The sequence below is a fragment of the Ambystoma mexicanum genome, chromosome 11 (assembly GCF_040938575.1).
Source record: "Ambystoma mexicanum isolate Mex_15411 chromosome 11, UKY_AmexF1_1, whole genome shotgun sequence".
Classification (NCBI taxonomy): Eukaryota; Metazoa; Chordata; class Amphibia; order Caudata; family Ambystomatidae; genus Ambystoma; species Ambystoma mexicanum.
In genome coordinates this window covers 1447536639-1448690071 of record NC_090934.1, presented here as the reverse complement: position 1 = coordinate 1448690071, position 1153433 = coordinate 1447536639, and the positions used below count along the sequence as shown (strand labels likewise).

The following is a 1153433-nucleotide window of genomic DNA, read 5'->3' as shown; positions in this document are numbered from 1 at the left end:
CATTCAGAGTTCTCTGACACAGTTTTTGCTCCACCAACATTTTCTGGACTTTAGGGGGTCTAGAATGCCTGTAAACCCCTTTTTTGAGCCTCCAAATTTTTCAACATTTTTGCAGGCTTAAGATGCATTTTAAGGCCTTTTTTGGGCTGCTAACATATTCGGAACTTTCAGGGGTGTAGGATGCCTTTTTCGTCCAAAATCATTTTGGGGAATTTAAGTGGTCTAGGATGCAGGTTAATGCCCCTTTCAGGCTGCAAATGTTTTGGGGTCATTCAGAGCTCTGTGACAACGTTTTTGGGTCCCCAACATTTTGTGGACTTTAGGGGGTCTAGAATGCCTGTAAAGCCCTTTTTTAGGCTTACAAAGTTTTCTACATTTTTGCAGGCCTAAGATGCATTTTAAGGCCTTTTTTGGGCTGCCAACATTTTCTGAACGTTCAGGGAGTAGGATGCATATTTCGTGCGAAAAAATATTTTTGGGAATTTCAGTGGTCTAGGATGGGGGTTAATGCCCTTTTCAGGCTGCAAATGTTTTGGGACAATTATAGCTCTCTGACACAGTTTTTGGGTGACCAACATTTTCTGGACTTTAGGGGGTCTAGGATGCCTGTAACCCCCATTTTTGGGCCTCCAAAGTTTTCTACATTTTTGCAGGCCTAAGATGCATTTTGAGGCCTTTTCGGGCTGCCAAAATTTCCTGAACTTTCAGGGGTGTAGAATGAATATTTTGTGTCAAAAATATTTTTGGGAATTTCAGTGGTGTAGGATGGGGGTTAATGCCCCTTTCAGGCTGAAAATGTTTTTGGGACAGTCAGAGCTCTCTGACACAGTTATTGGGCCACTAACATTTTCTGGACTTTAGGGGTCTAGGATGCCTGTAACCCCCTTTTCTGGCCCTCCAAAGTTTTCTACATTTTTGCAGGCCTAAGATGCATTTTAAGGCCTTTTTGGGCTGCCAACATTTCCTGAACTTTCAGGGGTGTAGGATGAATATTACGTGCCAAAAATATTTTTGGGTATTTCAGTGGTCTAGGATGCGGGTAATGCTCTTTTAGGCTGCAAATGTTTTTGGGACAATCAGAGCTCTCTGACACCGTTTTTGGGCCACCAACATTTTCTGGACTTTAGGGGGCTAGGGTGCCTGTAAACCCCTTTTTTGAGCCTCCAAAGTTTTCAACATTTTTGCAGGCTTAAGATGCATTTTAAGGCCTTTTTTGGGCTGAACAAATGGAACATCTCCCTCTTCCTCTGAGATCACTGCCCCGCGTGTGAACCAGCTTGCGCCAGGCTCTGTAGCTCATCCATCTCCACATATCTGTCCATGCCCCTCACCCTCACTATTGGAAAGTTACTGCCAGTGTAACCCTGTGTCCCTGCAAGGTATTCTCTTGATGTACCATATATGCAACCTCGCCACGATGCCCACCTAGCGGGCCCCCAACTAACATTAGACCTTTGTCGCAGTATATTGTCTCTCACTACTAACAAATGCCAACCTGCCTTAGATTCTTTATGAGTCTAGACCCTCGCTTCAATCAATGTTATCATGATGGTCAAAACTCTTAACCTGATGCTCCGTATAAACCTCAGTTATTAATTATGTAAATACATGAATTAAATTTATAGGTTTACAATGATTTGTTCAAAAGAGTTGCAACTATCATTATTTAGTGCATGGTTCACTAAGATGTATTATGTTACCTTAGTTAGTGGCCACTCCGCTTCACAGCAACCTGACCTTCACCCCTCCTGGACGCTGACAGTTGGACCATGTGATGTTCACCCTCCCACCAAAGGAGCAACCAATCCGGATGAAACAGTGCCTCTACGAATATATAGTGCTATAATGTCTACCCAATCCTGCACTGACTTAGTACCTTATGTTGATTGCGCCATCTGTGACAATTTTATTCTTTATAATGTAATGTAATTGAAACGTTTGTCAGAGCGCTCTCAGGCAGCAGAGTTCTTTGGATGCCAATTCTATATAAAGCATTTTGAACTCTTGCAACCTGTTCTCTTAGACTCATTCCCCATCTGGGGTGTGTCTTATTTATTATTATTGCACGTTTAAGACGGAGAGGGCTCTTACATTTGGTGACCCCCCCACAACATGATTTGGGAAAAGTGCCTCGAGGCCCGTGCCGTGCAGTGAGATCCGGGACGCCCCCCGGCAAAACCATAGCCCTGTAGGGTATTTTGTGGAGATTTGGGGCCTGACGGTATTTTATTACCGCCGAAAAATAACTTAGCAATAATCACTCTTTGTATTCAGATTTGGCCATGTGCAACAATAATACAATGGACATGCATTATTTCAGCACCCAGACCTGCATATTTGGTATACGTGGTTGGTGGTATTTTGGTGAGCATAATTCCCTTGTTTTATTTGTGGCCCCAATGTCCAGAATCCCTTATCTTTGCTTAGATTTTTCGTGTGATCACTAGAGAGACCTCAGACCTGCATTCTAGGAAGACCACATTTTCCTGTGATAGTGTTGGTGTGCCACCATGGGCGAACTCACTGACTTATTTACGACAGAGAGCTATATGTGGTAGTCTTGTGGTAATTTCCACTACCTTATATACGGTAGGGAGCTATGTTCAGAGAGTCTCTCTTCCCGTTGGCTCATGTACCTCCAACAAGTTATGCTACAGTTACTCACAATTATTCATACTGATTCTGACATGCACACATCTGTCTTAAAATGACCATTGCACTGTTTAAAAATCTCCCCACATCATTGGCATTGTAATGGTAAATAGAAAATAAACCACCCGTCTGTTTTCAAATATTTTCTGTATTATAAAAGTTGCATTTAGACATGATCTCATTCTTTACAGAAATAAATAAAATGGTACAGTAAAAGCATTTTCTATGTCACACTGCAAAGAGCGTGGCGGAGAACAGAACTCAAATTGCAACATTGGTATTTGATTAAGACACGCACAGGAATCCTACACTGACTGCATATTTTCGTGCACACACCCGGCTCCCACGCTTAGGTAATTACCTTATCTGAGTGTTCTTCAGTTGTTCTCTTTGTGAATGTGGCTCTCTTGGATTAACTCCAGCAAAAAGGAACGCTTGCCTTCTCAAGCCGGGGTCATTGCCTGGAATTCTCAGCTTTTTCAGATAGGAATGCCTCAGCCAGTGGAAAGGTTTTTCTTTCAGCTCTCCCCAGTCTCGACTGCAGCAGGACACCGGAATTTGCATTCAGTCAGGACCCCACAGCCAGGTCCTCTCCCCAGTAGTGCAGAAAGATGTCTGCCTGTCTTTTTCCCTGATACTGCCCACTAAAACTTTCCTCTCAGCCCTCTGTATGACGTGTCCCAATGAAATCCATCATCTCTCATCCTCCTACTCTTCAACAATAGCTTCGCTTATACATTTGCAATTGTTGCAAATCTGACTTCCTCCTTCCTGCAGTTACTGTGCACAAAAACACGGAGAATCAGGCAGAGAAGAGAAGAGAAAAAAAAATCTGCACACACATTTAAATGGTTTTCAGAGTATGCCTAATTCTGCAGTGGAGAACACATTTTATTAGTGGGTTATATTAAAATAAGGTTTTATTAGTCAGGTTAATGGTTAATAGGTTAGCTGTTAATTTTCAAATGTGTCTCTAGCAATATAGTCATTTCAGGTGAAAAATAGTGTGCATTTTTAAATGAACACGTGTGCTTTTAACTGTAAAAATAGATTTGCATCTTATATGTTAAAATCGTTTTTGACTGAATAGTCTGTCTTTCCTTGTTAATCTGCTAACCCATATAGCAATGCACCGCACCCTTGTGGTGGTGGTGCTGCAAAAAAAATGTTGCTACTTGTGCAGTATTACTGTACTCTGTGCTGTTTGCTAAATATCCTTACATATACCCTCCTTTTGTTTTTAGAACTTGGCTATAATCCAAGCCAATTCCTAAAAACAACTTATTCTATTTTTTTTACAATATAGCAATCCAACAAAATGAATATTCATGTGCATCAATGAAAATTTGCAATCAACATTTCATCTGAGTCCATCAGTTCATAAAATGTTCCACATTTGCCTTCTCAGTGGAAGTGGCATTACTTTAAGTTTAAATTTTCCAAGTCAATTAAAAACAATGAAATAAAACAACTAACTAAAACAAATAAGTAACATAACAAGTTAAAATAAATAATTAAAATAATAAATACGTGGAACTTCATATGCCGGAACTTTTGTTTTGTCTCTTTTGGTATGTCCCGACCAGCAATGTTATTCGGTTCATTCGAGTACTCTTTCATCTTGGCAATCTTGAATCCGCAGTAGTCATCTCTTTTGGCATTCCGGTTATTTTGTCTTCACCTCCACCTGGAGGCAGGCATCTTTTGGTCTTCATCCAGGGGACTCCAGGACTCCATCGTCTCCCGTGGCCTCTGATCCCAGAACCTCCGACCAAATAATGTTAATTGTCTAAATCAAAATAGAAAATAAACAGATTAAGTACATAGCACAATACTAATTTCCACCTTTTGCCAAAAATAAAACATGCTTGGTAAAAATATTTTGTTTATATTTTTTTCTGTTTTTTTTTTTCTGAAATCAAATACAAGTTAAAAGAAAACAAGCATATATAAAACAGCATTCAATATTCAATACACTTTCTCTCTGCACACCAACCACGAGCTTCTGTTATATGTGCATTTATTTATTTATTTATTTATTTATATTATATATTTTTACATATATTACAGTGTTTATGTGCCATCATAACAATCAACTTTTTTTAACTTCTTTGTCACTGCCTCCTGATTACACCCATTTATTTTCTCAAGGGACTCTATCCGTTTCCACATGCTCAAGCTGCCTGATCTCATGTCTGGGATGGCATGGTTTGATTTGATTTACATGGACAAACTGCTCTATTGCTGTTTCACCTTCATTTTTCAAAATTTTATACACTACAGGAGAGACTTTATCTATAATTCGAAATGGCCCCTGCCAGGCTGCTAGAAATTTAGAATTTTTCTGTTTACTTTTTCCAAAATGAAACTTGTACACCTGATCCCCTACACTGTATTCCTTTACTGATGTCTTTTTATCATAATATGACTTAGCACTGTCAGCAGCTCTTTCCAGATTTCTCTGCACAAAAGCAAATGCGTGTTGCAAATGCCTCCTCAGTTCATCAATATATTCATGAACTGTGGATGCACTCACTAGAGTTTGCTCATGTGTTCTGTATAGTAGGTGTTGTGGTAACACCATTTTCCTACCTGTTAAGACCTCATGGGGGCTAACACCTGTTGCTTTGGCAGGAGTCGACCTGATTGCCATCAAAACCAATGGTAAACGTAAATCCCAGCTGGAACCTGCTTCTGCCACAAATTTCTTTAAAATATCCACAACAGACCTATTGCTTCTTTCAACTGTACCTGAAGACGCCGCCCGATATGCGATATGTAGTTTCCTTTTCACACCTAGTATTTGCCATACCTTGCTCATTAGAGTACTTGTGAAATGACTTCCTCTGTCTGACTCAATTCTTTGCGGCAACCCAAACCTTGAGAACACATGGTTCACCAGCAATGTGGCTGCTGTTTGCGCACTACAATCTGGTGCAGGAATGCACTCAATCCACTTTGACATCAAACATACCACACTCAAAATATAACGGTGTCCCCTGCTCGACCTTTTTAAAGGACCTACATAGTCTATTTGCAAATCTGACCATGGGAGAGTTAGGCCTCTTTTCATCAATGGTGCTCTATGCATTGGTGAAGCAGGTTTAAATTGGGCGCATACTAGACATCCTCTAGTATATAATTCCACATCTTGGGACATATGAGGCCAGTAAGCATAATCTTTTAGTATTTCTAATGTTTTTTGTGAACCTCTATGGCCTGCAGTTATGGCATCGTGTGCATGGTGTAGCATTAGTCCTCTGAATGAAAGGGGTACTACCCACTGTATTTGCCCTGTTATGGACTCTCTAATCATGAGCCCATCCTGTAATCTAATTCGTGTTTTGTTCTTTAATAACACCCTCAACTCTTCTTTTCCCATACAATCTTTTTCTGTTACAGGATTTTGTTCAGGATCTATCAAATGATTATAATAGATTCCCAAAATTTGATCATTCTTTTGTGCCTCAATCAAATCTTGGTCTGGCGTGTCATGACTCCACTGCACCACCGGTTGATCTACCTCCTTTGGTGCTTTAGAACGTGTGACTGCATCAATTTGTATTTCACCCATTAAATAATCAATAGGTAGCAATTCTCCCATCACAGCCCCAATCTTAGCCAGATGGTCTGCCTTATCATTTCCCTCCTTATCCTCTCCTGGTGTTTTTAAATGCCCACGAATTTTTCTCCAGTATATTGTTAAATTATTTTCTGACACCAATTTGTCTATGGCTTGTATCATTTTTCCATGTTTAAGTGGCTTTTTGTTGTATGTAACCATGCCTCTTGCTTTCCAACCAGGCAAATACTCCACAAAGCTATTCCGTGCATAGTCAGAATCAGTCACCAGGACAATTTCACTGAACCTTTTATCAACTGCAGTAGCAATTGCTTTATAGATGGCTGCCAATTCCGCCACCTGACTGCTCCTATCTCCAATCCTCATCCCTATACTAGGAACGCCTTCACATTTCAACCAGACATTTCCTATTCCTGCCACTAATTGTTTATTATTGTCATTTTCAATGTGAAAAGCACAACCGTCCACATATACAGTTGGCAAATCCTTGCATGTTTTTTCATCAAAAGCTTTGTGTGGTGTTCAAATTCCTGCAAACTAGTTTCCACTTCCATTTCATTTGGTATTTGTTCAGCTGCACAGTCATGTAAGTCAGCTAATCCTTGAGCAATTGGGCTCTTTTTATTTTGTCCATATCTCACTTCTACGGGAAAACCTTGTAATGCCAGCGCCCATGAAGTGATTCTGGATTGCGCTAGATTGCCTGATCTAATTCTTTTACTCTCTAAAAATTGCAACGGTTGATGATTTGTTTCAATAATCACCTTTTCTCCCTGAACAATGGGGCGAAAATGTTGTAGCGCCCACACAGTGGTTAATAGGGCCTTCTCACATTCATTAAATTTCATTTCAACTTGGGAAAATGCCTTACTTGCATAGGCAATGGTTTTGTGATTCAAATCGTGTTTTTGTGATAACACTGCTGACATACAATGTTCAGAAAAGCCTATTTCTATAAAGAAATCCCTGTCCTTTATGGGGTATGCTAAACATGGTGCCTTTACAAGACATTCCTTCAATCTAGCCACTGCATCAGACTGCTCTCTTTCCCATCTCCAGGGAGTATTTAGTTTAAGCAGTTTAGTCAATGGTTGAGTGATTTCTGCATAATTCTCAATGAACTTTCTGTTATAGCCTGTCATCCCTAATAAACTTTTTACTCCTTTCACATTTTTAGGATCTTTTAATCTTTGAATGGCCTCTATTTTCTTCCTTTGTGGATTTAGCCCATGTTCAGTCACTTCATGCCCTAGAAAGTTCACTTTTTTCTTGCACCATTGTGCTTTTTGTAAAGATACTTTGGCGCCTGCTTTCTGCAATTGGCCAAGCACATGTCTTATTTCATCAAAATGGCTTTTAAGGTTTTCATTTTTTATCAGGACATCATCCACATAAACTATTGTTCCTCTTTCCGCTGCATCCGGCATGGCCTTTCTCAAAAATATGCCAAATTCACTCCCACTATTGATGTACCCGAACGGAGCTCTAAGCCAGGCATATTGAGTCCTGTCAAATGTAAAGGAAAATAGGTGTTGTATCTCCTCTGCCAATGGCACACACCAATATCCAGATGTGAGATCTAATGTGGTAAATACATTTGAACCATGTATCTGAGCTAGGCCCTGATCAATGAATGGTAGTGGCCATCTAGATACTGGTACTCTTTTATTTAACTCTCTTAAGTCTGCACACAGCCGCCATTGACCATTTGGCTTTAACACACCTAAAATAGGCGTATTGGATGTGCTATGAATGGGCCTAATTATTCCCCGTGATTCCAAATTTTTAATAATCTCTGCCAATGATTCTAAACATGCCAGCGGTAGTCTATACTGGCGTACAAACACTGGATTTCTGCTACAACCTTCTGGTAGTGTGGCCACATGTAAATCAGTTAAACCACAATCATAAGCATAATTTGGAAATACATCCTTAAACTCCATAAATATTTCCCTCAGGTCGTTTCGATCCCCATCGCTGTCACATGCATCCGCTAAGGAGATCTGCTCTTCTACCATTTTGGAAAATTCTGGAAACTCTTCTGGTAAAGGAATCTCAGCGCTTTCCTCTAACTGTGTGGCTGTGTCTTTTTGTAGAGCTGCCACTTTCAAATATTTTGGCATATCAGCTTCCACTTCAATGGGCTGATTTCCTGTTTCATTTTCATTTAAATTAAATATTATGCAATCCTCTTGATGGCAGCACACTGTCTCATTTGAATCATAAGGATACACAGAATGAATTTTAAATATTCCTTTGGGCTGAGAGTCCAGGTGTTCTGGCAACTCGCCCTTGGCATCTACATATTTTTCAGGAATATTCCCAATCACCATGTTATTTAAATCTGCCGTATAATGTGATTTTTGTATGGCCATTCCTAATGGGGAGTTTTCCTCTAAATGAATATCCTGACAACCTTTATTATTTACCATGATTTTTACAGATCCCTCACCAATGTCTACCAATGGAATGTATTCATAATCCAGGCCTTGCTGTTTTATGGATTCATTCAGGCATACAAATGCATCAGAGCCTTTCATCTGCTGTCCATTTTTGCATTTCAGTGTTATTGCAAACTGTTTTGTAAATGCAGGAACAATAGTATTTTTCCTCATTTGTAATTCGACTGCATAAGGAACTAGTTGTGCACAATGATAAGCCCTTCTTTTGTCTTCAAATTCAGGTGCCGGACCACCTAGGCGTGACCATATTTTTTGATTAAGGAAATCTAACACCATACACATTCTGTGCATGATGTCATTGCCCATGTAAAATTCATTTTGTGCTCCACTCACTATCCATACATTATGGTAAATTATTTTCTGCCCAATGCTAATTTTAAGCATGCATCTGCCTGCAATTCGGTTTTCAAAGTCTGGACTGTCCAACCCAGAAACATATTGGTTTTTAATCCTAAATTTCGGGATTTCTTCCCTCTCCATAATTTTTTGCAACAATTTCTCATTAATGAAACTCCTTTCATGTTCAAGCGCTAAAGTGGCTTTTATTGTTTTAAGATAATCATTTATACCAACGTGAACCCATGGTTGCTCATCTTCCATGTGTATTTCTGCCAGAGTGGTAATGTGTTTTTCTGAATCTGTTTTAGGAACAATATTCTGTTTGCATGTATTCTCTTTTAAGTAAAAACGTAATGTGTGCTCATCTATAGCAGTCTGCCAATCTTTCCTTGGGTCCAAGTATATTTGTACAGGTAGTTTTTCATTGTCGCTCTGATCTTTGTCTTGACACATTAATATAACAGTGACACTAGGTATGCAGCTATTCTGGAGATATACCTCCACAGCATCATTTGTTTTGGCAACGGTGTGACATTCTTTTATATTGCTGTTTTGTGATTTTAGTTTCTTAGGCCTCAATGGTTTCTTGGTTAAGGACCACAGCACTCCATTCACCCCATCTATGAGAGGAGACAATCTTTTCAGGCAATCTGTCCCCATCAGAAATGGAATTTCACAAATAGATGTGATCAATACCTCTTGTTTCATTCTGTGCTTTCCTATTTTTATGTCAACCTCAGTTACACCTATGATGGGCACCTCCTCCCCATTAAAGTTATGCACTGGGCCTTGATTTGCCTTCACTGTGATCTGACTCTGTGGAGGCCTCCCTTCATTGATACTCTTTACCAGCTCCTTGGACATAATTGTGGCCTGTGCGCCAGTGTCAATCATAGCGAAGGTGTGGCATTTTTCTTCTACAGTGATGGGTGCATAATATCTGTCCTCAACTTCCTCTAATACACATAAGAAATGTGAATTCTTACTGATTTCAGGGCTCACCTTTCTCAGGTCTTTTTCACTTTTGGCTAAGCACATTGGTAAATGAAAAGACATTTTTCCCTCCTTTTTACCCATTTCTGTGCGAGATATTTTATTCATTTCTCCATGTTCAGAGGTTTTTTGGAGTGTGGCCACCGTTCGCCCATCCATCTGGGTAACATCAGAGACCACATTACAACCTTCCAACTGAACATGTGTAACAACATCATTCAGCAATTTGTCATTTTTTAATTCTGTGCATTTGTGATCATTTAGTGTAATACCAGCCCTTTCAGCCTCTTCAAAAATATGTGGCTCAAAGAATTCTTCAGGTGATTGACTTGTACCCTCCTTGTGAGTATTTCCTTTTTCTGTCTGTGTTTGGTCATTGTTTTGCTTGCCCAGGGAAGGAGCTATGGCATCCCCACTTACTCCCTGTTCACTGGTATTCCCCATGCATGAGTCATTTTTCTTAAATCTGTCCCTTTGTTCTTTTGGAATTCCTAATGTTTCTTTTTCATTTGTGCAAATCTTTACTGTTTTATTTAGCTCTAAGTTAAACCGTATCTCTTTTTTAGAAGTATTTGCACTTTCTATCACAATTTCATTTACTGGTACTTTCATTTTTAATCCATTAGTCACCTCAGAGTCGTTATGCAAAATTATATCAGAGCAATCTGTCATTTTGGCACTGCAGTTATCATGAGTACTTAGTCACTTTTCGGAAGCCCCCCGGTCATTGCTATGGCCATCAGCCCCCTCTTTGGAAGGTTGTTTTTGCGCTGTATAGAGCTTTCCTATTTGCTCAGCTAACATTTTCACTTGGGCCTCAAGGCACTGGAACCTTTCCATCTCTCTAGGATCCTCTTTCTGTGGCCTAGGTCGATATTGGTTGTTTTCCCCCTGATTGGATCTATTCTGATACCTCTCAGGTGATTGATACCGGTTGGGATGGTTTCTGAACTCTTGATTCATTTGTGGAGGGGAGCGGGTTGCACCCATCCTTTGATTATAGTCCCCTGGTGGGGAATCATTGTACTGGCGTGAACTGTAGTTCACGTTTTGCCTCATGTCCTGTCTCTCAGATTGTGGGTACTGGCCCCTATGTTGATTTCCATTATCAGTAAATCGATCCACATATCGGGGCCTATCCTGATTACCATATATCATGGTGTTGGGATCAAACCTACTCTGTGTCCCCAATGACTGGTAGGGACCATCATTTCTTTGATCTTGATTTTGTCTCTGGTTATTGTTCATACCTGCCATATCAGACCGGTATCTTACCCGGGGTCTATCTCCTAAATATCTAGGGCTGATGTAGCTCTCTCTATTACTAGGATCATGTGATTGGAACATTGGTACAGGAAATGGCGATCTTTGTTGATTACCCCTTTGTTCAGGTGTCACATTATTTTTACCTTGGCTTTGAGCAGACTCAAGGGACATTTTGGCTGACCTGATTTCCATTACTGTGGCTGAGGGTTCTTTAGATTTAGGCCTAGTATCTTTCATTTTATCACTTTCTCTACCCTGACAATAGAGTACCTCATATAGCTTTGTGCTTTGATGTACAATCCATTCAAGGGACTTGTCACGGTCAAATTCACGGACCAATTGGGATATGATGTCTTTCTGTAGCCCATAGAAGTATGCGGTTTTAAACTCATTGGAATTTGAGTCAAAAGATACATCAAAGCGAGAGAATGCTCTTTTTAAGTCTTGTAAAAATTGGCGAGGTGATGTATTAGGTCCAGCAGTAATAGTGTACGCGACTTTCTTTGCCTCCTGCAATGACTGAAAAGGAGAAAAATGATGCCTAATTTCTTTTTCAAACTCCAGCCATGTCATTTTCTGCTGTTCATTTAATCCCCTTATGATGCTGGCCGTCGGGGCATCTAAAGTTAAATGAAAATATTGTCTGTACTGTTCCTTAGGTATCTGGAGCGCTTTAAAAATGTCATGTACCGCTTCTAAGTGATCCTCAATGCAGCATTCACCTCCCTTTTTAAATGGTTTGATCAGGGTTTTAATGGATTTCATTATTTTTATGGGGCTACTTGTTGCAATGCATGGAATTGCACTATTTTGTGATTCAATCCTGTTTTCAGGTGTATGAGATTGGTGGCTGCCCCCAATGGGAGTATCAAATCCCCCAAGGGCGCTGCAACCAAGTTCAGTCACCGGCCCTGTCACTGGGGCACTAGCTCTTTGGGCAGAGCTAGAATTCACCTCCACTCCATTGAATGTGGTACCCTGCCGCCTCTCCTGGGACCTGGGAATGCACATTTGCTGTTCTAAGTCCTTACACTTTTTAAGGAGTCTGTTGGCTTCATCATGCAAATAATTATTTTCATCACTCATTTTATTAATTGCCTCCTGCATATCGCACATTTGCATTTGGCATTCATTGAACTCTTTATTTCTCTTGTCTCTTTCTTGGATCATTTTAATCATTTCTTGTTCTGCACTCTGGAGATCACCTTCTTTTTCGCAATGTTCTTTTTGTAAAATCTGCATTTCTGAAACAACCTCATCTTTATCCTGCCTAATGTGATCCACTAAGGCTTTTAAGTGTGTCAATTCTTGCTCACTATCTTCAAATTGTTTCTTGCTTTGGGATAACTGAGTATCAAAGTCTCTGCATTTTAATTGCATGTCTTTTTGGCATACATCCAATTCTGCTCTCAACATTTCCTGATTTTTACTTGCCCCGTCTAATTCAGTCTTTAACCTGTTAATTAGCTGAGTATCATTCTCTTGCATTCGCAGGGACTTGTTTAAAATAAACCATATTTTGCCGCATAGCCGTATTAAACAGTCTTTCTCTGCACTTTTATCGGCTGCATTCAATAATCTTGTAAGGCAGACCTGAATTATGCTGCCTTCTGCAAAAATATTGTCTAGTTTTTCTTTCTGCACCTCACCCTGAATGCGGTTACTCCATTCTAAGGTACTGTTCGAAGACCAATTCCCATGTGCAAATAACTTTGCCTCTAAATATTGCACTAGATCTGAGAATGTGGTTTCCCTTTGTGACATTCTGAAATTCGTTTTTAGTGGCACACTGCTATTATAAAATGGGTTCCCTTTAATGTGCAAATGGCAGTGTGAGACACGCTTGCCACGCCCAGTAGGTACTCTATGATCACTTTCCCGGCCTGCAACGCACCATAAATATGTAGGGTATTTTGTGGAGATTTGGGGCCTGACGGTATTTTATTACCGCCGAAAAATAACTTAGCAATAATCACTCTTTGTATTCAGATTTGGCCATGTGCAACAATAATACAATGGACATGCATTATTTCAGCACCCAGACCTGCATATTTGGTATACGTGGTTGGTGGTATTTTGGTGAGCATAATTCCCTTGTTTTATTTGTGGCCCCAATGTCCAGAATCCCTTATCTTTGCTTAGATTTTTCGTGTGATCACTAGAGAGACCTCAGACCTGCATTCTAGGAAGACCACATTTTCCTGTGATAGTGTTGGTGTGCCACCATGGGCGAACTCACTGACTTATTTACGACAGAGAGCTATATGTGGTAGTCTTGTGGTAATTTCCACTACCTTATATACGGTAGGGAGCTATGTTCAGAGAGTCTCTCTTCCCGTTGGCTCATGTACCTCCAACAAGTTATGCTACAGTTACTCACAATTATTCATACTGATTCTGACATGCACACATCTGTCTTAAAATGACCATTGCACTGTTTAAAAATCTCCCCACATCATTGGCATTGTAATGGTAAATAGAAAATAAACCACCCGTCTGTTTTCAAATATTTTCTGTATTATAAAAGTTGCATTTAGACATGATCTTATTCTTTACAGAAATAAATAAAATGGTACAGTAAAAGCATTTTCTATGTCACACTGCAAAGAGCGTGGCGGAGAACAGAACTCAAATTGCAACATTGGTATTTGATTAAGACACGCACAGGAATCCTACACTGACTGCATATTTTTGTGCACACACCCGGCTCCCACGCTTAGGTAATTACCTTATCTGAGTGTTCTTCAGTTGTTCTCTTTGTGAATGTGGCTCTCTTGGATTAACTCCAGCAAAAAGGAACGCTTGCCTTCTCAAGCCGGGGTCATTGCCTGGAATTCTCAGCTTTTTCAGATAGGAATGCCTCAGCCAGTGGAAAGGTTTTTCTTTCAGCTCTCCCCAGTCTCGACTGCAGCAGGACACCGGAATTTGCATTCAGTCAGGACCCCACAGCCAGGTCCTCTCCCCAGTAGTGCAGAAAGATGTCTGCCTGTCTTTTTCCCTGATACTGCCCACTAAAACTTTCCTCTCAGCCCTCTGTATGACGTGTCCCAATGAAATCCATCATCTCTCATCCTCCTACTCTTCAACAATAGCTTCGCTTATACATTTGCAATTGTTGCAAATCTGACTTCCTCCTTCCTGCAGTTACTGTGCACAAAAACACGGAGAATCAGGCAGAGAAGAGAAGAGAAAAAAAAATCTGCACACACATTTAAATGGTTTTCAGAGTATGCCTAATTCTGCAGTGGAGAACACATTTTATTAGTGGGTTATATTAAAATAAGGTTTTATTAGTCAGGTTAATGGTTAATAGGTTAGCTGTTAATTTTCAAATGTGTCTCTAGCAATATAGGCATTTCAGGTGAAAAATAGTGTGCATTTTTAAATGAACACGTGTGCTTTTAACTGTAAAAATAGATTTGCATCTTATATGTTAAAATCGTTTTTGACTGAATAGTCTGTCTTTCCTTGTTAATCTGCTAACCCATATAGCAATGCACCGCACCCTTGTGGTGGTGGTGCTGCAAAAAAAATGTTGCTACTTGTGCAGTATTACTGTACTCTGTGCTGTTTGCTAAATATCCTTACAGCCCCCACGGTCGACCAGCCTGTGTGCACAACAAGAAGGGGCCAAGGGTTCCCAGTTAACAAATACTCAGTTGTAAAAGCTGCTCGCCGAGGCAGGCCATGGCTTGGTTGGGGTGCGGACCAGTTTGTGGATAGACCGTGAACGGTGACTCTCGGACCACCCGACTGAACACGTGAGTACCATTTGTGAAAGTTCCCAAGAGTAAGGGAAGGGTTAAGGAAGAAGGGGAACAGGTAATGGAGTGGGCAAAAAGGAAGTTAGGGTCTGTGTGAATGATACTGAGGCTTTTCTGATCTATCCTTTGTATGGCCATTAGGTTTTATGGAGATAAAGAAGTAAGAGAAGAGTGAGGAATCCTAACCCGAATGGGGTAGAAGGCGGCGCCGCGTAGCATTGTCTCGTCCAGTGCAGATAAATAAGTGAAGATAAAGAGAACATAGTAGGAGTCTTGTACACGTAGTAGACTCGGAGTAGTAATTTATAATATTCTTTTTCTGTGTAAACAGAATTTTTGGTAAGATAGTGAGAGGGAATAAGAGGTGGGAGTGCAGTAGAAAACTAGAGCAGGGGGTAACAAACTAAATTAAGTGGAAAAGGGAAGTAAAAGCGCGCCGGTAGTATATGTTACATGTTCTATGTTTTTACATTTCATGTTTTCATGTATGTCAAGGTGTTACATGTTGATCTGCTAGTAACTGTTTATGTGCATATAAGTTAATTAAGGCTAATTAAGAAAATTGAAAATGCAATGTATACGAAATGTTTTAAGTAATGGTAAATGACAAATGAAACAATTTACGGTCCCAATAAGTAGTGAAAAGGGGATAGGTTGTTGAAAAAGTATTGGTGCCAAAAGGTAAGAAGAAGGTTGCATAAAACATTGAAGTGAGAAGGGTATCAACCAAGCCCCTGTGTATCTGCACGCAGGAAATTTTAGTATCATGGGCAGAATTAAGCCATTAGCGCACATTTGCCAACATCTGCCATTGTATAGTGAGAAGATACAGAAGTACCATGACCAGTGGGTGACGGAGATAAAGGGAGATAGCGTAACACCCATATGGCCAGAAGGAGGGTCTTTTCATAAGAGGGTGCTGAATCTGGTATCTACACATTTGTTGGTGAGATATAAGGGAAAACAGTTACAGAACAGGAGGGAAGTGTTAGATTTGTGGCAAATGTTTGAGGAGATAATGCCCTCAGGAGAGGTAAGTACAGACAAAATGATCAAGAAAGAGAAGGCGTCAGAAGAGATAGGTGGGACAGCAAGAGGAGAATGTATGACAACCACAACTGAGAGTGATACTGCTAAAATATACCCATTGATGACAAGGCCTGCAGTAGAATACAGCGAGCCCCAGTACATGCTCACGTGCCCTACCCCGACTACCCGAGCAGAGGCAGAAGCCATTCTGGCTTGTACATTTCCCGCTCTGTCATCCCCTTCACTGCTTCTATCAGTTGATGTGGTTGCGTTCAGCGCTGCAACCTTCACTAACTTATTTTGTACTAATTTAACTTTGTCTGCCAACCTTTTCTGCGCTCCTTTTTTCTTTCTTTGATCTTCCTACAATGGTGTACAATTATGCTTTGAATCTCAGGCCAGCCGTGGCTTCTATTCCAGCTATTTTATCCAAGGCGTTCTGTTCCTCCTTCGGAAGCCCCTTTTTAATTAAGAAATAGAACAGGGCAGTGGATTGATCCCATGCCGTACCCGTTTCACTTCTCCACAGGTCTTGCACCCGGAGGATGAATTGCGTAGGCTCCTCCTCCTCTCCCATCGTGCATTGCATCACTAAGTGTAAATCCGGAATGTCTGGAAACGTTCGCTGCAATGCATCCCATACCTGTGCTCTGACGTTATTGAATGGCGATCTATCATGGCGGTCACAACTCATGGTCACTCCCGGGAACCCCACCTTCACCCACACTGCGTCTGCTTGGTCACCAACAGCGGACACCAACAAAGTTTTCACATTCCCTATTGCTAATGGGGCTCCTGCTGTGTTCTTTTCGAATGCGGGTATCCACTTCCCTGCCCCACCGAGAGAGGGGGGAGAAGTTTCAACAGGTTGTTCTTATCCATTTGGGCCCACGGAATGTAGTGCGGCCTTCCTGCCCCTTTGTGTATCAGTGGCATTTGTAATTTGTGCTTTCTTCCTGTTTTACTTACCGTCCCCTTCTTTGTCTTACTCACAAGCGTGTTTCCTACTCGTTGTCTTAACCTGCCTTGCCATCTTGGTGGCGCCCTTTCATCTAGTTCATCGATATGGAATGGCAGCAGGGATCCCACCGCTGCTACCCTTTCTTTGTATTCATACAAATAGCTCCATATTTCATCTACTTCTTCTTCCCGCTCCCTTTCTTCTTGTCCTTCCCCACACTGCCTGTCTGGGGTTGTTGGTTATATTATTCTCACAGGCTTACCATTTAAATAAAACAGAAACTCTCCAGATTGCCACTCCTGCTCTTGCCCTGTTGGTATTGGTGCTCACTGCGATGGTTCTGGTGTCGCTGGTGCCGATTCTCCTGCGACACTTGGTGAGGGTGTGAGGTCTGCCGCTGCCAATGGTGGCACTTCCCCTCCTCCTGGCAACATCTGGCCCCTATCGCACAACTGTCTTAATTGTATTATTTCTATCTCACGTGTGCAAGCTGTCTGTCTAGGTCCACAGTTAGTCATGCTAAATTCACTGGTGGGGTGCTAGTGGGGCCGTAAAGCCTCCATCTGTCATACAGGGGTGGTGCAGGAGGACAAGAACAGTGTGACAGAGAGGACCAGTACGGAGGGCCCCAATGGCAAGGAAGACCAACAAGAGGATGAGGTGGGTACAGGGGTCCAAGAGGGGGATTCGGAAGAATGGGAAACATAGGATTTGGTGGGCCCGGGATGAGAGGAGGACCACAAGGGTCCTGTTGGAACTATGGAAGATGGGGGCACTATTCAAGAGATTGTAGAATGCGACCCGTGGGTTACTTCCAAGGACATCCCCCTATGGGAAATGAACAGCAATACGGACATCCACACCCAGGTAGCCCCTACGGGTTACCTACGGGAGAGGGTGGGCAAAATGATCAATATTATAATTAGCCCGAAATGCAGCAAAGACAGCCACCTCAGCAACAGCAGCCACAACAGAGGGGAGCGCAACAGCCTATGACCAGACAAAATACAATAGGGAACGTGAACAATAACCTTTTTTGCAACATCAGCTAATGGTGCATCTGCACCTTTTCACGGTGCAGCGTTAGTAGGAGATAGCGTTTTCTCAGTGCCAGGAAATGAGGCTTGCGCAGATTAGGACAGCCCACAGAGAGCACTTGCATGTCCAGTCCAATCCACTACCCTACGTGCAGAAGAGGAACCACTAGTGGGAACAGAGATAGGAAACAAGAAGTTTATCTTTATGGTAGACTGAAGAGCAGGGCAGTTTCTGCTCTCGGGAAGAAATTTGGAAACGCAGGCGTTCTCTGGGGCTATTTTAAAAGTTCCTTACTCATAAGATCTTGACATTCCAGTGGGGGGAAAAAACAGTGCACGCACCCTTACTGTATCATGAATACGCACCAATCAATTTGCTGGCAAGAGATTTGTTGAGTAAGTTAAATATGACTATCTCTTTTACCGAGCGGGGAATAGTGTGTTCAACCCCAGGAGTATGCCCCGTACGAGCAATGTTGATGATCAGTACCATGACAAACGAAGTTGCAGTAAGAGGGGTGCCCATTGACATGGACATGTTCATTTACGGCATCAGAGTGTTAGCTCGAGTGGTGCCAGAAATAACAAGAAAGGAATGGAGGGTGCCCTCAGACTTTATCTTTTGTCCAATTGTAAATACAGACGTTATGCCAGGAATCATTTTTTCTATTGATCTAGAGGGGGTTCAGGTCTCAAGCAAAAGTATCGCGGTGACAGGACTGGACACACATGGATGCGAATGGAGAACAGTACTATGCATAGACCCAAACATAATGCTGCACAATTTAACTGATGAAGAGCTTTTCACTGACAATGAGAGTGATGGGGAAATAATAATGGATATAAGTATACCATGCAACATCATGATTCAGTACAGGGAGATATACAACTCACTCATGGCCAGTGTTAACGTGCCACCCACAATATTTGAGGAAGACATGGAAAGAGTACTACCTGAGATTTGGACAACAGGTGCCCATGATGTAGGGTTATTGCATGAAGTAACACCCGTTAAGATAAAATTGAAGCCAGGTGCTATACCTCCAAGGGTTAATCAGTACCCACTATCAAAAGAAGCGGAAGAGGGGATCAGAGGAACAATAAGTGCTCTACTAAAACAAGGAATAATAGTTCCATCCAACTCCCCATGTAATACAGCGATTTTTCCAATCAAAAAAGCAAAAGGAGGGATGTGGAGAATGATACAAGATCTATGCCCACTTAATGACGTCCTCCAGAAAGAGTTCCCATTAGTGCCTAACCCGGCATCAATACTGTGCAGCATACCCAAAGAGGCCACATGTTTACGGTGATGGACCTGAAAAACGCTTTCTTTTCAATCCCACTCGACCCAAGCTCTCAGTACCTCACGACGTTCACGCTAGGGGAGGAACAGATATGAACATTGCAGGTTACCGCAGGGATATTGTGAAAGCCCCAGCATTTTCAAAAGGATCCTACACAAATATCTTGGAAATATTGATGTAGAGAGCACGATAATACATTATGTAGATGATTTGCTCATCTGCAGCAAAAGCAAAGAACAGTGTAGAGAAGATTCTGTAACATTGTTGAATTTGCTAGCTACAAAAGGATATAAGGTAGATAAAGGAAAATTGCAATACTGCCTAGCCGAGGTTCTGTACCTAGGGCAACTAAAGATGTTAAAAGATGACTTCCTGACAGAGCAACTGCCATATGCCACAATTAATACCAAAAACAGTAAAAGACATGCAAAGGTTTCTCGGCATCTGTAATTACTGCTGCGCCTGGATACTTGACTACGCAGCATACACGTGCCCTCTGCTGCAAGCACTGAAAGAGTCCCAAAAGAATACTGCTCCAATAAAATGGACACATGACATGATGAAGCAGTACTTCAAGTTACAAAACCTGACCGCACACGCACCAGGTCTTGCGAACCCAGATTATGACAGGGAATTTTACCGACTCTTGCAATGCAATGGCACACTGATGACTGCAGTATTGACACAGAAAACGTCACTAGGCCACAAGCCATTGGCCTACTACAGCAGAATGCTGGACACAGTAATGCAAGGCCACATCGCATGCGAAAAAGCTCTCTTTGCGGTGGCCTTCGCCATTGAAAAAAGCACCACATTTGTAATGGGCTGCCCAGAGACACTGTACGCGGAGCATTCACTCTTTGCGATTTTAGAAAGATCCAACTCAACATTGACAACACAGAGGGCAACGGTTTACGAAATAATAATATCCAGCACTAATGTTCATGTGGTCAGATGTAAAACAGTAATTCCAGCCACGTTCATCACAGAACCATGCACTGTAGAAGACATGCAGGAACACGACTGTGCTACATACGAGGGAGAGGAAGATGATATCCCTAAAGCAAGTGAGAATGCATTACAGGAAGGGGAAATATACTTCATAGATGGGTCAGCATCCATAGATACTGAAACAGGGGAAAACACATGGGGATGGCAGTGGTAAGAATGGAAGAGGACAATTATGAAACAATTCTCCAAAAACACCTCCTTTCTCATCACTCCGCTCAAGCAGCGGAACTGGTGGCATTAATTGAAGCGCTGCATACAGCAAAAGGATGTGCAGTGACTATATATTCGGATTCAGCATATGCCACAACAACAGTACATTCAGGATTATCATGATGGCGACAAAGAGGGTATCGAGGGGCAGATGGGTCACCAGTACAACATGCTGCATTACTAAATGAACTGATAGAAGCACTAGCGGAACCATCAGTAGTGGCAGTGGTGAAATGCCAAGCCCATACTAACAACACAGATGCAATCTCATTGGGGAACATGGCAGCAGACGCGGCAGTGAAAGACGCCTCGTATTTCAATGTACCTCCAACAATTGAATGCATTGTCAAAACGCCCACCGCACAATCAGTAGAAGAAGGGTATAGCAATACACCAATAACACAAATAATAGAGTTACAGAGAAGAGCACCAATAGAAGAGCAAGAATTGTGGGCCGAACGACGGTGCAAACAATCACCAACAGATCTGATCTGGCGACAGGTAGTGACTGGGAAAGTAGTAATGCCAGTGGAACTATTGGAAGTAGCGTTCCAGCAGCTGCATTTCCCGGCCCATGTAGCGAAACAACATATCGCGGCAGACATACAAGAGCACTGGTTCGTTCCCAACCTGCAGGAACATCTGTCAAAATTCACCATAGAATGCACCACATGCCAAACATACAGTTCAGGGATGACCCTAAGAACATTGTGAGGAACTCTACTGTGTCCTGTGGGGCCCTTTAGAGAGCTCCACATTGATTATGCGGACATGGGGGAGAGATGTAATGGGGCAAGGTATTTGATTGTGGTGGTATGCCCCTTCTCAATATGGGTGGAGGCAGGACCATGGGCCTCATTACGACTCAGGCGGTAAGGGGTTAACGGCAGCGTAAACAGCGCCGACCCTTACCGCCTGAGTACGAGGTCCCTTAGCGCCATGGAGGTTTTAACACCTGCTTTTAGCAGGTGTTAAAATCCATGGCGCTAAGGGACCATGGAGTTAATTACGCCACCGTAATTTACGGTGGCGTAATTAACGCCTTCCCCACTCCCATTATGCCCTATGGGGCAAAAATGGGAATGGGGAAGGGTAAATGGGGTTTGGGGACTTACCGCCCCCGCCAACCTCGGAATGGGGCGGTAAGTCCGCCAACCACCATGGCGTAAACGTAGTTTACGCCATGGTGGTAAAGTCACGGCCCAGGCGGTAACTTACCGCCTGGGTCGTAATGAGGCCCTATGTCTCCACACGGATGCAAAGTGTGCTGCAAAGTTTTGGTATGGAAGGTGTCCTCAAGGTGGGAAATTTGTGATGTAATAAGATCAGACAACGGCACACATTTTGTGAATGACCTCTTCAAAGAAGTAACATCGCTCCTAGGGGTTAAGCACAAACTGTGTTCTATTTATCATCCAATGGCTAACGGAATGGCGGAAAAGATCAACGGCCTGCTCAAAAGTAAATTGTCAAAGCTGTGCAACACACTTAAGAAACACTGGGTATATTGCCTGCCCCTAGCACTGTTCCAACTCCGAACGCAGCCAAGCAAAGACCACCATTTAAGCTCCCATGAAATTGTGACGGGCAGGCATATTCATATGCCACTCTCCCCAATAAGAAAAGCATCAGATGCGCACCGGCTGCCACAGTGCTGGGGGAAGAATTTCAGGAATACCTCACCCTGTTGATGTGCTCAGTACGTAGCATAGCGCGACAAATTGCACCACCCTTCACTGAGAATACTGCGACAGACACTGCAATGCTGGCCCCAGACTGTCCAGGGGGCCCATTATTGCCAGGCGACAATGTATATGTAAGGAGTTTTGTTCGGTGGTGGAACTCGCCGAAGTTTCATGGACCTTATCAGGTCATTTATTGCACACCCACTGCTGTAAAGATCAAGGGACTGAAATATTGGGTGCATCTCTCAGATGTGAGGAGAGCACGCGATAGTGCACTCACTCAGTGTGAGCAAATAAGCAACAATGAAATAGTGAATGAAGTGGAAAAGTAATTGCAAAAAGAATAAAACAAACAATGAATATGAATGTGTTTGCATGGCTTTCTTTCTTTCTTTCTTTCTTTCTTTCTTTCTTTCTTTCTTTCTTTCTTTCTTTCTTTCTTTCTTTCTTTCTTTCTTTCTTTCTTTTTTTCTTTCTTTCTTTCTTTCTTTCTTTCGCTCTTATGTCCTCTCGACAACATTCCTTATAGTATATTTTCCTACACTCTCCATCAAATCAAATAAAAGGTAAAATAAATTGTGTACATAAGGAAATGATGTCAGTAGCTCAGTATAAGCAAAATGTAGATTGAGTAGAAAAGTATTATATTGAAAGATTTATAGTAACAAGTAAGAGAGTAAAAAGGAAAATATCACAAACAGTAATGAACTATGTAATGTAAAGAATTAATGTATGCTCGTCACTTAACCATTTTATATCGCCCATCCAGGTAACACAATGGCCGAAAAGAGCGCGCGCAGAGATGACGGCTTAATGTTAGTTAGCGATAGGATTGCCAATAAGTACAGTAATGACGAGTGTGCTTTGAAGTATTCTGCTGTCTTGTTGTCTGTAATGTTATTCTTCATGGCCTGGTACTACACCATCCTGTGTGTTGCCCATGTTAAGAAAAAGGGGGGGAGCGGGGCACAGCTAATACGAGAAGGGTCGGTACTAATATGGACAGGGGTAAAAACAATGTGGAAAGAAAACTATCCCACTAATGATTATGATGCCAATACAACCTACACTATGATGCACTTTAATGACACAACAACAACCCCCCTCCTTCCAATTGCTGCTAAAGACTAGTATAATGATAATGAAACTAATGAGTATGATGGTGACTATTTTTGGCCAAATAAACTCAACCAAATAAGTTTTAATGCACAGACAACCAGAGACCCTACCTCTCTTTATATTGCTGCTATTCATGAGTCACCAGAACAGCTAGCTGGACACACAGTGAATAATGTTAATGACACAGCATGAGCAGGGATGTTCCCAATACACTACCGAAAGGTTACAAGTTACCGCAAAGGGGGAAAAAGGAGAGGAAAAAGGGGTCAGGTGGGAAAAGATATGAAATCTTCCATGGCCTGGGATTAGACAAAATAGAAGACCCCTGCCACCCCGACCAGTCGGGTGCTACAGCAAAACAAGCTACAAAGGAGAGCTGCTATGTCTGCTCACTCATATCACACGCATCAGGGACGCCCAAAATACTGGTGCCACAAGAGGTACCCTTGTCAGACGCCCAACGTTTGATTCATCTCATATTGTGTAGGATTCGGAGCACCTTCCAGGCACACACAGTTACAATAGAGATACTGCAGAACGAGAGAACATGCACAAGCAGTCGACAAGGAGTAATGTGCATCAAGGAGCCATTCTTTGTTATAAAAGGAACAAGATTCATGGAAAGCAAATGGCATGCTGAAATAATCGAGTGCAAAGCTGATGCACTCAGAGGACTCACTGAAGAGAAATTTCAATGGGTAAAAGAAATGTGTACCCCCGTTTGGTCCCAGCACATTGCCAAACTCATGTGGGTCACTGCGCTACAAAAGCCAATCAAGACGCAAAAAGAAATACCACATGAACTATGCTTTCACAGAGAAGGAAAAGTGCCCATGGGCACGAATGAACAATGCAACAAGACAAGCAGCATCCCAGACATGAAGAAAGGAACAGCGGCCCTCAGGAATATGTATTGGATCTGTGGCAAACAAGCATACCTGCACCTCTCGGCGTCGTGGAAGGGCACTTGCGCCCTAGCCACCCTACATTCGGCTCTGATGGTAATCCCAGAAAGTCACATCCAAGGTGGAAAGGGAGAATCGGCTGGTATATCGGCAGCAGGAGAATCGGCTGGCACATCGGCAGCAGGACAATCGGCTGACATTTCGGCAGCACCCCAGCCAGTGGTAACAGAGCCTCCAGCATATGAACTGTTGTCAGAAAATGACTTAAAAGAAAGACTCTCTCGCAAAAGAAGATCATCTAATTACATCTACTCCGAATCATCTGCTCTTCTTGCTGAGATCCCAGTGAAGTATAAGCTCTTTAACTCCGCAGAGACATTCTTTGATTCACTCCTAACGCCAGGGCTCCAGGCCCGAACTAATGCCAAGTGGTTACAAGTAGTCTGCTGGGAGCTGATCCAACTCGCCAACGACACTGAAGAAGGGTTCAATGTTATAAAAGTGGAACTTCGTGCTTTGTGCCTAATGACAATGCAGAACCGGTACGTCCTAGATCTCCTCCCGATTATACGGTGGTGTTTGCCGTATAATCGGGAGCGCATGTTGCACATTTGTGTCCTCTGAAGATGCAGATAATGGAACACTTTCCCATGTGATCTCAGCAGTACACAACATGTTCAGCTGGATACCGTCCTGGTTCAACACCATGATGAAAATCTTTGTTCCAGTCATCGTCCTCATAATGCTATTTTTCTGTGTGTGCCAATTAGGTATCCGATGTTGTGCAAAATCTATGCCTAATTCAGCTATGATGATGATAACGATGGGCCGAACAGGTAATGGCAACAACTATGATAGATGCACAAATGCAAACTGGGGAACCTAACCCACCAAACTATCACATGACAACGGTATACCACTAGAATGGGGATAGGGTTGACAATTTGTATCACACCACCATAAAAGAACAAAGAGAGCTGCAATGGTACAATGAAATATGGGTGGACCTGGATGGGGATGGAGGGATATATATGACATGCACCCGTGATGAGTATGCACGGAACAGGCACAGTGTGAAGAGCGTATGTAGTGCATGGATGCCCATAAAAGGTACAGCAGCCTGGGATGAAGCAATAGCTGAAGCTGAGTATTATCGAAGAGAGAACAAAAGAACTAATAGTTTGTTACTTTAAATGTAATGAAAGGGGGGAATGTGTGGGAGTGAGGGGCCAGTAGGCCCCCGTCCCTCCCTTCCTTTAGTACAAACTTGGACCATGTGCCTCCAATGTTGGGGAGTGCCCCCATTGCCCTTATGTAATGCCAACATCGGTTGGTACTTGCGTAGATGGGGCTGTTGCGCAGGACACAGGGCATCCATTTTGTGCACCTTTGACTCCATCTTGGTAATTATGCCTCACTGCGATAATACGAAAAGGCTTCCCTCCCCTTTGCAGCGCCGTGCACACCGCGCACATGACCCCCATCTTTTCTCTCACTGTGTCTGGAAAACTCTGCAGCCCCATTCTCACACTCAAGCTGGAGGTAATTGCAACAACGAACAAATGTAACATCTCCCTCTTCCTCTGAGATCACTGCCCAGCATGTGAACCGGCTTGAGCCAGGCTCTGTAGCTCATCCATCTCCACAAATCTGTCCATGCCCCCTCACCCTCGCTATTGGAAAGTTACTGCCAGTGTAACCCTGTGTCCCTGCAAGGTATTCTCTTGATGTACCAGATATGCAACCTCGCCACGATGCCCACCTAGCGGGCCCCCAACTAACATTAGACCTTTGTCGCAGTATATTGTCTCTCACTACTAACAAATGCCAACCTGCCTTAGATTCTTTATGAGTCCAGACCCTCGCTTCAATCAATGTTATCATGATGGTCCTGACCTTCACCCCTCCTGGACGCTGACAGTCGGACCACGTGATGTTCACCCTCCCGCCAAAGAAGCAACCAATCCGGATCAAACAGTGCCTCTACAAATATATAATACTATAATGTCTACCCAATCCTGCACTGACTTAGTATCCTTTGTTGATTGCGCCATCTGTGATGATTTTTCTCTTTATAATGTGATGTAATTGAAATGTTTGCCAGAGCGCTCTCAGGCAGCAGAGTTCTTTGGATGCCAATTCTATATAAAACATTTTGAACTCTCACACCCTGTTCTCTTAGCCTCATTCCCCGTCTGGGGTGTGTCTTATTTGTTCTTATTGCACGTTTAAGACGGGGGAGGGGCTCTTACACCATGCCACTGAACAAAATTGCTGCTTCTACTGTGAGCTCCTGGAACATTAAATGCCTTCTGTAGTGCCCCTCTGCAGTCTGGGAGACAAATGCTGAAGTACCCCATTCGCTATAACGCTTAAAGCCATAGTGGGTGTGTTCCTTTCATCCCTGCTCCGTGCCATATCAGTGCAAAAGATAGTTTGAGGCTTGGTCCTCCCTACCACCCTCCACCAACCTGTAGGAATCACCATTGCGAAACTCACCAGTGCTGGCCCCATCCAGCTGCACAAGTGCCTGATTTCTCTGCTGTGGTTAACTGGCTGTTGTGCTGAGAACACCCTTAAAGCGCTGGTGTGTGGGTTCCTACTTGGCCCACAACCTGTGCTACCTGAAGGTGGAGATGAAAACGAGAGCTTAGGTATGGTGGAGAGGCTACAGGTGGACCAGCCGGCCAAAAGACTTCTGTTAAATCAGAGGGAGAGGATCTCGGTGGCAGCACTAGGGGTAGGTGCGCTTTTCTGTGCAGGCATCCATCTTGAGGGGAAGACTTGTCCTGAATTGATTCTGTAGCAGACAGAGCCCAATATAGTGGTAGGAGGGGCTAGATCTGAGAGATAACCAATAGCACAATATCTTTCAGGAGGGATTGGGATGGACAGCTGTGCCCTGCTATGAGAGCTTTGCAGACACGAGCTGCTTAGGGCTACTGGAAGCCATTCATTTGGTGAACTTTAGATCAATTACTGACTGGCTAAAAGGTGATTAAAAGTACACAATTCCCCCAATGTTAAATGTTGATAATCCTAGGCTTTTTTAGGGAGTGAGTTCTATCCCCATGAACGCTTCCTATGTTGTAATCCATGGGAGATGCGCATAAATGCATGCAGAGAGCTCGCAAGAAGTCTGCTTTCTTTGCTGCTAGGGGTAAGGGCAAGAGGAGCTTTTCATGGCACCACTACTTCTGGCTGTAACTCCCTCTGCAGGTGGGCAATCATGGGAATTCTCTAAAGTTTTAAACTAGCACATCCATGACTGATGAATAACTAGATGAGACGAACACGGTAGTCCTGAAACTGGAGGATAAAACAGATGCATACAAGCACACTGCCGCAATGCTTCAAATAAGGTCTCCTGAAAAATCTGATGAGTTGAAAATGCTTGTTGGAGGGCTGAAAAAAATAACAAAGCTCTAGACGCATACGACCGATACATGACAGACAATGGGCCTCATTCTAAGTGTGCGGGTCCAGAAACAACGGTGCTGGTAAACTTACCGGCACATTGTTTCTGTACTGACACACTACAACTCTGCGGGTGGGTGCCATCCCACCCGGCAGGTCAGACCTGCCGGGCAGGATGGCACCCGCTAGCCGAGTTTTCACGGGAGCACCGGCACTGTTAGCAATGGTGCCGGTGCTTCTGTGGTCCCCATTCCCATAGAGTCCTGCATTCTGGGTCCGGGTTGTCGGAATAGGGACTTACTGGGTCATTCCAACCTTGGAGGACCCGGTAAATCCCCATTCTGAAAACCATTCCCCATTCCCATTGCGCCCCCATAGGGCTCAACGGGAGTGGGGAAGGAGCTAATTGCGGGCCCGTTATTAGCTCCATGGTCCCTTAGCGGCTCCTGCTAAGGGCGGCTGGTAAAACCAGCCGGCCTTAGTGGGACCCACTAAGGGACCTCGGAATACGGAGGTAAGGAGTTACCCACAACGGCATCCTTACCCGTGCCGGTAAGCCCTTACCTCCAACCTCGTAGTGAGGCCCAATGTTGCATGTCAATCATATGCGATGATACCAAGATCTTTAGGAAACTAGGAAACTTTGATGATTCCCTGCACAGGGTAGGGCAATGTTTGAACAAAGTAGGCGCCTGGATGTCTAAGCAATGATTGCAACTCAGTAAAACAGAAGTGTCCTTGTTTGGGATAAAACTCCTACTACTTCAGGAATCAACCCACCCTCCCAATCCATGCTTCATGGGCTCGAGTTTAACTTTTGCTCCCAAACTCAAGGACTTGGGCTGCTTTTGGTAAGATGATCTAAGGTGCCAAAGTCAGGCAGGAGCGAAATTACAATCCGTGTTCTTCTCCCTGAGCCTGCTTCCCTTACCCTTTCTGTATTTCCAGAGTAATGATCATGCCTCCATTGTGGGGGCATTAGTCAATTCTCAACTAGACTGCAGCAACAGGATGTTAGCTGGCAGCCCAATGAAGTATATGAACAGGCTTCTGAAAGCACAAATTCATCTTTAATGTCCCGAAATGTGCTCCAGTTTCAGCCTTGCCACAATCCCCCCACTGGCTTTCAGCGAGTGACAGAATTGACTTCAAGATTCTTTACTTGATTTTTAAATGCTTAAACAACTTCATGCCCTCATATCTTTAAAGAGAAATTGATGAGATGCCAACCAACTCGATCACTGTGCTCCACTGATAAACTGCTAATGGTCGTGCCCCCATCACGATGCGTCTCTAGGGGTTATAGACATTTTTCAGTATGCAGCCCCAGATCATGGAACAGCCAGCAATGGACGATGAGGAACAAGAAAACACTGCTACAATTTCTGAAATCCCTTAAGACCCATGTTTTCAAATAGCTTTTAAAATGACAGGTGGTTGGACTGTTGGTTCTGGTTACATATTTGGAGTGCTTAAGTGGGAACATCTGCACCCAGATTCAGTTAAGTCTGTTCGGTCCGCATGATATAAAACTTCCAAAATCAAAATCAAATACTGCATATGCTAAACACTGGGTGCTGTATTACTGCATGCAGAAATGGTATTCACGTTTGGAGGTATTGCTAGGTGTAATACCACCCAACTCATAATCAGGCCCATTGCTTTGTAAATGCTGTTCTAATGGGTCTCTTTTGATTTTGGAAATATTACACTGATTTTGTATAGTGTTTTCTGACAGATAGATTTCCTGAATACGAAAGTTATTGATGCTCAATTTATAACATGATAAGGATAAAGAGATGGATCGGCCTTAATGGGATTTGCATATGTGTCCTGAAGGTTGAACACAGATGCTGGGGGAGAGTGCTTAACTAAGTGAGCTAGGCGATAAGGTGAAGCCAACTGATAAATACATTAATGAATATATTTATATGTAAGACATATCTTAAAAACAACGTGTTGCCTAACTGGAAACCAATGAAGGTCTTTCCGATAAAATGTGTATGAAGACATTTAGGAAACTCTGAGAATGAGGCAAACCATCGCATTTTGAACAATTTGGAGCTTATACAAGAGGCTGCCTGAAACAACTTCATGCAGGAAATGTCATGACCCACAGAATGCGCCCCTTTTGGACTTCATGGTCCTTATCACAACAGGGCTTGCACTCCTTGATACTTCCAACATGGCCGTCTAACGTGGAACGCCTTCCTCTGTCTTACGTCAGACGTAGCGTATTTTACAAATAGGCAGCGCCCCCACAGCCCCACGCGTCTCAATGCTATTGCAAGCAGTGACTAGATGTGTGCTCCGTAGTTCGCTACTCTGTTATCCTTGTTCCTGGACCTCCTAATTCCATTCCCATACCCCTCTTCCTTCTTGCTTGTTTCCTGGACTTGTGCGCCGTGTACGCACCTTCTTCATTCCTGGATCCCGGAGTATCTGAATCCCGGAACTCTGAACGCACGCTGGAGTCAGAAGAGGCTTGCACGGGATTATACAAGACCAGGTCCGTGCGAAAGAAGACACCGCCCAAGAAATCCTGCAAGGATCGCTCCCAGGTGAGAAAGGGGGAATTCTGTGACAGGAAATTAGGTGAGAATTTATGAGGGCACCAAGCACTGGGGTCTGGAGTTCTCTAGGAATACAATCAAGGGTTAGTCTGAGAAATCTAAGTTAAAAGAATTATGATCTAACTACTTGGTTTATCTGACATGCAAGTGATAGTTCAGTTCCAGATGAAACTCAGGTTCTTCATCTTAATGGGGAAAGCTATATGTAATCCAAAGTAGGTAGGAGGCGATAGAGAACATGAAGGATCGATTAGAAGGTGATCAGGCCAAGTAAAATGACTTCTGTTCTGGATGGATTCATCTGGAGACAATTGAGAATCAATATGTATATCAAATAACACAGAACCTAATTCAAATTCTGTTACCTACAGCTTTATCACAAAACCATTTCATCCTCTTTAACAATATATAGCATTACGCTGTTATTTCAAACCTTACACAACTCTAAATATTGTTAGTATGATTCATACATTTAAAAATGCAATACAAAAGGTTTTTTATTTAAAATTCAAAAATTCAGTACATTTGTCAGTGAAACAACATTTACAGCACAACACTTATAAAACCTTAATACAAAAATCATTGTATACTCCAAAAACATCTGTAGAACAATTTCACATATCCCTGACATGCTCATGTTTATGTCCTACCAAATGCCTGGATACCCAATGCCTGGACTTTCATCAGCTGGTACCAATGCAATTCTCAAAACATCACAATCTAAATTCTTCTAAACAAACTGCAGAGATAACAGAGCTTGACTTAGCCCGAAATTCATTTTTTGTAACATATTTCATTCACAATTATTCTAAAATTGAGGGAAAATTCCCCTCATGTGAGATTTTTACCATATCTGCCCCATTCATTTAGCCATTGAATTCCCTTTTAGTAGACTGCCTGTTCAAATCTGCTAAAGAACAGGGTAACGGGAAGTTTAGTGCCTTAATAAAATTCCCTTAAACCATGTATATACATTCGATATCGATAAGTATTAGTTGCTAACCTTTTGCTAATCTGGATGGAACATGTTAATATCCAAGTATCTTTATTAATATGTCCACATCTTCTGCCTGAAATGTGATTGTGCCTTTAATGACCCCATAAAAACAAAAGATTGCTATTAGCATTTCAAAGAATGAATGGATTTCTTGAAAAGCCTTATTTATCAAGAAACATTTACAGATACAATTCTAATTGGAACTACTCACTTCAACACTATAAATGGGTTGACCAGTGCTCACTTTCAATAACTGGTACCACGTGGCATTAATCTTATTCCTGTGCCTCGCATCCCTAGAAAGGGAAAGGGAAAAGTGAGAGGGAGGCCAATCTTGATCTCAGAATTTGGGAACATAGAGTTTCCATAAATGTTTAGAGGCCCACAAACCATATACTATCACAAGATCAGCTTACCCCTACAGAACTGACGTGTGTGTTGCTCCTTGTCCTTACAGTTCAGCACTGGCATAAATGTTACATAAAACTGGCGGTTATACTAGTACACACATGCCGGTGGTTCTCTATGGGAGTGGAGTTAATTGAGAATCATCCATTGAAAAATCTACCAATAAACACTCATCTAAATCGGGGACAATCTGGGCAGAGATTCAAACCTGAACATATATCTGCATATCATTGTCCCAGGAATTCAATTGTAAATGGAATGTTCGATGAGTGGTCATTAGGTGGTTACAGATAAATATGAAAGAGTAGAGGAGATAAAGTCGAGCTTCGATGAACTTTGCAGCTTGATAGTATAGTGTTAGATTCATAGAGGCCATTTCTATCCATAAGGAAACCCCTGAACCAAGGTAGGGTTGAATCTGTCATCCCCATCAATGTCTTTAGTCGAGAGAAAAAAGGATCTCATGATCAATGGTATCAAACGCTGAGGTGATATCAAGCATGGCCAACAGCGTTGCCCCATACCATGACTAGTACACATTCAGTCTCATGTATAAGGTGAAAACCAGATTGCCATAGATCTAGAATACAATTTTCATAATTAGAATCTTGGAGTTGTATAGGAACCATTTTTTTTTTGTTGGGGCTATTAGGTGTCGATTGCGACACCTATAAGCTGAAACTATTGCATTAGAGTACAGATAGGGAGAAATGGCAAATGGGGTTGGCACATAGCTTGTATGTGTTGTTTCGTTATTTTCCAACCTATTGTCTACCCATGGCAATCCCTTTGGCTTTTCCCACCCAGTTCCTGTCCCTCCCCGCCCAAAACACCTCCTCAAAGGAAATCTTTCATCTTGCTTTAATCAAGCTTTGCCATCAAAATGTGCAGTCAAACTTGCCAGTGTTTTTTTCAAAGCAGATGGCAAACATGTACTGACCCTCCATGCTACTACAGATGTAATAAAAATGTCTTAACCAGGTCTGCCCTCAGTCACTCGATTTATAAGCACTCTGCACGTCCTTTATTGGAGTCCAGTTAAAAACAAGCATTGGCAAAGCCAATAGATTTGGCTTGTGTATACCTATTAGCATTTGCCAGGCACTGCTATTAGATGCACCATTTTCCACCTGCTACCATCAATAGCCCGTCAATATCACTACGGCAGTACCTGGCAGATTTCCATACCTACCCAACAGCCCAAAATGATGGCATTACCCATGCTTGTTCTAAGATCTTCCATTGTCATAGGGAATAGGTCACAAACTGCTAATTTGAGTAGAATCAAGAGTTGTTCCTTTAAGATTTGAGAAATGAATACAGGTTTAAGTGAAGCTGACATGACACCTTCTCGAAAAGTGGGCTTAGCCAAATTGGTTACAACATTGTCTAAACCCGAAGCAAGGTGGCAAATGGTAATGGCAGGAGGTATATCCAGTTTAAATTGAGTAGGTTTAAGGGCGTGCGAATAGAGCCAAAATAACATCTTTGGTTACTTCTTGAAATTGTAAAGATGAGACTATACGAGTGACAATTGCTGTTTCCCTGAGACTTTTTGATGACTGTTCCATTTTATGTTTGTTCTGAATAAATACTACTTTAGAAATAAAAAAAAAACGAATTAAAGTCAGTGGAAAATTGCAAAGAGGGGATAGGATATTACGCCAAAGAACTTGGTGAAACCAGAGCTTTATTAATGACAAAAAGTGTTTTGGGTTGTTGCATGACGTATCAATATTCTCACGAATTTAACAAGCCTTAGCATCGATAAAAGCTTTTTTTCTAGGCTCGACGAGCACGTTGTGTAAGCGAGAGGGTCAGGGCATCGCAGGCCCAACACTGCCTTCTCTCATTTTTCCTAACATCTCTTTTAAGAGCAAGGAGTTCAGAAGAGTACCGAGGTTTGGACATTTTCCACTGTTAATGCAAGGCAGGATTAGCCCTATGAACACTATTGTGTAAGGGCCTTTCCAGTTTATCTAATTTAGGAAATATAAATGTGAAACACCTGGCAAACTGGTTTTTCCACGATAGCAGAGTTATAGAAATGTCCAGAATAGTCATGTGTCTCTGGATGATAAGATCCAGGCAGCGACCGCCAATGTGGGTGGTTCTCATAATGTATGTTATGCTATGTTAACACGTTTTATAATGCACGTGTAGACCCGTTGGCGCCTTGGTGCTAAATGTAGGAAGTAAAGGCACCATAGTGTAATAAATACATCAACTTGTTGGAATCAGTGAATGAAGAACATTCGTGCCGGATATTAAAACCACCTACAATCAATAATGTATTATAAGATAAATATGTCGATAATAAAAATTCATCTAGACCCACCAGTAACTGATTAGTCAGGCCAGTGGCAGGAGAGAAAAAAAAACATTGATGTGGTTAGAGGGAGAACATAAATGTGAGGGGAGGTTGTTGCTTAGTGCCACATATTGCATAGTTCAGAAAGAAAATTAATACTTTGACAACTGGCATTAAGCCCTCTTTAAATGAGAAATTGCATGGCTAATGATGCCTAGAAATATAGCACCACAAAACCTTTCAAATTCAATGATAAATTCAAAAAAGTTAAGACAGTTACGGTAAAACAGGCAGTGCAACAAAACACTTGAAATTCAGTGCAAGCCCTTCAGTTGGAGTGACTTTAAGGTGCTGATTCAAGGCAAAAAAGCACTTCAAATTCGGCAAATGTTGGGAGCAACGTCACCTTAACTCCGAGCCCCCTTGTTGTGCAGCCCAGGTGCACAATTATGACATAATTTGTGACATCACTGGAAACCAGAGTGCACAAATGATATTGCTGATTGCATTACTGATGACATCACAACACTGTCACTTATGACACCAATCACGAAATCAATGACATGCTAATAAAAGCATCATCAACGTCATAAATTATTGCATCAGATATGCTATTCCTAATGACAACAAAAAATATATCACTAATGAAACACTTGAAACTTGACACACTTGAAACTTCATCACTTGAAACACTTGTGTATAGGCGCCATACAAATGTCCAATACATAAATAAATAATTAGCTTGCTTTTTGAAACACTGCAAAGTATTTGTCTCACTGAAAATGTGGCTTTCACTCTTGCAGGAAAAAAGAGAAACATATTCTATGGGTTAAGATATGCTGCATGTGGACACAGATTTAACAGGTATATCATGCATATGTAAAAGAAAAGAGAAAAGTATTTTTCCATCCTCATAAATAATGAAATAGAAACTTCTAAAATGTTGTTTATGCTCACAGTAATTTACAATTTCATGTACATTATGAAAAACAGAAGCTGAACCAGTAAAGTACCTTTTTAGGGTTAAGATTTGAACCAGGAAATTGCATTTAATTGTAATTGAAATTGAAAGGTCCAAAAATATAAGCCTTACATTATCCAATAGATGGAGCCTACGCTTTGCTTTGTTACAGTAACAATTACTTTAATGTGGAATTCATAAAACCACAGTCTATGCCTGAATGATGACAAAACCGAGCTCATCATACTTGATTCCAGCCCTAACCTAAATAAACTAGATCACAAATACGCCAGCTTCAGTATAGGTGGCAATACCATTAATGTAGCCAAGGAAGTCAAAACTCTTGGGTTCTATCTAGACTCCACCCTATCCTTCTGTAAACAGGTTAGCTCCATGCCCTCCTCTACTGCTCAGACATGTAAATTAATAAGAGCAGCCAGACCCTTTCTCTCAACCCAGAGCTGCACCACTTTAGCCAGAGCCCTAATCTTATCAAAACTGGATTAGTGTAACGCCCTGCATGTAGGAACCAATAAACATGTTACAAACAAAATCCAGATTTTGCAACAATGCTCTCAGAGCAGCACTGTGTATCTCCAAAATAGAACACATCTCTAACATCAGCAGAGCCCACAACTGGCTCACCACCACTGCCAAAATCATGCTCAAGATAGCTTCGTTGACGCACAAATGCTTCAACAATGCTGCCCCTCGCTACCTTGTTGATAGAGTCAAGCGATACATCCCCAACCAATCTACCAGAACTGCCAACACCAACCTACTGACAGTCCCCAGATTTAAGCAAACCAAAACTGGTGGTAATAGCTTCCAGGGGAAAGCAGCCCAACACTGGAATTCCCCGCCACCTACCTTAAGGACACCTCAAACCTACCTCCATTTCAGGGGTAACCACATTCAGTGTATAAAGGAGAATGACCACTAACCTCACCACCAACTCCTTATGCAGATCTGCAAATTGCTTGTTAATGTATCTGCCTTTGTATTTGTAACTGTATTGCCTTTGTATCTATAACTGTATTGACTTGTGTAGACACCTGTAATTACTGTACAGCACTGTAACCAAGCTGAGAATAACCTTGCTGCTCCTGCGCCCTGATACCGTCGGGTCCGGTGTGCACTACAAATGAATAAACATAAACATACCCTTTCATTTTCAAATCTTTTGGTGAACCGCTCCAAAGTCATAGATTTACTATTACAATGTGCACTCATTTCATCATAATGCTTTGTAAAACTATAATGTGGACATTTTTACATGTGTCACCATCAATGGAGACTATAGGCAACATATAATTAAGGCCACATTTGTAGGTCATAGCCTTGCATTCAGAGCGACTTCCTTTGTTAAAAGACAATATCTTAACCATTTAGAGTCATCTATCTTTGTCTAGATTCCTCTCCCATTTAGACCTTGTCATATTCCGTGGGGTCTGAGCGGCCTGTACAGCATTATAGCGCCTTGAAACGTGCCTTCCCAGAATGTCATTCGTAACTATCACCTCAATACACATGCATGTTTCCAGCTTCTGTTGGAATGATGACCATCTTCGGCCCGCTGCGGCCCTGATTCGAAAGTACTGTAATACCCTGATAGGGTTCGAGACCAGTTTTGTTGTGCACTCTTCTTGTGTCACAAACCTTCCCCCTGGAAATAGGTCACCCAGTACCATTTCTTTACTCAGGTCCCAGGCTATCTCTATGTCAATGTCGTAAGTGGGAGGGAGGGCAGGATAGTTCCAGAGGGTAATCTTGTTACTATAGGGGGATGTTATTTTTAAGTGTTTGAACACCCGGCCCCATGTGTTAACTGTTGCACGAACCGGGTCAAATGTGCACGTGTCTGTGTATTGGTTGTCTAGTAGGACTGCCTTGAGGTCTGTTGGGGCTGCTCCATAGCGCTCCAGTTCTCTATGCAGCGGACCTGGGTTCAGGAGGTACCAGTGTCCTGCGTATTGTGCTTGGGCTACCAGATAATACCATTCAAAGTCAGGGGCAGCCAGACCTCCCCGCTCATAGGGCTCTGTCAGACCCTCCCAGCTCATGGGAGGTGTCTCACCTTCCCACACAAACCACACTGCCATGGACCGAAGCTTTGTAAAGAACTTTCTACCTGGCCAGATTGGTGTTCTTGTAAAATAATATAATAGTTTGGGAACCAGCAACATCTCTTACAAGGATAGCCTGCTATACAGGGACATTGGGACTCTGCCCCACAGGTCAAATTTGACTTCTGGAGCACTAAGGTACAGCCCATGGTTATTCTTCAATAGTGTCTTCTGTGTGCGTGACAGTATCACTCCCAGGTACTTAAAACTCGTCGGGGCCCACCTAAGTCCATTAAAGTTGCCTGGTACCTTGGTGCTATCCGTGAGTGGAAACAATTCAGATTTAGTTGCATTAATTTTGTAACCTGAATATTTAGTAAACCTAGCCACTTCTTCCATTACTGGACCTAAGTGTACTTCTGGATGTTGTATATACAGTAGAGTGTCATCTGCAAATAGGGAAATCATTTGTGAAGGTCCCCCTATGTGCATGCCGTTCCCTCACTCGTTGTGTCAAAGGTTCAATTGTGAGTGCAAACAGCAATGGAGAGAACGGGCAGCCCTCTCGAGTTCCCTGTGCAAGTATAAATGCTTGGGACATAACCCCTTTGGTGCATATTCTTGCTGTCGGGTTTGTGTACAAGAGTTTCACACATTTAACAAAGTAATCCCCAAACCCAAAGCACCAGAGTACCCCAAACAAGTGATATCACCACCGGGGAGTGATCAGACAAGGTGCGAGATAATATTTTGCTGTCACACAGGCGTGGTGCACACTCTGCCGAGAGTAGCCAGAAATGGACCCATGACATAGCATCATGGACCGTGGAATAGTATGTATTCAGCCGTTGTCGGGGGTTCATCCCTCCATACATCGACAAGACCCAGCTGGCTCATCACCTGATTGATCATTTTTGCTGCACAAGATACATCTCGTCATGTGGCGCTAGACTGGTCCATATGTAGGTCTAAAATCGTATTAAAGTCCCCTCCCCAAATAATGGGATAATTTCCCTTTCTTGCCAGTATGTCGGACACTCGGGACATAGAAGCCTGCGGCATCTATGTTAGGGCAATATGTGTTTACTAGCGTGATTCTCTCACCTGATAACACCCCTTACAATCACATATTGGCCCTCAGGGTCTGCCTGCATCTCATCTACTTGGAATGATAACGAACGATGTACTATAATGAACACTCCTCTAGCTTGAGAAGAGTAGGTTGTGTAGTATCTATGTCGCCCCCACTTGGGTGCAAACCCGTCATGTACCGGGCCTAATGCGTGTGTTTCTTGCAACATAACTATTTTAGGTGAGTGCCTATCCAGGTATGCCAACATTTTCCTTGCTTTTAGGGGGTTATAACCCCCGGATGTTCCAAGACATCAACCCAATCACTTCACCCAGCATCTAATTTCACACAAACACAATAATGGAGAATCATTATACAAATACTGATCAAGGCCTGGAGCCACCCAAGTCCATCCATCCACCTGCTTCCGTCTGCTTTTATGTACTTTTTAACTGCCCTCTCTCCCTTCTCCTGTCCCCCTTTCCTTCATCTTTCATTACCTTACCCGAATGTTTCCCGCAAACTTCCCTAACTATTGCCCACCATCTACCCCAACTTGATAATGTCAACACCATGTGATCCTGAACCCCCATCCCTCACCATCTGCCCCTTCTTGATGATGTATCCCCGTTACGCCCTTTGAACTTTCTTGGGGAACGCTGTGAGATACCACTTCTACCAGTGCCATGCCTGGTGGCTGTGCATCCCGGTATGTTGTCTCAGTTCTTGTGTCATGTTATTTTGATAATTAGAAAAAATATATGTGAAGGTTTTATGTTTAGTCACCCATAGCGTTCGGATCCTCTTCTGCTCTTGGGCCATGATTCGGGACGTTCCCTTTGCCCTCTGGTGGAAGTGCAATCGACACCTCCACATAGGCTGTAGCATCTGAAGGATTTTTGAAGAAATGCGCCCTGCCACCATGTTGGATGCATAGCTTTTCAGGGAATATTAGAGCATATGGGATGTGTCTGGCCCTCAGCAGGCTTTTCACTGGATCGCATGATCTCCGCAGGAACTGGACCCCGGCCGCAAAACCTGGGTAAATATGAATATTGCTAGATTCGTAATGGAGGGTGCCTTGTTCGCTAGATAGCTTCAGCATAAGATCCCAGTCACGATAGTTTAGGATTTTAGCAATGGGGGGACTCCAAGTCTAGGCATGGGGGTGTGGGTGTGATGAGCCCGCTCCACCAGGAAGTGCATGGAAAATGTGGCCGCTCCAAACATGGTTTTAAGGAGGTCCTCAGGGAACTGCTCCATGCTCCCTTTATAGGCTGCCTCAGGCACACCGACAATTTGTATATTGTTACACAACCAAACTGTGTCAAACCTCTTTTTGGCTGTTATATACTTGTAGCTGTCCCATGAGCCTGGGGCCCCTTAGGTCTTAAAACACTCACTCCTTTGTGTGATTCTAAGTCACCAAGGAGTGCCTCCCTTTTGAGTGCTTTCCTTTATGTATTAAGTGACACTCAAGGGCCCCCGCCGTGTCCCCAGCTGACTCTCATGCGGACGGTGCAACCTGGACAAGACAATCTTTATGAGGTGCCTGTGTCAGGGCTGCGCAGGAGGGGGAGTGGTGGGCGGCATGTATTTATGGGCGGGAGCGGCCTCACTACTCTCTCACCTTCCATCTCGCTACAATCGCTCTTGCTGGTTACAGCATGGGCTCCACAGCACTTCCACGCCTGCCGTCTCCACAAAGATGGTCGCCGAGGCTCGTAGCTCTTCCCACCGCTGGGCCATGCACATCAGGATATGTATATCAGCTCCTCCCCGCTGCCTGCATGTCTCCTGTGGATCAAATCTGGTGGCTAAATCATTCTTCTTTGAAGCGGGAATTAAACACTTTTGGTTCTTCCACTGGCTCCAGCTTTGGATAGATGATACAAAACCACTGGGGATACATTAAGAGAAGGATCCCTACTGTTACCACTGGCTTACAAAGGATGTTTATTTGTTTAAGATTTCGCTGAGGACAGAGCTCAGGCATCCATTCCTTCTCGCTGCTCTACAGAGCTCCCTAATGTATGCATTTGAGTGTATGACATATGGGTGTATGATGTATGAGCATTTGGCGAATGAGCAAATGGTGTGCCTGTGAATTGCATATGGGTGTATGGCATACAATTGTATGACATACTGCTTATAAGTGTATGGCACATGAGTGTGTGGTGTATGGAATTTGAGTGTGTGGCATATGATGTATGAGTGTTTTTTGTGTAAATGTTTGGCATGTGAGTGTATGTGTGTGAATGTATTCTGCATGAGTCTATGACATATTAGTGTTGGTGTGCGAGTAGTGTAAGGAAGGCATGGTATCAAAGCAAGACAGACACAAGTGATCACAGTTCAAGGGCGTTTATTAAACTGTAAACATCGCTGAGATAAACGCCTATTCTAAACCTAAATCTAAGATGGGAGCAAACTACGACCATCAAATAATAATAATATCGTCCAAGTCGAGTATAGTCAAAATAAAAAGGGCCTATACTGAGAAACCTATTGCCAATCCTTACCGCTATGTTACAAAATAGTGTGGGATAATGTTCATCATGAAAAGAAAGAAGTGTTCACAAAAGATAAGTCTGGATGTAATGGCCGGGGTCTCCCTTCCCCAAGTTTCTAGTACGGGACAAGGCGGGACTCTGGTGTACAGCACACCCCTGGGCTTCTTTGGCATGAAGATACAGTTCCTTTTCTCAAAATCAGGACCTTCTGTGTCCAAGTCTCTTTGATGCAAAGTCTCTTGCTTCTGACAACAAAACAAAAGTTCCTTCTGCTAATCTTTACGTCAGGTGATTACTCATCAACCTTGCATCCCCCTCAGCCGGGCTCCGATCCTTCTCTCAGCGTTAGCCTCCCTCAGTCAGACTCAGACCATCCACTCACTGTGGACATTCCTCAGTCGGGTTCACACTTGTCATCACAATGTTCACGGGTGTATTACTGCTCACCCTGGTTCTCAGGCATCCCTCAGCCGGGTTCACATTTGCCAATTATTAACACAGTTCAAAGAAAGTCATTTTAGACCCCTTATGTTCTTCCCTTACCTAAGTCCGGGTCTCATCCCTCAGCCAGGCTTTCCCTTAAGCCCCCAGTCAGGCTTCACACAGTTCAATCATCACTATGAATTTGCAGGCATCGCTCAGTCGGGTTCAAATTTTCCCCAGTACCACAGTTCACTTTTCTTCCACAACGTGTCACAGACTTTTGGCTGTACAAGGGGTTTGGCTTGACCCTCATATGACCACTTTGACACCTCCCACCGGCCTCCCCTAAGGCCTCTGGTTACTTGTAGGTTTCACAATCGTTGTTCAATATACTCTCTTTGTTCAGGAGAGAGGTACCAGACAGACACCTTCGAATGAGCGCCCATGTGGCGCCGGACCACTCTATCTCCTGTGCCAGTTTCTCTCATAAACGTTCACAGGCCAGGCTTGGACCCTTCTCATAAAGTTCACAGGGGTCCCCCTCTGTGAGGCTCAGACCCCTCTCACAAAGTTCACAAACTTCCAAAAGTAGATTTTTGGACTCCAAGTCGCAGAATGGACTTGTAATAATTTTGCTCCCACTTCACAGTTCCCCAAAATGGCATTCCATGTTTTAGGAGCTGTAGGAGCCACAAGGGGGATGTTTCATTGAGGTCATGGTCTTACCTTCTGCTCCTCATTTACCTGGGTTTGCCTGTCTGGCTCCAGGGGAGGAGTTCTGCTACAGGTAGCGTCAGGCAACCCCAGCTGCCCTTGGTCTTGCCTTCTGCAAGTATAGCTCTCTCCTCCACACTGCAGTCTCCTTTCCAACAGCAGGGCCAGTGTATGGCCAGTGTTCTCTGTCTCCATGTCTTCTGCAGCTCACTAGGGCTTTCTCCTTCTCTCCGACAACTTCCAGCATCCCCAACTCACTGAAAGTGTGCTTTCCTGCTCCGCCTTTTATGCTGCCTGGGAGAGAAAAGTGGAATCAGGTGCGAGTAATTAAAGAGGGAGGCCTGACTAAGCCTGGCCTCATTAATGGGACAATCTGCTGTAGAAAGGGGAGAGTCTGTTTTCACTGTCTATGGTTCCCTGTTGGTAATCTTCATCCTCCCAATCTCTCTCCTCCTTGTCTCAGTAACTTTAGAATAGAACAGAGGGGAGGAATTATGGGGATTGTAGTTTTCACTAGTAAATTTCGGAAAATCTGGAAAATAACTGTTGAGAAAGGGGGGGGGGGTTTGTTTTGTTGTCACTTATGGTGAGTTGTCCATGAGAAAGTGTCAGTGTCTTTAAGTTCCTAAATATCCTATTGGGTAGAATGGGGAAAAGGTGTCATAAGGAAGGGTGTACCATGTCTCATCATCAGGTGCACCTATCCTCCTCCCCAAGGATCACTCACGCAGGTGATCCTCCCACACTCGTCCACCCCGAGGGTCTGGATCCAAGGGTGATGGCCGTGCCCTGGCCACCTGAGAAAGTGATTCCCAGGGTACATGAGACACCCTCAGGTTTCTCACAGTAGAGTATGACTGATAGATATAAACTAATATGAAATGCAAATGTCTTATTTTCCTCTTATATGTATGAAAACTCACACTCGAGTGAAGACTGATCATGATGTGTTTTTATAGATATAAGAAGAAAATAGGGGTTGTACATGTTTTACATGTAGATAATGTACATCTCCTATAATTTCTTATACATACGAAAACACACATCAAATTCAGTCCTCACATAAACATGTATGAAACATACAAGAATTTGTATATGTATAGGAGGTGTAATCGAGGTGCACATTTCATTTAGGTAAGAAATATACATCAACTTGATGTTCCCTATAGGACTGAGAACTGACATGAATACTTATTCATGGTGTGCACAATTCATATAGGACACGTACATTCATTGAGTGCATGAATATGTCAGCATTGCCAAACTCGATTTTTGAACATTTACATACACATGTACATTTCGTACATGCACATAGGAAAACTAACATCAAACCTATGGCGTATGAGCAAACGTCATCATAAGACATATGAGTGTATGGAATATAACTGTGTGGCATATGAGTGTGTTGTCTAACTGTATAAGACAAGCGTTTCTGACATATTAGCACATGGTGTATGAAAGTGCTGTGCATGAGTATGTGGTGTATGAATGTGCAGTAACTGGGGTTTGTGGAATAGGAGTGTGTGTGGCATGTGTGTGAATGGTGTATGCCATATGAGTGTGCAGCATGTGAGCATATTGTATGTGAGTGCATAGGATGTGAGTGTTTGCTGTGTGAGATGAGTGTATGGTGTGTAAGCGTATGGCATATGAGTGTGTTGTCTAACTGTATAAGACAAGCGTTTCTGACATATTAGCACATGGTGTATGAAAGTGCTGTGCATGAGTATGTGGTGTATGAATGTGCAGTAACTGGGGTTTGTGGAATAGGAGTGTGTGTGGCATGTGTGTGAATGGTGTATGCCATATGAGTGTGCAGCATGTGAGCATATTGTATGTGAGTGCATAGGATGTGAGTGTTTGCTGTGTGAGATGAGTGTATGGTGTGTAAGCGTATGGTATATGAGTGTGTTGTCTAACCGTATAAGATAAGCGTTTCTGACATATTAGCACATGGTGTATGAAAGTGCTGTGCATGAGTATGTGGTGTATGAATGTGCAGTAACTGGGGTTTGTGGAATAGGAGTGTGTGTGGCATGTGTGTGAATGGTGTATGCCATATGAGTGTGCAGCATGTGAGCATATTGTATGTGAGTGCATAGGATGTGAGTGTTTGCTGTGTGAGATGAGTGTATGGTGTGTAAGCGTATGGCATATGAGTGTGTTGTCTAACTGTATAAGATAAGCGTTTCTGACATATTAGCACATGGTGTATGAAAGTGCTGTGCATGAGTATGTGGTGTATGAATGTGCAGTAACTGGGGTTTGTGGAATAGGAGTGTGTGTGGCATGTGTGTGAATGGTGTATGCCATATGAGTGTGCAGCATGTGAGCATATTGTATGTGAGTGCATAGGATGTGAGTGTTTGCTGTGTGAGATGAGTGTATGGTGTGTAAGCGTATGGTATATGAGTGTGTTGTCTAACCGTATAAGATAAGCGTTTCTGACATATTAGCACATGGTGTATGAAAGTGCTGTGCATGAGTATGTGGTGTATGAATGTGCAGTAACTGGGGTTTGTGGAATAGGAGTGTGTGTGGCATGTGTGTGAATGGTGTATGCCATATGAGTGTGCAGCATGTGAGCATATTGTATGTGAGTGCATAGGATGTGAGTGTTTGCTGTGTGAGATGAGTGTATGGTGTGTAAGCGTATGGCATATGAGTGTGTTGTCTAACTGTATAAGATAAGCGTTTCTGACATATTAGCACATGGTGTATGAAAGTGCTGTGCATGAGTATGTGGTGTATGAATGTGCAGTAACTGGGGTTTGTGGAATAGGAGTGTGTGTGGCATGTGTGTGAATGGTGTATGCCATATGAGTGTGCAGCATGTGAGCATATTGTATGTGAGTGCATAGGATGTGAGTGTTTGCTGTGTGAGATGAGTGTACGGTGTGTAAGCGTATGGTATATGAGTGTGTTGTCTAACTGTATAAGATAAGCGTTTCTGACATATTAGCACATGGTGTATGAAAGTGCTGTGCATGAGTATGTGGTGTATGAATGTGCACTAACTGGGGTTTGTGGAATAGGAGTGTGTGTGGCATGTGTGTGAATGGTGAATGCCATATGAGTGTGCAGCATGTGAGCATATTGTATGTGAGTGCATAGGATGTGAGTGTTTGCTGTGTGAGATGAGTGTATGGTGTGTAAGCGTATGGCATATGAGTGTGTTGTCTAACTGTATAAGATAAGCGTTTCTGACATATTAGCACATGGTGTATGAAAGTGCTGTGCATGAGTATGTGGTGTATGAAAGTGTTGTGCATGAGTATGTGGTGTATGAAAGTGTTGTGCATGAGTATGTGGTGTATGAAAGTGCTGTGCATGAGTATGTGGTGTGTGAAAGTGCAGTAACTGGGGTTTGTGGAATAGGAGTCTGTGTGGCATATGTGTGACTGGTGTATCCCATTTGAGTGTGCAGCATGTGAGCATATTGTATGTGAGTGCATAGGATGTGAGTGTTTGCTGTGTGAGATGAGTGTATGGTGTGTAAGCGTATGGCATATCAGTGCTTTGCGTATGAGCGGCATAGGAGTGTTTTGCATGAACTCATCTGAAATCTCAAATTAAAGCGAATACTGACTTTAATGTGAGTTGTTTATATGTCTCCTATATTTATGAGAATTCACATCAAAGTTGTCCTTACACGTACGAGTACATGAACATTTTGTACATATGTATTTCGTATGTGTATAGTTATGGAAACTCACATCAAAGTCAGTCTTGAGTTTGATGTTAGTTGTTATATGTTTTGGAAGGGTTTTGGAGTTGTATATTTTGAACATGTAGGAAATGCACATCTCCTATATGCCTCCCATACATATGACAACTCACATCAAAATCAGTCCTGAGACCTGTGTGCATGAACTGAACATGTACATTTCATATAGGAGCTATATATTCATTATGCACATGCGTGAGCTATAGGTGCATCTTAAAACTTGAAAACCTAAACATTAGCCTGCTTGATTCATGAAATGACCATTTATATGTACATTTCGCATGTGTACATATGAATGTAAATCAAGCATATTGCATATGAGTGTATGGCATGTTTATATGTTATATATGAGCATGTAGCATATAAGTATAGACATGTTGACCTTATGAGAGTGTGGTGCATTGGGGTTGGGTGTATGAGTGTGTGACATATCAGTGTGTGCTGCATGGGTTTGTGGCATTTGCCAGTTGGAAGATAGAGACTATGGGGGTCATTCCGAGTATGAGGTAGCCATGGTGCTGTTAGCACCATGGCTGCCTCCAAACTTGGGTCCGGGTAGTCGGAATGGGGACTTACCAGGACATTTTGACCTATGAGGACTGGGTAAGTCCCCATTCTGAAAACCATTCTTCATTCCCATTTGAGCCCCCATAGGACCAGCCGTTCCTGGTGGGACCTGCTAAGGGACCTCGGAATGTGGTAGGGGGTTAACGGCACTGGCATCCTTACTGGTGCTGTTAACCCCCTACCGCCATATTCGGAATGACCCCCTATGTGAGTTTGCCAGATGTTTGTGGGGCATGCCTTATCAGCGGAACTGGAATAAGGAAACATATTTTGTACTACTGCCTAGGGTCTCACTTTTCTACAAGGCGTCTTTAAATTTCACATGTCATTACAATACTGACAATACAGCCATACTGGAGTGGTTTCCATTGCTTTTCTCTTCCCAGAATCTTGATCTGGTTTGGTATCATCCACGAAGTGCCAAAGACAATGGGCCTCATTACGAGGTTGGAGGTAGCCATGGTGCTATTAGCACCATGGCTACCCCCTTACCGCATTCTGGGTCCGGGTTCTTGGAATAGGGACTTACCGGGTCATTTCAACCATGGAGGACCCGGTAAATCCCCATTCTGAGAACCATTGCCCATTCCCATTAGAGCCCCCATAGGGCTCAATGGGAATGGGAATAGAGCTAATAACGGGCCCGTTATTAGCTCCCTGGTCCCTTAGCGGCTCCCGCTAAGGGCGCCTGGTGAAACCAGGTACCCTCAGCGGGACCCGCTAAGAGACCTCGTAATGCGGCGGTAAGGGGTTAACGGCCATGGCACCCTTACAGTTGCCGTTAACCCCTTACCGCCAACCTCGTAATGAGGCCCAATGTAATTCAGGAGAATTGTTCTTGGCGAACCGGTTTGGGCAACCACCACTATTTTTGTCTCACCTTCTAACCATTCTATATTTAGGCAAGATCCCAACCCACTCAACATGACATTAACCATTAAATGCTAGTTGATCATATAGAACAATCTTGGACAACCCATAGTCAAGTAAATTGGGCAGTCAGCTGATGATCATCCACAAGAATTGTCCGTCAATTTGTCCTACTCAACAGTCGAAAGGTGCAAAGGAATTGCTAGACCTTGGTGAGATGGAATTTAATCGCCTCTTATGTTTGTTGTAATAAGGCTTTAATAAGGTTGCTCTCGGAATTGGGTTTGCTAACCCATTTTGCTGTTTTTTCAAGTTTTAATTCCCCTTTGCAATCCTGTTACTTAACACAGATATACTTTCAGTGTTCATACACTAGTTGTATGCACAGGAACAGACTCTGAGGGTAATTCATAGCAATTCGCACAAAAGTGGCGCACGCGGCTGGCGCACAGCGTGCCTGTGCGAATGTCTGCGCCAGCCGCGTGCGCTAAAATCGATATCCGCGCACAGCGTATTCATGGATTTTCGCATCCAAAACCAGCCGTGGCGCAGCGTGGCGCAGCGACCCTGCAGCAGCGCCAGTTACGCCCCCAAGAACGCCCTCGCGCAAGGAAAAGCCTCCAAAATCCCCAAATAATCGCAAAGGGCTGCGCTAACCCTGGACCTGTTCACAGGGCTGGCAAACAGCAAACGCCAAGCGGGGAACGTGTATTTCAGTGGTTCACGGGAAGTTCCACACGCGATTGTCCTGTGTACGTGTGCATCAGGGGTGCGTGGGAAGTAACACACGCAAAAGCAGCAGGGTACGTGTATTTCAGGGGTGCGCAGAAAGTATCACACGCAAAAGCAGCAGGGTACGTGTATTTCAGGGGTGCACGGGAAGTACCACACGCAAAAGCAGCAGAGTACGTGTATCTCAGGGGTGCCCGGGAAGTATCACACGCGATTCCATCAGGGTACGTGTATTCCAGGGGTGCGCGGGAAGTATCACACGCAAAAACAGCAGGGTACGTGTATTTCAGGGGTGCGCGGGAAGTATCACACGCAAAAGCAGCAGGGTACGTGTATCTCAGGGGTGCGCGGGAAGTATCACACGCGATTCCATCAGGGTACGTGTATTCCAGGGGTGCGCGGGAAGTATCACATGCAAAAACAGCAGGGTACGTGTATTCCAGGGGTGTACGGGAAGTATCACACGCAAAATCAGCAGGGTACGTGCATGTCAGGGGTGCGCGGGAAGTATCACACGCGATTCCATTAGGGTACATGTATTACAGGGGTGCGCGGGGAGCACCACACGTGAATTGCACGTGTGGGTCCTCCCAGGTGTTCCCTCTACACCCTCCACGGCCCCTGCAGGTGGCCCACACCACAGGGGCCTACCCTGCACATGTCCTGCAGGCACCCCATCCACCATGGCCATGCCCCCCAGCCAACCCACATGTCACCTTGCACTACTGCCCACCAACGCATGTCCCCCTGCACCCCCAGCCACCAGGGGCAGCCTCCACCAGGCCCCCACTCATGTCTCCCATCACCCCCACCCCCCAGCCACCAGGGGCAGCCTCCACCAGGCCCCCACTCATGTCTTCCACCACCCCTACCCCCCAGCAGCGCAGGGACAGCCTCCACCAGGCTCCCACACATGTCCCCCTGCACCCCCACCCCCCAGCAGTGCAGGGGCAGCCTCCACCAGGCCCCCACCCATGTTTACCACCACCCCACCCCCCAGCAGTGCAGGGGCAGCCTCCACCAGGCCCCCACTCATGTCTGCCATCACCCACACCCCCCAGCAGTGCAGGGGCAGCCTCCACCAGGCTCCCACACATGTCCCACTGCACCCCCAGCCCCCAGCCACCAGGGGCAGCCTCCACCAGGCCCCCACCCATGTCTACCATCACCCCCACCCCCCAGCAGTGCAGGGGCAGCCTCCACCAGGCCCCCACTCATGTCTACCACCACCCCCAACCCCCAGCAGTGCAGGGGCAGCCTCCACCAGGCCCCCACTCATGTCTCCCTGCACCCCCACCCCCCAGCAGTGCAGGGGCAGCCTCCACCAGGCCCCCACTCATGTCTCCCAATCACCCCCACCCCCCAGCAGTGCAGGGGCAGCCTCCACCAGGCCCCCACTCATGTCTACCACCCCCCCAACCCCCAGCAGTGCAGGGGCAGCCTCCACCAGGCCCCCACTCATGTCTCCCTGCACCCCCACCCCCCAGCAGTGCAGGGGCAGCCTCCATCAGGCCCCCACTCATGTCCAACTCATGTCTCCCTGCACCCCCACCCCCCAGCCACCAGGGGCAGCCTCCACCAGGGCCCCACTCATGTCTCCCACACCCCCACCCCCCAGCAGTGCAGGGGCAGCCTCCACCAGGCCCCCACTCATGTCTCCCATCACCCCCACCCCCAGCAGTGCAGGGGCAGCCTCCACCAGGCCCCCACTCATGTCTCCCATCACCCCACCCCCCAGCAGTGCAGGGGCAGCCTCCACCAGGCCGCCACTCATGTCTACCACCACCCCCACCCCCCAGCAGTGCAGGGGCAGCCTCCACCAGGCCCCCACTCATGTCCCCTATCACCCCCACCCCCCAGCCACCAGGGGCAGCCTCCACCAGGCCCCCACTCATGTCTCCTTGCACCCCCACCCCCCAGCAGTGCAGGGGCAGCCTCCACCAGGCCCCCACTCATGTCTCCCAGCCAACATTTCACCACAATGTAGATCCCTGGCCCTTATGGTCAGCCTCCAAATGGCAAACACCCACCCGAGTATTGCATCCACCCACTTAGAAATGGCAAAAACATGACAGAAGCCCAATTGCAAGTTTGGAAATGAACACATGTCCCTCACATACACCCAATGGGTGTCAGTGAATGTCAAAACCCATATCATGATATGCATGAAACCAATGAGATGATACTACACATTGAACTTTGACGAAAAAATATGTATTAAAAGCAACATACATTGAATCAAAAATAAACAAACAATAATAGAAATTTAAAAAAAAAACATCAGCAGGTCCGTGAAATAATGCTAAACCACAAATCATAATGCAAAGGAAAGGTGTCCAAAGTCACAGTCCACAAAAGTAAATCCAATGGAAAATTAAAATCGAAAACCATTGCTCCATGGCGAAATCATAATAAAAATTGAAAATCCAAAAGTCAACTATGTACAGATAAACTATCCAGGGTCCATGATCCCAACCGAAGAAATGAAACCTATCTAATAACACTACCTAAAAAAAATAACTATATACAAAAATGTGGCCCATTGTCCAAAAGGTCCAAAAAAAAAGCTAAACCAAAGGAAACCTAACACTAACTATATAACTATTTACAAGGGCAGCGGGCTAGTCCGACGGCTCACTTCGGGATGTTCCGGGCCAGGGCATCATCGAACTCCTGCTCAATGTCCCGGAGGCGCTCCTCCTCTATGGCCCCGAGGGTCCGCAGGGCCGTCCACATGTTCCCCCCAAACTCCCTGCGGATTGCCTCGAGGCACTCGGCACGCCTCAGGGCCCTCTGCATGGAGTTCTCCGCCCTGACCATCGTGAGCCATGCCTCTTCCGCCCGCTGCCGCTCCGCATCTATGGCGTGGCCCAACCGCTGCCACACGGAAGACACTTCCCGTCCTGGGTCCTCCTGCCCTCCGGCCGATGCCTGCCCCTCCGATGTGAAAGGCCCCGAGCCATCATGGCTCCCACCACGTTGCTGCTGCTGCTGCTGCGCCTCTGCCCGTGCACTGCCTCCTGCTGCCTGCACATCCTCCGCTGGCTGGGGTGCAGTCGTTGATGTGGCCACCCCTGCTGGACGTCCGACTCCCGACTGTGGCAGGGATGCCTCCTCCACCAGCCTGGCCGCACCGTCAGAGGCAGCTCCACAGGGCACCCAGGTGACTGATGGATGGGAAGATGGCACGGAGGACGACTGGTGCATAGGGGGTTCAGTTGAGGAGGGGGTCTGAGCAAGCCCCATCAAACGGAGGAATCCGGCCTGGGTTACCTGTCCCAGTAGGCAGACGTGGTCAACGAGCCATTCGAGATGACGTGCAGTCTCCTCATGAAAAGACTGCAGGTCACCTCGCATGGCCCGTTGACGCAACGCCACACCAGTCAGGACAGGCTCAACCCGGACCCGGATAGCCACATCCGCAGGCAGAGGAAGGCCAGTTGTCATTAGCTCATCCCCTGCCTGAAAACGGGTCTGGACGTAGGCATCCCTGCTGGTGCAAGATGATGCAGTGACAGGATCAGGGACAGGATTGCACACAGGCACCTCCGCGGCGACCTGTGCTGCCTCCTGTCCCTGGTCCTGCACTGCACCACTAGCACCAGTGGAATCCCCACCTCCAGACCCCGTCTCTGTTGCTTGCACGGCCTCCTCCTCCACCAAACCCCCCACCAACCTGGATGACTCTGTGCCATCTTCCCCCGTTGGGCCCTGTGGGGTCCCAGCTGCCCCTTCTGCTGCCGAGGAGTCCAACTCCGACCTCCGCCTCTTGGACCTCCCCCCGGCAGCTGCGGCCTGGGACGCGGCACCGGACTCCTCACTTCCCGACGAGATCACAACCTGGGAGGGGAGCTGGGCCTTGCGTCTCTGGCTGGCGGTGCGATCCCCGCCGCTGTGCTCCACAGCACCTTCTCCGCCCTCTTCATCAGTTGACGCTGCAGACAGGGAGAAATAAAACACAGGCATCAGGGCACTGTACAATGGACACATACACACATGACAGTTGCACATGAGTGGCATTGGCAAACCTCAGACATGGCATCACAATCGGCAACACACATGTCATTTCAACTTGCACACATGAGCCATACCACAGCCACATCGCAACTGCCAGCACCATCCATACACATACAACAACATGAGCAGGCAAAGGTGAGCCAGACATCACATGCAAAACAGGGAGTGCACTACACATGCACGCACACCACCACACTTGCATGCATGTGTACACCTCAGCCAACCGTCGCAGTGTTCCGATGGGCATCCATGTCACATCTTCCAATCAGGCTTCCACATCCCGCTGTCACATGCAGCCATGTTGCCTCATTGTTGCACCCTTGTCAAATACACACACATGCCCATGTACACAGTGCTGACACATGCAGCTGAAAACAACATACATGCGTGACATCACAAACATGCCCACTTACATACACATTCATCCAAACACGTGTGCCCACACAACTGCATTTGGCATGCAAGCCTACACACACAAGCACCATCCATGTCTCACACATGACAGCCCTCGCATGTGTTAGCCTCACGGTCCTGTACACCCCCACCCATACTCGGCCCCATACAAACAGATGTGCAACCGGCACACTACTGGCACATCACCACACGCACAGCTTACAATCATGATGCATGTACACTTACCGCTCGACTCCAGACGGGTCTGCCTCTCAAGGACCTGGACGTGGAGCGCTGGGGATATGCGTTCCAGGACCCTCATCTGATCTTCAAACAAGTGGCCCCGGCGCCCCTTAGCATCCGCTGCCTTCAAGAGGCGCCGGGCCTTGTTCAGGGTCCTGGACCTGAAGTCCTCCCAGCTCTTCTTTACATGTTGGAAGTCGCGGACTGCCACCCCCTCCGCATTGATGGCAGTCACGATGTCCGTCCAGATCCGAGTCCGTCCTTCCTTGTCGGCGCGCACACTTCCGTAGAGGGCATCATACTGGCCCAGGACTTGCTCCACCAGGACACCAACTTCCCTGGCACTGAAGCTGGTGCCCCTCTGCCTCTCTGGCCGGGGGTTGTCAGTGTTGCCAGATGTTGCAGTGCCCGACATGACAACCCCAGAGGCAGGAGTGGGTGGGCAACTTGGTCCTGGGGCTGGGCTGTGGAGCGATGGAATCCCAGTCGGGAGTCTTCGGTTCCAGCAGGGGTGGTCACAGCAACAGCATCCCTGGCTGATGTGCAGGCAGCAAATGGCAGGGCACGTGGGCAGCAGGCAGTCAGGCAGCAGCAGATGGCAGGTGGGAGCGTGCTCAGGGCTCTGGGGGGCAGTAATTCGGCCTTCTGGGCAGGAGCGTGGTCTTCCGTGTGCTTACGCGTGGCCAGCTTGATACGGAGTGATTTGGCACGTGAAAATCCTGCACGTCTGCGTGTAAATCAAGGAAAGGCCCTTAGCGCGTATGTACGTCAGCACGCATATGCGATTTCATTGGACCAAAGGGCCTTAGCGCGTAAGCGCGTCTGTGACGTGACGCGCGCGGGTATTTCCCTCATTACACGTGATGACAGAGCACACGTGGATTTCCACCAATTGCGTGTGAAACTTCCTGCACACCCCAGAAATACACGTACCCAGGCCAATCGCGTGTACGCTCAATTCCCTCCGATTACACGCGATGACACTCGGACGTGCAGTTTTACCACGTGTGCTCGCATATGCAGTTCGTACTCCAGTTCGTACTCCCTGTTACCTCTGACAGCTTTTTCTCTTTTCCTCTTTTTCCTGGGCCTGTTTCCTCAAACAGCATTCTCTTCTACTGTTGTCCTGTCTCCTCAGACAGCGTACAATTCTTCTTTTGGCGGGGGTGTTGCCAACACGCACACGCACATATTTTTCACGCTTTTGTTCCTGGCAGACGGTGAGTCGTGCACGTATTTAACATCTGTGCTTGCCCCGTGTGTCGCGTACCCCTTCAGAGGTCATTCTAGGCTGCGTGTGACACGCATACATTCATTCTTGTGTTTCTGGGTGCCACAGCGTAGTGCAGGTTTATTTTTCCACGCACGTGGTCTAGGAGGGGTTGTGTGCACCTTACTTCCCTTTTTTGGGGTGCCTGTCTGTTGCATGACCCGTCATCTTTCCCCACGGGTGACATACAGCCTTGCTAGAGCACTAGGGTACGATTACCATCTGGTACCCAACCCCTTTGACCCCCAATTGCCCAGGACAATAGTTCACATCGACTCCCATATGCACAATAACATCAGTGCCATGGCTGGGAGGCGACCAAGCCGTAAGGGTGGCAAAGGTGGCCGAGCCCCAAGTGGTGGCCGTGGTGGATCCAGTAGGGGACGTGGCCGTGACTTGCAGGGTACCCCTAGCCCCCAATGTGTGGAGGAGCAGTCAGGGACACCCATGCCCCCCCCTGGTTGAGGTTAATGTGGCTGACACCATCCATGCTCAGCCCTTGTTGGACCAGCCCACTGTGGAACCAAAGCTGGCACAGGGTGACTCCATGGCTGACTTCCAGGTCAGCAGGTCTAGGCCACGTGCGCCGGTGAACGTAGGTGTCATCAGGCCACGTGGATCAGGGGCAGCTAGATCATCTGCTGCCCCACGTAGGCAGGCTGTGGAGGCTGCAGGGGCAGCTGCGGCTCCATCCACCCCACCTCTCACACACCCAGCCAGGACAGTGTCGGTCCAAGTCCATCATGCTGACATTCCCCCTGACACCATCACAGTTGAGCTAATGCCTGCACCAACTCCCATGCTGAGTGTGCAATCCCACGCTCCTGCCCCCAGTGTCCGGAGCGGTGTAGGACACTCAGGATCCCCACCACCTTCCAAGCGGAAGAGGAAGAGTGCTCGTCCAGTAGAGGCTGATGCCCCAGACACGGCTACACAGTCCGGCCCGTCAAGGAAGCCCAGCTTCAATGAGGCCGAACTGAATGCACTTGTAGGGTATGTGTCCGCACATGACCGCGAAATGGTGATTGTTGCCGGATCCGATTCCACACCTGCACAACGTCAGGCACACTGGCAGACAATTGCGGACATCATAAGTGCCCTTGGAATCGTGAGGCGCACAGCTAATGAATGCTACAAGCGCTGGAATGACCTGAAGCGCAGGGCAAAGAATAAGCTGGCCTCAAGTCATGCCGCAACTCTAGTGACTGGAGGTGGGTCTCCAGCAGACGACATAGAACTCACTCCACATGAGCAGGTTGCTGGGACCTACGTCACAGAGGAACAGATCCAAGGCGTGGGAGAACTGGCAGATTATGAGGCATTGTCCGGTGAGTGCACATGCATGTGTGTGTCATCCATGTGCATGGTGTGTTTGGGAGGGCTTCTGTTTGGGTGCCAGGTGAGGGTGTGTGTGCCTGAGTGGTTCGGGTCACCCATGTGCCTCTTCCTATACATTCTTGGCACCAGCATTTGGGTATAGCAGCATCGCTTCTGCCAACATTAGACATCCAGCCCAACACCACGCCAGTTGCCCTTGGAGTGTCATCTTGCCACAACATTGTTGCTTATTTACCTCTGTTTATTCAGGCAGATTAATTGCATACCACCACTTTTACTCGGGATTTCTCAGTCCTATTGTCACATGTATGACATGGCTATGGTACAGTGGACTGGCTTAGTTTCCTGGACATGATTAGTTTAGACATGTCCCTGTGCTATAGGACCATCTTGGACTGGCAGCTGCAGGTTGAACATTTGAACCATTTCAATGAAAAAATCAATTATATGAGCAAACTGAACTGAATGAACAATTGGTGACCTCCTCTCCCTCTTCACTTCATGGCTAGGGTACATGCCATCTGTGTGATGGCATGTGTATTTGACCTTCCAATCACTGGCCAATGTGTGATGCCACTGCTAGGCAGCATGCAGCAAATGTGTTCATCTTCCATCTTGGTGTCATCAATGTGTGCCATCTGCCTCCCCATCACACGCAGTGACGGTGCATGCATGGGAGGGTTTTAGTCATGTGGGACATGTGTCAATCAAGTACTGTTTCTGTAGCCTCTCAGCCCTAATTGTGTGCCATAGTGCTAATGCCTGTTTCCATTTGTTTTCTTTTAAGTCTTTGCAGGGGATGATGCACTTGATACTGCTGGGGTTGTGGAGATGGTGCAGACCCAGTAGGGGTCTGAGGGCTGACCTACCACCAGTGAGGGACATGGTGTGGTGGTGGGTGAGAACCCACAACTGCTGCAGGTCGTGCTCTCAAGGGGTGTCTCTGGCTGCACCTCCCCCGAGCTGTATTCAGGTGTCGATTCGGATGATGAGACCTATGTGCCGTCGCAGGTGAGTGTTCCTGGGAGGGATTCTGTTCTGTCTGACCCACCTGCACCAGGGTTAGAACCCTCAATGGGGATGTCAGTGTTGGCAGGTACGCCTTTGGTGGTTACGGATGCAGGGTCACACTCCGCGACATCTGATCCTGTTCCTGGGCCAGCAGATCAGAGGGGGAATGCAGTCCGGCAGCCTCAGGCAGTGCCGGCACAGCAAGGCGCAGTTCGCCTTGCCCCAGACAGGTGTGGTGCCCGCCGACGTGGTGGCCGTCAGCCACCTGGCAATACCGCATGGGAGCAATCCGTATACGGTATGGCAACCCAACAGGCAGCATCATCAGAGATGATGGCTCAGGCCATGGATAGGGTGGCCACTTCCAAAGGCTGATGGAGCGACTACAGCAGGCAACCGACTCCATCTGCCAGTCACACAGGGAGGACATGTTGGCTTTCGACAGGGACAGGTGGGCGGCACTGGCGACTCTGCAGGAAGCCATCTCCATAGAGTCCCAGGGCCACAGGGAAGCCTTGAGGGTGGAACTCCTTCACCTCAGGACGACTCTTGTTGAGCTTGAGGCTTCAACAAACAGAAGGACAGAACAGCAGCTGGAGCGTCTCACCCATACACTCTCAGCTGAGATGCAGGCAACTAGGGCGGAGGTCCGGGCATCCCATGAGTTGTTGCATGGGGACCTCCGCACACTTATCCTCCAGAACGAGACCTACCACACCCGCATGCTTGCAGCCATGGAGGAACAGACTAGGGCTTTGCGTGGGCTGCCTCCCATAGTGCCACCAACTCCTGATGCAGCTGCAGGGGGTGAGGAGAGCGACAGCAGTGATACTCCCACAATAGGGTAGCCGTGTAGGCTATGAGCCCATGGAGGTGTTTTTTTTTTCCGCAAGATCCACACAGGTGGGTTTTGGTGTGCACCCTGTCCCCGGACCTCCTGGGTGGCCTCCCCCACCCCCCAGGGCCCATTAATGGCCATTTTTGATTTTAATTTTTAATTTTTTTATTTTTTTTATTTTTTGGGACAGTGTGTTGACTTGTGTGGCTCCCGTGGGCATACGCTGCATTGTGGCTGGGCACATGCAGGCTTGTCATGGATTTGGTTCAGATGCTTGGGTTTTTGTCACACACACCCCTCCTGCTTCCCGTTTCCATGGGCTTGCAAAGGGTGTGCCCAAGTGACATTGACGTACATGGTGACATTGGACTCCCATGAGCTGTGTGGGCAGTCTGTAGTCAATACTGTGTATACATTTATAGTGCATATTGTTGTTGTATTGTACACTGCATGGTGTATTGATATGTGCCTCTGCATCCATCTCATCCTCCTAATTTGCAGGTCCATTCCTCATGTCTTCACAATGCGGTCCACCTTGGAACTGGAGTCCATGTTGTAAGCAGTGCACCTACACTCTTGCGTGGCGCTAACACTGTTTACTTGGAAGTGTTCGGAGGGCTGTCATCAGATAGTGAGGCTAGCAAATTTTTAAGTCTGTAATGTCATGTTTAAGGTAGGTTGGAGGTTGTGTAGGTGATTGGTATTCTTGGTAAGTATTTGGTAATGTGGGTTGTAGGTCCTGCATTACTGTGAGCATTTCATGTGTGGACATGTTTCCATTAGGGACACTGTAGCTGGTGACACTTGGGGCATGTTGTGGGGATTAATTTCTTTCCTCTCACATTGCATGACATGCCATGGTGTGTTGTGTGGCCGTGCCGGGGAGGGGTTGGGTGACATGGCACTGTTTTCATGTAGTATTTTGCGAGTGGGTATTCATTTCTGCAGCATGGAAGTGTCTTTTGATGACACTGCATTGGTGGTGTTTGTGTAGGTAGGGATGCACACATTGTGACACTTCCACATGAACAATCTCAGGCTGCTATGGTTCTGACAGTTGACTGTCCCTTTGTTCGTCTTAATTGTCAGGTCGAGTCATCATTGCTTATCAGATGGTATGTGCCAGGCCTGTGTGCACTCCACTGGGGTGTGATTTCTATGTGAAGTAATTAGCCACCAGTTGCGTACGGGCTGCCCCACCCCGTGCCCTCTCCCCTCCCATGTGCAGCGGGCGTGCATGTGGTTGGGGATGTGGGGGCACCACCATGTCCACAGCCACGCCCCGGCGTGTTGCAACATTGTGCAGGACACATGCTGCCACTATGATCCTGTACACTACTGGGGGCGCATATAACAGCTGCCCGCCAGAACGGTCAAGGGAGCGAAAGCGTGACTTGAGCACTCAGAATGTGCGCTCCACTATGCCCCGGGTTGCAATATGGGCTGTGTTGTATCTTACCTCTGGAGGCGTGATGGGGTTCCGAATTGGCGTCATCATGTGGGTGCTCAGAGGGTAGGCACTGTCCCCTGGTGAGGAGGTGATGGGTATCATTAGTGGGGTAGTGACATAACTCTGCATCTGACATGCATGCATGTGCAGTGGCATTCATACTCACCAAGCAGCCATGTATCGCCATGCCGCCCAGCTTCTAGGTCCCGGCTTAGGGTAGACATTCGGTAAATGAAGCTGTCGTGGGTGGACCCTGGATAGTTGGCATATACTGAGGTGATGATTCCCTTAGCATTACATACTACCTGCACATTGATGGAATGCCAGTGCTTGCAGTTCCTATAGATGTGCTCAGATGCCCGGGGGGGACGTAGTGCCACATGGGTGCAGTCAATGGCACCTAGCACTTTTGGGAATTGTGCCACACCCATAGAAATCGAGGGTGGCAGCCTGCCTTTCTGCAGGTGTCCTGGGCAGGTATATGTGCCTACGGACTGATGGGCGTGCAGTGATGATGTTCAAGACCTGGTGTAGGCAGCGTGACTGCGTGGCCTGTGACACCCCACCCACTATGGCACTTGTCTGCTGAAATGATCCTGTGGCCAAGAAGTGCAGTACATTGAGGACCTTCTCCAGGGGGCTGAGTGCTTGGGAGCACAGGGTGGGTGATGTGAGGTCATCCTCCCACTCACTGACCAGGTCCAGTATTATGTGTGGTGGAAACCTGTACCTCCCATACACCTGGTCATCAGGCATCCCAAAAAGGCTGGTTCTGGGAGTGAAAATTCGGGCCCTCACTATCCTCCTCCTCCTCCTTTGGTAACCCACGGCCACTGCTGCTAGGAACGGTATATTCATCCTGGCGTATGAGCTTGTTTGTTGTTTGCGCGCACTTTTATGCTGCGCGGGTCGAAGTACGCCTGCTTCATGCTGGCGTACGTGTTTCAGGATTGGACAATTTATTTTTCAGCACGTCGTAGGCAAACGTGTGAATCTTCCCGCCCACCCCAGGAATACACGTAGCACGCTCTCCCAGGCCCAGTCGCGGGTAAATATTCCCGCCCACCCCTGGAATACATGTACCCCACTCTCACAGGCCCAGTCGCGTGTGGAACCTCCCGCGCACCCCGTAGTACACGTACCCAGGCCAATCGCATGTGGAACTTCCCGCGCACCCCGTAGTACACGTACCCAAGCCAATCGCGTGTGGAAGTTCACGCGCACCCCGAAGTACACGTACCCAGGCCAATCGCGTGTGGAACCTCCCACGCACCCTGTAGTACACGTACCCAGGCCAATCGCGTGTGGAACTTCCCGCGCACCCCGTAGTACACGTACCCAGGCCAATCGCATTTGTGGAAGTTCACGTGCACCCCGAAGTACACGTACCCAGGCCAATCGTGTGTGGAACCTCCCGCGCACCCCATAGTACACGTACCCAGGCCAATCACGTGTGGAAGTTCACGCGCACCCCGAAGTACACGTACCCAGGCAAATCGCACGGCTGGGGGGTGGGGGTGATGGGAGACGTGAGTGGGGGCCTGGTGGAGGCTGCCCATGCACTGCTGGGGGGTGGGGGTGGTGGTAGACATGGGTGGGGGCTTGGTGGAGGCTGCCCCTGGTGGCTGGGGGGTGGGGGTGATGGGAGACATGAGTGGGGCCGGGTGGAGGCTGCCCCTGGAGGCTGGGGGGTGGGGGTGGTGGGAGACATGAGTGGGGGCCTGGTGGAGGCTGCCCCTGGTGGCTGGGGGGTGGGGGTGATGGGAGACATGAGTGGGGGCCTGGTGGAGGCTGCCCCTGCACTGCTGGGGGGTGGGGGTGCAGGGAGACATGAGTGGGGGTCTGGTGGAGGCTGCCCCTGCACTGCTGGGGGGTGGGGGTGTTGGGAGACATGAGTGGGGGCCTGGTGGAGGCTGCCCCTGGTGGCTGGGGGGTGGGGGTGATGGGAGACATGAGTGGGGGCCTGGTGGAGGCTGCCCCTGGTGGCTGGGGTGTGGGGGTGATAGGGGACATGGGTGGGGGCCTGGTGGAGGCTGCCCCTGAACTGCTGGGGGGTGGGGGTGGTGGGAGACATGGGTGGGGACCTGGTGGAGGCTGCCCCTGCATTGCTGGGGGGTGGGGGTGGTGGTAGACATGGGTGGGGGCCTGGTGGAGGCTGCCCCTGGTGGCTGGGGGGTGGGGGTGATGGGAGACATGAGTGGGGGCCTGGTGGAGGCTGCTCCTGGTGGCTGGGGGGTGGGGGTGATAGGGGACATGGGTGGGGGCCTGTTGGAGGCTGCCCCTGAACTGCTGGGGGGTGGGGGTGGTGGGAGACATGGGTGGGGGCCTGGTGGAGGCTGCCCCTGGTGGCTTGGGGGTGGGGGTGGTGGTAGACATGAGTGGGGGCCTGGTGGAGGCTGCCCCTGCACTGCTGGGGGGTAGGGGTGATGGGAGACATGAGTGGGGGCCTGGTGGAGGCTGTCCCTGGTGGCTGGGGGGCGAGGGTGCAGGGGGACATGTGTGGGAGCCTGGTGGAGGCTGCCCCTGTACTGCTGGGTGGTGGGGGTGATGGGAGACATGAGTGGGGGCCTGGTGGAGGCTGCCCCTGGTGGCTGGGGGTGGGGGTGGTGGTAGACATGAGTGGGGCCTGGTGGAGAATGCCCCTGCACTGCTAGGGGGTGGGGGTGATAGGGGACATGAGTGGGGGCTTGGTGGAGGCTGACTCTGCACTGCTGGGGGGTGGGGTTGGTGGGAGACATGAGTGGGGGCCTGGTGGAGGCTGCCCCTGGTGGCTGGGGGGTGAGGATGATGGGAGACATGTGTTGGTGATCAGTAGTGCAAGGTGACATGTGGGTTGGCTGGTGGGCATGGCCATGGTGGATGGGTTGCCTGTGGGACATGAGCAGGGGTGCAGGGTAGTACCCTGTGGTGTGTGCTGCCTGCAGGGGCCGTGAAGGGTGTAGAGGGAACACCTGGGAGGACCCACATGGCCAAATCACGTGTAGCATTCCCCGGCACCACCGAAATACACGTACCCTGCTGAAATCGCATGTGAATCTTCCCGCGCACCTCGGAATACACATACCCAGGCAAATCGCGTGTGGAACTTCCCGCGCACCCCGAAGTACAAGTACCCAGGCCAATCGCGTGTGGAACTTCCCGCGCACCCCGAAGTACACCTACCCAGGCCAATCTCATGTGGAACTTCCCGCGCACCCCGTAGTACACGTACCCAGGCTAATCGCGTGTGGAACTTCCCGCGCACCCCAAAGTACACGTACCCAGGCCCATCGCGTGTGGAACTTCCCGCACACCCAGGAACACGCGCACACGCTATTTTTCACACAGCGGGTTTCCGTGTTTGTCGGTGCCCCTTTGCACCTCATTTGTCCTAGAGGGCCACTGTATGGCCCATTCATCATGGCTGTATATGGGTGCTTTTTGTTAGCGCACATTTTGGTGCACATTTTTTTCAGTCGCAGGGGAGCTACCGCCTGCTTTCTTGTGGCGTACTTGTTTGGCCCTGTGCGCGTCTTTGACCGTGCGCTGGTTTGCCCTATTCGATTCCATGAATACGGGTTGTAGGCGAGCGTGTGGGCGTTCCGCGCAATTGCCTCCTGTACTTCCCTGTGATACCCATATTTTCACGCGTTGTTCCCCATTCCGAGTGTTACGCCCCGTGTTCCGCCTACTTTTGTGATGTGCGCCGCGCTATGTGCGATTTCGCAGTGGCCGTGGCGCACGCTGTTGGATGACCTGTGCGCCGGCGTGCCGGCGCACATTTTTAGCGCACATCCAATGTTTTTCTTGCGCACGGACTTCCATGAATCGATGTGCGCTGGTTTCCCTGCAGTTTTCGCACTTGCACTGCGATTTTCGCACTTTTACTGCGATTCGCACGTTTTGGCACCTCTGCGCGGGAATTTTCGGCGCACATTATTTCCATGAATCCACCCCTATATGTCATGATATCCTATCAAGTTGTTGATGTTGTTTTTATTATGCAGCTTTTTGTTCCATTCTTTGTTTTGTTGTTGTTGTTTTGTTTGTTTTATTGCTATTTCATTATATCTTTTTGTATGTATGTATGTATTATTCGTTGATTATTTGTAAAGGCGTTTTTTCGCCAAACACAAATAAAAAAAAAAGCATGAGCTACCAGCAGCCTCTCCCAGGGTGGGAGGAAAAAGTATGTAACAAAATAACACCACAATAAGATATACACAAACACACAAGAAAGAACACCACAACGTTTTAGAACAAATACGATGAACTTAATATCTCTGGAAACTTCACAATGTCTTGAGTCCTTAGAATAACAAACAATGGCATAAGGATGGAATCCAAAAGTAAAATAGTTTGAGAGTGGATGTGGCCTGAGAGATTGATGACGTCGACTAAATTCAGTGGGATGAATTTCGGAAGTCCATACACGCTTTAGGAGGGCAAAAGAGGAATGGAAGGCCACAGGAACAATATGTCAACTACAGCATAGGTTGATTACAAGGAAAAGAGATTTTCAAGGTAAAATGAATCTTGAGTAGCACAGCAGCAGTGTGGTCCAAATGCAGGCCAGATCACTGTGGTGAATTTGTGCAGTATAAAAGCATTATAACATAACATAACATAACATAACAAGGTCAATGGCAGGTACTGGAATGAGGAGACTTGCAAGGCTGGAAGTGCTTGTTTATCATTAGTTGCAGTCTCTTCATAATTATACACCTGAAGTCAACTGAAGTGTCTGTTACACCGGAATTGATATGACAGGCAGATAGATAAATTCGACCAATGAGTGGTTTTGTAAAGTTTCTGGACTAAGGCTGATTGCCAGTTCACAATTGTCTAGGCTGTTAATTAGGTCCAGTCTCTTAGCGGTTATAGAGTATGAGATGTTGGCCTGGAGTTTGAGGGAGGTTTTGCTGTCCCAAGTTCCTTATTCTGGGAGCAATGAAGAAGCCAAGCAATGTGACTAGTTCTAGGCTCCGGAGGAAGCCTATTCAGGCTGCTCCACTTCTTGCTATCCAGTGATAATTAATCTGTTAAGTGTTTCCAGTTTGCCAAGCAGTTGCTCAGTGACCAAAGTCACCTTGGCATATGGTTCCATAGGTGGTTGGCTATTGCTGCAAAGAAGGCTCCTCCCTGCCATTTCCAGTGAAGGGTGAGACTGGCATTAAAGTCACGTGGCTGGACAAAGCATCCAGCTGGTACATAGATTGCGATGCGCAGGGGTCTGAATTGGATTCTGTTTCTAACTGGAAGAGTAAAGGGACAGGGGTACTTAGGTTTTTTTCCCATCTTTCAACCACCAAGTGCCTGGCTGCTGAATTTTGTGCTCTCTCTGGATGCTTCTGCAAGCAACATGGGAGGCCTATTTAAAGAGAGTTTGCATACTGCAGACTTGATAGTACTAGTGTAATGACTTCCAAGGCTTGTGGAAAGGCAAGTATGGCATGATGCTTCAAACAAATCTATTATTTTCCCTTGGGATCCCAGGGTGAGGGCATTGTCCATGAAAGATCTGAGGATGCAGTCCATTTAGTGCAGGCTTCCATCTCTTCCAGATAAGAGAAGGTGGCTTCCAGGTGCGTTATAATGTGATGAGGTGTGTGATAGAATATGATTTTCTTTTTATGGGGTTAGGTTTTAGCCGGTTTGTGGCTACCCAGGAGTGTATTAGTGAGAGGATTTGGTGGGGTCCTGTTTATGTTCTGTTGAGGCTTGTGCGAGTTTGTAAAAAATGTGAGTTCCTTTGGTATAGTTCTGGTTGTCCAACGTCGTTTCATCGACAGTCGTTTTTTCGGCCAGTGCTTTTACGAAAACACTACTGAAAAAAACTCATAAACATTTTGAAGGGGGTGGGAAAGGGCAGATAAGCGGTTGGTGGGTCGGCAACAGTTAAAAATATGTGGGGGAGGGGAGTCTTGGGGGTGGAACCCCCAAAAATAAAATAAAACATTTTGATGACTTTTTTCGCCAAAAATCTTTCGTAAAAACACAGTCGTAAAGATGACTGTTGATGATATGACATAGAGCCGTTCTGGCAAGCGAGACTTGAGTTGCAGGGGATTTCTTGGAGTGTGGTCATGAAGATGTTGACAAGCAGTGGAGACAGACTGGAGTTTAACGAGAAGCAACATCCAATGGGGAGCATTTGAATAGAGATATTCATTTGTTCTCCATCCTGTCGGAAAGGGAACACACAGTGCTTTCGTTTCTTAGTGATTTTTTTAGGAACCTTTGTGTTTGTTATACATTTGTCTTTCAGGGCGCCATGACAAGGGTGGAAAAGGGAAGAAAATGGCCCTCATTACCAGTACGACGGTAAATGTAAAAGTGGAGCTAAAGTGGTAAATCTGTTGCTGTCACATTACCACCACATTACCACACCGTCGCATCGTACTACGTGTTTGGCGGTTAGGTGGAATATCGTGGTGGAAATGACTGCTTGCAGTTATTCCGCGAAAATACCTGTGGTGTCCTACGCAGTCCAAAAATGGGGATTTACACCGCCTTGCCACCACCGGGAATCCAGTGGTAAGCCCATCAGACCAAGTGGTGGTCAAGGTAACTGATCTTGCCAGTAATTTGCCGACAAACTCATGATGAGGCCCGATGTGTAGGTAAATCAGGTGTGATTGTAACACTGTGGTTCGAGTGACAGGGCTACCATGGGAATGGTTACTTTTGACATCATTGAGCAAGTCATCAATCTTCCATTTTGCCTCACTTAACTAGAAGACAAATAACACAGCGCTGTGGAGGTTTCTTAACAGCCTTCTGTATTTACTCGGGCACAACTATGTTATTTTGGCGCATTTCTAGGCGGATTCCTTTGAAAGAAATACATTTGGACCCATCCCGCGTTTTCCAACAACTTCCACGCAGCTGCGAGGCGAGGCCCCGGGACAAGCGTGGCTAATTAGTCTAGGAGGACACGTTACCAGCAGGCTGGCGTGCACCTCCGCTGCGGCCAAAGGAAACAAGGCAATGTTTGTGATGTGAATACATCTCAAAAGAGACCATTATTCTTCGAGATAAAATATAATTGCGATGGAAAAGCGAGGTAGTCGGTTTTTGGCTTTTGCTGTTAAATCGTTCCTCGGAGCACTGAATGCTGAGATCATTTGTAGATGTTTAAGGTACATTTAGTCCCCAAAAAGGAACGTGGTTCGAGGTGGGGCCTCCCTGCAAAATGACGGGGTCTGACTCATGTCAACTTGCTCCTTTTGCCAGTTTTTCAGGTTCAGTCTCAACACCTTTTATTTTGCTGGAAGTGTTTCTCATGTTGCTCATGTTTAAGCTATATTTTGTTCTACAATAGTTTTGTTTAGGTATTCCAAAGTGGTGTGTTTAGTTGATAATGGCCTTTCACTGACAGTCCGGCAGCACAGCGAATAGAGCCCTGCTTGGAGATCTGTGCAGTTCCATTGCTTGGCGATCTGTGCAGTTCCTGCTGACCCAGATTCGAATCCCGGCAGGGCCAAACTCAGCCTTTCATCCTTCCCAGGTCGATAATTAGATACGTGCTACATTATTATAAATGACAGTGTGGCAGCTACATGGGAAGCAATTGGACATTTTTTGATTTTTGTACGGCTAAATGTCGCCAGTTATTTTATCTCAGAAATTGAGCTCTGCTAATCAAACTTCTCTTTCTTAAATGCACCATGCTGAAAAATATAGCATATGTGAGTTGTCTTTGGTCACTCTTGTTTTCCGACATCGCGACAATTGCCCTATAGTTTGGCAACATGGCAACCAAAGACTCACATGCACATTCCTGGCAAACCGCCTACGGAATCCAAATGCATTCCAGCCGTGTGCTGCCCTTAACAGCGAGCACTCCCAGTACTTCCCATCCAGACAAATAATGTTTTCTTGCTCTGTCTCTGTCTTTATTACAGTTCAATACCACGAAGGCACGATGACATGGTTTCCATTAACTCACCATTATTCAATTTTAAGCATACCCCTTTCGTTGTGTTTTTTTGTGTTTCTCTATTTTTGGCAGTGGTAATACTTGTTCATGCAACACGTGTGTAGACTGGAGCTCGGAACTGCTATCTGGCACATTTTCAAGCCAAGGTCCTGTGATAACTTGTGACCTTGACCAAGGCAAACGGGAATATTTAATTTCGATATCAGGATGGAGCAGGGATGTTGCTCGGTCTGGAAAAGATCCGGGGCTATGCTAATGATGGCACTGTCTGGACCCGGGGCTAGCTATAGCCTTTCAGTTGTAGCCCCTGAGCTTCTATCCAGGGCTACAGCCAAAAGACCCGGGGCTATGGCCCCCTGAGCCCCCCACCCCTGGCAATGCCTCTGGGAGGGAGCACAAGGAGGTGTTAAGAGGGGTGGGATAGGTAAACCTTCCTGGCGGGAGCGCTCTGCAGGACTTGTCACATGATCTGTTCTACAATCTTTTGTGTCAATGACAGACTATTTTGAAGGAATGAATGAACTATAAGGAGGGGGAGGTCATTTACCTACAGTGTAGGCCCCAGACCAAGCCCTCTGGAAGACTCTTGTTAGGATTCAGTTTGGTCACTTCAAATTGACCAATACATTCCGAGGTCTGGAAGACGGGTCAGAGTTTTGTGGCCAAAACAAATACTGTGAAGATGTGATGCCTGGGCATTGTCTTGCAAGACAAATAGAGCTGATCCTATTTTGCCAGTATCCTACACTGATGTGTGAGCCTGGTTTCTCCGTCCATCTGTTGCTGCAACTTGGACCTATTGTGACCTGTGAGAGCCCTGCTAGCTTGTGGATCGCTTTCTCATGAATGGACATCTGCACCTAACCAAGAGATAAGGAGTCCCATTTTAAAACTTCAGGGGTTCGGCAGGATGATGGCCGCAAGTGGTGCTTTTGCTTAGTGCTCATGGGGGCCCTGTGTTTTCTCTAAGCAACAAGACATAACACAAGCATTGTACTTTTTTCGCTGGTAAACTCTGATAAATATGGCTGTGCCTAGCTGTAGAGGAGGAGCCACGTACCCCCACCTCAACCATCTCGCCCACATTACCTATATGTTGGGAACCACAGTGTGAGACACGTGCAATAACAGTCAAAATACCAATACCGAGGAGAATCTTGGAGGCAAGCTTCCCATTGAGAAAGCCATACCTGGATACAAGACAGATAGGGGTCATTTCAAGTTGGGTGGTAAGGGATAACGGGCACCCGTAAGTATACCGGTGCCGGTGATCCCTTACCGCCCAATTCCGAGGACCCTTAGCAGGATCCGTGAAGGATGTGTGGTCTGACCACACGTCCTTTACGGGTCCCGCTAAGGGACCAGGGTGCTAATAACGGGCCTGCTATTCGCCAGCATGTTATTAGCGCCCTCCCCATTCCCATTGAGCCATTTGGGGGCTGAAATGGAAATGGGGAATGGTTGGTTCAATGGGAACTTAACGGTCCCTCCAGGGTCGGAATGCACTGGTAGGTCCCCATTGAACCAGACGGGTGCGGACCCGGTAATGGAGTCAGCCATAGCGCAAATAGCGCCGTTGCTACCTCTAATCTAGGAATGAGGCCCGGTATGTTGGCCATTTGAATAAAATCCCAGAAGAAGCAGGACCAATGAATGAAGGAACAGATTGGTGACATCACACACAAAGCTGAACTTACATACATAGAAGAGATGCAGAGACAAGAGAATGAAAATATTTTAGAAGGCATCAAGAAAGTATTAAAGAAAAGTGACATCTTGGGATCAAGGTGTAGAAACTCATGCTACAGAAACAATGAAGATGTCAAGCTATTTTACACGTGTAAATACGCAATGAAACGCAAGCAGACAAAGTATTCTTGAGTCTAGCTATGAAGTAATTAGATTGAGGCAAGCACCAACATATACATATAGGAACGAGTGAATTTTGGACTATTCCACGACATGTTGTAGCAGAGCTAGACCAAAGAAGCAAGGACTCTTTTCCAGTGGGTCGCAGTTGAAAAAGGAATTGAATTACAGAAGCAGATCTCAGAAAGGCAAGGTTGGATGGATACCAAGAAGCCGAGGTCTTATCAGACTTGGATGAGCAGAAAGTAGTTACAAATCGTGTGAAAGAACAAAACTCCTGTTCAAAAGGCATGGACAAAACAAGAAAGAAGTCAGAGCTCGAATTTGTGGTATTCAGTCACATGGAAGGATGAAGTTGAACAAACATAACAGACCACACCTACACATGAGGGCAGAGCGTGCCTTCAGTCCACTGAATTCTCAAGAGTAAGGAACATTTCCAAGGACAAGTTCAAAACCTTAATTGACAGCAGACTACTGGAGTGATGATAGATGATATGCTGATTGGTGGGAAGTTACGTTTACGACCAGCTCACCAACACCTGGAAGTCTTGCATGCATGCTGCTAACGTAGGTGGAAAAGTACTGACAAATTCAAGAGAGCCAACCAATTGTAGGGGGCCGCATGATTAATAGCCCTATAGTTTGTATAACCAATGGGATGTCATGTATTTAGTGATGTTCATGGTGACTTGTTTGGCGGTAGGGCTTAGTTGCCCCACCTGATGCTAAGAAGCCTATCATTTTCATAGACTAGTATGGAACGTATACCTAGATGTTCCCCTTAAGCCTATCACATTTGCCACTAGGTTTTAGTAGTTTGCCACGTAGGATGACGTTAGTATATACGTAGGTTCACGTCATCCATGACAAGTTTTTGTTATATAATGCTTGTTTTTTCTGAAGCAAATTGAGAGACCATGCTATGAGACATCCATTGATGTCCGTTGTACTCCCTGTTTTAGATAATGATATTAAAACAGTTAACTTTTGACAACTACCTTAGTCGTTTCGATTATTGATGTTTGAGTAACTTCTTCATCCCCATTCATCTCACAGTATCGCTACCTTGTCTTAAAGGGCTGAAGCGACTCCTTCAATTCACTTGGTAGCAGAGTGATGATGGTTAAAAGTCCATCGAGATGGTAAGCTTTGGGTTCCCGGCAATATCGAGTGTCCTCTGCCATTTAACTAAAAGGACGTGAAGCTCCCTGTAGATAGTGTAATTAGTTTAAAGACACAAGTTTTGCAAGCGCAGGTCAGTCGGGTCCCTTGTTTTCAGGCAGAAACCCCTCCTGACTTCTACAGGAAGCTGAATGGACGAAAGGTTAAAGAGGCTGATAACGAGGCGACGATCCCGAGGGTCGGAAGTCAAAAAAGTGAATGGTGAGTAAAACTGAATGAGATGGCAACATTGTGAATGGGCAGTGTCTAGGGAGAAAGTGATATGGGGAAACGAGTAACAGAGGGAGGTTTGGGGTAGAAAATAGAGACAATGAGCGTCGAGTTAATAAGATAATTGACTTGAGGAGAGAAGCCAAGCAATTAAGAAACTGCGAGATGAGGAGCCTCACAGTAGAGTAAGCCCAGTGTCCTGCGTCGTAAAGATGCAACAGAAGGAACCGTATCCAGAGCTCATTTATGGGTGACGTAGGCTAAAGTTTTGTTTAAAGACAATCCAAAGAGAACAGTTCACATCCCAATCAGAGTATTTTTTAGGGGCAGGATAAATCTTGAGGATCGTAGACTCAGATATATGTGGCCGGTCGAGTATGTCAGTTTGTCTGTTTGTTTTCTGTGACTGTATAGCTCTATATGTGGTGAAAGAATAATAGAGAAATTAAGAGACGAAAAAAGGAAAACGTGAGCTTTGAGAATTAATTATTTATTTGATGAAATTGAATTGATGGTGTTTTTAATGAATAAAGTAGTTTGGAGTAAAAACCTTATATAAAGAGTTTGGAGCCTGCAACGCTTGGTGCACGCTCATATTGTGTTATTTTCTTGAAACGTACATTTGAAAAAAGTGCAAAGTGTAAAGGTGAGTATTGACAGTCAAGTGTGACGAGTCAAAATGGAGGATATTACTCCACTTACACATCTCTGCAATTAGATGCTGAAACACGCACCCAAACTTAACAGTATAGTGCGGATTGGGTTGAGGGCACTTCAGACAAGATGTTCATGCCATGGCGACAAGGGGGATCATTATCAAAGGCCGTTTTGCAACATATGATGACATATTTGCATGCAGCATACACAGGGAAAACATTTGAGAAAAGGTTAGTGAGTTTAGAGCTATGAAAATGTACCAAGAGGAAAAGGAAGAGCCGCCTCCTGAAGACTGGCTACTTAAAATCTACAAATAGGGGGGTGAGGACCCTTCTGCTCCCCCCGCCGTGCCTGAAGAAGATGGCGATAGCAAAAAAGATGCCAGACTATACCCATTAAGAGAGCTTAAGGCAGCGACTGGGTACAGTAATCGGCATATGAGTGTCCTGCCCAAAGCAGCGTTGAGACTGCAGAGAAAATTCCTGAGAAAGATGTAATCTCTAAAGTCCTGAGGGACAAAGAGAGACGTGACAAGGAAAGAAGTGATAGAGTGAGCACATCCTTAGATATCGGACGAGAAATAAAGTAATGGAAAGGAGAAAAGGATAAAGCTGATGAGGTAGCGCTCGTACAGAACAAATGGATGGGTGGTCAGATTTTGCTTAAACTCGATGGTAAGAGCATTGAGGAGGTAAGGCAAAGGGAAGATCGAGATGAACAGGACAAAAAGGATAGAGAAAGAGAGGAAAGATTGAAAGAAGATGGGGCAAAAAGAAAAGATAGACAAAGACGGGAACAGTTGTATCAAGATGAACAACTGAGAAAGCAGGAAAGAACAGAGGAGCAAAGAAAATATGACAACAGACAGATGGCAATTGAAGAAAGAGAGAGACTAGAAAGGAAAAGAGAGGAAGAGGAGAAACGGAAATGAAGGGATAAAAGAATAAAAAGACAAACAGACGAGAAGATACGAAGGGCAAATGAAAGAAGGGATAAGAAAAGAAAAGAAGATGACAGGGTGAGAGAAGACACAAGGAAACAAAGAGAGCTTGATGAGACATAGAACAAAAAAGAAGGCAGAGAGCACGCAATCTTGAACATATGGAATAGGAATTACTGGACTGTAATCCAGTAGTGACATGGGAGGACATAGAGGAATTCTTTCCAGCAGAGGAGCCCATAGCAGGTCTGTCTGGAGTAAATCTAGAGGATGAGTTTGACTCTAGAAGTATTGGGGACGCAATCGATAAAGTCTATCATGATTTGAGGACTAAGAAAGAACTGGCAGGAAAAGGCAAGAATGATCGCCTTGAGAGTACACAGCTATATGACAGAGAGGGAGGTTTGTGTAGTTTTGAGCCTAAGGAGCTGTCTTTAGATAGACTAACTGTGAATAGAAACGAAGAAGAGAGAAGCCACACTAGTTGGGGACAGGATATGTTAGACGAGGACAGAGAAACCTTCCAAGGGGAGAAGGGAGATAATGCATGTGGTTCTGAGGGGTGCTCTCCAAGAGTTCGAGAAGTAAGCTGGTCTGATTGAGATCTACCCAAATCTTGAGCATCAGAATCTCTGGTGCAGCTAGATCAACCCAAAGGATGATCCCATGGAGAGAGGGGGGACTCATCACCTTATGTGAGCAGGTTAAGATCATTGGCAGGAAGAAGACGGAGCAGAACCATTGTGCATGCTATGAACAGACAGGCAATGGAGGACGAATGTGAATTTGGGTTTCTCAGTTTTGCTTGTTAGAAAAAGGAGGAGCTAGATCACAGTATATACCCTGGCCACAGTTGGATAAGGATAATTTAAGGTGTTAACTCCCGAGTTTAACTTCTGGTGCTGGGAAATGGATACATGAGGTAGAAAAAATGACAGGAGGAAACACGTTAGCTGTGGGGGACATTAAAGGTCTTCTAGTCAGTATCCTTGGGGAAAGAGCTGATGATGTTTGGTCAAGAGTAGTGTATTCAAGTGTTACCACTTTGAGCACCGCTCATGATGGAGCACCGTTCAACAACTGTAGGGCAGCAGTCTGGAAAGCACTTAGAGTGCTGTATCCGGACACGTCAGATATGGGAGATATAATGACAAAAAAGATGCAGGAAGGGGATGATGCTCTTGTTTACATTCAAAGTTTTCTGGAACAATGTAGCCTGGAGACTCGCAAGTGTTGGGGGAAATCAATACCTTGATTTTATCATATATTATGCCAAGGGCTGCCAGAGCCAGTGCAGAAACAACTCATGAAATTGGTGGGCATGGACGCAAAGCCATGGTCTGAAATCCTGTTGACCATTGCACATTATTGCAGACTTTTGCAAGAGAAGGACAGAAAGAAAGACGATACTAGGAAAGGTGAAGAGGCAAAGTTAGTACAAAAGAAGTTATCAAAGTACGCCATTGAAGTTGCGATGTTAACTAGCGGAGAAGGATTGGGTCTGCAGCAAGCAGCAGGCATGCCACAGGTGAATAATCAAAGGCAGTATGATCAAGGAAACAGTGGATTTGCACCAAGGGGTAGGGCCAACTTCCGAGGTAGAGGCTTCCAAAATAATCAAGGGAATTTCCAGAACAACCAAGCTGGGTTTCAAAACACGCAGATTGATAGTCAAGGCATGCAGGATGGGCAAATTAGGAGACCTCCTGTATGTTGGACATGTGGTATGACAGGACATATTGCATATGTGTAGAAATCAAGGGTTTGTACAAAATGGGCAATTCTCGAGAGGGGGGAATGCATACCAGCCTGCATACACGCAACAGAATGAAAGTGGGTTTGCTCAAAATCAGACAACCCAACACAAGCACCGAAAGCACAGGACGATTTAAACATGCAGCAAACAGCAATGAATCCGAGCAAGGTCAATCACAACATTCACCCATGCAGATGCAGCAAGGCACAAGCACAGTGCAATTGATGACTCCTAGGATAGGGGCTGGCACTGTTGAAGGGGGAAATCCTTTCACAGGTACAGGAATGAGAATGTACCCACAATAGGACAGCTCACTGGGAGACTTGATGTGTTCAGTACTATCTGTAATACCTAATCCTCAAGAGGAACCAAAGGTTGACGTTAATATAGGGGGACATCTTCTTCTTTTCTAGTAGACACGGGTGAAGCATGCTCATGTATACGAGAGGGGAAATTCGCGATGTCGGGAAATGCCAGGAATACTCAAGGTTTCATAGGAGCTATAAATCAAGTTCCTTTTACTGAAAAATTGGCAGTATCTATAGGGGAGTGTGACATGTCTGTACCATTATTATATTCAAGATAGACACCTGTCAATATATTAGGTCAAGTTTTATTGACAACATTGAATATGACAATTTCATTTACTGATGAAGGCATAGTGTGTTCAACACCAGGAATGCATTATTTAAAGTGAGCAGAATTTATTATGGCATTTGCAGGACAAATGGCCATGCGAGGAGTACCATCAGAACCAGAAGTTTTTTACTATGGAGTACACACTCTGTTGCCATGGCTACAGGTTTAGTGCAAAGAACTATGAGAATACCTGATTAATTTTTGTTCAGGCCAAAGATACCTATGAATGAATAGGAAGGACAAGTCTTTCCTTTAGATTTACAAGCAGCCATAGTGCGAGGGGGAAATGGCTTAGCAGATAATGGTGCACAGTGATTGCCATTGGGGAAGGTTATAGATTGACTAACATCACTGATGAGGATATAGTTGGAGACCATCCATCAGATGACGAAGTAGTATTTGAAATGAGTATTACTAATTTGGTACGAGCAACAAGATAAAATGTTCCTCAAAAAAGTATGCTAACATTGAAACATCCCGATATTTTGATGAAGATATGGCAAAAGTGCCAGTTTCATTATGGACAACAGGCCCCCTATGACGTAGGCCTATTAAAGGGAGTTGGAGAAGTAAAGATTAAATTGAAACCAGGAGAAATTTTACCTCAAGCACGACAGTATCCCATGTCTCGAGATGCAGATGAAGGTATTTTTAAGACGATATCCACCATGATGGATAAGGGTATCTTAGTGACGACAGAGTCACTGTGTAATACGTCAGTGTTTCCTGTGAAAAAAAGTAAAGGGGGGTCATGGTGTTTAGTGCAAGACCTTCGCCCGATTAACCAGATTGAAGAGGCTGAGTTTCTTCTAGTTGCTAATTCTTCAACAATCTTATGTAGTATCCCTGTGGAGGCGTGATATTTCACAGTGATTGAATTAAAAACTTTGTTTTCCTCAATCCCATTGCATAAAGACTCCCAGGATCTGACATCATTTACGTTCAGACAACAGAAGTTAAAACGCACAAGATTGCCTCAAGGATACTTTGAGTCACCATCTATTTTCAATAGAGTCTTACAGATAGACTTAAGCAATATTGATTTGGAAAGTGTTGTGTTGCAATACGTAGATGACATACTAATCTGCAGAAACCTCCAAAGAAGAGTGCAGATGTGATTCAGTTCAACTGATGATTATTCTTGCAGAGAAAGGATATAAAGTAGACAAAGAAAAATTGCAGTATTGTCAAGAAGAAGTGTTGTACATAGGTCAGTTAACATCACATGAAGGAAAAAAGGTTACACCAGAGAGAGCTAATGTCATGATTACTAAACTCAGGCCCTCAAATAAACCTTTACCACCTTTAGCTCTGGCAAGTGGAGGCAGGTGGGGAAATCAGGTAGGGGCCAAGTGGGTTAAAGCCTGGCTTTCAAAACATTCACAGCAGTCACTCAGAACAAACACTCCCATCACTTAGGAAGTTGCACACTTGTTTCCTGGTTTTACATCACTTCCTGCCACTCCAATATGGACATTGTGGAACATCCTGGCATCCTGGAAACTACAGTGCATTCTAGTGTTATGCGTGGCTGCCTTTAAAAGACACAGCCGGAGATCAGTCCATGCTTCGTGTGCTTCCAGTAAGCTTGAGAGCACACTCTTACCGTCGCCTGGTCTTCAGTCTCCAGTGTTTTTCCTGATCTGGCTTCTTCCAATGGCCGGAGTCAGCACTCGCTTCATCGGTCCTGCAACGAGAAGAAGAAGAAAGAGAAAGCAGTTAGCGGACAGGAAGTTTCACGCGCCTGCAAATCTCCGCGCAGCATGCTTTAAGGCAGAACTGTAAAAGTTACCTCATGCACCACTTGCAGCAGGAACCCGCTGTCCATCATATATGGCGCACCATTCACCTGACTCGGGTTCCTTGCAAGGAAAGAGAAAAGTCATTAGAACTCTTCCACCATCTCAGCTCCCCGCTATTGCTGCAGTCCAGTGCTGTGAACTGGCACGCAAATGAGCAAGCGCCACAGCAGATCGGAAACATCATTTTTGAATAACCCCAGTGAGGTAACTAGGCAGTCACGGACTTGGTGATTTTACTTACCTGAACTTACCTGAGTACATACCTGAACTGAAATCCCAAAACAGTAACTGGGTAGCACAAACTCGTGGAACTAAAGCAGCGAACTGCTGGAGGCAGTTCTCAAGGACAGCAACTCCGGAGCAGCTCCCAAGAAATAGCATCCCTGCATGAGCAGGATGGAGTGCACACCAAATTAAACACACAGGTGAGACATGCACTGTAGTGAATTAGGTATCTAAGTGGGTTGGGAGGGAGAAGGAGGATGGGCTATCCCTTTAATTCAACTCTAACCATTCACTCTTTTGGCAGGTCAGACTTCCCACTAACGGGGGGTGGTGTAGAAACAGAGAAGGAACTGGAAGACTCATTGCTCCTGCAGAGACTCAGGTAAGCGTGAGAGCTGAGGCTTGAAAACAGTAAAGCCACACATGATAAAGCACATGCAAAGATTTTTGGGACTATGTAACTATGTGAGAGCATGGGTCTTTGATTACAGTTCATACACAAGGCCCCTTTTGCAAGCTCTGAGAAAGGAACAGGCAACACGAGAAAACATTGTTTGGACTGAAGAAATGGAGGAAGGCTTTGATGAGTTGAAAAAAGCAATCTGCACAGCTCCAGTTTTAGGGATTCCCAATTATGCTGAGGAATTCTTTTTGTTTTCGCACACATGTGGCACTGTTATGATGGCAGTACTCATTCAGAAAACCATGTTGGGGTACAACCCCTTTGCATAATTCAGTGGGATTTTAGACCCAGTAATGAGGGGTCAATTTCCCTACGGACAATCTTTGGCAGCCGCCGCATTCACCATTGAGAAGGCTGCAAGCATAGTAATAAGGTAAAAACCTAAAGGCATGTTAACTTCTCAAAGGGCTTCTGCTTACGAGGTGACTATATCCAATGCAGAGATTAAAATAGTTTGTTGCAGAATAGTGAATCATGCCATGTTTGTAGCAGAACCACTGGCAGAAGGTGAGCAGGCGCAAGAATGCTCAAGCTATGAAGAATTTTATGACGAGATCCCAAGGGTTAAGGAAAATGCTTTAGCAGCAGGGGAAATTCTTTTTATTGACAGTTCATCCAGAATCAATCAAGAGGATGGGCAGAGACATACAGGTGCCGCTGTAGTGAAGCACAGGGCCAATGGGGAATTTGAAGTGTTAATAAGTGCACAACTACCATCTCACTTTTCAGCACAGGCTGCAGAATTAGTGGTGCTGATAGTCACGCTTGAAAATCATGCAGACCAGGAAGTAACCATGTACAGTGACTTTGCCTATGTGATGTTAAAAGTGCATGCAGGGCTAGAACGTTGGAAACAGAGTGGTTAACTCAGAGTGGATGGCACTCCTGTGCAACACGCAGCCTTATTGGACAGACTCATTAAAGCACTGCAACTCCCAGTAGCTATCGCAGTTGTTAAATGCGCAGCTCACACTAAAAGGGGAGATTTTATCCCACGTGGAAATCAAGCAGCAGACAAGGAAGCAAATGTTGCATATTCAGACAATATTATGACGTTTGACACACCTGATGTGAATGAAAGCATGGTGGTAATGATGACTGTGTCTGATTGTTATAGTCATTTGTCTAGGACACATCTAGTAGAGATTCAAGGGTAAGCGCCCCAGGATGAGAAAGACCTGTGGACATGGAGCGACATGCTGGACGACATGCCTGGCTGCTTGGTGAGTTGCCTGATTGGCCCTTGGCAGTGCATCGGGGTGGTGATGTGTTGGGATGCATACTCCACCTGGGTGGGAATGGGGGGGATGCATACTCCACCTGGGTGGGAATGGGGGGGAATGTATACTCCACCTGGGTGGGAATGGGGGGATGCATACTCAACCTTGGTGGGAATGGGAGAGGGATGCATACTCCACCTGGGTGGGAATGGGGGGATGCATACTCCACCTGGGTGGGAATGGACGGTGAGTGGAGAATGCATGCAGAGCTAAACACTCCTAACCTGATCCTCCCAACCCCAACATAACACATCGCTGGCACACATTGGACCAATTACGTATATCAATGACAACATGTAAGACGCACAACCTGACCACCATGGGTATGTCAAGCAATGCATTACTAAATATGATTGCAACTGTGCCAATGTGGCAAGTGTGACCATGCACAGTTAAGAATAGACAGCAAAAATGGGAGGCAGAACATCGTCCTGCAACCACAGTACATCCGCATCAGCATGCAAGAATTCACCCTGCATCATCTGTACAACGCCATCCAGACTACCACACCATATTGAAGTATAGAATGCATCTAAATAATATCTGTACATACGTACAGGGACATGTGCATGTCGACAGCAAATAGCTGCGGCCATAACTGTGAATCCTGAAGGTGGCAGCTCAGAGTGACACACACCTATTTGTATTCGCTTGCAGGTGATGGAGGATATCCCTTGAAGCCGTGGCTACTTACCCATGTGCAGAACATGCAGAACAGCCATGAAGAGGAGTACAATCAGCTACATACCCGTACCCGTGTTGTGATTGAGCAGACCTTTGGCCTGTTGAAGGTGCGTTCCGCTGCCTAAGCAGGTCTGGTGGAACACTCCTTTATAGGCCTGAGAAGGTGGCAAAGATCACCATGGCCTGTGTCATGCTGCACAACATGTGCATCTGGAGAAATGTACCACTGCCACCTGACATTGACATGCATGCACCGGGTGAGGATAATGAGGATGGAGACAGTGGAGAAGCAGCACCCCTGCCAGTACGTGATGCACAGGATGGCCATGCAGTATGCCAATCACTGATTGACGAATACTTCTGAACCACAGGGACGTTGATAGAAATGTGTCAGTGACGCATTGTACACTGGGTCCATGTGGACATGCACACAGGGAATGTGGAGAGTTGGGCACTGTGCACCATCATAAATTAAATGGATACACACGAAATGAACCAGGCATTGAATGATTTTTCACACAACCGGTGTATTGATATGAACAGCAGAAATTTGCAAACCCCCCTAACCCACCAGTGAACTCCCAAAAGCCCCCAGTGAACTCCCAAAACCCCCAAGTGAACTCCCAAAACCCCCCAGTGAACTCCCAAAACCCCCAATGAACTCCCCTAATACACCCATTCATCTCCGACACCATCTGACCCACTCCCATAGTTGTCTTTCACTATTTCCTGGACTTCCTGATGTCCGGGGGCAGCATTTCTGAGTGCCTCGCACTCCGTCTTGTTAGACACACAGGGCTGGAGGGTGCAGAGGAAGTGGGTGCAGAGGAAGCGGGTGTGGTGGATGGGGTGGAAGCCGTGGTGATTTGTACGGCTAGTGCGGGTTGTGACTGCTGCATGTGCAGCAGGATGGAGGTGAGGACCTGTGTGACGGCCCCTAGACTGTCCCGCATCACCAATGCAGATGCATTGACGGCGGCTGTGTTCGCCGCTATGGCGGCTGTGGTCGCTGCTATGGCGGTTGTGGTCCCTGCTATGGCCTGGGCTATCTCACGCCTCGTGTCCTCCCCATCCGCGACATATTGTCGGAGCAGGTCCAACATAGAGTCCTGTCTAGCCTCCACCCTCGCTAGCCGTGCCTCAAGGTTGTTGGTGGGAGCAGCAGTGGTCGAGGGTGCTGCGACCGGGCCTGCATTAGCAGTGCTGTCCTCTGCGAGGCTGCTGAGGTCCGAATCGCGCAGCAAAGGATCCGCAATGCTGCAGGTGGTTGAGGGCTGAGTGTGGGGCTGGGGGGTGGACACGGGGCTTGGGGAGTGTGGACATGCCACATGGGTCAGTGCATCCTGGTCCACATACTCCTCCACTGCAGTATCAGTGCTACTCAGTGGGTCAACGCCCTCGCCTTCCACTGGTGTAGCCAGCTCTGTGTCCACGGTGTCAGGCACCCTGGGTGTTGGTGTGGGCTGCGAGGCTGCCCTGGAGGTAGTGTTTTCAGTGGCCGTTGTCTTTGGCCGGGACGTGGATGCCCTTGTGGTTGGATCCTCACTGGCATCTTCTCCATCGGTGCCTGGGAGGGGTAGAAGAGATGCAGGGCATCAGTGATGGTGTTACATGCAAGATACATTATTTGGTGCTGTGGAGTATTTCATTCATATCTTACAGGTGTGTCACACAGGTTAGTATGAAGGGGCCATTTTGGCATTTGTTGCATGGCAGGTTGCATGCCGTTGTATTGGGGTTTGTGTGATGTATTACATGGGCACGGTCCGTGTGTGTTGGCTGTGTGTTGGTAATTGGATTGGCACTTAGCATGCATTTCAGTGTGGCAGGGTTTGGCCCTCCATCTGGACAAGGATATGTTTATGTTTGTGTTGGGACATGCATTGCCTTGCCTAAGCTCTCTTCGACATCACTTGTGCTACGTCATAGTTTCCCCTACTGGGATCTACAGGGTCACTCACCTCCATCTCCAGATGTTGCGGCACCCGTCTCCATCTCCCCGAAGCCCTCGATCGACTCCATCTGAATAAACGTGCTGCACGTCTCCTCCCAGCATGACAGTTTGGCACATGAGTGGGGATCCCCGCCTGTAGCCATGGTCTCCCTCCTGTTTCTGGTCAGGATATTCCGAACCCTGAGCCGGAGGTCATCCCACCTCTTTTTACAGTCTTTGACTGTCCATGGGGTGGTGCCGGCTGCTGAGACCTTGCGGGCTACCTCCTCCCAGATCTCTTTTTTACGCTGCTGCACCTCCCTTTTCAGGTTCTGCAGTGTGTCCGCCAGCATGGTCAGTTCTTCGTCTGAAAAATGCTTTTTGCGCAGACAGGGGGTTGTTTTCCGGGTAGCCGTTGACATGTTGAAGGGATTGGCACTGGTCTCTCCTGAACACAACTGGTGGTTTGGGAGGATTGCAATGGATTGTGTTTTTAAAGATGGCCACCGGAGCATTTCCCGTTTCGATGCAATAGCGTTACTTCTGGGTCTGGTGTTACGAGCCCGGTATTAGCATGCTGTTATTACCGGGTCGGTATTAAGGGGTGCATCCTAGGCGGAGGTGGTATCGTCGGGTCCCGTGATGGCGCTATGGGAGAGTTGGAGGACCTTTAGCATCATGGCGGTGTGGTCATTACCGGCATGGGGGTTCGTGTGTGCTCGCGCACTCATAACCACCCGCTATTAGCGGCGTCATACGAGCACGGACCCGCTAGTTCCTCCATGCCAGTAATGACCCCGTTTTTAACGCGCTTCTTATAATGGGGCCCATTATGTTGATAGGATGAGGCTCTTGGAACTTTCTCCTACGCAGATAGTACACATAAAAACACCAAGTCCACTGAGAAATGTTTCTATGATTGGTCCAGTGAGAAGGAATTATGCTGACATACTTCATGAGATGATTATAGAAGCTCAAAGGAAAAGGATGAGGCCTAAACGAATTGCTAAGGAGAATGATCATGTGTTAAATGATTACCTGGACAGTACAGCACATTTGGGGAATAACATATGGTATCAGCATATGAAGGAAGTGGGGAGGAGGACTTCAAAGGAGGAATGCTTTGCATATTGTCATGATGCCTACCCCCGGAGCACCAGGCCAGGCCCAGCACCCCCGGGAGCAGGCATGATGCCCCCGGGTAAAAGCCCAGCGGCCCCTTATAGGGGCTCTTTGGACTCTGTCCTGGCGCCGTTGGTGCCAGGCTCATGTTGGACATCAGTCCTGGCGCCACAGGCGCCAGGCTCATAAAGGAAGGTGTTTTGTGCACTTACCTGATGCAGACCATGCTGCAAGATTCAGGCCTCCCTGAGACCTGAAAGGGACTATTTTTTCATCGGGACTATTTTGCCACTCGGGTGTGGCTGGGGAAGGATACTTACCTGAAACTACTTTGGGGGCTATTTAAACCACGCACAGACAGTAGCTCACGCTTCGCGTTGTTCTGCATCGAAGCAGCTGAACGCTCACTGTGTCTGCTCCTGCATCTGGTCTCCAGCCACGCCCACCTCGATCCTGGAACATCTGTAAGGAAAGAAGAGAAGAGAAAGGTGAAAACCAAGAATTTTATCAAACTTCTTACCTGCATCCGGAACCTTCACGCCAGCGTTCCTGAGAAAAGACTTTCATTTAAAAGCACTGCGTTGCTCGCTGCAGCGCCGTGCTTCACTTACCTGTCCTCGGGAGTTCTTCTGGCTCCACCGCGACTGTCTGCACCGGTCGCCACATCTCTGCGCCTAGGGGAGAGAAGAAGAGACAAAAGGTGAGCAGAAGGAACATATGAGGAAAGCCTAATTTTCCGCCATAACACTTACCGGTCTTCTGTTGGTGGACCATTCCTCATTTCGGGTCGGCGCCGCTTCGTTGGCAGGTACCGCACCCCGGCCCCTATGGGGAAAGGACAAAAGACATTACTAGAGGAATATAAAGACATTAAGAGGGATCGCCCCCATCGCTAACTCACCTGAGTTTACCATCGGCAATTCAATCCCTCAACGCATCGCCTTCATTCTGCACCTGAAATAAAGGACAGATCACAGGTTAGGAAGGCAACAGAAAAGGAGGCTCAACACTTGAACTTTTGTAATCTTCATACTTACGGCGTTCCGCTCGGAAAAGTCAAGTGGATTTTGCCAGCGCCATTCTGAAAACCAGTGAAGTAACTGGACAAACACGCGCCCCTGCACCAGAAGCAGGATGGAGAGTTCATCCTTTCAAACCATAAGGTGAGCTTCAACCGGGGATTTCGAAGGAAGTTAGAGAAGAACGAAAGGGGGAAGGGGGGAGCAAGCACACTATTCTGCAGACTGTTAATCCCCTTTCTCATCTGCAGAAGGATATTCCTACGGGCCAGACAAGCAAGATTTGAGGGTCCTGTTCAGTCGGTGCTCCGAGTTTTGCGCATCACGCTCGAAGAGGCCACAGCAACCCAGACTAGACCAGCGCCTCCGTGGGAGTCAGGTGAACGTTACACATATACACTCCTGCCTTATAGCATGGGGAAGTCTAAGATCTTCATAGCTATTGAAATAGACGTTCAGACAGCACATTGTCTATCACACATAGCACTCTGCCTGACAAGAGGCCAGTTCATGGGTCGAGATGCCTATCTAAAATGGGCAACTGAATGGACGGATCCAGGTGATGATGATTATATATAAGACACAAAGACGAGAAATGGGCATATACCAAGAATTACGTGATCAGATACAAAAAATGTAGAGTAAAGGGAGTTGAGATCAGATGGGAGGTAAACCGAAGACTTGAGAGTGCAGGAAAATCTGCAGAAGAAATTCAGAGATGGAAAAACAGAGGCCAGATGCAGATTTGGGGATCAGTGTTATCGTCAGAAGGATGGTAAGAAGCAGTGGTCAACTGCAGAGCGTGGGTGGTCATTGATTGTTATATGCCAGCCACTGACATAGTGCAAAATGGGATGCAAGCCTCCATGGCCAAGACTTGCTAAACTACTGACCTAGGTCAAAGATAAAGGAGGACCTTTGCAGATAGTGCCTCTGGAAAGTGCAAAGCTTTCCCTCACATAGCACCCAAACTTTGGAATGCCCTCCCCAATGCACTCAGAGCAGAACCTTCCCTGCTCGCCTTTCATAAATCTCTCAAAACAACACCATTCATATAGGTCTCACCACTCACCATCACCCTAGCTCTCTGCGCCAGGTTAAATCACAAGACACAACACCGACTATGTACCATAAACCCTTACACTTACATAAATGCCAAATATCAATGTAACCTTTAAGCGTGCTACCTAATTTAAATGCAAATGTTCAATGAAACCACTTTGCCTTCCCCTTGTAACCAGCTATGTATGTACTTCTGTAACAGCGCCACGATGCCCCTGGGCTGTTGTGACCTTTAAAAATATGAATAAATAAATAAATAAATAAATAAATAAATAAATGAATAAAACAAAGCTGTGCTTCAGAAACAATGGCACAAGAAAAGTTGGAGAGAACCAGAACTGTGGTCGAATCTTTGATATACCAGTAATTAAATTTGGAACAGCAGTAATTATGGATCATTACTGGGCATGTGGATCCAGAGCCTATATGAGACTACTCAAGGATTGGGGAGGAAAGAGTGTTCATTAGTGAATGTCCATGTTCCATCGTTGGTGATTCAGAAAAGTGACTTAAGCCTTGACAGCTTTCCATAAGCAGATGCTCATCTGAGGAAGAAAAGATCTGTGGAGCTGATAAATCAAATGAAAAGAGAGAACTATTTCTCCGTCAAGTCACTAGAAGCTTTTGATGCAATCCCTTATGAACACAGGCAGTTCAGTCAGACTTTGTCAGTATTTATGTTGATCTTCATGCAGAGTGTCCAGGTTGGAGCAAATACCAAATGGCTGCAGATCCCCAGATGGGAATTACTGCAGACAATCAACACTACCATAAAGGGATTCAATGCTATCAGAGAAGAGTTTAGAGCCATACGACTGATGACGCTTCAAAATAGATACGCCCTGGACATGATTACAGCTATGGATGGAGGTGTTTGTATAAAAATCGGAGAATCCTGTTGCACATTCATACCTTCTCATGACGGCGAGAATGGCACCTTAACAGAAGCCATAGAGATGTTGACAAAGTTACACGTCCAGATGGTAGACACAGTAGGAGACATTGCTGATGGCAGCTGGTTTGGGAAACTCTTTTCTTGGGTTCCACAATGGATGGCAGATATATTCAAGTTATTTGGAGCCCTGATAGTAATGGTATTGCTTGGATTCTGGGTGATTAGGATAATAATCTCACAATGCAAGAAGACAGCAAAGAAAGTCACTGGGATGAAGATCATGATTGATGTTGAATCAGGATTGATGGCTAGAGACCTGACAGATGAAGAAATCAGAGAATTTGTGAAGGCCAGTATCCATGCACCTGAAGGAACAAAGTTTTTTATATCCAAAGAACCATAAGAAGTATGTGGGAAAATTGATCTATTGCAGTCCAAGTGGACAGTGTATGCTTGTGACATGGAACAAAAATGAGCATGTGAAATCAGCTAGATGCTTGAAAGGAGTTGTAAAGGTCATGGGCCAGAAAAAGCATTTCTTCAGACAAGGATGTTTGGATGTGGAGAATGATGGGAGAGTGGTCGATGGATCGCCCAGGGGGGTGAGTGGAGAGGAGGAGCCAAGTAGCCCCACCTGAACCATCTCGCCAACATTACCTATATGTTGGGAATCAGAGTGTGAGACACGTGCAGTACCAGTGAAAATACCAATACTGAGGAGAATCTTTGAGGCAAGGTTCCCATTGAGAAAGCCATACCTGCATAGAAGACAGTATGGTGGACATGTGAATGAAATCCCAGAAGAAGCAGGACCAATGAATGAAAGAACAGATTGGTGACATTACACATGAAGCTGAACTGACATACATAGAAGAGATGGAGAGACAAGAGAATGAAAATATTCTATAAGACATCAAGAAAGTATTAAAGATAAGTGATATCTTGGGCTCAAGGCGTAGAAACTTATGCTAGAGAAACGATGAAGATGTCAAGTTATTTTACACGTGTAAATAGACAATGAAACGCAAGCAGACATGGTGTTCTTGAGGCTAGCTACAGAGTAATAAGATTGTGCAAGCACCAACGTATACATATAGGAACTAGTGAATTTTTGACTATTCCATGACATGTTATAGCAGAGCTAGACCAAAGAAGGAAGGCCTCTTTTCCAGTGTGTCGCAGTTGAAAAAGCAATTGAATTACAGAAGCAGATCTCAGAAAGGCAAGGTTGGATGGATACCAAGACGCCAAGGTCTTATCAGACTTGGATGAGCAGAAAGTAGTTACAAATTGTGTGAAAGAACAAATCTCCTGTTCAGAAGGGATGGACAAAACAAGAAAGACATCAGAGGTCTATTAAAAATTAGTATTTTAAATACACCAGAGCTCGAATTTGTGGTCTTCAGTCACATGGAATGATGAAGCTCGACAAACATAACGGACCACACCTACGCATGAGGGCAGAGTGTGCCTTCACTCCCCTGAATTCTCCAGAGCAAGGAACATTTCCAAGGACACGTTCAAAGCCTTAATTGACAGCAGACCACTGAGGTGATGATAGATGATATGCTAATTGTTGGGAAGCTATGGTGATAACCAGCTCATCAGTACCTGGAAGTCTAGCCTGCGTGCGGCTATCATAGGTGGAAAAGTACAGATGAATGCAAGAGTGCCAACCAATTGTAGGGGGGTGCATGATTAAGAGCCCTATAGTTTAATTAACCAATGGGATGTAAATTGACTTGTTTGGGGGTAGGGCTTAGTTGCTTGTAGGGTATTTTGTGGAGATTTGGGGCCTGACGGTATTTTATTACCGCCGAAAAATAACTTAGCAATAATCACCCCTCGTATTCAGATTGGGCCCTGTACAACAATAATACAGTGGACATGCATTATTTCAGCACCCAGACATGCATATTTGGTGTGCGTGGTTGGTATGCGTATTTGGTGGTATTTTGGTGAGCATTATTCCCTTGTTTTATTGGTGGCCCCAATGTCCAGAATCCCTTATCTTTGCTTAGATTTTTCGTGTAATCACTAGAGAGACCTCAGGCCTACATTTCAGGAATACCACATTTTCAGTGTTAGTGTTAGTGTGCCACCATGGGCAATCTCACTGACTTATTTACGACAGAGAGCTATATGTGGTAATTTCCACTACCTTATATACGGTAGGGAACTATGTCCAGAGAGTCTCTCTTCCCGTTGGCTCATGTACCTCCAACGAGCTATGCTACAATCACTCACAACTGTTCATACTGAATCTGATCATGCAAAATGACAATTGCACTGTTTAAAAATCTCCCCTCATCAGCACTGTATTGGTAAATAGAAGACACACCACCCGTCTGCTTTCAAATATTTTTCTGTATTATAAAAGTTGCATTTAAACACGATCTCACTCTTTACAGAAATAACTAAAACAGCACATTAACAGCATTGTCTGAAATACACTGAAAAAAAAAACTGGCAGAGAACAGAACATAATTTGCAACATTAACGTGTGATTAAGGCACCGGAATCTCTTTTCCTACTCTGACTGAACATTCTCGTCTCGTACACACTTAGCTCCCACACTTATGTAATTACCTTATCTGTTCAGTGAAGTTTTCTTTAGCTGTTCTCTTTCTGAGTGTGGCTCCCTTGAAGATTAACCCCAGTAAAAAGGACCGCCTTTCCTTCTCAAACCGGGGTCATTGCCTGCAATTCTCAGCTTTTGCAGATAGGAATGCTCCAACCAGGAAAAGGTCTTCCTCCCAGCTCTGCCAAATCTTGACTGCCTTCTCTCTCCTCAAACTCCCCCCAGCAAAACTCTGATCACTCCCTCTAGCATGATACTTGCTATGACGCTGCTCCAATCAGAATCAATCATGCCATCTCCTCCTTCTCTACACAATGGCTCATTTTTATAGTAATACTTTGTAACCAACTGATTTCCTGTTCTTTCGAGCTCTTTTGCTTCCTGTAATTATGTGGACAGGGCAGCAGAGAGGAGAAAAAAAAAATGGATGTGCGTTTAAAAGTTCACTTTCAGAATAGGCCTAATTCTGCAGTGGAGACACATTTTTATTAGTGGATTATGTTTCATTAGTCAGGTTAGTTATAAGTAATGTTAGTTATTATTTTCAAATGTGTCTCTCGCACCATAGGCATTTCAGGTGAAAAATAGTGTGCATTTTTGAATGTGCACGTGTGCTTTTAACTGTAAAAATAGATTTGCATCTTATATGTTAAAATCGTTTTTGACTGAATGGCCTGTCTTTCCTTGTTAATCTGGTAACACATATAGCAATGCACCGCACCCTTGTGGTGGTGCTGCAAAAAAAAATTGCTACCTGTGCAGTAGTGCTGTACTCTGTGCTGTTTGCTACCTGTGCAGTAGTGCTGTACTCTGTGCTGTAACGCACGCCACGATTCTTTGGATCATATCCAATTTCGTGCCTTGAGAGGAAACACCTCTCTCCGCACACATTTTTTTCAATGTTTCTGATTTGGAAGCATTTAAAGTTAACAAGGTATTTGTTTCCATACTGTTAGATAGGACTATGGCCTTTTTAAAGTTATACTACAACAATTCACTACGTGTCCTGGTAGGAATAACTTGAAATGCCTTAGTTCGTGCGCAACACTGGATACCTTCAGTCGTATCCCACCGCTGTACACCAATTTGTTAAGACGGATTTCTGAACTCTGTCCTGGTGGCGCAGAAGTTCAGAAGGCCAACCTAATTACTTGGAACAGGGTAACCTCTGGACAAGCCAGACCAATCAAGGTAGCGATCGCGGCGGTCAAGACTAGGTCTCAAGAGGGGTGAGGGTGACTGAAAGCCTGCAATGAGCACACAAAGCAAGGACACTTACAAACTACTCCAAACAGGTGCTATATTAAAAATATATACACATTTATTCCAAGGCCTTTAAAACAATGACCGTAGCGAGAAATCACAATACAACTCTAGTAAACCAACACATACCATACCAATACAATATATATACAAATACAAACAAGTCTCAAGCGTTAGATGCACGAAATGTGTAGTCCACCTAAAAGGGAAGAAAAACAGGCAGTGCGAAATAATGCTTAGATTTTCATAGACTAGTATGGAACGTATACCTAGATGTTCCCCTTAAGCATATCACATTTGCCACTAGGTTTTAGTAGTTTGCCACGTAGGATGACGTTAGTAAATACGTAGGTTCATGTCATCCATGACGGTTATTGTTATATACTGGTTGTTTTTTCTGAAGCAAACTGAGAGACCATGCCATGAAACATCCGTTGTACTCCCTTTTTTAGATAATTGATATTAAAAAATTAACTTTTTTGCCAACTACCTGAGTCGTTTCGATTATTGATGTTTGAGTAACTCCTGCATCCCCATTCATCTCACTGTATTGCTACATTGTCTTAAAGGGCTGAAACGAGTCCTTCAGTTCATAGCTATATATATATATATATTGTTGAAATATCTTTTGGGTTTATTTATTTATAATTTCTACTAGGTTAACATAAGCGATTACATGTCCCTTCCTAAAGAATTCCACCCCACAATCCTGGGTAGAAAAAGCAGACAGTGTATTCAAAACTCGAATTTAAACAATGGCGGTCTTCTGGTGGTGCACCAAGTAAATCACTTCAATATTATGGACTCATCAACCAGCAATATGAACTTACCATGCCTGTATGACTCTCTCAACTGTTAGTCACACTGGTATTAAAAAGCAAATTCACATAAATATATAATATATATTCAAAAAGATACAAGGTATTATAAACATTTCAGTTGCTTCTATGTAGACAAGACAACTGACATTAATTATAACATTGCCATTTTCCGGAAAAAATGTGTACTTTTTCCAATGGAACCAATTCAACATTTTGTGCATTATTAACTTGGTTTTCTCCAATATCAAGACAAGTCCTGGTTTCAGAAAAAAGTTACTTGAACAAACCATATTTAAAAGCAAACATCCGTTCTATTGGTCTCCCCGGCATAAGTGTGGGGTTGTGAATGTATTGGCTATGTGTAGCTCAGTTAAATGTAGACCATGGCCAGGTCCATATGATTTACACCTTATGCTCTGAACACAGGTGTGCAGTCTTCTCAGAATATGTATGTGCAGTTTCCAGAGAACATGTGTAGGTGACTTAAATGTGTATTTTTTAAATACAAATGGGTTTGTGCAAACTACTTTCTATCTATTACATTGAGTTTTTCTTCAGTTCAACGAGTTTGGGTTGGAGGTGTAATCTCCCCCCAGTAAAATGCACAATGTAAAATCATCCTTTCCCTGTCACTTTATGCATGGGTGTTTGTGCTGCTTTCTAGATAAGGGACTGCAGACGTTCAACAATGTGCATCTGTTTAAAGAGTAGGAGGAATTGTCTATACTCATTTTTATTTTCACTAATACATCATTTATGAGGAGACTCACATCGGCTCCATAACATTATGACCTGTATGAATCTGTGTCTGCATGAGCGAAGGCTTCCATTAAGTGGTGCATATGCTTACAGAAGCAATGTGCATTCAAGTGCACCAAAGTTACATTCACACAGGGCATTATATTTAATACAGCACCTGGGTGTTTGTCACAATAACATTTCCTTTTGGCACAATCCTCTATTCCTAGGACTATACCATCTCTTAGGGATAATTTAGAGCTTTTCAGGGTTCTACTTACTTTTGAATGTGGATTCTCCCTTTGTAGAGAATCAGCAGGGACTCTTTCAGTCTGGAATTAATGTCTCAATTATATATGTATTTGTATTTATTTATGTTTACATTTGTAAAGTGCCTAAGGCATCAAGGAGCTGTTGCAACCAATTACACTTGTGTGGACATATGGAAAAAAAGATTACATAAAAAGACACATGATAAATCCATACAAGGAGCTCAGGAGTTTCTGATGGCAGTTAATGTTTGTGTAGGCAAGCAGCCCAGTTTTAGTGTTGTTTAGGTGAAGATCCAAGTTTTTATATGTTTGACTCCTCCTCTGATCTTGTGACAGAAGTATGGCTTCCCCAGTCCAATGATGTGCAAAGGGAGGGTTGAGTCCACTCCTGCTGTAAAGATAGTAATTTTGTTTTTATGTCTAAGCTTCTGATATGAATGTGAGAATAATAAAATCACTATCACTGTAATCTGTAGATCAGTGTGCACAATTCCCTGTGCATCCTGTTTCCATATGCATATGAGCAGAATTATTCAAAAAAGATATATTTCCTACCTATCATTTGCAATTGGGCAGACGTTGGTAGGATCTTAGATCAGAGACTCATGTTTTTTTAAACAATATTTCATTAGTGATTTAAAATTGCACACGTTAATTAATCTTCATCTTGCACATGTACAGTTGCTGACTTTGCTCACTAGAGGTCACTGCTGATACATCCCCAGCATCTTCTCCTTCCTAATATGAGTAACAATAACCATTTGCTTTTCACAGAAATCAATAAGCTCCCTTGGGACTGGAGCCTAATGGATATTATGGGAGGACTTAAATAGATAGTAACAGGTTTCTATGAATTGCTGTTTACAAGGTCAGGCCATCGCTAGTGGTCAAGAGATGGCCACCAGAACGGGTATGGATGTGATGGATTTGGACATGTATGGCCTCTTATTTTGTGACTGTATTCCAGAAGTGGGGCTAGGCCTTAGAAATGTTTATCTTTGAACAGTTTCAAGTTACTCATAAGCAATAACAAGAATATATTCAAGCCTTATTCAAAGTAAAGTAAAGACATGGTCCAATACACTGGTATTTCACATATACAAGTGGATCCTGCTGTTCTCTTTTTTTATAGGGTTTGAAAACATGTTTTTGATACCTTTCCTGTACAGTTTTCTCCATGTCCTGGTATATTGATCAGGCAAGGTTTGGATAGATACAGGACTGGCCCTTTCACATGGGTTCACCTTTGAAAGCAACGGACCACATTTAAAATACAGATACATTTTCTTTACATATGGCAACCACAAACAGGAATATGATGAGACATTGAGTTCTTTTTAAGCTTCAGGGCTGCAAAGATGTGTTCTGAGACCCAGGGACAACATTTGTGAATAGTGCCCCTCTCTCTCTTTCACAAAGGACTTTCTCAGTTATCCTTTGCTGTAAAGGTTCTGACTATATTAATACCCAAAAAGTAGTATATCCAGAATTAGATGCCATCTGGTAAATATCAGTCTGGTCAGAACGGGACACTTTGCATGCTGAAAAGTACAGTGCACATGTGTTCTCATTGCTGAATCTGTCTACTGGCATCCCAGCAACCGCCCTGTAGTCTGGTAACAAAGCAGCCACAAAGTAAAAAGTACATTCCTGACAGCATGTTGGCATCCAAATTAAATTCCAGCCAAGGGCCTCCCTTAACAGTGAGCACCCATGATCCAAATTATATATAACTGTACACCCCCCAAGGCCCAGTGGCAGATTGATAAATAATTATAAGGCTATATTTGGATTGATTTAGCAGCCTTTTGGAAGTTACATTTATAAATGGCCAATGCTCATTTGATGTATTTTATTCAATTGGCTTACCAGCAACCGTCAGAGTTGAGCGGCCCCCTACCAACAGGATGTTAGGACCAGCCATTGAGGGTCCCTTTGTCCTTTGCAGGGAACCATGTGCAAACCACTGCTTCAGATGAAGCTCTGTTAGCTTAATAATGTGTATCACACTGGGGGGATAATGACTAGTGTCTCTTTAATGTAGGGCAGACAGGTGAGAATGAGGTTTAGGGAGCTGGGGGTGGGAATTGTTTGCAGAAGAGGGGTTCCACTGTCTTGGCATTTCCTAGGCCACCCATACTTCCTTTGCTTCCCCACAACTGCCACAAGACAAAGCAGCACTTTGGGACTGACATCATGAGGCAAAGACTCTTGACACAGCAGCTGGGTTGGAACCTTACAGAAGGCTTGTAAAGGACCAGTTCGTTGTAGCAAAATGACTATATAAGGGGGTGAATGTGAATCATTTTTAGACTTCAGATGAATCCTCATTGGACTTTTGAAAAAGTAGGATTTTGCCAGGACATTATTGGGATAGAGTCTGCCCCAAATCTCCAGGCTTTGAGAGAAAGATAAAGCATTCCAAGGAAGGAGCAAGACCTTTACTTTAGCCACTTCAGTGGAACATTTGGGTTCACCTGCTGTTACGATAGGACTGTCTGTTGCTACAGCTGGCAACCAGGAGCCTGCCTGCTCTAAGTGGCCACCATGCAAGTATTCTCTGCTAGCCTTCTTGACTGGCAAGGGCAGAAGGAGGACTTACGTTACCACCTGAGTACCACAACAATGAATCACAGCCACCCATGAACAGATCTGGGATCTGTTTATTGCCACTGTAAGGAAAGCATGGTATCAAACCATCATAGTTCAAGGGTGTTTATTGAACTTCAATTGGGTTTGAAAACGCCTATCTAAACCTAAATCTAAAGCTGGGAGCATGCTACGACCATCAAATAATAATAACACAGTCCTATTAGTGTATTGTCAAAAAATAAGAGCCTATACTAATAAACCTTTTGCCAATCCTTACTTCTAAATACAAATAGTGTGGGAAACAATGTTATGCAAAAGAGAAGTGTTCAAGAAATGATAATTCAGGATATTAAAGCCATTGGCTTCCCTTCCCCACGTCTTCAGCACAGGAAAAGGCGGCACACTCCAGCTTAGCACACTCTTTGGCTTCTCTAGCATGAGGATGCAGCTCAGGAATTCAACACCAGGGCCTTCTGTGCTAAGGTCTCTTTGTCATTCAAAGTCTCTTATTACAGAGGGCCTGATGCAACACAACATCTTCTCAGGTGATTTACTGTTCACCCCGGGTGCCTCTCCGCCAGGCTCAGACCCACTTTAACACAAAATATTCAATTGGTCTCCCTCTGCCGGGCTCGTACCAGACTTACGTATTTTTCCAAACGTTCTCTATTTCATCAAAATCGAACACTTTCACAAGATTTTGCTTCACCCATCGCAGGAGCACTTCGATTCACATTTATTTGTTAACTTTCAAATGATCTCCTTCTGGTGGGCTCTGTAGTATAGTTTATTGTGTTTTGGAGTACAGCGCTACTGAATATGATAACATTATGGCCAGCAATAATGTGGCACACATACAGCCAGCCATATGTCGCTAGTGTAACATATGGATATGCAAATGGAGACAGGCTGCAGATTTAAAAGCACACCAGAATATATATTTTTTTCTTTTTCTCTTATTTGAAATGCCTCATTTACAGGAGACCACGTTAGCTGTCTAACTGACTGACTTAATTAACAAATACTAACACCGGTACTAACTCAAGAACATTATAATGTGCTCTCCATGTGGAAAAAGAGGCGGAAGAGACATGCACTGAGAGTCATTTTAAACGTGCATTCAGATTTTTTTCCCCTTGCTCTCTCTGTTCACTGTGTCGCAGGAAGCAAAATCTGCATGCCAGGAAATGAGTTTAGATACAGTTTCTTACTGTAAAAGTTGAGCTATTGTTAAAGGAAGGAGGATACGGTCTTTTGAAATTGATTGGTGACACGTAAGCATGGGGGATGCCATGCTGGACAAGGCCTGCAGAACTGAGTTCAGATCGTTTTGGCTGAGCTGCCGGGAGGAGTTCGCTTTGGCTAAGCTGCTGACACAGACCTTCAGAGACTGGGTATTCCTGGTCTCACTTGGCACTGGCTTGAGAACTGTATGCTTCTCGCTGTGCATTTCAAATTGCAAGGTTACGAGGACAATCCTGGGCTCATTCTTCAGAGGCGGCAAGCTAAGGGAAATCGCGCGTAGGAGAACTACAGGTAGCTGGTAATTATCTAAGTGAATTGAGGTTGCGTGCCGTACGGATGAAATGTTTCTATAAATATCAGACAGGGAGAGTAGCTATAGGGAATCCCTGTGTTTAATTGCCACGTTATAATGTTGCAAAGTGAATGCTGTTCTATTGATGTAATTTTTTTTCTTCTTGTTACAAATAATGTGAAGTGAATTTTGTTGTATTACTGCATTTGTTTTCTCTTCTGTTTGTTTCAGAGAAGACTGTCTAACAAGAAGGGTAATGTATTATTTTGAAATGCAATTGTTCATAACACAAATATATCACACAATCTGGGTAGAGTGTTTTTGCTTTTGTCTTTTTATTTGGTGCATCTAAAATAGTATCTTGGGAGAAGGGGAAGATGTTTAAGTAATACATGTGTCATGTTTCCAATGCAGATGGAGTAAGTTCATTAGCAGTTATAAATAGCAGTGTGCGTGTTTCCACTCAGTGTGTGTTTTCTGAGTGGAATATAATACAATAGTTCTTGCTGGGTGTACATGAATCAGCAAAAAGAGGCCTATGGAAACATAGTTCACTAATGTAATAAATTAGTGATAATACCACAGGTTATTGAGAATGCTATATGTGAAATTGTGGTATTTCTGAATGGAGGTCCGAGGCCTCTAGAGATCACACGAACAGTCTAAACAAAAGAAAGGGGGTTTCGTATGTTGGGCCAAAAATAAAACAAAAAAATGATGCTCACAAAAATACCACCAACAATGATAGTTACTGCTAAATGATCCTGTATACTATAATAAGGAATGGTCCCTGAAAGGAAATAGGGCCAAACCCAATCTAAATGCAAGGGGTAGTCATTGTCAAATTAACATTATTTTTGGCAGTAAGAAAATACCGCTGGGCCCCAAATCTACACAAAATACCCTACAGCTTGGATCAAATGTATCTACTTTCATTACTCCTGAGCTGGATACATTAAATAGACCTTTGATTGAGCACCTGCACGGTGTGGAACTACTCTGTCAAAGGTATTGCAGTTTGCTTTAAAGTTCAATCACTCATTAGCAGTTCCCTTCACTTGTGTCTCCCCAACTCACCGGCTGTGTTGCTTTCACTGAAGCGGCTTTGTTCTTGGGGCCAAGGATGGTACCATTGTGGGTGGTGATTCTCCCCGCCTTGATTGTTGATGCGGGATGGCCCCAGGTATCTCTGACACACAGTGCAGGATTCTTCACCCTGGTTTCCTGGTCTTAACGCTTTCTCTCGAGGTTTTGGGAAAGTAACGGTTCCTTGTTGAAAAGGTCAAGGGAATTTCCATCCTAGCGATCCACTCCAGTGTTGCCGCCTTTCCTCTCTGGCTCAGCTGCTGTCTCGAAACTGCTGTTTCTTTGTGTGCTTTGCTTCGGTCAGAGTGTGCTCTCTTGCTCCGCCTTTTATCCATTTGGGGAAGTGTAATTGAAGTCAGGTGTGAGTGATTGTCGATAATTGCCTGACCACGCCTGACTATAGTATTGGGATTTGTCAGGTACACGGCTCGGGTGTAAGTCTGTTTTCCCATAGAGCGGGCTGTCAGTGAAAAAGTGTTTGTGTTGTAAACGGTGATGGGAGGGTAGAGTTCCTAAATATACTACCAGGTTGGATGTGGTAAAGGTGTTACAGGGAAGGGGATACTGCGTCTCACCATCTGGTGTCCCACTCCCACTCCCCAAAGACCCCTCACCCAGGTGATCCTCCTGCACTGGTCCACCCCCAGGAACTGGATCCAAAAGCGATGGCCTTGTCCGGGCCACCTGTGTGTTGTTGTGTGGTGTTGTTTGGCGTGCTTGCTAATTACTCATTTAATCACATTTTAAAATCATTTTAAAAGAAAACTGTATTTTATCAGCCACTGCTGCACTAATTAGCACTTTTTTTTAAATATTTGCACTTCAGAATTGAATTTAGCATTATTGTGGGAAAGTTATCTTTACTTCTACCTCTGAAGAAGTCACTCGGGAATCAGTGCGGGCTAACTTCATTTCATATTTTGAACACTGCATTAGAAGCTTTGAGCCGTGTTAAGAACTATAACTCCCAAGTGAATTGTAGTTCTTCAGTCCTTTTATACTCTTTAAAGGCGTGACAGCGCCAGCGCAACAGAGACCAGCCGGTCTGTGTCGGTCCGTGGCAGCTGTGGTGCAGTGTGGGTTTACCCTCTGTAAGGTAAAAACCTGTTGTGTTATGGGTGTTATATATTCAGCAGATGAACTTATGTCACTTAGGTCACCTGGACTGGGTGCTTTGTCGCTCCGTACTTTGAACAAAATCAGATTATTTAATCTTGATGGTAAGAGAAAGCAGTATCCATGCATTTCTGAGTCTATTCCCTTGAAGGTGGACTTATCAATGCTCGTTCTGCTGTAAAAAATGTTACTGCTCTGAATGAGGTCATTTGCTCCCTGGACCTTGACCTATGTTTCATAACTAAGACTTGGTTCTCAGATAATTGCACAGCCCATTTTCATATGCTGGTGTTGGATGACTTTCATGTAATGTGGCATAATAGAAGTACGCAAAGTGGTGGTGGAGTGGCCATTGTGATCAGATCCTCCGTCTGAGTTAGTAATGTTCAATTCCTTGATTGGGATGTCTCATCCCAAATGTTGGCTTGTACCTACAACCCATCTCCTAGTGATGCCCATCATTTTCTGCTGTGTTACAGACCTCTGTGTTCAGCTACCCTGTTCCTGGATGTCCTAGGTATTTATTTAGGCTCACAGGCACTTCAATATGAAAACTTAGTCCTCTTGGTGTAATATTAAATTTGGTGTAACACCATAGAAGACAGAGATTGCAGATATTTGTTTGACATCCTGCAGTCACATGACCTTCGGGTGTGATCCAACTTGCCTACTCATATAGTTGGTCATTGTCGGGACCTTGTGATCCACAGAGGCTCAGTTCTGGCTGACTGTACTACAACTCCAGTCAACTGGTCAGACCATTTGTTGGTCAGTTTTCCCCTGCAGGGCTTTTTTTTAATCAGATGCACAATTTTGATCCTGCCATACATCTGCACCTCAAAAAAGGGATTTCGATGGAATGTCTGATACCGACCCTGTGCAGAATCTCCCGCATATTCAGTCCAAAATTGACTGTTGAGAGAATTACTCGGATTTAATGCAGGGCTTACAAGAAAATTGTAATCGTATTTCCCTGTTAAAAGCCACTAAAGGAAACAAGAAGAAAAATAATAAATGGTAAAGTGGGAATCTATAAATCCTTAAACAGTACTATAGGAGAAGGAAAAAATGTGGCTTAAAAAAGAAATTATGCTAGCCAAATCTTTGGCAATGCAAAATATTATTGAACAAGCAGAGAATCGGCCTAAGGCCCTGTTCCGTGTTATAAGGAATTTCTCTATGCCTGAGAACGTGAATTCTCAGCTCCCAGAATCAGTTTCTTTGGCAAACAAATTTAATAGTTTTTTCCAAGAGAAAGTTAATATTATCATCAGTAATATGTTGGTTAATCAAGCCAATACTAATGTTGGCATAAATATTTCCCATTCTACTGTCTCATCTAGCTGATGTCCTAGTTTCTCTTTTTCCATGGTTGGGGATAAGGAAATTCTTAAATATCTAGAAGAATTAAAACCTAATATGACCCAATCCCTGCGTATTTGGTCAAACAACAGGCATTGGTTCTTAGTAAATCTATGGCCTTTTTTTTATAAATGCCTCATTATCCCAAGGCTGTGTTCCTCTGCAGCTGAACAATCCTTTCTTACTCCATTGCTGAAGATGCTGACATTCGATCATAAGGCTCTGGCAATTATCGTCCCATAGCAGGCCTGTTATGGCCTGCAAAGTTTTTAGAGAAAGTGGTGGCAAGGCAACTTCAGGCACACATAGATGAACACAAGATCCTCAACTGTTTTCAGTCAGGATTTAGACTGGTTCATGGAACAGAGACTGCTCTGGTGATGGTTTGGGATTATATGCTGGGGGGCCGCCGACAAAGGTACTGTTAGCATGCTTATCATGCTGGACCTGTCGGCGGCAGTGAAGGACTGGCCAACTGTGGTTACTGCAATGCCTTCCTTATGGGGGTGCAGAAATTCCAGACAAAGAGGCTGCAAGTAGCTCAGAATTCTGCTGTTAGGTTGATTTTTTCTTTGAGCAGAAGAGCTGCAATCTCTCAATTTAGAAGGCAGATACATTGGCTGCCAGTGTCTCAGAGGATTCTATTTAAGGTGCTCTGTCTGGTGTTTAGGTGCATTCACGTGCTGGCACCAGCTTATCCGAGTGCAAAAATCCAGCCATATTGTCATTCGAGACAACTGCGTTCTCTAGATCAATGTCTCCTTCAGATTCCAAGGGCTAGAACAAAAACTTGGGGCGAGCAAAGGTTCTCTGTTTTTGGACCTCGAATGTGGAATGAGCTTCCTTTGAACCTTCGACTTCTTGAGTCCTTAACAATTTTCAGAAAAAACTAAAAACTTATTTGTTCGCATAGTGTAGACTCCACTGTTAGCTTGAATTCCACAACACTGCTTTGAATTATGTAAGCAATATCTCTGCACCTAGATGCATTCGTGCTTGGCCCTCCACTGGGTATGCGCAATACAAATGCACAAATCAAATCAAATCAATCACCTGGTTGACAGATGCCCAGGGACTAGTGGGTGAGACACCTTCTGGTTTCTCTCAGCACATATGTCTTGCGAACACACCTGACCACTTTCAAGTAATTTTCGAGCCACTACAAGTCTCCCGAATCTGACTTTAGCACTCTTAGTTTTTTGATCTATCTCAAAGATGACTTGTCCCATCGAGGCAATAACTTTCGACCATCCCAATGTCAACCAGACTCATCTAGGAGCAACTGACTTGAACCACCTCGACAGTGACTCAACCCATTGGAAGCAATCGTCTCAAACTGCCTCAATGCCAAATTGTCCCATTGGATGCATTAAGGCACCACAATGAGAAATCGACCAACCTGGGAGCACCAACTCAACCGTCCAGATGCCGACTCTACCATTGAAAGGCCTAACTTGACCAATCTCAACATTGTCTTCTACTGCCGAAAGTGCCTAGAAGCCCAGCTTCATGCTGTGAAGCCCCAAGAACAAGAATGAAATAATCCTGTTTTGGGTTTGTCACCTGGGCCTGGTTTTAGTGGTCACAATATCATGTGAGACCCCGCTCTTTACCTTTGTAAAGACATATTCATAAACTTGACCATTGCTGCATAGAATAGTAGCGCCTGTCTACCCCTGTCTTCAGACCCAGAGTGCCCTTTCATATGAAAGGTTGCATATTGTGTCTTCCTTTACATGGGTGGGTTATTACTGTGTTTTTTAGTGTGAGTGTGTTGTTAGTTTGACTACATACTCCTATTTTTTATAGATTGGATATTTCCTTTTTTTTGGTACCTCAGCACTATTGTTGTTTTGGATGTGTAAGGGCCACACCCCAGGACCGACAGCCATGATGAACTACATGCTCAAGTGCCACAGGAAAGTTTATCAGGCACATAAGCCCTCTTTCTCAACAGAGGCCACTAGTGGCAATCAGACAACTAGTTTCATCAGTAGTTTGGATGATGGAGAGGGTTCTAGCGGTTGTAGGTGACTTGTTCGAAATACAAATACAAAGGATCGAATGCCTTTTTTACGACACCAAAAGTGCTGGAAAAAAAAAGTTTCAAATGCTTTTTTATGCATGCTAAACAGAAAAATACATAAATAAATAAAAAAGCATTTGAAATTTTTTTTTTCGGTCCTTTTGGTTTCGAAAAAAAGGGCATTCGATCCTTTTTTTTTCGAAACTATGACTGGACACCGGTTCTAGCACATCCCTGAGCCAAGGCGCAACATGGTGGTGACATTGTACATGCTGTTCGCAAACCCCTGCTTCCGTCCAGCTTGCCCAAACAGTGCCAGTGGCACAGACAACTGTCGCTTGCAGCAGGCCCTTGTTTGCTGGCACCACCAGAGCAAGCTGTTGGGAGGTGTGCCCCACTTGCAGCACCTGTTTTTGGGCAGGATCCCCTCGACTAAATAATAAGTGATGGAGGGACCTATTGCCTTCATTGTGGACAGTCTGTTAGCCGGGGGGCTGTAATCTGTAGTGATTGTAGCCAACCTGAGGAAGCACGTGGAGCTCAATAACATTTCTCTTGTGTAGGAAGTTGTGCATTGGGGATGGAATGAGGCAATCATGAGGGGTGAACTGGTCTCTGGAGATTAGCAGCGGTCAGTGGGAGAGGTGGAGAGCGATTGGATATGCTCTGTGTGAAAACTTAAGAACTTTAGTGGATGGCTCTGCCCTGTAAAAGAGCCCACAAAAATGTGTAGTTGGCTGTCCCCTTTGAAAACGCTTGAGAACCTTTGTGGTTCTCTCTAGCCTTTGAAAGAACCTGAGAACCTTTGGTGAACCCAGGAAACCTTGGTGGGTGGCTGAACCCTATGAAAGGGCCCAAAAACAAAGTTGGTGGCTGCACCCTGTCAAATAGCCCAAGAACATTAATGGGTGGTTTTACCCTGCAGGAGAACATGTGAACGTGTGTGATCAAGATGAAAAAATATTCTTGCACTGTAGTCAATGCAATGGCAAGACGGCAACCGGTCAGGGTGTTTAAGTCACAGTCACTGCTACAGCTGTTTCCTAACAACATGCACCATGAAACAACCCCACTCCCCTTTTTAGTGTCTGCCATTTAATGAATTACCATCATCATATGAATTGGTGTTTTGTGTGGCGGGTCGCAAGAAGGAGTCGGTCACGCTGAGTACATGATTCAATAGCTTTTATTAAATTATAAGTAGAAGATCTAACTTTCCCTATCACTAAAGAAACTGAAGGTGCTTGTCAGGTGTCAAGAAGTCCAAAGCCACAATATCCTCCATCTCCACTACTTCTATCTGACCCTATAACTATATTTAAATAACTTAAATAAGCCAAGAGAATGTCTTATCTTCGACTGGTCTTTTCGTCTCTTCGAATAGGTTTTTTTATTTACAGTCTTTCAATTTGGAACAGATATTTCTTGACATAATTTCCCTGGCTAGTCTCTGAGATCTTGTAACATGAAATCAGGGCAGGCAAACCCAAATGTTGGCTGAGGGTGACAATCACACTCAGTAATCTCACTGTGTGAACAAACAACAATCTTAAAGAGAGACAGGTTTCGTTAGTATGAGGAGAAATATGGTCCATTGTGGGTTCTTCAGGCTGCTCATGTGCAGTTATTTTTCAGTGTTACCAGAAAGAAATGACAGAGAAATGTGCTTATTAGCCCTACCTATACTATGGGCTGGCCTTGATTTGCGCTAATGAGCCGCCTGCATACCAGGGGATAGACTAAAAAGACAATTCAATATGTTGGTAATGTTACATTTGTTTTATTATGAGCAACGCCAAATGTATGATTCTGTAATTTCTCACAATACTGTTTTTCAATAACGAAAGAAGGTTGTTTAGGTCCCCTTTGATTTACTCAAAAAGAAGGAAAGGGTAGGACACCTAGTGAGGTATTTTGGCCGATATTCAACTTTAATAGCCTATGCCCTAGGTGTTTTAACTATGTTAAAATAATTTTTCTAAAAAACAACTATATTTTAAAGACTATTCAGCTAAGTGTGGTAACTATCCAACCCTACTGATATTATGTAGACTGTGGCAGATGTTTCCTAGCCATCACTACATGTATTCTACCAGTATTCTACATGTATTCTATGTATTCTACCAGTTTGGGTGGTTACTTTTGTGGTACCACCTTCTTCAGGACGGTATTCAGGGAGTGGTTAAGTCCCAAGTATCTAACTAAAATGGCATTTTATTAATTCGGCAAACGTTTTGTGCAACCACTATGCTTGCCAGGCCTATCCATGTGCCAGCAAAACAATTGGAAATGTCTCATCTTCTCTTTCTTTGTTTTTTTTTTTTAAATGTAATTTTTACATTATAGCATTTACAATTACAAACATCTAAAGGAAAAACAGTTTTCAAAATAACTAACACACAATGGCCCTCATTACGACCCTGGCGGAAATCGAAAAACGATGGCGGAAATGCAATACCGCCATCGAATAGCGCTCGGTGCGACTATGACCCGTCACCGCAAAGTACGAAGCCATTAGCGACACCGTAGTGAACGCCAACGCTAACTGCACCAAGCACGCGCGCGCGCGCCATGCCAAACCGCAAACACCACCATGGCGCAAGGGTATGCCAATTCCGACCCTAGCGGACATGTACCTAACGCCATCAGGCATGGCGTAATGTACCATTCCGCCATGGCGAGAAGTACGGCATCGCGAATCAACCGTAAACGGCCCCACTGAGTGCCTGTACACCGCTCCCTGCCCACAAAGTACAACTCCCCGTAGGTGCAATGAAGTCACAATGCAACCATTGAAATGTACAAGTCACCCATGCATGCCAACGAACAAAAGAAACACAAGAGGGGCCAATGGGAGCTGCAGGGCACAGATGGCACGAATACAGAAGCCATCCCAATGGACATGACCACAGTCCCCCACCAAGAAACGCACGCAAACACAGGCACCTGTGACCAGCAATATTCCGAAAATCACATCATTCCACCAGTCCACCTGGCTGACCGGCATCTGTTACACAAAACCCAATCCCCCGCCCCTGAGCATGACAACATTCAAACTGTCATATAGGCAGCCCCCATCCCTGACCTCACGGGCTTAGTAGGCAAACGCGCCCAGTACAGTACCACGCAACTAAACCCCGAAGCTGGAACCCAATGCAGATCTCCTCACAATACATCGCCCCCCAAATAGGCATATGCCACATCACTTGCAAAGAAAAACGCTACACGGGCCAAATCAGAATAGAAATTTATGCACATCAAAGTCACCAAGCCCATACAGCCATCAGGCCATGAACTCCAAAACACTAATCACCATTGTGGGCTGCATCCGCAAGAAATGACCAGCCACTACTTGTGTGTCGCCCTGTTCCCCCATGGTACACAGAGCCACATTCACGTACGAAAAGGCAACATGGAAGCGCACAGAACCGCAGGGCCGTCCCAATGGGGAGGCACTAGTCCAGCTGAAAGGCCGAAATGTTGCTCCGAGCCACCAGTACTGCGTAAGGGCATGTGGGCCATTGGCGATCGCCCCATAAGATCGTAATGCTGCTCCACTGATTAACACGAAGCAGCAGGTGTCGGGAGTAAAATCCATCTGCAGGAGTGGCATACAGATGGCAGTGGCAAAAGGGGAGGAGATACCTGTCAACCAAAAGAAAAGAAAAAGAACAGAATGGCCATCAGAACTACATTCGAACAACTCACTTCAATGATCACACGAAATCCACAGCCATATGCATGCTAGCCCACTCAAAAGGATCATCACCACCCCAAAACCACTTGCGACTCATAACCATCTATATCGAGGTGCAAACACCATCACAAACGAGTGTACCTGTGCATGCGTCTGTCAAAACAGAATCCATCAGATGGGAATGTTAACGTGCATGGACACAAGTGTCTGAGGGCGCCTCGAGACAGGGAGGGCTCAACAAGGCCAGATAGACGATGGTCCCACTATGGCAGCCCTGCATCACATAGCGTAGGGGAGGCGGATAGATCCCAAGAAGCCCTGTACATGGCAAACTCTGTATCAAATCACCTGCCCATGCATCCATTCATCATTCCCTCATCCCGGGATCAAAACGCCTGAATAATTACTCACATAACATTAGAAACATCCATTGAGTCTGTGCGTTATGCAGCCTGCAAAATCCACAGTGCCCCAGCCCGTAATTCCAGTGTTGTGAAGTAACATGTATTTGGGAACGGCCGGCCTCATCGCCCACGTAGCTATTGCGCATCCCAAACTATTCATATCAATCATTGCTCCCTCGCCATGGGCCCTGTCTCAAGGACATTGAACAATAGAACGTTATATTTGCAGTCAGACCTGTGGGCATCTCCTCGCCGCTAGCTGGAAACCGAAAGCGCCGCCCTTCGAATTCCTCATTTGCAACACCACGTCGGAAAGGCATCTGTGGCCGTTTGAAATCACTAATTATTCCATCGAGTGCGGCTGTGTGTGAAAATGGCAACTGCCTTCACCCACGAATGGGACGCCCCGCCCGTCGTTGCAACTCGGTACAGTGATGCATGAGGGCCCACCGTTACTCGAGTACTACGTTCCACTGACCCTTCACAAGTCTGTTCGCGACTGCACAGATAGTATGGGAAACAATGGGACCACAGCAGAATGAACATATCAACCAATCTTACACGGCCATCGGGTACAAATACATGATAGCAATAGCAAGATACCATTCCCCGAATTGCAGCGTTGTGCGCGTGACGTGCTCGGCCAAAGGGGAGAGCAGTTTGCACAGGTGGAATGAATCACCACAGGTGGAGGCCATACAGCCTGAAAACACATAAATTGCACAGCCAGTCTCCTCCCACAACCACACCGAAATGCTACCGGCAGGACTCGCGATGTTGGCCCTGGGGGACCTGATAGCACTGCAAGTGCTCCAACTCCAAGAAGAAGACGAACACCAACTACAACCAGCCGCACGGAGGAGACGCAGGAGGAGGAGGAGGCCAAGGCAGGGCCAGCAAGGCCCACCAGCACAGCCACTACCACCACGCAGGCAGCCCGCAATACCACGCCTCCGAGCACATCCGTTCAACCTCACTGATGAGCAGATCCACACCCTCTACCGTCTGGACCGGGACACCATAACCGCCATTGTGGACATGACACAGGCTGACCTTGTCAGCATGATAGATAGCCCAACCGCCATCCCACCCCAACTGAAGGTGGTGTCTGTACTCCACTTCCTGGCCACAGGCACCTACCAGCACACAGTCGGACAGTTGCATGGCATTTCTCAGCCACTGTTCTCACGGACACTATTGCAAGTGCTCGATGCCCTCCTGCAGCACGCAGACGACTACATCTCCCTACCACGCTCGGAGCAGGAAATTACAAACACGAAAGTGGGATTCCATGCACTTGCCGGCATACCGGGTTGCATTGGTGCCATCGACTGCACCCATGTTGAATTGGTCGTCCCACATGCCATGGAGGCCCAGTACCGCAACCGAAAACAATTTCATTCCCTGAATGTACAAATGGTGTGTGACTCCAACAGGATCATTACACATTGTTGTGCCCGATTCCCTGGATCAACCCATGATTCTATGGTCTTGAGGAACTCTACAATACCACGCTACATGGAGCGACACGCAGGGAACAGATCCTGGCTACTCGGTGAGTCTCATTACATGCATGATGATGTGGGGTATGTGAATTGGCAATGACCTGGCAGGAAGGGGGGGGGCGTGTGCGTACGTATCAATGGCATTCCACATCATACGTTTCTCGTCCACATACAGGTGATGCTGGATATCCACTGAAGAGATGGCTCCTCACACCAGTCCGGAACCCACGGGACCAGCATGAGGAGGACTACAACCATGCCCACTCACGTACCCGTGTAGTCATAGAACAGGCATTCGGCCTACTGAAGGGCCGTTTCCGCTGCCTCAGCAGGTCTGGCGGGGCACTCCTGTACCGCCATGAGAAGGTTGCAAAGATGGTCATGGCATGTGTCATGCTCCACAACATGTGCGTACGTAGAAATGTGCCCATGCCCCCTGACGCAGAACTGCAAGCACCTGATGATGGTCATGATGAGGGTGGGGATGTGGCAGCACCTCATGGAGTCTGCGAGGCACCGGAGGCCCGTGACATTCGTCAGCATCTCATTGATGTATGCTTCTAGCACTCACGCCTGGTGGCTGATACATGGACACGGGACTCGTGGCACTGCGTGTGTCTGGGACATGCACAATATGGACTGTACGCCTATGATGGCCTAGTACACAAAGATCAATGTCCACACATCTCATTGGTTGATCGTGCACTTTTTATGGCATATGTGATGTCATGTTGAACACCCTATCGACCCACCACCCAAGTGAGCCCAACACACCCCCTCCACCCTCCTACCTCCCCCCCGAACACCAGTGTCCAAAGATGCTCATTGTCAGTGGGCTGTCGCTATTGCATGCCCCCTCTGCGGGTATCAGGGGCACCCCTGCCTGTGGAGCGCAGGTTCCTTCCAGATCTACGTTGGGGGCTGCCCTGGACGGAACTTGCAACGGATGATGTGTCTGCCTGCTCACGTCCATGCATGTCCCTAAGGGTTTGCGAGAGCTCAGTGAGCACACGGCGCACTGCGGCAAGTTCGGCACATACGTCCTTGGCCGTCGCATGCAGTTCCCCCCTGAGGCTCTCGGTGCTTCTCTCCATTTGGACTCTCAGGCTCTCGGTGCTACTCTCCATTTGGACTCTCAGGCTCTCGGTGCTACTCTCGATTTGTGCCCTAAGTGTCTCAGTTGATGTTTCTATGTCTGCCTTAGTGCCCCCACATTCATCAGCATGGTCCTTGAGGAGCGTGGCCAGTTGCTGCTGTTGTTCGATCAACTGGTCGAGGGACTGTTGCCTCTGCTGGGCCATGGCCATTTGCGGGGGTGTCACAGAGGGGCTGTTGTCCTCATGTTGCCTTGCCACAGGGCTTGTGGGGGATGGCCAGTCGTCGTCTTGTGGGTGCCCCTGCGTGGTATCCTCATGTTGTACGGGATGGGACAGACAGGGGGATTGGGACAGGTCATGGATGGATCTGACTTCGGCATCCCCGTTTTCTGTGTCCGAGCATGCTGCCATCAATGGGGTGTCACCTATGGTGCTGCTGCCACCAGAGGCAGTGCCTTCTGTGGCATCCATTGGGGGGACCTGTGGTGGTGGTGTTGTGGGCATGCTGGCTGCTGGGGTGCCTGTTGATGTTCCCTCCTCTGTGCTGCCACCTGATTTGTGCTGCTGCCGTGTCTTGATGCGTGCAGCTGAGGTGGAGGGTCTCTGGCCGTTGGTCTTGGCCCTCTTTGCAGGTGTGCTGGTAGGGGTGTCCTGTAGCTCGTCGTTTGGATCGGACCCTGTGGTGGAGTAAAGGAGGGCGAGGGTTATTGATGGGTCTGTGGGAATTGGACTGGCATTGTATCACATGCATTGGGGTGGTACCTGAGGGTGATTTGGGTCGGGGCCTTGGAGGTGCTTTGATTTGTGTGTGGAGTGAGGGTGCAGTTGTTTGGCAGCCTGCAGTTAGGGTGTGCCTGCTGCACGTGTAGTGCGTGTATTAGGGGTTTTTAATTATTTATGTATTTATTGTGGGTTTTAACGTGCGCTATCAGGCCGATGTGTGTGGACGTTCTCCTGGACATGTGTTTCTGTTGCACTATGTGGACGCATGGTACTTCACATGGATGGACTGTGTGGATTTGGCATTGTTTTATCTGGCCCACCTACCTGAATCTTCGGATGTCTGCACTCCTTTCTCCATCCCTCCGACTCCCTCTATGCTCTCCATTCCGATGGTGGAGGCACAGATTTCTTCCCAGGGGGTCAACTTGATGGGTGATTCAGGACCTCCCCCGGTGGCTGTGGCAATGTTGCGGTTGGCAGAGAGTATGCTGCGGACGCGTATCCGCAGGTCGTCCCATCGCTTGCGGCATTGCTGTGGGGTGCGGGGTGCGGTCCCCACCGCACTTACCCGCTGTGCCACCAGAGCCCATATGGCCTTCTTGTTTGCAAGTGCCGTCCTGGTCATTTGCGTGCAGAAGACGACGGCAGCATTCTCCTGGAGGGTCTCTGTTAGCACGGTGAGTTCCTCACGGGAGAAGTGGACCTGCCGCTTGCGGTCGCACGCTTTCTTCGCTACTTTTCCCATTTTTCTTGGTTTCGCTAGGGTGGTTGACGGGTTGGGGTGTGTTTCAGGGTAGTGATTTTAGTGGTTGTGTGGTTTTAGTGTATTTATAGGTGTACGCCGGGATGTTTCCCGTTCCGGCCCCATGTTTTAACTTCCGTTTCCGTATATTTCCGGGCACCGTACTTTCCGGTAGGCGCACACTGCGGTGACCGCTAAGAGGGGTGGCGGTATTGCACCTAGGGCGCCGTACGGCGGCGGTGTGGGCCGTTTTGGGGTCATTTCCGCCATCGCGGACTTTGCACTTCCGCCATGCCGTGGTGCTCGTGCCCGATGGGTCGGAATGGGCCGCACTTTGCTCCTTCGTGCAATGGCGGAAACGCTATTTACGCTGTGGCGCTCCGGTCAGTCGCTTTCCGCCAGGGTCGTAATGAGGGCCAATGTGTATCCTATACATATTTACAAACCCCGTCCCCCCACCCACCCACAGGGTTCACATCAACATAGAATATCAATCAGTACAGTTCGAGGAATTTCCCCCATATTTTCTCAAATAAGTAAGCTTTCTTTGTCTCCAAAAAATTACTCTCTCCATCTCTGCCAAACCATGCATTTCATCAAGCCTCATCTTAATCAGAATTGGGTTCACCGTTTTCCAACTTCTCAATATAATTCTTTTACCCAGCATCGTACCCGATAGATCAATTTTTTCTGACTCATGGAAATATCCTCTAAAAGAATATCACTACAACATCACAGATCCTACAAATTCAAACCAAAAGCCCTGCACTCTGGTGCAAGTCCACAACATATGTTCAAGTGTGCCAGTGTCATGAACACATGCCGAGCAATCAGAGCTGTCAGCCATACCTCTATTAAATAACTTTTATGGAGTCCAATAGACCCTATTGATGATTTTAATCTGACGGGACCTCTCAGTCAAACTCAAAGAGCAAAGCCTTATGTTTACATACATACGTGACCAATGATCTTCATCAATAGTACTCCCAATCCTTCTACTCTACTCCTCCCTCAAAAAAAACCTTGGGCCTCATTACGAGGTTGGAGGCAGCCATGGCGCTGTTAGCGCCATGGCTGCCTCCAACTCGTTCCGACTCCGCCCTGGTGAATGGAGCAATTACCGGTCCATTCCAAGGTTGGCAGGACCGGTAATTCCCCATTCACCAGGGCCATTCCCCCATGGGGCTCAAATGGGAATGGGGAAGGCGCTAATAACGGTACAGCAAATTGCGGTACCGTTATTAGACAATAGAATGACATATATTCTCTCTGTATCATTTCTTTATACCAAATTTTTATTTAGCCTTTCTTTTTAATTTCAACATCTATGTGGTTTTCTGGCAGTGTTTCAAATTTTGTCTCGTTACAACAATGTGCAAATTTTTGTATTGCAATTTGATTCAAGTATTTATGTGATACCACGCAATCCTAGATGACCACCTCTGTTCGTCATCCCAAACAACAATCTTGGTTTTCCAACTTGCATCTTAGCCTACAACATGCAAGAATATTTTTGCAGGGATCTCCATGACGGGCATTGGGTCCAATAGAGGAATCTAACGCTTTGAATATACTTTCCACAATTGGAGTACTTCTACTCCGTTTACATAATTTGAGACCAATATAAGCTTTAATTTCTCAATAATATGTTCTCTGCATCACAATCCGTACATTTCAATTGTAATTAGATTACCATAACTCAATATGGTGCTCTCCACACGGCAATACGCAAAATGATCACGTGGCGCACGCGCTACTAACCAAACTTTATTGAATATACGGGTACAACACAACAGCGCTGTTGACACCGCTAACGGCAATCGCACTGTGTGCACGTATATGCAAATCAAGACTAATGACACCAGACTAAAGGTAAGCCCAATGCACCCATGCACAGAATCAGTTTTAGACCATTATCATATGTTGAATGAAGTTTTGAGCCCATTTTGGAACATCGGGTGAACGGGTGACTCACACACGACTATTGTTTCCATTCAAGGCCATCACCAATTTAACTCAGAAGGCAAATTGCCACATTTCAGCAATGAAATACTGTACCTACATACCCTACGCATGTCGAACATGTAAGTCTAAACTAATTTGTTTTTTATACAACATAAGCATATGACCCGCAATGCCTGCCTTGAAGATCCTAGTGTAAAATATGTACATTTTTTGTTATTTTTTTTCTTTTTCTCTGTAGGACGATAATGTTTAATTTATGACTTCAAAAAAGAGAATGATCTGTTCTATTTTTGCATTGCATACTGGCCATTGAACCCCTGAGGAACCGCCAAAACAAAGGCGGGGAAACACGTGTCGGGATTAGGCTGGACATAATGAACTTTAACCAATCAAACCAATTTTTCAAATAGTGAATATGTAATGAAATGAATTGAATGACTGCAATTCAATTAAGACAACATCCAAGAACAATTGGAATAAATTGAGGCTAAGATAAATACATCAATTTCGTTTTCTTGAGTAAATTGTTTATTTACATATTTTTAAATATTTCGTTAACCATGATACTTTTTTGGTACAAGCGCGGGCTACAACAAGGTCTAGTTCGCTCATTTTCATAAAAGCCAAATGGTACGCCCAATAATTAGGCACTCCCAAGCCACCTTTTTCCGCTGGTAATGGTAATTTACATATCTTCAGCCTCGCTGGCTTTTTATCCCATAAAAAACCTTGGGCCTCATTACGACTTGTGCGGAATGGGTTTAACGGCGTCGGTAATGGTGCCGGCGCCGTTAAACCCACTCCGCACTATTACGAGGTCCCCTCACGAAACCCGCTCTGGACGTCTGGTTTTTCCAGACGTCCATAGCGGGTCCCGCGAGGGGACCAGGGAGCTAACAACGGGCCCGTTTGTAATGGGCCCGTTGTTAGCTCCCTCCCCATTCCCATTGAGCCCTACGGGGGCTCGAATGGGAATGGGGAAGGACCGGGCCCGGGTTCCCTGAAGGAGGAAATACTGTGCCCTCCATACTCGGAAAGGCCCGGTATTTCCCCATTTAGGGAACCTGGACACGATTTTGGAGGCAGCCATGCCCTTATTTAGGGCATGGATACCTCCAAAGTCGTAATGAGGCCGCTTGAGTAAGTCTATCCAATTCCTGCCAAAATTTCTTCCCACTATCCATCGGTATCATGCTAAGCACGTAATTAATTCTAGGTGTGGAAACCATTTTCAGTGCATTAACTTTCCCCCATAAGGACAGATGTAACACGCTCCATCTCTCTAAGTCCAACTTGTAAGCAGTACAAACCATAGTCATGTTTTCTTTAACAATTTAATTAATGTCTGGTAAAATCCACACTCCCAAATACAGAAGCTTCCTTTACACTATTTAAAACCCCATTGTGTAATGAAATTCTTATCACAGAACGGTACCAATGGCATAACCTCTGACTTGGCCCAATTTATTTTATGGCCTGACAATCGATTAAAGGTTGACAAAATATCCATAAGCGTAGGAATCGAAAGTCTAAGATTCTTTAGAATTAACAACAAATCATCGGCATAAAACCACACCTTTTGTTGCATGCCCCAACAACTCACACCCTGCAGACTTCTTTCTAACCTTAGTGCCACCGCCAGATGTTCTATGCCAATGAGAAAAGAGCAATGGGGACAAGGGACAACCCTGCCTTGTCCCTCTCTCCAATTCAAACATTTGAGATCTCAGACCATTGGTATTCACATCAGCCGTAGGTTTGGTATAGAGCAGGTTGATCCAAGAAATGTATTTAGAACCAATTCCCATTTTCTCCAGGACCCTGAACAAGAATTGCCAATTTACCCCGTCAAAGGCTTTTCAGCATCTAAAGAAAATACTGCTGAGTCCTCCGATGATTCAGTAGCCACAGAAATGGTACGTAATAGTTTTCTTATGTTACTGGAGGTACTTCTCTCCTTCACAAAACGGATTGGTCAGGGTGAACCAGTTTTGGTAACATATTTTCAATTCTTAAAGCAAGTATGTTGGCCAGTATTTTGTCATCAACATTGAGAAGTCTAATTGGTCTATAACTTGAAGCTAAAGTCTCATATTTTCCTTTTTTCAAGAATACCGATAACATAGCATGACGAGTTGTAGAGGGGAGTAAACCCTCCGAATGGGAAGATCTAAACATGTTCAACAACAGAGTTAGTGCAGAGTTGGGTAACCATTTGTAAAATTCGACAGGTAGTCCATCCAGTCCAGGAGATCTTCCTGTATGTAGTTTTCCAATTGCCCTCCTTATCTCATCCAGAGTTATATCTTCATCCAAAGTAGCTGACTCCATCTCCGTGATCTTAGGAAGTGGCAGTCCTTCCAGGAAACCACCATCATCTTTCTTTGGGGAGATATATTACGTCTCATGAGAACCATTTTGTGGTTTTCAATATAGTACCCAGTGGTGTAGGTGGGTCAAAAATGTGTTTCCTCATGTTGTTATTTCATGTATGAGAGGACTAGGAGCCAGGCTGGTGCATTGTCAGTCTCGATCTCGATTGGCGTGGAGCTGGAGTCTCTCGCGTTGTCCCTGAGATCAACTCTTGTAGTTCTTCAAGAATAGTCTTGAGTTTCACAATTTCTGTGCTTCTATAGATAGAATATTTTCCCTTCAGATACTTTCTCACACACTTGTCAATACTTGTAGAATCTTTTCTGTCTTTCCTGAAGTGGGTTTAACTTGACACCTTTTTAGGCTTTCTTCGTCATAACTTCTCTGTCTTACAATGTCTCTTCTTTTATTTTGTTAATTCTAGAGTTTAATATCCTGTCTCTCATTACATAATTCTATGTTAGACTTTCTCCAGTCTTCAATTATGAGGTTATAGGTTTTCTTCCCTTCCTGTCTCTGCTTGTTCTCGACCTGAGTTCCTTAAATCCCTTTTTTGTATGCTTTTCACTTCTCTTCTTAATGAGCTTCTCTTGGAATATCTCATCCTTAGGACTGGGACGAGATTCTGTTCTCATACAATAACCCTCTTCTCTGACCCCGTTATTCTTTGGTCTCGGGAGGATAGCTCAGGGGTAATGTGCTCACCTTGGAAGCAAGACGATACGGAGCAACACAGTTTCGATCCCCGGGTCTGTGCTTAGAAACCTCTGGGTGTTAAGCACGTTATAAATGACCTATCATATCATATATTTGTTACTTCTTTATAACTCCAATTACACAGCCTTGGGGCCCCCTAAGAAGTTGGCCAGTATCCTCGTGGTAAATCTGCCAGAATACCATCCAACGCAATTACTGTTACTGCCACTTTGTCTGGCGGTATTGACGCTGGATTACAAGTGGCGTTGGCGGTGTAAATCCCCATAATTTTCTAGTCCATATGCCCGAATGAAACATTTCTGGCTCAATTACCACAGAAGTAATTGCATCGCGATAATTGCACCGAAAATGGGCAGAAAGTCAGCGCATTCACCTCCAGCTGACAGCTGCAGGTGAATCCTTCAGCTTTTCCCCAAACTCGTGATTGAGGGGTGCAGTAATGTGGTAGTAATACTATTACCACCATATTTATACTACACAGCCCAATTTATATTGAGTCCCCTAGTGTTACTTTATCATTCTTATGACTTGGACGAGTTTCCTCAAATCTTTAATGGTGTCCCGGCAGCCTCCTGCTTCTCCTGGTTTCCCCATTACCTCCTTCTCGGCAGGGGATGGTGGCAGGGCTCAGCTCTTGCTCGGGTGTGCTTTCTCGTTCCCGTTCCCGGTTACTCATCAGGCAACTGCTCTGCACTCAATCTAGCAACCAGAAGCTAGCCAAGCTTCCTGTACCAGTGATCTCAGCCTAGTTGTTTGGGTGTCCTGCTCATCACGCTGCACTAGTGGTCACCACACCATGAGATAGCTCGTTCCTTCCTCATGCTGCTTTTTTGGCATCCACACATGCCGGGCCTCCGGTGTCTTGCACTGGTATTCTCTGTCTCGTTGAGGGTCGTGGGCTCCACGACTTGTCTTTGCTCCACCTCCACAAGGTGTAATGATGTCGGGAGGCTTTCCTGCGCACAAGGCTCTGCTCTTTCTCTACTACTCTTCCCATTTAAATGTACATATCTTGCTTAAGAGACACCTTCCTTTTCTTTTACAAATTGGTTTCTTTTTCCATTTCCTTCAGCCAAAGGTAAAAATGACACATTATTAATCCCACGTATGCAGCTATGGTAGATGGCCTGGGAGTTCCTCCCAGGAACAGGAGTCCTTGTCCCCAAAGGAAGTCTCTCCCAGTGAGGGACCACTTGCCTCAACCCCTAGGTCTCACCTCCCTAGCCTCACGGGAGCAGGGAGAGGGTTCACCCTCAGAGAGAGAGGGCCCGAATACATTCGAAACATCACAGTTGGCTATGGGTTGATGTAGTTTTATATTCTTCCAAATGAAGTGCCTGTTCATTTTTATAAACGTCAATTGTTCAACATGTGGCAATGTAAGGCTTCTTCTGTGGTAAGACAATGGCCCCGGCCACGCTAAATCCTCCCTTCGACTGCACAATGTCAGGGGCATATTAGCAATTCCGCAGCAACTTCTAAAGTGCTGCTGGTCATGCATATCACTTGCTGTACCAATACTGTAAAATGTCCTCATCCCTTTACATGGGTGAAGTGTCCGGTGGATCGTCATCAAGAAACTGTTCTGCTGCTGTTCCGTGGTCTGTTCCTGTTGATGACACAACTCTTTTCAAGATGCCTGAGTCACTAAAGCTGGTGTCTCATGGATTCTCCTGCCTGTGTCAGTGATTTATTGCATGTTAATGCTGCGATCTTCCATGAGCTTGACGTGCCTGGTGTATTTGACGGAATTTGAGATGGTTGGTACTATTTCTACTATGCAAACTGTAATAGGGATATGGATATTGTTTGCATGATACCTCACCATCTCTAAAAATAAAATGAAGCACATACAAAAACAATGTCAACAGTATGCAAAATTGTGTACACACGGAACATGTATTTTAACATATTATTCACAATATCAGAAATTAGCAATAGCCTTTCATATTGGATCTACATTGAAATACTGGTTAATTGTTTTCATAATTGTAATACTGTTCACATTGATTATATATGTTGCTTGTTTTGGTTTGAGAGATGATGAGGTGGCATGCAAAATGAAGATATTGATAAAAGTATATACACACATTTGAATATACAATAACAGGTGGCTTAATAAGGAAACACATGAAAGATCAGGGTGACACTTTGAAGTTTGTTGTTCTTCCTGAATTATTTATCCAATTGATGTTCCAAGGTCTCCTACTTGTGAATGTTGCTGCAAGTTCTCTTCCCCAAAGACATGCAGATGATAAGCGGCCAACTTTGAAACCTGACTCCACAAGGAATCAAGCAGGTACTCAATAGTATGTTTAAATCTAGGTTTCATGTGGAACACCATGAAAGGATGAAAGCAGGTCCCTCACTAGCGTTGTTAAATTTGCATCACCTGCCCAGGCACAGGCCCTCGTCATGTTGTCTAGGTTGACCTTATACAGATCCACCAGAGGGAGATCCTCATTCAGGGATGATTTGTAACAGTGGCCTCCTCAGAAGGTGGTAGCATGGGGCAGCTATTAGACAGCAGCTGCCACTGGCACAGTTTTACCAATGCACCACCCAGAGCTCTGCTGTGAGTGTTGCAGTAATCCTTTATGTTATTGCACTGCTCACATTGCCTTACCAGCAACATGTACAAAGTTGAGTTCGAATGGGTGCCCACTGTGGTCTTCAGGATTTGCAGGGGCAGCTTGTTGCACACTTGCAGTTGGCACAGTGCATTTTTGCAATGGAAAACCTGGCTGACATTGGAGCTGATCTCCTGGGCCACAGAGACCATTGTTGTGGATCGGAATCTGGAATCGTATGCTGTACAATACTTTTCTTAGTGTGGTTTATTAAGTGTTCAATACAACCTGTTCTCTCCCTGAAGTCTAAAGCTGCACCCTATTCCACTAAAAAGGAAAGTGTAAGGAAGAATGCTCGTCATTATGTCAAAATACAAAAGAATACAGACCTTTTCCCAGAAAACTATTTTGCCCTACCATTACCCTTACTCTTAAACACAAAGAATAACAAATAGAAATATTCTGCAAACACCTCCCCTTGCTAAGGAATAGTTGAGGTTTCTAACCCCTGCAAAAACATGAGGGTGTCCTCACTTCTTTTTCCCCAATATCCTCTTGTCAGGTGGCCAGGGAAGGGCCATTGCTTTTGGATCCCGACCCTGGGGGTGGATATGTGAGGGGTGATCACCTGGGTGGAGGAGACCTGGGAAGTGGAGGGGGATGTCCTTAGGTGAGACGTGGTATCCTTCATTTCCATTCCAGGATAAACCTTCAGCTCCAGCAGCCTTTTTGGGATATTATCACCATTTCCCCTTTTCTTCATTCCAGGATGACTCTGGGAAATGCCACCAAGGTAGGAGAAATAGGAAGAGGTTGAATAAGAGGATGTCCGCAGGTAAGACATGGTATCCTCTTGATCCTTATGATAGCCAATCTTACCCTCCCCCTGTCTTTATAGGCTGTTTCCAATCACTTCCCTTCATTTCCCCTTATTCATATCGCTGTAGTACTGGGATGAGGAAGAGGCGACTAGGAGTGGTACACACCAATATGTCATTTTACCACTCTGGTACTGAGAGTAAGAAAAGGTCTTAGGACTGTTGTGAGGGTCAGGCATGTCCCGGGAACACCACTAATTATAGTCGGGCTATTGTGCACAATGGCTCACATCTGCAACCTGTTAGGGAGACACAGGTGTTTAAAATGTGGAGCCAAAAGCATGATGGGAGAAGCCAGCATTAGAGACCCGGGCCGGGTGAAGTGGGCCTGAGAGGGTTGACGTCCTGCCTTGAGGAAAGTTGCCGAGGATCCTGCTTTGAGGCCAGGATGTCAGTGTGTGATGTCCGGAAGCTGTGACAGCGGGGCCCAAGTGGGCCAGGAAAGGGTAACATGTGATTATAGCGAATGAAAAAACAAAGAAGGAATTTTGAATTAACAAAAAATATCTATAAAAATAACACATTTTTGTTGTTGTTTTTGGGGGGTTCCCCTGTAACCCCTGCATGTTTTATATACTTTTTGCCCACCCCAAAAACTACTATTGCGATTCCCAACCTCATATATATATATATTTTTTAATTCGTTATTTTTTTTAGATGTTTTGGGTTTGCTCAAAAATCCTTTAGTTCTTTTCTATTCGATAATATCACTGCATACCCCAGGAAAGCAGCAAGGCTGAGGGAATTCCCCTTGCCGAGTGCCCACAGACAGAGATGTGGGGCACTGGTAGCGTCTGAGAGAATGAGGTGGAGCTATCAGCAGCCCACGGAGGAGTTTGTGGCAAGCGAGTGCCACAGAGGTGTACGCGAAGCAGACAGGAGAGAGGGAGACCGCCCAGAGGAGTTGCCACAACCGTTGTGTGAAACAGAGGGACCACTAATACCGGGGCGCTACTGGGGGCTACGACGAGGCATATGGTGATGCCGGTTGAAAGGAAATGTGTGTGCCGTGACCGTAAACCCAAAGAAAGTTGTTTTTGAGTGCTACGGACAGAACGCTGAACATTAAAGTGAGAATTTAAATGCAAAGCATGTGAGATTGAATCTTGAACTGAAGAGCTACTTTATTTTTTATTTATTTTGCATTCAAAATGTTATTTATTTCTTAGCAAAGGCAAATTACAGCTCCATAATAATTATTAATTAGCACAGGTAACATTAACAACTGAAACAGAATAACTAAACATAAACTTATAACATAGCTTGAGCCTTCATGACTTAAGATCAAGTTGCTGGTTGTCACAAGGTGGGGCAGCAAGGTATGTGCCAGTGGCCTAGTGTGTGGGTTTCAGTGGCCACAGTCACAGGGGGCACAGAGTCAAAAAGTGTAGTAGTTTGTAATCATTAAAAGCAAAAATGGAATGAGGGAGCATTCAGGGTGGTTTAACGTCTGATGAATACAACATCGATGCAATGAGTGCTTTCCAGGCCTCAAAAATGGGGTATGGGTCGGCAGAGTGTGCCTGTGTCACTTCAAACCACACCTTCATTTCAGCTTTGCACCAATCCCAAACTCTGTACGCCACTTCTCATACTGCAGACCATTTGTAAGTTTCCATGACATAATAAGGTATAGTCATGCAGGCCAGGTACATACATTTAATGATATGAATGTTTTTGTTCAGTCTGAGGTAGATGACCAGTAAGCATTCAAGTGGGTCCCATTGGTACCTAGTGATTGCGACGTTCATGCATGCTTGCTTGATTCTGGACCAAAAACCTTGTTCTATAACATAATTCCACATCATATGTATGAGGTTGGCGTCTTCCTCGTTACACCATGGGCAAGCCGAGGTCACGCTGGAACTAAATGTGGCTACTCTACTAGGGGTCATAGATGTGCGATGAAGCACATCCATCTGTATCAGCCTCAATCTAGTGTTCCGGGACACGTTCTTGGTGAAACTCAGTGCTAACTCCCATTGTTTATCAGAAATGTCTAAACCAATATCGGCCTCCCAACGCACTTTGAGTTAAGGTTTAGTACATTTAACACTAGTCCAGTCTAGTAAATATGTGTACAGTCAAGACACAGGTCTCTAGCCATCCTCCAAGACATACATCAATGCTAGAAACGTGTCTTCTTGGGGTTCTTCTGGCTACTCAGTCCATCTACTTTTATCCACCCTTGCCACTATCATGTACCACAAAAAATGTCCTTTTTAGGAAGGCCTTCCCATTGCATCAGGTTTTACATATCTCTAACACCCCATTTTCATACATATCACCCCAGGTAGCGATGCCCAATCTCTGCCAGCTTCTGACAAATACTGAGCTTGCTTAAGCTTGCGCACACGTCTGCCGCAATCAGGAGATTGGGCAAATAAGGGTGCAGTAAGTGGAACAGCCTGAGCACTCTGAACTAAATCTGCCTTCCCAGTTTCACAATCAGGGGCTGAGGACCAATATTGCAACCAGGATCCATAATGTCTCCAAAAGTCTGGTAGGTCCCAACAAAGGTTGGAGTAATTCGCTTTCAGATGTAAGTTTGTCCGATAGACATTTTGTGACAAAGCTTAATTGAGCGGCTAAGTAATAGAGTTCCAACTTTAGTAGCTGTACCCCCCCTCCTTGCAAGGTAAAGATAAAATGTTGAGTGGCAACCTGCGTTGTCTCGCACCCCATAAAATGTTTCGCAAAAGAACGTCAAGGGAGTGGAAAAATGCAGCTTCTATGTAATAATGAACGTTTGTGAAACCCTGTAGCAGCCTGGGGAAGACGATCATCTTGAGTGAGAGTGGCAACGGCAACCAAAAAGTCATAGATTTCTTGACGCCCTCAGTGTGTTGTGTGTGTGCATGTCCCTCGGCAAATGCGCATTTTGGATTCCCAGATACTTAAATGCATGTGTCTCCCACTTCAGTTCCAGGTCCGGTAAGAATGTACCATCTTCCCCGTGTAATCCTGCCAAAGGGAAAGGGCAGGATTTCTGCCTGGTAATAGAGATACCGGATAACCTCGCAAAATCATTGAGTACATTTAATATTATCGGCAAATTGTTTTGCGGTTCACAAGATAAAGTAGCACATTATCCGCGCCTAGCGATATAAGGTGTGTGGATCCACCTATGTTTATACCCACCTCCCCATATTCCTGTCTTAAATACACAGCTAGGGTTCCAGGGCCAGAATGTAGAGCATGGGGGAGAGTGGATATCCCTGACGTGTTCCCCTTTGTATATGCCATGTCCCTGATATATGTCTGCCCGACTTCACTCTGGCTATCGTGAGAGTATACAGCAGTGTCACCCAGCGGATAAGGTTTTCACCAAACCCGAAACCCTTTAGTGCAGCAATCATCCACTCCCAATATACAGAGTCACAAGCCTTGACAGCATCCAGTGACGCCACCACATAATGTTCAGTAGAAGAGTTTGTTTGGTCAATGATGTGTTGCAATCTAAGGAGGTTTAGTGTGGTGTTGCGGCCAGGTACGACCCCTGTTTGGTCAGCATGTATGAGGGATAAAATAAATCTGCAAAGGTGTCTGGCCAGTACCATTGTAAGTATCTTCATATCGTAATTCAGCATGGCCTACGGGTGGTAAGAATCGCACTGCTCCGTAGGTTTGCCATGCTTAGGGATAGGTATCAATAGTGTTTCCTGCATGCTGGCCTGGAATATTCCATTATTGAATGCCTCCTTGAAGACCTGAAATAATGTCGGGGTCAAGGTGGAACAATATGTTTTATAAAATTCAGCCCGGAGGCCATAACTCCCCAGTGTTATGCCTGTGGATAGGAGGCTATTGCCCCCCCAATTCTTCCGTGGTGATGGGTTACTCTAAGGAATCCCTCTGAGCCGTGGTGAGCCTCTGGAGTAGAATAAGTGAGAGTGCCTCAGTTATATCGTCGGAGGTTATCTGAGTTTCATGACTTTATAGCTGGGTATAGAAAGTGTAAAAGATATCATGAATCGCCCCCTGGGCCCTTCAAGGCAGTCCACACTCATACAATAGCGTAGTCAGGTTTCTGGGTTGCTCACATTTGCACAGCCATGCTAACAGTTTCCCAGATGTATCCCCCTTGGTGTGTGTCTGGGCAATAGGCGGCAGGACCTGGTTTCTGCCAGCACCCTCACAACCGATTGCATGACGGGATACATTTCTGACAGATTTCCTATTTCATTTTCAAGTGTCTCTAGTTCTTCCTGCAACTTTCTACAAAATCCCCCCCGCACTGGCAATAACTTCATCCATGTTCACCACTTTCATAGCCTCCCAGACCACACTCCAGCCATCTACACTGCTAATATTTTGTCCCAGGAAGGTAACCAGGGTGTTGCATAGTTGTTCTCGAAAGAGGTCGTCCTTCAGGCCCTCTATGGGCATTCACTACATTGGAATAAGAGTTCTGGAGTTCCCGTAATCCCAAATGACCACCAAAGGTGGCCCAGATATTCTGCACCAACAAATTCTAACAGTTGTCTCGCTCCAACAAAGACATAATCAATCCTAGTGTCAAGTTTATGGAGGGTGAGTAGTATGAGTATCCCCTAACTCCTGTGTGTAGTTCTTCCAAATGGCCACTAGGTCAAATTCGGTTATAGCAGTGTTCAGGGAGTTGGTGGCAGGGGAGGGGCCATTGCGAGGGGAATATGTTCTGTCCAGTGCTATGTCCTGGACACAATTAATATTGCTGCCCCATATGAAGAAAACATCCCATTTCAAAGCAATACATTTACACAATAACCAGACGTGGGCAGGTATCATATGGTTCGGGAAGTAAGAGTTTATGATGCATATTTCTCTATGGCCAAGATACCCTCTCAGAATGAAATATCAACCCTCACTGTCCCTGTCCAGGTCCAGTAGTTGAAACGGCAGGCTCTCAGCAAACCATATAAACACCCCCCTAGCAAATTTGGAGAATGTAGCACCATAACCAGTCCCGCCGCAGTGACTTATGGTAGTCTCCTGGTTATCAGCCAGTAGGTGGGTCTCTTGGAGCAATGCAATAGATAGCGTCCGCCGATGTAAGTAAGACTTGAACCTGTTTCTGCGCATGTAAGATCCTAAGCCCTGTACATTCCAAGTCAGTAGTCTAATTTATGACATAACCTAGTTATAGTTGGCGTCACCATAACATTGGCTGTGTGACAATTGCTACCAACTAGCATATCGAAGGCCCTAAACCCCATATTTGCAGCATAAATCCAACTTCTATGCTTAAAACCAACATATACAGCACATTTATAACAATAGGGGGCACATGGTCCTTTCTCCCAATGTGTCTGTTATTTTACAAATGTGACATATTCGCAGCTCTCGGTGCATTTTATACAGGCTCCCCGGATCACAAGCAGGGGTAGTTGGTTTATCCTAAGAAGGGGTATAAACCTAGGGGAGTGCAGATTGGGGCACTTCATCAAGTAGCACTGGGTCTGTAGATATTTATCAGAGATTCCCAACATGAAAATATGGTTGTGGAGTGTTTCCCGGTGAGAATAATTATTTAACCAATCTCGTTGTTCCATCTTCCTCTTATATATAGTTTTTAACTATAGGGGAAAACTCGTACCACGCTCAAAATCAGGCATCCACTTGATTTTTCGGGAACATTCGTCATTGAGGCACTGATAATCTGGAGTTCTTGTTCTAACCATGTGTTTTGCCGCATAGCTACATCCCAGAATACCCAATAAAGGGTGATTAGGTTTAGATCTTGACTTTATCTACAGAAATCCACATCTGATCATGGACTGTGTTCTCAATGAGATCAGTCCCAATTTTTGCCTCAAGTAGACCATGGAAGGGGCCTGCGGTAATGCTAGTACTTTCCTCCAAAAGTTCCCTTCCAGGACATCTAGCTTAAGTGCCAGGCTATTATGCAAGTCTAAGTAAAAAGGACGAGCACACTAGTCCTTGGCACTTAAGGGGTAAATTCGCCCATGGCCACAGGCTCGAGGCCGTTTGATATATAGCCGGATCGAAGCTCTGCTTGTAGAGTTTGATGACGCCTTCCATAGAGACCCCTGCAGTACTTTTAGAGAATTGGTCGATGTCATCAGTTATTGCCCAAACTAAAACCCAATGTGTGAAAATAATTTCTAGTTTGTGATTTTAGGTGTCGCTTGCGACACCAATAAGCCCAAACTATTGCTTTGGAGTACAGATAGAGAGGAAAGACATATGAGGAGGGACACAGAGTCTGTGGGTGGTGTTTGGTTATGTGCCCACCCAATGCCTGCCCATGGCCTTGCTAATCCCTATGGCCATTCCCACCCATTCCTGCCTCTCCTCACCCAAAACTCCTCCTCAAGGGAAATCTTTGAGCTCCATTTAATCAAGCTTTACCATCAGACTTTGCTTTCAAAGTGCCTGCCAGTGTTTGTTCGAAGCAGTCTTCTGAGTGTTGGTGACTTAAATTAATTGGAGTAGTAAACACGCTACTGGTGTAATAAAAATGTCTTACCAGGCCTCCCTTCAGCCACTCGATTTATAAGCACTCTGCGTATCCTGCACTGAAGCCCTATTAAACAAGCCTGAAGTCCTTTTTAAAAGAAGCATTGGCAAAGCCACCATTTTTGCTTGTGCATCCATTGTAAGCTTCTGCCAGGCATTGCTATTAGAGGCCCAGGTACTTGCACCATTTTGCACCTGCTACCAACAATGGGTAGTTAATACCATCACAGCGGTGCCTGGCAAGTGCCTTTCCCTTGCCTACACAAAAGCCCAAACTGTTGGCAATGCCAATGATTGTTTTTTTAAGAAATTTGCGTAGCCCAATTTAAACATCAGCATTCTCTTGCCTGATAACATGATGCAATTGTCCTGACACCAACTGCAGTGAAAACAAGGTAGGCTGGCCTACGCTCATCTACCTTTAGCAGTCACCAATCACTCGTGGCATGTGAGCGTACTGATCTCATATTTGTTGAGTGCTTTATAAGGATGGAGGCGGGATGATATTGCTATCTGCCCAAGATGAAACAACGCATCAATGTTGAGCCAGGAATAGAAGTCGAATCTCAGTCCGTAATCACTAGCCCTGCATCCTCTGCAGGACACAGTTAAAACGATTTGAAATACAGGAGCGTGCAGAAACCATTTTTCAATTAATTATGCTTATAATGAGAGAATCGAGGCAGAGAAGATCAAGGGTGACACTAAATCCTATGCTTAGATATGGGCTTCGTTGTTTGCATCTTGCATGTCCTTATTCCACTTTCTAGCCCATCCTTTTCATGTGTCAAGCCTTAGATTATCCAAATAACTTGTATTTACATTCCCCAGGCAGCTGTGCCTCATTTTAGGCATACAAGAGTGGCAGGCTCGGGTATAACTTAGCAGCATGAAATATTCATGGTTAAGATTTTGATGCTGCGCAATTAGCATCCAGAAAGTCATCCATCCCCTTCAGATCAATAAAGCTTGAATAATGCATCAACGCTCTGCATAGGTCGTTCCTCCTCGCTGCGGGTGATGTATTTTTCTGGGCTGTTGTCTGGGAGAGGAGAAATGTCTAAGGATCCTTGAATCGTGCCCTGAAGCCAGAGAACTAATGGAACCCTGGACTAATTGACCACGCCGTTTAGCAGATCAGTAAAACCAAGATGGCCGACAATAACCCAGAGTGCCCTGGTTGGAACGGATGTAGCTATAGTTACGCTTATAAATATTGTATACATTTAAATATACGCACTAATCACTACTCCTCGCCGCTGTTTTCCCCCTGGCAAACAACGTAGCTATTAACCACCTCGATGGGTGGACTGGGAACCAAATGTGTGCCTGGAAATAATGTTCAAAGTGACCCATATTACACATTTTCAGCAAGCCCAACCCTTTTCCGACAGGACATTGTGGAAATGATGTACAAAAGAGGACCAGGGTGCAGAGGCCTAGCGGGAAATCTCCAGAATTCCCTAGATGCCAGTCCAGGAACATGAGCGAATCAGTCCCAATCAGCACTCATTGTTTCGCGTTAAATGATTAACTGTCTTGAAAACATATCATGCTGACTAAGGTCATTTAAGGAGATCAGACTAAAATCCTTTAAGAGGAGCAGAGGTCTAAGCGCTATGTTCAAGCGTTGGAAGGTGCCCGTGATCACATGTATGAATGATGCTGGGCTTTAAATCTGCTGTAACCAGGGACGTCATTTCACCAAAATGCCAGGGGTAGCAGAAGTGACATCACTCTACACTTGCCCTCTGATGACATCACAGGAAGTGATGACATTTGATCCCACACCAAAGTGGCATCACGGGAAGCGATGGAACACAACCTTTCACCCCTTGACAAAACAGGAAGTTTAATCTGCATGATGAATCTGTTGGTTGCCTCCATCAGTCTGGCTTCAGAGTTGCCAGAAGCATAGAAACACCGGTGACAGGCCCAACCTGGGTGGGCCCGGTTTCTGATCAGGGGGGCCCAATTTCTATCGTGTGTGGGCGCCTGAGTAACCTAAACAAAGTGCTGGCATTAATCCAGATTTCCCAGATCCGTGATGCAGGGGAAAATGTCTTCCCAGATCTACACGAAAATACATTTACACCGCACTATAAAAACAGCACAGAGTAAAAGAAAAATAAAGAAAATAGTGTTGAAACATCAATCTACCCATCTTCCCTTGCCATCTGCTCCCCCCGTTTCTCTTATATCCACTTCTCCTTCACCTCTCACACCCAATCACCTTCCATCAAGTCAGGTCCTCCTGACCACCATTCCCATTTACCTCCAATCCCACCTACCCCAAAAAACCACACCATGTCTTTCTTGACCTGGCTGGGGAGAATCAATGCTGATGCTTCCTCCTCCTCTGCGATGACTGAGCAGCAAGGCCCCTAGTCCTTGCTCCATCTCAGATGGTGTGCACCCAACAATGCCATCCTAAACACTGTGGCTACTCCCAGCAGGCCCCGAAGGTGGTGATTGTTGTCCTGCCATCTAGTTGTAAAAGACAGCCCCCCCTCTCCGGAATATTGAAGCAAGGAATAGGACATCTTGTTTCTTACAAAATGACATTTCGAAGCAAAACATTTTATTTTTTTGTTGCACTTTTGAAGAACACTTTAATTGTGTTCAGTGCACGAGGGAGTGGTAGCATGCAGGAGAGAGAGCTAGGGTTGGGGGAGTGGGATCAGTAATCAGACAGTGCAGGTTGAGGGGTTTCCAACTTCTTGGTATCGCTCCCGGTGGGGCTTGGCATCGAGGAGAGGCCCTTACTCCCCTGCCATGCCCCTGTACATCATTGTCTGGTACATACTGTTTACATGCTGGTTAGAAAATATACAATTGTCCATGATGGCTTTTTGTTTGATGTGTTTACTTTGATTTCCTATTCAATTTCAAAATTTTGTTCAATGCATGTGGCCTGATATTTTCAAAGAATGGTCCATGTGTGTTCTTGGCAGGTCCTGACACATGCGCTGCTCATCTATGAAACCATGAGTGAAGCTTTTTTCAAAAAGCTTATACTGTGAACTGAATCACTTCTAGAGGCACCTACTTTTGCAGGTAAGGGACAGCGTGATTACAATATTTGGCCAGGATCACACACTTTCGTTAATCGGTAAAGCCAGAATTTGAGACTCGCTTGAAATTTAGATATTTGACCACGCATCCTCCAAGCTCAAGTTGGTACAAATATGTGGTGAAGTTTGCTTTTGAATACCTAAAATACTAAATTTGATACAATTACTTTTAAAGGTCACATGATAAACCAACCCGGCAAGGTCATCATTGTAGAAACGTGTTGATGAAAAAGGGTAAGGAAGTCATTTTGTTTTCAATCCTAAATTGCACCACTCCTATTTGCAGTTTTTTCAAAAGGGCCCCTCCATGCAATTGTAATTGTTTCCACCAAGTACTGGTAAAGTAAAGCATAAAACACTGGTAAATATCATCTTTAATCTTCACTGTTCCACTATGTGTCTGGAAAAGTGTAAATCCCTCCCATAATTAATGATTGTGGGAGCCATCCACAATGGTTTCTTTTGGATGTTTTACCAGTGTGTAAAAGTCAGGCAGATTCCATAGGAATCCATTGGTTTTGCACCAACATAAAATACATGCTGATGGAAAACTAATCGGATTCAGCAGGGGACCTTTAAGAGCAGGCAAACTTGTTAAGTCCGATCTGCTCTCCAACTGCGCCTGCCACATCATCCAAATTCCTGCAGGGTATAAAAAGTGGTGATAAATGCTTTTAGTGCCATATTTTGCACTTTGCTTGACTTTGAAAATGATCCACTATGATTGTAGCTTTATTTTCTCCATCCTTAATGATAGCCTACAGACTCCAGCATAGACATTAATGAGAATTTAAAAGAAATCTGATAAGACTAAGTGAAATTAAATGCATGACAAGGTCATTTTTTCACACAACATGTTCTGCATCCCCTTAATTTCTAATTAACCAACAGTCGCACATTATATAATTTCAAGAAAAAAGTGCCACAGCAATGGTCACTGCCAGTTACCGTTTCGCATCTCTAATCACTTCCTGTTGTAAATAATCTGCCTCTGAGAAACATTAAAAAGATAAGATCTCACTGAGAGGGTCTGGTGTATCACTGGCTGTCTGTGTTTGAGGGGAGAGATACAGAGCAGGGGTAAGGGGTATGGGCATGTGTCCCTTGTCCAAATGTTAAATCCACCTCTGATTTCACACTTTAGGACATATTTAAAATACTTGTTTTAGTTTTAAAAGATGTACACCTTTTATACTTTGCCCACAACATTAGCCCTCCCAACCTACTGTCCTCTCCATCACTTGTTTCCATTCCCAGCACCCAGGATCTACATCCTACTTTCCAAACAAAGCCCACAAAACACATGATGTATTCTGTTTGCATGTGAATGAGGTTATCAGTTCACTACTTACCAGTTTGAATCATGAAAGGTTCTGGCAGATTAGACTAAGTTTTCGCACAGACAAAGATACATTCTCTTTAGCTCCGAACCCACTGGCAAGTGCGCATGAGAAGAAGATCTGAAACTAGTCCATACTTGCCATCGTAGCCTTGTCATTTTCATGTAATGCCTTATTGGAGCAAAACAGTGAGGTGCAGTTGTATTTCCGAGGCATTGCAAACAAGGCACCCACATCTGGTCATATGCATTTTCACTTAAGCAGACAAACTGAAATCAACATGCATTGGCAAAGCCAACAGCTTCGGCTTTCGATTAGGCATAGATAAGTATTTGCCAGGCACTGCCATACAGGTACCACCTTGCCATAATAACAGCCGGGAAACTGTCCGAGTACCTGGGCATATGATGTCAGTGCCTCTTGTTGGTGTGACTGCCTATTAGCCGCGGGGTATTGAATGAGCGCCAGTTGGCTTAAACTTAACAGGAATAAAGACGGAGGTCCTGGTGGTGGGATCCTTGGCCACCTCTGACTCCTGGTCCTCTACCTTTTGGCCTACCTCACTGGGTGCTTTTCCCACTCCGGTGACAGAGGTGAAGAACTTGGAGGTTTATTTGTCAGCCTCACTGTCTATGGCCTCACAGGTGAGTGCGGTACGTCAGTCTGGTCACTTCTTGTTGCAGGTTCTCTGCAAGATTCTGCTTTTTCTCCCATCTTCACATCGTCCGCCAGTGTAGGCCTCTCTTGTTTCTAGCAGGATCGATTACTGCAATGCCCTCTACTTGGCCCAGCCAGTTGCTCTTATCCAAAAGCTACAACTGCTCCAGAATTTAGCTGCTCGGGTTACTCTCACATCAGTCTGGTATTACGCTGTTTGCACTGGCTACCAGTGCAACAGCGGATTGCCTTTAAATCATTATGTATTGTTCATCGGGCCGTATATCAGGTTGGCTCAGAATTTCCCTGGGACAAGTTCCAGCCCTATACTCCCCATCGGACTCTCCACTCTGGTAGCAACTGTTTGGTTGTGATTCCCAGGTTCGGCCTTCAGAGAGTTGGTGGTCGGGCCTTTTCTGTTGCAGCGGGCAGGCTTTGGAACAGCCTCCCCTTTAAACTTAAGTCTGTTGAGAACCATCTTAACTTCCGTCGATTACTCAAAACTAGTCTCTTCTGCTGACTTCTCTTTTCTTTTATCTAGCTATAGCTTTGTTGTGTTTCTCCTCGTGCCACGATGGCCATGGGTGTATGTGCGCGCTATAAATTCACCTAACATAACATAACAATGCCTGGCAAATATCTGTCTAGTAATACCTATACACAAGCCAACACTGCTGGCTTTGCGATTGCTTATTTTAGACAGGACTCCAGTACAAGGAACAGAGGCATTGACACAGATATTGCTTATAAAATCAACTTTATATCACACCAGGAGCTCATTTACAGAGGCAATTAAGTAAATAAACACTCAAGAGAATGCTTAGATATAAAATTGGCAGGTCCTATACATCACAAACATTGGTGTTACTTTGTGATAGAGCTTGCTCAAAGAGTTCCCAAAAGGTACGTTTTGGCGGTGAGGGGCAGGTAGCTCGTAGCAATGTCAAAGGCAGTCACATAGCCCTGGCTAGTCATTGGGTGGGTAAATGACCAAACACACTCATCGGGTGTGTGTTTCTCCTCTCATCCTGTATCCATCCTATCTGTGTTCCACTGCAAGAGTTCTGGCTTACCCTTAGTAGGCAAAACTAAAAAAGGATGGATGTAAGTCTCAGAATCAATCATAACCACCGGCATTGCTCTGGTCAGCTTTCCATAGCCTTGTCTGCAAATCAGCCTTGGCCCTGCCACTAATGTGAGCAGCCTTGCCTAAACTGTTAAACTACTACATGTGTTCCAGTGCAGAGGGTACATGGCAAGCAATTAAGACTGAACTGCACCTTTTGGTGGGAGAACCAAGAAGCATTTACTAATGCCTTGTCCCCCTCTGTAATGACGCAGACATACTAAAGAATTATGGCATGAAATGCTGTGCAGAGCAATGATAGTGTTAATGTTCAATTGAAATCCTTGTATATACACTATTTGATTTTACTCCTCTCCACTCCACAATTACATTTTTGTTACTACCAACCTTATTTTTTCACTTATACTTAAGTTGTTATTGCAGTAGAATATATATTTTCAATGTAATTTGTAAGGGACCGCAGTCGATTGATGCACCTTCTGCAGTCATCTGTGTGAAAGCAACATCATGTGTAATTTATTGTTTGATATAGTTAAACATTTAATTAAGCATGATGTTAAAAACACGCTATATTCCCACAAAAGTTGAACCTACTTTAAATTACAGAAACCAACTTTGTGATTTTAGGTTTGAGAAAATAGTTGTAGGCCTGCTTAAGTAAGTGTGCTTGAGTATGCTTGAGTAAGTGTGCTACCTCACTTAGAAGTGTGAAGGGCATTTCATCTCCCTGGTCGTTTGTGCTTTCATGTCTCTGAGGCATTGATCATTGTCCAGGGTAAGCAAAGAAATCCTGGCCGGGCTTCCTGTGGTGCAGCCTCTCAGAATGCTAATCACTCGGAGGTTCCTGCTGCACTTTTAGAGTGAAATGCCCCCCACACCCAAAATCCCCCACTCTTGGATCCACATTCAAGGCCTCCTTTCTAGGGGGGGGGGGGCAGGGAGTGGCACTGGGGGGGCCTGCCTCCCTGGGCCCCACTGCTGGAGCCCGGCCTGACCTGTGAAGCCCTGCTCTCCAATCTTGACTCCAATCTCCCTTCTGTCCTCATTCACCTCGATCTATCCTCTGCTTTTAACACGGTCAACCATGCCATCCTGCTCAAACACCTCTGTGACAACCTGGGTATCACTGATCAGGCCATGGCCTGGTTGACCTCCTTTCTCACTAACCCACCCTCTCAGGTCCAACTGGGGTCTTTCCTCTCTTCTGGCTTGCCCTCTACTTGTGCTGTTCCCCAGTGTTCTAACCTCTCTCCCTGGCTTTTCAACCTGGCACCTCTTGCCCACTGCATCATAACTTTCTGCTTTAATTTTCAGTGTTATGCAGATGACACCCAGCTTTCTTTCAGGCTCCCCTCTGCCACCTCTGCTCCTTCTCTCATACCAGACTGTTTGGCCCCAATTAAGGAGTGGTGTGCCACCAACGATCTCTGCCTCAATGCCAGTAACACTGAGATCCTCCTCATTGGGACACCTGCTCCCTCATTTTATCTCTCTCTGTGGCCACCCACTGGGGGCCCTCTTCCTACTCCTTCCTGTGAGGCTAATAACCTTGGTGTCATATTCAACATCACCCTCTCCTTCTCTGCTCACATTCCTGAAGTCTTTAGGAAGTCAAACTATCAGCTGCACCTCCTCAGAGGAATTTTTCCTTTTCTAACTTTCCCCCAGAAGCTCACTGTCTCTAGAGCTTTGGTCATATCTAGGCTAGAGTTCTGCAACAGCCCTTGTCTAAATCTGCCTGTCTCTACTCTTCAACCTTTACAACTTATTCAGAACAGGAATGCAAGACTTGTCCTTGTCCTCAAACCCAAGGACGTATCTCTCCAGCACTGAAATCTCTTCACTGGCTCCCCGTGGCTGCAAGGATAAAGTTCAAGACCCTCTGCATCGTCCACAAGGCTTTCTGGGGGCTGGGACCACTCTATCTCCAACTTTCTCTTGCTAAACATCTTCCTTCTCGAGCTCTCCGCTCAACCACTCCCAACTCTCTGAGGGTCAGGCGAGTCTCCAAGCAGAGAGTTCGGGGCAGATATCTCTCCTCGGCTGGGGCCTCAATCTGGAACAGTCTCCCTGCCTCTCTCAAACTTGAGCAGAACCACCTGCGGTTCCGGGAGCAACTCAAGAGCTTCCTTTTTGCTTCCGCTTTCTCTCTTCCTCCCCCCTGCTGATGAACCTGGCTGTTCTGCGCACTGGTCACCCACATACCCTCTGAACTCTGGCCCAGGCTTCTGCTTGTCCAGTTGCCTCGGCACTGCCTCCGGGCTCCCCCAGAACTTAAGGGTCTGTTCCTGCAACCCTAAAGTCCATTCTCACTGCAGCTATGAGCCACTTGCTGGTTGCACTTATTGATTTATCTTGACTCCCCCCTCCCCCCCGGGCACTTCTCCCTTTCCCTGCACTTGCGCTATCTGAATAACACAAGGCCTAGTAAGATTGTTGTTTTGTCCACCCTTTCTTTCCCCCTCCTTTTCTTCTCGCGCCTAGAAACACTTGTGTACAGGTGCGTTATATATGCCATATCATATCATGATCATAACAGAGAAAACAGCCTAAAAAAACATGCTATAACTGCAACCTGCGAAAAGCAAAATACATAGATGCTTATTCTACTCAAAATGATTTTTGGTGGGTTTTGTCTGCATTGTGAATTTGAGGTGTTTAAGAGCAGACTAAATCAACGACTCACCCCCTGAAGTGTGCCCGAAATAAACCTTTAATGAGTCTAGCAATTATTGTATAGAATTCCAGAAAGACTCATTATTTGTTTGTTCTTCCGATTCTTTCTTATTTAGGGTCACTGCTCAAAGTGTTACACTTGCAGAACATCCTGTTTTTTGTACGAAGCCTGAACAAGAAAGCCAGCCACTCTAGAAACAAAGAGCAACATGGCACTGGCCACAGCCCAGGACTTTGTAAAAAAAAAAAAAAACATATATACATTGTACGTTTTTTTAGGGGTAGCAAGGAAGACCACAGAGGTAGCAAGGGAGACCTCAGGGGTTGCTGGTGCGGCCCTTGGCGACCCACAAATTACATCCCTGGCTATAACATTTCCTGATGCGGAGGGATGTGTGCAGAATGCTGGTGCTTAAATAACTGCAAGACTGTTGGACATGAAACAGCTCCAGGGAAGTCGGTGTTGCCATAATAATGGTAATGGAGAAAAAAAATGGAAATTAAGTAAATGTTAATTTAACATCTGCGTGAAAACTGAACTAGTTATCTATGCAGATTGGAAAATTAAAGTAGAGAACTTTAAAAGAAGGGCTGCCGCGTACTGAAGTCTACAGCCTGTAATTCGATAATGCCTGCACGCAGAGCACTTGAGGCAAAACAGAGGTATGTCCCATAGAGCAGCAACATGTTACTATCAAGGAGGAATTGAAGCATGACAAATAATTAGATCAAAGCTAAGGAAAGGCAAGCACTCGTTTAAGAGGCGCGGACACCCAGGATAGCACTTGAGCAATGTAAAAACACGCGCGAGGAATAATAAGAGTGATTAGGCCTGATTGATATGCGTGAAAATTAAAAAGAAACAAGATATGCACACAGGATCATACACTGATTTAATCCAATATAGGATTTAGCAATCAATTTATGGACATTCACAAATTGATCAAAAACCCTGGGAAGTGCTTAATCAGACTAAGACATTGGAAAATGCAATGATAACAGTCCACAGCTCACGTTCAGGGGACTGTTTAGATTACGCATATTCAAAGGCACAAGGGCAACACAAATGTGACTTGCCTGGCTGAAAGTTTGTCACTGTTTAATATGTGTAGTTTTATTTTAATATGTACATTTGTTTTGCATAAAGTATGGATTTATACCAAGAAGAGAAAACACAGATCTTGCAGGATTCATCAGTGTGTTCATTGTAATGACAGTCATTCCCTCTCCATCATTCCATCATGGTCTAGGCTTAGTGGTGCTTTTAGGCTTGTTGGCAGTACAAGCAGACCATTGAAGAGAGAGACTACAAGAACATATCATGCTCCCAAAAGGTCTGATCTCCAATATGAGAGTGCGCGTTCAGAAAGTAATGAGAACACTCATGGTCTGAATTGATTTTTGGAGTGCAGAACATTTGAGGTGGTAATCCAACTTAGTCTTGAGACAGGTGGCAACAAGAAGGCTTATAGAAGGAACAGTACTTATGAAAGCCTTTCCCTCTTCTTTCAATAATGCTGATGCTATAAATTGATTGGACTGTTCTTCTTCTCTATAAGAGTGTAAGACTATGTAGATATGGTGTGGGAACAGCGTGCTTATGATATGAGGTCAACATGCATTTAACAACAACTGTATGTTTAAGGCAGTCATATTAGGAGAACATTGGTGGTATACACATGCCAGGAATGCTTGATTATATATGGTACTCTCTATTACTCTGTGTATCTCAATATGCTCTTATTCTATTATATCCAAGCCTTGTGTCTTGATGTATCACAACCAGGGGATGACAAGTGAGTCAGAAGTAATGGGTTGAGAAAGAGTAGGACTTGGGGTAATGGAGATTACCATGCATACAAAGAGCATATTGTGAACGGAGGATAGCACAGGGGACATGGGCTGCTCTTGGAAGCAAGACCACGCAGAGCAACAAAGGTTTGAATCCCAGATTCGCTCTTAGAAACCCAATTTAGGTATTAAGTGCGTTATAAAAAAACAATGAAATAAAATATTGAAGCTATGCTACAGTGATCAATACTAAAAGGGAAGACAAGCATAATACCCACTTTATTCAGTACTTTGCAAATCATCGAATATCAAGAATAAGATCAAGCTCTGTTCGTGCATCAGCACAAAACACAACAAACCCTGCCCAAAGGAGTCTTCTAACTCTCAATTAATAATGTTTGATTCTGGTAAATGATCACGTGTCAGCCTCACACTTAAATATCTTGCAATAACACCCCTTTACCCTCTTCTCAACTGGTACCCACACTCCTGGTGAACAGCTACTGTATCAAAGGAGGGGGAACATTGGCAGTACTGCAAGTCTCCATAATCAGAGGTCTAAACCACATATTCAAAGGGGAGGTCGAAAGGCCCCATCCCTGCAAATTGGTGTAAAGTTAACATTGAAGGAAGTCTGATTTGTGAACATCAGAAACCAAACTCAGATCAGTCAAAACAGCCACATGTATGCCTAGCATATGGCAGCTATCCTCCTCTGCATCGGCATGGAAGGAAAATATCCCAGAAGAAATATGTCATGGCTGACATGAAAATCAGGAAGAAACTTGAGTAGAAAAGTGGTCACACTTATTAAAATTAGCTTATTTTGAAAAATTGACAAATATGAAGAAGGCAAAAGAGCTCATAGTTCATACAAGTGATAAGAAAAGGAAATATTCAATGAAGGCCCCTACGAAGCACGTGTCTCAATGATATGCGAAAATAAGGTAGACCCTCTTATGTGTATGAGACCAGGAGATGAGTTGCAAATATAACAAAGTTTATATAATCATATAAATTGCCAGCAGAGAACTCGGGTCGCCTGGCGTCTTGGGGATCATGGTGTGGTAGTCGGGTCCAAACGTTTCTCCCTAACATAACCTATGCTGGGCTCTTCCCTGTGAAGCTGTGTGGGGTGCTCCGATAGTCCCTGAGCAGTTGATGGAGATCTTGCTCGTAGGGTTGTCCTGTTTACCGGGCTACTTGTAGCGCTCGATTGAGGTTCACCATGAACTGCTCAATCATGCCATTTGCTTGTGGCCATAACGGCGTGATCTTCTGGTGATGAAAGCCCATGTATTCATTGAAACGCTCAAAGTCTTGGCCAGCAAACGGGGGTCCATTATCTGTCTTTTCCTTTGGGGGAATGCCATATGCAGTGTAGATGTGGCCATGACTGGGATGAGATGGTGGGCTGCCGTGGATGTTACTAGCTGTGCCTCTGGATATCTAGAATACTCGTCCATTACGGCTAGGATGTATTTCCCTCAGTCGATGGGACCAAAGAAGTCAGCCGCTACTGCTTCCCACACCACTTTGGGTAACTCGGACATGCATAGTTGCCCTGGATGTCAGTTGGGTTTGATGAGGAAACAGGTAGGACACTCTTTCAACACCTCCTCCACCAGTGCATCTATTTGGGGGAACCAGACCTTTTGTCTCAACATGCATTTTGTAGATACTACTCCTCAGTGCCCTTCATGGGCTAGTTCCACTACTTTCCTTCGGAGTGAAGCCGGGATCACCATCTTATGTCCTTTTAGTAGTGGGTTGTCCTCAGACAAAGCCAGTTCCTCCTTCACCAGTAAGAGTTGGTCTATTTCTCTCTGGACGTCCTCCAATTCACGGTAACCTCTTCCTTTGGCCCTTCTCCACTGCCCTGATCTGAATCCTTCACTGATGATAAGGATGCTGTGTCCATCTCCGTTTCCTGGGTGAGGGTAGCAGGGTCGATGACCTCGGTGGCTTCTTGAATAAGGTATCGGAGGTAGCGATCTGCAACAGATGGTTCCGGGGTGTCTCTGTTTCTCGGATGATGGGATAGGAAGTTGGCAGGGTTTTCTTCCTTCCCAGGCTTGTGAACTATCTCAAACGAGTAATCTTGTAGCCTGAGTCCCCACCAAGCAATGAGGGGTGGCATCTTGACCTGGGGGTTGCCATATAGGAAGAGCATCGCCTGGCGGTCCGTCACTACCCTGAAAGTCTTGCCATAGAGGAACAGGTGAAAATGTTTGCGTGCCTACACTAACGCAAGGTTCGCCTTCTCTGCTTGAGAATAGGCCTGTTCAGATGCCGAGAGGTAAAACCATTCTAGCCTGACTGGGCTCGCATTCACTGTCAGTTCTGACTTTCGGTTGGCATCAAAGTATGCCATGTTCTCAGCACGGGCCACTCTGTCGTCAATTGTCGTGAAGGCTTTCTGGCATTCCTCTGACTAGTGGAAGGTGGCATTCTGCTAGGTCAGAGCACAAAGAGTTTGCTGACTCTGGCGAAGTCTTTGATGTACCGTTTCCAATAACTGGCAATACCCAGGAAGGCTCTTAATTCTGAGACGTTCACTGGCAGAGGTCTTTCATTGAGGGCTGTGACTTTGCCCGGTTTGGGGTTATGCCCTTCTCCGAAAATATGTTACAGCAGAATTTTAGTGTGATCTTCCTGAATTCACATTTGTCCTGACTGAGGGTGAGATTGGCCGATTCCAGTGCAATGCATACTCTGGATAGTGTTTCGTCATGCTTCCCAACGTCCATGCCAAAACCCAGAATGTCATCATTGTAATTAATGGGGATGTGCTTAATTACATTATGAATCTCGGCTTGGAAAACCCCGAAGCTCAGCCTTTTGTTTCTGTAGAGTCCCAGATGTGTCACATATGTTGTTATATTTCGACTCTCTGGGCTCAGTACTAGCTTGTGATAGCCCTTTTGGAGGTCCAGCTTAGAGAAGACTTTAGCAACATTGAACAAGTGTATCATGTCCGTGATACGCAGCGCCATGTGCCTCACACTTTTAATGGCCTGGTTGGGTCTCCGCACGTCCATGCACAGGAAAATCATGTCTGTGCCCTTCTTCAGAACAGTTGCTATTGGGGACACCCATGTTGTAGGAGCCATGGCTGGTTCAATGATGTTTTGCTCTAGAAGTTTGCACAGTTCCTTTTCTACCTTCCGCTGTATATTTACGGGTATGCCCCTGTAGTGTTGCGCTACAGGAGGTATGTCCTCGTCTATGTGCAATTTAATTTGTTTGTTTCGTAGTTTTCCTATCTGCTTGAATAGCGTTGGGTGCAACTCTCAATCCCGTGTTAATTGCTGTCCAGAAGATGATTATTCATCTGCTTTCATCCCCCATGGCGAGCACATGTATTAACATTTCTTTGTTTGTGACTTGTACCGGCAGGTGCTTTCGAACTGGCCTACGCATTTCAGGACAATGGTTGCCCCATACGAGTATATGTCTACGATCGTCGGTTTAAGTTTTGGGGTAAGCCATCATTAGTTGTATACTTGTTCACTTACCACGTTCACTTTAGTGCTGGTGTCTATTAGGAACTCTGTCGGTCTTTCATTTAGCCCCATGAGGAGGGCCGGGCTCTGTTCCGTTGCAGCTGAGTTGCCTAGCGCATACACGTAGCCTTTCTTCTCCTGCTCGCCTTCCGAAAAGCTGATTTCTGTGTCTGAAGGAGACTGTTCAATGAGATATTGCACATGGTATTGTGATCTCCTGTCTGGTAGTGAGCGCGTAACGTACCTCTGTTTCTCCTTTTTGTCTTTCCTGTATTTGTCCTCACCAGATTCCTGCTCCCTCGGTTCTGACTCTTTCTGCCTGGGTTGAGAATAACTGGCTGCTTGGGACGTTTGCGTCGATGTCAGGAGGGGCCTGGGCCTGTAGCGAGTTGTGTACTAGCTCCCTTTGACTCACCCTCTCTCCCTAGCCATGCGGCATACAGATTTGAAATATCTCTCCTCACCACAGGGGGAGCATCTATAGCCGAAAGATGGGCGGGTTCCCTCGTGCATATATTCATATCCACACCGGTAAGAGAAGGGTTCTTCTTGTCCGCTGTCATTTACTAGCCTGTGTATCATCTCTGCAGATGAAGCCGTGTTAAAGCTCTCAACCTGCATGTCTACGGCCAGTACTGCCCTTGCAAGGGTTAGAATTACGTCTAGTGTTTGTGCCTTTTGAAGAAGCATGATGTAGGCATCCATCGTCTCACCTTTTGCCTGATTTGTACTTTGAAATAAGTGGCGTTCATAGTCTACGTTGGTATGCGCTTTAAAGTATGCAACCAACACACCTTTCAAGTCCTGAATTGTCAATTGAGGTTGCAGGCATTTCATCAATGATGTCCCTAGTTGCGGTATCCACCGCCAGCTTCAGTAGGCATTTTTGCCTTTCTTCATCCATGGGCCCTGTTGCCCCAGACAGAGATCAAAATCCCTAATCAACCTGGCCCCCATATTGCTTGTGTCAGCCACATCAAAAGCTCCAGGTAATTGCACTGCCAGAGAGTCAGGGAGCCTGTATGGTGCTGCAGCCTCTGGGTCTTTCTGGCCTGCTGCCTGCACATCTTGGTTCACCACCTGTGAAACATCTTGCTGGGACATTTCTGGAGTGTATCAGGAATCACACTCACTTAACACCCTTAGGACTCCTTCAGTCCTTCATAAAGCCACATGTGAGGCACGAGCACCGTGACTTTATGGGAGATGGGAGGGAGGGGCTTCTGCCAATGGCCGACTTGAGGCACGAGCACCGTTGGTTTCCTGCTTCCCTCCCCTCACTCACCGCTGCTTCTGGGAATCACTGCTGCGGCCCGCGGGCTCAATCCGTCCCATTGCGCCTTCCGATATGTGGGCTGGGCAACTCCTTCTCTGGCGTGGTCACGGGCGGCTCTCCGGTCCTCTGAGCCTCTGCTGCCGTGTGTTTTGTTCCCCAAGAGCTGGAGCCTCCCACATGTCGGACGTGTCTCCTCCTTCTTCGCCAGTGTCAGTGGGTCCGGCGCTTTGCAGCATAAAAGACACGGGAGGTAGGTGTTGCACACAAACACAACTTTATTCCTTCTCCTCCTACACGGTACTGCCTATGCCTGTGCTTCTCTCGTCACTTCCTCTTTCACCCCCCACCCTATACCGCCCCCTTGTCCTGGAACCCAACTGTCAACATGACATGCAACCTCTGGCGACCCCTAAATGACGTCCCTGGAAAAGGGGTGCTACAGCAACGGCATGTCCCATTTCTCACATTGGAGATTACCGCATTTATGTTTAAACCATCTTTAACATCGCAGAAGCAGCACACATTGAGCGGCAGAGGCCACACGCCTGCCCAGGCGATAGCGATATACCTCTATGGCAAGGCCAAAGACCTACATTCTCGGCTCAGCTTTTAGATGGCTCACACCTCTGAATGATGAGCCTCTCTTTGTGAACTATCCTCTGAATTGGGGTGAAAAATGCATCGAATGGGTCAAAGCAAAGCATACTGGACTCAGAGGAGGTGGGTGCGAATGGGGCTGACAGCTGATGGCACCACTCACATCGAGCTTTTCCAAACGTTCACCTCTAGCTCTTGCTGCGGCCCTGTGTGTAAGTAGTGTGTCTGAGCAAGCCTGCTACATCTCAGTCCTCCTCGTGTGACCCTGTGGCCTCAGACTAATGCCATCAATTGAACCGACCTATCTTGTTTACATTTCCATTGCCAATTACATTTCCACGTTCACTTTATGCAAGGTTCGAGCATTTTGGCGTCTGCAGTTCTTGTTCACTATGGTTGAATTGGTGGTACACAAATGAATTAAATTTGCTGAGTAATGCAGGTTTTTTCTTGCTATGACTATTAGGGCCTGATTTATGGAACCGTTAGCGCGGTGCAAAGTGACTTTGAACTGCCAACAAACACCCTGATTCACAGAGCAGTGCAAAGTGTATTTTTGCAGTGCAAAGTGACTTTGCACTTTGCACTGCAAAAATACGCTTTGTACCACTCAGTGAATCAGGTTGTTAGTTGGCAGTGCAAAGTCACTTTGCACCGCGCTAAACGTTCCACGAATCAGGCCCTTAATCTCTGGTAAAGCAGGAAGGAAATTGTGCGAATTCAACTTGCACAGTAGGATTGGGTCACATAGTAGTCCCAGCAACCAAGCAGGTGGCCCACATTGAAAAAGCCCAATTTCAGACACTTACAATAAACTCTTTGAGTAGGTTCTTGTGGAGCATTTTTGGGAAATATCTGTCAAAGGAAAATTATTTAAAGAACATTGATCCAGGAGGGTTGGTCATCTTCCATCTTAGCATCTGAAGTACAAGACATAAAGCCCCTGATTCACAGAAGCGTTTTATAATGTTTCAATCCCATAGGAAAACGCTCTGTGAATTGAAGCCAACATGGGTTACCAATCTTTGCCCATAATTAGTCCACAACACCTGCACACCCTGGCCTGTGGAGGGGGAGAGGGCACTGGCGCCCCCAGACATTTTTCATAGGGGTGGCCATACTGGAAATCTTGGGGTGGCACACTAAAACAAACGCACATAACTGAATGGGCCACTGGGGGGAGGCAGCGTTTTTATAAGGGTAGCCGTGGCCCCACTTGGTGAACCTTGGTGGCGCCCCTGGGGAGGGGCTCTGCACTTAAGGCATTGCCCTACTGCCCTAGGGACCATTCCAAGCCTGAAAAGTGGAAAGGGAGAAAGGGCAACAAGGGCTGTTCCATGAGGGAAAATGTAAAATGGCGGAAACATTTGTGGGAGAGAACATCTAATAAATACATCAAAATAAGATGCTCTCATCACCTGGAAAGAGGAGACTTCCTCTCCAACAAAGCAGTGAGTAACAGGAGCAAATGCTTGCCCATTCCCAAGATCACCTTGACAGTTTGTGTATCACCTACGCCAATTATTCAGATAATACCCAAATTCTCATCCCCTCTCAGGCTCCTACCACTCAGACTCCTTACTCTTGAACAAAATTTACCAAGTCATTCAAGCATGGAGGGCCATTTATGGTGAATGACGACAAAACCAAACTCCTAATTGGAGCACAAAACCATCTAAACAAACTGCCCTCCGATTTCCAATCCTTCACCATTGACAACAACACCATTCAAGTCTCCAAAGCTGTCAAAACACTCGGAATGTACCTTGACTCCAACTTCAGCCTCACCAACGAAATCAACACCACGGCCTCCTCAGTAGTTTACACAGCCAAACTAATACTTGCCTGCAGACCGTTCCGCTCATCCACCAGATGCATCATCCTTGCCAGATCACTTATCCTATCTAAGTTCGATTATTGCAACACCCTCTACAACGGAACAAGTCTGCGCAACATTCATATATTTCAGGTATTGCAAAATAACACCCTAAGAGCGGCCCTGAACATCCCTAAAGACAACCATGTCTCTGCCACACGACAAAGCGTCCATTGGCTGCCTATAAAAGACAGATTCCGTTACAGAACCGTATCCTTGACACGCAAGTGTCTAGCGAACTCTGCCCCGAAATACCGCAACTGTAAATTCACAAAAAAACTGCTCTCACAGACCCACCAGATCCGCCCAATTGAATCAACTCAGGGGGAAAGAGTTTCTGAGTCCTGGCAGCCACAATGTGGAACACATTGCCCACTGACATCAGAATTGAGCCGGCCTACCTGCCCTCTCATAAGAAACTTAGATCCTGGCTAACTGAGCAAGAGCTACCCAGACCTCAGAATGAAACCTTGCTGATTCTTTCACCTGCTCAAGCCTGTAACCCCAAGCCGGCCTCACGACTGCATGATATGTTTTTGACGTAGCTCCGTTGCTACCCTCAGCACATGCATGTGCACTATCCACTATATGTAACTCAAGAATATGTCAATCTTACTACAAGTCGCCTTAACTGTGATATCTAGATGTGACATTACTTAACACATACTTGCGGTAATCCTTGTCAACTGCAACGGACATCATCAACTCTCACTGCCGTATTGTAACCTACGTATGTAACATGTGTCGGGGAGAAGCTGGATCCCCCCCCCCCCAGGGCAGTGGGGGGCCAGCAGCCATACCCTCGCCAGCTATGGGAGACCCCAACACCTCCCATATGGCCCCCAGAAATGCAACAGAGTCCCAAGCAGGCAGCAGCATGTTTTCAAATTGCATTTATTTCTAGGCAAAGAAAAAAGAAAAAAGCCAAAGAAAAGCACAGAGCATCTTGCATCGCGAGTTCAGGCGCCGTCTCCCCCGGAGCTGTCTTGCAAGTAAGTTTTATAATCACACTGCAGGCTGACCTCACAGAATTGGATCAGCTCCCAGAAACCTATCTCCTCCTGTTATTGGCTGCAAAGTGGTGGGTTACATATGTAGCCCTTATAGAGAGCCTGATAATTGGATATTAACCTCCTGCGTCAGTGACACATTTAGCTGTGCCAGCCCCCATTACCTAATTCTAATCTTGTTGCAATGTGACTTTGTTCCCATAACTTTTAGCTGAACAAGCAGTTCGCACCTGGGCTCTGGCTTGTTACAAGTTATGTTTCAATGTTGTGCGTGTCCTTGAGAAAATGTCTTTCTTTCCCAGAAAGAAAAAAAAAGCACACTGGGTTGCCGTGATTTATTCGCATTTGTGGATAATTAAAAAATGTCTGTCTGCAGAGAGCAATTTTATCTTGAACTTGTGGCCTTGGCAGTTCGAATGTTTTGCGAGGAGTGTTGATAAGGCTCCCGCAGCCAGTGTTCAGTGAGTGAAATGAACTTAGCTGTAATTTTCCTGAAACATAGCTTTACACTGCATTTAGACCATGTTAATTCATATAGGCATTTGCAAGCCTTTAAACAGGGATTTTTGTGTTTGTAGATTCTGATATTGCAGCATTGATTCTAATGTAGCATGGAAGTTGCACTGTTGGTGAAGTGGGTGTGTTTCAGCATATTTGTCACCCATGGGTGCGCTGGGGCCTGGTTCAAATGATAAGTGCGCTCCTTGTTCTTCCTGTTGTTCTTCTATGTAGGCGCTTGGGGTGCGGGGGCATGGATTTGGTCTCCATTTTCCCTCTTCAGTCCCCCCTCTGGTCGACTTTGTCGACCACACCACCAAGCAACATTCACCTCCTTCCGGTCTGCATATCCTTGCCAATTCCTTGAAGTGTCCAACATTCACCTCCTTCCGGTCTGCATATCCTTGCCAATTCCTTGAAGTGTCCATAATTTTCTGCATGGTTGTTGATGAACAGTACATATAGGAGTGTTCTCCTTCTGTGTTCCACCACACTCACTTCCCTTCGTACTTCCTCTGATCACAGGGAGTGGCCACCTTTATTACTGCTGGAACCATGTTGCGCAACGCTACCTTAGTCCGGCTCTTCCTTTCACCATGTCTCTTATTTGAATTCCGATGTCTTCTTCTGTTGTTCTCTTGCAATGTATCTCTATCTTGCACAATGGTGCTGTGCTCGGTACTCGTCCTTCCGTTATCACCTTCAAGCAACCAGGCAGTCATGATGTCATCCATTACCATGCAAGCACTAGCTAGTTCTTTGCTTTCTCTTTTCAGATGCATTTTTTGCTGATCATTCTTTGGTATGCTGGTACTGCACCCACTCATTCTTCTTTCTCGCTCGAGAAGTAATTCCCCCCTCTTTTTACTTCTCTGTCTGTTTCTCTTCTTCCGTTGTTTTCCATCTTTGTTAATGTGTCACTCTTCACATCTTCCTTGGTCATCACCAACAAGGGCATGCTGATGCGCACCAATGAACACTCTCCTCCCCAATTCAGTGGTAGTTTCTCTTGATCTTTGGATGCATGTGCTCAATAGTAGTCCATAAGCAGTGATGTTCCTACTATCATCTCGCAACTTCTCTCAACCTTCTTGCATCCAGCATGATTGTCCACTTCTTGTCACTGTTGTGCTGGTAACATAACGTTGGTACCTTAACAGTATACGTCCTTCTTCAGTGACCATCTTTGCTCTTTTCTCTCACACTGTTAGGCACTTATCATATTTTTGTCTTTTTCATTTTATTTTTTCTTCTCTCTTTTTGTTTTTCTTTCTTCTTTTATTATTTATTTATTTATTTATTTATTTTTTTTCAATCTCAATGTTGCTGTCTTCCCTTGCAATCTTCTTCACACCTTGTCATACATGGTGTCGTGCTCTGCTGTAGTAAGTTCTGTTGTAATGAATTCTCTTCCGGCATATGTTAAAGAACAGTCAGGACAGCTCTCTCCAGTGGTGTCCCTAACAATTTTGTACATGTGTGCATGTTGTTGGTCACTTCTGATATGTGTGTTATGTGTATGTTTTACTCCCTTTGTGTCTGCCCTTAACTCTCTTTACTTTAGCAGCAGCTTTTCCTTACCCACTGACGCCGTAACTGTTCCTGCTTAGGTTAGGGAATGTTAGCAGGGGATACAGCGGTAACGCTCATTATTACAACTAATTTTCAAATTACCACCCCCATTATTTCGTTCATCATTAATAGTCCCATCGTGAAGGTAAAAGTCCTTATTTGCGTGCCGATAACCACTTACGCTGCTGGGTCCTTGCAGCTGATGAGATGATAAAGTTGCCCGCCTGAAAATCGCAAGAAAAGCGTTAATACGTTAGTACTTGTTAGTAACCTCAAGCTCCGCGAACTAAACAATCACTAAGGGCAAAAATCAAACCTTCCCCTGGACATTTCGTGTTTTCAAAATTTCTCAATATGGGTAGGGAAAATCTCGGGCTATTTATTCAATGGAAGCAAGGAAATATACTTCAGGGAAACATGCTCTAAGGGGTCTGAGGTTCTTGATAGGGTGGGCAATTGAGTGGGGAATGCTACACAATGTTTTAATCAGTAGGCCTCACAGTTTCTAATGGAAGATAACATTAAGGAAATTTCCTACACATTTCTAACACCATACATACGCAACAACCTGCATGTGCGGGGAAAAGAGAAGAAACAAAACAGTGTTACAGCTGTAGGTGCAAAAAATGTAATATGAAACTCAATTAAACTTTGGAAATGCGTGTGTCAGTCCCTATTCTAGTTGCTAGTGTGCGTTGGACCATGGGATGGCCATGTTTCCCTAACTCGGGAGTGTTCGTGCTATTTTGCAGTTCATGAAAATCTCTTGCGTTGGCCCTGTTGATCGTTGCTCCCTCGTTGCCAGGGTGGCCACCGCTTTGTAGGGCTGGACGCCTTACACTTCTAACAAAGTCTGTCAGGAGGGGATAATGTCCCACTGTAGTCCATAGCCATTGGGTGTTGGTTGTCCGTTGTCTTCAGGCCTGCCCTGGGTCCTTTGTATCTGGCGAGAAATGAAATGGAAGCGCTTGAGACCTGAGAATTTACATATTCTTCAATTTCTTGACCTAACCTCTCTGCACTACTCTCACACTATTCAGTGTCCTAGTGGGAGGAGCCAATGGTACACCTATGCACCATCCTGTCACCACCTGGTGGCGTTCAATGGCGGTCTGACTGTAAATTATTACACAATTCGGAATGTACCCAGAAAATGGGTAGGCACTTAATTTATGTGAAGATACTCATTACACACTTGCATCATATATACGCAATTTAGGTGCTAGTGTACAAATGGGCCTTTGGATCTTTATATTTACTGTGCTTTTGTTGTAAGCTGTTTATAGTGCGTGCCTTTGTCCCGTGGGGCATCAGGCACTGACAAGCTAAATAGGGAAACATCAGGGTGGTAAATTTGTCATATAGGGTGGCTGTGTTTCTAAATTAAGTGCACCATGTTACTTAGTTAAAATAATCGCAGGGTTTTTAAAACTTTTTTTTTTTTTTCTATGGCTCCTCTCTCACTTCTCAGGGCATGCCTCGCAGTGAACTGCAGGCACTTTAAGCTGGTACTAATGAAATCCGCTACCAATTTGCTCCCATTCTCTCTATCCCACCCCATGTCCACTTTTTAAAGCCTACCTACTCTGTTAATTACTCATTTAGTCTAGTATTTTATTACTCCACTACTGTAATTACTGTTACATTTAAACAATATATATTTCTAATTACTGTTACATTTAAACAATATATATTTCTCCCGCCAATATCTGCTCTCAAATTTTAATACAACCATTATGCTCCAGTTCGTGCAGCAATGACCTCTTTCCCTATGTGTGTTGGCTAATGCATTTGTGCCAGTGTTATTTTCAAAAGCGCTAGTGGCAGTACCACTTGCACTGTTATTTTGTCGCCAAATTAATTCTGTTGGGAACATGGATCATCCACCCTTTACCCCTATTTCTCTCCTCCTGTGGTGAACTGTCAATGAAATGTAGGCCTCCCCCCTCAAGTGCACCTTCTTCCACCTTGTGTGTCTCATTTAATTGTTCTGTGTTAATCGTGTATTCATGAGCCCAGTCTCCTCACTGAAAGATGTGTGCTCAAAATGTAGCTAAATGTACTCTCTTGTGATGCGCTATCATTATGCACCCCCCCTCTGTACCGTGCACCCCCATTATTCTTAAACAATCTTACTTACTTTCAACATGTGTATGCCTGGTGTTTAACAAGTTATGGATTTCTCTGTTAATAAGGTGGTCATATCCACATTGCTCATGATGTCACAAATGTCTCTTCCCTAATGCATGGCCTAGTCGCCCCACTGTCACCCAGAAAAGAAAATGTTTTGATACCTATCACCACCCCTATGCAATTGTCCTCTGCATTATTGAGTGTGCGTGAGTGTGTGTGTCGGCGCGCGTCTCGCCCGCTCTGTCGGTGAAGCGGAGCATGAGTGTGTGTGGCAGAGTGAGTCAAATCAAGTTTGTCTTGGGCTGTCCTATTAGCGGTATAATGTCAATCTATGTCCTTTGAAATATTTGTTCCCCATCAGGAAGACCCCACCCAGTCATGTAACCGGTACCATTGCTATTGTGTCAGTGTTCTGTATGGGTGCTGGCTGCTGTGCAGTGCCCCTGTGTTGTCATTCTAGTCAGTCCTAGGGTAGTGGTGCTGTCATTTGTTGTGTCTGTACATGTAGTGGTGACAGTACCTGCATTGGTGCTTGTGGTGTCTGCTGAAATGATCCCATCCTGCCCCATGTATCCTCCCCACATGGGCGGTGCATATTGTGGTGATTGTTGACACTGCTATTGGGATTCTTGTGCGTGTGTGTTGAAGCTGTTTTTAACTGCCCCTCCCATCGCATGCTTGAATGATTTATTTTGTGCCTACTTGTCCTCATCTGCCTTTCTCTGCCCCTGTGTCATCAAATATTACACTCCCGGAGGTTCAGAAGGGTGGGTCCCCTCTTCCCTTTGTTCGTGTTGGTTCAGCATGAGCTGACCCCTCGCATTTTCCCTTTCCTTCGTGCACACAGTTCAACTGTAGCCATGTGCTTTTAAAGCTATTCCCGTGTAAGTGCTGTGTATGTGTGTCCTTAGCGATTGCTGCACGCTTCTGGAGAAGCCGCCTATGAGCAGCCATGGTCTTTTTAATTTACCTTCAGTACTTTTGAATCTTTGCACACTATGTTTTACTGACTTATTTCAGCATGGAAGCTGTGTGCTACACAACAAGTGAAGGGCAGTCATTTCTGTATTGTGTGATACATTTTACCTCTATTCAATTCGAAAATTTCGGTAGTCCGCTGTTCAGGGAGCAAAAGTTAGAAGATAATTGAACATTTTTTTTTTTTTTTTCAACTTCTGTGAGCCTTCTTTGCTCCGCACCTTAGCCAGTGCACTCCACGTGCAATCCATCTTCACCAAACCATTGCCTTCTCCGGCACACCCCCACAATCTTGCCCATGTGTCTTCCACACACCGCCTCTGGGTCACCTATTCTCCAAATCCAAAACCACACCACTATCTCCTCACCATCAAACTTTGTGTCCTTATGCATCAATCTGAAGGTGACGTCACCAAACTAAAAACACAGTGCAAATGAAAAGACAAATGTGCATACACAGAACAATAACCCATTTCTCCCAGCCCCACAAAAAATCCCAAAATAAAACCCCACAATCCCCACAGCTGTCTTCCTGTCTCAACTGGAACAAGGTAAACCACAATAAAACTCTTATAATTGGACTGCGCACGCTGCGTCGCCTCACGTGTGATACGCTCCTCACCAGGGGACCTTAACCAGCCAACTATCTTCCACTCACTGAACTAAACGCTCAATTAGCAGGGAACCTCATCTACTCATTGATCTATAACGTCAATTCATAGGAAATCCAGACCCCGTACATGAAATCACCATCCAGACCAATCAGCGCGGCACTCCTGTTCTAGACCAATCAGCGCGGCACTCCTGTTCTATGTGTAGGGAGTCACTACCCCACCCAATATGCTCAAAAACACAAGAAGGGACCACTGCCACCACCCCAGTCCCAACTACAATTCACGTGCCGATCACTACCAATGCGCTGAATTTTGTGACAATGTACAATCACCCACCACCCAATTTACAATCCCTCCCTAAAAAAAAAAAAAAAAAAAAAAACACTTTAACATTTCTACTTTAAACATTTCCCCCCCTCAGAGCCCATGTTGCTGGTTTACTTACATTTTCCTATGCTGCACTGGCAGTTGCACCACTGCTGGACACTCCCTCAATGCGCTTCACCGGACCCCTTCTCCTGCAGGGCTCTCACCTGCCCTCAAGCGGGGTATTTCCAACTGGCCCCCGAAGCCTTTAGCCGGTTACGCGTTTTTCCGGTGGTCTTCAGGTGCAGGCGAGGGTCTCACAGCTTCCTTGAGTCGGCGGCAGGGAGCTCAGTCCATCGCAGAGCTTGCGCAGGCAGAGCTCAATTACCCATGTTACAATGAGCAATGAGCCTCACAGAGGGCACCAACTTGTCGGGGAGAAGCTGGATCCCCCCCCCCAGGGCAGTGGGGGGCCAGCAGCCATACCCTCACCAGCTATGGGAGGCCCCAACACCTCCCATATGGCCCCCAGAAATGCAACAGAGTCCCAAGCAGGCAGCAGCATGTTTTCAAATTGCATTTATTTCTAGGCAAAGAAAAAAGAAAAAAGCCAAAGAAAAGCACAGAGCATCTTGCATCGCGAGTTCAGGCGCCGTCTCCCCCGGAGCTGTCTTGCAAGTAAGTTTTATAATCACACTGCAGGCTGACCTCACAGAATTGGATCAGCTCCCAGAAACCTATCTCCTCCTGTTATTGGCTGCAAAGTGGTGGGTTACATATGTAGCCCTTATAGAGAGCCTGATAATTGGATATTAACCTCCTGCGTCAGTGGGTTGATTTAGCTGTGCCAGCCCCCATTACCTAATTCTAATCTTGTTGCAATGTGACTTTGTTCCCATAACTTTTAGCTGAACAAGCAGTTCGCACCTGGGCTCTGGCTTGTTACAAGTTATGTTTCAATGTTGTGCGTGTCCTTGAGAAAATGTCTTTCTTTCCCAGAAAGAAAAAAAAAGCACACTGGGTTGCCGTGATTTATTCGCATTTGTGGATAATTAAAAAATGTCTGTCTGCAGAAAGCAATTTTATCTTGAACTTGCGGCCTTGGCAGTTCGAATGTTTTGCGAGGAGTGTTGATAAGGCTCCCGCAGCCAGTGTTCAGTGAGTGAAATGAACTTAGCTGTAATTTTCCTGAAACATAGCTTTACACTGTGCATTTAGACCATGTTAATTCATATAGGCATTTGCAAGCCTTTAAACAGGGATTTTTGTGTTTGTAGATTCTGATATTGCAGCATTGATTCTAATGTAGCATGGAAGTTGCACTGTTGGTGAAGTGGGTGTGTTTCAGCATATTTGTCACCCATGGGTGCGCTGGGGCCTGGTTCAAATGATAAGTGCGCTCCTTGTTCTTCCTGTTGTTCTTCTATGTAGGCGCTTGGGGTGCGGGGGCATGGATTTGGTCTCCATTTTCCCTCTTCACATGTATATATGACTCCTTGCCATATTGTAACATATTCATGCAACATGTATATTTGCACCCTGATACCTTGGGGTTTGGTGCACCATACAAATAATAAACAAACAAACGAGAGATAAATCGAGACTGCACCCCAGAATGGTTATTAGGCTGGACGTCTGACCGGCTGGCATAAGGGCCGCTTTCTGTTTGCAGAAAGGAAATTGTTTTTGTCCTCAGCGCATGAAGGGAGCAACGCCTGGCTCTACTATCTACAATCCAATTACACCCATGACCCTCCAGTGTGCTTTTCCATCTTAATTACGACCTGCTGTTCAACACGCAGCATCACACTTGCATTTCGGGTGATACATGTTTACACGAAAAGCTTTAGAAAATGAATGCCACTAGGATGCAGTGGAACCTCCTTTCATCTTTAACTTTCTGCTCGCTTTGAAAAAGTTGGTAAATGGGTGTTTGTTGTTTCTCCATGCGGGGGAAAAAAAAGCCATTGGTGATCACCAATGAAAGTCAAATATTCAGCGCGTTGACAAGTTACGGATATTGAAGAAAGAAAGCACAAACCAAACAGAGAGCCCACTGAAAAAGAACAAACAAGTACAGGGCTTTAAGTCAGCCGGGGCTGGCTGGGGCAGAGCCCTGTAGACTCTGAAAATTGTGTTGGTGACGGGGCCCAGGCGAGGCCCTTGAATTCCCCTGCTAAACCCAGCCCAGCCGGCTGGTAGTAAGCAAGGCTATTTTTGTAAAGTCTGAAGCTCTTGTGTGTAAGCGAGAGCTTCAGGCTTTAGAAAAAAAGCCTCGCCTTGTTATTGTATCATCGACCTCCCTGCATGTCTAATGAACGGGTTGTCTGGCAGGGGGTCGGCGACGCAATCAAATGGCAAGTCTTTTTTTGTAAAGCCTGAAGCTCGTGTTCAAGTGACAACTTCAGGCTTTACAACAAACAACAACATTCTAGTTTTTCATTGCGTCGCCGACCCCCTACCAGGCACCCCTTTTCATTAGAGATGCAGGCATCATCACCCTGAGTGAGAGAGTGAGGGTCCCCACATCTCCAGTGAAAGGGATGCCTGGCGCGAGGTTAGTTCCGCAATTCAAAGACAAGGAAACACTTACCTGACCTGAATGGTGTCTGTTAGGCCACGGCCCCTGCCCTTTTGCACAACTGAGTCGGGGCTGTTACGGGTGTGTGGCCTAATAGGCAGCATTCAGGGGAGGTAAGTGTTGTCTCTCTGACAGGCCACGCCCCCTTATAGCCCCGGCTTTAGTGTGCAGGCCACTTGAAGCCCTGCACAAGCATATCTCCAAGGAGAAAAGTGGAATAAATCAATAACCAGCATGTGAAAGCAGAGGACATGGCCCCACCCGCGAAACATGTAAATTGGGCTGACCCAGGAACAATCTCCCAAGACTGGAAAAGCAACATAAGCAAGGGAAGAAGACCCCAAAAAACATGAATGTCGCTTCGGGAGAAGCAATGCCAATGGGGAGTGAAGGGGAATTGGGAAAGGTGACCACAGATGTGTTTGTACGGCAGCAGCCAAGAGGATAGAGCTGTATGGTCATCACCCCCAGTAGCTTGGCCCCCATTCCCAAATCCTCCCTTTGACCATTGGTAGGCTATGTTACAGATATGTTATGATGTGCCGAATCGCCAATGTCGTAGTGTCAGAGTGTAGAATTGCCCTACACTAAGAATGGACTGGATTTGCCATTCACTTCATTTTTATTCGAGAATCATTTCGTTGCCCTTTTTAAAAAGGGGGTTTCACCCCATACATCTCTTGTAACACCGACAAGCCCCTCCCATTGTTCCCATTTTACACTCCTTTTCCTCTTCCCTCCCTTTGCCATCCTCTTTTAAATTTGTGATGCCCCTTCTCGACATGCACATATGTTCTATTTGCCAACATTATTTTTCTTAAAGTTGGGTTAAAAAGTGATGGATTTGCAATGTGACTGAACATGGTATCATGTCTCCTGGGCTTGTCCAGAAAGTGGTGTATTCTGCTGCCGCCCCGGTTTTCCAAATTGAAAAAGGGGTGGGGGAAAGGAACTGAAAAGGAGTAACAAATAGCAAAAAGGGGAAGACATATGCCCTCATTACGAGTTGGGCGGTGATGATGGCTGTTATTCACTCTTAGCACCGTGGTGACCAGCGGAATTACCGCTGCATTACAAGGGGACGGGAGAGCGCACAAACCATTGGCAGTAATGGTTACTCCGTCCTGAGAATGACAGTGAATGTGGCCTACAACAGCAGAATGAACATTACCAGCGGTCAACTCTGTGCAAATTTCGCCAGCAAAATTGCATCCGGAAATAACATCATTGCAGGAACGGGCAGTCTGGCGGCAGCCATCTTTAAAGATCCAATCCATCCCGAATCTCTCATTTCGTGTTGCCTTTTGAAGACAGGAGTCCCAGGAAACATGACACAGGAAAAGGACAAAGGAAAGGTGCCAGACATGAGGCTGCACGAGTGAAGGGTGAGCTTCAGGTGCTTGCAGATGAGGCGTTGGCTCATGCTGAAGAGCTCTATGGCACCAGACAGCGACTACATCTGGCCAGATGGAGGCTGCTGTCTGGGCCAGAATCAGGGACAAGGCTGCGGCAGTGGGCAGTGCCCCATGTGAGAGCAAGGACGGCCGCAAGCATTGGAATGACCTGAAATCAGGTTCCACAGCCTCCTTGCAAAACACAGGCATGAGAATTCTGCCACAGGAGGCAGCACAGTCGAGCCACTCGTCCTTGCCCCTTGGTAGGAGAAAGCCAGCAGCATCCTGCAAATGGAAGGGAAAGAGGTCACTGGGAGTGCAGAATTGGGAGCTATCAGCCAAGGGGAGTCTGGTGAGTATGAATGTTCCTTCTCCCATGAGAATGCACTGGCCAAAAGCTCATCCCATTCATGTTTTCCCCAGCATAGATGGGCCCAATCGACAAGGGAATGGCCAACCACATGGCAATGTGTAGAAGGGCACTGCAACCACATGTGTGTGCAAGGGAAGGTGGTATACTATGCAAACACACATGCACTATCGTGGAAATGTGCCTCTGAGGCCATGCAACCGTGAGAAGCACCAATGTGTGCTATGATATGATATGATATCGTATCATAAGTCATTCATAAAGCACATTTACGCAAGTGTTTCTATGAGCGACAAGACAAGGGACAGAAGACAGAGGGAGGACAAGCCACACAATCTTACTAGGCCTTGTGTTCTTCAGATTGTGCAAGCTTGAGACCGAGAAGTGCAAGAGGAAAGGGAGGGGGGAAGTGCAAGGGAGAGGGGAGGGGAAAACAGGGCAGCAGTGCTCTGAGTAAGTGCAGCCAGGGCAGCACAGCTCTGGGAAGTGCAAGGAGAACAAGGGACTCTAGGGTTACCGTTACAGCCCGTAAATGTGTGGTAGGCCTGGAGGCAGTGCAAGGGTGGCTGATCAAGAAAGAGCCTGGTACCCCGTGAGACTCTGAGGGTAGCCTCGTGCCCTGAAACACTTGTGTATAGGTGCGTTATAAATGCCAAATCATATCATGTCATATCTAGCAAAGCAACCAGTCAGTACAGTAGACAGGTAGGTCAGGTAGGTCAGCAGGTGACTGTCTTGCTCGCCAAGACTGCACAGACAGTTATTTATCACCAGTACATTTGCAGAGCAGAGCAAATACCTTGAACGCAAGTAGACGAAGCAATGACTTACACCCACACGCGCAATTAGAGGATAAGAAGCACTTATATGGCTATTTATTCATAGTTAAACATACATAAGCAACAAGTAATAACACATAAATAAATCACAGAACAGATAGTAAGTTAGCAAGAATACATCACCATGGGCGTAACTGAATTCCTCATCTCGCCAGAAGCGGCTGAAAGAACCCAGTAACAGCCAGGCCGAGAGCACAACAACCCACGGGGATTTCGGAACAAGGTGTCCCCCCTCCGACTGAGGTCTTTGTGCTTTTTTCCGCCTCCCCTTTCCAGAGCCCGCATATATGCCCTCCTCAAAAGGGGTGGCAATTTCTCAAACCTTCTGGCATTAGCGCTTGCGCATTGATGAGTGACCGCTGGTTGCCGGCCGGGTCATCCGACAGTAACCCCAAGGAGCAAAGCGCTTCCCTCCCCTAAAGCACCACGGAAAACAAATCCATAACTCATCTTCAACCTTGGTACGGGAATAACATACCTTCTTATTGGGTACCAGCTGGCACCAGTGGATCCTAGTTTTCCCAGCGCTGTGTCCTTGGCTGAGGCATGCATACCAGTCTCAGCAATGAATAACATTGAAAACATGTTTTTCAGCAAGTGTAGCTTCCACTGAGGCATGGAATAAATATCCATTATGGCTCTGAGTGCCCCCAGAATGCACTGCGCACCAGCGCCATGGTTTAGCTCAAGCATCACAATCCATTCTTGAATATTTACTTTCCATAGCCCAGTGGTAGAGAAACCGGTCTTTGAAACCGACGAAACATCAGAACTAAATTGGGAATACATTGAATACAACAACAACCAGCTATTATGATAGCTAATATAATACAAATGCAAGCAAAGGCGTAACGCAGTGTACCCCCAATATCAGGAATCCATGAAAATAACCAATCCCACCAATTCCCAGTATGATCTTGAGACACTTGGGAAACTAAGTCCCTCAAACCTCGAATATGACTTTCAATGGATCGTGAATGGTCACTTAGATTAAAAAACACATACTTTCATGCGTTACAACCCAAATTATGTTTCAGCAATAGATAATCAACGTCAACCCTGTTTTGCAAAGTTGTTTTTCTAATAACTTTGCTATCAAGAAGCAACTCTTCTAACGCTTGAGAAGTATGATTAAGTCCTTTTACCACTAAACATGCTAGTTTAATTAAAGATTTGTAACCCGCAGCGGCTAAACCCCAAATTCCCACTAATGAAAGGGCTGATGCTAGAACCTCAGCCTCTGATAGCAAATGTACATGTGAATTACACTCTGGGGATAAACCCACAGATTCAAAAGTTGACCTTTTACTTCGAGACTTGCTGGGTGTAAAAGGAACATCATTAGCCCTAATCGAGTTAAGGCACATGGACCTCCGGAAATGTTAGCTGGAATGTAAGTGTATGTGATGTTGCCACATGAGAAGAGCCATCCTGTTGGAAGTTTCACATGATTTAGGTGACTGGCAGCTATCACTGTATGATTGCAAGACATAGGGCTTCATTACACGGTAGGCGGTGAGCCATGGCGCTATTAGCGCCATGGCTGATGCTGGTAAAATACTGGCACCGCCTTGGCGGAAAGGGGATTTACCGCCCCATTCCAAGGTTGGAGGGGTGGTAAATCCCCCTTCCGCCATTGCCCTTCCCCATTCCCATTTCTGCCCCATAGGGCTCTATGGGAATGGGGAAGGCGCTAATTACGGCACTGCAATTTTGCGGTGCCGTAATTAGCTCCGAGGTCCCTTAGCGGGTTGGATTTTAACGCCTGCAAAAAGCAGGCGTTAAATCCCCCAACCCGCAAAGGGACCTCGTAGTAAGGCGGTAGGGATTTACCGGTACCGGTATTTTACCGGTACCGGTAAATCCCTAACGCCATCCGTGTAATGAGGCCCATAGTATTGTTCACACTGGTACATGTGCTTGGAACTCGTGAACACAATCTTTTCTCAAATACAGTTTGATTTTCCTGTTTCGTTAAATTCAGCTATTGGCATTTGCCAATTTCACTCGGTCGGCAGGTCATAAAATAACACACATCGCCTTGAGTTATATTGTAGGTTATAATTCGTCTCAAGTTTCTCCACTTGCAATTTGTTTCCTGGCAAAACCTGCAGTACTCATAGATGGAAAAGGATTGCCTAACATTGGAATCTTGAACTGCAGAATCATTGTGCATGACGCCGAAAATATGCCTCAAGATTGGAGCCTGCGTCGGCACCGCTACTAAACAGGTAGTCAGCAAAGCTTCTGCATGATGCACGTCAGTAAGGCAAAAATGGGAGATGTTCAGGACGTATTCAGCGAGATACGTCCACATGTTCTCCGTTTGGGCGATCATCGGTGCATATCGGCGTCTCTCTAAGGACAAATCTTGCATAGCTGGCATTAACGTTGTTTGCGCTTGCACCTGATGTGTTTTTAGCATTCCACGAATCCAGTTCTTCGGTCTGGCTGGCTTTTCGGCATCGGCATATGGCTGCTTTCGGACATCATTGCTCATCATCATCAGTTTTCCAAGGATCGCTGGCACAGATGTGACATTTCTCATTGGTAGCAGCATGCCGTTTGACTCTCCCAAACAGAGTCCATTTAGTCCCACAATTACACCAGCCAGACACAGGATCTACAAGGCAAACCCAGAAAAGAGATATCAGTGTTGAAAATCACTCTCTCAGGTAACATTTGTCTGCAGGCACATACTGCCATTTTTCTTTGCTGTGTTCCATTACTAGGACTACCTGGTCTTTGCCTGATGCAATAACATCTGTGGGCACCAGTGGGCCACTTGGTCTTTCGACCCACACCTTTGAACCCGGTACCATACTGTCTGAAGAGCCAAAACCACGATTCCCACGAGTAGTTAACACTGTTGGAGGCTCCCCCTTTTTAATCATGGACAATTTAACAGGAACAATAATCAACTGGGCCACCCGATCACCCTTATGAATTGGTAACACTTGGTCCCCACTATTCATTAAGATAACTTTGATCTTGCCTTGGTAATCGGCATCAATGACCCCTCCCAGCACTTGAATAACCTTCAATGCTAATCCAGATCTAGGGGCAATCCATCCCACATGCTGTGGAGGAGTTTGTACTCCGATCCCTGTTTCAATCACAACAATCCCTCTTGGGTATAATCTGATTTCTTCATGAGAATGCAATTCTACACCTGCTCACTCTGGAGTTTCCCGATAAGGAGCTTAAGAACCCGGGGTAATTTCCCAGTACAATAGAGTCTCTCTAACTGCGTTGGGTTGAATCTGTAAAGCAAGAGTCATTAGTCGCAACAATGGAGTCTCATGATTATTCACAGGCCTATTGTTTAGCACTTGCACCGCATCAAACACACGATCACGCCAAACTGCTAAACTGCCATCTCCAGATTTGCGCAGCTGTTCTTTCAACAACCCATTGATCCTTTCAATTAATCCTGATGTTTCGGTGTGATATGGGACTTGGCAGAGCCACTCAATACTCTTTTCCTGACAATATTCCTGAATTAATTTGCCTTTGAAGTCACTCAGAATTTGCAAAGGCACTCCGTAATGCAACGTGATCTGATCGAACAACTTAATGGTGTTCAGTTGGGTAACACGTTTGCACGGTGAAACCCATCATGTATCCAGACTATGGGCCTCATTACGACCCAAGCGTTGGACCATGGTGCTAATAGCACCATGGTCCATGCCGGTAACTTACCGACTCCGCTATGGCGGAATGGGGAATTACCACCCCATTCCAAGGTTGGCGGGGTGGTAATTCCCCATGCTGCCATGGCTCTTCCCCATTCCCATTTTTGGCCCATAGGGCTCATTTTGGGAAATGAGTTGGTCGATCTGGCGGCGGGTGAGGGTATGAGGAGGGGAGCGATTGATGTGAGGGTGCCTTTGAGTGTGGATGAGGTGAAGGCTGTGATGATGAGACGGGTCCTGGATGAGTGGCAGGAGAGGTGGGTGAATGGGGTGAAGGGCAGGTGGATGTTCGGTGTTCGTGGGAAAGTGTCGGTGAAGGTGGATGCAGGGAGTTCAGAATGGAGGAGGGGGGAGGAGGTGATGCTGAATCGGTTGAGGATAGGTCATGTGGGGCTGAATGACTGTCTATTTCGAATAGGGAAGCGTGAATCAAGGGACTGTATGGTGTGTGGAGTGCCTGAAACGGTGGGACATTTTTTGATTAGGTGTGAAAGACATGTTACGGAGAGAGAATTGATGAGGGTTTGGTTGACTGCGTTGGGTGTGGCTGAGCTGAATGAGAGGATTATACTGGGAGGTGATGGGGAGGGAGGCAGGAGAAGGAATAGTGTGATGTTGGATTTTGTGAGGCAGACGGGGAGGTGGGAGGAGTTGTGAGCTTAAATGGAGCCAAATAATAATTAGTGGGTATGGTGCACATCATCCTATAGGATGGGGAAGCGCCTGCGTGGGTCCGCCCATGCTTTCGATAATTAAGAAGAAGAAGAAGAAGGGAATGGGGAAGGCGCTAATTACGGCACCATAATTTACGGTGCCATAATTAGCTCCTAGGTCCCTTTGCGGGTTGTTTTTTTAACGCCTGCTAAAAGCAGGCGTTAAAGTGGAACGCGCAAAGGGACCTCGTAATCAGGCGTTAAGGGTTTAACGGCGCCAACACCTTTTACGGCGCCGTTAAACCCTTAACGCCTGGGTTGTAATGAGGCCCTATGTATCCACAATGGTGCATGCATACTGACAGCCTTTGCTGATTGGCAGAGGACCGATATAATCGATCTGCCAAATTTGACCTGGTAACTTTCATCTTCGCAACGTGCCCTGGACAATCTGAGGGATAGGCCTATGCTGTTGGTGTTGGCACACCGGACATTGCAAACTGATTGTTTTCACTACCACTAAAGGAATACTGATTCCCCGAGCTTGTGCCCACCTGATAGTAGCCATTTCTCCAAGGTGCTCACATTTCTGTTGAGCCCTCTTGGCCAAACCCTCCAAATCGTCTTCCTGAGCCTCCGCATCCACAGATGAAATCTTGATGTGTTCATCTGCAACAGAATTAAACCAACGTTCTAATGAATCTGTAGCACAATGCGCATCCACATGATACACAGTGACTTCACTCTGTGATAACATTTCCGCAATATCTTGCCACAGTTCTTTTACCCACAACTCTTTTGAATGAATATTCCACCGATTCTTTTGCCAGGTTGGCAGCCACACCGCCAACCCATTCGCTACTGACCATGAATCTGTGTACAAATGACATCGACCAGGGGTCTCTTGTTTCAATACTTGGTAAACTGCGAAAGTTCTGCAAACTGACTGCTCTTCCCTTTCCCTGACGTTATGATATGATATGATAGGTTATTTATAACACGCTTAATACCAAGAGGTTTCTAAGCGCGGACCCAGGGATTGAACCTGTGGTGCTCCGTGTCGTCTTGCTTCGAAGGCGAGCACATTGCCTACTGAGCTATCCTCCCTTTTTAGTCTTGGGATTGTATGACACCGCTTTCCAGTATCGCTCACTTACCACATAGCGGGCCAAGCCATCTGTAAACCAGGCATGCTCTGTCTGCTCTACGGTCAGATCACCATAAGGTACTCCCCATTTCACAGGAGACTCGCGTTTCTCAGACACTTCCGGTGGTATGTAATCTCAGGGTTGAAGGTTGGCTACTTGCTCATGTAATTTCGCAACCCCACCCTGCCCTGATTTAGCTCTGTCTTGAATGTACCATTTCCATTTAGTTATACTGGCTTCTTGAGCGTGTCCTATTCTGTGTGTTTTAGGAGAGCTCAACAGCCATTGCATAATCAGGATTTCCGGCCTCATCAATACATCATGCCCCACTGTCATTTGCTCAATATCGACAGGGGCCCAGTAACATGCCAGAAACTGCTTCTCGAACGGAGTGTATGAGTTACCAGCATCGGGCAATTTACGATTCCAGAACCCCAATGGCACATGTTTCCCATCCTGTTTCTGCCACACACTCCAGTTAGCTTAATTGTGTTGCACAGACGCATTCAATTCCACTTCGCCTTCCTTCAATGGCCATACATCAAGCACCTGCTGCACAGTGTCTTTCGCCAAATCAAATGCTTTTTGCTGCTCATCCCCCCACTGAAACTCATATTTCTCTTGTGTCACTTTGTACAGGGGGGCCAGTATCTGCCCTAAATGGGGAATGTGCTGTCTCCAAAACCCAAACAGCCCTATGAACTGCTGAGCTTGCTTTTTGTTAATTGGAGTCGTGAACTCAAGTATTTTCTGTCGGGCCTTCGGTACCATCCCTCGGTGCCCATTATGCCACTGATTCCCTAGGAATATCACTGTCTCAGCTGGCCCTTGAATTTTGTTTGGGTTAATTTCCCACCCTTCCTTCTTCAATCCTTCCATAATAACTTCTAATTGGTTTTGCACACTTCGCTCATCCTTGCCCTGAATCAAAATATCATAAATGTAGTGAGAGATTTGTATGTCAGGTTTACACGGTATCTTGTCTAAGTGCTCTTTCACCAGCCGGTGACAGATGGTCGGGCTATGTATATACCCCATAGGTAACCTTGTGAAGGTGTACTGACGCCGTTCCAAGAAAATGCAAACTGCTCTTGGCACTCTTCAGCAATTGGCACAGAGAACAATGCATTGGCTATATCTACCACTGCATACTAAGTCCCCTCAAACTTTTGGACATTCTCAATCAAGGTAATGGCATCTGGGACTGCAGGCACTAAGGGAGGAGTGTGTTCATTTAAATCCCGGTGATCCAAGGACATCCTCCAAGACCGTCCCCTTTTTTGACAGGCCATAGTGGGTTGTTCCACACGGTAGTAATAAGGCGTAACTCACCCGCCTCTACGTACCCTTTGATGGTGTCTGAAATGTCCTTGTGCCCCCCGGGAATGCGGTATTGTTTCATTGTTACCCGCTTGGTCGCCATAGGCACCTGCACTGGGTGCATCTTCAATTTGCATACAGTAACGGGTGTGCAGGTCAATGCACTCACCCCAAACTGATACGTTTTACCTCCAAGTCCCAAAGTCAACCCTTCCAAAATGTCAAATCCAATTATGTACTCAGGTATCGGGACAATCAACACTTGGTAGTTCTGCCTAGTCAAATTGCCTATTTTCATCTCCAACTCAGTTTGTACTGTGGGGTTCTCCTTCCACCCTAGCCCTGTAATGGTAAAGTGTCTGCCTTTGAATCGTGTTGGATTTCCATGAAGCAGAGAGGCCTCCGCCCCGGTGTCTATCAATGCACGCACCCCTTGCATATTTCCCGCCCCCCAAAAAATCTAAACATTACCATGGGGCCGCCTATCAACTTTTATGTGAGCGGACGCTGCCGGAGCTTGGCCGTAACCTTAGTCAAATTTTGAATGAGTGTAACCTGACTCTGCCTCTAACATTGCACTCACCACCTTCCTTAAATCAGCATATGTTGGCTGGTACGGGGAAGGAATGCCCATAGACTCTTCTTTCTGTTCTTCCTCAGGAGGGGCGAAAGGTGAGGTGTCCGTCTGTGGCTTAGTCACCACCTGTTTCTTGACCTGTTTGTAGCGCTCTTTGGTTGCAAGCTCTCTCTTTTTGTACAGTTTATACATTACCCTGGTTTCAATGGCATCAATTTCTTCTCGTGGCACACCATCTTTTAACAAGGCCAAAACCATGTCCTTTCTGGACACTCTGGAGTCTCTACTATCTTGCCTCCTGCTTTCAGTTCTTCTCTCACTACGCCCCTCTCTCTCCCGCGGCTTGTCTTCACTCTTGTCCCACTCCCCTAAGTCTGGCAGTTGCCAGATGGCATCCACTACTTCATCAGTGGGTTTGCCCGTCATACCTACTAGCAATGTCATAATGACACTTTTGTATGCGGGTGGGGCAGCTATGATCACCATATTCCTGGTTAAAACTGAAAGCTGTACGGCCCCCATGTGTCCTGGTTCATCTACGTCAGGGGTGCACAACTGATTTTGACAGAGGGCCGAAAGTACCTTACATGAGGGCTATAGTGGGCCGAAAAGTAAAAGTGGGCGGGGCGGTAGACGGGACATGTCAGGAGGCTTTTTCAACCCCCAATTTGTATTAAACACATTGAAAAAGATATGTTTTTGAGGGGTAACGATTTTTATTGCATTTCAAACTTACATTTTGTACTACACATTTTCCATTGCTATCATTTATTTCGATTTAGTTATTGTATATCGTCTGTTTAATTAAATTATATATATTTTATTGACCCTTGATTGGACATTCCGTTATTTTGGACTGCTATAGTTTGCTGTTTGGGTTACCCAAGAGGAGTATGGCCTTCGTTGAGTCAGGTTTCCTCAAAAAAGCAAAGGATGTACATCTCCTAACTGTGCCTGTTTTAGCTTTATTATTGAGTTCACTCTTGGAGTGCAACACTATGCCCCATGGCTCCCATCCCCAACCAAACACTATGCCCCATGGCCCCCTCACCCCCAACCAAACACTATGCCCCATGGCCCCCTCACCCTCAACCAAACACTATGCCCCATGGCCCCCTACCCCCAACCAAACACTATGCCCCATGGGCCCCTCACCCCCAACCAAACACTATGCCCCATGGGCCCCTCACCCCCAACCAAACACTATGCCCCATGGCTCCCACCCCAACCAAACACTATGCCCCATGGCCCCCACCAAACACTATGCCCCATGGGCCCCTCACCCCCAACCAGACACTATGCCCCATGGGCCCCTCACCCCCAACCAAACACTATGCCCCATGGCTCCCACCCCAACCAAACACTATGCCCCATGGCCCCCACCAAACACTATGCCCCATGGGCCCCTCACCCCCAACCAAACACTATGCCCCATGGCTCCCACCCCAAACAAACACTATGCCCCATGGCCCGCTCACCCCCAACCAAACACTACGCCCCAAACACACTCAAGCATGCACCCATACAGACCTGAACCCCCCACCCCCCAAATCAGCACACACACAAACATGCACCCATACAGACCCGAACCCCCCACCCCCCAAATCAGCACACACACAAACATGCACCCATACAGACCCAAACCCCCACCCCCCAAATCAACACACATACAAACATGCACCCATACAGACCCGAACCCCCCACCACCCCAAATCAGCACACACACAAACATGCACCCATACAGACCCAAACCCCCCACCCCCCAAATCAGCACACACACAAACATGCACCAATACAGACCCAAATCCCCCACCCCCCAACTCAGTACACACACAAACATGCACCCATACAGACCCGAACCCCCACAAACATTCATAAACATCCGACACACCCCCCCACCCATCCGACACACTCCCCCACCCCCGCATCTCAACATGCACTCAAAATACATTAAAACACAAACATTCAAACACATCCGACACAACCCCCCACCCCCGCATCGCAACATGCACTCAAAATACATTGAAACACAAACATTCAAACACATCCGACACACCCCCCCACCCCCGCATCTCAACATACACTCAAAATACATTAAAACACAAACATTCAAACACATCCGACACACCCCCCCACCCCCGCATCTCAACATGCACTCAAAATACATTAAAACACAAACATTCAAACACATCCGACACACCCCCCACCCCCGCATCTCAACATGCACTCAAAATACATTAAAACACAAACATTCAAACACATCCGACACACCCCCCCACCCCCGCATCTCAACATGCACTCAAAATACATTAAAACACAAACATTCAAACACATCCGACACACCCCCCCACCCCCGCATCTCAACATGCACTCAAAATACATTAAAACACAAACATTCAAACACATCCGACATACCCCCCCACCCCCGCATCTCAACATGCACTCAAAATACATTAAAACACAAACATTCAAACACATCCGACACACCCCCCCACCCCCGCATCTCAACATGCACTCAAAATACATTAAAACACAAACATTCAAACACATCCGACACACCCCCCCACCCCCGCATCTCAATATGCACTCAAAATACATTAAAACACAAACATTCAAACACATCCGACACACCCCCCCACCCCCGCATCTCAACATGCACTCAAAATACATTAAAACACAAACATTCAAACACATCCGACACCCCCCCACCCCCGCATCTCAACATACACTCAAAATACATTAAAACACAAACATTCAAACACATCCGACACACCCCCCCACCCCCGCATCTCAACATGCACTCAAAATACATTAAAACACAAACATTCAAACACTACCGACACACCCCCCCACCCCCGCATCTCAACATACACTCAAAATACATTAAAACACAAACATTCAAACACATCCGACACCCCCCCCACCCCCGCATCTCAACATGCACTCAAAATACATTAAAACACAAACATTCAAACACATCCGACACCCCCCCACCCCCGCATCTCAACATGCACTCAAAATACATTAAAACACAAACATTCAAACACATCCGACACACCCCCCCACCCCCGCATCTCAACATGCACTCAAAATACATTAAAACACAAACATTCAAACACATCCGACACACCCCCCCCACCCCCGCATCTCAACATACACTCAAAATACATTAAAACACAAACATTCAAACACATCCGACACACCCCCCCACCCCCGCATCTCAACATGCACTCAAAATACATTAAAACACAAACATTCAAACACATCCGACACACCCCCCCACCCCCGCATCTCAACATGCACTCAAAATACATTAAAACACAAACATTCAAACACATCCGACACACCCCCCCACCCCCGCATCTCAACATGCACTCAAAATACATTAAAACACAAACATTCAAACACATCCGACACACCCCCCCACCCCTGCATCTCAACATGCACTCAAAATACATTAAAACACAAACATTCAAACACATCCGACACCCCCCCACCCCCGCATCTCAACATACACTCAAAATACATTAAAACACAAACATTCAAACACATCCGACACACCCCCCCACCCCCGCATCTCAACATGCACTCAAAATACATTAAAACACAAACATTCAAACACTACCGACACACCCCCCCACCCCCGCATCTCAACATACACTCAAAATACATTAAAACACAAACATTCAAACACATCCGACACCCCCCCCACCCCCGCATCTCAACATGCACTCAAAATACATTAAAACACAAACATTCAAACACATCCGACACCCCCCCACCCCCGCATCTCAACATGCACTCAAAATACATTAAAACACAAACATTCAAACACATCCGACACACCCCCCCACCCCCGCATCTCAACATGCACTCAAAATACATTAAAACACAAACATTCAAACACATCCGACACACCCCCCCACCCCCGCATCTCAACATACACTCAAAATACATTAAAACACAAACATTCAAACACATCCGACACACCCCCCCACCCCCGCATCTCAACATGCACTCAAAATACATTAAAACACAAACATTCAAACACATCCGACACACCCCCCCACCCCCGCATCTCAACATGCACTCAAAATACATTAAAACACAAACATTCAAACACATCCGACACACCCCCCCACCCCCGCATCTCAACATGCACTCAAAATACATTAAAACACAAACATTCAAACACATCCGACACACCCCCCACCCCCGCATCTCAACATACACTCAAAATACATTAAAACACAAACATTCAAACACATCCGACACACCCCCCCACCCCCGCATCTCAACATGCACTCAAAATACATTAAAACACAAACATTCAAACACATCCGACACACCCCCCCACCCCCGCATCTCAACATGCACTCAAAATACATTAAAACACAAACATTCAAACACATCCGACACACCCCCCCACCCCCGCATCTCAACATGCACTCAAAATACATTAAAACACAAACATTCAAACACATCCGACACACCCCCCCACCCCCGCATCTCAACATGCACTCAAAATACATTAAAACACAAACATTCAAACACATCCGACACCCCCCCCACCCCCGCATCTCAACATACACTCAAAATACATTAAAACACAAACATTCAAACACATCCGACACACCCCCCCACCCCCGCATCTCAACATGCACTCAAAATACATTAAAACACAAACATTCAAACACTACCGACACACCCCCCCACCCCCGCATCTCAACATACACTCAAAATACATTAAAACACAAACATTCAAACACATCCGACACCCCCCCCACCCCCGCATCTCAACATGCACTCAAAATACATTAAAACACAAACATTCAAACACATCCGACACCCCCCCACCCCCGCATCTCAACATGCACTCAAAATACATTAAAACACAAACATTCAAACACATCCGACACACCCCCCCACCCCCGCATCTCAACATGCACTCAAAATACATTAAAACACAAACATTCAAACACATCCGACACACCCCCCCCACCCCCGCATCTCAACATACACTCAAAATACATTAAAACACAAACATTCAAACACATCCGACACACCCCCCCCACCCCCGCATCTCAACATGCACTCAAAATACATTAAAACACAAACATTCAAACACATCCGACACACCCCCCCACCCCCGCATCTCAACATGCACTCAAAATACATTAAAACACAAACATTCAAACACATCCGACACACCCCCCCACCCCCGCATCTCAACATGCACTCAAAATACATTAAAACACAAACATTCAAACACATCCGACACACCCCCCCACCCCTGCATCTCAACATGCACTCAAAATACATTAAAACACAAACATTCAAACACATCCGACACACCCCCCCACCCCTGCATCTCAACATGCACTCAAAATACATTAAAACACAAACATTCAAACACATCCGACACCCCCCCACCCCCGCATCTCAACATACACTCAAAATACATTAAAACACAAACATTCAAACACATCCGACACACCCCCCCACCCCCGCATCTCAACATGCACTCAAAATACATTAAAACACAAACATTCAAACACTACCGACACACCCCCCCACCCCCGCATCTCAACATACACTCAAAATACATTAAAACACAAACATTCAAACACATCCGACACCCCCCCCACCCCCGCATCTCAACATGCACTCAAAATACATTAAAACACAAACATTCAAACACATCCGACACCCCCCCACCCCCGCATCTCAACATGCACTCAAAATACATTAAAACACAAACATTCAAACACATCCGACACACCCCCCCACCCCCGCATCTCAACATGCACTCAAAATACATTAAAACACAAACATTCAAACACATCCGACACACCCCCCCACCCCCGCATCTCAACATACACTCAAAATACATTAAAACACAAACATTCAAACACATCCGACACACCCCCCCACCCCCGCATCTCAACATGCACTCAAAATACATTAAAACACAAACATTCAAACACATCCGACACACCCCCCCACCCCCGCATCTCAACATGCACTCAAAATACATTAAAACACAAACATTCAAACACATCCGACACACCCCCCCACCCCCGCATCTCAACATGCACTCAAAATACATTAAAACACAAACATTCAAACACATCCGACACACCCCCCACCCCCGCATCTCAACATACACTCAAAATACATTAAAACACAAACATTCAAACACATCCGACACACCCCCCCACCCCCGCATCTCAACATGCACTCAAAATACATTAAAACACAAACATTCAAACACATCCGACACACCCCCCCACCCCCGCATCTCAACATGCACTCAAAATACATTAAAACACAAACATTCAAACACATCCGACACACCCCCCCACCCCCGCATCTCAACATACACTCAAAATACATTAAAACACAAACATTCAAACACATCCGACACACCCCCCCACCCCCGCATCTCAACATGCACTCAAAATACATTAAAACACAAACATTCAAACACATCCGACACACCCCCCCACCCCCGCATCTCAACATGCACTCAAAATACATTAAAACACAAACATTCAAACACATCCGACACACCCCCCACCCCCGCATCTCAACATACACTCAAAATACATTAAAACACAAACATTCAAACACATCCGACACACCCCCCCACCCCCGCATCTCAACATGCACTCAAAATACATTAAAACACAAACATTCAAACACATCCGACACACCCCCCCACCCCCGCATCTCAACATGCACTCAAAATACATTAAAACACAAACATTCAAACACATCCGACACACCCCCCACCCCCGCATCTCAACATACACTCAAAATACATTAAAACACAAACATTCAAACACATCCGACACACCCCCCCACCCCCGCACCCCCGCATCTCAACATACACTCAAAATAAATTAAAACACAAACATTCATACACACAAACATAAAGCAAAACAAACCCGACACACAAACACAAACAGACCACTTACCGGAGACGTGCTGGAAGGCAGGCAGGTAAGCTGGAATCGCACTACGGCTGGCATGGTCCAAGGCTGAAATGCCTTCCGGCATCAAGCCTTATGGGCCACGCCAGCCGTAGTGCTGCTGGCCCTCCATTGGTGCAGCACACACGCATTACGTGGCTCGTAGGAGCGACGTGATGCGTGTGTGTGCTAGCCAATGAGGGCCAGTGTTTTCACCGGCCCGGAAGACAACAAAGACTTTCCTAATGGAGGGCGGCCGCGGGCCGCCCTCCATTAGGAAAGTCTTTGTGCCTCGCGGGCCGGTCAAAAGGGCATGGCGGGCCGCAACTGGCCCGCGGGCCGTATGTTGTGCACCCATGATCTACGTGAATTGCCTCCTTCATAGCATGCTCTCTGACCTTTTGAATCGCTTCTTTCAAAGTGTATCACTTCTTTTCCCCACTGGGCCAGTCTGTGGTAATAGGATTCTTGCGCTTACATGCCTGGGCTGCTAGATGCAACAAAGACACCTGTGAAGCCTGCCTGTCATCCTCAGGGGGTGGCCCTGCTCTTAAGATCTCCTATACACTGGTGTCAGTTGACAAAGGCAAAAAGAGCAGTGAGTCTGTGAAATCAACCAACAACTCTGTGGTGCACCCATCTAGCAATCTCACCATCCATGTCAGTAAAGGTTCCCCTGACTTTTGCCTAAAATGAGTAATGATTTCCCCAACCTCCTGCTGAGTGTAATCTTCCAGCGTGGTTAAATCCACAACCCCGCCTGCAGGATTCTGCGGGTGGGGTCTGGCATGCCGTCTTCTAACCAGCTTAGCCGGCACTGTCTTTTGATTAAGTTCTGCTTTAGAATCTGACTCACTTGCCAAGCTACTCTCTGGACTTGTTGAGTCAAAAATATCTCCATCCCACTTATCAGGGTCCCAATCCACACCTGCGGTAGCGATTACAGCTGCCACTTTCCTTTGGTTGACCCCCTCCTTGTCGTTTCCTATATTTGTACCGGGCCACTCTAACTGCTGCCCTCTCTGCCACAGCCTGATATTTATCAGCCTTGTCTTTAAAAAGCTTCATTTGTAATTGTTGCATTAACGCAATCTGCCGTTCAGCAGCCAACTCTTTTTCTAATCGCAAAATATGCTCTTTCATTTCCAAAAACATTACCTCTGACGGAGTGGCTTCTCCTAAGCCATCGTCTCATGTTTCACTCAATCCCACACCACATGCCCAAACCTAGGCCAACTTATCATATGGGCTCTTAGCCCACTCTGGAATCATAACATCGGGACATTCACCGCCAGCGGGAACACCCATTTTCCTGAACAAACTATTCATCATTACAGTAATTTGCAAAAACTTTTTTTTCTTTTTCCTCTGCAATTACTCCTTCACTCTCGCAAGCATGCACACACAAAAAAAACAGATTAATACAGTCTGACACTCACTGCCAAATTAAAACAAACTTTTGCGTGCAATGTAAGCGAAGCCTATCTGAGTTCAAACAGATTCTTTAATATTTGGAGCAATTCATCACAAATATCCCATCCTCGTCGCCAAATTATGAATTGCTCGCCAAGAGTGCACGGACAGTTATTTATCACCAGTACATTTGCAGAGCAGAGCAAATACCTTGAATGCAGGTAGACGAATCAATGACTTACACACACACACGCGCAATTAGAGGAAAAGGAGCACTTATATGGCTATTTATTCATAGTTAAACATACATAAGCAATAAGTAATAACACAGAAATAAATCACAGAACAGATAGTAAGTTAGCAAGAATACATCTCCATGGGCGTAACTGAATTCCTCATCGCGCCAGAAGCGGCTGAAAGACCCCGGTAACAGCCAGGCTGAGAACACAACAACCCACGGGGATTTTTGGAACAAGGCACCCCCGTCCGACTGAGGTCTTTGTGCTTTTTACCACCTGACCTTTCCAGAGCTCCGCATATATGCCCTCCTCAAAAGGGGGGCGATTTCTCAAACCTTCTGGCATTAGCGCTTGCGCATTGATGAGTGACCGCTGGTTGCCGGCTGGGTCAACCGACAGTAACCACAAGGAGCAAAGCGCTTCCCTCTCCTAGAGCACCACAGAAAACAATTCCATAACTCATCTTCAACCTTGGCACAGGAATAACATACCTTCCTATCGGGTACCAGCCGGCACCTGTGGATCCTAGCTTTCCCAGCGCTGTGTCCTTGGCTGAGGCATGCATACCAGTCTCAGCAACGAATAACGTTGAAAACATGTTTTTCAGCAAGTGCAGCTTCCACTCAGGCATGGAATAAATATCCATTAGGGCTCTGAGTGCCCCCAGAATGCACTGCACACCAGCGCCATGTTTTAGCTATAGCATCACACTGACCAACAAAGTATCAGAGTCTATCCCCTGCTTCACCACATGTGCAAGCCACATTGCCAGTCTAACAGGCAATGAGGCCATGCATATTCTGTGTACACCCTCAGCAGACACCACTCTCACCTTGCATGAATCGTTCTCACTGGCCCATAACTGACCCTGTCCATCAGACAAAATGTGTGTAGGGTGACCCTTCAATATTTTGCATTAGTGTCTTGCTAGCCCATGCACAAGAATGCATGATGACTGACAGCATGACATTGCCCATCCAACAGATTAACAATCGACTGTGTGGCCCAGAGGGGGAGTGAGCTCACAAAGGGCATCTGGCATTTGCTGAATCTATGGGCACCAGCATTCTCCTCCTCCTGAAAACACATCTGGGTCCAGGAGTCTGAGCCTTCCACCTCTGTCACCCCCATGGAGGGATCATTGGCAGGGAGCCCACAGCTCCGCTCCTTGAACAATGTGACCTGTACACTGACCAAGTAGGCTGGCAAGGACAAGAGGCCATGAACATGACTCATCTAATCTCAACACTATTTCAATGGGCACTAGGGAAGTGGGGGTATGGGTGTTGGGTATGAGGGAGGTGGTTGTAGGTGTTGGAGGTGGGGGAGGTGGGTAGATATGGGTGTTGGTATGGATATTTTGCACAGCTCAAGATAAAACACAAGTTCACTTGAACAAATGCAAGGACAATTCTTTTTGTGCAAAGGCGATATATTCAAAACGTGTCTATAATGAAAAGTGAAAAGCAGGTGAAAAAGTAAAGTGTCTAGAAATAATTGTCAATTCGTTCTTACCGCACCAGACATCCATTCCTTACTTCCTCACCGGCATTGTGTGGAAGTGCTTCAACTGCAGACAGTCCGTCATTGTCCAGTGGGGAGGCATGTCCTCATCAGGGGCAGGGGTACATTTTGTCTGAGGCAGATGTTGTGCAGCATGGCACACACAACCAATATTTGGCCAACCTTCTCTGGCCTGCACATCATGGCCCTCTCCGGACCAGTGGAGACATCGGCAAGGTCACTTCAGCAGGCCAAAAATGTGCTCTATGAAAAGCCTGATCCTGACATGTGCCTCTCTGTAGGCCATCTCCTGTGACATACGTGGATTGTGCACAAGTGTCATCAGCCATTGGAGCTGGGGGTAACCAGAGACACCTGCAAGTGCAATGTTCACAGATCTCACTCCCAGTGCATTGAGGATACATGGCATGTTACATGGCATGTTGATGGGCAATCTCTTGAAGCAGTAATTGTGCATTGCTGTACAGCATGGTTTTACATCCCAGTAATTGAAAGCAGTGTTACATACAATTGGTGTGCAAATGCAGTGCCACTTTGAGATACACGGTGCACATGTCATGATCCCTGTCCCTAACCCTCTTAGGCAAAACACTGGAGCCAGGCTACGATCCTCCATATTGGCCTTAAAGGCCTCCCCATCTCATCTGAGACCCTTTTGGAGTCAGCCCTGGCGCCTTTGGCGCCAGGCTCATACATGTTCAGAGAAAAGACTTGAGAACTGGACTTGGTAATGGACTTTGGTGCAATATGGATGCCCCCACATAGCTCAGTTCTATGAATTGTGCTATGCGGTCTAGCTTTTTGGGTGTGGTTAGGCCTAGGGATACCTGGGATACCTGGAGGCTATATAAACCACGCCCGGGCAGATGAACACGCTTTGCTTTACTCTGCGCCTGCAGCATGACACTCACTGCGCTCAGATCGGTCTCCTGAGATCCTCGCCTGCCTTCCTAGAACCGCGTACCTGAAAGAACAAGAACAACATTATCACAGCACTTACCTTGAGTAGAATCCTGCTTCCATCCATCGGGGAAGGAGAGAACGAAGGAAAAAGACATTAGTAAGCGTTCTCATATTCCGATAACAGCAAGAATAATCACACGCTTACCTGGACTCGAGCCGCTCATGGTCACATCCGTCCTGGAGCATACCATCGACCTACAAGGAGAAAAAACACAGGTTAGCACATGAAATGACAAGAAGGTGCCGCACATTACGCTTTACTCACCGCTAAATACTCTCTCCGCCCGCAGCCATTCTGGGACATTGCAGCGGCCTGCAAGGGAAAAGAGAGACATAGGTCAGTAGAAGAAAAAGGTGAATAGCGCTGTGCATCGCGCTTTCACTCACCGCTTCTTTTTCAACCCCCCCAAGCAGCACAACACCATCAACAATCTCTTCCAGCACCTAAAGGGAGAAGAGGAGTCATTATTAGGGGCAAGAGAAAAGAAAAGGACAGTTCATCAAAACCAACAAATCTACCTTGTCAGACTGGAGTTACAGCAAGTCCGGACTCATAGGGCCCGCACCAGTGAAGCAACAAGGTCACGCCGCGTCCACCTCAACAACGCACCCCTGCACCGAGAAGCAGGAAGGAGAGCGCACAATACAAGAAAACAAGGTGAGGAGAGGACAAAGGGGAAGGTTTGGTCCTCAAGGGAGGTGGCAGTCAAGCAACAAGAGACAGTAAAGTTAAATCCGAAATTCCTGTATTTCAGGCCCAATCCTCAGTCGAACAGATTCCAAGGGAGGGGTTCGAGATCGCGAGTGGTCCACGAGGCTGAGTGGCGTCCCCGTGGATATCAGGTTAGCGTTACAGCACACAGCTTGAACATCAGTTGTGAGATACGTGGCCTGTGATTGGATTTTCAATGTGCATGTTGTCTGTGTTGGGCCTGTGCGTTGCTAATATGCATGTATCCTGCAGGGTGATTAGTTGTTTTTGTGCATGTTTGCGATTTCTACATTCCTTCCATTTGGCTTCACATACGTGATTTGCAGAATACATCCCATCACTGCCTGCCAGTGTTGCATTGGCATTGTGCAGTGTTGAACTATTGCATTGGCTTTGTACGCATGTATTCCCTATGCATTGTGGTTCTTGTAGTCCTCTGTTTGTTTATTACTTACTTGTTGGGGCAATATGCATTACTGACTTAATACTGCATTGTCCTGCATGGCCTAGTCCTGTGGGTTGCTTGATGTTATGTTTAGAGTTAGAGAGCAGGTCCAGCATGTACAAGTGTTTGGCAGGGCATGCGTTGATCTGTAGTGGTAATGGCCCGCCATTAATAGTGCATTTCGCTTGCGCTGTCATATTTATTTGTGTGATGGCACTTGCACTCATCCAGTAGCCATTCCCGTTGGCTCGTATGTGGCTCTCCATGTATGCAGGCAGTGTGCTGTTCCAGAGGATCATGGCATTGTGGGTATGGCTGGGTGAAATAATAAATTCCGTTCAGCCATCACCGAAAGCAAAATCTGTCCAATTGCATTCTGCTTTGCCACCATCCACTATTGCACCACCCCCACCTATCGAAAAGAGCAGCGCGAAAAGAGTGGTGCAAGGTTTCTTGTGCCATTGTGCAAACCTGAAAAGAGCAGCTTGAAGTTTTATGTGCCATCCAGCAAACTCTGCACAAATCGGAAAGAGTGGCATGACGTTTCTTGCACTGCTACGTGAACCTACTATGAATTGAAACAAAAACTGTGCAAAGTTTCTCTTGCCACTAAACAAATCAAGCATGGATCAAAAAACCTATGCAAAGTTTCTCATGCTGAAGTGCAAATCTAGTACATGTTGAGAAAAGGCCCACACAAAGTTTCTCGTGTCCCTGCAGGATAGAACTGGTCGAAAAAGAACCACACACAGTTTCTCATCTCGCTGCGTGAAACTAAGATGGACTGAAAAGGACCCGCACAAAGTTTCTCATGTCACAAATGAAATCCCAAGCAAAGTTTCTCGTGGCATTGCACAAAACTAGCATGGTTTGGACAATTTTACGCTCACCTGGCTCCCACAGGGGCGTCGGTTGGACCAGGACTGCTGCGGCCTCCACCCACGTGATGCGTAGTGCAGCGATGACTGACTGGACCTGCCCTCCTAATCTTGTCTGCTTGACCCGTAGAAATATTCTCCTACAAGTGGAGAGATGGATTTAGCCACTTATATTCTTGAAGGATGAGCCCTCCATCCTGCGAAGCACATAGGGGCGCGTTGATGACCAGTTACTTCAATGGCCTGAAGATATTGGAAGAGTTGTAGACGAATCCTGACCCCAAAAGGTTCTGGCGAAGAGCCGTAAGTATATAGTTCGTAAGAGTTCAAAATGTCTGGAATTCACTCCTGCCCAATTCATCTTTTATCTTGCAACTTTGACCCAATAAGAAGATTGACTGCTGAAAGCGCTCCGGTAAAAGTCTGTGTTATCCAACACTGTCCGGTAAATAATGCCAAGGGTTAAACTTGCTGCTTTCTGCTTTTCTTACAGGTGCGGCATAAGAAGATGTGGCGTGCTGATGAATAATACCTCTGGCGGTAAAATCAGGTAAGCATATGGCGGCTAAAGAGATTGTCTCTGTCTGTTCTCTCTGCTCACCTTGTTGTTTCTTGTTCCCCTTAGGTGCCGGGATTCGGCGATGTAAAGATGGAGACAGCGCCAGATCGAAGAAATGCTGCGTGGAACGGTGAGTATGGCGCGGCGCTGCTGCTGCTGCGATGCGTTTAAAACAAAGTCTTTCCTCTGGTTTGAAGATGCGATGAATCCGAAATCAGGTAAGAAATCAGGTAATACTCTTGTTCTAACCTTTGCTTCTTTCCTTCTTTCTAGGTGCTCCAGGCTTGAGGCGGGCGTGGTAGAAGGCTGGATGCTGCTGCTGGCATGGTGAACGTTACGCTGCGGGATCAGAATAACGCGAAGCGTGTGCTGCTCTTCGGGCGTGGTTTAAATAGCCTCCAAAGTAGTCCCAGGTAGGTATTCCTCCCCGACCACACCTGAGTAACAAAATAGTCCCTAAGGTAAAGTAGTCCCTTCTAGGCGTCACATGGGTTTGGATCTTCTTGCAGCATGGTCTGCATCAGGTAAGTGTGAACCTATGAGCCTGGCGCCTATGGCGCCAGGACTAATGTCCCATATGAGCCTGGCGCCATAGGCACCAGGACTGAACCCAGACAGCCCCTAACAGGGGTTGCTGGGTTTTCTCAAGGCAACATGATGCCTGCTCCCGGGGCTCATGGACGTGTTCTGGATGCCCGGTGGGGTATGCATCATGACAGCACTCCCCCTCAAGGCCCCTCCTAAAGTCATTCCTTCCATTGGTCCTGGTTTGTCTGGGAAGTCCCGGTGGAATCTCTTCACTAATCGTGGTGCATGAACGTGGTCACTAGGCTCCCATGACCTTTCCTGTGGCCCGTAACCCTTCCAATCGATTAAGTAAAAAAGTTTTGATTTAACCACCTTGGAGTCCAGAATGTTTTTCACCTCGAATTCAGGTTCTCCATCTATCAAGATAGGATCTGGTGGTTTGGTTAGTCTTGTTCCTGGTTGAACTGGTTTTAAAAGTGAAACATGAAAGACAGGAGGAATTCGCATATTGGAGGGTAATTCCAGTTTGATGGCCACCGGGTTCATAATGGCCTTAATGGTGTAAGGTCCCAAATATCTAGGATTAAAAGTCTGAGTTCCTTTCAGAGGTATGTGTTTTGTAGCGAGCCAAACCTGATCTCCAATTTGGTACTGTGGAGTTTCACTTCTATGTGGATCAGCATTTTTCTTGTATTTCTCGTTTGCTTGCTTTAAATGTTCTGTTGCTTTCTTGAAGGCTTGTGTGATAGTAGAATGTAAATGAATAACTGCAGGCATTTCTAAGTGCTGAGGCGAATCGAGTTCTGATGTTCGAGGGTGGTGTCCATATATGGTGTAAAAGGGGCTTTGTCCGGTTCCTGAATGTACAGAGCTATTGTATGCATATTCGGAAATCCATAAAATATCTTTCCAATTACTTTCAGTCTGGTGAAGCATGCAACGTAGGTACTGTTCAAGGGCCTGGTTGGTCCTTTCCGTCTGACCATCGGTCTGGGGATGGTGACTGGTTGATAACCTTACGTCGATTTGCGCCAATTGGCAACATTTCTTCCAAAAATGTGAAATGAATTGACTACCTCGGTCAGAGACCAATACGGAAGGAAACCTGTGTATTCGAACGATGTTTTCAAGGAACTCCGTGGCCAGAATTGAAGCAGAAGGTAATCCCTTCAAAGGAATAAAGTGGGCCATCTTGGAAAAAAGATCCACAATAACTAGAATGGTGTTAAATCCATTACATGGAGGCAGATCAGTAATAAAGTCTAAAAATAAGGTGTGCCATGGTGTAGGTGGAATATCCAAAGGTTGTAAAAGGCCAGCAGGTTTTTTCTTCTGACTTTTGTTTTGAGCGCAAATGCCGCAAGACATCACAAATGACTTTATATCTTTTCGCCAGGTGGGCCACCAGAATTGTCTTTTAATTTTAGCTTCGGTTTTTGCGATACCTGGGTGACCTTCCATCAGGGTATCATGATAATTGGAGATGACAAGTTCCTGTAATTCCTTGTGTGGTAAAAATAGTCGTCCTTGATAGTAGGGTAGATCATTGATGACCGAGTAATCCGGGACTTTCTTTACCCAGTCCTGCAGGGCTGCTGGATCCAAGAGTTGTTGGATTTTGAAATGAATTTCTTCTAGTGTCTGTAAAGTAGTTATGCCAAGAATTCTTTGTTCAGAAATTATAGGCACCGGCTTCGGGTTCGCATATGCTTCTTCCATTCCTATTCGGGATAAGGCATCTGCCTTGCCATTTTTACAGCCTGGTCGATAAGTAATCACAAAATCGAATTCGGCAAATAACAATGCCCATCGAAGTTGGCGCGATGACTGAGCTTGGGCTGTTTTTAGATACTGCAAGTTCCGGTGATCAGTGATTACAGTAATGGTATGCCTGGCACCGAGAAGATAGTGTCGCCAAGCTTTAAAGGCGGATTTGATGGCTAATACCTCTTTATCGGTAACCGCATAGTTTAACTCGGGTGCCGAGACCTTTCTGGACCAAAATGCCACGGGGTGAAGTTGACCAGTTTCAGGATCCTTCTGAGACAGGACAGCTCCCATGCCTAAACTGGATGCATCATTTTCCACTATGTATGGAAGCTCTGGGCGTGGATGCTTAAGACAGGCGCAGATGTGAATTTCGCTTTTAGCTCTTGGCAGGCCTTTTCAGCCTCTTCGGTCCACAGGAAACGTTTGTTCTTTCGTAAAAGTGCTGTGATGGGATGTACAACATGTGAGAAGTCCGGAATGAATCTGCGGTAGAAATTGGCAAATCCGAGCATGCTTTGTACCCCTTTAACTGAACTAGGTGATGGCAACTTGAGAATTGCGTCCACCTTTCGTGAGTCCATTCGGACTCCTTTTGGAGTCAAGATAAATCCAAGGAATTCAACTTCCGTAACATGAAAAACACATTTTTCCAATTTTTCATATAACTTGTGCTGGCGTAGTTTCTCAAGGACTGCACGTACGTGCTTAACATGGTCTGATTCTGAGGAGGAGTACACAAGGATATCATCTATGTATACGACAACACAGACGTCAATGAGTTCACGAAAGACATTGTTCATAAAATACTGGAAGGCTGATGGTGCATTGCAGAATCCGAAGGGCATCACCTGATACTCGAATAATCCATACTTAGTGCGAAAGTCAGTCTTACATTCGTCACCTTTCTTTACACGCACCAGATGATATGCCCCTCGGAGATATAACTTAGTGTAGATACAAGCATCCTTTACTTGGTCTAGCAATTCGGGGATCAGAGGCAATTGGTACCGGTTTTATACCGTAATCTGATTTAGTGCACGGTAGTCTATGCACGTTCTAAGGTCACCTTTCTTTTTTGGCACGAAGAACAAAGCTGAGGAAACAGGGGACTTGGATAGACGAATGAAACCATTAGCAAGGTATTGGTCTAAATATTGTCGTAGGTGCAGGTTTTCGGGTTCCGTGAGGGCGTAAATTCTGCTACATGGGGGTTGTGCACCGGGGATGAGGTCGATTTGACAATCGTATGATCTGTGTGGCGGTAAGGTATTTGCCTGTTCTTTTTGGAAAACATCCTGGAATTCTTGGTATTCCTGAGGTAACTGCATGACTAGTGTAGTGACTGTGGCAAGGCCTTTGTTCAAGGGTTTTTCTAGGTAGCAGGTGTGTGCACAATCCGGGAAGGTTATTCTCTTCTCTCGCCAATCAATACAAGGATTATATGTTTCTAACCAAGGTATCCCCAGTATTATTTGGAACTGTGGGGCTTTGATTAAGTCAAACACAATAGTCTCTCGATGCCCATCCTGACCCAGCAATGTCATCTCTGTAGTGGAATGAGTTACAGGCCCTGAGGCAATTTCAGTTCCATTGACTGTGGTGACGACATCCGGAGCGGTCTTTTTGCAGAGAGATAGATTCATCCTAGAAGCCAATTTATGGTCCATATAGTTTCCTACGGCCCCGCTATCGATATATGCCCTTGCTGCATACATACGTGATGGGAGTCTTGGATCAATGAGGACCATTGGTATGATTAGATGCGAGGTCTGAGTGTCCTCTTCAAGCTTGGCAAGCGGACCTCTACGCTTGTCGGGCGTGGTTGTTTCCCGATTCAGGCTCTGTTTGATTTCTAACAGCTACTCCGGCTACTTTCTTGGATGGTTTAATAGGGCAATCCCTTAGAAAATGTCCTGATGCCACACAATAAAGGCACAATTGCATTTGTCGTCTCCTTTCTCTCTCTTTTTGTGCTAAGGGTCCCTTAACCCCCCGATCTGCATGGGTTCAGATGTGTCAGTTCCTTTGGAGGTAACATGTGGTTTGACCAGTACTCGATTCTCGAATTTAGCTCGATCAGCCTTTCGATTCTGGAGTCGGTGGTCTAACAGGACTACTAGGTCTATATATTCTGTGCAATCCTGGGGTGGGTTCACCACTTGGGCCAAAACATCTTTGAGTTCACCCCGAAGCCCACAATGAAATAAAGTAATTCTTTTCTCCTCTGGTCAGCCGGTTTCCACCACTAACCTGTTGAAGGTTGTGATATAGGTTAGCAGATCCTGAGTGCCTTGTCGTAGGGATAAAAGTTCGTTATCCAGGGCCTGACCCTGTGAATGTCTGTCAAATAGTTTTTCCATGCTCAATTGAAAACCTTGAAAATCCCGAAGAAGAGGGTCATCCTGATTGACCAGCGGGATTGACCAATCTGCTGCGCTGCCACTAAGGTACGATAGTACAAAGGCTACTTTGGCTTGGTCGTTTGGGAAAGCTACTGGTCTGCATAGAAAGGGCAAGCGGCACTGGTTCATGAACATGGCAAACCTTTTCGGGTACCCAGCAAAACGTTCGGGTGGAGCTAAAGGAATGCTCCCTGGTAGAACCACTTGCACAGGATTGCTCGAAGAGACAGGAGTTGGATTCCCTCCGAGTCCAGGTAGTGGTGTTTGGCCAGCTTGCCTTTGCAGTAGTTGTCTAGCAAGATCATCAGTGCGTTCCTTTGACAAAATAAGTTCTCTCCTGAGGGCATTAGTCTCTTGGCGTGCAGAGTGCACCTCTGCCCTAAGTTCCCCTAACAGTTGGGCTAGTTGATCGGTTTCAGAGGTTTCCATAACGCCTGGGTGTTTTTTTTTTGGTTGGCTTCACGTTCTGTTACGCTGACCTGGCTCCCACCGGGGCGTCGGTCGGACCAGGACTGCTGCGGCCTCCACCCACGTGATGCGTAGTGCAGCGATGACTGACTGGATCTGCCCTCCTAATCTTGTCTGCTTGACTCGTAGAAATATTCTCCTACAAGTGGAGAGATGGATTTAGCCACTTATATTCTTGAAGGATGAGCCCTCCATCCTGCGAAGCACGCAGGGGCACGTTGATTACCAGTTACTTCACTGGCCTGAAGATATTGGAAGAGTTGTAGACGAATCCTGACTCCAAAAGTTTCTGGCGAAGAGCCGTAAATATATAGTTCGTAAGAGTTCAAAATGTCTGGAATTCACTCCTGCCCAATTCCTCTTTTATCTTGCAACTTTGACCCAATAAGAAGATTGACTGCTGAAAGCGCTCCGGTAAAAGTCTGTGTTACCCAACACTGTCCGGCAAATAATGCCAAGGGTTAAACTTGCTGCTTTCTCCTTTTCTTACAGGTGCGGCATAAGAAGATGTGGCGTGCTGATGAATAACACCTCCGGCGGTAAAATCAGGTAAGCATATGGCGGCTAAAGAGATTGTCTCTGTCTGTTCTCTCTGCTCACCTTGTTGTTTCTTGTCCCCCTTAGGTGCCGGGATTCGGCGATGTAAAGATGGAGACAGCGCCGGATCGAAGAAATGCTGCGTGGAACGGTGAGTATGGTGCGGCGCTGCTGCTGCGATGCGACACGTTTAAAACAAAGGCTTTCCTCTGGTTTGAAGATGCGATGAATCTGGAATCAGGTAAGAAATCAGGTAATAATCTTGTTCTAACCTTTGCTTCTTTCCTTCTTTCTAGGTGCTCCAGGTTCGAGGTGGGCGTGGTAGAAGGCTGGATGCTGCTGCTGGCACGGTGAACGTTACGCTGCTGGATGCAGAATAACGCGAAGCGTGTGCTGCTCTTCGGACGTGGTTTAAATAGCCTCCAAAGTAGTCCCAGGTAGGTATTCCTCCCCGACCACACCTGAGTAACAAAATAGTCCCTAAGGTAAAGTAGTCCCTTCCAGGCCTCACATGGGCTTGGATCTTCTTGCAGCATGGTCTGCATCAGGTAAGTGTGCACCTATGAGCCTGGCGCCTATGGCGCCAAGACTAATGTCCCATATGAGCCTGGCGCCATAGGCGCCAGGACTGAACCCAGACAGCCCCTAACAGGGGTTGCTGGATTTTCTCAAGGCAACATGATGCCTGCTCCCGGGGCTGATGGACGTGGTCTGGATGCCCGGGGGTATGCATCATGACAGACAAACCCGCACAAAGTTTCTCATGCTGCTGCATGAGAATCGCACAGATCGAAAATAAACCTGTGCAAAGTTTCTTGTCTGGCAACATGATCCAACATGGAAACGAAACAACACTCTGTGCCGGAAACCGCACAAAACCGGCAAAATTTCAGTGGCGGCGGAACAATAATGCTGATTTTGCAGAATGGGGAGACGCGGACGCCAGAGCGAATTCTGCATTTTTAACTTCGCTGGCAGAATTTTCGGCCCCACCCGTAGTTGCGGGTGGAACCACGAAAGTGGGCACAGCAATGTGTGATCATGAGGTTAGCATCGCAGGTGACCTGGACATTCATTGAGTGATACTGCTTCCTGTTCCGGAATGCCTTTTTGGAAGCCTGGGGGGCAACCAATTCCACATGGGTGCCATCCAGAGCAGCAATTACATTGGGCAGGTGGGCTGCTGCATAAAATTGTGCCTTTGTGACATTTATCTGTGCCAGGGTGGTGTGCAGGGAGCTGTGCCAGGATGCACAAAGCAGGAGTGCTTCCATCACCTGGCCAAGCACAACTGAACATGTGGACTGACAAAAGCCATGCAGCATGCCCACAGTGTGATATTAGGTGCCAGTAGCAAGAACATGAAGCACTGACACAACCTCATGCAGCGTGGGTAAGGGAGTTCTGGTGTTGATCCTGCTGTGGATGTCGTTGTGGATCAGGTCTCTGCAATGGTCTCCCTGTTCAGCCGGTACATGGATATCAGCTGGCCATCAGTTAATGTGCAGGATGAGGACCTGACCTGGATGGGCACTTATCTTGCATGGTGTCTCCTTGTTCTCTGTTCTCCATGTGCTCTTTGGTGTTGTCCCTGCCTCTTCACCTCAATGCAGAGCAAGGGGTGGTGCATGTCCCAATTTGCCGCTGATAGGTGCAGCATGATGTTGGAAAGTGTGTTTGGGTCAGGTGTGGGCCCTATGTACTCTTTCAGAGTGGATTGGGTGCACATGTGACTTGATTCTCATCACCTGTATACATTTACCTGCACCTATTGGGTGGAGGTAACTGCACTGTGCTTTTGGTGGAATGACCCCCCATTTCAACTTGTAATATGGTGGAAATACCATTCTGCATCTTGGCGATATTTCTGCTGGCAGAATTGGTACTGGGCCTCATTACGACCCTGGCGGTAATCGCCCGTCATTACCGCCATGGCGTAATGAGCGTTTACGCCGTGGGACGATGGCGTAAAGAGCGCCACATCACGACCCATCGCGCACGAGCATTACGCCATGGCGGTAATGCAATTAACGCCATGGCGGAAAAGGCCCCTACCGGCATCGCTAAGCGAGCAAGGTGCCCTTCCGCCAGCGTAAGTAGCGGCCACCGTAATTTACGGCCACCGTAATTAGCGGCGGCCGTAAAAGGCCAAACCGGAAATAGCGTCATCGCGCCGGAACGGGAAGCAGCCCGTCGGCCATCTTTAAAAACACAATCCATCGCCATCCTACCAAACAACACCAGACCCAACCCTGACACCTGTCCCAACCAAACACCCACCCATCCAAGTTCCCGAAAATACCAAAATCCGTGAAAAAGGCATGTGACCGCCAGCGCCAGGAGCGATTCAGCCGGGAGGAACTCTGCATGCTAGCGGAGACCCTGCAGGACAACGCAGGTGTTGTTTTCTCCCCTGAAATGACCAGGACAGCAATCGGGAAGAAGAAGGCCATCTGGGCCCTGGTGGCTGAGCGCGTCAGCGCGGTGGGGACCGTACCCCGCACCCCACAGCAGTGCCGGAAGCGCTGGGATGACCTGCGCATACGGGTCAGAGCCGTCAGCAAACCGCAACCTTGCCCAGGGAACCGGTGGAGGGTCGGAATCCCCCCTGAAACTCCAACCGTGGGAGGAGATCTGTGCAACCACCATCGGCATGGAATCCATCGAAGGTGTTGGAGGGATGGAAAGGGGAGCCCCGACATCAGGCGATGAAGGTAGGTGCCTCATACAAGACATGCCATAGTCACAGCAGTCCAATCATGTGTAGCACAAGGTTGCCCTAGAGTGTAAATGCAACACAAATCAATACTGCCCATAGCCACATGCGAGCACCACCCTGCATACACTGCTGGCACCCGCATACCTGCATCCACATACCACACTAAAAGGAGACAACCTGCATGGCACTGCCTGAAATCTGCCTCATCCACTGGCCAAAATAATGTCAACCATTGTCATTCCAAAGTCCGTAGACCCATCAATAATGCCCTCCCACCTTTGCTCCACCACAGGCACAGAATCACACCCAGAGGACCAGGACACCCCTGCGCCGAAGAGAGCGAAGTCCAACAACAACGTCCCTGCACCCTCAACCTCAGCTGCAGTGAGGCAGATCCCACGACAAGCAGGTCCCACTGCAGGCATACCGGAGGTCCCACCGGCAAGCACCCCTGTTGGCAGCAGGCCAGCAGCAGCTGCTCCACCTCCACCGACATTGCCTGCCACAGAAGGCAGGGGGTCAGCGGCCAGCAGCAACATCGGGGAGACAGCTGCAACAGCTGCATGTTCTGACTCGGACATGGAGCAGGAGGTCAGAAGCCCCACTGACCAACTACATTCCCCCTGTTTCTCAGACGCCAGCCCCCATGAGGGTGACACACAGGGGCACACTGAGGCAGAGGAGTGGCCTTCCACCCCATGCCCTGTCCACACTCCACAGGAGGGGAGCAGCCCCTCCATCACTCCACCTGCACTGGCCATGGGCCAGCACGGCCAGCAGTCCCTCGAGGACATCACTCAACGGCAGCATCAACTGTCCGCAATGCTGGATGAGCATGCCGCGGAATGTGTGGGGGCTAGGTTTAGCATTGAACAGGCCACGGAGACACTAAGGGCCGAAGTGGCGCAGAGCACTGCCACCCTGAGGGATGCCATGCAGGCCATGTCCAGGGACATCTGTGCCGAACTTGCGGGCTTGCGTCGTGCGGTCACTGACCTCACCCACACAGTACAGGAGCTGCATGCACAGGGGCAGCCAGGGACATCCTCCACTGCCAGTTCTGCGCAGAGCAGCCCCGTGCGACGTTCCGGACGCAACCTGCGCTCCACAGCCAGGGGTGCCCCGGGGGCCGGGAGAGGGGGCTTGTGACGGCCTGTGGACACTGTCACAGGCATCTGTTGACACCTACATGGGGTGTGTTGGGGTATGCAGGGGGGAGGTGGGAGGTGGGAGGGGGTGTGTTGGGGTGTGCAGGGGGGAGGTGGGAGGTGGGAGGGGGTGTGTTGGGGTGTGCAGGGGGGAGGTGGGAGGGGGTGTGACACGACAGTTCATAGTTCCAATACACTTTTTTCTTTCAAAAAAAGAAATGTGTGGACATTTTCATTGCGTATGTGTGCTTTATTGGTGTACAGTCCACAGTGTGCATGTCCCAGAGACACACAGTGCCCCAAGTGCAGTCTCCATGCGATAAACACCAGCCGTGTGTGCTAGAAGCAGTGGTCGATGATACTTTGGCGCATGGCACGCCCCTCCTGTGCATCGCCTCCTCCATGTGGTGGTGCCCCATCTGCACCCTCCTCATCCTCATCGTCAGGTGGTTGCAGTTCTGCGTCAGGGGGCAGGGGCACATTCCGTCTGACGCACATATTGTGCAGCATGACACATGCCATGACGATCTTTGCCACCTTCTCATGGCCATACAGGAGTGCCCCACCAGACCTGCTGAGGCTTCGGAACCGTGCCTTCAGGAGGCCGAATGTCTGCTCTATGACCACACGAGTACGTGTATGTGCACGGTTGAAGTCCTCCTCGTGCTGGTTCTGCGGGTTCCGGACTGGTGTGAGGAGCCACCTCTTCAGGGGATAGGCTGCATCACCTGTATGTAGGCGAGAATGCATGTGTCAGTCATGTTGTCTGATCAGGAACATGATGTTCCACCATGGCTGGCATGGAACTGTTACCTTGGCTCACTTCTACATGCACTAATTGATTCACACAATGCAACCAGTATATGCTCATTGCTGCCATGGCCTGTTTTGCATGCCATCACCCTATGTATGCAGAGGGGTTGTGTGCATTGTGAGTGCCCTTCCTCTGTCTCCGTTCTCTGTGTTACTCACAGCCAGGTGGAGTATGCATCATCCCCCCACCCTTTCTGCCAGGTGGAGTATGCATCATCCCCCCCCCCTTTCTGCCAGGTGGAGTATGCACTGGTACGTCATTCCCATGCCCACTTCCATGACATTGCACTCACCGAGTAGCCAGGATCTTGGGCCTGCATGTCGCTCCATGTAGCGTGGTATTGTGGAGTTCCTCAGGACCAGTGAATCATGGGTTGATCCGGGGAATCGGGCACAACAATGTGTGATGATCTTGTTGGAGTCACAGACCATTTGCACGTTGATAGAGTGGAACTGTTTCCGGTTGCGGTACGGTACCTCCATGGCACGTGGAACCACCAATTCCACATGGGTGCAGTCGATGGCACCAATGCAACCGGGTATGCTGGCTAGTGCATGGAAACCCACTTTGGTGTTTGCAATCTCCTGGGCAGTCCGTGGTAATGAGATGTGGTCGTCTGTGTGCTTGAGGAGGGCATCGAGCACTTGGATGAGTGTTCGTGAGAATAATGGTTGTGAAATGCCATGCAGGTGCCCCACTGTGTGCTGGTAGGTGCCTGTGGCCAGGAAGTGGAGTACAGCCACTACCTTCAGTAGGGGGGGGATGGCGGTTGGACTTTCTATCATGCTGACGATGTCGTTGTGTGTCATGTCTACGATGGCGGTGATGGTGTCCCGGTCCAAACGGTACAGGGTGTGGATCTGCTCAGCAGTGAGGTTGTTTGGATTGGCTCTGATGCGTGGGATTGGGGGCTGCCTGCGTGGTGGCACTGGCTGTGCTGGTGGGGCTTGCTGGGCCTGCCTTGCCCTCCTTCTCCTCCTGCGTCTCCTCTGTGCTGCCTGTTGTTGTTGTTGCTGTTGTAGTAGCACATGCATTGCTATCAGGTCCTCCAGCCCCAACATTGCTAGTCGTATTGGCATCATTGTGGAGTGTGACTGGGTGTGGGTAGGGGTGGGGTGTGCTCTTTTTGTACTCCCCTGAGTCTGTATTGCCTTCACCTGTGCTGTTTCTGTGCACCTGTGGCAGCTGCATTCACTTGACATGGCCCTTTACGGTTGGTTCGCGATGGCGTTATTTGCACCATGGCGCTAAGGTACTTAGCGGCCTCGGTGATGGCGTTAGGTGCATGTCCGCTTGGGTCGGCATTTGCGTACCTTTCCGCCATGGCGCTAAGTACGGTGTGGGCGGTCGCGTGCGCGCACCCTTAGCGCAGTTAGCGGCAGCGTTAACTACGATGCCGCTATTGGCATCGTAGTTTACGGTCACGAGTCATGATCGGACCTGGCGGAAAACGATGGCGGTAACCATTTACCGCCATCGTTTTTCACTTAGCGCCAGGGTCATAATGAGGCCCACTGTAGCTAATTCCGCCAAATGTTGTCGGAAATTCTGCCAGAGCTAATTCTGCTGGCACTAATTTCACCAGCGCAATTAACACCCACCACTAATTCGGCAGTGTGGTCAAAGTGGCAGTAATTCTGTTACTGCCACTTTTGGCGCCTACCGCTTAACCCATACTAGTGGGTAATACATAAGAGAATACCATATGTGAAAGCGTGCGCCTTTGATGCTCCAATATTCATGGAACGAGAAAGAACTGTGCAGATGGATTAAAGGTAAATTCAAGATGGCAGAGAAATTACTTGAGAGCAGGTTTAATACATTGGAGTGTATGGCTGTGTGATGGATTCGGGATATGCTCAATCAGGCCCTTGAAGCACCGAGGCTTTTGTAGTTTGAGAATGCAGTTACTTGAATCCAACAAACACCAGCATGGTAAAACTGGGGCTGCTGTGTCAGAGGGCCAAGAGCGAGAACACTGGCTTGGGCCCTAATGAAAAAGTGGCCCACGGTCTCAAGTGGCAATTTGTCCTTTTCATAATAGACTCTGAGTGGAAAAAGCAGGAGGTTTTTTGCAAAATGTGTTGCAAGAAATGCATTTTAAAGAATTTTTGTTCTGTAACACTGGTCAAAAGTCTCAGCTGCACCGTTGCAGTAACTCACAAAACTGGCCCAGTTTCGGCAAGACATTGGCCCTGTTTGAACAGAAATACCGGCTACACTATTGAGCTTGCACTTCCAGCATTGCCGTACTGACCTATGGGACTGTTTGGGCCTGAGCAAAACAGCTCACTGAACCAGGCCTGCCACCTGAAAGAGTGCACCTGAATTTCCCATTGCACCGCAGGCTTGAGCACGTGACCCCTCTCTTTGAAGAGAACACTAATGAAAGCCAATGACTAATTCCCCTCACTAGCGTGAGAAGGGGATTTAGATTCTATTAAAGACAAGGAGGCAAGTATTATGCATTATAATCTTTACTCTGAAACCACATCAGCAAAGAAAAAACATTTACAAACAAAAAAAGTTTGAAAACAGAACTAAATAGAGTTCAATGTGAATGTAAGGGGGGACTCCCCAATCCATCATGAAGGACAGGTCATGCCCTCCAGGAGACCAATGAGCAGGGACCGTCCTCTACATAAGTCCTTTACTCCAATCCCAACTCCTCTTTCTGTAGCTGTCTTGAACCAGATGTCCACTGCACAGACCAGATGATAAATTATGAAGACAAAATCCCGGATCACACACTCTCCACATCTTGTAACTGTGACCAAAGTCCCTGAACAGAACATCTCAGCCCGAAGCTGTAAGAACAACAAACAAAGAAGGGTGGGTGGATGGGAAGAACAACAAACCAAAGAATGTTCTCTCTTGAAACACCTGTGTATAGGCGTGGTATAAATGCCATATCATATCATATAAAGGGTGGGTTGGTGTAATAATCCTTGCCTCCTTGTCTTTAATAGAATCTAAACCCCCTTCCCACGCTAGTGAGGGGGATTAGTCATTCTATGGCAAGACAGGAGGCTCATATTATGCAAGTTGAAGCCCTTGCATCAAATTAATTACAAGATCAATACAATAGTGACAATACAATAATAATAGGAGAAGTGTTTTAAATGTTTTTATTTTGACCAATCAACTGATTGCAAAATGTATTCCCCCAGGCTAAACTGCCCCAATAACTGTCCTATAAGGCATAGCCATCTTAACTGCAAAGAACTAGGAAGATGTGCCAATTCCAGCATTCCTCACAGGCCACCAAAACCAACTGGTTAAAAAGAGGGGGTTTGGGGGGACACTAGACAAAAGTCTTTCTATAATAATAGGTAGGAAAAAAGCATAGGAGCAATAAGCTCCTCTGTTGTCAACAAAAAACATTTAAAACACTTAAAGCCATACCATCTTATGGTAACCTAGATAGTAAACATAAGAGGTTAAACACTTAGTTCGCCTGAAGATAAAGAAAAAATTACCCCCCCACCCGAGGGGTGAAAGCTTTGTTCACTCCATCCCATGTGTTGATGAAAGAAATCATTTAGAAACAAGACATACCACATCACTACCATGGGGGACAGAATTTGAAAGGCAAATCTACAATAGAAGGCCCCAGCAGGAGTCAAGGGACACTTTATTAACATGATATAAGATAACCTAGTTTAGGTGGAGCTAAAATGCAATAAACTTGAAGACCTTGTGCACCCAGAAGTGTGTACCCCAAGTCCTTTCCTTAACTACACAATTGTCTCCAGTCATATGTAACACCTGTATACCAATAAACCTTTCTAACCAAGAAAAGTATTACGTCTTCTGGAGGCAGAAGCTGGATGGAAGAGTGGGGGCACACCTGAAACCCAGTAGATAGTTGCTAATAACATCCTGACTAAGAAGAGCCCAACCAGGGGACACTGATGACATCAAGATGTTCCCCAAATCCTTGAAAATACCAGGAAGAGTTAAATTCGTCAAGCCGAAAAGATTGAGACCCTAAGACCTCCAGAGCCCTTTAAGAAGGACTCTGCTATCATGACCATAGAGAGATAGTTACATAAACCTGACCCTTAAGAGACAAAACTTGGCAAAGAGAAACCTATCTTACATCCAATCGCTCCCATCATAGCGATACTTGAACTCCCCTGCTAGATATGCCAGGTGTTTGGACATATCCCATCCCACATGGTTGATAAATCCCCTAGGGGAACATAAACTAACCGAAGGAGGCCCCACTATATTCCATAGCCCTGAGAAAGACTCTAGACTGCAAAGAAACTGATTGCTAAACAGTGAATATGAAGCTGCTTATCGGAGGAGGACTAACCTTTGTCTTAGTAAATATCAACTATCTTGACACCCCCAGCACACTGTGCTGGAACTTAATTGCAGAACAATCTCCAGAGGGTACCAAAAGGTCTACTTGCCATGCAGGCGGCTAAGTGAACCCAGTCACCAACTGAACGCCCTGTGATAGAGAAGCCGTAACAACTTTGATGGAAGATGAGCACCACTCCCAGACCCCTCTATCCCCCTGAGTGATATTGTCCCTTCCTATACAATATATAGACTTATGCCAACCCCCATGACAGTAGAAAGGAGTCCTGCTAACTCCACTGTACTGGAAATCGAACTTAACCAAAACAAGAAACAAGTATATCACCCGGACCCCCTATGACTGAAGTGAGCCCGCAGTGGCTCCGCTTAACTTAGTGAAATACCAGGAAAATGGTGAAGAGGAAAGCAAACAGACGGGAGGCAAATGGCCAATACGAGCTCTGCCCTGGTCATGAGCAAGAACTCCTGTTAAAGGAAAAACGGGAACCATCAGGTGTTCCTCCCAGAGGTGCAACTTTATGATGCAACCCCCCTAAAAGGTTGTCGAGGGAAAAAAGGGGGGGGGCAATGACCTTGGGATAATTGTCGTGCCCAGTAATGGAAAGGCTGTGAAGGATTACCGGGACCACCGTCCTTTCCACAATGAGGCCTGGACCTCTGTATGGATGCAAGGCTGACTGGCCTCTCTGGAGATCAGGGGAAAGGAAAAAGAAACACATTACACATAATAAAAATAAAAATAGAACTTACATAGTGCTACGAAACCCTCAGGTATCTGAGCGCTGCTTATTATCACTATCCACGGTGTGTGGTGTTCATTTATTGACCCTGGAAGGATGAAACGTTTATTTTGACCCTTCCAGGATCGACATCTGTTTCAGCAGGCTCAGCACAGATGTCAAAGCAAGCACTCTACTCGCTGCGCTGAAGGGAACAAAAGAATGAAAACAAATGGCCACCTATAAACTGGAACGGAAACCACTCCCTTGAGGGCAAAAGAACTGGGCCTGTACTCCTCGAGCAGAAGAGAAATTGTATACACCACTAGACGTATTAGCGGGAACAGGCAAAACCTTGGGAGGAAAGGTATAGGGGCGAGCTTCAGAATGTTATTATTTGGCAACCTTACCAGCAAGTGTTTCCTAAACACTGCATCAGGGTCAGAACGTGGGAGCTCAATGTTGCCTTGCTTACAAGATGAAACAGTTACCTTTGAGCTGACCTTGTCCCCGCCAATAGATAAAACTGTATTGATCAATGCAATATTGGGACAAATAGTAAGGGAAATCACACCACCATTTAAGGAGTGGAACTGGTGTTGCCGAGCAGGCAAATCCCCTCTGCACATCAAGCTCCGCAGCCCTTGCACGTCATCCAATTATTTGTATAAGAAAAAAGGGACTGAACTGCCTAAGGAATGACTGAGTTGTCCTGTAACTAACTAATGTATGGGGCTGACACAATTTACTAAAAAACTAAGGTTAGCTCCTGAGCATGGCTAGAAATGAAGGTAGGGACCCCCTAAAGGTCTGTTAACTACCTCCTCAAAACACTCTTTTCTTTAAAGTACTAAATGAATAAATAAATAGATAAATAGACAAATAAATAATAAATAATATAAAGTAATACCCCTAGGAAGTGGGGTTACGCCCTAACAGGGGTCCAAACCCTGGACTCTTATAACAAAGTTGAAGCTTACTGAGCCACCGGGCTACTGCCAACAGGAAATCGTTAATGTGCTTCACACACAGCTTAAAAATATATATTGTTCAGCAAAGGAGTACACTGAGCAAGTGTACCTCAAACTGCTCACCCTAGCAGGATGTGGCAACCAGCAGTACACGAGGGGGCAACATTGCACTAGAACACAGGCAAAGCCCGCAACCCAGCAGGTTATGGCACACTACAGTGCAGGCAATCACCTATGCCATATGCAGCGCTTAGCAAAGCTGCAGAGTGTCAGCACATCAGGCTCTTGAGTGGGCGTGTCGTTACAAATTCTAAAATATCATTATTTAAATAATCAAAATTAAAAATATCAATTAAAAAAAAAATGTATATAAATAAATATGTACTGGATAAAGTGTGAAACGATCCCAGGTCTCCCTGCATGGCGAACATGCAGTTCTATCATTCAGCTATCCTGCTTCTGGAATGAAACAGAAGCTTTTGCTAGATTACAACACAAGTATATAAACACACCATAGTCACTGAAGAGAAACGTAGCGGAAACATTGTAGGCATTTGAACTAATGTTCTCCTGGACTCATATCCATATCTTTAAACAATACCACATTCCTCCCTGTGTGCGCCAGGTCTGAAGCAGAAGCTTCTAATGGACCAGTGATGAAAAAACGTCCCCAGCCCCACCCCTGCCTCCTGGGAGTCACAAACCAGCGTTTGGCAGAGAGGGGATAAGCAGGCATGCTTGACAAATGACGCTGTTAGAGGGTGGGTGTGAGGGCAAAGTGGCACTGTGATGTAAATTACACAACCCGTGGAAAAAAACCCTGTTCATGACGCCCAGAGGGCACTTTCCTAACGAAACCCGAGAACGCTCATTTCTGTTTCCTGACAGGGCAAACTTCGTCTTGACAGAACGAAATAAACTCTGTGAGTGAGCGAAGTAATGCACTGTAAATCAGTGTCAGTGACCCCCGCCGTCACACGCTGTAGAGGGGCCATCCCGGCGGGTCAAGTCCCAAGAGAGTAAAATGAACGAACAGCATAAGCAAAGAGGCCTGCACTCGCCGGGACTGAAGCAAAAGCTTCCGTTAGACCAGCACGCAACAGGCTTAAATGATTTTGAATGAAATGAACTGTCACTTTTAACGCGCTTGATACCCAAAGGCATACCAGCGCGAGCGCTAACATTCTATCAAAAAACAACTCATTAATAAAAACAACGGCCGCACGCGGCCTTCTAGATACAATGTTACCAAAGCAGTAAAATTTCCCTTATATAAAAAAAGGAACCTTAATATATACTTTACATTTATATTTATACAATTTAAAGCCTTAATGTAGTATTAAGGCCTACTACAGACTAACATGTAAGACACAACTAAAAGGAGTAACTTAGTTGTGGTGTCAGCAGCAAAGAAAGAGGAGTTGGGATTGGAGTAAAGGACCTATATAGAGGAGGTTCCCTGCTCATTGGTCTCCTGCAGGGCATGACCTGTTCTTCATGATGGATTGGGGAGTCCCCCCTTACACTGACATTGAACTCTATTTAGTTCTGTTTTCAAACTTTTTTTGTTTGTAAAAGTTTTTTCTTTGCTGCTGTGGTTTCAGAGTAAAGATTGTAATGCATAATACTTGCCTCCTGTCTTGCCATAGAATTCACATGTAGCTACGGCCACACTTGAATCGATTTCTTCTCAAAATGGTATAAATTCAAACATTTTCATTTGTACCTAGTTAAGAAGCCCCAATTCAAATTTGCCTGGGGATTTTTCGAAAAGGTTCAGTCAACAGTGTTGAGCAAATTCCCAAACGTTCTAATTTGACTTTGCCACATTTTTCTCACTATAGTCTACTTCAAAATTGGATTTATTTGACCCAACAAGACTTTTACTTTCAAGAAAAACGACACATATTCCTGAAAATGCAACTCAATGCAGCAAACCAGTGTGGAATGCTCTTGGGCCTTCCAAAGAGCCTTAAAAACGTAGCTGTTCGCCTAACTCTGCTGGGTCTTCCCCAGTGACTTAACTCTTATTTTGACATTTCTTGTGTAGTAACTGGTTGTAACAGTGCCTGGATGCTCATGGGCTTAGCGCGCTTTACATATGAATGAAAGAATAAATAAATAAATAAATAGCCCTGGTGCTTTTAATATGCCAAACTGCACAAAACCTGAATGTGGAACAACTGAAAATTTATGGAATAGACAAAATTGGAGATCTGCCTAGAGGTGGTAACAAAGAACAGATCCTAAGACAAAGAGAATCTCGTTGGATTTGCTCTATGGATACTTGTGAGAATGGATTAAACTCAGAGAACGAGCTTTGTAATTGGCTCTAAGAGTAACTTGACTTTACAGTTCCCCCGGTTTTTTCATTTGCAGTTTGTGACATTTAAAGTGGCAAGTGAGATGAACATTAATACTTGAAAACATTTACATGAATGTTAAATTTGTAAACGTGACAAATTGCACGCTAGTACGGTAAACATGCACGTTAGTATGGTATGGCAATAATATCAAAGGTAATCTGTAAATGTGACTTACTTCGAAAGTTGTTTCATATGAAAATTCCAAAAATAAGCACATGATGAAGCAAATCATGTGTATTAATGATTGCGGCATCAAAAATGGCCGCGGTCACGCATGCAAATGCGTGATGACGTCACCGCGCACACGTAAAAAATGTGCGTGATGACGTCACACGTAAATAGAATATAACGCGTGATTCACTAGTAAACAGAGCGCGAGAATAGGAGCCAGAGTGACAAGCGGATCACTGCAGCACACAAGGTAAGCTAGGAAAACCCCGAATTCCCTCTCTTGCTTAAAACCTTGTCAGAATACTGAAATGTAAACTCTTAAACAATGTAATTTAACTCCACTAGATACCTTAAATTAAACTAATGTATGCTCTCTTATTGTAATAGGGTAAAAAAACACCCCAAGAAGATTGAATAGTAAAACTTTCAGGAAATACAAAAAGAATTGAGGCAAAAAATATACTTGGTGAGTTTCATTTCCATGGTGATATATTTTCAATGATTTGCTTTTTAAACAAAAAGGTTGAAAATGGTAGAATGAAAAATAAGTGAAAAAGATGTTTTCTAAACAACTGATTTTTCTTTGGCGAATTATGCTTTACTAAATATATATGTTTTTTTTTTTTTTTTAAAAGATAAAACTATTACCACATCTCTCCTGAAGATCCTTTGTGATTTAAACAAAGGTGAAACACGTGTAGAGAGGCAAAATTATATTTGAAGAAAAAAAAGAAAAAAATGTAAAAAAGAAATAAAGTATAAAGGATTTTTGAAAGAACAATCAAGTGTGGAGACAATTATTTGGCACTCATGGATAATATGCAAAGGGAAGTCGCAAGTGGAAATGCATAGAATTTGATAAATGCCAAACTGCACTTGTTGTCGTGCAATGGTTTTCTAATGTGTTACCAGGATATCGGGTGGCAGAGACGGTACAGTAGTCCCCCGGTATCCCACCAGAATTACCGACAAGATACCGGGGGACTTGTACTGATCCCCTATGTCTCCAACTTCCCAGTGTCCGCACAAGGCTTTTGCGGCTTTTATGACATCTCGAGATACCCTCTGCTCCCAATCTCACAGTCTCCATTGATTTTATTACCAATTTGCTGCCTTCTAATAGTAACATGACTACTATGGTAACTATTCATCCGGTTTCAAAATGTTCTTATATTATTCACACGTAGAAACTTCTTGCAGCCTCAGTTTTGGCCAGGTAATCTTCACTTGCAGAGGGGCGGATTCATGGAATTTTCGGTGCAGAAAATAGGGTACTTGCACGTGCAACTGTACGCAAATCCCCCTTTGTCGACTCATGGAATCGAATGCGCAGTAATTTTTCTTGACTTACGTGGAGTTTGCGCTGGCTCGGCACGTCTGAGCGAGCCGTCAAGGGCCTTGCACGAGACTCCAAGCAGGGCGTGGGCGTAGCTTGCGCCGAGGGCTCGGAAGGGGGCGGAACACCAAAATTGGGGAAGAACTCACAAAAAATTGGGTGTTACGAGGGACAACCTGCAGACAGTCCCTCACATGCCCACAATTGCGCAGCACAAGATGTATTCCTGGATTCTATCGCGCAGGCAGGAAATGGCTATGCAAGTCCTTCGATCCGCCATCCGAAGGCAGGCATAGGTACAATTGTGCATAGGATTTTCAGTGCACAGTTGGGTTTGCATGTCAGATTTCGGGGTGCCTGTACTCAATCAGGATTCCGATGTAACTTACGGGTGCACGTAAGCAGTGTAGCGGGGTGCAGGGATGTTTTACGTGGGTTTGCACGCAGATTTCCCGAGTTATTGCCAAGTTATGTTTTTTTATATGCATGTTGTGGTGATGCCAGATACAGTTACGGGGGAGCCCATGCAGGGTCCCTGAGTCACAGGCCTGCTTATGCGGGACCCCATGCACTGGTTGAAGGGTGTGTGCATTTGCGCCCAGGGGGGCATGCAAAGGTAGCTGATCTTGCAGTTTTCTGCTTTGCATGTGGACGTGCCGGGGGCATTCCCGGCCGCGACTTGCGAACACTGTTACTCTGCACTGTCAATTCCATGAATAGGCATTGTGCACATTTTTCTTTCAGCACACAGGCCTGCACAGTATCCATCCCAGCGCATGGCCTTTGCACCACCTGATTTACACCTGATTTACAATCTGTAAAACGAAGGCACCTAGGCAAATGGCAAAGACATCCTCTGTTCAAGCAGGACAGCTGAAGCCCTACACTTGAAAGCTGAGGCTGTGCAAATGAGAATATGTGGTTGATGTTTACAGACATATTTCTGTTAGGGTGAGTGTAGTGACAAGTACACTTAACACCATGCCCAGTATGTATTATATGATTGAAACACTATTACAGACATATTAGTTAAACATCAAAATATGTGCTCGGTCTTATGGTTCCGAAATGCTCTTTGATTTTATGCAAAACAACCAAGGACCCACATTGACACTATTTGTCCCGTTCCATTTCCTTATAGGTGATTTAGTTATAGAATGAGGGTGATTTACTAATTAACTGAACTGTCATATACTGAGGCAGAGAGTGTTTTATTTACATACAGTGAATTATGCACAAAATTATTTAGAGAGAGATATATTTAAAATATGCAGCGTGGATGCAAACAAGATGGCCGGAGAACACTTTGAGTGACCCATAAGCGAATTGTTATGTATTGTTTATGGTAGGTGGCCTTTTAGGCCATCCACAGTACTCTTTAGGCCATAACAGAACCTAAGCCACTCCCCTGTTAGGGTCCCCTCTCAAGGTATCACCCCACTTAAAGCACTGCCTGCCACTGAAAAAACCCTGCCACAAATCCAGCAAGCAGTCCTTAGACTTCCACAGTCCCCAAAATGTCTCGACCAGGTGACCTATGTGGCTAAAAAGAGACAGGGGGCATCACTGCTCTTTTCTGACATAAGTACAGTCTGATTGTTGACCAGGTATCTGCGTACTAAGGATCTAGCTATTAAGTTATCGCCATGCTTTGTGAGCCCTTATCCTGTGAATAAGGTGCTTAATACCTTGGCTATAGCGACTGTTGCACAAATCACCAAAGGTGCACCCTGTCCTCTGCATTTCACATATCCAGCCTATTCTCTGGGTCACCTTCCTGACGGATACTCTTTGGCCTTTTCTCCCTTGCAGTTGGATGGACATTTACAGTAGAAGAGTAACAACATCTGCAATTCACTGTACTCTTGTGGCTGTCTCTAGTTTTTGGGCATTTTGGAAGGTCTAGCTGAATGTTCTTGGGAGCTGGTCTCTCATCTGAATGCACTGTTCCTGCTGTCTTGTGCTGTTTCCTGTGGAAGACAGGTCGCTTGGGGGTGGGGGCACATACTCTTAACATGTGTCACTGGCTTTCCTGCTGAGTTTTCGCTCGTCATGGTGGCAGCATCTTTCTCTACGGGTCCCATTTCAGCATTCATCTATTCCTCTCTGTCTGTCGCCGCTAGAGCCCTCTACTGCATCAGTCTTTTGGGGCAGGCAGCAGTCAAAATACCTGGCCTGCCTCAGCTGCTGACATGCCATGGTGGGGACTCATTCCAACATGGTTTCTGCAAATGGAGTGTCCACGTGCCCTCCAAATCCAAGATGTGGATTGTATGGCACTTTTGGGCCATAAGCCATTTCAGTGATAAAATGGCGGCAGACACAGGTCAGAGGACATCACAGTGCTTTGATTCATTCTCATGTTAAATCTGTAATCCTTTGCAGGCCGCAGACCCTTATTTCTTCCAGCTGCAGATGGTCTTATGTAGAACTTAGACATTCTTTATCCCTGAATCTTTCCTGCTGTTCCCGTTTTTTTTCTTCTCTTTTCCTGTTCTTAACAGCTGGCCTTTGGATATGATATCCTCTCCTGTGTTCCTCACTCCTGCCTCCCGTGACTTTACAGTCTTTCTGACTTTCCTCCCTTTCAGGCACCCATCCCCTAATGGCAGCCTGATTGCTGTTCTTCTGTCCCACCAGATGCATGGTGGCAGGGGGGACAGGATGGACGTGTACACCTTCTTCCAAGAAGGATAAGGTAAGGTCATCAACACACCTACCCTTTGACAAGTCTTCGGCAACGCCAACACTTCTTACCATCATCCTCATTTAGCTGCCGCCGGCACACGCCTCTTCTTCTTACACAGTCTTGGCATCCTCCTCAAATCTCTTGCCACTGCTGTAACAGTCATACTAAGAGGGACATCCCCAGCATGACCAAAGTGCATAAGCTCCAGTTGGTCTCCAATCTCTCTGATATTCTCCGGTCATTCCTCATAGCGGGATGACTGACAATTGTGGAAATGCATTCAATCTCATCTTCCTTGCTAATTGTTAAATTCAAAACGGGTATACTTAATGATGGCAGCAGGCAATTACTTTCTTCAATGAAACGCGGAGACTCGAAGCATGAGTCCAGTTCTTTAATTAATCAAGCGTGACCTGACTTGCCAGTTCTTTAATTAATCAAGCGTGAACTGACTTGCCGGCGGTAGCCCCACCCACTTCTCCCACATGGATCACAGCCCACATAACTAGAACAACAGAAAGAGGACTCGCCTCCTCACAACAAACAACAACAGTAGAAATAGGACGTTACACTAATCCCACAATGTGTATGTCCCATCTCTTGATCAATCACTCTTTGACCAATCTCTTCTAGATGTCACTGTTTTTATCTGTTCTCCATTCTCCGTCCACCTCCTTTGAAAACCCACTCTCTGTCTTTCTTCGTTAGCTTAAAAGAATCTCGTCTTGCTCTCACTACTCCTCTCGGCTCAGTCAAGTTCAACTATCACACCAACCTCATTAACTCACTCTTCTTACATCCTCATAATCGATTAATGATCATCCAGTTAATGCTTTTTTATCCATCAACTTTCTTTTTCCTCCTTAGTCTCAACTAATTTGTCAGGTACTGCTCCTACAAAATCTCTAAGATAAGCACATAGTGTCTGCCATCGTTTCTCACCCTTCTCCTTCTTCCATCTCTTCACTGGCTACCACCACCAAACTTTAATCACTATTGGAGTGCCCACCAACCATGCAAATGGGTGTGGCACACAGCCTCCAGACTGCCAATCAAGTTCTCTGCTCTCAATCACTAATTTGCATGACAAACAGTGATGGAGATGGCATGTCTGACCTTCTCCTTCTTCTGCCTCCCTTTGAAGCTTTCACTTTTTTTCTGATATTTTCACAGTGTATTTAAAAATGGACACCATCATGCCCATTTTATAACACCCCACAGCTGACCCCAACAATCCAAATAGCTATTGACTTGTATCTCTGCTTCCTCACTTTTCAAAGTTCACCTCTATGCTGACTACCTGGAGGCAAGCAGAGTAAGTAACACCCCTCAAATCTGGATTCAGCAGCAGGCCCCACAAAGAAAGTACATACACACTTCTCCAACTCCCCCACTGTGGCACTTTCTTTTTGATCTCTCTGCATTACATACATGTTATCATCTATTCCTTCTTCAGACTATCTCATATCTTGGCTTTCAGAACACCACCCATGTTTGGATGGCCTCCTACCTGACTGATCACTGGGACCTACACTTTCACTATCCTCCTGGTTGGAGTCCCACCAGGTCTGACCTTGGTCCCCTCGTCTTCACACTCGCTGAAGATACTCAAATCTTCTTCTCCTGAATGCCTTAGCTGTCCTCTCACATCACTAACTGCCCATTAGTTATTCACCTCTAGGTTGTGCCGCTTGTTTGTATTAGTCTCAACTCCTCAGCAACTGAAGTGGTATTTCCTCTAATGTCATGCCTCATAGCCCCTTAGCTATAGCCTTTCTCTGGACCTACTTAATCCATCAACCAAGGCTGCATATAATCTGAGGATTCTCTTTGACAATGATCTGAAACTGCAGTCCTTCATCATCTCCATGGCTACCGGTGTCAAACTTACACATCTGAACCTCAATAAAGCACATCCCGGTCTCACCTTTGTCCAAATACTGCTTAAAGCCTAGCTCGCCAAAGTGTGCAATTTAGGCAAAACCAAGCTTGCACTTGGTAGCATCCTCAAGGAGAAGCTCCATTGCAATCCGTTTAGCAGCGATCTTTGCTTTATTCAACGCTAAACAGCATCGCCCCCTTGGTTCACTCCAGAGTTGGCTACCACCCAGGCTATGAAGCATCTTCTTGATAGGAACATACCATTTAATGCTTTTGCCTACACTCAGGAACATCATATGTGACAACGCCTTATACATTTTTCCAGGCCCGGTTAAAACCAGACTCTTACCCAAAAGAAGGTAGGATTAAACACAGCCAGGGTGCCCATAGGAGTCCTACCAAACTCCAAGTGGGTGGGGTCAGAAAATGTGTTTTCCTTTCTTTTCAGTTGGCCGACCTTTGCATGGCCCCAGAGCACTAAACCATACAGCAGCACAGGCTAAACCTGCTTGCTATATATGTCCAGGGCCGGGGACACGGCACTATTAACATGGCTGCAAAAATACGACCTAATGGCACCACCTGGTTTATCCAGGTTGACCGCAGCTTTGTGGACTTGGGCAGCCCAGCCTGGGTGCTCCTGGAATCTCACCCCAAGATAGTCAAAACGATCCACTTGTTAAATCAAACTGCCTCCCACTTTCAAATTAATCACCCTATGTTTGGAGGAGTGGGGGCTAAACACCATCGATTTTGATTTAACCACGTTCAATTTCAGGTGGCGCTCACAACACTTGGTCAGGAAATAGAGATGTTTCCAGGCCCTGTGGAGTGGTTGAGATTAGGACTGCATCGTCTACATAGAAAGACGCTGGGTATTTCCATGAGTTGCATACTTTTGGAGCAACAGGGACAGAACAAGACATTTGTCCTTCGTACCCCTGTTTCCTCCTAAACCCCTAGCCCCCTGCAGGTCAGTTATTGTATTGTCGCAATCCACCCAATCCGGGAGGTGCTATTGCATAACTTTGTAGAGGTTCATAAAGGCCTCATCAGTGAGAGTGCTTCAGCGGTCAAAATGCCCTTTTTAAATAAACAAATACACATAAATGCAAAGCTGAAATGTGTGCTTTATTCAAGTTCTTACCATAGTCTACTTGTCGATTGTGAGATAGTTAATACATTCTATATTTGTCACTTCTTACCGTTACCGTAATGTACCTTTATTCTGACAATAAACTAAACCTAAATTGCTTGCTTTGCCTTCAGATCTCTGGGCTTTCAGAGCACAACACATTTGAGTCAAATTTCTCAACAACCATCCAAAGCGGAAACATACATTTCATTATCATGAGCTAGTTCGCCACAGTATCTGAGATATAATCATCCTGGTACACTAAGTAAGAATTTGGGTTAGATCACTATCATGCTTCCACCTGATTTAATATTTTCCCTATTACAAATTAAATTTCTGGATAAATTGGGATAAGAGTTGAGGAACTAACCACAATAAATGGAATGGAAATTGATTTAGGACAAGATTCTTGTTGGATCACTGGGCAGCAGAAGAAAGATACTTCCGCACAACGGTGGTTGCTTGGAGTAAAACACACTTTGGGATACAGCCAACTTGTCTTTAACAATGCTTTCGGTATGAACTCTAATCATGGAAAGTAGTGTTTAGTGCTGGACAGCTCATGTGCAAAGGCTTCCGATATGAAGCACCTTATTACACACTTCATGAGAAATAAGAAACATGCAAAATACCCACATGCAGTACAACTCAGGAAAGGGGTATAAAGTAGTACAGTTGCACTTTGAGTACCAGTCAAGTGCCTATTTCATATGGCTGTGCCCGGTGTTCCTTATTGCATCTCAAAAAGGCAAAACACTGTACACGTTTAAGGGCAGTGGCTTGCCCCATTTCAAGCACTGGCATATGAACAGTGCAGCAATCTAAATGAGGCAAAGCTATCATAAAAGGACAGTTGGTATCGAATAGCAAAGCACCATTAAGTTGGTGGCAGCCTACCTTTTTAGGAGATAGTTATGGTTGGCACTGCACATTTCCATGACATACTTCTGAATGGCATTATATAGGTAAAATCGGCATTCCTTTCGAAGTAATATGGTTTTATGGGTGATCAGAATACCCTGCATGGGTAAACACCGTGTAAATTGCATGTGACAGTACTATTACGTTTGACCCAATCAGAGCGCTGCAAACAGAATGATCTTTGTCCTCATCTTCTTCTTGCATCTTAGTTTCTCAACCACTCCGAGGCCTTCCCAAGCATGCTACTTAGACTTCCTCATAAATTAGCTTCTTTGCAACTTGAGATTGTTGTCCTGACTTAAGTATTAGATTCACATCTACCCTTCCTGTTTGTCACTCTGCAATGGAACAATTATATCTTGTGACGAATTTGGACTATTCGTTCCTTCTCCCGAGGGGTGGGGAGGGCACCCCCTTTGAGGCTAGGGAGGTGAGCCGGTTCAGCAGGACCCTCCCTAGGGGTCTAGGCAAGTGGGACCTCACTGGGAGTGACACCCCTCTCTGGGGTAAGGACTCCCATTCTGATAAGGAGTTCTCTGTGCAGAACACATTATCCTCTATGATATGATAGGATATATGATATGGCATGTATAACGCTCCTATACACAAGTGTTTTAAGGCTCGACCGGGTAAGGGAGGGGGAACAGAGGGAAACCAAGGACAATGGCCCTCATTCCGAGTTTGGAGGTAAGGGAAAAACGATGCCGGTAAAGGATTACCGGCATCGCTTACCACTACGGGCTATTCTGACCAACCAGACCGCTATTTGCAGCACCGTAAAGTATGATGCCATAAATAGCGGCCAGGGCGCACGCATGCGACACATCATGCCGGCATTAACGGCATGCTGTAAACCGGAGAATATCACAAGTGATGCAGACATGCAAATAACGCCCTCCTGAAGGCCGAAAAAGTGCATACCGGCATGGTGTAAATACCGGCATCACCGACCAGGCGTTAAGAACCCTGAGCAGTGTTTCCAAGAGCCACAAGTGCACACAATCAGCACAGGTGTAGGCAATGGAGTCAGGGCCAGTACAAAAGGAGCACACCCACACACCACACCCCCTCCCACACCAAAATGACACCAACAGTAGTAGCATTACTGGAGCTGGAGGCTCTGCTTGCAATGCCTCAACAACAACAACAGCCGCCCCACAGAGGAACACGAGGAGAAGGAGGGTGAGACAGGCCCAGCATGCCCCACCAGTGCAGCCACTGTTACCACGCCGGGAGCACCCAATCCCTCGCATCAGAGCCACCCCCTTCAACCTAACACCTGAGCAGATCCACAGCCTGTACCGGCTTGACCCACAACAACATAGTGAGCCTCATAGAAATACGCACCACCATCCCCCCTCTACTGAAGGTAGTGTCTGTGCTCCACTTCCTTGCCACAAGCACCTACCAGCACAAAGTGGGGCACATGCATGGCATATCACAACCCTTATTTTCCCGGATACTGAACCAAGTGTTGGAAGCCTTCCTCAAACACACAAGGGACTATATATCCCTACCATGTACTCCCAAGGAGATATTCGATACAAAGGTTGCCTTCCATGCACTGGCAGGCATGCCAAATTGTGTAGGTGCCCTTGAGTGCACCCATGTGGAGTTGGTGGTCCTGCATGCCATGGAGGTGGTGTATCGCAACCGCAAGCAATACCACTCCATCAATGTGCAGATGGTATGCGATGCCAGCAAGATCTTCACACATTGCTGTGCCCGATATCCAGGTTCAACTTATGACTCTTTGGTACTCCAGAACTCCACGCTACCACGCTACATGGAGCGACATGCTGAACGGCGTGCCTGGCCGCTTGGTGAGTTGCCTGACTGGACCATGGCAGTGCATCGGGGTTGTTAGGTGGGTGGCTGCATACTCCAACCGGATGTGAATGGGGGGGTGCATACTCCACCTGGCTGGGAAGGGGGGGATGCATACTCCCGCAGGGTGGGAATGTTGACTTCAGTGCACGATGTGTACATCACCGAACACTGTGCCCCAAAGCAACTGAAATGGTACATGACAACCAAATCCCATAGTGATGAAGTAAGGCCGACACCTATCACTACATGACTAACAGGTAACCAGCCCACATCCCACAACACATGCACCACTCATCAGCGGCCCTCACACACTGTAAGGTTATCCTGCACTATGCACTGCATATGCACTATGTTGCTGTCTCCAGCATATCACCACACAGGACAGCCATCCCTGGGAGTGCATTGAACTGAGTCAAACAGGGATACCACAGGTGTGTCACTGGTTCAGCACACCCATAGGAGTGCTGTATGTCAGCATGGAACTGATCAGTGCAGAATGCCCAATATAGAACTGACTACAGCCAACGCTCCCTACTACCAAATCCCACAGAACACAACTCACCACTGATTTTACACCAACACTGCTGTATACATATGATATGATAGGTTATTTATAACGCACTTAATACCCAGAGGTTTCTAAGTGCGGACCCAGGGATCGAACCTGTGTTGCTTCGTGTCGTCTTGCTTCCAAGGCAAGCACGTTGCTGCTGAGCTATCCTCCCGGGCTCAAATTTATGATATGATACGATCCACGTGCAACAAGATGTCAGCGCACACCATGACCCATCTTGTAGATGCAACCCACACCATTAGTTCATTGCACAGGACACATAGCGGGGTCAGAAATGAGATCAATGCATCCAGGGACATGTGCGTGTGGGCACAAATTAAGCGCTGCCATATGAGACTAGTACAGTTGTCCAACATGAATGTGCGAACATTTACCTTCATTCCCCTCTCATGCAGGTGATGGTGGCTATCCCTTGAAGCCATGGCTCATGACCCCTGTCCGAAACCCACAGAACAGGCACAAGGAGGACTACAATCGTTCCCATGCCCATACACGTGTGGTGATTGAGCAGACCTTTGGCCTGTTGAAGGCGCGATTTCGCTGCCTAAGCCGCTCGGGTGGGGCACTCCTCTACAGCCATGAGAAGGTGGCCAAGATCACCATGGCATGTGTAATGCTGCACAATATGTGCATCCTTCGGAACGTGCCCCTGCCCCCTGACATGGAACTGCTACCACCTGATGATGATGAAGGGGAGGAGGAAGATGTGGCAGGACATCATCAAGGTGCCGATGCACAGGAGGGACAAGCTGTGCGGCAGTCATTGATTGCACAATATTTCTGACACACAAATCAGCAGAGGGTGACATAATGTTAGAACAGAGGGCACTGGGTGTGGGGATACATGTACACTATGCACTGTGCAAGATTAAATGACACATGCGCAATGATGAATATCCACTCTGGTTATTTTTTTGTAACATAACCGGTGTATTATAAGTGAAAATATGAATGTGAAAAACAAACCCTCCACCACCCTCCTCCCTCCCCCACCCCCCACAACAACCCCACACATCCTCAACCCCCTACCCCCACAACTCCCCCACACACCCTCACCCCCTCCCCCCACAACTCCCCCACACACCCTCCCCCTCTCCCCCACATTAGTCCCATAGGGTCCACGTAGCCCACATGAGGCTGCCAGTATAGTCACTCTGTGCTCCCGGAGCCAGGGGGAAGCATGTCCCGTCTGTGCTGCGCACGGAGCGACCGACAGAGCGGGCTGGTCTGGGTGGAGTTGCTTGTGGACGGTGTGTCCTCATGCTGAGGCTGTTGGCCGGGATGCGCAGCCTCCAAAGCATCGGCTATGCGGCCGAGCACCTCGCAGAGGTGGTTAGTGTTTTCGGTTATGGACTGGCCCAGTGCCCTCAAATCAGCACACCACTCCTCCCTGGCCTGGCGATTGTCCTTCACGAATTCCAATATCAGGGCAGAGAGCTGGTCAGCCTGCTGTGCACCGGCGGATGAATCAGTGGCCCTGTTGGGGATCGGGCTGACATGTCCTGCCGGTGCTTCCTCAACGGGACTGTACACAGGACTACCATGTCCCTGTGGCTGTTCGTGGCCAGACTTCTCCAGTGTGTCATTCTCACCAGAGTCACTGAAGGATACCTGGGGGTTTGAGAAATATCTAGGGGTGTGCACAACTTCCACAGTGTTGTCCTCAGTTGTTCCCCAGATGTCATTGGGGCTGTCCTCCCCAGCCACACTGGACTCCTCGGACCGTGGCGTTGGGCAGGTACGGTTACCAGTGATAGTATCGAAAACAAAAGGATTGAATGTCTTTTGTTCGACAGTGAAAGGATCGAAAAAAAGGGTACCATTTTTTTAGTTTTTTTTATGGGGGGTCCCCCAAGCCCCCTGTTTTCTTTATTAAAAACATTTTTTTACCAACCCAAACTAAAAAATATATATAAATAAATAAATAAAACAAACCTTTTTTTCCGATCCTTTTGCATTCAAGCAAAAGGTCATTCGATCCTTTTTTTTCGATCGTTTGACTAGACACCGTCTGCAGGCAGTGCAGGGAGGGGTGAGGGTGGTGCACCCTCCATGGGTCTTGCTGGTGGTGTACGTCCCAGAGGTGTCTTTGTCCCTGGGACACGGCGGCCCCTGCCTTGGCCCCTGGATGTGCTGGGACGGTTGCTGTCCTGCTCCTCACTGTCATGCTCACTGCCTGTGGGGGTGGAAGAGAGGGACGGCATGAGTGATGTTTGGATAGCCAGCATTCATACATGGCTACGATTGCACATTCAGACAATTGTGGGTAATCAGCATTTGTGTAGGGAACGGCACGTCATTCTATAGACGGGTGGTAAATGCATGCATATGTCGGTGTCACTCATGTTGGCCAGGTACTGTGCTGTCTAACATGCACACTGTTTACATCAACGACCCTGTGTGCCTCATGAAATTAGCAACTTTGTGTGGTATGTGTCATGTACGTTACGGCCTTGCACAAGGCACTGTCTTGGGTCTCACGTGCTTCGGGATAATTTACAGGGGGGGGTTTGTGTGGCCGACCATGGCATCACTCTTTGGCCAGACGTTAGCAGTGACTTTCATCACATTTGCCTTAGCAGTATTTACCTCGGACACTCACCTCCATCAGCGGATGACGTGGCGCCACACTCCATTCCTCCGACCCCTTCAATGGATTCTGCCCCTATAATGCTCGCACATTTCTCCTCCCACAGCATGAGCTTTATTGGCGAACTTGGTGCTCCTCCGGTTTCCAAGGCCTGGTTTCGGTTCGCAGAAAGGATACTCCGCACCCTCAGCTGCAGGTCATCCCACCTTTTGCGGCGATCCTTTACCGTGTGGGGGGTGTTGCCCACTGTGCTCACCATCTGGCATACTAGTGCCCAGATTTCTTTTTTGTTCAGCACCGCCTCCCTCCGCATGTTGCTGCTAAACACAGTCCCAGCATGTTGGTGTAGGGTATCTACGAGCATTTGTAGCTCATCTGGGCTCAACCGCTCCTTTCGGAGGTGGGCAGCCCCCTTCTTTGGTGCTTGGGCATTCCTGGGTGGTTGTAGGAACTTTCCAGTCGGTCACCAGTGTGCCAGGGGTCCTGTGTGGTGAGGATGGCAATGGATTGTGTTTTTAAAGATGGCCGCCATGCTCCTTCCCGTTCCTGTGCGATGACGCTATTTCCAGTTCTGCAATTTAACGATGACCGTAAATAACGGTGACCGCTATTTACGGTAACCGCTTATGCCGCGTTGGTCTATGGCGGTAGTGTTGTTTAGTGTTGTTGGTCTATGGCGGTAGGGGAATTTTCGGGCCATTTTGCGGAAAGTGCTAGGTCCCTTATCGGCATGGCTCAAAGCTCGTGCCCGCGAACTCGTAATAGTGCACTTTTAGCGGGATACTGCCAGCTCGGAAACGCTATTTGCGCCATGCAGGTAAGGGACGGTACTTACCTCCATACTCGGAATGAGGGTGAATGATTCCCTACAAGGGAATCAGAAAGACTGTTGATATCCCTGTTGTGGATTCACCAAAGAGGAACATTTCTTCAATCGCTTTGGCTTTAGGCAATGCATGCAGCATTTGGCATGAAACAAACGCAAGAAATGTCAGTAGAACGAATTTGTCTCCCTATCAGAAAGCGTTGGCAAGTAATTGCCATCTCTACCACTACCATGCTCATAATACAGCTTGGCGTGCTTCAATACTCATAGTGAGCTACCACCAGCCTTGTCACTAGTGGGGACAAATTCACTCTGAATGTAGGTTGAAACTCACAAGCAGTATTAGAAACATATATGTCCCTAACTCAGACCCCACTTCTAAGTATGAAACTGGTCTAGCGGTAGCCTGTATTTACCACCAACAGAAATTCATTGAGCACAGCTGGAAAATCTAGCACTGGTGGTAAATTGGCAGTCCAGATTTTGGAGTCAACTAGTGCTTTTCTCTTCTGTAATCGGAAGCATTTTACCTCTGGCCTTGTTTTGCATTTGTCCCCGGAAGCAGCATTACTGCCCTTTGCAATGAGGGCCACGGGGCCAGAAACAGGAAGAACAGAATAGATGGCGCACCCCTAACCTTAAAAAAACAGTTCACATTCACCCTGGAGAGACATATCCACAGAACGTGCCAAGAAGCACTCGCGCAAATAAGCATGTCAGGCAATTAGGGAGCGCTTTGTGGTTAACTCTCTGCACAGATGGCTCAGAAATGAATGGCAGAAGTAATTTGCCCAGCGACAAGGCTTGCTCAAAGCACTGCAAAGGGAGGATTGATTTAAAGGTTTGGAGAGAAAATACAATTCACGTTGAATTGATAATATAGAATCACAATAGAAGGTGCCAGTGTGATTGTATGTCGCAAGTGAGAGTAGTCTAGCAAGGTATGAACTGATCAAACCTTGGACGATGCTTTTCAGAGGTGGGCATTAACCTGTCCCTGCCTCTGCCCTTCCCCTGCCACACTCACTTTGGCTCAGAGGCACACGAGCCATGTGTGCCATGGGGGCTGAGGTCTGTTTCTGCCTGGATCCCCCTGCTGCGTCTTTATCATGCCTGCCTGGCTGCGCTGCATTTTAAGGGATGTTTCTGAAAGACATGTGGACATGCAGAACAATGTTTTATGTAGAGCCTGCTTACATATACTGGAAAGTCACACAGGCAAATGCAGGTAATGTTTAAGATCGGCCTCTGAAACTATGTGTCAGGGGCAACTGGATGCTGGATTGAGTAAATAAGGGGAAAGCAATGGCAGAGGGAAATTCCATGGCTATTGGGTCCGACAAACACATGTTGTCAGAGGGCAGTTTGATGCTGCCATAGGTCAGTATTGCATGCATGCATGCATGGGTAGGGTATTTCTAAGCATCTTGTGTGATCTCCCAAGTATCCATGTGTGTGTTACTTTAGTAGGTGTGTGGATTTGGAGGGTCTCTGTATTATTTTCAGGGATTTATCTGTGTGTCTGGGTGGAGGTGTACTTGGAGTATTGTGTGTGTTTGCTTGTTCTCTGTGGAAAGGTGCTTTGTGTGCGTTTGGATCCTGTTTGCGTTACATTGAAATGGTGGGTGTGTTTAAAGACACTCTTTGTGTTTTGTGTTGATGATGTATCAAGAGAATCGGTCCTTCTTTTAACGATATAGGCTATAGAATGGCCCTCATTACGACCCTGGCGGAAAGGGGTTTACGCCGGCTTAAAGCATGGCGTACCTTTCCGCCTGACTACGAGTTCCCGTAGCGCCATGGTGATTTTTACGCCTGCTTTTTGCAGGCGGAAAAATCCATGGCGCTACGGGACTTGTTGTTAATTACGCCACCGTAATTTACAGTGGCGTAATTAACGCCTTCCCCACTCCCATTATACCCTATGGGGCAAAAATGGGAATGGGGAAGGGCAAATGGGGATTGGATACTTACCTCCCCGCCAAGGTCGGAATGGGGCGGTAAGTCCGCCAACCACCATGGCGGAGTTGGCAGCTTAGCGCCATGGACCATGGTGCAAATTGCACCATGGATCTCCGCCAGGGTCGTAATGAGGGCCAATATGTGGCATTGTTGAGGGGAGTACTTATTTCAATGTAGGCAGGTGCGGGTGTATGTGCAAATGGGTACTGTGCCTCTGTGTCTAGAGAAAATACTGTGCAAAAAGAGTGTTATAGACTTTGAATGTGTGCCTGTTGAGCCTCTTCTTAACTATATTTTCGGTTAATGGGACATGGATGTAGTGCTGTGAATGTGTAAGATTTCAGGGTGTTTGTGTGTTGTGCTGGTAGGGTTGACTGTTTCATTACTGATGTGAAACTTTGACACTGGTGCTTCCAAGACATTGATTCTTTTTGTGGGTGCAGAACTTCATCTTACCATGTGTGATATGGACTTTGGTTGTCTGGGCTGTGCATATGCAAGTATGTGCGTGTGCTTATGTGAGGATTTTGTCAGCAGAGCGTTAGTGTGTATGTTTTGGAGATTAATGGATGGTTTGTGGTCGTTGTTGCATCCACTTACCAATGAGGGAATTGGGCTCCTAGATATTGTGAGAATGGCCTTCATATGGATCTATACATCATTGACTTCATATCATTAACAATACAAGAACTATCAGAAACCTTGGAGACATTAAATAAAACAGAGTTGTTGCAAACATACTCAAAAGGTGCTAATAGGGTTGGATTGCAGATGTACTTTACCCTAATGGCGCTCCTCCACCCCAAAAATTACGATATTCTTTGTGATTATTGTTGCATTTGTGTACCTAAATCAGATATTGTATCTGCCCAGTATATAACAATAAGGAAGAACATGTTGAAATAACATTGTGCAAATAGTAGAATAACATATCTTTCCCAACTTTATTTCACAAACAATGGCCACAAACAATGGTCTCTCTCCTTGGCTTCTGCCTGGCCCAATCACATGGATTTCTTTTAAATCGGTTTGAAATGTTCATCAGTTTCTCGTAACACAGTTCACAATCTTTTCTGTAGGATTCACGCCCCTCCATTCAAAGTTCTTTGTTGTTTTATGTAGGTCATCAGAAACAAAAGGGGTGTGTTGTTCTTCTTTGACTATGGCATTCAGGGGACACCTAGCATTACCAGAAGACAAAGAGAGTAAAGAAATGTCTCCATTGGAGAGTCCAAAAGAAGCATCACAAATAAAAGGGGTGTATCGCTCTTCTTTGACTGTGGAGTTCAGGCAAGATCAAGCATTACCTGAAGCCAAAGCGAGTGAAGAAACTTCACTGTTTAGTGAATACAAAACAGCATTAACAGCAGTCTTTCTGATTCCTTTGTAGGCTCTGGACAGTGAGTTCCTTACCGGAATGGGAGTCCTTGTCCCCAGGAGGGGTGTCACTCCCAGTGAGGTTCCACTTACCCAGACCTTTAGTAAGGGTCTTGCTGAGCGAGCAAACCTAACTAGCTTCTAAGGGAGTCTCCCCTCTGGGGAGAAGGGACGAATAGTCCAGATTCATCACAATAGATATCTACTTTAATCCATTAACAGAGGCATTAGCATCGTATATCAAAAATATCAAGGACATCCTGCAACAAATGGAACAGCTCATATGCAATATGATTACAGATTTGTTACCTTAGACGTTACATCACTATATATCAGTATACAGCATAAACAAGGGATAGCTATAGTAGAACATTTTCTAAAAACGCATTCCATATGATATCTGGACCACAACAAAATGCTTCTAACAATGCTAAGGTTTACACTTAACACCAATATCTTTTGATTTAACAGAACAATTTATCGGCAGGCACAGGGCACTGCAATGGGAGCAAAATATGCCCCTTTATGGCGATCTTTTTATGGGCCTCTTGGGATAAAAATACGCTTGAAACCATTTCTCATTTACCACCAACAACAACATCATGCATTGGGGGAGATTTATAGATGATATCATATTAAGATGGAACAGAGATGCATCCTCTGAGTTCGACTGCACTGAATTCCTGACTGCAAACCCATATAACATCAAATTTACTATGAAACAAAACACTGAGAAAATTGAATTTTTAGATCTTAAACTGTACATTGATAACAACACAATTTCAGCAACTCTCTGCAAGAAGCCGATCACAGTGAATATGATACGTCATGCCAACAGCAACCACCCAAAACACATCATTAACAACATTCTATATGGAGAATTTCTAAGGATTAAGAGAAACTGCGGTGACAAACTGGAATATTATAAGCATGTGAAAGAAACAATATCTAACTTCTAGGAGATAGTTTACAAACAAAATAGTATATCCAAAGCACAAGCAAGAGTTGAACATGTCAACAAGATCTCATTGTTGCACCATAAAGAAGAAACATTACAAACAAATGATAATACAATCAGATTTTTAACTACATACAGTAGTAATAATTATCACCTGAGAAAGCTGTCAAAAAACATTGGAAAATATTAAAGATGGGCAATGAGATTTGCAAATATCTTCCTGACAAACCACTAATACCGTATAGGAGAGCAACAACAATAAAGAGCAAAGTCAGTCCTAGTTTCTTAAAACCAGTTGCCATCAAAACAACTTGGAACATACCACAGAATGTAGGCAACCAGAAATGTGATCACCGTAACATCTGTCTGCTCATGTTGGACACATTAAAGACAGTAAAAATACCAAATAGAAGCATACAAAAAATCATGAGCTTCATTAACTGGAATACAACATTTGTTGTTTATGGAATTTAATGCACCTGACGGAAATGATACCTCAGACTATACACAAATTGAATCTAATAATAAAAGAACAGGTGCATGAAATCAAAGATTATGATTTGAACTCTATCCACTTGCACTACATTGGAATACACAACATCCATCAGACAAAGTAGAGATTTTAAAATATGTGGGACTTCAACATGTCTGTCTACTGCCAAGAGGAGGGAACAAACAATTTCTCCTTATACAGCGTGGGGCCAAATGGATCAATACTATGGACACATTCCACAGTGTGCTCAATCAAGACAATGGCCCTCATTACGACCCTGGCGGAAATCGCGGTGCTAAATGCACCGCGGAGCACGGTGGAAAGCTGCCGATAGCGCCATGGAGGTTGGCGGATTTTCCGCCCCATGCCGACCTTGGCGGGGCGGTAAATCCCCATTCCCCATTTTACCCTTCCCCATTCCCATTTTTGCCCCATAGGGTATAATGGGAGTGGGGAAGGCGTTAATTGCGCCACCGCAAAATACGGTGGCGTAATTAACATCAAGGTCCCGTAGCGCCATGGATTTCTCCGCCCGGAAAAACCAGGCGGAAAACGTTCCATGGCGCTACGGGAACTCGTAGTAGGGCGGACGGGTCCGCCGCGAATAACGCTGGCGTAAACCCACTCCGCCAGGGTCGTAATGAGGGCCAATGAACTCTATGCCTTTTACAAACAACTAGTAAAGGAAGACATTTTCAGAGTGTAAATATATAATGTGATGTATTTTAACGTAAGTGACGTTAATAGAAAAAAAATAATTGTAAAGGATCTTGCTCCATTTACATTTAGGAGTAGTAACCTCAAACAGAATCTCAAGAATGCGTTAAATGTTTAACATAGTACATAGGGTCAATTGTTGTATCTGCTCCTCATTGTCTTGGATTCCACTTACGGGTTTTGGACTCAAATATATAATGTTGAGGAACGTCAGAGTAATACAATTCACATGCAGCATGATTCGAAGTAGATATGAGATCATAAAACAAAGTAAATTGAAGTCAAATAGAGTTTAAAACGTTCATGAAGCACAAGGTTATGGCGTGACCGTTTGGCCGCATGTCTTCTTTTGGCACGCCCTGTTTGCCACAGCCAGTAGGGCATGTGGACCTATTGGTGCGAGGATGTTTTGGCATGACGTCATGAACCTGCACCTATAACATGAATGAGTTACAGGTGTAGGTTCGTGAATGGGCATAAATAAAAACAAAGAACACAAGGGAGGAAGCGTATTATTAAATATTAAAACATGAAACATGTATTTAACCGTAAAATATTTTTGAATGCACTTTGTATTTTGTTGATATCATGCTACTGGGCAACATTATAACATTATAAAAAAAGAAAAAATATACAATTTATGCTGTCACAAACCTTGGCTGTCAGGTGTTTGAGATCCAGCACTTTCCACAAGTCCACACACAGCTTATTATTTTGGTTTGCACAAGTTTCTTACTTAGCCTAAATGCAGTGTGTTCAAATATAAGCGAAGTATGAAACGTATGCCTGTTGAAATTAATTTGATTGATGCACTCATTTGGAGCCTGATTGTAAGCAAACTTACCAAAATAGCATATATATCTGAATTAAAAGACCTGAAGTTTCATTTGATCAAAACAACACTTATTTTTGTATTCAATTTAAGAAGAAAGCTGTAGTGTTCATTTATGTTGTGATACATAATTGGATGTATTGAAGGCCAGTCCCTTTTACGCTCACTCCAGAATAAAGACAACCCTCTAGGGAAGTAGGCCAGGAGATAGCGTTGCAAGGATAACAAGATTTAATTGTACAGAATACAAATATCAGCAAAGGTTTCTGCTGATCGAGAGCACTCTGGTTATTCTAAAAGCAAAACAGAAGCTTAAAAGTCCACCATGTGATGTCCTCATATACAGTACAAACTGATACTACTGATTGGTCAGGCGGTATAGATGGGCATGCTCCATAGGGGATGCCAGGCTACAATTGGTTAGTTCTGTTGCCATCGATCAGGCTCCACGTCGGACGGCTGGGCTCATCTCAGTCTTGGGTGAAAGACACAGGTTGCTCGAATAATACATTGTTTCATCTAAACTAACACACTAAGCTCCCTAATCCATTACTGTGGCATACACCTGGGTGACACGGAAAATGGTGCCAGGGGGAAGAGAGGATAAAATACAGTCACACGGACCCACACATTCAGGGTTTTGTTCATACCGCAGTTCCCGCACTCAAGGTCTCCACCTGGGGTTAAATCTTCAATTCATCCTTCCCTGTACCTTGTGTTACAAAGGATGTGCTTTATGTTTCAAGGAATACAGTCGCACATGCTTAGATCTTTTATGGACACTTGATTTGTGTTGGGACAGGGGGGTCACTTGCTTACCATGGAATGCAAAGGTGTGTGAATTGGGTCAGTGGTGGTGGGCTGGCTTCGGACTGGCTGGGTGGAGGTAAGAGGTTCATTGGCAGTTTAGTGGAGCTAGCTAGGCATAATGCCGCACCTGGGGTTGTCTCACACTCTTGTAGGCGCATTCCTCTGAACGATTCTAAATATTTGCTACAGAGGAAGAACAATGGGGGGAGAGGACTTCCATGAGAACTGGCCACGTGGATTCATTCTGCGTTAATGAGTTTGGGCCTAGTGAACTGGGTTCATGGAGGTTGGTGGGTGCAGCACAATCATGCAAGACTGTGCATTTTGGCCTAAGCAAAATGGAGTCTCATGTTCTGTGCTTTCTGGCGCGACGCATCAACTGTTGGCGCTACATTGCTTCTACATCATGTTTAATAGTGCAGCTTTCTTCCCCTTATATACTACATCACTTCAAATGGAGTTCGCCTCACCTGAAATCGCCTAGGGGGGTGGCATATACTAATTTCCATCCCAACACAATTTTTTGATTTCTTAGTGACTTCAATCAAAATATCTATTCTTACAGTCCTTAGGAGCGGAGATAATCATCATGAAGTCTTTATGTTGTGCAGGTGTGTTAGTTTTAATGATAACATAGTCAATCCTCATCTTGTATATATCTGTATATTACTGAATCTATTACTGTATCTATTACTGTATTTCGCATCACTGTTGTAACCTTGTTGTACCCCAAGAAAAGCGTCCAGATACCTTTGGGTTTGGTGCGCTATATAAGCATATAAAAAAAAACGATCCCATGTGACCAAGTATAAAATCAGGTTGTTGATTCAATATGTTGTAACATATTTTGTATCACTGATGTCATCAACACACTTAAGCAAAAACAAGGGAGGTGCTGGGAGTCCCTCTGCCAGCCAATAAGTCCCTTGCGACCTCTGTTAAAAAAAGAAAAAGTTTTTTTTTTGTAATGCAGCCTCCTGGGCTGTGGCCAGCACCATGTGGCTCTTTACTTCTGGAGTGGCTGGCTTTCTTTTTCAGGCCCCTTAAAAAAAAAATGATAAGAACAGGATTGCCAAAGGGCTAACACTTTCAGCACTGGCCCTAAATAAGAAAGAATAGGAATACCACATAATGGACCTCATTCCGGGTTTGGAGCTAACCATGGAGTAATTAGCTCCATGGTTGCCTCTGAAACCGTCCCAAATCCGGCATGGTGAATGGAGTAATTATCGGTCCATTCCAGGGTTGGAGGGACCGGTAATTCCCCATTCACCTTTTGCCCTTTCCCATTCCCATTTCTGTCCCATAGGGCTCAATGGGAATGGGGAAGGAGGTAATTACCGTAATTACCTCCGAGGTACCTTTGCGGGTCCCGTACTTAACTCCTGCTAAAAGCAGGAGGTAAGGAAGGACCCGCAAAGGGAACTCGGAATACGGAGGTAAGGGATTACCTGCATCGGCACCCTTACCGGTGCCGGTAATCCCTTACCTCCAACCTCGTAATGACCTCCAATGTGTCTTTCTGGAATTCTATACATATATTGCTAGTCTCATTAAAGGTTTATTTCAGACACACTTCAGGGGGTGAGTCACTGATTTAGTCTGTTCTTAAACGCCTCAACTCAGCCTTTCATCCTCCTGAGGTTGATAAATGAGTACCAACACAGGTTGGGTGAAATTGGGTGTATATTTTTTCTATATAAAGCGCTTAACATAACCATATTTTTCGTAGTGTACAATGCTATGTGATGCCACTCCCTGTTTTGTCAACAGGTGAAAGCTTGTGTTCCATAGCTTCCCGGAATATCACTTCGGGGTGGGTCAAATGACATTACTTCTTGTGATGTCATCAGGGGGTCAAGGGTCGTGTGATGTCACTTCCGCTAGCCCTGGCATTTTGGTGAAATGACGTCCCTGTTAGAATCCTTAACTCGCTGGCTCTAACCTAACCATTGACACTACACTAACTCTTCCCACTCAAATATTGTATCTTTCAACTTCTACTCCCTATAAACTTCATAATTTTGTAGTACGAAGTACCATCTCTTCTTTTCTTATCTAATTTTAGGTGAAATGTAATATAATGCTACCTGTAGTACACATTTTTTCAGGTCCAAATGTAGACATACGTAACCACGACAGTCATCATGTACCAATCATTGTATAAAGTAACATTTGAGATAGCCTACTACATAACATTAGAGATAGCATCCAACATAGATTTTTCAAACACTTTATATCTATTCATTATCCATTTTGAATCTATAATTCATTTTTCATTATATATATCAATAATATCAAATGACTGAAAAGATGGGTTTCGATCATTAACCCCTTGACTTCTGAGCTTTATTCAAGTGTTACACATAGGCAACAGGGTTCTCCATTTACTCTGACGCCTACACCTTTACTTTGTTGGAATCGGAGTGCCTGGGCGTCTCTTTGGAAAACATACGCATTGCCATGGAGATTGTTATCACGAAGGACACATCCGTGTCACGTGCCACGTCACGTACGTGCAACCAACACACGGACGTGGAAGCCTCTCCTCCTGGCTGTTTAAATCTGGCATTTGGTTTTGGAAGCCACTCCTCCTGGCTTTTTAAATCTGGCGTTTGGTTTTGGGTCAGTGCTGTTAATTGTGGCATTAACCAACACACCGTCCTTGCGCACTTACTGCCCGTGCTTCTTTTGGATTACACTCTGTAGAAGCCCTTCTGTCTACACGGTTAACGAATCCTGATTACGCTCCTTGGACTGCCTTTGCCTTCTGTTCATATTACTCGACCTCCTGTTGCCCAGAGGCGGAACGTCCAGAGGCTGCCTTTACCTTCCGCTTGCTTAGTTGGATCACTGGTTGCCATCGCGCAACGTTGCCCGGTTTGCCTCATCTTCCGTTGCTTGCCCAGGATTGTTCCACACCAAAGTGTGCTGTCCAATGCTCCTCGACCTTTCCACAAGCGTGAATGTTTTTGCTTCACTGCATGCGGTTCTATGTTTTCTTCCTGCATAGTAATCCAATCCAAATATCACCATAGAGCCACACTTCCCCAAATCAACTCTTGGAAGTGCTAATGGGAACTTAAAATCCAATCTTTTTCTGAACCCTGACCTTATCATAGGACCTGTTGTTTCTTATCATCAGCTACTAGTGCATTTCGAAAGCTTTGCTGTATATGCACCAACCCGTAACTAGTGCGTCACTCGTGCTGCCCGGGTTACTCTCCCTATACTAACCTCCCTGTTTGTTATTTTCTCCTTCCGTTGTTTTCTGTCTGGAACTAGAATTTACCTCAGCACCCATCCTCCTTTCAGGTCAGTTTGCAACAATTTATATCCAACATTGGGGTAACATACTGTTCCTTATTCCCAGATGCATAGTGTGGGGTTTTCTTTTGTAGGTTCAGGATCCACACGCCTTAACATCATAGTCAACCTTATATCAGGTATACAGTTTGTGGGGTCTTGTCTTTTGACTGATACATTACATTTTCCATCATTAATCCTTTCTGCGGTTTCTTGCAGCATTGGTTTGGTGGTGCGTGTGTTCCCAGCTCTTTTGTGCGAGCAACACCTCTGTCTGTCTTTATCTGAACAGCAGAGAGGTATATCGTAAAGAAGAGTCCCTCTTCTTGAGGAAGCCTGAATCTTTTGGATTCAGTGGAGCTGGAGTTCTGGCCACTGCATGATGTGGTGGTGTTATCACGCAAAACGTAGCACAATTTTTTACCGACTATAAATGGTCGCAATGATCAAAAGTTCTAAAAATGCTACCATCAAAGTTTCGAACACCAAAAGTTTGAACCTTTGGTGCTAGCATTGAAAAAACAGGGGCTGTGGGGGTGTCCCCTGCATCTCCCTGCTCACTATACTTTATGTATAGTGACCAAGGGTTGCGGGGGACAACCGCAGACTTCCGTTAAAAAAAAAAGAAAAAAAAAGAAAAGGACCCCTCGGCGCCGGTTTCCGATCACAGAAGTGAAAGGGAACTGACACTGCAGGAACCCAGCGTGAAGAGGAAGGCAAGTGGGGTTTGTTCATGCTGGGGTGTGGGTGGGAGTGTGCTGAGGGTGTAGGGGTCGGGAGGGTGTTATGGGAGTGTTGTGTGTGTGGAGGATGGGGTATGTATTTGTGTTCGCATGAGACAGGTGCAAACCTTTGGTAGTTCGCACCTTTCTCATGCGAACTTCAGCCGCAGTCAGATCACTTAGAATTCAATGAAGTCCCTAACGTCACAATAAATAGATGCCATTTCGTAAAATCACACTGCATGCGGCTATGATGTGAAACAAATGCAGCAAACGTCTGTCAAACTAATCTTGCTCTCTATCAGCAGCTTTGGTGTTTAATTTCTTTTGCATTTCATCCCAAAGCCCATAATTAGAATAAACTGCATTCCAGAAAAAGTGATCAATATCACTATATTTGAATTATGTCAGTTGTACCCTTATAATATCCCTTCCACATTATCATTATTTAAAATGATGAACTAGAACCAAAAAAAACAAATGTTTGTGTCAACCTTTCCTAGTAACAAAATGAACATCAGTATTTACTGATTGTTTGCATCATATAAATAGCTCATATCAACCATATCTTCTTTTCAGCCATTTGCATATGATGTGACTGTAGCCAATGAACCGTATTTAGGATTTCATAACCATAATACAGGTCAGTAAAAATCGAATTCATAATTATTGAGTATTAAAAAATTGGATCAGTGAAAAATAGCATAGCATTTAAAGAATATTATATGTGCACAATTTATATTTTGGTGTGTTACCCTCCTGATGAGCCACTTGATGTGTTGAAACACATGACGAGGATCAAGGACTTGAAAACTAAGGATATTTTGAGGACTACAGATTTATCTAAGAATTAGAAGTCTAAAGACCTGTTACACAGTCTAAGATTTATAAGAGGATTTATAAGAGCACTATGGATCTTTCAATATAACAATAAAGCTTTTCGCAAAAGGAAGAAGGACTGCCTAGCGTACAAGTATGTAATAAGAAGCGGAAACCAATTAAAAGAAAATTATTATTTTTCTATTATTGGCGCAGTGTTCCTTCAACATTTTACTCCATTTTCGAAAAGAGATTCCAATAAATTATTCAAAGATTGATACTAAATTAGAGCAATACAAAAAATAGCAACAAAAGAATTTGCGAAAATGGAAAATATACTCTTATGATTATATTGATGAAGCCTACATATGGATGTTGAATAGCCCTTCAAACTCAAATTGACACAAAAGACACAGCAGCACTTCTGACTTCTCAGGAATCAAAACATATTCAAGAAACCGAAACTCCAGAAGGGGAACCTTCAACAAGCTATAAGGAATGCATGGTATCGCGTAGTAGACACAGACACAATTGATCCAAGTTTTAAAAACCTTTATTTAGTATTTTTGTTGGGTTGGTAGAATTCCTAACTGGCCCTATCTCTAGAATGGGAGTAGTCTCGACCATTAAACAAATAACAAACACGTCAAAATAAAAAGGCCTATACTAAGAAAACCAAACCTTGCCCTCCTTTTCAAAATGACAAATGTGTTAAGGGAATACAAAAGGAAAATAGAGTCTCAAAAAGAAATGTCAGAATGGCTTCAGTAACAACTCCCTTCCCCACGTTCAGCCCTACAGATCTAGATCCTTTCTTAAAAAGGATAGTTAGATGGCACAGTTCTATCAGTCTTGCACACTTTGGCTTACTGGTATTTTTGTATTTTGTATCTGTTTATTATTTATATTGCGCACCGAACCCTGAGGTAACTGGGCGCTGTACAATTGAACAGTTCAGTCTTGGGCTTCAAACTTCTGCTAGTTCAATCACTTCCTTAGGCTTTGTCCGCCTTGTCATCGATACTCTGTTTGCATGTTCGCATTCGCTTTCTCAATTTCTCACAATTCTGCACAGGCTTCCCTCTGTCGGGCTCGAGCCTCTCCATCCTTCTTTCACTTTAGCACACATATGCACAGGCTTCCATGCCGGGCTCGAGCCTGTCCCTTCTTATTGGGGGTTCCTTTACTCATGTTTTATCTTAGGTATATTTTCACTGTCGAAGACTTTTGAAACTGCAAGGATTTCACATAAACCTCTGTATGACTACTTTGACCTCTCTTTCAACAATTGCACAATTCACAATCAACCTTGTTTCCAAACACCAATGCTTCTTGGTACTATCATCTTGCAACACCAATGCCTCTTGGTACTTGTAGTTCTTATTCTTTTTGGTTTTGTTGGGCTGGAAAGTAGTCTATCCCACCCCCTAGATGCTTCCAAATAAGATGAACCCCATACGAAGCAATGTAACTCACAAGGGGGGAGCAATCTGCATCACCTGATAACATGTAGAGCCCCCACAGCGTATAGAAGTGCACGCTTAATGTTAGAAATAGCCACACTTCGTGACTTCATTTTCTAACCGGCCCTACACGAGACAGACCGGAGGCCCAGGCAGCTCACTTTCTCCATTCACAGAGCACGAGTCTGACACAGCATGCTGGCTACGCTCCAGCCTTGCTTGCACGGAAGTCCATGCCCCTCTCATCCCTTCAGATTTAGGAATAGTTAGCATCGCTTTCAGGAATGTGATCGGCTCTGAGCATGAGACAGTACCAGGCCCTGCAGTGGGCCCATTCGTCTCCACTAAACTGCCATGAAGCCTCTAACTGCCACCCTGACAGACTGTTGCTGGCCGCACACCACTAACTTGATCCCCAAACCCTCTGCTCACTGATAAGCATCTGACCCCCAGGTCCTAACCTCCAAAGAGAGTCCCCCTAGATCTAAAGCTCACAGGACTGTATTTCTTTCTAGCCACAACACACGTTTCACATAACATGAGATACCAGGAAGGGTAAATCAAAGATCAATCCCCGGAGAGAAGACATGGGATGCGGGCACTGCGGTATCAATGGAGCCTGGAGTGAATGGGTCAACATGACTGTATTTTATCCTACCCTCTCTGCCACCACTTTCCTGTGCCGCCCCAAGTGCCAGCCATAATGAATGAATAATCCATTTTAGTTGTTTAGTTTAGTTAGGAAATATTGTATTTTATGTATGACCCGAATTTCACTGCGAGGATGAGCCTAGCTGACCCACTGCCTCAAGCTTGACGGGGAAGAACCAGCCAATTAGGGCTTGGCATCCCTTTTGGAGCGGGCACATCTATAGGGTGCTTCCAATCAGGAGCACCAAAATGTCCTGTATATTGATGATGCCTTTCATTCTTATAAACCCATGTATGATGATGGAAGACCAGAGCGCTCTCGAGCAGCAGAGTCCTTTGGTGGCATTTGTATTTTGTATGAATAAACCTTGTTATCCTTGCAAAGCTATTGCTTGGTCTATTTCAATAGTAGGTTGTATTCACTCTGGATTATGCATAGTTGGGGTAGTTGTCTTCATTTGGTGACCCCTATGAAGTGATTCCTCAGTCCTCGTCCTTGCAGAGAGAACCAGGTTGTCTCTCCGGAAGGGCTGTGCCCAACTACAGTGAACACCCCCCGCAAAAAAAACATACACAGCAGGAGTGGTACTTGTGTGTGCCAGTTTTGCAAAATACCCACCTGCTCGTTGGAGCCGGGTGCGGCCCCAGGGAGTGGTCCAGACCTGTTGTGAATTCCCCGTGAACAGAAGCTGTCAGAAGAACATGGACACGTGAGTATAGATTGCAAGGAATAACAATGTGTGGGTTGGGGTATAGAGCAGTTTCAAAGAGGGGAACCTGCGATGCATGAAAGTGGATGGATAGTGTGGATATTTGATTGTTGCAGTGTTTCTGGGCAGTTTTTTTTATTCATTTCAGTTTTTAAGTCATACAGAGAATATAAAAGAGGAACCTATCCGAGTGTGGCTATAAGGTGGCAACCACAGTGCACTGTCCCGACCATGTCTGGGGAATAATGGTAAGGAGAAAATTAGGAGCCTTGTGTAATTAGAGGGCTAGGAAAAAGTAGTGGTTTTGTTTTAGCTTGTTATTTTAGTTTGTTATTTTCTGTGTATTTTTTCATGTGTATGGCGGAGGCCCAGGAAGCGCGTGTATGGTGTGAATGAGGAGTGAATAGTGAAGATGTGATATATGTGGGGAGTCAATGGGGTTTCCCTAAAGGGGGAGGAAAGGGTTAACGATATATGTTTTTTAAATACAACAAGAAATATGAATATATATATATTGACTGACAGTACAGAGCTAATTTTGACGTGCATGTAATGAGGGGTGGTGAACGACATTGCATAACTTAAGTGTGTGGGCTGACAGGAAGAATACTGTACCAACACATTGTGGACACACACCCTATGCAGATGATAACCATGGGGATAGACATGCCCTTAACTCACATCTGTAAGACGCTACCCCTGTACAGTGACAAAATGAAGAAATATCACAGTCAATGGGTGATGGAAACTAAAGGGGTCTGAATGCCCAACTCCTGGCCAGATGGGGGATCGTTTGATAAGTGTGCACTAGACCAAATGTCAACATACATAACTGCCAAATATAAGGGCAGACCATTGCAGAATCAGTGAGAAATATTGGACTTGTGTAGGATGTTTGAGGAGACAGAGGCCTTAGAGACGGGTGGGGGGATACCAGACAATTGTTAGTGACTGACATGGGGGAGAGTGACAAGGGGGAGAACCGCAAAAGAAACTTTCCCCATTATTGACTAAACCAGCAGAGGGGTACACAAATCCAACATATGTCTCAGGGGAACCATGTTAGCAGACCCCGGTACAGCCCCACCCCCTCCATACGCTGCACCCCCTGTGGCACCCACTCACACAGGGGTAAGTGCTAGAGACCTTGAGGTGGTGCTAGCTACCACATGCACTGAGTTAGCCGGACTTTGTGCAGCATGTGACAGACAGCCTCCGATACATGTAGAAAGGGAAGCTAAGACAGACAGCCTTGGGTACAAAAATGTAGAATAGGTCAGGCGAGATGAGGAATATTGGAGCGATTTTGATGACACAGAGGAAGGGGCAGTGTGAGGGGCTGAGTCAGCTCCCCGACCACTCCAAGGGTAGATATCTTGTGGGACGGAAGGTTGATGGAATGATTTGGAAGAATAGCACTGGGAAACAAAAAGGGAAGTGGTCTCAAAACAGGGAACAGTAAAACAAAATTGAAAACGTCCCTAATTCACAAAGGAGCAGGATGCCCCCATTATTTACCATGGGCACAAATAATAATAATTTAGCATTTATATAGTGCTACAAACCCTCAGGTATCTGAGCGCTACTTATTATTACCCGCTCATTTGTCAACCTCGGAAGGATGAAAGGCTGAGATTGGCCCTGCCAGGATTCGAACCTGCATTAGCAGGCTCTGAACAGATGTGAAAGCGAGCGCCCTACTCACTGTGCTATCAGACAAGAACAACCGTCGTAAATGCCCCCCCCCACATACGGCAGGTGCAGGGAAAAGGATCTATAAATTTGAAAGACACACCAAATGGGTGCCCCTCGCAATAGGAAATATTAAAGGTCTGTTGGTATTGGCAGTAGGAGACAAGAAAGAATCAGTATGGGTGAAGGCGGGGTACCCGAGAGTAACTCTGAGTAATGATTCCCATGACGGTGCGTCATATAATAATATTAGAGCACGTGTTTGGGATGCGCTGCAGAGCACCTTCCCAGATACCCCTGATTTACAATCAATAATGCAATGCAGAATGGGTGATGAGGAAGATGCTGCACAGTACATTCTTCGGGCTCAGGAGATGTGGAGAGCAGAGACGAGCAGCGCCTGGGATCAAACAACTTCTTTGTTCTACTTTATTATGAAGCGAGGGCTTCCAAAGAAGGTGCAGAAGGCGCTGGATAAGATAGCGGGGGTGGAAACAAAACGTTGGCCTAAGATTCAAAGCATCATAGTGCACCATTGTAGGTGGATCGAAGAGCACGAGGCAAAGATAGCAGCAGTTGGGCAGACAACGGGCAAGGACATTTGGGAGGAAATCAACAATACGCGGGACCCCAATGGCAAGGATGACAAGGAGGATGAGGTGGCTCCTGAGGGCACAGAGGAGGGGGATTTGAGGGACAAAGACTACGAGGTGGAGGGCCGGGACAATGTTGGTCATGCAGGAGGTGGGGTTACTTTGCCAGAGAATGTCATAGTAGACATGGAAGTAATTACTGCTATAATCAGCCACCTTACGGGGGGCCCCACCTGGGAAGCCCACAGGGACCCGTCCAAGGGTCAACTATGATTCCATATGAAGTACACTCAGTTACCATCCAAGATCCCATGCCCATACTGCCCATCACAGCAGCAACAGGTCCTGCAACAACACCAGCACCACCCCAACACACAGGTCGAGGGAAGCGTACCCCCTTTCACCACTACACCCAATGGCGCTGCAGTCCCCATCAAGGGGCCACAGTTGTAGGTCTACCCTGACTAGGCCAGCCCACAGACAGCACTTGTGTGTCCAGTACTATCAACAACCTTGCATCCAGAAGAGGAGCCACTGGTGGGGGCAGAGATAGGAAATAAGCAATTCAACTTCACGCTGGACTCAGGGGCGCAAAAGTCATGCATAAACAAAGGTGACATCCCACTATCAGGAAACACTTGCGAAACGCAGGCCTTCTCTGGGACTGTAGTAATGGTTCCGGACAGAAGATTTCGATGTCAAAGTTGGAGGGTAAACAGTTTGAGAACCACTTCTTTATTATGAAAGCTACCCAGTTAATTTAGCGGGCATAGACTTGCTCAGTAAGCTAAACATGACAATATCATTCTCCGATGGAGGAGTTGTCTGCGCCACAGCAGGCATGTGCTCCCTCCGAGCCATGCTAATAATACACTCAGTGGCTAATGAGGTGGTAGTGAGAAGAATACCTGTGAATCCAGATATGTTCCTCTATGCTATTATAGTGCTCTGTAGAGCAGTGCCCCAGATCATGGGGTAAGAGTGGAGAGTACCTGATGATTTCGTTTTTTGACCTGTAGCACTCCCTGAAGTGGTTGCTGGTACCATCTTGTCCCTAGACTTAGAGGGGCTGCAAATGTCTACAAAAGAAAATTGTGGTAGTGGGTACAGATATCCATGGCTGCCAATGGCGTACAGTGTTATGCATTGACCCCAATATACTTTTGAGAGAACTAACAGATGAGGACCTGTTTGAGGATGACAACAATGATAGAGAAATTGTCTCCATAACAGTATCCCCTGTCCAGAGAAGCACAAGAGGGGAATTGGTAAACAATACAGGCCCTCCTAGAGCAGGGCATTATAGGGCCCTCCACATCACCATGCAACACAGCTATCTATCCAATCAGGAAGGACAGAGGGGTCAGTTAGAGGATGATCTAGGACCTACGCCCACTTAATGACATTGTACAGAAAGAGTTTCCTCTTGTTCCTAACCCAGCATCCATTCTGTGCAGTATCCTGAAACAGGGCACCCATTTCACTGTAGTAGACCTGAAAAACGCATTTATCTCAGTGTCACTCACCCCAGAATCACAGTATCTTACAGCATACACCCTGGGAGGGAAGGGGTACGAGCACCACTGCTTGCCCCAGGGGTACTGTGAAAGCCCCAGTATCTTTAAAAGAATCTTACACAAAGACCTTGGTAACCTTCAGGTACCCAGCAGAATAATCCCAATCGTTGATGACCTATTGGTCTGTAGCGACAGCGAGCAGAGCTGTCACAGATATTCCATTGCCTTACTCCAGTTACTGGCCCAGAAACGATACAAGTTAGATAAAAACAAACTCCAGTACTGTTTACCAAAGGTACTATACTTAGGTCAACTCATTTCCAAAGATAGTAAGAGAATCCTACCTGATCAAGCTGCCGCAGTCCGTGCAACTACCAAACCCACTACAGTAAAAGAAAATTAAAAATTCTTGGCCTCTGCAATTATTGCTGAGCCTGGATCTTAGCCTATGCAGCATATACAAGGCAACTTCTCCAAGGCCTCAAGGAGGCACAGAAAGTGGGAACTACTATCCAATGGACAGCTGAAAAATGTGATTTCAACAGCCCCAGTTATAGCGACCCCAGACTACACTCAGGAGCTCTACCTATTTTCACACTCCAAAGGCACACCCATGACCATAGTACTGACACAAAAGAGCTCCATGGGACACAAACCATTGGCCTAGTATAGCGGCACACTCGATTCTGTCATGCAAGGACAGTTCGCTTGCAAACAGGCACACGCTGCCACAGCCTTCGCTATCAAAAAAAGTTCCACCATAGTGATGGGGTACTCAGTAACATCGTACCTTGAGCACTCATTGATTGCCATACTGGAATGCTCCAAGTCCACTTTAACAACACAAAGAGCATCCGCATATGAAATAATTGTGTCAAACCCAAATATCCATGTGGTGCGGTGCAGAACAGTAAATCCAGCCACATTCCTTACAGATTCATGCACAGCCGAGGACATGTAACAACACGACTGAGCAACTTATGAAGGAGATGACATTCCTAAACCCAAAAACAGGTCTCTAGAAGAAGGGGAAATATTGTCCATTGACGGGTCAGTGTCGATTGATCCAGAGACAGGTGAACATTTTTTTGGGGAAGATGTAGTGAAATTGGAAGATGGGGAATATGAAACACTTGCAATGAAAAGATTACCCAGAAATTTCTCTGTACAAGCAGCAGAACTCATATCCCTGATCGAGGCCCTAAAAGCATCAAAAGGATGTTGCATTACAATTTATTTGGATTTTGCATACATCACCACCACAGTGCATGCAGGTCTATCCCGGTGGAGAAGAAGGGGGTTCAGAAGAGCAGATGGGTCCCCAGTACAACATGCAGAGTTGTTAAACATACTGATTGGTGCACTCGCGGAATCTTCAGTAGTAGTAATAGTGCAATGTTTAGCTGACACTCATAACACAGACAAAATTTCTATGGGAAACACTGCAGACAATGCGGTAGCCAAAAAAGCAGCATACCTTCCAGTACACATAGGTGCAGAATATGTCCTAACTAGTGCAGCAAAGCCCTCTACGACAGAAGCATACAAATCACTCCCAATAGCCCAGATTATCGCGTTGCAGCGTCGGGCACCAAAAGAAGAGCAAGACCTTTGGCTCAAACGCGGGTGTACATAATCACCCACCGATCTCATCTGGAGACAGCAGGCAATGGGAAAAGTTGCGATGCCTGTTGAACTTCTGCACACAGCATTCAAACAATTGTACTACCCCTCTCACAGCTCAAAACAACACATTGCTGCTGATCTCCAGGAAGATTGGTTCATTCGGCATCTACAGGAACATCTGACACAAATGGTGGTCCAATGTACCACGTGTCAAGTGTTCAGCACCGGGATGACTCTGAGAACTTTATGGGGCACCTTGCCCTGCCCTGTGGGCCCTTTCTGTGAGCTGCACATCAATTACGCAGACATGTGAGAAAGGTGCAATGTGCGCAATATCTAATTGTGGTGGTGTGTCCATCCTCTCGATGGGTAGAGGCAGACCCATGCGCCCACCCAGATGCCCAGTGTGACACGAAATTCCTTGTAAGAGAGGTTTTTTCCCGCATGGGGAGTGGGTGATGTTCTATAATCAGACAATGGGACTCACTTTTTCAATGAACTATTTAAAGAAATAACAACCTTATTGGGGATCAAACACAAAATGTGCTCCATTTCCCACCCACAAGCAAATGGGGTGGTAGAGAAAATAAATGGCCTCCTCAAAAGCAAATTGTCAAAACTCTGTAACTCATTAAAGAAGAATTGAGTGTACTGGCTAGCCTTGGCTCTATTCCAGTTTGTTTGTTTGTTTGTTTGTTTATTTATTTGATAATGCGCACCAAGCCCTTGGGCAGCTGGGCGCAGCAGTACAAGAAGTCTCGAAGCTTAGTTACAGTGCAAGTAAGTACAAAGTAGAATACAGAATATAGTACAGTACAGACAATTGCCAATGGGAAAAAAGAACATAGTTGGTTGGAGAAACTGGTCATAAGCATAACATGGATCAGGCTTAACATTGCGTATGTTAGGAGGCTGCCCGCAACTAGGGATAAGAGGTTCAGTATGTAAGTTACTGTGGTAATGTTAAGTGCAGTGGAGGTCAGGGTAGTGTCAAGAGGATTGGGTGGTCGTAGGGTGGGATGACGGTTGCTACTGGTTGTTAGTGCGGAGCCATTTGATAGCATTGCTTCTAAACCTGCTGTACGGTAGTGGGCGTCTGAGATCAATTGGGAGAGTGTTCCATGATTGCGCAGCTTTGACAGGGAAGCTGGTTCCACCAGCAGTTGTCAGTTTAAATCTGGGGATTTCATTCATAAATGTGTTAGCAGATCTCGTAGGTCAGGTTGTAGATCTTATGGTAATTATTTCAGAGCGGTAAGGAGGTGCTAGATTGTTTAGGCATTTGGAAGTGATAGAGATGGTTTTAAGGAGGATTCTATCCTTTATTTTTAGCCAATGGGCCTCTGTCCGGTATTTAGAGATATGCTCTCTAGGTGGGATGTTCAATGCTGCTGTTAAGGTGTTATTTTGCAGTCTTTGGAGTTTGTCAGTGACCGACTTGTTGGCTCCTGAGTACAGGGCGTTGCAATAGTCTAGTCTAGACATTATAAGAGCATTGGCCATGGTGAGACAGCTGGCACTGGAGAGGAATGGTCTAGCAGCTTGGATTAATTTACAGGTGTAAACTGTTGTAGAGGAGAGGGAATTGACTTGCCCCTTAAGGGTGAGAGAGGAGTCCAGATAGAATCCTAGAGTTTTAACCTCCGGCATGACCTTAATGATGTTGTTGTCAATATTAAAAGATGCGTAGTTAGGGGTGAGCTTTTTTAGGTTAGAGTCAGATCCTATGAGCAGGATCTCAGTTTTATCGCCATTCAGGCAGAGGCCGTGGGTCGCCATCCATGCCTGAATGAGGATGTATATCTTATTCACCAAGGCCAGGTCTGCTTCATAGTTGCCCGAGAGGGGTATGAGGATCTGAGTGTCATCTGCGTAATTGTTGTGCACACAGCCCAGCAAGGACAACTACCTGTCCCTCCATGAGATAGTGACTGGCAGACACATGCAAACGCCATTGTTGCCTGTAAGAAGAGCATCAGAAGGTCACTAGACGGCCACTATCTTAGGAGAGGAATTCAAACAATATCTCACACAACTCACATGTGCAATCAGATGCATAGCGAAACAAACCGCACCTGCCTACACAGAAAAGAGAGAGACTACTACTGCATCCCTAACTGAGAGCAACATTTGCTGGGATTTATGTAAGGAGCTTCGTACGTAAATGGAACACACCTGGATTCCACAGACCATATGAGGTGGTGTATTACACCCCGCTTGCAGTAAAAGTAAAGGGGCTAAGGTACTGGATCCATCTCTCAGATGTCCATAAGATCCAAAGGTAACACAAAGCACACCGGCAGAGACAAACCAACCTACCTCAACATAAGCACCCCAAAGTGAACCGTATCTGTGCATGGAAAATATGTTAAGAAGCATGCATTGCTGCTAGAGCATGGGCCACGCGAAACTAAAACTCTCTCTCTCCCTTCCTCCCTCTCTCTCTCTTTCTCTCTTTCCCTCTCTTTCGCCCTCTTTAACCCGCACCGTTCTTTCCCTCTCCGCAGGTGCCACGATTATGTAGATGACACCACTGCGAAATGTACAAAATGTAGATAGAATTAGGAATAGAATTATTTTTTTTAGATGGTATAGCCACGATTGTTGATTGAATTTTGTCACTATTTTATTTATTATTTTAATGTTTGCATTGGGCTTTTATTGGGGAATATCTTTAATCTGGGTGATCATATAAAAGAAGGGGGCAGGGGGCCAAATGGATGCATGGATACACATGGGCTTGGAATCAAAGCACCTCCTTAAATCTCACAAGCCTGCATTGAAATGCGACAAGAAAGATCCCAGATGTTATTGCATTAACTGGCAATATCACTGAACGGTCACCAGATTCCCCAAATGCCAATTCTGTGCCCTCTGTAGGATTTACCTCCCAAGCAACTAGCTCAATAATTAACATGCTATCCACCCCACCCCCTAATACGATTGTAAGTTCTACCCGCTTCTAGGCCCCGAGTTACAGGATGAAAATAAGTGTTTATGTCGTGGGAAGTGAACAAACCATTGAAGAAATTAATAACACGATGTACAATACCACAGGCAGCACTTCCCATTCCATGCTTTGCATCAGTTTAATGTTTCAGATATTAAAACCTCACTTACATCGTTCTTTGTGTAACACTACAACTCTCCATAGATTGGTAAGGGGAGGTCAAAGGTTCCCCTGCGTAACAATAGAAGGAAACAACGAACACACCTGCTAATATATGATGCATACCATGGTTTAGGATTAGATGCAGAGAAGACCTTCACCATCCCGAACATTCAAACCGTTGGTAGTCGGACATGAGTGCGATGGGAAGGCGAATGACAAATGGGAGTTGCTATGTTTGCTCATTGATACAGCATGCGTCCGGGGCTCCCAAAATCTTAATGCCACGAGAGGTACCATTAAATGAAACACAATGTCTGATTCATCTTGCACTATGTAGGACAAAAGGCACCTTTCAGGCACACATCGTTTACCTACAACTCCTTGAGCCAGATACTTGAAAATGCAAAACCAGCTCTACCAACTCCAACTGCTTCAAGGAAGCGTTCCTAGCCATACAAGGAACAAAGTATATGGACAATAAATGGCAAGCAACAACGTTCATGTGCAAAGCAGAGGGACTTGTCAGCTACCCAGAAAAAACGTTACCCCTCGTTGGGCAGGCATGTTCACAGATATGCATAGAACATGTTGCAAAACTGACATGGGTCACAGCAATTGAAAAACCGGTGAAAGTGCACCAAGAGAGCCATGAACTTACGGCCATATCCCACCCATCCTCATCACCCTTCACCTCCCCAGATATTGTTTGATAAGTTTGACAAATGCAATGTTTGTTTTTTAATATGTTTTTACTGCAATGTCCGTGGACACCGGCTGCTGTCCGTGAAACCGACATAGCGGTGTTTCCAACAATCTGACGCACTTCATGCTTGTCACCATACAATCAGTGGGTTTGTCCAATGTCCGCGAATATCACATCACCCTCTAGGCCAATCGGATGGCTGTCCATGGACCGAACAGGGAAATTGATCCACAGACCGAACCCAGATATCACTAATTCTTTTGGACCTACTTTTTGGTCGCTTTAAAATAAATACTGGATGAATTTACACCAAATTTAGAAAAGCACGCTTTTGGGACAAGCCGCCACTCCTGGAGCAAATTTGGTGAAAATCCATCCAGCCGTTTGGGCTGTAGGCGTGAGAAAAATGTTTTTTCCATTGCGTCTATGGGGAGAAAACAAAATTGGGAACCCCCCTTTGACTTTTCCCTCCCTTTACGAAACCTCACCACACTTGCCAAAAGAATTCAGACTGGGCCATATACTTTTTTTTTGCAAAGTTTAGTAAGGATTCATCCAGGGGAGTGAAGTTGTAAGCCGTCCATAAAGTGCTCTTCTTATGAGTTGAGCAACTTAACCATAACTACACGGACACTACCACAGACTGTGAAATGTAGCCATTCAGGTAGGTGTAGTTGTTGCCTGGGCCTGACCTCTGAGTAGAACAAGGAAATTCAGAAAACAAGAAAAGCCACGAAAAATTGCATATTGTTTCCACACCACGTTTAACACTTACTCTTCAAAGGTTAATTCTGTATAACATCCTATACGTTGTTGCAAACTCCTAATTATGGCTTGTACAATTTTATACCAATTTACTGAGGAAACGTTCACCATATACGTTCTTATCAAGTTTTTATTATTGTAATTTATTCAGCATAGTTTCTCCCAATCGCTAATAAACTAATTATACACATTCTTAAATGCATTTTTGTATGCGATTCATGAGCATTCTGAAACTCAACAGATTTTTAAAAGCATCTAAAGCAGGAAGGAAGGTCAACAGCACTAATATTCAATATGTATTTGCTTGTTTGTTTTAGAAAGCACCACAAAACCTACTCATGACCATTTCATGGTAATTTGCTACACAAATCTAAAAACAAGCCTCTGCATTGAATTATTAAATACACAAACATGAGTTTGGTATAAAAGAATAACATTTAGCAATCTGTAAATAGGTCAAAGTGGAAGTACTGGGTAGAAAGAACAGTGCATGGCATGCTACCCTCTGGCATTACAGCCCTGAGGTAATGGGTGTTATCAAGTCACGCCTGAGTGACAGGCCTGAGGTCAGGGGAGTTGCTAGGTCTGGAAAAGACCCGGGGCTACGCTGATGTCGGAATTGTTGGGACTGGGGGCTAGCTAGTCTTTTGGCTGTAGCTCCTGAGATTCTATCCAGGGCTACAACCAAAAGATCAGGGGCTACAGCCCCCTTAGCCCCCCCTAGCAACGCCCCTGCCTGAGGTTAAGCCAAGGGTTGATAATTAGGGTAAGAGAGGATAAGACCTGTTGAAGCTCTCTGCCCTAGCGGCTGTCAAGCCTTTATAATATGGAAAAATCACAAAAACAGGTTAAAAAATCTAAAAGAAGATGAAGGGGATGGTGAGGGCACAAATGATTTCTCTAGATAATAGTCGTCTTCCAGAGACCTGATGTACACTACATAAGAAAACATACATTAAACAATTGTAATTGGTTATATAAAACGTGCCTAATTACCCAGAGGTTTCTAAGAGCAGACCTGGGGATCAAACCTGTGTTGCTCTGTGCTGTCTTGCTTTGCTCTGTGTTGTCTTGCTTCTAAGGCGAGCACGTTGCCCCAGAGCTATCCTCCCTGAAACAATGAGTGTTCAGTAAAACATTCACTAGACCTGGGGACACCGAGGGTGTAGTTAATGCTACTGTATGTTCCAAAATATATCTAATTGTGATACAATTAAACAGATACAATCAATACACTAGTCGCATTGTTTTATTTGGTTGAATTCTTCTCTTTCATTCTCAAATGTTGGCGTGCAGAGACCCTTGCCGATGCATTTCAGACTGTGTGTCCATCTTCAGGGCAGGCTCTATACATACACAATGTAGCCCATATCTTTAGATATGAACCCCTTGGTTTTAGACTGTTAATAGCACACTAAAATAAACATCTAATATTCAGAAACGAGTTCAGAAACACTTTACCCTATCTGCTTGGTAAGAAGAGAGGAAGTGTGGCCTTCTCTGTCGACTGAGTACAAGAAACCGTCTAGTTGAAACCGTTGTGTACCTCGACTCAAGGCTATAAGCCTCTAGATGCCCTGTAATTAAATAGTATTGGGCTCATTATGAGTATGCTGGTCCGGTAACAACGGTGCCGGTAAGCTACCGGCACCGTTGTTACCGTACCGGCCTACTGAGAGTTCTCCGGGTGGGTGTCTGCACCTGCCCGCCCACAGACTTTGACAGAAGCACCGGCACTTCCGTTCTCCCCAGTCCCATTAAGTCCAATGGGACTCGAATGGGAATGGGGAGTAATTTTTTCCGGTGCCCGGTAATGGGGAATTACCGGGACCGCCGGGGCTGTAATGCCCTGGTAAGTCCCCATTGCTGGGTGCTGGAAAAAAAAATGACTCTGGCGGCAGCCGAGCCGTTTTTACTGGCACGGCTACTGCTGAGGTCATAACGAGGTCATAATGAGGCCTTATGACTTTCATTGGTATGCACCATCAGCTTGTACCTGGTGTGATCAAAAAGTGAAAAAAAGGATTATGTAGGCTACTTTGATACTAGGGTAAAAAATATAAAAGGAGCAGTATTAGGGAAATAAAGCTCTTGACAGGGTGCTGGGCAATATTGTCTACTGTGATACACACATTTCACTAGGGACTTCTGAAATAGAAATATCCCCTAAAGATATATGCGTATCACATAGAACTGTGAGTGCTGTAATCAGCTGCAACCAGGTTAAATATTACTATTTCCTACCATTGCTTTGGTACGTGCAGTGCGTGATTCTCTGTATTTGCTAGGAGTAAAAACGAAAGAAAACCGTTTGAAAGGTGCTTGGAACCTTGGTCTGAGCATTGTCCAGCTGGAATGATGGCTAACGACCAAAGCAGTATCCTGGGGTGTTAAAAAAAAAAGGATTTTCATACATTGAACATGACGCAGCGCCCGTCCCATTCAATGAATGAAAATCCTTTGCTAAAATGGCCGCCAAAGGTGGGCAACATACATAGCCCCTTTCCATTACCATGGCGTCCTGGAAAAGTGAAAGGCGGTGAAGGGGTGGCGGCGGGCACCCCCATCACAATACTCAGGTAAGTGGGACAGGTGAGGGGGGTTGGGAAATAGTAAAGAAAAAGAAAAAAGAAACGGAAGGGAGGCGGGGGGAGATGGCGCTGCAGGGGAGAGGCAGCGTTTCCATGGGACTGTTCCAGGTGGTAGCAGTCCAGTACCCAAGTTAGCGGGGGTCCCGGGGCTGTTACAATTATTGCTATCAGCACCCCATTTTTATAAGTACAGAGGGCAACATGATTGACCCATTGTTTTAGGAGAAACAAACACTTCTCATAGGGCCAGTAAGGGGATGGAACCCAGTGCTTTATGCTAACCCCCACTTCTATATTAAGGTTTGGCCTTGGCATGCTGGAGCAGCACTGATGAAGAGCAGTGTCTGGAGTCTGGAGGCGGTAGATTAGGCAAGTGGGACCAGGGAGCCACAGTACAGCGTGAGTAGTGAGAGTTAGTGTGGTAGAAGTACAGGGTGGGAAGATGGACAGCCAGGCAGATGGCAGGTACAAGCAGTGTAGCAGTGAGCAGTGAGTGCTAATGTGGTAGAAGTACAGGGTGGGAAGATGGACAGCCAGGCAGATGGCAGGTACAAGCAGTGTAGCAGTGAGCAGAGAGTGCTAATGTGGTGTAAGTGCAGGGTGGGAAGATGGACAGCCAGGCAGATGGGCAGGTACAAGCAGTGTAGCAGTGAGCAGTGAGTGCTAATGTGGTGGAAGTGCAGGGTGGGAAAATGGACAGCCAGGCAGATGGCAGGTACAAGCAGTGTAGCAGTGAGCAGTGAGCGCTAATGTGGTAGAAGTACAGGGTGGGAAGATGGACAGCCAGGCAGATGGCAGGTACAAGCAGTGTAGCAGTGAGTGCTAATGTGGTAGAAGTACAGGGTGGGAAGATGGACAGCCAGGCAGATGGCAGGTACAAGCAGTGTAGCAGTGAGCAGAGAGTGCTAATGTGGTGTAAGTGCAGGGTGGGAAGATGGACAGCCAGGCAGATGGGCAGGTACAAGCAGTGTAGCAGTGAGCAGTGAGTGCTAATGTGGTAGAAGTGCAGGGTGGGAAGATGGACAGCCAAGCAGATGGCAGGTACAAGCAGTGTAGCAGTAAGCAGTGAGTGCTAATGTGGTAGAAGTACAGGGTGGGAAAATGGACAGCCAGGCAGATGGCAGGTACAAGCAGTGTAGCAGTGAGCAGTGAGTGCTAATGTGGTAGAAGTGCAGGGTGGGAAGATGGACAGCCAGGCAGATGGCAGGTACAAGCAGTGTAGCAGTGAGCAGTTAGTGCTAATGTGGTAGAAGTACAGGGTGGGAAGATGGACAGCCAGGCAGATGGCAGGTACAAGCAGTGTAGCAGTGAGCAGTGAGTGCTAATGTGGTGTAAGTGCAGGGTGGGAAGATGGACAGCCAGGCAGATGGGCAGGTACAAGCAGTGTAGCAGTGAGCAGTGAGTGCTAATGTGGTAGAAGTGCAGGGTGGGAAGATGGACCGCCAGGCAGATGGCAGGTACAAGCAGTGTAGCAGTGAGCAGTGAGTGCTAATGTGGTAGAAGTACAGGGTGGGAAGATGGACAGCCAGGCAGATGGCAGGTACAAGCAGTGTAGCAGTGAGCAGTGAGTGCTAATGTGGTGTAAGTGCAGGGTGGGAAGATGGACAGCCAGGCAGATGGGCAGGTACAAGCAGTGTAGCAGTGAGCAGTGAGTGCTAATGTGGTAGAAGTGCAGGGTGGGAAGATGGACTGCCAGGCAGATGGCAGGTACAAGCAGTGTAGCAGTGAGTGCTAATGTGGTAGAAGTACAGGGTGGGAAGATGGACAGCCAGGCAGATGGCAGGTACAAGCAGTGTAGCAGTGAGCAGTGAGTGCTAATGTGGTGGAAGTACAGGGTGGGAAAATGGACAGCCAGGCAGATGGCAGGTACAAGCAGTGTAGCAGTGAGCAGTGAGTGCTAATGTGGTAGAAGTACAGGGTGGGAAAATGGACAGCCAGGCAGATGGCAGGTACAAGCAGTGTAGCAGTGAGCAGTGAGTGCTAATGTGGTAGAAGTACAGGGTGGGAAGATGGACAGCCAGGCAGATGGCAGGTACAAGCAGTGTAGCAGTGAGCAGTGAGCGCTAATGTGGTAGAAGAACAGGGTGGGAAGATGGACAGCCAGGCAGATGGCAGGTACAAGCAGTGTAGCAGTGAGCAGTGAGCGCTAATGTGGTAGAAGTACAGGGTGGGAAAATGGACAGCCAGGCAGATGGCAGGTACAAGCAGTGTAGCAGTGAGCAGTGAGCGCTAATGTGGTAGAAGTACAGGGTGGGAAGATGGACAGCCAGGCAGATGGCAGGTACAAGCAGTGTAGCAGTGAGCAGTGAGCGCTAATGTGGTAGAAGAACAGGGTGGGAAGATGGACAGCCAGGCAGATGGCAGGTACAAGCAGTGTAGCAGTGAGCAGTGAGCGCTAATGTGGTAGAAGTACAGGGTGGGAAGATGGACAGCCAGGCAGATGGCAGGTACAAGCAGTGTAGCAGTGAGCGCTAATGTGGTAGAAGTACAGGGTGAGAAAAGGGACAGCCAGACAGATGGCAGGTACAAGCAGTGTAGCAGTGAGCAGTGAGCGCTAATGTGGTAGAAGTACAGGGTGGGAAAATGGACAGCCAGGCAGATGGCAGGTACAAGCAGTGTAGCAGTGAGCAGTGAGTGCTAATGTGGTAGAAGTACAGGGTGGGAAAATGAACAGCCAGACAGATGGGCAGGTACAAGCAGCTTCCAGCTTGCTCAGAACCTAGACCTGGATTGGTAGACTTAGCCCAGGTTTTGAGCAACTTGATTGGCTGCCACACTCACTTAGGGAGCTAGTGCCATTTAACATACTTATTCCATACAGTTTTGCTACTTTACAATTACTCTTTTTTGTCTTCAGTTCTTCTGCTCTTTATCCCAAAAAGCATATCTCCCACTATTACTGGGCATGTTGTTTGTTTATTTATTTGTATGGCGCACACAACCTGGAGGTATCTGGGCGCCTTTCACACAGGAAGTTACAAGAATACTTTCAGCTTAGTTACAAAAGATACAAGAATACCAAAGATACAGTGGATTATACAATAAGGGTAGGTACTTATATACAATTGTACAGATACATAGGAGTTACTTGAATAAGTAGGTCATTATAGTATATACAAGAATACAATGTTGTATGTACAATCTTGACATGTTGTATATACAAATCTCCTTTCTTCTGACTCCTCTCATAGCATTAATACTGTGAAATTCAGTATTTATTACAAATTGGTATTCACATATCATTTATTTCATGTCATCGTCCCTGGTTTTCTGAATTGCTTTATTCACTAAGTGTTTGCATAAAGTATTCTGATGACTAGGTTGCGGATTGGCAACCACTTTCTCAGTTTTAGCTGCTACAAAAAGGAACACACCTTTTTAGCTACTGTTCGTTCACTCTTGTGTTTATTTTACTTTAGCCATTGGCTTGCAGAAGGTTACTCTAGCTCTTTTGTCTGGCTTTGTATGGTGGGAATGCAGTGTTTGACAATTCCTTGATCTGATTCATAGCCTGGTTCACAGAAGCTTTTTATAATGGTGCAATCCCCTTGGAAAAGCCTCAGTGAATCAGACCCTCAGTCTGCATTTGGTACACTCCAAACATCATTATAATTGATTATTTATAACGCAGACGGGATTCAAACCTATGTTGCTCTGCGTTGCGCAGTTGGGATTCGAGCCTATGGGCCTCATTCCGAGTAGGGCGGTAAGGGATACCGGGCACCGATAAGGAGACCGGTGCCGGTAATCCCTTACCGCCCTACTACAAGGTCCCTTAGCGGGTCCCTCCAGTAATGCCTGGTATGACCAGGCGTTATGGACGGGACCGCAAAGGGACCAGGGTGCAAATAACGGGCTTGACATGCACCCTCCCCATTCCCATTGAGCCCTGTGGGGGCTCAAATGGGAATGGGGAATGGTTTGGTGAATGGGGATTTACCGGTCCCGCCAAGGTCGGACTAGACCGGTAAGTCCCCATTGCACCAATCCGGACACGGTACCATTATTGGTGGCAGTCATGGCGCAAATAGCGCCCTGACTACCACCAAACTCGGAATGAAGGCCTATGTTGCTCTGCTTTTTGCTATTGCTTCCAAGGCAGCGCGTTGCCACTGAGCTAGATTACCCCTGTCGATACTTCAGATTCTTATGCAGATGTAGCCCAGCTGTATGCTGCTGAGAATTGGCAAATCTGATGATATAGTGATTATACCAGTTCCAACTCTATCTTCTTCTGACAATCCTCACTGCTGGGAAATGAGAAAGTTCAAAACTTCATGTTTCGATTGGATGTTAACCTCTCTTGTTAAACATTAATGACAGGATAATGGCAGACATCTTTTAAATCCGTAGGCTCTCACGAGCCTTTGGATCCACACATTCCATATAACCACTGACTTCTCTTTCCAAATATTATTATAGATATATCCAGAGATGTTTCCAGCATGTGCCCGTCCTCCGCCATGGGATCTATCTATTTTATCTTCTATCATTTTATCCTTCGAAACGTGTGTTGGAAAATTCCGGGCTATATCTTTAATAATATTTGAGTAGGAAAAGTATGGGGCTATATTTGCAACAATAATTGTACAGGAAAGGTTTGCGACGGTATTGATAACACTATTGTGGAAAGGTCTGTGGATGCATGTATAGATGTATTTTGCTTATCAATGTCTTGTGTTGTTTTGTATGTTTATAAAGCTATTTTCTTGTTCAAAAGGAAGTGGTTTATTTGATTTATTTATTAATTGGATATTTGTAAGCTGTTGATATACAACAAGTGGTGTTTCAAGTCACCACAAGACTAAAAAAAGGGGCCGGGCACAAGGGAGAAAGATACAATAACGGTCCTACTAGGCCATGTGACAATCGGATTGTGCAAGTGCAGAACAAGACGTGCGAGGGAGGGGTGCATCCAGGTTCTTCAGTCCTTCTAGCTGTCATCATCGGGGTGCATCCAGGTGCTCCGGTGCCGCTAACTCTCATCATCGGGGTGCATCCAGGTTCTCTGGTGCCGCTAACTCTCATCATCGGGGTGCATCCAGGTTCTCCGGTGCCGCTAACTCTCATCATCTGGGTGCATCCAGGTTCTCCGGTGCCGCTAACTCTCATCATCGGGGTGCATCCAGGTGCTCCGGTGCCGCTAACTCTCATCATCGGGGTGCATCCAGGTTCTCTGGTGCCGCTAACTCTCATCATCGGGGTGCATCCAGGTTCTCTGGTGCCGCTAACTCTCTTCATCTGGGTGCATCCAGGTTCTCCGGGGCCGCTAACTCTCATCATCTGGGTGCATCCAGGTTCTCCGGTGCTGCTAACTCTCATCATCTGGGTGCATCCAAATTCTCCAGTGCCGCTAACTCTCATCATCTGGGTGCATCCAGATTCTCCAGTGCCGCTAACTCTCATCATCTGGGTGCATCCAGGTTCTTCAGTCCTTCTAGTTGTCATCATCGGGGTGCATCCAGGTTCTCCGGTGCCGCTAACTCTCATCATCTGGGTGCATCCAGGTTCTCCGGTGCCGCTAACTCTCATCATCTGGGTGCATCCAGGTTCTCCGGTGCCGCTAACTCTCATCATCTGGGTGCATCCAGATTCTCCAGTGCCGCTAACTCTCATCATCTGGGTGCATCCAGATTCTCCAGTGCCGCTAACTCTCATCATCTGGGTGCATCCAGGTTCTTCAGTCCTTCTAGCTGTCATCATCGGGGTGCATCCAGGTTCTCCGGTGCCGCTAACTCTCATCATCTGGGTGCATCCAGGTTCTCCGGTGCCGCTAACTCTCATCATCTGGGTGCATCCAGGTTCTCTGGTGCCGCTAACTCTCATCATCTGGGTGCATCCAGGTTCTCCAGTGCCGCTAACTCTCATTATCTGGGTGCATCCAGGTTCTCCATTTTCTAATGCCGCAATAGTTCCATTAGGAGAAACTCAATATCCGGAAGGCCTCAGTCCAAGCTGGAGAGTTGTATCAGGCAGGGCGGTAAGCCAGGTTGGTTGGATTACTTCTCTAAGGTGGCGATTTAGCTGATTGCATGCCAGGTAACCACAGGCTCAAACGGGAAGCCTATTGCGTTTGGAATGTCCATGCAAATTCCCTTCTTCAAAATACACTCTTACGACTTGACCATATAGTCTGCATGCCCTATTTTGATCAAACATCTTGAACCTAAGTGGGACACTTACTCCGGAAGCATGATTGAGTTTTCTAAGGACACGTTTCCTGTAAGGCCCCTGATTTAGAACGTACTTTCAGCGAATCTTTCGATATGTTTGTGGTTGAGTATTGACTGGAACGATTTGGTAAATAATTGTAGTTCATTTGTGGGGGTAGCATTGACATTTCCAAGAATGGGGAACATGCATATGTAGGGGTCTTGGCTTTTTATGTAGCTGTGCTCGAATGTACTAGGTATGCAGTGCCGATTGTAATTGTAATATTAATTGTTTTTTGTAAAGCGCTTGTACACAAGTGAAGTGCTTCAAAGCGCTTCAAGGTGGGAAGGGAACAAGAGAAATACAGTTGTCATTCTTAAGCCTTGAAGATTCTGAATGATCGAACAACAATAACTAGCATACTAGGGCATAGGCCTTTCTACTAGTGTAATAGCGTGACAGAGAGTGGGGAGAGAAAGGGTGGTGGGGGAGAGGGAAAAGGACATACAGAACAATAAACTACCTTACTAGGCCTGGCGACATTTCAGATTGATTGGTGGGTGGTCATCTAATGCGCCTATGCATGAGTATTTCAGGCACAACCAAGCTGGGGAGGGGAGATAGAGGGTGGACAGGACAGACAAACTTGACAGGCCTAGTACATTCAAGGTCGTGCAAGTGCGCATACAGGAAGTGCAAGGGAGTGGGGTGGGGGTGTACAATGGCGCCCAGCCCTGCATGCGCATGGGTTAAGTGCACGACTAACATTGAGGCGAGCCAGGTTTTACTCTTCTTTCCAGTGGTACATTGCCTGTGCTTGTCCACAGTGACCAGACTGTGCCGGTGTGCTGTGAGTGCTGGCGGGCTGACACGCGCCAGTGTTGGACAGGCTGCTATCGACAAGTGCATGAGTACCCCATGTGTGAGGGAGGATTCTCTGCATAGAATTGGCAGTTGTTGGTGCTGTCACAAACTGACTGCTGCAGTAAATGCTTCCATTGTAAGACCTGAAAAGAGTCTCTACAGAAATCTACCCAAAAATGAATCCTAACTAGACTTCCCCAGAACCAGGCCTGACCATGTCTTTATCGTTTGTGGAAATCTATGCGGTGGTGGAGATGTTTATCAATTTTTTGTTTTTTTCCTATGAAATAGAAAAGGAAAAAATAAAGTTTGATTTAAAAAAGAAAGTAAACAGAACCTGATTGTTGTTGGAATTGATGAGCATCTATGACCTTCACTGTTATACATGCATACATGTCTTTTCTACTGGCAGTCTGTTCACTGTGCAGCATTCAAGCTCCGTCTATGTTTAGGCGCTACTCACTCACCGTCATGGATTTTTAAAAAAATACTTACATGCAACGCACTTAAGATCAGGATCTGACCCAGTTCACATGATCTCCATTTACCCAACAAGAGTAAAACCATCAGGTTGTTATGGAATTTCCCAAACACCCTGCTTGCTTCACTGCATACGTTCTGCCTTGTTCTATTGGGCCTCGTTATAATGTTGGCGGATACGGTATGAACAATGCCGGTAAGGCACCGGCACTGTTCATACCGTACTGCTGAATTATGAGTTCTGCTCGTGGGTGCCCCTTTTACCACTACTGATCCTCGTACACCTGTGCAGCAGAATCCAATTCATCACAGGATGAGGTTAAGTTTGTCACATAGGAGGATTTGACAGTGTCCAGTGCAGAGGTGAGGGAAGCAAGGGAATTGTTGTAAACTAGGAGAATGGTGGGTGTCTGTGATTTGTGCCAGTGCCGTAGTTCATGAAACAGGTTTGTTTTAGGGGTTTGGATCTCAGAGATGAGGACGGGAATGGGGAGGTGTAAATATGCATGCAGGATGGTGTTGGTCAAATAGAATCAGAAGTGCAAAGCCAATGGGCCTCATTATGATAGTGGCGGGAACGGTATGAACGGTGCCTGTAAGGCACCGGCACCATTCATACCGTCCCGCCACATTACGAGTTCTGCTTGCGGGTTCCTGACAGCCCGCCAGGTCTTACCTGCCAGACTGTGCGGCACCCGCGAGCATAACTCGCAATTGCACCGGCTTAACGGTGCTGGTGCAACCATGCTCCACACCCCCATTCTGCCCTATGGGTCAGAATGGGGATCGGGGGCCCGGCAAAACCGCCACCCGCAAATGGGTAAATACCAGCCCATTCAACTCGCAATGGGCTGGTTATTGGCCAATCGCGGGTGGCGGTGCCGGTAGCGAGTTTGGTGGTAGCCGTGCCTGTAAAACAGGCACGGCTACCGCGAAACTCGTAATGAGGCCAATTTTCTCCTCCCATAGGGCCTCACCACGAGTTGGGCGGAAGCACTTAAATGCAGCGGTAACGCTATTACTACCGCATTGAAGGGTTCACCCAAACATGTGTCTGGCAGCATTTATCCCCAGCTGGGGGTAAATGCACTGGAAAAATGCCCATTTATGGGTAGAATTAGCGCGGCGCTATTAGCGCCAGAAATGCCCCATGGGGTCCAATAGACCCAATGGGGAATGGGGAATACCTATTACCACCCAACCTTCGATCCAGCAGTAATAGCGCTGGACAAAGTGGCGGTATACCGTCCAACATGTGATGAGGCCCATAGTCCTTTGCACCACCGTCCATCTGTCAGAAAGCACTGAATAAAAAGAGGCAAGACTAAATGGAAGTAGGGAGAGAGCGGGAGCAGCAGAGTGAAGCCGGCAGGTATAGCGCCAAACACCATTGCCAGGATTCCTCAAAGCACTGAGCATGAAGAGGAGAGAAGCTGAGGCAAAGGGAAGGATTTCTTGTGTTGGCTCTGGGAGAGGATTTTACACTTGCATCAGGTCGCAGCATGTATGGCTTCATTGACATGCAGGGCAACACAGCACATACAATAACCCTGTGATCAACCTTTGTCATGATGACCTGCCCGGGCCGGATAAACGACTGCTCTGCCACCCATCAACTCATCCATGCATGGGGAAACTAAGCATGCTTTGCAATTGCTTCCTCCTGCCTCAGACTGCAGAGCCTTGCAATTGCCCCAGTGATACTGTAATGCCATTTCAGTAGCCCAACTATCCCAGAAAAGGAACATCTGCTCTCCAGGGTCAAGGGTGAATATGCCAGTGTTTCAGAATGCGATTCTCTGGGAGAAAATGCTGATGTGTAAACTTAAATAGACATCAGATTACCGCTAACCTCTAGATTTCAGGAAAGATCTCAGACATCCTTTACTTCCTATCTAACCTGAGACCTGAGGATCTGCACCTCCCTGTTCCCTGCTGGCTGGTAGATCTCTTGCTACCCAATGATCTGCAGACCCCACCCTCTGTTGCTGGCTCCCCGCGCCATTGCATTGAGCTCTCATGATCTGCTTCCCCCACCATGTACTTCCCCCTTGACTTGTAAAGTGCTCTATTGCTTCCTGAAGGTAGGTTAGAGCTCAATAGATAATAATAATGATAATAATAATAATAATAAATATGCCCATAGTAAAGAGTGTGGTCCATTTAGCATCCAGAAGAAACAAGAATAGCTAAGCGTGGCACTATGGCCCTTTACTTCTTTCAGAGTTAATCCCTCAAACCCTGGATCTGGTCTGCTCACTGCCTCACTCTAGGTATATAGCAATCAAGTCTCTCTTGTTATTATCGCACAGGTTGTTAAATAGAGGCTAGCAATGTGTAAAAACACATCTTAAAAATTATTCAGAAACATAATGAAAAAAACGAAAGGTTGATACTTTGGGCCTCATCATGACTCCCGCGGCAGCCGTGCTGGTAAAACCGCCGGAGTAATTTTCTTTCCGGCACCCGGGAATAGGCAATTACCAGAGCATTACAGCCCTGGCGGACCGGGTAACTGACCATTCCCGGGCAGCGGAAAAAAAAATGCTCTCCATTCCCATTCGAGCCCCGTAGAGCTCAATGGGAATGGGGAGGCCAGATGCACCGGCACCATTCAAGAATGGTGCCGGTACATCCGACACGGTCTGCTCGTGGGTGCCGGTCCGCCCGTCATGTTACACCTGGCGGGCGAAAAGGCACGCGTGAGCAGACCTCGTAGCTTGCCGGTCCGGTAACAACAGTACCGGCAAGCTTACCGGTACTGTTGTTACCGGACCGGCAACCTTACAATGAGGCCCATTGACTTTAAAAAATGTTCAGCATTGTTCCTTCTGGTCCATCGCAGCTTTCCTCGCTCTGCACCGAGCCTGCTTCATGCTCTCAGGCCCGGCCAGCTACTGGCAAACTTTGTCTGTTTAATGTATTTATTTCAATTTAATTAATTCATTAAATGGTACATATATATGTGAATCATATTCCCTTAAAACATTTTGTTAACATTAAAACAACATAATGGACCATAATTTCCTTGCTGACTAATTCATGTCCATCTGTACTTCATCCCAAAATCCAGGAGTTATTCAAGAACGGAATAAAATTAAAATAAATAACTGTCATTAGTATTTGCCTTCCGTCTGTGTCGTTATCCTTATTTTAAGCACTCGCCTTATAAAAGTTGACAATTTGTGCAAAGCTGTTTGAGTTGCGCCATTAACAGTTTGTTTTCTGCTTCTTTCTAACCTGAGTAAGTAAGAGATCTTAACACTGGAAGTAACCATTGTTCCTTAGTCCTCCGTACCGTCTGCAGATGAAGAGAGCGTGGGCTTTATCTGTATGCCATTCTAGCCCACACTGGCAGAGATCAAGGTGCCAATCACTGTGACCAGGAACCTTTCACAACAATGATTTAAGGGTAATGCTTCCAGGTGCAGTTCAGTCATTAGTATTCTGTCACCAGTTATTGCAATCAGATCAAGCTACTCTGACCTTTACTGCTATCCATAGTGTTGAAATATCTTGTACGAACGACTTTGCCTGGTCATTTGTCTTTCACATTTCTATATTCCATCTGCTAGCTACTGATTGTACTAAGGTACTCAATGGCAGCGGTAAACTCTTCAGAAGGAGATACCAGCACCCCTTGTCTATTTCCTCCATGATCATCCTCATGTCTTTCAGCCATGTCAGTCCTTTTGATCCGCAAAGTTGCCCAAGATGGAGGTGCATCACTCCATTCTGCTCTTCTATAACCGTGACCGTCCATTTCCTCCCTTACAACAACTGACAAAGTCCCGGCTGGGACACCAAAGATTCTTTGTAGAGATTGGTTTTGGCTACCCCAACTGTCTTCGGTTGTAGCTGTGACGAATCAAGGGATTCAGTCACTTTTCCCAACTAGGGAGCCCTTTGCTGGGAGGCTAGGGAGGGGAGTCCACTATGCAACATTTCCCTTAGGGGAAGCAGTAAGCAGGGGCTCACAGAGAACGATTCCAATCTTCAGGATAAGGACTCCCTTTCCATTGAGGAACCCACTATCCTCCAAAACCCAATGTAACATCATTACTTCACAACCCCCTAGATTCCTCTTACATATGTTACTGTGATATGACAGAGTGTCACAGTGCGCAGGACTGTACAGTCTTCAACATGCCAAACACGTGGAAGAAATCCTTCCCATCCGCGTCCCTGGGGGTAGCCGTGGCGTCTCTGGCAATGCCAGGCATGCATATGATATTGTAACCCTGAGCTTCCTAGCATTCTATCACCTTGGCAATGACGTGGGACAACGTGGGAGCATGGGATCGCGTTCTCCGAACGCCTACTTAGTCCCTGCTTAGCTACCACCCCGCACTTCTGATTGAAGTGGTACGCCTCTCGCTACCTTCCTGTTCTGAATTACAGTTTGGCTTTTGTAATCCCTGCTGCTCCTCCGCTTTGCCCCTGTTGATGCCGGAAAGTCTTATTGACTGCCTTTGCTTATTCCTTGCTTGTCTCCTGCAGTGGAACTCTACCAGACCTCGGACTGTGACACTGACTGCCTTTTCTTAATCCCTTGCTTGTCTCCTGCTGTGGAACTCTACTAGACCTCGAACTGCAACACGGACTGCCTTGCTAACAGCCGTGCTTGTTTCCTTTTGTGGAACGCTGCCAGACTTACATTTAATAGCATACTTTTGACTACATTTTTATTTTTATTTTCTGTTTCGGGATTCATCAATTTGGATTGTGGACCAGAATATAACAAAACCTTCGGAACTCAACATTCTTGATGTATGGGACTACTGGACGCTATACAGTGATCCACCAAGGATTTGCCTTTTCTCGGGTATTGCATCCTCGTTCCGCTCTGGGGAAGGTCCTACTAACCAAATAACTTCCCTTCCCTCCGTCATCTTTCCTCTGTCCAATCTCATTATTTGACTTCTTCCAAGAGTTCTGTTTCTGCACACGTCTGGAGTTTGGATCAGGACACTGATATTAAGGTATGTGCTGCTTTAGTCATAATTATGTATTTGTTCCTTCCATGTTGGCTCTATTCCAGTAACACTGGTCTTCTCTTTCTTCCACAGCTTGGTGTGTACTGATAGTACCTTGTTCTTTCGCGTGCATCACAGTGGTACCCGTTTATTCTACGGGCAGCACGGTGTCTCAAGATAAAGGTCACCCTCTATTGAGGAGACCCTCATTGCGTTCAAGTCGTGATCTTGTCAGTAACAACCCAGTCAGATCTCGGTTAGAAACAGATTCCAGTCGACCTGATCCTTGTAGATGAGCGCTGAAACAGAGGAAAAGTATCAGTCTAGTACTGTGAATAGTAAGAACACTGGAGTCATAAAGAATGCTTATCTGAAAGACACTTACACAAAGAAGCCAATGCGAGTTATGACGAACACAGCCCAAACACAAAGGAAGGACATTCCTGAGAAGCCCGAGCACTACATCAAAAAAGAGGATGGCCACGAGAATAAGGAAGTAAGACCCAGGAGATTCAAATCACCCAGCTCGAGGAGGCTGGAAAACCTGGGAAGCCACTGCTCCACACAACAAGTACTACCGAGGAGAAGTGCTAGCCGTGTGCAGCAGATCCGACAGACTGGAAGAAGCCTGCCAAAGTCCCAGGAGAGACATGCAACCACAGCCGATCCCTCATGTGGGCATGCCGCAGAAGCGAGCCCCACAGACAGACCCGAGTCGAGCCGAGTAGAGAAACCAAGGATGAAGGTGGTGGCTCGGAAGGGAAACAGGTGAAGAACCCTTCCATCACATATACCATTTTTAGACACAAAAGTGTGTCGGAAGAGTGGTCTGAGAAAATCCGGAAAACCGCTCTCATGGAGCGGAAAGATGAAAGCGAGAATGCAGAACCGGTGATGCCGACCGCTTACACAGCAGGTATTGGGGAGAGCGGGACATGAGGGGAACAGGGCGTAAATGTAAAAAGGGACGGAGATAGCATATGCTTAAGCAAACCGAATATAACAATTGGAGAAAGCCCCCTTGTCCTAGTGAGAAATGTAACCACCAAAAGGGGGAGAATCACTCAAGGGTTCATCATACTCGTCCCAGTGAGAGGTAAACATATCTAAAGTGTACGAATAATTTGAGAACTCATCATACTCATGCTAGTGAATGTTGAGATGGCCATAAGAGTGAGGTACATTTATGAACACATCAGACTCATTCGAGCGAAAGGTGAGAATCAAAATAGGGAAACATAGGCATTTTCTTTATTATTTTGAAATAAAAGCTTTAAAAATGGCACCTATTGGTCTGTCGCTTCCTTCTGACCTACCACATATGGTGTCAAAAGTGGGATGCAATACAGCTGATAAAAGTTGGGGGGCCCTAAAATACACTAAGCTAACACCTAAAGCCTTCCCACCCACGGTAGCCACAACAGAATCAATAAAGTTTGACCTAGACAGTAGTGCTTATATCACTATAGAACAGGGGTATTCAAACTGTCGGGCGTGCCCCCGTAGGGGCGCGCTGTCACATTTCCGGGGGTGCGGAAAGTCACAGGAAGGACATGCAACCAGGGCCAGAGAAGATCCCTGACGTGGGCATGCCGCAGAGGTGAAATGTCATGGACAGAGACGAAGGAGACCCAAGTAGAGAAACCAAGGAGGAAGGTGGTGGCTTGGAAGTGAAACATGTGAAGATCCCTTCCATCACTGATACCATCTTTAGACACAGAAGCGTGTCAGAAGAGTGGTCTTAGAAAAGCCGGAAAACAGCTCTGACTGAGCAGAAAGACCCCAGAGAGAACACAGAACTGGTGACGCCGACCACTTGCACAGCAGTTAACGGGGAGAGTGGGACACAAGGAGAACAGGGCGTATATGCAAAAAGGGACAGAGATATCGTATGCTGAAGCAAACTGAATATATAATGATTGGAGAAAGCCCTCTTGTCCTAGTTAGAAGTGTAACCACCAAAAAGGGGAGAATCACTCAAGGGTTCATCATACTTGTACCAGTGAGGGGTACACATATCTAAAGTGTGAGAATTATTTGAGAACTTATCATACTCGTCTCAGTGAATGGTGAGATGGCCAGAAGAGTGAGGTACATTTAGGAACACATAATACCTGTTCCAGTGAAAGGTGACATTACCAGAATGTTGAAACTCATGCAGGCACTCATTTTCCTTGTCCCAGTGAATGGCAAAACCCTAAAAGGAACAATATCCCAATCGAGACTTAAGATGTATATTTCGGTGTGAAGAAAGCCATCCAAAAGTAGGGTGGTTGGTCCAAAGACCTTTGTGAGAATAATAAAGGAGTAAGAAAGGCTGTGAATTGGAACGGATATTCAGAGCCTCAGAAAATCACAAGAGAAAGCCCAGAAAGGGGTCTGAAGAATCTGAGGAAACAGGACAGAAGGGCCTTGGAGAACTGCTTGAAAGAACTGAGAAGTTTATTGCAAGAAATACTAAAAGACTATTTAAGTATCTCATATTGAGGAGAACGTTGCTTAAACAACATCAAGGAGAAGGGAGTAAATCTCCTGGTATCTTTGTTTGTTATAATAGGGGTAGGGCCAGTTAGACAAGTTTCAGACAGGGGACACACTTTTCATTTGGACTTGCATCCTGACAATGAGCACGCTAGTTTAGTTGGGCTAGTTAGAATAGGGAAACGTAGGCATTCTCTTTATTCTTTTGAAATAAAAGTATTAGAAATTGCACCTATTGGTCTGCCGCCTCCTTCCGACCTACCACATACGGTGTCAGAAGTGGGATGCAATACAGCTGATAATACTCATACTCGTCTCAGTGAATCGCGAGATAGCCAGAAGAGTGAGGTACATTTAGGAACACATAAAGCTTGTTCCAGTGAAAGGCAAGATTACCAGAAGGTTGAAACTCAAGCAGGCACTCATTATCCTTGTCCCAGTGAATGGGAAAACCCTAAAAGGAACAATAGTCAAATAGCGACTTAAGATATATATTTCAGTGAGAAGAAAGCCAGCCAAAAGAAGGTATTCTCTCTACTATTTTGAAATAAAAGTATTAAAAATGGCACCTATTGGTCTGTCGCCTCCTTTTGACCTACCACCTATGGTGTCAGAAGTGGGATGCAATAGAGCTGATAAAAGTTGGGGGGCCCTAAAATACCCTAAGCTAACCCCCTAAAGCCTCCGCTTCCATGGTAGCCACAACTGTATCAGAGTAATGCTGATATCACTATAGAACAGGGGTATTCAAACTGTGGGGTGTGCCCCCTTGCGGTCGCATTCCCAGGCTGCGCAGTACCCCAACCTAAAATGTACAAAAAATAAATATTGTTTTCTCTTTTTTTTACAGGAGGAAACAAAAAGCAGGCAGTGGGAGCCCCAGGCATGTGCAGCTCATCCATTATGGGTGAGTGAGCATCGACCCAGTGGCCCTCTCCCCCATCATTGAGGAACCGAGGAGCCAGCCCAGCTTCAGCTGCTTTTTCTAGCTAAGGGAGTGCTCCTGGGCTGGCTGAACTGTCAAAGGTAAACAATGTTTCCCTTAGACAGTTCAGTTCCCCAACGCTTCCCGATTGCTGTTCATGGTGCAGGATCTGGAGTGCTGGGGAGGAATGAAGCCAATGCATTTCGGACCCAGTCCATCATCAGCGCTGAATCTGTGTGTCGATGACTGCGTGCAAATGAAGAATCATCAAAGTAACAGATAAAGAAACAGGTGAATTGTCCTCCACCAATCCTGGTGGCGCACACCGTGAGATCATAAAACATAAAGAATGTGCCATTTTCCATGAAATAAGATGCACTAGGCAGAACTCCCTCTTCTCTTTTTGAGGCACAGTAACCAGTATGGTACATTTCCTTCAAGCTGACACTTCAAAACTATCCCACTATCCAGCCATGGTGTCTCACTGAGTACACATTCATTGTCCACCTCCCCTTTATGGGTCGCTGCTAAGGGATCCGGAACCCGTCCCCAAGCAAAATTGCTCAATTCCTGACAGGGTAATGGCCATGCCCCACATGCATTCTGTCCAGCTTACCAGGAGAACACAACTTTTTCAATGCAACTTTGCCACTGTTACCCCCTTTGAGCAAGATAGTTTATGAAAGATGCAGCAGGCCCCCACTTTCCACCATGGTGCTGAACTAACAACTGTGATCCTGCCCCCCACTTTTGCAGGATGAGTTAGAAACTAGAACGAAAGGACATCTAAGGAACTTCCAGCTGGCTGGCCATGTGTTTTCCAGCCTTAGGCCTGGTAGGTGCCATCCACTGGAGCGAACATTCAGAATCTAGCGATTCCCATGCACTTCTTTGGTTCAAAACTGCTAGCTCGGACCAGAACTCTGCCTGATAGCCAAGCCACATAAACCCATCAAAGTGAATCTGTGCTTTCAGCATTCACATATGATCTTTGAAATGGCTCGCCCTGGAAACATCTCACAGAGGTATACTAAAGTAGATCAGAAAGCTCAATATTAGTTGGCGCCCTGGGTTGAGCAGCCAATTCCCTTTCTTCATTCTTGGAGCATTTAAACACAATCTCCTTGGTAAAAAAAAAAAAAAAAAAACTTTAAGACTTCCACAATCTCACCAGATCACATTTTGTGTTTTGTGGCCAATGAGAAAATGGGAACCCAGTAACATACCTTTCATTTTAAGGGAATCACACATGCCCCCCCTATCTTTACCAATATTGTGTATCCCTCGTTGCTATCCGCTCGACAGTCTTCCTCACAGTTGATGCCAGGCCAACATCAGCTTGCACAATGTATGTCTGAGTATCGTGGCCTTGACACACCCGAACCCACTTCACCGGCTCTGGTTATTCTGGACATCCTTTTCCCCTACCTGCCCTCGACACTTGTTTCTACACCTGGAATCTTTGTCTGACCCCCTCCTCTTTGCTCTTCTCTTTTTCAACCTTCTTTTCCTTTATTTAGAATTAGTATACCTGTCTTTGGCTCCCAGCAAAATATTTGCCTCTCCCACTCATTAGCTCTCCAACACTTTGTGACTCTGTCCATCCCCACTTCCATCTAATACTCTGCACCTTCATGTTCTGCCCATTCACAGTTACAGAAACCTTGCCACTACCTTCTCACACGTGTTCCTTATCCCCGCTGCTTTCCAGTTCATCCACCTTAGGGATCCATTATTTGAGTGTCCTTCTAGAGCTGACCTCATAAGTGCTGGCTGGGTTTCTGTTCCACCTTCATGATCTTGTTCTCTGAGCTCTGTGCACCTCTGATTGGACCATTCCACTATGCCCTCTGGCTATTTCCACCATATCATTGAGGTGTGGCGACCATGCAGACACGTCAACTATTGCACCCCATTCTCTGACCTCTTCCGTGATATCCTCCTTCTGACCACTAGGGCCAGAAGCTGCCCTGGCCAATCTACCAATACCAGGTCTACCTGTGCCGAGGGCTCTTTCACCTCCTTCCATGCACACCCATTGCAGTGCACCACAGCCATCCTTCTGCTCCCACCCTGACAGTTCTGGTGCGGGCACCGCTGGATTTACAGGACCCCACACCTGCTAGACATCACTCTTTTATTGGTCCTTATTCAGCACCATGCTGAGCTTGCAGTCCTTCCACTGCTGGACCCGTGCAGTGGTTAGTACTATCTCATGGATCACAATCTACACCTCACCTGGAGCCTTCCATTGCTTCTGTGGTGGCACCCCTGGCATCTGTCCCTAGCCCTCCACATTTTTCCTGACACCCCACCTGGCATCTGGACCCTTCCAGTGGGGGTGGTGCCCAATCGCTCTACTCCTTTCTGTTCATCTGTGCCCCTATCACCTGTCATCCCTTTCTACAGACTCTCTGCTGAGCACCATTGCCTGCGCTCGGGCTGCAGCAGCACCACTCCTTCCTCTCCCAACAGACCATGACAGCCAGTGCCCCATGGCCCTCTTCTTTTTCTCAATTTCTTCCCGCTGGCACGAACCGTACTATGGAACAAGCTATATCCAAGCTATTATTATTATCATTATTACGGTATTTATTGAGTGCGGACCGAGCTTCGAAACTCAACAGAGCGCTTTACAATCATAGGGGCAAGAACATGCTGAGTGAAGCAGAGAGACAAATGGGCAGGTAGCTGACACGGGACGGGCAGGGAGGGTCATTGGGTAGCAAGGCATCTACAAGCAATCAAGGGAGGAAACAGTGGGGAACAGATCACCCAGTCTCAGGTAGGGTGGGGGAGTGGAGGGTGTGTGGACCTAGGTGCTAGGAAGGAGCCATTAATTAAAGAGGAGGGTCTTGCGCTCCTTCCAGAAATGTAGAAGCAAGGGGGAGAGTGTTGCGATCCATACTGCTTGGATCTGTAACTGAATCCACAGACAAACTCCCAGCAGCTTGGCTCACTAGGTCGGCCATCTTAGCATTCCGCGATCAGTGCTATTGCTGTTTGTATGTTCTCTTCTGACAGAGCTCCCCGGTAGGCTGCATTTTACAGTGAGTCCTCCACTGGCCGCTCAGCTAGGGGCAGCACCCTGTGACATCCCTGCATCTCGCCTCCCTGCCGCACCCAAGATGCCGGGTGGCCAGAAGAGCGTGCCTCCGCTCCCCGAGGGGGTCCTTTGCGCCAGCACTCTAGCAATGTGCCTCTGGCATTACCCTTTGCTCTGAGGGACACATGACAGAAACACAGAACATGTTCTAACTAAATTCAAAATGAATCAAACTATGATTCCCTTGTTTGGCTCTAAATTTTGAAATTTAGGAGCAGAGAGGAATAGAACACAATCGCTGTGATCATCGTGAACGGGGGATAGCACAATGGCATCCAGCTGGTTTTGGAAACAACCCACGCAGAGCAATGGAGGTTCGAATTCCGGATCCGTGCTTAGAAACCAAACTCAGGTATATAAAAGTATTGATAAATAACAATCAAGGCAGGTTTAAAGATTTGGCAAGTCTAGGAAACAACCCACTGAGCAAGTTTGCCCTGCATTTGGGGGGAGTGGAGAAAGGGGCAATAAAATTACATTTTAATTATGGGCTCAAAAATATTTGCAAAAACCCTACCAACAATGCATGTGATCTGAAACCTCCGTCCCTCACCTTGCCTCAGAGCCTGCGACTCTGCACTATCTTTTCTTGCTGCCTGCCTGGATGTCTTCTGCATTTTCACCACGTGTGAGTTAACATGATGGATGAGATTAAAGATTCCGCTCCCCCTTGATTTAAGAGCAATACATAACATCCCTGCTCCCTTTTGTAGTCCATTGCCTGGTAGAAATGTAATTCTGCCCATTTATCATCTCCCGAGTTTAGCGCTAGCTCCTTCAATGCCCTTGATTCCCATAGCTAACAAAAAACAGAAGCAAAATAGACCCAGAAAGAAGGCCCTGCAACTCATTACCTCTGCGCCAATGGCTGCCTTTTAATTGGCCTGGATCATGCATCTATAGCGAGGGGATGCAAAATATATATTTACTGCTGGTGCTCATTTTAAAATGATTTATCCAGGGGTCAAGTCCTAAAAAAAAAAAAAGTGGGGGACTCATTAACATACGCAATGGCATGTGACGTCACCAGGAATTAGCATATCAAGGTGAAATGTGCCCATTTCATTCAATTGGCTTTGCATGACTATACAAATGGCACAGGACGAATAGCATTTAACTTTCATAAAATCAACACACACACAAAAACCAATAAAGTGTCTTCTAATAGTGTTTTGAAAACCGTAAAAGGTGTGCACGTTTTAAACTCCAAGAATCAATATCAATGATTTTCCCTGGAACATGCAGTCCCACCTTCAGTTGTTTGCTCCTTTTCATCAGCTGGTGCACTGGTGAAGTGCCTGGCCTGCGAACCGCGTAGGTTGGCATAAGTAAAAATCAATGTTTCTCATTTTACACGCGGCCCCTGAAATAGCCGGGCACGGCGTCCAACCTCTGAAAAAAGTGAGTGGACGCCACCCTTGTGTACCCTCGACTTGAGCCCTGGTTTTATCTGTACACGGATTTATATCTTTAGTGAATGCTATACCCTTAGATTTATGGACAGATATAATGGGGCTAGCTATGAAATTGCCACAAGACCCCAGAATAGAACCAGGTTATAAACTGTGGGCAACATTAAGAATCTGAACAAAAGGAGAGCACCTGTGACTGGAGGCTGTGCTGTATATTGGCTTGATTGCGACGCTTCGTTCTAGGTCTTGCTGGTCATTGCATAATACATAGCAAGACAGATAGATCCTAATAAAAGACGAGTGTGAGGATTTGACTGATGCCCTGCAGGAGAATAAGCATGAGTAGAGGCTAAACTCTCTACTCAGTCCTCATACTTCCACAAAACAAGAGCCACTCCAATCATGAAGGCAAAACAGGCGGTTCCATTTGTTAAAATTGCAGCAAAAATGGCCAAGGACGCAAAATATCGTGGCAAAAGGGCTGTGGTTTTGCCGCCGCAATCCAAGTAAAGGATGCAGGGGGCACCGCCGCAACTCCTGGACTCATTATACCATTTAAGGGAAGCGGGGGACACCCCAGCAACCCCCGCTCCCCTTAAATGGTATAATGGGGTACACCTTTACCAGGTCAAACCATGTTTTTTTGCACAGGTGACATTTTTGCCGCGATTTTATCACTGCATACCAAACAGGCACAGTCAAGAAATATATATCCTATACCTTTTGGGGTAATGCACGCAGAGGGATGACTATACTCTCAAGATGGGGTGTAGACGTGAACCAGTAGCAACACAAACAGCAACATTTTAAAATAAAGGAAATGTTGAATCAAGCTTCTTAATAATATGTATACCACAACTAAAGAGATCATCTGCAATAATTACTGAATAGAAAAACACTACACAAAAGCCTCCCTATGGCAGGAACAGAGAAAATGCAAAGGAAGAAAGATGCAGCACTCTGGGCAGTGAAACAGGGGGATAAAGACAATCAATAATCACAAAGATTTCAAAATGGATATGCTCTTGTGTGAAATGGGATGAACGGTGACCTAGCTAGTCTCTAGGTCCCCAGGATGGACCAAGAGGGCAGATACTAGTCAATAGTACCTTTTGCTGGTCTGCAGTTCGACAATGCTGGATCAGGCTTTTAGGTGCTGTTTGTGCAGTTTGAGTGGCTCGAATGCAGCTGTCGTGTTGTTCCAGATAGGGAGTGGTGTTGAACAGGGTTGAGCTGAATTTGTTGCGGTCCAAAGCAATGCTTAAAGAAAGGCAGGTTGTGAGGCCCACCAGGGTCCGTTCAAAGGTCGGTTCGACAGTCGGTTCGACACCAAAGACGCTGGTGATTGGATGAGCTGTTTTATGCAGTTTGTTTCAGGAGGATTTGAGGATCGTGAGGCCAACCAGGGTTGGTTAGATGGTTGGTTTTTATGACAAAGGTGCAGGTGACTGTAACACAGTCGAGTCTGGTGGTTCGATGTGGTTTGATCATCACTGTTCAGTGTTGCCAGGAGTCTTTCACAATGATGAGGTCCTGTGCAGTAGTGTGACTGGCAGAAATGTAAGTATTGTTCCAGCACCAGGTCACACTAATATGCCCTGGGGATGGGTAGGGGACAGAGACTGCCTCTGCCTTGGAAACTCAGATTTCACCTTACCATCTGTGGGCTTTGGAATCTCAACTCTCCCAACAGAGGTCCAATGAATTCTTCCGCAGATGATTGCTCAAAGGTGAATCCAAGAAGAAGTGGGATACCCCTTCTTTTTAAGGCAACCGTCCACAGTCCAATGCCTGGGCTTCAGACAGGTTAACTTCTAACATCACTCCCAAAGCGCTTTGTGCTAAAGAAAGAGGAGGGGACAGGCAAGAAGCATAACGACAGAGAGAAACAAGATGTTGGAATCTTCCTCCCACTATGCTGATCTCGCTCTGTACACTATCTCCGCCCCTTCCCTGGACAACAGCCGCAAAGGCCATTTTGTTATGCATCACCCCATGTGAGGGTAGATCTTTTGGCATGAGTATGTCCTTAGATGCCTGCTTCCCAGGACAGCTCATACTGGGAACCTGTCCTGCTAGAGAAAGGTGTTAGCAGACCTCACAGAGGATCAACAGAGATGCCCAGTATTGTAATGTGCTTTCTTCCTGCCTTGTCTGCCTTGCATGAATGTGATGTCATGAGTGTTCTGAGAGCAGTATGTGGTGTGAGCGCTGCCAACTAAATGTGCCATGAATGACAGTCAGAGAAAAGCTGGCTGAGAGAGAGGGTGTGCCGGTGGATGTTCCCTTGCCTTGTGTCCTGGAGCTTGGGCTGACCTATCCTGCATCTGTAACTAATGAAGAAGATTTTCTTTTCTACCTGCCACTCGTGGTCATCCATGGGCAAAGCCACTTTGTAACACCCAGTCATTCAGACTCTTGCCGCTAGCAGGGCAAGGATATCTGCCCAGAATTTACATAATCCTTGCACAGCTGGCTGAGCTCACAGACCTAGCTCATGTGTGATATACGTTTGGTGTGGCTTTAATAAGCATGAACTAGATAGATAGCTTCCCTGCATTGGCGTACGCTGCTAGATATTCCCAAACTCTTTAGTGCATACCTTCGCCAGACAAACACCATTCCGGTTAAACTTTCTGAATGAAAAGGCAGCTGAAAAATTGAGATTTCACTTTTGCAGGGAAAATCTGCATTGACACCTATGGACGCAGCAAGGGGATTGGCGGGTAAGGGAACTGCTTATTTTGCGGACATCAGCCGTGAAAAGCAGGTGATTTGACAGTTGTGCAATTCTGTGAAGGTTCCTTAGCAAGGAAATGGCTTCCTGAAGGACTGATTTTAAATATATGAGCTTGGATTCGTGCTGCCTTTCCCTAACATTCTAGTCCCCTATAGTCATAGAAGTTACACATAGAAGTAGTGGAACTATGTTCCTAGCTCGCCTGCCCCCGCTCCCCAAAAACCCCATCGCCCCGCCCCCTCCCATGCGCATGCCAAACCACCAAACACACCTGCTGCTTAAGGGAATGTTCAGTGCAGTGCAAGCTTCAACTTCTTCCTACACTTTTATTTTAAAACAAAACCATTTCTTTTTAAAATAAAACTATAGAAACAGTGAAACCTTTTTAGAAAGTAGAGGAGCACCACTTCCAACTCCCCCCCACACCTCAGAGTGTAGAGAGGTGGTCTTGCTATTGTTTTTAGTGTTGAGCATTGAAGATCCCATGATAAAGAAGTAACAGTTGCTTATTCGTGATCCTACACCACCATCATGGGTAAGTCCATTAAATTCATAAAATAAAACACTCCTCAGGAAAATGGATTGTGGAAAAGGAGAAGGATAATTGCTCAGGAATATGCAAAAGATAAATCAATCGGCCAGTAGTGGCCATAATGGAATGCTCCAGTATCATGCCTTCCTAAAAGTGACAAAGGACTTAATTCATGGGACTTTTAGCGCGGTGCACAGTAACTTTGCATTCCTAACAAACACGCAGATTCACAGTGCGGTGCAAGGTGTAGTTTTGCAGTGCAAAGCCACTTTGCACTGCAAAAGTACTCTTTGCACTGTGAATTACGCAGAGTACTGAATCAGAGTGTTTGTTGGCGGTGCAAAGTCACTTTGCACCGCGATTTAATTCTACGAATCAGGCCCACAATCTTAAGAAAATGTTATATTCATTCCTCTTCAGCGCTGCTGTGCTTTTTGGGAATGGAATTCAAAAATATAAAACCAAGAACGTGCAAAGTAACATGGCCGCCTATTTTCATGGATGGATTCTCGTTTACTCTCTGGGGCGTCATTTCCATTTTTGTTAGCTCCTTACTGTGAATAGTTGCAAATCATTCCAATTGTGCGGTTTATTTATTTTCAACGGCCAAGTGGTTTCATGTAGAAATGGTGTGCAATGCTTTGAATTAATTCTATGAGCAATGCCGCTACGTGATAACCAAAGCCAAGAAACCCTTTATTTACTGATATCGATATTGATATTGATATTTTATTTATATCGCGCTCATACACATGTGTTTCAGATCGCGACGAGGCAAGGGAGGGGAACAAGGGAGTACAAAAACAATGATCTTACTAGGCCCAGTGACATTGAGAACGTGCAAGTGCATGGGAGAGGGGAAAGGGGAAAGTTCATGGGAGGGGGGAGAAGTGGAAAGTGCTGAGCAAAGGAACACAGGTAAATAAATAGATTTTAAAAAAATAGCAGAACGCAATAAACAGTGATAGTGCAGCCAACAAATGGCAAGTGCTAGGTATAAGGCAGTAGACGGGGTGTGTCGGATAAGTGCAGAAAGGGCAGGGGACTGTATGGTTACAGATACAGACCCCAGTGCAAGGAATCGCCAGGAGGCATTGCGAGTGGGTGGCAGGTTGAGCAGGTACCTGGGCCCGAAAGTCAGAGAGTAAGCCAGGTGCATGGTGCCAAGACAAAGCAACTTGCAATATGGCGGTTCATTTTGTGGGTCGATTTATGGGCAGTTATGGATTTTAATACAGATTAGGTCAATAACATTGATTAAAACTACCATCCATACAGTGCACTAAGTCACCTAGGTAATCCAGATTGGTCCAGAAATCTGCCCCACACTATCCTGCTGGACTGGCCCTCAGGCAGTGCCACGCTGCCCTCACACGGCCAATTAATGCATTCATAAAATGTAATATCTGTGACTCAAACATGGAGTCTGTTTGAAATGCATTCTGGGTGCAGCATTGGACATTTTCTCCAATCCTCATTGAAGGGTTTATTTTAACATGAGTTCTGAATACTGTCTGCATTCACTAGAAAAACAAGCCCTGTTTAAGGATTGTTTTGAGTTTCTATCTGATAAATTTGCAGGAGTGGAACACTCCCATGTGAAACAGAATGTGTTTACTTATTGTGATATTCTGCATGCACACCGGCTGGATGCTTGCAGAGTGCTATCAGCAAATTAACCTTCTGGAAAAGTACTGTCAAATTGAGGGGCACCGGGTTAGGCTGGAAGGGAGAGAGAAAGGCACCAACCTTCTGCTGGGCTGGAGAAGGTAGACGCATCCTGTCCGGTCCGTTCCTCTTGTGAGGGTCTTTCTCTATGCTAACCTGGTCCGGGAAGTTGTCCAGTAATGTTCTTGGCAGGGATGAAGTAATGCATTTTATTTTGTAATATTTATTTGAGTTAATAAACAGCCATATAATTGCCAGTTTTATAATCACTGAGACTGAGTGAATTATTGCGTCCCAAGAGTACATTGACTTCCTATTCAGTGTGTTGGTGAAAATAATTAGATATATAGACATCCGTGCACTGATAGAGTATTGTCTGCAGGGGAAGACCCCTTACGTGATCACACCTGCGAGAGGCAGACTTGAGATGAACTGCAGAGCCCGGCAATTTATGAGGAGTCAAAGAATGCCAGTCTGATATGTTGGAGGCCCAATGCATTCAACAACATAGAAACCATTGTAAGACAGGATTCCAGAATCCTTCGAGGTGGTGGCAGGACCACGTCGATATCGTGGAGGGCTACACGTCCAACAAACTATTCTGAGGCCACCAGAGGAGGAGCGTGAGCAGCTTCCATATGCTAACACACGTGAGAATGGGAGACCGACGAAACAGGTGAATGAGAACAAATATTGCGAAGAGGAATACCAGAGCGAAGGCCAGTCCCTGCAATGTTCCCCAGCATACATAGAAGTAATGGGCGAACTTGTCCCAGTAATAACAACAAGATACAAAAAATACAACTGTTTAACTGGAACTGTGCAAAGCAGATAAAGAGACAAACAAATAATTCTGTCTGGGAAGTAGATAACATCTGGGAAAAAAGACTAGTGAAAGAAGGGAAATTAACCTGTGAGTTCAAAGGAGAGGAGTGACAAAAGTATAACATAAAGTCCTGTAAAAACGAGAAAGAGTTAAGAATATCAAGTGAACAATACAGTTACAGAGAGAGAACCCAAGAGGGGAGAAATACCAAACTGGATCAATCCACATCTAAGCTGAGTAAGCCTGAATGAAGAGACTTTGAAAAAATACCCAAGTAATGGTGTCACTGTCATGGGCCACAATAATAAACATAGTATTCCAGTGCTGGGAAGGGCTCAGGAACTAATGACAATCAGCATCAAGAAGACGCAAGCCACTAAAAACAAAATACTATTGTACAAAAGGCTGTTGTGCCCTTTCTGCAGGAGAAACAGCTCACGGACCACATCTCCCAAGAACCCCCGGGCCAAGAACTACATTTTTGAGCCCACGTCGGGCGGGCGCGCAGGGGGGCTCCGCCCAACTTCCTCATGTCCCCCCCCTGCTCCAGCAAGCTAAGTGAAAGGCTTAAATTGAATATTAACGCCATAGTGCCTGCAATTCGAACTACGCGCAACTATAGAAAAACACGCAGCGCATAGTCGAGCATGTTTTAACCCACTAACAGCCACTCTCGATTACACCACGAGTTGTTGCTACGCAGAAGCCTTTGGGGCAATACAGATTGGGCAATAAAAGACGCGGAGCCATGCACGGCTGTAATCCGCTCGTAAAGGGGGAACGTTAACAGCTGCATGCACTAAACTACTTGAGCACTGAAGGGTGCATGAACTTCTAGTGCAAGAGTGAGTGAATGTAAACATTCGGTGTGTGATGTAACACGCAGATGGTAATTCCCACTCTCTTTTCAGCATAACACTGCTCTGGATTCCGGACCTGAGAGTGCGCAGGCAGGAGGCCAGCACTCACCCCTTGAGATAAATCCCTTTCTGGTTATAACCCTTGTTGTGGGGTTTGCGGGGGAAATGTGCATGTTGTGAATGTGTGTAAATGCTTACTATTGCTTGTGTTATCCTATGTCCCCTTCCCTGACCACCTCCCCTCTCCCAGTCCTCTCTACGGTTACCCTAACTACTGAACCTATCCAACCATCGAGATCCTAACCCTCTTTCCCCGCCCGGGTCGCGGAAGCTTGTGTAAGTCTAACCTTGCAGGCGCCACGACCCTGGAGGGGTAGGTTGGTTCGTGCCACTCCTGAGCCTGGAAGCTGAAGCCGTGACAGAAGCACAAGCCCAAGTGTCACCGGCTCCCGAGTGGTACGACCCAACCAGTCATGGAGGAACTCACCAAGGTCCCGCAGAATCTGCAGGTTGAGCTTGCTGCCACTAGACAAGATTACGTGGTGTTGGCCACCCAGGTGCGCAGTTTCTCTGCCCAAACTTCCCCCCTTCCCGGTGGTGCAGCGACACCCACTCCGGTCCAGGTGCATGTAACTCCCGAACACATGGTTCCCTTGGCTCCTCGGAAAGGTATGGGGGGGATCCTCAGAAATATCAAGCCTTCCTCACGCAATGTAAACTTAATTTCTTGACCAAACCTGCAGCGTTTCGATCAACCCAGGCTAGGACAGCTTTTGTTATTTCGTATTTGACGGGGGACGCAGCGGCTTGGGCAAATCCATTAATACAAAGGGATGATGCAGTCTTGTATGACTGGGAAGACTTCCAGAATGAGTTTGGAAAGATATTTGATCGTAGGGCAGCTACAATGTGCAAAGATCGGGAGTTGCTAACCTTACGTCAAGGGAATAAGGAATTGGTGACATACGTCACCCAGTTTAACCGCCTGGTTGCGAAGGCAGAATGGCCTCGAGAAAAACAAATGTCCCTTTTTATCAGGGACTGAGAGAGGAGCTTAAAGATCTCATAGCTCACGTTGATCCCCAGCCACTCGATTGCCCAGCAGTGATCGATTTGGCTTTGCGATTAGACCACCGGCAGGCAGAGCGCCGGGGAGACAGGAAACGCGGGGATTCAAGACAGATAGCACAGTTAGATCAGTTCCGTGGGCCACGTCCTATGGGCCCGTCTGAAAAGACATCTGGAGACGAACCTATGCAAATAGGCTCGACCAGAGGTCCTCTTACTAAAGAGGAAAAAGAGCGCCGACGTAAGGAGGGTCTCTGTATGTATTGCAGCTCAGCAGGACATTTTGTAAAGGAATGTTCCACCAAACCCAAGGCACAGGGAAACGTATCGGCTCGACAGTAGTAGGGGTGATACGGTCGAGCCAAGTGGCAGAAGGTGCCCCAGCAGTTAAGTTTGCTAATTTTGTTCCACATATAACTTTGACAGGTACCCTAGGTTTTCTTGATCAGAGGGTCTCCGTGGCTTTGCTGTTGGACTCAGGGGCCACAGGCAACTTTATTGACATAGCATATGCGCATAAACTAGGAGTACCCTTATGTCAAAAGATGTCCCCAGGGGCGGTACGAGCAGTTGACGGCACTGCGTTAAGTTCTGGACTCATTACACAGTGTACTCAAACGCTGTCGTTATGTTGCCAACAATGTCATGTGGAAAACATTCAGTTTGATCTGATTGCAGCCCCTCAGTTTGGGATCATTCTAGGTTTACCCTGGTTGATTAAACACGATCCGCAGGTGCGATGGTCTAAGGGGGAAGTCTCTCTAACCTCTCCATATTGCTTGAGGCATTGTATTGTCTCAGAGAAGGTCGACGAGCCTGTTCATAGCTCTGAAATAAGTGTTTGTGCCGCATTCGTCGAGGAACCCGATCTGAGTTCTTTGCCTCCAGAATACCTCGAGTACCGGGATGTATTTAGCAAGCAATCATCTGAAACTCTGCCACCGCACAGGCCATTTGACTGCCGAATTGATTTTGAACCAGGGGCGGTTTTGCCTTGTAGTCGGGTTTACGCCCTCATTGAAGCAGAAACCATCCATTTAAAGAACTATATAGATACTAACTTAAAAAATGGATTTATTAGGCCATCTAACTCACCTGTCTCGTCTCCACTCTTCTTCATTCCTAAGAAGACCGGAGACTTGAGAACTTGTATAGATTATCACGGGGTAAATCGCATTACCATCAAGAACCGATACCCTTGACCTCTGATACCGGTTCTATTAGACCAAGTCCGCAAGGCTACGGTTTATACTAAGCTGGACCTTTGAGGAGCATATCACCTGGTGCGGGTGAGAACCAGTGCTGAGTGGAAGACGGCATTTAGAACCGAATTCGGGCTCTATGAGTACCAAGTGATGCCGTTTGGTTTGTGCAACGCTCCCGCAGCTTTCCAGCACTTCTTGGATGAGGTTTTGCGAGGATATTTAGATGTGTTCGCGGTGGTCTATATAGACGACGATCTTGATATATTCCAATAACATGCAAGAACACGTAAAACATGTTAAGGCAGTACTCCAACGGCTTCGAGAACACCGTTTGTTCGCAAACATTGAGAAATGCCAATTCCATTGTACTACAGTGGAATTCCTGGGATATTTTTTGACACCTTCTGGTGTTCAAATGGACCAGCGAAAAGTGCAGGCAGTCCTAGATTAGCCGGCTCCTACCACTGTGAAGGAAGTACAGACATTCCTGGGATTTGCGAATTTCTATCGCAGGTTTATAAAAAACTTCTCGGAGTTGGTCACCCCCATTACAACCTAGCTAAAAAAGGGGAAGACATTCCAGTGGGATGAGGCTGCAGAACGAGGATTTAAAAAAACTAAAGCACGCCTTCACCTCGGCCCCAGTTCTAAGGCACCCAGATCTGGCGTCGCCTTTCGTGGTTGAGACTGATGCCTCCAGTTACGCCTTGGGAGCCGTCTTATCTCAACGGGATGGATCAACAGGGTTATTACATCCAGTTGCATACTACTCTCGGAAACTGCTTCCGGCTGAAATAAATTACACCATAGCAGACCAAGAATTATTGGACGTGAAGGCAGCCTTCGAGGAGTGGCACCATTACCTTCTGGGCGCTCGCCATACTATAACAGTGATCACAGATCATAGAAACCTACAGTTCATTAAAACTGCAAAAACCCTCAGTCCCCGACAGCTGCGTTGGGTGCTTTATTTTGCGGATTTTGACTTCGTCAAGGATCAGATAATGGTAAAGCTGACCTGTTGTCACGATACCCTGAGAATGAGATAAGAAACAGCAAAGAGATACGTCCAATAATCCCCACAGCTCGTATTATCGGGGTAGTAGGTCGGCCCAACATCTTTGAGGATGTGCTCCACGCCATGTCTACCCAGGAATTGAATGAGTGGTGTTCTCGAGGTTCTCAAAACACCTTAGTGAAGGGTCTCCCGTATTATGCCTCTGCCTTATACTTACCAACGGCGGCCCTCAGGGAAGAAGTTATGAGTTGGTGTCATGACGCTCCCACTGCAGGACATCCAGGAATAGCTTAAACACAACAAAACGTGGCGCCTCATTACTGGTGGCCCAACTTACACCGGGACGTACGACTCTATGTAACCAGGTGTAGCACTTGCAGTAGACATAAGGCCAGCCATCAGAAACCTGCCGGCTTCTTACAACCAATGCCTTCTACACCAACTCCTTGGCATACGATTACTATGGATCTGATTGTGGATCTACCACCCATTCGAAAATACACTTCGATTCTAGTTGTGGTTGATTCATTAACCAAAATGTGTCATTTCATCCCTTGTCGGGGTGTCCCCACTGCCGGAGAATTGGCAGAATTATTTCTGAAAAACATAGTACGACTCCACGGGTTACCCATGCGAGTCATTACAGACCGTGGGCCACAATTCACCTCACGCTTTTGGCGAGCCTTTTGCCAACTAATTGGCATGGAGGTGAGTTTGTCTTCAGGGTACCATCTGGAAACAGATGGACAGACGGACAAAGTAAATCAGGGACTAGAACAGTACCTCCGCTGTTACACCACCACCTCTGAATCATCGTGGGTGGAATATGTCTGGTTAGCCGAAATCGCCTACAACAATTCAGTACACTGCTCCACAGGGTACACTCCATACTATGGAGTGTACGGCTACCATCCTAGGGTCTTGCCCACCGTTGCTAATGTACCCCAGGAAAACTTACCCACGCTGTTAGGGTTGCATTTGCATGCACGCCAGGTTTGGACAAGCATACAACAGAACCTAAACAAAGCCAAGCAAACATATAAGGCCTATGCAGATAAAAAAAGACGTGATAGCCCCCAGTATAAACCAGGAGATCGAGTTTGGCTCTCCACGCACCACATTCGAATGACAGGACCCCGTAAATTACAGCCCGATTCATTGGACCATTTACCATAACCGCTGTGATCAATCCGGTGGCAGTAAGACTCAGGTTACCCAGCCAAATGAATATCCACCCAACCTTTCATGTATCATTGCTTAAGCCTGCCCTACCTACTATCTGTACTATAAAACCACCACCCATTATGGTACAAGGACACCCTGAGTATGAAGTACGGGCCATCTTGAATTCACAACACCGGAAAGATGGGCTATATTACCTCATTGATTGGGTGGGGTACTGTCCGGAGGATCGATCCTGGGAGCCTGCTGGGGATGTTCATGCACCACGACTGGTCAAGGCATTCCATCGTAACCATCCAACTAAACCTAAGCCCAGATCCTCCTGTGCGGGGGGGAGTACTGTCATGGGCCACAATAATAAACATAGTATTCCAGTGCTGGGAAGGGCTCAGGAACTAATGACAATCAGCATCAAGAAGACGCAAGTCACTAAAAACAAAATACTATTGGACAAAAGGCTGTTGTGTCCTTTCTGCAGGAGAAACAGCTCACGGACCACATCTCCCAAGCACCCCCGGACCAAGAACTACATTTTGGAGCCCACGTTGGGCGGGGCACGCGCGCGCATGCCCACGCGTTTAACAAGAGCATGGGGCTTGTGCTCAGGACAGCAACCAGAGAAGACGTGTTCTTCGGAGCTCCGAGCAAGGGGAAGCTCACGAGGGGCCACGCCCCATCCAACCTCCACCCGGGCCCCTCAAGCCTTTCAGATAAGTACCGCAGACTATCGGCAGCGTAAGCAGTCCGGGGGGAAGGCGCGCAGCGCTGTGCTGAATCATAGAGAGTCAGAGGATACCACCAGCAACTGCGGTCAGGGGCACGCGCAGGGGGGCTCCGCCCACCTTCCTCATGTTCCCCCCCTGCTCCAGCAAGCTAAGTGAAAGCCTTGAATTGAATATTAACGCCATAGTTCCTGCAATTCGAACTACGCGCAACTATAGAAAAACACGCAGCGCATAGTCGAGCATGTTTTAACCCACTAACAGCCACTCTCGATTACGCCACGAGTTGTTGCTTCGCAGAAGCATTTGGGGCAATACAGTTTGAGCAATAAAAGACGCGGAGCCACACGCGGCTGTAATCCGCTCGTAAAGGGGGAACGTTAACAGCTGCATGCACTAAACTACTTGAGCACTGAAGGGTGCATGAACTTCTAGTGCAAGAGTGAGTGAATGTAAACATTTGGTGTGTGATGTAACACGCAGATGGTAATTCCCACTCTCTTTTCAGCATAACACTTCTCCGGATTCCGGACCTGAGAGTGCGCAGGCAGGAGGCCAGCACTCACCCCTTGAGATAAGTCCCTTTCTGGTTATAACCCTTGTTGTGGGGCATGGGGGGGAAATGTGCATGTTGTGAATGTGTGTAAATGCCAACTATTGCTTGTGTTATCCTATGTCCCCTTCCCGGACCACCTCCCCTCTCCCAGTCCTCTCTCTGGTTACCCTAACTACTGAACCTATCCAACCATCGAGATCCTAACCCTCTTTCCCCGCCCGGGTCGCGGAAGCTTGTGTAAGTCTAAACTTGCAGGCGCCAAGACCCTGAAGGGGTACGTTGGTTTGTGCCACTCCTGAGCCTGGAAGCTGAAGCTGTGACAGTCACAGACACATAACTGGAGTAAAAGACCCATGAATATTGTAAAAGATCTATGAGGAAAAATCCATGGGATATGATATGATATGACATGTTAGGCAAGATTTGGAGCAGTACCCTTTGGGTGCACTACAACAACCTTGACCTCCTGGCAATAGGAAACCAACCTTTGGTATAAGTCTGTACTTCACAGATTGGTAGTGTGGCTGAGCAGCCAGGCTTATCTCAAGAGGGGTCAATGTGAACAGTAGGGGAGTTACACAGAGCTTCACAGTGACAAGTATCCAAATAAATACTTACACTCAAGGTTTCTTGATTAAACAATTATTAATTTATTTAACAGTCAGTTTGAATAAGCCTTCTTCAGAAGGGGCAATATAACAGTAACACACCAATACACTTCAAAATGCACACTTTTAGTTTCTCTAAATCAGCAAGTACCCATTTGGGATGGCACACAGGCTCTTCCTACACCCTCAGGTGATAGCTAGGACACTGTGGAAATTAATTGTAACGCTCACCTGGTTCCCTCGGAGGCGCGGGTCTTGACTGGGCGGTGAAACCGTCTTCAATGTCAGACGTAGGATTCGTTTGGCTCCCGGATTTGGCCCCTTTCTCACCGAAAGTTTGACCTGAAGGGTGAGGTGTCTGCAAGTGGAAAATCAAGGTATTAGTGGCTGGAAGGTTGGGAGAAGTTCGAAGCCCCTCTCTCCCTCTCTCCCCGTGGTACTCGGTCGATTTTTGTGCTCACCTTAAATAGGTGAATGCTGGGCTCTCCATCCTGCGTCTCATGCAGGGGCGCTGGGTCCAGTTACTTCACTGGATATGAGTTCAGCCTCTTAATTGCAGAGGGTAAGTTGAGAGCGATGCCGCCGTGTGCTGCACGAGCGTGACTTGTAAGTATTAAAGTTCCCTATAGATTGCTCTCTTCAAATGTCTTATCTCCTTAATGTCTATGTCTTTTCCCTTTCAGATGCTGTTGGTGCCGAAGAAGATGCTCCCCCCAGGTTTGTGGCAGAGAGCGTAACAAGAAGATGGTGCAAACGAAGGCACGTAAGTAGAAAGGCTGCTCTAGGGCTGTAGAATGCACCTTAATGTCTCCTTTGTCTTTACAGGTGCCGGAATGCAGCGCGAGCAGAGTTGGAGCGAGCGTAACACAGATAAGCAGTTTTGTAACTAAGCGTTACTAACCAATGTTCTTTGTCTTTGCAGGCGCGATGCCGGACGAGATATGCAGAAAAAACGCCTTGAATGCTGCCGATGGATCGGGTAAGTTGAACCGCTAACTTTGCCTTTGCCTAACCTGTGCCTTTTGTTTTGCAGGAGCTGCTGAAGACTGAGGATTGGTTCCCAGCAGGTAATTTTCGTAATCACAGGATCCGGAACTGAAGATTCGCTGGAGCTGACACGGTGAGCGTCCTGCTGCAGATGCAGAATAACGCGAAGCACATTGAACCAATCGGGTGTGGTTTAAATAGTCCATAGGAGTGCTTAGGTGTCTTCTTCCACAGCCTCGCCCAGGCAAAAGAGTTCCTGCTTCCAGAAGGGGTCCAGCATCAATGATCCAGGGAGTGGTGCCTGCCCCACCCAGAAGGAAAAGTAGTCCCTGCCAGAAGAGAGTGAAACATCATCTTGCTGGTAAGTAAGCAGCATGGTCTGCTGCAGGTAGGTCCACCCAAGCACTTTCACACTTGTTATGAGCCCGGCGCTTCCTGTGCCGGGACGGGTCCATGCTATGAGCCTGGCACCACCGGTGCCAGGACAAGGTCCAAAAGGTCCCTATTGGGACTTGCTGGTGCCGATAGTATATATTATGAGCCTGCTTCCAAGGATGTTGGGTAGGTCCTGACTCCTTGGGAGCAGTGGTCATGACAGCACCCCCCCTCAAGGCCCCTCCCAAATTCGTCTTCTCCGGGGGTTTCGGTTTATCAGGAAAAGTTTGATGAAACTTCTTAACCAGACGGGGTGCATGAACATGTTTCGACAGTTCCCAAGATCGTTCCTGGGGGCCATAACCTTTCCAGTCAATCAGATAGTATAATTTTGATTTGGAAATCTTGGAGTCTAAGATGTCTTGTATTTCGAATTCCAGTTCTCCGTCCACAAGAATAGGGTCTGGAGATTTCGTCAAACGGGCTCCAGGTTGCAAGGGTTTCAGTAGAGAAACGTGGAAAACTGGATGTATTTTCATATGGGCAGGTAGGCCCAATTTAACTGCCACTGGATTAATTATGGCAGTGATTGGATAAGGTCCCAGGTATCGCGGATTGAAAGTATGCGGTCCTTTTAGAGGTAAATATTTGGTGGATAGCCAGACTTGATCTCCCACAAGATATTGAGGAGCTTCCTTTCGATGTATGTCCGCACACTTGTTGTATTGTTCCTTGGCCCGCTTAAGGTGAAACGTGGCCTCTTTAAAGGCTTGAGTGATTGTAGAATGCAGATGATCTACAGCGGGTGTCCCAAGATTTTGAGGTGGATCAAGATTTGAAGTGCGAGGGTGGAGTCCATATAAAAGAAAAAAAGGAGTTTTTCCGGTTCCGGCATGGACTGAATTATTATAAGCGTACTCCGCAATCCAGAGAATGTCTTTCCAAGTGCCCTCCGACTGTTGTAACATGCAGCGCAGATACTGTTCCAGGGTTTGGTTGGTCCTCTCGGTCTGCCCGTCGGTCTGGGGATGATGGCTGGTTGAAAGCCTTACGTCAATTTGGGCTAGGCGACAACAACTCCGCCAGAAGTGGGAAATAAATTGACTTCCTCTATCTGAGATTAAAACTGAAGGAAAGCCGTGCAACCGAACGATGTTTTCGAGGAACTCTCGGGCCAGAATTGAGGCTGTAGGTAACCCTTTCAATGGGATAAAATGAGCCATCTTCGAGAATAGGTCCACAATCACTAAGATTGTATTAAATCCGGAGCATGGTGGTAAATCTGTGATGAAGTCCATGGAGAGAGTATGCCATGGGTGTGGAGGAATGTCTATTGGATGTAAGAGACCTGCTGGCTTCTTCTGGCTTTTGCTTTGAGCGCACACACCACAGGAATTTATGAAATCCTTAATGTCCTTTCTCCAAGACGGCCACCAGAAATGTCTTTTTATCTTTTCCGACGTTTTGGCAATGCCGGGATGTCCTTCCATTAAGGAGTCATGGTAACAAGAGATCACCTGTCTTTGTAAATCGGTACATGGTAGATATAATCTTCCTCGAAAGTATAGTAAGTTCTTATCCATTGTGAAATCTTTTCCCTTGAGTTGCCAGTCTTGCACTTCTGCTGGAGTCAGAAGTTCTTTAACTTTAGCTTCAATGTCTTCAATGGATTGTGCACTTATCAAACCCAGGATTCTCTGTGCCGGAATTATGGGTACTGGTTCAGGATTGGTCGTGAGTTCATCTACTCCAATTCGGGAGAGAGCATCTGCTTTACCATTCTTGTTGCCTGGTCGGTAAGTTATCACAAAGTCGAATTCGGCAAAAAATAATGCCTAGCGAAGTTGTCTAGAGGATTGAGCTTTGGCTGATTTAAGGTACTGTAAATTACGATGATCCGTGATGACGGTGACTGTGTGTCGGGCTCCCAGGAGATAATGCCACCAGGCTTTAAAGGCGGACTTAATAGCCAAAAGTTCCTTATCTGTAATGGTATAGTTGATTTCGGGAGCCGAAAATTTGCGGGACCAAAATGCTACTGGGTGTAACTGGTTTGTTTCTGGATCTCTTTGCGAGAGCACTGCTCCCATTGCGAGACTGGAAGCATCAGTCTCCATGATATAAGGAAGTTCCGGGCGAGGATGTTTTAAAACTGGAGCCGAGGTGAATTTTGTTTTTAGTTCCTGAAATGCTTGTTCAGCCTCCGTAGACCACTCGAAACGTTTATTCTTTCTGAGAAGGGCAGTAATGGGTTGGACTACTTGAGAAAAATCAGGAATAAATCTACGAAAAAAGTTGGCGAAGCCCAACATGCTTTGAACTCCTTTCACAGACGTTGGTGAGGGCCACTTAATGATAGCGTCCACTTTTTTTGAGTCCATGTGGACTCCATTAGGTGACAAAATAAATCCCAAAAATTCGACCTCCGTGACATGAAAAACGCATTTCTCCAGTTTTGCAAAAAGTCTGTGTTTTCGGAGCCTCTCCAGTACTGCTGTGACGTGTTTTCGATGATCCGCCTCAGAGGACGAGTAGACCAGAATGTCATCAATATAGACAACTACACATACGTCGATGAGCTCTCTGAGGACGTCATTCATAAAATACTGAAAAGCAGCCGGTGCGTTGCATAACCCAAAGGGCATTACTTGATACTCGAACAGTCCATATTTAGTATGAAAGGCCGTCTTCCATTCGTCGCCCTCTTTTATTCATACTAAATGGTAAGCTCCTCTGAGGTCCAGCTTTGTGTAGATACAGGCACTTTTAACTTGGTCAAGAAGTTCAGGGATCAATGGTAACGGATATCTGTTCTTAATCGTAATCTGGTTCAGGGCACGGTAATCTATACATGTTCTCAGGTCTCCTTCTTTTTTTGGAACGAAGAACAAAGCTGAAGAGGCTGGGGACTTTGAAGGACGGATAAATCCATTAGCCAGGTACTGGTCCAAATACTGCCTCAGGTGAAGATTTTCAGGTTCTGTAAGGGCATAAATTCGACTGCACGGAGGAGTGGATCCCGGAACCAAGTCTATCTGGCAGTCGTATGATCTGTGAGGAGGCAGCGAATTAGCTTGATCTTTCCGAAAGACATCCTGAAATTCCCGGTATTCAGGAGGCAGGTGATGACTCTCAGAAGTAGTTGCTACTAGCTTAGTGGTAGGGCTGAGGATAATAGGTAGGAGCGCATTCTGGAAACCGGATTGTCTTTGCTCGCCAATCGATTTGGGGATTGTGTTTCTCCAACCAAGGGATTCCCAGGATAACTTGAAACTGCGGAGCCTTGATCACATCAAACACAATCTTCTCTTCATGTCCATCTTGGCTTACCAACGTCACTTCCATGGTGGTGTGAGTTACTGGTCCGGAAGCTATTTCCGTACCTTCCACGGTGGTGCTGACGTCTTTCACCGTCTTAGGACAAAGAGATAGATTCATCCTGGCGGCCAATTCACAGTCCACGTAATTGCCGATTGCGCCACTATCAATGTATGCTTTAATGGCATGCATACGATTGGGTTGTTCTGGACTCACGAGGACCATGGGCATGACGAAATGCGAGGTCAAAGAACTGGTTTTAACGCTCGGCAAGCGGACCTCTACACTTGTCGGGCGAGGTCGTTTTCCGACTCTGAACCTTTGGCACCTTTATCGGAAGCTCCTACTATCTTCTTCCTTGGTTTCACTGGGCAATCTTGAAGGAAATGCCCTGAGTTTCCGCAATAGAGGCACAATTGCAGTTGTCTTCTCCTTTCCCTTTCCTTTTGGGTTAGAGGTCCTTTCACAACCCCAATCTGCCTGGGTTCCACGGTATCATTTCCGTTAGCGGCACTCTGTGGTCTTGAAAAAGTTCGAGTCTCAATTCTGGAACGATCGGCTTTTCGATTTTGTATTCTATGATCCAATTGAACCACCAGATCGATGTATTCGGAACAGTCTTGTGGAGGATTCACCACCTGAGCCAGAACGTCTTTGAGTTCTCCACGCAGGCCTCTGTAGAAAAGGGTGATCCTCTTATCCTCAGGCCATCCAGTTTCAACCACTAGTCTGTTAAATGATGCAATGTAGGCCAGAAGATCTTGATTGCCCTGTCGTAGTGAAAGAAGTTCATTGTCCAGGGCCTGTCCCTGAGAATGTCTTGCGAACAATCTTTCCATACTAGCTTGGAAGTCCTGGAAATTGTAAAGAATTGGGTTATCCTGAGTCACTAAAGGAATAGACCAATCTGCGGCACTGCCACTAAGATATGAGAGCACGAAGGCCACCTTAGCCTGGTCCGTTGGAAAAGCGGCAGGTCTACACAAAAAGTGCAAACGACACTGATTGATGAACACAGCATATCTTTTCGGATCACCTGAAAAGCGTTCGGGCGGGGCCAAAGGTACATTTCCTGGTAGATTAATTTGCACCGGATTAGAGGAAGTCGTTGGAGCATGGCTCCCCCCAGGGGTAGGCAGAGGAGTTTGTCCCGCTTGGGCTTGCAACAATTGTCTAGCCAAATCGTCTGTTCGTTCCTTAGAAACCACTAACTCCCTCCTTAGGGCATTTGTTTCCTGGCGCGCTGCGTGTACTTCTGCTCTCAACTCTCCGAGCAACTGGGCCAATTGGTCTGTGTCTGAAGTTTCCATTGCGCCTGGGCGGGAAATATGTGGTAAGGCTTCGCGTTCTGTAACGCTCACCTGGTTCCCTCGGAGGCGCGGGTCTTGACTGGGCGGTGAAACCGTCTTCAATGTCAGGCGTAGGATTCGTTTGGCTCCCGGATTTGGCCCCTTTCTCACCGAAAGTTTGACCTGAAGGGTGAGGTGTCTGCAAGTGGAAAATCAAGGTATTAGTGGCTGGAAGGTTGGGAGAAGTTCCAAGCCCCTCTCTCCCTCTCTCCCCGTGGTACTCGGTCGATTGTTGTGCTCACCTTAAATAGGTGAATGCTGGGCTCTCCATCCTGCGTCTCATGCAGGGGCGCTGGGTCCAGTTACTTCACTGGATATGAGTTCAGCCTCTTAATTGCAGAGGGTAAGTTGAGAGCGATGCCGCTGTGTGCTGCACGAGCGTGACTTGTAAGTATTAAAGTTCCCTTAAGATTGCTCTCTTCAAATGTCTTATCTCCTTAATGTCTATGTCTTTTCCCTTTCAGATGCTGACGGTGCCGAAGAAGATGCTTCCCCCAGGTTCGTGGCAGAGAGCGTAACAAGAAGATGGTGCAAACGAAGGCACGTAAGTAGAAAGGCTGCTCTAGGGCTGTAGAATGCACCTTAATGTCTCCTTTGTCTTTACAGGTGCCGGAATGCAGCGCGAGCAGAGTTGGAGCGAGCGTAACACAGGTAAGCAATTTTGTAACTAAGCGTTACTAACCAATGTTCTTTGTCTTTGCAGGCCCGATGCCGGACGAGATATGCAGAAAAAACGCCTTGAATGCTGCCGATGGATCGGGTAAGTTGAACCGCTAACTTTGCCTTTGCCTAACCTGTGCCTTTTGTTTTGCAGGAGCTGCTGAAGACTGAGGATTGGTTCCCAGCAGGTAATTTTCTTATTCACAGGATCCGGAACTGAAGATTCGCTGGAGCTGACACGGTGAGCGTCCTGCTGCAGATGCAGAATAACGCGAAGCACATTGCACCAATCGGGTGTGGTTTAAATAGTCCATAGGAGTGCTTAGGTGTCTTCTTCCACAGCCTCGCCCAGGCAAAAGAGTTCCTGCTTCCAGAAGGGGTCCAGCATCAATGATCCAGGGAGTGGTGCCTGCCCCACCCAGAAGGAAAAGTAGTCCCTGCCAGAAGAGAGTGAAACATCATCTTGCTGGTAAGTAAGCAGCATGGTCTGCTGCAGGTAGGTCCACCCAAGCACTTTCACACTTGTTATGAGCCCGGCGCTTCCTGTGCCGGGACGGGTCCATGCTATGAGCCTGGCACCACCGGTGCCAGGACAAGGTCCAAAAGGTCCCTATTGGGACTTGCTGGTGCCGATAGTATATATTATGAGCCTGCTTCCAAGGATGTTGGGTAGGTCCTGACTCCTTGGAAGCAGTGGTCATGACATTAATATATCACTGGTACATTTAGAGCAATACTGAGATGAGTGTTAAAATAAAGAGGTTTTAGAATAAGACAAGAGATCACACAGATATCCTGAAGCAGGTAAGTATGTTGAACCCCCCAATGCAAAGTAAATTAACCCTTTCGTGCAGGGAAGGTAATACACAAGCAGAGGAGAGAAGACTCATTCAGGGAGCCAGGCCAGCCAATGTCAATTGGGCAAAAGTCTAGGTGAGCTGAAGCACTTCTCGCAGGGAAGTAAAAGTCTTGCACAATGTTTTAGAAGTCTTTGTAGAAAAAGTAGAATCAATCTAGGGTCACAACCGGGAAAGGCTTGTGAGAGGTAGAAGATGCAAGCAATTCTACAGAAGCAACCAAGACAAGTCTCAACTGAGATCAAGTAAGGATACCACAATAAGAGGAAAGTTCTCTTAAACTGTGCAGTATCTTTAGTTAGAAGAAATGGTTTCAGCTGGCTTCTGTTCCTGTGCAGCTCTGTAGATCAAGTTGTTCCTGGGCCTCGGTCGTGGGGACAAGAGTGAGGACTTCTGGGGACTCATACACTGCAATGGGACGGTCAGCGGCAGAAAAGGACAAACTTCTATTCAGCGACACTTTGCGGTTTCAGCTCCTCACGTCTCAGTAAATAGCACCACGCGGCCTCTCGGATACCACTCTGGACTTTCCTCACATCTTGGGTCCAGCACTCTGTTGAGGTGGCTCAAGTTCGGTCAGTCCTGCTTACTGGGAGTCAGAAGGATCTTCCACAAGCTTGGGTCTGACTTAAAAGCGATGTACTCCATTTGGTGTTCCTCTCCCTGGCACTTCGGTTCCAGCAGCAGTGGAAGTACAGCCAGCTCTGAGAGGATGTCCAAACGAGTTCACTTTGGAGTTGATTGGTCCCACCAACTCAAGGGGAAAAGTCGTCCTGGCAGGGATTCTCTAGTCATGGCGAATTCGGAGCTTTAGAACAGCAGCAGGCTTCACCGGGCAAATCAACGGTCCAGGAGTTGCAGCAGGCATCTCTTACAAGTTTGTCTTCGGATTCCTTCATCCAGTGGTCGACTCTGCATTCCAAGCCAAAAAGCCTTGCCTTTTATGCTGGTTTCTACCATTCATTCCAGCCTAGCTGTCAATCACACAGCAGGATAGCTGTCCTTGCACGACAGCCAGCCGACCAATCACCTGTGGGTGCATTCCTGTAACCCAGGGGATTAAGCACAGGGAGTTTTGGGCTCCTCCCTCAATTCCTGCCCCTGCCAGATATACTGACGCCAGAGGCAGGCTTCACTTGTGAATCCTGCCAAAGACCAAATGAACAAAGGGAAGAAACCTGGTTTGGCGTGCAGAGTAAATCTCAAGAAGGACCTTTCTAGCAAGAAATGGCAAAAAAGAAGATAGGGGCCATTTTGACAAAATGGACACCCATGGGTGCTTTACTGCAGCTGCGAACGCAGCCCGTGGTAAAAACACACAATGGTAGGTAAAAGTAAACCACTTCCACCAGCCATTAATTGTAGAAAGGGTAACATACACATTTTACATGAGAAACTAGAGAAAGGGGATACTAAGTAACCCATTGTAAGATAGTGTGTGCTGGGTCTAGAAAGTTACAATTGTAAGTAAGGTCAATTTCCCTTTACTTCTATTGGAAACAGTAGTTCATCCAAGAGAAGGTATTTAAACCTTTGGGAAATCTGAAAGACTTCCCTGTGCCACTGCACTGAAGGTGCCGTGTGTCACAATGTAAAAAGATCACACCTATGGAGTTTGTCAGACTCCAAAAACCAAAAGCAACACAGAGTTTAAATCACAGTAAAATACATGAGAGAGTGGGAAAAAGGTCTCACTCTCTCCAGGTTGAAAATTCAAAAGTCCTAGAGGCCAGCAAAAGTACTGGGGGTCTCTAAGGTAGAGAGGCATTGGCACATTTCTGAGAATTCTCCCTAACACAGCATTTATAACGCGCCTGTACACAAGTGATTCTAGGCGCGAGATATCCCAAGACTATTATAGAAGAGTGTGCTAGGAAACAAACACAAGAAAGTGAGACACTGATATAAACCAACTATCAGATGAACACAGACCAGGGGAATTAGAGCCATTTCTCCTAGCACTGTTTAAGCAGGTTGAATTAGATTTGCAGAGAGGACAATCTTTTCTTTGGGACTTTCTTGGACAGACTGGCAGTGTTAGTTCCTTTAGATAGGTAGGGAAATTCCTCTAGCAGTAAGGAAAGAGAGGCCTTCTTATGAGTGTATGAAATGCACGTGAGAATGTCTTTAATGTGTCCGACCCTTCTTCTGACCCGCAACAGCCCTCATACACCGCTACGGGTGAAGAGTAGAGGGGGGTGCACAATAGGAAGACAAAGAGGGTGAAGCAGAGGGAATGATACAAATAGTGCTATTTTGGTTTCTTGCATTGAACTCTATAAATCATAGAATATGCAAGAAGAAACTGGAAAATATAAACTTAAAAAGGAGTTAAACTATAGAGATTGAGCGAGAAGCAAAACAGAAACTGTCAGTCAGCATGAGAGTAATAAAAAAAGAGAAACAAAGGGACATTGGATAGTAAATATGAAAGAAGGACTTAAGAAGCAGAGAAAGATGAATATCAACTAAAAAGAGCAGTGGAACTGACTGCTGGATAGGAATCCTTTGTTTCATTTCCCATTCAATAAAGGATCCACTGGCAGCCCATCTGGGAACATTAGCTCACACCGGTCTCCACTCAACAAAGATATGAACTCGGATCAAAAGTGACCAAAAAGAAGTTCTGTTTTGGAACACAGTGCGATCGTGTGATTATGTGGCTCTACATTACATTTTTCTCTAGCATCACAATTAAATGTGTCAGACCAGGTGTCTGCATTCCTACAGCAAAGCGAAGATACACTAGGTAAGGTGAAGGTAATGTTAATCTTCTTAGTAACAGGCTTTTGTTAAGTTAATGATTTTCATTGTTGATTTCTAATGCTCCACCCACCACAAAAAATCGCTTACATGCAATTATAACTACTGAAATAATAACTAATGAAAATATAACGAATAAAAAAACAACTAATTCCAAAATAACTAATTTCTTTTTTGTTGTTTTTGGGGGGTTCCCCCAAAATCCCATCTTCTTTTTTAAATAATACTTTTCCCCCACCCACAAAACCACCATTCCCTCTGACAACCCAATTTTTAGTTTTTTCACAAATGTGTTATTTTGTTATTAGTTTTTTATTTGTTACCTTTTTAATTAGTTGTTTTGTATTCAATATAATCACTGCAAACCCTAAAGATCATATCATTGTGAATTGTGTGCCGTGTCTTTGCCAAAGAAGCAATGCAAGCAGACCAAATAGCTACAGTCTGCCTGCTAGAAACCAATGAAATATATATGTGTAATGCAACATAGTTTATCTCCCCTCATAGGGAAAGAAAATATTCTCTCTTTGATTTTCCGACCGAGTTCTCTAGGGCATTATACTTCCTCAAAAGATCACAAATATGTGTTTCTCCATCTCAAATCATAAGTTGAAAAGCAAGTACAGAGGAATTGTGAAATAGGCTGAGATGAAGAGGGAGGCTTAACATGCATCTGATTCTGAAATACATTGCTATTTCCGCCACTGATAAAAAAAAGTTGGAATGGCAAAGCAACACAGTTCACATTACCCAGGTTTATACCTTATCAAAAATGGTTAAACGGGACCATGTTAGCCAATGGGGATGTGCCATTGAACCACAATGCTCAGTCTGGGCTTGCACCACTGACAGAGAATTCAGTGTCTTATGTGTGTGTGATGGTGTGAGTTGTGTGCCTTTTGGTGTATTATGTGATGTTTCAAGTGCCAGGCTTGGCATGTGCTTATGGTTTATGCAGTGTTAGATATGCTACACTGTGCATGCACAGTTGGAAATGGGGTATTTCTATGTTATGTATTAGACACTACTTTGATTACTTTCACGGCTTTAGTATAGCAAGCATGGCCATTAGGGCGATGCCACTTTTGCCTGCTTGAAATTTTACACACTTATCTGCCTGCCACGTTAGTTGTATGGAGTTGCCTGTTGTGGTTGCACAGTGTGACCTATTCAGATTTCTAGAACAGACTTCTTGCCTGCTGATGGGAAATGAAAAGGAGAAGTGGTGATACAGTGGTGAGGATGGAGAGGGAGGGGGCAGAGGAAGGGGGGCAGAGGAAGGAAGGAATGGGAGGATGAAGAAAAGGTCAGTGAGAAAAGGATGGGTGGAGACCGAAGGAGGACAGAGAGAAGGAGTAGAGAAGAAGGCACTGAGTGGGTATGAGATGTTGGAGGCAGTTAGAGATGTGAAGAGAAGGTCAGGGGGAGGGTGTGACAGGAGATAGGGAGGGAAAAAAGTGAGTAAAGTGAGGAAAGACTGGCTATGGGCATGATGGGGTGAGGAGGGGAAGGTAATGTAGTGAGTAGGGGAGGGATCATAAGTGGGCATGGCAGAAAGGGAGTAGATGGGACGGAGAGAAAAAGGGAGTGGTAGGGAGGAGTGGAGATGGGGAATTGAGTCAGTGAGAGAGAGGTGAGCGGCTGAAAAGGAGAGGGAGATGAGAAACGGGAAGCCCCTTGGAGGGGAGATACAGCGGTGAAGAGGATAGTGAACGGGAGGTGAGAAGTAAAACATGGTGATGAGGAGAGGACGGAGCGGAGAGTAAGAGAAGGTGGGGTGTGGGAGGATGAAGAAGCAATCAAATAAGACAGGGAGAAGGATGAGGGTAGGTGAATGGGAAAAATGTTGATGAGGGGAACATGGAGAGAATGGCAGTGGAGGGCTTGTGGAGAGGGACAGTTCAGAGGGTTTAGGAGGGAGAAATAGCAAAGGAAAGTGGAGGCAGAAGGAATTGAGGAGGGGAAGAAAAAGGTAAAGTATGAGGTGAGAGACAGTAAAGTGGGAAAGGCAGGAGCGTAGATGAGGTAAGGTGAAAGGGATGACAGTGTGACTATGCATCAAGGTGCAAGCATGATGGGAGTTGGGAAAGACTCTCTTCAGGGGTAGTTACTGGGTGTGAATGTGTGGTGATGTTGGAGAGTGATGGGAGAATTCTGTGGCTTCTGTAGTTGCTTTCTTGAGGGAAGGTAAGGATGCTCCAGTGTTAGGACCAATGAGGTTGGCGGGAAATTGTGGTGGGATCGTGAATTGCATTATTATGATGGTTATAAACAGTCCTTTGGGAAAAGCCAGGCTCCAAATCCCAGTGGCAAGGACACTGAAAAATATACCTCCCATTACATGTTTTAAGGAAAATGAAACCATCAGCAGCTGTACCGCTCTGGATCCGAGCAGGGAGAATGGTCCGGTCTGCTAGCACAGCGAGTAGAGTGCTTGCTGTCACATCTGCGTAGAGCCTACTGACGCAGGTTCAAATCCCAGAAGGGCCAAACTCAGCCTTTCATCCTTCCGAGGTCGAACCACACGCCAGTGGGTAATAATAAGCAGCGCTCAGATGCCTGAGCGTTCGTAGCGCCATATAAATGCTAAAGTATTATGGTGATGGGTATGTTTTTCTGTCTAGGGGTTGACACCCACCACAATGCCAGGCTTGGCTGGCAAGTGCAGCTTGCATGATTTAAAGTGAGAGATGGTCTGTCACATGAAGTTGAACCAGGGTTTTGGCCATCATGCTTTGCACCCTTTTTGTGCAGTAGACTGGTAGATGTGGGGTAGACTTTGTGACATTGGGCCTCATAGGTGCCGCCGGTGTCATTTTGTTTTCGAGGACCGCGAATGGGAAATTACCAGGTCATTACAGCCATGCCGGACCCGGTAATTGGGCGCCGGAAAAAAGATGCTCCTCATTCCCATTCGGCCCTATGGGGCCGAATGGGAATGAAGAGGTCTGATGCACCGACACCGTTTATAACGGTGCCGGTGCATCCGACATGCTGTGGTCGCGGGTGCCGCTCTGCCCGCCAGGTCCAACCTGGCAAGCAGAAAGGCACCCACGAGCACACCTTGTAGTTCGCAGACCGGCAAACTTATAATGAGGCCCATTATATTTTACCTTTGCATTTTCAGCGGTTTCAAGGGTTGGGTTGGCATCTAGCATGATACACAAGCTTTTAGCTGGCATTGCTGGTTTGGGTCATAGGTCGTGAGCAGTGAGCTAGAGAAAGGAAACAAAAAACATTGGTAGTCAATGAAAAGCATTACCTCTTTCTTGTCCAGATTCAGCTTTGGGTAGTTCATTGAGAAGATGCCTTCATGGAGCCAGCCTGGCCATAAGATGATGCGGGTGCCAGAGCATGTTTGTAACAAATGAGTCTGTAACAGTTAATGAGTTTGAGCAGAGGATACACATATGGTATTTATGTAATTAGCATTTGTGGAGTGTATTCTTCTCAAAAAGAGGTCTAAGTTCTGGCACTATCTAAAGTAGGGTTCTGAAACCTTTGGCTTGCCAGTGGTTTTAGACTACAATTGCCATTAGGCATAGCCAGTATTGTCAATGGTAAGGGATCATGGGAGTTGTAGTCCAGCACATCTGGAGAACCACAGGTTGCAGACCCCTGATCTAAAGACACATGGTGAAACAGATGAAACTTGATTAATAAGGCAACATTCAGGTTTTGAAATACTTTATGAATAGTGCTTTATCCTGGGCTACACTAATGAAAGAGGAAAAGTAACCCATTGCTGTGGCACAGTCACAGAGCCAGAGTGAACATTTGGATGGTGGCCTAACCTGAGAAATGTTTATTCCCTGATAAACACCATTATCAACTACTGCTATGACTGCACTTACCCTCCGGGATATACCAGGCAGAGGGGCTTGAAGGTTCTCAGATGGAAGAAACCTGATTAAGTGAATTCCATACCCTGAAGCACAGGAGAATGAAGTTGGTGAAAATGCCACTCCCAGATTTTCTCTCTTTTGTCAATAGTCCAGGGCACTTACTAATTGAGATGAGAGTATGGGGTTTGATTATGCTGTTCATTTAGTAATGGTATTCATAGTGTGTGGTGGACTTGCCCAGTATACTTGGATCTGTGCTCCTCCATTAATCAAGACTTTTATCTTAGAGGAATAATGTTTTAACCTATTTAAATGGCATAACATATAGCTGTCATCACCTTTGAAGTGTTTATTAATTGGTACTCATTAGTGACGGCTCACTATGCTGAATTGATTTGAACCATTGATGTATGTCATATACTGACATTGCAGGCCTGATTGACAAAATGGCCGACACGTTGGGCCTTACATCAGATGAAGCCAATGGTATCCTAGGTTTAGTCAAGGATACAGGATTAAAGATTAACAAGATATGCAAAGTATATTCAACAATTGGAGTATGTGATTCATTGTGAAATCAACAAACAAAAAATATGCCTTATTTCTAATCAGCACTCACTTCATCTAATTTGTATGACTATTCAAGGTTAGCAAAAATATTTTTTTTATTTCTTTTTATACCGGCGGTTGGTTTCAAAATCAAATATTGAATCACTAGAACAAGGGATTAATGTCATAACTTCAGAATTATCCCCACTGTTAGCTCAGACGCAGCTGAACAAAAATGTATTTGACATTAATAAAACCTTTGAGAAATACAAGACTAAGCCAGAACTACAAAAATATGTTCGTTTTGACAAGAAATGATATAGTATAAAAAGAGGTTGAGGTTTACCATTGGATGCAGATGTAACTTTTTAAAATCCAATCCATGCAAATCTGCCGATTTATTAAGTTCGCGTTCAGGAGACGCATTCGGTTGAATTTACAATTTGATCTCTAAATACACCTACTGAAGGGCCTAAAGAGCCAAAGTGCACATCTTACCTGAACACCTGTTTTAGAGACCAGAAGAACAGAACAGGAAGGGTTTATGAGACAAACATTTGAATCCATGGGTTTGACCCTATGTTTAGGCAAAGAACATTATCTCACCAAATTGGATATCAACAAGCTACGTGAATCCACTACTTAAGAAAGGACTCACTTATATAGTGAGATATTCTTCTTCACTTTTTGAAATTAAAGTGGCTTTATTGTGAGAAAGCTGAAACTTAAGTCTCTCTTCCAAGATGAATCTCAGCGTGATAGTATTGAAAGGAAACAAAACAAGTACTTTTTACCACCTGTAAACAAACCTTCAATTACTTTTTTCTTATCAGGTAATTTTGTGTGAGATCTTCAAATTACAATATGAGCTATCTAAGCATATTAATATTAAATATTCAATGAAAACACTGTGTTAAAGGGACGTTATGGTTAAGTTGTGCTACTAAAAACCTATCAAATTCAGTGAAAAAACTTTGTTAAAGTGATGTTATGGTTACAAGTAAAACCGAAAACCCACTGAAATTTGGCAGTTATGGTAAGCTAAGCAACCATAAGACGCGCCACCACCGCGCACTGCTAAGAATAACACCCATGACATCAAAGATTACATCACAAATATGATTGATGACATCACTGTAGTATCATTAAGTGGCGCCAAAGTTATAAGCCATTCAAGAACTGCTTTTCACCAACCCTGTAATTCTGAGGTGTCCGTGAACTTCACAGGACTGTTTGCGAACATCCAATCCGTTTGCGGACATTCACGGTGAAAAACACCCATTTTTTTGCTTCTTGCAGCCATATCCCATCCCATCGCAAAGGGTTTAGATAGAAGTGCACACCTATGGTAAGTAAGTTTAGTAAAGAAATTCAAGGTTTATTTTAAATACATTTTTAGGTGCGGGAGACGAACTGGGGTCATGGCACAAGACCCCGACAATGAACAGTAAAAAGAAAGAGGATTCAACTTGGGAACACTCCCGTCCCCTGCACACTTTCAAATGTTTGGATTAATCCAATACAGTTGTTCAAATTGAGTTATAGGCATTGTACATATTTTTGTTTCTAACAAATATGGTCAGACACAGAAGTGCGAGATAAACAAATATATATTTATAGCCAAGCTATATTATTTTCAGCAAGAATTATAGTTCAGAGAGAAATTATTTACAGTGCATAGAAACAAAATGGAATCAATAGATGAAGCTCAAATTGAGGAAAAATTGAGACCAAATTAAATAGCGACGCGTTTCGAGGAAGTTCTCCTCTTCTTCATGAGGCCAAACTTGGACTCTTAATGTAAAAGGAAAAACACAAATTCAGTAAAGAAAATATTGTAGGCACAATTCATAGATTGTTCATAACATATTCAATTTTACAATTTAGAAAATTTGGTGACGTTAGTTGTAACATGTCATAATAGGCGTTGTAATACATGCAACATTATAAGGTGAATTATGTGGTCCATGTTTGAGAGAGAAACTATAGGTCAATTAATTGTTACGCTCACCTGGTTCCCACAGGGGCATCGATCATACCCGGACAGCTGCGGTCTCCACCAACGTGATGCGTAGTGAAGAGATGACAGTCTGGACTGGCCCGCCTAATCTTGTCTGCTGGACTCGTAGAAGTATTCTCCTGCAAGTGGAGAAAGGGATTTAGCCACCCGTGGACTTTAGTGATGGCCCCCCCAACTGTTCTCGTTCTCCCCACTAATCACCTCCGATATCCCCTCTTGGTACTTATGTTTTTAAATGATGAGCTCTCCATCCTGCATGGCCTGCAGGGGCGTGTAGATACCAGTTACTTTACTGGTTTGAATGTACTGGAGGAGTTCTGGAGGAATATTGACTCCAGTGTCTATAAAGTTCAAAGAGTTCAATATGTCCGATGTTCACTCTTGTTCCATTCCCTCGTTAGGTTGCAGCTGGGTCCAAAAGAATATTGCCTGGAGGCAGCTGATGGCATTCAGGTAAGAGTCTGTATTACCAAACACTGTCCGGTAAAGGTTGCATGAGTTGAACTTGCTGTTTTCTCTCCCTTTATAGGTGCGGCATAGAAAGATGCAGCGAATTAAAGGATAATACCTCCGGTGGTAAAGCAGGTAAACCTATGGTGGCAAAGAGATTGTCTTTGTCAGTTTTCTTGGCTCACCTTGTTATTCCTTTTGTTTTCCCCCAAGGTGCTGGGTTTCGACGAAGAAAATGATGGAGGCAGCGCTGAGTTGAAAGATGCGGTGGACTGGTGAGTATAACGCGGCGCTGCTGCTGCTGGCGAAGCGACGCGTGCTGAAATAACGTCCTTTCCAGGCTCGGAGATGTGCTGGGTCCGGAATCAGGTAAAGAATCAAATAATGTCCGTGATCTAACCCCTTCTCCTTTCTTTTCCTTTTGTCTAGGAGCTCTGGATTCTAGGCAGGCATGGCAGAAGACTGGATGCTGACTTGCAGACACGGTGAGTGTTACGCTGCTGGATGCAGAATAACACGAAGCATGAGCTGCTGTTCGGGCGTGGTTTAAATAGCCTGCAAAGTAGTCCCAGGTAAGAAGTTCCCCAGAACCACACCCGAGTAAAAAATAGTCCCTGTAATAAAATAGTCCCATCCAGGCCTCACGTTGGCTTGGACTCATTTGCAGCATGGTCTGCATAAGGTAAGTAAAGTCTATGAGCCTGGCGCCTATGGCACCAGGACTGATTTCTATGATGAGCCTGGCGCCTAAGGCGCCAGGACTGAATCCAAACAGCCCCCAGCCGGGGCTGTTGGGGTTTTAATGAGTATCTGGATGCCTGCTCCCGGGGCTGATGGACACGATCCGGATGCCTGGGGGTAGGCATCATGGCATTAATACACCCCTTCCTGTAAAATAGACAGTAAAACGTACAACATATTATAGTTCAGTGGAATGATTCCTCTAATGGGACCTATCAAGTGGATGGTGAAACATAAGCTAAAGTGAATATATAGGGGGAAAAAGCTAGTAGTTCCTAAGCTCTATCGATCTAGTGGGGAGGAAATGCGAAAGTCGTTACCTTTGTGTGTAGAAAGTGTCGGAAACAAAGAATCCGACGAAGCAGGAAAAATAAGTAAACAGACTGTCTTTGTGTATCAGTTAGTTCCTAGAGACACTTCCAATTCCAAAAAAGATACTAGAAATCTGTAAATAACAGAGCCTGATCAATGTCAAGCTCATTGTTTAAAAGTAACAGACATTAGTATGAAAAATATAGAAATCGAATAACATACCTAGCCAGAATGTGGATGGCGGTAAATAATCAATAGAAGAGCCCACGAGCAGTGTGGACCTCAAATATTCCGCTGTCGCTGCAGGGTGCCTCAGAATGTAGGAGTTCTGTCACGCAAATAAACAAGCTGAACAGGAATGGAGTCCTGATTAGTATAAAAAACTCAGCAATCTAAAATGGAGTAGTGAAAACGTAACGTGATGTTTAATAAAGGCAAACTGTAATGTTAAAAATTACCATGATTAGGATGTGCACAAGGCACAATTCTTGAAGCAGATGTGAAACTGATGTCAAGATTGTGCGGCCGGTCTACAGCTGAAGAATCTGGCAGTAATGGATTAGGTAGAGTATCAACTAAAGAAAGTGTAAGGAAAAAAGAATAATGAGACTAAGGAACTTTATCCTGGGTCCCTAGATAGACAAATGCTAATGCATTAGCGCTTACCTGGAGCATAGGGGGACAATCCTGAACAGGGTCTGTTCAGCTGAGCAGCTTGTTGTTCACAAACCATGGAAACAGCATGTGACCATGCAGATAAATAGAGGACTACGCATCATGTTGGTGGAGACCGCAGCTGTCCGGGTCCGATCGATGCCCCTGTGGGAACCAGGTGAGCGTAACAATTAATTGACCTATAGTTTCTCTCTCAAACATGGACCACATAATTCACCTTATAATGTTGCATGTATTACAACGCATATTATGACATGTTACAACTAACGTAACCAAATTTTCTAAATTGTAAAATTGAATATGTTATGAACAATCTATTAATTGTGCCTACAATATTTTCTTTACTGAATTTGTGTTTTTCCTTTTACATTAAGAGTCCAAGTTTGGCCTCATGAAGAAGAGGAGAACTTCCTCGAAACGCGTTGCTATTTAATTTGGTCTCAATTTTTCCTCAATTTGAGCTTCATATATTGATTCCATTTTGTTTCTATGCACTGTAAATAATTTCTCTCTGAACTATAATTCTTGCTGAAAATAATATAGCTTGGCTATAAATATATATTTGTTTATCTCACACTTCTGTGTCTGACCATATTTGTTAGAAACAAAAATATGTACAATGCCTATAACTCAATTTGAATAACTTTATTGGATTAATCCAAACATTTCAAAGTGTGCAGGGGACGGGAGGGTTCCCAAATTGAATCCTCTTTCTTTTTAATATCCCATCCCATCCTCATCATCCCTCATCTCCCCGGAGATTATTTGATAAGTTTGACAAGTGCAATGTTGTGTTTTTTAAAATGTTTTTACAGTGATGTCCGCGGACACAGGTCGCTGTCCACGAATCCAAGATTGCAGGCTTTTCCAAATATCTTACGCACTTCATGCTTTTCACCATCCAATCAGCGGGCGCGTCCGATGTCCGCGGACACCACATTGCCCTCTAAGCCAATCAGTGCCCTGTCTGCGGAGCAAACAGGGAAGTGTGTCCGTGGAGCGGACATATATATTTCTAATTTTTTGGGACCTACTTTTTGGTCATTTTAAAAAAAACTACTGGACGGATTTCCACCAAATTTACAAAAGCACGCTTTTGGGGCCAAGCTGCCGATCGTGCCATAAATTTGGTGACAATCCATCCAGCGGTTTGAGCTGTAGGCGTGAACAAAGTTTTTTCTCCATTCACTCTATGGGAAAAAAGAAATGTTGGGAGCCCCCTATAAGTTTGCCCCCACTTGACAAAACCTAAGCAAACTTTGCAAAATAATTCGGAGTGGGCCATATACTGTTTTTTTAGAAAGTTTAGTGAGGATTCGTCCAGGGTGCGCAAAGTAATAAGACGCCCAAAAAGTGCTCTCCAATGGGTATAGCAACTTAACCATAACTACACGGCTGCTAGCGCAAGCCATGTAATAAAGAACTTCCCTTACTTACATTATTGATTATTTATACCAATCTTATAATGAACTGGCTGATAAAGAGGAAACCCTAGTTATTTTGAACCACAAATCTCATGAGAAGTGTTTACGTATACTAAGCAATACAAATAATTAAAGGAAAAATATTATAATCCACTATTTGCATCACAAATAAAAAAGTTGTGAAGATGTTGGATAAATTGCAATCCAAGATTGAATTAGTTTCAAAACAAATACATTCTACAACGCTAGTGAGTCTTTCACTCCATCCAGTTTGTTACTTATTACCAAAGATCAAAAAGCAACTAAGATTACCTATATATCGTCCAATAACAGTGTTCTTCAACCTTTGATTATTTTCTAGAAACAATAATCCAAAACCATGTACCTATATTAAAGACAAGACTCACGTTTTACAACTAATGAAAGGCATTCATCAAAATATATTGTTAACACTTGACTATGAAGTTTGTATATATCTTTCTAACACTGTTTTTTGTTTAGTATTATCCTTTTGAAGTTTATGCTACAAGTTAATTATTTCAAATTTTAGAATCAATTTTATTTGCAAGGTTCTTGTACCCAAATGTATAAAAACTCCCTCATGTTTAAATTGGATTCTCAATATATTTTGAAATATGCTCTTTTGCCGGAAATGTACCAAATTCTGGAGCACCAGCACGGTTGTATATCACGATCTCAACAACTACTAGAATTTTATTTTCTATGTATTTATTTTAAGAACAGGGATGTCTATTTTGAACAGAAATTACTTATAATAACACATTTACAGCTTGCCGAGACATTCCCACGTAGCTTTACTTATAAGGGTGCTGAAAAGTGGGACGTATACCAGAGACAATATAAGACAAAAAGAAAAAAGAAATATAAGAAAACAGGTGATTTACAAAGGTATCATTAACATAATGGGGCAAGTGATTCAACCTAAAGAGGAGTATTATTTAAATATACAAAATGAGGTATGTGACAGAGCAATGGATTTTTACATTTCTAGAGGAAATGCAGTGACAAAAGTCATTAGCAGAAAGGGAGGACACAGTGGATATTGGTTTGGGAGTTGTGAGCAAAGATTGGATGGGAAATGAAAGTTTGAGGGGGATTGTAAAAGGGAAGATATTAGGTTTGTGAAGTATGAGGATTTCGACATACATAATTAATGATATATACAATTAATCGGCAATATAGGTGTTATAGTGATGATTTATTGGATGTTTCTGTCAGCACTGTTAATAACCAGTTTGTGAACACCTTAAATACCAAATATATGGACAGAAATACCTTCGACATATGTTGAGTTTCCAGTCATTGAGCACTAGTAATGGTTTACCATATATCAACTTAATTTAGGGTGCAGAGTATTGTTGCTATAGATCTTACTCACAACAACAATTTTGAACAATGAAAAAAGAATTTGTGCACTCTGCAGTTGAACTTACTTTTACTAACAAAAGGGCTAATCTATGTTTTCATATGATCTGCTTAGTTCAACTAAAATGGGAGACTAGAGTATGGTGATTTAAAAAAATATTCTTGATAAATGTTTTTTAGTGCATGTTTCTACTTTATGTATCCATTTCAAACAACCTCCTATGTTTGCATATAAAAAAGTAAGAATCTATTTGAAAGTCTTTTTTGTTAAAAGTGGTACTGTTACAACTATTTTAATTACAGCCATCAGGAACTAGGACTTCCCCATGCTTATATTGCATTCACTGCAACAATATTACTAAAATGAATGTAGTTTACCATCCAACAAATGGTGAAAAATATTTCTTAAAGACAATGCTATATGTGACAGATCAGATATTTTACAGTATTTGATGTCCTTGTACTATTTATTAGGTGGGCCAAACTTCATGAAACACAAAAAGGAAGATGGAGATAACTTTGCTCTAACATTACATTGAACGGCCTGCCATCATCAGTTTCCCATCAGTTGGAACATTTTGGTCCAAAGAATTTATCAAATATGATTCAGTATTCTGGAATGGAAAAGCCCTACTAATAAAAGTGCTAGTATGTACTTCTTCAGCAAAGAGAAATCAAGTAAATCAATCTGTGGGCATGTCGCCTCCTGTGGGAGAAGCCTCTGAACTTGAAGGCAAGTCTAAGGTTTCTAGCGAGGATAGTCAATCTGAGGTGGACGAGTATCCGTCTGTAGGCATCTTGGCAAGACAGACAGGCAGAGAAAGAGCTGGCCACCTTTGAGTGACATTGATAGAAGGCAGTAACTGAAGCTGAGAACAATGAACTTGGGTTGCGAGGATCTACTGGGAAACTGGTTGCAATGATTCTAAGACCCCAGAATCTGGGACCACTGGAAGTCTAGTAAATGCTCAGGTCTGCAAGACATTCTTGTTGCTCCCGGCCAGTGAGTTGAAGGTTTACTGTTGAGAAATGTGTTAACCCAAGTTTAAAGGTTTGAATTTAGGCACTGCTACTTAGCCTTTCAGCTTTCCAATATTGATTAATTGAGCACTATTAAATAGAATAATCATAATATCTGTTCTTTACAGCTTTGAGAAATGTCAATATCTGCAATAGAATGTGCAATATACCAAGATATTATAAAATATTATTACATTTCTTGGCTCATGAGATTTATATGGGCTGTGTCACACCCAGAGGACCAACAGACAACTAAAATCAAAGATCTTGGATCAGTTTCTTTACTGTAAACAATGGGCGATTTGGTGTGATTGAGTCCAGAATGAGTTGTGGAGGTTCTAGAATAGGTACAAATGAACCAGCCTTTCTTAGGATCATAGTCTTCAGATCTTCCCTCTTTCACCTTATCAAATCTGCTTTCCAGCACTCTGTTTTGGGATTTCTGAGGGCTCGGCACTTTTTTCTTGGCTATTTGTGGAGTCTTTTTTGGCTTGGTTTAGGCTTGTCAAGATGTTGTATTGATCCACCTGGACATTGCAAATACCTAGCAATGCCAGCCTTGGTGCCTCGGGTCATCTTGTAAGCTGTCAGGGATCACACTCTTTCACCGATGTTAGACCCAAGATCAAGCAAATGTTTCTCCAACTTTGATGTGGTACAGGCCTAGCACAGGTGTTTTCTCCCTTGTCCTTGTTTGCTGCTGTCACTGTTTCTGATTGTTATCCTGTCCCGTTCTCTGGCCACTTGAATGCTCCACCACAGAGCACATCCCTGCACTTCATCTCATCTCTTTTCTCCACTTTGTGTCAACTCCAATTTGTTCTTTCTGATTATCCTTTCCCTGCTCAGCTCTCTCACTTGGCCTTTACCTATTCTCCACTATCATCCTTCATAGCATCCTCTGCCATGTCACATTCTCTTTCCCCACTGCCTCTCTTCACCACCTCCTTCTGTCTTTTCTCTTCCTATCTCCTGGCTTCTCTTCTTAACCCTTCTCTGTGTTTCCCCTCTCTCCACTGCAGCTGTGTTTAGGCTTTACACCTGTACATCTCCTACGTCAAGTAGTTTGTCTTCTCCTCCACCATTTTCACCGGTCCCCCACCTCCTTTGGCCTATTCTCCTCCTTCACTATTCGCTTCACATTTGTTCCTCTTTCACCCACCACTACTCCTTCTCCTATCTTCTTCCTTCTCTCCCTCTCCACACCTCTTTGTCATCTGTGCTCTTCTCTCTCCCACCTTTGCTCCTGTCTCCTACTTCTGTTCCTCTCTTCATCTCTGCTCTTCTTTCTCCCTCCTCAGCTCATCTCTCAGACCTCCTCCACCCCTCAATCTCTTTGCCTTTTCAAAGCAATACATCACCACATTCCTAATGCCCACAATAGTAGTTTGCCCTGGTATGCTTTCATCTCATCAGGGTCTCTGACCCTTTGATTTCTACCATACATACACACTGGTTTGGAACCCTTGTGGTCAGCACCAGAGAATTTGCTGTTGGTTCCTGGATTGCTGAGTGAGCCGTGCCCCATGTTTATGACAAGATCACACTTTGAAACAACATGCAGATGTCCATGCTGGTGTGAAACTGAGCTGTATGCTCTTTGCATTGTTATTGTTTTTTTCATACTGTAGTCAATCCCTACGCTGCACAGGTTTAGGAACACCGTGCTTGGGAATATATATGAAGTTATTGATGATCTGGGGATCCTGGGAGATCCTTTGTATAATCCCACACCCCTGGGACTGTATCTGAGAGAAGGTGGTAGTGCTAGCCCCCAAGACCACTACATCCCCATCCGCAAGCCTTAAATATAGCATTTTATCCCAGGCGAATATGGTACAGGACAGATTCGTAAAACATTTTTGTTGCCCACATAATGAATAAGGAAAATGGAATTTCATCAGACCTTCTGGAACCTTAGGCTTCTGAGAAGTCAGGATGCCTGCCAACTACCCCATAATATCACTGTCAATGGCATGGATGCCCTTTGAAAGCCCTAGGACCCTAGGAGAATTACCGTAAACAGGTCCTCACTGTGGATAATAGACTATAGAAGAAGCTACTAAAAGGCGTGACTCTCAAAAGTATCACTGTCCCATTTTTCTTAAGGCTAATCATTTTATGTTTATCCAAGTGGGGTTTAAATCTGTGGTTGAGGGATAGGAGCTTCAAAATCAGCTTAAATGAATATAATCTGGAGTGAATATGGGGTACCCTGCAGCAGGATCTCTACACCACCCAGCATATGATTATGTGCTTGATGTTGTCCCCTGAGAAGGAGTGCAGTATCCTCCTATGAATGATGTCTATTCTTTGAATTCCAAAAGGTGCCACATAATGGAGTGAGATTCAGTTCCTTTTAATGTGTGTTCGGTGGAGGAGGTCCTGTCTATCATGTGAATGAAACTGGGAGTGTAACTCTGGATAACCCTTACGTGAAGTGACTAAAAATGTAATTGGCTTTCAGTTCAAAATGTAACACTATGCAAAACAAAGGTTACAACAATCTATACATCAGTTTGGAGCTATAAATCAGTGATACAACTAAATGTCAGATTCCCAACTTGTGTAGCACAAAGAGGTTGCTAGAAAATAGAGGGAAAGGACTAAATATGTGGCAACCTAAATGCTGATGTTTATGGCAATTCTTCCTTCAGTAATTCCTGTTATTTAGGTTCCTAAGGTTACTACAAGTGAAGTGTGCTTCCACATTGACTACCATCAGTTCAATACTTCCACCAGAAGCCATTTACAGGTTGAGCTATATACAATGGGCCTCATTATGAGGTTGGAGGGAGCCTTGCCGGTAAGAGAGGCAAGGCTCCCTCCATACCGGCATGAAAGTCTGGCACCCGCGAATGGGCAATTACCGTGGTATTCTGACCCTGGCCAACCCGGTAATTGACCTTTCGTGGGTGCCGGTAGATCCCCATTCCCATTTCAGCCCCATAGGGCTCAATGGGAATGGGGATGCCTGTAGCACCGGCACCGTTCACAACGGTGCCGGTGCTACCGGCATGCTGTGCTCGCAGGTGCCTTTCATTCCGCATGGGCAGTCCTGGCAGAATGAAAGACACCCGCGGCACAACTCAGAGTTTGCCAGTCCGGTAACAACGGTACCGGCAAGCATTCCGGTACCGTTGTTACCGGACCGGCAGCCTATTACAACCATGGCGGTCCGGGAACTACGGTACAGGTAAACATGCCAGTACTGTAGTTCCCGGACCGCCATACGGTATCCAGTGAAATTTTCCAAAACACATTTTCAAAATGCCATTTTGTCGAAACAAAAATGCCGGAAAAAAAATTCGGAATGTTTTTTTAATTTTATATGTTTTATTTTTGTTTCGTTAGTAAAAAAAAAGTTTCTATAACAAAACGGCGGGTTGGGGGGGGAACCAAAAAAATTTTTTTTAAAAAAAAAAAAAAACAAAATGTGATGATCGAAAATTTCACTATGAACCCCGCCATACTACGTGCTCTCCTCACAGGTGCCGTTTTACAACTCTGAATGTGCCGGTGCATCCGATGTCCCCATCCCCATTCAACCATATGGGGCAGAAAAGTAATCGGAACGCCCTTGATTCTGGCACCCGCAAATGGGCAATTACCGGGTCTGCTGAGCTCGGGTGCCGTAAAAAATGCAACTCAGGCAGGAAGCGGTGTTGTTTTTAAGGGCACGGCTACCGCCAGAGTTGTAATGAGGCCCAATGTGTCCAGTTTCCTGAGTTACTTTTAGCTCGATTCAAAGGAATGTTTGTCCCGACTTGCGAGAACAAAAGCTTGTAAACCAGTGCTGGCCAATCATCTTGGGAAATCATGAGAGTTTGAAAGACAGAGGAAAATGTGGACCTTGTCAAGTTGCCTAGGCCGCAGTAAAGGTTCACACCTGATTGCACCCGTGGCCCTTGTGAGTGCTTGTTCACTTGAAATACCATGAGCTGAATGGAAATGCCCCTTACTTAGCACCACATGGCTTCAGAAATAAATTGTCAGTGGTGGCCCACCAATAGGGGTGCTAGGGTGCAGACCCTACAGTTTTCAGAGTACTCCAGTTTCCAAAAATAATCCTGTGCGGCGAGTATATTTTACTCGCTCTGTAATGGAAATGTAGTCTTTGGTAACAATCCCTAATTCAAGCGCCACTTGTGAAAGTCATCAGGGACAATGCCATGAAGTCACTGCCTTCCTTTTCCCCACTGGGCACTCAAAAATCCGGCCTGGTGAGGAACACGGAGGGTTCTTAAATTCTCCCTCTGCCTCCGCATCCTAGAGAAGGGGCAGTGTCAGAGTTCTACCCCTGCCCCTAGCAAATGAAAAGCAGGAGTCATGTGGGGGTGAAGGGAGGCTCTAGTGTCCTGGCCCGCCGTGTGCTGCCAATTCCTGGATAGTAGAGATTGCCAAGCCAAAGTAAGAGTTTACAAGTGTGTATGTAAGAGCGTGTGCATGCCTCTGTTAATGTATATGTGTGTGTGTGGGGGTGTGTGTGTTTGAATGTAGGTGCACGCCTTTGTGAGTGGGCACATGCATGTGTGAACATACGTGTGAGTGTATGAATTATGCATAGGAACCTGGGGGAGGCGGGTTAGGTCCCAAACGGAAAGCTTTATACTTTTACTCGCTTTGTGGCAAATCCAACATGTTCAATGTTCTTACATGGGCAGATTGGCCTACATTGGGAAGACAATATGGACATATTTTCATAAAGGGACATAGGGCCTCATTATGAGTGTGCTGGTCCAGAAACAACAGTGCTGGTAAACCGACTGGCACCAGTGTTTCCGGACCGGCACACTGTGACTCTGAGGGCGGGTGCCGTCCCGGCCACCAGGGTCAGACCTAGTGGGCGGAACGGCACCCGCCCGCAGAGTTTCACAAAAGCCCACTGGCACCATTATAAATGCTCCCGGTGCTTCCGTGGTCCCCATTGCCTCCATGGGAATGGGGACTTAAAAATTACCAGCGCTTGACTTTCCGGCCGCCGGGGTCGGAATACCCCAGTGTTACCGGGAAGTCAGGCGCCGGTAATTCTTTTTGAGTCTGGCGGCAAGCCGCTGGTATCACTGGCAGGCTTACCACCAGACTCGAAATGAGGCCCATTGCATTTTACTGCCGTTATGGACTAAACCAACATAGTGAGTGTTCCTATGTGGGGAAACTGGCTTGGAAGTGTGTCGCTATGGTTTTGTGGTTGAGGATTTCTTTGAAGCTGTTTGTGGGGCATGGGTCACTTGGAGATCCTGCAATGTTGGTGTTCTTGATAAGTGTGGAGAAATACTCTTCGTTTATTGGTTCGAAGCAGGTGAGTCCTGCTGTAGTTGATGTTTTGCTCGTTGTCTGTGCTTCAGCGGTTGTAGTTGTATTAGCTTGTTTGTGTTGATGGTCTGTTGAATTGTTTCTATTTTTGATCTTAAGTGGTTGGTGAGGCTGTCACAAAGCGCTTTTGTTGGGATGACAACTTTGTTGCAGGATGAAGCCTTTTCTATCACTTTAATGACTCTGAAGAGTTGGGTTGGTTCAATTCTTGTATTGTAGAATGTTGTTTAGCTCTGAGTACTATTGATTTGTATAATCTGTGTTGTTTTTGGTATTTTATTTTGTCCGGTCGGTTGTAGTATTCTCTCCATATTTTTTCCATTTTGCAGTTGATTTTTTGGAGTTCTTTCAGCTCTTCTGAGAACCATTTAGCAGCAAGTTTTTTTGGTGTGGCTTTGAAAGGTGTCGCTGGTGTTAGGTGGTCTAGGGCTCGGTGATTCAGATGCTGAGTATGTTTTCCGCTAATTCTGGGGTCGTTGGCTCTGTGGTGTTAGGTTGATTCTAGCAGATCTGTTAAGGACTCCAGGTCTAGACTCTGCCTGTTTTTTTTCCTGGTGTTGTGTAGTATTGACTTTCCAGTTGGTATGCAGGTTTGGAGTTGGATGTAGAATGGTACAGGTAGTGGTCGCTCCACACCCTCAGTGTAGGTGGCGTGGATGCGCAGAGTCCTTCTCTGCAGAAGATTGCGTTCAAGGCGTGTCCGGCATTGTGTGTGGATTTGCTTACTATTTTGTGGAGTGTTGCCAGCAGTGCACAGAATGAGTTAGCTGAGGTTTCGTTTTCTTTTTTAAACCATATGTTGAAGTCGCCCAGTATGACTAGGTTGTCATGGTAGGTTAATAGTATGGCGATGGAGTCTGATAGTTTCATCTCAAAATTCGGGTTGTAGGACAGCAGTCTGTAAATTAGGAGGAACACTATGTTGGCTTGGTCATTGAGTTCAATCTTGATGAGAAATTCACAGTCTTTGATGTCGGTTGAGGGGAGTGGTGTGGCACGGATGTGCTCTTTGTGTACCATTGCGATTCTGCCTCCTCTTTGGTTTTCTCTGTTGGCGTCAATTAATTTGAAGTTGTCCGGCATGGCTTTATCCAAGGTGGATTTGTAGTTGTCAGATAACCATTTTTCTGTGAGGAAGAGCGTGTCTGTGCCTCCCTTGCTTAGGAGGATATGGATTTCTGTTGAGTGTTTTGCCATGGGTCTAACGTTGAGCAGGCTACAGTGTAGTTTGTGTATTTTCCCTTGTGTGTTGTTGTTTGTTCTTTTGCCTGTGTGAGTCAGTTCCGTGTAGGTCGGGTTTTCATTACTGGTGGTTCTCTCTGGGTTGTTCTTGTTGCGAGTTGTGTTGGTGTCCGTCCTTTGCTCCAGTCTTTGGTAAGGTAGGGTGTTTTGACAGTAATGTATTCAAGTTTGTCACTGATTCTTGTTGGTGTATTATCCATGGTGTTCTCCGGATAGGGATGGTTTGTTTTTTGGAATGGGATGGTTTGTTTTTTGGAATGCTGGGTTCACTGTCCCAATGGAGTCAACATGTATTTCGGTTTGATGCTGATATGTTATCTCTTGCAAAGGAGCCATATGTGGAGAGGTAGCGAGAGATGTAGTCCACGTTACCTCTTTTCTTTGTCTGTATCATTAGTCAGTTCGGCTTTATCTTTACTGGGTTTTTCGGTGTTGTGAAATCTTGATGATGGGCCCCTTCCTCTGGTGTTAAGGTTTCCTTCCTGTTTCTGTTTCCCATTCTAGCTTCTTTGTCTTTCTTGTGGCGAGGCATGTCATGGTGTTTTTGAGCTGTGGGTTGAATTTCTTGGAGCATAAGTCCTCTCTTGTTGGGTTGCTTGCTGGCCCCTGGGATAGTGTCTTCACTATTTGTAGTTTAATTTGTGGATGAGGTGTAAGTTTGTAATAAGTTGTCACTTGTTGTTGATTAAATCGCTGGTTGTGGGACTTTGGGGCATGAGCCCTCATTATTTGGTCCAATCTCAGGGCAGTGGGTGGGAGGGAAGGGAAACCATGAAGCATGTGGGGAAGGGGCTGGGAGCCTGAAACAATGGTGCATGTGCACATTTGGAGCCCTGGGTACAGGTTTGGTGATGTTCTTTAGTAGTAAGGCCCCAACTTCCTTCTTCAGAAATTCTCTGTGTTCCTTCAGTGTTTTTCTGTCACATGGAGGTAAAGTGTTTGTAGGTTGAAGTAACTAAGCAGTACCCCTTGGTTACTGTGCTAACACCCACTGGTCTGATGTTAACTCATCCCATGCATGGGTAAAAGGTTTTTATACATCCTACTTGAGATGCATGGGAGGGAACCTGAATTTGGGAGTCATTGCTTTGAAGAGGATGATTCTCATGTGGATTGGCCTCTTACTTTAGGCATACCTCTATATATGATTCTATAAGCCAAAAAGTATGTACTTTGCAGAGACTGTGACCCTAAACTCCAACCACTTCCTGCCAGGCTTGGTGTGTGGTCGGCTGTTGTGATGAATCTAAGAATGTCGTCCCTTCTCCCCGAGGAGATAGCCCTTCTCATGTGGCCAGGGATGGGCAGCCACAATCCAATAATCCCCTTGTGGGTGGTGCACCGTTGGAGGATCTCATGGAGAGGGATAACCCCTGTGGGTTGAGGGCCGACATCCAAGGAGAGACACAGTATAACTGTGACAATATCCCAGCTTCATTAACCTCTGACCTCCCCAAAGATCTTTAATACCCAATCAACCCATGTATCTGTGCAAGGTAAACCCTTTCACCCCTTTACTTAGTACTGGGATGAGTAAGAATAGGGGCTGCATACTTGACTGATGAGTTTTCTTACATGGGGATACTGGCACACATTGGTGGAACTAGCATAGGCATGTTTAATTACAGTGGCGTGGCATTTGTACTGCCATGTGGGCAAAGCCTATATGATGGGTTTTCTTACTTTGGGATACTGCCCCTTCATTGGTAGAGTCAGTATTGACCTGCTTTATTACCGTGGGGATGCATTTTTCCTGCCATTAGAGTGTAAGCTAATATGATGTTGGTTCTTCTGTTGAAATCCTGTTCTACACTGGTGCCGGCAATATGGGCATGTTTTCTTAAAGGGACATTCATTATACTGACATTATGGACAGAACAAATTGGTGAGTTTTCTTATCTGGGGATACTGGCTTCCACTGGTTCAGCCAGCATGCCCATGCGTTGTTACACATAAGAGTACACATTTACTGGCCATGTGGGAAAAACCAACATGATGATAGTTGCTAGACAAGATCTGGGAATATAGCCAGTGAATATATGTTTTCTTAAGTTGCCATGGTACTTTTACAGGAATTATGGGCAAAACCAGCATAATGAGTATTCTTACATGAGAATACTGGCCTACAAATGTGCAGTCAGTATGGGCACATTTTCATGCAATGGCATTGCATTTGTACTGACTTTATGGGCAAAGAAACCTGATGAGCTTGTGGGGATACCAGCCTCTATTGGTGGAGCTACCATAAGCATGTTTTCTTACAGTGAGATAGCATTTTTGCTGGAATTATGATAAACCCAACATAGTGTGTGTTCTTGTGTAAAGATACTTGGCCTCATTACGAGGTTGGCAGTAAGGGGTTAATGGCAATGGTAAGGGTGCCATTGCCGTTAAGCCCTTACCACCCTATTACGAGGTCCTTTGGGTGAGCCGCTAAAGGATCAGGGAGCTAATAACGGGCCTGCTATTTGAGGGCCCGTTATTAGCTCCTTCCCCATTGCAATTGAGCCCTATGGGGGCTCGAATGGGAATGGGGAATGGTTTTGAGAATGGGTACTTACCGGGTCCTCCAAGGTTGGAATGACCCGGTAAGTACCCATTCCGAGAACCCGGACCCGGTATGTGGTACGGGGGTAGCCATGGTGCTACTAGCACCATGGCTACCTCCAACCTTGTAATGAAGCCCACTGTCCTATATTCATGACATGTTTTCTTACAGTAAAATTTAAGAGATGGTGCCCCCTATGGCATTGTTTGGGCAGCCCCCCAGATTGTCTTTTATCAGCCTGCCAGGCCATTACAGAAAGGACACAGACCATCTGCAAATCAGGCATGGTCCTACCCCGAGAGGGTCAGTCCAGCCTGCACTGCTTGATCACATTTCTTCTGCACAAGGCTGCAAGCAACCCCGGAAATGTTCTGGCCTCATTGGGCATCATCAGTTAGGTGTAACTTGGATCCCTATGCCGAGCAGGCTTGGGACCCTTGCCTAGGCATACCGATCCCAGAGCTATTCCAGCCATCACTTCTTTTGTCATGTTTTCTTACTGTGGCATGGCACTGTTACTGGAAATATAGGTGAAACGAGCATGGTAAGTATTCCTGTATGAAGATACTGGCTATATTTGTATTGGCGTTATGGCCAGAGCCAACATGATGAGTATTCTTGTGTGGAGATAATGTCCTACACTGGTGCAGCCAGTATGGACTGGTTTCCTAGCAACAGCATATCATTTCACTAGCATTATGGAAAAAAACGACATGAAGAGTGGGCTTACTGGGGGACAATGGCTTACATTTGTGCAATGAGTATGGAAATGTTTACTTGCGGTGGGTATACCGTTTTAATGACATTATGGGCAAGGTCAACATGATGGGTGTTCCTATTTAAGGATACCAGCATTCATTGGTGCAGCCCATATTGGCATGTTTCCTAAGACATCTTTGCTGGCATTATGGGCAAAGCCAACATGACTTTTGTTACGCAGGTATGATGGCACAGTGAGCAGTTACATGTTTTCTTATAGTATCAATACTAGCATTATGCATAAAGCAAATATGTTATAATTTCATACATGAGCATACTGCCCTTTATTGGGACAGCCAGCATGGATCTGTTTTCAAAGTATAATTACTGGAACTATGGGCAACACAAAACTGAGTATATTCTTACACGGGTTTGCTGGAATATATTGACAGAGCCAGCACGGCATGTCTGTGCACTGCCTGAATTAATCGTTTTTTTACACTGTCAGAATACAGCCATATATTGATGGCAAAGGCATCATAATAAAGTGTTCTTTAAAATGCACCATTTTGCCCCATTATTTTAAAAGAAATTCTCAGGCGGATAAGCCTCACAAAAAATCCCCAGAGTCACTTGGAGCTCCTTCATTGTGCTTGGTTGCTTGGTTGATCATGCAGATTCATCGTAAATGTTTACCCCGCTCCAAGACTTCCTTAGTCTGCAAGGGGCAACCCTGTGCAGGCAACTTTTACAACCTCCTGGAGTGCACTCCTGCTCCAAGCTTTGAAAAGTCTCTTCGATAAGAGCTGTGGAAGTTCTATCTGGCATCGTCAAGTCATCATCAAGGAGTTTCAGTGATTTCAGCCCACTTAAACGTTTTGAGTTCGGAATATTGCACCTTATAACAACTCACCAGGATGAAGCAATTGGGTGAATCGGATGGCCATGCATTCTTCTTTGCCCTCTGGATGGTATCTTCTCCACTCCATGCATTTGTTTTCAGACAATTTCACGACACACATGCTATATGCAGTGTGGAATTATTGCTAGATACTTTGTATATCCAGACCACATGCTGTCCACTGCCATTATGCCCTGCATCAGTTCCAAATGTGCCTTCTTGCACGCAAATCTTTCCCAGCTTTGCAAGTGCCTTGGGTTTATGTGCATTTATTTCCAGAGCACTCACTAAATAAGGTACCTGATTCTTGGTGCTTTTGGCAGATTTCAGCAGTAGTCCCACTCGGATGGGTTTTACTCATGATTCTAGTGGTGCCCGTCTGAGATAGCAGGGCCTACCTTGGCCAATACCTGTGATTAGTTGCTGCTTAATTATTTTGAAGGCCAGAAAAGAAACCAAAAAGGACATTTGCAAGTGTTGGATACTTTCTACCTGGGGATGACCTAGTTGAAATGCCACAAGGCCTTCTCTTTAGACCCATTCCCACAGAAAAGAACAACACACACAAACGCATTTAGATATTTTCAAATTGAAAAAAAATAAAAAATAAAGAGGCCACAATATATTATTTTGGCTGTCACATTTCCTTACATTAAAGTGGGGGACCCCAATCTCATTTAAATGAGAACAATTAAAACGTATTTTCCACTTTTTCCCCTTCAACCTTAAATTACGAAAATATAGCTTTAATTTTGACATTAAATGACCTACTATGTGCTATGCATATTGTTTTGGTTGCACCTACACACGCAGTACCTCTGGCATAGTTTACCATGTCAGGTAAAGGTTCTCCAAAGAGACATACGTCATTGCCTCTGCCTGCAAACATGTAAATAGGAGATCGTAGGAGCTCAGTTAGGGGAGGTCACGTCTATGAACCTACTCCCTCTCCAGTCTTCCTTGTCCTCTTTTTAACACAATTAGGCTTTTTACAAGTTTGACATTGCGGAAATAAGGTGCCGGTAATAACATATTCCGGCACCTCTCCGGACCACCAAATTACAAGTCTGCCAGAAGGGGCTGTGATCACCTGCTGGTAGATCAGGACCCTACTGGCAGATAAAAGCCTGAATCACTGGCCCCCTTACTAATGGTGCCAGTGATTCAGGCAACCCTATCCCATCGGGTCCTATGGGACTCCGTGGGATGGGGAGTAACCAGCATCTCCACCGCCCGTAATATCTTGGTAACACTGGGATATCGGGCGGCGTAGACAGTACGGTAGTTCCCCGGTATTCCGCTGGAACAAATAATGAGCCCCTATGTGATCAGAACTTTGATCCTTTTACCTGCCCGCGACACCTAGGCTATAAGCCACAGTAACTCCCAAAGAATCATTGCAAGGAGCCATGTTCTGCTGAGTGTGCTAATATACTGGCCAATGATAGGTATCTATTCTTCAGTGAATCACTGCTAGCATTCTACACTTTTCCCTATTCCTCCACTTTCATTTTTCAGGAGCAATCATAGCAGGAATATGAGGGTATCAAAAAGTCCTAGCTTTCTTTTACATCATAACACAATCCAAAGTGACCTTGGTCTTGTATACATGATATGAAATGATAAGTCATTTATAACGTGCCTATACACAAGTGTTTCTAGGCGCAACAAGACGAGGCAGGGACGACAGAGGGAGGACAAAACAAACAATCTTTCTAGGCCTTTTGTCACTCAGATTGGGCAAGTTTGATATGCAAAGTGCAGGAGGGAGAGGGGGGGGGGAAGAGCCAGGGGGAGGGAAGGGGGAAGTGCACTTAATCCTTGCAGCCACCGGGAGCCAGTTGAGAGTTTTCAGGGCTGCAGAAATACAGTCACTGGACTTGAGGCCAAGGACAAGTCTCGCAGTCCTGCTCTGGATTAGTTGCAGAGGGTGGAGAAGAGAGAAAGGCAGAATGAGAAAGTGGTTGTTGCATTAGTCCAACCTAGAGAGAACTAGGGCTCTGGAGACATTGAGCTTCTGGGGGACAGTGAGAAAAGGAAAAATACCTCTGAGGAAGTGCAGCTGGTAGTGGGCCTTCTTGGCAAGGTCTGTGATGTGAGGAGAGAAAGAGAGAGTGGAGTCGAAGATGACAGCAGGGTATTTTGCCTCACAGGAAGGCGAAGGAAGAGGGCCCAAGCAGGGTGGTCAGAGTGAGAGAGGGAAAGAGGGACCAGGGGTCCCAATGAGAAGGATCTCAGTCTTACTGGCATTAAAGCAGAGACCGTTGGAGGTACACCCATCCTGAAACATGGATAGACAGTCATGAATGAGCGAGAGAGGAGAGGAGGCTGAGGGGAGCCTGAAGAAGACCCGAGTGTAATCCACATAACACTGAAAGTTATTGGACAAGGTAGAGATAAGGTGGGCCAAAGGGGTCAAGTTGACATTGAAGATCCAGGGTAAAAGGTTAGTGCCCTGAGGAACACTGCATGTGGAGAGAGAGGTGGTGGAGAGAAAGGACCCAAGTTATACCTGGGATGGTTGATGCAAGAGGAAGGAGGTCATCCAAGCAAGGCCCTGATCCGTGATGCGCAGGTTCTCACAGAGACAGCAGAGGAGAGGTCAAGGAGGATGAGGACAGAAGGAAGGCTATCGAGCAGATCTCCATGGCTGTTCATGTGATCAGTTTCCAGGCCTCTGGCTGCTCTAAAGCCAGACTGATGGTCATAGACACAATATACAGATTCAGTGTGGAGAGTAAGCTGGGAGATGGCCAGCTTTTGCAGGAGTTTGCCCAGGAAAGGAGTGATAGAAATTGGGTGGTAGTTTGCCGGACAGGAAGGATCGGCAGAAGGCTTTTTCTGGAGGAGGTGCACAAGGAGTGCTTGAGGGGAGAGGGGAAAGTGCAGTGGCAAAAGAGTGATTGCATAAATCGGCCAAGACTGGAGCAAGAATGTCATTGTTGTCCTCAATGGTTCTGGAGGAGCAGTAGAACACCTGCTTGGATGACACTTTCATAGATCAGACTTGTCTAGAAACACTGTCAGGTGTGGTCGGAGAGAATGAGGAGAAAGGAGGAGGAGAGCAAGAGGTGGCCAGAGTGGAGCCAAGAGAGGTAGAGAGAGATGAGGAGGAGAGAGAGGACAGGATGTCCTGAGTTTTAGTGCTGAAGTGAGAAGCCAGGCCTGTACAGAGGGCCTGGGAAGGAACATGAAAGGTGGAGACTGCAAAAGGAATGGCCAGCTCCTTGCAGATTAAAAAGAGTTTGGCCGTGTTATTAGAGGCCGCAGAGAGGCGGACTTGGATGTGGGCACTCTTCTTGCACAGGACAGAAAGTCTGTATTGCTTTTGGAGCAGGCCGCAGGTGGTTTATGAGAGGATGTGCCCGATGCCCACCACTTCCTCTCAGCCACCCTACACTTGCATTTCAGAGTGGTGAGGTCCGAGTCATACCAAGAGTTGCACTCACTTGGAGGTAGGCTTAAGATCCACAGTGGAATCCACTTCCACCCAGCAGCAGGAGAGGGCAGGATCCCTTTCCCTCCACACTGCACCCGACGCCCATGAGCCACCAGGCACGATCTGCCTACCAACTGGAGGAGCAGTGAAGCGGCCGCACGGAAGGAGGAGAAGGTGAGTACATCGGTGCTAATACCAAAAGCCTCCGTTATCTGTAATCTGTGTTACCAGACCCGCAAATCTGAAAATTGAATTGGCCGCCGCATTAGTTGCCCTTTCGCTGGCTGCGCCAGCAATGCGTTGCTAAGCAACGCCATCTCCATAACAGCTGACGCACATCCGCCGGCTAGGCGGAACCCGGCCCACCGCTGCTAAGGCCTGCGGTGCAAAGGCCCTGTTTTGCGCCTGTGGAATCCACTTCCACCCAGCAGCAGGAGAGGGCAGGAGCCCTTTCCCTCCACGCTGCACCCGACGCCCATGACCCACCAAACACGATCTGCCTACCAACTGCAGGAGCAGTGAAGCGGCCGCATGGAAGGAGGAGAAGGTGAGCACATCAGTGCTAATACCAAAAGCCTCCGTTATCTATAATCTGTGTTACCAGAACCGCAAATCTGAAAATTGAATTGGCCGCAGCATTAGTTGCCCTTTCTATGGCTGCTCCAGCGACGCGTTGCAAAGCAACGCCATCTCCATAACAGCAGACGCACATCCGCCGGCGAGGCGGAAGAAGGCCCACTGCTGCTAAGGCTCGCGGTGCAAAGGCCCTGTTTTGCGCCTGTTTGCGCACTGGTCTGCGCCGGCGCCAGGCCCCCATGACCTACAATACATTGACCGTACCTACGCTCATCCGCACATGTCGCATAAGAGGGGGCTGGAGCTCTTCTCCAACACACGCTTCTAGGCTCAGGCTGGAAGGAAACCAGCAGCCTGGCCCTTCACGGTGAGGACGCCAGCATTCATCTGAACCACAAAGACATTGCATAATCGTTCCGCATACCAGACATTACTCATACATGATCACGGTCCTTCCTGCCTGCATTGCTAACTCTGGCACCACGGCCCCTCGCTCGTGGCTAACAAATACAGCTGGGCCCAGACCGCCCACACATACCTCTCTAGTCACCAATGGTCCAGATGAACACCCAATATATAAAAAACCTACAGCATTCCCGCGCCTACCCGTGTCTCGCGATTTTAAGAGAGCTCTACTGCCCTATTAGCCAAAATGCATTTTAGACATACCTGTGTCTGCCATACTAGCCTTATGCATATCTGAACCTACCTGTGTCTCTCATATCTAGGTTACCTCCACTGCCTTGTTAGCCAATGCATATCTAAACCTACCTGTGTCTCTCGTATCTAGGTTACCTCTACTGCCTTGTTAGCCAATGCATATCTGAACTTACCTGTGTCTCTCGTATTTAGGTTACCTCCACTGCCTTGTTAGCCAATGCATATCTGAACCTAACTGTGTCTCTCGTATCTAGGTTACCTCCACTGCCTTGTTAGCCAATGCATATCTGAACCTACCTGTGTCTCTCGTATTTAGGTTACCTCCACTGCCTTGTTAGCCAATGCATATCTGAACCTACCTGTGTCACTCGTATTTAGGTTAATTCCACTGCCTCGTTAGCCAATGCATATTTTAACCTACCTGTGTCTCTCGTATCTAGGTTACCTCCACTGCCTCGTTAGCCAATGCATATCTGAACCTACCTGCGTCTCTCGTATCTAGGTTACCTCCACTGCCTTGTTAGCCAATGCATATCTGAACCTACCTGCGTCTCTCGTATTTAGGTTACATCCACTGCCTTGTTAGCCAATGCATATCTGAACCTACCTGTGTCTCTCGTATCTAGGTTACCTCCACTGCCATGTTAGCCAATGCATATCTGAACCTACCTGTGTCTCTCGTATTTAGGTTACCTCCACTGCCTTGTTAGCCAATGCATATCTGAACCTACCTGTGTCACTCGTATTTAGGTTACCTCCACTGCCTTGTTAGCCAATGCATATCTGAACCTACCTGTGTCACTCGTATTTAGGTAACCTCCACTGCCTTTTTAGCCAATGCATATCTGAACCTACCTGTGTCACTCGTATTTAGGTAACCTCCACTGACTTGTTAGCCAATGCATATCTGAACCTGTGTCTCTCGTATCTAGGCTACTTACATTGCTGTATATTACGGTCTACCGCTCTGCACCCCTACCCAAGTGCCCACTAACCCTGCTCACTATGAGTCACCCACACGCAACCAGCTCACTTGTCAGCAACCAGCCCGCATGCGGCCCGCCCACCTTCCCCTCCAACATTCCCACCACTTACTTCCTACCCTCCTTCTTCTCTAAAAGCAACGTCACTGCTACTGACCCCCCACCTAATAAAACTTCATACCCCAGAACTACCAACACCAGGAACCAACTCCTAGGACTCCGCTCCAGACGCCCCAGCACTACACACCAGACACCACCCAACCTACCCACTACCACAGAAGCATCCACGACCAAACTATCTGCTCCCACATCAGTTGTGGCACTCTCCAACCCCGCCTCTTCAGCCCCACACAACCCCATCCCCTCATACCAAACCCTTCAGTGTGCTCTCATCAACGCTAGATCCGTTCTGGCCCATGCCACCGAAATTTATGAACTCCTTATCAATCTAGACCTCGACATTCTAGCTATCACGGAAACATGGCTCCACAGCGCCACAGGTCCAGCCCTCAACCTTGCCATCCCACAGGGATACTCCATCATCAGGCAAGACCGCCTCTCCTTAATAGGAGATGGGGTAGCACTAATCTTGAAAGATCACCTAGAGGCCAGACAAACCACTTCCAACTTGGGTGAAAGTATAGACTCCCTTACCGTCAAACTCGCCCTTTCTCCCAATTCCACCATAACCATCAACCTAGTCTACCACCCACCTGGCCCACTACTGGAGTTCCACGAGAATTTCCTACATCGTTTATCAGAAAACCTAAAACCCACCTCCAAAAGCATCCTCTTAGGTGACCTTAACCTAGGTTACAATGATAAAAAAGACAAGCCAGCAAAATCTCCTGCACTAGCCCTAAAAGAACTAGGCTTTGACCAAAAGATAACTACTCCCACACACAACAAAGGCTGCACCATTGACTGGGTAGCAGACCACAACTGCCACATCGACATTAGCTCTATCACCCCGACCCCCTGGTCTGACCACCACATCATGCACTTCTTCATCCCAGCCTCATCCAAGACGAACAAGCCTAACCCTATCCCCCCTGCCCGTGCTAGATGCGCAAACAATCTTACCAAAGATAAGATTATTCCACACCTTAGCGCACTCACAACGGACCTCAATTCCTCCGACCCATCAGTGCTAGCAGAAATCTATAAGAACACCATAAGCACTGCCATAGACAATATTGCCCCATTACAGGATAAAAAAGCCAAAACAGTTAAACACGCAAAACACCTGGTTGTCATCTGAACTCAAAGAACTCTGCACTCAAAAAAGGAAAACACTGAATGCCTGGCAGAAAACACCCTCCCCAACTACCCTATCTTCCTACAAAAATATAACATCTCAATACAAGAAAGCCATAATCATAGCTAAATCTGCCACCTACGACGACAGGATTGCTAACGCAAGCTCCAGATCCAAAGAACTCTTTGCCATATTCAAAGAGCTCTCTACACCAGTTACCAAGTCACAGGACATAGTCAAAGACCAAACATGGTGCAACTCCATACAATCTGCACTATTGCACAAAATCGAACTCCTACAAATTAAAATCAAGGAGCACCACAAAAACCTGTCACAGTATCCCGATCCTACCTCCACATCTGACCACCAGCACCACCCTAGCCTAGTGCCCCTCCCTGTTATAGATGGCTAAGTTGAGCAGGGTTCGCCGGGTTGGACTGAAGACGAAGGAAGCAGAGATTGGAAAGGTTGAATGGAGATAATCTCTGAGAGATAGATAAAGACAAGATTTGTAATCAAGGACTAAATAGACACGTAAATACAGGATTCAAATAACAAACTCACGGAGCGTCTGTAACAGAAGCGACGCGATGAAACCTTGGCTTGGAGTCTGGATATAGTATCACGTGAGCGGTCCGTAGTCTCTCGGAGGGACGTGAAGAGACTAGACCGTAGCTGTCGGCTGGAGAAATCCGACAGGCATCCATCTTGGAACTGCACTTCCGCACGATACCGCACAAGCGGGCACGGGACCACAGAGTCCATCTACCGCCATGTGTAACAGTGTACCCCCTCCTCCTGGGGGGCGCCCCGGGTTTACCAGGATGGAGCCGGAAAAAACACTGCACCAATCGGGGAGCATGAACCCCAGAGGCAGGTTCCCAGGACCTTTCAGCAGGAGAATAACACTTCCAGTCAATCAGAAACTGCAAACTACCTCTCCGAACGCGAGAGTCACAGACTCCGGCCACCTCAAATTCAGGACCCTCATCAGTAAGGACAGGAGAAGGAGGAACCCTTCCCGTCCGAAGAAAACGATCCGGTACTACCAATTTAATTTGAGACAGATGAAATACGGGATGTATCCGAGACCAAGAGGCTGGTAAAGCCAGTTTGACCGCAGCTTCGCCCATCATGGCTAACACTTTAAAGGGTCCAAAGTATCTCGGCGATAGTTTAGACGGAACAAGATGACGAGGAAGAAAACGGGAAGCCAACCAAACCGAGTCACCGATGGTAAGTTTCGGGGCAATGCGGCGATGAAGATCGGCGTTCCGCTTAGCACGGTCTTGAGCCTCCACAAGAGATCGCTTAGCCAGTCTCTGACCATCTTGAATGTCCGCAATAAATTCATCCACTCCTGGGCAACAGGAAGAAGGAGACGACACCATAGGAACAAAGGAGGGATGGAAGCCATAAGAACAATGAAAGGGGCTGGTCCGGAGGGCAGAGTGACAGGAATTATTGTAGGCAAATTCAGCAAAAGGGAGTAAACCTGCCCAATCATCCTGGGCCGCTGAAATGAAGCAACGTAGATATCCTTCAAGTGTTTGATTCAAACGCTCCGTTTGCCCATTGGTCTGGGGATGATATCCTGACGAGAGGGCTCGTTTTATCCCTAAGACGTGACACGTCTTTTGCCAGAAAAGTGAAGTATACTGAGGACCTCGGTCTGAGATGATGGTCTCTGGGAGGCCATGACGGGAGAAGATTTCAGATAAAAAGATTTTAGCCATCAAAGTTGCCCCCGGTAGCTTCTCTAAAGGGGTAAAATGTGCCAATTTGGTGAAATAGTCAATTGTCACCATAATGGCTGTCTTATTCTCCGAAGGAGGTAGATCAGAAACAAAATCTGTAGAGATGATTTGCCAAGGCCGATCTGGAATTGGCATCCTCGTTAATAACCCCAAAGGAGGAGTACGAGGAGTCTTTGCGTGCGCACAGATACTACAAGCCGCAACATAATCCTGGACATCAGATCGCATATTTGGCCACCAGAAGTGTCGTTGTAAGAGTTCCAATGTTGATAGAAACCCTCTATGACCTGCAGCCTTAGAGTCATGACACATTTGTAACACTTCGAGTTGTAAAGATGGAATGGGAATCAACAGCTGAGTGCCGTGAAAGAAATATTCCTTATCTTTAGAGAGATGGTGGGTGGATGCAATGTCTTCACAGAACGATTTATTTTGATCAGTGGCTGTTCGTACTTCTTGGAGAAAGTTAGTTAAGACAGCAATAAAACAAGCTTTGGGAAACATCTTCTCGGAACAGAATGTCGATGTAGGAGAGTCCTTACGAGACAGAGCATCAGCCTTCTGATTATGTTTTCCCGGCAAAAAGGTGAACTCAATTCGAAAGGGAAGAAAAAAATAAGCCCAGCGGGCCTGCCTGCTGTTGGTTGTGTAGGCATTCTGAAGGGCTCGTAGATTCTGATGATCAGTGCGAACCTTGATAGGATGGTTAGATCCCAGGAGTAGGTGTCTCCATTCTTTGAAAGCTTGTTTGATAGCCAGAAGCTCTTTCTCAAGTACTGAATAATTTTGTTCTGCCGCATTGAAAGTTTTGGACAGATAAAACACAGGTCTTTCTTCACCCTGTTCTGATAATTGTAATAGTACGGCACCCAACGCAAATTGCGAAGCGTCTGTCTCCACAATGAATTGTTTAGTTTGATCAGGGTTTATAAGAACTGAAGCAGAAGTGAATATCTCCTTTAGCGTTTGGAAGGCGTTCTGAGCCGTATCGTTCCAGACGAACGGGACCCCTTTCTTAAGAAGCCTGGTGATGGGTAAAATGATTTCCGAAAAACCCGGAATGAATTTCCGGTAGAAGTTGGCAAAGCCAAGAAATCGTTGAATGTCTTTTATGCTAGAGGGAATTGGCCAATCCAACACAGCTGACACCTTCTTTGGATCCATAGAGATGCCCTGAGAAGATAGCACAAATCTGAGGTAATTGACTTGCTCCTGGTGGAACTCACATTTGGTGGACTTACAGTACAGATGATTGTTTTGAAGACGTTCCAACACTGTGTTGACATGTCGGATATGTTCCTCTGGGTTCTTGGAATAAACCAAGATATCATCTAAATAGATGATGACGAAATGAAACAGAATGTCGGCAAAGAGATGGTCCATGAACCGCTGAAATATTGCTGGTGCGTTGACCAGGCCAAATGGCATGACGTGGTACTCATAGTGCCCGAAAGGGGTGCGAAAGGCAGTTTTCCATTCATCTCCTGCAGCTATTCGTATGAGATGGTAAGCACCTCAGAGATCCAGCTTAGTGTAAACAGTAGCCCCTCGAACCGCTTCAAGGATGTCTAGGATGAGAGGCATAGGATACTTGTCAGCAATGGTTATCTTGTTTAATCCTCGATAATCAATGCAAGGGCGAGGTTCGTCCGAGTCTTTCTTAGGGATAAAGAAGAGAGAAGCTCCGGCTGGAGACACAGATTCGGTTATTAGTCCATTGCGTAAATTGGTTTGAAGATAATCTTTCAAAACAGTCTTCTCCCGTTGTGAAAGCACATACATACGGCCGAAAGGAATGGGCTGTTCGGGGTGTATATCTATATGACAATCATCCCTTCTATGAGGCGGTAAAGTAGGAAATTCGGGATTTGCAAATATAGATCGGAATTCCCAATGACATTTAGGGATCATTTCCAAGTGGTTAATAGAGGAAACAGCAGGATGATGGTCTTCAATAGTGGGGAGACGTATGCCTGCTGACTCCTGAGAAAGGCAATGGTGAGTACAATATTCTGATCCCAAGAACAGAGTACCTGCTGACCAGTTGATATATGGGTTATGGAGTCTTAACCAGGGAAGGCCCAAAATGATAGGAAAATTGGCTGTTCTGATCAGATCAAAAACCAGAGTTTCTTTATGGCCGCCGATCATGCAAGTAATAGGATCGGTCTGTTCTTTTACCGGTCCTGAACTTAAGGGACTACCGTCCACACCCTGAATAGGAGTAACCATGTTCTTGGATACGAGTGTAATCCCGTGTTTCTTAGCCCATTCATAATCCAAAAAATTCCCAGCCGCTCTGCAGTCAATCAAGGCGGGAATACCAGGTAGAATATGTTCTGAAAGTATCATGGACAAGGAAACTACTACCATGGTCTGATTGGTTGAGGCATTGTCTACTGTCAGACTCGATTTACAGGGGGAAACAGAATTCTGTAACTCTACCGTTCTTAACCTCTCGGTAGAGCTCTGGAGTTTCCCGACTTCGGAGTAGTAAAGCGACGAGGAGGAACAAGATGACAATCTTTCAGTACATGAGAAGAGGACCCACAGTACATGCATAGTCCAAGATTCTTTCTTCTTTCCTTTTCGGTTGCAGATAACGGTCCTCTAACGGTCCCTATCTGCATAGGCTCTTCAGTATGGGGAAGAGTCCTATTCCCAACATAGGAATGATCAATTGATGGTCGAGATCCTTTGATCTTCTTTCTTTCATGAGACCGTTCTTGCATTCGATAATCTATCTGCATAGTTAGAGTAATCATGTCAGCCAAATTAGCCGGACGAGGTACCTTAGAAACCTCATCTTTAAGGTCTTCCGTTAAGCCTCTAAGAAAAAGGGTAAGAAGCCCTTCATCTGGCCACCCTACTTCTGAAGACAATTGTTTGAATTGTGTTATGTATCCTAGCAAATCCTTACTTCCTTGTTTCAAATGAAGAAGTCTTTCTTGTGTGGAAACTGATATTTCCTTTCTGCCGAACATAGACTTAAGGCTGTTGGAGAAGGCTGGGTAAGAATCTAGGATCCCATTATTAGAAGTGACTAGAGGCGTGGCCCAAGCCAATGCAGGGCCAGAAAGATGGGAAATCACGAACCCCACTTTGTCCTTGTCTGTAGGAAAAAACCGAGATTTGAAAGTAAATTGGACCGTACAACTATCTAGAAATTCTTTGAGCTTATATGGATCTCCGTCGTACATTAGGGCATGTAAGGAAGAAGGGGGAGTGTCTGAAAATGCCCTAGTGACTTGCTGTCGCAGCTGAGCATTATCTTGTTTTAAAGATTGCATCTCTAAGGACATGGCTTGCATAGCTGCCATTAATTGTTGCATTTGCTGCTCCATAAGGATTCCGAATGTCAATATTGGCGTCGCTTACTGTTATAATACTGTTATAAATTACTGCAAACAGTTTAAAGCGGTAATACACCTCAACAAAACCGCTCACCTTGACAATACGGAAATCCAATGTGGAAGAGTCAAATGCAGCAGTGAAAGCTCCCCTGAAACAATCCTGGCCCCTCCGACCCGGAAAAAAGTGAAAACCGGGGGAGAGGATAGGATCGCCAGGGAAACCCTCTAATGGGAAGAAAACCCTGGTCGAGTCTGGAAGCTCGTCGATCGGGAAGTAGTAGTAGCAGGAGAATCCTTGAGAGGTGGTTTCAAACGGAAGTTGCACAGGATATCCTTTCTGAGTAAACGAGAGGAATAGATAGTATCAGTGAAAGGTAAAAAGGGAAGACAGCCAAAAGAGAAGGCGGAAGGGAAAAGTTCTCACCCTTGGAGGGAAGGATTGGAACTGAAACTTCGGAGCTGGGCTTCGGAAGAACAACGGAAGAGAGGCAGGAGGTTTGCAAGAACAGACAGGTAATTGATTCTAATCGGGGCTAGAAGAGAAGACTCAGGGAATAAGAAGCTTACCCAAATGGGGTTCAAAGCAGAAGATAATGCCGTGGAGGAGGTGTTATAGATGGCTAAGTTGAACAGGGTTCGCCGGGTTGGACTGAAGACGAAGGAAGCAGAGATTGGAAAGGTTGAATGGAGATAATCTCTGAGAGATAGATAAAGACAAGATTTGTAATCAAGGACTAAATAGACACGTAAATACAGGATTCAAATAACAAACTCACGGAGCGTCTGTAACAGAAGCGACGCGATGAAACCTTGGCTTGGAGTCTAGATATAGTATCACGTGAGCGGTCCGTAGTCTCTCGGAGGGACGTGAAGAGACTAGACCGTAGCTGTCGGCTGGAGAATCCGACAGGCATCCATCTTGGAACTGCACTTCCGCACGATACCGCACAAGCGGGCACGGGACCACAGAGTCCATCTACCGCCATGTGTAACACTCCCAGTCAAAGCCCCCATAACCCCTTTCAAATTCAGGGAAGTAACAGAACAGGAAATCATTGAGACAATGAACAAGATCAAACCTTCCAACCTCAAAGGAGACCCCTGTCCAGCTAGCCTTATTAAATATTGCACTGAAACACTTGCCCCCTTTCTCAAATCCTTCATCAACGCTTCCTTCAATGCCAACACAGTCCCAGATAGTTTAAAAGAAGATTGGGTATGCCCACTTCTAAAAAAAAAACACGCTCGACCCAGAAATTGCCAATAACTACAGGCCCATCACTACCGTGCCTTTCTTGCTCAAGATCCTGGATAAAGTTGCCTACACGCAATTCCAGGAATACCTTGAAACTAACAATATCCTAGGAAAAAGACAGTCAGGCTTCCGACCAGGTCAAGGGACGGAATCGGCCCTACTCGACCTAAAAATACAACTTGGGGACATCATGTACAAAAGCAAACCAGCACTCCTTCTTCTTCTGGATCTGTCTGCCGTCTTCGACCTTGTCAACCATGATATTCTCGGCATGCACTTAAAAAATGAAGCTCACTTCTCACCAGAAGCTATCTCGTCGGTAGCCTCTTTTCTAAATGGCAGACTCATGAAGGTCTTCTCAGACACTGCTTCAGCCACCCCCGCCATCATCCACTGTGGCGTCCCCCAGGGCTCCTGCACCGCCCCGCCGCTTTACAACATATTCATCCTTCCACTTTTCAATGGCCTCGACTGTCGCAATATAGCGTACACTAATTATGCCGACGACACACAGGTACTACTCCCACTAACTGGGATCTATGAGGAAGATGTGACAGCGTTAACCAAAATCTACACAGCCATCCAATCATGGATGGCTGCTAATGGCCTCTGCCTAAACAGGGATAAAACTGAGGTCCTCATAGTAGGGACTAGCGAAACTTTCAACAAACTCCCCCCTCAATACGAATCCTTTAACATCGATAACTCCATCATCACAGTCGCCAAGACTGTCAAAACCGTAGGTGTTCACCTAGAGGCCTCACTATCCATGTCACACCAAGTCAACGCCATAGCCTGCACCTCAGCGCTCACCACCAAGGTGATCAATGCAGTCAAGCCCTTCCTCTCCACTAAAAACTGCCTATCCATTGCCAGGGCCACAATAGGTACCAAACTGGACTACTGTAACACCCTTCTTCTAGGCACCTCCACCAACAATTTAAAAAAACTTCAAATCATACAAAACAAAGCGCTCCGGGCTGCGCTGACCATTCCCAAAAGAGAACACATCTCGGAAGCAAAAAAAAACGCCCATTGGCTACCAGTAAAGGAACGCATACTCTTCAAAGCCATGGCCATAACACACAAATGCATTACTTCAGACGCCCCCCCATCTCTCAGAAAGAATTTCCCGCAGCACCTCAAACAGACCTACCAGAGCACACCGTGCCAACCTGATGTATGTTCCTACGTTCAAAAGAACTAGAGAAGGGGGGTCCAGCTTCCAACATCTCGCACCCAAAAATTGGAACTCACTGCCTACCTCACTTAGGAATGAAAAATCATACACAACCTTTGGAAAAAAAATAAAAAACCCTCCTATTCCGTTAAAGTCACAGAATAAATATGCACAGTTATGCTTGCGCTGTGACCCTAGCAAGCTCTACCACTGCTATTTACTGCTACATCTTATGCTATGCTCACTCTCAAGTCTGCTGTAACAGCGCCACGATGCCTCAGGGCAGCTCTGCGCGCTTTATAAATGCAAATAAATAAATAAAATAAATAAAGATGTATTCTCATGACAGGGACAAGGACATCCAGAGGGTTGGCGATAGAAAGATGCAGGTTAGAGAGGGCTGTGTCAGAGTGTGAGTCAGCCGCAGGCATGGGAGGAGCAGAGAGAGTAGCAGCAAAGGCTGCCACTGGCACACGCTTGATGGACCGAATGACAGAGAAGGTAGGTGCCAGTGCTGGGGTCGGCTTTGCCTGGGGGACAGTGAGCTTCAGGTGAGAGGAGAGCAGAAAGTCGCCAGTCCAGGAGCGAGGAGTGGTGAGAGGGTTCGAGAAGGGCATGTCTGAGGAGTTGGGAACGTCCAAGGTGTGCCCGGTAGAGTGTGTCAGACCAGAGGATAGAATGGAAAGAGACAGTGTGGTAGAGGTTCCGGAAGAGCCCCGAGGAGGGATTAGAAGCATCCAGGGGGATGTTGAGGTCTCCGAAGAGAGAGGAAAGGTGAGAGGTTGAGGCAAGGAGAGAAGAGGAGAGTTCTATCTCACTTCCTATGATGCATTTTAGTGGTTTTGCACGTTGTCATCATGTTATACTAAAGCTTTGCGGCATCTGAACAAGAACACCCAAAGAAAGGAAGTATAGTCATCGGTCGAGACTGAGGCCAGATTAAGTGTTACACTGCCGCCTGCATGACTTATTTAAATTCCACAGATGGAAGGTTTTATATTGTATGTCACAAATCATACAATATAAGCTGAATACATGGGGTGTGGTTTTTATTAATAATGACGTTTACGAAATGACTGCGACTTGCCTTTTTGTAGCACTCTATGAAACCTGCGTTACTACCAACACATTTAATGGCACTCAATGAATTGCCCTCAGAAGTTTTCATTGAATTTATCAGGAGTTGAACCTGTGACCATCACAAACCACGATAGAACAATGCTTATCTTAATTATTAAGCTATTTGACTAATGCGTGCACAGTAAAAACAACTCAGCAGAAATGAATAACGCATACAATGAAGCAGTAAAAATTACTTTTATTGAAAACCAGCTTAAAATAAGGAACACTAAAATCAATTGACATTAATATTTAATGTCGAAAACAAAATAGATCAAAACAAAAGAAAATCCCTTGTCTGGAGTTTGGTTTAAAACAGGGGAGGAGGTTGGGGGAGGGTTGAAGTGGTTGCACAGTGTTTTGAAGGTATACCCGTGACGGATGGAAATAGGTAAATGCAAATGAAGTGGGGAGAGGTCGAGCAGAGCTCGGGCACGCAGGGTTTCACATGGAACTGCTAAATAAGTAGGGCATCAAAAGCCCATCTTTTTTGTTTAACTCTTTCTTTATTGGCATTTCGTTAACGACAGAAAAACACACATTCAGCACCATTTGCCAACAGTCCCTTGATCCCTCCCCTGTCCCCGGTACACACCAGCATTTTACAGTTTGCTTCATGTACAGGGGGTCTTAGGATTGCACGTGCATCATGCATCAGAGCAAGTGAGTCCACAGTCCTTACTAATGTTCGTGCAGTGCACACTGTAGTGCTCTAGGCAACACCCATCTGCCAGCTCATGCTCTGTTCCCATCACTCATGGGTCGGCACCGAGCGATGACGGCGCCACTTTCTCGCCGGTAGGTTGCTGAATTAGAGAGTGTGTACTTCTGTCCTTGCACCGGTGTCGGGTCAATGACCCCCATCCGTTTTCCATATCAATACAATACAATGGGCCTCATTCCGACCCAGGCGGTAAGGGGTTTACGGCAGCGTAAACAGCGCCGACCCTTACCGCCTGATTCCGAGGTCCCTTAGCGCCATGGAGGATTTAACACCTGCTTTTAGCAGGTGTTAAAATCCATGGCGCTAAGGGACCTTGTTGTTAATTACGCCACCGTAATTTACGGTGGCGTAATTAACGCCTTCCCCACTCCCATTATGCCCTATGGGGCAAAAATGGGAATGGGGAAGGGTAAATGGGGATTGGGGACTTACCGCCCCGCCAACCTCGGAATGGGGCGGTAAGTCCGCCAACCACCATGGCGTAAACGTAGTTTACGCCATGGTGGTAAAGGTACGACCCAGGCGGTAACTTACCGCCTGGGTCGGAATGAGGCCCAATATGTCGGCCCTCCATTGTGAGATTTTAGGGGCCCATTCCGCCCGCACCCCCCAATGCATTGCCACCCGTCATTTAGCTAATATAATGGGCAATCCAATTAGTTTCCTGGTGCTCTTGGGGACCTCCTTAGTATAACCCAACAATCCGATCAATGGGTCTAAATTTATCGTCTGGCTTGCGATTCCACCAATCGTATCAAACACCTGAATCCAAAACTGTTGCATACATGGACAGCCACTGGCCACATGGAGGAAGTCTGCTTGTTCCGTGTTACATCTATTGCACTTCCCTGAGGTGTCTGGGAAGTATTCTTTCAGCTTAGCCGGTGTGTAGTAAAATTGATGATTGTATTTAAAATGAATCAGTTTAAATCTGGCATTAATAGCACCTCTTCTGGTCCCTTTAGAACAGTATCTCCATACTTCTTCTGGAATCTCTCGCCCTAGTGTTCTTTTCCATTTCTCCCGCGGCTGTGCCTTGGCCGTTCCTCTGGACTGTATGCACATGGAGTACAATCCCGAGGTCACCTTGCGGCCCATCAACCCAACAAGCAGTTTATCTAATATGGGGGAGATCTGTGGTTGTTCTGGGAATGTGGTAAACACCGGGCATAGGCTCAATTTTAATCCGTAGTAAAGGAATATATCTAGGGCTGACATCGCCCCTTTCTCTCTCCACTCGTCAAGTGTTATAAACTTCCCTTAAGGAAATAGTTCACAAAAGTGAGTTATTCTACGCCTTTTCAACATAGTCACAAACCCCACTTCACTTGTGACGGGAATCCCCGGTGTGTGCATTATTGGGAGTTGGGGAGAATACAGTACCTCCCCTCGTTTTTTGCGTTCTATTCGAGTCCAGACTCTACAGGTCACATTCACTAGGTTCTGTGTATGCTGTATTCTACCCGGGGCCATTAGTATAATTGATCTAAGCAAGTCTGGTGCAGCCACCGCTCTTTCCACCTCCACATGTTTTCTATCCCCCTGCAGCTCGTACCAGTGTGTAAGAAACCCGGCCTGTGACACGTTATAGTATGCCTCAAATTCGGGTAAAGCCAGTCCCCCCTCGTGTATGGGTGCTGTCAGTTTGTCCCAAGATACTCTTGCTGGCTTACCGGCCCATAGGAACTGTGAGATAGATGGTTTAAAACTACGGAAGTAATCCCACGAAACCCCTATCGGGCATTCAGGAAGATGTAGAGGAACCTAGGGAGCAGTGTCATTTTGACAATAGATATCCGGCCATACAGGTTAAGGGGGAGATTCTTCCATCTCAGCATGGCCTGCCGAGGTGGATCTAGGACCCTCAGATAATTATTATGATACACCACAGTTGGGTCCCTATCTATGAGGATTCCCAAATAGCGAGTTTGAGTCATGTGCCATTACAAACGCCATCCATCCCGGTATTGTTCAACCTTGTTTGTCATTGGGAAGAGCACTGATTTAGAAGCATTTACCTTTAACTCTGATATTTCCCCAAAGCACCGGACATCCCTCATAACTGGATTCAGATACTCCCTGGCGTCTTTGATGAACAGCACCATATCGTCAGCATATAACGAAATGAGTACCTTATGGTTATGTAGTCGAATCCCACGGTGCAAAAGCAATTCCCTTACCCTCTCTGTGAACGGCTTGATCTCCAGAGCGAGGAGCAGCGGTGAGAGGGGTCACCGCGGTCGGGTTCCCCTCTCCAATGCTATGATCGGTGTCAATTGCCTATTCACTCTCACCCTTGCAATCGGTCGTGTGTATAATAGTTGGACCAGAGCGATGTAATTATCTCCCATCCTCATACGTCGCAGTACAGTGAGTAAAAACGGCCATTCAACTGAGTCGAATGCTCTAGTGGCGTCCAGCAGTGCTACTACAATTGACTCCTTGGGGGGGGGGCACCACCATCAGCCCAAACATCCTCCGTAGACCATACAAGGTGGATCATCCCGGGATTTACCCCGCCTGGTCCGCCCTTACCATTGCTGGCATCATGGCTGATAGCCGAGACACAAGTATTTTCGCTAAAATCTTATTATCTATATTTATCAGTGAGATTGGGCGATAAGAGGAGCAATCGTTACTAGGCGTATCTGGTTATAATAACATTACCACCATCACTTCTCTCAGTGAGTCCGGCAAGAGCCCTATCCCCAAACTGTGTTGATACATCCCCAGCAAATGGGGTGCCAGTCTATCAGGGTAGTGTTTATAGAATTCTGCCGTGAACCCGTCCGGTCCCGGTGACTTCCTTTTCGGTAACGATTTAATAGCGTTCAGTACCTCATCCAGTGACAGAGGACGACTTCAGTGTTCTCTTTGGTCGTCGGTGCACCAGTGTAGGGCCACCTGATCCAAGTATTCCTCGATGTCCGCCCGGGAGGTGTGTATTTGAGAGGGGTATAAGTGATTATAAAATGTGAAAAATGTTCAGACTATCTCAGTGTCTTCGAACCTATCACTCCCATGTTCATCCACTATAGACTGAATCCTACCTTTCATGTCATCCATCTTGGTTGATCTAGCAAGCGTACGGCCAGGTTTGTTCCCTTCCCCATATTGACGAATATTAGTCGCATTGCCAATGTATTTGACCTAAACAAAGTAGAATTCAATAGGTCTATTAACTAATATATACGTATTTGAGAATTCAGGGTGCCGAGGAGGAATACAGGCCCTGGCTTGTGTAAAACATGAACAAGAAAAAAGTGTCTAAGGCTAAAGACACTCCCGTCCCCTGCACACCATTAAAGCTGATACAGAATCAGTCAAATATCTTCAATCATTTTTTTGCTTCAGAAATTGATCAATATTTACAGAGATAAACAAATTAACAAGATTAATTCAAACCATATACATCTGGTTAACTTTTACATCACAAAAAGTCGAAGAACATTCAAAAAGGCCATCATAGAGCAAAATAAATGTACACATACAATATTTTTGAGATAACTGAGAAGGAATATCTGAGCACAAAATTCTTGTGTTGAACTAGAAGGCTTGATGCGTTTCGGGGAACACCCCCTTCTTCAGGAGCACAATAATCTGTAATAATATACATTTAGAGACCATCAGTTTCAAAATGTCAATAAATCATTTACAATCAAAATACAGAAAGTCACAATATTTTAAATAGAATCACACACGTTATAGGTTGTACAAAGCCACCCCAACTGATTCTAATAGAGAATATACAAACTAAGTAGAGAAATGCATTGCACATATTGAAACCAATTTGCATGTAACAGGTGTGACTCCAAAAAGGAAAAGAAGGCACACTTAAAGTGATAAATGATAAATGATATTTAGAGACTAAGGGGCCGATTCATGGAACAAACGTGCGCCGAAAATCTACGGGCAAGCAGGCGCAAGGAGGCGCAAGCAGGCGCAAGCGGAAAAAAAGAGGCGCACGCGCACGCGTGCGATACATGGAAGTCCCTGCGCGTGTCTTCCTCGGGATGTGCGCCAAACCCGTGCATGGCGCACACGTCACTGCAACATCCCGAAAGACGTGCGCGACGCGCACAGTGAAAGCGCACAACCTCTGCGCATACACTAGAAAGTGGGCGGAACACGGGGCGTAACGCGCGGAATAGGGAACAACTTGCGAAAACAAGGGCGTAACTGGGGATGTACTGCAGGGAAGCAGAGGGAACGCCCAAACGCACCCGAACCACACGTATTCATGGAACCGAATAGGGCAAAGCCACGCACAGTGAAAGACACGCACAAGCCGATACACGTCCGCCACACGAAGGCAGGCGGTAGCGTCCCTGCGCATTACAAAAGTGGCAACATACAGCAATTGTGCGAGCGGGGCACGTGTATTTCGGGGTTGCGCGGGAAGTTACACACGCGATTGAGCGGGATACGTGTATTTCAGGGGTTCGCGTGAACTTCCTCACGCGATCGGGCCTGGGGGAGCGGGCTACGTGTATTTCAGGGGTTCGCGTGAACTTTCTCACGCGATCGGGCCTGGGGGAGCGGGCTACGTGTATTTCAGGGGTTCGCGTGAACTTTCTCACGCGATCGGGCCGGGGGAGCGGGCTACGTGTATTTCAGGGGTTCGCGTGAACTTTCTCACGCGATCGGGCCTGGGGGAGCGGGCTACGTGTATTTCAGGGGTTCACGTGAACTTTCTCACGCGATCGGGCCTGGGGGAGCGGGCTACGTGTATTTCAGGGGTTCGCGTGAACTTTCTCACGCGATCGGGCCTGGGGGAGCGGGCTACGTGTATTTCAGGGGTGCGCGTGAACTTCTTCACGCGATCGGGCCTGGGGGAGCGGGCTACGTGTATTTCAGGGGTTCGCGTGAACTTTCTCACGCGATCGGGCCTGGGGGAGCGGGCTACGTGTATTTCATGGGTTCGCGTGAACTTTCCCACGCGATCGGGCCTGGGGGAGCGGGCTACGCTTATTTCTGGGGAGCGCGGGAAGTGACACACGCGATTGAGCGGGGTACGTGTATCTCGGGGGTGCGCGGGAAGTTACACACGCAATTCCATCAGGGTACGTGTATTACAGGTGTGCGCATATCAACAGGGTACGTGTATTACAGGGGTGCGCGGGGAGCAGCACACTTGAATTGCACGTGTGGGTCCTCCCAGGTGTACCCTCTACACCCTCCACGGCCCCTGCAGGTGGCTCACACCACAGGGGCCTACCCAGCACATGTCATGCAGGCACCCCACCTACCATGCCCATGCCCACCAGCCAACCCACATGTCAACTTGCACTACTCCCCCCCCACTGCATGTGACCCTGCACCCCCAGCCACCAGGGGCAGCCTCCACCAGGTCCTCACAATCCCCAACACACATGCACGTCAGCGTGTAATACGAGGAAAGGGCCATGCGCGTAAGCGCGCATACGAGGAAAGCCCATGCGCGTAAGCGCGCATGGAAACTGCACGTCCGCGTGTAATACGAGGAAAGAGCCTATGCGCGTAAGTGACGTGACGCGCGCGTGCGTTACCCTCAGCACGGGTTAAAGGTGAGCGGGCCCAGCAGTTCGCTGTACGTGCCTTTCGTGGAGACCGACGTGTGTTGCTGCTTCCTGTTGTTTCGCGCGCCATCACAACTTCACAGCTCTCAAGGACGTATCTCTTCTTTTGGCGGGGGTATTGGCTACGCGTGTTTTTCTGCATCGCGCTAGTCAGACGGTGAGTCACACACGCTCTTTTTCCCACTGCGGGTGCCCCTGTGTATCGCACCCATTTTTGATGTCATAGTAGCCTGCGTGTCCCACGCGTACGCGTTATTCGTGTTACTGGGTGCCACCGCGTACTGCGGGAGGTCCAATCCACGCACGTAGGCTGCAGGGTTGCGTGCACGGTTTTACTGCAGTTTTGGGGTGCCTGAGCGTTGCGTGACCCGTCACCACATCACCGGGGTCACATACAGCCTTGCAGGTGCAGGGGGGCTGTTAACATCTTGCTTCCCACCCCCTTCACCCCAATTGCCCAGGTCAATTGTGGTGTACACCTCCCATTGGCACCACTCCATCTGTGCCAGCACTACTACATCTGTGCCATGGTTGGGAGGCCACCAAAGGTGAGGGGCGCCTCAGCTGGGCGTACTCCTCGTGGCGGGCGTGGTCGGGGACGTGGCCGTGGTGACCAGGGAGTAGGGGGACTCCAGGGTGTCCAGGGCAGCCACAGAGGGGGAAGAGGCAGGGGTGCGCCACTTGAGCACAATGTTGTGCCATGTGTCGGTGCAGCCATGCCACCACCTCCTGTGGTTCCGGGGGATGCAGCTCCTGCATCTGGCACTGGCACCCATATGACCCGGCAGTCCGTTCCATCGACTGCCACGGGCCCAAGGGTGGTGGTAGCTGCAGGTGCAGCTGTGGACACCGCCACCCAGGCTCAGGGTCTGCCAGCGCAGGCTGCGTTGGCACTTGAAGAGCCCTTGGTAGATCTCCAACAGGCCAGGGGGGAAACCATAGGGGCACGCTGGGCTGCTCAGACCAAGACACGTGTCCCTGGGGCAGTCATGTCATCTGCTGCCCCGAACAGCCGGGTGTTGGCAAGTGCAGGGGCAGATGCACCCAACAGCACCCCGGTTGTGAGCCTGCCAACCAGGACCGTTGCGGCCAAGCACCCTGCCACAGCTGATGTTGCTGCGCAGGGTCCATTAGTGGGCACCCAGCTGCCACTGACACAAGTCAGGCCTCTGGTCATCCCTCCACCTGCCACTCCCTTGGCTCAATCCACCGAACCCACTGGCCATGCTGGTCAGGGCGGCATTAGCCAGCCAGGGTCTGCGCCACAGTCCAAGAGGAGGAAGGTTGCACCTGCAGCACAGGCTGCGACCCCACACACAGCCACGACCTCCTGCACGTCGAGGAAGAAGCCTTTCTGTAAGCAGGAACTGGACTTCCTCGTGGACTACGTGCGGGGACACAGCCGTGACATGCTAGTGGGTGCCAATAGTCAGACCACGGCTGCCCAACGTGACACCCACTGGAAGCATGTTGCGGAACATGTCAGTTCATTCGGCCATAAGGTGCGCACGGCGCAGGAGTGCAAAAAGCGTTGGAATGACATCAAGCGCAGCACTAAGGCCAAGCGTGCCTCAAATTACAACTTGGTAGGAGGAAGAACTCACTCCGCATGAGGCTCTCGTTGCGGAGTTCATACCACCTGAATTGGTCGAAGGAGTGGGAGAGAAGCTGGACTTCGATGCCCAGTCCAGTGAGTGTTGATGCGTGTTTGTTGAGGACGTGTGTGGTTCACTTGTGGGATGTGTTGTGCATGATTGCTGCTACATGTGACGTGTACATGGTTCTGATGTGTAATTAATGCAATGCTAACGTCATGCATGTCACCTCTGCCTGCATGCGGGACTCCATGTAGGCATGCTCCCTTGCCCCTCCTCCGCCACTCTGCACCCCAGTTCCACCTTTGCACTGGTCTGATCCAATCTTGCCAATGTGTAGTTTCTTGTCCATGTGTCCTGTGTAGATGCTAACTTCTAGCGTAGAATCTGCCAGACATATGCCATGTCGTACAGCCTTAGTACTCGATGCAGGGTATCTCACTTGTACTATGCATGGGTCAGATGTCCCGCAGGGACATGAGTGCCCATTCATGCTCCATGTGCATTGCACGCATGCCCCTATGTGTCCTTGACTGGATGATCACTGTAATATCAGTCCTTGGTTACATACATTGCCTGCCATCTCATCAGCCTTCCCATGTCAACTGTGCCTCAGTCCTGCGTTGCACACATGTTTAGGCTCTGACAATCTGTGTGGCTCACAGGCCTCAGCCTGTTCAATGGCCAATGACTCTGTCCAACTCTTGTTGTGTCTTCTTCACACGTGGGCGGCCTCCGGAGTTTCCATCATGTGTCCTGCCCACTGTCCCAGCATCATTTGCAGTGTTGTCATTTGAATCACATGAAGCTGTTGATGCCAGTCAACACTGCCTGTCAATACACAGGTGTATGGTCAGCCTTTTGATACCATGATAGGCATCCCTGCTTTGGTACTGGGGTGGAGGGGTGCTTGGCTACTGGACATGGTACACATTGAATGCACAATGCACGTGATGTCTGATTTTGACATTGCACTGCCTTCACATTTCCTGGCACACACCATGTAGTGCTTGTACATGTAGGTAGTGAGTGGCGTACACATTTTCTGCACTGCATAGACCCACTTCCATGGAAACTGCCACCTTTCAACAGGTCTGATCACAGAAGCTATTCAAAGTAGACCCAGCATGCATGCCAGGTCATATGTTGTGTGTCACATGTCTGCCTGATGCCTTTGCTGTCGGTGTGTGTGTGTGTCGTGTGCTTCTGACATGTGTATTGACCTTTTCCCCTCTATTTTTCAGGTGATGACGCAACGGAGGCAGAGGATGGTGTTGTCATGCCAGACACAGGGTTGGTAACGCCACATCAACCCGGCACTAGTGTGGGTCGTGGGGTGGTAGGCCACGAAAACCCCCAAGTGCTGCAGTCCATCTTGTCTCTGGCTGCCTATGAGTCCAGCCTTGATGACGACTCTGACGTCCATGTTGAGTTGGATGACCATCAAGTCCATGTGTCAGGGGTGAGTGATTCTGATGTGGACACTCCTCTGTCTGCGACACCTGCACTGAGGGATCAGACAGTCTTGGTTCCTCCGCCCGTGGTGGATCAGGACGCAGGGTCACCCTCCACACCAGTCACTGATGTGCCTGGGACATCACGTCGACGGGGGCATGTAGTCGTGCAGCCGCAGGCGGTGCCAACACAGCGAGGACCCCCGGTCCTTGGGTCCCGCAGGGGTCAAGCCCGGCAACGCGGTCGCCGCGCGCAACCGTTGTATACTGAGTGGGAGCAAGACATGACTGCCAATTCCGAACGGCAGGGGGCAGCAATGGAGAACATCGCTGAGAGCATGGAGCGTGTGGCCCGATCTGTGCTCCCCCCTGCTAGGCAGGTGCTTCTCCAGCAGCAGGCGGCACGGTCCACGGCCCGCTCGCTCAGGCTGGGCATGGCGGCCTCAGACAGGGCACGCCAGGCTGAAATGTCGTCTCTGCGTCAAGCAATTGCTGCTCACGCAGAGGCGCACATGGATGCCTTGAGGGAGGAGTATGCTTCCCTCAGATCCACTCTGGGTGTCCTTATGATGTCCCAGAGGCAGCGGGCAGAGGAGCGGTTTGCACAGCTTGAGTGTACCATCTCGGCTGAGCTACAGGCTTGCCGGGAGGTGCAGCGGTTGTCAAGCCAGGCCTTGCAGGAGGAACTCCGTGTTACACGTGCTACCTTGCAAGAGGAAGCACGTGTATCACGGGAGGTTCTGCATGCAGACCTACGTCACATCGCCACACAGAACCAGGCTCACCCGTCCGGCAGACTTGCTGCCGACGAGGGGCAAGCTGCGGCTAGGCGTGGCCAGGCTACTGTGCCACGTCCTCCTTTCCAGGATGAGCCAGACTGGGACGACCATCTATCTCACACATAGGTCGTGCTGTGCAGGCGTTGAGCCCATGGAGGTATTTTTTTTTGGCTCAGCATCATCGCATGTGGATGTTGAGCAGCACCCTGTACCTCCCCCCTCCTGGGTGCCTCCCCTCCCCCCCGGGTCGTATGTGGCCATTTTTGATTTTTCTTCTAGTTTAGTTAGTTAAGTTTCTGTTTGATAGTTAGTTTAAATAGGTAATGTAGGTTTTCCATAGTTAGTGTAATTAGTTAATAGTTGAGTTAGTTTAAAATTGCTAGTCTATTGTGCTTTCATGTGACGGTGCGGTGCTTTGTGGCTTTTGAAGGCATCCACTGTCTGTTCCAGCTGGGCCCTTCATGGTTGTCTTGTGTATGTGTTTGCTGCTTGGGTTCCTTGACTCACATATGCCACTCCTGCCTCCCTTATCCATGGGCTCGCAAGGATGGTTCGGTGTTACAGCATTTTACACAAGGGCATTGGACTGTCATATCTGTGGCATGTCTGGTGCTGTGTGACTTGTGTTGACACCCCTAGTGGGGATGATTTAGGTGTCATTGTCCACTGTTCAGCTTTTGCTAGATGGGGTGTATCATGATTAATGTGGACATTGATTGCTATGCATTGTGTAGTATGTTTAATTTCTTTCCTGTACATGTGCGTGTTGCTATTCATGCTGTAGATAGTGTTCCACACTTTGTAGGTGAAAGACGGACTGATGGTGTGATTTGTGATGTGACTCTCTGACATGGTCAAGTAATGAGATGCCTGATGAGACACACACAGATTACTTTGAAGCATTAATCATGTGTTACATGCCCTTTCTGCAGGGGGATGAGCCTCCAGAGCACCTTTGCCAGCAGACATGTCCCATTGGACGACGGAATTCTGGACCCGTTTGTTGGTGCCCACATGCACATGTGTGCAGGAGCAGAGGCACAGTGATTGCAGACCCACATCCTAGTACTGCTGACATGTTCCAAGGAACTCCAGGCAAGGTGAGCATCACAGGGGGGCCACGACACAGCAAAGCTTGCACCAGGCGAGTTGCACATGCAGGCTTAGTCACAGCACTGAGGGTGAGCTTAGACGAATATTGGTGTTGAAGCACACAATGCAGCTCAGATGTGTTTGTGGACTGATGGCTGCTGATAGTAGGGTCGTCTGGGACACATACAGGGGCAGTGGCACATACCCTCCGGTACACCAAGGTCCATTGAGCCACTTGTATCAACCATGTAGCCTTCCGAGACATGGAAAGGGGCAGCTCACAGGGACATGCAGCAAGGGACATACTCGGGTGCAGTGCATGTCTTTTCTACGTACTTCATGATAAATGCACTGCCAACTTTGTTTCGGTCATGGTGGTACACAACTTGCTCTGTAGTCATGGCTTGCAATATGGGTCTGTCTGCTTACCCAGGGAACATTGCATGTTGTGTGAATTGTGACACATTGGTGTTCCATTTTCCACGCACCCAGCAGCGGCTGCCTTACTGCATTGACTGTGTATGACCCGTCACAGGGGTGATGTTATATATGGGTACGAAGCATCAACCACAGATTGTCTGTTTGTAGAGTAGTCTGTTGCTATGGGGCATGTTTGGTGTTGTGTTTTTGTGCAATTGGCACGTACAGGTTGTTGACTGTGTCTCTCTTTGCAGCATTGCAGTGCTCCTGTAACCGGACCTGAGAGTGCGCAGGCAGGAGGCCAGCACTCAAAACCAGAGCTAAGTGTCTTGTTGTTTTTCTTACAAACTGCTCTGCATAGGCTTGCTGGGGAGTGTACTGATGCATGGATGTATGTGTGGTTCTATTTGGTATGTTATTTTCTCCCTAATCACCCGTGATCCTATGCAATTTTGAAACCTGTACCCTCTACCCGGTGTTCCTGCTTCCCGTGCCTATCCAAGCAACGTTCCCTGACCCTCTTTCCCCACTGGGGTTGCGGATGCCTGTGTAAGCCCCGAACTTGCAGGCGCCAAAACCCTAGAGGGGGTGGTGGGTTCGTACCACTCCTGAGCCTGGACTACAGAAGGCCATGACAATGATGTCCAAGTCTGTTTGGATTGTGTATGTGTTCATGCAGGTTGTACATTTTCGTGCATTCCCTAGTTTCATGTGTCATTCCACCTCCCCTCTCCTGCCGCTCATTCCAGTCATCCAGTGTGTCAACACCTGTCCCGACTGCATATCCCTGAACCTCCTTCCCCACCAGGGTCTCAGGGGCCTGTGTGAGTTTGACCTTGCAGGCACCCGGGACATGGTGGGGGTGGTTGTTTCGTGGCACTCCCGCGCCTGTACAGGGGACCTGTGACAGTACACATCCATTCATGGTGCATCATCCGATGTCATGTACCACACATGTCTCACATCCTGTCGTGACATTGTTTTGCTGTGCTACCTTGGTTGTTGCATCATTGTGGTAGTACTTGGCCTTTGTGAGGTACTGCTACGTCAAGTCATCTACTGGAGGGTGTTTGGGTTCGTTTTTATGCCTTGGATTTTGTGTTTCGGAAATGAGTGTGTATTCAGGGGGTTCAGGCATCTTTTTACACACAAGGTGGGAGATGATGACGAAGGGTAAAGGTGATCCTGTGGCCAGGTGGAATTGAGGTTTGGGGGCTCCATGACCCAGGTGCAGTTGTTCAGTGGGTCATGGTCATTTGTGAGGGAGGGGGGGGGTTGTTGTTGATTGTTGCCTTGCCCTGCAGTGTGATGGGAACTCTGACATAGTAATGGTGGTATCCCATGTACATGTTGTGTTCTGCTGATCAATGCCTGTTCATGTGTTGTGTTTTCCTTTCAGGTGCGAGGGGATAGTTGAGGTTTGACATGCTGGGGTGTACACATGGTGGATGTTCACATGTGATGTGTAGGGAACACTGATGGTCACTTGAGTGCACATGCATATGTGGAGTGCATGTCCTTGCAGAACCACACACTTGCACTCTGATGCACTACATGTACTCCCACCCTTGCATATACACATGTACACTGTTTGCCTTCTGGAGCCCACTGTGTCCCGGCAGCACGTGTTCTGTGACCGATCATGGATCCAGTACATGCCTGATTTGATGTTTGATGTGGTCTGTCACTTAGATTTGATGCTCAGGGTGTGCATCACACACAAGGGCTGTTCACTGTGCTGTGCGCTGAGCAGTGTGATGCAGGAGTAGGACACTGCACACATGAGCTGCAGTGTTGATTTTGCAATGCATTATGTGCATGTAGACAGGCATTCATTGTGATATTATGTCTACGACTGTTGTAATGCATTTTGAAATGACTTATTTTGGGTGGGAGGTTGTTGGTCTGTCATTTCATCTGATTCCGGGTCAGGCAGCAGTGTCCGATGCCACTGTGCATTTAGGACATGGCAATGTGTACCTTATCGTTACTGCATTGGTGTATGGGTATTGCGTGCCATGACATGTTGATGTTTGGGAGGGTTTGTGTGACATGACAGTGATGGCCATGGCCTGGTGTGCAGGTGTGTGTGATGCACACCTTGCATGTCCGTGTCATCCGCTTATCAGAGCAACTAGCTGGGGGTAGATTTCTCTCCGCAGCAGGGCCCTCCCCCTGGAACAGACTTCCGGCCTGGCTTGAACTTGAGGGGAATCATCTCCAGTTCTGGAAGCACCTCATGTCCTTCCTCTTTGCTTCTGCTTACTCTCTGCCTCTCCCTTGCAGAATTCTCCACTGGAACTGCACAGGAGCTGCAACTGGGCCACTCTCACCGACCTTGGTCCCTGGCCCAGCCACTCTCCACTTGCACTGCCTCCCTGGCAACCCCTGCACTGCAGTACTGTCTCTCTATCCCTACAGCCCTCCCTTCCCAGCACTTGACTGCACTCACCTTTGTAGTTGCCACCAGGTGACCTATGTATTATTTTTTCGGGCTACTTCCCCTGTACTGGACTCCCCCCCACCCTTCCCCTTGCACTTTTCCCATTCCCCCTACCCCTGCACTTGCACGATCCCAATGACACCTGGCCTAGTAGTACCGTTCTCTGTGTTCCCTTGTTCCCCCCTCCCTGCCTCATTGCGCCTTGGAATACTTGTGTATGGCCCATATCATGTCATATGTCATATGTGTGCCTTTTGGTCACACAGGATAGCTTGTGTTTAAGTAGCTAGGGATGCAGACGATGTGGCACTTCCATGGCAACTATCTCAGGGTGGTAAGGTTGTGACAGTTGACTGTCTCTTTGTCATCATCGATTGTCACCTGGTATGTGCCAGGCCTGTGTGCACTCCGCAGGGGTGGGAGATTAGGTGAAAAATGTGGCCACAAGCTGGGTCCGGGCTTCCTCGCCACGTGCCCTGTCCCCTCCCATGGGCAGCGCCTGTGGTTGGGGATGTGGGGGCACCACCATGTCCACCGGGACGCCCTGCCGTGTTGCAACATTGTGCAGGACACATGCTGCCACAATGATCCTGCACACTACTGGTGGTGCATAGAGTAGTTGCCCGCCAGAGCGGTCAAGGGAGCGGAAACGTGACTTGAGCACTCCGAATGTGCGCTCCACTATGCCCCTGGTTGCAATATGGGCGGCGTTGTATCTTACCTGGGGTGGTGTGGTGGGGTTCCGGATTGGCGTCATCATGTGGTTGCTCAGAGGGTAGGCACTGTCCCCTGGGGAGATGATAATAGTTGAGATTATTAGGGTTTGGATATTTGTCTGTGTGTGACTTGCATGCATGTGCAAGGGCATTTGTACTGACCTAGGAGCCATGTGTCGCCATGCTGCCCAGCTTCCAGGGCCCGGCTCAGGGCGGACATTCTGTATATGAAACTGTCATGGGTGGAGCCAGGGTAGTTTGCATAGACAGAGGTGATGATTCCCTTTGCATCACATACCACCTGTACATTGATGGAATGCCAGTGCTTGCGGTTTCGGTAGATGTGCTCAATGGCCCTAGGTGGACGTAGGGCCACATGGGTGCAATCTATGGCACCGAGCACTTTGGGGAAGTGTGCCACCCTGAGAAAATCCAGGACAACGGCCTGCCTTTCTGCGGGTGTTCTGGGCATGTATATGTGCCTGCGGACTGAGGGGCGCGCTGTCATGATTGCCAGTACCTGGTGTAGGCAGCGTGACTGCGTGGCCTGTGAGACCCCCCCACTATGGCAGTGGTCCGCTGAAATGACCCAGTGGCCAGAAAATGCAGGACATTGAGCACCTTCTCCAAGGGGCTCAATGCTTGGGAGCAAAGGGTGGGGGATGTGAGGTCATCTTCCCACTCCCTGACCAGGTCTAGGATGATATGGGGTGGAAACCTATACCTGCCATAGACCTGGTCGTCAGGCATCCCAAAAAGGCTTGTCCGTGTTGCGAAAATGCGTGCCCTGGCTATTCTCCTCCTCCTGCGGTGTCCCACGATCAGTGCAGCGACAAATGGGGCATTCATCGTAGCTGTATATACGCGTTTGTTGTTTGCGCGCACTTTTATGCTGTGCGCGGGCACGCTTCCGCCTGCCTTCGTGTGGCAGACGCGTTGACGCCTGTGCACGTCTTTTGCCGTGCGCGTGTTTCCCGTGTTCGGATACGGTCCGAGTGTCATCGCGTGTGATTGGAGGGGAGTGTGCGTACACGCAAGTGGCCTGGGTACGTGTGTTCCGGGGTGCCGGGAACTTTCACACGCGATTGGTGGAAATCCACGTGTGTTCTGTCATCACGTGCAATGAGGGTAACACCTGCGTGCGTCACGTCACTTACGCGCATAGGCCCTTTCCTCGTATTACACGCGGACGTGCAGTTTCCACTACGCGCATGGCCCTTTCCTCGTATTACACGCTGACGTGCATGTGTGTTGGGGATTGTGAGGACCTGGTGGAGGCTGGCCATGGTGACTGGGGGGGGTGGGGGTGGTGGGAGACATGGGTGGGGGCCTGGTGGAGGCTGCCCCTGGTGACTGGGGGGGTGGGGGTGGTGGGAGACATGGGTGGGGGCCTGGTGGTGGGTGCCCCTGCACTGCTGGGGGGTGGGGGTGGTGGGGGACATGAGTTGGACATGGGTGGGGGCCTGGTGGCAGGTGCCCCACAGTGCTGGGGGGTGGGGGGGTGGGGGACATGAGTTGGACATGGGTGGGGGCCTGCTGGCAGGTGCCCCACAGTGCTGGGGGGTGGGGGTGGTGGGGGACATGAGTTGGACATGGGTGGGGGCCTGGTGGCAGGTGCCCCACAGTGCTGGGGGGTGGGGGGGGGTGGGGGACATGAGTTGGACATGGGTGGGGGCCTGCTGGCAGGTGCCCCACAGTGCTGGGGGGTGGGGGTGGTGGGGGACATGAGTTGGACATGGGTGGGGGCCTGCTGGCAGGTGCCCCACAGTGCTGGGGGGTGGGGGTGGTGGGGGACATGAGTTGGTGTTCATTAGTTCAAGGAGACATGTGCCTTTGCTGGGGGGCATGCCCATGTTGGGTGGGCTGCCTGCGGGACATGACCAGGGATGCAGGGTAGTCCCCTGTGGTGTGGGCTGCCTGCAGGGGCCGTGGAGGTTGTACAGGGAACACCTGGGAGGACCCACACTGTCAAATCACATCGAGGACTCCCCGGCACCCCTGAAATACACGTACCCTGCTGAAATCGCGTGTAAAACTTCCCGCGCACCCCTGAAATACACGCGCCCAGGCTATTCGCGTGTGGAACTTCCCGCGCACCCCTGAAATACACGCGCCCAGGCTATTCGCGTGTGGAACTTCCCGCGCACCCCTGAAATACACGCGCCCAGGCTATTCGCGTGTGGAACTTCCCGCGCACCCCTGAAATACACGCGCCCAGGCTATTCGCGTGTGGAACTTCCCGCGCACCCCTGAAATACACGCGCCCAGGCTATTCGCGTGTGGAACTTCCCGCGCACCCCTGAAATACACGCGCCCAGGCTATTCGCGTGTGGAACTTCCCGCGCACCCCTGAAATACACGCGCCCAGGCTATTCGCGTGTGGAACTTCCCGCGCACCCCTGAAATACACGCGCCCAGGCTATTCGCATGTGGAACTTCCCGCGCACCCCTGAAATACACGCGCCCAGGCTATTCGCGTGTGGAACTTCCCGCGCACCCCTGAAATACACGTACCCTGCTGAAATCGCGTGTGAAACTTCCCGCGAACCCCTGAAATACACGCGCCCAGGCTATTCGCGTGTGGAACTTCCCGCGCACCCCTGAAATACACGCGCCCAGGCTATTCGCGTGTGGAACTTCCCGCGCACCCCTGAAATACACGCGCCCAGGCTATTCGCGTGTGGAACTTCCCGTGCACCCCTGAAATACACGCGCCCAGGCTATTCGCGTGTGGAACTTCCCGCGCACCCCTGAAATACACGCGCCCAGGCTATTCGCGTGTGGAACTTCCCGCGCACCCCTGAAATACACGCGCCCAGGCTATTCGCGTGTGGAACTTCCCGCGCACCCCTGAAATACACGTACCCTGCTGAAATCGCGTGTGAAACTTCCCGCGAACCCCTGAAATACACGCGCCCAGGCTATTCGCGTGTGGAACTTCCCGCGCACCCCTGAAATACACGCGCCCAGGCTATTCGCGTGTGGAACTTCCCGCGCACCCCTGAAATACACGCGCCCAGGCTATTCGCGTGTGGAACTTCCCGCGCACCCCTGAAATACACGTACCCTGCTGAAATCGCGTGTGAAACTTCCCGCGAACCCCTGGAATACACGCGCCCAGGCTATTCGCGTGTGGAAATTCCCGCGCACCCCTGAAATACACGCGCCCAGGCTATTCGCGTGTGGAACTTCCCGCGCACCCCTGAAATACACGCGCCCAGGCTATTCGCGTGTGGCACTTCCCGCGCACCCCTGAAATACATGTACCCTGCTGAAATCGCGTGTGAAACTTCACGTGAACCCCTGTAATACACGTAGCCCGCTTGCCGTGCTGGTACAGGGTTAGCGCAGCCCTTTGCGCTGGATTGGGGATTTTGATGGCTTTTCCCTGCGCGGAAGGCGTTCTTGGGGGCGTAACTGGCGCTGCTGCAAGGTCGCTGCGCCACTGTGCGCCACGGCTGGTTTTGGTGGCTGGAATCCATGAATACGCTGTGCACGGAAATGTGTTTCGGCGCACGCGGCTGGCGCAGACTACCGCACGCGCACACTGTGCGCCAGCCGCGTGCGCCACTTGTGCGCCGAATTCTATGAATTGGCCCCCAAATGTACCTGATAAATCAACAACGAAGTCAGCAAAACTGAGTTCACAAGGGTCGTCTAACTCTCATAGGTTCAATTGATGTCCCTCGAGGGTAAATAGAATGTGTATTGGCGGATAGATGTTGTGATGAATATACAGCTAAAGAAACAAAAATTGGAGCAGAAAATCACAATCAAGCCCTACACCTGGAGCAAAGAAAAGGAACCATAATATAGGATTGGATATAATGCTTACCAGATGTAAGTCTACGAATACTAGCTAATCTGTCCCACGTTGCTCGTGTATTAAACGTAATGCTATTCATCTGAGAATATCAACCTGCTGGTCAATCAATATTGTATGTCCACCTACACTCTGGGAAAAATATCCCCACAAACCATATAGACAACTAAAAAAGAAAAAAATAGACTCAGCAGTCTAAATGACATAGAGCCCTCCACAGAAAAGGGAATGTAGATAAGGCAAACTTAGTACAAACCTAGAACTACTGTTAATACCACCTCATGGTACTCAAAACACTAATACTTCCAAAACATCACAGTACACCCACTCCAAGGGCAAAGGAAACACACTCAACTAGTTAACATACAGATATAGATAAGACTTTCTTTCATAGGATGTCCATTAATAAAAGGATCAAAGAAAAGGGCATTTCAAAGTCCCCAAGTGCCTCATCAAAACTCAGCTTATCAACGGAATTTCTGACTGAAAGGATCGCAACAATCTAAACGGCAAAACCTTACCCGGAATCCATCTCCTTTTGACGTACGTTTCCTATCATGTCACAAAGTCACGTGATGCTATGTTCTGAAGGTAAAACACGGCGGCATGAAAAAAACGGTCGCAAAATGTGCAGAATCCGCAGCGTGGGAATGTTAAGATAACAACGGAACCAAGATCCGTAAATAACATTGAAGAGAGATCTATTTCAAGGACTAGGTGGGTATTCAATGTCACGTGACGAGGTCACGTGAACAGGTACAATAGATGTGAATGACAGCTGACTCCAACTAATTTCACACACAAAGCCTGTTGTCAGTGATAGAATTGAGAGGCAAACACCCCTATATGTTATTCCAAGGTGTCCGTAAATTGAAGAGACCTTGTGGATAATATATGATAATATACGTGACGAGGTCACGTGAACAGGCACAACAGATGTGAATGACAGCTGACTTCAACTCATTATACACACAAAGCCCGTTGTTAGAGATAGAATTTGAGAGGCACATGCCCCTATATGTTGTATCCGTAACTTGAAAAGACCTTGTGGATGATATACGACAAGTAACCCAGTCACGTGTGCGAATGCTACATCCGCGTACGGCAGTAGATCCAGATTCCAGTTACTGTGAAGCATGTCAGAAATGAAATAAAACTGGAGACAAATAACAAACAGAGGTAAGTAATGTAAGAAAAAAATAGGAAGGAAATGAAAAAACTACTGAAAATTGAAGAAATAAAAAATAATTGAAAAAAATGTGCACAGAGTGTTAAAGTTAAGGTAAGGGGAGATACAGGTTGTTAAGTGCTAAAGATCAGATAACTAAAGGTAGGATGAAAACTGGTGAATAAAACCTGAGAAAAAATAAAAAATGGCAAAAAAAATAGAAAAAACAATTGAAAAATAAACAATATCCTGGAAAGGAGTCCAAAATTCTGGAAAATATGTAGAAACCCAGAGGGAGCAATTAATATAAGATGAACCAATCTGGACAAAAAGGAAAGAACCAAGTGACTCACGTGATCGGAAGGGTCCTATTTATACAAAGCAATTAAGGGAAAACTCTTCATTAAGACCTTTTGGTGAGATAGTGTCCAAAGTATCTATCCAAAACATCTCCCTTTGTGTAAGGGTCCTCAAATAGTCACCTCCCCTTGGTGGTCTCCTCACCACTTCCAAAATAGTAAATCTGATCTTTGCTATTGTATGATGGGCTGATGTAAAATGTCTGGCAACAGGGGACTTCTCATTATTGCATCGAATATTGGATTCATGCTCCATCCACCTCCCTCTGGCAGACCTTGTGGTCTGTTCGACACATATTAGGCCACATGGGCACTTGATGCTGTAAATGACCCCAGTTGATCGGCAGGTTGCAAAATTTCTCAATTTAATTTTCTTCCCAGTGCGTGGGTGTGTAATGTAGTCGCCCTTCGACACATTATTGCAGTGGCTGCACGTTAAACACAGGAATGTGCCCTTTTACTTGGTTGCTAATATTGGTTGTGTTTCTCTTGCTCCACGTTCGGCCTTTACCACCTTATCTATAATGTTAGTCCCTCTTTTATATACCATCATTGGCAGTCGTGGGAACAATTCAAGTAAAGTGGGGTCATGGTATAAAATAGGCCAGGGTTTCTAAATAATTTGTTTAATGTGGAGTGACTGTCTGGAATACTTAGAAATATGAAGTATAGAAGCAATTTCTTTTTTAGGTTTAGGGATCAATAATTGTTCTCTCGTAATGGGGAGTGACCTAGCATGTTCTTCTTCCACTATTTCTATGGGGTATCCTCTTGAAGTAAACTTATTGGACAATGTTGTACACTCCTCTTGTAAAACATCATTGTCAGTAATGATTCTTTTCAAGCATAGAATTTGGCTATATGGTAGACTAGCCATCATTGACTTGGGGTGAAAGCTTGCATAATGTAGTAAACTTTTCTCATCGGTGGGCTTGTGATACAGGGATGTTCTAATGTGGTTATCAGAGATCTCCAACTGTACATCCAAGAAATGGAGTGTAGGTTCACCGATTTCAAGGGTAAATTTAATCCGTGGGTGCACAATGTTGAGATAACTCAAGAAGTCTTCTAATTCATTTTTGAAGCCACACCATACCCCGAAAATGTCATCTATGTACCTCTTCCACATTATAATCTTAGATGACCATTCAGATTTATCCAGTTTCTCAAACCAATACATATAGATGTTCGCATATGCTGGGGCCATTACTGACCCCATCGATGTACCAGATATTTGTGCATAATACTCCTGTTGATATCTGAAGAAACTGTTGTGTAAGATTATGGTGATAAATTCAATGACAAGCTGTGGATCACATTTCACATTATTGGTTTGTAGTAACATCCACTCTACAGCTTCTATCCCCTCCTGATGTAGAATGGAGGTATATAGGCTGCATACATCCATTGAAAAGAGTATGCAGTCAGATGACAGACAAGTGAATTCTTTAACATTCAAGAGAAAGTCTGTGGTGTCTATTAGATATGTCGGTATCGATTGTACCAATGGTTGCAGAATCCTGTCTACATATTTAGATAAAGGATCTAAAGTATTTTCCTGCCCGCAACTATGGGCCTTAATGGAGGATGATATTTGTCCTTGTGAATTTTAGGGAGCCCATATAGGACTGGAATGATCAGATATTTCTTTAATAGAAAAGATCTAGTCTTCACGTTGATCCAATCATTATCAAAGGCTCTATTAACTCCTCAATTATTACCCTCATTTGGGTGGTAGGGTCCCTATCCAACTTTAGGTATGTGGTGCAGTCATCCAGCATGGATCTACACTGGGTGTGGTAGAAGGTGGAATCCATTACTACCGCTGCACCACCGTTGTCTGTTGGTTTGATGGTCAGTTCTAAATCCTCAGCCAGTGATTCTAATTCATTTAACTGAAAACCTTTCAAATTAAACGGTACTCTCGAATGAAAGTTGATCTTCTTCAAGTCATTCTCAACCTTAAGTTTGAACATATTGATAACTGGATTATCAATTGGAGGGTCAAAAGAACTTTTAGGTCTCATCTCCAATTGGTCATCCAGATCTTCCCACTCTGACTCTTCTGTTTGTGATGAAAAAAACAGTCTAAGCTTAATTTTACGTAATAACAAATGAATATTCACCTTTTCATAAAATAGCGTAGAATTCGAAAGAGAGTCCTATGTTCAGGCTGTCCAATTGATTCCATCATTTGTTTTTCTTTTTTGATCTTGTGCCCACGCCGGGTCTTTTTTCTAAAAAAGGGGGGCTGTTGAGCTTCCTGGTATGTTAGATGTTGATCCTCCAACATCGGTTGTCTGTGTAGGGTCAGGTGGTAGATGTACCGGTATTTTCTTGCCTGGTATAGGTTCTTCTATACGGCCTTCACTGGTATTATCTGAGCCCGAAGAGTTTCGTCGAGGGTTGGGGAATCTGCTCCTATTTCTTTGACCATAAAACTCCTGCCATGAGTATACGATATCATTATGATAGTCAAAGGTATCCCTTCTAAATTTACGTAGCTTACGTAGTTCAATATCCTCTTTGTAGGATGCAAGTTTATGGTTAATATCTTCCAAAATGGCTTTCAGGTCTTGTTCGGACTTGACTTTACCCAATTGCTCTGTTAAATTGGCAATCTCCTTGTCGACCACGTCTAATGATTTAGTTAATTCTTGTATGGTCAGGATGATAAGGTCCAACGAACATTTATTAAGTATCTGATCCCACTTAATAATAAAGTCTTTATTTTCTTTACATAGAGTTGGTTTCAAATATACTCTAAGGCCTCTCGGTATCCGTTGGGACTTATAGTACTCTACTAAAGTGGAAGCATGCAATTTTTGTGCAATCTCACATCTAATTAGTCTCTCGAGTTTAGAGATGATTCTCCTGTGTGTCAGTAAGTTTCTCAGTCTGGCCTATCAAAGCTAAATTGCGTTTAGCTTCCTCATTGGTAAATGCCAATGCAGTGGCATGTTTATCAGTGATTTTAGAAAATGGCATACTTTAATACTGATGCTACCTATGTTCTGTGCCACACAAAAAGGGACCAAGACACAAACAAAGTAGAATTCAATAGGTGCACGCCAAATTAAATAACATATATTAACTAATAAATAAGTATTTGAGAATTCAGGGTGCTGAGGAGGAATACAGGCCCTGGCTTGTGTAAAACATGAACAAGAAAAAAGTGTCTAAGGCTAAAGACACTCCCATCCCCTGCACACCATTAAAGCTGATACAGAATCAGTCAAATATCTTGAATCATTTTTTTACTTCAGAAATTGATCAATATTTACAGAGGTAAACAAATTAACCAGATTAATTCAAACCAGATACATCTGGTTAACTTTTACATCACAAAAAGTCAAAGAACATTCAAAAAGGCCATCATAGAGCAAAATAAATGTACACATACAATATTCTTGAGATAACTGAGAAGGAATATCTGAGCACAAAATTCTTGTGTTGAACTAGGAGGCTCTACGCGTTTCGGGGATCACCCCCTTCTTCAGGAGCACAATAATCTGTAATAATATACATTTAGAGACCATCAGTTTCAAAATGTCAATAAATCATTTACAACCAACACACAGAAAGTCCCAAGATTTTAAATAGAATCACACACGTTCTAGGTTGTACAAAGCCACCCCAACTGATTCTAATAGAGAATATACAAACTAAGTAGAGAAATGCATTGCACATATTGAAACCAATTTGAATGTAACAGGTGTGACTCCAAAAAGGAACTAAATAAATGATATGTAGAGACTAAATGTACCTGATCAATCAACAACAACGTCAGCAAAACTGAGTTCACAAGGGTCATCTAACTCTTATAGGTTCAATTGATGTCCCTCAAGGGTAAATAGAATGTGTATTGGTGGATAGATGTTGCGATGAAACTACAGCTAAAGAAACAGAAAGTGGAGCAGAAAATCACAATCAAGCCCTACACCTGGAGCAAAGTAAAGGAAAAATAATATAGGATTGTAGAGGGGGGGTGGATCACGCAGGGGCCCCTCGGCCTGGTCCGACCAACCTTCCGTCTCTCGACAAACCCCTTGGTTCAGCTCACCTCTGACATTGTTTGTGCGGGGGTGCTGAACGGCCTCAACCACCTCACTGAGGCTCGTGGTGGCACCGGGTCCTTCAGACAGTCTCACATATCAGTTTGTCCGATCTATACGAGGTTCTCCGCTGCAAGTCAGCTCTCTGCCGTAGCATTCACCGTTGCAACACGCCCGACGGTGGTGCCTCTCCCCGCCCTAAAGGTGTTGCCACACAGGGAATTCTTGTTTTGCTCGTATTAGTGCTTCCCAGCTTCAAATTATCCCAAACTTCACACGCTTGATGACATGAACCTATTACATCATTACACCTCGAATGGGGTCTGGATGCAGCTGGGGAACCTTCGGATACTCACCGGATCTTTGAGGGTGTCGCTGAGCTCACAGGCTTGCGGCCATCTTGGTTGGGCTCTCTAGCGCCCTCCCAAAAGCACATCTTTAAAACAGATGTACATATGCAGATGATAGTTGCGCGTTTACTTTCTTCATTAAAAATATTTGTATTATTGTTGATTTTACTTTCATTATAAAATAAGTTACTTTCGCAGCTTAATGTTCAGACTTGATTTTTGTCCGCTGCATTTTCGAATCGTAGAAATGTTTGAGAATTTCTCTGGTACTCTGTCCACTTCTCTGGCAGTTTGGTTTGGGATTTCCATGACCTAAGATTCACTTGCAGGCATTTTCATGCTAGAATACTAATCTTCCCAATGTCTGTCTGTGACTGGGAAGTTGTAAGGTTTAGGCAGGGGTCGAAGTGTACGAAAAACATAGTGGAACTGTGTTCCCTGCTGGCCTGCACCCACTCCCCCAACCCCATCATCACGTCCCCTCCCACACACAATACACACCACCAAACACTTGCACCTGCTGTTTAAGGGAACGTTCAGTGCAGTGCAATGAAAGGGCAAGTTTCAACTTCTTCCTACACTTTTATTTTAAAACGAAACCATTCCGGAACAGTTTCTTTTTAAAATGAAATTATAGGAGCTGTAAAAGTAATTTAAAAAAGTAGAGGAGCACCGCTCCCGACCGCTCCCGCTCACTTCGACGACTCGGTTTACGTGGTTTCCAATGGAAACCATTTTGACAACATCCTCGCACGTCGTTTGTGACGCTCAGCGTCCTCTTCCTGAAAACGCCATTTTGTGCCTTCCTGCGCGATGTACTAATATTACATCATTGTAAACAATGTTATCCCCTGCATGCTGCTTAGAAAGACAATGGTGCTACCCACTGCTATTCCAATCCACTGCATAGCTATAAAGCCCGTGATTGAATACGGTCACAAAATGGGTTTAAGAGTCTAGCTCGTATCATTAACTCTAACATGTCTGTAACAGGCGGACAGACTTTTAAGAAATATTCCTGATTTCCTGTGTATTAGAGAATAGTTCTGCGGGCTAAACAGTCAGGGTGGCTGAAATTAAAGGAAAGAACAGGTCTATTTTTAGGCGAGGGATCTGTGCCTCTGACATAATCCTCTTTCACAAAGTCCAGGCTGGGGATTTGTCATCCGTAATTGCTCACCCTGGCTTCTCTGTCCACAATACAGCAGCAGTAGATGGCTCATCTTGCTATGCAAATGAGAGGGAAGACATCGGGTGCCCTGAATGAGGCAGAGAAAACTGTCCCTGTCCACTGCAAATTGAAAATTAAGTCATCCATGCCATTTACAATAGGGCTAGCGAAATGTGTAGAATAATGAAGGTGACTCATGGGCTTGACTATCGTCTTGGACTTCATAACAGCTCTCATCCACCCGTTTGCTGATGCTGTTAAACGAAAATCCATGTCCATTTACATATTTCGAATGCGCCAGACTTTCTGAAGGGCTTGCAGCGCCCAACAACTGTTTACAAATGCCAAGTGTCTGCTGTCCACGTTTTTAAATCTGGTACACTCCCTTTAATATGATATCATATGGCATTTATGATGCGCCTAAATATAACCCCTGCATTTGTCCATTTGCACCCATAGCCAATTAGCCATCGTTAGCTCATTCCTTTGCTGCGCCTTGTTTTCTTACCAGAAAATGATTTGTAATGAGACAGTAGTTTCAAATGGCAAACTTGGCCGCAGTTTTATTTCCACAACAAAAGAATCACTGCACACATTTCGTGAAATCCAGTCTGTAAGTGTGGCGCTTGCTCCGTGTCCAACATCACCTGCTTCCCCCTATACCTTTGTATAGTGTCCATAGTAGGCCCAACTCTCCCAACCCTTTGTGCCTGTGCCTATCCTGCCCATGCAGGTGTCCGTGGGTGGGGAGAGCACCGTTTCTTTTTGGGGGAAGCTGAGCCCTTGTTGTTACCACCAGACGCCCCTGCCGTTAGGCTCCCAAGAGGCGCTGGTCCGAGAAGACCCTTCCGGCTTCCTTCTGGCTCATCCGGAGTCTGTCTTTTGTGCTTGGTCGCCCAAACAACGCCATGCCACTAGGTGGGTTACCGCCCACCGTGGCTCCCCCTTTCCCCTGCTCCTTTTTACAGCTCCAATAATTTAGTACACATATTCCAGTAGAAAAGTTCCATTCCCATTGCTGACAGATGCACCCCGTCCCTTAAAAATTACTCGGGTTTTTTAAGTTGATCATGCAATGTCTGGAAGCCTCCGAGCTTGCAGAACTTTGCCATGGCACCATTCCATTTTCTTCTCAATTTTTCAACTGCTGAGTGGTTCTCGGCCCCCCTCCATTCCGCCCTCGGAATCACCTCTGACCACACGATCTCCGTTTCACCCAGTTGTGCTGATATCTCCTGCAATCAGAGCATCATGTCCCTTAACAAGACCCCCCTCCCTAAGTTGGTAAAGTCGTTCCCACCCAAGTGGATGACCAGCACCTCTGGCCTTTGCTGCTTACCCAGCAATTTTTGCAGCAGCCCCAGTAGCTGCGCCCACCTCATCCCTGGCACCCCATGCCACTGGATTTGGAACTCGCCGGCCCTTGAAATAAACAAATGCCCCACTGCCCAAATGGTGCGCTTCCTCCTTCTTTGCAACGCTGGTAATGAGAGGTAGAGGAGATGGCATGTTAAATCACATTTTATCCGGTCTGATATACCTTTTGAAACACCCTGAAGACCATCTCCCCATTTTCTTGATGTCCTCCGCCCCAAGCCCCCGGCTGCTGTGGAAGTTGCGGCCCCTATCCGGAATGAGTGGGTCCCAAACCGACCCTCAGTTAACCCAATTTTCGCCAGAGCCAGCTCCAGCTCCATCACTTTTTTGAACTGGAAGCAGCTCAAGGCGGAGCCATCCCTATGCAGAAGCAATGGTGCCCCTGCCTCTGACGGCTGCCGTTGCTGGAGAAAGTTGGCCAATGCAGCCACCGGGCACACTAGGCTCATTTGAATGGCCTGAAGTGTCAGTGCCATCCCCTCCCCCTTTTGGTCGGTCTTTGACCTCCGCACATAAATGACCACCTGAGTGTTGCTCACTTGCACATCCATTAAACACAAAAAGCCGTTCCCTTTGCCCCCTTTGTTCTCGGGCACCAGCTCGCTGACCCTGAGTGCCCCAACGAATGCTACTGTGAAGTCTGCAGTAAATAACACCCTCTGCGCTTCGCAATTGCACACTGTGTTAAGGCATTTAATCAAACCATGCAGTTTTATAATATCAATGGGCCGCCTCTCATCGGGCTTCCATACCGCTTGTTTTGTCCAACCTCTCATGGTCAGTGTGATGTAATGCTCCTTGGTGGGGTCCTTTTCACCCCTTAGTTTGGCATAATGTGATATAGCCGCTAAATGAAATGTCATCCATGCTCTGGTTTTCCCCGTCCTCCAGCGCCAGCCCACAAAGGCCCACACTGCAGACTCTTCCTGACCCTCTGGTAGCGCCTCTCTTTCGAATGTAACAAAATGCTCCCAACATGCCCTGTACCTCTTTGCTATGCTGTCAGAAAGCACCAAAGTATTGACTGAAAAGGATACGGTACTCAAAAGGATACAGGTGGTAGGGTCTTCCGGATCCCTGTTCACACGATTTGATAGTTGGGAAGTCAAGTTTAGACCTTCCAAATGATACAACTCTCTGACTGATAAAACAGGCAGAGAGATGGATCACTGGAAAGGGCGTGGGTGAGGTATAGGAAGTCAGCCTAGAACAAAATAAAGTATCATAAGAAACTGCCCCAAACTGAGTATGATAGAACAGAAAATGACATGAATGCACACACTGACCTTAAGTCTAGGGCAGAAGAATCCAGCAGAAGTCTCTTGAGGAATCCAAAGGTAGAACAAACGACAAGGAAGGGAAGATTAGTAAGGGAGACTTATCCCGAACGGAACGAGGCTCACGCTAGATACGGGTTGATGCACCACAGGATAGCGTCCAAAGTACTGTTCACTGTCACCTTCCAATTATCCTTGAAAAGCTTCCTTCCCACGTAGAGAAAAGTATAGAAATGAATCAATCCCCCTGTTAATGTCACAGGTGCAGGAATTGGAAATATCGCCCTTTTTATGGTATAAACAAAGTACACGCGGTTCTGCACAGCCGCGAAGAGAATAGCGTGCGCGTGCGGAAATACACGCGATTTAGGATTCACGCAGTCCAGGCCAGCCGCGCTTGAAGACAACGTGTGCGTGTGGATTTACACGCGAGCAGGATTCACGCAGTCCAGGCCAGCAGCGCTTGAAGACAACGGGTGCGGTGGATTTACACGCGAGCAGGATTCACGCAGTCCAGGCCAGCAGCGCTTGAAGACAACGGGTGCGTGTGGATTTTACACGCGAACATGATTCATGCAGTCCAGGCCAGCCACGCTTGAAGATAGCGTGCGCTTGTGGGTTTGCACGCGAACAGGATTCACGCAGCCCAGGACAGCCGCGTTTGAAGACAACGTGCGCGTGTGGATTTTACACGCGAACAGGATTCATGCAGTCCAGGCCAGCCGCGCTTGAAGATAGCATGCGCTTGTGGGTTTGCACGCGAACAGGATTCACGCAGCCCAGGACAGCCGCGTTTGAAGACAACGTGCGCGTGTGGATTTACACGCGAGCAGGATTCACGCAGCCCAGGACAGCCGCGTTTGAAGACCACGTGCGCGTGTGGATTTTACACGCGAACAGGATTGATGCAGTCCAGGCCAGCCGCGCTTGAAGATAGCGTGCGCTTGTGGGTTTGCACGCGAACAGGATTCACGCAGCCCAGGACAGCCGCGTTTGAAGACAACGTGCGCGTGTGGAAGGACACGCGAACAAACAGCTCCAGGAATCAGCGTGTGGCGGAAAACACGCTATAGAAGGCCCAAAAAGTAGCTGAAGTAACCTGCAAGGATGCAGGACGGAGGTTAAAGCTACACAACGCCAAATGATTCGATCAGAAGCAGCGAGTGAAGTTTCCATGCTGCTTTTATACGTAATGCCGTAGTTCACGTGACGAGCAGAATACACGTGAAGTTAGCGACGTGAAAAGTGCAAACGTCGTTTTCCCGGCAACGTATCGAACAACCGCCATTTGGAATAGAACGGTCTAGCTGTTCTACGAGCGTAGGAGGTAGGACCACGTCCGGCATGCATGACAGTGCCATCCCCCAAAGGGGCAACCTCTCCCCTTCTTGTGTGAAAACGCTTCAATAAAGCAGGAGCATGAATATTAGAAAGAGGTTCCCAGGACCTATCTTCGGGACCATAGCCCTTCCAATCCACCAGATAAAACGGCCTACCAGAACGTAGTCTCATATCCAGTATGTCCTGTACCTCGTATTCATCTGAACCCCGCACAGAAATAGCAACAGGCTGTACAGGCAATCTAGTAGCTTCAGGACATGGCTTAATGAGTGACACGTGGAATACGGGATGCACTCGCCATCGTTGTGGCAAAGCTAGACGGACAGCAGCCGGATTGATTACTTGGAGCACTGCATACGGACCAATGTATTTAGGCAATAATTTCTTTTTGCCTGGAATTCTCAAGTTCTTAGTGGACAGCCATACTTTCATACCAGCCTTGTAGACAGGTGCGGGTACTCTGTGAGCATCGGCATAGAACTTGTCGCGTCTTTTAGCCTGCTCCAGTTGCTGCTTCACTTTCCTCTGTAGTTTCTTCAGATCACGAAAAGTACGGCCTGCGGCAGGAGTATCCAAAGACAAGCTGGAATCCAAAGGTATTGATCGGGGGTGTTGTCCATAAAGCGCATAGAATGGTGAAGTGCCTATGGCACTATGATAGGAGTTGTTATAGGCGAATTCTGCTGCCGGCAGGACCTTGAGCCAATCCGATTGGTACTGTAGACACAAACACCGCAGATATTGTTCCATAGTGCTATTGACTCTTTCGGTCTGTCCATCAGTTTGAGGGTGATAAGCACTGGACATTCTATCATCAATCAGTAATGCTGATGTTAGTGCTCTCCAAAAGCGTGACGCAAACTGTGAGCCCCTGTCCGTAATGATTACTGACGGTAGACCAAAGAAACGAAATATATGTTGAATGAATAGGTCAGCCAGAACAGCAGCGGTTGGTAAACCAATACAGGGAATATAAAGAGCCAATTTAGTGAAATAATCCACTACAACCCATATGGTATCGTACTCCTGGTTTGGTGGGAGTTCTACCACAAAGTCCATAGATATCATGTCCCATGGTTTGTTAGGGACAGGTAGGGACTGGAGTAAGCCCACTGGTTTACCAGGAGTGTTTTTACATTGGATGCATACAGAACAAGTCGATACATGATCTATGACATCTTTTGACATGGATGGCCACCAGCACCATCTTTTGAGCAGCTCTAGTGTTTTCTTCCGCCCAGGATGGGCTGCGATCAAGGAATCATGATTCCACTTGAGTGCTTTATTCCGCGTTGAAGACGTCGGTAGGTAGAGCACTCCTTGTGTGAAAGGTAAACCGTTATGTACGTCCAGATTCATATCCTGGATAACTTGTGGATGTTTTTTCACCCACTCTTGTACTTCGGTTTTTAAGGATGGTTGAACAGAACAACTACATATTACATGATCTGCCAACAACTGATTTTGTACTTGTGCTTCGTCCTTCGCCTCTTCACCCATACGAGACAACGCGTCCGACTAACGTGTTCTCGGGCAGGACGATATGTGACCTGGAAATCGTATTGGGCAAAAAAGACATGCCATCTGGCCTGTCGGGCCGTAAGGCATTTCATAGATTTGAATGCTTGAAGATTTCTATGGTCTGAGTACACCAACACCTGATGTTTGGCCCCAAGAAGATGATGACGCCATTCTCGGAAGGCATCCTTGATAGCCAGCAATTCCCGCTCAGTGACTGTGTAATTTCGTTCATATGGGGTAAGTTTGCGAGAGAAGAAAGCCACTGGGTGCTCCTCCTTGGTTTCTGTGCAAACTTGTGAGAGTACCGCTCCAGTAGCGACACTGGATGCATCCGCTTCAACGATAAACTGGCGATCTGGATCTGGATGTTGAAGCACGGGTGCAGTGGTAAATGCTTCCTTTAACTTTTCGAATGATGCTTGCGCATTCTGGTTCCAACAGAAAGTAACTTTGGAACTAGTTAAAGCCGTCAAAGGAGCTACTGTTTTGGAGAAGGAATGAATAAATCTGCGATAAAAATTCGCAAAGCCTAGGAAAGACTGTAATGACTTGACATTGTGCGGAATAGGCCAATTCAATATGGCCTTCACTTTGGAACGGCTCATTCGAGCACCTAGATTGGTAATGTCATAACCCAGGAATTCCACTTCCTGTGAATGAAAGACGCATTTCTCGGCTTTCACAAAAAGAAGGTTCTCCCTGAGTCTTTGTAGGACTGTAGAAAGGTGTTTGACGTGTTCCGAAAAAGATGATGAATAGATCAGAATATCATCCAGATAAATCACCACGAACTGGTCCATTATATCCCTGAATATATCATTCATGAAGAATTGAAAAGTGGCGGGAGCGTTGCACAGACCAAAAGGCATCACCAAATACTCGTAAAGACCATACCGTGTCTTGAAAGCGGTCTTCCATTCGTCGCCTTCACGAATGCGAACTAAATTGTATGCTCCTCGCAAGTCCAATTTGGTGAAGTAACTGGAAGTACCTAATTGATCCAATAGAACGTTTATCAGTGGTAAAGGATATTGATTTTTTATGGTGATGTCGTTAAGTGCCCTGTAATCAATGCAAGGCCTTAGATCACCCTCTTTCTTCGGAACAAAGAATAGAGGAGACGCAGCAGGTGATTGTGATGGCCGTATGAAACCCATCGCTAAAGCTTTGTCGATGTATTCTTTCAACACAACGTCTTCTTTTGGAGTCAGCGAATATAAACGACCTGTAGGGATTTTGGCACCAGGAATCAATTCAATTGGACAGTCATACTGTCGATGAGGAGGCAATTGTTCTGCCTGGCCTTTATCAAAGACATCAGCGTACTCAGCGTATTCGCATGGTATGGTAGTGTCGCTTTGATGTACCACGCTGATAGTTGAAACTCCCCTCATAGAGGCCAATATGTGTTGCTTGTTTGACACCTCCTGACTGGTAAAGCAATGTTCATTGCAATGAATTGAAGGATACTGGAGCAATCCCGAAACCCAGTCAACGGCGGGATTATGAAGGGTTAACCATGCAAGACCAAGTATGATTTCGTAATGCGGAGCAGCTATGACATCGAAGACGATTTCTTCCGAATGATTATTCGATAATGTCATCTGAACAGATACCGTCTCCTGGGTTACCATACCAGAAGTCAAAACAGATCCGTCCACGGTATTAACCATTTCAGGTTTGTTCTTGTTTACAAGGGGTATGGAACAGTTCTTGGCATATGTGATGTCTATGTAATTGTTGGTGGCTCCGGAATCAACCATGGCCTTGGAAACCAATTCTCGGTCATCACAATGTAACGTCACCTCAACAATTACGGGTGCGCGATTAGGAATAGTACTGGAGTCCGATGAAACACTCGACACAGGGACTCCTGCTATTGTCGAGTTTTGGCGTTTCCCGAACGCTTGACAGGTTTTTTAGGACATGTCGCTAATAAATGCTCGGATGAACCGCAATACATACATAAATGGTTCTTTCTTCGGTTCTCTCGTTCTGCATTGGACAACCGGCCTCTCACGGCGCCAATCTGCATTGGTTCGGGGTCGTTCGAGAGGACTGCCGGTGTCTCTGAACGAACCGAGGCTTGTATGAAGGGCTTTTTCTCTCCTTTCCGAGCATTCCTTCGGGCATCGATTTGTAGAACCAAATCAAGCAACTCTGTGAATCCCGTAGGAACCACCGGAACTGTAGAAAAGGCATCTTTCAGTTCTTCTGAAAGACCCTTGTAGAAAACAGCCGTTTTCTTACTGTCAGGCCATTGTGTTTCGGCTGTTAGTTGATTGAATCGGGCAATGTAAGGCAAAAGAGGTTGATTGCCTTGTTGTAGATTAAGTAACTCCAGATCCATGGCTTGAGTAGAATAACGCATGTCAAAGACTTTACTCATTGCAGCCAAGAGATCGTCACAGTCGTACAACAAAGGGCTATTTGTTTCCAACAAAGGGTTAGCCCAAGCAGCAGCTGTGCCCCCTAAATGGGAAAGCACGAATGCTGCTTTTGTGGTTAGGTCAGGAAAAGATGTAGGACGACAAAGAAAATGGAGTCGGCACTGATTAACGAAGGTTCTATAGGTTTTGGGATCACCAGTGAACCGTTCCGGAGGGGCCAAGGGAAACTGAGTGGGCATAACCACATTAATAGTTTCCTGTGGGGGTGTCATAGTCCCAGATCCAGATGCAGTGGCCATTGGAACCTGTGCTCCCTGAGGACTACCGTGCATGGCGTCTTGCATTACGTCCATACGGTGCCGTAACATGTCCTGTGCCGTAACCATCTCATGTCTCAAATCGCTGATCAACTGAGTCAAAACAGCTAAAGGATCCGTACCCTCCATGGCTTCTGATTCTGTCAGAAAGCACCAAAGTATTGACTGAAAAGGATACGGTACTCAAAAGGATACAGGTGGTAGGGTCTTCCGGATCCCTGTTCACACGATTTGATAGTTGTGAAGTCAAGTTTAGACCTTCCAAATGATACAACTCTCTGACTGATAAAACAGGCAGAGAGATGGATCACTGGAAAGGGCGTGGGTGAGGTATAGGAAGTCAGCCTAGAACAAAATAAAGTATCATAAGAAACTGCCCCAAACTGGGTATGATAGAACAGAAAATGACATGAATGCACACACTGACCTTAAGTCTAGGGCAGAAGAATCCAGCAGAAGTCTCTTGAGGAATCCAAAGGTAGAACAAACGACAAGGAAGGGAAGATTAGTAAGGGAGACTTATCCCGAACGGAACGAGGCTCACGCTAGATACGGGTTGATGCACCACAGGATAGCGTCCAAAGTACTGTTCACTGTCACCTTCCAATTATCCTTGAAAAGCTTCCTTCCCACGTAGAGAAAAGTATAGAAATGAATCAATCCCCCTGTTAATGTCACAGGTGCAGGAATTGGAAATATCGCCCTTTTTATGGTATAAACAAAGTACACGCGGTTCTGCACAGCCGCGAAGAGAATAGCGTGCGCGTGCGGAAATACACGCGATTTAGGATTCACGCAGTCCAGGCCAGCCGCGCTTGAAGACAACGTGTGCGTGTGGATTTACACGCGAGCAGGATTCACGCAGTCCAGGCCAGCAGCGCTTGAAGACAACGGGTGCGTGTGGATTTACACGCGAGCAGGATTCACGCAGTCCAGGCCAGCAGCGCTTGAAGACAACGGGTGCGTGTGGATTTTACACGCGAACAGGATTCATGCAGTCCAGGCCAGCCGCGCTTGAAGATAGCGTGCGCTTGTGGGTTTGCACGCGAACAGGATTCACGCAGCCCAGGACAGCCGCGTTTGAAGACAACGTGCGCGTGTGGATTTTACACGCGAACAGGATTCATGCAGTCCAGGCCAGCCGCGCTTGAAGATAGCGTGCGCTTGTGGGTTTGCACGCGAACAGGATTCACGCAGCCCAGGACAGCCGCGTTTGAAGACAACGTGCGCGTGTGGATTTACACGCGAGCAGGATTCACGCAGCCCAGGACAGCCGCGTTTGAAGACAACGTGCGCGTGTGGATTTTACACGCGAACAGGATTCATGCAGTCCAAGCCAGCCACGCTTGAAGATAGCGTGCGCTTGTGGGTTTGCACGCGAACAGGATTCACGCAGCCCAGGACAGCCGCGTTTGAAGACAACGTGCGCGTGTGGAAGGACACGCGAACAAACAGCTCCAGGAATCAGCGTGTGGCGGAAAACACGCTATAGAAGGCCCAAAAAGTAGCTCAAGTAACCTGCAAGGATGCAGGACGGAGGTTAAAGCTACACAACGCCAAATGATTCGATCAGAAGCAGCGAGTGAAGTTTCCACGCTGCTTTTATACGTAATGCCGTAGTTCACGTGACGAGCAGAATACACGTGAAGTTAGCGACGTGAAAAGTGCAAACGTCGTTTTCCCGGCAACGTATCGAACAACCGCCATTTGGAATAGAACGGTCTAGCTGTTCTACGAGCGTAGGAGGTAAGACCACGTCGGGCATGCATGACATATGCCTGGTGCCAGTGCCGTGTCTATCAAAGAACTCAGAACACCCCAATCATTCCCCACCACGGTTCCTTGAATGGGGCCCTCACCTTCCTTGCTTCTGGGCAGCTTTCTCAGAGCTTCTCCCACTGCAAACGAGACAGAGAATCAGCGGCCGTATTTTTAATACCGGGAATGTGCCGTGCCCTGACCTCAGTGTTCAAAGCCAGCAGGCATTTGGTGAGTTCCCTGAGCAACTTCAACACTCTCAAATTGCTTGATGACCCCAGATTAATAATCTGGACCATGGCCAAATTGTCCGACAACAAGGATACTTTTTTGTTCTCAAGGAGTTCCCCCCACAACTTAAATGCTATCACAATGGGGAACAGTTCCAACAGCATGATGTCCTTTGTGATTCCTTTCTTGTGCCACCCGGCTGGCCATGCTTTGCCGCACCACCTGTCCCCCAGGATTGCCCCAAAACGGAGAGATCCTGATGAATCAGTAAATAGTTTGAGCCTCTGACTGCTTGCCCAGTCCTCCCGCCAGATGGAGACCCCGTTTGACTCTGACAGAAATGTTTCCCACTTCCGGAGATCCTCTTTCACTTCGGAACCCAACCTGACGTGTTGAGAGGCATGCTGTAGCCCTACAGTCTTCAATTCTACACTTCTGGCAAACACTTTTCCTGAAGGTATTGTCGGAATAGAAACAATATTGTGCCTCCCATTGTAACAATTGTATGTGTATTGGCCTACGCCAAGTTGTCTAAACATCATGTGCGAACATACTCCACGGCAAGGTCTTGACCTTAGAGAAAGTAATGTAAGTCGCCATCTTGGATTGAGACGCCATTTTAGGTTCTCTTGTGATGTAGAAGTCACCCTGAACATCAAAATGGAGGCCAAATGATATTCTGAGTAAAACTCTGGCCGTTGTGACCTCCGTGCAACTGAATAATTAATATGTCTGCAGGCCACTTGTCGGGGTCGCGAACTGAGACCTTGTCCTACCATTGACCTATATGTAAATATACAACTATATCAGTGAAACTAATCGAAATGTATATATTAAAGGATTGACCTGGCAAGGAACCCAAAGACCTGTTTCGCAGAATGGTTAACCCACAAAAGGGTTGGCTTAGGGCTAGACAGATTGTATAAAAAGCCCGGGTATTCCAATGTGCGCTCTCTCACTAACACATCGAACCCTCGTTGAAGTTCGTTATGTTACTCTGAGAGCCGAATAGCTATCTGTTTGTCAATTGACTTGGTAACTGTTGTAGCTTTTTAAATAAAGCACTTGTATGTTTCTTTGTAACCTGTGTTGTTGTGTTTCTTTTCGGGCTTCCCGGCCTCATATTATTTTTCTGATTTCACAGTTGGCGCCCGAACAGGGACCCTCAAGATTGATGCCGGATCATTGAAGGATTGACGCAGACTATCGAACCGGGATCGGACGGTGTGATACTGCGGGCCCGACCGAACGAGACGCGATACCTCAGCAGCGCTGCAGGATCCGATCCTTGGACGATAGTCATGTGGTCTGACACGGCATCTTGACGAGGGTCCATTTTTGAGGCGGGCAGATTTGTCGAAACCACCAAACACAAGGTAAAATTTGTTAGGTAAGTTCTTTGGTAAACCGTACGGTCCTCCTTAGGTTTGGTCAGGTGTAGTCGTGACCCGTCTCTTAATTTAACCCTGACAATTTGAATTTGGCGTATTGTATCTGCAGACACAATTATTGACCAGGTAACACCAATTTTTTGTGAAATGCCTGGGAAATTGTCTAGCTGCTTTAGGGCTCTGTTCCGCAGCGATCGACAATATTTGGAATTTAGCCGCCCGGCACCACAGGAGGGGTCGCCGGCGTGTACTGTGTACTGTAAGCATGGCATTGGAAGTATAGTATTTAATGATATTTGGCACAGACAAACCAGACATGCCTCCGAATTTCAGTGGCAAATCAATGGTAGTTTCGAGATCACCCGTATTGAATACCTAGAATCGGTCTTGCTAAAGAAGAAGGCCAGACCTGCAGCATTTGATGTTTTGCAGAATTGGAAAAAAGAAGCGTTGCAGCAGCTTAAAAGTAGGGATAAACATGCACGCCGTCATAAAACAAATGCCGAAAAGGCATTGTTATATGATAAGGAAAAACATTCAGAGTCAGTCAAAAATATGGATAGGGCTTTCTCACTCGGTATCCAGAAAATCTATCCCTCTAAAGATTTCCATGTTTCTGAAGAATTTATTGAAAAATTGTTAAACGAACGCAGGCCTGGTGCCTCTGCGCCACCTCCGTATGATCCTCTCCCTGGTGCTCTGCCCATTCCTGCTGTTATTTCTGCTGTTATTCCTGTTCCCCCTGTACAACCTACTGTTCCTATTCCTCCAGTTGTTGTTCCTCCACCTATTCTACCACCCCTTCCTCTTGCACCGATAGTTGCACCCCCATTGAATTTGCCCGCACCTGCGCTCCAGAGTAGTTCTGTACTGACTGAAGTTGATCAGGGTGCGGGGTCAAAGATTGTTACTCGAAATACTGTCTCTGCAGAAAAGAAACAGGAATTATTTGCATGGGCTAAGCATTGTATGGAGAGAGGTGATCAAGCTGACGTTCTCTCCACATTATCAAATATGGGCAATTTTCCTGAGAAAAATGTTTTCATTGAAGGTTTGGGGACTCAATTATGTGTAATGTGGGGTAGATTACATAATACGGATCTCCCACAAGGGTTGAGGTATCTAAACACTTTAGCGCTTTAGAGGGACACAGAGGAGAAAGTACATGGTCATGTTGAGAGGTTATTTGAGTATAGGAGGGACTTAGAAAGATTACGGGATGAGGATGGTGAAGACGACAGTATGTATGTACAGAAACGCATCCTTCTGTGTCGTAGATTGGCATCTGAGGAAGTACGAATTTGTACCAAAGATGCGATTCGATGGATCTCGGATTCATCGATACTACCGGATGAAGTATATGACACGTATAGTCAGTCAATATACAGTAGACATGCAGAGGAAGGTGATTCAGGTAATGGTACAGTATCTACAGGATGAATGTGTAAGGAAAAAGGTTAGTTGCCCTATAGAGTTATTGGGTATTTGTAAAAGGGCTTTTTCGCCCGACATTTCTTCGACTGCCTTAGCGCTTGACCTGGCTCTGTTGCTCAGTAAGCGGTCGGAGTTACCTATATCTCAGTTGCCAATGAGAGAGGTTCCTCTGACATTTGTCCCAAAGGTTGAGATTCCCGCTAACGCTGGGACAGGTGCACCCGCTGTGGACATCCCTGCACATTATGTATCGCAATTTGTTCACGTCCCGTTTTCGCGACAGGAAGTGAACACTATCAGACAATCAATTCCCGATATTAGGAAAAATCCGACAGGATTCTACAAAGAGATAGAGTCGGTTTTGCAGTCCTCTGTGTTCACCTTAAGTGATATTGACTTGCTATTCCCTGTACTCCTGCCCGTAGATTTATGGAAGCAGGTTCGAACAATAGACGATGTACCAGGGTTGGGAGATACGTGGGCTAACATGACTAGGTTTGATGGGGAAAGACCAGCTGGTGAGAAACCACCTCAGGTGATACTCACTTTGCCTGATAGAATTGTCGCAAAATTGAAAACCATAATTCCTGAGAAAAGAATTATTTGGGACAAGCTTACGGCCTGTGTTCAAGGAAAAACGAAGGTGCAAGCGAATTCTTTATTATATATTAGAACAGGTATTCTCTGACTTCAGTGGACAGGACTTGGGCACAGAGTCTGGGAAAAGGTTGTTTGTGGACAAATTTGTACGTGGATTGTTGCCCGACATCCAGTCACAGATTATGTCCTCTGAGAGCGCTTGGCAGGCGAAATCCCAATCTGAAGTTTTACACATGGCTCAGTATTATGAGAACCGTGTTAATAATGAAAAAGAGAAAATAGAGAAGAGGAAAGGAGATTTGAAGACTAAAGTATTGTTACGACAACTTGTTAGAAATCCCAGAGGAGGTAATTCACAGACCAGAGGTCAGTATGTTCCAAAAGGGAACGTTCCCTTGGGCCCTGTGAATGTTAATCAATGTGCCTATTGCCGCCAGGAAGGTCATTGGCGTGCACAGTGCCCCGTCCTTCGACAAAGGTCAAACAACACATTTGGGAGTATGAGTAGACGACCTAGAGGTCGCCCCGGAGTGGGGGGCCCCGATAGAGGTCAGTTCTCGCAAGATCCTCAGCAACCTTTTTCACGGGAAAATCAGACTTCGAGTGTGGACACGAGAAATATATTTGATCACCCTTCTGCTGCCTACCTTTGTGAAGAGCTTCCTTCCGATGACATTTTATTTCGTTAGGATTGCCCGAAGCAGGGTTTGGAACCTTCACCTATTCCCGTTAATCAGAAAGGTCCCTACATTGAATTGTTAGTGAGGAATAGGAAACATCAGTTTTTGATAGACACTGGAGCACAGAAGTGCTCCATTGATCATTCCCGGGTTCCAAACATTCCACTGTCAGGGCAAACTAATGTTTCTGTAGGGTTTTCTGGCATACCAATTGCTTGCCCGGTTTCTTCGCCGGTGCCTGTTTCTCTGGGTCCCTTCACGGACCACTGTCCCTTCCTCTTGACTTCAAACTGTGGAGAGAATTTGCTGGGGTTAAATCTGTTGAAGAAACTAAATGCAGTAATTCATTGTTCCTCTGACGGCAACTTCCCAATTCTCAGTTTTTGACTCGACCATTGCCTCCTGAGCTAAGCGTTGTCCCGGAATGTTTGTGGGCGGTTGATGACAATGATGTCGGGGTACTACAGGTTGAACCCGTTAAAATAGTTTTGAAACATGGAGTTAAACTACCACGCATTCCGCAATATAAAATATCACTTGAGGGCGAGCGTGCTTTAAAGTGCATTGTCTCCGATTTTGTGCATCGAGGAGTGATTGAAGAGATTGCAGGTAGCTTATGTAACAGCCCGATTTTACCCATATACAAGAAAGGCGACAATGCAATCCCATTCCGTTTCATAATTGATCTACGCGCTATTAACAAAGTTGTCGCCACACAATTTCCAATTGTGCTTGATGTGACAACGATACTAACGATGATCCCTGCTACAGCTACGCACTTTAGTGTTGTGGATCTGAAGAATGCTTTATTCAGTATTCCTATACACAAGGAGAGTAGATATTTGTTCGCGTTCACCTTGGGGGGACGTTTGTTCACATTTACTCGTGCACCTCAAGGTTATACTGAAAGTCCAAGCATTTATAGTAGGGCTTTGAAAGAGCAGCTTGATACCCTTGCCACCTACTTGTACACTGCTTCAGTATGTCGATGACTTGCTTTTAGCTGCAGATTCTGAAAGTGCTTGTAAAGAAGGCACTGTATTGTTGCTTATTCATTTGGCTGAAAACGGTCATAGAGCTTCGCTTAAAAAATTTCAATATTGTTGTCAGGAGGTCGCCTATTTAGGCTATCTCCTGTCAAAGGAGGGGAGAAGACTGACACCTGAAAGAATAAAACACATTTCTGGCATGTCTGTTCCAAATACACAGAAGGAAGTCAGAGCCTTAATAGCTATGGCTTCTTACTGTAGGCTATGGATCCCGAACTTCTCACTAGTGATAAAACCGATGTTGGCCTTGACGAAGAAGGGCATTTCTTCGCCGCTGCCATGGAAATCGGAACATCAACGATCATTTGAGCTTCTCAAAACTGCGTTATGCTCTGCACCGGTTCTGGGTACTCCAAATTACAATAAGGCCTTTGTGTTGTTTGTGCATGAATGTGATGGATGTGCTTTGGCTGTGTTCACAGGAACACGGAGGGAAGAATAGACCCTGCGGCTACTACTCTTCCGCCCTTGATCCTGTCGCATGCGCTTTGCCAAGATATTTGCGAGCTGTCGATGCTGCTGCCGCGTCTGTAAAACAGAGTGAAGGAATGGTCCTAGGCCATGATTTAATCCTAATGGTACCTCACTCTGTAGATGTCCAATTGAATAAAACCCAAACGCAACACCTCACCTCTGCACGGCTGACAAGGTATGAATTAACTCTGTTTGCCCCTCACATTCAAATTAAGAGGTGTTGTGTTCTTAATCCGGCTGAACTCCTACCTTTCCCGCAAAATACTGTTTGTGGTGACGAAGAATCACATGACTGCCTGTATACTACTGAACAGGAAACGAAGGGCAGGATAGACCTTATAGACACTCCTTTGGGCAATGCGGAAGGGGAGCTGTTTTGTAATGGCTCCTGCTTCAGACTCCCAGATGGTACATTTACAGCTGCCTATGCAGTTACTACATTGAGTACGGTTGTTGAAACTAAGAGAATTCCGCATAACTCCGCGCAGGCCGCAGAGATTATAGCGTTGACCCGAGCTTGTGAACTCTCCGAAGGGCATGCAGTAAACATATATATTGATAGCCAGTACGCCTTTGGGGTGGCTCACAACTTTGGGAGGCTCTGGTCGGAAAGAGCGTTCCTAACCTCACATGGGACCAAGATTCAGCATGGCCCCCTGATAGTGCAATTGCTCTCGGCACTCTCACTCCCTAGTCAGTTAGTGATCATGAAATGTGCAGCACATCGTAAGGTCATAGATGATGTGGGAAAAGGGAACGCTTTTGCTGGCCAGATAGCCAGGCAAACGGCCACAGACCTTAGCGCAGACATGTATGCTCTAAGAGAAACAAAAGATGCCTATGTAATGGATGAGGGTATTGGGTCTGTGCGAGATATCCAAGCTGATGCCACAATAGAAGAATCTAAAAGGTGGGCTGAAGGGATGGGGAAACTAGATGACGATGGGTGTTGGGTGGATACATCTGAAGGGAAATGGTTGCTCCCTGATTCATATGTGCTGGCGATGGTTACGATGGCACACGGTCCTACGCATGTGTGTGCTCAGCAGATCACGAAAATGTTAGAACAAGTCTGGGTGAATGATAACATTTTGAAGATCGCACAGCGCTATGTTCAAAGTTGTATGATTTGCTTACAGCACAATGTGGGGAAGGGGACTTTAACTCCAAGGGGTAGTTTTGGGCCTCCTTCTGTTCCCTTCGAGGTCATCCACTTTGATTTTATTGAGATGGAACGGTGTAACAATCTAAAATATGTTCTTGTGATCATTTGTGCTTTTAGTAAATGAGTTGAGGCTTTCCCCGTTAAGAATGCTACTGCCATGACCACGGCAAAGACTATGGTAAAGGAATTCTTTCCACGATTTGGGCTGCCAAGGGTAATTTGGTCGGACAACGGTCCCCATTTTGTTGCAGTAGTAATTTTGCAGATATGCACAGCGTTACACATTAAAAGCGATTTCACTCGGCTAGACATCCTCAAAGTGCTGGGTTGGTAGAGAGACATAACGGTATCCTGAAGAATAAACTTGCTAAAACATGCGCCGGCACCAAACTGAAATGGCTGGACGCCTTACCTATTGTATTGTTAGCCATGCGTGCCACACCTCAAACTAAGACTGGGCTCTCTCCATTTGAGGTAGTGATGGGGAGACCTGCTAATATTTGGGGTCTTCCGAAGCCCAAAGCTTTGAGGGAGGTTGAAAATGTATTGCTTGTAGACTACTGTAATCAGTTGACTAAAAATCTGTATCCTATTTATCATCAGGTTCAATCAGCTTTACCTGTACGGTTTACGGGCCCAGGACACAATATTCAGCCTTAAAGTTGGGCCCTGGTGAAGGCCTACGAAAGGTCTTCCTGCCTCGCGCCTCGCTGGCGGGGACCCTATCAGGTGCTGTTGGTCACCCAGACAGCAGTGCGGGTGGCTGGAAAGAAGCATTGGATCCACGCGACGCATGTCAAGAAACTTCCTCACCTGACGCCACACGTTACAGAAGAAGCAGAACCCCTCGCTGATGCTACAATCTCAGATCCTGGAGTAGCAAATAGCGCTGTGAGTGTGTCGGAGAATCTCTCTGAGCCCGTGGAGCTTGGGGAACAGTCCATTTCATCTCCACACTCTTTGGAAAGGTCGCTTCCGGAAAACGTTGTTTCAAGTTCTGCGACTTCCGTCGCCTCCGATACGTTGCTTCCCTCAGGAAGTGACGTTACCTTATATTCGGATCAAACAGTACCGGGAACCACCAGGTACGACCTTCGACGAAGAAAATAGAACTACGGCACGGGTTTTGCCTGTGCATCTGGAAAGAAAGAGTCATTGAGAGTTTTGTTCTTGCAAAGGAAAGTTTTTGAAAAAGAAAAAGGGGATTCTGCTGGCTAGGGTTGGGGAAGGACTAAGAAGTTGCGCGACCGTAGTGTCGCCAGCAACGAACATTGGGGTCGTCAATTGAAAAAACTACGATGCCTGCCACCTCCACCGCTGCTGCTCGCATTGGACTCGTGAATAAGGGGGTGACCAACTCGGACAATGAACAATGTGCCTGGGCCCCGAAAACGTATTGCTGTGTTGTGTTAATAGTAATTGGAATTTGTATAGTTACTGCCGTGGGACTCTGGTACTTCGAAGAAATGTATCCTCTAGAGCCTCTTCTGCCAATTGAAATTGTACCTATGCTTTGACTCCCTCTGTACACCTTCATACTTTGTCACCTAGGGACTCCCAGCATAGACGAAAGTACCATAATAACACTTTAATAATAATAATGAATTCAACACATGTCATTTTTAATAAGAGTAATTGCTGGATTTGCACCCATTTACCGCAACATGGCAATAAGGGGGTAGGATGGTATATTCACCCTTTACCTTTAACGACTGCTTGCTATGCCTCTCTTAGAGCACTATTCTTTGGCCGTTGGAACGACAGCATCTCAGGGAACTTTGATGGAACTAATTTAAATGATTTTGAGAAACGTGAATTGACTCTCCTGGGATGCTCGCTTTTTGCAAATAGAAGTAAACCTAATGTTGCATCTATTAGGCCATCTGATAAACTGTCTCTTCCCTTCCAAACTCTAATTTCCTTTAAAATGGCTCCGATAGGCAATAAGGACGCTGTGCCTCCTTCCTACTCTATTAACCCTAGCCCCGATTCAGTCCCCTTTTGTATACAAAGAAATGGCACTCGGTCAATGGGAGATTTTGAAGGTTGTGTGAACATTGTAAATTTGACCGGGGGGAACAGGCCTCTATATGTAGGGGGGCCTGTCTATTTCGTTTGTGGTAGTTCAGCATTTCCTTGGTTGCCCAAGGATTGGCAGGGAACCTGTTATTTAGGAATCCTGTTATCTGGGGTATTCATAGCTAGCACATTGGAAGTTTCTAAGGCTCGCCCACGGCGGGACGGGAATGGAGATACCCCTGGGCAAATATTGGGAGATATAACAAAATCAGTTGTGCCATTTTGGGGACAGATAGCAAATTCTGAAAATATTATGGGGCTAGCAAGAGTACTGGAGAGAACCATCAACCGAACCACGGATATACTCTACAATATGACACTGGAACAGAAAGCAATAAGATTGGTAGCGCTCCAAAACCGGATGGCATTAGATGTCATTCTGGCAGAACGTGGTGGAGTATGTAAATTAGTGGGGTCCGCTTGCTGTGTTTTCGCACCAGATTCCTCACCGACAATTTTCAAAGCAATACAGAACTTGCACATCCTTAGTTCAGAAGTGCATGTTCCTGTGGGAGATTGGAGTATTAGTGCTTGGTTCTGGGATTCTCTACGATCCTGGGGTTGGAAGGTGCTTTCTGTTGTACTGGTTATTTTGGGAATCCTGCTATTCCTTTGTTGCTGTATCCAATGTCTACCCAGTATATGTTCAATGCTAGGGGGATGTTGCGCTCAGGCAGTGAGCCCGGGAGGGCACAAAATGTATGCCCCAGATACAGCATCTAAAGAGTTTATCTTACAAGAGGTTCTGGCGAACGACCTAATGGCTATAGATATTACGGATAACGATTCAGGATGTGTGGACGACAATACATGGAGTTATCTACAAAGACATTAGAAATGATATTAGCACTTGGCATAGGCCAAAAGGAGGGTTTGTCGGAATAGAAACAATATTGTGCCTCCCATTGTAACAATTGTATGTGTATTGGCCTACGCCAAGTTGTCTAAACATCATGTGCGAACAAACTCCACGGCAAGGTCTTGACCTTAGAGAAAGTAATGTAAGTCGCCATCTAGGATTGAGCCGCCATTTTAGGTTCTCTTGTGATGTAGAAGTTACCCTGAACATCAAAAAGGAGACCAAATGACATTCTGAGTAAAACTCTGGCCATTGTGACCTCCGTGCAACTGAATAATAAATATGCCTGCAGGTCACTTGTCGGGGTCACGAACTGAGACCTTGTCCTACCGTTGACCTATATATAAATGTACAACTATATCAGTGAAACTAATCGAAATGTATATATTAAAGGATTGATCTGGCAAGGAACCCAAAGACCTGTTTCGCAGAATGGTAAACCCACAAAAGGGTTGGCTTAGGGCTAGACAGATTGTATAAAAAGCCCAGGTATTCCAATGTGCGCTCTCTCACTAACACATCGAACCCTCGTTGAAGTTCGTTATGTTACTCTGAGAGCCAAATAGCTATCCGTTTGTCAATTGACTTGGTAACTGTTGTAGCTTTTTAAATAAAGCACTTGTATGTTTCTTTGTAACCTGTGTTGGTGTGTTTCTTTTCGGGCTTCCCGGCCTCATATTATTTTTCTGATTTCACAGTATCACTCTCCCTGCAAAATTCAGGTTACCCGCCAGTGACTGCAGCTCCCTGAGGGTCGCTTTGCTCTTCCCCTTCAAACCTTGTATCATGCCCTTCAATTTTTGCACCGTATCCTGCGGGAGCCTGTATTTGCCCTTTACTGAATCGATCTCTATCCCTAAGAATGTCAGAGTGGTGGCTGGACCCACTGTTTTCCCAGGAGCCAGCGGGACCCTCATGTGTGACATCAACCCCTGAAATGCCTCCATGAGTGCCCTGCACTCCTCGGTCCCCTTCTTGCCAATGAACAGAAAATCATCAAGATAATGTAACATTTCACCCTCCTTCATTTGTTCTTTCACCGTGAATTCCAAGAAGGTACTGAATGCTTCGAAATAAGCGCAGGAAATGGCACAGCCCATTGGCAAACATTTGTTATAAAAGTATTCCTTGCCCACCTTGAAACCCAGAAAATGATGGCTGTCCTTGTGAATTGGCAATAGTCTAAAAGCTGACTCAATGTCAGATTTACCCAGTAGGGCACCCCTCCCTGCTGCTTTCACCATTTGAATAGCATCTTCCAAGGAGGCATACCGCACCCTACACAATTCCTCTGGTATGCCGTCATTCACTGATTGGCCCTCTGGGAAGGAGAGGTGGTGGATCAAGCGGAACTGGCCTTCCTCTTTTTTGGGCACCAAGCCCAGTGGTGATACCACTAAATTGTCCATGGGCGGGGAAGAGAAGGGGCCCGCCACCCTACCTAGCTTGATCTCTTTCTCCACTTTCCGCTCCACCACCTCTGGTCTTTCCAGTGCTGACCGTAATTTGGTTGCCTCTTTAACCCCTTGGTTTGTTGCCCCTGGGATCTTGAAACTCCACCTGAACCCTTGCCACAACAACTTTGCATCAATCTTGTTGTGGTATTTGTTAAGAAAAGGAGTCATGGCAAGAAGGTTAACTGGTGTGGGTAAGTTCCTTTTAATCATAATCATGCTTTCCACAGGTTTGTCAATAATGTCTCTCTTTGTTAATACCTCACTCTCTCTTCCCCTTTTCTTTCTGTTTGCTGCTGCTCTTATGTTTTGCTTCGCCTGAAGTGGAGCTGCGCGCCATAGAGCCCCCGCCCCCACTCTTGGGTGCCTGAATTTACATGCTTTATCATAGGGGCAATCTCCCTCTGCAAACCTCCAACAATCTTCTCGCTCCCCCTGGTGGGTTGCTGCCCGATACACCCAGGAGGAGGGCCCGCGAAAGAAGCCCCTACCGTGCTGCGCATAGCCTCCTCTGCCTCTCCAAACCCGGGACTTCTCCCCTTGCTGCTTGTCCTCGGGTTCCCTGGTGGGCATCATCTTATCAATGTACCCCCTGACATCAACTTCATCCCATGACATTGCTGGCCACACTTGCATTTTAAGTCTGAAACCCCGATCATAATCCAGCCAACCTTCACCCCCATAGTTCAGGTATAGATCATGAATATATTGTTCATACGTTACCATTGCTAAGGCATCCTGCGGATATCTTTCTAGCATCACCGACATGTACAGCCTAAACGCTTTGAGCCAGTTGTGAATAGTGTGTTCCACCTTGGCACTTTCCCTATCCCTTTTCTCCTTCTCCTTTTTTGACAATTCCTACAGACCTCCCCCCAGCGGCACAATCCCTAACAAGTCAAAGATAACCACAAATTCCTTCCTCCACAGCCTCTCCTTGGTGGCCCATGGAATGTGCCACACCAGTGAATTGACTGCTGCTTGCACTGGTGCAAACCCTGGCATCAGCCTTCCATATTGGGTCACCTGCCCCTAGGTACCTCCTGCCCCCAAGTTGGTTGGCCCATTGTTGGAGGCTGTGCCTGGTTCTCCCCTCCTACATTGGGAGCCCCGGGCCTCTACCCCTACCACTCCTGCCCCACCAGTGCTCCTGTTGAGGCCATTGGTTCAGGCTGCTGGTCCTCCCCCCTGACATTGAGAGCCCCGGGACCTTGCCCCCACCATGCTTGTCCATTCAGATTCCCTGTTGCAGTATCCAGCTGCGACAGCTGACTGACCCCCCCCACCAGACCGTTGCTAGGCAAACCGACCGACAAAAATCCCCCAGGTGGAATCCCACCCCTTTGAAGCGGTAGACCAGTCTCTCCCCCTGGGGACCAGGCCTGAACCATTCCCCGCACAGGCCCCCTTGATCCCTGAGTCATCCCTTGCTGCAATAATGGACCATTACTATTACCCAAAACACCCAGCATATTGTCATTAGCACATACATTTGGCACTTGCCCATTTTTGCCCCACGCTTGCATGCACTCCATGAACATACCTTTGACCATCTCAAGGGATGTGGTTCCTCCCCCAGCTACATCCACTGGTCTGGTTGCAGGAGTGCTGGGTTGGCCCCCACGGTTCCCTGGAGCCTCAGCAGGTGTAGGAGCCAGTAAGGCTGCATCCACCTGCGCCCTCCCTTTCCCTGGTGCTTTCTTGGTGGCGTTGGCGTGCTCCTTGCTTGCCCTGACCTTTGCCGTCATTGTCCTCTTTCTTTTCTTTTCCTGGACCTCTTCTTCCACACAGTGTATTTCTACCTCCACCAGCGTCCCCTCACTGGCGCTGTCCTGAAACATGAGTGACAAGCTATTCTCCTGGCTGGGCCCTGCTGTTTCCTGTCCAGCCTGCGCCACCATGGAGCTCATCCAGTCGGGTCCGTGCGTTGCTGCTGCCAATCTCGCCATCTCCAAAAATACCTCCAGCTCCATTCTACTGTAGTTCGCACAAAAGGTCCCTTTGTGCTGCAAGAAAGGTCTGCTTGACCGCTGGGATTTTCTTTCCACAGTCTGTTGCCCTGCTGATAGCAACATTTGTGGCTGTTCCCCAGCTGTTTCTCCTCCTCCGTTGTCCTCCAGGTGTTTCCTTCTCATTCCTGTCCCTTAACGCCCCTTGCTGGTGGCACGTGCTTCTCCCAGCACTCCAGCCGCACCTTGTGGCTGGGCGTGTCTTTCCCTGCTGTCCGCTCTGTTGCCTCTCCTTCCCTCTCTGAACCGGGCTGCTCACGAAAAGAGAGTGGGGGGGCGGGGCGCTTACGGGCACCTGTCCGCTCGGAGCACTTCTGTTTCCCAACTTTTCTTTTCACCCAGGTAGCCGGGGACTCAGAGACCTACTCACGGTCCCTTTTTCACCCTCGGGTGGCCCAGGTATGTAGTTCAGCTAAGGGCTGCGGCTTCCACAGCCCACACAGCTCCTTACCTTCTGGAGGGCCCTTTCACAGTCCTCTGCCACGTGCCTGTCTCTTCCGGTCTCTCCTCCTCTCCGGGCTCAGCATCGTAGAACGTTGCGGCTCCCTCACTGGTGCTGTGCTCCAGGCTCCAGCCCCGACCTCCTTTCCGGCTGCGACGCTTCCTGGTCCTGCTTGAAGAGTGCCGGGGCACTTCTTCCAGCTGCGCTCCGACCGAGTCGCTGCACATACTCACGGTAGGCGTCCCCAGTCCTCCGGCTCCCCAAGCGGGGAGATCTTCTTCATGCCGTCCTGCAACTCGCCGAATCTGCCACGGAACGAACACCACACCAACACGATATCCTCAAAACAACACAATACCCTCAAACAAAATCCTTCTTCCACGGCGGCCAGGCAGGTGTCCTACTGCAGGTGCTGGATGCTTCCTGCTGTAGGACCCTGCTCATTTTAAAGGGGCTTACCCCGCCCCTTTCCTTGGTTTGCCCTTCGTGGGCTTTGGGGTGCTTTTGGCGCCGTTACGCCCCCCGCACCCTCCCCTTACCCAGGAGAGGGGGCAAGGTTAGAGGAGGCCTCTGCAGTGGTTACTGTGCTGCCTCCTCCATTTTTCTTTGTTTTTTATTCCCGTCGTCAGCTGCACAAGTGTTTGAAGGCGCGATGAGACAACAGAGGTGGGACAGAGGGAAGACAGAGACAACAATCTTACTAGGCCAGGTGACATTGAGATTGCGCAAGTGCAAGGGGGGGGAAAAGTGTGGGGGAAAGGGGGAGGGGACAGTGCAGTACATAGGATAAACAGTAAAATAAATAAAAGAATAAATAAAAAGTGCGGCCAGCTGGTGGCAAGTGCAAGGGTAAGTGCAGACATCAGGTGTCAACTGCTGGTAGGGGGCTGTAGGGATACAGAAACAGCAATCACAGCCTGGTCACTGGTGGCATCCCAGCGGGGCGGTAGTAGGGGCTACCTGGACAAGCCGGTCCAAGGGAGGGCACTGGGGGAGATTACCAGGAGGACTATGCCATTTTGGCCATGTGTCGTCTGTCCTCAGCTCGACAATGCCTTTGACGTGAAGTGACACGGAGCGCGATTGCTGAACAGACCGGGGGAGGGGCCCTCACAGATGACACCCTGGATGGCCATGTTTTGTTATTTTTTAGGCAGACGTGCACGGACCAGAATAATATCAGCATGTGTTTTGCTGCCAGGAGGATGGCAGAGATTTCACCTTGACAGTTTGGGCAGTTTTGTGTAGAAGTGGATAAAGAAACAAGATGGGGTCATGCCAAATGTGGCACCTTAGAGGCACTCAGAGTTAGACATGGACGAAGTTTCTAAAGAAACGTTCACAGGCCCAGCAGAAATTCTTCAAATACGTTCTAGGCATTTTTTGACAGGCCTCAAATGTCAACAAAACTTCCTGCCACCCCCGAACGTATGGGGCGTTTTCGCAGCTGGAGATTTTCGAGGGGAATCGAGTTTTACAAAGGGAAATTTGGGGGGCTCTGCTTGCCCCAATAGTCCAATAAAATAGGTCAGCGTGCTAACTGACATGCATGGGAGTCATTTCAGGGGGAGCAACGGTGTTTGTCACCACCAACCTTTGTGGCACACCATTTTGTCCCACTCATTTGGCAGGGGCCCCTTTCGTTTAGTTGCATGTCCCCCCTCAAAATTTTCAACAAAGTTACTCCTGTGTGCATGCGTGAGCCACTCATAGATCACGGGGTAGGGAGGTCCCAGCCATTCATACTTTTGAAGTTAACAAAATAAGTACCACTCGGTTGCAAAATAACTCCTGTCATTGGATCAAGAAACAATTACATTTGCTGTTGCAGCTGTGCAGGCCATAGATATACTTATGTCTTGCTGCACTATCAGGAGGTATTCCCCAACTGAGCAATACTCATTTAACAAACTTAAAAGCCTACATTGTAAGTGTTTAAGACTATGGTCTATGGGTTACACAAAGATGTGTGCAGCATGCTAGTCAACAACAGCAGCAGGAAGGAAGGCATCTGTGTGCAAGCCACAGATACCAGGTTCACAATAGGGGCAGGGAGGCCTTAGCCTTTTCTTTTATAATTAGTTTATACACAACCTCGTACAGAGATACAAAAGATACAAAGTACAATTAACTAAAAAGAGTACAACTTAATATAAAAGAAAGAGAAAAAAAGAATACATTTTTTTTCAAAAAGAACAATTTGATATATCTTTTTCCATAAGAATAAACATCTGCCTCATTCTAAAATGCATCGATTAATTTGAAGACATTTAAATATGTCACTGTTGCAATTCTAAGAGCCATATTTCTGCCACTGAATATTCTTTTCCAAAATGCATCGTTATTAAGCCACCCAGGTGCGAGATTACAGAAACTTTTCACCAGTGCAAGTGCAAAGTGTCCCGGCATTTGCACTAGGTCATAGTTTGCCCTATTTTTAAAAACACTGGGACATATTAGAAAACCATTGCACCATGATAAGTGCAGTTTGGCATGGTATGGCCACCAAGGCAAAAATTGCCCTAGAACAAAAAACATAACTTTTTGAAGCATTTTTGCACAAAAGCAACGTTTGCCCTAGTGCACTGGTAAGAAATGCTGTTAAAATGTATCTTTTTTGCACTCGGGCAGATTTTGCCCTAGTGCTTGTAACATGCCAAACTGCAATGATTTTCCAGTATGTCCCAGTGTTTTTTTTAGAAATAGGGCAAAGGTTGCTCTAGTGCTAATACTGTGAAACTTTGCACTTGCTCCGGTGCAAAGTTTCTGAAATCTCACCCCAGTTGGATTATTTATACTTTTGAAATCAATGACATGACTGAGTTGGGAAATGACCCCTTTTACAAGAAGAACGTCTTCAATATGTGGTATGAAGACTACCATTTGAATTTGTTCGTGCTGCAGTATCCTTCTTTAGTGCATGAGCAATCTGCACTGTAGCTATAAAGACTGCACTGGGGTGATGCCCCAAAGGTAGCTGTTTTTGATTTGTAAAGGGTAGTGCATACCTTCCGTAAGCAAGGCCTGGTCAGTGGTAGTAGTGTACCAAAACGTAGTGGAACTGTGACTCCAGTGGGGGACAGAGTAGGAAGGAAGGGAGCAACTGATAACACATTTCTCAAGGGTTGTAGCCATGCTGGTTGACAGTCAATTGAGTTGAAACATATTTCCGTTTAGCTGTAACTGATTACCGGTGGTAAAGTGGGACTCTATGGGAATGGGGACTTACATTTTACCAGCGCCTGATTTCCTGAGCCGCCAGACTTGTAAACTTCCGGTGGCACCTGGAAGTCAGGCGCCGGTAAAATAGTACAAATCGCCAAACGTCACCAATTTCTTTTATAGGGGCTCATTATGAGTTCAGCTGTGTATGGTAAAAGTGGCAGTAAGAGTATTCGTGACACTTTTACTATACCACCGGATCAGGAGTCAGTGCAGATTCCACCAGTGGAATTAGCCCCAGAGGAATTAGCGCAGACAGAATTACCACCAATATCTAGTGGAATTAGCACTGGGGCTAACTACGCCGGCAGAATTACTGCTAAGATCCAAAATGATATTGCCACCGTATTACAAGTTGAAATACTGACAAAATACTGCCTAAAATAGGCAGTAATTCCACCAACAACCCAGTGCATTTGCCTCCACCTAAAAGGGGGAAGTAAATGCATACAGTTGATGGAAATGAAGCCACAGGTGCATCCAAGCCACTCGGGAAGAGTACATAAGGCCCACACCTTCTGCAAACACACTTGCCAACACCATGCTGCCACTAGCTTTTGGGAACTGGAACATACAGCTGCTCTGCATTGAGCGGCACAGGCTGGAATAACACCACAGGGTACAGGGTGCACAGAGTAGACGGAGGAGACGCCATGCAAGGTGATTATGCAAACCCCGGTTCAGGCCCTCACCCTGAACTATGACTGACAACCAGCTGATCACCCTGTACCAGCTGAAAATGAGACCATTTCTGAGGTTATTTCACTGATCCATGATGACATAGGAAGTAGGATAAACATCACAACTGCCTTTCCCCTGCTGCTGAAGCTTGTGCTGGCCCTACATTTCTTAGCAACTTGCACCTACCAGCACACCATGGGCATGCTGCATGGCATGTCCCAGCCCACATTCTCAAATGTACTGGTGCAGTTGCTGGAAGCACTCCTGCACCATGTCACCATGTCTCCCTGCACATGTCACTGCCCATCACCCTGCACAGATAAATGCCATGAAGGCAGGTTTTTATGTAGCAACCCACATGGACAATGTAGTTCCCACTCTGAACTGCACCCTTGTGGGATTGGTTGTCCCGCAGGCATCTGAAGAGCCATACCGCAACAGGAAGCAGTATCACTTCCTGAATGAAGTCACCAAAGATGTGTCTGCTTCCCTGGTGCCGCCCACGATGCCATGGTCAAGGGGAACAGCACACTGCCGGCATACAAGGAGAGGCACAGAGGGCAAAAAACATGGATATTGGGTGAGTATAGGTGCTATCACACAAACCTACCTCGCAGCACCCGTGAAATGCCATGTGAAGGGGGGCATTACCACAAATGAACAATGCATGCCCTGTCAAGGCCCTGTACATGCAGGATCTGGCCTCTCACTCTGAACATGCCAGCCGACAACCCACAGGATTATATGCTTGAAAATGCAGCCGTAAATCACCAATGCATATTGGCCCAAAAAGCAAGCTACACACACATGCACACACACACACACACACACACCCACCCACACACACACACACACCCACCCACACACATAGGAACCACAATGCAATAGGATACATCCAAATACATAGAATGACACAGTTTGACACTGCAGACAGGAAATGCTACATTGGCAGAAATGACTGCCATGTTCTCTGGCGACCATGTACGTGAAGACATAATGGCCAATGTGGAATTAATGGGCCGGTATTACCATATAGCACCACATTTCCGCACTGGCCAACTACAAGTTTCCCAGTGGGGCTAAGAGCTGGAGGTAAGTAAGGAACTTTACCAGCAAAAATCACCAGTATTACTGGTGCTGGTAATATTGGCAAATCCCCCATGGAGTGGAATGGGGATTAACAACCGTTGCCAGCACTCATAATCCAGTGGTAGTACTGCCGGACCAAGACAAGATAACAGTATTTCCGTTTGCCAGTATCCTGATGGATTTACCAGTAAGATACCGGCTAACCTGTAATGAGGCCCTTAGTGATCCGGATGAAGTCTCCCCACTCAAGACCTTTGAATATTGGGGAAGGGGGAAACAGAATAATATTTGGTCAGTACATTTTGTTCTGAAGAGGGTTGCTTCAAAAGAGGTAGGACAGTGCATGGTTGAAGGAGGCAGGGGAAACTCCAGTGGAGAGAGAAAGGGTTTAAATAGCTCATAGATAAAGGGATGTGATTGAGGGCCAGATTCTCAAAACATGTTGGTGCAAGGGATGAGATGCACATATCTCATCACTTGTACCAAAAAGGTTTCGTACTATGTTCAAAAGGCATCTGAATGTGTACATACCAAATCCACAAATGGAATGCACTTTGAAATTCACAGAAATGAGGCTCATTCCCCTACCCCTACCCAATGTTTGAGGAGCAAGTGGTTGATAGGAACACAAGTTATATTTGTTGGTGCTCTAAAGGATGGGTGATCATTTCATAAGAGAGGTAGAGGACAAACAGTCAATAGTAGAAGGGGTTGAGATAGCAGGTGGTCAGAAGGATGGTGGGGAAGGAACAGAGGAGGGAGGTGGGAGGATCATGTATTTTAGAAATTTTAGAGGAAAGGTAGTGAGAAAGGTTGTTAGCAGAGATGGAGGGAGCAATGGATACTGGCTTGGAAGCAAATCTAGGAGAATAGATGAAAGTTTGCGTGTTTGATTGCAAAGGGAGGTGTGATGAATTACCATCTGCCAATGGTGCAAAAACCTGGCTTTTTTTATTTGTATCAATACATAAAATGTTGCAAGCAATTCCATCTTCAAAATGCTAAAATGCTAGCCAGATTCACCTTTTCGTCAACTCCATGCCAAAAGTGTATTGTACTTGTGCCCAGCTGCATCAATGGTCTGAACCACAGTGCCTCCACTGCGCGTGTCGTGCAGCAGGTTCAAAGATCACAAGGTGCCCACTCGACAGCCACAGCAGTAGACAAGTCTTTGCAGTGCAGGGGTGGAATTTAAGATATGCCCCCCTGTACCAAAACTAAGATGATCATAAGTAACTCATGCTGGTGGCAGGGTACATTCTAAATAAAGCTGTGCATGAGTTTAGGCATGGCGCAAGGTACAACTTAAGATCATGGACGCCACATGCCAATCGATTCCGCTCAGGTGTCTGCTTCTGTGAGTCAGCTTTGCTATGGAAGGTGATGTGTATTCTGGTCAGCTATGTGGAGACTACCAAATGGCAGGACAGGAACTTGGAGGACTGGGCCCATTCTTTGATCTCTTTGTGAGGGGAGGTAACACCCTCTGCCAGAGACAGCCTCACAGCAGGAAACTGGCTCAGGATAGCTGCATGCTGTGAGGCTGTCTCTGGGCATCAACAGAGCACACCCATTCAAAAGGAGTAGCCTCACACCAGGGGACTGCATCTCTAAAGACCTTTGTTCTTAGTGGGGAGGGCGGTAGGGTTAGAGTAGGCAGGAGTGCTCTGGTCAATGGAAGGAGACTTCTAGCTGCTTGGTTCTTTTTGTCTCTCTTTCTCTTTCCTGTCTCCCCCACTTCCTCTGCAGCAAAACACTTTGGGTGTGACATCAGAAAGAGAATGTCCACATCAAGTGCGGGGATTGGACCACTAAGGCAGGTTAGCTTTAATCCAGTCACCTTGGGGCTTTTGCCTTTAAAAGAAGGGGTCTCCCACCTCTTCTTCATATCCCCTCATATCCTCTTGATCCTCTCAAGACACAAACATTCTCTCAAATCCACTTGAGAAGAAATCACTGGACTTCCTTAGGGAAAGCTACACTTTCCAAAGCCCTCCGCGTGACGTGAAGAAGGAACCCTGCAAGGTAGAAGAGAGCTCTATCCCCTCTCCACTCCCTGGGCACATTGGCCCAGGACCTGTCACTCCGCACCAGACTCTCCTAAAGCTGAGAGAGCAGACCCTCAATGACCCATCCCGTCCTTGAGTCCCCAAGAGTAGGCCTCACTGCAGACGGTGGGCCAGATCAGTTGAATCACTGCTGTACCAAACAAGTCACCTCATGTTCACCCCAACTTGAAAAAGAGGGAAGATGTCAGTGTTGGGTTAGCACTCCTCCACCACTCTGGACTATTGGTGCACTTCGAATCAGCTCAACGCTGCATTGTGTCCTAGCAGAGACCATCACCTGATTGGACAGTCCCTTTATGTTGAACTGTGTTACTGTGCTGTCTGGGTCACTATTGGATCACATTCACACCCATTTTAAGAGCGTAGCCTTCCCTAAGCCCATATTACCACAAAAGGCAAAGGAGATATATCTCTTGACAGTCCCAGTTTTGCTGTTGTTATTGCAATAGGTTTTTGTTTGTAGAAGTGTGAAGGATTTGTGGCCCATTTTACCACTACTGATCCTCGTACACCTGTGCAGCAGAATCCAATTAATCACAGGATGAGATTAAGTTTGTCACATAGGAGGATTTGACAAGTCCAGTGCAGAGGTGAGGGAAGCAAGGGAATTGTTGTAAACTAGGAGAATGGTGGGTGTCTGTGATTTGTGCCAGTGCCGTAGTTCATGAAACAGGTTTGTTTTAATGGTATGGATCTCAGAAATGTAAATATGCATTCAGGATGGTGTTGGTCAAATAGAATCAGAAGTGCAATGGGCCTCATTATGATAGTGGCGGGAACGGTATGAACAGTGCCTGTAAGGCACCGGCACCATTCATACCATCCTGCCGTATTACGAGTTCTGCTTGCGGGTTCCTGGCGGCCCTGGTGGGCTGTGCAGCACCCACAAGCAGAACTCGTAATGTCACCGGCACTGTTGGGGCCGAATGGGGATCGGGAGCCCGACAATACTGCCACAAGCGAATGGGCAATTACCAGCCCATTCATCTCGTAATGGGTCGGTTATTGCCCAATCGTGGGTGGCGGGGCCGGTAGCGAGCATGGCGGTAGCCGTGCCTGCCATACAGGCACGACTACTGCCATGCTCGTAATGAGGCCCAATGTTTTGAAAAGCATGGTCAATGGAAGATGCATGAACAGAGGAGACAGACAGCATAGAGGTCCTCACATCATCAAGGTGAAGGGCAAGAAAGTCCTTTTTGAATTTCCTCTTGGTCATTGTAGAGGAGAAATGAGGTGCACAGAGTGCAGGGACCGAGATGTTAAAGTGAACAAATAAGTGATCAGTGGGAGAGGGATTAATGGAGAGGTCAAAGGAGGGGAGCAAATTAGGAAGAAAAACAAAGTGACAATAGTTCCTACCACAGCCTGTAGTCTGGTCGTGGAGGGTGTTTACTGAGAAGTCAGATAGGAGGGAGTTAAGTTCAGGGTTGTTGGCTACTGAGGCTCTGGCAAGGTTAAAGGTTCCCAGCATGATAATGGGATTTGTTTTGGGGAAATTACTCAAGTAGAATGTTCATGTGAGGGAACAATGAGTTGAGAGCACCATGAGTTAATATAGAGCCAAAACAGTGAGAGGAGTTGGGTTGAATAGCGTCATATTCCAAAGAAGAAGAGGTGATGTTAGAGTAGGCAGGTGGCGCTTTTACTGGCCTTCTCCATAAGGGACCCCACTTCATCGCTCTTCCCAACAGGTCGTGGAGAATGGGAGAAGATAGCAGAGCAAGTGTGCAGAGTTGCTAGTGTACAACATTCATGTGCCAATGGCAGAATGCATAACTCTGATATTTTCGTGTCATTTCTCAAAGCCTCATATAGAGTGCTATACCGTAAATACTCAGACACGTATTAAGCAGTGTACCAGCAAGTACTTGTCTGTCTGAATCACAATGTCTTGCTTGCTTGAAACAAAAAACATAACCAATCGAAACGTAAACACTAAAATGCAAATCTTGTGTATAAAAAGCAGTTTACTATAAACCTGTATCTACATTTTTCATACCAGTTTCATATAGTTAAACCGAAATTTTGTTCACAACCATAGGTGAGAATAGAAGAGTAAGGTGTGAGAGGAAATGAGTTAGAAAAAGAATAAAGCTGCCATTTCTCCATGTGATTTGCAAACAAACTGCTACATTGTCTGCAGTTTGGGTTTGGCTTGTTCTAGGGTTCCTTGTGTACTGTTACATTGTCTGCTTTCTCATAGAAATGTAATGTACAAAAAGTCATCAAGTATTCATTTCAAAAACTATCATCAAGTGCTCATTTACTATTTCCATGAGCCTTGACGTACAAATCAAAAAAGGACACCTAGGTTTATTAGTACGTTCACTATTTTCATTGTTTTGATACTCGAAAGCAATTAAAGAAGGGTCACTTAGGTGATCGAAGTCTCTGTAGGGTAAGTCCTTAAAAAGTGTGCCCTCCCTGCTGCCGTGGGTGTAGAGATGTTTCGGGGAGATGGGGATCCTTCCTCACATTCGTCGGGACAGTGGGTTAACAGTGAACCCTGCAGCAACACATAATGGCCCTCATTATAAGTGAGCCAGTCTAAATGTTACCAGCAGCTTTTCCGGACCAGCTCACTTTGAGTCTGCTAGTAGGGGCTTTGAACTTCTGGCAGGTCTGATCTGTCGGTTGTTCTGGCCCCTACCAGCAGATTTTTCACGGAAGCACAAGCAACGTTACTAACGTTATTCCTCTGATTTGGTGAAATTCAAGTCTGGACAAATTCCTTTCTTCCGCTCCACTGCAAATACATTGCTTTGTCGCACTGATCCATGTAAATTGTTAGTCTTGTGGAGGGTTTAAGGTTAATCTGATTTTAAAGGTTTATTTGCTTGCACTTGTCCTAAACATTCTCTGCAATAAAATGGGACCCCAGCACTGCACCTGTTCTATCTCTTTCCTCAAATGGCGCTCCACCACCATGAAGTACCTCGAGCTGTCTGCAGGTTTTTTCAACCTGCACAATTTGTCGATGGGGGGTGGGGAGGTGGTGTTGGAACCCAGATGGCATTAACGCTGCTACTGCTGTTGTCAGACATGGTGGACAGTGTTTGACCTGGAAGGAAAATGTAATAAAATAAAAAAAGATATGACACAAAGGATTATGCCACTAAATAGAAACATATTTAAAAAAAAAGAAAATAACTAACTAAAATAATGAATTGACAAATAGAACAAATGACATGACAAAGGAAAGAGATATATGGACAAAGGAGGACAAAAAAGGATGGGGAAAAATGAGGAGTTTGCTAAAAACTTCGACTACTTTACAGAGAACCTGCTCAATAGCCAGAAGAAAAAGCAAGGAGTGGAAGTAAAGGGATAAACATATACCATGGATTTTCTGAATGCGCCTTGGCACGTACATCTTAGACAGTGTATGGGTTTTTTCAATCCACCTTGGATTCTCCCAATGACCCAATGATTATTATATATGAAAACAACAACAGTGTACGACACACACATGTTGTATCAAAGAGTGCATGCGATCTACTACTTATCTACTACTTATGAGGGTCAAAATAATTAATCATATGTGTACAAATGTAACAAATTGTATTTCATAAAGTATGTTCAATAACTAATTATATTTTCTTTTTTTCACAGACTGAAAAGCACAAATTATACCCTCCTTACCATATCTAAGTGTCCATACCTAATGTGCCTTTTCAAGCCCAATAACCGCATTATTCAATTTACAATGTTCATATTCATTACATACGCACTGTGCACATATTACTGTGGCCATGAACTGTGTCCAGATGATTGGGGGCATGGCCTACAGCTGTGCCCACTATATGTAACCATACTATGGCCAAAAATATCCAACCAACTATGTCCAAAACTAAACTGGTGGCATCACTAATTACATTTTGCAGGACATCACTAATGACATTGACAAAGGTTCTGCACACTGGACGCATTGGGGAACTCAGGACCGGCTTAACTTGGCACGTTCCTGTTGCAAAGCCCAAGTGGACATATATTTTAGAAGAGAATGGAACAACAATCACATAGAAAATAACATTATGGGGATATAGCATATGGGCAGATAAGGTGAGAAACTTATCGCAAATAAACCTGGAAATTCAACCCATTGGGGACTCAGGACTGGCTTAACTTGGCCCGTCCCCGTTCTGAAGCCCAATAGCATTGATATATTAGAAGAGAATGGATTGAAAATCACATAGAAAATGGCATTGTGGGGATATAGCATTAAGGTGGATATCGAAAGCAAATTTGCTGAGTTAAGCCTAAGGTATTTACATTTAATATTTGACTTGTTTGTCCAGCCACCCTAACCCATCCTTTCTACCCCCCACCTGTCCTACCTGCACCCTTTTTACCCCCACCAACCCTACCTCACCCTGTCTATCCCCATCCTCCCTACCCCCACCTGCAACTGCTCCACCACCATCCACCCTACCCGACCCTGTATACACCCATCCTCTCTACCTAAATTTAACCACCCTACCCACTCCTCTGTTCACCCACCCACCCTCCGTCATACCCACTACTCTTGCCCATGATTCCTACCCCCAATTTCTCTATCCCTGTACACCGTATGCCCCCCTTTGTATCCAACCCATCCTACCCCCTTCTTCCCTTACCCACCTACCCTACTCTCAATTTCCCCACCCACCATACTCCCAGTCTCTGTATTCTCTCCCACCCTACTCCACCTGTGTACCCGCACCCATCAACCCACCCACTCTAGTCCTGTCCATCCACCCTACCCCCACCTTTTCAACCCCCATCCATGCTCCCTCCCCCACCATCACCCTCCCTACTCCACCATCACCCTTCCCCCATGATCTCATCCCCCACTCGCCCTCCCTACCCCTACCCACTCACCCTACCCCCACCCACTTACCCTACCCCACTCATCATCAACACAACCTGCATAGAATTGATTTTGTTTTCCAGGGAATATTTCACCACAGATTTCTTGGTTTAAAAGGTGAGCACCTTTTATACTTTGCCAGCATATTAACTAGAGAATGTCCTCGCTCAAGTTATTTTTCCTGGTGTTCATTACTTTTTTTTTAAAGTCCAATGATATTTTGAGATAGAGGAGACCCACTGCCCCCAGGAGCTGTATCCCACCACCCAGAGCGAGAATAAAGAGAGTGGGAGAGTTAAATGGAAATAGAGGACAAAGTGTGTCCCACAACAGGGGTAGAAGCTGGGTGCAGTGGCATCATGGAAAGAAGTATAGAGTTTAGCATCGGAATGTGATCTGTGATGTCATCATTGTGGTCGAAGGCTGTGCAACAGGGGGTGCGAAGTTAAGGTGGCTTTAGCTGAATTTCCAGGGTTTTGTTACGATGCATTTTTTGCCTAAACTGATCATTAACTGAAGTTTTCTTGATTGAATATATATTTATTCAAGAAAAATCTTTAGTTTCAGGGAGGATAAGGTGAGAACTTAATGCAAATAAAAGCTGAAATTCAGCTAAAGCCACCTTAACTTTACGCTCCCTATTACGTAGCCTTTGACAACAATATGACATCAAAGTTGATATCCCTGATGACATTACTGATGACATCACTGGTGACATCACTTATTACATCATATATGACATCATTGGTGACATCACAAATTACACCCTATATGACACCAGTTATTACATCTGTGATGGCATCAGACATAACATAATTTATGACTTCGCTAATTAAAGTGATTTCTCACCCCTGACCTCACTGTATCAGTTAAAATGACTAAAAACGTTTTATTTAATAACCTTCTTGCCATAGCTGCAGGCGTAATTATAATTTGGGTTTCCTATTTTCAGTGTTTATTTTTATTTTTCTCTTCTGGGGTTGTTTTGCTAGTGTTTTCAAAAGATGTCGGAAGCTGTTTTTATCATTGCTTTCCCGTATGTCCCCTTCTAACAATCAGGGATAACAGGTTTTTCCAATGTAAACACACAAATATTCTTTTATCATTTTATTGCATGCATAAGTAGGGTAATATCTGTCACGACCAGCTCCAAGAATAACATATGCCCAGGGTTGAGAGGTTAACCTCGAAATCCACCCTCATGCAACCATCGCTCAAAGACGTTTGTCATTCACAGACTTATTTTGACCTGTTTTCACTGTGGTATTGTTATGTATAACAGCTGGCAGGCTTTGAGAACTCACAATTATTTTAGGCCATGCACAGTGAGATTAAATTATTTGCTAAGGATCACACACGTTGGTTAAGCAGCGTGCCCCTTGCTTTATGGCCGGTTTGAGGAGTCCAAAATGTGAGACGGACCCACAGGTATAGTTTTCTTACAACTTGCTATTTTATTAAATAAAAAGAGGTGAGGTACATGCCTATGTTCCCCTAACCTAACTGCCTAGCAAACGAAAACTAAAAAAAAAAAAACTAGTTTCCAAAAAGTCTCTCACCCTCACACTGATACATACAACAAAAATATACAAGGGATGTTTGGTGGTGTTCAGTTCAGCAAAAAATAAAATACCAATTCTTTTTTTTTTTATTTATTTTTTTTTTTTTTATTGATTGTTGTTTTGGCAAAGAAAAATAAATTTTTCCAACCTTTCAACAATACATTTAAATCTACATTACAAACAGAATAATTTTCTATTAAAAAATTAAATTAAGAGTTGAATTAAAACCCCTGTGATCAGTCAGAGCTTTCAGAAAAGAAACATAATGTATATAATTCAATCTTTTGCTTTTTTTTTCCATTTCGATAACAAATTTTTTCCCAACATATTCAAATCTTCATAATTTTCAAAAAATTAACAATCGCATACTGTATCGCTTTCTTGTTCGTGTGAAACAGTGTAGACCATAGTTGGTCATAGGTTACATTGATATGCCCTTCAAAGAACGGTTTGAACAGTTTAGCTCTTAATTCTGTCCAATGGTCACAATCAACCAATAAATGGCGCACAGTCTCCAACATATGATGACAAAACCTACATTTGTTTTCTTCCTTTGATAGAATTTTGCGCTTATAAAGAAGGTCAGCTGTAGAGCACAATCCTAGTCTAAAGCGCATGAATGCCTGGCGGTGCCGAGGACTTGGGGAGATCAATAAGTACTGAGCAGTTTGGCCAAATCTTTTTGGCTCAAATGGGTTCTCCTGAAATTTTTTATATTGTGCACACTGGGCAATAGTGAGAATCCAATCATACCGCCACATGCTTTCTTTGGCCTTGCAGGGGTTATCAATTAACAATTGGATGGTTATGTTAGCATCATCAAGCAATTTCAGCACTCTTTGTCTCCAAACTCTTATAAATACGTCATGGGTTTCTTGTGCAGCATAATCGGCCATAATTCGAGTTAGGCCATTTTCCAAGTTACCCATTACAAGTTTGCGATACAAGGAGCAGCAGAGCCACTTATATCTGGCATGAAGTGATATTAATCCTAATTCATAGCGAATTAGAGGTAGTGGTTCCGAACTAGGTAGATTCAACATTTTTCTCCAAAAAGCTCCTTCCATCTTAGCCCAATAGGTGTATGGTCGCCAGTGTTTGGTTTCTGTCCCATATAATAATATAGGTGAAGTTTTCTGTTTATAATAAGTTATGATTGGAAATATCGAAAATTTACAAAATTTTGCCCTGATAATTCTTGCTTGGGAAATTGCATTGTGAAGTTTTGCTCTCTTAGCTTCCTCAAAGGGTAAATCAGTCGGGTGGTTAGTTATTAGAACACCTAGATAAGTATACGTTGAAACAATGCTTAAGGAGCTGTTCTGTAATATCCATGAGTAGGTTCTGCATCTTTGTTTAGGGATCCCAAATTGAATGATTTGTGTTTTGGAAGTATTGATGGCTATGCAGTTGGAATGAGCATATCCCTCAAGAGCTTTCAACATACTTTTGAGTCCCTGGGGGGTCTTAGACATAAGAACCATATCATCCGCATAAAGCAGATAGTTTATGGGCGTTCCCTTGAGGCGAGGGGCATCAGTTCTTATATCTTTAAATACGATACCTATGTCCGAGATGAAAAAATTAAAAACAGCCGAGGCCAAGATACAGCCCTGTTTTAGACCCCGGTCTGTTTGAATATGGCCAGATAGAAGTCCATCCCTGCGAAGTCGAACCTGAATGGTTGTTTTGGAGTGAAGCTGAATTATCCATCGCAGGATGGGCCATGGACAGCCCTTTTCTAGGAGTTTTTTGAACAATAGTTCACGAGGAACACCATCAAATGCCGTGCGGAAATCTATAAAGGCAACAAAAATGGGCTGCTTCCTTTGCTTGTGCGCGTTTATCAGAGAATTCAACGTAATTAGGTTTATAGAAGTACCAAGGCCTGCTACAAAGCCTGTTTGGAACTCATCCCTAAAGGAGTTTGCTGTTAACCAAGCGTTGAATGCTACTAACACGATGCGCGCAAAGATCTTACCAGGGCAGTCTAACAGGGCGATCGGTCGGTATGACCTAGGATCGCCCCTCGCGCCTTTCTTATAGACAGGAACTATTATAGATTTTCTCCACGAATCAGGGATTTTACCAGTTTGAAGTGTATGTTGGAAGATGTGGTTTAATATTGTCGCCCATCTTATTGGATTTTGCTTCATCATTGAATTGCTAATGCCATCTGGCCCGGCTGCGCGAGATCTACTAAGTTTAGATATACAATGTATGATGTCATCTGTATCAAAATGGAGTTTAGAGTTCGCTCTTATGATGGTCCAATCAATTTCAATTTGCGAAAAGGGAGAGCGGTAGAGGTCAGCATAATAGTCATTCCAGATTTTTTCAGGGATTGGGTTAATTTGGAAGGCGCTTTGCAGCGTACCGACCGCCTCATTAAGGAGAGACCATATGCCAGCGGTAGTTTTAGTAAGGCATTGAGACAACATTTTTTCTCCGTCTCTCTGGTATCGCAATGATCTCCTTGACCTGCACCAGTTCTTATACATTTGTTTTAGATTTTTTATCAAATTGACATTAGTGGGTGTCAGGTCGAGTGATAAATGTCGGATATCTTTGCGTAATTGGGCCTTCTTTATTTTGAGCTCCAAATCAAACGCATGGAGATGCTTGATAATATGACAACGTCCACCGTTCCCCCTGGTACTGAACATTTGCATAGAATGGATGTAACATCCTCCTTCGTTATTATGATACGGCCCAAACTCACTTTCCAGGACTTTACCAAATAACATGAGTTTATGATCCGACCATCGAACACGTTTCCCAGCTTGACTAATCTCAACAAGTTGCATATTTTTTTTAGTTTTTAGTTCTGGAAAATCAAACCATTGAGCCCACTTCCAGGTTAGGCACAGTTGATTATGATCACTGATGTCATTTTCGCATATCTCTAGAGATGTTGAAGCATCCATGAGGGCATGGTTGGCATATATGTAATCTAAGTGTGCTCGCAATAACTCTCTATGCCATGTTGCCTTGGGGGGTATGTCTCCATCTATGTTGCCATTAAGCATCATGAGGTTCCTCTCTTCCATTAGGTGTATCCACTGGGACTCATGGGATAAGTGATTCCCGGGCTTAGATGGAAGGAGGTGCAAGTTTAAATCACCTAGAAGAAGTATATATTTAATAGTTGTATCCATGGTTAATGTGTCAAGTATATCAGCAATATGTGCAAAGAATAGATCTGCTGATAGATGTTGTTTTCCCCAATATACATTGATTATCACAGTTGTGCCAGTTGACCTTGATAATTTTACAACTTGGATATAAGGGGAGGAGGTTTTGCAGGAGGTGATGCACAAATGTAAAGATTTCCTTATGGCGATCAAAAGACCCGCCATAGGTCGACCAAACATGTTTTTTATTGCAGGAACCATTGAAATGTAGTGTGTGTCCCAAATGGGTTCCTCAACAAGCCAGGTCTCCTGCAAGACAACAATATCGTAGGCATTCAGTTCTCTATTGGATGTATTTAGAAAATGCCTATGTCCACGTGTGTTCCACGATATCAACGAAATGTCTTTATCAGACCTGGATTGTTATGAGTTTCGCCTTTGAGAATTCACGCCCCTGCTTGTGATCGCATTAGCATTAGCATTTGCCTGTGGAATTTCCAGGGTGTTGGAGTAATTCTCTGATAATGAGGTTACTTCAGATGGCAATGTTTGAGTCAAATCTTGTGAAATGAGAAAGCCCAAGGCGTAAAATTCTGATTTAGCTTGCCAAATGGCATTTAAGGTAATTCCCGATCGCATGAATATTCTAACTCTGGATAGATCATTATGAGAAATGAATTCCACCAGGTCAATGTCTGTGCTCGATAAATCCTGTAAAGAGGACACCTCGGCACAGATGTTTAGAATACTCTTGCGATTTAAATCATATTTAGGAAATGGTTGAGGGCGGCATGATACTATCAATCGATGGCAGTGGGCGTATACACTATGAGTAGGGTTTTGCTTACTATAGTCCTTTTTTCGTGAAGTCTCAAATTCAGGCACATGATTATTGAATCCTAAATCCGAGGCATCAGATGTTTTAAAGGTTTGAGAGGAAGGCCTTATGATTGTTGACTCATTTCGTTCAGTCATCGGACCTTTTAACAGCTGTGATATGTCTGGCATCTTGTTCAATGACTGCCGAGACAGTAAGGTGTGACCCAGGGGATCCGAAGAGTGATGCAGATACTGTACTAGGGCAGCTTTAATTTCTTCCCGCAGTTCCTGCCGATCGGGAGTTTGCCCCACCACGGTATCTTGTCCTTTCGGATTCCTGGTTTGAATAGAAATGTCTTGTTGTGTCAAGTTTGAAGGTGCCGCCAACACCGCTGTCTGCTGTGAAGGAACCTTTCTACCATCACGTTGGATCTCTTCTAGCGCTGGACAATATGTAAGATTGTTTTGGGATTGAGCAGCCCACGGCAAATTTATATCAACAGGCAATTTGGAAAGAGTAGAGGCCTGAGCATTTATAACCGAGGATGTTGTAATTTGCGCAACGTGTAGATCTACTATTCTAGCAATCTCTTGGCGTATTTCTTCAGGAGAAAGAATAGACTGAATAATGTCATCATTCCGAACTTTTATATAGTTTTGAGGAGTTGTGTCTGACATTAGCGCCACTAGTTTAGTCAAGGGTTCGTGTTCTTGAGGGCATGTCATCGTAGAGTTCTGTAGAGTTACTGTCGAAGTTGGTTGAGTTACAACCATGGACGATGGTTGTACTGTAGGAGATGGAAACAATTTAACAAAAGATTGACCCAGATGTGGAACAGCTAGGGCCAATGGTTGTTTTGCTGCAGCCACAATTGATGTGACCATGGGTTGATTCGATTGAGTTACTGATGGAGTCGAAGACTGATCCGTGTGGGGAGCAATTAACTTAACACACACCTTCTTTGAAGGAGGAGGCTTCGTGGTTTTTCGTTTATTTAACATACCTATTTTTTTCCTTTTTCCCTGCAGGTTAGGAACTGTCTTGCCCATCAAGGAAAATGGGTTAATCACATTGCTAAATGGGAGCTGGCCAATAGATGGATCTCTGTCAAGCTGAGTTGGTTTTGGGCTAGCCACGGCATCATTTAAGATAACTGAAGGCCCTTCTGTTCTTGGGATTTTCAGCAGCTCTTGTTCACATTGTGTCGATCTTCGACAGGTATTGAGTTGTTCTGTTTGCGAGGCAGTGCTACAGGCTACTGGTGATTTTGAGTTCAGAGTATTCGAATTTGAGTCTCTTCCTCTCATCTGTTCTAGATCCAAACTATTTGATTCCTTATTGAGCAATTGTTGTAGTATTTGGGTCTGCACATTCATCTTACTCTCCAAGACCTCATACAGCCTTGCTATTGTTAGCAGGGCAGTGTTCATGGCGCTCAGTGTATTATTGAGCGCCGGGGCTTCTGGAAAGGAGGGACGACCAGATCTCAGCCCGTTGATAAAAAAATTATTGTTATCTGAGGGCCGTACGTCAAATCTTGAGCCTCTTGGAGTCGGAGCAATGAAGGATGCGGAATTGTTAGATGGATCACCTTGAGATTTATCGAACAAGGCTGGGGACTTAGATAGTTCATTAATCGAAGTTCTCAATTCACCCACTACAGATTCCGCATGACTTACCGTCACGTTAGGCGAAGACATTCTTTTTTGAGTAATGACTGTTTTGTCCTGATCCAACTGGCTTAAATCACCTGTGTTGGAACATATATACAATACCTCACTCAAATCAGTACAGGTGATATTCGAGGAGCCAGTAAAACTAATCATGTCCTCCTCTATTTCACCTGTTGCGATCATTGCCTCGTGGGCAGCTCGCAATTTTTGTTGAGCGAGGACTGAGCCAAGTGGTATAGGTTTTGCCAGAGATGCAGTGGATTCAGTTAGAATTGTTTGTTGAAGGGTGGATGGCTCGTTGTTACTGCATACAGCGAGAAGAGTCAGATCTGAGGTCTCTTTACCCAGCACTACTGTCGACACATCAAGAATTTCTGTCGGCAGCGCTTCTTGGGTACTAGTAACAGTAAACATTGGGTGTTGTAAATCCTGATTTAGTAAGGAAGTTGTTCCCGAGTTCATTTGGGCTACTACTGTGATTTGACCTATTGTCGATTGAACTTGTGTAGGGTCAATTTGTGGGGAACAATTATTTAGGTCACTGAATGAATTCTGAATAATACCATATGACGCAGAGTTCTGCGGCACTAATGAAGGTTGGTCCCTCAAATCACAATTTGATGGATCAATCGTACAGAACTGCCGTATATCAGAGGTTAAGGAAGAGGATCGTGCTTTCTTTCTCTCTAAACCTCCTAATTTGGTTTTCAGAGATTGTGGTGTCATTCTTGTTTTTTCTACATTAGCTGGATGATGGTCCGGCATGCCTGACTTCAGGGTATAAATACCTGAGGCCATTAGTGTATAATTTTTTTTTTTTTCCTTTTTATTTTTAGTTCTTCCTTTCTTCCTCTCCAATTCCCCTTATATTCCAACCTATCACCTTCCCCCTCTTCTTCCCCTCTTCAGAATAAAACTGTAATGATTTATTAAATAAATAGTTAATAAAAACGTACTAAAAATCAGAATCACAATGAAGTAGAGAAGAGAAAAAAGAAAAAAAAAAGGGGGAGAGAACAAAATTAAATGCAGTGGAAAATAGCACAATAATGTTGCACCTATAAAATTATATGTAAGTTTTCAGCTAAAAAGGCAACGTTTTACTGCATCATAAGCATGTTACCAGTAATTGAACACGATTAAACGGTAAATTGGATACCGGGACACAATAAGCACCGCACCTAAGTGCGCACAGCAAACAGTACTTTTCGATCTTCACAGAGCGCTCCAATAGCCACAGATTTCTTTTTGGTGCACCCTCCAACCCCAACCAGCCACGGACAGCCACAGACAGCAGCCCTTAGCACCAAAGCCCTTTTCGCCAAAGCCCTTTTCGCCAAAGCGCGCGCGCAAAAGCGCGTGTCCATACAATATATTGTATTGTGGGTAAAGGAGGAGGAGTTGGGGACTTAGAAAATTCCTTCCTGAAACAAAGGAGACGAAAGTTGAAGTTGCCTCGCAACTTTCACAGTCCAAACAATGGAAAGTTCTTGCTTTTCAAATTCCGTACCGTGGTTCCAGCCGGGAAGTAACACACGAGTGAATGCAGTAAATGCAGCCAAGTGGAACAGCGCCTCCAGCAGCCACAGACAGCAGCCCTTAGCACCAAAGCCCTTTTCGCCAAAGCGCGCGCGCAAAAGCGCGTGTCCATACAATATATTGTATTGTGGGTAAAGGAGGAGGAGTTGGGGACTTAGAAAATTCCTTCCTGAAACAAAGGAGACGAAAGTTGAAGTTGCCTCGCAACTTTCACAGTCCAAACAATGGAAAGTTCTTGCTTTTCAAATTCCGTACCGTGGTTCCAGCCGGGAAGTAACACACGAGTGAATGCAGTAAATGCAGCCAAGTGGAACAGCGCCTCCAGCAGCCACAGACAGCAGCCCTTAGCACCAAAGCCCTTTTCGCCAAAGCGCGCGCGCAAAAGCGCGTGTCCATACAATATATTGTATTGTGGGTAAAGGAGGAGTTGGGGACTTAGAAAATTCCTTCCGTGGTTCCAGCCGGGAAGTAACACACGAGTGAATGCAGTAAATGCAGCCAAGAGGTGAGGTACATGCCTATGTTCCCCTAACCTAACTGCCTAGCAAACGAAAACTAAAAAAAAAAAAACTAGTTTCCAAAAAGTCTCTCACCCTCACACTGATACATACAACAAAAATATACAAGGGATGTTTGGTGGTGTTCAGTTCAGCAAAAAATAAAATACCAATTCAAACTCAAAGGTTTTAGAAAGTACTCCTTGTGTTCAGGATTGGATGCCCTTCCCCTGGATCAATTCAGGGATACCTTGAGCATAGTTCGGATTCAATAAAGTTCTGTGCAATAACAAAGTTCTAATCAATATAGCACAATTCGCTGGATCCTTGTGTTTGGCAAAATCAAATGTCTCATTCACAAATGCGTGGTCACAATCAAAAGAACTGTTATTTTCCACAGTCTCCTGCTTGGCAAAGTACTTTGTTTCCTCTTGAAACACAAGTTTCTAAACCAAGGCAATTGTTCTTCAAAAAGTCCAAGTAATTATTAACACATCACACTTCTTCTTTAAAGGAAACTCTTTTATCAGGATAGCAAATTAGTTACTCTTGGTAATGCACAGTTCATCAATAAGTGATAAAATTATCAAGTGCTTTCCAACACACCTTTCTACCACAATCACAGTGCTTCTTTCCTAGTATACTCACCTGCCAGGATGAATACTCCTTCATCTACAATTGCATTTAGTGGCAATGCTTGTGCCAAGATTCTCGACACCAGTATCCTATGTGAGGAGGTTTTAACAATAACTGCTTTTCTTTATAGTCTCTTGACTCTTGACGATGTGGGTTACAGGTCTCCCCAGATTGATATTCCATGAAAGGGAAGTTTTGCCCTTGTTGTCTCTTGATTTCGCTTATATAGCCTTTTGGCTGTTGGCAATGCTGGTTACAGATTTCTCCCCATTAGTATTTCATATAAGGAGATGTGTGCTCCTGCGGCCTTTGTGTTATTCTTATGCAGCATCTAGGCTACTGGCAATCCGGGTAACAGTCATCCCCCAAATGCTATCCCTTATGAAATGAGTTGCAACCTGGCTGCCTTTGTAACACTCTTCCGTGGCCTCTTGGCTTCTGGCAATGCGTGTTACAAACATCCCAAAATTGGTATCCCTTATAAGTAGAGATGGTATCTCTTCCAAGGAAAGTTGCACCCTGGCTGCTTTATTTCACTAGTTCTGTATTCAAAATAATTAATTACAGTTAAATGTCTCATTCGGAGCACCATGGTGTCACCTGGCATCTCTGGAAAACTCACCTGTTTTCATACTTGCCAACATTCTGTGACCAAATATATGTAGGATTTTTCAAGTTCAAAAATAATAGTCCGCATAACAGTGACATCACAGGAAAATACAAAACATACATTGTTGGCACCATTGAAGCATTCCAAAATGCACAACCCATCAAACAGCACAACATGGAAAGATGTTCAAATGTTTAAAAGGTATAATTGTGAATGGTGAAGTTAACACCAAATTCAATTACCTAACTTCACAGAAGGTAATTACACAGAGCTGGTAGGCAATGTTTGCCACTTCTCCGTAGCAGCAGCCTGGGAAATACATACTTATTCCTGCAGTGTAAGATGAATAACTGAACAACATGGATACTGATACCCTCCTCAGTCTGAAATGCAGATGCTGTGTGATGGTGGTACGCTCTGCCAATTGCCTTCAGTGGTTATTCACCTAAGGCCTGCCCTGGCAAGAGTGCAGGGCAGTGTCATGTAGCTGTCAAGTCATTGGATTGAGCAGATCGATCACTCAAATTAATCACGTACCCACACATCGCACAGACAGACTACTAATGTGTTGCATGCTTTGTCCTGAGCCGGTCTCAAGCAGCCTGCCTTAGAGTCACACGAATTACCTGGCACTGTACAAAGCAGTAGGATCATTCACCCAAATCTGTAGGCGGTAGGATTGCTTAAAAAGCAGTAGCCTACTGCTTAAAGCAGTAGTGTTGGCAAGTATGTGTTTTCCCTTCCGTCTCCTTCTTGCTCGCAGATACTGCAGTGGATCTCCTCGGGTCTGTCTGCACTGCTGCCATCTCAGGTATGACTGTCATGGTAAGCGCAGTCTTTTGGTGGAGCCCTGACAACTCTGTGAGGTCTTGGGTTCTGCTTCTTTACCAGAGCGGTTCACGGCTTGCTGGAAGGTTGTCTCTCACATAGCATAGGTTTCCCTAATGCCGCTTCCAGCTGCACTCTCTCTGCACTTTCACACGTCTTCTAGAGAGTTGGCCACAGCTGGTGCTTCTTCTGCTTCTACAGTGTATCCCTCATTCAGTCCTGCTGCCGCCTTTTCTGCTCCATCAGCGTTTCCCTCCTTCACCTGAATCTCATCCCTGAATTTAAATGTTCTGCTGCAGTGCTTCAAAGTAAAACAACTAGACTGCTCATTATGTTTTATGGTATCTTTAATGGTCATCAACTCTGAGTCCCTCTTCCTCGTCTCATTACCACAGGCATTATAGGTTCTGAAGTCCATACGTTTTTTGGTCTTTTTATGTTTAATTAACTTTAACTGATTTGTGAACTGAGAGTTGTCAGGTTTATGGGAGGTTGTGAAAAGAGGTTGTGGTTTACCCTTGTTTTTAAGACCTCTATATAAGGCATAATCATAACAATTTGGGGTTATTTTACTTACTTCCTGGACCTCGAGGGCACCGACTTTATGTTATTTAGCAGACTTTTCATAGTCTGTGCTTTGGGAAGTTCTAGGAGAGGGAATTGTACACTGACAGCATGCCATTATTTATTGGGTTATTATGGGAATCTCATTCTAAAAAGAGAATGAATACTGTGTTTCTCTTAGAGGAGTCACCACTTCCCCTTGACAGCCGTCTCTTCCCATGTGATCCTCGCTCCTGTTGCAACCCCTAGGGTTAGGATCAGGTAGTGACTGCCTTCACCTGTCCACATGGTAGGAGACTTTAGCCTGGGATTTAGTGATGACTCCACACAATTCATCACACTGGTCTCTTGGTGACTGTTGTGATACATCGCATGACCACAAGTAACCACATTTAAGCAGCAAAGAAAGGGGGGGGGGGAATAACCGGCTGCAAGAATAAATTATGCCCAGGTATCTTTTTCTCATAACAAAAATAAAAAGCTGACACCCATGAATATATGCACAGATATGTTATGTAATGTTAAAGTTTCTTATACTGTTGCTATCTGCGTGGTCTCTTGGCACTCTAGTGAATCTGGAATGCAAGGAGGGTGGCAAGCATGTTAGTAGGACTGAGCAGGAAAAAGAGCAAGAGATCTGTGATGTGCTGTTGGTACCTTCAGTTCAGAGAAACAGGTCTCGGAGTGTTGATGTGTTTTTCAGTTGGTAGTCGCCATGTGGTGTTGGGCGAGACGATGTGTATGTGTAGTTTGTTTCCTAGTAAGTGAACATATCTTAAAGTGAAATATACAAATGTAGTTCAATTGACATAACCCTTAGAAGAAAGTTTGCAAGACAAAATAGCCCTGGACTATTTTAAACAAAAGTAATGAACACCGTAAAATAATGTGAGAGAGGAAATGTTCCAATAAATATGTTGGCAAAGTTTAAAAGGTATTTACCTTTTAAACGCAGCACTCTGTAGTGAAATGTTCCATGGAAAACAAAATCCCAATATGAAACACATGCTTATGGTCTTGTTGGTAAGCGTCTGCACTGGGAACATGACAACCTGAGTAAAATCCTGGTAGCCAAATACTTGAGCAAGCTTGCCAACCTAAACAAAAAGAAGGGGTTGCCTCCACCCTCTGAAGATAAGTTACACTGTCCACCCACATGTGTCCTTTACTTGTGCCCTGCAAGGCAGACACAATCAAGGAAAGGTAACTGCACCAGTGTCCAGGACTGAATCCTCTCTTGCCACATCCTGGGCAAATACGTATGACTTACCTGCCCTCTCATCATTTCCCCTCCTAACCCCCACGTCTGACTTTCAACAATACTCTGATTTATAAAGATAACTTGAAAAGTACACATACTATAGTGTCACTCAAATATATAAATGCTTATAGAACTAAGTTAGGCAAAAAGTGTACAGTTTTGGCATTGTTTGTCCCACCTTGTCTGGGAGACTACAAATACCAGAATCCAGTCCAGCAAAAGACAAACATATGGTCTCTGGGAGCACTGGGAAAATAGAAGATCTTTAAACCATAGTGGGCATATTATACATTTAACAAAAGTTTATATTGGTTTGCCTCGCATGTGCAAGCTGGATTTTAAATTCTCCATGTGTTAGCAGCTTCTTACCCAGCTATTGCTGCTCTTTTCATATTTGCCTCATTGCAACTTGACCTTTAGAGTGCAATACTTTCAAGAACTGACAGTAGCATGGTTTCAAAAATAATAATCCGGATATCATGTGTTTTCTTCGTGTGTTCTAAGATAGTTAAAACTAAGAAAACACACAGCATCCTGGACTGTAGACTGTCTCCCAGCCCTGCAGTAACCAGGACCAAACCTGCCAGGACCTACCCTGCTTAGCTTCAAAGGAAGGAGCCGGCCCCCTTAGGCTATGTTGCTGTAAGTGGTCTTGAAACTTGTGCTCGTTTATTAGGCAACATGGCCTGAGGAGGCCGGCCCCTTCCTCATGGTCGGTCCAGGCTACTGCATGGATGGGAGTCCCCGATGCCTATTTCCAGTATGGGCTACATATAGTGAAGGCAAGTCCCTCTATACGCACACTCCAGTGTAAATACAACCTGGTAGGGAAATAAGCCAAGAGATAGCTTTGCAAAGATAACAAGGTTTACTCGTACTCTGCTGCTTGAGAGCGCTCTGGTCTTATATCATCAAACATGGGATTATAAACAGGAAAAGCATCATTCATATACAGGACATTTTGGAGCTCCTGATTGGAGGCACCCTACGCATGGGCCTGCTCCATTGGGGATGCCAGGCAATAAATGGCTGGTTCTTCCCCGTCAATCTCGAGGCACGTGGGTCAGCTGGGCTCATCCTCGCGGTGAAGGTCAGAGCATGCATAAAAAGCATTGTATCTGACTAAACTAAACAACTGAGACTGGCTATGCATTCAATATGGCAGGCACCTGGGTGGCTCATGAAAGGGTGCCAGGGAGGGAAAAGAATAAAATACAGTTGTGCTGACCCATGCACTCAATGTTCCAGCGATACCGCAGTCCCTGCACCCAATGTCTCCCCTCTAGGGATTGATCTTTCATTTACCCTTGCAGGTATCTCATGTTTACTGAAAGCATGTGTTCTGCTAGAGAAACATACAGTCATGTGGGCTTTAGATCTGTAGTTGCCACTTTATGGAGGTTAGGATCTGGGGGTCAGGTTAGTGATGTATGACCGGCACTGGTCTGGCTGGGTGGGAGTTAGAGGCTCAATGGCAGTTTAGTGGAGCTGAAGGGACACAGCGCAGGGCCTGGTACTGTCTCATGCTCTTTGTCAGGCACATTCCTAGAGGCGATACTAAATATTTGCAACACTGAAGGGACCTGAGGGAAATGGACTTCCGTGGGAACAAGGTTCAAGTGGAGTCAGCATATTGTGTAGGAATTGGGCTCTGTGAATGAAGAACGTGAGCAGCGTGGGTCTGTGGCCTGAGTCGTTTGGGGCCTACTAGAAAATGCGTGGACCGTGGGCTTTTCTAGTGTTAAGCACCTACCTCTGTGTTCTACGAGGCTCTTGTGTCATAGCTATTGATGCGGACTGCTCCCCCCTTTTAGGTTATATTGCCTCATATGGAGTACGCCTTATTTGGAAGCGCCTAGGGGAGTGGGATAGACTAATTTCCATCCCAACATTCACCTCTATCGTTACTTCTACAGTAACAAATTCACTCCGCATATTTCCGTTCATTTGCCCGTCTTTCTGCTTCCTCCCATACATGTGTCCCTTTTATGGGCATCCATGCTCTGCAAAAATGTCTTAGGTTCTCTCCATACTGTGCATGTTTTTCAGGCGTGCAGGTCATGTGTATGCATCTCCCATCCCCTGCTAAGTCTACCCAAACTTCCTTGTAATTGTCAGGGTCTGGTGGAGGTGCAATGGTTGTGTGGTATAGATTATCCACCTCATCCCCATGCCCTTGAGAGATTTCAACCATATGATATTTAGGGTCATTGTTTTGCTCTGTCTGGATTTCTTTATCCTGTGTATCACAAGGCACTTTATTATGAATTATGATTTTTTCCAATTGCCACCATCATCAGTGTACTATTAGGTACTGCTTTGGCACACCAACGGAGACCCAATTTGCACATGCAGAAAATCACCAAGATGAACACTATGATAGGGACCAACATCTTTACTGTAGTTCCAAACCATGATTTACCAAGCCGAATGCCATGTTCACCCAGTTGTCCTCCCGGATCCCAGCTTCCTTCTTCATTTTTACCCCAAGTTCATGTACCGCTGCAATGACATGTGATAGTATTCCATTTTCAGCGTCTGCAGAAGGTACTAATGTGCAACATGAACTACCAATCTTTTTGCAAACCCGCACTCCATGGCTGTCAGGAGGTCGAGGACATAGCGGTTCTGCCTTGTCATTGGTCTAAGGACTCTCAGTTTTACTTTGATGACGTTGAACCCTTCTTCAGTATCATTTTCCAGCTAGATCAGCTCCCATCTAGCAATCTGTAGGCACTTTTCGCATTGGCTCTAGTCTGGATACTGGGGACAAGGGATGCAAAAAATGTCTCGGCAGAATTGTACAGCAGATATTTGTCGGGTATTTGTGCGAGTAGATGAGATGATTCTTGAGACAAGTAGTTTGATGATCATTTCTTTCTTCTGAGCTGATCCTGGCATTCCTTTTCTGGGAGGATACAGAAATCTGGAGGTGGAATGGCAGACATTACTTCTGTCGTTTCAGGTACCGCTTGTTCTTCGTCTGGAAAGGGTCCCCCCTTCAGGTGTTCTTCGGGTACCCGAAGTAGCTAAGGAGTGCTTCTGCTTTGCACATAAAAGTTGTTTCTTGCCACTTATTGTCTGTATATTTTGTCCCTTGTATGGCGAAGAAGGCTTCCTTGAAACAGTTGGGGTTGGTGGAGCTGGTTTTGTATTTTTGAGAATCTGGCTCGAGGAGCTGTAGGTGAACGCTGCATGCCTGAAAAGTGCCTTTTATCCTATATAGTCCAAGATGATTCATACATTGTGTTTCATTTAATGGTACCTCTTGTGGTATTAAAACTTTGGGCACCCCAGATACAAGCATTATTAAAGAACAAACATTGCAACTCGCATCAGTCGTTCGCCTTCCCTTCCCTTCCCATCACACTCATATCAGAGTACCAACGGTTTGAATGTTCGGTACAGTGAAGGTCTTTCACTGCATCTAAGCCTAAGCCATGATGTGCATTATACTTATGCAGGCGTATTTGTCGTTTCCTTCTGTTACTGCGCAAGAGGAACCTTTTCCCCCCAGCACTGTTCTGTGAGGACTCCTAATGTTACACAAAGAACGTTGTATACAAGGTTTTTAAAACTGAAACATTAAACTGTTGCAGAGCATGGATTGGGAGTTGCTACAAGTGGTATTTGTGGTATTATACGTTGTCAGGGTAATTCATAGAATTTCGCACAAAAGTGGCGCATGCGGCTGGCGCACAGTGTGCGCGTGCGAATGTCTGCGCCAGCCACGTGCGCTAAAATCGATATCAGCGCACAACATATTCATGGATTTTAGCCTCCAAAACCACTGTGGCGCAGAGTGGCGCAGCAACCCTGCAGCAGCGCCAGTTATGCGCCCAAGCACGCCCTGGCGCAAGGAAAAGCCATCAAAATTCCCAATTCAGCGCAAAGGGCTCCGCTAACCCTGGACCAGTATACAGGGCTGCCAAACAGCAAATGCCGAGCGGGGAACGTGTATTACTGGGGTGCGCGGGAAGTGCCACATGTGATTTCTGCAGGGTATGTGTATTTCTGGGGTGCGGGGAAGTTTAACACGCGATTACAGCAGAGTACGTGTATTAGAGATGTGCGCGGGAAGTTCCACACGCGATTTCACCAGGGTACGTGTATTTCTGGGGTACGGGGAAGTTTAACACGCGATTACAGCAGGGTACTTGTATTACAGGGGTGCGCGGGAGTTCCACACGCGATTTCAGCAGGGTACGTGTATTTCTGGGGTGCGGGGAAATTTAACACGCGATTTCAGCAGGGTACGTGTATTACTGGGGTGCGCGGGAAGTTCCACACGCAATTTCAGCAGGGTACGTGCATTTCTGGGGTGCAGGGAAGTTTAACACGCGATTACAACAGGGCACGTGTATTACAGGGGTGCGCGGGAAGTTCCACACGCGATTTCAGCAGGGTATGTGTATTTCTGGGGTGCAGGGAAGTTTAACACGCAATTTCAGCAGGGTACGTGTATTACAGGGGTGCACAGGAAGTTCCACACGTGATTTCAGCAGGGTACGTGTATTTCTGGGGTGCGGGGAAGTTTAACACGCGATTTCAGCAGGGTACGTGTATTACTGGGGTGCGCGGGAAGTTCCACACGCGATTTCAGCAGGGTACGTGTATTTCTGGGGTGCGGGGAAGATTAACACGCAATTTCAGCAGGGTACGTGTATTACTGGAGTGCACGGGAAGTTCCACACGCGATTTCAGCACGGTACGTGTATTTCTGGGGTGCGGGGAAGTTTAACACGCGATTTCAGCAGGGTACGTGTATTACTGGGGTGCGCAGGAAGTTCCACGCGCGATTTCAGCAGGGTATGTGTATTACTGGGGTGCGGGCAAGTTTCACACGCGATAGGCCCTGTGTGAGTGGGGTACGTGTATTTCGGGGGTGCAGGGGAGTCCTACACGTGAATTGGCAGTGTGGGTCCTCCCAGGTGTTCCCTCTACACCCTCCACGGCCCCTGCAGGCAGTCCACACCAAAGAGGACTACCCTGCACCCCTGGTCATGTCCCGCAGGCAGCCCATCCACCATGGGCATGCCCCCCCAGCCAAGCCACATGTCACCTTGCACTAGTGATCACCAACGCATTACCCCCTTGCACCCTCACCCCCCAGCAGTGCAGGGCACCTGCCAGCAGGCACACACTCATGTCCCCCAGCACCCCCACCCCCCAAATAGTGCAGGGCACCTGCCAGCAGGCCCCCACTCATGTCCCCTTGCACCCCCACCCCCAAGCAGTGCAGGGAACCTGCCAGCAGGCCCCCAATCATGTCCCCCTGCACCCCCACCCCCTAGCAGTGCAGAGCACCTGCCTGCAGGCCCCCACTCATGTCCTCCAGCACCCCCACCCCCCAGCAGTCAGGGGCACCTGCCAGCAGGCCCCCACTCATGTCCCACTCATGTCCCCTTGCACCCCCACCCCCCAGCACGAGGGGCATCTGCCAGCAGGCCCCCACTCATGTCCCCCAGCACCCCCACCCCCAGCAGTGCAGGACACCTGCCTGCAGGCCCCCACTCATGTCCCCCAGCACCCCCACCCCCCAGCAGTCAGGGGCACCTGCCAGCAGGCCCCCACTCATGTACCACTCATGTCCCCTTGCACCCCCACACCCCAGCACTGAGGGGCACCTGCCAGCAGGCCCCCACTCATGTCCCCTTGCACCCCCACCCCCAGCAGTGCAGGGCACCTGCCAGCAGGCCCCCACTCATGTCCCACTCATGTCTCCTTGCACCCCCACCCGCCAGCAGTTTAGGGCACCTGCCAGCAGGCCCCCACTCATGTCCCCTTGCACACCCACCCCCCAAGCAGTGCAGGGCACCTGCCAGCAGGCCCCCACTCATGTCCCACTCATGTCCCCTTGCACCCCCACCCCCCAGCAATGAGGGGCACCTGCCAGCAGGCCCCCACTCATGTACCCTTGCACCCCCACCCCCCAGCAGTGCAGGGCACCTGACAGCAGGCCCCCACTCATGTCCCACTCATATCCCCTTGCACCCCCACGCCCCAGAAGTGCAGGGCACCTTCCAGCAGGCCCCCACTCATGTCCCCTTTTACCCCCACCCCCCAGCAGTGTGGGGCACCTGCCAGCAGGCCCCCACTCATGTCCCCTTGCACACCCACCCCCCAAGCAGTGCAGGGCACCTGCCAGCAGGCCCCCACTCATGTCCCCTTGCACACCCACCCCCCCAAGCAGTGCAGGGCACCTGCCAGCAGGCCCCCACTCATGTCCCACTCATGTCCCCTTGCACCCGCACCCCCCAGCACCGAGGGGCACCTGCCAGCAGGCCCCCACACATGTCCCCTGCACCCCCACCCCCCAGCAGTGCGGGGCACCTGCCAGCAGACCCCCACACATGTCACCTGTACCCCCACCCCCCAGCAGTGCAGGGCACCTGCCAGCAGGCCCCCAATCATGTCCCCCAGCCAACACGTCATCACAATCTAGATCCCTGGCCCTTATGGCCAGCCTCCACATGCCAAAGACCCACCCAAGTATTGCATCCACCCACATAGAAATGCCAATTACATGATACAACCCCAATGGGAAGTATGTAAATGAACACATGTCCGTCACACATACACAATGGGTGCAAGTGAATGTCAAAACCCATATCATGACATGCATGAAACCAATGAGATGATACCACAAATGGAAGTATAAACAAATATATATTAAAGATAACATGAACGTAAATCAAATTAAACACACAACAATGGGAATAACAAAAGAAATGGTCCATGTCCGATAAATTATGAAAATCCAGAAAACATAAGCAAAAGAAATCCAAAAAGAAATGTTGTCCAAAGTCACAGGTCAAAAAATCAAATCCAAGGGAAAATAAAAAGTAAAAACCATTGCTCCATGGTGAACACAAAAAAAATATTAAAAAAGATGAATCCAATGTAGAGCTATGTACAATTAAAGAATCCAGGGTCCATGAGCCCAATTTAAGAAATGAAACCTACCAAAAACTACTACCTGATAAAAAAACTATATACAAAAATGTGGTCCATTGTCCAAGCGGTCCAAAATAAAGAAAAAATGAAAGGAAACCTAATACTAACTAACTAACTATTGACAAGGGCAGCGGGCAAGTCCAACGGCTCACATGTTGATGTCCCGGGCCAGGGCATCATCGAACTCCTGCTCGATGTCCCGGAGGAGGTCCTCTTCCATGGCCCCGAGGGTTCGCAGGGACGATGACATCTGGATCTCCAGGTCCCTGCGAATGGCCTCGAGGCACTCAACCCGCCTCAGGGCCCTACGCATGGAGTTCTCCGCCCTGACCATAGTGAGCCGTGCCTCTTCCGCCCGATGCCGCTCCGCATCTATGGCATGGCCCAACCGCTAACACACAGAAGACACTTCCCGTCCAGGGTCCTCCTGCCCTCCGGCCGATGCCTGCCCCTCCGATGATGAAGGCCCTGAGCCTTCATGGCTCCCACCTTGTTGCTGCTGCTGCTGTGCCACTGCCTGTGCCCTGGCTCCTGCTGCCTGCACATCCTCCTCCAGCTGGGGTGCAGTCGTTGATGTGGCCACCCCTGCTGGACGTCTGACTCCCGAATGTGGCAGGGATGTGTCCTCCACCAGCCTGGCCGCAGGGTCAGAGGCAGCTAAACAGGGTACCCAGGTGATACATGGGTGGGAAGATGGCATGGAGGACGACTGGCACATAGGGGGTTCAGTTGAGGAGGGGGTCGGAACAAGGTCCAGAAAACGGAGGGTCAACGCGGTCAACGAGCCATGTGAGAAGACGTGCAGTCTCCTCATGAAAAGACTGCAGGTCAGCTCGCATGGCACGTTGACGCAACGCCACCCCACCCAGGACAGGCTCAACCCGGTGCCGGAAAGCCACATCCGCAGGGAGAGGAAGGCCAGTTGGTGTAAACCAATCCCCTCCCTGAGAACGGGTCTGGATGTAGGTATCCCTGCTGGTGCAAGATGGTGCAGTGACAGGATCAGCGACAGGATTGCACACAGGCACCTCCGCGGTGGCCTGTGCTGCCTCCTGTCCCTGGTCCTGCACTGCACCACTAGCGACAGTGGAATCCCCACCTCCAGACCCCGTCTCTGTCCCTTGCACAGACTCCTCCTCCACCAAACCCCCCACCAACCTGGATGACTCTGTGCCATCTTCCTCCATCGGGCCCTGTGGGGTCTCAGCTGCCCCTTCGGCTGCCGAGGAGTCCAACTCCAAGCTCCGCCTCTTGGACCTCCCCTCGGTAGCTGTGACCTGGGAAGCAGCACCGGACTCCTCACTCCCCGACGAGATGACAACCTGGGAGGGGAGCCGGGCCTTGCGTCTCCGGGTGGCGGTGCGATCCCTGTCGCTGTGCTCCACAGCACCTTCTCTGCCCTCTTCATCAGTTGACGCTGCAGACAGGGAGAGATAGGAGACAGGCATCAGGGCACTGTACAATGGACTCATACACACATGACAGTTGTACATGAGTGGCATTGTCAAACTTCAGACATGGCATCACAATCCCCAACATACATGTCATTGCAACTCACACACATGAGCTATTCCACAGCCATTTTGCAACAGCCAGCACCATCCATACACATACAACAGTATGAGCAGCCAAAGGTGAGCCAGACATCACATGAAACACAGGGAATGCACTAGACATGCACACATGCCACCACACTAACATGCATGTGTACACCTCTGCCAACTGTCGCAGTGATGAGATTGGCATCCATGTCACATCTGGCAATCAGTCTTCTACATATCAGTCTCACATGCATCCATGTTGCATCACTGTTGCACCCATGTAAAATACACACACATGCACATGTACACGGTGCAGATACATGCAGCTGGAACCAACATCCATGTGTGACACCACAACCATGCCAACTTACATACACAGTAATCCAAACGTGTGCTCACACATCTGCATTTGGCCTGCATGCTTACCCACACATACACCATCCATGTGTGTCACACATGAAAGGATTTGCATGTGTCAGCCTCACAGCCCTGTACATACACATCCATACATGACCCTACAAAACCACATGTACAACCTGCACACTACCGGCACACCACCACACGCACAGCTTCCAATCAGTATGCATGTACACTTACCGCTCAACTCCAGACGGGTCTGCCTCTCAAGAATCTGGACGTGGAGCGCTGGGCATATGTGTTCCAGGACCCTCATCTGATGTTCCGACAGGTGGCCATGGCCTTCAAGAGGCGCCGGGCCTTGTTGAGGGTCCTGGACCTAAAGTCCTACCAGCGCTTCTTGACATGTTGGAAGTCGCGGACTGCCACCCCCTCCACGTTGATGGCAGTCAAGATGTCTGTCCAAATCCGAGTCCGTCCTTCATTGTCGGCGCGCGAACTTCCGAAGAGGGCATCATACTGCCCCAGGACTTGCTCCACAAGGACACCAACTTCGGTGGCAGTGAAGCTGGTGCCCCTCTGCCTCTCTGGCTGGGGGTTGCCAGTGGTGCCAGATGGTGTAGTGCCCGACATGGCAACCCCAGAGGCAGGTGTGGGTGGGCAACTGGGTCCTGGGGCTGGGCTGTGGAGCGATGGAATAGCAGTCGGGAGTCTTCGGTTCCAGCAGGGGTGGTCACAGCAACAGCACCCCTGGCTAACGTGCAGGCAGCAAATGGCAAGGCACGTGGGCATCAGGCAATCAGGCAGCAGCAGATGGCAGGTGGGAGCGTGCTCGGGGCTCTGGGGGGCAGTAATTCGGCCTTCTGGGCAGGTGCGTGGTCTTTCGCGTGTGAACGCGTGGCCAGCTTGATACGGAGTGATTTGGCATGTGAAAATCTTGCACGTCAGGGTGTAAATTGAGGAAAGGCCCTTAGCGTGAAAGCGCATCAGCGCACGTACGCGATTTCATTGGACCAAAGGCCCTTAGCGCGTAAGCGTGTCTGTGACGTGACACGCACGGGTGTTTCCCTCATAGCACGTGATGACAGAGCACGCGTGGAAAAGCTGGACGTCTGAGTGTCAGCGCGTGTAATTGGAGGAAAGGACGCGTAAACGCATAAGTGACGTGTACGTGTGGGCCAGTTTAAAAGGTACGTGTAGAACGCCATTTTCTTGTACATGCTTTTTGTGGAGAGCGAGTAGGTGAATTCTGTACTTTTTGTCGGTTCACACGCGATTACTTCACAGCGTTTCAAGTTCGTACTCCCTGTTACCTCTGACAGCTTTCATTTTTCTACTTTTTTTGGGCCTGTTTCCTCAAACAGTGTTCACTTCTCCTTTTGTCCTGTCTCCTCAGACAGCGTACAATTCTTCTTTTGGCGGGGGTGTTGCCAACGCACACACGCGCATATTTTTCACGTTCTTATTCCAGGCAGACGGTGAGTTCCGCACGTACTTAGCAACTGTGCTTGCCCCGTGTGTCACACTCCCCTTCAGAGGTCATTGTAGGCTACGTGTATTATGCGTACGCTTATTTTTGTGTTTCTGGGTGCCACAGCGTAATGCGGGTTCATTTTTCCACGCACGTGGTCTACGAGCGGTTGCGTGCATGTTTATTTTTGTTTTTGGGCTGCATGTGCATTGCGTGACCGTTCATCTTCCCCCAGAGGTCACAGACAGCCTTGTTAGAGCACTAGGGTACGAATTCCATCTAGTACCCTACCCCTTTGACCCCCAATTGCCCAGGACAATAGTTTACTGCTCCTCCCATTTCCACAACAACATCAGTGCCTTGGTTGGGAGGCGACCAAGCGGTAAGGGAGGCAAAGGTGGCCGACCTTCAAAAGGTGGATGTGGTGGGCGCGGTAGGGGACGTGGCCAGGATTTGCAGTGTGCCCCTAGACCCCCATGTGTGGAGGACCAATCAGGGACACCGATGCTCCCCCCCCATGGTTGAGGGAAACGTGGCTGAGACCATCCCAGCTCAGCCCCTGTTGGATCAGCCCATTGTGGCACCTGACCTGGCACAGGATGACTCCCTGGCTGACTTCCAGGTCAGCAAATCTAGGCCACGTGTGGCAGTGCAAGTTGTCACCAAGGCACGTGGATCTGGGGCAGCTATGTCATCTGCTGCCCCAAGTATGCAGGGTGGCGAGGCTGCAGGGGCAGCTGCAGCTCCATCCGCCCCAGCTCTGACTCTCCCAGCCAGGACAGTGTCGGTCCTGGTCCATCATACTGATGTTCCCCCTGCCAACATCACACTTCAGACAATACCTGCACCAAGTCCTATGGTCAATGTGCATTCGCACACTCCAACAACCCAGTCCACCGGTGATTCTGCCCCTACTGACCAGAGCGGCGTTAGCCAATCTGGCTCTGCTTCACCTTCTAAAAAGAGGAAGAAGGGTGCTCTGGCATGACAGGCTGAGACCCCAGGCACGGCTACACACTCCGGCACGTCAAGGAAGCCTTGCTTTAATGACGCAGAGCTTAATGCACTTGTGAGCTATGTGTCGCAACATAGCCATGAAATGGTGGTGACTGCAGGGTCCAAGACCACACCTGGTCAACGTAAGGCACACTGGCAGACCATCGACAACCACATAAGTGCCCTTTGATTTGTGAGGCGCTCAGCTGATGATTGCTACAAGCGGTGGAACGACCTGAAATCCAGAGCAAAGCACAAGCTGGCCTCAAATCATGCCGCTACTCTAGTGACTGGCGGTGGGTCTCCACAAGAGGACAACGAACTCACTGAACATGAGTCTGTTGCTGGGACCTTTGTCACAGAGGAACAGATCCGAGGTGTGGGAGAACTACCTGATTACGAAGCATTGTCCGGTGAGTGCCCATGCGTGTGTGTGTGTGTAGTGCATGTGTATGTATTTTGGGTGATGGGTTCTGATTGAGTGCCAGGTGAGGGTGTGTACTCCAGAGTGTAATGGGTCACCCATTTCCTTCCTCACATGGGATCACGTGCCTTGTATTTGGCTATGACTGCATCCCTTCTGCCCACAGTATCCTATTAGGTCCACAATTGTGCAGTTGACCTTGTACTGCCATCTTGCAACTACATTGGTCAGAATTTGTAAGTGTGCCTTCAGGATAATATTTTCCACTCTGCCCTTTTTTGCTAGACATTTATCAACCATATTGTGACATATGTGATATGCTTCGGTCATTGTTTACTGGCCACACTGGGGCAATGCTTTACCTGGTTATGTACACAATGAGAGCATTCAGGCTGATGGAGTATTGGCCAGCACAAATGTTTAGATGAGTGCCTGTTTGCATGTGGAAAATGACAGATGTTTCCGGCAATGTCAATGTGAGGAAAAATAGATCAGCCAACTATTACTGTATTCTTGTACCTTGCATGTGTTGCAGTGAGTGGCACATGTGTACTTAGTCCCAGTATGCGGCATTTTTCATGTCATCATGTCCGTCTCACATCGATGGGTGACAGTACTCAATCACTGACATATGGCTGTATTTGTCAAATGTACCATGGCTATGCTAAATGCCATCTGTGTGCTGCCATATGTCATGTATGTGTATTGGACATGCCACTCACAGGCCAATGTGTGATGGCAGTGCTACCCAGCATGCAGCAAATGTGTTGCCCTCCCATATTGGTGTCATCAGTGTCTGCCTTTTGCCTCCCCTTACTACTCAGTGACAGTGCAGGCATGGGAGGGTTATAGTCATGTGGGACATGTGTGAATCAGGTACTGGTTCTGTACCTTGACAGGCCTATTTGTGTGATATGGTGCTAATGCCTGTTTCCATTTTTTCTCTTTCATGTTTTTGCAGGGGATGACACACTTGATGCTGTTGAGGTTGAGGAGATGGTGCAGACCCAGGAGGAATCCCAGGCACGACCAGGCACCAGCGGGGGACGTGGTGTGGTGGTGGGTGAGAACCCAATCCTCCTGCAGACCATACTTTCCAGGGGTGTCTCTGGGTGCACCTCCCCAGACCTCTATTCAGGTGCTGATTCGGATGATGAAACCTATGTGCTGTCACAGGTAAGTGTTTCTGGCAGGGATTCTGTTCTGTCCAACCCACCTGCACCAGGAGTAGATACCTCTATGGGGATGTCAGTGTTGGTAGAGGCGCCTTTGGCGGTTACGGATGAGGGTCACACTCCACAGCATCTGATCCTGTTCCTGGGCCAGCAGATCAGAGGGGGAATGCAGTCCTGCAGCCTCAAGTGGTGCCAGCACAGCAAGGTGCACATCGCCTTGCCCCAAACAGGTGTGGTGCCCGTCGACGCAGTGGCCGTACGGCACCAAGCAATAGCGTATGGGTGAAATCCATGTACGCTATGGCAACCCAACAGTCAGCATCAGTTGAAATGATGGCTCAGGCAATGGAGAGGGTGGCCACTTCCATTATCCCCCCTGAAAGGCAGATGGAGCAATTACAGCAGGCAACAGACTCCATTTGCCAATCACACAGGGAAGACATGTTGGCGTCCAACAGGGACCGACGGGCGGCACTGGAGACTCTGCGCCAATCCATCTCAATAGAGTCCCAGGCCCACAGGGAAGCCCTCAGTGAAGAACTCCATAACCTCAGGCAGACTCTTGTTGAGCTTGAGACTTCTGCTAATTTTAGGGCAGAACAGCGGCTGGAGCACCTCACAAGTACGCACTCAGCTGAGATGCGGGCAACTCAGGAGGAGATCCGGGCATCACGTCAGGTGTTGCATGGGGATCTCCGCACTATAATCCTCCAGAACGAGACCTTCCACACCCGCATGCTTGCTGCCATGGAGGACCATACCAGGGCTTTGCGTGGGCTGCCTCCCATAGCACCACCACCTCCTGATGCAGCAGCAGAGGGTCATGAGAGCAACGGCAGCAGTTCTCCCACATTGGCATGGCCGTGCAGGCCATGAGCCCATGAAGGTGTTTTTTTTTCCCAACATCCACACAGGTAGCTTTTGGTGCGCACCCTGTCCTCGGACCTCCTGGGTGGCCCCCCTCTCCCTCCCCGGCCCCCACATGGCCATTTTTGATTTTTGAATTTTGAATTTTGATTTTTAAAAAAAAAGATTTGACAGTGTGTTGCCTTGTGTGGCTACCGTGGGCATCCACTGTATTCTGGCTGGGGACATGCAGGCTTGTCCTGAGTTTGGGTTAGATGCTTGGGTTCATGAGACACACACCCCTCCTGCTTCCCGTTTCCATGGGCTTGCAAAGGGTGTGACCAAGTGACAGTGATGTACACAGTGACGTTGGGCTCCCATGAGCTGTGTGGGCAGTCTGTAGTCAATACTGTGTAGACATTCCTTGTGTATATTGTTGTTGTATTGTACACTGCATGGTGTATTAATGTATGATTTTGCTTCCATGTCTCCCTCTGAATTTGCAGGTTCATTCCTCATGTCTTCACAAGGCCGTCTACTTTGGAGATGGAGTTCATGTTGTATGCAGTACACAGACCAGATTTGAAGGCTGCAAGACTACAATTTGAAGGGGGCGATGTGGTGGCATATTCAGGTTGTATGACTATGACTACTTTAACTTAGTACTGTCATGTTTTAGAAATGTTTGAACTTGTCTAGATGCATTGTTTAGTTGGTAAGTATTTGGTCATGTGTGTTGTTAGTTCAACATTACCAGGAGTATATTGTGTGTGGCCAGTTTCCATTAGGGACACTGTACTTTGTGACACTTGTGTCAGGTTTTTGGGATTGCTTTGTTTGCTCTCACATAGCATGACATGCCATGGTGTGTTGGGTGGCGGTGCTGGGGAGGGGTTGGGTGACATGGCCCTGTTCTCATGTTGTATTTTGCAAGGGGGGCATGCATTTAGCAGCATATGTGTCTTTTGATGACACAGCATTGGTGGTGTTTCTGTAGGTAGGGATGCACACATTGTGACACTTCCAGGTGACCAATCTCAGGATGGTATGGTTGTGACAGTTGACTGTCCCTCATGTCATCATCATTGATTGTCAGCTGGTATGTGGCAGGGCTCTGTGCACTCCACAGAGATGTGATTCTAAGTGAAGTAATTAGCCACCAGCTGTGTTCGGGCTGCCTCACCCCGTGCCCTTTCCCCTCCCATGCGCAGTGGGCGTGCATGTGGTTGGGGATGTGGGGGCACCACCATGTCCACCGGCAAGCCCCGGCGTGTTGAAACATTGTGCAGGACACATGCTGCCACTATGATCCTGCACACTACTGTGGGAGCGTATAACAGCTGCCCACCAGAACGGTCAAGGGAGCGAAAGCGTGACTTGAGCACTCCGAATGTGCGCTCCACTATGCCCCAGGTTGCAATATGGGCTGTGTTGTATCTTACCTCGGGTGGCGTGGTGGGGTTCTGAATTGGCGTCATCATGTGGGTGCTCAGAGGGTAGACACTGTCCCCTGGGGAGGTGGTGATGGGTATCATTAGTATGGTTGTGACATTACTCAATATCTGGCATGCATGCATGTGCTGTGGCATTTATACTCACCAAGTAGCCATGTATCGCCATGCCGCCCAGCTTCTAGGTCCCGGTTTAGGGTTGACATTCTGTAAATGAAACTGTCGTGGGTGGACCCTGGATAGTTGGCATATACTGAGGTGATAATTCCCTTGGCATCACATACTATCTGCACGTTGATGGAATGCCAGTGCTTGCGGTTTCTATAGATGTGCTCTGATGCCCTGGGGCGACGTAGGGCCACATGTGTGCAATCAATGGCACCTAGGCCTTTGGGGAATTGTGCCACCCTGTAGAAATCCTGGATGACAGTCTGCCTTTCTGCAGGTGTTCTGGGCAGGTATATGTGCCTGTGCACTGATGGGCGTGAAGTCATGATGGCCAATACCTGGTGTAGGCAGCGTGACTGTGTGGCCTGTGACACCCCCCCACTATGGCACTTGTCCGCTGAAATGATCCTGTGGCCAAAAAGTGCAGTACATTGAGGACCTTCTCCAGGGTGCTGAGTGCTTGGGAGCAGAGGGTGGGTGATGTGAGGTCATCCTCCCACTCACTGACCAGGTCGAGTATTATGTGAGGTGGAAACCTGTAGCTCCCATACACCTGGTCATCAGGCATGCCAAAAAGGCTGGTTCTGGGTTTGAAAATTCTGGGCCTGACTATCCTCCTCCTCCTCCTGCGGTATCCCACGACCACTGCTGCTAGGAACGGTATGTTCATCCTGGCGTCTGAGCTTGCTTGTTGTTTGCATGCACTTTTATGCTGCGCGGGTCCATGTACGCCTGCTTCCTGCTGGCGTACGTGTTTCCGGATTAGTGCATCTTTTTTGGCACGTGCGTGTGGGTGTTCCGCGCATTTGCCTCCTGTACTTCCCCGCCCACCCCAGATTTACACGCACCCCGCTCGCACAGGCCCAATTACGTGTAAAACTTCACAGGAGCCCACCTTCCTGCAAGCCCAACTTCCCGCGAGCCCCTGAAGTACACGTACCCCGCTCGCCCAGGCACAATCGCGTGTGAAACTTCCCGCGCACCCACGAAATGCACGCTATTGTTGACACAGCGGGTGTCCGTGTTTGTCGCGTACCCCTTTGCACGTCATTTGTCCTAGAGGGCCACAGTATGGGAAATTAATCAGAGCTGTACATACATGCTTTTTGATAGCGCACATTTTATTAATGCGCAGGGACGCTACCGCCTGCCTTCGTGTGGCAGACATGTGTTGATGTACATAGTTGACTTTTGGTTTGTGTCATGGAATCGCCATTTAACTGCTGGGGGGTGGGGGTGCAAGGGGACATGAGTGGGGGCCTGCTGGCAGTTGCCCCTGCACTGCTGGGGGGTGGGGATGCAGGGGGACATGAGTGGGACATGAGGGGCCTGCTGGCAGAGGCCCCTGACTGCTGGGGTGTGGGGGTGCAAGGGGACATGAGTGGGGGACTGCTGGCAGGTGCCCTGCACTGCTGGGGGTGGGGGTGCAGGGGGACATGAGTGAGACATGAGTGGGGGCCTGCTGGCAGGTGCCCCTGACTGCTGGGGGGTGGAGGTGCAGGGGGACATGAGTGGGACATTAGTGGGGGCCTGCTAGCAGGTGCCCCTGACTGCTGGGGGGTGGGGGTGCAGGGGGACATGAGTGGGACATGAGTGGGGGCCTGCTGGGAGGGGCCCCTGACTGCTGAGGGGTGGGGGTGCAAGGGGACATGAGTGGGGGCCTGCTGGCAGGTGCCCTGCACTGCTGGGGGGTGGGGGTGTAGGGGGACATGCTTGGGACATGAGTGGGGGCCTGCTGGCAGGTGCCCCTGACTGCTGGGAGGTGGGGATACAGGGGGACATGAGTGGGACGTGAGTGGGGGCCTGCTGGCAGGTGCCCCTGACTGCTGGGGGTTGGGGGTGCAAGGGGACATGAGCGGGGGCCTGCTGGCAGGTGCCCCTGACTGCTGGGAGGTGGGGGTGCAGGGGGACATGAGTGGGACATGAGTGGGGACCTGCTGGCAGGTGCCCCTGACTGCTGGGGGTTGGAGGTGCAGGGGGACATGAGTGGGACATGAGTGGGGGCCTGCTGCCAGGGGCCCTGCACTGCTGGGGGGTGGGGGTGCAGGGGGACATGAGTGGGACATGAGTGGGGGCCTGCTGGCAGGTGCCCTGCACTTCTGGGGGTGGGGGTGCAGGAGGACAGGAGTGGGACATGAGTGGGGGCCTGCTGGCAGGTGCCCCTGACTGCTTGGGGGTGGGGGTGCAGGGGGACATGAGTGGGACATGAGTGAGGGCCTGCTGCCAGGTGGCCCTGACTGCTGGGGGGTGGGGGTGCAGGGGGACATGAGTGGGACATGAGTGGGGGACTGCTGCCAGGGGCCCTGCACTGCTGGTTGGTGGGGGTGGGGGTGCAGGGGGACATGAGCGGGACATGAGTGGGGGCCTGCTGGCAGGTGCCCCTGACTGCTGTGGGGTGGGGGTGCAAGGGGACATGAGTGGGACATGAGTAGGGGCCTGCTGGCAGGTGCCCCTGACTGCTGGGGTGTGGGGGTGCACGGGGACATGAGTGGGGGCCTGCTGGAAGGTGCCCTGCACTGCTGGGGGGTAGGGGTGCAGGGGGACATGAGTGGGACATGAATGGGGGCATGCTGGCAGGTGCCCCTGCCTGCTGGGGGGTGGGGGTGCAGGGGGACATGAGTGGAACATGAGTGGGGGCCTGCTGGCAGGTGCCCCTGACAGCTGGGGGGTGGGGGTGCAAGGGGACATGAGTGGGGGCCTGCTGGCAGGTGCCCTGCACTACTGGGGCGTTGGGGTGCAGGGGGACATGAGTGGGACATGAGTGGGGGCCTGCTGGCAGGTGCCCCTGACTGCTTGGGGTGGGGGTGCAGGGGGACATGAGTGGGGGCCTGCTGCCAGGTGGCCCTGACTGCTATGGGGTGGGAGTGCCGGGGGCCATGAGTGGGACATGAGTGGGGGCCTGCTGCCAGGGGCCCTGCACTGCTGGTTGGTGGGGGTGCAGGGGGACATGAGATGGACATGAGTGGGGGCCTGCTGGCAGGTGCCCCTGACTGCTGGGGGGTGGGGGTGCAGGGGGACATGAGTGGGGGCCTGCTGGCAGGTGCCCTGCACTGCTGGGGGGTGGGGGGGCAGGGGGACATGAGTGGGACATGAGTGGGGGCCTGCTGGCAGGTGCCCCTGACTGCTGGGGGGTGGGGGTGCAGGTGGACATGAGTGGGACATGAGTGGGGGCCTACTGGCAGGTGCCTCTGACTGCTGGGGGGCGGGGGTGCAAGGGGACATGAGTGGGGGCCTGCTGGCAGGTGCCCCTGACTGCTGGGGGGTGGGGGTGCAAGGGGACATGAGTGGGGGCCTGCTGCCAGGTGCCCCTGACTGCTGGGGGGTGGGGGTGCAGGGGGACATGAGTGGGGGCCTGCTGGCAGGGGCACCTGACTGCTGGGGGGTGGGGTTGCAGGGGGACATGAGTTGTTGATCATATAGCAGCAGCTATTGCGAGGGACTGGTTTGTACCAAACCTGTTAGAACATGTTGCATTTTATGTAGTAAGTTGCATTGTACATCAAAGGTTTACAGCTGGGCATACAGTGTGAATGATCAGAGGAGTGATTCCTCGAGTGAACAGTCTTTTTCATCATTTACATATTGACTTTGTTGATATGCTGCAAGTATTTAGTGGATACATATATATGATAGTGGTGCTGTGTCCCTTTTCTAGGTGGATCGAAGCAAGTCCTTGTACATACCCTGATGCCACTTGTGCTGTGATGTTTTTTGTTCAAGAAGTATTTCCCAGGTGGGGAGTATGTGAGGTGCTGAGGTCCGACAATGGGCCTCATTTTGTTAATGAAGTATTTGAACAGATTAGCCTATTGCTTAGTATAAAATGCAACTTTTCTCCTGCTTATCACCCACAAGCAAACAGAATATGTGAGAGTTTCAATCGTCTCCTTAAAGAGGGAATTGCAAAATTAAAATTGACATTGAAGAAGGGATGGCTGTATTGCCTGCCCCTTGCATTATATGCATTAAGAAATCAGCCTTGGTCGGACCACCACCTCGCACCCCATGAGCTAGTGACAGGGAGGCCAATGAGAGTGCCTTTGTCTCCTCCATCAAGGAGCAGAAGATATGCCCAGAAGACTGCAGAAATGTTAGGAAATGAGTTACATGCTTATTTGACATGTGTGGCCGCTAGTAACTCTGTCATTTCAGATCAACTCAAGCGCAAGGGGGGGTCGGTTTCAGGACATAGATGAAGATGATTCAGCAACCAGACTTCAAGAACTACTTCCTGTACCTAGATTAATTGTGGGAGATTCAATCCTAGTGCGCAACTTCACAAGGAAGTGGCACAAGCCCCGTTTTAGTGTTGGGAGAAAGGACATCTACGAAGAGTTTCTATGTGTGTACTCTCCTACCTTATGCTATGGGGAATTCCAAGATATTCATAGGTATAGAATTAGCAGCCCAGAAATCTCACTGCCTGACGCACCTTGAACTCTGCCATACGAGAGGTCAGTTCCAGGGTCGAACAGTCTCCTAGGTATGGGTGACAGAGTGGACAGCTCCAGAAGAAGATAATTATGTGCAAGATTTGAAGACAATAGCGAGAGCGCACACCAAAGACCATGTGATAACGATATGAACAGCCTGGATTGAAGGGAGCAGGAATCAGATGGGAAATAAACAAAAAACTCAATTGTCAAGGAAATAACTTTGAAGAAATACAGAGATGCAAGGAGAGAGGTCAGCTGCAAATCAAGGGAACAGTATTTTCTCCAGATGGATGGGAGGAAGGTCTGATTGTGTGTAAGGCGCCAGCACTTACAGGATACTATGAGTGAGTTATAAATACTGCAGAGAAAGAATGCATACAGAAATGGCCAAAGATTACAAAGTTGCTGGCATGGGTTGATGATAAAGGAGGCCCACTGCAGATAGTGCCTCTAGCCAGTGCAGAACTATGTTTTAGAAACAATGGCACAAGAAAGTTTGGAATGAATCAGCGGTGCAGTCAGATTTTCGATTTACAAGGAATGAAGAATGGAACAGTACTGATAATGGACCACTAATGGGCCTGTGGTTACAGAGCTTACATGTAGTTGCCCAAGGACTGGGGAGGGCTGTGTTGTATAGTGATTGTCCATGTTCCAGCAATGGTGATTCTGAAGAGTGATTTGAACATTGCAGAGTTTCCAAAAGCTGATGCTAAACTGAGAAATAGGAGGTCAGTTGAATTTCTCAATTGAACAAAGAGGGAGAACTACTTTTCAGCTAATCGATAGAAGCCTTTCATTCTATTTCGTATGAACACAGGTTATTCAGTCAGACTTTGGCAGTATTCATGACATCTTCATGCCAGGGATCCAGACGATGGCGAATAACAAATGAATACAGATTACCAGATGGGAGCTCCTGCAGATGATAAACACTACCATAAAGGGATTCAACGCTATCAAAGAAGAATTGAGAGCCATTGGACTGATGACCCTGCAGAATAGATATGTCTTGGATATGATTACAGTCATGGATGGAGGTGTCTGTGCCAAAATCAGAGAATCATGTTGCACATTCATACCTTCTCATGATGACGAGAATCGGACCTTGACAGAGGCCATAAAGATGCTGACAAACTTGCACATCAAAATGGAAGACGAAGTAGAAGATATTGCAGATGACAGCTGGTTTGCATCGATCTTCTCATGGGTTCCACAATGGATGATATATATCTTCAGGTTCATGCGAGCATTATTGGTGATGATCACGTTTGAATTCTGTGTGATCAGAATAAAAATCACACAGTGTAAGAAGACAGCAAAGAAAGCAGCAGGAATGAAGATCATGATCGATGTCGAGTCAGGGTTTGGACACAAAGAGCTGACAGATGAAGAAATCAGAAAGTATATAGAAGCAAGTACTCAGGCACCTGAGGGAACAAAGTTCCTGTATCCAAGAAACCACAAGAAGTCTGTGGGAAGATGGATCTACTGCAGACCGAATGGACAATTTAGTCACATGACCTGGAGTGTTGATGTCCATGTGAAATCAGCAGGATCTCTGAAAGGAGTAATTAAGATATGGACTCCAAAGAAGCATTTTTCAGATGAGGATGTCTATATGTGAGACTGATGGGAGAGTGAAATTACAGTCTTTCAAAGGAAGTTCCGGAAGAAGTGTGAAGATGAATAAAAGAGAAGACTGATGATGTCACATGAAGCAGAAATGATGCACCTAGAGGAGATGCCAATGAAGTGAGTATATAGACCATACAGAATCTGATAGCAAAGTGAAGAATTGAGTAACATTTAATGTGCGGAGTGAAGATTGCACATGCAGAGAGCACTGAAGAAAATGCAAGCCATTTTATAATTGTACAGATGCTGAAACGCAAGTAGACTAAGTAATCATAAGGCTAGTTATAGCTATACGTAGTGAATAGACTTCAGACAGTGCCGCCAAAATATATATATATATATATATATATATATATATATATATATATATATATATATATATAACATGGCCACGGTAGTTATGGTTAAGTTGCTGTTTCCATAGGAACAGCACTTTTTGGGCGGCTTATAACTTCGCTCCCCCTGGATGAATCCTCACGAAACTTTGCAAAAAAAGTATATGGCCCACTCTGAAATTCTTTGCAAAGTGTGGTGAGGTTTAGTCAAGGGGGGGCAAAGTTATAGGGGGGATCCCAAAACTTTTTTTTTCCCATAGACATAATGGGAAAAAACTTTGCTCACGCCTACAGCCCAAACCGCTGGACGGATTTACACCAAATTTGCAGCAGGAGCAGCGGCTTGGTCCCGAAAGCGTGCTTATTTAATTTGGTGTACATCCGTCCAGTAGTTTTTAAAAGAATGACAAAAATGTAAGTGAAAAAAATTAGTGATATCTGTGTCCGCTTCGCGGACACACGTCCCTGTTCACTCCGCGGACAGGACGGGGATTGGGCAAGCGGCTTGCGTGATGTCCACGGACATCTGATGTACTCTTCAATTGGCTGCGGTGAAGCGTGCAGTGCGTCTATTTTCAGAGATGCCCGCCATCTTAGTTTTATCTTTGCATCAGGCCTGCGGAGGGCCGAAGAGCGAGATCTGCGGCCTGCACAGTAAGACACCAGTGTGTCTCCCTCCTGTCCCTCCACCCCCCGCTCATGCCCCGTGTTGTGCCCATGTCCTCCCCCACCCATGCTCATGCCTCTTGTTGTGCTTGTGTCCTCCCCCACCCCCCGCTCATGCCCCGTTTTATGCTCATGCCCCGTGTTGTGCCCGTGTCCTCCCCCAACCCCTGCTCATGATCTGTGTTGTGCCTGTGTCCTCCCCCACCCCCTGCTCTTGCCCCGTGTTGGGCTTGTGTCCCCCTCACCCCCCGCCCATGCCCCTTGTTGTGCCTGTGTCCTCCCCCACCCCCCTCATGCCCCATGTTGTGCCTGTGTCCCCCCACTCATGCCCCATTTTATGCTTGTGTCCCCCACCACCCGCTCATGCCCCGTGTTGTGCTCGTGTCCTCCCCCACCCCCCGCTCGTGCCCTGTTTGTGCTCGTGTCCCCCCCACTCCCCGCTGATGCCCCTTGTGCTCGTGTCCCCCATCCCCCGCTCATGCCCCGTGTTGTGCTCGTGATCTCCCCACACTCCTCTCATGCATCGTGTTTTGCTCGTGTCCTCCCCCACCCCTTGCTCATGCCCCGTTTTATGCTTGTGTGCCCCCCCACCCCTCGCTCATGCCCTGTGTTGTGCTCATGTCCCCCCACCCCCCGCTCATGCCCCTTGTTGTGCTCATGTCCCCCCCACCCCCTGCTCATGGCCCGTGTTGTGCTCATGTCACCCCCACCCCCTGCTCATGTCCCGTGTTGCGCCTGTGTCCCCCCACTCCCGCTCATGCCCCGTGTTGTGCCCATGTCCTCCCCCACATCCCGCTCATGCCCCGTGTTGTGCCCGTGTCCCCCCCACACCCCGCTCATGGCTCGTGTTGTGCTCGTGTCCTCCCCCACCCCCCTCTCATGCCCCGTGTTGTGCTCATGTCCCACCCACCCCCCGCTCATGCCCCGTGTTGTGCTCGTGTCCCCCCACTCCCCCTCATGCCCCGTGTTCTGCTCGTGTCCCCCACTCCCCGCTAATGCCCCTTGTTGTGCTCGTGTCCCCCCCACCCCCCGCTCATGCCCCTTGTTGTGCTCGTGTCGTCCCCCACACCCCGCTCATGCCCTGTGTTGTGCCCGTGTCCTCCCCCACCCCCCGCTCATGCTCCTTGTTGTGCTCATGTCCTCCCCCACCCCCCGCTCATGCTCCGTTTGTGCTCGTGTCCTCCCCACCCCCGCTCATGCCCCTTGTTGTGCTCATGTCCTCCCCCACCCCCTGCTCATGCCCCTTGTTGTGCTTGTGTCCTCCCCCACCCCCTGCTCATGCCCCATGTTGTTGTGCCCGTGTCCTCCCCCAACCCCCGCTCATGCCCCTTGTTGTGCCCGTGTCCTCTCCCACCCCCCGCTCATGCCCCTTGTTGTGCTTGTGTCCTCCCCCACCCCCCGCTCATGCCCCTTGTTGTGCTCGTGTCCTCCCCCACCCCCGCTCATGCCCCTTGTTGTGCTCATGTTCTCCCCCACCTCCCGCTCATGCCCCGTGTTGTGCCCGTGTCCTCCCCCAACCCCTGCTCATGCCCCTTGTTGTGCCTGTGTCCTCCCCCACCCCCTGCTCTTGCCTCGTGTTGGGCTTGTGTCCCCACCCACCCCCCGCTCATGCCCCTTGATGTGCCCATGTCCCCCCACCTACTGCTCATGCCCTGTGTTGTGCTTGTGTCCCCCCACCCTCTGCTCATGCCCCGTGTTGTGCTTGTGTCCTCCCCCACCCCCCGCTCATGCCCCGTTTTGTGCCCATGTCCCCCATCCCCTGCTCATGCCCCGTTTGTGCTCGTGTCCTCCCCACACCCGCTCATGCCCCTTGTTGTGCTCATGTCCTCCCCCACCCCCCGCTCATGCCCCTTGTTGTGCTTGTGTCCTCCCCCACCCCCCGCTCATGCCCCATGTTGTTGTGCCCGTGTCCTCCCCCAGCCCCCGCTCATGCCCCTTGTTGTGCTCGTGTCCTCCCCCACCCCCCGCTCATGCCCCTTGTTGTGCTTGTGTCCTCCCCCACCCCCCGCTCATGCCCCTTGTTGTGCTCGTGTCCTCCCCCTCCCCCCGCTCATGCCCCTTGTTGGGCTCATGTCCTCCCTCACCCCCCGCTCATGCCCCGTGTTGTGCCCGTGTCCTCCCCCAACCCCTGCTCATGCCCCGTGTTGTGCCTGTGTCCTCCCCCACCCCCTGCTCTTGCCTCGTGTTGGACTTGTGTTCCCCAAACCCCCCGCTCTTGCCCCTTGATGTGCCCGTGTCCCCCCACCTCCTGCTCATGCCCTGTGTTGTGCTTGTCCCCCCCGCTCATGCCCCGTGTCCTCCCCCACCCCCCGCTCATGCCCTGTTTTGTGCCCATGTCCCCCCATCCCCTGCCCCGTGTTGTGCCTGTGTCCCCCCATCCCCCGCTCATGCGCCTTGTTGTGCCCGTGTCCTCCGCCACCCCCTGCTCATGCCCCGTGTTCTGCTCGTGTCCCCTTCACCCTCTGCTCTTGCCCTTTGTTGTGCCTGTGACGTCGCCCACCCCTGCTCATGCCCCATGTTGTGCCCGTGTCCTCTCTCATCCCCCGCTCATGCCCCGTTTTATGCTCGTGTCCCTCCAACCCCCCGCTCATGCCCCGTGTCCTCCCCACCCCCCGCTCATGCCCCGTGTAGTGCTTGTGTCCTCCCCCACCCCCCGCTCATGCCCCATGATGTTGTGCCTGTGTCCTCCCCCAACCCCCGCTCATGCCCCTTGTTGTGCCCGTTTCCTCCCCCACCCCCTCGCTCATGCCCCTTGTTGTGCTTGTGTCCTCCCCCACCCCCCGCTCATGCCCCTTGTTGTGCTTGTGTCCTCCCCCACCCCCCGCTCATGCCCCTTGTTGTGCTCATGTCCTCCCCCACCCCCCGCTCATGCCCCGTGTTGTGCCCGTGTCCTCCCCCAACCCTGCTCATGCCCCGTGTTGTGCCTGTGTCCTCCCCCACCCCCTGCTCTTGCCTCGTGTTGGACTTGTGTCCCCCCCGCCCCCCGCTCTTGCACCTTGATGTGCCCGTGTCCCCCACCTCCTGCTCATGCCCTGTGTTGTGCTTGTGTCCCCCCGCTCATGCCCCGTGTTGTGCTCGTGTCCTCCCCCACCCCCCGCTCATGCCCCGTTTTGTGCCCATGTCCCCCCATCCCCTGCCCCGTGTTGTGCTCGTGTCCTCCCCACCCCCGCTCATGCCCCTTTTTGTGCTCATGTCCCCCCGCTCATGCCCCGTGTTGTGCTCGTGTCCTCCCCCACCCCCCGCTCATGCCCCATGTTGTTGTGCCCGTGTCCTCCCCCAACCCCCGCTCATGCCCCTTGTTGTGCCCGTGTCCTCCCCCACCCCCGCTCATGCCCCATGTTGTGCCCGTGTCCTCCCCCACCCCCCGCTCATGCCCCGTTTGTGCTTGTGTCCTCCCCAACCCCCCGCTCATGCCCCGTTTGTTCTCGTGTCCCCCCCACCCCCTGCTCATGCCTCTTGTTGTGCTTGGGTCCTCCCCACACCCCCTGCTCATGGCCAGTGTTGTGCTCGTGTCACCCCCACCCCCTGCTCATGTCCCGTGTTGTGCCCGTGTCCCCCCAACCCCCACTCATGCCCCGTGTTGTGCCCATGTCCTCCCCCACACCCCGCTCATGCCCCGTGTTGTGCCCGTGTCCCCCCCACACCCCACTCATGGCTCGTGTTGTGCTCGTGTCCTTCCCCACCCCCCGCTCATGCCCTGTGTTGTGCTCGTGTCCCCCCACTCCCCCTCATGCCCTGTGTTCTGCTCGTGTTCCCCACTCCCCGCTTATGACCCTTGTTGTGCTTGTGTCGCCCCCACCCCCTGCTCATGCCCCTTTTTGTGCTTGTGTCCTCCCCCACACCCCGCTCATGCCCTGTGTTGTGCCCGTGTCCTCCCCCACCCCCCGATCATGCTCCTTGTTGTGCTCATGTCCTCCCCCACCCCCCGCTCATGCCCCGTTTGTGCTCGTGTCCTCCCCACCCCCGCTCATGCCCCTTGTTGTACTCATGTCCTCCCCCCCGCTCATGACCCTTGTTGTGCTTGTGTCCTCCCCCACCCCTCGCTCATGCCCCATGTTGTTGTGCCCGTGTCCTCCCCCAACCCCCGCTCATGCCCCTTGTTGTGCCCGTGTCCTCCCACACCCCCGCTCATGCCCCTTGTTGTGCTTGTGTCCTCCTCCACCCCCGCTCATGCCCCTTGTTGTGCTCGTGTCCTCCCCCACCCCCCGCTCATGCCCCATGTTGTTGTGCCCGTGTCCTCCCCCAACCCCCGCTCATGCCCATTGTTGTGCCTGTGTCCTCCCCCACCCCCCCGCTCATGCCCCTTGTTGTGCTTGTGTCCTCCCCACCCCCCCGCTCATGCCCCTTGTTGTGCTTGTGTCCTCCCCCACCCCCGCTCATGCCCCGTGCTGTGGCTGGGTCCCCCCCACCTCCCGCTCAGGCCCCATGATGTGCTTGTGTCCTCCCCACCCTCCGCTCATGCCCCTTGTTGTGCCTGTGTCCTCCCCCACCCCCGCTCATGCCCCGTGCTGTGGCTGGGTCCCCCCCACCTCCCGCTCATGCCCCATGATGTGCTTGTGTCCTCCCCACCCTCCGCTCATGCCCCGTGTTGTGCTCGTGTCCTCCCCCACCCCCCGCTCATGCCCCAAGTTGTGCTTGTGTCCCCCCCGCTCATGCCCCTTGTTGTGCTCGTGTCCCCTCACCCCCCGCTCATGCCCCGTATTGTGCTCGTGTCCCCGTCACCCCCGCTCATGCCCCTTGTTGTGCCCGTGTCCTCCCCCACCCCCCGCTCATGCCACATTTGTGCTCGTGTCCCCCCACCCCGCTCATGCCCCGTTTGTGCTCTTGTCCCCCCACCCCTCGCTCATGCCCCTTGTTGTGCTCATGTCCTCCCCCCACCCCCGCTCATGCCCCGTGTTGTGCTCGTGTCCTCCCCCCACCCCCCGCTCATGCCCCGTGTTGTGCTTGTGTCCTCCCCCACCCTCCGCTCATGCCCCGTGTTGAGCCCGTGTCCTCCCCCAACCCCCGCTCATGCCCCGTTTGTGCTCGTGTCCCCCCCAACCCCTGCTCATGCTCCTTGTTGTGCTCGTGTCCCCCCACTCCCCGCTCATGCCCCTTGTTGTGCTTGTGTCCTCCCCCACACCCTGCTCATGCCCTGTGTTGTGCCCGTGTCCTCCCCCACCCCCTGCTCATGCCCCTTGTTGTGCTCATGTCCTCCCCCACCCCCGCTCATGCCCCTTGTTGTGCTTGTGTCCTCCCCCACCCCCCGCTCATGCCCCATGTTGTTGTGCCCGTGTCCTCCCCCAACCCCCGCTCATGCCCCTTGTTGTGCCCGTGTCCTCCCCCACCCCCCGCTCATGCCCCTTGTTGTGCTTGTGTCCTCCCCCACCCCCCGCTCATGCCCCTTGTTGTGCTTGTGTCCTCCCCCACCCCCCGCTCATGCCCCTTGTTGTGCTCATGTCCTCCCCCACCGCGGCTCATGCCCCGTGTTGTGCCTGTGTCCTCCCCCAACCCCTGCTCATGCCCCGTGTTGTGCCTGTGTCCTCCCCCACCCCCTGCTCGCCTCGTGTTGGGCTTGTGTCTCCCCCACCCCCGCTCATGCCCCTTGTTGTGCCCGTGTCCCCCAATCTCCTGCTCATGCCCTGTGTTGTGCTTGTGTCCCCCCCACCCCCCGCTCATGCCCCGTGTTGTGCTTGTGTCCTCCCCCACCCCCCGCTCATGCCCCGTTTTGTGCCCATGTCCCCCATCCCCTGCTCATGCCCCGTGTTGTGCCTGTGTCCCCATCCCCCGCTCATGCCCCTTGTTGTGCCCGTGTCCTCCCCCACCCCCCGCTTATGCCCCTTGTTGTGCTTGTGTCCTCCCCCACCCCCTGCTCATGCCCTGTGTTCTGCTCGTGTCCCCCTCACCCCCTGCTCTTGCCCCGTGTTGTGCCTGTGTCCTCCCTGTCCTCCCCCAACCTCCGCTCATGCCCCATGTTGTGCCCGTGTCCTCCCCCACCCCCCGCTCATGCCCCGTTTTATGCTCGTGTCCCTCCAACCCCCCGCTCATGCCCCGTGTCCTCCCCCACCCCCCGCTCATGCCCCGTTTGTGCTTGTGTCCTCCCCAGCCCCCCGCTCATGCCCTGTTTGTTCTCGTGTCCCCCCCACCCCCCGCTCATGCCTCTTGTTGTGCTTGGGTCCTCCCCCCACCCCCTGCTCATGGCCCGTGTTGTGCTCATGTCACCCCCACCCCCTGCTCATGTCCCGTGTTGCGCCCTTGTCCCCCCCACCCCCACTCATGCCCCGTGTTGTGCTCATGTCCTCCCCCACACCCCGCTCATGCCCCGTGTTGTGCCCGTGTCCCCCCCACACCCCGCTCATGGCTCGTGTTGTGCTCGTGTCCTCACCCACCCCCTCTCATGCCCCGTGTTGTGCTCATGTCCCACCCACTCCCCGTCATGCCCTGTGTTCTGCTCGTGTCCCCCACTCCCCGCTTATGCCCCTTGTTGTGCTCGTGTCCCCCTCACTCCCCGCTCATGCCCCTTGTTGTGCTCGTGTCCTCCCCCACACCCTGCTCATGCCCTGTGTTGTGCCCGTGTCCTCCCCCCGCTCATGCGCCTTGTTGTGCTCGTGTCCTCCCCCACCCCACGCTCATGCCCCATGTTGTTGTGCCCGTGTCCTCCCCCAACCCCTGCTCATGCCCCTTGTTGTGCCCATGTCCTCCCCCAACCCCCGCTCATGCCCCTTGTTGTGCTTGTGTCCTCCCCACCCCCCGCTCATGCCCCTTGTTGTGCTCGTGTCCTCCCCCACCCCCCGCTCATGCCCCATGTTGTTGTGCCCGTGTCCTCCCCCAACCCCCGCTCATGCCCCTTGTTGTGCCCGTGTCCTCCCCCACCCCCCGCTCATGCCCCTTGTTGTGCTTGTGTCCTCCCCCACCCCCCGCTCATGCCCCTTGTTGTGCCTGTGTCCTCACCCACCCCCGCTCATGCCCCGTGCAGTGGCTGGGTACCCCCTACCTCCCGCTCATGCTCCATGATGTGCTCATGTCCTCCCCACCCTCCGCTCATGCCCCGTGTTGTGCTCGTGTCCTCCCCCACCCCCCGCTCCTGCCCCGTTTCATGCTTGTGTTCCCACCCACCCCCGCTCATGCCCCGAGTTGTGCTTGTGTTCCCCCCGCCCCTGCTCATGCCCCTTGTTGTGCTCGTGTCCCCTCACCCCCGCTCATGCCCCGTGTTGTGCTCGTGTCCCCGTTACCCCCCGCTCATGCCCCTTGTTGTGCCCGTGTCCTCCCCCACCCCCCGCTCATGCCACATTTGTGCTTGTGTCCCCCCACCCCCTGCTCATACCCCGTTTGTGCTCTTGTCCCCCCACCCCCCGCTCATGCCCCTTGTTGTGCTCATGTCCTCCCCCCACCCCCGCTCATGCCCCGTGTTGTGCTCGTGTCCTCCCCCACCCCCCGCTCCTGCCCCGTTTTATGCTTGTGTTCCCACCCACCCCCGCTCATGCCCCGAGTTGTGCTTGTGTTCCCCCCGCCCCTGCTCATGCCCCTTGTTGTGCTCGTGTCCCCTCACCCCCCGCTCATGCCCCGTGTTGTGCTCGTGTCCCCGTCACCCCCCGCTCATGCCCCTTGTTGTGCCCGTGTCCTCCCCCACCCCCCGCTCATGCCACATTTGTGCTTGTGTCCCCCCACCCCCTGCTCATACCCCGTTTGTGCTCTTGTCCCCCCACCCCCCGCTCATGCCCCTTGTTGTGCTCATGTCCTCCCCCCACCCCCGCTCATGCCCCGTGTTGTGCTTGTGTCCTCCCCCACCCTCCGCTCATGCCCCGTGTTGTGCCCGTGTCCTCCTCCACCCCCCGCTCATGCCCCGTTTGTGCTCATGTCCCCCCACCCCCCGCTCATGCCCCTTGTTGTGCTCGTGCCCCCCCACCCCGTGCTCATGCCCCGTGTTGTGCCCGTGTCCCTCCCACCCCCGCTCATGCCCCGTGTTGTGCTCATGACCCCCCACTCCCTCATGCCCCGTGTTCTGCTCGTGTCCCCCCCACTCCCCGCTCATGCCCCTTGTGCTCGTGTCCTCCCCACCCCCCGCTTATGCCCCATGTTGTGCCCGTGTCCTGCCCCACCCCCTGCTCTTGCCCTGTGTTGTGCTTGTGTCCCCCCAACCCCCCGCTCATGCCCCTTTTTGTGCCCGTGTCCCCCACCCCCTGCTCTTGCCCCGTGTTGTGCTCGTGTCCCCCCACCACCCGCTCATGCCCCTTGTTGTGCTCATGTCCTCCCCCACCCCCTCTCATGCCCCGTGTTGTGCCCGTGTCCTCCCCACCCCCTCTCATGCACCGTGTTGTGCCCGTGTCCCCCCATCCCCCGCTCATGACCCGTGTTGTGCCTGAGTCCCCCCACCCTCCGCTCATGCCCCGTGTTGTGCTCGTGTCTCCCCCACCCCCTGCTCATGCCCCGTGTCTCCCTCCTGTCCCTCCCACCCCCCGCTCATGCCCCGTGTCTCCCTCCTGTCCCCCCACCCCTCCGCTCATGCCCCGTGTCTCCCTCCTGTCCCTCCCACCCCCCGCTCATGCCCTGTGTCTCCCTCCTGTACCCCCCACCCCCGCTCATGCCCCGTGTCTCCCCTGTTCCCCCCACCCCCCGCTCATGCCTCGTGTCTCCCTCCTGTACCCCCACCCGTGCTCATGCCCCGTGTCTTCCTCCTGTTCCCCCACCCCCTGCTCATGCCCTGTGTCTTTCTCCTGTCCCTCCACCCCCTGCTCATGCCCCGTGTCTTCCTCCCATTCCCCCCACCCCCCGCTCATGCCCCGTGTCTTTCTCCCGTCCCCCCACCCCCGCTCATGTCCCGTGCCTCCCTCCTGTCCCTCCCACCTCCTGCTCATGCCCCGTGTCTCCCTCCTGTCCCCCCACCCCTCCGCTCATGCCCCGTGTCTCCCTCCTGTCCCTCCCACCCCCTGCTCATGCCCCGTGTCTCCCTCCTGTACCCCCCACCCCCGCTCATGCCCCGTGTCTCCCCTGTTCCCCCCACCCTCCGCTCATGCCTCGTGTCTCCCTCCTGTACCCCCACCCCTGCTCATGCCCCGTGTCTTCCTCCCGTTCCCCCACCCCCTGCTCATGCCCTGTGTCTTTCTCCTGTCCCTCCACCCCCTGCTCATGCCCCGTGTCTTCCTCCCATTCCCCCCACCCCCCGCTCATGCCCCGTGTCTTTCTCCCGTCTCCCCACCCCCCGCTCATGTACCGTGCCTCCCTCCTGTCCCTCCCACTCCTCGCTCATGCCCTGTGTCTTTCTCCCGTTCCCCCACCCCCCGCTCATGCCCCGTGTCTCTCTCCTGTTGCCCCCACCCCTGCTCATGCCCTGTGTCTCTCTCCTGTTGCCCCATCCCCTGCTCATGCCTCGTGTTTCTCTCCTGTTCCCCCCACCCCTCGCTCATGCCCCATGTCTCCTTCCTGTACCCTCCCACCCCCGCTTATGCCCCGTGTCTTCCTCGTGTTCCCCCCTCCCACTGCTCATACCCTGTGTCTCTCTCCTGTTCCCCACACCCCCCGCTCATGCCCCGTGTCTCTCTGCTGGTCACTCCCACCCACCGCCGATGCCCTGTTGTGTTCTCTTTATACACCCCGCCTTCTCTTTCTATGGTGTCCATCTTGGTAAAAGATTTTCCTTCCTACACAAGTACGCTGCAGGCGTACCGGTTTGGGAAGAAAAATCTTTTTTTTACCACCCGGGTTCCCACTTTGAGAACCTAGGATGCTAGTGGTCTTCATCCATTGAAAAAGACGTTATGGTTATGTTGCACTAATAAAAACCTATGAAATTCAGTAAAAAACAAATGTGTTAAAGGGACGTTATGGTTAAGTTGCACTAATAAAAACCTATGAAATTCAATGAAAAAACTTTGTTAAGGGGACGTTATGGTTGTGTCCTGAGGACGGTATGCCTGTCCATTTTGTTCGCAGGCAAGTTGAAGCTGTTCTAAGAACACATCATGTGTCCTGGGATGTTTGTAAATAAACAAAATGGGGGTGTCCTGAGGACGGTGAATGTTCGTCAATAAACTAAATGGGGTTGTCCTGAGGACGGTATGCCTGTCTGTACTGTTCGCAAGCAAGTTGAAACTGTTCTAAGAACACACGCGGTGTCCTGAAATGTTCGAAAATAAATGAAATGGGGGTGTCCTGAGGATGGTATGCCTGTCCGTACTGTTCGCAAGCAAGTTGAAATTGTTCTAAGAACACATCCAGTGTCCTGAGATGTTTGTAAATAAACAAAATGGGGGTGTTCGGAAGACGCTAGACCTCTTCGAATTGTTCGCAAGCAAGCTGAAACCGTCCTAAGAACACACGCGGTGTCCTGAAATGTTCAAAAATAAACGAAATGGGATTGTCCTGAGGACGGTGTGCCGGTCCGTTATGTTCGCAGGTAAGAAGAAAGTGTTCTAAGAACACATCATGTGTCCTGGGATGCTCTTAAATAAAATAAATGGGGGTGTCCTGAGGACGCTATGCCTGTCCGTACTGTTCATAAGTAAGTAAGTTGAAGCTGTTTTAAGAACACTCAGCGGACATTAAAAGTGCTCATATGGCTTAGTTAAAATGTTTGACTCTATGGGTGTGATGTGCTGCGGTGGTTGTGGCCAGGGCATAGAGTCTTGGGAGCATGGCCATATGGCCATTCTCCCAAGACTCTATGCCCCGGCCACAACCACCGCAGCATATCACACCCATAGTGGCTTATAACTTTGGGATCCAAGAATAAATTTATAAGCAACGAAAAACTTTTTTAAGAGGACGTTATGGTTAAGTTGTGCTACTAAAAACCTATGAAATTCAAAGAAAAAACTTTGTTAAAGGGACATTATGGTTCCAAGTAAAACTGAAAAACCCCTGAAATTCGCCAGATATGGTAAGCTAAGCAACCATAACTCGCGCCACCATGGTGCACTGCTAAGACTAACACCCAGGACATCAAAGATGACATCACAAATGTCATTGATGACATCACTGATGACATCACATATCTGGCTTACTCTTTTTACCTTTACTGATATATCTAGGCCAGTAACAGTCAGGAACTAAAAAATCTAAAAGGTACTATATTTGTAGACTTATACTTCAAATATGTATTTACAGTAATTCACTTAGTGTCCACTCACAGCATATGAAACATATACAAAGGGGAAAACACAGACTTGGAAAAAGCAATGCTTTCTATGTATGAAGATGATTAGTACGGTTACCAACACTGCCTTATAGTTCTGTTGTTTTTTATTACTGTACTTTCCCTGGATATGGTCATACACTACTTTCCTGTGGGCCTAGTCACAATATGTGATAGTTATACATAGGGAAGTAGTAGCTTTGGAGCACAGCAATCAATTATGTACATGCAGATGATCAGTTAGGTTACTTCACTTTCCCTGTATATGCTCATATTTTTATGTGTAGTTTTCTGTTTGTGTTTTGTGTGCAGTAATGCAATAATGTAGTAAGTGGGTTTTATTAGGTACTTATTAAATGTTTCGCAGTATGCAAAACTCTAATAAGAAAGCATTTATAATTTTAGTTTTTAACATAGCAAGATTTTTAATATTGCATCTCCATCATGTCTCCTGCAAACTATGCCTATGTTACTCTACATGTGTACCTTAGTATATTGGAAAAAACTTCATAATACAATGCTATTTGGATTAATTCATTGCTTAATGGATTATATACCTCATGATATTGATTCCAATGATCATTGACACTACTTTTATTAACATTACAATAAGAATCCCATGTACAGACTTTTCATGAAAGGTAAATGCACATGTGATGTCATCAGTGATGTCATCAATGACATTTGTGATGTCATCTCTGATGTCCTGGGTGTTAGTCTTAGCAGTGCACCATAGTGGCGCGAGTTATGGTTGCTTAGCTTACCATAACTGGTGAATTTCAGGGGTTATTCAGTTTTACTTGGAACCATAACATCCCTTTAACAAAGTTTTTTCACGGAATTTCATAGGTTTTTAGTAGCGCAACTTATCCATAACGTCCCTTTAACAAAGCTTTTTAATTGGAAATATATATATATATATATATATATATATATATATATATATATATATATATGGATGTTCCAAGACATGTTTTAAGCAAACTAGTACCCTATGAACAGAAAGTGTGTGGCGGAGTAGAAAGAAACAGCAAGGGAAGATTCGAGAAATGTTGTCTGGCCCAGTGTCAAGGGTTGGGGCAGCCAAGAAACTGGATATCTATTTGAGAAGATACAATGAACATGAGAGGCGAGGTGAGCTCCCATTGAGGTGTAATGGAAAAACACTAAAAGAGCCAGGTTTTATTAATTTACTAGTGGTAAATGCAAAGAAGGAGCGCAAAACAGGGTCTCCTGTCACATGGTCTAGATGAAAATAGACTTTGGGCAAGCAATACCGAGACTTGAAGATAAGACCATGCTCGCACTCCCTTTTATTCTCAGGCACAGGTCGAGTTCAAAGACAATTCGAATGGCAGACAGCAGGAGTGATGATGGATGATGGGATAATTGGGTGGGGAGGTATGTTCAAGTCCAACCCTCCAGTACCTGGGGTACCAGCTTGCGTGCTGCTGGTGAGTGGAATATTCCAAAAGGGACCTAGCGTGCCAACCAATCGTAGAGGGCCACATAGTAAAGAGCCCTATAGATTGAAAGCCAATGAAACGTTGTGTATTTCATGACAGTGAAGATGACTTGCACTAGGGGTGGGCATAGCTGTCCACCTGACCTTAGAGACCTAATCACAATCATGTTCCCCATAGAAAGTATACCTAGATGTTCCCCTTAAACTTATCACAACCCCAAGTAGGTTTTCTTATTTTGCCACGTAGTATCACGTCAACAATGACACATTTTTGCTACACGTTTTTTATGAAATTATATGATATGATTGGTTATTTATAACGCGCATAATACCCAGAGGTTTCTAAGCGCGGACTGGGGATCAAACCTCTGTTACTCCGTGTCATCTTGCTTCCAAGGCGAGCGCGTTGCCCCGGAGCTATCCTCCCGAGACTTTGAGAGTGAGTTGGAAAGACTTGAGCAAACGTCCGTTGATGTCCATTGTACTCACTGTTTTAGACAATAAAACAGTTATGTTTTTGCCAACTTCCTGAGTCAGTCTTATTATTGGTGTAAGAGTAAAATCTGCATCCCCATCCATCACATAGAGCGCTACCTCGCTTAAAGGGTCTACGGGTTCACGGTTTTTCGGTCTCCTCCATGTATTTATTTTGTGTTGCTCCTTATGCTTTGCTGCACTCAATAACATTTCTTATTGCTTTTCAACATGAGGCTGTGCTTTGTTAGTCTTCACTAATGTTTTTGATTTTGGCATGATGTATTTTCATTTGTTTGGATGATCCATTGAAAAATAATGTATGATTTGTCAAGAAGGACATTTATACTTTGTAGTCATAGAAAATTATTCTGTTTTGAATTTATGTTAAATGAGTGCATATTTAGGAGCCCTGACGAAGAGCCCTTAGGTTCGAAACACATGTTGTCTCTATGATTCTGTCGTGATCCAATGAAGGCTACCAAAGTACCCCCCTAGATAATACTGTTCACATTCAGACTTGCAGCTGCTGAACAGTAGACTGTAGAAAGTTAAACCTTCCCCCCAAGAGCGCAGTCTGCATTACAGAAAACACCTAACAGACCAGGGGCTTGGGTGAAAGGTCAGGAGCAGCAACAGAGCTAAGGAAAAAGACAAAGATCACAAATTCAATGAATGTCTATTATACCAGCAAATCCCCGTCGCACCTCCCTCAGCAACCCCACTCTTACCTGCTGTGATTAGTGCAAAGGCAAAGAACCTACATTGAGATAAGAGGTGATGATGTAAACAAGTGATGCTGTTCAGAATGATTCCAGGAAGAGGATGTCCAACTTTACTAACCCGAACGGCACGAGGGCGCAACTAATGTCCAAGAAAACCCAATCCAAAGTGCAACAGCAGAGCGTCCCAAAGATAACCCTTCCAAATCAGCAAAGCGTCCCAGAGTTAACCTTTTCAAATCAGCAAAGCGTCCCCAAGTGAATAAACACAGTAAATCCTTCCAAAAGCAGCAGACTGTTTCAATGCAAATCCACCTAAATGAGTGAAGCACAAGTAACCCAAAATTGACCCATAAAACATCCAGGGGTCATGTAAGACGTATGGTGTCCAGTGCAGGTGTAAGCCAAAGTTAACAGAATCGTGTTTGCAAGTCCACGGCCAATACAGTAACACTGTATTCCGCGTAGAGAGCCTTGTTCAACACGCAGCAGTTTCACATGGAGATACACAGGGGTGTGTGCCAACACGGAGCAGTCGGGCTTGAAGCAGGGCGAGGAAGTCCGGAGAACACGGTATCCGATGAAGGGCAAAACATGAGCAGAGTCGGAATTTTCGGTAACAGGGGATGATGCGCGAGGGGAGGAGTCGGGCGCCGGGACACAGTAACAGGGCAATCCAAAGTACATAGCCAGAGAACAGTCCAAAAAAAATCAGAAAACCAGAAGTTCCAGATGTATCAGGAAGCGCGACTCAACACAAAGGCAAATTCCAACTGTTGAGGAGCACTAGGGCAGCGTTTCACTACTGTTCATATAGCCGCAAAGCGGGGAAATTGAGAGGAACATCGCGTGTGAATCAAGTGAACGCCCTGCAACCAGGGAAGCCGGGAAATGTAGTTTTTCTGACATTGGCGTTGTGATAGACGCCAAGGCAGTCTCCATGTCTTCCGAGAAGCAAAGCGGGATAAAGGTGAGATGACTCGGGTCAAGACAGATTCTAGGACAGATTCCTTGTATTGTAATACCTAACCATCCTCTAGCTCCACTGTTTTATAACAGGCTTTGTTTGTTCTGAGAAACCTCTTTTTTATGTAAACTGTTTTTGTTTGAACCAATTTTGGGCTCTATGATTATATGGCAGGTTTGCTGTATTGTAATACCTGTACATGCTATAGTTCTATTATTTCATGTATGAATACATCACTATCTAAGTAAATGTGAAGTTTATTAAGCATTTTTTTGTGTGTCAGAATTTTTTATGCAAATTAATACACAACACAAGGGTAGGCGCGTAGACAATCTAGGGCTCTTTTTTGTACTTGGATAAAATGTACTTTCATCTAAGCCCTATAGTGAGTTGACAAAAGAGTTGAAGTGACCAGCGTTTGAAACCAGAGCAATTCAATCTCTCCATCCCTGGGAGCTTATTTCAAGAGGGTATTCATAACTAAATATTTTATAATTCCAGCTAAATGAAATTTACAGTGTGCTGTGGCGAGTCAGAAATGAACGTCGGGCACAGGTTTGCCTTGTTTTTTGGTTAAAGACTTTTATTCAAAGTAAAGTGAGTTGGGAAAAGGCCTCTCAGTCTGTGCTTTAAGGGGAATTTGCTACCTACACCAAAAACTAAGGACCGGTCTGTATCAGTATGTCAAAACAATACTGTCCTGTGTCAAGATATTCTATTCGGACACTCACACTATAAACTATACTAAGAAGGTGAAAAGGGAAATGTCTTCAACCTTGGGAGTTTCGGAAAATATTTTCATAAAGAATAAATGATTCAAACAAAAATGTTCTTCAGGGATGAATGTTCTTGGTTCCAGAGGGTAGTCCACTTCCCCTGGATTTGGCTTGCTTATTGAGACTTTTCATCATATACTAGTTATTTTGGTCCTCACTAGGCCACTATCACATTTGTAGACAACTGTTCAGATTTACAAAATTGGTTTCTTTGTTCTTGTTTAACACAATCTTTTCAAATTGCATTGTATACTCCCCTGACAGGACTTCTGATACACACACTTGAATGTCCTTGTTTACTCTCCTGCCAGGACATCACTTTCACACACTTGGCTGGTTGGATGGCCTGGTTTACTCTCTTGCCAGGACTTCTGTTCTTGCACACTTGGAGCCTTTGCCCGCTCTCACAAGTCCTTACATATAAGGTAGGATAACGTATCCCTGTGATAGGTTATTCCATCACGGTTCTTCAAATGTTTTCACTTCGCACATCCACACATTAATAGAGGGTTCACTTGCAATTCATATTCCCTCTTGTCAATATGTCCAATCTGTGTTTTTGTATATGGCTTTTCAAATATCTGAACTCAGCATTCTTGCTGATACGCCTCGTGGTGCCCTCTACTTCTGTGTATACTCACTGGTCTTCACTGGCATTGATTCACTCTCTCTCGCAGTCGGCAAATGAAGGACTCCAGTCTGCTTTCACTTTGTGGCTGACTTCTGTGGCTACTGCTGGACACATCTGCTTTCCTCTCAACTTCGGTAAGCAGTACACTGCTTTTCTCCATCTATGAACCCCCAGGAGTCCCTCACTGGCTCCTGGCATTCCCACAGTGGATCTTCCTTCTGCAGCTTCTTTCTACATCTGCAAGCCGCTCAGCTTCTGCACATCGGCTCTGGCTCTTCCGTTTCCTGCTCTGCACGGCTAGTTTCAGCTCTCGTTCACCAGTCACCACAGCAGCTGTCAATGTCTCCCCCGTTGCAGCCTGAGCCAACTGCACTCTGCACATCAAAGAAGAACTCTCTCTTGCTCTCAGCTGTTGCACTTTTAAATCTCCCAGTGACATGTATGTACGGGGAACCACTACAGTGCTCATTGTTCTTGTGGCTTTCCTTATTATGTACTGCTCGATCCCTCTTACTCGTCCCAGTATGGTGCTTATGGGAATGGAGTCAGTGTTTGGTATACGATTAAGGTCCCATTCTTCCTTTCCATACCTATGGACAGAAAAGCTGGTATTACTGAGAAGGTTTGGTTTTATATGTTTTTAAAGTCACACAAATTATATGTTAGACAGTCACATGGGTTCATGTTGATGATACCAAGTCCGTTTAAAATGTGATTCTGGGGAAGCTGATATTGGACCTTGTTGGGATTAATAATTACTGCGCCCTGCCTCTTCTTTGCTCCAGCAGTGGATATATTGATCCCTATACCACGTGGGGAAACATTGGAGGTGGAATAGTCAAAGGGTTGAGGGAGAATATCACAATTGGTTATCAGGGCCTGTGGAAGGGAAGGAATATCTGTCATGATGCCTACCCCCTGGCATCAGGACCAAGGCCCTCAGCTCCGGGAGCAGGCATCCAGACATTTGTTTAAACCTCAGCAGCCCCGGGGCTGTCTGGGTTCAGTCCTGGCGCCTTAGGCGCCAGGCTCATCATAGAAATCAGTCCTGGCGCCATAGGCACCAGGCTCATAGACTTTCCTTACCTGATGCAGACCATGCTGCAAAAGAGTCCAAGCCTACATGAGGCCTGGATGGGACTATTTTGTTACAGGGACTATTTTTTACTCAGGTGTGGCTCTAGGGAACTTCTCACCTGGAACTACTTTGGAGGCTATTTAAACCACACCCGAACAGCAGCACATGCTTCGCGTTATTCTGCATCCAGCAGCGTGACGCTCACTGTGCCTGCAGCCAGCATCCAGTCTTCTGCCACGCCCGCCTCGAATCCAGAGCTCCTAGAATAAAGAAGAAGAAAAGGACAAGGTTAGAAAACAAACTTATTTCAAATTCCTCACCTAATTCCGGAACCATTTCATCTCCGGACCTGGAAAGTACATCAGTCCTGCACACGTCGCTTCGCCAGCTCCAGCACGGCGCCATACTCACCAGTTCTCACAGCATCTTTCGATCCGGCACTGTCTCCATCATTTCTTTGCCGTAATCCGGCACCTAGGGGACACAAGAAAAAACAAGGTGAGCCAAGGGAATCAACAAATACAACCTCTTACCACCATAGACTTACCTGATTTACCACTGGCGGTATTATTCCATAACTCTCCACATTTTCATATTGCGCATCTGTAAAGAGGGAGAAAAAGAACACGTTAACGCATGCAACAGTTACCGGACAGCGTTGGGTAACACAGACTCTTACCTGAACGCCAGCAGCAGCTACGAGACCTTCTTCTCACAAACTCAGTTGCAACTTAAGGAAGGAAGGGGACAAGAGTGAACATCGGGCACATTGAACTCTTTGAACTTGATACCTACCAATCCCGCCAGGGATTTCAGAGTCAATATTACCAGAACTCTCCCTAACGCCTCCAAACCAGTGAAGTAACTGGTATCTACGCGCCTCTGCAAGACACGCAGGATGGAGAGCTCATCTTTTACGAACATAAGGTGAGGTTACTAAGGGGATATCGGAGGTGATTAGTGGGGGAGAGCGAGAACAGTTGGGAGGCCATCACTAAAACCCACAGGTGGTTAATCCCTGTCTCCACTGCAGGAAAATACTTCTTCGGGTCCAGCAGACAAGACTAGGTGGGCCAGTCCAGATAGTCATCTCTGCACTACGCATCACGTTGAAGGAGACTGCAGCTGTCCGGGTCCGATCGACACCCCTGTGGGGTCCAGGTGAGCGTAACAATATCCTCAAAAGGAAAAGGAGGGTATGTGTCTTCCTCCAAGAATGCTGTGTCCTCTTCCCGAGGATCACCTCTACTGAGGTGATCCTCCATCATATAGCTGCCCACAGGTTTTGGATCAGAAAGCATCTACCTCACCCTAGTCACATGAGGGAAGGTTACCTCAGAGGAAGGAATGATGCCATTGTTAGATTCATCACAGTGTACAGAGATTACAATCTGAATTTATCAGCTGCTCAAAGAGCTATTTGTTTTATTGCTGAGCTTCACAGGAAAATCCCTGCTCTTAATGTGTTATCTTTGAACCTCAGCTCCTAATAAACACATGACCAGATGATACTTAAGGAAACGCTAAACAAAAGAACCTGTCAGGCACCCGATCAATCATTGACTAATGTCTCCAGAGAGAGTCTGCTGAATAGCTATAGCAGGACACCATCATGGAAAGCAGGAGGTTCTAAAATTCAAGTACAAATTACACTTATGTAATATTAGCACAGAAATGCTTTTTAAAATGTTTTTCACTTGTAAGGGTGCAGCAGGAGACGACTGACGCACAGGTGGCATGGTGATTGCTATAGAATGTTATTAGTCAGGAAAATAAAGAGAAACCTTATTTCCTTTCTTCTAAGAGGGGTTTCCCTGCCTCAAACAAAACACTAAGGCTTCTGTCAGAATGTCCACGTAAATCCATTGTCCTGTGTCAAAAACCCTAATTCTGTCCCTTACACTTAAAACTAAACCATAAAAATGACTCCCTTCTTCTGGACTGGACGGGGGATAAAAGTTAACTTTGAGGTTTTTGGCTTCTTCTTAGGGGCAATAACTCCCTTCCACAGGTCAAAAGTGTTTCCCAAACAAAAAAAAACAAAGTTCAATCACTTCTTCTTGGCAGACACACTGTGCATTGTTTAACACTCTTTATCAGAAAGTCTTTATAACTTTGGTTACCAGAAGAATTACTCCCTTCCCCTGGTCTTGGTTACCACTTGTTTGCACGGTTCAATGTCACCAGAGGGAAAAACTCCCTTCCACTGGTGTCTCCTTTACTTTGGTTCCACAGTTAACAGTTCAACAACACCAGTGGGAAATTAATCCCTTCCCCTGGCCTCTCTTTAATGTTCACAGTGCACAACACCAGGGGGAATGGCTCCCTTCCCCTGACCTCCATTTCACTTAGTTTCACAACTTCACTATACCAAGGGGAATAACTCCCTTCCCCTGGTCTTCCATTCACTTGGTTCTGGGACAACTTGGTTCACTCTTCTGCCAAGCCAGGCCCTGAGGAAGGCAATATGCAACTCTCCCTGGTTTTGCATGCGGGTCCCCGACCCGTATTTCTCTGATTCTCGTGATGAGCAGCCTTGATTTACTTGCCTATTAAGTACTGCCACAAGGAAGATTATGTATGACTCTTCCTTGATCTCCTTCTTTAGGATTGGGATTTTCAGGATTCCCCTTAATTATAAAATAGACTTTTGGATTCTCTGGGATATTGTCTGTGAGGGGGGTCTAATGCTGCCCTAGATGTGTATGTTTTCCTTCTTGGTGCCCCTCTGCAATTGCCAAGACCCTCTTCTGTCCCTACAGGCCAACCCGTTCGCTCGCATACCATTTAGGTTCCTCTTCCTGGGCTCTGGTCAGTCTTAGGTCACTTTCTTACCTGCTCATGTCTCTTGTGGCTTCTGCGGACTTCCCCTTTGTTAAGGCATGTAGGCCATTTGTGGGTCTCTTGTCCCAGACTCTCGCGACTTCCACTGACTTCTTTGCTTCGGCGGCTCTGCAGTGTTTGGCTACCTGCTCTACACCTATTTCAGACCATGCAGCATACCTCTTCTCTGAAGTCGGGTTACTGCCTCACCAGTTCTTTGCAGGGTCTTCCAATGTCGGACCCCACAGAGAAGCATCTTCCAACTTGATAGCCTCCCGGTTTACAGGTTCCTTTGCTCTCTGTTCCTCCTGGGACAGCTTGACAGCACGCTTGACGAGGTATTGAGTCCTTCTTCCCTTTTTATGTTTGGTTGTTGAAGCAATTTGACATGAATGACTAGAATGTTCATTTGAGTTTCACAGAGCATTCTTCACTACTCTGCGCCTCCTCCTCATCTCAGTCTTTCCCACAGACTTCTCCACTGGGTAGGTCCAGCTCTTCCTCATCTCAGTGGAAGTCACATTGACTGCCCTATCTATGTACATGGGTTGGTTGAGTATAGCATTGAGGTATACATGGTAGGGGAGTCAAGAGGGTTGGGCTGGAGTGGCCCTACCACATTCTCCTGAGATGTTCTCCCTGATCCACAGAAGGGGAGTCTCTCTCCATTAGAACCTCCTAATGAGTGCCACCCTCAGGGGGATTATCGGGTAGCAGACTCACCTTCTTGACCTCATGGGAAGGGTCTCCTCTTAACGGAGAAGTGACGACATCTTGGGATTCATCACATACAAGAGTAAGATTGTATTGAGAGTGTGATATCATTCTCTATCTAATCAGTATCAAATTGATTTTTCTATGTTTATTAAAAATTAATACAACATTTAATCACAATAACTTCATGAATATTAACTCCAAGTATTCATATTACATAGATGTGTGTGTGGGTGTCCTGGAACTATAGAAATCCATTGTTTATTAGTATGCCATATTATTGTGACTAATTAAAAAATAGAATATGGTTTTGTATTTGATTTGTAAGAGTGAAACTGCCCCCACCTTTGCTTGTGTTAAAGTATATAGAAATATCACCATCCAATGAAGATTGGGGGTATATTATATGGGGGTGTTTGACTATTGAGCAAGTCAAAGGAAAGATGTTACCAATCAAAAAGTGTGACACAAGCTTGAGAATATTGGACGTTTAAAAAGAAACAGTAACACACAGAGAACATGACCTGCCTCTGGAATTAAAAGCTGTAGGGAAAGAAAACACCTGGGATGAGTTCTGAACTGGGATTATATCTGGAGATGACCAGGCTTTGCCCATGATAGAGTCTGAACCAACTTCAACCTTAAGCAGACCGGCTTTCCCGAAATAGGAGCATGGGACCAGTAGAGTCCTGCTAACTGAGAATTCTGTCGGCAAAAGTTTGTGCTGGCTTTATGACTTAAATAATTATTCAAAGTGAGTATGAAAGTGCTGCAAATGAATTTAGATAACGCCTTTAGAAGAATTGTCTGCTATGTACCTGGGTGGGTGGGAATTGGGGAGGCAAGTTAAGCTTAATTAGGTAAATATGTCCATCTAATGTATATTGATGTTTTGTGATGGCTGCCCATGCATAAAGTGAGGGATCACCTCCAATTACCTTCATTTAAATATATGTGAGTTTTAATGAAACAGCTTGTATTTGTTCCCAGAAGTGTGGGTGGGCCTGTATCGAAAAGAGTGATAGATCAGGGGTGGACTCTTTGTAAAAAGCATGACATGTCACCTAATTTATCTCTACATTCCATTCTCCTACTCCTACCCTTGGCCTTTACTTAAAACGTAGTCACAGCCACTCTCTCCTGTTGTAAAAACAAATTATTAAGAGTTACCATCTACACAGGCTGCGCTTGGTAACCGTTTAGAGACCACGAAGTGTGGTAAGTTGAACACAGTAGATGGGGAAGTAGTCACAAAAGATATGTTCAACAGATTTTTAATTCAAATGAAAAATTGTACATTCACAGGGGAAGTGACTCACGTTTCATGTGTTTGTTGACTCCAAACTTGAACAAAGTAAAATGAACACCTGTGTATGCACATGTTGCAATTTCCCATGTATTACCAAAACACATTAGTAGTACAATATTTTGGTGCCAACCAGTGATAATCAACCTGCATTTGAACAATTTCGAAATAAGTGCTTTAAAGTCAGTGATAATCAACCTGCATTTAAACAATTCCGAATAAGTGCTTTAAACTAAAGAAGTTCCATAGTGCCAAATATGGCCTGCTATGTAATTGCCAGGTAATGCCAACACGTGTTTCAGCCTAAAAGGCCGTCCTCAGGGCATTCAAGTCCATTTATCTCTTGAACTGTTATGTGATTGCTGAACCTTAGCTATAATAGATCCAAAAACAACCAATGTCGGAGGTAGTAGGTCAGAGCAAAGAACATGGAGAAAAGGGAGAGAAAACAAAAAATGGAAATATAACGTTAGAGTGCGTTGTGCGATTCGTAAAGCTAATTGTACATTAGTAGTAAAATAAATCAAGGCATACCTTATAGTGATAATTCTTAATTGAGTCATAGTCGTATTCAAGAAAAAGTCAGCAAATTGGTAATTCCTGAAAGCGTTGCTGGCCAGGTCTGTGAGCCGTAAAACCGTAAAGCGCACAGCTCACGTTAAGCTTAAAAATGCTATGCTTGCGCTCTATTGTGCAATGATAGTTTTGATATTGGTGATTTGTATGTTTTATAATAACGAAAACTATATTTACCAATCTTGAAATGAAGCCGTGGTATTTGCCCGGCTGGTGTGCCGCTGTAGCGGCAGAAATGAAATGATACGCACGTGTTTATCGTACTTTCCCTTTGATATCGGCCGTGATCTGGAAAATAAACATGACCGCGTCTTATTAAGCGATCTAATATAATATACATTCTGCATAGGCTATCATGTAAAAGTGGGGCAACACAGGCTTACCGGCATAAGCTCCAAAAGTATGTGTGCACAATGGCGGGTTGTTTCTTTACTGCTGCAAGCATCGGCAGTAGCTGGGGGTTACCATAGTAACCTCCTCAGGGTGGGTCAGGTGACAGTCACGTGACCTGGTTGCTAGGAAACTGATTCCAAGCCGGAACTGAAAAATGGTCATTAATTATACACTTGCTTTGTGAAGAGTCACACGTTCAGTGGAACCGCATTCTCCTTGGGTAGACTGACACTCGGATCTTGTCAGGTCTTGATTATTATTGCTATAATCTAATACGGCATGTAATTTAAAAGGTCCACTGTATGCAGCGTAAACGTTCAGAGAATACAGTAGTGAGGCTTGGTGTATGCCTGTATATAAAAAGTTTAGCGGTTCAATGTTGAAATAGATAACAATTTGACATGCTATTCGAGCCAATTCGTGCCTGATCTGATAGACATATGTAAATAACAGCATAGAGTAATAGGCCCATTGGATACTTTTCATAAAATTGTTATTATTTTGATCTAGAGTAGGTTCAATAGGGTGTGTATATATGTCTCACAAATGCCGGCAATCCCTCTTATTGGTAATGTGCCAAAGGCATTTGTCTTGATATCTGATAGTAATTTGAAGATGTGCCTAGGTTCCCATGGTAACGTGACCCATTCAGTCTGGTACGGTTGAACCTGTAGTCAGGCAATTCCCAAGTTTTTGCGTTCCCTGCTATGCATGACTTGTCTGAGGTTTTGCACTACATATAGAGAGTGTAGTACTGAATTCCTACAATTGTTTCATATCTGAAAGAGATTGTCATGTACAATGTAGTTAACAGAGCTGTTATAGAACGTGAGGCTATTGGGAGTAATGAATAAACATCAAGACATTGTGTAATAAACACTACAAGTGCTGGACATCATTGGTGAGTACTGGCAAATTGTGCTTGCAATTAGTTAATATTAGTTGCGGTGCTACTTGCGGCAACATCATATGATGAGCAAACAGTTATAATCTCTACACCAATTGAGGATAATCCCAAACATGATTGAGCCTGGTGCAATGGATTGGCCAAGTCCGTAAATACTATCAATAATAACTTGACTTGTTAACATGTAGGTACAAAATTGACACTGAATCTAAGAGCTGATAGTTCGCAGCCTTGGGGCATAGTACATTGATAATCATGGATGTCTGTTCCTTATAGGAACCCATGGTGTTAAATCAGTAACTAACCAATTTAACTTTCACAGTTTATAAAAACACATTAAGTTCATGGTCTTGATTCAAGCCGAGTGACAGACAACGTAGTTTGCAGATCAATCTTGCTTCTTGCTGTCGTAGGATTAGTTCTCTGTTTCCACCTCTCTGATGCTGTTTGATGTGTTTGAGGCCAATGAATTTAATGTCTTTGGTGTTATCCAGTTGATGATATTTCTGCCAGTGGGAAGCCAATGGGAGTCTGGTATCTTGACTACTGAGGTTGTTTAGATGTTCACGGATCCTGAAGCGAACTTCTCTAATCGTGCTGCCAATATAGATTTTATGGCATACACATTGGATACCATAAATGACATATTTTGTACGACAATTAATAAAATCAAGTATTTTGGTTTGGAGGCCATTATGACAGGTGCAGGTTTTAGTGGGTGCTAGAGCATGATGACAAAAATTACAAGACCCGCACTTATAGAAGCCTGCTGGTTTGGTCTTTGCAGTAAGCCAATTATACTGTCCAATTGTGTCAGGTTTAAGGAAAGAGGGACTAAGAATATTCCTCAAAGTAGTTGCCTTAGCAAAGATAATGTTTGGTCGGTCGGTAATATATGATGTCAAATCAGGATCTAAGTGCAAAATGTGCCAATGTTTTTGCAATATATACTGTACAAATTTGTGATCACTAGAAAATTTAGTGATGAAGTTAACATGCATGGGATATTGTTCGCTGGGCAATTTTGATCTTCTCTGACAATAGCCGCGATCGTGGTACTTTCTTGACCGCATCAATGGTTTTCCTAATTAGTTGAATTGGGTACCCTCTTTCCCGAAATCTGTGTCCAATAGACTTACATTCTAATTGAAACGTTGAATCTTGACTGCAATTTCTCTTGGCTCTTAGCATTTCCCCTCTAGGAATGTTTTGAATAACACTGTGTCTGTGGCTACTGCTGGCATGTAATATTGAGTTCACTGCAGTGGCTTTCCTGAACGTGCAGGTTTCGATGTTATCAGCCACAATATTAATTTTAAGATCTAGAAACGTGATTTCAACTGCATCCATATATCCTGTAAACTTGATATCGAAAGTATTATTATTGAGATAAAGCATGAATGCTTCAAAGTCTTCTCTGCTACCTTCCCAAATGGCCAGGATATCATCAATGTACCTTTTCCAACTGATGATATTGTGCTTGAAAGGGTTATTCTGAAAAATATATCTTTCCTCAAAAAAGGCCATAAATAAATTGGCCAGAGAGGGCGCATATTTCGCCCCCATTGCAATCCCTTGTATTTGCGAATAGTAGTCACCATTGAAGAGAAACTGGTTGTGAGTAAGAGTGAATTCCAAGAAGCTTTTAATCATCTGTACATGTGTATAATGGGAGGCAGAGTAAGTTCTGAAACTAAAGTCAATCGTTTCCAAGGCTAGTTTGTGTTGAATTGATGTATATAGTGCTGCCACATCCAAAGTCACAAGATAGTATGTAGGTTTCCAGGAGATCCCTTGCAGTATTTGCAGAGTATGCGTTGTGTCTTTTAGGTATGCTGGGATTTCAGATACCAAATGTTTAATACTGCTGTCAATGTAATCAGCAAGTGCTTCTGTAACTCCTCCCTGACCAATCATAATTGGTCGAACGGATGGGAGAGTCAAAAAAGGTTTGTGAACCTTAGGTAAGAAGTAAATCGTTGGCATGAGTGGTTTGGAAATCAGTAGAAACGCCTTTTCCTCATCTGAGAGTAATCCTTGGCGGTACCAGTTTGAACTAAGGTTTGTAGTTCTTGTATAGTTAGGACTGTGGGCTTAGTAGTGAGTTTCTCATAACATCCCGGCGTAGCAAGATGTTCCATTGCCATTTTGATGTAATCTGATTTGTTGAGAATTACAATGTTGCCACCCTTGTCGGCTTCCTTAATATTGATCGAACCGTCTTCACATATTTCTTGTAATGCCTGTCGTTCTAACTTGGTTAGATTCTGTTTTTTACTACTGCAGTTTTGTTGGAATCCATCAATGTGTTTGTGAATTTCTTTGGTAATTGTCTTATAGAAGGTATCAATGACATTGTCTCCAGTGATAGGTGGCATAAATTTTGATCTGTTCTTATGTTCCTTGATATCCATATTTCGTTGGTGGATGCCGAGTTCTGCCTGGATATCACTCACAGTTTTTGATTCCTCTCCCAAGAGGTTGGAAAGTAAATGAATGTTTTCAATTTCTTGTATGCTGGTGGAACTGGTGGATGGGAGTTGTTCTAAGGGCCTGTACGTTTCAACTTTGTTGTGGAATTTTTTTTTCAATTTAAGTTTTCTTGAAAATTTATAAAGAACTATTTGGAGTTCAGTCATATCAGATGTGGCATATGGTGCCAATGAAAGACCATGATTTAGAACAGATAGTTGTTGAGATGAGGGGTGTTTATCAGACAAATTAATCACTAGACTTTTAGTATGGACTTCGGTTTGGTTTTCTTGAAACTGGATCTGGTGAGTGTTTTGTTTGTATCTCTCCCGTCCTCTCCTCCTTGCTCCTCGTCCTCTTCCTCCTCTGAGGTTGTTGGAGTAGGGAGATTTTTGCGTCCTAAAGGGGCATTTTTTTGAAAGCGAACTTGTTTATTTTGAAGGTTGTATGTTGATTGGTTTCCTTTCTTATACCTTTTGATTTCCGCAAGCACTTATTCGGAATTGTTTAAATGCAGGTTGATCATCACTGAGTTTGGCATTACCTGGCAATGACATAGCAGGCCTTATTTGGCACTATAGAACTTCTTTAGTTTAAAGCACTTATTCGGAATTGTTTAAATGCAGGTTGATTATCACTGACTTTAAAGCACTTATTTCGAAATTGTTCAAATGCAGGTTGATTATCACTGGTTGGCACCAAAATATTGTACTACTAATGTGTTTTGGTAATACATGGGAAATTGCAACATGTGCATACACAGGTGTTCATTTTACTTTGTTCAAGTTTGGATTCAACAAACACATGAAACGTGAGTCACTTCCCCTGTGAATGTACAATTTTTCATTTGTATTAAAAATCTGTTGAACATATCTTTTGTGACTACTTCCCCAACTACTTACCACACTTCGTGGTCTCTAAACGGTTACCAAGCGCAGTCTGTGTAGATGGCAACTCTTAATAATTTGATTCACTTCAAGGTGATAGTGGTAGATCACCCACCCTCTACACGACAGCGGCTCTGACCAAACCTTAACTTTCGCTTCTAAAAACCTAAAACTTCAAGGGGTGCGCATTCCTGATTAGGGCCTTACTTCCACAACTTCAGTTTTCATTACTACTTTCCCTGTGGACTGCTGCACTGTGCGTAATAATGCAACAAAAACAATAAAAATAAAAAATATCTAGTAATCTGCACAATGACAGATTATCTTAAGAACAGAGAAGAGGACAGTGCTGCCCTCTTTGCACCTAGAGGTTCAGATACAAATCCTTTTAAGTCCAGACCTAATGTTTCAGAAACCCTTATTCAAAAATTTATCAAATTAGAAAGATTATGTAAAAAGGAAATCAATAAATATTGGGAACAAGTATCTCTCAAAAACTATATTCAGCAAGAAATTATACCAAGAGGCTTAAGAATATTAATCTTTCCCGATTTCATGCATAAAGATGATCAGGACCTTGCAGCTGACTGGGAAAACAATGTCACAACCAGCTCGGAAAACATGATGAAAATCCTGGTCACACATGCGGAACGCGAACATATTCGAGTAACCAAAGAAATTGATAAACTCAAAATTGAAATTACAGAAATGAACAACCCAGCAAGTTCAAAAGAAAAAAACTATGCCAAAATGAATGAGATCTTAGTTGAATACCAGGACGAAATTAAGTTGCGAAAATTTAGGAAATTTTATAAAGATGAAAAAGATTAACTAAATGACAGAGTGTATACCTATCAACCTAAATATGATGGGGACCTATCACAAATAGTTACTCCCACTATGTCACCTGTCACATCTGACACAGACTCAGAAACTGAAACTACTACTGACCCCAATAATGTGGAAGATCAAGCAAATGTAGAAGGGTCTCGTCATCACAGACGAGGCTTCCTTGCGGAAATCAAAAGGTATAAGAAAGGAAACCAATCAACATACAACCTTCAAAATAAACAAGTTCGCTTTCAAAAAAATGCCCCTTTAGTACGCAAAAATCTCCCTACTCCAACAACCTCAGAGGAGGAAGAGGACGAGGAGCAAGGAGGAGAGGACGGGAGAGATACAAACAAAAGACTCACCAGATCCAGTTTCAAGAAAACCAAACTGAAGTCCATACTAAAAGTCTAGTGATTAATTTGTCTGATAAGCACCACTCATCTCAATAACTATCTGTTCTCAATCATGGTCTTTCATTTGCACCATATGCCACATCTGATATGACTGAACTCCAAATAGATCTTTATAAATTTTCAAGAAAACTTAAATTGAAAAAAAAATTCCACAACAAAGTTGAAACGTACAGGCCCTTAGAACAACTCCCATCCACCAGTTCCACCAGCATACAAGAAATTGAAAACATTCATTTACTTTCCAACCTTGTGGGAGAGGAATCAAAAACTGTGAGTGATATCCAGGCAGAACTCGGCATCCACCAACGGAATATGGATATCAAGGAACATAAGAACAGATCGAAATTTATGCCACCTATAACTGGAGACAATGTCATTGATACCTTCTATAAGACAATTACCAAAGAAATTCACAAATACATTGATGGATTCCAACAAAACTGCAGTAGTAAAAAACAGAATCTAACCAAGATAGAACGACAGGCATTACAAGAAATATGTGAAGACAGTTCGATCATTATTAAGGAAGCCGAAAAGGGTGGCAACATTGTCATTCTCAACAAATCAGATTACATCAAAATGGCAATGGAACATCTTGCTACGCCGGGATGTTATGAGAAACTCACTACTAACCCCAGAGTCCTAACTATACAAGAACTACAAACCTTAGTTCAATTCTGGTACCTCCAAGGATTACTCTCAGATGAGGAAAAGGCGTTTCTACTGATTTCCAAACCACTCATGCCAACGATTTACTTCTTACCTAAGGTTCACAAATCTTTTTTGACTCTCCCATCAGTTCGACCAATTATGAGTGGTCAGGGAGGAGATACAGAAGCACTTGCTGATTACATTGACAGCAGTATTAAACATTTGGTATCTGAAATCCCAGCATACCTAAAAGACACAACGCATACTCTGCAAATACTACAAGGGATCTCCTGGAAACCTACATACTATCTTGTGACTTTGGATGTGGCAGCACTATATACATCAATTCAACACAAATGAGCCTTGGAAACGATTGACTTTAGTTTCAGAACTTACTCTGCCTCCCATTATACACATGTACAGATGATTAAAAGCTTCTTGGAATTCACTCTTACTCACAACCAGTTTCTCTTCAATGGTGACTACTATTCGCAAATACAAGGGATTGCAATGGGGGCGAAATATGCGCCCTCTCTGGCCAATTTATTTATGGCCTTTTTTGAGGAAAGATATATTTTTCAGAATAACCCTTTCAAGCACAATATCATCAGTTGGAAAAGGTACATTGATGATGTCCTGGCCATTTGGGAAGGTAGCAGAGAAGACTTTGAAGCATTCATGCTTTATCTCAATAATAATACTTTCGATATCAAGTTCACAGGATATATGGATGCGGTTGAAATCACCTTTCTAGATCTTAAAATTAATATTGTGGCTGATAACATCGAAACCTGCACGTTCAGGAAAGCCACTGCAGTGAACTCAATATTACATGCCAGCAGTAGCCACAGACACAGTGTTATTCAAAACATTCCTAGAGGGGAAATGCTAAGAGCCAAGAGAAATTGCAGTCAAGATTCAACGTTTCAATTAGAATGTAAGTCTATTGGACACAGATTTCGGGAAAGAGGGTACCCAATTCAACTAATTAGGAAAATCATCGATGTGGTCAAGAAAGTACCATGATCACAGCTATTGTCAGAGAAGATCAAATTGCCCAGCGAACAATATCCCATGCATTTTAACTTCATCACTAAATTTTCTAGTCATCACACATTTGTACAGTATATATTGCAAAAGCATTGGCACATTTTGCACTTAGATCCTGATTTGACATCATATATTACCGACCGACCAAACATTATCTTTACTAAGGCAACTACTTTGAGGAATATTCTTAGTCCCTCTTTCCTTAAACCTGACACAATTGGACAGGATAATTGGCTTACTGCAAAGACCAAACCAGCAGGCTCCTAAAAGTGCGGGTCTTGTAATTTTTGTCATCATGCTCTAGCACCCACCAAAACCTTCACCTGTCATAATGGCCTCCAAACCAAAATACTTGATTTTATTAATTGTTGTACAAAATATGTCATTTATGGTATCCAATGTGTATGCCATAAAATCTATATTGGCAGCACGATTAGAGAAGTTCGCTTCAGGATCCGTGAACATCTAAACAACCTCAGTAGTCAAGATACCAGACTCCCATTGGCTTCCCACTGGCAGAAATATCATCAACTGGATAACACCAAAGACATTAAATTCATTGGCCTCAAACACATCAAACAGCATCAGAGAGGTGGAAACAGAGAACTAATCCTACGACAGCAAGAAGCAAGATTGATCTGCAAACTACGTTGTCTGTCACTCGGCTTGAATCAAGACCATGAACTTAATGTGTTTTTATAAACTGTGAAAGTTAAATTGGTTATTTACTGACTTAACACCATGGGTTCCTATAGGTAACAGACATCCATGATTATCATTGTACTATGCCCCAAGGCTGTGAGCTATCAGCTCTTAGATTCAGTGTCAATTATGTACCTACATGTTAACAAGTTCAGTTATTATTGATAGTATTTACGGACTTGGCCAATCCATTGCACCAGGCTCAATCATGTTTGGGATTATCCTCAATTGGTGTAGAGATTATAACTGTTTGCTCATCTTATGATGTTGCCGCAAGTAGCACCGCAACTAATATTAACTAATTGCAAGCACAATTTGCCAGTCCTCACCAATGATGTCCAGCACTTGTAGTGTTTATTACACAATGTCTTGATTTTTATTCATTACTCCCAATAGGCCCACGTTCTATAACAGCTCTGTTAACTACATTGTACATGACAATCTCTTTCAGATATGAAACAATTGTAGGAATTCAGTACTACACTCTCTATATGTAGTGCAAAACCTCAGACAAGTCGTGTTTAGCAGGGAACGCAAAAACTTGGGAATTGCCTGACTACAGGTTCAACCGTACCAGACTGAATGGGTCACGTTACCATGGGAACCTAGGCACATCTTCAAATTACTATCAGATATCAAGACAAATGCCTTTGGCACATTACCAATAAGAGGGATTGCCGGCATTCGCGAGACATATATACACACCCTATTGAACCTACTCTAGATCAAAATAATAACAACTTTATGAAAAGTATCCAATGGGCCTATTAATCTATGCTGTTATTTACATATGTCTATCAGATCAGGCACGAATTGGCTCGAATAGCATGTCAAATTGTTATCTATTTCAACATTGAACCGCTAAACTTTTTATATACAGGCATACACCAAGCCTCAGTACCGTATTCTCTGAACGTTTACGCTGCGTACAGTGGACCTTTTAAATTACATGCCGTATTAGATTATAGCAATAATAATCAAGACCTGACAAGATCCGAGTGTCAGTCTACTCAAGGAGAATGCGGTTCCACTGAACGTGTGACTCTTCACAAAGCAAGTGTATAATTAATGACCATTTTTCAGTTCCGGCTTGGAATCAGTTTCCTAGCAACGAGGTCACGTGACTGTCACCTGACCCACCCTGAGGAGGTTACTATGGTAACCCCCAGCTACTGCCGATGCTTGCAGCAGTAAATAAACAACCCGCCATTGTGCACACGTACTTTTGGAGCTTATGCCGGTAAGCCTGTGTTGCCCCACTTTTACATGATAGCCTATGCAGAATGTATATTATATCGCTTAATAAGACGCGGTCATGTTTATCTTCCAGATCACGGCCGATATCAAAGGGAAAGCACGATAAACATGTGCGTATCATTTCATTTGTGCCGCTACAGCGGCACACCAGCCGGGCAAATACCACAGCTTCATTTCAAGATTGGTAAATATAGTTTTCGTTATTATAAAACATACAAATCACCAATATGAAAACTATCATTGCACAATAGAGCGCAAGCATAGCATTTTTAAGCTTAATGTGAGCTGTCCGCTTTACGGTTTTACAGCTCACAGACCTGGCCAGCAACGCTTTCAGGAATTACCAATTTGCTGACTTTTTCTTGAATACGACTATGACTCAATTAAGACTTATCACTATAAGGTATGCCTTGATTTATTTTACTACTAATGTACAATTAGCTTTACGAATCGCACGACGCACTCTAACGTTATGTTTCCATTTTTTGTTTTCTCTCCCTTTTCTTCATGCTCTTTGCTCTGACCTACTACCTCCGACATTGGTTGTTTTTGGATCTATTATAGCTAAGGTTCAGCAATCACATAACAGTTCAAGAGATAAATGGACTTGAATGCCCTGAGGACGGCCTTTAAGGGTGAAACACGTGTTGGCATTACCTGGCAATTACATAGCAGGCCATATTTGGCACTATGGAACTTCTTTAGTTTAAAGCACTTATTCGGAATTGTTTAAATGCAGGTTGATCATCACTGAGTTTGGCATTACCTGGCAATGACATAGCAGGCCTTATTGGCACTATGGAACTTCTTTAGTTTAAAGCACTTATTCGGAATTGTTTAAATGCAGGTTGATTATCACTGACTTTAAAGCACTTATTTCGAAATTGTTCAAATGCAGGTTGATTATCACTGGTTGGCACCAAAATATTGTACTACTAATGTGTTTTGGTAATACATGGGAAATTGCAACATGTGCATACACAGGTGTTCATTTTACTTTGTTCAAGTTTGGATTCAACAAACACATGAAACGTGAGTCACTTCCCCTGTGAATGTACAATTTTTCATTTGTATTAAAAATCTGTTGAACATATCTTTTGTGACTACTTCCCCAACTACTTACCACACTTCGTGGTCTCTAAACGGTTACCAAGCGCAGCCTGTGTAGATGGTAACTCTTAATAATTTGATTCACTTCAAGGTGATAGTGGTAGATCACCCACCCTCTACACGACAGCGGCTCTGACCAAACCTTAACTTTCGCTTCTAAAAACCTAAAACTTCAAGGGGTGCGCATTCCTGATTAGGGCCTTACTCCCACAACTTCAGTTTTCACTTCTCTCCTGTTGTAGATTACATTTTTTGGCTGTTCCTGAGAAGGCAAGTTTCCATTTTGTTCTTTGCATTTTGCAATATTAGTGTGAAGTGAGTTCAGGAGATGAGTCAGTCAGTCAAAATACTTTATTCGGCTGAACGCCATCAAAGAAGCAGAACAATAAGTAAATACACACAGTTCAGATATATCCCTATAACAATAACATTTTTAAAAAGGTTATTAAAAGAATAAAATAATATTTTAGAAATGATTAAATTTCACAAGGAAGTTGAAAGCACAAATCATTTTTGGGTATCATTAACCTCTCAGTTAGTTAAAAGCATGACAAGAGTGTACGGTGCGCAATTTAGAGTATCTTGCTTATATAAACAACGCTTAAGATCTTTTTTGCAAAGAAGCAGAGAATTAACATATTCCCATAACATTTTAGTATTGTAATTCCCTAATAAAAATAATTTTTCTTTTTCATGGTAGTTTTTAGATCTTGGATTCATAGCAAAATCCTACAAATAATTTTTCCTCCAATATGCCAGCCGGATCATCACGTGGCCGTATTCAGTGCTCTCTGCCTCATTAGCCCAGCCCTGAAGATGTATTTAGCCACTGCGTACACTAAAATCATCATCTGTTTTTAAGCAACATGCCTGCGCACACACAATATTTAAAATTTCAAAAATATCGGGTTAAGTTACAACTTTCTTAATTTCGAATGTGTCACACAAAATAAACAGAAATGTAAGTGTTTGCACTTGCTCTGGTACCACAGTGGAATTTATTACGCACTGTAGAATCCTAGTGGTTTCTACGGGCTGCTAAGGGCAGTATCCCCATCTTAAATTTAATGTAAAGTGCTTATGCAAATTTAGGTTTCAGGACAATTAAATACCATTCAAATCCATAAGCAAATGTACTGCATCATCTGCGAATAGTAATATCAGATTTTGCTCACCCCCATGGTTGGGGCATCTGTTGCCAAATCTAGTTTTATTGTGCCGTTAGTGAATATAGAAAACAATTTTGAGACCAAAATGCAGCCCTGTTGGACACCCCTTCTGTATCAAAAAAGACCTTGAAACTTCTATATTTATGTTCCATCTTATAGAAGCTTCAGCATTGGAATATAATATAAGCAATGCTGATAATAATTTGGGAGGTATATCTAGAACTTTAAGGGTGATCCACACAGTAGCATGTGGGATGCTATTGAATAATACTGTCTGCAGGTCCACAAGTATGATATGTACATTTTCCAGAGGGTGGGTGGATGACAAGATAAGGATTGTTTGCAGGTCCTCTCTTTGTGAACAAGTTGTGATTAAAGCCGGTTGGTCAGTTTGCTGCACGAGGAGCGTGTACTATCCGATATGCCGCCAGGTATGCTGGTGTGCTACTCGAGACTGCTTTGTGAATGATACATACAGTCTTGACCAGTTTCCTGGCTTGGAGTGGAAGTAATTGTAATTTGCGTAGGGTTGGGGTAATTCAGTCAAATTTCTGTGGTTTGTAATGAGATGTGCTGCAGCGTGGTGGACTGCTTTTAGGAGAGCCAAGTGAGCAGCTTGGAACACTGTCAGTAGAGCATTTCACCCATCAATGTGCGAGACCCAAAGAGCCTGTACTACGGTCCTGAAGTCCTGCTGCGGGATTAAGGGTTTGTGTTTTTGAAGGGTAGAGATTCTGAGACAGTGGGCCTCATTCCGAGATTGGAGGAAAGTACCGGTCATTACCGGCATGGTGCAAATAGCATGTCCAAGCTGGCAATAGACCGCTAAAAGTGGCCTATTACGAGTTTGCGGGCACAATCTTTGCGCCATGCCGGTAAGGTACCTAGCGCCATGCCGCAAAAGGGCCCCAAAAATCCCTTACCGGCATGAAGCGCACCGTACATAACACTACCACCATAGAGTAAAGCGGCATTAGCAGTGACCATAAATAGCGGTGACTGAAAATTAGTGGTCACAGCTGTTTACGGTCACCGTTAAATAGTGGAACCGCAAACAGCGTCATCGCACAGGAACTGGAAGGAGCATGGCGGCCATCTTTAAAAACACAATCCATTGCTATCCTCACCAGACAGGACCCCTGGAAAACTTTGGACACTGTGGACACATCCTATCATCAAGGAAGAATGCCAAAAGCACCAGAAAAGGGAGCTACCCGCCTCAGGAAGGAGCGCTTCAGCCCAGATGAGCTCCATATGATGGTGGATACTCTCCACGAGCATTCAGACACCGTTTTCAGCGGCGACATGCGGAGTGTGGCGGTAATTAAGTAAAAGGAGATCTGGGCCATGGTAGCACAGAAGGTGAGCACCGTGGGAAACACCCCCCGCACCACCAAGGACTGCCGAAAACGGTGGGATGACCTGCGACTGAGGGTGCAGAGCATCCTCTCGGCCAACAGAAGCCAGGCCCTGGAGACAGTAGGAGGGCCAGGTTCCCCCATGAAATTGATGCTGTGGGAGGAGACATGTGCGGTGATGATAGGCCCAGAAGCCATTGAAGGGGTTGGAGACATGGAGTGCGGGGCAACGTCATCCATCGATGGAAGTGAGTGTCCAACGCATTTTTTATGAAAGTCACTGCTAAGGGCTGGGAAAGGTGTCACGTCATGGTTGGCCAAACCACCCCCCTCTCCCCAAATCATGACGAAACAAGTGAGACCCAGGCTACTGCCAGGTGCAAGTCTGTAACCTATATGGCACATACCACACGAAGAGGCCCATTCCGTGAGGCACACAGGGCAGTTCCTGTAAACAGTGTGCATGTGAGCCAGCACAGTAGCCGGCCAACATCAGTGACACAGACATATGCATGCATTTACCATCCAAGCATAGATCAATGTGCCGTTAACCACCCAAATGCCAACAACCCACTAGTTTCTGACTGTGATATCATAGGCATGTCCTAATGCTGACGCTCAAATCATCACTCATGCCGTCCCTCTCTTCCACCCCCGCAGGCAGTGAGCATAACATCGAGGACAAGGCAAGCAACAAGCCCAGCACCTCCAGGGGCCAAGTCAGGGCCCGCTGTCTACATGTCAGCAGGAAAACACCTCAAGCCACACCACCAGCTCAAGCAAAGCCTGTGGAGGGTGCACAACCCCCACCCCACCCAGCACTGGCGGCAGACACCTGTCCTACGCCGCACTCTGAGGAGTCCAGTATGGCTGGGGAGATTTCAGCCACGTGCCCCCTCAATGTTCCCAACAGCCCATTATCCATATGCGGAGCAACTGAGGAGGACACTAATGAGATTGTCCACACCCCTGACGGCCAAACCAACCCCCAGGTCTCATATAGTGACTCTGGTGACAGTGAAACACCTGGGTTTACGGGGCAAGGAGCAACACTGGAACATGCTAGTCCAGTGGCCAGTTCCCTCAGTGAAGCACCAGAAAGACATGTGAGCCCGATTCCCAGCAGGCCACCCACATCAACCACATCAGCCATTGATGCTGAGCGGGCTTAGCAGCTCACAGACCTCATAAATGACTTCCTGCTAGACAATCGGCAGGCCAGGGAGGAGTGGCAGAATGAACTGCGGGCACTGGGTGAGGTCATCACATTCAGCACAAACCGGCTCTGCAAGGTCCTTGGCCGGATAGCAGATGCTCTGGATGCTGCAACTCCTGCATGACAGCCCCAGTTGGAGGACACACCTTCTCAAAGCTCTTCCACCCAGACCAGCCCACTCTGTCGCTCCCAACGTACATTGCGCCACCAGGACATGGATCCCCCTGGCTATGGGAGTGCACATTGACAATGCTGACATACACATGTGGCCTATGTAGTCCTTATGGGACTAGTGTGGGGTTGTTGTGGTGGGTGGGGGTGAGGGTGTGTTTTGGAGTTGTGGGGGGAGGGAAAGGGGGGGTGAGGGTGTGTTTTGGAGTTGTGGGGGGAGGGGGTGAGCGTGTGTTTGGGAGTTTTGGGGGGAGACAGAGGGGGAGGGTGGTGGAGGGTTTGTATTTCAATACACCGGTTGTTCATAAAAAAAACAACAGAGTGCACATTCATCATTGCGCATGTGTCATTCAATGTTTCAAAGTGCACAGTGTACATGTATCCCCACACTCAGTGCCCAATGTCCTGAAATCCTCACACCCTCTGCTGACTTGTGTGTCAGAAATATTGTCCAATCAATGATTGCCGCACAGCACGTCCCTCCTGTGCATCGGCACCGTGAAGCTGTCCTGCCACTTCTTCTTCCTCCTCCCCTTCATCATCATCAGGTGGTAGCAGTTCCATGTCAGGGGGCAGGGGTACATTCCGATGGATGCACATATTGTGCAGCATTACACATGCCATGGTGATCTTGGCCACCTTCTCATGGCTGTAGATGAGTGTCCCACCCGAACGGCTGAGGCAACAAAATCGTGCCTTCAACAGGCCAAAGGTCTGCTCAATCACCACACGTGTACGGGTATGGGAACAATTGTAGTTCTCCTCGTGCCTGTTCTGTGGGTTTCAGACAGGGGTCATGAGCCACAGCTTCAAGAGATAGCCACCATCACCTGCATGAGAGGGGAATGAAGGTAAGTGTTTGTACAATCATGGCAGACAACTGTGCTAGTCTTACATGGCAGCAGGTATTTTCTGCCCATACACACATGTCCCTGGATGCATTGCCCCCATTTCTGACCCCGCTATGTGTCCTGTGCAATGGGATGATGGAGTGGGTAGCATCCTCAGGATGGGTTAGGGTGTGCACTCACATCTTGTTGCACGTGCATCATATATGCATGCAGCAGTGTTGGAGTGAAATCATTGATGTGTTGTCTTCTGTGAGATTTGGTAGTAGGGAGTGTTGGCTGTTGCCAGTAGCATATTCGTAATTCTGCACTGATCAGTACCATGGTGACTTGCAGCACTCCTATGGGTGTGCGGAACCAGTGACATGCTGTGGTATCCCTATTAGGCTCAGATCAATGCAATCACAGGGATGACTGTCGGGTGTGGTGATATGTTGGAGGCAGCGACATAGTGCTTATGCAGTGCATAGTGCTAGAAGCCCTTACGTTGTGTGAGGGCTGCCGATGAGTGGTGCATGTGTTGTGGGATGTGGCCTGGTCACCTGTTAGTCATGTAGTGTTCTGTGTCGGCCTTACTTCATCACTGAGGGATTTGCTAGTCATGTGCCGTTTCACCGGCTCTGGGGCACAGTGTTCGGTGAGGTGCACATCGTGCACTGGTGTCAACATTTCCACCCAGGTGGAGTATGCATCTCCCCCCCACTTCCCACCCAGGTGGAGTATGCAGGCACCCGCCTCACAACCCCGATGCACTGCCATGGCCCAGTCATGCAACTCACCAAGCAGCCAGGTACGCTGTCCAGCATGTCGCTCCATATAGCGTGGTAGCGTGGAGTTCCACAGGACCAAAGAGTCATGAGTTGATCCTGGATATCGGGCACAGCAATGTGTGATGATCTTGCTGGCGTTGCATACCATCTGCACGTTGATGGAGTGGTATTGCTTGTGGTTGCAATACGCCACCTCCATGGCATGCGGGACCACCAACTCCACGTGGGTGCAGTCAAGGGCACCTATACAGTTTGGCATGCCTGCCAGTGCATGGAAGACAACTTTTGTATCAAATATCTCCTGGGAAGTCCGTGGTAGGGATATGTAGTCCCTTGTGTGCTTGAGGAGGGCATCCAGCACTTGGTTCAGTATCTGGGAAAATAAGGGTTGTGATATGCCATGCATGTGCCCCACTGTGTGCTGGTAGGTGCCTGTGGCAAGGAAGTGGAGCACATACACACTACCTTCAGTAGAGGGGGGATGGTGGTGCATATTTCAATGAGGCTCACTATGTCGTCATGTATCAGGTCCACTACGGTGGTGATGGTGTCACGGTCAAGCCGGTACAGGGTGTGGATCTGCTCTGGTGTTAGGTTGAAGGGGGTGGCTCTGATGCGAGGGATTGGGGTCTGCCGGCGTGGTAACGGTGACTGCACTGTTGGGGTATGCTGGCCCACCCTCCTTCTCCTCCTGTGTATCCTCTGTGGTGGGGGCTGTGGTTGTTGTTGTTGCTGCCTTGCAAGCAGCGCCTCCAGCTCCACTAATGCTACTACTATTGGTATCATCTTGGTGTGGGAGGGGGTGTGGTGCGTGGGTGTGCTCCTTTTGTGCTGTGCCAGACTCCATTGCCTCCATGTGTGCTGATTGTGTGCACCTGTGGCTCTTGGAAACACTGCTCTGGGTTCTTAACACCTTCTCGGAGTGCTGGTATTTTTATCCATGCCGGTAAGGTACTTTTCAGGCTTCAAGAGGCCCTTATTTGCATGTCCACATTACTTGGGATCAGCTCCGGTTTACGGCATGCCGCTAATATCGGCATGGTGTGTCGTGCGCGCGACCCTAGACCGCTATTTACGGCATCATACTTTACGGTGCCGTAAATAGCGGTCTGGTTGGTCAGAATAGCCCATAGCGGTAAGCGATGCCAGTAATCCTTTACCGGCATCGTTTTTCCCTTACCTCCAACCTCGGAATGACCCCCAGTTTATTTGGGCCTTCTTGGCTATGTGTTTCTGGAAGGACAGGTTGTTGTCAATGGTGAAGCCTAAGGATCTTGCTGAGTCTGAGAATTGTGTACTCCTGGATTACTGTTAGATCTTCCACCTGTACTTTACATATTAGCCTCCAGAATTGTGCTCCCTTTCTCCTTTATGGCTATTAGTAATTTGTCCCATAGTGACTCAGAGTATTCTTTCTTCTTTTTTTTAAGAACACCTTTATAGGTTCTTCTTGTAACTCTATCTGTAAGAACATCCTTGCACGCCCCTTTTTTGACACAGGCCAGTAGTTGTTGTTTGGCTTCTCTGCACTGTTTATCAAAACTTGGGGGCTTTTTTACAGAACTTTTATTAATATTTGAGCTTGATTTCATAGAGGTGCTATTCATGACATGAAAATGAAATGTTTATCAAGTTATATGAGGAGGTATCCTCATATAATTTGATAGTCATTTATTTATTTTTGAAGGATAATGTCACCTAATAAGATTTCCAGTAATGGTAATATTTCTTCATAAAGATTTGGTAGGGCCACTTCTTTATCAAAAGCATCCCATTTAACCACAAGCCTGCTGTGCCCTGCAGTATAAATTGGTACATTCCCTGTATTGCTGAGTTTGGTAACTAACTGGCGTACAGTCATCTCTACTGTCAGTTGGAGCAGACGGTGGTGTGGGATAATGTATATGAGGCAGTAGGTGAGCCATGACATTACATGCAAAAGAGGCAGTAAACAGAATAAAGACATCAAATAGCTGGTCTACATTAGAAACAGATTGCACATTATTATAGTAAGCAGGTTGTAAAATGATTCACTTCAGGGTGAACAGGTTATATGTCCAGTTTGCACTATGTACATATTAACCCAAACTAACCAATTAACACTTTCCCATTTATTGATAATTTATCTTTAACAAAGCAGTGCAAACCAGGTTCAGATGAGATGTCAAAAGTAATGTGTTTTTACAGTGGAGTTAAAATGTGCAGGGAAAACGTTTGCTGGCTGTGATTTCATTGCAAAAAATGCAAGAAGAATATACACTATGGAGAAAGTGCCATTGTACCCAGAGGAAATGATTGTTACAAATATATTCACAAAGCTATGGGTCCAGAGAAATCTAATCAGGTGATGATGCACGTCATGTAAGAGGCAGGTTTTCCGTGAGATTGACGGGGATAGCATATCAATTCAGAAGACAGAGGGGGTGTGGAGAGTTCAGTCGACAGATGAGCAAGGTTCCTGGCAGAACTGCAGAGGCTCCCTGGAGACTGAGATAATGGGTGGTAGACAGTGGGGGAAGCTGAGGCCTTGGCAGATGAGCTGCGTCCTTCATGTGTGTGGCTGGGCTTGGCAGAGTCTGCAATACTCCGGTGTGCTGATAATCCAGTTCAAAAGGGTCCAGTGCAGGAATCTCACTGGAGTGAAAGCTGAATATATTTGTGAAGTGAGGAGTACGTACAGATATGATATGATAGGTTATTTATAACGCACTTAATACCCAGAGGGTTCTAAGCGTGGACCCGGGATCCTACCTGTGTTGCTCGGTGTCGTCTTGCTTCCAAGGCAATCACAGTGCCCCTGTGTTATCCTCCCGAGACTGTCCTGGGGATGATTAGGTTTATTTTTATAGTCAGTCAGGATAAACTAGTCATTTTTATGAATAATGCCTTTTTAAATACAAATTTGAAAGTGTAAAAGGAGAAAAAGAAAGTTGGCCTGCTGTCGTGGTTTTTTTTCTCTCTTAGATTGTGTCTCCAGCCAATTGTGTAGGAATGACCCCCAGTTTATTTGGGCCTTCTTGGCTAATGTGTTTCTGGAAGGACAGGTTGTTGGCAATGGTGAAGCCTAAGGATCTTGCTGAGTCTGAGAGTTGTGGACTCCTGGATTACTGTTAGATCTTCCACCTGTCCTTTACATATTAGCCTCCAGAATTGTGCACCCTTTCTCCTTTATGGCTGTTACTAATTTGTCTCATAGTGACTCAGAGTATTCTTTCTCCTTTTTTTTAAGAACACCTTTTTAGGTTCTTCGTGTAACTCTATCTGTAACAACATCCTTGCATGCCCCTTCTTTGACACAGGCCAGTAGCTGTTGTTTGGCTTCTCTGCACTGTTTATCAAAACGTGGGGTCTTTTTTACAGTTCTGTTATTAATATTTGAGCTTGATTTCATAGAGGTGATTCATGACATGAAAATGACATGTTTATCAAGTTATATGAGATGGTATCCTCATATAATTTGATAGTCATTTATTTATTTTTGAAGGATAATGTCACCTAATAGGATTTCCAGTAATGGTAATATTTCTTCATAAAGATTTGGTAGGGCCACTTCTTTATCAAAAGCATCCCATTTAACCACACGCCTGCTGTGCCCTGCAGTATAAATTGGTACATTCCCTGTATTGCTGAGTTTGCCAACTAACTGGCGTACGGTCATCTCTACTGTCAGTTGGAGCAGACGGTGGTGTAGGATAATGTATATGAGGCAGTAAGTGAGCCATGACATTACATGCAGAAGAGGCAGTAAACAGAATAACGACATCAAATAGCTGGCTTAAATTATAAACATAAATGCACATTCTTGTAGTAAGCACTTTGTAAAATGATTCAATTCAGGGTGAACAGGTTATCTGTCCAGTTTGCACTATGTACATATTAACCAAAACTAACCAATTAACACTTTCCCATTTATTGATAATTTATCTTTAACAAAGCAGTGCAAACAAGGTTCAGATGAGATGTCAAAAGTAATGCGTTTTTACAGTGGAGTTAAAACGTGCAGGCACAAGTTTGCTGGCTGTGATTTCATTGCAAAATATGTGAGAAGAATATGCACTATGGAGAAAGTGCCATTGTACCCAGAGGAAATGATTGTTACAAATATATTCACAAAGCTATGCTTCCAAAGAGATCAAATCGGGTGATGATGCACGTCATGTAAGAGGCAGGTTTTCCGTGAGATTGACAGGGATAGCATATCAATTCAGAAGACAGAGGGGGTGTGGAGAGTTCAGTCGACAGATGAGCAAGGTTCCTGGCAGAACTGCAGAGGCTCCCTGGAGACTGAGATAATAGGCGGTAGACAGTGGGGGAAGCTGAGGCCTTGGCAGACGAGCTGCGTCTTTCATGTGTGTGGCTGGGCTTGGCAGAGTCCGCAATACTCCAGTGTGCTGATAATCCGGTTCAAAGGGGTCCAGTGCAGGAATCTCACTGGAGTGAAAGGTGAATATATTTGTGAAGTGGGGAGTACATACAGATATGATATGATATGATAGGTTATTTATAATGCACTTAATACCCAGAGGGTTCTAAGCGTGGACCCAGGGATCCTACCTGTGTTGCTCTGTGTCGTCTTGCTTCAAAGGCAAGCACAGTGCCCCTGAGTTATCCTCCCGAGACTGTCCCGAGGGATGATTGGGTTTATTTTTATAGTCAGACAGGACAAATTGGTCATTTTTATGAATAATGCCTTTTTAAATACAAATTTTAAAGTGTAAAAGGAGAAAAAGAAAGTTGGCCTGCTGTCGTGTTTTTTTTTCTCTCTTAGACTGTGTCTCCTGCCAATTGTGTCGGAACAAGCTCTCTGGTAAGATAAGAGTTGTGGATGTTTTTTCATGAATACAAATTGGTCATGCAATATAACGCAGAGGTTCTATTTTTGTATTAATGCTTATACCGCACAACATGTTCTCAAATAATAGTGTATATAAAAACAAACATTCAAATGTGTATACATTTATTCAATGACAAAGAGGTTGTGAAGTAATAGGAAAGAGCCCCAGTGTGTCAAAGGAGGTAATACATTTTACCGCAGGTGGTAAAACACAAGGTCAATGTTGGTTTTCATATTAAGAAAGTTTAAAAGCGTATGATGCATGTGTGACTGGTGAATCATTCACAATGGAAAATGTTTTATGAACAAATCTGTCAAAGACAAAAGTCCAGCCTCGTAACTAAGTGGCTGGGGTGACATTTAGTACTGTCAAGATTTCAAGTGTGTTAGGCCCGGTATTCTGTATTTGGAGTGGACCCTAAATAGACAACAGGTAAATGAGGGGAGTCTTGTCACACCAAATAGGGCATTACCATAACAACGCTATGCCACCATTGTACTACGATAATAAAATACCACAAAATTAGGTATAGCCCTCTGACAAAATCCCTAACAGTGGTCACTCTCATGTCTCTCTATTATCAAGAAGCTTTTTAAGTCATGCCACATTTCCAAGTGTATTAATACATAGTCTATATGACTTTGGAAACTCCTGCTGGCATACGTTGGCTTAGCTGGTTGATCTCCCTATCCTCTACCATTGCAACCCTTGAGCATAAAGGGGGGAAATGTTCCTGCATATTCCAGAGCATATTTATTCGTTTTTTTCAGTGGTACTGCTACTATGTTCCCAAGGCACTATCTTCCTCATCACAAAACCTGATTGTCAATTCTAGGGGCACATATTGCATATTATAATCCCCAGCCAGAATCATTTTGGTATTTAGTGGACAAGTGTTCCTCCAAGCTTCTATAGTTGCCTGGAGCTGGGGAAGAATGGTCACACTATTCCTGTGAGTGCAGGCAATGAGTGGACTGTAGTGAAGGTCATACCACTACACAGTGCACCAGTTTACAGGCCCCTTGTTTCGCGTGACACCTTTAGTGAGGCCAGGCATGTACTAAACCAATTTACTGTGATTTTATATTTTCAAATGCACCACACATGGGGCTGCTTTAAGGTGCACAAGTCAAAAACTGGGTGGAGGTTGGAGGAGTGAGGGGAGAGACAAACATATTAACAGCTGGTCTAGGTACTGCCAAGGTGACAAAGGAACAGGCCAGGTTTAGACACACCACCTTTCCATCAGCACAAGTGATTGCGGACCATTGTTTACTTAGAAATAGGTGATGGTCATAATTGCTGTTTAATCACTTCTAGTAGCATTTGAATGCAGGGGCAAGAGGGATACCGGCGGCGCTTGGGAGAAGGGGCCAGGTCCGACTAGCCATTTTTAAAGAAATGGGTGTAAATGCTAACTATGGTGTGAACACAAGACTGCATTCCTGGAGTTTTGTAGGCACACTTTTCATGAGTATGTACACAATGCTTTAAGTGGAATTCTAAATCGAGGGGGGGGCTCTGGTTAGGGCAGCATGGGCTAAGTATTTAGACAGTGTTTCAAAGCGCCACTATAGTATGGGTGTAATTAGGCCATGCCCACTAATGAGAGCCCCCTCACCTAAGCGAGGTGGGCCTGGTAAGAGCTTACTCAGAGACAGGAGGAGGGCTGGGTTGGCCAGCCTCTCCTTTTGTTTCTGAGTGTCACACTGCATGCTGTGCACCACGATTGGCATTTGCTATGGCGCTTACTGCACCGGCAATAGGCAAACAAAAGACTACAACACCCAGCTGCCCTAGTGCCTTGTGCACCGCGTCCCATTGCACGCTCTTATGTCCGTTCTGTCACATGTCGCAGCGCCATCAGGAAACAGCTGAGTGTTCGAGGCTCTCTATAAGAGCTGGAAATAACAATTGTTTGGTGCTTCACAGCTGGTGTACATTACTGCTGTGCTTCTGCGCATTTCGTTTGCTCTCTGTTTTTGACTATCACCATATTTTGACCTCCTTGGACTGCTCGACCTTGTTCTTGGATTGTGATTGGGATATTGTTTGCCTGGATTTTTTCTGCTCCTATTTTGGGGTATGTGATACAAAGTAGAGTTGTACCGAACTTCGGCTTCGAGTAAGTATTTGGCCTAATACCGGCTCTCTGCCGAATACTTTGTCATTCTCATTTCAATAAAATGCAACAAGAACTCAGAAAGGCAAATATAGACTTCAGTTTGAAAAACTGAATAGACTTAGACCAGACACTTAGCCACAAGACCAGACAATTGCTATCACACCGCAGTAGAATATCTTGTATTGTAATATGCTGTTTAGTGCATATTTTTTTTACAGATTCTTAGACATAAAAGGTGCTCCCCTTTTATACTTAGCCAGCAACAATACAGGAAAATCTTTTCTTTTGGCGAATGTTTATATGCAATTTGCACTTTCTTCAGTTCGAAAAGACAAACTGAAAGCAATGCGCATATTTCACTCTAGGATACATTCAGTTCCTGTCATGCCACTTCCCAATGCGCATCTCATAGTCTCCCCTTTTCTTTTTTTTTTAAGGAGTTGAGTCCTGAGTTTAACATTATCTGATATTTGATCAGGAATAAGGTACACATGTTGGTTTATTGGTGAGAAGGAGTGGTGAAGATAAGTGAAAAGTGAGCAGCATGTGTTCCTATGGGCCATGCCCATGGAGAAACATTCTGAATTCACAATGGGTAGTTGAGACTAGCAGGGCTTGGTTATGTCGGGCAGAGTAATATACCCCCACCTAACAGGCATCTCAGAGGAATTTATGTTGGGTAATCTCTTCACTTCCAAAGTGGGCCAGTGTGTGACAGCGGGTAAAGTAAGGTGTGAGGACTCTGTATGAGACAGTCAGAGAGCTATGCTCTGTTGGTGGAATTTGTAGGATGTAGAGTTGGGGGAGCCAGAGAATTCCTAGGATTGGCCAAGCCAGGGCCGAGCCTTAATGTCTAGCTTGGCTCCAAGTGGCAAACATGGGCTGAACCGGCAACATGGGCCTGCCACCCCCTAACACAAATACCAAACATGGCATTCCACCTCCCACCTCAACAACATAAATCCCCTACCTGGAATTCTACATGCCCATCCCTACTAAACATTAATCCCTGCATGGCCTCCCACCTCCCCAAACCACGCAGAGAGCCAACACCCTACACCTTCTCGGATCAATCAGACAATGAAGGCAACCAGAGGCATAAAATAATTCTGCTTTAATGAGGAATACAAAAATGAACTATCAGGTAGCAGTGATTAATTTGCCTTTTTGTTCTGCAAAACACAGGACTATTCCTCTGAAATGCTTCCTTTAAAGCGTTTTTAATTTGGTTTGGCTAGTGGCAGTGGGTTCAACTCTGACATAAAGCAATTATCTAATGAGAATGTACATTTAGGGTCTTTCTGTCTGGTTAATACATGAAAGGGATTTGGATATGTGCTTTGGCTCTCCTAAATGGTAAGCCCCTTCACATGCTTGTTTCTTAAAATGAACATTTTTGTCTTTTTAACAAATATATTAACAGCTGGTCTAGGTACTGCCAAGGTGACAAAGGAACAGGCAAGGCTTAGACACGGCACCTTTCCATCAGCACAAGTGATTGCGGACCATTTTTTACTCAGAAATGGACGAAGGTCATAATTGCTGTTTAATCTTTTCTAGCAGCATTTGAATACAGGGGCAAGAGGGATACCGGCAGCGCTTGGGAGAAGGGGCCGGGTCAGACAAGCCTTTTTTTTTAAAGTAATGTGTGTAAACTCTACAGGGGTGGCTTCAGCATAAACACAACTGGACGAGGGAGTGGAGACAGGACGATCTTGCAAAGCTCACTCCCAAAGCCCACAGAGGGCTGCAGTTCAATATATGGGGCAGATTGCCTCGTACTTTTGCACACCTATCTATGTTTTATATATATTGCTTTGTAGTAGAAAAGTGATGCTTGTGAAATTACCCTTTGAAGAATGAAAGGCTGAATTGTGTGAGATCTGGAAGCTACTCAGATTAATTCAGGGTCGCCACTGCTTTAACACACCAGACTATCCAAGCAGCTTTCTTTATTGGCCAAAAAAATCAAAACAAAACAAAAACAGCACTACACACAAAAAGACGAACTTGACAAAAGCAACAGCAAATTTGGAGGAAAACTGGAGCAGGAATATTGGTTAGAATAGGACTATATTTCGATCAAGTATTAAGTAAATGTTAAAGTACTTTTTAGTGCTGCTATAATGTGTTTAATTGTTTTGGTGGCCATCAGAGTTACATAAACAAACTTCCCCTACGTATGATCCAGAATTGTTATATTTTTTTGTATTCTTTTTTAATGCAAGGAATAGTTAGACCTGATGAGCAAAATCAATTGTAATAAACGAACGGGTGCTTACCCATTCACCGAACACCAACAGGTCCTATGGAAGAGTCCACTCCTTTGTTTGGCCTATGAGGGAGTGGGGTGAATAATTGTGAGATGGAGTTCATGCATTTCCGATTTTCTCTCGACTTGTGTCCTGCACGGGCCAACATGAACCCTTTAATTCATTTCTATGTGAGCTGCAAAGAAGTTTAGAAACTCCACTGCAGAGACTTTGCAACTGGATAGAGAATACAATGCGTCTGATTCACAAAGGCAGTTGGAAACTGCAACATCCATTTTGTTCATTGCAACCTAGTCCTTTTCCATTTGTGAAACCTTCTTCTTTTACTGGTACTGGTTTTCAATATGCAACAACCTTCTGTACATTTGGTCCCTTAATTTTGATTAAATCTGCTATTTTTCTGGCTTTTATATTTTAAATGAAGATGGTGCATTGATTACAATGAAGAGAAATGAAAGTATAGAATGCATTTTTTTAACAAGTGTGTTTTTTCAAGTATGGAACGTGATTTATTAAATAAACAAACTATTCAGCTTCATGTTTGGCTTCGGCTGCATATTTATTTTTAAATCTCTTTATTGGCATTTATGAGAGATACAACAGCAGTGTGGCAGAGGAGTGCCCACTGCGACATGAAGTAAAATTGTCAAAATTTGCCGATTATTCCATAAACAAAACAAAACACAATTACAACTGAAACTTGTTAACGGTAACATGAAACGTCTCCAAGTAGTCCGCCTAAAGCCTTATTGTGGGATTAGACACAGAGAGGGAAGAAAGAGTGCAGGAACAGAAAGGAAAGAGAAGGGCCATCAAGGGAGAGAGAGGGTGGCCCAGGTACCTTAAGGCAGTGATATATACAAAACGTCTTGCAATATGTAGGTTGGTATACCTGTGTGTGGATTGTTCAAGGGGGTTTATCATGATTGGAAGGGTGGAACAGTTCCCATGTGAGGGCCCTCCAAGCTTGGAGTGCCTGGCTCGCATCATCAGGGGAATTGGCAATTCCCTCCTCCCAGGCCGATGTTTCCGCCCTCACCCAGCGTTCCATTTCATTACGCCATGCATGGAAACGTGGTCCATCGGGTCGCTTCCAAACAAGGGCTATAGTTCTCTTGGTGAGGATGCAGGCCAGGTCCATTAGCTTCACAGTGTGCTTCATTTTAGCGAATCTAGGATAGGTTCCTAAAAGGCATTCTCTGGGAGTCCATTCATACCTGGTCATACCAGCTCTCCTGCAGGTCTGCTCAACCGCAGCCCAGAGTTGGCAGACCTTGGTGCACCCCCAAAACATGTGCATAGGATCCGCTTCATCTCTTTTGCACCATGGGCATTTATGTTGGGATTGATTGTAGATCTGTGCCAGTCTGTGCTGCGTTAGGTACGAGCGATACAGTACATTGAGCTGAATCAGTCTGAACCTGGAGTTCCTGGAAACCTCCTTAGGGAACGCCAATGCCCTCTCCCACTCTCCATCCAACATCTCTCTGCCCAGGTCTGTGTCCCTAGATCAGTCTGCCAGGTCTGTGTCAGTCTTAGATCAGAGCTGCAGGGGGTTAGGCTTGTCAATGAGGTGACAGTATATTTGAGACACTGGTCTCTGCCCTTCTCCCAAGTTATATAGAAGCGTCACGAAGGGGTTAGTTTCGGGCTCCTCAGGCCAAATGTCCCAATTGGTTTGCACTTGTTTCCAGATCCTTAGGTACCAAAGGAATTGGCCGACGGGAACACCATCTTGCATTTGAAAGGAGCAGAAGTCCCGGAAAGAGCCCTCGTCATACAAGTCCCCCCAGGTGTACACTCCCAGCCGTTCCCAATTTCTAATGGTTGCCAGATCAACACTGTTATGGCGCAGGTCTGAGATGAGCAAAATGTCTGGAGTATATGCATGCTGCAGGTGGAGGAGCGACTTTGTTCTGTGCCATATCTGCCTTCCCAGGATGGCCTGATAGGGGGTTTCGGCAATGAGGAACTAGGGAGCCCAAATAGGTTCTTTCAGCCGGATCGGGGCGATTGAGTGTTGTAGCAGGTCCATTTCCGGAGTGACATTGTCGGCCAGCAATTTGGCGATGAAGCTGAGCTGGGCTGCCAAATAGTACCTCTCAAGGTCGGGGAGCTGGATGCCGCCTTGTCGGTACGGGAGGACTAACGTGGAGAATGCCAATTTGTGTCTGCCTTTCCCCCATAAAAAGTCCTTAAGCAGCTTCTCCAGTAGCCGGAAAAAGGGAGCCTTGATGTAGTATAACACATTTTGAAACCCATAGAGAAATCTGGGAAGCACAATCATTTTGATAACCGAAGCCCTCCCCATCATGGACAGGGGGAGTTGTGACAAGAACCCTATTGACTTGTGGAGAGGAGGCAGTGCCATCGCTGTGTTATTCTAATGCATGAGTTCTGGCGTGTGGTAGATATTGACTCCTAGGTAGCAGAACGTGTTGGGATGCCAAGTCACCTCCAGTGATGGCAGGTCATTCAGGTGGTCTTTTCTGAGGCCTCCCAGGGGGGGAAGAGACAGGATTTACTTCTGCTAAACTGTATACCCGTTACTCTGGCAAAGTTGTTAAGGACGTCCTGCATGGTCGGGACATTCAGGTGTGGGTCTGTTATGTAGAGGAGGACATCATCCGCGTACAAGGATATTTTGTGATCTATTCCGTCCAATCGAATGCCGGGATCGAAAAATTGCTTCCTGAAATAGATAACAATGGGCTCCAGCCCCAGTATGTAAAGCATAGGGGAGAGCGGGCATCCCTGCCTGGTGCCCCTTTGTATGTCCCATGCTGTAGATATGAGCCGGCCGGATTTCACTCTTGCCCTTGGTCTAGTGTACAGGACCCTAACCCATCTGATAAATCCGTCGCCAAAGCCAAATTCCCAGAGCACAGCCAGTAGCCAGTCCCAATAGATGGAATCGAACGCCTTGATGGCATCTAGGAAGAGCAGAGCGTAGGAACCACCGTCTAGGATGGTTTGAGCCAAAACGTGCTGGAGCCTGCGCAGATTGGCGGTGGTGTTGCAGCCCGGTACAAATCCATGTTGGTCAGGATGCACCACCTCTCCTATCACCCTCGCAAGTCGCTTGGCTAGGACTGTTAAAATCTTGACATCATAATTGAGCATTGCGAGTGGGCGGTAAGAGTCACACTCCTCAGCTGGCTTGTTGGGTTTGAGAATTGGAATCACCAGCGTTTCACGCATGCTTTCAGGTAGGATCCCCAGTTCGTAGGCCTCATGAAAGACCTCATACAGGAGTGGGGTTAACTCTGGCTCATAAGCCTTATAAAATTCAGTGGGGAGCCCATCGCTGCCTGGGGACTTACACGTAGATAGGGACTTGATTGCCTCAGTTATATCGTCCTTGGTGATGTCGGCATCCAGGGCTTCCTTGTATGCAGGGGGTAGTTTAGGTAATCCTATTTCTTCCAAGGTGTCCGAGATCTCACCTGAAGGCACCTGGGTGTCGTGGGAGTACAGCTGGGTGTAGAATAGTTTAAAAGAGTCATTGATGCCCTGTTGGGTCCGGTGTAGTGTGCCATCTGAGCCTCTCAGGGATGTGATGGGGGTCCTGGGATGCTCTTTTCTGCACAGCCAAGCTAACAGTCTGCTGGGTTTATTCGCCTGGGCGTGAGCCCTGTTGGTCCTGGTGGTGTAGTCAAACTTGGCTGGCCTGTCCCAAGCCTTTTTGCATTCTATTCTAGGCTGCTTGAGCTCTTCCTCCGCCTGCTGAGACTTTCGAGTGCTGGATTCCAGCTGTTCAATTTCGGCTTCTCGTTGCTCGAGTTCCTTTCGTAGTTGCTTCCGGATGCCTCCCGCCTTAGATATGATCTCTCCACGTATGACTACCTTTAGGGCCTCCCATACTGTGCTTAAGTGATCAACGCTATCTTTGTTTTCCAGTACATAGTTCACAAGGGACTCTCGGAGATCCTCCCTGAATGCAGGGTCCTTTAGCGCTTCAGTAGGCATTTTCCATGTGGGTATCGGAGATCTGGGCCCTGCGGTGCACCACTCTATTGCTAAGGGAGAGTGATCAGAGATAGTGCGGCCTAAGTATTGCGCTGTATCAATCTGAGGGAGGCTTTCCCGGCCAATGAAGATGTGGTCGATCCTGGTTTAGAGTTTATGGGGGGAGGAATAGAACGAGTAGCCCCGATCTTCCGGGTGCTGCTCGCGCCAGACGACCGCCAAGTCTAAGCGGCTCAGCATAGTATTCAGTGCTGTGGTGGACGCCGGTGGGCCTCCGGGGAGAGGGGTGGACCTGTCGAGGTCTGTGTTGCGGACGCAATTGAAGTCGCCCCCCCCCGCACAAAAAATCAATTTCTGTACTGTGTGACCTTGGTGTACATCAGTTCTAGGTGTGCCGGTATGTTACTGTTGGGGATTTACGAGTTTACGATACAGATTTCAGTCTGTTCAATGCTGCCCCACAATATTACATACCTCCCTTCCGGGTCCTGTTCGGCTTTGTTGAGTCAGAAGGGGATTTGGGGGCTGATCCATGTGACCACCCCTCTGGCATATTTGAGGTAGGAGGATCCGAACACCTGCCCCCACAGTGAGTTTGGAGTGTTGCAGTTGACTCCTTTGTTAGGTGTGTTTCCTGTAAGAGGGCCAGTCCCACTCTCTTCCTGTGAAGATAGGATCTAATTCTATTGCGTCAAAGGTAGGTGCCCAGACCCCTCACGTTCCAGGTTACAATCTTAATACGTGTAGCCATAGTAATGAAAAGTAATCCCTGAGAGCCCGCTCGGGCCGACCCACTTCGTCCTCCCAGTGAATGGGTATTTCAAACAACAACCTTCATGGCTGGTTAGTATTGATATATGCTCCATTCCCTCCCGTGTCTTTGTTGGCTGAATTGCTCTAGAAAGTGGAGATTTAGTAATAGGTTCAACATCCACTCGAAATGGTGGATTAACAATGTTGAACAACTGTGAACTGCCCCCAGCAGCCACTTCAGGGGAGCAACGCTTGGCGGCTTCCACGCCTCGTTGGCCTATCCAGGTCCTGAGACGCAGATGTGGTGCCAGCATGCCGGCACTTGTTGCGATGGGATGGGTCGTGAAGGTGTCCATGTGTGACCGCCTGAGCTCCCGTCCGACGGATCATTTTCTGCTTCTTACTTGGATGCCATTTCACTCTTGGAGATTACGGTCTCTGCATGGGCCTTCCGCCGCTGAGTCCTGGTCATCCCCCTCGGCCAGGTTGTTGTGCTCCAGCCACATGGTTGCCGCAGCTGGAGTATCCATGAAGATCGACTTTCCTTTACAAAGGATCTTGAGGCAGGAGGGATATAGGAGCATGTACTGAAGATTGAGCTTGCGTGAATGGGCTCCAATTGGTTTGGTATAAAGGAATTCCTGGCTCACTGCCCATTGGGGGTGTAATCAGGATACATGACTATCCAAGAGTCATTTCGCTTGATCTCTCTTCGTTCCCTGGAGAACTTAAGTATCGTCTCTCTTTCTCTGAAATTGAGAATCTTTGCAATCATTGGGCGTGGATGTGATCCTGGTGGGGGCTTTTTTTGTAGAGAGCGGTGGGCCCTCTCAACTGAGAATCCCTGTGTAAGCTTGCCGACCCCAACTTCCTGAAGTATCAAGGACTCCAAGAATTCCGTCGGGTTGGTTCCCTCCATGTCTTCCGGAACTCCAAGAATCCGAATATTGTTGCGGCAGGCCCTCCACTCTGCCTCCTCCGATCTCGCCTCCAGCCGAGCAACCTGTTTATCAAGCGTTCTGCAGGTTCACTTCTACCTTGCCAAACCTCTCTGCTAGGTTGCGGGCAACTTGGCGTATGAGTTGCATATCGACCCTAAATTCGTCTATCTTGGTTTCCATGAATGTTTGGAGCGCTGCAATAGCTTGTAGCACCTGGGTGTTTTTGGGGTCTTCCTCGGGCTCGGGAGGGTCCATTTGGGTGGGGATCTCGTGTTGGAGGTGCTGCTTGGGTTTTGCTCCTGAGAAGGAGTCGATAATTGTTGCCCCTTTGTTCTTATGCCGCGAGGTAGACATTGCCCCTTGTTGTGTGGGTGGTAATGGTAGTTTGTAACCAAGGGCAGTCTGGTGCAAGGTGGTCCGTAGCAGCGCTTTACGTGTTCGCAGTCTCGTGTTCTAGGAGCATGTTCACCACCCCGCCACCGGGCCTTATACCACCTAAAAGGTCACAAGAGAGCGTGGACCTAAGTTCGCAGTTTTGCCAAAACTTGCACAGGTGGTATGTTTCAGCGGGGGCCCTCGTTGTCCGGCTGCACAACAGGGCATTCGGTCACTTCCCGGTACTCTGGGCCCTGGACTTTTTGTTTGTCGTGGGCCTGGTACTGCTTGGGAGTAAGGGGGGCCGCCCGAGCAGGAAGCTAGCTCCTAGGGTGCCAGCGGCATAGCAGTGAGGTGTTCAAACAGTAATTAGGTGGGCACTTCACCCAATAGTTTTAGGCTAAATTCAGAGGTGCATCGGGGCACGGCTCTCAAGTGCAAATGAATGTGCTCCCAATCAAGGAGCCCCCCCATGCGTGCACCTCGCCCGTGTCTCGCGGGTCGCAGTGTAGTCCTAATCGACTTCTGCAGGGAAACAACTAGCCGTGCAGGAGTTGCTAGAGGATGATGATGTGGAAGACCTCACCTCCCGCACTACGTTAGTGCGCCGGCAGCCCACAGTCCCTCTGCCTCGTCTAGTGGGGCAGTGCGGCTGTCCGCAGTTCGTTGATTCCGTTGGTCCAGCACCCAGCGGCTGAGAAGTAGAATTGGGCCAATTCAAGCCCAGCATGTTGCAGGATCTCCGTTCTGCCAACGCAGGGACCACAGTTCTCAACACAACCACCCAGCTTCCGTGGTCTGCCAGACAGGGCTGCAGCACGGGCCACAGGCCCACGCTCAACGATGCGGCCCAGGCCGCTGACGTGCAGGCAGGCTCCTCCTCACCAGAGATTATGGCCCCGGTGGGGCCAATGTCAGAGTGGGCCCCCGGGACCCCCTCGGCACCACCGTGCGCAGAACCTCACCTTTTGCTCGGCGTTGGTGTGACAGCGGCCTCCGGAGCGTTGGGACAATCAGTGATACTCTGATGCAACTTCTCCCTCGTTCGACAGGCAGACAGCCGAGTCGGGCCACTGCGAGCCCTGTGTGACGCGAGATCCCCGTGCCTCTGTTTCGGTGGTCCCGTGTGTGCTTTCTGTAGTCATGCAGTGTCCGTGGTCCTCAGGACCAGGCCATCGGGTGGGCACCGGTCCCTCGTTCTTTGGTGCACCACAGGTTTCTCGGTGCGCAAGCAGGCTCCCCCCCCACCAGTGGCTCTCGCTCCTTTCAGGCCGCCATCACTGCAGGTCCCCGGGGACCCTTTGAATACCTTGTTCAGGACGATGCAGGCTCCGATTTACATTAGATTTTCACTGGAAGGGAGCAGAAATGCTCATTCTGGCTGATGCTGTGGTTATTGGAAAAGGTCTCAGTCTATTGCAAGTATAGCAGGATCAATGAAAAATATTAGGACGGGAGCTCAGCTTCGCTGTTGCTACACTCCATGAGCTCCGGCCACGCCCCGCGGCTTCGGCTGCATAGTTGACAAACTATTCGGTATTCGGCTGAATACTAAATATGCTATTCGGCACAACCCTAACACAAAGACTTCGTTGCTGCTCTTAGACCAGGAATCAGGTGTGTTCTTGGACATTCTCTGTGTTGTTTTTTTTTCAACTAATCCCTTAGGCGACCCTTGTATCATTCGGGATAGTTCCGCTCATCCTTGAGGACCTTGCCTGTCCTTCGTTAGGAATTCCAGTGAGTATTTTTTGTAGACTCTTAATAGAACACAACCTGGTATATCAGGTAAATTTGGGTACTGGGTCCATATTATCTATTCTGTATTAACAGTATCCCTCTTGTATCTTTTCAGCTCTTGTAAGAAGGTGCTTTGCATCTTCCCTGGTCTTTGGCTCAATCATCCCTTTGGGGCATATATTAAAAGCGGGATAGGAAAGGGCTCTAGAATTTGTAGATCACTGTGCTTGTCCGTGGTGCTTATTGTTGTGTCCTGCAGCCGGTGAGTAGTTCCTGAAAAGACGGGGCTCTTCCGTCTTGCATAAAGTTTAAATTGGGTATGTTGTGGGAACTGCACTCGAACCAACTGCTGGAACCGTAGGTATCTGGTATCTTATGATGAATGAGAGTTGAGTCTTGAGTAGTGGTTAGATTATTAGTGCTTTAATTAGACACTTGTGCCTAATATTCCAGGTGAATTTATTAAACACTATAGTCGACACGTGTTTTGACCCAACGGGGGTCTTTTTCAAGGCTGTGGTGGTAGTGCAGTGTTATTGGTATAAGAAAATGCATTATTGCCCCATGTGAAGCGTCCCAAGTAAACATGTTACAAGTTGGAGTTTGTGTGACAATTGTGAGTGAATCCACATAAAGTGAAATAAACAGCGGTGTGTAAACAAGGATGACACGCCTGGCAAAAAGCAGGACCAACAGATTATAATGATTATGTGTCAAATTGATTAGATTGTGATCAATTCACAGAGTAATAATATATGTCAGCATCTTGTAAATAGACATGATTGCAATACATGAATACGATAAGAATAATAGCATAGGTACAACATGAACACTGGCAGTGAGAGAGCAAGATAAAGTTGAGAAAAAGGATGGGAGGAATATTGAGAGAAAAGAGAGTAAATGGGGGGTAGATTACTTGTGAAGGATGTGGAAGAGGGGATGCAGGGCTATTGTGCTCAGGGAATGAATCCTGTAGGGGATGTGATGCCTTACCATGTAGTGACTGCCTGGGGTAGAAATATTGAGCTCTGGAGGTGGGGCTCAGTTGGGTAACCTGTGGGGTGGAAAGAGAGTTGTAGGGCGGGATGAGCCAGTGCTGGTGGCAAGCGCAAGCCAGCGCTTGGAGAGCGTCATCAAGGATAAAGTATAAAGAGGGGAGGTAGTGCGCCCATGTAAAGTCGAGACACAGCAAACGTGGCATGTGTGTGTCCTGGCAGGGGGCAAATTAGTGCATGGAGCATCAACATCAAGTTGGCCATTGGAGGGTTGAAGAGGTTGAACCAAGCGTTGTGTGCGAGGGAAGAAAACGAGGGCCTGTCTGATATAGGCCAAGGCGGGGCTGTGTTGCAGTGTTGCTGCGAAACAAAGCTAGCATGATGAGTGCATAGCTCACCATGGTGTGCCGAGCATGGTTGCTGTGAGCATCTGAAATGGAGAGGGGTGAGGGGCATGGGGGGGTGGTGCTGGTGAGCTTGTGAATGGCAGTTAGGTCAATGAGCGTCCAATTGGGCGCTGCATGTCGCATGGAAATCAAAATGATCAAGATGGAGACGCTGTCGGGCATATGCTAAGAAAGTTGGTCCACTTACGAATTAACTAAGCAGACCTTCCAGGATTTTGCGGCATGAAATGGCAAATTTTGCGGCATGAAATGGCAAATTTTGCGGCACAAACCTTTATTTATTGCGGCATTTTTGCGGGACATTTTGTATTAACTGGAGGGTGTAAGATTGCCACATTGCAGGAAATAGGTAGAGTGCAAGGCTAGAAGAGAGCCAGGGTATCATTATTATGTGTCTTTTGTATTAATTTAATAGGAAGAGTCCCAGATGTCTCTGGCTTGGCAGAAAAGTGTTTGATTTGGCTACATTTCTGGTTTAATGTTCATGCCTATTTAATAGTATTAACTAAATTGATCATTATCAATTGTAATGCTGAAAATATTCCCCTTCTATGTTCTCCAATCCCCCAAACACCCACAAACATCTCACCAACTCTCCATCATTCCTTAACCTCTCACTCTGTCATACAAATACTCACGTGCTATGTCACACTGTCAAGTCACAATCTGCACTGACCAGCCCCTGCCACACTCCAAATCATACTCCCAACTCACACCTTACAATCTACAATTCCTCCCTCAATATACAGTCCTTCATTCTTCTGTGCTGCTTCTGCATCTTGCATCTTTTCTCCCATTCTATCACATTCTTCCCTCATCCTTTTTCCCAATCTGCAGCTCACTGCCTCTTTCTGGCCAACCGCTTCCTCTACTTTCTGTACCTCTGCTCGCTCTCAGATTTCTGGCCCACCGCATCACTGCTTCCTCTGCTCTCTTGTGCAGCACTTCCTCCTCTGACCCACTGCTCTTCCTCTGCTTTCTTGCCCATCACTTCACATCTCACCCATCACTCTCCCTCTCTCTCATAGTGTAACCATTTTTATTATTTTTTTTTAAATGTAGATTTTGTCCCAGTTCCTCAAATGAGGGGGCATTTAAAAAAAGAACGGAGGATATGCTATTTTTAGACAACCCATTTTTGGAAATGAGCAGATCAGCTTATTCTCAAAGGTGACCGGCGCATTTCCACAGGCTTGAGCTGTAGCGCAAATTGTGCGCTGGCAGCTGCCTTGAATGGTGTTCTGGGTTGTTTGAACGAAGTGTAATTATTTGCGGCGGAATTGACCGTAGTCAATTTTGCTGCAAATTGATTTGCACTTCAGCCAAACAACCCAAAATGTACCTTTCACCACCACCCGACCCCCTCCCCTACTTAACCGCTTGGTCGCTGCAGCTTCCCCTGCAACCCTGCGGTGCCAGATCCGTCCCTCTAACGCGGGTCGGATCCGTCCCTCTAACGCGGGTCGGATCCGACTCTGCAGGGTCCTTTTTTCGTTATTTTCCTTTTTTTTCTGTCCCCGCCTCCAATTTTGAGGAAAAAGGGGAAAACACTTCTGCAACCACCCTAGACCAAAAATACTAAACAAGGGGAGCGGGTGACACCCCCGCAACACATGTTCAGCATTTATAAAAATCGATCGAATAGAACTGCACGTAATTGGTCAAATTGTAACATTCGATAGATTTTTGTCATCAAAATGGGGAGTACTTTGAATAGAATCGCTCTCCCGACAGTGTTCTGCAAGCTCCCAGCGCCTTTCACAGGGACAGGCACTCTAGGTGCCTGCCGCTGTAAAATGTGACCCAAAAAATGCATTTTTTCCTGTTTGAGGAACAGAAATGCAAGCGACTCAGCAGCGGTTCATACCTTAAAAGAAATGCATGACAGGGTCAGGAAAGACCCTGTCATGCAGTGGCAGCCCCACATCCCGTGCGCGTAGGGTTGCCTACAATTTCTGCACATTTAAAAGTGCATCTTGCTTGGAAATGCGGGATGTGCTTTTAAATTGACAGAAACGCCACTTTATTTGATCAAGGAGGTGAAAAAGGCCATCTGAATGGGCGCGCATATAAAATGTGCCCATTCATGTGTCCCTTGTGGATTGGGCTGCAATTTTTGGGGCGCAAGTGATTTAATTTCTTGTGTAAATAAAAACAAAAAAAAAAAGTTGAGCACCTGGCACCCTGAGGATTCTTTTTTTCAAAACAGTAATTTTTGCAGATTACTTAAAAAAAAAAAAAAAAAAAAAACAATTTTTTTTTTTAAAAGATGCTGTTTTTGCACAAAACGGCCATTTTTGCGGCATTTTGCGCAAAACGGCCGTTTTCGCGGCATTTTGCGGGATCGCAAAATCGCAATAAGCTGATAAGCTGGAGGGTCTGACTAAGTGAACCGCCAGTGGTTACTGGGGAAGGGAAGCTGTGGAGTGCTGGAGATATGGGAGAGAAGTCTCGAAGCTGTGGTTATTCAAGACTTACCTTGAGGGCCAAGGAGACCACTGCAAATAGATAAGCGGTCACTGTGGTCTTTCGATCCCGGCCGCCATCTTGGTTTGCTTTTAAATATGCACTGAAGAGCAACGTGATAGGTTGTTCTGGGGTGGGCGTGTTCAAGGAGCAATTGGTGCAATAACTATTGTTGCTTAATTACTGCATTAAATGTCTATGTCAGTTAGGCACCCCCTGATTGGTAGTATGAGGGAAGTCTAGGAGGCTGGTCGTCATGTAAAGAACCAATAATAAACACAATTGTGATGCGGCAATAGCGAGTGCTGACAATGAGGATGAGTGTATAGCCATGTGCCAATAATAACGGGGTGTATACATGTGGCCGGGTGGCCAGTAGGAATGGGGCCATTGATGTTGTGTGTTGCATTGGGGTGCAGGGCCTCCCTCGATCTGAGGCGGGCGAGGTGAATCTCCGGTCATTAGTATGACAATAAGCGTAAGCCAAGTCGGGAAGTCAATCATAGGTAAAGACTGAATTAGTGACCCATTGTTAGTTAGTGCACTCTTTGTGTGTGTGGACTGTGCCACGTTATCGAATAGAGCGAGGCAAGGATGGTTAGGGGGCAGTTGAAATGTGGGCGAATGGGTGTCAGCTGGCAGGGTAAATGTAGTGTGCCATGAAAAAAAGGTAATGGGTAAAGAGAAGAGTATGATTCATAGAAACACGTTTAGCTCATGTTCTGTGTTAAGAATATTAGGCACAAGTGTCTAATTAAAACACTAACAATCTAACTACTATGCAATACTCAGCTTTCATTCGTCATAAAATACCAGATACCTATGGTTCCAGCGGTTGGTTCAAGTACAGTTCCCCCAACATACACATATATTAAATGCCTTGACAGGGCTATTGAGTTGATGGAATTTTGTCAACCTGCCTGAGACTTCCTTCCAAGCGTTGGTAAACTGTACACTGAGTAAAGAGCCAACACGCAGCAGGCAGCTCATTTAGCTGAGCAGTGTTGCATGGTTTAGGGGCTGACCTCAGGTAGCAGCACTTCAGATTAGGAAAAAGAAGATGCAATGCCTTTTTTTTCTAATCTGAAGTTCTGACACCTGCAGGCAGACCTTTAACCGTAGAGCGTTTCAGGTAAACAGGCTACCTCTGGGGTGAGCATATCATTAGCTAGTCAGGGGTGAGCCCTGGCAAGGTGCTGGCTTGGGAGCCTTTTTTTAGAGACTGCCGGGGTACAGTCCTGGATAGCTCTGGCCCACTTAAAACCCTTTATGTGCACGTAAAACTGCACACCCAGAATTCAAAATTCTGCTGGCTAAAAATTGGGAAGTGGCTGAAAGATCCATGCACATGAGACAGGTAGCAGTACAGGCAGTACTGCACAGAGTGTGTGCTCTGCCTGCAACCTGCAACAATTGTAGAGCCGTCTCTGTCAATGCAAGTCCCAAAGCTTCTGCTGCAGGACAGATGGCACGACTTAAGTGAAATAAATGTGTAGTCAGAGTAACATCGCTGAAGCCTTCCATGATCCACTCTGCCAAATTATAACCCTTCAATTGTTGCCTATAGGACTTAATTGGTGCTATTTAGAGAGTGGTTGACGCGTGTGCGCCTTAGCAAGCTGAATCAGGGCACATTTTTCGGAATAGAGTAAGTCCTCAGATAGAGTGGCCACCATCCCGGGTTTAGTCCGGACTGACCTTATTTTCAGAGCTTTGTCCGGTTTACACAGAATAAATCCAGATTTATATCTCTCGTGGAATGGCAGTCTGAGTTTCAAGACTCAGAAGCCAGGGACGTGGCACCAGGGTCGCCTACTTGACTTTTAAGGTGCTTGTCAACCAGAGCTGATTGGGCTTTCTGTAGTGTTCCTTGGAACTGTGGTTTACAACTCCTTTGTCAGCTAAGGGTTGCCCAGTAGGCAGTAATTAATGGAAAATAGGTCACATGTCACCTTCAGTGACCCATTCATCTACAGAGCTCCAACGCTTCAAACAAAGAGCTAAAGTTGGGGCTGTTCATTTTGATCAGTCAAACAAAGTTTATTCGGCTTTCGCCATTAAAATTACATAAATTAAATAAAATTGATTAGTACTCGGCGCGGGTTTGTCATTTTTCCATAAACTAACCGATTGGGTTGTTTGCGAGCCTTACCTGGTGGTAAGCCCGCTTACGCTTCTGCGCATCCCTCGTGCCATTTTTTTTTCAGGCCACGTTGGTAAGGGAGAAGGGTCTACATGTAGTCCCTTCTCTCTGTTCCATGGCAGATATTTTTTTGTTTACTTTTTTTGTGATTTACTTGAATGGCCGCCGTGGAAGGGGAGAAAGGACTACATGTAGTCCCTTTTCCCCTTCCATGGCGACCATTTTCTTTGTTTACTATGGCCGCCACGAAAAGAGAAAACAAACTACGTTTTCTGACCTCGGCGGCCATTGTTTGAATTTTTTTTCCGGCTGCGAAACTCAACGTGTCTCGCAGCTAGAAAATAAAACCCATTAGTACCCTGGTCTAATGGACTGGGGTACTAATGGCAATAATCCCCTCGGCTGCGGGCCAGTACTGCGTACAGTAATAACCCCGGGGCCTTCATTAAGGCTCTTGCTACCTTGGGTCTGTTATTGATAAGTTTCACTTCAGTGCTAAATTCCGTCAACCTTAGAGACCCCCAGCTCTTCTGCTGGACTTAGGACTTTTTAATTTTAACTTCTGAGTGAGTGGGACCTTTTTATCACTCTCTCATGTGATTTCCCCTGAGTAGGATTCTATGTTTTCACTGTTCTTGGAGTGTGGCATACTCCATAGGCATCTGATTTTTTTTATAGGAGCACACAGCACCCTCAGTGCAGTGTCACTGAGAAATTCTTTGGATTTATCTTAAGGTTTATATACCTTTACTTGGGTGAACTACTGTTCCCAAGAATAGTAAGATGAAATTGATCTTACCTTTTACTTTGTAGGTCCAGCACACACCATATTATGTGGAGTGCTAGGGGGTTACCTAGTAGCCCCTTATCCTACTTTTTCCTGTAACACTTGTTGTTACCCTAACTACTTTAAATGGATGGTGGAAGTTGTTTACTTTTTACTACCAGTGTGCATTTGTTCTGCAGGCTGATGCCTCAGCTGCAGTACAGCACCCACGGGTATCCGTTTTGTCAAAATGGCCCTGTCTTCTTTTTTTGCCATTTTCTGTTCGTGTGGTCTTTCGTGACTTTTACTCTGTGCGTTCAGACAGGTTTGAGCCCTTTGTGTGTTTTGCCTTTTGTGGGCTTTAGTCCTGAAGCCCACGCCTGGCTCCGGTGTGTCTGGAAGGGCAGGAAGTGAGGGAGGGTCCTGGACCTCCCCTGTCCTTTGTCTCTAGGTGTGCCTGAATGAAACCAGTCCTGGTTGGCTGGCTAGCTGTCCAGGAAGGCCAGCTACCCTGCTGTATGATTGACAGCCTAAGGCTGTGAATGAGTGAGGACAAGCTTAAAAGGTGAGGTTCTTGGGACTACAGTCAGAGTCGATCAGAAAGAGAAGCCTGCTGCAACCTCCTGGACCTTGAATTGCCTGGTGAAGCACAGCTACTATGCTTACCTCCTTTTTTCGTATTGACAGAGAAGCTCCGGATGGAACGACTTCTCCCCTTGGGCTGGTGGGACTAACTAGGCCCATGATGAACACCACTTTGACGCAATCCACAACTTGCTGGGCCTCTCCAGTCTTGGAGAACCCCAATGCCAGTGGTCGAGTGTCCATAACGGAGTGCAACGTCGTCCATGGAACAAATCCGGCCAAAAGCTCCAGGAGCCTACTCAGGACACTCCAGAAGCAGGAAATCCCGATCCAGTGTCCCCTCACCAGAGTACAGCAAGTAAAGTCCAACCAGAGAAATTAGTTCTGCTTCTGTGCTGTTTGCGACGTCTGAAACCGCGAAGAGCCGCTGAATCGAAGAGAGCCCGTAGCTGATGAGGTTATTCCCGAGTACTGCTGCAGGAGCCCTGCAGACATCCCCCCTCTTGTCCCCATGACTGAGGCTCAGGAACAAGGGTCTGCACAAGGGAATCCAGCTGGACCACTCTTCTTCAAACCAGAGGTACTGTTTAGGCTTGGGGTACTTACCTTCTTGGCTTAAGTCGTGCTATCTCACTTGAGAAGAGCGCTTGCTTAACTTTCTGAGTTGATTTCAACTCCCCTTTGCACAGGTCTAACAGCTTGTGTTCCTTCAATGATCTTTTTTTTAACTATCTGACCTTGTGAAAGACTGTTATCCAAGAAGTGCATCAGAACTTTCAACTCTGTCCAATTGACTTTGGCTGCCCTCGCTCCCTAAAGGCACCTTTCTGAATCCATTGACTTTGGCATTGCTTGTCCCTCTTAAGTTGTAATTTGTTGAACACTTTTACTGCTGGGAAAGGCTTACATACATTTCATTGGAGGATTCAAACTGTCTTTACTTTTAACCTTTCTATTTTTCCCTAACCCTTCCTTCTTGAAACCCAGAGTCTAAAGAGTATATTGGTATTTATGATAAATGCAATATTATACTTGTTATTGAAGTCACTTCAGGGTGTAGGAGAACTGTTAGCATATCCAAAGAATATTCACCAACTTTATTGACTTTGCAAAGTGATTCCAAAGTTTGCTTGACTGTTATAAACAATTGCCTTTTTAAAGAATGCTTAACTAAAACTTATGTGGAAATAAATATATATTTCTAATTGAATCCTTGAGTGTAAGTGTTACTTGGTTACTTGTATTGGCAGATTTCATCTGTACAGTCCTACAGCTCACATTTACCCCTCTTGAGATAGGCCTGGCTGCTCTGTCACACTACCAACTTGTGTAGTACAGACCTATACCAAAAGGTGGGTTATCTAATACCAAGCAGATAAGTCTTTTGTAGTCTCAAACAATATGGCTGCACTAAGTTTTGCCTAACAGGGCCTGTAACTATGAGCCTTGTGCAGTAATGGCCTGCAGTATTGGGTGTATTGCCTAATTAAACGCAAGATAAAACAATACAAGTATCAGAATTTGATTTGTCTGCAATTCATAAAAGTCCTAACTGTTATCTGTCTTTTCAGAAAATATGCAACTCCTGCCCCACTAATTCCTTCACAAACAGAAAGGCATCAAATATACATTCTTCATCTGTTGAATGCATTATTAGCGACCTGGCATCTGCGCAGCATCTGATATTGTTCTTTAAAAAGTGTGGCCTCAACCATATCCTTCTTTGACTCATATTACATTTACAGATCAATAAAAAGTGTACAAGATTTCCCTGTTTTCCCAGCCCACAAGGGCATTCCCTGTCCAATCCCAGCCATGGTGTTCTTGTGCGCACTGGGACGACAGTCAATTTAATCATTAGGATAATTCTCCTGCACTCATATGAATTGATTTTTCCGATAGAATTACAGTGGGCTTCCATGGCACAATGCTCCATATACATTTTAATGGACGGACGTCTCACGAGGTCCTCCCTAATATTAAACCATTTCTCTTTACCAACCTGCTCTCAGATCAACCTCTCCTGCTGCAAATTAGACAATGATCTAACTCAAACTCTCTGCTTGTCAAACACTTCTCCAAACAGAGTGGCGGACAGGTCTCTCTCTTCTGCTGGTGCCTCTATTTAGAACAGCCTCCTTAACCCTCTCAGACTTGAGCCAGACCTCTTTAAGTTGCGAACACTTCTCATACCGTTGCTTTTTTCTACCTCTTTCCTGCTTCCCTTCCCTGCTAATCACCCCACTGCCACTGAATCTGGCAGCCTGGTCGCTCATGAGCCTAACGGGTTACCAGGCCATCTATCCAGTCTACACCAGCAACCTCCACCCATCAGCATTGCCCTTACAGGCCCTCCCTCAGCACCACCCTTGCAGGCCCCCTGCCTGGAGGCTGTGCACCCCCATTTCCCCTTGGGTTTCCTTCACCTTACCACTTAGCCAGCAGCCTCCTCCTTGGCTCCCCGTGGCAGTCCCCGCCCAGCCTCCCATCACCACTCCCTGCTCCCTTCCCTATCCCTTGCTCTTCTCTCTGCACTTGCACGTCCGAATGCCACAAGGCCTAGTAGGACCACAATTGTATATTTACTGTTGCTGTCATTGTTATTCCCACCCTCCCTGCTCTCTCTCCACTTGCCTTGTGGTGCCTGGAAACACTGTTGGTTGTATAGGCGCCTAAAACTTCTCAATAAATAAATAACAAATAATTTTAAGTTCCCTAGATCACTTAGCCTCCACTTTTCTAACAGTGCCACTCCTTCATTTTGATAGCCCATATGCACTTTAAAGACCAGTCCAGACAAGAGGACTCCCAGGATATTTGGTTTATTTGTGAACTAAAAGGTCTGCTGTATTTTGAAATCTACAAGTCAGTCTGTTTGTTTGAAAGCAAAAAAGCTGTATATTTTATTTTCACCTAAGCAAAACAATATGCCTGGTTTCAACAGCCCACCCGCAGAAGACTTCACACACCAAGTTGTTGCACTGCCATGTGTGAATAGGGTGTCGGGGGAAATTCTGCCGGGGTCGGCCGGGCCGTCCGCAGACCTCCGGGCAGGGAGGCCCCAACTCCTCCCGTATATCCCAAAAGAGATAGAGTATGAGACACACGCAAGAAGCAAGGTGACTCTGCTGTTTATTAGACAAAACGGCAGGGATGGGTCAAGGAGCGTACGCGTCCGTCCTGACACACACATAATCGTGGGGCTCGCAGGCCCTTTTTACCTTAGTATGACGCGCTACTTGCGTCATCTTACAAAGTTTAGTAAAAAACCTATTTCCATTCTGGATTGGTTACTCGAGTGGTAGGGTTAGTATAGCGCACATATAGAGAACGGTGTTAGTGGCTGAGGGTTAGTCAGGTGGTATACCTGGGCAGTCCCTTCAATTTGATACATGAAAATTGTTACATGAAGACCTCTGAGGATTGGTCAATGTTAATGGCGTCAGTGATAAGAGCCCCATGTTCTGATTGGTCTGCTCACGAGCCTCCCAGTCTGGGACTATCGCTGTTCCCAGCTCGCGGTGCACCTGTAATTTGCAACAATGTTTTAATATGGGTAGGTGTAAACAATGTGAGGATTTATTCATATGTTGGGAGGTCGACTACTCCTACTGCTGCAGATGTCCAATGAGTCTTTTAATTGTATCCGCCTGTGTCTTGAAACGTGGGATTCAGGCGTCTCCTTCCTCCTGGGCTTGGCATCTTGTCAGGTTTGGCTTTGTCGCGTGAGGTGGGACCGTGTTTGAGGCAAAATTCAACATAATTAATATTGTTTTTCCTACTGTGTGCCTGGTTTATCTTGCAGGTGCGACCTTGGCGTTGGCTTGCAGCGTGCGAGATTGCAACATCGTGCCCTTGCCGGTGTGCTTTCGCCGGGCTCATTTTGCAGGGTCAGCAAATCAGTTCTTGCTCATTCAATGTTCATGGAAGCTTTTGCTTGCGGCCTACTTGGGCCTGGTGCATAGGTGGAACCGCTTGATGCAGAGCGCTTTAGGTTACGGTATCATATTGCTCTATCCTCAGTATCGTGTCTCTGTTATATTCTTCATTATGGTACATGGTTCTTAGAAGAAGCGTGAGCAAGCCTTTTTAGATAAGTTCATGATGCGTCTTGCGTTTCTGCATTTTGAGAGCCTATGTGGAAAATAATAAAGATGCACGTCCGTGAGTATGTCTGTCGCCTACGTCATAGCACCGAGTATATTCTTCGTGTGGATTGGTGTGGGAGTGTCCGGTGTGTATATTTGCACAGGTGTGCTGACCGTTGGCTAGGTCGTCATGGCATCTCTAACGACGTGTAGGTTAAGTCGAGTTGGTCCGTGCCGCAGGTGTCGGCATGGACAGGGCGGGCTGCTGGGCAGGTAGATGGGCACATCCGTATGTTCCTGTACCAGGGTATTTGGTCGTCCGGTAGATAGGCAAACCCCTCTCGTGGCGGGTGTCTGGGCCGTGATCCTCTAGGCCAAGCACGAGAGGGGAAGGGCGGGAGCCTGGTCTTCCATTCTCCCACTTCAAGGGCATCCCAGGTCTCCCTCTGTTTTTGATACTGTCACTTACAGTTCTGCAATGAAGAATGAAAAGAAAAACTGTGATATGAATACTAGAATGCGGATAAACACTTAGCACAGGATACACAACACACACCACATTGAAATGGTGCCTGGGAATATACATATCTGCTTCACAACCAGCATATAGAGCATTGGTCTTCAAACTTTTTTGGCCAAGACCCCCCCTGAGCGAAGTTTGAGCAGGCCGGGCCCCCCCAAAAGTGCCAGATGGACAGTATGTAGAAATCACTATGAACTTTTGCATGCCGTCACCGCACCCTACTCCCAGTACAGACCCTGGGCTCTCCCCACCCTACTACCACCACTATCCCAGTGCTGCCGCCCATCCCGCTCCCACCACAGTCCCATAACACAAGCATACACACATCCATACACATTTAAATAAAAAATAAATCGCCATAAACGTACCTTGGTTGGTTGCTAAAATTCCCTGCTCCAGGTTGCTCTGCCCGTATGTGCAAGGAGGCACAGGAGCACCCCCTCGCACATACATACATGCAGTGCCCCAGCTAGTATGTCCAATGAGCTATGCAAGGCTGGCGAAGCAAAACACCGCCAGCGTTGCATGGCTCAGTGATCATGTGCGGCTGGGGAAATGAACTGTCAAAGGCAAACAGAGTTTCCCTTTGACAGTTCAGCCACTGCAGGAGCACTCCCTCAGCTGGAAAAAGCAGCTGAGGGAGTGCTCAGTGTTTCACTGGGCTGGCTCCTCGGCACCTCCATAATGGGTGAGGTGGCCAGTGGGTGGACGCCCCCTCGCCCATTATGGATGAGCCGGCAGGCTTGGACTGGCCTATAGGGCAATAGGGCGATGATCGTACCAAAAATGCAAAATGCTAGTGTAGGCCAGTAAAAATGGGCCACTTTTTTGACCATTGTTGCTGAATAAATATTCTTTAAATATCACCATTTGTTTACATTTGAACAAAAAAACAACCCCTTGGGTACTAGTCTGTGAATAAACACTGAATATCCATTTGCAACTACTGCCCATTTTTTCATTTGTGCCTAAGACCGTTGTATGGCCCAGTCTGACCATGTGAGCTGCCCCTTCCCATTTCCTGCAAACTTAAAAACAAAAAAAAATATATATATTTTTTGTTTACATTTCATGCTGGGCTCTGGCGCCCCCCAGCGCGTCCCACAGTTTGAAGACCTCTGATATAGAGTAAGGCAACAGCGGTGGGAAAGAAGTTGGCTAGCGTCAGTGTTTGCTCTTTAGTTAGCCCCAACATGCATTTGATTTGTGGCACACACATGTGGGTAAACCTAAACTAAAAGTCCCAGAATGCACATCTCTGTTAAATCAACAGCAAGGTCTGGCTGAGAAGTGTCAGCCATGTTATGGTACAGCTTCACAATATGCAAAGCTTTGTTGGACTTTAGTCTCCTCTCTTCGATCTCTCTAGCTAACCAATTTCAAGTGAGAATTGCACAATTCATGACCAAAAAGCCAACCTCAACCATCAAGTCTGCTATTTATAGATCTTCCTTTCCATTTTTGAAAATTAAACTTCATTATCTAGATCGTCCAGGATAATGCAACATGAAATTGAACACTTTGTGGCATGAAAAAGCTAATTTTGCAGCACACAATTGCATTTATTGCACAATATGTTTTACTGACTGGAGGGTGGTAGAGGGCCAGGGTGCAAGAGAGGCAGGTTGCTAGACAGAGACAGTAAGTGAAGTTACAAAAGACCAAGGATGTCAGTATTTGCACCTTTTTCATGTGGCTTCATCTTTCAATGTAATACAGTCCCAAATGTCGCTGGCTTGACAGAACAAATGTTTGTTTTGCTCAACTTTTTTAGTTTAATGTATGTGCCTTTTTACATATTATGAACTTTATCAACTGTTATCAGTCTCTTCCACCAAACCTTTTTCCAAACTTGCAGCTCACACCCTCTTTCCCACCCACCCCTGCTTACCTTTCTGGTGCACTGTTGCCGCTCTCCTTCTCATCCCACTGGTCCCCCTCTGCTTTCAGTCCCACTCTTCTCCCTTTGCTTTCAGCCCCAGCACCCCCTCTTCTTTTCTGCCCACCGCTCCTTCTCTGGCCCACTGCTCCCTCTCTGCTTCACCGCTCCCTCTCTGCTTCAACGGTCCCTCTCTGCTTCACCGCTCCCTCTCTGCTTCACCACTCCCTCTCTGCTTCACTGCTCCCTCTCTGCTTCACCGCTCCCTCTCTGCTTCACTGCTCCCTCTCTGCTTCACCGCTCCCTCTCTGCTTCACCGCTCCCTCTCTGCTTCACCGCTCCCTCTCTGCTTCACCACTCCCTCTCTGCTTCACCGCTCCCTCTCTGCTTCACCGCTCCTTCTCTGGCCCACTGCTCCCTCTCTGCTCCACCACTCCCTCTCTGCTTCACCGATCCCTCTCTGCTTCACCGCTCCCTGTCTGCTTCACTGCTCCCTCTCTGCTTCACTGCTCCCTCTCTGCTTCACCGCTCCCTCTCTGCTTCACCGCTCCCTCTCTGCTTCACCGCTCCCTCTCTGCTTCACCGCTCCTTCTCTGGCCCACTGCTCCCTCACTGCTCCACCACTCCCTCTCTGCTTCACCGCTCCCTCTCTGCTTCACCGCTCCCTCTCTGCTTCACCGCTCCCTCTCTGCTTCACCGCTCCCTGTCTGCTTCACTGCTCCCTCTCTGCTTCACTGCTCCCTGTCTGCTCCACCGCTCCCTCTCTGCTTCACCGCTCCCTCTCTGCTTCACCGCTCCCTCTCTGCTTCACTGCTCCCTCTCTGCTTCACCGCTCCCTCTCTGCTTCACCGCTCCTTCTCTGGCCCACTGCTCCCTCTCTGCTCCACCACTCCCTCTCTGCTTCACCGATCCCTCTCTGCTTCACCGCTCCCTCTCTGCTTCACCACTCCCTCTCTGCTTCACTGCTCCCTCTCTGCTTTCTGGCCTACTGTTCCCCCTCTGCTTCATTTGCCACTCCTACCCCTTTGGCCCACTGCTCCCTCTCTGTTTTATGGCGAACCACTCCCTCTCTGCTGACTGGCCCTCCACTCCCCCTCTGACACACCGCTCCTTCTCTGATTCTTGCCGAAACTTTCTCTCCTCCCCCGCCCTCTCATAAGGTGACTACTTTTTACTGTTTTCCTTACAAAATACAGCTCTTGTGTTTATTTGTATTTTATAAATGGCAGATTTTGCAATATATGTAGCCATCACGAAATTGCTTTTAGCTGGGGAAGGGGGTCTGATTATAGGGTAAGGCAGCAAGATAGCTATAATATTGCAACAACATAGATAAAAAAAAGAACTGGCCAGTTTCTGTAAAAGACTTGGAGGAACTGGGACAAGTCAGTTGCAAGTCAGTGTACCTGGCTCGGCCTCTTATCTCACCTGATGAAATGAATACGATTCTAGTGGAAAATATTATCGGGCCGGATTTCATGACTGCTCGATACCCCTAAAATGTTGGTAGGGTTTGGGAAGAGCCAGTTGAATGCTAGATATGCTTAAGCTGCACCGCACTGAGGAGGCACAACAAGGCCGAAACATGTCCGGGGTTGCTTGTGTTTCCGTGCAGAAGGGACCTGGCATGGCAGTTTAGCAGTTAGCATACCTGGCTGATTTGCATATGGCTGGACCCCTTTTACAATGACGTGGGCGGGCTAAAAAAGGTGGTGTGGACGGTTGCCCGGAGCATTGCCAGAGATTCAGATTAATTCAAAACCTTCCACCCATCACTTTTCTGGTTATAGACTAGCTTCGAACCATTCTTGCTCCTATAAAACTAATTTGGTTGATCAATAATGGCAATGTGTCTTAGAAATTGCAACACACTACTCTGTTCTTAGGTGTGCGCTTTATAAAAGCGTTAAAAAATAATTCTCACCTTTTCTTCCTGTGAGATTCTTTATGAAAGGTGGTGTGGTGGGTGAGTGTGCCTGCTGCAGTCTTAAATGTGAAACCTGTATCTAGAGCTCTGCTGCAGGCTCTTCGCCTACTGAGCTGTTCCAAGGACTCACAGGCTTTCAAAGCCTCAAATAAACTTTACTGGAATGTTTTTAAAGCCGCTTTAAAACTACTCAGATGAATAAAAATTCAATGATCAGTGTCGTCTATCCGCCTGGCAAGATCGACAAGTTGTTGATGCACATCTGGTTAAAATGTGAGCAGCTTGACAGTCATTGGATCCAATCTTATCAAAACCAGATCAGATGTTTATCTTTACTAAGACACAAAATAAATGGTACTTAATTTACTGAAATGTCATTTTCCGCCTCCACATTATTTTTAATTGTATTCATGAATATTGCTTAAAAAAATATAGGTACATTGAAAAAATAACTGCAAGCATGATTTATTTCTCTCCCCATGCCTTGCAATTTTAGAGTTTTCAAAGCTCTAAAAGGTGTGCGCCAAGAGGCGGGGGCTCTAAAATATGGGCGGGGCCTCGAGTACAGTTTTTGCTTCCAGCAAAGGCGGCAACTGCATCAGGGTGAGAAGGAAGCCGGGGGGTGGGCTGCCAGTTGGCACAGTGAACAGACACTGCCCGTGCCCTCTTTCCACTGAGCATCCTCGCTCGCCTCCTTACCTTCGAGGCAACACATCTGTCCTGTTCGCCTGCATCCTCCACCCCCTCCCCCCCTCCCTCCCCCCTCCCCCGCCCATCTGCTCTGCTGCTCCCTGCCTCCCCTGGCTCCTGCTGCTTGTTTTCCTCCTCCTGCTAGCCTGCCTTATGGACTCGCCCATGCCCGTGGCCTGCCTGGATGCGCTGCCTGCCGCGGAATGAACTGCGCGCACCAGGGAGAGCCCTGCACTTAGTCTGCGGCTGGCTGCGCTTGGCGTCCGGCCGCCACCCCATGCTCGAAGCGCTGCTCCCCTGGCACGGATGGATGCTGGCTAGGGAAGGCGAACCACTCTCACTTCAGGTAGGGCACCACACGGCTGGAGGGCATCACCCCCCCCCCCTTTCAGGGGTCTTTATCGGCGTATCCAACTATTGCAGGTGCCTACGCTGCAGAAGGGGTGGGAATCACCCAGGAGGCTTCCAACGTCCACGTGCCCAGGGTGCAGAGGGTGGGGGCCGGTCAGAGAGGGGTCGTGTCTGGACCCCTCTGCTCCGGTCAGGCGTGCCTTGGGCGGCGGGCTCTACTGTCACGATAATGACCCATTTAAGCACCGGGCGGTCGCGTGCTCTACTCATATGGCCGCATTTTACTAAAGTGCTGCAGGCTCACGACCCCATCAGCACTTCTGCCAAGAAGTGCAGTCACCCTCGCGACATCACTCCGCGAATAACGGGCCAGACCCATAGTCGAGTCTCTGGTAGTTTTTAAAAAGCCGGAGGATTGGCGTAACAACATACAGCTGCCCAAGTTTCATTGCAGAATAACTTTTCAATCAAAGGGGAAAGACTAAGCAGCAGGAGAACTGGGCAAATATTATATTTAATTATCGGAAAATGACTGTATTTGTGTATATGTATTTTAGCATTTTTAGGCTGCAGTTTGCGGGAAACAGTGGCGTAAAGCAAATTCGGGTGGTCTATGCCCAAGGTTATATTGCAGCCTGCACGAAATGCAGGGATCCAGAAGTTTTCAAAATAGTGTGTTAAAAAAATCTGCAAAAAATGCAAGACGCTGACTCCTTTTATTCAGGTGACCTGTATTGTTGAGCTGCGGACATTTGCATGCGTATCAGAGCGAGGGTGCTGCGGCAGGAGCGAGCCGCAAGCTGGCACGACACTTGCAGCAAGGTGATGTCGGCGCCCTGCCTTAATGTTCATGTTCGTCTCCTAACTAAGCTTGCAGTGATCGCAGCGGGGCGGGCGGGGGGAGGGGAGATGTTAGGGTGAGTCAGGGCGAGCGCCCTCCCTTCCAGTGACCTTGCGAGTGGCGCTTGGCCACTGCAAATGTCACCGGTGCCGCAGATCCGCGGACTCGGCCGCTCAGGTGATGGGCCGAGTCCGTGGATCCGCAGTGTGGCTGCTCCCTGCGAAGGCCAGCCCTTCTCGCTGCAGGGGGTCTAGTGCCCGGGACCGTCTAAAAGCAGCCGATATGGGGTCACCTGCTGTACCTACTCTGTCACCTGTTTCTGGAATTGTTCAGCTCTTCTCACAAATTAGGCGAAGGCAGTATGGTGTGGTCATAGGAGGCCTGTTCGGGCTTTTATTTTAGGATTTTGCTTTGTATTCGGTTTGCATGTTTGATTTTGATCTTTATTAAATTCGAATGGTTTCCATCAAGGTCCAGCTAAGACTTATGGAAGATTGCAGTAACTATTTCCAGTGGATGAACAACGGAAATACGAGTGGGGGTGTAGTGGGGGCCGGGGGTGGTATATAAAGTTCACAGTAATGTACATTTAAAAAGCCCTATATCGCGCTGTGAAACTGTTCACCCTTGGGCGCAGGCTGGCAGCGCCCTAGGCAGCAAAGCAAAAAATGCCCCTTCCCTCTGCGTGCCCCTGGTCATGCAGGGCGAGCACACCATTTTTCACAGTTGCTGATGCAGAAGCATCAGCGCTCTATTGTTATTAAATGCACCCCACTCCTGAAGGCGCAGCACATTTAATTTCAATAGGGCAGCTGCCACGCCTTCTCCCACCACGCCAGCTCGGGTGGACCTTGAAAGACTACCCCTGAGCGGGTGTGGCGGCGGGCTAATGGCACCTCCACGTCCGAATGTCACAAGGCCTAGTAGGACCACAATTGTGTATTTACTGTTGCTGTCATTGTTATTCCGCCCCCGGGCCTCGGGCAGTCGCCTGGATGGCCTTGCTCTAAGGTCGGCCCTGCTTGGACGCTTGTGAACCATCTGGCATGCCACCTTGGTGCCCACTGCAATCCCAAAGGTTCTCAAAGAGAAAGCCAGGCAGCAAGTGTTCTGGATCTGCGCTCCTACTGTCTGGAATACACACTCCCTAAAATTCAGACTTGCACGAACTCCCCCCCCCCCGCACTTCAGAAAATAACTAAATACCCACCTGTTCAGATTCCATCTAACTGGTGATCCATGAAGCCCACTGTTTACTTCCCCACCATACAAAGATAATTCCTTCCCCCTTTCTCAACCCAACATTTGGAAAATTATAAGTCTTCATGACTGCTGTAACATTCTCTCCCACCTATCCCAGGATATCTACCCTATCCTGCTCACCCACCATCAACCACATCATGCAGCCTGGTATGATACCTACTGTATCCTGCTCTCCCACCTATACCACAGATGTACACCTTTAACCACATCCTGCAGCCTGCTATGATAAATACAGTATCATGTTCTCCCACCATCAACCACATCATGCAGCCTGCTATGATAACCACTGTATCCTGCTCTCCCACCTTCAACACAAATATATACCATAAACCATATCATGCTGCAGCCTGATATGATAACACACGTATCCTGCTCGTCCACCTACAACACAAATATACACCTTTGACCATATCCTGCAGCCTACTTTGATAACTACTGTACACTGCTCTCCCACCTTTAACACAAATGTACACCTTTAACCATATCCTTCAGCCTGCTATGATACCTACAGCATCCTGCTTTCCCACCTGCAACACAAATGTACACCTTCAACCATATCCTGTGGCCTGCTTTGATAACTAATATATACTGCTCTCACACCTACACTATACCTTCAACCATATCCTGCAGCCTATATCTGCTGTATCCTGTTTCTCCCACCTACAAGACAAATGCATACCTTGAACCATGTCCTGCAGCGTGCTATGATAACTACTGTATCCTGCTCTCTCACCTGCAACTCAAATGTGTACCTTCCACCATATCCTGCTGCAGCCTGCTGATAGCTGCTGTATCTTGTTTCTCCCAGCTACGACACCAATATATACCTTCAACAATATCCTGGAGCTGCTATGATAACTAATGTATATTGCTCTCTCGCCTACAACACAATATACCTTCAATGATATTGGATAGCATGGTATGGATCCCTTATGAATTTTGTTATTGACCCGTCGATTTAAGTTCATGCTAAACAAATACAGTAAGGCAAATATGAATAAATTATAAAAGGTGGAATCTATTTAAGAACGAACCTAAGTACCCGGCTTCGCCCGGGATGTCCATTCTCAGATTGTTTTTCATATTCCGCCGAAAAAGATGAACAAATATTTTTGCTTGCCACAAAGGTAAAAGGTGATACATGTTAATTTCACTAATGAATTGAAGACCACATTTTCATTTATCGCCGATGTAAATTCTCACATGAATATCATATTTGTATGCTTACTCTGATTATTTGCAGTGTTGTTTGCAGTGGTGGCAATTGTCGCTGCTAAACACACACTGCAAATAATCAGAGTAAGCATACAAATATGATATTCATGTGAGAATTGAATTCGGAGGTAAATACAATTTGGTGTTCTATTAATTAGTGAAATTAATATGTATTGAGTTTTTTGAAAAAGAAATCAATGAAAAGAAAGACACACTCTCTTCTAAAAAAATTGAAAACAACAAAAATGCAAGACAATTTCAGCACAGACAGCACGACAAGGAGCACTTTCTATAAATGACCAATAGATGGCGTGCGGAACACCATACAACGTTATGTCAACACATTTTAAAAAGTTAATTATCTCAGGAACGGGATGACCTATCGAGCTAGAAATAGTTGCATTAATCCGGCAATGAAATAAAGAATATTCCATGCAAAATACATGACACCAAACCTCACTGTTCATGAGGAGTTACGTCCCCAAGATCAGCACCACATACAAACCCACAAATAAACACGATTTTGTTTTATATATATAGATAGATGTAGTTGAACAAACAAAATAAAGTGACACACAATTGTAAATCCACCAGCCACTATGCAGACTTCAAAAATGCCATGAAAGTAATATTCTAAAATGATACCAGTGATTGAGTCCCCAGTCTTGCTTTTCAAGTAAATGCATAGGCAGATATTTACAGAAAGAAGTGCTGCACCAAGTCGTGAGTGTTTCACGAGGAGCTGCGGTCATCCGATGCATGGTAGCCCACTCTATAACAAAAATGCATTTTGAATAAAAATGCTGCATTTATCTGCTTTTCAGTGACATTTTTGAACCTTTCGAATATTTGAAAATTGTGAATTTCTGGCTTATTTTGTCATTACCAAAACCCTATGTGGAGGAAGTGTCAAAAATAATGAAAACAAATAAAAACCAAATGCACACAGCAATCAATTCCTTGTGCTGTCTCTATGGTAAACACCAAACAAACTGAACATGGATTAAGCATACACACATCATATAAACTTTTAATAAATTAATCCTTGGGTAGTCAAGACTTAACAGTTTACCCTTCGATAATGTACACTCAAGAGCTTCTGGTGCTGTACCATAGGGCTAGTCACATTTGCATTGTATGTGTAAGCACGCAACTATGCCTAACGTCATTTCTGCATGCATGACTTTTTGTTTGGCCAGAAGTGCCCCTCCCCTGCACCTTTCCACAGGTTGATAACATAAAGGGCCTGATTCATGGAATTATTTGCACGGTGCAAAATGACCTCTCACTGGTGCAAAGTGACTTTGCACTGCCAACAAACACCCTGATTCATGGAACAGTGCAAAGTGTCTTTCTGCCGTGCAAAGTGACTTTGCACTGCAAAAAGACACTTTGCACTGCTCCACCCTGATTCATGGATCAGTGCATGTGAGGAATTCGACCATGCGTACGGGGAGTGTGTGCTCGTCTGGGCTTTTAAAAAACGTTTTGCAACTAAAATGAATGATGGGAGATCAAGCTCAGAAAATATGTTGGGCTAATCCACACACATTTTCCTATGCTTGCTGCTCAGCAAACACACAGTCAAGTGTACTCCGGGGGGACACAGCCTACAGACACAGTGCTTCCTGTTATATTTAGATAGAATGGGACAGCCACAGGTACATCAAAGCATCTCAGTAAGGGGGAAGGCAACACCTTCCTCCGGCCATTGCCAGCCTAATTAAAATATCAAAGGCTCCACGGTTCTGCCCTCTCTATTGTCTAAGTTCTGTTGGTGGCAGCGCATGCTAATGAGAGTTAATTGAAACAGGCATGCGATAGGACTGATTGCAGAACTGACAAAAGGGGACAGGAAATCCCAACACCTCTTTGATATGCAATGTGTCAACTTGAAGCTAGCTCCCACGTCTATGTATGAAGGGCAATGAATGGTATGTCTGGGATAACTGTTTACAGTTGGAAACCCCTGCAGGGAGACTCCCTTTCAGAGGAAAGAAGTATGTGAATTGATGGAGACAGAAAGTCTGTTCTTGCCATAAACATCAAGGGAGACTTGCGATTTGATCAGGAGCCACAGAGGGCTCAATTAACCAGAGAGACACTTTGATCCACAACAGACAGGAAGACGGGCGGGACTTAGTAGTACATGTTGTCACCCGTTACCTTTCCTCTTGCTAAGCACTCTGGTTATGACCTCAAGCATAACAGAAAATTGTTGGTGGGGACCAAGGACTGGTTCCTTAAGTAGGCTAAGCCTGCATCAATCACTGGGGCCCATTTGGCTTTGAAAGATGGTTGAGCCCCTCTTTTGGCAGATCATCCAACGACTTTGAAAGGAGTAAAAAGAAGTACTCATTTGAACCCTGGCTGAAGGTACAGTCTGCCTTACAGCTGAAGGAAGGCCAGGATTTCGAAGAGGGGAGCAAGATCCCTCCCCTAAACATCTCCCAGGGAACAGAGGGAGATACCGGACTTAGAGGACCCATACACCAGCGCCGGACCGGTAACTTGCCAGCACACAGCGTGCCCTGCTATGTTCTGCCAGCAAGCTTCCTAGGTGGTAAGTTCCAGAGAGTCTATGAACAAAGGACAAGGCTGTTGCCTGCAAACACTCTCCTCAGCTTTGTGCCGTCCTCCTTAAAGGGCGACATGAGCCTTGCGAAGAAGCTAAGAGGAGTGCAACAACAAGCATCAACCAGTGCCCATCTTTTAAGGACATTTTCAAGACAGTCGAGCCCTTGAATCGCGACTGATTGCACCAATGACTGTTGTCACACTGCAGTCACTAAAGCCATCTGAGACACCTCGACCAGCGTTCCAGATCTGAAAATCAGCACAGAGACAATGATTCATGACCCTGAGCCACCATGTAGGTCAGCCTGCAGCCATCCGTCCAGCCTCACTTGACGAACTGCCTGCTGCCTGATACCCGCAGCTGTCGTCTGCCTTGAACTCTGTCGCAGGAGCTGCAAGTTATCCTGGAACTGTCTCGACACTGTCGAGCATCAAGATCATCTCAAGCACCAAGTACATTGTGGTTCTGTCTCGGTGGTCCTTCTCCGAAGGCCCCTAGTAACATTAACGACCACTTGCTCACTTGGTGCTGAAACAAAATTGCCTTGAACAGTTAAGACTGATTGCTTTACCGACTGCACTCCTGTCAGTATCCAGAGTGCATCCATTTACTTCGTGAAACTGTCTGTCCTCTGTGTTCCTTTACAGGGTGGGCTGTATTTTGTGCTAGAACTGTCTGTTGTAATAATAATAATAAAGTATATATTTCTATACAACTTTGACTTGGGTAATAATTGTTTTTTTGCTGTGTTGCAACTAACCAACGATCCACGACCTTGCAGAGATAAGCCTGCCATTTTGTCCACGTTACCAAAATTGGACAAGGAGGTTTATAATTTACTTGTGTTTCCAATCTATTTGGATCCCTTCTGGTGTAGTAGAGGTTTGGGGATGATTGATGGTTTAGAAACCGATATTTATCCCTGGACCACTGGTGCCCCGGAAGTTGATTCGTCATAATGCAAAGCATCTCTTTGCAGTGCAAAGTGACCTTGTACGGCAAAAAGACATGTGTACCGCAAACAGACATGCGTATGACAAAGGTCATGAGGAAATCACTAGGGACCGGCATGGTCCAGAGCAGAGACGATTTAAGGGATTCCCAGCTTCCCTTTGCACCAGGAGGAAGCGCCACCACCAATCAACAGAGCCTGAAACTGACCTACCTGGGAGCACTCCCATTGGTAGCCCATTGAGTCCCTTGCCCTGTGATTACTGGAGCTTATTTCACATAGATGTCACCAGGAACACCCTAGCTTCCATTACAGGAAGGGCGGTGGCAGGCCACCAGGCATCAAGCAGAGCTACTGCTGGGTGATCAATAGCACCGGATATGTAAACCTGGTGGTTTCAAGAAGCCTTTAGGATAAAGTCAATTGGCTGGAGCATCTAGTCGCATAGCAGGTGGGCTGCATTACTGCTGAGGGGGAGGTTGCATGCTCAGCCGGCTTGCCTTCATGCACTGCCACCTCAAAATGTCTACTCAGTACTGCAGAGCTGGTGTTGCTGGGAGCAAATTCACAACATTTTCTCAAACTGGGTGTATCTCATGTGTGGCAACCAGAGGTGTCGCTAGGGTGGGGAGATATGGGGGGACGGGGGGTATAGCTCTGGGTCTTTTGGCTGTAGCCACAGATAGAAGCTCAGGGGCTACAACCAAAAGGCTAGAGTCCCGACAGTCCCGGCATTAGCGTAGCCCCGGATGTTTTACAAACCTAGCAACACCCCTGGTGGCAACTGCAATTCTTGCTGAGACCTGCAGTGTGAGTGTGATGGGAAGGCAGGGGACTCTCCTCTCTACACAGGAGAGAAGGAAAGTGGCTCCCACCCGCGAGGCAGGGTACCATTTTTCTCCTCACCCCCTGCCCCACCCCCCCCCCCGGTCGAGTAATTTCTGCCCATCCATGCCGTTGTCTGCCAGGGGGAAAAGACCGGGAGCGGGCCCATACCGGCGGGTGGCATGCGTTTACTTTCAATAATCCCACTCTTCCAGGCGTTAAGCAACTGATGGCAATTTTTAGCTTACATTTGGGCAGCTAGTAAATGTTGTATAATGAGCCCCATTCTGAGCTGTTAGCAATTTTTTTTATGCTAATAGTTTCCAAGTGCAATGCAGATGCGCTCAAAATCTCTAGGATTAGCCAAGAGGATTCTAAAATAAAGGGGCCATTTGCTAGAATGCCTGATTGCGTTGTAGCGGCTTGAACTATTATTTATGTTGCGTTACATGTATGTACCACCAACTCCTCAGAATTCAATTTTTGAGTTGTGAAATGCGGGTGCATCTTTTGCCCTTGCGCTTTGCCCCGTGGCGGGAAGGGATTTCTAAGAGCAGTGCGCTGCAATACAAATCGGTTACCTGCTGTACTTTGTTTACAGCTCATTTCATTATTGGTGACCAGAGCAAAAATCAGGGGAATTAACTGACTGACCCTTTTTTGGGAAATTCCGAAAAGATCAAAATGACTCCCTTAAATTCCACTCGGATGTTCGCGGATTTGTGGCACTCGCCGCTTACCTGGGCACTCACTTCATTCATCAAGCGCTCCCAAGGGCACGTTCTTCATTGCGCGCGTGCATAACGCCGGCACGTTTGCGTCGTCCCGTGGGCGGGAGGGCAGGCCGGGTCACGTGAGTACGTGAGCAACGAAGACTGCGCCGCCCGCTCAGAGTAGAGCAGGTGACACCGTGTTCTATTTTTGCTCGGTGCTTTGATTTCTAATCCGCATTGTGGTTTGAGATGCCACTGTCCCTGTTGGGTTCCACACCTAGTAAAATGGAAACGGCGTCACACACTGCACAGTGCATTGGCTGCACCGTTGCAGATTATCGCCGTTTTCACATTTATTTTTTATAATTCGTTCTGTATTCTATTTAGTAGAGAGGAAAGCGTTCTAATGAATTACACACAAAACCCGAGCCCCCTTCCAATGATTTCTCACTGCGCTGTAGCACGAGCGGGGGCGGGCATAACATGCATCCCTTGTGTTCCTGGGTTGCCGCACTGTTACCCGACTGTAATCAGCCTAAGACATTTTGCACCTCTCTGGAAGCTCATTGCACCCCCACACTTTTGCAAGTTGCCCCCTTGACATTTTGTAGTATGTTCCAGAGCAAACTCTGTTGGTATGCATCTCTTCTGATTCAATCAAATATCTGCCTGCTGTTCTAATCATGGAAAAACTTTCGATCGTAGCATGGTTTTGTCAAATATATGCCCATAAAATAGCTCAGCGGGTTGAGCGCTCGCTGCTGCAATATATGGGTGATCTGCAGGTCGCAGGTCCGAATCCCGGCAAGGGCAATGTAGTCTTTCATCCTTCCGAAGTCAATACATGGGTACCAACTTCAGTTGAGATGATGATAGTATGTAAATATGTTCTATGTACAGCGTTTTGGCAAAAGCTCTATATAAATGGCAAAACATTATCATATATGGGGCAATATTACAGAAACTCCACAGTGATGAATTGCAATTTTGAAGGTACTAGAAAATAAATGCTTCGGTATACATCGTTTTAATGTTAGCATTCTCCTGGTTTCTTCTGAGTAAATCTTCTCCAGTTTTTAGATGTGTTTTTGGGAAGAAAACATCCTATCAACCTGTTCGTAGAGATGTGCGGAAAAATGGGAGGAAGGATAGCTCAGGGGCAACACGCGTGTCTTGGAAGCAAGACAACGGGGCGCAACACTGGTTTGAATCCCGATCCTGCACTTAGAAGCCACTGGTTGGTATTAGGTGCCTTATAAATAAACAATTACAATGGTTCTAAGTGAAGCAAGGGCCTTTTTTAATGTTAACCAGCAGGCTAAGAGAGGATTTGATCCATATGGCTAGACTATACATCTAGACAATGGGATGAATGACAGTGATGGCTTCAAGGCGGGAATGCACATGCAATCACGAAGAGCGCCGACGCGGAGGACAAAGCATTGCAATCGAGCTGGGAGTTAAGCCATCATCACTATAGAGCATATTAAACCAAAGAGGACTAATGAACAAGTGAACATGCCCTGATTTGAAAAAGTTTTACAAAGGTAGCGGGCGCCCCTCTCTCGCAAGAACAGACATGATAACCTGTTCAGTGGTTATTAACCACTTGAGAGTTCGCAGCCACTGCTTTTACTCACTGTGCCTTTCACAGATGGGAAATATCCATTTGCATATCAGTCTTTGTCCTGCCCAGGGGCAGTCCAGCACCGAAATACAATGGCAATTCCAATCTGAACGAGAGTACCACCAGCAACCCCATACACGTGTTTCACCCTTGTTGGGGATCATCAGTGAGGTGAAGCTGATGCCTCTCTAAGCACAGTGAGAGGGAGACCACGTCTGGTTGCCCCCAGGAGACCTAGGGTTACCAATCCCAGGTTCCTTAAAAAATAGTTTTACAAAGGTAGCGGGCGCCCCTCTCTCGCAAGAACAGACATGATAACCTGTTCAGTGGTTATTAACCACTTGAGAGTTCGCAGCCACTGCTTTTACTCACTGTGCCTTTCACAGATGGGAAATATCCATTTGCATATCAGTCTTTGTCCTGCCCAGGGGCAGTCCAGCACCGAAATACAATGGCAATTCCAATCTGAACGAGAGTACCACCAGCAACCCCATACACGTGTTTCACCCTTGTTGGGGATCATCAGTGAGGTGAAGCTGATGCCTCTCTAAGCACAGTGAGAGGGAGACCACATCTGGTTGCCCCCAGGAGACCTAGGGTTACCAATCCCAGGTTCCTTAAAAAATAGTTTTACAAAGGTAGCGGGCGCCCCTCTCTCGCAAGAACAGACATGATAACCTGTTCAGTGGTTATTAACCACTTCAGAGTTCGCAGCCACTGCTTTTACTCACTGTGCCTTTCACAGATGGGAAATATCCATTTGCATATCAGTCTTTGTCCTGCCCAGGGGCAGTCCAGCACCGAAATACAATGGCAATTCCAATCTGAACGAGAGTACCACCAGCAACCCCATACACGTGTTTCACCCTTGTTGGGGATCATCAGTGAGGTGAAGCTGATGCCTCTCTAAGCACAGTGAGAGGGAGACCACGTCTGGTTGCCCCCAGGAGACCTAGGGTTACCAATCCCAGGTTCCTTAAAAAATAGTTTTACAAAGGTAGCGGGCGCCCCTCTCTCGCGAACTCTCAAGTGGTTAATAACCACTGAACAGGTTATCATGTCTGTTCTTGCGAGAGAGGGGCGCCCGCTACCTTTGTAAAACTATTTGTTAAGGAACCTGGGATTGGTAACCCTAGGTCTCCTGGGGGCAACCAGACGTGGTCTCCCTCTCACTGTGCTTAGAGAGGCATCAGCTTCACCTCACTGATGATCCCCAACAAGGGTGAAACACGTGTATGGGGTTGCTGGTGGTACCCTCGTTCAGATTGGAATTGCCATTGTATTTCGGTGCTGGACTGCCCCTGGGCAGGACAAAGACTGATATGCAAATGGATATTTCCCATCTGTGAAAGGCACAGTGAGTAAAAGCAGTGGCTGCGAACTCTCAAGTGGTTAATAACCACTGAACAGGTTATCATGTCTGTTCTTGCGAGAGAGGGGCGCCCGCTACCTTTGTAAAACTATTTGTTAAGGAGCCTGGGATTGGTAACCCTAGGTCTCCTGGGGGCAACCAGACGTGGTCTCCCTCTCACTGTGCTTAGAGAGGCATCAGCTTCACCTCACTGATGATCCCCAACAAGGTGAAACACGTGTATGGGGTTGCTGGTGGTACCCTCGTTTAGATTGGAATTGCCATTGTATTTCGGTGCTGGACTGCCCCTGGGCAGGACAAAGACTGATATGCAAATGGATATTTCCCATCTGTGAAAGGCACAGTGAGTAAAAGCAGGGCTGCGAACTCTCAAGTGGTTAATAACCACTGAACAGGTTATCATGTCTGTTCTTGCGAGAGAGGGGCGCCCGCTACCTTTGTAAAACTGATTTGAAAAAGGCCTATAGCCGAAACATGTGTCATCTAAAGGGCACCATTCTATGGACAATAAATAGTGCTGCTGACAAATATTTTTGACGCTTGTCTACTGCCATGGGGTTTCCCCCCAGTGCCAAGGCCTTTTTTGGTGATTTCGGTATTTCACCATGCAAAGCCTTCTAACATTTTTTCCTTCATTAACCCCTTAGGTGCCAAGGACGAGCTATCTCGTCCCTGGCACTGGGGAGGTAATCCCAAGGACGAGATACCTCGTCCTTGGCACTTAAGGGGTTAATAGAGTATCTTGAGACTTACTAGAATAAGCGGTCTTTGGCTTTTTACCGTCATACTCTTATAAGACGCGACAACCAGATCACTGAGACACTGAGATTGGAAGGTTGCCAAGCAAAAACAGTTGAGCTGAAAAGTCTTCTTTTGTTTTGTATGCAGATGCAAATCACCTTCTTGCAGAATCTTAGAAAACACCCTTAGTTGCAAAAGGGCCATTTTGAATAGGCCTGCTCCAATGTGCCATGTTGTGAATCCAAATCTCTATCATTAAAATGGAAGGCCTAGCAGGTATCCGGCACCTGCATAGTTACTGACCCTGAGATGGATCGTCTCGGGAGGATAGCTCAGGAGCAACATGCTCACCTTGGAAGCAAGACGACACGAAGCAACACAGGTTTGATCCCCGAGTCCGCGCTTAGAAACCTCTGGGTAATATTTGCGCCAATCATATTATATCAGAGAGTGATTCAGCAAGAATATCATGTTGACAGACCACTTCCGTGTTTGGAATTTATACAATGTTCCCTTACCTCTTTTGAAATGATGAATACATTTAGCATAAGCACACCTCAAAATTGCCACACACACTCAAGTGCACGGCAGTCTCCATGGTCCTTCTGGCTCTCAATGGAAACTCCTTAAAGGAAAAGGGTATTTGGTCATATTTTCAGTGAAATAAAATATATTTCTCCTGCTGCTGGAAAAGGGCCTAGCCTGGGAGTTGGTATTGGTGTAAATTTACTTGTGCTTCAACAGGTTTTAATCGAGTCCTGCATGAAGACCTGCTTAGGTTTTTAAAGGGTTTGTGAAGGATTTCCAAGCTTGCCAACTACCCAAGTTCTCATTTGTCCTGCTGATGGTGAAGTGCCAAGTCTGGGAGTTGCTTATTTAATTCATTTATGTTTTGCCAGGTTTGAACATATTTTTAGCTGTGTATTTGTACAGTTTCCAGGTGTATCAGCTTCCCCAATCACACTGTCTCTTGCCTGTATGTCTGTTTTGGAGCAAATTAATTTGTGCTTCAATCTAATTTTCTCCACTTTGGACTTGAAGACTATCCTGTTTCTCGCCCATTTCCATTCTACGTGGAAATTCTGCCACATATACAAAATTTACTTTCCAGTAATTCAGTGGAATATAAAAAAAAAAAACACTTTCAGGGAACTGCTTTTTTTCTGATCGTGACAAACAGAGACGTTAACAACGCACACCTATTTTGAGATATCAAACCTTTGGTATTTACCCAATATGTAGTGTAATCTTAAATGATTAAATATGAAACATAAGGTGCAGGGGAGAAACACTGGTCTTGGCACATGGATCGTACAAATATGAAATACAAAACAAAGTGCCCAGAGATGTGGGAACGGTTCCTGTCCCCTGCACACTATCAAAGGCCGGATATCAGCCAAATAATTACTCTGTAGAGTTTTAAATGTATACATTGAAGCAATTTCAAAGTTATTTTAATAACCTAAGTATTCAAACAAACATTTATCAAGAAAAATGAATTTCAGAACGTTTGCTTTTTCTTCACAGTTTCTACTTTAATGGGAAACCCAATGCATTTCGAGTTACAATACTCTTCATCAGGTGGTACTCTATTGTGATGACTGCTGCAATTTGACAAAAAGAAAACGCAAATGAAAAAACTTGTAAATGTTGGCTTAAAATACAAATATTTGAAATTTAGTCAAGATCACTGTAAGCTTGATTAATCACCTTTTGGATAAAAGCTCCAGGAATCCTCTGGGGGTGTTTATGATCTATAGACAACATCCAGGTTTATTCCATCGGATGTAACCAATTTTCTGGAGGAGACAAATGTAAAACCTATTTTGTCTCTTTCAATTATGCCTCAGAGAAATCACTTTATTCTATGAGACAAAATTACAAAAAGTTTCATTCCTTGTCTTAAAATGTTGCATTCATTTAATTAACCTCTTGTGAACCTGTTGGTTATCTACAGAACGAACATTCAGTTGATTAACAGTATGATTAATCCTTTTGAAACATGTGTATTTACTTCATTTTTGAGCAGCTGAGGTGTTACGCTGAGGATTTCGGATTGAGTTGCAAACAGACAGTGGTCTAACTGCTGTGACCTATAGATTGCTGTCCCACATCCATCTCCATGTTGTTTATACCTAGTGCACACGTAACTACACCTACTGGCAGCAGGACTGACAAGCTAAAGTGGCTGTCCTAAAAGGATCACATGTGTATTCGGAATTTCCTGGGACTTGCTGCTAAGAAGTCAATTTGACCTGGAGGACTGTCAGAAGCCCCAGAAAGTTGGCCTGCCAGGGCAGAAAGGCTAAAACCATGAGCTACCGGGAGGCAGTACAGGGTGGATGCAGCAAAACTCCCTGCTTCAGCTCCCTGGCCTATCCTGGCCTGGATGATGTGGCCACAGAACCACAAGTCTCAGAAGGTAAAGTTACAATCTTGACCTTTTGTAAATAGCCTGTTCCCAGTTCTTACATGCATGTTGTGGAAAGTGATAGTGAAACCATGGGCTTAAGCAGTGCTTGCTTCATGGGAGATTTGAGTACAGCCACAGAGCCGGGCGTTCATTTTGGGCAAAGTCCTACACATTACAGGAGCCCTTTATCAAGATTTCTAATGTGACCGAGCAGATACAGAAAGAGGGCTCTGCAGAACAGGGACAAACACTGTGGGATACTGCATGGCGGATGACATCCATGCACAGAAATGTTAGGCTGGTGCCAGCTGCAGCAATCAGGAATTCCACTTTGTACCAATAAATAATAATATCAGGAAGTCACAAACCTGCTCCAGCTGGGGCACAAAAAGATAATTAAGCAGATTGTCTGAATCAAAGCCCCATTCAATGCGAGAATGACCCCAATGAGAGAGTGATTTGGTAGGCAGGGTCGATAAAAGGCCAGTGGGTGAGGCAGGCGAAGTAGGTGAAGAGAGAAGCATTTTCACAGGACCACCAGCACAGAGTGCAGGTGGATCCAGGAAAAGTGGGCCAGATACTAGCCACATTTTTGGAGTACCAACAGTGAGCTGGGGCCTGTATACCTGTGAAGAAGAATTGTGGCAAAGAAGTGGCTGCACACTCTATCCCTATGACTGAGAAGTGAGCTTATTATTGGGTCCATGTTATGTCCTTGGGATTGAGAAATTTAACCGAGAAACATCTGAGTGCTAAATTCCTCTATCTGTGTTTTGAGCAAAGAAGTGTCTGGGGGAGCCCAGTACCCCATCTACAGCTGGATCCCTGCCACTTAATCCCTGACACCTTTTTCGCTTAAATCAATCCTGGAGCGAGCATCTTGTTATTGGAGAGTAATAACCCTTAGGTCTATCTATCATTTGTCCACATCCCATTCGCTACCTAGGAGAGCAACTGAAGGAATCCTGAGAAAATTACTTCTCAAGGTGAAAGGAACCAAATTAGTTTACTGAGGACATGTAGACCAACCTCAATAGGAACACTGTCACATTACAGTTTGACCTATCTTGACACTGTTGAGCTTATATGGTTCCGAGAGAGTAACTTCCCATTTAGTAGCAGATAAGCCCATAATCCACATTGAATTTATCTCAATCAATTCCTACTTCTGAATAAAATTTAAGTTAAAATGTGCTTCGAGTAGCATGTGTATTTTGAGTCTGTCTCATTTCCCTGCTCAGCCTATGGAAGTGGTTCTCTAGAGCAAAGGTAAGGCACTGAATAAAAGTGTGCATTGCTGTGGTCAAGGCTGAACGTATATGGTCCAAGATTAGGAATACAGTTTTATGGAACTTGCAAGAAAGGCATGGCATCAAAGTAAGACAGACACAAGTGATCACAGTTCAAGGGTGTTTATTAAACTGTAAAATGGGTGAGATGAACACCTAATCAAAACCTAAATCTAAGATGGGAGCAAACTACGACCATCAAATAATAATAATACAGTCCTAGTGGAGTCTAGTCAAATAAAAGGACTTATACTAAGAAAACCTATTGCCAATCTTTACTGCTATGCTAAAAAAGAGTGTGGGATAATGTTCACAAGAAAAGAAAGAAGTGTTCACAAAATGATAAGTCAGGATGTTATGGCCGGGATCTCCCTTCCCCACATTTTTAGTAGGGGACTAGGTGGGACTCTTGAGCACAGCACACTTCTGGGCTTCTCCGGCATGAGTTTACAGTTTCTTTTCTCGGTATCAGGGCCTTCTGTGCCCAAGACTCTTCTCATGCAAAGTCAATTGCTTCAGAGGGCTGATACGTTAAAACAGCAAAACAAATGTTAATTCCATTAACCTTTACGTTGGGTGATTACCCTTCACCTTTGGATCCCCCGCAGCCGGGCTCCGATCCTTCTCTCCATCGTCAGCCTCCCTCAGTCGGACTCAGACCAACCACTCACTGCGTACATCCCTCAGCCGGATTCATACTAGTCATCACAGTGTTGCTCACTTAGCTTCTTCACAATTTTACCCTAAACGTCCCTCAGTCGATTTACTGTTGTCTTTCAATCACAATCTTCTTATCTACAAGATTCAAAAGTAATGTCTTTTTAAACAACCTCCTCAGTTTAGTGAGGTGCCCCTCATCCGTCTCAGAACTTCTAAAGCACTTGCCAATCATAAACAGAGACTTACAAAAGGCAATCTCGTCTCGCTGGGTCACTCTGTTGGTCTACGCCAAGTGTGGGCTTAACAAATTCGCAGTTCGCACAGTGTTCCCCTCAGCTAGGTGCAAATGCCTGTTTTTCAATCATCACAACTTCTGCAATGAGTCAAGGACTTTCAATTGTACAAGGGATTTGGCTTGACCCTCTTATGATCACCTTAACACCTTATACCGGCCTTCCCTATGGCCTCTTGGTACTTGGAGTTTCTTTACTCACAATGTTCAACATAGTCTCGTAGTTCAGGAGAGGAGTACCAGTCAGAGACCTTCAACTGAGCACCCACGTGGCGCCGGACCACTCTATCATCGGTACCAAGTTGCTTCACAAAAGACCTTGGCCCTCATTAGGACCCTGGCGGAGAGGGTTTTACGCCGGCGTAGTGCATGGCGTACCTCTCCGCCAGACTACGAGTTCCCGTAGCGCCATGGATGATTTTTACGCCGGCTTTTTGCAGGCGGAGAAATCCATGGCGCTACGGGACTTGTTGTTAATTACGCCACCGTAATTTACGGTGGCGTAATTAACGCCTTCCCCACTCCCATTATACCCTATGGGGCAAGAATGGGAATGGGGAAGGGTAAAATGGGGATTGGGGACTTACCGCCCCGCCAAGGTCGGCATGGGGCGGTAAGTCCGCCAACCACCTTGGCGGAGTTGGCAGCTTAGCGCCATGGACCATGGTGCAAATTGCACCATGGTCCTCCGCCAGGGTCGTAATGAGGCCCCTTTTGTCTATTTGTCTTCTAACATTGCCACTGCAACCTTGGGCCTAACACAGTACGGTCGACTATCAGGTTCTTCCGACTCACTGGCTGTACTGAACTCATTGTCGATTCCTTTGCCTCTGGAGTCAAGGATGGTACCACAATGACCACCATGTCTCCCCGACCTGACTACCCGTGAGGGAGATTGCCATGTACCGCTGACATCCGTCACAGCATTTGCCAGCTGCGATTCCTGGGATTATGTTTCTTCCATCAGAGGCTTTGCGGGTCTGGGTCAAAAAGGGCAACAGCAACTCCCTCCATGACGTCCTTTCAGGTCACACCGACTTTCTCCTCCGTTTGAACTGCCATCCTCGAATAGCTGTCTCCTTGTGCATTTGGCCTTGCTCGTGGTGTACTCGTGTGCTCCCCCTTTTATCACGACGGGAAAGGGAAAAGGCGGTCAGGTGTGTGTAGTTGTCGTCAATTACCTGACTCTGTCTGACCCTTGCTTTGAGACATGTCATGTAAATAGCCCAGGTTTTAGTCCATCATCTCTCATGGTGTGATAAAGTGTTCGTGGTGGAAAGGGGGGTAGAGTTTTTAAATATCTTTCTTGGCAGGATGGGGAAAAGGTGTTACAAGGAAGGGGATACCGTGTCTCAAACTTCAGCGCCCCACCTCTGCTACCAGAGGAACCCCTTATCCACGTGATCCTCCCTCACTGGTCCACCACCGGGAAATGGAACTGTCCTGGCCACCTGGATGACAGATCCCTGGGGACTAGTGAGTGAGACACCTTCAGGTTTCTCAAAAACTGCAGGGGAGAAGTATTGCATGATCTCATTCATTTATCATCCCTCAGCCCATGAGTTGTGTCTGCAGCAGAACATGTTCATCATTTTTCATCCCTGCTTTAATTTTGTCTGCAAAGAGTGAATAATTGTGCAAAACAGGATGTGGCTGTGAGTTGAGAAGACCAGAAATTAGATGTGTGCATGCAAGATAAGTGAAATTAGAAGCTACATATGTGTGAGCCTGTCAGCATATGTACTCTATCCACAAGCTTATTCCTTCAAATTAAATGTGTGTGAATATCTGCTTGAGGGAGAGTCGTGAAAATTGAGGGTAACCCTGAATTTTCAGGATTCCTTGTCTGCGAGTGCAACCCTTTTAAGTGTTCTAAATAGCACACATCCCATACAACCCAACTTCCAGAAACTTCTTTAAAAAGAAAGGGTCAAGCCTCCTCAGCAATGAAAAGAACTTCACTTGTAAACAATCACGCATCCATGCAATTGCACAAGGCAGAATTCCTTGGCCATGAGCAACCGCAACCCGAGCATGTAAGGAAAAATTAAAGTCCTAATCATACCCTTTTAAAGATGAATTCTCTTCAAAGCCATTTTAGAAATGTAGATGGTACAAAGGTATACAAACTGACACCAGGGGCAAATCGTTGCAGAACACTGTTCCTGAATACCGTCCCTAATAAATGTAGACTGGCGTGCAAAATGAGAGTGTGCTAATGCCTACACTCACTTAATGTTTATATCTATTATAGGGAGAGGTTTACTGTAATTTTAACGAATGAAAAAATAGAGAATGACATTTTAACAAAACTTAATGAAAAAATATCGAATTTCCTGGGGGGACTCCCCCAACTGCTCACACCCTTCCCCTTCTTTAAAACCGTACCCCAACTGCCTCCACCAGATGTAACCCCTTACCCCACCCCACATACATATATTTTTTTAAATTGGTATTTTTTAAATTATTTTTTATTTGTTACAATTTAATTCTCTATTTTTCATTCGGTATAATCACTGTATACTCCAGGGAGATAGGAGTTCATTATTTTCATTTTCGGAGGGAAGGGATTTTGTGCCCAACACAAGGATCCGAGAATTTGCTAATCAAATTCCCATCATCTGAAATATAAATCTTATGCTCCTTTCAACATGTGCTGCTGGGGCTCCCGTTGAGCAGGCTCAATGAAAACCTCTAATTTGTTGCTAAACTGGCCTCTACCCTGAAGTGAAGAGCTCTCAGATTCTGCTGTGTGGCCTTTTCTCCAGGTCTCACATTACCCGATCGATCTCTTTATTTCCATTAGCCATTGCACACACACACACACACATACACACAGTACTGGCCAGTGCTACTATTATGAACAATGATAGAATTACTCAACAGAATCGTTGACTTCATGCTCGGGAACTGCGTGGCCCGGTTGTGCACACCAAATACAAATACATTCAAGGCCTTTTAAGGCTTTCCGATACCAAAATGAAATACCTTTTAGATCACAAGCAGCAGATCGGAATCAGTCTTTGGTCCCAGTAATTTGAAGTAACAATTTTCTGGGCTTATCATTTGATGGGCGGGGCTTCATGTGTGTGCTTTACATAATAGGAATCCAACCAAGATCACGATTGTACTAAAAAGAGAAAAACATAACATTAGATGATTCCATTCCTCTAGGGAATTGATAAAAGCTACCAGATATACCATGTATTTATTGTTCACTGTTAGACACTTATACAGGAAGCAAATACTGTTTCAAAACACCCACAGGGCAACAGAGATGATAGACAGTGGGCCTCATTACGAGATTGGTGGTAGTCATGCCGCTATTTGCGCCATGACTGCCACCAATAACGTGTCCGGCACCGGTCTCGTTCAATGGGATCTTACCGGTGTAGTCCGACCTTTGCGGGACCGGTAAGTCCCCATTGAAAAAGCCGTTCCCCATTCCCATTTGTGCCCCCACAGGGCTCAAAGGGAATGGGGAAGGCGCAAATAACGGTACCGCAAATTACGGGACCGTTATTGGCTCTGAATTCCCTTAACGGGTCCCATCCATAACACCTGGTCAGACCAGGCGTTAAAGGAGGGACCCGCTAAGGGAACTTGCAGTAGGGTGGTAAGGGATTACTGGCATCAGTCTCCTTACCGGTGCCCGGTATCCCTTACCGCCTACTCGTAATGAGGCCCAATGTATTTACAACCATGTTAAACAATTAAATACAACAAAAGAAGAGACAATGGGGAGGGGAAGACAAACCTACTATGCCTTGTGAGTGTTCAGAACATGCAAGTGCTGAGGGGAGAGGGGTATGGAAGAGGTGCTGGAGAGCAGCAGGTGAAGTGCTATGAAGAAAGGTAAGTGCAACCTCCAGTGATGGAGGGTGAGCCGTGGCAAGTGCAGAGGATGGACAGCAGCTGGGATGATAAGATGTGGGAGGTCAGGGCCCCGATGATGCATAAGGGCCCTGCACACCAATCACACTAATGTAAGGAAGGTCTTGAGGCTTTTTCGGAACTTAAAGATGTCCTGCTCATGATGAAGATGGAAGGGGAGGCTGTTCCAAAGAAGGGAGCCCCCTGAGGAAAGCAATCAACCACCTTCTGTCTGTTTAGCAAACCGCTTTACACACAAGGAATTGGTGTCAGAGGAACATAGGTGTCTAGAGGGGCAATATTTAGTCAGAAATAGTTGCAGATAGAGTGGTCCTCGGAATCAGACCGCCTTGTGGATGATGCAGAAGGATTGGAATTTAATCCGTTTAGCAACCAGGAGCCAGTGAAGACTTTTTAGTGCAGGAGATATGCTGTCCCTGGGCTTAAGGACAAGGATAAGTATTGCTGCCCTATTCTGGATTAGCTGGAGGGGTCGCATAGAGGAAGATGGTAGATTCAGGAGGAGGCTATTGCTATAGTCAAGCCTCCAGAGAACCAGTGCTTGGGTCACAATGAGCCTCTGGGGAAAAGTGAGAAATGGGACAATTCCTTTGAGAAGGAAGAGCTGAAAGTGGGACTTCTTGGCAATGCCCTGAGTGTGAGGGAGGAAGGAAAGAGAGGAGTCGAATATGACACCAAGGTTTCTGACTTCAAAAGAGGGCGCAAGAGGAGAACCCAGAGAGGAAGGCCAGAGTGAAGGGAATAAGGAGGGAACAGGGGTCCCGATAGTAAGGATCTCAGTTTTACAGGCGTTGAGGCAGAGATGGTTGGCGGTGCACCAGGACTGGATGGCAGATAAGCAGTCAGCGATGATGGAGGGTGCAAGAGGGTCAGCAGGGAGTTTGAAAAAGAGCTCTGTGTCACCTGAGTAATACTGGAAGTTGGAAGAGAGGAGGAGATGAAGCATGCAAGCAGAGCAAGGGAGATGTTAAAGAGCCAGAGGGAGAGGATAGAAACCCAGGGGACACCACAGGTGGAGAGGGTAGTAGGAGAGGAGAAGGTGCCCAGGATCACTTGGGAAGAGCAGTCAGTAAGGAAGGATGTCAGCCATCCCAGTGCCTGTTCTAAGATACCAAGGGTATCATGGAGCATTTGTATGAGGATGGAATGGTTGACTGTGTCAAAGGCAGAGGAGAGATCGAGAAGGATAAGGACAGCTGGGGATTTGGAGCCCAGAGTTGCAAGCAGTTCATCACAGGTGTTCAGAAGAGCAGTTTCGGTGCCTCTGGATGCTCGGAATCCAGATTGATAGTCGTGGAGAGCACCAACAAGTTCAGTGTGAGAGTTGAGTTGGGGCAAAACCAACTTCTCCATCAGTTTTCCAAGGAAGGGCGTGATGGAAATAGGGCTGTAGTTGGCAAGGCGGGTAGGGTCTAATTAATTTTTTATCAGGAGTAGGTGCACAAGTGAGTGCTTAAGGGATGAGGGGAAAGATGCTGTGACAAAAGAGTGACTGCAGAAATCAACAAGAGCAAGAGAGACAATGTTATCCTTGATGGTCCTGGATGAGCAGGGGGAACCTGCTTAGAAGAGGCCTTCATGGAGCGGACAACTCTGGTAACTTCTTCAGGTGTGACAGGGGTGAAGGAGGAGAATGAGGACAGAGGAAGGAGGGGGAATGGAGGTGAGGGGGTGTGGGACTGGTTGTGAGGGGATGTTGCAATGGTGGTCAGGATGTCCTGGATTTTGGAGGCAAAGTGTGAGGCCAGAGCATTGCAGAGGGCTTGGGAGGGAGAAGGGGAGGAGGAGGGGTTGGCTAATTCTTGGCTAGGGGCATTTTGCATGCAAATGTGAGGGCTGTGTGTCGGCGGATGACTTAAGAAACTTCCATTCCCCCCAATCCATCTGCCCCCATGGCCCAGAGGGCATTCCCCTTGCATATGCATGTACCTCCCCCTCAATCCATCTGCCGCCATGGCGCAGAGGGCATTCCCCTTGCATATGCATGTACCTCCCCCCCCAATCCATCTGCCCCCATGGCCCAGAGGGCAGACTCACCCAACAGCCAGCCACTTCGTACAACGTCTCCTTTCATGTAGCGGGGTAGTGAGGAGTTCTACAGCACCATGGCATCATGCGTGGATCCTGGGTATATGGCACAGCAATGTGTTATTATCTGGCTGGCATCACACACCATCTGCACATTGATGGAATGGTATAGCTTCCGATTGCGGTACACCGCCTCCACAGCATGTGGGACTACCAACTCTACATGGGTACAGTCGAGGGCACCAATTACATTGGGCATGCCTGCCAGTGCATGGAATGCTATTTTGGTGGCATTGGGCCTCAATGGGAATGGGGAGCATTTTATTCTGGCTCCCGCGAATGGGCAATTACCGGGTCAGGCAGGGCCGTAATGACCCGGTAATTGGCCATTCATGTGTGCTGTAAAAATGTGCAAGTTTGCTGGATTTACCGGCAAGGCTACTGCCAAACTTGTAATGAGGCCCAAGTGTTACACCAATTGCACACCCACACTCACATAAGTGTGGGGATGTCCCCAGCTTTCCATCCATATGGGTGCTGAGGCTCAATGCATGTCCTTTTTTGGGTTTGCTCCCAACAATTAAATGTGGAGAAAGGGTATTGCTGCAGGTTCTTTGTGTCTGAATCAACGCGCTCACACTGCATGTCAGTAACCTCTGTGAGTAAGGGAATCAGTGTAAATAGGACTGTAACGCAGTTAGTGAGGTGCCCTTTTCATCTCTTCACCTCACATTATAGGATTCAACCATAACTTTTCCATCCGTTGTTGCAGAATTAATATAATTATGCCTCTAGACTCTTTTTTTTATTTGCATTTTTTTTTTTAGAGCGCTCACACAGCCCGTGGGCATCGAGGCACTGTTACAGAAATTGTTTGGTTTTTAGTTGCGTAATTGTTTTTTTTTGTTGTTGTCTTAGTTGCGTATTTATAACACGCTTAAATACCCAGAAGTTTCTAAGCGCGGACCTGGGGGTCAAACCTGTGTTTCTCTGTGTCGTCTCGCTTCCAAGGCAAACACGCTGCCGCTGAGCTATCCTCCCAGGACAATGACTCTGATGAAGTAAATGGAACCTCAGGTCACACGTATACAAACAACCCCCATTAGCGGACACATTCTCCATAAATATCCTCACATTTTCTCATTAACGCAGTGAATTGTCACACACATGTAATACTAAGTCATTTTTTATATGGCACTACGCACTATAGCTCTGAGAGTGCTGAAACAACAGAAGACATTATTATCCCATAGAGTGGTACCCAATTTATCGATCTCGGAAAGAATGAAAGGCTGAGATGACCTTGCCGTATTAGAAGTATTAGAACCTGCAGCAGGAGGCTGTGCAAAGATATCAGGGGTGAGCGCTTAGCGCACTGTGCAATCTGATTGGATAATGTAATGTCCTGGAAAATCGTCAGAATCCCTGATGCCTGCGGGCTTTGGCACGTAACGAATAAATAAATAAATGACATAAGATTTTGTGAACTAATAATGATGCAGGACATTAGCTCTGATGAATTCTGCTAAAGTGAGATAGAATATCAAATCAGAGATGTGAAGAAGAAAAAGAAAAAGAAAGAAAACATGCTGAGAATGAATCGCGTTCAAGAGCAAAATTGTGTGAAGCAAATTCAGATCCAGATATTTAACACAAAGTGAACAACAGATCAAGGAAAGAAACAGGTCAAGGAATAATATTTTTCATCTGACCTTTATTCCTCTCCTAATAAAAAGATAGGATTTTGGATTGTACCTTTAATTCTTCCTACAGCCCATCTAACTGAAAAAGCGCAAATCTGAGCTCATCTTTCTGGTGTTAGTGATTTATTTATTTTATTGGTGATTTGTTAAAAAAAATGTGCACAGCATGAACAAAAAGCATTGTTCCTGGGGCTGAGATGGAGAGGGTTGGGGAAGGAGAGGGAGTGCCAGGCAAAGGGCAGTGGGGGAACAGAAGCCAAAGAAACCACAGCAGAGCCCTTCATAGTAGTGGGATCTAAGGGGTTCTCTAGAACATGTGGGATCTCCTTGGGTCTCCAGAAGGTTAAGTGTGATTAAGCACCTCTAGAGTTGGCAAGGGTGGCAGGATGTTCACTCTGGAATACAGTTGTCAGTCCTCTTTCAGGCCGTCTTGCCATTGTAACTGCCAGTGCAAGCCAGCACTCTGATCATTCTTATCAGCAGCGCACCTATGCCTCCCCAGGCCCATCTGCACGTTGCGGTATGCCTCCTCCCTCCCACTCACCCCTCATTTCCTTATTCCCTGAGCCATTCTTATCCTTACATATTGTTTGCCTCCAGCCATCAGTCTGCTCCCATTCCTTCTCATACCCGCCATCTCCCATAGAAATAGAAAAAGGTCTCTGTTTCTGCCAACAATGGCATACATCTTCGTTAGGAGTTGCTGTTATTTGTTACGATGTTGCAGATTTTCATCAACCAACAACTGTTCTTGACTGATTTACTTCCTTTGTCACTGACCAAAGACTCTTTGTCTCTATGCCCCTCTATCGATTTGATTCCACCTGTCCCCAAGGATCCTCTTTGTCTCTTCTCGTCTACCTATATGTTGCATCCCTTGGACAAACCCTTAGCAAACATACCGTCCATTTCCACCAATTGCAGACGACACACATACAATTTCTTTCAAATCTCATTCCCATCACAGGCCCTCAAAAGCTGTTTCTCCACCATCACCTGGATGCCCCCCCCATTTCCTCACCCCTCCTCATCTATCGTCTCAGGCACACACCTGACCAAACACCTGTGATCATAAAACTCAGTACAGCCAGCCCACACACACTTATCTTTCTACTCCTGTCAAATCCCTAGGCTTTATCATTGACCTTACCTTTGCACACCACATAGCTACCACAACCAGAACATGAATCCTAAAACAGCACCTCCTATGCAACATAAAACACATCCTTTCTCCCTTATGACTTCTGTACTGCAGTCCAAGTACTAGTTCTGTCCAAGCTGTACTATGGTAACATTCTCCTTGCCCGACTCCTCAGCAGCATGATATCCTCCAGGCAAGTCATACAGAACGCAGTGGAAAGAATCACCCTTTACCTATCAAACTCTCACATATCACCCCTGTTATTTCCCAACTCCACTAGCTCCCCATACCCCAGAAGAACATTGCTTTGAAATGACTCTCCATTGTATACAAAACCATGCACCTCAAAACACCATCCAACCTCCACAATAAACTAAAACCCAAGAGAAGCTAGCCTAGATCTCTTACGCATTCCACTATGCAAACGAACAGACACACAAAAACCAGCATTCACCCAGGCGGAAACCAGAAAATAGATCACTCCACCAATTTACATCCACAATACACCCTCCATCACCACTTTCCCCAAAAAGACTCTAAATATATCTGTTTCCCCACACCGAATCCAGCCACACCATCTCCCCTGATACAAGCTCTCTCTTTGGTTCCTAACCTGTCCTGACAATGTTGTAACTTCTGTTTCACCTCTCACTGTTTGAACTTTGAAACTTGTAAGGCAGTGGTATTCAAACATTTTATGCTGAGCCTCCCCTCAAATACAAATCTTGTTGCCAAGCCCCCCCCCCCCACCCCCACCCCCTTGAGGAGAGATATTGCTGCTGGTCCCCTCTAGATGTAATTTCTGCTTATATTTTCTATTAACAACAGTCACCGTACAGCCTTTTGGAAGAGCCTCACACCCACTGGGACACCCTCCGAGCCCTCCAGTGGGGCCAATCCCACAGTTTGAAGAACACTGTTGTAAGGCGCTCTGTGCCCTCTGTGTATGGATGGCATTGGAAAAAAAAGAACATACCATTTTTAAAAAGAACTTTTTTTATGAGCTGAATTGCACATTTGCTATTTGCACAAGCAGGTTTATAGTGCGACCTTTTCATGTTTACAAGTTGAATGTAATTAATTTTATTTGATACTTATTTGAATTCCTTTATTACCAACTCTCCTTCTGACCCGGAAAGTTTACTCTGTAAGATGATCATTATGAATTTGTAAATGTTGCACACATTTATGAAGTTTGATGTTTTAAAAGTTTCTTTACAAAATAAAAACAACGAAATAAATACAATAAAAAAATGTTTTATTGACCATCCTCGAAATTTTGTCGGAGTGATAATGGTGATAAAGCCCTTGCGACGGGCCTTATTGGCTGGTAACCGCCCTCCGCTGTCAGTAATGACCCACCGCCTCATGCTTTATTACCATGTTCTGATGACCTAAGGCCAATTGGCAACTCAGCAAATTCCAAACAGACAGGCATTGGCATGTATCCCGAGGGACAACCCAGCTTAAACTGGTCCCAGTGAAAGAGGAGGTCGGCTTGCACGGATTCTAAATTAAGGCACTTCATTTACTTAAAAAGGAACAGACAGAATTCTAGGCAGAAGCTCAGTGTATGTGTCTCACATTTTATGCTGGCTGAAAAAAATATGCAATTAAATTTCCAAGCTAGCTTTTTTCTTTTTCGTAGAATTCTCAAAAGGAGAAAGAGGTTGACTAAGCAAGTCTGCATTCATTGCAGCCAATAGTGCTGCATAACCTTTGACATTGAATCCTGTGCAACAAGCTTTGATCCTGTCAGTTTCAAGATGAATTATGGAGTTCTGGTGCAGACACTGCAATTGCACTTTAAATAGTAAAACTAAAAAAAAAGGCATGACATATATACATTCCATGTCGTGCAGAAATGAATTCTCCCGGAAACTAATTATATTGAAAATATGTCGCAGCGAATCCCTTAAGGCGGTAAGATACATATTTTATGCCTTGTTAATGATCAAGCAGTACAAATTGATTTAGTATTAGATCGGATTTTCGCACTGGATATTTTATTACAGCTCTTTGAATATAAAGAGGGTGTGCGTCGAGGCGGCAGAGGGATGCGCGTCTACGGCCTTGCGCAGTGCACCGCATACCCTTCCCCCCATGTTTTCGCTTGTCTTGGATCAAAATATGCACACTAGACCCAATTAATTCCCAAGAGAAGAGGAGAAACGAAGCAAATTGCACTAGGCACAAATCCTGCATGTTCCTCTTCAAATCCGGACTGGTGACCGGGAAGAACAGCAGCAGGTAGGGATAAGGCCCCACCAACTACCCCGGGGACATCAAGCTGGGTCCGTCATTCGGATCCTGTCACTACTGCCATTTTGCGCATCACATAGCGGGTACTTCCGAACTGCACACAGCAGCAAAGCTATCTTGCATTTTCCCTCCTCCCCCACTAACCTTGCCCTCCCCCAGTTCCAAACCCACTAGACTCCTTGGCGATCATGCAAATGCTGCCATGTGTGGTATGAATTCCTAATAACAACATGTGGATATCATGTTATCAGCATGCTGCTCTATTTCTCCACACCTCTCTGATTCCACTATGGCACATGTTTGCACATGAACACATTGGGACACACCCCCGGCAACATTTATGTGTTTTTTTTTACATGCTCAACTTACTATTATTTTCTGCTGTGAATTGTGTGGATTCAGCTTGTGCATTTTCCTGTGAACACGCGTCACTTCCGTACATATTTGTTTAATGCACGCGTCACTTCCGTACATATTTGTTTAATTTGTGAGCCTCGCGTCTAGGGAATGGGCGGAGCATACTTGGAAAGGATCAAGCTCTCCTGGGCCCCTTTCTGTGACAGCTGGGCCGACCACTGCGACCGGCTTTGCCAGCTTTAGCGTTGTAATTATGGGAGCTTACCGTGTCAACCCTGCACCCACACACAAAGGCATGCGAGGAGAAAGGGCTCAGCCTTCCCCCTACCGCCGGCTTAATATCAAAATGCGCCACAATATTTATTCATCGTCATATCCGCGCTGAATCTCCAGCATGCTCGTTTCACCCTTACCTACATGGTTCAAGATAAGAGCCGTGGTGTGGGTATGTCAGAACATACGGCCTGTTTACAGCACTGCACAATAATGGACGCATTTATTTCTTAACTTGCAACGTGGGATTGCAGTGGGCGGTACTGGGCTTTAATGTTAGGATTCATGTGTTTTGATCGAATTTCAGCTGTTCGAATCTTTTTACCCCCATTTATTTACTGATTGTGTTTTACATCCAAAAGCGGGTGGGGATACCCCTAACAACTCCCTTGGCTTCCCACTGCTTCCACTTTCTGTAATGTCTGACCCCAACCCACCATCTATCTACCTCTGCGTAAACAAAAATTATAAAAAATGTTGTTAAAAAACAGACTCGTCGAAAATTAGTCCAAAAGACACAGGAGCCGACTAATGGAATTATTTGCGCGTTAGATTGGGGATTTGCACGCCATTCTGCTCACAAATCCCAGCTTGTCGATTCATGGAATCGACTGAGCAGGACCCTGGACGTGCATGGAGTTTGCAAAGACTCAGTACGTCTCTGTGAGCCGCCAAGCGCCTTGCGCGATACACCACGCAGAGCGTGGCCGTGACTTGCGCAGAGGGCTGGGAAGGAACAAAGAAAATGGGGAAGAACATGTGAAATAGTGGACGTTGCGAGGGACGGCCCACAAGCAATCCCTCGCATGCCCACAATTGCGCCAAACGACATGCATTCCCCCACCCAGCCTCTTGGCATAGTAATGGCCACGCAAATCCCTCGATCTCTATGCCACCCGAAAGCAGTTGTAAGTACACTTGCGCGTAGGAATTGCAGTGCAGAGGTGGGTTTGCATGTCGGATATAGCGGTGTGAGTACACAACCCGGGTTCCGATCTAACTTAGGAGTGTGCCTATGCAGTGTATCGGGGTGCAGCAACGGTTTACGGGTGTTTCTGAGTTTTTACAGAACTACGATTTTTCATGCGCATGTTGTCAGGGTGCCAGCAACAGTTACGTGGGACCCTGCGCAGAGTCCCTGAGATGCAGGCCTGCTTGCTGGGGACCCCACACACTGTTTGAAGGGTGCATTCATTTGCACCCGGGGAGGACGCAAAAGTAGCTGTTCTGGCTGTTTATTCTTTGCATGGGGATGTGTCGGGGGCGTTCCGGGTACAACTTGTGTATACAGTTACTTTGTGCTTTTTTTTGTTACTTTACGATTCCATGTATATGCGGGGTACACATTTTGTATTCTGTGCACAGTCTTGTGTTGTGTCCTCTCAGCATGCAGCCCTTGCAGGATTTCTGCACACATTTCCATGAAACAGGTCCTAATTCTCAATGTTGGATTAACAGTTCTGGGCTAGGAACCATTTTGATTCAAGCATTGACCAGGGTCGGACTAGGGTATACAATTGTTTCGGCACCAATTAAAAAGTGGTTCACTTTTGTAAATGTTTGTTAAAATGTATTGTACATTGTGCATTTTACATCACTTTTGTTCAGTGACAATGGTCAAATCTATTAGGAGCAGTAAGACATTCTTAGGGCAGTGAATGTCATGTCATGTCTTGGACAACTGTTTACAGTAGGCAACCCCTGCAGGGAACCCCCTTTCAGAGGGAAGAAGTATGTGATTTGACAGAGACAGTAAGTCTGTTCTCACCACAAACTTCAAAGGAGACCTGCACTTTGATCAGGAGTCACAGAAACTTGAATTTACCAGAGAGATACTTTGATCCACAACAGTCAGGAAGATGGGCGGGACTTAGTAATACATGTTGTCACCCCTTACCTTTCCTGTTGCAAAGCACTCTGGTTATGACCTCACACATAACATAATATTGTTGGTTGGGACCCAGGATTGGTTCTTTAAGGTAGGCTTAGCCTGCACCACTCACTGGGGACCTTTGGCTTTAAAAGAGGTTTGAGCTCCTCACTTAGCAGATCATCCAACGACTTCGAAAGGAGGAAGAAGATGGACTCATTTGGACCATGTCTGAAGGTACAGTCTGCCTTAAAGCTTCCGGCAGTGAAGGAAGGCCAGGATTTCCACAAGATCCCTCCCCTAAACATCTCCTAGGGAACAAAGGGAGATACCAAAACTCAGATGACCCATCCAACAGCTCCAGAACCGGTACCCAGCGAGCACACAGCGTGCCCTGATAGGTTCTGTCAGCAAGTTCCTAGGAGGGAAGTTCCAGAGATCTATGAACAAAGGACAAGGCTGTTGCCTGCAAACCCTCTCCTCAGCTTTGTGCCATCCTCCTTAAAGAGCGACATGAGCCTTGCGAAGAAGCTAAGAGGAGTGCAACAACACGCATCAACCAGTGCCCATCTTTTAAGGACATTTTCAAGACAGTCGAGCCCTTGAATCGCGACGGGTTGCACAACTGACTGTTATCACGCTGCAGTCACTAAAGCCGTCTGAGACACCTCGTCCAGCGTTCCAGATCCGCCAATCAGCACAGAGACAATGATTCCTGACCCTGAACTGCCATGTAGGCCAGCCTACAGCCATCCGTTCAGTCTCGCTTGACGAACTGCATGCTGCCTGACACCCGCAGCTGTCTTCTGTCTTGAACTCTGTCACAGGAGCTGCAAGGCATCCTGGAACTGACTCAACGCTGTCGAGCATCAAGATCATCCTAAGCACCATGGAACATTGTGGCTCTGTCTCCATTGTCCTTTTCCGAAGGCTCCTACTAACATTTAAGACCACTTGCTAACTTGGTGCTGAAACAAAATTACCTTGAACAGTTAAGACTGATTGCTTTACCGACTACACTCCTGTCAGTATCCAGAGTGCACCCATTTCCTCTGTGAAACTGTCTGTCCTCTGTGTTCCTTTACAGGGGGGGCTGTATTTTGTAGTGTGCTAGAACTGTCTGTTGTAATAATAATAAAGTAGATATTTGTATACAACTTTGACTGGACAGTCCCTATTATCATTGGGTAATAATTGTATTTTCGATGTGTTGCAAATAAACAATGATCCACAACCTTGCAGAAATAAGCCTGCCTTACCATCCACTTTACCAAAATTGGACAACAAGGTTTATAATTTACTTGTTTTTCCAATCTGATGGATCCCTTCTGGTAAACTAGAGGTGTGGGGCTGATTGACGGTTTAGAAACCGATATTAATCCCGGTGCCACTGATGCCCCGAAAGTTGATTCGTCACAGAGCCCCCTGGTTACATCATTTATGGGAACATCAAGCAATCTTAAATGTAAAGACTACCTGTTATATGGGAGGAGATGCAAAGCTCTTTTGTGTAACAATGTCTTCAGTGACCTCCTGAATACAAGGGGGTTCTTTTCCAGGCTCACACTAATGGGAGGATTGCTCTAAGGATCCTCCTTGTTTGCCACTAAACAGCTGCGGCTATGCGGTGGAATGCACCGGACGGGATGAATGTCACATATTTCCATCAAAACTATGCTCTTACACTGGATGTGACAGTGGGGAACAGTCCATAAAACATATGACATATTACCGGCATACCAGGTAGGGTTGCCGGGAATAGAACACATTTACAGTTAGTGGCAACCATGTAACAGTACCGGAAGGTGCACGGTGTGGGCTGTAAATGGAGACCACCAGGAGCAGTGGTGTATGTTGCAGCCTGTGAAAGTAGATGCTTCTTATGGGGGGGTTCTTAACTTATTTTCTTAAAAGCATGAGGGTAGGGCTGAGTCTGAAAGGGCCAGTTTTAAGCTATAGGAGGTTCCCCATATTTCCAATAAGGTTTTGCAGAGGTCTGCTTGGGTGGGTGCACGCGTCACTATGTGTTTTATTGTCGTGGTAGTCCAGGAGGGCTGAACTTGTTCAGAATTGGAACTCCTATTTCTTCTTATTTTAACCCAAGCTTCAGGTGATCTGGGATGAAAGTGTACAACTTGGTGATTGATTCACTTTTCTTGAAAGTGAGCACTGCTGCATGGGTTTGGTTTTCTATATCTTCCTAAATATGTATGATTGTTCTACCTGGAATGATGGCAGGCAAGAGTATTTGCTGCTTGTTGGGTAGGTATCAAATCAACTTTTATTGGACTTGTTTTCAAATCTCTTTGAATAGTTTGATTACTTCGGTGACAGTATTATGTGCCTGTGCTATTTTGTTTTGGTGGTTTGTATGGTAAATTTGTATCTGCTAGCATGAATTTTGCAAGCTAGTCTCTCTTCTTCTGATAGTGTATATCCGCCAGTGTTCTAGTTATCTGCCTTTATGGTTCAGTGAGTCTTTTTTTTGTCAAACCATTTTTTCTATTTCTTTTGTCAGCTTTACGTTCATCACCATTGGGACAACAGTATTCTAGTCCAGATGAGTTCAAGTTGCAGGCATGATATATGGGGACAGACAGTTTTCTGTGCTTTCAAGGTCCTTTCAAAGATTTTGGGCCTCATTACGAGTTTGGAGGCAGCCATGGTGCTATTAGCACCATGGCTGCCTCCAAACCCCTGTCCGGGTCCGGGTAGTTGGAATGGGGACTTACCGGGTCATTCCAACCTTGGAGGACCCGGTAAGTCCCCATTCTGAAAACCATTCCGCATTCCCATTCGAGCCCTCATAGGGCTCAATGGGAATGGGAATGGAGCTAATAACGGGCCCGCAAATAGCAGGCTCATTATTAGCTCCTTGGTCCCTTAGCGGGCCCCGCTAAGGGCGGCTGGAAAACCAGCCGGCCCTAGTGGGACCCGCTAAGGGACCTCGGAATGCAGTGGTAGGCGGTTAATGGCACCGGCATCCTTACCGGTGCCGTTAACCCCCTACCGCCGTACTCGTAATGAGGACCAAATTGTTTCACCCATTTGATTGGTCTGAATAGGATGGTGGGTGTCTTGATTTTGGGTTAATTATGGGTCTGAGGTTTATCTTAAGATGTTCTATTAATGAGTGCTTAGAAGACATGTGATTTTGGCTATTGTGGTTTAGCTGGGTGGTCTGGGAGAAGATAACATCCAGACTGTGCATGTCTCTGTGTATATGTTTATTTACCTACACAATCCTTTGAAGGCAAAACTATCCATGATATCGAGAAAGCTCTTCAAAAATGTTTTTGCTAGGAATTCAAGCAAATGGCCGAGGATTTTAATGATTAGTAATTGTTCAGCATTGCCTTTGCATTGTTAATAATAATGTCCTGCCATTCCTTGTTGAGTTGTGGATTGTAGGCTGGATAACGATTTGCTCCATGAATCCTTATAACTTTGTAGCGGTCAGTATGACAATCAAAGATGAGGTTCTAAAGGTTTGGGAGGGGATGCAGGGTAGAAGTCAAGTTTGAAGTTATTCAGGGTATACTAATGCTATTTCTCTCTATGCATCTGTTTTGGACCAATATCTTTTGGGTCAGGGCGGTGGAGTGGGAGAGAACTGTGTTGGACAAGGAGGTGCTGGTGTTAGTGTACCAGGTTTCAGATAATCTGTGCAGATTTCTGTTGAATCTTTCTATGGAGTAGAAGATGTTAGCAGGATATTTGCTGGCTGATCCTGCGTGGTACCAGGGGTGCCCTGGAAGTTGATTTGTCACAGAGCCCCCTGGTTACATCATTGATGGGAACAGCAAGCAATCTGTAATGTAAAGACAACATGTTACATGGCAGCCTATAGTTAACTTTGCTAGCTCAACAAGCCCTGTAAAATAGGGATTCAGGGCCTCATTACAAGTTTGGAGGTAGCCATGCCGCTATTTGCGGCATGGATGCCTCCAAACTCGGGTCCGGGTCCATGTTCCTTGAATTAGGAATTACTGGGCCATTCCAACCTTCGAGGACACGGTAATCCCTCATTCAATTTACCCATCCCCATTCCCCTTTGAGCCCCCATAGGTCTCAATGGGAATGGGGAGGGTGCTAACAACAGGCCCATTAATAACGGGCCCATTGTTAGCTCCCTGGTCCCCTCGCGGGACCCGAAAAGGATGTCTGGTCTGACCAGATGTCCAGAGCAGTTCCTGCGAGGGAACCTCGTAATATGGCGGAATGGGTTTAACGGCACTGTTAAACCCATTCCGCCCACCTCGCAATGAGGCCCTCACTGTTTTATGGGAGGTGTAATTGTAAATGGTTATTTATAACACGCTTAATACCCAAAGGTTTCTGAGCGCGTGCGCAGCTATCGCACCTGTGTTGGTCTGCATCGTCTGGTTGCCAAGGCGAGCACGTTTCCCCTGAGCTATACTCCTGAGAGAAGTGTTGGTGGTTTTCATCTGATAGTCCCCTTGGTTTCTTTGTATGGCATTTTTAGTATTTATGAGCCTTATATTAGGTAACGAGAAATGTAATGATGATTGGCAGAGGGAGTTTATAAGAGTAGTCGGTAAGGTGGTCGCATTCATGTCTTTGCGGGTCTTGGAAGGGAGGATGAAACTTAGTGCCGTGATCCTAGGGGACTACAGGTGCGATGGCGGCAGCCAGTTTGGTCTATTGATCTCTAGGGGCCTCATTACGAGTATGGAGGCAGCCATGCCCTTAATAGGGGCATGGCTGCCTCCATACTGGGTTCCAGTACTGGGTTCTTCCAAAGAGGACTTACTGGGCTATTCCAACCATGGAGGACCCGGTAAGTCCTCATTGGAAAAACCCGTCCCCATTCCCATTTCCTCCCCCATAGGGCTCAATGGGAATGGGGAGGGAGCTAATAACGTGCCCGTTATTAGCTCCTTGGTCTCCTCGCGGGACTCGGAAAGGATGTCTGGTTTTACCAGACGTCTGTTCCAGGTCCCCCTAGGGGACCTCGTAATCAGGCATCCCCTAATACTGTACCAGCACCCTTCATTACCGGAGTGCCATGGCCACAATGAGGCCCTCAGTGTTTGAAAATGTGGACCAGTTAATGTTGGTCAGTTGTGACTCTGAATGGAGGAGTAATGGTAATAGGATATTGAGGGCTAGTAATCTATTGTGGTTCGCGTTGAAGATGATCATCATATTGGCGTAGATGTTGATTGTTAGCTTAGAGGTAATATCTGCCGATTTTCTGATTATCTGGTTCCAGTTTCAGATCCTTGACAAATTGACGAGGCTGTAAGCAATCAGTTCTGCACTGCAGGGTTATTGATAGGTATATGCTACAGGTAGGATATAGTTTCTAATGACAAGCTGAGTTTTAAATATATATCTGTAATTTTTGTGATTAGTTCTTAGCAGAATACCTGATTTCATGTCAGCTTTGGTAGATAAGGGGAGTTCAATATCTGTTAGGGTCCATCTTCAAATCAAATGCAGCGCTGTTAGGGATGGAGCGTTGACTTGGAGAAACACGTAGGTCTTGTGAGCTAGGGGGGGTCAACAAGCAACTCCCATGATAACCTAAAGGGGTTGAAGATGAAGATTGTAGTTATCAAAGTGCTGTTGGAGCCTAGTCTCATATATAACCTTCAATTATAGGTAGTGACCATCCGTAATCCTAATTAAGTGGAGAGTATTGTGTTTTGGGGTGAGAACATGCACTGTAAACTTTATGGAAGGGAGGGTCCGGCATGTTCTCAAATAATGATTGGGAAAATCAGTTGCAGATAATGTTGTTATACATATTATGGAGGTAGAATAACAATGACTTGATCAGAAGTCTATCTTTGAAGCTTGAATTTATGCTACTTGGCTAAAGATGGTAGTAGTGGACATTTAGGTAAAATGTAGGAAACAATAATCAGGTTGTTACTGGTGAACACTTAGGCAGTAACAGTCATTGTGGAAAGCATGGGTGCTACACCCACTCACAACTGCAGTAAGAATGGCACTATGGCCAGCTAGGAAGTCTGTAGAGAACAGAAGAACATAAAAGGCAACCGCGTGCATTGCAAAATGCTAAGGACAGACTTGGTTGCAACAGAATCTCTTATTTGGTTGAAGGGTAAACAGAGGGGAGTAGCTCATGGTATCTCTCTGGTCTAATGTGTCAGGCTAGGCATAATAGCTTGGTTTCAATTTTGTGGGTGCCTTACCTTAAAATGATATTATTGATCATGGTTTATTGTTCAGATCATGGGCACATCCACACTCTGGACCGGGAGAGTTTGCACTGCTGAGGCTGGATTTACTGCAGATCCTTTGTGAAGCATTGGCAAATACAGAAGACAGAGGCTGCTGGTGGGAGAGTGAGTCCACAAAAATGAGAGGAGGTGCTACCCTTAGACAAATGCAGGTCTGCCAGCTACTCGGGCTGGCTGCATAGCCCCTTCTGAATTATAAATGATTGGCCTCATCATGTGAGCTCTGTTCCTCCAATTCTCCCAGTGCCCATGTCTTTCATTATGGATTGCTTATGGTGCCTTACATAGTTATTGGTTCCGGTATCCAATTTTGGTGACCAGCGGTGGACATCAATAAACTGGATGAGAGCTTCAGAGTAGCAGCAGCTGCAGTTGAATATTACATACTTAACTACATTTTAAGGAGAACCTCTTCAGGAAAACAATAACAAGTTGAGAGCTTTATTACGTAGCTCTGCCAGACCAATATGACCTTGGTATCATCTTCCCTTTTATCCAGCTTCAGCTTTGGTGGTCATTTCTGTTTAACTTGTAGAAAAAGAACCTTGTTTTGGAGTCAATACAGCACCGTCATTTCAAAATTGTCATTGTCAGTATTGGATTTTGCTCCCGGAGTTCATGAGGAATTCAATTTGATTGATACCCTCGCTCTCCAAAAAATAGGTGTTGTCTACATGCTACATTACGAAAGGAAGCAGGAATGCACAGTATTCTCTCTCGCAGTGAGGACACACAGATTTTGAAAACAGTCAGAAGAGGAGCAAGCTTTGTGAATCACCACACATGACAGGTTTTCTTTACGGATTGTTGGTCTGCCTTGACGGCCCTCTCTGTGTAGTCTTTGGAGATTGTTGGGAGTTAATTTGTTCTCGGGTGGGAGATCATTCTCACATTCTGAATCTTAGGATGTTTAGTAAGATGGTCAGATTTATGGTGTCATTCACCAAGGCAAAGGGGAAATGGTGCTCTCCCACCACTCATTTCAGATTCTAAGAAGACCTCTTTCCATGGGACTGAAGCCAGATGGCCATTGATTTGAAGCATTGTTCTCTAATATCAATTGTTCGAATTGGGTTATGGTTACTTTGAAAAACATTCTTCTGAAAACGAATAGAGTTCCCCACACCTTTCAGGAACTCAGTCAAGAAGTCAGTTTCAACTGAGGGTTGTAATGTTGCACTAATATGGCAGGTGAGTAGTCAAGTATAGATGTATTCTTTAAATGTAACGGAGGGGTTTAACTTTACAGCCTGCGGTAAAAAGACTGCGGTCTGTAAAGGAAAAGGATATAGGAGGAAAAGATTGGGACATTTGGAGTAGCATAGTAATAAAAAGACACACGGGAGGAGAGGGTTTGAAAGGGATGGAGTGATATTGTGGAAGTGGGGCTGCAGATGTAAACATTGGTAGTGGATCAGACGCAATGCTGCTTTGAGGAGAGGGAATAAGACCCACCCGTAATGATGAGCATTTTGCAGTACATTGAGTCAAACTGGTATTAGTGCATGGTTGTCTGCTTGGAATGCAATGTGCTCAAGCGTACCTTTGAAGTGTGAAAGATTAATCACCATATGACATTTTCTTTTCTTTGCAAACCTTGATTTAATTTTCAACTGATTCACGGTCAGGAAATTGATAATACTATGCTTGTTACCCGTCTGAGCACACAAGACAAGTGAAATTCACCAGAGACAACCTAAATGCATCGCACCAGTGGGAAATTAACACTCAAAAGCAATTTCTAATATACAATAGTTAGCCTTGTTCTCCCATGTTCTTCCCACCTTCTGCCTCTTTCCATTTTCTATATTCCGCTACCTTTCTCACTCTTGTTCTCCCCTGATTACCCACATCCAGTTTGTTATGGACAAACCCTCTATTGTTATCTCCAGGCGCTCTGAAACACTTGTGTATGGGCGCTATATAAATAAAATATATCATATCACATGCCTACACAAAGATGGATTATCCACAAGTTGTGGGAACTGTTCGCAGAAGTTTTGGAAGGGTGACCACGTTTGTATGTGTCTGCTTAGTTTTCCCCTAGTATTGCTGTTATTTTCTCTGCTGCCATCACCTCCCATATTTTATTCCACAACATATTCACCACTGGCTGCCCTTGAACTTTTCATTGTCTGGCTAAGGCTATTTGTGTAGATGTCAGTAGGTGTGTGATCAATTTCGCATCTGGTCCTCCCAATGGATATATCCCCTCTCCTGTGTCCCCCAAGAATACAACCAGTGGGTCCATCAGTAGAAGAATCCCTACTATTCCTTTTATCCTTTCTAGCACCTCCTTCCAGTATATGTTGGCCACTTGGGCAGGAGCACCCCTTCGATCCCACATTTCCTTCAGCATAATTGGGAGCGTGTGGGGTGGATCTTGCGCAATCATGTCAGAGTCGTGTACCAAGCGAAGCACACTTTATATGCACACTCCCTGTTAGTGATGCATTTAGAGGATTTGTGTGCACTGTGCCATCTGTTACTCGATACATTGGGCCTCATTACACGGTAGGCGGTGAACCATGGCACAATTAGCGCCATGGTTCATGCCGGTAAAATACCGGCACCGGCTTGGTGGAAAGGGGAATTACCGCCCCATTCCAAGGTTGGAGGGGCGGTAATTCCCCCTTCCACCATTGCCCTTCCCCATTCCCATTTTTGCCCCATAGGGCATAATGGGAATGGGGAAGGCGCTAATTACGGCACCGCAAATTGCGGTACCGTAATTAGCTCCCTGGGTCCCTTTGCGGGTTGGTTTTTAACGCCTGCAAAAAGCAGGCGTTAAAATCCCCAACCCGCAAAGGGACCACGTAGTAAGGCGGTAAGGATTTACCGATACCGGTAAAATACCGGTACCGGTAAATCCTTACCCCCTACCTTGTAATGAGGCCCATTTTCTTCAATCCTCATCCCCAACTCCTTCTCCCAGCATTCTATGTATGGGAATTTATCATTGATATCCACCCTGTCCAGCAGCTTATAGAACTGTGAGATCCTTCCTTTCTACAGACCATTGTCTAGCATGAGTTCGAGGCTGCCCTAATCTGAGAGTGACTGATCCAGTGCCGTAGTTGTGCATAACAGAATATTTCCCCTTCCCCCAGGTGGAAGTCCGCTTGACATTCAATGCAGGATTTTAGTGTTCCATCTTTATACATCTGTTTCTGGCCTTGTCCAGTGTTACATCTGGATATCCTCTCTTTTAGAATCATTCGGTCATTTGCTAACAATAATATCTCTCAACTCAGAAAAGCAACACTTTACCACATAAAAAATCTTAACTAAGGTGTGCGCACAACCCTCTACACAATCTTTAGGAGATTGAATGATCACTGTTAAGTGTTGTAGGTGATATATATTGCAGCAGTTGGTATTAGTATATAAAACAATGACAACATATGCAGCATAACATGAATATTCATAATTTATGAAAATAAACCATGTTGTGTAGGATACATCTCAAACATAACCATTGTCATTTGTATGTCTCGTTACTTCATATATTGTACAAATACATGAAATCCATAACAGAGTAAAGCTACACAGTAAAGGTGTAACAGTGTAAAAACAATTGTTATCACTGTAGAGTCAGAGAGCTTCCCTAAAACAATCCAAAGAAACTCTTACTGGATACTGTAAAATAGACCATGAATGTTTTCCTTTTTAAGCACCAAATGTCCATTTTATGGCCATGTAGACATGCTTTCTAATGTATTGAGACAGGTCATACATTATGTATGGATTAACTGTTTGATAGCCTGCAGAAGCACTATTATGATCCGTGAAATGAGTTAGTGGGGGCTGCCCTATTAAAGATGGCCTTTCTTGACATCAAAAAGTAGTCAACAAATATGATTATAAGAAACATTGCTCAATTTACATTTCATTTAAAAGAAAATACTGCTCAGGTCTATGTTAATAACACATATATTTCTATCCTTAAAGATAGATTCCCATATAGCATGAGTTAGAACCTGAAAAAAGCTCCAACTCTGATATTTGCATTTTCTGTAGGTGAAAATACCACTGATTATTTGAGAACCTGAGTTAGCAATGGTGGTAAATATGATTAGCACCGCTTGAGAAGTTTGTCTAAAGTCCCTTTTATATTATTTATTTTTTATATATACAGGAGGAACAATGTTCTTTTGATCACAAAACAATGTACAATAGATAAGAATTCAGATTTGATGGGAAGCAGTGACTTTCTTACAATGGGGTGAGTTTGAGGGACTTTCTGACCAGGTTGTGGAGGGGAGTAAATGGAACAGTCACTAGGGACAATACATAAGTGGACATACATAGATTAAGGGTAAACAACCTTTTGCATTTTTAAGTGCAGACCGGGGATGTGGCCATGATGGTTCAAGTTCTAGAGTGGAGGCAGAGGAAGTGAGAGACAGAGGGTTAGAGGCGAGGGAAAAATGTTGACTAGCAGGCAGGTGAGAGGTATTTTAAGAGGTTAACTTGAAGGCGAGGAGGTAGGCCTTTAGTTTGGTTTTTAACAAATCTATGTGGACTGTTTCTTAGATGCCAGGGGAAGAGAATCCCATGCAAGTGGAGCAAGAGGAAAGAAAGAAAGAGCGGAAGTGAGAGGAAGCACAAGAAGGTGCGACGTGCCACAAGGGTAGTCGAGGAGACAGATCACAGATTAGGAAAAGGCTTGAAGTGTTGTATAGAGGAGGATTGATACAGTTGTGCCTTACCATAGATGGATTTGTGAACCAGGAGAAGACATTTAAATCTGACCCTCTTTGCATCGTCAGCCATCCAGCCTGGTGACGGTGCAAGGAAGTATGTGTGAAGTAAGGGAGATGAGAGTCTTGGTAACAGAGTTAATGATCTTGTCGATAGAACAGAAAGCATATTTGGGGAGACCAAAGAGGATGCTGCCACACTAGTCAAGTTTAGAGAAGACGAGAGTGGTTAAGAGATGCTTGGTGATGTTGAAAGGAAGGAGGAGCCTGATTTTCTTCATATTGAGGAGGTTGAGGCGAGCTGCTCTTTCAGTTTTGGAGATGAAAGTAGATAAGATGAGAGGCGAGTTATAGATGACAGTGAGGTGTCTAGCTGATGAATAGTAGGGGAGGGTGTCAGGTGGGAACTGGATAGGCAGAGGAAGAGACAAAAGAGAGCTTTTGGTAGGAAAGAAGAGAACATTGTTTTGGTAGAGTTTAACATCAGAGATTGTGAAGCCATCCAATATTTACTGGCAGAGAGACCGTTTTAAACTTTGATAGAGCATTCAGAGGAGAGTACAGGAAAAGAGAAGAAGATTTGTGTGTTGTCTGTGAAGATTTGGTTAGAGAACCCAAAGGAGGAGATTAGTGCCCCAAGAGCTTTGGCCTAGAGTGTAAATAGGAGCAGACCCAAGTCAGAGTCTTGTAGAACAACAACAGTTAGAGGAGTGAGTTGAGAGGTGTTGTTGCTACAGGAGACAGAGAATTGGTGAGGCGCAAGGTAGGATTCAATCCAGGGAAGGGCTTGATCGTGAATCCCAAGACGAAAGTGAGTGCCAAGGAGATCAGAGTGATCGACGGTGTCAAAGGCAGTAAACAAGTCCAGGAGAATTAGGATAGAGAATAGGTTGGAGTGCTTAGCAAAGGCGATGAATTTGGAGACATTTTTGAGAGCCATTTCCATGGAGTGACAGGAGCGGAAACCTGCTTGTAGCGGGTCTCGAAGGTTGTGGATATCTAAGAAATTGGTAAGGCAATTGAACACAACCCTTTTGAGCACTTCATAGTAGTGCGGAAGGAGAGACATAGGGTGAAAGTTAGCTGGTAGGTTCAGGGCAGCTCCTTGCTTTTTTAGGAGAGGAATGACTGTGGCTGTTTTGAAAACAGAGGGTAAGCAAGCAGAGTTAAAGGACAGTTTGAAGAGTTCAGCAAGGTGAGAGGCCTATAAAGGCGCAATATGCTTGACTAGCTGAGGGGCAAGAGGGTCTGATGTGGCACAAGAGGGTTAGCCTTCATCAGTAGCGGAAGAACTTTGTTAGTATTAGTGTGACTAAAGTAGGAGATAGAGACAGAGAATGATAGTAAAGTAGGTGGAGTGTAAAATGTAGGCGAGAGTGTGAGAAAGATCAGGAGAGAGTCTCTCATTTTGGAAATATTTGCAGTGATGTATTCAGCTAGGTCATTAGCTGTGCGAGTGGAGTTGATAGTCATAGACTTAGGAGGATTATTGAGTGAGTTTAGGGTGCCCTGTAGCCGACGAGGTTGGTTGGAGCGAGAGCCAATGAGGGTTAGGTGGAATTTCCTTTTCACCCTATCAGGAGTGGACTTGAGAGAGTTCAGGGCAGAAAGGTAGAGTGGCAGGTACTCATGCGAGTAGGAACGCCTCCATTTGCGCAGCAGCCAACACATGTCTGTGTGGAGAGAGCGTAGGAATGGGGTGTCCCATAGTTGAGGATACTGAGACTTAGGGGGGCAAGTAAGAAGTGGGTAGTGAGAGGTGTATTAGTCGTATAGCTCAGCGAGAAAGGGGGAAATGGCAGAAGGTTTACATTTCCTTTTAGTAATAGGTGAAGCAAGTGGTGACGAAATGTCAGAGGGCGGAAAGGAGATGGTGCAGGAAACAATTGAATGATCAGATACAGATGGTTGATTGTAGTATTATCGGCTGAGAGAGAGGTGGAGATGAATTGGAGATCCTAAGAGTTGCCTACCCCATGTGTGCGTAGGTAGGTTATGGATAGAGTGGAGAGCGTGGTCACTAAGAAAAGACTGAATTTCAGATTTCTGAGAAGTGGTTGGAGAGGGAATGTTAAAGTCACCTGATGAGGTGATGTTTAGTGGAAAGAGAATTAAGGAGCTGCCCAAGATCATCAATGAATGGTCGAGTGGGACCAGGAGGGCCCCACCTTGCAAGAGAGTGGGACAAAGTTGGTGAGTGTGCTTTACTGTTACACACACCTGACCCTAACTCTTGCAAGGGAAAACGTGTGTGACTGGATGGGATGTCTTCAGAAGAGGCACAAGCACATCTGGTCCTGATGCACTCTACAATATGTGAAAATAATGTACCAATACTCAACGTGCCATATCCTTATTCTGGTTCTTGTAATGCTAAAGGCTAACCGAACAGCCACAGCATAAAGCTTTACCCCCAATGCAGTGGGGTAACAGAAAGTGGCAACACCTCTGAAGGGAAGGAGTGGTAAGAGGGATAAAGGATGTGTACCTCTTAAAAAAATAACAACAATGCTGCAGTCAGCATTTTCTCTGTTGCCATAATAGTACCAGCAGTGTCACAGAGGTACACACTATGGTCAATACACAGGCTACACTGTAAGCAAAAAAGGACTATTTTTCAGATTACTATTCTGTGAAATAAAAAAATTAAAAGAAACAATATCTAAATCTTGGATTGTTCAGAGACTCTGGAACTGATCTGTTGGTATACCCCACAACAGGAAGTCCACTGAGAAGTACCACCCTTCTGATGTGTACACAGCCCTATTTCCCACAGTCAGTGCTGCTTGATGCTCATTGGTTGGTATTGGTTTAGAGTGAAATGTCCTTATTGCTGACATTTAGTGGATACACATCTCCGATAGGAGTAACATTTCAGGTTGACAGGTGTTTTAAATCGCGGATTGGAGGCCATGCAGATGAATTGCATGTTATTCAATGAAGGCGCTGCATGAGAAGTGTGCTACCATCTTAAGCACTACAAAAGGCAGCCAATGGAGTTTTAGGCAGGTGTACACAAATCTTTGAGCTTTGAGTTAATTCCACTTCGAGCTCACACTAATTCGTGGTGAGGCAACAATGCCCTGATTTTTGTAACTTCGATTTTCAAAGATTTCTATTAGCACAAAATCATCTTTTCTCAAAATATGCAGGCCCTGATATGGGATCCCCATTAAAACATTATTTTTCTTGGTATTTTGCCCCTCTTAACACAGCACAGGAAACATGAACAATCCCAATCAGATTGTGGAACACTGATGGAACAAGTGAGACAAATCGTAAAAGTGTTGCAAGCCTCCGAGTTTTTAGAGCAGAGACAGATAAAGCAAAGCAGCACTGCTGGTGGTGCTCTTTGGTGGAATGGCACAACGTCCTTTCATCGCGGGACGTTTCTTCGCAGGTTTTTTTATCGCAAATTGTTTAATGAAAAATCACATCAAATTTTGTTTTAGGGGGTTAGAAAAATATATATATGGAATGTGGGTGTTTGGTGTTAGATTAAAACTGAAAGGGCATGGGGGTATGGGTGGGGAACCCCAAAAAATGTTTTTAAAAAATTCAATGGCTTTTTTCATAAAAAAATTTGCGGTAAAAAACCCAGCGAAAAAACATCCCACGATGAAATGACATGGAACCAGTGGAACACCTGGGGCCCCTTAAAGATCTGTGTTCCTCCTTCCACAGAGTGGTCCTGAGCTCTGTCTGGTGCCTTTTACTTACTTAGTTTCCTTTTCTTTTCTCAGAACTGGCCACCAGCTAGGAGTATGGTGTTTTAATAAATATGTCATTTGGTAGTATAAACCTGCCTGATTACAGGCGGGTTCATTAGGTAATTATTTCAATGTTTCACATTCCACTTTTTGTGCCCTTGGGAGTCCTCCAGTGAGACACCCTACGGCTTCCTCGGCCTCATCTCCCATGTCCTGATGACATAGAACAGTGCCCTGGTTTTGAAGGGTTGGCAGTCCAACAACCGGAGAATGAAAACAACAAAAGCAACCAAAATAATCACTGCACCTTGTGAGACAGGCATGGTATCAAGAGATGACACAGACAACACAAGTAACATGTTTGAAAACCTTTATTAAAATGTCAGGATGGATGTAATTCGTAATTTAACAGCTATGGTGGGAATAGCCCTACCGAAAGAAACTAAGGGAACGTCTAAGGGAAAGTCTAAGCCCATAAGTTCAACTCAAAAGTCTGTCTGTGTCAAAACCCATGATTGCCCTCATACCTAATGCAGAAATGTAGTGTGCTACATTAATGCTAACTTATAGTGTCAAACAAAAAAGTCTGGAGCAATCTCTAGTCCTTCTTCACAAGTTCAGGGCACAAAGTTCAAAAAAGGTGCTTAGGGATCCCTTCCCTGAGCCTAAGCACTGTTTGCCCAAATCAACAACGTTCCAGAGGAGCTCAGGGGTTCGACCCCAATCCCCCAAGACCCACCGCTTCAAGCAAGTTTGTCCAAAGCAACAATAGTTCAAAAGAGCTCAGGGGTTTTCCCTTCATCAAGCTTTAAATACTGATGCTCAAAACACCACTGTTCAGCTTTAGTGTCTTTCAAGGTTGCTTTCACACTTCTTCCTGTTGGGACATCCTGGTCTAGGCGCAGTTAATAGGCCACAAGGCTCACCCATCACAGGTCTTGCACCCAGTTACCCTTTTCCAGCTTTTTATCACTGTGGCAGATTACAGAGTTTCGACTGTTCTTAAATTCAGGGTTTGGCATTCTTTATGCTCTTTTAGTTCTCCTTTCTATCATGTGCTTGCTTGATTTACAATTACAGTTTTATTTTGCCCGATCAGCATTTTGCTCACACTTCACTGGTTCCCCTCTGGTTACTTGTTCATCTCTTTCAATGTGTTTCACTTTGACACAATGTTTCTGCAAGTTTCAATTACTGCATTTGCTTTCATTTGTTCCCTTAATTCACTCTGAGGCTTTCGAGAACGTGTTGACCGCACACAACAATTCTGTTACTATGTAATTCTTTCAGTTTCATATGTGCGCTGGGTCTCCTCACACTCTCTTGAAATACACCAGCAGTTTCTTCAACGAGATGCTTTCTGGGTTTGAGGTCATGGTCTCACCGCCTGCCCCTCAGATACCTCTGGATGCTTACTGCCCTTCATGGGAACAAGCAGTTCTTGGACACAGATAGAGGCAATGGCATCTTGGACAACAGCCCTTCTCCCGCCTTCTCCGGCTTCTTGGACACACAACTCCCTTGCCACGCAATGGCAGCCAACCTTGCTCAGCTGTCCTTCAGAGTCCTGGTGTCCGGTTCTCCTCCGGCCTTCTTGGAGTGCAATAGTGCTCTCTCCAACTCCCTCCAACGCTCTCATTTCACTCTCTATGCACTCTACCTTGTATACACCTTTGAGTCTCTGACAGGCTGCAGGTGTGAAGTTTTAGGCTCATTTGCCTGACCCCAATTAGTCCAATAAACAGGACATGCCTGACTTTCAGTTCAATAGCCTTCAGGTTCCCTCTTTTTTGTCCCAGTACTATAGTGGTGTTTCCTATGGGTAATCTCCATTACTCTTGTTAGGTTCTTCTTCTCAGTACTTGGTCTGACTTCAAGGGGCCAAGTAGGGTTTGTGTAACAATAGCCAACAAAGTCTGAGGGAGGGTAAAGTAAATCACTGTCAGGAAATGGGAGATACCATGTGTCGCCCTCTGGCACCCTTTCCCCAACCCCCAAGGACCCTTCACCCAGGTGATCCTCCCTCACTAGTCCAACCCCAGGGTCGGTATCAAAATGCAATGGCCCTTCCCTGGCCACCTGAACAGGAGAACCCTGGGGAGTAGACGTGAGAGTCATTCAGGTTTCTCACAACTTCTTTGCAAGGGAAGACAAGGTTTATTACACACACAAAGGGTCTCAGACAGTCCCATAGAACCAAAGTGACACAGCGCTTGTCTCATCTCAAGATGTTAAATCTTTTATAGCGGAAGAAATGCAAATTAACAATACTATGCATAATAATAAGTACAGCATAATGCCCTCACCTTCATTGGGTACCACATATAGAACATGCTACTACCTACCTATAGTACCTTGACATATTGGCCTCATCTCACCACCCCCATTCCCCTAGACAGGTGGTTCCCTACATCTTCACTGTCAAACCCAGGTCTATGATTGTTGGCTTCTTATCAATAAGTTTGTAAATATGGAACCATCACGTGATGGGCACCCTCCTGTTCCAGACACGATCAAAGTATCTTGGCGAGGCCAGCCATCCCTTTGATGAGACAATAGGCTTCCTCATTAACCAAGCTGCACCTTGACTTTGTACTAAATGTATTAGCATCACCTCTGCTCCTCCTGTCCCGAATCACACAATGTTCCAAACACAGCCCCCCTTTACCTCCTCCAAACTCCAGTTGATCAGGGATGACGTGACCAGGGAACCGCTCTCGAGTCTGAATTTGGAGGATTTGTTTGCTTAAATTGTGTTTCTATATGTAATTCATATGGTGTGACCACCCCGGGGTGAGGGCAGTAGTGTTTAAATCTTTGCCGGCTCTTTGGCATCACAGAGCCTTATGCCCTATTATCGTGAACTGTGTCCTTCAAAGGGCGCATCCCTTCCTGCACTTCTATCAACTAACATTCCGTCCCCATCCTGTTCCGGCCCTGCAGCTGTATACAATTGGTGCTTATCTGCACACCATGGGTGTCTCTGGCCTCGCTTCTCTCCTGGGGAATGGAACACAGGTTTATTTGTTGGAGCTGAACTAACAGAGCCACAGCTTGACATCATGGCCTGTTTGCTATTTTATTCTTTGTGTTCTAGGCCTCCACATCCAAAAGGGCGATACTTATGTCATGCTAACACACCAACCTCCCTTCTAGCACACTACCTTGCCGACTCCATCTTCTGCTTATTTCAATCCTTCCTGCACATCACACTATCCTACGTCACCACAGTAAATCAACTAAACACCAGGCCTATAATACTGCCCTATCTATGTCCTCTGCAACCAAAACATTAATACATTTGTTGTTCTTTCTGTGTTGCTATATGTGATTATCTAATATGTATCAGACATAGGTAAACAATGTATGCACTGTCCACGGCGCAGCCTTCACTCTGCTCCCACAATGTTGTTCTCTAATAGCTTTTCCTGAACCTGAACCATTTTGCCTGGTTGGGACACTGCATGTGCATCCCACAGTTTGTCAAGAATATCCATGAGAGAGGCCACCATAAATTGACTTGTGATGTAGCCCACCTCTGTGTTCCACAGGTTTCTGATCATAAATGTCTCTGTCTTACAAGTGTTTCGAGGCAGATAGAAGGTCTTAATTCATCCTTTAAGCAATTTCCCTCCCTGCCCTACCACATGCTTCCCTAAACCACTCTCTGACTTGCAGTTATGTTATGCTATAGAAATGTGTTAAGTGCTCGGTCACCCAGGGGTATCATGGCGCTGGAGAAAGAGGAGTCAGTAATCCAAAAGCCGCCAGGTAAATCAACTAAAACAGATAGGTTTTTTAAAGTTTTTCTGAGAGCCAAAATATTTGACAAGCTTTTCAATGTCAATGGGATGGCATTCCATAGTTGAGCTCAAGCTACCGAAAAGGTCCAGCCTGCAATGCGGGAACGGCGAAATGAAGAAATACAGAGAAGCCCGCTGAGGCAGATCGTAGTGACCGCACAGGAAGGTGGCTGGTAAATTTAGAGTGCATGTATTCAGCCCCTTGATTGTGCAGGGCACGTTGTACCAGGTAAAGAACCGTGAACAAAATACACTGACTGACAGGCAGCCAATGCAAAGAGTGAAGAACCAGCGATATATGAGCCCCATAAGTACAGCCTGTAGCCACTCAGGCAGCCATGTTTTGCAGGCGCTGAAGCCGCTGGACTAAGCCCTTAGGCTAGGCAAAGTATAGTGAATTGCAATAATCCAGGCGACTCAGTACTAAGGCTGCAACCATCGGCGGCCACAGGTGTGGGGGCATCAGCGAAAGCACCTTTTAGTATTCTTAGATGGAAATGGCCTGCTTGGCAGACTGCTGAGACTTGTGCCTCCATAGAAAGGGAGGCAGAAATAACCACACCCAGATTAGCAACGGGGAGAGGGCCAAGGGAAGATGGCCAAAACGAGGAGACCCAGGGTGAAGGGTTGGGATGGGAACCCACCACCAACACCTCTATGTTGTCTCCATTAAGCTTCAGTCAGTTCATCCAGCCTCCCACGGCAGACAGGCATCGATGCAACCATGATGACAACCCAGCCTGATCAAGATCTAAACAGATCAGGATCTGAGTGTCTTCGGCTTATGAATAGCACTTGATAACAAAGGAGCAGATGAGACACACAAGAGACCAGATGTAAATGTTGAAGAGAATGGGAGGCAAGGCGTAGCCCTGCAGAACCCCACAGCCAAGGGCAGATGAACCCGAAAGAAAAGGAGGGAATGAGAGAATTTGGGTTCTATCGGCCAGGAACAAAGTAAACCAGACAAGCACTTGACCCAAAATTCCAGCCTGAGACAGACGGGCTAGTAGGGCAGGGTGGTCAACGATATCACACGATGCCGAGAGGTCTAATAAAATCAGGGTGCCAACCCCTCCTGCATTGACCACCCTGGTCATATCGTCCTGGACCGAGACTAACACACTCTGCGTACCCCGACCCAGACTAAGGCCTGACTGTGCGGGGTCGAAGAGTTCTGTGGATTCCATGAAAGAAGACAACCGAGGGGAAATTGAGGACTCCAAAAGCTTAATAAAAAAAGGTAAAAGTGAAATAGGACGGTTATTAGATGACAAGGTAGGGTCCAACCATGATTTCTTAAGAAGAGGGATCGCAGTTGTGACCTTACGCTCCGGCGGAATGCAATCCGTCTGACAAGAGGCGTTGACTGCCACTGTGATCTCACTCAGCAACTCAGAGGAAATATCCTTCATTACAGCAAAGGGGATAACATCAGATGGAGCCCTAACTTAATATGTTGAATAGCCGCAAATATATCTGGCTCAGTGAAAAGAGGGAAGGACGACCAACCCTCCAGAACAGTCAATCCCTCGAGAACTAGAGGTTCAGTCACAGGGCCAGATTTTGTTGCAAACAGCGCAATGTTGGCTCAAATCGTCTCAATTTTAGTGATACAAAATTGTGACAGTGAGTCACAAAGTTCCCGAGAGGGGCTCACAGAAGGGACCAATTTATCTGAGGATGAGAGAGAACTCACCACAGAAAAAAGGGGTCTAGGCTGACATAGTGATGATTCCATTTTTTTTAGCAAAGTAGGTTTTCTTTGTAGCCACAATTGCCGCAGGATAAGCTAGAGCACAGAGCTTATACTGCAGTCTAAGGCCAGGTTCATGGGCTATCCGCCACTTTCGTTCTGCCTGTCTAAGATCAAGACGTACCAGTTTAAAATTTTCCGAAAACCAGTGTTCGGAAGGGAGCCTCTGTTGCTGGATTATCGGTAGGGGGCACGCCTCATCTGCTTCTTCTAGCAGTGATCGGTAGAGTACCAATAAAGCAGCTACTGGGGCTGCCCTGCATTTACCTCTGACTGATGAGACAAAACCCTGAAGGTCAACCGAACGCCAACAGCGTTGCAGACTTCTCAGAGGGGCAGTCTTTTGTTGCACCGGGACCACTTTGAGCCCGCTAGTCACCAGATAATGATCTGACCGTAGTACTGGCTCAGCTGAAAGAGGGTTCAGCAGGGCTTCATTGGCCATAACCAAGTCTAGGCTATTCCCCAACTTATGGATAGGTCCTGAGACAGATTGATCGGGACCCAAATCGGCCATACTATCAAAGAAGAGGCCAAGTGCTGGCGCCCGTGGGCCATTACATTTCAAATTAAAATCTCCTAACACCACAAGATGTGAGAATTGAGAATGAAGGTCAGCCACGATGTCCAATAAAGGTTCAAGAAATGCAGTATATGATCCTGGTGGGTGATAAATGACCAGAAAATGACAGATAAAGGAGGGGGAGATAGCGTATCTAAGCAGTAGGGCATCCATTGCCAGAGAGTGAGAGAACTCCTCCAACTGTGAGACCATTGTGTGGTTTCAAAAATCACTGCTATCCCCCCTCCCCCACACCCCTCCATCTGTAAAATGAGACAGTCAAAATGTATGATTCTAAAATCTGCTGGAATGGCTTGAACCAGGGCTGGTGCCGAACACTCCTGAACCCATATCTCAGTTAGAAATAACACATCTGGTCGACGATCAGACAGCAGCTGATAGATGTCGGCTGCATGAGCAGACAGCAAACTTGCATTGAGTAGCAACAGTGTCAGATCAAATGTATTCAGGGGTTGAACTGGCGGCAATTGTAGACCCCTTAACAGGCAAGGTGCAGGGGAGTCTTGCCAACCATAGGGGAATTGGGTAGCCAAAGGAGCCAGTGTCAGAAGTTTGTGCAGAGAAAAGCACAGAACACCATCCAACCCATCCGTAGCACGGACAGGCACAGACAGGGTTGCCTTGGGCACACTGACGGCGTATCTGTTGCGCCCGTCCGCATCGCGGGTGCTCGCTCCAGTACATATGATGCTGAGCATGAGTGAAAGCGAGGCGTGTGAATGCCATCGCCAGAAACAGAAAGAGGACTGACTGTGAAGCGGCGTCCTGAATTAGTCCTAAATTAGTCACACAGTGCTTTAAAAACACAAATGAGCAAAGTATACAATGATAAAACACCAATTAGGTGTCACAGCACAATAGTATAATTGGCCTCAATATTAGCTGCCGAGGGGTTTTAAATGGACGTCCTCGCTAGAGGAACAGCCTCACCACTCTCCACAATGCAGTGGCATTGAAAGGTGTGACTGCACAAGGAGTTTTCCTTAGGTGGTGTAAGATCCCACCCGTTCCTAGGATGCCCCCCCGGCTTACTACAAGTGGCCTCTACATGTAAAAGGAAACACAGAAACAGATTTATAAACACGTGTTCCTTTTATTGTATCTGGACAGTGTATGTGTATCTCTGTATTTTTTAATATTTTTGTTGATATAATCTGGTTAAAGACATCGGCCTCATCAGTGGTAATCTGCTGTTGCAGCCGGTGGGTTGCTGCCGACCTCATAACACCAATCCCGCCGCATGACACCCTAGTGCCACTGGGATATTATGACTGGCAGCAGACCGGGATGTCAGGTGGCAGAAACGGTAAATCCCCATTCCCGTGGGGTCCGATAGGACTCTACGGGAATGTGGACACAGAAGCACCGGCACTGTTGCCAACGTTGCTGGTGCTTCCGTGAAATCCATGCCTGCAGGTGCCAGTGCTCCCGGCAGATCAGACCTCCCAGGAGATGCGGCCCCAGCAGGCAATCTTGTAGTCTAGCTGTCTGGAAAGGGTGCTAGTATGTTGCTACCGGCACCCTTATTTCCAGACCACTAGACTTAGAAAGAGGCCCGTTGTATACAATTAGAATAAAAAAACAAAATATGGTAGACATGCATCTAAGTGTCTTAACACTATTCACAAGCCCCACAATTTTTGCAATTTATAATAAAAAAACAAAATGATGGAATCATGTATCCATATATCTTATCATTGAACCTAAATCCTGGAGACATATAAGTAAAGAAAAGATACACAGTAGACAAATGGATTTTATATTTCATCAATTTAGTGTTCAATAAAGACCAAGAACGATAGATTAAGTTCGGGTCAATGCCCATCATGTAATTATCCCAAATGTCAGGTCAGCGCTATTAACAGTAAGCTGATTCTGTTTACCATATGCCAGCAAGGCCCTTCTGCGTAAGTGAACAAGACTTTCATACTCCCTTAATAATTGCTTAACGCTTTCCAAAGTGACATTACCACAAAGCCAGCAGGTGTGAGCTCGTCTAGGTATGCCAAGTCCTGCACCTCTGATTACAAAGAGTTGACTTGGTTAAATTACATTTTTATGTACACCCATAGGTACTTATTGTTGTGAAAAGAAAACATGTACAAAGGAGTGAATTTGCACTTCAGTCATCATTATACGTAGTGTAAGGAACTCATGGTGGCCACAAGTAAGACAGACACAAGTGATCACAGTTCAGGGGTGTTTATTGAACAATGAATTCATGGTGGAAAAACGCCTAACCTACATCTATGACGGGAGCAAGCGACAACCATCAAATGAAAAATAAGGCAGTCCTAGTGGCGCCTTGTCAAATAAAAAGGGCCTATACTTAGAAACCTATTTCCAAACCTTACAACTAAAACAAAGAGGGTTTGGGATAGTATTCAAGAAAAGAAATAAGTGTTCTCAAACCATATGTCAGGATGCGGTAGCGTGGGTCTCCCTTCCCCACGTTTTAAGCATGGGGTAAGGTGGGATTTTGGAGCACAGAACACTCTCGAGCCCCACCCTTGCACGAGATGACAGTTCAGATTTCAGCTATCAGGGCTGTCCATGGCCAAGTCTCATTTCACTTGAAAGTCTCTTGTCTTCGAGGACCTGATGTCTTCACAAAACAAAAGTCCCTTCAACAAATGAAAGTTTGTTTCTTGATTTCACTTAGGGTGAGGATTTTCCACCTGTGCGTCTCCTTCTTCTGGGCAGTGATCCCTCTCGAATCTTACCCTCCCTCGGTCGGTTCACTATGGCTTTTCCTTCTTCAAAAATGTTAATGGGCCTCATTATAATGATGGCGGCAGCTGTGCTGGTATATACCGGCACGGCTGCCGCCAGAGTCAGATTTTTACTGGCACCTGGCAATGAAGATGTACCGGGGTATTCCGGCCCTGCTGGACCCAGTAATTCGCCTTCGCCAGGTGCCGGTAAAAATGTCTCCCCATTCCCATTTCAGTCTCATAGGACTTAATGGGAATGGAGAGGCCAGTAGCGGTGGCGCTGTTAATAACGGTGCTGGCATTACCCTGTAGGTCTGCTCGCAGGTGCCGTTCAGCCCGGCAGGTTAGACCGGGCTGACAGCCACCCACGAGCTGACCTCGTAGTTTGCCGGACCGGCAACAATGTTACCGGCAAGCTTAGTGGTAATGTTGTTACCGTACCGGCAACCTTGTAATGAAGCCCAATGTCTTTTTGAATAGTTCCAGTGGACATCCCTCGGGCCGGGGTTCACTTTTGTCAATACACTGTTTTTTGGGACTTTAAACTTTGCCCCTCTTCTTTGGCATCCCTCGGTCGGGTTCACTCTTTTAGTTTCTTTTAAATGGTTCAATGTCACCTGGATGTACTTCCCTTGTTTCCTCTCAATGCGGGATTTACTTCCCTTGCTTTCTCTTATCAGCTTGTAGATCAAAGACTTTCGACTGTACAGGGATTTTGCTTGACCTCCTGTATGACCACTTTGACCTAACTTGGCAGCCTTTCTTCGGCCTTCTTGTATTTGTAGTTTCAACTTAAATGGGGATCGACCAGAGTCTCTCGAGTTAGCACCCACGTGGTGTTGGTTCCCTTTGCAGCTTGTCTCCCTCTCAACACTTTTACAGTTCTTTGAACTTAGTTCAATTTGCCACTTTGTGACTTTCATTCACCACAGACCGGCTCTTATCAGTTCTCCCTTTGACTAACCAGCTGTGACGTCTTTCGGAATCAAGGCTGATGCCATTGACGCAGGAATCTTCTTCGTTTCTGCTTATCGTGTAGGCTTGCCCCGGGTACCATGGACATCTGCTGCAACACACTTGTGCTATTGTTTGAAGTCTCATGGCTTTTTCCACAAAGGTTCTGCGGGCCTGGGATGGAAAGGGCAAGGTCACTTCTCTCCTCGCCACCCTCTCAATTCCTGATGCCTTTCTCCTTCTCTTGAACTGCTGTGCCTGATTAGCCATTTCGTCGTGCTGTCTGCCGTGCTTGTACTGTGCTCTCGGCTCCACCTTTTATCCCTGTGGGGAAAGGAAAGGGCCGTCAGGTGTGTGCGATTCTGGTCATTTGCCTGACTTTGCCTCACCCTTGTATTGGGAAATGTCAGGTAAACGGATCTGGTGTTAGTCCGTTGTTCTTTGTGCGAAAGTGTGCGTGTCAGAAAAGTGGGGGGCAGTGGTTTTGAATGTCCTACGTGAGAGGATGAGGAAAAGGTGTCAAAGGAAGGGGGATACTGCGTCTCACTCGTTGGTGTTCCTCTCACACTCCCCGAGGACCACCCATTCAGGTGATCCTCCCTCACTGGCCAACCCCCAGGAACTGGACCTGGCCACCTGGATGACAGATCCCCGGGGACTAGCTGCTGAGACACCTTCAGGTTTCTCACAGTAGGCAGCACTGTAAACCATGATTTGCTCAGAATTTGTTTCTTGTATATAGCTCTCTGTACATTTCTTCTAAGTGTAATAGTAATGGATGGATTGTGAGGCAGATAACAGCTCCAGATGTCAGCTATGCTAAATATCTGATCATGTGTACTAGCCTATCTTGTGTTTATGTCTATGCACGAGAGACATTTTGAAGAGAGTCTGTGACACTGGCATGCAGAATCCCTGCACAGGATTATTTGCTGTCCTAAAGGATATGTTATCTCCTTTGAATAGGATCAGCCATACGAGGATACTAAATGGTTAGATTCTCATAGCGACTACTGATTCAACTCGACAGGCAATTGTTAATTATGGCATTGCTCCCAAGGATCACAGCATACCACTGTGTGTTGGCTGTACTACGAAGAAGCCCTGCCTAACTCTAGATCCTTGATCACAATATTTAGACAGAGCAATGATTGAGTTGTTGTTGGCAGAGGAATGGGCATATCTGAAGCAGATCTCACAAACACATCACATGAAATGTCGGCAATCCGTAGCAATTCAACAGAAACAATGATGCAAGTGAAAGAAAGATGAGCAGTAATTGAAGATTCAGACTGTGTCACGTCAGTTTCTTCGCTCTCCCGTTGTTTCAGTGAAGTAAATTACTTCCTGGTGATTTACTTTGTTGCAAACACTTAACATTTTGTAAATGTATTTAAGGGGCAAAATGCGGGGGGGGGGGTTGGAGGTTTGCGGTAGGGTGGCAGTGAAGGGGAGGAGGAGGAATGGGGAACCAAGTGAAATGTTAAAAAAATTAAAAAAATACATTCTAAGTGATTGCAGCAAAGTTAATTACCACGAAGTCATTTACTTCATTGTAATAACGTAGAACCCTTTCTTAATTTCAAAATGTTGAGGTTGCAAATACAAACCTCAGGCTTGTTTTCTGTGCAATCAGAATCTTTGCAAATCTCAATTTTAGCCCACTTTTTAAAAGTAAATCAAAGAAACAAATCCAGATAACCACATAATATATTGATCGTCTCATTTTAAGGCAGGGAGTGGTTCTTAAAGTTTACAAACGTGAAAGGAGGGAAAGAAGGTGGCATCCCACCATTTATTTATTTTATTTGTTTGCATTTTTAAAGCACCCACGCAGCGCGGCAGCAGCAAGGTGCTGTTACACAATGTTTTTTTTTTTTTTTGGTTGCATATTTATAACACACTCAAATATTCCAGAGGTTTCTAAGCACGGACCCGCGGATCACACCTGTATTGCTTCGTGTTGTCTTGCTTCCAAGGCGAGCACGTTGCCAGTAAACTACCCTCGTGGGACATTCAATGTAGGTTGTTGAGTCGGGGTGCAGGTTTTTAAGGCCACATAGAACAACATTGTTTTTAATTAAGGTTATCAAAATGAAAAAATGCGGGTACACATTCAATATTTTCAGGAATGAGGGTGTGCTATTATTTGCTTTATGTATATGGTCCGAATTGAAGTAGAGATCAGACATTAAATAGCGATTCCATTCATCTGTTCATTCAGACAAAGCTCCATCCGCCTCATCCCTTTCGCAGCACTATGATCTACCCAGTAGGGCTGACATGCACCCATGCTGTCACAAAACTTTCTTCCCACCCTGCCGCGTCTCTCCCTTCATGTGTTGGTAGCATCTCATTGGCGCGTTCCCATCCTCCGTCTTCCTCTCACTCATTGGCAGAGCAAGGTCAACCTATCACTGGTGGGGACGCCACACGCCACTCCACGGTAAAGGCTGGGCGCTCTAAAACATCACTGGTGGTGATTTAGTACAGTCTTAAAAGCAGATCAACATAACATATCAGAAAATATAGGCAGAGAAGCCATGACGTCATGACAGAACGTATACTCTTGTTTCTGTTAGCCGCGGCACTAGACCCTTACAGTGGCTGATCCCTGAAGCAGTACATTCGCCATTCTTAAGAGCATCTTAATTCATGACCATGACGCTGTAGTTATTTATTTATTTATTTATTTCTAACACGCCGTAGCCTGTAGCACTACCTGATTGTTTACATTTAAACAATGCAATTGCATTGCAAAAATATAGTCGGTATGGAGTCCGATTTTCTTTATGTTTTTACTTAATAAAATTGGATCTTTCACTTTTCAAGTTATCCTACAAGCCTGAAGCCAGATTCCACAGCCATGCAAGGAGTGTTGTTAAGCTCTCCCTTGTCCCACCACTAATAGTAAGTAAGCAAGATGAATTTCCGTTGTGTTTCTGTACTCTTCCTCCGGCTGCTCTGTCTCAGCAACGTGTAAATGCTGAATAGAGTATCAGGGGTGTTGCTAGGCCTGGAAAAGATCTGGGGCTGCTCTAATGTCGGGACTGTTGGGACTCGGGGCTAGCTAACCTTTTGGTTTTAGCCCCTGAGCTTCTATCCAGGGCTACAACCAAAAGAACCAGTGCTATAGCCCCCTCTGACCCCTGCCCCCTTGGAACGCCTCTGCTGAGTAGGAAATGAGGAAGTCAAGGGGATTGCAAGGGTTTCTATAGCTACAAACAGGGCTCGAGTCCTATATAAAAACAGTGGGAGGTTGGTGACGCATGCATTGGGAAGAGACGTCACAGAAAGCGTACATAGGAGATATTTAATGATGTCTTCATACAGACTTCTTCTGGTCTTGTGGCTAAACGTGTCTCCTTTCAACTGCACGTGAGGCCCTACTGAATAGCTGCACATTTCAAGTTTTAAAGACAATGTTTATTTGTTTTAATTCCTTAACAACACAAGGGGAAGAAGTTGGTCCTCTCAAAAAGGTGTGCGGACGCATTCTACCTTCGTGGTCCATCGACTTGAGCTTTGGCTACAAAGCTTATTTAAGGTTTAAAGTTGTCACTTTTTAAATATAGTTACATTACAATTCTGTAATTTTCATTGAGGTAGTCATTCTAGGCAGCACTTCAGATGTAACACCTCGTGAGGCAGACACCTAAATTAACAAGATGTGAAAAGACTGATAATTTAGGAGCTTGCACTGTGCATACATCTGCTAACCTACGAACGCTCATTACCTTCATAGTCTTATCATTGCATTGCACGTCACGGATGTTGGCAAAAGGGGCCTGTGTTTAAATTTACTAGAGTGTGGGCCTCATCAAGAGTTGGGCGGTATCCCAGTGGTATCACTGCCGGGATACGGCCTGAACTAATAGCGTTAGCGTCAACCAGTCCGGCGCTATAAGCGCCTAATCAAGGGTTGGGCGGTAATGAGTAATCTCCATTCCCCATTGGGCCCATTAAGAGCTAATAGTGCCTGCAAATTGTGCCCGAAAATGGGTATTAAGTTGCCGCATTTATCCCCAGCTTATAGTAAATGCTGCCAGACTCGTGATTGGGTGATCCCTTAAATGCGTCGGTAAAAGCGTTACCGCCGCATTTAAGTACTACCGCCCAACTCGTGAGGAGGCCCAGTGTAGTGAATCCGCCCATAGCTAGAGGATCATGCATCGACAACTCTAAATCAGGGACATATACACACTGAAAGGGACAATAGTTATTGAGGCCACATTTAGAGATCCAAGACGGGAATAAAGAGGGAGAGGCAACCTACCTTTCGACCCAGGGCCATTGAAGGAGAGGATCAGGCCATTGGTGGCATCAACATGTGTCCACTGATCTCTGTTAATTGGTTGCTGCACTACCTGGGCGGTTAGGGAGATAGAGAGCTTTTTCTTTGCTGATGGCAGAAGAAGTTACATGATTAGAGCAGCTCAAGTTCTGGAGACTCACACAGAGGAGGACAGGCCTATTGGTGAAGCAGGGTGGCGAATCCCTCAAATCTGAACAGGCCATTAGCTATCGTCGCCCTCCCTGGAGAGCAGTATCAGATGGTGGCTGTGCCTGCCTGCATTTCACCAGTTCGGTGCAGTTGGGAACCTTCCAAGAGCGGAAAGAGAGGGTGCTGTGAAAATCTGGTATTGGCAAAGTCTGTGGGTTTGGCATTTCCAGTTGTTTTCTTCATTTGATATTCATAGGGATGCATGTGTTTTAGCCCCATAAAGACCAGGCCCATCCCAAAGAACATGCAAGCTAAAGGGCATTGTGATTACACGAGTATTGTCACAAGAACTGTCAGCCTGATTAAATTCTTCTAACATATTGCACTGGCCGTTAGCAATGAAGTCTGCAGCTACACAGCCTAGTATGGAGGTCATCCAATTCCGGTGACCTCTGTACCATCCAGCATGGCATCATCAATAATGGAAAATCACACTTTCAATTGCACAGGGCCGTAAACACTGTCCAACAGAACAATGTCACCCCAAACAATCTCTTTACCATAGGACAATACACTGGGAACATTCCACTCTTAATTACAACACAGATGTTATGTTATGTTATATGGCATTTGTATAGCTCCTACTGCCATTGGTATGGACTCGAAGTGCTGTGGTGGTGAACGCCCTTCAGAGGCCTGTGGTCTGAGATGTGCGATGTGGAGGAAGGATTCTAAAGCACGTGTGTGCTTTTTTAGCCAGCACGAAGGAAGTTATGAAGTGGCTTGGTACCTGATAGCAGCCCATGGAAATCAGATGAGAGGTTGGGCGCTGTGACAGACTGTCAGGAGAGTAGGAGAGGCAAGGAGACTGATTATCTGCACAGCTGGACCAACGTTTTTCGTGGGACTCACTATTGGATGCGGTGATGTGTGTTTGGGTGAGTGAAGTCGAACAGTGATTAATGCGGGTCGGTGTCTGCGCCCTGGGAGGGGTATAGCTAAGTTCCATTGTGTACCAGTGAATCAAGCAAATCAGTGAATCAAGGCTACAGCGAGATACAGAAATGCAAACCTAACACACAACTTCCTGTGAGAGCAAAGTGCAGTGTGGTGGAATATAGCTACAGTGAGATACAGAAATGCAAACCTAACACACAACTCCCTGTGAGAGCAAAGTGCAGTGTGGTGGAATATAGCTACAGCGAGATACAGAAATGCAAACCCAACACACAACTCCCTGTGAGAGCAAAGTGCAGTGTGGTGGAATATAGCTACAGCGAGATACAGAAATGCGAACCTAACACACAACGCCCTGTGAGAGCAAAGTGCAGTGTGGTGGAATATAGCTACAACGAGATACAGAAATGCGAACCTAACACAAAACGCCCTGTGAGAGCAAAGTGCAGTGTGGTGGAACATAGCTACAGCGAGGTACAGAAATGCAAACCCAACACACAACTCCCTGTGAGAGCAAAGTGCAGTGTGGTGGAATATAGCTACAGCGAGGTACAGAAATGCAAACCTAACACACAACGCCCTGTGAGAGCAAAGTGCAGTGTGGTGGAACATAGCTACAGCGAGGTACAGAAATGCAAACCCAACACAAAAATCCCTGTGAGAGCAAAGTGCAGTGTGGTGGAACAAAGCTACAGCGAGGTTCAAAATGCAAACCCAACACAAAAATCCCTGTGAGAGCAAAGTGCAGCGTGGTGGAACAAAGCTACAGCGAGGTTCAAAATGCAAACCCAACACAAAAATCCCTGTGAGAGCAAAGTGCAGCGTGGTGGAATAAAGCTACAGCGAGATACAGAAATGCGAACCTAACACAAAACTCCCTGTGAGAGCAAAGTGCAGTGTGGTGGAATATAGCTACAGCGAGATACAGAAATGCGAACCTAACACACAACTCCCTGTGAGAGCAAAGTGCAGTGTGGTGGAATATAGCTACAACGAGATACAGAAATGCGAACCTAACACAAAACGCCCTGTGAGAGCAAAGTGCAGTGTGGTGGAACATAGCTACAGCGAGGTACAGAAATGCGAACCCAACACACAACTCCCTGTGAGAGCAAAGTGCAGTGTGGTGGAATATAGCTACAGCGAGATACAGAAATGCGAACCTAACACACAACTCCCTGTGAGAGCAAAGTGCAGTGTGGTGGAATATAGCTACAGCGAGATACAGAAATGCAAACCTAACACACAACGCCCTATGAGAGCAAAGTGCAGTGTGGTGGAATATAGCTACAGCGAGATACAGAAATGCGAACCTAACACAAAACGCCCTGTGAGAGCAAAGTGCAGTGTGGTGGAATATAGCTACAGCGAGGTACAGAAATGCAAACCTAACACACAACGCCCTGTGAGAGCAAAGTGCAGTGTGGTGGAACATAGCTACAGCGAGGTACAGAAATGCAAACCCAACACAAAAATCCCTGTGAGAGCAAAGTGCAGTGTGGTGGAACAAAGCTACAGCGAGGTTCAAAATGCAAACCCAACACAAAAATCCCTGTGAGAGCAAAGTGCAGCGTGGTGGAACAAAGCTACAGCGAGGTTCAAAATGCAAACCCAACACAAAAATCCCTGTGAGAGCAAAGTGCAGCGTGGTGGAATAAAGCTACAGCGAGATACAGAAATGCGAACCTAACACAAAACTCCCTGTGAGAGCAAAGTGCAGTGTGGTGGAATATAGCTACAGCGAGATACAGAAATGCGAACCTAACACACAACTCCCTGTGAGAGCAAAGTGCAGTGTGGTGGAATATAGCTACAGCGAGATACAGAAATGCAAACCTAACTGTCAGGTACTGTTAGGATACAGTGACATAATCTGAGACATTAGGTCTGGGGAAAATTAGTATAGAAAGGTTTTTGGAAGTTATTATGAGTTTAATTTTAAAACAGCCAATTTTGCCCTTAACATTCATTGCAGTCTATGGAGAATGCCCCAAGCCAAGATGGAGGTCCTCAGTCTAAGTTCTGATTGGCTGGTGATTGTTTATAGGGAAGACAATGAACATTCTAAACTGCCTTTCATCGTCTTTGCCCAGCTGAGAGGTCGCGTATTAAGCTGCTCCTGCTTAACTTGTTCAGGGGTTTCAAGTTTCAAGCGGTCGAGCGGCTTATTTGGAAAAGCAAACAGGAATCTTGCGGAGATTCATTTTGGCACTGAACAGGAGTAAGAAGATTTCGAGTTATCCAAGAAAAAAGAAAGGTTTCAAAGACTCTCCACAAGATAAGTCCTTTTAAAACTCAAGACTCTTTCTATAATGTCATTGTAGAAGATTTAATCTGATTTTCAAGTTCATATGAAAAATATTTACTAAGAACTTTATTGCTGTCGCATGTTTGGCTTTGTTACGCTACGTTTTCTATCAAGCGCGTGGTTTTTCCGTTAACAGAAGCCTGCGCGTGAGAGACTTCGCTTGAGTATCTTGCGCGAGCTCTTTGGTGTCGCGTGATACTCTTGTGCGTGTGTTTTTTACCCGCGGTTGAACCTCAGCGCGTGTGCTCGCATATTGGATTAAGTGCGTGTGGATTTTTACCCGCGGTTTGTCGTCAGCGCGTGTGCTCGCATATTGGATTAAGCGCGTGTGGATTTTTACCCGCGGTTTGTCGTCAGCGCGTGTGCTCGCATATTGGACTAAGCGCGTGTGGATTTTTACCCGCGGTTTGTCGTCAGCGCGTGTGCTCGCATATTGGATTAAGCGCGTGTGGATTTTTACCCGCGGTTTGTCGTCAGCGCGTGTGCTCGCATATTGGACTAAGCGCGTGTGGATTTTTACCCGCGGTTTGTCGTCAGCGCGTGTGTTCGCATCCTGGACTAAGCGCGTGTGGATTTTTACCCGCGGTTGAACTTCAGCGCGTGTGCGTGCTTTCGTTTAATCGCGTGTGGATTTTTTCTGTGGTTTAATCTACAGCGCTTCAACGATCTTCACTCAGTTTGGATCCCTATGCGAGTTCAAGAGATTTCTACGTGAGATTTTTGACGCAAGTTTCAAGAACTGTTAATTTAAGTAAAGACACTCTAAAAAGAAATTTATAAGAAGAAATATAAATACTTTCCAGAAACACTAGAACTTCCATTTACTTTTAATGAACTTAAGACTTTGTTCAAGCTTCTTGAGTTTAAAGAAGATTACCTGCAAAGTTAATTTCACATTCATGGACCTACTAAGAAGGCTGAATGATCGTTGAGATTCAAGTCAACTAGTAAGGAAGTCTAGTCAGCTTATCACTTCTCTGGGCATATTGTAGAGAAGTTCCAGGTATGTTTTTTACTTTATTTGGTAAAGGATATTGATACTTAAGGTTAGTATAGTGCCTCATGAATAACAAGGTGTATTATATGTTTATGTTTTACCACAGGTGAAGAACCAGCTAGTCTTAGCTTCCAGCCTGGTGTTTGTTAATTTGTCCCTTCCCCCTTTCCCCTGGAAGTGAGGTAAACTGAGCAGTTTATAGTATCAGCTCAGAGTGCCACATTTTGGGTGGATTGTCGGGGGCTCAGCAGCTTCTGCAGACACCAGGATCTCAGCCTGACAGAATGAAAGGCCAATAAAAAAGAAAAAGTCTGCCCAAGCTCTATGAACCCCGACGAGACAGCCATGGAGGCGTTGGGAGAAATGGTTAGGGAAATTAGAGAAGAGTTACGGGTGGCTCATCGAGAATACTCAAATCTTAATAAAAGAATAGATGAGTTAAATTTAAAGGTAACACAAATACAAGAAAAGGAAGTTTCGGAAGGTGCAGGAAACCCACCTGAGCTAGTGAGAGTAGGGGAAGAACAAGAACCTAGACTTTCAAGGGAAGTGGTGGGTGGTTTAGGAACTTTAGTTATGCCTGTTCCTTTGGCTGCTCCTGAGCGTTTTATGGGAGATCCGAGAAAGTTTCAAATTTTTCAGACTCAGGGCGAATTACATTTCTTAAGTCGTCCCGAGTTATTTTCAACGGATGCTTCCAAGGTCACATTTACATTATCTTATTTATCAGGAGAAGCATCTGCGTGGGGAAGTCTCTTGGTGAGTCAAAAGAGTTTGGCTTTGAATAATTATTCCCTGTTCCAGGCCGAATTTAAAAAGATGTTTGATAAGAGACAGGTATCTCTAGAGGTAGATGGAGAACTACTGGAGTTGCGTCAGGGAGGAAAGGAGTTGATTTCTTATATCACTCAATTTAGAACTTTAATTTTAGAGAGTAGATGGCCAGAGGAGAAGAGGGCTTCCTTATTTTATCGGGGCTTAAAAGATGAATTGAAAGATGCTTTGGCTGGTGTTTTGGAACGACCAACTACTTTAGATGCTCTAATTGATTTGGTGGTTCGGTTAGATTTTCGTTTAACCGAAAGACGTTTAGAGCGTAGACGTTCTCAGGGGGAAGTTAGGTTTCCAGGAAGAGTAGAGAGATCTAAGGTTGAGGTGGTGAACAGGGAAGTTAAGTCAAAGGGAAATGAGCTGCAGAGTCGGGTGAGAGGTCCGTTGTCAAAGGAAGAGAAGACAAGAAGAAGGGAGAATAATTTGTGCCTATACTGCGGTAGGAGTGGTCATTTCCTTGAAAACTGTCCTTTTACCTCCAAGAAGATCTTCAACTCTTCAGGCAGAGTACAACAAGTTGCTAACACGATACAGACAGCTGTTCCTCATATAACTGTGAATGTATCCTTAATGTTTGAAAAGAAAATCTTAGGTTCTGGGCCAATTATTATTGATTCAGGGGCTACAGGAAATTTTATGGACAGAGGATTGGCAAAGAGTTTAGGTGTTCCTTTAGTGGCTAAGAAAGAAGTTGAGCAGGTAAGGGCAGTTGATGGTACATCTCTTTCTTCAGGTCCAATCACTCATAATACAGAGGTACTTGAGATGGAGTTAACTGGAGGTCATAAGGAAACTATCTCTTTTGAATTAATTGATGCTCCAATCTTGAAAATAATCTTGGGTATGCCCTGGCTTACTCTGCATAATCCTAGAATTGATTGGAGTGCAAGAATTGTATCCCTAGAATCAACTTTTTGTAAGGAACATTGTTTCTTAGGGAAAAGTCATGGAGAGGAAGAAAGATTTGTGAATTCTGTTTTGTTTTCACTTGCAGAAAGAGGGGCAATAGGTTTTGATGTTGGAGCAGTAGTGGGTGAACATCCTACTTGTTATCAAGATTTTTGGGATGTATTTGATGAAAAGGAAGCTGGAGAGTTGCCTCCTCATAGACTGTTTGACTGCAGGATAGATTTGGAGCCTGGAGCTATTTTACCTAGCAGTAGGGTTTATGCCCTGACAGAAAAAGAGAATGACTATTTGAAAGAATACTTAAAGGAAAATTTGGCTAAGGGTTTTATTCAGCACTCTCAATCGCCGGCTGCCTCACCATTGTTTTTTGTGCCAAAATCTGACGGTTCCCTCAGAACTTGTATAGATTATAGGGCGGTAAATAGAATGACAGTAAAAAATAGGTATCCGCTCCCTCTCATCTCTGAGATGTTAAATCAAATTCAAGGTGCCACCATTTTTTCTAAATTGGATTTAAGGGGGGCTTATCATCTGGTACGAGTTCAAGAGGGGGATGAGTGGAAGACGGCATTTAAGACCAGATTTGGCCTGTACGAGTACCAAGTGATGCCATTCGGTCTTTGCAATGCCCCAGCGGCTTTTCAATTTTTTATCGATGAGGTTCTTCGGGAATTTCTTGATATTTTTGTTATTGTTTATATTGACGATATTTTGATTTTTTCCCAAAGTTTGGAGAAACACAAAATTCACGTTCGACAGGTCTTGAGAAAATTGAGAGAGAATAATCTTTACGCTAAATTGGAGAAGAGTCAGTTCCATACGAATTCGGTGGAATTTTTAGGTTTTGTGATCACTCCTAGTGGTCTGGAAATGAATCCGAAAAAGGTGGAAGCGGTTCGTGATTGGCCTATTCCAACGAAGGTGAAGGAGATCCAGAGTTTTTTGGGATTTGCCAACTTTTACCGAAGATTCATTGAAGGCTTCTCCAGTTTGGTGACTCCAATTACTCGACTTTTGAAGAAAGGAGTTCCTTTTGTTTGGGACGTTAAGGCTAATGAGGCTTTTAAAGTATTGAAGGAGAAATTCATAACTACTCCTATCTTAATTCATCCTGATAATTCCAAGCCATTTTTTGTAGAGGCTGATGCTTCCAATGTGGCAATGGGAGCAGTGTTGTCGCAGAGGCATAATGTTACTGGACAATTGCATCCTGTGGCCTACTTTTCTCAGAGGTTCTCACCAGCGGAAGAAAATTATACCATTTCAGATCGCGAGCTTCTTGCTATCAAAGCAGCATTTGAAGAATGGCGACATTTTTTAAAAGGAGCACGTCACACTGTGACAGTATTAACCGATCACCGAAACTTACTCTTTTTGAAGACAGCAAGAACTCTGACACCTCGACAACTAAGGTGGTCTTTATTTTTTGCAGATTATGATTTTATAGTTACTTTTAAGCCAGGAAATCAAAATAAAAAAGCAGATGCTCTGTCACGACAATTTCCAGAAAGTGAAGTTAAGTCGGTTTGTGAGTCACTTCCTCTGATCGCTCCAGAACGTTTTGTTCTTGCTGGAATTGAGAAAGAAAACGAAATCTTTAAACAAGTACGAGAATCCATATCTGAGAGACAACTTGAACATTGGGTTCGTTTGGATCCAGCTCGCAAGATTAAAGATGGTTTACCTTATCTGGACGACAGACTCTATTTACCATCTATTGAACTTAGAGAAAAGATTTTGAAGGAATGTCACGATTCAGTTCTGGCAGGACATCCAGGATATCGAAAAACACTTGAGTTGGTCAGAAGACATTTTTGGTGGGAGAAAATTCGACAAGATACTCTTAATTTTGTTAAGACCTGTGAAGTTTGTGCTAGATCTAAGAACCTCATCGGAAAGCCTTCTGGGTTATTGGAACCGTTGCCCGTTCCACCGCGGCCTTGGTATTCAGTGTCTTTAGATTTCATCACGGATCTACCACTAGATAAGGGGTGTACATCAGTATTGGTTGTAGTGGATTTACTCACTAAAGAAGCACATTTCATTCCAATGAAGGGAGAGGTTACCGCTGATAGTTTAGCTCACAGTTTCTTACAAGAAGTAGTTAAACTGCATGGAATTCCCAGTCAGGTCATCTCAGACAGAGGGTCTCAATTTATTTCTAAATTTTGGAGAGCTTTCTGTAAGAGATTGGGAGTTGAGGTATGCCTATCATCCGGTTACCATCCCGAAACCAATGGGCAAGTGGAAAGGATAAATCAGGAGTTGGAGAAATATTTGAGATGTTATCTACAGACAGGGGAAGAGTGGGTAGATATGTTGTGGGTGGCAGAATTTGCATATAACAACTGTAGTAAGGATGCCACCTCAATGTCTCCATTTTATTTGGGACGAGGTTTTCATCCTCGTTTTCTTAGTATAGAGATCGATTATGATGCTGAAAACCCGGAAGTGGAAAAGAGACTAGAGATCATGAAAAGAAATTTGGAGAAGGCAAAAGGGGTGTTGGTGGAGAGTAAACAGAAATATAAAAGATTTGCGGACCTTAAAAGAAAGACTAGTCCCCAGTATAGGGAGGGAGATTTGGTATGGTTATCAACCAAATTTTTGAGAATTAAGGGAAGAAATAAGTTTTGCCCTCGTTTTGTAGGGCCGTTTGTGGTTGAAAGGGTGATAAATCCAGTGGCTGTTCGCCTTAGATTACCAAGACATATGAAAACTCATCCAACTTTTCATGTTAGCTTGTTGAAACCAGTGGTTAAAGGAACTAGATTGACACCTACTCCTTCACCAGTTGTATTTGAGGAAGATGATTCAGAAGAATTCGTAGTTAAGAAAATTCTGGTCTCTAGAATAGTGAGAGGAAAGCTACAGTATCTCCTTGATTGGGAGGGTTTTGGTCCTGAAGAACGCACTTGGGAGAAAGCAAGTGATGTACATGCTCCTCATTTGGTTAAAAAATTCCATAAGAAATTTCCATTGAAAAAAGGCCCAGGGACTGGGCGTTAGAAGGGGGGTACTGTCAGGTACTGTTAGGATACAGTGACATAATCTGAGACATTAGGTCTGGGGAAAATTAGTATAGAAAGGTTTTTGGAAGTTATTATGAGTTTAATTTTAAAACAGCCAATTTTGCCCTTAACATTCATTGCAGTCTATGGAGAATGCCCCAAGCCAAGATGGAGGTCCTCAGTCTAAGTTCTGATTGGCTGGTGATTGTTTATAGGGAAGACAATGAACATTCTAAACTGCCTTTCATCGTCTTTGCCCAGCTGAGAGGTCGCGTATTAAGCTGCTCCTGCTTAACTTGTTCAGGGGTTTCAAGTTTCAAGCGGTCGAGCGGCTTATTTGGAAAAGCAAACAGGAATCTTGCGGAGATTCATTTTGGCACTGAACAGGAGTAAGAAGATTTCGAGTTATCCAAGAAAAAAGAAAGGTTTCAAAGACTCTCCACAAGATAAGTCCTTTTAAAACTCAAGACTCTTTCTATAATGTCATTGTAGAAGATTTAATCTGATTTTCAAGTTCATATGAAAAATATTTACTAAGAACTTTATTGCTGTCGCATGTTTGGCTTTGTTACGCTACGTTTTCTATCAAGCGCGTGGTTTTTCCGTTAACAGAAGCCTGCGCGTGAGAGACTTCGCTTGAGTATCTTGCGCGAGCTCTTTGGTGTCGCGTGATACTCTTGTGCGTGTGTTTTTTACCCGCGGTTGAACCTCAGCGCGTGTGCTCGCATATTGGATTAAGCACGTGTGGATTTTTACCCGCGGTTTGTCGTCAGCGCGTGTGCTCGCATATTGGATTAAGCGCGTGTGGATTTTTACCCGCGGTTTGTCGTCAGCGCGTGTGCTCGCATATTGGACTAAGCGCGTGTGGATTTTTACCCGCGGTTTGTCGTCAGCGCGTGTGTTCGCATCCTGGTCTAAGCGCGTGTGGATTTTTACCCGCGGTTGAACTTCAGCGCGTGTGCGTGCTTTCGTTTAATCGCGTGTGGATTTTTTCTGTGGTTTAATCTACAGCGCTTCAACGATCTTCACTCAGTTTGGATCCCTATGCGAGTTCAAGAGATTTCTACGTGAGATTTTTGACGCAAGTTTCAAGAACTGTTAATTTAAGTAAAGACACTCTAAAAAGAAATTTATAAGAAGAAATATAAATACTTTCCAGAAACACTAGAACTTCCATTTACTTTTAATGAACTTAAGACTTTGTTCAAGCTTCTTGAGTTTAAAGAAGATTACCTGCAAAGTTAATTTCACATTCATGGACCTACTAAGAAGGCTGAATGATCGTTGAGATTCAAGTCAACTAGTAAGGAAGTCTAGTCAGCTTATCACTTCTCTGGGCATATTGTAGAGAAGTTCCAGGTATGGTTTTTACTTTATTTGGTAAAGGATATTGATACTTAAGGTTAGTATAGTGCCTCATGAATAACAAGGTGTATTATATGTTTATGTTTTACCACAGGTGAAGAACCAGCTAGTCTTAGCTTCCAGCCTGGTGTTTGTTAATTTGTCCCTTCCCCCTTTCCCCTGGAAGTGAGGTAAACTGAGCAGTTTATAGTATCAGCTCAGAGTGCCACATTTTGGGTGGATTGTCGGGGGCTCAGCAGCTTCTGCAGACACCAGGATCTCAGCCTGACACTAACACACAACTCCCTGTGAGAGCAAAGTGCAGTGTGCTGGAATATAGCTACAGCGAGGTTCAAAATGCAAACCCAACACAGAAATCCCTGTGAGAGCAAAGTGCAGTGTGGTGGAATATAGCTACAGCGAGATACAGAAATGCAAACCTAACACAAAACTCCCTGTGAGAGCAAAGTGCAGTGTGGTGGAATAAAGCTACAGCGAGATACAGAAATGCAAACATAACACAAAACTCTCTGTGAGAGCAAAGTGCAGTGTGGTGGAATATAGCTACAGCGAGATACAGAAATGCAAACCTAACACAAAACTCCCTGTGAGAGCAAAGTGCAGTGTGGTGGAATATAGCTACAGCGAGATACAGAAATGCAAACCTAACACACAACTCCCTGTGAGAGCAAAGTGCAGTGTGGTGGAATATAGCTACAGCGAGGTACAGAAATGTAAACCTAACACACAACGCCCTGTGAGAGCAAAGTGCAGTGTGGTGGAACATAGCTACAGCGAGGTTCAAAATGCAAACCCAACACAAAAATCCCTCTGAGAGCAAAGTGCAGTGTGGTGGAATAAAGCTACAGCGAGGTTCAAAATGCAAACCCAACACAAAAATCCCTGTGAGAGCAAAGTGCAGTGTGGTGGAATAAAGCTACAGCGAGATACAGAAATGCGAACCTAACACAAAACTCCCTGTGAGAGCAAAGTGCAGTGTGGTGGAATATAGCTACAGCGAGATACAGAAATGCAAACCTAACAAACAACTCCCTGTGAGAGCAAAGTGCAGTGTGGTGGAATATAGCTACAGCGAGATACAGAAATGCAAACCCAACACACAACTCCCTGTGAGAGCAAAGTGCAGTGTGGTGGAATATAGCTACAGCGAGATACAGAAATGCAAACCCAACACACAACGCCCTGTGAGAGAAAAGTGCAGTGTGGTGGAATATAGCTACAGCGAGATACAGAAATGCAAACCTAAAACACAACGCCCTGTGAGAGCAAAGTGCAGTGTGGTGGAATATAGCTACAGCGAGATACAGAAATGCAAACCTAACACAAAACGCCCTGTGAGAGCAAAGTGCAGTGTGGTGGAAAATAGCTACAGCGAGATACAGAAATGCAAACCTAACACAGAAATCCCTGTGAGAGCAAAGTGCAGTGTGGTGGAATATAGCTACAGCGAGATACAGAAATGCAAACCTAACACAAAACGCCCTGTGAGAACAAAGTGCAGTGTGGTGGAATATAGCTACAGCGAGATACAGAAATGCAAACCTAAAACACAACGCCCTGTTAGAGCAAAGTGCAGTGTGGTGGAATATAGCTACAGCGAGATACAGAAATGCAAACCCAACACAGAAATCCCTGTGAGAGCAAAGTGCAGTGTGGTGGAATATAGCTACAGCGAGATACAGAAATGCAAACCTAACACAGAAATCCCTGTGAGAGCAAAGTGCAGTGTGGTGGAATATAGCTACAGCGAGATACAGAAATGCAAACCCAACACACAACGCCCTGTGAGAGCAAAGTGCAGTGTGGTGGAATATAGCTACAGCGAGATACAGAAATGCAAACCCAACACACAACGCCCTGTGAGAGCAAAGTGCAGTGTGGTGGAATATAGCTACAGCGAGATACAGAAATGCAAACCTAACACACAACGCCCTGTGATAGCAAAGTGCAGTGTGGTGGAATATAGCTACAGCGAGATACAGAAATGCAAACCCAACACAAAACTCCCTGTGGGAGCAAAGTGCAGTGTGGTGGAATAAAGCTACAGCGAGATACAGAAATGCAAACCCAACACACAACGCCCTGTGAGAGCAAAGTGCAGTGTGGTGGAATAAAGCTACAGCGAGATACAGAAATGCAAACCCAACACAGAAATCCCTTTGAGAGCAAAGTGCAGTGTGGTGGAATATAGCTACAGCGAGATACAGAAATGCAAACCTAACACAAAACTCCCTGTGAGAGCAAAGTGCAGTGTGGTGGAATATAGCTACAGCGAGATACAGAAATGCAAACCTAACACACAAAGCCCTGTGAGAGCAAAGTGCAGTGTGGTGGCATAAAGCTACACCGAGATACAGAAATGCAAACCTAACACACAACGCCCTGTGAGAGCAAAGTGCAGTGTTGTGGAATATAGCTACAGCGAGATACAGAAATGCAAACCTAACACACAACGCCCTGTGAGAGCAAATGCAGTGTGGTGGAATATAGCTACAGCGAGATACAGAAATGCAAACCTAACACACAACGCCCTGTGAGAGCAAAGTGCAGTGTGGTGGAATATAGCTACAGCGAGATACAGAAATGCAAACCTAACACACAACTCCCTGTGAGAGCAAAGTGCAGTGTGGTGGAATATAGCTACAGCGAGATACAGAAATGCAAACCTAACACAGAAATCCCTGTGAGAGCAAAGTGCAGTGTGGTGGAATATAGCTACAGCGAGATACAGAAATGCAAACCCAACACACAACGCCCTGTGAGAGCAAAGTGCAGTGTGGTGGAATATAGCTACAGCGAGATACAGAAATGCAAACCTAACACACAACGCCCTGTGAGAGCAAAGTGCAGTGTGGTGGAATATAGCTACAGCGAGATACAGAAATGCAAACCTAACACACAACGCCCTGTGATAGCAAAGTGCAGTGTGGTGGAATATAGCTACAGCGAGATACAGAAATGCAAACCCAACACAAAACTCCCTGTGGGAGCAAAGTGCAGTGTGGTGGAATAAAGCTACAGCGAGATACAAAAATGCAAACCCAACACACAACGCCCTGTGAGAGCAAAGTGCAGTGTGGTGGAATAAAGCTACAGCGAGATACAGAAATGCAAACCCAACACAGAAATCCCTTTGAGAGCAAAGTGCAGTGTGGTGAAATATAGCTACAGCGAGATACAGAAATGCAAACCTAACACAAAACTCCCTGTGAGAGCAAAGTGCAGTGTGGTGGAATATAGCTACAGAGAGATACAGAAATGCAAACCTAACACACAAAGCCCTGTGAGAGCAAAGTGCAGTGTGGTGGCATAAAGCTACACCGAGATACAGAAATGCAAACCTAACACACAACGCCCTGTGAGAGCAAAGTGCAGTGTTGTGGAATATAGCTACAGCGAGATACAGAAATGCAAACCTAACACACAACGCCCTGTGAGAGCAAATGCAGTGTGGTGGAATATAGCTACAGCGAGATACAGAAATGCAAACCTAACACACAACGCCCTGTGAGAGCAAAGTGCAGTGTGGTGGAATATAGCTACAGCGAGATACAGAAATGCAAACCTAACACACAACTCCCTGTGAGAGCAAAGTGCAGTGTGGTGGAATATAGCTACAGCGAGATACAGAAATGCAAACCTAACACACAACGCCCTGTGAGAGCAAAGTGCAGTGTGGTGGAATATAGCTACAGCGAGATACAGAAATGCAAACCTAACACAAAACGCCCTGTGAGAGCAAAGTGCAGTGTGGTGGAACATAGCTACAGCGAGGTACAGAAATGCAAACCCAACACACAACTCCCTGTGAGAGCAAAGTGCAGTGTGGTGGAACATAGCTACAGCGAGATACAGAAATGCGAACCTAACACACAACTCCCTGTGAGAGCAAAGTGCAGTGTGGTGGAATATAGCTACAGCGAGATACAGAAATGCGAACCTAACACACAACTCCCTGTGAGAGCAAAGTGCAGTGTGGTGGAATATAGCTACAGAGAGATACAGAAATGCGAACCTAACACAAAACGCCCTGTGAGAGCAAAGTGCAGTGTGGTGGAATATAGCTACAGCGAGGTACAGAAATGCAAACCTAACACACAACGCCCTGTGAGAGCAAAGTGCAGTGTGGTGGAACATAGCTACAGCGAGGTACAGAAATGCAAACCCAACACAAAAATCCCTGTGAGAGCAAAGTGCAGTGAGGTGGAACAAAGCTACAGCGAGGTTCAAAATGCAAACCCAACACAAAAATCCCTGTGAGAGCAAAGTGCAGTGTGGTGGAACAAAGCTACAGCGAGGTTCAAAATGCAAACCTAACACACAACGCCCTGTGAGAGCAAAGTGCAGTGTGGTGGAACATAGCTACAGCGAGATACAGAAATGCGAACCTAACACACAACTCCCTGTGAGAGCAAAGTGCAGTGTGGTGGAACATAGCTACAGCGAGATACAGAAATGCGAACCCAACACACAACTCCCTGTGAGAGCAAAGTGCAGTGTGGTGGAATATAGCTACAGCGAGATACAGAAATGCGAACCCAACACACAACTCCCTGTGAGAGCAAAGTGCAGTGTGGTGGAATATAGCTACAGCGAGATACAGAAATGCGAACCTAACACACAACTCCCTGTGAGAGCAAAGTGCAGTGTGGTGGAATATAGCTACAGCGAGATACAGAAATGCGAACCTAACACAAAACGCCCTGTGAGAGCAAAGTGCAGTGTGGTGGAATATAGCTACAGCGAGGTACAGAAATGCAAACCTAACACACAATGCCCTGTGAGAGCAAAGTGCAGTGTGGTGGAACATAGCTACAGCGAGGTACAGAAATGCAAACCCAACACAAAAATCCCTGTGAGAGCAAAGTGCAGTGTGGTGGAACAAAGCTACAGCGAGGTTCAAAATGCAAACCCAACACAAAAATCCCTGTGAGAGCAAAGTGCAGTGTGGTGGAACAAAGCTACAGCGAGGTTCAAAATGCAAACCCAACACAAAAATCCCTGTGAGAGCAAAGTGCAGTGTGGTGGAATAAAGCTACAGCGAGATACAGAAATGCGAACCCAACACAAAACTCCCTGTGAGAGCAAAGTGCAGTGTGGTGGAATATAGCTACAGCGAGATACAGAAATGCGAACCTAACACACAACTCCCTGTGAGAGCAAAGTGCAGTGTGGTGGAATATAGCTACAGCGAGATACAGAAATGCAAACCCAACACACAACTCCCTGTGAGAGCAAAGTGCAGTGTGGTGGAATATAGCTACAGCGAGATACAGAAATGCAAACCTAACACACAACTCCCTGTGAGAGCAAAGTGCAGTGTGCTGGAATATAGCTACAGCGAGGTTCAAAATGCAAACCCAACACAGAAATCCCTGTGAGAGCAAAGTGCAGTGTGGTGGAATATAGCTACAGCGAGATACAGAAATGCAAACCTAACACAAAACTCCCTGTGAGAGCAAAGTGCAGTGTGGTGGAATAAAGCTACAGCGAGATACAGAAATGCAAACCTAACACAAAACTCCCTGTGAGAGCAAAGTGCAGTGTGGTGGAATATAGCTACAGCGAGATACAGAAATGCAAACCTAACACAAAACTCTCTGTGAGAGCAAAGTGCAGTGTGGTGGAATATAGCTACAGCGAGATACAGAAATGCAAACCTAACACACAACTCCCTGTGAGAGCAAAGTGCAGTGTGGTGGAATATAGCTACAGCGAGGTACAGAAATGCAAACCTAACACACAACGCCCTGTGAGAGCAAAGTGCAGTGTGGTGGAACATAGCTACAGCGAGGTTCAAAATGCAAACCCAACACAAAAATCCCTGTGAGAGCAAAGTGCAGTGTGGTGGAATAAAGCTACAGCGAGGTTCAAAATGCAAACCCAACCCAAAAATCCCTGTGAGAGCAAAGTGCAGTGTGGTGGAATAAAGCTACAGCGAGATACAGAAATGCGAACCTAACACAAAACTCCCTGTGAGAGCAAAGTGCAGTGTGGTGGAATATAGCTACAGCGAGATACAGAAATGCGAACCTAACACACAACTCCCTGTGAGAGCAAAGTGCAGTGTGGTGGAATATAGCTACAGCGAGATACAGAAATGCAAACCCAACACACAACTCCCTGTGAGAGCAAAGTGCAGTGTGGTGGAATATAGCTACAGCGAGATACAGAAATGCAAACCCAACACACAACGCCCTGTGAGAGAAAAGTGCAGTGTGGTGGAATATAGCTACAGCGAGATACAGAAATGCAAACCTAACACAGAAATCCCTGTGAGAGCAAAGTGCAGTGTGGTGGAATATAGCTACAGCGAGATACAGAAATGCAAACCTAACACAGAAATCCCTGTGAGAGCAAAGTGCAGTGTGGTGGAATATAGCTACAGCGAGATACAGAAATGCAAACCCAACACACAACGCCCTGTCAGAGCAAAGTGCAGTGTGGTGGAATATAGCTACAGCGAGATACAGAAATGCAAACCTAACACAGAAATCCCTGTGAGAGCAAAGTGCAGTGTGGTGGAATATAGCTACAGCGAGATACAGAAATGCAAACCCAACACAGAAATCCCTGTGAGAGCAAAGTGCAGTGTGGTGGAATATAGCTACAGCGAGATACAGAAATGCAAACCTAACACAAAACGCCATGTGAGAGCAAAGTGCAGTGTGGTGGAACATAGCTACAGCGAGATACAGAAATGCAAACCTAACACAGAAATCCCTGTGAGAGCAAAGTGCAGTGTGGTGGAATATAGCTACAGCGAGATACAGAAATGCAAACCCAACACAGAAATCCCTGTGAGAGCAAAGTGCAGTGTGGTGGAATATAGCTACAGCGAGATACAGAAATGCAAACCTAACACAGAAATCCCTGTGAGAGCAAAGTGCAGTGTGGTGGAATATAGCTACAGCGAGATACAGAAATGCAAACCCAACACACAACGCCCTGTCAGAGCAAAGTGCAGTGTGGTGGAATATAGCTACAGCGAGATACAGAAATGGAAACCTAACACACAACGCCCTGTGAGAGCAAAGTGCAGTGTGGTGGAATATAGCTACAGCGAGATACAGAAATGCAAACCTAACACACAACGCCCTGTGAGAGCAAAGTGCAGTGTGGTGGAATATAGCTACAGCGAGATACAGAAATGCAAACCCAACACAAAACTCCCTGTGGGAGCAAAGTGCAGTGTGGTGGAATAAAGCTACAGCGAGATACAGAAATGCAAACCCAACACACAACGCCCTGTGAGAGCAAAGTGCAGTGTGGTGGAATAAAGCTACAGCGAGATACAGAAATGCAAACCCAACACAGAAATCCCTGTGAGAGCAAAGTGCAGTGTGGTGGAATATAGCTACAGCGAGATACAGAAATGCAAACCTAACACACAACTCCCTGTGAGAGAGAAGTGCCAGCGAGATACAGAAATGCAAACCTAACACACAACGCCCTGTGAGAGCAAAGTGCAGTGTGGTGGAATAAAGCTACAGCGAGGTTCAAAATGCAAACCCAACACAGAAATCCCTGTGGGAGCAAAGTGCAGTGTGCTGGAATATAGCTACAGCGAGGTTCAAAACATCAGCAGTACAGCAATGACGTTGTCTCCTACCTATTTGTAGCTGCAGACTGAAGGCGATACCTGGCAGGCATAGGGTGCCAAGGAGACCAGACAAAAAGGGATGCAAGGTACCCAAGGAAGGTGTCCTTTGCCTAAGCACTTTGCCGGCTGCCATGACAGTACATCTTAAGAGGCTGGTGTTCCAATGTCAGCTGACATGGAGCAGAGCAGCCAATTTGGCATCAGGGGCAGGCAGAGGGTTGGATGGACGAGGGATGAAGGGGAGAGGAGGGTCTGGCTTTCTGAACAGGTTACGGCATGAAAAGGGGGCCAAGGGGGTATGGTGGAGGGGCACGAGGCCCAAAGGCTCAGGAAGAAAAACTCCCAGCGGGACTTACCACCTTCCCAGAGGTTCTGTGACCATTCCGTACGCATCAGGGTGGAAAGGATGGCTTTAATCACTGAGCGTGAGGGCCACTGTTCTGAGGTCAGCTGACCTGAAACAGAGAAGCCAATCCAGCTTTAGGGAGGAAAGCAGGGGGGGTGGGAGAAAGGAGGCATGAATGGGAGGGGATGCAGGGCCTGGCTTCCCAAGCAAGTTGTACGGTGGATGGGCACAAGGTGCAAATGCATGGGAAGAAAAACACCCAGGGGGACTTACAGCTTTCTGTGGTGGTCAGAAGAAGGACACAGACTCTGGTCTCCATTTTAGGTATACATTTTATTAAAAGAAAAGCGAAAATTCTGACCTTTTCCTAAACTATGTGTTCTTCCTACCAAACCCAAATGAACTTGGGTGCTTGTCAGTTGTCAGTGAGTCCAAAAGGAAGTTCAGTTGTTGTGTAAACTAATCCAACCTAATCCTACCACTAAAAAAACATATAGGAACAGGAGAATGACTCCCTTCTCTTGTGGACTGGCTTCTCAGCAAGTTCACTTTAGTAAAGTATTTGTAGGTAATTCTTGGTACTTTTCAACTTTTCAACTGGGTCTTTTACTTTTAGTCACTCTTGAGACTCTCTCTCCTCAATGTCCATCCTCTTCATGACTAGGACAAATAGGCTTGTTCCAGTATTAATTCTCACACTTCTTATCACTTTTGCAGTGGTGCAGTGACCTTCAGGATTGAAAGGGTGTTTTTTCTCGCCGTACCCGAGAGTCACTGTTCTGGGGTCAGCTGACCCAGAGAAGAGCAGCCAATCTGGTATCAGGGGGGCAGATAGGGGGTGGGATGGAAAAGGGATGAATGGGAAAGGATGCTGGTCCTGGCTTCCTGAGTGATTTGCACAGCAAGGGGGTCAATGGTGAATTGTGGAGGGGAGCAAGGCCCAAAGGCACAGAAAGAAAAACTCCCAGGGGGACTTACCACTTTTCCAGCATTGTTGTGGCCTCCCGCATGCAGCAGGATAGATAAGGTAGCTTTCCACGCCGAGTGCAAGAGTCGCTGTTCCGGGGTCAGCGGACCATGATCAGAACAGCCAATCCTACATCAGTGGGGCTGGCAGGGCATGGGATGGAGGAGAGATGAAAGGGAGATGAAGCTGGGCCTGGCTTATCCAGCAGATTGCACGGCAAGAGGACGAAGGGGGAATGGTGGAGGGGCATAATGCCCAAAGACACAGGAAGAAAAGGGCCTAGGGGGACTTACCGCTTTCTGTGGCGGGTCAGAAGAAGGACACAGACTCTAGACTTCCATTTTAGGTATATATTTTATTAAAATAAAAGTGAAAATTCCTAACTTTCCCTAAACTACGTGCTTTCCTTACTTAAAAAAAATGAACTAGGGTGCTCGTCATTTGTCAGTGAGTACACAAGGGAGATTGGTCCGCTGTCCAAACTAATCTAACCAAAACCTATTACTACAAAAAAAACTAAGGAACAGGGGAATGACTCCCTTCTACTGTGGGCTGGTTTCTCAGAAAGTTAACTTTAGTAAAGTATTCGTAGGAATTTCTTGGTAAAAATATATATCAAGTCCTATAGTTCAGATATCGGGCTCTTCAACTTTTCAACGGTGTCCTATACACACTGGTTTTCCCTTTTCACTTAGGTAAATTCTACTCTTCCCTTTTTCTTTTAACTTGAGATGTCCTCTCCACTCAATTTCCAATCCTTTTCTTGAGTAGGACAAATAGGCTTGTTCCACTTCTAATGCACTTCAAACCCTTGGTTTTTACATGGACTAATATAGCGGTTCCAGTGCTGATTCTTACACTTTTTCAATACTTGGCCTTTACTGGGACAAGTATGAGTGTTGCAGTAATGATTCTAGCTTTTCTCCAACACTTGTTTTTTACTGGGATGAGTATGACTGTTACAATAATGATTCTCACTCATCTTATATACTTCCAAAACTTGGTCCCTACTCGGACGAGTATCAATGTTCCATTTGTTATTTTTGGTCCTGCACCCTGGTCTCCCGCTCTCCCCTTTACATTTCTGTCACAGGGATCACACACCAGGCCTGCAATTCTGACGGGGACATTGTCAGGGATTGTCAGGTTGGCGTTGTGGCTCTTCTCTTCCTCTTCATTCAGCAGGAATCCGAAGTCCAACCACTTCTTAGTCGGTTGCTCCTGGGACAATGTACCAGTCCTCTGAATTCTTCTGCTTCAATTATTCATGAGTGCAGCATGCTAGGATTCGCACGCCAGATACCACCTAACATCAGCAGTCCCCATTTCCTTCAGCTTCCCTCCCACTGCTGATTTGCAACTCGCGGTATTCTCTCTCTTGCAGGTCTCCTCTCAGATTTAAGACGTTGCCGTGAACTTCCCTGACGGAACGTCAAAGTCCTTCTCATTTGTTCTGCTGGTACTCTGTTTTGCTCCAGTGGTTTTCTTCATTTCAGTAACACATATTTGTTTTCAGGTTTTCTCAAAAGTCCCATATGACAATAACAGACATCAGCTTGTTCTTCATGTTTTCTTCTAGCAGGTTTTTATTAGTGATGGGCTATAGGTGGTTTGGTTGGAGAGTTCCTCATTGGAACAGGAGTACTTGTCACCAAGGAGGGCGCCTCTCCTGGTGAGGACCCTCTGTTACGCTCACCTGGCTCCCACCGGGGCGTCGGTCGGACCCGGACAGCTGCGGTCTCCACCCACGTGATGCATAGTGCAGCGATGACTGACTGGATCTGCCCTCCTAATCTTGTCGGCTTAACCCATAGAAATTTTCTCCTCATATTCTTGAAAGATGAGCGTCCATCCTGCGTGGATTTGCAGGGGTGCGTCGATTCCAGTTACTTCACTGGTTTGAAGGCTCGGGAGAGTTCCGGAGAGTATTGACTATGAGGTTCCTGGTGAGGACCAGTAAGTATTAAGTTCATAGAGTTCAATATGTCCGATGTTCACTCTTGTTCCTCCCTTCCTTTCTTGTCTTGCAGCTGGCTCGTAAAAAGATGCTCTTGTGGCAGCTGGTGGCGCTCAGGTCAGAGTCTGTATTGCCCGGCGCTGTCCGGTAAATGTTGCACGTGGAAAACGTGTTGTTTTGTCTCTCTTTACAGATGCGGCACGTGAAAATATGGAGAGTCACAAAAGGATGCCTCCGGTGGTAAATCAGGTAAGTCTATGGTGGTAAGAATTATATTTGTTGGTTCCCTCGGCTCACCTTTTGGTTTTCTTTTGTCTCCTAGGTGCCGAAGTTCGGCGAAGAAATGATGGAGGCAGCGCCGACCCGAAGGATGCTGTGAAGACTGGTGAGTATGGCGCGACGCTGCAGCTGGAGGTGCGGCGCGTGCAGAAATGATGTTCTTTACAGGCCCGGAGACAAGATGGATCCAGAATCAGGTGTGGAATAGAAATAAGTTTGTTTTCTAACCTTGTCCCTTTCTTTCCTCTTTGTTTTAGGAGCTCCGGATTCGAGGCGGGCGTGGCAGAAGACTGGATGCAGGCTGCAGGCACGGTGAGTGTTACGCTGCTGGATGCAGAGTAACGCGAAGCGTGTGTTGCTGGTCGGGCGTGGTTTAAATAGCCTCAAAAGTAGTCCCAGGTAAGAAGTCCCTAGAACCACACCCGAGTAAAAAATAGTCCCTGTAGAAAAATAGTCCCTTTCAGGCATCATGTTGGATTGGAGTCATTTGCAGCATGGTCTGCCTGAGGTAAGTAATGACTATGAGCCTGGCGCCCTAGGCGCCAGGACTGATTCCTATTATGAGCCTGGCACCTAAGGCACCAGGACTGAACCCAGATAGCCCCTAGCCGGGGCTGCTGAGGTTTTACTAAATGTCTAGATGCCTGCTCCCGGGGCTGATGGGCTTGGTCCGGAAGCCTGGGGGTAGGCATCATGACACCCTCTTGCTTCTACCCCCAGGGAGGGTATTGTGTAGCAGCCTCATATGGAAAGTCCCACCCCTGGTGACAAGTGACTGAATCCGTGGTTTGTCACATTTCCCAGCAGTGCTGTGACCTCCTGGACGCATCAGAATTGAAAGGGTAGCTTTCCTCGTCAAGCATGAGGGTCACTGTTCCAGGATTAGCTGACCCAGAGAAGAGAAACCAATCTGGCATCAGGTGGCGGGCAGGGTGTGGTATGGTGGAGGGAGGAAGGGAATAGGAGGCTGAGCCTGGTTTCCCAATAGGGTTGCACAACACAAGAAGGCGGCCAAGGGGGAATGATGGAGGGGCTCAAGGCCCAAAGGAATGGAAAGAAAAACTCCCAGTTGGACTTACTGCTGTCCCAGCGGAGCTGGGACCTCCTGCATGCATCAGCATGGAAATGATGGCTTTCATCGCCAAGCCGAGGGTCAATGTGCAAAATATGAAAGACCATGGGCCTTATTACGACCCAGGCGGTAGGGGGCTTCCGGCGCCGTTAATCCCATAATGCATCGTTGCGAGGTCTGCTGGCGGGTGCCGCTAAGGATGTCTGGTAAAACCAGGCATCCTTAGCGGGACCCGCTAGCACACCAGGATGCTAACAACGGGCCCGTCATTAACGTCATTGTTAGAATCCGCCCCTTTCCCATTGACCTCTATGGGGGTTCAAATGGGAATGGGGATGTACCGGGTCCGGGTTCCTTGAATCGGGAAATACCGGGCCCTCCAAGTTCGGAATGGCCCGGTACTTCCTCATTCAAGGAACCCGGACCCGGTACCCGGTATGTGGGTAGCTAAAAGCGGCATGGCTACCTCCATTCTCAGAATGAGGCCCCATGTGTAGGAGGGCATGCACTGCTCAATAACTATACTTTTCAACATGAAGAAACTATACTGTTATGCTGTGTCAAGACTCAGCAACATTTTACCAGCCATGCAATTCAAAGAGTGCATAAACATGAATGAATACATGCTAGTTACTACTGATGTAAGGAACAACTAATAGTTTAAAGGCCATATACCCATTTCTGGCCAAGAAACCTGTGAGCAGCAGGAACACCTTATCACTTAGCTCCAGGATAACTGAAGCAGCTGTTCCAATCAGTACTTGCACCCAAACTTCATGCTTAATAACAAACCTTAAATTCCATGCATACTTCAAGCCCTCCAACTAAGTGAGGCTCCAGTTGTGAAATGTCAAAATCTCCTGCACCGATTTTTATGCTGGCGTCTGGGTTGGTTCTTTCTGCATAACACAGCACAAGTACTATGCCCATCAACCTTTCAAACTCTTCAGTGACTGTGAATGAATGACTGAGACAGCAACACCTTGTCTGTGAGACTGACTAAGAGACTGAGACTGTGACTGAGGTACTAAGACACGGATAGAGATGGAGACAGAAGCCGAGACTGTGACTGTGTGACTGTGACTGAGAGTCTGAGAGACTGAGAAATATATATATGGAGAGACGTAGACGTCGAGACTGAGACACAGGGACTGACACTGAGCAGCTGAAACTGACTTTGAGATTGACACTGACATTGAGATAGTAGGACACTTAGCTACTGATAATGACTGAGACACTGACACTGGCAGAGACACTGACTGTGATACATACACTGATATATTCACACTGAGACTCTGCCAATATTGCCAATACTGACTGAGCCACTGACACTGGCTGAGAAACGGATACGGAGATTATGACACTGAGCCAATGGCAGTGATTGAGACACAGACACTGGCTGAGAAACGGATACTGAGATTAGGACACTGAGCCAATGGCACTGATTGAGGCACAGACGCTGGCTGAGAAACGGATACTGAGATTAGGACACTGAGCCAATGGCACTGATTGAGACACAAACACTGGCTGAAAAACGGATACTGAGATTAGGACACTGAGCCAATGGCACTGATTGAGACACAGACACTGGCCGAGAAACGGATACTGAGATTAGGACACTGAGCCAATGGCACTGATTGAGAAACAGACACTGGCCGAGAAACGGATACTGAGATTAGGACACTGAGCCAATGGCACTGATTGAGACACAAACACTGGCTGAGAAACGGATACTGAGATTAGGACACTGAGCCAATGGCACTGATTGAGAAACAGACACTGGCTGAGAAACGGATACTGAGATTAGGACACTGAGCCAATGGCACTGATTGAGACACAAACACTGGCTGAGAAACGGATGCTGAGATTAGGACACTGAGCCAATGGCACTGATTGAGACACTGAGCCAATGGCACTGATTGAGACACAGACACTGACTGAGAAACTGTCTGAGACACAGCGACTGAGACTACATAAGCTACATGTGGACATGTAGTTTTGCAAATTGCTGCTTCCAACCAATCCGCCGGGTGCAGGGATGCAGGCTCATTTAGCAAAAACAACTCCTCATTGGTTAATGTGGCATAAAACACAATAAATAACAAATTGTCCTTCAGCCAGTGTATGAAACAAGCATTGCCTAGTTCCATGCCAACAAATATTCTTCTCAACATCCCTTCTGTTCTCTTCTTGCCTGTATCATTTCTTTGGGCACAGGGTGGAACGGAAACACCACCAACTGCAACAAAACAATGAATTGGAGCAATGCGTAGGAGAATGCAAAAGCACAACACCCACCACCACTTCAGAACAGAGGGTATGTAGCAAAGGAACCCAGGCCACAGTTTCCTATGGGGAAAGAACATGTTGGAAGCTAGAGACTTGACAAAGGACACCTGCACAGTGGCTGGGCGTCGTGCAGCTTGCCACATAGATGAGAGGAAGAGTGGTAAAATGGCCAGGTTCTAAGAGATATTTAGCAAATAACACAGGGTGAACATTAGGATAAAGATGACAACTAGGTGGTGGGTCACGGCCTATATCTGCATTCCCAGCCAATTAAAGAAGTGAAGGACTGACCACTTTCCCCTAGGCCAAAAGCAATGTCACAGCAACCAGCAGAGGTTGTATTGGAGTGGAGAGCATTGGGTGACTGATCCTTGCATAATACAGGTCTGCTGTGTGCAGTAGATGGGTGGGGTTGAGGAGATTACTAGATTTGGGCTATAGAAGCACAGTGCGGTAGAACATTCCCAAGAGGAATTGAGTTTACAGGCCAGTGGTTGCCTCAACGTAGAATGCCAGAGAATGGAGAGAATGCATTACACCTGGTCCAGGAGAGAATGGGAAGCCTCTGGCGGGATACAGTGCAAGTCAATGGCTGTGAAAGCAAGGGGAGAGTGTAAGGAAACAGAAGATAATGGTGTAGAACTCCAATGAGGGTGTATGAAAAGGCAAACAGATGCAATGCTGGGTGGTGTTGGAAGGAATGAGCCAAGAGCTGATTGGGTATAAATGTTATGCTGAGAAGCCTGAGATTGGTAGAATGAAGAGTAGTGAAGGGGACTGATGGCAGAGCCGAATGGGAACATAGATCACGGGACCCCTGCTGGCAAGGCCGATACTTGCTGGTAGAGGAAGGGTCATGTCACAGGTCTGCCAATGACCAATAATATCCTGTTGTCAAAAATGTCCAACTGTCTACCCGGCATCAAATATTGGATTGCTTCTTACTCGCTCATACTCAACTCCACTAAGGCTGACGTTCTCTACATCCTGGCAAAACAGACTATCTCTTCTCTCCTCACTACCTTCCTTACTCTGCTTCCGCTCGTAACCCCCATCTCACAACTTGCTCTTCATCTCCAAATCTGCCACTGCAGCCAGACTGAACCTCCTCACTACCAGATCAGAAGAATCTGTCACCTTCCTCCTTTCAATACTGTTAAACAGCCAGTCTACTCCTTAGTCCTTTCTGTATCTGACTACTGTTCCAGTTTTTGCTAGGGCATTCCCAACTATGCTTTTCCACCTCTGGACAAAATTCACAATTTCGCTATCTATACACCTTTATCCCTTTGTTACTTTACCTCTACCTCCTCTGCCCATCACAAGATTGACTGGCTATCTATGAAACAAAGAGCTAAGTACAAACCTCTTCTCATCACCTTGAAAACCATACATGGACTTGCCCCACTCACTACTTACTCTCCAACTTGCTCGTTACGATCATTCTCGGCTCACCATCTTGCCACTGCTCAAGCCCCCTGCACTCCCTCTCATTTCCACTCTCTCCCTCTCCTCACTCCCTTACTCTGGAATGCTCTTCTTCTCCCTCTCTGTACTACTCCAACTCTACCAACCTTAAAGCCCTCCTCCTTTCTAAAGAACCTGTTTCAAAGCACTCTACGATACTCCATCACCCTGATTCTCTCTCTCCCTACCCCCAGGGACAACCAGGGACAACCCTACAGCACTTTTCCATCACCCATCCATCCTTAATTTAGCACTTTCTCCAACATCCCATTCCTCTGTTATTCTGTCCTGTCCTCGTACCTGGTTTATGTTTCCACCTTCCCCTGCAACATCTGGTCTTCAAGCCACATTCTCTCACCGCATTGTCAAGATCCCATGTCCACCACTCTGTTATCCATGTTACATTTTGTACATGGTTTTGGGCCAAAAACGAATTGCTTTCCTGTTATTTCTATAAATAAATAAAGAAATAAATGGGTAGGTCAATATTAAACGAATGCCTTACACAGAAAAAAGACAGAAATATGAGGGTGGAGGAGGCACCGGTGTTGGATGTCCTCTTGGGAAGTGCTTGTTGATAAGACATGCATCTCAATATGTGCCCTTGTATCTTATTAAAAACATAATTGTGCATCACCACAGGAGAATATTTCACATGGGATGTTTTTTTGTGAGATTTGAACTCCTGAGCAAAGAAGTTCCTAGTGGGTAACAGAGCAGAAAGAGAGCCAGTACGCAGCCTCTCACAGCATAGAAACTGTTGTGGGGCCAATGCTAGAAGAATCCAAAAGGTTTCAGAGCCTTAAAAGTGCTGGACCTGTCCATGGTTTACATCACTGGACAACATTCCGTTCTCTTGGGTTGCCAACTCTGACTGGGTATTTGACATGCAGCCTTAAAATAGCTTCGATTGTTAATCAGGAGCAGGGGATAAGTGATGGCTTTAAAAACCTACAAGTCTCAAACATGTGACTTGAAGTGTGGTGTGCCTCAATGGTTTACACTCTCCACCTTGATATGACATTTTATACCCAGGTGGAAGATACCCAAATTCTACTCCACAAGCAGGGAGACATTCAAGCATGGACCATTAACCTTAAGGAATGTATGCTGGAGGCAGATTTATATATGAACCAAAAAAGGCTGACATGTATTTTGGCAAAGGACGACTTTCTGTGAGGAGGCGCTAATCAGAGCTGGGTCCTCAAATTTTGACTTCATTCTTTTGGAAACTGTCCTGAACCATAAACTGAAGCTGGTCATCTAGGCATCATTTTTTGCCAATCTGAAATTTAACAGCCAGGTGAAGTCAGTGACCAAAAGGAAAGTGTTTGAGAAGGAGATGCTCAAAAGGATATTTAATATAATTTTGTTCTTTCACTAATTGGACCTTCTGGTGAATATTGTTGTCTTGGCAGGGCTTGAGAGTTGCAATACAGTCAATCCGGGTCCACCCAAATCCTCTACCTTTACTCTACAACTCTAAATGTTGCTGCTCTTCTTTATACCATTGTTTCAGGAGAGACTAAAGGACCCCTGCCCTGAAGAGTTTATACTGGCTAGCAGAATCACTTGCTGTGGGGACTAGAGAGTTGAAGGAATATAGAATGTCGCATATGTGATTTATTAATTATTGTGCAATGGATGGTGAGAGGAAAAGCGCACTCACATTTGTATAAGATTGTTTTCTTGTTAACTTCAGAGGCGGAGGCATAGCCTCAATATACCAGTGAATGTAGCTATCCGGAATATTCACAAAAAAGCTATATCAATATATTCTAGTTTTATTGACCAACCCCAAGCGCACTAGAGATCTATCAAGGATTGGCCCTGATACCAGTAACTGTTTATAGTTTAACTTTGCACGTGTCTCTTAATAAAGCCTTCCTTTGATCCATGCACAGTGTGTCAGTTGGTTTTGTTACACTGTCTTGCCTAGTGTATATTTCAGAGGCTGTGAGTGTGTGTGAGAAAGAGCAGAAGAGAGACAAACATACAGAGATATGCATACAAAATCTGGACGATATTGAGCAAGGGCGCTCATTACAGGCTTTCCACTAGACTAGCGGTAAATCCTCCAGAGTACCGGCAAACAGAATTACTGTTACGGCACTGGATCCAGCGGTATCATTGGACTCCATGGGGAATTTTGCCCGTGTTTTAATAGTGACTCTAATACTGGAAGTCATTCTGGCATGTCTCCGGCCAACCCTGGTGCAATACGTGCCAATGGCCCTCATTTTGACTCCGGCGGTAGCCGTGCCGTTAAAACCGGCATGTCTGCCGCCGGAGTCATTTTCTTTCCGGCACCCGGGAATGGGTAATTACCAGGGCATTACAGCCCCGGCGGACGCGGTATTTGCCCATTCCCGGGAAAAAAATGCTCCCCATTCCCATTCAAACCCCATAGGGCTCAATGGGAATGGGGAGGCCGGATGCACCAGCACTATTAGAACATGGTCTGCTCGCGGGTGCCGGTCCAGCCGCCAGGTCAAACCTGGCAGGTGAAAAGGCACCCACGAGCACAGACCTCGTAGTTTGCCGGTCCAGTAACAACAGTACCGGCAAGTTTACCGGTACCGTTGTTACCACACCGGCAACCTTATGATGAGGCCCAATGTAAGTCAATACCGGCTGCCGGAGGCGTTGCTAGGGCGGGGGGACTAAGGGAGCTATAGCCCCGGGTCTTTTGGTTGTAGTCCCAATAGAAGCTCAGGTGCTACAACCAAAATGCTAGCTAGCCCCGAGTCCCGCCAGTCCTGACATGAGCTTAGCCCCAGATCTTTTCCAGACCTAGCAACACCCCTGTCAGCACGTTAATACTACACCGGCCAAGGAGTTGCAGGTTATCATGTACACAGAGCGGGCTTCAGGTGCCATTTTCTCAAGAGCTCGAGCACTTCCTCACTTGCGTTTCATGCTCTCTGGGTTTGCTGCGTGGTGAATCAGACTCTCCCTGGAGATGGTTCCCAGGACAACAATTCCCTGCACTTGAATACGTGAAGGTAATGCTGCTTATCAGGACCAAACCCACAGCCTCTTCGCCAGAACAATAACGAGGCAGAAAAGGACTGTGCGGAAAGCAGGATTCAAACCAAAAAAAACATTATGCGCCAAAGTGGGCAACTGTCGGCCAACAGGCTTGACTAAAATAGCTGACGCCATTCTTCTCTGCACGCTAGAGTGATAAGTGCACAAAGGAAAGAGCCATCCCGCGACATGGAAAAAAGCTTTAATACACAGGGAGGGGGGGCGGGGGGGGCTGCCTTTATTTGCTGCTGCAAGGCAGCTGGCATCTGCTCCGGGCTCTGATGATTAATATTTAAACAGGTGAGTCTTTCGCTTTTAAGGCCTAATAGACCGTGCGCCGAAGTCGAAATCACAGTGTTTTCCTTTTGGCTGTTCAGTTGCAATGCAAACTATGGCCTTATTTAGCTGGATCCCAGATAGTAGAGGTGCTCAGCACACAGACAGAAAACGTCACTACTATGCTGTTATTAACCTTCTGTGTATTTTGGACAGTGGTCGAAGTGTACGAAAAGAAGTAGTGGAACTATGTTCCCTGCTGGGCTGCCCCTGCTCCCCACACCCCCTCCAACACACAATCCAAACCCCCAAACAAACACACCTGCTATCTATGGGGATGTTCAGTGCAGTGCACTGAAGTGCAAGCTTCAACTTCTTCCAACACTTTTATTTTAAAACAAAACCATTCCAGAATGGTTTATTTTAAAAATAAAAGTATGGGAACAGTAAAACTTAAAAATAAAAACTATAGGAGCACCGCTCCTGCCCACTTCGACCTCTGACTTTGCAAGGCACTGGGTTAAATGGTCCATTTAGTACACATTCACTGTGGTAAATTGGGTAAAATGCCACTTAGAGGAGAATACAGTGGCAAAGCAAGGTAAACACCTTAATGCATTAATCAAATAAAATGTAATCATGATCTTACATTACTAAACAATATATGTGAAGACTGCATCAATTGAATTGAAATGGTAAGTTGATATAGCAAAATCAATTTAATTGGAGCATTGACTTTTCAAGTTCCCAGGAGATTTTGTATGTTTGTACTATTGCAAATGTGGGCACATAAGGAGAAATGCTTTACTATTGGGTCTTGGCTGTAAAGCCTTTCTCGGGAGGATAGCTCAGTGGCAACGCGCTCGCCTTGGAAGCAAGACGACATGCAGCAACACAGGTTCAATTCCAGGGTCTGTTCCTAGAAACCTCTGGGTATTCACCGTGTTACAAATAACCAGTTACAATTTATAATATGCCACTCGTTTTTTATACATTCATACACTAGTATTCTGCAAAATGAAAACATGCTGGGATTGTTTAACTAGAAGGTGACTGGGATTGTGCAAACTGTGAATGTCAAAATGGAAGTAGGCCAAGATTGCCCAAACAGGAAGTACACTCTGATTCTCAAACGTGACCTGCACTGGTACTGTGCAGATATAACATGTAATAGGCTTATTCAAAATTGGTGTAGAGCGCAATTCTGTAACACAAACTGGAACTGGATAACTATGGTATGGGTGTATACTGCCAATGTGTATCAGTGAACTGGATGAAAGTATACAAGAACAGCGAAAAACAGAAACCCATTGGAATTCGCAAAGAGCAAAGTGAAAGTTTGCAAGAGCTGTGTAACAGCAAACTAGAAATATGATCTAGCAGGGTTGCCCAACTACAGACATCGAGGGCAGGATCCATAGCAGATTTTCATGGTGCCCCTCATTCATTTGCATGGGAGTCTCGGGAGGATAGCACAGGGGCAATGTGCTCACCTTGGAAACAAGACAATACAGAGCAACACAGGTTCGATCCCGAGTCTGCCCTTAGAAACCTCTGGGTATTAAGCATGTTATATATAACCCATCCTATCCTGGGATATATTTGTATACAATGATTCTAAATGTATGCACATTTTTCGTCATGAATATTAATGAGGGATCTCACGAAAACCCATCAGGTTTCCGGCCTTGAGACCTGGAATTGAACAAATGATAGTCTATCAAGATGGGGGCAAAGTAACTGAGAGTTTGCGGTATATATTTGGGATTGTCAATCCGGTTTTGGACCTGGAATCGGCAAACTAGATTCAGCAGGATTTTCAAAGTGAACTCTGGGAACATGCTTGGGCTGACAAACTTTGTGCCTATTTGTATTGTGACATGCAGAATATAGTCAGGTTGGACAAACTGCCATCATAATCAAATTGGTAGCCTGAGAATATATTGTGTTTCTGCATACTCAGAACTTCAAATGGCTTTATATTGTATTTGCGGAACGGGAAGTGGGGCTATATAGTCAAATTAGCTAGTTGAGATGTGAATGCACTTGGATGGACTTGACTGGGAATACATTGTGCCTGTCACATTGGAGTGCAATGGAGCTCTAAAACTGGCCTCATATTGAGTTTGTCAAACTTGAACGACGTCGGGGTGGTCCAAATGCAAATGTACTGGGGCTGAAAAACCTGGGAATATACTAAGTGGTCAGACGTCGAGTTTATAAAGTATCACTCACACTGGGAATGTGACTCTGGAACTATATTGCACTGTATCAAACAAGGACGATATCTGCTTTGTTAAAATCAGGGTAGAATTGCAAATTGCGATATCTGAGTTCACTGGAATTTTGCAGACCCAAAATTTACTGGGATGGAAAATCTCAGTGAAGGCTGGAATTGTGCTTCAGTGCACTGTGTGCATACACGCTAAACAGGGACTCAGATGGAGTTGTCCAAACCGTGAGCATTCTGGGATGATGCACATTTGGGAGACTGCACATTGACACACTGTACAATATTTGCAAATATCAGGCATCTAAAACGAGGAGCAGATCTGCATAGTAATTGTAATCTTTTAACATTCTGCCATGGGCACGTGAACATACTAGGTATGTGGCTACTCAGATTAGATGGGGTTGCTGGCCATGGGGCTCTATTCGGAGATTGTAAACTGGGTGTATGCTTGGATCTCTTTAATGTGTGTTACTATTGTTAATATTGGGGATGGCCATATATCATTTGCTGTATTTTAGTATGTCTTAATATTAGAGGCATCTTTCTTGCCATTAAAAGCATATTAAGATGTTAACCTTGGCAGCAGTATTTTATGTGTTTGATATTTCTTATATATTTGTCTTAATTTCAAATGTTTTATTAATCTTGGGGAAATTTACCTATAGTGAGCCTTGTCATTTTAATTGGTTATTTATAACACGCTTAATACCCAGAGGTTTCTAAGCCCGGACAGGTGATTGAACGTGTGTTGCTCCGCATCTAGCCATGCTTCCAAGACGAGCGCGTTACCCCTGAGCTATCCTCCCAAGGTTTATGTCCTTTTATGACAGGGTCAAAAAAATAGGCAACTTGTATTTGCATGTGCACACATACGGGGGGTATCATTACTTCCCACCTTCGGAAGTAACTTGATTGATGTTTTTAATGCCCCTTTGAGGACAAACCGCCCAACTTAATTGAGTATGTTAAGCAGATATCATGGGGGAGGGGGAACCTTTTGCTTTTTGGGGCATTTCATATTTACAGTTTTCGATTTTGATTTTCGGGCTTTGAATTGCAATGTTTTGGAGGCATGGCAGATGGATTCTGTTGGAATGACCTGTTTTTCATGGGACCCAAGCAAAGAGGCAAGGTCCTTGTCACACATGAAGATCAGGGAACATGTGCGTGCCGATCCATGTGCTGCCCTTGTCCTGCAGGGGCCAGTGCATGAAAAGAAGTAGTGGAACTATGTCCCCTAACGGGCTGCCCCCGCTCCCCACAAACCCCATCACCACCCACGCACAATACAAACCCCCAAACACATGCGCCTGCTGTTTAAGGGAACACTGAGTCAGGGCAGCGCACTGCAAGTGCAAGTTTCAACGCACTTTTATTTTAAAACGAAACCATTCCGGAACGGTTTCTAGGAACAGTAAAACCTGGAGCACCGCTCCCCCCCACTTCGACCACTGCTAGGGGAATGTCTGACACGTGCACCTGTACAATGTGCATGATGATGGGGGCAGCTCAGCGACCTGCAGCCTGAAATTCTAGGATCCTGGCATTGAGGCTACATCTTCTTGAAATGCTCGAGAACACTCCCAATGTCACTGAAATAAATACAACTGTACTCAGGGACGTCATTTCACCAAAATGCCAGGGGTAGCGGAAGTGACATCACCCGACCCTTGACCTCTGATGGCATCACAGGAAGTGTTGTCATCTGACCCCACCCGAAGTGACATCACCGGAAGCGATGGAACACAACCTTTCTCCCCTTGACAAAACAGGAAGTGGCATCACATAGCATTGTTCCTTCTGTGAGGATTTCTATTTTGCTCAGTTTTCAGCTGGGAACAACTCTCCTGCCATTGCAGCACTTCTCTTTACTTTCGCAGAGACTTGCATATTCTTCTACATGACCACTCTGTGATACAGTTTCCTTCCAGAAAACTTTTACCATTGTCCTCTTGTTAACAATATCCTTTTTGCATTACACATTTGTTAAACTGGCTACTGGAGACTTTCAATAAATAGTGCTTTCGCTCGCGGTCACTCCGATACAATGTATGCCGACTTTTCATTACCGGCAAAGGAGTTAAAAGCCTCCTTCAGCTTTCCTTCTGTGACCGTTCTTGCGTCTGAGGTCAAGTTCTCCCCACCTGCCCCAGAGATCCTCCTGGGCTCTTATTCTTACCCAGGGAACGAGCATGGACTGGGCAGTATACCCATTATACACCTTATCAGAGTACTCCATTACCCCCAACTATTGCTTCCTTGACCCAGTTGACCATTAGAAATTAATTGCATTGTCCCCACCACCGTATTCCTCATTCCAGTACCACTTTTATAATATGTTCAATTACCCCTACTTCGATCTTCTTTGTCCCGCTACCCCATTGCATTGCCCCAACCTACCTCTTCCTGGCCCCAGTACACTAATACTAATCCAGTGCAGGACCCCATTGTAAATGTGGTATCTGGCCAGGGTCTCCCAAAAACTGGAAGATTTTGTGCAAATCTGTGTAATGGTTCAAAGGATATAAAGGGTCAAATAAAGGGTGTGTCTTTCACTTTTGCCTTAGGTGAAATTTCCAATTTTTGCTCAAGTGCAAATCTCAAACTGCTGGATGGATTTTGACCAAAAGGGAAACAAGTGGGCACAAAGCGCTTGAAGGAAATCATTTGATTTGCTGTAAATCATCCAGTAGTTTAAAAAATATGTTTGGCAGAGACCAGGGTGCCCCCAGTACCCAAAATGTTAGCCATGTCTCCAGTGATGCGTGAGTATTCTCAAGTCTTTTCACTTCTGAAAACCTACCATTTTGAAAATCCAGATTTTAATCTAGATAACTTTTTTTTTTTAAACAGCCCAAATAAATATAAGGGAGTGTGTAGGGTTGTTTTTAGGCTGGAGAACATGTTGGCAGGGTAAGAGAGGAGGATTTGTGAAAATTAGGAGTGTGGGGATGGTGTCGTTTCTTTTTGCCCAGCATTTTACTGAAATCTAGATCCAAAATCGAGAATATTTTTGAGTTGCAAAAGAAATAGTTCAATACTTCACAAATATAAAATAAAGAGATATGTCAAGCACAGCAAATGTTATAAGGGGGAAGATGAGTATTTTAAGTGAATTTAGGAAATTGTTCCTTTTTTAAATTATAAAAAATCTAGTGATTGCTTCCTAAATTAACCTACAATGTGTGGACACATGTTGTTAGGGGGGTAGTATTGTTGGATTCGTTTTGAAATCTTTCATTTGGTCATTTGGTTCTTTTCATTGAAAACAAGTGTGCAACACAAGCATGGGTTGTGCCAAAGCATGTTTTGTTCAATAGCCTTGGTTTTGAATGGACAAGTATTTCACATGATTTAACAGTTAAGATCTCGGTTTACTTAGCACATTAGCAGTGAGGCTCTTTCGATTCCTCTGCATCCCCTTACCTAATCCAATACCACATTAGTAATCATATAGATCATCGCCACCTCCCTCTACATTATCGCAGTACTCCATTACCCTGCCTCCCACCTCCTCATCCTTCATTACCCTTACCTCTTTCTTCCTTGTGTCAGTACTCCATTAGTAATCCATTATATTGCTGCCACCTCCTCTCTTCCTCATCCCAGTACCCCAACAGTAATCTGTTGCATTACCCTTATCTCTATCTTCCTTGCTCCAACTCCATTAGTAATCTGTTACATAAATGACCCTTCCTTTTATTCATTCCACTTCTCCTCCAGTACTACAATATCCCTACCTCTCGCTTCCTCGACACAGTACCCCAACAGTGATTCATTGCTTTACTGCCACCAACATCTTTCTCATCCCAGTACCCCATTAGTAATCCATTACATTTCCCCATCTCCCTTTTCCTTGTCCCAATAATCCTTTACCCCACTTCCTTCTTCCTTGTCCCAGTACTCCATTATCCTCACTGCCAATGTCCTCATTCCAGTACCCCATTAGTAATCTGTTACATTACCCCCACCTTCCTTTTCCTTGTGTCAGTACCCCATTTCTCACTCCCTCATTCAATACTCCATTACTCCCACCTCTTCATATTCACAATTCCAATTCATAATCCATTGAAACCACCCCACCTTCCTCTTCCTCGTACCCCATTAGTAATCTGTTGCATTATTCCCACCTCCTTCTATCTCGTTCCAGTACCCTAATAGTCATTGGTTGCATTACAGCCACCTCACTCTTCCTTGTCCCAGTAGCCCATTAGCAATCCGTTACATTACCCCATCTCCCTCTTCTGAATCACAGTGCTCCATTACCCCCACCTCCTGCTTCTTCGTCCCAGTTCCCCATTAGTAATAAATTGCCTTGTCCCACAACTCTATCCCGCATCCCTGTACCCCTTTCCTAATCAGTTGCATTACCCCCACTTCACTCTTCTTCGTTCCAGTACCCCAATAATAATCTGTTGCATTACCCACCACCTACCTATTCCCATCCCAGTACCCCAATTGTAATCCATTGCAGGACCCCATCAGTAAGCTGTTGCATCACCCCACTCCCTTCTACAATATCCCAGAACCCCATTACTAATTCATCACATTACCTCCACCTCCATTTTCCACATCCCAGTACTCCATTACTCTCACCTCTTTCTTCCTTGCTCCAGTACGTCATTACCACAGTTCCCTCTTCCACATGTCAGTACACCATTTGTAATTTATTTAATTGCCCCCACTTATCTATTCCTTGTCCCGGTACCCCATTGGTCATCCATTGCATTATCCCCACAGACCTATTTCTTGTCCCAGTACATGAATAGTACTATGCAGCATTTCCCCTACATCTATCTTCCTCATACCAGTACCCCATTAGTAATCTGTTACATTATTGCCACCTCCCTCTTCATAGTCCGAGTACCCAATAAGTAATCAATTACATTACCGCCTCCTCCCTCTTCCTACTCTCAATACACCCATAGTAATCTGTTGCATTACCCTAACCTCCCTCTTCCTCATCCCAGTACATCAATAGTAAGCAGATACATTCGCCCCACCTCTCTCTTCCTCGTCCCAGTAAGCCATTAGTAGTCCATTGCCTATCTGCCACCTGCCCCTTCCTAATCCCAGTACTCAATTAACCCTGCCAACCTCTTCCTGGCCCCAGTAGCCCATTAGTAATCTGTTGTATCACCCCACCACCCTCGTCTTCACCCCAGTACCCCAATAGTCACCAGTTGTATTGCCACCACCTAACTCATCATCCCAGTATCCAATTGGTAATCCATTACCTTACCCCATCTCCCTCTTCCTCATCCTCATCCTAATACTCAATTATCCCCATCCCTCTCTTTTTCTTGTCCCATTATTCTATTGCCCCAACTCTTGCTTCCACATCCCAATTTGTCAATAGTAATCCATCCCATTGCCCCCACCTACTTATTTATCATTCCAGTTTGATATGATATGGCAGTTATAATGCGCCTATACACAAGTGTCTCAAGGCGCAACGCAGCAAGGGCGGACGGAACAGATGGAATACAGAGACAACAATCCTACTAGGCCAAGTGACATTCAGATTGTGCAATTGTAGGGGAAGGGGAAAAGTGGAGGGTGGGGGGGTGGGGACAGTGCAGTACATGGGATAAATAGAATAACTAAAATAGGAGAAGTACGGCCAGCTGGTGGCAAGTGCAAGGGTAAGTGCAGACATCAGGTGTTAAGTGCTGATGGGGGAATGTAGGGACACAGAAAACAGCTCCCAGTGTGGAGGTTGCCAGGGAGGCAGTGCAGGTGTGCAACTGGTGTGGGAGGGGACCTGGGCCCGAGATCAGAGGGTGGCCAGGAAACCAGTGCAGTTTCAGCCAGGAGTTCAGTAGGGCAGAGGAGGGGAGAAAGCAGAAGCAAAGAGGAAGGTTTTGAGGTGTTTCCAGAACCAGAGATGGTTCTCCTCAGGTTTCAGGGAGGCAGGAGGCTGTTCCAGAGGGAGACCCCAGCCGAAGAAAGAAATCTACCACCAACTTGTTGCTTGGAGAAGCGACTGACCTTGAGGGAGTTGGATGCCGATGAGCGAAGAGCTCGATTAGGAAGATATTTAGGAAGAGTGAGTTGAAAGTATTGAGGCCCCAGGCCCCAGAAGGCCTTGTGGACAATGCAGAGGGTGTTGAACTTAATCCTCGCAGCCACTGGGAGCCAGTGCAGATATTTCAGTCCTGGAGAGATATGATCCCTCGGCTTGAGGCTAAGGACAAGTCTCGCAGTCCTGTTCTGGATGAGTTGCAGAGGGCGGAGAGTGACAGAAGGCAGATTTAGAAAGAGGCTGTTGCAGTAGTCCAGCCTAGCGAGAACCAGAGCTCTGGAGACAGTGAGCTTCTGGGGGAAGGAGAGGAAAGGAAGAAAACCTCTGAGGAGGTGCAGCTGGTAGTGTGACTTCTTAGAGACGTGAGAGATGTGAGGAGAGACGGAGAGTGTGGAGTCGAAGATGACCCCGAGGTTTTTAGCCTCGCAGGTGGGAGCAGGAAGAGGGCCAAGAGAGGCCAGTCAGAGAGTAACAGGAAAGGAGGGAGCATATGTGCAGATGAGGAGAATCTCTGTCTTACTGGCATTGAGGCAGAGATCATTGGCGGCACACCACTCCTGGATGGTAGACAGACAGTCAGAGATGAGAGACAGGGAAGAGATGGCCGAGGGTAGCCTGAAAATGAGCTGAGTGTCATCCGCATTGCATTGAAAGTTGGGGTAGGGAGCGGTAATGTGGTGGGCAAGAAGTGCTAGGTATTGGTTGAGCAGCCAGGGAGAGAGGTTAGACCTCTGGGGGACACCACAGGTAGAGATAGAGGAGAGGAAGTACCCCTTTCATAATCTATTGCATTAGCCCCAAATCCCTCTTCCTCCTTCAAGTACGCCACTAGTAATCTGTTGCATTATTGCCACCTCCCTCTTCCCCGTACCAGTAGTCCATTGCCACTGCCCCCTCCTCCTCATCCCAGTACCCCATGGAAATCCATTGCATGACCCTGAAAGTAACCTGTTGCATTACGCCATTTCCCTCATTCTTGACCCAGAACCATACTAGTAATCCATTACATCACCCGCCTGCCCCTTTCTCATCCCGATACTCCATCACCCAGTACTGTATTACTCCAACCTCCATTGTTCTTGTATGAGTACAATATTCGTAATCAGTTGCATTGCCCCACTTCCATATTCCTTGACCCAGTACCCCATCAATAATCCATTATGTTATTTCCACTACCATCTTCCTCGTCTCAGTACACCATTAGTAATACATCACATTACTGCAGACTCCTTCCAGTACCCCAATAGTACTCTGTTGCATCACCCTAACCTTCACCTTCCTCGTCCTAGTACCCCACTAATAAGCTGGTGTGTTAACCTCACCTCCATCTTCATCGTACCATTACCCTACTAGTAATCCATTATGTTACTGCAACCTGCCACTTCTTAGTCCCAAAAGTATGTCACCCCTGCCTCTGTCATCCTTGTCCGAGTACCCCATTAGTAATCCAATGCATTACTGCCACCTATAATCTGTTATATTACCAACACCTGCTTTGATATCAGTTATGTTATGTTATCAAAAGAAAATAAGGTATAATTACAGGTCATGGGGTATAACTTAACAAAACCCTTGACATTCAGTGAACAATCTTTAGTTAAGGCACAGTTAAGTTGAATATATTCAGTGCAACAAAACCCTTGAAATTCAGTGAAAAAATGTCAGTTGAAGTGACGTTAAAGGAGTCAATTCAATACAAAAACCCCAGAAATTCTGCAAGTGTTGGAAGATATGCCACTTTAACTATGAACCCCTATTGCACAGCCCCTGAGCACACTGATGATATCACTGATGACATCACTGAATATACTACTTGAGTCCTCTCAGTTCCACCAGTGATGACATCATATGAGAAATCCTTTATGACACCACTTATGACATCCCCAACGACTTTACTGGAAAGAACCAGCCATGGTGACACATTTTTGACTGTATCTATCTATATATTGCAGGAACAAACTTGAATTGCTGGAACGTTAAGGTGAGAACTTAGCACAACAAAACCCCTGAAATACAGCTAAAGCCACCTTAACTCTGTGCCCCTGTTACACAGCCTATGACCACAATGATGACATCACAGATTACATCACTGATGACATTAACTACATAACAACAGTAACTGGAATTAAGCATGGCCTTCAGTCATGGTCAGTGTGCATGGCCAAATATATTTTAACATATGAATGGGTGCTAGTCATGGCCTTCAGTTATGGACAGGGGTCATAACCTTCACCCATGTGCACTGAATATTCTAAAACACTAATAGGCCACCAATCATAAATGTTGGCCTTTACCTGTCGATACAGCTTTCAACAGTGTCCCCTGTATATTACATACACTTGTCAGGCACTAGCCAGGGGCTTTAGCACAATACTGGCCAGTGGCCACAATCTTTGGCTGTGCCCACTATATATTTTAACATATAAATGGGCCACTAGACATGGCCTTTGACCTTGATCAGTTTGTACATCTTTTGACCATGTCCACTGTATATTTTAAAATAATAAAATGCAATAAACAATGGCCTTTGGCTATGCCCACTGTGTATCATACAACACTAAACGGTCACTTGCTCTGGCCTTCGGCCGTGCCCTTTGTATATTATTTACACTAACCAGCCACTAGCTATGGCCTTCGGTCGTGCCCACTGTATATTGTATACACTAACCAGCCATTAGCCGTGGTCTTCAACACAATGCTAGCCAGTAGCCACGGCCTTTGACTGTCCTGTCTGTTTATTGTAACATATTAATGGGCACTAGATATGGCCGTTAGCCATGGCCACTACAGCCATGTAGTGGCCAAAGCTTACTACAGCTTTCAATGTTGCCCACTGTATATTTCAAAAAAAGTGATGGGATTAGTAGGCATGGCATTTAACCATGCACATTGTATTTTTGAACACTAACTGACCACTAGCTATGGACTTTGGTACTGGCCAGTGACTGCAGCCTTTATCACGGCCAAGTCCATGGCCTAAATTGGTATTGAGGTAATCAAACATTTCATGACCTAACTTATAAATTATGTTATGTCTAATTCTATTATTGATGTAATCAGTTATATCCAATGTAATTAGTGTTGTCAGCAGTGATGGCATCAGTGATGTGATTTGTAATATCATGAGTGTTCTCATACAACATGTAATTAGTGATGTCGTCAGTGATGTCATCTGTGATGTCATCATTGTGGTCATAGGCTGCAGAACAGGGACACAAAGTTAAGGTGGCTTTAGTTGAATTTCAGGGGTTTTGTAACATTAAGTTCTCACCATAATGTCCCTGCAACTAAAGTTGTTTCCTTGAATTTCAAGGGTTTTGTTATTCCATAGATGTTCAGAATGTTTCCAGACCAATAGCATGGTCTTCATTCACATTGCAGGCTTTGAGAACTCACAATGTTTTAGGCAATGCGCAGTGAGACTCAATTATTTGCCATGGACCACACACTTTGGTTAAGCAGCATTCTCCAAGTGGTACACCCCTTTTTGGCACCCCTATTTTGCTGCGCGCCGATTTGGTGCATACATTCTGTTGCAGCAACCATTTTGGCACACCCTTTTCGACCCAAAAGTCATTGCGGGGCTGTTATTTTTCATGCAAGGGATGCTTTGACGTGACCAACATTGCAGGCACGTCTAAATGCCCTTACACCAAAAAAGAGCACAGGACTGCACTGCAACAAACCTCGCCACCTCCCAGTTGTGTTGCTTTTCTTTTATTTAAATTCAATTATTTACATTTTTTTTAGAAGCATACATCCTTGAACCCTTGTCTGCTAGAATTCAAGACCCAGCATTTAACCATTAGGCCACAATGGTTTGCTACATTCCAAGGCATACATTTCATACTTAGCCAATAATTTGATATGTTCAGTGATAAAAAGCAAGGTATGAAACTTGTGAGAATCCAAAAAATGAGATCCTTGTAGCATAATGGTTAAGTGCTGCATCTCAAACTCCTGCAGGCCAAGGTTCTCCAATGACCGTGTTTAGCATAAATGTGATTTATTCTCATTTTTTTTTTCTGTTTTATAATGGTGCCCAGAGACAGTGTACTCCTCTTTTTGAATATATGTGCAGTGTAAGGGTGAATGTGTGGTGTGAGGGTGTGCATATCATCTGAGAGTCTGTGCATGCCATGTGTGTGTGTATGATTTGAGCGTGTGTGTGTGTACATGGTGTGAAGGTCTGTGTGAGGGATTGTGCTTGCAGTGTGCATTTGCTCTGTGATGGTGAGTTTTAATGTGTGTGCACGCATGTGCACCTGTGTGTGTATGTGAGCATTGTGATATGTCGAGTGTGAGTTTTCAGTGTCAGCGTGTGTATTGTGTGTGGGTGTGTGTGTGTGTGTGCATGTCTCCATGTACTTCAGAAGATGCCCATCCAGTTCTTGTTTTTTGTGTGCATTTTGTGACTTGTAGTTTTGTCCATCAAGTGTGTGTCCTGTACAACAAGTCCCAAAATCCAAAGTAAAAAAGGAAATCTGAAGGATCATCTCGCAAATAACAAGGAACGTGTGGCATATACCAATATATACAAGACATGTAACTTGGCTAGGCTGCAAGAATAACTTATGCCCAGGTACTTTCTGCACCCATAGCGAAAAACAAAAACTGGCTCCCATGTATATACGCACAGTACTGCTAAGCTTCAAAGTGAGTAAGGGGCTGGACCCCTAAATCCATGTTGCTCTAAGTGGTCTTGTAAATTGCATTAGTTATTAGGCACTACGGCCTGAGGGGGCTGGCCTTTTCCTTGTTTTGGAGTTAACCAGGGTCAGTGCTGGTTGATGCATGGATGGGAGACCTGGGTGACCAGTGATTTTTCACCCCTGATGTCACTGTAGCTGTAAAAATATCTATTTTTGTATTATGTATAAAAGATTGCAGGCTCTAAGAACTCCCAATGCCCTGTGCGATTCAAGTATTTGCAGAGGATAACACTCTTTCGTTAAGCAGTGTGCTTGTTTTATGGCCGTCTCTTGGTGACTGTTGTGATACATTGCACAACCCCAAGTAACCACATTTAAGCAGCACGTAAAAGGAAAAAAAAAATAACCACCTTCAAGAATAACATATGCCCAGCTTCAAAGCGAGTACGGATCCGGCCCCCTCAGGCCATGCTGCTCTAAGTAGTCTTGTAAGGGTGGCCCATTTATTCAGCAACATGACCTGAGGGAGATGTCCCCTTCCTCATTTTGAAGCTAAGCAGGGTCGGTCTCAGTTACTGCATGTTTGGGAAACCCACTGTAGCTTTAAACATGTCCATTTTGTTTTTTGTATCATGTATAAAAGATTGCAGGCTTAGAGAACTCCAAATGTTTTTAGTCAATGCGCAGTGAGATTACATTATTTGCAGAGGATCCCACACGTTGGTCAAGCAGCGTGCAACAAGCCCCTTGTTTTATGGCTGTTCTCTTGGTGACTGTTGTGATACATCGCACAGCCCCAACTACCTGCATTTATGCAGGAAGGAAAAGGGGAAAAAATTATCAGCTGCAAGAATAACAAATGCCCAGGTACTTTTGCCCCCATTAAGAAAATCTAAAGATAGCACCCATGGATATACCCATAGCAAGTGACCATATATTTTAAAGTGAAATATACAAATGTAGTTGAATTGACCTTTTCCTTACACCTTACAAGAAAGTGTGGAAGACAAAATAGCATTGGACTTTAAAAAAAAGTAATGAACACCAGAACAATAACCTGAGAGAGAAAATCTTCCAATAAATATGCTGGTAAAGTATAAAAGGTGCTCACCTTTTAAACCCAGCAACCTGTAGTGAATTAGTCCATAGAAAACAAAATCCCAATATGAAACAAGTGCTTGTGGTCTTGTGGGTAAGCGTCTGCACTGGGAACATGACAACCTGAGTAAAATCCTGGTATCCAAATACTTGAGCAAACTTATCAACATTAAAAAAAAACAAGGGGTTGCGTCCGACCTCTGAAAAAATGTTATGCTGCCCGCCCATGTGTCCTTTACTGGTGCTCTGAAAACAGTGGTCAAAGTGAGTAGGAACGGTCGGGAGCGGAGCTCCTCTACTTTTTTAAATTAAGTTTTACTGTTCCTATACTTTTATTTTCAAAATAAACCGTTCCAGAATGGTTTCATTTTAAAATAAAAGTGTAGGAAGAAGTTGAAACTTGAACTTTCAGTGCACTAGACTGAACGTTCTCTTAAACAACAGGTGAATGTGTTTGGGGGTTTGTATTGTGTGTGGGAGGGGGTGTGGTGATGGGGTTTGTGGGAAGTGGGTGCAGGCCAGCAGGGAACATAGTTCCACTACTTCTTTTCTTACCATTTGACCACTGTCTGAAAAGCAATCACAATCAGGGGAAAATAACTGCACCAGTGTCCAGGTTTGCAAACACTCTTGCCACATCATAGGCATATACTCATGACTTACTTGCCCTCTCATCATTTCCCCTTCTCACCCCCATGTCGGGCTTTCAACAATACTCTGCTTTATAAATCTAACTTGAAAAGTACACATACCATAGTGTCAACAAAATATATAAATCCTTATAGAACTATGTTAGGCAAAAGTGTACAATTGTGACATTATTCCCCCCATCTTCACTGTGAGACTACAGATAACAGAATGCAATTCAGCAAAAGGCAAAAAAATTGTCTCCCGAGTGCATACATTCAAGGACTGACAGTAGCACGGTTTAAAAATAAATAATGCTAATGCCGTGTGTTATGAGGTATTTTAAACTAAGAAAGCACATGGAATTCCGGACTGTCAACTGTCTGCCATCCATACAGTAAACGGGACAGACTCCGTGTAGTTTCAAAGTGAGGAAGGATCCAGCCCCAATAGGCCATGTTTCTCCAAGTGTTCTTGTAAGGTGTGCTCCTATGTCAGGCAACATGGCTTTATGGTGCTGACCTGTTCCAAATCCTTCAAGAACTGACAGTAGCAAAGTTAAAAAGGAAATGGCCGGCCATTCTTCTGAGTGGTCTTGTAAATTTGGACCATTTATAGGGCAACGTGGTCTGAGGAGGCTTGCCCTTTCCTCCCTTTGAAGCTAAGCAGGGTCTGTCTAGGTTACTGTATGGATGGGAGACCTGGATGGTAATCGCCGTGGTCATGGTTCATGACCAGTGATTTTTCACTGTCACTAAAGCTGTAAAAATACCTTTAAAACAAAAGAACTGTAATTTTGGCTATCCATAGTCCCTTTTTAACCTAGAATATAGCAGCGCACAAAGCTGAATAAAATGCTTTCCTGGGAGGGGGCACCTTCTTCTCTGTCAAATATTACTACTACACGGAATAACTGCAAACCACACATGGATTGCGAGTCAACGCTTCGTGCACAAGTTGTTTCTGACGTGGTCCAAATCCCTCTAGCAGTTTGGGCTGTGCCCTCTGGGAAAAATTGGCCATGTTTGTGTAGGGGAAAATGAAAGGGAAGTAGGCCACACATTTGAATTTCTTTTTGTCTTTTTAAATCTTATAACCTTTTTATTTTTTAACATATCTTTACGGAACTTTGCAGTCTGGAGGAGCACCCAGGTTTCACTTTTGACATTTCATTCAAATTCGTTACTTAAATCAAAAGTTATTAACGATAGAATTTTGAGGGCTTCCTATAGGAGTCTGACTCACCTTAAGTATAGGGCGGCTATCGCCGCCCTATAATATATATTTGTGAAAGTGTGTTTGTATGTTCAGGGTTGGCTCCAGCCCCATAACAGTTGGTGGGCTGAGATTTTGGCCCACGGTTGGCATACCAGCCTGGGGTGTACTGCTGATAGTGAAATTTGACTAATCCCACCCATTCACCCTGCACACAGCACAGTATGGCCCTGTGCTATGAGTATAGGCGATTTCGGCAGATTGAAGATTTTGTGATGGTTGGCTACAGCCCCACAACAGTTGGGGTGCTGAAATGTTGGCCTGAGGTCGGCATACCAGTCGGGTTTACTAGCGACAGTGAAATCTGACCACCCCCGCCCATTCGCCCAGCACAGTGCGGGGTACGACCCTGTGCTATCAGTATAGGCGATTTTGGGAGATTGTTGATTTTGTGATTGTTCAAAAATAGGCAGTTATGACACAATAAAACATACACCAGGCTATTGCAGACCCCCACGTGCATGTCAGCTACAGGCAGGGCAACGCTGGGTGGTACCTCTAGTTTAAAGATATAGAATGAATTCTAGCACAAATGCAATATACTCTCAGTTTTTTGAAGGTCCAAAAATATTTTCAAGCATTGCAAATAATGTTACAAATACTAGAGAAATGTGGTCTTTCACGTAGCAATCTACAATTTCAGATGCAATACAGCAGGGGTCTGTAAACTTAAGATCTCCATATGTTTTACATTACATTTTCTACTAGCCCTGGCATAGGAAATGGTGAGGGGTCATGGGAGTCATGGTCCAAAATATGTAGCCACTAGCCCTACCCATCAAAGGCAACTGTGAGGGATCATGGAAGTTATAGTCTTAAACAAGAAGAGAAATGCAGGTTTCAAACCCATTCATTAGCATAATTATCACCTTGGTCTGTTCAGTACACTATCTACTCTAGTACTCGTAATCCTGTCTTCTCGCAACATGAAACTCTTTTTCCACATGGGTGACCTTTCCGGGCCATCTGCCCTATCCTGAACCATAGGCACGGTTAGGCCTACCATTACACGTGCTATACTGACAGTAAGTCGTTTGTGATATGCAGATATGTTGATTGGGGAAACTTTTCTTTCTCATGTATGTTGTAATCGTTGGTGGGCTGCTGCAAAGTCATAATTGTACTACCCAAATTTCTACTTTGCATAGAGAACTGTTTTTAGAACAGAGTGATAAAAGTTCTAGAGTATCTCTGCATGATAAATGCTCATTAAATACAGAGTGGTGTGTAAGAATACCATGGTTGTAAATGGTAATTTTTAAAATGCAAAATCCAGTCAAACTTTACACTTGAACCCGTACTTGCATGCACAAAAATGCTTTTTAGGAGTTGCACCTCTTTTGCGTGCATGATTGCTGACGCTATGGGCCTCATCACGACTTGGGCGGTAACGGTAACGCTATTAGCGCAGGTGGTATTAGCCCTACCGCCGAACTCCCCGGCGCTAATAGCGCCGGATCACTAGTTCGGCGGTGATGTAAGTCCCCATTCCCCACTGAGCCCATTCGGGAATGCCCCATTCCCCATTGGGCTCAATGGGGAATCTTCGCGCTAATACCGCCGTCGGATTTCCTGCCGGTGGTAATAGCGTAAATTTTAGGCAGATTTCCCCCCAGCTCAGAGCTGGGGCGAAATGATTCGGCCGACCCTTAAATCCGGCGGTAATAGCGCTACCACCGGATTTAAGGGTTACCGCCGAAGTCGTGATGAGGCCCTATATGTGGTGTAATAGTGGATGGCATTGGTGATGTCATCAGTCTGCCAAGGGGCTGCTCATGGTTAAGGTGGCATCGCTATCAACATCTGCCAAATTTCAGGGGTTTTGTTGCATTACATCTGCACTTTAAAGTCACTTCAACTGGTTTCTAGCTTTTTCACAACACACATTTATACGTCCTACTGTTGGTGCGGTGGTTTGTAATTGGTTATTTATAATGTGTACCCAGAGGTTTCTAAGCGCGGAACCAGGGATCGAACCTGTGTTGCTCCACATTGTCTTGCTTCCAAGGCAAGCGCGTTGCCCCTGAGCTATCCTCCCAAGATGTTAGCAGTATATATACTGTTCTCCAACCCCAAGTACTGGTATCCCTGTGGGATCTATGTGATCCGACCGTGGCTGATTTTCCGACGGCCGGAATTTTCGCATGAGAAAGGTGTGAACTACCAAAAGTTTGCACCTTTCTCGTGCAAACACACGTACATACCCACACCCATGACACACCCCCACCGACACCCCCAACATAAACAAACCCCACTTGCCTTCTTCTTCTCGCTGGATCCCAGCGGCGCCAGTTCCCTTTCACTTCTGTGATCAGGAACCGGCGCCGCAGGGTCCTTTTCTTATTTTTTATTTATTTATTTTTTAACGGAAGGCTGCGGGGTGTACCATTCGCCCAGCACAGTGCGGGGCACCACCCCCGCTCACTATACTACAAAGTATAGTGAGAGGGGTGATGCCGGGGACACCACGGCAGCCCCCGTTTCTTTTTTTTTTTACAATACTACCATCAAAGGTTCGAACTTTTGGTGTTCAAATCTTTGGTGATAGCATTTTTATACCTTTTTGTACGTGTGACCGCTTAGATACGGTCAAAACGTACAATACCTCCCTTTGCAAACCATTCTTTTTGTCCTGGCATTCTGCCCTTCTCCCTTGATGTCTGCAAAATGTTCCTAACTATAAAGGAGGTCGCTTAGTTTGGTCCTTGAAATTGTAAACGTGTCCTAATTTTCCTCCAATAAAATTCAGTTCATGTGCATTTTGTAGTCGAAGAACCACTGTGTCAGTAACGAAATGTGCTTCAGAACGTATAGGGGGTCATTTTACAGCATATGGTATTTGCATGCAGCGGGCCGCCAATGCTTACAATTACGCGTTGCAGGTCGCTGCATGCAATTGTAGACTATCGAGAAGTGGAGTGTAATTGTGAAGAGGATAGCATGGCACAATCGCCTTTACTCTTTTACTCTCTGCTTTGAGAGCACTAAAACACTGCCTGCAAGTACACTTATTTTACGGGGCGTTTTGTAAAGGATTCAAATCAAATGCACCTGTTCATTAGCAGGTGCAAATGTGCGGTACACTCCACTGGAATCCATTTGTTTTACGCCTGCAAGAAAATCCCCTTTTGCGGGGATCTAAGCGCTCTCCTGAGGCAGAGGAGGAAAGCAAAGCTGAGTTCCTATCTCTGCTTTGCTGCCCTCCTACGCCCCAGGATGGCTTGAAAATGAACTGGAGGGGAAAATGAAAGTGTAAAACCAATGTTACGCTATCATTTTCCATACCTCTCTCACTACAAAATAACCCCTCTATGCAGTGGTCGAAGTGAGCGGGAACAGTCGGGAGTGGAGTTCCATTAATTTTTTTTTTACTGTTAACAGTTCTGCTACTTTTTGCAACCTTTTCAGCATTCCGGAACTGTTATTTGTGAAGTTAAAGCACACTTCTCCACTTTCTCACCCAATAGAAGTTACAGCTAAACTGAAATCTGTTTCAATTCAATTATCTGTCAACCAGCAAGACTGCAACCCTTGGAAAATGTGTTGCACATTGTTACCCGCCCGGGTCACAGTATCACACCGTTTTTGATACACTTCTAGCACTGCCCCTACGATAGTATTGCCTCCTGGGAAGTCGAGTTCGCATCAAGACTCAGTTGGGCAAGTCTGTCTTCGTTCTGGGTCACTGCCTATGGATTTCACCTGCAGCCCATACTTACTATGCATTTACTGCACCTGTTATTTGTGACATGATTGCTGTGCATGGAAGACGGCGTGCACAGATCTCGTTTTAAAGACCAGAAAGCTAACGTTTTAGCAGAGTGTGTCTCATTATGCAGGTCCTTGAAAGCAGGCCTCTGCTAATGGCCACGTGCTTGTCAGGTTCTGGAGAGCGTGTGCATATTTTATGAACGCCCGCGTCCCCTGTTGTGTGCCATGCTCTTCTTCCTCGCTCCAGTAAATCCCTTTTAACTTAGAAAATAAATATTTCATGCTCCTTTTTGTTGGGAAAATTGGGCAGGAATCATCGCTCCCACGTGCAGACGAGGCATACAAAAAAGTAATATGCATGCAAAATGGAATTACATCCTCACACCCTCTTCATGTCACAGTTCCAGAATTGCTTTGGGGCACCATTTTGTGCCATTCTCCGATTTTCAGTAGGACTCATGGGGGGGAGAGGGAGCCAGAGACTGTGTAAAGAGGAAGTAAAGACGTTCAAGTAGAAAACTTGGTTCATTTCTTTAGTTAAATGCTCCTTTGCGCTGAGAGTCAGCTCAAACTGCTGCAATCTTTTTTTTGTATTTTTCTTTTGGTTCAATTATTTTTTCTTTTTTTTAACTTCTGTTTATTTTTTGTTTGAAAACGTTTATTCGAATTTAAAAATATTAATTAAACACACATATAAAATATCACACTAGAGCAGTACATTGATACTATTAAAATACACAAGCTTTCAATAGAGTTTAAATCCACATATTGCTACTTAGTTAAAATGCGGACGCCAGCCTTCTCAAAAAGCCTCCTCTTCAAAACACTGCGACCTTCAAATACGATAACAAGGCCCATGCAGTTAATTTCGTATCTGCCGTTAGTAAAAAAAGGACAGAGCTGGCCTATATTGGCGCAGGCCAGTGCGTCTCAGGACTTTTGTTTATTATTTTACAACAAAAGTATACATGTCATACCAAAGTAACACTGACGAATAGACTTTAGAAACTAAGAAAACAATATGGTCACCCCTTTAAACTGCTGCAATCTTGAGTGTGGTGTGGTACTGTGTTCAAAATCCCAAAACAAATGAAACATCCGAAAGCATGAGAATGGGGCACCAGAAACTGAATCTACTCGTGCGGCACTTGGAGATTGGTTGGACAATTCGTGGTTTGACAGTTATAGTGGGGCTGGGGAGCAAGAATTCCGGAACGGGGAGCTGTAGCCCACACCTTGTATAAGGACTAGTGTAAGGCTGGTGACCGGTGACTTGTCCGAGCAGAAAGGTGGGAGGAGGACTTATCCTGCTCTCTCCCTTTACTGAAAGAAAATCGACCACTAGCCCCATTAAGCTTCTTCTTACATATGCAATTGCTGTGAAATCCATTTGGCGAGTTATATCCAACCGCATTGAAACACACAGTGCTCTTGTTTGAACCTCCTATTTAGGATTTCGCACAATCAGATTTGTCTGCTTGCAGGGAACGACAGACCCAGATTGTGCTGCGTACCTAGAAAATCCCTTGCCTTGAAAAAGAGCCGTGATGGTTGAAACACGTGTCCGCTGATTCACATAATTTGCAATTACATTTCAGGAAATTCCTGTTACTGTTAACTTGACCTGCAAGCGCAATATGACACATCCTGTTGATGTCATGGTCAGACTTTACAGGCCATACCTACGCCCTTCTCTTGCATGGTACACATCAGCAAGAGTGGCCAGATAGCAGCTACACTTCACAACACTCAGCCGCTGGACTGAGTGGTGACGTCATGTTCATAGGACATAACAACAGTGCTCAGCATTTGAAAATGGGGCTTAACACTGATTAAAAATGTCATGCATTTAAAACTAAATAAAATGCCACCAGAGCTCATGGATGATGTTAGCTTATAAGTGGCAGGTCATGATGTTTTTTCCTTCAGACCTAGGTCTTTGACTTCCATTAACGTTGCATTAATAGTGCAACACCCTTTACTACCAGGCAGTCCTTTACAAGCCACTCAACGAAGAAAATATGACATCAGGTGTTGGGTGCTTTCCTGTGGGGTTGAAAGCCACTGCAGGTACTGACTTTGTGTCCTTGATCCATTCCATGGCACAGCAGAGGGACACATGGCTAAGGAAATGAGGATCAATGCTTTTTATTTAATGTGCTTTTCTCCATCTGCAGTTGGTTATCTGGACTCATGGGGCCTGGTTCAGGTGGGACTGGCTACTGTTTGCTTATTTACTGACAGGAGACTTGGTGAGAAGCTTTCAGTGCTAATGTAAAGACACACCTCTTGCATATTGCCAATTTCTGTAATTTGTAGTAGCAAACTCGCAAGAAATATATGTGATCACTTTTACTACCCCCTGCACTCTTCTCATCCTCCTACTGTGCACAGGCATGTGCTCTTGTGCCTAAAGTGCCTACTCTCTCACCATGAGTTTCTTGATTGTTGTTTTCATCTTCATGATTGGCTTTCCACCCTTTAATAGCTGCCTCTCTCTGCAGAGTGTGATAGCTTTCTTCATATGGAGGTCAGGTAGAGCAGGGGCAGCAGTTCAAGCTGCACACACACACACACACACACTACACACACAGACACACATGCACACACACAAACACATGCACACCTACGCACACATATCACACACACACACATTCACATGCAAACACATGCACACAATCAAACTCCTATGCACACATATCACATGCAAACATGCACACACACACATCACACACATACATGCACACACAAACACATGCACGCATGCACACACTGACAGACACATATCACAAACACACATGCACACCCACACAGGCGCACGCAAACACACACATATTACACACACACAAATTACACACACACACAGACACCACACACTCACATAGCAAGACTGAAAACTCCCCTTCCATACACAACAGATATAGCAGAAGCAGCAGCAGTGCAAGCGTCTCTTGGAGTCACAGAACTGATTTTGTTATTATTCTATTCCCATGTATTGCGCTGTCTCCTCCCCTTTCCCCCGCACTTTTCCCCTTCCCCTATCCCATGCACTTGCACGATCTGAATGACACCTGGCCTAGTAGGACCGTTGTCTGTCCTCCCTTTGCCCCCCCTCCTGTTGCTGTGACAAAGGTTTGCAGATTTAGTTCACAATGGCCACGTCTGAAAAGCGATTCTCTGGTTCCTTCCATGTCGCTCTTCCTACACGCTTCTCTTTTCCTTGGCAGTTTCGGCAGAGAAATGGTTTCTCCTTTGGTTCTGCCACTCCCCACCCTTCCTCCTTTGGTATGTTGGATGGGTTCCCCACCCATGAAGAGACCTCCTTGGGTCTGTTATTGGTGCAGGCCCTTGATTCATCACATACCTTCCCCTGGTTGCTTGATAGGGAATCTGCTGAGGAACTATATGTTCCCTTGTCCTTTCTCTTTTCTATGCCCGACGGTGGAGCAGTAGGGTTGTAAGTGAAGAAACCATCTTATAATGCTAGCATTTGAATCATTCCTAAGACTTAGCCACACAAGTCGGGAAAGGCTGGTTACTAACCAGAATTTCTGACCGGTGAAATAGTATAATAAATATGTAACTGCCCACTTAAGGCTGAAGCCTCCAGTTCAATGGTGGCATAGTTCTGCTCTCTCGGGAATAGCTTACGGCTGATGTGTAGGACAGGATGCTCTATGCCGTCATACTCTTGAGAAAGAACAGCGCCAAGGCCAACCTTCAAGGCATCCGTCTGTAGGATAAATTCCTCATTAAAGTCAGGGACTTTCAGAACAGGTTTGCCACAGAGAATAGCTTTGAGGCTGTTAAAGCTGTCTTGATTTTGTTTCTCTCATCTTAGTTTTTGTGGTTCATTGTTTTTCAACTTATCAGGCAAGCTAGCCATGCTGGTGAAATAATTGGTATGAATCTATGGTAGTATCCTGTAAAACCCTGTAAGTTCTCTTTTTGTTTTCGCAGTGGGAGTCTGTTGGAGAGCTTTCACTTTTTCTGTCTGCTGTTGTAGTAGGCCATTGCCTACAAAACACCCTAAGCACTTATCTGCTGACTGGACCAGATGCCACTTTTTAGGATTAGCTATCAAATCTGCTTTTCATAATGCCCTGACTATTTTTTACAGGTGAAAAAGATGTTCCTCTCAGGTCTCATTATGAATGAGGATATCATCCAAGTATGCTTGACAAAATTGGCAAAAGGGTTCCAATACTTTATCCATCAATCTTTAGAAGGTAGCAGGGACCCTGTGTAAGCTAAATGGCAACACATTAATTTGCAACAATCCCAAAGGATTGGAAAAAGCTATTTTTTCCTAATCAGCAGGATTTAATGGTGACTGCCAATAGCACTTGGTTAGATCGATCATGGAGATATATCGTGCATTTGCCAAATTGTCGATCAATTCATCGTTCCTAGTCATAGGATAATTGTCAAATTGAGAAATGTAATTTACCTTTCTAACATTGATACAGAATCTTCACTATCAATCTGGTTTTGCTACCAGGACTATTGGTGAGGACCAATGACTATCCGAAGGCTCTATGATGTCGGTATCGAGCACATTCTCCACTTTTCAGACAAATATTTCCTTTCTAGCTTCAGGAACCCTTTTTCATTTTAAATTCACTACCTTTCATTGGGGAGTTCTAATGGAATGCATGACATTTCTCACCCGACCTGGTTGATCACCGAAGACGTCAGGCAATTGGTGTCAAATGTCTTTAATGTCTTCTTGTTATCCTAGGGTTAATTTAGAAGAAACCAGACTAGTTTCTTGACCCTCATCAGTCAACAAGGTAGCCATCTTTGTTGAAGAACTTTCAGTGGAGTCAACTTTGAATTCTTTCAATAAATGAATATGGTATAGCTATTCCGTAATTAATTAAAGACCCACCTGTTTGACTAAGCACCAATGTTCTAAACCAGCCTTGTATGTATGTACTTTGTATTCTTCCTGTAACTAGCACCTAGATGCCCCAGGGCTAAGTGCACTCTTATAAATACAGAAATAAATAAATAGCAGTGTCTTCTGTCGCCGATCGGGTTGAGAAACCACATACTTGTAAGGGCCTTTTTTCAATTATGTCATAAGTTCCATACCACTTAGACACCCTTTTCTGAACAGAGGTAAGTAGTCGGACTAATACCTTCTTAACCACCAAAAAGCAACAAGTGATTGTTTTTTAATTATATCTGGTCTTTTGAGATTCTTGGGCCTGTACTAAATTTTTATTAACAATCTTTCGTACCAGCGTCATGTGTTGCCTCAAATTTTGGCCATTATGAGAGATCAGTACAGATGTCATGTCTGGTTGAAATGTTCAACAAGTCTGTCTGTCTGCGAAGGATAAACAGAAGTCTGTAGGGTTTTTATTTAGAATATTTTCTTTACCTATGACATGATGTTGGACATGAAATTTGTCCCTTGGTCAGTTATAATTTCTTTAGGGAAACCCACTTGAGATTATAAAAAAGGAAGAAGATGTTTTAATATCTGCTGACTTGTATTGTTTTGGAGGGCAAGAAAAACTCTAGGATACCGGGTAGCATAGTCTACTATGACCAGTATAAACTTATTTCCTAGCCTAGATGGTTCAAGAGGCCCGACAATATTCTTCCCAATGCGTGAGAAAGGGACCTCTATAATAGGAAGTGGTTGTAAGTGTGCTGGAGGGACTGGTTGACTTGTCTTTTTATGACATTTTTCACACGTTACAACAAAATTCTATATGTCAACATACATCCCTGGCCAATAATACCTTTCAATAATTTGACATTGTTTTTTACACACTCCTTGATGCCGCGCTGTTAGATGTGAATGAATATGGTCTAGAACTACCCTCTGTGGCTTCTGGGAATTTCAAGCTGTGTTCTTACTATGCCTTCTGGTGTTATATCACCTCAATAAAGTTGTACTTAAAAAAAAAATGTCTAGCTTGAGCCCGACCTTCTGCTTCCGACACCACCTTAGCAAAAGCTTCTGCCAATTGGGATTGTTATGCTTGGCGAAAACTAGGTCTGGAATGAGCTCAATTTCTTCTGCTTTGGAGATCAGTTTCTCTTTTGAGTTTTTATCAGCATTGCCAAAGTCTTGGCTACACATTTCAGGTTGTTTTTGTTCGGCAACCTCCTGGGAACGGGGAATATAGCTTTCTCTAAAATTCCCTGTGCTATTTTCTCCCCTTGTTTTATGTTATAGGCATGCCTTCCTTGGTTATGTATTCGAATCTTGACGTCACCTCTATAGTCGGAGTCAATTATCCCAGCCATTAAATCCAGACCATACCTTCAGGAGAGCCCTGACTTTGATACTAGTGTGATATAGGGTCCTAGTGGTGGTGATAAAATCAACCCTGTAGGGATTTATTGTCTCTCTGCGGCTTCTATTGTAATATCAGCACTACTCTGTAGGTTGAAACCTATTGACTTGGCTGTAGTTACCGTAGGTGAGGAAGGTTTGGGTGTTAGTTTGGTATATTTGTGGGTCCTCTAACTTTTATCAGTTGTATTGTCTCCCACTCCTGACACCATATGTGGCAGATCAGAAGGAGGATATGAACTAAAAGGTGTTATGTTCAATTTGCTTTTATTTACATAATAAAGAAAATGCCTCACTAACCCTAGTCTATGGGATGCCCTACCTAACAAATCTAAACTATGGTGCACATTGCCAGAGGTAAAGTCCAAACTTAATAATCCGTGCTCTGTCAAAACTAGCCCAATCTGACCCTATGACTATTAATACATAACCAAAACACCAGGAGAATGACTCCATTCTCCTGGGGTATGCTTCTCAGCACAAGTCTCTTCAGTATGATATCTTTAAGTTTCTTGCTATTCTTTGTAATAGCTCCTTCATTTCTTTCAACGGGTCTTCCCTTCTTTCAATGGGTCTTCCCAGGCCCTTTTGTATTTGTTCCTCTTATTTCTCCAAACACTCTTCTTCTTCTCGAGATGTGTAGACAGACTCTTTGTATTACAATGTTTCATCTCACAGTCTTGCCTCTCAAAGGAGCATGTATCATATACCCCTAAGTACTTCTTATACTTTTGCCAATCACTGGGCTGAGTAGGTTGGTCCCCTGTATGTTCTTCATGCTTCATATACTTTTGCCAGACACTGGGACGAGAATAAAGATTCCCTGAGTGATCTTCACTCTTTATATACTTTTGACAATCACCTGGATGTGGATGCAGGGTCCTTGTGCTATCTTTACTCTTTACAGACCTTTGCCCAATCACTGGGATGAGAAGGCACAGTCCTGTGTGATCTTCACTCTTTATAGACTTTTGCCAATCACAGGGATGAGGATGCAGGGTCCCTGATTGATCTTCATTCTTTCCACCTTGCTCCCCGGCTTTCCATCTTGCCCCTGTACATGTATTGAAGGGGTTCTACATTGCAGGGTCAGTGTTCTTTTTCTCTTTTTGCATTTTCTTGGCGGTTTTGCCGATGAAAGGGTTTCTCCTTTGGTTCTGTTCCACAACACCACCACCTTCCTTTGGTTTGTTGGTTGGATTCTCCACCCATGAACAGACCTCCTTGGGTCTGTTATTAGCATATTGCCTAACCGGCACCCCAACAATGGGGCTCTTCACTGGCCATTCTCGCACAGGCCTCATGGTACTGGTATGAAATGTCTCCGCTCTGCTGGTTGGGCAGCATGCTTCTGTCCCTTCTACTTGTTAGCTGCTTTTGAAAAGGGAAGGCAGCGTCTCCCTCAGGTTCTCAACCTCCTTGATCTGCTTGGTTTGAAACCCCTGGGTCTCACTTCCTTGTTCCCTCGATTCGTCACAGGTCCAAACACTGTCCTTGGGACCACTGGGTTTTGTCTTCTGGCATCATATCCAACATGCTTTGTGTTGAAGGAAATGGAGGGGACAGGAAGAAAGAGCGAGAAGACACATACTGGAATATTGCTCCTGCTTCTCTCAGCTCCCTCTATATATGTTAACTCTGTCCCCTTTCTTTTTTCATAGGCATCAGAAGCCCTTTTGGTGTTCAGCATATTTATTTGAGGCTAGTCATTTTATGTTTCCCAGGTCACCTCCTGCTGGGTGGCTGGCTCACTGGGAGAGGAGTTACCCACACTCACAAAGAATCAAAAGAAGAGGCATGGCCAGCCAGTCCCCTTCCGTATCACTTGGAAGGGCCAGGCTGTCTGACCAAAATACACAAAACCCTTCCACAGCTGAGCTATGCTCACAGTGCTGACACATGCATGATATCCAATTGATGTGGCTGTAATAAGTATGAGCGATGCTAGTCACCATAGCCTAATTTAGGCATGGCTTATATTTAAAGTTTTCAAATGCCACCAGGATAGTAACTCTCATAGTTTCTTAAAAGGAGCCACTGCATTTCAAAGGCTTGACTGTCACTGCAGCTCTCAAGAGGATCAATTCAAGAGCTATACCTCAGCAGTATACACTAGCAATATGTTGTAAAAACATTTGTATGCTGCGTATGACCACCAAAACCAGGCAGCCTTTCTCAACAACATATACCATCATCCCCACTATAAAACACATTGTCATGCAGTTTGTTTTCCACATTTTATTCCACATATTATACTCCTAGTCCAACCTCTACCCAAATGTCACACTCTGTGCCAAAGTTATATCTCATTGCAGCTATCTTTTGCCAAGTGCTTTCCTAATGGTGTTCTCAATCCCCAGGCTTTACTCCATGTGGTTCTTCGTGGCCCCACATTTGGCCCGTTGCTTCATGTGACTCCACCCACTGCCCACTAACACCTCTCCCTACCTTCCCTCTACAAACACAGGTAACACATACACACAGTCACACATGCATTTACATAAACTCATATGTATGACCAAACAATCTATAAAGGAAGCTACACGTTGCATTCTGACATGTCATCTCAATTTAGTAGTTGCCTGCAGGTCGTGGGATGGTGGATGAGCTCCAACTACCTTACATTGAATGGGGATAAGACAGAGGTACTTGTGGTTGGATCTCCGTTCAAGGCTGCCTTGTGGACCCCTTCCTTCTGACCTCTCTCACTGGGACCTTTTCCTTCTCCTGTGATGGTTGTCAGGGATCTGGGAGTAAAGCTTTCATCATCTCTTTCAATGACAGCCCAGGTTGGCATCATCTGTCAGGGAGAGCATTTACAGTTGAAAATACTGCGGAAAGTGCTTCCCTTTCTTCCAAGGCATCTTCATGCACTGGTGGCAGCCTCCGTGGTTTTGAGCCGTATAGATTACTGTAACTCTCTTTATCCGGCACAGCAGGCTTATCTCATCAAACGCCTTCAGCAACTGCAGAATCTAGCAGCTGTGGTGGCTACTGGGTCTCTTTATTTTATGCATATTACACCTATCTTGCATAACCTTCACTGGCTCCCGGTGGCCAAACGCACGTCCCACTGTGTTGTCCATCATGCTATACATGGATTGGGGACTGAATATCTGCAGGTGAACTTTCAGCTCCATATCCCAAGCTGCACACTTCGCTCTCTATACAGCTAGTGCCACGCCATAAACTGGCCAGAACAGGTGGATGTGCTTTCTCAGTGGCCACTGCTAAGTTGTGGAATATGCGGCCCCGTGATGTTTGAATCATAGCGAAACACGCCGTGTTCAGGCGTGCTTTGAAAACTGTTCTTGGTGGACCTGTATCAGCTTTGTCCAACTGGATTGTTTCCTCAGTGCCAAGATACCTCTGGTGAATGTGCGCTTTTCAAATCTTATAACCTAACAATAGACACTGTGATGGCCTGCCGGGAACCTGATCGTAGTAGTGCCTGTACGGACAGAAGCCCTGCAGATTCCCATGTGGAATCGTGCCCAGCATGAGAACCTGAAGGGCCTTTACCCCTGGTGATTCTAAACTTCGCTGTTGTGCGAAGTGCTGCAATTAAGATTTACTGATGGGAAAAGCTATTCATGGCCGAAGCAGTTACAGTCCCTCCAGAAGGGGAGAAAAACAAAAAGAGGTGATAGCTGGAAGGTTTGGAATTGTTCCTAACCTCTGGCATTGCTTTGTGCAACCCTACAGGCCATTGTTCTTCGCCTGCCAAGCCATTGCAAAAGGGGAAAGACCATATGCAAATCAGGATTCATCCCACCCCAAAAGGGGCAGGTCAGCCCAAACTGCTAGGTCACATCCCTTCTGCACGAGAACACAAGCATCCCCAAACATGTTTCGGCCTTGTTGGGCCTCATCAGGGACAGGCAAAGAACGATGGTCTGGAGGGTTGCCCAGAGCAATGCCAGAGGTTAAGAATAATTCCAAACCTTCCATCCATCACCTCTTTTGTTTTACTGTACTCACCCCGAGTGGCTTGGGTCTCTAGGCACAGCAGGCACGGGACCCACGTCTGGACATACCCACCTCATTCGGGGTGAGTACAGTAAAACAAAAGAGTTGATGGATGGAAGGTTTGGAATTATTTTAACCTCTTGCATTGCTCTGGGCAACCCTCCAGGCCATCGTTCTTTGCCTGCCAATCCATCACAAAAGGGGAAAGTCCATATACATCTCAGACTTGGTTCCACAACCAACAGGGGCAGTCCAGCCCGAACTGCTAGGTCACATCTCTTCTCCTCAAGACCACATGATCCCCAGACATTTTTCAGCCTCGATGGGCCTCATCAGTGAGGAGTAGATTGGGTCTCTAGGCCCAGCAGGCATGGGACAAAGGTCTGGGCATACCCGTTCCACTCGGGGTGACTACAGCAAAACAGAAGAGGTGATGGCTGGAAGGTTTTGAATTAATCTGAACCTCTTAATGGGAGGGCACCACCACCACACCACCCATTACAAAAGTGTTGCCCCTGTTGGGGGCAACACGCTTGCCCCCAACAGTGGGCCAGAAATAGAGGTGGGGGTAGGCGACTCCCCATTGATATGATATGATAGGTTATTTATAACACGCTTAATACCCAGAGGTTTCTAAGCGGGGACTAAGGGATCGAACCTGTGTTGCTCTGTGTCGTCTTGCTTCCAAGGTGAACACGTTGCCGCTGAGCAATCTTCCAGAGACAAAAGGTCTCCTATCCAGGCACGGGACAGACGTCCGGGCCTACCCGTTCCAAACGTGTTGCCCCTGTTGCTAACTGCATCCTCATCAATAAACCATACTTCTAATTTTAGCCATGTCATTGCATTGTATTAACCTCTTAAGTGACAAGGACGAGTATGTATAGTATCCTCTTGTTACGCAGTGCTCTGTTGCTTCCTTGCTAGACTTGGCCTACATTAAACCCAATACTTAGACGCATGCATCCCTGCACGTTCTTCAACATGCCCCAAAGTTGGCTTCATGGAGCAAAACTGTGCCATGTTCACTGTAATCTTCCATTTAAGGAGAATAGAAACCTTGAAATAGCTTTTGTCCAATAAGAGGGTATCTACATCTGTTACAAGATATAATTTGGCGGTCAAATAGCACAGCGAGGTATCCATGCAGAGCCTGCGGATGCAGGTTCAAATCCCGGCAGGGCCAAACTCAGCCTTTCATCCTTCCGAGGTCGATAATAACACTATATAAATGCTAAATTATTATTACATTATTATTAATTCAAAAAGCTTCTTTGAGAGAAAAACTGCAGCAGAATTATTGGGAACAATTTTCCTGTTTCTTCTGCTTGTAACACAATGCAACGGTTTATGGAAACATGATGTATTCATTGGACTGCAGCACAAGCTCTCAAATGACCAGAGGGCCAATTGATTTTCTATGTGGTTACCTTCCTGATGCTTCTGCAAAGCTCTCCGTGATGGTGCACGTCTTAATGCCCGCGGCTTACGGGAAAAGGAAGGTCTCGCGGGACTTGCGCATGCAGGACTGCAGAGGCTGCTGTCTTCTCAATTTGCAGACATTGCTAAACTCCAAGGTGGGGCAACCCGACTGGGACTGGGAAATAACTGCGAGATACGGGTGTTCGTTTTATTTTATGAATCGGTTTATTCCAACTAAGGAAAAAAACTAACTTTGTTGTAAAAAATGAAATGCCTAACTCTGAAGCTGTTAGCTAAAGATAACAGTTGTGCTGAATGTATCTGTGGCCTTTATCGTTACCCCATTTCAGAGCATTGTGAGAAAGAGGCATTTCATTATGAAACCCGGAAGCACTGGCAACCGAAAGTGGCCCTGGAAATGTCCTTGAAAGCGGCCCCATATTAAACCGTGCAAGCAAAGGGACCGAGCACCCCCAACATCTCCAAGTGGTGCGTGCTCCTCCCCAGAACATTTGGAAAAATGGGTCCAAATAGTGAATTATCAAATGAATAGGCCTCTATATGGGGATTAACAAATGGCTAAACATAATAAAAAAAGGTGATATGTTCATTTTTCGCCAGTCATTTTTCCGATGAGTTTTTTACTGCATTTTCTCTCTCAGAAAAACCCATCAAAAAATATGTTTTGTTTTTTGGTGGGTTCCACCCCACAAACCCCCCTTCCCCTATTAATTTAAATCTATTCACAAACCCCATATAGCTTTCCCCACGCCCCTCTATGTTTTTCGATGGGTTTTTCGAAGAAAACCATTCGGCAAACAACCCATCGATAAAAGACTGGTGAAAAATGAACGTTGTACCAACAACAAAAACAGACATAAAACATTTGTTATAAGTGAGGAACATCATACTGAAAGCTTTATGACACATTCTTTGCTTCAAAAGGATGTGGGGATTAAAGAGCAATGGAAAGAAGGGGTGGGGTGACTGGGAGAGAGGGTAAGAAATGCAGAAAACCAGACCACCCTCACAAAAGAGCTCCCCGCCCCATGTAGCAGAGGCCCCCCCCCACCCCCCCGGGAAATCTCCAGAGTTTCCTGTAGGCCAGCCCAGCACTGTTGTGAAACCCTGTGGTACTTATTTGATAGCCTCAGAAGCTGTAAAGGCCGAGTTAAAGCCGCAGGGATTCGAACCTCTGACCTGTATTCTCCAAACGTTCTCTCCTGCTGGCATTCACCTCTCTTGCCAAACTGCACTAAGCTAAGCCACTAAACGTATTTGTTCTTAATAATATAACTTCCCACTAGAGTTTGTTTCTGCTTATAAACCTTTACTTTCATTAGATGCTGCCTGCAAGATGTTCTCTTTCATAGTACACATTTGGAAAACAGGAATCTTCGCAATGTCTTTCTGTGTTTTTTTCTTAGATACTCACTGCTGGGTAATACCCAAGTAGGAAGCAATGGTAAAATAAGCACATACGAGTTGGTCAGTATGTCAGCTGTAAATCTGCCTGAATACCGCCCAACTGAAGTACTGTTACTGCCACCTGGTCTGGCGGTGGAGGTGTAACTCCCCATTGTTTTTGAGTCATTTGGACTCAATGGGGCTTTTTTGGTGGAATAACCACGGTGGAATTTCTGCTGCAGTAATTCCGCTGACTCTGCCGATTTTCTGACATTGAGTGGGAGGATTCACCCACAGGATTTTCCTGGAGGTAAATCCTACACTCCAGGCCCAACCTCATAATGTGGCCTAGTGATAAAGTTGGTGGTAACGGATTTGCTGCTAAGTTTACCACTTAGCGCCATACTTGTAATGAGGCCTTTTTTGCTTTTGTCTGCAGATTATCACTTTAGACACAACAATGAATGCTGAAAAGGTCCCTTCTGATGACCTTTGCCTCTCTGCTAAAAGGCCTTCTCATGATACCCAAAACGACCTTGTGCAACAAACACCTTCACACTCGTCTTCCGTGACTTCAGCCAGTAAGACCCTTTCCCTTATTTATTGGTATCTGATGCAGTACAACCCCCTGTCATCACCTGGACACTTTGCATATCTACATTTTTTTTCTCAACCCTCTGGGCGACAGCTATGTCAGTGGGCCAGAAATAGTGGTAGTGGTAGGCGACTTCCCATTGATATGATATAATAGGTTATTTATAACACGCTTAATACCCAGAGGTTTCTAAGCGCGGGCTAAGGAATCACACCTTTGTTCCTCGTGTTGTCTTGCTTCCAAGGTGAGCACGTTGATGCTGAGCTATCCTCCAGAGACAAAGGTCTCCTATCTCATCAGGATACTGGTCTAATTTAAGCTCCCTTATCTAAACACAGTATCTGGGATCAGGGCCTCTCGAGCATCGTGGCTCAGGGACACAGCTCCCACCATGATTTTTGACACAGTCTTGGGGAAATAAATCACCCAAACCGTTTATTGTAAACCAAAACAACATCTCATGTATGTTTAGTGGTCCACACATTCTTCCTTGTAATCTTTGCATGGAAATAGTGGCCACCTCAGTCCCTCATGGATACTGTGCTCAGGGTACTCTTCAGGGATGTAGGGCCTCATTATGAGTATGGCGGTACGTGGTAAAATGATAACGTCAGGGCCAGAGTGGAGTATTTACCTCCAGGAAAAACATGGAGGGAAATTCTGCCACTTACTGCCCCAAAAATTGGCAGAATCGGCAGAATTACTGCAGCAGAAATCCCACTGCCGTAATTCCACCAAAAACCCCCATTGAGTCCAATGAAATATGATAGGTTATTTATAACGCACTTTATACCCAGAGGTTTCTTAGCGCGGATCGAACCTGTGTTGCTCCATCTCGCCTTGCTTCCAAGGCGAGCATGTTGCCCCTGATCTATCCTCCCGAGACAATAGAAATGGATGTGATCATAAGCAGGAAATGTAGTTTTAGAGCTCCCAAATCACCACAGTGATGTATCAAGGGGTTTGGAAGAATTCTCTTGTGCAGAAATCAGGGAAAATAGAGGTGATTCCTGAGTAAACAGCTTGAAGTTGGAGGAAATCTTTGGAGCCGAAGAAAGACATGCAGCAGGGTCTGACTCTGTGGCATGCTTGATTCCTTGTGTGCATGCTTTAGCTGTCTTATGAGCTGAAGGCAGCCTTTAGACAAGTGCATTGCAGTCCCATTGGCTGAAGAAAGGCATGCCAGAGGTGACTCAGAGACTGAACATATTCGTGCTAGAGCCATCTCTGCAGCTGAAGACAAGCTCTGAGGCTAAACACGTGCATGGCGGAGACTCTTGTGTTGATGACAGGCCTGTTGGAGCCTTTGTGATTGAAAAGAGGTATGCCAACGATAACCCTGCAGCTGGGGTCAGGGAGGCAGAAGAGACAAAAGATGAAGGCAGAAATGTTGATGATCCATGTGATGGACTCATTGGAGGCTCCAGGAAGGGTAGGCACATCTTGGGCAGTAGACTTTTTTCCACCGGAAATCTATGACAAGGCTACACCTTTGCAATTTCTTCCCACACTAGATGAAAATGGGTCTCGTTCTTGTTGGGATTCAAAATCAAACAAAGGACTTCCCTGGTAAATTCTCTGTTAATCAAGATTTCATTGTCACGAGGTCACTCATATCTCCTAATCTCTGGAGGTAATGCAGAAACAACCAACACAACAGTATATGCATCACCGTCAACATTTCTGGTTCTTTACGCTGTAGTTTGACTTCATCAGGCCACAGGATCTGTTCATTCACTGACTGTTCATTATGAACCACACTGGTAGAAGGAGGAAGGAACATAGATTTAGTCATTGTTTCACTTAAGCTAGGGCACCTATCTCCACATGTGCTGTGATGAGCTGCTATTCAGAAAATCTTAGGAAAAAGAGTGCCTGTTGTCTCTTCAGCTCAAAAACAGGGAAGAAATATCTGATACAGTGCCCAGATAAAGACCTGCTCAGAAAAAATCTTTACGGCTCCAACTGATCTTACATCCTTTCAATGTTAGTGTTCTATCAAAAAGTATAAACGCAGGGACTTGGCAGTCTTCATAGTGTCTTCTGAGGTAGGCCTCACGCAAATGTCAATGGTGATATTTGGGTCACGGAAGTCAGAACTATTCAGAGGCCAGTTGTCAGGATTCACACCCACTAAACCATGTGATTATCCCCGTACACTGGGTAAAACATTCCCTTCAGCAAAGCGGGACTGGGGATTGAAAGAAATAAGCAAATGAATTAAGGCGTGAATGTCAGTTTCATGAAAGATTGTGAAAGGAGGATATCACAGGGGCAACATGCTGGTCTTGGAAGCAAGTCCACGCAGAGCAACAGAGGTTTGAATCCCAGATCTGCGCTTAGAAACCAAACACAGGTACGGTATTAGGTGTGTTATAAAAAAAGGAATTAAATCAAGAAAGAGTTTTAAGGGTTTCTACAGCAGAAGTAGCAGCTAGAAAGAGCAGAAGGCCTCGGAATCATGTCCCCAACCTTACTAAAGGAAAAGGCACTCAGATGATTTTCAGGGAAGCTTGGGTCTCAGAACCTCAGTAATGTTCACATCAACATGAAGAATGTTCTGACATGTAATACCTAAAGACTTTAAGGTCACATTCTTCTCTTGTAAAGGAACACACTCTTGTTATATAGCTTTAAGCATATCCTGCATTAACTGCACAGTAATATCATTCGGGACAGTGGGAGGCTTGGTAGCTTGAGTATTGAGACATGCACATTGTATGTGGAAGTGTCCGATTCCACACTATTGCTGACTGCCTGAAGATGGTCTCTTCTTTTCTCCCCAATCTTTCCCTGTGTTTAACTTAAATTAACTATAATCATTGGCCTTCTTTGCATTGAGGACGATACGCTGTTCTGGTACAGCCTGAGGATAGAACAGAACTTATTAAATGATCCACCCCATAGCCTCCCCCATTCTTTATGTTTTTTTTATTAAATTGTTCCAATTGAGGAGCTATGTGACTGGAAACCTGTGGTTCAACATCATAGGTACTCTTGCTAGTAGACCTAACTATATATGTGATTTCTATTGTTAAGGTTTGTATAGGTATAGAAACGGGATCAGAACAACAGTCTGAACTAGGGTCTGGCAATGTAGGATTGGACATCTACTGGGAAACATACTCTGCACGTCAATTCTCATTAGTGAGAAGGGGCACATTTGTGCCCAAATGAAATCATTAATGAATAAACAAGAAACTATGTTTATCAGCAGAATATAGGATTTAGCATACGTGTCCACCAACAGTCGTATGTGCCAGTGAATAATATGTGCTGCTCTGACCTTAGTCTTCTGCCAAGTGATTGACATTCTAGGGCTCTACTGGGTCAATGCGAGCCTCCATGGCGGCCCTTTTGTGGTTTGTAATGCCTTCCATCTATGCTATATATCTACATTGTAACATTTGGTAATGCCTTCCATCAATGCAGTACATCTACATTGTAATATTTGGTAATGCCTTCCATCTATGCTATACATCTACATTGTAACATTTGGTAATGCCTTCCATCTATGCTATACATCTACATTGTAACATTTGGTAATGCCTTCCATCTATGCTATATATCTACATTGTAACATTTGGTAATGCCTTCCATCTATGCTATACATCTACATTGTAACATTTGGTAATGCCTTCCATCTATGCTATACATCTACATTGTAACATTTGGTAATGCCTTCCATCTATGCTATACATCTACATTGTAACATTTGGTAATGCCTTCCATCTATGCTATACATCTACATTGTAACATTTGGTAATGCCTTCCATCTATGCTATACATCTACATTGTAACATTTGGTAATGCCTTCCATCTATGCTATATATCTACATTGTAACATTTGGTAATGCCTTCCATCAATGCAATACATCTACATTGTAACATTTGGTAATGCCTTCCATCTATGCTATATATCTACATTGTAACATTTGGTAATGCCTTCCATCAATGCAATACATCTACATTGTAATATTTGGTAATGCCTTCCATCTATGCTATATATCTACATTGTAACATTTGATTTTTGTTATGGAAAAAAATATACCTCATTTTATACCTGAAACCACAGCAATCGCAACCCACAATCTGCGGCAAGAAACAGGCTAGTTTTAATCTAAATATTCTGTTTTATTTAAAGTAATGAATCAAGAAATTAAAGATGGTCCCTTAACTTTTAATCCTGGTGAAGCCACCCACAATATTCCATATAAATACAGGCAGCTTGTCTATAGAAAAGAAACACTACCTGCCTGACTTTATCTTGCTAATGATTACCTTCAAAATACACAAAAACATCCATAGATATAAATGCAAATCAGAATAACTATTCTAGGCAAAGGAATAAACTCATATCCAATATAAACATACACATTGTTATTGGTTATCAGACTGAAAAGAATACATTCTTAGAAAACATTTTACAACAATACAATTACATTTGTTTTCTCTGAAGCCACTGCGAGAAAATGCTTGGATGCTGTTTTGCCTAATGTCAGCATTCCACAGAAAGAACACATGTTCGTGCTGTGTCCCACAAATGGCAGATTTGTTACGCAAAAACATGTGTTGAGTCAACTATATGCCAATATTGCCTCTTTAAAGTATTTTCACTCTGGCCCAAAATATGCCAATTTGCTGCTCTAAGGACACATTTGCATGCTGACTATGCCAATATGTGACAGAATGTAACTGTAAGAACCCATTTTCATGCTGCCTGTGTCTAATTGATGCCAACATTGCCATGTGAACCATTTTCAATGCTGGCTGTGCCCAATATATGCCAGTATTTCCATAGTAAAACATTCTCATTCTGACTGTAAGCAATATGTGCCAGAATGCAACTGTAAAATCACATTTTCCTGTTACCTGTACCCAAAATGTTATGCCAATATTATGCCATTACCCTGTAAAAACATCAATGCCAGGTATGCCTAATATATTCCAGTATTTCTAATGTGAAAACATGTATTTTCCTGCTTTTATATAGCAAAAAACCTAGCTCACAATCAGCAGAGTGCTCTTCAACAGGATTAGGGTAACATTTACAGAAACAACTGCTAAGAGGCAGACATGTAATGCAGTACTGTGTGCTGTTGCAGGTCGCAAGAAAGAGTCAGACACATTATGGACATGTTACATTTATTTAATAAACTTTTAAGTAAAAAGCCTATCTGTCCCTATTACTATTACTAAAGGGAGCACCCTGCCTATCTAAATCAACTAAAGGTGTCTGTCTGTTGTCAGGAAGTCCAAAAGTAACTGTCCTTAGTCCCATATCTATCTCTATCTGACCGTAGCATGAACATGAATAACTCAAAATAGGCCAAAAGAATGTCGCTCTTCTCTTTTTCGTTTCTCTTCTGACCTTCCTTGCAGTGGTTTTGCTTTTCAGCCGGTCAGATAGCACAGTGAGCTAAGCACTTACCCGTGATAGCTGTGCGCAGCCTGCTGTGGTAGGTTTGAATCCCGGCGGGATCAACTCAGCCATTAACTTTCCCAAGGTCGATAAATAGAGTACCACTCTGTAGGATGTCTTCTGTCATTTCAGCGCTTTGAGACCTATGGGTGTGTAGCACTATATGAGAAATAAATCAAAGTCTGTATCTTAGGTCCTGTGGGTATGGATACTCAAATGCCTCTCTTTAGAATATAGGCTTCTTCCAGTTATCTTCCCTGATAGTCTCTTGAGACTTCCTTCATGAGCTCCTGTAGCTCTTTACATATGCTCGTGGGCCTTGTGTTCCCTTTGTTGCCAGATTTATGGCAGTTTTCCTGCATATACTTTCTCACCCTGAAGTCTTTATTGATATAGCTCTTAGATCCTTGAGGGTTACTCCTCCGTAGGTTTTCTATGACTTTTTGCCGATTATGATTCCGCCTCTCGTGGGTTTTTGTTACTGGATTGTCTCTTTTCTGATTCTCTTCTCACACCAGTCTCTTTTCACAACACTTGTTACACTTATATGTGTTGGGCTCTCTCCTCTCTTTAAGCATCTTTACCCTGGGGTTTCTCCCTTCCTCCCACGGTATTCGCTTCCACTCTTTATCTGCCAAACAGTGATATTTGTCACACGCTGTATTGATTGCATATATCTACAATTCTGCTTTTTTAAAGTTCGACTTTCATACTTTGATAAGTTTCTCTTCACTCGATACATTGCCCTGGTGGCCTCCTGCCTTTCCCATTCTCCACAGTACCTTTTCCGAAACAGGGGAACCTCACAGGATTCGACATGCATGCGGGTATTCGGCCTGTCCGTTGCTCTTATCTGTATGTGGGTTCGCTGGTGTCACATTCTCGGCTCCTCTGCAGACGGATGCCAGCTACGTATGCAGGTAGCAGGTAGCTCGTAGTACTCACTTTGTGGGCGGTCCAGGGATCATAAGCTGGGCCCCTCACCCACCACGATGCAGCTGAGGTCATGCCACCACCTTACCCAGGTCTTGGGTTCCTGTTCAGGCAACGGTTCTTCCATTGCAAGACTCGTCAACTCTCTGTCTTCTTCGCCTGACGTTCTTCGCATGTCCAGAAGTCGCAGGCTCTGCTGCTTCATTCTGCTCGACCTCTCCAAGGCATAATTATGTCAGGGGGCTTCCCCTGCGTTCTATGCTCTCTCTCTTCACAAGAATTAGTCATCCCAGTTATATACACGTCTCAGTTTCAGTTTCCTTGTGTGGCTGGTTTGTTCCCACATTGCCTGAAGTCAATATAAGGATAACAGATAAGTCTTCATAGCTGGCAGTCCCAAATAGGCAGATATGGTATTTGATCTAGGGAGTCCCTCATCAGAACGGGTGTCATTGTCCTCTAAGAGGGAGTCACTCCTATTAAGGTCCCACTTCCCCAGACCTCTAGGAGTGGGCTCACCTTTCTAGCCTCAATGGGGGTAGCGGCCCCTCGGTGAGATGGGACGAATACCTGCGTTTCGTCACAGTGCACAAAACAAGTAACATGGTAGCACAGTGTTGTGCTGCAGATAGGCACTCTGTGGTTGGTGAATAGCCTCAGATTCGCGGTAATGTCAATGTATGACTGAAATTGCCAGGTTTTCAGCTCTTTCTAGAACATGAGGAGGGAGGAAGCAGTCCAGAATGCATGCTGTGTATGCTCCCTGTTCCCAATATATGCCAGTTTTTCTCTTTTTATATGCTGTCTGTCAGATCTGAAAGGGGGAGGCTGTGCTTGGTTAGTGGGAAAAGAGGGAACATGCAAGATAGCCTTACTGTTTTGCAGATGCATGCAGCTTGGAAATACCCCAGTACTATGAATGGGTCTGTTTCTAGGTTGTTCATGTTGAAAGCACTTTTGGTACCTCTCTCCAGAGGGAGAAGCGCTGTGTGCCCATAGGACGAGATTGTGTTGGTCAGGACATAAACACATTTGTTGGCTCTGCCCGATGCTGATCTTGAACAATATGCACACATGCCACAGTCAGAACAGGTTTTCATCCTACCTGTGTCACTACATAACAGCATTGCCCTGTAAAAAGATGCGCAATGATAGCCTTGCCCTTTATATTCCAGTAATGCCACCGTAAAATGTGTATATTCTGGCAGTGCCCAATATATGCCAGCATGCCACGACAAAAACCCATTTTCATGCTGGCCATGGCCAATGTATACCCACATTTCATTGTAAGACTACATTGTCATGCTGCCTTTTCACAATATATTGCAACATTGCAAAAAACAATGTTCCTAATTTATTCTAGTATTGATCTGTTAAAACATTTTCATGCTGCTGGTACAGATAGAGGTACAGATAGAGGGAGAGTGGAGTGTGGAGGCACAAACAGGCCCTCCCCCTGCCAAACATACACTGCATTACACAAACAAGCCACACTCCAATGCCAGTAACACACAGACACACAAGCACAGATATACACACCTACACACACTCACTCATGTACACTCACACAAACACACCCATTGGCACTCTCTCAAACACACACACACACCTCAATATACATAAAGACACACACACACACCTACACACGCACACACACACACTGACTAAGATGCTTGCACAATAATTCAAACAAACGCCTCAAACTCACATACATTCACAAAAATCATATGCACACAAACTCTTCCTTTTACACTTACTTTGGGTACCTTTGCTGGCTTATGGCGACGGTGCCATGCTCTCTCCCTCTGATCCAGCGGTGCAGACTCAGCGACAGGATGGCGTAGCAGCCTAGCTTCATCCCTCTTTGCCCCTGATTCTGAACATGCCACGGGTGATTTCTGAGACAGGCATTGAGCACAAGGGGTAAATAAGCCAACATTTTGGCCCTCATTACAAGTTCGACGGTCCAGAATCCGGTTTTAGCGTGAAGGCAGTAACACTGTTTCCCCGTCCACAAGCATGCGGAAGTAAGGTGTGATTAAGGTTTGTCGGTCGGGCGCACCAGACCATTGCGGAAACGGTGTCACTGCCGTAACACAAACACCCACGGAGACGGATGCACCGGGTACAATGGTAGCAGTACCTCTGTTTCCGCCACATCCGTACTGGATACGGAAATACCGGTTCCGGGAAACACTGTGATCATGAAAACCTGAAAGAGAGCGGCGGCCATTACTTAAACCTTATACTTAAACCTTAATCCACTGCAATCCTCAGTCACTACAAAGTCTACAGCTCCTGTGACTACTGACAAACAACCCCTAAAATGTCATCAAGGATTTCAGCCACCCGCCAGCGCAAACCCTGCTTCAGCAAGGCAGAACTGACAGTGCTCGTTGAGCACATTGTGGATAATGCAGCACTGCTGTTCAGTGCAGATCAAAGGCACAGCACACAACAAAAGTGCAAGGATATCTGGGCAGCTGCTGCACAGAAGTGCACAGCAGTTGGAGTCACAGTGCGCACGGTGAAGGACTGACACAAGCGCTGGGACGATCTGCAGCTGCGTGTCCGTGTCCTGATGGCAGCACACAGGCAGCACAGCACTGGCACAGGAGGGGGACCACCTTCCCCACTGAATCTCCAGACCTGGGAGGAGAGCATCATGCACCTAGAGGGGATTGAGAGAGTTGGTCAATCAGAGGTCGGAGCTGGCACACCTGGCGAGGTCGGTAAGTACACAGAGTGCAAAGCCATGAGTGCGAATGATGGAAGCCCCCCCCTGCCAGGGCCTACAGGCACACAACACATCCACCATTGACCCCCAGCGCCCCCCAGCCAGCAGGGCCTAGAGGCACACAACACATCCACCACTGTCCCCCCCTCCCCAGCCAGGGCCTAGAGGCACACAACACATCCACCATTGGCCCCACTACACACAACACCCCCATGTGACAACACCACCAGGACAGGCAGACCATGTGCAACTGTGTGCAAGCCGTGATCTACACACCTGAGTGCATAACCCATCTATGTGTGTACATGCAAGTGGACCAAGTATGAGGAGTGCGTTGCATGTGACTGCCCCATTCACATCCTGTCACATGACTAACAGCATGCCCTACATTCCCCCACATGCACATCAACCGACAGTGACTCAGCACAACAGCCAACGGCAAGGGGGACTGGATGAGGCCATCGGACAGGCCAATCCCAGGACGCCATTGCCAGCACCTCCAGCAGACAAGCATCCACCAGGGTGATGGTGCCCGACAACATGGACATTACTATCCCCGCTGCGCCGGCTGTCCAGCATGTGGCTGTGCCAAATACACCTGCAGCCACTTCCATTGCACCCACTAATGCCTGTGTCGAAAGTGCGCCTGGAGAACAGGGCGCTGACGCACCTGAGAATGCGAATGACGGGGGCAACACAACACCAGAAGAGGTGGCCATATTGAGCCCCATGGGACTTAACAGTCCATTGCGCTCCCCCACACCTTCCATCCAGAAACTCTGCGCCCGCCTACAGCGCTTTGAGGAGCACCAGGCTAGTCTGACGCAGCTTGTCGAGCAACAGCTCCAGGAGTCAAGGCTGCAGCGGGAGGAGGCCCATCTACAACGGGAGAGCACTACCACCTCTGTGAGCTGCCTCTCACTTGCAATTGGGTGGTTTGCCACGACGAACATGGTGATATCACGGCAGGTCAGGGAGGGCAACAACAGTATGTCCATCATTGCAGATACAATGCTGGTTGCCCAGCAGGCTTCCCTGGGCCGTGTGCCACCAACAAACCCTGCTTTGCCCTCCGCCAGCAGCACACCCTTGAGTTCAGTGATCACCAGCCCTCCTAGGAGGTCATCATGCCTGGCATTTGTCTCTGGAAAGGACAACCATGGGCACAAGCCTGGCCGAAAATAGGCTGTGCATTGCAGAACTGTTGTTCCACTAGTTGTGATGTGGTCCAGGTTGGTGGGTGGGCACGTTGGGGAGGTGGGGATGGTCTTTAGTGGGGTTAGTCAGTTTGGGCCTGGTTGGTGGGTGGGTACATTGGGGAGGTGGGGGTGGTCCTTAGGGGGGTTAGTCAGGTTGGGCGTAGTTGGTGGGTGGGTACATTGGGGAGGTGGGGGTGGTCATTAGTGGGGTTAGTCAGTTTGGGCCTGGTTGGTGGGTGGGTACGTTGGGGAGGTGGGGGGTCACGTGTGTTCTTCATTGCAATCCAATACCTGTTTCCCCTGTTAATTCTAAAATACACTGGTGTGAAAATGCAAATGACGAGTGGACAATCTAATTTCGTGCGTATACAAACAATTTCCGGTAGTGCTACCACATGAAGTGCTGAATGTGCATAGGAAGTGCGTCAGAAGAAATTGAATATGAGTGCTGCACATGCATGTTGTCCATCAATGGCATCCGGCCTGGTAGTGCACCCATCCCATCACCATCATCATCATCATCATCATCATCCTCATCGGCTGCCTTGATTTCCGGGTTGCAGTGGAATGTTGCAGCATTTGCACAGATTGTGCAGCATAGCACATGCAAGTACGATTTTCCCTGTCTTCACCGGGCTGTACTGCAATGCGCCACCTGGCCTGCTCAGGCAGCAGGGGACCTGGCCTTCAGCATTCCACAGGTCCGCTCTATCATGCCACGTGTGCATATGTGTGCCTGGTTGTAGGCCTCCTCATGCCTGTTCTGTGGCCTTCGTATGGGCGTCATCAGCCATGGTGTGAGTGCATATCCGGCACCACCTGCATGGGAGTGAAAGCAAGGGCACATGTCACTGTTTGTGGTATTACTGTCTGAATCAGATGCAGTCCACAGATGCCCCTTCTGGTAAGCCCATGTTTGACTCATCTATTGTGCACACTTGGATCACATTTCCATGCTGTGGCCTGTGATGCTTAGATTTGTGGGGTGATGTTGGCCAGGGACATGTTCCAATCATTGTAATGTACATGGGTTCAGATGTGGTGGGTGACTCCGGCATTGTGATGTGATGGGCAGATCTGATTCAGGTAGTCACAGATCACTGCAAAGATGTGACCACTGCACACAGCACGAGATGCTCCCATCGTGTGCATGGGAGTAGCAAATGTAATTGGGCGGAGGAGGGACTACTCACACCCTCGGGTTGATATTGCATGTAGTGCCACCCCAAGTTTCAAGTTGGCGCTGTGAGCTGTGTGGATTCTGATGCTTGTCTATTCCCCCCCCCCAATACACAGGGGTCAGGCATCGGCAGTTGTGCTCGCCCAACTGCCTGGGACACTGTGGGCCTTGACTCTTCCCCCGCAATACCCAGGGTTCAGGCATTGGCAGTTGTGCTCCCCCAACAGCCATGTGCTTCTTCCTGCATATCGTTCCATGTAGCGTGGCAATGTTGAATTCCGCAAGACCATTGAGTCGTGTGTGGACCACTTGTTGAGCATCGCAGACCATCTGGACGTTCAGTGAGTGGAATTGCTTCCGATTGTGGTACACTGCTTCAATTGCATGTCTGACAGTAAACTTCACGTGCATGCAATTTAATGGGCCTATGTAATTAGACATGCCGGCAATGGCATGGAAGGCCACTTTGGTGGCAATGACCTGGGCAGGGGTACAGGGTAGGGAAATGTACTCTGACGCATGGCACAGCAGCGCATCCAGTACCTGATCCAGTATCCTGGAAAAACAGGGTTGTGACAGCCTGTGCAGCTCCCTAACAGTGTGCTGATAGGTTCCGGTGGTGAGGAAATGCAGTACGGAGCCTACCTTCAGCAGTGGGGAGATTGCAGTCTGGGTGCCGATGCGGCTGCATATGTCCTCTTCAATGAGGCTGACGATAGATATGATTGAGGCCCTGTCAAGCCGGTATAATGTGTGGATTTGACTTGGGGTCAGGTTCCAGGGTGAGGCCCTGATGCAGGGTATTGCTGGCTGACTGCGGGGTGGTACCTGCTGCACATTGATGTTTTGGATGGCCACAGGGTTCCTGATTTGCCTCGTGCGCCTATGCCTCCTCCTCCTCCTCTGCCTCAGTGCTGCCTCAATCTGCACTGATGCTTGCAGGTTCCCTATCCCAAATGCTGCTAGGGCGGCTGCCAGCATGGTTGTGTTGGAAGGTGGATTGGGTGTGGGTGTGGCCCTTTTGTAGGCTCCAGTGGCCTATGATGTGCAGCTGCCCTAACTGTGCACACCTGGGGCTTGTTGCAGCTCACCTGCGACTGTTTAATGCCATGTGTGCGGTGCCGGCGGTACTGGCACTGTGTTCACTGTGTTTACGCAATGATCATGGTGGTGTTTCCATGTCCATGCTACTCGTAATGGGCCCGGTGTTGCGCATTGCCGGTAAATGGGGGACCGTTGGCGAGTCGCCCCACTGTTTACGTCCACGGAGTTACCGGGTGCGTTGACACCCCGGGGGTCGCTTTGCAGTGATGGTGTTTCCGGCATCACGGGTCAGAATGAGCCGGTCCGGTAAACGGTGCCGGTACGGGTTTACCGGCACCGTTAAATCCGGACAGGCTAACTTGTAATGAGGCCCATTGTGTCCTTTAGGCTGGAAATGTGAACTCCCATAGGCCACAATGAAGGTCATGATGTTACTGGCTTTCAGATCTCCCTGATGCCCTGCACAGTGATACAAATGTGTCAAGGTCAACTTTATCCTAATAAATACTATCTCTCTAGAGCTCTACGATCCTCTGGCATCAATTCTTTGTGTGTAAAGTGTTTTACTAAACAGAGGGCAGGAACAATCTCTTTCCTCAGTTGGCTCCATCCTATGGAGCAGCCTCCACTCCCCTCTACTCTACGCCTTGAGCGGAACTTTCTTAAATTCCAGAAGCTCCTCAAAACTGTCCTCTTTACATCCTCCTTCCCATCTTCTATCCTCTGCTAATCTCACAGTTGCTGTGATTGGTGTCCTGGGCCCTTATGCATCCCAGGGGCCCCTGACCTTCGACACCAATCTCCCCAGCTTCTGTCTACTCTCAGCACTTCCCTTGGCACACCCTCCACCCGGAGTGTCGCACCTACACCCAGCGCGGGTCCAGGCCGTGTAGCACTCACCATACCATGCACTTCATCTGTTGCTCACCCACGAGAACTGACACTTCAGCACCTACCCCCTCTGCCCTCTTCCTTTCTACACCTGCACGTTCTGAATACTCACAAGGCATAGTAGGTTTGTCCTTTTTCCTTGTTCCCTCTACTGTTTTCAATATTTTTGTGTTTTTTAATGTGTTTCACTCCCCTGCTCCCTCCCTTTCCACTTTGGGCGCTTTGAAACAGTTTGTACTTGCTGAATAAGCGCCTAAAAAACGAGCAATAAATAAATAAATTAATACATAAATGTGACATTTTTAAAATGGATCTGAACCATCCACACCATTCTGCGGGGCGGCAACGAAATCAATCTTGACATTTTCCACATTTTACAATATTTTTATATTCTCTGAAAATGCAAAGGGCCTAATTCACAGAAGCGTTTTATAATGGAAAAACCCATTGGAAAATGCTCTGTGAATAAGGGCCAAAGAGTCTTCATTTTTGCAAACTGTCCATTTGCACAATGAAGCAATGGAGTAACATTGCTGGGAAAGTCTGAGGCCCCCTGCCAAATGAAGGAGACAAAGTGGTGTGCCACGAACGTTGGGGTACAAACACCTTTGTACCCCCTTAGAAATTACCCCATTCAGTGAAGCAGGTGAAAGCCCCATGCTGCATAGCACAAATGAGCAAGGTTTTGGTGGACACTCAGCGTACAGATAAGCGGAGAGGCAGTGAATGGTCAATCACACTAGACCAGCCACCAATGGCTTTTGACAGCATTTGTGTGTTACCTTTCCAAGTACCAAGAGAACACTTCCCTGCAGGGTTAACAGGATTGTGTCTGCTGGAGGGACAGTCACGATGAACCTGGGCCTCGAATGCAACCACCCGTGAAGGGATACAGGCTATCATGCATCAGTTTTCTTCCCAATAACTGATGGGTTGTCCTCTTCTAGTGCAGTTGTGTCCATTCCCACAGCAATATTTGTAATCTGAGGGCCCCAGACCTGTATAGAATAAAATTCACTAAGGTGCAAATGCAATTTTCCACCACATCAGGACTACTTGTATTTGTATTTGTATTTTGTTTATTTGTATTGCGCGCCTGGCCCAATGGCTGAAAACATTCACCTTGTGGAGATAAAAGATGTATTCAATGCATATTTGCGCTCGGGCACACTGTCGGGGAGTTTCTCCCGGGGTCGGCTGGGCCTTCCGCGGACCTCCGGGCTGGGAGGCCCCAACTCCTCCCGAGTATCCCAAGAATGAGTATGAGACACACACAAGAAGCAAGGTGGTTCTGCTGTTTATTGAACAACGGCAGGGATGGGTCTAGGATCGTAGGCGTCCGTCCAGACTCTCAAAATTCGTGGGGCTCGCAGGCCCCTTTTGCCTCAGTATGACGCGCTACTTGCGTCACCTGGGAAAGTTAGCAAAAAACCTATCGCCACTCTGGATTGGTTCCTCGAGTGGTAGCGTTAGTATAGCATACGGATGGAGAAGATTGTTAGTGGTTAAGGTCAGTCAGGTGGTATACTTGGGTTGTCCCTTCTATTAGATACGTGAAAATTGTTACACGAAGACCCCTAATGATTGGCTAATGTTAGTGGCGTCAGTGATGAGTGCCCCATGTTCTGATTGGTCAACTCGCGAGCCCCCCAGCATGGGACCATCGTTGTTCCCAGCTCGCGGTGTACCTGTCATTTGCAACAATATGTAACTATGTGTTCGTGCAGACAATGCGTGGATTTGCTCATATGCCTGAGAGCAGACCATTCCCATCGCTGTAGGTGTCCATTGGGTCATTTCATTGTTGCAGTGTGTGTCCCAGACGTGAGACCCAGGCGACTTCTCCCTCGTGGGTCTGGCACCCTGTCAGGTTTGGCTTGGTCACGTGAGGAGAGACCGTGGCTGAGGCAGAATTCTGCACATTTAAAGTTGTATTTGCCTCTGCGTGCCTAGCTTTGCTTACAGGTGTGACCTTGGCGTCGGCTGGTAGCATACGAGTTGCAACATCGCTCCCTTGGCTATCAGTTCTCGCTGGGCTCGTTCTGCAGGGTCAGCAATTGTACTCTTGCTTGCCCAGTGTTCATGGGGGCTCTTGCTTGCGGCCTACTTGGGCCTGGTTCATAGGTGGGGATGTGTAATGCACGGCATTTATGTTGCGGTGTCACATTGCTTCGTAGGCAGTATCATGTCTTCGTTATATTTTCATCAAGATGCAAGGGTCGGGAGAAGCGTCAGCAAGTATGTAAACGAGTGCTTTGTGCGTCTTGCGTTTCTGCATTTCGGAGAACCTATGTGAAAAAATAATAAAGATGCGCGTCAGTGGGTGTGTCCGTCACCTACGTCATAGCACTGAGTATGTTCTTCGTGTGGATTGGTGTGGGGGTGTCCAGTGTGCATGGTTGCACAGGTGTTCTGACAGTTGGCTAGGTCGTCATGGCATCTCTAACGATGTAGGTCCTTATTGTTGAAGGGCTTAGTCGAGTTCATCCATGCCGCAGGTGTCGGCTTGAGCAGGGCAGGCTGGCGGGCAGGCTGGTGGGCACATCCGTATGTTCTTGTACCAAGGTATTTGGTCGTCTGGCAGATAGACGAATTCATCTCGTGGCGGGTGTCTGGGTCGCGATCCTCTAGGCCAGGGGCACGAGGAGATTGGGGGGAGTCTTTTCTCCCATTCTCCCACTTCAGTCCCCCCTCTGGTCGACTTGTCGACCACAAACATATCCTTTTCTTTATCTCCTCTTACTCTCCATATTTTAGTTACTCCTCCCAGGTGTCCATAGTGGTTGACATGGTCCTCAAATGACCAATACATATATACACAACTTCCTCCTGGTTTGCAGTATACCCATCTTCCAATGTAGCTCCTCGTGTTTCTTGGGTTTTCGAGCTTTACGGATGGCGGGTCCAGGTGGTTGGTGATGATCTGTCTGCGCAGTTTCTCTCTTTCCTTTATTATGGTGTCTGTGTGCTGGTCATCATCAGTTGGCATCAAGGGGTGCATACCAACCATTTCGATCATTTCGTCTGTAGTGCGGGCCTTCCGGGCCTTCCAGAACCTTATTATAATCAATGCAGCCCCAGCCAGTATTATACATCCAACTATAATCTTCAGCCCGTCCGACAGTCATGATGGCATCCATGACCATAACAATGAAAACCAGCTATCATCCTTCTTCACTCCTTTACTTTCTTCCATCATTTTGGAGTGCATCTGGGCCAGTTGTGATACTGCTTCGGTGAGTGTACCATTGTCGGCATCGTTAGCAGGAATAAATGTGCAGCATGATTGTCCTATCTTTGCACAAACTCCTCCCTCCATCGCTGTAAGGAGATCCAATACATATCTGTTCTGTAGTGCTACCATCCTCACCGCTCGTAGTTCCTCTTTTATTGCGTTGAATCCGTTTACTGTTGAATTAATGGTCATCATCAGTTCCCATCGGGTTATCTGGAGCCATTTAGCGTTTGCATAAGCTTGTAGTCCAGGGTGTATTATTGACGAGAAGAACATTGCGGCTCTGCTAAATAATCTGTGTTCTGGTGGGATAGAAGTGAGTGCTGTTTCCGACCTTCCCCACAGGTAGTTTCCTGTCAGAGGTTCTCCTTGTCTCTTTTTCCTGTTCAGGACATTATTGTTGTTGTTGTCGTTGTCCGAACCCCTCTGTGATTGTACCGATCTCTTCTTCCTCTTGTTCCCTTCATCCATTTTGGGGAAGTTGGCAATGTTCACATGTTTTTGGGGCACCACTAGGGATGGTACATTGATGTGTACCATTGTGCATATACCATTCCACAACGGGGGCAGGGTGTGATATGCCTTATTTCCGGGTCTTCATCCTTCTATATCCATGTCAGCATGGGTACATACTTGCCCCATATCGTCCAACATCTGTCATTGTGTTCCTTTATGGTGGTAATATTTTCTCCTGTTACCATGTTGCTATCAACCACTCCTATGTCCCATTCATTGTTCATGTATACCTTCCCTGTTATTGTTACCAGTGGTCTTTCCCAACAGCCTTGTGTACCAGGAACTTCAGTGGCGTACCAATCACATGGTAGGTATTGTAGTGTTACTTTCTTCGTTTCTCCCTTTTCAGGGCCACTTGTCATGTATCTGAACGCTTCAGCATGCAAACTGCTCTTGTGGTAACTCAAATATGACTTGAGGAAATTATTTTCGTATGGATATGTGTCTCGCGTTTTCCACACCATTCTCACCACCCTCTCGTTTGGAATAGTGCCAGATATATTATACATCGTGCCGTCTTCTCTTCTATTTCTGTGGGGATGAATGTTCGAGAAGCGCTCATGGCGTATGGGATCAATGAGCAAACATAACAGCTGTCTTCTGTTGTCTGCTTACCTATTTGGGTCATGTGCTGGTACCAAATGTTGTTGGAGACGTGTGCTGAATCTGTTATGTAATTATCAATACCCTTATTATCTGTGTATGTGCTGCGTTTAACTCTACTTCCCTTATGTGAAGGGTTGCTAGTACCACCTGATGTAACACCTGTTGCAGCCGTGGGAGGGGGTATGTTAGGTTTGGGTGCAGCCATAATATTGATAGCATAACTTTTCTGCCATACAGAGGCAGCCAATAGACCAGTGATGACCAAAACTCCTATCATTTTTATTACAAAAGCTAGTCTCACAGGCATTTGCTCTTACCTTGCTGCAGTCCGGCAGCTTATTCTTGCGATGTTAAAGTTGCCCGCCTGAAAATTCTCAATACGCTTGTTATTATGGTTAGTTGTCGTTATCAAGCCCTCCCTATCAAGTAATCGTTCAGTGCCCAGGCGAAGAGCTGTTCCGACGCCAACCTAAGTGATCTATCTCTTAGAGCAGGTAGGTGCTGGTGAAGATGGGGAAATGATTGTTCTATGGCCAAAATAAATGCGGTGTAATAGACACGTACCCTCCTTCTTTTTAGGTACTTTGGCCTTCTTATATGATATACAAATTGGTGTGATAGGGCTTCAGGGTAGTTATCGTCCGCGGGTAGCATCTACTCCTGGGCAATGTACGCTGTTAGTTACTTATTTTCTTGACAATACAATTACACACGGTACCTGCATGTGCGAGAGAAGAAAAAGAGAAAACATACAAGTGTTTACATGTGTATGTGCGGAAAACAATGTCCTTCAATTGGGGGTGACCTTAGTGGGCAGGGGTTTTGGGGCTCAGCTGGCGGAAGTCTGTTTACTTTTCGATCTCGTGACCATGGGATGGGCTGTGGGCAAGTGTCCAGTGTCTATTTCAGTACTTGTCTCTGGGGACTCTGGGGGGTGATAGGGTGTAGTGACACTAATGTCGTCAGCTGTGGTTGACGTCTCCTTCTCTGTAGGTGATGCTGTCGTTGTTCTTCCAATGGCCCTGTCGGTAACGCTAGGGCGGGTCTGGAGTTTGTAGATCTTCACGTCGTGTAGGTGATTCCAAGCACGCTTATCCTGCAACTTCACCGCTCTCGTAGATACCTCCTCTACCAAGTGAGGACCAGTAAAGCGTGGGCTGTTCCACTTTCAATTGAAGTTGCGGAGTAGCACGTGGTCACCTTTAGCAATTTTGCTGAGTCCTTCCTTTTCCAATTCTTTGTCGGCGTCTTCTTGTTGATAACTCTTAGACCCGCCCCGGGTGCGCTCGAGCTGTTGACATACAAACGCTACACTAGTAATCAAAGAAGACACATATTGGTACATTTCATCTCCAAGAACAGTTGCAGTGTTTTCATAATCTGTGAATGCTCTTGATGTAGGCGTTAGAGGAAGGCGCATTTGACGTCCGGTCACCACCTCGTGAGGAGTGAGGTGGTGGTCAGACCCTGGCCTATTCCTTAGCTCAAATAGAGCTAGCGGAAGACAATACAACCAGCTCTTCTTTGTTGTTTGCTGTATCTTTGCTATTTCCTCTTTCAATAGGCCGTTCAGGCATTCAAATACTCAGTTGGCCTGCGGGTGATAAGCACACGCAAATGTATGCTTAATGCCCAGTAAGGACGTGATGTGCTGAAACATTTCATTAGCGAAGTGCGGGCCGTTATCTGATTGCAGAACTTCACACACTCCCCACCTGGGGAAAACCTCCCTCACTAGAAATTTAGCTGCTCTGAAAGCATCTGCATGTGAGCAGGGTCCTGCCTCAATCCACCTGGAGAATGGGCATACCACTACAATCATATACCTATTTCCTTGACATACATTGATCATATCAACGTAATCAATATGAATGTGCAGGAAGGGTCCCTAAGGCCGGGGTATAGTACCTTTTATCACTTGCAGCGTGTGACCGGCCGTAAACTGTTGGCATGTAAGTCAATTGCTGATAAAATTTGTTACATGAGAATTTACCTCGGGGCAGAACCAGTCTTCCCTAATTCGTGCTGCAATAACTTCCTTCCCTGTATGAGCTGGGTGATGGAGCTGGCCCAGGGTAGTGTTCAATAGTGCCAACGGCATGACCATCTTTCCAGTGTTACCCTGACGCCATAGTGCATCAGTTGGCGACATCGTACATCCTCTTTTTACCCATAGTTCCTTTTCTGCCATTGGTGCGGCTGCCTGTAATTCCATTATCTTTGTGGCTGGGAGATGGGTGTCCCCTTCTTTCATCAACATCTGTTTAGCTATCCCCCTCCCTCTCCCTCTCTCTGACTCTGGGGGGTTCCATATTTCACCAAAATACGCTGCATGTTTGGCATGTGAGTCTGCTGTTTCATTCCCTTTTTGAGATATGATCTTCTCCATTAGTGTGTGCGGGACATTTGACCAAAGCTATTTCTTGGGGATTATTGATTACTTCAATTAATTCAGCTAACAAGAGAGCATGTTGCACTGGGGTGCCGTCAGCTCTCCTAAACCCCCTTCTCCGCCATTTTGTCAACCCCGAGTGGACAGTTGATGTGACATATGCGCTATCAGAATATATAGTAACTCTTTTGTCAAAGCTTTCCTTCAACGCCATGATCAGTGCAACCAATTCTGCTGCTTGAGCCGAATAATGCTGTGGTAACTGTACACATTTCACCAGGACACACACCAAATCTTCTGTCATTTTTACAACTGTTGCCCCAGTTCTCCTTATCCCATCACTCTGGTCTATTGTTGATGACCCATCAATGAACAGGAGCTCTCCTCCATTGAGCGCATCCTCTTCAACTTTTCTAGTACAGGAGTACATTTCGGTAGTCTGCATACAGTCGTGAGCATAATCACCTTCCTCAATAACTTCCGCTATAAACCTTGCAGGGCTAACTGTACTGCATCTAACAATAGATAGTTCTGGTCTAGATAAGATGATCTCATAGCCTGACGCCCTCTGCGTGGTTAGTGTGGACTTAGGTTTGTTCAATATTGCAAATAGTGCATGCTCCACGAATAGTGTGGTTGGGCACCCCATTGTAATAGATGATGATTTCTCTACCGCGAAGGCAGCTGCGGCAAGACCTTGTTCACAAGGGAAATGACCTAACATAACAGGGTCCAAGTGACCGCTGTAGAACGCTATTGGCTTGTATCCCATGCTTGTTTTCTGAGCCAATACTGCTTTCATTACTGCTGAGTCGCAATGTGAAAAGATAAGGAACTGTCGTTCATAATCTGGGGTGGCCAGTACCGGAGCAGTTGATATTGCGTTCCTTCATTTCCCTTGTCCACCCCAATTTTTCTCCCCTTTGTTTGCTTCTCTCAATGCTTCAAGTAGGGGTCCTATGTATGAGCTGTAATCAAAAACCCATGCTCTACAGTAGTTGCACAATCCCAGGAACTGCTGCAGCTCCCTCACAGTTTGTCGCAATGGCGTGCTTGATATAGCCTGTGCTCTTTGTGGTGGAATCTTTCTTCTGTTTTGGGATATTAGTTGACCAATGTATAATACCTGTTCCTGACAGTACTGTAACTTTTCTTTGTCTACCTTGTAACCTTTTTCTGCCAATATTGTCAGCATTTTCAATGAGTCCTCCCTGCACCTTTTCTCGCTTGTGCTGCAAATTATTATGTCGTCAACATATTGCAGCACTGTACTTTCCAGTTCAACGTTTCCCAAGTCCATCTGTATTACTCTGTTGAAAATTGAGGGCGACTCGCAGTACCCTTGTGGTAACCTGGTGTGTTTCCATGTTGTGTTTCTGTACGTGAAGCTTGTCAAGTCTTGTGAATCTGGATGCAGGGGTATTGAGAAAAAGGCATTTTTGAGGTCAATCACTGTAAACCGTGAGGCCTCTGCTGGAATTCCACATAATATTGTGGCCGGGTTTGCTGCTATGGGGTATTCTGCTTCCACAATGTTGTTCAAGGGCCTGAGGTCCTGGATAAAACGCCAAGACCCTCCTTTAGGTTTGCGCACTAGGTACACGGCCGTGTTACATGGTGATTCTGATGGTACCAGTATGCCGTTATTTATTAGGGCCGTTATTGTTTCATATATGCCCTCATCTGCCTCTTTTGATAGTGGGTATTGCTTCACTCTAGGGAGTATTGCACCCTTTTTCAGTTTTATTCTTACTCCCACGATACTCTTTATGCAGCCCACGTCATATGGACTAGTGGTCCACAGTGATGTTGGAACTTTTGCCATATCTTCCTCGTAAAAGGGAACTGGGGTATATGCGGGTGCTTCAAGTGCCATGGCAATTTTCTGTGCCACTTGCTTGTATGTCACTCTTAGCCATATATCTACACTCATCATAAATACCATTTCACCCTCTTTCGTGTCTTCTGAGAAGAGCTCCTCATCGGACACCTGGGTGAGCCTGCATCCCTCAGCCAGCGCTATCACTGCCCTCCATGCTCTCCCTTCCTGGTCTTGGGCATGTACTGCGATATAATCAGCAGTCGCTATAATGCTCTCGATGCTCACTGAAATCACCTTTCCTTCCGGTTCATTGGCTGGTGTCTCAGGTCTGAACAAATAGGCTGCTGGCCTCCTCCAGATCTTCCCTTCTATTCCTGGCATCCATGCGAATGCCATGTCTGTTCCGTACTGGAACAGTTCACCATCTACTGGCTCAGCCCTAGTCACTGTCTGCCCACAGTATGCTTGCATAATTTGCCGTGCAGTGAGCATGTTTATTCCTGGGGTGGAACAAATTATGCCGTCCTCCGTGAAGGAGATTGTCATATTTAACCTGCTCATTATGTCTCTCCCAAGTATGTTTACTGGCGACTCCCTTGAATACAGGAGCGGGACGGACATGTCATAAACCCCTATTGATAAGGAGCTGTTATCAGTAAAGGGAACCAACCCCCTAGCCCCAGAGAATCCTTGGGTGTTCATGGCCTCACCTGACATCTTAAATTTGCCTTCCCTTATGCAAGACCGGGTTGCCCCAGTATCAACAAGGAATGATAATTTTTCGTCACCTATCGTTACCTCAATGCGTGGTTCCTCCGCACTATTAGGTGTTACCGACAGGATGGGACACACTAAGGGCGTCTGTGGGCTGTCCTATTGTGGGTATAATGATTGACCACTCCCTGTGTAAGGGTTGTGTCCCAGGACAGTCACCCTTCCCAGTTGTGTTTGCTGTAGCTGTGTATTGGTGGAGGTTACCTTATGGTCCTGTATTTGAGTGGGCTGCTGTATTTGCTGCACTTGGTGTTGTTGTGATATCGCTACCTGTTGTTGCGGTAGTGAATATGTCTGTGGCTGTTGTTGTGTTACTAACTGTTGCTGCTATTGTTGGTAACCCTGCTGTTCCCTTGTAGGCCCTTGTTGTCCTTGTTCCCCCCACGCTGGTGTGGAGGGTCTCATTCTACATGTGCGTGACATGTGTCCTAACAATCCACAAATCCAACATACAGGTGGTTCCCTGGTCTGCCATGGGAAACTTCCTGAATTATCCTGGTACACTGGTTGCCCAGTGGGGTAGAAGCTTCTGAATCCTCCCCCCTGCTGTTGCGCGTTATAGCCATATCCCCTCCCCCTCATCATTCCTCCCCTTCCCCTGTTATAATTATAATATCCAGCTCCTGATGTCGAGTATCCTCCTCCCATATTAGCCGCGTATGGTGGGGGTGGTGGCAGCTGTTGTGTTATAATTTGTGGTGATTGTATTTGGGAGGGATCTTGTGCGGCCACTACTTGCGTGGGGTTTGGTGTCATTGTTGTAGGTGTAGTTATTAGTGCACCTTCCATCGTGTACTTAGTCAGTTTTTTCTGCACTAATTTAGCCTCTTCCGCTTTTCTATCTATCTTTCTATCTATCTTCTTCCTTTTGTTTCATCTTTTCTTGCCACGTCCTACAATGATGTACTATCGTCAGTTGTATTTCCGGCCAAGCCTTTGCTTCCATCCCCACTACTTTCTTCAATTGTTTCTGCACTGCCTCCAGAAGCCCTTGTATTAGTATATGATAGAATATTGCCGGTGTCTTGTCCCACTGCTCTCTAGTTTCCATACGCCACTTCTCTTGAATTTCCTGGATATAATCAACAGGATCTTCGTTCTCACGCATCTTGCGTGATGTAATTGCTCCTATGTCTGAGGTGTCTGGGTATTGTACCCTCAGTGCTTGCCATAATGCATGTCTGCAGTTTGCAAATGGCGCCCCGTCGTGTGATGTGTTTGTTATTGTGACCCCGGGGAAGCCCGCTCTCTTCCAGATATCATCTGCTGCATCCCCTAATATTGATATTAGTAGGCCCTCACGTCTCCTACTGCCAGTTTCTGTCCTGCAGTGTGTTTTTCCATCTCATATATCCATTTCCCCGCTCCGCCACTTAGTGATGGGAGCCTACACTTTATATTTTCCTTGTCTGCATGCTTCCAAGGGACGTATTGTGGTCTAACCCCTCCTCTCTCCAAAAGTGGCATTAGGTTGTGTCCTATCTGACCCCCCGGGTGTCGCGGTGTTGAGTCCGTATACCCCTCCTCTTCCTCCGTGTCGTCTACGTCGTCTGTTATGTCCATATTTCCCCTGCTCATAGCTGTTTCCCCTTCATCTCTTCCCCTTCGTTTATTATTTCCTTTATTTGATGTGGGTGTGTGTGTTCGTTCTTCCTGCCTGCGTCCAGGGAGATCTCTAAGCCTGCCAGCGTAGGGTGTGTGTTCGTGAGGGGTGGGTGCGGGTGTAGGTGGACATGTTGGGCGGGATGATGAGGGTGTAGCTGCACGTGTGTGCCTTTCCGCCATTCCTTGCTCTTCTTCCTCACTTCCCCCCAGTTCTTCCTTCCTTCTGCAGGCCCATGGTGATTCCCTGTTGGTCCGGGTGATGTACAATTTATCTAAGCTTTCCCTTTCCCCGTTTCTTCCTTCTCTCCCCATTCCTTCTTCTTCCTCGCTGCAAAAATCATCCAGGAGCGACAACCCCCAATCTGTCTTTTTCCCCCGAATCGTCACTGTTTTCAAATCTATTAAATCCGTTCCGCCCACTTCTTCTTTACCAATTGCTCCCCTTTGCGCTGATGTTGTTGCTACTTCTGTGTCCCTGCGTACATATTTCCTTATTCCACTCTCCCCTCTCCTATCTCCTCTTTCCTCTTCTTTTTTCTCTACTATTTCTCCACCTATTTCCTCTCTTTTCTTTTTTAATTCCTCCATTACTTCACTACTCATCTTTTCTAATAACCTTTCTTCCTCTCTCCTCCTTTCTCATCTCTCTCTTTCCCGTTCTGATATGCTTTCTATCACCCTCCCTTCTTCGTATTTCTTTGTGGTTTCCGATAGTATTTTCCTCTTCCATATTTCCATTTCCTTTTCTTTCTCTTCTTCCTCCCTTTTCTTGTCGCGCTGTGCTGCTCGAGATACTCTTTCTGCTGCCGCCTTTACCCTTTCAGCTTCCCTCTTTCGTTCTTCAGTTCGTTCCCTCAATTTTTCTAACTCATTCTTACTTTCTTTCTTTTCTCTCCTTCTCTCTCTTTCCTCCCTCTCAAGCTGTTTGATCAGGGCGTTTTGCTCATTCCTTAACTCGGCCAATCGTTCCTCCAAAATCTCCTCCTCTTCTCGTAACAGCTCCCCTTACTTCCTTTTCCCCCTTCCCCTTTTATCTCGCTCTTACTCTCATTGTCCTCGTTCATTTTTCTTACTACCTCCTTCTCTTCTCCTGTTAATGAACCTCGCAATTTTAATAACACCTGCGCAGCTACCCACTCGTCGTGTCCTATGGCTGCAATTTGTTCTTCACTAGTCTTCCCTTCCCTTGCGGGCATCTTCGTATAAGTTGACCCTACCGTACTTGTCGCCTCCCCCCCCGTGTAGCCACCTGTAGCTGTATATGGTGGTGGGCTGTATGCTGGGTTCGAATACCCCTCAGCCGCCCTTAATTGTTGCCTCACCACTTCTCGTAGCTCCGTTATAGGATATAACCCCCCTTCCTCCTTTTTCACTACTTTCGCTAAGGGCATGTCGTCGGCCTGCTCCTTTTTTATTTCTGTTTCATTTACGTTGCTAGGCTTTTCTCCTCCTTCTTGTCCTTTCCCCGTGCACTGTGTGCTTTCAATCTCTTTTTCCCCATCCTCTTCTTCCTCCTTAACCTTCTTCTCTTCCTTTTGTTCCCCCACAGTAAACATTCCAGTTGGTCCTGGTCGGGACCCCTGGAACATCCTCCATAGGTTAAACACCTCCACATGGTGCGTCAACTTCTTCCCCTTGTATGTGTTATGTAGATGGGTCAGTAGTGAGTGCTGAACATATGGTCAAAACTGCCGTTAGGCGGCCAGGGTGTCGTCATTTTGTTGTCCGTCCCCTGTGTCCATTCTATGCTGTATTTGATCACTTTCTCCCTATGGGGTGACAGTGTTTTACATATATGCTGTAGCGGGGTAGTGAGGGTGTTCCCCCACCCTCCCGATCCTATCCCGTATGACATGGTAGCACTGTGTTGTTAGCTCCCCTCGATATGGTAGTCGTTATCTGGCTAACAATAAACTCTATTCAATTTCAGATGTTTTACCTGGCCCCATAGTTTGGGGACTTGCGATCGTCCGCTAAAAAGAAAGTAATCAAATATAACGCTTGCAATTATGTATTCTTTTCTGTCTTTGTTTCTCTCACCTAACACCGTTATGGCCCCCTACGGCCAAGGCGCACGTAGCCCCCTGCGGCTGCGTGCCCTGTGTGACGTGCTGATACAGCCGTCCCACTTTTCTTCACCCTTCCTCCTCCTTCCTCACTCGTTATGGCCGGCGTTCTCCGTGCGCAGTCACGTCCCCCTCTCCACCTGGCCCCGATTTAATCGTTGCCGTTTACCTCCGTGTTCTCCCCCTTACCACTATTTGCTTCCCCACCACTCTTCAACAATGCTGTGTGGTCGAGGTATCCTATGAAAGCCCTACGGGTGACGTCACCGACCTCTTTCGAAGCTACCGGTAAGTTCTTTTCATACTTCTCAATGCTAGAAATAAGTTTTGCTATTTATCCCTGTTAACCCCACAGCTGTCTTCTTGTCACTCCTGGAACAAGGTAACCAATAATATAATCAGACTGCGCACACTGCGTCGCCTCGCGTGTGATACGCCCCTCAACAGGAGGGCTTAACCAGCGAATTATCTTCCGTATTTAGGCAACCAGTTAGCTACTGCCTACAGGAAAACGTCATCTATCTATCGAGTTTCGCTGCTCGATCAATAGGGGTCCTCATCTACTCATTGAGCAATAATCGCCAATTTGTAGGAAACCGCACACACACACATACCCACACACCCTTACAGGTGGTCGCGACCCAGGCCAATCAGTGTCTACGAGTGGTCGCACGTGATGTTTTCGTGCTCCGCCCACTCTTCTTCGTAGCGTAGCGGACCGCTCCTTGCACTTGTCCAGCTACCAATCACTTGACCATCAACACTAATTTATCAAATCTTCACCGCACACCTTTGTAACACCTCCCACCTCCCTTATTCCATTCCTCCCCCCTCCCTCACAATTTCACATTGCTTGTTGGGTGTGGCATACTCACCAAGTTCTCTTGATGCGGGGCCGCTCGACTGCGTACACCCCTCCAAGCGGCTAGCCACCTCCCCTCGTCTGGACCACGTCTGGACACTCGCCAACCGCGGGCGGGATACTTCTCAACCGGCTCCCGAGGGCCAATATCCGGATTGCGCTGTCCGGTCTTCTCGCAGTTCCGCGTGGTCCTGTAGTCCTCAAAAAGGGGGCAGCGGCAGAGGGGGCCGCGCCACCGGGCCTCCTCGCAACGAGAGTACTCGGAAAAATAAAATAAAAAGTAGATCGTAAACAGATCTCAGCAGTGCCTCCAACTTGTCGGGGAGTTTCTCCCGGGGTCGGCTGGGCCTTCCGCGGACCTCTGGGCTGGGAGGCCCCAACTCCTCTCGAGTATCCCAAAAATGAGTATGAGACACACACAAGAAGCAAGGTGGTTCTGCTGTTTATTGAACAACGGCAGGGATGGGTCTAGGATAGTACGCGTCCGTCCAGACTCTCGAAATTTGCGGGGCTCGCAGGCCCCTTTTGCCTCAGTATGACGCGCTACTTGCGTCACCTGGGAAAGTTAGCAAAAAACCTATCACCACTCTAGATTGGTTCCTCGAGTGGTAGCGTTAGTATAGCATACGGATGGAGAAGATTGTTAGTGGTTAAGGGTCAGTCAGGTGGTATACTTGGGTTGTCCCTTCTATTAGATACTTGAAAATTGTTACACGAAGACCCCTAATGATTGGCTAATGTTAGTGGCATCAGTGATGAGTGCCCCATGTTCTGATTGGTCCACTCACGAGCCCCCCAGCCTGGGACCATCGTTGTTCCCAGCTCGCGGTGTACCTGTCATTTGCAACAATATGTAACTATGTGTTCGTGCAGACAATGCGTGGATTTGCTCATATGCCTGAAAGCAGACCATTCCCATCGCTGTAGGTGTCCATTGGGTCATTTCATTGTTGCAGCCTGTGTCCCAGACGTGAGACCCAGGCGACTTCTCCATCGTGGGTCTGGCACCCTGTCAGGTTTGGCTTGGTCACGTGAGGAGAGACCGTGGCTGAGGCAGAATTCTGCACATTTAAAGTTGTATTTGCCTCTGCGTGCCTGGCTTTGCTTACAGGTGTGACCTTGGCGTCGGCTGGTAGCATACGAGTTGCAACATCTCTCCCTTGGCTATCAGTTCTCGCTGGGCTCGTTCTGCAGGGTCAGCAATTGTACTCTTGCTCGCCCAGTGTTCATGGAGGCTCTTGCTTGCAGCCTACTTGGGCCTGGTTCATAGGTGGGGATGTGTAATGCACGGCACTTATGTTGCGGTGTCACATTGCTTCGTAGGCAGTATCATGTCTTCGTTATATTTTCATCACGATGCAAGGGTCGGGAGTGCTTTGTGCGTCTTGCGTTTCTGCATTTCGGAGAACCTATGTGAAAAAATAATAAAGATGCACGTCAGTGGGTGTGTCCGTCACCTACGTCATAGCACTGAGTATGTTCTTCGTGTGGATTGGTGTGGGGGTGTCCAGTGTGCATGGTTGCACGGGTGTTCTGACAGTTGGCTAGGTCGTCATGGCATCTCTAACGATGTAGGTCCTTATTGTTGAAGGGCTTAGTCGAGTTCATCCATGCCGCAGGTGTCGGCTTGAGCAGGGCAGGCTGGCGGGCAGGCTGGTGGGCACATCCGTATGTTCTTGTACCAAGGTATTTGGTCGTCTGGCAGATAGACAGATAGACAAATTCATCTCATGGCGGGTGTCTGGGTCGCGATTCTCTAGGCCAGGGGCGCGAGGAGATTGGGGGGAGTCTTTTCTCCCATTCTCCCACTTCAACACTTTGCCCAAATGCTAATAGGGAATAAACGTAGCACTATTGCAAACATTGGGCCTTATTCTGTGTCGGCCGGTTCAGTGAAAAAGTGCCTGTATTCACAGATATACACAAATACTACCAGCCCTTTACTGGCCCTTTACCGGACTGGCCGACTACAGGTTTGCCGGTGGATCACCTGTGTTACCTCCAGCATGAATGGGGATTAACACCGTCACTCCGGCACCCGTAATGCAGTAACAACATTTGCCGGTATTTTAGTGTCTCTACCACCAGAATACCGGCAACGATATGAGTCCCATTGTCCTGATGCAAACATGCATTGAAATACAATGTTTTATATATAGTTTTAAAACATGCAAAATTGCACTTGCATCAGGCTCAGGAATGCATGTATCTGCCACCAACGTCTCCTATCAGGCACGTCATAACTGGATATGGAATAGAGTACTAGAGAGGAACGAACCTGGTGCGGGGACGAGCTCTAACTACTGTGTAAAAATGGTCTACCTTATTACACATGGCTTTATGCATTATTTACTAATCTGGTGGATTTTAACGTTTCTGACAGGTATAACAAGGGGCACAAATTAAAATGTATGTGCTCGTCAACCCCCTTCCACTCCATCTGAGAGAAAGGATTGCTTTTCTCCCAGCATCACATTTTCCTGCTGATGGAAAAGCTACAGATTCCGATAGAAGCCCCAGGTTCTAGCACTTGGTAAAAGCTGGCGGATTCCACAGGAATCCCTGTTAAATGCCTCCTGCCATGCTTACATAGTGGTAGGCATTTACACTTGTTTGCAATACAAAATGCAAATAATATATGCAACATGCGTCTGCCGTAGTTCAAATAAACACAATCTCCCAGAAGAGACTGTGGAGCATGTAAGTACACACCGGGCCAGGCCCTGTCCACAATTTGCACTACAGAGAAAATGACCTTCGTGATATATCCCTGGCCCTTGAATTATAGATCTGTATACATGTGATGTAGGGTTTCTACTGAGTTTACCAATCGTCTACTTTTGGAAAAGTAATTTTTTTCTTTTGCTCAGATGGAGAGGGACCAGTATTTCACATTGGTTTGGTCTACTTTCGGGAACCAATTGATCAAGCACATCAGGGAACTGCATTTTTCATTAGGGCGCTTTCTACACGGAGTAGATGGAATGCTTTGTGAGTTTGCAAATAAAGAAAACTGTTGCCAGACGCAGGCTCAAATGGCAGTGGCACAATTTATCACTTTTCTGCTTCCTATCTTAATCATGGCCTTAGTGTTCCTGCCCAGTACAGGATGTTTGGGGGTGCAAGGCTGAAAATGGATGAGGGTGACTGCCTTTAATAAAAACATATATACATTTCTAGCCTAAGAGCATTAGTTTTATTCAGGGGTGCTCAGCATAATTATGTTTTGGAGACCACTGGTCTACAACCATTTGTCTTTCTATGCTTTTCTAAGAGTGAGCACAATGAAAACAGCCATTCTGACAGTGAGTGTGCGATTTGAGGTCGGTGGTAGGGTTCACTGCATTCAGAACTCAAACTTGTTCTTTAGGGCCTATAATCCCTGGTATTGTCCTTGGATGGGGCTCTATAAACCTTATTTATTAATATAATTAAGCAATAAACCTCGAGTTAGAGGGCATTAATGCTCAGGCCATTCATGATAGCCCCAGGGCATTACCTGAACCCGGTAATGTCCCACATAGAGGGGTTTATTGCTATTTGCACCACAGCATGTTATACAGGGATACTAATAGTTTTTTTCAGGTTGAGAAATGGTTTGCTATTTCTCAATTTGAATAAAAATACAAATCAAGATGGCCATCATGGATTAAGAGAAGGGAACTACACTTAATCCCTTCTGCCTTTCAATGCCACAAAAGAGATGAGCTGGGAACACTGAGCGTTTGTAGCAACAGCGAGGGACAAAGGCGTTGGCCAGGTGTGGGGGATGTGGGAATTGGGGTTGTGGGTCAGCGCAAGAGGGCAAAGTTAGCACGGGGCACACTTACCTGAATTCTGGCATGATAGATGGCGTCCTTCTGCTTCTGAGGAGGCTCAGAGCAGAGGGATTTACTATTAATATTATTATTATTATTTTTTTTATTTTTTTTATAAGGCGCCTAATACCATTCCAGAGTTCATTTTCTAAGCACGGATCGGGATTTGAACCTTTTATTCTCTGCACGGTCTTGCTTTTCATACCAGCGCATTGCCCCTGTGCTATCCTCCAATCACTGAGCTGGGGAAGCCCAGGAGACTTAAAAAGAAAGCCACAGCAAACATAAATACAATGCTGTTGTATTTATAATTGCTGGTACTTTCTTGATGGTACAGCAATGTGGTATTTATAATTGCTGGCATTTTTGCTTTAATTCTCTTGGGCTCCCCCGGCTTGGGGAATCTGGGAGACTTAAAAAGAAAGTACCAGCAAATCTAAATACAACAGCATTGTATTTATGACTGCTGTGGCTTTCTTTTTAAGTCTCACGGGCTCCTCCTCCATCGGGGGAGCCCGGGAGACTTAAAAATAATGTACTGGCAATGTTGTTGTATTTATGATTGCAGTGCCTTTCGTTTCAAGAGTGCACAGCTCCCCTCAGCTGGGGGAACCCGGGAGACTTAAAGCAAAAGTACTGGAAATTATAAATACCATGTTGTTGTATTTATGATTGCTGTGCCTTTGATTTCAAGTATCCTGAGCTCCCCTGAACCGGGTGATCCCGGGAGACTTAAAGTGAAAGTACCGGCAATTATAAATAAAACAGCGTTGTATTTATGATTGCTGTGGCTTTCTTTTCACGCAGAGCAAGGTTCAAATCCCAGCCGGTAAAGTATTTATAATTACTGTGCCTTTCATTTTATATTTTTTGTGCTTCCCTGGGCTTGGGGAGCACAGAAAATGTAAAATGAAAGTCAACGCAATTACTGTGCGACCTCCTCTCTTCATGTTAAGCTCTTCTCTCTGGCAGCAGTAGGCAAAAGCTCCCAGTAGGGGGCCTTTGCTTGATTATTGCAGCGGGAGCTGAGCTTAATGTGTACAGAGGAGGCTGTGACATTTCACAAAATGGATGCCCCCATGTCAAAACATTGAACCTCATTGCCTAATAATTTTAGATAGGAACTTTCTTTATTAATATTTTTTATACATATTTTTGATTATGGCCGATTTTTTGAGACAATAACATTTTTGAGGGAACTTCCCCTTTTAGTCGGTGGCTGCATTCTTTCAGCAGTATGTGCGTATTTAGTAAGCATGCTGGCATGGGCGAGGGCTACGCATGGACATAGGTGTTGGGATGACAGAGATAAGTGCAGGAGGACAGGCTGACAGAGGAGAATGAGTGTGTAATAAGCAGGTAAAAGGAAGGGCGGGACGACATACTGACAGTGCAGCAGGTGGCCATCTTGAAACAGTGTTCTAAAGTCTACCAGAGCAGGCCATTACCATTCCCTTTCCAAAATGGCCCGCGCCCTGTGCTTTGGAACACTTATTTTTGTAATTATTTGGGGAATTCTCATGGATTTTAACAGCATTAGAACCCATTATTGCAGGCACAACCAGTGGGTTGTTACCCTCGGCCCTGCTTAACGATTCTTGCTTTGTTCGGGACTGTTAGCATGGGTCAAAATGAAAACAACCCAAATTGGTTAAAAAAAAGAAAAAAATAACTATTGTGCTATGAATTTGCTAAGTTTTGCAAACTCTTGTTTTCAGTTAACACCGGATGGGTAAATGCTGCTCTCCCTACCGAGAAACTAGGCGTCACCCAATTTAATTGAAAGTGACACCTTCTGGTGCGCTGATTGAAACGCGTCTGCTGCTGACTTCGAGCTCCACGCTGCCCAGGGTGCACGCAGATGGCTTGGGAACAAACACATCCTGACATTTTCTTCTATTACGTGCTCGTTGTTATTTGGGGGAAGGAACACGAGCACCAAATGCCTCGCAGTCTGGGGGCAGGTGACTAATCCTCGCAGTTCCGCGTGCCCGCGTCGACTGTTCCCTGGCAGAGCCCAAGAGAGACTCCTGACCTAGAATGGTGGCCTCCATGCCGCTTTGTCGTTAGCGTTCATTTACCCGCAGGCGCCGAGTCACTGCATCCCTCCCTGCCACACAGATTGCTTGAAATGGAGTGGGAAGTGCGTCTGACATTTCACAGATACCCACTGAACGAATCCATTGCCAGTAATGTGATTTCTGACTGCTCGGATGCCATCTGTCACGACTTCTCCTGCGCTCAGCAGTCAAAGTGCGGAATCGTCTCAGTAGTTGCTTCCTCGCGCGGCCTTATTCTGTGCATAAAAGGGCCATTTACTGGCACACATCACTTACGGGGGGAAGTGGGGTGGGGCTCCTCCGCCGGACGAGCTGTTACTGCAACATCATCCCATTTAGATATTGAGTATCTTGTGAAAGAACTAGCCATCTAAGAAAACCGCAACCAATTACATGATGATGAGAAACCTAAATAATACAACATGGCCTTATCATAGCAGGCCCGTCTTCCTCGTCCTATAGTGGATAATGATGGGCAAAAGTGCATACGGTTTCAAAAACATAACATCAAATAATAAGGGTACAACCGCTTTCAAGCACGCTTAGACCCAATACATATATAATAGGTCGTTTATAACGCGCTTAATACCCAGAGGTTTCTAAGTGCCGACCCGGGGATTGAACCGTTTTGCTTGCAAGGCGAGCATGTTGCCCCTGAGCTATCCTCCTGATACAGGAGGATTAGTGCTGTGACATGCAGGGTAACTAGTATGTTGAGGTTGTCCCCTCGACCTCAAATATTATATGCAGTTAGGTAGTTGTACTAGTTGGTCGCCCCTGCCTCATGTATACATAAAACTAAGAATATGTTCATCAATAGAATCAATATGATCAATGTTTATCCATAGAATTAACTGGATGATTCATGGAATTATTTGAGTGAAAAACGCAGATTTGCGCGCCTTTCTGCCCAAAAATCCCCATACTTCAAACAGAGATTTTCGGACAGAAAGGCGCGCAAATCTGCGTTTTTCACGCAAATAATTCCATAAATCAGGCTGTTCGTTTATTGCATCCCAATGTAGTCCTGATCACAGCCAACACGCGTTTTGACACAAGGGGGCTCATTACACGTCCAGTGGTAATCCGCTGGAGCTAGTGGCAGGTTGCCGCCAGGTTCTAACACCGTTTCCACCACCTGAGATCCCAGTGCCACCGGGACATTACAAGTCCGGGATACCAGGTGGCGTAAAATGTTAGTCCCCATTGCCATGGACTCCCATAGGAGTTGCTAACGGTGTGCAGTAATAATGTCGACTGCAAAAAGTCGAAAACAATAATATCGGAAAAAAAAATGTCGAAAAAAAACCCAAATGGAATGTGTTTTTTTTTTATTTATCTGTTTTTTTGGGTTTAGCTATAAAAAATAAACTGGGGGTTGGGCGGGAACCCCATTAAAAAAAAAAAAACATTAGACATTTTTTTTTCAACATTATTCTTTTCGACTATTTTGTTTTCGACATTTTGACTATAAACCGTTGCTAACTGTGCCAGTGCTTCTGTAACAACTCTACTTTCCAGGGCCATTGCGCCCGGCAGTGTCAGAGCTGCCGGCCGCACACGTCCCGATAAGCAGAGTTGTACTGTGACGGTCCGGAAAGAGTGCTGGTACGGTGTCTAGCGGCACCCATATTTCCAGACCACCACAGTTGTAATGAGGCTCAAGGTCTTTGTCAAGGCAATACTTGCCCGTTCGCTCTCGCCCATTGATCTGTGGGTAATTCTTGTCTGCAACTCCATGGTTGATTTAATATTTGTATTTTATTTCTCTCTTCTAGCTCTTTAGCCCATTTCCTGATTTAATTTTGAGGATTCCTGCGGTTTATTGTGTGTTTCTTCTTGGTAAATGTGCTCCTTATTAGGCAGGATGTTCTGTAAGGATTCACCCGAGCAACCCGCGTGTGTGAAGATGCAAAGTTCAAAGATACGATAAATTCGAGAAGATGCCACATACACATCCGAGTGCCTCATCCCCAACTCACCCCACCGCCATCCGTAGAATTCCCATTCTCGTCCTGCTTTCTACATTCCTCCCAGCGCCACACAGAAGGCAAACACAAGTCCAGGCTCTAGAAAGTTTGAGTAAAATGAGTTTAATGCAAAATTAAATTATGGTTTAAAGGTTTCTGGTTTTTGGTTTGCATTGGGCAATTTGAAGGAAAATGAAAAGGTGGCCCATTTTCTGAACATAATCGTTGGGAAAGTACTTTGATCAATGGCTGGGAAATAATCTTGGAATCGACAGAGGGAAAGTTGTGAGAGGGGATTAAAGCACAGGATTTCTACCTAAATGAATGATTCACATAGCAATCCAGGTGCTCTGTGTCTGAGACAGAGGTGGCTTCAGTGTTGTCAATTCCGTGATCCAGGTGTTCTATGTCTGAGACAGAGGTGGCTTCAGTGTTGTCAATTTCATGATCCAGGTGTTCTATGTCTGAGACAGAGGTGGCTTCAGTGTTGTCAATTCCATGATCCAGGTGCTCTATGTCTGAGACAGAGGTGGCTTCAGTGTTGTCAATTCCATGATCCAGGTGCTCTACGTCTGAGACAGAGGAGGCTTCAGTGTTGTCAATTCCATGTTCCTAGGACAGGTGAGCTGTAGCAACCTTATTTCGTGAGGGCAAGAGTGGGATGCCAACGGAGGGTCACAGAGTAGTAAAACACACAGCAGGTCTTGGGTGTGGATAAAAAGTAGAGCAGTTATCGCTGTGTTTTTAGCATCACGAAATTGTGCATGAGAGTCTGAGGAAGGTTTGTTAACTTCACCTCTTCTCCCTATTGGCTTTTATAAATGTGTCCTTGTGTACCTTAGTATAGACCAGCTATAGGAAGGATAGCTCAGGGGCAACGCATCTGTCTTGGAAGCAAGACAACACAGCACAACACAGGTTTTAATCTTGTGTTGTCCAGCGGCCTGATACCTACAGGTTTGTCGCACTCTTCAAATGCTAAATAAATAAATAAAGCAAATATCCCGGTCCCACGCATAGCAACCACTCGCTGGTATTAAGCGTGTTATAAAAGATCGATTATAATTATAACACAGTCGCTACTCTGGGATGTGAATTTACCTTGCAATCTTCAGGTCGTGTGTCCACATTATCCATCAATTTTTTTATGTTTGAAGGTTTTTATTCAAGTCACATCTTACAAGGCATTATGAGAACGTATAACATATCAGTTTTGCATAGAATATACACTATCCATCATCCATTTTTTGGCAATCCCTTGCAGCATTGTGAGGCATTGGTTCCTGAGAGCCTTCTATGGTTCTCGATTGGTAAATTTGGGGACATTTCTGGGGCAATGTTTCTATTGCTTTCTTTCAATATTTCCCAGTCACACATTGATGAGAATTAGACCTGTAAAAAGTGTTGCAGGGACCCCTTTCTGAGTGTAACTGGAGGGAGAGTGGTGTATCCATCTTTCCATTGAAGTGGGGTCCCGCTGGCAATGAGATTATTAATGTTAGTTTGGGTCATGATCATTGTCTGTGGGGTGGGCTGAGGGTGGCTGCTGCTCTGCTCCAGGTTCTATTGGACAACTTTTCCCAGTGCTCCGGTTGAGGGTAGACACGGGTGGATGGAGTCCCCTCCACTTTTTTCAGGAGTACCCCCACTTTTTTCAGAGGGCTCCTTGATATGCTAATTTCCAGTGACGCCACATTGAATTGGTATGTTCAAGAGTCCCGCACTTTTCTAGTTTGGACCTGACTTCCGATGTCGGGGGTCAACAATGGGTGCACAGCATGGGGGCTGGCAGTAAGAGAGGGCAAAGATTTGCCTATTGACTCGTGTCATTTTTCGGTTAAATGTGAAATGTCGGCATCACTGAAATTGCTAATATCCTGTCATTGAGGTAAATTCTTATTTCCTTTGTTGTTCATCTCCCCAAGCAGTCTTTCAATTTCCTTCCTCTGTATTTCTACTGTTGACAGTAACACTTGAATACATCAAAGGATTCCAATTCAATGTGAGATGTGCAGTCTTGGGCGGATAGCTCAGGGGCAACGTGCTCACCTTGGAAGCAAAGCGCACTGGAGCAACACAGGTTCGATCCCCAGGTCTGCGCTTAGAAACCTCTGGGTATTAAGCATGTTATAAATGACCAATCCTATCATGGTATAGCACCTTGATGCCCTTGGGTTTAGAGTGCCTAAATACATACATGTTGTGGTCTTTCTGATAGAATTGAGAACAGCAAATGGGACGCATAGTCAAAGACACATCCTGTGTTATTCTCAGCCAATGTGTTTTTTTGTGAATGTCCTAAGGAAAGCTATCTTAGAATCAAGAGATAGGCGCTGATAGGCAATATTGTTTCATTTAAATGCTATTAAAACATCTTCAGTTATTGTTCAACAAAAGATGCATCCAGAGTCTAGTTCTGACGATCCAATGTTTTGAGTTTTGATTTTGGTCCTCAATGACATTAGGCATACATTAACCCCTTAAGTGCCATGGACGAGTGTGCTCGTCCTGTTTGCATACACTTGCATAATAGCCTGGCACCTTTAAAGAAGCCTTTGAGCCGACACATATTTCACGCTATTCAGCTGTCATCCGGGCTCTGAGTGTGCGACGTAGACAGTCTTCTGCACTGTCACAAAACTGTGGTAATCCCCACACGACAGTAGTGTGACGGGACACCTGATAGCTTAAACCATTCTCTACAGCCCCCTCTGCCTCTCCGCTTGTACTTGGTTTTCCCCATGCTGGAAATGGGCTAATTGTACTCTGAGAACCACCCCTATTTAATGTGGTATGGGAGCGGCCAGCATGCTGTGGGCGGGGCTGAGCGGGTGGCGGTGAGGTGTAGATTAATGGCAGGCAAGTCATCGCTCCTCAGTGCTGCCCTGAAGGCTATGTCGGAGCTCCCTGAGTGTAGGACTGCAGGCAGGCCTATTGCTCTGTACCTAGCTAACTGATGCAGTGCGAATTTGTTAGCATATGTTAGATGGGGCACACCCAAATAAAGTTATTGAATAAAATGCAATATTATAAGTAACTAACATCTTTTAAAATATTTTTAATCTTAAAGACCTGATTGTAAATAAGACAAATATTTGTTTAAAACATGTCTAACAATTTTATAACTAAATCAAAGAAAATCACCTTTTCTGGTTTTGGAAGACTATACGCACTGATCAATAAAATAATGTCCATTCTAATATAGCCACCATATCGACTAAGGTCTTTTTTAGAGCACTCCTTATTTAGGGTCAGATAGCACAGCAAGTAAAGCGCTCGCTTTGACATCTGTGCAGCTCCTGCTGACGCAGGTTTGAATCCCGCTAAATTATTATTTAGAATCCATTTTATTGACTCGTTTCAATGTTTGGACAAATGTGAAATTGACGTCTGCATCACTGAGATTGTTAATATCCTGTGAATGAGGTATTTTTTGTGGAAGTGTGGCTGAAACGCTATCACTGTCCAAAGAGACTGCAAACAAGTTCTGTTTTTTCTGAGCATCATGAAGCACACAGAATGAGCCGGGAAATTGAGACATCACCAGCCTAATCTTCAGTTTAGAACTGCGTTCTGCGTGTAGCCGGTGACGTTGTCATGTCCACGACTGGGGAAGAGAGTCCCTTCAACCTGGGGCATATGGGACACCGTTTGCCAAAACACAGCTCTGTCTTGTTCTGGCCCATATCCTCTGCTGGTTTTGACTAATTTATTGAGCTGCCAATTCACCGCCTCTTTCTCCTAAACCTCAATGTTTCTTCTTCCCTTGTGCTTTCATCAGGCTCTCCTCTCTGAAGGTCTGTGCAGTAATCCCTTCCCTTCATGGCATGAGCCCCCCTTTTCAGAACAAGCACACACAGAATAGATTCCCATAAAGGGGATGTTATGCATCTCATATATACCTTTGACAGCAACTTTACTATGAAGCTACTATAGTACTTTAGTTTTCTCAGACCGACTATATAACGTCTTGTTAAATGATTGTCACAAGCTCACAACTTTGATCAATGAGCGCATCTACCCCAACATTGTGCATGCCATATGTCGTGCAAGCTCAAAGACATGCATATTTCCTGTTTAAATGATCCTGTGACAACACAACACAATACAGAAAACTCACAGGCTGAAGATGTGTTAAATCTCAACTATGAACCCGCAGATTATTTTGAGTGACCTAAATCGGTAGTGATGTTAATTAAGAGTAGAGGCCAGCTGCACTCGTTAGTTAACTGAGCCTTTTCCAGATTGGATGTCTGGTGACATCTTATAGAAATTACAGGAGCATATGGCTAGCCCAGGGCTATCCAAATTGTGCATTGTTCCTACTGTTCCACTCTTATTCACCTCCTTAGCGGAAAGATAAAAGGCTCAGTCTTGTCTTCAGTGTCTAAATGGTGTTTGATCAGATTTTTCACAGGATCCTTATTCAAGTCTTCTTTTGGCGCCTTCTTGCTGACTCGAGGTCTTCCCAGCAGCATGTGTCAGGGTTGCTGCTTGACCTAATTTTCTCTGTTTCTTAGGGTTGAGTCAAATATACATTATTAAATAGAGCCATGTGAACAACATGAAGACTCTCAATTGAATGCAAACATTACACCTATCGCTGTACCTTCTTCAGTTTCTGGAAAATGTGGAAAAAATAATGTAATTTTTTTAACATTTATTCTAAAATTGAAAGAGCCGGAACATACAACTAACATGCCCACAAAGGGTTAATTGATGGATGTACGTTAAAAGAACATATCCCAAAAGATTGAATTACAAAATTACTGAGCCCACTTGCCCTCATTTTGGAATTCCATCTTTTGGGATTTTGCCTGTTTGTCCCCCACATGGCCTTTAATGTATGCAGGGGACACCCCTGCAATCCTGCAGCCCATAATACCAAACTGAGGGAACTGGGGACACCCCGCTCCCCTGCTTGGTATTATGGGCATTGATCTAATCTACTTTGCCAAATGCACACTAAACCTGCATTTGGCATTTTAGATTCAATCCTTTCGTCCATTTCCTTAATTGATGATGAGGGCAGATGAAAAATAATCCCAACAATACAACTTTGCATTTTTTTTTAAAGGAGCAGAGCAAAGCAAACATGATGAAATCCCCATAAAAGTGCAATAACCTTGGTTTTAAATGTGTACATTATGCTTCATATGAATGAGAATTACTAGGCATTTTTGATAGATACAAGAGAAATGTACATTTATAAAAATGTTTTCAGTGAAATTGTTCATTCATCACCTATTTACCAATATCAATAATTCAATAATTTTGGATGTATTTACCACGTATGATGAGTGCATGGTTATTGACGTGCACTCTCTTGGCAACAAAGATCACAGCGCTCAACTGCAAACATTTGGTTGGAAAAGCAGTGCTCTACATACACACAATCTTGCTGACAGGTATAATGAGGGATGGATGCATGGGTAGGCTCCTTATGCATTAGCAGTTTTATGAATGTCTTAACAGGAGTTCTTGGGGACGTAGGCACGCTTATCCCTGGGATAGAGCTCCAGAACTGTGATCCAAGGCTCTTCCTTGGTGGTCAGAAAACCTGCAGTTTCAGACTGGTTTACCTGCTCCATCTCTAGAGTCTTCCTCAGCAGCCAGTAGTAGGGGGCTGAATGAAAGACACACCTGGACACAGTGATTTGAATAAAACTCTGCCGTACATCAAGGAACCAATGAAGTGTTCAAAAGACTGTCCGACATGAAAACCATAAAAAAATAATTGTTCTCTCTTGTAAAGCATTGGGACCAAACTACTTTCAGAATTTTAGGATTTTGCAATTTACTAAGGATACTGAAAATATACCTGGTTAACAACCTGGATGTAGTAAAGAAAAGGATTGTTCACCTTGACTGGATATAAACATGTTATTCATGACGTTCCTGTATGTGTTTTACCCATCTATCTATGGAGAATAAGAAAAGAGGTGATACTGCGATGTCCAGATGGTAGAGCATTGAGATCCTTTTGAACGATTAGGCTTAACTTGAGCCTTACTCCGGAAATACAATGTATCAGGGGTCTCAGTGTTAAAAACCTGTCAGATTTTGTAGCAAAAATGTTAAGTCAGTCATGCACATATTCACTTTTTGCCCTTTCCTCCGGGTGAAGAGACACACATTTCTTAGTGATTATGCTCATGATTCTAGGTCTTTAAACACTAAGCTTTTTGTGGTGTAGAATTTATCTCAGAAACCAAAATTCCTGTTAATTAACAAAACAAAGGGGGGGTCTGGGAGTCTCTCTACCAGCACAAACACAGCACATTGACCTGTTCTTGGGTGGATGGTCTCTGGGAGAGTCTCAACCAAGTCTTTAGCTCACTGTCCCTTTCTCAGAGGAGAAATATCCCTGCATATCAGTCTTTGTCCTTCCCAGGGGCAGTCCTGCACCGAAATGCTAGGCAATTCCTCTCTGAACAAGAGTACCAACAGCAACCGCAGACACGTGTTTCGGCCTAGTCGGGCCTCATCAGTGAGGCGGAGCTGTGCCTCTTTAAGAACAGTGAGAAAGGTGTCCACGTCTGGATTCCCATAGTAACATAATCCGGCAGGCCCATCCCTCTTTCCTCTCTTGGTTTTTGCAATACCCTGAGGGCTAGTCTCCTCCTCCCCGTGTTCCACAATAACTCCCTCACCTTACTGTCTTGCATTTTAAAAATACATTTTCACCACATAAGGTATATTGGTAAAGAGGTAAAGAAGTCATGGGAGGATTACCATTTTGCATAGCACCACCATGCCCATCAAAGAGAGAAGCAAGTTCTTCCAGAATTGGAACGAATCACCAATTTTTGAGAGTGCCCTTCCTGTGTTGTGTACAAACATGTCCACCATTTCATGGAACACCCTTATTCCCAGGTACTTAAATGATTCCCTCTCCCATTTTATCCCAAGCACTGGCAGGTTCCCCAATGGCTTATCTCGTAACCCCCCCAGTGGGAACAGCACTGATTTTTCCACATCAATATGGAAACCGGACATGGACCGGAAGTTCTGTAATATCTCGAGCAACTCTGGGAGGTATAGCCCAGGGCTCGTTACGTATTGCTATACGATCTAGAGTCAAGGCGCGTCACCGTCGTAGAGAAGACGGAGGGCTGGGCCTGCCGGATCATGAGAAGTAGTTTGTGGCGGCACAGCTGCAGTCGATATTGCTGTGGGATGAACCCAGGGGGGAGGCTCTGAAAGGGCTGGCGGGTGAGCTACCGCTGAATCGGAGGGCAGTGAAACTTCTGTGGCACCCAGTGGGGGATGGGGGAGGTTCACAGTGTTTTAGGCAGTGAGGGGGACATGGAAGAAATATGTGAACAAGGGAGGGGTTGGAGGGCAGTATGATAGGGAACTCCCATGGGGCATCGATCAGCCGCTTCGCCAAGTGATCGGAAGGGCTGGAATACAGAGGCTTCGGGAAAGGGGGGTGAGATGGTGGGGGACCTCTTTGAGAGGGGAAGCTGCTTACTTGTAAGGAATGGTGTCTGAAGTTCGTTCTCCCACAGGGGGTTTATTCTTGGTGTATGGGGCGATAGTCTGCATATTGGCAGAGATTTGGGAGGGAATCCCGGATGAACCGGAATCGAGCCCGTTGCTGCGAGTACTGCTAGATCAGACGGGAGGCAGGGCGCGGATCTCGCAGATCTATAAAGCCCTGCGCAGTGATCCTGGGGGTGTGCTGAAGGTAAAGGAACAGTGGGAGGCAGTCATGGGGCAACAAATATCGGAAAAGGAGTGGACGCAGGTTTGTGAACTGGCCCAAAGGATCTCGTGTAATGCATGCTTCAGGCTGGTCCAATTCAATATTATACACAGAACATATGTAACCCCAGTGAAGCTGCGGGAAATGAACAAAGGTTGTCCGCACATAGTGAGACTACATGCCTTCGACCACTCGCCTCAATTCCCGCCTCCTGCATCTCTTGCCAAAAATGTTTTGCCAATGGCTCCAACGTCGAGGCAAACAGGATTGGGGAAGCTGCACACCCCTGCCGTGTCCCTCTACCCAGCTCCCATGTATCAGACACCCAGTTATAAGTCCTCACCATTGTTCTTGGTTTTGTATATAACAGGCATAACCACCTACATATATTGTCTCCAAATCCAAATTCCTGCAGCACCCGAAACAATCATCTCCATTATAGCGAGTCAAATGCCTTCATGGCGTCAAAGGAGGCTGTCGCCATATCATGCTTCTGTGTCTTCACTAAATCCATGACATAATGAAGGCGAGAGATGTTACCAGTCATGCTCCTCCCGCCATTGAACCCACATTGATCGGGGTGGACCAATTGTGGCGCCACTCTTGCCAGTCTATCGGCCAGAATTTTGCCCAGAATCTTCCCGTCCACGTTCAATAGGGACATCGGCCGGTACTCCGTACAATCCATCGGGTCTTTCTCTTCCTTCAATATCACGGTAATTACCGCCTCCCTCATTGATTCTGTGAAACACCCCTTCCGAAAAGCTTCCTCATACACTTTCTGGAGCTGCGGCGCCAGAAGATCAATAAATGTGGAATAAAACTCTACCGGGAATCCGTCACTGCCTGGCACAGTACCCTTCCTCATTGTGCAGATCGCCCACCAGATATGATATCTATCCCCTTCCTCGATTGGGGCTTCCAATTCCTCCCTCAAGTCCTCCCCTAACATCGGTAGTCGTAACGATCCCAAAAGGTCTTCCACATTATGTCCACATAACCATTCTCGCTCGTGTACATTTCCTTGTAAAATGCTGCAAAGGCTTTATTGATGCCCCCCTGGGTTCCCACTATTTCCCCTGAACTAGTCTTAATTTGGGTAATGGCCCGGCTCGGATTTTCCCTACTGACCAACCAGGCCAGTATTTTACCCACCTTATCCCCCTCCACGTGCAGCCGAACCTCCCGCCTACAACTGTCGAACTGTGACAGGCTCGCCAGCGTCTCTTGGTGGAGCTTGAGTTTTTGCCCCAGGGACTCCCCCACCCGGGGTCCCCTTTGCCACCTCCCTATCTGAATCCGCCACTTGGGCCTCTGTTCGTCGCAGCGTGTCAAGAACGCCGTCTATGTGTGCCGACTGTGATAGACTCTCTTATTTAATTGAAAATACAGACACATTCTTCCATAGTGGACCAGTTTCAACCTAACCAAATCTGCTAATGAATACCAAGGTACTCTCACCAAAACGGTGTCATTGGATCATCCATAACAGCACCGTTAATGATTCCTGTTCACATGCCAACCTGATACACTGTGGCCGGGCACGTCAAGCCCAATAACGCCCGCACCAGGTGGGACAGGATGTTGGTGCTTTTCAAAACATTTCATTTACATTAAGTCGCGCATAAAGGCACCTGCCCTGTGCTCTTGAAAATATATACAGCATAGCCGCACATTTATTTTTGGCAGGTATATCTGTGAGTGCAGTCACACAATTTGTATCTGTGAATAGAAGGTGAAATCTTTTAAACCCACGTTTCACAGGGAGGCTTACATAATAAGCAGGTTATTACTTTTTCAGTCCTGCACACCATATTTTCATTTGATTTACTCTATGCACTGTAATGACCCAGCTTCTGGTTACTTCATTTTTACAGTTGTACATACAGCAGGGAAAGATAAATAAAAAACCTATTAGATTTGATCAGAAAGCAGAAAGCGGATTTAGGCTGTGAAGGCAGGTATTTCATTTCCTTGGGGGTTTCTTTGAGTAAATGTGAACTCCTGCGCAGCTGTGCTATGTGTGCGTGGAATTGCGAAAAACAGCAAAGTCTCCGCTGGGAGACGCGGGGAGGGATGGATTCATGGCTGCCTTTTTTGCAGTTCCTATTTTGAACAGAATGAAAGGGAATATTCAATGCACTAAAGTCTGTCCATTTAAGATTTATTTTGCCTTCCTCTTTTTTGTGGCTGTTAGGAGGACAGAATATAGAACACCAAGTACCAGCCCCGTGAAGCATCAAAGTCTCAGCTCAGACTCAACTCAAGTATATGCCATAGGAAACTTGGTACAGAAACTGCCTTCTACAGCTAACAAAAAAATAAAAGAAATACCAAAGTTGCTTTTTGGAGGGTTGTGAAGAAATAAACAAACGATATCTTCTTGTTTAACTTTCCAGAAGACTCATTGTGGGTAATAAAGAGATTGACCGGCGGCTTACTGTAAATCTCGGTTTGCCGTTTCCGCTGCCCAATATCTTGGTATAGCTGGGATATTACAGACGGCGGAGTAACAGTAAGTTCCCATTCGCATTCAGTCTGGACTCCATGGAATGGGAACCATGGAATGGGCACCGTTATGAATTGTGCTGGTGCTTCAGTGAATTATCTGCAGGTAGGGGCCTGAACTACCGGAAGGTCAGGCCTGCTGGTAGTTCACTGCCCCTACCGGAGACTCAGAGTATGCCGGTCCGGAAAAAGTGCCGGTACACGTTAGCGGCACCCTTTTCTGGACCGGTATGCTCGTAATGAGCCCCATTGGGTCTGATTTACACAGCTTGTTCGGGAGTGCAACTTAATTTGCGGCTTACGAAAAAGTTCAGTTTCTGTATGTGCAAAACGTTGGTGGTTCACATAATGGCGTCAGGTAGCATATGCGTGTTCTGATGCATGCCATGCATGTGCAAAGGGGCTACAATCACCCAATTTGTGCATGCAGGATGGGGGAGGCGAAAAGAGGATTGGCCACTGGCAAGCAACACGAATGAGGGACACACTTAAAAACCCTTGGAGAGCTTGGTGACTCACAATAAAGAGAAAAGCACTTGCTGGTTGCTGCTGCATGACCCTTGAGGCTTTTCTAAAACATTTCCCCAGGAGAGGGTGTCATTTCTCCTGCTGTTTGACGCCATTAGCGGGTGAATTCAAGTTTATTTCAATTGCCGGGTTCGCGTGTGAATGTTCCCTGAATCGGGCTGCCTTTTTTACCTCTTTTTGCGGCAGATGCAAATTGCTCAATATTCTCATAGATTCTTTCTGAAGTGCACCCACAGTTTCCACACATTGCAGTATCTGCCATTTACTTGTAGTCGACAAAGGTTTGTAAGCCAGGGCCCTGGCCTCCAAGGCCCGATGAGTCTTGCATTGCCTCACATGGTGGGCAACTCATTTGGTCTATTGCTGACTTTGGTCTCATCAGAATTCATGGCCGACACGCTCTTATTTTGGCATCACAGCTTCCATGGCCCCTCATTTTGCATTGTAGATATCAAGCACATATTTTGACCCTGACTTTGTCCTCTCATTTTTTGTCTTTGTATATGGAATATTTCACTCCTTCAGTGCTGGGACGTCAATGCTTTTCCGGGTCCAAATATTATTTTATGTATACGTCACACGGGTATCGAAAGCGTTGAGTCACAGGGATGGCTTTGTTTGCTTCAATAGCCATTGTAATGTTATGTTACTTGAATTTGTAGCGCGCACTTTCGCCCAAAGGCATCTTGGCACGAGGAGAAGAAGAGATACTGGCAGAACAAGAAGGTTTTCAGCGCCCATCTAAACTGAAAATGGTTCAGCAAGCCTCTAAGGCTAGATGGAAGTCCATTCCACAGTCTACTGGCTGCCTATGAAAAGGCACGACCGAACAAGCGGGCCAAGCCGACTTTCGGGATGACCACTACATTGGCCTCACCTGAACGCAAGCGTCGTCCCGGGATGTAAGGGGGAAATTTGTCCTGCAGGTATTCCGGCCCCTGCCTAAAAAAGGGATTGTCAATGTATAGTTTAAAATGGTCATAAATAGCACACTTGGAAGCATCAGCATTACAGGTGCATGCCGCGGGAAGAACCGTCATCCTTATGGGTTGGATAAAGCGAGTACTAGTTGGAGTGAATAGTTATTTTCAATGAAAAACCCAATGGAGCTCATTCTAAAAAAAATCATCATTGCCCAGAGAAGGCTGCTTATGTTTGCACTTACGTGCAAACAGGTCCCCTCCAGGCAAGTTTCATCATTTGCACTGCGGATTGCAAACGAGAAGTGTAAAGATGCGGCAGAAGCCTCTCTACACTTCTCTAACTGAAATGCTGCCTGTCATGTACACGCGGCTGGCAGCGTTTACAATGATTTCTTATCATTGCAACCGCCTGCTTTTTCTGGAGCACAAAGCAGTTGGTTTCCACGGGAAATCATTCAGTTTACGCCAGCATAAAAATCTTATGATGGCGTAAAAGCAATTTGTTTTTGATGGCAGAGGGCAAACAGGAGTCGGAAATGCAACTCGTCCCGCCCTCAGCTTTCAGAAATAAGTGAAATCCCCCGTAGCGTGAATGGAGGCTTAAGACAGTCGTACCACCATTATGCTTAACAAGTGGCTAATTGATGAGTTAAGTACTTGCCTCTGACACGTGGTCGGGCTGCACTGTGCAGGTTTGAAGCGCACCGCCCGGCAAAGTCAGCCCTTCATCCTTCAGTGGTCGATAAATTCCCTAAATTAGGTAACAACAGCAGCTTTACTGTACTTAGACGTGAAAGAAAATGGCCGCCCAGTGCCATGTGAGGATTTAGAATATCATTACCATTGAAAGAAATCACAATACATGTCATCCTATTCATGATCTGACACAATGTAATTTCTATTTAAGGATTCCAAATAACAATTTACCCTCAGGTGATCAAGCCCGGGCCTACTACAACTGTTCTAGTGACTCAGAAAGTCACTCAAGTATGCATGGACTATATCATTTAAAGTGTTCTAAGCCAATATTAATGATCAATGTATTTATTTTACATTTTTAAGGTGCATACAAAAAAAACCTAAGTATCAGAGCACTGAAAAATAACATCAGATGCAAATGTATAGACATCTGAACTACAAGGAACTCCAGAAAAGCCATAGTAAAGTGCATAATGGGAAAAAGAAAAAAACAACCTGGAACCTCATTTGTGCTTCTCTGAATTGTGTTCCAAGAAGCTACAAATGGAGGTGTTTCTGGTAGGTTTACAGCATGATGATTTGGGTGGGCAAAGCTGCATCCATGCTCTTCGAGGCCCTGTAATACCTCAATCCACTAACACATTTCTTCTTCACAGACACAACAAGGCAACATATTGACATCTCCAAACACCACAGATGTTCCTCAAATACCAGCTCACAGCCTATCAAAATGGACGATTATGCTAGAAGACCTGACCAGTACTCTTGCAGTCCTCAAACCCATCACTTGCAAAGAAAGCATCCCTTTCTTCCCACATTGTGAAGATCATCACAGCTGAAGCACCCACGCCACTTTATAATGGCGTAAGATCCTCCTCCTGCTGAATAAACGCACACTCAATCTTGATGTACCAGCCAACCATTACCCCATAGTATATCTACCCTTCCTCAGTAAAGTGAGTTAGAAGAGCATTACCATCAAGTTGCATGAAATAATCACTCAACCCAATCTCCTACAAGACAACCAATCATGTCTCTCATCATGATGCAGCACAGAGACCACCAACATCCACAACTCTCGCCACATCCTGAACAAAGGAGTCCCATTCTTATTTGTTCTACTTGACCTCAATGCCACCTTCGATCCGATGACTATGAAGACCTTCTCAACATCCTCACTACAAGCATGGTCTTCAATGGAACACTCCACTGCAGTTTGCCTCCCACTTCTCCAACAGAGACGAGCTCATTCAGATTTTTCCCAACTGATCCTAGCGCCACCGACTAACCTGCAGAGTTCAATAAGGCTCGAACCTGTCCTCTGCCATATACAATCTCTACATGAAACCTTTGGGGAGCTTCTTGCCAATAGCAACATCATAATACACCAATATGCAGGTGACATGCAGTATTACCTAAAGATCAATTTAATCAATGACAGCCGTCAACACAAACACTGGGCATTCCCTCGATAAAGCCTGGATGTCAAGCACAAAGCTGAAGCACAACCCGACACAAGACCATATTCAGTCTCATGGGGACCCTCACCAATGCGAAATCTCTAGACTTCTCCATCAACTGTGATCTCTCATTCAAAATGCATATTGCCAAGACCCAAGCACTATAGTACCAGCTTGTCCTCCTGTGCAGAGTCAAACCTTTCATCATTGCCCTAAGTTTCTGAACAATTCTCCCATCTAGATGGTGGCATCAACCGGGATGGTGCCATAGTGAGCGAGTAACCCCAAAGAATGAAGACGACAAGTATATATGGCAATCTGCGAGGTGTGTAAAAATTGACTTATACATGTAGCAGTATATAGATCATGGCAAGTAGGTTTAATGGGCAATATAGATCCCTATACTTATTAATCTAAGCCTACACTTGTGTGCTTGTTCCGTTGCAGATTGTTCTGCTGCAGTTTGTTCACACCTGTATGGGTAGTATCAGAGCGAGCTGCTGTCAGATTCAAAGACATGAATATACCATGTACCGATGACCAAAAACTATAACGGGTGAATCAAAGTGGGTGATTATTTTGGGTTCCGACCACCTTTCTTGGGTACACAAGTAACCATGAATGAAAAAGATAACATTAGTAGGATGAGAAGAGGAATATCCTCTAAGTACTTTCTTTATCACTTTGTTTAGGTCACTTATCAGCTTCCTACCTTATAGCGATGAGAATAGGAGGATTGATTCGTGCTCACAATGCAAGTGGTTGTCTTCTTGGTCCTGAGAAAGGTGGCAAATTATGTGCCACTGAAACCGGTCGACCCTTAATCCGGATATCCTTTTCTTGATTAAATATGATAGAGATACCATAGATTGAAAGAAGTTATTCTCTTTCCCTTATATATTTTAATAGCATTGTCGCTCATTACCTAGTAGTAATGACAAGTTGCATCTGGCTGATATCCCACTATTGCACAATGATGTTGGGTAGATTAAAGTTATAAAATCCCCTCCTCAAATGCAGATGCGATTCGCCTGGTGACAATTATGTTTTTTAGTATCTTTTTATCATTGATATTATGCCTGCGAGTCCACTGTATGAGGTATGAATGACTGATCCATTGAAGCACTTTTGAAGTTAAAAAGTGAGGATGCATGTTGGTGTTGTTAGCTTGATCTTAGTGGATGGACATTCCTCTTTTTACTATCCCTGTTAGATAGGCGGTGCACTACCTCTTCCTAGGTTTAACACCCTCCCATGGATAGAGTAGTCCTTCGTTGAGGAATAGAGTCTAGTTAGGTGTTGGGATTCAATCCAAGCATTAGAATTGTTGAGCTAACTTAGGTCACCCGTGTGTGTTACGGCAATGCCCAACTCACAAGAGTCCCGGACGGCACCTTGTCCCCTCTGAGAGCCGTCCAGAACACTGTAGCACGCCTCATCATAGGACTATGGAAATTCAACCACATCACCCTCAACCCTTAAGGAGATGCACTTGCTAGGCCTTCATGCACATATCATGTTCTAGACAGTCTGCATCACCTGCAAAGCAGTCACAACCGAAGCACCACTCTACCTGCCTGTGAAACTTGCCATGTCCAGATGCCTGTGCACCACCAAAAGCCATAGCGTCACCTGGCTGGAAACAATGAAATGCAGGAGAGATGAATACAGGAACCAGCTTTTTCCTTCTACCCACATTGACTCTGGAATAAGATACCTTTCAGTTAAGGCTGGTCCTCTCTACCCTATACTTCAGGAAGGCCTACACTCACAAAGAACATCACCAAACACTGATGGCTTCACAAAATACTTTGATCTGAATCTCTGGTGCTACGCCCTTTCCTCTGACCCTCACTCCTACTTGTAATCCTCTGAATGTGCCCCCATTGTACAGTGCTCTTTTGGTCCCCAGCTAGGTTTGCGTTTTATAAATCCCATAAATAAATGGTATAGCGTTGTTTCATTGTCAGTCATTTTTACTACTGTTAACAAGTACAAACATTATGAAAAAGGTTATTGAAATGTTTTGGGGGGTGGGAAAGGGTAAATAAGGGGTTGTGGGGGTCAGGAATAGATACAAATAGGTAGAAGAGGCGAGGTTTGGATGGGGAAACCCCCCTCACAAAAAGAATGTGATGACTTTTTTTGTAATTTTGTACTGGTTTAAAAGGCAGTCATAAAAATGACTGACAATGAAAGAACATAGAACCAAATGCATACATACAAAGCATAGTGTGAGAAATCTGAAGGTGTCTCACCCGTTAGTCCTGGGGAGCTGTCATCCAGGTGGCCAGGACAGAGCCATCACTTTTGGATCCAGTTCCTGGGGGTCAACCAGTGCGGGAGGATCACCTGGATGAGGGTCTTCGGGGAGTGGAAGTGGGACACCGGAGGGCGAGATGCGGTATCCCCTTCCTTGTAACACCTTTTCCCCATCCTACCAGGTTGGATACTTAGGAACTCAACCCCCTTTTCCCGACACAAACAATTTCTCATGGACTAACACCACAGCCGTATACCTAACATGTGCCACTACAATGGCCAGGCAGGGTCAGGCAATTACTGATCAGTACACGCACCTGACTTCCATCACACTTCCCCACACAGATAAAAAGCGGAACACAAAATCACACTCTGAGCGAGGCAAAGCACACAAGGAAACTATTCCAAGATGGCAGTTTAATATAATGAGAAAAATGGCAAGACCACAGAGGGTTGTAAGGAGGGAAGCACCCTTGACCTTTTAAGACCGTTAGTTTCGTGAGCCTTGGAAAGTAAGAAACCTAAGACCAGGAAGTAAGGTTGACCAAACCGGCACAGTGTGTCAGAGGTACCCGGGGCTCTCCCGCGTCGATTACCAAGGCGGTGACGAGCGATTGCCGCCATGCTGCTGTCCTTGGTGCCTACAACAAAGTGGTGTCAGTAAAGCCAGCCCAGCCGGTGAATCGTAGAGACTGATACCAAACCAGCTTGTGTTTTGAACCAAGGCTGCAAGTGGAAACATTGTATAAATAGAACAGTGTGTGAGACGTCTGTAATGAGCAAATATGTTTGGAAACCAACAGAGTGGTTGAACTTTATAATTGACAGCCAAGAAAAGATACCGTAGACAGAATGGTCCAGCGCCACATGGGTGTAACGCTCACCTGATTCCCGTAGAGGCGCCGGTCTTGACTGGGCGTATACCGTATCTTCAAAGGTGATGTGTAACACACGGCTGGCTCTTTGGGCTGGACCTCTGGGCACTGTATGACTGTCTCGAAGGGTAAGATGTCTGCAGATAGAAAATATGGGATTAAGGAACTGGGTTATTGAATGTCTCTCTCTTCTTCCCTTTCTCTTCTCCTGTAGAACCCCAAAGGTTAACGCTCTCACCTTAGGTAAGTGAACGCCGTGCTCTCCATCTGCCTCGGGGCAGGATGCTGTAACCAGTTTCTTCACTGGATAAGGGGAGCAGGCCTCTTGACTTCTGAGGACTGCTGTCCGTCGTTTACTGCACGAACGGTAAGTTTCGAGTAATTCAAATGTCTTTAAAGTCTTTAGTAATGATGTTTCTTGTTTTGCAGGGTTCCGGCGATGGCGGATGACGGGCTGAAGTGAGTTGAAGATGGAGCCCGTGTGATGAATAGAAGTGCCTGGAAGCACGTAAGTAAGCGCTTGTTGCCTGCTTCACGATGCGCTCTAACTGTCTTTTTATTTTGCAGGTACAAGTTCGGAGCGGCTGCAGGGTGCCGGAATACCCACTGGGTTAGATGTGGAAAGGTGTAATGGCACGTGAGTATTAAAGTTCCCCAATGTCTTTAAACGCACCTTGTTTTGTCTTTCAGATGCGGGATGCAGCGCCGAAGGCCTCCGGAGCGTGCAAAGAGTTGGTAAGCTTTTGTCTTTCAGATGCCGGAATGCAGTGTGAAGACCTCCGGAGCGCACGAAGAGTAGGTAAGCCTTTGTCTTTCAGATGCCGGAATGCAGCGCGAGGCGTTGTTGACAGCCGATGGACCAGGTAAGTGAAGAGCTGTCACTGAAGACCGTAATGCTAACCTGTTCTTTCTTGTCTTTATAGGTGTTGCTGAAGACTGGATTCAGGATGGTAAGCCTTTTTCCTTAGGCCCAGGATCAGATGCAGAAGACACGATGAGCGTTCTGCTGCAGAGGATGCAGAATAACGCAAAGCAAGATTCATCCATCGGGTGTGGTTTAAATAGCCTCCTGTAGTGCTTAGGTGTCTCCTTCCACAGCCACGCCTAGGTAAGAAAAGAGTTCCTGCTTTCCAGAAGAGTTCCAGTGTTCTGAATCTAGGGAGTGGCTCCTGCCCCACCCAACAGGAAAAGTAGTTACAAACAGAAGAGGATCAGAGGCTCAACTGGCAGGCAAGTAAGCAGCATGGTCTGCTGCAGGTAAGTCCACCCAAGCATTATGAGCCCGGCGCTTCCAGCGCTGGGACTGGGCATATTTATGAGCCTGGTGCCACTGGCGCCAGGACTGGGTCCAAAAGGTCCCAATTGGGACTGGTTGGCACTCGGAACCTGGGTTATGGATCTGCTTCCAAGGGAGTTGGGAAAACCCTGACCTTTTGGAAGCAGAGATCATGACAGTACCCCCCCTCAAGGCCCCTCCCAAACCGGGCTTCTCCGGGGGTTTTGGCTTGTCAGGAAATGTTCGGTGAAATCTTTTGATTAGGCGAGGAGCGTGGACATATTCAGCAGGTTCCCAGGATCTCTCTTGGGGGCCGTAGCCTTTCCAGTCAATTAGGTAAAATAGTTTAGATTTGGAGATCTTGGAGTCCAGAATGCTTTTGACTTCAAACTCGAGTTCTCCATCAACTAGGATAGGTTTTGGAGATTTAGTTAGTCGGGTTTGAGGTTGCCCGGGTTTTAATAGAGAGACGTGGAAGACCGGATGTATCTTCATGTGCGGGGGCAAGTCCAACTTGACCGCTACTGGGTTTACTATGGTAGTGATGGAATAGGGACCAAGGTATCTTGGGTTGAATGTGTGTGGCCCTTTTAGAGGTAGATATTTGGTGGATAACCAGACTTGATCCCCTACTTGATATTGAGGGGCTTCCTTCCGATGTTGATCTGCTCCTTTCTTGTATTGTTCTTTAGCCCTTTGAAGGTGAGAAACAGCTTCCTTAAAGGCTTGGGTGATTGCAGAATGCAAGTAGTCTACTGCTGGTGTTTCAAGATCTTGGAGGGGATCCAACTCCGAGGTTCGAGGGTGACTGCCGTACAAAAGAAAAAACAGGGTTTTCCGAGTTCCCGAATGGACAGAGTTATTGTAGGCATATTCCGCTATCCAAAGGATGTCTTTCCAAGTTTTTTCAGTTTGTTGCAGCATGCAGCGTAAATACTGTTCCAGAGTTTGATTGGTCCTCTCTGTTTGTCCGTCGGTTTGAGGGTGGTGACTGGTCGATAGTCTCACATCAATTTGAGCCGACCGACAGCAACTTCGCCAAAAATGAGAAATAAATTGACTACCTCGATCCGAAATTAGAACCGAAGGAAAACCGTGCAGTCGGACGATGTTTTCGAGAAATTCTCGGGCCAGAGTTGCTGCTGTTGGCAAGCCTTTGAGCGGAATGAAATGCGCCATCTTGGAGAATAAGTCCACGATTACTAGAATCGTATTGTATCCGGAGCATGCAGGTAGATCGGTGATGAAGTCCATAGAAAGCGTATGCCAAGGGCGAGGTGGGATGTCAATAGGGCGTAAGAGGCCTGCTGGTCTTTCCTTTTGACTCTTGTTTTGGGCGCATACTCCACAGGACATTATAAAGTCTCTGATATCTTTTTTCCAAGACGGCCACCAGAAGTAGCGCTTGATCTTTTCTGAGGTCTTGGCCATACCGGGATGTCCTTCCATTAAAGAATCGTGATAACAAGAGATTACTTTTTTCTGTAAATCTGTGCTGGGTAGGTATAATCATTCTTGGAAATACAATAAGTTGTCCTTTACTGCAAAGTCCTTTCCCTGCAGATGCCAATTCTGTATGTCTGCTGGAGTTACAAGTTGCCTGGCTTTATCCTTAACTTCCTCTATGGATTCTGTGGCGATTACACCCAGAATTCTTTGTTCGGGAATGATTGGTACAGGTTTAGGGTTGATCAAGTGTTCTTTCACTCCCATCCGAGAAAGGGCATCAGCTTTACCGTTCTTTGTACCAGGTCGATAGGTAATTATGAAGTCAAACTCGGCGAAGAATAATGCCCAACGGAGTTGTCTAGAGGATTGGGCTTTTGCGGTTTTCAAATATTGCAGGTTTCGGTGATCCGTAATCACAGTAACGGTGTGTCGGGCCCCCAGCAGATAATGCCGCCAAGCCTTAAAGGCAGACTTGATAGCCAGAAGTTCTTTGTCAGTAATCGTGTAATTGATTTCAGGAGGCGAGAATTTGCGGTACCAAAATGCCACGGGATGCAACTGATTGGTTACCGGGTCCTTTTGTGATAGAACTGCCCCCATGGCAAGGCTTGAAGCATCAGTTTCCATGATGTAGGGGAGTTCGGGGCGAGGGTGTTTTAAGATTGGTGCAGGGATAAATTTAGTCTTCAAATCCTGGAAAGCTTGTTCCGCCTCGGTAGACCATTCAAAACGTTTGTTTTTCTTTAACAAGGCAGTGATGGGCTGGACTATTCGAGAGAATTCGGGGATAAACCTGCGGTAAAAGTTAGCAAAGCATAACATGCTTTGCACACCTTTTACGGAGGATGGTAATGGCCATTTGAGAACTGCATCGACCTTCTTTGAATCCATACGCACTCCGCCAGGTGATAATATGAATCCCAAGAATTCAACTTCAGTCACGTTGAAAACACATTTTTCCAACTTAGCGAAAAGTTTGTGTTGACGCAATCTTTCGAGGACCATTTTCACGTGTTTCCGATGTTCAGATTCCGATGAAGAATAAACGAGGATGTCGTCAATGTAAACAACAACACACACATCTATGAGCTCTCTGAGGACATCGTTCATAAAATATTGAAAGGCGGCCGGGGCATTGCAAAGTCCGAAGGGCATGACCTGATATTCAAATAGCCCATACTTGGTGCGGAAGGCCGTCTTCCATTCATCGCCCTCTTTTACTCGTACCAAGTGGTAAGCTCCTCTAAGATCCAGCTTTGTATATATGCATGCTTTTCTGACTTGGTCCAGGAGTTCAGGGATCAAAGGTAACGGATATCTATTCTTAACGGTGATCTGGTTCAGGGAGGATAATCTATACAAGTTCTAAGGTTTCCTTCCTTTTTTGGAACGAAGAACAAAGCTGAAGAAGCAGGGGACTTGGAAGGACGAATAAACCCATTTGCCAGGTATTGATCCAGGTATTGTCGAAGGTGAAGGTTCTCAGGCTCGGTGAGGGCATAAATTCTACTACAAGGAGGAGTAGATCCAGGTATCAGGTCTATCTGGCAGTCATAAGACCTATGAGGAGGTAGAGAGTTAGCCTGATCCTTCCGGAAAACATCTTGGTATTCTAGGTATTCGGGAGGTAACTGGGGAGTCTCTGAAGAAATTGCTGCCAGTGCAACACCAGGTGGAGGGTGACAAGTAGAGACACATTCTGGAAACTGGACCGTTCTTGCTCGCCAATCGATCAGAGGATTGTGTTTCTCTAACCAAGGTATTCCTAGAATAATCTGAAACTGAGGGGCCTTGATCACATCGAACACGATCTTCTCATGGTGTCCATCTTGACTTACTAGCGTCACCTCTTGAGTGGTATGCGTTACTGGCCCGGAGGCTATCTCCGTACCGTCCACCGTAGTAATGACGTCCTTTACAGCCTTGGGACAAAGAGTTAGATTCATCCTCAAAACCATTTCATGATCCACATAATTGCCGATGGCACCGCTGTCGACGTAAGCTTCAATTGCATGTAATCGATCCGGATTATCAGGGCTAATGAGGACCATAGGTATCACGAAATGCGAGGTCACGGAACTGGTTTTCACGCTCGGCAAGAGGACCTCTATTCTTGTCGGGCGAGGTCGTTTCCTGCTAAGAGTTTGTAACTTTGGTAACTGCAGCTCCTACTGCCTTCTTGGCAGGTTTCACCGGACAGTCTCGAAGAAAGTGCCCTGAGTTTCCGCAATAGAGGCATAATTGCAACTGTTTTCTCCTTTCCCGCTCCTTTTGTGTTAGAGGACCTTTCAGACCCCCTATTTGCCTGGGTTCCCCGGAGTCTACTCCTTTGGAAGGAGTTGGCGGTTTGGAAAATACTCGAGCATCAAACTTGGAACGATCGGCCTTCCTGTTCTGCAGTCTGTGATCTATTTGAACGACTAAGTCTATATAGTCCGAACAATCTTGTGGGGGATTCACTACTTGGGCTAACACATCTTTGAGCTCTCCACGTAGACCTCTATAAAACAGCGTAATCCTTTTGTCCTCAGGCCATTGAGTTTCCACTATCAGTCTGTTGAAAGACGCAATATAAGCCAAAAGGTCTTGATTACCTTGTCGCAACGAAAGAAGCTCATTATCCAAGGCCTGCCCCTGTGAATGTCTTGCGAACAGTTTTTCCATACTGAGCTGAAAAGCTTGAAAATCATGGAGGACCGGATCATCTTGATTTACTAGAGGGATCGACCAGTCTGCCGCATTGCCACTAAGGTACGAAAGCACGAAAGCTACTTTAGCTTGATCAGTTGGAAAGGCTGCTGGCCGGCATAAGAAATGCAACCGGCACTGATTGATAAATACTGCAAACCTCTTTGGGTCACCAGAAAATCGTTCGGGTGGAGCCAGAGGTACATTCCCAGGTAGGTTGATCTGCACTGGATTCATAGAGGATGTAGAAGGAAGATTTCCCCCAGATGCGGGTAACGGGGTCTGTCCGGCTTGTGACTGTAGCAATTTTCTAGCGAGATCATCTGTTCGCTCCTTGGAAATAATCAGTTCCCTTCTTAGAGCGTTCGTTTCCTGACGGGCTGCATGCACTTCTGCCCTTAGTTCCCCAAGTAACTGGGCTTGCTGGTCGGTATCCGAGGTTTCCATAGCGCCTGGACGGGAGTTTTGTGGTAGGCTTTGCGTTCTGTAACGCTCACCTGATTCCCGTAGAGGCGCCGGTCTTGACTGGGCGTATACCGTATCTTCAAAGGTGATGTGTAACACACGGCTGGCTCTTTGGGCTGGACCTCTGGGCACTGTATGACTGACTCGAAGGGTAAGATGTCTGCAGATAGAAAATATGGGATTAAGGAACTGGGTTATTGAATGTCTCTCTCTTCTTCCCTTTCTCTTCTCCTGTAGAACCCCAAAGGTTAACGCTCTCACCTTAGGTAAGTGAACGCCGTGCTCTCCATCTGCCTCGGGGCAGCGTGCTGTAACCAGTTTCTTCACTGGATAAGGGGAGCAGGCCTCTTGACTTCAGAGGACTGCTGTCCGTCATTTACTGCACGAACGGTAAGTTTCGAGTAATTCTAATGTCTTTAAAGTCTTTAGTAATGATGTTTCTTGTTTTGCAGGGTTCCGGCGATGGCGGATGACGGGCTGAAGTGAGTTGAAGATGGAGCCCGTGTGATGAATAGAAGCGCCTGGAAGCACGTAAGTAAGCGCTTGTTGCCTGCTTCACGATGCGCTCTAACTGTCTTTTTATTTTGCAGGTACAAGTTCGGAGCGGCTGCAGGGTGCCGGAATACCCACTGGGTTAGATGTGGAAAGGCGTAATGGCACGTGAGTATTAAAGTTCCCCAATGTCTTTAAACGCACCTTGTTTTGTCTTTCAGATGCGGGATGCAGCGCCGAAGGCCTCCGGAGCGTGCGAAGAGTTGGTAAGCTTTTGTCTTTCAGATGCCGGAATGCAGTGTGAAGACCTCCGGAGCGCACGAAGAGTAGGTAAGCCTTTGTCTTTCAGATGCCGGAATGCAGCCCGAGGCGTTGGTGACAGCCGATGGACCAGGTAAGTGAAGAGCTGTCACTGAAGACCGTAATGCTAACCTGTTCTTTCTTGTCTTTATAGGTGTTGCTGAAGACTGGATTCAGAATGGTAAGCCTTTTTCCTTAGGCCCAGGATCAGATGCAGAAGACACGATGAGCGTTCTGCTGCAGAGGATGCAGAATAACGCAAAGCAAGATTCATCCATCGGGTGTGGTTTAAATAGCCTCCTGTAGTGCTTAGGTGTCTCCTTCCACAGCCACGCCTAGGTAAGAAAAGAGTTCCTGCTTTCCAGAAGAGTTCCAGTGTTCTGAATCTAGGGAGTGGCTCCTGCCCCACCCAACAGGAAAAGTAGTTCCAAACAGAAGAGGATCAGAGGCTCAACTGGCAGGCAAGTAAGCAGCATGGTCTGCTGCAGGTAAGTCCACCCAAGCATTATGAGCCCGGCGCTTCCAGCGCTGGGACTGGGCATATTTATGAGCCTGGTGCCACTGGCGCCAGGACTGGGTCCAAAAGGTCCCAATTGGGACTGGTTGGCACTCGGAACCTGGGTTATGGATCTGCTTCCAAGGGAGTTGGGAAAACCCTGACCTTTTGGAAGCAGAGATCATGACAATGGGTGCTCATTCAAAAGTCTCTGTTAGGTATCCAACGGATTTTGAACTGTGAGAAAAAGGAATATTTAGATCGAAGTGGTCATGAAATGGGTCAAACTAAACCCTGTGCACATTCAAAAGTTTTTCGATAGTTTAGTGTACATCACAATTGGTCTGAGGCCGGCTGATGGAGACTAATTGAGTGAAAGAAAGGGATCTGAGCCCGGCGGAGTGGTATCTGTGGTGAACTGTGGGTTACCCGAGAATGTTTGGCTTGCAAGATGTAAAAAGGCTTGGACACAAAAGGTCCTGAACTGTGAAAATGGAACTGTATCCTCGTGCTGCAGAAGCCAGTGTGTGTGCTTTGCTCGAGTGATCGGCCTGGCCCCCCGGCTGAAAACTTGGAGAAGGGAGGCCAACGGCCCAAACATCCTGACATATCATTTTGTGGACACTTCTTTATTTTTCATGAACATTGCCCCACATTATTTGTAAATTATTTTTAAGGATTGGCAATCGTTTTTTTTCAGTATAGGCCATTTTATTTTGACTTGACTCCACAAGGACTGCATTATTATACTTTGATGGTCTTAGCCTGCTCCGATCTGTAGATTTAGGTTTAGATAGGCGTTTATCACAACCTTGCGAAAATGCAATAACCACCCTTGAACTGTGATCACTTTTGTCTGTCTTACTGTTGATACCATGCCTTCCTTACAATAGCTAAGTCTACTTTTAGCCCAATTGTCATGAACCAATCGATGCATGCTATGTTAAAGGAACACCATAGATAGAATGAGCTGTTGACTATATACACTCTGTGTCCTGGGTGCACCATAGATAGAATGAGGAGCAGTACCAACCCAGGTAGGATTGATCCCCTCTATCCTATACTTCAGGAACGACCCAAACAAGACTTGAAGACTCTACTCTTCAAAGAACAGCTCACCAATCATTGATCACTTCACTCAACCTTACATTTCTCTCTCTGGTGTTTGCCCCTTTGCCAAGCTGCCCTTATCCACCAGAGCACCTCTGCTACCTCTGCACCCTTAATTGTAAAGTCCGGGAACAATCCCCTGTAGGCCGTGCTCTGTCGCTTCCCATCTAAATTAAAATTTTACAAACCCATACATCCATACAATGCATTGTTTAGTCTGTTATCATCACATTTGTCATTCACCAATCTGTTTGCGTTATGCTCAAGCGGTGCCATGGATACAATACATTGTTGACTATATTCTGCCTTTGAACTCTGTGGCCTGGACGCACTATTGTGCAAAGCATATAGTTTGTGAGGGGCAGTACTAGAGCACTGCCTCTTTGTGACTGGTTAGTCATTGCATGTGGGAATTAAATGTACTTAGATGCAATGGCATGTGTAAAACTGTGGAGTTTTTGATGTCTTACATCCCTTTCCAATTTGCTATTCCATGGCTTTGTGTGCATCGTCTTGTCTTCTGAGCATAATAGGATACATTAGCCACTTCCCCTCTGTAGATCACATTCCTTTGATAGCTGCTAATAACACAAATATTACTAATAACAATAAGCACTGTAATAATAGCAGGTTTTATTATCCAATTCAATGGTACCCAATGTATCAACTTCCGATGGATGAAGGGATGAGTCGGTGCTGCAAGGACTCAGACAAGCGAAGTAATAATAATCATCATTTTGCATTTATATAGCGCTATGAACCCTCAGGCATCTGAGCGCTGCTTATTATTACCGACGGTGTGTGGTGCTCGTTTATCGACCTCAAAAGGATGAAAGGCCCTGCCACAGGCTCTGCACGGATGTCAAAGTGAGCTCTCTACTTGCTGTGCTATTTCCCTGGCTAGTGCAGTCTGGCTACATCTAAGAGCAGAATGCATCACTCATATAGGGTACCCATTCGAGTTCTGGGTTTCTGTCCTCCAGGAAAAGGAATCCCCTGTCTTGTACTGCGTGTAAGCATTAGTTAGCCACCAGTCACCCTCTGCATCTCATTATCGGGGGGTCTTGCACAGCTCTTGTCCTATGCTGCTCGTGCTGCACCAAGTGAGTCATTATGGTATGCCTTGCAGTAACTAGACTTGATCAGATTGATGAATCTGAACAGGAGTGTGCTGGGGACACGGTGGCTCAACTGGAGGAAGCCCACCTTAGAGCTTTATATTGGAGCCAGCATTCTGAGTACAAGGACAGATGCATACCATTTGTATCATTTGAAGTCCTTCCTTGGTTACCATTTCCCAATGCCCGGTAAAGAAGACTACTGTTGGTCATGGCGGCAGAAGCACCGGGAGGGAGATCCGCGGCGGTCTTGTGGCTAAGAGACTAAATGGCTTCCATCTAGGACCTCAGCATCATCTTCAAAGTGCATCTTATCTAAATGGGTATGATGGTCCTCTGCAGGTGGATCTCTTGTAAATGTCAAAGCACAACCAGGTTTATTGAAGCAATATGCCCATACTTGCAGGCACTCGCTTCTCTCGTGCCTTAACGAAGGCCCTAGGTTATTACCTGACTCAGTAATGGCCCCACAGCAAGGGGCATATTGCTATTAGTACCCCGGCCCGCAAGACCAGAGTACTAAAAGCAATCTTTTTCTGTCCCGAAATGCTGCAGCATTTCTGAACAGAAAAAAAATGAATCCCCGGCGGGAGAAAATGACGGCCAACAGCCGTGTGGAGGCTCGGAGCGGGGATGGCCCCGTTTCAAGCCTCCTCATTGGCTGAGAGGCTGCCACGCTGCCCGTCGGGGACACGGGAATGGAATCCCGGACAAGGGATTCCCGGCGAGGTATGGACCTGGCGAGGACCAATCAGAATGTTTGTTTCAATCTGGCTGACCCTCACCGGGTAGTAATAAATAATATGCTCTATTATGGTTGCTCTGTTGAGCTAATGCTATCAACGGCAGCATGATGAAAGGCCGAGTCAGCCTAGTGATAATTTTGACCTGCGACTTACTGATTGTACATATATATATATATATATATATGCCTGCAGCTGACACACCCACCCTTTGAGCTATCTAGTAAGCTTTGGCCATTGTTAATTTACTTTCATTTTCATGGCAATTTATAGGATATGATCTGCTATCATACTTACCCACAATTAATGTATCTCTGATAATAACTTTCTGAAAGATGTAACTGAGCAAGAACACACCTTTTGGAAAGTACATCATAACATTTACTTTGTGTGGTTATTTGCCTTTCAAGTAATATTGATTGTTATTTAAGACATCAACAATAGACCTTTGACTTTAGTTACTTGGCCTGCATTGGTCTTCCAGATAATGGACCTCATTACGAGGTCTGCAGTAAAACCCGCCGGGAGGCGGTGGGCTACCGCCGACCCCGTAACACTGTTTCCACCACCCGATATTCCAATGCCACCGGGATATCATGAGCAGTGGTGGAAATGTTAATCCCCATTCCTGTGGAGGCCCATAGGACTCCACGGGAATGGGGTCACTGTAGCACCAGCACCATTGTTAACAGTGCCGGTGCTTCAGTGAAAGCACTGCAGGTAGGGGCCTGAATTCCTGGCAGGTCAGGCTGGCTGGGAGTTCCGTGCCCCACCAGCAAACTCGATGTTTGTCGGTCCGGAAAGGGTGGCGGTACGTTGCTACTGGCACCCTTATTCTGGAACGCCAAACTTCTAAAGTGGCCCAATGTGTTTGCCTCTGCAGTTTTGTCAGTTGACTTGGTAAAGGAGATGAGAAATGTATGAAAGCGTCTTGTGTTGAAGGCTGGACCAGTGGCTATGTTCTTCATAAAACAATGCAGTCAAAATTGAACTGTGGCCATGCTCATGCTTAGTGCAATTTATTTGCTCTTCAGAAAGTAACATTGAATAAAATTTACTTTTTTCGATATTACAAAATGATTGCTATGCGTACACGAAATGCAAAGATCATTTTGTATTGCGTTGAGTGCTCACGGCATATTTTGATGTTATCGCATTAGTATAAGACTTAATGTTCATTTGCATGGGGTTGTTATCCATGCATAAGCATATATCTAAACATAGCTGACAATGGTTATAGTAGAGCACATGTGCCAGAGGAAGCAAAGCATCTTAAATAGGAGAAAGCTGTATACTACACATGGTGTAATGTGAAATTTCCTCCTGAACGCAGGGATCCTTACTGACAGAATTAGGTAGAATAAGTATAGTCTGGTGACTACCCGTGCCTGAAATATATCCTGCATGCTGCAGCAATGCTCATTAATGGACTCTCCAAATTTAATCACACCACCCCAACCCTCATTGAACTTCATTGGCTCCCACTGCAAGCCTGTATCACCTTCAAATCCTGTTGGATCACCTTAAAAGCTGTAATCCTGAAGTCCCCAAGCTTCCACACTGAGAAACTCAGCATCTCCTGAGGCCTGGGATCCACCAGAAGTAAGGACATGTGAAGACTTGAATTACGACGGTGCAGGCATGAAAGAACCAGCACACATGCCATCCGTCTCTATGCTCCAATACTCTGGAACTTCCTCCCCGTCAACATCGGACTTGCCCCATCGCTTCTGCAGTTCAGGAAATAGCTCAAGACCTTCCTCTTCAAGGAATGGCTCCTCCTTAACACCTTGGTTCACGCACCCTGCACTCTCCACCCCACCTGAGACTCAGTGATCTGCTCTCCACTGTCTACCCCAGTTGCTTGTAGATCCCTTGCTGCCAATTGCCCAGCCACGCCCTCTCCTGTTAGCTCCACTGCTCCCTTTTTCTCTGCTTCCCTCACAGTGTTCGTCTCCCATGAATGCAAAGCTCTCTGTTGATTCCCAAAGCTCGGTCCGTGCTCGATAAATACCCTAGTAATGATAATAATAATAATAATGGTTGCACTGCCTTGATCTGTGTCACGGCACTGCTGCAGTAGGCTTTTAGATAGGTTGTTTCCTCTGTTCATGAGATCTTATACCACGACAGCCAATGCCGGAAGACTGTGCAGCAGGCATTGCCTGATTGGTTACTGACTTGAGTTTATATTTTTGTAATTTCTAAACTATATTCTGACTTTTTCCATTGATACAAACAATGAATATCCTGATGTTAATATTTGCAAGGCAGACCGGATTAAAGAATCATTTGTGAAAATACAATTCTCAATTTCTTTGATTCACTTCAGTTAAGCAGAAGATACCAGAAATCTTATAGAAACGGTCCAGCGCGGTTTCATCATCTCCACTCTCTTCGTACTCTGTCATGCCCGTGCTGTTTCTACACAATGGTTTTGCCACCACCCCACTCATTGCATGTTCCTGACGTCATTTGGTGCTGTCAGTTTTCTGTGGCAACTTCTTTTTCCTCAATCCTCTTTTTTCCCCTTCAGCTTCCATGTTGCCTCCTCTTTTCCCACATTCTCTTCTTAATGGGCATGGTCCGCCAAACCACTCATCCCCCTCCAGCTCACTATGTAGCACTCTTGACCGCTAACTCCACCACCCTTCACACACCCTCTCTGATCACTCCCCCACCCTCTGCACTGTACTTACCCTGTCCTTTCTTTCTGCCTGTCTGCTCACCCAGTTCCCACCCCAATACCTTGATGGCGCCTTCGCATCTTGGGTTGTATTGGGTGAAGTAACCAAATTGTACGTTGTCGGTGGAGCCATGTGAAACTATAGAAATTATTTTTTTATTGTGAATAAAATAAATTCAATTCTTTCATCTTTCATTATACATACAAGATGTTATGTTCTCAGCATCTCTGGATCATATGTTTTAAGTGTTTATTCTGATAATGTGAAATGCTTTAAAGTCGCAGTGAAACACTATTTTCCTATTCCCCAAGTTAAGGTCATTTTGGTCAGGTTTCCTAGTAGGATATTATCTCCTGATTGTTGCTGTGTGATCATTTGTAGTGTAAACATTGTTAGTTCAATTTCAATTCAAAGAACTTTGGTGAAATGTTTCCACCTCCATCCTTGTACCTGCAATCGATATTCTAATGAGCTCATCTAACAATTATCAGTCAGGCTTTTGTGATCACCTTGTCAAAGAGCCGGATGAGGAGGTCAATAGGTTTCAGTTTTTATTATTAAAAAATAAAAGAATACGCTATTGGGAGTTTTTGAGACTAGGGGTGATCCCTGGACACTTACTCTCAACCTTGAATGGGGCTTCCAATTCACTAACCCAGTTGTAAGAAGCGTGACACATGATTTATTTACTATGGCCAGGGTACACCTATTGTCTAGGCCATCCCTCATCTTGGGGGGACTAAAGGCCATAGCATATCCTCACTATCTCCCTCATGGGGTTCGCAAGTGACATAAACTGGGATAGCCTGATTGTCTTGCACCCTCTCTCTTGTGGCAGTCTTTAACTCCATATCCTCACTCTATCCTGATGCTCACCCGCTCTACTGCCCCTCTCACTCATCCTCTCTACCCTCCTGCCCCTCCTGGTATTATTGCTCTTCTCAATTCTCCTGCATCCCCTCTCTGCCTCCCACCTACATGACCAAATTGTATTCCTCCTCTCACTCTGCCTCTATTTTCTCCTCCCCCTTTGCGTCTTATCACATGTCTTCACTCTCCTACTAGCTCTGCCTCTCACACCTCCTGTCTCCACTTCCTTCTAACTCTCCTGGCATAATTTGTCATATGTTCTTCTCCTGAAATAGTTATGTCACTATCTGCCAAGTTGTTGGCTAGTGTTCCCTAGTTTCCCCTAGTGCTGGACACCACCCTACTGTCTCTTGCTCTGCCACTGCTGCTCCACTGTTTCCCTGTGGCTTTCCTGTGTACCCTGTGGTAGGTGTTGGGTCCCTCACTTGGCTCCTGAATGGGGGAAGATATTCCATCTTCATTAGAACAACCACTTCTTCCCTTCTGTTCCGGGCCTGGTCATAGCCATTGGCCAAGTGAATTGTGTGGTACTCGTAGTTCTCATTGTTTGCCATAGGATGGCGCTGGTTCCCTGGAACCACCTGAAAGATCATAAAGGGAGGTCTGGCCAGGACAGAGGATGTTATACAGAAGGAAGGGAATGAGGCACCAATGCACATTCATTGCTCTATACATCCTGAGCAGCCTGGGGCAGGGGTCTTTCTCATCTCCCTTGCACTACCTCCTGAATGGCTTCGGCATTGCCCTGCGATTCCGCCTACCCTAGGCCTACCCCGAGAGTGGTCTCTTGGCCCCCCAACATGGTCATACCCATGACCCACTGACACACTCTTCGTAAAGTAAACACAGTTTCCAATCGACAAACCACAGCTCCTTAAATAATGTTTCAAAGGAAAATATCGAACTCATATTTTATTCTTGTATAACTGTGCAAATGTTGAATAAGCCAGGATCTGTGCCATTTCTTCTGTTTACACATATATAGAATAAGAAGATATGGGCATGTTCTAACATTCATGAAAAAAAAGTAATGGCTGTCAAAGCGAAAAACAATATTGGCTATATGAGGCTATTTCTACCATATATCCCAGAAAGGGCATTCCATTGCCACCCTGGCACATGAGAATGACCTTATCATTTACCTTCATTTGAGAATAGAGTTCTTATGAGATTATAAGGGTGTTAAGGCGTGACAATGGCATACAAGTTGGCAAAAAGGCAACATAGGTATGGTGGCAATCAGTGTCACCTGCCCTCACTGTCTCCCCTTACCCCAGGCCCCCAAAAGAATCAAAGGACCCCATCTTGCTTGGCCTTTGCCTCAAGCTTGGCAGCACTGTAGCCGCAGGTTACCTCTGCCCCTGCCCTGCCCAATCATCCTTGAGTCAGTTATGAAATGTTGGTTGCTGAAGACATCAGACACTGATATTGACAGTCCAACTTTGCTCATCAATTTCTAGAAATGTTCTACGTCCAATTTCACTGATATCCGGGTTTCTAGATTTATCGAGATGGCTTACGGGAAAGAAAGAAACAAACGACTTCTTCCCAGCAAGTCTTATTATTGGAATAAGAATTCATCTATGTATTGCAAACATTTGTATTTCCTCCTAAAAGAATAACTTGGCAATGTGTCAAGATTGGGACAGTATCCTAGCTGTATGCAATGTTTTCAGCGTACTTAACATAATTTGTTTTGCGAAAATATAATTAGCTTGTGTAACAGCATTGTCAAATATATTTTGGACATTACTAGTGAGAGGCGATTGCCAATGTTTTGTTGACACTTGCTAATACAAGGAATAACTGCAGCAAGGAGATATTTGGTAAACACTTGAAATTAATTTTTAAGCCGAAGGCTCTATAGAGTACCAACATTATTTATTCTAGAAAATTGGCACAGAGGTATGATTTGTTTTTTTGGAAAAGTTCCAGTTCAGCTCAAACCCACAGAAGAATTTAGTATGGATAAGATGGCCAATGTATGTATAAGAAAATAACTTAAAGAGTTTTTCGAAATTGAGAAAACAAAGGACTGAAAACAAGAGAAAAATAATGTTGTGTCCTTTGGCTTTCGTAGTGACAGTAATTGGGTGCTGCCTTAGGTGCACAAGCAAAAGCAATGGCTTAACACATCTATACAATAAGAGTTTCCCAAGTACAAGAGAGAGCGACTACATGCCATCAATTGGCTAAGCGGACAGGAAGCCTTAGTTCTAATTATGTGTTCTGTATTGAAACACAGTTATGTGATTCCGGCCAAAAAGCATATTCATTTGATCCCAATTGACATTATTGACTGTGATTTGACATGTTTATTAAATGTGTAAATTCAATTGTTAAGAGCCCCTTCTGGTTATCATGGAAGTGGGGGTGGTTTTGTTCAGTGTGTTATGCTGCAATAGTTTTCCCACTCTTTTGAGCTCACTGGAATAATATTTCAGCCTCATATAAGATGTTGTCAGTATTGATGTTTACTTGTAACTGCAACATCTGTTCAAGTGATGGACCAGGCTAAGCGGTTGTTCATGTTTCTCTTGACAGTTTGAATCCGCTGCCAAATGCTCCTGAGCCGTGAGGTCCCATCCAGCTGTCGCCAGTTCAGTGGACTGAAAACCTAAGATCAGGTACAAAGAACCCCAACAGCAGTCTGAATGTTCTATGACCATTACCATCTTTCCTCTCTTTTTCGAGTCGAACACGGCCTATCGTGTTTTCTCTTGTGTGCATCAGTGCGTTATCCCGAGGGGAGCTCTACTTCCATCGTAGCAGATTCTCCTAGGCCTTTTAAGTAAATCCTTATTGGAAAAGTAAGACTTAAGCACATTTCTGGAGTCCATCCAAACACATGACACAGAATTATGTTTTGAAGACTGTATTAGCTTTCTAAGAGAAGGGTGAGGACACATGTCTGTGGGTCTAGAGGGTTATCTACAGCTCAACTGGATATTCTTTTCTTAGAAAAATCTAAATAAATAGTATCAATGTGGATTAAGCCGTAATGTGCTGGGGTTCATGATTTTTTCTTTTTTTTCTTTTCTTTTTTTTATTACAAATTGTACATTTACACCAAACAGATCAACTTTTTACATTCTCATAAAAATATACTCAATTATGATTCTCCACAAAGAAGACTAAGGCCCTCATTACAACACCGCCGCTAAACCATGGCGCTATTAGCACCATGGTTGGTGCCGGGTTTGTAACGAGACCACCATGGGGAAATACCGCCCCATTCCAAGGTTGGCGGGGCGGTATTTCCCCATTTCCCCATGGCCCTTCCCCATTCCCATTTTTGCCCCATAGGGCTCAATGGAAATGGAGAAGGCGGCAATTATGGTACCGCAAATTGCGGTACCGTAATTGCCTGCGAGGTCCCTTTGCGGGTCCCTACTTTAACGGCTGGTCCAGACCAGCCGTTCAGGTCGGGTCCCGCAAAGGGACCTCGTAGTAAGGCGCTAAGTGGTTAACGGCGCTGCAGCCTTTTACGGCGCCGTTAACCACTTAGCGCTAGGGTCGTAATGAGGCCCTAACACATCTAAACAACCTAAAATTACTAAAGAAAAATGTCATGTTACAAACACTCAAATAAAAAGTTGATATACATTAGTTTTTGTCTGTTAAGTCACTACTGAGCAGTTAAGTTACCATTGCCAAGTCCAAAGTACCTTGCTCAGTGACTTTGTAGGGGGCTGGTTCATGATTTATATGGATACTGGTCTCCCTCAGGCTTTCCAATGCTCAAGGGCTGGTTCATGATTTATATGGCTACTGGTCTCCCTCAGGCTTTCCAATGTTCAAGAGCTGGTTCATGATTTATATGGATACTGGTCTCCCTCAGGCTTTCCAATGTTCAAGGGCTGGTTCATGATTTATACGGATACTGGTCTCCCTCAGGCTTTCCAATGCTCAAGGGCTGGTTCATGATTTATATGGATACTGGTCTCCCTCAGGCTTTCCAATGTTCAAGGGCTGGTTCATGATGTATATGGATACTGGTCTCCCTCAGGCTTTCCAATGTTCAAGGGCTGGTTCATGATTTATACGGATACTGGTCTCCCTCAGGCTTTCCAATGCTCAAGGGCTGGTTCATGATTTATATGGATACTGGTCTCCCTCAGGCTTTCCAATGTTCAAGGGCTGGTTCATGATTTATATGGATACTGGTCTCCCTCAGGCTTTCCAATGTTCAAGGGCTGGTTCATGATTTATACGGATACTGGTCTCCCTCAGGCTTTCCAATGTTCAAGGGCGGGTTCATGATTTATATGGATACTTGTCTCCCTCAGGCTTTCCAATGTTCAAGGGCTGGTTCATGATTTATGCGGATACTGGTCTCCCTCAGGCTTTCCAATGTTCAAGGGCTGGTTCATGATTTATACGGATACTTGTCTCCCTCAGGCTTTCCAATGTTCAAGGGCTGGTTCATGATTTATGCGGATACTGGTCTCCCTCAGGCTTTCCAATGTTCAAGGGCTGGTTCATGATTTATATGGATACTGGTCTCTGTCAGGCTTTCCAATGTTCAAGGGCTGGTTCATGATTTATACGGATACTTGTCTCCCTCAGGCTTTCCAATGTTCAAGGGCTGGTTCATGATTTTTGCGGATACTGGTCTCCCTCAGGCTTTCCAATGTTCAAACCTGTTTCAGGAATATAGCACCCGGCATAACTCCTTCTCAAAATCACGCTAACAGAGATATAGCAACCACAGTGCTTCTAGGTTTTCAAACACAGTCATACGAATATAGCACCCGGCTGCTTCTTTATGCAGCTCACAGTGGTATAGCACCCAAGCTCAGTTCTTTTTGAGGATCACACGGAGAAGGCACCCAACTCACTACGTGTAATCTAACCAAGAGGATAGTGCTTGGCCAACTTTCTCCAGCTCCAATAATCATAGCATCCAGCTGTTCCTAAGAGATTATAGTCTCCCGGCTCACTCTCTGTAAGGGATACAGTGCATTTGTCAATCTCATTGAGAGATATGGTTGGCCACAAACCTTCAACGAGGAATATGCTTCTTTTCTGGTGTTCTTCCCATTATCAACCAGTGAAATCTTTTCAAGAGCCTAAGACCTTCTACGCTCTTCTGGTTTCTCAGCTCTTCCTGGCTTTGCAACCATCCAAGGATTGTCGTGGTCATAGGTCGGTCTCCTGTCTCAGGCCTCTCTGCTTTTCCAGCCACTCTACTCCTTCATTTCTAGCTCTTACTGCCACCACCATCACTTCAGATTCCCTTTCAAGTGAATGCCTCAACAGAGCCTTTCCCATATTGTCAGGGGCAGGCATGCACTCAGACTTCAGGAAGAAAATATTTGCAGGCGCTTCAGCTCCTCCGTTTCACACCACAACGGAATTTATTTTTTCATTTGCACTGGGAGATGGAGGCCCTCCAGCTCCTGAGTGCCTCTGTATTGTGCAGCAGAGGAAATATATATTTATTCCGTTTGTGGCGCGAGTGGAAGGTGCTGTGGCTCCTCCATCTTGAACCAAAAAGGAGATTGTGATTTCTTTTGCAGCAGGAGATGGAGGTGCTGTAGAGTGCCTCCATCACGCACAGTGCAAGATGGAGTGGCCCGTCTCCAGAGCAACTCCATCTCTAAGTGCAAAAGAAATAATGTATTTCTGATGCAGCGTGAGATGGAAGCGCTCTGCCTCTACTGCACCAGGAAGATGTTGCTGCTCTAGAGGGTCCTGCCTGTGTGGTGGAGCACAATAGCTGGAGGCCTGCTAAAGAGGAGTCACTCAGGGGCCAGGCGACTGGAAACACGTAAAAAAGTAAAGCAAATTAAGTGTGTGTTGCATATTTAGGATGCATGTTTGTATGTATGCTTGTTTGCAGTCAACGGTGCGTATTAAGTATGTATTGTGTGTGAATGAGTGTGTAAATGATGCATGGGGAGCTGGTGTGCATGTGAATCAGTGAGTATATGGTGTATGGGTGGCTAGGCGAATGCGTGAATGAGCGTGGGGATGTTTTATGGTTGTGCGTGAGTGAGTGAGTGAGTGAGTGAGTGAGTGAGTGAGTGAGTGAGTGAGTGAGTGAGTGAGTGCTGTGTGCAAATCAGGGAGCTAATGTTTGTACCCCCTGTTTTTTTGGATGAGCAGAGAAACTGATTTTGGAAGGTTGGGGCAGAGGGGATAGTGGGATAGGGGGAGGTTACAGCTGGGGGAATGGGGTGCAATGGCGTAATTTATATGGGCATCCTTGATAAAGCAAGCATGATATGTGTTATTATGTGGCTAGACTGGCATTTTGGTGAAGCTAGTCCAGCCATTTCTTTCTGTGGCATGGCATTTTGTACTGGGCATCTATAATAAAGGCAGCCTGACACGTGTTATTATGTGGCTAGACTGGCCATTGATGGAGCAAGTCTAGTCATTTCTTACTGTGGCTTGACAATGTTTACTGCACATCTATATCAAGGTAATCATGATAAGTGTTATTATGTGGCTAGATTGGCATTTTGTTGCAGCCACTTTAGCTATCTCTTACTGTGACATGATATTTTTTTTACTGAGCATCTATGATAAAGCAAGCATGATACATGGTCTTATGTGTCGAGACTGGCCTATATTAGAGCCAGTTTGGAGATGCTTTCTTATTGTGGCATGCCATTTATAATGGCAAAGTCATCAGGAGTATGTTCTTACATGGGGCTACTCCCAAATACTTGTAAAGCCACTCGGGCATGTTTTCCTACAGTATCATTACTGGATTTAGCTGAACGCAAACATGAGTATGTTCTCATACAGGAATACTGATATATATTGGTTCAAACAGCATGGACAATTTATAGGAACAGATAGCATAAGAATGTTTTTTTTATAATGGCATATATTGTGGGGAAAGGCATGTAAATGTGTTGGGAAATGCTGCTGTGCACTGTTGATGACTTGCAACTATTTCCCCCGAATCACTTTTAGTTGGCTCGGTCTCCCTCTTTACGCTCAGTCGCTCACACACACTTGTGGAAAATATTGACACCCCCTCCAATTTAAAGATTCACCAGCCGCCACTGGTGTCTGGTTTATGTTGATGCCAGGGGCAAGACACCAACCCCTTGTTTTTACGCTAGGTGAAAAAGCTTTGATTAAAAACATATTTACATCTTTCAGCTAGCGCATTGCGTGTGTGCCCCTGCAGCGGCAGGATCATCATGGGCATTGTGCGTGTATGGTGTGTCCCGTGCTTTGTTGAGATTGGGTGAGTGGCCCTCAGCATGGCTCACAGTGGGCCCCTCAAATGTTGTGTTACCCACATTGCTCGGGCTGGCTTAGTATCTGTTTAGACTGGCCAGTTGTAAGTAGCAGGAGGTTTTTTGAAGCATTGCAAGTTGACGGTTGACTCGATATGTTGAAAAGAAGTTCCGATTTTCCGGCCTTTTGCAATGTGGCTGGAGGGATTCCCAGAACATTTCAAGTCATAATTCATCATAATGGTTCTCATATGACCTCTATTTATGCTCATTCAGATAGAGGACGTGCATTTGTATTTATTTATAGTTATTTATAGTTTTTCTATAGTGGAAACAGAAAAATCTAATGTATCAGACCACTTCATAGTTAATTACATATACAACATATCTTTGATGTAAAAACTATTTTTAGACAAAACACTGGCTCTAAAATTATTTACATACCTTCATATCTATATTGCGGTGCATGATATAAAATATAAAGACATTTAGTAGAGTCATATTGACATCTTAAGGTAATGCGACAATCATTTAAAATCTAATTAAAATTATTTTGATGGGACCAATTTTCAGAAATTGTGGTAATTTGATGTTACAACTCAATAGGGGGGCATTCCAACATTCAACAGCTGCTCCTGAAAACAAGCAGTTCATGGATAGGTCAGGGGCACCGTGCTTGCCCTGGAAGCAAGACAACACGGAGCAACACAGGTTCGATCCCCGGGTCCGCACTTAGAAACCTCTGGGTATTAAGCACGTTATAAGTAACCAATCATATCATTTAAATCTGGGTACTTCCAGTCGTAAAGACTCCAGACTACTAACCCCTTTAAGGCCAGATATTTTCCACTAAATTTCGAGGAGGACACCCAATGAAATATGGAATGTACCATTTGGGGCTCTTTTTGCGGTGTCCTCTGGTTTGTTCTCTTATCATATACAAACATAGGTTGTCAACAACAGGCGTATGCAATCGTACCGTGGTGCTTCTCCGAAACATTTCCTATTGAGCACATATAGACTTTGAACAGCAGTGAGGAGCAGGGCAATTTCTGTGCCTGTCAGCATTTCACACTGAGTGTGGAGGATTTCTTTAACTCAAGGCAACAATTTCAGGTCAGGGGAAAAGATCCAGTTTCATGCAGGCCCATGTACCACTGACCATTCGTGTAGGACTTTAAACAGTAAACTAGGGTCCACTGGAGAGAAATTGAGCCATTTCCAGGCACAATTTAGCTAACAACAACAGGAAACACTGAATTTTGAAGCAGAATTTAAAATTGTTAAATTGTGAAGATTAAACTCTAGCTAAAGGGAAAAAGTCATTTATTTACAGAATATTCGGTAACTGAAGACCCAAGATAATATTATCGACAGATCGACAGATATCGTTTCAGAGCCAATTCTTTCTTTTTTTTTTTACTTTATCCATTTTCATACAGAATCAATTGACAGGGATAAAACACAATAAATGGTAGGAATAATAATTAAGTAATTTTACCCATACTACAAAATCTTTCCTAAATCATATCCAAAGCAAATCCTTACGATATAACATGTTGACCAATATTGAAAAGCAAACATCCCATAATAAAGGAACCAAAAGTTACAAAACAACAAAAACAAAACACATAACAAACACACACTCTACACCCCACAACACAACACAATCCCACCCTAATTCTCCATTTATATTGCATCTTTGAGCAGAAAGCTCAGCCATGTAAATTAATAAATGGCACCCATAACTCAAGGTAGAGATCATCCCAGTCCTTATGTAACATCATCACCTTTTCATCAGCACCTTTTCATAACTGGATAGAACCTGTAACTCCACCAACCAGACCTCCACGTGTTTTTTTTTCTAGTCTTCCAGACTTTTGAAATCTGCTTTGCCTCAACTACTGGAGCTTTCACAATGGATTAATAAAGGCAATTCTTTGTAATCCAAATCAACTTCTTTAATGAGAGAAACTCAGAGCCCGATTCATGGAAGATTTGCCCGGTTCAAAGTGAATTTGCACTGCTGAAACGTGACTTTGCACTGCCGACACAAACCCTGATTCATGGAACTGTGCAAAGTGTATTTTTGCAGTGCAAAGTCATTTTGTGCTGCAAAAATGACCATGCACTGATTTGACTGGACTTTGCCCTGCAAAAATACACTTTGCACAGTTCCATGAATCAGGGTTTGTGTCGGCAGTGTAAAGTCACTTTTCAGCAGTGCAAAGTCACTTTGAACCGGGCAAATATTCCATGAATCAGGCCCTAAATCTGTCCTATGTGGGCCCATTTTTCCAAGAGCATCTTGTCTACAGAAGGAACCAGCATGTCTAGAACAAGCAGCTGCGGTCTGAAAGAAAGACATCCCTGATTTCCTGTACTTGAGTCCTTTTTGGCACCGCAATGATGGCTACATTGTTATTGCCAGTCTGGCATTCAACAGAACAGCGCCCGTATCTTATTTTGATCTTGGCCTGACCACCGATTAACAATGATGCTGCATTTTACGATGTTGTTGCATGCTTAGGGAATGATCCCCGAAATAATCATTTTGCACATAGGACTGATGGAAAATTCTGTGGGTATCATCCCTTTCCTTAATTGTGTAGACTGTCTGTGCGGTTATAGAAGGGAACCCACCAAATGCAGAGGTCTTGAACCTGCCTGCAAAGCAGCAGATCAGCCTGAATCGCTGACGAACCTCATGTCTGAGTGGGAACACCAGCAAGGCATGCTTCAGCTTTTCTGGGGCACATTGGTGCGGTGCATGTGAGCCCATTTTGACAGTGAAATTGGGGAGCACGTTTGAGCATAACCCATCCACCTAGAGCTTTACTGAGAAAGTGAAAACCACATTCATTAAGATGTATGTGGTAGCATTTGTAAGCCACAGAGAATTGCCTTTGGCCCTCGGGAATAAGAACATATTGCTACTAGCTCATTGAATGAAGCTGCAGCGATCTGTGCTGAAGTCAATAAAATAAGCAGCAAGTAAATTGGGAAATATTAACACCTGGGACCTGATTACAGAAATGTTGCACTAGGCAAAGTGTTACCACTTCAGGTAATGCCCTGGGGCCCATAGTTACAGGCCCGAGAGAAGCGAGGGCCTTAACGAATAAATGACAAAAAGTAAACAAACAAAATGACCGCCATGGCGGCCATTAAAAAAATAGGGAAAAAAGGAAAAAAAAAATGGCCACCATCGAAAGGAGAGAATGTACTACGCATAGTCCCTTCTTCCTTTACATGACAGCCTTTCGCAGATCGGGAGCAGACGCGCAGGGAACAGAAGTGTTTCCAGCATGTCCACCCCCGAAAGGCACAGAAAAGAAGGTAAGTGGGCTTGGGAGGGCGGGGAGGGAATTCTTTGGATTTGGGGAGGCGGAGAGGGGAACAGCACTCACCTCGATCCCTGGTGGGGGAAGATGGCAGCCTCCAGCCGTGTGGTGGTTCGGAGCGGGGATTGCCCAATTCCAAGCCTCCACATTGGGTGAGTGGCTGCCACACCCCCCCACTGGGGAAGGAAGGAACATTGTGGGGAGATGGATTCCCGGTCGGGTAACACCCCAGCGAGTGCCAATGAGATTACATGTTACAATCTCATTGTCCCTCGCTGGGTGCTAGTCGGGCTGTTTCCTTCTAACATCTTTTAAGAATGTTGATTGAAATGAAGAAACCTTACCAGCATTATGTACTTGAAGCTACTATGAACCAATGACAAGCCGGCATCTTTTGAACAGAACTGCTCTGAACTCCTGAGGTCTGAGGTGGGCGAAAGATTCCAAAATAAAATGTTTAAATACATTTGAAACCTGAATTCATGGTCATAATCATAATAGAAGTATCCGGCACAAGCCATTAATGTGTTTAGGATAAACACGCTTTTTTAATGTGACGTTCCAAGGGGCTACATACACTGCAGTGGACATAAAGGATCTTCTATTTCCTCTTGTATTCTTAAGGTATTTCGCCTGCAGTGTTGCCGAGAGCATCGTAAGACCAATCCACGTTTTCGTTCACATGTCACTCACAAAAGCCAGCAGTCACCAAAAGTAAACCTCTGTCTCCGATTGAATCGATAGCCCACACAGCTGAAAGGCACGGCTGGAAAACCTCTGGACTTTATATTCACAGCAGATAAGCTAGATCTAAAACATTGAACAGTCTGGGGAACACATGTATTTGGAAAATGCATAGGGCAACTGGCAGATCAGTAAGAAGGCAGAGGCAATCAGGCGGGCAGATGCCAGTTAGAGTGTATCAAAATGGATACCGAAATTCTTATGAGAAAAATAAAGTATTTCTCTAATGCAAAAGCAATGCACATAACTGCACTATACGGTTGACCAAACTGTGAATGACCTTCCGAATCAAAATGACCTTCTTATTTTTTAAACTGTTTCTGATGTTATGTGGCTTCTCATATCTCAAATATACCTTGTATTTAAATATCTAGATCTAAAGCTTTCTATTTAAACATTTGACTTAGCCCTAAGGAAAGTTTTATCCAAGACATAAGCACCGGGCGAGGGAAAATCAGATTTTTACAAATCCTTTCCTTTTGCTACTGGCCTCCATGGAAAGGGAGAAGGGACTACATGTAGTCCCTTTTCCACGTTCCCCGGCAGCCATATTTGTTTACATTTTTTTATTCGCACAATTCAATGGCCACCATGGAAAGGGAGAAGGGACTACATGTAGTCCCTTCTCCACGTTCCCCGGCAGCCATATTTGTTTACATTTTTCTATTCGCACAATTCAATGGCCGCCATGAAAAGGGAGAAGGCATTATGTGTAGTCCCTTCTTGCCTTTCTTCGGTGGCGGTCATCTTCTTTGTTTTCTTTTTTGTCCTTTTTGCATGGCCGCCATGGAAAGGGAAAATGGACCATGCATAGTCCCTTCACCCCGTTCCACAGCTGGGGTACTAATAGCAATAAGCCCCTCGCTGAGGGGGCATTGCCGCATCAGGTAATACCCTGGGGCCTTTGTTAAGGCCCTCGCTTCACTCGAGCCTGTAACTATGGGCTCTGTGGTATTGCCTGACATGGTTATGACTTTCCGGCTCTAGGCCTATTGCTTAATTAATCAATTAGTTCCTTCTAGCTCTGCCTGGTACCTTTGTGACCAGATGAATACCAAAATAAAGCAACATGATGGGGCCATTATTTACAGTCATCATAAATCTTTTTCTATCATGCAGAATTGTCCAGACTGATTTGAAATGTATTTATTAATGCATCAAAATGTCACCTCTTTGGTGATTGCATTGCACGCTGTACAATGAATGCCCGCATTGCAACTAGATGCAAAGATCATTCTTCTTTACATTATTCCTTTCTTCAGTAAAGACCAACCAGAATGTTTCCGTTTTTTGAGTTTCCTAGTATGAAGAGAATACATATGTTCTCTCAGTGTACTCTGGGATGTAGGTGCTATGAAATCCTAACAACCAGCCCCCCCTTCTTTTGCCACTTGATTGTGTGTTGGGGCATCGGATGAGACATGGTAACGTGAAGGATCCTGGCTCACCTATGCTGGGAGTAGGAAACATGTTTGCAAGAGCACCCGCTCTTTGATCCAGACGGTGTGTTGGTGCATCTGACGAGACATGGTAACGTGAAGGATCCTGGCTCACCTATGGTGGGAGTAGGAAACATGTTTGCAAGAGCACCCGCTCTTTGATCCAGACGGTGTGTTGGTGCATCTGATGAGACATGGTAACGTGAAGGATCCTGGCTCAACTATGGTGGGAGTAGGAAACATGTTTGCAAGAGCACCCGCTCTTTGATCCAGACGGTGTGTTGGTGCATCTGATGAGACATGGTAACATGAAGGATCCTGGCTCACCTATGGTGGGAGTAGGAAACATGTTTGCAAGAGCACCCTGCTCTTTGATCCAGATGGTGTGCTGATGCATCTGATGAGACATGGTAACGTGAAGGATCCTGGCTCACATATGGTGGGAGTAGGAAACATGTTTGCAAGAGCACCCTGCTCTTTGATCCAGATGGTGTTTTGGTGCATCTGATGAGACATGGTAACTTGAAGGATCCTGGCTCACCTATGGTGGGAGTAGGAAACATGTTTGCAAGAGCACCCGCTCTTTGATCCAGATGGTGTGCTGATGCATCTGATGAGAGATGGTAAGGTAAATGGTCCTGGCTCACATTTGGTGGGAGCAGGAATCATTTTTACAAGAGCCAGTAGGCTTCACGTCTGCGGTATGGGGGTACATGTAGTCAGAGCTTATTCCACTGGGTGAGATCCACGCATTTTAGTTCATTATGGTGATCTGTTGTATTGGTTGAATACCTGTGACCTATACAAAGGGTCCAGAATAACATGTTGCAATAAGTAAGCCTGCTCCATTGACAAGGTTATAATTAATTTGATGTTCAGCATAATATGTTGGGTGGTTTTACTGAGGCATGGATTGCTGGAAGTTCACTTTATTTCCTGCAGCACTGATTGATGAAACAAATTAAGGTCTGTTTCAAATAACATTCCAAGTTTTTAAATATCTTTGATGTGTCCCGAGGCAGGGAGTCCAGACAAAGGGAGCACTTTCAGAGGTTGCCCACCCAGTACTAGGATATCCCTTTTTTATCACCTTTCAGGTAGAGGCTGCTCTCTTGCATTCAATGGAATATATGGTTGTGGCAATTGGTAGACATTTTTCTGTTTGTTCGGATCATTCTATAATTCTATAACTGGATGTGGATGTCATCGGTTTACAATTGGAAGATTACCTGATTAAGTACCTGAAACCCTGGCAGCATCTGTTCATAGATATTCAACGGAAATGGATAGAACTAGGATCCTTTTGGAGCACTGGATGTTACCCTTCATGTGGGTATTACTATCTAACGAATGCAAGGTCAATATCTCTGCAGGTCATCACAACACCAGATGCCCTGGCATTGCCAGGCTGCAAACAAAGTAGTGCAAGAATGATGAGAATAGACCGTATGTTGCCAGACCGCTGGGTGCCAGAACATCCTACCAGCAAGACGTCTCTCCTCCTGCACTCCAGGCCAGAACTGAAGACACTGCTCTTTCTCTACACTCCAGAATCCTCCTCCCAGAACCTTCTGGATCATGGCACCTGACCACTGGCCACTCCTTCTCCAGAGTGTACCTTACACCGCCACTTGTGTAGTTTTCTGTTGCTTGCTAGCTAGGTTCACACGATAAAAACCCACGCACACGCATACATAAAATGTATACTTTCTGGGTTTGGAGCAGGAGAAAGCAATGGGCCCAGTGTAAGGCTGATTTGTAGACACTGATGCGCCCTTTTAGTCTTTTCAACTGTATTAAGTGATCTACAGAGTGATGTGCTGTCGAGGGGTTATTATTGGTTAAGTCAACTTGGTTTCTAGCAATGCCAATGAGGTTCTCCCTATCTCCGTAAGTGTGGTTTCTGTTATTTCTTGGCTTATGATAATCAAAATGGACAGTTTTGCTCAACATTGTTTTCAGCAAACTTGTTAACTTGCTTTCAAGGCTATGCATCAGCTTCCTCTATTTTGGTTGTGGTGGGATGATTCTATGCTTCAAATTACCATATTGGGCCTCATTACGAGTTGGGTGGTATTGCGGTGGTAAATCTGCCAGAATACCACCCTACGAAATTGCTGTTACCGTCACTGGGTCCGGCAGATTTACCGCCGTATTACAAGCAGTGGTGGCAGTGTTAGTCCCCATAGGACTCCATGGGGAATTTCGGCAGAATTACTAATGGCGGAATTACTGCCGCTGTTATTCCGCCGATTTTCCTGATTTTCAATGGAAAGTGGCAGGAAGCTGGAGGTGAATCACTCACTCCAGGACCAGACTTGTAGTATGGTGGAGTGGGAAAAGTTAGAGTTCCGTTACCGCCACTTTTTCCTCCGCACTACCATACTCGTAGGAGCCGCTACGTGCTTTATAATGAGCATGTTAATTCTAAGTTATTTCGGAGTGACTTGGTTATTTTGGGCTCATAGAACATCAGGTGATCTTTGCAACATATCTGCAATGATATGATATGATATGATATTTTATTTATATCGCGCTCATATACAAGTGTTTCAGAGCGCTTTCTGCAATGCACCTCTCCTGGTGTATGTTGATATGCATTCCTTTGCTCTCATGGCGGCTTTCAGAGTGACGCGCTTGTATTTTTTGAATTGTACATTGAGAGTTACAGCCAACGATCTTAGAAAGCATTGTTCCTGAGTTCCTGTCGCTACCAGTGGTCGAAGTGAGAGGGAGCGGTCGGGAGCGCTGCTCCTCTACTTTTTAAAATAACGTTTTACAGCTCCTATACTTTTATTTTAAAAAGAAACCATTCCGGAATGGTTTCATTTTAAAATAAAAGTGTAGGAAGAAATTGAAACTTGCAATTTCAGTGCAATGCACTGGGCGTTCTCTTAAACAGCAGGTGCAAGTGTTTGGGAGTTTGTATTATGTATGGGAGGGGGCGAGGTGATAGGGTTTGTGGGGAGTCGGTGCAGGCCAGCAGGGAACATAGTTCCACTACTTCTTTTCGTACTCCTCGGCCACTAGCCGCTACTTACAGCCTCACTGCACTAATTGTTAATGGATGTGCTTGCGCAATTTGGTGTCCTTCTGGGTGTGTCGGAAATGTTGCGGTAGAGGATTTTAAGTAGGTTCTCTAGTTCTGATATGATCATGGGGTTCAACTTGATGTTAGACACTTCCAGGATCACATTTTAAGCTGCCTAACTTGGACGGGAGACATTCCGATCCACTGGACTCCGCCTGCTTCTGGTTTGTTGCACGGGAGTTGACAGTATCAGATTGCAAAAGTACAACTAAAGAGCTTTGTGGTTCTGCTACTAATCTGTTGACTAGAGGGTTGTAGATAAAAACTAAATCAAGCATGTTATTCGTTATTTGCATGTAATGAATCCCGTTGCAGTAGACTGCCTTTCATTGGGCCTCATTACGAGTCCGGCGGTAACGTTGCTGGTGCTTCCAGTGTGTTGCCGCCAGACTCGTAACACCTTTCCAGCGCCTGTCTGCCTGGGGCCACAGGGACATTACAAGTCCCGGCGGATCGGGAAGTCAGGCGCCGGAACATGTTAGTCCCCATTCCCATGGAGCCTCGTTAGACTCCATGGGAATGGGGACATGGAAGCACTGGCATCGTTGCTAACGGTGCTTCCCTGAAAACTGCGCGTGGGGGCCATTACACCCAGCAAGACAGACCTGCTGGGTGCAAAGGCCCCTGCCCGCAGAGTTGTAGTGTGGCAGTCTGGAACTGAGTGGCGGTATGCTGCCACCTGCACCTATAATTCCGGACCACCACATTTGTAATGAGGCCCATTGTCATAAAATAGCAGAGTAAATGGCAGAAGGTACAGCCAAAGGACACATGTCACTGCTCTGTGAACGGGATCTCTGCTTAATTTCCGGAGTATCTTTCATGGACGGAAGCACACATTTTCCAAGGAGAGTAATCTAGGCCCCATTGCATCTCATGCATTATGGAGAAGCTATGTGTGTAGACTAGAGCCTCGTTTCCTAGTGAACTCCCGATCGTGATATAAATCACGATTAAGCCCTGAAGGTCAGATGTGCCAGTAATTTCAAGGCAACACCCATGAGCGACATACTGCAAGACCTGCTTATGGCTTGATGGAGCGTGCAGGGCAATGTGGCTGACCCTGTAAAGGAACCCTGCCTTGGGGCTGCACTTCCCCTGCGTCTCGGTGTAGGTTTTGCCAAGGAACACAAACACCTTGGAAACAAGGAGCCCATTCGCGGCATTGAGCTCCGCCGTGCAGGAAGAAAGTGCCACGCTTTTTCTGTGGCGCGCTCTCTATTTTTAACTTGAGAATGCAATGACGACGCCATTTGCCTTGCACTTTAATTAGCACGTCTGCACGCGCTGTGCGCCGGCGCCTCGCGCATATTAGAGCTGACAGGTTTCTGAGACTTCTGAGGTGAATATTTGATGCGTGGGAAGGTTAAGAGACAGGGAGCGATGGTGGCTCTGCCTCCCTGCTCCCCATCAGTCAGGGCCTGCAAAATAACTTTCAATATCCACGCGGTTTGCCTCAGCCTTGACCCTGGGGCGTTGCGGGCGTTATGAATATTACGTTATTCCATCTTTCATCTCAGCCTTTCACTATATATGTATATTTGTGTCCTAATTTCCATAAGAAAACAATCACGTCCAGGCAGTGAAAGGGTTCTTTCAACTCAAGACACTCATTTTATCAAATTACATGCGTTTAAGATCGATCTCATAAGCGAGTCGTTTCCGCCGTTTCCTTTAAATAGAGGAATATTTACCAGCTCACGTAACCCCAAGCGCCGATATGCACCGGGACGGGTGCAAACTTGCATGTTAGCTGGACGGGGAAGAATATAGTTCCGTTGGTTAATGAGGCTGCTGCAGTGCTGCAGCACTCTCTGTACATCCTTTCAGTATATTTAGATCTAAGTGGGGCAATCTCCGCCTTTCATCCTTCAGAGCAGGGTTCCTTCACATGCACACTCTGACATTTAGCAGCAGCGTCAGACCTAGGGGGCTCCTGAATTGTCAAAGAAAGAATAATCAAAATGTTAGCAAACAACTTTTGAGGTGCCTGTGACCTCAAGTTGGCGCTCCTGTTTATGGTGAATGTGAGAGAAGAGTGTTAGTAAGGTAGGAGAGAGAGAAGGTGGACAGAGAGAGGGAGGGAGATGATAATGGAGATGAGAGAGAAGAATAAAAGGAAACATTCAAGCAATGAGTGAAAAAGTGAGCGAGGGAGAACAAAACCACAAGAGAAATGGAGGCAGAATATAAACAGCGCTGGAAGAGAAGGTTGACACATCGGAGATGGAAGGAAAGAAAGAAAGGACAATTGGAGATGGACGGGTTGGAAAGAAAATAGGATATGTAAGGGAAAGAAGGAAATGGTGATTGGAAGAAAGACGGAAATATGGTGCTGCTCGGTCCACTGTGTAGTCTCTGTGTCTCCACTCTCACCTGCAAATATGTAGTGAAGTGATTGGAGGCTGGTTGGGCATACTAGGGAATGTTCACCCAGGGCAGCAACAATTATAGGTCTGGCCCTTCTTTTAATATTTATTTAAATATTAAATGAAGGCCAAGTGTGTTCAGAAATAGTAATACAAATTGTTATTAAAAACTAAAAATCTGCTGGTCTCTGGAATGAGAAAAATCTCTACCCCTTAGAAGGAGAAACACAATTATTGATCTTAACTTTGTGTAAAAGGAGCAAGGCCAAGATCATTGCTTGTGGTTTAAGTTGAGATTGGGTCACACACGCACACACAATTGTGGAACCGAGTTTACGACTCTACATATCTTGTGTTAGCTAAAGGGATGCACCCTCATCAAAATCCTGTCATCAGGGATGTCAGACATTTCAGATGAATTGCAGGCAAATACATCATTGCACAGCCAAGCGTTTCAGTAGGTACAGTCTACTAATTCATTCTCTTTTTTCTGCTAAGTGCTCAAAGTGTTCTTATCTAATTTCTGGGACACTTTCCATTCCAAGGATTGCTCTAAACACAATAAGATCAACAAAATTCACATAAAACAACAAGGCAAAAACAAATACAGATACAGTGACGTCCTTATTCTCCCCGAAAACAATCCATTTCAAAACCTTGTCTTGGGAGGATAGCTCAGGGGCAACATGCTTGCCTTGGAAGCAAGACAACACAGAGCAACACAGGTTTGATCCCCGGGTCCACGCTTAGAAACCTCTGGGTATTAAGCGTGTTATTAAATAACATCTCATATCATAACCCCACCTACTTAAAGAATAATTAAAAGTTTCTGTGAGATCCAGGGTTTTTGGCATCAGACTTACATTGCAACGAGAAAGATGCAAGCACACAGAAAGTCAATTGCTCGATCAGCTATTTTCAGGATGATCAATTTCTATTTGGGAGCTGCTACGTCAAGACCTTCCTCATTTGGCAATACTGAGGAAAAGGATCAGCCATCCCTGCACCCAGACTCCTCTGACCTACACTTCCTGACACTCAATTGTTCATCTCCCTAACTCCACCCATCTTCTTCCGCAATTAGAGCTGTCACTGCATTGTTTCTATATTTTGTCTCTTGCTGATGTTCTTTGCAAGCAACCATTTATGCGGCTCTATTTGTGTTCCTCGCACACATTCTGCTCCTCTCAACAGGGAAGGCTATGAATGATTACACTGGAGAAATAACCCTACAAACAGATGCTATTATATGAGTAAATAGGTGGCATTGTCTGACGAGGATCTATGGGATTGTGTTAACCCTTGAGCTGCTGATGTGATCAAAAACTCTAAAGAGTTCTCTTGAAATATTGAGAGCTGTCAAGGTCTGCATTAAAACTGGACTCAATCAAATCTAGGATTTTATGAAATTTCTAGACAATTAGTATATGTCTCTGGCAAATAGACTATTTTAATTTTTCTGTTGACAGCTCAGGATACACATTGATTTTTTTATTCTGCCATGACACATTTACTGTGCGGTAAATATACAGGGGAATACCATGTTTAAGGAACTACAAGAGTATCAATTGCCTGAGAAAATCCAAACTTGATACTTTTGAAAATGGTCATGTGATCAGAACTGTGCAAATGTCAGGTGTAAGCCTAAGAGAAGCCCAGTGAGGCTCTTAGTCTTTTTTCCAGGCTCTGAAAAAACTGAAAGATCTTGGCCCTGACGAAGTTTGAGGAGGAAGGCATATACTAAGAGTAAGCAAAATAGCAGAGTGTTTGGATGATGCTAAGGGAATAGTCTACAAATGTTTGTGCATTCTTGCTGAACACTGAACTTGCAAGCAAGAACCTTGTTGAAGACAGCAGCAACATGTGATACAATCAGAAAGCCAGCATTGCATACGAAACATTTCCTTGAAGTTTGTTACTGTTTGCAAGGAAACTAACAAATGCAATGTATATAGAATATAGAAAAGAGCTAGAACCTCTAAAGAGGATATGTCTGCATGGCCATGTTTCTGACATGCAGATGTTCTTCATTGGCCAATTTGCCTGTATGGATATATCATAATACAAAAATGGGGAATTGCCTTCATTATTATGTGTACCACAGTTCTCTTTCAGTCATTATTCCTTTAGCTGTGTCTCAGATAACTATAGGAGCTTCGATTCTTGCTGCTCTAAGAATTCATGATCTTCAAATTTGTGCTTGGGCCCTGATCTACCATTGAGTATCAAGCAACTAAGAGTAGTGTTGATAGGAAAATTGAGCTGGTGCTAGAATTTGTTAGGCGGATATTCATGTTAGTTAAGTGGTTACCAATCTCGAGGCTTAGAAGGGACAGGTCTTTTAGGAGTGGTGTATAACAGTGGTGTCAGCTGCATTTGACACTATTGAGTTGGTAGATCCGCTGCTCTGTCTTTGTGAAGTTGGCTTTGGGTGGTGCGTCCTTTGCTTGCTTGGTTCCTTTTGTTTGGATTTAATACAGGCAGTCTCTTTTAACATAACGTCCTCCCTTGTTTAAGAAATGAATCCTTGGTGGGCCTCCTGCCAAAGTCACCCTCCCACTGAAGTGGCCCCCATCAATGAGGACATGTGCATTTATGTCCATATATTTTCTTTTGCGAAAACTGATTTAGTGTTGACCTTTGATCATCTCATTTTTGACCTTAAGAATGTGCCACATTTCTAATTGTAGATTGTTCCATAACAATCCTAATTAAAAGAACACATTTTCTATGACTTAAAAAGTCCTACCAACTTGAGATATTTGTGTGCCAACCACCAACCAACCTAAAACCTTATGCAGTTGAAAGATAGTGCTTGGATTTACATTTAGCTTTTGTAATACATTTGAATCATAAGGCTGGCGGCCATACTTATTTTTAGGTTGGCCACCATTCTTTTTAACACATGAAAAAAAGTCCTCTACGTGTTCCCGTTACGGGCCCAAGGCACCAGTAAAAGAACCACATGTGGTCTTACAATAGCACCAATCTGGGCCCATAAAACCATAAGGGATTATAAGAGAACATTTAAAGGGACATCCTTACCACAATAGATTATGGAAGTAGTATGCATTTTTGAATGCTAGTCTAGTTTATCTGCCAGCGGTTGTGGGTTGAAAAGACCACTGACTGTGGGTTGCCCACCTCCTCCTGTTACAAAAACCTGGATGCCTTACTCAACAATGGTTTGACCTCTGAAGTATATCTGGTTAGCAAAACAGTGCTCTTCCACCGTTTCATGCTTAAACAGATCCCTTTGCTTTTGAATTTACCTTATAAAATCTCACTTGTCCTTGCTGCAGTCATATCTTGATTAGGCTACACTGGGCTTCCAATAAAGATTTGAAGGAAATATCAAAGAGTTCAAAATCCTGCTCATTGACTATATGGCCTGCAGTGATATGACAACAGCAAACCATCACTAAAAGCCCTTCCTTTCCTGCATTGAGGGAAATATTACACTTTACAACCCTATGCTTTACTCATAAGTCCCCCCCACTGATGCACAGTAGGATAACCTTCCAGGTTATCTCACCTGTATCAATCACCAAAATGCTTGAGTCCGACCAGAGCAAGAATCTCCTTTACATCTGTGCAGCTAGATGAATATTATAGGGAGCTCTCATCACATGAGACCACTGGTCCTCACCTTGGCGTGCCTTCCGACCCCACTTTAGATTGGAGGCTGACTTTATCATGCTTAGGAAAGTCTATACGATTCTCCTCTTTTGCTTGATTCATGGATCTGACACCATAGGGACAGCCACCCACAATGGCCTGTATGCTTATTTGTCTCTCTTCCCTGTGCATTGCTTCCCTAATATGTTCTGAAGTCTAAGGCCTGCTCCCTCTAGGTTCCAATGCCCCACCCAAAGACATATCCCTCTGTCTTCACTGGGAAAATGCCAATGACAGACTGCAGCTATGACTTGTTTTTAACAAGGGTGCATTTACACGTGGGAATCATGCACCACTTTATCTGTAATAAATAAATAGTTTATTCACAAATACACAGGCTCCCCAGTGGTGTGTTGGATTCACTTTAGATACTTGTTCAAAGCAAACCAATCCTTTTCTGAGAGAGAATGTTTTTATTTGTTAACAGCTTTGTTAAGTCTCTAGGCTTATTAGATACAAGAGGGACAAATGTGGCCTAGCAGTGCCCCACTATGCCCTAATCCAGTGGATCTCCAGCTGATTTGCACTATGAGGCCTATGATCACTCACAATTGACTATCCTACTTCAGCCTGATGAGGATTGTGTTCCAAGCATCTGAAGAGCCTAAGGTGGTACACTCCTGATCTGTCAGGAATCTGGTAAAACCGACACAAGAGGCTCATAAACCCGGTAATTCTTTGTCCATTCAAAAATATAAGGCAAACATTCCTACACTTTCACGCATTTCATACATTTGCAAACCGGCGCGACCTCGTAGATTTTATTCTTTTTCTTCTCCGGTCTACGCTATTCACGCAAAGGCAGAGGGAGCGAGCGTTATGACAAATTGCTGAAGGTTGGCATGGAGATTGTGGCGTCTGACACACCGCTTATGTTCCTGTTACACGTGGGAACGTGTTCATGTGGCTCGTAGTACTTAGGCACCTCCTCCGCCTCATTACGGTGCGTCTGATTCTGAAGTTATGTTCCTGATTCATATTTGCTTTTCTTATTGTCTTGACCAGTTTTGATATCTGTACCCTGGACCGAATCACCGACTTTGCTACCTTGCTTTACCTTTGTGTGCACCGCGCTGATATTTCTTGAACTCACGTTGCCGACTCGGAATGCCTTGGATTATTATTGCCTGCAGTCTTGTTCTCTATGTTGTACCGTTGCCGACCTGAAACTCATCTGGATTGATTTGGATTACAATTCTACTAGGTACTTGACAGCTTTTTACCGACCAGCCTTCCCCTGGATATCCCGCCTATGAACCTACATCCGAAATAAGCAATAATCCTTTCCAACAGATCCCGCCTGCGCTGGGACTAGAAACTTTGAACTGTGCTGGGGATCCATTGGTCATCCTCATGCTGTCGGGTAGATTCCAAGGATTATTGCTAAACTCTGCTCTTTTCCCACGCCATATCTTCCACAGAGTGTTCTGCTGCTAATGGACTTCTCATTCACATCAGTCATTCCTTACACATGGTATGATTGGGTATCCATTCATTCACGAAAGAAGTATAGATAAGATCTCTAGTTATTCCTTGTACCTTTTTCTTCTGATATATATTAATGCTAGTTCAGGTTCCGCAGGAGGGTTCTTGACACACCAGGTAGAGTCCCATTCTTCTAGTTCTTCTTGATACAGGTTAGCCTCTTATAGATCGGTGAACACTGTTATTAATTCTTGTTCTGGTTACTTACGTATGTGCTATTCCTTTTTATGCAGCCTGGTGATCATGTTATGTCCATCTCTTCCAAGGAATTGACCAATCTGATTGTCTATTATAGTCAACAGAGAGGTACATTGTTGGGAAGAATTCGTCCCGGCACTACAGGATCAAGTATATCTGAAGACCGGTTCCTTCAGTTGCAAGACGAATTCTGACAGATCTAATATAAATAAACCTAAAGGAGGTTATCCCCTTAACCCCTCATCATCGGTGTTAGATACACCAATATAAAAGAAATTGTGTCTGAAGGGAACAAAAACCTTCATTCCAACAGTTTCCATCCAAATGCCTTATGAGGTAATATATCATTTGGACAATTTTTGAGTGTTAGGCATAACTGTACTACCCTAGAACACTTTCATGCAGAGGCACAACCAACTTAGAAGGACTGCGGAAAAGAGGTTATCCCAACTATCTTTTACGATGATCTAAAAAAAGAGCTTTTTGTCTGGACAGATCTGTTTTGTAGTTGAAAAAAAGAGGACATTCATAAAGAATTCCAACAACTGGCCTGTGTGACTCCTTTTACTTCACACAGCAATGCGATTAAAAGGTTCATTAAAAAAAGTCGCACATTATACAATTGAACGAACGGCCACTGCAACCTCCCCTATTTGCATTTCGAAAAGGAAATAGTCAGAGACAATCTTTGACTACTGCAGATAGGAAAGTAGCCTGGTCTTCCCCCAATATTCCCCGCCAATTTGAGAATATCTTTGGGGCTATCAACCATCATAGAACATTTTCCATGCGGAAATCGTTTTGTATGTAAATTCACATTGGTGAAACACAACTTTAGATTAAGAGAAAAAGATTGGACACTCAATTTCCACAGCACTTGTAAAAAATATTGTTATTTACATTGTGGAATGTCCATGTCACAAATAGTATGTAGGTGAGACATCCAGGCAAATTAGAACATGCACAACAGAACATCGCTCTAAGATACAATCGCCAACACTTTCAGTGCAATTAGTGAACCATTTTGTGATAATAGGTCACATTGTGGATGTTTTGAAGTGGTGGGTGATTGTTTTCAAATACCTGTGATTTCCAGTCACATGTTATGGGCCTCATTACGAGGTGGGCGGTAAGAGATTACCGGCACCGGTAAGTGCACCGGTGCCAGTAATCCCTTAACGCCCTACTACGTGCTCCCTTTGCAGGTCCTTCCCTAACGCCTGGTTTTACCAGGAGTTAAGGACGGGACCCGCAAAGGGATACCGGGGTAAATAACGGTACCTCAATTTGCGGTACCATTATTGCCGCCTTCCCATTGAGTCCTATGGGGGCATAAATGGGAATGGGGAATGGCTCTGGTGAATGGGGAATTACCGGTCCCTCCGACCTCGGAATGGACCGGTAATTGCTCCATCCACCAGACCGGAGTCAGTACGATTTTGGAGGCAGCCATGGCGCTAATGGCGCCACGGCTACCTCCAACCTCGTGATGAGGCCCTATGGCTCTTAGCTTACGCCGTTCCATAGCACATGCCATCACTCGCTTACATGCATTATGTAACTTTGCTACTGTGCACTAGCAGCCCGCTTTTGGAGAGCGGAGCACAAACTGAGGTGAGGAACCTGTGTTTGATGCAACTGCAGGGGGATTAGTTCCTCTCAGTCTAGCAGCGTTGGGTCATGGTGGGTGTGTACACGTCAGAGGCAGCCATAATAGGTGATGCGGTTTGACGCTGAACTTCCTGGTTCCTGGTAGGGTCCTTTTCTCAGATTCCTGCTTCGGCCGAGCGGAGAGGAGCAGCTGAAACGCGAGAAACGAGGTGGCGTGGAGCACAGAGACCGCTTCCTATGCGCTTCTATGCCAGTGTTTTGGCAGTCGCCCCAACCTCACGCTCGCTACACACTCCTGCTGGACTCCCACACGTTGTTGCTGTTGTCCATCCATTGTGGAAGGTAACTCACCGGCTTCCTGCTGGATTCTAGTAAGAGGCTGCCACATTGTCGTATTGGCCGTAATATTTGTTTTTGGGTTAAAAGAAAATCGAGTTGGTGCAGCACAGCCAGATAATACCATTTGACTGGTTGCAGGATATGATTATTTCCGGCTTTGTTTGTTTGCACTGAAAGCTATGGGCAAAGAATCTCTTGCTACCCCTAGGTGGGGTCAGCATAATCACTCTCCTGATGTTGCAACAAGGGTCGAGCTCCCAACTTGCACCTCTACTGTGACTCCCCGTAGAAGGAATAATGCGCTATCAGAAGTGCTCGCACCAAGCGCAAAAAGGAGGTTGAAACTCCAACTAGAGCATCTTGCCATCTCTGAAATAATGAACACCAATAAAAGCAATATCGGTGACATTGGGAAGGACGCACATGGCGTCTGTGTTTCCCCCTGCATGCCTACACCCAAAGCATTCAATTTTACTGAGTCGGATGATATCAATATGGAGGGCTATAATATCGAGGGTGCTTTAGCTTCTCAGAAGCACACAGGAGCTTGTTGCCCTGGTGCCAATTTAAGGAACAGATGTTGTTAGACATCACAGCCTGCATGAATTTTCGGAGATTTCCGCAGATGGATGTTAGGCACTTGCTCCAAGGAGCACACTCCAGCAGGGCTTTTTCTGCAAAAGCCTATTCACGTGGCATCTGACTGTGCTGAGAAAATGTCTCAAACCTCCCCCTCTACACATGGGGTACAGAAATACTGTCCAATAAACAGTGGCGTGCCTCCTACAATTGGCATTTCCCGGCAGGAAGAGTTAGCTATGCCTGTTCCGATTCCGGCCGCAGCACCTGCCTGGGCTGCTACCGAATCACCACCTTCCACCTTAGGTACAACTCCCCTTAAAAAACCAGTCGAGTTGACTGTTAAACATATGCACTTTCGTTCCTCGCATACAAGGAAGCAATCTCTGCCTAACATTGAGAACAATGACATTAAAGCCTTTGTATTGGACCAGAGGAACTTTGTCATAACTAATGTGGGGAAAGTAGAAGGTAAAGAGACTAGAGACTCGTTACGTAATAAGGTTCTTGCTTGGCTTTGCCAGCAAACTGGACCTGAAGTTTGTACGTAGGGTGGACCTGAGTAACTGGTGTTCCGAGCCATCTAGTGACTCTGTTTTAGTCGGATGCGGGTTTACCAATCTCCTGGCATATTTTAGGCATTGTAAATACATCCCCAGGGGTGGGTCAAACTGCAAATTTATATTTTAATACTACTCCTGGATAATGTTAGTCCTCATAGAGTTTTGTCATAAGCTCCTAATGGAGGTAGTCAATTTGAAGTAGCGATCAACTGTTACTGTCTTGCTTGCTTTCGTAGCTGTACCATAATCCCTTAGAGGCATTGTTCTTAGACCGCGCTGCTCAGTTACTGTTAAATGTGCTTTTTGTATGCATTTATTGTGATTACTCTGTCTGTTTTTGTGCTTTTTATGTTTTGTGTAATGCGCCTTGATGCCTACGGGCTTTGGCGCTATACAAATGTATAAATAAATAAATGTCGGACTGTAAGCTCCCGACCTAAATACTCATATTAGTCATGTGCAATTCTTCAGGTAATATGGCACACAGCCCAGGTGAATTTAATAAAGTGTTTTGAAACTCGTCATTTCTGTTAATTAATTTCCATTTTTCCTATATATTGTTTCGGAGATACCATTAGATGTATACACCTCTTTTTTGGTTGAAATCCTCTTTGGGTGGAATCTCTCAAGACCCAAGTGAGTGCAGATTTTCTGTTTTTGGCAGCAAACAATGACTGTTAAATGTGGGACATTGCAGATGTATTCCATAACATATGTTCTCTTGTATGTCTCTCCAGGCAACTAAGGGCCACAAGACCAAGTAACAAAATAATGGCCTTCTACTAAATTTAAGCTCAGCCCCTATATCAATAAATGAATAAAAATAAGCAGATGTGGTTCACACACCCATTTAAAACACCTTTTAATTCTTTGTTTACAGATGTTGTTATCAAGTCCTGAAGAAGACATACATCTGCCAAAATTAAGCCTTATAATGTCAAAACAAGTTTGAGATGTAATGGATTTATAGCGCGTTGAGCTCATAAATTGTTTGAAGACAACACGAGAGCACTATTGTTGTCTCGACTAGTAGACCTTTTATATTCATGGGGGCACCTGATTTACAAAAAGGTTTTAACATGGAAAAGTCCCATTGAAAACATGTTTGTTAATCAGGTCCTTCAACCCTTAAAGATTTATCACTTTAGAACCTTTGATGTGTACATGTTCATCACTTTAAACCATTGATGTTAGAAAGTTCTTTGTTCTTTGATAAACAACTTGTGTTCTTTTGCACTTGCCCACTTGGGCTATAATATAGATAGATTGATATGCTATGTATTTGATATTTTATGATGATTTGTAGCAATAGGCACATTAGGCAGCATACTTTATGTTTCAGTATTGGATACATCGTAACTTCGAATACATTATGAGAATGATAATTTGAATGTGTAAGGAGTCTGCGACTCACCTTTGTTTGGATAGCTCTTTTTGAGTATACAGTTTGATGTTCTAATATAGTATGCCTTTGTATAATGCATCCCTTCAGACACAATGTCCTTTATGTCTAATATAACATAAAAATTCTGCACATTTAGCAATAAAGATGTTTATCTGTAATCTAAATTAAATCTAAAATTTGGGACTATATGTCAGAAACATCATAACCCCAGCTGATGAATTTTAAATGTGAATGTCAAATGATGGCTATAGGAGAATTATTAACTCTAGTCATGGGTATTTTGGAAAGAATGTAAAGCTTAAGTGGTGACTCATTCAAACTGTGTCTAGGTCACTGGTACCATACGACACGCTACGCTTGGTACACTAATGTGGCCACGAGGGGTGATAGCGTGTGCCATGGATCAGTGATGTTTCTGGTCGTAATGGGGTCCTGTAGGCATACTGGTGACTATTTATGCTCTTTGTATATACAGTGTGCCCAATTCACAATGCAGAAGCAAAATGAAGAAATTAGAAATTGTGTCTGTGGATAATGAGACATTGTATGTGCATGGTGACGCACAAAGACTTGCATATGCAACATACATGTGTGTTCTGCACTTTGCACTCCAAAATGCAACTTATTCAAACAAACCAAAAACTCCAGGTACAAGTCTTCACGCTTTAGACAACTGTTTGTTACATTTCAATATGAAAGTGGTGTCAAATTTGGGGGAAACTTTCATTGAACACTTTTAAATCTTCTGTGGCATTTATCACAAAATCTGATTTTCATCATGTTTGAAAACGGACAAGTTGTTGCTTTTTGAGGGTGTTTCATGTTAATAATATGGGTGTGTGCTTTATTACAAATTGCAGGCATTGACACTCTTTAAGGTTCACTTGCATATGCAAAGTGGGTGTGTCAGGAAGTATGCTCCACTCCTGCGGGTACACTTTTTTCTGAGCAGTGGCTTGTTGTCGATTGCCTCTTTCATAATATTGTAAATCAGGCACAATTTGTGGCCGGAACAATTTTCAAAATGCATTGATAATTAATGTATGATCTCACAAACTGCTTTCTTTGGCTAATTCTGACAACCAAGATACCTCTTATATCAACATCATGAATCTACCATTACAATAATAGCTGCAAACTTAGTCCCATGACATGACAATCGTAAATCTGAAACACGGGTGGTTTTACAAGCTGCATTAGTAGAACGTTCCAGTAACATTGGAACAACTCTTCATTAATAACTCATTGGCTGGAAAGAGGCTGGCGGCAGAATGAGCATTGTGGTTTCTTGGCTTTAAATAGGGCGACCTGGCAACATTCACAATTTTGCAAACTATAAACACATTCTCAAAAGTGGTATAACAGTGCAATATTTGTTCATTTGGAGGTGATATATTAATGTGTGATAAAGACATGAGGCATGAGAACTCATGGTTTGAGTTTCACTACCCATCTTTTTTAAAAAGCATGCCATCACAATGTCAGTTAATGAAAGTTACATTGAGACAATGACTAAAGCACTAGGTGATGAGGTTGAATTGCTTTGTTCCGTCATTTCTAAATGAGATGAAATAAGATGGAATAAACACATATAACGATGCACCATTTTATTGTTTTCCTTTGCCGGTGCAAACCAGGATCACATCTCACCACCATATTGGCAGTATGATCCTATCACCTCTGTTACCATACAGGCGCATGTATTTTTAAGCTGAACATATTTGATAGTGTTTAATATACTCAGTACTAAGCAAAATAAAAATTAAATGCAACTTCTTTTGACATGTCCATTTAGAAACGCCCACCAAAGCCTAACGATTTTCCATATTCTATTTAACATTTGACTACAGTTTTGAAATAGAAAATTGAGTTTGCCTCCCAACCTAGTACAATGATTAAAAAACACAACATTTCCAAAAAGGAGCGATTGCACAAATCCTACAGACTCGTGCATAACTAGAGGTCAGTTTCACAGATCATTTGCAGAGATTTCATTTTCGGAGGATCACACCATAGAGTCAACCCCAAAGACGATTATCAGCATTTAAGATCAACTCAAACATTGCAAAGACTGTTTGCCCATGGACATCATTTGGGGGTCGCCAGGGATGGCACCTGCGACCCCTGAGGTCTTCCTTGCACCCCTACAAGTTGAAGCTCCTGGGTTGTGGCCATGTGGCTCTTTGTTTCTAGAGTGGCTGGCTTTCTTGTTCAGTCCTCTTTAAAAAAAAAAAAAAAAAAATCAGGGGGTTCCACAAGTGTAAGACTTTGAGCTGTGACCCTAAATAAGAAAGAATAGGAATAACAAATAATGTGTCTTTCTTGAATTCTATACAGTAATTGCTAGACTCATTAAAGGTTTATTTCAGGCACATTTCACGGGGTGCATCACTGATTACTTAAATTCTTAAACACCTCAAATTTACAATGCAGACAAAAACCTCCAGAGTAGACTAAGCATCCATTTCGGACTATGTATATTGCTTTTCTCAAGTTGCAGTTATAGCATGTTTTTATCTGCAGTTGTCTCTGTTATGATCATCACAAGACTTTCCATCTCGGTGTCCTCGGTCACTTGACAAAATCTTTGTGCCCAAAAGATTGTGTACAGTGTCGAAATGTTTCACCATAGCACATAAAGTGGCCCTTGATTTCATTATGCCCCAATTTACGCTTTTGCTGAAATGTGTCTGTCTTTCATATCTACTTGGCATGCTTTTTAGGATGTTTGTATGCATGTGAGATGTAACAAGTGCCTAGAGTACAGGATGCTGTGTGAGTGCGCTGCTTTTCCTGCGCTATTCTAAATTCTTTAATACACAGTTATGAACCCACACAATGGCATGTATTTTTCCAAACTCTGAAGCCTGAAAAGTAGATCCATGCAGGCTTGACATTTGGGCAACTTTGCACCTGACCTGCAGAAGAACTGGCCTGATGTTAAATCTCAGTTACCATTTTAATGGTATCCACTACATAGTGTAATTTGCTTTCTGACTTGCTCATTTTACTTTAGCCGGTGAGCTAGCTATAGCTGATCAGATAGCTCCGGGGGTTGAGCGCTTGCTGCTGCGATGTCTGCGTGTGTGTGATCTGCAGGTTGCAGGTTTGAATCCTGGCAAAGTCAACTCAGCCTTTCATCCTTCCGAGGTTGATAAATGGTTACCAACACAGGTTGTGTGATATTGTATGTATATTTGTTCTATATAAAGCGTGTAAGTGCTATATAATAACACATCATTATCATTTGGCTTTGGACATCTGCTTGCATTCACAGTAATTTGGTAATATTGGCCTATACACACTGATATTAACGATACATATGGTGATCCATTCTTGTATGAAATTTTATATCATATTACATTGATATTGTAACCGTATTTTTCATAGTGTACTTAGGAATAATGCTATGTGATGCCACTTCTGGTTTTGTCAAGGGGTGACAGGTTCTGTTCCATCACTTCCCGTGATGTCACTTGTTCATCAGAGGTCAAGGGTCATGTGATGTCACTTTCACTACCCCAGGCATTTTGGTGAAATGATGTCCCTGATTTTCAGGCACTGCACTCCTCTGTTTCCACTCGCCCCTAATGCATGTAGATTCAGACTCAAAAACAGCCCTGCAAAATGCTATCAAACTAACCACATATTACACCAAGCATTCCAGAGAGTTTGGAAAGTGATCCTCAGCACACAGAAGGGACTCAGAGAGGAGTCCAAATGTGTATTTGACATCTTTTACATGTATGCTGAAAAAAAACATATATGCTCTCCCCGAATAGTGGAACGACTATGAGAATGCCCAATTAACCATTACAACTTTGCAAAGTGCAGACAACTCTGTTTACTCAGGCATGGGGTTCACTGGCCCTCATTACAAGTCCAGCGGTAGCCATACCGGTGAAACCGGCAGGCTGCCGCCAGACCCGTAGGGACTTACCGGCTCCGAACTTGCTGGAATTTCTGGGGCATTACAGCCCCGGTGATCTGGTAACTCCGGAGCCGGCATTCTGTAAATCCCAATTCCTGCAAGACTCCATGGGAATGGGGAAGTGGAAACACTGGCACCATGTGGTAATGGTGCCGATGTTTCCACGTCCGTCTGCGGCCAGCGGCGTTACACCTGCCAGGTCAGACCTGTTGGGTATAACTCCACACAGCCACAGAACTTGTAGTTAGCCAGTCCGGAAAACAGTGCCGGTACAGTTTACCGGCACCGTTATATCCAGACCGGCTAACTTGTAATGAGGCCCACTGTCTTTTAGTGGTTTGCATTTGCAACAGCCAGTGACACATTCCACTCTGTACCTAGCAATTCAAGTGGTAAATATCCTATATGTGGCATTACAACTGGTCTGTGTGAGATAGCAAGAATAGAGGGGGAGGGGAAATGACTGAAGGAGGGAAGGATCAACGAGCAGGCAGGAGCAAATGAAAAGAAAACAGGAAGCTCAGGAAATGAGAGGGAAAAACATAGAGGTGTTCAGATTTCGATAATGGCAAAATGAGAAGGAATATAGGATTGACAAGGGGGCGATAACTGTGCCGAGGTTTGGAATCATACCCAGAATAATGGATCAAAGCAGCAGAGTGCGACATATTCAATGATCTACACATACTTCCAAATGTCCTGATGAAGGTCCTTGTGGATTCCATGTTTTTTCTGGACAGGACTGTGTACCTGTTCAAGATGGGCAAATCGCAAGGTGTAGATGATGTGTTTTTTAAGGCTAGCGTTGCTATCTTCTGTTCGAGGCCCAGATTATAAACATGAGATGAGCAGTTTAGTCTAGTTTATTTAATATACATACGGCTACCAAGCTTTGTATATACAACAGATAAAACAATTAAAAACAATACAAATTATAAACAATGCATACATATACACAATCACATTCTTAAAATATGCATCATCCAAGATTACAGTTCTAACCATTATTCGGATAAACACTTTAAAATCTCGAGAATTCTCAAATAGAATTTCACTATAAAATAAATGAGGTTAATATCATCACCATTCATAAAATGTATCCATATTTCTGCTTTAGTGCAAGTATCAATCTGGTTATCATAGGACTTCATATATGTAGTTCTCAACACCTGTAAACTTTCACAGCACATCATCAAATGGTATAAAGATTCTATAACTGGACAGCCACACTATCTACATTGTCTGCTACTACGACAAAGACCTTGCCACAACCCTTTTGTTTCAAGTGCTTCAGAGTTGTTAAACTTCATTAATAAATATGATCTAAAAACATAAGGACTGGGAAAAGCTCTAGTATATTTGCTACATTCTCACGATAGATGTAATACTGGCACTATGTACTTTGGAAGCCAGTGAAACAATGTGACACTGACATGAGATGAGTACTTTTGTGCCTTTTTTGTGGGGATTTCAAAATGTTTGACAAATTAGTTTGCAATGCTGTTTCAACCTCCCTGACAACAAAAATTACATACTACGTGGCCTATACCATGTATTATTTTTTGTTTTGTATTTGTGTTATATGCCATTACTTTCTAACCCCACACATTTTGAACACTTTTCTTTAATGAAAATAGTAATTATGTGCTGGATTTACGAGGCATCTCTTTGAAATTTTGTATTTATGAATAAAACACAGTTTGTGCTTTGCTCAAATAGAACAAGGGATCCGTTATTGGTTTATTGTTTTATGGTCCTAATTTTTTATGAACAGTTTAGGATCTGTATCTATATTAGATATTCAATGGTAAAACTGTTGTAATACTAAGTTAATTGCTATGTAGAATAACAATGCGTTTTGAAAGTACTGTACTTCAAAAGATTATTTAGGTCTGTAAGTATCCAAAGAACCCTCCAGGAATGCTGCCCTACCATGGGTGCCCTATTTTTCATATTCATTTAATCCGCCCTGGAGAAACAACCTTTGCATATTTCTGACCAGCATCCCACAGGCAATGTCCTCAATCAAGGAGGATTTCTCTATTGTCCCTATAAAGATGACTATGGGGTCTAACCCACTCTTCAAGATGCCCCACCCTCAGATATGCTTGCTTCTACTGTGGTATGCTAAGCAGACATCCTTTCTTTTAAAATGCCATCCTGTTGAACCACTGATACACAAATTATGTCTCATTAATGAACAGATTGTCTTCGAATTTCCTGCCTGTCTTGCACCACTGTTTTGTGTGAAATAACCACTTCCCCTTATTCACGTCACAAATCATTGGTAATAGATTAGATTGTAACAGCAACATGTCATTACTGTTCTTTACCTTTCATATCGGCACACAAAGGAGGAAGGCTCCTTTTGTATGCCCTATGGTTACAGTACATTTCCTCAGTGCATCATGACTCTGCTACTTCTGCAAAAAAACACAGGTACTATACACCATACACAAAATAATGTAGGCTGCTATTTTACCCCCTCATATTAAGATATTTTGGTCAGTGATCCCACTGAAATCAGGTGGCACCCTCCAACGAAATGAGGGTTACTTTACTGATGGAACGCTTCACATGAGTACAGTAAAGCCCACCCCTACCACACCCTTCAGGCCAGAGCAATTGTAAAGTCTGATTCGCTTTTCAGCGAAAAAGTAAACCAAGGGTATATTACCACAAAAAGAAAGACATTAAACTGCTCATACAGAAGCAGCAACACTACACGTGCCAGCAGTTTACAGAAGTAAGGAGGGAGATTTTGAGAAGGAAACTGGAGAAAGAAATGTTCCCATTGACGTGGCTTGGGAAAGGTGATATTTTAAGGGGGTGAAATGTGCGAGGAAGTTAACATATATGAAAAATAGTAAAACTTTTCTCTAACAAATGATCTAAAACACTAGGGGGCTCTGCTCCCCCGGCACCTTCGGCGCCCAATCACAGAGGAGCTTGCGCCACTGGCCCCCCTCCTCGCCAACTGCGGCGCATTGGACTTGGTCACTTGTAGGTAAGACTCCACCAATAGCTCGCTTCGTTCTCACCCCCCCGCGGCCCTTGGCGAACTGTAAAGTTGGACAGTATAGCAGCAAAGCTGGAGAAATGTGGGAAGGTATGACAGCAGACCCATATCTTTAGGGCATACAATGACTCCAATTCAAAGCGTTCGGGTGCCGTCACTTATCACTTACACAAATTCATCACATAACTTCATCAGTTAATGCCAGTTAATGAACGTGAAATGTCTTAGGGATTGTACATTTGGACAGTATACCATCAACGCTGGATACTTGTGGAACGGAATGCACCAGTCTCATATGAAATGTTGCACAAAATCGTCACTTATACACAACTTCATCAGTGAATGAACTCCAGTGAATGGACTCCAAACACCTTAGGTATTGCAGTTTGGACAGTATACCATTAAAGTGGGCTGAATGTGGAGTGGAATGACACCAGACCCATGTCTGTAGGATATACAGTGACCCCAATCTGAAGCGTTACAAAAAATCTAAAAAATGGTACACAAAATCATCACTTATACACAACTTCATCAGTGAATAAACTTCAAATGCCTTGGGAATTGCAGATTTGGACAGCATACAATTAAAGTTGCCTAAATGTGCAACATAATGACACCAGACCCATGTCTGTACGACATACAATGACCCCAATTTCAAGTGTTACAAAAACCGTTACATAAAAACGCAATTGTAAAGTCTGACTTGCGTTGCAGCGAAAAAGTAAACCAAGGGTATATTATTGTTAAGGACCACAAAAAGCAAGACATTAAACTTCCCATACAGAAGCAGCACTACTACAATCACCAAAAGTTTACAGAAGCAAGGTGGGAGATTTTGAGAACGAAACTGGAGAAAGAAATGTTCAAATTGGCATGCCTTGAGAAATGTGATATTTTAAGGCCATGAAAGATCGGGAAAAGTAAACATATATGAAAAATAGTAACTTTGTTTCTAACAAATTATCTAAAACACTAGGGGGGCCCCTGCCCTTCTGGCTCCTTCATCACCCAACCCCAGAGGGGCTTGCACCGCTCGCCCCCCTTCTGACTGCTGCACGTTGAACTGGATGACTTGGTCGCTTGTAGGGATACTCTAACAAGGCCTTGTTTCGTTCACACCTCCCCCCATTTGGGGAATTACAAAGTTGGACAGTATACCAGCAAAGTTGGAGAAATGTGGGAAGGAATGACAGCAGACCCATATCTTTTGGGCATTCATTGACCCCTATTCAAAGCGTTATGGTACCACCCCTTATCACTTACACAAATTCATCACACAAATTCATCAGTTAATGTCAATTAATGAATTTGAAACACCTTAGGAATTGTAGATTTGGACAGTATACCATCAAAGCTGGATACATGTGGAACGGAATGACACCAGACCCATATGAAACGTTACTGAAAATCGTCACTTATACATAGCTTCAACAGTGAATGAACTCCAGTAAATGGACCTCAAACACCTTAGGAATTACAGTTTGGGCAGTATACCATTACAGTGGGCGATGTATGTAGTGGAATGACACCAGATCCATGTCTGTAGGATATACAATGACCCCAATTCAAAGTGTTTCAAGAATCCCAAAAAATGTTCCATAAAATCATCACTTATATACAACTTCATCTGTGAATAAACTTCAAGTGTTTGGGAATTGCATACTTGGATAAACTGGGTTAAATGTGGAATGGAATGACACCGGCACCATGTCTGTTTCAAGCATTACAAAAAGCGTTATATAAAAACATTACACAAAATCGTTACTTATGATTTTATATTATAGGGTATATTTGGGGTATTCCCTCCTAATTTGTGACAGTTTACATGTATATGCAGCCACTTCTCCTATAGTATAACATCTCACAGCATCCCCACCTCATAAGTATACAGTACAACCAGTGCAACACACCACACAGCACCTGCTCATTTGCATGCTTAATTATCTTCTTCTGTGGGTGTACTTTCCCACTGCTGTGGCAATAGATACCAGACCAAATGACGTAAATTGCAAGAGTTATGAGACGTGGGTGGAGTTTTGTAAGGGAATATCCAGAAGCAAACAGTACCCTTATCTTAGAGCTAATCACTGGACAAATTAATTTTGCCATTGTGCTGTACAAGAAAATGGAACATGCAACAAGTAGATAAGGTGAAAACACAATGAATAAGTTGTGACAAATCCCTGGGTATTGTCACTGCTTCCATAGGGGAGGCCCCTTTCCATGAGACCAGGGAGGTGAGGCTGCTACTCAATAGTACTTAGTGGGTGGATCTCATGGGGTGGGAGATCTTTCATGGGACAAGTGATGATGGCCCTGGGAGAATGTGGTATTGACATGACCCTTTTGGTGCACCCACTCTCCTTATTCCCCACTCAGGCGCCTCTAGCCCCCAATACCTCTGTCCATTATAGTGAAGTAGAGAGCGTTATTGACAATACTCGGATGAGGAAGAGGGAGACGTACCCAAACTTAATACCAAAAATCACTGAGATGAAGAAGAGGGAACAAGGAGGCAAAGGCTCACTGCAGAACCAATATATGCAGTACAGTTGTCAAGCGGCAGCCCCAATCATAAAATGGAAAGAAGGACTGAAGGAGAGGTCGGACCAACCCTGGAGGAGCAGGAAAAGAGACGCTTGAGAGGATGCAGTGAGGTGCAACCGACCGGTGTCAGTGAGAATGGAAACCAGCATGGCCGAATCCAACTGAGAAAAAAAGGAGCGAGCAGCCGGAGACATGAGCAACAGCTCAGAGCTGTGGAGTCGTGATGGAGAGAATGTTGAGCGTGGCAGCAGAAGAGAAGCTCCGCTCCACATCCCTAAGAGACCAGAGAATGCCCCACGACATCCCAAATGTAGGGAAAGGGTCGGACCAGTTAGTGGGGCATTGAGGGAGCTGGAAACACTAGGAAGCCTCCTAAATATATCCCGAAAAACCCAAGGGGAATACAATTGTACAACTTGATACAAACTTTGTAAATCCTGAAAGTATATCCCGGAAAGCCCAAAGGGATAGAAGAGGAATCGTGCAATTGAATATAAACTTTGTAAAATAGACAAAAGAAAACAAAGGGCACGAGGGGATAGCAGGAGATCCACATATGCTGACATGAACATTAACAATAATCCTATGTGAAATAGTACCTAGCAGGAGAGTATACCAGGTCTGTCCAATCGGACACTAGATAAAACACTGACAAGGGTCCCACAGAAGCAGACAAGTAGGTACCATATGAAAACGGGGCAGCCCTGCCAATGTGCAACAGGGTCTGGGACCCAAAGGGAACCAAGCAAAATAACAGCAACACAGTATCTTAGGGTTGAAAGGCACATGTAACCAGTGGGCTGGAGCCCAGAAGCAGTTGGGAAGATCCCACAAAGGCCTAAAAGGATAAAATAGGGAAACCAGTTGAAGAGCAAACATTTGCAGAACTTTAAAGCTATGAAATCAAGTGCGGCAGGTTAGCGAACCTGATCTGATACATCATTGGAATGTCTACGGTTGGGTCTGGCAGGTTAGTGAGCCATGCCTGATAAAAGACTGAGAAGGTTACATTTTGATTCAGAAAGGAAGATGTTCCCTCCAGAAGCATTGGGAACTGTGCATTCTTTTCAAACAGTGTTTTGCTCATGAGAAGTTTCCTTCCGGAAAGGAGAGATCTGTTTATTTCTTACACACAGTGTTTTTTGTTGTTCCCTCCAGCAGAGTGGAGAACTGTCTTTTGTTTGTAAACAGAAGCTAGAATCAAGGAAGACATTTTTCCCAGGAAAGTGAGGAACTGCATTTGATTTAACTTCTTTTCTCCACAGTGAACAGTTAACTACATTTAATTTTCACAAAGAACTGTTCCTTGGAGTCTACATCCAGAACGAGAGGGAAATCCTTCTAGGTTGATGAGACATCCAGTTTTCATTTGTTAGTTTGTAAATGTAAGGGACGGAAATAGGTTTAGGCACAGGACGGTGGACATTTACTTTACGTACATCCTGACTGGGTCCTTAGTATGTACATCCTTGCTGGGTCCTTAGTATTTTTGTTGAGGTAAGGCAACCCATCATAGAGAGTAGGACGAGATAGTTTCTTCTTTTCCTTTATAATTTGAAATAAAAGTCTATACTAACCAAAATGCCCTCTATGTGGCAACCTTGTACTTCTGCACCATTACAACGGCCATGGTCAACTTCCTTTAAATGGGCTAGTATGGGAGCAGGAGGGGCCAACAAAGTACATACATGTCAAGATTTTAAGTAATTATAGAATATAGTGTTGTGTACGGAAACCAATCAGGGCTAATTGGACTTTTGCATCATGGGTGGAAAGAAATCACCCAAATAAAAATGTGTGAGCACATTAGTATGTTCCTGCCATAATCGCCAGTCTGTGAATATTTCAAAATGATCACCCGCAAATTGTGATGTAATTCTCAGACTCCACCTTTCAAAATAGATCCACCACGGTTTATCTAGCTATTGTATTATTTTATATATAATAATGATGACTATTGATGTATTGCACACCACAAAGCCATTTGTTTTTGTTTCTTGTATCAGTCACGGCAACACTACCTGAAAACCATGGTCCTTTTGTAAACTCAATCTATGTTTTTGGACATGTACATCTTCATGGTAGTAACTAATATGTATCCTCTAACCTGCTAGGTTGTATTTACCCTCCTCGTTGCTTCCAACATGCCTCCCGTACCAGTGTTTGAGGACTTGGACAGTGTGTGGGCACCAATCATGAGCCTTCATCTAGGATAGGTCAAAATGTACTTCTGCATAGCTTGTAATCCTAGGTCTAAATATACACTGGCACACATATACCTTTCTCACAACTCACATTCTGTGTCCAGTACCAATGCTAGGGGACAGCAGAGTCTTGGAGTGCTATCCTGAATCCTGCTCTGCTCGAATCCTGTTTTTCTGCTCCATTGTGCTGCCTGGAGGCGGAGCCCAAATACTCCTTCAAAGACCCCTGACTCTCGCGCAGCGAACGCGGAGTCAGCAGAGTCTTGGAGTCATGGGAGTCCTTGGGAGGTATGGAGGAAGGAGTCCTCTGGAGGAAGTCAGCTTTGCGCCCTACTCTGCAGTCGATCACACGTTCGAAGACAAGACTGCTCAAACAGTCTTCCACACGCCCGCAACTTCGGCAGAGTTCCGCGGGGTCTATGGACATCACATCTGTCAGCACAGTAAGCAAGTAAGTGTCTGACCTGATGGCTTCTATGCAAGTTGGTATTCACACTAACCACATAAAGGAGACCTCCACTTTACGGCCTGATCCATTCTTTACCTGCCTTAAGTATCACCAATGTCTCTTTTCAAATATCTCCAACGTCTGCACCGCGTGTACTCCCAATCTACCTTCCAACCGTCTGACAAGCTGCACAAAGTCACCTGAATTGGTGCCGCCCCTCCCCCACTCTTACTCGCCTTCCCTCATACGTACAGTTACCTGCTCTGCCGAACAGGGAGGAGATGGGACTTTGGCCTTGGGAGTGACTTGGGCCAGGGTTGAGGCTATTGATGCCCCCCTTCTTGCCTAATCATTTGCCACGGACATCGGTGTGTGACATTCCATTTCTTGTAGATCCCCGCTTTTGGGGGTCCCAATGCTACGAGTGTTGGCTTGGCTTGGTGTGGCTATGTACCCTTCGGACGCAAATATGGATGCACCCTCAAATTCACCGTTTTTTTCTGTGTCGGAAACTCTGACACTCTATAGGACACCTGCGCTCAAAGACCATGGTAACACCTGTCCTACTTTTGAATTCATCCCAAATCCAAACACCTTTAACCAGTTTGTTCCGAATACTGCTATTATTACGGACGAAAATCAGCATGTACGCCAAACTGAGCAGGTGACGACAAATAAGGTTTATCTTCTTGGGGTGCACGCACTTAGCTGACTTGGCTTTGGTTGGAAGTCCACAATCTACGCGTGAGTGTGCAGCTGACAACGAATGCAGGCAAACTGCAACAGGCCCTGATGACGTATTTGAAACTATAAAAGAGCCGGCGCCCCTGGAGCCCCACCTAACTGTGAGTCGCCAAGAACAAATTAATCTTACCGCGGGTCCTTAGGTGACACTCCTTGGCCCCAAGACAAACGGGAATCCTGAACTCCACTCTAGCGTGGACACGTCTTCAAGGAGGAACTCGCAGGATGTTGTAAACAAAATTGTAAAAGACCTAACAAAATTAAATAAATCCAGAACTGAGAAAAAAACTTTAGATCTGGGTATTCTCAATAACGTTCAAAATCCCATAGAGTAAAACAGACTATCATCTAATCCTAACTGCCCAGGACTTCCTGGTAAGTGATGCCGGCTAGATGATTGTGACTCACCGGGCCGCTACTGCTCGCAACAAAGAGCTCCAAAAAAAACGGTCCTCACAAATTTCAGAGCCCAATCAGACAGTTGGTAGGACCCCGTAAAGTGTCCATAATTCTTTAATAAAGACCCGACACCCACAACCTACCAACACCGCATCAGACGCATCCTCAACTGATTCCTCCATTTTTGAAAGAGATTTCCCTAAAATAAGTTATACATTAAACAAGACTCAACTTCCACGGTTCACCTCTTCTGTTTCATCTGAAGGGATTGTTAAAAAACTTCTCCAAGAGATACAACCTACTCTGACTTCAGCTATGTCTATGACGATCTGTCCATTTATTAAAATATATGAGCAGCTGAATGACAGCTTAAATGACTTCAGTACCTTGGTGGCCCTTCTGAACTCTAAAATGGTGAACATAGAAAACGACAACAATCTCTTTACACAACTGATCTATGATCCAAACAACAAAATGTATCATTCACAAGCGGTTCTAACAGAGCAAAAACAAAGCAATAGTGATGGTAAAAAAACTATTGGCAGAGGTTGTGAAACAGGCTCTTAGCCTTCTAAAATCACAAAATTCAAATACACGACATACTATCAGCCACTCTGCGTCGCTTATTCAAACGACATGCGACAAAATTAATAAAGGCACCTCCACTGACGCTGTTACAACACATGCTGTGGCATATTCATCGCCAGAACAAATAAGATTAATGCACGCAAATTAATCTTCTACGAGTTTGTCGCCTACCATTCAGTTAACTTTGGAAACTGAGCCAATGGTCATCCCCATCAGAATGCAATCAGATGTCTCGTCTAAATCCAGAGATGAAAACACAACACAGCTTCCGCGTGGCTAGGAAATGGGGAGTTTCTCAGATGCCGTCTTAAGCTCTCCATCTGAGGAAAACATTGCTAATGCTGATGTGCAACTTCCGGACTGCTCGAAAATCTCTTTGAGGACGTCGAGTCAGCTGTTGCCCCAAACCAAGCCGCCTTTCCGATCTTTAATCCTCAGATCTATCAGGGGGCAACACAGGGCGGCTTGAAAGTACCCCAGTCAAAGAAATCCCAAAACATCCAGACTAAAACTTCTAAAATGACAAATAACTCAAGAACGTTCTTGCGGAACATTGAAGCTGTTTATGTGAACTTAAAAGCTGTGTCAGCCCCTGAACAGGCAGCCTATACAGTGCTTAAGGATGGACCGATTGTTGATCTTACTGAAGGCCAGAAAAGCGCTTAGAGCTCCAGGCGCATTTGAAGCAACTGTAAGGAGACTATCTGGAGAGGCAAATTCCCTTCCCATGTCTTCTGACCTGTCAACTTACAACGACAAAGTGGAGTCTGAAATTCCAACAGACGACCACGAAACGTCCGTCCAACAAACGACTGTTCCAATACCACTTGAAGTGAAATTACCTGCTCCGGCATCTCTGCCTTCTGCTCTTGGAAAAAGCACAAGGTTTTGCATCTTAATTCCACCTGAAATTCCACCTGCAGAGTTTCGACCTGTTCCTGCAAGCCCACCTTTCATGTCGCTGTGTCAGAGAAGGGACAGGCTAACCGAAGATCTTAAATCCTCACATAAGTCAACTAATCGAGACACAAATTGGTCTGCCACCAGCTGCCTAAAATCAATGAACGCTCTACCGGGACCCAAGGAAAGTGAGCGCTGAGACTACAAGCACGTCCCAGAAAAATCCTTAGGCGGTATTGTGTCTAAAAAAAATCACACTGGTGCAAATGAAAAACTATACTCTAAATACTGTCTGGTGCTGGAACGTATTGACGAAAATGATGATGCCCTTGTTCTCAACCGCAAAAATGTATTGCGCCTTTTTCACTATGTTCCCTCACTACAAATGATTGAGACAAACGACATAAAAGTCGTTGACTTTCATAATAACCAATGACATGGTGAGGCTTCGCATTGATTCAAGAATCGTTTGCAACACATTGTTGGAAGCTGCTCCAGTGTTGATTTCAATGGGCTTTGACATTACTGAAATTCACCTAAAAAAAGAAGATGCAGTGACAAATCTTAAATTAATGCCTAAAGCCTCAGTTAAAAGGCTGATAACTGATCATACAGGATCTGCCTTAAGTAATGGTTGTCCCGTAACGAAACCTGCTTGGGTGGAAGAGATGGACAAACGCCAAGGCACTGTACCAGTTGATGACTCTGACTTTGAAATGGAAACAATTTCGTTGTTCCCCAAGGATCAATTAAAATTACTATTGCCCAAAACATTAGCCTACCTCTGACCAATGTAAATTTAGCAACATCAGGCCTGTCTGTTGATTCCTCTAAAGACTGGAGTTGGCTCTCGAAAGCTCTGATTCCCCAACAGCAAAGTTAACACCAAATCCAAAATAAAGAGCTTAAAAGCTCTGTAGCCAGCTGGAATACCTGAGGCCATGTGCACCTGCAAAAACCAATTTGGCTTGAAAATATTGATATCATGTGTGCCCAGAAAACTTGGCTGACTATATGCTCTGTCATTGACGGCTTTGAAATAGCTTTCAACCCTGACACTAAAAAAAAAGTTGGCAGGCCAACAGCTGGTCTCCTAACCTTAGTACTTAAAAGCTCGGGCCACACGATTATTCGATCTCATAATCACACCCTTTATATTCAGACAACATTAATCCAGTCTGCAAATTCTTGTAATCAGAAAAAGGACCTTTTCTATGTCCTTAACTTCTATTGGCAACATAAAGCAACTCCTGCCCCTGTCTTTATTGATCAGATAACAAACATAATTGATTCCATCTACAAAGTAGACAGGCCAGCAAACATACTGTTATGTGGTGATTTAAACATAAATTGTTTAACTGCATCATCAATCAAACCCAAAACTTCAACCTTGCAGAATGTGGCCCAACTATGGTCAGCGGAAATGGAGAGCAGAAACATGCATATGCTCAACGGGCACACTACTGGGGATATACCACCAAGACCTACGTGGAAGCGAGATTCACAAGAATCCATTTTGGATTATTTCTTCATCTCTCAGAGCGTGCATATCAATGTGTTGAAACTACAGGTCAATTACATGATGGAAAGCAACCACAACTTAGTGACACTGACTATTGCAGTTCCATCACGAAATGTTTCAGAGAAATGGTCTCATGACATAGTCGTAGAGTCCAGTCGAGTTCGATTACATCTGTCTGAATCAGAGATGATAAGAATAAATGCTGCATACCAGAACGTCAAAATCCAACTCGAATATCAGCACATCTTGGAAACATACAAGGAGAAAAAAACAAGGACTGAAAAATGGTTGTTTTAAGAACCTGCATGCTTTTGACCTAGAAATCTCTGAACACAAATGCAAGATGAGAAGCGAAATAAGAGCATGCAGTAGAAACTACTCTAACGAAACTGTCAAAAAGATTAAAAACATAAAACAAGCCTATAAGAACTGGCTTAAGCAACACAAAAAAGCATTGTTGCAATCGGACACTGAAGTTATGTTGTCAAAACTGGGAAGCAATAACACACGTGAGTTCTGCAGCCTTATAAACAATCTGTCAGGCACCCAAACTGCTGTACAGGCTAATATGGTCACTGAGTGCGACTGGTTAACACACTATATGAACCTGTATGAAAAAAAAGGCCTTACTCCGGACTTACCTCTTCCAAAGTTAGAGCATTGGGATCTGACGTTTTCAAAAGTAGACATCTTAGAGACAATAAACAACTTAAGCACTTCCCGTGCGCCTGGACCTGATGGCCTCACCAACTTTACACTGAAAGAAAACCCCCAAATTTGGGCGGACTTCTGTAACACCTTGTTCAAGAAAATCACGACAAGATGCGCCACACCGACATCATGGAAGAGCGCAATTATTGTACCAGTGTTTAAAAAAGGGGACAGATCAAATCCCAAAGATTACCGTCCGATTACATTGCTCGATTTCTTGAGCAAGGTTTACGCAACTCTACTAAAAGACAAATTGTTAAATGGGATTCAACAGAACCACCTTATTGATCCAAGACAAAGCGGTTTCGTAAAAGGAGTTGGTTGCAGTCTGAACCTGTTCATTGTTAATACTTTGAAAATGGAGGCTATACGAACTGGGACTAAGATATACTTGGCAGTAATTGACTTATCCCAAGCCTTTGATAGTATTGACAGGGAACTGTTATGGGCGAAACTCAAAAAACAGAAGTGCCCTCATAGCCTTCTTGCCGCAATAAAAGACCTCCATTCCGAGACTGACATCAGAATACGACTTGATCAACTGGGGAAACTGTCTGCTCTAATTCCAACATATCGCGGCATGAAACAAGGATGCCCACTTGCAGCCATTATCTTCAATTTCTTTCTCCACGATAACGATAAACTATCAATGGCGAAGGATCTTACTCACCCAAAGTCAACGGGTCTCATAGGAGTCATCTACTTTATGCAGACAACTTAATTTTGTTAGACTTAACACCAGTCGGTCTACAACGGAAACTTACAGCACTAGAACGATATGTCAAGGAAAATGCGTTGAGTATAAACACAGCAAAATCCGAAATACTTGTGATGAGAGACCTGTGTGGGCAAAAAACCTCTATTGGAACAGCCTTTAAATGGCATATAGAGAAAACACAGCTCAATTCTATTGTACAGACAAAATATCTGGGGATGAGGATCAGCTCCAGTCTGAACGATGCACCATGGGTCGAACACACAAAATTGAAGTGCCGACAACTGGCTCAGGCGATGGTTTTATACAAAAAATACTGCCTGTATTCCATGCTTCCAGTCATAGCATTTTTAAAATAAAAAGCTATCCCTGTGTTAGCCTATGGCACCAAATGTGCCTTGGGCTGTTCAGCCGACTTGTGGAACACAACGGAAAATATCTTTTGGTCCAAGAGGCATTCCATCCACGTGTATAAGATATGAATTGAGCTAAACATCTATCAATGCAAGAGTGATTTGGAACACACTGGCCTTGTTTCATAAAATGTCCTTGAAAGACCTTACCTTTCAGTTTAAAATTCTTGCAAAGCCTGAGGAAAACAACAAGAATTCTGTGTTGTATCTTTGGGTGCAACGCTGTACAAAATTGCTTATGAAATTGGATACAGACCTCGAAACTTTACACAACAATCCTGATGAAGTCAAAAATAAACTATGGAGACGGGATTGGTGCGAGATCTTAGACGGATTTACAGACTCATGCAGGATGTTCCTGGTGAAAAACTAGCGCTAAATGAGATACATAGCCCTTGGAAACTCTTTCCTGGTGCAAGAAGAAGAAGACTATAGATGATGTTTCACACGAACATGTTTAAAACTCGTGAAAGAACCAATCTATGGTCAAAAGACAATTTGCATTCTGACCTATGTCAATTATGTAGTGAAACGAAAGAAACTTTACAACATCTCTATTTTGTGTCGCTCTTTCTGAAGAAAGAAACCGTCACTTTGGAAGCATCATGGCGGAAAGACCTACTGTGTGAAAGACTGGTGGCAACTAATGTTTGACGCAACGGATCGAAAGATAATTTTGTCGTTAACTTTCTTCTTATAATCAATCGTTAAACGACTTGAATGTGAGTAGGTCGTAGAAGCCCCCATTCTAGGGTTGTCTAACCCATCCTGTAATTAACCATTGTTTTCCAAGACTATGGTATGCAATGCAAGTTGCTGTTCCAGCCTTGTTTAGACATACTCTCACCATGACGTATGAAGCATAGAACGATAGAATTCGCAGTCTTTCTTCCTTCTTGTTTCTTCTTTCTTGTATCTGATGTCAATTTCGTTTGTAACAAACCAAATAAAAATAAAAATGCTAGGGGACATATATCTTCCACATGGTTTCCAAATGCATAACTCAAAACATATGGTGTATGATATGGTCTACATACCTTTCTTTGTCAATGCTGTGGTACATTAAGCCTTTTCATGCAAATGCTTATGCATGTCCTGCATTTATGCTACAGACTCTATGCCTTTCTCGTGGCTTCTGTTGTTAAGCCGTGTACTGTACCTATGATAGAACACAATTACGTTCTTTACAGACTTCTAATGTTGCATTCAAAGGCCACATGTTTATTATTCTGACTCCAGAATGGATGAAATTGTGTAAGGGGACTTCAATCAAGGGAGTTCCCAATAATCATTTTAATCACTGCTAGGACAGAATCTCAAGCAATGGGTTGTGATTACAACAAAAGTGAGGGAGGCAAGCAGAGGTTCTTGGATCCCTTTATTTATTTGGTTTGGGCCCAACAATCTGTTAAAATAGTCTGGGGTGACATTGTCTGCCCAGTTGTAATTGCCCCTGAGCTATACAGTGCTCTCAGCTGATATTGGAACTTGTGAAAGACAATTAATCCATGAATGAAATATGTTATTACTACAAAAAAGCATCACATAATGGAGCAAAATGTCCCTGATTGGTAAAATACATTTTGTAATCCATTTAGAAATTGTCAGGAATATTTAATTGTTAACTCAAGGGGGTGGAAAATGGCAGTCAAAGTTTAGAAAACTCCCTTTAATAACAAGGGCAAGGAGTCAAAGCAAAATGTGCATCAACCTGAGTTAGAGTAATCCCACAAATCCCTATATGAATATATAACTTATTGAAAATGCAATTAATTTCACGGCAAAAATCAATAGGACCAAAGCTTTGAAAACTAATTTCGGTAAACTCCAAATGACCTGAATTTCCACTAATTCGGCCACTCAGATTGCCTCCAGTGTTTGGGTGATGGGTTTGTTTGGGTTTGAACTAAGGCTCTATAAGAAGCATGTGTGGTTGAGGTTCTGTGTAGTTGGAGTTCATGCTCGCTGTTGTAGGCAAGGACAGGTCATTGCTGAAAGCTTGGCTGATGTAGGCAGGTAGGGCAGCACATTTACTTTCTGTTTCATTACAGTATTAGAGAGAGAGGGGTAGACAATAGAAATAGGAGGTAGTTGAAGGTCAGGTAGCGGATTGGATTAAGAAAGGTTGGTTAGTTTGTGAAAATCCCAAAGATTGTTGGAGGAAGGCAGTGGAATATCTTTGATTGGCTGTAACTCAGTGTACAACACATGAGGCATTGTATTGTGACTAATAAAGAAAACTCTTATTTTTCTAAGGTGTTCTGAAACTTCATAGACAACATCTGGAATGTTGCACATATTTATTCATAGCATTAAACAAGTGTTTAAGTGCCTCCAAAAAGCTTGTAGCGTGATCACTGGTTGTTTGATAATGCGATGAGGCCTAGGAACTCCATAATTATCTGACAGCTGAGTTTCCTCATATTGTTTCTGGAAATGGAAAGTTCCATCTCCCACCTTTTCGTCATGATGCCTGTGATAGGGTTACTAATATCACTAAATTGAAAGTTGGGTCCCAAATAATAAATGGAAATATCATTCTTTGACACATGCAATTTACAGAGTGTAGGGAAGGGCTGTGCTTGCTACCTTTGCCAGAAAATCCTTAAAAACATCAGAACATATTTATTTGTCTATAATATTGCCTCTAAGGAAGATAGAAGCGTATCAAACTAAAATATAATAAGCTAAAGTAATTTTCATTTAAGCACAACAATAAAAAGCCCATCTGCCCTATATCCATGGTGTTTTCCCCCTACCTAACCAAACTAATTAATGGTGGTTGTCAGTCATCAGAAGTCCAAAACCAAAATGTCCTCTGTCCAAAAACCTAACCCTATCTGGCCCTACCACTTGGGACTAATTAACTAAATAAGGCAGCTTCCCTTTTAGCCAGCTCTCTCAACTTTATTTCAGGGCTTCCAAGAAACAGCAGTTCTCTTAAGTTGTATGAAGTCTGTATTTCTTATTTATCCAAGTTCGGTAACCCTCACAGTTGAGCTTTTGTAATTCTTGATGTATGTTTAAACCTTTGCTAATTCTTAAGACAGTGGCTCTTTTCTTTCTTAGCAATTTGGACCCTTTTTAATTATAGACATATCAATTGTACTACTAATATGTTTTTGTTATTTCTTTTGAAAATAAATTATTGTATACTTATATACTATTCTTCTTTGTAATAATGGCTGTATGTACTTACAATTGTATACCGTACTTCACATTTAGAGAAACACAGGCAGATAACATTGTACTGTGTAAGTATGAACTATGTGTATATATTGTATGCAACAAAGCAGAGCTGCTATATTTCAAAATGTAATGAATTAAACCAGTGGTATCAGTGATGTCATGTATGATGCCATTGATGATGTTAACAGTGTTGTCATCATTGTGATCATATGCTGGGCAACAGGGGGTACACCGTTAGGGTGTACTTGCTTGAAATGCAAGTGCTGAATTTCAGGTTTTTTTTTGCATTAAATCTTATCACCATAACTCTCTCTTAACTAAAGTATTTTCATTGAATTTCAAGGATTTTGTGATACTACAGCTTTTCTTTGGTGCCCACTAGCTATGGCCTTCGGTGCTGTACATGCTGCACCAATATGTTTCTTTGAGGCCCGCTAGCCATGGCCATCTAAATCCATCCACCAAGTCCAAAGTTATCAGCAGTTGAATTTATGGATTTCCTATGGCTCAAAGGTTTCACCTTAACTATTGGCTGGCCACCGCCGCCCTATAATTTATATATATATACTGTGCAAGTATTTCAAGTATGGCCAAGCACATAGAAATGTTTTTATTGAAATCAAGTGGTGGGTTTTCATTTGTACGTCTGACTATTAGCAGAGGTTTTGGTTTAGGCACTGTGCCTCCATTCCTCTGTTATAACATGGACTTACACTCCTTTCCAACATGGCCACTCTTATTCCTACATGTTCTGTGTGAAGTATTGCCATAGACACAGTTAAGGGACTTCATGTTAGTGTGTGTACTTAGCACTGTCTAATCTCCTCCCCCTCACGTGATCAAGCGCTCAGTATAGCGCGAAACGCGTTGTTTGCAGGCTGCCCTGCCTAGGCGTCCTGCTGTTTTGTCCTGTATGTATGTGCTGCTTTGTACGTTTTTGTGCCTTGCATTTTGCATTTGGCCTTTTAATAATTTTTTTTTTGGATTAATATTAAAAGACACCAGTAACTTTCAATGCTGTGTCTCTGGTGTTTTTTTTCGACCCCCCACAGAACCTGCCACTTGTTTTGCTGTGCCTGCGGCGAGTGCGTTTTCATCTCTTCCTCCTTTTTCCCAATTTTTGCAACACGGAGCGTTCCGTGTTAGAATCCGCACCGGGACCGCCACGTTGTGCGCGTTCGACTTTCAACTTCGTTTTTGAAGTGGATTGCTGCTGCTGGTGGCAGATGCTACTGCTTATAGGACTGGGACCCCATGCAGACACGGAAAGATAACAGCTGACACTCCCTTGCCGGCCGGTGCTTTTCGTGTGTGCCGGAGGACGCACAGAAGACCGCCTTAAGGTAAGTGCATGCTGTCGGTCTGTTTACATTTCCCTGTAGCTACACATGTACTCATTGCATTGTGGTTCCCATGTCCACACCAGCTTTTAGGTCCTTTTTGTTGCCGTGCTTACTAATAGTAGACGGCACTCCGCTCTGTTGGTTCTTGTGGGTCAGATCCAATAAATAATACTCAGTACTTTGCAGCCATAGCATAACGAGCATGCAGGACGCCTGGGTAGCAGCCCGGCTACTCCAAGCCAAGGATTTATTCTGTGAAGAGCAGGAATCCATCTCTACACTGCCCACTACTGGGAAATTCCTACGTGACAAAACAGACTATGAGATGGGTCGTGTCTTTACATTTGCGAAACGCTTCGACTCTCTCCGCAAAACTAATGCTACACAGTCTATGTCTGTTCCATCTAGTGACCTAGCCGCGAATACCTCTGAGTCAGATATCTCTGCATCTGAGACTGACGAGCCCATTCCTAAAATGAATTTCCTGGATGAAATTAGACTTTTATGTCAGGATGGCAAAAATCAAAAAAGAGGGAGAGGTCGGGGTAATTCTAAAGGACGAGGAAGAGGTCAGAAGTCACAGGCAAAAAAGTCATTCGCCGAGGCCGACGTGGGAACCGGTCAAAAGGCGTCACAACAGGGCAGATCAACACGCTCTGGAGTCAAGAATCAACTATAGACAATATGAAGATTTGCCAAATTATCAACTTGTCATCCCATATTCTCACTAAATCCCAAACCTCGTTACTATCACTAGGTCTCAATTTTTGTCCCACTGTGAACTATGATTACGCCCAAGTACGCATTGATTTTGATAAATTTATGCGCAAAATCAAGTTAAAGAAATTCTTTTGCAATACGGATGCCACCATAAAACGTCCAACATCCCGTACTGGTGGCACCGATCTTTTAATTTCGGACATTCCATCACTCATGGATCTGGCATGCCTTGATGACGACAAATATGATCCCTTGAATATTGATTTTTCTGATTTCGACATTAATCCCAATTGGGATATACGGACTAAACTAAAAAGGAAATCACGTTTTAACCCTCAATTTCCAGTTAGTGGCTGCATTGAGGGTTTCCATGATTTATGTATTGATCTCAGAAAACTTCGTCACAAGGCAGGCACCATCAAACAGAACCTTACCATTGCTCAACGTCTAGCCATGAAAGAACTCCAGCTACTTTCTAATATTGTTATTAAGCCTGCTGACAAGGGCTCCAATGTCGTTATTCAAGACAGAACCAAATATGTCGCTGAGGCCAATCGACAACTACATGACCGCCAATGCTATGCCAAAATGTTAAAGGATCCCTCTGAAGAAATCAGGACTGATATGATTGCTCTGTGTACCAGGTGGATGAGCAAAGGTCTATTGGAGGATGATCTGGTTAAATTTCTTACTCCCTCATGCTACACGATACCTACCATCTACTTCCTCCCAAAAACACACAAATGCCTCATTAATCCCCCAGGTAGGCCCATTGTTACTCTTTGTGGCTCATTACTGGAACATCTAGCCCAATTCATCGATGAATCACTGGTTAAATGTGTCACAGTGTTACCTTCCTACCTGAAGGATACTAAGGACTTTCTGCAGCACGTCTCTAATACACCCTGGGAGGAGGGTTTACTTTTGGCCACTTTAGATGTAGTTTCTTTGTACACATCTATTAGTCACACCATTGGTATGTCTGCATGTAGACACTTTTTGGACACCCGCTCGCTAAACTATCTCGGACACAGTTCTATGATTTTGGACATGCTTTCATTCTGTCTACACAACAATGTTTTTCTTTTTGAAGGACACTTTTTTCGACAAGTAAGGGGGACTGCGATGGGGAGCACCGTTGCACCATCCTACGCCAATCTCACAATGGGGTGGTGGGAGGCTACTTTCCTTTCTGATTTATTACTATCTTGCTTTCCGACACAGATCATCTCTTGGTGGCGGTATATAGATGATGTTTTTATCATTTGGAAGGGCACCGAAATGGACTGGTTATTATTTGTATAGAGTATCAACAAAAACCAGGTCAATCTCAGTTTTACTGAATGCCACAGTCGCTCCAAAATTGTTTATCTGGATGTGACTGTCATGATGGATGACTCAGGGATTAGCACTGCATTGTACAAGAAATCTACCAACACTGGGTTACCACTTCATGCTAACAGCTGTCATCCGACTCCTTGCAAAAAATCCATCTCTTATGGTGAATTTATTCGATATCGCCGTAACTGTTCCAACATTGCTTGCTTTGATCACTATTGTGCACAGGCAGCTATGGACTTTTTGAAACAAGGTTATCATAAAAGAACAATTGAAGCGGCATATCTTCGGGCCCGAGGCATGTCTCGGATGCCTTACTTTATGATACCGGTCCCAAATCTGTGTCCAATGAGGATCCCAGACTCATCATCACGTTTGATACCTCATCTAATGATATTCGAAAAAGTGTGGCAAGACATTGGCATGTTCTTACTCTTGATAATGATTTGAAGCCCATTTTGGGCAATCGTCCCACTGTGACTTATAAACGTGTCCCTTCCTTGAGGGATAAACTTGTATCCAGTTTCTTATCCCCGGTGGGTAAGACAAAGGGCCTCATTACACGGTAGGCGGTGAGCCATGGCGCTATTAGCGCCATGGCTCATGCCAGTAAAATACCGGCACCGCCTTGGCGGAAAGGGGATTTACCGCCCCATTCCAAGGTTGGAGGGGCAGTAAATCCCCTTTCCGCCATTGCCCTTCCCCATTCCCATTTCTGCCCCATAGGGCTCTATGGGACTGGGGAAGGCGCTAATTACGCCACCGGTGCCGTAATTAGCTCCGAGGTCCCTTAGCGGGTTGGATTTTAAAGCCTGCAAGAAGCAGGCGTTAAATCCTTCAACCCGCAAAGGGACCTCGTAGTACGGCGGTAAGGGTTAACGGTCACAGTTGCCATTAACGGTGACCGTTAACCCTTACCGCCGTCCGTGTAATGAGGCCCAAAGTGTCCTAATACATGGCTTCCAGCTTCGCATACGGGATTCACCAAGTGCATGAAATGTAAAACATGTGCCCATGCTACTGCTAAGAAATCTTTTTTGCATCCCATCAAGCAAACGCAGCAGCTGATTTGCCATTCAATTAATTGTGACACCACTTTCGTTGTTTATGTACTCTCGTGTCCATGTATGCGTTGGTATGTTGGCAGTACTACCTGTAAACTAAAACTCAGAATTTTGCAACATCATAGGGCTATTAAGAATTCTGATCCAACATACCCCATGGCCAAACATTTTAAATTTGAACATAACAACGATGTGAAAATGTTAACTTTTTTTGCTGTGGCGCATGTACCCCTGCATCCAAGGGGTGGTGATCGCGTTTTGAGGCTGAGACAACTGGAAACCAGATTCATTTTGGATCTTGACACAAAATTTCCTAGGGGGCACAATGTAGATGAGGAGCTGTATACTTGTTTGGGTACTTAAGTCTGTGCCCAAGCCCATTTATTTGTATATATTCTCCTTGTCCTTCCTGCCATCTATGCTCTGTTTTTCTCCGCCCGGAGTTATCTTACTTTCCTGATAGGATGCTTTCTCTAGTTGGTTTTCTTGCTTCACATTTGTTGGTTTGGTGCAGGTAATTTTTGATTCTAATTTGTTTTTTCTAAAAAAATTGATTTTTTCCTTTTTTTGCTTCTTCTTTTTTTACCTGCTTGTCTTAGCTGATTATTCTGCAATATAGGGGGAGTGTGGTCCAATCTATGTCTTGCTGACTTTGGTTACTTACATGTGGCCTCTTGTTGTACACACTAGTGTTTTTTCCTTTATAATTGTGATATTGTTCCTAATCATTTTTCCCATATTTGGATCTTACTGGTCTGAGCCGATTTTGTGTTCTGGATTTGTCATATTGCCTTTTAGCTTTTGGCCTTATGTACCTTTTCATTATGGTCTGCTATTATTGCTTTAGCACTTGCACTTTGACGACTAGGCAGCTATCTTAACTAACTTTGCACAGTCATATTGATGCACTTGCATTTAAACTATCCTCTTATTCTGAGGTTAGTTCAGGCACATTGATGCCTTGCTGCTTTCCCTCCCCCCCCTTTATTGTGCCTATTTGCACTGTACTATTAACATCCTACGATCTAGCTGCTATCCTTGCATTTTTGATGCACTTGCACTTTAAACTATCCTCTTATTCTGAAGTTAGTTCAGGCACATTGATGCCTTGCTGCTTTCCCCCCCACCCTCCCTTTTTTTTTGCCTATTTGCACTGTACTATTAACATCTTACGATCTAGCTGCTATCCTTGCATTTTGCACATATGACCATGCTGGCTGTATTTTTATGCAGTATTTTTTTAACATTTCAATCCAGTTCATTGGTTTTAACCTCCCTTTTTTTTCATTTTATTGTGGTCGACCAGTTTTTATTACCATCTGAGTGTTATTGGGAATAATTTATTTTCTTATGAGGTTCCTTGTTTATTTACATGGGGTGTTCTCCAATGTTGTTTTTTTTTAGTGTGATCTGTCATTTTTTCTATGTTATATGGTGGTTTTACTATAATTGTATGCACTGTGCAAGTATTTCAAGTATGGCCAAGCACATAGAAATGTTTTTATTGAAATCAAGTGGTGGGTTTTCATTTGTACGTCTGACTTTTAGCAGAGGTTTTGGTTTAGGCACTGTGCCTCCATTCCTCTGTTATAACATGGACTTACACTCCTTTCCAACATGGCCACTCTTATTCCTACATGTTCTGTGTGAAGTATTGCCATAGACACAGTTAAGGGACTTCATGTTAGTGTGTGTACTTAGCACTGTCTAATCTCCTCCCCCTCACGTGATCAAGCGCTCAGTATAGCGCGAAACGCGTTGTTTGCAGGCTGGCCTGCCTAGGCGTCCTGCTGTTTTGTCCTGTATGTATGTGCTGCTTTGTACGTTTTTGTGCCTTGAATTTTGCATTTGGCCTTTTAATAATTTTTTTGGATTAATATTAAAAGACACCAGTAACTTTCAATGCTGTGTCTCTGGTGTTTTTTTTTGACCCCCCACAGAACCTGGCACTTGTTTTGCTGTGCCTGCGGCGAGTGCGTTTTCATCTCTTCCTCCTTTTTCCCATTATATATATATATATATATTCAATGAAAAAACATTGTTAAAGGGACGTTATGGTTAACTTTGTTAAGGGGACGTTATGGTTAAGTTGCACTAATAAAAACCTTTGAAATTCACTGAAAAAACGTTGTTAAAGGGACGTTATGTTTTCAAGTAAAATCGAAAAACGCCATAAATTCGCTAGTTATGGTAAGCTAAACAACCATAACTCGCACCACCATCATGCACTTCTACGACTAACACCCAGGACATCAAAGATGACATCACAAATGTCATTGATGACATCACTGATGACATCACATATCTGGGCCACTTGTTTTTGTTTATTGACATATATAGGCCAGGTGGTTTTGTTCACTGGCAGTCAGAATAATCAAATTGAAAAATTGTCAGCGAATCCAAGATGGCGGGCGTTTCCAAAAATCGGACGCACTTCACGCTCTTCACCATCCAATCAGCGAACACGTTGCATGCCCGTGGACATGACGCAAGCTGATTAACCAATCGGTGTGCTGTCCGCGGAGCGAACAGGGAAGTGTGTCCACGGAGCGGACATAGATATCACAAATTATTTGTGACCTACTTTTTGGTCGTTTTAAAATAAACTACTGGATGGATGTTCACCAAATTTACAAAAGCACACCTTTGTGACCAAGCCGCTGCTCCTGTCACACATTTAGTGAAAACCCGTCCAGCGGTTTGGGCTGTAGGCATGAGCAAAGTTTTTTCCCCATTCAGTCTATGGGAAAAAAGTAAATGTTGGGACCCCCGCTATAACTTTGCCCCCCTGGACCAAACCTCACCAATCCTCACCAAACTTTGCAAAAATATTCAGAGTGGGCCATATACATTTTTTTTGTGGCACTTAGCTCTTAGATTATAATTATTTGGGTGATCTTTCTGTAAAATGAAGCCAATTAATCAGTCTGTACACCATAAAAAAACAGCCCTCATAAATTGTGTTGGTGCAAACAAAGATTTCCTATAACAAATGATGTGTTGTACACACACACACACCTCTCTAACACCTTCTCCCTGTATCCCCACAACCTCAGCAACCACACCATGTATCTGAAAAGGTCATAAGGAAACAACATTAAACAAGATAAATTGGCAGAAAATTCCATGGTGTGCAGCCCCCAAAAATCTAGTAAACTACAAAATAGGGCACACGTCATGATATACGGGGCACATTGCCACCTGTCTAAATAAAAAAGCAAACATGCAGGAGGATGCAAATGTCCCATCGGGAGAATCCATACACAGTACAATAAAACAACTTCACACAAACCCAGCCTGCCCCCACATGTAAAAGAACGTTTTATGGATCATCAATAAATATACAGAACAATACGCTAGCAAGGCATAAAACAAACTGTAGTGTGTTTCTTCTGTTGTGAGCAATGAAATGCCCAATCACGTAGAAATACCCTAGCGTTGCTATGACCCTGCATACTTTCAATGTATATATATCCATACACCCAAACTCATGTAGCTACCATGTCTTCAGTGATTCACAAGCCACAAACTGAAAGTAGGTGCACAGTCAGCATCCCAGGCCCCTAGAGCCACTAGCAAAATGTATGCTTGTATGTTTGGCGTTGAAACAAGCTTAATACTAACACACACACATACACCCCCACACACCTCATACGTTCAACTCTTACAAATTACATTTACTGTATTCTTCATTTTATTGAGCTGCTGTCTTCCACAAAGGCCCTTCTTCTGTAGTCAAACACTGACAATGAGACTGGTAAGTTGAACTCTTAGGTAGGCCAATAACTAAATTGCCAAATATCAGGCAAGCAACTCATCACAAGAAAAGCTTGAGTAAAAAATACACTCACACAAAAGATCACCATGGTAGCACCCATGCATGCACACTGTAGGTAATACACATGCCTCACAAACAAGGGTGGCCAGTGCATAATGGGCGACAGGGCATCGACCCACCCATTTTAAATGAGCCCCCAAACCAGCCCAGTAAAAACACAAAGTGCTCCCTCAGCTACAACAAGCATCTGAGGGAGCTTACTTGGGCTGGCTTGACTGTTAAAGGGAAACTCGGTTTCCCTTTGACAGTTCATAACCCAGGATGCATGTCCAATGGGCCAAGCAAGGCCGGGGGCATTTTGCTTCCCCAACCTTGCGTGGGCTGAACGATGGCTAATAAAACATGTCAAGCCATAGTATGAAAAGGCTAGACTGGCTGCACAAAAATGCCAGTCTGGCCACATAATAAAACTTACCAAACTTGTATTATCAAATATAGCCAGTAAACAATATGATGCCATAGGATAAAATGGCTAGACTGGCTGCACCAAAATGTCACTGTAGACATGTAATGACACTGATCATGCATGCTTTATCAGAAATGCCCAGTGAAAAATGTGATGCCATAATAAGAAATGGGTAGAATGGCTGGACCAAAATGCCACTGTAGACATGTAATGTCACTGATCATGCATGCTTTATCAGAAAAGCCCAGTGAAAAATGTGATGCCATAATAAGAAATTGCAGTCAAGACATGTAGTAACACTTATCATCAAAATATATAAGAGACAGAGCTCAAATAACAGGTTGCACAACCGATATGGGGGTTCCTAAACAAAAGTATATAAACTTGAATTAAATACACATAAAGAGTCAATGATTCACACCATTAATAACAATCATCATAAACTCTTACAAAAAAGATCTGTTAAGATCATCACATAAAAAACAAGGATTTCGTTAATTACAATCGAATGGTCGGTTAACATAAAGTGCAAAATACATTCAACAAAAAGCTGGCAATGTATCGGTTTCTGATCACTATTAGATAACAGAAGTTGTTATATCCCTGTATAAATCCAGGAAGTTGTCTCGACATGTTTCTGTTCTTAGGGAGTTACTCAGAGAACATTCATCAGGAGTGTTGTCATAATCATGGAAATCAAATTTAAAATGATCAACTGTTTCATCAGTGGAACAGTGTAGTGTACACTTGCAGCCTGCAAATTAAAAGAAAAAGGGGGGGGCAAATGAGGACCCAAAAATGTAGCTAAAATCCATTTGTCATATTCCCCAAATGGTGAATAAGAGGACCAAACGTCAAGTTTTAATGACCTTTCGTGGTGCTCGTGGGGGCTCACAACATATGTAAATCAGGTTGTAGTAAGCTATTGAGTAGCTAAAGACCTGTAATAAATACATGAAAGAACCTGGATAAGTGTTATTCAAATGAGCTAAAAAACAATGCTCGAGAAATTCAACAGTTACAGATAGAAATATTAAGGTGGTGGAAATCTTCGGCTTACCTGTATGGTGTTTAATACATAGTGAACGTCAGAAGAATGGGACACAGCCCTTAGAGTGGCTCTGCTTCGAAAACGGGCCACTATCAGTGGTTATGATTCTTAAATCTCTAGCTCTGTCTTAATGGGGTTAAGTAATCACTATAAAGGAAAGGAAGTCAGAAAGTATGGCCAATGATTTAGGTGCACTCAGCATTAGCTGACTGTTAGCCTTGAATGCCTGGAGTTAGCACCCAGAGAAAAGAGTGTAGAAAGGCACCACAGAGGAGTGTAGAAGTGCATAAAACTACCCAGTGCTATCTCTGTAAGCATATAGATGAAACCCCGAAGGTTGGGAGTAAATAACGGCACCAGAAAACAACTGGGAGTGTACATAGGGCAACATCGGCGCTATCCTGGTACTATCTCACCTCAACACATAAGGCACAGGTGGAAACCGGAGAAGAACCCATTGTGACGTATAAATAAATGAACGCCTGTCAAGACTTCAGCTCATAGATAATTATTCACCCTGTGACACCAAGATTAGAAGGCCGGCGCCCAGGTGTTTAATTCTGACTTGGCAGGAATTTGGCTTACCACCTTATTTCTTGGCTGGCTGATCACTAGTATCTGTGTGACGCCTGCAGGCACGGAAGCATCCACATTTGGCCACCACTCGAGTCTCGGTCTCCAAAAAATATACAGCCTGAGCTCACATAGCCAGTACCAAAAAAATATATATACATACACGGAACTGTATTTACAGAACCATCATTTAAGCTGGTAGAATCGCTCAAATACACGTACCTCAGTAGTTGTAGGACGAGCGTCCGATCTGTACGCTGGTTACAATGTCTCTGCAAGCTGGGGCAGCGTTTCCAGTTAGGGACGCGTTAGACAAATACAAGTGTATATCCGTCTCCTTAGAGACAGTACATGAGTATGTTCGACTGCCGAGCATGTCTAAACGTAGTGGTGGTGAAGGTCGGCCATATTGGAACAGAGTCAGGATACGTGAATCCTATGTATAGTAAAATCCTCCGGGTCCATCTTAACATAACTAAAGATCATACCAATGAACATATTATGTTCGTGAATAGCCATAGGGATCTTATTAACTATAACTGGATTAAGAGAATACAGAGGGGCGCTGGGGAAACGCAATTCTCCAGGCTAGGTGTATAAAAAGCCGCAGAACAGGGATCTACTAAATAGCAATAGGAATAGACTCTCCAAGGCCCAGTATGAGTTATAACGGGTGTAATTATCGGGTGTAATTAGCAATGTGGCTAGCTAATCAGATGGCACTAAAACATCATTAACTTGTCTTTTAAATCTTAAAATGCTTTTCAAACGGACTCAATACATAGTACAATTAACCTGGGCATTGCGTCAGTGTATATTATAGTGCTCGCCGACCTTAAGTAGTTTGCAAAATAGTAACAACCATAAGGACATGTTATAGGTGTCAAAAAATGCAAGTGAGCAACCTTTGAACACATTGCGCATACAAAGTCAAAGGCATTAAAATGAAATACTCAAATTCACTAATACATAGTTCAGCTGGCATGGGCAGTGCATCAGTTTCTATGTTATGCTTGCCACCATTCATCAATTTAAAGGATTGTGCTATACCAAATATAGACCCGTCAACTGATCCTAATATCGCAATTACAAGATCACAAGGTCATATCAAAGTACCCTCATGATTGATATCAGCTAACAGGGAGTCATATCGTTGTTCATGTTGGGCACTTATTATTAAATATTTTATCAAATCTGATGTGCAATGTAAGAAAAGCTTACTGTCAAGTACTAAGATTGTAGTTCCACACTTCAACCTGCTTCATCATCAGAAACAGATATGTATCTATCTACAAGCATATTTTCAGACTTTAGTTATCGTTAGAAAAGGACCTTACTATTGTCGGATTTTATGCCATTCTACAGAATCATTCATGCCTCTAGTATCACTCTGCAATCTATAGATAATTTCTTGTTCTTTCCTTAAAAGTCTATTTTCTAGTGTCTGAGGATTGCTACCTTTCAGCGTTAATAGTACGGTCCATGTAAAGTCTTCGTATTCATGCTTAGCCTGGGTAAAGTGTTTAACCATGGGGGCGTTGTCAGTTTTGTTTTTAAGACAGCTCCGATCTTCCATAATCCGTACTTTGACTTTGCGAATGGTTTTGCCCACATAAAGGAGGCCACATTTGCATCTTATTAAGTATACCACATGGTCAGTATTACAATTTGTTATCTTTTTCTGCACCCATGGTTTAGTCAATCCTACATCAATCTTTTTACTTTTGAAGGTGAGTTTACAGGCTCCACAAGCTTCACATGGATAGTGGCCGCTTGCAGGTGGTTGGCCCCAGAGTGTGGTTAAATTCATAGTGTTGTTGGTTAATGGTTTCAATCTACTCCCACTTATTCTTTTGCCAATTGTAGTGCTTCTTTTATAGGCAAACACAGGCATCGGAAGAGGCATTTTAGAAGTCTCGAAGATTTTCCAATGTTTAGCAATAATATTTTTAATTTTTAGACTTTGGTCCGTGAAGATGTTCACACACACGATTCTCTCGTCCTTGGGTTTCATGGGTTTTTCTTCTACAATGCATCTCTGTAAATTGAAGGTGGGGGTTCAGATTATTAAGCCATGCCAGACAGTTAACAGCTAGCTCACTTGTCCCTTCCCATATCACCAAAATGTCATCTATATAGCGATTCCATTTTTTGATGTTCAATTGAAATGGGTTAGTACTGCTATATATATGGGACTTCTCGAAGGTTTCTACATATAAATTGGTGACACTCTGGGCTATGGTCGCCCCCATAGCTGTGCCTTCGACTTGTTGGTAATCATTGAACTCGAAATAATTTCTTTTTAGTGCAAGCTCCACACACCATAATATAAAAGAGGTGGGTACTGGATCTTGATCAAGTCTGCTCAATAGAATTTCGTCTCTAATGTGACACGATGTCGAAACCCAGTAGAAGAGAAGTGTCAGGATTGAAATTAAGATCTTCATAGATGTTAATCACATCCCTAGAGTCTTTCAGATATGAGATCATTTTCTGGACATAACCTTTCAAGTAATGATCTGCAAAAGTGGAGAGGGGTTCCAAGACAGAATTAATACCTGCCACAATCAGTCTACCAGGCAGTTTATCAAGAGTCTTATGCACCTTCGGAAGAGTATAGAAAATAGGTGTGGTGGGTTTAGTATTAATCAGAAAATCAGCCTCTTGTCTGGAGATCCACTCCCGATCTTTAGCCTTGGTGACTTTTTCTGTGATAAGCTTCTGGAGTTCTTTAGTCGGGTCTTCTCTGAGTTGTCTATAGTAGTGACTATTGCCTGGTTGGTTTTTACACTCTGTGATGTAATCAGACTGGTTGAGCATCACAATGCCGCCACCCTTATCTGCCTTTTTAATTATGATGGCAGGATTATTAGCCAATGTATTTAGTGCGCTTTGTTCGGCTTTGGTAAATTTTGAAAAGGTCTTTGATGATTAGTCTCTAGGATGGCTATAAATCAGCATTAACTCTTTTTTCAAAAATGAGGGATTCAGTGGAGAAACTGCAGGCAGGGGGACAGAACGTGGAAGGATTCCGAAGTCCCATATGGTTCATCATTCTGTCGCTCCCTGTATTAGATTCTTGTGCAAAAACTTCCCGTAAATGAATCTTTCTTAGTAGCTTATTGAATTCCACACGGAACTCAAAAGGATCATGGTATGTCGTGATTACATATTCTAGTCCTTTATTCAGCACCTTTAATTCCACCTCGGAAGGTTAGTAATCGGAGAGGTTAATCAGAAGCGATTCCCGCTCTGGGTTTGTTTTGCTCCTTCATCCGAGTTGCTGCGGTTCTGGTTTAAAAAAACGGGCCTGATTGCTTCTTCTATTCACATTACCCGATCCTCTCGTTGATTTTCCTCGTCCTCTATTAGTCTGTTGTTTCTTACCAGTTGATGTACCTTCCCCACTCTCATCTGCATCACTGCTATACATCAACTGGTAAGAAACAACAGACTAATAGAAGACGAGGACAATCGAGGTGGAATTAAAGGTAAATAAAACTCAACGTTTGGTCCTCTTATTCACCCTTTGGGGAATATGACAAATGGATTTTAGCTACAGTTTTGGGTCCTCATTTGTTCCCCCTTTTTCTTTTAATTTACAGGCTGCACGTGTACACTACACTGTTCCACTGATGAAACAGTTGATCATTTTAAATTGGATTTCCGTGATTATGACAACACTCCTGATGAATGTTCTCTGAGTAACTCCCTAAGAACAGAAACATGTCGAGACAACTTCCTGGATTTATACAGGGATATAACAACTTGCGTTATCTAATAGTGATCAGAAACCGATACATTGCCAGCTTTTTGTTGAATGTATTTTGCACTTTATGTTAACCGACCATTCGATTGTAATTAACGAAATCCTTGTTTTTTATGTGATGACCTTAACAGATCTTTTTTGTAAGAGTTTATGATGATTGTTATTATTAGTGTGAATCATTAATTCTTATGTGTATTTAATTAAAGTTTATATACAGTTTTTAGGAACCCCCATATTGGTTGTGCAACCTGTTATTTGAGCTCCGTCTCTTATATATTTTGATGTTCTTCCCTTCCCGATATAGACAGAGTAGACACTTGCTTCCACCCTTTGGTGGACTAGTGACTACCGGGATTCCTCCCTTATTAATAGGTAACACTTTTCATGCCTTGTGTATCATAGATGCCCAATACAAAAAAGAAATTACCCTTCCCACTGATACCTCTCCCCCTGCCCAAACTACTGTTGCGGGTCGGTACAAACCCACACAAGCACACACTCATTCGAACACACATTCACATAGCAGTCACTCTCTCATTCAAACACTCATCCCCTTGCTCATTCAAACATACATTCATACAGCATTCAAACAGCATTCACAGAAATTCACACAACATTTTCTTGCTCATTCACACGCACACCCATACACCATGAACTCACTAATTTGCATGCACACCTAACCACTCATACATTAAAAACTTGCTCATTCACAAGCAAAATCATACACACATAACCACATATGCACCATATATGCATGCCAAGTTCTACACCGACTTTCATCCCGGTCGAATGCTGCTGCTGCTGAGATGCTGCCTCCCATGACAAGGTCCCTATGGTTCACACGCGCACGTACCGGAACCGGGAAGCACAGAGCACTTCCTGGTTTCTGCACATGCGTGCTGGATCTGGAATGACACTTTGTCAGCTCCCCATTTAGGCCCACCTCAGACCTCCAGTTCCCAGCCTGCATTACCAATAGGCCATGCTACACTGGGGAAGCATAACACCCCAATACATGCACTCCTTCTTGTTCCTTCTCTTAGTATAGCCTTACAACACTCATGTTACACCACAGCGTTCAAGTAATTTGTTGTAAATTGTTGCACGTATTGCTTTCTGTTACTTGATTAACAGGTTTTCAATGCTTATTGTCTTTACTATTGTCCTCTTGTAAAGCGCTTTGGTGTAAAGCGCTATATAAAAATGTTATAAATACAAATATATATTGCTGAAACATTTTGACAGCATTGTGAGAGCAACTCCTATGTAGACCTATTGATGTAGGCCAACTGAATCACAAGGCAGGTGCTTGAAGCTTTGAGTTCCAGTTTCCATGAAAAGAAATGTCCTCAAGGTCACTGAACACACCATATTAGCTGACTACGGGAAATCACGGTCCACCCCTAATGCGCCGCGACAGGTTGGTTTCAAAGGTTCTGTTCTGTTTTTCAAAGGTAGCTCATTGATTTACTCAAATAGGCTATTAAGCCACTTATTTTACCTGCAATGGGAACACATCTCATTTATTCCTATTGATAGAATGGCTGTTCGGAGGCACACAGGGAATACTTTTACCATTACACAAGCATACTGAACATGTACTACAGAAGCAATGTGTTATCTTGCCAGCAGCTAATATTCAGAGTACTTTAGGATCCCTTCGGTACCCGAGCATAGCGGACGTAAGAGGTGTGTTCACATATCAAACCATACAAAGCTGTTCAACACCTGCCCAGAGACAAGCTCAGAAAATTAAGACATAGTATTTGTGAATGAGCAATTTAATGAGTGAGTGCATTTTTAAGAATCACCAATCAAAGCAAATCCCAAGTTGGTTCTTGGTGCTGACAGAAGGAATTCTAACATTTTTGGAATAGCCTAGTGCCACAGCGTGCTTTAAACATGTTCATGTGTCTTTCTTCTGTAATGTGAATAATTACTCAGTTCGACTCTCAGTCTGAAGACGTTACATCTTTAAATCAACACTATCTTTATGCTGAAGAGTGGGACTTCAGTGCCAACTGAAAGAAGCTGGAGAACTGACAGTACAAACAGTCATTATTTTTTTTAATTACTCAGATGCGAGGACTTTATAAACTAGGAAACGCATACACAGTAAAAAGGTTGAGGTTACCTGCAACCTTATAAAAAGTTAAACATCTACACAAGTTGGCCATGAAATTAAGGTTAACATTACATTCAACTCTTAAACATCACATGAAATAAAAACAACATTGTTGGAACCTTCACTCAGCTTTTTGTTTTGGATTGTTGTCAATGTGTGAATGCATTGATGTATTCATGGTATGTTGTGTTTAGTTTGTAGACTGTGTGTGTGGGTCCACTTGACACGTGAATGTTAGTTGTTTGGTGTGAAATGTGGTATGACGATGGCAGCAAGTGGTGTTGTTGTGAGGTAAAAATGTTAGTAAGCTTGGGTGTGTGTTTTGAGAAAATGTTATTTAAGATTGGTATTAATACAATTTATTTAAATGGCAATGTGTATTTTTAGAATGTATTTCGTGCTTGCTGTGTATGTTGGTTTGTTGTTGGTGTATGTTGTAAATACATACATATGTTTTCAATTTACTTTTTTATGTGATATTTGTAAGGGTGAGTTAACATAACAACGTTGTTTTCATTTTATTTTTAGTGGTTATTAAAATGTTAAAGCTTAATCTTGGCATTTCTTTCATTTGTAGATTTTCACTTTAAAATATGTTTACCAATGATTTCCTCTTTTTTTATTGGGAGCATTGAATATTGTATTTCAATTATGTTGTTGTTGCTGCATGTTTCTCTTACTGGTGTGCAGAATTTGAGAATCCAATTTCTTTTTTTTAAAACAATTTTTATTGGTTTCAACAAACAACAAAACAAACTAAACGAAATAGAAGACATGTTAAACATTACTAGCATCATATGGTCTCATTGTATGTCTACTGTCTACCCACTACCCCCGGCCCCTACCCTGAGCCTATCCCACTTCATCTCCTTCTCTCTTTTGTTCTGGGGTCTCCCCTTCTTCTACACCCTCTGAGGAGTCCTCTTCCTCTAGCCAGTCTGGGCCGGCCCTGTCAATGTAGCTACTAGATGCCTCCATGCTGTCAGTGTCTCAGCTTCATCCTCTCCCCCTCTATGGACTTCCTCCACCCACGCCACTGTTTTGGCATCAGCCCATTTCAGGAAGTCATGCCACCAGACTTCCATCCTGGGTCCCCTGTTTGCTTTCCAGCTCATGGCTATTCTGTGCTTCGCCAGAATATATGACAAGTCCCAGAGTTTGCTCACATGATTCAGCTTACGTGGCCTGGGTAACCCCTCCCCCCCACCATACATGCCCATAGGGACTCTACATCCAACCTAATTTCTTTCTCAGTCAGTCGGAGCGCCACCTCCCTCCAGAACTTCCATATTTCCTGGCACGCCCAGAACATGTGTACCAGTCCCGCATTCCCCTCCCCACACTTGGGACATGTTTGTGTTCCAGTATTCTTAAACCTTGCAACCTTTTGGGGGGTCATATATGCTCTGTGGGTGACGTATAGCTGAATTTGTTGCAACCTCGCATTCCTGGACACTTTTATTATGGAATCCTTGCACCCTCACCTACAACCCATCACTCATGGGTTCACCCGCTTCCTCCTACCAATCTTGTCTTAATTGGACCACATCCTTTTCTACCCTTGACATCAGCAATTTATAAATCTGGGAGACCTCATGGCCCCCCTCTGACACGTCATAAAGAGTTTCCACAGCCATGTCGGGCTGGTTTTCCAGCTCTATTTCGGACCAGGTGTCTTTTATCATCCGCAACAATCTGATGTAGGTGATGTACTGTCCCTGGTGTAATCCAGTGTCTTAAATTCCACCGCCTACCCCTCCTGCCACACATCTCCTAGTGTTGCTATGCCATTCGGTTCCCAGTGCTTCCGGACTATCTTCCTCATTTGCTCATCCACACCATGCAGTGCCACTAGTGGCGCCTGTGAGGAACACGTGTGTAGGTTTTCTATCGCCCGGCACGCCCGCTGCTATGTTTCCCATCCCATGACTAGCAATTTGTCCGAGTGTCACGCTGGGATTTAGGCAACCATATCCATTCTTTCAGGAACAACAGGACACAGTCAGCCCCCAAAAACCTAGATTCCAACGTGGGGCGATCCGACAGCCACCTCACCACATACTGCAGCTGGCTGGCTAAGTAATACATCTCAAAGTTGGGCAAATGAATGCCTCCTTGGTGGTATCTGTTTTGCAATCTCCACAGCGCTATTCTGTTCCTAGTATTATGCCATATGAACCCCCTGCATATGCCCTGAATTTTAACAAAGAATCGCTTGGGAATCCTATATGGTATATTCGTGAAATAGTGTAGCAGCCTAGGTAACACCACCATCTTTAGCATTACAGCTCTCCCCATCATAGTCAAGGGGAGCCTAGCGCAAAACCTCATGCTGTTTTCAATGTTAGCCACCGCCTTCTCTGTATTCTGTTCGCTCTCTACGCTATGATACACATCGATTCCCAGATATCTAAAGGTCTCGGTCTGCCATTGTATGTGTAATACGGGCAATTCCTCCTGTGATATCCCTTTATATCTACCTAGGGGAAATATGCATGATTTCTTGGGGTTGACTGTGATACCAGACAGCACTGCATATCACGCCATTACTTCTAGAATGTATTGCAAGTTCTCTTCAGGTTATCTCAGGTACAGCAGCATGTTCCACGTACATTGACATCAGGTGTTGCCCCCCCTTCGTTCGGATCCCAACCTCTCTGTATTGCTGCTTCAAGTATATTGCTAGGGGCTGTAGCGCTAAAATAAACAGCATCGGGGACCATGGACACCCCTGTCTGCTGCCCCTGCTCAGTTGCCATCGGTCTGAGGTGGTCGATCCCATCCGCACTCTAGCCATTGGTTTACTATACAACAGTTGAACCCATCTCAAGTATATGGGTCCCATCCCATATTCTTTTAGGGCCGCCATTAGCCAACCATTTAACGGAGTCGAAGGCCTTTACCGCATCTAGTGAAATTATAGCGACCTCCTTGGGGTCCATTTCAGTATGTTCAACTACGTGGTGAAGCCTTCTGAGATTGTCGGTTATGTTCCTGCCCGGAACATACCGCGTTTGCTGTCTTTCAACATACCTTTTGTAATTCAAGTTGCATAATCTTTCCCAATGCTCTCTGCACTCCTGCTGTAGGTGTCTTATGGTGGTAGTCTCCTCTGGGGAGAGCCCTTCTTTACGCATCACTATCTCTAGTCTGTCTCCCGCCTTGTGTAACATCTGCACTATTCCACCCTGCAGGCCTTTAGATTTGGATATTGCAGCCCCCCTAACCACCATAAATAAATACCTCCCATAGCGTGCCCGCTGATTCTACGCTCCCGGTGTTGTTTTCAAAGTATTCTATTTCTTTTTTCAGATCCTCTCTAAACCCTGTATCTTTCAAGGCTTTGGCTCTCAGTCTCCACGTCGGGATCCGTGCCCTGGGTGGCAGGTACTGCCACGTCACAGTCAGCAGCGAGTGGTCTGATAGTACCCTCGCTTTGTATTCTGACTGCGCTAATTCTCCTATCAGTTCAGGCGTCGCAAATATGTATGTGCAGGTCTTGTGGGGCCGAATAGTGGGCATGTAGTCTGTCCCTTGGGTGGTGCATTCTCCATACATCCACCAAGCCAGTGTCACTCAGGAGAGCCTTCAAGACCCTGGCTGCTGGGGTGGGTTGCGTTAACTTCTCATATGATCTGTCGACCCCGTGATCCAGCGTGCGGTTTCAAACTCCACCCCATATGACCGCCCCCCCCTCCCCCATATATGGGCTTATTTTACAGTACAAGGTTCTGAAGTAGCTGGTGGTGTCTTGATTCAGGGCATACGTGCTAATGATGCTTTATTGCTTTTGAAGGCGGGTACTTTCAGCTGATTGATATCAGGTGTTCGCTTAGGTCTTGAAGAGGTGGCTAATTTTTCCGAGAGATAAGAAGGGGCTGTCAGAGAGAGGCTTTTATGGGTTATGGCAAGGGTTTTGAAGAGTATCCTTTCTTTGACCGGGAGCCACTGGGCATCGCGTCTGGTATGGGAGATGTGCTCCATTTTGGGAATGCTCAGAGCGGCCCTGAGTGCATCACTGACTTTTGTGAAGCTGTGCCACTGACCTCTGAGGCCCAGAGTTGAAGCATGCAGCCCCTCCTGACACCGATGCTTTCAGGTTTGTGCATCAAGATTTATTCTAAACGCTAAAGGAGTTGGGGTGCCTTTTTTTGGGGAAGCAGCTGGGCACTTGGACTACTGAATAACACAATAAAAACACAACAATCGCTGCGAATGAAGAGGTGCTCTTCACCTTAAGCAACATCATATTTATGCAGGATTGAAAGTAAATAAATAAATAAATACTACAGCAGCCATAACATTTTTGATAATTGATTATTAATGTTAGCACACTGCAGATTGCATAATGAATATATACATAAACGAAAAATTCAATGTGCTAGACATGAAAACAGAATCTCATTGTGCAATCCTATTATTTGAGAGGAAGAGTAAAAAGTACAAACCAAATTTAGACAAGGTAGTGATGCCAGTTAACAGAAACACAGTGCTCGAGGAAAAAGGAATTAGAGTGAAAGAATTTCAAAAAAATGTATTCAACAAAGGATTTTGTAATAAGATGACTGGTGTCAAATTAGAACTTGTAAGATACTTCTATATTGTTATGAAAATGGTGGTATCAGCAACTGAAAAGCTGATTATTACGCCCCCTTATAAAGAACTGTCAAACGTACAGAATACGGGGGACATTATATCTGAAAGGATGGATCTACTGTGCAACACAACTTTGACAAGGTGTCCTATGGTGGGACAAGTGGGTTTTACTTTAAATCGTTCAGTCTAGCTGTAGATAAACACATGCATTTCCCCACAGAGCTCTTACATTGACAGAAAACCTAGTACAAACATAGGAAAACATACATGTCATACAACACCTGGTTTTTACAGCAAGAAACTTGTTCTAAACTATCATCCATAGAGAGACTCTGGGGCTCCATGCTTAGTGTTACCTTTGAGCCCCATTTCAAATGGCCTATTGTATGCAACTTATCAGGCCTGAGATATGTGATGGGGAAGGCAGTCTTTCCAGTCATGGACTTAATACATTTACATTATAATAAAGCTATGATTACTATGAAAGGTATTTCTTGCCACTTTAATCAGTACATATTCTGATAAAAGGTCAAGATCAACAATGTAGTGGCGAAGAAGCAAGTAAAGTGAGCCCTAACCGTGAGTCTCTTATATGTTGAGTGTTTTTGGCTGTTATCCAAGTAAAGCTCACAGCGGTGTAGACACTGGTGCAGAATTGTATATACTGACAAAACATGTTCATGATATTTTTACTGACACTAAATAATTGGTCATTAGTTAATTATGCAATAAACCCCTTTATGGGGGGCATTGCTGTGACAGGTATTGCCCAGGGGCCCTAGTTACAGGCCTCAGCGAAGTGAGGGCCTTTTCGAAGATGGGGAATTACTTGATGCTGTAATACCCCCCCCCAGCAAAGGGGTATATTGCTATTAGTACCCCGGCATGTTGCACCGTGGTACTAATAGCTTATTTTTCTCTAGTTGAGAAACGGCGTGTCAACCGTTTCTCAACTCGACAAAAGAAAATGCAAAGATGATGACCTTCATGTGTCAGGAAATAAGGACTAGACGTAGTCCCTTCTCCAAGGTGGCCATTTGCGTGGTGGAGATGCACCAGCTAGATGGACAGAGCTGAGTAGGTAAATTGGGTGGGGGTAGGGAGTGTAGAGGATATGTGGAAAAGTGGGGGTAGAGGAAGGGCCAGGGGACGTGGGGTGGAGCGCATTTACCTTCATTCCTGGCAAGGAAAGAAGGCAGCCACCTGCTCAGAGGAGGCTCGGAGCAGGGTCGTTCATGGCGTGGTAAAGCCCCTATTCTGAGCCAGTGAGCCTCCTCATGGGCTGGGAGGCTGCCACACCCCCTTTCCGGGTACTAATTAGTCTAACTTTGATTTGTGGACCTAATGATTAAATCACACACTAATCAGACTGGTCTTGCATTAAATCAAGAACCCCTAGGGTGACTTTCATTCTTCAAATCTCTGTTTGCACCTTTCTCTAAAACATGTTCCGTTCTGTTTTGATCAATTTAAAATTGACAAATAAGTGAACAAATCCTCACATTAATCAATTTAATTTAACAAAGCTTTATTCAGAATTTGCCGTAAAAGCATCATTTGTCAGCAATAACGCATAACATAAAATCCAAATATCCAAAAGAGATAACATCACAGGTTTGTATCAAACATTCAACTACATATGATCAAATACACAATTTAAAACACCAATAACTACTTGTAAAATAAAATAAAATGAAATGTATACCCATTGTCATAGCCCCTTCATAGCTTCATGCTGGTTGACAAGTCCCCTTGAAAATGACACCCCATCCCACCCTATTACCATTATGGACCAGCAATAATCAGTGCTAATAGACATTCAAGTGGTCCAACATAGATGTGTCATAACCGCTTCGATCTCCTGTGCCATGCTGAGTGGGGACATTTGGACACCAAGTCTACATCATTGAGGCTTCTGGTGCCCTGACAAAGAGCTATTCCCGAGTGGACATTCCTTATGTTCTTCAACCTAAATTATGGACAACGGTGCCTTTTGTGTCGGTTTCCTCAAATCACGGAAACTGACACAAAAATTTAGCAGGTAGGTTAGAGCTTCCTCAACAGCACCACACGCTGGACACTTCGGATTATTAGGTGCCTTCCAACTTGTGGTATACAAGCCAACTTTCAAAGTATGTGTGCGCAACTGGAACTAAAGAGCATGCGCATACCCTGATTTGATCATATCTAATTATGGCTCGAAACCCATTTCTGGTTTTGTACTTAGGTACGGTCGGCCCGTGCTGAGTTTCATACAATCCAATTGCATGTGAGATAGCCTAGATTCCAAACTTTCCGTTTTGACTAATGCCTTAGACCCAGCATTCATGGCCTCTGGACAGCTTTACACGTCCGGCAAGTTTAACCTTGTACGCTCTAACCGCACATGCCTGATCCATGGGAGCAAACCTGAGGCCCGTACGCACATCAAATGTTTCAAGACCAAAAAATACTTTGTCAGAAGAGGTTTCGTCCATAAACGCACCCAATACCACAAATGTTTAATTCCCCAATTTAATGCAATTGGATGAAATTTGCACTCCTATCTAAGGCTTGCCAGAGGTGCCCCGCGGGATTGCATTAACAGTGCTCTAATAAACCCATTTTCAGAATCATTGACTGGTGAGGCTTTTGTACTACCCCATGATTCACAAGCATGCAGGGCTGTAGGAAGTGCTTGTGCTCTATGCAACTGCAGTGCAGGCGAAATAGCGTGTTTACCGTGTGTGCAAAAAAATCTCTTGATACCGCCACAGTATTTTTCCAAAGCCAAAGTAGCTTTCAAATGATGGCTAGTCCACAAAAGATTCTCAGAGAATCTCATCCCCAAATAATCATAAAAGGGGACTTGCTCCGAAGTGTTTGCGCTACTTCAACATTAATATATTTATACTTTCACGTGATCCAGTCAAAGACTTTACACCTAAATGAAAATAAAAACATAAAACATAAAAACATAATAATAATACATACATTATATACAAAGAATAAAAATTCAAAATTCGAAATTTAAAATTCCAGATTAAAAACTCTTGCTTCTTAAAATATGAAGCATGTGGGATACAGAATAAGGTTCAAATACCATTGTTTTGGTAATGCTTAAATATCAGGCACCATATAGAGAAATGTCCCTTAACCGCTTTGACTATGGCTAGAGTTTACGTATTTAAGCAGTCACGTTTGGCCTTTGTAACTATCAAGTACAGACTAAAGGAGCATCTGTGCCAACCTTTTTGGAGTAGTGCAAAAGGATGAGAGTCCGTGACTACATTTCTTTCATGAACAAAAGAGTGTTGTGACTTCAACACTAAAGGACACAAGAAACCCTTTTAGCTTACAGGTCACAATCTGAAAACTGAAACTCAGAAAACACACAGCATTAGCTCAATTCGTGTTAGGAGAAGGTCAGTGTAGAAACCGCCTTCTCATTAACCCAACCCTCCCTGTATTAGGTCGGACTAAGGAGTGGTTTAAGGTGAGAACGAGTTCTAAAGCTCCTAAAAAAAGAAATACATGAACATAAGACATTCACTAATTTCTTTTTACTTTGCAGTCTTCAAATGACCATCGTCTCTTTGTTTTAAGACAAAGCATTATATGACTTTCACAAAAACATCTGAAGGAACCATAGGAAACATGGGGTTGAACAATATTTGCTGTATAGGTTTTTTAAATTTGGCAGATAATATGATAGGATTGGTGATTTATAACATGCATAATAGCCAGAGGTTTCTAAGCGCAGGCCCAGGGATCTAACCTGTGTTGCTCCAAGTAAGGTGAGCATGTTGCCCCTGAACTATCCTCCTGAGATAGAGGTTGAGTTAGCTGTTGGGGCCAATAACAGCTGTTATCGAACCTTCCTCCTATTAAATTAAAATATGTTGGCCTGACTTTCCTAAAGTTAAAGGTTCAGAACTGCCATTTCATTTTCAAATATTGTGTCTCTTTCCCGGAATATAAATTAACACACTTGACCAGCTACTGGTTTCACCTGTAAATAATAATAAACACTGGTAAAGACAGTAGCTTTGCCTATGTTACAGGTCCTTTTCTAGAATAAATAGCAAGAGAAGGTGATTGTATTTTATTCATTTAAAATAGAAAAGGTAAAGGCTCTTAATGACATGTTTTTTTTTTTGTAAAGAAAAGGAAACGACTAGTCCTATTCATTTTTAGCAATGATTTTTACAATACTTGTAATGCATGAGCATATGTCAAAACTGTATGAAAAGGGGACCATGGCTGCAAAAACAGAAGACAGAGCTGCTATTTTTACCAACACTTGTCTTATTAGCACTGAAAAAGTAAATGTAGAGATCCAGGGGTGCTGTTGCTTGCTTTTTAATCTAATGAATGACATTTTAAAACACACCTGCGGCAGTTCTTATGTTCACCATTTTTAATTTTAATGTGATTGACAGAAAATTGAAAGCCAACTGCTACTCTCGGGGCCATGTTCACAGTTCACACTTATATAGTAACATTTAACTCACTTATAAATACATCTGGCCATATGCATATTAAACGCAAATACCAGGTCAACCTATTTATTTATCCACACATCATATCTTTGGTAACAGTGCAGATAGCGATAATGTTGTTTGTCTAACTGACCATTGGTTGGTCTGGGCGGTTCTCCAAAGCTCATTGGATGCTATTTCTGGCTTGCTCCACCTCTTTTTACGAAATGGAACCTCAAGCAAATCTCAGGAAATGGGGCAAGTTCTTGAAGATTGGATTGAGGGGATGTCTGCCCTTGCGTCCATGGAAAAGGTGTTTTTTAAGAGGCAAGGGAAGTTGAGATTGCATGGAAGGGTTTGAGATGACTTTCTGAACATTTACTAGTTTCTGGCTGATTATGAATATATAATGTTCTGCTGTTCTGTGTATACTTTACTGTTCTGTATTAATTGTTTTGATTGATTTACTTGTTTATCTATATGTAAAATCTTATAAATAAATACATTTAAAAAAAAAGCAAATGGGGCAAGTCCCCTATTAGAGGAAGAACTAAAGTATTATAAGAGTAGGTTGTTGGGGTTAGGGAGGCTTTCAATTAGCCAGGCATGATGCTTGGTTAGGGTACACTGTTCATGATAGATGAAAGGCCAATCCTGGGGGGCTGGGCCTTTTTTCATTATTGTCCACTTGTTAGGCACGTATACAGGAAGCAAATACTGTTTCAAAGCTCCCACAGGGCAACAGGGAGGGGACATGGGATGATAAACAATTACAAATGACAGGACAAAATATAATAAATATAAAAATACAGTGGGGGAAGGGGAAGACGAACCTACTATGACTTGTGAGTGTTCAGAATGTGCAGAAGGGTGAGGGATCAGGATAGGTGCTGTGGTGCTTATGGGTGAGCAGCAGGTGAAGTGCAATGTAAGGTAAGTGCAAGCCACCAAGGGTGGAGGGTGAGCCGAGGCAAGTGCTGAGGATAGACAGCAGCTGGGATAATAAGTTGTGGGAGGCCAGGGCCCCGAGGATGCATAAGGGCCCTGCACACCATCAGGCTATTGTGAGACTAGCAGAGGAGAGAGGGAGGGAAGGAAGAGGGGAAGAGGAAGGTCTTGAGACTCTTCCAGAATGTAAGAAAGTCATGCTCAAGACAAAGATGGAGGTGAAGGCTGTTCCAAAGACAGGAGCCAGCTGAGGAAAGGGATCACCCACCTGCCCTCTGCTTATCAAACCGCTTTAAACACAAGGAAATGGTGCCAGAGGAGCACAGAGGTCTAGAGGGGGAACATTTGGTAAGAACGAGTTGCAGATATTGTGGTCCCCAGCCCCACACAGCGTTGTGGATGATACAGAGTGATGTGAATTTAATCTGTGAAGCAACCAGGAGCCAGTAATGACTTTATAAGGCAGGAGAGATGCAGTCCCTGGGCTTGAGGCCAAGAATAAGTCTTGCTGCCCTATTTTGGATTAGCTGGAGGGGTCGAAGAGTGGAGGAAGGAAGATTCAGGAGTAGGCTATTGCAATAGTCAAGCCTAGAGAGAACCTGGTCCCGGGTAACATTGACCTCTGGGGGAAGATGAGAAAGGTAGAATTCATTTGAGAAGGAAGAGTTGAAAGTGGGACTTCTTGGTAATGTCCTGAGTGTGAGGGAGGAAGGCGAGAGAGGAGTCGAAGATGACTCCAAGGTTTCTGGCTTCAGAAGAGGGTGCGGGGGGGATCCCATGGAAGAAGGCCAGAGTGAAGGGAAGAAGGAAGGAGCAGGAGTCCCAGTAGGAAGGATCTCTGTTTTGCTGGCATTGAGGCAACGATCATTGGAAGTGCACCAGGCCTAGATGGCAACGAGGCAGTCAGGGATGATGGAAGGTTTATTTGGTGCACCAGATAAGTAGGTTGGGACCCATTATAGGAGACCCTATTTCAAGAGAAGTTGCTTGAGTATGTTTCAAAGTCTCATGAAGGCACATAAGCTTGGTGAGAACCTTACTTGCTTGGCTTGGGTGATCCATAGTGAAGGGCTATTTATGCCTATTTTACCACCATTTTGGTTGTTTTGTGGTTGCTTGACATACTAAATTGGTCATGCATGGTCAGGTTGGGTATAAAGCAGGGACACTATTGGAGATATGTTGGATCTTTGCTAGAGTAATTCTGTAACATAATATACAGTAAGCCGATGTTATCCTCTGCTCCAAGGGCAGATGATAGAAAATCTACAGGGGGATGTTTGATTCTTTGCAAGTTAAGTATCTGTTTTTCTGTGGAGCCTTCATAAGCATTGCTGTAGCAGTCTGAGTAGGACATCAGCAGAAGTCTCAATTTGGTTCCATGTCATTTCATCGCAGGATGTTTTTAGCAGTGTATTTTACTGTGAATTTTTTAATGAAAAATCCCACATTTTATTTTACATTATTTTTGGGGGGTCCCCCCCAGAAACCCCTTATTCCCTTTCAGTTTTTATCTATTCCCAAACACCCACATCCCATACATATAATTTTTTAACCGCCCAAAAAAAGAAAATTTGATTCATTTTTTTAGAAGAAAATGTGTTAAAAAACACGTGCAAAAAACATCCCACGATGAAAGGACATTGTACCCTCAATTTGTGACAAGATTAATCATCTGATGAGTGAAGGAGATGTCCAGGGTGAAGATGATAACCAGACTTGAACAGAGAGAGTGATAGGAAGAAAACAAACTCTGGAAAACACCTCGTTGGTTTGAGTTGAATTTGTGGTTTCACTCTAGTGTTAATCAATGCTTTGGGGAGTGGGCTTGGCTGGTAAGGGCCATCTAGCCTAGGCTGTGAATGCTTAAGGCCATTACTGGCCAAGCTTAACCCCCACAAAGTGTTGATTACCGCGATTAGCACCACAGTGTGCCATCCAGGATGAGAATATGTGTATCGTTTTAAAATAACAGGATCAACACCGACATCGCTAGCACAATTCCCTGAGCAGGCTTGGCCATATCACCCCTCCAGCTACCAAGAGACACAAGTGTACCCTAGTAATTGGATCATATTGATGCCTAAGGGATAAGTCACTTTACAAATGTAAACAAGAACTTAAATAAATAAAACTATACTGAATGCCAACATAAAACTGAAAATCTTTCAATGCTATGGGACTCATTACAAGGACGGCGGTGGACCAAGGTGCTATTAGTAAAATACCGGCACCGCCTTGGTGGAAAGGGGAATTACCGCCCTATTCCAAGGTTGGTGGGGCGGTAATTCCCACTTCCGCCATTGCCCTTCCCCATTCCCATTTTTGCCCCATAGGGCATAATGGGAATGGGGAAGGTGCTAATTACAGCACCGCAAATTGCGGTACCTTAATTAGCTCCCTAGTCCCTTTGCGGGTTGGTTTTTAACGCCTGCAAAAAGCAGGCGTTAAATTCTCCAACCCGCAAAGGGACCTCGTAGTAAAGGGGTAAGGGTTAAAGGTCACCAGTACCATTAACGGTGACCGTTAACCCTTACCGCCGTCCATGTAATGAGGCCCTTGGTAATTATACCATTTGTAATATGTGTAGGTTGATCATACCACGGATTCATGTCACTTCTACCTTTTTAAACTTCAACTGTGGGGGGGAAAGTTTCTCTTTGGAACCCAACTTGATTTTAATGGGTGCCCTAGGGGCACGTTGGGTACTAATGTGTTTTCCATCAGAAAAAACAGTGTAGGCCACAGTGCTATCTACTGCTGTTACAATGTTAGTAATCTATGTGTGAGTGAATAAGTGAGTGAGTGTAAGGGAAAAATTGAGTGGGTGTCAGTAAAAGAGTGCGTTACTTATTAAGCTGATAAATGAACAGTAAGTAGCTTGCCTCTTTGGTAGCACTGCAAACCGTGAGATTGAAGACAATAGGGGTACACAGAAAGACTGACCTTTATGGACTCATATGCACCTGTGAACAGAACAACGGTGGGCAGGCCTTGGCTGACCTGATGAAACGTGCAATGTTATGGCTGACCTTCCCTCATTAAAACCTTGTTATCCACTTGCCACACAAAATCTTCTTTAGCCCCACAACTAATTATGGTACAAAAAGGAAAGTTCTGTGGTGCATTCCTGCTGTGAATCATGCTTTCATTGTGTCTAATTAGCTTGGATAACTATTAGACATAAACAGTAGGAGCGCAGACAGCCATTTGTGGGTTCCCTGTAATAATGTTCCCGCAAAAATATCTCCTAACAAAAAATGTGTTATAAATAAAACATAAACAAACAAAAAATAAGAACACATAAGTCAGTTGGGCCCATAGTAATGGATTTTATTGTTCTGTTGACCATTTGTAAACGTCCTAACCCTGTATTATTAGAAATATCTAATAGTTGATCAGCTTTCGTTTCCGTCTTACATCCGTCAAATAACCTTTTCAATTACAAAAATGGCACTACATGTAATTTACTGTATGTCTTTTATGCAGTTATATAGTTTAGTTAGATACGAATTATTGAGAGTGACCATCCTGCAGGTGACTGGCTTGAAGTCTTACAGGGACAAATTAGCCCTTCAACATTCCAACGTGGCGGCACAAATTACTATAGTGTTGGATAATAGCAGCAAATGATATGTCTATCTCCATGAAATACCATAACTGCTGTAGTACCATATGCATCACATTCTAATTATTATTCATTTTATGATTCTAATTATGATTATTAACATTGTTTCTACTGCAAAACTGCTTTTCTTTTGATTTACCATGTGTCTTCTTCATGTTTCAGCCCACCGTCCTCCTCGTCAGGTTCACCGAGACCAGCAATCAATGATAGTGCTCGACCACCATCAGAGAATACCAGCACCTTTTTCTCACTACAGGGCATAGTCGACATACCTTCAGATTCCATGCAAATCCAAAAAAAGGCCAACGAGGAGTGGAAGGCTCTATCCCTTCCTCAGCAGAAAGCAGGGGAAACAAGCTTATTGTTCTCCAAGTTCCCGACAAAGACACCTGATTTTTGTCCCGCTTATCCAATACGTGGTGGGGAAAACATGTTTGAGTAGGAGAAAGTAAAAAAGATAACCCAACTAAATACACATAGTATATAGAAGTACCAAATATATTCTGACTAAAATGGATGACCAGTACAGAAACAATTCCCAATTCCATCACGGAGGAAAGGACAGAGGCAGAGAGGTAAGAAGACAGACTAGTAATCAAGGGATGGGAGACTACAGCAGTTATCAGGACAACACATATGAGGGCTATGCGCCCAACGATGGCTACTTTCACAGTGGGGATGATCCAAACCAGGAGGAAGATGTCCAGAGTGATGCCACAGAAGGACACGATGAAGAGGATGAAATCTACGAAGGAGAATACCAGGGCATACCACACCCCGATGACCTTCGCTCCAAGCAGAAAACCCCTCGAGTGGCAGATGAGTTCCGAGACCACGCTGAGATAATGGCCGAGCGGAAGGAAGATGAGGAACAGTTGGCACATCAGTACGAGAACATCATTCAAGAGTGTGGACATGGGCGCTTCCAGTGGACTCTCTTCTTTGTCTTAGGACTGGCCCTGATGGCGGATGGTGTGGAAATATTTGTGGTGGGGTTTGTTCTGCCCAGTGCAGAGAAGGATATGTGCTTATCCAGCTCAAACAAAGGAATGCTAGGTATGTAGTTTTTCTCTTTTTGTGAATTATGCCAAATCTAATATCTAATTCTGGTCTCATATTTTAAAAAAATAAGCATTTAAACAGTCTTATACGACGGTATATGTGCATTGTATTTTATAGAATTAAGGAACGATTTGACTGTCATAGGTAGCCTTGATTGAGATGATATGAACATTAACAACCTTGTTAGATGTGTCCAATACTATTTGTTTATTTCTTATTTATAGGGTACCCTTGTGAAGGTATTTGATTCATGCTCCCCCCAATGAAATGAAAGAGGGGGACATGTGATCAAACAGTGGGGGCAACAGGGAGAACAGGTTGATAGGTAATCTAATCAGTCACTTTCCTTGGTAAATTCCAGATCAGGCAAGTTAGAATGGAGGGAGGAAGGAGAGGATTATACAAGGAAAATTACCCAAGGGCTAATGGAAGAGGGATTTGAAAAGTTCCAAGAGCTGGGGTGGAAAGACAACGGGCTTAACTACGTGGCTAGCAGTAGCCGGGTCATGCCGAGTTTGGCGGACCTTGTAATTGGCCATTCACGGGTGTCGGTAATAAGGGACTCCTCATCCCCATTCGGCCCCATTCGGCCCCATACGGCTGAATGGGAATGGGGAAGGTGGTAGCACCAATACCGTTAATAACAGTAACAGTACTACAGTCCTGTCCTGTTTGTGGGTGCCGGTACGGCCACTAGTTCAGACCTGGTGGCTGCAAAGGCACCCGCGAGCAGAACTCGTAGTATGGCAGTATGGTAGCAATGGTGCCAGTAGCACTACCGGCACCATTGTTGCCTTACTGCCATACCTGTAATGAAGCCCAATGGCATGCTTAGGTAGTCAGACATTTGTGTCATTAGACGATGTGGGCAAGAGATGTAGTCCAGCAGAGGTGCAGTGGCAGCCGCAGCCAACGTTCGATCGAGCGCATGTGCAGATCCAAATTCTCATCTTATCAATTAGAGTTAATGGTGGCCCCAGGCACCGGCAACAGGAATGTGTAGTGTGAAGAAAAGTGGGCATCATATATTAGACTGCTTAATCAATTAGGAGGAAGTAATGCAACAGCTAGAAATGTGTTGCAATAGCTGAACGCAAAACCTATTATTTCCAGGATACCGATGGATATCTATATATGTAGAGTCGGGAAAGTTGCCAGTTTAGGAAATTCATAGCATCAGTGTTGTGTAAAAGGAAGCAAAGTTAAAGGCAGACGAAGACGATTCAACTAGTTTCATTTTCCTCGTAGATGTGAAGTAATGTGTAAAGAGTCTGTTTTATTATTTTAATTGTGTTATGGCAACATTGCACACTAGAAAACCATACAACGGTGTCATACAGTGCAATGTTTCTTGATTAGGTGTGACATTTGTTAGTGAAATCATTGCCAACTCTAATAGATATAAAAATACAAACACACTTTATCCATCGACATCGAAATACGAATCAAGCAGGTCTAAGGTTCCACACTCATATCAAGGAGACATTAATCACAATCACAGAACCTGGGGTATTACATATCTGTCGGTGTATAAGGTGCTTTTCATGCACACAGACCCAATTTGTGTCAAAAAGTTTAGATTGACACATTTTGCAGAACATAAATACAACGAGCAGGGTTGGACTGGGCGCCAAAGAAAAAGTGGCCTGCAGTTGCAATGACTATTCATTCCTTTTGTGACAGACTGTTTGAATATTACCCAAGGGGGAGTTTCTTTTTAATAAAATGTGATGCAAATTGTACATTTTAAAGAATATTTATCAGCAACACTGGTCACAACTACTAGCCGCATAGTGAAGTAACTCATCCAACTGGCCGACATTGGTCAACAAAGTGGCCCACTTTGACCAAAAAAACTGGCCCACACCATAATTTTGCGTTTTTGTTTCGGCCCTGGGCCTTTTTCCCTATAGGTCAGTCCGACCCTGACAACGAGGCATAACATCGGGTATTAGATGCCGATCACTGTATAATGTACTTTTTCATGAGCTTAGTGTTATTTCTAGTACTAATAGTTAGTTTGAGACTGACACCAAAATCTTTATTTTGTTCACATATCAGGTATGGCACAGGTAGTTATGACACAAGGTGGTGCACACTGTAAACAAATAGTGCCAATGTAACCTTTCTTTGTGATTGATACTGTCACCGACAAACATCTGTTGCTAAGGCCCTGCTTCATGGAATTATTTGCGCTTCAAACAGGGATTTGTGTGCCATTCTGCCTGCAATCCCTGTTTAACGAATGGGGATTTGAGGAAAGAATCAGGGCGTATGTGTTTCATTATTTTAGAAGATTTGCTAAAACACTGCTATTGTGCACAATTTCCATAGAAATATCTTCTGGAGCAACCAGAAGAGAGCCTGACGAAAGAGAGATCACGCTGGTCAGCCCAGCTCGCATTGTGCCGAGAGAGAGAGATAGAGAGAAAGAGAGGGAGCGAGAGAGTGAATCCAAGACTGCATTCTACTGCTGAAGAGGTCAATGATATCCAAAGTGATGGACTTTATAGCTTCCTGTCCCCACCCACTCTGATCACGTCAGAGCAAGACACACCAGAGGAGGCATGGTGTAAGATCCCAGGAGCCTATGGAGAACTGGAAAATAAAACTCACTAGTAATAGCCAAATGATGGACAATGAGGAAAACAGGGTGAGTCAATTAATTGTCATTGTACAGCCCGGCAGAGTGCCAGAAAGTCAGTTTCAGTTTCAGTTTTGGAATCAGCTGGATAGTGCCCTTGAGATGCTGATCCTATCCGAGATTCTGCCGAGAAATGGCAGAGCGCCACATAGACTGTTGAGTCTTATTCATGTGAAATAGTTTCTGAATAGACCGGGAGATCCCCTGGAGAGAGCTGAGTCAAATTCATCTCTGTATAAGAGCATGCTAACAATAAGAAGAAGTGGTTTAGACTGCTTGACTCACACTTACCCTGAATTCTGAAAGGTCCAAAGAGGCCTGAAACACCAATAAGACTTTGCGAGTCTGTCACTATCAGGCATCTCGTCCTGGGTGGATAGCTCAGCGGTAATGTGCTTGCCTTGGAAGCAAGATGACAAGGAACAACACAGGTTCTATCCCTGGATCCGTGCTTCGAAACCTCTGGATATTTAGCGCGTTATAAATAACCTATCATATCGAAACCATTGGGTCTGCTTGAACCTCACACCTACCTTGAATTCTGAAAGGTCCTCAAAGGGCTTAAACACCATGAAGACTTTGCGAGTCTCTCACTATCCTAGATCCTAAGACACCTAAAAAAAAGCCATTGGGTCTGCTGGAGTCTGACTCCTACCATGCATCCGGCAAGGCTGATGAAAACCCAACAGACTAGGAAAGCAATACATTCTAGAAAGGAAAAAAGAAGCTCACGTAAGCCTAGGGGACACATGATCACTATATCTCGTACTTTGGGATCAAAGACTGACGTAAGCGCAAAACACTAGAGCAACTGAGAAAATTCATAGCATCTTGTCAGATTATGTATTTTCATAATAGATACCTTAAAATAAAATGTAATCTCTCATGCATTTATTCGTCAAACCGCCACAGATCCAAATCAGATGCAGGTGCAACTGGACAGCAAATGAATCTTGGGCCCAGACCACAGTGATGTTGCTACAAGATGTTGAAATCCCACTGAGTTTTGAACATTATAGACAAAACACATTATTATCGCCTGAATCACCAGCATATCGCGATCAAATAAGGTTCATATTTCATTTCTGTTCACAATACTTTCACTGGCAGAAATGTGACCTATTCATTGATAGATCTTGAGGATATGTGCATCATCAAACGGCCTCACCAAGACGTAGGATCCTTAGCGTCCATTAAGGTTACCCTTTTCTATTAAGAGAGAACCACATTTTTATTGGAGAGTGCAACCCCTTTGCAGATGCTCACGGTAATTGGTAACAGTTATGTCTCCAGGTCACTGCAGAAGGTAAATGATGGGCTTGTCCATGCAGGATCCTGGAAGATAGAGCCAGATGGGAGGACCGGCCACAGAGAACACCCTTCCTGCATGAGAATCTTCAACCTGGGAAGTGGGCAGAGCTTACAATCATGCATTCTTCTTCATAAATGGGTGATCCCTGTGACTTTATGGTTGCGACTCTTTACAATAAAGTCATTCCAACTAGGTAGTGGCCCAGAGTTAGCAATCTTCAAATAGAGCACCTTCTCGGACATGATAAGCCCCTTCCAGACCATTTAGATTTTGGAAGGTTAGGCATTGGTTGTGTTTGTGTGTATGTCTGTACTGAGTATTATATAGCCCAACACTGGGCATGGATCTGGGATACAGGTGGGGGCGGGGGGAATGGGGAACAAGTAGTATCCTCAGATTGTAAAAGAGTATTTCATGCTGATACAAAAAGTGGTAAGATGGCCACAAGAATCCAATTTAGTATTTTCAAGGCTTTCTTAATATGGATTCCGTAGCCTAAGTCCACCCGCAGAGACGGGATCCAGGCGGAATGTAAGTCACCCTTTGCTCATCATTTTTACTTCTATTTTGTATACAATGGTCCATGAGAGCATTACAAATCCTTTATGTGCCTATTTAAAATATTTTCCTGAAAATGCATGGAAAAATTATCCTTTATCCAACCATGGTTACAGCAGACCTCCTCATACATGAATCCATCTGTTATGAGCAGGGGCATGTCATCCTTAATGTATGATGGAGCGCTGACCCACTACCCTGTATGGAGGAGCTGAGTCAGCCCAGTTTAAAAGCTGAGCACTCTATTAGCTGCAGCAAGCAGCTGAGGACGCACTCCTGGGCTGGCTTTACTGTGTGTGTAGGTAGGGAGACATGGGGTCCCTTTGAGGGCAGTATCGCAGAGCACATGCCCAATTGACGATGCAGGGACAGGGGTGTTTTGGTTAACCAGCTTTGCATGACCCATTGGGGCTGCACGCTGGTGTAGTGCCATGCCAAATGTGTGATGGGGTGTCCCTGCACCTCTGTGCACATTCAGATGGCATGGGTGTGATATGGTAGGGCTCCAGATACACAGCACATGTCGGGAACCAGGAACCTCCTCCTGCTTCCATGTTCCTATTTGTGTGATGTTTGTGAGCTGGGGGGCCATTGTGGCGTGACTGCATGTGGAGACTGAGGAGACAGGTAAAAAGGTAAAAAGGATCTATGTATGATATGATATTTATAACACGCTTAATACACAGAGGTTTCTAAGCACGGGGCCGGGGATCAAACCTGTGGTGCTCCGTGTCGTCTTGCTTTCAAGGCGAGCACGTTGGCCCTGAGCTATCCTCCCGAGACCTGTATGTACTTGTATGTATGTTTATATTTATTTATATGTATGTGTGCATGCAAGTGCAGTAATTGTGCATGTTTACTGTATGGGTGAGTGTTATGGAGAATTCTCATATTATGGCTAATTTCCCTCACCTAGTGAGTCCCCGAGCAGCTTTGCCGGATTTCTGGAATTATGTTTTTCACTTGGTAACAGGGTGCCTATTTTTCGCACTCTTACCTGTGTTTTTGCCATGTGTATTTCATCTGCTTTTGTGATTGTGGACTCTGGAGTACACCACTTTAGTAGTCCCCTTCTTTTGTCTGTTACAAAGCACCTTCAGTGCAGTGACGCAGGGTTGTCTTTTAGACTTCTCACCAACTCCATTTCTGAGGCTGACTACTGTCCCCCAGAAAAGGGTAAAGTTGCCATTAACTTTACTTAGGGCCTCATTACGACCCTGGCGGTAAGGGGTTTACGCCAGCGTTAGCTGCGCCGACCCCTTACCGCCAATTACGAGGTCCCTTAGCGCCATGGCGCTTTTAACACCTGCTTTTAGCAGGTGTTAAAATCCATGGCGCTAAGGGACCATGGAGTTAATTACGCCACCGTAATTTACGGTGGCGTAATTAACGCCTTCCCCACTCCCATTATGCCCTATGGGGCAAAAATGGGAATGGGGAAGGGTAAATGGGGATTGGGGACTTACCGCCCCGCTAAGGTCGGAATGGGGCGGTAAGTCCGCCAACCACCATGGCGTAAACGTAGTTTACGCCATGGTGGTAAAGTCACGGCCCAGGCGGTAACTTACCGCCTGGGTCGTAATGAGGCCCTTAGTCATTTAACCACAGATCCAGTACACCCCATCTTACATGGAGTACTGGAAAGGGTTAATCCTTAGCCGTTTGTATCTGTACCTCCAAGAGCATTGTTTCACTCTTTTAACATTTAGACTTGGCTGGTGGCAGTTGTATCTACCCTAACTTTTCTACCGCGATTATACTATATAAACGTGGTATTGTTTTAGGCTATTATATTAGCCTCAAACTTAAACCTGCTTGACCAAATACTTTTTCTTTTGGCTCTGGTCAGATTTATTCGCCATTTCTTTTTGTTAAAGTCATTCTTGTGTTTTACTTTGTGGGGCAAACCATGTTTGCCTCCTTTGTTCACTGTCTTTTGGCGTGCCTCTGCCAAGAAACCCTCCTCTAGGCGCCTGGGTGTCTAGGTGGGCTGACTGTGAGGGAGGGGTGTAGTCACCCTCTACACAGGGTATCCTAGGAAACCCAAGTCACACTTTGCCATGATTGCGTGAGGTGGTTGTCCGGGCTGGACAACCCCCCTGCTGGGTGATTGACAGCCAGGTTGTGTGAATGCAGGATTTTCACATAAAAGGCGGGTCTCTTGGGCTAGAAGTCAGAGTCGCAACTGGAACTACAAGGAACCAAAGAGAAGCAGAGAAGAAGATGGCTGCTGCAACTACCCCGTCCCGGTGAATCCCTGCTGCAATCCTGAGCTATCTACCCTTCGACAACCAGAGAAGATCCATTCCGGATTCTTCTTCCCTTGAGCCTGGTGGGGATAACCAGCTCATCTTCCACAGCCAGAGGATACTCTTCTTGGTTGAAATTGCTGCACACAGCTGTAGTGGTCCAGATAGCCATCTGAAGAACCTCTCCTGTTTTTAAGGGGCGCCCCTTTTATTCACCATCGCTGCTGCCGGCCTCATCCCTGTGTGCTACAGACCCCTCCAGATGTCCTCCGTCGCTCCGAAGCTCCAGGAACTGTGGGTCTGCAGGAAACTACCAGGAACAACTGCCGTGGCACCAGCTTATTCATTGAATAAGGTACTGTGTTCTACTTGAAGAATTAGGGTGAACCCCTTTTTTTCGCCTCGAAGGCTTGCCCTTGTCTTCCCTCCTTCTTATGACTTTTGCTTCTTCTGTTGACAATATCTAAGTTGGCAATGTTGAATCTTGAACTGTCCGACTGTATGGTCCTCAACAACAGGAACCCGGTTCCACTTGACACTGGCTGCGGCCTATTGACTCTTGAATTCCTGTCAACTAGTGTTCTCTGATTCTGTCTGCCTTGAAAAAAGTATTGCCTATGATTTTTGCCCCCAACTCTCTCTGGTTAACTCAGGTGCTAAGTGTTTTTTGGCCCCGGTAACATTTCTTGCTGCGGATATGAGTTTCTTTAGTAAGACCAAACTGTCATTACTGTCAAAAAGTGATCACAAGTGTATTCCCGGTAACATCTTTTGTTTCACAACACCAGTCTGTTAAAACATAGGGTACTTACCTTGAGTTGGAGTGTACCAAAGTGAATTTGTTGTAGTGTATTTTACTTGTGATTTTGAATTAATAGAAGTGTTGTGTTTATAACAAATGGTTTAAAAATAAATGTACTTATATTTTTACCTGAAATCTTGAGTCAGTGTTTGCTTGAGTCACAGTAATTGTGGTCCCTTTGTGTAATCTCTGCTACTGTTCATATACTCTTGAGATAAGCCTGGCTGCTCCGCTACTGCTACCACTTTAACACAGTAGTACAGGCTTGTACCAAAGGTAAAATTTGTATTGCCACCTGTAGTCTTAATTGTGTGTAGTGGTCCCTAAGGGCACTGCACAGGATGCTGCCTAACAGTGAGTAGATTAAATGAGGTAGCAGTATGTATGTAGTTTCTGTGTGCTTATGAATATGAGAGAGTCGTGCAGGTGTGAATGCGAGAGTGTATGTTGCATGTGTGAATAAAATAGCCGATATGAATGTTTCTGCATGTGTGCATGCCAAGGTGTGAGACGTTGATGGGGCAGCTTGATTGGTTCAGCGACAGCCAGTATGAACATGCTTTCTTAAAGTGGCATCCATGTTTACTGGCATTATGGGCAAAGCAAGCATGATGAGTGTTCTTATGTGGGCATATTGGCCCACATTAACACAGCGAGCATGGCAATTTTTTCTTGCAGTGGCATTGGTATTATTACTGGCATTATGAGCAAAGGCATACTCATGGACCATCTGACATGTGTTTTTACAGTGTGATGGCAATTTTGACTGCCATTATGGGCAAAGCTAACATGATGTGTGTCCTTACACGGGCTAATGGCCTTGTCAGGAGACTGGCTGGAAAGCACAGGGCAAAGGCGTTACCTCGGAGTATGCACTGTAGATTAGGGGAGATTCCTGAGGCAACGCTAGCATGTAACAGAAACAGGATACATACCAAGCTGATCTGATGTGAAAGAGGTATTCACAGGAACTACAGGGGCAGGAGCTGGCTGTAAGCAAAGAGACACAGAGAAAGTACAGGCAAGCAAGTATACTGGGCAATACGGATTGATTAAAATGAAGGGTGTACTGGAATATGATAAGGGATCTCCAGGATTTAGGGAAAGGCCTTGGGATTGTTACCAGCAGATTACTCTTAACAACTGTCAAACAGCAGCGTCATGAGTTAGGCATGCCGAAGGGACTGTTGTACTCAGTGTAAGGGTAAAACTGCAGACCATATACTGAGGCAGGTAAGACTCCAATGGACTAGAGGAAGGCAACAGAAGTCTTTCCCTTATCTGATCTGAATGGAGACCAACCCACGGGTCACGCTGTAAACGGATACAGAGCAAGGCACAACAGTGGACCAAGATGTAATACAGGTGGAAAGCATCCTTGAAAGACATAACCCGCTGCAGGACAGATAGAGAATCAAAGCAAAAAGCAGGGACTGGCAAATCAGGACACACAAAGCAATAGGCTCAAACAAGACAGGTCGCAGCCAACTCAAAGAATTGGAGGGGCTCAGGAAACTCCGTACACTTTAGAGCAGCTACTTAAACTATGGACTGAAGTCTACCAATTAGGCAAGCAAGAAACCAACAGGAAAGCTTAATCTTGATGTTGCTGCTAACACAGCAAATACATGACATAACAGGAGCAAATGACAGTAAAGCAAGAGACTTTTTGATTGCAGAGAGACAGAGAGAAAACAGCATAGGCAGAAACAGGATGTGTCTGTGAAGCAGAAATGCTTATAGAAAACAGGGTGTTTGCAGAACATCAGAAAGGCAGCAAAGATATTGGTATATAACTGGATGTCCTTAACAGCAAAACAGGACAGGAGTTGTAACACAGTAGCTACAGCGGGCAGGGCTCAGAAGTCAAAAGCAGGATGTAAAGCCAAGGTTCAAAAACAGGAAGACTGTAACAGCAGACTGGAAAGGCCACTGCAAAGCAGTTACAACAATCAGGATTCAGAAGTCAAAAGCAGGATTTCAATGAAAGGTTCAGAAACCGGTCACAGAAGCATAAAAGCATGAACTACCAATGGAAACAATTGACAGGGCAACTGTTCCTGTTTAAAGTGAGTTTATGAAAGTCCCCCAAGCCCACAGCCCAACAAGGTGGAATTGATTGCAATCTCAGGCATCTGTGTTCAATCAAGCCCAGGCTTGGCATCAGCAGCCTGCAGCAGTGCATTGTATTTAAGGTCTCAGCAGGCTAGCCTGCAATAGCTTGGAATGGAACAGGTGAATGCAACCAGGGCCTCCAACTCTTCATAGCTTGCTGCAAACAAAAGTACATAGTATGCCTCCTGCATCCCCCTGTCTCTTGGACCGAATACAAATACCAGAATGCATCTGCTGGTTTAACTCAAAACCCGGAATGGAACATGAAATTAGATTGGTCCAAAACTGCAGCGGTAAAACAATTAAATGAATGCAGAGGTAGTTTGTAGGTTTTAACTTAGCAATTATGCTGTAAACAGAGTGAGCAAGCCGCTCACACAATGTTGCAAGAACGCCGCAGATATGCAGGGATTTCAGCAGAGATGGCGTTAGTGGTCACAATTCTGATTAGAGACCAACAATACGTTTTCTGATTTACCAGGCTCGCCAAAAGTCCTGCGCACAATAGAAGACTTTGAGGCTCCCCTGAAGCTCTCACGTTGGATTAGGTCCGTGGCAACCCGATGAAAAGGGTTGTGTTTTGATTTAATTCTCTTCAGCCGGTCGAAGGAGTCTCAAAGCTAGAATGGGCAGGCCACACTGGCTCTTTCGGTGAGTGCTGTTTCAGGAAATTGCAAGTTAAGCATGCGCATCAAATATTATGTCACCAATTCTCGGCATCTGCTAACTTCTCCCAAGAGGCTGCAACCTGGGTGGCCTCATTTCTTGAAGGTAGATCCATGAGAGTCTTCTCAGAAACAGCCAGTGCCCCTTCAGCTCTCATTGCTTGTGGTGTCCCACAAGGATCTTGTGTCCCCCCCCACCACCCTCTACAATTGTTTCACCAAACCCCTCTTCAACATCCTGGACTCCATGGGCATATCATACACCAAGTATGCCGATGACACCCAAATTATCCTCCCCCTGACGGGCAACTATGACAATGACTCCCTCACCCTCAATAAAATCTACCTGAAAATCCAGGCTTGTATGAACATGAACCACCTTTGCCTAAATGATGACAAGTCAGAGCTCTTGTTGGTAGGCTCCCTAGCAGTACTGAAGAAGCTCAATAAACCATATACTTACTTCAATATCGAGAAAATACAGATCCCCATCTCAACCTCAGTGAAAACACTTGGGGCCTTATTCACAGAGCGTTTTCCATTGGGATTGCGCCATTATAAAATATTTCTGTGAATCAGGCGCTTGGTGTTCATCTGGACTCTACCCTCTCCCTCACAAGACAAGTGAATTCTATTGCATCCTCTGCGGACTACATGACTAAATTGATCAACGTTGCCAGATATGTCTTATCTCTTACCAGCTGCCTCACCATAGCTCGAGCGGTCTTCGGGGCAAGGCTCGACTACTGCTAAGCCCTCTTCTCTGGCACCTCCAAACAGAACATGACCAAATTGCAGACAATACAAAACAATGCACTACACTGGGCCCTCAACATTCCAAAATAAGACCACATATCACTAGCAAGAAAGAAGGCCCACTGGCTCCCCATTGGATAAAGGATTACTTAACAAATTCTGTCCATCACACACAGCTGCCTACCCAACTCTGCCCCTGAATAACTTTTACACAAAGTTGTGAGAGCATATTCTGCCAGACCAGTAACGGGCATCCCTCGCGAACAGCCTTGTTCAACTGACATACAAACGAGCTAGGGCAGGTGGATCAAGTCTCCCGAGAGTGGCAGCTACACACTGGAACTCCCTCCCGCCCCCCCCCCCTAAGCGCAGAGGAATCCTATTGGGCCTTCTGAAATCCTTGAAAACCTGGTTATTTGCCTAACGTCCTGATTTGACTCAAGCACAGAACTTGTGACATGAATGTAACCTGTATCTTGTGAATAGGAGCAATCATGTAACTCAGTGTTCCTAAAGGTGAATAAATGTATAAAGTTAAGCGCAGGAAATGTATCACCTTTATCTTCCCTCACTGTGTGTCACTGGTTGGAACAGCGCCCTGATGCCTAAGGGTTTAGGTGCTTTACAAATGCAATAATAAATAAATCAATACATAGTTAATCCGCTTTGTGGCACACCATTTGTACCTAATTTCATCAGTTAAATACTTGGTGTTTTTTGTGCGAGTATCACTCTAAGGACAATAGGAGTGCCTGAAGTGCCCCCCCCAGGCCCCTGTGAGATCCACGCATGTTTTCCCGAGGGGTGAACCCTGCCTCAGGCCTTCAGACTCAAGGTTTGAGTCACTCTTTCCGGTTGGGAGACCGAAGAATTGAGAGGAAAGGTTGACCAACCAATCAGTGATCTTGAGCCATTTAAAAAAATATTTGAGGGCAAGACAATCTCACCAGTTGTTAGTTTTACAGTAGTTTTGGTGAGTTCAGTAGAGTTATGCAGGAGTATGTTACTTATTTGTGGTGTTTGTGGTGTTTGTGATTTCCTATTTCTACCTCTTTTGTCTGTTTTCAATTGCTTGTGGTATTATTGTAGTACTACCTTTTATTTGTTATGGTGTAATCTATAATCTTCACGTTTCGCCAATACACCTTTGTACAATAAAATTAAAAAAGCTCTACTTGAACTTCTTTTTCCCTTTGTGTCACCCTAAGCGTTTTTGAAAAAGCAGAAAAAGTGTTCTAAAACTTCTCCTTTACTGTGTGAAACCTCTGTGTGAAGACGAGCAATCTTCCTTCCCTGGGAATGTAAGTCACCTTCCCCACTGCTTCTGTGTTCTGAGAACCCTCCCCCAATGTGGGAGTCGTGTATGTTTTCATTTGTTTGCCTCTCTTCTTGTGTTCTGTATTTTGTACATTGACACCATAGGCCACATAGACTACTCCTCATCCCCCATGTCTGATGTCAAGGTAGCCAGCCAAGAGGTGGCAACATAGGTTGAGACAGAGTGTAATGAAGGGAGGTGTAAACGAGTGACCCTTTGCAGGGGGCTATCACAGGGCAGTAAGACCTTGGGGCAGAGTTGGTGGTTGAAGGAGCGGTTGAGGTGTTCACTTGGAAGCTGATGGCTGCCAATGAGGGGGAAGTTGTTGAAGCTGCATGGTCACTCTGTGGACATTAGTCCCGGTTATGAGAGCCTTACCCAGATTCTTTAGCTCATGATCTTTCTCAGAGAAGAAATATCCAACATTTCAGTCTTTGTCCTGCCCTGGTGCAGTCCAGCATCGAAATACCAGGCAATTCTCCTCTGAACAAGAGTACAAACAGCAACCCCAGACAGGTGTTTCAGTCCGGTTGGACCTCATCAGTAGGGTGGAACTGTGCCTCTCTAAGAATAGTGAGCAAGGGGTCCACGTCTGAATTCCCCTAGTAACTTAAGGTGAGACCCAAAGTTACTGGAAATATGCAAAAAAAAACAAGGGGATACCGGGAAGTCCCTCTGCCGGACAAGTAGTTGAAGCTGCATGGTCACTCTGTGACTTCCTGCAGAATGTGAGTATGTACATTCCCCTTGGACATGGCACAGAAGAACTGGTACTCCAACAGCAGCATGGAAAAGTAGCAACAGAGGAGCAGAGGGGCAATGGTAGAGCAGAGAGCAGGAGGTGGCTGTGCTGCAGAAGATCAGTGAGAATCAGGTAGAGGAGCATATATAGTCTCCCAGCATATGGCTCAGGGAGAGGAGATTGGGGCCATTGCACTACTTCCTGGAATTGTGGAGGGAGCAAGGCTGGCTTAGGCTTTCTTTGAAAGCATTGAGACGGCTCAGAAATCATCCCCACGTATGCCATCACTGTGCATCTGATCATGGGTGTGGGGCTACTTCAGCTTGCTGGACAGGGAGGTGGTAGGCAGTGCTATTTGCAACCACTGCTAGAATACAGTTCAGCAGTGTAACCCACAAGGAGCATCTTGGGCACCTCACTGATGATCAAGCACTGTCATATGTTGGACATATGTTGGACACGGTTCAGTGTGATGAACACACATCATGTACCAAAGACTCTTAGACTCTAGCATCCACTCTAGTGATGACAGTTGCAACAAGGGAGTGTTGGATGGCAATCCAGTTAGTTGCTGGTCACATTTTAGCAAGCAACCCTCAACCCCCAACTCAGGGATAGCCCAAATGTCTTCCCAACCCCTTTTGTGTGGCCAGACACAGCTTGACCTAGAGGCACCACCAGCGGGGCCGCTTTACCAGCATGAGCCGGCTTCCCTCCTATTGGTGGTGGTAGATATGTAATCAGAAAGGGTTATGAAATCAGACTGTTGATCTGGAATATACGCAGATTCACAAATGGGAAGAAGGCGTGCTTGATCTCAAACTATGCATGTGGTGCCATTTGGTCATGAGAGGAGAGGAGCTGTGATGACAAATGCAGACACATTCTGCCTGCGTTGCCTGTTGTCTGATAGTTGGAGGGAGCTCGATCCCATGGCAGTGTTGGCTGCTATGGGAAATCTCATAGTCCAGCACCATCATAACATCATATAGGTGAGTGGGCAAGAGGGGGGGGTAAACTGGTACACACAGAAGACTGGATGAGTACAAAAAAATGCATGAGTGGCTCATTTGATTGGAAGACGCAAATAAATTCAGCAGGAGCTTTCAGTTTGTGAGTGCAGTACGAAGTTGTAGACAGTCACTCTGCTAATTGGCAGAGCAAATAATTTGCCCTAAAACATTGTACTAAAATTACAACAATGTTTACTGTACTGTCCTAAGTGGTTTTACACTGTGCATCAAATATCCTAAACACCATATTATCCTGGGAAGTCTTAATACAAGGCCCACCATTAAGAATGCCTTTGGCATTCATAGCCTACCAACAGAATATCAAAATAAACTAACTGGGTGTGCCAAAAAACCTGTCACCAATCATTTCACTACCACCTTGAACCCCCTACTCATTCCCAACGAAAATATAGCTATAAAAAATACAACAAATAAGAAAGAGGAATGAGTATTTATCTCCACTGATAAATAACACGTGACCACAATCAATTCCATCCAAAGCTGTACACCAGAAGCTCTAGTGAGTAAATATGCTGTTGCTGAGCAGCACTTCATCACTCATATTAACACCCAGTGATCCTCACAGAAGAATCCCTATGTCCTTCATGAATGAACAGACTGCCAAGCTTCTGTTCTAAAAATGTCCAACAAAACAATCCTATTGGATGTGAACATATGGCTTGAGTCAGAAACAGAAAAGCAAGCCCAGCAATTAAATGCAAGAACCATCTAAATTTCATGAATTGGAGGAATGTTTTGACCTAGAGAGATGAACCCGACCTCAATATTGTCTTTTCTACCAACATACACCAAACAGAACCCAAACAAATATCTATCCTGTGGTCAGACTACAAAGTAATACTCTTCCAGTAGCCTTATCTAAATATGTAGCGTATATGTTAAAGACCAGATGATGAAGCCGTCAAACTTATGAAGTGTAAACATACAGAACTCCCATGAAACCTTCAATGCTACCAACTTCTAAATAGATACATCGGTTAATCCAGACCTTGAAATAGTGCTCAATTTAGTAATGAGTTGTTCACTTGATATGTTAGCATCTCTAAAAGTAAATAATTAAACCCCTTAATAAAAGAATTTAACATATTTTGATGAAAACTTAATACCCATAAAAGAATAACAAGCAATCCAGAGAGAAAAGGGAGAACATCCCAATCAGATATGGTATACAAACTAGAGGCTACCATACTATGATTGAAAGGAAAGAAATAATTTGTTCAAAGTCAAGTAACAACAGTATTTAACAGCTCTGATGTGTCTTGAGAGAACTTAGAACATACCCTCAGCCAGGGGGAGCCTTTACACCCTCCTAAAAGCGTTCTGAAAATATGGCTAATGCCATCTTGGTCAAAAGTAATAGAAATCCACACCATATTAAGAATAATAATCAATCCAATAGCCAGTCAGTATCCCACACTCAGACAGCACCTGATTTGCCAAAGCAGTTTATATAATGCTCCCAGGGCAGACCGCAAAGCTGGTAAAGTCAGTGAAAGCTCAGAGCTTCAAACATATCCATGGCCTGCAGCCTCAATAAAACGGCATTTCCATGCTATCCATACCAATGACTAATGCTTTCCCTCTTTCTTCAAACATGCCTCAATCTCCCTTTTGCTTAAGAAACCTAATGCTGATCTAAGTATTCTTGAAAAGTGGCATCCAAGTTCCAATATTCCCTTCCTGCCTAAGGTACCCGAGAAACTCATCCTTACACAACTAAGTGAGTAAGGTGAAAAATGTCATCTCTTTGATGACAACCAGACGCACAGAAACAATCCTCAACTTTATGAGAGGACATTCTCAGATGTGTAGTTGATAACAGGACAGCTATTCTAACATTCCAGGACCTAGCAGATTATGCTACTGTGAGATATACATTCTTGTTGAATAGAATTCAAACAATATTTTCATCAAATTCTTCTTAAACCACCAACGACCTGAGTAGCATTGTATGACTTGAAACATATTCATACCACCCTACGAATAGGGGGACCTCAAAGATCTAACCTAGCACCCTGGCAATTACATGCTGCCACTTACCAAGCGTATTAACTAGTTTATCCCAGCGTCCCAACTCTATTCTTATATAATTTAACTAGCATGCAATCTCGCATTGACAGAATAGGCTTGGTCCAACATCATTAAAGGCCTCCCGGCAGCTGGCAGTGCAGGAATGGATGGCCATTAACAACCTAGTTCTGAACTCTAATAAAACTAAAATCACATACTTCAATTCTCAAGTGACAACCAGCCTTAAGTTTACATTTCCAGACTCACTTTGAACTAGCCCTACCCAATGTAAGAAGGTTAGAAAACCAGAAATCACTTTGGAAGATGCCATGTCTCCCCCTTCCAGATTGAAGGGGAAGTTAGTAAAGCACGCTATATTCTGATTATGGTATGCCCTTACCTTGAAATGGCACATAAAATAGACTTTGCAAGAGCCATGTTGGTATGCAAACTAGTCTATAGTGGAACAGTACCTATACCGGTCTTAACAAATTACATACTCACCAGTTACAATAAGTCCTAAACAGAGCAGCTAGAATACCCTGCATCGCAAATGACTGTGTTTCATCAATTGAGGTGGTCTCCAGGGATTAGGGTGGATCTATGTTGAATTGTGCATCCAAGCCAAAGTCTTGGCCCTGACTGTCCATCGTCCAAAAAATACTGACCCTAAATAGGTTTCTGTGTTCTGCTCTACCTTTCCCAACTACCCTTTTTTTCAAGAAGGATAACGTCACCCCAATGACAATATGTGAACCAACCTCAAATGGCCTGCATCTGACCTGTTACAGCTGACTATCAATTAACTAGCAAATAAGATCTAGTGTGCAAGCCTACTACATCCTCTGGCTGAGCTGCATGCCCTCAACCTAGCAATTTTCTGTGTTCAAAGACTTTGCTAGTTTATCTGATCTGGTTTACTTGCTGTTGTTTTACCATGCACATTACAATTCATTGTTAACCTCAATCATTTTTCCCCCTTGTCCTCATGTTCCCCTACGCCGTAAATAAAACATCAATAAAATTAAAATTTCACCTGTCTAAATGTAAATGTTTTAATCTTTTAATTGAGACAAATATATTGAGGCAGAACCTGCAGTTTGTGATTGCAGCACGCTGGCTTAGAGAGTGGCTCGACTTAATTCTTAAAATCAAATACCTTTTTCTAGCAGATACAACATTTTACTCAAATGGGAACAGTTATCATACTGCCCAAGGTTGCTTTACACTGTATGCTACCATGTACACAATATTACCTGGGCTCTGCTGATGAAGAATACAGGAAAATGGGACAAAGTGACCAGTGATGGTCAGGAATTTTGTGCCTTAAGCACTGGTCAACCTATTCACTGTCTGATGCACTTTCTAATTCTCATTGCTACCAGAGCATGGTTGTAGACTGATGGTACTGAAGTGGGTGTAATAAAGAGTCGACCGACAGGGATCAACAAGGCCAAGAAGCCAAGTGAAGCAATTTCATTTGTCAGCAACAGAACCTCAGGAAATCTCCCACATCTACAAAATTCATATGTGCCTAAATATGTATTGGCATACATCCCCACCTACAAAATGCATGTGTGCTCAAAATTTACTTTGCGTTCTCCCCACCAACATAATTCATGTGTGCCTAAAACTGCCTTGGGGTACCCCTGAATTACACAACTGGTGTGCGACTTAGACAAACTTTGCATTCTCTATGCTTACAAAATTCAAATGTCCCTAGGACTCTGTTGCGGCACTTAACCGCCTACAAATTATACATGTGCCTAAGACTGCTTTGGCATACTTCCTACCTACAAAATGTGCATGTGTATAAGAACACCTTTGCGTATTTCACAGTGTACCTCTGTGACTAAGACTGCTTTGGCATACTTCCTACCAACAAAATTGTGCATGTGTATAAGAACACCTTTGCGTATTTCACAGTGTACCTCTGTGACTAAGACTGCTTTGGCATACTTCCTACCAACAAAACGTGCATGTGTATAAGAACACCTTTGCGTATTATACAGTGTACCTCTGTGACTAAGACTGCTTTGGCATACTTCCTACCAACAAAACGTGCATGTGTATAAGAACACCTTTGCGTATTTCACAGTGTACCTCTGTGACTAAGACTGCTTTGGCATACTTCCTACCAACAAAACGTGCATGTGTATAAGAACACCTTTGCGTATTTCACAGTGTACCTCTGTGACTAAGACTGCTTTGGCATACTTCCTACCAACAAAACGTGCATGTGTATAAGAACACCTTTGCGTATTTCACAGTGTACCTCTGTGACTAAGACTGCTTTGGCATACTTCCTACCAACAAAACGTGCATGTGTATAAGAACACCTTTGCGTATTTCACAGTGTACCTCTGTGAATAAGACTGCTTTGGCATACTTCCTACCTACAAAATGTGCATGTGTATAAGAACACCTTTGCGTATTTCACAGTGTACCTCTGTGACTAAGACTGCTTTGGCATACTTCCTACCAACAAAACGTGCATGTGTATAAGAACACCTTTCCGTATTTCACAGTGTACCGCTGTGACTAAGACTGCTTTGGCATACTTCCTACCTACAAAACGTGCATGTGTATAAGAACACCTTTGCGTATTTCACAGTGTACCGCTGTGACTAAGACTGCTTTGGCATACTTCCTACCTACAAAATGTGCATGTGTATAAGAACACCTTTGCGTATTTCACAGTGTACCTCTGTGACTAAGACTGCTTTGGCATACTTCCTACCTACAAAATGTGCATGTGTATAAGAACACCTTTGCGTATTTCACAGTGTACCTCTGTGACTAAGACTGCTTTGGCATACTTCCTACCAACAAAACGTGCATGTGTATAAGAACACCTTTCCGTATTTCACAGTGTACCGCTGTGACTAAGACTGCTTTGGCATACTTCCTACCTACAAAATGTGCATGTGTATAAGAACACCTTTGCGTATTTCACAGTGTACCGCTGTGACTAAGACTGCTTTGGCATACTTTCTACCAACAAAACGTGCATGTGTATCAGAACACCTTTGCATATTTCACAGTGTACCTCTGTGACTAAGACTGCTTTGGCACACTCCTCCACCTACAAAATTCATGAGTGTTTATGACTGCCTTCCAACTCCCTGTTTACAAAATTCAAGTGTGCCTTAGACCGTGTTAGGGTGTTCCCCTGCCTAGAAAATTCACACTCCCTAAGACTGCGTTGGCATACTTCCCCCTCTCAAAATTCATGTGTGCCTTAACCTGCTTTGGGGCACTCCTCTGTCTACAAAATTCATATGTGCCTAACATTGCTTTGACGTTCTCCCCATCTACTCAATTCTCTGGAATATTCCCCAGCCTACAAAATGTATATATACATGACAAGTCTTTGCCATTTGGTGTAAGTCACAGCCCACCAAAATGTGGTTGCGCCTATACTGCTTTGGCCTTCTCCCACGCCTACAACATTTGCCTGTGCCCAGCACTAATTTGGCACTCTCCCAATTTACAAAATTCATGTAGGGATCCTGTACTTTGGTCTTCTCCTGGTTTGGCTAGCTCCATCTGCAAATCATGTGCCTCCAAACCCCCTGATAATTCTACTCGTAATTCACTAACTTTACTTGGTCCCTATGATCGATATATTTGTAATATAATCTGCTGTTAATCTTGGACTCTACCCTAGCTAAACAAATTCCCTTTCCGTAACATTCCAGAGATCAACTATATTGCTCTGCCTTTACAACTGCAAACTACTGAGTGTCGTGAGTGTTTACTTGCCTGCCTTTGTATGAATGCAAGGTGGTACTTGATAGAACGCCATTGCTTGAGGCTCATGAAAAACCCAGAAACTTTGAACTGGTTGAGCCACTTGAAATCCGAGGAGTCGAGTTTTGCACAAACCTTCTTGCTCAGACCTAGATAGTTACACAACCACACAATTCTGACACTGGATCCCTGACAAACCAAGGCATGTGCAGTTTGCATAAGTACCACATATTTCTACTGAACAGAAGTGTTTAGAATTGTCATCTGGCAAGGCTGTAGAAGCCCTGGCTTTTTTATTTTTATGAATTAACAAAATAATGCAGGACATTTTATGCACTCTTTTATAAGTTACATGCCAAAATCATAGTGTTCACATATGCCCTGCTGCATCAGAAGCCTGATCTGCTGCCCCTGCTCTCCAGTGGCACATAGCAAGTTCAGAGGTCATAGATGCCCATCTGACAGCTACAGTGTTAACAAGGTCTCTGCAGCGCAGGAGCAGCTTTTAAGACATGCACCCTGGTACTAAAGCCCTATAATGATGAGTTACTATTCTGTTGGCAAATCCATCTTTAAATATAAGTCATACCTGAGTTATGGGATGATAGATGGTAACTCTCATAATTATTACAGCCACAGCAGTTTGATATCACACATGTCAGCCATGTGAGCCGAGCTCAGCTGTGGGAGCATTATGTGTATTCTTCCCAGACAAGGCTCTCCCTGCTACTGCTAGTTAGACTGAAGCTTGCCTCTCTTTGTTCCTTTGTGAGGGAATGTAACTCCCTCCCCATAGAGACAGTCATTCCACAGGAAGGTGACCTGGGAACAGGAATCAAAGTGCACTTCCATTCAAGGCTTGGACTCACACCAAGGTGCTGCATATCTAAAGGCCTTTGATTATATTGAGAAGGAGAGGAAGCAGGGTTAGTCTAGACAGGTGGAGCTCTTTACCGCTGGACGAAGGTTCTACCATTTTGTTTCTTGCTACCTTTCTTTCCTGTCCCCTCCACTTCCTGTAGCACGAAGCACTTTGGGCGTAATATCAGAAGGCAAAGTACACTTGTTAAAGGGACAGGGATCAATCCCCTGAAGCAGGCTATCTTTAGTCCAATCACCTGTGAGCTTTTTTCTTTAAAAGATGAAGTCTACCACCTCTTCTCAGATTCTCTTTGGAAAAAACACCCAAGAAGATCTTCGTTCAACCTCTTTTGGGAAAGTTGACTCTCCAGAGTCCTCCACCAGTGAAGTGAATACTAAGTGTCTAAGGCAGAGGCAAGCTCTGCACCTTACCCATTGCCAGGGAACATTGCGGGTGAACCTTCTGCTGGAACAAGACCTGCACCTCTGCCAGTCACACTGCTTCCCAGCACATCATCATGGTGAAGGACCCCTGACAGTGCGCACCTGCCTCCCTTGCTGGGACCCCGGGAACAAGGACTGGACTTGGGCCTGAGACCCCAGAGGGGGACTCACAGCAACCTGAGAGTCAAGGCAGCCAAGCACCTTGTGTTTTATCACATTGAATGGTAAAACTATCATTGAACTAATTTATCTCCTTCAGAGTTGCCTTTGGTCTGCGTTAAGCTCTTTGAACTTAGATTCACATTTGATCCGATTTGCCACTGCACTGCGTTAGCACTGCACTGCGCTGAACTACAGGCTCGTTGTTGCATCTACCACCTTCTAACTGCTGCTCACCCCGCCAACTTCTTTGCTGCTGATTGTAATTACCAGTCAAACTGGCCCTGGTCGAGCCTCAAGCCCCAAACATTGGATGCCGGATTGATCCGCTCGAACCAGCCTGCGCATCGAGTAGCCAGCATCTTCGATGTCTACTTGACCATTGAACCAATCTAGGAGGCCCTCATGATCTGTAGTTCCTGGAACGCTTCATTTAACTGATCGCATAGACTACCGCATCCAGTCTCCAACCTCTTGAAACTAACCATTGAACGAACCCTGGTGGCCCTTACCATCTGCTCCTCTTCAAGCGCCTTTGAACTGCAACAAGCTCATGATTCGAGCCTGCTTTCCGCCGCTCCCCATCTAGGACACAGGGACTGCCGGACCCAAACACTCTCGAAAAATACAAACAGCACTGAACAGCCTGCCTTACCATAGTCGAATTGCAAAGATGGCATTATTGGCCCATAACTGCCTCGCTGGTTCATGTTTGGCCCTAAAGACTATTTACGTCACTTGGGCACCTTTTCCCTATATACTTTTTTAAAAAAACATGTGGTCATTGAAATTGCCTGACACAACTGTATTCTTATCCAGATTCCTGTATTCTCTCTTTTATGGAATATTCTCTGTTTTTTCTACAGGGGATAGGGCTTGTTCAGTATTTTCTATTTATTTTTCTTGCAGATGGTGTGTTTAATTAAAGTATACATATTATTCAAGATGTTTGATTGGACGTTCCCTTTATTTTGAACTGTGATACTTTGCTGTTTAGGTTTACAACTGGATTACATTGATGCCCCTCTTAAGAGTATAGCCTTTCCTCTGCCCAAGTTACCACAAAAGGCGAAGGATGTACATCTCTTGACTGGGTCTGTTTTACCTTTATGATTGGGATGACTGTTGATTTATAGAAGTGTGAAGGCTGAGTAGGTGGTTTACGCAGCACAGAAGTCATTTTGTCATAACAATCAATCAATCAACATAACTTTATTCGGCTGATTGCCATCAAAGTATACATAACAATCACAAATATACAGTACAAATTATTTCCACCAGTGAGAAACAGTCAAGAAAGGAGACAGTGTTGGAAATAGGTTCTCAGAGGGCCTGAGTCCTACAGCAACCCAGCAACCCTCAGCTAGTCATACAGGTTTGGGCAGAACCCTGTTGTTCTTGAGTCTGGTTATGAAAGAACCAATTAGACCTTCTACCCCACAGGGGGATAGCATTTCCACCTGTCAACACTGATCCTGGAATCCCAAGACCCCTGGGGTAAAAAGACAGTTCAATTACACTATTAATGTGCGGGGGCGGGTCTTGTAGGCTTTCTATAAGTCCTGGGCACAGAGTTTTAATTCGACAGAGCCCTCTTCCCCCCGTTTAGACATTCTGACGCAGTTAAGAATATGGTCTATGGTCAAAAAAGAGCACCCCTTGTGGTTCTCATCTAGTGTAGGGTTTTGTTCATGAGTGCTGTTTGGGAACTCTTTGCATTGATTTGGTCCTATTGTCCAATGGTCTACCATACTTGGCAGGGAAAGGGTAAACTCTTAAGGGTGCCAACCTACCTGGGGCCTCTGGGTGCAGGGGCCACTTTTGAACTAGAATGGATTCTGGAAGCTTGGCAAATGGCCCCTCATTCGTATTTGCTTTCTGGAGTTAAGCTCTGAGTTTGGCTCTATGTCCACAGGCAGGGATAAGTAGGCACCCTTATCAGAGTGCGGGGGGTGAAGGGGGAAGTTACAGACACAATCAACTCCAATACGTAAATTACCCCCTGCTTCATACTGGTTACATGTTGGGTCCCCTGCAGGAGTACTGCTGGCCGCCACCGCTGCAGTGAGAGACAGCAACAAGTTCTTGATCTGGGAGAGCTCAGCCAGGACTAAGTTACAGTTGCAACAACAGATACAAGGGGTCATCCCACCATCCTCCTTCCTCTCCTGTGCAGCAATGTCCATTGGGTTGGGTGATGGAATACCAGCAGACCCAGGCATACTAGTCAGGGGGAGGGAGGCGCAGGGCTGGGGGTCAGATTTAGAGTCAGCTGCAAGTGCTCCCTCACTCCCAATGGCCCTGGGGCGGTCGGGGGCAGACGGGAGGCCTTCCATAGACCTTCGTAATGGCTGTGCAGTTTGAGTGGGAGGGCAGACGGGGGTTACACAAGCAGCATTCACCACAGCAACAGGGGTAATTGGCTGGGGCTCAGGAACGGCAGCAGGCAAGTTCGGTACAGGAATGGAAAGGTCCCCTGCCCCGTGGCTGCCAAGGAATTGGGAGATTTCTTTGATCAACAGGTGAGCATACCCGAAAGCTGTGGGTGCTATGAGCTCATGAGCGGCTTCTTGTGCGCCATGAGCAGTTGAGGGGTGTGGGAGCAGGGGTTTCCCCAGCTTCTTGAGCAGGATGGTCCAGCATAATGGCCCCCAGGGAATATTTCCAAAATAGACCAGAAATGACATCGGGGGGTGGAGGGGTTATCTCCTTTTCTCCTGAGTTACCGCCTTTGCGGGCAGCAGCAGCTTCCGTACAGCGTACAGCGGTTCGGTTCAGACTCCAGACTCCAGTCTCCAAGCTCCCACTGTTGGGTGTCAACAGAGTGGGCAGGCAATGTGCATGGGATTCAGCGCTCCCCCCCTGCATGCCGCAAACATCCAGGTGGGAGCAAACACCCACGCCCTTTCACCCCCGCGTGCTTTCACCCTAGCGGGGAGTAGCTGCAGCAATATCCAAGAGGGGGCGGGGCTTGAGGGACAGACAGCAAGAGCAAACTCAAGGCTCTAGGGCTCCCAATTTGCGGAAAAACACCTGCACCTTATCACCTCGTGGGCTTCCACCCTAGCGGGAGTAACTGCAGCAATATCCAGGAGGGTGTGTGGCTTGAGGGGCAGACAGCAAGAGCAGATTCAAGGCTCCAGGGCTCCTAATTCCCGGCAAAACACCCACACCCGCACCCTTTCAACCCGCGGGCTTCCACCCTAGCGGGGAGTAGCTGTAGCAATATCCAGGAGCGGGCGTGGCTTGAGGGACAGACAGCAAGAGCAGACTCAAGGCTCCAGGGCTCCCAATTTGCGGCAAAACACCCGAGCCCTTTCACCCCTGCGGGCTTTCACCCTAGCAGAGAGTAGCTGCAGCAATATCTAGGAGGGGGCGGGGCTTGAGGGGCAGACAGCAAGAGCAGACTCCAGGATCCAGGGATCCTAATTCGTAACAATATTTTAGGAGCATGTTGTATGATATGATATGATATGTAATTATAACGCGCCTATACACGTGTGTTTCAAAGCGTGACAAGACAAGACAAGGTAGGAAAGACAGAGGGAGGAAACGACAAACGATCTTACTAGGCCTTGAGTCATTCAAATCGTGCAAGTGCAGGCGGGGGGGGTGCAATCAGGGCAGCAATTGCTCTGGGTAAGTGCAGCCAGTGCAGCGTGGCTCTGGGTAAGTGCAGGGAGGCAGGGTACTGTAGAGGTTAAAGTTGCAGTCCCTGAGTGCGCTGTAGGAACAGAGGTAGTGCAGTGGAGACTGATCAAGGGCAGCCAGGCAGCCAGTCAGTGCAGACAGGTAGGTCAGCGGGGGAGGGAGAGAGAGAAAGCAGAGAAGAAAAGGAATGTCTTGAGCTGCTTCTGGAACTTCAGGTAGTCCAGTTCAAGTTTGAGTGGAGCAGGGACAACATTCCAGAGGGAGGCACTCGCAGAGGAGGGAGATCTACCCCTCCACTCTCTGCCTGGAGAAGCATCTCACTGTTAGAATGTTTGAGGTAGCTGAGCGAAGAGCTCGGGAAGGAAGGTATTTTGAAAGAGACAGTTGGATGTAATGCGGTCCCCGGGGCTAGAAAGCCTTGTGGACGATGCAGAGGGTCTTGAACTTGATCCTTGCAGCCAACTGGAGCCAGTGTAGAGATTTCAGGGATGGAGAGATACGGTTCCTGGCCTTAAGGCCGAAGATAAATCTTGCAGTCCTGTTCTGTATTAGTTTAAGAGGGCAGAGAGTAGAGGAAGGCAGATTGAGAAAGAGGCTTTTGCAGTAGTCCAACCTAGAGAGAACCAGGGCCCAGGAACAGCGAGCTTCTGGGTGAATGTGTGAAAATTAAGAATACCTCTGAGAGGGTAAAACTGTTAGTGAGCCTTCTTGGCAAGGTCTGTGATGTGAGGTGAGAAGAAGAGAGTGGAGTTGAAAATGACACCAAGGTTTTTGCCTCACAGGAAGGTGAAGGAAGAGGGACCAAAGAGGGCGGACAGAGGGAGAGAGGGAAAGAGTAAGCAGTGGTCCCAATGAGAAAGATCTCCATCTTACTGGCAGTAGATCAGAGATCGTTGGAGGCACACCAATCCTGAATCGTGGATAGACAGTCAGGAATGAGCGAGAGAGGAGAGGAGGCTGAGGGTAGCCTGAAAGAGAGCTGACGGTCATCTGCATAACACTGAAATTAGAGGAGAAGGTAGAGATCAGGTGGGCCAAAGGGGCCAAGTAGACATTGGAGAGCCAGGGTGAGAGGGTAGAGACTTGGGGAATACCACATGTGGAGAGAGAGGTGTTGGAGAGAAAGGACATAAACTGGACCTGGGAGGTTTGGTCCAGAAGGAAGGAGGCCAAGCATGCCAGGGCCTGATCAGTGGTGCCCAGGTTCTCACGGAGCCGATTAATTACGATGGCGTGGTTAACCATGTCAAAAGCAGAGGGAAGGTCAAGGAGGATGAGGACAGAAGGAAGGGCTCAGAAGGAAACACTGATTTTCTCACATTTTGATGCGTGAAAATTCTGTTATAATCCACAGCTTGCAAGACTTCCAATCATAGTTTCAAAATCTCTGTCAGTCATTGTGTTGCATCACATGTCACATGTATCATTTGATGGATATAGGGTAACACAGTAGTTAAGTCCATAGTGATTAATAACACCAATTTAAATGTGATTTCTAATGTCTACCTCTGATTGTTTACTGTTGTCTCTTGTGCTCCCCACCAACCAACACCTTTATTTTGTGTTTTGCCTGAATTCATTTGCACCACTATCATAACACAACACACCCCATAGTGACTGAATGAACTATACCATTCCAAAGGGAATCCTATCTTTAAAACATCAAGGATCAAGCGAAATGTAGTATTGCATTGACTTTATCAGAGTTATCGCAGCGGTTGCATTGATTGGCCATACTTGTAAAATGACGAATGCCATTCAAAACAGGACATTTTTAAAAAGATCTAAGAATTTATTTTTTTAAACGTTGGAAATGTGTCCATTAGAATCGGTCACAATAGTGGTGGCACAGTCTACTATGGACCTGATTTTGATCGAGATTCTACACTGTGGAAATAGCCCGCTGTATTTTTATCTTAACCCTTTTTGGTTCTGGCACTTTGGTGGCATAAACCACCTTCTCACTAAAACATTGGTACTGTAAATAAAATTTTAAAAAGGATAAAGGGGAGTTCGAGAGCAGTGTATGGTGTTGGCATGGCAACTTGCAGCAGGTGGCATTGAAATGGCTGAAGCACCATCTGGGCCTTGACCCTCTCGCCTGCTGGCCTGCTACTGATGGCAGAGAGCTGTGCACGCTCCAAAGTAGGAGTAAAATGACTGCACTTTCCTATGTGGTGATTATTATTTTCATTTGTATGCATTAATGCTTTTTGTCACCTAAACTCCTGTTGGGCAATGTTTAAAGTCCACTGCGGAGTGATCTGTTCTCGGTTAGCGTCTTCAGCCTTATCAGGTTTGATGGTGAAGGGATGACTGGGCTCTGTTCTGCAAGCCTCCCCTGCTACAGCTCACTGCTTCTGATGTTAAGGCAGACATCCTGGCTGCCGGCGCCGCTGCTGACAGTGCTGTTAAATGGCTGGACAAGTGGAATACCAGATTTGAGGCACTCAGTAAAACCGAGGGCTGTGCTTCTGCCATGTTTCTTCAAGTAGATCCACACCTGGGTGCCTAAAGGAGCCACCAGTTGCATAGTTGTTCCAGGGAACATGACTGTGCTAGTATGTCTGCCGGTATGAAAGGCAGCAGTTTGGAAGTCACATGCGAGAACCTCTGTCTATAGAGAAAGACTTGTCTGTATAACAGGCCAGACCAGCAGGAACGCCCTGCAAGCGGGCATGCAGGACCTGGTGCACCCCCAGGGACAGGCTTCACCTCACACTGGCCGCAAACCACAGCACACAGAAACAAGACAGACCACTGACGGGGGACATGATGAAGAATGCATGTGTCTAGGCCGGTGAGATAGCTTGACGAGTTATGTTCTGGCCTCACTGATTTGTATACAAGCCGCAGCAACTGTTTTGGACCCAGGCAGGAGGTTCACAGCACTTTATTGTTCTGGTAACTTGAGCAGCATTACAATGGGTACTGATTACACATTTGATCACAACCCCTGGAAGTGGAAGAGATCTGACTCGACGAGCTATATAAAGCTGTGTTATTTATCAATAGTTTGATATAAGCTAAGACCATGCCATCATGAATGTCGGGAAACACACATATATATATATATAGACGATTGATAAATAGTGATGAATCACTGAATATATATATATTTCTTGGGGCAAACCTATTATACAATGGATGACTAATTGAATATATTTCAGCACAACTACGATACAGTGAGGCACTGGATATTAGTCTATGCAATTGTAAGGAATTCATTGTTGACTATGTAAGTCAGGAGGTGTTGAAGGATTCGAGCCCTTGTGTTCATACACCCGATCGAGCGGCTGGAAGCATCACCGGTGAAACCGCTGATAAGTGCTGGAGTGGTCTCATTAAAGCATGACTGGATGAATTATGCATTTGTGAAGGATTTCATAAATGCAACATTAGGCGAGGCGCGCACGGTCGCATTGGCAGATGTAGCTTATGGGGGTGATAGTCGGGGGATCAACTGTTATAACCAACCACTTCTAAATTTGCACCCCCCTTTCGAGATGTATGTCCAGCCGGGTGGGGTCAAATCACTTGGACACCCTTTAAGGTGATTCCAATAACCTGCATAATGAGGGCCATTGGATGGGTTGCCCGCCTATACACGATATCCAAACCTATAGGAACTCCATTCGGCCCCCCCACCACTGCACCACACTAGCACTTTCACTGCACTTTCTAGTGGGCGGCTTCGGTTCAGCTCTGAGTCATCTGTCAGAGCAGAAAGAAACATGATAAATGTATGTGTTTAAATTGGGGGTAACGAGGCATTATGAGTAGAATGAACCTTGAAATTGTGCTGCCCAAGTACCCCGAGAATGGCGTCATATGTAACTATAGTGTAAAACTATAAAAGCACGTGCCGTTTGTTTGAACTTTTGTAATGTATTTGCCAGGTACATGTTTCTGCCATTGAACATTGCAGTGCAGTCACATGGAGATCAGTGTAATGTGGGGTTGACTTTTCAGTGTTACAGGCTGAACTGTGAACATATTTACGCGAATACAAGCAACATTCTAAATAGCTGCATGGAGCTGCATCACATGCAAGGATGTATGTGTGTGCCAATGTGCACACGAGGGAATGGACACTTCGCACTGGTACACCTTGGTGTGGATGCAGCGACATTCACAGGCGCAAATGTGCCTGAGCGCAATTCCACACTTGTGGAATTATATTCATGTAGATTTTACACAGAACAATTCTGATTGTTAATGCACGTGTTTCTATTGCAGTAGCATCCATGCGCGCCAGGCTTTTTCTACAAACCCATCCTCCACACACCCACCCATCCTACCCCCACTCTCTCTACCCCCACCCGCCCATCCTTCACAAGCTCTACCCCTTCCCACCCACCCGACTCCACCCTCTCTACCCCCACTCACCAACTTTCACCCACCCTTCCCCCGCATGCTCTACCCAAACCCACCCACCCTACTGTCACTCTCTATACCCCTAGCCAACCCCCACTGTCTCCATCAACACCCACCAACACTACCCCCACTCACTCTACCTCCACCCACCAGACAACCACTCTGTCTACTCCCAACCACCCACCTCCCACTCTCTCTACCACCACCCACCCTACACCCACCCATCCTACCATCACTCTCTCTTCATTCACCCATCCTACCCCACTCTCTCTACCCTCACCCATGCTACCTGCACCCCAACCCAAACTACCTCCACTCTCTCTACACTCACCCAGCCAACCTCGTCTCTCTAAATCCCACTCTACCTCTCCTCTCTCTATCCCACCCACCTAACCTCCCCTCTCTCTACCCTCACCCTATAACCCTACCTCCCCTCCCTCTACTGCCACCCACCCACTTTACCTCCCCTCTCTCTAGACCCACCCTCTCTGTCTCCCCTTTTTCTACCTCTACTCACACACTCTACCTCCCCCCTCTCTACCCTGACCCACCCTACCTACCCTCACTCTACCCCCACACATCAACCCTACCTCCCCTCTCTCTACTCCCACCCAACCACCCCTCTCTCTACCCCCAACCACCCTACCTCCCCTCTCTCTAGCCCCACACCCTACCTCCCCTCTCTCTCTCAGCACCCACCCTACTTCCCCTCATTACTCCCAACCACCCACCCTACCTCCCCCTCTACTCCCACCCACCCTGCCTCCTCTCTCTCTTCTACCACCAACCCACCCTACTGCCTCTTTCTCTACTAAATACCTCCTCTCTCTCTATTCCCACCCACCAACCGTACCTCTCTCTCTCTCTATTATCACCCACTGTCAAGACTCGTGTATCGCGTAGAATATGAATACCTCTGTCTCTAAGCATCCAACAGCGTGATAGAATATACTCTCTGTTTGGTTATTAGAGCCACAGGTGGCAGGAACAGGAACACCGGGTTCTCCAAGTGGCTGTAAAGAAATGGGCAGGGTTAAGTAAAAAGATCGACAACCCCCGTGTACAAGGAAATCAAACAGTGACCAAAATAGACACCAAGCCGGGGATGTAGAGTCAGCAAATTGACAGGAGAATCTGCACACTCTGGGTGTAACGGAAGGGGTACCTGATCCCTGAGTGAGCTTTGCTGCAGCAGCAGAGAATGCACCTGGAGGCCAGAGCAGACAATAGGGGCTCACTGGACCCACCTGCAGGGTTCGATGGTCAAGATAGTCACCAGAAACTGAGCTGACTATAACCAGAATTTGTACTTTGTCCAGGAAAAACAAGGAGACAAAGTGCGAGGCAGAAGGCAGTCCAAAGTCCAGAAACAGGAAGGCAAGAAAAGCGCAAAAACAATACGAACGCCAATTGCTGGAAATACCACAGCTGAGAAGCAAGGAACTGGCGTGCCCCGTGCTATTTTATGGCGTTGCCATGGTGAGTGTGTCATGTGACGAGGATGTCCGTGTCACGTGACGAGTGTGTCGTAGTTTCATCCTATGGCTGTTTCCAAGAGGCTTGCGTGTGGGCACCGGAGATGTAAGATCATGTGAAGCCAGAGTTTCTAATGCCCGCTTGGGCTTGTGAACACGTAGCGTTGCCATGGTGATGCGTTGTTTTGAGGATAAGCGCCATGGGAGCTGCCAAGAACGCTGTGGGTTACATTGATGCCATGGGCGCCCGGAATGGTAACCCCTTGTGTGCAATGATGAAGTAGCAATGAACCTCTGGGTTTAAGCAGGGGAAGTTATAGCGAACCGGGTGAAAAACAGGTTTGTGAGTGGACAGGACTTGTGGGCATGACACCCACCCACCCTACCTCCTTTATCTCTTTTCGCACCCATCCTACCTCCGCCCTCTGTGCTCCCACCCACCCTACCTCTGCTCGTTCTACTCCCACCCACCCTACTTCCACTCTCTCCACCCCCACCCACCCTACCACCTCTCTGCACCCCTAATTGCATCCTCCTTTGAAGCTCTGTACACTCCTCCTTGCACCCTGCTGCCATAAATGCGAAATACAAACAACAGCAGTAAATTCCAACACACACCAAAAAGTGACCCCTAGACACTGCACTTTCATATGTGTCCGCAATGTGAGGCGTTAAGTTGACATAAATGTGCTTGCTATAGCACCTATATGTCACCTTAAACTTCATAAAAATCATATGTGTAACTTACATGTGATACATTTAATTATATCTGATGTAGACATGTGTGATATGTGTTATGCAGGTTTCACATTGTATATATCTCATATATGTAATACCTGTATAACATAAAACATACATTTGTAATGAATATATATGTATAGATCACATATGTATTATCAATGCAGCACAGGTTGGTGTCTCGAGTTGGCATGACCTATGGAAGACTAACAGTGCTCTAGCTGAACATCGGTGTAGCATTCTGGCAGCCTTATATTCTGGGCCCCAGATGGTGCACACCCCACAGCCCTGGTTCCCTTCCAACCCATGCAACATACATTCCTGATCCCTATCAGGTGCCATCTAGATGGCCTGCATCAGTCGTCAATATTGGCTCATTGAGTCAGCCTTTCTGGCACTGCCCTAGAACTCTACCATCCAGTCCGAGCCTCTCGGTCCTCTTTCTATGAATTATGGTGTACAGCGTGCTAGATCCTCAGCAGCGGGGTGGGATGCATTGAATGTTTATAACGTGGTAACTTGTTGTGGGGAATTTTTAAGAACCTGTGGTTTTTCAAGACACAGAGTTGCGTCCTGCATAGGTTGCAAGATCCTTATTAAAAAAAGAGAAACAAGCGCGAGTGATTTGCCACTAAACCCCCAACAAGTGGAGTAAAGACTTCCACAGTGAGATGGGATCAGGAGGTTCTGTGCTTTCAGAATAGAAGCATTGAGTGACCGATCAGGCTTTTCAACTTTCAGGAGGTTCAAGACATTTAACAATCTTCTTCTGAGTCCAAAGACAGAGGGAGGTGCCCGAAAAGGATCAGACCTGCTGCAAGATGTGGAACAGCCGACGTTCCACCTGCTTTTCATCTCCAGCATTGTAAGGTGTTGCAAAGGTCCTCACACCTACTCTATAGGCGTGGGAGATCTGACAGCGTGAGCACATGAGACGATGCAGACCTGGCAACTATAACGTAACAGTTACCTAGGTTACCACAGAATCTCATTCATTACAGTCCGATCGTTCTTGTCTTTCTTCCAGAGAGAACATATTTATCTATATCTATGTATTTATCTATTCATTGTAAAAAACATTGATAATTGGGCGGTATTTATTTATTTATTTCTTTATTCAGATTAGTTGAGCGCACAGCAGCCCTTAGGCATCGTGGCACTTGTTACAGAGGGTGATCAAAGCTTAGTTACAGAGATATGAGCAGAGCTTTGTTGCAGGAAGGAAGCCAACATGGTGCATGCTTAAACACCATACATTTTACATCTTACTCGAAATACATAATGTAGTGCGAGAACATGTGGGGAGGTGTGTGAGAAGTAGGATGTTGGAGAGGGGGTGGGGAGGGTTAGTTGAAGAAGGCAGTTTTCAAGTGTTTCCGGAAGACAGTGAGGGATGACTCAGCTCTGAGTATGGTTAGGTTGCACTAATGAAAACCTATGAAATTCAGTAAAACAACTTTGTTAAACAGACTTTATGGTTACATGTAAAACAGGAAAACGTCCAGAAATGTGCTAGTTATGGTAAGCTAAGCAACCAAAACTTGCACCACCACCGTGCACTGCTAAGACTAACACCTAGGACATCAAAGATGACATCACATTTGTTATTGATGACTCTGATGAACTCACATGTCTGGGCCACTTGTATTTGTTCTCTGACATAACTAGGCCAGAGGTTTTTTTTCACTGACATTCAGAATATGAAAATTCAAAAGATGCTATATATATATATATATATATATATATATATATATATATATATATATATATATATATATATATATATATATATATAGACGTTACCCTTGTATGTTCATAAAGAAATTTGCTTAGGTTTTGGCCTTAGCTCATGGCACACATATATGGGGCAACAAGCAGGCCTCAAACACACTATGCATTTGTACACATGAAGATAAGGTTTAATGTTATTGACATAATCTGAAACACATCCCCTTTAAAGGACTTTTCATCCAAATTAATTTCATATGTGATGTCATCAATGAGATTTGTGATGTCATCTTTCATGTCCTGGGTGTTAGTCTTAGCAGTGCACCGTGGTGGCGCGAGTTATGGTTGCTTAGTTTACCATATCTGGTGACTTTCTGGGATTTGTCAGTTTTACTTGTAACCATGACGTCTCTTTAACAACATTTTTTTACTGAATTTCATAGGTTTTTATTAGTGCACCTTAACCATAACGTCCCTCTAACAAAGTTTATGCAATTAATTACATAGGTTTTTACCAGTACACCCTAATGTGCTGCAACTTCCTAATATCATACATACCCCCAACAAATCAGCATTTTCACCCAATCTAAAATGTTTCAAGTAATAACTGTGCCATTCCCAACATCTTAGCATCATTTTTAACACTTCTATGAACTTTCTGCAACTTTTTAGCACTGTTTCCTGTTCGCGGACATTCGCGTTTATCTGACGTCATCACAGACAGTGTCACATGACAACGCGCTCGCAGCATGATGATGTTTCCGCCCTTCGTGAACTAGTCTGTGCTTGGGGAACAGTTGGAAACTGCATTTTCAGCTGATCCAGGAAGTTTCAAGTTGAAAATGTACCCTTGCAGAGCTCCTAAACCTATTCTTACAGATTTTCCATTTACAATCCAGCAGAGAGCACATGCTTTGAACAATATTAGCACAACTGCTATCTAACTTCAAAAATGGTTTCAGCCATGGCCATCACTCCTCCCCAGGAGCCACCACCACTACCCCGTGGAGGGCGTCCACAACTGAAACAGTGCAGTGATGCAGAAAACAATCAAGAGGATAAGGAAGATGAGATAGAGGAACTGCCTACCTCCAGTATCCAGTAGAGAATCATGGGTGTGGTGGTTCTTTACCACCATTGGGGGTGTACCGAAGGCTAAGGCTACAAAGGTTAAATGCACTGAGTGCAACAACCTGGGCAGTACTCCTACGGGACAACCTCCATGCAATGCCACACTAAATCCAACCAACGGGATGCTCTGAGAAAGGCTGCTCCTTTTTCAGGAAGCATTAGGTGATTTCTTCTACCTCATCTCCCTCAACCAATACTGCCTCCACACAGGCTACTGCTGTGGGGCAGAAGATCCTGCCCTCTACCTTGCAAACCATAAAAGAGGCTGTTTATCCATATCTTTCCAAGATAACAGTACTTTGCATATACTGCAATGCACCACTCTGCAGGGGGAATCGTTTTGAAATGCTTTTGAGGCTGCAATCAAGGAGCAGAAGAAACACTGCCCCTTACCTTAGATGTAAGGCACACACAACATCTTTCCCTGTCCACCTCTCCCCATGTCTTTCACTGTTGCCCCTTCCTTCATTTGCCTCCCCCACCTTACCTCCTGTCCTCTCCTGCAAACAAAAAAAAAATAAAAAATACAAAATAAAAAAACACCTAAAAAAAGGTTCCTTTTGGAACCACCTGTCACAGTTAAAAAATAGAACTAAAACAAATAATCTTATAGACTCCATCTACTTTACACTTCTCAGTAAAATAGTTAGACTCAATAAGATTCTCCAACATTTCATTAGCTTTTTATATTATGCTAATGGAAAGGACAGAAACCATTTCCTGTCCCAAATACTTTTCTCTAGCATACAATAAGAATCATAATCCATTCACCTTTATACCTATTTGCGGTCTTGTGCAGTGCCCTTTGCAAGCTTTCATTAAAACACCTGAATGGCACGTGCACACCATCGCACAGGACAGCCCCTCTACCTTCTTTACTTTTATATTTGTAACACTCCCTCATTGCCTGCTTTCGAACATTTACACATCCATCCACCCATCACTTCCAAAAACTCTACATGTAACCCTATCAACATATTAAACTTCCACACACCAACTGCCACTTAACAATGTTCTACACTTCTTGTGCATCTGCATTGCCCTTACTTATACAAAAGAATTGTATACAGCGCTCTTATAAATGCATGTATGCAGTAAGAGAAGTGCATACATAGAAGGGGCAGTATAAATGGGCCAGTGCTAATGGGAGCCCAGGAGGGAAGTGCCAAGGGATGCCAAGTTGGGAGGCCACTGGCTAACTGCTGGGGCGGAGGAGTCCCGAGGGTGGGATGCATCTTAACATCACATCCCTTAAACAAAGTTTTTTCTGCCAATTTAATAGGTTTTTTATGAGTGAAAATGTTTCCTGGTGTTACATCACTGTATATAAGTTTGTTTATTTGGTAATGCGCACCAAACCCTTAGGTAGCCGGGCACAAAAGAACACAAGAAATCTTATAGCTCAGTTACAATACGTAGCACAAGTGAGTACAGTGGGAGCATAAATACATAAAATACGAAGCATAGCCTTGGTGAGTCAAGGAAACACTGACATGAATATCAATATATCCACATATACAACCATACGTATATACAGCGTCATGTATCGTAGTGCATACATATATAACAATATAGATAACCATGCGTGCACAGTTACCTAAACAGTGTGATTCGGCAGAAGCAAAGGTCATGTAAGGGCCGGCAGTGGTAGAAGAGATGTAAATCAAGTTAAATGTCGTTAGTATGCAGCCATTTGAGTACCTTATGTCTAAATTTAGGGTAGGGTTGTTCTAGTCTAAGGTCAACTGGAAGCTTGTTCCAACATTGCACAGCTTTAACAGGGAAGCTGGATCCTCCCGCTGTCGATCGTTTAAACCTAGGAATCTCCAGCATGAATGTGTTGGCAGATCTCGTAGGATGAGTAGCTGTTCTCCTAGTGATTTTTTCTACTAAGTAAGGAGGTGCTAGGTTGTTCAGGCATTTGGAGGTGAGGGATGCTGTTTTGAGGAGGATTCTGTCCGTTATTTTCAGCCAGGTAACCTCTTTCCTGAATTTGGTAATATGCTCTCGATATGGGACATTCAGCGCTGCCCTCAAGGCGTTATTCTGCAATCTTTGAATTTTATCTATGATATATTTGTTAGCTCCTAAGTACAGGGCATTACAATAATCTAATCTCGACATCATAAGAGCATTGGCTAGTGTGATACAGCTAGCACTAGAGAGGAAAGGTCTGGATGCACAGATTAGTTTGCAAGTGTAAATTGTGGATGAGACGAGGGAGTTGACTTGCTTTTCGAGTGTGAGTGAGGAGTCCAGGTAGAATCCTAAAGTTTTAACCACAGACATCACCTTGATGGAATTGTTATCAATATTGAATGACGTGTAGTTTGGGCTATGTTTTTGGATGTTAGCTTCAGAACCCAGGATTAGTATCTTTGTTTTATCGTCATTCAGGCAGAGGCCATGGGATGCCATCCATGCCTGAATGAGGGTGTAAATCTTGCTCACCAAGGCTGAGTCCACCTTGAAGTTGCCCGAAAGGGGTATGAAGATCTGTGTGTCATCTGCATAGTTAGTGAAGGTGACACCCAGTCTATCCAACTTGTCAAACTGAGGCTTGGTGAAGATGTTGTATATGGTGGGGGAGACACAGGAACCCTGTGGGACAACGCAGGTTATTTTGATAGGGTCGGCAGGGGCTGAGGTGGAGAAGACTCTCATGGTGCAGTTGGCTAAGAAGGATTGGACCCAAGCTATAGCATCTCTGGTGAAGTTGGCGGCTGATCTTAGGTGGTTGTATAAAATTGCATGATCCACCAAGTCGAAGGCTGCTGACAAGTCCAGTAGGAGTAGCAGAGCTGTTTATCCGTTATCCTTTAGTTCTTCAATTTGTGTCTTAAGGTCTAGCAAAGCTGTTTCCGTGCCATGGAGGGGGCGGAAGCCAGATTGCCATGAGCCAAGTAGGTGGTTAGCTTCCAAGTAGTCCTTGATTTGTATGTAGGTAGCTCTATCTAGGATTTTAAGTAGAAATGGCACGGTGGTGATCGGTCTGTAATTAGTAGGGATGGTGGGGTCCAAGGTTTGTTTTTTAAGTAAAGGGAGGACCCAGAATTCTTTGGGATTGGCTGGTAACGTGTTTGATTTAAAGGAGGAATTTATAAGCCTAGAGATAAAGGGGGCTAGGTCCCTAGCAGCATCCTTTATTATTTGTGCTGGGCAAGTGTCTCCCTTGCAGTTAGAGGGTTTAAGGGAGAGTATTATTTTTTCTGTATCAATTATCGGGATGGTCTTGACTCTAAAGGGTGTGGTTGTCCTAGTCTCCAAGGGTTGAGTTGTTTGTTGGTCAGAATTTGGCAGTGTGGCCTTTTTATTTGCAATTTTGCATTGTAGGGAAGAGATTTTATTCAATAGAGCATTTTGTATGTTAGTGCACCATACTTTGTCCTTAGGGGCATTGTCTACTGGTTGGATTGGGGATTCCAGTTCGCGGAGGATGGAAAATAGTTCTTTAGTATTAGAGTTGGCTTTCTCAATCCTGTCATTAAAGGTGTTCTTTTTAGTTTTGGTTATTTCTTTTTGTACAGTTTGGCAAATTCAGTTAGATTGTTTTTATTATTTTCAGAGGGGGAGTGCCGCCAAATAGATTGGAGCTTTCTTTTTTGTAACCTTAAAGATTTAAGTTGAGGAGTAAACCAGGCATTCAGCTGCGCTTCCTGCCTAGCTTTGCGCTGTTTGACAGGAGCGATCATGTCCAATGCCTTGGTCATTGGTCAAGTTATTAATAATTTCTCTTTCAACATATATGAAAGAACTATAAACCTCCTTTAACAAAGATATTTTTTGCAACACATACTTATGTGTGTCATTATCAGCAGAACTACCTATGACATGAGGCTCAACCATAACCCGAGCCCCACCGAACCACCCCCGTTATTCACTGCACCTACCCTGCATCCTAGTTCACTGTACAATATACCCTCATATTGTGACCAATGGCCAGTGTTTCTGCAATCCATGGGGCATGGGCTTTGGCCATACCGCATTCCCCAATAGGCAAATCAGAGTAGATATTTGTCCTTGCCGAGGGACAGGCCCACTGCCCAGGCAGCAACGCTATATCACTATTTGACACTTTCAAAAAAGTAAAACACAGAAAAGATTTCCAAAAGCATGATTTCAGGTCCTTGCTGATGCTCCTCATGCAAGTTTGATGCAATCCTGTCCAGCACTTTGGGCTGTAGCCACAATAAGATTTTTTCCCCCATTAAAACCTATCCCGATTTTGAAACACTTTACCACATAGCCGGTCCCTGGTGGCCATGCCCACTTTAACCCCATTGGCGGTCCCTCATAGTCATGACAAGCAGCCAGATTGTCTGGGTCATGGTCACAATCTGGCCAATGCTCATGGCCACTGGCTACACCTCAGTCATCAAAGGTATACCACTATTTTTTGTACCTACATTATGACACTTTTCAAAAAAGAAAACACAGACACATTTGCAAAACCATGCTTTCAGGTCCTTGCCAATGCTCCTTACACAAGTTTGTTGCAAATCCGTCCATGTTTTAGTTTTTGAAAAGTGTCAAAATGTACATACCTAATATATTCATATATGACCTCACAACTTCTCTTTTGTCCCACACCTACCTACCTTAGCCCCCCAGTATCTCCATCCTCTCCTCACTTCCACCCCAATGGTGCTTTGTGTTTCTCCTATCTTTTCCAATTGCTTCTCCATTGGCTATCCTTCCCTTCTCACTAAGTCTGGTAGGAAAAAGTTCAAAAAGGATATCTTGGCCTCTAACGCTGGTCTTCCTATCGCCGACACCTATTCAAATGCTTCCACCAGACAGACCCTTACTGACATCCTCTTTGTCGTTCCTTCGCCAGATCTATGGACTCCTCATATGGTCTCTGTGCTCTGCATTATATCCTCCTCTCCCATTAATGGTGGCACTCGCTGGGAGGTTCTCATGGCTTCCTTCGACTCCTCTAAAGTCATCATTAATGTCTACCTAAATGGCACTGTCATGGTCCAAGGCCCTCAGGCCACTCTCCTCCTCTTTGATAGGCGCTTCCCTCACCTCATCAATTTCCTCTCATCTCCTGCTGTCCCCTCCCCTTCCCCTTGGCTACCTTGCCCTCTGTCTCCTCCTCCTCCTCCTCTGCCCCCCCTAGGGCTCTTTCTCCTCCACAGGGCATACCTCTGATCTGTACCGCTCCCCGGAAGGTCTTTAAGGCTGGCAACCTTCTTCATATTGCTCTAAACTCTCGCTCTGCCGTCAAACACTCCTCTGACATCTGCCACCTCCTTCAAGAACTAGACCTTGATGTCCTTGGTCTTACTGAGACATGGTTCACGGCCAGCTCTGTCACAAGCTTTGACACTCTCCTGCCTGATGGCTACAAGATCCTCTCACCACCCAGATCCTCCCGGTCCGGTGGGGGGGTAGCCCTGATCTTTCCTGAGTGTATTCCTGCCTCTATCATTCCCACTCAGACCTACTACTCTTTTCAATGCCTTGTCTGTAGGCTTTCTCTCTCGCCTACCCATTCTCTAACTGTGGTTACCATCTACCGGCCTCCTGGTCAAATCACCTCATTTCTCTCTGAGTGGGCAGACCTCTCCTCCTCCCTCCTGGCCTCTACCACTCAACTCCTCCTCGGTGACCTAAATATACATTTAGACTCTCCTTGCTCCTCCTCTGTTCTCTTCCGTAACCTGTGCTACTCCCTCTCCCTGTCCATCCTGCCCTCTGGCCCGACTCACTCTGCAGGGCACACATTAATGGGCCTCATTACGACCCAGGCGGTAATCTTCCGTCATTACCGCCATGGCGTAATGAGCGTTTACGCCGTGGGCAGATGGCGTAAAGAGCGCCACATTACGACCCATCGCGCACGAGCATTACGCCATGGCGGTAATGCAATTAACACCATGGCGGAAAAGGCCCCTACCGGCATCGTAAAGCGAGCAACGTGCACTTCCACCACCGTAAGTAGCGGCCACCGTAATTAGCGACCACCGTAATTAGCGGCCACCGTAATTTGCGGTGGCCGTAAAAAGCAGAACCGGAAATAGCGTCATTGCGCCGGAACGGGAAACAGCACGTCGGCCATCTTTAAAAACACAATCCATTGCCATCCTACCGAACAACACCAGATCCAACCCTGACACCTGTCACAACCAATCACCCACCCATCCAACTACCCAAAAATGCCTAAAGCTGTTAAGAAGGCATGTGACCGCCAGCGCCAGGAAAGATTCAGCCGGGAGGAACTCTGCATGCTTGCGGAGACCCTGCAAGACAACGCAGCTGTCGTTTTCTCCCCGGAAATGACCAGGACAGCGATAGGGAAAAAGAAGGCCATCTGGGCCCTGGAGGCCGAGCGCGTCAGCGCGGTGAAGACCGTACCCCGCACCCCACAGCAGTGCAGGAAGCGCTGGGACGACCTTCGCATACGGGTCAGAGCCGTCATCCCTGCGAACCGCAACCTTGCCCTGGGTACCGGTGGAGGGTCGGAATCCCCACTAAAACTCCAACCGTGGGAGGAGATTTGTGCAACCACGATTGGCATGGAAGCCATCGAAGGCGTCGGAGGGATGGAAAGGGGAGCTCCGACATCAGGCGATGAAGGTAGGTGCCTCAAACAAGACATGCCATAGTCACTGCAGTCCATTCATGTGTAGCACAAGGTTGCCCTAGAGTGTAAATGCAACACATTTCCACACTGCCCATAGCCACATGCGATCACCACCCTGTATACACTGCTGGCACCCGCATACCTGCATTCACATTCCACACTAAAAGGAGACAACCTGCATGGCCCTGCCTGAAATCTGCCTCATCTACTGACCAGAATAATGTCTATCATTGTCATTCCAAAGTCCGCCGACCCATCAATAACGCCCTCCCTCCTTTGCTCCACCACAGGCACAGATTCACACCCCGCGGACCAGGACACCCCTGCGACGAAGAGAGCCAAGAAGGCCAATAATACCGTCCCCGCACCCTCAACCTCAGCTGTAGTGAGGCAGACCCCACAACAAGCAGGACCCACTGCAAGCATACCGGACGTCCCACCGGCAAGCACCCCTGTAGTCAGCAGGCCAGCAGCAGCTGCTCAACCTTTACCAACATTGCCTGCCACAGAAGGCACCGGGTCAGCGGCCAGCAGCAACATGGGTGAGACAGCTGCAATAGCTGCATGTTCAGACTCAGACATTGAGGAGCACGAAGTCAGAAGCCCCACTGACCTACTACATTCCCCCTGTTTGTCAGACGCCAGCCCCCATGAGGATCACACATAGGGGCACACAGAGGTAGAGGAGTGGCCTTCTACCCCATGCCCAGTCCTCAGTCCACAGGAGGGGAGCAGCCCCTCCATCACACCACCAGCACTGGCCATGGGCCAGCAGGGGCAGCAGTCCCTCGAGGACATCACAGAACGGCAGCAACAACTGTCCACGATGCTGGCTGAGCATGCCGCGGAATGTGTGGGGGCTAGGGCAACCATTGAACAGGCCACGGAGACCCTAAGGGCCGAAGTAGCGCTGAGCACTGCCACCCTGAGGGATGCCTTGCAGGCCATGTCCAGGGACATCTGTGCTGAACTTGCCGGCTTGCGTCGTGCGCTCACTGAGCTCACCCACACCCTACAGGACGTGCATGCACGGGGGCAGGCAGGGACATCCTCCACTGCCAGTTCTGCACAGAGCAGCCCCGTCCGACGTTCCGGACGTAACCTGCGCTCCACAGCCAGGGGTGCCCCGGGGGCCGGGAGAGGGGGCTTGTAACAGCCTGTGGCCACTGTCACAGGCATCTGTTGACACCTACATGGGGTGTGTTGGGGTGTGCAGGGGGGAGGGGGTGTGTTGGGGTGTGCAGGGGTTAGGGGGGAGGGGGCGTGTTGGGGTGTGCAGGGGGGAGGGGGGAGGGGGTGTGTCACGACGTTTCATAGTTTAAATACACTTTTTTCTTTCCCAAAATGAAATGTGTGGACATTTTCATTGCGTATGTGTGCTTTATTGGTGTACAGTCCACAGTGTGCATGACCCAGAGACACACAGTGCCCCAAGTGCAGTCTCCATGTGATTCACACCAGCCGTGTGTGCTAGAAGCAGTGGTCGATGATACTTTGGCGCACTGCACGCCCCTCCTGTGCGTCGCCTCCTCCAAGGGGTGCCGCCTCATCTGCACCTTCCTCATCCTCATCATCAGGTGGTTGCAGTTCTGCGTCAGGGGGCAGGGGCACATTCTGTCTGACGCACATATTGTGTAGCATGACACATGCCATGACGATCTTTGCACCTTCTCATGGTGGTACAGGAGTGCCCCACCAGACCTGCTGAGGCTTCGGAACCGTGCCTTCAATAGGCCGAATGTCTGCTCTATGACCACACGAGTACGTGTATGTGCACGGTTGAAGTCCTCCTCGTGCTGGTTCTGCGGGTTCCGGACTGGTGTAAGGAGCCACCTCTTCAGGGGATAGCCTGCATCACCTGTATGTAGGCGAGAATGTATGTGTCAGTCATGTCGTCTGATCAAGAACATGATGTGCCACCATGGCTTTCATCCAACTGTTACTTTGGCTCACTTCTACATGCACTAATTGATTCACGCAATGCAACCAGTATATGCTCATGGCTCCCATGGCCTGTTTTGCATGCCATCACCCAATGTATGCAGAGGGGTTGAGTGCATTGTGAGTGCCCATCCTCTGTCTCCGTTCTCTGTGTTACTCACAGCCAGGTGGAGTATGCATCATTCCCCCCCCCCCCTATCAGCCAGGTGGAGTATGCATCATTCCCCCCCCCTTTCAGCCAGGTGGAGTATGCATCATTTCCCCCCCCCCCTATCAGCCAGGTGGAGTATGCATCACCCTCCCCCCCCCTTTCAGCCAGGTGGAGTATGCATCATTCCCCCCACTTTCAGCCAGGTGGAGTATGCATCACCCCCCCCCCCTTTCAGCCAGGTGGAGTATGCATCGGTACGTCATTCACCTGCCCACTTCCATGACATTGGACTCACCGAGTAGCCAGGATCTTGGGCCTGCATGTCACTCCATGTAGCGTGGTATTGTGGAGTTCCTCAGGACCATAGAATCATGGGTTGATCCGGGGAATAGGGCACAACAATGTGTGATGATCTTGTTGGAGTCACAGACCATTTGCACGTTGATTGAGTGGAACTGTTTCCGGTTGCGGTACGGTACCTCCATGGCACGTGGAACCACCAATTCCACATGGGTGCAGTCGATGGCACCAATGCAACTGGGTATGCCGGCTAGTGCATGGAAACCCACTTTGGTGTTTGCAATGTCCTGGGCAGTCCGTGGTAATGAGATGTGGTCGTTCGTCTGTGTGCTTGAGGAGGGCATCGAGCACTTGGATGAGTGTTCGTGAGAATAATGGTTGTGAAATGCCATGCAAGTGCCCCACTGTCTGCTGGTAGGTGCCTGTGGCCAGGAAGTAGAGTACAGACACTACCTTCAGTAAGGGGGGGATGGCGGTTGGAGTTTCTATCATGCTGACGATGTCGTTGTGTATCATGTCTACGATGGCGGTGATGGTGTCCCGGTCCAAACGGTACAGGGTGTGGATCTGCTCAGCAGTGAGGTTGAATGGATTGGCTCTGATGCGTGGGATTGGGGGCTGCCTGCGTGGTGGCACTGGCTGTGCTGGTGGGGCTTGCTGGGCCTGCCTTGCCCTCCTTCTCCTCCTGTGTCTCCTCTGTGCTGCCTGTTGTTGTTGTTGCTGTTGTAGCACATGCATTGCTATCAGGTCCTCCAGCCCCAACATTGCTAGTCGTATTGGTATCATTGTGGAGTGTGACTGGGTGTGGGAAGGGATGGGGTGTGCTCTTTTTGTACTTCCTGAGTCTGTATTGCCTTCACCTGTGCTGTTTCTGTGCACCTGTGGCAGCTGCATTCACTTTACATGGCCCTTTACGGTTGGTTCGCGATGGCGTAATTAGCACCATGGCGGTAAGGTACTTAAAGGGCTGGGTGATGGCGTTAGGTGCATGTCCGCTTGGGTCGGCATTTGCGTACCTTTCCGCCATGGCGCTAAGTACGGTGTGGCCGGTCGCGTGCGCACACCCTTAGCGCAGTTAGCGGCAGCGTTAACTACGATGCCGCTAATGGCATCGTAGTTAACGGTCACGGGTCATGATCGGACCTGGTGGAAAACGATGGCGGTAACCATTTACCGCCATCGTTTTTCACTTAGCGCCAGGGTCGTAATAAGGCCCAATGTCTTGATCTCCTCTGACATGCCCCTCTCCATCCCTCTGACCACTCCTCTCTCCTGGAGTGATCACTCCCTCCTCTCATCTCATCTCTCCCTCTCTTCCCCCCAAGCCAAGCCTACCCCAACATTGCCACCTACCTTCTCAGACATCCGGCCCATGAAGCGTGTGTCAGTTGAGGCTTTTGCCGCCACTTTCTCCCCCCCCCCTCCACCTTTGGCTGTCTCACATCCTGACACAGCCCTGTCTATGCTCTACTCTTCAATTTCTGATACGCTTGATGCTCTTGCCCCTGTCATGAGGATCCGTTTAAAGTCCAAAGCCAAGTGCAATTCCTGGTATGACTCTGACCTAGCTACACTTAAACGTAAGTTTAGGGCAGCTGAGAGGAAATGGAGGACTTCCTGTTCATCCTCTGACAAACTGGCCTGTCGCCTGCTACAGAGGCAATACCGACTCTCTGTCCTCACCAAGAAGAGAGTCCCCATTCAAGCTTGTGTCTCTGCGGCATCTAACAACTCATCCAAACTCTTTAAAATCTGCAAGGAGCTGGCCAACCCTGCTGCAGTCTCTACCCCTCCTGTTGCCTCCCAGGCTCTTTGCAATGCCCTTGCCTCTCACTTCATTTAAAAAACCCAGGACATCATGTCTACCCTCTCCACCCACACCCCTCATGTCCCCTCTCCATCTGTGCTTGCTGACCCTCCTTTAGCCACCCTCCCACCATCCTTCTCGTCCTTTCCTCTTTTCACCCCTGACGAGGTCACCAGACAAGTCCGATCTATGAAAGCCTCGTCAAAACAGGTTCATCCCTGTTCCTCTAAAACCATCAAGAACCACATTGACACCCTTGCTCCGGCCCTTGCTGATTGTTTTCAAACCACTCCTTTGACTCGGAATCCTTCCCCTCCCCTCTGAAGCACTCCTTTGTGCATCGTCTTCTCAAGAAACCCACAGCTGATCCTTCTTGTCCAGCTAACTATCGCCCAATTTCCATAACTCCCTTTCTTGACAAACCCCTGGAAATGTTGGCCATCTCTCAGCTTAACCTTCATTCCAATTCTGTTGGCTGTCTCCATGACCACCAGTCCGGCTTCAGAGCTGCCAGAGCATGGAAACTGCTCTCCTGAACATCCGTGTAGATCTGCTCTCCAACCTTGACTCTAACATTCCCTCTGTCCTCATCCTTCTCGATCTCTCTTCTGCCTTCGAAAACGGGCTACCATACCATCCTGCTCAACCATCTCTGTAAAAACCTAGGTATCACTGATCAGGCTCTGGCCTGGCTGACCTCTTTCCTCTCAGATCGACCCTCCCAGGGTCCTTCCTTTCATCTATCTTCCTCTCTACCTGTGGTGTTCCCCAGGGGTCTAACCTCTCGCCCTGGCTTTTCAACCAATACCTGGAAACTCTTGCTCACTGCATTGCCACTTTCTGCTCAAATTTCCAGTGCTACGCTGATGACACTCAACTCATTTTCAGGCTGCCCTATGTCACCTCCTCGCCGTCTCTCATCTCTGATTGCCTAACTGCCATTCAAGATTGGTGTTCCGCCAATGATCTTTGTCTGAATGCCAGCAAGACAGAGATCCTCCTCATTGGCACACCTTCACCATCCTTTCCCCTCACTCTCTAGCTGGCATCCCTTGGCCCTCCTCCTATCCCCACCTGCGAGGCTAAGAACCTCAGGGTTATCTTTGACTCCACCCTTTCCTTCCCTGCCCACATCTCTGAGGTCTCTAAAAAGTCAAATTTCCGACTGCACCTCCTCAGAGGTACTCTGCCTTTCCTCTCCTTCCCCCAGAAGCTCATGGTATCCCAAGCTCTGGTTCTCTCTAGCTTGGACTATTGTAACAGCCTCTTTCTAAATCTACCTGCCTCTGCTCTCCGCCCTCTGCAACTAATCCAGAACAGGACTGCAAGACTTTTGCTTGGCCTCAAGCCCTGGGATCGTATCTCTCCAGCTCTGAAATCTTTCCACTGGCTCCCAGTGGATGCAAGGATTAAATTCAAAACCCTCTCCATTGTCGACAAGGCTTTCTGGGGCCTGCGTCTAAAATACCTTCAGCTATCCCTCCGCAAATACCTCCCCTCTCGAGGTCTTCACTCCTCTACCTCCAACTCCCTCAGGGTCAGTCGTTTTTCAAAGAAACAATCTGGGGGTAGATCTCTGTCTTCGGCTGGGGCCTCCCTCTGGAACAGCCTCCCTGCCACTCTAAAACTTGAGGAGAACCATCTCCAGTTCCGGAAGCATCTCAAGACCTTCCTCTTTTCTTCTGCCTTCACTCCTCTCTTGGCACTGTGCACCTGGCCACACTCTGTCCTTGGGGCCCAGGTACCTGCTCACCCTGCCTCCCTCCCACACTGCCTCCGGGCCACCCCTTGCACTGGGGTCTGTATCTGTACCCATACAGCCCCTCCTCCCCCTTTTGTTCCTGCACTTATCAGACCTACCCTGTCTGCTGCCTTAAACCTAGCACTTGCAGATTGCTGGCTGCATTACCACTGTTTGTTGCCTTTATTATTTATTTATTGTTATTTATCTGTTTCTCCTCTGATTCGCACTTTCCGCTTCTCCCTCCTCCCATGCACTTTTCCTCTCCCCCTCTCCCATGCACTTGAGCGTTCTCAATGTCACTGGGCCTAGTAAGATCGCTGTTTTTTTCTCCCCTGTGCCCCTCCCTTGCCTTTCGCGCTCTGAAACACTTATGTACGAGCACGATAGAAATAAAATATGAATCAATCATATAGCTTATACTCACTTGGCAAAATCCTTTCAGAGTTTGCCCAAACAATCAAAGTGAGGTATGTAATCTTAGGGAAAACTTGTGTGCAGATCCGTTAACAGGCAACAAAGTTATTTCAACTATAAATGTTGAGACCCCTTCTCTAATTTTGCCCTTTCTTGACAAAATCCCACCCAACTTTGGAAAAAGATTCCGATCATGGTAAAAAATATTTTAGCAAACTTTTGTGATGATTTGTCAAATGGCTCCACATTTATAAGCCTTTTAAATATTTTAGGTTACCCCCACTTGGCAAAACAGCACCACACTTTGCTGAACCATTCAGGATCATGTCTAGAATGATATTGCAAAATTTCATGCAGTTTCATTGAGTGGCGCGAAGGTTATAATCTATCCAAAACTGCTTTTCTAAACCCTGTAGTTCGCGGACTCCAGAGATAAAAAAACACCAGTTTTTGTTGCCTTTTTACGGCCATATCCCATCCGATACTCATCACCCCTCAGCTCCCCATAGATTGATTCATTAGCTTGACAAGTGCAGTGTTGTGTTTTTTAATATGTTTTTAACGCAAAGTCTGTGGACAACGGCATCTGTCTGCGAATCGAACATGGCAATCTTTTCAAAATATGTGATGCAGCTCACGTTTTTCACCATCCAATCAGTGGGCGCATACAATGTCCGGGGACATCACACCACCCACTGATTGGCCTAGTGGGTGTCCGTGGACCGAATAGGGAAGTGAGCCCGCGGACCGGACCCAGATATCACACATTTTGTGCACCTACTTTTTAAACTACTGGACGGATTTACACCAAATTTACAATATGACGTTTTGGGACCACGCCACCGCTCCTGCCGCAAATTTGGTGAAAATCCGTCCAGCGGTTTGTGCTGTAGGTGTGAGCAAAATTATTTTTCCATTGCGTCTTTGATGATTACCACACATTTTGGGACCACCCCAATAACTTTGTCCTCCTTGACAAAATCACACAAAACTTTGCAAAATCATTCCGAGGGGGCCATATACTTTTTTTGCAAAGGTTTGTGAGAATTCGTCCGGGGGGGGGGGGTAAAGTGGTAAGCCACCCAAAAACTGCTCTTTGTGCGTGTCGAGCAACTTAACCAGAACTACAGGGCCGATACCGCAGGTCCTGTAATATCTCTAATTATATTAATGTATATACACACACACACACACAAATATATGCATTTAATTAATAGAGTTGCTACTTTATCATTAAGGTGACACCCTCTTGCCTTACAGATCTGCCAGAGCGCCAAGGGACCACGCAGGTGGTGATGGTGCATGGTATAAGAACATTTAACATAACATAACAATACTTTACATAGGAAAGTAAGAAAAGAAAACGTTTTCTGCTGTAACTTTTGTTGGATGTTTTTAAAATTTGCCATGCAACTGATCCAGCAGGATTCTAACACACATGCCCAATTTCCTAATTTTGTGAGGTTCCATCAACCTTTACATGCCCAAAAACATTGCTGAATGAAAGGTTTTTTGGCCTTAATAATAATAATAATGATCGGTTATTTATAACACGCTTAATACCCAGAGGTTTCTAAGTGCGGACCCTTGATTGAACCTGTGTTGCTCCACGCTTTCTTGCTTCCGATGCGAGCATGTTGCTTTTGAGCTATCCTCACTTACAATTCACATAGATCCCTCCAAAAAACATGTTTTCCGGATCCATATCTCAAAATTGTCTGCTTCATTTTTCAAGATTTTTGGCATACACCTTAGCCTTACTTTGAATGTATGGATACCAAAAATGGCAAACATTCCCCTGATTGTACTCTTCTCCCTGCTCCATTCACACTCTTCCCTTTACCTGCTTCTGTGCTTTGGGTGTGCATGACTGCAACCTCTGTTTTCCATCTGGATATTTGGCCATCTCTTACTTTGTTTCGATCATGTAATGGCCTACTTGAAACTAAGTGCATTCTCATCCACGCCAAACCCAGTCTGCAACCTGTACATCCAATCACTCTTCCTTTCAAGCGTGATATACCTCACAGGGGTGTTGCTAGGTCTGGAAAAGACTTAGGGCTAAGCTAATCTCGGAACTGGCCAGACTAGGGGCTAGCTAGCCTTTTGGGTGTAGCTCTTGATATTCTATCCGGGGCATCAAGAAAAACACCAGGGGCTATAGCCCCCTTCCCCCCCCAGCAACACCTCTGCCTCAGCACTCCATTGTTGGGACCTTTGCGAACGTCAAGCTTTCTTTTGTGAAACTGATGGTTTCCGGAAGTAAGGTTTGATCTTGTTCCTCAACTTGAGAAATTCAGAATGTAAACTGATCATTCTGACATAACAAGGGATAGTCTTGGACCCAGCTATTGTACATACATGCCGTACACAGACACCAACCCGTGACTTGACACAACATACTATTTACATCAGCCTCTCAAACCTGTCATATGATTCATAGGAAATGATCATAAATATGTACATTTTATACTGACTTTCAACTTCCCACTGCACCGGGCCAATGCACCCAAGCAACATCGGTACACAAAGGACTCCCACCTGGCCACAAATGCCTCACTGCCAGTGGTGCGCAACCTGCAGTCCTCCTAATGCTTTGGACTGCAGCTTCCATTAATAGTGCGGGATCATGGAAGTTGTGGGTCTGAGCAACTGGGAGGCGGTGGCTTGCCCACCACTGCTCCATGCCTTCAACACACACCACCTGGAAACAGAACTGCACACAGCACCCAGATACATTCAAACTGCGTGCATCAAAACATCAGCAAAGCTATTATGCATGTCCCCTCTAACCCACAAGTTTAAAACATGTTCTCTCATCCAATCCACCAGAACACCTGGAGATGATGCAAATGGCAGAGGTGCATGGCAAAAATTCCAGTAACATGACATCACAAGGCATCCTCATTATGGAAATCGACCCAGCAATTACAATCTTACATCTTTCCAGAAGATCTCCCTATAGATAAATCCTCACAGTAAAGAAATGGATGATTTTTCCTTTTCATATTTATTTCCTTCGAATTTCATTTTTTGGGCTCCATCGCGATACCGTCTTTTTTGATTCATAGTTTTCTTGATTATATCGTAAAAAAATGTATTTGCTGTTATGACATTTGCTAGATCTTTGTCTTATTCCTAATTTAAATGGCTCTTCTTGATCGTTCTGCCATCTCATAATCCAGCCTTGTGTTTGTTCCCCTCGTAATTCACATGTGTACAATTTGGAACATTCACCACAAATGTGCTGTTGAAGTTAATACGTTACCTAGTCATGTGTGATACTTAACTTGTAGGATCAGTACAACCCGTTATCTTATTATCCCATACAGACACATACAGTATTTTGAACATGCCTTGGAGTCCACATTATACACATAATTGTCTATGTTCTTCTGGATTCCTTTTAAAATGGAGATCATCTTCATTACTAATAGTCCTCCAATCCCTCTCCGACATTTGCCCTTCCTGTACACACATCTTAATTGTAGCTGGTGATGAATCTTGTAGTCTCTTCAGTGTTCTCTTCCTGATATCATAATGCCTGAAATCTATTTATTTTATAGCAATTTTAGTTGTGAAATTGTTATAGCTTTAAAGCCCATGTATGCCCACAGCTGGGGCGCGAAAGCTATTCACACCTCAGGATTTCCCAGGGTGCGGATAGATTTTTGTTTTCTTTTTTTTCTGACGGGAGATGAGCTCAGCCACACCCATTAAAATTGAAAAGGGATTAGGTCTCTTTTCGGATGACGGCGACCATGGAAAACATGTTGCAAAATGGCTGCCATCATCCGAAAAGGGACCTAGTCTCTTTTCTATTTTGATGGCGGCGGCTAGACGGGAGGAGCATCGGGGACCGCAGCACATGGCTCTGGTCCCGCAGGTAAGTTGGGTGGGGGTGAAAGGGAATTGAATATTTGCGGCCTCCCTGTTGCCTAGAACATTAGAAAAAGAAAGAAAAAGGAAAAAAAAAGTGCCACCCATGGAAGGGCCTCGGGTGGCTGTAACAGTGGGCAGTGTATTCTCGCCCACTGTTCCAGACACCTGATTCATGCCAAAGCCAATATAGCAATTTGTGCCTGGCTTCCAATTCAGAGTTTAGACAATAATTCTAAAATGCCTCACCTTTAATTCAGTCATAGCTCTAAACATAGCCCCCGAGGAATGTCATATCAATAGGTCCCATGTAGCTGCATCCATTGAACACATGTGTAAGTGTCTATGAGTTAGTGGACCTGGCGGCGGGTGAGGGTATGAGAAGGGAAGCAGTTGATGTAAGGTTGCCTTTGAGTGTGGATGAAACGAAGGCAGTGATGGTGAGGCGGGTCATGGATGAGTGGCAGGAAAAGTGGGAGAGTGGGGTGAAAGGTAGGTGGATGTTTGGTATTCATGAGAAAGTGTCAGTAAAGATAGATCCGGGAAGCCTAGAATGGGGGAGGGGGGAGGAGGTGATGCTGAATCGATTGAGAATAGGGCATGTGGGGCTGAATGAATGTCTGTTTAGAGTGGGGAAGCGAGAGTCGAGGGATTGTGCGGTGTGTGGAGTGCCTGAGACTGTGGAACATTTTCTGTTTAGGTGTGAGAGACATGCTGTAGAGAGAGAATTGATGAGGGTTCGATTGTCTGCGCAGGGTATGACTGAGTTGAGTGGGAAGGCTTTGTTGGGAGGTGACGGGGTGAGTGGCAGGAGGAGGAGTAGTGTGTTGTTGGATTTTGTGAGGCAGACAGGGCGGTGGGAGGAATTGTGAATTTTACGTGGGTTGAATGCTGAATGGTGGATAGGTGCACATCATCCAATTGGATGGGGAAGCGCCTGCGTGGGTCCGTCCACGCCTACTCTAATTTAAAGAAAAGAAAAAAAGCCTGCTAATCTACATATCCAGCCAATACATTGGACAAGGACAATTTATAATCGGGCCCCCTGGAAGACCAATAGGGGAAGTTGGTTTGCAGTCTGAGGATCAGGCTATGAACCGCAGGACTGTGGCCCTGCTGGAGGTAGGGTTGTAGGCATAGGTAACTAGGGGACTCATTGGACACAAATTGGTATGATCTCAAAGTTGATAATTGGGTATAATTATTGCACCAGTCCCAACGTACCAGCTTTCTTTTAAATAATGCTTTTAAAGTGGCATAGTTAGTACCCCGTTTGAAATCGGGAGTCCAATCAAGACTCTCGTAAAGCTGGTATATCAAATGGGCAAAAGGGCGAAAGGAGGGTAGAAGGAGCAATAGAATGACAGACAGGATACTCCTGAAGGTGCAGTTCAGAGTAATGAAGTGAATGTTGAGTTGTGTTTCAGGATTGGGGTTATTAATATTATGATTAGGTAACTTATTGAGCACAGACATAGCTTCGTAAGTACATAGTGATGGAAGCTGATTGCAAGGGGCAATACAAGGCAGTATTACTAGGGGACTACTCAAGGGCAAGCAGATCACATATTCTCAGGTTGGGAGTGGAGTAGAGGGGATATGGACAGAGCTGATAAGGAGGAGCCTTTCCTTGAAGAGGAGGGTCTTGTAGCCCTTTCTGAAATGTAGAATTGAGGGAGTAAGTCTGTGTTGTCCGGGAGGAGGTTTCAGAGTCTGGGCACATGTACAGGGTTCAGGCCTACACATGTCCTGGCTTCTGATGAATCATAGGCCTCAGGAGATTCTGAGGGTCCTCAGCGAGGTAGGTTGGAAACTTGATGGCGATGGCCTTGTGGATAATGCAGCTGAATTTGAAGAAGATACATTCTTGCAGGGGGAGCCAGTGCATTTCAATGAGGGCCGGGTGATGTGGTCAAATTTGCAGCGTCCTTTGATGAGCTGTGCTATAGCATGTGGCATTGTATGACCGGACCACATCCAAAAGTTCGCATGAACAAAAAGTCCTAAAAATGCTACCACCAAAGGTTCGAACCTTTGGTGGTGGCATTATAGGTAAGAATACAAAAAAAAGACTTATATAACAGGAGTAAATTCAGTGTGGCTTGGGAAACACTGGGGGATATAGAGTGTTTGAGTGTTATGATTTGCTTATGATTTTTTTAATAATTGTAATCTTTATATCTTTTGAGTTCATTTTGAACCGTGTTTTGAATATACACTACTGCATTGCATAGGTGGTGTCATTTATATATAAACAAAAATATCTTTGAACATTGTTTTGTGTTGTTCATATACAGTTGATCGACTGATTGTTTTGCTAAATATTTATAATGTTATGAATTGAATTAGGGGTATAATCCCCATAGGAGTGCATTTGGGTCACCTACTGGCGACAGTGGGTTGAAATATATTTTGTTCTGTGTTATTGGTCAGCAGTAGAAATTCAGTCTTGGTTGGGTTGAGCTTCAGGTCAGCAATTGACATCCAGGATTGGACGCAGGCCCTGAACCCTTCGATGTATTCAATGGAGGATATTCCATGTATATGTTGAAGAGCAAGCGGGAGGGGATTGATACTTGTGAAACTCCAGAAGTGATGGGTAGAGTTGGTGATTGGGAAGAATCCTTTTGGACGAATTGGTGTCAGTTAGGGAAGTAGGATTTAGATGGCCTGAGGACACTGTCCCTGCTCCCCATGTGGTGAAGTAGAATATCAGTGGGTGTCTGGTGGTGAACTGTGTTGAATGTGGCATAGAGGTTGACAAGAATGAAGAGGCAAGGATGGCCTTCATCAAAGATCGCCTTGATGGCCGCTAGTTTTTGGGGGGTCAGGAAAAGATGGTGTTCTAGGATTGACTGGACATCCTACCTGCTATGTTTCTGTGGATGATGTTAGCAGTTCCTTGTTGAGAAATATGGGATTGAATTTACATCAGGAAGGCCTTGAGCAATACATGCATTTTCAATACCTTTTTGAAGTTTATGTGCTGCTCTATAAACCTGTATTTTTGGGGAGGTAATTCCAGACAGTAGGATCTATATACCAGTCATTTTCCTCTACTAGACAATCTTTTTGGTATAATCACACAGCTACCACTGTAGTTTACCAATCTAAAGATTCAACTTGGAAGGTATCAGAGAAAATCCTTTCAAAATAGATTTTCAAATTGCTCGGAGTACTGTACAAAGCATTTTGAATGTTTTTCTCTAGCTTCAGTCAGAAGCTACTGCAGAGATTAAAGTCCAACATATCTTGATACTTCTAATAACACCAAAACATCAGGGTCATCCACTAACTTTCTTTGCCCTCTGGGAGCTCCTCAAAATTATGTCTGTCATAGTCATATACTTATATAATTTTTCAAGCCAAGCCAAGCCAAGACTAATTTGCCTCCAGAAAGGTTTTAGACACTGGACATACTTAGGCGAGATGGGGATGGAGACAACAGGCACCATGCTGGTCTTTAAAACACTCTGTACTTTACAATGGAGCATCAACAAAATGGCAGGTCTCCTGAGGCAGCAGACATCCCTGCACCTCCCCTGGGTGTGTACCTTGAAAAACACTTTTTAAGTACTGTCACATATGGAAAACAAAGATGCATTTGATGCTAGAGGTAGTATAGCCAAAGCAGCAAATGTTCAGACTCCTTGGAGTACAAATCAAGGAGCTAAATACTGGTGTAAAAGTGATATGCCTGTCTTAATGCCTTCACCCACGCTAGAGGGTGTTTTTGAAGGTGGTGGGGTGAAATGGATATTATGTTTCCACCTCCCTTTACCTCTCCTCCTTCAAAAACCACTTGGTTTTACGGCAGCATGATATTTTAATGCTGGTGTAAAACCAATGGATTACTCTCACCAAAAAGCAGGCAGATTTGGCGGATTCCAGTGGGATCCATTGTAAACGCTTTGTGACATAAGTAGATGGCGTTTACGTATTTTGCACTGTGCACTGTGAAATGGAGTCGTAATGGCACTTCAGCACCCAATTTAAACCTCCCTTTTTCACTTTACAATACAAATGAGGAAATGTGCACAGAGGGAGCTGTTTGCTTGTAAGTAGAAATGTAAAAATGTAAGTGTGTCCAACGGATAATTTATGTAAAAGTTTAAAATGGGCTTTATTGTAATCAATAGGAAAAATGGGGTTTATACTCCATCGAGCTCAGAACAAATGATGCTACACACAATCCTTTATAGAAAAAGGTAAAAAAAAAGCTTTCTAGATGTAGAGTGAGCTGGCAATGGTTATAGCAGATGGTGGTAGCCCTAGGTCATTCAACACAATTATATACATACAGCTGTAGTACCAAAGCGCTACACCCCAAACTTATTGAAATTCCTATTTCGTTGAAGGTCCAAAGATTTATCTTGTCAAATAAACCTTAATACAATTGTATTTTAGCATATAGTCATTTTAATAGGTAATTTCATAGAAGGTCTGCAAATGTATCTTGTCAAATATATCTTATATTTTAGCAAGTAGTCATTTAAATAGGTAGCCATCACGTGTTCCATCCCAAATACTTCATGTCTTCATCAGGACATTCTCAAATTATGTCTGTTCAATTTCAAATATGTTGCAGAAATGCCGCCAAGACCATACTAATGGTTAATGGATATTAGAACGTCAATCTATAGAATTGAAATGCTCTGGCTGTTTAAACACATTTCTGGTATAATTGGGAAACACGTTCATTCTGATTCATGACATAAGAGACTATCTGCTTGCTTGGATTGCACATATTTTTGATTGTTGAATGTAGAGACAGAAGCACATGGTCTATGACTTGGAATACATTGGCTCTGTGTTTGAGGTTACTGTTTCAAACCCCATTTTTGAGTCACTACACTCATAGCAGAGGCATGTCTTGGTTTTGAACTTGAAATTGGACATACAGAATTTGAGAACGCCCTGATGAAGGCCTGAAGGATTCAGGTCGAAACATGTGTTGGCTACCTTTTAAAAAAAATATCTGCTAAAGTACAATTGTATTAAGATATATTCAACAAGATAAATTTGTGGACCTTCGATGAAGGCTAGCTATTAAGATGACTATCTACAAAAAGAGAATTACACCAGGTTTGGGGTGTAGCGCTTTGGTACCATAGCCGTAGCTATTTGATTGTAAGCAATGCTTGAGGCCCCCAGAAAATTAGACCAATATTTTACTGGTGAAAGCACCATTTCCCAATTTTCTTCAATGAGGAAAACAGTGTTTTATTTTAAGTCATTTTTGTACATACAGTAGAGGACAGGCATTTCCCTCAACTGGGCGACACAATTAATAAAGCGTTTCAAAGTGCCAAAATGCATCAAAAGAAAGTAAGACTGGAACAAAATGACAAAAGCACCAGGGCATGCCAACATTTAAGAGTTCTACCCATGGGGTAGGTCATTATCAGCAATCATACACATACCTTCCAGGTTGATTATTTACTTCAAACACTGCACAATTCTTACTATATTTGAGAAAACAAGCTGAAAACCTTAATTTTGTCTCACCTTCCCCAGTTCAATCACTCATTTCCCCATAAACTGGCTCTTCATCTGGGTACTGAATTACTGTGCTGCAGTACGGAAAGTACTTTTATGGTTTGGTGAACACACACAACCTGTACCTTCTGACTGGCTGTGTATAGCCGCAGTATGCAGGGACTAATTACGGTGCATTACTTCCAACATGATGCCTTATGATCATGATGTTCAACTGAATCTACTTCTGCTTTGGCCACATAGTGAATTCTAAATGCACAAAGGCATTCCACATTTGGATTGACAGCTGAAGAAGAGGAAGAGCTTCCAAGATTTTTGAATAATGTGTAAAAGAGCTTCACCAGTCCTCTACAAAGCAGGTCTGAGAGCTTCCATTGGTGAGACAAACACACTGAAAAGGTTGATGAATGGGTCAGCCTCCTTCTGTTTGACCAGCAAGCCTGGGGAAATCTCCCGAAACAACCCCAGCAAATTCCTGTGGGCGTAATCAGTAGGTTTGGGTGAATCAGCAGGGGCCCACCGAAGAGTTGCAATGTCCACATTTCTCTCACAAATTCGGATGAGATCGGGAAGCCCATACACAGATGCTGGCCTCAAGCGAAGAGTCAGTAGAGAGCGTCATAATGACATTGGGTCTGGGTATGCTCATGTGGATTTAGGCATGGTTGGAAGCCTATGTAGGTAACCAGAAACTCCCTGTTTGCTTTATGGGTTGTGTTTGGCAGCAGACAGGCAAGGCTGGACTGATCCACACCAAGAGCTGGAGAAAGAGAGGCATGTTTAAGGGTAAGCTGGATTTTTCGATATGACATCCTTCCATCGCGGGATGAAATTCCGCTGGGTGTTTTGCCACGGGTTTTATAATGAAAAAACTCATCAAAATGTTTAGGGGGGTTAGAAAAATATATATATCGGGTGTGGTTGTTCAGGAATAGATACAAAATTAAAGGGGATGGGGTCTAGATGGAAAAACCCCCAATAATAAAAAAAAATATTCAATGAGTTTTTTCATTATAATATCTGTGGAAAAATACCCTGCGAGATTTCATCCAGCGATGAAATGACATGGAACCTTCTTGATTATCTTTATGATCCAAGCAGTTTATTTAGAAAGCGATTTTTGTTTGTTACTGAATCCTTCTCTTTTGTGTTGTGAACCGAATTTGAAACCTTTGTTACTCAAGTTGGGGAACCCTTTATTTTAATTCTTACTTTTGAGGGCAGTTTATTTGGGAAACCAGTTTTTGTTTGGTCTGAACCCTTAAATTGTTGTAGAATCTTCATTTTTTTCACTTTTTTATTTTGTTTACGGGTGCCTATTTTGTGTTATGTAAAATGGCATGGATGCAGGAGGAGGAATCTGATGCGGTGTTGTCTGGTCATCCGGAGTGCACTGGCGGTCTGGGTCCACAGGTGCAAAGGGGTCAATTGTTCTCCTATCTGAAGAGGGTTTATGAACATTCACAGGTGAAGGCCCAAAGAGAAATCTGCTTCCTCCAGTAGTTGATGCTGGTGCAGATGCGCTTGGCCGGATTGGCAGTGTTGATAAGAATTGCACTGGGAATGCAATTGGCCATGAGAAACCATGGCCATGGCCAACACTGCCCAGAAGATAAGGACATTGTGCATAGTGTAAAGGTACGTCTTCAGCTGGTTGAAAACTTGACCGCAAAGCAATAATAGCCAGTGCACGTCATCATTTTAAGAAGCATCAGGTTACATTTGAAAATGCAGAGAGCTTTGCTTTGGTAGCATGAACTGTGTAAATATGTATTGTTTTGTTTCTGGAGGGGGACTATTTTTGTTGTTTTTGTTTTTTCCTTCCCTCCCTTAAAATAATTAAAACAAATATAAAAGTAAAAATTACAAAAATATGTTCAACTTTGTTCAATTTTAGGTGTAATGTCTGGCTTGTTGAAGAATAAACATTCAAGTGAAGGTTGAAATCTGAAAAGCAGATGCTTTACTTCAGGATTCAGAATAGAGTTCCTTTGGCGAGGAATGGAATCATGTGGAACTCACTGAGAGTTCTTATAGACAAAAAACAGTCCCTAAAGACGGGATAAAACCCAAGTGCATTGTGAAAGAGTTACATGAACCTATCGAGAAGGTGACAAGAGACTATTTAAAGATATCATACAAAAGGGAACTTTGAAGTCTTCTCCTGAACTAATTTAAGTTTGCTAACATAGTGGAACTAGTTTTGGACTGTGGACATATTCCTTTGGGACTGCCGGATGACTGATGAGCACCTTTAGTTATTTACGTTCTGCGCCTTCTCTCCGACATAGAAATTAATGAAAATGAGCTGTGGTGACAATGGAAGGCATTTAGCCTTGTGCATGGCTTTCAAATCTTCTATTGACTTTACAGCTCCAATGAAAATGAGCCCAAGTGTGAGCGCACACTTGTGTAAGAGCATTGCGATGTACACATTGGGCCTCATTACGACCCTGCTGGGTTTGCTGCCAGACTCGTACAATTTTACCAGTGCCTGACTTCCCGGTGTCACCGGGAGATTACAAGTCTGGTGGCCCGGGAAGTCAAGTGACGGTAAAATGTAAATCCCCATTCCCATAGAGTCAATAGGTTGCTAACGGTGTCAGCACTTCTGTGACCGGTCTGCCTACCACTGGTCGCTGCACCCGGCTGAGTCAGACGTTTCAGGCACAGCGGCCCTGGCAGGCAAACTCCTAGTTTGCAGGTCCAGAAACAAGAAAGCTGGTGAGCTTACCGGCACCCTTGTTTCCAGACCCGGCAAACTTGTAATGAAGCCCATCGAGTGTATGAGACGGCTCCTGTGTGAGATGAGACGTGTACAAATTCAATGTGTAAATGACGCCATTCAATCATTTCAACATCTAAGTTAAATTGATCATGCACACCTTTGCTATGTTCTGATACTAGACCTATAAATGGTACTTTGCACTCTGGTTACGGGCATTATCAACATTGTTGTTCATCATCACCTCGGTCACCATCGATCACCACCAGAAAACAATATAATAGCCCTTGCCTGAGATAGTATCATCGATGAAAACCAGAGTATCGTCAACCACTGCCCCACTGTCTAGGCTGCCCCTTCAGCTAGGACAAAGGTCATCCGATTTAACTATGATCTGCTCTTGACTTTGAGGAATAGGTCGGAATGCAAGCAAGAGCAATAGTATCTTGCCATCGTCAAATGGTTCATGGTGCTTATTCATTGTAATGAACACCAGTTGTTCTATATGAGCTACAGAGAGGCTTCTCCTGTGGTCTGTTGCACTTACAACCCATCCAAATGTGAACTAGCTGGAGGGCAGCTTATGATGTCAAAAGCTACATATAAATATGCTGCTATGCACACTATTGAACAACTAATACTGCATATTTTTGCTCAAATACACATCCACCATCTGTGTACATGTTGGTCCACAACTGCTACCTGTTGTTCTTCCCGGCTGCCCAGATACATTCAAGAATGCAAACATCTGGAATTAAGTCCCACAGAGATGTATGTATGAAAGTTCCACACACTACATGCAATGCCCCTGAATCTGACACAGTTCCAGCGCAGAGGGCACAACCAGATGAAGATAAACTCTCTAGCTGCTGGTGATGCTCAGTTGTTTTCGTTGTTGTTGCCTTTCCTTAAAGTGTCCGAAAGCAAGTGGTCGTGCACATTCCTCTTGAGTGCAGTCTTGCACATTCAAACTATTTCTTCTGTACATATCGTCCTACTGCACAAAGTCTGGAATGCATCCACTTTATTCTTAAAACGGGAAACAGCAAATGATGCCAAAAGATCCTCAATATTTTCTGAAAGATTGCCAGCATTTCTCTCAACAACGGTGCAATGTCTGAGTAGCCCATGTCACCAAGTTCCATTGCACTTTTGGACAGATTCATTTCGAGCAAGCAGCCCAATGGAAGAGCCGCGCTCAGTGACACAGAGCTTTGGCTCGCACGCTGTGTGACTTCCTCAAAGGCCAATTGGAAACAGCAGATATTGCCAATGAGCTGCCACTGAGTTCTGGTGAAGAGGGACCCGTCCACTGCTCAACTGTGACTCTAGTTGTACTCACAATATTCTTTTGCTCCTACAGACAGGCAAGCAAATGCAATTTTAAATTCCAAAAGGTTGGCAGAGACATTTTTAAGTGTTGGTGTGAGAGTCAATGCATTTTTGGAACCCTATGACTATCTGAAAGGAGAGAAAATAAATCGTGTGTGTCACAGCATGCATATGACAGACAGTGGAGCAATCACTGACAAAACTTGACTTGTCACCGTAAGGTGGATAACATGTGCCAAGCATGGAACATGCATTGTGCACTCCAGCCTTAACACAGCAGTGACACTGGAGCCATTGTTTGCTGCCACAAAAATACCAATACTGCAATGTAGTTAGCCACTCTACCAACACCAGCTCCAATTTATCCCAGATGTCTGCTCCTGTGTGCCTCCTTCCTTCAAAGACTTGCATGAGGAAAGTGGCTTGCTGGTGGGCAGCATGTTTCTGCTCTGATGAATTTCCTTGCTCGCCACTAAAGGTGAATGTGACCCAATGTGCTGATACAGCTATGTAATCCGTACTTTCCCTGCTTGCCCCATATCCATAGTTAAATGGACATCATTCATGGCAGGTACACCCTTGCATGAAAAGTAAGTCCTTCCACAGTGAAATGGACATCATTCATGGCAGGAACACCCTTGCATGAAAAGTAAGTCCTTCCATAGTGAAATGGACATCATTCATGGCAGGTAAAGTAAGCCCTTCCATAGTGAAATGGGCATCATTCATGGCAGGTACACCCTTGCATGAAAAGTAAGTCCTTCCATAGTGAAATGGACATCATTCATGGCAGGTAAAGTAAGTCCTTCCATAGTGAAATGGACATCATTCATGGCAGGTACACCCTTGCATGAAAAGTAAGTCCTTCCATAGTGAAATTGACATCATTCATGGCAGGTAAAGTAAGTCCTTCCATAGTGAAATGGACATCATTCATGGCAGGTACACCCTTGCATGAAAAGTAAGTCCTTCCATGGTGAAATGGACATCATTCATGGCAGGTACACCCTTGCATGAAAAGTATGTCCTTCCATAGTGAAATGGACATCATTCATGGCAGGTACACCCTTGCATGAAAAGTATGTCCTTCCATAGTGAAATGGACATCATTCATGGCAGGTACACCCTTGCATGAAAAGTATGTCCTTCCATAGTGAAATGGACATCATTCATGGCAGGTACACCCTTGCATGAAAAGTAAGTCCTTCCATAGTGAAATTGACATCATTCATGGCAGGTACACCCTTGCATGAAAAGTAAGTCCTTCCATAAGTAAGTCCTTCCATAGTGAAATGGACATAATTCATGGCAGGTACACCCTTGCATGAAAAGTAAGTCCTTCCATAGTGAAATGGACATCATTCATGGCAGGTAAAGTAAGTCCTTCCATAATGAAATGGACATCATTCATGGCAGGTACACCCTTGCATGAAAAGTATGTCCTTCCATAGTGAAATGGACATCATTCATGGCAGGTACACCCTTGCATGAAAAGTATGTCCTTCCATAGTGAAATGGACAACATTCATGGCAGGTACACCCTTGCATGAAAAGTAAGTCCTTCCATAGTGAAATGGACATCATTCATGGCAGGTACACCCTTGCATGAAAAGTAAGTCCTTCCATAAGTAAGTCCTTCCATAGTGCAAATGGACATAATTCATGGCAGGTACACCCTTGCATGAAAAGTAAGTCCTTCCATAGTGAAATGGACATCATTCATGGCAGGTAAAGTAAGTCCTTCAATAGTGAAATGGACATCATTCATGGCAGGTACACCCTTGCATGAAAAGTATGTCCTTCCATAGTGAAATGGACATCATTCATGGCAGGTACACCTTTGCATGAAAAGTAAGTCCTTCCATGGTGAAATGGACATCATTCATGCAGGTACACCCTTGCATGAAAAGTAAGTCCTTCCATAGTGAAATGGACATAATTCATGGCAGGTACACGCTTGCATGAAAAGTAAGTCCTTCCATAGTGAAATGGACATCATTCATGGCAGGTACACCCTTGCATGAAAAGTAAGTCCTTCCATAGTGAAATGGACATCATTCATGGCAGGTAAAGTAAGTCCTTCCATAGTGAAATGGACATCATTCATGGCAGGTACACCCTTGCATGAAAAGTAAGTCCTTCCATAGTGAAATGGACATCATTCATGGCTGGTAAAGTAAGTCCTTCCATAGTGAAATGGACATCATTCATGGCAGGTACACCTTTGCATGAAAAGTAAGTCCTTCCATAGTGAAATGGACATCATTCATGGCAGGTAAAGTAAGTCCTTCCATAGTGAAATGGACATCATTCATGGCAGGTACACCCTTGCATGAAAAGTAAGTCCTTCCATGGTGAAATGGACATCATTCATGGCAGGTACACCCTTGCATGAAAAGTAAGTCCTTCCATGGTGAAATGGACATCATTCATGGCAGGTACACCCTTGCATGAAAAGTATGTCCTTCCATAGTGAAATGGACATCATTCATGGCAGGTAACCCTTGCATGAAAAGTATGTCCTTCCATAGTGAAATGGACATCATTCATGGCAGGTACACCCTTGCATGAAAAGTATGTCCTTCCATAGTGAAATGGACATCATTCATGGCAGGTACACCCTTGCATGAAAAGTAAGTCCTTCCATAGTGAAATGGACATCATTCATGGCAGGTACACTCTTGCATGAAAAGTAAGTCCTTCTAGTGAAATGGACATCATTCATGGCAGGTACACCCTTGCATGAAAAGTAAGTCCTTCCATAGTGAAATGGACATAATTCATGGCAGGTACACCCTTGCATGAAAAGTAAGGCAGGCAAAGTAAGTCCTTCCATAGTGAAATGGACATCATTCATGGCAGGTACACCCTTGCATGAAAAGTATGTCCTTCCATAATGAAATGGATATCATTCATGGCAGGTACACCCTTGCATGAAAAGTAAGTCCTTCCATAGTGAAATGGACATAATTCATGGCAGGTACACCCTTGCATGAAAAGTAAGGCAGGCAAAGTAAGTCATTCCATAGTGAAATGGACATCATTCATGGCAGGTACACCCTTGCATGAAAAGTATATCCTTTCATAGTGAAATGGACATCATTCATGGCAGGTACACCCTTGCATTAAAGGTAAGTCCTTCCATAGTGAAATGGACATCATTCATGGCAGGTACACCCTTGCATGAAAAGTAAGTCCTTCCATAGTAAAATGGACATCATTCATGGCAGGTACACCCTTGCATGAAAAGTAAGTCCTTCCATAGTGAAATGGACATCATTCATGGCAGGTAAAGTAAGTCCTTCCATAGTGAAATGGACATCATTCATGGCAGGTACACCCTTGCATGAAAAGTATGTCCTTCCATAGTGAAATGGACATCATTCATGGCAGGTAAAGTAAGTCCTTCCATAGTGAAATGGACATCATTCATGGCAGGTACACCCTTGCATGAAAAGTAAGTCCTTCCATAGTGAAATGGACATCATTCATGGCAGGTACACCCTTGCATGAAAAGTAAGTCCTTCCATAGTGAAATGGACATCATTCAAGGCAGCTACACCCTTGCATGAAAAGTAAGTCCTTCCATAGTGAAATGGACATAATTCATGACAGGTACACCCTTGCATGAAAAGTAAGGCAGGCAAAGTAAGTCCTTCCATAGTGAAATGGACATCATTCATGGCAGGTACACCCTTGCATGAAAAGTATGTCCTTCCATAGTGAAATGGACATCATTCATGGCAGGTACACCCTTGCATGAAAAGTATATCCTTCCATAATGAAATGGATATCATTCATGGCAGGTACACCCTTGCATGAAAAGTAAGTCCTTCCATAGTGAAATGGACATCATTCATGGCAGGTACACCCTTGCATTAAAGGTAAGTCCTTCTATAGTGAAATGGACATCATTCATGGCAGGTACACCCTTGCATGAAAAGTAAGTCCTTCCATAGTAAAATGGACATCATTCATGGCAGGTACACCCTTGCATGAAAAGTAAGTCCTTCCATAGTGAAATGGACATCATTCATGGCAGGTAAAGTAAGTCCTTCCATAGTGAAATGGACATCATTCATGGCAGGTACACCCTTGCATGAAAAGTATGTCCTTCCATAGTGAAATGGACATCATTCATGGCAGGTAAAGTAAGTCCTTCCATAGTGAAATGGACATCATTCATGGCAGGTACACCCTTGCATGAAAAGTAAGTCCTTCCATAGTGAAATGGACATCATTCATGGCAGGTACACCCTTGCATGAAAAGTAAGTCCTTCCATAGTGAAATGGACATCATTCATGGCAGCTACACCCTTGCATGAAAAGTAAGTCCTATGGAAACTTTCCAGCGGGCATCAGCACTTGACAACAGCACTTTGAAACCTTTCTTTTCAAAAAACAAAGCCATATGGCAGACGGTCAAGTGTGAGCTTCATTGCTGAATTAGCATACAACATCTGTATTCAGGTATGGTTACAATGATTTATCAGATTGTACCCAAATTACTCGCTAAGTCTGGGCTAGCTCACATACATTGCTCCCCTATTGCTGCTTTGTTTTTGGGTGCTGCTAGTGCCACTGGCAGCCACACTTCTTGGCTGTGGGACTGACATACCTCCCAGTTCTGGGCTCATCGCTTAAGGTAGTGCCAGCGTACTTGGGAGTGTTCGCTGGCTCATGGGGATATGATGTGTAATAAGTTGGTCTCACTCGTGTGCCTGCTGTTGTGAGATATATTTTGGTCAAAGTATGGCTACTACATCGAGTGGGCATAGCTAATATAATACCACCTGACATACAATTCGCCTTACAATCTTGGGGATAAGAACATGCTAATTTCAGGATCAATATTTTAGTTTATTTTTAAAAAAGAATGGCCAAAGTGATGCTATACTTTATGCAGGCAAGTCACACAATGTAACACAACTACAGGCAGCATGTCTACAAAAACAAAATCGACCTGCCTGCATTTATCTCATTATTTTCACACACAATCATTCAATGCTGTATACATATTGAGGTCTGACTAACAAAAGCATGCTAATTATAACTCTGCTAGTTACTGGCCATTGGGTTAAAATAGGCCATATCATATTCAAAATGGCAGGTGGATCATATCAATAACTTGATTCTTCAAAACATTTTGCTTTCCTTGATAGGCTAGCATCTTTAAACTGCACATAAAGTTACAGGTGCACATAATACACAGGACCCATGCTTTCTCCAATATTACCAACGAATGCTGTTTTCAGTGAACTGTAGTATGCCATTCCTGTTCCCATGTAAATATGGTGCTGAGGTTTGCTAGCATGTCTGTGTGTCCTTTAAAATGAGCTCATAGTGAATTGCATCAGACGCCTGCAGGTTTCAGGTGAGGGAAGCAGTGTCACTGATTTAGACCATACAGAAATTCAGCACACCCACACTTTTCTTTCACTTAACAACATTTCACTGTGCAATTTCAGAATGAGTGGTTGCATGGTATTTACAGTTGCACTATTTTCATGGGAAAATAAATGACTGCTCTAAACTCCCTTCTGTTCGCAAATATCTTATAAAATTTCTACGGCATCCACAGTTTGCATCTTACTGGTATATTCTCTGTCAGGCAATGAACCGTGGGTCCTCAGTTCACAGTCTAAGCTGGCAACTAAATCTGTGGAAACGTGTGGGGTCCGATTGGATTTTGCATGATTTTCAAAAAGAAACTGCACTTATATTGCACAGAATTCTTATCAGTTTAAGACAGCGCTCACATCACAAAATGCAATACATTTTCTTGAAAGGAAATTAATACTCATGTATTCTATTGTGAATCAGTGCCCTGTAGCACTTCCAAACCACTCACAACTGGGACTTAACAGTTAGGTGTCAGGTCCCCACTGGTCTCTGGGCCTTCCACCACCTGCTATAGTCTGTCTCCTGTGTATAAGGCTCCTCGTTTCAGATATATCCGGTTCAGCACCCCTCCAGTTGGGCAGGCAGCTTGTTGTTACTCATAGTACAACTTGTCTGGGTCACAGTGAGAGATCCCTTTTCCTCTGTGTTTTACCACAGACAACCTCTCATATTCCCGCTTGAAATGACATGTTTCTGACTGGATCAGTCTTTCATTTGGCCTGTTTAATAATCATATACTCCCAGAGAATATATTCTTGACTTGACTGAATATAATTTCAGTATTTTTAAGATGAGCAAAGGAAGGGAATTGTTTCACTAGTACACTACTGAATGGTGTTTTGTTTCTGTGCCATAATTCCTGGAGATACACTAGTGTACATGTGTGTTATAAATGTTATGTCATATCATATCATATTAATGGAATATGGATTTCTGAAATCTGTCCTCACAGACACACGACTGCGTATGTGACATGGATTTGTGGAATGAATATTCATAATTGCATGCATATTAATCATTTTTATTAATTATAAAACATCTGAGAGAATGCACATTTGATGTCCCACCGAAGAGGAGACTGAGCATCGAAATGCACCCAGTGCCATGCTTCTATTATAGTTCCAGAAATACGAGTAATATTCACGTTTTCATAGAGGGTCCATGGTAAATAATATGGGCTGTATAAACCAAGCGAAATATACATGATTGGTATTTTTACTTGGGATATCATTCTTCAGTACCCTGGCTCATACAAACAACATGTTGTACGCAGTTCTTGCCAATTATTAATGTGAGTTAAATGATAGGGTTCTTCTGGTTTGCTTGTGTTAGACCCGCACACATGTTTTTTTTTTATGATGATGGAACAAGTGAACGTTGTTTGAAAAGTGAACATTGTTTGAAGCTGGCAATAAAAGAGAACAGGGTTTTACAGTCAAAGGTTCATCTCTACATGCACTACAAATCTTCAGTATTCAGTATTCAAGCCTATTTATGTAAGCCTACTTGGCAGGTCAACTTTAAGTCGATTTAGTATACGATGGACATGAATACAAGTGGTATTCAAACCAATAGACCCATTTCTTTCTCCTTAATTTATAATTGTATCATTTTACATTATTTCACATGATTTGAATAAAATGCATTGCAGGATACAATCTACCTATAAATAGGCTGTGTTCCATTTAGAAGCAAATAGAAGGCTAGTTTAGAAAATCACAGATGAATACATTGGCTTTAGGCACTGTTTGATCTAAATATTTCTACAGTGCCGGCTGGGATTATTCAATTGCTGGTTCAGATTGCACAATTAGGCCTTGATATTTTTGGATGTGTAGTTACATTGCGGCAAACACAGTTCACAATGAACATAGATACCACTTAAAGTTATTCAAAATTAGTCTTTGGGGAGTAATGTACTGAAGGACCCATATTATTCCTGGGATGGTTTAATTTGTTGCATTATCTGTACCATGTGTCAAGTGCTGTCTCTCAAAGAAGCAGGTTGATGGTAAACATGTGAATGAATAAAAAATTGAGACAGTTTCCTTGTCTTGTGTTAGGTGCTGTGCATTACAGAATGTTGCACCTCTTCACTTGCTTTGCTAGAGCTTTATTTGCAATATTACTACACACATTTGAATCACACGTGTCACAATTGGAGAAGCAGTGCAACTTTTCAGCACCTCTTTAAATTCAGGCAGTGTTCATTTAACTGTAATTCTTCCCACAACTTCACCTCAAATGACCCAGCAATGATGGTGTGCTTAGATTGGTGTATGCCTCCCACAAGACACAACATTTCTGCAAAGTGCAGGTGGTAAAATGCTGTTCTTTGTCCTGTATAAAGACATTTCACACCATAGATATACAATGTGGACTTGGAGTAGCTGTTATTGGCTGTTGAGCAGAGGCAGTAGATGGGGTGACATTGCGCTCTGCAAGGTGCACAGGTACAAGAGTTGGCACTGGTTGCTGTGATGGTCTGGTAGGCATTGTCATTGACTCACATACACCACTGCTACCTCGGGATCTCTGCGGCATCACAAATAGAGTGTACACAGAACACTTCTACACTCTGAATGCTTGCATATTTGTGATGCTAGTAGGTTCCATTTGTTCCTCCAACACGCCCCCTGGCCCACTGCTGGAGTTTGACTCAATATCAGTGCTCATAGCAGATAAAACATACCCCAATGTTCTCTTAAATGACTAGAGGGATGTAGCCATCATCCTAGTCATCATCATCACCCTCATGATCATCGCCAACATTGCTATCACCAAAATCAGAGGCCAAAGGAGTGGAATGTGTGGAAGATGTAGTGAATGGGCTAGGCTGAGAAACCTTCTGCTCCTTTAACATGGGCAATGACACAAGGCTCTACTGCCACCGACCTGCTGCTTAGAGCTGCAAATCCACCCCCCCACCCCCAAGAACTGCTCTTTCTGCCACAGTCTGAATGGCAGTGTCCTCAGCTGATACCCCAACAGATTCCTCAAGAACTTGAATGTTTACACTGGCCTGTTACAACAAGGGAGCATTGAATACATTACCTGTTGTGACAGGCTCTGATCTTGGGAACATTGGGGTTAGGACTGGCTGCAGTGAAGTGGCAGGTGGGGCTAAGCCAGAGATGACATTGGAAGGAATAGTAGCCAGCACCACAACCAGAGTTCAAATGCTTGCCATACTTCTGCAGCAGAAGTGGATGTACAACTTTCAATTATGGACTGACGTTGTACTTGTCTTCTACCCAAGATTCGAAGATCCAGAGCAATTGCAGCAGCTACTGTATGTGCAGTGAACTATGCAACATTTCCATGGCACCTTCTTCTACCTATTCCATGTCTGGCCGCTGACTTGAGAAAATGTTAGTTGATGTTGCTTTTTGCCTCAAACACCATAGACACTAGAAGCCTGGGTAGATCCTTATTCTAAAGGTGGTAGTCAAGTATGCTCTTGCATCAAACCTCAACGCAACTACAGAAGGTAGCTGACATGTTCACATGTGCTAAATCAAGTTACGGCTCACATTATACAACCAAGCAGTGTGCTGTGTTACACATTCAATCATGCTGTCTCTGATGCCCACCCTCTGTGATCACCACCAACCCCAGCAAGATTTCCAGCACCCTCAAATTTCTCTCTGTTCACCCAAAACATTTAAACTGCTTGTGTTCTGTGTAAGTGCACCTTTCAAAACACACTGTCCGTGCATAGGTTCTTCCTCTGACCTACTTCTCAGTGTGCTTAACCAGATGGCATGCTACACCCCACAGAAAATCAATCTTCCACAAATACCTACTGCCTATGATCACGACCACATCCACCAATTTCTCCAGCACCACCAAATTGTGTTCTACTTCCCCAAACAATCCATCTGCTTGTATTGTGTGTGACTGTGCCCGTTCAAATAAGCTGGTTCAGCACAGATTCCTCCTCCACCCTACTGATCAGTGTGCTCAAGCAGGTGGCTTGTTAAATCACACAGTCAATCAACCTGCTACACATGCCCATCACCTATGAGCACCACCATCTTCAACAATTTTTCCAGCACACCCAAAATCATTTCTGTTCCCCTAGTTGTGGCACATAATTTAATTCCAACTGCTTGTGTGAGGGCACGTGTTCACTCAAGCAGCCCCAGTGCATATATGGAAAGTAAATTGTTGGGGCACCGGGCAGAGAAGGTGACATCTCTAAAATGAATACCCAAAGGATAGTCACCTTTCTGTAAATGCTGTGAAATGCAGATTACTTTTAAATGGTGGCAAAACAATAAATACAAAATAATATTCTATGTGGCACTGCCTAACATCACCCTACCTAACTTCTAGTCTATACTATTAAATGCACAACATGGAATGATGTTTTGTTTCAAAGTCCCCAAAATTTTCCTGAAAATAAAAGTAAAATGTTTCAGATCTTAAACACCACAGACACCTAAAGCTTCTTTTCCTTGGAAATGTTCCCTTCTTTCCATCTCTCTCTGTAAATATAGCAAAGTCACAACATTTGATGATTTTTCATTTACAAGCCCAAACAGCCCTACCTACAAAACAAAATGTAAATGCTCCAGCTCTCAAACAGCAAAAGAAAGGAAGGAAAGTTTAGAATTAATCTTAACCTCTGGCATTGCTCTGGGGAACCCTACAGACCATCGCTCTTTGCCTGTCAAGCTATTACAAAAGGGGAAAGACCATATGCAAATCAGGCTTGGTCACATCCCTTCTGCATAAGACCAAAAGCATCCCCAAACTTGTTTCAGCCTCTTTCTGCCTCATCAGTGAGGAGTAGCTTGGGTCTCTATGCCCAGCAGACAACAGAAACCAATCCACACCAACCTCCTGAAGAGCTTCAGCAGGCTTCTCCTCGACATTTCCAGGTGAATGTGCCTGCCAGACACTGTTTACCTGAATATCTTAAAAGTTTGGAAAGTTCAGTGGATCCAAAATATCAAGAACGTTTCTGTGATTCAGAATTCGGAATAATTATTCGGCCCAAGCTTATTAGTCAGTAACATTAACACCAAGCTGGATAGTTGACGATGCAAAACATGGCCAGATTTTAAATTCTTCTCCAGGTTCACAAATGTATCCATGGTAAAAGGCACCACTGTATCTATCCTTCCCTGTCCAACTCTAAAAGCCTTCTCGTAATCTCTGATCTGCCTTCTCGACTACCCTGGTGGCTCCTCGCCCTCATTGTGCTTCGTCTCGCTTCTGCTCTTTCTTCTCTCTTCCATCGGACATCAGAGAAACAGTCCACATGGATTTCTTCAAAACCAAACTAAAAGCCTAGCTTCTCGCCTCAGACTTAACCTCTTAACCTACCTTTCATCTGCCTGCTAGCCAACATTTTTCCCTTGGCTCTAAACTGACTCTGTCCCTTACTTCTTCTGCCTGCACCCTAGCCCTTCACCCGTTATAGTCACATCCCCAGCACAGCTGGCCGTACCGTCTTCCTGCACTTAAAAATGTCCACCGTTCCTTGTCCTTAATCTATGTATGTCTACTTATGTATTGTTCCCGGTGACTGTTTCATTTACTCACCTCTACAAACAGGTCAAACTCGCCCCATTGTAAGACACTCACTGCTTCCAGTCAAATCAGATTTCTTTTCTATTGTATGTTCTTGTTTTGATCAAAAGAGCATTGTTCCTCCTGTAAGTAAATACATAAAATAAATATATAAAATGATGCACCATCTTCCCCTTCCCAGATGCTGATTGGAGTGTTAGCTGGGCACAGTGACTATATTATACACACTTTAATGATGCTATCAATTTGTGTCATTCTACCTTAATTGCCTGATCAACCATACTTCTGTCTATTTGGGAGCTTGAATGCTTATTGAAGTAAACGTCCAGTATAATAATAGTAAGAACTGTGAAGCAATTTCATTATCATGGTTTATTAGCATGTTCTCACTCTGACTCTGCATGTGTTTATTTCTATCTCCGAGTGTTAATTGGATCCAGGGGGGTGAATGGAATGTGATTGAAAATGTGCAAATGAATCTATAATTATGCTTATTTATGTAGCCTTTCCAGTCATTCAACTCACGTTCCTTTATATTACTGATTTGCAATTGAGAAATAGATGTGCTAGCGCTTAGAGTAACCTCCTGACACCAAACCAATAAAATACCCACAAATAATCCTTCCTTCCTTCCTTCCTTCCTTCCTTCCTTCCTTCCTTCCTTCCTTCCTTCCTTCCTTCCTTCCTTCCTTCCTTCCTTCCTTCCTTCCTTCCTTCCTTCCTTCCTTCCTTCCTTCCTTCCTTCCTTCCTTCCTTCCTTCCTTCCTTCCTTCCTTCCTTCCTTCCTTCCTTCCTTCCTTCCTTCCTTCCTTCCTTCCTTCCTTCCTTCCTTCCTTCCTTCCCCTACATCCAGGTTCTCTTTCTTTCTTTCTTTTTTTCTCTTTTTTGTTCTTCTCTCATTATGTTTTGTTGTGGCTCATAAAGGTGGTGCTAGCTAATAACGACTGCTATAGAACGTATACGTGGACTTTGTTTTATCTAAATTCTTGTCACATTAAAGTGATTTGAACAGCCATTTTGCTGGTGCAACAATATTTCTGAAATGTAATGGGCTGATTGCAGCTTTGCAGGCACCTTTGGTGCAATAAATCTGTCTTCACCAAGTGTGCCTTTGGTCCTTCAATTTCCGAGCAATACTGCATCTCTGCACACTAAAGTACTTGAAGTATCTCATTTTTCTTTCTTTAATGTAGAGAAGGTAAAGACTAGTAACAATTGTGTTGGAATGATCATAAGAAAATTGTCACATATAAAAATGTTAATGTTCACAATTTGAGTAGTGTGAACATCTCTGCCTTTTCCAATGTTTCTTTTATTTTCATAGTCTTTTCTTCTTTTTTATGGTCATGTGGATGTATGTGTGGTGCATAGCACTCTTTGCTAAATCTGTGTCTAGTATGATGCATTTCTTTTGTTTTTGATTTATTTTTTCACTGCAGAAAGCTCACAAGCCTTACCACTGCTGCGCTAAAGACACTGTTGGTGTCCTTAAGCACAAGCCTACAGTTTGGTCAAGTACAATAAATAAATAAATCATTTTAGTAGCCATGACATAAATGAGGAAACCAAACCTCGCAAAATTTGGGGTTGTTTTTCTCACTTTTCGGGTAACTTTTGCAAACTTGGCAAATTCGGATTTCTGACATACATTCCCCCCCAAATGTTGAGGGCAAGGGGAGTAAGTAGAAGGGCTTTGCTGTCTGTGTTTTCTTGGTCACGGCTTTAACATGCCTAGGCTCATCATGAGGTGGGTACGGGGGAACACCTCTCTCCAACTATCTCTCCTTTCACCACTGTGCTCCGTAGAATACAGTTGAGTCCCATAATAAAAGTGGTCCAATTGCACACATAGCTCTTCCACCTTCTCCTTCTCATGCCTTCCTGAGCATCTCGCCTATCCTCAGCCCTCATCGCACCTATCGATCGAGCTTTGCTCCACCCTACCACTACTGCATATTCTATCATGCTCCTCCTCTGCCTCTGTGACAGGCAAAGCATTGCAACGCCATAATCTATGGCAGGAGGCGCTATGCAAATTCAAGATAACATAACATTTACAACTTTGCTTTTTAAAATAGTTCTTTTTATTTACACCTATGTTACATCTATGTTAAAGAAACACAGGGAAATGTATTAATATTATTTATCTCACTTTGAAATAAAGGGTTCTTCTAAACTGTAAAATACATAGCTCTTTTCTTGCTTTACATTAGCTATGTGTTTGTTAAGTAACATGCTCTGTAGTAATGTTTTTCTTCATATTATGAGATTAACTTTTTCCAACTTCAGTCATGCTTTCTTACATTTTTGGTCAAACAGTATTTCATCTCTGAGTGCAGTCTTCAATTGTTATCTCCCTTCTGCCACTGATCGCTAATGTGAAGTGGTGCCGCACAAGGAAGACACCCTTGCATACCACTGGGACTGAACATTGGTGCTGTCCCATATTATTAGAGGAATGGCAAACACAGGTTTATATCTATGTATGTATAGAGCTGGGCAAGCCCGGAGAGGCTCAGGTCGGCAAGGGCCAAAATGGGGGCTCTATCCCTACCCTAAATTCAGGCCAGTGCTTGCCCAAACCGGGGACGGACCCATGAACCCCACTGTGCTACCGACAGGTGCTTCCCTGAAAAGCACTTGCAGAGTTGCTGGAACATTTTAGAAAAGGTCAGTGTACTGCTGTGCTCAGGGGTGGATTGGGAACCAAAAGAGGCTCTGGAAATCACTCTCCAAGTGGCCCCATATTACGCTTTTTCAACAAGCCCAACCCTTTTCCTATGAGAAAATGTGGAAATACCATGTGAAAGGTGCAGAGGCCTACATGGACATTTCCAGAGTTTAGGTCAGTTCACCTCTGACTGTGCTGTCCATCCTGGCCATATGTAGTGTCACAACACTCTCTAGCATCCAACCTATTCCTGTTCCTCTTACGCCACTGGTCCCGAAGAACACTCTTTGCTTCTCTCCCCCATCCTCTCTGTGCAACCTCATCCAAACCCTGGCATTGGTACCTCTGCAGCCGCATCCCTGTTTCCTTCTGCTACCCAATCCCCAGTTCCAGCAGTCAGAGCAAGTTCCTCTGCCCCACCCACTCTCACAGTAACATCCCAGTTTCCATCACTTGCCCTATCCAAAGTTCCACTATAGAGTGCCCGCCTACCCCTTTTCCAATCGCACGGTACCATGGCTATCCCCTCCCCCTGCAGCTCCATTCAAATAATGGTTCTGGCCCATTCAATTCCATTCCAGAGGGCCATCTGTTATTTACACCCTACTCCTAACCCCCATGTGAAGAGTTCTGTGACATGCAAGAAGTTATCTTAAGTAAGCCAAGTTGAAAATAACTTTGTGAAGGACAGCCACTGGGGACTCACAAATGCGGTATATAAGACTGTGAGATTATATGATTTACCCAGGATCACACAGTTTGGGTAAGTGGTGAGCTGTGAGCTCAGTCTGCATTTCAGGTACTTTATCACAGATCTTTCTAGCACTGTTTCTAGGTTGAGCAACTTTTTCTGTTATTAGCAAAATATTAAATTCCATGTTTCATACTGCCATTTTCCTGGCTATGTTCATGTTTGGCCATTAAAGACAGACCAGACCCACTGACTGAACCCTACCCATACATTTGCTGGCTCTATGTGTATATATGTGTGTGGCAGGTGTAGGGGGATGGTGAAATGTTGTTGTTTTCAAAATGTTTACATTTTACCAAATCAGGTGATGTTAAAAACTATCCCTATTTATGAGCTCTAATAGTTTCCTTTCAAGCTCACAGTGACCCCCACAATTTCCAAACATGATGGTGGAATGTGTTGTCCCATTCCAGGTGAAGTGCCATTTGGTTATCCCTGTGTAGTGATGCGGGTGTGGCGTCTGCACAATCCGTCCCATGCAGGGACAGTGCCAGGGCCTTTAAATCTTTTCAAATGAAAGGGGCCTCGAGCCTCAGGCCCCCCAGAAAATGCCCACAGGTTGCCAGTCAGCAGTCTTTCAATATATTAATTTCTCTATTTTCGTTCTGGTGCTTTAAATGTGCACTTTCCAATGCTTGTATCAGGGACGTCATTTCACCAAAATGTCAGGGGTAGCGGTACTGATAACACATGATCCTTGACCTCTGAAGATATCACAAGAAGTAATGTCATTTGACACCACCCCAAGTGACATCACAGGAAGTGATGGCACATGACCTTCAAATGCGTCTAACACCCATGTTTCCAGGTGCTCTCATTTCAGCCAGATATAAGAACCGAGGCACAGGGGAATGTAATTTTCCAGATTCGACGTGGGGCCTATATGTAAAACATACATTATGCAGTACCTGTAACAGGGTAACTGAAATCTCTAACATAGGCTACAGTTAGTGTATGAAACATCTATAGATAAATGGACACAGAAGTACTCGTTATCTGTGGCGTTGACGTGTTAAACAAACCAAAAGAGCACTGACCAGGGGAGGCGTGCACTGTTTACCCAGGAGCAAAATGCTGTACGAGCAAGGCCTGAAAATTAAATCATTGACCAGGATTTAGTATCAACAAATGTCCCTGGTTATAAATGTATCTATGTGTCTGCTACCACTACAATAGAAGAAACCTATTGTGCGGGTGTGAGCTGGGGCTCTCTGTCTCTGTGTGCACACCAAACTCTGGGCTGGCACAGGCAATCACGTGTGCGCAATGCCCGTAAAGATTATGCCGCTGCAGGAACATGCACTACTCCAAGTGAAAGAAGTAACTATGTTTTTTAATCAAAGCTTAAATGTTTCACCTAGCGTAGTGTCGGGGGGAAATTCTGCCGGGGTCGGCCGGGCCGTCCGCAGACCTCCGGGCAGGGAGGCCCCAACTCCTCCCGTATATCCCAGATGAGATAGAGTATGAGACGCACACAAGGAGCAAGGCGACTCTGCTGTTTATTTATACAAAACGGCAGGGATGGGTCAAGGAGCGTACGCGTCCGTCCTGACACACACATAATCGTGGGGCTCGCAGGCCCTTTTTACTGCATTATGACGCGCTACTTGCGTCACTTCAGAAAGTTAACAAAAAACCTATCGCCACTCTTAATTGGTTGCTCGAGTGGTAGGGTTAGTATAGTACACATATAGAGAATGATATTAGTGGACAAGGTGTAGTCAGGTGGTATATCTGGGTTGTCCCTATAATTGGATACATAAGAATTGTTACATGAAGGCTCCTGAGGATTGGCTAATGTTACTGACGTCTGAGATAAGAGCCCCATGTTCTGATTGGTGCATCCGTGAGCTCCCCAGCCTGGGACCACCGTTGTTCCCAGCTCTCGGTGTACCTGTGTTTGCAACAATGTTTCAATATGGGTACGTGCAGACAATGTGAGGATTTATTCATAGGTGGAAGGCTGACCGCTCCCACTGTAGCAGGTGTCCATTGAGCCTTTCAAGTGTCTCGGCCTGTGTCTCGTAGTGAGGGACCCAGACGCCTTTTCTCTCCTGGGTTTTGGCATCTCGTCAGATTCGGCTTGGTCACGTGAGGCGGGACCGTGTTTGAGGCAGAATTCTGCACAATTAATATTGCTTTTCCACTGTGTGTCTGGTTTAATTTGTAGATATGACTTTAACGTTGGTACGCGGAGTGCGAGGTTGCAACATCGTGCCTTTGATGATTTGTTCTTGGATGTGGGCTTGCAACATTGCGACCTTGGCTGGTTGCTCCATCGGGTTCTTTCTGCAGGATCAGCAACCTGACTCTTGCTTTGTTAATGTCCACGGGAGCTCTTGTTTGAGGCCTACTCGGGCCTGGTGCTTAAGTAGTCTGTTTGGTGCATAGGTGCTTTAGATTATAGTAACATACATTTCCATGACCAGTATCGTGTTTCCATTATACCTCTCATGGTGGTAACGGGTTTCAAGGGAAGCGTGAGCAAGCGTTATAGATGAGTTCATGATGCATCTTGCGTTTCTGCATTCTGAAAGCCTATGTAAAAATAATAAAGATGCACGTCCGTGAATATGCCTGTCGCCTACGTCAGAGCACTGAGTATGTTCTTCGTGTAGATTGGTGTGGAAATGTTAAGTGTGTATACTTGTACAGATGTGCTTCCCGTTGTCTAGGTCGTCATGGCATCTCTAACGACGTGTGGTTTTTAGTCTAGCTGATCCGAGCCGCAGGGGTCGGCATGGCCAGTGCGGGCTGTTGGGCAGGCAGGTGGACACATCCGTATGTTCCTGTACCAGGGTACCTGGTCGTCTGGTAAATGGACAAACTCTTCCCGCGGCGGGTGTCTGGGCCGTGACCCTCTAGGCCAAGCGCGAGAGGTGAAGGACGGGAGCCTGGTCTTCCATTCTCCCACTTCAGTAGAAAGAAGAGGGCAGTGCATGATCCACCAGTGGTGGCTGTTGATTTGTTTTATTGGAGGGTATAAATACTGGCCACAAGTATGCGATTGCGACCAAGCATAGCACAGGTGCCCAAACTAACGAAAACAGGTTTGGTGGGCTCGGAGGCATTACTCAGCAAACTTTCTGTGAAAATTTGGGTAAAAGGCCAGACAGTTAGCAATCGGTTTTGTAGCATGTAGGTGTTACGCTCACCTGGCTCCCACAGGGGCGTCGATCTGAACTGGACAGCTGCAGTCTCCACCAATATGACGCGTAGTGCCGAAATGACGGACTGGACTGGCCCACCTAGCTCAGTTTGCTTGGCCCGTAGGAATATTCTTCTGCAAATGGAGAAAGGGAATTAACCACCCGTGGAGTTGAACGTTAACCCCCACCCACTCCCGCTGTTCTCCCCACTGATCACCTTTGATGTCCCCTCTTATAGTCTCACCTGATGGTTTGGAAAGATGAGCTCTCCATCCTGCATTGAGCGCAGGGGCACGTAGATAACCAATTGCTTCACTGGCTCGAAGGAATTGGTGAGTTCCAGAACAATATTGACTCTGAGATTTCCGGCAAGACGCCGTAAGTATGTAGTTCATAAGAGTTCAAATGTCTGACTTTCAATCTTGTCTGATTCCTTGCAGGTTGCAGCTTGACCTTAGTTCCTCGTGGCAACCGGTAATATTCAGGTAAGGATTTGTATTATCCAACACAGTTCGATAAAATAATGTCAGTATGTAACCTGTTGCTTTCTCCCTTATTAGGCGCTGAGAGAAAGTATGAAGTCTCGGGGAATAATGCCTGCGGCGGTAAAATCAGGTAAGTCTATGGTGGTGAGGAGGTTTCCCCTTGTTTGTCCCTTTGTTTCACCTTGCTGTCCTTTTGTTTCCCCTTAGGGGCCGGGGTTCGGCGAGGATGCTGTGGAAGCTGCGCCGACCCGTGAAGAGGTATAGTACCCAGGTGGTAAAATCAGGTAAGTCTATGGGGGTAACTAATATTGCCTCTGTTTATTCCCTTGGCTCACCTTGCTGTTCTTGTGTTCCCCTTACGTGCCGGAGTGCGGCGGGAACATGCAGAAGGATGTGGTGGAATGTGAAGATGCTGCTAAGGCCGGTGAGTACAGCGCGGCGCTGCAGCAGGCGAGGCGACGCGCATAAAATAACTTCTTTCTTCCAGCTCGAAGGCGCGGTGGATCGGGAATTCAGGTAAGGATCAAAGGTATTGCTCTTATTCTAACCTTTTCTCCTTCTTTCTCCCTTTTTCTAGGAGCTCCAGACTCGAGGCGGGTGTGGCAGAAGACTGGATGCAGACTTGCAGGCACAGTGAGCGTTACGCTGCTGGATGCAGAATAGCGCGAAGCGTGTGCTGCTCTTCGGGCGTGGTTTAAATAGCCTCCAAAGTAGTCCCAGGTAAGTATTCCTCCCCAGCCCCACCCGAGTAAAAAATTAGTCCCTAGGTAAAGTAGTCCCTTCCAAGGCTCTTTTGGCTTGGAGCTCTTGCAGCATGATCTGCATCAGGTAGGTTTGCAGCATGGTCTGCATCAGGTAAGTTTCAATCTATGAGCCTGGCGCCTGTGGCGCCAGGACTGACTCTCCATATGAGCCTGGCGCCATAGACGCCAGGACTGCACCCAAATAGCCCCTAGAAGGGGTTGTTGGGTTTGCTTAGTATAACTTGATGCCTGCTTCCGGGGTTGCTGGACTTGGTCTGGGTCCCCGGGGGTAGGCATCATGACCGTAGGGTAAATCATGAAAACAAGTGCAATAGATGTAAGTCCCCAAAAGTGCACAAGCACATTTCCCAATGCATTCTCATGCCGGCCCCTTCAATATATGCCAGTATAAGAAAAACATTTATGCTGGCTCTGCCTATACATTTCCATGCTGGCTCCACCAACATATGTTAGTATTCCCATATAAAAAAATACCCACAAAAAAATCCTTCCTTCCTTCCTTCCTTCCTTCCTTCCTTCCTTCCTTCCTTCCTTCCTTCCTTCCTTCCTTCCTTCCTTCCTTCCTTCCTTCCTTCCTTCCTTCCTTCCTTCCTTCCTTCCTTCCTTCCTTCCTTCCTTCCTTCCTTCCTTCCTTCCTTCCTTCCTTCCTTCCTTCCTTCCTTCCTTCCTTCCTTCCTTCCTTCCTTCCTTCCTCCCTCCCTCCCTCCCTCCCTCCCTTCCTTCCTTCCTTCCTTCCTTCCTCCCTTCCTTCCTTCCTCCTTCCCAAGTTCGCTTTGAGATGTTTTTTTATAGTATAATTACTGGCACTAGGCACAAAGCTGGCTCTGCCAATATATGTCAGTACTCCTATTGAAGAAAATACTGCTGTTGGTTTGGCCATTAAAAGTGATATGTCACAATAAAAAAACATGTCTAAACTGGTTTCAATGTAAGCCAGTCTAGAACCATAAGAACACTTATCATTCTTGCTTCATCATAGATGCTCAGTTAATAAACAGTCATGATACATTAAGAAATATACAGGCCGCTACACCAAAATATCAGCCTAGTGAGTAATACTACTCATCGTGCTTGCTTTATCGAAGATGCTGAGCAATAAATGTCATGCCACAGTAAGCAATGGCTAGACTGGCTGTGGCAAAATGCCACTCTAGCCAAGTAATGACACACATGAACTTGGCTTTGCACGAAAATACCAGTAAAACATGCAAAGTCAATAAAGGATGACTCAAATATGTTCTAGTGATCCCCAGTCTCCCAGGGCATTACACACACACACACACACACACACACACACACACACACAAACACACACACCCACAAACACACACACAAGCATCCCCTTTCTTCCACCCATATATCTCCTCTCACATTCATTCACGCTGCATACACCACACAGACATGCCTCTACATAGAACATTCACACACACAATCACATTCATACCTATTCACCCACCAGTCACTCACCATTATACCGTCTGTCACATACACTCACACTGACACCCACCCACCCAGAACATTTACACGCACACACACACACACTCTCACATTCGCACTTACTCACCCACCATTCACTCACCCATAAACCTCTCACGTCCACTTGCACTGGATTCTCCACACAGGAACGTACCCACCCACCCAGAACATTCAAACACACACTATCACCTTGCTACTCATTCACTCGCCACTCACTGACCCATACACCTTCTCTCGAGTCCACTCACATTGCATTCTCCAAACAGACATGTACCCATCTGGAAAACTGAAACACACTATCACATTCATACTCATTCACCCACCAGTCACTCACTCATACACCTTCTCGAACATCCGTTCTCACTGCATTCTCCACACAGGCACACACCCACCCAGAAAATTGAAACACCCACGCTATCACATTTTTTCTCCACCACTCACTGACTCATAGCACAAACATACATCTCACATGCAAAATACACATTTCCAGCTTCTGTCTGCTACTCCAGGCCACTCTCGGCTCCTCTGTGCTGCTCAAAAACAGGGAACAGGAAGCTGGTAGAGCTTCCTGGTTCAGTATATGAGCCGCGAGGAAGCTGGAGGAGAAGGGTTTGGAGCTGACAGTGGCATGAGACATGTGCCATACGTCACTTTCAGCTCCAACACCTACTTAGCACTTCCTTCTCACGCTGCAAGCCTGGGCCCAGCCTTCCCCCTGATGTGTGAGGACTGGGCTGGGGCCGGCCCAGACCTGGTGGGTTGGGGCCCACTGCACCACTTGGGCTGCTGGGGCTCCCACTACTTCAGTGCCCAGGAGCTTCTGTTTTGTTAAAACAATTAAAAGAATGTGTCTTTTTTGTTAAAACGGGGGTAACAAGGGAGACTGCAGGGGTAGCAAAGGAGAACACAGGTGTCACGGCTGCGCCCCCTGTCAACCTCCAAATGATGTCCCTAGCTTGCATTACCTAGTTGCATTTTTCCTTCCCACAGGACAGAAAGAAGTGTTTTCACCTCATTGCCTTCTAAAACTGGTTACTGTTCATCAGCTAATTGCTGACAAAGAAGGGTTTAGAGCTCTTCAGTGGGTTACATGTTTAAGCTCACTGGTGGCTGGCCATCTCGTGATAATCGGCGGCTATTAACCTTCCCTCTGTCGCCATTGTATTGTATTGATATTTCATTTGTATCGTGCTCGTACACATGTGTTTCAGAGTGCGACGAGGCAAGCGAGGGGAACATGGGAGTACAAAAACAACGATTTTATTAGGCCCAGTGACATTGAGAATGCACAAGTGCATGGGAGAGGGAAAGGAGAAAGTGCAAGGGAGGGGGGAGAAGTGGAAAGTGCTGAGCAAAAGGAATACAGATAAATAATAAATAAATAAAATATATGCACCACATGGGTGCTCAGGCTGTTTTCGCTCTAAGCAGAGGGCCCCCAGCCATCATATTGAAATGGCCCCTTCACAACTTCAGTTGTGCCTCATCCCACCTTACCACGGCACACGTGTTGTGGTGCGGCACGGATTGTGGGGTGTCACAGAAAGTGGCAAGACAGTGCACACGTGGCAAACCTGGAGAGAGACACAGCAACATGTGTCCCCAGGTTCGGTGGAGGTAATTCTGATACAAAATGCAGCCGGGTGTCAGTAAATGATGAGAAATCTTGAAGAATGCGATACAGTATCTTGCAGCGTACTTCAAACTTCTCTGCTTCATTGCAAGTCAATAATATACGTATGTGTTGTACATTTCTATACCCCATCTTTTACAGTGGGTCCCAGTTTAATATTATTTGGGGAAAAAATAGTGACCCATGTTGCCCCTCTGCTGGCGGCAACATTGTCTGCAATCGCGTTACTGTAGCAGCAGCTGAGTCGCGTAGCCAGGCTCGTCTAACAAGTGAGCCTGAAGCTAATCTAGTTGGGCCCACCACAGTGACATTAACATCTGTAAGTGCCCACACAGAGCTGTTGAGTGGGCATTTGCAGATTTTGCGTGGGCCTTGTGCTACCCTCTACGCCTCAGGGGAGTTGGTAGGTCTGGAAAAGACCCGGGGCTATGTCCGAACTGTTGGGACTGGGGGCTAGCTAGTCTTTTGGCTGTAGCTCCTGAGAATCTATCCGGGGCTACAACCAAAAGATCAGGGGCTATAGCCCCCTTAGCCCCCCCCTAGCAACGCCCCTGCCTCTCTGACTACCACACGTGGCTTTTGCGAATAGAGATTCTTTCTCTGGCTTGAGGTACCGCGAGAAAGGTAAAGAATGCGCCAACGCCTCACAGCTGATGCTCCCGTTCGTCGCTGTTTCTGGGCCATTTCTGCACTCCCCGGGGGCGGGGCCACAGCGCCTGCTACTGGCTCCCACTGAGCGCGCGGGCCCTTGATTCCTCTCCTTCCTGCATGCGTGCTGGCTCGCCGTGGGCGTGCGTGGGACGTGAGAAAGGAAAGCCATCTGGGCTTTCTACGCATTTTGTTTGCGCTCTGCTCATTACACCAAGATAAACAGCGCTGAGCAGATCAATCTCTCTGTCTCATTGTTCCATTTACTGTAACATTTGGGGTCGAATACGGCATATTCCAGAACACTCTTTTTTCAGCTTGTGCATTTACTGCTATGCTTTCCCAGTGCCGTGACCGGGTATGTTTTTCAATGACGCAGCCTGATTTTTTTTAATTATTATTTTTTTTTACAGTACATTGTTCCCAATTAATACAGTCTCCCGTGTTTCTTGCATCATCAGGGGATGTCAGCCTGGAGCCAAAGTGGTCGTGTTTTCATGTAACTGGAAAGGGTTCATTGGGCTCAAAACAGATCTTACCCCAGTTCAGTGCACAGCCAACCAGATGGTGCTTTGTGGATTTTATTTTAATGGACAAGACCTCTGAGGGCAGCTGCAAGCAAGCACCCGAGCTCGGAGTCTGTGGGAACATTTCAGGATAATTATATTTTGCTGACAGCTTCACGGTCAAAAATGTTTTTTTGAAAAGCAACACAAATGGTACATTAAGATAATCCCAAACAAAATATTCAAATACAAACATCCATTTGAAAAAATCCCACAGTAAGCATTGACACTGAAATGGCTTCAGAATGTTTTAATTTAAAACAATACTTCCCACCATGACAAGTACTGCGTCTATATTAGTATTTCTTCTCTCTTTACATTTTAAAAAGTGGCACTATGAAAAGTTGGAGGTCAACAATATTTAAAGATTCACGAGTTTTGTAAGGTGGTAGGTTTTAGTTACAGCAACTTTTCCTCACTAGTGATAGTTACTGGAAATGTGTAAATAGGTACAAGATTGCATGAAACCTGTTCCTAGCCAACAGAAAAATCCTATGTTTCCCAATGGACAGTCATAGCGTATTGAGCTTTGACCTTCAGGGGAACGTTCCTATGTTAATAGTGCAAAATGAAACCCTTGTGCAAGTCCCTTTCTACTAATGTTGGTGCTATCTCCCCGCCTCTACCCTTGCCTTTCCGGGGACACACCCCTGTAAACCGCCCCCAGTCCTCTCCCCTGCCTCTCCTTCTTGTTTGCCTAATATGGCGGACATCAAGGGAACCCCCACCCCACCTCCCTTACCCGTCTACCACCCACTCCCTGCCACCCCACATATTGCACTCACCTGTCCTCCACTGGACCAACCCGTCCTGTCCCCATTCACAGGCCATGCGGTTCAGTAAAGCATTGCCCTTTCTCCACAATGCATGCGAAAAACATGATATCAACTTTTGATAAATCAAGCCCGCTTCTAAATTTGCTTTATGAGGAACATATCAAAATGAGCCCTAATCTGCGCTATGTTCTTTTTTTCTTTTCCTTTTGCCCTCTTGACCAATCTTCCAAAACAATAGGGTAGCATCTATAAAAGCTTTACCTTATGTGACAGTTTGGGGGGATTTCATGCACCCACAATGCGACCACATCACCCAGGTCTTGATTTTGCCCCACTAGATTCCCATAGAATATGTGCTCTAAACTACCTGCTTGATTATAAAGATCTACATGAGAATTCCACCAGGTAACTGGCAAAGAAACCCATTGTTTCTGTAGTGTCTAGGTATCTTTGCAGCATAGAAAAAATCCTTATCCTCGAAGAAAGTCACAGAATCAACGGCCGTCATTTTTTAGACGTGGCATTGAAATCTAGGACTCTCTTCACTTGCAACTGGGATATGCCCAAGCCCTCATTAGGAAAAGACTGGAACCCCTCCTTTTTGAACTCCAAGCATAGAGCTTGATCCATCGGGATTTATCAGGCTGGATTCAACCATTGGGTAATGCCCAATCATCCAGTCCCCACCGCAGAACCCTTCCTTCACCTTGTAGACATTACCCCACCTTGGACACTGCCCAGGAATATCATCGAACTAGTCAGGCTCCTTCCCCACAATGCGGGAAAGCAACAATATTTGGAGGTCACCACCTTAGCTATAATTGTGCATCTCTGCATGTCACAATATCGTCTATATTAGTGCTGTCTGCTCCTCCACTTTACCACCTTCATCCCCTCCACTGCACCTAACCTGCCCATGCCTTTCTACCTCAATAGGACCATCAAAGGTGTTCACACATCTATACACTGCCACGGTAGCCTACAGTAGACTACCCACCCTACTTCATGTTACAGGCAAGACCCTGTTCCCCTCGCTTGAGATACTAGCAACCCATGAAGCTTTCTTCCACAAATACTCTGATCCTCTATATCGGTTGTAGCAACACTCATATCTATATTTTGGTCACTGCCATTATCATTCTCCATATCTTCCCTATCCCTTTCCCTACCCCTTTCACCAAAGAGGTCTGCTAATGTTCGCTCATATCTTCCCTATCGCTTTCACCAAATATATCTGCTAATGTTCGCTCATGCCTTCCATATACCCTTCACTAAAGAGATCTGCTGATGTTCACTCAGGTCTTCCGTATCTCTTTCACTAAAGAGATCTGCTAATGTTCACTCAGGTCTTCCGTATCTCTTTCACTAAAGAGATCTGGTAATGTTCACTCAGGTCTTCCCTATCCCTTTCCCCAAAGAGATCTGCTAATGTTCACTCAGGTCTTCCCTTTCCCCAAAGAGATCTGCTAATGTTGACTCATATCTTCTCTATGCCTTTCACCAATGAGATCTGCTAATGTTCACTCAGGTCTTCCCTATCCCTTTCACCAAAGAGATCTGCTAATGTTCCCTCATGTATTCCCTATACCTTTCACCAAATATATCTGCTAATGTTCGCTCATAACTTCCCTATCCCTTTCACCAAAGAGATCTGCTAATGTTCCCTCATGTATTCCCTATACCTTTCACCAAAGATATCTGCTAATGTTCGCTCAGGTCTTCCCTATACCTTTCACCAAAGAGATCTGCTAATGTTCATTATATATTCTGATCGCTCAAATTGATTAATCACAACAGACCCCACTCCTGTTACATCTTTCTTCTGCCCATTGAAAAGCAACACATGACATGCCTAGTGTGCTCTCCACTCATACGCAAAAGTATATTCAGGTGCTACCACACATTTTCACCCCATTCATAAAATGTTTACCCTATTGGTACCCGGCAGATGAGGTGAGGTGGCCTCCCAGCCATTCAGGAAACTTGGAATGTGGGCTTCTACCGCAAAGGTGTTTAATGTAGTCTTTTTTTAAGTGGGGAAAAGGTAACCGCACCGCTGGCCCCCTGGAAAGTGCATGCCTGTAGCTCTGGCCCAGGGCCATTACCTGACCGGTAATGCCCTCATACATCGGGTTATATTGCTTTAATAGAATCATGCACCTTGTATGGTTTTTGCTAATTCAGACCCACATTCTTGATGTTGGAAATAATTACCACATTTATATCTGTAGATTCCTCTGTTCTCTTAATATGTGATGTCATTCTAACAGTTGCCTTCTCCTTCTCTGCCTATGTATCCCTTTCACAACTCAACATGTACACTGTGCTATCAAACATTGCAATGTGAATAGAGTTCTGCTGCTGCGAGTCCATCCAGCCATTTATATTCATATATATATATATATATATATATATATATATATATATATATATATATATATATATATATATATATATATATATATCACATGGCCACGGTAGTGGCCATGTAGTTATGGTTAAGTTGGTGTTTCCATAGGAAGAGCACTTTTTGGGCGGCTTATTACTTCGCTCCCCCTGGATGAATCCTCTCCAAACTTTGCAAAAAAAGAATATGGCCCACTCTGATTGTTTTTGCATTTTGCAAAGTTTGGTTAGGATTCGTCCGAGGGGGAAAAAGTTATAGGGGGGGTCCCAAAATTTCTTTTTTTCCCATAGACTGAATGGGAAAAAAACTTTGCTTGCGCCTACAGCCCAACCGCTGGACGGATTTTCACCAAATTTGGACCAGGAGCAGCGGCTTGGTCCTGAAAGCGTGCTTTTGCAGATTTGGTGAAAATCCGTCCAGCAGTTTTTTAAAAAATGACAAAAAAGTGGGTCATAAAGAATTAGTGATATCTGTGTTCGGTCCGCGGACACACTTCCCTGTTCGCTCCGCGGACTTTGTCCTGATTGGCCGATCGGCTTACGTCATGTCAGCGGACATGCAACATGTTCACTGATTGGACGGTGTGGAGCATGAAGCGTGTCAGATTTTTGGTGGTGCCTGCCAATCTTGGATTCGAGGACGTCCGCGGACAGCAAGGTGAAACGTGGTTCAAAATTTGTATTTAGTAGAGTGTGTTCGTGTGTAGGAGTGTTTGGGGAGGGTGCCAGAGTATGAGATAGGTTGAAAGGTGTGTTTTTTCATCTGGTAGACGTTCTTGCTGTGTTCTGAAATGTTCTAAATAAACTGAATGGGGGGTGTTCTGAAGACTCGATATGTGTCAGTTTTGTTCGGAAGCAAGCTGAAACTGTTCTAAGAACACTCGAGGTGTCCGGAAATGTTCGTAAATAAACAAAATGGGGGTGTCCTGGGGACGCTGTCCGTATTGTTCTCTTGTAAGTTGAAAACGTTCTAAGAACTCTCGCGGTGTCCTTAAATGTTCGTAAATAAACAAAATGGGGGTGTTCTGAGGACGCTGTCCGTATTGTTCGTTGTCAAGTTGAAAATGTTCTAAGAACTCTCGCGTTGTCCTGAAATGTTCATAGGGTGTGTCCTGAGGACGCTGTCCATATTGTTCTCTGGCAAGTTGAATGTGTTCTAAGAACACTCGCGGTGTCCTGAAATGTTCGCAAATAAATAAAATGGGTGTGTCCTGAGGACGCTGTCCGTATTGTTCGTTGGGAAGTTGAAAGTGTTCGAAGAACTCTTGCGTTGTCCTGAAATATTCGTAGGGGGTGTCCTGAAGACGCTGTCCGTATTGTTAGATGGCAAGTTGAATGTGTTCTAAGAACAATAGCGGTGTTTTGAAATGTTCGTAGGGGGTGATCTGAAGACGCTGTCCGTATTGTCCGATAGCAAGTTCAATGTGTTTTAAGAACACTCGTGGTGTCATTAAATGTTTGTAGGGGGTGTTCTGATGACGCTGTTCGTCCTCAGGACGCTGTCCATATTATTCGTTGGGAAGTTGAAAGTGTTAGAAGAACTCTTGCGTTGTCCTGAAATGTTCGTAGGGGGTGCCCTGAAGACGCTGTCCGTATTGTTAGATGGCAAGTTGAATGTGTTCTAAGAACAATAGCAGTGTTTTGAAATGTTCGTAGGGGGTGTTCTGAAGACGCTGTCCGTATTGTCCGATAGCAAGTTGAATGTGTTCTAAGAACACTCGTGGTGTCATGAAATGTTTGTAGGGGGTGTTCTGATGACGCTGTTCGTCCTGAGGACGCTGTCCATATTGTTCTCTGGCAAGTTGAATGTGTTCTAAGAACACTCGCGTTGTCCTGAAATGTTTGTAGGGGGTGTCCTTAAGACGCTGTCTGCATTGTGCTCTGGCAAGTTGAATGTGCAGTGTCCTGAAATGTTCGTAAATAAACAAAATGGGGGTGTTCTGAGGACGCTGTCCGTATTGTTCTCTGGCAAGTTGAATGTGTTCTAAGAACTCTCGCGGTGTCCTGAAATTTCCGTAAATAAACAAAATGGGGGTGTTCTGAGGACGCTGTCCGTAGTGTTCTTTGTCAAGTTGATTGTGTTCTAAGAACACTTGCGGTGTCCTGAAATGTTCTCAAATAAACAAAATGGGGGTGTCCTGAGGACGCTGTCCGTATTGTTCGTTGTGAAGTTGAAAGTGTTCTAAGAACTCTCGCGTTGTCCTGATATGTTTGTAGGGGGTGTCCTTAAGACGCTGTCTGCATTGTGCTCTGGCAAGTTGAATGTGCAGTGTCCTGAAATGTTCGTAAATAAACAAAATGGGGGTGTTCTGAGGACGCTGTCCGTAGTGTTCTTTGTCAAGTTGATTGTGTTCTAAGAACACTTGCGGTGTCCTGAAATGTTCTCAAATAAACAAAATGGGGGTGTCCTGAGGACGCTGTCCGTATTGTTCGTTGTGAAGTTGAAAGTGTTCTAAGAACTCTCGCGTTGTCCTGATATGTTTGTAGGGGGTGTCCTGAAGACGCTGTCTGTATTGTTCTCTGGCAAGTTGAATGTGCAGTGTCCTGAAATGTTCGTAAATAAACAAAATGGGGGTGTTCTGAGGACGCTGTCCGTATTGTTCTCTGGCAAGTTGAATGTGTTCTAAGAACTCTCGCGATGTCCTGAAATTTTCGTAAATAAACAAAATGGGGGTGTTCTGAGGACGCTGTGCCTTAGTGTTCTTTGTCAAGTTGATTGTGTTCTAAGAACACTTGCGGTGTCCTGAAATGTTCTCAAATAAACAAAATGGGGGTGTCCTGAGGACGCTGTCCGTATTGTTCGTTGTGAAGTTGAAAGTGTTCGAAGAACTCTTGCGTTGTCCTGAAATGTTCGTAGGGGGTGTCCTGAAGACGCTGTCTGTATTGTTAGATGGCAAGTTGAATGTTTTCTAAGAACCCTAGCAGTGTTTTGAAATGTTCGTAGGGGGTGTTCTGAAGACGCTGTCCGTATTGTTTGATAGCAAGTTGAATGTGTTCTAAGAACACTTGTGGTGTCCTGAAATGTTCGTAGGGTGTGTTTTGATGACGCTGTTCATTCTGAGGACGCTGTCCGTATTGGTCTCTGGCAAGTTGAATGTGTTCTAAGAACACTTGCGGTGTCCTGAAATGTTCGCAAATAAACAAAATGGGGGTGTCCTCAGGACGCTGTGCGTATTGTTTGTTGTGAAGTTGAAAGTGTTCTAAGAACTCTCGCGTTGTCCTGAAATGTTCGTAGGGGGTGTCCTGAAGACGCTGTCCGTATTGTTCGATGGCAAGTTTAATGTGTTCTAAGAACACTTACGGTGTCCTGAAATGTTCGTAGGGGGTGTTCTGATGATGCTGTCATGATCTCTGCTTCCAAAAGGTCAGGGTTTTCCCAACTCCCTTGGAAGCAGATCCATAACCCAGGTTCCGAGTGCCAACCAGTCCCAATTGGGACCTTTTGGACCCAGTCCTGGTGCCAGTGGCACCAGGCTCATAAATATGCCCAGTCCCAGCGCTGGAAGCGCCGGGCTCATAATGCTTGGGTGGACTTACCTGCAGCAGACCATGCTGCTTACTTGCCTGCCAGTTGAGCCTCTGATCCTCTTCTGTTTGGAACTACTTTTCCTGTTGGGTGGGGCAGGAGCCACTCCCTAGGTTCAGAACACTGGAACTCTTCTGGAAAACAGGAACTCTTTTCTTACCTAGGCGTGGCTGTGGAAGGAGACACCTAAGCACTACAGGAGGCTATTTAAACCACACCCGATGGATGAATCTTGCTTTGTGTTATTCTGCATCCTCTGCAGCAGAACGCTCATTGTGTCTTCTGCATCTGATCCTGGGCCTAAGGAAAAAGGCTTACCATCCTGAATCCAGTCTTCAGCAACACCTATAAAGACAAGAAAGAACAGGTTAGCATTACGGTCTTCAGTGACAGCTCTTCACTTACCTGGTCCATCGGCTGTCACCAACGCCTCGCGCTGCATTCCGACATCTGAAAGACAAAGGCTTACCTACTCTTCGTGCGCTCCGGAGGTCTTCACACTGCATTCCGGCATCTGAAAGACAAAAGCTTACCAACTCTTCGCACGCTCCGGAGGCCTTCGGCGCTGCATCCCGCATCTGAAAGACAAAACAAGGTGCGTTTAAAGACATTGGGGAACTTTAATACTCACGTGCCATTACTCCTTTCCACATCTAACCCAGTGAGTATTCCGGCACCCTGCAGCCGCTCCGAACTTCTACCTGCAAAATAAAAAGACAGTTAGAGCGCATCGTGAAACAGGCAACAAGCGCTTACTTACGTGCTTTCAGGCGCTTCTATTCATCACACGGGCTCCATCTTCAACTCACTTCAGCCCGTCATCCACCATCGCCGGAACCCTGCAAAACAAGAGACATCATTACTAAAGACTTTAAAGACATTAGAATTACTCGAAACTTACCGTTCGTGCAGTAAACGACGGACAGCAGTCCTCTGAAGTCAAGAGGCCTGCTCCCCTTATCCAGTGAAGAAACTGGTTACAGCACCCTGCCCCGAGGCAGATGGAGAGCACGGTGTTCACTTACCTAAGGTGAGAGCGTTAACCTTCGGGGTTCTACATGAGAAGAGAAAGGGAAGAAGAGAGAGACATTCAATAACCCAGTTCATTAATCCCATATTTTCTATCTGCAGACATCTTACCCTTCGAGTAAGACATACAGTGCCCAGAGGTCCAGCCCAAAGAGCCAGCCGTGTGTTACACATCACCTTTGAAGATACGGTATACGCCCAGTCAAGACCGGCGCCTCTACGGGAATCAGGTGAGCGTTACAGATGCTGTTTGTCCTGAGGACGCTGTCCGTATTGTTCTCTGGCAAGTTGAATGTGTTCTAAGAACACTTGCGGTCTCCTGAAATATTTGTAAATAAACAAAATGGTAATGTTCTGAGGACGCTGTCCGTATTGTTCTCTGGCAAGTTGAATGTGTTCTAAGAACTCTCGCGGTGTCCCGAAATGTACGCAAATAAACAACATGTGGGTGTTCTGTGGACGCTGTCCGTAGTGTTCTTTATCAAGTTGATTGTGTTCTACGAACACTCGTGGTGTCCTGAAATGTTCGCAAATAAACAAAATGGGGGTGTTCTGAGGACTCTGTCCGTATTGTTTGATGGTAAGTTGAATGTGTTCTGGGAACACTCGTGGTGTCCTGAAATGTTCGTAGGGGGTGTCCTGAAGACGCTGCCCGTATTGTTCGTTGTCAAGTTGAAAATGTTCTAAGAACTCTCGCGGTGTCCTGAAATGTTCGTAAATAAACAAAATGGGGGTGTTCTGAGGACGCTGTCCGTATTGTTAGTTTTCAAGTTGAAAGTGTTCTAAGAACTCTCCCGGTGTCCTGAATTGGCCATGCACCCAACACTCTATGCCCTGGCCACAACCACCACAGCATATCACACTTATAGTTGCTTATAACTTTGGGTCAAAAACAAATTCATAAGGAACAAAGTTATAAGATACTATGGGTGTGGTATGCTGCAATGGTTGTGGCCAGGGCATAGAGTGTAAAATATACTTACTGTTTGGTTTAGTAACTGGAGTACATGTATTTCTTGTTAATTTCTGTGATAAAAGAAAATAGCATGTTAGTATTAGTATTATGTATTGACTTATTACATTGGATAATCAACACTTTTTTTTTTTGGAACCTCATATTTAGTAGATTACAAACCAGAGTACTGTGCAATTTGCTCAGTTTCTGTGTTCGTTGCTAAAATCATTGGGTCTGTGGGAGAAAAAAATCTCCATGTTGGATTAAAAAAAAACTTTTTCTGTTATGCTAGTTTATTTGTTTGTTTGTTTTCAGTGTTCACTTGTTGTTTCTGGTGAATGCTGTATACATTGGCTTGTTGCATTTTTTTGGAGCAGTAACATATTATTTATTTGTTTGGATATTATAACATTTTGGAGCAGTTAGATACCAGTAGATGTATTCTAACGGCCTATTTTTTGATATATTTTAGTGGTATTGATTTATCTGTTTGGATATGCATGGAGCTGCAAGTAGAAATCTTTGAGACTTGTACAGTATTTCTTGTAGATGGTGCTTGCCAATGATATGACACTTGTACTCAGAGAGATTCACAGTACATTTGCAGTGCTGATCTATGATGATGCAGTTAGATGTAGAGGTCTTGAATGTGATTGGTGGATGGTCATGTGACTTCTTAGCTACATCCAATGAGGGAATGGCACAGAAAGTGAAGTGGAAATGGTAGAAGGGCTGTTCATGTTGCGATATGTCCGTGGACATGGCGGTAGTTCGCGGACATCGGGTGTTACATCCGGGTATTTCTGGGTTCAGAAGTCATGCAAATGATAATGAGCACTGAACGGTATTGGTCAGGAAAGTTTAGTGGGTGTGTTGTGCCAGGAGAGAGTTTCCCAGATACTCTTTTTGCTGAGAGAACAACAGATAGCTATGGCTGTGTGTTTCAGAAAAAAGATTGTTTGGATTTTGGGAGATTCATGGATACATTGGTTGAAAGTGCATGCAGAAAGCTGTGGAGTAGCTGTAGATCTTGGATTTCCACATGTGGGAGTACACTGGCATGGAGTATGTGGAATGAAGTGGTTGGACTTGCTACCTCTTTGTGCTAGTTTGGAGACAGAGCAACATCCAGACATAATTGTAATTCATTGTGGAGGGAACAGTTTAGGACATGTGTCTGGAATTTCTTTGCAATTTTCTATGAAAGAAGGACTTGGGAAGGTCATGGACATGTTCCCTAATTCTCAAGTAATATTTTCACGGATTGCACAGAGACAAATGGGGCTTAGTTCTTCTTCATTTGGTCCACAAATGGAAAAAGCAAGGCGCAATGTTAATAAGGCTGTTTGTGCCTTTCTAAGAGATTTTGGCATGTCCTCTTTTCACAATGAAAATATTGTGTTTTGTAGTACATACATTTTTCGCATAGATGGAGTCCATCTTACTTATGCTGGCAATCAGATTTTTTTGAGAAATATACAAAATGCATTAGAACCTTTTTTAGAATTACAGCATCCATTTTGAAGTAGGTGTTAAGTATTTATAATTTTTGACATACAAACACCTCCCAAAGGCTCTTTTCAGAGCCACCACTTCCTACCAGAGAAAATTGCAATGGTTATGATAGGGTAGCAACCCAATTTTTTAGATGTCCGTGAACTGTCCCCGGACTTCTAAAAAATACAAAGGGCCCTGCTTCATTTATTTTCACTTCTATTTTTTAACTGTGAAAGGCGGCTCTGAAAAGAGCCTTATTTTTTTTGATTTTTGTAATTTTGTATTTGTTTGGTTTTTTATACACGACACACTAGGAGAAGACGGGAAAGGAGGGTAAAGGGGGGGACACCAACCACAGGGATAAGAAAGGGCGTGCTGAGAGAGGAAGATGTAGAGTGGATTTTATTTGGGCAGTGAGCAGGTCTTCTCATGCTCTGAGACGATAGTCTCAAAAGCGCTGTGAAGTCGCTCCCCCCTGTAGAGTACTGTGTCACAGTACATACATACAACTGTGACCCTCGAAAGGTAAGGGTCATCAGAATTCTGTATGACCTGTGAGGCAGCTTGAGGAAGACGCTGTCCCACAGAGGTGGTCCTTGTGGTGACAGGATCAGAAACGGAGGATGAAGTAGAGGAAATCAACCTACTACGTTCTTCGCAAGGTACAACCTTGCGAATAGCCCCAGAGTGAAATGACCTCAGGTGTCGCTTCATGGTAGTGGTCCCAAAGCTGTACGAACCGTGCCTCCCACGACTGAGTATCATTTTGCACTCATTGCAGGTGACACGGTTCGCACAAGCCTTAGGACCATTCCCATGAATGGTAAACAACCGCCACACCCAAGACTCACGCCTAGTGCGGGTAGTAGGGATTTCCTCTACCTCATTATCGTCATCCTCTTCTTCCTCCTCTGCATCCTCACTCCTGATCCCCTCTTCAGGCCCTTGGGAAGGTGGTGGTGGTGGAGGGGGTGGAGGTGGTGCTGAGGCAGACACAGCACCAGGTGGCAGCAGTGGAGCCACAGAAGACATCATGTGTAAGATGGAAATCTGCAGGTTGCAGCAAAAATCTCTGTGCTCTGTAGAATAGCCAGAAACACAATGAGAATAAGCTCTAGGGCGTGGTCTTTTATAGGGGTGCTTGTGCGCGGTCCACCGACATGCGCGCTGTCCGCGGACAGATCGAACACAAAAAAAGTTCAAAGGTTTCAAAAAGTATGTATAAACTTATAATTAGTATGTGGGACATGTGCTATGGTGAGTTTTTATTGAAAAATATTGTGGATTACTTGAAAATGTACTTTTAAATTGTTCAGGGACACGAACAGTGTCCGCATTCAGAACACGCGATCAGCGTGGGCGCAGTCACATGGTCGCTTCGCGAACATGTTCGCAAAGGAAGCGGCTGTCCGCAGGACACCAAATGCACGGGCATTGGTTTGTGCATGCACGTTGATGTTCTATGGACACTGTTCGGGTCCTGAAGTAATTAAAAGTGCGTCAGACGTCAAACGAACAGTTACGGACAGGCGTTTGTTCTTAGAACAGTGTCAACTTGCTTGCGAACAATACGGACAGACATAGTATCCTTGGAACACCTCCATTTTCGTTTCTTTACGAACATTTCAGGACACCGCGTGTGTCTTATAACAGTTTCAACTTGCTAACGAACAGTACGGACAGGTATAGTGTTCTTCAGGACACCTCCATTTTCTTTTATTTACGAACATTTCAGAACACCAATTGTGTTCTTAGAACAGTTTCAACTTGCTAACGAACAGTACGGACAGGTATAGTGTTCTTCAGCACACCTCCATTTTCGTTTAATTACGAACATTTCAGGACACCAATTGTTTTTTTAGAACAGTTTCAACTTGCTAGCGAACACTATGGACAGGTATAGTGTTCTTCAGGACACCTCCATTTTCGTTTAATTACGAACATTTCAGGACACCAATTGTGTTCTCAGAACAGTTTCAACTTGCTAGCGAACAGTACGGACAGGTATAGTGTTCTTCAGGACAGCTCCATTTTTGTTTATTTATGAACATTTCATAACACCTGTGCTTTCCGCGGACACCCCAATTTTTTTTTATTTTTATTTTTTTAAATGAAACTAATTACAACACAATATAAAAATATAATTTTATGTAACATATATAAATAATTTATGACAAAGAAGGTGAGACAGAAACGGAAACAAAAACAGGAGAATTGGGGGTTTCAACATGATTGGTATCAGGTGAAGAAGCGATGGAAGTCTCATCATAACGTTTTGGGTTATGGAGAGGATTTGGGGATAATTGACTGGGATATGGTTTTTGTTTTAAAATGATCGTCAACAAAAGTTTTCAAATTATTAAAATTGGTCAACAATAAATCCATTTTCTCTTTTATGCTGTCAAGCTTGTTATCCATAACAGTTTCTTCAGAGGTATTTTCTATTTTGGTATGCTCTGTACAAAAAATATATATATGTTAAATGTATAAAAAATAATAATAATTAAATGGTTTATATTGTAAAGTGTTTACCATTAGTTTCACTATCTTGTGACATTTCCTCATGTGGGAAATGCTCCTCTAGCCATTCCAGAGTACTAGACATTTATGTAAGAAAAAAAAAGATAATATATATTTTTTTATCTACTGCAGAAAGTTTATAAATATATGAGTAAAATGAAGTACACTTACTATTTCAGGTAAGATATGTTCTAAGTACTGTGTAGGTCTGGTCTTGTTCTTAGTTCTGTAGTGTCTGTGAGGTAATTATGTTGGAAGCCAATTTATCTTCTTTTGGTATATTCCATTTTAGAACATATTGTATTTAAATGAATGGTTAGTGTGTTACATATATGGGTTACATTTCTTATGTATCACTACATATAATGTGTATGTGTGCTGCTTTTTTAATGTGTTAAATGTTCCTATGACATCATATAACAATCAAACATACCCCCCCATAGTTTTTAGGTAGTGGTACGGTTCTCCGAACATGTCCGCGGACATTTAAAGAGTTCGCGGACATCAAGTTCAGTAGAAGAGGTTCAGTATGTTCCATATTGCATGTACATAAAGTCAAAGTTATTATTGTTAAGTTGCGCTACTAAAAACCTATGAAATTCAGTGAAAAAACTTTGTTAAAGGGACATTATGGTTAAGTTGCGCTACTAAAAACCTATGAAATTCAGTGAAAAAACTTTGTTAAAGGGACGTTATGGTTCCAAGTAAAACTGAAAAACCCTTGAAATTCACCAGTTATGGTAAGCTAAGTAACCATAACTCGCTCCACCACCGTGCACTGCTAAGACTAACACCCACGGCATCAAAGATGACATCACAAATGTCATTGATGACATCACATTTGTATGTACTTTTCATGAAATATGTGTACAAGGGATTCTTATTATAATGTTGCAAAAAAAGTGTCAAGGATCATTGCAATAAATATCATACCCTAATTAGTGCATTGAACGATGCATTGATATAAATAGCATTCTATAATGGGGTTCTATCTAGTATACTAAGCTACTCATGCAGAAACATAGCATTGTGTGCAGCGTACAAGATGAGGGTATAATATTCGTAATGTTAATATGTTGAATAATGAAATGATCATTATTTTCTTAATAGATGTTTGTGTACTGTGAAACATGTAATAAGTAGGTAATAAAACTCATGTATTACATAATTGCATTAATATAGACAAAACACAAACAGACAAGAACACATACCAATATGGGTATATACAGGGAAAGTGAAGTTAGCAAAAAAGCACAAGTAGTAGAAGAAACAATTCATAACTTAACTGTTTATTTTCATGCAAATAAATGACTGTTCTGTTTCAAAGCTGCTATTTACCCTATGTATATGTATCACTTGATGTGATTGGACCCTAAGGAAAGTAGTGTGAGTACAATGTATCCAAATATGACCATATACAGGGAAAGTACAGCCATAAAAAAAACAACAGAACTATCAGAAAGTGCTGATAAGTCTATTGACTATCTTTATGCACAAAAAGGATTGCTGTCTTTCAAGCTTGTGTGTTCCCGTATGTATATGTTTCATATGATGTGACTGGACTCTAAGGGAATTACTGTAAGAACCTACTTAAAGGATACGTCTACAAATAAAGTAAAATTCTTAGTTTCTGACTGTTACTGAAGAAAACTATGTGCCCTAGATATGTCAGCAAAAGAAAAAAGAGTGAGCCAGACATGTGATGTCATCAGTGATGTCATCAATGACATTTGTGATGTCATCTTTGATGTTGTGGGTGTTAGTCTTAGTAGTGCACGGTAGAGGAGCGAGTTATGGTTGCTTAGCTTACCATAACTGGCGAATTTCAAGGGTTTTTCGGTTTTACTTGGAACCATAACGTCTCTTTAACAAAGTTTTTTCACTGAATTTCATAGGTTTTTAGTAGCGCAACTTAACTATAACGTCCCTTTAACAAAGTTTTTTTACTGAATATATATATATATATATATGTATATATATATATAAAAAAGAGGATATCTCAGGCTTTGTGAACACTTTCACATTTAAGCCACCCATTTGCATTATCTAAGGGACGCTTTAACCACACCACTTCACCATTAAGTATCCCACATGCAACTATGCATTCATTCACTCACTCACAGAGAGTCCAAGCCCATTAACAGAGCTAAGCAAACTTCAAACACTGTGTTTCCAAAAGCACGTTTGTTTGCACCACACATGGAGATGTAGAAGTGATCCGCATGGCAGTGCACCATTCATTCCACAGGGCATCTTGGTGGGCTTGGGTAGAGGTATCCATAAGGGAATTGGATGCATGGAGCCTGGAGTTAGAGGTGTGGGAGGGTGCTGCTGAGTTAAAGGGCACAGCTTCAGGCATGACACTAGCGGACGGATCTATGTGATTATTGCGATGGCCCAAAATGGTGATTTTTTTTAACCCTTTACACCACATATATATGGGGGGGAGACACCCGCAGCCCCCATATTAATATTATATTCTATACCCCCCCCAGATATATATGTGGTGTAAGGGGGGAGTAAAACAAAAGTCACCATTTTCGGCCGTCGCAATTGTCAGGTCGACATTTTGGTACGATTCCCTTTCAGACCACAAGGCAAAGCTGCAATATACCCCTTGCATAGCTCCATCTAGCCCCCTTACATAACCACATCTAGCTCCGTTGCATAGCCCCCATCTAAACGACCCCCTCAAGGCCACATTCAGATGTGGTGTACCTGCCCTGCCCACAGATAAAAGTAACCCATAAATAATGAATTGAAACTAATTTGGATGTGCTGGTTCACTTTTGGGCTATGCTGGCTAAAGTATAATTGTTTGCCCAGTGATAATTGCGTGTTACTACCTATATAGGCGGCTGACGATCTTAGGTCCCTGTTCACTACTGCACAAAACTTTTCAAATAGAAATAATACTAGATAATCAGAGTCGACTGTGTTTCACTTCCGGGTATACTTTAATGTCTGTGTGATCAACTATCCTTCAAAGGCTAGAGTAGAGCTCTGTTTCCAGCAGTCTCCTGAGGTGTAGGAGGCAGGTGTATGCTCCAAGGCTAGGCTTCAGGGCTCTGCACAGCCTAGCGCACTGACTAGCCTGTGACCTGCCTACTTTTTGCCTTCAATTGATCACATTTTTGTTGATCAGATTGGTACTCACTGGCTGTATTGGAAAACATATTTAGCCATAATTTGAGTTGCCTTCTGTCACAGTTTGAAAGACCAAAGAACTACTAATAAGTGTGCATATGTAATTTAAAACAAGACTCCTGTTAGCACACACAATAACATTGTCCTCTAGTGTCTAATCTGAGAGGGTATGCTTTCTTTAACATTAGTGCCCGCCGAGGGTCCATGAGCTTGTTACAAGCAAGCTCACTGGCCCTCGCTCGGCCTTACCTCGCAGAGAAGGCTCTGAAGCCTCTGCTTCCCCAACGTGGCTCTGAGGTTCCTTCTGTGACTGGCTTCCATGGAAAGGGAGAAGGGACTACAGATACTCCCTTCTCCCTGTTCCATGGTGGCCATTTATTTTGTTTACTTTTTTTCCATTCGTCAAATGGGCGTCATGGAATGGAAGAAGGGTCTACGTGTAGTCCCTTCTCCCGATCCACGGCGACCATTTTATTTGCGCTGTTTCTTGACTCGAGAAAAATTGCAATTAGTACGGTTCGACGTGCCGGGGTGCTGATGGCAATATGACCCTTGGAGAGGGGCCATAACAGAGTGGGTAATGCCCTTGGGGCTCAGTTAAAGTCTTTGCTTCGCTCAGCCTTCCAAATATGGGGCCAGGGCCATTACCCGATTGGTAACGGCCCGCCTCCTCGGGTCATATTGCCTAATTACTCAACCTTTTGATTAAAGGATGGGATCAAACTATATTGCAGATACTACAGACATAATATTGTGTTTTGCTAGTTAGAGTTGTTCGTACTGTGATTATAGGTGCTGGGATAGGTCAGCGGGACGAGCAGCTTCATAGAGAAAATCATTAGAGATGTTAACCCCCTGCACGACCAGATCAACCGTTTATCCTTCAGGTTGATAGAATGAGTACCATTTACTTTGATGATATTAACACCTATTGAAATACTCTGGTGCAAGTGTGGTAATGGGGGGGGGTTCTCTAGAAATAGCCATTAATAACATAACTGCATAGACAGATACATTAGTGAGCACACAGTCCTACAGTTCATCAAGTGTTTGGACTGTATTGTAACTCTTGGCAATTAGAATCGAAGGCCGAGATTCAGTAATGAAAATATCACATGTCCTGGTTGGAGTTCAAATGTGCAAGCTGAGTAAATGAAGCATCAATGTATACCGTACACCTTACCCATTTCAAAAAGAGCACCAACTTGACTGCTTTCCAAAAATTCTGAAAGCTACAGGTAGACCTACTGCATACCTGAAAAAGAAAAACACCATATTCTGTGGCTGCGGTACATCCATTGTCCCTTGTTAGAACATGACACAATTTCCAAATCATTCATCCTAGTACAAGGGCCTGCTCATCCTTAACAAGATTATGGGGGGTCATTACATGTTTGGCGTGTGGGAAAAGTGCCAATAAAAGTGGCAGAAATTCTGTTACTGTGCACCGCCAAACTACAGGTTTGCTTGTGGGGTTAGCCTGATTTACCTCCATTTAAGAGCTGGAGGTAAATCAAGCCCCCACCAGCAGAAAACTCCCAGTATTACTGGCACCAGTGTTACCAATGCCATTAACCCGTCAATCCCCTCCATGGAGTCCTATTGGGACTCCATGGAACGGGGAAGGACCGCCATTACCGGCACCTGGAATATCCTGCTAATACCGGGATATCAGCCGCTGGTAATGGTAGGTCGGTGTGTCGGTATCCCACCGGAATTACAGGTGGGATACCCCCAAACATGTATTACATCTTCAAGTTTGATCAGTCAAACAGCTACTGCTTACAGATACTGGTACCAAATACACTTGCACAGAAAATAGACGGTTCTCAGCTAAGGCCCTATCTCTAAGGCACAGTTTGACCCTTCATCCTACTGCACTCTCAATCGAGATTCTGGTGAACCCCACTCCCTTTAATCAGAAAAAGCACTCACACATATACTCTCCCCCCCCCCTAGAGGAAAGTATGGATTTCTCCTAATCCCCATGGTCAGCAAGAGGGACACCCAAATGCATTTGTATTTTAGTTTAATATAAACTTGATTTGTATGGAATACCTCATCCATTTTGTTGCTTGGTCCTGGAATAAAGTGGGAGGCAAGGGAGGGTCTTTAGTGAAGGGATGAAGATGCATTTGTTGATGTTTGTAGGGCAGAGGTACCTGTGTCCTATGTGCCATTATGATTCTATATGGATTGTGGTGATGACACTTGGGTTTATGTTCTATCCTGAGATGAAAACCCAAGATATATTAGGAGTTAGCACTGAGACATTTGGAGAGACACTGGACTGTGTACATGAGGCAGTTATGTGATAGGGCTACAGGCATTGCTCCTTGAGAAGCTGGCCATCTCTCAGCTTAACCTTCATACTGACTCTGTTGGTTGTCTACATGACCACAATCTGGTTTCAGAGCAGCCAGAAGCACGCAAACTGCTCTCCTGAACATCCGTGAAGATCTACTCTCCAACCTTGATTCTAACATTCCCTCTGTTCTCATCCTACTCAATCTCTCTTCTGCCTTTGACACGGTCAACCATACCATCCTGCTCAACCGTCTCCGTGAGAACCTGGATATCACTGATCAGGCTCTGCCCTGGCTGACCTCTTTCCTCTCTGATCGACCCTCCCAGGTGCAACTTGGGTCCTTCCTATCCTCTATCTTCCTGTCTACCTGTCGTGTTCCCCAGGGGTCTAACCTCTCACCCTGGCTTTTCAACCAATACCTGGCAACTCTCGCCCACTGCATTGCCACACTATGCTCAAATTTCCAGTGCTACGCTGATGACACTCAACTCATTTTCAGGCTGCCCTCTGCCACCTCCTCTCCCTCTTTCATCTCTGACTGCGTAACTGCCATTCAAGTTTGGTGTGCCATCAATGACCTTTGTCTGAATGCCAGCAAGACCGAGATCCTCCTCATCGGCACACCTTCCCCATCCTTTCCGATCTCTCTCTGGCCAGCCTCGCTTGGCCCTCCTCCTATCCCCACCTGTGAGGCTAAGAACCTCTGGGTCATCTTTGATTCCACACTCTCCTTCTCTGCCCACATCTCTGAGGTCTCTAAAAAGTCAAACTTCCTTCTGCACCTCCTCAGAGGTACTCTTCCTTTCCTCTCCTTCCCCCAGAAGCTCACTGTCTCCCAAGCTCTGGTTCTCTCCAAGCTAGACTATTGTAACAGCCTATTTCTAAATCTTCCTGCCTCTACTCTCCATCCTCTGCAACTAATCCAGAACAGGACTGCGAGACTTGTCCTCAGCCTCAAGCCCTGGGATCGTATCTCTCCAGCTCTGAAATCTGTCCATTGGCTCCCAGTGGATGCAAGGATTAAATTTAAAACCCTATGCATTGTCCACAAGGCTTTCTGGGGCCTGGGTCTAAAATACCTTCAGCTATCCCTCCGCAAATACCTCCCCTCTCGAGCTGTCCACTCCTTTACCGCTAACTCCCTCAGGGTCAGTCGTTTTTCAAAGAAACGAGCTATGGGTAGATCTCTGTCTTCCCTCTGGAACAGCCTCCTGGCCACTCTAAAACTTGAGGAGAACCATCTCTGGTTCCGGAAGCACCTCAAGACTTTCCTGTTTGCTTCTGCCTTTGCTCCCCCTCTCCCTTGCTGATCTGCTCAATCCTGGCACTGTGCACATGGCCACCCTCTGTCCCCCGGGCCCAGGTACCTGCTCACCCTGCCACCCTTTCTGCACTGCCTCCTGGCCACCCCTTGCACTGGGAACTATATCTGTACCCATACAGTCCCCAAATCCCCCTTTTTCTTCTTTCATGCACTTATCAGACTTACTCAGTTCTGCTGGCGTAAGCACCGCCCTTGCCACGTGTTGGCTGCACTAACCCCTATTTATTTCTCCATTATCTATTATATTTGTTTTTATTATTTATCTGTCTCCCCTCTGCTCCGCACTTTCCACTCTCCCCATTCCATGCACTTTTTCCCCTTTCCCTTCACACTTGCACGTTCTCAATGTCACTAAGCCTAGTAAGATCGTTGTTCTGTTATCTTCCCTATTTCCCCTGCCTTGCCTTGTCGCGCTCTGAAACACTACGAGCGCGTTACAAGTAAAATATCAAATATCAACAAAAAAAAATTGCAGACCACGCTGTGAGGTCAGAGTGGCTCAGTGCTAATTAATGTTGGGGAAAAGCACAAACTTAGTTTAACCCAAGGTCAGTTTGGATTATTTATTTAAGCTCCCCACAGCTGTGGGGAGACCAGCACAATTAGACATGATTCATAATAGAAAGAACAATGTACTGGGGATGTAAAAACAGTGACCTCTATTGGCCGAAAGTAAGCAGCTCTTCACTTGGAAAATGAAGTTGTCCTTTAGATGGTATTGAAAATAAGAAATTGAATTATTTGAAAAATCATATTTTTTTTAAAGCAAAGCCTATGTGGCATGAGCTGCAAATTACAGATTGTCTTGCAGTCAATCTAAAATGTGCATATGGTTCATTAGAAATATTTGTAAATAAGTAGGAAAATAGATTATCTCTGGTAATCGGCAACATATGGGGACAGGTGGTGCATGAAACTGTGCACACTGATCTGCAGAAACTGATGATTCTGATTGAATTAATCGTGTACATTCACATCCAGAGTTATGTGACATAAATAACATTTCTATTATACATTTTAAGTGAGTTTAGCCCTCCCTTTGAATTCATGGGACTGGTGAAAACCACCCCTAGTCACAAGGCTGGGCAGGAGCCGAGGATTATAAAATAGCATGCACACAGATTAAATTAATATTGGGAGAGTAAAATTGAAGGCTATTTCTGGAAGGAGGTGGCCAAGGAGAAGATAACTGAACCTATCTAGATGACTGATCCCCATGCAGAATGGAGACAGAAGCCATTGAGAGAAAGATGACCAGCCCAGGTTGACAGTTGGTTTCCATACCGCCAACTAAAAACAGAGTTTGCTGAATTAGTAATTCCAGATTGACTGGGTCCCTGATGATTCTCCAGAAATGAAAAACCGCATTTTGAAAGTAAGTAAAACACTGAAATAATCCCAAATTTCCCCTGTATTATCCATGGTGAAATCCCACGAATCTAAGGGGCAGGTAATCAAGTGGAATGCTAGCATGACAATGACACAGGTGTAGCATTATAGAACATGCCCTCTAGCTCCCATATACATTGAATAGACTTTGAGATGTAATTTCCTTAAGCCAAATGCATTTTTGTATTGAGAATCACAATTTAAACTGAATGCATTTTGGTGCAAATTCAAACGCATATTGTTTTTGTTAATTTATGTGCCATTAAATGAATCCTTGGCTCATGCTGGTGTAGAATCACACAGGATATAGTGTAAGCCATGACTCACTATTGTCTAATGTGATATCATGCATTAAGCAGCCATTGTGAGTTGAGCCATGAATCAGATGTTTTTGCAACCGAAATTAACACAGAGAAATCATAATATTCATAGAAAATGATGCAAAGTGTTAAACCCTACAGTCCCTTATCTTGAAATGCACAAGCAGACATATGTGTAATGTGACAGGAAAGGGTGCTGTCGAATTGTACATTCACTGGAAAATATTATAACTCCAACCCAAAATGTATACAGTTGTAGACAAATTATTTTGATTAGATTGAAAGCTGTGCACACGACTGTATTTGCAGCTGCTAACGCACATACAGATACACACATACACAAACAAATTGAACATTATCTACACACGTTCAGAGAAAGCTACACGCACATATTCTGAGAAGACTGCACACACATGTGTTAAGAGTAGAGTAAAACATCCCATAGAGTATTATTTTCCAAATTCAAATATGTCAAAGTCATTGTGCCTCATTACAAGTCTGATGGCATCTCACCGGGAAACCTGGCGGGATACCATAAGTGCCGGGAAGGGCGATAGGACTATAGGACTCCATGGGTGATTCCCCTATTACTGGCACCAGTAATACCAATGGCAGTAATACCGACTATTGTTTGCCAGTGTGGTGCCTGACTTACCTCCACCTCTTGGCTGGAGGTAAATCAGGCCCCCCACCAGCAAACTTGTAGTTTGCTGGTGCAGAAACGTGCCAGTGAATGTTAGTACCAGCACATTATTTCTGTACGGGCAAAAATATAATGAGACCCATTGTAAAGGACTTGCACATAGCCTATACCTTCACAACCCCTCATTTTCACAGAGGAGGAAAATAGAATGGATGATTATTTATAAAAGCTATTTGTTCAAATATTTTTTCTCAGATGCCATCATTGTTTTGATAGGGGGGAAAATCAAATATTTGGAAGAATTTTAAAATATGTAAACATGCTTGCTGAAATGTGACGATGCTATAACTAAAGTAAATTGTATTGCTTAGATAGAAGCAATATAAAGGTTTAGAATGCAGAGTATTTTTAGAGTGTTTTAATATATATTTGAATATGTAACACATGCTTACTTGAGTACCAGTAGAGAGATTAATCTAGATAGGGAGAACTTCGTTTGGTTGACCAAGTGTTCATGAATACATGACATTATAGTTATTTCCTAGGCGAAGCTGGAGACCCCTTTTGTTCAATTTGAGTCAACTTCTTCAAATACCTTTTGAGTTATGAGAAACCTGTTTTTCATACCTAGAATTGTGGCGTAGGACGGTATTTCAAGGGGCATGAAATCACTTGTGTCGCCCTAGCTGAATCTACAAATACATCAAACCAATACATATTTTTACAAAAGCAACTCAGATAGAAGATGCTGATGTGATGAGAGCAAGAAATAAATGTGTAAGAGCAACTCCTCAACAGATGTGTGTCATTGTGCAGTGGGCTCCGAAGACAAGGCTCTGCAATCCCAGTTAATCAGCTGTCACGGAGCACATGCAAACACAAACAAACAGCAGTCCTCAAGGCACTGGGATTGCCCAGTGGGTCACCAGGCTTTCACCTCTGTGCTGGATTTGTAGCAAATCTGGCCTCCATTTTCACGTGCAAAGAAGTTACTATGGGCCAAAGAAGAAAAGGATATTTGAAGGCATGCCCCACAACTTGACTGAAAGGCAGGAAAGGTAGGAGGTTGTTGTTGTCACCTCAAGCAGTTGGTGTGTCACCAGGCCGTTGATGTCATTTTGTGGTGCCACAAAGGTTTTTAATGGTGGCATGCTTTAATATCGGCTCCAAGCTGTTGCTCATTGGGCTAAAAAAGCAGCAGTGTCAACATTGAAGGGCTTAGAACACCACTTGCAATTCAGTGCATGGACCCACACGTCATTGCCTTTACAATGAACTGCTGTGTCAGTGGTGGAGAGCACTACATAGAGTCATGTGCAACATGGCAGTAGTGTATTGCATCTCTGGTAGAATTGTATGTTACCACATTCAGCAGGTTTGAGGTCTTGGCACAGACCTTCTACTTGTTTATGGAGCGCATTCAGGGCCTGTGTGTGTAGAGACCTGATAGCAGTCATTAGTGTTTTATAGTACTCCAATACAGTATCATCATTTAAATGTGTATCTCATCAGAACATCATGTGGGGACAGGCCTTGTTTCCTATTATTCACATTTGTGATACATGTAAGAATGAGAGGTATGGCATCTGGCCATTTCAATCCAATTTCATCTCATATTTTGCGGTATGTTCTTCATTTCAGAGTGCTTTTGTTCAACTGCCCCTCTTGATTGTTGGTGATAAGCACAATGCAGGTTTTGTGTATGGTTGAAGGCAGAACAAATATCCCCAATCATCTGGGTACTATCGTATCCCTCTTTCTTAATGTCAATGATGAGGAGTAACCGAAAGAGACAATAAAGTCTCTCAGGCGTTTCTTGGCTATAGTTATGGAGTCAGTGTGTTGGCAAGAGTATGGTACAGCTCAGCCAGTAAACCTCTCCTTAATGACCAATGTATATTTAAACCATTGCACCTGGACTGCTGAATGAAATGGTAAGTGATGGGCAGATAGCTTTGCTTGATACTCTGCCCTACATTATGTCATAGGCAGATGACACAGGTTGTTCAATACTGTTGTGCAGCAGAAGCGAAATCAGGACCCTACCAGAATTGATTCACTTTAGACAACATTCCTACTTTGCTGGTGTGAGTCAAGTAATGGGTCACCCTGGCAAGTTAAGGCAGGATAGATTGGGGTGCGATGAGCTAGCTATCTTTGGCATGCCACAAAATATTTTAACATTGTACACTTCCCTTATCGGTCCACTAATGTTTCCCCTCGAGGGGGTTATCTTCTTAGAGATATACCAAGGAGAAAAGTGAAGAGAAAAATCATCAGACTTCAATACAAAAATACTAACCTCAGAAGGTGAGAGTGTCTAGAAAGGGGCACGTATTTAGAAGTATAACCTACCAGACAGTTTTCCGGTGGTGACAATATAAGAAGATCGCTGGTAGGACAACAGTGCAACATGTAAAAAGTATCAACCCATTGAACATACGGGTATACTGAGCGATAAAATAGCTCCCTTACTTCCAGAGCTGTCCAAAGTCATGGACAACTCTGAAAGTATAGCTGGAACGAGTGTATATGGGGGCAGACGTGCCCTTAAAGAGAGTGACTGGACAGGTGGGAGCCACAACCTCTGTGAATTGAACATGTGACAGGGGATAAGCATCATGAACAGAATGCAGTCTACAGACTACCTAGCCCAGAAGAAGGACACTGTTGTAATTAAATAGGCAAGCTCTAAACACAATGAAAACATGTTTCAAGGTACTGAAGTGAAACATCTTTGAAATCAATGTGGGGGGTATTAAAAGGAGTAGGAGTGACATCAGCATGGATTTTCCCATCATGTGGTGTAGGTAGAAGGGATGCAGGCTTTAACACTAAACAATGAGAAATAGAAATGTATGGTGCAGACAGACATTTCTCATATTTGGAGATGCAGCCGTTAGACATGTGATGAGTTATACCTTTGCGAATGAGATCAGAAACTTCTGAAGGTTACCATATGATTCAATCAGGGCCCCTAGAGCAATGGAGTCATGCTCATAAATGAGTATGGAAGGTTTGTCGTAATCCGGCAGAGCAAGAGTGGGCACATAGGCAAGGGCTTCTTTAATAGCCATAAGGGTGGAGGTAGCCTACAGAGACCAGTCCAGAATGGTGGGAGGCTCTGCAAGGGTCGGACAATGGCAGAGTAGCCAAAAATCCATTGGCAAAAGTAGCCCATCATTCCAACAGAAAACCGCATGTGCTTTATTGTGCATCAACGAGGCATCTGAAGGATAGACTGCATGCTAGAGAATCAGTTTCACAAGCTTTGAGGGAAAGAGAAACGAGAAGGAGGTCATCAACGTATTGGATGCCAGTAGAGCAAGCCGAAAACATAGGTGAGTCCACATTTTTCTTCAGAATTTTGAAGAAAACAGACAGTCTTTCGGTGTAACCTGATGGAAGGTGTAACCATGAATATTGCAAGCTGGCATGTATAAAAACAAAATAGGTTGGTTGTCATGGTGAATAGGAATTCGAAATAAAGTGGAGCATAGATCAACAAAAGTGAATGTGTTGGCAATGGAGAAATGCAAGAGAGAATAGTAGCTGGATTAGGAATGACAGAACGGCGGGGAGAGCAGCAGTATTTACTACTCTTAGATCTTGACCAAAGCAATAGGTATCCTTGCCAGGCTTGAAAACAGAGAGAATGTTGCATAATACTACATGGGTATCTTGAAATGGAAATAATTCCCTGCTGCAATTAAAAATCAATGGCCAGTTTGATGCCTTCCTCTGTTTTTTTTAGCAAGGTGGTACTGATAAATACAAGGCAAAGGAATAGGTGGTTTAAGAGTAATGTGTGCAGGTTCAGAAGACCAGAAGATGCCCTACTGTCAAAACCCAGTAACGGCATTGCATCTCGCCAAAGGTCAGTTTCGGCAACTGCTGGAAGTTTCATTGGCACCTCACTGATGCTGATTCCATTTCCTTCCTTTTTTTTTCAGAAAATTGGAACTGCTCTATGTCAGCCCAAAAGCCTGTTTTCTATTGTGAATTCACAAGCCTCTTCTGAGACCCTTACTTCCAGAGTCAAACCCTCTCAAAAGCTGTGCGATGATCTTGCTTCATTTTTTATTAATAAAATCGAAGTGATCCACACAAATATTGCAAAATCCCCAGCGACAGTGACTCCGGATGCCATCAAACCATTTCCTCCACCCACCATTGATCCCACGGTCAATTGGTTGACTTTCCCTCTATTTACTGAGACATAGGTCCTAGCGGCTATCTTAAGAATTAAGTCATCCTCTTCTGAGGACGCTATTCCTGCTACTATTGTGAAGAAGATCGCCCCAGATCTCTTGGCAGATATCACGTTGGCTATTAATAATTCCTGTCAATCAGGATTGGTCCCCTCGGAGCTGAATCTGTGAGGGTTATCCCCCTTCTTAAGAAGCCCTCATTTGACCCCACGGTCCTGGCCAATTTTCACCCTATCTCTCTGCTTCCCTTTCTTTCCAAACCTTTGGAATCTCTTATCACTCCCCTTCTATCCTCTTTCCTGGAAACATCTAAGATCTTCAATCTTCAATCCTGCACAGGCAGGCTTTAGACCAGGCAGAGGCACTGAAAGGGTACTGGTCTCCGTGCAGGACATGTCCAGGCTTGTTGACTCAGGTGGGGTTGGTGCCTTCATTTTGTTAGATCTGTCAGCCGCATTTGATACAGTTGACTACCCCATCCTGTTGTCACGCCTGGTCCAGATTGGGATATCTGGTCAGGTCCTTGCATGGTTTACTTCCTTTCTCGCTGACCGCACGCAAACTCTTGCTATGCCCCCTTTTCTTTCTTCACCCTGCTTTCTTACCTGCGGTGTCCCACAGGGCTCCTCACTCTCCCCGATCCTGTTTAATATCTATATCTGGGCACTGGTCTGCCTCATCCGCTCCCACGGCCTCAAATGTTATTCTTATGCTGACGACACTCAAATTGTGATCCGGCTAGATCAAGACCAAGCCAAGGTGTTTTCATGCCTTCATGACTGTTTGAGGGCCGTTGGTGACTGGATGAATCAGAACTGGCTTAAACTTAATGGTGACAAAATGGAGGTGTTGGTGGTGGGCTGTCCCCCGGATCCCTCACTGTGGACCTCTGCTTTTTGGTCCATTTCTTTAGGCCCCCTTCCCAGCCCAGTGAGCAAAGTGAAAAACCTAATATGCATGTGGGATACCTACTTTCTATTGATTGATTAAATATATTCTTGCCTTGGTATATTGTCTTGTTATATATGTGACTTCTGTGTATACACTTGTGTATACACTTGTGAGGAATTTGATCATCTGCACGTTCGCGCTTGCCTCGGTTTTTTAAAATTTGAAAAGAAATTGAATGATGGTAGATCAGCCTCCAGGAAATTCGTGGGTCTAATCCGCAAACACTTTCCAAACTTCACTACACAACATATGTATATTCCTCTGTATTCTGGGTGGACACGGCCTACAGGCGCAGTCCCCCTGTCATATTTAGTTGGAATATGACAGCCAGAATTACACCATGTCATCTCAGAAGGGGGAGGGCAAAACCTTCCCTCTGTCATGGCCAGCCTAAATAACTAAAACAGGCTCCTTGGATCCAACCTGTACTTTTGTTTACCTGTTGCTGGTGACAGCTTTGCATACTAATCAGAGTTTAATTCAAACAGGCCCATATGGGGCCTAGCTGCAGAGGCTAACAAAGGAGACAGGAAACCCCAACAACCTTTGATATGCACTGTGTGAACCTGCTCCCAGCCTAAGTATCAATGGACAGTGACATATCATGTCTGGGACTGTGTGTTGCAGTAGTCATCCCCTCAGGGGAACCCCATTCAGAAGGTATATGTGATTTGATGGAGACAGAAAGTCTGGTCCTGCTGCAGCTTCAAGGGAGACCTGTTGCTTTAATCAGGAACCACAGAGGGCTCCATTAACTAGAGAGACCCTTTGATCTACAACAGACAGGAAGATGGGTGGGACCTAGTATAATACGTTTTCACCCCTTTAACTTTTCTTTTGCAAAGCACTATGGTTATGACCTCATACATACAGGAGTTTGTTGGTGGGGACCTAGTATTGGTTCATTAAGGTAGGCTTAGCCTACACCAATCACTGTGGCCTATTTGGCTTTGAAAGAGGGCCGAGACCCTCTTTTGGGCAGATCATCTGAAGGCTTCACCTGAAGCAGCAAAGAAGAACTCAGCATTGGACCCTGGCTGAAGGTGCAGTCTGCCTTACATCTTCTGCCAGTGAAGGAAGTCCAGGACCTCAAAGAGGAAAGCAAGATCTCTCCAGCTCAAGAACCGGTTCCCAGCCAGCACACAGCTAGGTTCTGCAGCAAGCCTCCTAGCTTTGGGCCGTCCACCTTAAAGGACAACACGAGCCAAGTGAAGAAGCTAGGAGGAGTGCATCGACAAGCATCTACTGACGTTCGCCTTATTTATTTATTTATTTATTTATTTATTTATTTATTGTGCATTTGTAAGGTGCTTATACAGCAAGTAAATTGTGTTTCAAAGCACATTTTTTAGCCAGTCGCACCCCTCGAGCTGCAACCAACTGCACCGCTGACTGTTGTTATGCCGCAGTTGCTAACGCCATCCGAGACACCTCTACCAGTCCTTCAGACCAGCCGACCAGCACTGAGACAATGATTCCCCTTCCTGAGCCGCAGCTCCCGGAACTGCCTGCCGCCTGATACCTGCAGCTGTCTCCCATCTTGAACTCTGTCACAGAAGCTGCAAAGTGCCCTGAAAGCAACTCAATGCTGTCAAGCACCAAGAACTTCCACAGTACAAGGTTCATTGTGGTTCTGTCCCCCTGGTCCTTCTCCGAAGGCCGCTAGTGATATTTTACGACCCATTGCTCCCTTTGAGTGGAAACCAAAGTATCCTTTAACTATTGAGATCAATTACTGCACTGACTACCCTCCTGTCAATATCCAGAGTGCATCCCTTTTCTTTCTTTGCCACTGTCTGTCCTCGGCATGCCTTTACAGGGTGGGTTGTATTTCGTAGTGCGCTAGAACTGTCTGTTGTGATAATAATAAAGTAGATATTTTTATACAACCTTGACTGGACAGTCCCTTTTATTATTGGGTATTTTCGCTGTGCTGCAACTAACCAATGATCCATGACCTTGTGGAGATAAGCCTGACGTTCCAGCCATGTTACCAAAATTGGACAAGGAGGTGTATAATTGACTTGTGTTTCCCGTCTGTTTGCATCCCTTCTAGTGTCCTGCAGGTGAAAGCTGTTTTTCATTATAATTGTCCTTTTTTAATTAAAATTGCTCTCTTATAACGTGCTTAATAGGAACAAGTGGTTATCATTGGGTAATAATTGTATTTTCGCTGTGTTGCAACTAACCAACGATCCATGACCTTGCGGAGATAAGCCTGCCGTTCCAGCCACATTACCAAAATTGGACAAGGAGGTGTATAATTGACTTGTGTTTCCAGTCTGTTTGCATCCCTTCTAGTGTCCTGCAGGTGAAAGCTGTTTTTCATTATAATTGTCCTTTTTTAATTAAAATTGCTCTCTTATAACGTGCTTAATAGGAACAAGTGGTTATCATTGGGTAATAATTGTATTTTCGCTGTGTTGCAACTAACCAACGATCCATGACCTTGCGGAGATAAGCCTGCCGTTCCAGCCACATTACCAAAATTGGACAAGGAGGTGTATAATTGACTTGTGTTTGCAGTCTGTTCACATCCCTTCTAGTGTCCTGGAGATGTGGGGCTGTTTTTAATTAATATTCATTCTTTTATAATTGCAATTGCTCGTTTATAACACGCTTAATAGCAACGAGTGGTTTCTAAGCACAGGATCGGGATTCAAACCTGTGGCTGCGTTGTCTTGCTTCCAAGTCAAATGCACTGCCCCTGAGCTATCCTTCCTTTGATGATTTAGAAAATGTTGTTCATCCCTGGACCAATAGTGCCCTGAAAGTTGATTCGTCACAACACATGGATGAGGGGTTTGGTGTGAGGAAGGTTGCAATGATGAGATGTCATGATAACTAAGAATCCAATGAGGAGCCTATACTCTATAATTTTGATTTATCCGTGTTCATCAATGGGTTACTTCGACTCCCCATAGATAGATAGTACATGTGTAACACATGTGCAACACATTCTCAAATGCACTGTCTGTAAAGCAATTCTAGCGTCGTGATACCTCTGGGTCCTGGGCGCTATCAATAAATGTAATACATAAATAAATAAATAAATAAACATGAGCAAGTGTGAGCTGTGAGGTTTCCACTGGAGGGCCGAACCCCAGGCATGCTGAACCTGTAGCAGATTAGGTGAGATGAAGGAATGCCTCTTATCTACAATGCTAGCTGAGAGCATCATGTTGAAAACTGCTGACATGAGCCTACGCCATAGCACATTATATGGTTTATCACAGGGCAGGGTCAACGGGGTCATCTCAGATGTCATCAGAGCTAGGCTTAACATGGTGGCCGCCCACTCTTTCATATTCTCAAGTTTGTCACTTCATTGTAGGAGACCAACTATATTTACTTTACTGGAGTACATTTTTAATAGCACTAGCCATTACTATCTCAATAATCATTTCTAATTTGAGCTAGTGGTAAAGTACCTCTATCACAGATAGGTACAAGGTGGCTTGGCTTTAATATTCACTCCGACGGTGGTACAAATGATTGCTGTCCGTGACTCTGTTACGCTGCGTGCATTGCATTAATGAACACTATACCCTTCATGGAACAGCTGCAGTGTGAAGAACGGGTCATGTTTTGACAGTCCATCCTAAGGTCATGATGGTGAAGTGGTTAATCTGCAAGGGAACGATGCAGGCAACTTAACAAGATAGATGTTACCGTCGGCGGTATTTTTACTGATGTGGGTAAATGTTTTAAACGCGCCCTATTCACTTAGTAGGTGGAAAAACAATACAGTATATGTAGCATCCTCTGTGTTTATGCTGACGTCTACAATTAATTGTGCATTTTTTTCCATCAGAGGGAATAGTACACCTACGTTAAGCAGTGAAGCTCCTGTCAAATAACTAGAAGCATTTCAGCAAAAGTAAACATAACGATGTTGATTATGAGGACTACAGTTCCTAAGAGTCCACACTGAGGTAGACGGTGGAAGTCCGGAGGGGAATTTTAAGAGTTAATATGTTGCTTTATTCTTCTTGTAAACTCACAGGAAAACTAGAGAGCTACACAACTTCCCAACAGACACAACCTTGTATCACAAAATCTGATCACGCAGGACACCAAGAAATGCAGCCCTTATTGACGGGCAGCGCATTGGAAATAGACATCGGTTGGCACCCATTTTCGTAATGCAATTTGCTGTCCTGGTGACCCCCAGATCAGGCGTGGGAGCCAAACCTGCAGTTCGTTTATCTCGAGAAGGGGTTGTTCCTAGTCTTTATGAATATGACAGCTCCCCCCTGCGATCAGTGAAGAACGCTGCTTTCGGGGATCAAGGGCATTGATCAGGGGCTCTTAGAAGCTCAGTCGTCTCTGCCTCAAAGGGCCTCCCACTCGCTCAATGGCGACAGGAACCTTTTACAGTGAGGAGCACTTCACGTGACCATAGTGAGGCTGTAAGATGCGTAGGAGGGACAGACCGCCCACGGATGATATGGCTGTAAGAAGCTTCCAGTCAAGTGCGTCTGGGAGATTAATCGCATAAAGTGCCGTCGGATTTGAACGTAAACACGGCTTCAGAACTGGAGCGCAATCTGTCTGCACACTGCTCCCGATTATATCGGGCGAAATGAGAATTCAAGTCTGCACAGCATCATTTTAGGGTGGGGAGATGTTAACGTAAGCGCCACCACGCCGCCAAATTTTCCACATTTGTACTGAAGGTGACGAACGGGGAGCACAGCGAGTGGAGGAGGCACCCCGATAACCGGGGCAGGGGCCTTCCTCCTTTACGCTCTCTTGCCCCTCCCCCCCCAGGGGCAGGGGAGAGGGCGGCAAAGGAGTCAGAGGAAAGGGCGCCAAGAGCCCGGGAAAGCCCGCGAAGGGCAACAAAGGAAGGAGGCGGGGCTGGGGACATAAAAGCGGCGGGCGCCCGGCGCAGGAGCACTTGCAGCTCTTCCAACAGCCGGGCGCCCGCCAAAAGCGGAGGACTTCGTTTTTCGTGCCATGGAAGGAGGATTTCGTTGGGGGAGAAAGGACTGATTTCAGTTTTCCTGTTCCTTGTTCGGGGGTTATGGAGAGAGAAGCGGTCCGGTTGGAGTGGCGGCAGAAATTCCAGTCCAGGGAGGAATCCAGTTGCTCACGAGGCGGAGAGAGCAGGGCGTCTATTCGGGAGTTCGGCAGATTTACCTAAGGTAGGGTGTGGAGTTGATGGGTGGCGCTAGGCGCCACCTATGCCGCGAGGCCAAGAGTCCGCAGGCATTTACTCCGCTGGAATTGAGTTGGGAGAGTTTATGGCACTTGCGGGGCAGGCAGGAGATAACGCCGCGGGGTTGTTTTTTTTTTTCCAGATGTTTTCATGAGTTTACGGCACTTGCAGGGCAGGCAAGAGATAACGCGAGCGGGGGTTGGTTTTCCGGATGTTTTCATGAAGGCGATCGAATGGCAGGGCCGATCTGAAACGGCCCACCCGTTTTTTAATAGGGGCGGAAAATAAATAGTCCTCGAGCCTAGGCTTCATCGCCTCATATTTACAGACTTTTGTACTGGGGTTCTGCAAATGCCCGAGGCCTCCATCCAGCCAGTCAGGTGGCACAGCGAGCAGAGCGCTAGCTTTGGACATCTGTGCAGAACATGCGAACGCAGGTTTGAAACCCGGCGGGGCCCAACTCTGCCTTTCATCCGTCCGAGGTCGATAAATGAGCACTGCACACTGTGGGTAAAAAATCGTAGCGCTATAAAAATGCACACTGTGCTAAGCCTGTTAGGAGGCTCTGTTGCGCAATGGATAGCGCGTTGGACTGCTAAGGATGCGGTAAAGCAATTCAAAGGTTGTGGGTTCGGGTCCCACCAGAGTCGATGTATTTTGGAAATACAGGCGTTTGAAACTGCTGTGTATATTTCGTATCGAGGTTTGTGCAAATTAGGGGGGTTAAACTTACACATGACTAGGGCAGCAATGTCCCTCATGGCCTGGTGGCCGAGGCAACCTTTTGACTGAAATGTGCACTACTGTTTGGGCCACCTGTTCACATTTCTTTCCTTTGATTTTTGGCTTATCATTGGGTCACAGCAACCCCCTTGTCACTTGCAGAGCACATTACAATGTGAGCGTCATCGTGCCAATGCTCGCTTTGCGTGAAAAGCACCTCATAGTCCTTTTGTTATTCCCCTGCCTTTGTTTACCCGTGGAGAAATGGAACAGAATCTTGCACTGGCAATACTTGAGTCGAAGCCTACTCATGCTCGGAGTAGCCATTGGCCTGTGGGCTTGGTGGCTCAGGGGTTCTGCCACAGCCTGTGCAACTATGCTCTAGAGGTTTAGCTGCTCCATCCAGCAGTCAAAGTGCCCAGGTTCAGCGCCCCTTTGCTCCTAACGCTATTTTTAGTTACCTCTCCACAGGCAGCTTGGGACACCTTGTTCACTTTCTTTCCTTTCAATTATGGGTTTTGCCACCTTTTTTAATTCCTCTTGTTAGTTTCTCAGTTGGGTTGTTGTGGGGTGAGGGGTTCGACTTGCCCTCGTTCAAGTAGTACTGTTTAATCCACCATCGTGGGACACGGGGGCAGGGGGAAAGTATTGGAAAATGTACATGATAGAGTAGTTGTAAGTGCGAACAGTATTTTGTACACGGTTTAAAGTATATGGCAGGTGTGCATCACCAATATAGGGAAAGGTGCATGTAAAGTAGTGGTAAATGCGAGCAGTTTTGAAGAGGGGATATGAAGGATGGCTGCCTATTATAGTGTTAGTTGTATGACCGCACACCAAACGAGAGGCCTTTTAAGGGAATCGGGACAGGAGAGATCAATGTGAGCAAACAGGTATCGGGCCTTGCATATCGTTCCCACAGGATGGGGTGAATCCAGGGAGAAGCAGCATGAGGAGGAAGGTTTGGTTAATGGGTTCGCACAAGTAGAGTCTGTTTTTATGGGAGTATGCGGTGCAGGTCAGAGCGAGGATCAGGGTTTATTACAGTGGCCGGAAAGCACGCAAGATTCAGGATGAACCAATAATGTTGTAAACGCGAGCAGGTCGCACCGCCTTCCGCCCTTAGCCAAAATTGTCCCTGGGGGCACTGGGGAGATAGAGGTCTCCCTTTTGTGGGCTATGTCACTAATAAGGGGTTAGTTGGCACATGGGGCATTACCGATTTGTGTTTGAGGGAGTGAACTTAAAGGGGCGAAACCGGTAAATGTGCAGTTGTAACAAGATGTATCTGCAGGATAGTAGGCTGGTAATTTATGTTTGCTTGGTCCTATTGCTCGACTATGGCATTTTCTCTGGTTGGCCCAGCGTTTGGTTTTCTACTGCTAAGGGGTGGAAAAAAAAAAAAAAAAAAAAAAAAAAAAATTTTGGTGGATTTATTCAGAGGCGAAGAACGAGGGGACGGAACGTGTAATTGAGTCTTGGTTATAGTCAGCAGGGCATGGGCTGCCAGGAATTAATAGTCGCCCTTGGGAAGCAGTTAGCAGGCTTTGGTAAACGAAGGGGGTAAGCCATGTTGATTTCTATGGTTTATTACTCCATTGTTTGCAGCGGGGGCATAAGAAATGTATTGGTAAATAAGGGCAGGAGGTGGTAGTTGGGTTGCAAAGTTTGAGCAGCCGGGATGGGGTTTAGCTTGTACAGCGGCGCGCAACTCCAACCATAAGAGGCCATGGGGAAGGATGGGTAGCGAAAGCCTTGCGCGCGTGGGTATTAATATCACCCATCTGCCGGAAGGGTAGCTGCAGTCTTACCGCTTGTTATGATGGTGTGGAACATTTGGGGCTCCTCTCTTTGTACTGTTGGGCTACGGCTTATTTAGAGTTTTTTGAGGGCTTACACATCGTCCCATCTGGGTGGGTTAGGCCCAGGACGGGTGGACTTAGCAGGCATGTTTGTCGCAGAGGTACAGGTTGTACCTGCGGGGACTGCAAAGTATTCATTGCCGCGGGCCGATGGTGCAGCTTCCGTCGTTAGCCACAGTTTGTTAACTGAGGAGGGGTGAAGAGCAGAGTTCAGGTTGGACCCGCAGCGGGCCTAAGGCAAGCAGGCTTGGGGATGGTCTGCGGGTGGGGAATACAGCTTTGTAGCTCAAGTCTAATTGGACAAACTGTGCCCCATACACCTCACTCGGGGGTGGAGTGGGAAGGGACTGATACTCAGAATCTCTCTACACCTGGAAGGAGGGTAGATCTCCACATTGCCTTGCGGGCCGGTGCCCTCGAGTGGTGGCATTCTAGAAGCAGTGGCGCTAGGGAGCCACTCGGCTGCCTTTAGGGGGGCAGGACAGGATAGCCGGACACCTCAACTACCGTTCGTGGCCTCCCAATTTCAGAAAGTGGCAAGTGGAGGGCACAGGCTAGTTATCAGGGTTCCAAAGGTTTAGGAACGCACGTCACAATTGATGGGGGCACATTGTAGCAGCAAGGGGTCGGGGCTTGGCAGCATGATCACCCTTTGAGCAAGAGGAGAGGGAACAGCACATGTGCAGACACCGAATAAGCTCGGTGAAACTTCTGGGTATTAAGCATGTTAAAAATAACGCAGCATAGCATATACCGATGAAGTTCAGTTAAGTTGCGGTTAGTGCTTTTGCTTTCTGGGCCCTTCCTTCGCTCCACCCGCGCCCGGGGAGGTGATAAGGGCACGGAGGTAGATGGATACCTCTGTAGGCGGTCATACTTGAGCAGAAACTGGTGTTCTCGGTATAGGGTATATTTTAGTTGACCAGGGGGTAAAGGCTGCTGGGGCGCTCAGGTCAGTTGCGGGGCCACCGAGGTGGATGCACAAGAGGGCATACCCTACAAGGCAGGTTGTCCAGGTTGGGTGCATGGTGGGGTACCTTATCACGGCATGACCTATGACCTAGTAGTTGCAAGGGCACCAAAGCGTGGGAGATGGCTCAGGCTATCCATTGGGCTGCTGAGGTGGCCACGAAGGAGACACATAACGCAATTTATTGGGGATTGTGTGCACGGGTCAGTTAGGTTGGAACAAGATAACACCAGTATGAATTGGCCAGGGGGTGAAGGTTGCTGGGGCACGCAGGTCAGTGGCTGATGCACAGGAGGGCATACCCTACAAAACAGGTTGTCTATGTGGGGTCATGGTGGGGTACCTTATCACGGCAGGGCCTGGTAGTTGCAAGGGCATTGATGCGGGGGAGAGGGCTCAGGCTATCCATTGGGCTGCAGAAAGTGGCCACGAAAGTTACTAATACACAACGCAATTTATTGGGCTGGGCACATGGGTCAGTTCGGTGGAATCAATATAACATCAGTAGTATGTAGCAAAAGGGGGATAAGTTTTGAGCCAAAAGACAAGTCAGTATGTACAGTAGCTTCGTGTATAGACTCCACTACTCGGGAGTTGGACCAGCGCCTCTTGGGAGCCTAACACGGCAGGGGCGTCTGGTGGTGGCAACGAGGGCTCCGCTTCCTCGAACAAATGGCTTTCTCTCAGCCCGAAAACACCTGTAAGGGCAGGGAGGTATCAGGCACGGAGGGTTGAGAGAGTTGTGTCCACGAAGGAGATGGTTGGATAATGCAAGGAACGGAATCGGACCAGCGCCTCTTGGGAGCCTAAAAACAGCAGGGGCGTCTGGTGTTGGCAACGAGGGCTCAGCCTCCTCGAACAAATGGCGCTCTCGCACCCTTAAAACACCTGCAGGGGCAGGGTGTTACCAGGCACGGAGTGTTGGGAGAGTTGTGCCTAGTAAAGAGAAGGTTGGAAGAGAAGGATGCAGTTGGCTTCAAAGCAGTGGTAGAACCAGGAGCCAGTGGTGCGAGAGCTGGTCAAGGAGGATGGAAATGTGGGGTGGGACTGAGGTACCCCAGGATCAGGCACAACTGGCAAGGGTGACATCCCTGGTCAAAGAAGGATAGAAGGACTGGCACCGGGCAGCAAGGTGTACACAAAACTTCTAGAGCTACAAACTAGGAACAGGGGGAGCCACGGTGGGCGGTAACCCACCTTTGGCGTGGCGGGTTGTGGCAACCTATGATAAGACAAAGACTCCGAATGAGCCATTGCTAAACCGGAAGGGGCTTCGCCCATTCTAGACAGCGCCTCCTGGGAGCCTAAACGGCGGGGGTGTCTGGCGGTAGCAATTGGGGCTCAACTTCCCCCCAACAAACGGCGCTCCCCCAGTCCGCAAAGACCTGCAGGGGCAGGCGGTTTCTCAGACTCGAAGGCCTTGGGGGAGTTGTGCCTGCAATCATTATGGAGGTAAAGGGGGAAGCAGGACGAGGAGCAGTCGCCACACCTTTTGGAACTAATTTTTAATACCTGTTTGCAGTGGTTATGTATATGTAAAAATAAATCTGCAGCCTTGTTATGCCAAACCAAAGGAAATGTCTCATGCAGCACCTTACTGGAGGGGAAACGAAAGGGGCTGACAAAATGAGTAATGTTGGATACAAACGGCAGAGCTAATGGACAAATGCCCAGGTTATGCAGGGTGAAAATGTAAAGGGCGAAAGTCGGCTTGCAAACGTGTACAGTGCCTTTTACACTCTGCAGTGCAAAGTGAGTAAACACTGCCTGGCACGCTGGCGCAGCGTTTACTTCTGTTTTTGAGCCCAGCTTGCCATGCTCGCATGCATAGCTCTCAACCATGTATGTCACAAATGCGGGTCAAAACACCCTATTTTGTTTTTGGCGGGGGAGAGCCCATTGAAGCGAATGGGCGTGCAGGAGGCATAGTGGGTGAGTCAGCGGTTTACAAGGCAGGTGACACCCGCCAAAAGGGTGTGAGTTGAGAGCAAAGCGCATGGCCGGTGGCACAATTGAAATGAGCATGTCGGGAGGGTTTAATTTCACTGGGAACACTGCTTACCGGTTTCATTTCAACTGGGAACACTGCAGCAGTGTTCCCAATTGAAATTTAACACAGGGCATAATTGTAATTGTACACGCTCCCTGCCAGGCTCGCGTGGCAGGGAGCGTGTACAATGGATCCCTATGGGTCCGCCTTCTTTATGCTGGTGCATAAAGCTATCAGACGCCATGCGCCGGCATGAACACCCATGCTGACGGAGCCGCAAGAGCATTTGTATGGTGGAGAGGAAGGAGGTGGCGGAAATGCAAGTTGCGTTCCGCCTCTCCTCTCACCCGTACAAATGAAAGAATATGAGCCATAGCGTAAATGCAAGGTGTAAAGGACTTGGGCTTTTACGCCTTCCATTCACGTCACAGCTCATATGAACACGAGCTCCATTGTGTGTTGACACTTAACCATGACCCTAGCACAACCACCATTATCTCTTTGCACTTATGTAATGGGTGAAGTTATGCTTAATTCTCTGGTACTCATTTAGTTCAATGTTTCATGGAACCAGTAATTCTAACGTGCACAAGTTTTACAAAGAAAAAAAAATTCGGCACATTTTAAAAATATATAATTGACGCAATAGTGACCACTGGCCTGATCAAACTTTACTTCTAGAAGCTAAAATCACCAGAATTTCAGGTGATTTAGCCAGGACAAACTTTGCTTGAACTTGTTACCAATTTCCAGCAGAGCTTGACAACATGGCCTCTAAAGGGCACACATGGGTGGAGCCCGTTTTCTAAGTTTGGCAGCTTTCAGAGAGGCAGGGTGTAATTTCTGGAGGTAGACTTAGGGAAATTAGGAATGGTTTAAGAAACTGGAGAGGGCGTAGAGTAGCAGAGAATGAAGAATGCTCTGTAACATCCTATTATGGAGCACATCAACATCGTTATGTGCAAAGGATCGAGCCATACCACAAAGGATCTGACATAGGGGAGAAGTCAGAGGCCGAAAAACAAAGTTTTGCTTCTGTTTAAAATTATTAGTGAATGGACATTTGATTTCTGTGTTCGCCTTTCACACATGCTTGTGGTGGCATTTGAAAGTAGTGACTGAGAACTCTGCCAGAGAGGCAGATTCGGTGTAGCGTGTGCTTACTCAACGCCGTGTGACACATTTAGTGATTTGAAGCAGGGGTGTTGCTAGGTCTGCAAAAGACCTGGGGCTACACTAATGTTGTAACTGTTGGGACTGGGGGCTAGCTGGCCTTTTAGTTGTAGTTCCTGAGATTCTATCCGGGGCTACAACCAAAAGACCAGGGGCTATAGCCCCCATAGCCCACCCCTAGCAACGCCTCTGATTTGAAGTAGGTTAACATCACAAGTGCCATCTGATATGATTTTAGAGGGAGGGACTTTCAGAGAGGGGGAGCAGCTTGGATGTGAGACACACACACCAGACCCAACCCCGGTGCTCCTCCCCATCCAGGCCCCTGTCTTGCTTTTTTATGGTACCTCTAGAGGTTTAGAGAAAATAGTTGTGATTGTTGGAGGCAGCAAGAAAAACCAGGCATTCTCTGTTGACTGCAAACAACACAAACGACGAAGAAAAACAAACTGTGTGCAGCTTGTGCTTCACACCAGGGAGGAGAAGGGAGAAGCGGGGGGGAATTCAAGCAAAGAACTTGTGCAAGGCTCACAATTGTATGATTTTTGTGGGATGAAGTAGCAGGGATTTACAGAGGTGGGTGATGCACCTGACAGTGCCCGTCTTTTGAAATTAATGGACAAAACATGTGCTTTCACATGACACCAGGGAAGAGTAGCAGGAGGATTAAATTATCCCTGAGGGCAGCTTCTGGGAGACTCCCACGTGCACAATGTTTGTGAGAGGAAGTGGCGGAGAGTCAAAGGATGTAGGTGATACACCAGTCAGTGGCCATCTCTTAAAGTGAGTCAATCAGATGCATGCCATTGTGTGACATCAGGGAGGAACTGCAGAAGAGGCAGAGAATAGCAGGTCCGCTTGTATAAGATTTGATGCTTGCTTGATGTTCATGGGAGGAAGCATCAGAGATGCATGGAGGCTGGTAACACAACAGTGTTTATCTTCTGACATGAGTGGACAGCACATGAGCAAACAGGTGACAACTGGAACCACAGTTGATGTGAAACTCATGCTGGCATTATTTTGTGGAAAAAAGTAGCAGAGGTTTTGAGAGGCTGGGGATACATCAGTTAGAATCTGTCTCTTGAAGTGAAAAGATAGATGAGGCACATGTCACCTGAAGCACCTGGGAAGAGGAGTGGAAGGGACAGAAATGACTTTACGGCATCCTGTCTGAGACTCATACTCACATCATTTTTGTGGGAGGAACTGGGAGAGATTCCAGGCCCCTGTGATCCACCAGTCAGTGTCTTTCCCTAGAAGTGAGTGGATGAGACACAGGCAATCGGGTGACACCTGAGAAGAGGAGTAAAGGAGCAGAATATCTTAGATGGTTGTATGTGTGCCATGCGATTTTGTTAGAGAAAGTAGCTGACGTTCGACAAGGCCAGTGATATATCAGTTGATACACCAGTTGTCTCTTAAAATGAGTAGAAGAGACACGTCTCATTGGGCGACACCTGAGAGGAGAAAGTGGGCGGAGCAGAGGATGACTTACGCTCATGTGTTTTGGGATGTGGGAGTAAGTAGAAGAGTTTCAGGGAGGCTGATGACACAGAGGTTATTGTCCATCTCTTGGAGCCAGTGGATGAGACACATGCCACCAGGTGACACTTGCAATTAGAAGCAGTAGGAGCAGAGAATCCCTCAGGGCATCTGGCGCAAGATTAATGCTTCATGATCCTTTTGGGTGGAAGTAAGGGAGATTCAGGAAGGTTAGAAATACACCACTCAGTGTCTGTCTATTGAAGTGAATGGGCGAGATACATGCCATTGTCTCACACCCGGGAGGAGGAGCATCATACTGGAGGTAAATCCTCCCAATGTCCACTGAAAATTCAGAAAAAGTGCTGGAATTACAGTGCTGGAATTACAGTGCTGGAATTACAGTGCTGGTAATTCTGCTGGTGGTAATTTCGCTGAAAAAGCCTCGTAGAGTCCAATGTACTCTGAAAAAAATTGGGATTTCCTCCACCCCTGTCACTTGTAATCCGGCAGTAATTCTGTCGTGCCAAGTGGTGGTAACAGCAAATTCAGTTGGCTGTTATTCTGGCGGATTTAATGCTGGAATACCACCCAATCCAAGTTTGGATATGGAAACGTCCATCAGATTGGTTTTCAATGTAAAATTAATCATAAAAGCTTTTGAGTCAGATCAGGAGAAGTGTGATCCATATGCTGCAGGTTAACGTCTTTAAAAAAAGCTTTCCAGTAATTTATGAAATGTGGAGCAGACCAATACAGAAATGCATGAAGGGCCGTTTTGTGATTCTCATAAAAAGGTCTCACTTCCATATAACAATGCGCATGGTTTTGAGACAGTTGACAAACAAACCCTCAGCAGGGAGTAAAATTATTAACGGGTAGACATCAATAGATCTGCTTTCGAAATAACAGTTAAATTGAGCAGGAGCAGGATCAGAGTAGACAAGTGTTTACATTTTGGTTAATTGTAAGAGGAGCTATTGCTTTTTTCCTTCTTTTGCACGGCGGCTCGGACTGGTCGATACAGCAATATGGCATTACTGAAGTGGAGGTCCAAAATGCTGGTGCGGGCCAGCTCTTTCAGTCACAGTGGGCCAGTGTTTTGGCCAACGTTTGCCAGTTTGGTAAGCTACTTCGCTGTGCAGCTAGTAGCTTTGACAATTGCTAGTGAACAAATATATTTCAAAATGAACACATTGGAACTTATTTTGACCTCCCCTTTCTCCCGCCCCACAGGTAGTGCTAAAACAGCCAGATTAGGGGCCACCTTTTCATTTGTGCATGAGTTGAGTTTATGCCCCATTCCCACCCTGTTGGTAGGGCGAATTACTGAGTGGTTGCTGTACCTCAGAATAGAACAGGTGTGTCACTTTAGGATATTGTGTATAGGCCTGGTTGGTTGGGCATTTGTGGTGGAGAGGCACACTTTAGCTGCTGCGCGTCCAGGGAATTTACTAGTTAATGATCACTATGTTGCTGAATTGTGTGTACCAATTGCTAGTGCTAATCACATCTCATTGTCTGTAGCGCTTCATGCTGGTTTTCTTACATGCCGTAGGACCTGAATAATGCATGTTGTAATTATCCTGTTTAGTGGTAGACAACTACTCAACCTCCTACAGTTGAATGGATGCTATGGCTTTGCTGGGATTTGACTCTAGATTGAATGGAGGGCTACAAGGTGACCAATTCATTCTCTGAACTACTCTAACTGCTTTATGACACCGTATGATGCCTACTTTTTTCATGAGCTTGTTGATTGTGAGTAAACCAAAATATTGAACAAATATGTTTAAACAGATGATAAGAGTTCCTTGGTCAGGCAGTGACCAGTCACAGAACCAGGATTTGGTGGTCGAAGGGGTGATGGACCCCTCATGGAGAAACCATAAATTGCATTTCACTACATTGTAGGTGGGGGCTCAGGGTGCACTGGGATAAGAAAGCAACATGGGTGGGGGCAATCAGCCTCCAGGATCCCCCTCTACCGCCCTTTCTTGCCCTATCACTGACACAGACAACATACACAACTGGGGTTCTCTGGCATGAACCCAACCTAACGCGTTGATTCTTATCTATGCTGAACTTTTAGTTATTAAGCTAAGGAGGGGAATAACTATGTTGGATGATTTTTGTTTTAAATGATGTATATCTAAATGTTGGGGCATGCTCTAATGAAGCAATAGAACCTGAGGAGGCGGGCAGTACCGGTCTGGTAATGCCCCCGGTCGTGAAACCATTTCTCAACTCGAGAAATAAAGCAAACAAAATGGTTGCAAGGGATCGGGGAGAAAGACTACACGTAGTTCCATCTCCCTTTCCATGGCGGCCTGCCAAAGAAAGGGACGGAACTCTTCAGGACGCGGAGCTCAGACCCACAGAAGGTGAGTCTTTGTTGGTCGGGTAATGACCCGGCAAGGGCCAATCAGATCGTTTGATACAATCTGATAGTCCCTTTCCGGGTAGTAATATTGAATTGGGAATGGGCTTACTCCTCCAAATTCCACAGCTGGTACATAAGGAGAATAATCATCATAGTTCTTAATGTTTATAGACAAATGGTCAGTTAAACTTTATCACATTAGTATTTCTCTATGAACACAATGTGACTTGAATGGTGGGTGACCAGTCTATCTTTGTATTCAACTTCAAAGACACTTGCTTTATAAAATAGGCAACGCATATTCTGATTTAGATTAGTTTAGCTTGTATTATATAGATTTCTTGTGAATACAATTGCCTTTATACACACCTCACGCGCCTATGCACCACTACACAGATCTTTGAGTTCAATGCACATGTGTTATAGCTGCTGTTTAAGCTGATTGTAGTAAATTAATTGTTAACTTTACACATAAAATGCCATAGAAACATTTCTATCAGGAACAATTTCTCACCCAGGATGTAGAAATCGGATTTATGGTACAAAATGTTCATTTAGTTCAACACAAAACGCAGATGTAATTTATGCAATGTAATCCGTGTAAAATTGTGTAACAATTGCATCAGAAAATGCAAGTGCTTTAAATTACTTGCATGACAGGATTTTTTGATGATTTTGTTGGCACGATTTTTAATTTTGCCGCTGTGACAGTTAACAAATATTATTGCAAACTGTTTGATATTTTTTCTTGTAAACCTTTAGGTACCCTTTTCCTGAAAATCTATTTTGATGTTTTTTCTTGTAAACCCTTAGTTACCCTTTTCCTGTAAATCTATTTTCACCTTAGTCTACCATGAATGCATCCACACTTTCTTTGGTAAAGCCCCTCAAGCACTTTGAAACACACTGCATATAGGCGCTATAGAAATAAACTATTAATCAATCAATCAATCTGCAAACAGGTGCCTTGCTTATTTTCAAGCCCCTTTTTATAACCGTGTTCCTTTTGTCTGCTGCCTTTAGCAGGGCATTCCGCTGTTGTACTCTTGCCTCTTACCTTCTACCCCCAACTCACGCCAAGGAACCCCCATATCTGACTCATACCGTCTCTTGAAACCCTGCACCTACAAGCTGGCAACCCCTGATCTTCGTTACAAAATGACTCACCTCGCCATAAAGTGACCAAAGAACTCATTCCTCCTCATTCTAACTGCTACTTCCATCAGAGATGCCTTTAGGATCATTATTTCTTTAGGAGAATGAACAGAGCCTACAATGACTTTGTATGGGAATTCAAGGGGTTAATACAACTTTACACCGGATCTCCTAGGAAAGCAACCTAGAAACCATTGTTTTTAAACCTTGTTGGGTAGAAAACCTGTGCTGTTTTTATTGTTGTGCGAGGTTGTAGGATTGTACTCCCTTGTTAGTTACACGAAGGGTTGAGTTTTTCAAGGTGGGACTAGTGATGAAAGTTGATATTATAAATAGGTGAAAGTTGGCACTAGAAGCTGAATCAACACGTGCAGAACTGGGGCTTAAGCTATATGGTTTATTGTAGGTTTTGATATTTGGATTAGCAGCAAGTTCACGGAAGGGAGAGGTGTTGCCCATGCCTCTTGTATTGGCATAAAAGGGTTGGACCCCCTAAGGCTTGCGCTGATAATAAGGAAGATGACGGTTTTTCTAGTTTTTCATATACAGGGTTAATTAGTGATTTAAGTAGGCCAGCCAAAAGGTGTTTCGACCCATCAGGGTCTTTCTCAAGGCTAAATTGATTCTTGGCTGCCCATGGTGGATGGGTGACTGACTTGCTGGTTGGACAATCCGGTTGGCAAACTGGAGCCAGTTCCTCGGCTCGGTTGAGGCTTTGCGGCGAGCCACAGGTATCTCTGGCTTGGCGATCCTATAGAATTTGGCTCCGGTGGGCTGCTGTACCTTTCAACTGACGTTCTCCTTGGCTGGTCTCTAGATAGTGACTACAGGGAAAAAAAAAGGTCACAGTGATAACAAATATGCTTGTTCTCTCATCTGAATAAAATAAGCAGCACATCATGAGCTGAGCTCGGAAGTGAGTGATGGGTTTGGGAACTCATTTCCTCAGAAACTGCATAGTGGGGGTTGCTTACATTTGAACGTAGGTGCAAACCGATGCGCTCCACGCAGTTTTTAAAAGGCTCTCTATGAAGTGCAAATGAAGGTGTAAATGTAGGTATAAGCGTCTGTACGGTTTTGTTTTTGTACTTTGCAATAAACTCTGTCTGCCATTTATGCATGGCAGGCACGTTTACAATGGATTCCTATGAAATCCTTCTGCATTTTCCTGGGTCCAAAAGCAGGTGAGTTCCATAGCATTTACACATGCGTTAAAATGTGGTGCTGATGTATTTGTACGGCGAAGTGGGAAAAGTTGGCAGGAAGGATATTCTGTTGCATGCCTCCTCCCGACCTGACGACATGAGCAAAATGTTTATACATGCGTTTTACACATGATTTTAATTGTACCTCAAGCCCATCACAGGCTCCAAGAGACTAAGCAATTTTAGTTTTGATCAATTGATTAAGTTTCAGTGAAAAACAGTGTCAACCAAGTGCTCCTCCAAGTACTGATTGCTTCCATGCCGGTGGGTCACAGGAGATACTGTCTGCAAGGCTATGGAGAGCAACATACAAGAAGAGACATAGAGAAAATGCTACTTACTGGCTCTACATGCCTCTAGAACCAGTTTGGGTAACCTGCAGCTCTGCAAACCTTATGGCTTACAACTCCCATGATCCCTCACAATTGGCTAAGCTGGCTAGGGCTGAGGAGACCAGATTATCTGTAGTTCCGCATATTGACCACGTCACCTCTTACTCCTGCTCATTTCACCCTGTTTAGTGTTCACACCTCAATGACGCACAGCATGTCACACACTCAACCAAGAGTAGCAGTTAAGGACACACTAAGACCAATTGATTCTGAAATGACAGATAAATGGGCAGGCAATATAAGTCTGCCAGTCAGTGCCTATTCCAGGAATACCTTATTTTCGTATTTCATTTTTCCAAGTGGGTTACAGTGCGAATCATTTTAAAGGGAATTGATATAAAAGGAGTGTGAATGCCTGTGTAGACAGGCCAAAGTGCGCGAGGAGAGACATTTTCAGAATGTTAATATGCTATCTGGTATATTTGGTTGTAATTGATTGTAATTCATATTTCTAAGGCAACAGCTCCCTCTAGTGGTGACAAGAGGTGAAGCGGGCAGTCTCTACTGCGCATGACTGCATGGAACAAACATACATCTGGCCTTTTATTGTAGTGTATGATGTGCACATTGCTTGTTACCATTTGTGCTAGCATTAAAATAAATGGATTAATTCTCTGCTTATAGAAAAAAGGGATGTCCTGTTTCTGCCTGTGCGTGTTTGTACGTGAGAGTGTTTGTGCATGTGTGGTTGTTATCTTGGAGCATTTGATACTGTATGGATTTTCTATGGGACTTATTCACAACGTATTTTGCAATGGGATTGCACCATTGAAAAACGTTTTGTGAATCAGGCCCTATGGCTCTAAATCTGGGCATGCTGTAGCGGGTCCCGCCGGCTAATCAGTGTGCTTTCAAATGAAGGCTCGGTTCTGCAAGTGGGACCGTGCTCATGCTGCACTCGCGCTCTCAGTCCTTGACCCTATGGCGCTTCTTTCCACCTGGCTCTTTCTAGAGATCTGTCAGTGGGCTAAGAAGCTGTTGGTCTGAAGCCAAAGACTCTAGAGAGTGGCCCTAAGCTGCTAAGCCTTCAGGCCATCTTTTCTTGCCTAAGTAGCAATATGCTAATGGTAGAAGCAAAAAGGCTGGTGCCTGCTTTGAAGTAACCAGAAGCTCAGGCAGCACTTCTGAAACTTGATCAATTCCCGCCTGTGCTTCCCTGCCCATCTCATTAAATGGACAGCACAGCTCAGTTGTTCTCTCTCATCTAATCGACTCCTTCAGCACACTGAGGGGTCAGCTGCTGATGGGAAGGTACATGCCATGGATTTTTGATTTGCCTTATTGAAGAGTATATCAAACCTGTCTCTACCAGGTACTGTTCACAAGTACAAGCTTGTTCCTTCCTTAAGAGGCGAATACAATCTATGTTTTCAGAATATCCACATGAAATACATTTGCATTAGTAAATCGAAATGAGTCTTTAGCAGAGCAAAGGTGGCTTTTAACTTTGCACATTATTTAAAGGTAGCCTGGTAACGAAGATCTATAATTCTGGGCAGTCAGGTGGGAGTGGACCGGAGTTGGAAATACATGAAATGAATTGTATTTGTGTGTAAAGAATAATATGCTGTTATTGACTCATTGCTGCTCTGACTGTGCTGCTTCCCTTTTGTAATAACATCTGTGATAATAGGTAGGGCTATTTTTAGATTTGAGAATTTTTTGAATGATTATTTCTATTCGCATTGATGAATACACAGATTTGCAATTTACAGAACATTTGATTCAAAATCCTACATTTTTATGTATGTGTTCTTTGTAATGTTTTATGGATTACTGAATCTGAAATCACTTTGATAAATGGAAATAGAGCATCATTTGTGGCCCATTGGCACTATGGCAATGTTGGTATCATTCATGTCGATTCAGCTCATGTGTTTCGTGGTGACAATTTGGGCGAACCCGCATGAAAAAAGCCAGACTTGCATGTAGTAGAACATGTTGCTTTAATGTGGCAGGCCACAGCTTACAAATAAACGCTAGCCTGGCTCCTTGGCCTTACAGACTACAGATCGATATCAAATGCAAAGTAATTAATTAATTAAACAATTAATCAATTCCTGCGCCTTATCTCCCTCCCACCCCCCTCAATTCGTCTCACCCTTCATTCCCTTTCTCTCCCCCATCTTCTCCCCAAGGTCATGCGCTCCTTCTTTCTTACCTCTCCCCCTTTTTGTACCCCCCAGCTAGTCTTTCCGTGCAAACAGTGTTACCCCATCCTTTACCGTGATACTACCACTTTTTGCTTCCCTCAACCATCCTTCAAAGGGCCATGTCCCCGGCACCAGAAAAACCCTCCCTTGAGGTGTTCTTTCTGACCCACCCCCGTCTCCCACTTTAACTCCAACCCTTTCTCACCAGCAACTCAAGCATGAGAGTCTGGAAAGCTTCCAGTGTTTTCCCTTCCTGCCCCACTGATTAACAAGAATTCATCCAGATAGTGCCGCACGCCACCAAACCCTGACCTGCAGATGAAGACCCACTGCATAAAAGAGCTAAAACACCAGAATAATGCACACGACACAACCCATAGGTATTGCTTTACCCACGTAAAGCTGATCCTCAAACTGCATCCCCAACAACCAAAAATCCTCGGGATGCAGCAGCGGTAACCGAAAAGCCGACTTAATGTCACACATGGCCAAAAAGGCACCACGCCCTTTTTCCCTCACAAGCCCCACCGCCTGATCCATACTCACGTAGGACACCCTGCAGTCCTCAGTGGCAATTAAATCATTCACGGAGATGCCCTGCGGCCACAATAAATGGTGAATCAACCTAAACTCACTGGCCACCTTCTAAAGTACCCCCACCAAAAGGAACACCACCCAATAACACAGCAAATCCACAAATGGTTCAAGCACCATTCCCTCTGCCACCTCCTCCTGCAGCTTTGCCCTTATCACATCCAGTCTCTCACGCGCCAACTTTAGGTTTTCTGCCCACCGCCAAACCCTGGTAACCTGGAACCCCAACCTAAAACCCTCTTGAAAGCCTGGACCCAAAATCCTGGCACCCTCCGGGTAGAAACAAAGCCATTTCACCAGAATGTCTAGCTCAACTGAAGTATAAGCCTTTTCCCACAACCCATCACCCCACACCTCGGCCCCTACCTCTCTCTCCTGTTGCAAAACATTATGTAACAGGGTGCTGTCCTGCGCGCCTACTACACTCATTTTTGAACCTGCACACTGCCCTAGAGCACCCTTCCCATCAGGCTGCGGATGGCTGTCCTCTGACTCCTCCCGCCACCCGATCCAGGGAGTGGTGACCAAGAAAGGGCCAGTAAGGCACAGGAAAACTGCTCGCTGTGTGAAGCATGGGCACTGGGCACGAGGGCGCCATCCACTGCAACCACAGGACCATATCAATCTCCCCCAACACTGCCCTCTGGTCGTCTCCCATTCTTGCCCTGAACTCTTCATTGTATTTTACCCAGGTGAATCCTCCAAAATGAACAAACGCTTTTCTAATAACATCAAAGTACCAAAACAATGCTGCACACCTCTCGGGGTATTTCTCACAGTAGACGCTAGTGTATATTCAAAATGCTGACTTCCAATTCTCAATCATAACCGGCACATGCGGCCCCCACCTCTAGCTTCTGCCCCTTCTCTTCCGACGCCCCCTCATTTGCTCTCACTACTCTGCGTAAGAGCTTGAACACATGCAAAAACTTCCCGGACCAAATCTTCTCCTTTGTAGCCACCATAAAATGTGCCCCCAACAGCTTTGTAATACCCATAAAGGGTAACTACTTCACCTTCTCTGCACTCTCCACAGCCCCAACGCACTAACATCTGCCACTGCCTGCATCACCTCCATCGGCACCTTACCCGTCTACACCTCTAATGAGTTTACACACCTCCCTTCCACCCTCAACAGGGCACCCGCTGTCACACGCCCATCCTTCACCCCCACCTCCTGTGCACCCGCACTCACCCCTTTTGTGCCCCCCAACTGACCCCCAACCTAAACCACACGGCGGACCATTCCCTAGCATGCTCACCTCTTAGCGCCCTGTCCTTACCACCCAGCCATACCATCCTGACCTCAACACCGCCATTCCTGCTTTCTTTCCTCAAAGGGCTCCTACTGCAGGTACAGAGAACATCAGTGGGTATCTCCTGCCGACCTTTCCCACACTCTCTCCATTTCCCCATTATCCCCATCCCTGTCCCCCAACCCACCACCCCTTCATCCCACCTCCCCATCAACCCACTCCCCACAATCCCTCTCCCCGTACAACATCCATTCCTCCCCCATCCTCAACAGCCATATAGCAGTCATGTTCTGCGAGCCCGCTCGAGTCAGACGGGTCCTCACCATCCCAGCACAGGGCGTCCACCCCGATGCTCCTCTGCTCTCTTCTAAGAGGGGCTACACCAACCCCTTCCTGCTCTTCTCTTCTTGGGCGAGGAGTACCGCCTTCTGCCCTGCACTTTGCCATGCTAGGGGCCGTATGAACCCTCTAGGCTGCCCAATACTGTTTGTCGGAGGGACCGCCCTGAAGCCCTCTCCCTCCTCTTCTCTTGCTGAAACAGTGGTGTTCTGTGCCCTCTGCATTCATCACCGCTGATTGGGGAGGCAGTCTGATGCCTGCTCCTGTCCCCACTATCTACCGGGGAGAGTGTTCTCCTCCTTCCACCTGCATTCTTCTGCAGGCATTTTCTACCCTACCCCTCTTCCCCATCACCCCATCCCACTCTTCCCACCCCCTACTATCACCACTTCCTCGTCCCCTACCCACCTTTGTCCCTATGCCCACACCCACTCCTTTCCCAGCACCATGAGCCCTAACCCCACACCTGACCACCTTTCTCCCCTCCCCCCATCCCCTTGCTGCCCTCCTCAGCATGGCCACCCTGCTCTTCCTAGCTCCCTCCTCCTCCCCTCTCCTCTCCCCGGCAATGAGCTACGAGCCAGCACCGCTGCCCGGGTCCCGTCTGAAGCCGCTCTGCACTGGAGCATACCCACATTAGGCCCCCGCGCCCCTATTACCTCCTGCACCGCCCCTCCAGCTGGGCTTTGGACACCCTGCTGATAATGCTCAATGCCTCCCACAAGGCCTGAGTGTCCACGAAAACTCCCCCATAATATGACCCCACAACCTCCAAGTCCTCCCAAGTAATGTAAACAAAGAAACCACTGCTATAAGCACCACCACTAACTGCACTGTCCCTATTCTCCTAACTCCTCTTGTTATTATTATCTCTTTAACCCCCTCTTAGCGACCCCCCCACCCCAACTCACCCTGGGCACCCCCTCCCACCAAGCTTATCGCACCCCAAACGGGGCCTGGCTGCCCCACTAGCAGAGAAACGCACCGCCCCTTGGTGGACCGGGGGCTACACTGCAACCCTCCCTGCACCTGTGCAATGGGGATCACGTAGCCAAGCAGACGGCTCACAGAAGTAATTTCCGTAATCTTTACTTCTTTGATTTCCCTTTTGTACTAAAACTTTTAACTCTCAAAACTCCCTCCCAACCCCTCCCGCACCACAGCTCCGGCAGCACTGCCTGTTGCCCTCTAAACGTGGCATGCTACTTACTGCCTGCCAATGACACACTGGGCTGCGCACCTCAATGCCACCTGGCAGCCTGTTAAGTGCACCCTACAGTCCCTTCTCCCGGGTGCACCAACAGCAACCGCTCTGCGCCCCTGCCCCAGAACCCCCCAAAGGCTTACTCCCGCCCAGCAAGGCAGTCCCCCTTAGCCATTTGAACCCAAAGCCGTCCGGCCTGCCTCCCCAAGCAGACATGTCCAGACTGTGCTCACCATCTGTGACGAAACACAGGCTGGGCAATTCAGACCCGAACCAACCAGAGTGGGAAATGCTTGAGACCTGCACCCCACCCATGGCCCACCGCTGACCTGACCAAGTGCAGAAGCATCCAGAGGTCCCGGACACTGGAAAAGGGTGATAAGCCCACTTCGCCAAACTTCGTCCCATCTAACTATATTCACTTATTTTAACTTTTTTAAATATCCCATAACTCCTTATCGTACCTCCTCTACCCACCTGTTCCCCAAAGACTCGACACCCACTCATACCGGCCTACGACCAAGCAGGGAAGGTGCGTTAGCAAACAATGGTCTGAACACGACAAACACCACCAACCGTTGCTTTCTCCCGAACCTTCCCTGCCAACTTTTATCCCCAGGAAAGGGGTGCTATCCCCCAGACCAGCTCTCTGGCATGTACAGCGCCCAAATTACCCCAGGGGAAATGCATACGCGTACCCCCTGGGGGTCACCCTTATGGGGAAGTGGAAGAGTTGTGAGAAGGTCATTTGAGCTTAAAAAGCTGCCCAGGTTACTTCCACTAGCTGGAGGCAACAATATGCATCAGCTGAACAATGTACTATACATCCAATGCTTGTGGACATGCATAGGGACTCTATGTGGAATACATGGGGCTTCATTACGAGAATGCTATTAGCTATTATTAGTTCCGGGCTCCATTACCGGGTTCCTACAACGGGTACTTACCGGGTTACTCCGACATAGGAGGACCCAGTAATTCCTCCTTGCAGGAGCCCCCATAGGGCTCAATGGGAATGGGGAGGGAGGTAATAACGGGCAACTTACATCTGGCCCGTTATTGCCTCCCACTTCCCCTCCCGGGACCCGGAAAGCACGCCTGGTAAAACCAGGCGTGCGATCCGGGTCCCGCGATGGGAAGCTCGTAATTGGTGCTCCCGGAATGAAGGGGGCCGGTCCCGTACCGGCCCCCTCCATTTTGGGAGCGCCAGCCTTATAATGAGTCCCATGCTGTCTCTGTTGCAATTATTAGTGTGATTTGCAGGGCATGGAATAACTACAATGTTTTCTCCTCTCTTGCAGGGCTGATAGTTTACCTGGGAATGATGCTGGGCGCCTTCGTGTGGGGGGGTCTGGCAGATAAGATCGGAAGAAGGAAATGCCTGATCATCTCCCTGGCCCTCAATGCCGCCTTTGCGTTCCTCTCCTCTTTCATGCAGGGATACGGTCTGTTCCTCTTCTGCCGCCTTATTTCTGGATTCGGGTGCGTCACAACTCTTTACAATCTCTTATACGAGTTTTTTAAATGATATCTTGTGAGAGGTTGATTGGACAGTTCGATGGACGGTGTGCAGCTATCCTGCAGTAACCTATGAGTGGAAACCCCTATTCCCCCATCCCTGTTAATCGTGTGTGGTTGGAACTACAGCTCCAATGAATGACTGGGGGTGGAACTAAGACTATAATGTAAATGAATGTGTGTGAGCCTGACCTTCCAAAAGACAAGTATGAGCAGAGAATGGGGATTAGCAGGAAGCAACTCTGAGTAGGGATCTACTCGGCTTCAGATCTGTAAACAGAAAGCTGAATAGATCCAGAGTGGCCTTCGATTTCACTGAAGTTGTACACTAGTGTTCATTGTTGGTGTAGTTTGGTTTTAGCTTGTAACGTACTGCGCACCACCCTCGCTTTGCGGATTGAGTTAGCATTACACAGGCCATTCCAGAATCGCACGTAATGTTTGAACCACCTTGAGAGGGCTCAATTCCTACAGAAAGTGGCAGTGTAATTCTCTCTATCCCTCCTATTTTCCACTTGAATTTACTATAGTCTCTCATGGCCAACTTCAGGCTTTGTCCGCCCCTGATTCTCTCCTCTTCTCTTTCTTGGATGTCCCATTTTCTCCAATTCCTTCATGGCCACCTCACGTGTGTGACAGAGTACGGTCTGTTATTGGTGTTACCTGGATCTGAAGGGATATTGTCTAACAGAAGAGAATACAGAATAGGAGTGGCTTCAGTTTGACGCATGGGGCCGAATTCTTATCAATATAAAGCCCCCGTAAAATGTAGCATTTTCACGTTTGAGTGAAGTGTAAAACTGGCACATCAAACATGTGCAGCAGTTTCACTGAAGCTATGGAATGGTAGAGCTTGGCATAGTGACTGGAAGTAGTCGCCCCATGTACTTCAAGGGGAGCAAGCCCGCTTGCGACCAATGTCAATGTTGTATTTTCATGTTAACATGTATCTTGAAAATTCTGGTTTCTGTCACGGATGTGTGGACTCGCCATAGATTCTCTTCCATGCTTACACCAGAAATGTGACCCCACGCCATGCCATGCCAGGCCTACACTGGTAGTGCTGCTATAACAAGATGATCTGATTTCTTTTGTAAATACCCCATTAATTACTTGCAAACAAGGTAGCTGAAAGTGGTAAGTACTCTTCTGAAGATTGTGTCCACTGTAAGGAGGTACAGGGAGGGCAATCAGAGGAACACATTGCTATTTGGAAACTTCAATCCCTACACTATTAGAGAAAAGAAAGGTATCCAGGTATTGATTGATCAAAGTGATCAGGAACAGTCAGGAGCGGTAGAGGGGTAAATAGGGTGGTTGGAAAAACCTGAAAATACCATCGTCCACATCACAGTAAGAAATATAGGCATTGTTGCAGAGGCATTTGGGTGTCATTAGAAATTCTGGCTGCACGGTTATTTCTGTGCAGTATTTTCCTGTTTCCCTGGAGATTGTCTTCCCCTACGTGGTCCTTCTGCAGATAGCCACCCCTAGGGTCCGAGTCAGGTAGTTTCTGCCTTTCCATGGCCATGCAAGAGAAGCCTTCCTCCAGAGAAGCAGTGACGATATTGCTAAATGCATCTTAACTGCCATGAAATATTGTACACAAGCACTGAACAAGTACAACAATGATTCTTAGCTCTATCCCAGTGCTCATGGAATCCTTTATGTAAATATTCAGTCCCACGTTTACATTGTGTCAAGCCTCACATGCAACCAATGACACAGAAAAAGGTAAACACCAGTGCTTTAAGTGGGCCGGGGCCTACCGGGGCCGGGCCCCGGCAGTCTCCAAAAAGTGCGGCTGAGCCGGGGCCCCGCCGGGGCCCCGTCCCACCGCCCGCAACATTGGCAGGATGCATTATCCCGTCGCGGCCGCAGCCGCGACGGGATAATGCATGCGCCTGCCATGAAGTCAGGCGATCTGACAGAAGTGGCAGCCAGCCACAGCGATGCTGTGACTGGCTGCCACTTCTGTCAGTCATAGTAACTGCATCTGGTGACCCCTCGCGCGAGAGGTCACCAGAGGCAGTTACTGTTCCTTTGTTTCCCCAGGTCGCCGAGGCGTCTTTAACCCTCGGCGAACCTGGGGATTCCTCGACATATTTCGAGGTTTATAAAAGATGGCTTTGAAAGTACACATTTCAAGCCATCTTTTATAAAGCTTTGCGGACGGACAATTTTGTCCGTAGTCAAAGCTTTATAAAAGATGGCTTGAATTGTGTACTTTCAAAGCCATCTTTTATAAACCCGAAAACATGGCCTGAAAACTAGGCAAACCGTAAGGTACGCACACAAATATATATATACATGTTATATATCTGTGTGCGTACCTTCCTATGGTTTGTGTACTTTACAGGCCATCTTTTCTAAACATAGAAATATGTAACATATTTCTATGTTTAGAAAAGATGGCCTGCAAAGTACACAAACCATAGTAAGGTACGCACACAGATATATAACATGTATATATATTTGTGTGCAAACCTTACGATTTGCGTGCTTTTTAGGCCACGCCCCTCCCAGAAGCCACGCCCCCAAATGAGGGCCCCCTCTCGATTTCTTACCCCACTTAAAGCCCTGGTAAACACTCAGGAAACATAGAAGCATGCTGCACTACATGTTCAGTTTCTCCCTCTTTTGTCGCCCTTCTGACTCTTCCTCGTCCTCAGTTTCCATCCCTCTCTCTTTGCTTGCCTCTTTGCCGTTATCTCCCGCTCTCTCTACTTCTCTTACTCTTCCAATCTCTCACTCTTGTGTAGTCGTCGGAAGATTAGTTCCATCTTTTCCTGTGTGTCACACACGTACACAGTATCCTGTGCATCTGTGTGCCAGCCCTCCACTTTTTCAGCGACAAGTGTGCTTCTCTTTTTTCCCCATAGCATCGGTGGCTCTCTCCCCATCGCGTTTGCCTATTACTCTGAATTCCTGTGCCGTGAGAAGAGAGGAGAGCATCTTAGCTGGCTCTGCATGTTCTGGATGATCGGGGCACTCTACGCATCGGCAATGGCATGGAGCATCATTCCACACTATGGTGAGAGGTGGTCCGGCCCACACCCCAGTCACTGGACCAATCCTTTCCCACCCATCTGTTTCATGTTATTCTATGTTATTCTATGCTATCTTTATTTATTTAAATGTATTTGTTTAGTTTCATCAAAGAAAACTTCACAAATTTATATTACGTCATCTAAAATCGTATCAAAAATGATGTTACACATTTACATTTCTAGGTTATACATTATTCTATGTCATAAAGCTTTTATACTGCACCAGTCATCACCATAACTGTCATATGATGTCAATATGTTAACTGACGAATTGCAATATTGCGCCCCCACCTGGGGTAATCAGACCATGCTCTGTGGTAGAAGTCGAAGGCAATGGATTGACTTCCATTGTAGATATTGCAGTCTATGAAATACTATGAATATAAGTTTCGTTTCACAGAGAGACTTCCACTCTTTTCTTATGAAATATACCAAACGTTTATTTTAAGGGGGAGCTTTGGTCCGTATAGTAATAATATTATACATTTGTATATATAGCACTTCATGCTGGATTCCCCCTCTTCAAAATGCTGTAATAATATGCAATATTATTCCCAATTTAATGGTACTTAATTTATCGATCTGAGATGAAGAGCGGAGTCCCCCTGTCAGGATTGGAACTGGGGAAGTGCAGACTGGCCATGTATCTGAGGCAAGCACATGACTAGCTGAGATGTTTTCAGAGCCCGTAGACTCAGTATGAGGTTACTTACTTGTCCCTTCCCTACTTTACATGTCTCTAAATAATCAGTCAAAACACAAGATTTCAAATTCACAGATTATTTAATGTTGGTCCAAAAATGTAATTTCTGGATGCCACAATCTCACGGATAGTCTTTCTGATAAACTTAATTTATAAAGCGAGCTGTTTTTCAGGTGGTTAGGTCTTGGTCCCCCCAAATCTATAATGGATGTACTAGGTCACGTTGTGTACAGACTGGTAAGGCCCCTTTAAAATAACACATTCATTGGGCTTTTATAAAGCAATTCATAACAGAATCCAGCCTCTAAGTGTGGGACCAGGTGTTGAACCCATGCTGCTCAGTGCTATTTTGCTTCACGAACAAGCACGTTTCCCCTGAATTATCCTCCTGGCCCTGTCGTTGGCAAAATGTGGTTGCACAAGTGTGGTGAAATAGTACAGCCCAGTGGATGGGCACCACCATAGTTGCTTGGTGGTTGCTGGAGTACATCTGTTACGCTAAAGACTTGTGTTGGACGTGGTATACAGTCTATATAACGAACATTTTATGTAGAATGCACATATAACAAACATTTTATAACAAAAAACATAACGAAAATGTATGTGGGGTGGGGTAAATGGTTACATATTGTGGGGAAACAACTGGGGTGGGTTTTTAGGAGTGGGAAACAGGGATTTGAGGGGAGCCCCAAAAACTAAGAAAAACAAATGTTATGTTTTGACGTTTTCGTGATATGTGCATTCGTTATAAAATTAGTCGTTATAAAGACATGTAACCGTTGGACGCCTCAGGGCTTTAACATGCTGAGCTTCTTTTGCTCAACCCTGGTGAACTTTTTCAGTACGTAAAGTTGGCCTGCACTATCAATTTTCAATACTCAAGTGTGTCTTCCAGTAAGAAGTTCTGAATACATCCAGCCACAGTCCTTATCAAAAGTCTGCTTTTAATTAGTATAGAGTAACCAGAGGCCATGCAGGCATTAGTTTTGCTTCACATTTCTCTCCAATGTATCAGGTATATCTTTTTAGAATGTTTTTGTTTATTTTTATTTTTTATTTTTTATTTGATTTAATTGTATAAAACAATTTTTACAAAATAAATAAAAGTCCCCACATTAACTGTTCCGGATCCCCAACACGTTCACTCCTCGTTCAATATCCATGTATTTTTAAACCTGCTAGATAACTGGTCTGGTGACCGGGCTTGCAACTAACAACTTTGCAGTGGTCGTTGGAATGCAGCCACAGTCAAGGAAGGGGTCTTGGGCAGGAGTCTTGGGCTGACATGATTAGTGTGTAACACAATATTATTTAGAATTACAGAAGGTACACCAAGAAAGGTGATACACATATGCTCATTAGAATTGTGTTGCGGGAAAGGGTTAATGTGAATACAGAGACAATGTGTGTTAAATATGGGAAGACTTGGTGTGACGTTTACACACTAATCAGCTAGTTCCAGTTTTCCATGAGCTCTGCAGGGTGCCTTGCTATCACCAAAGTATGTACTCACAAGTGTTGCACAACAGTTGAGTTCACTGTACTGTGCTGGAGAGATTGATAGATACATGGATGCAGACCTGCCTAGTCTCCGGGTTTATTAGGGAGACTCCCAGTTTTTACGCTCTTCTCAGGGTCTCCAGGGGATGAGCGTGAAGTCTCGGGAATTTCCGGCCATCCGAGCAACTTCGCCCACACCTCGATGTGTTTGGCTACAAGCAGAGAGCTAGTGGCCAATCACATGGAGGTGTGGGCAGAGAGAAAGTATTGAGCATACGTCATTTCATGTTGGGTTTGGGGTTTGTTCTGTAGAAAATGTGGGCAGTGGGTGCTAACGGTGAAGTAAGCCTATTTAAGCAATAAGCCCAGAGCCGCGGGGGCATTACTGAGTCAGGCAATGCCCCAGTGCCCACCTGACTCGGTAATGCCCCTGTGGCAAGGGGTTTAATGCTATTAGTACCCCGGCCCATAAGACCAGGGTACTAAAAGTATTTTCTTTTTGTTCCGAAATGCTCTGTCGTTTTGGAACAAATAAAAAAATGTTTAAAAAATGGCCACCAAGGAAGGGAAAACAAAGTCTTCCATGGCGGCCATTGAAAAAAATAGAAAAAAGTAAACTAAAGAAATGGGCGCAATGGAAACAGGAGAAGGGACTACATGTATTCCCTTTGTTCTTTCCATGAAACCCATTAAAATAGTAAACAAAAAAAATGTCCGCCTTGGAAAGGAGAGAAGGGACTACATGTAGGCACTTCTTCCTTTCCATGACGGCCTGTCGCAGATTGGGAGCGGACGAGCTGGGGACAGAAGTGTTCCCAGCACGTCTGCTCCCAAAAATGGACTTCAAAGAAGGTAAGTGGGGATGGGGTACGGGGAAGGAGTTCTGGGGATGGGGGAGGAGGGAGGGGAGAGTGGGAAACCACTTCATTCCTTGGCGGGGAAGTCCATTTCGGGAGCGGATGCGCTGGGAACACTTCTGCACCCCTGCCACCTCCCTCAGGTGTACTAATATAAACAAGGAAAACATACCTTTATTCCTTCCTTTGACATGCGTTGGGAAAAGGAGTCCGTCTTTAGTGTTGAACACTGAAGACGGACTCCTGTTCACTGAAGCATGTCGCAGGACCGAATAAAGGTACGTTTTCCCTTTTTTTAAATATTAACATCACCTTTAACACCGATGTACTAAAGGCGATATGGCCCTCAGCGGCAGGCTGACCATGTTGGTAATGGCACTGCTGCTCACGTTGAGGATCCCTTGCTTCACTCAGGCCCTTAACTTGGGTGGCAGGCCATTACCGACTGGGTCAGTCCACCACCTCTGGGCCTCAGTTGGCTGAAAATAATAATGGTCTTGACCAGGGTCCTGTGGTTCCTCTCAAGTAGTGAGATACAGCAACCGGTAACCTTTCCTTTCCCCTTTACAACTTTTCTCGTCCTCCTCTGCTTTACCTCTTTTTGACTGCCGTCCCAGCTTCGTCACTCTCTGTATTTCCCTGCCTCCTTTTCTACGCTTCTGTCCTCCTAGTTATGCCCACTATTGAATGCATTTGGTTGGACGCTGTGCCTTGATTGTGGAGGGTTTCTCATTGGGTGATGGCCCTTTGTTTCACCTTCCAGCCATGTGATTATCATTCTTTCCTCATTCTCGTCATGTGTTCTGTATCCCCCACATGTCTGTACTTGTCGATTACTTGATTGGCTCAGAGCGCATGGGTCATGGGCTTAGAGCGGGTCACTGCATCTTAATGCCAGGCAGAACTGTCATGGCACTGCTTCACGCTCTTTCTGTGCCAGTAAATGCTTTGTCCTTTCTCTACAAGTATGGCTCTAGCAAACGCCCCAATCCCCTCACATATTTGGGGGCTTAGCGAGTGATTCTCTTCCCACCCTAGCAGGCTTACGAGGCGCAAATTTGCACTGGAGGGCGCTTTCTATTCATATATTGATAGTTAACTCATACCTGCTTCAGCGTTTACTGTACTTCCCATACTCCCGCTTTAAGAGATAGGGGTGCTAGAGTTCATGAGTGGCATAGCAAGCTGCGTGAGTTGGAAGTCCTTGAGGGATGGTCTTTGAATAGATAGCTTCCAGAGTTTCCCTCACATAGTAGGTGGCTTCCCCTGGACTGCAGGGTCCCCTGGACTTTCCCTTCTAGCTCTTTTCATGGGATTTTGTCACCCCTTCTAGTTAAATTCTGCAACCTTGCCGCACCCCAAAGATATAGGACCCCAGATCGCAAAAACCTCATACTCCTCATTGCCATTCAACATAACGAATGGTGTGGACCTCAAAATGTGTCCAAAAGAATGTGGACACATATAATATCAAATAATAATAATAATAATAATAATAATAATAATAATAATAATAATAATAATAAGAATAATAATAATAATAAGAGATCTGAATAGGCTGAAGAATTGTATGTAGTTTCAAATGAACAACCATAATGTCTCTGATCGAGTCCACCAAAACCATTCACAAGCAGTGACCACGCTGGCAAAAACCGTGACTGAAAACCAAAACTTATGGCCACCAGAAAATACAAAAGAACCTTTCTGGGACACCAAAGCAAACCACTGCATCACCTGCCTTCCTCCACTTTAAAGGCCGCCAATGGGTTCTATGTCATTTCATCAATGGGTGAAATTCCGATGGGTTTTCCCCCTGGTTTTTTTTACCGAAACAACTCATCGAAATAGATTTTTTTTGGGAGGGTTTCCCCTCACAAGCCCCCCATACCCTATCATTTTTTACCTATTCCCGGCCACCTCCTCCCCATATATATACTTTTCTAACCCTCCCTAAAAGTTTCAATGAGTTTTTTTTTGCAAAATGTACTCGGAAAAAAGCCCATCGAAATTTCATTTGTCGGTGAAGGAACGCTATACCATATCATGAACCCTTTGCTGGCCACTCAACTACTCCTCTGAAAAACACAGCGACATCTGCGGCGGAATAAAACCAGGACGATCCTATTGATGCACGAAGCCATGCAAGAAAGAGAAAGGTGCCCTCATTAGCAGAATGCGCAGAATTATGATCAGCCGGTGGCACTACACACCACATGCTGAAGCAATGCAATGCATTGCATACCAGGACCAGGATCAGAGTGGATTCCAATGCCGCAAGCAGATCCTTCTGCTGTAGGGCATGGGGCATCTTTGAAAATGTATCCTGAGTGATCATGTTTTCGGTGACCATGATCAAGGCATAATTGTATTCGTTGCCTATTTTTCGTTTAGAATGTTTACAGTAACTCAATTTCGAAACATTTCGTCACTTGATTTATGGTCAGTGGGACTATTGTCAAACAAAATCACTAAATGTTAGCAGTGCAATGCCTGCAGTGTGGGTGGTTCCTAAGATGTCATGTGTGGGCACTGTATTTCTGGCCTTATAGCCTGACCAACTTGCCCGGGCCAGTGGATTTGGTGAAAAACCTTGGCGTTAAAATCACCTCTTCTCTGTCACCCGAACACAGATAAGCTTAAAACTCTTAAAACGGTGATTCCATTTTTGCCTGTTCATCTTCGGGGCCTTGTGATCTCCACGGCAATCTCTGGAGACCTTGACTATTGAAACACTGGGCCTCATTATGACCCTGGCGGTACGGGACCTGCACCCTTCATTACGGGAGCGCCTATTACGAGGTTCCCTTTGCAGGACTCGGAACAGATGTCTGGTAAAACCAGACGTCCTTTCCGGGGCCCGTGAGGGGAATAGGGAGCTAATAACGGGCCATTATTTAAGTGCCCCTTATTAGCTCCCTCCCCATTCCCATTGAGCCCTATGTGGGCTCAAATGGGAATGGGGTATGGTTCCTCAAGGAGGAATTACCGGGTCCTCCAATGTTGGAATGACCCGGTTATTCCTCATTGAAGGAACCTGGTTTTGGAGCCCGGTACGGAGGCAGCCATGGCGCTAATAGCCCTATGGCTACCTCCATACTCGTAATGAGGCCCACTGTGTTTCCTGCTCAGCCTACATATATTCATTGGTTAAGATTCTGCCAAACTCAGCAGCGCGACTCCCCATGGACCTCCTTAAATTCTCACACTGTTCTCCCATCTGGGCTCAGCTACACTGGTTGCCTGTTGAAGTTAGAATCAAGTTTAAGGGCCTTTGCATGGTTCACTGCACGCTGCACAAGTAGGGCGCGGTCTGCTTCCAGGGGAACATTTCTCTCTATACACCCGCTGGGTCTCTGCGTTCTGCCAATCTTGGCTTGTTGCTGATGCCCAAATTTAGGAAACCACCTTCCGTGGCAGAGTCTTCTCTGTGGCTGCCCCTTCTTTTGTGGAATTCCCCTCCTCCTGCTTTGAGTCTAAATGAGTATTGTTCCAAATTTCAGAAATTTCTTAAAACGTTTTCATTTCCTAGATGACCTCTTTTTGCCTTGCTGACTTTGCTCCCATAGGTCTTTTTCACTTAGCGCCAGGATATCCTCGCGCTTTAGTAATACCTATAACATAACATAACATAACATAACATAACATAACATAACATAACATACGATGGATGATGCTTTTTAACAATTGCTCCTGCACCAGCGCTTTATCTAAAGTTCAAAAACATTAACATACTCAACCATCAGCACGGTTGCCACCCATTGATAATCATTAGGTGGGCACATGACCTTTTTTCAAAACTTTGTTCTGGCCAGAAATTCAACATGTCGTTTAAATCATTGAAAATTGCACAGAGAATACCTGTGAAGTATATCGAACATGGATGGCAACATAATGGTAGCAACCTGTTTTGCTTGAAGGCTTAAACCTGTCTTGGCATCCAAAGCAGCTTTCAGTTGCTTGTGAAGATTTACAAATTAACCAATTATACATTTGCAGTTATCCTAATAGTGGGGTCTACAACCTGTGGCTGTCCATATATTTTAGACTACAGCTCCCATGATCCTTCACCAGTCACTGTTCAAGCTAGGCCTGATGTAGGTTGTTCGCCAGAACCCCTGTCCTAATAGTACCCATTGGTGTGACGGGTACTGTTTCATGTTTCTCTGTAGCAACATGCCATTGGGACTCATTAGGACCCTGGTAGTAACCATGACGGTAAAACCGGCACGGGTGCCGCCAGGGTCATTTTTTTCCGGGCACCTGGCAATGGGGAATTACCGGGGCATTACAGCCCCGGCAGTCCCGGTAATTCCCCATAGGACTCAATGGGAATGGGGAGGACGGTAGCACCGGCACCGTTCACAATGGTGCCGGTGCTACCGTCAAGGTCTGTGAGCGTGTGCTGTTTTGCCTGCCAGGCTGTTGTTACCAGACCGGCACACTTATAATGAGGCCCATTGTGTCAGGAGCTTTCTATTCTGGACCCAGTTATCTCGGGCATCATCGTGTTTGAGGCAGTTCTGAATCGCTGGCATGCTTTCTCACCCACTTTTCTTTATTCGTTTACAGGATGGGGGTTCAGCATGGGAACGAATTACCATTTCCACAGCTGGAGAGTGTTTGTTGTGATATGTGCTCTGCCCTGCATAGCTTCAGTGATTGCTCTGAAATTTATGCCAGAAAGTCCACGCTTTTTGCTTGAGGTAAGGATGAGCTGCCTAAAAGTAATTTAAAATAAGACAGGGTGCGGATTCACCACAGAAATGTGTTTTTGAGTAAAATGTTCCATGTGTCCATTTGGCCTACAACACAAACGGCACATTTGCTCTTTTCTCACAATGAATCCCAGTGCAAAATATATGTATTGTTATGGTGCCCAACAACGTTGGAGACAGTGCTTAGGGGCAACCTGGTCAACAATAGTTATCAGATGGACAGAGAATCTATTGTGCAATGTAACATGAGCACATGAACTGTTAAGTCAAAATTCCTATTTTAAGGATTCTCTGGACACTTTTCAGGTTCCCTCACCTTCCTCTACCCGCCCCCCAGCCCCCTGTCTTTTTTGGTTCCTTAATCTATTTTTGGTGACCAAAGGTACTGCCCCTGAAGTTCCTTTGCCATTATGTCCCATTTGACAACGGCCATCAGAATGTGCAAAGAAAGCAAAGGTGTGTTTTCACACATTTAAAAGAAAGTGCATTCTGATTCACAAACAGGGTGCACTTTTAAATCCATGACAAATAAAAAGCACCCAGGGAGGGAGTGGGGGCACGAGCTGCATAGAAGTGATCATTATGTCTGAACATGTTTTAAATTGGATCAGTTGCGCCTGAGCTGTTGCTCTCCCACTTCTATTTCTATCCTTCAGGGATATATATTTTTTTTCCATTTCCGAAAATGTCACCATGACCTGCCCTTTAAGAGCTGCTAGGGAGAATTCTCAAAAATATGCTAATTCTCTTTACCTTAGAGACCCCAGCAACTTTGCTGGATTTTGAGGACTTGATTTTTTTACCTGGAGAGAGTGTGACCCTTTTTCCCACTCTCTCATGTATTTTGATATGTTTGCTTACAACTGTAGTCATAGTTGTGTGTAGTGTTCCTAAAGGGTACTGCATACAAACTCTGCCTAACAAGAGCTCGTGGTAGTGAAATGCACTGACAGCAGTCACATGATTGATGGGAGCCTGTAAAGCTTTAGTCTGGGTTCTGTCGTACATTAAACGTTGGCCTTTTCATCACATATGCTGTAAAGGAGTCTACAGCATTTACGGTTCTGAAATAAAATGTTTATACCGAAAAATACGTTCCATATGTATTCACTCAAACAACTAAATTTGTATCTGGATGTATGGGGGGGGGGCAGTGAGTGGAATGAGGGAGGGAGCTGCCTCGAGGTTGAGCTGCGTGTGTGACGCACTGACAATTCCACCTCCATAAGACTGCATGCTTTTCATTGGCTCTTGGTGACGTTCATTTAAATCTGCACTTGGACTTTTAACTACTTTGAGGTTCAAACTGAAAACCAAATGGGGTGCTAATTTGACTGCAGCTGACGCTCTCGGCAAGTGTGCAGCATGTCAACATGTTTTTTGGGTAGAACCATCTGTGCAACCTCACAAATGGCAGCGGTGCTGAGGCAGCGCGGTGACAGGCACACTGTCAACATATCAGACCTTACTATGCATGACAGGCACACGAACGGAATGTATGGAACCGCCACCCTGCTCCTGAAAGCCATGACAACAAAATATGCCAAAGAAACAAGCGACTGGCTGGTCCCTGGTGTTTCTAATTGTGTCACGTTTTTGACTGGCAGATGGGGAAACACGATGAAGCGTGGATGATTCTGAAGAGAGTTCATGACACAAATATGCGCGCCAAGGGAGAGCCAGAGAAAGTGTTTACCGTAAGTCAAGACCTTGCCTTGTAATGTGCTTTCCTCTAATGTGTATTTGATTATCGATGCTGCAGTCTTCCTCATATCACTCCTCTATGTGTGACCTGATTTGTCTGCACCCATCAGCTAAGGCATTTTAATCCATCTCCTTATCGATCTACAGCACCCTCTGCGCCCCCGTCCCCCCGAGTATCCCACTACAATATTTCCCTTAAACCCACTCACACTACACACCACGTGCCCCACTGCAGTGTCCCTCTGTTGACCCATTGTTCCATCACGTCCATGTTCAGCCTCAGCTTCACCATTAGGGTGCGCTGATGTCACTCCTGTCTTGCTGCAGTTTGCCCCGCCCTTCCTCTGACTCACTGAACTATACAATATACTGTTAAGGTCTATCATCTCAGTCATGGTAGCAGTATGGCTGAGGGGTGCAGCTAACCCTTTCTGCTCCATCCCAGTGTCTCATTTAGCCTTGCCGAGGCACCCTGATTCCACTTACTGATCTACGGCAGAGTCCCATTTGCTCCGCCTGCTCCGCTGCAGTTTTCCACTTTTACCAGCTAGACTTACTCTATCCAGTATCACTTATTTTTCTCCTCTCTTCTGCAGTGCCCTTAGCCTTCAAATGCCAGCGGCATTTCCCCGCTGGTGGCACTCTCAGTTTAAAGTTGTACCCATGCGCCTCCCCATTTTTATAAAACACCCCCTTTCCTTGCTTTCAACATTCATTTGAAACGCCCCTTATTCCTGAAATCAAGGAGTCCGTAAACAATTACAGCAGCCTGTTGCGTGAACATCTCTGTGTATTGCCCTACTTGTCTCTGCATCATACTTGTCTTCACATCACATAATCTTCTCACAAAAGCATCTTCTGAATAAAATGTGCACGTGTGCATGCATTGCACTGCTTCAGGCTTATGTGGTGCAAACATGTGCTGTGAAGATTACACAGAGTTATGGGTTTTGGGGTGCTAAGTGCCCTTTCCCAGTGAGCTGTGACTTGTCAGTGGAAGGGGATTTAGCGCTCCCCTTTTCACACTTGTGTCTGACCCAGCCCAGTAATAAAATATAAGACATCGAAGAAGCAGACATGGGGAAGGACCTGGGGCCTGTGAAGCCCAGCTATGGTTTGCACAATCACAGTACTTCAAAACCCTGGTTAGTGCCAACCTGCAGTATGCACACAAAAAAAGAAACTCTTTGATTAGGTTTTCAGGGAGGCAGACCTCTGTGTTTACACTTTAACCAAACACTCTTTCTGAATTTTTGGGGACAAGGAAGCGTACCACCGGGCAGTTTAAGTGCCACCAGCAGGGGCATTTTGCTCCCACTGCTAAAGACTCCCACTAAATATACCTGGCCCTCTGGAATGTCCTACTTTGCCTCCCTGCCAGTGCCCCCTGGCCACGTGGCTGTGGCATCTGTTGCACCCACTTGCCGCAGTCCTGTGTTAAATGAAGCATGTCTGAAGCATCCTATAGCATCCATTTTCCCTGCCACAATACCCTATTCATCCTTTCTGTTCTCTAGCTCCTCCCACGTTCAACACCATGACCCCCCTCCTCCCCATAGCCCAGCAGAGATCAGAACGTTTGCATCTTTCTAAATGAAACTCTTTGCCATTTGATATTTACTCCAAACCTCACCAGATCCGGTGCTCAATCATAAATAATGTGACTACCCGTAAGAAGGTAACAGAAGATGCATAGATGCACACTGCTTAGGAATGCACTCAGAGTCCACTTTTGGATCATCCCCTCCATTCCCTCCACCCCTTTTAAATGTTGAGAGCCTGGGAGACAGCATTATGCTGGTGTGCCATGAATTGATGACAAAATGGAAGACCAAATGAATGATCTATTGGGTTTTCAGGATGTGATGCTGGAAATGCATTGGAGGGACAGGGCCTCCCTGTCCTTGTCCTGTAGTTATTTTTCATTTTTGCTCTGTATTGTTTTCTGCCCTGGAGTCCATGTACCTGGCATTGCAGATCTTCCTGTTTTTGTTTGGGTGTACAGACCCATAGGATACCCTTGTGGCACCCATGGGTGGGGTTACAACCCTGTGCCCCTAGTGTATGTTTTTGAGCACCTGTGTGTGGCCCACAGAGCAGGGTATGGGCTGGTGGCAGCTCCATGCTGAATTTGACAGGTGTTTTGAGTATCCTCCATTATGGGATACCCAGGCCCTGCCATTGGAATCAGTTGATTACTGATAGGAAACAAGATTGCCCCTGTGGACTCTTGCTTTCTATTACCTGTTCCCTTGTTTTCGCAAAGTCCTGGGAAGCCCTGACTCTGCCCTGACTCTGACTCTGGTGTTGTTGTGAAGTCCAGGCCAGACTGTCTGGAGCCTTCCCAGTCACTGTATGTTGTGGGTAGACCCTGTGGGTGGGACCTGGGTGACTGGAGTGTGTGACCAATATGCACTTCTTGTTGTGGATGTCTAGTTTCTGGTGTTTGACAAAATGACTGAGACAGCCCTGCCCGAAACTCGTATGCATGCAGTGTGCAGTGTTGAATTGCTGGGTACTTGTCCCAATACACATTCCTTGTTGTGAGTGTCTGAGAGGGAGGAGTATGGCCTGAATGCACTGTATGCCTGATTGGCTGGCTGACTGCTGAATGCCCTTCTGAGTGATTGGTTGCCTGAGTGTGACCCAGCAGAATTAATGGGAGATCAACTAGTATATCTGGGGGCCTCCCACTGCCAGAAATCGTTCAGAAGCTGGAGTTGAAACTAACATTGAAACTGACACTGAATCTCAAAGCCGAACCTGAAGAAGAAGGTTGACGGCTGTCTCCCTTTGCCGAAATCCGAAAGCCGAAAGCCAAAAGCTGTCGAGACTGATCCAAGACAGGACCTGGTTGGACGCCCTCTTTCCATGCTCCAAGGCTCTATCGAACACTGCTAACCTTCGCCGAAGCACTCTGGAAGTCAAACCCTCGACATTCTGCCGACCGAAGATTGGGACTGCCGAGGAGAACGAAGATAAGCACCGGACATTCTGTCCACCGCCGTGGACCAGGGTTTGCAGGTTTGCATAATCCCTGGAGGCCTGTGGAAGCCATGTTGCCTAGAAGAGGGGACCGCTTGACGCCATGCCATCAATGACCGGAGCTGCAACGCTACTTTGCCTAAGACTTTTCATTCACACCGCCGCCCGCCTTATCTCGCCGGAGAAGGACATTTCGTTGACGCGCCGAGGAGCACCCGCCGGTGGGTTTCCCACCACCCAACGACCGTAGAGATGCCAGACGACTCAACACCCTTGCTGGGCCACAGTTCTTCACAAACTCTTTGCGGTCCTGAACTATCGACATCGAGGTGCCCCGCACACCTCTTCCTTGCAGGACGTCTTCGAATCGTCATCGATGAGCACCGCTGGGACTGAAGCTGCCGCTGAGATGCCACGTTCACTTTCTTCAAGGAATCTCGATGATCCGTGGTTCCTGCTTTAAAGGGAGCCGCTCAAGAAGGCTCTGTCGACGACCCAACGTCAAATTCTGCTATTCCATGTACATTGGGGTGGTAGAAACATTATAGAAGGAAATAAGACTTATAGAACAATATATGGACTGGTCTTGTGATATATTTTTATTTTACAGGTTGCCCAGGTGGGGGGATCTCCACACAGAACTGTGTCTAGTGGTAGGGGCCAGTAATCTGTCAATTGTTCTAACCCACTGCTTTCCTCCCATGTCTATTGTTGGTTACCTTTATTAAGTGATTTGTGTGACATTTATCCAGAGTACAGTTGATGCACTTTAATGAAATCTGGTAATAATTGTGGTACCACTTAGAACTGTATATATTTGCCATTGTAGATTAACTAAGCACAAAGTGAGTTATTGTGATTGTGTATATAACCTTGAACCTTAAATGTAAAGATACTGTGTTTTAACTAATACAGTGCATGGATATTCCTTTGTGGGGGCTGTGGGACTACACTGTACTTAAGAACCAGCCTGCATCACCTCCTGAAAAGCTAGGCCTTGATTGCTCGACCAGCTCTACCCTATAGAGAATCTTGGCTGGGGTCCTCTGTGCCTCTCCTCTGCCATATAGAGAACAGGAGTACAGACATCCCCCTCCAGTCTTTACACAGAATATCCCCCATATATATTCATGAGGAAAATTGTGCATACATTTAGAATCATTGTATGCAAATGTATATCATATATATTAAAGAGAGGTATCCTGAAAAGCTGGCATGGATCCAGCCCTCGAGGCCTGGAGATGGACAACCATAGCCGGGGTGAAAGGGCAAATCAAAGAGCAGAGTAGCGAATGGTCAAAATATTGAACAAACAAATGAGTGGATAAGGTGGTAATTAATACATCTGCATAGTGATTTCACTCCAGACATCGCAATTTTAGATTGTTTGCAATTAATGGTTAATTTGCCAGACTCTGGTTTACTTTAGTTTCCATTGGTGGAAAGGTTACTATCCAATCAGAAATTCTTCTGTTGGTCAGAGTCAGGGTCATCCAATTCTGGATAAAGTAAACGTGACCTCTCTGAACTGCAACTGAGAATTAAATATTAAATGTATGCACTTTCTGTAACTAGCGCCCAGATGCCTGAGTGCTTTGTGCGCTTTTGAGAAATGCTAAAATAAATCAAAACAAATAAATAAATAAATAAATATATCAAACCCTCCATTTCTCCCCAATTTAAAGCTGGCCCTGCTTCCTTGATATCTGATGAATGTTCTTATCTGCAATCTTCTCCAGGTCTCCCACATCAAGACACCAAAGCAAATGGATGCATTTATTGAGATCCAGAGTTCTACGGGGACCTGGTTCCAGCGCTGGTTTGTGAGACTCATGACCACCATTAAACAGGTACCATATGGCAATACACCATCCAGTGACTGTCCTACTTTCCTAGTCCTTTGATACCATTGCTAGTCGTGCCCATAGGGGAGATGCACTGAATGCCTAATGAGAGACATGCCAGCCAGCACATTGCTGCTCAGGCTCTAAAATGACACAATGTGTTTCTATGGGACAAAGCCGGGGAGCACCGCCCCAAAGGCATTCCTGTTGAAAGTGTATTTGATTTTAATATTAATAAACATCAGTTAAGTGCTCACAAATACTGAACTTAACCACAGACCTCAGCCACAGAGAAAACATGCGCCTGGCACAGCTTCCGTACTCCCCTTCTCCCAATGCCCAGGGCAATTGAACACCACTACAAAGGCACCTTTGAGGATTTCCTCTGGGATCTCACTGTTGCCAGTCAGATAGCACAGCGTGCTAAGCGCTCGCCCCTGATATGTGTGTGCAGCCTGCTGCGGCAGGTTTAAATCCTGGCAGGGCTAACTCAGCCTTTCATCCTTCCGAGGTTGATAAAATGAGTACCACTCTATGGGATAATAATGTTTTCTGTTATTTGAGTGTTCTGAGACCTATGGGTGTGTAGCACCATATAAGAAATACATTATTATCAGCTGCATGTCCCGTGCCCAATTTGCATAGTGCCACTGCAAGATTAGAGACTTGACTTTGTTCCCAGTTTCAGAGGCTGTGTGAAAACATGGTGCCCGAGGCCTACCCAATCACGAGCCCTATTATTCATAGACATAAGTACTTCATCTGCATAAATCTGCCAATAACGACCGGTCCTCTATCTATCTTGTTTTAGGTCTGGGAGAACATGCTCTTCTGTTTTTCTGGCCAGTACAGAAGAAACACTTTGTTTCTGGCAATCGTTTGGTTCACAATGGCCTTAAGGTAAGTTACAAAACCACCACTTCTGACTTGTGTATTTCTCTATTGAGCGTGCAAGGAATATGAAAAAACACTGCCCTATCTCCCTATGAAATATGCTCAACATATGTCAGATTTATGATTATAATTTTTCTAAGCGCGGGATCGGGATTCAAACTTGTGTTGTGCTGTGTTGCGCTGTATTGTTTTGCTTACAAAACAAACGCGTTGCCCTTGAGCTATCCTTCCTCCGTTCATCAAGATTCTGAACCCTCATCTTGCTGGCCAATCTGAAAACAAAGGGTCAGATCCCTTACCATTGGATGCCCATGTGAGGCGCCTCCCAGTGGCGGTCCCTGGTTTGGCGCATTGAATGAGAACGCTACGTGCGTAGTGCTGCTCATTTCTACGGCGTATGAATAAGGGGAAAGGCATTGAGTTCATCATAGTGTCATGAAGTGTCGAATGAGGACACAACATCCTTTCGATGAACAGGTATGCAAGTAGAAGGCCAGGTTTTATGATGCTACTTTTGCAAGGTTTCCTACATTTAAATAGTCCTCATCCAGGATTCTTCAGAAGTTTTAAATTATTCTCACTCTACATACAATTCATGTATCATGCCCTGGACCAACTCAAAGCATTTTTTATACCAATAGTATTTTTCACCACTTTTGTTTCACACATATATCTTGTTTGGCAGCAGAACGTAAGCATGACTCAATCCCCTCCGCCATACTCTAAAGTACTTCCTATCTTTTTAATGCACTCATTCTCCTCCCACCTTCTGTGTGAAATCATGTTGCAAACAAAGATAAAAATCTTGTGTTGCTTCACAGTGACTCATAATAGAATTGGAGGACATTTTACTAGAAGGTACTGTGCAAAGTTCCGCGCAAGCCTCTTGTGAGAAGCAATAAGCAGCCCTTGACGGCTCTTGACTCATCTTGGAATGGAAACAGGTGAACTTGGTTGTTATTGATTGGCTCCCATTTTCCTTCTTTTCTTTATGGCATGCTCTCTGTTCCTGTTGATTTTTTGGATTAGGTGTCTGGGTGTCACTTTACTGACACGTTTAAGTGGCATATATAATGTATTGAATACCGTAGGGCAGGGTAGTGCTTGTTGATGGCATTTGAGGAAGAAATCAGTGCTTCGGTCATTTCTAAGAAGCATCTGTTATCTCAATCCCTTGTCATGTTAAATTGATTTGCTGTAATTGGGAAGTTGTAAGCAGTTTGTGCCATCTTCCTCAGTTATATTGATATATTGGCTGCCTATTGTGTCCTTCGTATTGTAAAGAGTGCCACCTGTAATTTGTTTGTTTTGATTGGGAAAGGCATGCTTTGTTATGGGAGACATGTTTATGGATTGATTTGTAATTAGCCATAGACCTTTGAGTACATTGTAGGAATGCTTATTTATTTATTTATTGTTCACTTGCTAGGCGCTTGTACAGGAAGCAAACACTGATTCCATGCGCCCAGGAAACTCAGACGAGTAAATGACTGGCATTCATTTCAGTCTTTCTTTATCTAGCAGTGATCCACTTCTTGCGACACATAACACGTGTTTTCAGTTTGTTGCTGTTTATTGGTAAGCAGAATGCTAGTTAATTTGTTTTTTGAACACCCATTTAGAGTGGATATAGGTGTAAGGAATTGGTTTAGTGTGTGAATGTTGTCGGGAGCTTAAATAACCCATACAGTGCAAGGATATCTATTAATGAGTGTATGAGTGAATAGTTGTATAAATGGTGGAATACATGTGTGGATGTTGAATAGGAGATATGATGCATGAACAAACATTGTCAAGTTGTGTATGAATAAATGTATTTTGTGATAATAGCCACATTGAAGTTGTTTGTGGAAGAGAGTCCCCAATCTCACCAGCCGAGGTCCATTATATTACTGTTTCATGTTACTCACCTGGAGGACCGTCGATATGCAGGTACCCTTATTTTTGAATCCTATTTATTGGTAGGAACATAAACTGTTTCATGGCGCAAGAGACAGTATGAACGAACTGACATTGGAAATGAGAACGTTTTAATGCATGCATAGCCTGGCAGATAGAGTTGCTCAAGCTTGATGTGCTCACCTTGTGATCAGGATGACAGCATGCAACATGGGTTCAATACCCCCGTCTGGCAGACTTTGCCCCTCCTCCTTGAGGAGTAAGGAACCAGAGGAGTAAGGAACCATATATACCAGTCGGACCCAGATCAGGACCGAGCCGCATCAGGGGAGACTACGCAAGCCGAGCGCTTCAATTCAGGATACAGACGCAAACTAACCAACCCTACTAACAACTTCCCTCTCTGCATACACCTCTCAAACCCAAAACCAAACACAACCAAAACCTACAGCACAACAAACCTCACAAACTTCACTACATCACAACAATAAAACAAAAACACACATAGTCTTGCACAACAGTACACGACGACTACCGGCCGCAAACACCCCAGGCCCAGCCAACGGACCCTCCGGGCTGAGGCCGCCAACAGCACATCACTGCTCTCTTGCACTTTTCCTGCTTCCTCCCATTAACTCAACCTTCCCTCCTCTTTCAGAGCCGCCCGAGCCCCAGGGGACCACTCCGGTGGTGATAGTGCGCGGTACAAATGTCCTTTAACATTAACATTAACATTGATAAATTGAGCACCATCAGCTGGGAATAATTTCCTGTAATGCTTAGAAATTGGAAAAATATGGTATTAAGCACCAATTAAATCACCAAATTATTGTTTTGCGAGGGAACAAACAGACTCGATGTGACAGTGAGGTTATCAAAGCATTTACATTGTTGCAAACGAGGAATTAGGTTTCTAATAGGTGTTATAATTACGATGTCATTTCTCTTATCGACACTGGGACACAGAACAGCGGCATAATTTCCAGGAATGCAAATGCCTTCCTTCGACCATCCCTGAACCCTATTGCGTGTTTCCCAAAGTGTAAAGACGCAGGAAGAGGATAATATAAATAAAACTTCTTCATTCCTGAAAATTAACAATCACATTACCTTTTTCTTTGTTTTTTTCTGAATGATTCCATAAACTTACAATATGCCCATATCACCTTTCAATATTACATATAAGAAAAATAACAAGGTGTCCATACCCAAGAACTGTAGTCACAAATGTACAATCGAATGAAATGATGAATCTTGAATCTCACTAGATAGTGTGAATTGTTAATTTCACTTTTTAAAGTCAGTAAAAAAAAGAAATTGAATAAGGCTCCTCAACGTTCCATACTTTAATACAATAACACATACATGGTTCTATGCTGTAATGAATGGCTCCATGGAGTATGGTCCGTAAGCGGGATCAAGCTTTTTAAATCTGGCTTCTAGTGGAAGGAGTTTATTTCCATTGTTTTATTATTGCCACTACTCTCTGTACGATAGTGATTTTGAACCCCAAGTATAAGATATAAGAGGACACTTCTAATAGAATGTGTTCCAGGCACCCGAGGAAATTACTATTTTCTTTGTTAACCTGATGTTAACCAGATTGTTTTAATTCATGTTTTAGTTTTTCTGCCTGTGAATGCTAAAAAGTAGCTGTCGTCAACGCACGCTTTCCAGAAGATCTGACGATTACCCAATTTAGGAAGACACTAATTTACAGTTCCCAATGCTGCATGTATGTCTTCCGTGTAGAGGTGAAACAAGCAGGGAGCAACATACGATAAAAGGGATCCCACATATCATTCAGTGACGTGTTTTGTGCATCACTTCTTTTTGCCAAGTTAGATTATTTTTCCCTTTGCATTGGCAGTAGTTGGCTTTGAAATGGCTCAGGAGGATAGATAGCTCAGGGGCAACGTGCTCATTTTGGAAGCAAGACGACGCAAAGCAGCACAGGTTCGATCCCCGGCTCCCTGCTTAGAAACTTCTGGGTATTAAGTGCAATATAAATAACCAAATATAAAACAAGTTATTATTATAAAAGAATAAATGAGTAGATTTTAATTTAGGTTTGTTCCGTTGGCTCAATTTTGATTAATGAACATCAGAATGGTGCCCAATTCTTAAGGAAGGTGGACACATCTCAAATCATTTGATTGAACTATTAATTTCCATAAGATAGGGCAGCCTCTGTCTTGCTCATCCGTAGACTAGATGTTTCAGCCTCACCACAAACGACCTCCAAAGAAAGAAAAAGGTATTATCTTAAGTGTTTACTACTACAAAGATAGGTCACGTAGTGCTCAAATTGGAGGATTAGTGATCATGTCAGTATCGTTTTGACTAATATTAGCTGTGACAGAAGGTGCCCTGACTTGGCTTTTCATGTCAGGTGAAATGCCGCGCGGGTCCCTTCAGGCTTCTGTATGTATTACACGTTTTTCCCTAATATAATCATACCATTTTGCCAGCAATTGAGACACTAAGTGCATGGAACCCAGTGAAGCAGGCTTTGGAGTTGAAACGGTGTGACAGAGACATTTCTTTCAAGAAACAGGTAAGCTCAGTCCATTGAAGGGGTAGGCTGTCATCAAGATGTTGAACGATTTTGGGGGTTGTCGAGTCAACCATTTTGTCTTTGTCAGTCTCGATTCCTGCTCTAGTCAATCTCGCATTAGGTTCTAATTGAAGGCCGCATTGCAACACCGGAGATCCCGGTTGGTCACTTTGCAAGGAGGATGGTAGACTGGTTCGAAACAAGGAAGTGTTAGTATTAGTGGTGGTGTGCTCCTAGTCCAATAAAGGAGGAGAGTTGAAACTGTGAAGTGAATCCCCAATGCATCATTCATTCACTCACTCACTCACTCACATACTAACGCATGTACACATTTGTCTTATCTTCAGTCCTTCCTGACTCTGCTGCTCTCCACGTGCCAGCAGCAACATGGAAGCCCTTTGGCTCCTGCCACAAATGAGCAGGAGCCAGGAAGCAATGAGTGCTTCCTGGTTCTTGAACACGCGTGCATAACCCTGAGTGCTGCCTTGTCATGCCCCAGACCCATTGAATGTGTGGGCAGGGGTTGAAGCACCCATACGCACATTGAAAGCTACAGTTACCCAGCCTGCACCCCCAATAGGCCATGCAAAGCTGGGGAAAGAAAGGGCCAGTGCCCTTGCCTGGTTCATTGCACATGCACGCTGGGGAACGGAAAGTATCAAAGGAACACCACGTTTCCCCTTGACAGTTTCAGCCATCCCACAAGCTCTTCTTCTGCTTCAGAAAGCAGCTGGAGGAGCTAGCAGTGTTTACACCGGGTTGGCTCGGCTACTTCATAATGGGCGAGTATTCAGGTGAGATGGCACCCCCTTGCCTCTTATGAAGAGCTGCCACTGCTCCCATGGCCAGATCATGCATCTCAAAGCACACCCCACCATTGACAGAGGGATGGCCTCCTGACTCTTCATTAGTCCTGTGGAGCTGGAGGGATAACAGGAGGGAGGGAGGGGACAGAAATGGAACATTTTAGGTTTGGAAGTGAGTTTATCTTCTGGTCTGGCGCCCCTCGTCAACTGGGACTGTGCCGAGGAATTAGATGCTATGTGATGTTTTGTCATTCTGGAATCTTACATCAATGTGGGCAATATGCACCCATTCCACGGGCAACACCGTGGGATAACGGCCTGGCGGCCCAAGTTAATGCCATTACCACCCGGGGTCAGTGCTAGAAACAAGGATTTTCATTAATTGAACAGGACGTCCCGGGCGTCCCATTCAACAAATGACCATCCGTTGCTAAAATGGCTGCCATGGTTGCAGAAGGCGCGGCTCCATACAGATCCCCTCTTTCATTTTCATGGCGGCCAGAAAAGCGAGAGGCAGTGAAGCTGCTGCAGCGGCGGCACCAGCCGCCACATCATTTGAGTTAGTGGGGCAGGGGAGGTGGGTTGGGGAATAGTACAAAAAAAAAAAAGAAACGGGAGAGTAGGGAGACGATTGTGCTGCAGGGCTGGGGAGGCAGCTGGCGGGTTCTGTGCAGGGCATCTGAGATCAGGGGTTTCAGCCCACGATCCGCGGGATCTGATTGGCTGCGAGCCCCCCCCCCCACCGCCCGCCCCATGTGCCTTTTGGTTCCATAAACATCTGATATGCTGAGATCATCAAAATCTCATGCGCGCTTTCTGTGACTGTAGCTCCTGTTGTAAGTAGGACATTTCATGAGCGTGACCTCTCCATCCACTCGGCTCCAGGTCAGGCAGGGAGTTCTCTGCAGTTAGTCCCGGGGGTCCCGGGGGCGGGCTGAAGCTCTTAAAACAGTGTGCCGGAATCCCAGAATACTGGGCGCTTGAAAGCTGCACCATTCTTACATGCAGTGACCCAGTTACCAGAGAACAAGCTGTTCCCTTGGGAATATTTGGCTGTAGGAATCGAAGCGTAGGCTTTACTGTCAGCGCCTGCCCGCATGCTCGTAAAAAAGCAATGACACACAACAGTAAAATAAATTCATTGAGAGGTTAAAAGAAGCTATGCGTCAAATTCAGCTGTTAATTCTATGAAAGGACGTCGGCCGAATAAGAGTGCAAGAATAAAAAAGGCAATGGCGCCCTCTTGCGGCTGAGCTGCAGTCAAGCGTTTTGTAATGGTTTCAAGTTCTCGCAATCTGCTGCAGTTTGCTAAGACCCTGTCCAGTAATTTAGGGGTGGAGTTCAGAGTTCTTTTATTCACTATACTGAACCCAAATAACGGATATGAAATCGGATCCATGAAATGGACAGGAACGTATTTGAACCCCTTAATGAAGAGTGTAACCCGTTCCGAATTCTAAGGCACTTCCAGACGGTAAATGCATGCAAGCACTATGGCATTGCAAGGAGTGTTCTGAGGCTCGCGATCCCACATTGGCACTGGTATTAGAATGCGTGCAAAGGCAGTTAGCACCGGTTCTGATAGTTAGCCAATAGAGAATGGAGCAAACAGAGTTTGCCCCAATATGGAATTAGCTACACACGTTTGCACTATGGCAAAAGGAAATCAGGCTCTTTTGTGCTGCGTTTGCTGAGGAACACAATAATAGGAAATGTGCTTGCCTCGTTTCTTCTTATGTTATGCAGCAACGATGGTAATTACAAACATAGTCTTTCATTTTTGCCATTCCGAAGACATGTTTAGATAATATAAGCATATTATCGCAAATGTGTTGGATTTTCTTGCACAAGAGCAAAGTATAGATAATCTGGCCCCAGGTCCCAGACTCTGAAGTAGGTAGTTTGATTTAATTAATGTGTTGTTTATTAACACTCCTAAGAGGCTATATTTAATAGAAGCAAAAACAATTGGCTGTTTGGCCATAAGTCACTGAGTAAAAGATCCTCTACACGTGTTTCACCACAGTAGTTAAGTGTCTCATCAGGAGGGATTGCACACAATGTACATGTGTCAGTAACTTTCTAGTTTACATAGTGTTTCAAAACAGAGAGATAATTGTATTTAAAATAAAATCAGAAAAAAAGAAGATTGTAAGACGAGGTCCAGAGCAGCCAACGAGCTGGAGCTTGACTGTGACAAGTCTTGCATGACGGTGTTATCACCCTGAAATTGAAGCAATGCCCTGTCCACTGTATCAGAAATCACTAGCTGGGCTCCCGTGTCCGAATTTATGGTATCCGGGATAGCGTCCACTTGAAAAATAAAACAAAACGATATTCTGTGTTCGGAATGAGGTTGTGGAAATACTCAAACACTCCGCTCCTTGCTCCCGGGCTGAACTTCGCTTTCCCGAGAGATACACTAGTTCATAAGGCTTCTACGGACATGATGTTCTATCCCAGTCAATACCGTGTCCGATATATACCACATTCCAAGTTGTCAAGTATCTCTGCCCTTCCCATAGTGGCGGCCAACATAGTACCATCCACTAGTAAGGCTCGACTATATGACTCATTCTGGCATTGCGTAAAGTAGGAGGTTATTTCCCCTTTTTCCTGGGGTATCGACGCGCTCCCGTGCAGAGTATGCTTTTCTTGAATCTCTTCGTCGAGGGGCGCAAAGTCAGTAACTCTTAGTTGACATCTTCTGTTTTTTCCCTTTCATGGTCCGCTAATGAGTAGAGTTTAAATTGTAGGCGCCCAGAATTTTCAAACCTTGTTGTGATTTCCCAACGACTCTTTAGGACCACACGGTAGAGTGGCTCAAAGGGAATACCCTGCAGTTGCCACTCTAACTAGAGTAAAAGAGTGCTTCTGTATCTGCTTTACAGAGGCAGCTCAGAGTCAACTTGTCAGCCACTCAGGGTTCTATAGTGTTAAGAATACAAAAAAAGAAAGGAAGATAGTGCTCCAAATTCTCAAAGTCCCACAGCAACAGCAGAGTGTAAGGATTCCAGAGTAATCTGCAAATTACGGGTACCTTTATCCCTCAAGGTTGCTGACAAACACCTCTCCAGCTCTTATCGTCTTTGCTTGCAGTCGCGGCCGTCCTTGCCGTCAGCTGACTGCTGACTGCAGCACTTTGCTGTACACTTCACGGTGACCTCGAAATTGAAAGATCATGAGATGGAGATAATGAGGCAAATCCTCAGCCGGACGTCCGCAGTCCACCTTCTCCGCCGCAGCAGTGCACACAGCGAAGCTGCAGGATACTCCTTGCTGCCAACTGCAGCACTTTGCTGTGCACTTCACGGTGACCTCGAAATTGAAAGATCATGAGATGGAGATATCGAGGCCGATCCTCAGCCGGACGTCCGCAGTCCACCTTCTCCGCCGCAGCAGTGCACACAGCGAAGCTGCAGGATACTCCTTGCTGCCAACTGCAGCACTTTGCTGTGCACTATTTGTTTTAAAACAGTATGTTAAATTGGAAAGTTACTGACACATGTAAATTATGTTTAATCCCTCCTGATGAGCCACTTAACTACAGTGGCTAAACATGTGCATGATATGATATGATCGGTTATTTATAACGCGCTTCATACTTTGTGACTCATGGCAAATCAACCAATTGTTTTTGTTTCAAATTAAATATAGCCTCTTAGGAGTGCTAATCAATAAACAAGACATTCATTCTACCTTTCTATCAAACTACCTACTTCATAGTCTTTCATGGAAGGAAGATGCCATAAACCCAATATGACAGGTAACCCCACGTTGGTGCAGTAGCTTCGCTCCTTGATTTGAGGAATCTACATTTGATATTGGGCAGACACAATGTTTGGCGCGGCATCCTTGCGACGGCGACATCTAAAATGTAGCAGATTTCTTTGTCAGAGGTAGGGTACATGCCTGCAATACTTCATACCGTGTTTTCCAGGGTGATTTCATGGTTCATATAGTCCAGTAACGTATACCTCTTACGTTTTATTGCATGCCAAGTGAAATTGAGGAGTAGGATGGAGAGACCACTCTCATAGGACAATACTGGCATCATTTTCAGACCCTTCTTTTGCCACGGTTTAGCTGGTGGCATTAAATAAACCAAGAGGCCTGGGGGAATCTGCACTTGAAAATTTAAACAGATATGGGCATTCGATTTGGCCAGAACCCAGTACCCTTGGGGACAAAGAGCCGATAAATGTTCCCATCTGTATTATTCCACGCTGGCAGGAGGACTTCAGGTCTCAATATAGAGAAGATTAGGCCTAACTCTGTTTCTTTGTGTTAACCTGGACTTCTAGTTGGCTGCTCCTGGTAGGGTGGCAAACTCATAGCCAGTACATCGGGTCTTGGATTCAGGCGGGTAGACTCTGTTTCTACTACGTGGGCCAACCACATGTCGGGTTGTTTGAATCCCACCTCTGACACCACTTATGGTACGTCAGACATAGGAGGCAAACATGAAGACATGTTTAAAGGTTTTTTATTAAAGAGAAGAGAACCTGACGTCTACAATGTGGTTCCATATATTCAACCAAAAATAACAAGTGCTCATCAGGATGTCTCATATAAATGCTTTCCTCCATCCAAACCTATTCTAGCCTATGCTAGCTCTACTACTAAAGCTAAACAATCTACCTAGTCTCAATAATTCATGCTTATACATTAAGCAGCTTTAGTTTCTCCTAGTCCCTTCAAGCTATTAGTCCCTTAAAGACTTTGCCATTGGCCTTCCCTCCTATATGGCATATTCTCCTTCTCAACTCCTTCTGGGTATTATGATTCTCTAGGTTCTCCCCTTCCTGCGGTATTAGCACATTTCACCCGTCACAGGATTTTAACCGCTTCAGCCTCTCCCAGGCCATTTTCGTCATTAGCCCATTGCAGGCTTCTCCGTTGGAATGTATTCCCCTGTGGGATATTATTCTTTTGGGCCCCTAATGGGTATTTTGATTGTTTGGGTTCGCCTCTTCCTGGGCTTGAGAGTATTCGGTGGGATCTCTACCTGCGATGCGTCCAGCATGGTGCTTCATCCAGGTGATGGTGAGTGATACCGTCCCTCCTCTGCGCTCCAAACACTCATTGGCTCATTGGCCTCCTGCAGGCCCAAGCCTTTTTAATTTCTGCCAGTTGCACAAGACAGAACTGCATTGGTAAGGGCGTCATACAAACAGAGTCAGAAACCCAGCCACACCCATTTAAAGTGCCCCATACAATATTACAAGGTTCTGCTGCCATGCATCTGTCAAAGATTGCTAATTAATCAGAATAGGGAAGCATAGAATTGTATTTGCTTGGTGAGGTCTTGTCCCTTAAAGGAGGGTCACCCTCTCTGAGATCCCACTTGCCCAGTCCCCTAGGGAGTGTTTTGCACAGCAGGTGCTCATCCATAGTCATCCCTAGTCCCAAGGGGGTGGCTCTTCCGTGGGGAGAAGGGGCAAACTCCCTAGATTGGTCACACTATATAATGCCTCTTTTCTCGTATTTCTTCGTGTTATGTTAATGAATGCCTGGAATTTGTAAAGTTTTGTAAGAGTGCACACCCATCTGCGATTTGTCGAATTGCAAATGTTTCCATATATATCCACAAAAGTGCAGAAGACATACATTTCATACATGTGCGCTACTATACATAGAAAACTCACATTAAAGTCAAGACTGATTCTGATGTCAGTTGTCATGTGTATTTAAGATGTACAGGAAATGCAAATTGGGTACATGTGCGAAATGTCAAATTCCTATATGACTCTTGGGCATATTAAAAATGGTCATCAACGTTAGAGCTCACTTTATTGTGAGCTTTTATATGTATAGGTGTATAATACATGAGCAGAATTAATGTACACTTTATGTCAAATACAGACGGTCCGATAGCACAGCGAGTAAAGTGCTCGCTTTGACATCTGTGCAGAACATGCTGACGCAGGTTTAAATACCGGCAGGGCCAAACTCAGCCTTTCATCCTTCCGAGGTCGATAAAGGAGCACCACACAACGTGGGTAATAATAAGCAGCGCTCAGATACCTGAGGGTTCGTAGCGCTATATAAATGCTAAATTATTATTATTATTCTTATTATGTACAAACTGTGTGCATACTAGTGGGAGATGTACATTTTGTACATGCACTCTAATTAATATCTGAAAACTCACATCAAAATCAAAACTGACCGCAACTCTTGTGCACCTTTTATACTTATGAAAACTTAAAACAAAGTCCAACCTGACTTTCACGCGCCTTTTCATATGTCTAGGAGGCAATAGGAAATGCAGATTTTTAATAATTTTTTACTAAACACTTACATACTATACACTCACGTGTGCTTTCTTTTTGCCTGTGCGTGTTTTACTTGAATATTAGAGTTATATTAAATCTATAATTTCAATTTGTTTCATCTATCTTATTGATCATTATCCTACTAGATTCTGTATGCTTCAATTTTACTAATACTAGATCTCTAGTGTAGTATTTGTGACCACAACTGCCTGTAAAACAACTTTTTAGTAACCTTTCTCCCACTGCATTGGGGCATTCTGGACTGCATTTCCCAGCAGCCCTCCTCGTTACTTAATTTTGCCTAGGCACGTCAGCGCTGGCATGTCGGGCGTTAGCCGGTCTGTACCAGTATTAAAGAGGGTACTCTTGCTGCTGCAGCCACTGTTGTGCTTTCTTTTTGCCAGTGCATATTTGACTTGTGTTTTAGAGTTATATTAAATCTAGAATCTGAATTTGTTTGAACTATTTTTAGATCATTAACATAATAGATTCAGTGTGCTATTAGTTGATTTTACTTCTGCTAGATGTCTAGTGTAGTATTGTAACCACAACTGCCTATAAACCTGCCTGCATTGGGGCCTTCCAGACTGCATTTCCCAGCAGCCCTTCTTGTTACTCAATTTTCCCTAGGCACGTCAGGGCGTATCCGCTCTGTGCCGGTCTGTGTCGTCCTCGTCCTCGTCTAAGCACGACTTGTCTATACTTTCTAAGAACTGCAGAAGTAAGTGTGACATGCTATGTGTTTTCCTCTTGTAATCCCACCTGTAAATATACACTCACTGGACACACTAGCCTTAGGGAGGAATACATTGAATACTGATGTATCAGGGGTCAGCCATCCCCTAAGCGCCGCTGCTACACAGATGTAGTAGCATGTTACATGGCACTATAAGATCTCCCATTCATTTCATTAGAGGCAGCTGCTCTCCCTGCTTGTAATACTCCTCGAGAAATGAGAAGTGACCCTCTCATGAGTTCCTTGAATGAGGCGCAGTGTGAATCACATGATTTAGGGTCTTTAAATCCTTCTGGCTCAGCTCTATTTGATACTCAGACTTATACATGTAAGAATTCCACAGCTGTGAGATAGGGCTTGTTAAGTCCCTTCTGCCCTCTGCTACAAATATCCCTACTATTTCTATCACTAGAGCAGATATAAAATCCCCACTGTTATGTTTTGTATAGTCTGAAAGTCACACTTTTGAACACACATTCCTTGGTGAGACACGCTACATAAGTTGCCAATCTAATTGCCTTACAGGACATAGACACACTCTGCCTCACAGACACCTGGTTAACAGACACTTCTAACCATGCAGCCTTGTTAGGCACCCCTTCTGGGTTGAAAATCATCAGAACTGATCACATTGATAGTAGAGGTGGGGGCAAGGTGCTTATTGTGAGGGATTCTCTTGATGTGCGTGTCCTCAACTCCATCTATATAGATAACTGTGAGCACCCTATGATCAGGTTAAGTGTTTATCACAACACAACTATAAGTCTAATGGTCATTTATCGAACTCCAGGGGGTGCCCTTTCTTTTGCAGAAGAACTTCTAACCTAGATAGGCTGTTTTCTTAACTCAACCACTTATATGATTATACATGGGGACTTCAATCTTTGGGTGCATAATATCATTGCTCAGGAAGCCGTGACCCTTCTTTCGTCTCTTCAGGCCATGCGTTTTATCCAGCATGTGGATTGTCCCATACATAAACCAGGTACTGTTCTTGACTGGATGCTCACCCCCAATTTGTCAGTTACCGCCCTTGCTATTACCACATGCCCATGGATGCATCACTATTTGATCTCCTTTGTTCTTCCTTGTCCTGCTATTCATAGCAAATCTAATACCCACCCAAGACTGGAATAAAGAGTTAGAAACATTGGAAAAACTTCTCCTGAGGCTTTTGCTATCTTGCTCAACCCATTCTCTCCAATAGGGTGTTATCTGCCAATGGAAATATTCTAGTTCATCAATTGTTTGATATCACTGTTCGAGTTAAGATGGTTAAAACTGAAGCTTTATGCAAGACATGGTTTTCTGATGACATTATTAAATATAGGAAAATAAAAAATAATATGCAAGAGATTGTGCAGGAAAGATCCCTGTCAGGAAACTTTGTCCACATACCGGCTTGCACAGCCCGTTACAGAAATGCGATCCTTTCTGCCAAAAGGAACAACTATAACAGAAGGATTATTTATGCCAAATCTATTCAAAGAGAATTGTTTTCCATTCTTAAAGAATTGGAAGGAAAAAAAAGGTGTAGCTACCATAGGACAAACAATGGTGCCTAAAAATTCAGAATGAATTTAGCAGGGAATGTGAGCTACATCAGGCTACGATTAAGATCCACCAAAAAGTCCTATCTGGCCTTTCTACTCCATCTCTGCCGGAGGATAATGGCCCTATAATACACCTTTCAACCAGTTCTTCTGTGCCATCTGAATTCGAACTGCACCAAATTACGGAAGATAAAATCTTTAATATTGTACAGGGATTGAAACCTTCGGTTTGTGCCAGTGACACATGTCTTGCTTGCATTGTTAAGGACTAAATAGTATGTCTAGCGCCACTTCTCACCAACATTGTAAATTCTTCCTTCCTTATCTTGGTTGTTCCAACATGTATAAAAGACCTTTGGATAACTCAGGTACTCAAGAAGAAGACTCTTGACATGGAGGTTGCAGGTAACTTTCGTCCTATCACAAAGGTCCCTTTTCTCTTAAAGATCATTGATAGGACAACACACCTTCAACTCCAGGAATACATCGATAAGAATGACTTGCCAGGAGTGCGTCAACAGGATTTTTTGCATTGTACATTACAGAGACTGCTATGTTAGATCTAAGGGCCAATCTAATAAAAATTGTTCACAGTGCCCAAGTTGACATGCTTATGCTCCTTGACCTCTCGGCAGCATTCGATCAAGATCACGTATTGCTGCTTGTGAGATTAAGGAAGATTGTTAACTGCTCTGAGTCTTCCATTTCCTGGATGTCCTCCTTTCTCGGGCTTCAGACTGCAGCGGTATCTGCTGATGGCTTTGCTGCACCACTTCAGCCATTGGCATGTGGTGTTTCTCAGGGTGCTTGTCTTTTTCCCACCCTTTTCAATATTTATACCTGCACGTCTTTGATTTGTTGGATAGTGTCGGAGTCAAATATAAAAACTATGCTGACGACATTGTTTTTGCAATCTTTGAGTTGACGTTGAATCATGATCTGGATACCAACAAAATAAACCACACATTTGTGCTGATTGAAGACTGGATGGCCATCAACTCTCTGGCACTTAATAACAGCCAAACAGAGCTGATGATTGCAGGTTCGGCCCAACGTATGAAGAAACTGCATGCTAACTATTGCCAGTTTAAAACTGCTTCTTGTGTTATCCCAGTCACACCATTTGTGAAAACCCTAGGAGTCTACCTTGACTCGTGCCTCACAATGAAAAAGCATGTTGCACATATTAAAACCTCTTGTGCCTATACCACCAAATTGATTAGACAAATTAAGCCATATCTGTCTAGTACAAGTATGCCTTTGGTGGCATGTGCTTAAGACAATTCTAAAATGGACTATTGCAACGGCTTTTAGTGGTGGGCACTTCGAAAGCCAATTTGAAAACTTTTCAGGTGACCCAAAACAGAGCAGTGAGAGCCGTTTGTGTGCTCTGCAGGACTGACCATGTCACCAAGACCCCATCCACTGCCTGCCTGTCCATCATCTGACATCACATAACATCCTTTCCCTTACTCTTAAATGTCTTGCTGGTAAAGCACCTGGCTACTTATTGAAACAACTACATAAGACTCCTGCCACAAGAACGCTTCGTTCTAATGGCACAAATAAACTCTTCAGTCCCTGGTTCAAACAGAAAGATTCTGGTGGTACTGGTTTTGATGCATGTGCACCAGGCTTGTGGAATACCCACCCCCTAACCTATGTACCATTACATCCGTTTCCAGTTTTAAGAAAGCTATAGAAATACACTGTTTTAATTCCAAGGATTAATATGCTTCTCTTCCTTGTGACTTCCTGTTTCTGGATTCCGGCTTTCCCCCCTGAACTGTCTGTCTTGTATGGGGGTACTGAAGTCGATGGGTGTGCTGCGCATTAAAAGTAATACAATAATAATAATAATAATAATAATACACTCACATGCCAGACACTTACACCAGGCACTAATTCTCCTTACACAACACACTCTTACAAAACACACAAACCAAAAGTTCTTACACCACACACTATTGTGACACACTTTTATAACACAAACTCTTACGACACATGTTCCTACAACACACCCAATGCAAGCTTTTGCAACAAACAGACACAAACACCACACACACACGTACGCCACTTACTATTATGCTACATGCTCGTCTAGCGCACACACTAATGTCATATGTTCTTACAGCACACACTATTATGACACATGCTCAGAAGCAATGTATATGTTTTATACAAACTTTATACATCCGTTAGGAAGTGTACATTTCGTACATGTACAATGATATATGTATGACAGCTCACATCAAAGGCAGGACTGACTTTGAAGCTATTTTTATATATATATTAAACAAATAGGACATGTATATTGTGTAAATATCTGAACTGTATAACTTTTATACTCACGCTAAATATATAAAAACTCACATGAAAGTGAGACCTTACTTTCATGTGAGTTTTAATACCTATAGGAGAGGTATATATAACATGTGAATTTAATATGACTTCCCAGAAAACAACATGCTACTTGTACACCATACTCACATGGTAGACACCTACCCACCACACACTCGTATGCCTTGCACCACACACTCTTATGACACAAAGGGCTTGATCACAAATTGGGCATTAGCCCTTAAATACAGTGGTAACAGTGTTACCGCCGCATTTAAGGGCTGGCCCTATCATGAATCTGGCGTGTTTACCCCCATCTCAGAGCTGGGGGTAAACACGCTGAGTAAATGCCTGTTTTCGGTGCAATTACTGCTGGCTGTATTACTGCATGGTAATTGCATCGAGCATTCCACATTTGTTCCAGTGAACCCAAGGGGCAAAGGAGACTTACAGTAAGCTCCAAAGCCATGATCCGGCAGTAATACCGCTGATAAGTGTGTGCTAACACTAATAATGTTGGGATACACTTAAGACACACAGGGCCTGATCACAAGTTGGGTGGTATCTGGGCTGGGATACCCCCCAACTTTATTAGCGGTAGCACCCACCCACCTGGGTGGGTGCTGTTCAAAGCTGTAGAATGCAGAGCTCCAGATGCTTGGCTTTTTCGGGAGTTGTAAGTCTCACTCCAGGGGCTCCTTTTCACCTTTACTCCCACCTGGAGAAATTAGCTGGGACCTGCTGGAGTCCTACTCCTCCAGTTAGGAGCCTGAGTAGCGATTCACTTGGCACAGAGTGAAGGCCTTGAGACAATATCAGGTCCCCCCAATGTGCCCTGGTGAAAGGAAAGGTAGCATAGCCTTCCTCTGGCTTGGAACACCTGTCTTCACCTCGACATAGACCTTTGGAAAAACAGCCTTGTTAAAAGGGTCAAAAAAATTCTTCTGTTGTTAAAAGTCAAAGATAAATCAAGAAAGGAGACCCCTTCTTTATAAAAGCAAAAATCCAGCCCAGTTTGCATAAAATCAAGCCTGCTTTGAGGGGTACATTCACTGCTAAGGTAATAAGTGAATTTTACCACCCTGCATTCTACCCAAAGTGCTTGGTTCTACAGGACTTGCAGGGGACAGGGAGGAATGCAAAGCTCACATAAAGCCAAGATGTTTGATCCCTTGCTTAGTTTATTCTGCTGTGTAAGACTGTCATACCTCTGCCTCGTTCCCACGCCTGCAGCTTCAAAGGCCTTTTGGTTTGCAACACCTTGGTGCGGGGCAGGCACCTGTGCTGTGGATGTGTCGCTTTGAACCTTCCTTCACAGGATTGCTTCTGCTGGAAGTTTCCTGGCTTAGAGTGGTGTTACCCAACCCCCTAAGGATCGAAGAAGACACGACTTTCCTGCCTATTGTCCTGCTGACTGAGTAGAGCCATGCAGTGTGAGTAGAATCCACATATCCCTTCTCTGTCTGGCCTGGGATCACAGTGTTGACATATTTATGATACAAATATGATGTGGCTTTAATAATTGTGTGAACTATCAGTCAATGTACCAAAACCCAGGTATGGCAGTTATAGTAATATTAGTGATTACCCTGCGAACAGACCAATAGTTCATCATAATTATTAAGGTTTTAGATCAGATTTCAATCCAACCTCTTTCTGCAGTCAGTTTCCTGTCACAGCAGCTTTCAAAAAGGGCACCTGCAACCTTTGAACCTGCTCGTGCAACTAAAGAGCAGAATCTGCAGATCAGGGAGTTTGATGCAGCAGGGCGGAGGCTCACACTATGGTCTTGGCATGGAAGAAAAGAGGGCTCTGATTAGCAAACGACCCTTTCTCAGATGGATTCCCCACACCATTGTTATTATTTGTACAAATTAAAAAGAAAAACAGAGCTTCTACACCCTTGCCTGGCAGCAATAGTTATGGTGGGTTTAAAAACGCTTAAAAAATCATTCCTGCCACATAAAATGGGTAAGTAGAATAAGAGATATCAGCTAAGTCAACCATACCACAGCATTGCCTAGTAGCGATCGCAGGAACTTCAATATCACTTCAACATAGCACTATCTTATAGAACAAAAACTATTTTCTTGTTTGAAAAAATTGCATTTGAGCTAATTTGCATACCCATGGTGCAATACTCATGTGACTCCGAAGCAAGCTCTTAACTTCTTCAGGTATCTTATTAGGCCACGTAATGAAAGAAATGGAACATTTCATGATGTAATAACGCATTTGTTTATTAACCACTATGTTGTAGACATCAACAAAAGACCATTGGAGACGCTCCATAAACAAAACCTTGGATCCTGGACAGCAACATGTGAACAAATTGAGAAGTTCATTTTGGCTGGAACCATTTCCTGACCATTAATGGCCCCCCACTAATGGGTTCATAGTCATTAGGATCCTGGCGTGATATCCAGAATGTTAAAAACTTTATTTAAATCTGAGAAACGGTGCAGTTGCTGTTTCTTAATACAAAAAAATAAAAAATAAAATGTCCACCTTGGAGGCATGGTGGGGGGAACTACAGTCCCTTCTTCCTTTCCATGATGGCCATTGCCACGGAGGGCAAGGGGCAGAACAGACGAGCATAGGCCTTTGCACCGAAAGGCAAAATAGTGGTATCCCGCTGCTTGTGGGTCTCGGAAGATGGGCAATAGCATGAGATAAATCCCTCATTCTGAGCTCCTTGATTGTCTGAGAGGTGTCATTATGTCAATATCATGGTGGAAGTTGTCAAGTTTATATATAAACCATAACTGAGTTAGCGTATGGTGGCTGGCATCTCCAACACTTATTACAGCCACATCACATCAATTTGCTGCCATACATGTGCCAACACTGTGAGTCCTTCTCAGCTGCAGAGGGGTTAGGAGCAATCTGATTAGTCATCCTGGCCATGTGAAATGACAGGGCAGTAGACTGGATGAGTATGCCACTGTTGTTATCCCTTGTGAGGTCGAGTAAGGCCTATTTTAAGCGAGCCAGCCTCCCAGTAAGAGGGGCCACCTAGCCAAAAAGGGCTAGCCTCACATAAGGATGCTGCATATTGAAAGGGTATTTTATGCTACTGACAAGCGAAGGGAGTTGAGTAAGTGTACACAGGGGGAACTCAGACCGGCAGGAGGAAGATTCCACCATCATGTGAAAATGTCCTCAGGAAAATGTAGCCATGCGAAAATGTAGTCAGAAAAAAGTTGTTATTAAAAATGTAGTCATTCAATACAAGCAAAGCAAAGTGTGAACATGTTGCCAGTAATTAGATTGCTGAAAAAGCTCATTTTAAATACACACAATTACACGGCTAGAACCTTTAGTCCGGCCCAAGCTTATAATGAAAACTCCACAATCACCCCAAATCCATTCCTAAACCTTCCCCTAACTCTAATGACAAGCTTTATCCTACCCTGAATTCTCACAGAAAATGAACCCTTCAGCACTCAAATGAATTGTATTTGACTGGTATTGAATGCAAAATAAATAGAAAATGAACAGTGAACCTATCTCGAACCCCACCACCAGCTTGCCACACATTTCATCGCCCTTGCCCTAACCTAAATCCTTGCTGTAATATTAACCTTACCCTAATTGCTACGCTAATATTTACCCTAATACTTACTTTACCCTAACCACTAGGTTTATCCTAAGCCCTATCCTAAGCCAACATCGCCAGCCCTCTCCAAACTCACTATGCCTTTCTTTAACACTTACCCAAACCCCTACCCTAACACATACCCTGACACTTAATCTACCCTAACCCCTATCCTTACGCTAACCCCTATCCTTAGCCAACCCATATGCTAACCCTAAACCAGGCAATCACAAGCCCTTTAACCCTCAGTAACCCTAACAATTACTTGAGCAGCACTACATTTTTGGCTACTTTTCAGCTGCATTTTTTACTACTTTTTGCTTAGCAACTTTTTCAATGCAGAGGTATTTTCACCACACCATTTTCACTGGCTATCTCTTTGTTGGCTACATTTCTACTGGATACCCTCAATATATCTCTCTTCCTTCCTGTCCCCTCCACTCCCTTTAACACAAACCATTTTGGGGATGATGTCAGAGGGCAATGTACACTTGCCCAAAGGACAGGGGTTGCACCCCTTAATCAAGCTTGCTTTAGTCCAATGGCCTGTACACATTTGCCTTTAAAAGAAGGTATCACCTACTCCTCCGCTGATTCACTCTTGGAAAAACACCTGAGGAAGAATTAATGTGGACCTTTTTTGAGAGAGTGTATCTTTCCAAAGCCCCCAACCACTGAGGCGAAGAAGGAGCAGGGCAAGGCAGAGGCAGGCTTTGCATCCTACCCACTCCCAGAGCAGACTCTTGCTGAGCACCACAATCTGCCACTCTGCACTAAACCTCCCGGGAGTGACTTAGAAGAACCTACACAAACTCATACTGTTGTAGAGCCCTTGAAGGGGGTCTCACAGCAGCTGGACGACCAGATCAGCCAGAGCTCTCTGTTCTTCTGAATTTAACTGGTTGAACCGCATTCAAACTGTGTCCACTGCAATCAAACTAGCGAGACTCACCTGTGCTGCTTTTGGCACTCCATAGAACTGGAGCTACCACTGTATCGCATCTTTCGAAACTGCCCTTCACCCCATCATGCCAAGTGAAGCATGTCACCTGTTCATCTTTAACTACCCGCTCCCAGCTGCGGACCTAACTTGAACCCGGCCCTTTTCGAACCATGCACCAGAGCACCACAGTCACCGTATTGAACCAACAGACCTTGACTAAAAACCACAGAATCAACGCATCACATGCTGCCCATAAACAGTGGTTATCAAGGTTTAAAACGGCCTCAAGCGCCTATGCGACCCCGGTGAACCATCCAAGCTACAGGACCCGAATGCTGAACTTCAACTGCACCAAGGTCCCCATTCGATGTGACCAGATGCCAGCTTGCCGCTTGACCCAGCCTGAACTGAATCTTGGTCAACCCGCCCCCAGCACAACTTGAACTTGGCTCTATGCTGTTGAACCGTCTAAGAACAGGGGAAAAATACTATTTAGGCAATATGATCCGAGGAGGGGGGCCATTACCGGTCGGGTAATGCCCCATGGCCATAGTTAGAACCCTGAGCAAAGTGAGGGTTTTTTAAGTGAGGAGGCATTGTATGACTGGTAATGGCTCCCTTCTGAGGGTCATATTGCCATTAGTACCCCGGCACATCGTACCAGGGTACTAATTGCAATATTTCTTGAGTCAAGAAATGGCGCTGCAACCATTTCTCGGCTTGAGAAAAAAATAGCAAAACAATGGCTGCTGGTGATCGTGAGAAGGAACTACACATAGTCCCTTCTCCCTTTCTATGGTGGCCATTGAAATCAATTTAAGAAGAGTGAACAAACAAAATGGCCACCATGGAACAGGAAGAAGGGACTATGCAGTGGTGAGGCAGCCTTGTCTGCCAGGTAATGCCCCGGTGAGGCCCAATGAGCTTGCTTGTAACAAGCTTGCTTGTACATAGCCAGGTACATATGACCCCTAACTACCACCCCAGTCCTTATTTGGGACGTAGAGACTGTTAGGCCACTTTGGTAGTTTCCATTGAACAACATATCGTTTTTTTTTTTTTTTAAACTTTTATTTTTGGTGGCAGAGGTTTGCAGTAAACACATACATCATGGCAACAGTAGTATGTAGCAAACATAAAAATGAAAAGGGAAAGGCAATTAAACATATCGTTTTTTAATTCTTAAATTGCTTATTGCCTTTCTACCCACATTTTCATTACCCACAGCATTGCACCATTCTATCTATTGTATGTTGTGTGTTCTTTCTTACATGGGTGGGTTTTTAATAACATTTCTAACAGTTGTACACTGATGTGTTTAATTAATATGTATACATATTGTTATTGAACCTTGATTTGGCATTTCTTTATTTTGGACTGTTACAATGTGCGGCTTGCACCACTATTGGATCACAATGACACCCCTTCTGGGAGTATCGCCTTCCATCGGCCAACGTTACCACAAAAGGTGAAGGAGGTCTATCGCTTGGCTGTGCCTGTTTCTCCTTTATGATTGGGGTCACTGCTGGTTTGTAGAAGTGTGGGGGCTGAGCAGGTGGCTTAGCCATGACTCATCCATACACTCCTGTAGTGCAGACGTCATTCAGTTACATTAACATATCAGTCATCATTAAAAATCACATACATTATTTCAGGGCTTCACAGATAAAATTGCAAACCAACTGCACAGCAAGCATAATCAGCCAGAAATCTCCCAGAAAGTGCAGTTTCCTTTTCTAAATGAATGCTGCCTTGACATCAGAAGTTCCCACTTTCTGCTTACCCTTTACTTTTCCCTTATATGGGGTCATTTTCCAGGACCTCGTAAATCGCAAGAGGGACCTGTTATGTTTTCACCTAAGCGCAAACAGGTTCCTTCCGTGCAATTTGCATCGCTTGCACTACGAAGTGCAAAAAATAGGCGTTAAAAAGCAAGAAGGGTCGCCTGTGAAGGGCGGCACTGACAGTGGATTCCTATGGAACCTGCCTGCTTTTAAGCAGGTGTCCAAAGCAGGCAGATTATACAGGAACCCAGTGCATTTCTGCCAGCATCAGTATCAGTTGCTGGCGGGAATGCATGTGAGTTTGTATGGTGGAGCAAATGGGGGTTTGAGAGGCAGTCATTCTGCCCCATAGCCCCGGTCTACCATATATAGCAAAATGATATTGTGAAAAGCATGCATTCTTGTTCTACAGATCCATTGCGCAGATACCTTTTATGGTACAGCTGATACAAATGACCCCATCGCCTCCATCTCTTTCTTTCTTTCTTTCTTTTTTTCTTTCTTTCTTTCTTTCTTTCTTTCTTTCTTTCTTTCTTTCTTTCTTTCTTTCTTTTTTTCTTTCTTTCTTTCTTTCTTTCTTTATTTCTTTCTTTATTTCTTTCTTTATTTCCAGTTTCTTCTGCACCTATTTTGTCTCTGTATGAGCCTTACTTTCTATTTGCTAACAATTCATTCCCCATCAACATTTGCATTTGCTTCAGCATGGCTGTCTGCCTGGTATAGATGCAAAGCACCCTTGGAATGCCTCAAGTACTGTAAAGGTACCGACTAATTATAACATGTATTGATCCAAACTGGGACAGTGATTGATTTCTGTGAAACTGTGCCAAGGCAGCTGCTCTGATTCGACCAAAGACATCCACGCCCCTATTAGCAACAGAGGTGCCCATTACAGCCTTGTGGTTTGTCAGTACACACATATGTATTCTATTCAGGGCATATCATGATAATGATGTGTTTTTTTATATAGCGCCTTAATCCAAAGTGCTTTACAGAGCACATATTTACATACAATATCAACCAACCAGAATTGGTACTCATTTATTGACCTCGGAAGGATGAAAGACTGAATTGGCCTTTCCGGTGTTCAAACCTGCAACCTGCAGATCATGCTCAGATCGCAGCTGCGAGAGTTCAACCTGCTGAGCTATCTTACCATCTTAAAATAATTGTCACACATGTTTCGGGTTATTAAATAGTCATCTAGACATTTGAGAGCATGATCTTCCTGTACAAAAATGACATTAAGAAGAAACACTTCCAATTATTCAATGTGTGTGGGCCTTATTCCGAGTTTTGGCAGTATTTTGGCAATAACTCTGCCGAAATACTGCCAAAATCAGTTGCTGTCACTGCCACATGATCCCATGGGACTACCATGAGATTACAACTGGTGTTAAAGTGGTATTAGACTCCATTGGGGATTGTTGCTGGAATTACCACCAGCTGAATTACCGACTGGTAATTCCGCTGATTTTTTGAGGAAAAGTGGAGGATTCACCTGTTGCATCAACCAATTCCAACTTGGTCATTCCGCCAGTGGTAATTCCACCAAAATGTGTAGTTTGGCAGTAAAGGAAAAATGTAAGTAATTATGTTACCGGCAAGAAAAATGGCAGTAATGGAATTACCACTGCTTTTTCCTGCACAGCTAAAGTCGGAATGAGGCCCTTAATGGGAAGCATACTTATACACTTTACGTCTATGTTGCTTTGATTCTGGGCCGCTGCCTAGTGCATCATTCCGGAAGGTATGCTACTTGCAAAGGATTTACAAGCTGAACAGAGAAATGGACAACACAGTGGTTTATGGTTTGTAAAGGCAGAAAACGCTTTGACTTTTCAAAGAACGCCAAAGAGAAACATTTCTTAAAGAAAGTTTCAACTTTTAATGCAGCGCATGTCTAATTTCACGTTAGACTTTTTTTCTGTAGAATTGCTTTTAATTTTTTAGCAAAATTCTTCGGAGCATTCACAGAATTCTTTCAAGCAGAATAACCTAAAGAAAAGAGACAAATGAATGCATCTGCTAACTGGTTGAACTGAGCATTTTTACACTAGGAACAGTCCAGCCAGTGAGCCAGTTGGCACACACACTGCTTTGTTGTTCCATGATGTACTAATTTGGGCCGCTCACACCTAATATGATTGCGCATTCATCAGCCCCCTCGACTCCAGCGTTAGGCTGCAAAATGAGATCAGGGATCTAGAGAGACCTGAAAGAGTCAGCTGTACGGGTTCCACTACCATGGCTGAGCTTAGCTGAAATGAGGAACCCTGGACATTCTTAAGGGACTTTTGACAGCTTTGACTAGTTCCAGGATCCCAGAGACCTGGCCCACTTAAAGCCTTACCATTTTACCAGACATCAAATGAGTTCATAAAGAAAATACATAAACAAAGTCATGGCCATTGGTGAATGGGATCGCCTGTGTTGAATGACATTGCGGTGTGTTTTTTTTAACTTGCAGTTATTACGGCCTTACTGTCTGGTTCCCAGACACGATTCGATACTTCCAGGAAGAGGAATATACATCAAGAACTAAGATCTTCGAAAAGGAGCATGTTCGGAACTTTGTTTTCAACTTTACACTCAAAAACCAGATCCATAAGAACGGGGAGTTCATTGATATCAAGTACGTATTTGAAATGTACATTGTGTTTTGTTTCATGTCGGGTTTTACCCTTAACAGAGAGAGCACAATTGATACTCATGCATATGTGAGACCACCTTTATCACACTATCTTACATGTATTCATATTCCGTAATTGTGCAGCAGTTATAAATATGTTGCAACCGCCATGATCTCCATTACCTGTGACTTTTCAAACATGTCTTTTTTACAGCCTAATTCAGATGTATGTATTTTGTGATAATTTGCAAAGGTCTGCCATCTAGTGGTTAGATTTGGTTTCGTCAGGTATCAAACTGCAGAACTAATATAACACGTACGTAACTTTTCCTATAGGTTTTTAGTTTTCCAATACCAGTGCGGATGCTAAACAAATGAACTCCAAAGTACCAGGAAACATTACTGTATATTTTATTTTACTATAGGTTTATTTGTCTTTTACTGGTAATTGGATGTAGAGTAGTAATGGATCTATGTATGAATGAAGGAATTAATTAATCTTTATTTCGAAGCTCCTTGACTTCATAAAAGCCAACATACAAAAGCTATACAGATTAAAAGAAATACATCTTATTGTAAAACATGATAAAGTAACAAAAATACAATAAAAACACATACAATCTGAGACATTACAGCCATCAATCATGCAGGCAGGTTTTCCGCATTCAGCTTTATTGTAGCTATTGAAAACATATACACAGCCGCTGCAACCTCTCTTGATGGCATTGACAGTATGTATCTAGTTGCTTCTCTTTTGCTGAGCTACAGTTTGACTTCCTTAAAATTGGTATTAAAAATCTTAGCCTAGGTTTGTGGAAAAAGTGACAAAAGAACAAAAAATGAACCAACTCTTGGGATAGGATGACTTGCATGGGCATCGAATATTCGATTCCGAGCCCATACGATTCTTGTCGCTGTGGCCCCTGACTAACAACTTCAAACGGCTTGTCCTCACATGGCGCAGAGCACCCTTCATGGTTTGCAATGGAACAGCGCATATAATCAGCCTTCAGCCCGCTGCAACCATAGTCTTGTTACCTGAGGACAGACTGTTTTTTGATCTCGAGACAGCCATGCAAATCCCTTCTGTGCTGCATGTATTTCTGCCACACCAGTATGGCAGCGGCTCTGGAAACAATAGCCAGGACAACATAGAGATCTGACAAGTCGAGACTCGCAAATGCTTTTTCCAATGTGTGCAGCCAGATAATATTCCTGCAGGAATCTGTGCGAACATTTGAGCCCTCATGAGTGCGCAGAAATATCTAGTTAATAATAGGATTTTTAGCAAACCGGCACGAAAAGGAGAACATCCAGTCAGTTAAGTCGGACATTTGCATCCTCTCCTGTTGTGTTAAACATTAGAACATCAGATACTGCGATTTTGTAGCAGCATTCATGATAGCAGTAGCCTTCATTGATGATACTCCAGCATTTAAGAGTAAGCATGTATATGGATTACGTGCCAAGCAATGCACATTGTTGACCATACAATGATATCATAGCGAAAGATATACATAAGCACCTAACCATGCATTGTCGAGGTTGCTTACTCAGGGGTAGCGCATACGGACATTCTGTGCTGCCTGATGCAGAGGTGCTCAGATTTAACTGCTCCACAGGTTCTGCAGTTCCGCTAAGAATGTGTGCCAGCCTAATCGGTGCTAGTGGAATCATTCATCTTTGTGGCAATGATTTTTCATGTGCAATTACTGTGCCAACCATTTTTCGGAAGGCTGTGAGGTATACATCACTGCCTTCATCTACGTTGACTGCATGCTATAGAAGGTAGTCTAGTAGGCACGTTTCCAAAAAACAAGGCAGGCCCATTATCGCTGGGGAAACCAGTCTGAGGCACCTGTGGAGTGCATAGACTATAATGGGGGAGATAAAGGAATGGAGGGAGGCGGTGAGCAGCTGCATATTACCACAGCTCAAGTTTATTGGCCCCTGCACAGAACAAATGAAGTCAGCCAGTGTGGAGCTGAAACACTAGATGTCCACTGAAAGATATTATTCTCTCTTTGTCAACAAGGCACTTGTATAGTGGAAACATGCGTGAAAAAGCAATGAGGTGATAAGAACGGAAGGGCAGCAAAGTGATACGAATGCTGCTGGATTCTGCCAGGCCTCAGGGTGGTGATGGCATGAGGGTGCCATTAAAAGCAGCTGTAATGTGTGATTTAATGCACTGAATCAAATAAGTACTTGGCTTTGTAATAAGACTGCAAACAAGGGGGCAGCCGATCGGGCCCTCCCGATGCTTGATGCCCATTCAGTCTGAAAGGGTTGAATGACCCTGGCACCATCCCTGCTAGCAGAGTACATTTGAGAGCTGTCTGAGTAGTTGGTGGGGGTGCCCCTCAATCAGGGGTTCCAAAGAGCCTTGCAGCACTGGCAGAAAGGTTGGAGACACCTGGCCGCACAATCTTCTCTGAAAGTTGGGAAAGGTAATTTCTGGCCACCTAGAATATAGGGCCCCTTAGGGCAAAGCCAAAACTCGGCATTAGGTAGTGTGGTCACCACCGTCTTTCTGGTAGATGAAAGCAGGGATTTTTTTTTGCCGATGATATTGCTGACTGAGCCCCAATGCTTGAACTCTGTCAAAGGTGCTGGTGGATACAGGTATGACAATAATAATAATGTGCCCTTTATATAGCACTTTAATCTAAAGCACTTTATATATATATACATACATTACTGTTATTCCCAATCGAAATTGCTACTCATTTACCAACCTTGTAAGGATGAAAGATTGAGTGGGGCTTGCCAGAATTTGAACCTGCGACCAGTCGATAAAACACAGATCACAGCAATGAGCATTTAACCTCTGAGCCACCAGACCCGTCAAGTGCAAGCCAAAAAAATAAAAAAGTATAACATTGAAAGAACTGCATTTAAACCATGGATATTTTCAAACAATAATTCAGTTTTTTTTTAAACTAAATATAACTAACAATTTTAAATATGAAACACAGCCATTGGATACAATTCAAGGACATTAGTAATAGTTCATGGGGATAAAAGATCCCCACAACTGTTTCACTAAAAACAGATACAACCTAAAAATAGACAATTCTTCAAAACTAACCTGAAATATTTCTGACTGTGTGTCAAAGGATCTTCAGGCACCATGTTTCTTACACCGTCCGGGAGGGCTGTCGAGAACAAATCCAGATCAAACTGATTGAGAGCAGATGTCATGCTGAGACTTGCACTCAGTTACTAGAATAGCTCATAACATTCTCCTTTTTTTAATTTTTATTTTTATTAGTTGTATTTAGTATGTTAACAAACTTTTACAACATTGATGGTACAAAATAATCTTGTTCAAAATATTGACAAAATAATCTTTTTCAGTATATACCTTCATACTTTACAACATATTCATAAAACATAATAGAATATCAATTTATCAAAATTCCATGATAACCTCAATGCCTGCATATGAGTCATCACTCTATATATTATAATATTTGTAATTGAATATCCCTTTATGAAAAACAACTTAATTGTTACAAGAAAAACTCGATGCAAAACATATTTTCTTTTTTTCTTTTTCACTCCTGTTTCCTACCAAAAGTTACCATGTAATTCAACAAATCATTCATAACATTCCACGCATTATAGTCAAGCGAAAGCTGTAACTTATTAGTCAATTCCTCGTTGAGCTTTATGAGCATAGTTGTCAATAAGAGAAGTACCTTAATTTGAGTCCCCCACATACATGCATTCCAAAGCCATTCTCTGGATTAAACAGTGTTACCTATTCTCTCAATTCCAAATATTTCACTATGTATATCTTCAAAGTATTGACAGTAGATGTTTGTTTGTCTGTTTGTTTTATTTATTTATAATGCGCGCCAGACCCGAAGTTATCAGGACACAGGGTACAAGAACGTTTTCAGCTTTAAGGTTACAGGTTTGCAATAGTACATAGGTTTGATGCAGTGATACACGACAGGATGCATGGGTATTTGCAACTTAAAGGTTACATAATTACATTTGTACAGAGATATGATACAAGGATATGATACTTTCCAGTTAATAGCATGGCGTAGAAGAGTGCAGGTATAAAGACATCAATAGATTGTGTGGTTTTTCAATGGTCATTATCTTTAAGCCAGTTGATGAAGTTCAGTCTGAAGAGATGGTAAGGTTGGCCAGCCACAGGTGGGGTGGTAGGGAGTTCCAAAGCTGAGCAGCTTTGACAGTGAAGCTGCTGCCCCCGGCTTTTGACAGTTTTAACCTCGTATCAGCCGACAGTGTTTGCGGCCCTAGTGGGGTGGTTGGATGATTTCCCATTGATTCTGTATATGAGGTAGCGGGGTGCCGCATTATTTAGGCATTTATACGTACGTGAGTGAGGCAGTTTTTAGGATGATTTTATCGTTAGTGTAGAGCCAGCTGTTTTGCCTCCTTACTTCTGATATGTGCTCTTTCTTTGATATACCCAGTGCTGCTCTGAAAGCGTTGTTCTGAAGAATCTGGATTTTTCTGACAATCTTTTTGTTAGCGCCTAGATATAAGGCGTTGCAATAGTCCAGTTTAGATAATATTAGTGCTCTGTCTAATGTATTACAGCTGTTATTTGATAGGAACGGTTGGCCCGCTCTGATCCATTTACAAGTATAGGGTGTGGCTGAAGCCATGGAACTAACCTGTTTGGCAAAAGTTAGACTAGAGTCAAGGTAAAACGTTATGCTTTTCACCTCTTTGGCAACCTTGATGGTATTACCGTCAATAATAAAGGAGGTGTATTTATGACCGAGTTTATTGAGGTTAGGCGTAGTGCCCAGAATGATGAGTTCAGTTTTGTCATCATTCAGGCATAGACCATGGACTGCCATCCATGCCTTGATGATGAGGTATATTCTAATCACCAAGGCCAAATTCTTATCCTAAGAACCACACTATGCAGTCTAGTGTTTTGGCAGGCCTGGAACTACTTTCCCTGGTACTACTTTACCTGGGCTATATAAACCAAACCCGACTGCAGAACATGCTTCGTGTTACTATGCAGCTTGCAAATTGTCGCTCACCGTGTCCAGCTATTCCCTTGAATCTCTGAGAAGCAGAACCTGCAAGGAGACAAAAGGAACATCATTAGCCACAGCATCTTACCTGCAGTCTTCATCTTTAAACACTCGCAGCTACTGAGAACAGCTTCCACGAATCTGCACGCCTCCTGGACAGAACAACCTGAAAGAGGAAGACAGAGGCAACATTAAAGAAAGCAGTAGAGACATTTACAAATTCCGAACTGCTCAAAAGGCTTACCTGGCTGGTCGCCTCTCGGCTGGCACCACTCCGGACATTCCACTCGCGCTGAAGAACACCGTGACCTACAAGGAAGGAAAACACAGGTTAGCAAAGGCAAGACTTCGCAGCGCTGCGCATAGCGCTTACTTACCGCATCATAGCGCTCTTAATGCGCCATTATTTACCAGCGGGGCTCAACCAAGCCAGTTCGCCGCGCTGAAGCTCCACATACCTAAGGGAGAAAAAAGAGACATTTTAAAAAAAGAAAGGCATGCAGGATAGCAACAAAACTAAAGAACAGCAATAAGACCTACCTGAACAATATCAAACGTGCCGGCGTCAGTGAAGTAACTGGACCGCACTCGCCCATGAAAGACAACGCACCCCTGCAAAGAAGGCAGGACGGAGAGCACGCCTAATTCTACCACAAGGTGAGGAGAGGGCGCCAGAGGGACTGAAATCATACGGGGGTGGAGGGAGGATACTTACCCCAGTCGGTCAGTCTTGAACACAGTCCTCCTCTATTTTCAGGCAGAACCTTCCCCGCAGACTACATCAGGGCAAAGCTGAGAAGCATACCAGCAGGTAACCCAGCTGGGTGGCGTCCCTGTGGATACCAGGTGAGCGTAACAGTCATCTAGGTCGAAGGCTGCTGAGAGATCAAGAAGGAGTAGTAGGGCTGACTTTCCTTTATCTCTCAACTCATCAATCGGTGCCTTGAGGTCAATCAAGGCTGTTTCTGTACCGTGTTGGGGCCTGAATCCTGATTGCCGCGAACCTAATAGCTGGTTTTGCTCTAGGTAGCCCTGTATTTGGAGGTAGGCTACCCTGTCTAAAATTTTCAAGAGTAAGGGCACTGTTGTTATTGGTTGATAATTAGTAGGTATAGCCGGATCTAAGGATTGTTTTTTCAGGAGTGGAAGTACCCAGGATTCTTTTAAGTTGCTTGGGATGGTGCCAGTGGGAATGAGGCATAGATAACCAATAGATAACCAAGTGTTTGATTGTTTCTTTCTGAGCTAAGACATTACAAAATCTACAATTGCTCTTTTCGTCATCTTTAATGCAAAGACACCACATCTTGATTCTTTCAAAAGTTGGAATTTGATTCAATTTGAATCTTTAGTAAGTATCCCACAATTTATTACACAGAAATTGTGATAGATATGGTTGACGAGGAAATCGCGTTGGAGCACATTTTGCATTTTCCTTATATGATGACAATAGAGCAATGCACTCAATAGTGTGACACCAGTCTAACTCAAACCGTTTTTTTACATGAATAAGCCTAAATTCCAGGTCTTCTGGTTTCAGCCCATTTACCACAATAAAGCTACCATTTTGTCATTGTATTTGGCTACTGAGGGGGGATCACTTTCCTTAATCATCACTCCTAAGTTCTCCTACAATGAGTTAGGGGGCGGAAATAACATAATTGCCAGATAAGATAGTGAATGCAATTGTAATCTCACGGATAAGGATGAGCGACCCAACTTGTGCCTAAACATTGCATTTGGCAAAGACTTTGCTAATCTTAAGCTGCGCTTCCACAACCCCCCTGTATTTGGTCAAGAATGTTATCAATCTGTGTTAGACACATGTCTAGGCCATAGGCAATACATGCCGCTACCTTGAGAGTATAAAATTCAAAAAAGGGTACCATCGAGAATTTACAATGTTTAAGATACACAATGCGCATCTGTGGGGATAAGACAGTCACCTTTTATCTAGTGCTACATTTTTGCGGAGTTGGTGTGAACTAAATCCTACCCTACGTATTTGATTGTAACTGCACGTGGTACACGGATTTCGTTAATAGACCAACTCTGAACAGGGTTTTTTTTCTTAAGGTCACGAAATATGATAACCCTGGATTTTGTTACGTTAAACTGCAAATTATGAGCCTGTGCGTAATGAGTGAATTAATTTAGCTTGGCTTGAAAGCCAAAAGGTGTCCGATCGAATAGCAGAATATTATCTGCAAAGGCAAGCCAATGCAATTTCAAGTGTCCAAGCCTTACCGGAAAACTGATGTTCTGTGACCAAATATTAGCAATATCGCAGAGATATAGGTTGAATAGGGTTGCAGCCAAGTAGCAACCCTGCTTAACTCCCACCTCCGTCGGTATTGGCTCTGCAGTTGCGCCAGTCCGGTTTACTGTTACTAAGTAGGCCATATTTAAATGTAATTTTGCAATGAGTGTAACCAGATAAGATGGAATGCTCAGGCGTACAATTTTTTCCCACAGCAAAAATCCGAATTACGCAATCAAACGCCGCAGTTAGGTCAATTGAGGCCATATATAACGGGTCAGCATTGCATACCTTGGTTTTCGCTAACAGATGGGCCAGAATGGTGGCATTCAATACTGTACCCATCTGCGATCGAAATCCAATCTGAAATCGAAACATGTTATTATGATTAATGTGTGCTTGAAGTTCTCTTAAAAGCAAGATGGAAAATACTTTTCCGGAGTCATCTAACAATGCAATTGTACGGAAATTGTTAGGCTCAGCTGGATTCCCTTTCTTAAATATCGGTACCACATTAGAATGTAACCATGATCGTGGCAAATTTGATGTAATAAGGATATTATCGAATTGCATTTTTAAGATTTTTGCCCAAAACAAGGGGTTTCGTTTCAGCACACAAGGCGGTACACAGTCTGGGACTGTGGCTTTGGAATAATTCGAAGACATTATTGCTGATTCAATGTCCTCAAGAGACCATGGAGGAATTGCCTGAGATAGCTTCAAGGGGCAAAATTAACTCATGTAACAGAATAAACTTGGTAATTGGAAATTGATAGTAAAATATTGTGTCCATACTTCTGCAGAAATAAATGCAGATTGTTCTTTACTTTGTTTTAACGTATCAGCCCTGAGCATAGCCCATACTGATCTCCGATCATTGCGACATAGATTAGCAATCATCTTTTGGTTATTTGAGTTATAAATATGGATTTTGATACAGTCATTGCGAAAGGTATTGCAAAGGGTCTTTTTCTTCGCACAAAACTCTACTTCGGACAAATTAATATATTTTAATAGTCTCAACTCACGGTTTTTCAAGTCTTTTAACCGAGAGATCTCCTTACTAAAAGCTTGAGCATGATTTACTTTTGGCAGATTCTGGGTATTGGCTAATTTGCCAAGTTCAGTTCGAATTATCAACATATGCCTATCTACTATATGTTGAAGTGAGCCAAGTTGGAGACCTGTTTTTTTATCAATAACCAATTATTTTTCAATCATACTAATTAATTTCTCACATAAGTAGGTACTCCAACGAAGGGAAATGCCCGGTCGATCACATTTCAGAAAAACTTGATTGCAATCACTCGCTAAGGTCACCACCCTTTGTGGAATTGTCAACCATATCATCCAATGGTCTCCTGCACCAGGTTCTGATGTTATTGACTGCCTACAGCATACCAGCTAATGTGAAGAAACTGCAAAAAAGTCTATACAGGAGCTCTTTAGACCGCTCCTGCACGTTACCAGTAGAACCAGTCGATCAAAGCCCAAAAAGGAGATGTCCCAGTGCGCAAAGTACTCAACCCATCGGAGCCCTCGTGCTTTAGATAGAGAAGCGTCCTCGAGGGGTTGGATACAAGTAGATGTAACAAGAGAATGTAAGCACCAGGCATTGAAATCACCTCCTATAACTATTCTGCAATCAGGGCTAAGAGTCAAAAAGCATTGCAAATTGATGAAACATAGTATCCAATTGAATTTGGGCCATGTTCCAATACATAGAGATCATAAAATAGGCAACTTGGGGGTCAGGACCAAAAGATAGCATGATACCTAAAAGCATAGCCAAATTATGTACAACGCATGTTTTTGCTTTAAGATTGGTATTAACAAAAATTGCCAGGCCCCCATTAGTTCTTCCAGTATTGCCCCTTAATGCTTCAGCTTGAAATGCAACCAATCCTTTCAATTTGAAACCTATGTCTATTCATGGTTTCTTGGCAGAATATAAAGTTAATGGATGTATGGGGCAAGGTGTCTTTATCCCATGCCAACAAGTTGGAGAACCCACAGGAGTTCCATGAGGCAATTTTTATAGATGATTTGCTACGATGTAGAGGAGGATTTTTGGGCTGAGTTCAAGCTAACCGCAAGCGAGGTTAACCATGACCAGTCCTTGCTAATGTTTGAGAGGGCCGCAAGTTGAGAGATCACCGCCTGATCCGGCAGTCCGGTGATCAACGGCCCAGCTGCACATGCACTTAATGCTTGTTGTGGTTCTTCATATGTTCCATTAAAAGTTATTGCCTCATCAATGGAATCAAATGGGAACAGTGTTAACCCGATCAATTTAAGATCAGCCCTGTATTTTAATACCAAATTAGTTATGATTGTGGATTCAAATGTTGACAACCATCCAATGTTTATTCATGGCTGGCAACATTGTCCATTCAATATCACCTGAGTTAAGGGTTCTAAGTGCCAGTATTTTATGAAATGCTTGTAGAATAAATTATCTAGTAAGCCGCTTGTCATAGTTGATACTGGCGTTACTCAACCAGCCTACAAGCTTCAATGTACTTTGATGCTCACAATTACTCTCCCCAGGAGTGGATAACAATTTTTGGTCTGTTTTTATCGGCATAGTACATTCATCATTATCATCTACATCATTTATCGGTGACAGTTCAATTATATGTTTGTTTGTAGTGTTATTTTTTAGAACCTTTGGAACAATTTCAGGAGATTCACCAGTAAATTCTAGTACTGGTGTCCAGTTGGCTTGACTTAAGTCATTCGTCAAAGATTTCCCATTAGCTTCAATCGATTGTCCTTCCATATTAGATTTTTTATTTGAGATCTGTTTGTAGAACATTGACAATTGCGTTTGTTGTGGGATTATCATATTGATGGTAGATTCAGTTTTATTAGTGGGAGTGATTTTTCCACTTGAGTGGTCATAGTTATATTAGGAGTAGTGCTGAACACCATTTCTCTGGTAGGGGTGACACCCTTCAAGGTCGTTTCTTTAGAGGCAGGTACCGTGGGAAGCCTACTATTTAATTGTAGAGCTACCGTACTTTCTTCGGTAATTTCCGTTAGGTCAATGACCGCTTCTATGTTGTTAGATGTGCCATTCCACTTTGAAGAGACCTCCACCTCTGTTGATTTAGTTGCTGGTACTTCTTTATTTTTCTGTACTCTGCATGGCAGCTTGGTGGTTAGCTTTGCGTTTTAGAGCTCGGAAATACAGGTGTTTCTCTTTCCTGGATGTGAACTGAACAGGTGGCCCAGAATTACGGGTCACTTCCAGATCCTCGCTGACAACTTTGTGCTCTAGTCTGCTTCGAGCCTCTGCACCTATTAGATTAGTCAGAGCCAAAGGACTATCTATTTGCTCAGTTTCCATGGGCATGGAATCTGAGGATTGGACAGTATGAATAACAACCTTATCAGAATCTTCGGTCTGGAGGAGGAAATGTATCTGATCAATTTTATCGCTATTCTCGACCACTTTTTGACATAATTGCACATAATCCAATATCTGTGTGAGTACCGTCCAGTCCCCCCAATGTATTTGCATAGCTTCAAGAAGCGATGTTCATGGGTACTAGTGAATCTTTCGCTTGAGTTGATTGATCAACATTAACAATAGTGGCTGTTTGTGTTGCCGTTGTCTTTATAACTCAAGTAGCTAGATCAGATTTCATAGAGCAAACTCCCTCATGCCTATATGTATCGGCAAATATGAAACCCTTCATTTTTGTTTAGTTTTGATAGAACTTCTGACATTGTTGTTTTTATATCGCGTAGTTCGTAATGCGTATGCCCCCTATCCAGTAGATTCAATATTCTTGATATCACTGGATAGTAGGCCTCTAAGTTTGTCAAATCCTCAGTTGGATTGATCTGTCTGGCCACTGAAAAGGAAGTGCCATTCATGTTTGAAAAAATTTGAAACGGTACATCTGTGTTCTTACATTTGCCTAATTCATCACCAGACGGGCAATCCTTAGGAGAACTTGCCGAAGGCACTGTTGTTAATGGATCGCACTGGGCTACATTATACTGTGAGTGACTTGTACCAAGTATACTGTCCACATCTCTATAATGCAAGTGTACATTTTCAACCTATCCTGCTGGTGCAGTGACTGGCGTGGATGGACCAACAGAGAGTCTCACACGTTTTTCCAATTCGGCCATCACAGCAGGTGCAAGGATTGAGATATCAGAGGGTGGCCCTTTTAAACCCTCTGAAGTTTCAACCATAGTTGTATTTACCAGATTTTCACGCACACTCCAAAAACTTTTTATAGAGATAATATCCAGATCATAAAGTTCCTGAGGTGGAAGAGAGTGTGCGGCAGCCATTAGTACAGAAGGTCGTTCAATTTGCGCTCGCATGTACGCAAAAGCCACCTCATGCCAAATGGTGTTTTCATTCTGAGGCAAAGGCAAGTTAACTGTAGTGGTTTTTGCTTGAGCTCCACTGACTCCTAGCGAGTCAGCTACTTTAATCATGATGTTTTCGGCTTGTCTTGATTCCACCGTGCTTGCTCCACCAAGCCTAGGTGGAAATGAGTGTTTTTGTGACGTGGTTTTGGCAATGCGACCACTTCTCAAGTTAGCTGCCATTGTTAACTATGATCTTAAGCCTCTTGCGCCAGTATAATCACGGGACTAGCCGCTTGAGACCGCAAAATCAGGCAGACAAAAATAAACCACAAAAGCAGAAACATCAGCTCTTCTTGTTACATGGTCAGTGAGGTGAAGCTGCCTCTAATGCACTGCAATGATTGTGGCATGTAGCGGTATACGGTAATATTATCACCACCAATAATATCACCATATAATGATAGGCAATATTATTAGTGGGGATCATTTATGGGGTAAATGGGAGCGGGGGTTGTATGGCGATATTTTTGCGGGGATATTAACACATGAACCCCATGTAGCTTGGTATTTTCTAGAGAATGGAAGCTGCCTTAATGCATTGTCTCAAGCCTATCAATGCACTGGCCTTGACTGATCACTCATCTCTGTGGCATCTCTCAGTAACATCCCTAGTCCGGTGCCACACCTCACCTCCTGAATCATTATGGCTAAACATGACACATCATTTGGGAGGTAGATCCAGGAGTCTCTTCATGTCCCTTGAGAAGCAATAGTGCCAACCGTCAGATTTGTTAACCACCTCGCTCTTCTCCCCGCGTTAGGGGGCATCCGTTGGGTCCTCGCAGGTGGTGTAGTCATGGCATAGGTTAACTTTAAAGACAGAGACACAAACGTTTACAGTCACATTTAGTGAGTGTAAGAGGTATCTCGATTTATCGACATGAAGCTCACTTTAGGAAAACAATCTAAGAAAAACTAAAGAAACTGTCAGGGTTTGCAGACCGTGACCCCTGGATTCTGAAAACACAAATGATGCACCACCAGAATCAAGCGACAATTAATGAGGTAAGAGGTCAAAACCAGCCTTATCCGGTTGGCTCAAATGAGTACGGTAGGCCACAGCAATGCACACAGAGACAAAGTCACATTGTTGCATTACAGAACAAGTAACACCTATTCTTCAGTGTCCATTTAAAAGTTACACGGTTCCTGGAAGTGTTCCTATGCCCTATATTACCACATTTACTCTGTTTTCATACCCTTAAAACAAATACATTAGCGTCACAGCCCCAGGCATGATCTGGAACGCGAGGGCCCATTCCACCTTCCCCTTGTGGTTGTAGTTCCACAGCATGTTTAAATTAATTGCAAGTACAGGAAGATTCACCAGAAAATGACATGACCCACTCCTGAGTGGCACCTTAGTCTAGTCGGATCTTCATGCTTTAGAGCAACCAAAGGCTCTCCATCCAATCAGCTGCACGTTTGCCAGCATCTGCTGGTGTACAAAGTTACAAATCCAGCCAAAAGGGGGTGTGGCTGATGCCCGGCAGTGGCTGTGACTAGTGAAGAGGAACGAGGGACAAACAGAGGTGGCACATGTGCCTAGTCCCATAACCATCCTACGACCATCCCTCTTTGGGTTAGGGCTCACCTTTCTCCATCTCTCACGTTTTTCTAATTCAGGACAAGTCATTCTCACCAACATCCTCCTCTTTATGCTTCTCAACCTAATCCTCTCTTTCTCTGATGATCTACCAATCCTCCTTAGTATTCCTTTCACCCTCCTTCCTCTCTCCACTTGATGTACCTCACCTCCTCCTCTGCATCCAGCTCACCATCCTCCTCTATGCTCCAGATGTTCCTCCACTCCACCTCTCTCCTTATTTAATCCTCCTCTTCTCTGCGTATGATGTTCCTCCATAACACACTCCTCCTTTCATACTCTTCCTCTCTTCTCTTCTCTTGATGTACCTCCAGTCCTCCTCCATTCTCCTTTCAACCTTATACTCCCTCCTCTTGATGTTCCACCACTTCACCTCTCTCTTACTTTCACCTTCCTCTACAGCATTCCCTATCCAGTATCCTGCTTCCTGCTTCTTCCTTCTCATTCCGACCCCAAAGTGTTCCATTTCCAAAAATGCACACTCTTTCAATGCAGCCCACAGATTTCATGAAAACTCTGGCCTCTCTTTGGGCTCTGCTTCCCCTGAGTTTGTTGACCTGTTATCAGATTGCAGCCTTACCTCACTTCTCTACGTGCGCTGAGAAGTGAAGAAGTAAGCTTGGCTATGGTCCATAGCTGCATTGCCCCCTCAGAATGACAAGAAGGGCAAGTTGACCTTCAAGAGGAAAATAAATCCCAATTGGGGAAAAGACCTTGCAGTAGATGATGGCTCAGGTAGTCAGGATGAATGACAGCAGGAGTCCAGGAGAGCTATGTGGATTCAGAGAGCAGCAGACCCCACACCATAGGCTGGTGACTGGAAGGAATGAAGTACTCAGGAGGCAAGAAGAAGAACAGCAGAACAGGTAGGCAGGAACCAGTAAGGCCAAAAAGGGAAGATCCAGGAAGGAACAAGGAAAACACAGGTACAGGAAGGAGAGAATGAGTATCTGTGGTGGGAAAGAGCTACGTTGTGAGGTGGAACGGTCGCTGCTGCGGTCGCTAAAGAGCAATCTGGAAGAGGCAGAGCCTGTGCCGTGAAAACCGCTAGACCACTGAAGCACGTCTTAAACAGCGTGGTGGCCCAGCATGTTGAATCCTGCATTGACTCCCAAACCGCCCTAGGTTCCAAAGCAGTAGGGTTCTGACACCCGTGGGCCAAAAAGAATTGGTGACTTTTTGGTGGATTACGGAAGTTCTATGCGCGCCAGATGTGCTTACTGCACGCCTGCCTGGCCAAAATGATGCACAGACCAAGCTTTTAAATAGATTGCCTGCCATCTTTTTTATGACATATGTAGTGCAATTGACCCGTGGCCTGGTTGTGTGCCTAAAATGTCCTAGGAGCCATATGGGCTGCCATAGAACCATATTGATAAAAAGGGTTTCTGTACAGGGGTTCTTCAGTAGAAGTCCATCTGACCAGATCAATACATCTGAGATCCTAGATAAAAAAGGGACAAACCAAAAAGTTTAAGGGACAAATACAATGGGACAGTAGTACCCCCAAAATGGAGTCCTGAACTAATATCATATCCCTGTGGTCTTCACCTGAGCAACCAAACAGCCACTGCTTTGACCGTTGCTCCATAAAAATGTTCTTGAGAGTGAATCGGTCCTTAACAAGCGAGGAAAAAGTAGTAATATAGTGGCAAACTACTTTTATGTGACCCCCTACACAAAAAGATTATTAATGCCTACTGGCTGTTTTCATCATGATACCCTAGATCGGGATTGATATTTTGGATGATACTCTTATTACAGGGGTCTGCAACATGCAAATCTCCAGATGTTTTGCCCATTAATCAGTTACTATGCTGTCCTGGGCTGATGGGAATTGTGCTAGAAAACATCTGGAGAGCCAAAGGTTGCAGACCCCTGCAATTGCCGTTTCATACTACAGAAGCATTGGTTATATCCAGGAAGAAGCTAGCTCTCTGAATCTAACCACTAAGAATGCCAGGTACAATGCAGGAGCTATCTTCTTTTGATGCTTCTGCAAAATCTATGATTTTTGTTTATGGACTCACTGTGTCCAGAAGAGATCCATGGCTTCCAAGCCACGCCTTACCTACACACTGGAGGGGATCCGTCCAATATTTCAAGAAGAAAAGATCTATATTTAGATCAAGTGCAGGATTAAATGCACTCTTTCCTGGCAGAGAAATCTCAGACACTCTGCTTTCATAAGATAACCCCCTCGAAGATGCACGGTTGAGTTAAGATGAAATAATGGGCTCGCAAGTATTGAGCCACATGTGGAAAGTGAGGTAGGGTACATTTAGAGATACAGGTTTGACTATGGAATCCCCATGTATATCTTTGATCCAACAAAACGCAGGTATCAGATCATCTGGTGAAGCTTGATTAGGGAGAACACTTGCTACTGCATCCAAAGTGTCATAATAACTGCATGGTGGCCCCTCACCTGGGTCTTAAAGCAACGTGATCAGTACTGGAGATGTCTGCACTGTCTTAGCTGGCACGTGATACCCCATGTTGCCAAAAGGTGAGGAGTGAGAGGATCCCCTTAAAGGTGGAGTATCAATGCTTTGAGTGAGAAGGCTTAAAGGTAAAGAAATCACCATCTTATCCTGTGCCTGCCATGTGTTTCCTCCTTTGGTGTAATGTATTGTGCCGCCCCCATTATACTGTCTTATTTTATTGTCATGACCTCTGGGAAGTGCATTTTGCTAATTAGGGCGAACGGCACTTGAGAAAACACTGAAAAAATGCATTGCCCAATTACAGAAGAAAAGCCAGTTAGAGATTAGATAATTGCCATGGCTATGCCATCATATATGGAAGTGTTCAGACATGATCCAAAAGGTCCGGTTTAAGGGAAGCTGAGGTTCCATCCATAAAATATCTGCTTCTAATGCATAACATGAGGGAAGAACATTCTGGTCCCGTTACATGACAAGAACAAAAAACACAAACAAACATTTTAAGTTGAAATACACAGTTATACTGTAAATACTCCTGAAAGCTAGGGAAAATGCTCCCTTCTTGAATCACACTAAAATCATATCCATTGTTATCTATTAAATACATTCCATGGCCCCCGACTAATGAGGGTTGCTTTGGACAGATCAAGATGTGTAGAGACATTCCTTAAGCATTCTGAAATAGTCAGTTTCATGGTCCAGCAAAATGTAGTATGTACATGGCCTTCAAACCAGAAGAAAATCATCTATTCTCACTAGAATGTGAAGGACCAAAGGGATCACTGGGAGAACTGCTAGGGTGCAGACAAGTTATTTCCAGAATATCAAAGTTCACAGAATTTGAACCCTATGTTCTTATTAACGTATACCACAGGAATACAGTAATAACAAGAGAAATATGATATAACAATGACCTGTGTCGGCAGGAGCAAGAACCACGCATTGGCTTAGCGTATAGACCTGGATTTCTATAGGTGTTACTGTTAGATTATGAATGATTAGATGGTGGGATGGAAAATGTTTGGATGAGTAGAAAAAAGAAATATTTTAGATGTGTGTTGGATGTCAGTGTGTGAAATAATGTGATTGGGTGGATGTGTGGGGGTATTACGATGAAACGACATTGGGCATTGTTTTGATTTAGACATGCCACACCGGGCATTGCTACTATAATTCACTTTCATGAAGCTGCGGCCACATTCCATAGAAGCATGCATTCTTTAAATCATGCTCATGTTGTGCCCTAAATATATGCTCGCATTGCTACTAAAATCAGTTTCATGAAGCTGGGCGTACAATATATGCCATCATTGTCATAGTAAATAACTTTCCGGAAGCAGCACCCAGCGTATAATCCAGCATTGCACCTGGAAATCATGTTCATGAGGTTCTGGTCCCAATATTTAAAAACATTGCCCATGCAAATCCCTTTCAAGAATCTGTAGCCACATTATATGCTACCGTTGCCAATGTAAATCACATTCATGATGCTGTGCTCACAATATTTGCTAGATTGCTGGGGTAAATCACTTTCATGAAGCTGAACCCACAATATATCATACTTTAACAAAATTTGATAATGTCACATTAACAATGTATACCAGATGTATCACTGTATATTACTATTATGGTGCTGGTGAATTCCTCCCACCCTTAATAATCTTAACACATACACCCCTCCCACTGGCACACATTGCTAATCAGTCAGTCTGTGAATGGAAAAGGCTGGCAGCTAATTCTGCACTGCTCTCCCGCAATAAGACTCAGTAAATCTAACACACACACATACACTCATGACCACAGACTCAGATGTGCAAAGGCACACACACATATTACATACATTTCAATACACTTGCACTTGCACACACGCACACTTACTAACACTTGGAACTGTACCTTTATATTTGCAATATTCTGCTTCAGGCATTAAACCTTCGCCAGTCTTCTGAGGCGTGAGTGCACCAGGAGTCTTAATTGTCCATTGCATTATGCATTATGAGGATGCAAGGCACAGGCAGGCAATTGCAGCTTGGTGTCTATCAACAAAAGCCTTTGAGTTGCGTGCGCGTTGGGGGTAGGTGATCGCTTGCTGCTTCATTTAGCTTAATGACGATTAGGATTATGGCACAGGCCTTTAGTATATTTGAAAGGCACACTGGCACACAGGAAGAGGGAATGTGTGCCTTAAACACTTGTGTTTGGACGTGCTATAAATAAAATATCCTGTCCTATTAATGTATGGTACATACCCAAGGGAGGGAAAGGAACGGGAGTAATGTACCAAGCAGCAGGGAAACAAAACATCTGTCTAAGCAGCTCCACTTGCTCTGAAACAATAAGCTATTTTCAAACTGAGCATTTATCCGGATGCACAAGTCATGCTTGAACAAGCATCTCGGCTCTCCCTAAATATGTACCCGCTGTACAGACTGGCAGAGAGGAAGCTCTGTCTTGCCAACCTAAAAACAAAATAGACAAAATGTGTGGTTCTCCTCCGTTTCAATGAACGTTACCTGATGATTATGGGAGTTAATAGTCTGAGTTTTAATTTTTGTCTTGTTGCTGAGTACAAGAAAAATGAAACGAGAATGCATAATAGAATGTGCCTGCCAAGGCTTGGACTGGCCTATAGGGCAATAGGCCCATGGCCGAACAAACAATACAAAATGCTGGTGTCGGCGTTTTTTGGGTCAACGTGGACAATTTCTTTGGCCATTGTGGACCAGTTTGAAGAGGTACTTCACTATGTGGGCAGTAGGTTTGACCAGTGTTGCTGAGTAAATATTCTTTAAAATGCACAATTTGCATCACACTTTATCAAAAAATGTCCCCCTTGAGTACTATTCAAACAGTGTCACAAAAGGAACGAATAGCATTTGCAACTGTAGGCCACTATTTCATTGGTGCCTGAGACAATGTTATGGCCCAGTCGACCCTGTGCATGCCTGTCCAAATATTTGCTACAATGTATGTTCTTCGCATATTGATTCCAGGTAATTCAACATTCAACAAGCCGTACTTGTTTGAAATACAAATTACAAAGTGTTACAAAATGTTCTTTGGACAAATGATCACCAGGTGACACTGTGCCCAAAGATACAACAAAAATTCCCTTTCAGCTTATAATTTTCGACCAGAGATTTTCTATGAAAACATATTTTAGTAATGCTGGACGAACATGTTATTTCAAGAGGTTCATTTTAAATTGTCCTAGACCTCTACATTTCGTATAGATAGATGTTGTTGATATGTAGGTCCAGCAGAAATAAATGACAATACATACTTATTAGTAAATGTATTCATATTAAAATATTCATGAAAACACTTGTTCAGAATTGTTTGGGCAAATGAAATACAATGTTTTCTAGAACACAGACATTTTATTTGTACAAATCAAACGTAGAAAGAATTAAGACAAACTAGTGAATCACATTAAACCAACTCATGTATCTAAACATGTTTCAAACTGTGTTCTTTAAATACATAATTCAAGTTATTTGTCACAGCCAGTGATTGAAGTGAGCGGGAACATTCGGGAGCGGTGTTCCACTACTTTTAAATTTTTCCGCTTAGCATTGCTCTACGTTTTACGACCATATTCACTATTCTATGTGGAGGATTTGTCCATTGATGTCCATGTGCAAGTGTAAAGCTGTAATAGGAGCCTTAGTTACTAGTCACTTAGACTTTTGGAATGCCCCGGCCACAGCACTTGTTCCATGTTGCACTAGGCTTCCGCCTACCCTCTCCATTGCCGAACAAGTGCTTTACATCCCTCTTAGTTGTTTGGATAGTGACATATGATAGGATATGATAGGTTATTTATAACGCACCTAATACCCACAGGTTTCTAAGCGCGGACCCGGGGATCGAAGCTGTGGTGCTCCTTGTCGTATTGCTTCCAAGGCGAGCACGTTGCCCCTAAGCTATCCTCCTGAGACTACATAGACTGAGTCCATTGGCACACACTTCTTTTATTTCTTCAAGTTGCTGGAAAACATTACCTCTAATGAACTGAGTGCATGCTCACTCTTGGGGTTCTGTGAACTGTTATTTAAGCATGACATTAAGACCTTATTGATAATGCAAACCCTGCAGAAAGGGTTGTTTGGATCAGTGTACCAGCTCTACAGCTGCACCCTGTTAGTGAGCACCTCTTATTGGCAGATTAGCATCAACAAATGCAAATAGTTCTAGCATGGGGGACACTTTTAGGGGCCAGTAAAGTGGAGCAAATGACATTTTAGGGAGATTTTGTGCCAAATGCCATTTGATATTTAATATTAATATAACGCAGAAGATAAGTGCAAATTGCAAAATTTTCCATTGGTTAAATTATGGAACAGAGAGCATAAAATATGTGCAGTAGCCCGAGCCAACTAAAACGACACATCAGCAGCCAGAACAGCTTTGTGTAGACTTACGGTACTGCCAGGCTGTGGCAGACGATTGACTTTAATTGATACAAATGTTAAACTTCACTCATCTGTTTAATTGGTATATGAGTGGCGCTGGGTGGATCTCACAGGATGAAGGCAGTATGCTTGGTACCTGAAGAAAAAAGTGTCAATGCATGAGTGTGCGGCTGTCCGCGCAAGCGTTACACAAGGCCATTCTTTTTTCAAACAGTCAATGTGTGCAGCCTATTTTGAAACTCTCCCAATTCGTTTATCAAGGGACCCGCCAATCAAAAATAGAGATCAGGAGTGTCCAAGGAAATGCATGCAATTCATAAAGGGTCAAAGCAGTTTAACTGTTCCATGAAAACGCATTTTTAACTGAAAATGAGTTCTGCTTTCAAACATCTCTCATCAAATAAAAGTTACTGCACACACTCTACATGTTGTTTGTGAATTATTGTCATCTAGAAAGGGTGCAAAGCCACGGCTTTTTACATTTTTTTGTAATAATAAAATGATGTTGTAAGAAATGTTGATCTGCTAACCAGACCCCCTGTCATCAGACTACATGCCCAAAGCATACTGGACTTGTGTTGTCTGCTTCCTTAGAGTCCTGATCTGCAGGCACTGCCCTTCAGTGGCACAAAGCAGGTTCATAGGTCACAGCTGCCTTCCTGACAGCTGGGGTGACAGTAAAGGCTGCATTTAAACTATGCAACTCTGATCCAAAACTACATAATTATAAGGATGTATCATCCTGGTGGCAGTTTAATCTTTAAACATAGGCTATTCCTGAGTTTGGGATATATTGGCTAGTATTTCATATAATTATTTAAGCCACACCTGATCTGTATCATACATTTGTCAGTACGGTGTGCCAGGCAAGCCATGGAGAGGCTGCATGCATTGTACCTAGACTATTTGCCACTGCTGCACACAGCAGGACTATAGGCAGTGGGGGCGGCCGCTCTTTAGATTCTTTGTGAGGATGGGTAACACCTGTCCCCCGGAAGCCTGCCCCTCAGCAGGGGCTGTCCTGGTAAACAGCAATCAAAGGGCACAGCCTACGCAAAAGGTCTATCATCTCACCATGTGCTGCATTCCAAAGGGCCTTTGATGCCGTGGGTATGGGAATGGGGCAGGCTTAGTGTAGTGAGAGGGAGCTTGGCACAGTTGGGGAAGTATTCCACCACCTTTTATCTCAGTGTTCCCCTGGTTTCAACCTGTCTCCACCACTTTATTTTGTGAAAAAGGACTTTGGGTATGATGAAAGAAGGCAAGAATCACTTGTCACAAGCCTAGGGATTGGACCCCTCAAAGCAGGCTTGCTTTTGTCCCATCCCCTGTCCGATTCCCTATAATGTTTGGGGTCTCCCACTCCTTCGTTGATTCAAATTTGGGCCACCCAGGTCATAAGAAAAAATTGATTTCGGAGAGTTTGATCTTTCCAAAGTCCTCAGCAACTGAGGTGAAATATTTTCATTTTTTTATTTTATTGTGAAGTGGTTTACCTAAAACCTTACACAAGTAGAAAATCATACAAGACTAAATGACATACATTTAAAACAGTAGAATCAATTATGTTCAGGCAGCAGACAAGTGCATTAATAAAGGTGAATTAGTGTTCCAAGGTAGAGGCAAGCTCTGCTCCCTGCCCGAGGACTGGAACTGCCGCTCTTCACCAAAACTCCCTAGTCTGGTAGAGCACAACCTAAAAGGACTCACCCCATTCCAGAGCCACTGCAGTGGGTCTGACAACATCTGGAGAGCCAGAACATCAAGGATCCCTGTTGTAAGAGATATTCATTCAGGAAGTTCACCCCCCCCAATAGAGAGCACCAAACTAATGGACAACTTTTGGATTCTTGTCCAGCCTTGTTTTTAACTCATATAGGACCAGTGTGCAAGCCCCACACTTCCATGGTATGGAAACCAAGAACAAGGCCAATGAGCATAAAGAACATAGATTTATTAATATGTAAACAAAATCAAAATCACACTGTAGTTATCGAAATGCACGGCTAGCTAATTATGAGGCAAAACATCTTTCCTTCTTGATAAAACTTGACACAATCAAATTGAAAACCCAGTTGGATTCTTTTTATACCAAAATCACAGAAACTCTAACACAACAACATGCACATTTTCTAATTGAATTTCTATTCCCCTCTCTTAAAATGTAAAAAGTAAAACACAGTTCTAAAGAATACTTCAGTGACTTGGGGCACTCATCAGGAGACCCCTAATGTAAGGATGATTAATGCAGCAACTGTGAGAAACCAGAGGGTGTCTCACTTACTGATCCCCGGGGATCTGTCATCAAGGTGGCCAGGACACACCCATCACTTTTGGAACCAGTTCCTTTGCGGTGCATCAGTGCAGAAGGATCACCTGGATGAGAAGACCTTGGGAAGTAGGGTAGGTGCGCCCAATGGTGAGACGCTGTACCCCCTTTCCTTTTATACCTCTTCCCCATCCTACTGTGCAAGATTTACTGACTTTCCAACTCTCACCCCCCTTTTCATGTAAACCCTGAGACGAGGAAGAGAGGGATCAGGAGCATAAAGATTACTGACAGAAAACCCAGTCAGACACAGAAAACAGACTCCTTCCTTTTGACAGCAGACTGTCCCAGTAATGACGCCAGGCAAAGTCGGGCCTCCCTTTACAACTATGCACACCTGAATCTAGTTACCTCTCCCAGGAAGTATAAAAGGTAAAAAATAAAGGCACACTTTGAGCGAGTCGGGGATGCTGGAAGGTACCGGGATCCAGGAGAAAGACCAAGCAAGCTGTAGAGACCCTGTGAGCCCTCGAGGAGGAGCAAACCACCCAAGCACTGGCCCTGTTACCTGAGAGGAGTGGAGAGGGAACTGTACCTCCAGAAGGCAAGACCAAGGCAGCTGGGCTTGGCTGGCTGTACACACAGCAGATCTCCGCTCTTGGGCCAGACAGGTGAACCCAGGTCTCTGTGGGGCAGGCTGTGAGACCCTGACCTCACTACAGCATTCCCTTGTAGCTCCTGCAGAACTCGAAGCCAGGTAATGCCATTTTGGGGAGCTTTGAAGTGGGATCAAAATCGTTTCAGTGCATTCCGGGACTGGGAGTCCAAAGACAATTATTTCAAGAATTGTGACTTTTGAGAGGAGGCTCGAGCCCGGCTGAGGGAATCATTCTCTGTGAACTGTAAATCTTCAGGGGAGGCTCGAATCTGACTGAGGGAAGCTTTCGTTATGAACTGTGCTGCATGAGAGAAGGTACAAGCCCGATCGAGGGAAGCATTCATTGTGAACTTAAAGAACTTTTGCCAAGCGAGGAAAAGTACTTTAGGAACATGTCTTCCTAGGTGGCAGTAGAACCCAGGACGATAGATGAAGGAGCAGAGATTGGGTACAAGGAGGGAGAAGCCCTTGACCCTTGCCACAGAACATTGTGAAACTCATAGAAACTGGAAAATAACAAGCAACCAGTCCAGCTGGGAGAATGAGAGATGCTGCCCAGTGTGTTTGAATTATCTGTGGCCCTCCTGCCCAAATGAGTGACAGAGGGAGGAGCTACAGCTGTCAGAGAACCGTCCTTGGCTCGAGGGATGAAACCGCCAAGCAAAACCCCCTTATAGCCAGTGAGTGAAGGAAACTAAGAGATACCGGTCTGGAATCAATGGAAGGTTGTGAGTGGCAACAGTGTTGCGAGAAGAAATGAGAAATATCATGTTCAGTAAAAGACACAAGTGAATGGCAGACGGCGAGAATGGTGAAACAAAGTTACCTATTGAACTGTGTGAAGAGAGCCATAATCACAAAGTGTTCCGGCATCTGTGAATACCTAGTCAAAGGTCTCTGACAAGATTATCTCCAATGTAAAAGTGAAAGTGGAAGGAAAGATATCAAAGTGGTCGTGCGAGGGTCTGAGGCAAAGTGCCCAGCATATTCGAAATTCTTCGATGAAATAAAGAAAGGAAATTTGATGAAGTGACAATTTGGCTTGCGCCCAATTGAGGGGAGCCTACAGTGTTGAGAGAGAAGGGGGTCCGAACTCGACTGAGGGAAACCCAGGGTGGATGTCACACCAAATAGTTGAAAGCAAATAAAGGAATGTTATGGAAGAGAAACTGTTTACGCAAAGCAAGACTTTCTACCGCAAAGTGACCTTTTTCAGATCCCAGAGAAGACTCTGCCTTGAGAATGTCCTGACTTCCTGACAAGACTGGTTCGGTGAGCACAAAACAGTCAAAGTGTTCTGTGCTCGTGTGACCCAACTTGTCCCAGGCTAAAAACATGGGGAAGGGTGTCCAACGGCCTAAACATTTTGACTTATCATTTTGTGTACATTTCTTTCTTTTTCATGAACTATAGCCCACACTAATTGTTCCTTAGAAGTAGGGAGTGGCAATAGGTTTTTTAGTATAGGCCATCTTTCTTTGACACAACACCACATGGATAGCGGTTGCTTTATTTTGATGTAGAAGCTTGCTCCCATCTTAGATTTAAGTTTAGATTAGGCGTTTTCCTCACCCTTACAAAAGTTCAATAAACACCTTGAACTGTGGTCACTTGTGACTGTCTTACTGTTGTCCCCATGGTTTCCTTGCACAACCTAGGACCTGACAGTACAATTGTGCTTTACAATCTACTTTGCATAGGGTCTCATTTAAATAAAATATAGCTTTCTACTATTGGGCAAAGAAATGTGAAATGCTTAGCGCTCTTTATTTCTAAACTTCCTGCGTGCTTTTCATTTCTAACTGTGTTCTAGCACAACACACTTTTAATAACAAACTCTTCTCTACAAATGATGAACCCTTTTCCTTTACCACTATGCAGTGGGAAAACATCTCCCTTCAATTTGGAGTCCCTTTCTCGCTCTCAGTAGAGAGTGTGCTTTTAACTCAGATATTTAACTTGGTTTCACTTTGAAGACACTTTTCTGAACAGCACAAACCCAGGTAATCAGTTTTCCGTTTATAACCCCTCTGCTTTAAAGCAGTGTCTCGGGAATAGTGAACAGATGGGAATATCCTTTTTTAATATACCCCTCCACTTTAGGAGATTTTGGGGATGGCAAGAATAATGTAGGATACCCAACTACATTAACAGACTATTGGACTCATCACAAGTTGGGCAGTATCCCAGCTGTAATACCGCTCAACTGTAATAGCGTTAGCACCCACCGGTTTGATGGTATTAGTGCAGGATCATGGGTTGGGCGCTAACGGTAAATCCCCATTCCCCATTGGGTTCATTGGGTTCATTGGATTCAATGGGGCATTTTGGGCGCTAATACTGTGCGCTTATACAGCCGGCTGTAATACAGGGCACTAAATGGAATTTTCATCTCCAAAAAAAGCTGGAGGTAAAACAGCCCATTTAGCACCCAGCCACATATAAGGGCTACAGCCAAACTCGTGATGAGGCCCTATATCTTTATCATCACTTGGATGGATGTTGGGAATTTTGAATTTCCCCAAAATCACTCCAGTTTCCGTTGACTATGTGGGAATTAATTAAATTATTTATTAGAAAATGCTAGGGATCTACTTCGGTATGCCCACCCAATCAATAAAGGGAAGATATTAATTCAAACAGAACCCCACCAATTGTTTGTTTTATGTACTTATTTTAAATCACTCCCCGTCTATGCTCAGAAAAAGTCATCAAGGCTCCAGGGTCATCTCATGGTAAGCGTAGGGACATGTTGAGATGGCCCCTCCAGACTCAGTTAAGGATAGTCTCCAGCATCAATCCCTCCATCCAGGTTCCATCCAGATGCTAGTCTTTCTCCTGTCTCATCAACCTCCTTCTGTCTCCCATTCAATAATTGTATAGAGCTCCAGTCAGCTCAGATAATTACAGACAGCATTCCTCTTTTTAGTCAGCTCATCATTTTGGACAGGCCATCCTCATTTTGGAAAGAGATACCCCTTTGCCATTGCGTGTCTACTTTTTAACCCCTAATCATACACCCAAAATCTGTTAATTTTGAGGTGCCAGGTCATTGGCTCAAGATTGGGTTTGGAAATCTATTTTCTTCCCCATTAGATAAGGATTAGTTCCTTTCTTCTAATTGGTCCTGAGGTTTCTGCGCTCCATCTAAGGGAGTTATGGCTCCGCCCATTTGAAAGGGCATTTCTGAACAACTTCAGTTATGAACCTAAATATCTTCAACATGACACATTTTTAATTTACAGATAACGGTCACAAACTATATATTTCTGAATTGGTCTTATCATGCCGGTCATAATGTATTGTGTCCCATGTTGGCACATGGTTGCAGGTTCAAATGGCAGATTTTCATGATTGTTATGGAGAAATGTAATGTCCCAATCACTAGATGTGATTCCATAAGCGACCACATTATGAAATCTCCTATCCAGAATGAATTTTGGGAAGCTGTAGTCATATTTTTGTTCAAAACCCTTGGTGCCAAGGGCAAATTTTGAGGGGAGCTGTATTGTCAGGAAGGGCTTAAACATCTTCCCAGGTTCAAGCTCTATCCCCCTTCCTGTGTCTGCTGAGGCTTCAAAAGAGTTGACCAAATGTCTGGTAGATGTATGGGTAGATGAGAAGTGTTTTGATGTTTGAATCTGATGTGGGGGAAGGCTTCTTCCAGCTTAAACACAGGTCTTCAGTGCTTTGCCGAAAAGAAATGGGTTGTTTTAAAGTGCATGTTTATTTCCATTACATGATGTCGACTTCAATGGCTTGAATCACACGAGAAACCAAAACAGGTATGTTTTAAGGTTGCAAAATGATGCAACAAACATCAAATAAACAAAATCAACATGTATCCAAAAATTGTTGATAACAGAATTCCAATCAGCACATTCATTGAAGCATATGTGAAATGATTATTCTGTACATCTATATAACAAATTAAACACAATAGAGACAAGAAGACACAAACAATGAATTTAAATTAGAAAAATCCCAAATGAATAACAAGAACATTGAAATCCAAAACAGTTAAATCTCAAAACAAAAACTCATAATAAGGACTCAAACAACCTAAGTAAATTCAGAAGTTGCTGTTCCTTATAACATGATTGTAATCCATTAATCAAATTGAATTAGATTCCCAATCAACCAGTCTACTAGAATAGACAATATATTATTGTTTGTCTTCTATAACAAGCTCAAAAAGGGGCGTCTTGTGATTGTCACTGCACTAGTTTCAACCATGTCCCTGGTGTTCGGCTGGTTTTCGTCAGGGCTTGAGCCTATCTTTTTCATTTTTTCATAATTGCCTCCTTCTCTTTGTTGGTGATTCCCTGTCGTCCTATAATTCAGAACACACAAATAAACTATTGAATTATAAGAATTGTTATTGCTAGCTATTAGTAACATATACTAGAATTGATACCAACTGTTTCAGTATGCTCACCATTTCAGGCTGCCCAGTAAATATCGTGCTTGAGTTTAAACCATGGAGAGACTTACAAAAAAACAATAATAGTACATAATCTGTACTGGTCCACAAAGTGTCAAGTGAGGTGCTATTCATCTGATATGTGGCCCTAAGTGTGTATCAAAGGGGCCTTAAACATGTAGAGTTGTAAAAGTATGTAAACACTCTTTTTTCTCCATATAAAAACACTTAGAGCAATCTGTCTCTCATTGGGGTCTTCCCCTGTTGTATCCTATACAGACTTGTTGCTTCATATCACGAGTAATATGTATATGATAGGTGGTACCCATAAAACTGTATCTGCCATGAATAAAGAATAATTGTGTGATGTGGTCTGAATGTAAAATATTAACTCCAATGTGTCTAACATGAGGAAGTTCTCCACACTCATTGTAAATATGTAGCTTATGCTTACCAGTAGTTTGTGCGAATGGTGAGAGAGCCGTAGGTATCTCACCAGGTCCAGGTCAACGGGTCTGACCTCCTGAGATGGGATACATGCTATTCTATGGAGACCTTGTTGTCTACGGATTTGATTCCACTCGCAAGAACATGTAGCATGAAGAAAAGAGGGGGTGAAGGCCAAGGACTTTCTCCTCGTTACTTGCAGTGTCTATATTGTTCCCTTAGCGCATAGCATATAGTTTAAAAACAGAGCAGAGCGCATCCTCCATGTGTGGATCCTAATTTACCAACAAGCGACGCTCTTGTCCCTACATCATTAACTAATGAAACCTAAAGACAGACTGCCATTAGCTACCGTGCCTAAACCGAAACCAGGTATTTGGTTGCTAAGAGACAAAAAATTACGCCAATTCAGTGCCCATCCTCAAAGGATGACAACGGGAGAATCAGTTAAGCCCCCTTTTTCTAGAACAAACTGTAACCCCTTCTTTTATGGAATTACTGGCGCTGAGAAGTCAAATGACACAAATACAGATCAGGGAGTGAAGAACAAAGCAATGGATCACTTAGCCGTGTGTGACTTACCTTTATAATTGGGACCCATACACTTCTACAGAACAGAAGTGATTTTGTCACAATATGCACTTACAAGTCCAACATTTATATTCAGTCTCTGCCATTCAAAAAATGATTCAAAAGAACCTCCCAACACCCTGTAGAGCAGAAAGTGACTGTGCCTAAGAACCATGCCTTACCTGCTTTCTATCATAGACTAGGACAACAGACACTGTCCCAAAACCGCCTGTATATTTGTAGCTCAATCTCAAACATGGCTTGATGTTAAACAAATAAAATCTCAAGGAATCCACTCATTTAGACCAAATGGCATTAGTATTTTTCAATGCCAGATCCAAGACCATGTCCTTTCTTTTAAAATTGCCACTCTGCCAGCTCCTCAGGCAATTTCTTGATGGTTTAAAAATTCTAAACTGAAACTGGGTGATGGAATTATTCATCGCATTAAAATTCCTGGATGAAGTAGATGTCTTGGTTTGATTTTTTTTGTAATGTTAGTTGAAAGTTTGGGCACAGAGAATTAATTCCTTCTTAAGTTTCAAAAGGACTTGAAAGCTTGTCTTGTTGGCACTGTGCTGACTCTGGTCTGAACTTCTTTTTTCCTTCAGGCTTTTACAATATGTCCTCAAGACACAACTTTCACTATCCTACAAGGCCCTACTCAGATCAATTTCTTTAGTGCAGATCCACTTAATTCATATAATTTGACAACATGGCAAATATGCTATAGGTTGCGGTGAATGGTACCATGCATTTTGTAGTAAAGTGTTGTAATCTGTCAATTTTCTGTACATTTACAAGCCAAAAGATGTTGTTTGTGGTGTACTAAAATAGTTAAAATGAAAAGAAAATGATTTCTGTCCAAAATGATGACATTGTGTATTTGTTTTTTATCATGACAATTCTTTAAATACTTCACATCCCCTTTGAAATATCTTTATTTTCCGAAATAATATTAGATCGTCAATATAACTTTTGCAGAATAGAAATTGTCTGATGCCTCAAAATTGTGCATGTATATGTTGGCAAGCTTGGGCACACACAGCATGCCAAAAGCCACTCCACTAATGTGCTCATAATATAATTGTTCATGATGGAAGAAAAGTACTCTTTAACACAATGCTTAACTCCAAAATAATACATCCATGATATGTTTCTGTGATACTCAAAAGTGTCATTATGCTGTATGATGAGCAGAAAGAAAGGGTGTCCACGGGCTGTGGAACCCTTGCGCCCCTGCACACTCAAGTTACTGTCAAAAGACAGACAATAAATAAAAAGAGTTTCAATGTGTTAATTCGCAATTACTTTGGTTAAATAATTAAGTATTACTTAATATATATATAGAGATGAAGTTTGATCAGTGAAATGAAATACAACTTTTCTTATGCTTCTTCAGATAATATATGATCCACAACTTTCAAGATCGTTCACTAATTTATTTATACATGCTACAATCCCTGTAACTCAAATACGTCTTGTCCCACATAATATATGACACATGGGCAACTCAATGCATATATTACTGATTTGGTATCGCAGGTGGAATAATGTTTCAGTTTGATTTTGGCTCCTGTACGTGGATGTCTTATATAGTTTGCTTTGGTGAGGTTATTGTTATTTATGTTGTATGATGTCAAGACTTTCATTTTAAGAACTATTAGCAACGATAATTACACGTGAACAGTAAGATTATCTTGTCATCCAAAATGATGTTCTCACCTTCTTAACAACATTGGTCTTGCACTTTGTGAACCTTTGTTCCTTCAAAATGAGTTGCTGCAATTAAAAAAAATGCAGATAGATAATGCCTCAAAAATGCTTCCCCATTGTTAGATAATCGGTCTCACTGGGAAGACCTGTACCCCTTCTATAAGTATTATAACAAAGGGGTTTTGGGGTGTTTAACCCACAAGAACTCTGTCATTCCATTTCATATATAGCAATGCAATGCCCAAAAAAGTGCTGGTTTCATTACAGACCTGATGCTTCCTGTCAAATCTGAGTCAAATTTTTCTTAATTGTCCATTTTCATCAATTATGAGTTTACTTCTGCCTAATGAATGATAGTATTCAAAATTACTGTCACACCACCCTTATCAGCCTTTTTAACAATAACGTAATTGTCATCTTCTAACAATCATAATGCACGTTTTTTATTCCTTGCAATGTTTTGACCATAAATGGCAGATTTGTTGGACAGATTTGCCTCATGTATATAAAGGGGCCGAAAAACAGGGATTTCTGCGCCATTCTGCCCGCAAATCCCTGTTTTCTTTTAAAATAAAGTATTTTATTATTATCATAGTATTACAACAATCACAAAAATCAAAAACAAATCAACATAAGGACTATCATGGTCAGTCTCAATCAACAAAGGCAGTACACATATCAACTGTGGTCAAGAGTCTTCCTTAGTACATATATCGGCGTGTAGTACATAATACCCATTGCACGCTCCCCAGCATGCGGGAGGGAGTCTTAGATCGCTTCTTCTTCCCACCTATCCCAAATTTTCGAGGCTTTGTCGGGACAACCCCTTGCCAAATAGATCCTATGCTCCATCATAGCGCACACGTCCATATCCAGTTTCCATTGATCCATTGTCGGGGGGTCAGGGGCTCCCCATTTCTGCGCTATATTACGCTTGATCAGCCCTGCTGCCGTGTGTAAGAGCAATCTCTCCCACTTGTTAGCTTCGATTTCATTAGGTATTCTCAGGAGTAGAGCTTTTGGGTCCAGTGGTATGGTCTGGCCCAGGACCCTGGAGAGCTCCCCACAGCATGCATTCCAAAAGGCTTGTATCCGGGGACATACCCACAATATGTGAAAGAAGGTTCCCTCCTCCTCCCGCAGCGGAGACAGTTTGGGTTTGGGGCCCTTTTCCAGCCGTATAGTCGCGTCCTAGGGTAGTATACCCGGTGTAGTATCTTCAACTGCACCAGTCGGAGCCTAGAGGAGATAGCAATTTCACGAGGGTGCATGAGGACTTGTATCCAGTCCTCCGGATCTATCTCTCCCACATCCGCTTCCCATTTCGCTTTGAGCTCATTCATTTCGGGGGTAGCAAAGGAGGATATGGCATTATATAAGATGGAAGTGCATTTGGTGGGGATATACGCTGGTAGGATGTTACGCTCTATGGGGGTGTAGTCAGGTAGCCTTGTGTCAGCTGTTAAGTGGGTTCCTAAAGCGTGGGCTAGTTGTATGTAGTGATACCGTTCCGTATTTGGGATCTGGAAGTGTGACTGTAGATCTTCAAATGAGGCCAGTTTCCCATTTGTGAGCATATCCCCCACTCGCATGACCCCTGCTTTTATCCAGTTGGGCCATGGCTCTAGTTCACGGGACGCAGCTAGATTATTATTTTGCCAGAGAGGTTGTGCGATGGTGACTTAATTATCCCACCCAACGAACCGGTGTGCCTGTCTCCAGACCATGGTGAGGTGCGTTGTAGTTGTGGGTGGGGGGGTTCTCGGGAGGGGTTGATAAAGGATGGCCAGCGGGTCTGCATTCTGTATAGTGGCCATCTCAGCGCATATGTGAGGTAGGTCCCGATTCCCGTGAAGCAGATCGTTAACCACAGCCAATTGTGATGCCGAATAGTAGGTTTGGAGACGGGGGACTCCCACTCCCCCCTCCCAGATCGATCTCTGAAGGGTGGTTAACGCTATTCGTGGTTGACCTCCCCCCCATATAAGGTCCCTAAGAAGTGTCTCTGCTAGGTGAAACTCTGAGTCTGGAATCCTGTGTGGGGCATTTTGAAGGACATAGAGGTATCTGGGAAGGGTCATCATTTTAAAGAGTGCCGCTCTACCCATAAGGGTCAGGGGGAGAGGTTTCCAGTGTTGGACATCATAATGAACCGGTCTGTGATCGGTCGGAGATTGTGTTCTACATAGCTTGTCAGGTTCCCGGATACCCAGATTCCCAGGTATCGAAAACCTTGTCGTTCAACTCGGTACGGGCATTCCTGGGGGATGGCCTGTTCTCCACCCTTCACAAGGAAGAAAACTGATTTATCCCAATTGATTCTGAGTCCGCAAAATTTACCAAAGCGGATGAGCAGCTGTGTTACGATGGGACAGGATCGAGGCGGGTCTCCCAGGTATATAAGGAGGTCGTCTGCGTAAAGAGATGTACGGTCCTCATAGCCCTCTGGCCAACTAAACCCCGTCCAGGCGGTGTTTTGGCAAAGCCAAATAGCGAGTGGTTCGATTGCAAGGGCAAACAAAAGGGGGGAGAGCGGGCATCCTTGCCGCGTACCTCGGCCCAAGGGGAAGGATCGAGAGGACCATCCATTTACCTTTACCTCCGCTCTGATGTTAGTATAAAGTAATTGTACCCATCCTATAAAGACTTCCCCGAATCCCATACGGTGCATAATCTCCCAAAGGCTATCCCATCGAATTGAATCAAACGTTTTTTCAAAATCAATCGCCAGCAGGGCCAAAGGTCCGATTATGATCAGAGATCTCTCCATTGCCAAATGGAGACGGCGTAGATTCATCCGGGTCGATTTGTGGGGCAGAAATCCGCATTGGTCCGGGTGAATCAGGGTGGATGTAACCAGTTGTAACCGGTTCGCCAGGAGTTTTGCGAGGACCTTGGCCTCTCCATTAATCAATGATATAGGTCTGTAGAAAGCACATTTGTGTGGAGGTTTGTCAGGTTTGGGTATGACCACAATGGTCGCTTTACATAGGTCTGGTGGGAGGGTCCCTTGTTCCCAGGCGGCAAGGAACATTCTGTGCAGGGGGGCCGCCATCTTGTCTGCTCCTAGCTTTTGCCAGGTATCAACGGGGAATCCGTTCGGGCCCGGTGTTTTCCCCGACTGGAGCTGAGATAGTGCCTCTGAAATCTCTGCCTCTGATACGGCGGAGTCCAGTTGCTCCCTCTGCTGCACGGAGAGCGTCGGCAACGATAGCTCGGCTAAGAGGGATGGGTCTGGTGGAGAGGCTGGGGCTCGGTACAAGTCTGCGTAGAACATCGAGAAGGCCTCAGCAATCTCAGCGTCAGAGTGATAGCTGTCGCCCTGTGGTGTGACTATTTCCCGGATATGGCGTTGTCCTTCGTCTCTCTTCTGCAGCCAGGCGAGCATTTTGCCCGCTTTGTCCCCTAGTTCGTATATTCTCGCTTTAGCCTGCCAGTGGGCCTGCTTAGCGTCATCCATCGCTCTGTTCCGAAGACGCTCTTGGGCGCGTTGGAGGGATCGATGGGTGTCAGGCGTGGGGTCGGAAATATGTTTAGCTTCCCTGTCGCTCACTTCCTTCTCGGCCTCTAGTATCTTTTGGAGCCGGGGCAAATCCCTGTTTAACAAATGGGGATTTGCGGGCAGAATGGTGCACAAATCTCCGTTTTTCGCGCACAAATTCCATGAATCAGTTCAAAAGTCTGTTATCAACAACAGCCTAAGGTTGCTTGCGGGGTGGGGGTAGGTGATCGCTTGCGGCTTCATTTAGTTTATTGTCGGTTAGGATTATGGCGCAAGCCTTTAGTATGCCTGAAAGACACTTTGGCACACTGAAAGAAGGAATGTATGGTACATGGAAGGAAGGGAACATGAGTTTTGTACCAGACAGCAGGGAAACAAAACATCCAACTAAGCAGCTCCACTTGCTCTGAAGCAATAAGTGCTGTCCAAACTGAGCATTTAGCTGGATCCACAAGTCATGCTTGAGCAAGCATCTCGACTCTGCCTAAATATGTACCCGCTGTACAGGCTGGCAGAGAGAAAGCTCTCTCTCACCAGACCTAAAAACAAAATAAACAAAGTGTGTGGTTCTCCTCCATTTCAATGCACCTTACCTGATGATTGTGGGAGTTATAGTCTGAATTTCAATATTTGTCTTATTAGTGAGAACAAGTAAAATGAAAATAGAATGCATAATAGAATATGCATGCCCAGCCTCGGACTGGCCTATAGGGCAATAGGACCATGGGTGATGGTGAACCAAAAACACAAAATGCTGGTGTGGGCCAGTTTTTTGGGTTAAAGTGGGACAATTTGGCCAATGTGGCCCAGTTTGATGAGTTACTTCATTATGCAGCTAGTAGTTTTGACCAGTGTTGCTGAGTAAATATTATTTAAAATGCACAATTGGCATCAAAGTTAATTAAAAAACTCCTCCGTAGGTACTATTGAAACATTGTTACAAAAGGAACGAATATCCATTTTGAACTGTGGGCCGCTTTTCCATTGGTGCCAGAGGCAATTGTATGGCCCAGTCCGACCCTGTGCATGCCCGTCTCAGATCAGATTACTGCACTATGTGAGGACGTCTGCGAGTGCTCTTTGCATATTCTTTGCATATTAATTCCAGGTAATTCAACATTCAACAAGCCCGTATGTGTTCAACATAAAAATTACAATGTGTCACAAAATGTTGTTTGGACAAATGATCACCAGGTGTCACTGTGCCCAAAGAAACCAAAACAATTCCCTTTCAGCTTGTACTTTTCGACCAGAGATTTTCTATGAACACATCTTTTAGTAATGCAGGATGAACATGCTTTTTCATGAGTTGCATTTGAAATTGCCCTAGACCTCTACATTTCCTATGGATAGATGTTATGGAAATGTATGTCAAGGAGGACAAAGTCCAGAGTCCAGCAGAAATGAATGACAATACATACATATTAGTGCGTGAGTTCATATTAAAATATTAATGGAAACACTTGTGCAGACCTATTTGAAGTCCACAAAACCTCTTCTGTTTACAGTTCACAATTGATAAGTGCTGGAACCGCAAATCAAACACAATTGGGCCTCATTACGGCACCGGTAAGCTTGCTGTAATGAGGCCCAATTGTGTTTGATTTGGTATGATTTGTCGGTCCGTTGTATCCGGACCGACAAACTCCGAGTTGCGCTTGCGGGTGCCTTTCATTCTGCCAGGTCTGACCTGGTGGAATGAAAGGCACCCACTAGCACAGTGTGTCAGTTTCACCGGTACCGTAATAAACGGTGCCGGTGCATCCAACCTCCCCATTCCCATTGAGCCATATGGGGGCGCAAATGGGAATGGGGAAGATTTTTTTCCATCGCCAAGGAATGGGCAAATACCCGGTTCAGGAAAGCCGTGATGACCCTCTAATTGCCCATTTCTGGGTGCCAGAAAAAAATGAATACCGGCGGCAACCGTGCAAGGCACGGTTACAGCCAGCCTCGTAATGAGGCCCAATTTATTCTAGAACACAGATTTTTGCAAATCAAACGTAGAGAGAATTAAGACAAACTATCACAGTACATCAACTCATGTTTCTAAAACTTGTTTCAAACTGTGTTCTTTAAATAGATGATTCAAGTTATTTGTCACAACCAGTGATCATACTGAGCGGGAACAGTCGGAGCGGTGTTCTACTACTTTTATATTTATCTGTTCACCATTCTATATAGAGGAGTTTTCCATTCATGTCCCTTTGCAAGTGTAAAGCTGTAATAGGAGCCTTAGTTACTAGTCACTTAGACTTTTGGAATGCCCCGGCCGCAACACCTTGTTCCATGTTGCACTAGGCTTCCGCCTGCCCTCTCCATTGCCGAACAAGTGCTTTACATCCCTCTTAGTTGTTGGATAGTCACATATGATATGATAGATTATTTTAATTCCCAGAAGTTTCTAAGCGCGGAACCGGGGATCTTGCTTCCAAGGTAAGCGCGTTGCCCCTAAGCTATCCTCCTGAGACTACATAGGCTAAGTCTATTGGTACACACTTCTTTTTTTTCCTTCAAGTTGCTGGAAAGCGCCCTCAACATTACCTCTACTGAACTGAGTGCATGCTCACTCTTGGGGTTCTGTGAACTGTTATTTAAGCATGACATTAAGACCTTATTGATAATGCAAATCCTGCAGAAAGGGTTGTTTGGATCAGTGTACTGGCGCTACAGCTGCACCCTGTTAGTAAGCACCTCTTATTGGCAGATTAGCATCAACAAATGCAAATAGTTCTAGCATGGGGGACACTTTTAGGGGCCAGTAAAGTGGAGCAAATGGCATTTTAGGGAGATTTTGTGCCAAATGCAATTTGATGTTTAATATTAATTTAATGCAGAAAATCAGTGCAAATTGCAACATTTTTGTTAGCTAAATTATAGAACAGACAGCATAAAATATGTGCAATAGCCCCAGCCAATTAAAATGACACATCAGCAGCCAGAAAAGCTTTGTGTAGACTTCGGGGACTGCCAGGCTGTGGCAGACGATTGACTTTAATTGATACAAATGTTAAACTTCACTCATCTTTTTAATTGGTATATGCGTTGCGCTGGGTGGATCTCACAGGATGAAGGCAGTATGCTTGGTACCTGAAGAAAAAAGTGTCAATGCATGAGTGTGCCGCTGTCCGCACAAGCGTTACAAAGGGCCATTCTTTTTTCAAACAGTCAATGTGTGCAGCCTATTTTTAAACTCTCCCAATTCGTTTATCAAGGGACCCGCCAATCAAAAATAGAGATCAGGAGTGTCCAAGGAAATTAATGCAATTCATAAAGGGTCAAAGCAGTTTAACTGTTCCATGAAAATGCATTTTCAACTGAAAATGAGTTCTGCTTTCAAACATCTCTCATCAATTAAAAGTTACTGCACACACTCTACATGTTGTTTGTGAAATATTGTCATCTGGAAAGGGTGAAAAGCCATGGCTTTTTAATTTTTTTGTAATAATACAATGATGTTGTGAGAAAAGTTGATCCACTAACCAGACCCCCTGCCATCAAACTGCTTGCCCAAAGCAAAGTGTCCTGATCTGCAGTCACTGCCCTTCAGTGGCACAAATGAGGTTCATAGGTCACAGCTGCCTTCCTGACAGCTGGGGTGACAGTAAAGGCTGCATTTAAATTATGCATTTCTGATCCAAAACTACATAAGTATAAGAACATATCATCCTGGTGGCAGTTTAATCTTTAAATATAAGCCATACCTGAGTTTGAGATATATTAGCAAGTATTTCATATAATTATTTAAGCCACAGCTGTCAGTACTGTGATCCAGGCCAGCAATGGAGAGTCTGCGTGCATTGTCCCTAGACTATCTGCCTCTGCTGCGCACAGCAGGAACATACGCAGTGGGGGTTGCCTCTCTTTAGATTCTTTTTGAGGATGGGTAACACCTGTCCCTAGGAAGGCTTACTTTTGTACGATCCCCTGTTAACCATTGCCTATTAAGTTTGGGGTCTCCCACTGCTTCATTGATTCAAACTTGGGCCATCCAGGACATAAGGAAATATTGATTTGGGAGAATTTGATCTTTCCAAAGTCCTCAGCAACTGAGGTGAATTATTTTTATTTTTTTATTTTATAGCGAAGTGTGTTACATAATACCTTACACAGGTAGAAAAACATACAAGACTAAATGACATACATGTTAATACCATCAAACATTTAAAACAGTAGAATCAAATATGTTCAGGAAGCAGACAAGTGCATTAAGTTTAATTAGTGTTCCAAGGTAGAGGCAAGCTATGCTCCCTGCCCACTCGACAGGCACATTGGGCATGCCTCTTGCTGAGGACTGGGACTGCCGCTCTTCACCAAAACTCCCTAGTCTGGTAGAGCACAACCTGAAAGGACTCACCCCATTCCAGAGCCACTGCAGTGGGTCTCACAACTTCTGGAGACCCAGAACATAAGGATCCTGGTTATAAGAGATATTTGTGGGGCAACAATTAATTTGGGAAGTTCGTCCCCCCAATAGAGAGCACCACACCAATTGAGAACATTTGGATTCTTGTTCAGTCCTGTTTTTGACTCATATAAGACCAGTGTGCATGCCCCACCCTTCCACAATATAGAAACCAAGAACGAGGCCAATGTGAAGAAGAAACATAGATTTATTAATATGTAAACAAAATCAGAATCACACTATAGTTATCGAAATGCACGACACCTAATTCGGTGGCACAAAATCTTTCCTTCTTGATAAAACTTGAAACAATCCAATTGAAATCCCAGTTGGATTATTTTTGTACCAACATCATACAAACTCTAACACAACAACATGCACATTTTCTAATTGAATTTCTATTCCCCCCTGTTAAAATGTAAAAAGTAAAAAACAGTTCTAAAGAATACTTCAATGACTTGGGGCACTCATCAGGAGACCCCTAATGTAAGGATAATTAATGCAGCAACTTTGAGAAACCAGAGGATGTCTCACGTACTGATACCAGGGGTTTTCTCATCCATGTGGCCAGGACACGGCCATCACTGTTGGATCCAGTTCCTGGGAATGGACCAGTGTGGGCGGATCACCTGGATGAGGGGTCCTTGGGAAGTAGGGTAGGTGCACCCGATGGTGATACGCAGGACCCCCTTTCCTTTCATACTTCTTCTCCATCGTACTGTGCAAGATTTACTGACTTTCCAACTCCCAACCCCCTTTTCATGTAAACACTGAGACGAGGAAGAAAGAGATTGGGAGGATAAAGATTACTAACAGAAAACCCAGTCAGACACAGAAACCTGACTCCATCCTTTTGACAGCATACTGTTCCAGTAATGAGGTCAGGCAAAGTCAGGCCTCCCTTTATAACTATGCACACCTGAATCTAATAACTGCTCACGGGAATTATAAAAGGATGAAAACAAAGGCACACTTTGAGCGAGTCAGGGATGCTGGAAGGTGCTGGGAAGCAGGAGAAAGACCAAGCAAGCTGCAGAAACGCTGGGAGACCTGGAGGAGGAGATAACCATCCAAACACTGAGCCTGTTACCTGAGAGGAGTGGAGTGGGAACTGTACCTCCAGAAGGCAAGACCAGGGGCAGCCCACAGCAGAACGCCTCCCCCGAGCCAGGCAGTTGAAGTCTGGTCTCTGAGAGGTAGGCTGTGAGACCCTGACCTCAGTTCAACAGCCCTTTGTAGCGCCTGCAGCTTACAAAGCCATTGGGGAGCTGTGAAGTGGGAGCAAAATCTTTACAGTGCATTCTCGGACTGGGAGTCCAAAGACAATTATTTCAAGAATTGTGACCTTTGAGAAGAGGCTCAAGCCCAGATGAAGGAAGCCTTCTCTGTGACTGTAAATCTTGAGGGGAGGCTCTAACCCGACAGATGGAAGCTTTTGTTGTGAACTGTGCTGCATGAGAGAAGGCTTGAGCTTGATCGAAGGAAGCCTTCATTGTGACCATAAAGAACTATTGGCAAGTGAGGTAAAGCACATATAGGAGGAGGTCTTCCTAGGTGGCAGCTGAACCCAGGATGAGAGACGAAGAGCAGAGATTGGCTGAAAGGAGGGAGAAGTCCTTGACCCTTGCACAGAAAATTGTGAAACTCGTAGAAACTGGAAAATAGCAAGCAACTAGCAGAGCTGGGAGAATAATAGATGCTGCCGAGTGTGTTTGAAGTATCCAGGGCACTTCTGCTCGACTGAGTGACATAGGAAGGAGCTACAGCTGCTGGACAACCATCCTTGGCTCCAGGATGAAAGCGCCAAGCAAAACCCCCTTACAGCCGGTAAGTGAAGGAAGCTAAGAGATACCAGTCTGGAATAAAAGAGAGGTTGGTAGCGGCAACAGTGTTGTGAGAAGAAATGAGAAGGAGCGTGTTCAGTAAAAGATGCGAGTGAAGGCTAGACGGTGAGACTGGTGAAACAAAGTAATCCTTTGAACTTTGTAAAGAGAGACATAATCGCAGAGTGGTCCGGCATCCGTGAATGCCCAATCGAAGGTCTCTGACAATATTATCTCCAATGCAAAAGTGAAAGTGGAAAGAAGGATATCAAAGTGGTCCTGCGAGGGTCTGAGTCAAAGTCCCTGGCACATTCGAAAGTCTTCTATGAAAGAAAGTAACTTTGATAAAGTGACAATTTGGCTTGCGCCCAATTGAGGGGAGCCTACAGTACTAAGAGAGAAGGGGGTCTGAACCCGACTGAGGGAGACCCATGGTGGATGTCCCACCAAATAGTTGAAAGCAAAGAAAGGAATGTTATGGAATAGAAACTGTTTATGCAAAGCAAGACTTTCTATGGCAAAGAGACTTTTTTGCAGATCACACAGAAGACTCTGCCTTGAGAAGGTCCTGACTTCCTGACAAGACTGTTTCTGTGTGCACAGAGCAGTCAACATATGCTGTGCTCGAGTGACCTGCCTTGTCCCATGCTAAAAACATGGGGAAGGGAGGCCAACAGCTTAAACATCTTGACTTATCATTTTGTAAACACTTCTTTCTTTTTCATGAACTACACCCCACACTAATTGTTGTTTAGAAGTAGGGAGTGGCATAGGCCATCTTTCTTTGACAAAACACCACAAGGACAGTGTTTTCTTTATTTTGATGGTATAAGCTTGCTCCCATTTTAGATTTAGGTTTAGATTAGCCATTTTTCTCACCCTTACAAATGTTCAATAAACACCCTTGAACTGCGAACACTTGTGTCTGTCTTACTGTTGCCACAATGGTTTCCTTACACAACCTAGAAATTGACAGTACAATTGTGCTTTACAATCTACTTTCTATGGGGTCTGATTAAATTAAAATATAGCTCGCTTCTATTGGGCAAAGAAATATGAGATGCATAGCGCTCTTTATTTCTAAACTTTCTGCATGCTTTTCATTTCTAGATGTGTTCTAGAACAACACACTTTTAATGAAAAACTCTTGTCTACAAATGATGAACCCTTTTCCTTTATCACTATGCAGTGGGAAACATCTCCCTTCAATTTGGAGTCCCTTTTTCACTCTCAGTAGAGAGTGTGCTTTTAACTCAGATATTTCACTTGGTTTCACTTTGAAGGCACTTTTCTGAACAGCACAGACCCAGGTATTCAATTTACCGTTTAGAACCCCTCTGCTTTAAGGCAGGGTCTGGTGAATAGTGAACAGTTGGGAATATCGTTTTTAATGCACCCCTCCACTTTAGGAGATTTTGGGGATGGCAAAAATATTGTAAGGATACCCAACTACATTAACAGACTATGGGCCTGATTCACAGAACTTTTTACTATTGGATTTTGCTATTATAAAATGCTTCTGTGAATCAGGCCCTAGATCTTCATCATCACTTGGGTGAATGTTGGGAATTTCGAATTTCCCCAAAATCACTCCAGTTTCTGCTGACTATGTGGGAATAAATTAAATTATTAATTAGAAAAGGCTAGGGATCTACTTCGGTGTGCCCACCCAATCAATAAAAGGAATATATTAATTGAAATAGAACCTAACCAATTGTTTGTTTTATGCACCTATTATAAATCACTTTGGGTCTAAGTTCAGGAAAAGTCATCAAGGCTCCAGGGCAATTTCATGGGAAGCATAGGGACGTGGTCAGACGGCCCCTCTAGACTCAGTTAAAGGTAGTCTGCAGCATCAATCTCTCTGTCAAGGATCCCTCCAGATGCTAGTCTTTCTCCTGGTCTAATCCACCTCCTTCTGTGTCCCTTTCAATAATTTTATAGAGCTCCAGTCAGCTTAGACAGCTCAGATAATTTCAGACAGCTCTCAGCTCATAATTTTGGACAGTCCATCCTCATTTTGGAAGGAGATCCCCTTTGCCATTGTGTGTCTACTTTTTAACCCCTAATCACACACCCACAATCTATTAATTATGAGGTGCCAGCCCACTGGCTCATGATTGGGATTGGACATCTATTTTCCTCCCCATTAGACAAGGCCTAGTCCCTTTCTTCTAATTGGTCCTGAGGTTTATAGGCTCCATTTCAGGGAGTTATGGCTCCACCCATTTGAAAGGGCATTTCTGAACCACTTCAGTTATGAACTTAAAGATCTACAACATGACACTTTTTTAATTTACAGATACGGGTCACAAACTATATATTTCTGAATTGATCTTATCATGCCATTCATAATGTATTGTGTCCCATGTTGGCACCTGGCTGCAGGAACAAATGGCAGATTTTTGTGATATTTATGGAGAAATTTGATGTCATGATCGCAAGATCTGAGTCCATAAGCAACCATATTACGAAATCTCCTATCCAGAATGTATTCTGGGGAGCTGATGTCACATTTTATTTAAAAACCCTTGTTCCTAAGGTCGAATTTTGTGGGGAGCTGTATTATCAGATGGGGCTTTTCTTAAGCTTTTCAGTAATATTTGAACCATATTTGTAAGTGTCACGGTTCCCAATTCAATAGACAAAATATGATTCTCCATATAAACCTAAGGCATCCTATTAATGACAGCATATGTGTTTACTTCATTTATTAAAATGTCTGTTTTTCCCAAGCCACTGATGCAGGCCTGGGCATTGACTGTTGACCAAGCCTGCAATAAAGCACTTAGCATTATAAAGCACTTAACATTTTTGCTCCTGGGTTGATGACAATATGTGTTCTTATCTTCTTTGAGCAGGGGGTTAACTCCACCCCCTGACTCGTGTGACATACTCCTGGAAAATGCCCATTGTCATCAGCCCCTGGGCTTCACCACAAAACTGAATTTAATTTTGACTATTACTTTTTAGAGTTCACATCCATCAGCAGCATCATTGTTTATTCATTGTTGTCATTCACTGGAATAAAACCTCTTCCCAGGCTCAAGCCCAGTCACCCTTCCTGCTGGCTCTGCTGAGGCTTCAAAAGAGTTGACCAAATGTCTCGTAGATGTACGGGTAGGTGAATAGTTCTTGATCTTTGAATCTGATGTGGGGAAAGGCTTCTTCAAGCTTAAATACAGGTTTTCGGTGCTCTGAGGAAATGAAATGAGTACTTTTAAAATGCATATTTATGTCCATTACATGATGCCTGCTTCAATGGCTTGTAGCACATGATAAAGCAACACAGGTGTTTGTTAAGGTTGAGAAATCATGCAACAAACATCAAATAAACAAAAAGAACAAGTATCCAAAAATTGGTGATGAGCAGAATTCCCATCAGCACATTAATTGAAACATGTGTTAAATGATTATTCCATACATCTATATAACAAATTACACAAAATAGATACAAGAAGACACAAATGATAATGACTTCAAATTAGAAAAATACCAAATGAACAACACGACCATTGAAATACAAACAATTACGTCTACAAACAAAAACTCATAGTAAGGATTCAAACCACCTAAGTAAATTCAGAAGTTGCTTTTCCCTATAACATGATCGTAATCCATTAATAAAATTGAATTAGATTCACAATCAACGGTCTACTAGAAGAGACAATATATTAATGCATGTCTTCTATAACAAGCTCAAAAAGGAGCATTGTGTGATTGTCACTGCACTAGTTTACATCATGTCCCTGGTGTTGGGCTTGTTTTCTTCAGGACTTGATCCTATCTTTTTCTTTTTTTCAAAATTGCTTCCTTCTCTTTATTGGTGATTCCCCGTTGTCCAATAATTCAGAACACATGAATAAAACTTTGAGTTATAGGAATTCTTATTGCTAGCTATTAGTAACATATATTAGAAGTGATACCAACTGTTTCACTATGCTCACTATTTCAAGGCTGTCCAGTAAATATTGTGGTTAATAGTATATAATCTGTACTGGTCCACAAAGTGTCGAATGAGGTGCTATTCATCTAATATGTGGCCCTAAGTGCATATCAAAGGGGCCACAAACATGCAGAGTTGTAAAAGTATTCAAGCATTCTTTTTTTCTCTATAAAAACACTTACAGTGATCTGTCTATGATTGGATTCATCCCAAGTTGTATCCTTTAAAGGCATTTTGTGGAGCATTTAAATCTGAACACTTATGAAACAGGCAGCACAGAATGGTTGCATGTGCTACCCCTGAGTAAGCAACCTCGACAATGCAGAGCAGAAGATGAATGTGTCCTGGCAGGGCCAAACTTGGCATTGGGCAACCCTTAAATGAGGTGGTAACAGCATTACCACTGCATTCAAGGGCTAAGGCCCAACTTGTGATGAAGCCCATAGTCTTTTATGCACAATAAAAGTAATCATACTGTGGGATATTTTGACCCCTGCCAATGTGCCCCACTACAGCACTGTACTGAAATGGTGAAGGAAACAGCCCGAAATGGATGCGCTGACTCCTGTGTGCACCAAAATCTTCAAAACTGCGTTTGGGTCACAACCATAAAAAGGCTGCACACCGTGCCACACACAGTTGGGGGGGCGAGGGGGTGAAAACAGAGTTCTCACTGCAGGAGCATGCCAGTGGGCTCTGCCACAGTCAACATGAAAACTGAAAATGCCTTTTAAAATGTTAGCTTTGCAACCTTAAATAGTGCTGTTTTTGCCACTAGATCCATTCATTTCTACTGAGTCAGGGAGATTAAAAGGGACCTGGAATGCCCAGGACCATCCAGTCTGGCTCAGAGGAACCGGGCCTCATTTAATGAGAGCTGCTACAAAATGTATCTTTGAAAAAGCAACCCATGAAGCCTTGTTTTCATTTTCCATGGGAAAAACGCTAAAACTTTGCAACAAGTATCAGAATCATCTGTGCAGAGAGAAACTCTAAACAAAGGCATAATATATGTATCCATGTTGCAAACAATCCCAGCACTCAAGGGAAGTACTAATGTTGACTATATGGTGTGTTTCCAAACTTCCGTTAAGATTTAAAGTGTGTAATTTTGCTCATACTATAGTTTATGATTATTAGCATCTTTTCAATGTGGCTCCCATAGAGATTTATATTGATTTAAAGACTGTTTGCACACTTTTCATTCTTTTGCTCAGCCATTTTCTAATGTCATTTTAAAAGTATCAGATTTCCAAACCGCGTTTCTCTCTTGTTTGGGGAGGGAAGGTTGTATCTAAATCCTGTACACTGTTCTTTATTCCTGAATACCTGCTGCTCCCTTACATCTGTGTAGAATTGCTTATTTGTGAGTTGAGAAATTTGCGGTGGGAAATCTTAACTCAAGCGCTATCTTTCAAACAAGCCAAAACTGTTCTTTCCTTTGTGTTTTATATTCTGTGTTGCTAAAAGTGAATTCAACTTCCTTACCTACTTTCTTATTTGTATTGTCATCACATTGGTGATTGCTGCCCCATATATTAAAACGTATGTTTGATTTGAATTTTAAATAAATAAATATCTAAATATTACATTTACCAACCAGCCTGATTCCTGGTCCAGTGTGACCTGGGGGTATTTTGAGAAGGGGTGTGATATGAGTGGTATATCACTCAGAATATTGAACCTATAGACACAATAAAATAAGTATTTAATTTGCGCACTGCATACTAGGCTGAGACCAGGGTCTATTGCCTAATTGAAATCCTTAACAATACTAACGCTGTAATCCCCATGTATGTTAGCGCAATCCCAGGGCCCATCATAATGTTAAGTGTATAGCAATGCCCTATTATTCACCTGGATAGTCACTGAAGTCAGTGTCTTCACCATCTGGGGAATTTCTTATCGCCATTTTGTAATGTGTTGTTGTGAGAGACTTGTTCAGATGCATCCTCTGACCTGAGTCTACCCAGAACTGTTCCCATACTCACTAGACCAACTGTGATCAGGCCCTGCCTTTCTGGCCAAAAGATTTGAGAGCTACCTCCAAGTATGGAATCCAAGATCAGCATCACAGCTTAAGCAAGCTGTGTCTGATTTCCTCCATAGGGACTTTGACATGGAGCAAGGCCTATGGCCATCACCAAGCGTCAACCTTGCAACAATTAACAACTCAGAGTTAACAGGGAAGAAAGAAATCTGAAATGCAGGAGGGCACTAAAAAGAAAATGAGTCAAACGGGCCTTCACCATCTAAAGCTTGGCCTGTAAAACCACAGATCACCTGATTGCTTCTGATTGTTATGTAGACTTTTAACTAAATGCCCATATGTCTCTGTCCTTTTGGGAGATGGCACTAAAATTGTGTTTTTTCTTTGCATTCTGAAAACTGTCCTGGATATGCTTATTGAAAATAGAGAACTGGTAATACTAGGAAAAGATTAAGACTGCATTATCACCTCCTGAATGAAATGGGGTATTTTGGCATGTGAGCTATTGAAGGTAACAGTTGTGTAACATGGAACATGACTTTTAAATACTCTGAATGTCCGTGATGTTTGTGTGTCTCCTTCGCTGTACCCACTCCCTATCTCTCTGTATTCTTCTCCATTGGGTACTACAAAGCTCTTTGCAGACATTGAGAGCCTTATAAATCACCAATTAACCTTTAAAAGGGGATATTTTTATTATGGAGCTATGGTTTTATTAATGAATCAATGCTGTAATGCTTAAGCAACTGTATTCTAGAATATCTTATTGACAGCCTTGACAAAACTGCTGGTAATAGAAAACAAACAGGCTGTGATCCTTCATTTAGGAATTGAAAATGTGCAAGCTTTTTGCTTGATATTTATGGACAAGTACATTGTTTTATTTCTTTAAGTTATCAAGTAGAAAATCCAGCTACTTTTAGCAGCATCATGCCCTTTTGCTGAATATGAACCGATATAAATCAACTTTTCTAAAAAAAAATAAAAGTGCTGGTATCACCAAGCATGATAATCCCGTTGCCTGATTTTATTGATTGGACATCTTTCCCACAGGTTCTACAATATGAAATTTAAAGATGTCATTTTTGAGGACACGCGCTTTGAGGAATGTTCCTTCGAGAATGTTCTATCCACCGAAACTTTCTTCCGAAATTGCACCATTGACCACACACTTTTCTACAACACAGGTAAGTGGAAACGGAGGCTAGAATGGATTCAAGAAATCTGGTTGTGCTTCTGTATGTCAAATATGTTTTTTATTTGTTTTTTGGGGCATATATGTTTTATTTTTTATTTTTTCAATATTTTATAATGTAACAAAACATACACACTGGGCCTCATTATAAGGCTGGCGCTCCCGGAATGAAGGGGGCCGGTATGGGACCGGCCCCCTTCATTCCGGAAGCACCGATTATGAGCTTCCCATCGCGGGACCCGGATTGCACGCCTGGTAAAACCAGGCGTGCTTTCCGGGTCCTGCGAGGGGAAGAGGGAGGCAATAACGGTACAGATGTAATCTGCCCGTTATTACCTCCCTCCCCATTCCCATTGAGCCCTATGGGGGCTCAAATGGGAATGGGGATGGGTTCCTGCAATGTCGGAGTAACCGGGTGAGTCCCCATTGCAGGAACCCGGTAATGCAGCCCGGAACGGAGGCAGCCATGGAGCAAATAGCTCCCTGGCTACCTCCATTCTCGTAATGCGGCCCACTGTGTACATAACCCATCCTCCCACACACACATTATAAAATAACAACTAAGACAAACTAAAACATGGGTAAGAAATAAATAAAGTAATGCATTTTACTCACACATGACTATTAGTTGGGGCTCTACGTGCAGCCTACACGTCAAATGTATTATCTTGAGAAGGGAAGCTAGGCAAGAGATGTGATGTCACATAGATGTGATGAGGAGAGACACACAGCCTGGGGCTGTTGTTTAACTGGTAACCGCCCACCTCCCTCCCATTGACTTCCCTCTACCTGCCCCATCTCACCCAAAACAGAACCTCTGTGATCTCTACGACCTAGCTTTGTGCTTTTAAGACGTTACCAATGTCATTTCTGAGCAGATCTCTGAACGATTCTGACATTGATTACACTTGTAAACCATCTCCTGCTTCAAAAAAAATACCTTTACCAGTGTGCCTTCAGCCACTTAATTTATAAGCAATATGTATGCTCTTGCATCTATTCCATGCACTGAATTCTGTGTAAAAATAAGTGTTGGCAAAGCCATCAATTTTGGCTTTTGTGTTGTCTTTATCTATTCATTAGGCGGACACGACCATACTATGTCCAGGTACTAACACCATTTGTCAGCTGTTGCCAGCTTTTGGCCAAGTATTACTTTTAGGGCAGTACCTGGAAATTAAATGTGCCATGAATGCACAAAGCCAGAACTGTTAACTTTCCTAATGCTTGTATGAGCAACAGCTGTGATGAACTCAGTGAACTTGTAATGCGATCCAGAGAATACATCAATATGCAAATGCAGCCAAGCTTCCCCCACCAGCGAGGACTGGTGAACTTTCTCAGGAGGATAGTTCAGCAGCAACGTGCTTGCCTTGGAAGCAAGATGACACGCAGCCACAGAGGTTCAATCCCCGGGTCCGCGCTTAGAAATCTCTGGGTGTTAAGCGTGTTATAAATAACCTATCATATAACTTTCAAACATGTGGGGTATAAATATCTACTCATACTCGGGGTGAGTATGCAAGATTATCACGTTTTTGCTCCCCAACCCCTTGAACCTTTATAACGTAATAGGCCCAAATGATAATTTTACAGCAAAACGTTCAGAAAAAAAATGGGCTAAAAAAGTAATAGGATTATCAACCATTTTTGAAGGTGAAGATATGAGATATTTATTAAGTTTAATAAGTTACCCAGTGAATGGGAACGGTTCCCTAAAATACAAAAGGACACCAAAAGTGTGAGGGGTCACTCTTTAAAGGAGAGTTCCGGGACTTTTTTTTATTGTCCCTACGGGTCGGCCATGTGTTTGTAAGCATAAATCGGTAGATCGTAGGAAACTTTCCTATGGACCTTACCCGACTTTTCGCCCATTATCGCACTCGAAATCAGCCTCCATTTTGTGATAATCCTATCATTCCGCCGCATCGACCTGGCTCACCTGCCTTTGCGGCACTAAATCAAATCCCCCGCCCCTGAGCCTGACATCAGCAGACGCGTACTGCCCATTTCAAGCACGTCTCGTGTCAACAATCGCTGCGCCTCAGCTATTGACGTGTTGCCATGGAAATGGCAGGACGCCTCTTTCCCCAATAAGTATAAACAGACCGTTTCACAACATACAGCAGCAGATTTTCGATTCCATTCCTCTCTCTGTGTTACTTTGAGTATTCTGTGACTCGTTTCAGTGCTCTGGTCAGCTACCTTCGCCGCTTGTAGCCCGTGTGAACAGATACCAGTACCACCGCTATAAATTATTTTACTATCTTTACCGCACAATGGCCACAATAATGCCGTATATGTACGAGCCCGAGTACACCGAGGAAGAACTACTGGAAAGGCAAGCACGCGAAAACGATGGGGATTCGGACGGCAGTTGGGAGGACCAGTCAACGGATGAAGAGCCTGGACCATGTCGCATGGACGGCGTCTCCACCTGGTGCACGTGCAATCGGTGCGAGCTAATGCCAACTGAGGAGGAGAACTGCTGCTGCCGTGAAAATTCCGGGTGCTTGGCCTACATTTCGGAAAGCGAGCAAAGTCAGCAGGAAGGCGAGCAAAGTCCGCAATGCATCACCGAGCTGCCAGAGTTCAGGGAAGCCTGCCTCTCACGGACAGTGTTGAGGATGATGATGGTGCTTATGCACGAACTTCGTGGCACTGTTCGTCCGCGTAATCCGAGTAACGAGTAAGTATACTCTGTTTGTGATGTCAGTGATGCCACCACTATTTCATGGTCGTCTCCCACATATAAAATTACATTTACATATCATTGGAACGCATGTAAATTGGTTCCATATAGTGCATTTTCTAGATATAATTTTTTTCTAAGGAAAATGACATGTGTTACCTGAATCGACATTGATAAGAAAGTTTGGTCAGTTTAATACAGTTTGCATCTTTTTTTTTCACAGGTGGTACAGGCTGGTGGCCTATCGTTGCTTCACTTGGTGGCTTCACGGGAGGCTCGGACACCGCGTTCGGAGAGTAATACCTGCCTGTGCGGTACTTGCCATTAGACAACATTTCCCCAGTGACAGTGGACAATACCGCGGATTTTCCCTCGATGTGCTGCAACCTCAACTTTACAATGTGTAATGTTTATTATTTATGTTTAATTAAAATCTAAAATAAAGCCCAACATATATTTTAACAATGGTTGTTTTGATTTTTTAAATGAATCTAGTGTATATTCTCCTGGGAGGGTGAGGTATTTATAAACTCACCCCCTGCCTTCCATGTAGTAGATCCTGCAGCCATCCTCTTACATTCAGTTAGATGGCCTCTCCTTGGTGAGGCCCTGCGGCAAACGGGTCTTGTCTGCACGACCACCGCCCCGATCCACCCCCCGCCTTATCAAAGGCAGTTCGCACCGGGGTACTTGAGCTGCTGGCAAGTGGAGCTGTCAGGGAGTGATAAAGGCCAAGAGGTGCCAAAGACCATGTACACTTCAAAGTGGTCTATAGAGCATGGGTTTGTTGTTCCCATGTCTACCTCCAGACCCCGTGTCTTCTGCCAAGCATCCCCCTCACGCTGGACGGCCCCCTGCAATCCACATAAGTGTGTCTCCATTCACGAGTCTTCCTGTGTCTTGTCTGCACGACAACCGCCCCGATCCACCCCCCGCCCTATCAAAGGCAGTTCGCACCGGGGTACTTGCGCTGCTGGCAAGTGGAGCTGTCAGGGAGCGATAAAGGCCAAGAGGTGCCAAAGACCATGTACACTTCAAAGTGGTCTATAGAGCATGGGTTTGTTGTTCCCATGTCTACCTCCAGACCCCGTGTCTCCTGCCAAGCATCCCCCTCACGCTGGACGGCCCCCTGCAATCCACATAAGTGTGTCTCCATTCACGAGTCTTCCTGTGTCTTGTCTGCACGACCACCGCCCCGATCCACCCCCCGCCCTATCAAAGGCAGTTCGCACCGGGGTACTTGCGCTGCTGGCAAGTGGAGCTGTCAGGGAGCGATAAAGGCCAAGAGGTGCCAAAGACCATGTACACTTCAAAGTGGTCTATAGAGCATGGGTTTGTTGTTCCCATGTCTACCTCCAGACCCCGTGTCTCCTGCCAAGCATCCCCCTCACGCTGGACGGCCCCCTGCAATCCACATAATGCCACGACATATACACGTCATTCATTCACAAACACACCCCTGGTTCGAATTCTTTATAACCCACTTCATATTTCTAATGAGAACTTCTTTGCGCTTTGCTAGTCAACCCGTGAAGGTGCTGGTTATCTGCTCTTCGTCTCTGTGAACTTCCGTGACCACTTTGAGCAAACTCGTCAGTTTGCAACCTGTGAACTGCTCCCTGTTCTACGACAAGAAACTACTCTGATCCCTGCATCTAACTGTTTGTTCGTCAAGGTAAGTCCATGTACCATAATCATTTTGCGTCCAATTTTTTAATTTATATCTATTTGCTAGTAGTCATCAAATTGCATCCATGTTTTCTTTTCGTTCACGACAGTACATGCAAGGAACTAGTCACATGTTCTGAGTTTAGTCAAATTACTTTTTCTATTTTTTGAAAGTTATTGAAATACTTATCCGCATGTGAATAACGTGTATAGTTCCAAGAACCAAAACGGACCTTGCATTGAACCTTTTATGTGTCATTTACTGTTTTAACACATTGGTATTCATAGAGAATTGTTGATCTTTACTTTTCAGAACTTTCCATAATGCCTGCCTGTTCCATTGGCGGTTGCCCTTCGAAGACCCATAACAAATCTGAAGGTACTATAATGCATGTTTTCCCTAAGACAATAGATCAGATAAGAGAATGGGTCCGATATTGCGGATATCCAGCCTCTGAGCTAGAAAGTAGAGTCCTAGAAGTCTTTGCGGACAAGAGGGGTGATCGATACCGCATCTGCAGCAGGCACTTTAGCCCAGACATGTACTCCACATCATTGCTAATAAAGAAGAAAACACCGCGAGCGAGGCGAAAATTGCTCTCAACCGCTATTCCCACTCTATTCGTCCACATCCCTCCACTGGTGAGTCAAGTTTACGTATTTATCTCTCGGCCTTGCGGTAGTGTGTAGCATTAGCTAACAATAATTTCCCCATTTATGTATCCACTCAATATGAAGGCGGAAGATTCTCCATCCGTGTCGTTATTGCAGTCATCAGCCACTTCAAGCGCCTATCGGGTAATCTTACTTAGCTATTCTGACACTGACTTGTTTTAGGCATGTAAATCAATAGTTTTAATTGATCGTGTAATTATTTTACCTAATGGTACACCCTTGTACTCGTCCTCTAGTCTTTGTTTTCAGTTATAATTATTGTTATCCAAAATAATGCAAGTACTGTCTTTCAGGGAGATGCTGAGGAGTCCAACGCATTGACGACAACCGTAGATGTCACTCAGATGCTCGAGGTACGTTTCCGGACAGTTCCATCGATGGAGATCATCAGATCTTGCATTCTTGTAGCGTGATTGTTACACACAATGTTTCTTTCGTTTTTAGCCATTGATATGTCCTTCTGTCGTCGCCCTCCTATTTGTCTTCTTTTTTCAATATTGTGTTCATTACTAATGAAAGTCCTATGTTTCAGGGAGTCGATGGAGCATTAGTCCAAGTAGAAGGGGGAGCATGCAGTTACGGGTCGGCGCAACAGCTTGCAGAAGTGTGCACCGCAGTTACATCGTCCCTTGATGTTCTTATGCATTTCGAGGTATGGATACTGACAGTTCGATCAAGCGAAATCATATGACGTGATTACATCCGCTATACTTCCTTCTTTATTAACGCAAGTACTATGTTTCAGGGAGATGACGGAGCTTCTTCTACAAGAACATCACCCCTAGTAGTTGATGCAGATCTCTGGGTGGTGACACTTCCAACGATCGAGCAAATCGAATCATATTTACATATCCATTATTTATTTTAGACAACTGATCATTTGTGCAGGTCTATTTAGATGAGCCGTTGACGCCTGCTCAAAGTTTATGTTCTTTTTAACAAAATAGAAAAGCATACTAATGCAATTACTGTGTTTCAGGGAGTTGCTGAAGCGTCATCTTCAATAATATCATCAATGGAAGTCTATGCGGAGCCCGAGGTATGGATCTTGACAGTTCAATCTAACTAGATCAACAATGCGTGAACTATTGTCGTTTGAATGTTCTACACAATGCGTTCATTCGTGTTTTGCTATTGAGATGTACGTATGGGTATTGGTCCCCAAGTACATTTTGTGTTTTCAATATTATTATACATACTAATGAAAGTTCTATGTTTCAGGGAGTCGATGGAGCCTCAGTGAGTGATGGATGTGCTTATCATGAAAATATAGTCGTTGCAGCGCGAGAGGAAGTGGAGACATGCACACACGAGTCGGAGCAACAGCGTCCAGATGTTGAAGTTCGAGGCAAGAAAGTTTCAAAGAAAAGAAAGCAAAAGAAGGTTAGTGTCCTGTTCACTATATTATGTTGTCTTTCACTGTCAATAGTTCAATACTGTAAGTTGTGTTTAAACTGAACATCCCTTTTCTAATCTGTCCTCTAGTTGCGAGTGGGTGTAAGAACTAGATCTACACAGACAGTGAAGCGAACGAGAGATGTTGCTTGTCAAACCTTTTGGCAGGGACTTGAGACTGGAGATGCATCGTGCCAATGGGAAGAATATGAAGTGATTGACAACGGAGCTATACCACCACCAGCCATTGATAGTGAATGTCCTCCTGGTAGTTTGGATGCAGTCGGAGATCAATTCACAGAATCCACACCCGCAAAAAATAAGAGCGCGCGAAAGTTGAAGACATTGTTTTTTTCTCCCATCTCCGGACAAGGAACAGATGTTGCAATGGAAGAGAATGACGTGGACGACAATGAAACACCATCAATATCACTCAGCATAGCGGAAGACGATATCAGAGATTGTACCTTTCATGCGAGTGACATGTCCTCAACGTTACAGGCCGAACCAGCTGGGATGCAGAGTGACAGTATAAGGAAAGAGGCCAAATTCATTGTATTCGATAGCTGTTTGATGGATATTATTATGATGATGAAATGTGGGCATTCGGTTGGTGGGGAAGTATGTGGGGAGCCATTGATTAATGTGACTCGTGCAATTCGAGGCACTAACCTTAAAATACATGCCACCTGTACACAATATCATCCGTTCGCATGGTCTGCACAACCTATGCTGGGGCAACTGCCAGCAGGCAATCTACTTTGTGCAGCGGCCGCACTTTTTAGTGGTTCAAGTTTTAAAAAGTTACAGTATTTCTTTCAGTTTGTGGGAATCCATTTCATTGCGAAAAGTCAGTTCTACAAATACCAAACCGATTATCTATTTCCAGCCATCAGCGAAGCTTGGAGAATGGAAAAAATGTCAATGGAAAGTACATTCGCGGGCAAACGCTTCAGGCTAGCCGGTGATGGACAGTGCGACAGCCCAGGATTTTCAGCCAAGTACTGCACCTACCACTTTCAGGACATGGAAAGTAAGAAAATTGTGAGTTCGGTGGTCGTGCAGGTGTCACAAAGTACATCCTCAGTGGCCATGGAGAAAGTTGGCTTTGTAGCATCATTGCAAGAACTACAATCGCGGGGAATGGTGATCGACCTGATAGCCACGGACAGACACGTTTCAATTGCCAAGACAATGAGAGAACAGTACAAAAATATAAATCACCAATTTGACGTTTGGCATCTTGCAAAATCAATCAATAAAAAATTGTCTGCTGCAGGTAAAAAAAAAGAATTGCAAGGTATTTCACAGTGGTCCAAGTCAATCAGCAACCATCTTTGGTGGAGCTCAAAAACATGTGAAGGGTCGTTGGAAATTCTACTGGAAAAATGGCGGTCAGTAATGTTGCACTGTAGCAACGTACATCGATGGTCGACAAATGAGCATTTCCACAAATGTGAACATGGCCATTTGTCCACAGAGGAGGCACGGAAGAAGAAGTGGTTGATTCCTTCATCACCCACTCACAAAGCCATTGAAAAGATTGTATTTGATAAAACTATAACAAAAGCTTTGAGGGGACTCACGGAATTCTGCCACACAGGAGATTTGGAGGTGTTCCACAATATGTGCCTCAAGTACAGGCCCAAAAGATTGCATTTTGGCATGGAAGGCATGATAAATCGGACTCTTTTAGCCGTCTTGGCACATAACCATAATGTTGGCCGTCAACAAAGTAGGACGACCGGAACTTTAGGGACGCTTCGCTACAATAAGGCCTTCACTAAAAGAAGTAAACAATGGGTGATCAAACCAGTGTTTGAGGATATGCAATATGAGTTTATTGAGAGACTTATCGTAGATGTCCTCGATAGGCACATACATGGAGTGGTGAACGAACCTATGCAGGGGACAACTGCATTGCCACCCAACATTGCCTCTGTTCCATGTCCACCTAAAGCAGAGCTCATTGAGAAATACACATCACGGTTTAAATGATTGTAATTTGATTGTCTGTTCTCTCGAGTCTCCTCATGTTGCAGGCCCATTGCAATTAAACCAAACAGTAATATAAATCATTTTTACAAAAATTATAGAATGTTTCCGTATTGCAAACACATGGCCGACCCATAGGGACAATAAAAAAAAGGCACGCAGACAAGATGTCCCTAAAACTAACTGCAGCTAACTAGAAATGTGTGCTCGCTCAAAGTGAAGGTCAGCTGCTTTGATGTTTTGCTCGGGTGGCGGAACGGCCCACGACCCAATATAAGGTTCTATTGTGATTTGACCTTGACAGGCCGGGACCATCCTGAAAGACTAAGAAAAGATAATGAATAAAAATTCAGAAACGAAACGATGAGCCACGTTAATTAGAAGAAGTAACGTCGGCAAAGAAGGAGTGGTGTTTCGGGTCTGCCCTACACAGAGACACAATGGAAAATGCAAATATAATGTAAGTAACTTTTGATGAGTTTATACCGCAATTTCATTACTATACAGTGGCTTTAAAGACGGGTTCAGTTGTACTTGTTTGTTCTATGTGGCATATTGTTTTCTACCGCGCACTATCTTGAGGAGAAACATCTGCTTTTACTGAAGCACCTCAAAACCTTCCTCTTTGCTTCTGCTTTCTCTCTCCCTCTCCCCTGCTACAACTGGTCCACTGTCTGCGACCTCGGTCCTGGGCCCTTCCACTCTCCACCTGCACTGCCTCCCTGTCAACCCCTGCACTGGGGGACTGTCTCAGTATCCTACAGCCCCCCCTTCCCAGCACTTGTTCTGCACTTACCTTGCACTTGCCACCAGCTGGCCCTATTTATTTATTATTTTATGCTACTTACCTTGTACTCCACTCCCCCCCCCTCCATGCCTCGCCACGCCTTTAAACACTTGTGTACACCCAGTAGCGCTGTCCTCGCTATGAAATGAATAATTTTAATAAGGATCTGATTGTGAGACTAATTTCATTTTTTATGTTTTTAGGTACATCATTCACTACTGTCTGTGTCACGAGTACCAGACACCTGCGGACGGGTTCTACAGCCGCCAGTTGCTTCTCCGCGTGAACAACGTTACCACCCTGACCATTTTATGGGACGATCGCCAAGTACAAGTATGCCCTTACGCGGTACTAACGGTTAGATGCAACATACCTACCGTTGTGGTGGCCTAGTGCCTGGTTGTTGGAACAGCCATGCGATTATCAGTGCGACCGAAGAGCTTATTTTTATCGTAAACCAACACCCTGTGTACTGCACACGAACATCGCTTCCCTCAAGACGAACTAATTTGGATCGAGAGCAAAGAAAAATGCAAATCGCTGAATATTCTCTAAACATTTGATGTCCAATAAACGTACTTTGCCAAATGTACAATCTTGCCGTTTGCTTTTAAACCACGGTTTCACATTCCGAATTGTGGCGCTGTATTGTGAGATGCTCTAAGACCCTGTGTACAGCAAAGGACCATCGCGTTCCTCAATACGAACTTTTTGGAACGTGAGCAAATAAAAATGTAAATCGCTGAATATTCTCTAAACATTTGATGTCAAATAAATGTACTTTACCACATTTACAATCTTGCGGTTTGATTTCAAAGTACAGTTTCATATTCCGAATTGTGGCGCGCTGTATTGTGAGCTGATCTGTGTTGATTTCCGGGGTCTGTGTGGAGTCGCGTAGAAGACGCCTGGGCGCGTTTGCCTACGCAGCTCAGTCACGTCACGGATAGAGGCGGGGAATATGAATGTTTTGATAAAGTCTGTTTCAGGGGCGGGGGATTTGATTTAGTGCCGCAAAGGCAGGTGAGCCAGGTCGATGCGGCGGAATGATAGGATTATCACAAAATGGAGGCTGATTTCGAGTGCGATAATGGGCGAAAAGTCGGGTAAGGTCCATAGGAAAGTTTCCTACGATCTACCGATTTATGCTTACAAACACATGGCCGACCCGTAGGGACAATAAAAAAAAAGTCCCGGAACTCTCCTTTAATTCTGTGCTATGATGTTTCATGAATGACATATTACGATTACAAAGCTGGGGTGTGAATTGGGTGGGTACCGGCAAAACGAATAGGTTAATGTAGTATTCTGCTTTGCAGGTTACTAGTCTTCTGTATGTTAGAATGTTGGAATGTTGGTGTGAAGCCTGGAATGTGGAGTGTTGGCCTCTGGGGGTTCCACGGAGTGTCAGCTAGTCTTGGAGCTGGCTTAGTGCTGGATGCCAGTGGTTACACACATCGGAACGTACTTACCCGTATCTGCCACAATGAAGGCACTTACTATACGTGTTTGTCCAGGCGTAGTATTTCGGGCAGGAAAGGAGCCAACAACATTTTGGTGGTGAGGACTTGAAGCTGTGAGTGGGAGTAGCCTTGTGTCACCACTGTCCACCAACTGACCATCCATCCAGGGTGCCAGCCAGTGAGCCAGCTGTCTTCATCCAGCACTTTACGTTTCCCATCCGTGTGCTGTGAGTCTTTCTGGCAGGAACGGGGGGGCCAAGGATAGCGGCCCCAGGAGGTTGCTGAAGGCGAAAGAGCCGCCACGGACCAGGCCGGGTAGGTGGCTGTAGGAGACCGGCTAACAGCACGGGACAGACGTTCTGACCATTTTATCCATCAGCGGAGGGCAGCAGTGCTTTGTGGAAGCTGTGAGGGTAGAGAACTTGGATCTCCTGGCCTGGGTCAAATCCGAATCGGGGTTGCAGCAAGTTTGACTGCACCCCACGGTGCTCTTTTGAGCCATCATTGAGAACATGTGAAGTGGGCCAGGTGGGCTCGGCAATGTGCACAGGAGCAGCGAGCTAGGCGGGCTTGGTGGTACACCCAGCGGTCGCGTACCACAGTTATGCAGAGGCAGGCCAGAGTCCTGGAAAAACCCGGCGATGGCGGGCACTGTTCTGGGAGCAGCTCTTTGCAAGTAAAAGTCCCTCCATTTGGCAGTGCATGCGGAGAGGTGGATGTTATCGATACGCATGTCAATGGGCCAATGATGACGTCAGCGAATATGAGGGGCGGAGATTGTGTCACATCACATGCCGGTGTTATGGCATAGAAGCGGGCAACAGAAACTGAAGGCGTTGCCACTATATTTTCTGTGACGTTTCATTACATGGGGTCAAAGCATCATAGGAGCGGGCTGCGGGCCCCTGTCAAGCGCAAATTTGTTGGTGAGGCGGTTGTCGGCGCTATCAAGAAGTGTTGAAGGAGGTGCTGTTGCTTTTGCTAATAGATACAAACTAGGGGGCGTCCTGCCTGTAATCATTTACAAATTGCAATATACTTCAATGCAAATTCGGTCAATAAGAGACATTCATGCACAATACTACTTTTTGCCATGTAATGTGCTAATGTGTAAGATAAAAACACTCAGTATTGGAGGTGTAGGTCAGATTTACATTTTGCTGAAACTATTTTTATAATTTTTATAGATTTTTTGGAAAGCAAACGTCTGTCTGTGGTCAGTAATCGACCTTAATCTATTTGACAAGAGGTTGGCGTAGCGCATTCCCTTTGTACAAGTATCCAGATTGTTCTAACATTGTACTCCTTTGCACTAATTTGACTGTTTTGCAGTTAGCAATGTTACCTGTGAACTTTGTCTTTGCTTATTTTGTTCACAGTTTTGTGTTTATGTTTTATAAAGTAATCTGGATACTTGTACAGAGGGAATGAGCTACACCAACCTCTTGTCACATGGATTCAGGTCGATTACTGATCACATACAGACTTCTGCTGTAAAAAAAATCTATAAAAATAATTAAAATAGTTTCAGCAAAATGCAAAGCTGACCTACACCTCCAATACTGAGTGTTCGTTTGTACCTTACACATTAGCACATTACATGGCAAAAAGTAGTATTTTGCATGAATGTCTCTTATTGACCGAATTTGCATTGAAATATATTGCAATTAGTAAATGATTACAGGCAGGATGTATCTACTGATAGCCCATAATCCTGTCCCTGTATTGGGCCATCCCTCCTGTTATCCCCGTGACGTTTGCAAAGCCTTTTCGAGTAGTGGACAGTTCTCTGCTGGTGGTGGTTATCTGTGTGTAACTTGTCTGGATTATTTCAGTGAGTTCGAATTTTGGGAGCCTGAACATTGGGGATGTTTAAGGAAATGAACACAGGTGGACAAGAGGAGTGAGGTTATGAAGTCTTTAGATGTTCATTTAGTTTGGAGAACTGTGTTTGCCTTTGTATTGTTTGTTGTCCTGCGTGTGTGTTGTGCTGTGGTCTCTGCGGGTTTAGGAATAATTTGGACTCTCTGACGGAGGACGGGTGTCATGTGTAGGTTTTGGTTTGGAGGCCCTCATTGTTCTTGAGTGTGTGTGATGTGATTGGGACGTTGTGTGTGGTGACCTCAAGTTAGAATTAGTATTACCTTTCAATGTTGTTTCGTCTTTTCTTGCGACATGTTTTCGGGTTGGCTATCCCACTCCTGGGTTTCTTGGGACTTGAGGGTATTGGATCAGGACTCAAAGACTTGAGGATGCAGGGTCTGGTTTTGGGGTATTCAACCAAGTACATTATGGTATAATGTTTGTTATTATTATGCTTTACCCTTTTCGTTTTCAGGTATTGGGCTTGTTTGACTTATCCTCACTCCTGGGTTCTTAGTCATGTGGGGTGTGTGTCAGGGGAGTTAAAGCCATGGCGGTACTTGAGCGTTTGACCAGGGGCATTCATTGTTTTGTGTTTGTCCTGTTCAGGGTGCAGTGTACTTGCTGCAGTATTACATGTGCAGTAGAGTGCTGTTAGGTTTAGTATGCAGTAAGGTGCTGAGGGGTCATGTGTGCAGTGAGGTTCTACGGGAGTATGGGTTTAGTGAGATGCTGCAGGGTCATTCTTCAGTCAGATACTTTGGTGTCATGTTGAGCGGTGAGGTGCTGCAGGTGTGTTTTGTGTGCTTTGTGTTATGTGCGCATTAGGGTCTCCAGGGATTTAGAGTCAATTTTATTTCCCAGTTTTATTTTATTTTGGTGCAGTTGGGTGCTGTGCCATAGTCTTGGCAGGAGAAAGGTGCTGCAGGGTTGTTTTGTAGACTAGTTCCTTCCTGTCAGGAGTCTTGAGATGCAGTTGTTGGCTGCATTTTCAGTGGTACGACAGATTCCTTCCTGTTCAGGAGTTGTGGGGTGCAGTTGTCGGTTGCAGGTGCAATGGTGCGTTGTTTTCAAAACAGGTTTTGGTGCAATAGTTTTCCATGGTGGTCAATCTGGTACTGTTGGTTCCAGTGTGTTTTGGTTGTTAGCTAGTTGGTTGGTTGTGGTTGTTTGCCTCATTCTGCAGGTGAGATGGTTGATCAATTTGTGCGGATTGTTGTTGGTGTGTTGGTTATGGTTCTAGGTGACAGGGTTTTTGCTTTGCTGTATGTTTGGTTGTTGGATTACATTGCTGGTTGGTGTGTGTGCAGGGTTACATTCTGTTCTGTTCTCAGGTCAGGCATGCCTACCGTGGGGTGTCTGATCTGTTTTTCTCTTATGGGGTGTGTTGCCAGTCTCAGTTTTGGTGCTTTTGGTACAGTCCTGGTGTGCTAGTGTTTTTTTGCATGGTGTTTTGGTCTGTTTGTGTGTTTGCTTATGGATGAGCATTTTGGTTCGCTACTTGGTGTGGCAGACTTAGGACTTCGGGTTGGCAGTCCGGAGTAGGCCGGAGTAGGAGGAGTTTTTGTTTTCTTCGGTGGTCTCAGTATGCAGTGCAGTGTTGGCCTCTGGGGGTTCCACGTAGTGACAGTGATGGTCTTGGAGCTGGCTTGGTGCTGGATACCAGTTGTTTCACACATAGGTACTTACTTATCTGTACCTGGCACAAGAAAGGCACTTAGTATACTTACTTGTTCAGGCGTAGTACTTCGGAACAGGGCAAGACCCTACAACAGATCAGCTTTCTAAATGAAACAGGGAGTACAGAATTGGCGTATGGCGACTAGGAGGAAGATGGATAAATGGGAATGAATTAAAGCACCCGGGGAAAGACCTGAGTGGAAAATGTACAATTTGGTCATTTATGGGTCAGATTGACAAAACCTTGCACTGGAGCAAAGCAGGCGATGCTCTCAGCATCTCAGATTTGCTCCAGCCTCCTTGTGGCTGTTTCACAAAGCCTAAAAGGAGCAAATCAGCATTATGAATACTCTATAACGTAATATAATCAAATCTCAGCGATATAATATATATGGCATCTCAGCGATAGTCCTGGGTGTTTTTAATCTATGTTGTGCTCTCCATCAAATCTGATACCAAATTATGGCAGTGACAATCTAGCAAAATGGGATCTGTTAATTGGTGTCACCCCAAAATATTGCAGCTGAAAATCCTGTCGGCCGAAAATGCTGAATTTCGAAATGCGCATTTCAACGCATTTTTATGTGGGGTGGGCTAGGGTAATACAAATTGTAAGGGGAGTATGGTGATGCTGCAGTGGTCTCACCCCACATATAATTGCATTGAAATGTTCAGAAAAAAAAGAAATTCGGGTATTTCCGGCCGCAGGTTATTTCCCCCGAAAATATCACATATATTCCTGTTAATTACTACTGTGGCCCACTCACCTGGACAGTTTTCCCACAGCCTCCTTTTGAAAATCTTCCAGTCCTCAACTGTTCAACGGTGAGATCACTCTATAATACATTTTGAAATTAGCCTGAGGCTTGAATCTTTTCTCAAATAAGGTTTTAAATCTTTAGAAACTGTTGGCCACTTGGAAGCCTGTGCCCCTCTCGACCATTGATGTGAGTCTTTATAATGAATATGTTATGTAGGTATGCACATATACCAAATATTTTACAATGACAAAGCAAAACGAAAATGTATGTGGGGATGGGGTAAAGGGTTAAATATTTTGGGGAAATGGTTGGGGTGGGTTTTTAGGGGTGGGTAACAGAGGTTTGGGGGGAACCCCCTCAAAAAAGAAAAAAAACGGTTATGTTTGTCGTTGCAAACTTTTTGGCTATATGTGCATTTGTTATAAAATATGTTGTTATAAAGACATGTAACCAAAGAATATGAAGTGAAGGCTAAGGACACTCTTGATTCTTTTCATGAGTATGTTTAAAAATCAGTCAGCCAAAGAGCTGCGCAGAAACCGGGAAAGATCTACAAAAATCGAAAATTCCTACTCAATGGATCAACCCCAATATTGAGAAGCTAAACCATCTGCATAAGAACATTTTGCAAAACTGAAGACACTGCTATGGTGAAGAGGAAAACGTGTTTTACCCTGGTGCTTAGAGACTGCAAACATACTTTTTTTTTAAATTTTTTTTTTATTTGTGTGGCTGAATTTAATCAACCTTTCAAATATAAAACCGTTCATCAAAATACAATCATCGAAAAGACAAGAACAATTCAACATGCTAAAACCACAAAAAAAAGACAAAAGGCAATTACATGTCATTCATAAAAGGCAATTTTTAGGCTATTGAATCTAACAAAGTGCAGATTCGAGCGTCAAGCAATTCAAGCAATTGACAGTGGCAATTTGTAGTGCTGTACAGGACGAGTTGAGAATAATTGCCCAGCAGTCTTGAGGATCCAAGTTACCTAAGTATTTGCAATATTTTGAGAAGTGTGTTTCTCGTTGACCACGAAGAGGCACACATTCAGTCACCAAATGGGTTAATATTTCGCGAGCATCAGGAGTCATACAAAAATAACAGAAATTACTCATGGGTGGGAGGAGGTTACGTCTGGCTTGTATATCTCTCGTGATCCATAAATTAAACCTCAGACGGAGGATACCAAGATGATATTTTGGGCTAGGTGAGAACATCAAGTAAGGTGCTTAGGTTCAAATTGTTTTGCGTGGAAACCTTAGATCGTCACCATCTTTATATCGCAAACAAAGGTCTCTTGTAAGGATCTAGTCTGTTTGATACATTTTTAATTTCGTTCTGTCTGGGTTTGTGAGTAAAGTGTCAATTGATACCTCCGCGTTAGCCTAAATAGAGTATGCTTTTGTTACCCAAGTATGTATAAAGGCATGTGTAACAGAGAACATATAATTGGATAACAGTTTCAAAATTGAATTATGGTTAGTCGAGAGTAAGCATTTCCTGAAGAGAGCACAGACTCGCCAATTGTAAAGTGCTTGTAGCGAGACTAAGCCCAACTCATATCTGACCCAGGGGCAGGGAGAACATTGAGGCAAACGTAAGACGTGCCTCCAAAATGTAGCTTCCCATTGCACAAATAGGGATGAAAGGTCTTCTTGAGTGGTTTCTAGTCCATAAAGAAAGGTGGCCACTACTTTCATATTCCAGAAGTGTAATGCAGGATTAACTGAAAATTTGCCATACTTGGACAGTATAATAGTAGCCTGCGAGATGGCTGTATTCAATTTATTACCTAGATGTGCAACGTGACCATGTGCGTGTAACTTGCCCTCGAAAATCATCCAAAGATAAGTGTAGTGAGAAACTACAGTTAAGGGAATCTGGTTGATATAACACAGGTGTGTCCTCAGTCTAAAGTTCCTTGGGGAGAACAATACAATTTGAGTTTTGGTGGTGTTTACCTTTAATTCATTGCAATTAATGTAATTATGAAAGGCATTCAAGAGGTTCTGTAAGCCAGAGTGGGTTTTAGAAATGAGAACCAGATCATCGGCGTACATTAACGCTTTGATTGGATGATTATTAAATTTGGGGGAATCTGAGATGATATTTTTGAAGGCAAATTCAACATCCCGAATGAAGAAATTGAAAACAGCCGAGGCTAGAAGGCAGCCTTATTTTAGTCCACGGCCGTAGGAATACTTGGAGACAGATGCCCATCTAAAGAAAGACGAATTTGGATGGAAGTGTCTGCGTGCAATGCACATATTATGTCGAATAGTGGGGACGGGCAGTGATCACAAAGTAATTTGGAAAGTAGAATTGGTCTGCTGACAGAATCGAACGCAGTGTGGGGGTCCACAAAAGCAAAAAAAACTTGTTGTTTTCTTGTTTTGTAGAGTGGCATTGTGCTTTGAGTGCATTTAGACAAAATAAGTTGATGCTAGTGCCTAAGCCAACAACAAAATCTGAGTGCTGGGGGTCACGCAGATGAAAATTGGAAGTCCATGTATTAAAGTTGCGAAGAATGAATTTGTAAAAGAGTTTGCCCGGGGCGTCAACGAGGGCTATAGGGCGGTAGTTAGATGGTAAACTACGATCGCCCTTTTTGAAAATAGGGATAATTAATGATGTCTTCCACAAAGGAGGGATTATTTGGGACCTTAAGATATTACAGAAAATGATGTTTAGGATGGAAGCCCATTCTAGGGGATAGGCCTTAAAGATCATAGTCGAGAGGCTGTCAAGACAAGCAGCACCGGGAAGAGCTTGCTTTCACGATTTGATCTTGAATCGAGGAGATCGAAAAGTCAACTTCCCATGGAGAGATGGAATTTGGTTCATGTTTGTATTTGGTGAATTGTGGATCAGCATATAAGGACAGGAATTGGGTCAACCAAGCGGAATCTGATACCCCATTAATCTGCGAAGCACCCTGTGAATTGGATGTCTGGCCGTGGAGTAATTGCCACATGGAACTTGAATTTTTATTCGCCATCGCCCTAGACATCGCTTCACTACCATGTTGGTAGAGAAGGGCCTTTCTGCTTCTGAGCCAGTTCTTATATCTGCATTTGACGGTGTTAAGGTCAAGCCTGCATGTCGCAGAATTTAGCCGCAGGATAGCTTTTAGCATTCTCCGATACTCAGCTCTGACCGCTTGAATTTCAGGATCAAAGGAGTGTTTATGTTTGCCACTCAAGCACCCTAAAGTGGTTAAAGTGCTGACAAAAGGACGTAGGAGATCAGAGTAGTGCGCTGAGTGGCTCAATGGTGCATTGTATTCGACAATGTTTTTAAAAGATGATAGGGTGGATATATTCCCGCGCACTCGAGATCTAGCTGGATTGGTGAACAATTCAGGAGTGAAATGGTGAGCTTCTTCATGAGAGAGGGGCCACTGAATATTCATGGATAACAATCTATGGTCGCTCTGGGCTTGATCAGTGATGGTTAAGTTGTCAATAATTGGAACAGCCCAGCATCCACATAGATATAATCAATGGTGCTCGAGTTAGATCCTCAGTGCCATGTGTATTGAGGTGGAAGGTCACCCAGAACGGCACCATTTACCATATGGAAGTTGCACTGAGTCATAAAGGAGGAAAACATAGATGTTGCATGATTTGATCATGCTTGATTCCAGCAGTCAAGATTAATACCACCTAGGACAATTTTATGTGATATAGAAGGAGTTATCAGAACCATATCGAGAGTAGAGGCTAAACCTTCATAGAAGGATTCATCAGTTTGTCCAAGAGGGTTACGGTAGATTTTAACCAGTGCAATGGTGAAGAAATGATGAGTAATCTTAACCAATTGAATATGGGCCAGAACTGAAGACCAGGGTGAAATGGTGAGACCCATCTTCGAGTTAACTGCAACCAGGAGACCAGAGGAAGGTCTGCCCTTGCTAGGGATGGCTGGGAGCAAAGTAAGGTCAAAACCATCCCATACAGGAGGAGTAGGAAGCCAGGTTTCTTGTAAGGCTATGATGTGATAAGTATGGGACAAGGTGAGCATGGAGGTATGTAAATGAGCATTGCCTTGAGTATTCCAACTGGCAAGTTTCAGGGGCAATGGACTTGTGACAATTAATGGTTAAGTCGGGTGGTGAGAGGGGGTTGGCGAACAGCTAGTATTCTTGTTGGTTAAGCCCTGATAGATGTTGGGTTTGGACTTGGGTGCATGCATCAAATTTGACGGGGACTCAGGATGTAGGGCAAGAAGGAAGCCTGGGTCGAAGAGTTGCATTTTGCAGCGCCATATTGAGTTCCAGACTACACCAGATGGGATCCAAAGTCTGACCACAGATGAGCAGGTATTGAATACAAATTCATTCTGGTCTATGTCATGAGTGGAGATGTCATGCAGGTCCTCAATGTCACCAAAGATGTTCAAAACACTGGACCGATTTAAGTCATGCTTCGGGAAGTTCCCATCTCGGCACTTGAGGATAAAAGAATGGGAATGGGAACGGGATGGCATAGGCAGAAGGAGTATGTAGTTAGGGTGTAGGTAAGGTCAGGGGAGTTTGAAAGGAAACGTTTTTTTGGAAGGTGCAGTCTGAGCAACATTTTCTTCATCTTGCATTGAAGTAACAGGGGCAGAAGCCCTAGGGGTCGTCACAACTGAATGACTCAGGAGAGCCTGCAAATTGGTCAAACGTGAAGCCATGTAGGCATCGAGGCTGGCTTTGTGGTCAAAAAGTACATGAATGGAAGGAGTACTTTCTTGGGGAGCAGATGAGGTGAGGGGAATTTGAGAAGGAACATTTTTTGCTTTAAGTGGAACAGTCTGAGCATCCAAGTGTTGGGGGGGACTCATGTTGTTCAAGCGATTAGACCAATTTGCTTAATGGAGATAAGGACGCTGGATGGCTAGCAGAAGGAGGGGGTGGGACTCGCGTGGAAGGGCCTGAGGGCACCTCGGCAGAGGCGATAATGGGGACTTGGGATTGGGTTGGCACAGGGGATGTGACATGGGGCAATGTGGACTTTGAAGGCTGCCCCAAGTCTTTAAAAAAAGCCGTACGGGTATGTTTGGTGTGTTTCAGGCTAGCCAGGTTTTTGTTTTTTTGGATTGCGGGGCGAGATCTTTTACTTGGCATTTTGGCAATAGGAATGTCTTTTGTCGGCGTGTGCTCCACATGAGGGAGAGGTTGCAATGGTGGGATTGAGGAAGGTGGCAGATTTTGCACCTGAGAGGGAACACCTGAGGTTGCGGCAAGCAGAGGGACAAGAGAAGGCTCAGAAAAGGAAGGAAGAACAGGGACAGGATCAGCAGAGGAAGTCTGAGGTGAGGGAACAGTCAGTGGAACAGAAGAGGACTCGGGAGCAGGTGCAAGAGCAGTTGGGAGAGCAGAAGCAGAATCATCAGGAACAGCTTGCGAGGATAAGACAGATGGAGGTGAAGAAGCAACGGGACGAATGACACCTGGTATAGATGGGAGATGACTAATCAAGGGGACACTGAAACAATCAGGGGATGAGGAGCCGGGAGCTAGTTCGGTAGCAGCAACAACACCCGTGCAATTGAGGGGCTGGATTTGCATATGGCCGGAGGGAGAGCTGGCACACGTGTGGGCGATGGGAGTTTGGCTATGTACATGTAGCCATTTAGTAAGTTCCTTAAAGAGCGCAGACTGATTGGAGAGTTTATGGTCAATAGTATCATGGAGTTTGCTCATGGTGGAAATCGCCAAGTTAATATAAATGAGAGCGGACTTTATTAGTGAAAGTTGGTGGGACATGTTGTCTGTCGGCAGCAATTGGAGAGCTCTTGGCGTTGGCAAGGCAAATGAGTGGATGAACGAGGAGGAGTGGAGGACTGATGAATGAATTGATATCCCTTCCAAGTCTTCCTCTAACCTCGAGGAGGTGGGTGAAACACTCAGGGACACGTGGATAGAAATATCAGAGGAATCAGGGAGCAAGGATGGGAATTGTATCGGGCAAGGGACAGAGCCTGAGTTTGTAGGTCAGAAACACCATTCACCAGTTATCAAAACAGAGTAAGGCAGTTGTACTTGCTTGCCAATAGACTTGAAGTATAGCTTCTAACTCACTTTAAAATACAGGTTGAGGAAATGATAAAAAATAAAAATAAAAATAAAACACACAACAGTAACTGCTGCACACCGCAGTTAACACGGGTAAGCGGGAAAGCGGTACTTATCTCGGTACTTGCCCGAGATGCGCGCGCGTGATGCGCGTGCATTTGGGCTAAGTACAGAGTCCAATAGGTGAGCAAGGCTGATGGGCCAATCCAGGTAGAGCAGAGGCGGGCCACCAAAAGTGTCAATCACGCTAAAACTAAAACAGAATGGCGTCAGATGCGGGCTCAGCAAATGTTCATGGCAACAAACATGAAGCTGACAGAAGTAAAGTGGCCAGAGAGCAGTGGCTAAATAGTGTCACCTTATTGTTTTAATCCTTGTTAGCCAGGTGTAGCAGCCACAACGTGTGAATGCAGGCAATGTTCGTGGAGTCAGCCAGGGAAAAACAGCAGCAGCAGCTCCGAGTGAGAAAGCAGTACTTATCTCGATACTTGACCGAGATGCACGCGCGATGCGCATGCGTTTGGGCTAAGTCCAGAGTCCAATAGGTGAGCAAGGCTGATGGGTCAATCTAAATGGAGCAGAGGCTGCCCACCAAAAATGTCAATCACAATTGATCTCACTGTAAACGCCACAAGAGAATCATTTGTGCTTTTAAATTAGCGTTTGAATCCACCCATGACTGATAGTTCCATTCCCCCTTCATTAGAAATGTGCGACAATCTTACGACATATTGTTCTATCATTCAGATATGGTGGATTATGAGAAGTCCTACCACACCTTCTAATCCATCTTTTACCTATTGAATATACTACAACTATGTACAAGGTGAGTTACTATCTCACTCCCGAAGGGAGAAACTGATCGTGAAAAATGCTCTTTCATTGCAAGTTCTCCTCCAAGGGAAAGACGTAGGCAAATTAGTTCTCTGATCTTTTTAGTTAATTCATATCTGCTCACTCTTTATTTAGCTAAAGACTGTACTCCTTGCAGTTTAAAAATGGCAGCTATACATCCTTTATTAAAATCTATATGGGATATGTCCAACTTTCTCAAACTTGCAAATGCTGGAAAACTCTGGCAACCTCCAAATTTAAGTCTTCGCAGAGGAAAACATCTTACACATCATCAATAAGCTGGCTTCAGACCCGGTATTGGCATGGACACCATTTGTCATTGTTGTGGGTGACCTTTCAGAGGCATTGACACAAGTGGTGCCACCAGTTTGGAACTGATAGTACTTTTCCCCGGCTTTTGATACTGTTGATCAGCAACTTTTACTAGGTAGGCTCTAATTCCTGGGTGTTACTGCTACAGTTTTGGATTTAATTTACCATACATAGGCAGTTGCCTTAGGTTCTTATGTAGCCTCTTCACCCTCTTTATCCTATGCTGTCCGGCCAGGATCTGTGTCGCTTCTGTTATTTTCTGTCAATCTGGATGTGCCATCTTTGGCCGACGTGGTTTAATTCTTCAGGCTATATTTGTATAGGCACATGGATGACAAGTAGATTGTCTGTCTGGATGAAAATTGCAGCAATGATGCCCATAATTTAAAATCTTATTTAGTGACCATTGACCACTGGATGTGCATTAATGTTCTGAAATTAAATGCGGGAAATCTTTTTGGTCAATGGTCCTAGAAATTGCAGGTCTGAAGACCTCTGGCCCACATGTATGGGACCTTGCCCCAAACCACCTATTACTGTGAAATATTTGGGAATAATAATCCCAGCTTCTTTGTCTCTTGCAACACAACTATCCTCTTCATCACAGTCTGGCTCCCCCAAGATATTTAGGTTTTTTTCTGCTAATGCTCAAATCACCTTACATAAGGCCATTGTCAAAATAGTAGTGGAATATTGTAATGCAATGTATCTTGGCCTCCCTGCAGAATCTGGCAGCTCTCCTTCTTTGCAACCTGGAACTGCGTGACCACATCACCCTTTGTGTTGTGTTGCACGACCCAGAAGTCCACACCAGCCACTGTGCTTTGTCTAGCAGTTTAGATAACCCCATGCAGGTGGCAGGAGATTTTTATGCCAGGCTGCAATATATTGATTCATTTTCAGTTAGGACTGTTGCTGATTGTGACCTGGATTCTTCCTTCATAATATTTAGTCACCAGTTTTCCCACTCAGGGCGCTCTTCCATGTGTTATTTTTCTGAGCACCAAGATGCCTTCAGGTGAACATTGTGCGCTATACAAATATGTGCAGGTAGAAAAATAATATCATAGCAGTAACACAGTCTGTGAGGCAGTACTATGAGTATTAGGAATATGAGTTACTTATGATGCTTGCTGTAGTTGACATTGAATGGCAATAGTTGGGCAACTGAGGCTGCACTTGAAATAGGATGGTATCACCTGAGGCTGTGCCTTGATTAGCTCCTGCATGTGGGGCAATGGCTGTCGTAGGATTAGGGTACTCTGATTTGAGGCTGCACTTGAAATAGGATGGTGTCACCTGAGGCTGTGCCTTGCAGAGGATGATTAACTCCTGCATGCGGGGCAATGGCTGTCATAGGATTAGGGTACTTTGACTTGAGGCTGCAGTTTGCATATGTTGCAGCACGTTATGTGAGGCTGTGACTTACAAATGATGACTAAATTATATATAATTTGCAGGTATCTGTCACACTTTCTAGTATACAATGGCAATATTGGTGCTTGAGAGGCAACACTTGACATACAACGGCAGGTACCGTAATGCACTGATGCACCTTATGAGTTTAGACGGGGTGAAGTCGATCCTGTGGGTTGCCTACGTTAAAAGGAAACCAATTTAACTAAACACCGCTGACATTTGGGAATACCCTAACAAGATTGATAAAAATTCTCTAGCCAAGGTAAAACCAGCCACCTCATCAAGAAGAAAATAATTGATGATGTACCCTTCAAGTGAACGTTCCCTGGGCAGTGTCTATTTGAGGGGCAGAGGGTTTCCTGGCTTTGAACACTACCTAGATTACATCTACCCTCCTTATGAGAGAGCTCTGTTTATCAGATTTAAGCCGGGGCACACTAAAATTGCCATTTTTTAGTAAGTCATTGAATCCTGGGAGCACAAGGATTTGTCCCCTCTGTGGAATGGGGATGGAAACCATTCCTCATTTTTTGTTTATATGCCATTTTGATGGGGCCCCTAGGCGACCCTCATGTATGGAAACAAGGCACAATCACCACACACGAACTGATACACCAGACACGAGGTTCAATTCCCAAAATCTAGGGTTTATTGCAAAGCAAATAGTCTCAGTTGGCCAACTGGGTCTCACGTCCCGCAACGTGTGTCTCCAGACCCCGAGGGATGCAAGAGAGCGAGCATTCTACATCAGTTACATATATACAAAACGAACATGTCATTATCAGTAATGACATATTCAATACCACCCATGACATACTTCCTTTGAAATAGATTTGATGATTGACAATTGTGAAGAATATGACACCTTCAGACATTCATTTAGCAACAGTTTGCAATTTGCGGACTTGCAGACACGATTCTTTGTTTTAGGGAACATACTGCCCTTGTTCTTGCAAGCAAGCTGCGTGCAGGGGAGAGACACATTCCAGGCCTCACTACCTTCCAGTTTCTATTTGTGTGCTAGGGGTCAACTCGCCCCACAGGGCTCAGTGAAGGGGGCCGTAAAAGAGAGCATAATTCAAACCATTAATTGTTCGTTCCTACCATTTCTACCGCATCAGCGAGACTAGCTGGCACCTGCGTGGTAATTAAATGCCTTGTTGCTTACTTCCAAGGACTTGTGAGGGAGGAGACCATGCATTGCTGTCTGGGCTTCCTACATTGTGTTTCAACATGTATCTTGTGGCCTTGCTCTATGCATGAGCAACAATCGAAATAGAATACGCTTACAGCAAAGCAGTTTGAACAGAAAGCAAGAAGCGAAAATTAGTCAAAATGGCGAATTCTATTCTTACGCTGTCTGGTCATGCTCATGAGGCTGTACAAACGATGATGAACACATGATGTGGTTGGTTTTCGGCCAACAAAAATACATCGCCTCTGCTATGGGAAGGTAATTTCTAGACTCACACCCTAAGACCACAGTACAAAGCTGCACGCCTTCAACTGACCCGTGATGACCTAGAGTTCTGTAGGAATTGTGCCAAGCAATATATTGTATTTGATGTAGCTCATTATAGTCATAGGGCCTGGCTGCTTAGATCTAAATTATTAGAGAGAAACGAGCAAGCTGTTATTAGAACTGTTATTAGAACTGTTATTTCATAGCAAGATGGCCTCAAAATATGGAAGTTTTCAAGCATACAATTTAATAGAGACTATGAGCATGCTCTGCTCTTATGAAGTATGTTACTTTGTCAGTTCTTTGCTTTTAAGCTTCCATGAATGATTTTGAGGGTTAGTATACTGTACTTGATATTACATTTTTATATACCTCCAATGATGTCTTTTTATCTATTTTATCAACATTTTGTTTTCTTATATTGTATTTTTGTTTTATTTTATGTTGCATAGCCGAAGTAAAGAATTGAATGAAATAACATACAAATGGGGATTCTGACCCTGTATGGCTGCATCTCATATCTGATCACTGTTCCTGCATTATGTGAATTAACTGTCATGTAGTGACATTGCTGGGATATTGCTGGGGTATTTAAGACTGTAGTTGGTATTTGATGATTTCATCTAGATAATTGTGGACCTTGTATGTGGGGACTCTACCAGGCACATGAGGCACTAATAGGCAAAAAAGGCAGTGCTAGAGTTCTTAGCATATTGTGGTAACACCTGGACATAGGATATACTTTACATATGGTGACTACTTCAGGCTGTATTAAGTAGCATAAATTACATTACGGGGATACTTGGGGCTGCATGTGTTGCCCGAGTGCTACACCTGGACATGAGAGGTTGTCCCATACAAATTGTATTTATTTATTTAAATTTTTTAAGCATCTTGCGGCCCTCAGGCATTGTGGCGCTGTTACAGAAGGCTTTGATTAAACATATTTTGATTATTTCAGACATATGGACATTAACTGCCATACACTGGCTACATTGCAACATTTTAGGCTGCAATTGGCATATGACAGCAGCTAGACATGTACGGCGGTCCCTTACATTTGATGTCTATAACGAACATGTGAGGATATACATATCAAATGGCAGTAAGTGCATAGAAATGTCCATACATGCCTTATTCTCACAGTATATGGGTATGCAAGACGTTTAGCACATGGGCCTATATGTGGCATGTGAAGCTACACCTGGTAGAAGATAGCATTCATTGGTCATTTGATATTCCGATGCCATATGCAGTATATGCTGATGGTCTATGTTAGTTGTGTCGAGTGCACACATGACACATCAAGCCTGAACCCATGATATAGAAAGGCAGTCCACTAGTTAAAAAATGATTAGACCTAAAATACCAATTTTCTGCTGTTTTCCTATTACGCTTTTACTTATTGCAGTTTTATTTGCACCACTGATGGCAATACCAGGGATGTCCTCAGGTTCAAAGGTCATGTGATGGCCCTTATCTTTATGTGAATGAGATCACATGGTGACGTGATGCCACATAGCTTGATGTCATCAGGGCCATATGGTTACCTCTGATGTCCACGGCTATTTTGTGAACTGACGTTGGTGTTACTATCCCATCACAATTGTAGCAGCCTTGCTTATTTGTAGTACCACCAGCACATTAAAAGTAACACAGAAAGGCAGCCCTGAGACCTTATTGTAATCAAGTCTCAGAGCCCATGTTTCTACGTTTAATGACAGATAATGCAAGAACACATTATGGGTGAGATGTAGGTGACAGTACTGTTTTTTTGGGAGGCTTTGAAGTGCCATAATGTACCCTCATTCTCCTAATCATGGAGCATATGATGTGATAAGCCTGACTTCTTCCAAATCCAAGCTCTTCGCCGGGGATTCTTCTTCCAATCTGTCTCTCATCCATGCAGATCATTCGTTATCTGGAGGCATCTGGAATGCCTCTGGCTACTTCCCAAGGAATTCTCTATGTCCCTCGCCAATCATAATTTTCCTTCTGTAATGCTGAGGGACTATAGGTAGGTTAGCGAGTGTCTTTTTCTGCTGTTCCTGTTGAAAACCTGGTCCCACAATATCCACATTCCCTGAAAAAGAAAATATTTGCGGACAAGCATAGCTTCACAAATAGTTTTCCTTGAAGACTGCACTAGCTTTGATATGTTACACCACTTCTATGACTTTTGCAGAATTGACTGACCTAAACCTCTAAGCATGGGAACACACTGCAGTCTGACCTCACATACCGGAGAAAGTGTGTACAGGGAAGAAAAACGTGGAAAGCCGTTTTCAACATTTATACCTGGATCATCTAGAAGATGAGGGGCCTAGATGAACATGTGTGGTCTCCACTTACTTCAGTCTAAACTGTGAAATTACTTGATGTACCTGTGAATCTGAGAAAATGTTCTTTCATAATAAAACGCATGTCTATCTCAGTTTAAGTGTCATAGAGTTTGATTCATTACCCTTTGGTATTCTTTATTTTCTAATTGTGAGCAGTTTCTCTCTTTCGATCATGGCTAATTTGATGTGTTTGTGTGTCATTCAGATCTTTATAAACACAAGTTCATCGAGTGCACATTCATAAACAGCACCTTCCTGGATCAGAAAGAAGGCTGCCATCTTGACTTTGAAGAAGACAATGATTTCCTGATCTACCTGGTCAGTTTCTTAGGAAGCTTGTCTGTCTTACCTGGAAATATCGTCTCTGCTCTATTAATGGACAAAATTGGACGAATAAAGATGATTGGTGAGTCGGTGATTTTTTAAAGCTCGTTTTTTCAATTATTTAAAGGGCTTAGTATTGCAAATGCCCCATCCTTGCAATCAATAGGCAATAGTAGTTTAAGCAAACGATACAGGACATAAAACATATCATGGGACAACTGGGGGTAAAAGCATTTTGTGTTTGATCATGATAGGCTTCTAAGGAAAATATGGAATAGAATCTAGGAACAGCTGCAATTTAATTCTCTAAAACAGCAAAATGACTCAGTGTTACCTTAGATTTCAACCTATCTTTTATTCTGCATATTAATGCCTTACTTAATCTGTGAACTTTCACTCATTCTCCCATAGAGCCCTACTCGTCATCAACTCTTGTCAGGCTTTCTGTGCAATCCTTAGTACTGCCCAGGATTGATTTTGGAAACTCGCTGTTAGTCGGTCTTTCTAAAATTACACTAGCTCTTCTGAGGGCAGTCTTTAATGCTGCAGCATGTCTGATTACTGGTGCAGATAGATTTGAGAATATTACTCCCATTTTGAGGTCAATGAACTAGCTACCAATTGAACAGAGGATTAATTTTAAGTTACTTTGCATTAAGCACAAAGCATTTTATGGTAAGACTCTGCTATACCATACAGAAAAGTTGAACATCTCTGGGGGCATTGGAGGTCAGCAGAGTAGAGGAACTGTCCAGCTGCAAGTGTATAGATTCCTGTGGTCTGTAACAATGAGCGGTCCTTTACTTGTGCTGCTGTGAACATTTGGAATCCACTTCATCCAGAAATAAGAGTGGTTGTAGACTCTTTGAAATTTCAAAAGGTGGTTAAAACCTGCTTTTGGGATTTAGATTTTAACTAAGTAGTTTACAAGTTAATATTTTTAGCTAGATTTCTATTTTAAATAGTCTATTTTAAAGTGGAAATTCATTTTTAGCCTTATCACGATTGTTTATGTATAACTTTTATACTGTGGGAATTTGGTAGGACATATTTTTTAAACATTTGATTAGTTGTATTATATGGAATTGTATTATTATTACTGTTAAATTTCTTTGTACAGCTCTCCGATACACTTGTTTGTCTAGTTTGTGCTGTAGAAAAAATATTAATAAACAAATAAGGGTGTATCATTAACAGATAGAAGATATATTATGATTAAATGCACTGTGCATTCAATTATGATGGTATGCGCGAGTTGGAAAGAGCTTACTTAAATTACAATTATTTCCTTTACATTGGGTTACATAGCAGACTCAAGCCTTGCAAGTATGGACACAGACTGGGTTTTGAACCCGTGCTGCTCAGTTTAGTCTTGTTTCCAAGACAAGCATGCTGCCCCTAAACTATCCTCCCGGCTAAATTACTTGAAAAAGGGGCGATGCGCTGGGCTTGGAAGCAAGACCACTTAGAGCAACACAGGTTCGAATCTCGGATCCAGGATTAGAAACCAAACTCAGGTATGGTATTAGGCACGTCATAAAAAACAATTAAATAAATACAGAGAGTGGAAATTCATGAGAATATGCCATAAAAGCACTTTCTACAAAAATATCTTTCTAAGTTAGCAACACTACCACACAATTTCTTGTAAGGTGACGTGCTTGTAAAAGATTCAGTACCAAACATTAAAGCTATTTTAGTTATGACTCTAGGCAGATATAAATAAATCTACCATTAAATTGCTATGGTCCAGGGAGTTCGCCCTGATGCATGGGCGGCACCAGTTTGCATTCCTTAATGTTTGTAACGATAAATTCAACATGCAATGTTGTTATTTGTTTTTAGCACTGCTACATTTTGCAACCATTACGCTGGGGTGAACCATAGAATACCATTGGTTATTTGTAACATGCTTAATACCGAGGGGTTTCTAAGCTCAGACCGGGAGATTGAACCTGTGTTCCTCTGCGTCGTCTTGCTTCCAAGACGAGCGCATTGCCCCTGAGCTATCCTCCCGGCACATGAACTAAATGGATCTGAATCAATTCTAATGGATCACTTTGACTCACGTCCATATAACTCAAATTAGGGTGAAGGGTACACAATAGGTATATCATGGTCAGGATGCGTTTCTATCGCCACGAATGTGTATCCACCCGTGTACTCAGAAAAGGAAGAGGAAATGGAAGTTGAGCATTCACTGTTCCAACAATTTTCTATATATTTTCAAACTGTTCAGCTAGTCAGGCTCATTATAGTTGGCCGGTGCAGAATTAACCTGCCAGTGTTAACACATACCAGTATGTTTCTGCACCGGGCAAGAACAAGTTGGTGGGTGAGGTGGCGGAATGACATCCAGCTGGAGGTCATTCTGCCCCCATACGGGCAAAAATCAACGGTATTACAGGTGCCGGTAATACCAGCGCCTGTAATACCGGCAAACTTCCACATGGAGTCCTCTGGTACTCCATGGAATGGGGAGTTACACCATCACCTGGCACTCGTAATCCAGTGGACATTCCACCGGACCGAGTGCCGGTAACGGTGATAGATTTGCCAGTATCCTGGTGGATTTACCACCAGGATACCAGTTAACTTGTAGTGAGCCCCAGTGCCCGGTAAGATCATTTTGAACTGAGAGAATTACATTTTGGACCTGGCAATTCGGGGGACAGGTCTGAGAGTGGGGCGGTTAGTAGCTCTTATTCCTTACTCAGAGAATATTCTCAAACTCATGGGCTTCCATTCATAGTCATCATCATACTGTTCAGGGTGTTTCTCTATTCAATTGAAACAATTCCCCCATTAATGCTGTCTTCTAACAAAACCACCCTCATCATTATTTGGCTAATTTGCATTCAACTCACATGTTTAATTGCATGTAAAACACGGGCACAATCCGTAAGGCGTTCTAGGCATAAAGGAGGGACCTGTGTTTGTTAGCATGTGACATTGTCGATTTCCATGGAACACCTGAATCTGTGGAGCTTGTAGGCACACTACACCAAAATGTAAAATTTGAAATATTGATAACTGTGCTGAAGTAATGTTTAGATTTTATAAAAATGTCAAGTTGGAGTGCAAGGAATGGCACCTGTACTGGTTGACCTCTTCTAATCTGACATACATACAATGTTGTGCCACTTGGGGATCTCTCCCATCTCACCTTGATTGTACAGTGATACTTTGGAGCCTCAAATGCCCACCTAACTGTCATAAACAAGCCCATGCTGTACACATCATTTAAGGTGTGAGATGCTGCGGCTCTGTACAAAGTATTTTTTCCATTTCTATTTCAAAGCCCTCTCACACTACACAAAATGTTTTCTATATTTCTAGCATGGGTAGTAATACAGAAGTAGCATCAATGTTACTAGAGATATGTTCATCAATTATAGGAATAGTATTTTTTTGTTTTTCTAACGTTGGTGACCTCACTTGCTCAAATTATAGACTGAAGGAGGAGTCATTATCATGTGATAATGACCCGCCGCGAAGTTATGATCCAAGTTGCAGCCAGGCGATAATTACCTGTTTCAATAGCAACACGTGTTTTTGAGTTTTAAGATAACATGTTGTATTCATAAGTTAAATATGTAATTGCATAATTTGTCAAACTGCAACAGGTTTTACAAGATCATGCAGTAGGTGTCATGTAAAAGTAAAAACGTTTTCACCATAAGAAAGTAAACGCATTTTCTCGAGTTTTTTTTAGCTTTCTCTTCTGTGTGAAATATTATTATTCAGCAAAAAAAAGTCCTCCTATAGAGACAGTGTCTCGTTGAAAGAAAATACACGGTTGTTTCCCTGTCTGCTTTTAAAGACAGAATTTTCAGAATGCAGTCAATGCCAATAGTTATTGACTGCACTGTAAACATCTGATTGGCTGAAAGGATGTCAATAACAAGCTCCATGTGCTTATAGTATTCATTGTATTTCTAGTACAAGGTCCACCCACTAGAAAAATAAATAATGCTATTTCTAGCGTGGAGAGGGGCTACTAGAAAACATGTGCTACGGGCTAAGAGATATTTCAGGGCTCTGATTGGTCAGGCAGCTTCTTCTCCCCTAACTGTAACATGGTCATATAAGGTTCACAAAAAATCACTATTGTTATTATTATTATTATTATTACTATTATTATGGTAATTTAGCTAACCTTATATTACCAATAAATTCGTGTGAATGCTTATATACAGACCTTGACCCAGCCTGAATAAAATACCCACAGTTAATGCAACACTCCCTTGTTGATTGTGCATGCATGTGTGTGTCTTAGGCTTTACAAGAGTCACTTACTAGTGCGCCTACAAATATGATTTTTGAATATCAGAGAAAAGATAATTAAAGTAATTTTGTATAAGTGGGCGCGCATTTGAAACCCCCTGCCTACTCTGTGGATGAGTTGGGCAGATATTTTGGTGTGTTTATTTGCAGCGTGTTTGCCTGGGCAGCAAGACAACCTTGAGGGAAAGTTTGTAGAAAGGATGAGCTGTGTGTACGGAAGGATGCAGTCCATTTGGTATGATTAATTGCTGTATAATTAGGTTGCATTGTATTGATCTCGCCTTGTATTGTATGGGGATTTATTAAGCGCAAGGCCAAGGCCCTAAGGCATTTGTGCGTCTTGATTGTTTTGTTATTTGGAAGGGTAAATACATAAGTTCATTATGTGGTGAATATGAAATTGATTCACTTGAACATATATTAACTAGATGTCTTACTTTAATCAGAGCTAAATTCATAAAATCATATAATAATCAAATGGATTATACCGATATATTGATGCTCTGGCAAATTGCTGTGGAAGGAAATGACCTGAATTCTACATAATTTATGTTGAAATTCTATAGGAAGTGTGTTGAGATGTTTGAGCTACTACACTATGAATGTATGATTTGAATTTCTTTTAGGTGATTACATAGGTAGGTGATTACATATTTGTTCTAATTTTGTGATATAGGTAATGTTTTTATGTATTGTATTGTATACATGTGTTTTTATATGCTGTATATACAAAGCTTAAAGGGATGTGTGTATATTAATAAATAATACGTTAATTATACTGCATCTACATGATTCATAGGACATTGGTGTAAAGCACTATATAAATTACAAATAAAATACAAAAAAAATACATAACTGTTTCTAGTTGACGGACGAATATGATGTTGCACAGAAATTAAATGGGCTTCATGAAAAGGCAACATCAGACAAGAGAAATATAAGTAAGACAGAAACACAAGTGGTCTAATTGTGACTTCAGTATCGAAATACATCAGACAAGCTTTCAGGTTTCACAATTATATTGCAAACTAAATATTTTAAAAACGATTCACACGTAGAAGTACTAATGGGTAAAACTGATGTTTCCTTTGTATTCGTTCTCTAGGTGGATCGATGTTGATCTCTGCAGTGTGCTGCTTTTTTCTGTTTTTTGGCAACAATGAGTCTGCAATGATTGGCTGGCAGTGTCTTTTCTGTGGTGCAAGCATAGCAGCATGGAACGCCCTGGATGTCATCACGGTAGAGCTGTATCCCACGGATAAAAGGTACCCGCCTAAACGCAAAACCCATGTGTTTAAACTGTACATTTATGACATCAAAAGGGGGCATCGTCTGTGCTGATTTTTCTACTGATATAAAAGAGGGACATTTGATTTAGTTTCATGTTTGCAGGTTCAAGTTTCTCCTGAATCACCAGCATCTTAGGAACTTTTTGCAATGACTTATTGGAAGGCAAACATAAGGCCTTAGTTCACTACTGTTTTATTGGCTCTCAGATATGGAATGCACATAAGGGACAATCTAACAACATAATAAAAGGCCAGATGTATGTTTGTTCAAAAAAGCTGTTGCCTTAGGATATATAGAGACAATGCCAATTCGCATAGCTTCACCTGTTGTCACCACTAGAGGGAGCTGTTGACTTAGGATATATAGTGGTCCTACTGTGTTAATGTAAACCTGCACTTTGGCCTGTGTACACGGGCTTCTACAATAGTTAACAAACAACCTTCTATGATCATGACTGACGTAAACCTGGCGATAGGAGTGGTCTTCAAAGGAAGAATGCATTGACACCTCGGGCGAATTAGAATGCTTGGTTACAGTCTAAATGACAGAAATCCCAATCTGAGCATTCTGAGTGTTTGCCGAGTCGCGTATTAATGTCCTCTGATGCTACTTGTGGGTGTGGACTTATCCATGAAACGTATTATTGATTTTGCTGTCTATGTTTGTGGTTTATTCCACATACCTTTATTCTGCTGCTTTTTAAGGAAATGTCTGCAGCAAACAAGACTCATTTCCCCTTTCTCTTTCAGAGCAACAGCGTTTGGGATCCTAAACGGACTATGTAAATTTGCCGCTATCCTCGGAAACTCCATCTTCGCCTCATTTGTTGGGGTAACCAAGGTGGTCCCCATTCTTTTGGCATCTACCGCTCTGGTGGGCGGAGGTTTAATTGCCCTACGGCTACCGGAAACCCGAGAACAGGTCCTGATGTGATAGGTTATGGGAGTAAAGTGCCACTTGCAGAAATCTCAAGTCCATCCGATAACTCAGATATCGAGGCACAGCAACACGAGCAGGAATGTGGCAGTGCCACAGTATATGTCTAACAGTATTCGCACCCAAGATCCAGGACCACCCGAACTAAAACTTCGACAAGAAGAAGCTCTGACCACAGCTTCCAGAATCGCACAGACAGTTTTGTTCATGTTGTTTAGATTCCGGTCCACATTTTATGGCTCCTTGTACCTATATTCCATGCCTTGTCTTACACAAGTAAAATGCTAGCAATAGAGTAGTCATGCTGTACCTCCTGTTGACATCTTCAGACATATTAGTCTAGTCATGCTTATCTCAACACCAGGTAGACTTTTTAAGTTGTGGAAACAGAGGGTCAGCGTTTAATCATCACGTTCAGATGGAACTAAGGCAGAATACGATTGTGTCACCTGGAAGCAACATTCATTCCGCGTGATGCATAGGGTGTTCATCATTAAAACCTCCATCTCCTTCTGCAATAGGAGATCTTTTATTCTGCCATGCTTTACTGGACGAAAAGTGGCATTCACATTATTCTGTCAACAAAAATGTGTAAATAGAATGCAGTGTAAATAGAAAGCTGTTGTCTGGCCTCCTTGAAGCCAACCGCAAGGATTTGCCAGCATTTTAGCCATATTAGTTAGGGAGAACATTTCAGAAGTCAGGAGGTGGTCTAGTTTAAGCACAGAAAACTCAAATGACAATAACCACTTGTCATTGTTCCTAAGCCAGGGGAAGGATTCAAGAAAAATCAAAGGTCTTTGGTTCCCAATGTTCAGATCCTGTGTAAGGTAGTTCCATCATTCCTTTCTGTTGCAAGTTGCAATGTAGTGTTATGGAATGAGCTATAAAAGTATGAATTTACCATATCGTTGTTTTTTCCAACAAATTGAAGCTGAAAGATGTACAATTCTTCTCAGTAATAACAAACCAGGTATTTTATTAAGCATTGGTCTCGGGAGGATAGCCCAGGGGCAATACGCTCGCCTTGGAAGCAAGACGACGCTGAGCAACACAAGTTCGATCCACAGGTCCGCGCTGAGAAACCTCTGGGTATTAAGTGCGTTATAAATAACCAATTACAATTACCACTGCAGCAGGAAGGCATGCTGCCTATTTTAGGCAATACGTTTGGATATCAAGCAGCTTCATTTAGCATTTAACACCAGGTAGTTTAGACAGGCCCTCAAATCTAAGAAATATTCACCTTAAACACGGGAACTTTGCAGATTGCTGGGAACTAGTCAAAATGGGGCTAATTTTCCAAGTCTCCAGAGCATAAACGAAGTTGTTAAAGACGGGTGTAAAGTTGTCACGCATGTCTTAACACCTCTCAACACGCTCCAGGGCATTTTTGTGGTTTTTGAAGATGGAAGAGAGCAGTGGAGCGGGAGTTAGTTTTCCACCTCCATTTTCACCACCACCTTCAACAACCACTTGTTATTATGTCTGCATGGCAATTTCATACTGGTGTAAAACCAGTGGATTCTTATGGAATCCTCCTGTTTTTTACAACAATAAAAATGGAGGAGGATTCCCTGGGAATGCATTGAAAATGCTGCCTGAATGCATAAATGGCGGGCATCGTTTCTTCATATTGAACTACAGAGTGCAAGCGGGAGCCGCAACAGTGCTTCTGCCACCATTTCACACCTCCCGATTGACCTCAGCAGTGCAAATGATACAAATTGCCTGCAGGGGACCTCTTTGCATATAAGTGCAAACTAAGTAGGAAATATCTGCTTTTTTACAAAATTAGATTTTTGTTTTTTAACGCCTGGTTTCAAAGCACAGATCCAGGTATTCAAACCTCTGTTGCTCTGCGTGGTCTTGCTTTCAAGACCAGCACGTCGCCCCTGTGCTATCCTCCGTTCACAAATGACAGGCGACAGTGGTCACCAATGTGAATCAGGATGTTAACTGGGTTGGGATACACACTTTGGACAGTTTTCCCATAAAAGCTGCCTTTGTTTGTCAATTGTGAGAACGGACACCTATTTATCACTGATCTTCTTTAGGGAAGAGGTCGGAACTTGCGTATATTCCTGAAGAATTTCCAGAGAAAAATTCTGATAATTGTCCTGACATTTGTAAATTCCTGCAGGATCATATAGGCTCACCTATTGCTCAACATTTCCATTACTCATTTCCCATTTTTCATTATGTATGAGCCATGTGGGAACAGTTTTTTTTTAATTAAGAATCCAAATATTCATTTCAATTTGCAGGTTTTCAGAATTTCAAATAAAATGTTTGTGAAATATACACATTTTAGTTAAATGTATTTTACCGAAGTATACATTTGCGTAATTGACAAATCAATTTTATAAATTGTGCCCTATTTTTTTTTTTTACAAATGACTTTTTCCCGCCTATTCTTAGATAAATTGTAAGTTTACATAAAAATGCTAGTATTGTTTGCCAGATTTCTTTGTTTTTTTACTCCATTTTTTTTTTTTTTTAGTGGCTTGAAAATCTAGGTGAATTTTGTTTTCCATGCAAGAATTCACTCTTGGGGAAAGTGAAGTGTTTCACCTGCTGTTCAATGATGAAAGCAAACATTTCACCCGTGTGCAAATGGGGCCCTGTCTCTAATACTGGTCATAGTGAAAGGAGAACCAACGGAGAGCTTTGACTCGTCCAAAGACTTTCTTGAATTGACCTTCTCATTTGGTTTCTTTCACTTCCTGCCTATTTGGCCATCAGAACAATAAGCATAGCACATCACTCTTCTCCCCTAGTCCTGTTTTTGTCGAAAACGCATTCTACACTTCTGGGGCCAGATTACAGAAACTTTGCACCGGTGCAAGTGCAAAGTTTGCACGCTATTAGCACTAGGGCAAAGTTTTTAAAAACTCTGGGAGACATTAAAAAACCATTGCACCTCGACAAGTGCAGTTTGCCATATTAAAAGCACCAGGTCAAAAATGTCCCTCGTGCAAAAAAGATGCATTTTCACTACATTCTTGCAATAGGGAAAACTTTTCCCTGATGCAAAAATGCATCAAAAAAGTATCTTTTTAGCACTATGGCAATTTTTGCCCTGGTTCTTTTAATATGCCAAACTGTGCTTGTCTAGGTGCAATGGTGTTTTAATGTGTCCCAGTGTTTTAAAAAATAGGGCAAACTTTGCCCTTGTGCTAATACCGTGCACACTTTGCACTTGCACCGGTGCAAAGATTCTGTCATATGGCCCCTGATGCACTGTAAACCTCTGCCATGGCATTGTAAAGGACCTATCTCATGTTTTTTTCGTCAAGCCGATGTTAATAAATGGACTGCTACAATGCCTAGAGACAAGCATTCTGTAGTGGAAAAATTTGACTTAAACTGCAGTGAAAATCTACTTTATTGTCTATTTACTGTCTTGAAAACAAATGCAAACCATGAAAGTTCGCATATAATGTTTTGAAAAGCAATACAACTTAAAAAAGTCTGTCTATGCAGCCCAATGCTAACCTTAACTTAATCTCGCGGGACCGAGCTGTTCCTTCTTGCCACCATTTGGCTAATTGCTTGAGGAATAATGAATTGGCACGTCGCCGTTAAAAAGTACTATTCAAATAATTGTTTATTTTATTTATTTATAAGTTTGTTGTGCACCAGCAGCCCGCAGGCTTCGAGGAGCTAAATAATGTACTCATGCATAACTGACACATTGACGAAAACCAAGCAACAGCTCAGAACAAAACTGTAACGGGCCTTCATCTATAAATGTATTGACTACACTGAAAACGTGTTTATTTTATCTAGCGCTTTCCAGTATTGCAATGCACTTCCGAGCACTATTAGGATGGTACTAGAAATAGGACATCGTGTGACCTAGAGCCTGACCTTACTTTTGTTCACAGAGTAGGATTACACATCTTTTGCGCACTTTAACAAAATGCTCATGACAAGTCCAACATTTCAATCTACAATTTACCAGCTCCTGGAGCAATATTACTCAGTGCACTCATGCAATTTACTTCACGTCCCCAATACACAGCACCCATGTTATGTAACCCAGCTCCTGGTCAGAGGTTTTAGGTGATTGAAGACAAAAAAAAGGCTGATTTTCATGTTTTCTACTAGCGATTCCAGTGGAATAAAATCCCCAGAAAATATGCGATGGAAGGATCCAAAATAGAGCAAAAGTTGGCTTAACAAAACACGACACCTACCCCTGCAAAATGTGGTTGGTGGCGACTAGGATTCCTGCCACCCAGATCCATATATACGCCTTGAGTCTAATGGGGGGGGGTCTCTGGGTCTCCTTACTAGTGGTGTGCCCCTGCAACACAGGAGTTGCAGGGTTCTACGTAACCCACTGCACACTGGTTCCTGTATTTATTCTGGCAGTATTTTGAGGGCACTGCACTGGAAATGTCTGCAAGTACAACACTCTCTAAAATGAAAAGCACACATTCATACATTGGACACAAAGCAAACTTGTGACCCTGTTTCATGGGTTCTCTAAGACATGTGTGGTCAGTAATGCACAGCTTTTAAGCCCCACCCCCACACACCAGAACATTGTAAAACCATGCTTAATTCCGGAATGAGAGCCATACTTCATTGGGCAGTAACTGCTTTGCACAGACAAGTGAGATCCAAATACAAAAGTAGACCCTGGGCGTGGAACCTCAGTTTTCCATAGAAATAAAAACTACATCAGAAATATTTGCATTAATATATAAGCCCGTAACCCTTTCGCACTATGCATATCACTCTTCATGCTAGTGTGCGGACACCGTCTGATGAAGGAGTCTATGGGACTTCAAAAGCTCATGAATTTTACCACCAAAGCATACCATGTTCAGTTACATCAATACCAGATGTGCACACTTCGATTTTGATTGATTTTAAAATTGGACTGCCATGGCGTCCGACCCTGCTGTGTACCCCCAGGAATAGATAGTAAGCACAAAACTATGCATAGGACTTATTTATTTATATGATATTTATAGAGCGCTCAAAGACGGTGAGGCATCAAGGCGCTAAGGCAAGAGAGAGAGGAGGAAGTCAAGGAACTAAAACAGAAGGGCCTTCAGAACCTTACAAAATGGTAGAACACACTCACTACATTGTTTTGGTGTGTGCACTTATTGCAAACCTGCGGCCTGACCCTAGCACAAGAAGATCCTGAATGCACCCCTAAACATCTTTTTAACAATCGGGGGGGGAGGATGGGGGGGGTCTTAGGATGGCTTTTGAAATTCATCTTCAAAAGAACCCCCATACAACCTTTATGACATCCTTTCCTTGGGCTTTTTTGTGTTCATGGAGAAGGTAGATTTGTCAATTAAACAAAAGAAAGAGGATCTTGGATTTCTGGCACTTCTAGTCAGTAGCGACTAGTCGAAGTGTTCATCTAGGGCATTAATATCTACTTGGGATCAATTGTCTCCTTTTTCACTATGAGAAAGACCTCACTTTAAGCCATTATGTTCTGAAGAATGGGCCCAGTTTGCTGTCTATTAAAGCACAGATCGAACCTATCATATCTTTGATCAAACAGTATCAGCTGATGTTTTTGAAAAAGGTGTAAAACAAGCAAGTAAAACATGGCCTCCCTATGAATTCCTCTGTTATGTTCCAGGAAGACTTTATCTCAGTATATGTTATTTATAAGCTGTCTCAACATAAATGTATTAGATGTTTCTCTGTACATAATATTGTGCACAGCACATATTACAATAAATCTCTATTTATTTGTGAACCTCTAGCTTAGTTTGTGTGAAATGGCCATTTTCATTTTTTTTTTTAAGCTATTGGTTTTGTCTTTGTCTTGTAAAAAAAAAATGAGCTGTCTTGTTTGACAAATGTTTTGTTCTTTGTTTACATTAACATCTGGGAATAAAATGTCTGGATTTCACTTTACCATCTTTGTGTTACTATGTTTTATTATTATTGTCTTTTTCAATTACATTTTTTAATCTGAGAACATGTAAAGCCAAGTGGCTTCCATAGGTTGAAATGTAGTTCCATTGCTGCTAATTTCATTATTCCTTTTGTGCAGTTTGGTGGAAGTAAAGTATAATCTGTATTTGTTAAACAAAATAACACCCTGTGGAAGTTAGAGCTCAACCTCACTATTGTGATGATTGGTTATTTATAACACGCTTAATGCCGAAGCGGTTTCTAAGCATTAAGCCAGGATTTGAACTTGTGTTGCTCTGTGTCGTCTTGCTTCCAAGACGAGCAATTTGCCACTGAGCTATACTACTCAGTTATTCAAATCATATTTATTAATGTGTTCCATTCTGCATTTGTAATGTAAACACCTAAATCAGTTTCCCATTTGCATTGTACTTCCTGACCCAAAGATAAATCAAACTTGACTTTATAAATGTCCACATTAATTGTGCTATGTAATTCTCAGCATAGATCATGTCCAGCAGTGGATGTTATCTAAGGCTAGTTAATGTGCTGTTTACATTTATGAATAATAACAGAACACATTAAATATGTATGTACAATTATTTCTGTAATGGTCAACAAGATTATATACTCTCAGCTAGGCCTGGACGAACATTCCTGCAACAAACCTGAATTAACCAAAGATTAGGTGATTTGTCAATGACAAAACCTTGGATTTACTTTTCAAAGAGTTTGCCTGAAATTCAACCACATGGCTTAAAGGTGCACAGATGACTGGAACACCCATTCAGTGTCAGGTAGTATTGGGGAGGATAGCTCAGGGGCAACGTGCCCGCCTTGGAAGCAAGATGACACGGAGCAACACAGGTTCGATCCCCAGGTCCACGCTTAGAAACCCAGTGGTATTAAGCATGTTATAATTAACCTATCATATCATTTGGAGAGTCAGCATGCCATTGCTGGAGGCAGGCTTTGGATATTTAGGGAAGTGCATTTAGTATAGTGTCGGAAAAAGGGTATGGGGAGGTATTGAGTCACTGGAAGCCAGTAAGAGAGTGAGACTTATGGTTGGTTTTGCTTATGTAGTTCTTTGTGGGAGCAGATGCTTCACCTGATGGCAGCTTGTGGGCGAGGCCATGTTTGCCTGAGTTTGCTGAAAGGGAGCAGCAGAGATTCCAGACGTGGGTGACACACCAGTATTGTCATTCTCTTGAATCGAGTGAAGACAAATGTGCCATTGTGTGACACCTGGGAGGAGAAGTGAAACGAGCAATGAAACCCTGAGAGTAGTTTCCTGGAAAAACAAGTTGTCCTGTTTATTCTGGGAGGTGGGAGGCTGACTAGTCAATGTCCAGCTCTTGAGGCAATTGGACATGACATATACAATCCTTTGACAACTGGGAGAAGCTTGTAGGAAAGGCACACTCACCTGATTCTTCTGGTAGAAAGCAGCACATATTCTGGGAGGCAGCAGGTGAGGCGCCAGTCAGTGTTCCTCTCTTCAAGTGAGCGGATGAGACATGTCCCATTGGGTGATACCTGGCAAAAGAAGTGGGAGGAGCATGGAATCCCTGACATCAACTTGTGGGAGAGGCACACTTACCCAATTTTGCTTGAAGGGAGCAGCAGAGATTTGATGAGGAGGGGACACACAATTGTCCACATTTGGAACAACATGTCAGCACACTGATGCAGTGACAGGGGGAGACAAGATGTGTATGGTCTTTTCTTGTCTGGAGCTGCACTTGCTGTGTAAACTGGGGCGGCCACAATTGTATGTGGTCAATTGAAGGTATCATTGAACTCACATACTACACTCGCTATGAGAAGACACTCTAGCGTGCATTTGCCAGTGAAGCAAAAGGCATGAGTATTGCTCCATGACAATGAACATCCATTGATATCTACAGGGGAGGCTGCTCTATCACTTCCATTTGCTATCTCAGGGCAGAAGGGGGGTGCACACATCTTATGAATTGAAAATCAGGGACGATTAACAGATGGAGCACTTGGACAGCAGGAGGGAATTGAGCAGCCAGAGTCTCTAACAATCAATCCAATACTTGATTTGCTGTCATAGCCATTGCAGTATACATTAACAAGATAAACACAGAAATGTGATAATACCAGGTTACAAAATATTACAATTATCCAACTATAAAAACGTGCATTAAATTGTTATTATAATGAAATCAGTTTAAAAAGTTAAATACATATTACAAACAGTAACACCTATTCCCATCCATGTGTCAGACTTGTTAACAAATACCTTTTTTCTTTTTACAGCAAGTTCTCCATAAAAAGTCTGCACTCAGAAACTGCCCAACTTTATCACGAGACCAATGTATAGCCTTGTAGACTGCTAAAACTGTCCTGACCACTGTCCTCCTAAGCACTGTTATCAGCCATCTTTTCCTTCGGTGTAGTAAGGATGGAAAATAAAAAGTGACTGGGGTTTCTCTTGATACTTGATCACATATACGACATAAGGATACTTGTTCGTATATGGTCTAACACAATGATGGCCATATAAATTCAGCTGCAAACTGCATAATCTTAACTGCAAATATAACCTATGCATTTCTGATACAATTAAATACATCGAAATATGCTTCCTATTGTCAACGGCATCTTGCTTCAAGATAAAAAAAGTAAACTCTTTAACATATGCAAGTTGGCTACTTTCTTCAGTCCCAAACACCCACTTTTAGACTTGTAACATCTTCACTCTGTTATCATATCGGAGGACTCCCAAATGAATCCCAGATCAAAAGCTATCAACTGGGGTCTGATAAATGTGAACTATGGCAAATTCTGTGTCCCATCCCATGACCTCACTTCTTGCACATATTCATGAAAATGGGGGCTATTGGGGATTAATCCACATCCTAATTCAGTATAACAGCAGTTTAAGAGCTAGCAGTTTGCAAATTCTTTGTGTATCCAGTTCACAGACCAAGAAAAGCACCTGCAGCAAACCTTGTCTGCCACGCCCATCTGATGACCGGTCTCCATCCGTGATTATGCTCCATCAGTGTCCAGATGTGAGCAAGCATTTCTACTGCAAAGCAGCAATACCGAGGCGGCAGAAGGGAAGGCCACCACAGATGTGCCTAGGCTGTATTATTCATGGAAGTGTGCCCCTCCCATATACAGTCTATTTCCGAAACAGCCCTGCAGCCTCTTTTCAGAAAGCACATCACATCTTTATGTGGCATCCAGAACATCACCACGACCAGCACTTCCACATGGACCTAGTTTGGATGTCAGCCCATTATGTATACCAAAAGTGTGGCAGTACTACGCAGGGAATAAACACTAATCATATGTAGCCATTACACACCCTGCAGTTAAACAGTGTGTCATGGGAAGGCAGTGACCAACTGGCTACCATATCGATGCACTTAAATATGCAGGAACATCATGAAGAGATATGGGAAGAGGTGAACAGATTGAAACTACATCCCACCCTGTACCATCACATAAGCAGTATGCCTCCACTGGTCTTCACACTTGCCCCTGAAATTAACTTCAGCTTTATCAGTGTTTGGGAGTAGGACATCATTGTCTAGCCCGTGTACCCCAGTGGTGCATAGCAGCAATGCCCCATGGCCGCAGGGCAATGTTATGGAAGCATTTGAACGTGGCCAAACTTATCAGTCCCACAACAGACAGCACCAGCATGAAGCTAACCACGCTGTAATAATGGCAACAGAACTCTTGATTTGTGGAGGTCCCTGGATTCTTGTGCATTATGGGAAAAACTGATCACCACTGGCAAGTTACTGGGGCAAAATGTTTTCTCTCAACAAGCACTGCTGGAATTGTAGAGCAGGTTTGTAACTTGAGAGCAGTGAGTACTACAGCAGTCATTGGGACAACAGGTCCACTTCATCATGTACATGTGGGCCAGTAGTCACAGCACACTTGATGGATCTTCCTTCCTCCAACAGCCAAGAGTGGTCTTAGAGTGCTTCAAGGGGGGAGCAGATGTGTGTAAATTGGTTCCGGACAACCTGGCAAGGACTTCAGGGCAGATGCCACCGGGGAGTTTACATCTGGGAGGGAGAAGATGGAGGAGGTGGAAACACAGTGGTCATGGCCTCATAGTATACATTTGGGCATTATTGCAGCATCCAATGTATTTGATTGATTGATTGATAGTTTATTTGTATATTGCTTATACACAATGTGTTCCAAAGCGCTTTAAGGATTTGGAGGGAGCAAGGGAAAATACAATGAAATCCGAACAAGGCCTTGAGACATTAAGGATGTGAAATTAACTACTGTACTAGGCCTGACGACATTTCAGATAGTGCAAGAGCTATGACAAAGATAAGGAGGGGAGGAGAGGGGGAGTAGATGAGCACAGACAAGCGATTATCATACTAGGCCTAATGACGTTTCTGGTAGAGCCGAAGATAAGACAGGTGAGGGGAGGGGGGAGGAGGAGAGGAACAAAACAAGCGATTATCGTACTAGTCCTGATGACATTTCAGATAGTGCTGGCGTGGGAGGGGGAGGAACAAAGAGGGAGGGGTGGCAAACAGGCTACTCTCGTACTAGGTCTGATGACATTTCAGATAGAGTAAGTGCAAAAAATATAGAAAGGGGAGGGGAAAAGGGGAGAGGGAAAAAGAAATGGAGAGGAAGAGAAGACTGAGAAACAGTGAGTGTGGTGAAAGTGAAGAAGAGGCAAGCAGGGGGGTGTAGGGGAAGAAGTAAAAAGGCAGGCAAACAGGCATCGCAAGCATACTGCAGGAGGGAGCGTAATACAACAGGCAGGCAAACAGACATCACAAACATACAACACTGGGGAGCGAAGTGCAAGAGGCAGGCAAACAGACATCACAAACATACAACAGGGGGGGCGAAGTGCAACAGACAGGCAAACAGACATCACAAACATACAACAAGGGGGAGCGAAGTACAGCAGGCAGGTAAACAGACATCACAAGCATACAGCAGGTGGGGGTGCGCACAAATGGCACAGCAAGTTTGCATACACAGCCAGATTTGAAAATTTAGCTAAATGCATAAATCACAGCCAGATTTGAAATTAAACTAAATGCATAAAACACAACCAGATTTAAAAATTTAGTTAAATGCATACAACACAACCAGATTTGAAATTAAGCTAAATGCATAAAACACAACCGGATTTGAAATAGCAACCAAAATCAGATGCTAGCAGTGGGTGCAAACAACGCAATGCATTCAGGAGTGCAAACATGGGAGACAAGCAGAGAAGGAAACTGAAAGTCAAAAGAGGGTAGAAGCATGTCCAGAAAGGAAGGAACTAACCCATAGTTAAGGAGGAGTGAATGTTATGGAAGTCCAGATTGCTTAGAGAAATGAGGTAGCAGCATCATGGAAGTTCAAATGCAGGGGTTACAGGCAAATACCTCAGCAGTGTTCTGGCAGCAGACAGGGAGCAGACAGGGGCATTTCTTCCGGGCCTTCGCTGCAAGGGCCGCCTCCCGCCTCCCAGTTCAGGTGATTGGCTCAAGTAGCCTAGCCAACCACAGGGAGGGGAGAGGGCTCAGGCCACAGGTTGATTCCAGGGTAACACAAGGATCAAATGGTCTTGCTATCTTACGCATGGCAAGACAATGCACAACCACTACTTTGCAAATGTCCTGCAGCTCATGGTGAAATGCTTTATCAGCCATTGTGAGCCTGTGAAAGAAATGGCCATTGTACCCCGAAACATTGTCTCCCATTTCAGCTGGGTTTACCAAGCCACAAATGCACTGCACCAACTGCAAATATGCCATACGTTACCACTAGACAACCTGAACACCTCAGTGGGCATCCATTGGAACTCTACTTTGCAAATGCTGGACAGGCTTCATGAGCACCATAATGCCATCATTGATTACTCCAACACTCATAGAAGACCTATAGATGGGGCATTTCTAACACTTTCAGTAACCCTTAGGGCCTCATTATAAGTATTGCGGAATGGGTTAACGGGTGCCGCTAATGGAGGCGAACCCGTTAACACCACTCCGCAATATTACGAGGTCCCCTCGCGGAACCCGTTGTGGAGTTCTGGTCTTACCAGACGTCCACAGTGGGTCCCACAAGGGGACCAGGGAGCTAACAACAGGCCGGTCGTAATCGGCCCGTTGTTAGCTCCCGCACCCATTCCCATTGAGCCCTATGGGGGCCCAAATGGGAATGGGGAAGGTCCGGGTTCCCAGTAGGAGGAATTACCGGGCCCTCCGAACTCAGAATGGCCCGGTAATTCCCCATTCGGGGAACCCAGACCCGGACTCAATTTTGGAGGCAGCCATGGTGCCATTAGCGCCATGGCTACCTCCAAAGTCGTAATGAGGGCCTTAGTGTCTAAATTCTGACCTTTTCGAATAGCCAAAAGTAGGTTAGCCATCACAACACATGCCTAAGTGACATTTTCCCTCTGGTGTACCTGCTTATGCTCATTCTAGCCAACATGGTAAAGGATCATGCCTTGGCAGGTGGTTCAGATGTGGCATGGCTGATGAGGCACCTGCTTTCAAATTTGCGTGTTGATCTATCAGTAGTCGGATTTAAAGTTACCATTGATTACCTTCTGGCTTCCTTTGTGGACCCATGTTTCAACATAAAAATGGCTGTTTTTCATCCACATGTCCCAGCGGAGGAGGACTCACAGCAATAATCACAAGGAGAAGACACTGTGCAAATGAGCAAGACTGCTTTGCAACCTCACCAAGAGAAGGCGATCAGACAGTTCGAAGAACGGCAACCTGCAAACAAATTTCCAACTACACCAGGCATGTGAAGCTCATGGAAGACAGCAGCATCAACTGGCAATACATCACTCACACCTGTTGAAAAAAAGTTTAGTAAAGAGTGTGGGTGAGGCCTACAGGGAACATACTATGTGGGAATCCTCCAGAATTACTCAGGTACCTTGAACATAGAAGCCATCAACAGGAATAGACAGTGGATCAAGAACTGTACAGATTATTCATACTGCTCTATTAGACACTCCACTCATGGAATGGGGTGATGACCGGAAACCAGTATTGGTATAGCAAGAGACGCTTGTGTGAGTTGCAGCAAACTTTCTAAGCTGCCCCCCACACCAGTGTGCAGTCCGTACACGTTTTTAGTACACCTGGGGCTTTTGTCTCTAACCACTGGAGAAACCTTGCAGTGCCGGAGGTTGAACAATTGATATTTAGAAAAACAAATGAGCATTCATTGTGGAAGATTATGGAATGGCATATATCTATAGACAAAACACCATCTCAGATGATGATTTGTTACCCAGGACATGTGAGACACTGAAACGCAGAGTCGGATTTGTCATAGTGCATATCATTAGGGAAACAGAGAGCAGTATTAGTTACTTAGATGCCCTGACAAGATGCTGTCATACGCATGTTGTTGAACTGCTGAAGTGCAAGTAATGTTTTGAAGCTTGACCATACACTTGTGAAATGTGCAACCTTCATCCAGCTGTAAAGTGCTCCCTCTGTTTTTACTAACCCCACCCTTTCCCTTATCAATAGAATCAAATACCTTTAGATAAGCAGCACCTTGGCATGAGGCTATTACTTTTGAGAATGGTTGTGTCCTTTGAAATATGTTCATATGACATTTTCATGTGGAGTGGCTGTCTATCTAGGGAGGATGTTATCTGCTTTCATAAAGGAACAAGGAGAGCCAATCCCAAGGATACAGTCCTGCCAGCAGTGGCAAGGTCCAGTCTGTCTAGGAAGAATACACACATCATTACATAACCCATTCACAGCTAAGCTGGGCTCACATGGCTGACACATGTGCGATATCAAATTAATGTGGCTTGGAGAACTTTAAGAGATGTTGGCAACTACTCTAAACCCAGGTATGGCTTATATTTACAGTTTAACTTGCCACCAGTACAACAATCTCACTGTTATGTCGATTTGGACCAGGGCTGCGTATCTTAAATGCATCCCCTGTGCTGCAGAGAATTGGCTGTCACTGCAGCTGTCAAATGGGCACATGTGACCTCTGATCCTGCTCTTTGCCACTAAAGAGCAGGTGCTGTAGGATAGGCTACTAATGCAGCTGGTCACAGGTGTACACTATGCTTTTGGAATGGAGCTCATGAAAGGGAAATCTGCTCAGCCGATTTTCCTTTCTGAAATGAAATTACCTGCATCATTTTATTAGCTAATAAGAATAAGAAAAGGCTGGACTTCTACACCCTTGCCAGTTGGCAATTCTTCACCCACCACTTTTATTTTTCTGGTTCACCCAGCCCCTTAATGTTATCAGGTTTTTTCACGGGGCACAGCCACCCACTAAGTTTCTCAAGTTCTCTCACACGGCACAGACTGCCCCTTTGGGTTCTCAGGCACTTTCACGGAACACTGCAGCCCATTAATGTTCACAGGCACTTTCTCTGAGTGCTACCACCAATTTCCTCATGCTCTTTCAAAGGGTCCATTCAGCGATTAAATGGTTCAAATGATGCAGAACACACTCACCTCTTAAGGTTCCTTTTTTTTCCATAGGCAAGAGACACCGTCTAGGGTTCTCAGGCTCTTACCGAGGGCGTAACCACCTACCAATGTCTTGGGCTCTTTCACAGGGTGCAGCAGCCTACTAACGTTCTGAAGCTCTTTCACAAGGCTTATCCAACCACTAAAGTTCTACAAATTTCTCACAGATCATTTCATAATATTCTCTAGCTCTCCCACAGACAGCTGTCGCGTTTGCTTGTGTGGAAGACTCTCAATGAGTAAGAACAACAGGGTAGTTTCAAGGAACAAATGGAAGGTCGACTGCTCCCACCCATACTAATGCTGTCCCCACAACTCATAATAAACGCAGTTGGTTACGCCATGCTGCATGATGTAGTCAAGCAATCATTCCCAATGATCCACCCTTCCGGTGGTACATCACCCCAACCACTTGTGAGAGTGGCTCTAGCAACAGGGTCGTGTCAATGAACACAGTTGCCGGTGCTACTGGTAGTAATTTTGCAGGTTTTGCAGGTGCAGTATGCCAGATGTTGCCGCTGTGCAGTTCCCGAGCTCTGTGGTCTGCTGGGACCCTCTCCTTCCTCCTCACAACAGCTGGTGGGGGAGGTGGTGCTGCATGGTTGCTAGTGGCTTCTGTTTAACCTACTCTGCCAATGGAAAATATGCTTTCTCATGGCTGTCATTCCTTAGTTATGGCACTTGCACCATCACCTCCTCCCTGCTTGAACCTCTTTCAACAGCCCTTACCCATGCAGAAGACCTCAGGTGCATTCTCTGTGATGACCTACCCATTTTCAGCACACAATAGACCCATAACCACAAAGTGTAGGGGGTTTCAGGCCACAGTTTCACAGTTCTCTTCCTGGAGATGGCTTGATCCCTATGCCATAGCAGGAGAAGGAACAAAGTCTGCCTTCTCCACCATCTCCTCCTCTACCTCTAGAGTATTTGTTCCTCCTTCACTTCGCAACAAGAAGCAGCATAATAGATGCTCCCTCCAGACCCTCAGCATCATGACTCATCTCCACTTGCAATACTAGGGAGGTAAGCCCATCTGGGCCAAGAAAAAGTGCTGGAAGCACCTCCAGCATCTAAATGGGAAGCGCTGGGTGTAAATGAAATAATTGTGCTGCAAGCATTACTTTTTTACCATGCGTGCAACATGGCAGAAATTGGACCTATTTAAATGAATAAACTTCTGCAGCATAACACATTGTTACAATTATAAATCTTGGCGATTTCGTGGCAGGAAATATAGCTTTATGGTGAATTTCTGATTATTTTCTGTGTTCGTGGCATGTTCCAAGATGGCTGCTTCGACCCCTTGTAGAAGAGCCCTTCCCCTGCTTGTATCCTGCTCATTGTTATTGGCTACAGGAGTACATTTTTTCCCATCAGGGGCACCGGGAGGCGGGAGACGCACATTCATAAAAGGCCTGCATCTAAGGCCCTGTCTGTTTCCTGTGCATTGCCTGGCCGGTCCAGAGGTCCCACACCCCTCCTAACCATCATGATCATATGGAGGCGGTGCAACAGAACCATTCCGTCCAGGTCCACTGAATTCCAGTTGACAATCTTTCTACTTCCCTTTGGGTCAGCATCCACTACCATATGCGGGACAGTCTCGACTAGTGCAGGAGATAAAGATAAATGGAAAATTTAGGAGCTCTGTATAATTAGAGAGTTATTTTAGTTTGTGTTATTGCTGTACCTTTTTCTATGTGCGGTGGATTCCCATGAGGGGCGTGTAGCGTGTGTTTGGATGAGTGCATCAGGGGAATGTGTAGAGGGGGAATGAAGGTCCTCTAAGGTGAAAAAAAAGGTGAAAATTGATGTTTTTATTATAAACATTTTTGACAGTATTTTGACTGACATTATTGACGTGACTATAGTACGTATATTCTAAGTATTGCTGGACAAATTGTATTTTCTGAGCCAAGTTGGGGGACAATTGGACAAACACACACACAGTACTGGCTGGGCATAGCCATGGGGGCAGACACACCGCTTGATTCCAGAAGTACAGAGGAGGATGGGAAGACAGGAGAACAGTAAAAGGGAATTTATCTGCTCGCCACAGGACCAGCAGAGGGGTACGCCAATCCAACCTATGTGTCTAGAGGGGTGATGATGGCCGGTCCCAATATGGCCTCGCCCCCGCCATATGTTGTACCCCCTGAAGTGTCCACCCATACAGGGGTAAGTGCGAGGGACCTTTAAGTGGCACTGGCCACTACACATACAGAATTAGATTGGTTAAGAGCAGCTTACGAGACAGCGCGGGCGATATAAGTTCCGTTATTGGCCCCAGGGATGCCCCCACCGCCGCCCGGGAATGAATTGAAGTCAGGTGACTTCCTGTTCAGAATTGACAATGCCCCCAAAAGGGCCATCCATGTAGAGCGGGAGGGGGAAACAGACAGCCTGGGATATGAGAATGTGGGGTCCCAACGAGGGGATGAGGAATACTGGAGCGACTTTGATGACACCGAAGGAGAAACAGAGGGAGGGGCCGAACAGGCACCCACCACCACCCCAAGAGTAGAAAGCCTATGGGATGGAAGATTGAAGGAAAGGTTTGGCAGGATAGTATTGGCAAGAAAGAAAGGAAGTGGTGTCAAGGGAGGGAAAGGGAGGACAAAATTACAGATGCCCTTAATTCATAAGGGCGCAGGGTGCCCCCATTATGTCCCTTGGGTGCAGATGGACAAAAACAATCTTCTCAAGGCCCTCGCACAACTCACGGTGGGAGCGGGGAAAGGGACCTATGCTTTTGAGAAAAACACTGCTGGTATACCGATAGCTATAGGGGACATTTAGAGCTTACTAGGGGCTGCAGTGGGAGATCAGGCGGAGCCAATGTGGGTGAGAGCAGGGTACCCAAGAGTAACATTAAGCAACAACACCCATGATGGGGCATCGTTCAATAAGATCAGAGCGAGGGTATGGGATATACTGCGGCAGACATTCCCAGACACCCCCGATTTACAATCTATAATGCAATGCATAAAGGGAGATGAGGAAGACGCTGCACAGTACATTCTTAGAGTTCAAGAGATGTGGAGAGCAGAAATGGGCAGCGCCTGGGACCAATCCACATCCTGTTTTATTTCATTGTAAAGAGAGGGCTATCCAAGGAGATGCAGAAGGTGCTTGATAAAATAGCAGGGGTGGTAGCAAAAGGATGGCCTGAGATTCAAAGCATCATAGTGCACCATTGTAGGCGGATCAAATAGCACAAAAAAGAGACTGTTCAGAGGAGACAGGCTGAGGAAGCAAAACTAGTTCAAAATAAACTAGTGAAAGTAGCAGTGGTATCAGCAGTACCACCCCCAGAACAGATGGGAGAGGACGGGTGTGCCATTGTCACAACACAAGCGAGGATGGCAGCAGTATGGGCAGACAACGGACAAGGACAGTGGGCGGAAACCAACACTTTTCAGGGCCCCAGTGGCAAGGAGGGCCACAACAAGGATGAGGTGGGTTTTGAGGGCAGAGGGGAGGGGGATTTGGCGGACAAGGCCCAAGGGGTGGTGGGCCAGGGCAGTGTTGGTCCTGTGGAAGGTGGGGACACTTTTCAAGAGAATGTCATAGCAGACAAAGAGGGAATTCTAGTTACTATCAACAACCCTATGGGTACACACACACAGGGAGCCCCCAGGGTCCTGGGCAGGGAACATCCCTAATCCTGTATGAAATCCATCAGGAATATACTCAGTTGCCTCCCCAAATACCTGGCCCGTATCGCCCACCCTGCACCAGCAACAGAACATGCAACCACACTAACCTCACTCCAAACAACCAGCCCCAGAAAATAGACACCCGCTCGCTACTGCACCCAACGGACCAGCGGCCCCATACCAGGGGGCTACATTAGTAGGGGGGATCCCTTTATCATTCCTGGGGGCGGACACCTATCCCAACTAGGACAGCCCACGGAGAGCACTTGCGTATCCAGTACTGTCAATGACCTTACATCCAGAAGAGGAACCATTGGTGGGGGCAGAGATAGGAAATAAATAATTAATCTTTATGGTGGACTCAGGAGCTGAGAAATCATGCATCAGTGAAGGCAAATTCCCACTATCAGGAAAAACACTCGACATGCAGGGATTCTCTGGGGCTGTGTTAACGGTTCCATACACAAAAGATTGATATGTCAAGGTGGGAGGGAAGGTTGTACGAACACCCTTCCTTTACTCTGATAGCTCCCCCGTCAACTTATTGGGCAGGGACCTACTTAGTAAACTGAATACGACAATTTCATTTACAGACAGGGGGATTGTCTGTGCCACAGCTGGCATACGCTCCCTCCAAGCAATGCTAGTGATACATGTCGTGGCAAGTGAGGTGGTATTAAGGGGCATCCCTGTCAACCCAGACATGTTTGTTTATGGTATCAGAGTACTTGCTCGCGCTGTCCCCCGGATTACCAGGAAATAATGGAGAGTCCCTGCAGAATTCATTTTCAATCCTGTGGCGCTTCCAGAAGTGGTTACTGGCACACTCTTATTATTAGACCTGGAAGGTTTGCTTGTGTCTGCTAGAAGAATTGTAATACTAGGAACTGACCCCCACGGGTGCCAATGGCACACAGTGTTGTGTATTGACCCCAATGCACCTCTACAAAAACTGACAGACGAGGATCTGTTTGAAGATGATAATAACGATGCTGAAATAATCCTTGAGATTTGTATACCTTGTGACATAATGGTGCAAAACAGAAAGGTGCAGAGCCCCGTCATAGCTATTGTCAGCGGACCACCCCCTTGCAGTTAAAGTGATTTGCTACAAGTCCCTGCACATTTGTGGAAAACCAACCCTCATGATGTGGGTATGTTAAAAGATGTAACACCTGTGAAAATAACCATCAAGCCAGAGGCAACACTCCCACGGGTCAAACAGTACCACCTATCACAAGTGGCAGAAAAGGGAATACAAGAGACACTGCAGGCCCTGTTACAGCAAGGGATTGGGGCCCATGCAATGTGGTGATCTATCCTATCAAAAAAGCAACAGGGGCAGTTGGAGGATGATTCATTATTTAAGACCCCTTGAAGACATTGTTCAGAAAGAGTTTTCACTGGTTCGTAATCTGACATCCACTTTGTGCAGCAATCCCAAGGCAGCCACCCACTTCACTGTAGTAGACTTGAAGAATGCATTTTTCTCAGTGCCCCTCGATTCAGCCTCACAGTACCTTACAGCATTCACCCTGGGAGGAAACCGCTACGAGTGCCGTAGCTTGCCCCATGGGTACAGCGAGAGCCCCAGCATTTTTAACAGCATATTACATGAAGATCTAGGGAACATTCAGATGCCCAGAACAGTGATTGATTATGTAAATGAAATAGCATTCCATCAAGCCTGATGCCTGACTAAGGCCCTTCCAGGAGCTCCTGATGCCAGGACTCCATCTCTTCTCACAGGTAAGCCCCCCTTGTGCTTTCAATTGGGCATTATCTACTCCCCTGTGCAAGCGGCGCACGTGGAAAGAAAAGAAACAGAAATCCCAACAAAAAAAAAAATATTTTTTTATTCACTTGAAAGAAAGGAAAAAAAGAATATCTAGCCTTGCACGTTATGAGACTGCTGGCACTGCTTTTAGCAGCGATGTATGTGGCCTAAATTCACTTTAATTACATCATGGATTTCCTCTCCAAGATTGCCTACCACGTTGTTTAGGCATTTGAGTGCCTGGCCTTCTGCGAGCAAGTCTGCGATTGGGCCCCTCTACCAGTTTTAGGCCAAATCAGCTGGCCGGCAGGCGAATGCCGGCCCGCCTCCCTCAGCCCCTCTGATGATCAGCACAAGTCACCAGCCCTGCCTCCATTCCATCGAACCTGATGCCTGACTAAGGCCCTTCCAGGAGCTCCTGAGGCTGGGTCTCCATCTGTTCTCGCATGATAGCCCCCCTTGGGCTTTAAATTGGGCATTATCTACTCCCCCGCGCAAGCGGTGCACGTGGAAAGAAAAGAAACAGAAATCCAGAGGAAAATAATAATTTTTATTGACTTGAAAGAAAAAGAAAAGAAAAAAGAAAATCTAGCCTTGCATGTTATGAGACTGCTGGCGCTGCTTTTTGCGGCGATGTATGTGGCCTGAATCCACTTTAATTACATCATCGACTTCCTCTCCAAGATGGCCTACCACAGATCTGCCTCTCTTCTAGATTTAGGCCCATTCAAAACGCCGGCCGACCTCCCAAGGCCCTGTCAGTTGCCTGGCCAGGTCTGTGGGTCCAACACCACCCCAAAATGTGCATATGGAAAGTAAGGAGAACTCCACACGTCTGGTCATGGAACCAATGCAACATCTAGCATTTCTCTATGGTCAGCTCCCTCAACTAACTACATCGACCATCCTCCTCTTCACCTGTGACTGTCCCACTACTCTCTCCCAGTTGCTACTGTGTTTTGCACCCTGTCCTGCCAAAATCGAATCCAGTTGTTCCCAATTGCTGCATTGTGTCAACTCTCCTGCCAAATTCCATTTTAGCTGTGTCCAGTTGCTGCTGTGTTTTGCACCCTGTCCTGCCAAAATCGAATCTAGCTGTTCCCAATTGCTGCATTGTATTTCGCCTTATCTGTCAAAATTGATTTTGGCTGTGCCTCGTGGCTGTGTGGTGTCTCATTAGCTGTGTGCACTACCCTCTGTTCCTCCTCCCTTCCCCTGCTTCCGCCACCCCACCCCCACTCTTGCATGTGCATCAGTGCCTCGGACTGGTAACTGTCCCCCACCCTCCGCTGCATCCAACCATGTCTCTTTCTATCTCTCCTATCTTCTCTGTTTCACTATCTCCTATCCTTCTCCTATCACTAAAACTGGCCAGAAGAAACTTAAGAAGTACATACTGGGCTCCAATCCAGGCTTTACTATAGCAGACACCTATATCACTGCTTCTGCCAGAGAGACTCTCACTGACATCCTCTTGTATTTGTATTTGTATTTGTTTGTAATGCGCACCATCAGACCCGGAGGCATCAGGGCGCAACTTGAGCAAAGTTACATAAAGAGCATATATAGATACATACTTTTAGGCACAAGGCGAATGTACATACATAATAGTCAACGAGTATATCAATATACATAATTTACAGAGCAAATATTTACAAGGGACATGGAGCCATAGGTGTACAGCAGACGAGTGGGCCAATGCTAGTAGGGCAGTGGTGTGCAGAGCATGTTTCACAGCTGATTGAAGAGCCATGATTTTGTTTTGGACTTGAAAGCGTTAAAGGAATCTTCAGATCTGATGGTGATAGGGAGGGCATTCCAAAGCTTGGAGGCAAGGACGGGGAAGCTTGTGCCCCCAGCTTTTTGAAGTTTGAACCTAGGGATCGATAAACAGTGCGTCTCTCGCCACCCTCGGATGGGACCACCATCCCCTGTGCCCCCCCCCAAGGGAGACCGTCAAAGATGGCAAGCTGCTCCACACTGCCACTCTCAACACTCGCTCTGCCATCAAATACTTGTCTGCCATCTGCAACCTCCTCGAACCCATGGATGTTGATGTGCTCGCTATCACTGAGACCTGGTTCAAGGCGAGCTCTGTCACGAGTTTTGACACACTCCTCCCTGAAGGCTACAAAATACTCTCTGTGCCTAGGCCTAAGAAGACAGGTGGGGGAGTGGTGCTTATCTTCCCAGAATTGATACCTGTATCCATCATCCCAATTCAGGCCTACTCCTCCTTCGAGTGCCTAGTTTGCAAACTCCCACTCTCCCCTAAATGTTCTCTCACTATGGCCACCTTCTATGGACCTCCAGGAGTATCCACTCTCTTCCTCTCTGAATGGGCAGACATGGCCTCCTCTTTACTCTCCTCCCCCTCTCAGCTCCTCCTGATGATTGACCTCAACATCCACCTGAACTCTCCTGACTCCTCAGGACCTTTCGGCAACCTATGCAACTCTCTCTCCCTATCTATCCTACCCTCTGGACCCATGCACACCATAGGCCACACCGGGGATGTTCTCATCTCTACTGCCATCCCTTTCTCTACCTCTCTCACTACCTCTCTCTCTCTTGGACTAACCACTCTCTTCTCTCAACACACCTGAAGCTCCCTTCTCCTCTTCCAGCACCACATCCGGCACTGCCACTCGGCTTCAAAGTCACCAGGCCCATGAAAAAAGTGACAGTGGCTGCCTTTGCCTACACTTCTCGCCTCCTCCCATTCCTGCGGCTGACGCCCATCCTGACACATCCCTCGATGACCTCAACCTCTCTATCTCCAACACTCTTGACACTCTTGCCCTTGCCATGAGGGTCCGACTGAAGTCTTCCAAAAAGTGCAACTCTTGGTATGACTCCGATCTTGCTGCCCCTAAACGCAAATGTAGGGCAGCTGAGTGGAAATGGAACTCATCAGGTGGACTATCTGACAAACTGTCCAGCTGCCTCCTGCAAAGGCAATATCTACTCTACATCTGCTCCAAGAAAAGAGTCTTTATTCAAGCCTGCATCTTCGCTGCATCAAACAACATAGCCAAACTCAAAGTCTGCAAGGAACTGGCGAATCCTGGTGCAGTCTCCTCATTGGTCACACACACCCAAGACCTTTGCTCAGCCCTGGCTGCACAGTTCATCACAAAAACCCAAGATATGCTTTCCTCTCTCGCTTCCACTCCACAGCATACACCAACAGCAGAGCCTCCCTTGGCCCACCCTACTCTTACCCTCTCCTCCCTCTCACCCATCACACCTGATGATGTGACCAGACAAGTCCAGTCTATGAAGCCTTCATCCAAACAGGTGGACCCCTGCCCCTCCAAAACCATTAAGGACAATATTGACTCCCTCGCCACAGCCTTCACAGTTCTCTCCAATCTCTCCTTTTCCACTGGAGTTTTCCCAACTGCCCTTAAGCACTCCCTTGTGCACCCTCTGCTCAAGAAACCCTCTGCCGACCCCCAAATTTGGCAAACTACTACCCTATTTCCATCACTCCTTTTCTGGGCAAACTCCTGGAGAAGTTGGCTATCACGCAGCTGATCATCCACACTGAATCTATTGGCTACTTCCATGACCACCAGTCTGGCTTTAGAGCATCCAGAGCCACAGAAACTGCTCTTCTGAACACCCCCGTGAAGACCTGCTCTCAAATCTTGACACTAACACTCCCTCTGTCCTAATTCTCCTTGACCTCTCCTCTGTCTTTGACAGGGTCAACCACAACATCCTGATTGCACGTCTTTGTGACACCCTGGGAATCACAGGTCAGGCTCTGGCATGGTTAATCTCCATTCTCTCTGACTGCCCAATCCAGGTGGAACTCTTATCCTTTCTCTCACCTATTGCTCTCTCAATCTGTGGCGTTCCCCAGGGATCTAACCTCTGCCCCTGATTTTACAATGTCCATATGGCTGCCTTGGCACGTGTGATTGCCACCTTCACCTCTAACTTCCAGTGTTATGCGTATGACATTCAACTACCTTTCAGCCTACCCTCAGCCACCTCCTCCTCCTTGCTCATATCTGTCTGTCCGCAATACAGTCATGGTGTGCTGCAAACAACCTCTACCTCAACGCCAGTAAGATTGAGATTGTTCGCATTGGGACCCCTGCTCCCACTTTCCCACTTTCACTCTGGTCTGCCTCCCTTGGCCCTGTGCCCGACCCACCTGCGAGGCAAAAAACCTTGCGGTCATCTTCGACTACCCTCTCTCCTTGTCCTCTCACATCTCTGACATCTCTAAAAAGTCTAACTATCAGCTACACCTCCTCAGAGGTACTCTATATTTCCTCACTTTTCCTAAACAGCTCACTGTCTCTAGAGCTTTGGTTCTCTCTAGGCTGGACCATTGCAACAGCCTCTTCCTAAACCTCCCTTCTTCTGCCCTGCGCCCGCTGCAACTCATCCAGAACAGAACCACAAGACTTATCCTTGGCCTCAAGCCCATGGACCGCATCTCTCTGGCACATAAATCCCTTCACTGGCTCCCCGCGGCTGCAAGGATCACGTTTAAGACCCTTTGCATTGACCGCAAGGCTTTCTGGGGCCTGGGACCTACCTACCTACAATGCTTCCTACCTAAATAATGTCCCTCACGAGCCCTCCGCTCATCTACCTCCAACCTTCTTCGAGTGAGCCGGTTCTCCAAACTGAGATTTAGAGGGAGATCCTCATCCTCAGCAGGTGATTCCCTCTGGAATAGCCTCCCTGCAACCTTACGTCTTGAGCCTGACCTTCTTAAATTCCCGGAAACTCCCCAAGACCTTCCTCTTTTCCTCTTCCTTCTCTCTCCCTCTGCCCTCCTAAACTAGTGCTATGCTCTCTCCATCTCTCCCTCCTCTTCCTTACAGCTTGCTGACTGGCTGCCTGGTGTACCTCAGAGATTCACTGGTCCCGGGCCCCCCCGCCAGTCCTCTCTTGTACTTGCCTCCGGGCCCTACATCCACCCACCCTCACTGCATTTAGAAATAACCCAAGAGAGTGGATGTCTCTGCACTTTACCTCTGTCTCCCCGACTGTTTGCCCTTGGACCCCCCCCTCCCTGCCACCGTCTATGCACTTGCTCGATCCAAATGCAAAGTGCATGAAGATTGTCTGTCTGTTCTCCCCTGTCTTCTCCCCTTACTCGCACTTGTAAAACAGCAGAATCACTGTCAGGCCTATTTGCTGTGTCTCAACTGTTAACTGTATTTTACGCACTTATTATTGTCTCAGAATTTGAAGGGCTCTGAGTGACTATTGTTTTTTTACCCATGTTTCCACCCGTTGAGTGCTTTGAAACACTTTCCTGTGTATAGGCGCTATATAAATAAACCATTCAATAACATACAATACTGGTCTATAGCGACAGTGAACAGAGCTGTCAATGGGATTCCATTGCTCTATTGCAGTTGTTAGCTAACAAAAGATACAAAGTGGATAAGAAAAGGCTCCAGTATTATTTGCAAGAAGTGTTCTTCTTAGGGCAACCCATATCGAAGGATGGAAAGGGAATAATTGCAGACAGAGCAGCCACGGTGCGTGCTACTCCCAAACCCATCACAGTGAAGGACATGCAAAAGTTCCTACGGCTCTGCAACTATTGCAGAGCGTGGATCTTAGACTATGCAGCATATACCAGGCTGCTCATACAGGGCCTCAAGGAGGCCCAAAAGGAGGGAACCACAATTCAGTGGACAGCGGAAATGGTGACCAGTTTCAATGACCTAAAAGAAGTGATTTCAACAGTTCCTGTTCTCGCCACTCCTGACTACACAAAGGAATTCTATATCTTCTCACATTCAAACGGCACACTCACGACAGCAGTGCTAACACAACAGAGCTCTATAGGTCACAAGCCTCTGGCTTACTACAGAGGTTCGCTTGCAAACAAGCTCTTGCTGCTTCAGCCTTTGCCATTGAAAAAGTTCTACCATTGTCATGGGATACTCTGTAACACTTTACGCAGAGCATTCCCTCTTCGCTATATTGGATCGATCCAAATCCACACTCACCACCCAACGGGCATCAGCATATGAGATAATACTGTCAAGCCCTCACATCTATGTAGTGTGGTATAGAACTGTGAATCCCACCACGTTTCTCACTGAACCATGCACGGCTGAGGAGATGTGATGGCACAACTGTGCATCATATGAAGAGGAGGGTGACGATATACCTAAAGCCAAAGACAGCCCCCTAGACTATATCTGAACTTGTTTCTATGCTCGTTTCGTGCATGTAACAGTTTGTGCTCCAATGTAACCAGAGCTATGCATGTAACAGCGCCACGATGCCGCAGGGATGTTGTGCGCCATATAAATGTTAATAAATAAAAATAATAATAGAAGAAGGAAAAGTACTTTTCGTTGATGGGACAGCATCCATTGACCAGGACACAGGTGAAAAACATGTTGAGGTGGCCGTGGTGTGCCTAGAAGAGTGAGAATATGAAACACTGATCATGAAAAGACTACCCAGACATTACTCCGCACAGGAAGCAGAGCTTGTCCCACTCATAGAAGCCCTGCAGGCTTCAAAGGGATGCCATGTTACCATTTATTCAGACTCTGCCTATGTCACCACAACATTGCATGCAGGTCTGTCCTGTTGGAGAAGAAGGGGGTTCAGGAGGGCAGATGTCTCACCAGTACAACACGCAGCCGTGCTCAATTCATTCATTTCTGCCCTCGCAGAGCCCTCTGTGGTGGCGATTGTTAAATGCGTAGTGCACACACACAACACAGACGAGGTATCCTTAGGGAACACGGCCGCTGACTCTGCAGCAAAAGAAGCAGCATACCTCCCAGTACCCACATCAGCAGAGTATGTCTTGGCCACATCTATTGTAGTGAAACACACTGATGCATACACAGCCCTCCCTCTAGCACATATTATCAAACTACAGCATAGGGCACCCACAGAAAAGCAGGATTTATGGCTCAAGCGTGGGTGAATTCAATCTCCCACAGATCTCTTGTGGCGACAGCAGGCAACAGGGAAAGTGGTAATGCCCACGGAATATTTATACACAGCAGTCAAACATTTACATTTTCCATCCCAAAGCTCTAAACAGCACATTGCAGCTGACCTTCAGGGAGATTGGTTCATCCCAAACTTACAGGAACAATCAGCAACAATGGTGGTCCAATGTACAACCCATCAATTGTTTAGTACAGGAATGACACTGAGAACTTTAAGAAAAACCTTGCCCTGCTCTGTGGGCCCCTTCGTGAGCTGCTCATTGAATATGGAGACATGGGAGAAAGATGCAATGGGGCACGATATCTAATTGTGGTGGTGTGCCCATTTTCAAGGTGGGATGAAGCTAACCTGTGTGCCCACCCAGGCGCCAAGTGTGTGGCAACAATTCTTGTCAGAGAGGTTTCCCACAATGGGGAGTGTGCGACGTCCTATGATCAGATAATGGGATGCATTTTTTCATTGGGTTGTTCAAGGAGGTGAACACACTATTAGGGATTAAATACAAAATGTGCTCCATTTACCACCCACAAGCAAACGGTAGTGAAGAGTATCAACGGCCTCCTCAAAAGCAGACTTTCAAAACTATGTAACACACTGAAGAATAATTGGGTCTACCGCCTGCCCTTGGCAATATTCCATTTGCGTGCACAACCCAGCAAGGACAACCACCTGTCCCCCAACAAAATAGTGACTGGTCTGCGCATGCAAACACCCTTGTCACCAGTACAAAGAGCATCAGATGCTAATAGAAGTGCTACAATTCTCGGTGAAGAGTTCAAGCTATACGTAACGCAACTCACACAGGCGATCAGGTGAATTTAAAAACAAATAGCACCTCCCCACACTGAAGACAGAGAGACTACAATGACCGCACTGGCAGACACCACCTCAACTCAACCATTATTGCCTGGGGAGTGGATCTATGTCTGAAGTCTTGTCAGGAAATGGAACACACCCAGGTTCCATGGCCCCTATGTAGTGGTGTTTTCCACCCCTCTAGCTGTAAAGGTAAATGGGCTGAGATACTGGATACACAACTCTAATGTTCGTAGGGCACAGCAGGATGTAACCCCGGATGTCCAAACAGAAAAACAACGACACTACCTCAAAACAGTAGCTCTATGCCGACCATATTTGTGCATGTGAAAAGTGATAAACTACATGCATTGCTGCTAGAGCATGAGCTACTGAAACAAAACATCTCTCTCTCTCTCTCTCTCTCTCTCTCTCTCTCTCTCTCCCTCTTTCTCTCTTTTCCGCCTCACCCTCCTTTTCTCCACCTCCCCTACCCATCCTGTTTTTTTCCCATTTCTGGAGGTGCAACGATGATGAGATGACACCATTGAGAGATTCTTCAAAGAAGTATGAGTAGAATTAGTTTCACTTGGGCCTACAGCTACGACTGTGGGCTGCACTTCACAGCTATTTTGTTTACAATTTGTATATTAATATTAGGTATTTACTGGGGGATGCCTTTTATCTGGGCTGGCCACCTAAAAGAAGAGGGTTTGGGGGGGTAAATTGCCTTGCAATGGATATAAATGGACCTGGAATGGGAGTATACCCTTAAACATTACAAGCCTCCATCGGAATAAAACAAACCTGGTCTTAAATATTACTACATTGTCTTCTGATGCTACCCCTATGTCCTCTAGAACAGTCAAAACTATGCAGACCCCTACTTCCTTCACTGATACAATAATAAATTCAAGCCCAGGTTTTAACATGAATGAAAGGATGAATGAAAGTACATCAGTGATAACATCTGAACTGCTCACCATGCCAGCCAATAAAACAATGTATAATGGTACAAATACAACCTGTAGCGGCTCCCGAACTGCAATATGCAATAGCATAATATTTGAACTACAAATGATACGGGTAAAACAATCTTTATGCAAATCAAACCTCACCAGGGATGCAATGCCAATGGTAAGAAAGCCAACGTTGCTCCGTGACAGAAAGAAAAGGCAGACGTGCCAATATAGATATGATGCATATCATGGTTTAGGGTTAGATGCAGTGGAAGACCTTTATCATCACGACCATTTGAACAGTTGATACTCTGATATGAGTGCAATGGGAAGGCGAACGACTAACGGGAGTTGCTACATTTACTGCATGCATCTCGGGGACCCAAGGTCTCAATACCACAAGAGGTACCCTTAATAGAGACACAATGGGCCTCATTACGAGTATGGTGGTAAGGCAACAACGGCACTGGTATCGCTACTGGCACAGTTGCTACCGCACCGCCATACTACGAGTTCTGCTCGCGGGTGCCCTTGCAACCACCAGGTTTTACCTGGTGGCCGTACCAGCACCCGTGAGCAGAACTTGATGGTGACAATAGGTACCGTTAATAATGGTACCGTTGCTACCACCCTCCCCATTCCCATTTAGCCCTATGGGGCTCAATTGAGAATGGGGAATTATTTTTACCACCACCCAGAAAAGGGCAATCCCTGGGTCCGGCAAGGTCGTAATGACCTGGTAATTGCCCTTTTCTGGGCGCCGGATGAAAATCAATACCAGCGGCAGCCGTGCCTGTACTACAGACACAGCTCACGCCAGCCTCGTAATGAGGCCCAATGTCTAATTCATCTTGCACTGTGTAGAATCAGAGGCTCTTTTCAGGCACGCAACATCCACCTACAACTCGTTGAGCCAGATACCCGAAAATGCAAACCGAGTTCCACCAACCCCAACTGTTTCGAGGAAGCGCACCTGGCCATACAAGAGCCGAAATATACAGACAATAAATGGCAAGAGACAAATACCTTGTGTAAGGCAGAAGGACGTGTCTACCCAGAACATACATTAGCCCTTGTAGGACAGGCGGGCGCACAAATATGGACAGAGCATGTTACAAAACTCACATTGATCACAGCAATCGGGAAGCCAGTGAATGTGCACCAAGAAGAAATCTATGAACTATGTTTTTAGGGTCTGTCTCAGTGGGATATGATATGATATGATAGGGTATTTATAATGTGCTTAATACCCAGAGGTTTCTAAGCGTGGATCCGAGGAATCGAACTTGTGTTGCTCTGTGCCGTCTTGCTTCCAAGGCGAGCACATTGCCCCTGAGCTATCCTCCCGAGTCGATCCAACAAACGATGTAACAGAACAATACTAATTCCAGACCTCCAAAAGGAACCGTGGCACTGATGGATTACTACTGGGTCTGCGGCCAGAAGGCATACTTGCACCTCCCACCATCTTGGGGGTGCTACTGTTCACTTGAAACGCTGCACTCGGCCCTACTAGTTGTACCCGAAGAACACCTAAATGGGCGACACTTGTCTTATGAATTAACAACAGTGCCCAAAACCACAGAAGTAATGCCCACTATGCCACCTCCAGACTTCCACATCCTCCTGAAAGAGTACACCATGATCAGCTAAGAAGTAAGAAACAGTCTTCTAATTACTTGTCTCAAGACTCATCTGATCTGCTCACACAGATACCAGATGAATACAAACTTTACAACTCAGCAGAGACATTTTTTGCATCCCTAATTCCCAGCATCCAGACACGAGAGAGCGCGAAATGGCTCCAGACAGTTCAATGAGAACTGATTCAGCTGGCAAACAATACTGAACAAGGGTTCAATGTAATGTAAAGAATTGGAACTAATGGCCCTAAGACTATGACTATGCAAAATAGGTACATGTTGGACCTCCTGGCGGCTATGGAGGGCGGTGTTTGCAAAAAGATCGGGAGTTCATGTTGCAAATTCGTACCTTCTGAAGACGCTGCCAATGGGACACTATCACACGTCATTGCGTCAGTGCATGAACTTGGGGTAAAAATGAAAAAAGAAGCTGGGGTCCAGGAAGAAGACTGATTCACCATAGCCTTCAGCTGGGGACCATCCTGGCATGGAACATTGCTAGAAATGCTGGCCCCCATCTTCATGGTTATCCTGGTGATCTTTTGCATGTGCTGATTGGGCCCCCGATGTTGTGCCAAAGCTGTGCCTAATAGTGCAATGATTATGGTGACTATTGGGAATAGTAATAATGCAATACCTCGTGATACAACTGAAGTAGAAATACAAACTGAACATGATGACCACCATATGATCCCCCCCCCCTTCGAGGACGAGGTTGACACCTTGTACCACACAACCATTGTACCTCCCCACGATCATGAAAACTACAATGAAGTATGGGTACACTTGGCCGGGGGTTGTATATATATGACTTGCACACCCGAACAGTACGCACAGCATGGGAGTAGTTTGAGGCATGTGTGTACGGCATGGATGCCTATAAAGGGAACCTCAGCATGGGAAGAAGCAGAAAGAAGGGCAAATGAGAGGAAATATGGGGAGGTGAATTTGTTACTGTAGAAGTAGCGAAAGGGGGGAATGTTGGGATGGCTTCCAAATAAGGCGAACCCCATATGAAGTGATATAACATACAAAGGGGAGCAATCCGCATTATTAGGCAACATATAGAGGCCCTGCAGCGAATTAGATGTCTGGCACTAGAAAGAATCATAGCTCTCGACTCCATTTTGTATTTAGGACTAAAAGGGATATGTTGCAGGCTCGCGCTTTCCACAGTCACAAGGCCCAATTTTTGTACAATACACTGACTCCACACGAGGCTGGTTCCCACGGAAGTCCATTTCCCTTTGTCCCTTCAGTGTTGGGAATATTTTGTATTGTCTAAAAGAATGTGCCCTGCAAGAGTGTGAGACAAAACCAGGCTCTGTGCTGTGTCCATTCATCTCCACTAAACTGCCAATAGGCCCTAACCCCCATCCAGCCTGGTTTGAGCCAGCCCCACACCACTCGACCTTACACCTTTTGCATTCTTCGATGAGCATGCGACCCCCAGGTCCCAACCCCCATCAAGTGTCCACAAAAAGATCTAAGCATGCACAACTGTATTTCTTCATAGCAGAAACACATATCTCTTGTAACTCAAGATACTGGGAGGGATACATTAAAGATTACACCCCAGGAGGAGACCTTGAGTGCAGGAACTGCGGTATCATTGAAGTCCTGAACGTGTGGGTCAGTATGCTTGTATATTATCCTCCCTTCCCCCTTGCACCATTTTCCATGCCGCCCAAGTGCCTGCCACTATGATATTCTGGCTTAACTTGTTTACTTTAGATAGGAACAATGTATAAATGAGTGCCCTGACCTTCACCGCGAGGATGAGCCCAGCTGACCCATGTACATCCTGACCGACGGAGAAGAGCCAACCAATTATGGCCTGTCATCCCCTATGGAGCAGGCTCATGTGTAGGGTGTCTCCAATCAGTGGCACCAAATTGTATTATATGGCCTGACGTATTTGGGGTTTATAAGGCCTTGTTTGGGAATGTACGAATTAGAGCGCTCTCGAGCAGCAGAGTTTTTTGCTGATATTTGTATTCTGTACAAATAAACCTTTTTATCCTTACAACGCTATCTCCTGCCCTATTTCCCTAGCGGGTTGTCTTTATTCTGGAATGTGTGTAAAAGGGACTTGCCTTCACTATGCGTAAATTCCATACAGTGGCCAGATTCTTGGGGGCATTCTTGAGATGTCATCTTTGATGTCCTAAGTGTTAATCTTAGCAGTGCATGGTGGTGGCACAGGTTATGGCTGCTTAGCTTAAATGGAGAGTTTCTGGGGGGTTCAGTTTTACTTGTGACCATAACGCACCTTTAAAAATGTTTATTCACTGAATTTCATAGGTTTTTATTAGTGCAACTTAACCATAGTGTCCCTTTAACAACGTTTTTTCACTGAATCTGAATATCTATAAAAGTTACATTGTGTGGGTTTGTGGCAAAGCGTATGGTCCCTATACAATTCCACACGGTTTCACCAATCTGCACCAAATTTTGCACAGTCACCTGTTAGGACCCTCCGGACATTACTGGCTACATGACATTTGGACACCCCACCCCTTTGCCTGGATTTCAGCAAAAGTGAAAAATTGGATACGGGTATGTTGGTCTGTGGCTTTGTGTATGCTCCCTGTAAATTTCCACACTGTTTCACCAATCTGCACCAGATTCTGCACAGTCACTTGTTAGGACCCTATGGACATTACTGGCTACATGACATCTGGACACCACACCTCTTTTCCTGGATTTCTGCAAAAGTGAAAATGTGGGTGTGGGCTTGTGGGTTTGTGTCTTCGTGTATGTTCGCTATACAATTCCACACTATTTCCCCAAAATGTACACAGTCACCTGTTAGGACCCTCTGAACATTACTGGCTACATGACATTTCTGCACCCCACCCCTTTCCCACGGATTTCAGCAAAAGTCTCTGGGTTTGTCACTTTGTGTATGTTCCTTATACAATTCCACACCGTTTCACCAATCTGCATCAAATTGTGCACAGGCACCTGTTTGGACCCTCTGGACATGACTGACTACATAACACTTGGATACCCCACACCTTTCCCTAGATTTCAGTACCCTTCACACATGATACGGTTGCCTTAAATCGTCAAAACATCAATGTGGTCGTTGAAGGACCGGCCCTCAACCCTACAATGCACGGTTTCTGGGACATTTGCAGCACAATGTACCGCAACAAACTGCACCATGCCAGGGTGAGGAAACAGGTGGGCAGATAGCACAGTAGGTCCCAGTATGCAGCAGCAGCACACCAACTCTCGCCTCCCCCCAATGTCTGCTGCGGGGTATGTTATCCAGCCACACACGCCCCAACTCAGTGCCGTTTACTTCAGAGTGCAATGCACATCAAGCGATAATCGAATCGGAACAGCGACATACAGGATCTTTTGTTTTCAATAATTGATGAGGGTGTTGTCATGTCTGTCCAGAGAACCTGTTCAGAGAATCGGTCATTTTTGCTAGTATCTAGTATGCCGTGTTTTCATCATAGACACTTTCCGCGTTTGCATTTTAAATGTGCAGTTTTTACTGTGGCCGTTTTTGCCAATTTTTAAAAAAAGATATATGTCTTGTGTATTTGGGGTAGGGGATTGGACGGTGGTGGGTGGTGGGTGGAGGGTGAGGTGGTTGGTGTGGGTTAGATGGGGGGTTGGTGGTACTCCCCATTTAAAAAAAAAGGAAAATCAGCAAAACGACCATGGTGAAAACTACACAGTTAAAGTGCAAACGGGTAAAATGGCTTCAGCGAAAACACCCAGAACCTTAATATACATATGTAAGTGTAATATTACAAATGTGAAAATGTTTGGCACTAACTGTAATTGCACTATACATTAATAAATAAATACATGCATTTCAGCATTTTCCTGCACAATAGTGGTTTAGCTCTGATTCGTGAGCTCTTTTCCAAAACAGTTGCGACTTCCAGTTAGTCCTCTGTGTGTCCTCTATCCAATTGCCTCTTTTTGGTCTTAACCATCTTTGACAAAAAAGCCCATAATCCCATAATATTTAACAGGTGTGACAAGACAAGTACAGGATAACCTTGCGAAACAAGTAGACTGTCACCAGGAGGTGGGATTTACTCAGCATAGGTGAATTTTGTTTAATGCTAAAACTAGATCAAATGCCCTTGGCTTGAGTTGTGTCGTGTGTGTAGTACAGAATGACACAATAGGTCAAACATGAAGCAGTAGGACATGTGTGCTGTGTTTGCTGCTTTTATGAATCATTCAAATCCCATCTTTCACATGTGAAAAGTGCAGGTACGTTGTACTCCTCCTTGCATAAACAGGAAACAGATACACAATCTATTTGTGTGCTCAGCTTGTGTGCATTTGTACTGAATGGAGCACAGAGGTTTTGCTCCAATCCTTATCACAAAAAGGATCTATGTGATGACTGCGCATTTTGTACTGCGCATCCCAAAATGTCAAGTTTTATTTTACCCCACTTCACCACAAATGCGGGGGGAGACCCCCGCAACCCCTCCATATGTATTATTAACTTAACCCCCCCCCACACATATATATGCAGTGAAATCCGGCTTTAAAATTAAAAAATGTTGGGATGCGCAGTAATGGTGTGAGCAGTAACGGGGTGATGATACCTTACATACGCATGTTTGCAGTGGAGTGGACTGGTACTGCCATTTTTAGGGCAGCATGAGAGGTAATAAAGCAAAAAGGGCTTGCTCCAAATTCAGCTGGAACCCCATTACATAACTCTTTGGGCTGAGGCCCCTAAAAATCAAGAAATATTTTTAAATATTTTTAATGCAATCAGGAACCAAACATTTGCTTCACCTTTCAATCATCTTTCAAATATGAAAGAGGGGACTTTATTTACGCCGAAGCCAGTATATTTTTATGTCATGAAGCAAATATTATGCAGAGATCAGACTGCTTCATTGTTGCTCAGTGCAATAATATGTATGCAATATGTTCTGGCGCAAAACCTCTTTGTTCCACTCCGGATGACAGAAGTAGCAAAGTTGGTGCCAAGTGTATTTGCTTAATATTTTTAGCAGTGTTGGGACTGCTAGATACTCTGGACTCTGGACTCAATGGGTCCGATTCATGGAATATTGGCCCGGTTCAAAGTGACTTTGCACTGCTGAAAAGTGACTTTGCACTGCCGACACAAACATGGAACTGTGCAAAGAGTATTTTTGCAGTGCAAAGTCGGGCAACGTCAAAATGACTTTGCACAGAAAAAATACTCTTTGCACGGTTCCATGAATCAGTGCAAAGTCACTTTTCAGCAGTGCAAAGTCACTTTGAGCCGGGCAAATGTTCCATGAATCGGGCCCTCAATATTTAGACAACAGACCTCCAATACACAGAAATGAAAAGTGCAAGGTTAAAACACATACTTGAGACATTGCTTGGTGCTGTGCCACAGGAAATGCAATGCTGGGAGTACACACGTCGGCCTGCACGTGCATTTTGTCCACAGCTGTGTTACTTTCAAGCTATCATTATTTATTGAGTGTAACCTAGACAAAAAAGACAAAGAAGCTAGTAAACTTCAAAGATCCCTAAACAACATTGACTTTGAGATCAACAACCAAGAGCCCACAATGGACAACGGCCATCTTCTTGACTGGGTCGTCTCTAACAATCTCGAAACCCGAGAGTTTAAGACTGAACCCTGCATTTGGTCAGACCATCATAGCATATCCTTCCACATCACCCTGCCTCTTCCCAAACCCAAAACCCCTAACTGCCCGACCCTCTCGACACACCGTAACTACAAAAACATTGATAGGAACCACCTCATACAATGCCTAGCTGAGGTGGATAAAAACCAAACCGAGAATGACTGAGAATGACTCCTGCGAAACAACGTTAGCAAATCTACTTAGTCACCTCGAGAAACTCACGGACCAAATTGCCCCCCTTCAAACTAAATCAACTAGACCCACCCAAAAAAAACCACAATGGTTCTCCAAAGAACTTGCAGAACAAAAAAAGGACAAACGAAACAGAGAAAATGTATGGCTAAAAAATCCTTCATCAGCCAATAAAGCCCGCTGGAAGGAAAGCAAAATAATATATAAACATATGATAACCGAGGCCAAAAAAAACTTCTATAACGAACAGATTTCTACAGCCACCAATTCCACCAGCAAACTATTCAATATCCTTAAATCCATAGAAAAACCCAAAGCCATTACCCCTCCTTTCCTACCCTCTCAAGAAGAATGCGATGCCACCCAGATCGCCTTCTTCAACAAAATTTCAAAAGCCAGGGACGCCATCATAAATTCCCTGACCAACAAAAAAACGACAGTTACTCTGCCAGCTGAGACTGCAACAGCAGGTATTGGAACTTTCAAGTTCACAGAGATAAACAACAGCGAAATGATCAAAGTACTGGCGACCATGAAACCCACGACCTGTGCAGAGAATATCATTCCACCTAAGATAATATTGGACAACATAGACATTTTCGCCCCCATCCTGACAAAGATCATTAATGCCTCTTTTAGAGACCAGGAAGTCCCTAATGCCATCAAAAAAGTCACAGTAACCCCTCTGGTAAAAAAAACCATTCTCGACCAACGCGATCCGAATAATCTCAGACCCATAACAAACTGCAACTTCATCCTCAAAATCATGGATAAGATCGCCACCATGCAGCTCCAGGCACACGTAGAGGAATCTAATTCCCTCCACCCACAGCAGTCTGGTTTTCGCCCCGCACACAGTACCGAGACGGCCATGTTAGATCTGCAGACCAAAATGCTCGGTATTATTGACAAGGGTAAGACAGGCCTCCTAGTTCTACTCGACCTCAGCGCCGCATTTGATCTCCTCGACCATAACCTACTCCAGAATGCGCTAAAAAAGACCACCAACTGCTCTGATGAAGCCATCAGATGGATAATGTCCTTTCTAAAAAACAGAATATCCAGAGTGCACTGGGGGGACAAGTTCTCCCTCGAAAAAGAAATCCTCTGTGGAGTTCCCCAAGGGGCCAGTATGTCACCCCTACTGTTCAATCTTTACTTAAAATACCTATGCCTTGTTCTAGACCACATAAACACCTATTTCACTAACTATGCTGACGACACACAGCTTGTATTCGAACTAAGCGGCAATTATCAGAAAGATAGCGAGCAACTTACCACGATATACAACCACGTGGAGCAATGGATGGACTCCAATTGGATGTGCCTAAACGGAAAAAAAACGGAACTCATGATTTTCGGCTCATCCTCTGCTCGTGCTAAGCTACCCTCATCCTACACATCCTTCCACATTAAAGATACCCCCATTCCGGTCCTAAGCAAGGTTAAAACCCTAGGTTTGCTGCTAGAAGCATCGTTGGGTGCGGACGCCCAAGTACAGTTCATCAAAAAAAACTGTGCCTACCACCTCCGTCTAATAAAAGCCATCAGACCTTTCATATCCGAGGAAAATTGTGCGACCATAGCAAGAGCCACCATCTTATCGCGCCTTGACTATGGCAACGCTCTAGTCCTGGGTGCCTCCAAGCAATGCCTACAAAGCTACCAAATTGTACAGAACAACGCGGTAAGAATTGTCAAGCTCAAAACTAAAACAGAACATATCAGCAACTCCAGAAGGGAGCTTCATTGGCTGAAAATCGAAGATAGGGTGCATTTCAAAACCTTAACCATCGTTCACAGATGCATCTACGGAAAGACACCAACCTACTTAAAAACTAGGATCAAACCATACGTTCCTAATAGAACACTGAGATCATCCCAACTTGTTAAAATTGCTACGTCACCTCACAAACTCAAAAGTGGCTTAGGTAGAGCCTTTCCAACCCTTGCAGCCAACCTTTGGAACAACCTACCAGACCACCTTAGACTGGAAACCAACTACTCGCGTTTTCGCAAACAGGTAAAAACCCATATCTTCAAATAAACGGCCATCACGGCATATACCTCAGTTAGCTTAATTCTATGTGACTGTCCCGTCTGCTCTGTCTAATCACTATCTGTTCCGTCCGTTCTCGTGTCCATGTTTCTGCGCCCGAGGCTCGCGAGCTACCGGCGCAATATAAATATTAAATAAATAAATAAATAAATAAATAAATAACCTAAAGTTCATCCTTAGTCGACGGCCCAGGAAACCATGGGTCGAGTGCATTGTTGAAAATGCAAAGGGTTCCTCTACAGTATTCCCTTCCAAAATCAGATTGCCAAATTCAAATAGTTTGCTGTGATGCCTTGCGGTCAACACCTGGGGGCGCCGCCGTGGAAATGTATTAAAAGTCTTACTTTAGGACTGTTATATACTAATTACAAAAAGATACATTGGGGACTGCTGTTCTAAATTCTAAGGGCCTGATTCATGGAATATTTGCCCGGTTCAAAATGACTTTGCACTGCTGAAAAGTGACTTTGCACTGCCGACACAAACCCTGATTCATGGAACTGTGCAAAGTCCGGGCAAAGTCAGTGCACTGTTATTTGTACATTACAAAATGACGTTGCACGGCAAAAATACACTCTGCACGCTCCCATGAATCCGGGTTTGTGTTGGAAGTGCAAAGTCACTTTGAACTGGGCAAATATTGCATGAATCGGGCCCTAAGGCTCAGAGTGAGGGTGGATGGTGAGTGGGATGCAAGGGGGCACAGCTACCTTGATTTTAATGTGCCCATTAAACTCCACTCTGAAATCCCACAGTCCTGTGTGCACTTTTTCCACTTACTGCCTGTCTTTAGTTTTGGATTATTTAGGTGGTGCTTTAGCACCTCCTACATGTGAGGCAAGGGTATTGCTTTAGATTTGTTCAGAAGGGTGTGTTGGAAGGTGTCCAGTCAACTGGTCGACTGCAATTTGGTCGACTGCAATTTGGTCGACACCATTTGGTTGAATGCCAAATGGTCGAATGGGTAAAAAAAAAAAAAAAAAATTCGACCATTTGGCATTCGACCAAATGGTGTCGACCAAATTGTCTGTCGACCAAATGTTTTCGACCATTTGACTGGTAACCGTTTTGGAAATCAGAGGGACATGGCGCTTGTTTGTTGCAGTGATGTGCGTCTCCATCAAGAGCCATTTTTCGGATTCGGCATTGCTTAATGCTTGTGCTGAATGTTATGGCGGATCGGGAGCATCCGACTGCATTTTCCGTACCCGTAGTCAACGCCCAATCACTCCTTTCTCCGTCCGCCCCTGACATGCTGACACTCATGCTACTCCCCTGGGGTTTGCTTTTTGTTGACTCTCATAGTAAGACCCTGGTCATCCGCTTTTTTTGCCCAGTGCGTTTCTTCTTGAATACAGTCTTGACAGAACTTGACCCATTTCTATTGTGGCTAGCCTTCTTTGGGCCAGGCGGTCTCTCCACTGTTGATCTTTACTATGCCTCCCATGTTTGCCTACATTAACCTGCACACATTTCTGGACTTGTACATACAACTCCTATGCAGATCGGGAGAAAAACGAAAAGCAAATTTAAGGAACACTCGTCCTCCAATTAAAAAAAAACAAAAACAAAAACAGTTTCCTAATCTGCAACCTTATTTTACACATGGATTTGGAATAATTGTTCATAAATTAAATGTTTTCAGAGATTAATCCCAGTATTTTAAACAATCTGGTCCCCTGAGCCTAAAACAATCTGGCTCAAAATAGAGCCACCAGGGAGTGGAGGGGCTTCAGTTTGAAAAGACAGTTCTATGTCGTTTCATCGTCAGTCATTTTTACGGCTGCCTTTTTTATGAGTACAATATTACTATTTTGTTGGGCGGGGGGTTCCCCCCTACCGCCCTCCCCCACCTATTTTTAACTATTTTAAAATATTTTAACTTTCCTAACCCCCAACCCCTTATCTGCCCTTTTCCACCCCCCCCCGATTTTTTGATGACTTTTTTCATAAATTATACTCGTAAAAAAGGCAGTCGTAAAAATGACTGTCGATGAAACGACGGCATACCGAAAACACAATTCTCCCATTAACCCATCTCCTCCACTATGGCAAATGTTAAAGGTTACATATGTTCTATCCTCAAATTCATCTATAGATGTAATAATTCTAAATAGATGACCAACACATGATGGTAAACTTTCCCAAGTTCCATCAGAATATCTGACATATCTGACATGTACATGTTTATTAGACCTATGTTGGATTAGTTTAATTATGATTTATTGTGGGACCAAACCCATAAAATCCTAGAAAAAAACATACGCCAGATAATTTGTATTTATACAAAAATGTTCCGCAGCAACCGCATTTCTGACACTGTGATTCAACAAGCAATTGCTCAAATTATATTTAAAAATCTGCCAATATTCAGGGCATAGAAACAAAAAGTGATAGAGTGTCTCTATGACGTTTCAACAGAACAGGGAACAATCTGAGCCTGTATTGAACTATCGATTTGCTGCAGAGGCCAGTGTAGTATATTGAGTTTCATTGTCATGTACAGTGAGCAGGTATAAGTTGTTTTAATATATGCTTGGTAACATTCAGCTTGGATATCAGACTTTTTTGCCAGATATGACCAGCCGTATGTCAGCCAGAGGCATTTGTTAACCTTCTCCCGAGGGGATCACTTGTAAAATGCACCCTTTATTATGCAATGCAATACACACCGAGCTAGCAGCATTATTCTTGGATTCTCCCAGAGGGTTTGTTATATCCTTCTTCCCTTTCCAGTATGCCTGTATGCGTAGGCGGTGTTAGTCATAGTGGAATGTCCTGCAGGTGCTTAGAATGTTATGGTTTGCCTGAGAGTGTTGCACCCATAGCAGTTGGAGACATGTAGCTTGGGTGGTGGGAGCCAGTGGACTCTCCTGGAGATACTAAGGGCCCGATTTATAGAAAATGCGCATAGACCCCGCAAAGTCCTCTGCGCGTAACACCGCTTTGTGTGTACCTGCACGCAAAAGCATGTTATGCTCGATCCGCCTATTCATGGAATTTTAACTGCCAAGTAACTACAGGCAAAAGTAGCGTCAGGAAAGTCCAAGACACGCCCCAAGCCGATCTAGCTACATATATCAACCTATGTGCCCTCCTCGTCCGCAAAGTAATGCACACCGGCAATACTGCGTGCCTTCTCCCCGCAACCAAGCGATCAACCCATCGACATTGTGTATGGTCCCCCATAACCCATAACTGTACCCCGACAATATGCATTGCGTAACTCGAAACTCAAGTTGGCCTTCGGTAAATAAGCATGCAAACTCTGTGAACTATGTCTGCACCCCACTAATCTGCATATGTGCACCCCTAACTGCAATCGGCATCCCATCTTTAGCCTACACCCCTATATTCTCCATCGGACCTTCCCTTTGTGCATTGATTCCTATGCAATTGGGACTTTGTGCAGGCCTTCTTGTGGCAGTGAGATCACAAGTTTTGCACGCTGATTTCTCTGATGTCACGTTGCGCGGTCAGATCCATGAATACGCTCGGTATTGCACAGTGCTGGGCGTGCAATTTCCTTGCTTAGGCCGTCCCTCAACACGCCCACGTAATGCATCGTTCTTCCTCATTCTAAGTGGGGAATGGGCAATATGCATGTTTTACCCCCTGTTTACTTCATTGCGTAGGCCCTCTGACACTTTGTGTGGGGTCTTGCGCAAGTCGCTCGACTGCATGCAGAGACTGGACAAGCCTGCACGAATTACCATCAAAGACCTGGAAATGCACACAAAGTGAGTTCCATGAATCGGTTAATGTGCAGAAAATTCCGGTTGTATACGGATTGTACGAATGACAGTTGTTCCAATAACAATTCACCTTCTGCACAATTGACCGAATAAAAAAAAAAAAAAAATACATACAATTATGATATATATGTGGGGGAAACCCCCCGCAGACCCCACCCAATCCAACCCCCCACCCTTATATTATTATTATTACCCCAACCCAACCTATTATATATATAAAAACGACCATACGGTCAATGTGCAGAAGGTCAATACGGACCCCTGTTATTCGAACAATTGTGTTATTCAAACAATTGTAAACAATCAATTCGGGTAATACCGAAAATTCCATATATCAGGCCCTTAATATCCTGTATCTAATCTCCAATGTCTGACAACTTGAATGTAACCTGATAACTGTGCATGCTAATAAAGAGCCTAAGGATTTACCGTGCTTCCTACTAGATACCTCATTACAGTGGCAACAAGCTGGTCTTGATGCGGACCCCAGGGGAAGATCATGTACCTCTGAAGAGAGATGGAGATGTGACTGCTGCGGGGGTGCAGAGTGCAGGATCATGATACAGAGGAGAGAGAGGCCCACTGCCCCCAAGGAGATATGTACCACCACACAGGGGATGTTAATGTACCCAGGAGAAGGAGATGCTGCTAGTGAGGTGAGGTGGGAGAAGGAGGATGCCTCCCCAGAAGGAAGACGGGAGAAGGAGGATGCCTCCCCAGAAGGAAGACGGGAGAAGGAGGATGCCTTCCCAGAAGGAAGACGGGAGAAGGAGGATGCCTCCCCAGAAGGAAGACGGGAGAAGCAGGATGCCTCACCAGAAGGAAGACGGGAGAAGGAGGATGCCTCCCCAGAAGGAAGACGGGAGAAGGAGGATGCCTCACCAGAAGGAAGAAGGGAGAAGGAGGATGCCTCACCAGAAGGAAGACGGGAGAAGGAGGATGCCTCACCAGAAGGAAGAAGGGAGAAGGAGGATGCCTCACCAGAAGGAAGACGGGAGAAGGAGGATGCCTCACCAGAAGGAAGAAGGGAGAAGGAGGATGCCTCCCTAGAGAAAAGAATGGGAGGAGGAGGCTGCCTCCCAAGATGAGAAGGAGGGAGAAGGAGGATGCCTCCCCAGAAGGAAGACAGGAGAAGGAGGATGCCTCACCAGAAGGAAGAAGGGAGAAGGAGGATGCCTCCCTAGAGAAAAGAATGGGAGGAGGAGGCTGCCTCCCAAGACGAGAAGGAGGATGCCTCCCTAGAAGAAAAGAATGGGAGGAGCAGGTTGCCTCTCTAGAAGAGAAGGAGGGAGAGGGAGGATGTCTCCCCAGAAGGAAGAAGGGAGAAGGAGGATACCTCACCAGAAGGAAGAAGGGAGAAGGAGGATGCCTCACCAGAAGGAAGAAGGGAGAAGGAGGATGCCTCCCTAGAGAAAATAATGGGAGGAGGAGGGTGCCTCCCAAGATGAGAAGGAGGGAGAAGGAGGATGCCTCCCAAGACGAGAAGGAGGAAGCCTCCCAAGACGAGAAGGAAGATGCCTCCCTAGAAGAAAAGAATGGGAGGAGCAGGATGCCTCCCAAGAAGAGAAGGAGGGAGAGGGAGGATGTCTCCCTAGAAGTGAATAAAGGAGAGAGAGAAGGAGAGTGAGGTATCTGAATGATCCCATGGAAAAGAAGGAGCGAGCCCCTCTTTATGAACAGTGACAAGATCAGAGCTCTGCAGCCATGGCGCAGGGAGCTGAAAGTGAAGGTGATGAGGGAGAGTCATATTCCTTAGAAGACCTGTGGTAATGGCAGCAAAATAACTGTAGGTGAAACACAGGCGAGCGAGTGCCAGGCACACCTGCCAGCTAGTGAGGCTGGGACGGGAAGTGGCTGCTGGATGTCCAAGAGATTGTTTCACCGAAAAGTGCATGGAGTCTGTGGTCAGCCATTATGACAGCGGATCCAAGGGAGATCTGATCCCTTTTGCGGCTGATTGCCTTCTGAAGACGTAGTTGGCAGGGTGAAGGAATTGGCGATATTGGAACCCCACCACTACTCAGATTCTCTGTGTTCGCACACAGATTTGGACTCTCTGAGTCTATCGGCAGGGTTAAAGGAAAGGTCCTGCCTGCATTCATTTTTACGTGACGAGGTCATGTTGTGCTTTCCCCGTCATGGAAATAGAGCTCTCGAGGAAGTCACAGTCATTTAGTGGACACTCTCGAGGAAGCTGCGACCTTGAGTTGGACTTGGTCTGATCATTTGGATAGAGTTGCAATCCATGGGGAATTAACAATGTTGGGAATCATTAACAAGTAACTGCCAAATGTTGTCATCACTATACGAGTACTGTTTACTTCATCATGGTTGGATTTCATGTCCTGTAAATGCATTAGTGAGGATTTAAATGGTGGCGTCATATGATGTTAAAGGCAGTGCTTACAGCTACCAGGAGTATGTGTGGATGTGGTCTTTCAAAGATGTATAAACATGGCTGTGAGTCAAATTAAAGGTTATGTGTGTTGCTTCACTTACACCCATAAGAGTTTTGGTATTGGTATTGGTAATGTTTATTTATGAAGCACCTATACACAAGGCAAGTGTTTCAAAGCGCTCAAGGAGGGAGGGAACAACGGGAAAAACAACAGTCGTTCAGAGCCCTTGAAATTCTGAAACGATGATAGTCCCCACAGGCAGAGAAAGTGCATACAATACAATTAACAGTGTAGATAACAGCAAATAGGCCTAACGACGATTCTGCAGTTTTTCCAAGTGCATGAAGGCGCCACCATGCAGGGAATGAAGATAAGGGGGAGCAGACATATGATCTTCTGGTATGGTGCATTTGGATCGCGCAAGTGCACAGATGGTTACAGGGAAGGGGGAGCTGGAGGGGTTGGACAAGTCCTGGGGGGCTGGTGGGTCCAAGTGCACCCAGTTGGTGGAGGCTGGGGTAAGTGCAGAGAGATGCCACTCCCTTGGGTCATTGATCAAGTGCAGTGATAATGAGGTGAGTGCAGGGCCCAGAGGTGAGTGCAAGAGGACTGGCAAGGCTTCCAGGGACCTGTGAGACTCTGAGGCAGCAGGCAGCCAGTCAGCAAGCTGTACAGAAAAGGAGGGAGAGAGAGAAAGAGCAGAGAGATTGGTTAGCAGGGTAGAGGGAGAGAGAAGGACGAGGAGAAGAGGAAAGTCTTGAGGAGTTTCCGGTACTTAAGGAGATCAGGTTCAAGACAGAGGATGGCAGGGCAGCTATTCCAGAGGGAGGCCCCTGCTGAGGATAAAGAACTCCCTCCCTATCTCTGCTTGGAAAGCCGGCTCACTCGCAGAAGTTTGGAAGTAGATGAGCGGAGGGCTTGGGAGGGACAGTATTTAGGTAGGCATTGTTGCCGATACGTACGTCCCAGGCCCCAGGAAGCCTTGTGGACAATGCAGAGGGTTTTGAACTTGATCCTTGAAGCCAAGGGGATCCAGTGGAGAGATTTCAACACCAGAGAGATGCAGTCCCTCGGCTTGAGGCCAAGGATAAGTCTTGCAGTTCTGTTCTGGATGAGATGCAGAAGGCGCAGAGCAGAGGCAGGGAGGTTGAGTAAGAGGCTGTTGCAGTAGTCCAGCCTAGAGAGAACCAGGGCTCTGGAGACAGTGAGACGCTGGGGGAAAGTGGGAAAAGGTAGAGTGCCTCTGAGAAGGTGGAGCTTATAGTTAGACCTTTTAGGGATGTCCAAAATGTGAGAGGAGAAGGAGAGAGTGGAGTCGAAGATGAGCCCAAGGTTTTTAATCTCACAGGTGCGTGCAAACCCAGGGCCAAGGGAGGCCAGCCAGTGTGAAATTGGGAAAGCGGGAGAAGGGGTCCTAATGCAAACGATCTCAGTCTTACTGGCATTGAGGCAGAGGTATTTGCAGCACACCATGACTGGATAGTGGACAGACAGTCAGATATGAGTGAGGAAGAGGAGGCGGCTGAGGGTAGCCTGAAAGATTGGTGCGTGTCATCCGCATAACACTAGAAGTTAGAGGTGAAAGTGGCAATCACACGTGCCAGGGCAGCCAAATAGACATTGAAGAACCAGAGGGATAGGTTAGATCCCTGGGGAATGCCACAGGTTAACAGAGTGATAGTAGAGAGAAAGGCTCTGAGTTCCACCTGGGATGGGCGGTCATAGAGAAAGGAGGTTAACCATGCCAGAGCCTGACCCGTGATTCCCAGGATGTCACAGAGACGTGCAATCAGAAAGTTGTGGTTAACCATATCAAAGGCAGAAGAGAGGTCAAGGAAAATGAGGACAGGGTGTTAGTGTCAAGATTTGAAAGCAGGTCTGCACGGGTGTTTAGAAGAGCAATTTCAGTGCCTCGGATTGCTCTAAAGCCAGACTGATGATTGTGGAAGCAGCCAATAGATTCAGTGCGGACGGTCATCTGAGAGATAGCCAACTTCTCCAAGAGTTTGCCCAGGAAAGGAGTGATAGAGACAGGGTGGTAGTTTGCCGGAATGGCAGGGTTGGCAGAGGGATTTTTGTGCAGCGGGTGCACAAGGGAGTGCTTAAGAGCAGTTGGGAAAACTTCAGTGGCAAAAGAGAGATTGCAGAGATCAGCCAAGGTTGGAGGGAGGGAGTCAATATTGTCATTAATGGTTTTGGAAGGGCAGAGGTCTACCTGTTTGGATGAAACCTTCATAGACCGGACTTGTCTGGCGACCTCATTGGGTGTGATGGGTGAGAGAGAGAATCGAGGGGAAGTGGAGGGGGGCCAAGGGAGGCTCCGGTGTCGGCGTATGTTGTGATATGGAAGAGAGGGAGGACAGGATGACTTGGGTTTCAGTGATGAAGTGTGCAGCCAGGGCCGAGGAAAGGTCCTGGGTGGGTGTGACATAAGAACAACAACTGTTGACATACAGCCATGGCATACAGTTTGAAGGGAGTGGAGGAATCATTTGATGAACGGTTATTAGGAATGTTTGTAGTTGATATGTTATCCATTAGTCTAACCTTTTAAGGCTGTTCAGTATAAAAGCTGTAACCAGGCTGCAAGCAAGGATGTTTAATTGTTCCCCATATTACATTTCAATGTGGGTGAGTGAAATGCGGTTTGGGTGTGATGGTATATTGATGTCACTAACCAGATTGAGTATTTTCTGGTTGACGCTGCATGTGTTGAGGTTGCATGATAGTAATGCTGAATAATATGGCCATGCGACATGCATTGTAACATGCAGTGTGAGGGGTGCATGAGTGTTGCATATGGTTTTTTAAAAATAAAAAAAGGAGGTAGTTGAAGTGTTCCATACTGCCACAGATGCATCACAAGGGAAACGGGAGTGACCAAAAAAGTTGCTCTGAGAAGTGTGGCGAGAGTAGTGTTGTCTGGAGACAGTGGTTAATATTGTCGTTGTCAGTAGGACCGTGGAGATGACAGTGTCAGGAGGAAACTTGGTGGTGAGGATGTGGTCATTGTCAGGAGGACACCATGACAAACCATATTTCGGAGAGGATGTCAGTGTCAGTAGGACACTCACACAGTGCATATGACAGTATCAGGGGGACATTTGTTGTTGAGGCTCAGACGTATGGGCTACTGCCGTTTTCGATGAGTTTGGAGGTGTTTGCTGAGGTCCTTATTTAGCAATGATTATTGTGTGTATGTCGTAGGGGTGCAGACGTATTGTTTATGGTTGTGTCCAATGGTAATGGAAGTATTCTCTGACACCCTTGAGTTTAGGTGACTCGGAAGTATAGTATACACTCATGGTCAGTGTATTGATTGAGTTTGCTGAGCCCAACCATGAGCTATGATTATCTTTAGGTTGTTTGATGTGGTTGATCACCTGGTCAATCCCTTGAGTCTCTTGTGGACTGAGTGTCCTTTTGTTGGTCAGGTGGTGCCCCTTTCCATCTTACAGCGGTATCTTCAGTTGTGTGTTTCTTCCATAGGTGATGTGTTCAGATTATCCTGGCCAGCAGTTCTAAACTTTCGTGTGTCAGGGCAGTGAGGAGGGTTCTGGTTGATTTTGTCACCATCAGGTGGTTGTGAATGTGACCGAGTTATAGTTGTCCCTGTTCTCCCTCCTCAGGGTCTGCGTGCTTCGCCCGTGCATGTCTGTCATTTAGCTTTGACATTCTGTAGGGACCCTGATATCTGCCTTTGTTAAGGTGGAATGGCAGATGGAACTTCATGGTTTTATTCTCCATCGGCAGTGGTGGGTACTAAATGCGCCGCACCCCATTGTGGAAGTGCATGCAGGTTGGAGTTGTGTGGCCCTCAGTTTTCATTGTGTTATTGTAGGAAGTAGGTGTGCTGTGTTGCGTTTCCACTCTCTGTGTGCTTTCTGCTTGCCGGTGTTTATGGTGCATCTTTCTTAAATGTCTGAGGAAAGGAGATGTGTTGTATCCTGTTTCCATTTCCTGTAGGCCTGTTTGTGTGAGTGGAGCTATGGTGCGTCGTTGTTATGTGTCTAAGGAAAGGAGTTGTGTTATATCCTTCTTCCTTTTCCTGTATGCCTGTATGTGTGGGTGGATTTACTTCATAATGGAATGTCTTGCAGGTACTGCAAATGTTATGGTTTGCCTGAGAGAGTTCCACTCAGTGCAGTTGGAGACATGTAGTTTGGGTCGTGGGAGCTGGTGGTCTCTCCTGCAGATACATAATATAATATCCTGTATCTAATGTCTGTTAAACGAATCTTCACGAGATCGTGGGTTACCTCTTCTTTCTGTAGACCGTGGAGTTGAGGTTGCCAGTATGTCGATGTATGATGGCCGATGAATGGGTAGCGCGAGAAATTAGCCCAATCCCCTCCTGACAATATAAGACAGGACGGCACTGAACCAACTCCCAACGCCACGGGTGGCACTTCTCAGAATTTCGCGTGGCGTCGGGACAGTGTTTCCACTGGCTGAGAAGGCTTGATGAAATCACCGAAGATAACAGGGCTGAACACAGGAACTTCCAAGAAGGCAGTAAGGCACAGGTACCGGCAGGGCACAAGACAGGCAAAGGAGACAGACTACAAGGAAAGGCAGTACTGACAGGGGATACCTCACAACAACTAGGAACCCAGACAGGACCTCCCCTACCCTGAACCAGGAACAGGCAAGGAATCCCTAACCTAGGAACAGGCAAGGAATCTGCAAAATAGGGAAGAAAGGGTAGGAGGGCCTGGAAGCAAGAAGGAAATAAGGAATTGAGGCAGGGCTAGACAGGAAAAGGTAGAACAGGAGTGCTGGAAAACGAGTGCCAGGACTCTAGCAGCGCATACACAGTAACAACCGCGTTGAGACGCGTTGTCCCTGTGTATGCGGTGCCCTTTTATGGCTCGGGGTCAAAGCGAGGCTTGGAACGCATGTTCCGACACTGCGCATGCGCGGGACGTCGAATACTGACGATCCGCGCATGCGCAGATCCTCGCAAGATGGCGGTGTCCACGGCGCCCATCCGAACTGCGGGTCGGCGTGAGGAGAGACGCCACCGCGGGTACAGCCTCCATGAAGGAGGAGACCGCTGCGGCCGTGGACCAGGGACCCCAGGACAGGTAAGTGGCGCCCGCGAGCGAGCGCGCGGCGTGACACCATACCCCCTCCCGGACAACCCCGGAGCACCGGGTTTCCAAGGAAAGCGGAGATAGAAGTCCCGAACCAGGCGCGGTGCATGCACGAAGGAGCGCGGTTCCCAAGTGCGGTCACAAGCAGGATAACCCTTCCAACTGACCAGGAGCTGCAGAGCACCCCGCCAAATCCGTGAATCACATATCTCCTGCACCTCAAATTCAGGGACCCCCCGAACCAAAACCGGGGCAGGACGGGAACAGGTACGACCCATAACATCGGGCACGTAGGGTTTCAAAAGGGAAACATGAAAGACTGGATGAACCCTCCAAGAGCGAGGCAAAGACAAACGAAAGGCAACAGACGAAATACGCTCAATGACGCGAAAAGGACCAAAAAAGCGGGGGGCTAGTTTCACGGGTAAGTTGCGTACTGGTAGATTCTTGGAGGACAGCCAAACCATGTCCCCAACATGAAGGACAGGCTCAGGGCTCCGTCTCTTGTCAGCCTGCTCCTTCATATGTGCTTGTGCCGCTGCCAAGGTACCGGCCGCCAGACGATGTTGATCGCGGATCAGAGTCACCAGGGCATCTGCAGATGGAACGGCACTGGAAGATGTAGGATGAACAGGCAGCAGTCTGGGATGAAGACCAGTAGAGCAGAAAAAAGGGCTGAGTCCGGTAGCGGAATGAACAGCGTTGTTGTAAGCTGCTTCCGCGGTATCCAACCATTCCGACCAGTTGTCTTGGGTAGCATTGGCATAACAACGTAGGTATTGCTCAAGGGTCTGATTGGTACGTTCTGTCTGTCCATTAGTCTGCGGATGATAGCCGGAACTCAGGGCTCGCTGAATGTCCAAATGCCGACACAGTTGGCTCCAAAAAGAAGAGATGTATTGAGACCCCCGATCTGACAGGATCTTCTCCGGAAGGCCATGAAGACGATACACCTCGTGTAGAAAACATCGTGCCATCTGGGATGCAGTGGGCAGTTTAGGAAAGGGCAAGAAATGGGCAGTCTTGGTGAAACAATCCACCACCACCATTATACACGTGAAACCACCAGACAGGGGTAGGTCAACGATGAAATCCGTGGCGATGGTATGCCAAGGGTACGGAGGAATAGGCGTGGGTTTCAGAAGACCAATGGGCCTTTTGCGAGGAATCTTGGTCTGGGCACATACAGGGCAGGAGTCCACATAGTGCTTTACCAGTGTAGCCCATCCAGGCCACCAGTACTGCCGTGCAACCAGTTCTTGTGTTGTGCGGACTCCACGGTGACCGCAAACGACGGAATCATGACAATTTTGTAGAACGATTTTCTGGAGTTCCAAGGTGGGCACGTACAAACGATCCTTGAAGAACAACAAGCCGTCACGTTCTCTGATGTCAGCACGTTGTAGTATCAGAGATCTTGAGGAATCCGTTCGTGTGGCCTCAATCAACTGTTGGAGCTGGGGTGTCACCATCGATAGAAAATGTTTGGGCGCTATCAGAGGTTCCGGTTCCTTGACACCTTCAAAGTTTTTTTCCAAAGACCGAGACAGGGCATCAGCCTTAGTGTTCTGGGAACAAGGGATGTACGTGACGGTGAAATCAAACTGTGAAAAGAAAAAGGCCCAACGAGCATGACGGGAGGTTCTGCATTGCAACGAGCGCAGGAACTGTAGATTGCGGTGATCCGTGCGAACCACCACCGGGTACCTCCCACCCAGTAAGTGATGTCGCCACTCCTCGAAAGCAGCTTTTATCGCCAATAATTCTTTTTCTATCACTGCATAGTTTCTCTCGCTCACTGACAATTTCCTTGAGTAGTATGCCACCGGGTGCTCTATTCCCATGATTGCATCTTGCTGTAGTAAGACCGCACCAATTGCATAGTCCGATGCGTCTGTTTCAACCACAAATGGCTTTTCATCATCTGGATGTCTAAGAACAGGAGCCGACATGAAAGAACATTTCAATTCCAGGAATGCCTCCTCGGCCTGCGTGTCCCAGAGAAACGGCACCTTGGTACTAGTCAGGCGGGTTAGACTGTTGGCTAGTTGAGAAAAACGTGGAATGAAGCGTCGATAAAAGTTGGCGAAGCCCAAGAACCTTTGAAGCGACTTCACACCATGTGGTGGTTTCCATTCTCGTATAGCTTGCAGTTTTGCGGGATCCATCTGTACTCCTGTGTTGCTGATCACATAACCCAGAAATTCCATGCTTTCCTTATGAAATTGGCATTTTTCGATTTTGGCATACAGGCCGTTGTCTATTAGTCTACGGAGGACTTCCTGAACATGCACCACGTGTGCAGTACGAGTGTCAGAAAAAACCAGAATGTCATCAAGGTATACCCAGACAGATATCCCAATAAGGTCCGAAAAGACATTGTCCATGAACCGCTGGAAGACGGCCGGGGCGTTGCAGAGTCCAAACGGCATTACCCTGTACTCGAAGTGACCGATAGGTGTTTTGAAGGCCGTCTTCCACTCATCTCCCTTCTTAATCCGCACCAGGTGATAGGCCCCTCTTAGATCCAGCTTGGTGAAGATTTGTGCGGATTTCAGGGATTCGATTATTTCCCGGATGAGTGGTAACGGGTACCTGTCTTTCCTCGTGATCTCGTTTAGTTGACGATAGTCGATACAAGGGCGCAAAGTGCCCTCTTTCTTCTTGACGAAGAATAACGGGAATCCTGCAGGGGATTTGGACGGCACTATGTAGCCCTTGTTGAGGCAATCCGTAATGTACTCCTGTAGGACGCCTTTCTCGAGTTGAGTTAACGAATAGATCTTGCCGTGGGGAATAATCGCACCAGGCAGGACGTCAATGGAACAATCAAAGTGCCGATGGGGTGGCAGTGGTATGTCCTCAGGCTTGGAGAACGCCTTGTGGTATCCAGCATATTCATGAGGAACCGATTGAGTGGCACATAAACGAGCAGATACTTCAGCAGGATTGAGGGACTCCAAAATTGCAGGAAAGGTTTCGTGAAGTACACAGTCGCGAGGACAACGTGTTGCAGAGAACACCAGGGAACGAGCGGTCCAGTCGACCTGGGGATTGTGATACAGCAGCCATGGTAAACCCAGCACCACCGGAAATGAGGGAGATTTGATGACGTCCAATGAGATTCGTTCGAGATGCCCTTCCACAGAGAGCCACAAGGGATCGGACTGTTGGCAAACCGGACCAGAAGACAAAGTAGAACCATCGATCACCTCGACAACTGTTTGTCGTTCCTTGTTATGTAAACGGATCCCATTGGCAATCGCGAACGAGGCATCGATGTAGTTGCCAGATGCTCCGCAATCCAGAAGGGCCCAGGTCTTCACACACTTCCCTAGCCAGGCAACACCGACTTTCAGGATCAACAAGGGCACTGAATTCATGGGAGGAAGGACAAATTCAGAAAGGCGGCCCGCTGCTGCCTTCGCCTCAAACAACGGGCCCGTTAGTTTTCCTGCTTCTTCAGAGGACGTAGCGGACAGGTGCCTAGAAAATGGCCAGAACCACCGCAATACATGCACAAGTTCTTCTGTCGTCTTCTTTTCTTTTCAGTCTCGGACAACGGACCTCGGATGGCACCCAACTGCATGGGTTCAGGACCCACATCGGTAGAAACAGCCGGTCCGGGGTTCTGTGCTGGAAGAAATTATTGATATCTGTCAGATCTGCGACGTTCACTCCGTCGTTCGGTTAACCTGTGGTCAATGCGTAAGACTTGTTCCACCAATGCTGGCAACGTTTCTGGCTCCGGAATGTGTAGCAGTTCGTCTTTGTACTCTTCTCGTAGTCCCCGACGAAACAAGGTTTTTTGAGTAATTTCGGGCCATTGTGAATCGGTTGCTAGTTGTCGAAACCGACTGATGTAGAGGATTATGTCACCTGACCCCTGCTTGATCTCCATTAATTGGTTCTGAGCCATGGCTGCCAAATTGGGCGGTTTAAAGACGTCCAAAAAGGCTTTCTCGAAGGCAGCGAAATCACCCAACAGGGGACTGTTAGTAGAGACCAAAGGTGCGGCCCAAGCGAGTGCATTGGCGGTTAAATTTCCAAGGATATACCCGATCTTAGCCTTGTCTTGAGCGAAATGAGTAGACCTGAATTGGAAATGGATCCGACAGTGGGTACAAAACTCTGCCACTCGACGCGGATCACCATCATACTTCATCGGAGTAGTGTAAGCCATGGAGTTCTCAGGCGGTGTGGCAGGTTGTGCGGGAGTAGCCAAACACCGATCCAACGCTTGTCTGAGGGTGTTGTTCTCCTGGCGGAGAGTGGTCATTTCAAGACGCATGGCACGCATTTCTTCACGTAGTTCCTGCATGTCGTCCATGTCGGGACTGGGGTTGAGGCGTCTCAATCTGTTAAACGAATCTTCACGAGATCGTGGGTTACCTCTTCTTTCTGTAGACCGTGGAGTTGAGGTTGCCAGTATGTCGATGTATGATGGCCGATGAATGGGTAGCGCGAGAAATTAGCCCAATCCCCTCCTGACAATATAAGACAGGACGGCACTGAACCAACTCCCAACGCCACGGGTGGCACTTCTCAGAATTTCGCGTGGCGTCGGGACAGTGTTTCCACTGGCTGAGAAGGCTTGATGAAATCACCGAAGATAACAGGGCTGAACACAGGAACTTCCAAGAAGGCAGTAAGGCACAGGTACCGGCACGGCACAAGACAGGCAAAGGAGACAGACTACAAGGAAAGGCAGTACTGACAGGGGATACCTCACAACAACTAGGAACCCAGACAGGACCTCCCCTACCCTGAACCAGGAACAGGCAAGGAATCCCTAACCTAGGAACAGGCAAGGAATCTGCAAAATAGGGAAGAAAGGGTAGGAGGGCCTGGAAGCAAGAAGGAAATAAGGAATTGAGGCAGGGCTAGACAGGAAAAGGTAGAACAGGAGTGCTGGAAAACGAGTGCCAGGACTCTAGCAGCGCATACACAGTAACAACCGCGTTGAGACGCGTTGTCCCTGTGTATGCGGTGCCCTTTTATGGCTCGGGGTCAAAGCGAGGCTTGGAACGCATGTTCCGACACTGCGCATGCGCGGGACGTCGAATACTGACGATCCGCGCATGCGCAGATCCTCGCAAGATGGCGGCGTCCACGGCGCCCATCCGAACTGCGGGTCGGCGTGAGGAGAGACGCCACCGCGGGTACAGCCTCCATGAAGGAGGAGACCGCTGCGGCCGTGGACCAGGGACCCCAGGACAGGTAAGTGGCGCCTGCGAGCGAGCGCGCGGCGTGACAATGTCCAATGTCTGACAACTTGAATGTAGCCTCATAACTATGCCTCCAAAATACCTCATTACAGGTTTCAAGTTTTAAGACAAAGTCAAACTTACATATGAAAGACTTGGCGGATGAATCGCGCTCTGGAAAGACATCAAATCCATTAAGGCTTCTTTGTATTTCACCAGCTCACTGTTCGACTAAACCTTTACCCATTAGAGCAAAGGTATCAATGCTACATGGTCAGTCAATGGGGAGAAGCCCACTGCAAAGCACACCAGAACATTTGGTGCGCTCTTTGGTAGGACAAGCAGTCGTTCCAGAAAATGATTCTCTGTTGTCCTCAATGTATTTACCTTTCTGTGTCCCCAAAGCCTAGCACCATGTGTTGCTTCTGCCACTGATCAGGCTTTGTGTACTCCCATCGCTGATTTAATGGAGTTATGATGCAAAGATTTTGCAATCTTAAGACAGAATCGCTCCTTTGCCTCGCAACCATATTAGCTTGATTGATGTGCTGGTCCCAATGTCCGTTCCGTGCCATCCTGACCCTCAAATAGTCGAAGAATACTACTTCTTCGAATAACACATCTCCAATTTTTATATTCAAATGAGAGTGTGCTCTTATCTTGTGTCTATATCGTGTTAACTTAATTTTGGCTGTGCCTTTAGTATTGCAGAATTTGGGGAACCGGTGTGCTAGTCTGGCTGGGGAAGTCAGTGTCAAAAATCAACCATCTCATTAAAAGGCTCAATGAAAATGTGTGTTGATGGTGATGTAACTGAGGTATAGTTGCAAACCCCTTGAGCATTCCTGCTTTCTGACAAGTCTGTTAACAAAGTTTAACCACTTGCAGGCATCCGTGTGATCTGAGGCAAGTACTTCCTTACAAATTGTGTGATTTGGTGTTACATTTGGGTTTGATGATACTGACATACAAAAAGCAATTTATGCAGATTGTCATTTTAATGATGATGGCTTTAATTGTAATTCATTTTATAACAGTTTTTCTGATATATTCCTGAACCGCTAGGCCCTTTTAAATGAGGTAGCGCATCATTAGATGTATGGGGATGCAGAATAACTCTTGCACCAATAAGAAGACCGACTCAGGAAGTTGGCAAAGGTAATCTGTTTTATTCTCAATTGTCTAAAACAGGGATTACAACGGACATCAACGGATGTCTCACAGCATAATCCCAATGCACCACATAAAAAATAACTATTTTATAGTAAAAACTCATCATCCGTGACGTCATACTAAGTGGCAAACTAAGAAAACATATTTATAATTGTGGTTGGTTTACGGGGGACATCTAAGTATACTTTCTGTAGGGGATTGTGATTGGGTCTCTATAGTAAGGTGGACAATTTATGCCCACCCCTTGGGCAAGTCATCCTCAATATTTATAGATACACGCCACACCATTGGTTCCCAAACTATAGGGCTCTCCAATACATGGCCCTCTATAATTGGTTGGCAGGCTTGTACCCTTCTGGAATATTCGACTGGCTAGCAGCACAGAAGCTGGTACCCCATGTGCTTGTGGGTGGACTTGACCATGCCCTCTCACCCAATTAGCCCACCATCCATCATCACTCATGCTTTCTGCCACTTGAATTGTCTTTGAACTTGGCATTGCAAAGTATCACAGCTCCTGAGAATAGAAGGGAGTGCAAGCACGTTCTTTTTTTTTTTTTTTTCTCAATACTGCCTACCCATGTTCTATTTCCATCTACCCGATGTGACAGCAGACCATGTTTGAGCTCCTTTTTCTCATTTAATGAAATAGCGTCTTTCCATTGCACCTTAACAAGAGCTCGCCTCGCTTCTCATGTTCTTTGAATCTCCTTGAATAGATAACCAGTTCTTGGCTGCCCCAACCCTTGACACTGGGCCAAACAGCCTTCTCGATCCTTCCTCGATTTTCAACTCTTTTCTCTGCTGCACCATATTCTCAGCCGTTCTCTTTTATGGCTCCTGGCTTACTAAATTTGCGACATCGAATATCCAGACTCTATACATGTGTATATATAAATTGGCGGCGTGCCTGCAGTCTATTCACTACGTACAGCCAGACTTCATGATTACTTAGCCTACTTGCATTGCAGCATCTGTACAATTATAAAACAAAGTATTTTCTTCAGTGCTCTTTGCACGTGCAATCTTCATTCCGCATGTGAAAGGTTACTCCATTCTTTATTTTGTAATCAGATTCCATAAGGTCTATACATTCTCTTCTTTGGCCATCCTTCTCAGTGTGTCACTGTCATCTATTGTGATGTCACCAGCCTCTCTGGTTCACATCTTCATCTTCTTTGGGTCTCTCTCTCAGGAGGCCGTCATCTCTTTGGGGGTATATCCTGTAATGCTTTCTCAGTGGATACCTTGTTTTGAAGATCTTTTCATCATAGGTATCATTATCAGCGTTGTGCATGTCACAATTTCCGGCTTCCAACATGTAGGCAGAATAGGGGCGGGACTTCTGGTAGAGGCATTTGGCTCCTCCTCTACACACCTTTGTACTCCCAGCAACAATTTCAAAACATGTTCATCGTATCTGATCTGAGGTGCTACAGCCCATGTTCCAGCAGAGTACTTGGCTATTGAACAGATGCTTGCTTCATATACCTCAATAGCTGGAATAACAGCAGTACCCAACAACATGAAGCCAATGAAATATGCTCAGGTTGGCCTGGTTCATGTCTATGGTTATCTTATTAATATGTGAGTCCCTTGTGTTAGAATTAGAGAACTAAGCCCCTAGGTAATCAAAGTTAGAAACGATTTCAAGCTGTTGAACATCCAAGAGAAAATACCTTACTATTTTCCATTCATGTCAAAAAACAAAAATATTTTATTAAGAAACTAGTGGAAAAGCCTATGTACACAGGCTAATTTACATAAAGGAGGACATTATCAGAGTGTAAATATATTCTGTGGTGTATTTTAACATAATTTATGTTAATAGAAAAACCAATTGTAAAGGATCTTTCTTCTTTTACATAGAGGAGTAGTAACCTCAAAGAAAATCTCACAGACTCCGTTGAACTTTCAACATAGTACATACAGCCAATTGTTGTATCTGCTCCTCATTGTCTTGGATTCCACGTACAGGGTTTAGAATCAAATATATAATGTTGAGGGATGTCAGAGTAATACAATTCACGTGCAGCATGATTCGAAGTAGACATGAGATCATAAAATAAAGTACATTGAAGTCAAATAAAGTTTAAAATGTACATGAAGAATCGTATTGATATATAATAATACATACCAAGAAATATTACAAAGAATAATTACTTTAAAAAAGTAATTTATTTTGTTAGAGAAATAGTGCTTAATCAAATGCATTTCTGTTCATATGTATTTTTAAAATATACATATTTCCTTAATGTATATAACTTGAAGTATGCTGTTAAAGTGGAATCCTTGTCTTGGGCCTTTTCTGCAGCTAATTGTATGTTATCATTGTGGAAATACACATGTTCTTCACCTGGAAGATGAACTTGAAGCCTTATTTGTGTATGCGTAATGAAACAGCTCCCTCTGCCGGCAATAACAATTGAAGCAGGCAGGACGGCTTTGGACAAAGATACATCTGGACTTTATTATATAGTTTGCTGTTAACAAGCATCTATCATTGAAGCATGAAATCCAAATAAGCATTCAATAACTCTTGAAGGGCATAAGCTGTTTATGAGATTAGAACAACATCATCTGCATATGACAGATGTGGAATTAGAGGTATGTCCGATGTAGGAGGATCTAGAATATAGTTCAAAGTATTGAGGTATAAGTTATGTAAGCGACTTCAATTCAACACTACAGCTAAATCAATGCCTAGTCTGGGATGCTGATGGAAGCCCTTATTGATGTATTTTTATGTCCAGTTCATTTACTCTGGATGACAACCCTTATATAACACCCCTCTCTCAGAATCCCCCCGACCCCGCTGAGCCAAGAAGTAGGTTTGTTTTGCAAATTTAAAAGGTTTATTTGAAAATTAAACAATATATATCTATCACACTTTTATTGTAAATTAATATTTGATAGCACACTTGTGAGGATGATAGTGATCAACAATGGATAATGTTACAGTGGTACACTCTTTTTGATGGCTTAGAAGTGATATAGAGAGGGTGAAGTAGCTGAGAATGTTTTTATGGCTTCAAGGACAATGCAATGATGAATGAAAATGCAGTGCAGAAAATAAACTTGATATGACTTCAACAAAAGACAATGTAATCACTTTTCTTTGACAATTCACCCCCCACTCCCTTTATGCAGGGTAAGGAGATCAAAAGGAGAGCATACAGTTCTCAGGAATCCAATCAAATATAATTCAGTTCCCCCCTAGCCAGCTTAGAGGAAAACAGGTAGGAGTTTTAAACACAGGCAATATACTTTGATGTGGTTGCAATTAAGTGAAAAATATGTGAAAAATTCTTTTAATTCCCTATAGGAGGTTCAGGGTGAGTGAGAGATACTTTAAATGAATTCAGGATCACTTTAGCAATGCTCTATGAATGATTGTCAGGTTGCACACGAATTTCAACAAGGAAAGCAGGGACAAATATTTTTACACGTGGCTGAAATGAAGCAAAATGTCAAATCACGGCAAATTTAGTCGCGTGCGTCGAGTGTAATTACGGAGGCACTATAAGGAGTAGGTTCTAGGCTCGTTGGAAATCTTAGAATCTTAGCTTTAAGATGACAGTTAAATCTCGTTCATAGCACAAACGGTTCCGGAGATACGGCCGATTTAGCAAAGGTAGTTTTTCGGATTTGAAATTGTAAAGCTCAGAATGACAGATGACAGTTATCAGTTTTAAAGATGACAGAATGACACGATTCTAGGAGGCAGTTCTAATAGGCTAAAATAGTTTGGATTATATTATTTTAAACTAAGAGATTGGTTTTGGCACAGTGCTAGCTGGGTACTCACACTAGATTTTGGACAGGAATGCGGCTTCGTCACCGATCGGGTGAGGATTGGCTAGACTTCTGCTAGCGGTTCTTCACAGCGATCTGGTCTCTGGTTCTCTCTGGTTCCGGATACATCACTGCTTTCTGGATACTGCTACAGGTTCTTGCAAAAGTTCTTGGCAAAGAATTCAAACAGCTCGCCCGGCTGTTGAATAGTTTGGTTGGTTTTGAGGCCTGCTGAAGAGGATTCAGCTTGTGGATTCAGACCTCTCTGCTACAAATTCTGGAGTTAATTTCTGGTCTCTGGAGATTGATGGATTTGAAGTCTGGATCTCTGGATGTGAAGTCTGAAGTCTTCCGGCAAAGCATCCCGCAAGAAAGTGGAAAGTGAATGTCTCTACCTGGGCTTCAATGTTTCTTTTATGTGTTTCGAAAATGGGTGCGTGCCTGGGCCTAGCTAAGCCTGCCCCTCTCACTTATCATTGGCCAAGCTTTCCTCTCTCCCTTGATTGGGGGAAAGAAATGGAGTGTCAGAGTGATGCTGTAGGTTTTATGGTCAGAGGAACCTCCCCTTGTCAAATTGCACACACATCTATTTCTGACCCAAATACATATTTATCTATGTACCATTTTTCTAATATTGTAGGTCCAGTTAACATATTTTCTGTAGCACCAAACCATCCGATCCCTGTCTTTGTACGATGTCGTGTCCACTTATGACAGAATTCTCGCCTTTTCATCCAGATAACGACCTCTAAACCTTTCCAGATTTTGCACAAATGTGCCCCAGGGATATGGTTTTCAGATGATAAAGTGTCAGATGTTTAACATGCATACATTTGGAGTAACAACCTTTTTTCCCGCTACTATCCCCAAGAACATACCACAGGATCCTAACACCTCTTAAAATGTGCACAGAAAAATCACAAAAATGATGATGTTATTTATATAATTTTGACAAGTCCGCGCTGTGAATTATCCATCTTTTTAAAATCATGCTCTGGCCCCAAAGGGGTGTGGTTTTCCAAAGCACATGGTGGAATTTCTGGTTTATCCACTTCCCCCAAGCTCAGCTGGCTCTCACAGGCACTGCCCTTCACAGTTTCTCCGAAGAGGAAACCATTTTACGACCCCCCCAATATAACATTTGCCTGAGCCAGGGACAGTGCTTTGTTTTAGTTTCCTGTAGTCCCCAGGTGCTCCTCCCCTAATCCAATCAGAGAGGTGTCATCTCCTTTTGGCAGGGGCAGCAGAATGCAGCAAGGCCTGGGAAGAGTTGTTGAGCCAGTTCAACTCCTGTCAGGGGTAGTTGTCAGGCAGAATTCAGCTAAAACTAAAGTGACAACTTTAGTTCCCAGTTTTCTACATTCAAATCACACTGACAATTTTTCAACATGCAGCTAGAATGCTGATTCTAAGTTCAAATCTATGACATTTAACAGTTGCAACCTATGTTACACTCAAAAGTAGGTCACTCATTTATTCTAAACATTTCGATTTTAGTGGCTTTAAACCCAAATTCACTTAAGCTGCTTACATCCCCAGCTATTTTTATATATATACATTAAATAATGACTTCCTTCAAGTCATTTCAAAATATAGTTTTACATTGTATCCACCTCTTAGCAATTCTTTCCTTGGCCTGGTTTGGGTTAATTTGTTCAGTTTTACACACAAGTCTGGTGGTTTTAAAACGCCGGCTTTCTGATAGTGGTGAGCACCAGTATTGCATCCATTTTTGACATTAAGAAAATGAATTCCCCACAGTTATGGGTTGCTTTTGGCAATCAGCATTGCCATTCCCAATGGTTTCAGGCTACTGTGTGTGTAGCCCAATGGTGGTTTTAGGCAGGGCCCTCCTGTGCTCACAACAGAGGCAAAGATGGGTGGCAGCCTATTCTTCATGTTTTCCCTGTGCACTCTCTGGGGAGTTCTGGCCATCATGATGTTTTCCATGCCAGTAACGCACAGTTTTATGGTAGGGCTTGGATGCATGGGTAAAAACATCCCACAGTTAAACAATAATGGCACAAAAACTCACACTTGTCGGACTCTCAAATTGTACAATTTTCTGACCATTGGTTCAAATTAAACAAAAACATCTGCATAATAATAAGCATAGTTTGAGAGTTTCATATTTTCTTGGACAATCCAAGCATACTAAAGTAAAAGAATTTATGTTTGCAGTTTGGAAATAAAATTACCACAGTAAGTGCAAGGTTCAACATATATCCATAATCAAAACCTCGGCACACTATTCTCTGCCCCTACACAAGCGCTAATAAACCTGGTCAAGCCTCAATATCGTGTGACAATTTTAGCTGAGGTCTGGTAATTGATCAGGTAGCAAAACCATCTACCAAAAAAGTTGTACTATTCTCTGAAGGAGGGAAGAAACACTAAATGTAAACATAATCCTGATACAATATTCAACTCTGTTCTCTCTGTCGAGATGTGTTGGCCACATTTGAGAGTGTAGGACCACTGAAAGAGTTGAGAAAATATGTGCCAGAATAGCATTCACATGGTAAACAAAAGCCTTAGCCTGAAACAATATGGCAAACAGGGATGTAAATGACACAAAGCCTCTTCAACCACTTACAATTAACATCTAAATCTTCTGTATTATGAATATGAATGAAACATTGTTAAGGTTAAAAAATCCTGATATACATACACAATCTTCAGTGCCCCAAATGAATAAGAGCAAGTGTGTACCTTTAATGTGCCATGATTAGTCATATCCCTTTCCCCTATTTCCACAGCATCACAAGAATTGAGAAACAAAATTGCCTTATTTTCCTACTCAAAATTTGTCAAAATGAGGGGGAAGAGAAAACTGCTACTCCATCCCAAGACTCTGATGACTACCTCGATACGTGAGATAAAGTCTGTTTCCCCATAACATTAGTGGGGGAAGGGACTGGGAGGTCAAATATCTTACTTTGTATGACCTTTATACAATTGGATACAAGGAAAGCCATTGGGCTCCGTTCTGATTTGGTCCTGGCATCCTTTCAATATTGATCCATGTTTGTCCCTCTAATGCCTTACATACGACTACACGGAAGAGTGTCATAGTACACCTGAATGGAAATCTACAGTGGACTTGCCACTTCTTAGACAAGTGACTCAAGACCATCACAAATCAGCCAACTTTAGGCCAATCTCACGTCTGGAGTTTTTGGGGGAAAAGTCATAGAAACAGTGGTCATGACACAAATGTAATTCAATGTAGAATTGAGCATTCTTCTTGACACACATCAGCCAGACTTCAGACTAGACAGAGGGACAGAGACTATTAGTTTCCATCATGGATGGCATTTGAGCATTAACCCATGGTGGTGATGTTGGCAGACTTTTAGATCTCGCTGCTGCCTTTTATACCAATTATCACCCTATTCTGCTGGATCACATAACCAGTATGGGGTTTGAGGGAATGCTGTTTAAATGGATACACATATTCTTATCAGCTCATGCCCAAACTGTGGTTCTTCCTACCACAGTGGTAATTCTCTACTTAGAGCTGCTGGGCAAAATGTTGCATTGGAATGGAGATCAATTATTTGCCTATGCAGGTGGAATGGTAAGCCAACTTTACATCGATAGCAATCCAGATGATACAATATCTCTGTAGTCCAGCTGCATTGCAGAAGACATAAAATGGAGGAAGGACAATATAGCGCTAAATATAAACCAACAAAGACAATGGGCCTCATTATGTGTTTCCCGGTATGAGAAAAATGCTGGTATAATTGCTGGTAATTCAGACACCAGCATTTTCTCTGACTGAGAAAACATGAGTTTGCCAGTGGAGGGCACGGATCTACCTCCAGGCCTGTCCTGGCGGTAAATGAGGCCCCCATCACAACAAATGTTGCAATTTGCAGCATTCCCCTCTATGGAGTCCTATGGGACTGACTCAAAGGAATGGGGCCTTAGCGGTATTTCGGCCACCTGGAATATCCCGGTAATACCGGGATATCAGGTGGCAGAAACGGTAGGTGCTGTTTGCCTTAATCCTGCCAGAATCACCAGCGTGACACCGACAAACTTGTAATGAGCCCCAATTATTCTGGTATGTGGCCCAGATTCCTTGAAAGGCAATCCCGAGTTATGGCAACCTCGGCTAGCTCATTGTCCACAACATGCACCAAATTGGGCTTTCTCTTTGATGACCAAATTATTCTCCACATTTTAGAAAACGAAGTCAAACATGTTTTTTTCCATAAATACATTCTCAATACACTTTGCAGTTCACTTCCTTCAGCTAGCTAGTCTCACTAGTGAACGTGTTTATGCCCCCTCCTAGTTTGACTACTGCAATAGAGTCTATTCAGGCTTACACAAATATTTACAGGGCTGCCTGCAGAGAATTCAAAAATATGTAGCTTAAATGCTGCATAAAATACAGTGGAATGGGCATATTAATTCAGCTCTAAGACAACTACACTAGCTCCCTAACATACAAAGAATATATTTGAAAAAAAATAACCTGCTGGATTATAAATTGGTATATCAAACAAATACCAGTTTCTTTATTTATTTATTTATTTATTGTTTGTTCACTTGTTAGGCGACTATACAGCAAGTAAATACCGTTTCAAATCACCCACAGGGCAAAGGGAGGGAACGGAGTGTGAAACACATCAGTAAACACACACATAAGCATACCGATTCCTTACGAACCTAACCTGGCTTTATGATTAGCTGATCATAAGCTATTGCATAGCCTTCAAGTCAGATCTCCGAGATAGGATGGCCGAGCCTTTCCTTATCTAGCGCTGACCATATGGTGCTATCTTCCCATCTTTGCATCATCCTGAGGATTACTGGACATTCCATGCAGCAGGAAAGACACATATGTTTGCCTTTAATCCTAGCGCCATGATGCAATAATATGAACTCTTACTGCGCTAAGAGGCCTTTTCGCAGAGACTGAAGACTCAGGGCACGGGACGATGCGCAAGCATGCAGACCGTGAATTCTAAAGAACAGAGGGCACATGCAAAGGACACTACTATCGGCGACAGAAAGGGCATAGATCTAGCTGCTAGCTGCCAAAAAAGTGCATTTGTAGAGTAGATGCAAAAGGATGCAAAGTGCTGCAGGAGGCCAGCGTTAGAAAACTCCGAAATGCTGGCACAATTTAGCTGCCCACAGTAAGCTACCAAGCCCCCACCCACAGTTCCACCTAATGAAGGGCTGGGGTTCTTTTCCGAACAAAATCTCCAAATTGAATAATAACATGTTTCTTCATTCAGTGATAAGCGTTTCATGTCAAATTGTTCTCAAATACCTTTGTGGGTGATTGTGCGTGATGGGATTTTTCTGAAAAGCACGCTGATGATGCTGGTAAAATGGGGCTGGAAGATATTAAACTGATAGATAAACGAATACTATCACTACTGCAAATAATAATAATAATATAACAATGTTACAAGGTTAAATAAACCCATTTAATTCACTAATTGAAAAACGTACTCACCAAAGCACTTATAATAGCTTCCATTAACGGAGCTTCATGTCCTGTTAGGCCCCCTGGATAAAGGTGCATTTGATACGATACTGCCTTGAGTCAAGCTCACCTGAGCCATCTCGAATTACCACGTATGTCTTCAGACGACTGGCGGCACGACCTGTGACGGATTTTGTAAACACCACAGGTGTTTGACTTTTATAATAATAACATGATGCGGGTAATCCAGCTCAGAAAGGGTAGTCTACTAAACAGTCCCCATTTCATTAAACTTCAAGCCAGATGTGTAGTTCACATGTGTGCCATGATGCATTCTTCTCCTGATCAGCCGCTCCTGCTCTAAAGTGGCACCGCACGGGTTCATAGGACATGGGTACCCTTTTTGACAGATTTAGTGAATGCAAAGTAAATGCAGAGCAGAGGGTTCATTTAAAACTGCACCTCTGTTCCAAAATTATGATGAACTACGCCTTGTGCCAGGATAATCTTGACATATAAGCCGTACATGGGTGTTAGCATGGTGGCTTGTAGTCACATCCTTATTGAAGCCAATAGTGAAAGCAGAGCTCTATCATGTACTTGGGAACACCCTCAGACCGGGCCAGCCATGGACAGACAGTGTGTATTCTAGCAAGAATGCCTGCCTTTGTTGCAGCTAGCAGGACAATAAGCAAATGTAATTCACTCTCTTTGATCCTTTGTGAGTCCTTGTAACAACTCTCTCTCCAGCCAGGAAGCTCACAGCAGGAGCCTTCTAAGCTGCAAAGCTGCATACCCTAAACAAAAGGTCCCTCCTCACACCAGGCTGTTTCCATACCAAAAGGGCCTTTGCAGTTGCAGGCATGGAAACTGAGTGGGATTAGAAGGTCAAACAGAGCAATATGGAAATGGAAGAAGGGTTCATCCATCTTGGTTTTCTGTCTCCCCCACTTACTGCACAGCAAAGCACTTTTGGTATGCTGCAAGAAGGCAAACATCACTTGCTTTTACTGAATCCTGGTTGGCATTTTTCCTTTATGAGGAAAGGGTCTCCCACTACTTCCTTGATTCATTGTGGACCTTCAAATGCTCTTGTAAGAATTAGTTTGGACTCTGTGGGGAGAGCAGCCTTTCTAAACTCCTCCAGTAATGACATGAAGGAAGGTGCATGTTTGCAGAGGCACGCTCTCCTTCATATCCATCATCAGGGCGCATTGCGCAAGAATAGCTGATGGACCGATATCTGCCTCTATGACAGCTGCACTGGTAACCAGGGGGCTCATTGGAGGTGAAGGACGCTTGCAGGTGCTAGCTAGGATCCCCTGGGCTGGAGTTAATGGAGCAAGGACCAATTTTGTCCTTGAGACCTTCGATTGGGACTCTCGGCAGCAGGAGGAGGAAAGCAGATGGATTTCTGCATTCTAAAGTGTAGAAACATCATTGAATCAGAGTTGATAGCATTCAAATGCCTTCATATCTTCAGGACCTGCAGTGCTGCTTTTGGAACGTCTTTGGACATCTTCAAACCACTGTGGTTACATTCCTTGAACCAGTTTGCTGCCACATCATGCCAACTGAGCACATCACCTGCTCTGTGGAAGCCTTCAATCGTCCACTTCTTGAACAGTGTCTTGAACCACCAGCATCTTTGTCATCAACCCAAGATCAGCTGTCTGACTGACCTTGGTGGATTTATCGATCTGCATCACTCGAACATCACTTCGAACCGCATGGCGCTTCATCTCAAACCCGACTCGATGCCGACTGGGCCACTCCGGCTTGCCACATTCATGCTTTGTTTGACCCACATGCACAATGGTCCACTTTTTGAATCCTATTGACTGATAAGACACCCATTTGTTCCTTTTCCAACAAGACATATTCTTTTTGCTGACATTGTTTGTTATTGATTGACTTTCACCACTGGTACATTTCCCAGAATGCTTGCATCCACTACATTCTGCATATTCTGCATTATTACCACATGTGTGTTTTTTTGTAATTGTGTTATAGTCAGTTAATATTGCATATCAGTGTTTTTTTCTTATAGAACTTTGATTGGACATGCCTTTATTTCAGACTGTTGTACTATTGTTTGTTGGGCTGCTAATGTTATCACATTCAGACCTCTCTTCGGAGTATAGCCTGTCCTCAGCCCACGCTATGACAAATGGAGAAGGATGTATATCTCTTGGTCGGCTGTGCCTGTTTCACCTTTATGATTGAGATCCCTCTTGGTTTGCGGACATGTGAGAGCTGAGTTGAGTTTAGCCACTACTCATCTTGATACTCTTGAAGGGCAGTTGCCATTTCGTCAAACAACCCCTCTTTTGTGCTTGGCCCAAGAAAAAGTGAGGCATTTGGTCCAGTGCACTCTGGAGTGGGTGGTTTGGTATAATGCCTTTAACTAAATTGGAGACTCTGAAATGGGTGCCATTTGTTAGCTTTGGTGTAATATGCTTATATTGCCAGCAGATGGCATAAATTACTTTAAAATAAAATCCACTTCAAGATAATACGTCATTTTGATTTCATGTTAATTTTCAAGTGCATAATCGTGTACTTCTGAAAGTTATACAGCACAAGAACTTTATTCTCAAATCACATTTTGGGGGAATTGGGAACTACTAGTGCTTAATTCGGCCCAAAAAGTATTGGTTGTCACTATGTTAATTTTTGCAATGTTGTAATGTGACACCATTTATAACCAAACACCATGAGCTTTAAATAAATGTTGAGTGAGCTCCTTGTCACTGCATTTCACTCAAAAATGATCAATCTTTAATCACCAACTTTCTGCAGCTTAACATTGAGCCAAGCATAGCTTTTGGATAAAGACACTATGGCCCTCATTCTGAGGTCGATGGTAACCAGCTGGTGCCACCAGTGGGTTTGCGCCGATCTGGAAACCCTGAATCCGCTGCCTGACTTCCCGATGCCACCGGGACATTACAAGTCTGGCAGCGGATTGGGTAACTCCACATTCCCGTGGAGTTCCATAGGACTCCATGGGAGTGGGGAGAAGGAAGCACCAGCATTGTTGCTAACACTCTGCCTACCAGGACCAAATCCCCCCGGCAGGGTCAGACCTGCCGGCCGCTAGGGTCCCTGCAGGCAGTCTCGTAGTGTGGCGGTCTGGAAACAAGGGTGGCAGTAAGCTTACGGGGACCCTTGTGGAATGAGGCTCTATAGGTGAAATGTGAGTACCAGCTTGACAGTCATGTGATTGCAAACGTCCAGGCCACAAAGTCCAGGCAAATTGGAAGCCAAGATGTTATCATGCTTCTCAACATAGCAAAGGGGACTACTGACCAGCATACCAAGCATTCTCTCCCCGCTGTGCATTTGGCGTTCTCACACCCGAGGACGGATTTTAAAGTAAGTACCTTTGATGACCTATTTTTATATTGTATTAGACGAGGACAAGATGCTGCTGTTTTCCCGTCCCTGTAAGAATGCGGCTGATTCCATTTATGGTTGAATTGAACATGCTTTATGCTGAAGAAAATATTGGAGTTCATGAGAGGTTTTAGCGATGTGTATATTGTGTGTTTCTTCTGTAATTTCATGAAATTAAACGTGTGTCCATCTACCTGTCTATCTAAATAAGTATTTCATACAAGAGTTGTGGTTCTGGTGCTCGATATCCTGCACAATGCTAGGTCAACTCACCTTTCAATGTAAACATAGGCTGGAAAGATCCAACCATCCATCAGCTGAATTAGTGCTCTTTATAGTCTGCCGTAGTAGCCTTTGAAGATGTGCACACACACCTCTTAGTGAAGTTTGCCTCGCAGCCCCACGCTTTGCTACTGTGAAAGTTGTTTATGCAGCACTTAATTATTCAGAAATTCTGTTAACTGGCGCTTGACCTTTGCTGCCGTTCTGCGTATTTGGGTTTCCGGGTGACCACGTGTTAGGCTTCGGGTTCAGAGTGGTAGAGTGCCGGTATAATAGGAGCAGAATCCAGTAGGTTTTGTGCTGCTCTGACGTTTGGAAATGACAACGGATGTTTGTTTGGGTTATTTTCTAACGTGACACCCTTGATTCCCAGAGCATAAAAGCATTTATAATAATCGATGTAATATGGATGGTGGCAAACAATGCCTTTTGGAGCACTTTCTATGAACAGGTTATTAAATAATGTGTACACGTGTCAATAGGTATTCTTTGATTTGATCCTGGTATGCCCACGCGAATCATAGAATTATACATTTCCAATGTATATGCCCACTACACACTTTACAGAATATATGCCAGAGGAAGTGCTCCTCTCATCTGCAGTAGGTCTGCAGGGGGTGACGCGACAGACTGCGCCATTCACAGAGAGAGGTGAAAACCTGGCGACCACCCCAGGAAGCCATAATATTTGTCACCCACACATATGATGCCTCTGCATTGAAGGTCGCAAATTTAGCATGCGTGCAGAGGCGTGCAGAGGCGTGCAGAGGCACTAAATCCCAGTTTTTAAAGGATGCCAGCGACGTTCATGGGTAACCATGACCACACTGTTCCAAGCAGCAAAATGTACCAAATGTCAGTGAGTTCAAGTGGGTCGATCCCCAAGAACCTATGTGAGGAGTAAAACATGGAATGCTGGTTAGACAGTTGATGAAACAACTTAGTTTCAAGAAAAATGACAAGCAGTTGTGTTTTGGCTGTGGAACAAATGAATAACACACCTCATGCAGAGCTTGTGAACGCCTCCTGCAAGCAAGAGACACGGCTCCCAAATGATGTACATGATGAGTTTATATGTATCCTTGATTTGACCAACTGCCAAACAGAACATCTATTTGTTTAAACCTTTTTGTATTAGAAAGGAAAAGGCATCATTATCACAAAGTACAAAGGACTAAGCACTATGAGAAATAAATTGCATTAATCTAACAGCAGATATTCAGAACTATAATATATTGGATGAAGTACCCCCTACCGTGAGTTATGAGGATATTGAAAGTCACTGAGGACTTTCGTGACCAAATGTAAGGTCATGGAACTCCAAGATGTCTTGCAATATCCTTTTTATTTTTGGTGGGGGTATTTTATTCCTTACAATACATGGCCAAACACTGTCATTCCCTTTAATACCTCGCCCCTTGCATAATATAATGCAAGCTGTCTTGTATTTGCTGAACACTATGATCAATATCGAATCTGGATTTAAAAAAAGCAAAAATGCCGCACCTAAAGTGTTGCAGACAAATAGTTCAAGCAGTATCACAAAATGTATCGACAGTTTTCATTTTGTGCTTTAAAATAAGTAATAAACTGCAAATTCTTGCTCACAATTGTTAAACTGCAGCAGTGCACAAATTAAACTTTCAACCGTAAACAGTTCCTAGTCAATTAGTGGCTGTAAAGTGACAGAGAGAACGATTCTGCAAGTAAGGAATTTGAAAAGCTTTTCACGGCTTTGATGAAGCGCTACAGTGGAAGCTGGGATTGCCTCTGCTGTCCCAAATTAGCAGGCATTGTGATGTTGCAACTGAAGTGTAATAGATAATTACAGAGCGGTTGTGATGTCATTTTCTTATTACAGGTCAGGCGTGTTGTCACAACAGGCCTGTAATAGGAACATTCAATCCGGGCTATTGAACAAATATTGTAGGTTGCTGTGTATTATAACGTTATTACAGAAGTGCTCTTTCAAGTATTTGGCATTTTTTGGTACTTTTTCTTTCTTTTGTTTTTGTTTCTTTTTAGTGTTGTGATCTAAAAAAATCTTCTATATTAGGTGCTAACATTAACATTTGGGGTATCAGAGCTGCTGCATGTTATTTGGTGGTGTGTATTCCCACTGACTGGCTAAAGGCAATTTCCATTGTTCCTGCAATGGCAGATGTGAAACTGTAAATGATAGTTCTTGACTTGGAAATAAATAGTGCATAAGGCAAGAGTAACCTACTGCAACTAACAAAACATAGTATGCAATGCTTGGACAGTACGCTCCTAGAACAGAAGAGAAGTCTATTTGTGCAATGCATCTGGGCACTATTCATTAGCCAAAACTGCAAATAGGTAGCCCCCTGGAGTCTCAATTAATTGCTCTTCTTGCAGCGGCAAGGCTCAAACTTTACATTTTCTCTTTCCTCAAGTCATGTCTGAAACAATATGGGATTAGAACTCTGCTGACTATTTCGGCAGCACAGCTGTTCATCCAGATGTTGCTTCTAGTGTGGCCACTTTCATCTTCAGAGCCTGGACAGAAAGGAAGAAGGACAGTTGCATCTGTTTACAGTAGATTTGTATATATGCACTTACATGATTTTCATCTAACTAACAAGACTTTGGGCCTCATTACGAGTTTGGAGGCAGCCATGGGACTATTAGCTCCATGGCTGCCTCCAAACCGGCTCCATTACCGGGTTCCTGCAATGAGGAATAACCGGGTCATTCCGACATAGGAGGACCCGGTAGTTCCTCCTTGCAGGAACCATTCCCCATTCCCATTTGATCACCCATAGGGCTCAATGGGGATGGAGGTAACAACGGGCACATTACAAGTGTCCCGTTGTTACCGGGGCACATTGCAAGTGTCCCGTTCTTACCTCCCTCTTCCCGTCGCGGGACCCGGAAAGACGTCTGGTTTTACCAGACGTCTGATCAGGGTCCCGCAAAGGGAACATCGTAATTGGTCCTGACGGAATGAAGGGGGCCGTCCCGTACTGGCCCGCTTCATTCCGTCAGCGCCAGGGTCGTAATGAGGCCCTTTGTGTATATCGTAGGACTTACATCTCAATTTTGCTGATTCTTTGATGTCCGAAGGTAGGTCAAATGCCAAAGGACATTAATGAATGAGATATGAAAGGAAATTGGGCTGTTTCCCTGGTCCAGGAGACAAGGAACATGCACAGCACACAAAGCTTCATACCTTTATCATCATAGCACATACCTCTTTGGTGTTGCCAGATTTCTTTCTGTTTGGTTTGGTGAGTCTGGGCAAGAAGTCTCAGGTCTTAATGTCTGCGAGGGGCCTGGAATCATTTTATACTTTTATGTTTTATTGCACTATTAACTAAAGACTTTTTATATGCTAGTTTGTTTGCAATTATGAGTTCTTGTCATTGGTTTTAGCAACACTAAAATAAGCCCAAAACTAACTTTTAATCAACTGTGGCATGGACAGTTTCTTTTACAAAGTATATAAGCTGCAATCCTGGTAAGACCCTATAAATCACAGATAGTTTGTAAGAGAAAACTAGCAAAACATGAAAGGGGGGGCACATTACAAAAGATTCATGCTATGATCTGCTATGATCTGCTCTGCACATCACACCGCTTCCTTAGCACACGAGGTAGATCCTGCAAATTACTTATATATGTATAAAAAATATGGAGACCGACTGGCAGTTTGGGGCACATAACTCATGAATGATTATAGCTAAAGATTTCTGTTTTTCTTCTGTATGCCTTCTTTGTAGTGTTTTTTTCTTACATTGCGATTTCAATATCAAAAGGTAAAACAACGCCTATACTGAGATAGCACGTACCACAAATGGAAAGGTTTATTGTTTAGCCGATCAACAGATTACATGGCACAATACAGTATGTTTCTAGGATATTTATTTGTGTGGTCAGAATGGGGCTTTGACAAATGCCTATGGGCACTTGAGGTTTATCTAATAAGAAAAGGCGGTGTCCGCCTTTGAACAGTATAAGCAGAATATTAAGGAAGTTGATAAACTTAAGTGCATTTATGTATCCTTTCTACTAGGGATACTTGATTCTTAAATACAGGGCTATAGGGCCCAGCACATGCCTTACATCTAAACTACTTACTCATGGGAAAAGTGCCCACCAAGCTTCTTGACTATCAAACACATTAGCATGGTATGCCAGAATGTCATCTGGTGGTGGTGGAATAATCCAAGCTGTCTAGCTTTTTATTATTGTAAAAGTATGCTGGTAATTCTGATCACGAAACGGAGGTCTTCTAATCAGACTACCTTTTCATACTGATCTATGCCCAGCTCTGCAATGACACAGGGTATATTCACAGGCCGCGTGTGCATTCCTGACTGCTGCAGGAACACAAAGTTCCTGCAATCAGAGGTAGAGGTCTAAGCTTCAGCACCTGATCTAAATGATAATTATTGTTTCACTAAGTGTTAATCTGATGGCATCCAAATGTTTAATTTTAACTAATGCTTGGTTGTGGCATGGTGACTGCTAAGAGTAAGCAATCATATAGCTTTAGCCATAAGATATCACTCTTACATAAGCTCCATGAGGAGAGCCCACTATGCCAGGACTGAGATATTTTGCTCATGGGTCTGTCTCCACAGATGCTATGTGGAACAATAGCCAGGATTCTGCCTCTTTGATTCTCTTGCAGGAAGGGTAACACCTTCCCCCTGGCCAAATCGACTTGCTTCAGCAAGTCCCATAGGATCTGGTGCTCCAGAAGCATCACTGACATAACAAAGCCCTTCTCTTACCAGAGCAATGATCACAGGAGTCCCTCTGATGTCAGCAGGCATGGGAGGGAGGAGGGTATTAGAATGGCTATAGAGGAGAGGCGGGCTAATGGAATGTTCCCATCATAATGATTTTTGGTAGGGGTCTCTTCCTTTTCTTGTCTCCTTCAATTCCTGCATGCAAGGTACTTGTTTCAACAAACAGGATTTCATCCCTTACAACAAGCTTGCTTTGGACACATCCCCTCTGACGTTTATCTGTTTAAACAAGACGTGCACTCCATCATTCTTTGATACATATTAGGGCTCTTGAAACACAAGAAGAATTCACTGGACTTACTTTGTGAGTCCAGTCAATTGTGAAGTCCTCCTCGCTTGTGGTACAAAAAGAAGGCATCCAAGGCAGAGGCGAGTGCTGTCCCTTTACTATCGCCAATGAATAGTAGGGGTGAAATGCTATTGACTGGCTGTGGCACTGGAACCAAGACCCAGCAGTGGAGATGGAGGTCTCCCTGTAGGTGCCATCCAGATTACTGGAGTGGAAGATTAAAACTGAAGCACTCTCCTTGTCTCTGGAGACCTGGGGTTAGGCCTCCCAGCTAGCCAGACATCAAGGAATAAGTCTGGGCCCTCAAACATCGAACTATACCTCCTCTGATAACACTCTGTTCCATTCATGCATTATACTTCACTGATTAAGACATTGCCTGCCTGTGCCAAGCTTATTTGTGCCACATGCCATTTCTGCGTGTGAAACACATTGTGCATTGGAATTAGTTGCCCACTTCTACCATCCAATGGTGATTCACCACCTCAAAAAGCATCTTGAAGCCTGGCCTAAGTATTTTAAGCTGCAAGGACAAGAACAAAAATATATTTGAAGAGGCCTTGTCCCAGTGGTCCCTTTTAAAGGACCATTGTGACTTTTAAGACCCCCTTCTCTGCTTTTACAGACAATGATGGCTTACAAGAAAGGCTGGAGCCTGTCTGTGCTGCAGCACAGACCTTCTTTCCTCCTCCTTTCATCGTACTAATGGGCACTCCACACTCTGTGAAGAGTGAGGGCTGTCTAAGTGTGCCCTGCAGGCCCACCAGGGAGCCCGCACACCTGACCAAGATGGCCACCGCCATCCACTCTCCCTGCACAACCTTGTCCAGCTGCACTCCCTGAAGCCCTGCATTGGAATGAGCTGGATTGGCCAGCAATCAGCCAATATCCTGTATCATCACAGAGCTCGCAGGCTGTGCTGGCAAGGCCCCACTACGAAGGCCCACTAGAAAATGTTGAGCCTGTCTGTGTGGGAACACAGAGCTTCCTTCCTCCTGCCTTCATCGTAGCCACAGGCACTCCGCTCTCTGAGAAGAGTTAGGGCTGTCTCAGTGGGCCCTGCAACTCCACTAAGAAGCCTGCACTCCTCACCAGTATGGCTGCCACCATCCACTGTCCACAGCCTTCTCAAGCTGCCCTCCCTGAAGCCCTGCCACCGAACGAGCTGGATTTACCAGTGAACAGCCAGCCACCCGCATCATCACAGAGCTGGCAGGCTCTGCTGGCAAGCCCCCACAATGAAGGCACAACAAGAAAGGCCAGAGCTTGTTTGTGCCTGTCTAGGCCTGAAAAAACTGAGCTAAGCCAAACACCTAATGCCAAATGCATGCATCATTTGCACCAAGTCCTGCAATGACCAGATCCGGCATCCTCAAGATAAGCCTTTGCACTATGGCATCCCTCACATTCTGCAGCGCTCAATTTCCCCTGGTTGTGTTTCCTCCATCCCTCACCCACCCCTATGCTACTTACTGTCCCCTCTTCTCTCTGTACACTTGCTAGCACAGAAACACTGCATATCCACCGCTTCCTACGACCATACCCCAACCATGACACCACCCCATCACCGGCTTTACCATCAGAACGTCCTGAGCCTGTACAATGCATCCCAGCATTCTCACTCACACACACACACAACCCCACACACAATCAGCACATCAACCTCACCGTGCAGCAGCACCCTCACTTCAAGTGCAGTTCACCTACCCATAGCACTGACTACATACCCCCTTTCCGCTCATCTCCGCCACTGCTCTCATGGCTTCCTCCCTATGGCGTCTGCCCCACCTACCCACAAAATCTTAGTACCCGACAGTCAAAAATCCCTGCTCAGGACCCAATAAAATGCAGCACCTTGCATCCCACACACAGCAACCTGCACCACCTGAGGCTCTCCCACCATCTTCAGACACCCGTGACCTCTTTCTCAGAGCCCGTACCCTCTCCACATCAGAATCCAATGCTACCTCCACGTACTGCTCCTCCACCACACACCCTCCATCACCACTTTGCAGCACCTTGATCAATGCCAGCTCATTAGTTGCCCATGCCCCTGACATCCTTGACTTGCACCTCAACAATGATATCAACCTCGGCCATCACTGAAACATGGCTTAACCCAGAAGCCTGACCATCCCTATCCATTGCAGTGCCCCCAAGACACTCCATAATCCATAGCGACAGAACCACAGGCAAAGTTGGGGGAGTTGCACTTATCTTAATTCTGATTCCATCACTGCCAAGCTCACTCTCTCCCCCAATTCCACCATCACCATTCATCTACTGGCCCCCAGGACCACCTACAACATTTGAAGATGACATTACCCAACTAATCTCCTCTAATCTCAATCCTAGCTCCAAGCTCATCATCGTAGGTGACCTCAAACTTGAGTTCAACAACCCCAAATCTCATGACACAGCATCACTCACCAACACTCTTGCTGCATTAGGCTGCCACCAATGGATACTCAACTGTATGCACTCACATGGGTGCACTCTAGACTGGCACCTGGACCGCAATTGTAACATCTCTACCCTCTCCAACTCTCCATGGCCATTACCAACCATCACATCTTCACCTTCGCCATCCCTCCCCCAGAAAACCGACTGTTACCCACAGGCCTCTCCCATCCTCCTTAGCATGCTGTAATCGTAACATCGCCAGTGAATGTCTCCTGCCCCTGCTCAACACCATCATCGTGCTCCCACCTCTCATACCGCCTGATGCCAATCCTCTTGTCGATCTTTACAACTCCTTGCTCACCAATGCTGTCGACACCCTAGCCCTGCTGAAACCTCGCAAACCCAAAAAATCCATTCATATCAAATCATGGTTCACCCCAGAACTCCATTCCAATCATGCATCTAAAGGTGCCACTGAATCTACTTGGCGCAGAAGCCAGACTGCAGCGAATAAAACTATCTTTGCTATGATCTCCAGGGAGTACAAACATGCCATTGAACACGGCCAAAGCAGCCAACTATAACAACCGAATTGCAGCCTTCAAGTCCAGCTCTTGCAAGCTCTTCACCATCCACAGGGAACTGTAAACCTCTACCGGCCCCCCTCCACTATCCTGAAAGACACATTTTGGGGCATTAATGTACAAGATGCCCTCCTTGGCAAGATCACTCAACTAAAAGGCAAATTCAACCCCAAACTAACTTCCATCAACACCAAACCTCTGCAATAACATCCCTCCCGAGCCTCTGCAGAAATCCACGTCCCACCCTTCAGCTTTAATCATGTCTCTGAATATGACATCACCCCTCTAATTAAAGATCTCAAGCCCTCAAGATGAAAATCTGCCTTGCCCCATTGTCAACAAATGCACAGAACAACTACTTCCATCATCATCAACATTGGTAATACCTCCTATACATCCAACTCCGTCCCTATTCCCCTCAAGGAATCCTGGGTCAGCCCTCTACTCAAGAAAGTCACTGTTGAGCCCAGCATTCCCACCAATTACCACCCCATTACCACGGTCCCCTTTCTCCTGAAAATCATCAACGGAGCTGCCTACCTCCAGATTCAAACATATCTTGACACCTATCACATCCTCAGTCCATGTCATTCAGGAAACAATACATAAACTGCCCTCCTCCAACTAATGATCCAACTGGATGAACTGGATGACTCGAAGGACTGCAGTAAACGCTTACTCCTCATGCTCTTAGATCGATCACTGGCTTTCGATCTTGTTAAGCACTCCACACTCTGCCACCACCTCACCATGTTCGCCAACTTCTCCCCTAAAGAAATCAAGTGGATCTACTCCTTCCTTGGTGATAGAACCAACAGAGTATTCAGAGTTGATGTTGCTACTCCCCCCACCTCCATCTCTTTTGGTGTATCATGGAAGGGAGACACCACATGAAGGGAGCCTTCTGTCGGGCCTACACTTCCGCTACGTAGACGCAAAGCATGCTGAGTTCTGACGCCAATTGCATTAAGACTAGACACTGATGCCCACTACGGTGAAGCCTGCGCAGGTAAAGGTCACAGTGTTGTGCGCTGCAGGTGCGCATGATGCTGGCCGACCTTCTGTCAGGACTACACTTGACCTAAACAGATGCAACAAACACTGATTTCCGCTGGTGTTTGCACAAGGACTAGACGGCGAAGCCCACTGTGGCGAAGCCTGCACAGCCAAATGGCAGCGTTTTTTGCACCGCAGGTGTTAGGCACTGTGATGTGACACTCTCGGGACTCTGCGACAATGAACTCTGACCCCCCACCTCAGCATCCATCTAAGCCCGCAACTCCTTACCTCAGGTAAGTGCATCGGAGCAACTTGTTTCACAGTATTCACTTCACTTATGCCTGATGACACTTTGGCACTCACTTCTTCCCCTACTTGTCTACCTCCCCCACTACCCACCAGAAACGATCACCTCCAGCACTGCACCAGGAAATCTTTCACACCCAAGTACACTTCTCTTTCTACAGCGCCACCCCCACTCCATACCAGAAACAGGCTCCTTTGCATGTTCACTTGGCCCCCTCCCACCAACCCTAACTTCCCAAACACCTTGCTCGCTTCTCTCCAGTGGTTACCTCCTAGAGTCCCCTCAAATGTGCTTGGATCAACGCTAGATGAGTCCCCTAAAATCCACAACCTCCTTACCTCCAATGACCTTGACCTGCTCGCCATTCCTGAAACTTGGCTCCACCCAGCTGTGGGCCCCACATTATCTATCGCCATCTCCCAGGATATGCAATCCTAGGCAATGATAGAACTCTTGACCAAGGTGGCAGAGTCGCACTAATCTATAAAAACAACTTTGCCAAGAAAGTCATTAACACGTGCCCAATCCCAAACTGTGAAATGTTCTCCACCAAGCTCACTCTCTCACCAACCAATATCATAAGTCTCCACCTCATCTACCACCCCCCAGGTGCCCATTCAATCGTTTGAGGAAGACCTCATGCAAACCATAAACCCCACCCTCAAGCAAAGATCTAAAATCCTGATCTTAGGAGACCTCAACGTAGGCCTCAACAACCCTGCAGACACACACGCAAAAAGCCTAGCCACAGCTCTTGACCACGTCGGCTTCGCACAGTGGACATCCGAACCTACCCACATCCAGGGTTGCACCCTCGACTGGATTGCTGATCTCAAATGCAACACCTCCAGCCCTACCACCACAACTTGCCTGTGGTCAGACCATCACACCATCACCTTTTACATCACCATCAGGAAACGGCCCAGCCCCTGTCACCCAGCGCTACCAGGAGCCAAAAACCACAATAAAGACCACCTCATACCTCTCCTCTCAGACAATAAGGGCATGGCCAACATAGCTGCCAACCCTGAGGCCCTTGTCAACCTTTACAATGACTCTATAGCACAAGCAGTCAACACACTTGCTCCGCTTAAACAGTGCAAACCCAAACCTGCACTAAAGAAGAACTCTTGGTTCACCCCCGAGCGCCTTCCCTCTCGCACCAAGAAACATGCAGCGGAAATGGCTAGGATCAAAGACCACTGCTCAGCCACCAAAGCGCGGTTTAGCTCCCTTGCCAAAGACTACAAAAGAGTGATACATACTGCCAAAGCCAGTAGTTACAATGTGAGAATAGACAACACAAAATCCAACACTCATGAGCTTTTATGATCTTTTGAAAACTTGAGTCTCCATTCACCCCTCCCACAGACCTTGCAGTAGGTGACATTTGGTGCACCAAGGTGCAAGAAACCCTCATCGGAAAAATCCTCTCCCTCTAAGAGAAAATCTGTGCCAAACAACTGGCCATTCACGAAAAACCACCACCCACCAACCCCACACCTCCCACAGAACCCTCCAGCCCACCTACCTCTCCATTTGCCTTCTGCTCTGCATCAGAACTGGAAGTAGCCAACATTATCAAAAGCCTCAAACCCCCCCTGCAAAGGAGATGTCTGCCCTGCATCCATCATCAAAGACTGTGCCGAGACACTCACACCCATCATCACAGCAATAATCAACTTGTACTTAACCACAACGATTGTCCCACACTCCTTGAAAAAAGCATGGATACTCCTGCTGCTTAAAAGAACAAACCTCGACCCCACTAAGCCTACAAATTACCTCCCTATTACTACCGTACTCTTCATCCTAAAAATCATCGACCCCGCAACCTACATCCAGGTTCAACAATATCTTGAAGAAAAACCACATCGTGGGTATCCAACAATCAGGCTTCCGCCCAAGGCAGGGAACTCAAACCACCTTGCTGGACCTGAAAAAACAATCATACGACATCAAAGACCCCCTACTTAGCTCTTAGTTTTCCATGCATGTTCTTACACTGCGGTGTCGGATCCATCCCTCCTACGCGGGTCGGATCCAACGCTGCAGGGTCTGCTTTTCGGTTCATTTTTTTCTTTTTTCTGGTCCCCATCTCCAGACCTTCGGATGCGGGGGACACCCCCGCTACACCCAAAGGCAATCACTACCATACATGGGGAGCGGGGGACAACCCTGCATCCCCTGCTCCCCAAGTTTGGTACTGATTACCCATATTGGTTGTTTCAAAATGTCCAAATGGTATTGGCCAAATTTGGCCAGTTGTAACATACGGTCAATTTGAAACGACGAATTTGGGTAATACCGGCTTTTCCCCTAAGGCACCATGCTCTAAAGCACGTTGCTGCTGCAACTTCTCCCAAACGGACAAACCGCCTCTTTTATATGTATCCATGTCTGATGGTACCATCTTGTACATGATAGCCCTTGTTCCCTCCCAACTGTACTTGATGTGTCTCCTCACCCAATGTAACTAGCGCCTAGATACCGAAGGGTTCAGTGCCCTGCAACAAATGCAAAAATAAATGAATATGTCTCCCCAACCCACTATAACATATACACTAAGCCCCTATTTCACCACCTGGACACCCTGGGCTTATCCTACACTAACTACTCAGATGATACCCAAATCCTCACCCCCCTCTCTGGAAACTACCCACAATGTTCCACCAACCTAAACACTACCTACAACACAATTCAATCCTGGATGGCCTCCCACAGACTGTGCCAGAATGATGAAAAAACAGAGCTCCCTCCTCGTCTGCACCCGGCTGATCCTCGCCAAACTCGACCCGACCTTACAAACCTTTATCATAGAATGCCACAAGATACCGGTCTCCCTGACTGTGAAGACTCTAGGCATTTGCAACCACCCTTAACATGCCCCGGCAAGTAAACCACATTGCCTCCAGAGTTGCCTACGCAACCAAATGTGTCCATGCAAGCAAACCTTTCCTCTTCCAAGACAATCGCCTCACCTTTGCCAATGCCCTCATCAGTCCCAAACTGGACTACTGTAAAACCCTACCATGCGGCACGTTAGAGAAGTACTTTGATAAGCTCCAAGTCATACAGAACAATGCACTCTGTGCTGCACTAGATCTGCACCGGTATGATCATGTCTCTGATGCAAGATGAGCAGTACGCTGGCTACCTATCAGAGACCACATCAAATTTATAGTCCTTTCAACCACTCAACACTGCCTTGCAAATAAAAGCCCCTGCCTGCCTCGTCCCAAGACTCAACAGCCGCGTTGCTGTCATGTCTTTGCGTCCCAAATACAGCCACTGCCTCGCTATACCCAGATTCAGCCGTCACACAGCTGGTGGCTCCAGCTTTCCAATATCAGCTGCCAACCTCGCAAATACAATAAATATGGGACACTCATACCCCTTATTCAGGAAGAAGCTAAAAACTCACCTCTTCAACTGACCTGAAAAAAGACTTGAATGACCAGAATGATCCTACCTGGCTCTGCTGCTTTGAAATGTCTAATGCGTTAAAAGGTCTAATGTCTGTCACTAGCGCCTAGCTGCCTATGGGCTCTGTGCGCTGCTATACATGCAAAAATAAATGAAATAAATAAACGTCCTCAAGATTGACATTGATGCTGACATATCTGACCTCTAACACCTCTGTCTTTCAAACCAGAGTGCCCACGTCTGTATTCTCTCTCTTTCTCCTACAGGTTTGGGTTTTTAGTATTTGATAGTGTTTGCAAGTAATTGTTTGATTAAAAGTCCATATTTTTATAGAAACATATTTGGGTATTCTTTTTTTGAGGTTCTTACCAAGATTAATCCGCATGAAGACCTGGGTCTGTGACTTAAAAAAAGAGAAACATTCTGGATTGACAGATTGGGAAGTTTTTTTCCCAATGGTCTCAATGAAGAGATCAACTTTCATTGTTTTATTTGAACACCGTAAATAGTGACTCCATTTACCTGAGTGACGATACCATATTGTACAAGATCTTGTGCCATTTAATATAGGTTTTGTGTACCGTCATTAACCTTTTTTCTTACAGATCCCCTGACCGAAGCATCACAGACACTCCTTCCCGGACTCCGGTCTGGGACCCAAGGTGCCACCCATGGCGTCACCTACTGTGTTCTGTGCAGCATCATTGATGATATATTTTGTTAATATTATTGTTTTGAACTCACTTTGTTTGATTAGATGTGGCATGGCACTCTCAGCCAGCTGACTGACTTCTGACAATTTGTTTGCACCAGTGTTATTTTGATTGTATGGCTTCCATTTCTATCAGCTTATGCCTTTTTTTATTTTTTATTTCTTCTTCCTTGAATTGCCATTTTTTTCTTATTTCCTGTCTGGCATTTGTGTTCATGTTTATTTCATGTTAATTCATTTTTTGACACTTGTCACCGCAACGCGCATGTACCTCACATGCACGCTGTGGCTCCAACTAGCCTTCCAGGCACTTGTTTTCATAAAGTTACGGCGGCGCACATGCATCTCACAGGCACGCCGCGGCTCCAACTTGCCTTTCAGTATCGTTGCCTGGCAACGCAGTCAACAAGCCTCCCTGCTCCCAGCGCGTATGCTGCGCTGCGAGGCGAGGGCATAAATAGTTCCGTTGCCTAGCGACGGCCCGTAAACTGAAGCTCCTGATTCTACACTCACCCCTGGCTTGGGTCAGACCCTTTTGGTACGTGTTTTATGTATCTTTACTTTTTAGCTGACTCATAGCAATTTAACATTCCTTGATATGCGCATTTCTGCTCACAGACGCTTTCATGCTGGAGTACAACGCCAAACTAGGTGGTTAACCGGACTCCAGCTGCCATACCTCACACATGTTTTCCTGTTTTATGAATATGTCACTTAACATTCAGGTAATCTTCCTCTTCCCCTACTGATCTTTTTTCTTTTTTTTATTCTTTTTCACCCCACTAACTGGCTTGTTCTTCTTTTCATTTTTCCATTATTCGGTTTCTTCTTGTCATTTCTTCACGACCACAACAATTGGTATGTGTTATGCTTTCTACTGCGTTTGTGATATACTTACTTGTCTACTTCGCATTTCTGTATGAATTTGTTATAAATTGTTTTTATGTAGTATTTGACTCGCCCTGATGAAGGAGATTTTTTTCTCCGAAATGCATTGGCATGTTAAGTCAACTATTCTTGGATGCTGTGACATATTTGCTTCCTCACTAAGGAGTTAATAGCAACTATCAACTTTCGATATAAATCATTTATTTTTAACTATGGACAGCGTTATTTGTGATAATTGATCATAATTTTATTTGAATTCATCGAATTGAATAGAGAATTATTTACTACATTAGTGTTTTTCTAAGTGCTTTTGGAATTTCGTATCCCTATTGGGACCAAAAAGGAGAGTGACTACGTGGCTCGGTTTGTTACTTGGCATTTTGTTCTGTATATTCATTTTTTAAACCATTGTTCTTAAGTTATTTGTCGTGCTACCGTTATCAGCTCACACCCCTCCTGCAGAAATAACTGGCCCTCATCCGCCGCTAGCAAAAGAAGTGAAGGAGGGATACCTTTTGGGTACCTACTTCAACTCTATGATTCGCATCACTGCTGATTTTATGGTATTGTTGGGCTAAGATGGTGGTTTAGTCACCACTCATGCCTGCACTCATGCAGGGCAGTAGTTATTTTGCCACACATCAGTACATTGCCTAGTTTAGTATGCGTAATCCACCCTTAGTTGTAGTGATTGACTCACTTATTTCCAATGCCTGGTATATAGATCCCAGCTCACTTATTTGGCTATGGTCACAGTCTAAGAGTTACTGTGCCAAGTTCACTGTGGTTGGGATATAGCACCCTAAACAGTTCTCTGAGGCTTTAGTGCCAGGCTCAATTCCATGTGTGGTTTACAAGCACAAATCTGCACATGCTTAAATATAAGTAATGTTTAGTTGTGGCATGGTGACTGCTAAGAGTACACATTTATACAGCCTCATCCATATGATCTCACACTAGTGTAAGCTCTACGAGCAGAGCTCACTATGATATGACTGACGTGCATTGCTGTCTGGTCTGTCTCCACAGCTTCTTGAAGTACAATTTCATTTATAATAATGAAAATGGATTCAATAGTTAACCTGTGCATTCTGGATGTCCTCCATAAATCCATTATCTCCCTATTAACTGTTTAGTGTGCATTCCTACCTGCACCTCAAAACTTTGTGTTAGTCCACTTAAGATCATTTGGGCACTGCAATTTATGAGAACAAATCTAGGAGCTGGCTGTGTCATAGCGGAAATTAGTGCTTGCATATTGCTTTGCCCAGCCAGAACATTTGCCTGCACCCAGTTTGCAGTGCAATCCCTTCCATGCACAGGAGCACAGTGCAAAGCATTTTTTTGCTAAGGTGTAGGCAAATGTTCTGAGGGACTGCTGTCTGCAGTCACAAAACTGGATGCGTCTCAATGTTTGTGGAAATTGTCCTCTGTAGACACCTTTAACTTTAAAAATGGCTGCCACCAGGTGTGCACACATAGGAAACACTCAAAGCTTTGCATCAGTCCCGTTAGTGGCAAAGCACTGATGAAGTTACTTTGCTAAGGAAGGAGGTGTGAGGAGGCACACTTTTCCCACCCCCCTTTTATTGCAAATTACAAGAAATGCAAAGTAGACATTGCAGCTCAAAATTGCAGTTAAGGACTACCTTATCAGCTTTGTGAGTTGCCATTTTTGGGGTTTTCAGTCGGAAAACGAGGGTTTTGTAAATCCTTAGTTTGTCTAGTGTGGTCTGTGGTATGTTGGGAACTGATTCTGATAGATATGTAGGGATAATTAGTGCAGAAATTTCAACCGTGCACTAATTTTAGCAGCGCAGCTGAATTCAATAGTGGTAATGTGTTCATTACCCCTATTGAATTCAGCTGCACCGCTGAAATGAGTGCACGGTTGAAATTCCTGTACTAATTATCCCTACAGATACCAAAGTGCCTTGGCCATGGTCTGATGAAAACCTGTGCTTCTGTAGTGTGACTTCCAGAACCTGCGCATCTGTAGTGTGACTTCAGAACCTGCACATGTGTAGTGTGACTTCCAGGACCTGCACATCTGTAGTGTGACTGATTTACAGAACATGCTCATCTGTAGAGTGACTTCAGAACCTGCACACCTGTAGTGTGACTTCCAGAACCTGCACATCTGTAGTGTAACTTCCAGAACCTGCACATCTGTAGTGTGATTTACAGAACCTGCTCATCTGTAGAGTGACTTCAGAACCTGCACACCTGTAGTGTGACTTCTAGAACCTGCACATCTGTAGTGTAACTTCCAGAACCTGCACATCTGTAGTGTGATTTACAGAACCTGCACACCTGTAGTGTGACTTCCAGAACCTGCACATCTGTAGTGTGACTTCCAGAACCTGCACATCTGTAGTGTACCTTCCAGAACCTGCACATCTGTAGTGTGATTTACAGAACATGCACTTCTGTAGAGTGACTTCCAGAACCTGCGCACCTGTAGTGTAACTTCAGAACCTGCACATCTGTAGAGTGACTTCAGAACCTGCACACCTGTAGTGTGACTTCCAGAACCTGCACATCTGTAGATTAACTTGCAGAAACCTGTAGTGCCAGAGAAAGGATTGTTTCTAATTTTCCTCATTCACCCTTCCATCTTTTGAGTGCCTCGCCAACTGCTTCTCTGCCATTGGCCACTGGATGGTGTTGCATTGCCTGATACGAAACTTTTCTAAATAAAAGTTATCTTTCTCTGGGATCCAATAACAACCCAACCCTCTGATCCCCTTTCCTCGTTGCTCCATCACCCCAGGCTCGCATCATGTGGATTCTCTGTATCAGTGTTCTTAAACTACATCTCTTCGTCACCGCAACCAGGGTCAACCCCCTCAATATCAAGCAACTACAGGCGCGCCTCACCAACGACACTACCAAACTCGTATCTGTAACCAGGTCCCCTGTGAACCTGACTTTTACTCTGGCCTACTCTTGGGTCCCCTTCTCTGCTCTTTCACCCCCTCAACAAAATATGCATTTTTGCCACATGCACCATCTACAACCTACCTAGATGGTCTCCTACCACACCCAGTGACTCACTTTTCAAAAGTTTCTGTAGCTTTTCTTTAAATCTATCCATGGCCTACCGGCGCACCACCCCTCCAATCTCTGGCAGGAACCTTCACGTTGTTCTCTCCTGCTTGACCTCTCGGCTCTGTAACCCTCAACATCATCTCACATGGTTACATCCCCTGTGCTGCTTCTCCCTTCTGTTCCCTCTCTCTACTGACCCCTCAGCACCGGGATGCTCTGCCCACCGGCCTCAAAGCAGCTCAATCATCAAACGCATTGAAGATCAGGCTCAGACTGAAGCTGCCAGCCTGAGGCGGGGCATCCGCAAAGCCCTGCCCAAGCTGTCTCCCAGAACTCTCTGCCAGCCCAAAGCAGATCACAAAGAACTGTGCATGTGTGAACACGTAACCACTAATTCAAAATGTACATTTTATTTACGTGTTACTCTGCCATCCGATGCCCCCTTTTCATCTGTCCATGCTTTACTCCATCACCACCTAGCTTATTATTAAATATATGGTTGCAGTTAATGTATCAAGGCACATTCACATGGACCTGCATTTGCCTCCTGCTTCTTCTTGTATCAAGTAATTAAATACAGAAATATATATAAATACAAGGTTTACCAAAGGTGCTACATTTTGGGTATTTGGTTCACAGTCCATTGAGCGCTGCTTGCTTAACATAAGGGTCCCACATGCTAAAGTTCAGAATTGTATGGTCTGCGCTGGCTGTGTTGTAGTTATCCATTGTGCCCACTAGATGGCAGTTGCAGCATTCAAATTAATACATGTCTCAGCCAAATGGTCAGCTTCATTTGGTTACTAGAGGGCAAACCAACATCACATTCACTTCCACCCAGTGTCTCTAAAGAATAAGCACTGCTTCCTTTATGGCACTCCAATCCTTGTGTGTAACACACGATTCTATATTCATATGAAGCACAACTCATACATAGAACAGACTGCTACAATGGTTCAATGCTGCGCATTTGAAAACTGATTGCTTATTGGGCAGGCCATAAGTACACAGAAGTGCATCATCACACGCAGAGGCATAGCGAGGGTGCATTGGGCCCCCGTGCATGCATTTGAAAGTGTCTCCAACCCTGCATGGTGCACATATTCCAAGTTCTCCACCGCCACTGCGACTGCGCACACATACGCTACAGTGGGCCTCATTACGACTTTGGAGGCTGCCATGCCCTTAATAAGGGCAAGGCTGCCCTTAAATCGTGTCCGGGTTCGCTGAATGGGAAAAACTCGTGCCATTCCGAGTTTGGAGGGCCCGGTATTTCCTCCTTCAGGGAACCCGGGCCCGGTCCTTCCCCATTCGAGCCCTCATAGGGCTCAATGGGAATGGGGAGGGAGCTAACAATGGGCCCATTACGAAACGGGCCCATTGTTAGCTCCTTGGTCCCCTCGCGGGACCCGCTAATCCACCACCATTACCGGCTCCGTTGAACCCATTCCGCACAAGTTGTAATGAGGCCCTGTGTTTTAAGAGTTGTAGGCTGCAGATGTGATGGGGAAGAAACACAATGGGCATCCCACTAAGAGTATCCACCACGTCTTAGTGAGGATGACCTGTGTGCATCTCACACAGCGATGCTTGTGCATGTCTCGAACAAAGGCAGTTTATCTCCCTGAAGGAGTTCATGCCACTCAGCAAGGGACCGGATTGGTTGATTTTTCCTAGCACACTTATGTGAAATAACAATCAAAATGATCTATGTGTTTACTACGACCCCCAGAAGTCTAACGGCCGAAAATGGCGACTTCTTTAAAACACATTTTTTAACCCCCCCTTTACACCACATACATATGCAGGGGGAGACTCCCTGCAGCCCCCCCCATACTACTATTATATCCCATACCCCCCACATATATATGTGATGTGAGGGGGGTGCAAAAAAAATCAGAATTTCTGAGGGTGACATTTTGGTCGAGTTGCATCAAAATACAAAATACGCCCATTACAATCATATATCATAAAACATGCAATAAAAGCCACCCAATGCCTAATTATACACAGTTTCTATCAGCAGTTTTATCAAGCCAATGCCAACCCATGTTATTGAACCAGGGAAGAGATAATTACATTATACATCATCACAGGCAACTGAAGATTAATAAAAGGCCATATATGTGTACATGCACTTATGTATCACATTTATCTTCCAGCACTCCCATTGTTTCTCAATTTCCAAACCCTGAAGATAAAAAAGTGATTTTGACTTAGTAATATACCTATCACAGTCCTCAAAAAGATACCAACATTATAATCGGCTATTTACAGCACACTTAATACCCAGAGGTTTCTAAGAGCGGACCCAGGAATCGAACCTGTGTTGCTCCACATCGTCTTTCTTTCAAGGCGAGCGCGTTGCCAGTGAGCTATCCTCCCGAGGCTGCATGACAGTTCCCTAATAGGCTTCCTTGCCATAACGCTGAAGGGATATGAATAGACTGTACACATTTGTATCCAATTCAGATAAAGGCAAAGCGATCAAGAGTCCCTTCCTCTGCCTGGCACAGTCTGCACATTGAATGCGGCATGCCCGTCCACCTCGTCATGTTGCTTGCCAGGGCCAGATTGCCAGCTCTAGGAAGAGCAAAGAGGTGTCTTTGTTTGGGGATTGGACAACACTTTTAAGTGTGGATGTTGACCAGGTCTTCCCTTATAAACAACTGGCTACCCGAATAGGAAAGGCAGGCAAATCCCAATCAGTATACAGCCCACGCGCCAAACTGGGTACAAAATATCTCCCATGCCCAGAGGGCTGAAATGGTTCGTCAGCTGTTTCCTGTAGGCAGTGATAGATGGCGGGAAAAATGCTGCTGCCGAGTGTATACTTGTTTATCAACCGATAGAGTGTAAAGCTCTGTTCAACCATAGAGTGCCTTGGACTAAAGCCACCTTGAATCTAAATCAGAATTGCCTTTTCACCAATCATTTTATTTAGCTCTGTTAGTATAATATGGATACACTTTTGACAGGTAATGCCTATTTAACTGATTTGTCTAGGAAGTTACAGCACTAGTGCAACCTTGTTTATAGAGTGGCATATTCTTCGATTTCATCGAAGAGTTTGGATAAACACTAGTTGGCACAAACACTGGAAAAACATCCCTGAATAACTTCACCCCCCAGTCATGGTGACAATTCAGCGGGAATCATATATGGGACGAGGCTTTCCCCTAAAATGAATGGTTGGTCGCATTGAGGATTGTCTCCTCTGTAAAACATATCACAGTCGTAATGACGTCACGCCAAGGGACAGATTCCCCATAGATTTTTGGTGTGCATGGTTTGTGTTTCCCCTTATTCCACTTTCTATCCTTAAAGCATCAGACATATCAATGAGCATCCTTGATAATGAGCTATGCTCGCCTCCTTGGAGATGTTTGCATCAACACACGACTTAAGTTGCCATAGGCCTTGGCACGCAGCTCTCCAAAACAATTTTGAATTATTGAGCCTGACAGCCCTTGCTGCCATCACCAATTCCAGAATTGTTCTTTTTTTTGGGAGACAAGGGATTTGTGTTTTTTTTTCCTTAAAATCTGCTCCTCTAGCAAGCTTGACAGCCTCTAGCAAAGCACTGTTTACGTCAGCCCATTCCTTATCAAATTATCCAGAGAGGACAACAATCGATCATTGCAATGGCCAATAACTGCCCCATTAATTGCACAAAAATCCATTGGAGGCCAACATTTCCATAGAATTCTTTGTAGCCAGAGGCTGGCTTCTGTCTGCTCCAGCCAAAGAGAGCACTGCTCCTCCAATCTTGTAACCAACATCACCCTCACTTTGTCAGGGGAACACTGAGCACCTCTTCAATGGACCCCACCCATCTTGACACTATTCAAATGTATGTTTAGGCGTCGGGCTTTGGGATCACTCTCACCTGCGGCATTAAGTGCAAAATTCCCACATGAAGACCATTCTTCCACAGGCGACAGCATATAATCAACAACAGAACTCACTCCACGAGAATCATAGGTAGAAGAGTTAGTAGAATGAGAAATACATGAATTGTGAGACTAAATGAGAGCTAACTCATTACAGGGATGGGAGGACAGCTCAGGGGCAACGCGCTCGCCTTGGAAGCAAGACTAAGGTTTGATCCCCGGGTTGCGCTTAGAAACCTCTGGGTATTATGCAGGTTATAAATAACCAATTACAATTACAGAAATCAACTAACCTTTGGGCATTAGCATCAATATTTAGACTATGAAATACAACTGGTATTCCGTAATTCCGTTTTTCATGAAGGACATATGAATCCCGAAGGCCCGTCTTTGCACTCAATGTACCTCATATCATACATTTGTGTTTGTCATCAAGAAAATCCATGACCGCCTCAAAGAGTTGAGCTAAACGGAGTGAAAGTTCATCAGAATTTTTGCAAATATCATATACATTTATAATTTGAAAGGACTCCCTGTTACAAAATAATTTCCATTACCTGCATGGTTTTTAAATTACATGGGAAACCTTCCTAAACACCGGTCCTGCATGGGATCGGAAGGACTCCCAGGTACAGCACTTTTGTAGAAATGTAGAAATCCATCAAGCTCCCAGGCTTCCAAAAGCCATGATGCTTGCATGATAATAATGTCAAACTCGAGAAAAGTCTTACAATCTGGGTCACACAATTTTTGGGAAAGGCCAATAACATTCCATGAGACAAATTGGATGTGCAACCATGCAAACCGTGCAAAGGAGGGGCTGTTGGATTGACACCAGCTTTGGGGTTCCGTGCCAAGTAGTCTTGTGTTATGATTTTTGGTTCAATACATTTGTATTTATTTTGTCATTTGTATAGCGCAGAAAACCCAGAGGCATCTAGGCGCTTTTAGCTTAAGAAGTTGGTTACATTTGTTCCTTGCAATGGTAACAGGTGATCATTAACAGGAAAAACAGGAAACATTAACAGTTTCCCTCGATTTCTGACTCTTGGGAATTGTCCCTAATGACTTAAATAAGACAGGATGAAAGTTCTGGGTGGAAAACAAGCCTCTGGTGTTTTTCTTTAATCCTGCAGGAACCTCGTGGTGAAGACCACCCAGCATCACCTTTATTTTTGCATCAGAAGGAGTTCAATCGGCTGATCTGGACCTCTGCCCCAGATTCCCCTGTGAATAGAGGTTAGACAGTTTCATCATATTGGTTCATCTGGTAAAATGACCCTAACTCTGCAAAAGGGGTTCGCCAAAAGTTGAATAGGATCAGACTGGAAGCACCATATAAAACCAGGATTGCTTTTTTAAACTCCCCACGGTCCTTTACTCTTGAGTCTCTTCACACATTTTAGATCAGAACTCATGAACGTGCCTTCATCACGTGCACTGCTTATCATGAAGGATTCATGAAATCTGCACGAGGGGCTTTGGTGATTTAATGCACATTGTTAAGGACAAAAGGAACATGATTGTATTCCATGTTCTTGAGCCCCAAGAACCAGAAAACCAGGAGAGTTTGTTAAAACAAGATCTACAGATGGATAAGCTGTACATTCTCCGTCTCAGGCAGGAAAGAACGCTCCACACCACTATTCATTTTGGATGCATTATCAAAGTTAGGTCTGCATTTTACGTGATGTATATAGTCAGGCAGACACCTCATGCTGGCTCCGCTTTTTTGACCAATGCAACCTTGAAAGGATTCACCTAAAACTCCAATAAAGACTGGTCATGTCACTCTTTGGGCTCAACACTCTCCATTATGCCAGTCTCCTGTAGGCTCGCCTCTTCCACAAGTCCCACCTTGTGCATGGCAGAGCCCAGGGTCTTGTCCTGTCTTTTATCCAGTTTCCTAACTGGGCTAAGAATCTTAATTAGATTTGAGAGTGAAGGTAACTCGTAGCTTCTCTCATGTGCACCTGGAATCCCGAAAACTAAAACAATCATTAAAGGTAGAGGGATTCAAATATTTAAAACCTCAAAGTAAATCCATGAGTTTATGAAAACTGGTTTTTAGTAAATGTTCATCTCTCCATTCACCTTCAGTCTTCACCATCAGCTTGATAGTCTCACACTCATGAACTATAGGTGAAACAACCACAATCTTACCTGGTGGTCTGTTAGCTGGAGCCAATGGCTCTGCTTTGAAGCAATGCTTCATTGCCAGGGTTGGATTCAGGGTTGCTGAAATACAAAGGGAGACTATGCTTACACTGATGGCAGCTAGTCCATCTCATCTTATTATGTGGCGCTTGTCTTTTTCACTGAAATGAGCATCTGTATCTCACTGAAGCAGTCTTGTGCATTTCAGTAACTACATCTTGTTTTTTTCATTCTAGTTTTGTTTTCATATTACATTGTGATAACAACAAACAGCTTGGTCATAGCATTTTTAGCACACCATATCATATGAAAACTATTGTGGCCCCGCTTTAAGGCTCCTGTCTGTGCCTGTCTTCAACCACTGCAGCCCTAAAGGTCAGAGAGCAACATCACCCGCTGGAAACATCCAGCGTGAATCCCTGGAAGCTACAGGAGATGCGTTTCTCTTCTGCAGACAAAGCCCAGGTGGACTTTTTGTGAATCTTACAGGAAAATAATAAGAAATATTGAAATCCTGAAGTGAGCAATCCGATAGCCTGCTACTTTTTGCCCTGATATATTTGTGCAATACTCCCATCAACTGCATACATGTGGGGCATTGTTAAAGTAATACAGTTTACCATGCTGCCAGATCAGACCATTGAAATACTGCATTTCGGTGAAAGTTTAAAAATATCCGCCGCCTCCTCGTGGGGAGGAAACATTCTATTATGAGCATACACCCCCCGGATTGGGCAGCCCTGCCCACTTTTAGGCAATCACCAATGACAGCAGGTGAAAGCCGGCCGCCCCGCAGTAATGCTCCTGTCTGAGCCCATCTTCAACCACTGCAGCCATGAAGGCAAGAGAGCAACATCACTTGCAGGAAACATCCAGCAGGCATCCCATGAAGCTGCAGGAGCAGTGTTCCTCATCTGCAGACAAAGGTAAGCCCGGATAGGATTTTTTTGAAGCTTACGAGAAACAAAATTTGAAATATTGAAATCCTGAAGTGAGCGGTCCAACACTCACTACTTTTTTTCCCCAATCTATTTGTGAAATACTCCCACCAACTGCATACGTTTGGGGCATTGCTAAAGCAATGGAGCTTACCATAGTGTCGGATCGGGCCATTAAAATCCTGCATTTCCGTGAAAGTTTAAAATGGCTGGCACCTCCTCGTCAGGAGGAAACATCCCATTGTGAGTCTGCAGCCCTCCCTGATTGGGCATCCCTGCCTACTTTTATCCAATCACCAACGCCGGCAGGCAGAAGCCGGCCTCCTTGCTAAGGCCCCAGAGTAGGGCCCCTGTATGAGCCTGCCCTGTATGAGCCTGTCCTGGCCTAGGAGGGCTAGGAGGGCTCCCTCCTCTTCCTCCCCTTCTAATCATTAAGCAGCATCCTGATGCAGCTGGCTCCCACTCGAACCTGTGCCCCTGCACCCCCACACTCTGCAGATCAAGTGAGTGATGGCTGAACTTTTCCACTGCCTCCTCCACTAACAAATCTGAACTATATGTGTGCCTTTTGGCACACTGCCTTCCTGCCTCACATAATCTACCTCTTCTCCACTACATTTTGTGCCCTGTTTAATTTTTAAACCTATGTGTGTGTGTTTTTAACATCTTGCACCCCATATTTTGCATTGCATTTTGTGCCCCTCCTGTATCTACTAGGCTGCCTGGTGCGTTTGGGCTAGGACTGCGCTATACAGCCACCCCTCTTTCCTTCAACCATCCTCTGCCACTCGGGTGGCACTCTGCATCTCTCCTATCTTCTCTAACTGCTATACTATTGCCTACCTTCCCTCTCTCACGAAGTCTGGAAGAAAAAAGCACAAAAAAGACATCCTGAGTGCCAACCCTGTCCTACCTATCGCAGACACCTATGTCAGTGCAACTTCCAGACAGGTCTTCACTGATATGCTCTTAACTGTCCCCTCACCAGATCTATGGACTCTTCATCTCATCTCTACTCTCTCCCCTTTCACATCCTCTCCCATTGATGGTGCCACCAAGTGGGAAGTCCTCTTGGCAGGGTTCTCATCATCCTGGTGTATCATTAATGTCTACCACACTGGAAATAACTTGGTTCAGGGTCCTCAACACAACCTCCTTCTCTTTGACAGGCGCCTACCATCCCTCATTAACTTCCTTCCCTCTTCTGCCTCTCACCCAAACATTCTCTCTGTCCCTCCTATTCACCGTGTCCCTCCCCTCCAAATGGTGTACCATGCCCCTGTACCCCTCCTAGGAAAACCTTCAAAGGCATAGACCACATTCATCTAGCCATGCTTAACGCCCGCTCAGCCAACAAACACTCCCCCGACATCAGCCTCCTTCTTGAAGACTTTGACCTTGACATTCTCGCTCTTACCGAGGCGTGGTTCAATGCCAGCTCAGTCACTGCTTTTGACTCCCTTCTCCCCGTTGGCTACATGATCATTTCCAAGCCATGACCAAACCGTGCTGGCAGTGGGGTTGCCTTAATCTTCCCTTCCTCCCTCATGCCCACCCAGCTTTACTCTTCCTTTGAGAGTCTGGTCTGCAAGTTGTCATCTCTCCCTCCGCCTCTCTGACCATTGCCACTACCTATAGGCCTGTTGGCACTACCACCCTGTTCCTCTCTGAATGGGCTTATTTCTGCTCCTTTCTCCTCTCAACCACCCCTAAACACCTTCTCTTGGGCGATTCCAACATCCATTTGGACTCCTCTATCACAGAATCCTCTCTCTTCCATGACCTCTGCACCTCAATCTCCCTTCTGGTCCAACCCACTCAGCAGAACACACTCTTGACGCCCTCATTCACTCTGAACTATCCTTCTCCCCCCTACTGATCACTCCTCTCTCCTGGTCAGACCACTCTCCTCACACCTGGGTCCACTTGGCCGCTGACTGCACCTCCTCCAGCCCTGCCAACCTCGACCACGAACATCCGTCCGATGAAACGAGTGTCAGCTGCTGCCTTCGCATCCACCATTATCCCTCCCTCTTCTCCCACCCAGACTATACCTCTGACTCTGCTCTTAGCAACCTCCATCTTCCATTACTAACACTCTGGACATTCTTGCTCCAGTCATAAGGATACACCTGAAACCTGCCTCTGAGCCTAATACCTGCTATGACTCTGAACTTGCAGTCCTGAGACTCAAGTGCAGAGCTGCGGAATGCAAGTGCAGGACCTCTGGCTCACCCTCTGACAAACTGGCCTATCACCTGCTCCAAAGGCATTACTGACTCTCCATTCTCTCCAAGAAAAGGGCCCACATCCAGGAGGGGGTCCCTGGTGCATCCAACAACTTGGCGGAACTCTTCAGGGAACTAGCTAACGCTTCTGCAGTATCCTCCTCCCCTCTTCCGCCCCAGGCACTCTGCAACTCACTGGCCACACACTTCACCACTAAAACTCTAGATATCCTGTGCACCCTTGCTTCTTGTCCCCTTCCCAAATCCCCTTCCTCCTATAGCCTCTCACCCACCTTCTTTCTCTCGCTCCTTCTGCTCCCCTGTCACACCTGATGAGGTTCCCGGAGTTGTCTGCTCCATGAAGGTCCCCTCCAAACAGGTTTCCCCTTGCTCCTCCATTGCAATCAAGGACAACATTGGCTCTCTTGGCCCTGCACTTGCTGATTTCTGCAACCATTCTTTTGCCATTGGATATTTCCCCCTCTAACTCAAGCCCTTCTGCATGTTATATGTTTTCCTCCATTGTTTGATGGTGAGAAATTTTCCCCGTCAAGAAAAAGTTCCCAATTCCTACAATCCCCGGCCTTGCAACACTGCCAGATCCATTCTCCTCAATGCACTCAAAAGAGTCACATCAAACCCTTAAGGCAGGTCTGGACTATAAATTCCTTTAATTTTAAGCTTAAGTGGCAGTTTTCCCCACACCTCCCTCTGAACAGTACATATGCCTGCATTCCCTGTAGACCCCATCGGCTCTGATAACAACTCAATTCCCTGCCTGTTCCACGGGAAAGTACACTGCATCTGCCCTAAGTCCCCCTCTGGGAAGTTATCCCACCAGACCGCTGCCAGCAGCAGGGCCGCCATGAAGTATAATTCGAAGTCTAGGAGGGGCAGCCCCCCATCCTGACTGACCACCAGAGCATCGCTAATGCTATGTTCTGCCTTCCTGTTCCCCACAGTTGTTTCTATATCTGCATGTCCAGTATTTTAAAAAAAAATCCTTTTTTTATTTTGGGATATTTACAAAGAAATACAGTAACAGGGAAAGGATCACCATCTTAAACAAGGCTATTAACACCATCAGCAAAAATGGTAACGTGTTCCAGAAACCCAATGTGTTCCCTAGATCTGCCAGTGCCCTGCCCATATTATATACAAAAGTTTCTCCATATCGTGCAATATTTCCACTCCCAGATACCTAAAAGATTCCAATTCTCACTTCACCTTCCATATTAGGAGGGTTGCCCTCATTCTATCTCACAGGACTGCCAGAAGCCGGGGAAACTGCACTACAACTAGTAGGTTAGAGGCTTCCCCCTCTGAATATGGCCCTCGCTATTGTAGAGCCTCATATAGCATTCTTGGAGCTCCTCATTAATCCCACCTTGCAAAGTAACCAAGTTCACTCTTCGATTCTAAATCTGTGTTTTCACAGACCTCAGTGACTCCCTATGTATAAACCATTCCAGCAACCGGCCTGCTTTATCCCCCTGACTGTGAATTTGGACCATATACTAGACATATTCGAATTTGAGAAATGCCTCCTGAAGCTGCTGATGTTTTTGAAGTGCATTTGAGAGTTCATCCCCCACCCATTGCCCTCTTCGTTAACACTCCCTCTAATTGCTTGATCTCCCTCTGCACCCGCTCCAATGACCTATTTAATGTTTTGTGCACCCCCATCAGCTTTGATATCCACACACCACCTCATAGTCACCTTAAAGGCCTCCCACAATACACCAATATCTACCACTGACCCCTTGTTTATTGCAAAGAACATAGTTTTTTCCTCCCTCAAAGTGTCCTGAAATGCCACATTTTCTACAGCCTGCACAAACAGTCGCCATAGTGGCACCACTGATCTCCTCTTTGTCCATCTAATCATCATTACCAAGGGGGCATGATCTGACAAGTTCCACCCCAAATACTCTGTGTCCATGAACCACTGAAAATATTCCCTGGCCACAAATATATAACCCAGCCTTGAGTAGGAGCCGTGAACATGTGAAAAGAAAGACTACACTATGTCATCAACATGGGACCCTCTCCATCGTTCCACTTTATTGAGTGATCCCGCCGACTTCTGCTTAATCGTATTGTCTCTTCCCGACTGATCTCTCTCTGGGTCCAGCAAGCAGTTAAATCCCCCCTCCAAATAATGTCGGACCTGCCTCCCCCAGCCAGTTTTACTACCGATTGAAAGTACTCCTCATTTTACATATTGTGTGCGTATGAATTTGCTATGCAGAGACGCAAACCCTCTAACCTACCTCATAGCAATAGAGTCTGCCCCTCGGAATCTCCATGTCTTTCATCTAACTCTACTGCAAACCCTGTTCCTATGCAGATGAGAAAACCCCTGGCATATGAAGAATATGTGACGCGGCACACCCTCCCGCCCCCTTGGTGGCCCACATCCTCTAAATCCAAGCTCATTAAATGCATTTCTTGCAACAGTGCCACCTGTCTACCATTGTGCTACAGGAACCTCACAACTGTCAACCCTTTCCCTCTATTCCCCAATCCCCAGACGTTCAATGTCCCTATTTTCAGCTCAGTGAATCCTTGTTTGAAGTGCTCATATTTCCCCCGATCACATTTGTCACCCACCTCCCAATGTCATTCCCATGCCCTGCACATGACTTGTGACGTGATCCATTCTTATAAGAACCTTCATCTTAACAAATTGTGAACTGAACTCCGCATTTTCTTCCTCCACCCTTGAATCCCCTCCAACCATTCATTTCCCTACATACAATATACCTTATGCAATGCAATATTAACATATTTCTCATCCATCGACCTACCCCAGCAGTCTAACTGCTATAACTATGGGAGTGGTGCTCCCTCCATGGCACCCTGTGTGCTCTCTCCACTGTGAACAATTGAGGTAGTCCCTTCAGCCGAAAGGTGTCCATCAGCAATGTGTCCACAAATAGCTCCACACAATGGCCTCCTTCTCCTTCTGGTCCCTCTATCATCCGGATGGTACACCTACCAGACATTTCACCTGATTTTGCAGTAGCGTCAATGCGTCCTCTACATCACTGAATCTCTGTTCCATCACATTCGCTCTATCATTCACCTTTCCTAGGTCTGCTTGCACAAAGGTGACATCCACGCCCATTTTTTGAGTCTTTTCCCTTCTCAGATATTCTAAACTCCTGAATTGCCACCTTTCATCATGACCCCATCCATACTACTGGCCCTGCCATTGTCATCATCTACTTCAGTTTCCCCCTGTTTACCTTTATTTACTTTTGGAACCAATGTACTGTTTGACCTTCACCATTCTAGCCACTGCACATTCAAGTAGTATATAAATCACTTCCTATGACTTCTTTGTGAATTGTATGGCCTCTTTTCAGGACTTTCCAGGCATTCTTTCAGTTGGACCACTGCCACTACTGCACCAGGTAATTGCGCGGGGCCACTCTTCTGTGGGAACTCCCTTATCCTATATTTCCTGCACCCTTGAGGTTCTCCCACCATTCAGACCTTCTGCGCATGCTCCTGCGACCATCATCTAGGTGATGTTTTTGCATTGACTCATGTAAGTTTGAATTCACAGGTAATGTGCTTTGGAATCTATATGTTCTGTTCTGAACTCACATATATCCTATGTTTTCTGAATATATTTGTGCAGCTCTATATTGAGATGTTTATGAGGCTTTCATTACACCTGGATTTTCTCTGATAGTTTATTGGCGGGTGGGTGTGGCTTTCCTTGAATGTTTTCAAGGAACATATGAATGTTTTCCTTTCAGTCTAGATGCATGCACAGTTTTAAAGGGGCATGCATGTAATGCTTTCAGTTGCTTATATTTCTGGGCTAGAAAGATACTGTTCTCCAGTAACCAATATTAAGTTGAAGACCTCCTTCACTCCCACATTACACCTAACTCTGACTGTGCTTTGAACGATAGGGCAAGCTGGGGATTGCACTTCCACACATTTCTTAATGAAGAGAACTAATTCAGCATACACTTTCTTGTGCACACATATGATCTAAAACTATGGGATTCCCTCCTGCATTAAATACATGATATTACCCCAGGCTACAGTACCAGAAATAACACCATGGGCCACCGTGAATAGAAACTGGTTTAAGCCACTACCTATATTTAAAATAATACGTAACTTTACAAAAAACTATTCCACCTTATGGTGGCACCAAAAGGTATTCAGTTTTGAATTTCATTTCTCAATACAAAGTCATTTAGGCCTTTTATGTATAATATCTCACTTTGTATTTGATTAACATGGGGGAACAGACAGCATTGGGATACTAGTAATTGTGTCCCTGTTTTCAAGTTGCAACCCGCTGCATTTCCAGTCTTTTTATCTTCCAAGATTGTACTCAGATCAAGTTGGACAATTTGGGGATTGGTTGGGGTTTCTATTAATTAACCTTGTGAGATGTTACTTCTGATTTTGGGAACACCAGCAAGGAACCCAGTCAGCCAAACATAATTTCTTCATCAAACCATCAGGTGAGGTGGATTATTTGGAAATGAATCTTCCATTGACTGGTCATTCTTTTCTCTTGAACTGTCTTCCTTCTCTCAGTGGACAGATTTGCCCTATGTGTAGAGTTAGCCCTTTGTATTGCTCGTCCAGAGTGCACGGACAGTCATTAATCACCAGCGCAATTGCAGAGCCAATACTTTCAATGCAGGTAGACAACGTAATGACTTACAACCACACGCACGCTTAGAAAATAATGAGCACTTATACGACTATTTATTCAAAGCTTGGAAGCAACAAGTGATAACACAGAAATAAATCACAGAAAAGACAGAGAATTCAAAAGAAAATACATCACCGTGAGCATAACTGAATCCCTCATCTCGCCAGAAGCGGCTGAAAGACCCCAGTAACAGCCAGGCCGAGAGCACAACAGCCCACAGGTATGCCGGACAAAGGCATCCCCCTTCCAACTGAGGTCTTTGTACTTGTCCCGTCTGACCGTTGAGGGGTTCCGCATATATGCACTCCTCAAAAAGGGGTGGTAATTTCTCGAACCTTTTGGCAATGCACTTGCACATTGATGGCTTACCATTGGTTGCCAGCTGGGTCAACCGACAGTAACCTCAAGGAGCAAAGCTCTTCCCTCTCCTAAGAACAAACGCCACGGAAAACAGTCCCATAACTCATAGCAAGGCATAACAAAACCAGCTTTCCCAGCAGAATGTCCTTAACTGCATATCAGGTTTGGAAAGCATGTTTTCTTCAGCAAAGTAAATTCAGCTCTCAGCAAAGTAAGTACAGCTTTTCACTGAGGCATGGAGAAAATATCCATTATGGCTCTGAGTGCCCCCAGAATACACTGCGCACCAGCGCCATGTTTTAGCTCAAGCATAACACCCTTCTGCTCACCAATCTCCCATTCACCCTTTTTAATATTCCTTACCTAATTTTCCATAATCCCCCTCTCCTAGTGTGTATGTCATTCTTATAGCTCTCTACTCCACCCCTGCCTCGTCAGAATGCTGCGGTTTCTTATCCACAAGACAAGGAAAGGAGAGAGAGAAATTGCCCTTTTCTAAAAATATGCTAATTACATTTTTTATAGAATTTTTGACCAATATGTGCTACTTTTATAAGACATACACTTTCAGATTATGCAAGTCAAATTATCAATTAGATACTTTGAATGGTTGAATTCCATTTTTATTTTAAATGGTATGCTTTTTCAGAACTTTTGTCACATAAAAAACATGACAAGGTATATTTTTTATTTTAAATTAAGATAGATATTATCTCTGACTACAGCAAGTCAATATTTTGGATCAATCAACATTTTGGTTACAATGCATGGATTAATTTCGGTATTACACATTTTATTTTAAGGTTTCTCTTAATTCTAAATGAGTTTATTTCTCTGGTGTGCAACTGAAGCTGTTCACCACCAATGGTAGTGATGATACAACACCTACATATTTCCTCTTTATTTAATCACTATCCAAACTAAATGTCTATGGATGTGCATATTTTCCAAAAATGTTCACCTTGAAATATTCAAAGCAGATGTCTGTGTGGCAGGCCTCTGAATACCAGTGACCTCTTCCCATGATAATTTGAAGCTGGTGCAAGTTTATAAGCCTATGAGAACTGTATTATATTGCAGATTATCTTTGAAGCTGAAACTTGTAGTCCATTAGTGAATGTCTGAATTAAATGTGCAGGGCTTATCTCCTTTACGATGGACCAGCAGTTCAGGGTAGGGCACAACACATCTTGCCTGTCTATTAAATGTAATTATCTCCTGACAGGTTCAAACTGGACTGAGGACCTTCATGCTCTTTATGTGTTATGATTCTTGGAATTGTAAACATACAATTGGCTCTGTTTTCCTGTTCAGAATAAAAGTCAAAGCAGAAATGAAACCTATATGCTGCTTCTGTTTTGTTCTAGCATTTCATATCCTCCAGGGTTAGATTAAACATATGCAATTTTAAGCAGAGAAATTCTATGATAAGATTTCCCATAATTCTGCATTGCGGCTTAAACATTTTTATACATTTGTTTTATTCTCTAAATAAATCCAGTCACTTAAACCATGTGTAGTTTTCTACACTAACAGTTGCCATAGATCTTGCATTTTCTTACTGTTTCATTAAACTCCAATTGACAAAAACAGTCATTTACAATTACAAAGTTTCAAATATAGATTACGAAAACTTTAATATATTCTGAACTGCTGTAATCCTCAGGAGATAAATGCTTCAGTTCTGGGCCTATTTTAAAAATGTAACACACGTATTTACACAGTGGCAATCATCAGGCTCTGAAAAATAAACACAGTCCTGTAGTAGTATATAGCGCTTTATAGTGCCTTGGAATGTGTAGCACTTCACTGAATGCAAAAAATAGCGCTTTATAGCGCCTTGGAGTGTATAGCGCCTCACTGAATGTGATGGCATTTTGTTGCCAGCAATAATTTGGCATACACATATAGCCAATATTTGTTGCCAGCATAACATGTGAGAATGTGGCTGGAGACAGGATTTATAATACAGCAAAAAACAATGTGAACCTGCAGGTTTAAAAGTGCACCAGAATTTTTCTTTCTCTCTTCTTTGAAATACCTCATGCATAGGAGACTACATTATTCATCTAACTAACTGACTTAATTAACAATTACTGATTAATAGAGCTAACCTATTAACATTATAATGTAATCTCTATGTGCAAAATGGGGTGAAAATACATATTCTGAAATTCGTTTTTCAAACGTGCACTGAATTTTTTTTCTCCCTTATTGTTCTGTGTTTGCAGTAAGCAGAGAGCCTGCATACCAGGAAATGATATTAGATAACGTTGCTCACTGTGTAACTGGCCTATTGTACTAAAGGAAGGGTGATGCTGACTTCAATTTGATTGGAGCAGTGTATCTGCAGTTTTGCTGCATAAGCAAAATGGGACGGTGCAGAGCTTTGCTGGGGCAACAAGGGCAGAGGGAGAGTTATTTTGGGGGATGACTGGGCTCTCAGACAGACGTGCCTAGTCTCACTTAGTGCTGGCTTGAGAACTCTATGTTTTCGCCACACACTTCAAATATTCGAGATAACAGAGGCAATCCATGCTGACTGGGCTTGTTCTTCTGAAGCGAGCAAAAGGAGGTCATGTGGGAGAGGGAACTGCAAAACTTTGGTAAGCATACAAAGTCGAACTGAGGTTATTCTTGTGTGATTGTTTGACGAATGTGATCTAAAAATAACAGGCAGTCAGAGTACCAATGCAAAAGAAAATCCCTTGCATTTTTTATCCGTCATGTGTTGAATCATAAAATGTGATGCCTATTTTGAAAAGGGTTTATTTGCACTATATCTGGGGTTTTGTTTTTCTCTTCTCATTTTGTTACTGATAGTGCAGAAATGTAAGTGGTAAGAACTGTATCATGACATTGTAATTGTTTGCAATATAAGATATATATAAACAAATGCTTCTGAGTTTTCATTGCTTTGGGATTGCCTATGCGGACTGTGTTCTTTGGTAATACATTTGCCAATTTCTTCATGCAGATAGAATAACAGGTAGCCTAAGCGGTGATACATAGGTGTATACGTGTGTTCCCCAGTGCATGTTGTCTGGGGAAATCTAATGCAATATAGATTACTGGGGGTCTATGAACCAGTAATGAGGCCTATGGACGCATAGTTCACTGGTGTAAATAAATCAGTGATACCGGCCACAGGTTGTAGTTGGCACTCTATGTAAAAGTGTGGTGTCCCTCAATGTAGGTCCAAGGCCCTCTATAGATCACTAAAAGTATTATAATAGTAAGGAAAGGTTTGTGTATGATGGGGCTATAATGTAGGGAAGGAACATTATGCTCACCACTAAGTAATTTACTACCACCAAATACCGCCACCAATACATATTACTGGATTTGCCAATATAATATAATAAGATATGGTCTCTAGGATGATGTGAGGACATACCCAATCTAAACGCGAGGATAAGTATTTCTAAACTACCACTCTTCTTTTGGCAGTAAGAAAATACCGACAGACCCCAAATTTACACAAAATATCCTACAGTCCAAAGTAACTTCTACCATATTCACTAAATTCAGGCGTGCACAACATTATTTGTAATGTCTTTCTATCCAAACATGATAAGAACAAAAATGTGCAGTTTGACAAGTGCCCTTTTAATTGTTACAGCAAACAAGAGGCAGAGATCTCTAATAAATGACAAAGTCTGTACATATCATTTCTCATTTCATACCTTTATTCGATTTAAAATTAGGTAACAATAAATACATAGTTACATTGATGTAAAACACAGAAAATAATACAAGATAAAAATCAATTGTCAGGTCATTCACAAAGTTAAATATTAACAGGTACGTCAAAACCAGGGCATAAAAAAGTTCACAGCATATTTGATATCTGGTAATTGGTAACCTACGTACATTCAAGTACTTTGATCAATGTGTATCTCCTCCACCATGCTCAATGAATGAATCATGCTATGTAACACACCATATTCAAGTTTGAGGTAGATTTACAAAGTGGCAGAGCATGTATTATAAAGTGACTGCAATAGACAATACATAATGGATTTAAGTATCTAGACCGCAAGGCATCTCAGCCCAGCACATAAGAACATAAAATGGGGTTTTGTCTCTTTTTCAGCCCCGCAAATCAAACAGCTACTATGATCATGATCCGTCCATGAAGAAATAAACTTGCCTGCCTTTAAACTGTCCATGCAGAATTCAAAATAAAGTGCTTGTGCATAGAAAGGGGTGATTATGTCCAAATATTACTCATAGCCAAAGTCGTCATTATTGAGCAAATATTGCGGGCCCGATGATAACCATAAACAGGCATTTTCCATGTGACTACATAATAACAAGGTAGCAGCTGTTTTAACTTTATATTTGAGATCCTTAGTAATAAGAGCCGGGCATTCCCAAAAGCAGGCACAATTCCATTCAACCAGCCAGGTTTTAACATGTTGAAACCATGGTATAGGTCGCCCTCCATCCAATTACATTAGATGATATAAGGCCTCACTATACTTTTATAGGGCAGGTGACCCTCATATCCTGATCCAAAGGAAAACTGGTCTGAAAGGGCCTCATCCTTGATCACACAGCATCCACCTTCCATTTTAATCAAGGCATGTGGTGAGGTTAGTGATAACCTGAAAAGATTTTTCAGAAACCTATTTCCAGTTATGACTATGCGTTGTACATTAGTGTATCCCCATATGTCAACTCCACAAAGAGCCAGCGATTTTGCTTCAAGTTTATAGATTTCAAGCGCTGGGGTAGCATTCTCCCACCATGTCTGGTGAAATAGTTCTTCACGGCACCACTATTCTTCTCAAGAATAACATTTGCCCTTGTAAGCTGGGCCGTAAAAAGGCAGTTTTCCAAAAACCTAATGTTATGTTATGTTATGTTAACAGTTCTTATAAAGCGCACGGTCTCCCAAAGGCATCATGGCGCTAGAAGAGATAGAGACAACCCTATGAAGATTCAAAATAAGAAGGTTTTGACCAGCCTTCTAAACTCTAAGTAGTTAGGGGTTTTCTTGATGGTGAGTAGGAGATTATTCCACAGAGCTGCTGCAGCGATAGAGAAGGCCCGGCCACCAACCCGATCTCTGTTGTGCTTTTGCACAACAAGTTGTTTGAAAGTGGCTGAGTGCAGATTACGGGTGGGATGATAGTGCATAAACTTGGCTTGGAGGTACTCTGCACCCTGACCATTGAGGGCACGGTGTGCAATACACAGAGCCTTAAATTCTACCCGTTTGTCCACATGAAGTCAATGCTGGGTCCATAACACAGGGGAGATATGATCTCCAAAAGGAGTGCTTGTAACTATCCTAGTGGCCAAATAAATTCTGCAGCCGCCGCAGCCGTTTGATCAAGCACTTGGGTTGGGCTAGATACAGGGAGTTGCAGTAGTCTATCCATCATAGAGCCATGGCTGCTACCACTGGAGGGTGCAATGGGGCTAGAATCAGAGGTAGTACCCTCCTCAGAATTTTCAGCTGAAAATGGCCAGCCTGACAGACCAAAGAGACTTTTGGTCCATAGAAAGTGATGCAGATAGCACCACACCCACGTTTTTCACTTTCTTAACCAGAATCAGCAAGGATCCCAGGGAAGAGGGCCAAAAGGAGGACACCCAGAGTGTGGGATTAGGGGGATAGCCCACCACCATCACCTCAGTCTTATCACCATTCAATTTGAGCCAATTGTGGTTCATCCAATCTCCAACAGCTGTCAGGCACTCCCGCAGGCACGACGACACTTCAGACTGATCTAGATCTAATCTGATCAGTAGCTGGGTGTTGCCGGCATAGGAGTAGCAGCTGATGCCGAAGGAGCGGATGAGACACACAAGGGCCCAAATGTAGATGTTAAACAATATAGGAGACAGGGAGGAGCCCTGTGTCCCTCCACAGCTTAGCTGACAAGGAGCAGAAAGCAAAGGTGTCATCGAGAGGGTCTGAGTACAATCCGAAAATACCCAGGTAATCGTAGAAGGTAACTTGATCTAACTCATAGCCATCTACGCTAATATGCAGGTCACAATGTTTGGAAAATCTAGGTCTAAAGACCATAACCTTTGTTTTGCTCACATTTATTTCCATATCCTGTTCTTTACATTTAAGAGCAAAACAATGTAATGTTACTTGAAGACACATTTGGGTAGACGACAATAATACTGTATCATCTGCAAAGAACAATACAGGAATCCGATCGTCACCCAACGGTTGGGCCTCAAGAGCATGTTTCATCAACTCATCAATGATCCTGTTGATTAAAATGCTGAAAAATCATGGTGCAAAGATGCATCCCTCTCTTACGCCTCTCTCCCGAAATGCCCCATCGTCAAACAGCCTGGTTCTCTGGGTATAATAACTGAGCGAGTATCAAGTAGATGGCTTGGGATGTTACTGTCCAGTAATGCAATGCTGCCATAATAGTCTTCTTGGAACACCATCAAATGCGGTCTTAAGGCCGATAAATACAGCATATAATTTTGATTTCTTTTGTATGACATACTTTTGAATTATAGGAAACAGATGAAAGCCCTGAGCTTCTGCATAGCTGGAACTCCACCTGAAGGTTATTTATAATATCTACCATGGCAACCCATTCCTGTAGTTGTTTAATATCTTTGCAAATGTCTTTCCTAAACTATCCAAGAGCGATATTGGCCAGGCGTTAGCTGGCCAATCACCTCTTTTTATTTTGTATACCAGGAATATAGCTGCTCTGCGCCAGGATGCTGGAACTGAATTTGTCTTAATGAAGGCATTAAAAGACGGCACAGTACTGGCACCCAGACCATAGTCTCACTTTTAAACAGGTCTACAGGGATTCTGTTTGGCCCAGGAGCCTTCCCTGCCTTTAGGAATTGTATTGCATCAATACTATCCCTCAGGGTGATGCTGAAGCAATGATAGTTACTCTGAATAATGGCAGCTTCCTTGGCTCTAATAGATAGACACCTTATCATTTCCTTTGCACAATATACATCTTGTTATGCCTCCTTTTTGCTACAAGTATCTCTGACAACCTTGTGCATCACACTGTCAGAAGCATGTGGTGTCTAATGAAAGACGCTTGTGTGCCTCAATGACAACAACTTCTAAATGCAGCTAAATGAAGACAATTGTGCTTGTGTATTTAACTGATTATATCTTATGCAACTCTTTCTTATTTCTGTATTTCAGGGTGCAAGAACACCCCATAAAAAAGTTCACTAAATAGATGCAAAAAAGGCAATACAATCATAAAAACAAACAACATTAAAAAAACACAATTCACAATAAAAACCTTCCTCTTAGGTTCACAGAAGCTACATAAGTACAATCCCAATGCATGACAAACAGCTGTATTATCACACATCATTAAAATATGAGAGCTGGTTGATAACTCATAACATTCATAACCCTTACAATGGGAAGGCTAGTATTCTGCTGTATGACCCTGTGCACTGGGCAAAGCACATCACGTGTGCCATATCTTCTGTCACACTTGCATCTATGCGACTCTTTATCTTTATTCCATTTACTAGGTAAGCTTTTTAATGTGAAAATATTTAATCTAAGTTTAGCTATCAAAGAGCGATTGTAGCTTAGCTTAACCCAGGATAGGTAGGGCTCACAGCCCCAGTTCATTTGAGGGATGCATGCATTCCCACCCTTGACTTTGCAAGCTCAAATCCTTCTCTTTGGCGATTGCAGTTTTCGTCGAAGAAGTACTCACGAGTTTTTTTTCAAGTTAGCATTCAATTGGCCAAGTTTCTCAAACCAGTCAGCTAACTCCAGGTCTGTTCGTTTTTTTTCTTCCAAAAAGTAAGCCATTAGACCTTATGTGCTACTTCGCTTCTCTGAAGATCTTCCAAAATGGTTTGTCTTCAAACTGCCTGGCGGTTGGTCTAAAATGAGACCCATAACAGAAGAGTTTATAGTCTAAAGTAACCCAGTAAATACAGAACTCCAAACTCTAAAGGACGGGGACCTTGTGGAACACCTAATCGTTTATGAAGGAACTCATTTTCCGAATGCCCCAACAGGGCCATCTTGGTACATCCCCAAATGCCCACAGTGTAAGCCACGATTACCTCCCTTTTGTTTCTGTACAATTAGGAGATGTGTTGTATATAAAAAAGTGGCATCTTTTTAGCAAAAAGAAAGATTGGGGCATTTGCTTGCTTCATGCAGATAAGGGCTTTTTGACCTGGTTTGATCATGACAGGGAACCTGAGAAGGTAACCCCAAAATAATCATAGTTAGAGACCCATTCTAGCTTTTGGTTTTTACACCAGATGGCCAAAGCTGGCAGTTTCCTTGGTATAGCATTCTTTCATAGATGGGTGAAATTTCGATGTGCCCCCCCCCCCAGTAAATTTTAATGAGAAAAAAAAACATTTACATTTTTAGGGGGGGGCGGTTAGAAAAATATATATGGTGTGGGAGTGGTTGGGAATAGGTAAACAATAATAGGGGATGGGGGTTATGGTGGAACTCCCCCCAAAATAAAAATAGATACATTTCGATGAGTTTTTTCAGTAGAAAACATTTCCTTTCCCCACCATCTACACACCATCTATTAATTGCTAGACCTCTCCTATCCATGAAATTGGCAAATGTATCAACAAGGAACTTTTGGGGTACTAGATAACAGAACAGTGTCATCCGCGTAAAGTAGAAGTGGATGCATGGGAACCGCTACCCTTGCGTCGTCACATCTCCATAAGGGATTTCACTGTCAGCTGCTCACAATAAACCTGTACAACTTGTAGCTTTATGACCCGGGAGGACTTCATAGTTGGTATGTCAGTTTGGATGTCAGTGCTACATTGCTGTCTCCTGCAGTTTCTTGTTTTAGACATGTGGAGAGAGATGTGAGAGTCTCTGTGCACCCCTGACATCTGCATGACCCACTGCACTGGGCCAAAGGCCACTTGCCCCAAGTAGCTTATCACAGCTTGTTTGATGTCTTGGCAGCACTGCCCCCTCAGTAATCACAACTTATTGGTACAAAAGCAGTTGCACTGCCTGCACCACAGATCAGTATCAAACCAACAACATGGCTCTTTGTGGTTCCAGGAGATCTCAAACACAATTATTTGTTTTCTAAATGCGTATCCTCTGTCAAGTAATCCATTCTAGTGTCCATTCTAGTGTTAGTGGTCCCCATCGCAGGGGGCTTTTAAAGTCATGACACTCCATACTGGAGCTGGCCAGCTCCATATTCCCCATGAGCAGATATTCTCCAAAAGAGCGTATCAACCCAAAGGAAGCTAAAACCAGCTACCTCATTTATAAAACCTAACCTAGGGGTCAGCTCCTGGGATTAATAGCAAGCCACCTAATCGTCTCTGTGCTGGTGATTAAACTTGAGTAAACTAGTTTGAGGCTCACTCCAAGCACACAGATTCTGGCTGGTTTTAGGACCTCTGAACTTTCAATCTGTTTCTGTAGCCGAGGCAACAATGTTTGAGGTAGGGTTCATACAGGGTCCTGTGTAGGAAATCTGGGCACCATCACTCACAAGACCCGAGAGTATGCCTCTCGCCTACATGTGGAGCAAAGGTAACATAGTGCACTGTTCAGACTTCCAATAGATTAATCTACCACGGAAAGTCAAGAATAGGAGATGCAGGCTGATATACCCATCCTCATTATAGAAAAGCTGTGTTCAGACTGATACCTCATCTGCTCTGCTGCTCCTTCAGACAGTTCCCTCTCATCATGTCTGCAGGGTCCGGAACTCTTCAAACTCTTTTATGCTCCTCCATCTTTCCCTTTTCTACCCTTTGACAAATGTTCCCACCATGACACATCCTTATCTCAATTTCTTCGTTAACAGCTCCAGTCAAGTCATTCATTCTCAGAAGGTTGTTTCTGAACAACACCAGCAGGCACTTCGAGCACACAGGTTGAAGCTAACCCCAAGATGGGTTAGGACTCTACCAAATTATGACATATATCCAGATACCAGAAGCCTAATATTGAATGGCTTACTTGGTCCAGTAGTGATGGGCTGTACGCACAACCCTGGTGGGGTGGGAGTTCAGGGAGAAGTGGGTAGGAAAGTTATTGAGCGGATGCAGCTAGCAGGGTGTTAGGAGGTGGTTACATTTACTTCATTGAGTTTACAATCACATCAATTCAGCTGCTGCCATGTAACCTAGTTACCAAGGAACCTTTGTTGTTATGATTAAGCAAAGGTTCCACATTCTAGCAGCAGAGAGAGAGAGGATTGAGAGCAGGAGGACAGCCACAACTGGGGGCCTTTCTCTTGGATGAACTAAAGAAATAAAGCCTCTCTATAAAGACAAGCATCGGCGTGAAGCGTGGTCATTTACATATTAACATTGGCGACGAGGATTGGGCCAAGGAGAAAAGGCCCCCAGCAGCAGCAACACTGCAGCAATATTGATTACAGTTTGAATGCAAATGGACGGAGTGTTACACTAGATGTGTTGTGTAATAGCAGGCGAGAAACACGGCCATCCTCCTGGAGCGGAGTAAACCAGCAAAGCGCATTTTGGAGCGGAGCACCAAGAAAGAAGTCAGTGCTTGGCAGTGGAGAGAACCATAAAAGCATACTGGAGCTGAGCACGAATATTGAGGAGGTTGGATGACCTGTGGATCACAAATTGGATCACCTGTGGATTACGGAGGAGGCTGACCTGTGGATCACAAATTGCAACTACCACAGACAGCGCTGACAATATCAGCACAGGTTCCACCTGAAATCACACCTTATAAAATTTAAGTACAAGTAAGTGACAGTGTGGCTGTGCAAACGTCCCAGCCCCAATTTTCTTCCTGCCTACACCAGGTGAGCCCAGAGTGCGTTGGATAGACTGGAAAGAGGGTTTTCAAAAATATGCACTGGCAGCATTTGGACCCAATTTCTCCAATGAGCGCAAAGAGGCGCTCCTATTTCACTGTTTAGGTGCCGCAGGACAGGAAGTGGTCAAAAAACTACCAGAACCTCCAGGCATTCCTGATGGGAGTCCATAAGAGAAAACATTAGCAAAATTAGACAAACACTACTGTGTTGAAGAAAATATAATTCTTGAAAGGTACAAATTTGCCACGAGAACTCAAAAAACTGGAGAGAGTATTGAGGAATTTGTAACCGCTCTTAGAGGTTTAGCCATCAAATGTAGATTTGACCATTGTCGAGATGAGCATGTCAGGGACCAACTCATGATTAAGTGTTCCAATGATAACATCAGGAAGGAGTTATGGAAGGAAAGAAATCCTTCTCTTGATAGAGCAATTGAGATAGCGAAAATGATAGAACACACAGACAAATGTATACAAATGCTTCAAGTGGATAATACATCTCAAGATAAGCCCAAAACTGATGACAATGAAGCTGCCATACATAAGGTTTCGAGAGTGATGCAGAGAGGTGCGGCAACTGCGCGTCGCACTTGGCAAATGGGCAGGAGACCTGAGGGTCGCCAAGGTCCCTTTACCAGAGCATGGGGACAAGGATCATCTACCAGAGGGTCGCCCAGTGAGAATGTTACATTCAGGGGTGGCAGGGACTCTGGTTAACCTAGCGGTGCATCAATTAGGAGGTGTTTCAGATGTGGGAGTCTATATCACAAAGCATCTGACAAAGAATGTTATGCAACACACATTGTATGTAATGAATGTGGGGTCAGGGGACACATGGCTAGATGCTGTAGGAATTTTTATACCGCCCCAAGTCAAATACATGAAGTCAATGCAGATCAAGAATTTATATCAATTGATGATGCTGGTAGAGAAGTTATATTTTCAGTCAATGCCATTGATGGGAAGGTCAAGAAAAAGAAACCATATGCAACTGTGTTAGTTGGAGGGGTGCCAGTATCAATGCTCATGGACAGTGGAGCAGATTATACTTTGATAAGTGTGCAAGTGTGGAAGGAGAAATTTGGATGTTGTACATTGTGGGAGAATGTAGTCAGAGCAAATGCTTATGGAGATGTGCCCATAGAAATTTTAGGGTGCTTTGAAGCTGAGCTCCAATTCAAAGACAGGAAGGCGTTAGGGACTATCCATGTAGCCAACAGAGGTGGAGAGCTGTTGTCCTGGAGCGATCAGGCAGAGCTCAAGATAAGACTTGAAGCAAGCCACCCAGAACAGGTTTTGACTGTTGAAGGTGGAAAATCCGGTGGAAAATCGGTCTCGAGCATTGTTATGGAAGGGGCCAGAGGGCATATGAGTGGCACTAAGTTAGGGTGCTTGAAGGGATTTGTGCACAAAATTCGTTTGAAAAGGGATGCCATTCCCAAAGTTGCCAAATTACGGACCATTCCCTTGGCCCTGAGAAAAGATGTAGAGAGTGAATTGAATAAAATGGAAAGTGAAGGGGTGATAGAGAGAATTGATTCCTCAGAGTGGGTTAGTCCTATTGTAATAGTGAGAAAGAGCAGTGGATTAAGCAAAGGTTCCACATTCTAGCAGCAGAGAGAGACAGCCACAGCTGGGGGCCTTTCTCTTGGATGAACTAAAGAAATAAAGCCTCTCTATAAAGACAAGCATTGGCGTGAAGCGTGGTCATTTACATATTAACACAGGGTTGTTGGTACTGGCACATGGCAGCAAGTGCATGTGGTGGGGTGTGGCTGATGGTGATGGGAGGACAAATTCTCAGGGCAAGGGTCTCTCCCTAAGTTGGAATGGATCTGAGTTGGCTAGATGTTTTTTCTACATATCTCTCTTCCTATATTACACCATTTTACGGTCAATGTATCCTTAGGGGACCAGGGTCCTGCTGTTCCTGGGGAGGACTTATTACACCTTAATTCGGACACAATGGATGCAATTTGAGAATACTACGGAGGTGAGCTGGCACAGTATAAAAAAACCTAATAATAATAATGATAAAAGTAATAATAATATCCACCAGTCTTTTGATTGCTCCCTGGTTTGTGAGACCCTCCCTTCCTGTTGCTACTAGCCGGTAAGTTAGCTCAGTGGGTTGAGTGCTTGCTGCTGCAATCTGAGCGTGATCTGCAGGTCGCAGGTTTGAATCCTGGCAAGGCCAACTCAGCCTTTCATCCTTCCGAGGTCGATAAATGACTACCAACTAGTGTATGCAAATATGTGCTCTGTAAAGCGCTTTGGGTTAAGTTGATATATGAATAACTCATCATTATCATAATGTTCCTTATAAGAAAGATGCTGAAGCTGATGCTGAAGGGCTGTTCTCTAACCTCTAGACTCCTGCAACCATCCCTTCCTACTGAGCCAGGTGAACTACTATGAAGTTAGAACAGGGAACAGGGACCCCTGGAGGTGGTGGAATGCCTCATGGAGAACATGCAGGCTCCAAGATTCTAGATTCTGGAAAAAGGATATTGAACACAAGTGCTGGGGATAAGGGCCAGACAGTGCGAGAAGGACAGCAAAACTGTGAGGAAATAAAGATACGTTCTCCAAAAAATCTGGTTGGGAAAGCAGGTACCCCAGAAGGAGGAGGGAAGATATGTCGCCCTGTGGAGAGCTGTTGTGAACTTTTTAATATGGCTGTCCATGCTGTCTGGGTCTTGGAATTCAGTATGCATCCAGATTTATGGTTCAGTCAGACCGGATTACAGTAATGGCCCGATTGGGGGTTCACCTTTTCTGGAGCGTAGCCGAGCAGTGTGGCCCCATTACAAGGCCCTGTTTCAAAGTGTGAGGTTCTCAGGTTTCCTTTGGGGACTGATGCATGTTTCAGCTTATCTTTGTGGAGTTGTGAGTTTCCTATAAATAATAAAAAAAATGTTATAATTCCAGAATAATTCCAGAACGAGGAGTCCACTCACCGAAATTTAGATTTTCTATTTCTAGTATAAATGGGCACCACATCCCTGGGAAGAAGAATATTTCTGTGTCCAGCAAGGGCACCCCCTTATGCTCAAAATTGGAAAAAGACTTTTCTCTTCTTAACATGACCTCCATCGCCTATCTGCACTGAGAATTCACACTATTGCAGATGGGGTTGCCCACCAAAATATCTTTTCTTTCATTTCTAGAATACACGGGAAACTAGCTGAAAAAATAAAACAATATATATTTGAAAGTTCAGGGTGGAGACAGCCAGATAGGTGCACATCATTGTAACAAGTGTGGAGAGAGGGGGTCAGGAGACTAATTGGGTACTTCAGAGTCTGGTGATGAGGAAGCCCCCTAGGGGTTAACTCATTCCCTGAGCTAGGCTTGACTCAAGGACAACGTGCTTGCCTTGTGAACAGAACCATGCTGTGCAACATGGGTTTGATCCTTGTCAAGCACTTAGAATCTGGAGGATTCCAAAGTGAAACATGCTATAAATCACCAATAATAATTACCCATGAAAATGAGCAAGTTTCTGAGTTTTTAAAGGGGTGAGTTCAGTTCTTAGTTTAGTGAGAGGTGTTTGCTAGGACTGAGTCCTGGGATTTATTGCCCAACAACAGCACTTACTGCCTCAGACTTGGTTCAACTATGATGTGTCTTGGGGAACTTTATGTTTTTGAATTGTCAGTCAATTTAAGATACACAACAGGCAACAGAACTGGGAGACAAGCTGGAGCTGCTGTGCTAGTAAGACAGTGACATGTATAATATTGATCTAGAATGTGACAGCACTAGGCAGTCACAGTGCCAGAACTCACTAGTTCATCTTGCAGGCATAGGTATATGTGCCAGTGACAGTATGACGTTGACTTTGCTGCACCCAGGGCACTTGCTGGGCACATTCAGAGTCTTGTAAAGGCGGGCAGCTCCCCTTTTTCTTCTAGTATGTATCCAGAATGGGGTGCAGCAAAATGCAGGCATCTGGCAGCCCGCCCACCCAGTGGAACGTAAACACAGACTGGTGCAAGATTTCAATAAGTGCCCACAGTTGCCAATGACATTAGCGGGGCAGAAGGGCATCTGGATTAGAGAGGACAGTCACTGGCCAACAGCACCCCTAAATGGACAAGGCAAGGAAAAAGGCCATTGTTAATGAGTGCCTGTGCTGAGGGCTGACCTATAGAAGATGATCCTGTGAGATATTTGACAGGCAAATTAATCGATTTAGTAATTATTTTATGTGCATGTATCAATCACTTTACTATAGGAAGACATCATGTTCACTCTGATTTCTATGAATAGATGGTCAATCAGAGGAAATTGATAACGATGAAGATGTGTTCAAAGAAGCAGGTAAACATTTGATGTCTCATTTGCAAACATTGTATGCTACATTGGTTTTAGTTGTCTTTGGTATTTGTAAATGGCACATTTGACAAAGGTGGTCCTCACGTCACCCCACATTGCCAGGGAGGTGTGTGGGGAGGTGCAGCTACAATCCCAAATATATTGACATTGGGGAGTTGCTGCACTGACCTGCCAGAGGTAAGATAGGGAATATGTGGGCCTTGGCATTTATTTATTTACACATTAAGTAGTGTGAGAATAAGATAAGCTTAAGGTTCAGTTGGGGAGAGGTTTGACCATGGTTAATGCTAATTGATTCATTATTTATTTCCTTTTTCAGTTGTATCCAACAGAAGCAAGTGCTTGTTGCTGGAGGAGAGATGAACTAGAAGAGCAGAGAGCCTCCTTGAAATAACCCTTCTGGTGTGTTTTTTTTATTTTTTATTTGCAGGGATGGGAAAGGGCAGAAAACGAAAGCTAATGCCCAAAGCGTTTCATCTTCATGTCCACAAGTGTCTTAGATCCTTTTTCTTGGCAGCATGTTCTCATTCCCGCTCTGAATGTTCTTGCTTAGATGTCATTACCTGCCTGCAGTATTTTATTCACTCTATTCCTATGCATTAAAAACCCACATATTCAGCAACATTATCTTGTATACATTAGGGTCAGGTGTATGCACCAATGGGCCTGATTCATAGAAGCCTTTAATAATGCCACACTCCTATAACAATTTGTGAATCAGGCCCTGTGTGTTTTCTATTCAATATTATAGCTTTATTGACCTGCAGCGAGGGCAGTACCAGGCATTATGGTACCTGAAGACCGAGTTAATGAGGTATGTGGGCCTAAGCTGCAGGTCTATTAAGCTATTAGAGCACCCACAGTAATTAATTCAATTAGAAGAAAGACCAATGCAAATGTAGGGCCAAAGTAGTTCCATATTTAAATATATTATTTATTTTAATAAACCATAAATACTAGTGTTTAATAACAGTTAGCAACACAGTGTGATATTTAATTACTTTTGTAGATGTTTCTTTTACTTGTAGTGTTTCCCATATTATGTAGCCGACAGACAGCATTTAGTTTGCTCCCGTGAGGGGGCGGGGCCACGTTATGCATGGTTGCACAGGGAAGTGGCACATAAACAGCTGCCGGAATGGGACTAGGGCAGAATATGAAAGCTGCGCGAGCGGGCGAGGACACGTCAGGCATGCTTAGCACAGCACAGCAATGCAGCACATTTACAATTGAAAATACAGTGTTGCCAGTGCGGAATGGAGACAGGTGCATTAGGAATGCGCCGACTGAAAAAGAAAGCATTTCTGATCGAGGCGCATTTTAAAGATAAAGGATATGTTGAAATGCTAGCAAAATGTGCCTTTTTCCCAATGGGGCCCTCCAGATTCAGCTTCCTGCAAGGGTACCGAGCATGAACAGAGCAGGAAATAGGAAGTAGATGGGAGAAGAGGAGAGATGCCTGGTGCTCTGCTTCAGCACGTCATTTAGTGGCTATGACATCATTTCCATGAGGGGGTGTGGCAACGTCAGGCACGCTTGCATGGAAATGTAGAAAATTAACTGTTGAAGTTCTGAAAATGGACGTGGACGGAGGAGGAAGAACGCTTCAATTTACTTCCAGGCGGCAAGTGTGTTTTCTGGGATAAAATGGGCGTCGGTTGTGGTGGCGGCGGCGGCAAAGGTAAGCGCCTTCAATTACTTTCCAGCCTATATTCATTCTGCAGGCTATACCAGTTCATATAGCCCACAGATTGACCAATCAGGTTTTCTGGAAACACCCCTCGGGTGTTCTAATACTAAATATATTAAGAGTTGATCTGTTTTTTTCCTGCTTAACTTTTATTCATGCATTGAATGTGTTCATGATAAACAATGTCACTATTTACAGATACATTTACATGATCAAATGGCCAGGGAAGTTTTGAGAAGCTCTGAGGGTTATGTGCGGGCCCCATATAGTGGGATTGTAATCAGCTCGCGCCCCTATCCGGGAGCAGTTGCTCCACCTGGAACTATCACCCATAGTAATGTCCTGTCTGGAGCAAACTGTACACCTCTGGGAAAAAGGCCCGCAGGGGGATGTGAGCGAGTGCCAAGCGTGGGCAATTACGTCTTGTGACACTCTGGACTAGTAAAGGGACAATATGGGATGTAATGGGGACCTATGGTTGAGCCTTTTCTCCCTCCTAGTACCTCTGATTTATTACATTTGGTTATGGAGCACAGACGGTAATTCTTTTTATGTGTTGTGATTTTGTATTTCTTGTGTTTGATGGATCTTTTTTGAAATCCGAATAAACTTGTTTGACTGTATATACATTTACCAAAGTACACACACATATAAGCAAACACGAATCCTTCAGCATAATATACATGATAGATATCCAAGCACCTATACAAACTCTTACACACACACTTACAAACACACTTCCTCCAGTCTGTAATATGAGCAAGAAAACCAGACATTTAATAATATACGTAATTCTTGAAACTACTCAACCTTGAAAAATTGGTGTCCAGTAGGAGGAGACAACAGCATTGAATATGTTTATGAATTAGGATTTTCTGGAGTTCATGCAGAAAGAAACTGCGTTTTTGTCTATATCAGTGGTAGGAGTGGGCGGGAGCAGTTGGGAGCGGTTCTCCTTTACTTTTTTAATTTAAGTTTTACTGTTCCTATACTTTTATTTTAAAAATAAATCGTTACAGAATGGTTTTGTTTTTTTGTGTAGGAAGAAGCTGAAACTTGTACTTCAGTGCACTGCATGTAATGTTCCCTTAAACAGCAGGCACATTTGTTTAGGGGTTTGTATTGCACGTGAGAAGGTGAAGGTCTGGTGAACGCTACAAATAATAAAACAAACAAACAAAACAAACAAACATGGTGATGGGGCTTGTGGGGAGGGGGGTTAGGCTAACAGGGAACAATGTTCCACTACCTGTTTTCGTACACTTCGACCACTGGTCTATATTTTAGTTAGTATTTCACAATAATAGGTGCTGGATGCCAATACTTTGATAAATACATGCAAAGACCATCTCATAAATGCAAACATGTATTTCTCAACATTGCTTAAACGTAAGGCGAGTGTGGTTTGCGGTCACTGTGGTCCCGTGCTGCTGAGAACTGCTGATAATTGAAACAGAGAAACTTGGAAAAACCTGTGGAGTCTGTCTTTGCTTTCGTTGCTGGAGGAGGTGGAGCCATATATAGAACGAACATAATCTCACTCATGTCCGGAGCGCAGCACAGAGTGAGGCGAGTGTGTTCTGCAGTGGTCAGCGGTGTAGGTAGGTGGCGTAGACAGTGATATGCACGTGAGTTTGAAGCCTGTTGTTAACCTCTAACTAAAGCGAGGTGGTGAATTTTCATTTTATGTTAGTGTACCAGATATTTTCCAGTTAGTAAACTTTTACACCTAACACCATAGGCCATTCTTTCCCCAAACTGTGTAATCGGGAAATAAACAGATATGATTTGAGAAATTGAGTGGTTCCCCATTTGTCGGTCTCTTCAAAGATTACAAAATCAAATTTGAACTCAAAACCTTAACCTAAACCGAAGGTGTTTCCATTTGAGAATTCTAACGGGGCATCTAGACCTCAGTCTCAACTTGAGAAGCAAGGAACAGGTGACCACGCAGGCGTGTTCATTGGCACCCACTGTTAATAGCTGCAAAGTTTGTGACGTGAGCAAAGAGTCATTATGTGAAAGTAATGGACATGCTCTTGCTTTGCAACTTCCTCAGTGTTCCTTCTCCCTCCACTGCTCTAAAGCGGGTTCGATGTTATGCCTCCTTGTTTGCCTGTACTCCAAAATTGCAGTCAGTGTTGGCGGTGTTCCCTAAGATGGCACCTCCCCGGGGCTGTCTGCAGCCGAAAGGAAGCTGGTATCTTTCATTTGGATCTATGCAACCTCATTCATTTAATTACCAAGACTCACCCATAGCGGAGCAGGGTTTTGAGGCGCTGTTACACTATACCACACAAAGGATTGGGGTAACAGGAGAAATAGAAGAGTCTACTGAGCCTATAGGAAACCATGATGCCGCAGGAGAGCAGGCTTCCCTAAATGACTCTTTCATGATGCTTCTGACAGGAAGCAGCGAAATTCTAAAGGAAATTACAGACCTGGATAAAATTCACTCCTGTGAGGATGAAGGCTTACTTACACGTTAAAACGAATTTGGCTGAAAAATCGGTTCTGAGTTTTGGTTGTTCTTCCCCTACGGTGTAGATTGTTGAATGTAAGCATGATACTTCCTTCTTTCCTCTGCAAATGGATGCTCAGCAGGCAGGAAATATGAATAATCAGAGTTGCCTTAAGTCCTTACCAGCTTTTGTTATATCGACTGGGGTGACTCCTGAGGGTTAGAAAGATACATCACCACTTTTGAAAAAATCTGGAGCTGGATTAACAATAAAGGATGCTGTGGGTCCATTGGTTCCCACCAATACTCTGGAGAATCTGGGGAGTGTTCGCTCTCCTGCTTTAAAATAAACTTTTAAATGGTTAACACTGCAGGAGAGTGGTGAAATTCTCAGAAGCAATGAATGTCTTCAGAGCAAAGTGCTCGCAGCACTGTATGATCAGCAGGAACTGGTGTCTTCTGCAGTCAGACCAAACACAGACCTACTTACCATTTTAAATGAAAAGATTTCATTTGTAGAGGGTTTTTTGAAAGGGCCATGTTGTAGATCTCTTACAGACCCAGTCACCTGCTCTGCTGCAAGCCAAGGGTCTGTAGCTCCATGTGGGCTGACAGTACCTGAGGCTTTGGAGGGTGCGATAACAGGGTAAAGACTCAGTGGCCCTCAGTCTCCTGACACTCATTAAAGATGCTGCCCGTGACCTCTCCTCTTTCATTACAAAATTGATTAATGCCTCCTTCGCCACTGGCTCCATCCCTACTAACCTAAAACAATCCTGGGTGCTTCCTCTACTGAAAAAACCTACACTTGACCCAGTCATACCCACAAACTACCAACCCATAACAACTGTTCCCTTTCTACTAAAAATTCTGGATAAGGTTGCCTATGTACAAATACAGAAGCACCTGGAAGAACACAACCTCTTAGGCTCTAGACAATCTGGATTCCGTCCCCAACACGGGACCGAAACCGCTCTTATTGACTTGAAAGCGCAGATCGATTCGCTCAGAGACAACGGGCAAGCCGCCCTACTCCTCCTCCTCGACCTATCTGCAGCCTTCGATCTGGTCGATCACTCTGTCCTCTGTTCACACCTCCACACTTCAGCTCACTTCTCCAGCGAGGCCATCACCTGGATGACATCCTTCCTTAACGGCAGGACTATGAGGGTCTTCTCTCCCACGGCGGCAGCAGACCCTATACCCATCACATGTGGTGTTCCTCAGGGCTCCTGTGTCTCCCCCACATTATGCAACATATTCACCAAGCCCCTTTTCGATGATTTGGATCATCTCGGTATCACCTACACTAACTATGCAGATGATACTCAGATCCTCCTTCCGCTTTCAGGAGATTATGGAAAGGATTTGGCCTTGCTAAATAGGGTGTACATCATCATCCAGGCATGGATGGCCACTCATGGACTATGCCTGAATGATGATAAAACAGAACTCATCATCTTAGGCACTACAATCAGTATAAAGAAACTTGGCCCGGCCTATAACTCCTTCATGATTGACGGGAATAACATCAAAGTCGGACAGGAGGTCAAAACATTGGGATTCTGTCTAGACTCCAATTTTTCCCTCAAAAGACAAGTGAGCTCCCTTGCATCCTCCACGGCTTACACGTGCAAATTAATCCGTGCAGCCAAACCTTTCCTGTCGGACACTAGCTGTCTGACACTCGCCAGAGCCCTCATACTGTCTCGCCTCGACTACTGCAATGCCCTCTACCTAGGATCCACCAAGGCCATGACTAATAAACTGCAAACCCTTCAGAACAACGCTCTCAGAGCAGCTCTGGGCATTTCCAGAAGAGAACACATCACAGGATTCAGCCAACAGAACAACTGGCTCTCCACCAGAGATAAAATTCTCTTAAAAACGGCATCACTCACCCACAAGTCTCTTAACAACGCAGCCCCAACCTACCTGATCAACAGATTCCACAGACATGCCTCCTCAAGACCCATCAGAACTGCATACAAAGATTGTTTATCTGTTCCCCACTACAAACGGGCCACCATAGGAGGCAACAGCTTCCCGGTAAAAGCTGCCAAGCTTTGGAACTCCCTGCCGCCTAACCTTAGAGTAGACCTGCCCTATCAGAACTTCCGTTCCAAGTTAGTCTCCTGGCTGAAACTGGAGACACACTAAGACTAGGTAGTGCCCAGCGCTACAAGCACACATTGTAACCACGTGTGCCTCTTGCTTACCTGTATATAACGGCCTGCTGGCTTTACTGCTGATTTGTATATAACATTTGTGTACCTATTTTTGTATTATGTATATTCTTCGTGTACTGTAACCAAGCTTCGAAAATTCTTGTAAAGGCTGCGCTCTGATACCCCCGGGTACGATTGCGCATTATAAATAATAAAACAAACAAACAAACAAACAAACACTGAGGTGGTCAGCTTCTTTGATGAGCTTCTGTATGGCGCAGTGGAGCAATTATCCCCCATTCATCTAAACATAACCTTGGTAGCTGAAGAACAGCTGGCGGATGGGGGCGGGGAAGATGTCTCCATAGAAACAGAAGCTCCAGATAGTGTCCTTGCTGTATCAGAGAATTGTGTGATCTTTGACTCCTAAGAGGCCTAAGAAAAAAAGTAAAGCAAAAAGTTCTGGAGCACCCTTCATCCTGCATTAAAAAATCAAAAACAGGAAGAATTCTCAAAAGTATGTGTCATAATGGTGCACTCTGGAATGCTGGCTTACATTTCTGAGTGGTTGGCATTCCAGGTGTGGTTAACGGCTGGGAGAGGGGCAAAGTGGTGGTGTAGCCACGGGGTCTCTCCTAACAAATAAAGGACTTCGTTACGCCACCCACGCGTCCTGGATTTCTTCACTGGTGACTAGGCCGGCGAAGGACAGACCCTGCAAAATCCACGTGTTTAGGAATCAACACTTTGGCAGGTCTGGCAGCCACGGCTCGAGGCTGGTTTCACCCTGTTATGGTGATGGTAGGGGAAGAGGGAGTGGGCAGGGTGGCCCACAGGTAGCTGCCAGGAACAAAGAGGAAAATTAAGCCACACGGAAGTAGCCCCAGCTACCGGAGCCGATCCGCTAGAGGAAAGGACCCAGCAATGTCGATGATCCCGGCGGCCATCTTGCTAGGGAACGTTTTGTTTGGATTTCGTCGGCAACTGCAGGGAACGGGCAGGAGGAGGCAAAACAAGTTATTTTACATTTTGAGATCGATTGAATTGCGGAAATGGTTATACCCAAGGCAAATACAGGTACTGTGGCAAAGAGGTATTGTTTTTTTTTTTGTAATTCAACGCTGAACTACAAGGAGTATTGACAGTGTTTGGAACTTTTAGGGTTTGGATTTGGAAGGCTGCCTCACCCATAGGTGAGTGCAGGAACTGTTATAGGTATAGGTGAAGTATTTTCTTTTTTCTTTTTTATCCTCAGCTGTTCTGGTTGCAAAGGAAGGCAAACAGGCACTATACCTGTAATGACTTAAGAGACCTGTGTGTGACCGGTACTAAAGGTACCAACTGGAGCATATATTGTGACACATAGCTGCACTATAGGCGGCAGTGAGCAGCACTGACATACGAGGCATCTGTGGGCTAGTGACAGATGCAATGGACTGTTCGGGCCCGCAGTCATCATGCAACACAGTAACACCAGGCCCCTCAAGCATTTTTAATGTCACCAGGCGAACTCCCAGTTTCATGGGTGTACGCGTTTAAGGAATACATGAGAACGGCTGGAGGAATGAGTACAGTGATGATAAAAAGAAGGTAGCGCTATTAAATTATTAAATTGTATCGCGACCGAGGGACTCCGAATTTTCAGACATCTTCCAGGTGAAGAAGCGTACGTGCCAGGCAGTGGAGAAGGGGAGAGAGTGCTGAGCGCATATGAAACAGCTCTCAATAAGTTGGGTTGACGGTTCGGAAAAAGACTGAACGTGGTGCTCAAGCGGTATCATATTTTCTCTTGGGCACAAGGAGTTGGTGAGGGCATTGATGCATATGTTACAGCACTGCAGACTCTGTTGGCTACATGCAGATACACTTGTGTGCAGGGGGAGTACATCAGGGACCAAATCATGATGAAAACTAGTGATTCCAAAGTCAGGGAAAGGCTATGGATAGAAAGAAATCCACCGTTCGACAAAGTGATAGAGATTGCGAGAGCCATAGAAGAGTCACGCGCCAGTGTTCAAGTTGTCACTGAGAAAACGGACAGGCATAGCCAAGGAGAGTCGATTCAAGCAGTGATGCCACCTTTCAAAAAGTGGGCAGCGATGTCAGGAAGAAGTTACCGAAGTTTGAGGGACAGTTAAGCAGACCGAGTAAAGTGAACTACGGGGGTGGTGAGGCATGTAAAAAATGTGGTTGGGCAAGTCATACCACTGGAGCAAAGGATCCTGCAGTGGGTAGTAGAGTACAGGCATGTAAGATGAAAGGACATTACGCCAGGATGTGTAGAATGAATGCAGAGGAGAGTATTGTTCAAGGGAGATAGAATGTCAGGATGATTGAAGCTGATGGTGTTCCGGGGAATGCTGGAAAGTTTGACAGCAGTGTGGTGAGGTAAGTGGTGATACTGCATGTCGAAGGCGGGCCAAGAAGCCATCATGGGACATGTTAACGGTGAATGGTGTGTTTTTGGAAATGTTAGTAGATTCTACTTCACCATATACCATGATCTCTCCAGAAGTGTACAAAGAGAATATTGGGAAGGAGATGTCTGCTCTCGAACCTCTGGACAATAATACCAGTGCATGTGGTCAAGCACCCATACAAGTATTTGGGTATGGATGGGTACAAATTGAATTCAAAGGTCGCAGCACGGAAGGGAAATTGTATGTGACACATAAAGGTGCAAGTGTGTTGAGGTGGGATGAGCAAGCGGCCCTTGATAACGAGATATGACCTGGGAAGAGTGTGTCTGAACTGAGTGTGGAGTAAGTGTCGGGTAAGGTTATGTTGGCATGGATTTTCATGTAGAATTATTTTTAAAAGGGGGGCGGTGCCGAAAGTACACAAGGTCAGAGGTGTTCCCGTTTTGGCCAGGGAAGGTTTGAAATTGGAATTGGAAAAGTTGAAGGAGGCGGGGGTCATAGAGGAAAGGAAGTTCCGAGTGGTTATCTCCTTTGGTGGTAGCACAGAAACAGGAAGGTGGATTAAGGATGTTTATAGACTTTAGGGAGCTGAATTCTATTACTTGGGTTGATCACCATCCGCTACCCAACATCAACTAATTGCTTTTGATGATGGGACATGCAGAGTCTTTTTCAACTTTTGATCTGTCATCGGCTTATCACCAGATCAACCTGCATGAGGAATCGCGACCACTGACTTCATTTATGACACCTATTTTGTCACATGCCATTTGGGTTAGCCTCTGTGTCCGCGGTTTTTCACCATTTGATGCAGGAGTTGTTTGGAACTGTGCCAGGAGTGAGCTATTTTCAAGATGACATTTTGGTGTGGGGTAAAAACAAAAGGGAGCATGACGAGAGGGTGCATTGGGTCATGCAAATTCTGCAGCAAAGTGGCTTGACAGTGAAGTTATCGAAGTGTCAGGTGGCGCTGGCCAGTGTGACTTATTTAGGGCACACATTGGATGCTGGTGGTATAAGGCCTAGAAAAGGGTTGGTTAGGGTTATGTGGGAGGCTCCGTCCCCAGTGTATAAGGATCAACTTTTTAAAGGTCATTTTTTGGTATGACGGAGTACTACATCAATTTTATACCTTTGTTTGCAGAAAAGACTGTGTGCATGTGTGCTTTTTTTGCCAGGCTGAATTTATTCAATTGAAGGAAGATGTGGACAAGGTGCCATCTTTGAAGTAATTTGTCCCAAAGAACAAGACAGTGCTTACTGTGGATGCCAGTGATGTCGGCTTAGGGGCAGTTTTGGAGTAGTGGCAGGATGGTGTGTGCAAGGTGATTGCATTTGTGTCCAGGGCACTTAGGGATGCTGAGAAACTAAATGCAGTCATTGAGAGGGAGGCGTTTGCTGCTTCCTGGGCTTCAAAGCATTTTAGGACTTTTCTGTGGGGTATTCCATACGTCTTCAGGACAGACCACAAACCGCTTGTATATGTGCTCAGCACCAAGGGTGTGGCATCAGTGTCCCTTAGGATTGTGAGGTGGATGGTGGACCTGCAAGAATTTAATTTCAGGGTGGAGTACACACCAGGCAAACGGAATGTGGTAGCAGATTGTTTATCACGATTGCCGGTGAAGGCACCGGAAGAGCATGGGGACCCCCTCTTCCTGGAATTCATCATCCTCAGAACCTCCAGCACCATTCCCCTTTCTGGTGCTGCCCGCTCTTCACCATCCTTTTCTGCTTCTCACTGTCCTGCAATGGCAAGAACAGAGCGACTGCTGTCAGGGTGAGACCTATGGACTGGATTATGCTAGTTTCATAGTTTATATTAAAATACTGAATATTCCCACCGCACTGTGGAGACCCTGAATGTTCTGGCGAGACATGCCGCTTATCCTTATGCAAACTCAAAGCGCGCGATATCGATTTAAAAGGAAAGTGCGTAAACAGTGACTCTCCCGACCAATCCGTGGATATCATAATTTCTTCCATCCACCCTCTTCTCAAATATTCTCTGTTGTCCACTGCCCCTCTTAATTAATGTGGCATGAACATGGTGATATCAATGGCTCCCTCCCTCAAAGTTTCTGTCACCCATCGGACACTGGTGCACATGGCCACCGCCCTATGAGAAATTAACAAATGGCCTCCTCTCTATTTATTTATTTATTGTTTGTTAGGCGCTTATACAATAAGAATATACTATTTCAATGCGCCCCACTCTATTGAGGGCCACAATGTTATCATCAAATGTCCCCAGATATCTTTCCATACAAAGTTTGCTGTCCACATTCAGGTTCGGGTGGAACACCATTTCAGATGACATTTTCCTCCAACACCATCGATCGAAGCATACACCTTCTAGCACATAGCACCTGCGTATCCCTTTTAAAGCCCTTATGTCTGATGCTATCTTCAACGAGATCAGGTGAACAGCATACTCATCGTCCATGCCAGCCTCGTCAGACACTACTTGGTTTTTGTTGGTTATGCACTGAGCGTCCGCAACACTGAATTCATGCCAACAAGTCTATCATATCATTCCCAGGACAGTCTTGGAGCATGCATACTCCGCATCAATCTGCACAGCAAAGAATGCTGGGTAGCAGGTTGTCCTCCCACCAGAATGTGCCCTCCAAAATGTGTAGTACACTGAAAACTACATGTTATGCAAGTTAATCTCTTTTCAAACTGTTTGCCTGGATAATTTGCAATCTCTACTGCAGGACATGATCCGAGATCCACTCCCTTTCACTGCACCAATGAAACCACTTAGTGCATGCTTACTGTACCCAGGCTCTTTCCTGGGGACCATTGATTTCCCAACACGCTATTTACCTGGACCCAATGGTTCTAGCTGAGCTCAGCATCTGCTGGGCTCTGACGTTCCAACTCAAATAGTGTAGTATACATCTTCATATAATCTAACCACCAATTGAATTCCTCCTTTACCAAATTTCAGAATGCAATTTGATCTGCATAATGTCGGGTTTGGATCAAATGTTCCCCTTTCAGCGCTGGTGTGCCCGGTAAAGAGACACTTCCAAGACCCCCCTTTGTTTGTGCATATTAAGTAGCTTTGGGTTTCCACCCGAAGTTACTAGGGTAATCCAAATGTGGAGCCTTGCTCACTGTTCTTAGAGAGGCACAGCTCCACCTCACTGACGAGGACCAACCAGGCCAAAGCATGTGTCTGGGGTTGCTGTTGATACTCTTTTTCAGAAGAGAATTGTCTGGATCTCGGTGCTGGGCTGCCTTTGGGCAGGACAAAGACTGATATGTTGCGGAAATGTATCTTCTGTGAAAGGATGGTAAGCTAAAGACTCTGGTTGAGACTCTAACCCGGGATATAGGCTGGTAAAGAGACACTCCCAAGACCCCCCTTGTTTGTGCCCTGTAGTTTAACAGGTCAGGAAAAATGTAATGTATAGTACAGCTGAGCCCACTAACTGCAGCAACATTCTAAAAGATGAGTTCACTGCCCTTCTCTGGCAGATGCCGCTACACCATCAAAGTGTGTACTACAAATCCAAAGCATGTCTCCTCACTCAGACTCCATTTCCCCAGGTTCACTAGAAATCCCAAGATTGCCAACAGTTTTGCCACCAAATCTGTGATCTCTACACCCCTTTGTAATATTGCATCAAGAACAAGACATCGTCCAAGCACCCTAACAACCTCATCCCTCTCCCACAAAAGGAGGTCAGAGCTGAGTGCATCATTTTGTGAAGCAGCAATTATTATTATTATTATTATTATTATTATTATTATTACGATTGTACTTATTGAGCATGGGCCTAGCTTTGGGGATCAATGGAGCACTTTACAATCATAGGGGGAAGAACACAGTGAGGGAAGAGGAGAACAAGAGAGCAGGGAGCTAACAACAGGGGAGGGTGGGCAATTGGCAGCAAGGAAGGGTGGGGAGTGGAGGGTGCATGGACCTAGGTGTTAGGAAGGAGTCATTCCTTGAAGAGAAAGGTCTTGAGATCTTTTGTGAACTGTAGACGCAATGTGGCGAGTCTAATGTCGATGTAGAGGAGGTTCCAGAGTCTTGGGGCATAGACAGAGAAAACCTGGCTTCTGGTTCTTTCCTTCAGCGGAGTTCAAGTTTGCACATATCCACAATTCTGGTGGATTGCAGGCCACCACAGAAACTGAGTTTCTTAGTGAGGTAGCTTGGGAACTTCATGGTGACAGCCTTTTAGATGATGCAACAGGATTTTAAAATCATACATGCTTTCACCAGGAGCCTGTGCAGTGCGGAGAGGGTGAGTGATGTGGATGTGTTTGCAGAGTCGTGCTGCTGCATGCAGGACACATCTGAGGGCAGCCAAGCTACACACTGGAAGGCCTTCCAAAAGGGCGTTGCCAACATCCAGTTGTCAGAGGGCGGTGGAATTAATGGCAGTACAACCAGCAGGCAGGCAATCTTTTCTTTTATCCCCTGACATCTTTACTGCAGAAAATCCTGATCCTTCGCAACCACTGGAACCATCTTGTATGCGTCCTTTAAATCTAGTCGTCTAAGCCAGTCTCTTTCCTGCAAGTCATCCCTCAACAGGTATGTCTCCTCCATCTTGAAGTGGCGATAGACCTTCCCCTGGTTCGGACAAGATGGCGGGTGACTTGTTTAAATCTGAGGTTTAGATTTGGGCCACAGACATCCTGAAGCATGTTTAATGCAGTAATGGGGGAAGAACTCAGCACGGAAATCTTGGCGTAGTGCTGAAATATTTCCTCTCAAGAGTGCCCATTTTGTTACTGGGTTTGATGGAAGATAGTTGCAAAAGTCCTGCTGGGTCATTTGAAAGAGTGGATTTCCTCCCTGAATATCATTGACCTTAAGAAAGCAGGCTTGAGGGATGGAATCAGTACTATAGATCAATGCTTTATATTTAAGCTAATTTTAGACAAATACGCAGAGTTAAAGAAAGCATGTATGTATACTGCATTTGTTGATCTTCAAACTGCGCTTGGCAATGTACCATGATCATAAGCTATGGTCTACTCTGAGGGCCTTCGGTATATTGAGTTCATGTTATCCGCTATTCTCTTGTTTTATGAGAACAGTGAAGCGGTAATTAGATTGGGACTAATAGGAGGGGAAAAGACCTGCCCAACTTGTGTACTGAAAGATGTCCACCGAGGATGTGTTCTGGCCCCAACCCTCTGTTTGCTATATATTAACAGCTTAATAGAGCGATTGGTGAAGACCTTTGCAGCCTACCGGGAGATAAAATCCCTTTACTGCGGTTTGCGGGTGATGCCATTCTAATCTCACAAACACCCTCAGGTTCAAAAACCCAGCTACATATGCTCTCCGAGTTCTGTGATGAAATGTGGATATTACCCAAATTGACCTTTAACAAATGACCTTTTGTCCTAATTGACCTTCTGTTTAACTGACCTTTACCTTTATTTTACTTTTTATATATATATGTGTGGGGTGGGTTTGGGGTAATAAATGATATAATGGGATTGGATACGGGGTGGTGGGGGTTTTGGATTGAATGGAGGTTGCGGGGGGTTCCCCCCGCATATATGTCCTAATTGACCTTAATTTCATGATCAATTGTGAAAAGCTAAATTAGTATACATCCGAAACGTGTCTAGAAACAAACACAAATAAAACTAAAACCATGATTTTTACCAAAAAATGGAGACAACAAATCAATACTTAAGATAGCACTGAATAAGGAACCTATGGAGCAATTATTTAAGTTTTATTACCTTGGAGTACGGTTTGCCACCTCAGGTTGCTGGGATCCCCGTATGCTAAAGGCTGAAGGGATATTATTGAAATATAGCAGGGCTATTACCAAATCTTCATTTACGCATGGGGTGGAACTATGGGGCCCTTGCTACAAGTATACACGGCAGAAGCGAGGCATGCTGCCTTCTATGGCACAGCACTTTGGGGTGTTATCAAATGTACAAACTTGGGACAATTGAGAATGCGTTCCTAAAGAAAAATCTTGGGCTTCCTCGTGGGACCTCTACTGCCCTTCTCCATGAAGAAACATGATTTTTTATTTATTTATTTGTTTATTTATAAAGCGTTGAAAGCCTGTGGGCATCGGGGCACTGAGACACATACACAAGGACATAACATCAATGATAGGACAGGGCAGTTACCATGGAAAGTTGGGCGGACAATGCGATGGAAGGACACTACCTGCTATAGAGGACATTGCTGCTCTATTGCCTATCCTGTACTGGCTAGGGTTGAGCAGTAACAATGATCTTCGTAAATTCAGAGAAGCTGTAAGTGTTATTTTGGGGCAGCCAGGATCCCTGTCTATTGAGTGGCTCCTGCATGCTAAAACCTGGCTTCTAGGCCACATTGATCTCTGGCAGTCTCCAGTTGACACAGATGCAAATGTCAAACAACATGTCAAGATAGACCACTGGCATACCAGAGACCACGAAAGATGGAAAATGGGAAGTAATTATGCTGCTACAATAGCCTATTGCGAAGAAAAGAACCTAAGAAGCTACACATCCTACCTGGCCATTATGAAACCTAGATTGCTGCTCTCACTATATATAAAGCTAAGGTTTTGTATCTTTTCTGTGGGGGCAACACGTAATGTATGGAATTCCAGTGAAACTGAACCATAACAACCTAGTTCTAAGGATTCATGTAACCAAGTAAGAAATGTACCTTCATGCCTACGGGTTAGGCGCGCTATACAAATGGCAAAAACAAATAAATAAATAAAGAAACAGATGCCTGTACTGCTTGGATAGAGTCGAATCAGTTGAGCAACTTCTCTTGGCATGCCCCTTGTACATTTCCTACAGAAGGATGTATTTGGAACCATTTTTTCGACGCTGTGGCGTCAGATCATCCAGAGAAGCTTTTCTTCTTAGGAGAAGTGCTGATGACCCTGTAGTGTAACTGTGTTTTCTGGGGCGTAATATGGCCATAGAGCATGGCTAAAAAGATTGGTGCCGTTGAAATCACTTCCTCATGGAATTCCCACTGAATGTTATATGTCCAAGATGTACACAGCCTATGAGATTTTTGAGATTTGTCTGAACCACACTTTACCCTATGGATGCATTGAAGCTGTGTCCATTTTCCCATTAAAGTATCATACATGTCCAGTAAAAAATGTCATGCCTGCCCCCTGTGCCCCCCCCCCCCAGCACCAATTGCAAACTGTTTGGCTATTTACCCATTTTTTTTGTTAAAAGTATGCTCTACAATACACTATTTTAACCCATTATTTGAAAATAATTCACAGGGGGAACCCCCCTCGCCCCTGAGTCCCCCTTTATTGGTTCAGGCTCCCTCACTATGCTCGGTCGCTATGGCATTTTTGGGGGAAATAGTTATGCCTCTTCACTTAAAAAAATCACCAGCCGCCACTGGCCCTCAGACTGTGTTGGGAACGAGATGGGGGAACCCAGGGACTATTGTGGGAGCACAATGGGCAGGAACCATGGGATAGTGATGTGAGCAGAGTGGGGAGAGCCCAGGGTGTGTCATGGGTTGGGTAGAGACCAGGCACTGGGTAGGAGTAGGATGAGGGAGCCCAGCGACTGTGATGGGAGCAGGTGACGGCGCACAATATATACTGTCCATTTGCCATTTTTGGGGGGGTCCCGACCTGCCCAAATTTTGCTCAGGGGGTCCCAGGCCAAAAAAGTTTGAAGATCACTGATGTGAGGAGCTAAGATCAGTTTGAGAACTTGTACCTACATTGTCAAAAAAAGAAGTACAAATTGCTTTTGTAAGCAATTTTTTATTTATTTAATTATTTGCAGTTATAAAGTGCACTGGCAGCCCGGGGGAATCGAAAGTGTCTTAGTTACGAGGTGGATGCTTTGCTTACAGGTTACAATCAGTGTAGCAAAGTTGGGATACATGGTTACAGCATAAGGTACTTACAGGTGGTTCCGTTACATGGCTCTCCTGCTTGGATGAATATAGTGATTCATACAATCTTTTGAATACATCTAAAATAGCTTTATCAGAAGAAACCCTAACAGCTTGATTATTTTTAATATTGGAAATGGAGTTAAATTCTTTTTCTATTTTAGGATAGGATGCCAGTGCTTTACTTGTATTATTAAATTTAGATAAATATTGGATTTATATGTTAATATTACCCCACAAGCCTGTTCGGGTAATGTTTTATTAATTTTATATCACAGTGATAGAATTTCATGAAATAAATCATCTCTTGCATTCTGATTATATATTTTACTCAAACTTCTTTAGATTCCCAATTAGTGAATCAAGATACTTTTCCTCTTTTTTCTTTTTAATGACACAGGACATAATACGCCCCCTTAACGCAGCCTTGGAAGCACCCATTTATTAACTGGGAATGTTTCCTCATCAATATTAATATCATAAAATTATTGATGAAAAGACCGAAAAGTCACCATGTATTTGAAGATTTTGTAATGTCTTTAAGGTCAACATTTGTAACAACTGGGGCAAGATCCAAATTAATAATTATGCTTTCTAATTTGGAATCCATTACATTTCCTGACAAAGACTTGGATATACAAATATAATCTGTATGGGAAAATGTATTATGAGGTATAGAATGGAAAGTAAAATCAAACTCTGTAGGATGTGCTATCTGTCAAGAAGCAAGCAGGCCAATTTCTGATATATAATACTAAGAAATTCTTTGTGATTTTTGCAGCACTTGAAGACACATTTCGACCTTCATCTATCCATAAAGTGTTCATTGATACCAACACGCACTATTAAGTTAGGTACATTTGAACACCAAATATATTTTAAAATATTATTAAAAAATTCCAGATTATTGGGCCACAAAAATTCAAAATAGAAATGATTTGCTTATCAATTTGTAATTTAACTAGAGCCCATCGACCCTTGTTATCAGCATCCTTATGTATACATCTGTATCATAACCCTTTATTGATTAGAATTGCAACTCGATTGTACTTCCCATTAGCCTGGCTTGGTAAAGGATCTCTCAACCAGAATTGTTTTAATATTATTGACTCCTGTATCGACAGATGCATTTCCTGATTACAAGTAACAGATGGATTGAATTTCTTTAGGTCGGTTGACACCTTTTGCATTTTAATTTGATTGTTGATCCCCCGTAACATTTCAAGAAATGCATTTAAAACCCATTACAGAGCCATCAACAAATTGAGAACTGCAACCACTAGAAAAGAGAGAACAAAAGACAATTAGAATACATAACATCCTACTTAATACTGTATCAATGGAAAAGTTTATATTCACAACAGCAAACAAATTAGGAAAACACAAAAGGAAAGCAGAGATATCCACAACACTCCAGAACTTATGATACATATATGTACAACACACTGAAAGCACACAGTAAAGTACATGAGATAATCATCCCTAAAAGTAAAGAAAATAAGATCCCAAAGGAATTTTAAAGAATAAGTTGGCAGGTTTGCTGAAAAATATCATAAGGTGCAGTTGTGCCTGAAAAACACTAAAAAAGAACAGATACCAAACTCTCTCCCGATACCCTTTGCTATATTAATTAGATATAAACCACTGGTACATGTGCATTTCTCATAAGTAATAGAAACTCATGTAACCACTGTAGACATTGAGGACTGCTGACTATTTGAGGGTAACAAGGTGCCCATGACTTCCATTTTTAAGGATCCAATGAAGGAATTGATGTCAGATGGATCATCAAATATTGGTGTTTTCCCTTGTATAGTAACCTTGAAAGTACACGGATAAACAAGTGCCTACCTTGCATTAAGTTGCCTTATTGCTAGGGTGATATGATAAAAATTCTTTCCTACGTTGATAGGTTTTATAAGATACATCTTGAGATACAAAGATTTTGTGACCATTCGATGTTAGTTGGCTGAGTTCCTTCACCTTTTTGATGATCATTTGCAGTTGAGTATATTCCAGTAAAAGGAAATCAATATAAGTTGGATAGACATTTTTTGATTTGCAACTTCTTTTATACCAATTTGATGAGTTCTTTGTATATTTAACATTGTGGAAGGTTGAGTCCTCAGAGAGTAGGTAACTTTTATTTTAGAAATATAACCGGATCATCACCTTCACAGTTCTCCAGAAGACCAACTATGTACAGGTTGTTTCTTTCCCTTCTGTTTTCCAAATCCTCATTATGTTTCTGAAGTTCTTTGACAGATTTTTCCAAATGAGCTACTCGAAGGGAGACACCTTCCACACCACTAATTCTTCTCTCCACCTCTCCTATCCTGAATTCAAACATGGTGCATCTGTCACCTAGTTGCTGGAGTTTATTATTTGGTACTTTAATAAATGGCTTGAGGACCCTTAACTCCATTAAACTAATGTTCATTCCAGTGTCTGTAAATGCTGCGGATAGTGGAGTGGAGTCACTCTCAGGCCTTTTTAGACTAGATGTGGAAGGTCAGCTGAGGTAGAAATATCTTTGCATTGAAACCTTTCTGAGCACACCTTTGACCTGCCCAGTTCAACAGAAGAACACTCAAAATGTCATTAGCGGCAGAAAACTGTATGCAGCAATTTGTAAATATGAATCTATATTTTTCAAATTGACATCCCATATACAGTTATCTTATATATATGACAGGAAATAATATGTGGGATTGCCAAGGTGAAGGAACACTTCCAGTCACAAATAGTACTGCAGGTAATCATATTTCCACAAAGTTCTACCAGGAACCAAGCAGCACCATTTATAATGCATGAAATATATGTTTCATGCCTTGTATTTTACAAAACAGCCATTAGATGGTGCTCCGTGATGAACACGTTTTAGGAGGGCCATTCCTCTGAGCACCGCACTGCATAAAGGTGTTCACTCTTCTCATGTGACGCGGTGTCATAAAACTCCAGAGCCGCACACACCGTTTGCCACTCACGCTGCAGCTCTCAATGTGATGAAGACCAGGATTCAATCACTGCCCGCTTCATGGGCCATCCGGTACATCTTCGCCCGCATTTAAATCATAATTTCACAAAACTGAACTTCGCTGGTGTGCCAAATAACGAGTGTAGGGACACGAGCGAGACAGTCAGGCGTCTATTCCCAAAGGCACCAAGTCACGCCCCCTTCATGGAATTCTAAATGGCAGATGCTACTATAAATGCACCAAAATGGTATTATTCTCTGCAGACGGATGTAAGTCAGAACATAGCATGCCAGAAATTGAAAGTAGGCATGCAGGTTCCACAGAGACCTCTGGAGAGCTATATGCACAGTATGTGAACGGGCACCATACGATGAACCCTCTTAATTGTCCATTGATCTCCCTGTCACACTCTCTCTCTCTGCGCCTCCTTTGTTGTACAGTGCTTTATTGCTAAATAGCTAGGGTCGTGTTTAAACCCCATCGAAAAACATAGCTGCATGTTTTCTTTTCTGGCACACAACAGTCGGCAGAAAGCAAGTTAGCTGAGAAGTGAGACATTTCTAAGGCTACAAATCCAGAGAAACCTCTAGCCACCGTTCTCACCCAACTACCTCAATCACATTCCTATTTCATAAGAACATGCTGAAACAAAACTCTCAAAACACATTGTGCAAGTCCTTGCGTTACTTGCGCGTAATATTTAATTCTTGTACAGTTAAGACATGTAAGTCTAGAAATAATTAAATGCAATATGATGTGAGCCAAAATGCCAAGACTGTAGGATTACTTCATCAAAAACCTCAGGGTCATCTTCGACTCCACACTCTCCTTCTCTCCTCACATCTCTGACATCTCTAAGAAGTCGCACTACCAGTTGCACCTCCTCAGAGGTATTCTTCCTTTCCTCTCCTTACCCCAGAAGCTCACCGTCTCCAGAACTCGGGTTCTCTATAAGCTGGACTATTGCAACAGCCCCTTTCTAAATCTGCCTGCTTCTACACTCTGCCCTCTGCAACTCATCCAGAACAGGACTGCCAGACTTGTCCTTAGCCTCAAGCCCAGGGATTGTATCTCTCCCGGACTGAAATCTTTGCATTGGCTCCCAGTGGCTGCAAGGATTAAGTTCAAAACCCTCTGCATTGTTCACAAGGCCGTCTGGGGCTTGGGGCCTCAATACCTTCATCTCTCCCTTCCTAAATATCTTCCTTCTCGAGCTCTTCACTCAGCCACCTCCAAATCCCTCTCGGTCAGACGCTTCTCCAAGCAACAAGTTGGTGGTAGAACTCTTTCTTTGGCTGGGGCCGCCCTCTGGAATAGCCTCCCTGCCTCCCTGAAACGTGAGTAGAATCATCTCCGTTTCCGGAAGCACCTCAAAACCTTTCTCTTTGCTTCTGCTTTTTCTCCTTCTCTCCTATGCTGATTTCCTTGGCTGATACTGCACTGGTTATCTGGCCTCCCGCTGATCTCGGGCCCTGGCCCCCTGCCCGCCAGTCGCACTCCTGCACTGCCCTACTGGCAACTTTGGGATTGTTTCTGTATCCCTACATTCCCTTACCAGCACTTGACACCTGTTGTCTGCACTTACCCTTGCACTTACCACCTGCTGGCTGTACTTTAACATTGCTATTTATCTTATTATCCCATGTACTACACTGTCCCCTCTGCCCCCCTCTTTACTTCCTCCTTCCCCTTACCATGCACTGGAGTGATCTGAATGACACCTGGCCTAGTAGGATCGCTTGTCTGTCTTCCCTCTGTTCCCCCTTGTCGCGCCTTGAACCACTTGTGTATATGCGCGTTATAAATGCCATATCATATCATATCATACCTGGCAAAGGAAAGCATGAGATTCTGTCCAATGAACTAAACTACTTTTAAGTCTTAGACAGCCCCCGCCCCCCAAGAGTGTGTATGATACAGAACACACCTTGTAATCAATATTGACACAATACATGCACACTATTGCTGCCTGTCAAGACTCTGGATCTTCTGATCACATCACAGGAGTTGCAACCAACCAATATCCTCACCAAAGGTTTTGGGACTTATGATAGTAGGCCCAATTTCAGTTACCCAGGGAAAGGTTAGGTTATTTGTATGGATATGTATGGGTCTCTGGGAACACCAGAGAGATGGTGTTGTGGCCAAATAGAATGTGGAATTTGGCCAAGCGTAGGCTCGGAAAAAGAATGGAATAGGAGCGGGGAAGAGAGGGGTTAGGGAATGGAGAATAAAGGAGTAAGGACGCAGAACAGCCTGTCTTGTGGTTATTAATTAATAGGGTGCTGATTAACTATAATGGTGTATTTTACAACGTAACAACTGGCGACGAGGACGAAGAGATAACCCACGCTGTTGTTTGCAGAACGTGGTGACCTGAGGAGGTGGCCAAAAATAAATCAACAGCCTGTAGAGGAGATCGAGAGTCACACAGCTAGTTGAGGTGGGTGACACTAGAGGCCGGTAAAGGTGATGAGGACGAGTAACAGAAATCAGAATGACCTGAGGAGGAGGTCATGATCAGGGATCGCTGAAACACAAATAACAGTGAAAGGAACTGCTGGAACGAGCCAACAGCTGAGAAGCTCGAGGAAGTTGGCGCCCAACTATAATGAAGTAGAGGTAACCCAAGGCGTCTGCAGATGCTGTACGGTGGTCAAGCAACAAAGACGGTAAGAAGCGCAGCGTCGCATAAACCCGCCCGTGCGAGGTTACTGAAATCACCTAAAAGAACGAAGATTAC

The 1153433-nt window shown here is 45.2% G+C and overlaps 1 protein-coding gene and 1 non-coding gene across 3 annotated transcripts; both read left to right on the top strand.

Moving 5' to 3' along the window:
* The first annotated feature begins 485702 nt into the window (after nucleotides 1-485702).
* SV2B (synaptic vesicle glycoprotein 2B) lies at nucleotides 485703-1021492 on the top strand. Of its 2 annotated transcripts, XM_069625079.1 has the most exons (14): nucleotides 485703-485972; nucleotides 676517-676599; nucleotides 753371-754264; nucleotides 890615-890795; nucleotides 893714-893865; nucleotides 901511-901644; nucleotides 903264-903353; nucleotides 908085-908195; nucleotides 909001-909089; nucleotides 934048-934212; nucleotides 981174-981307; nucleotides 1008960-1009160; nucleotides 1014471-1014630; nucleotides 1015405-1021492. In XM_069625079.1, the coding sequence occupies exons 3-14, from the start codon at nucleotides 753721-753723 to the stop codon at nucleotides 1015586-1015588; spliced, it is 2145 nt and encodes a 714-aa protein (XP_069481180.1). In that variant the 5' UTR covers nucleotides 485703-485972; nucleotides 676517-676599; nucleotides 753371-753720; the 3' UTR covers nucleotides 1015589-1021492. The 2 variants fall into 2 exon arrangements, with proteins under 2 accessions (XP_069481180.1, XP_069481181.1); XM_069625080.1 differs by lacking the exons at nucleotides 485703-485972; nucleotides 676517-676599; nucleotides 753371-754264 and adding an exon at nucleotides 870251-870415.
* TRNAS-GCU (transfer RNA serine (anticodon GCU)) lies at nucleotides 870991-871079 on the top strand. The gene is given in 2 exon segments: nucleotides 870991-871027; nucleotides 871044-871079. It is a non-coding gene; the product is annotated as a tRNA-Ser (tRNA).
* Nucleotides 1021493-1153433: the final 131941 nt, after the last annotated feature.

Coding starts and splice junctions, on each gene's coding strand:
- SV2B (XM_069625079.1), top strand. CDS start 753,721: ATGGATGACCAGTACAGAAACAATTCCCAATTCCATCACGGAGGAAAG. Junction 908,196..909,000: donor TCATGACCACCATTAAACAG/GTACCATATGGC, acceptor ATCTTGTTTTAG/GTCTGGGAGAACATGCTCTT. Junction 1,014,631..1,015,404: donor CTGTATCCCACGGATAAAAG/GTACCCGCCTAA, acceptor TTTCTCTTTCAG/AGCAACAGCGTTTGGGATCC.